Genomic DNA, 1,153,433 nt, shown 5'->3' with positions numbered 1-1,153,433 from the left:
GACTCTGAGCCTCCGTGTGCACTGCTGCTCAGAGAGGTCCAGGAGGCTGAGCCTCGGTCTGTGGACCCTGTGGCGAGGGTAATGCCCTCTGCGACGCATCTCTCTCTGCGGTAGCCCTCCCTCCTGCTGTACAGGTGGATGAGTCACAGCACTCTGTTGTGGAGCTCCACGTGTCAGAGGTGGACGGCATGGATGGCGAGGCTGGTGAGGCTGGTGATGCTGTTCGCCCTCCGAGGAGGTCATGACTGCAGCTACGGCGGCCCCCATCCGCAAGATGTACATCTGAGGGGGTCCGCAAGGTAGGTACATAGAGTCATAGAGTCATAGAGTTATACAGCACGGATAGAGGCCCTTCGGCCCATCGTGTCCGCGCTGTCCATCAAGCCCTGTCTACTCTAATCCCATATTCCAGCATTTGGTCCGTAGCCTTGTATGCTATGGCATTTCAAGTGCTCATCCAAATGCTTCTTGAATGTTGTCTCTGGACCCCGGGGTAAGTGTGCAAGTTGTGACTTTGATTGTCAGGAGGAGGGTGGTGGAGGCCAAACTTTGTCCCAAGTGACAGAGTGGCCTCCTGCAATGAGTGAGGGTCTCCCCCACCCCACCTGTCAAATGGACCTTTGCAGCTGCCACAGGCTGACAGCTGCAACAGGTCCATTTGACCTAGGAGTGTTTCCCCCAGTGAGGGAAACAGTCCCAGTTTGCTCTAAAATCCCACCCCTCCTCACATATTCCCTTAATCAGGTCAGTTAATGACCTGAAATACCTAAATAAATACTTTCAAGTGGCATCCCGCTGGCTTTAATTGCCTGCGGGATTCCCACCAGCGGGGGCTGCGCGCGCACGCCGGCGCGTCAGCAGGGAACCCGGAGGTGCGTGGGTTCGGGGCGGGCTCCGGTCCCGTGCCGGGATTCTCCGATTTTCGGAGCCCCCCCGCGGGAAACGCACCCGATAGCGGGTGCTAAAATGATGCCCTTTATATCTGTCTTCACAGTAGAAAACACAAAAAACATACCGGAAAGAGTGGGGAACCAAGAGTCTAATGAGAGTGAGGAATTTAAAGTAATTAAGATTACTAAAGCAAAAGTACTGGAGAAATTAATGGGACTAAAAGCCGACAAATCTCCTGGTCCTGATGGCCTACTTCCTAGAGTTTTAAAAGGGGTGGCTGCAGAGATAATGGATGCATTGGTTTTGATCTTCCAGAATTCTCTGGATTCTGGAACGGTCCCCTTGGAAGGTAGCAAATGTAACCCCACTATTCAAGAAAGGAGGGAGAGAGAAAACTTAGAAAATCATAATATGATTAGCCAGAGTCAACACAGTTTTATGAAAGGGAAATCATGTTTGACAAATCTATTAGAGTTTTTTGAGGGTCTAACTAATAGGGTAGAGAAGAGGGAACCAGTGGATGCAATATATTTGGATTTTCAAAAGTCATCGATAAGGTGCCACACGAGAGGTTGTTACACAAGATTACAGCTTATGGGATTGGGGGTATTGGGGGTAATATATTAGCATGGATTGAAGATTGGTTAACAGAGAGAAAACAGAGAGTAGGAATAAATGGGTCATTTTCGGGTTGGCAGATTGTAACTACTGGGTTGCTGCAAGGATCAGTGCTTGGGCCTCAGCTGTTTACAATCTATATTAATGACGATACAAAGCTCGGTGAGAAAGTAAGCTGTGAGCAGGAAGCAAAGAGGCTGCAAAGGGAAATAGGCAGGTTAAGTGAGTGGGCAAGAAGGTGGCAGGTGGAGTATAATGTTGGGGAAAGGGGTAATTATCCACTTTGGTAGGAAGAATAAAATCGTAGAATCATGGAAAGTTATGGCACAGAAGGAGGCTATTCGGCCCATCGTGCTTGTGCCGGCCGAAAAAGAGCTAGCCAGCTTAATCCCACTTTCCAGCACTTGGTCCGTAGCCCTGTAGGTTACAGCACTTCAAGTGCATCCAAGTACTTTTTTAATGAGTTGAGGGTTTCTGCCTCTACCACCCTTTCAGGCAGTGAGTTCCAGACCCCCACCACCCTCTGGGTGAAAAAATTTCTCCTCAGCTCCCCTTGAATCCATCTACTAATTACTTTAAATTTTCCCTCTGGTCACTGACCCCTCTGCTAAGGGAAATAGTTCCTCCCTATCCACTCTATCTAGGCCACTTATAATTTTATACACCTCAATTAAATCTCCCCTCAGCCTCCTCTGTTCCAATGAAAACAACCACAGCCTATCTAATCTATTCTCATAGCTAAAATTCTCCAGCCCTGGCAACATTTTCGTAAATCTCCTCTGTACCCTCTCTAGTGCAATCGCATATTTCCTGTAATGTGGTGACCAGAACTGTACACAGTACTTAAGCTGTGGCCTAACTAGTGTTTTATGCAGTTCTAGCATAACCTCCCTGCTCTTATATTCTATGCCTTGGCTAATAAAGGAAAGTATCCCATATGCCTTTTTAACCACCTTATCTACCTGTCCTGCTACCTTCAGGGATCTGTGGACATGCACTCCAAGGTCCCTCACTTCCTCTACACCTCTCAGTATCCTCCCATTTATTGTGTATTCCCTTGGCTTGTTTGCCTTCCCGAAATGCATTACCTCACAGTTCTCCAGATTGAATTCTATTTGTCACTTTTCTGCCCACCTGACCAGTCCATTGATATCTTCCTGCAGTCTACAGCTTTCCTCCTCACTATCAATCAAACGGCCAATTTTTGTATCATCTGCAAACTTTTTAATCATGCCCCCTACATTTAGGTCTAAATCATTATTATATTCCACAAAAAGCAAGGGACCTAGTTCTGAGCCTTGCGGAACCCCACTGGAAACAGCCTTCCAGTCACAAAAACATCCATCGACCATTACCCTTTGCTTCCTGCCACTGAGCCAATTTTGGATCCAATTTGCCACTTTCCCTTGGATCCCATGGGCTTTTACTTTTTTGACCAGTCTGCCATAAGGGACCTTCTCAAAAGCCTTGCTAAAATCTATGCAGACTACATCAAAGGCGTTACCCTCATTTACCCTCCTTGTTACCACCTCAAAAAATTCAATTAAGTTAGTGAGACACGACCTTCCCTTAACAAATCCATGCTGACTGTCCTTGATTAATCCGTGCCTTTCTAAATGATGGTTAATACTGTCCCTCAGAATTGATTCCAATAATTTGTCCACCACTGAGGTTATATTGACTGGCCTATAGTTTCTCAATCTATCCCTTTCTCCCTTTTTAAACAACGGTACAACATTAGCAGACCTCCAATCTTCCGGCACCATGCCTGTAATCAGGGAGGAATGGAAAATATGGTCTGCTACTTCGTCCCTTGCTTCTCTTAACGGCCTGGGATACATTTCATCCGGGCCTGGCAATTTATCTACATTCAAAGATGCTAATCCGCGTAATATTTCCTCTCTCACTATGTTTATCCGATCCAATATTTCACACTCCTCCTCTTTAACTATAATCTCTGCATCGTCCCCCTCTGTTGTGAAGATAGACGCAAAATATTCATTAAGAACAGTACCCACATCTAACGCCTCCACACACAGGTTACCTTTTTGATTTCTAATAGATCCTACTCTTTCCTTGGTTATTCTCTTGCTCTTTATGCATTTATAAAACATCTTTGGGTTTTCAGTGATTTTACTTGCCAGTATTTTTTCATGCCTTCTCTTTGCTTTCCTAATTTCCTTTTTAATTTCACCCCTGCACTTTCTATACTCCTCTAAGCTTTCTGCAATATTGAGCTCTCGGTGTCTGACATAAGCTTCCCTTTTTTGTCGTATCTTACCCTGTATGCTCCTTGTCATCCAGGGGGCTCTAGATTTGGCAGTTCATTGTGGGAATATGTTTGTACTGAACCCTCACTATCTCTCCTTTGAATGCCTCCCATTGCTCTGACACTATGAAAAGCAGATTATTTTTTAAAAGGTGAGAGACTAGTAAATGTTGGTATTCAGAGAGATTTGGGTGTCCTTGTACATGAGTCACAGAAAGTTAACATGCAGGTACAGCAAGCAATTAGGAAGGCAAATGGCACGTTAGCTTTATTGCAAGAGGGTTGGAGTCTAAGAGAAAGGAGGTCTTGCTACAATTATATAGAGCTCTGATGAGACCACACCTGGAATACTGTGTACAATTTTGGTCTCCTTACTGTTGAGACATGAATGAGGGAAAGAGAAACAGTGAAGACTGATAGGGTCGAACAGCCACCCAACCAAGGACAAGTCGAGACATGTCCTTGCCTAGCAATTGACTTCCTATTGTGTAGATGTAAATGGTGTCACATGAGACCACATCTAATCTCATTAACTGTTAAAATACTTTAGGCACCTTTGAACTTGCGACTTGATGACCATATCAAAGCCGGTTGTATTTAAGTGATGTTTGAATGGCAGAAACGAATCAATCTATGTGTATTAGATAAGTTTTGGTCGGTGTGTCCAGAGTATGAGAAAAAGGGAGCATAAAGGGACCATGGGCATCATTTTAGCACCCGCTATCGGGTGCGTTCCTGGCGGGGGGGCTCCGAAAATCGGAGAATCCCGGAGTGGTTCGGAAGCCCGGCTCCAACCCACCCACTTCCAGGTTCCCCACTGACGCGCCGGCGTTTGCGCGCAGCCCCCGCTGGAGGGAATCCCACAGGCAATTAAAGCCAGCGGGGTTCCACTTGAAGGTATTTATTTTGCTTGTTCAGGTCATTAACTGACCTGATTAAGGGATTATGTGAGGAGGGGTGGGATTTTATAGCAAACTGGGACTGTTTCCCATACTGGGGGAAACACTCCCAGTTCAAATGGACCTGTAGCAGCCATCAGCCTGTGGTAGCTGCAAAGGTCCATTTGACAGGTGGTGGGGGGGGGTGGTGGGGGGGGGGGGGGGTGGGGGGGGGGGGGAGGAGACCCTCACTCATTGCAGGAGGCCACTCTGTCACTTGGGACAAAGTTTGGCCTCCACCACCCTCCTCCTGACAATCAAAGTCACCAACTTGCACACTTACCCCGGGGTCCAGAGACATGTACCTACCTTGCGGACCCCCTCAGATGTACATCTTGCGGATGGGGGCCGCCGTAGCTGCAGTCATGACCTCCTCGGAGGGCGAACAGCATCACCAGCCTCACCAGCCTCGCCATCCACGCCGTCCACCTCTGACACGTGGAGCTCCACAACAGAGTGCTGTGACACATCCACCTGTACAGCAGGAGGGAGGGCTACCGCAGGGAGAGATGTGTCGCAGAGGGCACTACCCTCGCCACAGGGTCCACAGACCGAGGCTGAGCCTCCTGGACCTCTCTGAGCAGCAGTGCACACGGAAGCTCAGAGTCACTCGACATGTAGTCGTGGACATCTGCAGCCTCCTTCATGCCAAGCTGCTCCCGGCTGGCCCGAGCACCATCTTCTTACCTGTCGCTCTCAAAGTCACCACTGCCCTCAACAACTTCTCCTCCGCATCCTTCCAGGGTGCAACCGGGGTCATCGCCGACGTCTCTCAGTCGTCTGCACAAAACAGCCCTGCAAATACACCTACACTCACTCTGCAGTGACACAATGGGTGGCATCAGTTGTGGGTCTTCATAGTGATCCTCAGGAAAGGGCATTATTGCACAAACCAGACAAGATTCGCGAAGACGTGGCAGTAGTGGTGCCAATATAATATGTAATGTGAGTTGGTCAGAAATTCAATATAAGTAACAACCATGACAAACCCTCAAACACCCTTGTGCATCCCCTTCATGCTCACGACACGTTTGCCTTACGCTGCCTACTGCACATATCTGATGCATGCCCTGTGGCTGCAGCACAGGTAGTGGCAGGTTGAGTGAGGCTGGCCGTGAAAGAGATGTACGAGAGGGTGAGTATGAGATAGAGCCATGAGATTGTATGAGGATTGGGTTGAGTGGTAGTGGCGGGATGAGTACTGGCGAGGTGAGTAAGTGCAGATAAGATGAGGATGAGGTTTGAGTGGGTGTGAGGGGTGATGTGACAGAGTAGTGTTGGCAGTGCCGAAGGAGATGTGGGGTGGGGGCGGTGATGTGGCAGACGGAGTGTAGGGGAAAGAGTAAGTGTACTCACTTTGGCTGACCTACTGAGGTCATTGGAGCGCCTCCTGCACTGTGTGCAGGTGGGCGATATGTTGGTGGTGCTGGTGACCTCCTCTGCCACCTCGAGCCAGGCCTTCCTGGTGGCAGAGGCAGGCCGCTTCCTCCCGCCCGCCGGGGGGAAGATCTCTGTCCTCCCCCTCCTCCTCACCCCATGTATTGATACCTGGAGTGAGGCATCATTAAACTGAGAGCAGCCTTCCCCCTGGGCTGCTCCATGCTGTAATTTTTGCTATTTGTTGCAGCATCTGTCAGTGGAGGACTGCCCCTTTAAATAGAGCTCCTCCAGCTGACAGATGTTGCTGCGCATGCGCAGCCCGCCCGACGCGCAGATCAGCAGTGGGGAACCCGGAAGACCAGGTAAGTGGATCCAATTGGGCTGCGATCTCGCGGGTGGCAGACTGATTTCACCGGGTGCGTTACCCACGCGCCCGATAGCCCCCCCGCCGCGAACCCGCAGCCCTGGTAACATCGAGCCCCATGCTTTTGGCTGTTAGGGGGTAAAATACTGAAGCTGCAGCCTCTATTGTACTGTATCCAGAGGCAGGCTGGAATTAAAGAACGCATATCCACGTTTGATTATACCCTGTTTGTTGAACTGCTTTTAATACAGGATAGGCTTTCTTTTAATTGGAAGACACCTATCATATTCTGCTTACTACAAGTATTCGTTAACATAGAAGGCTGCTACATTCGTTAGCATTGATGAGCCAGCCCAGGCCTCTTCTTGTGCGCTTTTTGAAAATAAACCTCGGGCGGTTGACACCGGACGGATAGCGAAGACCTACAGCACCAGGGAGTCGAGCTAGACAAGCTCGGGGGATAAATGGCCCACTTTACCTCATGTCAACAAACGTGCGATGGCTTCGTGAAACCACACGACTTAAGAAAAAGAATATATTTTACATATGAATAGTGCTTAAATAAGAGCGTAACAAACATAAAGTTGTACAGCATTTTAACGTGATAGTGGCCAAGAGAATCCTATACTAGTTATACAGTCCTCAACCTCTATAGACATGCTGTAAGGGGTAATTAAAAGGGAGATTGATCCAAATAAGCCAAATCCAAGAGGGAACAGGCTGTTGTTGTAAGGTTAAGCTGTTGTTGTACAGGAAAACTTTAAAAAGGATAAGCCAAATCGAAGAGGGAACAGGCTATTCTGCCATGGTGGCAGAAAAAGAAATGGGAAATAATGATGGCTGGATGCCATGTGTGATAGAACCCTGGAAAAATGTACACAAGATAATTAGCTTTGAATTGGTGAATGACAAACTCAGACAGCCAGTCTATGAAACAAAGATCAGACAAACACAGGGAAATCACTCATCACTACACAGTGATCTATGAGAGCAAGCTTTAATGGGAGAAATTTCACACATGATTCGAGTGAACAAAGACACAACAATCTTTGTGGGGAGATGACCATATCAAAGCCAATTGTCTTTCACATCGTTCACCTGACGAAGGAGGAAGCCTCCGAAAGCTTGTGAATTTAAAATAAAATTGCTGGACTATAACTTGGTGTTGTAAAATTGTTTACAATTGTCTTTAAGTGGTGTTTGAATGGCAAAAACAAATCAATCTATGTGTATTAGATAAGTTTCGGTCGGTGTGTCCAGAGTATGAGAAAAAGGGAGCATAAAGGGACCATGCTTTTGGCTGTTAGGGGGCTGCAGCCTCGATTGTATTGTATCCAGAGGCAGGCTGGAATTAAAGAATGCATATCCATGTTTGATTATACCCTGTTTGTTGAACTGCTCTTAATAAAGGATAGGCTTTCTTTTAATTGGAAGAAGCCTACTGTATTCTGCTTACTACAAGTATTTGTTAACATAGAAGACTGCTACATTCGTTAACACTTATCTAAGGAAGGATATACTTGCCTTAGAGGCGGTGCAACGAAGGTTCACTAGATTGATTCCTGGGATGAGAGGGTTGTCCTATGATGAGACATTGAGTAGAATGGGCCTATATCCTCTGGAGTTTAGAAGAATGAGAGGTGATCTTATTGAAACATATAAAATTCTTAGAGGGCTTGACAGGATAGATGCTGAGAGGCTGCTTCCCATGGCTAGAGAGTCTAGAGCTGGGGGACATAGTCTCAGGATAAGGGGTCGGCCATTATGACCGAGATGAGGAAAAATCTCTTCACTCAGAGAGTTGAGAATCTTTGGAATTCTCTACCCCAGAGGGCTGTGGATGCTCAGTCATTGAGTATATTCAAGACTGAGATCGATAGATTTTTGGACACTAAGGGAATCAAGGGATATGGGGATCATCCTGGAAAGTGGAGTTGAGGTAGAAGATCAGCCATGAGGAACAGGCTCAAGGGGCCGTATGGCCTACTCCTGCTCCTATTTCTTATGTTCTTATGTAAAGCCTCAACTTCTTAAGCCCCGGTCTGGGCTGTGGCTTAAAAATCATTTTTACCATCCCTTCGAGAATTATCTGCCTCTTTAAACACCCAGCTGACTCTGCTAACTCTGCAGTAGGGCTAATATTTACTTACATCATTGACAAAACGACAATTTTTAAAACATCCCTAATTGTTTCCTGAAGTATAAATCTTTTAGATGTACTAATCGTTCCAGCACGAACTATGGGCAAGTCTGGTATGGGAAGTTTTGCTCTGCTCATCAATTCAGCAATTCAAATTAGATTGGATGATCATCTCTGACATTAATTTATTTACTCAAATGGTCAAAAAAAATGGTTTTAAATCTACCTTAACACATTGTAGATGAGATTCAGTAAAGTCAGAGCAGTCTGGTACCCTGGTACTCTATTTATCATCTATGTTTGGAGAGAAAGCAAATGGCATCTTTATTATTTTTACGTTATACTGTTTACTGTTTGCTCATCTAAATCATGTAAACAAAACCACTTGCTGATTCAAAGCTTGCGTCTGAGTTTGGTATAAATATATATCCAGCCCGCCATTCTAAAAGAGTATCACATGTGACACACAATACGTTCCAGTAGCCGGTATATAGAGGAAGGGTTTTCTGTTACAGCCCCTGGGCTTTACCTAAATATTGGGCAGAAGAGGTACACTCTGAATCATTAGGGGAACGTGTGCTCTGGTTGCGGGAGTGGCTGGTGAAGCAGTGCCTGAGAAAACACCTTGAAAATAGAACAGTAACCAAGAACCGAATCCACAATCCATCCTGAACAGTCAGCTTGCACTGTCCAAAGAAAGGAATTGTAAACAATTTTACAACACCAAGTTATAGTCCAAAAATTTTATTTGAAATTCACAAGCTTTCGGAGGCTTCCTCCTTCCTCAGGTGAATGTTGTGGAAATGAAATCTTCGCATTTATAAATCACAGAACAATGCCTGGTGATTACAGATAGTCTTTCCAACTGCCCGTTTCCAACTGCCCATTGGAAAGACTATCTGTAATCACCAGGCATTGTTCTGTGATTTATAAATGCGAAGGGTTCGAGGATTTCATTTCCACAACATTCACCTGAGGAAGGAGGAAGCCTCCGAAAGCTTGTGAATTTCAAATAAAATTGTTAGACTATAACTTGGTGTTGTAAAATTGTTTACAATTGTCAACCCCAGTCCATCACCGGCATCTCCACATCAAAGAAAGGAACACCATTTACTCCGGCAATAACCACACCAGTCAAACCACCGGGACCATCCCCAAATGTTCTTGACCATCAAAAGAGCACAACTCAGGCAGTAATCCCTAATATAACGATGTGAGCATGGTGCAGTCAAAATATACGGTGTCCTCAGAAACGTAGAAACTGTTTTAAAACAGAGTGCAGATTAGCCCTTTGATCTCCTCTGGGCTTCTGGGACCAATTTACTGGGGGAGTTATGCAAAAGGAATCTTTTGTTTCGTTCGCTTTAAAAGAACCTAATCAGGATTCACCACAAATGCTGTCAGCACTGGGGGATACCTGACTTCCAAGTGGATTCACTGTGAGTTGTCGTGATGTTCAGAAAAGTTACATCTATTAATCTCCTACGGGACTATAGTTCCAGCTGAAACCTGCATCTCAAAAACAAAATTTCAACTCTAGAATGCCCTATAGAATGCTTTTTTGTTCAATGCATAGATGAGATTCATGCATGTGTAAAGTTCTCCTTTAACCAGTTACAATAGCTGCCACAATCTGAATAAAATATGTGTGCCAGCACTGATATTGTAACCTCCATTCGGCAACGAAAGGAAATTTCTTTCGGTTGTGACAAGTCTGCATTGGATGTAAGGTTTAGTCAGCAAGTTTGTGGCTGGTCTCAGGGAAAAGTCGAATGCTACAGTCAATTGTGGTTAGATAAGAACGCAGAAACACTACCTGAGCACCAAATGCTTTACTCATTGAATGTCTGAATAGGAATAAAATGTACCCAATTCCCAGGGCAGAGCTTTTGATTCTGTGAAGCACAGGGATGTAAAGCTCCAGACTAATTTCAATCGAAGCACATATTTAATACTTTTCAAGAGGTTGAGGTGGGGGGGGGGGAAAGATTGGGCGGAAGAGATGCGAGCTGAATGACTAATTATTTTTAATAAAATAAGATGTCAAGACATGACTTTCTCCTGAAAATGACAGGAGGAAAGAAATGCTGACAACACACAATCTATTTTTGTCCCAGCTCGTCTGAGAATATTGAGTCGTGAAATTATATATTTTATTAATGTACACAAATTTTGCAATGAAGTACAATTTAAAAACTATAGTAATATGCAAGGATGTTAACTGAATGAGGGAGTTTGTAAAAAAACATACACAGTGAAGATGCTGGTCCGCCATTTAGGACCGAGATGAGGAGGAATTTCTTCGCTCAGAGGGCTGTGAATCTTTGGAATTCCCTACCCCAGAGGGCCGTGGATGCTGAGTCATTAAATATGTTCAAGACTGAGATCAATAGATTATTGAGCTCTAGGGGAATCAAGGGATATGGGGATTGGGCAGGAAAGTGGAGTTGAGGTTGAAGATTAGCCATGATCTGATTGAATGGCGGAGCAGGCTCAAGGGGCCGTATAGCCTGCTCTGCTCCTATTTCTCATGTTGTTATGTTTTTGTGAAGTAATTTTGAAGTGTAGTCACTGTTGTAATGTAGGAAACGTGGCAGTCATTTTGTGCACATCAAGTTCCAACAAACAGCAATGAGGTAAATGACCAGATAGTCTGTTTTAGTGATGTTGATTGAGGGATAAATATTAGCCAGGACACCGGGGAGAACTCCCCTGATCTTCTTCGAATAGTGCTGTCCACCTGAGAGGGCAGACAGAGCCTCGATCTCTCTTGAAAAGTATTAAAGATGTGCTTAAATTGAAAAAATGGCAGCTTTTATTGTTACCTGTTCTGGTGCGAGCCCACAAATCGTCATCAGTTTCACAAATGGCTATAGTGATATGTGAACTCACAATCCGGGGCTGTTAGCCCAGTATCAAAGCCACTACACTATAATACCCAAGCACAGTGCTGTTACCTATGCTGCTATCTTTGTTTCAGATGTATAACACCAAACCTATTTTTCCTACGTGATTGCCCCGTGGAAGGAGTAATTATGTTGATTGAGTGTAGAAATTCGTGAACAAACGGCTCTGATTCTCATGGCCCTAAGCGTCCTTGAGGGTCCTGCAGGAGAATCTGCCACATACAGGACGGCACTGGCTCTCTGCTGTCATTTGTTTTCTGCCAATTCCCAATTCCCTCCCCTGCCAACTTTCTGCCAATTCCTCTCATGCCTGCTGCACCTCTAGGTGTGGGGCGGGAGGTCTTTCAGTCCCATAAAGTCTTTCTGAACTCTTTGCATTAGTGTTTCCAACTCCTGGGCAATAAACCTATCTTCTCTCACTTTGTAACACTCCCATTCTTCAACTCATTTAAGCTCAGGCTCCGCAACTATTTCAGATGGTTAAAAGTCTCCTAACGGCTGTTCATTGGCTGACCTAAAATATGGGAGCTATCAACCACATTTAGCCCATGCACTGAAAACAGTAAAATCATTTGTTAAAGCAGTTTTCTCTCTAACTCTCAAATACCCAAATTAAGCCTCAGTGAGCTCTTAACAGTGTCCTGACAGCAATTTCCAGGTTTGATAGTTCCAAAGGGAATTCTTCTTCTCGATCCCACCTAGAATTAGGCGGGATCACGGCGGAGAATGCAGAAAGCTCACTGCCTCACCTACCCAAACGGAATTTCCCTCCCCCTGCCCCCTCCGGAACTGCCGCTGGTTGCTCCTTCCCCCCCGCCACGTGCAAATGGTGGGGGAATCGGGTCCCTGGAGGAGTTCCCTCCTGTCCACCCCACTTACCACTTGGCCCCAGGGCTGCCATGTGGAAGGTGGCGTTAGGCCCTGGGAAATGGCAGTAAAGGCATTGAGGTCCCTGTTGGAGCAAGTGGGCCTTGCTGTGGTCTCCTCTCCCTCCAGTCGGCCCCTGCTGAAGGCCCCAGCCTTGGCTAACGCCTTCAGTGGGGCAGCCGATCCAATCGTCAGGGTCTTTAAGGTGTTTTGCTGACACTTCTGGCGCTCCAGTGGTGTCCCTCCTTTTCTGGGTCCTGTTTTCATTGACACTCAAGAAATAGGTAGCTCGGCTTATGACTGTGGACAACAAATTATTTATTTTTGCAACCACAATATATTGTGGTGTTCCCACTGCAGCATCCCCAGGGATCCCACCAAGAGAATCCGCCAGGCATATCGAATGACCCCTGACCCAGGGAAATGGGTCAGAGTTGGAGCAAAGCCAGAAGGACTGGCCCTGGAACTTTCCAGAGTATTTTTTCCCTTATTGGTGCTGTTTTTTTTCTCTTTTTTTGCCTCTCCCAGGAGATTACATGGCTGTGGAAGGGGGAGAGGGACGGGAGTGGGAGGGGGTGGGGGGACGGATAGGGGAGGGAGGAAGTGTTCTGTCATGATGTTTCCGCCATCATGAGTGTGGGGCAGGCTTGATGGACCATCTGGTCTTTATCTCCCCGTCAATTTTGTATGTTTGGAATTCCATCCCGAAGAGGAAAATCCTGACATCAATCTAACCACGCTTGATCACCAACTGCAGACTGGTCTGGTTATTCTGTGAAAGCGTATTGCAGGTCCGTCCATTTCAAACACATTTACGATCTCACTGCACTTAGCAACCGGAGCAAATCTTCCCTGGAACACTTACCTTTCACTTGGTTTTAACCTGACAGAATTTGTAATATAAAGGTTGATTTTAGGAACTGCCCTAAGAGCAACTCCCCAGATATGACTTTCCAGCGGGCAAGGCTCCTGCCAGTAGCGCCTGTTCATATAGTCAGCCCTATAAAGCCTTCGGATCTTTGTGCTGTTTCGTGATGAATCATAATAGAACATGAATGATTTTCTACACTGCTGTGTGGCTTAATATCTGGAACAAATCTATTAGTTTCAAATCATATTACCGCAGTGCTCTGAATAGACTCAAGTTTGCAATTGCAATCTCTTGTTGTTGCAAAAACATAATTTCTTTTCAACAGCCATAAGCCAAGCGACCTGCTTCATGAATGTTAATGGCAACAGGACCCAGAGAAGGAGGAGCAGCCAGTGATAGAAAATTCCCAAACCTCTAAGAGGTGCACAGAAGAGAAGAGAAGAGGCTATTGGTTTTTTAAGCTGTATATGAATTTGAAATGGAAATCCATCAAGAAGGAGGAAAGAAAGGCACTGAGCACAGAAGTATTTACATCAAAACCATTATTCAAAGGGCCATAAAAAAAATCACAGATAAATAAACAATTCTTGTATTTCACCATAGATATAACGAACTAATAATTAGTTTCACTGTTCTTGAATTACAATAGATATAAAATACCTGCAATAAATAATAACATAACAACAGTGACTGCACTTTAAAAGCATTTAATTGGTTCAGAAGCACGTTAGAATGTCATGAGGATGTGAAAAGCACTATATAAATGCAAGTTCTTTCTTTCCTTACATAATCTTTAAACTTTTCACTAAAGCAACGGCAACTGTATAGAAATAAGTGTGTGATGAGGTGTGGGAAGGCTCTTTGCTGGAAGGATTCTCCACAGTCTGGATGAAGAGGCACATCAGACACAGTGGAACTAGATACTGTCCCCACAGACCAGCTTTCGATGGAATCAAGATAAGTCTGAACAGAAACATCCTTGAGCTATGAGGAGGCGAGCTGCTGGTTTCTGATCGGTGTGGAGAATAGATTAATCAGAGAGACAACCTATTCCAACAACTGCACCCAAGCAAACTGCATTATGCAAAGCAAAATTGTTCTGTCAGTTTCAAATCTGTGAGAGACACAAAGAGCTGACAATATTGCACTCCGACTGTTTAATTGATATTGCAAATTCAGACAAAATTTGTATTTTTAAACACAGAAAAAAGTACCAAAACACTTCACAGAGGCATGGTCAAAAACTGGGCACCAAGCCAAGAAAGAGATGTTGGGAGGGGCGACCAAAAGCTTGGTCAAAGAGATGGATTTTAAGGAAGGTCTTAAAGGGGGAGAGAGAGGTGGAGAGACAGAAGGGTTTAGAGAGTGAATTCCAAAGCATGGAGCCTAGGCGGCTTAAGGCACGGCCACTAATGGCAGGGTGAATGGGAGGTTACACAAGAGGCCAGCTGAATGGAGAGTCGGAGGGATGGAGGGTTGTGGGGCTGGAGGAGATTACGGAGGTAAGGAGGGGCAAAGCCAAGAAGGTATTTAAACATGAGGATGAGAATTTTAAATTGGAGGTATTGGGGGACTGGGAGCCAATATAGGTCAGTGGGGAGATGGGGACTTAGGCCTAAATTTTAACCCCACAAATGGGTGAGCAGAGGGCGGGTGGGAAGGTAAAAATAGTAAAAACCTAAAACCTGACCCCAACTCGCCTCCAACACGCCCACTTCCAGTTTTAACGGAGGCGAGTCGAGGGGCGGGTGACTAGCCCGCTCTCAGGAGGCAGGTCAGTCAGTGAAGACATTTAAAGAGGCTGCAGGCTTCAAATTTGGTAGCTTTTTTATTTTTAACTCCTGGGGGCTGGGATTCCCAGGCCTTCTGCTTCACGCCAAGTGAGAGGAGGTGAGAAGGCCTGAAACAACAGGTAAGTGCCTTTATAGCACTGCTTGTGGGCCAGGAGGAGCAGGAATGCCACAATCCCACACATGAGATCGACCATCCCCCACCCCCCACGATCTCCGACCCCCCGATGACCGACCCCCCCCAATGATCCCCTACCCCCCGACCCCCCATCTAAGATTTACCTGCTGGCATCCACTCCCTGGCTACTCTCCTGTCCGACTGACAGCCAGCCTATCAATCTGGCTGACCTGTCGGGCAGGAAACCTACAAAAAAAATGTTAAAACGTCCTTACATCAAAATTATAAGGACGTCTGGGAAACCAGTACTTCCGGGTTTCCAGTCAGGAATTCCCCACCTCCACCCTCTTCCCAGCTACGGGTTAAACTTTACCCTTATTGTGGGGTATGATGTGGGCAGTGGAGTTTTAGATGAGCTGAAGTTTATGGAGTGTGGAGAACAGAACGTTGTTCAGGAAAATATTTGAATAGTCAAGTCGGGTGGTGACAAAGGATAAGGGTTTCAAGGGCAGATGGGATGAGGTAGGGGGTGAGGCAGGTAGTGTTATGTAAGTCAATGAGATGCATAGGATATGGGTCAGAAGCTCAGCTCGGGGTCAAATAGGCTGCCACGGTTGCTAACGTGGCCGGGAAGGGGGATGAAATGAATGGCAAGGGTACAAAGTTTGTGGCTAGGCCTAAGATGATAGGGGGTTAAATTGAATAACCCCTGAAAACGGACACGGGGAGTGTGGTCCGTGATTAACCCACGCCTGCTTGATGCGATGCAGGCAGCATGTTACATTCATCCTGCCTGCTGTTTTAAATGATTGCTGCGTACAGCCAGTTGTAAGGGGTTTCTTTTTTTACTGTTTCTTGGGCTTATAATAGGTCAGCCAGTTATGTTTTCCTGAGCTGCTCTGCCCGCAGTGCGGTTGCGAATCGCTTACCCCTTCCTGATTCTGAGCTGAGGACTTATCGAGTGGTAACAAAGACAGACAAACAGACCAGTGGATTGGTACAAGGAAAACCAATGTTTATTAATAAGAAACTAAAACTACAAGGTAAACAGTATAATACAGAAGATAAAAAGAAAGAAATTGCTATGGATGTAATACAGTCTTACACTTATCGGGGGGGGAAGAAACGGACACATTGAGGGAAAATTCTAAAATCACAAGTTTAGCAATATCCCCTTTAACCCCCAACCTTACACCTATGCTAAGCTGTCTTGTGGCAGCCAGAAAATTAATGCTCACCGGTGAAAACAGATGAAAAGGCCTGGCCCCTGTGCCTGCTGTTGCCGTCGACATGTGGTTGCGAGGTTTACTGGATGGCCTTCCTTCTTAGGTGCTAGCAGACAGACAGGACAGGGCCAAGAGGCGAAGAGAAAGAGAGAGAGATACTGGGCAGCCCCAGTTATACCCTCTTGGTAACAGTTTTTTTTTTGTACCTCATCAGCTTGCTTCATTGTTTGATTTAAGCACGAAACGTAAGACAAAGGACCCCATCTCTGGCCCATTTACATTAATGGCCATTTCCTGTATCGATCTGTTCGCTAACTGCTTTACCATTGTTCCGAATGTACCTTGATGGTTCACCTTTTGTCCTGCGATCACTTCCTGCTCGAATTTTGATGTGTTGGCCGGCCATGTTGATAGCTTGCCTCAGGGCTAGAATGCAGCTGCATTGTTTAAAGAAACCTGTCTGAGACACAAAACCTGCCGAGCTGTTGAAGAATCCAGCAGGCTTTTAGGCCATGTGTCTGACCGCAGCCATTTTGAGAGACCCTGGATTTTTAAAACAGTCACACCAGGGTTTCTTTAATAACTCCAATAAATCTTCGGGGTGGGGGGGGAACATGTGAAATTTTGCGAATCCCTTCACTGTGCTACCTGCGCTGGTGATTGGCTGCACGTATCAGCAGGACCCCGCTATCGTGAGTGGCTCGCGCTTCTTAAAGGCAGCCTGCACCTCTTAAAGGGGAAGTGCATTGTGGCTGCAAGAAGTGGTGGGAGTTGTTTCAAAACTGAATCTGTGCTGTGATACTTTGAAGAATGGCTGGGCCTGGGAGAGAGTGTGCACCAAGATTCTTCTCTGGTGATGCACTGGAGGCCTTGGTACAAGAGATGGAGAGAAGGAGAGGGATCCTGTATCTGCAGGGGGGGGCAGGAGGCCCTCCAGACATATGCTGAAGAGGCAGTGGGAGGAAGTGAGGGATGAGGTAAATGCCAGGAGCATAGCTCCAAGAACATGAATTCAGTGCAGGAAGAAGTTCAATGATTTAAAACGAGTTAACAAAGTGAGTGAGTTCCAGGTTCAAGTGGCACATTGCACCAACTGCACCACTCGCCTCATCCACTGCTCAATTCACCACACCCCCATCACCCACCAACAATCTCTTTCAATCTGTACTCAACCGTTCAAATCATTGGCTTTATCTCACCTTCACACACTTAGCACTGTTGTAAGCCTCACACCCACAACTCACAGTTCACAAACACTGGTAACTATTCAACCATGACAGCCACATCACCCAAACATCTTGAAGGACACTCAGTGACACACTTCCCTCTTTCTTGCAGGAGACGGTGGCGCATAACAGGAGGCAGCAAGTGGCAGTGGCTCCATGGAACACAAACCTGTTGTCCTCTCTCAGGATGACAGAAATCCTGCTCTCACCCTGCCACTCTGCCAGTGCCCTTGTTGTTGCCTGTCAGCCAGCCAGCCCACTCCCTGTAGAGTATTGAAACTTTATCCAAGTATAGGAAACCTCCAAAAACACGTACAATTGCACCAGCAGAAATTGCACCAGAATAAATAATCCAGCAACTAACCTTAACTCCTACATGAGCCCTTTAAATAGCACTGGTGGGGAGGGTCCTTCATGCCATTTAAGTCCTGTTTAGCTGTGCGTTGGATGGAGTGTTGAGTTCCAAAATAGCAATGGTCCCTTTAAATCGGTGTTGCACGCTGATTCGGTTCATGATCTCCCTACTCTACATGCTGCCGGCATTCGTTAGGTGCGCTCGCGCAAACCCCTTTACCAAGATGGCGTCCTGCGCACTTCCTGTCGGACCCCATCTTCGAAGCTTAGTTGGCCGTGTAGCGCCTAAAAAACGGGCGCTGAAAGCCCAATTTCACCCCCGATGACTTCAGTCTTCCCAGTGCTCAGCTGGAGGAAATTGGGGCACATCCAATACTGGACATTAAGACAGGAAATTCTGGAAACACTCAGCAGATCAGGCCGCATCTATGGAGAGAGGAATGTCGGGCTAGCGTTTCAAGTCGATGTCCTTTCGTCAGACAAGCAGTTTGAAGCCACATAGCCTGGGGTATCAGGATAATTCCCTTTTCCTGTGTTGTGGGGTGGGCTAGGGTGAGGCACCTGTATTTTGAATACTCTAATGTCTTTGTCTCTATTACCTTACCTGGCAGATAATACCAAACATTTATCACACTGAATAAAAGAAGTTCTTCCTAATAACTGTTCTAAATTTACTTTCACGAATTTATGTTTTGTCCCTGGTCTTAATGGCCTGACTTGCTTTGAATTACTACTTTGGACTTATCTGATTTCTATCATTTAATATTTTATTTACCTCAATGAGATCCCCACTCAACCTCCTCTCTAAATTGTAATGCTTGAGATTCTCCATCTTTCCTCATGTCTCTTCCCTCTTAGATCATTCTTGTTACACTTCCTCTCCAATATACACACATCCTTTTTGAAATGTGGACCAGTGTACTATAAAGCATATGCTCTGTAGACTTGTACTCCACTGTATCCCAACATTTTATCGGCTTGTTTAATCACTTCATACATGGTTCAGATTTTGAAACTACTAATACTCCCAGATCCCTTCTTAAGTGTCCCTGTGCTGATTATGTTGTATGTTACACATTTTTTCTCACCATGTGCGTTAGTTTACACTAAACTATTACACAAAATACCTATATTAAGTCTGGCATCAGTGCACACTTCCTGTCATGTGACTCATACTTCCTGTTATATCACACTTTTGCACTCACACTTTGCTGATTGGCTCAAAATAAAACAGCAGTAAATCAAAACTGAGGAGGTAGGGAATAAACAATGGCTACAGAGCTACTAATAAGAAACTACTAAGGACTCATGAAAATAACCAATCCTCAATGACCAGTCGAGAAGTTACCAATAAAAGAAAGGAGAAAGTGAGCCAAACAAACCATTCAAAACACTTTTTGATAAAAATCATTTTTCTTCACTGACATTTCGACTGTCCAAAATGAGATTTTAAAATTACATATTTCACAATAGCATAAATAAACGTAACTATAAAAATGTATGTTGTGTCTTTGAGTGTATTCAGAAAGGACTTGCATTTATGCAGCGCCTTTCATGACCACAGGATGTCCCAAAGCGTTTTGCGGGTAATTAAGTATTTTAAAGTGTAGTCACTGTTGTAATGTACAGAAATGTGCCAGCTAATTTTCACACAGCAAGCTCCCACAAATAACAATGAAACAAATGACCAGATAATCTGTTTTTAGTGATGTTGGTTGAGGGATAAATATTGGCCAGGACACCAGGGAGAACTCCCTTGTTCTTCTTTAAAATAGTACCACAACATATTTTATATCCACCTGAGAGGGCAGGTGGGGCCTTGGTGTAACATCTCATCTGGAAGATAGCACCTCCAACAATGCAGCACTCCCTCAGTACTACACTGAAATGTCAGCCTGGATTTAGAGCTCAAGTCTCTGGAGTGGGACTTGAACCCACAACTTCTGATCCAAGAGGCACATGTGCTACCACTGAGCCAAGGCTGACATTCAATTATATTTTTATTTGAAAGCCTCAGCTTATCCCAAAAGCTTGGAGTTGAACTTGATATTTTTGCCCAGGGCTGTGACTCTATAAGCTGAAGGCAGACCCTGCAGCCTGAGCATGTGCAGTGTTGACAATTTCCCATGATGTATCAGTAGCAGTTAGTCAATCCAATTGGTACAATGGCCTCTATCTGTATCTGTATGGTCGCTTTTTCAAAATAATTTGAAAAAAAACTAGAGGATAAATTTCAAATGTTTTATTTGGGTAAATTTTGATTTTTTTTTTAAAACGAGAGGCTTTCTATGTCTGAGGGAGAGAGAAATAGATAGATACCCACTTCAAACACAGACAGTACTGAGTTTGTTAATGCTGAAATTCCAAAGAACTAAGAGAAATTGCCTCTCTGTGAATGACAGTATTTAGGATTGCATGTTTTTGAAAATGATTTGAATTTGAGTAAATTTTCAAGTAAACGTCTAACTAAAAGCTATTACCTTCAACTCATACTTCAAAAAGCATGTCAATCGAGAGAAAGAGAGACAGAGCAGGGGAGACAGAGACAGTCTCCATTTGTTTACTTTTACAATTGAAAACAAATTGCCGTTTAGATAAGATTTGTTTGAAAAGCGACTGTGAGTGATTGAAAAGCTTCTATTTGCTTTTGAGTAGAAAATCCTGACAGATATATAAAGTGTTATTTTAAATATTAACCCGATAACAATATAAATCATTTTTTATTATTCAATAAATACTTAGGGACTATTATCACAGGTACATCATGTATTCTGAGGTAATTGCTGGAAGTGTTTATGACTGAGAGGCGGACTCACTGTTCATAGGGGATTCTGGTTGCAAGTCATGCCCACTTTCTAAGATTTACAATAATTACTGACGAGACGTTTGGTGTTTAAACGCAAGAACAAATCTTATTAAATAGGATTTCCCCCAACGCAATGTGAGCAACATCGAGAGGTCTGAAAGTTACACAAAATACGGGTAATTTAAACATGCAATCCTCAAAATGGATGAATGGTAAAATTAAAATGGAAATAAGGTTTAAAAACAGTCTATAGAAAGTCTGCAGGGAAAACAGTTCTGGAAGAGTAAAAATGAACTTATTTCAAAATCGTAATAATAACAAAATGGTGAAGGAAGAAGACAGATCCCTGAAGGTTAAAAGTGGTGGAGACATTGAACATGAAAGGAAAATAGCGGAATTATTAATAATTTTCTGGGGAACAAATTACTGGTTCGCCATTTCATCTTAGTAGAACAATGAATGTCCTAAAGGATTTTGTAATTAGTACGGAACTTTTACTTCATAGTTTAAAAGTACTGAAGATTAGCCAGTCCCCAGGCCAGATGATATACAAGCTATAGTGCTGAAAGAAAGTAGGGAGGAAATTTGTGCAGCACTGGCTTATGGAAGAATCATTGGGGGCAGAAGAGGTTCGACAGGATGGAAGCCAGCCAGCACAGCACCTATATGTAAAAAGGGATCAAATCTGACTCAGACACCATTAGCATAACATCAGTAATGAGTAAAGTGATGGGAACCATTCCTAGGTATAGGCTGGAGGAGTACCTGCATAGGAGTAAGTTAAGAAACTACCAGGTTGGATTTAGAAGAGGAGGATCCTGTTTGACAAACTTCCTTGACTTCTTTGAGGATGTGGAGATGCCGGTGACGGACTGGGGTTGACAATTGTAAACAATTTTACAACACCAAGTTATAGTCCAGCAATTTTATTTTAAATTCACAAGCTTTCGGAGGCTACCCCCTTCGTCAGGTGAACGATGTGAAAATCTTCTTTGAGGATGCCACGGATAAAGCAAAGAGTGGAACTCCCTGTCATGTAGTTTACTTCAGTTTGCAGAAAGCCATTGTCAAGATTCCACGTGACATAAAAATAAAAGCCATCAAGGGTACAACATGGGGGTGAATGAAAATTCAGACACATGAGAGAAATCAGGAATCAGCAGTAAGAGGTGTAATGTCAGAGCAATTCAAGGAATCGGCTGTAGAGTTACGTGTATTGGAATAATTTAAGAGACAGCTCGCATGGATTCAGAAGGGAAGGATTTTGTCTGAAGTGCCTCCTTGACTTCTTTGAGGGTGTTACCCCAGATGTTAGTGCTTGGTCCCCTATTTCTTATCTACATAATTGAACTAGAGAAAGAAATGATTTAAAAGCTTGCTAAATTGATAGTTGACATTAAAATCGGGAGTGCGGGAGAGACAAAAGAAACAGTTAAAGCTTTTCATAAGGGATTTAGATCAGTTGTGTAAATAGAAGACAAATGGAAATTTGAATTTCATTCTGACAAGTGCAAAATACAGCACATTGGGAGAAAGAGTGAGCTACATGGATATATAATAAATTTAGCACAGGCAGACGTTGAGAAAGATCTGGAAGATAACAGTAAATTCATTGCTTTCAATATTGAGGAAATGTGGAGAAACATGTAGAATGTTGAGATCCATAACCGGGTGTAAAATCTCGGGTCAATTTTGTGAGGCGGGATGTACAAGAGCACCCACGATTATCTGATGTACACGAGCTGTGAGCAAGGCCCCACCGGGAGCATGGGGCCGAGCAGAATTCACCCTCGTAATTGTACAGAGAGCATCCTTTACAATGCATGGTAAGACCACACTTGGAATATTGTACATAATCTGGTTTCAATAATTTTAAAAGGACATACGTGCATTGGAGAGGGTGCAGCCAAATTCAACAAGAATAGAAAGATAAAAAGACTTGCATTTATTTAGCCCCTTTCATGGCCTCAGGACGTCCCAAAGCGTTTTACAGCCAATGAAGTACTTTTGAAGTGCAGCCACTGTTGTAATGTGGGAAACGTGGCAGCCAATTTGTGCACAGCAAGATCCCACAAACAGCAATGAGATAAATGACCAGGTCATCAGTTTTAATTGGTTGAGGGACAAATATCGGCCAGGACACCTGGGAGAACTCGCCCACTCTTCTTCGAATAGTGCCATGGGATTTTTTACGTCTAGCTGAGAGGGCAGAGTGATCCCAAGTGTAAAGGACATGAGATTGGTGGCAAGATTAGAGAAGATTAAGCTCTACAGTCGAGAGCAGGGCTCTCAGTTTGTCAACCTGCAGTCAAATGTGGCCCTGGAGAGTTAAGTTATGAATTTAAAGATAAAAGAAACTTAAACTTGAGCACCAGGGTCAGCTGGAATACTGTGCTGCATCAGCTGTACTACAGTATTACTGTACTACTGCATGCCTCACAGCCAAGTAATGACTTACAGCTAATACTGTCCAGTACTGTTTGGCGCACTACAACTTATACTCCAGCTGAAGCCACTGCTCAACTTTTGGTTTCTAGTGTCACTTATTTAAAAATTCAACAAACAAATATGTTTATTAAGTATAAATCTTGGCTCAGTGGGTAGCACTCTCACCTTCTGAGTCAGAAGGTTATGGGTTCAAGCCCCACTCCAGAAACTTGGTCACATAATCTAGGCTGACACTCCAGTGCAGTACTGAGGGAGTGCTGCACTGTCAGAGGTGCCGTCCTTCGGATGAGACATTAAACTGTGGTTCCTCTCAGGCGGATGTAAAAGATCCCATGGCACCATTCGAAGAGCAGGGGAGTTCTCCCCGGTGTCCTGGCCGACATGTATCCCTCAAAACCGACATCTAATAACAGATGATCTCATTACTGTTTGTGGGACCTTGCTGTGCGCAATCTGACTGCTACATTACAACAATGACTACAGTTCGAAAGTACTTAATTGGTTTGGGACGTCCTGAGGTTGTAAAAGGCACTATATAAATGCAAGTTCTTTCTATTATGGCAATTTTAAAGAAATACCATAAAAAGCATTTTTTAAAAAACAAATCACCCCAACACTGACCCGATTGGCAAAGATAGGATTCAAACTCTTGACCTGCTCAAGTCCACTTCACCACCACCACCTGGATGTGAAAGTGTGCTCATCATGGTAGGTTAATAAAGTTAGATTTGTTATGAGATATTACACTATGAGACATCAATAGACTTATTTATTGAGACATGCAAAATACTGAATCACTTACATAAGTTAAGCCGAGATTATCTTTTCAAGTTAAATGGGTTAGTAGGGTTAGTGTATATAAATTTAAATTAGTGAAAAGTTAAATTTAAAACCGATCTTACAAAACATGGCCCTGAAATTCTGCTGGGTTTTCCTAGTCCACTGCCAGTGGGAGACCAGCAGAACCCCCACAGAAAGGGTATGAATGGCGGGAACCCAGGAGAACACCCACAGAAAGGGTCTGAATGGCAGAGACTTGGAAAAGCATTGTGGAATTTTAGGTCCTAAGTGATAAACATTGAGATTAAGCAGGTAAGACATTGGAGTCAAAGACGCTTGGGGGACTTCAAAATGGAGTTGGATGCCAGGCTGGGTGATTTGGATAACTAGAGAAACAGGCTTGATAGGTCAAATGGACTTTTCGCATTCCTGACCTTTTTTATGTTCTTATATATTAAATTTAATTTGCATTTCTCTGCCCAGCTCTTTAACTGATCTAAATCCTTCTCCAAATCTTTAATAGCAATGTTGAGGGTCAATATTACGAATGCATGCTGCCAGCAGGGAGCTTCACCCACTGGGAGCACATAATGGGATATCGTGGGAGCACTCTACGTGATTTCCTGTCCATTAAATTTGTGGGTCATGCTCCCCTCCAGGAGCGTAATTTCATAAAGTTGGCCCGTCTGTCTCTACTGCACTCTATATTTTAGTGCCAGCTACAGATTTGACAAGATTACACTTGATTTTGACATTCCGGCTATTAATGTCGATTAAAGACAACAGGGGTCGAAGTACTGTCCTCTGTGGGATTCCATTCACCAGCTACCCAGGCTGCAATTAGCCCTCTCATGAGTGCTCTCTGTTTAATATACTCTCTGGGTTGTCTGGCACAGGCCAGAGGTAGCCCTGAGAGGGACCTGCCAAAGGTCTGAGGTCTTGGCTGGCAATAAACCTTCAGAGTCTGTGCATGTTTAAGAGTACTGTGTGGAGATATGAACAAGTGATTTTTATGAACTGACTGGAATACCCATGAAGTGAAAGTTTTTTTCCAATAAAATTAAGAACAAATCATTTATTTACTTCATGTTAATATTATTGATAAGCATATTGTTGTAGATATTAAAATTGCTGTGATTATTTTTTACTTATGAATACATTTTTTAAATTGTGTCAGTAATTTAAAGAGATTGAAGAGTCAGATGCGATTGGTCCCTTGTTCAGGATATTATAAAGATTGCAGGGTCTGTTCCGTCTGTTATCAGCCTATTTCCCATGGGGCATTTTCCTGTGTATAACTGTCAATTATCTTTTTGTGCTGTGTGTTGATTTAAACCTAGCCACACATTTACATCATGGATTCTATCTATAGGTCTCTATGTCCCACAGTACTATGGATTTTGTTTGCTAAAAGTGCCTTTCAACAGAGCTTTAATAAGCATTGTGGTTTTTCCCTCATCTCTTAAAGATTTTTTCACTGAGACGTACAACTTATTCTCAATAAACTTATCTTCTCTTTAGTCGACACTGTCTGCCTTCAACTGCTACAATCACGTTCAGTCATATAGGTCGAGAGGCACACCTCTGGCAAGACCAGTAAATTATTCATACCACTTACCATTGGATGATGTAACTTGCAGTTGGTGATAACTGAAACGGAAAATTCTACTTGAAGTTCATCAGTAACTAAAAGCAATGCCCCATTGCTTGGTAAGTCAGGCTCTTAACATACAAATAAAGGCCCTGCATTACAAATCCAGGTCTGTCGCCGTTACCTGCTCAGGATCAGTGGCCTCACCCATTCCCTTAAGTGGTCTGGTCACCTGCTTCATATGAAAGTTGCCTCCTACTGCCCTATATTTACTAGCACAGTAGCAGGACCCGTGTCTGTGACGATGGGCCCGATATTAGGAGGGAGGCTGGTTGCCAGCGGGGGGGTCGACTGGGCGCATGGGTAACCCGCCCAGTGAAATCGGTGGGTTTAGCACGCGATCGTGACTAAATTGAAGCCACTTACCTTGGCTTCCGGGTTTCACGCTGGAAAGCTGCGCGGCGGGCAGACTGCGCACCCGCATCATAGGCTGTCAGCTGGAGGAGCCCTCTATAAAGGGGCAGACCTCCACTGACTGATGCTGCAGAAAATAGGCAAAATTACAGCATGGAGCAGCCCAGGGGGAAGGCTGCTCCCAGGTTTAATGATGCCTCACTGCAGGTCTTACTGGATGGGGTGAGGAGGAGGAGGGAGATCTTCCACCCGGCGGAAGAGAGGAAGTGGCCTGCCTCTGCCACCATGAAGGCCTGGCTCAAGGTAGCAGAGGAGGTCACCAGCAGCAGCAACATATCGCCCACCTACATACAGTGCAGGAGGCGCTTCAATGATCTAACCAGGTCAGCCGAAGTGAGTACTCTCACTCACTCCCCTACACTCCGTCTGCTACATCACTGCCCCCACCCCACATCTCCTTCTGCACTGCCAACACTACTCTATCACATCACTCCTCACACCCACTGAACCCTCATCCTCATCTTACCTGCACTTACTCACTTCCCCAGTATTTATCTCACCACTACCACTCAACCCAATCCGCAAACAATCTCATAGCTCTGTCTCACATTTACCTGAGGAAGGAGGAAGTCTCCGAAAGCTTGTGAATTTAAAATAAAATTGCTGGACTATAACTTGGTGTTGTAAAATTGTTTACAATTGTCAACCCCAGTCCATCACCGGCATCTCCACATCATACTCACCCTCTCATGCATCTCTTTCACAGTCAGCCTCACTCAACCTGCACTACCTGTGCTGCAGCCACAGGGCATGCATCACGTATGTGTAGTAGGCAGCGTAAGGCAAACGTGTCGAAGGGGATGCACAAGGGTGTTTGAGGGTTTGTCATGGTTTTTACTTATATTTCATTTCTGATCAACTCATATTACATATTATATTGTCACCACTACTGCCACGTCTTGGCCATTCTTGACTGGCTTATGCAATAAGGCCCTTTCATGAGGTTCTCCATGAACACCCTTGATGCCACCCATTGGGTCACCCTACAGTGGGTGTATGTGTAGTTGCACGACTACTTTGTGCAGGTGCCTGTTGTGCAGCACTGCGTTGTGGAGCTCCATGTGGCGGAGGTGGACAGCATGCCTGGCGAGGTTGGTGATATTGCTCGTCCTCCAATGGAGTGATGAATGCAGCAATGGAACCCCCAGCCCCCCATCCCCTATCCTGATGGTGTGAGTGTGAGGGGGTCCACAAAGTAGGTAAATGTGTTTGGACAGCAGAGTTTAGGTTATGATGTAATCATTTTGAGTGTGGAGACAACGGTGCGGCAGGCAAAACTTTGTCTGAGGTGACAGAGTACCCTGCTACAATGAATGAGATTTTCCCCCCAACTGTCAAGGAATCCTCTGCATCTCCCAATGGCTGCTGACCGAAACACATCTGCAACAACAGGGAGTGTTTCCCACAGCATGGGAAACACGCTGAGGAGAGCCCAAAATCACATCCCTGCTAAAATCTCTTCCCAATGAGGTCTGTCAACGACCTCAAGTACCTCCCTAACTATCTAAACTGTCATCCTGCCGGCTTTAATTGCCGGTGGGAGTCCCGCATGCGGGGGCTGCGTGCACACCGATGCGCATCATTGGGGAACCCGGAAGTGGGCGGGTTGGAGCTGGGCTCCGACCCGCTCCGGAATTCCCAATTTTAGGAACCCCCCCGCCACGAGCGCATCCACTCGGCCATCCGAAAATTGACCCCAACGAATCTCTTTTATGTTCTGGACTGGATCTCCATGTCTTACGCACGGGCACTCCTTCAGTCTCTCCCAAAGTAGATCGAGTTAACACTATGTGAGTAGGGTTGCCAACCCTCCAGGATTGTTCTGGAGTTGGCAAGAAATAAAGATTAATCTCCCGGGCACTGCTGCGAGCAACCCAGGAGAAAAATCATTGGGGCATTAAAAAATATTGGGCCATAATTTGCTGTCAAAGTAACGATGAGGCTAATGGCGCTCGCTGTTATTTACACGCAAATCGCACAGCAACTTCAGGCGAGGGCAGATGCGCGGTAAAATGCAGAAATCCACAAGTTGCTGTACGAGATGCGCCAGCCCACGTTAGCTTTGCGAAAACGGCATCTCACTGTCTGCCTCATCACTGAAATGCGTAGAACGGCATGAAGTTGCTGTATTTGTACGGTAGATACGATACCATTTCTGTCTAAGTACCCGTTTAATAAGTGTTAATTGCTGCCAATCAACCTCTCTGGCACTGAAAATTAACTATTACAATTGTGGAGTCTTATTCCTTCAGGTTTTAATTATTGTTGGAGATTTTAAAAATGTAAAATTTTAAACTAACATTACTTTTTCCTTTTTTTCTTTTTTCTCTCTCTATTAATCCAATCTTTCTTTCCCTCTCTTTACTTCTGTTTCTGTACCTGATTTGACATTGAATTCACCCACTCTAATTTACACTTCCTTCTCAGTCCTTGCGCTGTTTATTTCTCAATCCTTCAATCTGATTGATTAAGGAGATACCCAGTTTCTTGCCCTGTTCACTCAGCTCCCTGTTTCCTTCACTGTGATGTTATCAGCTCGTACTTTCAGCAACTTGCCATGCAAAAATTTTAAAAACCTAAACATGCAAGGGTAAGTGTAACTAACAGCAGACACCATTAGATGCCCTGCTACAGCAAATTATGACCCATTGTGTGATTTTTTTCACTTTCTTTGAATACATTCGTTTATTAGTTATAAAAATATTGCAGATGGGAAAAAAAAGGCTGTTTGACCAGGTGGGGCGATTGGGGCTGGGAGGTCATGTGACCTTATCGTGAGATGGCATTTAGTTTGACCTGCAAGCTGCTTTATTCCTCATATGGAAAACTGAGTGTGATGAGAGACACTTGGTACAATCAGTATAACCTCTGTTCATGTACTATAGCAAAAATAAAAAACACACATGTGCTCGTCTGCTTCAGGGGAGGTGGGGGAGGGAGAATTCCTCCTTAATGTAAAAGAACAATCTCTCTCTCTCTGAGCTCTATCCTTGAACCCAGGCCTCAGATATTCTTCCCTCCACAGCCTGTCTGCTTTTCGCTGTCTACGTCCTGATTTTTCAGACAAGTTACCTTTCCTACATTACAACAGTGACTCCACTTCAAAAGTATTCCATTGGCTGTAAAACGCTTTGGGACGTCCTGAGGTTGTGAAAGGCACTATATAAATGCAAGTTCTGTTTTTCTTTCTAATAAAGATCAAATGAGTTTGTCAACGTTATAAGTACTCTATAGCTTCCCAAATGGCCAGACATTACTGATGAATGAGCCATTATTTGGGTTCTGTGCAAAACAATTGCCCATCCCACATTTAACCTCTCACCACGGTGTATCCACTCAGCTTGAAGCAGTTCCAAAAAGCAAGCAGCTTTTGCACATAATACATATGGCGTCCTGTGGAAAAGTGGCCAAAGAATTCTGAGCCGTGATCTACTCATACATACATATAAGCCTAAATATATGGCCCTGTTTAACAGGCTTTTAGTGATAGAGTAGTAGCTGCATCTGTGAGTGAAATCAAACAGCATCTGTGACACTGTAGCAAATGCTAACATTTTAACTGACTTGTTTGCCGAGAAAGCTGCAAATGAATCATATTAAGTATAATTGAGATTTACCGCGGCAAGTAATTTCACATTTCATTTCTGATTAATGCCGACTACCTTCACAACCCCATTTTTCAAATGGACAATGTCACTGAGACTTAAGGAGCAGGCTGGATGGGCAATGAGCTGATTTGCAGCTTTATTAGGAACCTCAATCAGGTGACAGAGTGAAGGAGATAGAGGGCTAGGAATAGAGTTAAGAGGTGGAAATCAAATAAATTGCTTATTTAAATTAAATGCATCACATTAAATAGGTTTGATCTGTGTGAATTGCATAAGATGCACAATTAAATTGCCTATTGTTTATCTGTGCAGTGTGCAATCTGCAATTTGAAGCCCCCTTGAAAAAATGAGGAAGCATAAACAGCCATTCATCTTTATCCATCGACTCTCACTATTAACCGTATTTATTTTAATGTACTGTGCAGCATTGTCTCGCATTTAATGAAGCTTTCAGATGCTTCAAATTTAGAGTGGGGACCCATAACGTAAGGCCTACCGGACAAATATGGCTTTCTTCTATTGGATGATGACCTTTTTGTGTGAATATTTGTCTTTCGGATGAGACGTTAAACAGAGTCTGACATCTGCCTGTTCAGGTGGACGTAAAAGATCCCATGGCACTATTTTGAAGAAGAGCAGGGGAGTTCTCCCCAGTGTCCTGGCCAATATTTAACCCTCAACCAACATCAGCAAAAAAAGAACAGATTATCTGGTCATTATCACATTGCTGTTTGTGGGAGCTTGCTGTGCACAAATTGGCTGCCGTGTTTCCTCCATTACAACAGTGACTACACTTCAAAAATACTTCATTGGCTGTAAAGGACTTTGGGACGTCCTGAAGTCATGAAATGCACTATAAAAATGCAAGTCTATCAAGGTGAGGAATGGAACACTTTCAATTTTGGGCAACCAGTGTTAGAATCAAGCACTCCAAGGTGAGATACAGCACTGTTTGATGCAGAGTAAATTCCACCCACACTACCCCAACAATGTGCCTCAGCCCAATCTCAGAAGAGCACTCCCACTGCACCAGTGTGACATTACAATTTCCCAGATCAGCCATCCTGTGGTTTCTCTGAGTGGGATTATTTACTTTGTGCCAAGCCAGGACCAATTCTGCTATTGGTCCATACCAACTAGAAACTATGCTGAGACTGACCAAACTCATTTCATGTAGACCTCTTACAACTAGCAGACTGTGGGAACTTTTATCCCCTATGCTTGGCCAGGTCCTACCAGTGAAAAGCCAATATGTAGTCTATTGCACCACCCACTCCCACTTCATGCACTTTTATTTTTCAGTAATCTCAGAACTAAGAATTGCATTTTCCCCCTTTTTATCCCCGAAATATCCTCATTTCACAAACCGTCCATACCAAGAGGTCAGGATCGTGGCCTCTCCCAGCCCACTGACAATGCTGCTCTGTAATTGGCCACTGGGTGTGAGGTTGACTTTTCCTCTGGTCTGCCCTCCGTTCCTGTGCTCCTCGAACCGCCTGCATTCACTCAGCACAGTTTCAGGGGGATTGAGTGCCTCCCAACTGGTGCTCAACTGTAAGTGCCAATCAGAAATATCTGCACTAATTCTGCTGAGCCACTTGTGAAGCTACTAACCCTGCACAAAAATGAGCTCTATCCTGCAAACGGTGGCTAATTCACGTATGTAGTTCACACTCCTGCACTGTTTTTTTGTGCTGACTGTCTCATTTAAAAGTGTGGGAAGCCTAATGTTGCTAGAAGGCTTGGTGCTCATGTTCATAATGCCAACCATTTTACTATTTACATTAAAGTATTGTAGCCTGCGATAAAATAGCTATTTATCAGAATACTGTCTGCTGTCCATTCCACACGGCTTATCACTAGTCATAAGGTACCTATGTATCGACTCATGAAACAGGCCAATGATTTTTCAAACCTATGAGGATTAAATCAAATAATGTTTCTCACAGGAGGTATTCACTAAGAGTGTCAAATTTAACACTGTCTTACATAGAAAAGACAGTTAAGTATTGCCTGTCATATTGAGGCTGTCTTATAAGCTCAAGTACATAATCATGATGTTGTCGACCTTTTATTTTGCACTGAAAGTAATGAAAAAGTGACAAAGCACGTAAGTATGGGAACAGGAATAGGCCATTTATCCCTCGAGCCTGCTCCGCCATTCAATTAGATCATGCCTGATCTGTACCTCAACCCCATTTACCCGGCTTTGCTCCATGTCCCTTGATGCCCCTACACAACAAAAATCTATCAATCACAGACTTGTAAGCTTCAATTGACCCCCAGCATCCGCAGCCTTTTGGGGGAGCATTCTTGAACTTGCAAGTAGCAGCAGCCAACTCCTGTACTCAGCTCAGAAAGAGTCATTTTGACCCAGTGCAACCTGTAAATCCATCTGATGCTCAGGTATCCTTTTTCTATACCCAGTTTGGATGCCTGAATTGTATGTGGAGCATTTTCCCATAAGGGGCCTGGGGTTTTATGCAATCTTCCTGCTACTTTGTACATTTGTCTCAGCCAGAAAAAAAACGCTATCCCACCTGCTGGATCTGTCTGTTCCACGTCACTTTGTGCAACTTTCCATTCCTTCCACTGCTTTAGCACCGGTTCCAAATAGGCCTTTTGCATTCAAGCCTTAGAAATTTAGAGAGAAAATCTTCAATTGTCCCTTAACAAACAAAAATACCTTGATTTTTTTTTATTCATTCATGGGATGTGGGCATCGCTGGCGAGGCCAGCATTTATTGCCCATTCCTAATTGCCCTTGAGAAGATAGTGGTGAGCCGCCTTCTTGAATCGCTGCAGTCCGTGTGGTGAAGGTTCTCCCACAATGCTGTTAGGTAGGGAGTTCCAGGATTTTGACCCAGTGACGATGAAGGAATGGCGATATATTTCCAAGTCGGGATGGTGTGTGTCTTGGAGGGGAACGTGCAGGTGGTGTTGTTCCCATGTCCTGCTGCCCTTGTCCTTCTAGGTGGTAGAGGTCGCGGGTTTGGGAGGTGCTGTCGAAGAAGCCTTGGCAAGTTGCTGCAGTGCATCCTGTAGATGGTACACACTGCAGCCACGGTGCACCGGTGGTGAAGGGAGTGAATATTTAGGGTGGTGGATGGGGTGCCAATCAAGCAGGCTGCTTTGTCCTGGATGGTGTTGAGCTTCTTGAGTGTTGTTGGAGCTGCAGTCATCCAAGCAAGTGGAGAGTATTCCATCACACTCCTGACTTGTGCATTGTAGATGGTGGAAAGGCTTTGGGGAGTCAGGATGTGAGTCACTCGCTGCAGAATACCCAACCTCTGACCTGCTCTTGTAGCCACAGTATTTATGAGGCTAGTCCAGTTAAGTTTCTGGTCAATGGTGACCCCCAGGATGTTGATGGTGGGGAATTCGGCGATGGCAATGCCATTGAATGTCAAGGGGAGGTGGTTAGACTCTCTCTTGTTGGAGATGGTCATTGACTGGCACTTATCTGGTGCGAATGTTACTTGCTCCTTATCAGCCCAAGCCATTTAATGCAGCTTTAACATAAAATTACAGTTGATTTCCCCCAACAACTATTTTAGTAGTGTGGCCAAAATTTTTCATCTACTTCATTGACACTAACAAAATTACAACTTACCACACACTTAGCACATGTATTGGCAATAACACAGAGCAGCTTTGCACTCTAAGGGACTACATTTTTGTGGGAATTCTTCTGCTTATCCATAATTTCGGCAGGAGAACTGCAGAAACCCGGGAATACACCTTTTTGCCTTTAGGAAGGAAGTCAAGGCCTTGGGGAGGAGATTTATTGGAATGATACCAGGAATGAGGGACTTCAGTTCTGAGGAGAGGCTAGAAAAGCTGGGATTGTTCTCCTTAGAGAAGAGAAGGTTAAGGGGAGATTTAACAGAGGTGTTCAAAATCATGAAGGGTTTTGATAGAGTAAATAAGAAGAAACTGTTTCCACTGGCAGAAGGGTCGGTAACCAAGGGCACAGATTTAAGATAATTGGCAAAAGAACCAGAGGTGAGATGAGGAGAATTTTTTTATGCAGCGAGTTGTTATGACCTGGAATGCACTGTTGGAAAGAGTGGAGGAAGCAGATTCAATAATAACTTTCAAAGGGGAATTGGATAATTACTTGAAAAGAAGAAATTTGCAGGGCTATGGGGAAAGAGCAGGGGAGCGGGACTAATTGGAAAGCTCTTTCAAAGAGTCGACACAGTCACGATGGGCCAAATGGCCTCCTTCTGTGCTGTATGATTCTATGACTCCCAGGTTTATGTGGTTTTCCGCTGAAGTCACAGCGGATGAGTGAGAGATCCCCCACAGGAACTCACCCCCTAAGTGTCCGCTACAGATGTTCAATGCGCAGAGAACTCAATAGATCATTAATGACTTCCTCGGTGTCAAGGATGGTCCTGATACTGATCAGGTGTTGGTGTTGGTCACAGAAAATCATGAGCTCGGCTGCAGCTGTATGTCATTAATGGGGTGTTCGGTGGGTGGGATGAGAAACAAGGTGGAATTTGTTCATTCTCTGTCGTACAAAACATGAGGTTGAATACAAACAGTTTTCCTAGATGGCTCAACATTTACAAGAAGATTTCAGAAGCATTAAAAAACACTCCAGCTGCAACCAACTTTAATTTGGTCAGTGAAGTAATCTTCAATCCGAGCTCCTAGCACGAACTCAGTCTTATAAATTACGTTTCCATAGTTGCTACAAGCTTTAGACTTTCCAATAAAAGCTAGTGGCATTCACCAGCTGCCTGGGACAGTTTATTACAGAGGACAAAGGCATCATGAAGCACTGGAACATTGGATCTACACACTTTCAATAAACAAGTCAAGCACAAAGGGTAATGGAAATCTGGAACTTGCTACCTCAAAAGGATGTCGATGCTGGGTCAATTGAAATTTCTAAGACTGAGATCAGTAGATTTTTATTATGTAAGGGTATCAAGGGATATGGAGCAAAGGCGGGTAAATGGGTTTGAGGGACAGATCAGCCATGATCTAATTGAATGGCAGAGCAGGCCTGAAGGGCTGAATGGCCTACTGTTGTTCCTTTGAGTGGGTGATGTGCCAGCTGCACATCACCCACATACATTCTCCAAGCAAAAGATTGGTTGAATATCCCAATACTTGTAAAGCTATATTTCAGCATTAGTGATCACCTGAGAACCTCCACTTTATGACCACATTGAAATACATCATGCTGAATGGCAATGGAAATTCCAGTAAATGGAGAACTGTTACCCATTTTAGACTATAGGGTTGTATTTCCAATGGGAGCACAGGAATTCAATTCCTGTGTAGCTATTTTAACAAAGTTAACCCATTTATTTAAAAATTTATTTTGTTAAAATGGCGCAAAAATAGTGTATTGAGGAATTACGATCCCCGATGTGTTCTATCTTTCAGCAGAATAGCACACAACATGCAGAAACATAACCTTGCATAAAGATCACCCTAGGAGTTGGCTTACTGGTTAGCATTCCCACCTCTGAGTTAGTAGGAATAGGATTCAGGCCCTGCTTCAGGCAGGCCCGGCGATAGACCAGAGCACTGGCTTTAAATTCTGGGTTGGCATCCAATGCAATACTCAGGTGCGGTGGGTGTGAGTGGCCCCAGCCCATCATGGGTTATAGGAGCCCTAAAACCCTTCTGCTTCATTGTGCTAAGCACCCAATTGGCTGGTATAATCTAGTTACAGAAAGTAATAGTTTGCTGGTCACAGCAACATGCCATCTAATCAGGCTATGCCCCCCACCAAAAAAGATCACCCTACCATCCCTGACTACCCAATCATCAGAGAGCTTAAATAGTACACAGACAATCAAGAAAATTAGCAAATGCTCACGATAAAGCTACCAGGAATTGATTGCCTAATGTCTTTATATTCAATATCTTCCCTGTCAGATTATTCCAAATATTTATCTGTTAGGAATAATTTGGCCGAGAGTGATATGTGTTAGGTTTTTAAAATTATAGTTGATGAAAACTTGCTATTGTTGCTAAGGCTCCAGCCACAGACTGCAGATAATGTGATATATTGCAGCATTTTTTGGAAGAAACACTGACTCCACAGCCATGAAGAAATATATTGCCGTTCTGTGCAAATGAGCTGTAATAATAGGTTTGGAGAATGTCAGTGTACAATATTGTGTACTTCTGTGAACTGATACTTAATTTAATTTCAAAGGATGAGCAAATTCATGGACTAAATTTAGATTAAATCAATCCTGATATAGTTTGGTTTGAATTTCACTCTGTAACACATTTATACCAATGGAAGAGCTTCAAATTATACAGAACTGAGTAAAATTGTTTTTGATGGAATCTAACTTGCAAAAAGAGCGATAAAACCCAGGCTGTGTAATATATGGGTAAAAAAGAATGACTGCACACTGAAGATCCATCGACCTGGTCAGGGGTTATGTCCAAGGTGAAGACCCACCAACTAGTCAGGGTCTATCACCATTGTTGAGATCCACCAAATGGTCAGGAGCTATCAGCACACTAAAGTTCACTTCATCAAATTAGTTTGGTCTGGTGAAGAGCTGACCACCTAGTGAGAAGCTATCTCAAGAGCTATCCATTCATGAAGAGCAGTCTACACTTTCTACTTCATGAGAAGCTGGCAAAGCATTGCATGTTACAACATGCAAGTCTCCCAGAATGCAGTGAGTATTTGAGTTAGGACATCAGCCAGAAATTGTGGTGAGGATTAAACTATTGAAGTTTAATTTTCATTTTCTTGATTCGTGCTCTGGACAGTGCGTTAGCTCTGTAATTTGAGAGATCCAGACCATTCACCTTTCGGCTACCTATAGCAATTAAACAAAGGATAAGTTGACTTTCTTCTTTCATGTGAACTCAACAACTATGTTCTTTAAACAGTCTGGGTCATCTCATCTGGGGTTCTTGGGCATTTGGAAGTATAGGAGAGCGTAGAGTGGTGTAAAGGGTGGGATGATTGAGTACAATGCAATGTCATACATCAGCTACAACAGCCTGAGTCACTCACAAGAAAAAATCATACACTGGTAAACTGCAATTTAACTCAAGTTATAGATCAAGTATCATCTGGAGCAGGTGCTTTCTCTAGACTTGGGTGTCTATTTGTTACTGGAAAAATCACCCAAGGATCAATAGTGTGAAGCAGAAATTGATGATCTTCTACTGTGCAATAAATGGTCCAGGTTTATACCGACTTAAGGAAAGTCTTCGGAATTCTCCCCCAATCTTACTCTTCACTGCATTTACAGAGACACACTGTATGGTATTAAATTACTTGAAACTATTTACTAAAGTCCATTCTAAATATTCACCAATAGAGTATTAGCTAAAAAGTAACTCACACTTTTGAATTTGTGCACTAGACATTTTCTTGGGATCAGCATCTCCATTCATTCCATAGAGCAGGCCTTGCATCCTCTATAATCCGGTGTATGCCTTTTTCCACCCAATATTTATGTAAACAATAGCAAGACCCGGGGATTGAGGCCCTAGTCAAAAAGAAGAAGGAGGCATATGACATGCATAGACAGCTGGGATCAAGTGGATCCCTTGAAGAGTATAGAGATTGCCGGAGTAGAGTTAAGAGAGAAATCAGGAGGGCAAAAAGGGGACATGAGATTGCTTTGGCAGATAAGGCAAAGGAGAATCCAAAGAGCTTCTACAAATACGTAAAGGGCAAAAGAGTAACTAGGGAGAGAGTAGGGCCTCTTAAGGATCAACAAGGTCATCTATGTGCGGAACCACAAGAGATGGGTGAGATCCTAAATGAATATTTCACATCGGTATTTACGGTTGAGAAAGGCATGGATGTTAGGGAACTTGGGGAAATAAATAGTGATGTCTTGAGGAGTGTACATATTACAGAGAGGGAGGTGCTGGAAGTCTTAACGCGCATCAAGGTAGATAAATCTCCGGGACCTGATGAAATGTATCCCAGGACGTTATGGGAGGTTAGGGAGGAAATTGCGGGTCCCCTAGCAGAGATAGTTGAATCATCCACCGCTACAGGTGAGGTGCCTGAAGATTGGAGGGTAGCAAATGTTGTGCCTTTGTTTAAGAAGGGCGGCAGGGAAAAGCCTGGGAACTACAGACCGGTGAGCCTGACATCTGGGGCCTGATTTTACCAGGCCTGCGGGTTTCCGGCGGGTTGGGTTTCGGGTGCGTGGCCTCCGCGCCCGGCGAAATTAGTGGGTTGCCCGCGCGATCGTAGCAGGCAATCCACTAATTGGAGCCAATTACCTGCTCCTCCGGGGTCCGCGCTGCTGGTCTGCACGTCGGGCGGGCTACACATGCGCAGTACGATCTGTCAGCTGGAGGCTCTCTAGTTAAAGGGGCAGTCCTCCACTGACAGATGCTGCAACCAATGGAATAAATTACAGCATGGAGCAGCCCAGGGGGAAGGCTGCTCCCAGTTTAATGATGCCTCACCCCAGATATCATCAGATGGGGTGAGGAGGAGGGGGAGGACAGAGATCTTCCACCCGGCGGGCGGGAGGAAGCGGCCTGCCTCTGCCACCAAGAAGGCCTGGCTCGAGGTGGCAGAGGGGGTCACCAGCACCACCAACATATCGCGCACCTGCATACAGTGCAGGAGGCGCTGCAATGACCGCAGTAGGTCAGCCACAGTGAGAACACGTAGTCTTTCCCGTGCACTCCGTCTGCCACAACACTGCCCCCACCCCACATCTCCTTCGGCACCGCCAACACTACTCTGTCACATCACCCCTCATACCCACTCAAACCCCATCCTCATCTTACCTGCACCTACTCACCTCGCCAGTACTCATCCCGCCACTAACACGCAACCCAATCCTCATACAATCTCATGGCTCTATCCCATACTCACCCTCTCATGCAGCTCCCTCACGGCCAGCCTCACTCAACCTGCCACCACCTGTGCTGCAGCCACAGGGCATGCATCACATATGTGCAGTAGGCAGCGTAAGGCAAACGTGTCGTGAGCATGAAGGGGATGCACAAGGGTGTTTGAGGGTTTGCCATGGGTGTTACCTATATTGAATTTCTGAGCAACAAACATCACACATTATATTGGCACCAACACTGCCATGTCTCCGCGAATCCTGTCTGTTGTGTCCAATAATGCCCGCTCCTGGGTATCACTATGAGGACCCACCACTGATGCCACCCATTGTGTTACTGCAGAGTAGGTGCAGGTGTATTTGCAGGGCTCTTCCGCGCAGACGACTGAGAGACATCGGCGGTGTACCCGGCTGCACCCTGGAAGGATGCGGAGGAGAAGTTGTGGAGGGCAGTGGTGACTTTGGCAGTCACAGGTAAGCAGTTGGTGCTCGGGCCAGCCAGGAGCAGCTCGGCATGAAAGAGGCTGCAGATCTCCACGACTACATGTCGAGTGAATCTGCGCCTCTGTGTGCACTGCTGCTCGGAGAGGTCCGGGGAACTGCGCTTCGGTCTGTGGACCCTGTGGCGAGGGTAGTGCCCTCTGCGACGCGTCTCTCTCTGCGGTAGCCCTCCCTCCTGCTGTGCAGGTGGGCGTGCAACAGTACCGTGTTGGGGGGGGCTCCACGTCTCTGCGGCGGACGGCGTGGACTGCGAGGCTGCTGGGGCTGGTCATGCTCTTCGTCCTCCGAGGGTGTCCACGCACCACCCATCTGGCAGGTGTTGGTCTGAGGGGTTGTGCAGGGTAGGTGGGTGGTTCCTCGGACTGGGGCTGTGGTTTCGCGTCGGTCTGTCCTCTGGCTTGGTGGGGGGTGGGAGGGGGCAGGGGTTGCCCTATGTGACGCGGTGGCCTCCTGCGTGGGTGAGGGCTCTCCCCCGTGGAGCGCACCTTGGCACCTGCCACAGGCTGCTGGCTGCAACACGCCTGGTTGGAGGGAGACTGTTTCCCCCAGTGTGGGAAACACTCTGCGTTGAAGGTAAAATCCCACACTTCCTGTTTTGACAGCTGATTCAGCTCATTTAATGACCTCAACAAGCAAGGTTAGGACACTCAAGTGGAACCCCGCTGGCTTTAATTGCCTGCGGGATTCCCACCAGCGGGGGCCGCGCACGCAGCCCCGCACGTCATCGGGGAACCCGGAAGTGGTCGGGATCGTGGCGCGATCCGGTCACGTGACTGGATATCGGGATTTTCGGGGCCCCCCCCGCTGGAAACCCACAGGAAACCCGACGGTAAAATCGAGCCCCTGTAGTGGGTAAGTTGTTAGAGGGTATTCTGAGAGACAGGATCTACAGGCATTTGGAGAGGCAGGGACTGATTAGAAACAGTCAGCATGGTTTTGTGAGAAGAAAATCATGCCTCATGAATTTGATTGAGTTTTTTGAAGGGGTAACCAAGAAGATAGATGAGGGCTGTGCAGTAGACGTGGTCTACATGGACTTTAGCAAAGCCTTTGACAAGGTACCGCATTGTAGGTTGTTACATAAGGTTAAATCTCACAGGATCCAAGGTGAGGTAGCCAATTGGATACAAAATTGGATTGACGACAGAAGACAGAGGATGGTTGTAGAGGGTTGTTTTTCAAACTGGAGGCCTGTGACCAGCGGTGTGCCTCAGGGATCGGTGCTGGGTCCGCTGTTATTTGTTATTTATATTAATGATTTGGATGAGAATTTAGGAGGCATGGTTAGTAAGTTTGCAGATGACACCAAGATTGGTGGCATCGTGGACAGTGAAGAAGGTTATCTAGGATTGCAACGGGATCTTGATAAATTGGGCCAGTGGGCCGATGAATGGCAGATGGAGTTTAATTTAGATAAATGTGAGGTGATGCATTATGGTAGATCGAATCGGGCCAGGACCTACTCCGTTAATGGTAGGGCGTTGCGGAGAGTTATAGAACAAAGAGATCTAGGAGTACAGGTTCATAGCTCTTGAAAGTGGAGTCACAGGTGGATAGGGTGGTGAAGAAGGCATTCAGCATGCTTGGTTTCATTGGTCAGAACATTGAATACAGGAGTTGGGATGTCTTGTTGAAGTTGTACAAGACATTAGTAAGGCCACACTTGGAATACTGTGTACAGTTCTGGTCACCCTATTATAGAAAGGATATTATTAAACTAGAAAGAGTGCAGAAAAGATTTACTAGGATGCTACCGGGACTTGATGGTTTGACTTATTGGGAGAGGTTAGATAGACTGAGACTTTTTTCCCTGGAGAGTAGGGGGTTAAGGGGTGATCTTATAGAAGTCTATAAAATAATGAGGGGCATAGATAAGGTAGATAGTCAAAATCTTTTCCCAAAGGTAGGGGAGTCTATAACGAGGGGACATAGATTTAAGGTGAGAGGGGAGAGATACAAAAGGGTCCAGAGGGGCAATTTTTTCACCCAAAGGGTGGTGAGTGTCTGGAACGAGCTGCCAGAGGCAGTAGTAGAGGCGGGTACAATTTTGTCTTTTAAAAAGCATTTGGACAGTTACATGGGTAAGATGGGTATAGAGGGATATGGGCCAAGTGCAGGCAATTGAGACTAGCTTAGTGGTATAAACTGGGTGATATGGACATGTTGGGCCGAAGGGCCTGTTTCCATGTTGTAACTTCTATGATTCTATGATTCTATGGTAACAGGGAGCCCTTACTCTGGCGATTCGAATATATCCTGTGCCTCCGCTCTTCAAAAGGTGGACTGGATATAAATTCTTACCCAATCAAGATTAAGGCTTTGAAACAACAAATGGTTTTATTTACATAAGATAGATAATTGAACAGTGAACAGTATAGTACAATGAAATATATGTTTGTCTATCCTCCTCAAACACATAAAAATAATAAAGATACAGCTCACTTTCTCTCTAAAATGGACTTTTAAATGCAGACTCGTTCTTACCCTGTAAAACAGGCTTCTGTGTACAATTTAGCTCAGCTATCCTGCTAGTTGACTCTGGAACTTTTAAATCACACAGCCATGTAGTTGTTGTCTGTGAGATTCGCACACTGACTGCCAATTGAAACTGGCTGGCAATATAATTCTGTATTATGAAAACTCTGATCCTGAGCTGTCAAACAACAAGGCCAATTCTCAAAGGTCTCAGAAACAGCCGTCAATCAAAGCCACTACCCAAGACATGGACCTCTGTCTGCATCCAAATAACTTGGGACCACCCCCCTAGCCATTCTAAATCAAAAGAAGTAAATGACTCTCTCATAATAACATTAGAACAAATAGCCATTCATCAATGTTGAATGCTGCAATCTTTAAAAATGGGAAAGATATCTGTGACTGTAAATAACGACCCAGGTTAATTAATCAATTAACACTTGAAATGGTGGACCGAAGAAAGCTCACACTTTATGGAGTCTTTTCCAGACATCTCATCTGTCTTCAGCTGATGGCTTTCTGCTGAAAAGATGCTTTGTGTGATCTTGGTGTTAAACCCTTACATGCTGTTTCTAACAATACAAAATCTAAGTTAAAAATGGAATATATTTTTGTCACAGTAACAAAAGTACTTTTTTTCCCAAGTATTCTCCGTTTCTGTTCCATGGACATTGACAGTCCTCCAGTATCGTACCCAAGTTGTCTTCTTTCATGTGTAAAGCTATGCAGTGAATATTGACAAGGCAATCTGACCATGGAGGAGCTGCCACATCTTTTGACACACAGGCAAAAGTACAACCAGGATGGCCAGAAATTCAAATACGTTTGCAGTCCAAAGTCAACCAAATACTTGCCCAAAAGTAACCCAATATTAACTAGCTGAAAAGAAGCCCAAGAATCAAATACTTGAAGAAATGGGTCTGTGGGTACATGTTTTCAGTCTAACCAAACAGTAATATTAATACTGATGAATAAATAGATTTCTACAAACATAGACCTACGATTTCAAAGTTATATTTTAAATTTATCTGGGCTGGGATTTTTTTTAAGAACATCAGGGAATCAGGGGTTACGGGGAGCTGGCAGGAAATTGGACATGAATTTAGATTTGAGGTTAGGATCAGATCAGCCATGATCTTATTAAATGGTGGAGCAGGCTCGAGGGGCCGATTGGCCTACCCCTGCTCCTATTTCTTATGTTCTTATGCTTTTTAGGGTTCAACTGCTAAAGAACTGATTCATTTGTGAAAACCACACATTCCACAGCACCTCTGCAGCACTGAGGCCTTTAGTGCATTCACACTGTGAATTTACACAGTTACCACCAGCAACTTTCTGGAACTGCAACTGAAAGGGAAAAATACCAAAACTGGATTGCCTCTTAAAGGATCGCTAGAGCCCAGTCTTGTGTATTTGGCCGACAGAAATATTTTAACCATACTGGTCCCCAGTTTATATATAAAACAAAAAGACAAACATGGGTCTGGAACAAAATTACTTTGGCCCGGATTTTGCTCTGAAAATAACGGCAAGATTAACTGGGCTCACTGTTACTTCTCTGCATCTGGTACAGCAAATTTCAGTGACCATACTTGCAGTCAAATGTGGAAATCCAAAACTTGCTGCACCAGACGCCCTGCTCCCCTGTAAGCTTTGCAAGAATAAATTATTTACTGCAGCAAACCTCTCTGGCACTGAAAATCAACTTTAACAAATGTGGAGTCTCATTCCTTCAGGTTTTAATTGCTGTTGGACATTTAATAAAAAGAATTCTTAAAAATTTAAATTTTTATTTTTTTACTTTTTCTGTCTCTTTTATCTCTGCCTCTTAATTCACTATTCTAATTTACACTTCCTGAATCTGGTTCTTTGCTGCTTATTAACAATCTGATCTGTTTTATTAAGGGGATTGACAGTTGCTTGCTCAGTTCACACAGGTCCCAGATGCCCTGTAGTTGGCGCCGTTGTGGATTCAGTGCCCGATGAGATGAACTTGCTGTGAATAAAAACAAGAAAAGTTTATGGGTAAGTACAAGTCTAACGAGCGGCGGGCACCGTTCAGAGGACGATCCAGCTAATAAATTAACCTTTTGTGTTTCATCTTAATCTACATTTTAAGATAAAAATCAAAATCGAAGAATAGTTCCAGTTTTTCCCTAAATTAACCTTTGAAGAAAATGATACTAAGTCAACACTTTTTGTTCTGTTCTCTCCAGCAATCCTGTAATTTCTGGCAAATTTGCAATAAGAGGTAACCAAAGAAACGCAACACTGGGATTTTAAAAAAATTGAACATTCCCATTTGCATCACTGCGATTTCAGCTGAATAATAAACAAGCTCTCAGAACTGAAACATTTATTCTAAAGTTAAGTGAAGTGCCCAAATGGAAATTGACGAACTATTAATTATCAGCACCAATCCGATTCACAGGGAGCTGTCGCCACTGACAGCCGTTCCCTGCAACTCTGTGCATCCGAATAATGCAGTCACGCAAAAAGCAAACTGGAAATACCATCATCATATAAAACGTAAGCATGCATTCTAATCAAAAACTACACAATACACCTTACGTATGTGTAAAGATGACAAAGCAATGCAACAAATATAACATTTGTGTCCACACTCTTTTTTTAAAAACCTACTATTTTCCAATAAAATAACAATATTTGCCGCAGTAAATAATTTGTTCAAGTTGCAGCCCGTCTTTACTCCCACTTGTGCTGAAGTCCAGGTCAGGACACTTGCTTCTGTGGTTTGGTACAAAATAAATCTAAGGCAGCCGAGGTGTTCCTGAGCGCTCCCTGATCTTGCACTTGGCTCCTTGTGTCTAAGCTCTTACCGACCCCTAGTTGGTGTATCTGACGCAGAGTAAAGACAACAGCCAGCAGCATGAGGATCCAGGGCTTGTAAAAGGGGCCACAGTGATAAATACTTACATCAAGCTCTTACTAGGGCTTGCCAATAGAGGTGTCAACCTTTAAGAATTGAAATCAGTCAGATAGCCTCTCGAAATCTTGCCAGGGGTCAGGGGCCCTCTGGGGTCCAGCGGTGTTCAGGGGCAGAGGTGGCGAGGGGCGCAAAGGCATTGTTGGGGTTTGAAGCTTTCTTGGAGGTGACTTTTCTTGCTTGCAGACCCGAAACCTTGTTTTGAAAATTGTTAAATAAAAAGCTCTTTAAAAAATGTTGAAAAAGTAAAAGCACTTGGGTGAAAAAAGATTGTTTCAATTTAATTACATACCAGAAATAAAAACAGAAAATGCTGGAAATACTCATCAAGTCAGGCAGCATCTGTGGAGAAAGAATCAGAGTTAACGTTTCAGGTCAAAGACCCTCAGTCAGAACACTTTCTGCATCAGCACTCTGTGGTCTACCTTGGAGAGTGTGGCCCTCGCAAAAGGAGTCAATGTTCACAGCTTTTGCAGCTTTGATGGAAGCTCACATAGCTGCCACGCAGACTCTGGGCTCGGCCTTGGACAGACTGGTGCACCAACCAGACTGGGGATTTCAAGGAGTCACTCATCTTCTGCAGTCTGCTCCCCCGCAGATAGGGGGAGTGACGAGCCCCAGCCCCACGGGAGTGGCAGTGGCGCGATGGGAGCGGCACGTGTCGCCCCCCCCTCAGGATTTCAGCATGTCTGCTCCTTCACCACCCCCTCAACCAATACCTACCCTGGTGCCAGGAAGTCAGCTGGACCAGACGCCCCCGGCAACAGCCGAGGAGCAGCAGTCTGCAGTTTAGGCCTTCACATGCTCAAGTCATGGGCCAGGGGCATCTCAAGGGTCCAAACATAAGCAACAGCGGTCCTCCAACAGATTTACTGAGGGTCTTCCCTCTGCAGAGGGAAGCACCTTATAGGAATAGTAGATTTACATCTTTGTATAAGAAAGGCATCATGGGTTGGGTGAGACATAATTTGGAGGCAACTATTGTGTTGGTAATTAAATTCATCACGCTAATCGCATTTTACTCATGGGTCTGTGGTTTGGTTTTATAGCAGCTTCTGAGACTGCATTGCCAGTATGCCATTGATATAGAGGTTGGCTGAATAGTTTCAATGTTTTTTTAATGCAGGAGTGGTGAAGGATGTAACAAGGACTGTTAATGCAGAGGGGCTGTGTGTAAGCTCCCAGGGCTTGGGAATGAGCAGGTCAGTGGATTCGCTGTGCAATTAACTCATCCCTCACATCTCCGGCTGCAAGGTGTTGAGTTGAACCTCCTTCCTGTACTGTTTCCTCGCCTTCCCCCAGTCTTCCTTGTCTGATGAGGACCGCTGCTGCTGCTGCTGTGCCTCCTCCAAATGCAGGTTTCTCTGTACAGTGAGGTTGTGCAGGAAGCAACACACCAAAACGATGTGAGAGTCTCTCTCTGGGGCACATTGTAGGGAGACCTGTGCAAACCTCTGCTTCAACAGTTCAATGGTGAGTTCAATAATAATCCTGGTGGTCCCCGGCTTTGATTATACCTGTATTGCTCAGATGTGGGAGGGTTGTGCAGGGGAACGATGAGCCACGTCGGTAGGGAGTATCCCTTGTCCCCCAACAGCTATCCAGTCATGTTCCTGGAAGAGTTGATTATTGGAGGGATGGTCGAGGGTCGCAGGATATATGTATCTTAACAGCTGCCTGGGTACATCGCACAAACTTGCACGATCTTATTCTGTGATCGGAGACGGGCTGAACATTAATTGAGTGGTGGCCCTTCCTATTCACGAAGGCTGCTGGCTGGCGTTCTAGTGCCCTGTTGTCGGCATGTGTGCAATCAATGGCGCCCTGGGTGCGAGGAAGCCAGCCACTGCTGCAAATCCCCGAGCTTTCTCCTATTGACTTGATGTCAGTGGAGAAGATGATGCACTGGCAAACATGGCATTGCTGACCTGTTTAATGCAGCTGTGTATTGTGGACTGGGAGATGTGGCTGACCTCTACCATAGAAGACTGGAAGGAACCAGTCGCGAAGAAGTTAAGGGCTGTGGTGACTTTGGCAGCCACTACCAATGCATGGCCCCCTGGCCCAGCAGGCAGCAGTTTCCTGTTGCAAGAGGCTGTAGAAGTCTGCAATAGCCTGCCTGGAGAAGTGCAGCCTCCTGATGCACTGATCTTCGGATAGATCCAAGAAACAGACTCTTGGCCTGTACACCTTGCGTGCTGGGTATGGCTTCCTACAAACAGCCTCCTACCTGCTGCCTTCTAATCGGCCCAGCTGCTGCTTGCTGAGGCTGCTGCTGTTCCTCGTCCTCCAACTGTTCTTTCATCCAAATGAAATTGGTAATAATAGCACACATGATAAGCAGATAAAACTTACTGAGGGTAAGTAAAGCAAAGTCTATCAGACAGAAGCTGGAAACTCTCCCAGCCATCCAAACAGCACAATTGCGCACAGATCTTGTGATCCACTTTCCTGCAGTCGAGTGTCCCTTTAAACACAGCTTCAGTGGCTGTGACAGGCCAATCCCGCCAGTCTTACTGGCTGGTTGGGCGCTGGGTGGGAATTCTGCAATTTTGCATTCGACTTGCATTTGAGTCCTAATTGAATCGCAGGACCTGGATTTCAAGTAATCAGGAGGTCCCCGTCTGACAAAGGCACCACGAACAACTCTGAAAACTACGCGGTAAAAATGACGGTTGACAGAACAGTAATGTGAATGCAGCGGTAAGTCTCCTAGCAGAAGTTTAAGCACCCGCTTGCCATGGGTTAAAATCGGTCCCAATTTCTTTTTTTTAAAGCTCATACTCTGAGGAGACCTTACAGGACCCTAACAGGAAGGAAAAAGTGACAGCAGGATACTCATCACATTTCTCATTCTTCTTATCTCCAGTGAAGCCAGAAGCAAGAAAGATGCTGCACAGAGAGCGAGGGAATCAATTCCAGAACCTTCAGCATCTGCAACTGCCAACAGTAATTGGTCCTCTTCCTGAAGTACCTTATTACCTACACTCACCAGCTCACAGGTTAACTGGGGTGCTATAGATAGTCTAGATGAGGAATCAGGTTTCTGCCCCTGCCACAGCATGAAACGGTCCTTATCAAAGTCACAAATGACATCCTCTGTGACAGTGACCGTGGTAAACTATCCCTTCTCATCCTTCTTGACCTGTCTGCAGCCTTTGACACGGTTGACCACACCATCCTCCTCCAACGTCTCTCTTCCATTGTCCAGCTGGGTGGGACTGCCCTCGCCTGTTTCCATTCTTATCTATCCAGTCATAGCCAGAGAATCACCTGCAATGGCTTCTCTTCCCACTCCTTCACCGTTACCTCTGGAGTCCCCCGAGGATCTATCCTTGGCCCCCTCCTATTTCTCATCTACATGCTGCCCCTCGATGACATCATCCAAAAACACGGCAGGTTTCTTATGTACGCTGATGACACCCAGCTCTACCTCACCACCACCTCTCTCGACCCCTCCACTGTCTCTGATTTGTCACACTGCTTGTCCGACATCCAGTACTGGATGAGCATTTGCCATTGTCTTCAGTCCCCGCCACAAACTCCGTTCCCTAGTCACTGACTCCATCCCTCTCCCTGGACACAGGTCTGAGGCTGAACCAGACCGTTCGCAACCATAGTGTCCTACTTGACCCTGAGATGAGCTTCCGACCACATAATCCGCTCCATCACCAAAACCACCTACTTTCACCTCCGCAATATCGCCTGTCTCCTCACCTACCTCAGTTCATCTACTGCTGAAACCCTCATCCATGCCTTTGCTAACACTAGACTTGACTATTCCAATGCTCTCCTGGCCAGCCTCCTATCTTCCATCCTCCACAAACTTGAGCTCATCCAAAACTCTGCTGCCCGTATCCTAACTCACACCAAATCCTGTTCATCCATCACCCTGTGATCCCCAACCTACATTGGCTCCCAATCCGGTAGAGGATCATAGGAACAGGCCATTTAGCCCCTCGAGTCTGTTCCATCATTCAATGAGATCATGGCTGATCTGTGACCTAACTCCATATTCCTGCCTTAGCCCCATATCCCTTAATACTTTTGGTTAACAAAAATCTATCAATCTCAAAATTAACAATTTAGCATCAACTGCCGTTTGCGGAACAGTTCCAAACTTCTACCACCCTTTGCGTGTAGAAGTGTTTCCTAACTTCACTCCTGAAAGTCCTGGCTCTAATTTTTAGGCTGTGTCCCCGAGTCCTGGACTCCCCAACCAGCAGAAATAGTTTCTCTCTATCTGCTCTAAAAATTCTCCTTTTATCTTGAAAACTTCAGTCAAGTCACCCCTTAATCTTCTAAATTCGAGGGAATACACCCCTAGTTTGTGTAATCTCGCCTCATAATTTAACCCTTGGAGTTCAGGTATCATTCTAGTAAATCTACTTTGCACTTCCTCCAAGGCCAATATTTCCTTCCTAAGGTGCAGTGCCCTGAACTGAACACAGTATTCCAGGTGTGGTCTAACCAGGGCTTTGTATAGCTGCAGTATAACTTCTAGTCCATTGTATTCTAGTTCTCCAGATATAAAGGCCAACTTTTTGATTATTTTCTGTACCCGTCCATGGCATTTTAATGATCTATGTACATGGACCCCCAAGTCTCTTTGGACCTCCACTGTTTCGAGCTTTTGAGCAACACCTCGATTTTAAAATTCTCATCCTTGTTTTCAAATCCCTCCATGGCCTCGTCCCTCCCTATCTCTGTACCCTCTTCCAGCCTACAACCCTCCAAGATCTCTGCGCTCTTTCAGTTCTGGCCTCTTGCGCATCCGTCATTTTAATCCATGCCGTCAGCTGCCTTGGTCCTGAGCTCTGGAATTACCTCCCTAAACCTCTCCGCCTCTCTACCTCTCTCTTCTCCTTTAAGATGCTCCTTAAAACCTACCTCCTTGACCAAGCTTTTGATCACCTGTCCTAATATCTCCTTATGTGGCTCAGTGTCAAATTCTGTTTGCTAACGCTCCTGTGAAGCGCCTTGGGATGTTTTACTACGAAAAAGGTTTGATTTAAATGCAAGTTGTTGGTTTTGTTGTTGGAATTGATTCACAACCCACAAGGAAAGCAGAGGATGAGGTATTGGAGGTGGAGCATGTGCACCTGAGCGGAGGCTTAGCAGATGTCAGACACTGGCTGTTCAAAATTCAGATGACGTTCTCAGGAGTCCTGCCATGAAAAAATAAATGCTTGCAGAGCATCAGAACCACATGAAGGTATTGCAAAGATCTCCAAAGATGTGCAGATGGCATGAATGGCGGCGGAGTCCAATGCCATCCTTTGTGGCACCATCAGAGAGGTCTGCTCTATAATGCAGAGCATTCTGGAGCAAATGGCAGCACAAGTTCCACAGAATATAGAGGCCTTCTGACACATGCATTTCATGGATATATTAAGGGATGATTTTCTGGGCCTCTTCCCCATGTTGGTTGAGTATGGGTATCAGGGTTTAGATCTCCTGGGGTACTGCCTTATAAGCCTGGCTTCCCAGGTTGCCTGCTGATCCTCTTCTCCTTCTTCCTGCAACAGTAACATGATGGGAATTCCCCATGGGGGAAAATATCTTACAGCCCTCCCACTAATTTTAGGAAAATTCCCCAAACAAGAAGCAGTCTCAAGGGATACATCCAAATTAAGCAAGGAACCATCAGATTTTCAGTCCCAAGATTCTATGCAGAACCCGTGAAGCAGCTATCCATGAAATAGACTCTGGCCTGCTTGGTACTTTCTCTGATTGATCTATCACTATGATAATTTGGCTCTTCAAATATTTGCTTTGACATTCCGAATTTTTAATGCATGTACTTTTGTTTGTATAAAACATCTGGTTAATTCCATTTCCATGAAAGTAAAATGAGTGCTATTTGCTTCACCGCAGCTGTCAAATCGTTACAATATTTCATCAGCAGCTGGTTTCATTTCATTTCGAATTTACAGAAGCTTTTTGCCTAATCCCAGGAGCCGACCTATGATTAAACTATTTCCCTCCAGTCTTTCCTTTGTGCTGCACACACTCAGTCCTCACTTCAGCAATGCTGACTCTAAGCAAAAGAAAGAAATCTTATCTTCCATTTTTCCTTTTTCTTATCTAAATTCAGATTTCTTCATGCAATTCCCTTGGTGCAGCTGAAGTTTTTTTAAGCCTCTGCACACAGCTTCCAGAAAAGGCCAAAGCCACACTTACCTGGCCTGATCTCTGCTATCCTAAACCAACTCGATTGGAACTGGACAAATTCACAATTCTTTGGTTCCAAATTAGCAAAAGAACCAGAGGGGAGATGTGAAGAATTTTTTTTTTAACACAGCAAGCTATTATGATCTGGAATTCACTGCCTGAAAGGGTGGTGGAAGCAGATTCAATGGTAACTTTCAAAAGGAAATTGTATATGTACTTGAAAAGGGCAAATCTGTAGGACTTTGGGAAAGAGCAGGCGAGTGGAACTAATTGGATAGCTCTTTCAAAGAGCAGGCACAGGCCCGATGGGCTGAATGGCCTCCTGCTGTGCTGTAAGGTTCTATGATTCTATGAAATTGCTCAGATTTGGCCAAAGACTCAGTGAACAGAAAAGAAAGAAAGGACTGGGATTTATATAACTCCTTATGACACCCTGAGGATGTCCCAAAGTTAATTTACAATTAATGAATTACTCATAAAATGAATCATTATGTAGGAAAATATGATTGCCAATTAGCACACAGCAAGATAATCTGTTGGTTGAGGGAAGATGATGGTGGGGACACAAGGAGAGTTTCCTGGTATTCTCCAAATAATGCCATGGGATCTTTTACGTCAACATAAGCATGACTCAGTTTTACACCTGATCTGAAAGATGGCCCCTCCAACAATGTAGCATTGCCTCAGTATTGCACTAAAGTGTCAGCCTAGATTATGTGCTCAAATTGTAGTGGGGGTTAAACCCACCAATATCTGGTTCAAAGGCAAAATGGCTACCAGCTGAGCCAAACTGACACTGCAATATTCCTGGGATGTCAGATAGAAACAATATCAGAACCTCTACCTTTGTTTAAAATTTGACTAATTAAGACCATGTTAGGACTAGCTGACGGCTTGCCCTGGTCACTCAGCAGTTAACTACGCTGTCCGGTATTGTGTTGAGCCATGTAAACCATGAAAGCCTCAGCTCAGACCCTAGTCTCAGTTGTTGCAAATCACACAAAAGTCCAAAAAATGTGTTACTCTGGTATAAACAACACACAGATCCCATATGGTCAGTCTGCAATACATTTGACATAGGTAAGAGTGTTGGCTTTTACATCAGTTTTTATTGAACATGAAAAACTGTTTCTTGAACAGTGGAGCATGTTACACAGAATAACAGCATGGAAATCACAGAATGCAGAGAATAGTACAGAGACCACCAAATAAATGCAGTAGGTTAGGGTTTAGAATAACAGCTCTCCCGTTGACTTGACTGGTTAAGAGTAGTAGAGCTGTGCAGGTCCCAGGTTCAATAGTTGACATGTGTTGAGTTGGCTCCAGGATCACATTTGGGGCTCTACAAATGGCCCCAGAACCATTAGCTTAAGGACAGGAAACATCAACCAGGGCTCCTTGAATCAGCAATCCCTGAATGTGTGTGGATGTGGGAGGAGGACAGGATCGGCTCAGTAGTGATACCCCAAGATGAATTACCCTGCTGAAACTCACTGTCTAGGCTCACACATGAAGGACAGCCAATTAGACAAGGTGTCAGAGTGCGATCTGCACCTCAAGTACTGTAACCAAGAATGAGTCGGTGCCTTTAGATAAGGGGGTGAGAAGGGAAGAAAACTGGGAAAAAAGGGAATTCTTTCTTCTAAAAAGCCTAGAATAAGAGCACTCTTGGTGTTGAATTGTCAACATCAAAAATTGTCAGCCTTGGCTCAATGGTTGCACTCTCATCTCTGAGTCAGAAAGTTGCTGGTTCAAGCCTCACTCCAGACACTAGAGCACAAAATCTAGGCTGACACTCCAGTGCAACACTGAGAGAGTGCTGCACTGTCGGAGGTGCCGTCTTTCAGATGAGATGTTAAACCGAGGCCGTGTTTGTTCTCTCAGGTGGACACAAAAGATCCCATGACACTATTTTGAAGAAGAGCAGGGGAGTTCTCCCCGGTGTCCTGGCCAATATTTATGCCTCAACCAACATCACTACAACTGATTATCTGATCATTATGACATTGCTGTTTGTGGGATCTTACTGTGCGCAAATTGGCTGCTGCATTTCCTTAAATTACAACAGTGACTACACTTCAAAAAGTACTTCATTGACCGTAAAGTACTATGGCACATCCTGAGGTTGAGAAAGACGCTATATAAATGCAAGTTCTTTCCTTTGTTTTACCTATAGTTTCAGTTATTGATAAAAGGGGCAAGAATGGTGCTAAAAATGGTATCAAAGAACCTGTAGACATTGTCTGGGTATCCTTCCCCCCTCCCCACTTATTGTTCATTATAACAGCTGATAAATCTGTTAAACAACATTTTATTTTATCTTAAGAGATTGTTCATATCTTTCATGTGCTCCTCTCCTAATTTTAACATTTGCCTCAGGCACCACCCATATTAGGGAGAGCCGATTGCTGGAGAGTGCAAGCATGCAGAAACAGGGCCTTACACCTCACATTTTCATCGCTCTACAATCCCAATGGTTCCCTATAGGTGCAAGTGTTTATACTTAGGAGTACAGCCAATGATGGACAAGCTACAGTGATCTGCAGTCAGCTGAAGTAAAAACACGTAAAGATGTTTCACATATTCTGAAACTGTCAGTGAGGTTCCTCGTAGATTGAAGTTGAAGCATCTGTTAAAAAAAAGTTTGGGAAATTCCACAAATCAACTCTGTGCACTCTTCAGTCTGGCCTGCTATCCGTGATAAGATGTCTCTCTCATTCAGTGATGTGTTACGGCTGACAGCTTTGAGAGTATTTATTTCTCCACAGAATAAATACAGACAATAATAAATATAGCTCTACTGGCCTTAACCTTGAATTGAAAGCAATCAGAAGCCAGAGGTGACTTACGACAACTCTGCACTCTCCTAATTACACACTGTTTATTATCTGGGACAATGCCTTTCCACCTCCAGTCTCCTCTCAACATCTAGAGTAGTTTACCAACTCAACAAATGTTGTTCCCAGTACTGAAGCCTCCATCTTATCCAGTTTAGTTAATTACTGTTCCACGAGCCATTCCTGTTAGTTTCTGGTCATGCAAAGTGACGTCTTACACTCCACTCAGTTGATGCAGATCTGATCATTGTCACCAGCATTCATTGTGAATAGTACTCGCTTTTTATTTACAATGGTTCTGTTTGGCTTATATTTAATATAAAGAAGTTTCTTGTTCAAAACCTGACTTTAAATTAAATTTTATAGGCAACTGCCTGTAATTTCTGTTCCACTTACAGAAATAGAGTTGAGTAAAAGACTACAGGAACATTATTACTCTGTAATCCAATGGATCACCATTCGGAGGGACATGCATAAAGGCAGGGAAGACTCCATGTGACAGCATTACTGATACAGTCTCGGCTAGTGCCTCAGTAATCTCTGTGGGGGTTGGGGGGATTCTGTTTCACAGACACATCACTATATCTTTGGAAAAGAGGAGACTATGAGGTGAGGTTTTAAAAATTAAGAAGGATATTGACAAAATTGATCCAGACAAATGATTCACTGCGATGAAGGGTTTAAATGCCACAGGACGCGCATTGAAAAATAGGAAGATAGAAGCAAGAAGAGAAACCAGACTGAATATTTTCATGCAAGGAATAATATGGTTGTAGAGCAAACCACCAAGGAAGGATATTGAAACAGACAGTATAAATGGGCTCAAGAGGAAATTAGATGAGTTTCTGAAGAGAGAAATGATTGAAGGACATGGTGAGAAGGTGGGTCAGTGAAAAAGGGACATGGCGGTTTTGGCATAATGGCTCTCACCTGATCCTAAACATTTCTATAGCCCTGATTTTAACTCGGGATGGGAATACAGCGTGGGGGAACCTGCACCAGTCAGAGGCTGTACTGATATGAGGCTCCGGCCATTTTAACTCCCAGCCCTCGCTTTAATTTTTGAAGCCAGCGGGAATGACGCAATTAGTTCGGCAATGGGAGCAAGAAACCATGTGGGAGCAGGCCACCGCCAGGGAACGATGGAAACAATCCCCGGCAAGATGAGTGATAACTGGGGTGAGAGTGGTCCAAGGCGGTACAGGAAGACATTAATAAACCTGCAGAATGGACGTGTTAGGAAGGCAAATGGTATCTTGACCTTCATTGCAAGAGGATTTGAGTACAGGAGCAAGGATGTCTTACTGCAGTTATACAGGGCCTTGGTGAGACCACACCTGGAGTATTGTGTGCAGTTTTGGTCTCCTTACCTAAGAAAGGATATACTTGCCATAGAGGGAGTGCAGCGAAGGTTCACCAGATTGATTCCTGGGATGGCAGGACTGTCGTATGAGGAGAGATTGGCTCGACTCGGCCTGTATTCACTCGAGTTTAGAAGAATGAGAGGGGATCTCATTGAAACATATAAAATTCTGACAGGGCTAGACAGACTGGATGCAGGGAGGAGTCACAGTCTCAGCATATGGGGTAGGACATTTAGGACTGAGATGAGGAGAAATTACTTCACTCAGAGGGTGGTGAACATGTGGAATTCTCTATCACAGAAGGCTGTGGAGGCCAAGTCACTGAATATATTTAAGAAGGAGCTAGATAGATTTCCAGACACAAAAGGCATCAAGGGATATGGGGAGAGAGCAGGAATAAGGTGGGGGATATTGGATAAGGGTCTGTTCTGGGCGATGGTAGCGTACCACCCCGCGCCCGACAGACCCTACGCAGGCAGCACGTGAACTTCGTGCTGCCTGCTACTTACCATGAAATCTCTGTGCAGCAAGCGCAGCTCTCGCTGCTGAGAGGCTGCACGGAGAATGAGGAAGTTGGAAATGGGGCGTGCACAGCGCACATCATCAGCAGCTTGCACTACTTAAAGGTGCAGGCACATTTCAAATGGCAGATACGCAGCCAACTAGGAGAAGGGAGAATGGCATTGCGAGTAGCTGCACCGGCAAGAGCGAGGGCTCCACGATTCTCGGACGATGCTCTGGAAGCCCTGGTGGAAGGCATGGACCAAAGGAGAGCCAGCATGTGGGTGGCCAGAGACCCTCCAGACTACAGCTGCATAGGCATTGGCAGGCTGCGGCGCAGGAGGTGAATGCTAGGAGCATTGCACCACGCACGTGGGTGCAGTGCCGGAAGAAGTTTAATGATTTGACACGAGTGGTCAAGGTGAGTGAATACAAGTGTCAAGTGGCACATCCTACCAACTGCTCCACGCACGACACCTCCCATCACCCACCCCCCCACCAATAAACACTGCCCATCCATACGCAATGCTGCATCTCATCCACACATAGTACCACACTTGCAGGCCACACAACCATCACTCACAAGTCATACAAACTGGCAGCTATTTGACCATGACAGGCACATCACCCACGCACCTTGCAGGACACTCACTGACACACTGTCCTCTGTCTTGCAGGAGAAGGTGGCGTTTCACACCCGGCAGCAGGAGGGACCTGAGGCTGGATGGGCATGTCTGCATGTCCTCACCCCCCAAGAGGAGACAGTGCTGCAGATCATTGGGTGGGCCATCGCTGCAGCCATCACAACGTGCCAAGCTGGAGGTCCTGGTGAAGGAGGTCTGTGCATATCTAATGCACTTTCTCCTTCTTCACATCTCCCTCTTCCCATAATCTTTTCTGACTCACGTGCTGCACATGCTGTCAGCACACACCTCTTACTTGCTCCTCTCCCACTCCACAACTCAAGCTGATTCCCTTTGTCATTGCAGATACCCAAGGAGCCCAAGTAAAATTGAAGTCAATGGGAATCAGGGGGAAAACTCTCCAGTGGCTGGAGTCATACCAAGCACAAAGGAAGATGATAGTGGTTGATGGAGGCCAATCATCTCAGCCCCAGGGCATTGCTGCAGGAGTTCCTCAGGGCAGTGTCCGAGGCCCAACCATCTTCAGCTGCTTCATCAATGACCTTCCCTCCATTGCAAGGTCAGAAATGGGGATGTTCGCTGATGATTGCACAGTGTTCAGTTCCATTCGCAACCCCTCAAATAATGAAGCAGTCCGAGCCCGCATGCAGCAAGACCTGGACAACATCCAGGCTTGGGCTCATAAGTGGCAAGTAACATTCGCACCAGATAAGTGCCAGGCAATGACCATCTCCAACAAGAGAGAGTCCAACCACCTCCCCTTGACATTCAACGGCATTACCATCGCCGAATCCCCCACCATCAACATCCTGGGGGTCACCATTAACCAGAAACTTAACTGGACCAGCCATATAAATACTGTGGCTACAAGAGCAGGTCAGAGGCTGGGTATTCTGCGGTGAGTGACTCACCTCCTGACTCCCCAAAGTCTTTCCATCATCTACAAGGCACAAGTCAGGAGTGTGATGGAATACTCTCCACTTGCTTGGATGAGTGCAGCTCCAACAACACTCAAGAAGCTCGACACCATCCAGGACAAAGCAGCCCGCTTGATTGGCACCCCATCTACCACCCTAAACATTCACTCCCTTCACCACCGGCGCACTGTGGCTGCAGTGTGAACCATCCACAGGATGCACTGCAGCAACTCGCCAAAGCTTCTTCGACAGCTCCTCCCAAACCCGCGACCTCTACCATCTAGAAGGACAAGAGCAGCAGGCACATGGGAACAACACCACCTGCATGTTCCCCTCCAAGTCACACACCATCCCGACTTGGAAATATATCGCCGTTCCTTCATTGTCGCTGGGTCAAAATCCTGGAACTCCCTTCCTATCAGCACTGTGGGAGAACCTTCACCACATGGACTGCAGCGGTTCAAGAAGGCAGCTCACCACCACCTTCTCAAGGGCAATTAGGGATGGGCAATAAATGCCGGCCTCGCCAGCGACGCCCACATCCCATGAACAAATAAAAAAAAATACCCAAGAACACATGACGGCACCCGAGGAGGAGAAGGAGGAGGAGGACAGTGAAGCCACACCGTCACTCAATCTGACACTTGATTCCACCAGCTCAGAGACTGACACTGCACGTCCTTTAGAGGCTAGGTTAGAGGAGGGATCTGCACATGGTGAGACACCAAGCACAAGTGTGCAGGAGCCGGGGTGGGGGGGAACAGATACCACAGGTGCCAGCTCACTGGAGGGTGAGGTCGCTCACTAGTTCTGCTGCAGAGGAGTCAGATGAGGACTTCAATGGGCCAGGCTACAGATGACGGCTGATGGGTGTACAGCAACAAATGCGTGGGTCACTGGAAAGCCTGCCAGAAAGCCTGCGCACAATGAGAAGGGGCATGGAGGAGTCCAGCTCCAAATTGGTGCAGGGCTTTGTGCAGAGCTTGGAGCCCATCCTTTCCAACATGGAACGGGTGGTCACCTCCATCAGCGCACCTGTGGAACCCACCATGATGCAGCGTCTGATGACTGATATCACAGCATCCATTGCAGCACAAACATCTGCCATCCAAGGTCTGACTGCTGCATTTGCAGCTCAGACTGCTGCCTTGGAAGCTCAGACTGCTGCTATCGTGGCTCTGGGGACCACTGTGGAACGGGGCCTCCAGGGCGTCAGTCCAGCAATCCGTTCTCCAGCTGATCGCCAGGATTGCTGAGGCGCTGCCCCAAGAGAGTGGCAGTGGCGCCATGGCAGTCGGACCTGCTGTCCTCTCTCAGGACAACAGCATTCCTGCTCCCACCCCTGCTCCCAGTCTGAAGCCGGGCCCTCCAGGCCCAGAGCTGCTCGAGGTCGTCCTCCAAGGCCATCTGGATGTTCCTCCATTGAAGGCCAGCAGCCTCCCACCACCCATGTTCCAGCCACTGGGGAAGCACCTCATAGGAGCACTAGGATAGACGAAGGCACATGAACGACAGGCACTAAGGGAATGCACAAGGGTGAATAGCTCTGTTATGTTTGCATAATTTCACTTATTAATCCATAAATGAGAGTTTGATTTTGCATTTGGTGGTGGTTTTTATTCATGCAATGAGCTGAGAGGGACACCAATGTGTAATCAGATGGAGGGCGATTTGATTTTCTTGTGGGAGCGGAAAGATGGGGAATGTAGGACTGTTGGTGAGTTGAGGAATGTATTTCCAATTATTGATCGCAGGCATGGATCAGGCGAGCACGCACAGCCCTTGCAGACAAGGCGTGTGGTTCCAGCTGCACCCTTGCGTCTTCCTCCACTTCCTCTTCTGGCTCCACCCCCTCCTCCTCCTCCTCAGCCTCTTCCTCCTCCTCCACCTCTGGCTCAGGATCTTCTGCAGTCATTGGTGGCAAAGGCTGGTCCCTCACGATGGCGAGGTTGTGCAGCATGCAGCAGACCACCACAAATCTGCCCACCCGCTCAGGGGAGTTCTCCAGGGCTCCTCCAGACCAGTCCAGGCAGTGGAAGTGTTGTTTGAGGAGGCCTATGGTGTGCTCCATGATGTTGCGTGTGGCAGCATGTCTCTCATTATAGGCCTACTGTGCACGTGTGCGTGGGTTCCTGACCGGTGTCATGAGCCATGTTGTGAGGATAGCCCTTGTCGCCCAGTAGCCAGCCTTTGACTTGCCGAGTCGGGTGAAAGATAGCTGGCATGTTGGACTGCCGCATGATGAAGGCGTCATGACTGCTCCCAGGGTAGGGGGCATCGACCTCCACGATCCGATGCGTGTGGTCGCACACCAGCTGCACATTGAGGGAGTGGAAGCCCTTTCGATTGACGAAGACAGCTGAGTTGATGTGCGGGGCACGCAGGGCAATATGTGTGCAGTCAATGGCACCCTGCACCATGGGGAAGCCAGCAATGCGGGCAAACCCCCGTGCTCGCTCGTTCTGATTGTCTCTGTAGAGAGGGAAGGTGATGAACCTGTTCCTCATCTGGTACAGTGCGTCTGTGACCTCCCTTCTGCAGCAGTGCACTGCATACTGCGAGATGTTGCACATGTCGCCAGCAGAGGCCTGAAATGCTCCTGAGCCATAGAAATTCACCGCCATGGTGACCTTCACAGCCCCAGGCAATGCTGTCCTCGCCCTGCTCTGAGGCTGCAGTTGTGGCCGCACCAGTTGACAGATCTCGGTGACGGCTTCCTTGGTGAACTTCAGGCGGTGGATGCAATCCTCCTTGGTCATGTTGAGGTAAGAGAATTGATCCCAGAAGGCCCTCATTGGGTCGGGCCTCCTGCTCAGTGCCCTGCGCCTCCTCGTCCTCCGTCTCCTTGCAGCTTGACCTGCTGGGCGTGGCCTATCTGCACGCGGTTAACATGCTCAATGCCCAATGGGAGCCCTAGCAGACAGCCCATGGTTGGCAGGAATGTTGTTCCACCAGGACCTGTAAGGCAGTACCTGCCAAGCACTCGCAAAAGTCGTGTAGGAACTCTCAATAACAATAGGGAGCTTCAAAAAACACTTCTTGCTCCTCCAGCAGCCAGAAGCAATAATCCAGCAACTAACCTGCGACACCTCCATGGCCCTTTAAATAGCGCTGGTGGGAGGTCCTTCAGGCACTGTAAGAAACGTTTAAATGGTCGGGGATAAGACTGTGCGTTGAGTTGAGCGTTAAGGTCGAAAATTATGTGTATCACTTTAAATCAGCGTTGAACACTGATTGCAGCCATTTTCTCCCTATTTTACATGCTTCCAGTGTCCAGTATTAACGCCTGCGCTAGCTCCAATACCAAGATGGCGTCTGGCGCACATCACGCAGGAAACAAGCGTGCGCATCCAAGACACATGTAGCGTCGAAACAACAGGCGCTGCACGGCCCAATTTAGCGCCCATGGTATTGAGATAGAGGATCAGCCATGATCATATAGAATGGCGGAGCAGGCTTCAAGGGCCAAATGGCCTACTCCTGCTCCTATTTTCTATGTTTCTATGTGTAATTGACAAATGAACTTCAATATGGACAAGTGTGAGATTTTACATTTTGGTAGGAAGAATAAGGGGCCACATACCACCTGGAAAAAATGGAGGTGATTTTAGGAGGCGATTGCAGGTGTGTTGGGGGCGGGGGGGGGGGGTCCAAAAATCACGGAAATCCCGTTCGGGTTTGGAAGCCGGCTCCAACCCGCCGACTTCCGAGTTTCCCAGGGACCCACCTGTGTGCGCACGGGCAACCCGAAAACGGAAGTCCCGCCGGCAATTAAAGCCGACGAGATGACAGTTAAAGAGCCAAATGTACCTCACTGAGGTACTAAAAGCACTTTACCTGTGACAGATGAAGGGATTAGAAAGATTTTTAACTTACCTGGGTGGTTTGCCCACCGCTTTTGATTCACACCTGGTGAAACCAAGCATGAAGGGCTGGATCAGGGAAAAAGCAACTAACAAAATTAAATAAAAAACCATGCAAGGAAGTGAAAACACTAAATGCACCTACCATTGAAATCTGCTCCGATGTCCGAAGTCTCCCATTCCGATGTCCCCCTCTTCACCCTCCCAATGTCCCCCCGATCTACCCCTGATGTCCCCTGGATCTTCCCCTCTCCCCCCCACCCCCCGATCTTCCCCTCTCCGCTCAATGAATTCCTGGAGTGTGTACAAGATGGTTTTCTAGACCAGTACATTGAGGAGCCAACCAGGGAACAGGCTATCCTAGATTGGGTATTGTGCAATGAGAAGGGGTTAATTAATAATTTTGTTGTGCTGGGTCCTTTAGGGAAGAGTGACCATAACATGATAGAATTCTTTATTAAGATGGAAAGTGAAGTAGCCCAATCCGAAACTAAGGTCCTAAATCTTAACAAAGGAAACTACGAAGGTGTGAGGAGAGAGTTGGCTATGATAGATTGGGGAGCTTCATTAAAAGGCAAGACAGTGGATAGGCAATGGCTAACATTTAAGGAACGAATGCATGAATTGCAACAATTATACATTCCTTTCTGTTGCAAAAACACAAAAGGAAAAGCGGCCCAACAATGTCTAACAAAAGAAATTAAGGATAGTATTAGATCCAAAGAGGAGTCATATAAAGTTGCCAGAAAAAGTAGCAAACCTGAGGATTGGGAGGAGTTCAGAATTCAGCAAAAAAAGACCAAAAGGTTGATTAAGAGGGGAAAAATAGAGTATGAGAGTAAACTTGCAAGGAACATAAAAGTATATAAAAAGAAAAAGATTAGTGAAGATATATGTAGGTCTCTTACAGTCAGAAACGGGAGAATTTATAATGGGGAACAAGGAAATGGCAGAGCAATTAAACAAATACTTTGGCTCTGTCTTCACGGAAGAGGACACAAATAACTTCCCAGAAATGCTAGGGAGCCAAGGGACTAGTGAGAAGGAGGAATTAAAGGAAATTAGTATTAGTAAAAAAAATAGTGCTGGAGAAATTAATGAGACTGAAAGCCAGTAAGTCCCCAGAGTACTAAAGTCCCCTAGAGTACTAAAAGAGGTAGCCATGAAAATAGTGGATGCATTAGTTGTCATCTTCCAAAATTCTATCGATTATGGAACAGTTCTTGCAGATTGGTGTGTGGCAAATTTAAAAACCCCAACCCTAACCCTAACCCCACTATTTAAAAAAGGAGGGAGAGAGAAAACAGGGAACTATAGACCGGTTAGCCTAACATCAGGAGTAGGGAAAATGCTAGAGTCTATTATAAAGGATGTGGTAACAGGACACTTAGGAAATATCAACGGGATTAGACAAAATCAACATGGATTTATGAAAGGGAAATCATGTTTGACAAATTTACTGGAGTTTTTTGAGGATGTAACTGGTAGAATAGATAAGGGAGAACCAGTGGATGTGGTTTATTTGGATTTTCAGAAGGTCTTTGATAAAGCTCCACATAAGAGGTTAGTGTGCAAAATAAAGCACATGGGATTGGTGGTAATATACTGGCATGGATTGAAAATTGGTTAACAGATAGGAAACAGAGAGTAGGAATAAATAGGTCTTTTTCGGGGTGGCAGGCGGGGACTAGTGGGGTACCGCAGGGATCAGTGCTTGGGCCCCAGCTATTCACAATATATATCAATGATTTGGATGAGGGAACCAAATGTAATATTTCCAAGTTTGCTGATGACACAAAACTAGGTGGGATAGTGAGTTGTGAGGAGGATGCAAAGAGGCTTCAAGGTGATTTAGACAAGTTGAGTGAGTGGGCAAATACATGGCAGTTGCAGTATAACGTGGATAAATGTAAAGTTATCCACTTCGGAAGGAAAAACAGAAAGGCAGAGTATTATTTAAATGGTGATAGATTGGGAAATGTTGATGTACAAAAGGACCTGGGTGTCCTTGTACACCAGTCACTGAAAGCAAACATGCAGGTGCAGCAAGCAGTTAGGAAGGCAAATGGTATGTTGACCTTCATTGCAAAAGGATTTGAGTACAGGAGCAAGGATGTCTTACTGCAGTTATACAGGGCCTTGGTGAGACCACACCTGGAGTATTGTGTGCAGTTTTGGTCTCCTTACCTAAGAAAGGATATACTTGCCATAGAGGGAGTGCAGCGAAGGTTCACCAGACTGATTCCTGGGATGGCAGGACTGTCGTATAAGGAGAGAATGGGTCGACTCGGCCTGTTTTCACTTGAGTTTAGAAGAATGAGAGCGGATCTCATTGAAACATATAAAATTCTGACAGGGCTAGACAGACTGGATGCAGGAAGGATATTTCCGCTGGCTGGGGGGGTCTAGAACGAGGCGTCACAGACTCAGGATACGGGGTAGGACATTTAGGACTGAGATGAGAAGAAATTTCTTCACTCAGAGGGTGATGAACCTGTGGAATTCTCTACCACAGAAGGCTGTGGAGGCCAAGTCACTGAATATATTTAAGAAGGAGCTAGATAGATTTCTTGACACAAGAGGCATCAAGGGGTATAGGGAGAGAGCGGGAATATGGTATTGAGATAGAGGATCAGCCATGATCATATTGAATGGCGGAGCAGGCTCGAAGGGCCGAATGGCCTACTCCTGCTCCTATTTTCTTTGTTTCTATGTTTCTAACTTCCCCCTCACCCCCTGATCTTCCCCCTCACCCCCACCGATCTTCCCCTCTCCCCCCGATCTTCCCCCTTCCCCCTGATCTTCCCCTCTCCCCCCGATCCTCTCCTCTCCCCCCCCCCAACCCACCGATCTTCCGATTTTCCACTCCCCCCCCCCCCCCCAGGTCTTCCGATCCACCACCGGATGACTTCTCGCTCTCTCTCATTCTCGCCCCCTCCCTCTCGCATTGTAGCTCCTGACGGCAGCCAGCCTGTCAATCAGGCTGCCCGCCGGGCGCGAAACCCGGAGAGGACGTTAATCATCAGCAATCAACATGTGATTGCGTCGGAAACGGTAAGTTTGGTTCATGCGGGTTTGCCACACGCACCCTCACCCCCTCCCCCCCAACTCTGCCAACCCGCCACCATGGTAAAATTGAGACCTAAGAGTCTAAATGAGGTAGTGGAGCAAAGTGATTTTGGGGTACATTCACAAATCACTAAAAGTACTGACGCAGGTTAATAAGGCCATAAAAAAAGCAACCAAGCACTGGGGTTCATTTTTAGAGGGATAGAATTGAAAATCAGAAGGTATGTCAAACTTGTATAGCACCTTGGTTAGACCACACTTGGAGTATTGTGAACAGTTCTGGTCTCCATATTATAAAAAAGATATAGAGGCACTGGAGAAGGTACAAAAAAAGATTTACCAGGATGATACCAGAACTGAGAGGTTATACCTATCAGCGAAGATTGAGCAGGCTGAGGCTCCTTTCTCTAGAAAAGAGAAGACTGAGGGGTGACCTGATAGAGGTCTTTAACATTCTGAAAGTGTTTGATAGGGTAGACATAGAGAAGGTGTTTCCACTTGCGGGGGAAACCAGAACTTGATATAATAAATATATGATAGTCACTAATAAATCCAATGGGGAATTCAGCAGAAACTTCTTTACCCAGAGAGTGGTTAGAATGTGGAAGTCACTACCACAAGGAGTAGTTGAGGCGAATAACATAGATGCATTTAAGAGGAAGCTGGATAAACACATGAGGGAGAAGTATATTCTGATAGGGTTCGATGAAATAGGGAGGGAGGAGGCTCGGTGGAGCATAAACACCGGCATAGACCTGTTGGGCTGAATGGCCTGTTTCTGTGCTGTACATTCTATGTCATTCTATGTAAATGCCATCATCTGACCCGACTTTTGAATATTTATTAGTGCCTCAAGCATCTCCGGAAATCTGGGAATGAAAATCATGGCTGCAGCATGACCGCGGAAGTAAGGATGGTGCCACATTTTAGCCCCCAGCATCTCCCGTTCTCGTCGGGCATGCAGGTGGAGGGTGAAAATCAGGACTTATGTTTTTATTGTTCCCCTCTAGCCCTGCCGATTAGTAATGGGAGCGGGGAATCCCAGCACTTGGGTAGATTCTCAGTTTCAGCTGCGTTCTTAAATTGAAACTCACTGGAGAGGCTGATTGGAGGGATCAGGCCTAAAATCCTTGATATGGCTAATAATTTTTCTGATAAAATGCATTCTGTTCTCTGCAAAAACATATTTGTTTTCTTTAATTGTTTCCTGGCATTTTATAGAAAACAATTATGGGGTAAAGCGCGTTTAATTACTGAGTCTTAGCTTGGATAACTGCGAGTGCAGATGAACAAAAGACAATACATCAAGCACATTATCTTGGACCATTGAACTGTCACTCATTGCAGCAACATTTCCCCAACAGTTATTAAAGGCATGTTTCTTTTTGAAAACATGGTTTTTCAACTGATTAGCTAAATAAACCAGCAATTCATCCTTACATAGAATTACATAGAATGTACAGCACAGAAACAGGCCATTCGGCCCAACAGGTCTATGTCGGTGTTTATGCTCCACACAAGCCTCCTCCCACCCTCTTCATCTAACTCCATCAACATATCCTTCTATTCCTTTCTCCCTCATGTGTTTATCTAGCTTCCCCTTAAATGTATCTATACTATTCACCTCATCTACTCCTTGTGGTAGCAAGTTCCACATTCTAACCACTCTCTGGGTAAAGAAGTTTCTCCTGAATTCCTCATTGGATTTATTAGTGACTGTTTTATATTTATGGCCCCTTGTTCTGGTCTCCCCCTCAAGTGGAAACATCTTCTCTACATCTACCTTATCAAATCCTTTCATAAACTTAAAGATCTCTATCCGGTCACCTCCCAGTCTTCTCGTTTCTAGAGAAAAGAGCCTCAGCCTGCTCAATCTTCCCTGATAAGTAAAACCTCTCAGTTCTGGCATCATCCTAGTAAATCTTTTTTGCACCTTCTTCAGTGCTTCTATATCCTTTTTATAATGTATAATATATAATCCTTAACAAGTTCCAGGACATGGAGTGGAGATCCCATAAATCAGCTGGAGAACAGATGCTGTTCTGATAGTCAGGCCAACATTAGCAAAGGAAAAACACCAACCCTGGAAATAGGATATGGAAAGAGAAGAACACTGGACATACATGACAGGTCGATCAGCACCTGAAAGGGAAGATTATTGGGTAGAACGTATCGCAGTACCATTGCAATGAAAGCCCCCACCTGCATCGTCAACCAATCATTCACTTTCAGCTGCTCCTCGTGCCTGCCGTGTACTCCCAACATTCAAAAAAAAATGTAATGACCATTTGAGCTACCTTCAGCTTGAGGAGCAACCCCTGTGATGATTGCATCTCCTCCTCAGTAGACTGTCCAATCTTTCTCTAAAGGCCCAGTGATTGCTACATTAATGACTTTCAGCAGAGTCTCCGTGGCAGTCTGCTTTGTGACAGATCCCGAGGTACTAAAGTAGAGGTGATGGTCAAGGGCCACTCTGAACAGGTGCTCTCTGCTAAAAGAAACACAGACCCTTCACATCACCACTGGACTGATTCGACCGTGTGACTGGAAATACTATCCCTCTGATTAAAAACATACTAGTTCCATTAAATGTAGAAACAAAATAATTCACCTTGACACGCCCTTTGATGTGCCAGGCCTGCCATCTTTAGAAGGCAGAAACTTTCATGATGTTACAATTTCCACTGTGCCACCCAGAACAAGCAGCAGGAAGGGAGATACAGGGAGAGAGGGAAAGACAAAGGTGCACACGCAGAGGTACAGCCATTTAGAGAAATGCATGCAGGTCGTTGGTGACCCACTTACAGCAAAAGGATGAGTAAGACCCAGCCCCCCTGAAGATATTCTGTTAGCTCCGAAGCCCCAGCTTCATCTGTTGTGTAATGCACCCTATTCTAATTTGTCAGTGTTATAAAAATATTTTATTTGGCGAGCTAATGTGCTGTCATAGAGTGGAAGAAATGTAGGTTTGCACCTGTGACTCCCTGCACACTGAGAGATACAAACAGACAGAGAGGCAGATGGATAGAATCAAAATCCAGTCAATTACAATGGTGTAAAAATGGAAACAAATGGAGAGAACAAACTGAAAGCTGCACTGCCCAGAAATACACTCAACGTTCTGAAATCCCAGTTTATATTCCTTGCAATCTCTCTGCCGTCTGAGTGAAATAGAAATGTACACTTCATTCAGTCACGAACTAGAACTGCCCCAAAGGTGACAAGACCCTTACAGCAGTTTGAAGTGTTTAAGTATAGTGCCTTCTATAGAGTCGGTCTGCATTGTTGGTGAAGAAATGGTGTGAGGCACAGTGGAGGTTTTTTTTGATTCTCTGGGCTCAAAATGTCTGGGGCTGGAGAGGACAAAAAGCCCCATTTCTACTCAGATAGGGACAGGAATTTGGGTCAGAACCCAGTTATTTAGGATTCATCCCATTAGCACTGGCCATATACAGGGGGTGGGGCTGAGGCAGGTGGGTGAGGGCATGGTCAGATTCACCAGAATGACACTGGGGCTTTACAGGTTAAAATATGAGGCCAGGTTGCATAAACTTGGTTTGTATTCCCTTGTTCTCAGAGATTGAGAGGTGATCTAATTGAGGTGTTTCAAATGTTAAAATGATTTGATGGGTAGATACAGAGAAGCTATTTCCTCTGGTGGGGGAATCCAGAACAAACTGAAAGCTTTACGGACACAATCTTAAAATTAGAGCTAGACCATTCAAGAGTGAAATCAGGAAGCACTTCTTCACACAAAAGGTAGTGAGAATATGGAATCCTCTCCCTCAAATTTTCAAGGCAGAAATAGATAGTTTTTTGTTGGCTAAGGTTAACAAGGGACAAGGATCAAAGACAGGTAAAATGGAATTGAAATACAGATTGACCATGATCTAATTGAATGGCGGAACAGGTTCGAATGGCTGAAAGGCCGACTCCTTTTCCATGTCAGATCTTCTATCCACCCCTCCCATACCAAGGGGGTCTGTCTGAAGGAGTTCCCAGCTACCCCGAGAATTCTGCCCTTTACATTTGCTGTAGGCCTCTGGTGAACTCATATCAGTCGAGAGCTCAGGGCTGGCGTGAATCCTGCCGAGGACCTGAACCTTTACCACGGAAAGGTATTTGATCCCAGAGGGCACCGATTACCTTCCCAAAGCGGCCCAATTGCTCCACTGGGAGTAGAAGATTCGAAGAGGACAATTCTCTTTGGGGCCTCATTAGCCCTTCTCTCCATTGTCGGGGTGGCTTAATGGTGCTCTGACATTCGGCATGCAGTTTTGGGCAGGTGCTACTGATGCACCCACCCCTGCTATATAAATGACCCCAAGGCTTCTTCGACAGCACCTCCCAAACCTGTGATATCCACCAGCTAGAAGGACAAGGGCAGCAGGTGTGTGGGAACACCACCACCTCCAAGGCATACACCATCCAGATTTGGACATAATTTTTTTTTATTCGTTCATGGGATGTGGGCATCGCTGGCAAATCCAGCATTTATTGCCCCATCCCTAATTGCCTTGAGAAGGTGATGGTGAGCTGCCTTCTCGAACTGCTGCAGTCCGTGTGGTGAAGGTTCTCCCACAGTGCTGTTAGGAAGGGAGTTCCAGGATTTTGACCCAGTGACGATGAAGGAACGGCGATATATTTCCAAGTCGGGATGGTATGTGACTTGGAGGGGAACGTGCAGGTGGTGTTGTTCCCATGTGCCTGCTGCCCTCGTCCTTCTAGGTGGTAGAGGTCGCGGGTTTGGGAGGTGCTGTCGAAGAAGCCTTGGTGAGTTGCTGCAGTTCATCCTGTAGATGGTACACACTGCAGCCACAGTGCACCAATGGTGAAGGGAGTGAATGTTTAGGGTGGTGGATGGGGTGCCAATCAAGCGGGCTGCTTTGTCCAGGATGGTGTCGAGCTTCTTGAGTGTTGTTGGAGCTGCACTCATCCAGGCAAGTGGAGAATATTCCATCACACTCCTGACTTGTGCCTTGAAGATGGTGGAAAGGCTTCAGGGAGTCAGGAGTTGCTGGGTCAAAATCCTGGAACTCTTTACTAAACAGCACTATGGGATACCTTCACCACACGAACTGTGACAAGTTCAAGAAAAAGGCCTACCACCACCTTCTCAAGGGCAACTAGCAACTAATGCTGGCTTTGCCAGCCATGCCCACAACCAGAATGAAAAAAAATCCCTGGGATTTGGGATAGGGCCTCTGGGTTGGGGCTAGGATGGACAAGGGTACCGATCCACTGCACTTGCACTGGCAGAGCGGGCCTGGGAATTCCTGGACCCATAGATTTACTATGACCTGTGTAGTCTAAATCTGCTCAGAACCTTCTATTGATCACTGGACCATACTGTGCTGAAAGGTTGCATGTTGACAAATGAAGCCATTTTGGCTTTTAATGCCTGTAGATTGCACTTTGCAGGTGGAATAAGGTATTTGGCGATCACCAATCGACCTGAAACAATAAATCTTGTTTCTCTCTCTCCCCTCACAGATGCTGCCTGACCTGTTTCCAGCATTTTCTGTTTTTATTTCAGATTTCCAGCATTTTGCTTTAATTTGGGGATAAATTGGCATAAGTGACACAGATTTCCCTCCATTCTGCTAACATATACTTTCTGCTGTTCAATGTACTGTAATCCTGCCAAGGGTAAGCAGCAATGACAAACATAACCAATTTAAACTAACTCGGGCCTATAATCTATTCCAATGGTTAGAATCTCATAAATTCCAAAGGAAATGGTGAGTCATGCTAGCAAGAGAAAAGCATGAACGTTAGCGGGGGCTAAATTGGGCCGCGCGGCGCCCGTTTTGTAGGCGCTATGCAGCCTCCTAAACTCCAAAAATGGCATCCGGAATTTGCGTGCACACTTCTAGCGTGACGTGAGCCAAATGCCATATTGGTAAAGGCGTTCAAGCACGCACAGATAACCCACGCCGTCACCATGTAAAGTCGGTAGATCAGTGTGCAATGCTGATTTAAAAGGACAGATGTGATTTTGGAACTGTTCACTCCAGCCAACACACTGTCCTAACCACGCACAGCTGTACAGGCCTTCGATGGCCTGGAGGACCCCCCCCACCAGTGTTAGTTAAAGGGAGCATGCAAGTGTTGCAGGTTAGTTGTTAGTTATTCTGGCTGCTGGTACAATTGTACATGTTTGTTGAAGCTTCCTATACTTGGAGAAGGTTGCAATATTATATAGAGAGTGCTGTGGCTGGTCCTGCATTATTGTTGGTGGCATTTAAAACAGTGTGCTGAACAAGGTTTCTGCCAAACATGGGTGACCTACTAGGGCTCCCACTAGGCATTGAGCATGACTGGGAGCATGCAGAGAGGCGACGCAGAGCAGGTCAAACTGCGAGGAGAGGGGGGAGGAGGAGGAAGCACAGGGCACTGAGCAGGAGGCCAGAGCCAATGAGGGCCTTCAGGGACCAATTCTTTTATCTCAACCTGAGCGAAGACCAGTGCATCTGATGGCTGCGGTTCACGAAAGAGGTCATGACTGAGATTTGTCAACAGCTGCAGCCATAACCATAGCCTCAGAGCGGGGCAAGGACAGCATTACCTGTGGCTGTCAAGGTAACCGTGGCGCTGAACTTTTACGGCTCTGGCTCTTTTCAGGCTGCTGCTGGCGATATAAGCAACATCTCACAGTTTGCCGTGCACTGCTGTAGAAGGGAGGTGACGGAGGCTCTGTACGAGCTGCGCAACAGATTCAACACATTCCCTCTGGACAGAGAGAAGCAGCATGAGCGAGCACGAGGGTTTGCTCACAGTGCAGGCTTCCCCATGGTGCAGGGTGCCGTTGACTGCTCGCATATTGCAATGCATGTTCCACATCTCAACTCGGCCATCTTCATGAACAGAAAGGGATTCCACTCCCTCAATGTGCAGCTGGTGTGCGACCACAGGCATCGCATTATGCAGATCAATGCCCACTACCCTGGCAGCAGTCATGACTCCTTCATTATGCAGCAGTCCAACGTCCCACCTATCTTTCAACCAGCACGGCAAGTCAAAGGCTGGCTACTGGGCGACAAGGGCTGTCCCCTCATGAAGTGGCTCATGACTCCGGTCAGGAACGCACCCACACGTGCAGAGCAGGCCTACAATGAGAGCCATGCGGCCTCACGAAACATGGAGCATGCCATAGGAGTCTGAAAGCAATGCTTCCACTGTCTGGACCGTTCTGGAGGAGCCCTGCAGTTCTCCGCTGAGCGGGTGTCAAGCTTTGTCATTGTATGCTGCGTGCTGCACAACCTCGCCATTATGAAAGGCCACTGCCTCTCCAGCAAGAACTTGAGATAGAGGCAGAGGAAGAAGAAGACAAGGAGGAAGAGGAGGAGGAGGAGGAGGAGGAGGAAGTGGTGGAAGAGGCAAGGAGGCAACAAGGTGCACAGGTCCTGTCTGCCAGGGCTCTGCATGCATACCTTGTTCATGGGTGATATCGGTAACTTCAGTGACACCTCCCAAGTCACCAACAGTCCTACACTCCTCATCTTTCCTCTTCCACATGACCATCAAATCGTCCTCCTTATGGTTAGACATCGCCTCCACACACAGCTCATCGCAGAAATAAAAACCACCACCAACTGCAACTTCAAATACAAATTTATAAATTAACACATAAAATAATGTAAACATTCACCCTTGTGTGTTCCCTTAGCGCCTGTCGTTCATGTGCCTTTACCTACCCTAGTGCTCCTACAAGGTGCATCTCCAGTGGCTGGAGCATGGCGGGGTGGAAGGCTGCTGACCTTCAATTGAGGAGACTGCAGAATGCCTTGGAGGATGATCTTGAGCAGCTCTGGGCCTAGAGGGCTTGGCTTCAGTCTGCACCATCTCGACCTGGGCTGCAGCAGTCTAGCCTGACACGTTGACAGGCAATGGCAAGGGCACCGACGGAGTGGCAGGGGCGGGAGCAGGAACGTTGTCATCCTGAGAGAGGACAGCAGGTTCATCTCCCATGGCACCACTGCCACTCTCCCGGGGCGGTGCCTCAACAATCCTGGTGATCTGCTGGAGAACAGATTGCTGGACTGCTGAGACACCCCGAATGCCCCGTTCCACAGTGATACCCAAAGCAACGATAGCAGCAGTCTGAGCCTGTAATGCAGCAGTCTGAGCCTGTAATGCAGCAGTCTGAGCCTGTAATGCAGCAGTCTGAGCCTGTAATGCAGCAGTCTGAGCCTGTAATGCAGCAGTCTGAGCTTCCAAGACAACAGTCAGACCTTGGATGGCAGATGTTTGTGCTGCAATGGAGGCTGTGACATCAGTCATCAGACGCTGCATCACGGTGGGTTCCACAGGTGCGCTGATGGAGGTGACCACCTGTTCCACGTGGGAAAGGATGGGCTCCAAGCTCTGCATAAAGCCCTGTGTCATATTGGAGCTGAACTCCTCCATGCCCCTTGACATTGTGCGCAGGCTTTCTGGCGGGCTTTCCAGTGCACCAAGCATTTGGTTGTGTACACCCATCAGCCTTCATCTGTAGCCTGTCCCATCGAAGTCATCATCTGACTCCTCTGCAGCAGAACTAGTGAGCGACCTCACCCTCCGGTGAGCTGGCTCCTGTGGTATCCGTCCCCCCCGCCCCGGCTCCTGTGCACTTGTGCCCGGTGTCTCACCACGTGCAGATCCCTCCTCTATCCAAGCCTCTAAACTATGCGCAGTGTCAGTATCTGTGCTGATGGATACAAGTGTATGATCGAGTGACGGTGTGTCTGCATCATCACTGTCATCTTTGTTTGTCTCCTCTGACGGTGCCCGTTCCAGTTCTTGGGTATCTGAAGTGACAAAGGGAGACGGGTTGAGTTGTGGAGCGGGGAGAGGAGAAAGTAATTTGCGTGCCGACACCATCTGCAGCAAGTGAGTCAGAAAAGATTGTGGGATGAGGGAGATGTGGGAATCGAGAAGGAGGATTAGATATGCAGAGACCCCCATCATCGATACCTCCAGCACTGCCGGTGGCCACGGCCGCAGCGACGGCCCACCCGATTATCGCCAGCACAGTCTCCTCTAGGGGGGTGAGGACGTGTAGTCGGCCTGTCCTCCCCCAGGTCTTTCTTGCTGCCTCCTGTTATGCGCCACTTTCTTCTGCAAGACAGAGGGAAGTGTGTCAATGAGTGTCCTGCAAGGTGTTTGGGTGATGTGGCTGTCATGGTTGAATAGCTGCCAGTGTGGGTGACCTGTGAGCTGTGGGTGTGTGGCTTGCAAGAGTAGTACTATGCGAGGGTGAGATGCAGCATCCAATGTGCAGCGTTGCATACGGATGGAAAGCATTTGTTGGTGGGTGGGTGATGGGGGGTGTCGTGCATGGAGCAGTGGTGTAGTTGGTAGGAGATGCCACTTGACATTTGAATTCAGTCACCTTGACCACTCGTGTCAAATCATTGAACTTCTTCTTGCACTGCATCCATGTGCACGGTGCAATACTCCTGGCATTTACTTCTAGCGCCACTGCCTCCCACTGCCTCCGCAGCATGTATCTGGAGAGCCTCCTGCCCCCCTGCGGATACAGGATGGCCCTCTGTGCGCCCCTTTGTGCACCAAGGCCTCTAGTGCATCATCTGAAAACCTTGATGCATGCTCTCTCGCAGGCCCAGCCATTACTACGTATCTTCCAGCACAGATTTAATTGCCAATGCACTCCCTGCAGCCACAGGGCACCTCCCCTTTAAGAGGTGCAGGCTGCCTATAAGTAGCGCTGGCCACGCCCCATAGCGGGTCCCCTGCTGGTAGCACGTGCTGCCAGCGCAGGTAGCGCTGGCAGCACGAATCTCACAAGCTGCCTGCATCTCAACCAATGGGCGCGGGGTGATCGCACACCGCGATCCCAGTGCCCGTTTTCAGGGGTTATCCAATTTAACCCCTGGACAGTTCCTTTTAAATGAGGGGCTGTATGAGTGTCCGTGACTAAACAGGATTCACCTCGCCCAGATGGGTGGGGATTTCCGTGAGTGAAGATAGGATTTAACTGCACTGTTATCTCCAAAAACAAGCCTAGAGGGATGAGGAAGAAGCTAAACAGAGAAAGAATAATTCAATGGAAAAATTAATGTTTAACAACTAATAGTAATTAGTGGATTTCCTGGGGTATTGGATTAAAAATTAAAAACACAATTTAATTGAGCATGTAAATTCTGCTCCTCAGGAATCACAGGTTGATAAATAAAGTAGACTAGTATAAATAACATGTATTGATCACACATTGCAGTGACATCAATAAAACTGTGCATCACACGTATTTGTGCCACTTGCTAAATAGAATAGAAAAGTATATATAACTCGATATTCAACTGGCATTTTAGAAAGCACTTTTCATGACTTCAGGATGTTCCAAAGTGCTTTACAGCCAATCAATTATTTTTTTAAATGTAGTCACTGTTATTATGCAGGCAAACATGACAGCCAAACTGCACACAGCAGGATCCCACAAACAACAATGAGATAAATAAGCAGTGAATCTGCTTTTGGTAGTGTTGGTTGAGAAATAAATGTGGGTCAGGACACCAGGGAGAACTCCCCTGCTCTCCTTCAAATAGTGCCGTGGGATCTTTTACATCCACCTGAGCAGGTAAATGGGATCTCAGTTTATCATCTCATCTGAAAGACGTCACCTGCAACAATGCAGAACCCCCCCACTACTGCACTGAACTGACAGTCTGGACTATGTGCTTAGATTCTGGAGTGGGGCATGAACCCACGATCTTCTGACTCAGAGGTTACAGAGCTGACAGTTATTAAAACAATACAAATATATAAAAAATAAGATCTATATGTAACTGTACAACTATATGCTGCCACGTATAAATCTATATCAAATTATAGAATTGTATCATATTACATAAAATTGTAGATAAATATACATTATATATTAAAACAATGCAAAATCATTAATGATAATATGTCAAATTGTTTAATTGTATCATAAATTATCAAGTAGATAATATATGCAACTGTATATATATTAAATATAACATTGTAGTATTTATCATCAATCTAAAAGTGCACAGCTGTGTGTGTCATACCTCAGGCATCACTGGGGTTATACTAATCTAACTCGCTGGAGGGATACTGGTGAGATCAGATCGGCCAGCCGTTGTACACCCCGCCCGATTTTACTCTCTGGGTTCGGTTAATCCTCCCTCACAACTCAAATGTCACACTTGCATATGCAAAGTATGTGTGAAACTTGCATTCGATTGGCTCAAATGTTATGTTCATGAAACAGCAACAAAAAGCACCTGAGAAGATTGGAAATGCACCAATGAGCAAGTAGTAAGTGGGAATGAAAATGACCAATCATGAAAATTCACAAACTATTAAAAATGAGCAGTGAGGTAACAGCTACCAATAGCAATGAGTAGAAGGTGAATGAATGAAATTGCTTAAAATATTTGTTGAAGATTCTTTCAGTCACCATCTTTTTCTCACTAAGCTGAAGACTTCGTTCTGAAAATCAAGTTCTGATAGAACAAAGACATTAAAAATTCATAATAAAATAATTAAACTTACTTATATAATTGAGTTTTGTGTGTTTGAAATGTCTCCAACATTGCTTTCTGTCTGCAATTTGTACCTCTCTGAGAAGCTGTGAGGTTGATGAACAATAAATCTGTAAAGTCTGCAAACAATATTAATCATAGGCTTTCAAATGAATCCATTCCTTCATTAATAAACTTTCACATCAGTGAATTAGGATGCAAATTTACCATTCATGAGTAAAGCTTGTATGATGTCTAAATTAGTTCAACTTTGAACTCTTACATAACCCAGTCCACATTATATTCACAGCTACACAAGCTAAACTAATTGCTGTGGGGAATACAGTACAACTCCGAGTGAAGTGGTTAATTCGTAATCACAGTCGTGAAAGATTAAATCTGACACAGAGATGCATTAAAGCTTTTGATGAAAGGTCATTGATCTGAAACGTTAACTCTGTTTCTCTCTCCACAGATATTGCCTAATCTGTCATGTGTTTCCAGCATTTTCTGTTTTTATTCAGATTTCCAGCATTTTGCTTTAATTTGGAGATAATAGAGGAGCTATTACATTGCTGGGTGTATACTATAGGCCACCAAATAGGGGAAGGAGATAGAGGAGCAAATTTGCAAGCAAATTATAGAAAGATTCAAGAACTATAGAGTAGTGATAATGGGGGACTTCAATTATTCCAATATAGACTGGGAAAATAACAGTGTAAAGGGTAAAGAGGGGGAGGAATTCCTGAAATGTGTACAAGAGTACTTTCTTGATCAGTGTGTTTCCAGCCAAACGAGGAAGGAAGCAGTGCTGGATCTGGTTCTAGGGAATGAAGTGGGGCAAGTGGGGCATGTTTCAGTGGGAGAGCATTTGAGTACAGTGATCATAATATCATTAGGTTTAGAATAGTTATGGAAAAGGACATGGGACTATCAAGCATAAAGGAGGAGGGTTAATTTCAATGAGTTAGAAAGGGATCAGGCCCAGGTGGATTGGAATCAAAAATTGGTAGGCAAAACAGTAATTGAACAATGAGAGGCCTTCAAGGAGGAGATGGTTCAGGTACAGAGTAGACACGTTCCCACAAGGGGGAAAGGAAGGACGTCCAAGGCTAGAGCTCCCTGGGTGACTAAAGATATAGAGATTAAAATGAAACAGAAAAAGGAGGCTTATGACAAATGTACAGTTCATAGTAGGCTGAATACAGACAGTACAGCGGAAATCTAGAAAAGGAAATAAGAGAGAGAGAATAGAGAGAATGAAAATAGTTTAGCAGGTAACATAAAAGACAGCCCAAACATTTTTTATAAAAACACAAATAGTAAAAGGGCAGTCAAAAGAAGGGTGGGACTGATTAGGGACAAAAAAGGAGATCTTCTTGTGGAGGCAGAGGGCATGGCTGAGGCACTAAATGAATAATTTGCATCCGTCTTCACTAGAGAAGGGGATGCTGCCAATGTAGCAGTAAAGGAGGAGGTAGTAGTGATATTGAATAGGATAAAAATAGATAAAGAGGAGGTATTCAAAAAGATTGGCAGCACTCAAAGTAGAAAAGTCACCCGGTCCAGATGGGATGCATCCGAGGTTGCTGAGGGAAGTAAGGGTGGAAATTGCAGAGGCTCTGGCCACAATCTTCCAATCCTCCTTTGATATGGGGATGGTGCCAGAGGACTGGAGGATTGCAAATATTACACCTCTGTTCAAAAAAGAGGAGAGGGATAAACCCGGAAATTACAGGCCAATCAGGTTCGGTGGTGGGAAAACTTATAGGGACAATAATCAAGGACAAAATTAATTTGCACTTGGAAAAGTATGGGCTAATAAATGAAAGTCAACATGGGCTTGTTAAAAGAAAATCGTGTTTGACCAACTTGATTGAGTTATTTGATGAAGTAGCGGAGAGTGTTGATGAGGGTAGTGTGGTTGATGTTTTGTATATGGACTTTCAAAGGGCATTTGATAAAGTACCAAATAATAGACCTGTTAGCAAAATTAAAGCTCATGGGATTAAAGGGGCAATGGCAGCGTGGACACAAAATTGGCTAGGGGACAGAAAGCAGAGAGCAGCAGTAAACGTTTCTTTTTCAGACTGGAGGGGAGTGTACAGTGGTGTTCCCCAGGGGTCAGTATTAGGACCACTGCACTTTTTGATATATATTAATGACCTGGACATGGGTATGCAGGGTATAATTTCAAAGTTTGCAGATGACATGAAACTTGGAAATGTAGTAAACAGTGTGAAGGATAATAACAGACTTCAGGAAGACATAGACAGACTGGTGAAATGGGCAGACACATGTCAGATGAAATTTAATGCAGAGGAGTGTGAAGTGATATATTTTGGTAGGAAGAATGAGGAGAGGTGATATAAACTAAATAGTACAATTGTAAAGTGAGTGCAGGAACAGAGAGATCCGGAGGTGTATGTACACAAATCTTTGAAGGTGGCAGGACAAGTTGAGAAGGCTGTTAAAAAAGCTTATGGGAACCTTGGCTTTATAAATAGAGGCATAGAGTACAAAAGCAAGGAAGTTATGCTAAACCTTTATAAAACATTGGTTGGGCCTCAGCTGAAGTATTCTGGCCAATTCTGGGCACCACACTTTAGGAAGGATGTCAAGGCCTTAGAGAGGGTGCAGAAAAGATTTACTAAAATGGTACCAGGGATGAGGGACTTCAGTTATGTGAAGAGACTGGAGAAGCTGGGATTGTTCTCCTTAGAGCAGAGAAGGTTAAGAGATTTGATAGAAGTGTTCAAAATCATGAAGGGTTTTAATGGAGTAAATAAGGAGAAACTGTTTCCAGTGGCAGTAGAGTCAGTAACCAGAGGACACAAATTTAAGGTGATTGGCAAAAGAACCAGAGGTGAGATGAGGAAACATTTTTGACACAGCGAGTTATTATGATCTGGAATGCACTGCCTGAAAGGACTATGGGAAAAGAGCAGAGGAGTAGGACTAATTGGATAGCTCTTTCAAAGAGCCAGCACAGGCACGATCAGCTGAATGGCCTCCTCCTGTGCTGTACCATACTAGGATACTATGATAATTTGGCATAAGGGGCACACATTTCCCTCCATTCTGCTAACATATACTTTCTGTTGTTCAGTATACTGTAACCCTCCCAAGAGTAAGCAGCAATGGCAAACATAACCACTTTAAACTAACTCAGGAGTATAATCTATTCCCATGGTTAGAATCTCATTAATTCCAAAGGAAATGGTGAGTCATGCTAGCAAGAGAAAAGCATGAAAGTTACTCAGTTCATTTTGAATGAGGGGCTTTATGGATACCCATGACTGAACAGAATTCACTTCATCCAGATGGGTGGGGATTTCCATGAGTGAAGATAGAATTTAGCTGCACTGTTATCTCCAAAAACAAACCTAGAGGAATGAGGAAGAAGTTAAACAAAAAAAGAATAATGAAATGGAAAAATTAATATTTAATAACTAATAGTAATTAATGGATTTCCTGCAACATTGGATTTAAAATTAAGAACACAAATTAATTGAGCATGTAAAATCTGCTCCTCAGCAATCACAGGTTAGTAAATAAAGTAACTGTGTGCCCCTCATAGACTAGTATAAATAACATGTATTGATCACACTTTGCAGTGACATCAATAAAACTGCATCTCACACACTTGTGCCACCTGCTAAATAATAATTCTGAATAGAATAGATGAGTTTGAAAAATATATACAACCTGATGTTTCATAGTAAGAAGCAAATAAAAATCTTGCATTTGTCCTGCACTTTTCATGACCTCAGGATGTCCCAAAGCGCTTTACAGCCAATCAATTATTTTTAAATGTAGCCATTGTTTTTCTGCAGGCAAACATGACAGCCAAACTGCACACAGCAGGATCCCACAAACAACAATGAGATAAATAACCAGTAAAGCTGCTTTTGGTGGTGTTGGTTAAGATAAGTATATATATATATATCTATATATAATATATGTTAGATTATATATTAAAACAATGTAAAATCATTATTGATAAATATATCAAATTGTAAATACATCTAAATGCAATTGTACATATATACAATTGTTTAATTGTATCATAAATTATCAAGTAGATAATATATGCAATTGTAAATATATTAAATATAACATTGTAGTATTTATCATCAATTTTAAAGTGCACAGCTGTGTGTGTCATACCTCAGGCATCACTGGGGTTATACTAATCTAACTCGCTGGAGGGATACTGGTGAGATCAGATCGGCCAGCCGTTGTACACCCCGCCCGATTTTACTCTCTGGGTTCGGTTAATCCTCCCTCACAACTCAAATGTCACACTTGCATATGCAAAGTATGTGTGAAACTTGCATTCGATTGGCTCAAATGTTATGTTCTTGAAACAGCAACAAAAAGCACCTGAGAAGATTGGAAATGCACCAATGAGCAAGTAGTAAGTGGGAATGAAAATGACCAATCATGAAAATTCACAAACTATTAAAAATGAGCAGTGAGGTAACAGCTACCAATAGCAATGAGTAGAAGGTGAATGAATGAAATTGCTTAAAATATTTGTTGACGATACTTTCAGTCACCATCTTTTTCTCACTAAGCTGAAGACTTTGTTCTGAAAATCTAGTTCTGATAGAACAAAGACATTAAAAATTCATAATAAAATAATTAAACTTACTTATATAATTGAGTTTTGTGTGTTTGAAATGTCTCCAACATTGCTTTCTGTCTGCAATTTGAACCTCTCTGAGAAGCTGTGAGGTTGATGAACAATAAATCTGTAAAGTCTGCAAACAATATTAATCATAGGCTTTCAAATAAATCCATTCCTTCATTAATATAATCTCCTTTAAGATAAGGATTCAAATTAGAGATAAGAATGGATCGATCTCGTTAATAGGGGTCTACCACAGACCACCTAAAAGTGGAAAGGGGTTGGAGGAAGAAATATTTAAGCAAATATATGAAATGAGTAAAGGACATAGAATAATAATCATGGGAGATTTTAACTACCCCCAAATAAACTGGCAAGAAGAGGTAGGTAAAGGGGTACAGGGGATGGAGCTTTTACAATGTGTGCAGGACTCCTTTATTACCCAGTATGTAAAAAGCCCAACAGTAGAGGAAGCACTGCTGGATCTAGTAATGGGAAATGTTATAGCACAGATAAGTAAGCATAGAGGAGCATCTAGGCAACAGCGATCACAACATAATAAGGACATAAGTAAGACAAGGACCAAAGTAATAAATTGGAAAAAAAGCTGATTTTAAGGGGATGAAAATGGAACTAAGGAAAATAAACTGGAAAAATTTACTGACAAATAAACAAATAAAACAGTGGTGGGAAACATTTAAAACAACAATTACAACAACAACAACTTGCATTTATATAGCACCTTTAACGTAGTAAAACATCCCAAGGCACTTCACAGGAGTGTAATCAAACAAAATTTGACACCGAGCCACACAAATAGATATTAGGACAGGTGACCAAAAGCTTGGTCAAAGAGGTAGGTTTCAAGGAGCGTCTTAAGGGAGGCAAGAGTGGTAGAGAGGTTTAGGGAGGGAATTCCAGAGCTTAGGTCCAGACAGCTGAAGGAACAGCCACCAATGGCGGAGCAATTAAAATCGGGGATGCACAAGAGGCAAGAATTGGAGGAGCGCAGAGATCTCGGAGGGTTGTAGGGCTGGAGGAGGTTACAGAGATAGGGAGGGGCGAGGCCACGGAGGGATTTGAAAACCAGGATAAGAATTTTAAAATCAAGGTGTTCCCAGACCGGGAGCTAATGTAGGTCAGTGGGCACAGGATTGATGGGAGAACAGGACATGGTGTGGGTTTGAATATGGGCATCAGAAATTTGGATGAGCTCAAGTTTATGGAGGGTGAAAGATGGGAGGCCTTGGAATAGTCCAATCTGGAGGTAAAAAGGTCATGGATGAGGGTTCAGCAGCAGATGAGCTGAGGCAGGGGCGGGGATGGGTGATGTTACGGAGATGGAAGTAGGCGGTCTTGGTGATGGAGTGGATATGTGGTCAGAAGTTCATCTCAGGGTCAAATAGGACACCAAAGCTGTGAATGGTCTGGTTCAGCCTCAGACAGTGCCAGGGAGAGGGATGGAGTCGGTGGCTAGGGAATGGAGTTTGCAGCAGGGACCAAAGACAATGGGGCCCGATATTACGATGGTGGCGGGTTCGCCGCGGGGGGTCGATTGGGTGCGTGGGTAACGCGCCCAGTGAAATCAGTCTGCCCCGTGCACAATCGCAGGCTGATTGGATCCACTTACCTGTTCTTCCGGGTGCCCCGCTGCTAAGCTGCACAGCGGGCGGACTGCGCATGCGCAGTAAGGTCTGTCAGCTGGAGGAGCTCTATTTAAAGGGGCAGTCCTCCACTGACTGATGCTGCAAGAAATAGGAAAAATTACAGCATGGAGCAGCCCAGGGGGAAGGCTGCTCCCAGGTTTAATGATGCCTCACTCCAGCTCTTATTGCATGGGGTGAGGAGGAGGGGGAGGACAGAGATCTTCCCCCCGGCGGGCGGGAGGAAGCGGCCTGCCTCTGCCACCAAGAAGGCCTGGCTCAAGGTGGCAGAGGAGGTCACCAGCACCACCAACATATCACCCACCGACATACAGTGCAGGAGGTGCTGCAATGACCTAAGTAGGTCAGTCAAAGTGAGTACACTTACACATTCCCCTACACTCCGTCTGCCACATCACCGCCCCCACCCCACATCTACTTCTGCACTGCCAACACTACTCTGTCACATCACCCCTCACACCCACTCAAACCTCATCCTCATCTTATCTGCACTTACTCACCTCGCCAGTACTCATCCCGCCACTACCACTCAACCCAATCCTCATACAATCTCATGGCTCGATCTCATACTCACCCTCTCATGCATCTCTCTCACGGCCAGCCTCACTCAACCTGCCACTACCTGTGATGCAGCCACAGGGCATGCATCACATCTGTGCAGCAGGCAGCGTAAGGCAAACGTGTCGTGAGCATGAAGGGGATGCACAAGGGTGTTTGAGGGTTTGTCATGGGTTTTACTTATATTTAATTTCTGATCAACTCACATTACATATTATATCGGCACCACTATTGCCACGTCTTTGCGAATCTTGTCTGGTTTGTGCAATAATGCCCTTTCCTGAGGATCACAATGAAGACCCACACCTGATGCCACCCATTGTGTCACTGCGGAGTGGGTGTAGGTGTATTTGCAGGGCTCTTTTGTGCAGACAACTGAGAGACGTCGGCGATGTCCCCGGTGGCACCCTGGAAGGATGCGGAGGAGAAGTTGTTGAGGGCAGTGGTGACTTTGACCGCGACAGGTAAGAAGATGGTGCTCGGGCCAGCCGGGAGCAGCTCGGCATGAAGGAGGCTGCAGGTATCCAAGACTACATGTTGAGTGACTCTGAGCCTCCGTGTGCACTGCTGCTCAGAGGTCCAGAAAGCTGAGCCTCGGTCTGTAGACCCTGCGGCGAGGGTAGTGCCCTCTGCGACGCACCTCTCTCTGCGGTTGCCCTCCCTCCTGCTGTGCAGGTGGATGTGTCACAGCACTGTGTTGTGGAGCTCCACGTGACAGAGGTGGATGGCATGGCCGGCGAGGCTGGTGATGCTGTTCGTCCTCCGAGGAGGTCATGACTGCAGCTCCAGCGGCCCCCATCCGGAAGTTTAGGCGGGTCCGCAAGGTGGGTAAATGTGTCTGGACACCGGGGTAAGTGTGCAAGGTTGTGGATTTTATTGTTAGGTGGAGGGGGGTGGAGGCCAAATTTTGTCCAAAGTGACAGAGTGGCCTCCTGCAATGAGTGAGGGTCTCCCCCCACCACCTGTCAAATGGAACTTTGCAGCTGCCACAGGCTGATGGCTGCAACACGTCCATTTGAACTGGGAGTGTTTCCACCAGTACGGGAAACAGTCCCAGTCAATTGCAAAATCCCATCCCTGCTAAAATAACAGGTCAATCAGGTCTGTAAACAACCTGAAGTACCTGTTCAAGTACTTTCAGTGGCACCCCACTGGCTTTAATTGCCGGTGGGAGTTCCACATGCTAGGGCTGCGCGCGCATGGGAGCGCGTCAGTGGGGAAACCCGGAAGTGGGCGGGTTGGAGCTAGGCTCCCGCCCCGCCCGGGGAATCCCCGATTTTCGTAGCCCCCCCGCCACGAACGCACCCGACCGCGGGTGCTAAAATCGAGCCCAATGGCTTTGGTCTTCCCAATATTTAATTGGAGGAAATTTTTGCTCATCCAGTACTGGATGTCGGACAATCAATATGACAAATGAGAGACAGTGGAGGGGTCGAGGGAGGTGGTGGTGAGGTAGAGCTGGATGTCCTCAGCGTACATGTGGAATCTGACATTGTGTTTTCGGATGATGTCGCCAAGGGGCAGCATGTTGATGAGAAATTGGAAGGGGTCAAGGATAGATCCTTGGGGGACTCCAGAGGTAACGGTGAGGGAGCGGGAAGAGAAGCCATTGCAGGTGATTCTCTGACTACGACTGGATAAGTAAGAATGGAACCAGGGGAGGGCAGTCCCACCCAGCTGAATGACGGAGGAGAGGCGTTGGAGGAAGATGGTCTGATCAACCGTATCAAAGGCTGCAGACAGGTCGCGAAGGATGAGGGGGGATAGTTTACCATCGTCACAGTCACATAGGATGTCATTTGTGACTTTGATAAGGGCCGTTTCAGTACCATGGCAGGGGCGGAAACCTTCGGAGGGATTCAAACATGGAGTTGCGGGGAAGATGGGGAGTGATTTGGTCGTCCAGGAAAAATATATCCAACTAAAAGCAAGAACAAGCTAGCCAGTAATGATACACCATATTAATGAATAAAGAAATAAGAGCAAAATTGAAATGAAAGGAAAAGTCATACACTAAGAACAAAGACAAGAAAGGAGAGGATGACAAAAGGGAAAACGAAAAGGTTCGGAAAAAAGTCAAAAAACTATTAGGAAAGCAAAGAGGGACTACGAGATTAAATTATCAAGGAATATAAAAACAAATGGTAAAGTATTCTTTAGACACATAAATAACAAAAGAAAAATCAGGATAAGGATAGGGCCACTAAGGGATACACATGATAAACTCACAGGTACTGACAGTGAAAAGGCAGAAATATTAAATAATTAATTTGCCTCAGTATTTACCAGGGATACTAACATGGTGGGCAGGACATTAGAAAAAGAGATCAATAAAGATATAAAGACATTTAAGATAGAAAGGTGGGGGGGATAATTGATAAGCTAATCAAACTTAGGGAGGATAAAACCCCTGGACCAGATGGATCGCATCCACACATATTAAAAAAAGTTAGGGAAGAGATAGCAGAGGCAATATTACATATATATAAAAATTCATTAGAAAAGGGAATAGTGCCAGAGGACTGGCAGACAGCTAATGTTACTTCTAAATTTAAATAGGCGATAGAACAAGTCCAGGGAACTATTGACCAGTTAGCTTAATGCCGGTGGTAGGAAAGATAATAGAATCTTTATTCAAAAATGTAATAGAAAAACATCTACAAACTGAAAATATAATAAAGAATAGTCAGCACGGATTTCAAAAGGGAAAGTCATGCTTGACCAACCCTACTTATTTATTTGAAGAAGTAACAAAAAGAGTAGACAAGGGTAATGCAGTAGATGTAATATATTTGGATTTTCAAAAGGCCTTCGATAAAGTACCGGATAGTAGACTCATGACTAAGGTTAGAGTATATGGAGTCAGGGTACAGGTAGCAGAATGGATAGCAAGCTGGCTACAAACAGAAAACAGAGTGGGGTGTTAAAGGGGGTTAACTCAGACTGGCAAAAGGTGAAAAGTGATGTTCCACAGGGAACGGTGCTGGGACCACTGTTGTTCACCATTTACATAAACGATTTGGACTCAGGAATCAGAAGTACAATTTCGAAACTTGCGGATGACACCAAATTGGAGGGTATATTTAATACCAAGGAAGAATGCAACAAAATACAGGAAGATATTAATAAACTTGCAGAACAGGCGTGTAATTGGCAAATGAATTTCAATACAGATAAGTGTGAGGTGGTTCATTTTGGTAGGAAGAATAAGGAGGCCACATACTGCTTGGATAATAGGAGTCTAAATGGGGTAGACGAGCAGGGGGATCCAGGGGTACAGAAACACAAATCACTAAAAGTAGCGACGCAGGTTAATAAGGCCATAATAAAAGCAAACCAAGCACTGAGGTTCACTTCTAGAGGGATAGAATTGAAAAGCAGGGAGGTTATATATTGACCCTTGGTGAGACCACACTTTGAGTCCTTTAAACAGTTCTGGTCTCCATATTATAAAAAGGATATAGAGGCACTGGCGAAGGTGCAAAAAAGATTTACTAGGATGATACCAGAACTGAGAGGTTATACTTATCTGGCAAGATTGAACAGGCTGGGGCTCTTTTCTCTAGGAAAGAGAAGTCTGAGGGGTGACCTGATAGAGGTCTTTAATATAATGAAAGGGTTTGATGGGGTAAATGTAGAGAAGACGTTTCCACTTGCGGGGGAGACAAGAACTAGGGACCATAAATATAAGAGAGTCACTAATAAATCCAATAGGGAATTCGAGAGAAACTTTTTACCCAGACAGTAGTTAGAATGGGGAACTCGCTACCACAAGGAGTAGTTGAGGCGAATAGCATTGATGCATTTAAGGGGAAGCTGGATAAACACATGAGGGAGAAAGGAATAGAAGGGAATGCTGATAGAGTTAGATGATGAAGAGTGGGAGGAGGTTCGTGTGGAGCATAAACACCGGCATGGACTAGTTGGGTCTAAAGGTCTATTTCTGTGCTGTACATTCTATGTGATAAAATTTCACATCAGAGAATTAGGTTGAAAATTTAACACTCATGACTAAAGCTTGTAAGATATCTAAATTAGTTCAACTTTGAACTCTTACATAATCCAGACCAAATTGTATTCAGTTACACAAGCCAAACCATTTACTGTGGGGAATACAGTACAACTCTGAGTGAAATGGTGAAATCTGACACAGAGATGCATTAAAGGTTTTGATGAAAGGTCATTGACCTGAAATGTTAACTCTGTTTCTCTTTCCAGATTCTGCCTGGCCTGCTGAGTGTTTTCCAGCATTTTCTGTTTTTTGTTGCAGAGATGCATTAACTAACAGTACTTTATCTAACATCTATGATAACGCAATGAACGCCATCATAAGGTTAAGCATCGAGGGGTACATTAAGTACTTAGATATACATTATTAACCAGCACAGTCTAAATCATTGCAGGCACAAATGTAGTTTAAGTGTATTGCAGTATCTTAGCATTAGTTGGGCTTGTTTTATAACAAACATAGGTCTGTGCAAGATTGCAATATTGCTCAGCAAGGTTAAGTTTACAGTACACATTCAACACATCACTGACATGTTTCCAGCATTTGACTATCCCTCTGAAATATGAATATGAAATATTAAACCTCTCCCTTTAGTAGGCTGACTGCTGTAACATTGGATGGTTTTGCCTTCCTCTGTAATATTTCTCTGGGAAAACCCGATGTGAGTCACAGTCCACAGTCATTCCCCTCTTCAGTTGTCTTCTTTTCATTCTAGCTGGACTAACCTTGCACATCTGTAATGTCTCTGTACTATTACTTTACTTCTCTGGGTACAGAGATTTAAACTATTAACTTACAGCTGTGATACATTTTTACAACTTTTACTTCTGCTTTCTTAATTTTCCAGTGTTTACTTTTAACAATCCCACTGCATTTTGTAGAGCTGCTTCAAATGTTCTTTACAATTTATTTTTCATTATCTGCCCTTTCTAGAAAGCTTCCAAACACTTTCTTGCAACATATTAGATCTTCTTGGAAATCCCTGCTCCCTTCTCCAAATTAGGGGTAGGGAAAAAAGATTGAGAGGCTGGCTGGCTGTCGGGTAGGTCGGCCTGTGGCTCCAGGCCGCAGCCGGGGAGAGGAGCAGAAGGAGGGTGGGAGAGAGAGATCGTGGGTTTTTCCAGAAATTACTGAATTTTTAAAAACTACGCATGTTAAAACGTTATTTCTGTTTAGAACTTGAAAGGGAGCCTGAGTGAGAGGATTCACTGCGTCTTTCTACATACCTAGATCTTGAGTCACAAGGTCTATTTGTTTTGCGGCCACTGGGGAGGGGACATGGTGGGGGTGGAGGCCCAGAGAGATCGTGAGTGGGAGGGGACATGTGGGGGACCTGGAGAGATCGCGGGTGGGTGGAGACATGGGAGGGGCCATGTGTGGTCGTGGGTCAGGGGGGACATTGGAGGGGAACCCAGAGAGTTCTTGGGACAGGGGAACATGGGAGGGAGGGTCGGAGAGATCGTGGGTCAGGGTGGACATTGGGGGGGAGGGTCGGAGAGCTCGTGGAGAGGTCCGATTGCGAGGTGGGGTCTGATCGAGGGGGTCGGATCACTGGGTGGGAGGTAGATTTGCTTAGGGGGCCGGGGGGAAGCACTCTTGCTCCTCCTGGCTCACAAGCGGCGCTGGAAAGGCACTTACCTGCTGGATCCGGCCGTTCTCACCTCCCTTCAGCTGCCGGGTTTCCCGAGACCTGTGCAACCCGGCCGGCCAGCGTTGAACCTGAAACGCAGATAAAATGTGAGGCACGCAGCCTCATTAAAATATTTAAATGAGGGACCTGCCTCTGGAGAGCAGGCAAGTCGCCAGCACCACACCCCCACTCCCCCCACCTCAACCCACCTTCGTTAAAACTGGAAGCGGGCATGTCGGAGGCGGGCTGGGGTCGGGATTTCCCATTTTAAAATTTTCAAACCCCCCCTCCCCACACCTCCTCCCTCGCTTGACCTGGGGGTTTAAAATTACCCCTGTGAATTCAAATGGCAGTTTGAAAATTTGAATTCAGTGGCCTAGCAAACCAAACTAGTTGTATCAAACCACTAGAAAGAAGGGACTGCAGTGGTTCAAGATAAAGGCCACCACCTTCTCAGGGCAACTAGTGATGGGCAATAAATGCCGGCCTTGCCAACGATGCCCACATCACGAGAATTAATTTAAAAAAGCTTCACGGTGCAATTTCAAGTAAAGAAATTGTGTAATAAACAAGTTATTTCAGTTCATAAAGGTAACTTCATCCACAGCCAATTTGACTTCCCTTAAGGTGGCAAATAGCACGAGAAAAAATGATCTACCAAGATAGCTCACTCCTCCACAAATCTTCAAGATGTTCCGGGATGTCAAATCTAGTAATCCACAATTAACACCCACATGAAGGTCATAATCAGCGGGGGAAGGCAAAATTCACAGGCAAAGCAAACACTACTCAATAAATTAAGATTTTCTATACAAAGCTTTGACTTGTGTTAATTATTTAGTGGGGTATTCATCCATCATAGAGATGTTGATTTGAGTTTTGGAATGAGCTATCCCTTGGTGCATGTTAATTTAAGAGATTAAGGCAGCAGCCATGAAATTGGAATAACTTTTCAAATTCATGAATGCTGCTTTTAAGCTTCTGCCTTGTCCCTGTCACTATAGTTTAGGAATGGTGTGCTGTAGAACATTACACTACATCAGCAGTTGGAATATCTGATCAGACTAACCAGACTCTTGGTTGAAGTATGCTTGGATCAAATGGTCACACAGATCACTGGCTGCTACAGAGTCCTGGCTCCTAACACCGGGTTGCTGGACCTGCTTTGTCTCTGCAGCCTTTTCTTTGATGATCCAGTGTGGCACCAGTTAAGGGGTACATTGTGAATGCTTCTTCTCTGGGGCACACTGAACTTGCTGAAAGTATGTTCATAACCATCTGATCTATGCATTTCACAACATCTGTGCTTGGAAAGATCCTGAGGATAAACAGAGGAGTTTCCTCTCCTCCAGTGGCTCAGTTTGTAAAGCCGGCACGTCACTGAGCCACTCAGACCAGAAGGTGCCACACTCCCTCCCTTAATCTGTGCCGAGTTAGCGGATCTCAGCTAATGTGGCAGTATTTGATGCTACAATTGTCCATAAGGCCATAAGACCATTAGAGATAGGAACAGGAGTAGGCCATTCGGCCCCTCGATCCTGCTCCGCCATTTACTGAGATCATGGCTGATCAGATTTTTACCTCAACTCCACTTTCCCGCCTTTTCCCCATATCCTATGACTCCATTGCTGATCAAAAATTTGTCTAACTCAGCCTTGAATGTATTCAATGACTCAGCCTCCACAGCTTTTTGGGGTAAAGAATTCCAAAGATTCACGACCCTCTGGGAGAAGAAATTCCTCCTCATTTCCATCTTAAATAAGCAAACCCTTATTCTGAGACTATGCCCCCTAGTTTTAGATTCTCCCATGAGGGGTAACATCCTCTCAGCATCGACCCTATTGAGTCCCCTCAGAATTTTGTATGTTTCAATAAGATCTCCTCTCATTCTTCTAAACTCCAATGAGTATAGACCCAACCTGTTCAATCTTTCCTCATAAGACAACCCTTCCATATCCGGAGTCAATCTAGTGAACCTTCTCTGAACTGCCTCCAATGCAAGTATGTCCTTCCTTAAATAAGGGCACCAGAACTGTGCGCAGTACTCCAGGTGTGTTCTCACCAGCACCCTGTACAGTTGTAGCATGACTTCCCTGCTTTTATACTCCATCCCCCTAGAAATAAAGGCCAATATTCTGTTTGCCTTCCAGATTACCTGCTGCACCTGTATGTTGACTTTTCGTGTTTCATGTACAAGGACACCCAGATCCCTCTGTACCGCAGCATTTTGTAGTATTTCACCATTCAAATAATATTTTACTTTTTTATTTTTCCTCCCAAAGTGGATGACTTCACATTTTCCCACATTATATTCCATTTGCAAAATTTTTGTCCATTCGCTTAACCTGTCAATATCCCTTTGCAGACACTTTGTGTCCTCATTGCAATTTGCTTTTCCACCTATCTTTATATCATCAGTAAATTTGGCCACAAGACACTCTGTTCCTTCATCCAAGTCATTGATATATATTGTAAATAGTTGAGGCCCCAGCACTGATCCCTGTAGCACCTCACTAGATGCCATTTTGAATATAACCCTTTTATCCCAACTCTTTGTTTTCTGTTAGTTAGCCAATTCTCTATCCATGCCAGTATATTACCCCCGACACCATGAGCTCTTATCTTGTGCAGTAATCTTTTATGTGGCACTTTATCAAATGCCTTTTGGAAATCCAAATATACTGCATCCATTGGTTCCCCTTTATCCACCCTGCCCGTTACTTCCTCAAAGAATTGTAATAAATTTGTCAGACTTGATTTCCCTTCATAAAACCATGTTGACTCTCCTTGATTGTATTATGAGTCTCCAAATGTCCTGCTACTACTTCCTTAATAATGCCATACTCCTGGACTAGAGAGAGGTAAACCAGGCAGGGTTCCCAACCCTGATTGCTGTCGAATGATCCCACACAAAGGTGTGTGGGTCAGGTGAGGATGGGAGCAGGTTTGGTCAAGATGCCCCCTATAGCCAAATAGCTTACCAATATTCGTTGATTAGAATCACGCATGAAGATTGGCCATTTGGAAGTGGAAGTGTACTCCACAGGTTTCTCCAGTAGGTTCAGGAGAGGACGAGAATAAACTGAAAGGATTGAAGAAATTATCTAAAAATGTAGAAATGTCATTAGCCATGTCTTTAGACACTACCACCCACTAACCAACCCTGCATTCTGTAATATCTGTCAAACGATTGGATTACTGATGATTGAGGCAGAATTAATGAGTCAGGTGCAAGGACATTATACATCACCTGTGCATTCCATAGAACCATAGAACCATAGAAAAGATACAGCACAGAGGGGGGCCATTTGGCCCATCGTGTCCGCGCTGGCTCGAAGAACGACCAGGTGCCCATTCTAATCCCACCTTCCAGCACCCGGTCTGTATCCCTGCAGCTTACAGCACTTTAGGTGCAGGTCCAGGTACTTTTTAAAAGAGTACCTGCCTCTACCACCAATTCGGGCAGCGAATTCCATACACCCACCACCCTCTGGGTAAAAAAGTTTTTCCTCATGTCCCCTCTAATCCTTCCGCCAATCAGCTTAAATCTATATCCTCTAGTTCTTGAACTCTCCGCTAGGGGAAACAGGTACTTCCTGTCTACTCTATCTGGGCCCCTCATAATTTTGTACACCTCAATCAAGTCACCCCTCAGCCTCCTCTGCTCCAAGGAAAACAACCCCAGCCTATCCAATCTCTCCTCGTAGCTGCAATTTTCAAGCCCTGGCAACATTCTTGTAAATCTTCTCTGCACTCTCTCCAGAGCAATTATGTCCTTCCTGTAATGTGGTGACCAGAACTGCGCACAATACTCCAGCTGTGGCCTTACCAGTGTTTTATACTGTTCCATCATTACATCCCTGCTTTTGTATTCCATACCTCGGCTAATAATGGAGAGTATTCCGTATGCCTTCTTCATAACCTTATCTACCCGTACTGCCACCTTCAGGGACCTGTGCACATGCACTCCAAGGTCTCTCACTTCCTCTACCCCTCTCAATATATTCCCGTTTACTGCATATTCCCTTTTACTGTTTGCCCTCCCTAAGTGCAATACCTCACATTTCTCCAGATTGAACTCCATTTGCCACTTTTCCGCCCACTCCACCAACCCATTGATATCTTCTTGGAGTCTACAGCTATCCTCTTCACTATCAACTACACGGCCAATTTTTGTGTCATCTGCAAATTTGCCAATCATGCCCACTACATTCAAGTCCAAATCATTAATATATACCACAAACAGCAAGGGACCCAACACTGAGCCCTGTGGCACACCACTGGAAACAGATTTCCATTCACAAAGACATCCATCGACTTTTACCCTTTGTTTCCTGTTACTGAGCCAATTTTGGATCCAATTCGCCACATTTCCCTGTATCCCATGAGTTTTTACCTTTCTGACCAGTCTGCCATGTGGGACCTTGTCAAATGCCTTACTAAAATCCATGTAGACAACATCCACTGCACTATCCTCATCAATCCTTCTTGTCACTTCCTCAAAGAATTTAATCAGATTTGTAAGGCATGACCTTCCCTGAACAAATCCATGCTGACTATCCCTGATTAAATCATGCCTTTCCAAGTGACAGTTTATCCTATCTCTCAGTATTGATTCTAATAGTTTGCCCACCACCGAGATAAGATTGACCAGCCTATAATTGTTCGGCCTTTCCCTCGTACCCTTTTCAAACAATGGTACTACGTTTGCAGTCTTCCAGTCCTCCAGTACCTCCCCTGTATCTAGTGAGGATTGGAAAATGATCCTCAGAGCATCTGCTATTTCCTCCCTGGCTTCCTTCAATAGCCGAGGAAACAATCCATCCGGTCCTGGTGACTTATCAACTTTCAAGGATTCCAGTCCCTCTAGTACGTCCTCTCTCATTGTGTTTACCTTATCCAATATTTCACACCTCTCCTCTTTAACTACTATGTCTGGATCATCCCTTTCCTTTCTGAATACGGAGACAAAATATTCATTTAAAACTCTACCCACATCCTCTGCTTCTACACACAAGTTACCCTCATCATCCCTGATAAGTCCCACCTTTTCCTTAGCTAGGCTCTTGTTCTTAATGTACTGATAAAACATCTTTGGGTTTTCTTTAATCTTACTAGATAATATTGTTTCATGCCCTCTCTTTGCTTTCCTTATTTCCTTTTTTACATCATCCCTTTACTTTCTATACTCCTCTAGGCTTTCTGCAGTATTTAGTTTTCTGTGACAGTCATAAGCTTTCTTTTTCTGCTTTATCTTGCCCCGTATACTTCTAGACAACCAGAGGGCTCTAAATTTGGCAGTGCCACTCTTTTTCTTTGAGGGGACGGGTCTGCATTGTACCTGTAGAATCTCACTTTTTAATCCCTCCCACTGGCTTGCCACTGATTTCTCCTCAAGTAGTTGTGTCCAGTCCACTTCTGCCAAATCACCTCTTAGTTCTGTAAAATTTGCCTTCCCCAATTTAAAATGTTTACTCCTGATTTAACTCTGTCCTTTTCCATAATAATGCTAAAACTAACTGAATTGTGGTCACTATCCCCAATATGGTCACCCACTGTCACTTCACCCACTCGCCCATCTTCATTTCCCAGGACTAAATCTAGAATTTCATCCCCTCTTGTTCAGATTGTCAAGTACTGGCTAAAAAAGTTTTCCAGGACACCGATCAAGAATTTTGCGCCCTCTGTGCCCCTCACACTGTTTGAATCCCAGTTGATGTTCGGGTAGTTGAAGTCCCCGACTATTATTGCCCTCTTATTTTTGCACTCAGAAATTTGCCGACATATTTGTTCTTCTATCTCCCTTTCGCTATTCGGGGGTCTATAGTACACTCCTGGTAGTGTGACTGCCCCTTTTTTATTTCTTAGCTCAGCCCATATGGTCTCGATTAATGATCCATTTAGCATATCATCCCTTCTCACAACTGTAATTGATTCTTTAACCAATAATGCAACCCCCCCCCCCCCCCACGTTTTTTATCACCCACTCTATCCTGCCTGAAAACTCTATATCCAGGGATATTGAGCTGCCAATTATCCCCCTCTTTAAGCCAGGTTTCCGTGAGAGCAATGATATCATGCTGCCATGTGTCTATCTGTGCCCTTAGTTCATCTGCTTTGTTTGTAATACTCCTTGCATTGAAGTATATACCCTTTAACCCCGTCAAAGTCCTGCGCTGAAAACTATTTAACCTGTGCTTCTTTTGCCTTTCTGAGTCGCTAACTGAGTCACTAACTGCTTTTCTATTTCCCGTTACCTGATCAGAATTTGTCCTATCTGTACCTGCCCTTTGGTTCCCATCCCCCTGCCATACTAGATTAAACCCTCCCCAACAGAACTAGCCAATGCCCCCGCGAGGATATTGGTCCCGGTTCTGCTTGGGTGCAACCTGTCCAGCTTATACAGGTCCCGCCTTTCCCAGATTCGGTCCCAATGCATCAGGAATTTATACCCCTCCCTCCTACACCATCTCTCAAGCCACGCATTCATCTGGTCTATTCTCCTATTTCTGCTCTCGCTAACACGTGGCACTGGGAGTAATCCTGAGATTACTACCTCAGAGGTCCTGCTTTTTAATTTATTTCCTAACTCCTTATATTCTGCTTGCAGGACCTCATCCCTTTTTTTACCAATGTCATTGGTACCGATATGGACCACGACCTCTGGCTGTTCACCCTCCCCCTCCAGAATGTCCTGCAGCCGCTCCGTGACATCCTTGACCCTAGCACCAGGGAGGCAACATACCATCCTGGATTAACGTCTGCGGCCGCAGCGATGCAATTTTGTTTTTCAAATTGGAGGCTTGTGACCAGCGGTGTGCCTCAGGGATCGGTGCTGGGTCCGCTGTTATTTGTTATTTATATTAATGATTTGGATGAGAATTTAGGAGGCATGGTTAGTAAGTTTGCAGATGACACCAAGATTGGTGGCATCGTGGACAGTGAAGAAGGTTATCCAGGATTGCAACGGGATCTTGATAAATTGGGCCAGTGGGCCGATGAATGGCAGATGGAGTTTAATTTAGATAAATGTGAGGTGATGCATTTTGGGAGATCGAATCGGGCCAGGACCTACTCCGTTAATGGTAGGGTGTTGGGGAGAGTTATAGAACAAAGAGATCTAGGAGTACAGGTTCATAGCTCCTTGAAAGTGGAGTCACAGGTGGATAGGGTGGTGAAGAAGGCATTCAGCATGCTTGGTTTCATTGGTCAGAACATTGAATACAGGAGTTGGGATGTCTTGTTGAAGTTGTACAAGACATTAGTTAGGCCACACTTGGAATACTGTGTACAGTTCTGGTCACCCTATTATAGAAAGGATATTATTAAACTAGAAAGAGTGCAGAAAAGATTTACTAGGATGCTACCGGGACTTGATGGTTTGACTTATTGGGAGAGGTTAGATAGACTGGGACTTTTTTCCCTGGAGAGTAGGAGGTTGAGGGGTGATCTTATACAAGTCTATAAAATAATGAGGGGCATAGATAAGGTAGATAGTCAAAATCTTTTCCCAAAGGTGGGGGTGTCTATAACGAGGGGACATAGATTTAAGGTGAGAGGGGAGAGATACAAAAGGGTCCAGAGGGGCAATTTTTTCACTCAAAGGGTGGTGAGTGTCTGGAACGAGCTGCCAGAGGCAGTAGTAGAGGCGGGTACAATTTTGTCTTTTAAAAAGCATTTGGACAGTTACATGGGTAAGATGTAAACAATTTTACAACACCAAGTTATAGTCCAGCAATTTTATTTTAAATTCGTGAATTTAAAATAAAATTGCTGGACTATAACTTGGTGTTGTAAAATTGTTTACAATTGTCAACCCCAGTCCATCACCGGCATCTCCACATCATGGGTAAGATGGGTATAGAGGGATATGGGCCAAGTGGAGGCAACTGGGACTAGCTTAGTGGTATAAACTGGGCGACATGGACATGTTGGGCCGAAGGGCCTGTTTCCATGTTGTAAACTTCTATGATTCTATGATTCTACTATTGCTCTCCCATTCTTTTTCCTCCCCTCCTGTGCAGCTGAGTCACTCTAGTGCCACGGTTTTGGCTCTTGCTGCTTTCTCCTGATAAGTCATCTCCCCCAACAATATCCAAAGTGGAATATCTGTTTGAGAGGAGATGGCCCCAGGGGACTCCTGCTCTACCTGCCTAGTCCTTTTACTCTGCCTGCGTAATCTTTACCTGCGGTGTGACCACCTCACTGAACGTGCTATCCACGATATTCTCAGCGTCACTGATGCTCCACAGTGAAGCCACCCGCAGCTCCAGCTCCGAAATGCGGTTAGCCAGTAGCTGCAGCTGGACACACTTCCTGCACACATGGTTGCCAGGGACACCGGTAGTGTCCATGACTTCCCACGTAGTGCAGGAGGAGCATATCACAGGCTCTGCTGCCATGACTTGCCTTAGATTAAGCTCGTTAGTTACTCCCTTTAAGGAGTTTACTCCTTTAAATTACTCTTAATTTAAAGAATGTGAACTACACTAGGGATCTTGATTCACTAAAAAACACTACTTGCTATAAGACCTGAAGACCTTACCTTTCTTTTTACTTTAGTTACTGCACTATAGAATAGTAGAAATACTCACCTGAACCTACTTACCAATCAGCTGCCTCCCTTGAGTCCCGTCCCTTTTTCACTGGTGACGTCACGTCTGGAACTCCGCCGCTGGTCTCAGTTTATCCCCCTCCGATCTCCCTTAGCTCAGCTCTCCCGCTCTCGGGCCCTCCTTTATCCCCCTCCGATCTCCCTTAGCTCAGCTCTCCCGCTCTCGGGCCCTCCTTTATCCCCCTCCGATCTCCCTTAGCTCAGTTCTCCCGCTCTCGGGCCCTCCTTTATCCCCCTCCGATCTCCCTTAGCTCAGCTCTCCCGCTCTCGGGCCCTCCTTTATCCCCCTCCGATCTCCCTTAGCTCAGCTCTCCCGCTCTCGGGCCCTCCTTTATCCCCCTCCGATCTCCCTTAGCTCAGCTCTCCCACTCTCGGGCCCTCCTTTATCCCCCTCCGATCTCCCTTAGCTCAGCTCTCCCACTCTCGGGCCCTCCTTTATCCCCCTCCGATCTCCCTTAGCTCAGCTCTCCCGCTCTCGGGCCCTCCTTTATCCCCCTCCGATCTCCCTTAGCTCAGCTCTCCCGCTCTCGGGCCCTCCTTTATCCCCCTCCGATCTCCCTTAGCTCAGCTCTCCCGCTCTCGGGCCCTCCTTTATCCACCTCCGATCTCCCTTAGATCAGCTCTCCCGCTCTCGGGCCCTCCTTTATCCACCTCCGAACTTGCTTAGCTCAGCTCTCCCGCTCCCAAATATTTTTTTATTGAAGTATTCAAAAGATATTGTGAATTAATGCCTGTATCTATACATGTGCTGGGATATCTGTCTGAATAACATCACAAATAGACAATGCAGGCTGACATCGATAACAAAAGATAATCTGTTTTCCTCTCCTTCTACACACTATTGGCATTGTTGTGTGTTGAAAGTAAGTCCTTTTCCAGTCAAGGCTTTAAATTCAGACATTTCTTACAGAAAATATTTGTGAGGGGGGGAGGGGTGGGTTGGGGAGGGGTGGGGTGGTGAGGGGTTGGGTGGGGAGGGGTGGGTTGGGGAGGGGTGGGGTGGTGAGGGGTGGGGTGGGGTGGGGAGGGGTGGGTTGGGGAGGGGTGGGGTGGTGAGGGGTGGGGTGGGGTGGGGAGGGGTGGGGAGGGGTGGGGTGGGGAGGGGTGGGTTGGGGAGGGGTGGGGTGGTGAGGGGTTGGGTGGGGTGGGGAGGGGTGGGTTGGGGAGGGGTGGGGTGGTGAGGGGTGGGGTGGGGTGGGGAGGGGTGGGTTGGGGAGGGGTGGGGTGGTGAGGGGTGGGGTGGGGTGGGGAGGGGTGGGTTGGGGAGGGGTGGGGTGGTGAGGGGTTGGGTGGGGAGGGGTGGGTTGGGGAGGGGTGGGGTGGTGAGGGGTGGGGTGGGGTGGGGAGGGGTGGGTTGGGGAGGGGTGGGGTGGTGATGGTGAATGAAAGAGTCAACAAGAAAAGCAAATGATATCAAGCTGGAACAGGCCACAAGCAAATGGAAGCTAATAAGTGCAGGAATCTGACTCAAGTAGCTGCAGCAGGGGAGCCATTCCTCCATTGGCATGAGCATGTATTCCCTCTCAAAGATGTCTGTGTGCAGTGTGCCTGGAGGGTACCGGTTGTGTAGACATAGATATTACCTCCTCAGAGGAATCAATATGCTGGATAGGAGCTGGTAGTCATGACACACTGTTGGAAAGAAGTTGTTGTTCCTGTATTTCAAAATGTGGACAATTGTAAACATTAATAATGCACTTGGTCAACACACTTTCCTGGCTGAAAGGACATAGTTTGTGTACTGTCCAGACCAACAGTGAAACGAGAAGGAAAGAATAGAAAAGGAAAGGAAAGGAAGGAAAGAAAGAAAGACTTGCATTTATATAGCGCCTTTCACAACCTCAGGACATCCCAAAGCACTTTACAGCCAATGAAGCACTTTCTTTTTGAAGTGTAGTCACTGTTGTAATGTAGGAAAAGTGGCTGCATGTAGGAATGTGTTGTAATGTAGGAAATTTGCGCACAGCAAGATTCCACAAACAGCAATGAGATAATGACCAATAATCTGTTTTAGTGATGTTGATTGAGGGACAAATATTGGCCAGGACACGGGGGAGAACTCCCCTGCTCTTCCTCGAATAGTGCCATGGGGCACGATTTCAAAAGGGAAAAACGGGTGGGTTGGGGGCAGGGAACAATCAGAATCGCTGCTTTTGGGAGCGGACATTTTTGAATGAGACTCTGGCAAATCTGTGTGCATGCACACATCAGTCTCCAGGAAGTCCCGTCCCCCACTTAAATCCGGCAGGCTGATAATTAAAGGAGCAAATGTACTTCATTGAGGTATTTAAGGTAGTTTATTTTTTGTGTATTGGATAGTTTAAAAGATTCTAACATTGAGGCTTTCCCACGGCTTCCGATTCACGCCTGGTGAAACCAGACGGGCAGGGCCAGATCAGGCAAAAACAAACTAAATAAATTAAATAAAATTATATTTCCCATTGCAAACAAATTAAATAAACATACCTTAAAAAAGAATGTTGCCTGGAACCCACCCCCACCCCCCACCGATGGCTGATGTCTCCACTCTAATCTTTGTTCCCCCACCCCTCTGTCAATCAGGCTGGCTGCTGGGAGCGAAACCCAGAAAAGGCTTTGATTGGCCTCATTGCCTACTTCCCTTTGGGGTTTGGCGCCCGCAAATTACCCTCCCCCCCCCCAACCCTGGGACACTTCCCGCCGGCATATTAAAATTGTGCCAATGGGATCTTTTACACCCACCTGAGAGGGCAGACGGGGCCGTGGTTTAAGGTCTCATCCAAAAAAGCTATGTCCCATTCTTGCTGGTCGATGGTGGATTGTGAACATTAGGTCAGCATCTTACTCCCGATTGCTATTGGGTGACTCGTGCTGAAAAGGGTGCATGGATCAGGTAAGGTCAGAATTGGGGTCAGCTATGATGTCCCTCTGTGAAATAATCTGCCAACATTCACTGTTGAGACTCACACATGAAGAGTGGACACGTAGGTGAAGTACTGGAGGTGCCCATAGACCCATGACCCAACATGAGTCAGTGCCTTCTGGAGAGGAGGGGAGAAACACTTCCTGAAATTGCTTCAGGTGAAGCTCTATTCAGGCACCAACTTCACAAAACTGCCTGTCTGAAAGAAGTCCATTCAGTAAGCACAATGGAGGAATAGAAATTGATCGACATTCATTTTTAGCTAACTTACTATCATATAACATAATCGGTAGCATTATGGCAAGAATAAGGAATTTCTACAGATTAATGCTGTAGAAATTACAGCTGGTTAAGCCTCAGCTGGAACAATAGGAAAATAGGAACAATAGCAGGCCATTCAGCCCCTCGAGCATGTTCAATTAAATCATGGCTGATCTGCGGTGGAGTTTTATGTCCAATTCTGAGCACCACACTATAGGAAAGATATCAAGACCAGGGATGAGGAACTTCAGTCATTTGGAGAGACTAGAAAAACTGGGATTGATCTTCTTAGAGCAGAGAATGTTGAGAGGAGATTGAAAAGAGGTGTTCAAAATTATGAAGGGTTTTGATAGAGTAGAGAGGGAGAAACTGTTCCCATTGGCGGAAGGCTCGAGAACCAGAGGATAAAGATTTCAGATAATTGGCAAAAGAACCAGGGGGAGATGAGGAGAATTTTTTTATGCAGCGAGTTGTTATGATCTGGAATGCGCTGCTTTAAACGGTGGTAGAGGCAGATTCAATCGTGGCTTTCAAAAAGGAATTGGATAAGTACTCGAAGGGAAAAAATTTGCAGGGCTACAGGGAAAGAGCGGGGGAATGGGACTTACTGGATTGCTGTTACAAAGAGCCAGCACGGGCTCAATGGGCCAAATGGCTGTAACCATTCTATGATTCTAAGGAAAAATTTGCAGAGCTAAGAGGAAAGAGCAGGGGTGTGGGACTAGTTGGATAGCTCTTTCAAAGAGCTGGCACAGGCACAATGGGAAGAACGGCCTCCTTCCATGCTGCATGATTCTATGAAAAATAACATAATTTCAGAAACTGAACCATTGCTCTGGTCTTTCAAACTGAATTAGATTTTGACGTTACTCATGCAGCACCACCTATTAATAGTGCATAGCCCAGGTTCAGTGCGTACAATGCAACTGAGTTACTCAGTCCAGCACATACCACGGTGATTTTGCTGGTGTGTTGACGTGCTATTTACAATGTCATACTGAAACAAAGGATCTTTCTTTCCATCTACTAGATTTAAACTTCATTCGTAGTTTCATTCTGTCCTATGAATGTGACTTTAAAATAGGTGGATGGAAGAAATAAAGATTAAAGTGAGCAATAGTCTTGAGAAACGAGGTCACCAATGGGTATCCAGAAGAAATTCAGAGAGATGAGTGCTGAAACACATTTTAGCCGCTACATCAAAGAGCTGTCTGTATAGATACTCCCAGCCAGAATCAAAGCAGTCAGCAGTCCCTTATTCTTTAATTGTGCTCCTTCACAATACCTGTTCCCACCTTCATCCATGAATGGTTTTGTTTCCACCAGTACCGTTGCTGATGCTCAGCCTATTTTTGCCACAGTGTAAGCTCCTGCTGGACTGCTTTTTAATTTTGAACATCAGGAGGGATTTGCCGACAATTCTACAGAGTTGAACAAAGGGTGGCACTTAAACTTCTTGCGTGCTTTTAATCTCCTCCTCTTCATGTGTGGGATTTCAAATTTCAAAAACTCAGAGACACTTTGAAAAAACTGAGAGTTCATTTAAAAACTCTGAGTTTCCTTATTAAAATGTGGCAGGTTGGCACCTCCACTAACATGCTCGTGGTTGGGCACAGGCTGTTCCCTAAACTCTTCTAAGTGGTGGCATGGTCCCTGTTACAGAGCAGACGCTTGCAATTCTGGTGCATTTTCAAATTTGTAACTATTTGGTTTGGAGGGGACTTTGGGTTAAGTTATATGATGATGTTGCTCAGAATTTAAATTCGGTGAAGAAGCTAATGGCCAGAAAAACACAAACTATCTGGGATGTTGATGAGATCCATTAGGTGAGGTACCAGATGAAGTAGTTAACAGAATATTCATAATACCAAATCAATTTGAGACAATGGGGATGTCCTTAGTAACTATAACATTAGAATCATAGAATCATAGAAATTTACGACAAGGAAGGAGGCCATTCGGCCCACTGTGTCTGTGCTGGCCGAAAAATATCTATTGAGCCTAATCTCACTTTCCAACAATTGGTCCGTAGCCCTGTAGATTACGGCACTTCAAGTGCACATCCAAGTACTTTTCAAATGCGGTGAGGGTTTCTGCCTCTATCACCCTTTCAGGCAGTGAGTTCCAGACCCCCACCACCTTCTGGGTGAAAAAATTTCTCCTCAGCTCTCATGTAATCCTTCTACCAATTACTTTAAATCTATGCCTTCTGGTTATTGACCTCTCTGCTAAGGGAAATAGGTCCTCCCTACCCACTCTACCTAAGCCCTTCATAATTTTGTACACCTGAATTAAATCTCCCCTCAACATTCTCTGTTCCAAAGAAAAGATCCCCAGCCTATCCAATCTTTCCTCATAGCTAAAATTCTCCTGTCCTGGCAACATCCACGTATATCTCCTCTGTATCCTCTCTAGTGCAATCCCATCTTTCCTACAATGTGGTGACCAGAACTGTACACAGTACCCTAGCTGTGGCCTAACTAGTGTTTTATACAGTTCTAGCATAACCTCCCAGCTCTTATATTCTACGCCTTGGCTAATAAAGGAAAGTATCCCATATGCCTTCTTAACCACCCTATCTACCTATCTTGCTACCTTCAAGGATCTGTGGACATGCACTCCAAGGTCCCTCTGTTCCTCTACACCTCTCAGTATCCTCCCATGTTTGCCCTCCCCAAATGCATTACTTCACACTTCTCTGGATTGAATTCCATTTATCACTTTTCTGCCCACCTGACCAGACCATTGATATCTTCCTGCAGTCTACAGCTTTCTTCCTCACTATCAACCACAATTTTTGTATCATCTGCAAACTTCTTAATCATGCCCCCTACATTTAAGTCTAAATCATTGATATATATCACAAAAAACAAGGGGCTTAGTACTGAGCTCTACGGAACCCCACTGGGAACAGCCTTCCAGTCACAAAAACACCCGTCGACCATTACCCTTTACTTCCTGCCACTGAGCCAGTTTTGGATCTAACTTGCCACTTTCCCTTGGATCCCATAGGCTTTTACTTTTCTGGCCAATCTGCCATGTGGGACCTTGTCAAAAACCTTGCTAAAATCCATGTAGACTACACCAAACGCGCTACCTTTATTGACCCTCCTTGTTGCCTCCTCAAAAAATTCAATCAAGTTAGTGAGACATGACCTTCCCTTAACAAATCCATGCTGACTGTCTTTGATTAATCCGTGCCTTTCTAAATGACGATTAATACTGACGATTAATTTTTTCCAATAATTTGCCCACCACCAAGGTTAGGCTGACTGACCTGTAATTAATCAGTCTATCCCTTTCTCCCTTTTTAAACAATGGTACAACGTTAGCAGTCCTCCAGTCCTCCAGCACCACGTCTGTAGCCAGAGAAGGTTGGAAATGATGGTCAGAGCCTCTGTTATTTCCTCTCTTGCTTCTCTTAACAGCTTGGGATACATTTCATCCGGGCTTGGCGATTTATCTACTTTCAAAGATACTAATCCCTCTAATATTTCCTCTCTATGTTTATCCCATCCAATATTTCACACTCCTCCTCCTGAACTACATTGGATTGATTTCATTCATTAAGCACAGCAGGAGACCTAGCTAACCAGGGAAGGCTGCTCATTTGACTTCCCTCTCTTTCTGTGGAAAAAAGACAGCCTGCAGCAAGATTATGTTTTGAAACAGTTAGTGAAGTAGAAGGGTTTGGCTTTTCCTACAGCAAGAGGAAGGTTGTAATTGACTTCATATTGATGCATGAAGGCATATGACCTGTAATAGGAAAGATTGTTGCCGATCAGTCAACGCTGATTGGTAAAATGAGGTCAGTCCATGTTAAGGGCAGAGTTTGTGTAGTTTATTATTTTTGATGTTACGAGGAGCAATAGGAAATAGGTAAATCTAACTGTTAACATGATATTCTCTTCATTCATGTATTTTGTGAAAAACAAACCGGTTTGTTTACAATTTGCCTCATCTCACTATAGTGTTTATCAGTCACCTTCCAAAAGATAGGAAAAGTGCATGTGGGCGCATGTAGAGATCACAGCACACACAACAAGAGGTCTTACCGTTATACTGAGTCACTCTAACATATGAGTAGATATTGGACAGTGAATCTATACTTCTGTTTACAGGGGATACAAGGGCTACTTTATGGAAGTGACTGGAAATGCTGAACCAGACAAAATATCGTAGTGCAGACAAAAAATTTGTAACAATTGGAATGATGCATAGTCCCTGATACAGAACTGACACTTACAATTCTGCTGCACATTGCAACCAGAAGAATTTCTATCTCTCGGGGGAGCTGTAATACAAAGGGGAGGAAGTGATGCTTCAGTTGTACACAGCCTTGGTTAGACCCCATCTGGAGAACTGCGTTCAGTCCTGGGCACCGCACCTCAGGAAGGAAGTATTGTCCATGCAGGGGCTACAGCGAGATTCACCAGAATTACACCTGGGCTTAAAGGGTTAAATTATGAGGACTGGTTGCAAAAACTTGAGTTGTATTCCCTCAAGTATAAGAGGTTGAGGGGCAATCTAATTGAGGTGCTTAAAATGGTAAAAGGATTCAATAGTGTAGATTTGGAAGAAACTATTTCCTCTGGTGGGGGAATCCAGAGCAAGGGGTCATAATGTTAAAAATAGAGCTAGGCCGTTCAGGAGTGAAATCAGGAAGCACTTTCTCACACAAAAGGTAGTGGAAATCTAGAATCCTTGCCCCCAAAAGCCTGAGAATTCTGGGTCAATTGACATTTTCAAGACTGATTTTTGTTAGATAGGGTATCAAGGGATATGGATCAAAGGAGGGTAAATGGAATTGAGATATAGATCAGCCATGATCTAACTGAATCGCAGAACTGGCTAAAGGGGCTGAATGTCTACTCCTGTTCCGAAGAATTCTTACTCCACGATGGGTTAAAAATTGAAATATCTCAGCTTTAATTTTTCTTTGGAATATAGAATCATGGGCCTAAATTTTAACCCGGAGCCGGGAAGAGGGTGGAGGTGGGGGGATTCCCTGATGGGAAACCCGGAAGTACAGGTTTCCCAGACGTCCTTACGGTTTTGACGTAAGGACGTCTTTTATGTTTTTTATTGCCGGTTTCCCACCCGACAGGCCAGCCAGATGGACAATCGGACGGGAGAAGAGCCAGGAAGTGGATGCTAGCAGGTAAGTCATAGATGTGGGGGGAGGTGAATCATGGGAGGGGGGTCGGGGTCGAGGGTCATCGGGGAGTGGACATCGGGGGGATCATTTGGGGGTCGGCAGTCATCAGGGGTCGGTCATCACGGGGGTCGGGGTCATTGGAGGTCAGGAGTCTTTGGGGTCGGGAGCCATCGGGGGTCCGGAGTCATCGGGGGTTGGTCATCAGGGGGTCTGGGGTCATCGGGGAACGGAAAGCATGGGAGGGGTTGGAGATCGTGGGGGATCAGAGATCGTGGGGGGGGTCAGAGATCGTGGGAGGGGTCAGAGATCGTGGGGGGGGGTCAGAGATCGTGGGGTGGGGAGCACTCCTGCTCCCCCAGGCCCACAGTCAGTGCAATAAAGACACTTACCTGCTGTTTCGGGCCTTGTCGCTTCCTCTCACTTGGTGTGAAGTAGAAGGCCTAGGAATCCCGGCCCCCAGGAGTTAAAAATAAAAAAGCTGTAAAAATGGAGGCCCGCAACCTTCCTGAAAGCCAACCCGTCTCCTGTGAGCGTGTTTGTCACCCGCCGCTCATCCCGCCTCCGTTAAAACCGGAAGTGAGCGGGTTGGGGTCGGGTTTTAGTTTTTTACAATTTTTACCTCCCCACCCACCCCCAACCCACCTGTTCGTGGGTTAAAATTTAGGCCATAGAATCATAGAATGGTTATAGCACAGAAGGAGGCCATTTGGCCCATTGAGCCCATGCTGGCAATCCAGTTAATCCCATTCCCTTGCTCTTTCCCCGTAGCCCTGCAAATTTTTTCCCTTCAAGTATTTATTCATTTCCTTTTTGAAAGTCACGATTGAATCTGCTTCCACCACCCATTCAGGCAGCACATTCCAGATCGTAACCACTCGCTGCGTAAAAAGGCTTTTCCTCATGTTGCCTTTCGTTCTTTTGTCAATCACCTTAAATCTGTGTCCTCTGGTTCTTGACCCATCTGCCAATGGGAACAGTTTCTCTCCATTTACTTTAAGTAAACCCGTCATGATTTTGAACACTTCCATCAAATCTCCTCTCAACCTTCTCTGCTCTAAGGAGAACAACCCCAGCTTCTCCAGTCTCTCCACATAACTGAAGTCCCTCATCCCTGGAACCAATCTAGTAAATCTTTTCTGTACCCTCTCTTAAGGCCTTCACATCCTTCCTAAAGTGTGGTGCCCAGAATTGGACACAATAATCCAGTTGTGGTCGAACCAGTGTTTTATAAAGGTTCAACGTAACTTCTTTGCTTTTGTACTCTATGCCTCTATTTATAAAGCTCATGATCCCATATGCTTTTTTAACCACTTTCTCAACCTGTCCTGCTACCTTCAAAGATTTGTGCACATATACCCATAAGTCTCTCTGTTCCTGCACCCCCTTTAGAATTGTACCCTTTAGTTTATATTGCCTCTCCTCGTTCTTCCTACCAAAATGTATCACTTTGCACTTCTCTGCATTAAATTTCATCTGCAACAGGTCCGCCCGTTCCACCAGCCTGTCTAAGTCCTCTTGAAATCCATTACTATGCTCCTCACTGTTTACTACACTTTCAAGTTTTTGTCATCTGCAAATTTTGAAACTGTGCTCTGTACACCCAAGTCCAAGTCGTTAATATATATCAAGAAAAGCAGTGGTCCCAGTACCGACACCTGGGGAACACTACTGTACACCTCCCTCCAGTAGAAAAGGATACAGAGGCAACAGCATTAGAATAGAATCTACATGAAAGGTTTGGAAAAATTGTTCCGTGGTACCAATGAGCATTCCAGAGCTTTCACCGCCTAATGCATTCTCCGAACCTGATGCAGCAAGTGATAGTTAATTCTGTATGTCAGGGACAGAGTTGTAGGTGAGAATGCTATCTGGTGAATAGCTTCAATGGCAGAAGGAGTGGGCAGATCTTTTCTCCATAGTGCTTGGCCATAACTGATTGCCTGATGGATGGGAAATTTGGCTCCTTTATGGAAGTTCAATCTTACCCAGCCGATTTTCCTCACCCACATAATTATTTACACCCAAGCCCAAAAGAGGAAAATCTGCCCCACAACATGTGAAGCCTTGAAGCTCAGCAGCACCTGTATCCCTGGGATAAACACGTCTGGGCTTAAACACTAGCAACACCCAAACCCTGTAGAGATCTCGAAGCCCAGGCACATCTTCTCAATGTTTTAAAGGGTAGATTCTGGCAAAGAGCAAGCCACCTACATTCAGTCCATTAATCTTACTTGAAGAAAGAGTTGGGCCTTTCCTACAGACTCTCGATCCCTGAAGGCGGCGGAACAGGTAGATAAGGTGGTAAAGAAGGCATATGGGATACTTGCCTTTATTAGCCGAGGCATAGAATATAAGAGCAAGGAGGTTATGATGGAGCTGTATAAAACACTGGTTAGGCCACAGCTGGAGTACTGTGTGCAGTTCTGGTCGCCACACTACAGGAAGGATGTGATCGCTTTGGAGAGGGTGCAGAGGAGATTCACCAGGATGTTACCAGGGCTGGAGCGCTTCAGCTATGAAGAGAGACTGGGAAGATTGGGTTTGTTTTCCTTGGAGCAGAGGAGGCTGAGGGGGGACATGATTGAGGTGTACAAAATTATGAGGGGCACAGATAGGATGGATACTAAGGAGCTTTTTCCCTTCGTTGAGGGTTCTATAACAAGGGGACATAGATTCAAGGTAAAAGGCGGGAGGTTTAGAGGGGATTTGAGAAAGAACTTTTTCACCCAGAGGGTGGTTGGAGTCTGGAACTCACTGCCTGAAAGGGTTGTGGAGGCAGGAACCCTCACAACATTCAAGAAGTGGAGATGCCGGTGATGGACTGGGGTTGACAATTGTAAACAATTTTACAACACCAAGTTATAGTCCAGCAATTTTATTTTAAATTCACAAGCTTTCGGAGATTTTCTCCTTCCTCAGGCAAACATTTGCCTGAGGAAGGAGAAAATCTCCGAAAGCTTGTGAATTTAAAATAAAATTGCTGGACTATAACTTGGTGTTGTAAAATTGTTTACAACATTCAAGAAGCATTTGGATGAGCACTTGAAATGCCATAGCATACAAGGCTACGGACCAAATGCTGGAATATGGGATTAGAGTAGACAGGGCTGATGGCCGGCGCGGACACGATGGGCCGAAGGGCCTCTATCCGTGCTGTATAACTCTATGACTCTATAACAGTATTCCATAACAGTGTCGTCCTAGGCTTTGTAAAACAACTATGTAGCTTACATTTACAGGATTAAGTAACGGTATCAGTTCTGTACAAGTTATGTTGTAAAGTGTAAACCCACCGTGACAGAGGAGCTGGTATATGCGAATTGTGCTGGTGATGAAGGAGCTGATTTTACTTTATCCTAATCCCAGGCGGATAAAGCAGCTATATGGTGACGAGTATCTTCTGCACTCAGCAGCCCACAGCGCCTGTGTGATAATGCATACAATATGCAAGCAATATAAATATTAGGTGTGTCGTGTAACAAACAATAAATATCACAAAGAAGTAGGTCAGACAATCCTTTGATCAATGATGCTAGAACGGATGATGCTAAGAAGCACTGACCCAAGCCTGCTGCACTGGCTGACTTTCCAAGAGAAAATACTGGAGAAGATCATTTCAATGTCACTTTGATGAAAGGGAGCTGCTCGATTAGGGTATAAATATTCTCTTTTTTTGCTTTCAGCCTTGCGAGGACTGCATTGGGAAGGCCATTTTTCACTAACTGCGCTATGGATTTACAATCTGTTCCATGATAGGGAGGAAGGAAACGCTCACTACAATTCTTCTGTTTTTGTGTTTATCTTTTGCACATGTACAAGATAAACATACAAGAAGGTTTTGTTCCCCTTCGGTACTCGATCTGTGCGGCTGATTGCTGTACAGAAGATCAATAGGATAGCTTTATTTTATAGACTTGGCATCTCCAAGGCTCAATTACAACCATAAATTCCAGAAAGATTAAATGGAACCAATTTTAAGTTACCTAATGCTACTTAATATGTATAATACATTAAATACAGTACAAAACAATTCAGTGACACACTTAGACCATCATTTTTCTCACCTCAATTATAAGTCATTTTCTGCAAATAGCAGTTCAAAGGCACGGGCTTTGGGAAGGACAAACAATGGGAAGTATTGGATTCAGCACAAACTTCAGCCTCATGTCATGTCTGCTCCAGCCCAGTACCTTAAGAACTAAGGGCAAGGAAAATAATAGGAATTAAATTGGGAAGGCCACAGGGAAACCTGTCTCTGTTGCATCTCAAGAAACAAATTCTCCCTTCCTGCTCTCTCTTTGTCTGCCTCATTCCTCTTTATCTGTATGTATCTTTCTTTCTTTCCATCTCTCTCTCTCTTTCTGTCTCAATTTGTATTTCTGTTTCTGTCTTTCTTCATCTCTTTCTCTCAGCAATATTATTTTCCCCATTTCTTACTCAATTTTTCATTCCTATTGCTGTTCCCTTTCTCCTTTGCATGTTTCAGTTTTTCATTTCTCTCCAATTACCTGAATCCTTTCTATCTTTCTTGTTTCTTTTTCTGTCCTCATCATTTCTTTTCTTCTTTATATTTTTCTTTCTGTGAGTTCCCTCCCTATAGCTCTTCACCTTTCCACCTCTCTCTCATCCTTTAAGACGCACTTTTAAACCTATCTCTGTGACCATCCCATTCTGATATCGCCTTCTTTGGCTTGGCGGCAATTTTTATCTGATTTTTATCTGCAGCTCCTAGTTAAATTTAAATGGTTAAGAACAGGTCCAAAGCCCTCCTGAAAATTCAAGAGCAAATAGCACTCAATTCTCGAGCATAAGCATATTTGCATAATTGTTCACAACACCAAGTGCAGCCTCAGATGAATCTAAGGAGAAAAAAATTGCATGTAACTCAAATCTAAAGGGATTGGGCTAATTATAAGGGAGTGTCACAATGTGCAACACAATTCTAAAAGCCTGAGGAAAACTTCAAAAGTAATTTCAACCCATTAGCAGTCTTTGCCAAGGCTAAAAAAGGCAGGGAAGCAATAGAAGCAGTCGGCACTGTGGGAGATCAGCAGAGAGAAGCCAGGAAAGTAGGGCCAAGAGAAAGAAGCTGGGAGAGCAGCAAGAGAAAAGAGAAGGCAGGAGATTGGAGCCAGGAAACAAAAACCAGGAAAGTAGAGCCAGGAAAGAGAAGCTGGGAAAGAGGGGCTAGGAAGGAGAAACGCCAAGCATTACATGGGCCAAGGAGTGAGGGTTAGGAGCATCCAGGATCACAAACCTTGGGGAGTGGGTCAGGATTCGAGCACTGTGGAGCCATAGAGAGTGGGTAGAATGTAGCCACGAGAGTGGAGGAGAACAATGCACCTCTATAAGCAATTTCTCTTCATGTTAAAATGACACCTTAGCATGAAGAATTGGTTTTGCCTTTAAAATGAGATAGAAATATTTTCAACAATCTGTATAAACAGTGTTGTTTGCTTTTAACTTCTGTCATTTAGTTGCATGTATGAAAAATGTTCTAAGGTGCTGAATCATTTTTTTTACATTGTGCTTTTTTCCTTCTTATAATGAGTTGAGTTGCATCTTATTGCAATTGTAGACTTTGCTCCTTGTGAGTTAGAGGGAGAGTGGCGCGTTAACAAGGAGTGGGAAGAAATGTTGAAGGTGGGACTCGTTGGATTTTATGGCCCAAGTGGGTTGGAGAAGTTGCAATTGTCTACGGAGAATAGGCCAGAAACGAGTAGCAGCACCCAAGGAGTGGAGATAGACACAGTGACAAAGACAGTGCACCACAGACACACACAAGGATATAGAAAGTAAAGCACAGATACATAGAGAGAGAAAGAATCACAGTCACACATGCGGGGATAGACAGAGAGAAAGGGCAACACCAGATGCACACTAGGACAGAGAAAGAAAAAATTACTGACACACACAGGAACAGAGAGAGAGAGAGAGAGCAAGAGAGATAGACCTCGGTATTTACAGGGAGGGAGCGGGGCAGCACAGTTACGGGGCGGGGGGTGGGAACCGGAAATCCTGGGGACGTGGAGGTCCTGTCGAATTTAACGACAGGGCCTCATCATTTTGTATTCTGTTTTCTGAATTGACAGGCCGGCCGACTGCCGGGTGGGAAAGCAAGTGATAGAAGGCTGCAGCCAAGGACTATTGTGGATGGTCCCTAACAATCGGGAAAGATCGGGGCTTGGTGGTGGAGGGGGAGGGGGGGGGGGGTGGGGGGTGGGGGTCGGAATCTGGCAATCGGGAGGAAGGGAAGGGAAGATTGGAGCTTGGAAGAAGTTGGGGGGGGGGGTCAGCCGATCACGGGGTGGGCGGCTCGAGCACAGTGGTAAGAGGCGAGGAGAGGCAGCGATTGGCAGAAGGGAGGCCAATCACTTCCTTGAGGGGCAGGGGAGAGCACTCCTGCTTCTCCTGGCCCACGAGGATGCTCTAAAAAGCACATACCTGCTGGATCCAACTGCTCCAGTCTCTATTTCGCTGTCGGGTTTCTCGAGCCCTGGGAAACCTGGCCAGCGTTAAATATAAATCAGGCTCCCAACTGCATTGTGAGATATAAATATTACAATGAAGTGTCCCACCTCTCCAAGACAAGACACTCACACATCTCGCAACCCGGCACCGTAAAAATAGCACGTACACGATTTTTAATTTTTAATCCCCCCCCCCCCCGATCCTCTCCCACCCCTCATGGGGCAGTTAATATCGACCCCAAAGAGAAAGAGAGAGAAAGAATGAGAGAGAAAGAGAAAGAGAGGACCGTACCAGACACACTAGGACAGAGAAAGCAAAAAATACTGATATACACAGGAACAACAGAGAGAAAGAATTACAGTCATACACAGGGAGAGATACAGAGGAAGAGAGAGATAGAGAGAGAGAGAGAGAAAGAAAAATAAAGAAAAAGAGAGAGAAAGCAAAAGAGGGAAAGGGGAGAAAGATAAGCCTGGTAACTACAGTCTAACGTCAGTGGTGGGAAAACTACTGGAGACCAATGTCAAGGACAAAATTAATTCTCACTTGGAAAAGCATGGGTTAATAGGAACAGCCAGCACGGATCTGTTAAAGGCAAATCATATCTGACTAATTTGATTGAGTTCTTTGATGAAGTACCAGAGAGGGTTGATGAAGGTAGTGCAGTAGATGTTGTATATATGGACTTTCAAAAGGGATTTGATAAAGTAGCACATAACAGACTCAGTCAGAAAATTAAAGCACATGGGATTAAAGGGACGGTGGTAACTTGAGTACGTGATAGACTAAGGAATAGGAGGCAGAGAGTAGTGGCGAACAGGTACTTTTCTGACTGGAGAGAAGTGTGCAGTGGGGTCCCCCAGGGGTTGGTATTAGGATCATTGCTTTTCTTGTTATACATAAATGACCTGGACTTGGGTATAGGAAATGCAACTTCGAAGTTTGTGGATGTTACAAAACTTGGCAATGTAGTAAATAGTGAGGAGGATAGCAGCAGACTTCAGGAGGACATAGACAGACTGGTGAAATGGGCAGACACATGATGGATGCAATTTAATGTGGATAAGTGCAAAGTGATGTACTTTGGGAGGAATAACATGGAGAGGCAGTATAATCTAAATGGTACTACTTTGACGGGGTGCAAGATCAGAAGGACCTGGGGGTGCATATTCACAAATCTTTGAAGTTGTCAGGGCAATTTAATAAGGCGGTTAAGAAAGCATATGAGATACTTGGCTTGAATACAAAAACATCAAAGTCACGCTAAACATTTACAAATCTTGGGGTTAGGCCTCAGCTGGGGTATTGTGTACAAGATAGAGTATAACCACCTCCCCTTGACATTCAATGGCATTACCATAGCCGAATCCCACACCATCAACATCCTGGGGGTCACCATTGACCAGAAACTTAACTGGACCAGCCACATAAATACTGTAGCTACAAGAGCAGGTCAGAGGCTGGGTATTCTGCGGCAAGTGACTCACCTCCTAACTCTCCAAAGCCTTTCCACCATCTACAAGGCACAAGTCAGGAGTGTGATGGAATATTCTCCATTTGCTTGGATGAGTGCAGCTCCAACAACACTCAAGAAGCTCGACACCATCCAGAACAAAGCAGTCTGCTTGATTGGCACCCCATCCACCACCCTAAACATTCACTCCCTTCACCATCGGCGCATTGTGGCTGCAGTGTGTACCATCCACAGGATGCACTGCAGCAACTCACCAAGGCTTCTTCGACAGCACCTCCCAAACCCACGACCTCTACCACCTAGAAGGACAAGGGCAGCAGACACATAGGAACAACACCACCCGCACGTTCCCCTCCAAGTCACACACCATCCCGACTTGGAATTATATCGTCGTTCCTTCATCGTCGCTGGGTCAAAATCCTGGAACTCCCAACTAACAGCACTGTGGGAGAACCTTCACCACACAGACTGCAGCAGTTCAATAAGGCTGCTCACCACCATCTTCTCAAGGGCAATTAGGGATGAGCAATAAATGCTGGCCTTGCCAGTGATGCCCACATCCCACTAACGAATGAAAAAAATTCTGGGCACCACACTTTAGGAAGGATGTCAAGGCCTTGGAGAGGGTACAGAGGAGGTTTACCAGGATGATACCAGGGATGAAGGACTTCAGTTATGTGGAGAGATTGGAGAAACTGGGATTGTTCTCCATTAAAGCAGAGAAGGTTAAGGGGAAACCTGGTAGAGGTTTTCAAAATAATGAGGGGTTTTGAAAGAGCAAACAAGGAGACACTGCTTCCTTTGGCAAGTGGGTCGGTAACCAGAGGTCGCCGATTTAAAATAATTGGCAAAAGAGCTAGACAGGAAGTGAAGGAAAAAATTTCACACAGAGGGTTGTTAAGGTCTGGAATGCACTACCTGAAAGGGAGGTGGAAGCAGATTCCATGGGAACTTTCAAAAGGCAATCGGACATGTACTTGAAGATGACTAATTTGCAGGGTTATTGGGAAAAAGCTGGGGTGTGGGACTAAATTGGACAGATCTTTCAAAAAGCCGCCACAGGCACAACAAACCAAATGGCCTCCTTCTGTGCTGTAAGATTCTATGATTTTAAAGAAAGAAAGAAGCACAGACACACACATGGACAAAGCAAGAGAGAACTACAGATGCACATGAGAAGAGAGAAAAAGATACAGAAAAAAACACATACGCACACTATCAGACACGCAGCAACAGATGGGGTTGAAATTCCACTCCTGTCCCCTAATGGTGCAGCCACACCCTGGGACCAGAGGAGATGGAAAATCAACGTGCAGAGGCTTGACAATTTGCGCACAGTAAAGTCCCACAAACATCAATGAGATAAATGACCAGATAATCCATTTTGGTTAAGGGATAAATATTGGCCAGGACTCCAGAAGAACTCCCCTGCTCTTCTTCAAAGAGGGCCGTGGAATTTTTGCATTTCAGAGGGCAGACGGGACCTCAGTTTAATGTCTCATCCGAAAGTCAGCACCTCAGACAATGCAGCGCTGGAGTATTGAACTAGATTAGGTGCTCAAATCTCTGGAGTGGGGCTTGAACCTACAACCTTCCGATTTAGAGGCAAGTGTGCTACCACTGAGTCAAGGCTGACACTAAAATGGGTGTTGTTGTTAAACTATGAAGTAGTTGTAAAACTGCAGCTTTTAATCCTGGTTTTCAGGCAGCATTTGGTTGCTTGGAATTGCACTATTGCTTGTTTCTTGGATTGGATCAATGTGTCCCCTTTTGATTAGTTTGCTCTTTACTCCTGCATCAATACCATTCGAGACCCTTCACCTGATGCAGTGACCTCACAGTCCCTGGACATCAACATCCTTCTGCCTCATCTCAGCACAATTTCAAAATCTGCAGTCAACATGAAGTGCAGGTGTTGCTTTAAGAAGGGGAACCAGTACATTTATGTTCCAGTTCAAGAAACCCAATGTTAGAGGAGCTATGGTAGGTGAAGCTGTATTCAAATTCCATATTCAAGGCTCCAATTCATGGGTAAATTGCAGCTTCTTCAGTGATTTGCAGAAAAAGACGATATCTGTAGAATCTGTAAGGTTGTAACTGTCGTCTAACAAAATAGCCTTGGGTAGTTTTAATCTTCTCATGGATACATCTATATGTTTATTCTTATCTGTGTGTGTAAATAGATAAGGTAATTTATGTTATGTCCTGAGATTGGGCTGTGGAGCCTTTTTGAGTCTTTGGTATGTTGAGTTAATAATAACCAATGTAAAACCAAGAGTGAAGGTCACGGAGGAGGTGATGTGACGGCTTTTTAGTTAAGCTTAAAAAGCAAGACCATTGTAAGAAAGTTAGAAGATGAAGCAAACAGAAGAGATCTAGAAAGTTGAGCTCAACTGACTAACATGAGATCTTCTGCAGCACAGCACCGCCGTGTGCTGGCCGTGAGTATGTGACGTTTAACCTTTAATAAACTGCAAGGGATTGACCCCTGCATCTCAGACCCTTTTCCCTGGTACAGAGACATAGGACTGCACCTTCTATCTATATTATTACAAAAATATATTTCCAACATCTACACCCCTCGTCGTCTGTGTTCCCAGCATGTGCAAATTGTGTTGGGAGTGCGAAATCTGCATTTAAATAAGGACACAGCAGAAAACCTGGGGAAGTCCAGTCTGTGCTTCAGCAGTGCAAAATGTACTGCGGCAAAAGCATTAGTGTCGCTGATGGGCCAAGAGTGGAATTTCAATTCCAAAGGGATAAAGAACAACAAACAGACAAAGCATGAAGAGAGAGACAACAACAAAAATTGCAAGGATAGAAAGAGAGGGGATAAAAACCACAGGGGAAGAGAGAGAGAGAGAGAGAGAAATAGATGCAAAAGGTAGAAAAAGAGAGAAGTACAAGGACAGAAAGAGAGACGAGCACAGGGTCAAGAAAGAGGGAGAGAACCACACATACATAAAGGGAAAGAGAGAGAGAGCACCACAAATACACACAGGGAACGAGAGAGAGAGAGAGAGAACCACAGATACAAACAGGGAAAGAGAGAGAGAGGACCACAGATACACACAGGGAAAGAGAGAGAGAGAGAACCAGATACAAACAGGGAAAGAGAGAGGGAGAGAACCAGATACACACAGGGAAAGAGCAGAAAGAAGCACAGATACACACCTTCTGACTCCCTAAAGCCTTTCCACCATCTACAAGGCACAAGTCAGGAATGTGATGGAATACTCTTCACTTGCCTGGATGAGTGCAGCTCCAACAACACTCAAGAAGCTCAACACCATGCAGGACAAAGCAGCCCGCTTGATTGGCACCCCATCCACCACCCTAAACATTCACTTCCTTCACCACCGGCGCACTGTGGCTGCAGTGTGTACCATCCACTGGATGCACTGCAGCAACTCGCCAAGGCTTCTTCGACAGCACCTCCCAAACCCACGACCTTTACCACCTAGAAGGACAAGGGCACCTGGCACATGGGAACAACACCACCTGCACGTTCCCCTCCAAGTCACACACCATCCCGACTTGGAAATATATCGCCGTTCCTTCATCGTCACTGGGTCAAAATCCTGGAACTCCCTACCTAACAGCACTGTGGGAGAACCGTCACCACACGGACTGCAGCGGTTCAAGAAGGCGGCTCACCACCACCTTCTGAAGGGCAATTAGGGATGGGCAATAAATGCCGGCCTCGCCAGTGATGCCCACATCCCATGAACGAATTAAAAAGAAACACAAGGAAAGAGAGAGAGATACCTAGATACACACGGAAGGAGAGAGAGAGAACAACAGATACAGAGAGAGAACCGCAGACACACACAGGGAAAGAGGGAGAGATAGAACCACTGATACACAGAGGGAAAGAGAGAGTAAACCACAGATACACACAGGGAAAGAGAGAGTAAACCATAGATACACACAGGGAAAGAGAGAGAGCGAGAACCACAGATACACACTGGGAAAGAGAGAGAGAGAGAGAACCACAGATACACACTGGGAAAGAGAGAGAGAGAGAGAGCCACAGATACACACTGGGAAAGAGAGACATAGAACAACAGATACAGGGAGAGAGAGAAAGAGAGAGAACTGCGGATACAAAGTGGGAAACAGAGAGAGGGAGAACCACAGATACACACCAAGAGAGATAGAGAGAGAGAATGAGCAAGAGAACCACAGATACACAGTGGGAAAGAGAGAGAGAACCACTGATACACACAGGGAAAGAGAGAGAGAACCACATATACAAAGAGGGAGAGGGACAGAGAGAACCACTGATAAACAGAAGGAAAAATAGTGAGAGAATGACAGATACACACAGGGAATGAAAGAGAGAACCACAGATACACACAGGGAAAGAGGGAGAGGTCCACAGATACACCCAGTGAGAGAGAGTGAGAGCACAGATACATACATGGAGAGAGGGAGAGAACGACAGATACACACATGGAGAAAGAGAGAGAATCACAGATTCATATGGGGAGGGACAGAGAGAGAACCAAAGATACACACATGGACAAAGAGAGAGTGAGAACCACAGATACATACAGGGAAAGAGCAGAAAAAAGCACAGATACACACCTCCTGACTCCCCAAAGCCTTTCCACCATCTACAAGGCACTAGGCAGGAGTGTGATGGAATACTCTCCACTTGGCTGGATGAGTGCAGCTCCAACAACACTCAAGAAGCTCAACACCATCCAGGACAAAGCAGCCCATTTGATTGGCACCCCATCCACCACCCTAAACATTCACTCCCTTCACCACTGGTGCACTGTGGCTGCAGTGTGTACCATCTACAGGATGAACTGCAGCAACTCGCCAAGGCTTCTTCGACAGCACCTCCCAAACCCACGACCTCGGCCGCCTAGAAGGACAAGGGCAGCTGGCACATGGGAACACCACCACCTGCACGTTCCCCTCCAAGTCACATATCATCCTGACTTGGAAATATATCGCCGTTCCTTCATCGTCGCTGGGTCAAAATCCTGGAACTCCCTACCTAACAGCACTGTGGGAGAACCTTCACCACACAGACTGCAGCGGTTCAAGAAGGCGGCTCACCATCACCTTCTGAAGGGCAATTAGGGATGGGCAATAAATGCTGGCCTTGCCAGCGATGCCCACATCCCATGAACAAATTTTTAAAAAACACAGGGAAAGAGAGAGAGAGAGCCTTAGATATACACAGAAGGAAAGAGAGAAAACAACAGATACAGAGAGAGAGAATCGCAGACACATACAGGGAAAGAGAGAGAGAACCACATATACACATGGGGAGAGAGAGAGAGAGCCACCACAGATACACAGATAAAGAGAGAGAGAGAACCAAAGATACATACAGGGAGAGAGAGAGTGAACCACAGATACACACAGGGAGAGAGAGAGTGAGAACCAAAGATACAAACCGGGAAAGAGAGAGAGAATCACAGATACACACAGGGAGGGAGAGACAGGACCATAGATATACACACGGAGAGAGTGAGAGACAGAGAACAACAGATAAACAGAGAGAGAGAGATATTGAGAACCACAGACGAGGGTGAACCACAGATACGCACAAGAGAGAGAGGGAGAGAGCCACAGATACACACATGGAGAGAGAGAGAACCAAAGATAGACTCAGCGAGAGAGGGAGTGAGAACCACAGATACACACAGGGAGTAAGAGGGAAAGAACCAAAGATAGACACAGCGAGAGAGAGAGTGAGAACCACAGATACACACAGGGAAAGAGAGGGAGAGAACCAAAGATAGACACAGCGAGAGAGTGAGAACCACAGATACACACAGGGAAAGAGAGACAGCAAACAACAGATACACACAGGGAGAGAGAGTGAGAGAACCACAGACACAGAGAGAAAGAGAGAGAGAGATAGAACTGCAGATACAAACACGGAAAGAGAGAGAGGGAGAAACACAGATACACACCAAGAGAGAGAGAGAGAATGATAGATGCACAGAGTGAGAGCGATGGAGAGAACCACAGATACATGCAGGGATAGAGAGAGACCCACAGATACACACAGGGGAAGAGAGAGAGAATCACAGATACACAGCAGGAAAGAGAGAGAGAGAACAGCTGATACACAGAGTGAGAGAGAGCGAGAACCACAGATACACACAGGGAAAGAGAAAGAGAGAACAACAGATACACACAGGGGAAGAGAGAGAGAGCACCATGTATACACACACGGGGAGACAGAGAGAGAGAACAACGGATACACAGAGAGAGATAGAGAACCATAGAAGAGAGAGAACCACAGATACACAGAGAGAGAACCACAGAAACATAAATGGAAAGAGAGAGAGAACCACAGATACACAGAGGGAGAGAGAGAGAGAGAACCACAGATACACACAGGGAAAGAGAGCGAGAACCACAGATACACACAGGGAAAGAGAGACAGAGAACGACAGATAAACAGAGACAGAGAACTGCAGATACAAACAAGGAAAGAGAGAGAGGGAGAACCATAGATAAATAGCGGGAAAGAGAGAGAGAGAGAACCATGTATACACACAGAGAGAGAGAGAAAACCACAGATAAACACAGGGAGGGAGAGAACCACAGATACAGAGAGAGAGAGAGAGATAGCAGCACAGATACATACCGGGAAAGAGTGAGAGAACCACAGTTACACACTGGGAAAGAGAGACAGAGAACAACAGATAGAGAGAGAGAGAGAGCGAGAGAGCACCACAGATCCACACAGGGAAAGAGTGAGAGAGAACCACAGATACACATGGAGAAAGAGAGAGAATCACAGATACACACGGAGAAAGAGAGAGAGAGAGAACCACAGATACAGGCAGTGAAAGAGAGAGAGAGAGAGAATCACAAATAGACACTGGGAAAGAGAGACAGAGAACAACAGATACAGAGAGGCAGAGAGAGGGAGAACCACAGATTCACACCAAGAGAAATAGAGAGAGAAAGAGTGAGCGAGAGAACCACAGATAAACACCGGGAAAGAGAGAGAACCACAGATACACACAGGGAATGAGAGCGAGAACCACAGATACACACAGGGAAAGATAGAGAGAGCTACAGATAAACAGAGAGAGAGAGAGAGAATCACAGATACACACCAAGAGAGATAGAGAGAACCACAGATACACGCAGGGAGGGAGAGAGAGAACCATAGATACACACACGGAGAGAGAGAGAGAGAGAACAATGGATATACAGAGAGAGAGAGAACCACAGAAGAGAGAGAACCACAGATACACAAACAGAGAGAGAGGGAGAGAACCAAAGATAGACACAGGGAGAGAGTGAGAACCACAGATACACACAGGGAGTAAGAGGGAGAGAACCAAAGATACACACAGGGGGAGAGGGAGAGAGAGAGAGAACCACAGATACACACAGAGAAAGAGAGAGAGAGAACCACAGATACACACAGGGCAAAATGATGAGAGAATGACAGATACACACAGAAAGAGAGAGAGAACTACAGATGCACAGATGGAAAGAGAGAAAGGGAATCACAGATAAACAGAGAGAGAGAGAACCACAGATACACACGAAGAGAGATAGAGAGACCCACAGGTACACACACGGATAGAGAGGGAGAGAACCAAAGATAGACACAGCGAGAGAGGGAGTGAGAACCACAGATGCAGAGAGGGAGAGAGAGAGAGAGAACTGCAGATACAAACAGGGAAAGAGAGAGAGAGAACTAGAGATACACACAGGGAAAGAGAGAGAACCACATAAACACATGGAATATTTTTTTTATTCGTTCATGTGCTGTAGGCATCGCTGGCAAGGCCAGCATTTATTGCCCATCCCTTATTGCCCTTCAGAAGGTGGTGGTGAGCCGCCTTCTTGAACCGCTGCAGTCCCTGTGGTGAAGGTTCTCCCATAGTTAGATTGGAGTTCCAGGGTTTTGACCCAGCGACGATGAAGGAACAGTGATATATTTCCAAGTCGGGTTGGTGTGTGACTTGGAGGGGAACGTGCAGGTGGTGTTGTTCCCATGTGCCTACTGCTCTTGTCCTTCTAATGGTCGAGGTCGTGGGTTTGGGAGGTGCTGTCGAAGAAGCCTTGGCGAGTTGATGCGGTGCATCCTGTGGATGGTGCACACTGCAGCCACAGTGCACCAGAGGTAAAGGGAGTGAATATTTAGGGTGGTGGATGGGGTGCCAATCAAACGGGCTGCTTTGTCCTGGATGGTGTTGAGCTTCTTGAGTGTTGTTGGAGATGCACTCATCCAGACAAGTGAAGAGTATTCCATCACACTCCTAACTTGTGCCTTGTAGATGGTGGAAAGTCTTTGTTTAGTGAGGAATGAACGAGAGAACGACAGATGCACACAGGGAAAGAGAGAGAGAGAGAGAACCAAAGGTACACACGGGCAGAGAGAGAGGGAAGCGCAGTTACACACAGGGAAAGAGAGATAGAGAGAACAACAGATACACTGAGAGAGAGAGGGAACCTCAGAAGAGCGAGAACCCCAGATACACACAGGGAAGGAGAGAGAGAACCACAGATACACACAGGGAATGGTAGAGTAAACCACATATACACACAGGGAGAGAGAGAAAGAGAACCACAGACACACACAGGGAGAGAGAGGGAGAGAACCACAGATACACAGAGGGAGAGAGAGAGAGAGAACCAGAGATACACAGAGGGAGAGAGAGAGAGAGAACCACAGATACACAGAGGGAGCGAGAGAGAGAGAACCACAGATACACAGAGGGAGAGAGAGAGAGAACCACAGATACACACAGGGAGAGAGAGAGAGAGAGAACCACATATACACACAGGGAATGAGAGAGAGAGAATCTCAGATACACACAGGGAATGGTAGAGTGAACCACTTATACACACAGGGAGAGAGAGAAAGAGAACCACAGACACACACAGGGAGAGAGAGGGAGAGAACCACAGATACACAGAGGGAGAGAGAGAGAGAACCAGAGATACACAGAGGGAGAGAGAGAGAGAGAACCACAGATACACAGAGGGAGCGAGAGAAAGAGAGAACCACAGATACACAGAGGGAGAGAGAGAGAGAGAACCACAGATACACAGAGGGAGAGAGAGGGAGAGACCACAGATACACAGAGGGAGAGAGAGAGACAGAGAGAGAACCACAGATACACAGAGGGAGAGAGAGAGAGAGAACCACAGATACAGAGAGGGAGAGAGAGAGAGAACCACAGATGCACACAGGGAGAGAGAGAGAGAGAACCACAGATACACAGAGGGAGAGAGAGAGAGAGAACCACATATACACAGAGGGAGAGAGAGAGAGAGAACCACAGATACAGAGAGGGAGAGAGAGAGAGAACCACAGATACACAGAGGGAGAGAGAGAGAGAGAACCACAGACACACAGAGGGAGAGAGAGAGAGAGAACCACAGACACACAGAGGGAGAGAGAGAGAACCACAGATGCACAAAGGGAGAGAGAGAGAGAGAACCACAGATACACAGAGGGAGCGAGAGAGAGAGAACCACAGATACACAGAGGGAGAGAGAGAGAGAGAACCACAGATACACAGAGGGAGAGAGAGAGAGAGAACCACAGATACACAGAGGGAGAGAGAGAGAGACAACCACAGATACAGAGAGAGAGAGAGAGGGAGAACCACAGATACACAGAGGGAGCGAGAGAGAGAGAACCACAGATACACACAGGGAGAGAGAGAGAGAGAACCACAGATACACAGAGGGAGAGAGAGAGAGAGAACCAGAGATACACAGAGGGAGAGAGAGAGAGAGAACCACAGATACACAGAGGGAGAGAGAGAGAGAGAACCACAGATACACAGAGGGAGAGAGAGAGAGAGAGAGAACCACAGATACACAGAGGGAGAGAGAGAGAGAGAACCACAGATACAGAGAGGGAGAGAGAGAGAGAACCACAGATGCACACAGGGAGAGAGAGAGAGAGAACCACAGATACACAGATGGAGAGAGAGGGAGAGTCCACAGATACACAAAGGGAGAGAGAGTGAGAGAACCACAGATAAACAGAGGGAGAGAGAGAGAGAACCACAGATGCACACAGGGAGAGAGAGAGAGAGAACCACAGATACACAGAGGGAGAGAGAGAGAGAGAGAACCACATATACACAGAGGGAGAGAGAGAGAGAGAACCACAGATACACAGAGGGAGAGAGAGAGAGAACCACAGATACACAGAGGGAGAGAGAGAGAGAGAACCACAGACACACAGAGGGAGAGAGAGAGAGAGAACCACAGATACACAGAGGGAGAGAGAGAGAGAGAACCACAGACACACAGAGGGAGAGAGAGAGAACCACAGATGCACACAGGGAGAGAGAGAGAGAGAACCACAGATACACAGAGGGAGAGAGAGGGAGAGAACCACAGACACACAGAGGGAGAGAGAGAGAGAGAACCACAGACACACAGAGGGAGAGAGAGAGAACCACAGATGCACACAGGGAGAGAGAGAGAGAGAACCACAGATACACAGAGGGAGAGAGAGATAGAGAACCACAGACACACAGAGGGAGAGAGAGATGGAGAGACCACAGATACATAGACGGAGAGAGAGAGAACCACAGATACACAGAGGGAGAGAGAGAGAGAGAACCACAGATACACACAGGGAGAGAGAGAGAGAGAACCACAGATACACAGAGGGAGCGAGAGAGAGAGAACCACAGATACACAGAGGAAGAGAGAGAGAGAGAACCACAGATACACAGAGGGAGAGAGAGGGAGAGAGAACCACATATACACACAGGGAATGAGAGAGAGAGAATCTCAGATACACACAGGGAATGGTAGAGTGAACCACATATACACACAGGGAGAGAGAGAAAGAGAACCACAGACACACACAGGGAGAGAGAGGGAGAGAACCACAGATACACAGAGGGAGAGAGAGAGAGAGAACCAGAGATACACAGAGGGAGAGAGAGAGAGAGAACCACAGATACACAGAGGGAGCGAGAGAGAGAGAACCACAGATGCACAGAGGAAGAGAGAGAGAGAGAACCACAGATACACAGAGGGAGAGAGAGGGAGAGACCACAGATACACAGAGGGAGAGAGAGAGAGAGAACCACAGATACACAGAGGGAGAGAGAGAGAGAGAACCACAGATACAGAGAGGGAGAGAGAGAGAGAACCACAGATGCACACAGGGAGAGAGAGAGAGAGAACTACAGATACACAGAGGGAGAGAGAGAGAGAGAACCACAGACACACAGAGGGAGAGAGAGAGAGAGAGAACCACAGACAGACAGAGGGGGAGAGAGAGAGAGAACCACAGATACACAGAGGGAGTGAGAGAGAGAGAACCACAGATACACACAGGGAGAGAGAGAGAGAGAGAGAACCACAGATACACAGAGGGAGAGAGAGAGAGAGAACCACAGATACACAGAGGGAGAGAGAGGGAGAGACCACAGATACACAGAGGGAGAGAGAGAGAGAGAGAGAGAGAACCACAGATACACAGAGGGAGAGAGAGAGAGAGAGACCACAGATGCACAGAGGGAGAGAGAGGGAGAGACCACAGATACACAGAGGGAGAGAGAGAGAGAGAACCACAGATACAGAGGGAGAGAGAGAGAGAACCACAGAGACAAGAGGGAGAGAGAGAGAGAGAACCACAGATACACAGAGGGAGAGATAGGGAGAGACCACAGATACACAGAGGGAGAGAGAGAGAGAGAACCACAGATAAACAGAGGGAGAGAGAGAGAGAACCACAGATGCACACAGGGAGAGAGAGAGAGAGAACCACAGATACAGAGAGGGAGAGAGAGAGAGAACCACAGATACACAGAGGGAGAGAGAGAGAGAGAACCACAGACACACAGAGGGAGAGAGAGAGAGAGAACCACGGACACACAGAGGGAGAGAGAGAGAACCACAGATGCACAGAGGGAGAGAGAGAGAGAGAACCACAGATACACAGAGGGAGCGAGAGAGAGAGAACCACAGATACACAGAGGGAGAGAGAGAGAGAGAACCACAGATACACAGAGGGAGAGAGAGAGAGAGAACCACAGACACACAGAGGGAGAGAGAGAGGGAGAGACCACAGATGCACAGAGGGAGAGAGAGAACCACAGATACAAGAGGGAGAGAGAGAGAGAGAACCACAGATACACAGAGGGAGAGAGAGGGAGAGACCACAGATACACAGAGGGAGAGAGAGAGAGAGAACCACAGATACACAGAGGGAGAGAGAGAGAACCACAGATACAGAGAGGGAGAGAGAGAGAGAACCACAGATGCACACAGGGAGAGAGAGAGAGAGAACTACAGATACACAGAGGGAGAGAGAGAGAGAGAACCACAGACACACAGAGGGAGAGAGAGAGAGAGAGAACCACAGACAGACAGAGGGGGAGAGAGAGAGAGAACCACAGATACACAGAGGGAGAGAGAGGGAGAGAACCACAGATACACACAGGGAGAGAGAGAGAGAGAGAGAACCACAGACACACAGAGGGAGAGAGAGCGAGAGACCACAGATACACAGAGGGAGAGAGAGAGAGAGAGAACCACAGATACACAGAGGGAGAGAGAGAGAGAGAACCACAGATACACAGAGGGAGAGAGAGGGAGAGACCACAGATACACAGAGGGAGAGAGAGAGAGAGAGAACCACAGATACACAGAGGGAGAGAGAGAGAGAGAGACCACAGATGCACAGAGGGAGAGAGAGAACCACAGATACAAGAGGGAGAGAGAGAGAGAGAACCACAGATACACAGAGGGAGAGAGAGGGAGAGACCACAGATACACAGAGGGAGAGAGAGAGAGAGAGAACCACAGATACACAGAGGGAGAGAGAGAGAGAGAGCCACAGATACACAGAGGGAGAGAGAGGGAGAGACCACAGATACACAGAGGGAGAGAGAGAGAGAGAACCACAGATACAGAGGGAGAGAGAGAGAGAACCACAGAGACAAGAGGGAGAGTGAGAGAGAGAACCACAGATACACAGAGGGAGAGATAGGGAGAGACCACAGATACACAGAGGGAGAGAGAGAGAGAGAACCACAGATAAACAGAGGGAGAGAGAGAGAGAACCACAGATGCACACAGGGAGAGAGAGAGAGAGAACCACAGATACAGAGAGGGAGAGAGAGAGAGAACCACAGATACACAGAGGGAGAGAGAGAGAGAGAACCACAGACACACAGAGCGAGAGAGAGAGAGAGAACCACGGACACACAGAGGGAGAGAGAGAGAACCACAGATGCACAGAGGGAGAGAGAGAGAGAACCACAGATACACAGAGGGAGCGAGAGAGAGAGAACCACAGATACACAGAGGGAGAGAGAGAGAGAGAACCACAGATACACAGAGGGAGAGAGAGAGAGAGAACCACAGACACACAGAGGGAGAGAGAGAGGGAGAGACCACAGATGCACAGAGGGAGAGAGAGAACCACAGATACAAGAGGGAGAGAGAGAGAGAGAACCACAGATACACAGAGGGAGAGAGAGGGAGAGACCACAGATACACAGAGGGAGAGAGAGAGAGAGAACCACAGATACACAGAGGGAGAGAGAGAGAGAGAGCCACAGATACACGGAGGGAGAGAGAGGGAGAGAACCACAGATACACAGAGGGAGAGAGAGAGAGAGAACCACAGATACACAGAGGTAGAGAGAGAGAGAGAACCACAGATACACAGAGGGAGAGAGAGAGAGAGAACCACAGATACACAGAGGGAGAGAGAGAGAGACAACCACAGATACACAGAGGGAGAGAGAGAGGGAGAGACCACAGATGCACCGAGGGAGAGAGAGAACCACAGATACAAGAGGGAGAGAGAGAGAGAGAACCACAGATACACAGAGGGAGAGAGAGGGAGAGACCACAGATACACAGAGGGAGAGAGAGAGAGAACCACAGATACACAGAGGGAGAGAGAGAGAGAGAGCCACAGATACACAGAGGGAGAGACCACAGATACAAAGAGGGAGAGAGAGAGAGAGAACCACAGATACAGAGGGAGAGAGAGAGAGAGAACCACAGATACAAGAGGGAGAGAGAGAGAGAGAACCACAGATACACATAGGGAGAGATAGGGAGAGACCACAGATACACAGAGGGAGAGAGAGAGAGAGAACCACAGATAAACAGAGGGAGAGAGAGAGAGAACCACAGATGCACACAGGGAGAGAGAGAGAGAGAACCACGGATACAGAGAGGGAGAGAGAGAGAGAACCACAGATACACAGAGGGAGAGAGAGAGAGAGAACCACAGACACACAGAGGGAGAGAGAGAGAGAACCACAGACACACAGAGGGAGAGAGAGAGAACAACAGATGCACAGAGGGAGAGAGAGAGAGAGAACCACAGATACACAGAGGGAGCGAGAGAGAGAGAACCACAGATACACAGAGGGAGAGAGAGAGAGAGAACCACAGATACACACAGGGAGAGAGAGAGAGAGAACCACAGATACACAGAGGGAGAGAGAGAGAGAGAACCAGAGATACACAGAGGGAGAGAGAGAGAGAGAACCACAGATACACAGAGGGAGCGAGAGAGAGAAAACCACAGATACACAGAGGGAGAGAGAGGGAGAGAACCAGAGATACACAGAGGGAGAGAGAGAGAGAGAGAACCACAGATGCACCGAGGGTGCGAGAGAGAGAGAACCACAGATACACAGAGGGAGAGAGAGAGAGAGAACCACAGATACACAGAGGGAGAGAGAGAGAGAGAACTACATACACACAGAGGGAGAGAGAGAGAGAGAACCACAGATACACAGAGGGAGAGAGAGAACCACAGATACACAGAGGGAGAGAGAGAGAGAGAACCACAGACACACAGAGGGAGAGAGAGAGAGAGAACCACAGACACACAGAGGGAGAGAGAGAGAACCACAGATGCACAGAGGGAGAGAGAGGGAGAGAACCACAGATACACAGAGGGAGAGAGAGATAGAGAACCACAGACACACAGAGGGAGAGAGAGATGGAGAGACCACAGATACATAGAGGGAGAGAGAGAGAGAACCACAGATACACAGAGGGAGAGAGAGAGAGAGAACCACAGATACACTGAGGGAGAGAGAGAGAGAGAACCACAGATACACAGAGGGAGAGAGAGAGGGAGAACCACAGATACACAGAGGGAGCGAGAGAGAGAGAACCACAGATACACACAGGGAGAGAGAGAGAGAGAACCACAGATATACAGAGGGAGAGAGAGAGAGAGAACCACAGATACACAGAGGGAGAGAGACAGAGAGAACCACAGATACACAGAGGGAGAGAGAGAGAACCACAGATACAAGAGGGAGAGAGAGAGAGAGAACCACAGATACACAGATGGAGAGAGAGGGAGAGTTCACAGATACACAGAGGGAGAGAGAGAGAGAGAACCACAGATACACAGAGGGAGAGAGAGAGAGAGAACCACAGATACACAGAGGGAGAGAGAGAGAGAGAACCACAGATACACAGAGGGAGAGAGAGAGAGAGAACCACAGATACACAGAGGGAGAGAGAGAGAGAGAACCACAGATACACAGAGGGAGAGAGGGAGAGAGAGAGAGAGAACCACAGACACACAGAGGGAGAGAGAGGGAGAGACCCCAGATACACAGAGGGAGAGAGAGAGAGAGAACCACAGATACACAGAGGGAGAGATAGAGAGAGAACCACAGATACAAGAGGGAGAGAGAGAGAGAGAACCACAGATACACAGAGGGAGAGAGAGGGAGAGACCACAGATACACAGAGGGAGAGAGAGAGAGAGAGAACCACAGATACGCAGAGGGAGAGAGAGAGAGAGAACCACAGATACAAGAGGGAGAGAGAGAGAGAGAACCACAGATACACAGAGGGAGAGAGAGGGAGAGACCACAGATACACAGAGGGAGAGAGAGAGAGAGAACCACAGATACACAGAGGGAGAGAGAGAGAGAACCACAGATGCACACAGGGAGAGAGAGAGAGAGAACCACAGATACACAGAGGGAGAGAGAGAGAGAGGACCACAGACACACAGAGGGAGAGAGTTAGAACCATAGATACACAGAGGGAGAGAGAGAGAGAGAACCACAGATACACAGAGGGAGAGAGAGAGAGAGAACCACAGATACACAGAGGGAGTGAGAGAGAGAGAACCACAGATACACAGAGGGAGAGAGAGAGGGAGAGACCACAGATACACAGAGGGAGTGAGAGAGAGAGAACCACAGATACACAGAGGGAGAGAGAGAGAGAGAACCACAGATACACAGAGGGAGAGAGAGAGAGAGAACCACAGATACACAGAGGGAGAGAGAGAGAGAGAGAGAATCACAGATACACAGAGGGAGAGAGAGAGAGAATCGCAGATACACAGAGGGAGAGAGAGAGAGAGAACCACAGTTACACAAAGGGAGAGAGAGAGAGAGAACCACAGATACACACAGGGAAAGAGAGAGAAAAAAAGCACTGGTGCATATGGGAAAGAGAGATAGATAAGACAACTACAGATCTATACAAGGAAAGGGGAAGAAATAAACACAGATACAAAGAGGAAAAGACAGGGAAAACCACAGATACACAGGGGCAGTGGATATGGTCATTTACAATCTTAACGGACTGGTGACGGGGGTGGGTGTGGAGGTGGGCTTGTAAGATATAAAAATAATAATATTTTACTCCAGAGTTTGTTGATTTTTCTTTTACAGTTTTAGGTGTGTCCCCTTTTCTCATGCACTGCTACATAAAGCATGACATGCTGTGATTGGAACACTTATGAAAAACCATCCAGCATAACAGTCAGTCAGGCACATATTATATAGATGCCACAGGGAGTCTGTTTGCAGCTTGCTTTGGAAACTGGAGCTCCTGCAGTTTAGATTAATGTTAGACTCCCACAGTGAAAAAACACTTGAAAAACAAGCACTGTTTTTTGAAAGTTATTTACAAAGAACTGACTTATTTCTTAGAGTTGCCATTGTCGTTTTTATTATTTTTCATGCGAGACAGCTTAGATACGACACATTCCACTATAAATATATATATATATATATAATATGACTGCTACCTATTTGCTTGTCTTTTGTAAAATAAATTTGCTGAAAGATTTTAACTTAAAACGAGATCTGAAGGTGTGATGCTTTATTCAGTCATTGAAGATGAGATAGATCCTATAAATGGCAACTAAAAGCAATTAACAGACAGGGTTCTCAGTTTCATTAGCTCAGGAACATTACTGAAAGCTTGCCTGAATCTCAAGATCAGGATTGATACTCTCAAAGGCATGGAAAGTTGGGACTGCCCATGAGCCTGATCTAAGATACTACTTGAAATAATCTAGAGTAAAAAGGATAGGAAAAACCCAAAAATGTAACAGTTCTACTCTTCTTACCTCGTCATCTTGGAGGAAACCCTTTGATCCCAGGAATAATTCCTGTGGCAAAACAGTTTTGATTCAGGACAAGAGGCACATTGGGCAGGAGAGGCACCGAATTAGTTGGAAACCAGTTCTACCTGATTTCTGCCTAATTTTGGCCCTGCTCAACCTTTTGATTGGGTCTTTATGAACTCATCACTGGGCTCCCCATCTCCACCCTGCATTAACTCCAATTCATTCAGACCTCAACTGTCACTCACATCCTAACCTTCACAAAGCTCCACTCACCCCAAACCCTTGCCCTTGCCAACCTTCAGTTTATGTTATGCTATATCTATGTAGATTGTTATTTACGTAAACAGCACAAAGGCTGTAAAGGGTAGTCAGCATAACTTTAAAAGCAATCGGTCATAACTTACTAATCAACTCAGATACATCTCAAAGCAATTTGTTTATGTCAAAACAAATTGTTTTAATCTTACATAACTCATTATTGAGTCCACCTTTGGAAAATGGGATCCAATTTTAGGCAGCTGCCTTCAAAAGGACATTGACGCATTGGAATGTGTTTGGAAAAAGATAACAAAGATGATTCGGAGCTTCTGAACAATGAAGAAAGAAATTCACGGAATTGAATTTATTTGCATTGGAGAAAAGAAAATTGAGAGGTCATGATCTATGTCTTTATTCATACCTCGCAGTATTTTAATACAGATATGAAAAGCTAATATTAGCTTAAACTGTGATACCAGAACAAGCATACATGTAAAAAGGTAACAATCCTCAAGCAAGACTAGAGATTGAAGAAATTCTTTTCCTAGAGAGTATACATGAAATAGAATACCATCAAAAGCATCTTAATAAGCTATATTGATGGGCTCTTTAGCATGGGATTGAAGGTTATAAGGGGGATTTTTTAATCATCTGTGTCTGTGGTTTGTTATTCCATTCCTGGTGAGACCATCTGTGGAACACAACCAATCAGCATTAAATAATGGAGGTTGCGAGATTGGATGATACTCCAGAGTTTTTGCTCAATTGTATTTGAGGTCAGGCAGAAATTTCGTAATTTTCTTTTTCAAGCCTTACTTGTTCAGCTCCCTCAGGAAATCAAAGTAGGCAGTAAGAATCAAATACATATGCCATCTGTAAAAGGTGGAAACATTGTGAGCCTATTAAAGGGCTATTTAAAGGTTAAATGAACAATGTCACCACAAGGCAAAATTTCCGAGATGGCCCAGATCTTGAAACAAACTCATCTGCCACACTGAGACACTCTTCCACAATGTACATAATGCTTTCATCTCTTTGATTTCTCCTCTTCTCATGCCCTCTTCTGTCATGCCCTGAAACTGGCGCAGATGGGGTGGAACATCGGAAGATAATGGAACACTGAATTAAATGGAATACATTCCATCTGATTTCTCTCTATTTTAGACCCCCACTGTATGTCTTGATTGGGTCTGAAATGGGCAGAGGAAGCTCTTAGTTAAAACAGACGGGTCCTTCATTTGTGTATCAAAATGGGGCCGCGGACATCCTGCGTATGATCTCCAGGCTTGTGGACGTGCAGGGCTTCAAGTTCAACACTTGCCCAGGGAAACCCATCATGCACTCTTACTAGAGATGGTAAGTTCAGGTAGAGTTCAATTAAAGGGCATAGAATGGTTAGGTAAATGTGTTCAGGCCACTTCTGGGCTGTTTTTGTTTTCTTCCTGCTGACACTTAAGCTTTGAGGAGCCATTGTGGCATTTGCTCTAAATTATTACATTTTTCCCCCAGTGCTGCAACAACGGGATTCCCACGGAGAGATTCTAGGCAAGTCAGGCTGCTCAAGGTATGCTCCGTGCCTTCCTACTGGAATCTGCATCTGCTGACGAGCACCGCCTGCAGTACCACCTCCACTTCAATGGTCACCAACTGGGGTGGCCTTGGCAAAGGCTGCTAACCAATTGATAAGACTTTTGAAGCTCTCCAAAGGCTTCCCTAATTTCTCTCCCCAATCATGACACTGTCCTGTAATTGGACCATCCCTTCACATTTGACTTACATGCAACATTCCTGTCCCACCATTAATGTGCTCCTGAGACCCACCTGAGTCAGCACCTGGGGCTGTGATCTTACAGCAGAAAACTGGATGCTACCTGCACTTGACTTTTCAGGTATTTGTACCAGATCCTAAACAGTTAGATCTGACTTAGACCTTTAGATGAAAATTGGTCCTATGTTCTCCTACCCTCAGGTCCAGCTGCAGAACATGTTTATTCCCTCATTTCCTTTGGGATTCTAGGGTGAATTGTGGGCTATTAGCAGTTGAGCTTTCAGGCAGAATTTATACCAATTCTTACCCAATCAGAACTAGCTGTCACCTGTAAACACAAATTGGCCCTGAGTGTAGGGAGACAATTTGACTATAGGGCAATACAGGCGAACCCAATCCTATTCTCACTCTATTGGGGTCACTTTAAACCCCAAGGACGGGTGGGTTGGGCACGTGTGGGAAGGTAAAAATTGTAAAAATGTAAAACCCCACCCCAACCTGCCCACTTCGGTTTTAACGGAGTGGGTCAAGGGGCGGGTGACCAATCCACTCTTAGGAGGCAGGTCAGTCACTGAAATTTTTTTAAGAGGCTGCGGGCTTCCATTTGAATATTTTTTTTTACTTTTAACTCTGGGGGGGCCAGGATTCCCGGGCCTTTTGCTTCACGCCATGTAAGAGGAAGCCTGGATCAACAGGTAAATGCCTTCATTGCACTGCTCGTGGACCACGAGGAGCAGGAGTGTTTCCTCCAGCCCAACTAGCCTACCTGCCGCGATCCGACACAAGCGATCGGCCAACCCCCACCTGATATACGACCCCTGCACCATGTCTGACACCCCGCCCCGATGTCGAACCCCCCGCTGTCTCCGATGCCACCACACCCCACCCACCCCGGTGTCGAACCCATGTTTGACTCCCCCCACCCCTGATGTCAGACCCTCCCCCCCCGATGACCGATTCTCCACCCCCCCCACCCCAATGACCAGACCCAAGTCCCCAATGTCAGACTTACCTGCTGGCATCCACTCCTCGGCTGCTTTCCCCTCCGATAGACAGCCAACCTGTCAATCTGGCTGGCTGTCACACAGAAAACCTGCAGAAAAAATTTAAAAGATATCCTTACATCAAAAGGACATCCGGGAAACCCATACCTCTGACTTTCATGTCGGGAATGCTCCCCCCTGCTGTGGAGACATGGAGACGTGCCCCCCGCTGTCTCCACGGCTCAGAGTAAAAATCCAGGCCCACGTCCGCACACAACAACAACTTGTATTTATACAGCTTTTGATATACAACACATCATTGGATTCTTTACAGAGGAGGGAAAGAAAATAAATAAAATTTGTAAAGGAACAGACTCCAAGCCATAGTGGTAGAGTTTGGGAAGGTGACTGAAAGCTTGGTCAAAAAGAATAGTTTTCAGAGGTTTTTTAAAGATGGACAGAAAAGTGGAGAGGCCGAGGGATTTAAGGAGGAAGTTCCAGAGAATAGATTAGAAGCAGCTGAAGGCCTCAGTGGTGAGCTATAGAGGGGGCAGGCTGCACAAAAAGTCAGAGTTGGAAGATGGAAGTGTGAGGATGGGATACAAGTCTGAAGGAGGTTTTAGTGATAGGGCTGGATGAAGAGAGGGCGGGGTTTGCACTGGGGAACAAGAAGCCAATGTAGATCAGTGAGAATGGCCATTTATAGATGAATGGGAGTTAGTGCAGGACAGGGTAATGGTGGCTGAGTTCTATCCAAGTTGGGAATTTATGGAGGAGGAAGGATGGAGGTCAGCAAGGAGAACATTGGAGAAATAAAGTCTATAGTGTCAAAAGTGTGGATAAGGATTTCAATGGCGATGGGGCTGAGGCAGAGTCAGAGGTGGGCAATGTTTTGCAGGTTAAAGTAAGCATTCTTGGGCCCTGAATTTCCTTAGACTTCATGCCGCTGCATCTCCATAACTTCCCCAGACGTCAGTGGAAGCCCCGTTTATATGTGTAAATAGGGTTTCTGCACCATTTACAATGAAGTTACAGTGGCGCAGTGGCAGAAAGTTGGCAGGAAATTCAGGGCCTTGGTGATATATAGGATGCTGGGTTTCACACTCAGCTCTAGGCCAAGCAGAATACCTAGGTTTCACATGGTCTGATTCAGCCTGAGCAAATGGCTGGGTCACGGTCACTGGAAATCAATTAGGAGTGGGAATCTTGGCAGATATATTATTTTTCTTCCATGGCCCAGATCTATTGACCCAATTGAGCCTCCAACCTAACTCTGGCCAAGATTAGCCAACTCAGCATGGGCTACAGTTGGAACGTGTGACCTCCCTGATCTGTATGGCTCACCTCCACATAAAGTATTACCTATATCAATTTAATTTCACACTGGGCAGTCCATTTGTCATTGAGTTGTGCATTTGTTGACTACCAGCATCGGATTATATTTTGATGTCCAAATTAAAACTAGGATAAGAATAATAAATCTGTAGCCATGGATGTGATTGAATCATTCTGCCAGTCATTCATTACCACTGGCTCCAATACTCCACTAACAGGTTTCAGATGAGAGAAAGAGAACGAGAGAAGCATAAAGCAGCATCCTAAATAGTTATGATTACCTTCAGCAAGGCACCTTCCATTACCGTCACCCGCGAGCGAACTGGAATTAATTATAAAAACATGTACAACTGTGGGAGACTAGGCAGAGGCACACAAACAGTGACATTTAAATGACAATGGCGCAGTTTAATTCTATGCAGAAGCTAATTTAAAAAAAAATTATTTTGCATTGTTTTTATTTTTATACTAAGTCACAGAGCCTGAACTTCATCCTAACTGTAGATTAATGTTCCAATGTGTTGTTTTGTTTCATTGCAAGATGCTTAACTGAATATGGTTCATTTCTGCTCAGGGGATTTTCAAGATGGTGACCTCTGACTTCTAGAGAGAGACGAAAGGCAGCTGGAATGATCTCACGTGACCTGTTGAGGGGTATCAGAATGCCATCTGCGCTGGTAATGATCTTCATTGCAGATAAATTGCATGAGAGCTATCTTTATGTATAACATACACTGACCGTGATATTTACAGCTAATCAGCTAAAAATTATTTTGTGATAAAATTGATGCAATTTTGAATTTTGAATTAGTCCAATCTACATATATAAATTTGGCCCAATTAGCACAGCTTACTATATGTATCCACAGCAGCAGAACGAGTATTCCTTCCAAATTTCAGAATGACCAGGCATACTCATTGAAGTGGGGTATCTCAGTGCTAAGGGACGGAATACTTCCAGCATCAAACGCTCCTAGGTCAGGTAGATGTGGAGTAAAGCTCCCTTTACTGTCGGAGGTGCCATCTTATGGATGAGACATTAAACTGAGGCCCTGTCTGCCCTCTCAGGTGGACGTATAAGATCCCATGGCACTTTTCGAAGAAGAGCAGGGGAGTTCTCCCCGGTGTCCTGGTCAATGTTTATCCCTCAACCAACATCATTAAAACAGATTATCTGGCCATTTATCACTTTCTTGTTTGTGGGATCTTGCTGTGCACAAATTGACTGCTGTGTTTCCTACATTACAACAGTGGCTGAACTTCAAAAGTACTTCATTGACTGTGAGGGGCTTTGGGATGTCCTGAGGTCATGAAAGGTGCTATATAAATACAAGTTCTTTCTTTCTTAATTTCTTTACACTATCCCATTGAAGGTCGGGTAAAGTGCAAGATGTAATTATGTTCAGGACTAAGTTCACTCTACTCTGTCCCACTGATGTGATTCAATCTCCATCTTAAAAAGAACGGCCTCTTGCTGCACTTGTGTGACATCTTCATTTCTTACAATGCCCATCCTTATTTCTTTCTGATTAAGACTGCCAATTAAAGTGTTAGAGGTTTCTGAATTATGAACACCATTACGCTGTACATATACACTCAATAGGAATTAGGTTAAGACTTCCCACAAACCATGTCAGAAAGACCCTTTCAGACAACTGAGAGTAAACAAGGGTTGTATGCCAGGATGACTTGGTGCATTGTACTGCTTCTCGTCTGACTGGCTCCTGATAGCAATAGTTCTTCAGTTTCTTACAAGATTTCCAGTTGCTTTTTCTCATTAGCTATTGGGTCACACAAGATTATGAAAGTACTTTTCCGCATATGGACTTTTTCCTTTTGGTTTCCAGACCATGGCAGATCAAAGTATTTTGATCTCCTCAGTGAGCTTGCTTCCCCACCAATCTTGTAGATACTCCTTCTATTTTTCTGCCGCTGTTGAAAACCTTAGCAACACTCCCTCTGATTGCTGGTTGCCCGTGATGTCCTTCACACCACCAGCACCACCACCACCACCACCACCACCACCACCACCACCACCACAACAACAAGAACAACAACAACAGCTTGCATTTATATGGAGCCTTAAACATAGTAAAACATCCCAAGGCACTTAACCTCTATTTCCCCACTGCTCGGAATGGTCTGACGCTTCCTGCATTTCCTTCACCCTAAGACCTTGATTCTTCCTCTGTTCCCAGATTCTCTTGGCAGCCTGGATGTCTCCTTTGTTTTCCCAACAGGTCTACTCTCATTCATCACACTTGCTCTAAAGCTACACACGCATTCCTGCCAGAGCTGGGATGAAATCACATGTGAACCAAGCAGCAAATTCCAGTTTAACCACCGCTTGTATCTCCTCAGACTACGCTGAGTTCCAATTTAGGTCCCAAAGGTCAATAGACAAGCAACGCATACCCTTTAACGCATGGCTTTTCAATTATAGGAGAAATTCCATGTTGTACTCATTGACATCATCAAGGATACATGTGGGTACATGGAGAATACCCACTTTAAAATCACGGGTATGCTCATTTTTTGACAGCTATTAATGCTTCAGTCAACTTCACCTACTGCAGAAGAGAAGTACTGACAAAGGCACAGCACAGCTACAGAGCCAACAGCAGCAAGAGAGACATGAAAATTGGGAGTGTGTAAGGTGCTAATTGCTGGCTTCTGGTATTGGTCGTCTAGCTTCAAGTGTTTGGCTGCTGGTTGTGAATGGGCAAATTCAACGGGTTGGCTGGAGGCTATTTTTTGATGCCAGCTGGCGTTTAGTGGCTGGTTGGCTTCTGATGTTTGGGTAGTGGCTTCTGATGGCTTCTGGCTGTTGGTAGTGCCTAGGTGGCTTCTAGAGGCTGGCGTCTGAAGGGTACTGGCCAACTGGTTTCTAGAGGCCTGTGGCTGGCAGATTGCTGGTGGCTGGTTGCTAATGGCTGGCTTCGGGCTTGGGGGTTGGCTGGCCTTCCTGGTCTGTACAGCTCACTGGATACAGTCACTTGAGGGATTAGAGAAGAGTTTTGTGTGCATAATAATAATGTTTTTTTGTATCTCATGTGTAGTGTACATATCATGGACTATCTAAAACAAAATCCTCTAAAATCCTGGAAATTGCAACCAATAAATGTGTGAACATTTATATTTTCTGGGGAAACATGGCCCCAGATTGGCTTAGAAAATAAATCTGCATAATGTACAGTACCCAGTTTTAAAATCGCCACTAAACCAGTGGTTGCAATTGGATTAACTTACACATGCAAACTGCCATACTGAGTTGCATAGCCATTAATAATTTCTCCATAACAGTGTGAAAAGTGTATCAGTTGAGTTTTACACAAATAGAAAACTGCAGTTATTAATGGAGATGAGAAAGTGTTTATGCTGATGAGGCAATATGGACACTAGCACTTTATGTTTCTCCACTGGTAAAGAAATAGCAACAAAAACTGGAGAGGCAAAGGGAAGTAAATTGAAAAAAACACCAAAAAAGGGAGAATGAGGAAAAAAAAGTGTAATCTGAACAACTGCAATAAAGTAATAGGAAACATGTGAGAAAAGAGATAGAGAGGAAAATGTAAAATTTGAAGCGATTAGAACAGCACAAAAGAGGATTAATGAGAGGAAAGCTCATGGTTGCCTGGACAGAGCAAACTGCACATCACCAGCAGACCATTCGAGCAGTGGTCGTGGATAAAAGAGGAAGTTGACTGTAGCTGTAAGCTGTCCTCAGATGCTTTGCACTCCTTAAAAACTTTACACACAGACCTTGTGAGGTTTAGCTATCATCTCCTTGCCTCTATAATCGCTGTTTGATTACTCAGAGTACTGTGACACATTGGTGGGAGGATGCATCATTCTCAATTAATTTTTTAGCAAACTATTTTAAAGCTCAACAGTTATTACTGGTTTTGGGTTTATTTCTAAGTAATAAGTAGAAAAGCTACTATCCGCCGTAGAAAGCTTAATAAAATAAGTATGGATTTTAAACAGACATCCAGCAATTTGTAAGACAAGTAAAGCATCTGGAGACTTTAACAGCCTTTTTATCAACTGCTTTATAGAGAGGTTAGCACCATGAAATCTCATTATATGCTAATAAAAAGATTAATTGACTTGCAAAAGCGTTAGGTTAGCACTCTTGGCCCACAGGTACTCTAGGCATGGGAGTGTTAAGCAGTTCTGGTTGTAGTTTATGCAGACAACATACTAAGGGCCAGGGAAGCCAAATTGGAAAATTAGGCTATCAAGTAGTTATATGAATCCAATGAAGTATTAACCAGAAAGGACAGCAATTGCTCACTGTCTTAGTCCTATACAAATTTGCTTTCTGCTTCTAAATGTATATGTCCCTTTCTGCAGGACTCAACCCTCTGCCTGGTGTGTGAATCACAATGGCATTGCACACGAGGGGTTTGATCTTGACTTTGTGCGATAGTGTAAAACGAGTCATAACAAATCGGCAGCCCGTTTTTATTTCCATTGAAATCAGTGGAAATAAAAATACGCAGAGAGAAACATAGAAACATAGAAAATGGGAAAGATAAAACAGCTGTCGATTCGCAATCACCATTTGACACTTTCGCACAAATTCAAGATCTACCCCAGGTAGTCCAGAAAACATGTAAAATAAAAGAAAGACTTACATTTATATGGCACTTTTCATGCCCTCAGGATATCCCAAAGCGCTTCACAGCCAATGAAGTACTTTGAAGTCTAGCAGGAAACACAGCAGCTAATTTATGCACTGCAAGGTCTCACAAACAGCAATGAGATAAATGACCAGATAATTTGTTTTAGTTGTTGGTTGAGTGATAAATATTGGCCAGGACACCAGGGAGAACTCTCTTGCTTTTCCTCCAAGAGTGCAATGGGATCTTTTACGCACACCTGAGAGGGCACGCGGGGCCTCAGTTTAACATCTCATCCGAAAGACGGCACCTCCAACAGTGCAGCGCTCCCTCAGTACTGTACAGAAGTGCCAGCCTAGATTTTGTGCTCAAGTCTATGGAATGAGGCTTGAACCCACAATCTCTGACTCAGAGGTGAATGTGTTACCACTGAGCCATGGCTGACAAGGGGTAATTTTAACCTAAACCACCCGGGGGATCAGATTGACCGCCTGCTTTACACACTGCCCGATTTTACATTTCGTCGAAGTCAATGGAAAGGGAAATTGGGTGGGTGGTAAAACAGGCAGCTGATCTGATCGTGTCAGTTTCCCATCGGGCGGATTTGGTTACAATTCAATTATCCTCGCAGTCTTCAGGTGAAATGGGATTAGAGGGAGAGGAATAATTGCACCAGGATGCGTTGATGTAATTCAGTTCCCACTTTAAAGTCATGCATTCTATCCTCATTTTTGTATTTCAAATAGAAATCCCTATGTCACATTTATAATGGAAACTATCTATGTAAACTAGTCACACGATGAATATTCTCTCCATCAATGGAAAATGTTGACAGGAAGTACACGCAGACACCGGATTTTTACATCGGGGTGCGACTTAGTCATTTAATTTAGGCCCCCGCTCCTCTGGAGCGGGCAGTCTTCCTGTGCCAGAATTCAGGCAAGTTAAAATGGTGGTGGGGGGGCTGATAGCAGGAATGCGTCGCGGACCCTCCCACCATTTTAACCCCTGCCCGCACATGAATGGGGGTTAGTGCTTGTGAATAGGAGAACAGGTAGCAGCAAATGTCAGTCCAGAATTAAGAATGGTCATATGTATGGAATTTTACTAGGAAAATACTGTTATAGACATTCATCTCTGCACAAAGCAATTTGTAAGGCAGAAATTTGACTTAAAAATAATTCAGATGTGACGTTTCTTTGCAGGGCTAGAAATTGAAGGCAAAATTTGGAATTTAGGAGGGTTTTGTCCCATTGTCAAGCTCTGACGACCGGGTCTAAAAAATGTGACTATTATTTTCGCTGCTATGAAATAAGGGTGAGTACTGAAATGAAAATAAACTTAGGAGCAATAGTAGATGGGGACAAACTGAAGACCTGACCTCATGGGAAGGACCCCATTTCCAGGTACAGGCCTATAGTTCTGATCTCAGTGTTTCTGTAGCCTGTTCCTCTGTGTTAAAGCACTGGAAGCAACTGAGAAAGTCTTTGGATGGTTGTTCGTGTCACATTTAATACTTCACAATGCTCCAAAGGTGACACTTGTATTTTAACCTTCGGTTGGTTACACTAAAGTCGATGCCTCCTTTTTCTCCTGCCTGACCCTCATGATATTTCTGCTTGAACTCACGAAATCCACTGGGTATCTTACTTCATGAACACCTAGATGTTGATTTACAAGCATTTCCATGCAACTCCATTTTAGCCTGTGCAAGAAAACTGCTGAGCAGCGGAAAACAAAATGAGAAGGTTTGGAGGATTTGTCTGGGAAAGGATGGAGAAAATGCCTGAGCCTTTGCAAGAACCTTTTGCTCATTGGTTTACAATAACCTTAACCAATAGATTTAAAACATTCTTCTTTACCAAAATAGCATATTGCAATAGTAAGAGACAAGTTTGCTCCTTTCTGTCCCTGTGGCAAGTTCCTGATCTCTGGGGAATACAAGACAACTTCCCAGAAGGAGAGAAAATTAGAGAATGAGTTCACCCTGTAGCACTAACACTACCTCCTAGCAGCCAGTAACAAAAAGGCTTTCCTCTGAGAGTTAATTGCCCTCCCACGCTCTCAATCAATCAACATTAAGTTGGACGAGAATACGGTTGGACAGAAAACATTGCAAAAATTTAAAAGAGATAAACATTTTATAAGTAACATTTAAAAACAAAGGCTAGCTGCTGTTTCTGAAGAAGAGCTGGTTAATCTGGGATTAAGCACATTGAATGGAAGCAGATTTTCATTCAAACTGCAGTAACAGAATTTAGAGCAGTCAATAATTGCAAAGCCTTCTGCATTGACTGCATGCTCAGACGTATTGATAAAAATGTAGCCCAGAAATAATATACAACCTGCATCTTTTTGCAAGCTATTTTGTACCTTTATTCTTTTTTGATGCACTTTTGCAAATTATAAAATTTGTGTTTTTTCTTAAGTATTAAAAACATGCCAGCTATGGCCAATCGAGGGTTAAATAGGATCGTGCCTTTTTATGGCTCTTCAGTTATTAGGTGTCAGCCGTGGCTCAATGGTAACACTCTCGCCTCTGAGTCAACAGGTTGTGGGTTCAAGTTCCACTCCAAGAGACTTGAGCACATAATCTAGGCTGACACTCCAGTGCAACACCTCCCTCAGTGCAATGAGGGAGTGCTGCACTGAGGGAGCTGCTACCTTTCGTATGAGATGTTAAACTGAAGGCCTGCCTGCCCTCTCAGGTGGATATAAAATATCCCATAGTACTATTCGAAGAAGAGCATGGTAGTTCTCCCACAAACCAACATTTATCCCTCAACCAACATCACTAAAACATTATCTGGTGTCTTTCACGACCTCAGCCTTTACAGCCAATTAAGTACTTTTGAAGTGTAGTCACTGTTGTAATGTAGGAAACGTGGCAGCCAATTTGTGCACAGCAAGGTCCCACAGCAACAATGTGATAATGACCAGATAATTGGTTTATTAGTGACGTTGGTTTAGGGATAAATATTGGTCAGGACACCAGGGAGAACTCCAGGTTATAAGGCTACAGGAAGGATAGGGAAACTGGTAAAGGGGAGGAGTAGCCTTAGTAATTAAGGGTGAAATTACTTCAATGATAAGAGAGGATATAACGAGAGGTAGGCAGGCAATGGAGACTTTATGGATAGAATTAAAAAATAGAAAAGGATTTAAGACTGTAGTTGGGGTTGTATAAAGGCCTCCTGGTAGCAGCTGTGAAGTGGCAGAATCTATAAATACAGAGATTAGACAAGCACGTAGCAAAGGCAGAGTGGTTTTAATGGGGGATTTTAACTTTCATATAGATTGGGATAAGCAGACGAGCTCAGGTCAGAAAGGGTAGTGAATTTCTTGAATGTGTTCAGGACAGCTTTCTGCAACAATATATCCTAGTTTAATAATGAGTAATGAGCCAGATTTAGTTAACAGCCTATCGGTGCGTGAACATTTATCTAATAGTGATAATAATATGACCGAGTTCAACGTTGTGTTTGAAAGGGGAGAAACCCGTATCACCTACTAAGATTCTAAATTTAGGTAAGGCCGACTTCAACGAGATGAGACACAGACTGTCCATTGTAAATTTGGAAAATCTGTTAATGGGTAAAACGACAGAAGATCAGTGGGAGGTGTTCAAAAAATAATTTAATGTGATACAGAACCAGTTTATACCCCCAAGGGGCGAGAGCTCTACTTGCCAAAAAAAAACAGCAATGGACAACAAAAGAGGTAAGGGACAACATAAAACTAGAAGAAAAAGCATACAAAAATACAAAAAAAGCACAGATCCTGGCAACTGGGAGAGATACAAAGAAGAGCAAAGGATGACAAAACAGATAGTAAGAGCTACAAAAAGGGAATATGAAAAGAAACTTGCAAGGGACATCAAAATCAACACAAAAATGTTCTACATTTATATTAGGAAAAAGAGGGTGGTCAAGAGCAATGTGGGCCCCTTAAAAACTGATAATGGTGATATAGTAAATGAAATAAGGAAATGGCGGACATGTTAAATAATTACTTTGCGTAAGTATTTACAGTAGAGGAAGAGGATAGCATGCTGGACACCCCAAGGAAACTAATTTTGTATCAGGGATGGGGCTCACCATAATTAATGAAAGCAAATTAACAGTAATGAAGAAAATAATGGCACTAAAGAGTGACAAATCCCCAGGACCAGATGGTTTCCATCCCAGGGTTTTAAAGGAAGTAGGTGAGAACATTACAGAAGCTCTAACTAATCTTGCAAAGTTCTCTCAATTCTTTCCTTTAGATTGGAAAATTGTACATGTCACTCCACTATTTAAGAAAGGTGAGCAAGGGAAACCAGGGAATTATTGACCAGTTAGCCTAACATCTGTTGTCAGGAAATTAAAAGAGTCTATAATTAAGGATAGAGTGACTGAACACCTTGAAAATTTTCAGCTGATCAGAGAGATCTAACATGCATTTGTAAAGGGTTGGTCATGCCTGATGAACCTGATTGAATTTTTTGAAGAGATGACTAAAGTAGTGGACAGGGGAATGTCTATGGATGTTGTTTATATGGATTTCCAGAAGGCATTCGATAAAGTCCCTCGTAAGAGATTGTCAGCTAAAGTTGAAGCTCATGGAATTGAGGGCAAATGATTGACCAGGTTAGGAAATTGGCTGAGCGGCAGGAGACAGAGAGAAGGGATAATGGGCAGGTACTCAAATTGTGACGAGTGGTGTCCCACAGGGATCTGTGTTGGGGCCTCAACTATTCACTGTATTTATTAACGGCTTTGATGGCGGGATAGAGAGCCACATATCCAAGTTTGCCAATCACACAAAGATAGGCAGCATTGTAAGCAGTGTAGATGGAAGCATAAAAATACAAAGAGATATTATTAGATTAAGTGAATGGGCAAATGGATTTCAAGTGTGAGGTCATCCACTTTGGACCTAAAAAAGATAGATCAGAGTACTTTCTAAATGGTGAAAAGCTCGAAACAGTGGAGGTCCAAATAGACTTAGGGGTCCATGTACATAGATCATTAAAATGTCATGGACAGGTACAGAAAATAATCATAAAGGCTAATGGGATGCTGGCCTTTATATCTAGAGGACTACAATACAAGAGGGTAGAAGTTATGCTACAGCTATACTAAGCCCTGGTTAGACCACACCTGGAGTACTGTGTTCAGTTCTGGGCACCGCACCTTAGGAAGGACATATTGGCCTTCGAGGGAGTGCACCGTAGATATACTAGAATGATACCTGGACTCCAAAGATTAAATTATGAGGAGAGATTACACAAACTGGGGTGCTATTCCCATGAGTTTAGAAGATTGAGGGGTGATTTGATTGAAATTTAAAGCTATTAAGGGGAACTGATAGAGTGGATAGAGAGAAACCGTTTCTGCTGATTGGGGATTCTAGGAATAGGGGATATGGCCTAAAAATTGGAGCCAGGACTTTCAAGAGTGAAGTTAGGAAACACTTCTACACGCAAAGGGTGGTAGAAGTTTGGAACTCTCTTCCACAAATGGCAGTTGATGCTAGCTCAATTGTTAATTTTAAATCTAAGATTGATAGATTTTTGTTAACCAAAGGTATTAAGGGATATGGAGTTAGGTCACAGGTCAACCATGATCTCATTGAAAGGTGCAACAGGCTCGAGGGGTTAAATGTCCTACTCTTGTTCCTATTTCCTAAGTTCCTATGTTGCCCTGCTCTTCTTGGAATAGTGTCATGGGATCTTTTACATCCACCTGAGGGCAGGCGGGGCCTCTGTTTAATGTCTCATCCGAAAGATGGCATCTCTGACTGTGCAGCACTCCCTCGGTGCTGCACTGGAGTGTTAGCCTAGATTTTGTGCTCAAGTCTCTGGAGTGGGACCTTCTGACTCGGGTGAGTGCGCTACCACTGAGCCACAGCTGACAAATCAAAACTAATCTGATTTTTGAGGGAGGGCCAGCCCTTCAAATTGTTCTTATTCTTTGTGATTGCACAGTGCTGTGTGATAAGTTCCTAGAGCATGCGGTCAGTTACTATCCAATTCATGCGATGGGATACACCCTGTATCTATGCAATGGGATACACCCTACTTGGGCTACATTTCGCCTCCATGCAGTGTGACATGGTTCCATGTCTGTGTGGTGGAATACGCCCTAGGGGAGTTTTAACCCCCCCCCCCCCACCCGTGACGGGCAGGAGAGGGTCGGTGTCAGGTTTAAATTGTTAAAAATGTGAAACCTGACCCAAACCCGCCACAAAGGTGCCTCCTTCCGGTTTAACGTCCCAGGGTTTATGGGTGTCCGAGTAACCTGCTTGGAGAGGCAGGTCTGTCATTGTAATATTTAAATGAGGCTCCGTTCCTCAGATTTTGTGAACCATTTGAATCTAAAGCTGCGGGCCGGGTTTCCCAGGCCGTAGGAAGAGAGGCGGGAGTTGCTGGATCCAGCAGATAAGTGCTTTTCCAGCACTGCTTGTGGGCCAGGAGCAGCAGGCATGCTTTCCCGGCCCCTCAAGCAATTCTTCTGCCGCGATCTCTCCCTCCCTGCACTCGGCCAACCCCCCCCACCCCCGTGATCTCTCCCTCCCCGATCTTTTATCTCTCCCTCCCCGCGATCTTTATCTCTCCCTCCCGAAGATCACTATCTCTCCCTCCCCCCGATCTCTCCCCCTGCTATCTCTCCCCCCCGATTTCTTCCCCCCAACAATCTCCCCCCTGTGATCTCTCCGCTTCCCGCGATCTTGTCCCCCCTCCTTGCTGCCGCACTCCGAGCCCCAACCCCCCACCTCCCACCAGCCCCCGATCTTCTCGATTGCTGTGGACCGTCCCCTGTGGTCCCTGCCTGCTGCCTTCAATCTGGCCGGCTGCCAGGCGGGAGATGGAGCATAAAAATTCTGATGAGGTCCAGCTGTTAAATTTGGCAGGACGTCCACCTTCCCGGTATTTCCAGGTTTTCCGGCCACAAACACAAGTCCCCGTGCTCTCCCCGGCGTCGCATAAGTATCAGGTTCCCTATGTCCGCATGATGAAATAAACTCCATGTGGTGGGACGTGTTTCAGTGGGATATGGTTCATGCGTTGGGATAAGGTTTGTGTGGTGGAATACTCTGTGCTTCTTAAATTGTAACCTTCAAACTGGAGAATACTTTCAAAAAACACACAGAATTGTTTTTTAAAATTATCTTTAAAATCCTTTTGCCAGACTGTTCTATATGTCAGTGGGATGGCTAGTTTGATGGTAACAATGCACAGACTACACAGAGTTACTGCAGAACCTTCACTGCTCCAGATAAGCCTTGCAAATTGGACAGTTTAACATCTGTAAATAACCCACTTGACCCTTGTTAATGAGTGTGATTCAGTTTCCATGGAAGTAGGAATATGTTTTGTGAACCCACACTAACAAGAAAGCTGCATTTCATAGAACAGGAACATCACACCTTAGTTAAACAATTCATTAAAGAAGCCAATGGGGAGGCAGTTTCCATTCACTCATGCACTATCCTAATTTCAGCTGCACTGTTTTAGAGGGGCATTGAGAAGAAGCTGTCCAGGCGAGTGAGGGAAAGTACTTCTGAGCATGCTCTTGTGATTGGAATGGAGCAGCTCTGCTGGATGTCTGAAAGCAAGTCAGTCACCTGTGCTCTCACCTGTATTGTCTAGGAAGACAAAGGGGACTAGAGGGGAAATAGGTCAAGCAGATATTATTGGCTACAGAAAAATAACTGGAGCTGGTGACCACCAAAATACCAGGGCTAAAATACCTCAAGAAAAGTTAGATTACCTCTGTTAAGTATGATTTTTGAATGAAGTTTAATCTCTACACAAAAAGAGCCTTCTCTATTCTGCTCTACATAAAGCCTTGAATTGGGCCTGCAACCCAGGCTTTTGATGGTAGGAGACAGCACTGAGTCCCTAAGTGACAGCAAGAACCCTGGCAAATGCACAGTTAACAAATAGTAGCTCAAATCAAATTAAAGGTAAATGAAGGCTGAACACAATCGGCAATCTAATATTCTTCCTTATTCCAAATACAAATAAGCATATTCTAAATTGAGTGAGCATTGGTTCTCTTTACCAACCCTTGGTTTACCTGAACTAAATAAAACAAGCAATTGCCTAAAATTGCAAACAATCTTTTGTTCTATCTATATAACTGTTGGCACCTTGTGATACTTCCTTCCAATGGAATAAAAAAATGAGGTGACATATAAAAGTCTGCCATTATGATTTTGTCTGACATATAAAAGTCAGATACAATTCTTGGCATTAAAGTTGAGTAAGAACTAAAGGTTGCTCTATCTATCTGCCAAAGAAGGTAAGATTAACCCACCTCTAGGAACATAGGAATTATCCAGGACCAGAAGAGATCATGACATTCTAAGAGGCCAGTCCCAAAGTTAAGATCAGCTAAATCAGCTCAGAGCGGGAACTGAACCTGGGGCCTCCTGAACTGGAAAGCTAGCCCATTCCCTGTTGAATCCCTGCTGACACATCATCTTCACCACCCCTTGGGCTGTATGCCCCACGTATTCGCTATCCTCTGGGTAATTCATCTTTTATTTCTTGTGAAGTAATCATCTTCACCATTGCAAGAATAATCGTCATTCAATGCACTTGAATCTTGCAAATAACTCATGCTTCAATGGTAAAAAAGATAAGATACATGGAAACCTGCCAGAATATCAATGGACTGTAAATGGTTATTGTGCGGTTATCTCATAACCTGCAGCCAAATTCCAGTTATCTCTTGTTCTGAAAAGTAGGTGTGCAATCTATCTATGGGTAGCCCTATTTGTTATAACCCCAGATTGATTTGGTCCAGATAGAAGTTCCAATCATGAAGATGGATCTTGCCTCTGCTGAGGACACTCACAAGCACTCATGAGGTAATGCATTGACAGATCTGTGAGTATGTTGCGTATGAAGCCAGAAAGATGCCTGCTGCCGCTGGGCCTGAAATAATGCCGCATCTGTATCCTGGACCCCACCTGAATCAGAAAGAATTCTGCTTAAAAGCCTGAAAACTGGTCTGATAGAAACAAGACGATAGTCTGATGTAGCAGCCAGTGGCAGATATATTAGAGTGGAGCAGGTGGAGAAAGAGGGTCCTTCACAACACAGAAAGGTTCCTGGCTTCTTTGCATGCTTACAGACTGGCATCTCCCACCAATGTGTGTGTTCTCATCACTTAGCAACACTTATAGGAAAATCATGTATTTTTGCTTAGTGTCATTATGAACAGAGAGAGCCAGCATGGATTTTTTTTTATTTATTCATGGGATGTGGGTGTCGCTGGCAAGGCCAGTGTTTATTGCCCATCTCTAATTGCCCTTGAGAAGGTGGTGGTGAGCCGCCTTCTTGAACCGCTGCAGTCCGTGCGATGAAGGTTCTCCCACAGTGCTGTTAGGTAGGGAGTTCCAGAAGTTTGACCCAGCGATGATGAAGGAACGGCGATATATTTCCAAGTCAGGATGGAGTCTGACTTGAAGGGGAACGTGCAGGTGGTGGTGTTCCCATGTACCTTGTCCTTCTAGGTGGTAGAAGTCACAGGTAGGCTTGTTGGGTCTGAGGGTAGCGCTTCTGTTCCTCCGGGCCCACAAGCTGTTAGTCTCGGGCCTTCTTGCCTCCTTTCACGAGGCGTAAAACAGAAGGTCCGGAAATCCCGGCCCCCCGGGGTTGAAATCGGGAATTGGAGGAAAATCGAGGCCCAAAACCTCCTTCAAGGTTTTCAGGCCTGTCGCGCCTCCTGGGAGCCCCCAACCCACCCGTTTTAACTTTGAAAATTGAGCCCAATCTGTTCAGGAAAGATAAGGTAGGAAAGAAAGGAGGGGGGATGGCAGTATTGATTAAGGAGAATATTGCAGTACTGGAGAGAGAGGATGTCCTGGAGGGGTCAAGGACAGAATTTATTTGGTTAGAGTTAAGAAACAATAGAGCTGCCATTACACTACTGGGTATATTCTATAGGCCACCAACTAGTGGGAAGGATATAGAGGAGCAAATTTTCAGGGAAATTACAGAGCAGTGCAAAAGCTATAGAGTAGCAATAATGGGGGACTTAAACTATCCTAATATAGACTGGGATAGTAATAGTGTAAGGGGCAAAGAGGGGGAGGAATTTTTGAAGTGTATTCAGGAGAACTTTCTTGACCGGTATGTTTCCGGCCTAACAAGGAAGGAGGCGTTGCTGGATTTGGTTCTGGGGAATGAGGTGGGCCAAGTGGAGCAAGTGTCAGTGGGGGAACATTTAGGGAACATCGATCATTTTTTAAAAATTCGTTCATGGGATGTGGGCGTCGTTGGCGAGGCCGGCATTTATTGCCCATCCCTAATTGCCCTTGAGAAGGTGGTGGTGAGCCGCCTTCTTGAACATAGAGTCATAGAGTCATAGAGTTATACAGCACGGATAGAGGCCCTTCGGCCCATCGTGTCCGCGCCGGCCATCAAGCCCTGTCTACTCTAATCCCATATTCCAGCATTTGGTCCGTAGCCTTGTATGCTATGGCATTTCAAGTGCTCATCCAAATGCTTCTTGAATGTTGTGAGGGTTCCTGCCTCCACAACCCTTTCAGGCAGTGAGTTCCAGACTCCAACCACCCTCTGGGTGAAAAAGTTCTTTCTCAAATCCCCTCTAAACCTCCCGCCTTTTACCTTGAATCTATGTCCCCTTGTTATAGAACCCTCAACGAAGGGAAAAAGCTCCTTAGTATCCATCCTATCTGTGCCCCTCATAATTTTGTACACCTCAATCATGTCCCCCCTCAGCCTCCTCTGCTCCAAGGAAAACAAACCCAATCTTCCCAGTCTCTCCTCATAGCTGAAGCGCTCCAGCCTTGGTAACATCCTGGTGAATCTCCTCTGCACCCTCTCCAAAGCGATCACATCCTTCCTGTAGTGTGGCGACCAGAACTGCACACAGTACTCCAGCTGTGGCCTAACCAGTGTTTTATACATAGTATCATAAGGTTTAGAATAGCTATGGAAAAGGACATGGGCCACTCTAAAGTAAAAATACTCAATTGGAGGAGGGCCAATTTCAGTGGGATGAGAACAGACCTGGCCTGGGTAAATTCAAATCAAAGATTGGCAGGCAAAACTGTAATCGCAAAATGGGCAGCCTTTAAGGAGGAGATGGTTCGAGGACAGTCCAGGTACATTCCAACGAGGGAGAAAGGTAGGGCAACTAAAGCCAGAGCTCCCTGGATGACAAAAGAGATAGAGAGTAAGATGTAGCAGAAAAAAGGGGCATATGACAGATGTCAGATTGATAACACAAGTGAGAACTAGGCTGAATATAGGCAGTTCAGAAGGGAAGTGAAAAAGGAAATGAGGGGGGCAAAGAGAGAGTATGAGAATAGACCAGCAGCTAACATAAAAGGGAATCCAAACATCTTTTATAGCCATGTAAACAGTAAATGGGTAGTAAGAGGAGGGATGGGGCCGATTAGGGACCAAAAAGGAGATCTACTAATGGAGGCAGAGGGCAAGATCGAGGTATTAAATAAGTACTTTGCTTCTGCCTTTACCAAGGAAGAAGATGCTGCCAGAGTCTCAGTAAAGGAAGATATAGTTGAGATACTAGATGGGCTAAAAATTGATAAAGAGGAGGTGCTAGAGAGGCTAATTGTACTTAAAGTAGATAAATCACCTGGTCCGGATGGGATGCATCCTAGGTTGCTGAGGGAAATACCGCATAATAGGCTTGTCATCAAGATTGAAACCCATGGAAGAAAAGGGGCAGTAGCAGCATTGATACAGAATTGGCTCAGTAACAGGAAACAGAGAGTAGTGGTGAATGGTTGTTTTTCAGACTGGAGGGAGGTTTACAGTGGTGTTCCCAGGGTTCGGTACTGGGTCCACTGCTTTTCTTGATATACGTTAATGACTTGGATTGAGTGTACAGGGCACAATTTTCAAATTTGCAGCTGACACAAAACTTGGAAGTGTGGTGAACAGTGAGGAGGATAGTGATAGACTTCAAGAGGATGTAGACAGGCTGGTGGCATGGGTGGACACGTGGTAGATGAAACTTAACACAGAAAAATGCGAAGTGATATATTTCGGTAGGAAGAATGAGGAGAGGCAATATAAACTAATGGGCACAATTCTAAAAGGGGTACAGGAACAGAGAGAACTGGGGGTTTATGTGCACAAATTGTTGAAGGTGGCAGGGCAGGTTGAAAAAGCGATTTAAAAAGCACACAGGATACTGGGCTTTATAAATAGAGCCATAGAGTACAAAAGTAAAGAAATCATGATGAACCTTTATAAAACACTGGTTCAACCACAACTGGAGTATTGTGTCCAGTTCTGGGCACCACACTTCAGGAAAGATGTGAAGGCCTTAGAGAGGGTGCAGAAGAGATTTACTAGAATGATTCCAGGGATGAGGGACTTTAGTTACATGGACAAACTGGAGAAGCTGGGGTTGTTCTCCTTGGAACAGAGACGGTTGCGAGGTGATTTGATAGAGGTATTCAAAATCATGAAGGGTCTAGACAGAGTAGATAGAGAGAAACTGTTCCCATTGGCAGAAGGGTCAAGAACCAGAGGACATAGATTTAAGGTGATTGGCAAAAGAACCAAAGGTGACTTGATGAAAAACCTTTTTACACAGCGAGTGGTTAGGATCTGGAATGCATTGCCCGAGGGGTTGGTGGAGGCAGATTCAATCATGGCCTTCAAAGGGGAACTGGATAAGTACTTGAAAGGAAATAATTTGCAGGGCTACGAGGAAAGGGTGGGGGTGGGTGGGACTAACTGGATTGCTCTTGCATAGAGCTGGCATGGACTCAATGGGCAGAATGGCCTCATTCCATGCTGAAACCTTTCGATTATTGCATGATTCTAAATTTTATGTTGTTGGGGCCCATAGCCTTTGCTGTATCCAGTGCACTCAGCCATTTCTTGATATCACGTGGAGTGAATCGAATTGGCTGAAGACTGGCTTCTGTGATGGTGGGGAAATCGGGAGGAGGCTGAGATGGATCATCCACTCGGCACTTCTGGCTGAAGATGGTTGCAAATGCTTCAGCCTTGTCTTTTGCACTCATGTGCAGGGCTCTGCCATCATTGAGGATGGGGATGTTCACGGAGCCTCCTCCTCCCGTTAATTATTTAATTGTCCACCACCATTCAGGACTGGATGTGGCAGCACTGCAGAGCTTGATCGATCCATTGGTTGTGGGATCACTTCGCGCTGTCTCTAGCATGCTGCTTCCACTGTTGAGCATGCATGTAGTCCTGTGTTGTAGCTTCACCAGGTTGGCACCTCATTTTTAGATACACCTGGTGCTGCTCCTGGCATGCTCTTCTACACCCCTCATTGAACCAGGGTTGATCCCCTGGTTTGATGATAATGGTAGAGTGAGGGATATGCCGGGCCATGAGGTTACAGATTGTGGTGGAATACAATTCTGCTGCTGCTGATGGCCCACAGCGCCTCATGGATGCCCAGTTTTGAGCTGCTAGATCTGTTCTGAATCTATCCCAATTAGCATGGTGGTAGTGCCACACAACAATAGGACAGTGTTCTCGGTGTGAAGACGGGACTTTTTCTCCACAAGGACTGTGCGGTGGTCACTCCTACCAATGCTGTCATGGACAGATGCATCTGCGACTGGTAGATTGGTGAGGACGATGTCAAGTAGGTTTTTCCCTTGTGTTGGTTCTCTCACCACCTGCTGCAAGCCAAGTCTGGCAGCTATATCCTCAGGACTCGGCCAGTTCAGTCGGTAGTGATGCTACTGAGCCACTTTTGGTGATGGACATTGAGGTCCCCCACCCAGAGTACATTCTGTGCCCTTGCTAACGTCAGTGCTTCCTCCAAGTGGTGCTTCACCAGCTGAGGGAAGGCGGTAGGTGGTAATTAGCAGAAGATTTCCTTGCCCATGTTTGTCCTGATGCCATAAGACTTCATGGGGTCCGAAGTCAATGTTGAGGACTCCCAGGGCCACTCCCTCCTGACTGTATATCACTGTACCGCCACCTCTGGTAGATCTGTCCTGCCAGTGAGACAGGACATGCTAAGGGATGATGATGGAGGAGTCTGGGACGTTGGCTGAAAGGTATGATTGTGTAGTTTGGCTATGTCAGGCTATTGCTTGACTAGTCTGTGGGACAGCTCTCCCAATTTTGGCACAAGTCTCCAGATGTTGGTGAGGAGGACTTTGTAAAGTGTCAGTCATGTCTCATAAACCTCGTTGAATTTTTTGAGGAGGTAACTAACGTGGTAGATAAGGGAGTGTCTATGGATGTTATTTATATGGACTTCCAGAAGACATTCGATAAGGTTCCACCATAAGAGACTGTTAACAAAAATCAGAGCGCATGGACTTGGAGGCAACCAATTGGCTTGGACAGGGAATTGGTTTGGAGGTACGAGACAGAGAGTAGGGATAAAGGGTATGTACTCCAATTGGCAGGATGTGGCTCGTGGTGTCCCCCAGGGATCTGCACTGGGGCCACAGCTTTCACTATATTTATAAATGACTTGGATAAAGGAATAGAGAGCCATATATCTAATTTTGCTGATGATACTAAGTTTAGTGGCACACTAAATAGTGTAGACGGGAGCAGAAAGTTGCAAAGGGACATTGATAGATTAGGTGAGTGGCCAAAACTGTGGCAGATGGAGTTCAATATGGGGAAATGTGAGGTCATCCACTTTGGACCTAAGAAAGATAGATCAGAGTATTTTCTGAATGGCGAGAATCTAGCAACTGTGGATGAGGAGAGGGATTTATAGGTCCAAGTACAGAAATCACTAAAAGCTAGTAGACAGGTACAAAAAATAATTAAAATGGCCAATGGAATGTTGGGAGCTGGAATACAAAGGGGTGAATGTTATGTTACAGCTGTACAGAGCTCTGGTTAGACCCCATCTGCAGTACTGCGTTCAGTATTCAGATTGATAGATTTTTGTTAGGCAAGGGTATTAAGGGTTACGGAACAAAGGCGGGTAGATGGAGTTAAGGTACAGATCAGCCATGATCTAACTGAATGACAGAAGAGGCTCAAGGGGCTGTATGGTTTCCTACTGTTTCTATGTTCCTATTGTGGTAGATAGTCCTTTAAAAACTCAAGTCATTGTGCAGGCAGTCTAGCTAAAGCTACAAATCTTATATAAAAGTTGGAAATAGGCTTTTATGAATGATAGGACTTATATAATGCTGGAAGCAGACTCTTATGAATGATAGGTGTTGTTATCAAGTATAACTAAGGTTCTTATAGGCTGCTACAGGGGATATCAACAACATCATCAATCTGCAGTCCATGCTTATATTAAACAGGTGACTGATGTCATGTTTGCTAGAGTAAAACGATTTATCACTTTCCCCATGGACATCCAGAAGCAGCATAATAGGGCTCTGAGGTCCTTACAGATGGCACCGTTCCCCCAGGTCCAAAGCACCATTGACTGCTTGGAGACAAGAACCAGCCCTTGCACAACTGCTAATGAGACCTCTTGGGAACCCATGCTCAGGAGCAGACCTCTGCTACAATCAGATCCAAGTTCAACCAACAGACCATTGGAATCCTGAAACAATGGGATAAATTTTAACCCCCAAGAACAGGTGGGTTGGGGGCTAGTGGGGAGTAAAAATCCTCTGTTTTCAGTGTGGGATCACATCCCAGCTCTGACAAGCCTACTTTTGGGTTTAACCCAGGCAGGACTGTATGCATGTGCAGAGCAGACACCAGGAAGTCCTGCCCCCACTTAAAGCCGGCGGGCCCATAATTATAGGGGCAATGTACTTCATTGAAATACTTGAGGTGCTTAATATTTTGTGTACTGGAATAATGAAACAAATTTAACCTTACCTGATTGGGTTTCCCATCGCTTCCCATTCACGTCAGGTGAAAGCACACGGGAAGGGCCAGATCCATGAGGTGAGTGCCTTTATTGCACAGATTGTGGGCCCAGAGAAGCAGGAGAGCTTCATCCAGGCCCAACAAGCTCACCTGGCCAACAGGACCCCCGCAATCGGCCGACCCCTCAATGGAGGAACCCCCCCCTCCATGGTGGACCCCCACCTACCTCTGATTCTTCAGCCGACTTCCAGCGCTGTCAGATCTTCTTCCTAGCTCTCCGATCTCTTCCTCAGCCCCCGATCTCTTCCTCAGCCCCCCGATCTCTTCCTCAGCCCCCCGATCTCTTCCTCAGCCCCTCGATCTCTTCCTCAGCCCCCCGATCTCTTCCTCAGCCCCCCGATCTCTTCCTCAGCCCCCCGATCTCTTCCTCAGCCCCCCGATCTCTTCCTCAGCCCCCCGATCTCTTCCTCAGCCCCCCGATCTCTTCCTCAGCCCCCCGATCTCTTCCTCAGCCCCCCGATCTCTTCCTCAGCCCCCAGTCTCTTCTTCAGCTCCCAGTCTCTTCCTCAGCCCCCCGGTCTTCTTCTGAAACCCACCCCCCCCACCCGAGCTCCTTCCCTGCCCTCCCCCGATCTTCTCCTCCGGCCCATGATCCCTCCCTTCCTCCCTCTGTTCCCTGGCTGTGGCCTGCTGCAGCACGCCTTCCTGCCCTACTGCCAGCCAACCTGTCAACAGGCTGGCTGCCGGGCGCGAAACCCAGAAGTGCAATTGATTGGCCACATCGATCGCCACCTGCCCACTTACCTTCCGCTTTCGCACCCGGAAATCATCCCCCCCCCACCACCCCCTTCCCGGCTCACAGTTAAAATTTACCCCAATGATTCAGATGCCTTGACAGGTCTGGTGGTTTTCTCCAATACAGCCCAGAGTGCCCCATATGATCATCATGTGCTGTATAGTTTTGCTCTGCAAAGAGGACTGAACATGGAACCATCACCACGATGACGGACAGAATGTCGATGACATGGATGATGGCAAGGAAGTGGGAGGGGTCCCACTGCCAGAACTGTTCAGCAGATGCTAATTGAAGACAACTTCAGCTGAACAATCTGTGCCCCCCTGCATTAATAGTTATGTCCAACATCTGTCCCAGTCCTTCTACCCTCCAATCAACAGCATCTGCCTAAATACAAAAAGTGCTATTTATGTCACCCCACAATCAAGATCACCTGCCACTATAGGAATGTTCTTTGCACACAAAGATTTCAAATATAATTGTCGTATTACCGGCTTACAGGAAGGCCGACTCACTATTTGCCATCCCAGTGTAAGTTCCTAGTGTCTGTCTAAAATGCTCTTTTATCTATTAAGAACATAAGATCATGAGAAATAGGAACAGGAGTAGGCCACATGGCCCCTCGAGCCTGTTCCATCATTCGATAATATCATGGCTGATCTTCGACCTCAACTCCACTTTCCTGTCCAATCCCCTTGATTCTCTTAGAGACCAAAAATCTATTGATCTCAATCTTGAATATACTCAACGACTGAGCGTCCACAGCCCTCTAGGGTAGAGAATTCCAAAGATTCACAACCCTCTGAGTGAAGAAATTTTTCCTCATCTCGGACCTAAATGGCCGACCTCTTAGCTTGAGACTATGACCTCCAGTTCCAGACGCTCAGCCAGGGGAAACAGCCTCTCAACGTCTACCCTGTCAAGCCCTCTAAGAATTTAATGTTTCAATGAGATCACCTCTCATTTTTCTAAACTCCAGAGAATATAGGCCCATTCTACTCAACCTCTCCTCATGGGACAACCCTTTCATCCCAGGAATCAATCTAGTGACCCTTCATTGCACCCCCTCTAAAGCAAGTATATCCTTCCTTAGGTAAGGAGAGTTCTATTTTAGTCCCTCTACTAAGTGAACCCCGAGTATAAACATCCCTGAGAAATGCTATGACTGATGTCATAGACTCTTGGAGGTGGAGGGGAATGGAGGCAACAGCCGTCAAGATGACCACATGCTCCACGGTGGACCGCAGAATATTGATGAGAACTCCACACAAGCAGGTAGTGAATTCCACCAAACTATATAACATGGTTTGGAAACTCCCCGACAGGCAGTCTAATGCCTTCAGCAATTCTGAAAATAAGACAGCCCACCATCAACTACCTTGAATGGCCATTGCTATTACCCTACATACTGGTTTCACACAGGGAGACCACAGTAGATGCAACAACTTTTTTGGCTAGTGTTATTCATAGTATCATAGTAGGTACAGCACAGGAGGAAGCCATTCGGCCCATCGTGTCTGTGCCAGCTCTTTGAAAGAGCTATCCAATTAATCCCATTCTGCTGCTCCTTCCCCATAGCCCTATAAATGTTTGTCCTTCAAATATTTATCTAATATCCTTTTGAAAGTTATTATTGAATCTGCTTCCACCACTCTTTCAGGCAGTGCATTCCAGATCATTACAACTCGCTGCCTAAAAAAAATGTTTCCTTATCTCCCCTCCGGTTCTTTTGCATTTATCTTAAATTTGTGTCCTCTGGTTGTCGACCCTTCTGCCACTGGAAACATTTTCTCCTTATTTACTCTATCAAAAGCATTCATGATCTAGAACACCTCTATAAAATCTCCCATTAAGCTTCTCTGTTCTCAGGAGAACAACCCCAGCTTCTCCAGTCTCCTCACATAAATAAAGTCCCTCATCCCTGTTGCCATTCTGGTAAATTTCTACTTTGGTTTTCATTCATTTATGGGATGTGGGCATTGCTGGCAAGGCCAGCACTTATTGCCCATCCCTAATTGCTCTTGAGAAGGTGGTGGTGAGCTGCTTTCTTGAAACGCTGCAGTCTGTGTAGTGAAGATTCTCCACAGTGCTGTTAGGTAGGGAGTTCCAGGATTTTGACCCAGCGATGATGAAGGAACGGCGATATATTTCCAAGTCGGGATGATGTGTGACTTGGAGGTGAACGTGCAGGTGGTGTTGCTCCCATGTGCCTGCTGCTCATGTCCTTCTAAGTGGTAGAGGGTTTGGGAGGTGCTGTCGAAGAAGCCTTGGCGAGTTGCTGCAGTTCATCCTGTGGATGGTACACACTGCAGCCACGGTGCGCCAGTGGTGAAGGGAGTGAATGTTTAGGGTGGTGGATGGGGTGCCAATCAAATGGGCTGCTTTGTCCTGGATGGTGTCGAGCTTCTTGAATTTTGTTGCAGCTGCACTCATCCAGGCAAGTGGAGAGTATTCCATCACACTCCTGACTTGTGGCTTGTAGATGGTGGAAAGGCTTTGGGGAGTCAGGAGGTGAGTCACTCACCGCAGAATACCCAGCCTCTGACCTGCTCTTGTAGCCACAGTATTTATATGGCTGGTCCAGTTAAGTTTCTGGTCAATGGTGACCCCCAGGATGTTGATGGTGGGGGATTCGGCGATGGTAATGCCGGTGAATGTCAAGGGGAGGTGGTTAAACTCTCTCTTGTTGGAGATGGTCATTGCCTGGCACTTGTCTGGCGTGAATGTTACTTGCCACTCATGAGCCCAAGCCTGGATGTTGTCCAGGTCTTGCTGCATGCGGGCTCAGACTGCTTCATTATCTGAGGAGTTGCGAATGGAACTGAACACTGTGCAATCATCAGCGAACATCCCCACTTCTGACCTTATAATGGAGGGAAGGTCATTGATGAAGCAGCTGAAGATGGTTGGGCCTAGGACACTGCCCTGAGGAACTCCTGCAGCAATGTGCTGGGGCTTAGATGATTGGCTTCCAACAACCACTACCATCTTCCTTTGTGCTAGGTATGACTCCAGCCATTGGAGAGTTTTCCCCCTGATTTCCATGGACTTTAATTTTACTAGGGCTCCTTGGTGCCACACTCGGTCAGAAGCTGCCTTGATAACAAGGGCAGTCATTCTCACCTCACCTCTGGAATTCAGCTCTTTTGTTCATGTTTGGACCAAGGCTGTAATGAGGTCTGGAGCCGAGTGGTCCTGGCAGAACCCAAACTAAGCATCGATGAGCAGGTTATTGGTGAGTAAATGTTGCTTGATAGCACTGTCGACGAACCTTCCATCACTTTGCTAATGATTGAGAGTAGACTGGTGGGTTGGTAATTGGCCGGATTGGATTTGTCCTGCTTTTTGTGGCCAGGACATACCTGGACAATTTTCCACTTTGACGGGTAGATGCCAGTGTTATAGCTGTACTGGAACAGCTTGGCTAGAGACATAGCTAGTTCTGGAGCACAAGTCTTCAGCACTACAGCCAGGATGTTGTCGGGGCCCATAGACTTTGCTGTATCCACTACACTCAGCCATTTCTTGATGTCATGTGGAGTGAATCGAATTGGCTGAAGACTGGCTTCTGTGATGGTGGGAATCTCGGGAGTAGGCTAAGATAGATCATCCACTCGACGCTTCTGGATGAAGTTGGATGCAAACACCTCAGCCTTATCTTTTGCACTCACGTGCTGGGCTCTGCCATCATTGAGGATGGGGATGTTCACGGAGCCTCCTCCTCCCGTTAATTATTTAATTGTCCACCACCATTCAGGACTGGATGTGACAGAACTGCAGACCTTTGATCTGATCCGTTGGTTTTGGGATCGCTTAGCTCTTTCTATAGAATGCTGCTTCCGCTGTTTAGCATGCATGTAATCTTGTGTTGTAGTTTCACCAGGTTGGCACCTCATTTTTATTTACACCTGGTCCTGCTCCTGCCATGCTCTTCTACTCTCCTCATTGAACCAGGGTTGATCCCCTGGTTTGATGGTAATGGTAGAGTGAGGGATATGCCGGGCCATGAGGTTACAGATTGTGGTGGAATACAATTCTGCTGCTGCTGATGGCTCACAGCGACTCATGGATGCCCAGTTTTGAGCTGCTAGATCTGTTCTGAATCCATCTCATTTAGCACGGGTAGTGCCACACAACACAATGGAGGGCGTTCTCAATGTGAAGATGGGACTTCGTCTCCACAAGGACTGCATGGTGGTCACTCCTACCAATGCAGTCATGGACAGATGTATCTGTGACAGGTAGATTGATGAGGACGAGGTCAAGTAGGTTTTTCCCTCGTGTTGGTTCTCTCATCACCTCTGCACCGTCTCTAAGGCCTTGACATTGTTCCTAAAGTGTGGTGCCCAGAATTGAACACAATACTCCAGCTGAGGCCTAACCAATGTTTTTTTAAAGGTTTAGCATAACTTCCTTGCTTTTGTACTCTATGCCTTTATTGATAAGGCCCAGAATCTAGGATGAGATTTACAGAAGGTAGATGATGGGAGGCTGACCAGAAGAGCATTGGAATAGTTGTGTTTGGAAGTGACAAAAGCACGGATGAGAGGGTTTAAGCAATAAATGAGGTAGGGGCAGAGATAGTTATGTTACTGAGGTACAAGTAAGTGGCCTTATCGATTGAGAATAAATGAAGTCGGAAGCTCAGCAAAGGTTGCAAACAGTCTGGTTTAGCCTGAGACATTGGCTGGAGAGCGGGATAGCATTGGCGACAAGGGTACAGAGATAATGGAAGAAGCTACTACTATAAATATATAACTATTCTATCACTGTTCAATCATTGGCTTATTCATTGAATTGATCAAATAAACAATCACATTTTAAACTTTAAACAAAGTCTATTTTGAGGCTCTACAACTTTTGAAGATTGAAGAGAATTCCGCAAGAAGCATGAGATAGTCCAGTGCCTAATAGCAATTCCCAAAAAGGTAATGTTGTTCATTTACCTGGGTGCATTTCTAGATTTCAAGGTAAGGATAGAGTTAAAGATTTGGAGAGTTGGGACTCACCTATGAGAATATTGAGAGCAGAAATAGTCTAAGATAAGAAGACTTAAAAATGCCCCAAAACATACTGCCTTTTCTCCGTCCCACTCCCACTCTGACTTCCCTGTCCTTGGCCTCTTACACTATTCCAATGAAACTCAATGGAAGGTCGAGGAACAGCACTTCATCTTTTGATCCCAAGCTGAGCCTCCGACTTCATATATTCTCAATCTAAAAGACCGCTTACTTGTACCTCTGTAACATCACTGTCTCTGCCCCTACCTCATTTATTGCTTAAACTCTCTCATCCATGCTTTTGTCACTTCCAAACACAACAATTCCAATGCTCTTCTGGCCAGCCTCCCATCATCTACCCTCTGTAAACCTCATCCTAAATTCTGCAGCCTGTGACTTATCCTGCACCATGTCCCACTTACCCATCACCGCCCCCCTCCCCCGCCTTGTCCTCACTGACCTACATTGGATCATGTTCTGGACTCAACATTGATTTCAATAACTTCGGATCATAACAACTGCTCCCATTTTTTCGGACAGCAAGTGCTGGTAATGGTTCTGCTGTTACCATTTACAGCTCCTCTAGACCCATCTTTTGTTTCTTTACTTGTCCCATTACCACCCTCCTTTGCCTTGGACCATCATCCGTTTTGTCATTGTATCACTTCTGCCCTCTGCCCTATCATAGACCTTCCCTTTCCCTGGCTCTGTACTTGTTTAAAAACTGTTAAATCTCAAACTTCTTCCAGTTTTGACGAAGAGTTATCGACCTGAAATGTTAACACTGTTTCTCTCCCCACCGATGTTGCCTGACCTGCTGAGTATTTCCAGCATTCTCTGTTTTTATTTCTGCCTTTTCTCTGCTGCCCTTCCGACATTTTCTCCTACAACTGCTTGATCCACAGTAGATTATTGATCTTTTGAGACTTACAGTTGTTAAATAGCTTGTTAGACGCTTGAGTAGCATGAAAGACTGCTTACTGTAGGACTTTTATGATTGGCTGCTAATTTATCATTGCCGCTAAACAGATTGCGATTGGCATAGATGACGTGTTGGAAATTTGCTGTCCCTGCTCTCTTGTTAATGCTTCACTGAACTGGGAGAGAAACTTATTTTTCTGTTATTTCCAGCCAGTGAAAAATATTGGGCCTTCAGTGACTGAGAGTTTGATGAAACCATTCTCTTTTCTACAACCCTGTCGAGCAGCAATTTCTGACCAATATTCAGCTCTCTAAGCACAGTTGCTGGCTACCAACATTAATCTCATTTTACAAACTGTGGGATAGATCTTGACTTGGTGCAACAGTGTAAAACGGGTGATAGTGAGTCGGCAGTCCATTTACATCTCTCCTGATTTTTATTTCCATCGACTTCAATGCCGATTCGTTATCACCCTTTTTACACAAAGTCAAAATCTAACTGTGAGCCCAACACATTTGCAATTTTGTCAGTTGTATCAGGGTCACCAATTAGTATGGGGAAGAAACTGTTACACAGGCGTCACTCCCCATGAATCCCACACTGCTGGAATCGGAGGTTCCGCAAGATATTTTAAAAGCGGCCGATGTTGATTTTCTAAGTAAACACAGCCATTTAGTTACTACGTACTTTACCATCTCAGTAAAACTGATTTTTATCACAAGTACATGTCAGCAAAGGTCATTAAAAGTTTTCCTCTGGCAGCAAAGTGCTGCAGTTTGCCAGTGACTCACTCTCCTGTGTAAATTAGGCACAGGACATTGCTAGTTACTTTTACATCTGCCTCCCAGCACCAGTGATAATAGAGCGGTTAAATGCAGATCAATACATGGTGGCCATGTTGGCCTTAAAGGAGCTCAAAAGTTGTAACCTTATCTTGTTTTATCGTGCTCAATGCAAGCACATGTTTTCACCCCCATTGCAATCTAACAAATGACAGGGGACCAAGAAACTGAAGGAACATCTGAGGATGTGCAACTGAAGATAATTACTGGCTGTTTATAAGCAGCTGCCTCCAAGTTGGAGTCTCATTAAAAGTATACCTGACTGACGGGATGTTGGACGGTTGGGAATTGAATATTGTGTTGCTTTATGAGTTAAATATCTAAACAATTCACAAGTGACATAGCAACAAGTTGATGAGTGAAACAAGATGACCTGTTGCCAGATGTGGGGAAGTCTATCAGAATCTGTGGTTTCATTTACTCTCTTTTCTCCCTCTCTCTATCTACTTTCTTTCTCCTTGGCCTTGAAATTAGACTGTGAGAAAATTAGCACACAGACACTTAAGATTTTACATACGTTTGTATTTAAATTCCTTTGTCTGCTATTTTTTAACCTTAAATGTATTTTTTTAAAAGGGTTAATGTCTCCATTAAAATAGTGGATTAAGACATGTAATACAAATGTGTTAAGCATCATTTTCACACACCTTCAAGGACTGTTTCTGTCATTACATGTGAATCTCTCTGTATGACTATCACTTTAACTCTGTTTTTCTCCCTGTTGCCTCTCTCTTTTTGGCTCAGTCTTTTGTGTCTTTTTCCTTGCTTCTTTTTCATGTGCTTCCTCTTTCTGCATGGAGTCACACTGACCCATTTTTGCTTTCATTATTCCTACACTTTAGCCCTAATTTTAACCTAACCTGCTTTACACCCCACCCGATTTTATTCTCCACCAACTTCAACGGAGAGTAAAATTGGGCGAGGTGTAAAACGAGCATTTAATTCCCACTGGGCTGGTTAGGTTAAAATTGGGGTTCCTGTATTTTTCTTTGTTTTTCTCTCACACAGTTTCCCCCTTAATCTCTTCACTCATAATTATTTATTTTTCGTGATCCTGCCTTTTGTTTCTTTTACTCCTCACTTTACAATTCTTTCTTTATGCCTCTCTTTCATTGGGCGCTTCCATTGAATTTCTCTCATAAGAAAGTCTGCAATGGGAAAAGCCTATTCGGACTATCAAAACTATTCTTTACATAGACTATATGGGGGACGATTTTAACCTACCCTACCCAGCAGGAAAATATCAAGCTTTTGGACTTACTGCCCCGTTCCTGCTGTAAACACACTGACTGCCATTTTTGGTCCCAATCGGTCCCACCCTACCTTTGACTACCTTTTTACTATTTATATGTTTATAAAAGACTTTTGGGTTCCCTTTTGTGTTAGCCATTAATCTATTCTCATACTCTCTTTGCCCCGCTTATTCCCGTTTTTAGATCTCCTCCGTACTTTCTATATTCAGCTTGATTCTCCACTGAATTATGAATCTTACATTTGTCATAAGACTCCATTTTCTGTTTCATTTGAATCTCTATATCTTTAATCATCCAGGGAGCTCTAGCTTTAGATGCCCTTCCCACCCCCTCGTGGGAATGTGTCTACTATGCACTTAACTGTCTTTGAAGGCCTCTCATTGTTCAATTACTGTTTTGCCTATGAATTTTTGATTCCAATCCACTTGGATCCCTTTTCAACTCACTGAATTTGGCCCTCCCCCAGTTAAGTATTTTTATGCTTCATTGTTCCTTCTCCTTTTCCATAACTATTCTAAACCTGATGATATTATGATCATTGTTCCCCTAATGCTCCCCCACTGAAACATGCCCCACTTGATTCCCTCGAACCAGATCCAGCACTGCTCCCTTCCTCGTTGGACTGGAAACACACTGATTAAGAAAGTTCTCTTGTAAATATTTCAGGAATTCCTCCCCCTCTTTGCCCTTTACACTGTTACTACCCCAGTCTATACTGTGATAATTGAAGTCCCCCATTATCACTACTCTATAGTTCTTGCATCTTTCTGTAATTTGCCTCCTCTATCTCCTTCCACTATTTGGTGGCCTATAGTATACACCCAGTGGCATAATAGCTCCTCTATTGTTCCTTAATTCTAACTAAATGATGTAATTACAACCCTGACACAAGTTTAAATGGATAGGACAGAAGCCCCATCCAGGGGCCAACTGGCTAAGTAAAACCTCATAGGATTGGCTTTAGGCACTGACTGATGGGACTCATTATTTAAATGGGCACTTAGCTGCAGGCACTTACATCATAGGCATCTGTATGATTAGTGGATTTCCAATGGATTTTTGTGCTTGGTGATTGCTTGTTTCTGTCTTTTCTTTTGCCTTGCTCATCCTGATTAAGCTCTTAAAACTTATCATGGGTACTATTTTTGCTTCATTGCTTTGGTTAAAGGAACAGTTGGAGGAAGAGGAGCAGTAGTAGCCCCAATAACCAGGATGAGCAGCAGGTGGGCTTGTTGGAAGACAGCAGGTGAAGGGGGCTGCTTGTAGAAGGCCTTACCGCATCCACAGGGCCTATAGGCTGAGACTCACTTTCCTGGATATGACTGAGGAGGCTGCACTTTACTGGGCAGGCTGTCGCTGATCCCCTGCAAAAGAACCTGCTGAATTAATGGGCCATGCTTTGCCAGTGACTGTCAAAGTTACCACTGCCCTTAACTTAATTGCCTCAGGCTCCTTCCAGGCTGTTACAGGGGACATATCCCAATCTGCAGTGCACAGCTGCAGCTACCAATGCCCTATTTGCCAGGGCCAACCAATACATCACCTTTCCCATGTATGCCGACACTCAAAATGACAGAGCTGTGGGATTTGCAGCAGTGGCTGGCTTCTCTCATGTCCAGAGTGTTATGAACTGCACTCATGCAGCCATCAAGTCAACAGGAGATGAGTCAACAGCTTTCATCATCAGAAAGGGCTATCACTCCATTAATATCCAGCTGGTGTATAATTACCACAGGACGATCATGCCAGTCTGTGCCAGTTTCACAGGGAGCTATCATGATGCCTTCGTCCTGTGACATTTATCCATCTCCCCCCACTATTCTACCTGTCCAGGAATTTAAATAGATGGTTGCTCGGAGACAAGGGCCACCCCATTCACACAGGGTTGATGGCACCCCTCTGCAACCCCAACCCCCCTGAACAGCTCAGGTACAATCACAGCCATGGGACCACCAGGAGTATCATTTTGCATACTATTGCTTTCCCTTCTCCTCTCCTAAGTCATTGACTGTTTGTTGAGGTATGGTTCCACAAGCACCCTCGAGTACTTTTCCCAAGTGCTCACTCTTTGTTTGGGAGACTACTTGACCATGGGGACATGACAGCCAAGACTAATTCTGCCACCTTTTGTCATCTTTTCAAGATCCCTTTCCATCAGACATCACCGGATAGTGACCAGGAATGGAGATCCTTACTGATTCTTTTCCCTTTCTAAACCAGGGAGTGTGAGGGCCAATTGCAGTGTCTTTACCGCTGTCACACCTGAGGTTCACATTGAACCTTGTACCTTACTAGTCTTAATGGCTCAACTATTCTTGAATAAAGTTGCTGAACCATTCTGTAATCGTATTCTTTTGCTTTTCCTTTGTCTCTTCAGTCTGTCTTTCTCCATATATCTGCCTTTCAATCTATTTATGCGTTTCTTTTCTGCTTCTCTCTTTTTTTTCTATCTTGTTTTCTATTTCTTGAAAATTCTTGTTTATCTTTCATCAACATATTATATTTTGATTCCTTTGCTCCTGTAGTGTCTCAGTGAGTTTATCCAGTAACTAGCTGAGACCAGGAAAGTCCTAGGTTCAATCTTTGGTCTCTGCTCGGTTGGCTGATCTCAGATATGCAGTACAGATAGTACATTTGCCTCAGGGCCCTTGGGTTAGGGAGAGGACAACTGGGCATAATCTATCAGCCTCTGTTGGAAATGCATGCAAATAGACATCAAGAAAAAATATTGCATTATTACCATGCTGCCAACGTTTGCATTTTCTCCCCTATAATTTTTAAAATTACTTCCACCCCGTTCTTACATCCTCTGTCAAATCAACCAAGAGGACATGAATCGCAGGCTCCCAGCAAAGGTCTGCTTGCGCCATGCTGTTGGGGGAAAAGAGATTCTGCCTTTGCCCTCTGTTGCTGCCTTCTGGCAATTGATCAATGATTAGGAACAGTATTTGTGAGGAATTACAGTCACATCAGTCCAAGGAGCCACTCCATTTAACTTTCCAATTTATCATTTATTTTTCCTCGATCTTTATATCCATGGTCCATTCCATGATACATCATGCTCCAGGTGAGGAGATGGGAAGGCTTGCTTCTTTCCGGACACTGCCTTTGCCACTCTGTAAACCAGTCACTAGGAGGCACTGGTTGTATCTCTCTTCAATTTTCTTCCTTCTCTCAGAGGATGTTCCTACCTGCCAAGTGTCACCTTGCTGGGCTGAAATTGAGAACTCACCACAAGTGAACCACCACCTTCCAGCACCATTGTACAGCAGCACACTGTGCCATCAGGCAGTGCTTTACTGCATAGATTAAGCAGAGTAAGCATATTTTCCAACCAGGAAGCACCGAGGGGAGCAGAATGTCCTCTCTGCCGGAGAGCGAGGGCCTCAGTTAAGCTACAAAAACTAAGCAAATGTGCAATAACAAACAACTTGCATTTATATAGCACCTTTGATGTAGAAAAACATACCGCTTCACAGAGGCATAATCAAGTAAAGGACACCATGCAAAAGAAAGAGATAAAAGGACGGGTGCCCATAAGCTTGGTCAAAGAGGTGGGTTTTAAGGAGGATCTTAAAAGAAAAGATGCAAGTTGAGGAGTTTAGGGAGAGAATTCCTGAGCTTTGGGCCTGAGCATTGAAGGCAGGACAATTAATACTGGGGCGAAGGTAGGGGGATGCACAAGAGGCAGAGCAATGGAGAGTTCTGGTGGGGGAGGCTATAGGACAGGTCGAGGTTACAGAGGTGTGGTGGAAGATGACAACATTACAGAGATGTTCTTTGTGTCAGAGAGGATATAGGTTTGAAAGCTCAACTCAGGGATCGAATAGAACACCAATGTTGCAACCAGTCTGATTCAGCCTGACACAGTGATTAGGGAGGGAGATGGAATCAATGGCAAGGGCACGAAGTTTGTGGCATGGTCCAAAGACAATGACTTTGGTTTTTCCAATGTTTAGCTGGAGGAAATTGCAGCTCACCCAAGTCTGATTGTTGAATAAGCAGGCTGACAACACAGCAGTGAAGGAGTTGAGAGGTAGAGCTGGGTGTCCATACATGTGGAAGCTGACCCCATGTTGGCAGATGATATCTCCAAGGAGCAGCACGTAGATGAGGAAGAGGAGGAGGCCAAGATTAGATCCTTGAAGGATTCTAGGGGTAACATTGCGAGGTGGGAAAAGAAGCCATTGCTGGAGCTGTTCTGGCTATGGTCGGATAGGTATAATAATGTAATGGTTATTTTGCTGAACTGGTAATCCAGAGCCCTGAACTAATAATGCAGAGACTGTGAGTTCAAGTGGAAAGCCCACCACCACCTTCTCAAGGGCAACTAGGGACGGACAATAATAGCTAGCCTTGCCATCGACACCAACGTCCCAAGAATGAATTTTTCAAGTGAGTAAAACCAAATAAAGGCAAACCCACTAAGTTGGACAACGTTGGAAGGCGTTGGAGGACAACAGTGTGGCCGACCAGGTCAAAGGCTGCAGAGAGGTCAGGGTGGACAAGGTAGGATAATGCATTGTGGTCAAAGTCACAGAGAATGTAATTTGTGACTTTGGTTAGGGCCATTTCCATGCTGTGGTAGGTGGGGAAACCCGATTGTAGAATTTCAAACAGGCAGTTACCAGAAAAATGGGCACAGATTTGGGAAGTGACAAAACATCTAAAGGATGAGATGGACTTGGAGAAGGCATAAGAGGAGATAAGAAATAAACTGGAGTGAGATGCTGGTTCAAGGCTCAAGCAAGGGGAACTTCGGGGTGGCAGGTGGAAGGTTTTGCTTGGAGGGAAGCAGGGAAGCTGTTAATGAATGATCTGAATTTTGACGACAAAGAAGTCCATGAGCTCATTTCACTTGTCGTTGGAGGTGAGGGTAGAAGGAAAAGGGGAGGCAGGGGTTAAGGAAACAGTTGGTAGTGGAAAAACAAAGCCAGGGGTTATCTTTGCTATCCAGAATGATCCTGGAGTAGTGGCCGGTTTTGGCAGAGGAAAGTGAAGCTGTATAGCACTTGATGTGCTCCAGCCAGATCTGGTGATAGATGGTTAAGTCAGTTTTGCATCAGATATCTTAAGTCTGTGCCCCATGGATTTTAAATGTCATGAAGGAACCCCCACACGTGCTTTTTAAAGGGATCATGCAGGAGTTACAGGTTAGTTGCTGGATTATTTCTTCTGACTGCTGGTGCAATTATGCATGTTTTTGGAAGTTTCCTATACTTGGTTAAACATAGCAACATAGCAACATGGGTTCAGGAGCAGGTCATTCATCCCCTCGAGCCTGTTCCACCATTCAATGAGATCATGGCTGATCTGTGACCTAACTCCATATACCCGCCTTAGCCCCATATCCCTCAATACCTTTGGTTAACAAAGAACTATTAAACTCAGATTTAAAATTAACAATTGAGCTAGCATCAACTGCCATTTGCGGATGAGAGTTCCAAACTTCTACCACCCTTTGCATGTAGAAGTATTTCTAACTTCACTCCTGAAAGTCTTGGCTCTAATTTTTAGGTTATGTCTCCTGGTCCTAGACTCCCCAACCAGCGGAAATAGTTTTGCCCTATCTACCTTATCCATTCCCTTAATATCTTGATAAACTTCGATCAAATCACCCTTTAATCTAAATTCCAGGGAATACAACCCCAGTTTGTGTAATCTCTCCTCCTAATTTAACTCTTGGAGTCCAGGTATCATTCTAGTAAATCTACGTTGCACTCCTCCCAAGGCACATACGCATTTCTGTTGTAAATTATCCACCCTGTGCTTCTGGGCTGCGTCCAACACTATGTGGACATACAGTGACAGCATGTCTAGTAACACATCCCTTTAATTTTGTTCCAGCCAAATTCCCTGTAATTTTTTTTCAGCATATGGTAACATATTGTGATGGGATTTGTGCATTCCGTCCTTCACTACCCCAATATTCTGTACTTGGTACACCTCTCGTCCCTGGGTTTCGGGTGCCATCACCAGTATTACTAGTACCAACCCTAGGAGCCCTCCTCCGTCAGGTTTACACTCCACTTGAGTGGGGTACACCCGCACCATTGCCCTGAATTGGCAAGGGGTGATGTTCTTGTTTGCTAACAGTCGCTTGGAGGTACCACCTCCATCATGCCCACAGGTCAGGTTCACCCTCAGTTTGTTGATTCGTTATTCATAAGGGTACTTCCCCTGCCTGTATCTGGGCTAGGTTCTCTCGTGTCTGTTCCACAATCCAGTTACCATATGTACTGCAGATGTCATTAGCAGCCGCCTGCTAAGATACGTTATATTCCTCTTTTATTAATTTATTAATGGTTTGGGCATGTGTTTCTAGCACTGTAGCTATCCTTTGCAAATGTATGGTCAGCATTTGATCCTCAGAATATATCTTTAATGCGAGACCCTAAATCTCTGACCTTTTGATCTAATGTTGCCAAACCAATGTTACTGTCCGATACGATATTTACAGTCAGCTCCAATATCCCAAAATTTGTTTATTTTACGTAATTTCTTCTTGAACCGCTTTTCATTTCCCAAAATATCCCACTACATTGTGCCCGAGTCCCTTCTATCATTTCACAATTATCCCAACTTGAGAGCAGTATTGTTGGACTGACAGGACTTGTCAATGTAAAATTTTCTTCCCTCCCGAAAAGAATTCTTGATACACAGCATTCAATAGGAACCATTTAGGCTGGACTTCTTTAATTTTAAAATATAATTTGATTATCCCCTTAAATTACAAGTAAATTTTTCTATCTCGAGTGCTTGAATAGCAACTCATATAAATTTTCCTTATCAATTCCAATTTCAGAACAAATTATGTCCAGGCTTTGTGGTTTTATAGTAGAGATGAAGTACTTGTAATTACTTTTGGATGTAACTCCCATATCTTCCCACCTCGAGCACTCTGTCTCGGAAGACAATAAATGGGTTAAAACAAAACAAATCAAAATGTTTTCAAAAGAAGAGAATCAGGTTGATATCACCACGCTGTGACATTTGGTATCTGCTGATGTCTGCAGCTAAAGTCTTAAATTTTTTAACACCACTGGATCGTTTCCTGCACCAAATTTCTCCAGCAAAGGTTGCACCGTAACTTTGTAAAGCCATTTTATGTCAAAGAACTACTCTTGGTAATCCTGCACCATCAACACTCACGTGGTCCCAAAAACCAGGGTCACCTGTTTTAAAAGAAACACAAAAAATCCATTGCGGCTCTTCTTGAGAGCCCAAGGGGTTAATTTGTCAAATCATCATTTATTATTTATTTTGTCCAAAGGAATAATCCTTTTACCTGAAACAAATCCAGAAAACAAAACAGGAGAGAGAAATTGCCTAGTCCCTCTCTCTCTCTGGAGCTCGCAACCTGTCTGAAATAAACCCTGTCTCTCCCACATACAGATGTACGTAGGACTGCGGACTGGAATTCCCAACTCCAAGTCCTAATCTCTGTGTTTTCAAGATGTCCAAATCAATGGTGTTAACAACTGAGGCACCCGTATTAAAGGCAGTTGCTATATCACTTATCACAGATCTTTACGTCTCCATATTTGTCTATCTCTTTTACGATGTCCACCTCCATTCCATGTCGCGCTTTGTTTTAACACTTGAGTTAGGAGGTGTTGATATAATTGTTGAGTTTTCTTAGCATTCTCAATGCGAGTTATATAATTTGTCAGGGAAGGTCTTCCCTCTTTGGTCAGATCTTGTATTGGAGCTACTATTCGTGAATAGTTTCAAATAAAATTGAATAGCCCCAGAACTTGTCGAACTTCCTTATCATACTGTGGCGGGGTAAAACTGATAGGCGTTTAGTACCCTGTGTCAGTACATAGCTCAAGTAATGGACTTCCAATTGTCCAACCTATGCTTTCTCTTCATACGATTTGTTTTACATTCCTTTCTTATCACTTTATCTTTTCTTTTACAATTAAACCTCATTTTGTCTTAGTGAATTGAAAACAGATGTCGGTGTCCTTGGAAGGGGTTAACTTTTTTTTTCAGTATCAAAACGATGGAGCCAGATATCAGTTTCACGCAGTGTTCTCAGCATACGTCAACGTAATTTTCACATAAATTCTTTTTAAAAAAAAAAATTCATACTGGGAAATGACATCTCCCATCGTACATTTTAGTTTATATCAACTTTTGTTTTAGGTACCCCTCAATTTTCACATTGCTTCGTAAGTTTTATAATTTGCTGTCCAATTCATTTTTTTTACATACTTTTCGTGGGTATGATTATAACCAACTCTCCGAGCTGTTCCAGCTTTCCGACTTTTCCTATCACAGTGATACCAGATAGCTTTTTTTATCTGTACCATTAATTTTTCTTTAACCTCTTTTTTTAACCACAGCCAATCACAAAATAAAAATTCAAAATGCCAATTTTTTAGAAGGTCCCATGTCTGGAATTTGACATGCTCACATTTTATAAGAACCAGAATTTAATAGGTCACTTAACCTCAATAACTCCAATTTTAATTCAGCAATATCAGAATTGAACACAAGACAAAACAGATACATTACACAAAAGAAGAAAACACGTAAGACGCAGTAAGAAGGGGGCGTGGCCCACAACACCGACAGAAAACACTCACAATAAGGACAGGCTTTTAAAAGAGACAGTACACTAAAAACAAAGAACCTTTATTTTCCGGGTCTCTGTCTTTTAAACATTTTAATTGATTCCTTTTTTCTAATTCCCTTACCCTAGATTCTAATTCCCTAATTTTATCCTTATCTTCGCTCCACTTTCTAGTGGAAGCGCCTACTTGTCCTATTAGTCCAGTTAGTTGGTGGACGAGTAATACCCCTGCCTTTTTTGTTCTGTCTTTCTTTTCCCCATCTACCCACTTTCTTTGTTGTTCGAAGGTCTGAGAAACATCCTAGCCATCCTTTTGCATCTGCTTAATCAACGAGTGTCTGTCTGTCATATATTTTTCAATAAGGGAACCCGCAGGTCCCCACCTAGTTTCCCCACTTGTCATCTTTACTTGCTCTCTCTCTCACCGGATTACTTAACTCCCGGTCTCTCTCACCGGATTACTTAACTCCCGGTCTCTCTCACCGGACTACTTAACTCCCGGTCTCTCTCTCACCGGACTACTTAACTCCCGGTCTCTCTCACCGGACTACTTAACTCCCGGTCTCTCTCACCGGATTACTTAACTCCCGGTCTCTCTCACCGGATTACTTAACTCCCGGTCTCTCTCACCAGATTACTTAACTCCCGGTCTCTCTCACCGGACTACTTAACTCCCGGTCTCTCTCACCAGATTACTTAACTCCCGGTCTCTCTCACCGGACTACTTAACTCCCGGTCTCTCTCACCGGACTACTTAACTCCCGGTCTCTCTCACCGGACTACTTAACTCCCGGTCTCTCTCACCGGACTACTTAACTCCCGGTCTCTCTCACCGGACAACTTAACTTTTTTTTAATTCGTTCACGGGATGTGGGCGTCGCTGGCAAGGCCGGCATTTATTGCCCATCCCTAATTGCCCTCGAGAAGGTGGTGGTGAGCTGCCTTCTTGAACCGCTGCAGTCCATGTGGTGACGGTTCTCCCGGTTCTCCCGGTCTCTCTCACCGGATTACTTAACTCCCGGTCTCTCTCACCGGACTACTTAACTCCCGGTCTCTATTACCGGATTACTTAACTCCCGGTCTCTCTCTCACCGGACTACTTAACTCCCGGTCTCTCTCACCGGATTACTTAACTCCCGGTCTCTCTCACCGGATTACTTAACTCCCGGTCTCTCTCACCGGACTACTTAACTCCCGGTCTCTCTCACCGGATTACTTAACTCCCGGTCTCTCTCACCGGATTACTTAACTCCCGGTCTCTCTCACCGGACTACTTAACTCCCGGTCTCTCTCTCACCGGACTACTTAACTCCCGGTCTCTCTCACCGGATTACTTAACTCCCGGTCTCTCTCACCGGACTACTTAACTCCCGGTCTCTCTCACCGGACTACTTAACTCCCGGTCTCTCTCACCGGATTACTTAACTCCCGGTCTCTCTCACCGGACTACTTAACTTAACTCCCGGCCACTTACCGGATTACTCAACTTAACTCCCGGCCACTCACCGGATAACTCAACTTAACTCCACTTAACTTACTCCGACCACGACTACCGACTCGGCAATGTGTTTTCCCCACCGGATCAACTTATACTCTACTTATACTCACGGCCACGATTACCGTTTTGGTAACGTGTTTCCTCCATCGGATCAACTTATACTCACGGCCACGATTACTGTTTTGGTAACGTGTTTCCTCCACCGGAGTCCTGCTCTAGGTCAGGGTGATCAGCTCCTTAACGCATTCTTAAAACTTCAGACATTAAAACTTCAGACAGTACACATCGTGAATTAACTTATGCTCTAATTATCTCTGCGTTTGTTCGCCACTACAGAGTTTGATGCCGGATGGTCCTGACTACTTGTGCTTCACGATCCTAAGTGCCCTTGTGCCTCTACGCCCACTTCATGGTCCTGACCTTCGCGTGGGGGATCTCCCCTCTTAACAACCGGTCTAAGGCTGCTCATTTGAGACAGGCACTCCCTTGTCCTCAGTCGATCAGCACAAGCAATCAGTTCCTGTTTTTACCCAACAGTCCCATAACTTCCCCTAACTTTCCCCTGTTTTTAACTGCATTGTTGGCTCAGTCTGACTTCCACAGTTCAATAATCTCTGCTCCAGTTCGCCGATCGAGGCCAACCGATCAACTCACCAGCAGTGAGATCCTGCCGACTACGCCAATTTGTTGTCGGAAAATCACCACTCGGAGTCAGACTTAAAGATTCAACATGCAGTTTATTGGACAAAGTACTTTGGGAGAAGAACTGGACACTCCACAGTGTATGCAGCCACCTTCTCAATTTTAAAATGGTCGTTGAGCTTTTTATATGTTACAAGTACAGACATTCAGTAGCTATTACATTATTAGCCTTGGTTAGTCACACGTTAGCCAATTAGGTCCCCACAGCAACAATTGACCTCCAATCACATTAAAACAACTGTTATCAACTTTAAGACAGTCTGGTCTTTGTCTATTCAGTCTGGTTCTGTAGTTTTTATCAGTTCGTTGTGCTCAATCAGCATTTTTTTAATGTCTTTTCACAGGGTCCATCTTGTCTAGCAGAATCCATTTTGTTTAGCAGTATATTAATTTGTTAATCATCATTTGTTATGTTTAAGCTTTAATTATGTTTATGTTGGTCTGCGCAAGGCGCATTTCAGTGTGGTCTCGGGGCAGTGACTGCAGCCATGCACACACTAGTCCCTTCATCTTTGCCTTTAACCCAACAGTTTAAATTTTTACTTTAACATCCCCATTCACCAACAGTCCCGCACTCCTTACCTTTCCTCTCTCACATGACCATCAAATCGTCCTCCTTATGATTACACATTGCTTCCGCCCTCAGTTCATTGCAGAAATAAAAACCAACATCAAATACAAATTCAAATCCATATTTATAAATTAACACATGATATGATTCAAACAAGATGAGACTATTCACCCTTGTACATTCCCTTAGTGCCTGTCGTTCATGTGCCTTTACCTTTCCTAGTGCTCCTACGAAATGCATCCCCAGTGACTGGAGTGTGGGTGGTGGAAGGCTGCTGACCTTCAATTGAGGATTCTACAGAATGCCTTACAGGACGACCTCGAGAAGCTCTGGGCCTAGAGCACCCTGATTCAGACTGCACCATCTTGGCCTGGGCTGCAGCAGTCTGGTCTGGCTGGCTGACAGGCGAAAGCAAGGGCATTGGTGGAGTGGCAGGGGTGGGAGCAGGAATGCTGTCATCCTGAGAGAGGACAGCAGGTTTGTCTCCCATGGCGCTACTGCCACTCGCATGGGGCGGCACCTCAGCAATCCTGATGATCTGCTGTCGAACAGATTGCTGGAGTGCTGTGACGCCCTTGAAGCTCCTTTCAACAGTGGTACCCAGAACCATAATAGCAGCAGTCTGAGCTTCCAAAGCAGCAGTCAGACATTTGATGTCAGATATTTGTGCTGCAACGGAAGCTGTGACATTGGTCATCAGACGCTGCATCATGGTAAGTTCCACAGGTGTGCTGATGGAGGTGACCAACCGTTCCATGTGGGAAAGGATGGACTCCAAGCTCTGCGCAAAGCCTTGTGTCAAGCTGGAGCTGGACTCCACCATGCACCTTGACATTGTGTGCAGACTTTCTGGGAGGCTTTCCAGTGCACCAAGCATTTGGTTGTGCACACGCATCAGCCTTCTTCTGTAGCCTGGCCCATCAGTCATCATCTTACTCCTCAGCAGCAGAACTAGTGTGCATTATCACTGTCTGTTCCCCCTGCCCTGGCTCCTGCACACTTGTGCCCAGTGTCTCACCACCTGCAATCTCTCCTCTATCCTAGCCTCTAAAGTATGCACAGTGTCAGTCTCCGAGCTGGTGGCTGTGAGTGTAAGATCGAGTGATGGTGTGTCTGCATCATCACTGCTGTCTTCCTCTGCCTCTTCTGACTGGGTAGGTTCCAGATCTTGGATATCTGAAATGACAAAGGAACACGGGTTGAATTGTGGTGAGGGGAGAGGAGAAAATGAGACATGCGTCCTCACACCATCTGCATCACGTGAGTCAGAAAAGACTGTGGGATAAGAGAGAAGTGGAAAGCAAGAAGGATGATTAGGTATGCAGAGACCCCCATCATCGATCTCTCCAACACTGCCAGTGGCCACGGCCTCAGTGATGGCCCTCCATATGATGGCCAGCACTGACTTCTCCATGGTATTAGGACGTTTAGGCATGCCTGTCCTCCCCCAGTTCTTTCTTGCTGCCGTCTGTTATGTGCCACCTTCTCCTGCAAGAAAGAGGGAAGTGTGTCAGTGAGTGTCCTGCAAGATGTTTGCATGATGTAGCTGTAATGGTTGAATAGCTGCCAGTGTGTGTGACCTGTGAGTTGTAAGTTGCGTACTGATTGAAAGAGTTTGTTGGTAGGTGGGTGACGGGGGGTGTGGTGCGTGGAGCAGTGGATGAGACTAGTGGTGCAATTGGTAGGAGACACCACTTGACAGTTGAATTCACTCACCTTGCCCACTCGTGTCAAATCATTGAACTTCTTCCTGCACTGCATCCATGTTCTTGGCACTGTGCTCCTGGCATTGACTTCATCCGCCACTGCCTCCCACTGCCTCTTGAGCATATGTCTGGAGGGCCTCTTGCTGCCCCCCCCCCTCCACCGCGGACACAGGATGCCCCTCCTTCTGTCCACTTCTTCCACCAAGGTCTCTTGTGCATCATCCAATAACCTTGGTGCACGCTCTCTCACAGGCACAGTCGTTCTTCAATGCAGCACAGATTCACTTCACAGTTGACTTCCACCACTTCCTGCAGCCACAGTGCACCACCCCTTTAAGAGGTGCAGGTTGCCTTTAAGTAGTGCTTGCCACTCCTGATATCGGGGTCCACTGTTGATACGTGCAGCCAATCAACAGCGCAGCTAATGCTGGCTGCATGCAGCAATCATTTAAATCATCAGACGAATGTTACATGCTGCCTGCATTGCAACGAACAGGCGCGGGTTAATTGCACACTGCGATCTCAACACCCGTTTTCGGGGGATTTCCAATATAACCCCCTAAAGGTTTTGCTGGGGCCAAGGGCCTTTTAAAATCAAGCTGAGGGTGTGATTGAGCAAATTGAGGACTGCAGAAGTATCATAGCAAATGGAGGGCAAAAGGGAAGGCAATTGAGAGTTTGAAAGTGGAGTTGTAAGTGAATTGGAGAGAGTTTTTCTACAGGTGGGCATAGGAGGAGTTGGGATTTTAAGGAGCTGGGGGAATTGGGTGGTAAGGTATACAAGGAAGTAGCCTCGGCAGATGGTAAGGTTGAGGGGGTGGCTGTGAAAATGGGTAGGAGAGTTTATAAAGAGGGAATGGTTTAGGGAGGACAAGACGGCAGTGAATTCAGAGGGGACAGAGCAAGGAATATTGAAACGGAGATTGAAATCTCCAAGGATCTCTGTGCAGAGGTTGAAAGAGGAATGAAGGGAGGATATCTCGGGGACAAATTCAGAGTGGGGCTTGGGAATGCAGTAGACAAGGATTTTAAATAAGAGATGAGAGGGGTGGAACAAGCTAAGGTGCTCAAAGGAGGAGAAGGTGCCAGAGCAGCCAGGGGAGAGACCAAAGTATGACTTGGTGGTAAGAGCCACACTGTAACCCAGGTAGTTTGGCGGGGCAGGCTGGTAGAAATGACAGTCAGCTGGGAAGGCTTTGGAAAGGGCCAAGGTGTTGCCACCCATGAGCCAAGTTTCAGTTAAACCCAGGATATCAATGCAATCATCCACAATAAGGTTGTGGATGGCAAGACCCTTGTTCGCGACTAAATGGACATTCTGGAGGGAGATTTGGAGAGGGGCGGTGATTGTTGATCCATTGGTGGAGTCCAAGGAGGCAGTGGTGGGTTGGGGAAGTGGGTCGGGAGAAAATTGGTGAGTTTAGCCCCCAGTGGGCGCGTTAGGTTTCCTTGACCTGCATTTCCAATGGTTCACTTTACCAAAGTTATTTGTTCACTGGTTTGTGAAGGATTGCTAACTTACTTTTTAAAATCTTTTTGGTTTCCTTTCACTGCATTTATTTAGTGTTTTGCGTTTGAGTTTAACATTGCAATTTTTTCTTTATTTTTGCCATCTACCAGTCAAAACAGTTTCACTATGATTTACAACAGATATTCCTTCACCCTCCAGTAACTCAAGACTACTTAACTGCTTATACAACAAAATGATGTCTAAAGGGTACAATCTCAACCTGAGGAAAGGCTCCAATCAAGTGTAGGTGCCAAAAGCACATTAACTTTAACAGGCCCAACTGTTAGAGCAGACTTTCCTTTTAGAATTTCTCTTGCCCTCAGGGGGTTAGAGGAGAAGGAGCAATTCCAGAGAAATGAACAGTGGGATATCAGCCTCTACCAGAGCTGGGTCGCACAGGCATGCCATTACCCAAGTAGATGGATCTACAGACCCTAACAGAGCAACTTGGGCCTGTTAGAGTAGATGTGCCTTCAGCACTTACACTTGATGGGGGCCTGTCCTGGGTTAGGATTGTGCCTTTTTGACACCATCCTGTTATATAAGCAGAAAGGTAGTCTTGAGATACTGGAGGTTGAAGGAGTACATGCACAACATCATGGTCAGTTCACAAGGACTTGAGCCTCGGAATGTATGAGTGTGGCAAGGTTTTCAATTGTAGGTTGCATCTTCAAGATATATAAGATGCAATGATAGAGCTGTAAGGTATTTGAAAACTTGGCATGAAGTGCAGTAAATATAGAATAGGTTGACAGGCAACACTTTGTTGCATGGCCATCCATGAGGTGCATTGTACTGTTAGGTAGTCTTTCCTTGCCAGATTTATTAAAGTGTGCTGTCATCTTATGATCTGTTCTCAAATCCTATAGGAAGCAGACACAGTGTTAAAACCTCCATAACATCACCCGTCTCCGCCCTGCCTCAGCTCATCTGCTGCTGAAACCCACATCCATGCCTTTGTTACCTCTAGACTTGACTATTCCAATGCTCTACTGGTTGGCCTCCCATCTTCCACCCTCCATAAACTTGAACTCATCCAAAACTCTGCTGCCCGTATCTTAACTTGCACCAGGTGCCGTTCATCCATCACCCCTGGACTCACTGACCTACATTGGCTCCTGGTCTGGGAACGCCTCGATTTTAAAATTCTCATCCTTGTTTTCAAATCCCTCCGTGGCCTCGCTCCTCCCTATCTCTGTAACCTCCTCCAGCCTTATAACCCTCCGAGATCTCTGCGCTCATCCAAATCTTGCCTCTTGCGCATCCCCGATTTCCTTCGCTCCACTATTGGCGGCTGTGCCTTCAGCTGCCCAGGCCCTAAGCTCTGGAATTCACTCCCTAAACTTCTCTGCCTCTCTACCTCTCCTCCTTTAAGACGCTCCTTAAAACCTACCTCTTTGACCAAGCTTTTGGTCACCTGTCCTAATATCTCCTTATGTGGCTCGGTATCAAATTTTGTTTGATAAATTGATCCTGTGAAGCACCTTGGGACGTTTTACTACGATAAACGCGCTATATAAATGCAGGTTGTTGTTGTTGCTACTATCTGCTGCCAAGAATGGTGCACCCCTGTCCTTTGGGGAGGGCACCCCGAAGTGCCAAATAAGGCAACCCTCTTCACAGCTACCTCATGAAGCTGCAAGTCCATTTGGCCATGCATCCAACAGAGATTGTACCACTCTGTCATTTGCCCACAAAATCTGTTTTGTGTCTCTACAAGTTCTTTTCACTTCATATATCCCTGCCACTTAACCCACCAGGCACTTGGCCATGGGTGAAAAACATCTAAAATTCATTCTGTTGCTTGATAAAGACTGAAACAATTTCTGTCCCCGTATGCAGGTACTTACATTTAAGTGCACACAGTCCTTTATTTTGGACTAGCTATGCAGATTTTGCACATCGGTGGATTGGCCCCCATTAGGCTTGCTCCCTGCACAAGGCCAAAGCTGAGCAGACAACTATGAATAATTATTCAAATAAGCTGACGGTGGAAAATTGTGTCAGTCTGTTCAATGTGCTGCTGGGCAGCTTTGATTAATCAATGTGGCACAAAAGCTTCAGTTAGGCTGGTAAAAGAAAATCTGGCCTTTCATGTTTTAATATTCAGAAATACTGAGGAGCTCATTGAAAGGCAGCTTGGTGAAAATGGTGTCTGGGATTTTACTGCTGACTCTAAGATAGAAGTCGTGTGCTTTTAATCTCACAATACTGTCCGGGTGTTTTAAACAATTCTATCCTCAACATTCGCAGGAAGGATAAACAAAACATTTGACATTTCAACATCCCTTATTCAGACATTTAGTGAAAAGGACATGTAATTAGCAGATTAATCAAGAGGAAATAATTGTGAGACTAATAGCTTGAAGTTGACATATCAGCACCATTTTTACCAGAGCCTACAATCAGCTAAATCGTCACCTGGCTCTGACACTGAAATACAAGGTACAATGGTACAATCTTTTATTCTACTCTAAAATCAAAGGGAATCATTGTTGCATCAAAATCAGCAAAAATTAACGGATGTATTTGTGGTGAATGTTTAAATGAGCAGTGCTGTAGAAGTAACTGAAACCAAAGGCCTCAATGGGGGGGTCATCAGGGTTCAGTCATGGGAGGGTCGGACTCCGGGGCGGTGGGGGGGTCGGATAGCAGTGGGGTAGGAGATCGTGGGGGGGTAGAAGATCATGGGGCGGGAGTCGGAGATTGTGGGGGGATTTTTTTAAAATTCGTTCATGGGATGTGGGTGTCGCTGGCGAGGCCAGCATTTATTGCCTGTCCCTAATTGCGCTTGAGAAGGTGGTGGTGAGCCGCCTTCTTGAACCACTGCAGTCTGTGTGGTGAAGGTTCTCCCACAGTGCTGTTAGGAAGGGAGTTCCAGGATTTTGAGCCAGCGATGATGAAGGAACGGTGATATATTTCCAAGTCGGGATGGTGTGTGACTTGGAGGGGAACGTGCAGGTGGTGTTGTTCCCATGTGTCTGCTGCTCTTGTCCTTCTAGGTGGTAGAGGTCACGGGTTTGGGAGGTGCTGTTGAAGAAGCCTTGGCAAGTCGCTGCAGTGCATCCTGTGGATGGTACACACTGCAGCCACAGTGCGCCGGTGGTGAAGGGAGTGAATGTTTAGGGTGGCGGATGGGGTGCCAATCAAGCTAGCTGCTTTGTCCTGGATGGTGTCGAGCTTCTTGAGTGTTGTTGGAGCTGCACTCATCCAGGCAAGTGGAGAGTATTCCATCACACTCCTGACTTGTGCCTTGTAGATGGTGGAAAGGCTTTGGGGAGTCAGGAGGTGAGTCACTCGCTGCAGAATACCCAGCCTCTGATCTGCTCTTGTAGCCACAGTATTTATATGGCTAGTCCAGTTAAGTTTCTGGTCAATGGTGATCCCCGGGATGTTGATGGTGGGGGATTCGCCGTTGAATGTCAAGGGGAGGTGGTTAGGCTCTCTCTTGTTGGAGATGGTCATTGCCTGGCAACTGTCCGGCACGAATGTTACTTGCCACTTAACAGCCCAAGCCTGGATGTTGTCCAGGTCTTGCTGCAAGCGGGCTCGGACTGCTTCTTTATTTGAGCGGTTGCGAATGGAACTGAACACTGTGCAATCATCAGCGAGCATCCCCATTTCTGATCTTATAATGGAGGGAAGGTCATTGATGAAGCAGCTGAAGATGATTGGCCTATGACACTGCCCTGAGGAACTCCTGCAGCAATGTCCAGGAGCTCAGATGATTGGCCTCCAACAATCACTACCATCATCCTTTGTGCTAGGTATGACTCCAGCCTCTGGAGAGTTTTCCCCCTGATTCCCATTGACTTCAATTTTATTAGGGCTCCTTGGTGCCACACTCGGTCAAATGCTGCCTTGATGTCGAGGGCAATCACTCTCACCTCACCTCTGGAATTCAGCTCTTTTGTCCATGTTTGGACCAAGGCAGTAATGAGGTCTGGAGCCGAGTGGTCCTGGCGGAACCCAAACTGAGCATCGGTGAGTAGGTTATTGGTGAGTAAGTGCCGCTTGATAGCACTGTCGACGACACCTTCCATCACTTTGCTGATGATTGAGAGTAGACTGATGGGGCGGTAATTGGCCAGATTGGATTTGTCCTGCTTTTTGTGGGCAGGACATACCTGGGCAATTTTGCACATTGTCGGGTAGATGCCAGTGTTGTAGCTGTACTGGAATAGCTTGGCTGGAGGTGCAGCTAGTTCTGGAGCACAAGACTTCAGCACTACAGCTGGGATGTTGTCGGGGCCCATGGCCTTTGCTTTATCCAGTGCACTCAGCCGTTTCTTGATATCACGTGGAGTGAATCGAATTGGCTGAAGACTGGCTTCTGTGATGGTGGGGATATCGAGAGGAGGCCAAGATGGATCATCCACTCGGCACTTCTGGCTGAAGATGGTTGCAAATGCTTCAGCCTTGTCTTTTGCACTCACATGCTGGACTCCGCCATCATTGAGGATGGGGATGTTTACAGAGCCTCCTCCTCCCGTTAGTTGTTTAATTGTCCAACACCACCATTCACGACTGGATGTGGCAGGACTGCAGAGCTTTGATCTGATCTGTTGGTTGTGGAATCGCTTAGCTCTGTCTATAGCATGTTGCTTCCACTGTTTAGCATGCATGTAGTCCTGAGTTGTAGCTTCACCAGGTTGGCACCTAATTATTAGGTACTCCTGGTGCTGCTCCTGGCATGCTCTTCTACACTCCTCATTGAACCAGGGTTGATCCCCTGGCTTGTTGGTAATGGTAGAGTGAGGAATATGCCGGGCCATGAGGTTAGAGATTGTGCTGGAATACAATTCTGCTGCTGCTGATGGTTCACAGCACCTCATGGATGCCCAGTTTTGAGCTGCTAGATCTGTTCTGAATCTATCCCATTTAGCACGGTGGTAGTGCCACACAACACGTTGGATGGTATCCTCAGTGCGAAGACAGGACTTCGTCTGCACGAGGACTGTGTGGTGGTCACTCCTACCAATACTGTCATGGACAGATGCATTTGCAACAGGTAGATTGGTGAGGACAAGGTCAAGTAAGTTTTTCCCTCGTGTTGGTTCGCTCACCACCTGCCACAGGCCCAGTCTGGCAGCTATGTCCTTCAGGACTCGGCCAGCTCGGTCAGTCGTGGTGCTACCGAGCCACTCTTGGTGATGGACATTGAAGTCCCCCACCCAGAGTCCTGTGATCGGACATTGGGAGAGGGTTGGCCGATTGCGGAGGTCCGATCATGGTCCCTCCTCTCATGTGGCGTGAAGCAGAAGGCCATGGAATCCCAGCCCCCAGGAGTTAAAAATAAAAAAACTGTGAAAATGGAAACCCGCAGCCCCCTTAAAAGCTTTCACTGACTGACCAGCCTCCTCAGAGCGGATTAGTCACCCGCCCCTCAATCCGCCTCCATTAAAACCGGAAGTGGGTGGGTTGGGGTAGAGTTTTACTTTTGTACAATTTTTACCTTCTCACCCACCCCCAACCCACCCATTCGTGGGATTAAAAATTTACCCCATAGTGAGGGTGTCGCAGTCGGCTGCACATAAATGCATAAGGATATGGATGGATTGTTTGCCAGGGCAGGGAGGTATATAAACTTCCCCTGTGATGACAATAACCAGAATGAGCTGGCACTCAGTTTCACGTCTTTGGCTGGCTTCCCACAGGGTAGGGGGCCATTGATTTGCTCACATATGGCAATCCGAGGGCCATCAGATCAACCAGGAATATTTATCAACCACAAGGGATTTCATTCCATCAATGTACAGTTGGTGTTCAACCACAAGAAAAGGTTCATGCAGGTCTGCATCAGATTCTCTGGGAGCTGCCATGATTCTTTCATACTGCGGCAAACTCTGATCTGTTTGTACCTGGAACCAGCCTTAAATGGTGGTTGCTAGGCGACAAAGGATACCACCTTCAAATCTGGCTGATGACACCTCTCAGGATCCCCATCAATGAACCCCAGGAGCGCTACAATGAGCCATATGTCAACCAGATGTGTCATCAAGCAAGCCATCAACATGCTCAAGTTACGCTTCAGGTGCCTGGACAGGTCTGGAGGCACGCTTCCGTACTCACCAGCGAGGGTCGCCAGGATAATCATGATGTGCTGCGTTCTGCACAATATCGCACAGCGGTAACAACTAGAAGTGGAAGAGGAGGAGGAGGAAGATGAAGATGGGGCACCCAACGCCAGGCCAGCCGCTCACATTGCTGCTCAGGATGCCATGGATGCCCTAATAGCTCAATGCTTCAGTTAGTCACTCAGACTGGATCAAGGTAACATCCCTCGCTCCCTCCCCCCGCCACTTTCACAAGTAGCCCTGTAAACATCTATCCACCCATTGCACATGCGTCAATTGGTCTCAGTCAATTCCATGTCTTTCACATTCAGCACCAAACAAATGAAAACCTGAGGGTTGGCACTGGCTATTCAAGAATGGGGAACATGGCAAAGTGGTGCAAGATAATAAATTTAATGTAACTTAATAAATCAAAAATATAAACAAATTTTCAAAAGCACCCATGTGCATACCGTCGGTGAACTACTAACCTTTTCTCTTTCTCTCTGTAGCACTTCTATGCGATGCAATCCCTGTGGGTTCAGCAGAGGTAGTATGAGGCTGCTCTGATCCATGCTCTGACACTTGAGCTGCTCGCAGCCGACGACCTCTGAGTATTGGAGCCCATGAGGGCCCCGCCAAAGACTGCTCCACCTGCAACTGCGCAGGGGCGACTGGGCCAGCAGGAGACGAGAATTCGGGTATTGGTTGAAGGGGGGTGGGGGCAACAGGTGAGATGTGGAAATACTTTGAGTGGTGTTTGCACTTTTGTCTCCCCTATTGCCATCGTCCCTCTCCTGGGCCAGCGGCACATCACTCCTGCCTTTCTGCGGGACAGCAGCATGGAGGAGTTCAGTGATGCCTTGGAAACTCACATCTAATCTGTCTGTCATCCTGTAAGAATATAATTTAAAACAAGCAGCAAAAATAGGAGGGCAAAAGTTCAGCATCTCTGTGAGAACAAGGACAGCTCACACAGCAGAATATCACGGAGACCACAGAATTGATAACATTAACATCAGAAGGTGGTTTGCACCTTCTATTGCATTCCTCAGAGGAATATAACAGCTTGTAAACATAGATGGAGGTTGAAGTCATTTGCTACGTCACGTAAAACAGCTTATCTTGAGTTGCTAATGTGGTGACAGCACGGTGGGATGGTTTATGACCATGAGATAAGACCAGCGGTGCTTACATAGAATAACGCAGCCGAATAATATAAAGATAGGACATGCTCCCTCCCAAAAGTGAGAGCTCTCAAGAGAGTACTGTCAGAAGTCCATCAGGTTGTATTGATTGCCTGTCATTTAATGTAATCTGTAGACAGTTGTATTATAACTTTAATACTGTTGAATGTAATGTTGAAGACAGCTGTAGTGCAAATCTTTTGTAAGTCAATCTATTAAACTTACTATTTTATAACCACTCAGGCTCAAATCAAGCGGAAGTTATTGTTGATGGATTAACAACCTATAGTTGCGACGGTAACTGGAGAATTCCGCTAACATAATGGCATCCCTGGGTGGGCCCAAGTTTTAAAGGTTTAAAAATAACTAGTGTTGAGAGACAGAGAGAGAGAGAGACAGCCAGACAGACCAACAGAGACAGACAAAGATACAGAGACAGAGTTAGACAGAGAGATCAGAGACACAGAGAGAGAGATGGAGAGAAAGAAAGACAGAGAGAAAGAGAGAGAGAGAAAGAAATAACCATGGCGATTGCACCGGATGGTTTATGTTTAAGCAAAAGAAAAGATGGAAAGAAATTATTCAGGAGGACAAGGAGTTAAAATTAGTCCTTCCACAGCAGATAGAGGCTGTAAAGGAATTATGTAAAACTCAGTAATTACTAGCTACGGAAAGTTTTAAAAGCCTGTGTTAAAGCTTTCTTTCCGCAATGTTTGCTTTGTGTTTTCTTTTGTGTAATGTGAAGGCTAACCCGTCCTTGATTAAAAGTGGTTGAAATGAAACTTAATCTCCTTTCTCAATTACAACAATCTGGAAATGTTGGACTAACTGAAAATAAGATAAACAAAACTAAAATATTATCTTCCCTGACATGAAAGGATTTCTATAAATTTATGTGAAAGCTGCGTTGATGCACCCTGCGTGATTTGCTTATTTTTCTGCAAAGAGGTTAACCCCTTCCAAGGACACCGACATCTGTTTTTAATATGCAAATCAATAAACTTTGCATTTATTTAAAGTAAATTTCTTAATGTAAGTGGATATTTGCCGATGTGATCGAAGGAAATATTGGGCATGATTTTGTGCTCCCTTTGCTGACAATTCCTCCTGGAGTGAGGTAATTAGATTCATTCATGGAAACGTGTGTGGAGTCCTTTCTAGTCCCGGGATAAAGGGTGACAGAAGAAAATTAATGAGTTTTTAACCCCTTGGGCTCTCAAGAAGAGCCACAAGGGATTTTCTGAGTTTCTTTTTGAAACAGGGGACCATGGTTTTCAGGACCACAAAATTGTTGGTGCAGGAAACGATCCAGTGGTGTTAAGAATTTAAGTACCTTATCTACAGACATCAACAGATATTAAAGGCACGATTTTAATAAGGCAGTGGGATGGCAACGGGGGAAGGGGGTCAATGGGCGTGCGGCAAACGTGAATAATAATACTTATCATTCCCCGCGCAATCGCAACTTAATTGGTGGCCATTAATCTCTGGGTTTGCCGTCCGAAAGCTGCGCAGCGGGTGGACTGCGCACCCACATGACAGGCTGTCAACTGCAGCGTCTAGATTTAAAGGGCCATTGCTCCAATGGATTTTGCTGGAGCAAGGAGCAAGAAGACACAATGGAGCAGCACAGGGGCAAGGCTGCTCCAAGATTCAGCGATGCCTCACTTGAGGTGCTGCTAGCTGGGGTGAGGAGGAGGAGGGAACTATTTTACCTGGCCAACAGGAGAAAGCGCCCTGCCTCTGCCACCAAGAAGACCTGGCTCGAGGTGACAGAGGAGGTCACAAGCAGGAGCAACATATCCCACACTTGGGTCCAGTGCAGGAAGCGTTTCAATGACCTAACTAGGTCAGCAAAAGTGAGTACACTTACTGATTCTCCTGCATTCGGTGTTGCACATCACCCACGCCCCCCAACTCATTCTGCACTGCCAAGACTACTCCATCACATCCCTCCTCACACCCACTTAAGGCTCATCCTCAACTTACCTTCACTTCCTGAGCACTTCCTCACCTCCCCATTTGTGGCCCTACCACTACCACTCACCCCAATACTGATCCAACGTGATGTCTCTGTCTGATATCCTCTGATGCATCTCTTTCATGATCAGCCTCACCCAAAGCAATGCATTCATCGGCTGACCACTTCACCATCACTCATTCACATGTCTGTACTTTCTCGCCTTTCAGAAGAGAGCTCAAAATGCACACGAGAGGGCGAGGACTGGAGGGCAGGCCACAACAAATAGTGGTCCTCACAGAGGCGGAGGAGGCAGCCCTGGAGATCCGCCATACCTATGAGTGCCTTTCCATCGGGGACGCCAAGACTTGCACCCCACAAACGTCTGGTGACAACTTTAACATTCATCACACACAACATGAATTGATGTTAACAATGATTGGCATGTTGAAAACTTCAGTATGCTCAACACAACTTGACACATCTGTGATGATGCTTAATATTGCCTTCTGTTCTCTTACAGGCCCTTCATCGACCGCAGTAATGGGAGAGGGTGATTCCTCAAAGGAGCTCCCGGCCACTGAGGGTGCACCGTCACATCATAGTGAGCCATCCACCAGTGCAGATATTCACTCCTCAGTGGGTCCTAGTAATCAGTTAGTTGGGTTGGCACCTGGTGAGTCACCACACACAAGTAAACACAAGCAGGCACTGGTGGCAGTGGCAGCCGTGGAGAGTCCGTGTCGGTGGGCACATTCCTCTCCAGGCTCTGCTTAGCTGGATGCAAATGCTGAACCCCGGGGGCCATCCTTTAAAAGGAGAATGATCGAGGGACAGCAGCACATTTGCGAGGTACTGGAACAGGTGCCACGCACAATCTCCACAATAGGGCAGAGGATGGAGGAGTCCAGCTCCGGCATTAGTTGAATGGCGGCACAGATACGTGAGGGAATCTCTGAGATAGTGTCACAGGGACGTAAGGAACTGTTAGAGACAGTGTTGCAGGTAAGCGCAGAAATGCCTGCGATGGAGAGAAGGCTAGCATCCATTGAGCTTCAAGCACGGCTCACAAATGAGTCCATTCAGGCCCTGACAACGGCCATTCGGACTCAGGGTGAACAACATTCTGCTGCCTTAAACAGGCAGACAGAAACTTTACAATTGGGCTTCCAAGGGATCATGCATGTCCTCCAAACTGTTCTCCAGCAGGGTGGTAGGAGTGATGTGGGCCTGGTCCAGGAGAGGGATGATGGCAAAGGGGAACATGGAAGTGGGGACGCCACTCACAACGCTCCCACATCTCACCCGTTGCCCCCCTCTCAACCAGTACCCGCAATGCTGCCTCCTTTCCATGAGGCCGAGTCTGCCCCTGCACAGGTGCAGGTGGAGCAGTCTTTGACGGGGCCTTCATGGGCTCCAAAACCCAGGGGGCATAGGCTGAAAGTCCGGGCATGGACTTGAGCAACCTGGAATGCACCAGTTAGAAGTAGTAGCAAGAGAAAGGCGAAGGTTTTGTGATCACGAAGGGTATGCACAATGGTGTCTGACAAACTGTCACATTTTTCATTTATGTTTGGTTTTTGTTAAAGTCACATTAAATGTTATCATTCTCACTACTACTGCCTCGTGTTGCCCATTCTTAACTGCCTTTTGTGATTGCGTCCTTTTATGTACTTCATCATGAAAGGCGACACTTGATGCCACCCAATGGGTCATTTTACAGTGGATGTATGTGTAGTTGCAGGACTGTTTTGTGCAGTGTGGGGGATGGGGGTTGCTGGTGTTGGCGCTGCTCTTTCCAGGTGGTGTGAGGACTGGATAGTCTCACTTTGTGATCTTAGGAGAACTGTTCACATATGAGTGACTACCTGGCCTCACGAGCAGCCAGGTGAGCCGCCTGTCTGCCCATGGATTCGTCCTCCTCCTGCTGCTCCTCCTCAATGTTCATTGCAGATGAGGATGCTGGATGTGGGCATGGGGCCCCATCAACCGGTACCCCTCTCTGTTGCGCCATGTTGTGCAAGACACAACACTCTTCTATAATGCGACCCACTCTCGCTGGTGCGTATTGAAGCGCTCCCCCCAGAACAATTGAGGCACCGAAATCACATCTTCAGCAGTCCTATCGCATGTTCAATTATAGACCTGGTGGTGATGTGGCTGTCATTGTATCAGCGCTGTTGCTCGCTGATGGGGTTCCTCAGAGGTGTCATCAGCCAAATGTGCAGGGGGCTGTCCCTTGTCCCCGAGGAGCCAGCCCTTAAGGGTGTTCAGTGCGTGGAAGAGGTCCGGGAACTCACTGCCTGAAAGGGTTGTGGAGGCAGGAACCCTCACAACATTCAAGAAGCATTTGGATGAGCACTTGAAATGCCATAGCATACAAGGCTACGGACCAAATGCTGGAATATGGGATTAGAGTAGACAGGGCTTGATGGCCGGCGCGGACACGATGGGCCGAAGGGCCTCTATCCGTGCTGTATAACTCTATGACTCTATGTTGCATTCCCTCAGAATGAAGGAATCATGGAAGCTGCCAGGGAATCTGGTGCACACGTGAAGAAATCTTTTGCGGTGGTTACAAATGAGCTGAGCGTTGATGGAGTGATAGCCCTTTCTACAATCGATTGCACCCTGCACCCTTGGGAAGCCAGCCACAGAGTGGAATCCCGCTGCCCTCTCCGTCTGGCTGAGGTTGTCCATGGGGAAGCTGACATATTGCGAGGCCCTGCGAAACAAGCCGTCGGTGATCTGCCTTATGCACTTGTGAGCAGGTGACTGGGAGATCCCGGCAATGTCACCGGTGACACCCTGGAATGATCCAGAGGCGAAGAAGTTGAGGGCAGTGGTCACTTTAACAGCAACGGTTAATGAGATGCCGCCAGGCCCAGCCAGGAGCAGTTCGGCATGAAGGAGGCTGCAGATGTCTGCGACTACCTGGCGACTCACTCTCAGCCTCCATATGCAATGCTCCTCAGAAAGGCTCAAGAAGCTGAGCCTCATTCTGTAGACCCTCTGGCGAGGGTAGTGCCTCCTGTGACAGCGCTCCCTCTGTTGTTGCCCTCTGTGCTCTTGTGCAGGTGCCTGTGGCGCAGCAGTGTGTTGTGGAGCTCCAAGTGGCGGAAGTGCGCACCATGCCTGGCGAGGATGGTGATGTTCCTCGTCCTCGGATGTACTGGTGAATACAGTTATCGTGCCCCCCATCCTGATAGTGTCAGTTTGAGGGGGTCCAAAAGATTGGTAAATATGTGTAAACAGAATAATTCTGAGTGGAAACCAAGAATTTTCAGTCTAAACACAAAGATCTCCCAGCCAAAAGTTTGTCTGAGTGAACTGAGTGCCCTGCTGCAATAACTCACCTTTTATCCCTATCTGTCAAACAGGGATTTAAATGTCCAAATAGCTGCTGGCTGAAACCCGACGACTTCCCTATGCCCTGTTTCACACAGCTCGGGAAATACGTTGAGGGAGCATTAAAATCACTTGCCTTCATTGTTAATTGGATTTATGGACATTTCAAGTACTTTAAGTACTTGATTTAGTGCTTTAAATATCTTCCCGCCCCCAACGCACCCACAGGTTTCTTTTAAAATCGAGCTCCAAATGTCACAACATGGTGACATTTTGGACTAAGACTTGAGACTTGGATTTTGAAAATTCAAGATTACATAAAGAAGGAAAAGCAATAATCAGCCTTGATCCAAGTTACTTTTCCTCTTTTGAAAATGTTTTGCCAAAAGTAATTACAAGCACTTCTGTCTCCACAGTAAAATCACAAAGCCTTGACATAATTAGTTTCTGAAATTGGAATTGATCAGTTAAATTGATATAAGTTGCTGTTCTAGCATTCGAGAAGGGAAACTTTACCTGTAGTTTAAGGGGATAATCAAATGATATTTTAAAATAAAAGAAGTCCAGACTAAATGGTTCCTGTCCAATGCTGTGTATCAAGGAAGGAAGTATTTTGGGGGGAAATAAAATTGTACATTGACAAGTCCAGTTGGTCCAACAATACTGATCTCGAAATGGGATAATGAAAAGCGGGTCCAAGAAGAATTTAAGTAAAATAAACAAAAAATGTATTGGGATATTGGCCCAAACTGTAAATATTGTATTGGGCTGTAAAGTACCTCCAGGGCTCATGAATGAGAAAAAAAGCTAATGTAATGGGATGTGTAAAATTGGATGAGAGGAAGTGATTGATAATATAAATATAGACACAGAGATATTACACCACCAAATGGGAATTTCTCCTGGGTGATTATGGGTAAATAAATCACCTGGGCTTGATTTAGCAAAAGATATCAATCTGGTATAAATGTACGATCTAGTGAAAGTCAGGGAAGTGTAGTTGAGAATCGTTAATTGATAGCTTTCTCTTGGAGATATTTGTGTCCTTAGCTACACTGAACAATGAGAAAACTGCATTTGATAGCCTGGCCACTACCTGAGACGTCAGGACCATGCAGGGGGAGATAAGCAAAGACCCTCCAGACCCCTCCGATCTTTTGATAAGATAACCTGAAAGCCCAAGAATGTCTACAGTGGACATGAAAGAGACAAATGTATGTTGCCATCAATTGGAAACAGAGGCCAGGATAAAGGACATGATTACAAAGGCCTACAGCTGGTGAGCGATTGGAACCACTCTTTAAACAGAGCAGTTGCTCTTACAAGATTGAATCTTACTGGACTTATGATGTGCGCTGTGGAGAACACATTCGGAAATACCATGAGGAAAAAGAAACTGGCCAGCAGAATGTCAATATTCAAGAATATTACCGATGATGTGTGAAGATGCACTGAAGAACATGTCTCAGACATGCTCAAGAAATGGTTAATGTAGCTCAGGAGAGTGAGAAAATCTTTTAAATAAGGCACTGACGCATGCTCCATAGAGAAACTGACTAATTAATGAAACAATCAGGAAACACTGGTACCAATCAGAGGGATTGAAATTAAAATAAAGAGGGACATAATAATTTGGATTTTCAAATTCAGGGTTAGGTTCCTTTCAGTTAACAATGAAATTGGGCTCGGGAGAAATAATACTTAGTAAAAATATCCACAAGATGGATATTAGTAAAAGGAGAGCTGGAGAATCTTTTACGTCCATGATTTCTTGATATTATGATACACTGTGGGTTTCTGTATTAACCAAATGAAAGTTAGAAGCAATATGTATATGTTTATGTGTGCTTATGTAAAGTCAAGATGATCTTAGGGAAGACCAAAGAGATAGTTGAGGGATAAAGTGAAAATTGAACCTGGGTGGGACCAGGAGCCAAGCATGGTCAATATCCCATCTCACATAGCTCGCATAAAGCTCTCAAACATTTAGCAAGAGGGCAATGTTAACAGGAGGGGGCGAAGTCGTAACTCGGCTTTTCAGAGACAGAGCATGCTGACACTTCAGAGCTATAAGCACCCAAAGGTCAAGAGATGGCCCGTTTCTAGATGCTATAATTGAACCAGAGTAGTTCCAGTCAGGTTCAAGAGGAGGGAATGTAAGAATATAGTTTAAAACAAGCATAGAAAATAGGGGGGAAAAGGTTCAGCATCTCTGTGAGAACAAGGACAGCTCACGCAGCAGAATATCAGGGAGACCGCAGAATATCGGAGACCACAGAAGAGGTAACATTAACGTTAGAAAGTGGTTGACACCAAAACAAAAGATGTGGTTGCTATGAAACCAACATTGGTAGGGCTGTGCAAGGCCGAATAAGGGGGGCTGTACTCAGATAAGAAGGACGCATTCCTCAGAAGAACGTAACAGCTTATAAACAGAGATGGAGATTGAGGTAATTGGCTATGTTATGTAAAACAGCTTATCTTTGAGTTGCTAACGTGACGCCAGCACGGTGGGAGGACTTATGACCATGAGATAAGACCAACGGTGCTTATGTACAGAGCAATGCAGCCAAATAATGTAAAGATCAGGCATGCTCCCTCCCAAAAAGTTAGAACTCCCAAGAGGGTACGGTCAGAAGTCCATCAGGTTGTATTGATTGCTTGTCATTTAATGTAATCTGTAGACAGTTGTATTATAACTTTAATACTGTTGAATGTAATGTTGAAGACAGCTGTAGTGCAGCTCTGCTGTAAGTCAATCTATTAAACTTGCTATTTTATAATCGCTCGGGTTCAAATCAAGCAGAATTTACTGTTGATGGATTAACAACCCATAGATATGACGGTAACGGGATAAATCCACTAACACATCCTGTGTAAGTCAACAACAACAACTTGCATTTATACAGCACCTTTAACATAGTAAAACGTCCCAAAGCGCTTCACAGGAGTGCTCTCAAAGAAAATTTGACACTGAGCCACATAAGGAGATATTAGGACAGGTAAAGCTTGTCAACGAAATAGATATTAAGGAGCGTCGTAAAGGAAGAGAAAGAGGTAGCGAGGCAAAGAGGTTTAGGGAGGTAATTCCAGAGCTTAGGGCCTAGGCAACTGAAGGCACAGCCGCCAATGGTGGAGCGATTAAAATCGGGGATGCGAAAAATTAAGAATTGGAGGAGTGCAGCGATCTTGGATGGTTGTAGGGCTGGAAGAAGTTAGAGAGATAGGGAGGGGAGAGGTCATGGAGGGATTTGAAGACAAGGATGAGAATTTTAAAATCAAGCCAATGTAGGTCAGCGACATAGAAACATAGAAAATAGGAGCAGGAGTAAGCCATTCGGCCCTTCGAGCCTGCTCCGCCATTCAATATGATCATGGCTGATCCTCGATCTCAATACCATATTCCCGCTCTCTCCTCATACCCCTTGTTGCCTTTTGTGTCCAGAAATCTATCTAGCTCCTTCTTAAATATATACAGTGACTTGGCCTCCACAGCTTTCTGTGGTAGAGAATTCCACAGGTTCACCACCCTCTGAGTAAAGAAATGTCTCCTCATCTCAGTCCTAAATGTCCTACCCCGTATCCTGAGACTGTGAGCCCTCGTTCTGGACCCACCAGCCAGGGGAAACATCCTCCCTGCATCCAGTCTGTCTAGCCCTGTCAGAATTTTATGTTTCAATGAAATCCCCTCTCATTCTTCAAAACTCGAGTGAAAACAGGCCGAGTCGACACAATCTCTCCTCATATGACAGTCCTGCCATCCCAGGAATCAGTCTGGTGAACCTTCGCTGCACTCCCTCTATGGCAAGTATATCCTTTCTTAGGTAAGGAGACCAAAACTGCACACAATACTCCAGGTGTGCTCTCACCAAGACCCTGTATAATTGTAGTAAGACGTCCTTGCTCCTGTACTCAAATCCTCTTGCAATGAATACCAACATACCATTTGCCTTCCTAACTGCTTGCTGCACCTGCATGTTTGCTTTCAGTGGCTGGTGTACAAGGACACCTAGGTCTCTTTGTACATTAACATTTCCCAATCTATCACCATTTAAATAATACTCTGCCTTTCTGTTTTTCCTTCCGAAGTGGATAATTTCACATTCATCCACATTATACTGCATCTGCCATGTATTTGCCCACTCACTCAACTTGTCTAAATCGCCTTGAAGCCTCTTTGCATCCTCCTCACAACTCAAGATCCCACCTAGTTTTGTGTCGTCAGCAAACTTGGAAATATTGCATTTCCCTCATCCAAATCATTGGTATATTTTGTGAATAGCTGGGGCCCAAGCACTGATCCCTGCGGTACCCCACTAGTCACTGCCTGCCACCCCGAAAAAGACCCATTTATTCCTACTCTCTGTTTCCTGTCTGTTAACCAATTTTCAATCCATGCCAGTATATTACCCCCAATCCCATGTGCTTTAATTTTGCACACTAACCTCTTATGTGGGCCTTTATCAAAAGCCTTCTGAAAATCCAAATAAACCACATTCACTGGTTCTCCCTTATCTATTCTACCTGTTACATCCTCAAAAAACTCCAGTAGGTTTGTCAAACATGATTTGCCTTTCATAAATCCATGCTGAGTTTGTCTAATCCCGTTGATATTTTCTAAGTGTTCTATTATCACATCCTTGATAATAGACTCAAGCATTTTCCCTACTACTGATGTTGGGCTAACCGGTTTGTAGTTCCCTGTTTTCTCTCTCCCTCCTTTTTTAAATAGTGGGATGATGGCTGAATGGGACTCATTAATGCACTGCGATTCAAGTTTCACAGAGGATGCCACTCTCTTAACGGAGGGCATCACTTCACAAATGTTCGAGCTAGACTCCTCCATCCTATGGTACATTGTGGTTAGTGTGCTTGACAGGAGCACCAGTACCTTGCACATTTGCTGCTGACCCTCTATCATTTTCCTTTTCATTGATGGACCCTCGGGTTCAGCATCTGTGTCCAGATGAGCAGAGCTTGGAGAGGAGTGCGCCCTCCGATGCGGGCTCCCCACTGCTGTCCCTAACATCGTGCTCACATGTGTATTGTGATTGACTCAGTGTGATCCCATCATCTCTCTAAGAGGACCCATCAAAGTGCTCATATCTGCACTCGTGCCTGGTGAGCATGTGTCCTGTGCCGGTGCACCCTCAGCAGGAATCAGCTCCTCTGAGGAATCCTCATCTGCAAAGAGTAGGGGCTGCTGTTCTTCGCATGATGGCGCTGGATGAGAGAATAGACGGATATGATTTAGTGATAGGAATGTACAAATGTAGAAATGCACGTGATATAAGGTGATTATATTTCATTAAGTGCTGAAATCAAGTCAAGATGACTTAGTCTTGTATGAGATGTGGGTCTGAGAGATTAATGCTGTCACCCTGCAGCAATGAACTACCAGTCTTGCCACCTTCGATGCTGAGGGAGGCAGAGACGTCGCTTATCTGCAACACCTCCTGTTCCGCAGTGGTGAGCTCCATGATCTGTGGGAGTCCATCTCCGGTCTGCTCACTCTCCCTTGTATTTTGTGCTCTCTTCTCTTGCAAGGGTGGTATGACAGACCTATGAGTGTCTGTAAGGCATATGTGTATCCAATGGATGCAGTCGGTGAGGGTCACAATCAGGCAGATGCATCACGGCTGGCACTGGCATGCATTTGAGGATGTGCGTTGACAGTGCCATTTAAGGACCTGTGCTGAGAATCAGGGGAGCTGATTGAAGTGGTATCAGATTACATAAGGATTGGGGTGAGTGGCAGTGGTGAATGGAGGAAGGGGGAGATGCGGAAGTACATTGAAATGGAATGATGGTTGCTGCTGAAACTTAAGTGGGTGTGAGGAGTGATGTGATTGAATACATTTGACAAGACAGATGTAGGTAAATCTGCAACTTTGCTCACCTTTCCTGACCTAGTTAGTTCATTAAAATGTTTCCTACTCTGGATCCAAGTCCTCATAATTATGCTCCTGCTACTCACCTCTTGGGCCACCTCCAGCCACCCCTTCTTTGTTGTGGCTGCAGGTTTCTTTTTCTCGGGGCCTCTTTCATAGAGTCATAGAGTCATAGAGTTATACAGCACGGATAGAGGCCCTTCGGCCCATCGTGTCCACGCCGGCCATCAGCCCTGTCTACTCTAATCCCATATTCCAGCATTTGGTCCGTAGCCTTGTATGCTATGGCATTTCAAGTGCTCATCCAAATGCTTCTTGAATGTTGTGAGGGTTCCTGCCTCCACAACCCTTTCAGGCAGCCCTTTATGTTATACAAAGATGCACACACATATTTTCAAGGGATAGAAAGAAAGAAAGAAAGAAAGAAGGAAATAACAAAAGAAAAAAGGAAGGAAGGTAGGAAGGGATGGAGGGAGAAAGAAAAAACAGAACTTTACAGCCAATGAAGTACTTTTGTAATGTAGGAAACGCAGCAAGATCCCACAAACATCAATGTGATAATGACCAGATAATCTGTTTTAGTAATGTTTGTTGAGGGATAAATACTGGTCAGGACACCTGAGAGAACCCCCGCCCCCCTGCTCTTCTTCAAAATAGTGCCATTGGATCTTTTATATCTGCCTGAGAGGACACACTGGGCCTTGGATTAACATCTCATCTGAAAGACAGCACCTCCAACAGTGCAGCACTCCCTCTACTGTACTGGATTGTGTGCTCAAATTTCTAGAGTGAGACTTGAATCCACAACCTTCTAGACTCAGAGGTGAGCATGCTACCCACTGAGCCAAGGCTGACACCAGACTGCAGAAAGCCAGAGAGACACTTGCATAAACACACAAGGAAAGAGGCATGCTGAAGCCCCTTGATCAGTTTTGTGAGGCTGCAGAGAAAGAAAATATGGTGTTAGACTACATAGCTAATACAGTTATATGTAAAACAAAAAATAGAACACTTACCTTATCCAATCCTTTCATACAGTCACTCCTGGAAAACTGTGCCCAATTTTGCTCCCTTCACATAAGGGCGGATATCAAGACCCTAGAGGAGGTCCAGTGGAAGACCACTGGAATGATACCCAGACTTAGGGCTTTTAGTTATTGGGAAACTGGGGCTTTTTTCACTGGAGAAGTGTAGACTTTCAGTTGATATGATTGAGGTGCTTAAAATGTTGACTAGAATAGATTCTGTTTGGGTGGATAGGGTATTGGAGTTAGATTGGGAGGGGAGAACTACGGATCACCAGTACAAAATATGAAAATATAGAGTTAATTTAGATGCCAGGAAATATTTCATTTCACACAGACTCATTGGACTCTGGAATAGATTGCCAGAATGTGTACAAGTATGGATTTGTTAGAGGCTTTTAAAAGGTAGCTGGACAAGTTCCTATGTGTTATAGAAGGTAGGTGATGGTTACCTATAATTATGAAATCATTTACTGCAGTCTTCTGGAGCTTGGTTGATTGCCTTTGGATGTCAGAGAAGAATTTCCAGGTCCCAAAGTGGCCTAAGGTTTTTCTCTGATTTTTTGCCTCTCCCAGGAGATTGCATGATTGGTGGGGGGGAAGGGGCAGGGGGAAAGGGAGATTGATAGTACAGGTGGGCTGTACATGTCTGGATGGGACAGGCTGGACAGACCAGTTGGTGTTTTCCTGCTGTTAGTCATATGTTTGTATACTCACAGGAAGAAGTACACATTCAGTTGTACTCAAAGAGCGGTCTCAAGGGAAAGATACACATATACTCACAGAGAAAAGCACTCACAGGGAGGGAGAGACAGGCATACAGAGACACATACAAAGACCCGAACACAAACACGTTGAGACACAAACCCAGAGACAAGATACACTTGAAAGAATACAAGAAATACATGTATGTTAAAGGTGCATTTGAAGGTCAGTTATCTTCATTCAATCAACTCAGCATAACTTGGGAAAACCCAAGTTGTTTAGTTAGAGTTAGTAAGTGACTGCTGCACGACTGTACATTAGTGAAGCCAAGAGAGGCAGTGGTCATTCTGACCTGGTATTCATAAATAACCCAGATAACATGCAACAAACAGAAGTTATAGTGCCCCTGGAGGCGAGTGACCATGGATTGATCAAGTTTAACATGATCTATGATCCAATAATCCCAAAGGCCAGGAGCCCGGCTTATATAACTTTATAAAGAGAAGAATTGAGACAAATGGACTGGAGGAAGATGTTTATTAATATTTCAATAGAAGACAGAAATAACAGCTTTAAAAGAATAATGGTGGGCACGCAGGGTAAGTACATATATAAGATCAACAAGCTCAGACTAAGTAAGTGTGACCTCAAATGGATTAACAGACAAATCATATGTGAAATAATGAGAGAAAATGACTTCTACAAATCCTGCAGGGAGAAAGAAAAGGGGCTCACTGGGAGGAATATAAGATCACACTGAAACAAGTTCAAAGGAGCTAGGAGAGACCTAGAGAAAAGCATAGCTGCAAAAACAAAATATAACAGTTAACAAAATCTTTCAGTACCACAATAAGCAAGAGGACTGTTAGAGAAGAGGTGAGAACACTAGGAGATGCAAATGGGTTTGATGCCAATGATGAGCACGGGACAGTAAACATTCCCTAAATGATTATTTCACAAAGTATTCACAGGGAAACACATGAACAACATGCTCTCCCCCAAAAACAAGTATCAAAACATAATACCAGACTGATATAAATGACATGGGAGTCCTAGACAAGTTGAAAGGACTTAAAACAAATAAATCCTTAGGATTATATGGTATTAATACCAGAATGTTAAGAGAGACTAGCGAGATTTGTGAGGCACTGGGAATTATTATGAGGGAGTCAGTGGACATTCTGGAGATGCCAGTAGATTGGAAATAGATTTTGATAACTCTCCTATGAAGTGCCTTGGGACGTTTTACTATGTTAAAGGCGCTATATAAATGCAAGATCTTGTTGTTGTATTCTACTTCACAGTTTAACATTGTATTGGTGTTGTTGATTGCTGCCTTGCATTGGTTGGACATATTGAGGGTAAAATTCAACTTAAGATTGGTGACTAAAAGCTTGGTCAAAAAAGTAGGTTTTAAGAAGCGTCTTAAAGCAGAAGAGAGAGATGGAGAGGCAGAGAGGTGTAGGGAGGGAATTCCAGAGCTTAGAGCCAAGGCAGCTGAAGGCAATGGTGGAGCGATTAAAATCGGGGGTGCGCAAGATGCTAGAATTGAAGGAGCGCAGAAGCCTCGAAGAGTTATAGGGCTGGAGGACGTTACAAAGATAGGGAGGGATTTGAAAACAAGGATTAAAATTTTAAAATCAAGGCGTTGCCTGACCAGGAGCCGATGTAGGTCAGCAAGTACAGGGGTGATGGGAGAACGGGACTTGGTGCAAGCTAGGTTACGAGCAGCAGAGTTTTGGATGAGCTCAAGTTTATGGAGGGTTGAAGATGGGAGTGCATTGGAATAGTCAAGTCTAGAGGTAACAAGACTTGAGAGCATTGGAATAGTCCTGTCTAGAGGTAACAAAGGCATGGATGAGGGTTTCAGCAACAGATGACCTGAGGCGGGGCAGAGGCGGGCGATGTTACAGAGGTGGAAGTAGGCGGTCTTGGTGATGGAGCAGATATGGGGTCAGAAGTTCATCTCAGGGTCAAATAGGACACCAAGGTTGCGAACGGTCTGGTTCAGCCTCAGACATTGGCCAGGAGAGGGATGGAATCGGTGGCTAGGGAATGGTGGCTAGGGAGTTTGTGACAGGGACTGAAGACAATGGCTTCGGTCTTCCCAATATTTAGTGGGAGAAAATTTCTGATCCTCCAGTTCTGGATGTTGGACATGCAGCATGACAAATCAGAGGCAGAGGAAGGGTCATGGGAGGTGATGGTGAGGTAGAGCTGGGTGTCGTCGGCTTACATGTGGAACCTGACGTGTTTTCGGATGATATCGCCGAGGGGCAGCATGTAGATGAGAAATAGGAGGGGGGCCAAGGATAGATCCTCGGGGAACTCCAGAGGTAACGGTGCAAGAGCGGGAAGAGAAGCCATTGCAGTTGATTCTCTGGCTATGATTGGATAGATAGTAATGGAACCAGGCGAGGTCAGTACCACCCAGCTGGAAGACGGAGGAGAGGCGTGGGAGGAGGATGGTGTGGTTAACCGTGTCAACAGCTGCAGACAGGTCGAGAAGGGTGAGGAGGGATGGTTTACCATGGTCACAGTCACATAGGATGTCATTGTGATTTTGATAAGTCCGTTTCAATGCTGTGGCAGAGGTGGAAACCTGATTGGAGGGGTTCAAACGTGGAGTTGCAGGAAAGATGGGCAGGGATTTGGGAGACCAGAACACGTTCAAGGAAAGGGAGGTTGGAGATGGGGCGGTAGTTTGCAAGGACAGAGGGGGTCAAGGTTGGGATTTTGAGGAGGGGGTTATGAAAGCAGATTTGAAGGGGAGGGGGACAATACCTAAGGAAAGGAAACCGTTAAAATATCAGATAACATGGGGGCCAGGGAGGGAAGTTGGGTGGTCAGCAGTTTGGTGAGAATAGCGTTGAGGGAGCAGGAGGTGGGTCTCATGGATAAGGTGAGCTCGGAGAGGGTGTGAAGGGAGATAGGAGAGAAACTAAAGAAAGGTGTGAGTTCAGGACTAGGACAGGAGGGAACGTAAGATGAAATTTGGCTTGGTGGGCTGGGAGAAAGGAGGGAAGCAGCAGAGGCAGCTGAAACTTAGTGACAAAGAAGTCCATGGGCTCCTCACACATGTTGTTGGAGGTGAGTGTGGAGGGGGCAGGGAAGAGGGGTTTAAAATGTTTTTTAGTGTAGAAGTAAATCCAGGGGTTATCATTGCATTCCAGGATGATCCTGGAATGGTAAACTGTTTAAGCAGAGGAGAGCAGGATCCATTAGTGCTTTATGTGGTGAAATTAAAAAGGAAATTAGGAAAGCAAAGAGAGGGTATGAAAAAAATCTGGCAAGTAAAAATAAAGAAAACCCAAAAATGTTTTATAAATACATAAAGATCAAGAGGATAACTAAGGAAAGAGTAGGGCCTATTAGAGACCAAAAATGTAACCTATGCGTGGAGGCGGAAGATGTGGATATGGTTCTCAATGAATACTTTGCGTCTGCCTTCACAAAAGAGGGGGACGATGCAGAGATTGTAGTTAAGGAGGAGGAGTGTGAAATATTAAATGAGATAAACCTATTGTAAACAATTTTATAACACCAAGTTATAGTCCAGCAATTTTATTTTAAATTCACAAGCTTTCGGAGGCTACCTCCTTCCTCAGGTGAACGATGCGGACTAGTGAGAGAGGAAGCATTAAGGGGTTTAGGAAATTTGAAAGTAGATAAATTGTCAGGCCCGGATGAAATGTATCCCAGGATGCTAAGAGAAGCAAAGGAGAAAGTAGGGGGGGCTCTGACTATCATTTTCCAATCCTTCCTGGCTACAGGCGTGGTGCCTGAGGATTGGAGGACTGCTAACGTTGTACCGTTGTTTAAAAAGGGAGAAAGAGATAGACCGAGTAATTATAGGCCAAACAGTCTAACCTCGGTGGTGGGCAAATTATTGGAATCGATTCTGAGGGACAGCATAAATCGTCATTTAGAAAGGCACTGATTAATCAAGGACAATCAACGTGGATTTGTTAAGGAAAGGTCGTGTCTGACCAACTTCATTGAATTTTTTGAGCTGGTAACAAGGAGGGTGGAAGTGGGTTACGCGTTTGATGTAGTGTACATGGATTTTAGCAAGGCTTTTGACAAGGTCCCGCATGGCAGACTGGTCAAAAATTAAAAGCCCATGGGATCCAAGGGAAAGTGGCTAGTGGGATCCAAAATTGGCTCAGTGGCAGGAGGCAAAGGGTAATGGTTGACGGATATTTTTGCAACTGGAAGGTTGTTTCCAGTGGGGTTCCGCAAGGCTCAGTATTAGGTCCCTTGCTTTTTGTGGTATATATTAATGAATTGAACTTGAATGTGGGAGGGCTTGATCAAGAAGTTTGCAGATGATACAAAAATTGACCGTGAGGTTGATAGTGAGGAGGAAAGCTGTAGACTGCTGGAACAACGTTCACCTGAGGAAGGAGGAAGCCTCCGAAAGCTTGTGAATTTAAAATAAAATTGCTGGACTATAACTTGGTGTTGTAAAATGGTTTACAATTGTCAACCCCAGTCCATCACCGGCATCTCCACATCACGGAAGATAAGAGGTAATTTGCAGGGCTACAGGGATAGGGCGGGCGAGTGGGACAAGCTGGATTGCTCTTGCATAGAGCCGGCGCGGACTTGATGGGCCAAATGGCCTCCTTCTGTGCTGTAACCTTTCTATGATTCTACGATTCCATGACTGGTCAGGTGGGCAGAAAACTGGCAAATGGAATTCAATCCAGAGAAGTGTGAGGTAATGCACTTGGGGAGGGCAAACACGGCAAGGGGAGTACACAATAAATGGGAGGATACTGAGAGGTGTAGAGGAACAAAAGGCCCTTGGAGTGCATGTCCACAGATCCCTGGTAGATAAGGTGGTTAAAAAGGCATACAGGATGCTTTCCCTTATTAGACGAGGCATAGAATATAAGAGCAGGCAGGTTATGCTGGAACTGTATAAAACATTGGTTAAGCCACAGCTTGAGTGCTGCGTACAGTTCTGGTCACCACATTACAAGAAAGATGTGATTGCACTAGAGAGGGTACAGAGGAGATTTACAAGGATGTTGCCAGGGCTGGAGAATTTTAGCTATGAGAAAAGGTTGGATAGGTTGGGGTTGTTTTCTTTGGAACAAAGGAGGCTGAGGGGAGATTTAATTGAGGTGTATAAAATTATGACGGGACTAGATAGAGTGGATAGGGAGGACCTATTTCCCTTAGCAGAGGGGTCAGTGACCGGGGGCATAGATTTAAAGTAATTGGTAGAAGGATTAGACAGGAGCTGAGAAGAATTTTTTTTACCCAGAGGATGAAGGGGTCTGGAACTCACTGCCTGAAAGGGTGGTAGAGGCAGAAACCCTCAACTCATTTAAAAAGTACTTGGATGTGCCCTTGAAGTGCCGTAACCTACAGGGCTACGGACCAAGTGCTGGAAAGTGGGATTAAGCTGGATAGCACATTTTCAGCTGGCATGGATACAATGGGCCGAATGGCCTCCTTCTGTGCCGTATCTTTCTATAATTCTATGATGTGGTCTAGCCAGATCGGGTGATGAATGGCTGAACCAGTTGTCCACCATGAACATTCAAGTCTGTGTCCCTTGGACTTATGGGAGCGGAGATAAGGGCCTTACCAGGGGGAATGACCAGGGTGAGAGAGGGTAATGGTTCTAATGGGGACAAGGCATCAAAGGAGGAGTTGAGGGTATGAATGAGCACATAGGTAGCTGCAGAAATGTGTTGGTGAATGGAGGGCTAAAGGCTAGACAGCTGGAAATATGAAATTGACGTGGTAAGTGACTTGGGGGAGAGTTTGTTCCAGTGCCGGACACAGAAGGAAGTGGGTTTGGAGGGGAAGAGGGATACCAGGAAGTGATCAGAAGTGGCCTTATCTGTGATTGACATGATGGGAGTAGAGAGTCCACCTGAGATGACAAGGTTGAAGGGGTGGCTCTGAATATGGGTAGGGGAGTTTATATGGAGGGAGAGATTAAGGGAGGATAGGAGGGCAGCGAATTCAGAGGAGAGAGGGCAAGGTGGGGTGAGATGGAAGTTGAAATCACTGAGGATGAGATGTCACCCAGTGCAGAGGCTGAGGGAGGAAAGCAGTGAAGATATGTCGGTGAGAAACTTGGCATGGTGCATGGGTGGGTGGTGGAGAACGAGGATTTTAAAGGAAAGATGAGAGGGGTGGAACAAGGTGAGATGCTCAAAGGAGGAGAAGATACCAGAGCCACCGCGGCAGTCTGGGCGGAGCAAATGGTGGAAGATATAGCCAGGCGGAGAGGCTTCATTAAGGGGGAAGGTATCATCCTCGTCCACCAAGTTTCTGACAAGGTCATGATGTTGATACAATCATCCACAATAAGCTCATGAATGGAAAGGGCCTTTTCACAAGTGAACGGACATTCTGGAGGGAGATGCGGAGAGGGGCAGTGATAGCTGATCTGCTGGCAGTGTTCAGAGGGTCAGCACTGGGAAGGGTGAATGGGACGGGAAGGAGATTGGTGAGATTAGCCCCCGGTGGGCGCGCTGGGCGGGAAAGTCGGTGAGAGAGCAGGATGGGGCAGTTGGGGTTGTTGCTCGTATGGAGGAAGCGACGAGTGCCTCAATAGGCCCTTAGGAGGATACCAAGAGAGGCACAGATGGAAGCTGTAGGTTTATCTAAGAGGGAGTCAAGCTTGGAACGGCAGCAGGAGAAAAGGAAGGTCGAGGAGTGCTGAAGGGTTGGTGACGATGTTGTGATCAAACTGCACAATGCTCTTGCCGGACTGCACATTGAGTGTTATGTCCAGTTCTGGATGCCAAGAAACAAGAGAGACATTCAAATGTTGAAGATCGTGCAGAGAAGAGCTGATCCTTCACTCCCACGACGGGTGGGAGTAGTTAAATCAGCAAATATGCGAAAACTGACCCCAACCCGCTGCGAACGCGCCTCCTTCTGGTTTAACCGCCGCGGGTTTGTGGGTGTTTGAGTAACCCGCTCTGGAGAGGCGGGTCCGTGATTATAATATTTAAATGAGGCTCCGTTCCTCAGATTTTGGCAGACATTTGAACCCAATGCTGAGGGGCGGGTTCCCAGGGTTTGGGAAACCATGCAGCTAAAGGGAGGCGGAAGCTGCTGGATCCAGCAGGTAAGTGCGTTTTAGAGCACTGCCTGTGGGCCAAGGGGAGCAGGAGTGCTTCCCCCCAGCCCCTCAAGCAAATCTTCTACCGCGAATGGTCAACCCCTACCCCCCCGCCCCAAAACCCGCAATTTCTCCAGGTCCCAACTCTCTCCCCATTGCTGTTCCTACTGTCCCCCCCCCACCAACCCATGATGTTTCCAGGTTTCCAGCCTGTCGATCAATGAGTAAAACAATGATAATCAGGTCCAGCTGTTAAATTCAGCAGGACCTCCACATCCCTGGAATTTCCGGGTTTCCCACCTGTTACCACTTCCTCCCCACTTCCCCGTAAGTATCGGGGCCTTCGTGTCAGAGGTCTATATTATAAGAGACACTTGGGGCCCGATTTTACCAGGGGTGCGGGTTCTCGGCGGGTAGGCCAGCGGCGGTGAAATTAGTGTGTTGCCCGCGCGATCGTAGCAGACAATCCACCAATTGGATTCACTTACCTGGTCCTCCGGGTTCCCCGATGCTGGTCTGCGCGTCGGGCGGGCTGCGCATGCGCAGTACGATCTGTCAGCTGGAGGCACTCTATTTAAAGGGGCAGTCCTCCACTGACAGATGCTGCCACAAACAGCAAAAATTACAGCATGGAGCAGCCCAGGGGGAAGGCTGCTCCCAGTTTAATGATGCCTCACCCCAGGTATCATTAGATGGGGTGAGGAGGAGGGGGAGGACAGAGATCTTCCACCCGGCGGGCGGGAAGAAGCGGCCTGCCTCTGCCACCAAGAAGGCCTGGCTCGAGGTGGCAGAGGAGGTCACCAGCACCACCAACATATTGCCCACCTGCATACAGTGCAGGAGGCGCTCCAATGACCGCAGTAGGTCAGCCACAGTGAGAACACGAAGTCTTTCCCCTACACTCCGTCTGCCACAACACTGCCCCCACCCCACATCTCCTTCGGCACCGCCAACACCACTCTGTCACATCACCCCTCATACCCACTCAAACCCCATCCTCATCTTACCTGCACCTACTCACCTCACGAGTACTCACCCCGCCACTAACACGCAACCCAATCCTCATATAATCTCATGGCTCTATCCCATACGCACCCTCTCGTGCATCTCCCTCACGGCCAGCCTCACTCAACCTGCCACCACCTGTGCTGCAGCCACAGGGCATGCATCACATATGTGCAGTAGGCAGCGTAAGGCAAACGTGTCGTGAGCATGAAGGGGATGCACAAGGGTGTTTGAGGGTTTGTCATGGGTGTTACCTATATTGAATTTCAGAACAACTCACATCACACATTATATTGGCACCACCACTGCCATGTCTCCGTGAATCCTGTCTGTTTTGTGCAATAATGCCCGCTCCTGGGTATCCCTATGAGGACCCACCACTGATGCCACCCATTGTGCCACTGCAGAGTGGGTGCAGGTGTATTTGCAGGGCTCTTCCGCGCAGACGACTGAGAGACATCAGCGGTGTACCCGGCTGCACCCTGGAAGGATGCGGAGGAGAAGTTGTGGAGGGCAGTGGTGACTTTGGCAGCGACAGGTAAGCAGATGGTGCTGGGGCCAGCCAGGAGCAGCTCGGCATGAAAGAGGCTGCAGATGTCCACGACTACATGTCGAGTGAATCTGCGCCTCCGTGTGCATTCCTGCTCGGAGAGGTCCGGGGAGCTGCGCCTCGGTCTGTGGACCCTGTGGCGAGGGTAGTGCCCTCTGCGACGCGTCTCTCTCTGCGGTAGCCCTCCCTCCTGCTGTACAGGTGGATGTGCCACAGCACTCTGTTGTGGAGCTCCACGTGTCTGAGGTGGACGGCGTGGATGGCGAGGCTGGTGATGCTGTTCGCCCTCCGAGGGGGTCATGACTGCAGCTACGACGGCCCCCATCCGCAAGATGTACATCTGAGGGGGTCCGCAAGGTAGGTACATGTCTCCGGACCCCGGGGTGCGTGTGCAGGTTGGTGACTTTGACCGTCAGGAGGGGGGTGGTGGAGGCCACACTTTGTCCCAAGTGACAGAGCGGCCTCCTGCAATGGCTGAGGGTCTGCCCCCCCAACCTGTCAAATGGACCTTGGCAGCTGCCACAGGCTGACAGCTGCAACACGTCCAGTTCAACTAGGACTGTTTCCCCCAGTGTGTGAAACAGTCCCATGTTTCTCCAAAATCACACACAGTCCCTTAATCAGGTCAGTTAATGACCTGAACAAGCGAAATAAATACTGTAAAGTGGCACCCCGCTGGCTTTAATTGCCTGCGGGATTCCCACCAGCGGGGGCTACGCACGCACCCCCGCACGTCATCGGGGAACCCGGAAGTGGGCGGGATCGTGGCGCGATCTGGTCACGTGCCTGGATATCGGGATTTTCGGGGCCCCCCCGCTGGAAACGCACAGGAAACCCGACGGTAAAATCGAGCCCTTGGTCTTTTCAGCCAGGAAGCGACACATTTGAGAAGTGATCTTGTGGCAGTGTATAAGATAATCCATGTATGTAAAAGGTTAATCCAAAATCATAGAATCACAGATTGATGCAGTACAGGAGGAGGCCATTTGGCCCGTCGTGTCTGTGCCGGCTCTTTGAAAGAGCTATCCAATTAGTGCGATTCCCCAGCTCCTTCCCCTTAGCCCTGTAAATTTTTTCATTTCAAGTTTTTATGCAGTTCTCTTTTGAAAGTTACTATTGAATCTGCTTCCACCACCCTTTCAGGCAGTGCATTCCAGATCATTACAATTCGCTGCGTAAAAAAAAATTCCTCATGTCGCTTCTGGTTCTTTCGCCAATCACCTTAAATCTGGATACTGACTCTTCTGCCACTGGAAACAGTTTCTCCTTATTTACTCGAACAAAACCATTCATAATTTTGAACACCTCTATCAAAGCTCCCCTTAGCATTCTCTACTCTATGCAGAACAACCACTTAACTGAAGCCCCTCATCCCTGGTACCATTTTAGTAAATCTCCTCTGCACCCTCTCTAAGGCCTTGACATCCTTCCTAAAGTGCGGTGCCCAGAATTGGCCACAATACTCCAGCTGGGACCTAATCAGTGTTTTTTAAAGGTTTAGCTTAACTTCCTTGCTTTTATACTCTATGCTTCCATTTATAAAGCCGAGGATCCCATACGCCTTTTTAACAGCCTTCTCAACTTGTCCTGCCACCTTCAAAGATTTGTGTCCCTGCACCCCCTTTAAAATTGTACCATTTATTTTATATTGCCTCTCCTCATTCTTTTTACCAAAATGAATCACTTCACACTTCTCTGTGTTAAATTTCATTTGCCATGTGTCTGCCCATTTCACCAGTCTGTCGATGTGCTCCTGAAGTCTGTTACTATCCTCCTCACTGTTTACTAAATTTTCAAGTTTCGTGTCATCTGTAAACTTTAAAATTATGCTCCGTATATCCAAGTCCAGGTCATTAATATACGTCAAAAAGAGCAGTGGTACCAACACCAACCTCTGGGGGCACCACTGCACACTTCCCTCCAGTCTGAAAAAGAACCGTTCACCACCAGTGTCTGCTTTCTGTCCCTTCGTCAATTTTGTATCCACACAGCCAATGCCCCTTTAATCTCATTGGCTTCAATTTTGCTAAAAAGTCTATTATGTGGTAATTTATCAAATGCCTTTTGAAAGTCCATATACACAACATCAACTGCATAACCTTCATCAACCCTCTCCATTACTTCATCAAAGAACTCAATCAAATTAGTTCAATACAATTTGCCTTTAACAAATCCGTGCTGCATTTCACTTATTAACCCATATTTTTCCAAGTGCCAATTAATGTTGTCCCAGATTATTGTCTCTAAAAGTTTCCCCACTACCAACATTAGGCCGACTGGTCTGTAGTTGCTGGGTTTATCCTTCTCCCCTTTTTTGAACAGAGATATAACATTTGCAATCCTCCAGTCCTCTGGCACCACTCCCATATCCAAGGATTGGATGATTATGGCTAGAACCTCTGCAATTTCCACCTTTACTTCCCTCAGCAACCGAGGATGCATCCCATCCGGACCAGGTGACTTTTCTACTTTGAGCGCTGCCAACCTTTTAAGTACCTCCTCTTCATCTGTTTTTATCCTATCTAATTTCTCTACTACCTCCGCCTTTACTGTGATATTGGCAGCATAGAAACATAGAAAATAAGAGGAGTAGGCCATTCGGCCCTTCGAGCCTGCTTCGCCATTCAATATGATCATGTATGATCCTCGATCTCAATACCATATTCCCGCTCTCCCCCCATATCACTTGATGCCTTTTGTGTCTAGAAATCTATCTAGCTCCTTCTTAAATATATTCAGTGACTTGGCCTTCACAGCCTTCTGTGGTAGAGAATTCCACAGGTTCACCACCCTCTGAGTGAAGAAATGTCTCCTCATCTCATTCCTAAATGTCCAACCCCGTATCCTGAGACTGTGACCCCTCGTTCTAGATCCCCCAACCAGGAGAAACATCCTCCCTGCGTCCAGTCTGTCTAGCCCTGTCAGAATTTTATATGTTTCAATGAGATCCCCTCTCATTCTTCTAAACTCGAGTGATACAGGCCAAGTCGACCCAATCTCTCCTCATATGACAGTCCTGCCATCCCAGGAATCAGTCTGGTGAACCTTCGCTGCACTCCCTCTACGGCAAGTATATCCTTTCTTAGGTAAGGAGACCAAAACTGCACACAATACTCCAGGTGTGGTCTCACCAAGGCCCTGTATAACTGCAGTAAGACATCCTTGCTCCTGTAGTTAAATCCTCTAATGAAGGCCAACATACCATTTGCCTTCCTAACTGCTTGCTGCACCTGCATGTTTGCTTTCAGTGACTGATGTACAAGGACACCCAAGTCCCTTTGTACATCAACATTTCCCAATCTATCACCATTTAAATAATACTCTGCCTTTCTGTTTTTCCTTCCGAAGTGGATAATTTCACATTTATCCACATTATACTGCATCTGCCATGTATTTGCCCACTCACTCAACTTGTCTAAATCGCCTTGAAGCCTCTTTGCTTCCTCCTCACAACTCACAATCCCACCTAGTTTTGTGTCGTCAGGAAACTTGGAAATATTACACTTGGTTCCCTCATCCAAATCATTGGTATATATTGTGAATAGCTGGGGCCCAAGCACTGATCACTGCGGTACCCAACTCGTCACTGCCTGCCGCCCCAAAAAAGACCCATTTACTCCTACTCTCTGTTTCCTGTCTGTTAATCAATTTTCAATCCATGCCGGTATATTACCACCAATCCCATGTGCTTTAATTTTGCACAATAATCCTCTTCTCTAGTGAAGACAATACAAAGTACTCATTTAGTACCTCAGCCATGCCCTCTGTCTCAACAAGAAGATCTCCTTTTGGTTCTTAAATGGCTCCACCCTTCCTTTGACTATGCTTTTACTATTTATATGTTTATAAAAGACTTTTGGGTTCCATTTTATGCTACCTGCTAATCTATTCTCATACACTCTCTTTGCCTCTCTTATTCCCTTTTTTAGTTCTCCCCTGTACATTTTATATTCAGCTTGGTTCTCTACTGAATTATGAACCTGACATTTATCATAAGCCTCCTTTTTCTGTTTCATTTGAATCTCTATATCTTTAGTCATCTAGGGAGCTCTAGCTTGGGATGTCCTTCCTTTCACCCTCGTGGGAATCTGTCTAGTCTATACCCAAACTATCTCCTCTTTGAAGGCCTCCCAATGCTCATTTACTGTTTTACCTGCCAACCTTTGATTCTAATCCACCTGGGCCAGATCCCTTTTCAACTCACTGAAATTAGCCCTCCTCCAGATGAGTATTTTCACATTTAATGTTTCCTTGTCCTTTTCCATAACTACGCTAAACCTAATGATATTATATCACTGTTTACCGATGCTCGCCCACTGAAACGTGCTCCACTTGCCCCACTTCATTCCCCAGAACTAGATCCAGCACTGCTTCCTTCCTCGTTGGGCTGGAAACACACTGATCAAGAAAGTATTCGTGCACACATTTCACGAATTCCTCCCTTTCTTTGCCCTTTATACTGCTATTTTCCCAGTCTATATTAGGATAATTGAAGTCCCCCATTATCACTACTCTATAGTTCTTTCATCTTTCTGTAATTTGCATCTTTATGCAATTTGCTTGCAAATTTGCTCCTCTATCTCCTTCCCATTATTTGGTGGCCTATAGTATACACCCAGCAGTGTAATAGCTGCTCTATTGTTCCTTAATTTTAACCAAATAAATTCTGTCTTTGAACCCTCAAGTGCATCATCCCTTTCTAATGCTGTAACAGTATCTTTGATCAATACTGCCACTCCCTCTCCTTTTTTTCCTTCACTATCTTTCCTGAATAAATTGTAGCCAGGAATATTAAGTCCCCATTCCTCCCCTTGTTTAAGCCAGGTCTCCGTTATTGCCATTATATCATAATCCTATGTGACTACTTGTACCTGCGGCTCACCAACCTTATTTACCACGCTCTTGTGCATTTAAGCACATGCACTCCCATCCCATCTTAGTCTGCCTCGCATTTCCCCCTTGTCTGATCCCTCCTATTTCTGAACTACTCTTTATTCTAATGCTGTTTGTCTCTCCCAGTCCTCTGTACACCTTGTTTCTCCTCTCTAATGCTTTATCCTGGTGCGCCTCCCCCTACCAAATTAGTTTAAACTGTCCCCCACAGCACTAGTTAACCTCCCCGTGAGGACTTTGCAACCTATCCATCTTGAACTGGTCCCTCCTGCCCTAGAACTGGTCCCAATGCCCCAGGAATCTGAAGCCCTCTCTCCTGAACCATTTCTCCAGCCATGCGTTAACCTGTCTTATCTCACTGCTCAATATACTCACTAGCACGTGGCATTGAGAGTAATTCAGAGATTACCACCTTTGAGGTCATAGAGTCATAGAGTTATACAGCACGGATAGAGGCCCTTCGGCCCATCGTGTCCGCGCCGGCCATCAAGCCCTGTCTAATCTAATCCCATATTCCAGCATTTGGTCCGTAGCCTTGTATGCTATGGCATTTCAAGTGCTCATCCAAATGCTTCTTGAATGTTGTGAGGGTTCCTGCCTCCACAACCCTCTCAGGCAGTGAATTCCAGACTCCAACCACCCTCTGGGTGAAAAAGTTCTTTGTCAAATCCCCTCTAAACCTCCCGCCTTTTACCTTGAATCTATGCCCCCTTGTTATAGAACCCTTAACGAAGGGAAAAAGCTCCTTAGTATCCATCCTATCTATGCCCCTCATAATTTTGTACACCTCAATCATGTCCCCCCTCAGCCTCCTCTGCTCCAAGGAAAACAAACCCAATCTTCCCAGTCTCTCTTCATAGCTGAAGCGCTCCAGCCCTGGTAACATCCTGGTGAATCTCCTCTGCACCCTCTCCAAAGCGATCACATCCTTCCTGTAGTGCGGCGACCAGAACTGCACACAGTACTCCAGCTGTGGCCTAACCAGTGTTTTATACAGCTCCATCATAACCTCCTTGCTCTTATATTCTATGCCTCGGCTAATAAAGGCAAGTATCCCATATGCCTTCTTTACCACCTTATCTACCTGTTCCGCCGCCTTCAGGGATTTGTGAACTTGCACACCAAGATCCCTCTGACCCTCTGTCTTGCCTAGGGTCTTCCCATTCATTGTGTATTCCCTTGCCTTGTTAGTCCCTCCAAAGTGCATCACCTCGCACTTTTCCGGGTTAAATTCCATTTGCCACTGTTCCGCCCATCTGACCAACCCATCTATATCGTCCTGCAGACTGAGGCTATCCTCCTCGCTATTTACCACCCTACCAATCTTTGTATCATCAGCGAACTTACTGATCATACCTTTTACATTCATATCCAAGTCGTTAATGTAGACCACAAACAGCAAGGGACCCAGCACCGATCCCTGTGGTACCCCACTGGCCACAGGCTTCCAGTCACAAAAACAACCTTCGACCATCACCCTCTGCCTTCTGCCACTAAGCCAGTTTTGTATCCAAAGTGCCAAGGCACCCTGGACTCCATGGGTCCTGCTCTGTAACTTCCTCCCTAGCTCCTGAAACTCTGTCTGTGGGGCTTCAACCCTTTTCTTGCCTGTGTCATTGATTCCAACATGCACTATGACTTCTGTGAAATTAAACTGAGAGTAGGACAAGGTGGCACCGTTTCAAACTAGTAATAGGTAACTTTAGGACCAATATCAGGAGGTTCTTCTTCTTGCAGAAAATAATCAGTCCTTGGAATGGACTTCCAGGCAGAATGGTGGAAGTAAAAACAATGGAATAATTTAAGAAGCAACTAGATGCAGCAACAGGGGAAGTCTAGGGTTGATCTGGATGGATGAATTAACATGGGCTGAATGGCCTTCCTCATCCGGAAGTATCTTGTGATCTTGTGGTTAGAGAGTACAGAAACTCTACTGCACAAAGTTCATGTGCAAAATGGAGACACTAGTTGGTGTAGTGAAAGCTTTGTTGAGGAACCTGTTGAAACACAATGGTCTTGATGTTAACTCCCCACAACGGGCAGGAGGAGTCGGGGGGGGGTAACTAAACCCTAAAAAATGGGGAATGCAGCCCCAACCCATGACGTACGCGCCTGCTGCCGTTTTTACGGCGGCGGGTCGCGAGGCTTGTGAGTATCTCGTCTTGGAGAGCAGTTGGGAGCCTGATTTAAATTTAACAGTTGCCAGCCAGGTTTCCCAGGGCTCGGGAAACCCTGCAGTGGAACAGAGGCGAGAACTGCAGTTCCATAAGGTAAGTGCTTTTTAGAGCACTCCTTGTGGGCCAGGAGGAACAAGAGTCTCCCCCCGGCCCCTCAAGCAAACCTTCAGCCTCCCTTCTGCTGATCGTGGCCTCTCTCTCGCCCCTGCTGCGATCGCCAACCTCCCCCTCCCCTCCTCCAACCCCCGAACTCCAGCCTGCCCGTGGTCGCCAACCACTTTCAACCCCCAACCTCCGGCCTGCCCCGCCATTGTGATTGTCGGAGACAGTCCCCAAGGGTCCCCCAGCTGAGGCCTCCTGCCACTAGTTTTCCCACCCAGCAGCCGGTCAGCCTATCAATTGGGCCGGCTGCTGGGCGGGAAACAGAAGAAAAAAATTATGAGGCCCTGCCGTTACATTTGGCAGGACCACCACGTCCCCGGCTTTGCCGAGTTTTCCTGCGCTACAGCGTTTCCCCCCCCCACCAACCCCCCGCACCCTCCCCGGAAATATTGGGACCATTGTTAAGGGGAGATCTTTCCTGATCTATAATTAATGTGATCCAGATGCACATAATCTGAGAGTTGCAGATCTTGGCCTGGATATTTGACATGGAAAACATGTATTGTTTAGTTTCCCAAACATTGGGTTGGAAATTGCTCACATTGTCGTGGCAACGTTTGCAGCAGCTCCTGCGCATAAAATGTACAAATTCACTTACTGTGGATCTGTGGCGTAGACTTGCATGATTTTGAAGCATTGAAAAAAATCACATCAGCCCAGCCTCTGAACAACGTGGGTTGATTCACAGGGGAAATGTCTGTGGGAATAGAAGCCACACCCACAGGCAGGCAAGTAGAAATCATTCATTTAAAGTAAACTTCTATATGTCAGTGTAAATAAAAAAGTAACATCTTCTTATAAAAAGCCAAGCAAATGATTTAATTTAATGAAACAGACAAACTATTTTTACAGTTAAAAGTAAAAAAATCTTCTAAATTTTTAATTTTTAAATCTTTTTTAATGATCAAAATATATTAAAATAAGAGTAATATGACATTTCACATTTATAAAATTTAATTTTTATTTTTTACGCAGTCATTAGGAGTCATCGCGCTTTTAAAAAGTAGTTGAGCTGGTATTTTTCAGCATACCCTTTGATGGTGTGTTTTCGTTCCAACTGGGCAGATGGGTAAATTTACGATTTTTGAATGATTTCCATGATTGTGGCATACCATGCCCCTTTAATTTGTAGCTGTCAAACCGCCAGCGAACCAATGGGAGCAAGTTCACGATTTCCGGGTTTTAGTGCGCATGTGAACTTGCTTCCTGGATTCGCCGGTGGAGAGAGAGGATGCCATTATGGAACGGTGTCCAGGAGTGGGCAATTTCTGGCCCATTGTATTTTACAAGTGATCAACAACAGATTTCATTCATATATCCTCTCAGTATTGGGCTCCAAATGTTGTTTGCTATCTTGGATTGTGGAATGCGAAAATTTAATCTTCACATTAGTTGGCAGAAATGACAGTGGAATACAGTTCATGCATTAACTTCCTGTGGCGTCAATATGGCTTTTACACTTACTATACGCTGCAGTGATTTGCAATCATCGCTCTATGCAACAGTAACCTTGTTTTAATGTAGTATTTTGGATTTTATAAATGCCCCTATTTATCACGCAAAATGAAACTGCCAAGGCAATAACGACCATTACGGTCATTATGACAACATGCTACCCTCTAATTTTAAACTTTCTTTCTCCTCTTTCTGCTCTCTCTGGTCGTGCATCTCCTGAGGGCAGACAATTTACCTGTTCCTAGGTCAATGCTGCTTTTGAGTCAGTCATTCCAAGTTGTGTGCAGACAGCCTTTTCTTGATGGGCTGGCTGAGAAAAAGATCTCACTAAGGGGGAAGATTTTCTCTGTGAAGGGAAACTGTAAAAGCATTCTTCAGATATGCATTTACAATTTAGCTGCATCAGATGCATGGAGCAAGTCCTTCCCCTGTAGCATTACAAAGAGCATTAACTCTACTCTGGCTTTCAGCCTTCAGAAACTGGAGTAGAGTTTACACAGATAATGAACTGTACTGTTGGTATTATTTATAAGACTCTCATGTATATCAGATCTTTGCCTTCAGCATTGTGACTACCTGACACAGGAGGGACAAGTTGTGAGTGTGCTGTAATGGTTGAGTTCCCACATGTGTAAACACTGTTTTAGACAGGTACTGTCTGTTTTGGTTGTTCATGCCACAGACATGGTTAAACTCCAAGAATTCTCACTGAATACAAATCAAATGTGTTTAATTTATTTTAAAAAAATCAAATTTACATAACTGATTTCCTATCTACAAATCCCAGTCCCATGTGTACTGTTGAACATTTCAGTGGTGTAATGCACTTGATGCAACAACTGATGTACAGTGAGAAAAGACAGGTCCACCTGGTTGTGGACATTTACTGAATAAAAAGATTGTTACTGACAATCACTGAACATTAAGTGTAAAAACTAAAAACAATTAACAACATGAAAAGTTGGTGCAAATAAAGGTTTCATTTTCGAATTAAGAACTAACAGTGAAAGACTGAAGTCTATGTGTCACAGAGCAGATGTGCTCAAGAGAGGTGATTCCAGTCTATAATATAAAATAAACTCAATGTTAACCGATAATGCATGTTATATCCCTCCCTAAACTTCTCCACCTCTCGACCTCTCTCTCCTCCTTTAAAGTGCTCCTTAAAACCTATCTCTTTGACCAAGCTTGTCCTAATGTCTCCTTAAGTGGCTCGGTGTCAAATTTTCTCTGATAACATAGAATTACATAGAAAGTACAGCACAGAAAAAGGCCATTCAGCCCAACAGGTCTATGCCGGTGTTTATGCTCCACAAGCGCCTCCTCCCTCCCTACTTCATCTAACCCTATCAGCATATCCTTCTATTCCTTTCTTCCTCATGTATTTATCTAGCTTCCCCGTAAATGCATCTATGCTAGTCGCCTCAACTACTCCTTGTGATAGCGAGTTCCACATTTTAACCATTCTCTGGGTAAAGAAGTTTCTCCTGAATTGCCTATTGGATTTATAACGCTCCTGTGAAGCAGCTTGAGATGTTTTACTATGTTAAAGGCGTTACATAAATGCAAGTTGTTGTTGTGTGTAGAAGCATAGGCCTAATCCTTCCACTTCTGCTCAACTACCAATCTCAGTACTGTTGTTGTAGGGAGGTGCTGAGCAGAGGCTAAACTCTTTCTTATGCACGAGGAGAGAGAGGGAAGATCAGAAGGAGGCAAGCAAAGGCAAGGCAGAGAGAAAAGAAAATCTGAGAAACCGTCAACAGGGCTGTCCTCAAACAGAGTAGCAATGGGAGAAGACTGGACCATCAGAGCAGTTTCGTTTTAATGGAACCTCGGGTGGGTATATAACTTTATCTTGAGTTCTAGCATGGACAATATATTATTATATATTATTAGTAATGAATAAATAATGAGAGACGCTGAATGTTTTAAAAGTTTTTAATAGTTAAAATGTTGATAAGAAAATGACAGGTATTCAGATTCCATTGATTCAGATTTGCTGCTAGATTTTGAATTGGTTGAATTGAATTATGCCAAATTGAAGCAGCTAAGGAATGCACATTGCCCAGGGTTGCTAATTGAAGTTCTAGCAATCCCATTCATACAGGTCATGGAACAAGTCTTCCTTTATGGGCAGAAAAAGATTTCTAATTGTCTGACAGCTCCCCTCTCCTTTAAAACCAGATTCACTTAGCCTCAGATGCTTTTGTTGTTCTGCGTCAGAATTGCTGCTTAAAGGCCAAGAATCAGCAAGTGACAAAAATACACAGTGACATATTTTAAAAAATGACATGCCTGTAATCTATGGCTTTGATGGATTCCAAAGGGTGCATATATCTAGAGCTGAATCTACAAGCATCTGTTTTATCTAGTTGTTCTGTCCAGTGCAATTATTCACATGACTAATCTACTATTGATTAACTGAGATAAAATGAGATGTTGTGGGATAAATACATTGGTTTCTAATGGAGATCCCAATGAGGTACAGTTCATAATAGGAATATCCCAGACAGAGGTGTTGGTGGGACAAGAAATTAGATTTATCCCATGGAATCTGGAGTTCTAAAAGTAATGGCATAGAGAATTCCCAATGGTGGTGAACAGATGGGATTGAGATCAACTAAAAAATGAGGCAGACTTTTTTGGGCCAAGGGATTTTTTCCTGTACATTAAATATCTTGGGGGAATTCATTAAGGGTTGTTTTCAGGCGGGGGTAGCATGGTGTGCGAGTACCACACACCCGATGGCACCTACGCAGGCAGAGCGTGAACTTTGCGCTGCCTGCTAATTATCTGCGCTGCTGAGAGGCTGCACGGAGAATGAGGAAGTTGGAAATGGGGCGTGCACAGCGCACGTCATCAGCAGCCTGCACTACTTAAAGGTAAGGTGCACATTTCAAATGGCAGGTACACAGCTTACTTGTTGAAGGGAAAGATGGCCACGAGGAAAGCAGGACCGGCACGAGAGAGGGCTCCATGCTTCTCCAATAATGCTCTGGAGGCCCCGGTGGAACGGGTGGACAAAAGGAGGGCCAATATGTACCCGCAGGTACATATAGACTGCAGCTCTGCAGGCACTGGCAGGCTATGGTGCAGGAAGTAAACTCCAGGAGCATTGCACCACGCACATGGGTGCAGTGCCGAAAGAAGTTGAATGATTTGACAAGAGTGGTCAAGGTGAGTGAATGCAAATGTCAAGTGGCACATCCTACCAACTGCACCACTGCTCCACGCATCACACTCCCCGTCACTCACCCACCAATAAACACTGCCCATCCATACACAATGCTGCACTTGGCATGCTGCATCTCACCCGCACATAGTATCACACTTGAAGGCCACACAACCACCACTCACAAGTCACACAAACTGGCAGCTATTTGACCACGAGTGGCACATTGCCCACATACCTTGCAGGACACTCACTGACACACTGTCCTCTGTCTTGCAGGAGAACGTGGCGCATAACAGCCGGCAGCAGGAGGGACCTGAGGGTGGACGGGCACCTTTACGCGTCCTCACGCCCCTAGAGGAGAGAAGTCCTTAGGATCATTGGGCGGGCCGTCGCTGCAGCCTTCACAACATGCCCGGTGAAGGGGGTCTGTGCATATCTAATGCTCCTTCTCCTTTCCCACATCCCCCTCTTCCCATAATCTTTTCTGACTCACGTGCTGCAGAAGCTGTCAGCACGCACGTCTTACTTGCTCCTCTCCCCACTCCACAACTCAACCTGTTTCTCTTTGTCATTGCAAATACCCAAGAATACTTGGCGGCACCGTCTGAGGAGGGGGACACTGAAGCCACACCGAACCTCGATCTGACACTTGCTTCCACCAGCTCAGACACTGACACTGCACGTCCTTCAGAGGCTAGGTTATAGGAGGGATCTGCACTTGGTGAGACACCAAGCACAAGTGCGCAGGAGCTGGAGCGAGGGGAACGGATACCACAGGTGCCAGCTCGCTGGAGGGCGAGGTCGCTCACTAGTTCTACTGCAGAGGAGTCAGATGAGGACTTCGAAGGATTAGGCTACAGAAGACAATTGATGGGCGTACACCACCAAATGCTTGGGGCACTGGAAAACCTGCTAGAAAGCCTGCGCACAATGAGAAGGGGCATGGAGGAGCCCAGCTCCAACTTGGCACAAGGCTTTGCGTAGAGCTTGGAGCCCATCCTTTCCAACATGGAACGGGTGGTCACCTCCATCAGCGCACCTGTGGAACCCACCATGATGCAGCGTCTGATGACTGATGTCACAGCTTCCATTCCAGCACAAACATCTGCCATCCAAGGTCTGACTGCTGCATTTGGAGCTCAGACGGCTGCCTTGGAAGCTCAGACTGCTGCTATCGTGGGTCTGGGGACCACTATGGAACGGGGCTTCCAGGGCATCACAGCACTCCAGCAATCCGTTCTCCAGCTGATCAGCAGGATTTCTGAAGCGCTGCCACAGGAGCGTGGCAGTGGCGCCATGGCAGTCGGACTTGCTGTCCTCTCTCAGGATGACAGCCTTCCTGCTCCCACCCCTGCCACTCTGCCAGTGCCCATGTTGTTGCCTATCGGCCAGCCAGGCCAGACTGCGGCAGCCCATGCTGCGACGGTGCAGTCTGAAGCCGGGCCCTCCTGGCAAAGAGCGACTTGAGGTCGTTCTCCAAGGCCATCTGCACACTCCTCCATTGAAGGCCAGCAGCCTCCCACCACCCATGCTCCAGGCTCTGGGGAAGCACCTCGTATGAGCACTAGAATAAGTAAAGGCACAAAAACAAAAGGCACTGAGGGAATGCACAAGGGTGAATAGTTCTGTCATGTTTGCATAATTTCATTTATTCATTGATAAATGAAACTTTGATTTTGCCTTCGGTGGTGGTTTTTATTTATGCAATGAGCTGAGAGGGACACCAATGTGTAATCAGATGGAGGGCAATTTGATTGTCTTGTGGGAGCGGAAAGGTGGTGAGTGTAGGACTGTTGGTGAGTTGGGGGATGTAGTTCAAATTATTAATAGCGGGCACGGGTTAGGTGAGCCCTAGTAAAATTAAAGGCAATGGGAATCAGGGAGAAAACTCTCCAGTGGCTGGAGTCATACCTAGAGCAAAGGATGATGGTAGTGGTTGTTGGAGGCCAATCATCTCAGCCCCAGGGCATTGCTGCAGGAGTTCCTTAGGGCAGTGTCCTAGGCCCAACCATCTTCAGCTGCTTTATCAATGACTTTCCCTCCATCATAAGGTCAGAAATGGGGATGTTCGCTGATGATTGCACAGTGTTCAGTTCCATTTGCAACCCCTCAAATAATGAAGCAGTCTGAGCCCGCATGCAGCAAGACCTGGACAACATCCAGGCTTGGGCTCATAAGTGGCAAGTAACATTCGCGTCAGACAAGTGCCAGGCAATGACCATCTCCAACAAGAGAGAGTCTAACCACCTCCACATGACATTCAACGGCATTACCATGGCTGAATCCCCCACCATCAACATCCTGGGGGTCACCACTGACCAGAAACTTAACTGGACCAGCCATATAAATACCGTGGCTACAAGAGCAGGTCAGAGGCTGGGTATTCTGCGGCGAGTGACTCACCTCCTGACTCCCCAAAGCCTTTCCACCATCTACAAGGCACAAGTCAGGAGTGTGATGGAATACTCTCCACTTGCTTGGATGAGTGCAGCTCCAACAACACTGAAGAAGCTCGACACCATCCAGGACAAAGCAACCCGCTTGATTGGCACCCCATCCACCACCCTAAACATTCACTCCCTTCACCACCGGCGCACAGTGGCTGCAGTGTGTACCATCCACAGGATGCACTGCAGCAACTCGTCAAGGCTTCTTCGACAGCACCTCCCAAACCCGCGACCTCTACCACCTAGAAGGACAAGAGCAGCAGGCACATGGGAACAACACCACCCGCACGTTCCCCTCCAAGTCACACACCATCCCGACTTGGAAATATATCGCTGTTCCTTCATCGTCGCTGGGTCAAAATCCTGGAACTCCCTTCCTAACAGCACTGTGGGAGAACCGTCACCACACGGACTGCAGCGGTTCAAGGCGGTGGCTCACCACCACCTTTTCAAGGACAATTAAGGATGGGCAATAAATGCCGGCCTCGCCAGCAACGCCCACATCCCATGAACGAATAAAAAAAAATGCAGAGCCCTTGCAGACAAGGTGTGTGGTTCCTGTTGCACCCTTGCATCTTCCTCCACTTCCTCTTCCGGCTCCACCCACTCCTCCTCTTCCTCAGCCTCTTCCTCCGCCTCCTGCTCCGCCTCTTCCTCCTCAGCCTCCTCCTCCTCCACCTCTGGCTCAGGGTCGTCTCCAGTCATTGGTGGCAAAGGCTGGTCCCTCATTATGGCGAGGTTGTGAAGCATGCAGCACACCACCACAAATCTGCCCACCTGCTCAGGGGAGTACTGCAGGGCTCCTCCAGACTGGTCCAAGAAGCGGAAGTGTTGTTTGAGGACGCCTATGGTGTGTTCCACGATGTTGCGTGTGGCAGTATGGCTCTCATTATAGGCCTGCTGTGCACGTGTCTGACCGGTGACATGAGCCATGGCGTAAGGGAATCGCCCTATTCGCCCTGCAGCCAGCCTTTCACTTGCTGAAGCGGGTGAAAGATAGCTGGCATGTTGGACTGCCACATGACAAAGGCATCGTGACTGCTCCCAAGGTAACGGGCATCGACCTCCATGATTCAATGCGTGTGGTCGCACACCAGCTGCATGTTGAGGGAGTGGAAGCCCTTTCGGTTGACGACGATGGCTGAGTTGATATGCAGGGCACGCATAGCAAAATGCGTGCAGTCAATGGCACCCTGCACCATGGGGAAGCCAGCAATGTGGGCGAACCCCCGTGCTCACTCGTTCTGTTTGTCTCTGTGGAGAGGGATAGTGATGAACCTGTTCCTCATCTGGTACAGTGCGTCTGTGACCTCCCTTCTGCAGCAGTGCACTGCATACTGCGAGATGTTGCACATGTCGCCAGCAGAGGCCTGAAATGCTCCTGAGCCGTAGAAATTCACCGCCATGGTGACCTTCACAGCCACAGGCAATGCTGTCCTCGCCCTGCTCTGAGGCTGCAGTTGTGGCCGCACCAGTTGACAGATCTCGGTCACGGCTTCCTTGGTGAACCTCAGGCATTGGATGCAATCGTCCGCGGTCTTGTTGAGGTAAGAGAATTGGTCTCGGAAGGCCCTCATTGGGTAGGGCCTCCTGCTCAGTGCCCTGTGCCTCCTCATCCTCCGTCTCCTCGCAGCTTGACCTGCTATGTGTGGCCCCTCTGCATGCTCCCAGTCCTACTCAATGCCCAGCGGGAGCCCTAGCAGACCGCCCATGGTTGGCAGGAATGTTGTTCAACCACGGTTGTAACTTTCCAAACCACAAGGCAGTACCTACCAAAGCACTCTCAAATGTACTCTAGGAACTCTCTGTAAGAATAGGGAGCTTCAAAACACGCTTCCTACTCCTCCAGCAGCCAGAAGCAACAATGCAACAACTAACCTGCAACACCTACATAGCTCCTTTAAATAGCGCTGGTTGGGGGTCCTTCAGGCACTGTAAGACACGTTCAGATGGTTGGGGTTATGATTGTGCGTTGAATTGAGCGTTAAGGTCGAAAATGGTGTCAATCACTTTAAATCAGCATTGCACGCCGATTGCACGCATTTTCTCCCGACTTTACATGCTTCCAGCGTTCGGTATTTGCGCATGCGCTAACTCCTATACCAAGATGGCATCCGGTGCATGTCACGCTGGAAACGTGCGTGCGCATCCAAGATGCCATCTTGGATGTCTGAGAGACCGTGTAGCGCCGAAACAACGGACGCTACACGGCCCAATTTAGCGTCCCTTCTTTGCTATTGCAGACACTCCTTCTTCTGCCACACTTTCCTCCTCCTTTTAAAATCATTGGACTCTGGTATACATCAATTTTAAATATCTATTGTTGCTACAGTGAGTCTGATGTGATTTAACACTGCTTGTTTAATAGTTCAGCCATTGCAATTGTGCTGTCTGCATATCTAAACTTCTTGCTGAACACTGCACTGCAATGCGTTGATGTCTTCTGCAGTAAGACTCTCCCTTATTAAGCAAACCTTCTGGAATGTAGAAAAATATTTATTAATTGAAAAAATGGTCCTGTGTCAACTCTATTGAAGTTTGATCGTTAGGACTGGGGGATGTAAAAATCTTGCTTAAAAAAAATCTCAGGAATGTAACAAGTACTTTATGAGTGTCACTTTATGTATTACATAGATGAATCTTACGGGCTGCGTGAATGATTTTTTCAAAGATCACTTTCTATAATTCCCATATGAGTTTAGCCAACATCCTTTCTGGCCTTTTCTTTCCCAGAGCTAGCTTGTTCTTTTTTGCATTAGCATATATATAAAACTAATTTATGTATTAGCTTTATTGTCTCTTGGTTTCTGATAAGTCTTTTCTGTCCCATCCGACATTGGGTTTTATGAATTACCTCTTATTGATGGACTGAGTGCCACCGAGGTCTTCAGTATAATTAAATGTTTAATAATAAATGATCCCTTATATTTTCAAAGTTGGATGGAAACAGAAGAACTAATTAATTATCCATCAGACATGAGGCTCAATGATACAATGTCTAATCCATGGATAGAGACTGTAGTCACATGCTCTAGTAAACTTTAAACAAAGCCTGAATGGTGATGGTGAAGACCCATTTTCTCTCCAAATTATCAGCCTGTTAATAAACTCACGTTTGTTGTAGAGTGCTCCCAAGAGGTCTGACATTCTGTTAATATTACACTTTGTAAGTGGATGCTTATCAAACAAAATGGAAAAGGCTAGGAACCCACAAACGTTATTAATCTACCTGGTCACAAAATAGTAAAAGATCCTCTTGAACAGCTGACCAGACTGCAAATCCAAGTAACCTAGATCATTAAGCAGCCTTGACATTTCTGTGGTAATTTATTACATCTATGTATTTAAAGACAAACCAGATTCTCCGAGTAGAGTGTACATTTGGAAAGAAAATGCTTGTTCAATTTTCACTGAATTTGGTCCAGATGGAAAATCTATTGGTTTCCATTCAAAAAAAAATTGAAATGTTGGAGCTTTCTTCATCCCTTCCTGGCATCACTATGATCGTCATGTCTTGGGATAGTAAAGATTTGTTGTGACCAATATAGCAGGAAGTCATATCACCCCCTCCACAACACAATCACGAACATTGATTTAATGTCACCATGAATGGCTTTCGTTTTTCTCTCGCTGAGCTTCATTTTAAAAGAACTTGCAGTTCAAGAAGCAGTTGATGAAAATGGACTAGTTGAAAGGACTAGACTTAAAAATAAATAAAAATAAATAAAGGAAGATCTTGAGTAAGCCTTTGAAACAAAGGGGAAGATAGACTATTTTTAAATTAGAAATTTTGACCAAAAAGTACTTTTAAGAAAATATATTACAGCTTTGGGGAATATTGGGACTGAAAATGTTCCCAGGAAAACTGATTACAAAGGTTTTGTTCAAAATAAATTTGCCATGTCAGCTACTTCGGACAACAGACCTGATGCAATACAATGCTCTGCAATGTATGGGTTTGGTAGTGTATTGGTTTTGTTTCTGCACGAGCAATCCAAAGGCCTGGACTAATAATCCAAATATTGTGAGTGCAAATTCCTCCATGGCAGCTTGAGAATTTGAATTCAGTTTTTAAAAATCTAGAAAAAAAGCTGAAAATGCTCGAAATACTCAGCAAGTCAGGCAGCATCTGTGGAGAAAGAAGGGGTTAATGTTTCAGGTCGATGACCTTTCGTTAACTCTGTTTCTTTCTCCACAGATGCTGCCTGATTTGCTGACTATTTCCAGCATTTTCTGTTTTTATTTCAGATTTCCAGCATCCACAGTATTTTGCATTTGCTCTGGAAAAAAAAGTTGTTGGATTGTCATAAAAACCCAATGGGTTCACTAATGTAGGGAAGGAAATCTGCTTTCCTTACCTGGTCTGGCCAAAAATAATTCCAGTTCCACACCAGCATGGTTGACTCTTAACTGCCCTCTGAAGTTAAGGGGCAGTTGAGGCAACTAGGGATGGGCAGTAAATGCCAGCCTTGTCAGTGAAGCCCTCATCCTGAGAATGAATTTTTAAAAACCTGATTTATTTAATCGCAACTTTGAAAAATAGTAGCGATAGATGAAATATGTGATGCAATGATGTCTTATATCACTAAGCATGTCACTGTCTGGACTTCTGTTTACAAGCTTAGTAAAATGTGTTTTACTTTACCTGATGACAATATTCTCTTCAATTAATTTTACATGTAGCTAGAACTCTGAATAATGCTATCATGCTACTGTATTTCCATAATTCTGTCCATAACTTTTAGGCCAATATTTGAATTGGATTTTTTTTGATACATGGACAAACATTGTCAAACCAACATAAAATAATGGCAACACACAAGCCACCCTGGAACTTGATAAAGGAAACCTATCTGGAATTCTATGCATTCTCAACCTTCTATTGCCTCTTTAGTAACACTAATATTTCTTGTATTCAAAGAGAAATCACTCCATCCCCTATAGAACGTGGAACTCAGAGCTTCCTTCACTAAAACATATATCAGCCTCATAGTTCTTCACAGTATAGTTTCACTGTGGCGTTAACATGCGGAGGTAAAGATTCCACATTCTTGCTGAAGCTTCTGGCTAGATGATGAGAGAAAGAGTGAAAGCTAATAGTGAGTTTGGACATTGACCCTGAATTTCCTTGATGTCCGTTGCGCCAGAATGTTAGGTCATTCACCAACTGAAGGAGTTGCATGCGAGTTTCCTGGGTGAGTGAATTTGCACATGAAGTGATGTAAGTTCTGGCATAATCACTTTCTAAAAGCACAGTGAGCAGCTTAGACCCCCAGGAAACCTCAATGCAGAAGCGATGCAGCCTCTGTAAAGACTGAAGATCTTAACCAATGCAGAGCAGCATCTCGCCAAAAGGGCTGGGAATTTTTCACAGGAAGACCAGCAAGCCCTCTTGGAAGAGATGGAAGACAGGAGGGACTGATTCCTGGGTGATGTTGCACTGTTTCCCTGTGGTACCCTAAAAGGATCCAGTGCCAAAAAAATTCAGGGCAGTGGTCACTTTCACAGTGAGAGACAAACATTGTGGCAGTGGAACGAGGCTGAAGAGCTTCGTGAAGAAGGTTGCACAGATGTGCAATGGCAGCTTTGGATAATCATACCATTTGACCACAGTGGTCCTCTGAGAGGTCCTCAAAGGACCTGTGCTGCCTATAGATATGCAGTGGAGAGTATTACCTGGTAGGCTGGTGTCTTCTGCCATACTGCTTTATTGTCCTCGCCTCCTCGCACCGTTGTTCCTTTTCCTCCTCCATAAGGATGGCATAGAGAAGTATGCCTATGGGAAATGCCATTACTTCTCCAGAGTCGTTCTGAGTATGTGGGGGGGCCGGGGTGCAAAAAGTGTAGGGGTATGGTGAGACTGTAGCACCGTGGAGAGGTTAAGTGCAAGTCACAGTGAGCAAAATTGAAAAAGATGGATTGAAAAAAACATCTGTGAAGCCAAAAATCAGCAAGCAAAGATTGGGGATTTTTCAAACCTCTCAAACTTTATACTGGTTTAACTTTCCAGAGGGCGGTACTGGCATGAAAGCAAGAAATTTCTGGGCACTGCAACCTCAGGTGAGTGGCCCTCCTATGGGGTTTAGGCAGGCTGGTTGTCAAAGCTGTAAATGCAATTGAGGAAACTTGCATATAGAGTGTATTAACGGTGCATAAATGGCATAATGTGCTAAACACGAGTTTCCTCGATCTTGTTTAGCATAATAACGGGGTAAGTGCTGAAGATGGTGAGAAATTTCAGGCCCAAAGTATTAAAAACTTAACTCTAAAAACACCTTAGGAAAATAAACGTGAGAAAAAGATCTACACAATGTGGACCACTCGATGACAATGTGCAGCAAACGTGGGGTGCTCCATGAAGCATATAGTCCTTGAGAAGGATACATCAAAATGATTGGCAAACCTTTTCGTTCTGTGTTTGCCAAACACAGGTACTTTAATGCATATCATGTCCAAGCACATCACTGCCTTGAAAAAATACTGTTGTGCTCAATGTCATTGCAACAAAAGCGATGCACCACTATTCTGTTGTTTTTGCCTCCCTGACGACTAATCCTCCAGTAGGTAATTTCAGGGAAGTACAAATTGAGATTTCCTGTTTTATACTCATGTCAAAATTGTTGGCAGAGGAATTTCACCATCTGTAAGTACTGAATGAACATTGGTTTAAAATATTAGTTTTGTTCACGCAGCCACGTATTTCAGTGGGATAATTTCCAATTTGCACCAATGCTTCATTTGCAGAGTACACCCTGACTCCGGAGTGAAACAGAGTGAGAGGAGGAATGTCACACTACTTAGTTTTGACACCGCACAGAGAATAAATCCAGTGCAATGTCAAGCCTGGTTTCCAAAGTACTCAGGGGCCACTTAGACTCATGGACACTTTTTAAACCTATCGGACCTCAATTTAAATGTTTAGAGAGCAGGGCCGAGCTCCTCCACTCTCTTTGAACATTTAATTTATAAGATGCATGTGTGGATCCAGCATACACAAGATGATTAGAGTTCCAGCAAGGTGGGACCAAATCAATGTAAACCTGTACTAGCTGGCTACAATGCAAAGTACTACTACCACTCTCAGTCTGGTAGCTGCAGAGAAAACTTCAAAAGACAGCATACAATTTTCAAAACTTCAGAACACGGTCTAGCCCTACAGTTTATAGTATTCAAAACTTCAGAACACTGTCTAACCCTAAAGCATAGAATATTCAAAACTTCAGAGCACTGTCTAACACTATAGTCTGTAATATTCAAAACTTCAGAAAACTGACTGGATCTACAATTTATAATATTCATCTCTGATTGTTTATTCGTTGTTCAAGTGAATGCGGTATGCAGTGCCCAAGGGAGCTTTAAGTATGGTCAGTATTTAATTGTGTTTATATTTGTTTTATCTTTAATGTAATGTCCTTTGAGTTGCAAATACTCATTGTAACTGTATTCCTCCAGAGTTTTGTTTCATTTTTCGATATATTTTATTTTTACCGTGATTAGCTGTAATTGTTTCCCATTTTCTTGCTTTCTGTATATTGAATTTCAAAGAATTACTTATGCCTCTTTTTTTTAATTCATTCATGGGATGTGGGCGTCGCTGGCAATGCCAGCATTTATTGCCCATCCCTAATTGCCCTTGAGAAAGTGGTGGTGAGCCGCCTTCTTGAACCGCTGCAGTCCGTGTGGTGAAGGTTCTCCCACAGTGCTATTAGGTGGGGAATTTCAGGATTTTGACCTACGACGATGAAGGAACGGCAATATATTTCCAAGTCAGGATGGTGTGTGACTTGGAGGGAAATGTGCAGGTGGCATTGTTCCCATGTGCCTGCTGCCCTTGTCCTTCTAGGTGGTAGAGATTGTGGCTTTGGGAGGTGTTGTCAAAGAAGCCTTGGTGAGATGCTGCAGTGCATCTTGTAGGTGGTACACACTGCAGCCACGACGTGCCGGTGGTGAAGGGAGTGGATGTGGTGCCAATCAAGAGGGCTGCTTTGTCCTAGATGGTGTTGAGCTTCTTGAGTATTGTTGGAGCTGTACTCATCCAGGCAAGTGGAAAGCATTCCATCACACTTCTGACTTGTGCCTTGTAGATGGTGCAAAAGCTTTGGGGAGTCAGGAGGTGAGTCACTCGCTGCAGAATACCCAGCCTCTGACCTGCTCTTGTAGCCACAGTATTTACGTGGCTGGTCCAGTTAGGTTTCTGGTCAATAGTGACCCCCAGGATGTTGATGGTGGGGGATTCGGCGATGGTAATGCCTTTGAATGTCAAGGGGAGGTGGTTGGACTCTCTCTTGTTGGAGATGGTCATTGCCTGGCATTTGTCTGGGGTGAATGTTACTTCCCACTTATCAGCCCAAGCCTGGATGTTGTCCAGGTCTTGCTGCATGCGGGCACGAACTGCTTCATTATCTGAGGGGTTGTGAATGGAACTGAACACTGTGCAATCATCAGCGAACATCCCCATTTCTGACCTTATGATGGAGGGAAGGTCATTGATGAAGCAGCTGAAGATGGTTGGGCCTAGGACACTGCCCTGAGGAACTCCTGCAGCAATGTCCTGCGGCTGAGATGATTGGCCTCCAACAACCACTACCATCTTCCTTTGTGCTAGGTATGACTCCAGCCACTGGAGAGTTTTCCCCCTGATTCCCATTGATTTCAATTTTACTAGGGCTCCTTGGTGCCAAACTCGATCAAATGCTGCCTTGATGTCAAGGGCAGTGACTCTCACCTCACCCCTGGAATTCAGCTCTTTTGTCCATGTTTGGACCAAGGCTGTAATGAGGTCTGGAGCCGATTGGTCCTGGCGGAACCCAAACTGAGCATCAGTGAGCAGGTTATTGGTGAGTAAGTGCCGCTTGATAGCACTGTCGACGACACCTTCCATCACTTTGCTGATGATTGAGAGTAGATTGATCAGGCAGTAATTGGCTGGATTGGATTTGTCTGGCGTTTTGTTGACAGGACATACCTGGGAAATTTTCCACATTGTCGGGTAGATGCCAGTGTTATAGCTGCACTGGAACAGTTTGGCTAGAGGCGTGGCTAGTTCTGTAGCACAAGTCTTCAGCACTACAGCCGGGATGTTGTCGAGGCCCATAGCCTTTGCTGTATCCAGTGCACTCAAGCCGTTTCTTGATATCACGTGGAGTGAATCGAATTGGCTGAACACTGGCTTCTGTGATGGTGGGGATATCGGGAGGAGGCCGAGATGGATCACCCCTTCTGGCTGAAGATGGTTGCAAACACTTCAGCCTTGTCTTTTGCACTCACGTGTTGGACTCTGCCATCATGGAGGATTGGGATGTTTACGGAGCCTCCTCCTCCCATTAGTTGTTTGATTGTCCCCACCACCATTCACGACTGGAGGTGGCAGGACTGCAGAGCTTTGATCTGATCCGTTGGTTGTGGAATCGCTTAGCTCTGTCTATAGCATGTTGCTTCCGCTGTTTAGGATGCATGTAGTCCTGTGTTGTAACTTCACCAGGTTGGCACTTCATATTTAGGTACGCCTGGTGCTGCTCCTGGCATGCTCTTCTACATTCCTCATTGATCCAGGGTTGATCCCCTGGCTTGTTGGTAATGGTAGAGTGAGGAAAATGCCGGCCCATGAGGTTACAGATTGTGGTGGAATACAATTCTGCTGCTGATGATGGCCCACAGCACCTCATGGATGCCCAGTTTTGAGCTGCTAGATCTGTTCTGAATCTATCCCATTTAGCACGGTGGTAGTGCCACACAACACATTGGATGGTGTCCTCAGAGTGAAGACGGGACTTTGTCTCCAGGAGGACTATGCGTTGTTCACTCCTACTAATACTGTCATGGACAGATGCATCTGCAACAGGTAGATTGGTGTGGACGAGGTCAAGTAGGTTTTCCCTTGTGTTGGTTGGCTCACAACCTGCCGCAGGCCCAGTCTGGCAGCTATGTCCTTCTGGACTCGGCTAGCTCGGTCAGTAGTGGTGTTACTGAGCCACTCTTGATGATGGACATTGAAGTCCCCCACCCAGAGTACATTCTGTGCCCTTGCTACCTTCAGTGCTTCCTCCAAGTGGTACTCAACATGGAGGAGGACTGATTCATCAGCTGAGGGAGGACGGTCGGTGGTAATCAGCAGGAGGTTTCCTTGCCCATGTTTGACCTGATGCTATGAGATTTCATGGGGTCCTGAGTCAATGTTGAGGACTCCCAGGGCCAATCACTCCTGACTGTATACTACTGTACCGCCACCTCTGGTGGGTCTGTCCTGGCGGTGGGACAGGATATACCCAGGGATGGTGATGGAAGAGTTGTTGAAGTCAGTGTTATGGATGTGCTGGAGTGGATTAGATCTGTGGCTGCAGCATTGCTAATGCTTCTTACCCATGTAAGTTTGTTGTTTAGCATTGGTCCCAGTGCCCATTACAGCAATGCCACAACCACAAGCGAGGATCACCTATTTTACACAGTAAGCAGTTCACATGTGGTATGATAATGTGATAATCATGACAAGGTATTTGCATGTTCCAGGAACTTTTAGCTGCAGAAAATTGGATTATTGAAGGCATGAAATTATCCTGTGCTCAGTTAAACCAGTTTAGCATGAGGCTGCTTTTAGCTATTTTTGGCTATCGGTGAAATTACTAGGTTGCAGATTCTTGGATATATCTGTGTGACACTCGTGACTGTCAATGATGCTCATCATAGCATTCAGTGGAATAGCTTATTTGAAAAGGGATAACATTGTTCTTTTCGGTAATAATATTTGAGATGTAAATTATTTATTGTTTTTGAATACCATATTTTGATGAAGAGGTCAATAGCTGAAATAATTTTACCCGTAAGCTGTCAGCCATTTAATTTTTTTCCCAATTTAATGCAAACTCCATTGGAAACCATTGAAGATTTTCAAAGGATGATCTTTCTGGATGTGATGTGCCCTTAATCCAGTCCAATCCCAGTACTAACACTATTAGTTATTATTTAGGCAGCGCTGTAATTTTCTCAAATGGTTTCAGCTGATTAGTAAAGAGGACTGATTATTGCTGGCCATTAATCAGCGTGTGCATTCTTTATAAAATCACATTGCTGTTTTACTGAATAATAGGCACATCAAATGAAACAGAGGCTGTCAGTTCACACCAATCAACATAAAGCCAATTTAACCTAAAACTTGCAACCACAATTTTCCGGTATCTCTCACAGCAATTACAGTTAGGAGGCTCAGAGCATTTAAAAGAGGGGTGAGGGTGAGTGGCATAGAATTTGAGCTGTGAAACAGCCTGCATTAAAGTGATAACTGTAAATAAAAGAAAGACTTGCATTTCTATAGCACTTTTCACAACCTCAGGACGTCCCAAAGCACTTTACAGCCAATGACGTACTTTTGAAGTGTAGTCACTGTTGCAATGCAGGGAACGCGGCAGCCAATATGCGCACAACAAAGGCTATGGGCCCCGACAACAATCCGGCTGTAGTGTTGAAGACTTGTGCTTCAAAACTAGCTGCGCCTCTAGCCAAGCTGTTCCACGACAGTTACAACAATGGCATCTACCCAAAAAAGTGGAAAACTGCCCAAGTATGTCCTGTCCACAAAAAGCAGAACAAATCCAATCCAGCCAATTACCACCCCGTCAGTCTACACTCAATCATCAACAAAGTGATGGAAGGTGTCGTTGACAGTGCGATCAAGCGGCACTTACTCACCAATAACCTGCTCACCGATGCTCAGTTTGGGTACCGCCAGGACCTCATTACAGCCTTGGTCAAAACATGGACAAAAGAGCTGAATTCCAGAGGTGAGGTGAGAGTGACTGCCCTTGATATCAAGGTAGCATTTGAACAAGTGTGGCATTTAGGAGCCCTAGTAAAACTGAAGTCAATGGGAATCAGGCAGAAAATTCTCCAGTAGCTGAAGTCATACCTAGCACAAAGGAAGATGGTAGTGGCTGTTGGAGGCCAATCATCTTAATCACAGGACATTACTGCAGGAGTTCCTCAGGGCAGTGTCCTAGGCCCAACCATCTTCAGCTGCTTCATCACTGACCTTCCCTTTGTCATAAGGTCAGAAATGGGAATTTTCACTGATGATTGCACAGTGTTCAGTTCCATTCGTAACTCCTCAGATAATGAAGCAGTCGTGCCCGCATGCAGCAAGTCCTGGACAACATCCAGGCTTGGGCTGATAAGTGGAAAGTAACATTCACGCCAGACAAGTGCCAGGCAATAACAATCTCCAACAAGAGAGAATCTAACCACCTCCCCATGACATTCAATGGCATTACCATCACCAAATCCCTCACCATCAACATCCTGGGGGTCACCATTGACCAGAAACTTAACTGAACCAGCCACATAAATACTGTGGTACAACAGCAGGTCAGAGGCTGAGTATTCTGCGGTGAAAGACTCACCTCCTGACTCCCCAAAACCTTTCCACCATCTACAAGGCACAAGCGATGCCCACATCACCATGAGTGAATAAAAAAAAACAGCAAGGTCCCACAAACAGCAATGTGATAATGACCAGATAATCTGTTTTTAGTAATGTTGGTTGAGGGATAAGTATTGGCCAGGATACTGGGGAGATCTCCCCAGCTCTTCTACGAAATAGTGCAGTGCGCTCTTTTACATACATCTGATAGAGCAGACGGGGCCTCGGTTTAACGTCTCATCTGAAGGATGACACCTCCAACAACACAGCACTCCCTCAGAACTGCACTGGAGAATTGGCTACATTCTTGAATTATGCAGAGGTAAATGACTGGTGGCACCTCAGTAAATCAAGCAGTCCAACTATTGAGCAAACTTACCTGGTTAACCGGGTCCAGTTGTAGTGTAAGTACACCCTGAGGCACACCAGGTTACTAAAGTACCTGCTTTATACTGCATAGTAATCAAACAAAACCTAATCAAGATCCGAACATGGAAGCAAGATACTGATAAGCAAAAGATCTGTAAGAGTAGACACCTCTGGAGGAAACTTAATGCTCTCAGGAACCACAGAAATGTACAACATAATCGGAGGCCATTCAGGTCATCATATCTGCATCAGCTCTTTACTGGGGCAATGCAAAACTAATTCCACTGTCCCACTCTATATTCATACCTCTGTATCTTCCTCTGCTTGAAACTTTTATCTACTCTTCCCTTGATAGATGCAATTTTGTCTGCTTCAACTACTCTTAATCTTTTGGAATCCACATTTGGCTCCTAAAATGGGATTAGAAGCTAATGTGGTAAAATTGTTAAGCCAAAATACAACAGTCTTACAGTAAACCTTATCAACAGCTTGAAGAAAGTTGAAGTCTCAGTTCAAATGTATGTTTTTGTTTTGACTATTTTTTTTTATCTCTTTGCTTTTCTTATTTTGTGATTTTTTCTCTCTCTCTGGCATTCACAAATGAACTGCTGGGGCCCGATGTTACCAGGGCTGCGGGTTCTCGGCGGGGGGCTATCGGGCGCGTGGGTAACACGCCCGGCGAACTCAGTCAACTCCACGCGCGATCGTAGCATAATTGGATCCACTTACCTGGTCTTCCGGGTGCCCCACTGCTGATCTGCGCGTCGGGCGGGCTGCGCATGCGCAGTAAAATCTGTCAGCTGGAGGAGCTCTATTTAAAGGGGCAGTCCTCCACTGACAGATGCTGCAACAAACAGAAAAAAATCACAGCATGGAGCAGCCCAGGGGGAAGGCTGCTCCCAGTTTAATGATGCCTCACTCCAGGTATCAATACACGGGGTGAGGAGGAGGGGGAGGACAGAGATCTTCCTCCCGGCGGGCGGGAGGAAGCGGCCTGCCTCTGCCACCAGGAAGGCCTGGCTCGAGGTGGCAGAGGAGGTCACCAGCACCACCAACATATCGCCCACCTGCATTCAGTGCAGGAGGCGCTCCAATGACCTCAGTAGGTCGGCCAAAGTGAGTACACTTACTCTTTCCCCTACACTCCGTCTGCCACATCACCGCCCCCACCCCACATCTCCTTCTGCACTGCCAACACTACTCTGTCACATCACCCCTCATACCCACTCAAACCTCATCCTCATCGTACCTGCACCCACTCACCTCGCCAGTACTCATCCCGCCACTACCACTCAACCCAATCTTCATACAATCTCATGGCTCTATCTCGTACTCACCCTCTTGTGCATCTCTTTCACGGTCAGCCTCACTCAACCTGCCACTACCTGTGCTGCAGCCACAGGGCATGCATCACATATGTGCAGTAGGCAGCGTAAGGCAAATGTGTCGTAAGCATGAAGGGGATGCACAAGGGTGTTTGAGGGTTTGTCATGGTTGTTACTTATACTGAATTTCTGACCAACTCACATTACATATTGTATTGGCACCACTACTGTCATGTCTTCGCGAATCTTGTCTGGTCTGTGCAATAATGCCCTTTCCTGAGGATCACTATGAAGACCCACAACTGATGCCACCCATTGTGTCACTGCAGAGTGGGTGTAGGTGTATTTGCAGGGCTCTTTTGTGCAGACGGCTGAGAGACGTCGGCGATGTCCCCGGTTGCAACCTGGAAGGATGCGGAGGAGAGGTTGTTGAGGGCAGTGGTGACTTTGACAGCGACAGGTAAGAAGATGGTGCTCGGGCCAGCCAGGAGCAGCTTGGCATGAAGGAGGCTGCAGATGTCCACGACTACATGTCGAGTGACTCTGAGCCTCCGTGTGCACTGCTGCTCAGAGAGGTCCAGGAAGCTGAGCCTCGGTCTGTGGACCCTGTGGCGAGGGTAGTGCCCTCTGCGACGCATCTCTCTCTGCGGTTGCCCTCCCTCCTGCTGTGCAGGTGGATGTGTCACAGCACTCTGTTGTGGAGCTCCACGTGTCAGAGGTGGACGGCATGGATGGCGAGGCTGGTGATGCTGTTCGCCCTCCGAGGAGGTCATGACTGCAGCTACGGCGGCCCCCATCCGGAAGATGTACATCTGAGGGTTCCGCAAGGTAGGTACATGTATCTGGACACCGGGGTAAGTGTGCAATTTGGTGACTTTGATTGTCAGGAGGAGGGTGGTGGAGGTCAAACCTTGTCCCAAGTGACAGAGTGGCCTCCTGCAATGTGTGAGGGTCTCCCCCCCTCACCTGTCAAATGGACCTTTGCAGCTGCCACAGGCTGATGGCAGCAACAGGTCCATTTGAACTAGGAGTGTTTCCCCCAGTGTGGGAAACAGTCCCAGTTTGCTCTAAAATCCCACCCCTCCACACATAATCCCTTAATCGGGTCAGTTCATGACCTGAACAAGTCAAATAAATACCTTCAAGTGGCATCCCGCTGGCTTTAATTGCCTGCGGGATTCCCACCAGCGGGGGCTGCGCGCGCACGCCGGCGCGTCAGTGGGGAACCCGGAAGTGCGCGGGTTCGAGCCAGGCTCCGGTCCCGCTCCGGGATTTCACGATTTTCGAGGCCCCCCTGCCAGGAACGCACCCGATAGCGGGTGCTAAAATGCTGCCCCTGGTCTCCAGTGGTTACCCATGTGTATACTTGGTACTGTAGCCCAGTACTGTTATAGTAGGTACCAATTTGATTAAGTCTGTGTGAGGTGCATCATCCTGATTAGCTGAGCATTATACCTTGAAGACCTATTGACAATACTGTCACAAGAACCCTGTGGTACAGCTAGTGTGAATTCCCCGATGTAACGCCCAGGGAGAAGTTCCTCACTAGCAGTGTGCGAGCCCCACAAAAATGGGCAGGTAGGCCTCAGCATACTCAGCGCTGGGCTCCTGATTCTGTGGAAGATATAGTTTTGGTTGTTTTTTGAGGTAGTGCCTCTAGTGTGTGCTTGATTCATTGGTGGCTACAAAATTATGTTCATTCACCAAAATTGAGCCCACAACAAGTTCCTCATGGTCTTCTGCAGAGCAGTTCCTGATGTTCTAAATGTCCAAGTCTAGAGTCACATACCAAGCCTTCTCAACAGCAAACTTTTTAATTCAGGTCCCGATGTGAGGGGCCACGGCAAGGAGGTGTGCTACTGTGAGGCTGACTTCCCCCCTCCAGAGTACTGAGAGAAAATGTGGCATAGGCCAGAGCACTCCTTCCTTACGATCATTTCCTTCTTTTTCCACAAATTAACTCACAGCTTAAATCCGGATCTCACACAAGGGCCCAAAGAAGCCCTTCTGTTGCATCCCAAGGAGTTCTGAACCATGAAGGAGAATTGTTTGGGTGTATGGCTTACATGCCCCAGGTTTAACTTGCTATGGGACTTTACTTTCACTGAAGAAGGGTAAGAAAAACCAAAGTACTCCTCACTCCTTCTCAACGCAGCCCTGAAGGATTGTGTCCACACTGAAGTTGGCATCCACCAGAATCCCCAGAATCAACAATTGGGACAGATGACCCTGCGAGTTCTAATCAATATCTGCAGGTTCTTCTCTTGAGCTGTGCAAAGCCATAATATTGCACTTGGGGGTAGCCACCACTGAATCCCATTGGTTAGCCCATTGATCAAGATGTGAGTGAAGTACACTAAACCCCCAGATGAGTCAGCTAACAATGCAATATCATCTACCAAAAGCAGTGCCACAATACTTTAAGAAATGCCTGGAACAGACACTACAACAGTCTCTTATGATGTCATCCAACACATTGTTAAAGACATTGAATAGGATGGGTGAAATCCTCCTATCTTTAATGGGAGATAGGTTCAGTGAGACTTCCATCTACTCTTACACAAATCTTGGGAGCTGGAGTATACATTCTGAATAAAATTTGGCCTTGTACTCCCATGGCTTACAGCTTCTATATGAGTGTTACATGAGGCACTGGGTCAAAAGCCTAATGAAAATCAAAGAAATCAAGATTAATGAGTTTCCCCATAGCCTATGATGCTCTATGATTCAGTAAAAAAGCACAACCTAGCCTATATATTCCCATGAAAACTAAATCCAGAGCATCCGATATGCATGCTGTAAAAACCCACAGAACTGCCTGAAGAATCACTGATATTCCTCTGTAGTTTTCAGGTCATTAGGAGGACCCCTTTCTTACAACAACAACTACTACTACTACTACTACTACTTGCATTTATGTAACGCCTTTAACGTGGGTAAAGCGTCCCAAGGTTATCAGACGAAAATTGACACCGAGCCACATAAAGAGATATTAGGACAGGTGAACAAAAGCTTGGTCAAAGAGGAGACAGAGGTTTTTTTTTATTCATTCATGGGATGTGGGCATCGTTGACAAGGCCAGCATTTATTGCCCATCCCTAATTGCCCTTGAGAAGGTGGTGGTGAGCCGCCTTCTTGAACCGCTGGCACACAGTGGCTGCAGTGTGTACCATCCACAGGATGCAATGCAGCAACTCGCCAAGGCTTCTTCGACAGCACCTCCCAAACCCACGACCTCTACCACCTAGAAGGACAAGGGCCATAGGCACATGGGAACAACACCACCTGCAAGTCACACACCATCCAGACTCGGAAATATATCGCCGTTCCTTCATCGTCTCTGGGTCAAAATCCTGAACTCCCTATCTAACAGCACCGTGGGAGAACCTTCACCACACGGACTGCAGCGGTTCAAGAAGGCAGCTCACCACCACCTTCTCAAGGGCAATTAGGGATGGGCAATAAATGCTGGCCTTGCCAGTGACGCCCACATTCCATGAACGAATAAAAAAAAAAGAAACCACAGCTGCATTCTGGAACAATGAGAGCATGTGTGCCTCAAATAGAGTCTTATGCATGAGCTTCGATAAAGCTCTGGATGCACCTTCTCCCATCCCCTCTGTAACCCAGAGAGGTCAGTGTGGAACAGGTCCTTACTTGTGCATATTTCTGGGTGTTTTCTTTGTGTGTACACAGAGTAGTTGTGGCATATGGGAAGCTTAAAAAATGTCCATTAAGTGAACAAATCTGCTACCATTTAAAGAAGAAGGATAGTATTATTACTGAAGGCTCAGAAGGAATATTTATCTTCTGGGGCCTGGATAGTGTTTAGCTCATTTGTCTTTGCAACTCTCAATCTGTTATAGATCTCTGGCACCGTGATCTCCAATTGATTTTGAAGTTGGGTAATCAGCCAATCTGGTACCAAAGTAAAATCTACAAAATAAATAGAGGTGATAAAAATAATCAGGATAACAAACGTACAAAAGGTAAAATCTGGGGAGGTGGGATAATATCCTTTTTTATAATCTGTGACATAGGTGCAAGGGGCAATGAGTTCCCTGAGTCATAGAGTGTCAGCTTCGATATCTAAAATGGTGACTATAGCAGATAAATGAGCTATAGCTCCAAGAGTTGCACCAATGATGGGGAGAGAAGCAGAGACCAAGGAACATTACCTGTGCCTCACTTTTAGTGGAGAGGTACTGAGTGCAGTGAGGAACCTGGAGAAAATTTGCTTTGAGTTATGCAATGGGCTTATCAATGTTAGGGAAACAATAACAAAGGAGCAAAGATTTTCTGTGTCAACGAGAATGAGACAGTGTCACAGACACTTGCAACCCTACAGGAAATGACTAATTTAGCTAAACACCAACGGGGTAGAGTTTCTGCGGGGATTCCCAAACTCCCGTTGTAACTTCAGAAGAAAGCCCGCCATATCCATTTACTCCGTTTCTGCAGGATTTCCGTGGTTCGTCCACCAAAGTTCTGGCAGGAAGTTGGGAAAACTCCACGGAAATTCTACCCTCAGCTATTTAAGTCCAAAGGGGAGGCTGGCGATCTAACGTGCTCACTCTGTTGTTGAATAAGGCTAATTAGCAGACCAAACAAAAGAGCTTCACCTCTGGAGCACCAATCTGTGCAGAGGGTTTGTTTATTTCTCCCCAGCTACTATTTCTGATACTGACTCATGCAAGGATACAGCTCTATGGGCATCTGGCACATTCTGGTACCTCACCCACGTGCCCATTCTTCACAGTTAGTATTGGGAGGCAATTTTACCGCAGGATGCCTCACAATCCAGTCCAATCTGTCTTCACATAATGATTACCGTTTCCAGTAAGGATCAGTGAATAACAATCAGGAGTGGAAAGTCTGTATGATTTTCCCCTCTTTAGCCCAGCATTGGAGTGATCCTCGGCTCTGTGGTAGCAATTCCGACTGAGTGAGAAAGTTATGGATTTGAGTCCTACTCCAGACAATCCCAATGAGTAGAGAAGAGTTCTGGGGAGAAAAATTCGATAGGGCCCATTTTCGGGTGGGGGTAGCGTGATGTGCTAGTACCCCACGCCCGATGGCCCCTACGCAGGCAGCACATGAATTTTGAGCTGCCTGCTACTTACCATGATATCTCCGTGCAGCTAGCACGACCTGTGCTGCTGAGAGGCTGCACGGAGAATGAGAAAGCCGGAAATGGGGCGTGCACAGCGCACGTCATCGGCAGCCTGCACCTCTTAAAGGTGCAAGTGCACATTTTATATAGGACATGAACAGTCCACTAGGAGGAGGGAAAGATGGCCGCAAGGATGGCAGGACCGGCGCAAGAGAGGGCCCCACGCTTCTCTGATGATGCACTGGAGACCCTGGTGGAAGGGGTGGATGAAAGGAGGGCCAACATGAACCCACAGGGTGGCAGGAGACCTTCCAGACTGCAGCTCCGCAGGCATTGGCAGGCTGTGGCACAGGAAGTGAACGCCAGGAGAATGGCACCAAGCACATGGGTGCAGTGCCGAAAGAAGTTCAATGATTTGACACAAGTGGTCAAGGTGAGTGAATGCAGGTGTCAAGTGGCACATCCTCCCAACTGCACCACTGCTCCATGCATCACACCTCCCGTCACCCACCCACCAATAAACATTGCCCATCCATATGCAATGCTGCACTTGGCTGCTGCATCCCAACCGCACTTGGTACCACACTTGCAGGCCATACAACCATCACTCACAGGTCACACAAACTGACAGCTATTCGACCACGACAGGCACATCACCCACACACCTTGCAGGATACTCAGTGACACACTGCCCTCTGTCTTGCAAGAGGAGGTGGCGCATAAGTGCCGGCAGCAGGAGACACCTGAGGGTGGACGGGGACCCTTACACGTTCTCAACCACCTAGAGGAGACAATGCTTCGGATCATTGGACGGGCCGTCGATGCAGCCATGACAACATGCCACGCTGGAGGTCCCGATGAAGAAAGTCTCTGCATATCTAATGCTCCTTCTCATTTCCCACATCCCCCTCCTTCCATAATCATATCTGACTCACGTGCTGCAGATGCTGTTGGCACGCACATCTTACTTGTTCCTCTCTCCGCTCCACAACTCAACCTGTTTCCCTTTGTCATTGCAGATACTCAAGAACATGTGGCAGCACCGTCCAAGGAGGAGGAGGAGGTCAGTAAAGCCACACCATCACTCGATCTGACACTTGCTTCCACCAGCTCAGAGACTGACACTGCGCGTTGTTTAGAGGCTAGTTTAGAGGATCTGCACATGGTGAGACACCGGGCACGAATGCGCAGGAGCTGGGGCGGGGGGAATGGATACCACAGGTGCCAGCTCGCCGGAGGGCAACGTTGCTCACTAGTTCTACTGCAGAGGAGTCAGTTGAGGACTTTGATGGGCCAGGCTACAGAAGACGGCTGATGGGCGTACACCAACAAATGCTTGGGGCACTGGAAAGCTTGCTGGAAAGCCTGCGCACAATAACAAGGGGCATGGAGGAGTCCAGCTCCAACTTGGCACAGGGCTTTTCACAGAGCTTGGAGCCCATCCTTACCCACATGAAATGGGTGGTCACCTCCATCAGCACACCTGTGGAACCCACCATAACGCAGCATCTGGTGGCAGATGTTGCAGCTTCCATTGCAGCACAAACAGCTGCAATGCAGCACAAAGCATCAAAATCTTGCAAGCTACGGTTGATGCTTAGACTGCTGCAATGGAAGCTCAGACTGCTGCAATGGAAGCTCAGGCTGCTGCTATCGTGGCTCTGGGGACCACTGTTGAACGGGGCTTCCAGGGCATCACAGCACTCCAGCAATCCGTTCTCCAGCTGATCACCAGGATTGCTGAGGCGTCGCCCCGTAAGAGTGGCAGTGGCGCCACGGGAGATGAACATACTGTCCTCTCTCAGGATGACAGCATTCCTGCTCCCACCCCTGCCACTTCACCAGTGCCCTTGTTGTTGCCTATCGGCCAGCCAGGCCAGACTGCTGCAGCCCATGCTGCGGTGATGCAGTCTGAAGCTGGGCGCTCCCGTTCCAGAACTTCTCGAGATCATCCTCCAAGGCTGTTTGCACGCCCCTTCATTGAAGGCCAGCAGCCTCCCACCACCCATGCTCCAGGTAGCACGGCTGGGGTAGCACCTTGTAGGAGCACTAGGATAGGTAAAGGCACACGAACAACAGGCACTAGGGCAATGCACAAGGGTGAATAGTTTTGTTCTGTTTCCATAATTTAATTTATTCATTGATAAATGTGACTTTGAATTTGCATTTGGTGGTGGTTTTTATTTGTGCGATGAGATGAGGGGGAAACCAATGTGCAATCAGATGGAGGGCGATTTGATTGTCTTGTGGGAGCAGAAAGGTGGGATTGTAGGACTGTTGATGGGTTGGGGGAAGAGGTTGACATTATTTATAGTGGGCACGGATCAGGCGAGCACGCAGAGCCCTTGCAGACAAGGCGTGTGGTCCCTGTTGCATCCTAGCATCTTCCTCCACTTCCTCTTCCAGCTCCTCCCCCTCCTCCTCCTCAGCCTCTTCCTCCTCCTCCTCCTCCTCAGTGTCTTCCTCCACAGTCTCCTCCTCCTCCACCTCTGGCTTAGGGTCTTCTCCAGTCATTGGTGGCAAAGGCTGGACCCTCATAATGGCGAGGTTGTAAAGCATGCAGCATACCACCACGAATCTGCCTACACTCAGCGGAGTACTGCAGGGCTCCTCCAGACTGGTCCAGGTAGTGGAAGTGTTGTTTGAGGAGGCCTATGGTGTGTTCCACGATGTTGCATGTGGCAGCATGGCTCTCATTATAGGCCTGCTGTGCATGTGTGCGTGGGTTTCTGACCGGTGACATGAGCCATGGCGTGAGGGAATAGCCCTTGTCGTCCTGTAGCCAGCCTTTCACTTGCTGAGGCGGGTGAAAGATAGCTGGCACGTTGGACTGCCACATGACAAAGGCATCGTGACTGCTCCCAAGGTAGCGGGCATCGACCTCCATGATTCGATGCGTGTGGTCGCACACGAGCTGCACGTTCAAGGAGTGGGAGCCCTTTCGGTTGACTAAGACAGCCGAGTTGATATGTGGGGCACGCAGGGCAATGTGCGTGCAGCTAATGGCATCCTGCACCATGGGGAAGCCAGCAATGCAAGCAAACCCCCGTGCTCACTTGTTCTGCTTGACTCTGTCAAGAGGGAAGGTGATGAATGGGTATGATCTCGTGGCCATTACAGAGATGTGGTTGCAAGGTGACCAAGATTGGGAGCTAAATATTCAGGGTTATCTAACATTTCGAAAGGATAGGATAAAAAGGTAAAGGTGGTGGGGTAGCCCTGTTAATAAAGGATGAAATTGGTATAATAGTGAGAAATGATCTTGGCTCAGAAGATCAAGATGTCGAATCAATTTGGGTGGAGGTAAGAAATATCAAGGGAAAGAAATCACTGGTGGGAGTAGTATATGGGCCCCCTAACAGTAGCTACACTGTAGGGCAAAATATTAATCAGGAAAAAAGGGGGGCTTGTAAAAAAGGTAATGCAATAATCATGGGCGATTTTAACTTTCACATAGATTGGACAAATCAAATTGGCAAAAATTGCCCTGAGGAGAAGTTCATAGAGTGTATTAGGGACTGTTTCTTAGACCAATACGTCGGGGAACCAACCAGCAAACAGGCCATTTTGGATCTGGTAATGGGTAACGAAACAGGATTAATTAATGATCTCAAAGTAAAGGATTCCTTGGGAAGCAGTGATCATAACATGATAGAATTTCACATCCAGTTTGAGAGTGAGGATCTTGGGTCTGAAATTACTATATTAAGCTTAAATAAGGGCAATTATAAAGGAATGAGGGCGGAATTGGCTAAAGTGGACTGGGTGAACAGATTAGATGGTATGATGGTGGATAAGCAGTGGCAAACATTTAAAAAGATATTTTATGACTCGCAACAAAAATATATCCCTGTGAGGAGGAAAGACTCCACTAAAAGGGTGAACCAACCATGGCTAACTAAGGACATTAAGGATGGCATCAGGTTAAAAGAAAAAGCAATAAACATGGCAAAGATTACTGGTAAGCCCGAAGATTGGGAAAACTTTAAAAACCAGCAAAGGATGACTAAAAGAATAATAAAGAGGGAGAAAATAAATTATGAGAGTAAACTAGCAAGAAATATAAAAACTGACAGTAAAAGCTTCTACAAGTGTATAAAAAGGAAAAGGATAGCTACAGTAAACATTGGTCCCTTAGAGGATGAGACTGGGGAAATAATAATGGAAAACAAGGAAATGGCAGAGGAATTGAACAGATATTTTGTATCTGTCTTCAGAGTAGAAGACACTAATAACATACCAATAATAGTAGAAAATCAGGGGGCAAAGGGGATGGCGGAACTAAAAACAATCACTATCATTAGAGAAAAAGTACTAGATAAACTAATGGGTCTAAAGGCTGACAAGTCCCCTGGACCTGATGGCTTGCATCCGAGGGTCTTAAAGGAAGTGGCTACAGAGATAGTGGATGCATTGGTTGTAATCTTCCAGAATTCATTAGATTCTGGAAAGCTCCCAGCAGATCGAAAAACCACAAACGTAATACCCCTATTCAAGAAGGGAGTAAGACAGAAAGCAGGTAACTATAGACCAGTTAGCCTAACATCTGTCATTGGGAAAATGCTAGAATCCATTATTAAGGAAGTAGTAGTAAGACATTTGGAGACTCATAATACAATCAAGGAGAGTCAGCATGGTTTTATGAAGGGGAAATCATGTCTGACAAATTTATTAGAGTTCTTTGAGGAAGTAACGGGCAGGGTTGATAAAGGGGAAGCGACGGATGCAGTATATTTGGATTTCCAAAAGGCACTCGATAAGATGCCACATAAAAGATTACTGCACAAGATAAGAGCTCATGGTGTTGGGGGTAATATACTGGCATGGATAGAGGATTGGCTAACTAACAGAAAACAAAGAGTCGAGTTAAAAGGGTTATTTTCAAAATGGCAATCTGTCACTACTGAGGTGCCGCAGGGATCAGTGCTGGGGCTTCAACTATTTACAATATATATCAATGACTTGGATGAAGGAACAGAGCGTCTTGTGGCCAAATTTTCTGATGATACAAAGATAGGTGGAAAAGCAAGTTGCGATGAGGACACAAAGTGTCTGCAAAGGGATATTGACAGGTTAAGCAAATGGGCAAAAATTTGACAGATGGAATATAATGTGGGAAAATGTGAAGTCATCCACTTTGGGAGAAAAAATAAAAAAGCAAAGTATTATTTGAATGGAGAAATACTACAAAATGCTGCGTTACAGAGGGATCTGGGTGTCCTCGTACATGAAACACAAAAAGTCAACATACAGGTGCAGCAGGTAATCCGGAAGGCAAATGGAATATTGGCCTTTATTTCTAGGGGGATGGAGTATAAAAGCAGGGAAGTCATGCTACAACTGTACAGGGTGCTGGTGAGACCACACCTGGAGTACTGCTTACAGTTCTGGTGCCCTTATTTAAGGAAGGTCGTACTTGCATTGGAGGCAGTTCAGAGAAGGTTCACTAGGTTGATTCCGGGTATGGAAGGGTTGTCTTATGAGAAAAGATTGAACAGGTTGGGTCTATACTCATTGGAGTTTAGAAGAATGAGAGGAGATCTTAGAGTCATAGAGTCATAGAGTCATAGAGTTATACAGCACGGATAGAGGCCCTTCGGCCCATCGTGTCCGCGCCGGCCATCAAGCCCAGTCTAATCTAATCCCATATGCCAGCATTTGGTCCGTAGCCTTGTATGCTATGGCATTTCAAGTGCTCATCCAAATGCTTCTTGAATGTTGTGAGGGTTCCTGCCTCCACAACCCTCTCAGGCAGTGAGTTCCAGACTCCAACCACCCTCTGGGTGAAAAAGTTCTTTCTCAAATCCCCTCTAAACCTCCCGCCTTTTACCTTGAATCGATGCCCCCTTGTTATAGAACCCTCAACGAAGGGAAAAAGCTCCTTAGTATCCATCCTATCTATGCCCCTCATAATTTTGTACACCTCAATCATGTCCCCCCTCAGCCTCCTCTGCTCCAAGGAAAACAAACCCAATCTTCCCAGTCTCTCTTCATAGCTGAAGCGCTCCAGCCCTGGTAACATCCTGGTGAATCTCCTCTGCACCCTCTTATTGAAACATACAAGATTCTGAGGGGACTCGATGGGATAGATGCTGAGAGGATGTTACCCTCATGGGAGAATCTAAAACTAGGGGACATAGTCTCAGAATAAGGGATCGCCTGTTTAAGATGGAAATGAGGAGGAATTTCTTCTCCCAGAGGGTTGTGAATCTTTGGAATTCTTTACCCCAAAAAGCTATGGAGGTTGAGTCATTGAATACATTCAAGGCTGAGTTCGACAAATTTTTGATAAGCAAGGGAGTCAAAGGATATGGGGAAAGGGCGGAAAAGTGGAGTTGAGGTAAAAATCAGATCAGCCATGATCTCATTAAATGGCGGAGCAGGCTCGAGGGGCCGAAAGGCCTACTCCTGCTCCTATCTCTTATGGTCTTATGTACCTTTTCCTCATCTGGTACAGTGCGTCTGTGACCTCCCTTATGCAGCTGTGCACTGCATACTGCGAGATGTTGCACATGTCGCCAGCAGAGGCCTGAAATGATCCTGAGCCGTAGAAATTCAGCACCACGGTGACCTTCACAGCCACAGGCAATGCAGTCCTTGCCCTGCTGTGAGGCTGCAGTTGTGGCCACACCAGTTGACAGATCTCCGTCACGGCTTCCTTGGTGAACCTCAGGCATCGGACGCAATCCTCCTCGGTCATGTTGAGGTAAGAGTATTGGTCCCAGAAGGCCCTCATTGGATACGGCCTCCTGCTCAGTGCCTGGCGCCACCTCGCCCTCCCTCTCCTCGCAGCTTGACCTGGTGTGCATGGCCTCTCTGCATGCTCCCAGTCGTGCTCAATGCCCAGTGGAAGCCCTAGCAGACCACCCATGGTTGCCAGGAATATTGTTCAATCACAGTTGTAACTTTCCGAACCGTAAGGCAGTACCTGCAAAACCACTCTCAAATGTACTGTAGGAACTCTCATAAAGAATAGGGAACTTCAAAAAACACTTCCTGTTTCACCAGTAGCCAGAAGCAATAATCCAGCAACTAACCTGTAAATTCTGCATGGCCCCTTTAAGTAGCACTGGTGGGGGGTCCTTCAGGCATGCTAAGACACTTTCAGGTGTGTGTGATTAAGACTGCGTTGAGTTGAGTGTTAAGATCCAAAATTGTGTCTATCACTATATATCAGCGTTGCACACTTATTGCATGCATTTTCTCCCTACTTTACATGCTTCCGGCGTTCGGTATTTGCGTATGCGCTAACTCCTACACCAAGATGGCTTCCGGCGCACGTCACGCTGGAAACATGCGTGCGCAACCAAGACGCCATCTTGGATGTTCAAGATGCTGCGTAGCACCGAAACAATGGGCGCTACACGGCCTAATTTAGCGCCCCTGGTCTCTGAATACAAATACAAAGAAAGTCTTGAAAAATTGGGGTTTTTTTGCTTTAGAACAATGGATGTTATGGGCGATACGATAGAAGTGTTTAAAATTATGAAAGGATGGGACAGGATAGATAGAAGTAGACTGTTACCAATAGTTGAAGGATCTATAACAAGGGGCCATAGATACAAGATTAACTGTAAGAGATTTAGAACAGAGAGCAAGAGAAACTTATTTACACAGAGAGTTTTGAGACTGTGGAATTTATTTTGGGGTTAGTGGTTGAGGTAGAAACTATGTCCACATTCAAGATTAGATTGGATAGATGGATGAAGGATAAGGGGTAATGGGTTATGAGAACAGGATGTGTAAATGTGATTAGAACTATTTTCTCTTGTGGATGGTAAATGCCAACATGAACTGCTCAGGCTGAATGGCCTGTTTCCGTGTTGTAACTTCTATGTATTTCTATGTAGTGGATGATTAGTGAACACATGCAAAGTGATTATGCCTGTATTACCACTACCATATTCAACACACAGAGTCCATTAGGAACATTCTTGGACCCATGGATTAGAAGTGCAGATAAGATAAAGGACATTAGCTGCAGATGAACAATGGACTCCAGAACTGTTAGTGCTGATGGAGAGATCTTGCAGTTTCTAGAGACAGGCCTAATTGCAGTACTTCAATCCTACACAACTACTCTTGAGTAATATGTATAGGGTGCTGATGTTTGTTCGTTTACCGTAGTGCATGTGCAACCAGGGATTCATCACATTCCTAAACTCCAACAACAATAAAATTTGATCTATTTGTGCATTTCAATCAGCATGACAGTATACTTTATCATAAATGGACAGTGAGATTGTATAGTACTGTAAGAATATCTGGAAACAATATAGGATAAAAGGGTGACATAATGCATTGAAGCTTCGTCTTGTTGCGTTACAAAGTGGTGGGAACCAAGTTTGTGTCCAGTTTCACACACTATAATTTTGGCTATGCAATGGGAGGAGGTGCTGAGTAGATATTTTAAAAATAGGGAAAGTAATCAATGGGGGAGTCACTTAGGGCTGACTTACGACTCACAGTACCATTAATAAAGACCTCAAAGCAACTCACCTCTCCGATGTTCTGTCAGTCACAGGACACTACATAGTAAGAGGGAAGATATTACTGTTCTGCATAACACTGGGGACCAAGGGTAGCTTGATGGTGTTGATATTTGGAATTCCAAAGGATTCTTCCACGGACTGGTAGGATGCAGTTATAATTCCCCTTTCTCAGCGGTTGCAGGCCAGACATTTCTCCTTGCATAGAGGTGGATAAAAATTTGGAGAGTCATCACCGAGGAACACTCTGGCACACTTTTTACTGGTCAGATTAAAAACAACACTGGGAATAGTTTGCCTTCCCACTCTTTCAGTTAAAATCTGAGGTGTGGAAGAACTAAAGGAGCAATATGAGAGAAAGGCAGAAAATAATTTATGGAAGACATGAAAATTGGGCTAAAGGAAAAATTCTAGATTTCAACCTCTAAGGTGACTATACAGAAAACACTCTTCAATTGTCCTAGTAAGATATAAGCTAGCCCTTCACAAAACAAACTGCAACTCAATGGGATAGCGTACTGCTCCCTGTCAGCAGCATCTGTTCTGTTCAGACCACCAGACATTTTAAACCTGTCTTGTTTTTCTGCTGCTGGAGTATTAATCCCTCATGTATTTGTGGTGAATAAGCAATTGAACTGGTGAGGTTTTAGTTTATTACACCCTCCACAGAAGTGATTAGATTGTTATGATATCGACTTTTGTTAGATTCTGAAGCTTGGAGTATGTTCCGATTCCTCTGTCTAATTTTCAGTACAATATTGGATTCAAAGAATCAAAGCTGAGAACACGTTAGTGTAATAATGACATTCTGTATCCAAATGTTGTTTGCATGCTTTATAAATATAATCTGTTTTGACATTATTCCAGAAATTACTTTTGGCAATATTAGGTGATGAAACATCTTTGTATATCATTCCTCTGTCTGTTGTTTTAATAGAGGCATTAATCAGTTTTAAAATACAGGCTAACATTTGCATTAAAAAGGGATAAAGGAATGTCATGCAATCGCCAATCATAATTTATAGATTAACTTGTTACTAAATATGCCAGCAAAATCTGATGGCAAAAGTGCACCAATTTTAATTGTAGTCTGTTATTAATATATTAACAGGTTGTTATTTTTGCCTATGATTTTTTGTATTTTATTTTGTTTAGGAATATGTATGTCATTACAATATTCTGTTTTGGGGTGCATTTTGACTCATTAAAGTAGAACAATGTTATTTGCACAGATAGAGGCAAAAGAATATATTACTTTGGTACACCATCACCATGGTAATTACGTACATAGAGCACTGTTAACGGATATGCTAGAATGCTATAATTTCAGCATCTTGGATGTCACAAGCTCACTGACTGTGGATCTGCTGCTTATTTTAGACCAACACAGTGGTATGGTGAGATGTGCCTTCACATTCATGAACCCCCACATCGCTGTGGGAACAAAAGAGCCAGATGTTCCCCTATGGAGCAAGAGAGAGAAAGGGTTGGTGCAGAATCTGTTGCATATTCTGCTGGCCAGTTTCAGAGTGGCATTAGTAGAGCCCTGAGACAGGATTGGATTTAGACACAAAGGGTTAGATCTTAAGTTTGTGTGATAATGCAAAACAGGTGATAATGAGTTGGCAGCTCATTTTATATCTCTCCTGATTTTTATTTCCATTGAAGTCAAAATAAAAATTGGGAGAGATGTAAAACAGGTTGCCAACTCATACTATAGCACAAAGTCAAGATCTACCCTAAACAGTGCACTAGGGAGCACAGTGTCTGCCTAATATCACAGCCGATAAATAGTACATATTGTAGGAAGAACTAAAACTGTAAGGGTGCAAATTAAGACAGGCACTGTTCTCATATCAATGCTTAATGCACTTGTACCAAATTCCTGGATAAATACCCTGTATTAAAATAGCACAGAGAGGAATTTGGTACAAGCACATTCAGCGTTGTTATGAGAACAGCGTCATCATAATTTCTACCCTATAGAAGGGAGGAAAATGTTAGAATTTGTTTTGAGTCCCATCAAAGTTAATCACATCTCAATGTGATTATCAGATCAGGATATGTGTTATTATCAGAGGTTAGCTGGAACAATGGAGGCCAGCCAGTCATCACATTATCTCTCTGGGATGCTCAGATGTAAGGAATCTTACAACACCAGGTTATGGTCCAACTGTTTTATTTGAAAATCACAAGCTTTCAGAGGCTTTCTCCTTCGTCAGGTGAGTGTGGGATCCCACACTCACCTGACGAAGGAGAAAGCCTCTGAAAGCTTGTGATTTTCAAATAAAACAGTTGGACTATAACCTGGTGTTGTAAGATTCCTTACATTTGTCAACCCCAGTCCATCACCAGCATCTCCACATCATGGGATGCTCAGGGCATCTCCTGTCCCTTTGTACTGCCAGGCAGGAGACATCAGGTTGAACTCATTAACAATTAAAGTATCAACATGGCCATTATGTCGGGGTCTGGAGGAACCTCACTTCAATATACATTCTGGGCTTTATGTGAGATGACTCACATTAAAGGGGAAGGTTCTGGACATGGAAGGGGGAGATATAAGGACAAGGACAAGCAGCGGGCTTTTTGGTTAGTTATGCAGACAGGACGGTTGGATGTCCAACCTACGGAAGCCAGGCTGGATCACCTTGGATGCAGGAAACCAGGTTGTATGAGTTTATTCTGTAACCGTAATAGTTATTATACTATTGGTGTCTGAGTAATAAACTTGCATTTGGACAATACGCTCGAGCCTGAACCACGAGGAATCATTTAATTAAGCTCAAGAGGTTTCCTTACATTGGTGTCCCTGGGTGGGCTTGAGTTAAAGTGTTGAAAAAAGTAAGTTGGATTGCTAGACACGGTTCTGACGGGAGGAGTACGGTTTGCGACTAAGTGAAATAAATTAGTGGATGGTCTCTCGGTCACAAGTTGGGGACAGGAGGTAGGCGCCACGGTGGAAGAGTTATTCAGTACTATTCAGAAATATGTGGACAAGAAGCTAGGAGCATGTAAATCATTAGTGTCTGGGGTAGACAGTCTGGGACAGATGTCGGAATTACACAAAAGGTTACGGAAGGAAAAGAAAATTAAACAGCATGATTAGAAAGCCTTGATTATTCTGTGGCAAATGTAGAAAATAATCAAATTAAAAGATGTGGAGATGCCGGTGATGGACTGGGGTTGACAATTGTAAACAATTTTACAACACCAAGTTATAGTCCAACAATTTTATTTTAAAATCCACAAGCTTTCGGAGGCTTCCTCCTTCCTCAGGTGAATGTGGAAATTCACCTGAGGAAGGAGGAAGCCTCCGAAAGCTTGTGGATTTTAAAATAAAATTGTTGGACTATAACTTGGTGTTGTAAAATTGTTTATAAATTAAAAGAAGAATTAGAAGGACAAAAGGGAGTGGTGGAGAGGAATCAGAGTAGGTTGAATGAAGTTGAGAAGCAGTTAGAGGACAAAAGCCTGCATTGTGAGTCTCTGTCCGATCACTTTCTTATTTACGGATTGAGATTAGTGATAAGATCAGAAAATTGATGCAGTGTGAGGCACAGTTAGGAGAAAAGAAAGGGCTGGTAGAACAATACCAAAGGAAAACCGATGAACTGAGTGCTCCCCTAAGGGGTGTCCTTAAGCAACAAGTGGAGGACCAGAAAATTGCTAGAAAGGGAGACAATCAAGATGTGTGTCAAAAACAGATTCGGGAGTTGAAGGGTAAGTTGGAGCAACAACAGGGTCTTATGTTCGCTGTATCGGAGCGACGGGTTGGGGAACAGGAAGGTTCAGCTGAAGAAATAGAATGCAATGATCTTGCATGGGCTACATGGGAAGAGAAGAACAGGGCGACCTGGATGAGGGCGGTACAGGCATGAATATAGAGGGAAAAGGGGTGATAGTGCCACTTAACAAAGAAAGACGCAAGAGGGGAAGATATGGGAACCATCACAGTATCATTTGATGCTCTTCAATTAAGAGAGATACCCCAGAAAATCCCACAGATTCATCCTAGCGAGGACCTGAGTCCCAGTATAATCGCAATAGAACAAGTAGCTGACCTACAAAATTGCGATGAGGAGGAAAGGGTGAAATTGCTGCTCCATGTGTGTCATCCAGACGTGTATAAGACTCTCTCCGCCTCATTTAAGAAAGACGCTGGGCCTTAGGGTAGGGTGAAAGAAGCAGGGTGGAAAGGCACTAGTCATGGGTCAGCGTCCAATCGCAATGCCCTAAAAGGCCTGCTGGAATGCAAGCAGGAGGCCAGTGAGCCCCCGAATGTGTTTGCAGACCGATTATGGAATCACTATCAGGCAGCCTTTCCCAGGCGGAATCGTGATTGTGACGATCGGTTCAATGTAAGGCAGTGGATTCAATATCTGATTGGGACCGTGCATGAAAAGTCTAATGCAGTTAATGATATTTATGATCCCACCAATGAAAACCACAATGCAGAGTGGGTAAAGGGATCGATGAACCTGAAGTGGGAGCAAGTAAAATCCCAAAAGGCAAAGATCCATGTGGTCTAGCCCCCGGGTGTACGTTCCACAGCGCCCCCATGGAGGAATGAGGGGCACCCACGGTATGGACCTCCCATCCAGCACTCCCCTAAAACCCAGACTCGGTCAGCTTCAGGGTGTTGGAACTGTGGGCAAAGGGGCCATTTTTCCAAGCAATGTCCAAATGGGGGAATCTAACTGTAATCACGGGAAAGAGGGACTGATGAGTTGGATTGTTTGCGGAAAGAGATTGAGAAATTAAAACGATATATGAAGGAATCTGGGCAGGTAGGGTGGGTATGTGCCCAGGCCAAGTAATGCTCTAAGTCCACTATGACGGACGGTGGCCACGCCGGTACAGGGATCTGTGAGTGAGTTGCATTCAGACCCCTACGGTAGGCCCCATGTAACCGCAACAGTGGGGGGTATTTCCCGAATGTTGTTGGTCGATACCGGGGCGACCCACACGTGTGTGTGGAGAGAAATTCCCCAGACATTCGCCCATAAAGGAGTGATAGAATTAGGAGGCTTTGGAGGAGGAATGGACCACGGGCAGTTAGTAGAAACCAGCCTGACCATGGGCACCTTAAGCTCCCATCACCCAGTTGTTTGGACAAAGGGACACAGCGAGGAATCAGATGGCATATTCAGGGTGGACTGGCTCCAGAAACATGATCTTGTGTTAGACATGATAATCAATGTCTGTGGCGGGGGAATACGGACACGGGAGGGAATGTAGTAGTCCGACCCAAAATGAAAATTTGGTCCGTGGGGGTGAGGGCTGAATACCGTCTCGACCAACTTCTCAGGCACAATTTGCCCGAGGTTGAGGGGGTGATCAAGCAGGCTACATGTTGGGCCAGACATAAAAACGAGTGTGGGAGGATGGACCGGGAAGTTGATTTACAAGACCCAGATCCCGTCCGGCCCGCTAGACAGTACCAGTTCCCGACCGAAGCAGAGGGACCTGTGGCACAGGTCGTCAAGTCCTTGGTAACACAGGGGGTCTTGCATAAGACGGCCTGTACCTGTAATTCCTCTGTCTGGCTGGTCCAGAAACCCGATGGTGCCTGGCGGTTGTCGATTGATTACAGAGAAATCAATCGTGATTCCCCAGGCGTGTCGTCTCTTCCCCGGAGGCTAAAATGCGTGCCTCAGCCACGTCAAAGGTCTTCACAGTACTGGATGTCTCAAATGGCTTTTGGTCCATTCCCCTCACTGAACCATGTCAATATAAATTCTCATTTATCCTGCAGGGCCAACAGTACATGTGGACATGCCTACCACAGGGCTTCCACCAAATGTGAAAAGACCAATTGCCGCACTTTTCGTGGAGAGAGGTCCTGGTCCAATATGTGGACGATATCCTGCTCTACACGGACTCCATGCAGGACCACGTGGAATTGCTCCAAGAATTGTTGACATTGGTCACCCAGAGTGGGCAGAAATTAAACCCCAAAAAGGCACAGATAGCACAACCCAGTGTAACTTAGCTTTTTTTTTATTTGTTCACGGGATGTGGGCTTCGCTGGCAAGACCGGCATTTATTGCTCATCCCTAATTGCCCTTGAGAAGGTGGTGGTGAGCCGCCTTCCTGAACCACTGCAGTCCGTGTGGTGAAGGTTCTCCCACAGTGCTGTTAGGAAGGGAGTTCCAGGATTTTGACCCAGCCACGATGAAGGAATGGCGATATATTTCCAAGTCAGGATGGTGTGTGACTTGGAGGGGAACGTGCAGGTGGTGTTGTTCCCATGTGCCTGCTGCCCTTGTCCTTCTAGATTGTAGAGGTCGCGGGTTTGGGAGGTGCTGTCAAAGAAGCCTTGGCGAGTTGCTGCAGTGCATCCTGTGGATGGTACACACTGCAGCCACTGTGCGCCGGTGGTGACGGGAGTGAATGTTTAGGGTGGTGGATGGGGTGCTAATCAAGCAGGCTGCTTTGTCCTGGTTGGAGTCGAGCTTCTTGAGTGTTGTTGGAGCTGCACTCATCCAGGCAAGTGGAGAGTATTCTGTCACACTCCTGACTTGTGGCTTGTAGATGGTGGAAAGGCTTTGGGGAGTCAGGAGGTGAGTCACTCACCGCAGAATACCCAGCCTCTGACCTGCTCTTATAGCCACGGTATTTATATGGCTGGTCCAGTTAAGTTTCTGGTCAATGGTGACCCCCCAGGATGCTGATGGTAGGGGATTTGGCGAATGTAATGCCGTTGAATGTCAAGGGGAGGTGGTTAGATTCTCTCTTGTTGGAGATGGTCATTGCCTGGCACTTGTCTGGCGCGAATGTTCCTTGCCACTCATGAGCCCAAGCCTGGATGTTGTCCAGGTCTTGCTGCATGCGGGCACGGACTGCTTCATTATTTGAGGGGTTGCGAATGGAACTGAACAATGTGCAATCATCAGCGAACATCCCCATTTCTGACCTTATGATGGAGGGAAAGTCATTGATGAAGCAGCTGAAGATGGTAGGGCCTAGGACACTGCCCTGAGGAACACCGCCCTCAGGGCAGTGTTCATCTTCAGCTGCTTCATCTTCAGTTGATCCCCTGGCTTGTTGGTAATGGTAGAGTGAGGAATATGTCGGGCTATGAGGTTACAGATTGTGCTGGAATACAATTCTGCTGCTGCTGATGGCCCACAGCACCTCATGGATGCCCAGTTTTGAGTTGCTAGATCTGTTCTGAATCTATCCCATTTAGCATGGTGGTAGTGCCCCACAACACGTTGGATGGTGTCCTCAGTGCGAAGACAGGACTTCGTCTCCACGAGGACTGTGCGGTGGTCACTCCTACCAATGCTGTCATTGACAGATGCATTTACGACAGGTAGATTGGTGAGGACGAGGTCAAGCAAGTTTTTCCCTCGTGTTGGTTCGCTCACCACCTGCCGCAGGCCCAGTCTGGCAGCTATGTCCTTCAGGACTCGGCCAGCTCGGTCAGTAGTGGTGCTACCGAGCCACTCTTTGTGATGGACATTGAAGTCCCCCACCCAGAGTACATTCTGTGCCCTTGCTACCCTCAGTGCTTCCTCCAAGTGGTGTTCAACATGGAGGAGGACTGATTCATCAGCTGAGAGAGGGCGGTAGGTGGTAATCAGCAGGAGGTTTCCTTGCCCATGTTTGACCTGATGCCACTCCCTCCTCACTGAATATCACTGTACCACCACCTCTGGTCGGTCTGTCCTGCCGGTGGGACAGGACATACCCAGGGATGGTGATGGAAGAGTCTGGGACGTTGGCTGAAAGGTATGATTCTGTGAGTATGGCTATGTCAGGCTGTTGCTTGACTAGTCTGTGGGACAGCTCTCCCAATTTTGGCACAAGTCCCCAGATGTTAGTGAGGAGGACTTTGCAAGGTGAACTAGGCTTGGATTGCCTTTGTTGTGTCCGGTGCCTAGTGGTCCGATGCCGGGTGGTCCGTCCGGTTTTATTCTTATTATGACTTTTTTTAGCGAGATTTTACAACTGAGTGGCTTGCTAGGCCATTTCAAAGGGCAATTAAGAATCAACCACATTGCTGTGGATCTGGAGTCACATATAGGCAGACCGGGTAAGGACGGCAGGTTTCCTTCCCTCAAGGACATTAGTGAACCAGATGGGTTTCTGGTATCTGGACATTACTCTATTACATGGGTGTAGGAAAATTGCTGAGGAAAAGATAGACGTCGTAAAGGGTATCCCGATACCTCTTAATGTCCCATCATTGCGACGATTCCTCAGGTTGTTAGGATAACATAGGATGTTTGTTGAGAACTTTGCGGCCTCAACGGCCCCCTTGTATGCATTACTTAGGAAAGGCACTCCCTGGGAGTGGAGGCCCTTGCAGGAACAAGCCTTGGTACAGGTTAAACTGGCCATCGCAGGTGCACCAGCATTTAAAATTTCGGAAGCAACGAAATCCTACTCCATGGAGGTAGCTACCAAAGATGTATCCCTGTCAGCGGTCCTTTTGCAGGAAAGACACCGGTTCCTGTGGCATATGGATCCCATAGCCTATTGCCTATGGAACAGACTTATAATGCATGTGAGCGACTCCTACTGGCCACGTACTGGCCCACTAACAAGTTCGCATACAGTACTGGTTTGGAGGAGATGGTCCTCCTCACTGCAAACTGTTACTCTCCGGTTGCTGCGGGATGGAACGGTATCCAGTAACAGGATTACACGATGGACGTTGGGTCTGCAAGAATGTAACCTGATAGTCAAACATACGGCCACCCCTTCGTATTTAGCAGTTGGTCTTCTGATACCAAGAAAACCGCACGAGTGCACTTTAGTGATACCAGAACCAGGTGAAGGGCCGTTTGGCACCCACCCTATACCTTACTCATTGCATGTCTTTGTGGATGGGTCTAGCATCCTTACACCAGAGGGACCTGTGTCAGGATTTGTAGTTTATGCACCCAAGGAGGGAATAGGAAAATCAGTTAAGTTGTTGGGAGGGTGTTTGGCACAGCAAGCTGAACTGGCCGCTGTAGCCTGTGTCCTCCAAATGCCAGTAGGGCAAAAGCCTTTAACTTTTCCTGATAGTTACTTTACCTGCCTAACCCAAACTGATTATCTACCCATCTTGGAAAAGAGAGGCTTTGCCTCTGCAGATGGCAAACCACTCCCCACGGCTGGATTACTGCAATATGTCCTTAACCAAGCGAGGGTGCGGCAACATCCCGTGGCTATAGTGAACGTTAAGCACATTCCAAAAATACCCCCTGGGTAGAGGGAACTGAAAGGCTAATGAATTGGCCAGAGGCTTCCAGGAGAATGGGGAGGAATGGACAGCCCCAACCATGGTTAAGGTTTCCATTACTCCGCTGCAGCCCACCCGTCAGAATAGCCCGACGTTGGTGGAAATGCAAACCCAAGGCCCTTGGATTGCAACAATCAGGCAAGCGATGAAGGGCACCGTGCCATGGCCCAAGGGTGTCCCAAAAACAGGGAGGACATCACATGGGAACCAGATCAATTACTATGATTCCAAAACCAGGTGGTAATCCCAGACCCTCTACGGGCCGGAATTGTCCAATGGACACATGTGTCCAGTGGACATCAGAAGGGAGAGGGTCTAACATAGAAATTATCCCAAAATATATGGTGGCCTAACATAAGACAAATGGTGGACGAAGTGGCGTATCAGTGTATTGTCTGTGCTCAGTACGATCCAGGCCCGAAAATCAAAGTCCCACTGGCCCATGTAAAAGCAACAAGTGGTCCATGGAAAACCCTCCAAATTGGCTATATTGGACCCATGCCTCGTACCTCTAGAGGCAAAGAGTTTGCCCTGGTGGTAGTAGATTGTTTTCAAAATGGGTAGAAGTTTTCCGAGTCAGCAAAGCTACTGCAAATCAAACTGCAAGGGTCCTGATTGAGCATGTTTTCATCTGGTGGGGTCTGCCAGAAAATATCGAATCCCATTTCACAGGTCAGGTGATGAAAGAAACTCTTACATTGTTAGGGATTAAGTCATGCTTTCACATCCCGTATAATCCCCAAGCAGCAGGAATAGTGGAACGAATGAACCGTACCCTTAAAAATCAGTTAGTGAAAGCCCTCACTGGTTCAGGGAAGGAGTGGGACAGCCTGCTACTCCATGTTCTAATGGCTATTAAGGGAACCCCCTCCAAGAGTACGGGGCTTAGCCCCTCTGAAATTATGACTGGGAGGAGAATGCAGCTGCCTGAAATCTGGGTGGCTGGTTGGAGCCCGTAACTTGGGTATGGCCAGAATAGGGTTCCCTTGGTGTTCGTCAGCCGATTCTGAAGGTTATAAGGTGGGAGACCAGGTGATGGCCCGGGTCAATCGTCAAGAAGGGAAATGGGACCCAAAGTTCGATCATTGACAAATTATGTCCACAAGTATATAAGATACACTGTCAAGGGTTCAAGCGGAAAAATGCAGTGGGTCCATGTTAACCAGCTGAAACCGTATAAAGGTCCGCTGCCTAAGTGACAAGTAGATAGTTTAAAAATTATCATGCTGGATAATGCCGATGAATGGCGACCTCATGATGAACCAATGGCCATTACTGACGGGGAGCCGCGGCCCCGTCCAACTACCCAGCCCGTGTGGGTACTGTCCAGTGACTATATGGCCCCGGGACCCTCTCCCTCACCCCAGTTATCCTCGCACTGGCCAAAACAGGACCAGAGGCGAGGCCAGAAGAAACAGTAAACAAACTGATAAGTAACCAGATACCGTGTTTGATCACTTCCCAGGTATGGCAAGAATTGTTGGGTGGATGCGTATGATAATCAAGTTGGGCATGCTTCAAATGTGTCACTCAACAGTTATTAAGGGTTGGTGCCAGAGCAGTCCTCAAGATGAACGGTATAAATATAATCCAACCAGAGATGAAGGGTGAGAGAAATCTAGGAACGGCTGAGTCGACGGTGGAACTGCTGCTGGGAGGTGGCAAGTCCTGGTTACATGGAAGAACGGTTGTATGGGAATCGAACTATTGGCGCGCGTGTGGAGGAAGGGAATGGGGTTCAGGTAAAAAGCTTTTGTAACGGTAATGGAACAGCGGTGGGGATCCGTTGGCGGTGGTTTCAAGACCAATTTGGCATGTTTGCCCCTCCTGTAGGGAATGTCGGGGTGCCCTATAAAGGGAAAATATCCCAACAACCTGATGGAAAGAATGGCCAAGTTCTGGAATAGGCACAGTGGTAACGTCTGTTGTGAACCGAGTGATGTCAGTGCCGAGTGATGTCAGTGCCGATGTCAGCTCTCGTGAGGTTACAGGCCATTGGGAAACCAGGTAAAAACACTGCCGGAAGTCCGGGCCCCCCTTGTCCCATGTTACTCCCTAATCCACAAACAAATCGGTTAGAAGTGATGGAATTGGGCGATTTGTTATATAATATGCAATTTGAAATTGTTCCGGTTGTTTTTAATTTAACCTTTCTGCATATGCCTGACGGATTATGCCACAGTAGCTACCTTAATTTGTTTCGCCTCATGTTAAATGAAGTGGTAGGGGACGTGCAGGCCAGGAACCAAAGGACAGATTGGAGGAGCCCTATGGGTGAAGGGCCGAAGGCCTGATGCAAATGAGATTTAGCCGAATGGGCGGGGATAGGGGCCACCGCCGGCATGGCTGGCCTGAATCGTATAGATGTCGAATCTATGTGGGAACACGACAAAGTCATGTGGAGGCAACTGAAGGGTCTTTTAACCAAAGTAAATGACCAAAGCGGGGACCTAATCCATGAACAAGGTAAAACGCTGTTATCCGCTGAAGAGATAGTAGTGGCCATCTCGAATAAGGTCAATGAGATTATTGGGGAAAACAACCAAGAGTATGCACAGCAGAACGTCTCCAAAGCAGTTACCTATAGTATGTGTGGAAACTTTGTGCTTACCTTACCACAAAAAGGATTGTCTGACCTCGAATCTAATCGTATTCCTGCCTTTATCTAGAATCACCACATGGCCATCTGGCTAGGAACCAATAAGACGGAAGAATATAAACACATCAGGCAGCACAGCCTGGCCTTTTTCACTCCTCGGGCCCACCCTCAGGGCAGTGAAGGCCAGGTCCCAGTGATATTGGCAGTCCCGATCATCATGAACTCTACAGCCCCTGTGTGGGTGTACAAGGTGGAATCCATAGGAGTCATTGAACATTCCGATGATGATTCTATCTTTAAGGAACTTCGGGACCATCCTCGATGATTGATTATCAAAAAGAGCATGTGGTTAGCCCCAGGCTTGGAGTGTTGCCGACAAGTTGGAAATGAGTGGGTGTGTAGGTGTGATGTGCACCAGCATACTACACCCACGTGTGGGTTCACATTATAGAATCATAGAATCATAGAAGTTACAACATGGAAACAGGCCCTTCGGCCCAACATGTCCATGTCGCCCAGTTTATACCACTAAGCTAGTCCCAATTGCCTGCACTTGGCCCATATCCCTCGATACCCATCTTCCCCATGTAACTGTCCAAATGCTTTTTAAAAGACAAAATTGTACCCGCCTCTACTACTGCCTCTGGCAGCTCGTTCCAGACACTCACCACACTTTGAGTGAAAAAATTGCGCCTCTGGATCCTTTTGTATCTCTCCCCTCTCACCTTAAATCTGTGCCCCCTCGTTATAGACTCCCCTACCTTTGGGAAAAGATTTTGACTATCGACCTTATCTATGCCCCTCATTATTTTATAGACTTCTATAAGATCACCCCTTAACCTCCTACTCTCCAGGGAAAAAAGTCCCAGTCTGTCTAACCTCTCCCTGTAAGTCAAACCATCAAGTCCCGGTAGCATCCTAGTAAATCTTTTCTGCACTCTTTCTAGTTTAATAATATCCTTTCTATAATAGGGTGACCAGAACTGTACACAGTACTCCAAGTGTGGCCTAACTAATGTCTTGTACAACTTCAACAAGACATCCCAACTCCTGCATTCAATGTTCTGACCAATGAAACCAAGCATGCTGAATGCCTTCTTCACCACCCTATCCACCTGTGACTCCACTTTTAAGGAGCTATGAACCTGTACTCCTAGATCTCTTTGTTCTATAACTCTCCCCAACGCCCTACGATTAACGGAGTAGGTCCTGGCCCGATTCGATCTACCAAAATGCATCACCTCACATTTATCTAAATTAAACTCCATCTGCCATTCATCGGCCCACTGGCCCAATTTATCAAGATCCCGTTGCAATCCTAGATAACCTTCTTCACTGTCCACAATGCCACCAATCTTGGTGTCATCTGCAAACTTACTAACCATGCCTCCTAAATTCTCATCCAAATCATTAATATAAATAACAAATAACAGCGGACCCAGCACCGATCCCTGAGGCACACCGCTGGACACAGGCATCCAGTTTGAAAAACAACCCTCTACAACCACCCTCTGTCTTCTGTCGTCAAGCCAATTTTGTATCCAATTGGCTACCTCACCTTGGATCCCATGAGATTTAACCTTATGTAACAACCTACCATGCGGTACCTTGTCAAATGCTTTGCTGAAGTCCATGTAGACCACGTCTACTGCACAGCCCTCATCTATCTTCTTGGTTACCCCTTCAAAAAACTCAATCAAATTCGTGAGACATGATTTTCCTCTCACAAAACCATGCTGACTGTTCCTAATTAGTCCCTGCCTCTCCAAATGCCTGTAGATCCTGTCCCTCAGAATACCCTCTAACAACTTACCCACTACAGATGTCAGGCTCACTGGTCTGTAGTTCCCAAGCTTTTCCCTGCCGCCCTTCTTAAACAAAGGCACAACATTTGCTACCCTCCAATCTTCAGGCACCTCACCTGTAGCGGTGGATGATTCAAATATCTCTGCTAGGGGACCCGCAATTTCCTCCCTAACCTCCCATAACGTCCTGGGATACATTTCATCAGGTCCCGGAGATTTATCTACCTTGATGCGCATTAAGACTTCCAGCACCTCCCTCTCTGTAATATGTACACTCCTCAAGACATCACTATTTATTTCCCCAAGTTCCCTAACATCCATGCCTTTCTCAACCGTAAATACCGATGTGAAATATTCATTCAGGATCTCACCCATCTCTTGTGGTTCCGCACATAGATGACCTTGTTGATCCTTAAGAGGCCCTACTCTCTCCCTAGTTACCCTTTTGCCCTTTATGTATTTGTAGAAGCTCTTTGGATTCACCTTTGCCTGATCTGCCAAAGCAATCTCATATCCCCTTTTTGCCCTCCTGATTTCTCTCTTAACTCTACTCCGGCAATCTCTATACTCTTCAAGGGATCCACTTGATCCCAGCTGTCTATGCATGTCATATGCCTCCTTCTTCTTTTTGACTAGGGCCTCAATCTCCCGAGTCATCCAAGGTTCCCTACTTCTACCAGCCTTGCCCTTCACTTTATAAGGAATGTGCTTACCCTGAACCCTGGTTAACACACTTTTGAAAGCCTCCCACTTACCAGACGTCCCTTTGCCTGCCAACAGACTCTCCCAATCAACTTCTGAAAGTTCCTGTCTAATACCATCAAAATTGGCCTTTCCCCAATTTAGAATTTTAACTTTTGGGCCAGACCTATCCTTCTCCATAGCTATCTTAAAACTAATGGAATTATGATCACTGGTCCCAAAGTGATCCCTCACTAACACTTCTGTCACCTGCCCTTCCTTATTTCCCAAGAGGAGGTCAAGTTTTGCCCCCTCTCTAGTCGGGCCATCCACATACTGAATGAGAAATTCCTCCTGAATACACTCAACAAATTTCTCTCCATCCAAGCCCCTAATGCTATGGCTGTCCCAGTCAATGTTGGGAAAGTTAAAGTCCCCTACTATTACCACCCTATTTTTCTTGCAGCTGTCTGTAATCTCCTTACATATTTGCTCCTCAATTTCCCGTTGACTATTTGGGGGTCTGTAGTACAATCCTATCAAAGTGATCTCTCCCTTCTTATTTTTCAGTTCTACCCATATGGACTCAGTGGGCGAACCCTCGGATATATCCCCTCTCACTACTGCCGTGATGTTCTCCCTAATCAAGAACGCAACTCCCCCTCCTCTCTTACCTCCTGCTCTATCTTTCCTATAGCATCTGTACCCTGGAACATTGAGCTGCCAGTCCTGCCCCTCCCTTAGCCATGTTTCAGTAATAGCTATAACATCCCAGTCCCATGTACCCATCCATGCCCTGAGTTCATCTGCCTTGCCCATCAGACTTCTTGCATTGAAATAAATGCAGTTTAATCTAGACTTCCCTTGGTCTTTGCCCTGCTTTCTCAGACCATCTGTCCGGTCATGTTCTGTACACTCTCCCTTACTGCCTTTTGTTTCTGTCACCACTTTATTTCCCACTGACTTCCTGCATCGGTTCCCATCCCATTGGTCGAGCATTCTCCAAACTGCACAGTTGCCGTAAGCAAATGGAGTCCTGGCCAGGCGAGAACTGCCTACGTGGACTGGGGAAGGTATTGCATTACAACCAGTGCCTCACACCTACATCATGGGGAAACCCTATTGATGGGGGCCTTTTGGAGGGTCCCCATGAGTATGCAAAGCTCATATGCAATTAGCAAAATCCGCAAAATTATTAGTAAATAAGTTGGTACTGAGTAAGTTTGTAGACTCAAGGTGATCAGGCTGAGAGCTGAAAGCAATTGGAGAGAAAAGGGAAAAAAAAAGAATCAGAGTTTGAAACTAAGGTTCATTACGGGGGAATGTTAGAATTTGCTTTGTGTTCCATCAAAGTTAATCACATCTCGATGTGATTATCAGATCAGGATACGTGTTAATATCAGAGGTTAGCTGGAACAGTGGAGGCTAGCCAGTCATCACATTATCGCTCTGGGATGCCCAGGGCATCTCCTGTCCCTTTGTATTGCCAGGCAGGAGATATCAAGTTAAACTGATTAGCAATTAAACTATCAACATGGCCATTATGTCGGGGTCTGGAGGAACCTCACTTCAATATAAATTCTGGACATCATGTGAGATGACACATTAAAGGTGAAGGTTCTGGACATGGAAGGGGATGATATAAGGACAAGAAGCAGGCTATGTGGTGTGTTAAGTGGACAGGACGGTCGGAAGTCCAACCTGCAGAAGCCAGGCCGGATCACCTTGGTTGCAGGAAACCAGGTTGTATGAGTATATTGTATAACCATAATAATTAGAATACAATTGGTATCTGAGTAATAAACTTGCATTTGGACAATACGCTCGAGCCTGAACCATGAGAAATCATTTAATTAAGTTTAAGATGTTTCCTTACAGAAAACTAAAAGTTTTCAAACAAAAAGTTAACAACAAGGGAACCAAGCTGAAAATCCCAGCAGCTGTGAAAATGTTATCTCATCTTGAGACTATGGGTGAACCCATGGCATTGAGAGTAACTTTCAGGTACGCTTCAGAAGTTATTTTGCGTCCATAGTGTTTGTTCACATGGGATCCATGCTCCTGAGTCACAAAAACATAATGCTACAGGATATAAATTTTAAAAATTTGACAACGTTTACAGTTAAGAAAGATAAAGCAACTTTATCTCGATTCTCCAAGGACCCCTAAAAGCGGTAAAACTTAAGAGCCAGAAACAACTTAATATAAATGCACAGCGGGCACTGACTGCAAAGAATGAATTGTGAGCGGAAGATCTAAAAGGAGGGTACTGGCTATTGGAAGGAATAAAGCTTGGAAATGATTTTCTTGCTCTCGGAAGAAAATATTGTGGCACTTTGCTTGTGTATCATGCATTTCTGTATTTGAGTTATATACAAAAGCCTATTTATAACCAACCTTATGGGGCTGATGTTAACTTGCCCAAATCAGTGTTAATGGGGTCAGTAGATTAACTGCCCCATTAATGCCGATATTCTGCCTGTGCCATTTTTATATTGGACTATCGCTGGGCGGCCTAAGCACCTGCCTGTTTCAGGTGGGAGTCTCTTTATAATATGCAATAGGGGTCCTATGATGCACAAAGGACCCCGATTGACATTTTAGGACAGATCAACCAAAGAGGCCCCAAAAAGGTAAGTTTCAAATTGTTTTTGTAAATGGATTGTTGCTGCCCGAGGCTCCCTGTCCCCACACTGATCGCGACATTTCCCCCCCCACCCCCGCCCCAGACTTACTTTGCTGTCAGCCGGGTGGTCTCTGGGCTGCCCAATATTTTGCCTGCCTGAATCTGGCTGCATCGGGACGCCTGTTGGGGGCAGTCAACTCACTGGTTCTATTTAAATGAATTCCAGGTTTCTTCGTTGCTAGAACAGTCTGGCAGCTGGTGCGCTCCACCAAGCAAACGCCCAAAAGTTTAAATCAACTAATATACATAATGAGCGGATCTTTAAACTTTGAAAGGGATGTAAAACGGCCAATATTGGATTGGCCGCCCTTTATGCATTCCCCCGATTTTCCTTCACATTGAAGTCCAATGGTGGGGGCTGTATAACCGACGGCTGATTCCATATCGCCCATTTTATGTCCCTTTTGAAGTTGAAAGTTCTGGCAAATGTGTTAGCGTTAATATCCTACACAACAAATATTCCCAGGCAGTTTTGTAAAAGGTAAAAGTCAAATTACATAGAATTACATTGAATCTACAGCACAGAAACAGGCCATTTGGCCAAACTGGTCTACGCCAGTGTTTATACTCCACACGAACTTCCTCCCATCCTACATTATCTAATCCGATCTGTATATCGTTCTATTCCTCTCTACCTCATGTACTTATCTAGCTTCCTCTTAGAGGGATCTATGCAATTTGCCTCAACTACTCCACATCCCATATTCCAAGTTACACATTCTCTGGGTAAAGAAGTTTCTCCTGAATTCTTTATTGGATTTATTAGTGATTATTTTATATTTATGACCCCTAGTTTTGGTCTTCCCCACAAGTGTCTTCTCTATCAAACCCTTTCATAATTTTAAAGACCTCTATTAGGTCAACCCTCTGCCTTCTTTTTTCTAGAGAAAAGAGCTACAGCCTGTTCAGTCTTTCCTGTTCTGGTATCATCCTTGTAAATCTTTTTTGCACCTTTTCCAGTGCCTCTATATCCTTTTTGTAATATGAAGCCCAGAACTGTACACAGTACTCCAAGTGTGGTCTAACCAAGTTCTATACAAGTGTAACGTAGCTTCCCTGCTTTTCAATTCTATTCGTCTAGAAATGAACCTTAGTGCTTTGTTAGCATTTTTTATGACCCTGTTAACTTGCATTGCTACTTTTGATGATTTGTGAATGTGAACCCTGAGATCTCTTTGCTCCTCCAGCCCAATTAGATTCGTATTTTCCAAGGAGTATGTGGCCTCCTTATTCCTTCTACAAAAATGCAGCGCCTCACGCGTATATATATTGAAATTCCTTGGACATTTACACACCCATTCTGCAAGTTTATTAATGTCTGATTGCATTTTGTCACAGTCTTCCACAATATTAAGTATTCCCTCTAATTTGGTGTCATCCGCAAATTTTGAAATTGTACTGCCAATTCCTGAGTCCAAATCGTTCATTAAATGATGAACAGCAGTAGTCCCAGCACCGATATCTGTGGAATACCACTTCCCACCTTTCGCCAGTCTGAGTAACTGCCTTTAACCCTTACTTTCTGTTTTCTGTTTAGTAGCCAGCTTGCTAGCCATTCTGCCACTTGTCCCCTAACTCTGACCTTGGTAATGAGTCCTTATCAAAGGCATTTTGAAAATCCAAATATATTACATTTACTGCATTACCCTGTCTACTCATTCTGTTACTTCTTCAAAGAATTCAATAAGGATGGTCAAGCATGATCTTCCCTTTTGAAATCCGTGTTGACTATTCTTTATTATATTTTTAGTTTCTAGATGTTTTTCTATTACATATCTGAGTATAGATCCAATTATCTTTCCTCCCACCAACGTTAAGCTAACTGGTCTATAGTTCCCTGGACTTGTTGTATCTCCCTTTTAAAATATAGAAATAACATTAGCTGTCCTCCAGTCATCTGGCACTATACCATTTTCTAGTGAATTTTTATAAATATGTAATAGTGCCTCTACTATCTCTTCCCTAGCTTATTTTAGTAGCGCAGATGTAATCCATCAGGACATGGGATTTTATCCTCTCTAAGTTTAATTAGTTTATCAATTATCTCCCCCCTTTGTATCTTAAATGTCTTGATATCTAGTTTGATCTCTTCTTCTAATGTCATGTCCACCCAGTTAGTCTCCCTGGTAAATTCTGAGGCAAAGTAACTATTCAATATTTTTGCCTTTTCACTGTTATTACTTCTGAGTCTATTTTGTGCAACCCTCAGTGGCCCTATTCTGATTTTCCTTTTGTTGTTTATGTTTCTGTAGAATACTTTGGTATTTCTTTTTATATTTCTTGATAATTTAATTTCATAATTCCTCTTTGCCTTCCAAATTTGTTTTTTTATCTTCTTTCCTAATCTTTTCGTATTCCTTTTTGTCATCCTCTCCTTTGTTGTCTATGTACTTGTATATGCCTTTTTATTTAGTTTCAATTTTGCCCTTATCTCTTTATTCATCCATGGTGATTTATTATTGGTTATTTTGTTCTTGTTTTTTAGCAGAATATATTTCTCCTGAACTCTATTGATCTCTGTTTTAAATATTTTCCACTGCTGTTCTATCTCGTTATCAATATTTTTAACCAGTTTATCTTCCCTGGTTCCATTCTCATTCCCTCAAAATTGGTGTTATTCCAATCTATTACTTTGGTCTTTGTTTCATTAATGTCTTTCTCAATCATTATTTTAAGCTTTATTATGTTGTGATCGCTATTGCCTAGATATTCCCTTAAGTTTACTTTGCTTATCTGCTCTGGTCATTTCCCATTACTAGATCTAGCAGTGATTCCTCTCTTGTTGGACTTCTTATGTACTGGGTAAGAAAGGAATCCTGTACATACTGTAAAAACGTTATTCCCTTTTCCCCTTTCCCTACCTCTTATCAGTTTATTTGGGGGTAGTTGAAATCTCCCATGATTATTATTCTATGTCTTTTACTCATTTCATAGATTTGCTTTCATATTTCTTCCTCCACTTCCCTTCCACTATTAGGTGGTCTGTTGAATACTCCTATTAACGTAATGGATCCCTTCTTGTCTTTATTTCAATCCATATGGATTCTGTTTCTACCTTAATGTTGGTTATGTCCCTTTTTTCTATTGCTATTATGTTATCTCTAATTAGTACAACTACCCCACCTCCTCGTCTTCCTTCCCTATCCTTTCTAAATACGTTACACCCTGCAATATTTAACTGTTCTTTATGTAGCCAGTTTTCTGTTATCCCTACTACATCTGGCTCCTCGCTACAAATTATTGCCTTCAGTTCCCGTGTTTTGTTTCAGATGCTGAGAACATTACTTCACAGGCAATTTAATTTGTTCATGTTAATCAGTCCTCTCACTTCATTTTGAACAATCATTCTTTACTTATGTTCTGTAACTATGTGTTCCCTGACTGTTTGGGGTAAATTTTAACCCCCAAGAATGGGTAGCTTGTGGGCAGGTGGGAGGATAAAATAACAACTTTTGGAGCGGGACCGCATCTCGGCTCCAACATTCCCACTTCTGGGTTGCGTATGCACAGGAAGACCCATTCCCCACATAAAGCCGGCAGGCTAATACTTAAAAGGGAAGGGGGGAGTTCCATTTCATGGGACACTGGCAACAGTACTGGGACAGGAAGAAGCTGTACGACTGGAACGGGCTCCACCTGAATTAGAATGGGACTTGAGTCCTAGCGGAAAGGATAAATAGGGCTGTGGATAGAACTTAAAAAATAGATGAGACTAAAGGTCAGATCAAGGTAAGGAGTAAGGGTGACACAAAAGGCATGATTTTTACTCCGAGCCGGGTACCCTACATGTCCGCAGATATTCGAGATACTTGAAATACTTGAGGTGCTTAATATTTTGTATATTGGAACATTAAAATGAATTTAATCTTATCAGTTCGGGTTTCCTGTCGCTTCCGAACCACGTCAGGTGAAAGCAGGCGGGATGGGCCGGATCCATGAGGTGAGTGCCTTTATTGCACTGCTTGTGGGCCCAGAAGAACAGGAGTGCTTCATCCAAGCACAACATGCTCACCTGGCCGACAGGATCCCTGCGATCGGCTGAACACCTGCCCTCGATGCTGGATTCCACCCCCCACCAATCCCCATTGTTGGCTGACCCTACCCTCCAATGTTGTCCACGTTCCCCCATCTGATGTTTCCCAAGCCTGATGGTCTCTCTTCCTCCCACCCTCCTCTCTGATTTGCAGCTGCTTTCACTGCCGACAGGCAGCCAGCCTGTCAATCTGGTTGCCTGGCGCGTGAGAAACCCGAAAGCTCAAATACTTACCGTCAATTGAGTTGAGGTCGCAGATTGCGATGCACTCAATTCGCTTCTGGGTTCCCCACGCGAATATCTGCAGATGTGTGGTGTACCTGGCTCGAAGTAAAAATCATGCTCTTTGTGTCACCCTTATTCCTTACCTTGATCTGACCTTTAGACTCATCTCCTATTTCTTTCTTCTTCAGGCTTATTTAGTTCTGCCAGATTCCTCCCCCACTCTTAATAGTTTGAAGTTCTATCCCGAGCCCTATTTATCCTTTCCGCTAGGACTCAGGTCCCATTCAGGTTCAAGTGGAGCCCGTCCCAGCGGTACAGCTTCTTCCTGTCCCAGTACTGTTGCCGGTGTCCCATGAAATGGAACCCCTCCTTCCCATGCCAGTCTTTCAGCCACGCATTCACCTTCCTGATCTGTCTATCTCTATGCCAATTAACATGTATTAATCCTGAGATTGCCACCCATTAGTTCCTGCTTTTTAATTTAGTTCCTAGCTTCTGATACTTCCTTAGCAGGACCTCCTCCCTGTTCTTCCCTATGTCATTAGTCCTGACACAGACCAAGACAACTGGATCTTCCTCCTCCCCTTCCAAGTTCCTCTCCAGTTGCTCTGAGATATCCTTTACCCTTGCACATGTAGGAAACATACCATCCTGGACTCTCGGTCGCAACTGCAGAGGATGTTATCCAGCCCGTTAATTATTGAATCCCCTACGACTACAACTTTTCTGTTCTCCTCCGTCCCCCCTTGGATTGCCTCCTGCTCCACAGTGCCATGGTTAGCATCCTGGCCATCCTTCCTGCAGACTTCATCCTTATCCTCACAGGTGGCAAGTAAATTGTACCTGTTGGAAAGGACCAGTGTCTGCGGGACCTCCTTCTTTACCTCTCCTAGGTTCCCCCTACCCTGCTGACTGACAGTCACAGTCTCCCCTTCCTGCACCTGTGCTTTTCTCTGAGTTGTGACGGTATTCTAGTAAAAACTATCCAGAAATTTCTCCCCCTCCCTTTTGTGTCAGAGTGTCTCTAACTCACACTCCAGCTCAATGACTCTGAGCCAGAGTGACTCAAGGCAGAGACATTTCCTGCAGATGTGGCAAATTGTCCTTTTCATTAGTGGTGCTAATTGATTATTTCTGGTGATATTGCTGTGCCATTTGGAGAGATTGCTATAAAGTACTTGCTGGCATTTCTATCCTCACTCCAGAAATTTAGTTTTGGCATTAATGAGGGCCCTGCAGAGCAATGAATATTTCACATTAAGGGCGCGTTTAGCTAGTTAAATGCCTGTGAAAAGCCTATTAAGGCTCCTCTCCATCTTTTTCAGTCCTTTAGATTTGTATCCCTTTTTTCACGCTTCACATAAATAAAAGGTGGCATTTAGTAGCAGCTGTAGTCTTCGCAGTGCAACCAAGCAGCAGAATGACAATAAAGTTCCAACAAGGCATTTATTTCTGGGTACGTTACAGTATGGATGTCTCAGCAAACCTTAATCTGATGTTGTTTCAGGATACAGAATGGAAGGAGAGGACAGCAAAGAGGATATCATGCAAGGGCACAAAAAACACATCCATACCTCCAGCACCATGCCTATCCTACGTGGCATAGCTACCTGGGCCTCTCTGAGGAACTGTGTCTCAAAAGACTCAAACTCTTGATGGGGAGGAGCATTCCCGCTCCTCCCGGCTTCACATTCAGGTAAGTATATTTTAAAAACTTGCCTTGTTCGTTGCGGCTTGCAATAGTCCCTTTAAGGACCGCCTCTTAGGCCACATATAGGCCTGGCTTTCCTCAGAGCAAACCAATCTTGTAGTGGGAGCTGCAAACAGGCATTAGGCCCCTAATTTGCATATGCAAAGGGTCTAATGCCTATTTCAGGCATGGGCACTGCAAGCCGATTTTTCAGCCTTTATCAATATCGCGAGTAGCGCATTACCAGCTCATAATGAGTGTGCGCTTCCTGCCATGCCATACTGGAGACTTAGAAGATTGTTTTGCAAATTTCTGGGCCATGGAGTCCAAGAAAGGCACTACATAAATGCAAGTTTTTTTTCTTTTCCTTTCTATTCCTCTCCTCTGACTGTTCTGTTATTTTCTTTTGATTTCTTGCTGCATCTAATTCTTTGACACTAATTTTAGTTCTTCTCAGCTCTACTGGTGCTAATCTTTAGTTTATGCCTTCTTGTTATTGATCTGCCAACCAAAGGAAACAATCTTTCATCATTTACCTAGTTTTGAAAATCTCTATTAGGTCCCCCCTTCTTATTATCTGTTCCAGTGAAAGGAGCCCCATTATTTTCTGCTTTTCATTACTTTTTGTACCTGTGCACTAGCTTTTAGTGATTTGTTTATCTCTGGATGAAAGTTCAAAACAGTCAAGCAACTTTTTATTAGTCAACTATGTAGCACACAAAGCTGAAGATCAAACCTTGAAATAACCATCACCAGAAATGCTCTGTCTGACTTCACCATCGTCACCGATACTCTCGGCCTTCGATCACTATCAGCAGCATTATTGTATCCTACACTGTAAGTTATTGCCGTACATAGTCATGCAGGCTTTTATGACTTGTAAATCTAAGGATACACTTCATGCACTGATGAACTTTTTTTGACTGAAATAAAAGTCAATGGTGCAATTTCACTCTGTTGTAACCAATACACCAGAATTTAAAGTATATTTTTCTTATATTCCTGTGATAAATTTAGAGCAACCATAGGGAGGGGAGGGAGTGGTTTCTATGAAGTTAAACCATTGCTAACTATAATGTGGTGACATAATTGTTAGAAGTGATGATCCTTTCCATGTAAGTTCTTAGATGCTCCACTGGTTTTAGATGATAAGCGACTGAAAAGATTTGTTTGCGTTTTATTTTTAATAGTTTTTTCCCCTTTCACCTCTGGGTTCCAGATAGGTGCCAGATGCAGTTCAATGCAGAGAAATCTGAAGATGTACACTTTGGGGGCAAAAAACAGTGAAAGGAAGGACAGTCCCCACCGCTTAACGTGATTTGCCCGCTATACACGGTAAATGGTGAAACCAGAAAGGTAAGTAACCAACATACTTTTAAAAAAACAGGAAATCTCACTTAGCAACTGCTTCCCCTAATTGTCGGCTGCTTATATTGACACCACTATTTCCGGCCAGAATGCAGATGGGGTAATTCCCCCGTCAATCACACCTGGAGACACACTGCTGTAAGTGACTGGGATTGATTTTATGCATATGAGTTCAGTTGGTTGCAGTTAAGCAGAGATTCTTTTTTAAATAGACTATAAATAGACCTTGTTTGCTTTGCTGTTTGCTGAGTAAATAAACTTTGTTTGCTTTGATGTTTGCTTTGCTTGCTGTAAAGGGATGGGCAATAAATGCCGGCCTTGCCAGCGACGCCCACATCCCATGAACGAATAAAAAAAATATACTGTTTGGCTGCAAGTCCTGCTGGCCGTAAGTCCCGCCCCACATCCAACTCATTGGCTGACACAGTGGTGTCAATAGAAATGCTGCTGTAAGCTCCACCCCACATCCAACTCATTGGCTGACACAGTGGTGTCAACAGACACGCTGCTAATGGCTAGCAGTTGCATCCAGAATCTCATCACTAAGATAATCGCACTTTAACGAGGAACGAAGAGCAGATTGAAACGACTTGAAGACCTGACTTTGGCTGAAATCAGCAGAGCTTTTTAAATGGGTAAGTACAGGGTAAGTACTTAGTGAACTGCCCGAAATAGTCGGCACGCTTAATACGTTAAAAGCGGCGCCTTTGTAATTGACTCCTATGGTAATGGAAAATAGTTAGCACCATTTACCCGACATAGGCGGCCGCCTGTGCTAAGCGTGGACAGTGTAAGTGGTGGGGACTGTATTCCCTAAATGATAAGGTTCTTAACAGAATGGAGGAACAGAGAGATCTAGGCATACATCGAAACAACAGCAGATAAATAGGCCATTTGGCCGAAATGTCTATGCCGGCGTTTATGCTCCACACGATCCTCCTACCTCTCTACTTCATATGTAAGGAATCTTACAACACCAGGTTATAGTCCAACAAATTTATTTTAAAATCACAAGCTTTCGGAGATTATCTCCTTCGTCAGATGAATGAATGAAAAGGTTCTCAAATCGCATATCTTATACTATGTTGGGACAGCATCACACCAATCAAAAGGTGTCGTTGTTATTCAAACAGGCCAGTCACGGAGAACAGCACGTCCCAGTACACTCGATATACATTGTGTCTATTACACAGGCAGGCAGAAAGAAACTCAAAATGGCAGAGAGAGAGAATTAAAAAAAACATATAAATTTTTTCCCCCTTTTTGCTGGTGGGGTTACGTGTAGCGTGACATGAACCCAAGATCCCGGTTGAGGCCGTCCTCATGGGTGCGGAACTTGGCTATCAACTTCTGCTCGACGATTTTGCGTTGTCGTGTGTCTCAAAGGCCGCCTTGGAGAACGCTTACCCGAAGATCGGTGGCTGAATGTCCTTGACTGCTAAAAAAGTGTTCCCCGACTGGGAGGGAACCCTCCTGTTTGGCGATTGTTGCGCGGTGTCCGTTCATCCGTTGTCGCAGCGTCTGCATGGTCTCGCCAATGTACCAGGCATCCTTTCCTGCAACGTATGAGGTAAACAACGTTGGCCGAGTCACAGGAGTATGAACCATGTACCTGGTGGGTGGTGTCCTCTCGTGTGATGGTGGTATCCGTGTCGATGATCTGGCAAGTCTTGCAGAGGTTGCCGTGGCAGGGTTGTGTGGTGTCGTGGACGCTGTTCTCCTGAAAACTGGGTAACTTGCTGCGAACGATGGTCTGTTTGAGGTTGGGTGGCTGTTTGAAGGCGAGCAGTGGAGGCGTGGGGATGGCCTTAGCGAGGTGTTCGTCGTCATCGATGACATGTTGAAGGCTGCGGAGAACATGGTGTAGTTTCTCCACTCCAGGGAAGTACTGGACGACGAAGGGTACTCTTTTGGTTGCGTCCCGTGTTTGTCTTCTGAGGAGGTCGATGCGATTCTTCGCTGTGGCCCGTCGGAACTGTCGATCGACAAGTCGAGCGTCGTATCCCGTTCTTACGAGGGCGTCTTTCAGCGTCTGTAGGTGTCCATCGCGTTCCTCCTCGTCTGAGCAGATCCTGTGTATTCGTAGGGCCTGTCCATAGGGGATGGCCTCTTTGACGTGGTTGGGGTGGAAGCTGGAAAAGTGGAGCATCGTGAGGTTGTCCGTGGGCTTGCGGTAGAGTGAGGTGCTGAGGTGCCCGTCTTTGATGGAGATTTGTGTGTCCAAGAAAGAAACCGATTCTGAGGAGTAGTCCATGGTGAGTTTGATGGTGGGATGGAACTTGTTGATGTTATCGTGTAGTCTCTTCAGTGATTCTTCGCCGTGGGTCCATAGGAAGAAAATGTCGTCGATGTATCTGGTGTATAGCGTTGGTTGGAGGTCCTGTGCAGTGAAGAAGTCGTGCTCGAACTTGTGCATGAAAATGTTGGCGTATTGGGGTGCGAATTTGGTCCCCATGGCTGTTCCGTGTGTTTGGGTAAAGAACTGGTTATTGAAGGTGAAGACATTGTGATCCAGGATGAAGCGGATGAGTTGTAGGATGGCGTCTGGAGATTGGCTGTTGTTGGTGTTGAGTACTGAGGCTGTTGCAGCGATGCCGTCATCATGGGGGATACTGGTGTAGAGTGCCGAGACGTCCATTGTGGTGAGAAGTGTTCCTGGTTCAACTGGTCCGTGGGTGCTGAGTTTTTGTAGGAAGTCTGTAGTGTCGCGACAGAAGCTGGGGGTTCCCTGTACGATGGGTTTCAGGATGCCCTCGACGTATCCAGAGAGGTTCTCACACAGGGTTCCGTTGCCTGATACGATAGGACGTCCGGGTGTGTTGGCTTTGTGTATCTTTGGGAGGCAGTAGAAGTCTCCCACGCGGGGAGTACGTGGGATGAGAGTGCGTAGGATGCTTTGAAGGTCTGGATTGAAGGTCTTGATCAGTTTGTTGAGCTGGTGGGTGTGTTCTTTGGTCGGATCTGCGGGTAACCGTCTGTAGTGTTCCTGGTTGTCCAGTTGTCGGTATGCTTCTTTGCAATAGTCCGTTCTGTTCTGTATGACAATGGCTCCTCCTTTGTCCGCTGGTTTGATGACGATGTTTCGGTTGGTCTTGAGAGCGTTGATGGCGTTGCGTTGTGCTCGGGTGACATTCTGGACTGTCTTCTGAGTGCGCCTGATGAATCTGGCATTGACGCATTTCCTGACAGCTTGGGCATACATGTCAAGCTGAGGGTAGCGACCCTCCGGAGGAGTCCAGTTTGACTCTTTCCTCTTCGGTTGCTGTACCGTGGATCCCTCTGTCTGCTGTTCTGGATCATTGATTGTCTCATTGGGTTCACTGTTGAAATCTTGGGGTTTGTGGTAAAATTCCCGGAGCCTCATTCTCCTGATGAATTCCTCTGTGTCCGCCGCGAGACCGATGCGGTCCATTTTGGTGGTGGGGCAGAAATTGAGCCCTCGGCTGAGAACCTCGATTTCGTCTGGTTGAAGGGTGTGGTCGGACAAATTGATGATAGACTTCCCTGTGGTTGTAACCGTGGTACCGGGGGAGGCTTGGTTGATGCTGGTGGTGATGCCGAGTTTCTCAAGCTTCCTGCTCTTGGTTTTCATATAGGCAGTGTAGTTCCGTTGCATCTCTACTTCATCTGACCCGACCAGGATATCCTTCTATTCCTTTCTCCCTCTTGTGCTTATCCATCTTCCCCTTAAATGCATCTATGCTATTTGCCTCAACTACTCCTTGTAGTAGTATGTTCTGCATTCTCACCACTCTCTGGGTAAAGAAGTTTCTCCTGAATTCCCTATCGGATTTATGAGCGACTATTTTATATTTATGACTCTAGTTTTGGACTTCCCCACAAGTGGAAACATTTTCTCTAGGTCTACCCTATCAAACAGAGTGCGGCCAACACAGAGTGAACGGCTGAGAGTTTGGTAAGTGTGGGAGTTCGGTGAAGTGGGGGAAGGAGGTGCTGCTTTGCCTTGCTTTTCCTAACTTTTTCCCGCAGAGCGGCAGTGGACCTGAGCAGCTGAAAACTGAGATTGGGGAATAAAAGCAGCAGCAGACCTGCAACAAGAGAAAACTACTGTGCGACGTCACAGGTGAGGCAGGAGAGTCCGAGAGGTGAGCACAGTATAAAAGGAGAGACCGAGAGCGGGAGGAGAGTCTGAGAGTCTAAGGCAAGTCATGGCAGCAGAGCTCGCACCCGTGATATGCTCCTCCTGCACTTTGTGGGAAGTCATGGACACGACCAGTGTCTCTGGTGACCATGTGTGCAGGAAGTGTGTCCAGCTGCAGCTACTGGCTAACCGTATTTTGGAGCTGGAGCTGCGGGTGGATTCACTGTGGAGCATCTGCGATGCTGAGACTATCGTGGATAGCACGTTCAGTGAGGTGGTCACACCGCAGGTAAAGATTATGCAGGCAGAAAGGAAATGGGTGACTGCCAGGCAGAGTAAAAGGACTAGGCAGGTAGAGCAGGAGTCCCCTGGGGCCATCTCCCCCTCAAACAGATATTCTGCTTTGGATGCTGTTGGGAAAGATGGCTTATCAGGGGAAAGCAGCAAAAGCCAAGTTCGTGGCACCATGTGTGGCTCTGCTGCACAGGAGGGGAGGAAGAAGAGTGGCAGGGCTATAGTGATAGGGGATTCAATTGTAAGGGGAACAGATAGGCGTTTCTGCGGCCGCAAACATGACTCCAGGATGGTATGTTGCCTCCCTGGTGCTAGGGTCAAGGATGTCGCGGAGCGGCTGCAGGGCATTCTGGAGGGGGAGGGTGAACAGCCAGTAGTCGTGGTCCATATTGGTATCAATGACATAGGTTAAAAAAAGGGATGAGGTCCTGCAAGGTGAATTTAAGGAATTAGGAGATAAATTAAAAAGCAGGACTTCAAAGGTAGTGATCTCAGGATTACTACCGGTGCCACGTGCTAGTGAGTGTAGGAACAGGAGAATAGACCGGATGAATGCGTGACTGCAGGGATGGTGTAGGAGGGAGGGATTTAGATTCCTGGGACATTGGGACCGGTTCTGGGGAAGGTGGGACCAGTACAAGCGGGACGGGTTATCCCCGAGCAGGACTGGGACCAATGTCCTCGCGGGGGTGTTTGCTAGTGCTGTTGGGCAAGGTTTAAACTAGAGTGGCAGGGGGATGGGAACCTGAGCGGGGAGTCAGAAGGGAGTAAAGTTGAGAGCAGCAAAAGAGGGCAAGGCCCAGAGGAAATGTACAATACAAATAGTACAAACAGTTGTTCAAGAACAAATGAAAGGGAAAAGCGTAGAGCAGCGGAAAGAAAGTGTACTTTAGGCACTACAGATAAAGTAAAAACTAGAAGGCGTAAGGCGATTAACCCAGCATCAAAGCTGAAGGTCAGGCTAGGGTGTGTGGCCCAACTAAGAGTTCTATGTACAAATGCACGGAGTATAAGGAATAAATTAAATGAACTACAGGTTCAAATTCAAATTGGAGGGTATGACATGATAGTTATTACGGACACATGGCTGCAGGATGGTCAGGATTGGGAACTAAATATACCAGGTTATAAGGTCTACAGGAGAGATAGGGAAAATGGAAGAGGGGGAGGAGTAGCCTTAATGATTAGAGATGAAATCACTTCAATGATGAAGGGGGATATAACGAGAGGGAAGCAGCCAACAGAGACCTTATGGGTTGAATTGAGAAATAGGAAAGGATCTAAGACTATAGTGGGAGTTGTATAGAGGAGCCCTGGCAGCAGCTCTGAAGTGCTAGATTGCATAAATGCAGAGATTAGACTAGCATGTAAGAAAGGCATAGTGGTCTTAATGGGGGACTTTAACCTTCACACAGATTGGGAAAAGCAGACTAGCAACTGTCAGAAAGGTAGCGAATTTCTTGAGTGTGTCCGGGATAGTTTTCTACAGCAGCATGTCCTAGAGGCAACAAGGGGGCAAGCCATACTAGATTTAGTAATGAGTAATGAACCAGATTTAGTTAACGGCTTAACTGTGCGTGAACATCTATCCAATAGTGATCATAACATAATCGAGTTCAATGTAGTGTTTGAAAGGGAAAAAAGTGAATCAGCTGCTAAGATTCTAGACTTGGGCAAGGCCGGCTTCAATGGGATGAGACAGAGACTGTCCACAGTAAACTGGGCAAATCTGTTAATGGGTAAAATGACTGATGATCAGTGGGAAATGTTTAAAGAAACATTTAACGTGATACAGAATCGGTTTATACCCCTGAGGAGCAAGAACTCCACTTGCCAAAATAACAGCCATGGACAACGAAAGAGGTAAGGGACAGTATAAGACATAAGGAAAGGGCATACAAAAAGGCAAAAAATGGCACAGATCCTGGCGAATGGGAAAGATACAAAGATCAACAAAGGGTCACAAAACAGATAGTAAGAGCTACAAAAAGAGAGTATGAAAAGAAACTCGCAAAGGATATCAAAACCAAAAAGAAGAACTTTTATAGTTATATTAGGAAAAAGAGGGTGGTCAGGAGCAGTGTTGGCCCCTTAAAAACTGAAAGTGGGGATATTGTCATTGACAATGGGGAAATGGTGGACATGTTGAACAATTACTTTGCGTCAGTATTTATAGTCGAAAAAGAGGATAGCATGCCGGAAATCCCAAGAAAACTAATATTGAATCGGGGACAGGGACTCGATAAAATTAATGTAAAGTAAAGCAAAAGTAATGAAGAAAATAATAGCACTAAAGAGTGACAAATCCCCAGGACCAGATGGTTTCCATCCCAGGGTTTTAAAGGAAGTAGGTGAGCAGATTGCGGATGCCCTAACTATAATCTTTCAAAGTTCTCTAGATTCAGGAAATGTCCCTCCAGATTGGAAAATTGCACATGTCACTCCGCTTTTTAAGAAAGGAGAGGGAAACCGGGGAATTATAGACCAGTTAGCCTTACATCTGTTGTGGGGAAAATGTTGGATCTATAATTAAGGATAGGGTGACTGAACACCTCGAGAATTTTCAGTTAATCAGAGAGAGCCAGCATGGTTGTGAAAGGTTGGTCGTGCCTGACAAACCTGAATGAATTTTTGGAAGAGGTGACTAAAGTAGTGGACAGGGGAATGTCAATGGATGTTATTTATATGGACTTCCAGAAGGCATTTGATAAGGTCCCACATAAGAGACTGTTAGCTAAGATAGAAGCCCATGGAATCGAGGGAAAAGTATGGACTTGGTTAGGAAATTGGCTGAGCGAAAGGCGACAGAGAGTAGGGATAATGGGAAGGTACTCACATTGGCAGGATGTGACTAGTGGAGTCCCGCAGGGATCTGTCTTGGGGCCTCAATTATTCACAATATTTATTAACGACTTAGATGAAGGCATAGAAAGTCTCATATCTAAGTAAGCAGTGTGGATGAAAACATAAAATTACAAAGCGATATTGATAGATTAGGTGAATGGGCAAAATTGTGGCAAATGGAATTCAATGCAGACAAATGTGAGGTCATCCACTTTGGATCAAAAAAGGATAGAACAGGGTACTTTCTAAATGGTAAAAAGTTAAAAACAGTGGATGTCCAAAGGGACTTAGGGGTTCAGGTACATAGATCATTGAAGTGTCATGAACAGGTACAGAAAATAATCAAGAAGACTAATGGAATGCTGGCCTTTATATCTAGAGGACTAGAGTACAAGGGGGCAGAAGTTATGCTGCAGCTATACAAAACCCTGGTTAGACCGCACCTGGAGTACTGTGAGCAGTTCTGGGCACCGCACCTTCGGAAGGAGATATTGGCCTTGGAGGGAGTGCAACGTAGGTTTACTAGAATGATACCCGGACTTCAAGGGTTAAGTCACGAGGAGCGATTACACAAATTGGGGTTGTATTCTCTAGAGTTTAGAAGGTTAAGGGGTGATCTGATTGAAGTTTTTAAGATATTAAGGGGAACAGATAGGGTGGATAGAGAAAAGCTATTTCTGCTGGTTGGGGATATTAGGAGTAGGGGGCACAGTCTAAAAATTAGAGCCAGACCTTTCAGGAGTGAGATTAGAAAATATTTCTAAACACAAAGGGTGGTAGAAGTTTGGAACTCTTCCGCAAACGGCGATTGATACTAGCTCAATTGCTAAATTTAAATCTGAGATAGATAACTTTTTGGCAACCAAAGGTATTAAGGGATATGGGCCAAAGGCAGGTATATGGGGCTCGAATTTAGCAGGCCTGCGGGTTCCCAGCGGGTGGTCCTCCGGGAGCGTCGAAAACGCGAACGGCGAAATTAGTGGGTTGCCCACGCGATCGTAGCAGGCAATCCACTAATAGGATCCAATTACCTGCTCCTCCGGGGTCCACGGCGCTGGCCTGCGCGTCGGTCGGGCTGCGCATGCGCAGTACGATCTGTCAGCTGGAGGCTCTCTAGTTAAAGGGGCAGTCCTCCACTGACAGATGCTGCAACCAATGGGACAAATTGCAGCATGGAGCAGCCCAGGGGGAAGGCTGCTCCCAGTTTAATGATGCCTCACCCCAGGTATCATCAGATGGGGTGAGGAGGAGGGGGAGGACACAGAACTTCCCCCCGGCGGGCGGGAGGAAGCGGCCTGCCTCTGCCACCAAGAAGGCCTGGCTCGAGGTGGCAGAGGGGGTCACCTGCGCCACCAACATATGGCCCACCTGCATACAGTGCAGGAGGCGCTGCAATGACCGCAGTAGGTCAGCCGCAGTGAGAACACAAAGTCTTTCCCCTACACTCCGTCTGCCGCAACACTGCCCCCTTCCCCAAATCTCCTTCGGCACCGCCAACACTATTCTGTCACATCACCCTTCATGCCCACTCACACCCCATCCTCATCTTACCTCCACCTACTCACCTCGCCAGTACTCATCCTGCCACTAACACGCAACCCAATCCTCATACAATCTCATGGCTCCATCCCATACTCACCCTCTCGTTCATCTCCCTCACGGCCAGCCTCACTCAACCTGCCACCACCTGTGCTGCAGCCACAGGGCATGCATCACATATGTGCAGTAGGCAGGGTAAGGCAAACGTCTCGTCAGCATGAAGGGGGTGCACAAGGGTGTCTGAGGGTTTGTCATGGGTGTTACCCATATTGAATTTCAGAGCCACAAACAGCACACATTATATTGACACCACCACTGCCATGTCTCCGCGAATCCTGTCCATTGTGTCCAATAATGCCCGCTCCTGGGTATCACTATGAGGACCCACCACTGATGCCACCCATCGTGTTACTGCAGAGTAGGTGCAGGTGTATTTGCAGGGCTCGTCCGCGCAGACGACTGAGAGACATCGGCGGTGTAGCCGGCTGCACCCTGGAAGGATGCGGAGGAGAAGGTGTGGAGGACAGTGGTGACTTTGCCAGCGACAGGTAAGCAGTTGGTGCTGGGGCCAGCCAGGAGCAGCTCGGCATGAAAGAGGCTGCAGATCTCCACGACTACTGCAGCCTCTTTCATGCCGAGCTGCTCCTGGCTGGCCCCAGCACCAACTGCTTACCTGTCGCTGGCAAAGTCACCACTGCTGCTCAGAGAGGTCCGGGGAGCTGCGCCTCGGTCTGTGGACCCTGTGGCGAGGGTAGTGCCCTCTGCGACGCGTCTCTCTCTGCGGTAGCCCTCCCTCCTGCTGTGCAGGTGGGCGTGCAACCACACCGTGTTGGGGGGATCCACGTCTCTGCGGCGGACGGCGTGGACTGCGAGGCTGCTGGTGCTGGTCATGCTCTTCGTCCTCCGAGGGTGTCCACGCACCACCCAACTGGCAGGTGTTGGTCTGAGGGGTTGTGCAGGGTAGGTGTGTGGGTCCTCGGACTGGGGCTGCGGTTTCGTGTCGGTCTGTCCTCTGGCTTGGCCGGGGGGTGGTGGGGGGCAGGGGTTGCCCTATGTGAAGCGGTGGCCTCCTGCGTGGGTGAGGGCTCTCCCCCGTGGAGCGCACCTTGGCACCTGCCACAGGCTGCTGGCTGCAACACGCCTGGTTTGAAGGGTCCTGTTTCCCCCAGTGTGGGAAACTGACTGCCTTGAACGTAAAATCCCACACTTCCTCTTTTGACAGCTGCTTCAGCTCATTAACTGACCACAACGAGCAAGGTAAGTACTCTCAAGTGGAACCCCGCTGGCTTTAATTGCCTGCGGGATTCCCACCAGCGTGGCTTTCGCGCGTAGCCCCGCACGTCAGCGCGGTACCCGGAAGTGGCCGGGATTTCGTCCGAATCCGGTCACGTGATCGGAGATCGGGATTTTCGGGGCCCCCCCGCTGGAAACCCGCAGGTAACCCGACCCTAAAATCGAGCCCATGGAGTTAGATCACAGATCAGCCATGATCTTATCAAATGGCGGAGCAGGCACGAGGGGCTGAATGGCCTACTCCTGTTCCTATGTTCCTAAACCCTTCATTATCTTAAATACCTCTATCAGGTCTTCCCTCAGCGTTCTCTTTTCTAGAGAAAAGAACCCCAGCCTATTCAGCCTTTCCTGATAAGATACATAAATCTTTAATGGTGGGCTTGAAAATAGAAAAGGAAGCTGGATTCCAAGTTTTATACACATGGGTACTGAACATAAAAGCAAATAAATGATGTTGAATTTATATAAGATATTATTAGGCTATTGTTGGAGAATTGAATGTACTCTAGGGCATCTTATTATAGAAAAGATATCACTGCCATAGAAAGCATACAATGAAGATTCACTACAATTGTACCAGGAATAAAAGGTTATGGCCATGAAAAAGGGTCCAAAAGATTGGTGCTTCTTTCACTGGAACAGAGAAGATTAATGGGGAATCTAAGAAAGGTTTTCAAAATTCTGAAAGTTTTTGTGATGGTAAATGGTAAAAAGTTCCATTGGTTGGCCAATTAGTAACAAGAAGGGATAAACTCACGGTTATCCCGAGAAAAACAAAGGGAGTATTTGGAAGAAATGTTTTCACGTAGATTGTCATTAGAACATGGAAATGCGGAATGCTTTACTACCTGTGGCTACTGAGGCAGATTATTACATCATTTCAAGGGGAACTGGATTAGAATTTGAAAATAAAGAATATAAAAGGATATAGGGAAATAAGATTCGAGTAGATGGGGGCAAAATTGGGCTGTTTAGTGCCCCTTTTGTAGGCGCTACGCGGACAGCTAAGTTCCAAAAATGACGTCCGAGATGCGTGCACACACTTCCGACATGAAGTGTGCAGGATGCCATCTTGGTAAAGGGGTTTTCGCATGCACACCTAACAAACGCCGGCAGCATGTAGAGCAGTGAGATTATGACACGGATCAGTGTGCAACACTGATTTGAAGCAGCTGGTGACATTTTGGAACTCCATGCTCCAGTCACGCCCTGTCTCTACCTTGCACAGCTGAACATGACTTAAAGGGCATGAACCAGTGCTATTTAAAGGGAGCATGAAGAACTTATAGGATGTTGGTGGATTTTGTATTCTGGCTGCTGGTACAATTGAACATGTTATTGGACATTTCCTACACTTAGATTAAGTTTCAATATTCTACAGAGAGTGCTCTGGCTGGTCTTGCTGTATTTTTAGTTGTAAACAATTTTACAACACCAAGTTATAGTCCAGCAATTTTATTTTAAATTCACAAGCTTTCGGAGGCTACCTCCTTCCTCAGGTGAACGATGTGGAAATGAAGTCCTCGAAATGAAGTCGCATTTATAATTCACAGAACAATGCTGGTGATAACAGACAGTTTTTTCAACTGCCTGTTATCACCAGCATTGTTCTGTGAATTATAAATGCGACTTCATTTCGAGGACTTCATTTCCACATCGTTCACCTGAGGAAGGAGGTAGCCTCCGAAAGCTTGTGAATTTAAAATAAAATTGCTGGACTATAACTTGGTGTTGTAAAATTGTTTACAATTGTCAACCCCAGTCCATCACCGGCATCTCCACATCATGTATTTTTAGTGGCATTTAAATATAGTGCTGAAAAAAGTAGCTTCCAGACATGGGTGGCCTGCGACGGCTTCCTATGGGAATTGAACATGACTGGGAGCATGCAGAGCAGGACAAGCTGCTACATGAGGGAGGAGGAGGAGCAGGGCACTCAGCAGGAGGCCATCTCGAAGGAAGGTCTTCAGGGACCAATTCTCTTAGCTTAACTTCAGCGACGACCAGTGCATCAGATGTCTACGGTTCACTAAAGAGGTTGTGACAGAAATTTGTCAACTGCTGCAGCCATAACTGCAGCCTCAAAGCAGGGCAAGGACAGCATTGCCTGTGGCTGTCAAAGTAACCGTGGAGCTTAATTTTCATGGCTCTGGCTCCTTTCAGGCTGCTGCTGGCGATATAAGGAACATCTTGCAGTTTCCAGTGCACTGCTGCATAAGGGAGGTCACTGAGGCTCTGTACGCACTCTGGAACAGATTCATCTCATTCCCTCTTGCAGGAGACAAGCAGCAGGAGCAAGCATGAAGTTTTGCTCTCATTACAGGCTTCCCCATGGTGCAGATCACTATTGACTGCACGCATATTGCCATGCATGCTCCACATCTGAACTCGGCCATATTCATGAACAGAAAGGGAGTCCACTCCCTTAATGTACAGCAGGTGTGCGATCACATGTAGCACAGCATGCAGTTCAGTCCCGCTATCCTGGCAGCAGTCATAAGAACATAAGAAATAGGAGCAGGAGTAGGCCATACAGCCCTTCGAGCCTGCTCCGCCATTCAATAAGAACATGGCTGATGTTCGACTTCAACTACACTTTCCCGCCTAAGCCCCATATTCCTTGATTACCGTGGAGTCCAAAAATCCATCGATCTCAGTCTTGAATAGACATCTGAGCATCCACAGCTCTCTGGGGGAGGGAATTCCAAAGATTCACAACCCTCTGAGTGAAGAAATTTCTCCTCATCTCAGTCCTAAATGGCTGGCCCCTTAGCCTGAGGCTATACCCCCTAGTTCTAGACTCTGTAGCCAGGGGAAATAGCCTCTCAGCATCTACCCTGTCAAGTCCTCTCAGAATCTTACATGTTTCAATGAAATCACTTCTCATTCTGCAAATCTCCAGACAGTGTACGCATAATCTACTCAATCTCTCCTCATAGGACAAACCTCTCATCCCAGGAATCAATCTAGTGAACCTTTGTTGCACCACCTCCAAGGCAAGTACATCCTTCCTTAGGTAAGGAGACAGAAACTGTACACAGTACTCCAGATGTGGTCTCACCAAAGCCCCATACAATTGCAGAAAGACTTCCTTACTCTTGTATTCCAACCCCCTTGCAATAAAGGCCAACATACCATTTGCCTTCCTAATTGCTTGCTGTACCTGCATGTTAACTTTCTGTGTTTCGTGAACAAGGACACCCAATCTCTCTGAACATCAACATTTAATAGTTTCTCAACATTTCAAAAATATTCTGTTTTTCTATTATTCCTACTAAAATGAATAACCTCACATTTCCCCACTATTTTAAAAAAATTTGTTCATGGGATGTGGGCGTCGCTGGCAAGGCCAGCATTTATTGCCCATCCCTAATTGCCCTTGAGAAGGTGCTGGTGTGCTGCCTTCTTGAACCGCTTCACTCCGTGTGGTGAAGGTTCTCCCACAGTGCTGTTAGATAGGGAGTTCCAGGATTTTGACCCAGCGACGATGAAGAAACGGCGATATGTTTCCAAGTCAGGATGGTGTGTGACTTGGAGGGGAACGTGCAGGTGGTGTTATTCCCATGTGCCTGCTGCCCTTGTCCTTCCAGGTGGTAGAGGTCGCGGGTTTGAGGGGTGCTGTCGAAGAAGTCTTGACCAGTTGCTGCAGTGCATCCTGTAGATGGTACACACTGCAGCCACTGTGTGCCGGTGGTGAAGGGATTGAATGTTTAGGGCGGTGGATGGGGTACCAATCAAGTGGGCTGCTTTGTCCTGAATGGTGTCGAGCTTCTTGAGTGTTATTGGAGTTGCACTCATCCAGGCAAGTGGAGAGTATTCCATCACATTCCTGACTTGTGCCTTGTAGATGGTGGAAAGGGTTTGGGGAATCAGAAGGTGAGTCTCTCGCCGCAGAATACCCAGCCTCTGACCTGCTCTTGTAGCCACAGTATTTATATGGCTGGTCCAGTTAAGTTTCTGGTCAATGGTGACCCCCCCCAGGATGTTGATGGTGGGGGATTCAGCGATGGTAATGCCGTTGAATGTCAAGGGGAGGTGCTTAGACTCTCTCTTGTTGGAGATGGTCATTGCCTGGCACTTTTCTGGCACGAATGTTACTTGGCTCTTATCAGCCCAAGCCTGGATGTTGTCTAGGTCTTGCTGCATGCGGGCACGGACTGCTTCATTATCTGAGGGGTTGCGAATGGAAGTGAACACTGTGCAATCATCAGCGAGCGTCCCCATTTCTGACCTTATGATGGAGGGAAGGTCATTGATGAAGCAGTTGAAGATGGTTGAGCCTAGGACACTGCTCTGTGGAACTCCTGCAGCAATGTTCTGGGCTATTCCATCTGCCACCTTCTTGTCCATTCACTTAACCTGACTATAACCCTTTGCAGACTCTTTGGGGGTGATTTTAGGAGGCAATTGCGGGTGCGTTGCGGCGGGGCTGGGGGGGCTCCGAAAATTGCTGAAATCCCGTACGGGTTCGGAAGCCGGCTCCGACCCACCGACTTCCAAGTTTCCCAGGGATCCAACTGTGTGGGCTCGGGCGACCTGAAAATGGATGTGCCGGCGGGATGACAGTTAAAGAGCCAAATGTTGGTACCATTGAGGTACTTAAGGCACTTCAACTGTGACAGATTAAGTACTTAAGAAAGATTTTTAACTTACCTGGGCAGCTTGCCCACAGCTTCTGATTCACACCTGATGAAACTAAATAAATTAAATAAAAAACCATGGAAGGAAGTGAAAACACGAAGTGAACCTACTTTTGCACACTGCTCCAATGTCCGAATTCCCCCTCTCCACCCCCCCCAATCTTCTCCCAATGTCCCCCTCTCCACCCCCTGATCTTCCCTTCTTCCCCCCTATCTTCCCCTCTCCCTCCCCCGATCCTCCCCTCTCCCCCCGCCGATCTTCCCTTCTCCCCAACCCCCCCCCCACCCCCGGTCTTCCGTTCCAGCGCTGGATGACGGCTTGCTCTCTCTCTTTCTTGTTCCCCCCTCCTCGCTTTGCAGCTCCTGACAGCAGCCAGCCTGATGATGATTAACGTCCTCTCCGGCGCGAAACCCGGAGAGGACGTTAATCATCATCAATCAACATACGATCATAAGAACATAAGAACATAAGAAATAGGAGCAGGAGTAGGCCAATCGGCCCTTCGAGCCTGCTCCGCCATTTAATAAGATCATGGCTGATCTGATCCTAATCTCAAATCTAAATTCATGTCCAATTTCCTGCCCGCTCCCCGTAACCCCTAATTCCCTTTACTTCTAGGAAACTGTCTATTTCTGTTTTAAATTTATTCAATGATGCAGCTTCCAAACTTTCCTGGGGCAGCAAATTCCACACACCTACCACCCTCTGAGTGAAGATGTTTTCCCTCATCTCAGTTTTGAAGGAGCATCCCCTTATTCTAAGATTATGCCCCCTAGTTCTAGTTTCACCCATCCTTGGGAACATCCTCACCGCATCCACTCGATCAAGCCCCTTCACAATCTTATATGTTTCAATAAGATTGCCTCTCATTCTTCTGAACTCCAATGAGTAGAGTCCCAATCTACTCAACCTCTCCTCATATGTCTGCCCCCTCATCCCCGGGATTAACCGAGTGAACCTTCTTTGTACTGCCTCGAGAGCAAGTATGTCTTTTCTTAAGTATGGACACCAAAACTGTATGCAGTATTCCAGGTGCGGTCTCACCAATACCTTATATAACTGCAGCAATACCTCCCTGTTTTTATATTCTATCCCCCTAGCAATAAACGCCAACATTCCATTGGCCTTCTTGATCACCTGCTGCACCTGCATACTAACTTTTTGATTTTCTTGCACTAGGACCCCCAGATCCCTTTGTACTGCAGTACTTTCCAGTCTCTTGCTCTCTGATTTTTCCTGCCAAAGTGCATAACCTCACATTTTCCAATATTGTATTGCATCTGCCAAATCTCCGCCCACTCACCCAGCCTGTCTATATCCCCTTGTAGGTTTTTTATGTCCTCCTCACTCTCTACTTTCCCTCCCACCTTTGTATCATCTGCAAACTTTGATATGTTACACTCGGTCCCCTCCTCCAAATCATTAATATAGATTGTAAAGAGTTGGGGACCACGTCACGTCAGAAATGTTTAGTTTTCTTCATGCAGGTTTGCGACGCGCACCTTCACCCCCCCACTGCCAACCCGCCACCATTGTAAAATCAAGCCCTTTGTATCCTCCTCACAGCTTTCTTTCCCACCTAACTTTGTATTGTCAGCAAACTTCGATACATTACACTCGGTCCCTTCGTCTAAGTAATTAATATATATTGTAAATAGCTGAGGCCCAAGCACTGATCCTTGCGGCACCCCACTAGTTACAGCTTGCCAACCTGGAAATGACTCGTTTATTCCGACCAATTCTCTATCATGCTAATATATTATCCCCAATCCCATGAGCCCTTATCTTGTGTAACAACCTTTTGTGTGGCACCTTATTGAATGCCTTTTGAAAATCCAAATAGACTACACCCACTGGTTCCTCTTTATCTACCCTGCTAGTTACATCCTCAAAAAATAGATTTGTCAAACACAATTTCCCTTTCATAAAACCATGTTGACTCTGCTCAATTATATTATGATTTTCTAAGTGCCCTTTTACTGTGACCTTAATCCAGCATTTTCCCGTTTACCAATGTCAGGCTAACTGGCCTGTAGTTCCCTGTTTTTTCTCTCCCTCCTTTCTTGAATAGTGGTGTTACATTTGCTACCTTCCAATCCATTGGGACCGTTCTCAGGAATTTTGGAAGATCACAACCAATGCATCCATTATCTCTGCAGCCATTTCTTTTAGAACCCTAGGATGTAGGATATCAGGTCCAGGGGATTTGTCAGCTTTTAGCCCCATTAATTTCTCCAGTACTTTTTCTTTACTAATATTAATTACTTTAAGTTCCTCAATCTCATTAGACCCTTGGTTCTCCACTATTTCTGGTATGTTCTTTGTGTCTTCTACTGTGAAGACAGATACAAAATATTTGTTTAAAGTCTCTAACATTTCCTTATTCCCCATTATAATTTCTCCTGTCTCAGCATCTAAGGGACCTACATTTACTTTCGCTACTCTCTTCCTTTTTACATACTTGTAGAAGCTCTTACAATCTGTTTTTATATTTCTTGCTAGTTTACTCTCAGATTCTATTTTCTCCCTCTTTATCAGTTTTTTAGTCATCCTTTGCTGGTTTCTAAAACTCTCCCAATCCTCAAGCCTGCTACACTTTTTGGGAACAATAGAAGCCTCTTCTTTTAATCTAATACTATCCTTAACTGCTTTCGTTAGCCACGGATCGATCGCTTTTCCTGTGGAGTTTTTGTTCCTCAATGGAATGTATATTCATTGAGAATTATGAAATATTTCTTTAAATGTTCACCATTGCTTATCTACCATTATATCTTTTAATCTAATTTCCCAATCAATGTTAGCCAACTCATCCCTCATACCTGTGTAATTGGCTTTGTTTAAGTTTAAAGCGGTTATATCGGATAACTCTTGAAAGCAGTGCACGATTAACCCATGCATGGTTGTTGAGATGAAGGCAGCACGTAGCATTCGTGCTGCCTGGTGATTTACGGGATTGCTGCATGCAGCCAGCGCTACCTGCGCTGTTGAGTGGCTGCTCACCAGCAGAGGGCCCAGATATTGGGAGTGGCTAGCACCAATTAAAGCTATCCTGCACCTCTAAAAGGGAAGGTGCATTATGGCTCCAGGAAGTTGTGGAAGTCAATTGGGAAGTGAATCTGTGCTGCAAAATAGTGCAGCATGGTGGTGATGGGAACTCTGGAATTTTTAATGAGCAACATCTGGGCTGCTCAACATTTGCTGGACTCTAATATTTGCAAATTATAAGATATAGATCCGCATGGAGTCTGAACGGAGATCAGACATCGTACATGTAAAACACAGATGCAGGTCCCATCCCTATGATTACAAACGCTTGAGTTACTTTACAATATTGACTAAAGGTTGTGCACTACTAAACCCCACATCCTCCAATCTGCATGCCAGGCCCCACCAATCCGTCGATATGAGTTTGTACCGGGCCTGCGAGAGAGCATGCATCAAGGTTTTCTGATGATGCACTAGAGGCCTTGGTGCAAGAGCACAGAAGGAGGGCATCCTATATCCGTGGTGGGGGGGAAGGTGCAAAAGGCCATCCAGACATATGCCCCCGAGGCAAAGGGAAGCAGTAAGGGATGAAGTCTATGCCAGGCGCACAGCACCACAAACATGGATACAGTGCAGGAAGAAGTTCAATGCTTTGACACGTGTGGTCAAGGTGAGTTAGGTCAACTGTCAAGTGGCATCTCCTACCAACTGCACCACTAGCCTCATCCACTGCTCCACGCACTACATACCCCATCAACCACCTACCAACAAACTCTTTCAATCAGTACTTAACTCTTCCAATCAGATGCTTCCTCTCACCCTCACACATTACTACTGTTGCAAGCTATACACGCACAACTCACAGGACACAAACACTGGCAGCTATTCAACCATTACAGACACATCATCCAAACACCTTGCAGGACACTCATCGACACACATCTAGCTTTCTTGCAGGAGAAGGTGACGCACAACAGGAGGCAGCAAGTGGCAGTGGCTCCACGGATCATGAACCTGCTGTCCTCTGTCAGGATGACAGCATTCCTGTCCCACCCTTCCCACCCACCAGCGCCCTTGCTGTTGCGTGACAACTAGCCAGCCCATTCCCTGTACAGTGTTGAAACTTTATTATAGGAACATACGAAGATAGAAACAGGAGTAGGCCATTTAGCACCTTGAGCCTGTTCCGCCATTCAATGAGATCATGGTTGATCTGTGACCTCACTCGATATACCCGCCGTAGCCACATAACCCATAATAACTTTGGTTAACAAAAATCTATCAATCTCGCATTTAAAATTAACAATTGAGCCAGCATCAACTGCCGTTTGCGGAAGAGCGTTCCAAACGTCTACCACCCTTTGCATGTAGAAGCATTTCCTAACTTCACTCCTGCAAGTCCATTTTTAGTTTATGTCCCCTAGTCCTAGTATTCAAGTATAGCAGACCTCCAAAATCAGGTATAAATGCATCAGCAGCCAAAAACAATAATCCAGTATCTAACCTGTAACTCCTGCATGATCCCTTTAAATAGTGCTGGTGGTTGGGGTCTTCCATGCTGTTTAAGACCTGTTCAGTTATGCGAGGTTAAAAATCGCATCTGTTCCTTTAAATCAGTGTTGCACACTGATCTACCACATATTCTCCCTACTTTACATGGTGCCGGGTTTGTTATCGGCGTGTGTGCGAACACTTTTGCCAATATAGCGTCCGGCGCATGTCACGCTAGAAGTGTGCGCACGCATTCCGGATGCCATTTTGGAACTTCAGGAGACCAGGTAGCACCGAAACAATGGGCGCTACACGGCCCAATTTAGACTCCTAAGACTCTAGTTTCAGACTTAACTACATCGCTCTCGAACTCAACGTGAAATTCTATCATATTATGCTCATTCTCCCCCAGAGGATCCCTTACTATGAGATTACTAATTAACCTTGTCTCATTACACAAGACAAGATCTAAAATAGCCCGTTCCCTGGTTGGTTCCATGACGTATTGTTCTAGGAAACTGTCTCGAATGCATTCCGTGAACACGTCCTTCAAACTACTTTTGCCAATTTGATTTGCCCAATCTAGATGAAGATTAAAGTCCCCCATGATTATTGCATTATCTTTGTTACAAGCTCCTCTTATTTCTTGATTAATACTCTGTCCAACAGTATCACTACTGTTAGAGGGCCAATAAACTACTCCCACCAATGTTTTCTGCCCCTTGTTTTTTCTTATTTCCGCCCGTACTGATTCTACCTCCTGATCTTCCGAGCCAAGATCCTTTCTCACCAATGTCCTTATGTCATCCTTTATTATCAGGGCTACCCTCACCCCTCCTTTTCCATTTTGTCTGTCTTTTCGAAAAGTTAAGTACCCTGGAATATTAAGTTCCCAACCTTGGTCACCTTGCAACTACGTCTCAGTAATGGCTTCTAGATCAAACCCATTTATCTCTATATGTGCCATTAATTCATCTATCTTGTTGCAAATGCTTCGGCATTCAGATGAAGCGCCTTTAATTTTAACTTTTTACTATTTTTCTCTGATTTGACCTTGTTCGCTGATGCCCTACTACTGTTAAACTCTCTGTCCCTTCCTGACACACTCTGCTTATCTTTTCCCAAATTGCTACACTGCTTTATGGCCTTGACTTTTCTCTTTAGATTTATAAATTTACCCTTACCCGAACCCTTCCCCCCCCCACCTCCGCCTTTTTATTTTAAAGCCCTATCTACTGCCCCAAGTTATTCGATTCATCAGGACACTGGTCCCAGCCTAGTTTAAGTGGAGCCTGTCCCAACAGAACAGCTCCCTCTTTTCCCAGCACTGGTGCCAGTGCCCCATGAATTGAAACCCCTGTCTCACACACCACTCTTTGAGCCACGCATTTAACTCTCTGATCTGTTTGACCATATGCCAATTTGCGCATGGCTCAGATAGTAATCCAGAGATTATTACCTTTGAGGTTCTGCTTATTAATTTGGACCCTATCTCCTCAAACTCCATCTGCAGAACTTCATTCATCCTGCGGCAGTCCTCTGTTCCACCTATATTTCAACCAGCACATCAAGTCAAAGGCGAGTTGGCACCTGCGGTATCAATTCCCCCTGCCCCGGCTTCTGCACTCTTGTGCCCAGTGTCTCACCACATGCAGATGCCGCCTCTATCCAAGCCTCTAAACTACGCGTAGTGTCAGTCTCTGAGCTGGTGGCTGCAGGTCTAAGATCGAGTGACAGTGTGTCTTCAACATCGTTGCCATGATGTGGAGATGCCGGTGATGGACTGGGGTGGACAAATGTAAGGGGACGCACAACACCCGGTTATACTATAACTGGGTGTTGTGCGTATCCTTACATTCAACATCGTTGTCATCTTTCTCTGCCTCCTCGGATTGGGCAGGTTCCAGTTCTTGGGTACCTGAAATGACAAAGGGACACGGGTTGAGTTGTGGTGAGGGGAGAGGAGAAAGTAAGAAATTTGTGCTTACACCATCTGCAGCACGTGAGTCAGAAAAGATTGTGGAATGAGGGAGACATGGGAAGTGAGAAGAAAGATTAGGTATGTAGAGACCCTCATCATTGATCCCTCCAGCACTGCCAGTGGTCATGGCCTCAGCGATGGCCCTTCCAACGATGGCCAGCACTGTCTCTTCCATGGGAGTTATGATGTGGAGATGCCGGTGATGGACTGGGGTGGACAAATGTAAGGAGTCGCACAACACCAGGTTATGGTCCAACAGCTTTATTTGAAATCACAAGCTTTCGGAGCTTTGCTCCTTCGTCAGGTGAGTGAAGGGTTCCATAAAGGCACAGCATATATAGTCAGAGAACAATGCCAGGTGATTACAGTTCTTTCGTGCTGCCTACTGTTATGCACCACCTTCTCCTGCAAGAAAGAGGAAGGTGTGTCAGTGAGTGTCCTGCAAGATGTTTGGATGATGTGGCTGTCATGGTTGAATAGCTGCCAGTGTGTGTGAACTGTGAGTTGTGGGTGTGCAGCTTGCAACAATGGTAATGTGTGAGGGTGAGAGGAAGCATCTGATTTGAACAGTTGAGTAGTGATTGAAAGAGTTTGTTGGTAGGTGGGTGACGGGGAGTGTAGTGCGTGGAGCAGTGAATAAGGCTAGTGGTGCAATTGGTAGGATATGCCATTCGAAACTTGAACTCACTCACCTTGACCACTCGTGACAAATCATTGAACCTCTTCCTGCACTGCATCCATATTTGTGATGCTGTGCTCCTGACATTGACCTCATCCGCTACTTCCTCCCACTGCCTCTTGAGCATATGTCTGGAGGGCCTCTCGTCCCCCACCCCTCCCCTGTGGATATAGGATGCCCCTCCTTCCCTCCACCTCTTGCACCAAGGTCTCTAGTGTTCTAAACTGGATAGCTCGGTGGTGAAGGATAGAATACTAGAGCCTAGTCTTCAGTTGCTTCCAAGCTTTTATTCACAGAGCTCCACATTACATCCACACTTATAAATGGATACAAGAGAGTTCCCAATTGATATGCACCACCTGAATACAATTAACACTAATTGATATAAATCACATGGATACAATTAACATCTAGAGCATGATCAGAGAACCTTGGTGCACGCTCCCTCGCAGGTGCAGGCATTCTTCCAAGTATCACAGCCCAGGAATCACTTCTCACACGACTCCCTGCAGCCACATTACACCTCCGCTTTAAGAGGTGCAGGCTGCCTTTAAGTCCCGATATCATGCAGCCAATCAACAGCGCAGATAGTGCTGGCTGCACGCAGCAATCATTCAAATCAGCAGGCAACATGGATGTTACATGCTGCCTGCATCACAACGAACAGGCGCGGGTTAATCGCGGACTGCGATCCCACCGCCCGTTTTTGCGGGTTATCCAATTTAACCCCTGATAACTCCAGTTGAAGAGTTTGCACTGGCATTGGCATGATGGGCTGAATGATCTCCTTCTGTGCTGTAATTTCTATGATATGATATGACTCCCCCATGACATTCTTAAACCAAAAGGGTTGTACTGGGCTTTGGTGAGACCACACCTGGAGTATTGTGTACAGTTTTGGTCTCCTTACCGAAGGAAGGATATACTTGCCTTGGAGGCATTGCAACGAAGGTTTCCTAGATTGATTCCTGGGATAAGAGGATTGTCCTAGGAGAAGAGATTGAGTAAAATGGGCCTATATTCTCTGGAGATTAGAAGAATGAGAGGTGATCTCATTGAAACGTATAAAATAGGTTAGATGCTGAGAGGCTGTTTCCCCTGGCTGGAGAGTCTAGAACTGGGGACATAGTCTCAGAATAAGGGGTCGGCCATTTAGGATTGAGATGAGGAGTTCTCTACCCCAGAGGGCTGTGGATGCTCAGTCGTTGAGTGTATTCAAGATTGATATCGATAGATTTTTGGACTCGAAGGGAATCAGGGGATATGGGGATCGGGCGGGAAAGTAAAGTTGAGGTCGAAGATCAGCCATGAAGTTATTGAATGCGGGAACAGCCTACTCCTGCTCCTATTTCTTATGCTCTTATGTTCTTATGTGAGCAGAGAGTTCTGTGTCCTGCCCTTTGTTTATGTCATTACTTAAGCAGTTCCTAAAAGGTGGAGTCATATTTTTGTAAATCTGTCATTGCAATAAAGTGACATAATTTTAGTACAGAGTTTGTCGTAAAATATCATAAAGATTAATATTATATTATTGTTTTACTAATATCAACCTAATATTGCCTACTGTTGTTTTGTTGTTAACAGAACGATTATGACATTGCAGGTGCTGCAGACATATTTGCAATTGTTTTGGAACTATAATTACATTATTTACAGTTGTATAAGAAGATAATGCCACTGCTGTTAATTTTATGTTTTATATAGTTTAAAATGTTAAATAAAAATTCTGAGCCAGCAGGGTTGTTTGGGATTTAGTTTTCTTTGTGTCACTGAGGAAACTAATGTTTGCACTAGGGCTTTGATGTTGACTTCAGACATTATGGCCAGAGTTGTTCAGTCAGCCAACCCTGACCATGGTGACTGATCACGTGTTTAAGTGTTGGTCATTGAAGGCTTAATACTGACGAGGAGCTGTGGAGGAGCAAAGGGATTTGGGTGTCCAGTTACACAAATCGCTAAAAGCTAGTGAACAGGTACAAAAAGTAATCAAAAAGTCTAATGGAATGTTGACCTTTATCTCAAGGGGGCTGGAATATAAAGGAGAGGAAGTTATGCTTCAGTTGCACAGAGACATGGTCAGACCCCATCTGGGGTTCAGTTTTCAGCACCACACCTCAGGAAGAATATATTAGCCTTGGAGGGGGTACAGCACAAATTCACCAGAATAATACCAGGGCTTAAAGGGTTAAATTATGAGGGTCGGTTGTGTAAACTTAGCTTGTGTTCGCTTGAGTTTAGAAAGTTGAGGTGTGATCTAATCAACATGTTTAAAACGATTAAGGGATTCAATGAAGTAGATACTGAGAAATTATTTCTTCTGGTGGGAGAATCCAGAAGAAGAGGGCATAATCTTAAAATTAGAGCTAGGCCATTCACGAATGAAATCAGGAAGCACTTTGTCACACAAAGGGTAGTGGAAACGTAGAACTCGCTTCCCCAAAAGGCTGTGGATGCTGTGTCAATTGAAATTTTCAAGACTGAAATCAATAGATTTATGTTGATTCAGGATATCAAAGGATATGTAACAAAGGTGGGTAAATGGAGTTGAGGTATCGATCAGCCATGGTCTAAGTAAATGGCAGGACAGGCTCGAGGAGTTAAATGGTCTACTCCTGCTCTGTGAAAAATCACTGTTGGGCGCTACATCGATAGCTTCAACAAAAGCTACAAATCCACCATGGGAATAAAATGGGAGGAAAGAAATTACAAATATGTAAATAACTGGGAAAAAAGAAGATATTTGAAGAGAAGGGAAGACTAAACAAACAAATAACATACTTACATTCTAAGCAAATACTGCAAACGCACTCTCGAGATAGAATAAAAAATTAGAATGTAAATAATTAGTTTTGGGGAAGGAAGAATGTTCCTTCCATTTTATGCATGTGATAAATTATTTCAGTAAATTTGCTGTACTGTAGAAATGGGTGAACTGCTGTCAAGTTTAATTCGCAGCAGTATTGCAGTAAACACCAAAATTCATACTCCAGATCCTGAAACACCCCTGAGCAATGCCATGGGAAATCTACTAGCACCATTTAATATCTTATATACTTTGATGAGCATAAAAGAGCCACCTGCTTTCTAGACTAAAGAGCATGAGTTTCTATAATCTTTCTTCATAGCTTAACCTCGTCACTCTTCTCTGTACATTTTCCAAAGCACGTACATATTTCTTGTAGTGCGATGAACAGTGTTCCATGTGACTTTCGTGCTGCCTGGTCACTTATCTCATCAAAGCGCAGCATGGAGGCCTAGCCACAATGTTTGCACCAGGTTCGCACTTCTCACCAGCAAGGGAGGCTCAAATATCGCGTGATTTGCTCGCACCTCTTAAAGGCAGGCTGCATCTCTTAAAGGCAGCTTGCACCTCTTATTTGCAAAAAATAAGATACGAGTCTGCACGGAGATCAGGCATCACACATGTAAAACGTAGATGCAGGTCCCGTCCCTATGTTTACAAACTGTTGCATAACAGGAGGCAGCAAGTGGCAGTGGCATTTAGCCCCTTGAGCCTGTTCTGCCATTCAATGAGACCATGCTTGATCTGTGACCTTACTCCATAAACCCGCCTTAGCCCCATATCCCTTAATACCCCTGGTTCACAAAAATCTATCAATCTCAGATTTAACATTCACAATTGAGCTAGCATCAACTGCTGTTTGCAGAAGAGCGTTCCAAACTTCTACCACCCTTTGCATATAGAAGCGTTTCCTAACTTCACTCCAGCAAGTCCTGGCTCTAAATGTTAGGCTACATCCCCTCGCACTAGTATTCAAGTATAGGAGACCTCCAAAAACAGGTACAAATGCATCAGCTGCCAAAGGCAATAATCCATCGACTAACCTATAAATCGTGCATGGTCCCTTTAAATAGCACTGGTGAGGGGTCCTCCAGGCCGTCTAAGACATGTTCAGGTGTTCGTGGTTAAGACATTGCGTTGAGTGGAGCGTTAAGTGCCAAAATGGTGTCTATCCCTTTAAATCAGCGTTGCACACTGATCTAACGCATATTCTCCTTCCTTTACACGCTGCCGGCTTTCGTTATCTGCATGTACACGAAACCCTTTACCAAGGTGGCGTCCGGCGCACGTAACGCTGGAAGCGTGCACACACATTCCATATGCCATTCTGGAACTTCAGGAGGCCACGTAGCGCCGAAACTACGGGCGCTACACAGCCAATTTCTAGCCCTATGTATTTTAGATTAATTAGTAGTTTTTCAAAGTCATAGAATTATAGAAAATATACGGCACATAAGGAGGCTATTTGGCCCATCGTGTCCGTGCCGGCTGAGAAACGAGCCACCCAGCCTAATCCCACATTCCCGCATTTGGTCCATAGCCCTGCAATTCATGGCTCTTAAGGTGCACATGCAGGTATTTTTTAGATGAGTTGAGGGTTTCTGCCTCCACCACCCTCTCAGGCAGTGAGTTGCAGACCCCCACCACCCTCTGAGTGAAAAAAATTTTCCTCATTTCCGCACTAATCCTTCTATCAATCACTTTAAATCTATGCCCCCTGGTTATTGACCCCTCTGCTAAGGGAAATAGGTCCTTCCTATCCACTCTACCTAGGCCCCTCATCATTTTGTACATCTCAATCAAATCACCCCTTAGCCTCCTCCGTTCCAAGGAAAACAACCCCAGCCTATCCAATCTCTCATCTTAGCTAAAATTCTACAGTCCTGGCAACATCCTCGTAAATCTCCTCTGCACCCTCTCTAGTGCAGTTACATCCCTCCTGTAATGTGGTATCCAGAACTGTGCACAGTACTCAAGCTGGGCCTAACTAGTGTTTTATACAGTTCCAGCATAACATCCCTGCTTTTATATTCCATATGCCTTCTTAACTACCTTATCTACCTGTCTTGCTACCTTCAGGGATCTGTGGACATCCACTCCAAGGTCTCTCGCTTCCTCTACACCTCTCAGTATCCTCCCATTTATTGTGTATTCCCTTGCCTGTTTGTTCTCCCCAAATGCATTACCTCACACTTCTCCGGATTGAACTCCGTTTGGCTCTTTTCTGCCCATCTGACCAGTCCATTGATATCTTCCTGCAATCTACAGCTTTCCTCCTTACTATCAACCACATGGCCTATCTTTGTGTCATCCGCAAATTTCTTAATCACGCCCCCTATGTTTAAGTCCAAATCGTTAATGTATACCACAAAAAGCAAAGGACCTAGCACCGAGCCCTGCGGCACCCCACTGGAAACAGTCTTCCAGTCGCAAAAACACCTGTCGACCATTACCCTTTGCTTCCTACCACTGAGCCAATTTTGGATTCAATTTGCCACATTCCCTTGGATCTCATGAGCCTTTACTTTTTTGACCAATCTGCCATCTGGGACCTTGTCAAAGGCCTTTCTAAAATCCATGTAGACTACATCAATTACGCTACCCTCATTGATCCTCCTTGTCACCTCCTCAAAAAATTCAATCAAGTTAGTCAGACACGACCTTCCTTTAACAAATCTGTGCTAACCGTCCTTGAGTGCCCTAAAATTCCAAATCAACTATATCATAGTATGTTCTATTATCTATAGCATCCTCAAAGATGTCAAAGAAATTTATCTTCAGGATCTTGGCCTTCTAAATCCATCGTGGCTGTTTCTTATCAAATTATTACTATATAGGTACTCCTCCAGCATATCCCTTACAATAGGTTAATGGGGCTCATAGTTGCCAAAGTCAGATTTATCACCTACTTTTGCTCATGATGAGTCTAGGATTATCCTGTTGCACAGTTCCAGCTCTGAAGTAGCAGGATCTCTGTCAGGACCGTGCAAATCAGCGAAGTTTCAAGGCCATTTCAAAGCACAACCTGAACATATTAAGGTGCCTCCTTGTGGCAGAGGGACACCTCAATCCCAAAAAGTTCCCACTGACACCCACAGCCAGCCACCTCACTTACTCCAGCAAAGAAAAGGGCAATATACTTAAACTTACCTTTGATCACTGCCTATGTCAGTAAACCTCATGTGAATAACACTTACTCACTGTGTCAGCTCAGTTGGTAACACTCTTACCTCTGAGTCAGAAGGTTATGGGTTCAAAGTCCTCACTCCAGAGACTTAAGTACAAAATCTAGGCTGACACTCCAGTACAGTACTGAGGGAGTGCTTGCACTGTCAGAAGATGCAGTCCTTCAGATGAGATGTTAAACCAAGGCCCTGACTGCCCTCTCAGAGCAGGGGAATTATCCCTGGTGTCCTGGTCAATATTTATCCCTCAACTAACATTAATAACAGATTATCTGGTCATTATCACAGTGCTGTTTGAGGGACCTTGCTTTGTGCAAAGTGGCTGCCGCATTTCCTACATTACAACAGTGACCATACTTCATTGGCTATAATGCGCTTTGGATATCCTGAGGTTGTGAAAAGCGCTATATAAATGCAAATCTTTTTGTCTTTCTTCTCCCATTATCTGCACTGCCTATCTATGGGCTTCCTCAATATCCATAATCCTAGCTTATGGTGGATAAGTCACCACCCTATTAACTTTATCTTTACAACAAAAGTGACTCCATGAATAGCCTACCACTATGACTTCCTTTTTCCTCACCACAGATCTCCACTTGATCTCCCAAACTGCTCTGGTTTATCCTCAATTTCTATTTCCCTTTCCTCTTCCTGAGTAATATCTTTGAATTATACTGTGGCTGAAACCTATTTGATAGTTATTCCCGCATTACTCCATTGTTCATCTGCATTTCCATACTGCAACCACTCCCTCTCTCCTCTGTCAACATCTTTCACTTCCCTGATATATAATTTATGCCCCATCTCCAGCTGATCTCCATCTTAACTATTTTCCCTACTGAGTCCAGTACTAGCCGCACGTCGCTTCTGTTAACCTTCTATTCACCTTTTACACTTGTCAAACCTGCGATTACATGAACCCTACTCTCCAATTCCACCTTGGCTCATTGACTTACAAATAATGTTCACAAAAAGAGGTCTGTCTGAACTCCTCGGCTCTGACAACTATATACATATCGTAATACATATAGACCATTGCTTTCAATTTATCTTAAATTTCGTTCTGCAGCTGAGGCCCATATCTAAACGTGTTTATACTTTTGTCTCCGATGGTTTCTTCTCCCTCCTCCACATCAATATTTTAAACTTAGTTCAAATGTAGATTGGACCCCTGAAGTATGTTGCTTGTTAACGCTGTTGGGTGTAATTGTATAGCCGTTTTTCAATGTTCAGTCACATGTCACGCTCTTTCATCCTGGCGGCCCAGCTGTCATTAATATATTCATGCAGAAACTGTCTTGATTTATTCCAGCTGCAACAGAATAATATTTTCCCATGTATATATAATACTTGCATCCATGTCTAACGTGGGCATTTAGTTCTTTGCACATATTGAACCACACACCAATGTGCATGAAACTCATCAGTGTTAGTGCCTCCACGTACATTAGTCATTTCAAGTAACAGATTCTGAAAAAATATTAAATATTAAAAACACAACTTCAATTGACTCTGGTCTGGATGGAATACATTAATGTCTGGTTTGAGTGTGACTTATAACTCCAGTAAAGTACATCATGTAACTATTAAGAATTTTCAGCATGCTTAAAGTTTATTGAATCAACCTCCATTAATTGGTAGCTTTTAGTCCACCAGTATAAAATACTGCCAGCAGAAAAAAGACTCCCTGAAGGTTTTAAGCTCCACTGCAAATGCTGTACTGCTGTGAATGTGAAATTTGCTATACATAATTTAGAATGGGCGGCGGGCCTTTTTGGAGTATTTAAAGAATTTGTATTTACTCCAGAATAATTTTAAACATGCAGGAAGTCCTTGAAAATGCACTAGGTTAAGGCTTTGTCTTCAAATGGAAAAGACATATTCCAATGTTGTTTCTGGCTAGCTGTTGAAGATGAACAGAATTGGTTCATTTCCTGGCCTTGATTGGGATAGATATTGATTCTTTTTTGAACTCAATGTCATCCGTCTGGAGATGTACACACTAATGCATTATCTAGAGAGCCAACATGGCATGCTCATTAACCTGTGCATTTACTGGTTTAAGTACCTTGATTTTCCTTTATATACCGCATGTTTGGGGCTCAAAACTAAATAAAATGGGGGCATTAATGGCTACTGCCACAAACTGACCTCTCTAAAAACCGTCATTTCCCTTTAATGTCTGCTGGCATTTAAATGGGCTCAAGTGCTCATGGCTAATCGTCCCCACTTCATTTTCATCAACATCTGCTCGAACCCACCCCAAATTATTGCCATCACAATGTAAGTGATGGTAGGAACTGCATTTGATTGCCACAACTGAAGCTTAGTTCCACCTTATCTGCATATTGATTTTTATGCGGTGCCCTGGAGGGTCCATCAGGATTTATCAGGATGTTTAGTCAGCCCAACAGAATGTACAGTTTTTGACTGAGGACATGGATTTCCCTATCAGAATCTCTCTATTCCTATGTTATGGAGCAAGATGATGAAGAGGTGAAAGAGGCTAGATTGGAGGCTCTTAGAGTGAGCTATCACAGAAGGTATCTCATGGAGATAGCACTCACCAGGTTTTACAGACCAAGAAGGTCTTACTTAGATTTATCTGCATGTCTGTGGCTCAGAATGTCCTTTAGGGAAGGAAACCTGTTGTCCTTACCTGGTCTGGCCTACATGTGACTCCAGACCCACAGCAATGTGGTTGATTCTTAATTGCCCTCAGTTGTACAATCTCATGACAAAAAATCATAATAAGAATAAAACTGGACGGACCACTAGGCACCGGACACGACAAAGGCAAACCAAGCCCAGTCGACCCTGCAAAGTCCTCCTCACTAACACCTGGGGACTTGTGTCAAAATTGGGAGAGCTGTCCCACAGACTAGTCAAGCAACAGCCTGACATAGCCGTACTCACAGAATCATACCTTTCAGCCAACATCCCAGGCTCTTCCATCACCATCTCAGGGTGTGTCCTGCCCACCGGCAGGACAGACCTACCAGAGATGGCGTTACAGAGGTATACAGTCAGGAAGGAGTGGCCCTGGGAGTTCTCAACATTGACTCCAGATCCCATGAAATCTCATGGCATCAGGTCAAACATGGGCAAGGAAACCTTCTGCTGTTAATCACCTACCGCCCTCGCTCAGCTGATGAATCAGTCCTCCTCCATGTTGAGCACTATTTGGAGGAAGCACTGAGGGTAGAAAGGGCACAGAATGTACTCTGGGTGGGGGCATCAATGTCCATCACAAAGAGTGGCTCGGTAGCAGCACTACTGACCGAGCTGGCCGAGACCTGAAGGACATAGCTGCCAGACTGGGCCTGCGGTAGGTGGTGAGCGAACCAACACATAAGAAAAACCGACTTGACCTCGTCCTCACCAATCTAACTGTCGCAGATGCATCTGTCCATGACAGTATTGGTAGGAGTGACCACCGCACAGTCCTCATGGAAACGAAGTCCCATCTTTGCAGTGAGGACACCATCCAACGTGTTGTGTGGCATTATCATCATGCTAAATGGGACAGATTCAGAACAGATCTAGCGGCTCAAAACTGGGCACCATGAGGGGCCGTGGGCCATCAGCAGCAGCAGAATTGTATTCCAGCACAATCTGTAACCTCATGGCCCGGCATATTCCTCACTCCACCATTACCAACAAGCCAGAGGATCAACCCTGGTTCAAAGAGGAGTGTAGAAGAGCATGCCAGGAGCAGCACCAGGCGTACTTAAAAATGAGGTGCTAACCTGGTGAAGCTACAACACAGGACTACATGCATACTAAACAGCGGAAGCAACATGCTATAGGCAGAGCTAAGTAATTCCACAACCAATGGATCAGATCAAAGCTCTGCAGCCCTGCCACATCCAGTCGTGAATGGTGGTGGACAATTAAACAACTAACGGGAGGAGGAGGCTCTGTAAACATCCCCATCCTCAATGATGGCAGAATCCAGCACGTGAGTGCAAAAGATAAGGCTGAAGCGTTTGCAACCATCTTCAGCCAGAAGTGCCGAGTGGTGATCCATCTCGGCCTCCTCCTGATATCCCCACCATCACAAAAGCCAGTCTTCAACCAATTCGATTCACTCCACGTGATATCAAGAAACAGCTGAGATACAGCAAAGGCTCTGGGCCCCGACAACATCCCGGCTGTAGTGCTGAAGACTTGTGCTCCAGAACTAGTCGCGCCTCTAGCCAAACTGTTCCAGTACAGCTACGACACTGGCATCTACCCGACAATGTGGAAAATTGCCCAGGTATGTCCTGGCCACAAAAAGCAGGACGGATCCAATCCCGCCAATTACCTCCCCATCAGTCTACTCCCAATCATCAGCAAAGTGTATCAAGCGGCACTTACTCACCAATAACCTGCTCACCGATGCTCAGTTTGGGTTCCGCCAGGACCACTGGGCTCCAGACCTCATTACAGCCTTGGTCCTAACATGGACAAAAGAGCTGAATTCCAGAGGTGAGGTGAGAGTGACTGCCCTTGACCGAGTGTGACACCAAGGAGCCCTGGTAAAATTGAAGTCAATAGGAATCAGGGGGAATACTCGCCAATGGCTGGAGTCATTCCTAGCACAAAGGAAGATGGTAGTGGTTGTTGGAGGCCAATCACCTCAGCCCCAGGACATTGCTGCAGGAGTTCCTCAGGGCAGTGTCCTAGGCCCAACCATCTTCAGCTGCTTCATCATTAACTTTCTCTCCATCATAAGGTCAGAAATGGGGATGTTCATTGATGATTGCACAGTGTTCAGTTCCATTCGCAACCCTTCAGATAATGAAGCAGTCCATGCCTGCATGCAGCAAGACCTGGACAAAATCCAGGCTTGGGCTGATAAGTGGCAAGTAACATTCGCACCAGACAAGTGCCAGGCAATGACCATCTCCAACAAGAGAGAGTCTAACCATCTCCCCTTGACATTCAACGGCATTACCATTACCGAATCCCCCACCATCAACATCCTGGGGGTCACCATTGACCAGAAACTTAATTGGACCAGCCACATAAATACTGTGGCTACAAGAGCAGGTCAGAGGCTGGGTATTCTGCGGCGAGTGACTCACCTCCTGACTCCCCAAAGTCTTTCCACCATCTACAAGGCACAAGTCTGGAGTGTGATGGAATACTCTCCACTTGCCTGGATGAGTGCAGCTCCAACAACACTCAAGAAGCTCGACACCATCCAGGACAAAGCAGCCCGCTTGATTGGCACCCCATCCACCACCCTAAACATTCACTCCCTTCACCACCGGCGCACAGTGGCTGCAGTGTGTACCATCCACAGGATGCACTGCAGTAATTCGCCAAGGCTTCTTCGACACCACCTCCCCAACCCGCGACCTCTGCCACCTAGAAGGACAAGAGCAGGAGGCACATGGGAACAATACCACCTGCACGTTCCCCTCCAAGTCACACACCATCCCGACTTGGAAATATATCGCCATTCCTTCATTGTCGCTGGGTCAAAATCCTGGAACTCCCTTCCTAATCAGCACTGTGGGAGAACCACAAGGACTGCAGCGGTTCAAGAAGGTGGCTCACCACCACTTTCTCAAGGGCAATTAGGGATGGGCAATAAATGCCGACCTCACCAGCGACGCCCACATCCCATGAACGAATTTAAAAAAAGCTTGTGTGAGATGCCAACCATCTTATCCAGCATGTGAATGCCTGATACCCAGAAAGTTGTCATCACAGTTCGGATGAGTCAAAGCCACATATCAGGATTCTTGAGTAGTAATCAGGGCTATCCCCTGCAGTCATGGCTGATGGTGCCAGTAAGGCTTCTGTAGACAGAAGGAGTCAACAGATATAATGAGGCCCATGTCAGTAGAAAAAGTGTCATGGAGCAGACAATAATCATTCTGAAGTTTCATCTTAGGTGTCTGGATAAATCTGGTTGAACCCTGTAATACAGCCCAGCCAGAGTCCCCAGAATCATTGTAGCTTGCTGTGTACTACATAACATTGCAATAAAGAAAGGTGTGCTACTTCTGGAAGGTGAAGGAGTTGATTATGAAGAAGGGGGGAAGCAATCCATCCCTACAGCATAAGGCGGCTGAACATCCGAGCTGCTTTGATAAAATGCCTTATCATATAACACAAGCATTATGCATTGGGCCTGAGTGGAAAAATGGTGCAATCAATTGCTTCCTTGACTCTTTGAAAAGCAAGAGATTTGGTAGAATTGTGTTGTCTAATCATGCTGTTTCTGGTCAGTAATGAAGCGATGAAGTTATTGGATCTGCTCAATAATGAGTTGCTTGATACATCTGTGGGCAACAAACTGATTTACATGCAGACATTACCAGATAGTCTGATAGGCATTACACATACAAACTGATGATTATGGCGACTTTGATGGTCACTGATAGTGCCACGTGCATAGTTGATCCTGTCAGAGGTTTTCCTTAAGAAAGTGGCACAGGTCTGTCACAGCCTCCATGCTTGCCCTCAGCCTCTTAAAGCACTACTCTTCAGTCATTCCCAGGTAGCTGTGTCTGGATTTGGTAAGCTCAACGTGTTGCATACTGACGGGACCTCATGTTATGCCTTGTACGCCTCCTTGCATCATGGGCAGTCCTATATTGCTGGTCCTCCTCTGTGAATTGCATTTGCTAATGGAGCACTGAACTGAACATCCATAGAAACATAGAAAATAGAAGCAGGAGTTGGCCATTCGGCCCTTCAAGCCTGCTCCGCCATTCAATATGATCATGGCTGATCCTCGATCTCAATACCATATTCCCGCTCTCTCCCCATACCCCTTGATGCCTTTTGTGTCTAGAAATCTATCTAGCTCCTTCTTAAATATATACAGTGACTTTGCCTCCACAGCCTTCTGTGGTAGAGAATTCCACAGGTTCATCACCTCTGGGTGAAGAAATTTCTCCTCATCTCAATCCTAAATGTCCTACCCCGTATCCTAAGACTGTGACCCCTCATTCTGGACCCCCCAGCCAGGGGAAACATCCTCCCTGCATCTAGTTTGTCTAGCCCTGTCAGAATTTTATATGTTTCAATGAGATCTCCTCTCATTCTTCTAAACTTAGGAACATAGGAACAGGAGTAGGCCATTCAGCCCCTCGTGCCTGCTTCGCCATTTGATAAGATCATGGCTGATCTGTGATCTAACTCCATATACCTGCCTTTGGCCCATATCCCTTAATACCTTTGGTTGCCAAAAAGCTATCTCACATTTAAATTTAGCAATTGAGCTAGTATCAATTGCCGTTTGCGGAAGAGAGTTCCAAACTTCTACCACCCTTTGTGTGTAGAAATGTTTTCCAATCTCACTCCTGAAAGGTCTGGCTCTAATTTTTAGACTGTGCCCCCTACTCCTAGAATCCCCAACCAGTGGAAATAGTTTCTCTCTATCCACCCTATCCGTTCTTGAGTGAATACAGGCCGAGTCGACCCAATCTCTCCTCATATTACAGTCCTGCCATCCCAGGAATCAGCCTGGTGAACCTTCACTGCACTCCCTCTATGGCAAATATATCTTTTCTTAGGTGAGAAGACCAAAACTGCACACAATACTCTAGGTGTGGTCGCACCAAGGCCCTGTATAACTGCAGTAAGACATCCTTGCTCTGTACTCAAATCCTCTTGCAATGAAGGCCAACATACCATTTGCCTTCCTAACTGCTTGCTGCACCTGCATGTTTGCTTTCAGTGACTGGTGTACAAGGACACCCTGGTCCCTTTGTGCATCAACATTTCCAAATCTATCACCATTTAAATAATACTCTGCCACAAAATACAGCATAGCTTAAATATGCAGTAGTTCAACTGTCAGTACAGCTGAGTCAACTGCAGCCTCTGCTGCAATGCTGGTTTCATGTGATGCATCGTACCGTGAGGTGTGAGCCTTGGAAAATAGTGCTCTTTGGATTTAAAGATCTATTATGCTATCAATAATTACCTTAACAAGCCTTTTAGCACTATAGCATTGACATACACTTCCTTCAAACAACAACTTGGCAGTACGCAAATGTGTTCACTGGATATTCTTCTGCATTCCTGATATTACTCTCTATAATACACAAAGAGTCTAGGTGCTCATTGTAATGCCAGCATGAATTTCCAGGTTATATACATCAAAGTGCTAAAACCGTATTTAACTTCAACTGTGATTGAAGGACTAGAATATATGAGAACAGTATGGACAAGCCTAAGCAAGAATATAGAATGGAATTTTTCCCCAAAGCAGCAGTGGGATTGGATTAGACTCGAATCAAAATTATTTGAAAGAGAATATGAGTGAAGTGGAATTCTTTCAGTGTAAAGTACTTCCACTACTCTCTTGACAAGCAGAACACTTGTTTTAAAAAAAACTCTGACCTTGTAGGAAACATATAACATTTATTTTCATTCCTGCCTGCAAAGATCTTTTACAATAACCATAGAATCATAGAAGTTACAACATGGAAACAGGCCCTTCGGCCCAACATGTCCATGTCGCCCAGTTTATACCACTAAGCTAGTCCCAATTGCCTGCACTTGGCCCATATCCCTCGATACCCATCTTCCCCATGTAACTGTCCAAATGCTTTTTAAAAGACAAAATTGTACCCGCCTCTACTACTGCCTCTGGCAGCTCGTTCCAGACACTCACCACCCTTTGAGTGAAAAAATTGCCCCTCTGGATCCTTTTGTATCTCTCCCCTCTCACCTTAAATCTGTGCCCCCTCGTTATAGACTCCCCTACCTTTGGGAAAAGATTTTGACTATCGACCTTATCTATGCCCCTCATTATTTTATAGACTTCTATAAGATCACCCCTTAACCTCCTACTCTCCAGGGAATAAAGTCCCAGTCTGTCTAACCTCTCCCTGTAAGTCAAACCATCAAGTCCCGGTAGCATCCTAGTAAATCTTTTCTGCACTCTTTCTAGTTTAATAATATCCTTTCTATAATAGGGTGACCAGAACTGTACACAGTACTCCAAGTGTGGCCTCACCAATGCCCTGTACAACTTCAACAAGACATCCCAACTCCTGCATTCAATGTTCTGACCAATGAAACCAAGCATGCTGAATGCCTTCTTCACCACCCTATCCACCTGTGACTCCACTTTCAAGGAGCTATGAATCTGTACTCCTAGATCTCTTTGTTCTATAACTCTCCCCAACGCCCTACCATTAACGGAGTAGGTCCTGGCCCGATTCGATCTACCAAAATGCATCACCTCACATTTACTGGTGGTATTTAAGTTCCCTGGCTTGGATATGTTTTAATTGGTATGCAAGATCAAAAGGACAAAAGAATGCCGATCCATATTATCCCCTAAAGAGCTATCCTCAGCTGCCATCACCTGTGTGATTTCCTACTGATTCTGGAAATCAGAAATACTGGGTAGGAATTACTTATTTTTATTTTTTGTTTACCCAGATGGGAGTTGTTCTTTATACTAAAATTACTGCACCTACACTTATTTTTTTCCTTTAATACTGTGATGAGTAATTTTTTTAATAAGAAGCTGGACAAATATGTAGTTATGAAAGAGATTGAAGTTGATAGGTTAAGTCCGATTTAAATGATCAAATACTGATATTCTCTATGGTGCCAGCATTGCATAATGCAAATGGTCAAGATTGAATAACGTAGATTGATATTCAGGAGATTCTACTCAGTTACTTTTTGGAATCAGGTAAAATTTTGCATAGATTTCTCTTTTTAGCCATGATTAATCGGCTCTCTCAGGAAATTGAATGAGACGAAGACAATTCATGAGCAGAAATTGCATGTGGTTCATCAGAACGAATAGCCTTGATGGGTTGAATGGTCTTTTCTTGTTCCATGCTTTCTATCTATCTATCTATCTATCTATCTATTATCTAGCCATCAGTTCATTTGTTTAATGGACCTTCAACTCTATCAACTTCATCTATCCATCCATCTATTTCATCTCTATTTCATCTATACCAGTCATCTGCTCAATTAATCTATCATTTTGGTGTATCCTTCAATCTCTCTTTCTATAATACTTACAATTCTAGCTACATCTGTATTGCTATTCTTCTAACATCGCTTCCTTTCTGCTTGGCTCATCTCCTTGAGCTGGAAAGATACTCCTCTCAAACCGAGTAGGAGTGGATTCTGGAAACTTTTTACTGCGTTGAGAGTTTACGGCTGTATGAATGGATCCTTGCAACTTTGTGCTATCCCACCTTTGGGTTTAGAGCTCACCATAATTAATGAACAGATTGGAATAGTCTTGTGTTACCTCAACAGAAGTGAGAGTTCACAGCAGTTAATAAATGGATGCTGACAGCTTTGTGCTACCTTGACTGGTCCATGAATTCACAGCTAATTCATGTGTTTCAATGAAATCATGTTTAATGAAGTTGTTTTCCTTGCTAGAACCTGACAGCTGGTTTAATGAGATGCAAGGATGGACCACTAATTGCTTTTGGTACCTCGGTTGGTGCACATTATAATGCCACACTTGCTTAAAGAGATGCCATTCCTAAGCATTTATGCATTTATTAGTACCTGAACAATTACAATTACAATTAGAACTGTCTCTAAAAGATTCCAAGTTGGTTAGTTCATTTGGTAACAACAGTGAAGATGCTTCCTAATCAATAAAAAAGCACAACTTGAAATTAGAGTTGAATTCATTAGCTTCTGATTCATAGGGGGAATTTTACTCCCCCCCTCCCCCACGATGGGCGGGAGAGGGTCGGATGGGGTGCTAATATTGCAAAAATCTGAAACCTGATCCCAACCAGCCCCGAACGCGCCTACTTCCAGTTTAACTGAAGTGGGTTTGCGTGTGGCTGGGTAACTGAGAGCTGGACAACAGAGAGGTGGACAACAGAGAGGGGAGCAACAGAGAGGCGAGCAACAGACAGGGGAGCAACAGAGAGGTGGACAACAGAGAGGGGAGCAACAGAGAGGCAAGCAACAGACAGGGAATCAACAGAGAGGGGAGCAACAGAGGTGCGAGGTCGCAGGAGGTACTACCCAACTAGCAGGGTGTACAGAGGCTCAGCTTCTTTGACCTCTTGGAAGAGCAGTGCTTCGGGAGGCTGAGATTATCATGTCAGGTCGTCACAGACATCTGCAGCCTCCAAGAAGAAGACCAGCTCCCTGCTGGACCTGGTAGCCAGTAGCTGTGAAAGTCGCCACCACCCTCAATTTTTTTGCCTTTGGTTCCTTCCAGGGTGCTACCAGGGTCATTTCGATAGTCTCCCAGTTGGCTGCACATAAATGCATAAGGCAGGTGACGGATGGATTGTTTGCCTGGGCTGGGAGGTATGTAAACTTCCCCTTTGATGACAATAGCCAGAATGAGCAGGCACTCAGTTTCACGTCTCTGGCCGGCTTCCCACTGTTGCAGGGGGCCATCGATTGCACACCCGTGGCAATCCGCGGACCACCAGATCAATCAGGAGCATTCATCAAACGGAAGGGATTTCATTCCATCAATGTTCAATTGATGTGCAGCCACAAGGAAAGGTTCATGCAGGTCTGTGCCAGATTCCCTGGGAGCTGCCATGATGCTTTCATACTACTGCAGTCCAAGATTCCTGACCTATTTGTACCTGGAAGCACCTTAAGGGGTGGCTGCTAGGTGACAAAGGATACCGCCTTCAAACCTGGCTGATGATACCTCTGTGGAACCCCACCAATGAACTTCAAGAATGCTACAATGACAGCCATGTGTCAACCAGATGTGTCATCGAGTAAGCCATCGGCATGCTCAAGATGTGCTTCAGTACTCACCAGTGAGAGTCTCCAGGATAACCGCGGTGTGCTGCGCTCTGCACAACATTGCGCAGCAGCGAGGACTAGAGTTGGAAGAGGATCAAGCTGCTCATCACTCATCTGATGAGGATTCCAATGGAGAGGAGGAGGAAGACGAGGAGGCGAGGAAGAGAAGGAAGATGAAGATGGGGCCCCCAACGCCAGACCAGCTGCTGACATTGCTGCTCGGGATGCCAGGGATGCCCTAACAGCTCGAAGGTTTAGTTAGTAACTCACACTGGTCCAAAGTAACTATCACATTCCCCGGCCCCTCCCCTCCCCCACCCCGACTGACACAAAGCAGTCCTCTAACCAAACATCCACCCATTGCACATGCACCAATTGGTCCCCGTCAATTCATGTCTTCCCATTCATCATCAAGCAACTGAAACTCGAGTTGGCAATGGGCAGGCAAGAATGGTCAGCACAGGAAAGTGGAGCAAATTAATAAATTTGATGTGAGATGATAAAAAATGGAAACTTATGAACACAACATTTTCACAAACACACACATGCAAACCTTTGGTGAACTACAAAGCTTTTCTTTTCCTTTGCCTGCCCCTCCTACATGATGCAACGCCTGTGGCTTCAGCAGAGGTTGAGGCAGGTTGCTCAGATCCCTGCTCTGAATTTTGAGATGCTCTTGGTTGACGACCTCTGGGTTTTGGAGCCCGTGAGGGCCCCTCCAAAGACTGTTCCAACTGCATCTGTGTATGGGCAGACTCGGCCATCTGGAGAGGAGGCAGCATTTTGGGTACTGGTTGGGGAGGGGGGCAACGGGTGAGACGTGGGAACGCCTTGAGTGGAGTTCCCACTTCCATGTCCCCTTTCACTATCATCCCTCTCCTGGGCCATGGCCACATCACTCCTATCTCTCTATGGGGGAGCAACTTGGTGCAGATTAGTGACATCTTGTAAGGCCATGGCTAAGGTATCTGTCATCCTGTTTAGGGCAGCAGACATGTTGACATCCATAGACTGCACGGCCATGGTCAGGGCCTGCATAAACTGATTCGATTACCATGATTGAAGTTCCACAGAGGAGGCCACTCTATCCATGGAAGGCATACTCGCAATAGCCTGCGACATCAAACCACAAATGCTTGAGCTGGACTCCTCCATCCTCTCTGCCATTGTGGACAGTGTGCGTGGCATGGCTACCAGTACCTCAAACATTTGCTGCTGTCCCTCTATGATTCTCCTTTTCATTGATGGCCCCTGGGGTTCAGCATCTATGTCCAACTGAGCAGAGTTTGGAGAGGAGTGTGCCCTCCGGCGTGGATTCTCCACAGCTATTCCTACCACCACTCGCTGCTCGTGAACTCTGCTCACTTGCGAACTGTGACTCACCAGGTGAAAACCCACCACCCATCTAAGACGACCCACCTAAGTGCTCGTATCTGCGCTGGTGCCGGTGAACCCTCAGAAGGAATCAGCTCCTCTGAGGAATCATCATCTGGAAGAGCCACGGACTGCTGTTCTTCACGCGATGGCCCTGAAGGAGAGAAGAGACAGGAAGAAAAACCTGAACCGACAATGTCCTAGCAGAAAGGATAGATAGGGTTGTAGATAAGGCATTAAACTAGTAAGACGAGAAGAGAGATCTGCTAGAAATAACAGTATGCTGAAGATAAAAGAAATAGGAGATGAGAGTAAAGGTCAGACCACGGAAAGGAATAAAAGTAACATGAATGGTCAGGGAACAGATAAAGTTATAGATCATAAGTCAGATTTTGCTGTATCAATAACGGTGAGGTTAACAGTGCTCACCATTATTTATGTGCAAATCGAACAGTAACTTCCAGCGAACGCACGTGCGCAGTTAAATGCGGAAATCCGGAAGTTGTTGCCCGAGGTACGCAGCTCTTCCAAAAGCTGGGCAAAAACGGCATCTCCCTGTCTGACTCCCCATTCAAATGAATTGAACAGTGTGAAGTTCCTGCACTGACGTCGTAGATACGGACAAAACGCGCCAGAAAAAGTTAGGGCTTGTCATTCCAGTGTAAGCACCCTTTTAATGGGTGGTAAATCTTAATGACTGCCAAACAACCTCCCTGGCACCGAAAATTAACTTTTACAAGTATGGAGCCTCATTCCTTCAGATTTTAATTATTGTTAGACATTTAAAACAAACATTTAAATGAAAAAAAGTTTTACTTTTTCTTTCTGTCTCTGTTATCTGTCTCTTAATCCAATATTTCTTTCCCTCCCTTTATTTTGCTTACTGTACCTGATTTGACATTGAATTCACTATTCTAACATACACTTCCTGGTTCAGTTTCTCCACCACTCATCAATCTGATTGGTTAAGGGGATACACAGTTGCTTGCCCTGTTCACAAATATCCCAGATGCCCTGTAGAGGGTGCCACACTGAATAGATCTCTAACTTAGAGTAACTGGCTATGCAAAAGCTCTTTGAAAATCTGTTGGCAAGTGCAAGTCTAATGTTCACCGCAAGATACGGCCCATAGAACATAAATATGAAATAACAGTTAAAAAATAAAGGGAGAGGAACATTTAATAAAAACAAATTAAATTGCTTGTACAGGACATACACAGCATCCAAAACAAAATGGGAGAACTGGAGACAATAATTTGTAGAGAGGAATTAGATGTAGCAGGGATAACTGCAACGTGACTGCATAAAGAACAGGATTGGCAGTTAAATATTGTAGGATATAATATATTTAGAAAGGATAAGGAAGGGAGAGGGGGTGGGTTAGCTGTACTAATTAGAGATAACATAATGGCAGTAGAAAAAAAGGGCATAACTAACATTAAGATAGAAACAGAGTCCATATGGATTGAGAGAAAGGATAAGGATGGTTCGATCATGCCAATAGGGGTATTCTACAGACCACCTAATAGTCAAAGGGAAGTGGAGGGAGAAATATGTAGGCAAATCTATGAAATGAGTAAAAGACATAGAATAATAATCATGGTAGATTTCAACTACCCTCAAATAAATTGGCAAGAAGAGGTAGTGAAAGGGGAAAAGGTAATGGAGTTTTTACAGTGTGTACAGGACTCCTTTCTTACCCAGTACATAAGAAGCCCAACAAGAGAATGGGAAATGAACCAGATAAGATAAAAGAAAGTAAGCGTAGGCGAGCATCATTAGAAAAGAAAATAGTGGCAGAGGAGTGGCGGACAGCTAATGTTATTCCTATATTCAAAAAGGGAGATAGAATAAATACAGGGAACTATAGGCCAGTTAGCCTAAAGTCAGTTGTAGGAAAGATATTGGAATCTTTACTCAAAGATGTAATAGCAAAACATCTAGAGACAAAAAAATATAACAAGTAGTCAACATGGATTTCAAAAGGGAAGGTCGTGCTTGACCAAACTTACTGAATTCTTTAAAGAAGTAACAGAAAGGATAGGCATGGTAATGCAGTGGATGTAATACAATGGACTTTCAAAAGGCCTTTGATAAAGCACCGCTAGTAGACTCATGACTAAGGTCAGAGCATGTGGATTCAGAGGACAAGTAATAGAATGGATAGCAAGCTGGCTACAAAACAGAAAATAGAGAGTAGAGGTTAAAGGTAGTTAGTCAGTCTGGCGGAAGGTGGGAAGTGGTATTCCACCAGGATCGATGCTGGGACTACTGTTGTTCACCATTTACATAAATGATTTGGACTCGGGAATCAGAAGTACACTATCAAAATTTGAGGATGACACCAAATTAGGGGATATAGTTAGTAATGCGGAAAAATGCGACAAAACCCAAGAAGACATTTACAAACTTGCAGAGTGGGCGTGTAAATAGCAAATTAATTTCAACATCGATAAAAGTGAGGTGGTACATTTTGTTAGGAGGAATAAGGAGACCACATACTCCTTGAAAAATAAATGGGGTAGAGATGCAAAGGGATCGCGGGGTACAGATTCACAAATCAACAAAAGTAGCAACACAGGTTAACAAAGCCATAAAAATGCAAACAAAGCACTAGGGTTCATTTCTAGAGGAATAGAATTCAAAAACAGAGAAGCTACATTAAGCTTATATAGAATCTTGGTTAGACAGTTGGAATACTGTGTACAGTTCTGGTCTACATATTTCAAAAAGGATATATAAACACTGGCAAAAGTGCAAAAAGTATTTACAAGAATATTATCAGAACTGAGAGGGTACAACTATCAGGAAAGACTGAACAGGCTGGGGCTCTTTTCTCTGGAAAAGAGAAGACTGAGAGGTGACTGTTAGAATTATGAAGAGGTTCGATAGGGTAGACGTAAAGAAGGTGTTTCCACTTGTGGGGGAGTCCAAAACTAGGGGCCGTAAATGTGATAATCACTAATATATCTAAGAAGGAATTCAGGAGAAACTTCTTTGCTTGGGTGGAGGCCAGTTGGGCTGAATGGCCTATTTCTGTACTGCAAATTATATGTAATTCTATAATGTCGCCAAGGGGCACCATGTAGATGAGGAAAAGGAGGGGTGAAGGATAGGTCCTTGGGGAACTCCAGAGGTAACGGTGCGGGGACGGAAAGAGAAGTGATTGCAGGAGATTCTCTGGCTACGACTGGATAGATAAGAGTGGAACCAGGTGAGGGCCATCCCACTCAGCTGAACAATGGAGGAGAGGCATTGAGGGAGGATGATGTAATCAATCATGTCAAAGGCTGCAGACAGGTTGAGAAGGGTGAGGAGGGATAGTGCACCACAGTCACAGTCACAGAGAATGTCATTTGTGACTTTGATTAGGGCTGTTTCAGTGCTGTGGCAGGAGTGAACATAGGAACAGGAGCAGGCCATTCAGCCCCTCATGCCTGCTCCCCCATTTGATAAGATCATGGCTGATCTGTGATCTAGCTCCATATGGGCCTTATTCCTTAATACCTTTGGTTGCCAAAAACCTATCTATCTCACATTTAAATTTAGCAATTGAGCTAGTATCAATTGCCGTTTGCGGAAGAGAGTTCCAAACTTCTACCACCCTTTGTGTGTAGAAATGTTTTCTAATCTCACTCCTGAAAGGTCTGGCTCTAATTTTTAGACTGTGCCCCCTACTCCTGGAATCCCCAACCAGCGGAAATAGTTTCTCTCTATCCACCCTATCCGTTCCCCTTAATATCTTATAAACTTCAATCAGATCACCCCTTAACCTTCTAAACTCTAGAGAATACAACCCCAATTTGTGTAATCTCTCCTCGTAACTTAACCCTTGAAGTCCGGGTATCATTCTAGTAAACCTACGCTGCACTCCCTCCAAGGCCAATATGTCCTTCCGTAGGTGCGGTGCCCAGAACTGCTCACAGTACTCCAGGTGCGGTCTAACCAGGGCTTTGTATAGCTGCAGCATAACTTCTGTCCCCTTGTACTCCAGTCCTCTAGATATAAAGGCCAGCATTCCATTAGCCTTCTTGCTTATTTTCTGCACCTGTTCATGACACTTCAATGATCTATGTACCTGAACCCCTAAGTCCCTTTGGACATCCACTGTTTTTAACTTTTTACCATTTAGAAAGTACCCTGTTCTATCCTTTTTTGATCCAAAGTGGATGACCTCACATTCATCTACACTAAATTCCACTTGCCATGTGGAAACTTGATTGCAAAGGTTCAAGCATAGAGTTACGAGAAAGATGAGCATGGATTTGGGAGGCACCCACACAGTCAAGGACTTTAAAGAGGAAAGAGAGGATGGAGACGGGGAGGTTGTTTGCAAGGACAGAGGGGTCAAGGGTGGGTTTTTTGAGGAGGTGATGAAAGCAGATTTGAAAGGGAGAGGAATAGTACTTGAGGAGATGGAACAATTTATGATATTAGCTAGAATGGAGGCCAGGAAGGGAAGTTGGGTGGTCAGCAGTTTAGTGGGAATAGGGTCGGAAAAGCAGGAGGTGAGTGTCATGGATAAGATGGGCTTGGAGAGGGCAAGAGGGGAGATAGGAGAGAAACTAGATAAAGATGCGAGTTCAGTGCTGGGGTGGGGGGAAACCTTGGGGGAAGCTTGGCTTTGTGGCTAACTGGAAGGGAGGGCTGTGGCAGAGGCAGCTGAATGGATGTTCATAATCTTAGTGACAAAGAAGTTGATGAGATCCTCGCACTTGTTGGAGGCGGCAGGGGAGAAGGGATTAAGGAAATGCTTAATATTGGTAAAAAGAAGCCGAGTGCTATCTTTGCATTCCAGCATGATCCTGGAATAGTAAGCAGTTTGGCAGAGGAGAGCAGGGCCTGATAGTGCTTGATGTGGTCCAGCCAGATCAGGCAATGAATGGCAAAACCAATTGTGTTCCATAAACATTGAAATCTGCGTCCCTTGGACTTAAGGAAGCGAAGATGGGGTGGGATAGAGCAAGAGTTTTACTGGGGACCTGGGCATCAAAGGCGGAGGTGAGGGTGTGATTGAGCAGATCGGTAGCTACAAAAATGTCATGGTGAATGGAGGGCCAAAGGCTAGACAGTTGGGAATTTGAAAGTGACACTGTGAGCCACTTGGGGGAGAGTTTTTCCAGGGGCGGACACAGGAGGAAATGGGTTTGTGAAGGTAAAGGGGATGTGAGTGGAGAGGGATACTAGGAAATCATCAGAGATTGCCTTATTTGTGATTGACATGATGGGAGTAGAGAGGCCACATGAGATGGCAAGGTCGAGGAATGGCCTTGAATATGGGTAGGAGAGTTTATATGAAAGGAGAGGTTAGGGGGGACAGGAGGGCAGTGAACTCAGAGGAGAGAGGGCAAGGTGTGTTGGGAACATAGGAACAGAAGCAGGCCATTCAGCCCCTTGAGCCTGTTCCGCCACGCAATTAAATCATGACTGATCTGTATGTTAACTCTATCCACCCATCTTGGTTCCATAATCCTTAATACCTTTACCTAACAACAGCTTTCTGGGGGAGAGAGTTCCAGATTTCACCACCTTTTGTGTGAAGAAGTGATTTCTGACATCACCCCTGAACGGCCTAGCTCTAATTTTAGAGTTATGCCCCCTTGTTCTGGACTGACCCACCAGAGGAAATAGTTTCTCTCGATCTATCTTATCAACTCCTTTAATCATCTTAAACACCTCAATTAAATCACCCCTTAATCAAGGGAATGCAAGCCTAGCCTATACAACCTGTCTTCATAATTTAACCGTTTTAGCCCCAGTATCATTCTGATGAATTTGTGCTGCATTCCTTCCAAGGCCATACATCCTTCCTGAGGTGCAGTGCCCAGAACTGAATGCAGTATCTCCAGATGGGGTCTAACCAGACCTCTGTATAGCTGTAACATAACTTCCACCCCTTTGTATTCCAGCCCCCTTGAGATAAAGGCCAACATTCCATTAGCCTTTTAAATTATTTTTTGTACCTGTCCAGTAGCTTTTAATTATTTCTGTACCTGGACCCCTATATTTCTCTGCTCATCCACAATTCCTAGCTTCTCGCCATTTAGAAAATACTCTGATCTATCTTTCTTAGGTCCAAAGTGGATGACCTTACACTACACATTGAACTCCATCCGCGACAGTTTTGCCCACTCACTTAATCTTTCAATGTCAAATCTATCAAAGTGAACTGGGAAATTAGGTTAAGGGATAGGTCAGTAGAGATGCAGTGGCAGGCATTTAATGAGATATTTCATAACATTCAGCAAAGGTACATTCCAGTGAGAAAGAAAGACTCTAGGGGAAGGACGTACCATCCGTGGCTAACTAAGGAAGTTAAAGATTGTAGCTAATTGAAAGAAAAAGCTTACAATTCCGCAAAGATTAGTGGCAGGTCAGAAGATTGGACAGAATATAAAAAAACAGCAAAGAATGACGAAAAGAATAATGAGGGAGAGATTCGAGTATAAGAGAAAGCTAGCTAGAAATATAAAAACAGATAGTAAGAGTTTCTACAGGTATTTAAAAAGGAAAAGAGTAAGTAAAGTGAGCGTTGGTCCTCTAGAGAGTGAATCTGGGGAATTGATAATGGAGAACAAGGAAATGGCAGAATTGAACAGAAATTTTGTCTCCATCTTCACGCTAGAGGATACAAATAACATGCCAGTATTTATTGTGAATCAAGAGGTGAAAGGGAGGGAGGAACTTAAAACATTTACAATCACCAGGGAAAGGGTTCTGAAGAAATTATTAGAACTAAAAGCTGACAAGTCCCCAGGTCCTGACGGACTTCATCCTAGGGTCTTAAAAGAAGTGGCTGCAGAGATAGTAGATGCATTGGTATTAATTTTCCAAAATTCCCTAGATTCTAGAAGGGTCCCATCAGATTGGAAAATAGCGAATATAACTCCTCTATTCAAGAAAGGAGGGAGACAGAAATCAGGAAACAACAGGCCAGTTAGCTTAAGATCTGTCATAGGGAAATCCGAGAATCGATTATTAAGGAGGTTGTAGCAGGGCACTTAGAAAATCTAATGCAATCAGGCAGAGTCAACATGGCTTGGTGAAAGGGAAATCGTGTTTGACTAATTTATTAGAGTTCTTTGAGGAAGTAACAAGCAACGTGGATAAAGGGGATCCTGTGGATGTGGTGTACTTGGATTTCCAGAAGGCATTTGACAAGGTGCCACATCAAAGGCTACTACACAAAATAAGAGCTCATGGTGTAGGGGGTAACATATTAGCATGAATAAAGGATTGGTTAGCTAACAGGAAACAGAGAGTAGGCATAAATGGGTCATTTTCAGGTTGGCAAGATGTAACGAGTGGGGTGCCACAGGTATCAGTGCTGGGGCCACAACTATTTACAATCTATATCAATGACTTGGATGAAGGGACCGAATGTATGGTTGCTAAATTTGCTGATGACACAAAGGTAGTAGGAAAGTAAGTTGTGAAGAGGATATAAGGGGCTCGATATTAGGAGGGCGGCGGGTTCGCGGCGGGGGGGTCTATTGGGCGCGTGGGTAACGCGCCCGGTGAAATCAGTCTGCCCCGAGTGCGATCGCAGCCTAATTGGATCCACTTACCTGGTCTTCCGGGTGCCCCACTGCTGAGCTGCGCGTCGGGCTGACTGCGCATGCGCAGTAAGGTCTGTCAGCTGGAGGAGCTCTATTTAAAGGGGCAGTCCTCCACTGACTGATGCTGCAACAAATAGGAAAAATTACAGCATGGAGCAGCCCAGGGGGAAGGCTGCTCCCAGGTTTAATGATGCCTCACTCCAGGTATCAATACATGGGGTGAGGAGGAGGGGGAGGACAGAGATCTTCCCCCCGGCGGGCAGGAGGAAGCGGCCTGCCTCTGCCACCAAGAAGGCCTGGCTCAAGGTGGCAGAGGCGGTCACCTGCACCACCAACATATCGCGCACCTACATACAGTGCAGGAGGCGCTGCAATGACCTAAGTAGGTCAGCGAAAGTGAGTACACTTACTCATTCCCCTATACTCCATCTGCCACATCACCTCCCCCACCCCACATCTCCTTCTGCACTGCCAACACTACTTTATCACATCACCCCTCACGCCCACTCAAACCTCATCCTCATCTTACCTGCACTTACTCACCTCGCCAGTACTCGTCCCGCCACTACCACTCAACCCAATCCTCATACAATCTCATGGCTCTGTCTCATACTCACCCTCTCGCGCATCTCTTTCACGGTCAGCCTCACTCAAGCTGCCACTACCTGTGCTGCAGCCACAGGGCATGCATCACATATGTGCAGTAGGAAGTGTAAGGCAAACGTGTCATGAGCATGATGGGGATGCACAAGGGTGTTTGAGGATTTGTCATGGTTTTGACTTATATTTAATTTCTGACCAACTCACATCACATATTTATAGTGGCACCACTACTGCCACGTCTTTGTGAATCTTGTCTGGTTTGTGCAATAATGCCCTTTCCTGAGGATCACAAGGAAGACCCACACCTGATGCCACCCATTGTGTCACTGCAGAGTGGGTGTAGGTGTATTTGCAGGGCTCTTTTATGCAGACGACTGAGAGATGTCGGCGATGTCCCCAGTGGCACCCTGGAAGGATGCGGAGGAGAAGTTGTTGAGGGCAGTGGTGACTTTGAGAGCGACAGGTAAGAAGATGGTGCTCGGGCCAGCCGGGAGCAGCTCGGCATGAAGGAGGCTGCAGATGTCCACGACTACATGTCGAGTGACTCTGAGCCCCCGTGTGCACTGCTGCTCAGAGAGGTCCAGGAAGCTGAGCCTCGGTCTGTGGACCCTGTGGCGAGGGTAGTGCCCTCTGTGAAGCATCTCTCTCTGCGGTTGCCCTCCCTCCTCCTGTGCAGGTGGATGTGTCACAGCACTGTGTTGTGGAGCTCCACGTGTCAGAGGTGGACGGCATGGATGGCGAGGCTGGTGATGCTGTTCACCCTCCGAGGAGGTCATGACTTCAGCTACGGCGGCCCCCATCCAGAAGATGTACATCTGAGGGGGTCCGCAAGGTAGGTACATGTGTCTGGACCCCAGGGTAAGTGTGCAAGTTGGTGAATTTTCTTGTCAGGAGGAGGGTGGTGGAGGCCAAACTTTGTCCAAAGTGACAGAGTGGCCTCCTGCAATGAGTGAGGGTCTCCCCCCCCCCCCCCCCACCCCACCTGTCAAATGGACCTTTGCAGCTGCCACAGGCTGATGGCTGCAACATGTCCATTTCAACTGGGAATGTTTCTCCCAGTATGGGAAACAGTCCTAGTTGTTTGTAAAATCCCAACCCTCCTGAAATATTCCCTTAATCAGGTCTGTTAACGACTTGAAATGCCTACATAAATACTGTTAAGTGGCACCCCGCCGGCTTTAATTGCCTGCGGGAGTCCCACATGCGGGGGCTGAGCGCGCACGTCAGCGCGTCTGTGGGGAACCCGGACGTGGGCGGGTTCGAGCCGGCCCCCGACCCGCTCCGGGATTCCCGATTTTCGGAGCCCCCCCACCAGGAATGCACCTGATAGCGGGTGCTAATATCGGGCCCAAGGAGTCTGCAAAGGGATCTAGATAGGTTAAGTGAGTGGGCAAAAAATTGGCAGATGGTGTATTATGTGGGAAAATGTGAACTTCTCCACTTTTGCAGGAGAATAGAAAAGCAGTATATTATTTAAATGGAGAGAGATTGCAGAACTCTGGGGTACAGAGGGATCTAGGTGTCCTAGTACATGAATCACAAAAAGTTAGTATGCAGGCACAGCAAGTGATTAGGAAGGCAAACAGAATGTTGTCACTTATTGCAAGGGGAATGGAATATAAAAGTAGAGATGTTTTGCTGCAGTTGGTGAGACCACATCAAGAATACTGTGTGCAGCTTTAGTCTCCTTATTTAAGAAAAGTCATAATTGCTTTCGAGGCAATTCAGAGAAGGTTCACTCGATTGATTCCTGGGATGAGGGGGTTATCTTATGAGGAAAGGTTGGACAAGTTGGGCCTGTATACATTGGAGTTTAGAAGAATGAGAGGTGATCTTATTGAAACATATAAGATCCTGAGGGGACTTGAAGGGGTAGATGCTGAGAGGATATTTCCCCTTGTGGGAGAGACGAGGACTAGGGGACACAGTTTAAAAATAAGTTGGGGGGGGGGGGCGGAAATTGGATCGGACCATTTTTGGGTGCAGGTAGCGTAATGTGCTATTACACCGTGCCCAATGGCCCCTGCACAGGCAGGATGCAAGTTTTGGCTGGCCCAAGGACTCACCTGCAATCAGCGTTCCAATCCAGGCCTTGCAAGTGGAATCAATGCAATTTGCACTTTCCACCACCTGGGGAGCTCAATCTCTTAAAGGGAGGGTGTTTCTTAGAAATCTCTTAAAGGTAGCTGGTACCTGTTATTTGCTGAAAATAACAGTCTACTGTCTGCACGGAGTCTGAATGGAGATCAGACATCGTACATGTAAAACACAGATGTAGGTCCCATCCCTATGTTTAGTCACTGATGAGTTATGTTAAAACATTGAATAAAGGTTGCACACTACTAAATCCCACATCCTGCAATCTGCAAGCCAGACCTCACCAATCTGCCGATCCGATTGGTACCGGGCCTGCGAGAGTGCGTGCACCAAGGTTCTCTGCTGATGCACAAGAGACCTTGGTGCAAGAGGTGGACAGAAGGAGGGACATCCTATACCCATGGAGGGTGGGGGGGGTAAAGAGGCCTGCCAGACATATATCCAAAAGGGGTAGGCAGCGGGGGACGAAGTCAATGCCAGGCACACAGCAACATGAACATGGATGCAGTGCAGGAAGAAGTTCAATGCTTTGACATGAGTGGTCAAGATGAGTGAGGTCAACTGTCAAGTGGTGTCTCATACCATCTGCATCATGCACTATACCCTCCATCACCCACATACCAACAAACTCTTTCTATCAGTACTCAACTCTTCCAACAAGATGCTTCCTCTCACCCTTACACATTATCACTGTTGTAAGCCGCCCACCCATAACTCACAGGCCATACACACTGGCAGCCATTCAACCATAACAGGCACATCACCCAGACACATGTCCCACTTTCTTGCAGGAGAAGGTGGCGCATATCAGGAGGCAGCAAGGGGTAATAGCATTTAGCCCCTCGAGCCTGTTCCCACATTCAATGAGATCATGGTGGGCCTGTGACCTCACTCCATATATAGGTGAGGCCTAAGCCCCATATCCCTTAATACCCCACAGAAATCTATCAATCTCAGATTTAACAATCACAATTGAGCGAGCATCAACTGCCGTCTGCAGAAGACCGTTCCAAACGTCTCCCACCCTTTGCGTGTAGAAGCATTTCCTAACTTCACTCCTGAATGTCCTGGCTCTAAATGTTAGGCTATGTCCCCGCGTCCGAGTATTCAAGTCTAGGAGACCACCAAAAACAGTTATAAATATCTCGGCAGCCAGAAGCAATAATCCAGCCATTAAACTGTAAATCCTGCCTGGTCCCTTTAAATAGCACTGGTAGGGGGTCCTCTAGGCACGTTTAGATGGTCGGGGTTAAGACTGTGCGTTGAGTTGAGCATTAAGTCCCAAAATCGTGTCTATCACTTTAAATACCTCGGGCAGTGTCCGAGGCACAACCATCTTCAGCTGCTTCATCAATGACCTTCCCTCCATCATACGGTCAGAAATGGGGATGTTCACTGATGATTGCACAGCGTTCAGTTCCATTTGCAACTCCTCAGATAATGAAGCAGTCCGTGTCCGCATGCAGCAAGACCTGGACAACATCCAGGCTTGAGCTGATAAGTGGCAAGTAACATTCGCGCCAGACAAGTGTCAGGCAATGACCATCTCCAACAAGAGAGAGTCTAACTACCTCCCATTGACATTCAATGGCATTACCATCATCGAATCCCCCACCATCAACATCCTGGGGGTCACCATTGACCAGAAACTTAACTGGACCAGCCACATAAATACTGTGGCTACAAGAGCAGGTCAGAGGCTGGGTATTCTGTGGTGAGTGACTCACCTCCTGACTCCCCAAAGCCTTTCCGCCATCAAGGCACAAGTCAGGAGTGTGATGGAATACTCTCCACTTGCCTGGATGAGTGCAGCTCCACAACACTCAAGAAGCTCGACATCATCCAGGACAAAGCAGCCCAACTGACTGGCGCCCCATGCACCACCCTAAACATTCACTCCCTTCACCACCGGCGCACAGTGGCTGCAGTGTGCACCATCCACAGGATGCACTGCAGCACTCGCCAAGGCTTCAACAGCACCTCCCAAACCCGTGACCTCTACAATCTAGAAGGACAAGGCAGCAGGCACATGGGAACAACACCACCTGCACGTTCCCCTCCAAGTCACACACCATCCTGACTTCGAAATATATTGCCGTTCCTTCATCGTTGCTGGGTCAAACCTACTGCTGGAATTCCCTACCCATCAGCACTGTGGGAGAACCCATGAACGAATAAAAAAAACGCAGCGTTGCACAATGATTGAAGCCATTTTCTCACTACTTTACATGATTCCAGTGTTCATTATTTGCGCCTGCGCTAACCCCTATACCAAGATGGCGTCCAGCGCATGTCACACTGGAAACATGCATGCGCATCCAAGACGCCATCTTGGATGTTGGAGAGGGCGTGTAGCACCAAAACAATGGGCGCTACACGGCCCAATTTAATACCCGGAGTCTCCCATTTGTAAGGGGTTTCTTTTTTACTGTTTCTCGGGCTTATAATAGGTCAGCCAGTTATGTTTTCCTGAGCTGCCCTGCCCGCAGTGCGGTTGCGAATCGCTTACCCCTTCCTGATTCTGAGCTGAGGACTTATCGAGTGGTAACAAAGACAGACAAACAGACCAGTGGATTGGTACAAGGAAAACCAATGTTTATTAATAAGAAAACTAAAACTACAAGGTAAACGGTATAATACAGAAGATAAAGAAATCGCTATGGATGTAATACAGTCTTACACTTATCGGGTTGAAAGAAACGGACACATCGAGGGAAAATTCTAAAATCACAAGTTTAGCAATATCCCCTTTAACCCCCAACCTTACACCTATGCTAAGCTGTCTTGTGGCAGCCAGAAAATTAATGCTCACCGGTGAAACAGATGAAAAGGCCTGGCCCCTGTGCCTGCTGCTGCCGTCGACATGTGGTTGCGAGGTTTACTGAATGGCCTTCCTTCTTAGGTGCTAGCAGACAGACAGGACAGGGCCAAGAGGCGAAGAGAGAAGCGCTTCAGAGAGAGAGATACTGGGCAGCCCCAGTTATACCCTCTTGGTAACAGGTTTTTTTCATACCTTATCAGCTTGCTTCATTGTTTGATTTAAGCACGAAACGTAAGACAAAGGACCCCATCTCTGGCCCATTTACATTAATGGCCATTTCCTGTATCGATCTGTTCGCTAACTGCTTTACCATTGTTCCGAATGTACCTTGATGGTTCACCTTTTGTCCTGCGATCACTTCCTGCTCGAATTTTGATGTGTTGGCCGGCCATGTTGATAGCTTGCCTCAGGGCTAGAATGCAGCTGCATTGTTTAAAGAAACCTGTCTGAAACACGAAGCCTGCCAAGTTGTTGAGAATGCAATTTCAAATCTGCCGGTCCTCGGCCATGTGTCTGACTGCAGCCATTTTGAGAGACCTTGGATTTTTTAAAACAGTCACACCAGGGTTTCTTTAATAACTCCAATAAATCTTCGGGGTGGGGGGAACATGTGAAATTTTGCGAATCCCTTCACTCCCCCCTGTGGATACTTAAACTTGCTTGAAGTGTCCATGCAAGGTGAGCAAAGATTTCTGACTGTCGCAAACAACCTTCCCCTTTATTTACCTATCCCTAATCCCTCGACACATACATTCCCTTACTTGGAGAGAACCCCAGTGTATGGCAGGCATTCGGATAGAAAACAAGGTTGAATTACAACAATCCCAGCACGGAGGGGTCCAAATACCCCTGCACCACTTGGGATGAAACAGTATTTCGCATACTATACAACACAACAATGAACAATCTTTATTCAAAATAACATCAAAACGTAAACATTACTTTATTGAAAACAACAAACGGAAGGGACCATCTTTATTAAAATAATGAAACAGGCTGCCATCACTCGCAAGGGATGCGTTCCCGAACTCACACGGGTGTTTCGTCTACCCGAGCATACTGGTCCTTCCATACCCTTTGTGTTCTAACTACTACCTCGAGACCCCTATTCCTACACTGGACGCAAACCAGGTAGAGGACGATCCCGAGCTGACAGATTACTAGCACGTGTGATGCCAGACGAATCCAGGAGGGGACCTCTATATTCTCAAAGATGTCCCACCAGGGTGGGGTCGTAATACTCAGAATATCGGCCCCTATCTGGACAGTCTTCTGTTCCAGCGTGTAAAAGTGTTTTTGGGACACCCCTACTGCTTTTAATAATTTAACGAGGTGTTCTGGGAGAGGGGGGATCTGATAGCCAAAGTGGGCTACATACTTTTGGAGGTTGGTGAAATTCTCTTTCACAGTGAGGTGAACAGTGGATGGTTCAGGGATGGGGACAATTCGTATCTGTGCCACTTGAACTTCTGCCTCGGGTTTAAAGCAGAAACTGCTGTCACTCACCGCACACCAGCTGTGCTGACCATGCTGGTAGTGAGACGCTGCTGTGGTGATGCAATATGTCCCACCTCCTATATACGCCACCTGTGGGGGAACATGGCCTTGTGCCATGGCTTCCATGGTGCAGTTTATAGGCTTCGCGTCAGCAGCTCTGAACCCGCACTGCGGTTTTGAATAGGCGTTCAAGTGCTGGGGACACAGGATTATGTGTGATCCCCGGCTCTGGCACCCCGAGAGGTCAGTACCCGTCATACCATGTTCCCACTTTATGACGTAGGGCGGGACCGCTGTGAAACGAACGTGTGCACCCCCCTGAATGACACCAATGTTCTCCACCCTGTACACCGGCTTAAATTGCGTTTTTAAACCATTAATCTGGGTCTGCAGCTCGATGTCATCTCAGCTGTTGATGACAGAAGACCCCGTGTTAAAACCAGTTAAGACATCGTTAAAAAACACCCCTTCTTTGTCTCCCAATCCCGTCCAAAAGCTCGTGGGTGTTTAGTCTGGTTCTGTCACCGTCTGAAAAATCAAACTGATAAAATTTAACATCTGGCCGGGCCCCATATAAGCTGCCTGGCTCGGGTGGTGTGAGCGGGTCCCTCGACCTCGGCTCACGTAGACAATACTGGAACGGTTCCATCTTAAAATTACATTACGGTTCCACACCTTATAATAAACCTATACATTTTAACTTAAAACTACAAACTTAACTGCTAAAGTTATATACATCCGCCGCCCGTCTCCGAGCGGCCAGCTCAAATTCTGTCAGGACTGCTGCAGGCTGCTTCCTGCGGCATGGCTGTACTGACCTTTACTTCCGGTCTCTCACAGCCCGCGACTGCTGGCTGAGGACCTTTGTCTTTCGACTTAACTTTAGCACGGGAGGTAGCCCTTTTAAACTGGGGAGCCGGCGACCATGCCTTCCTAGGCTGGGGTGTCCGAGGGGACCTCCTAGGAAGTGCTGTTGGTGGGGCTACCCTGAAGAGCGGACCCTTGCTGTGGGTCGCAGCCCTCGCTGGCTGGGGACTTTTCCCCTGTGGCTCCTCCCTTCCCAAGTCTGAGCTGGGGACAGGCAACCCCCTGCTGTTTGCTGCCTGTTGCTGAGAGTCTTCCTCTCCAGGTTCAAAACCTAGGTCGGGGGCGGGGCTACCTGCCTCGGGCTCCTCCTCCTCCCCACCTGAGTCCCAGAAGAGAGGGGGAATGGTTTGGACAGGGGTCTGGGTGACTCCTCCCCTGATGCATGTGACTGCACCTGGATGTGCTGCCTGTGAGCTGGGAGCTGCTGGGAGCTGGGGATTTCTAACCTCGGGTTCGATCCCAGCTGCCTGCTTTTTCGCCTCCACAGTACTGGGAACTGGTAGCTCTTGGACCGCTTCCCTCCTAGCCTTGTCTATGGCTCGTTCCCCTGCGCGGACGGTCAGGCCCAGGAATTTAACTTCCTGCTGGCCGATCTGCGCTTTCTTCTCTAGTCATAGCGGGGCATCGTCAGGGAGCTACCACACCAGTAGTGGCTGCTATTCTTCCCTGGCTGGCCATAAAAGATCGCATGGCCTCAAAAAATGACTCCATGGCAGCGGGGGCAGTTCCTGTCTCTGCCTCCCCCGTCACTGCCTTTTGGGTTGGGGCGGTGGGATTCTTTCCCTTGGTGTCCTTCCAGGGGATTTTACAATCTTTGCGCCAGTGGCCATTCTTCCCGCACCCATAGCAGTTTAACTTAGCCTGGGCGGGACGATTCCCTTCCTGGTGCCATTCCCTTTTATGCTGGGCCCCTGGTTTAACCTCGTGGACTTTCCCCTTGGGTTGGGGCGTCTCGATACCCCTGATATTTTTAAATGCTATCGTGAGCTGGCGGATCACCGTTTCCTCGGTGGTCTGGGGGCTACGGGGGTCAAACCAGGCCGCAGCTCGTGTTCGAATTTGGGGCAGGCAGTTTGTCATGAGACAGCGGAGCCAGTGGGCCAATTGATCTCTGTTCAGGAGTGTCCGCCCTGGCATTCCCGGGCATGCGCTCCGGTAGACTGGCCACAGCCTCTCTGCGAAAGCCTGTGGGGACTCCCCAGGGAGCTGTACCGTTTTCCCCACCCAGGCGAACGGACTCCCATCATTTAGTCCCATGGCCTCCAATATCTCATCCTTTAACTCCTCGTAATCTTTCTGCCCCCTTTTGCACTCATCTGATAAGGTTTGGAGGAGGTCACCCCCCAGAGAAAACAGCAGCATTTTTGCTTGTTCTGCTTCATCGCAGTCATTAATGCACGCTGCCTGCTCTATCTCACGGAAGTGTAGAGAGGGGTCTTCCTCCACTGTAAGCTTAGGGATATGGCTAACCATGGCCCTGAGCTGTTGGGTGCCATGCGGCACTACAAACTGGTTCTGGATGGCCCCTAGGTCCTCTCCATCGGCGGGCGGGCCGTACCTCCGTTGTCGGAGGGGGTACACTGGTCCCGGTCCTGGTCTATCTACCAGGGCTTGCTGGGTCTCCCCTAATGCTTCATCCTCCACCCCCCCTTGCTGCCAGACCTCCTGAAAACTCGGGGCTATGGGTGATGGCCGTGAAGCCTCTGGTTCCCTAACCAGTGTCGTTCTGGGAGCTGCCTGTGGGACTTCCCTGTTTGGGTTGCCGGTAAAATCCGACTGGCCCGCCTTCGGGCTAAGGAGGCATACCATGCCCTTCGCCCTCGCTAAGGCCATGCCCAAACGTTCTATTTCTTGCCTGCAGGGGCGATGATCTGCGTCCTCAAACCTCTAGGCGCAGGCCAGCTTATATGCTGCCTTTACCTCGCCTACTTTCTCCTCCTGCTCTTTTAATTCTTGCGTGAGGCTGTGGATCTTATCCATTAACCAAACCTCACTGCCTCTCGCCTCTCTGACCTGGTATTCCAGGTGTTCCATTCTACCCCTAGTGCTACTTTTGAGCTCAGCGATCTGGTATTCCAGTCGCTCTACCTTTGCCTGGTGGTCCCTTGCCATCTGCGCCCTTTCTTGGCTAATTGCCTGGAGCGCTGCTACCCCTTGCTCTTCGGCTGCTGTCTTTTCCTGCAGCTCTAGGGTCAACTGTTTAATCTTGGCTGCTCGCGCCGCTACAGCACGGTCTAGAACTAAGACCTGCTTTTTAAAACACAAGAGCCAGACCGCCTTCTCAATACTTTTCTTATACTGTTTACTTGCTGTCCACTGGATGGCTGCATCTATGGGACGCTCGGCCTTTAACATATCGCCCACCCACTTTTTAGGCAGACAACCTTATCTCCATTGCGGATTCCTCCTCCGCACCACTGTCTGCCTTGTTACACACTTTCGCCTCAGCTCCTGGCTGGCTCGCCATTTCTGTAAGGGGTTTCTTTTTTACTCTTTCTCGGGCTTATAATAGGTCAGCCAGTTATGTTTTCCTGAGCTGCCCTGCCCGCAGTGCGGTTGCGAATCGCTTACCCCTTCCTGATTCTGAGCTGAGGACTTATCGAGTGGTAACAAAGACAGACAAACAGACCAGTGGATTGGTACAAGGAAAACCAATGTTTATTAATAAGAAAACTAAAACTACAAGGTAAACAGTATAATACAGAAGATAAAGAAATCGCTATGGATGTAATACAGTCTTACACTTATCGGGTTGAAAGAAACGGACACATCGAGGGAAAATTCTAAAATCACAAGTTTAGCAATATCCCCTTTAACCCCCAACCTTACACCTATGCTAAGCTGTCTTGTGGCAGCCAGAAAATTAATGCTCACCGGTGAAACAGATGAAAAGGCCTGGCCCCTGTGCCTGCTGCTGCCGTCGACATGTGGTTGCGAGGTTTACTGAATGGCCTTCCTTCTTAGTTGCTAGCAGACAGACAGGACAGGGCCAAGAGGCGAAGAGAGAAGTGCTCCAGAGAGAGATACTGGGCAGCCCCAGTTATACCCTCTTGGTAACAGGTTTTTTTCATACCTTATCAGCTTGCTTCATTGTTTGATTTAAGCACGAAACGTAAGACAAAGGACCCCATCTCTGGCCCATTTACATTAATGGCCATTTCCTGTATCGATCTGTTCGCTATCTGCTTTACCATTGTTCCGAATGTACCTTGATGGTTCACCTTTTGTCCTGCGATCACTTCCTGCTCGAATTTTGATGTGTTGGCCGGCCATGTTGATAGCTTGCCTCAGGGCTAGAATGCAGCTGCATTGTTTAAAGAAACCTGTCTGAGACACGAAGCCTGCCAAGTTGTTGAGAATGCAATTTCAAATCTGCCGGTCCTCGGCCATGTGTCTGACTGCAGCCATTTTGAGAGACCTTGGATTTTTTAAAACAGTCACACCAGGGTTTCTTTAATAACTCCAATAAATCTTCGGGGTGGGGGGAACATGTGAAATTTTGCGAATCCCTTCACATTTAAGACGGAAATGAGGAGAAATTTTTTCTCTCAGAGGTTCGTGAGTCTGTGGAACTCCCTTCCCCAGAGAGTGGTGGTGGCAGGGTCACTGAATATTTTTAAGGCTGATTTAGATAGATTCCTGATTAACAAGGGAGTCAAAGGTTATAGTAGGTAGACGGGAAAGTAGGGTTGAGGTCACAATCAGATCAGCCATGATCTTATCAAATGGCAGAGCAGGCTCGAGGGGCCAAATGGCCTACTCCTGCTCTTAATTCGTATGTTTGTATGTCCCTTTGCAATTTTCTGCTCCGATCTACACTATTTACTGTGCCACCTAACTTAGTGTCATCAGCAAACTTAGATACACAACTCTTTATTCCTTCACCAAAATCATTTATAAATATAGTGAAAAGCTGAGGCCCCAGTGCAGATCGCTGGGGGACACCACTGGTCACACCCTGGCAATTTTACGACCTACCCATTATCCCTCCTCTCTGTCTCCTACCTCCTAACCAATTCCCTATGCAAGCCTAGTGAGTGCACTGCTCGAGGTTTTTCCATGGAAAATGGAGAGCCAAGTTTGTGTGGAGAATTGATCATGAGCCAGCATAGATTGATCGAGGGGTCCAGTGGAAGTGAGTAGTGTCCTTCGTGATCAGTAGTGCACACCAATGGATCCAGGATACCAGCGGAGGGATGAAAAGAGTCGGCGACAATGGGAAGCAAGCAGAAGGCGGCAGAACAAAAGTAATTTGGCAACAGTGGAGCAGGATCCAGAGCAGCATAGGAACCAGCAGAAACAGATCAGAACTAGAACGAAAAATTCCCAGCAAAGGAACAGAAAACTGAGGATAGTAGTAGGCCAGACAATAGAATCGAGACTACCCAACAGAGAATACAGACTCTAGAAAACGGAGCTAGAGGTCACTATAAGGTGCAGAAGCAGTGGACTTCGGTCCTGGAGAAGTGGATTTCAGGCCAGGACCCACACTACACCAAAATAAAGCTGAGAAACCAGCAGTGCACTAAAGTATAGTCAGCTAATCAGCAGGTAACAACAGCAGGTGGGGGACAGACAGTCGGCTAGAAAAAGTTAACTTAAAATCTGGTGATCGAGTAGCAGAGCAGAAACGCAGCAGGCGAGTCTTACAGCGTAGTCCAGTAGAGCAGTGTAGTTCAGAGGAACCCGAGAGTTAGGAAGTCAAATTTGAGCAGAGTTCCAGCAGTTGAAAGGAGCAGAGTGAAAGCAAAGAACAGGCAGAGTCGGGGGAATTATCAGTCTTAGGGCATGATGCTTCCAGTTATATCAGAATACTATGCATAGTACTTTTGAATGACATATTCTAAACGATTTTAAGGAATTGATATCGATCATACTAATTATTCTCAAGTTGGGTATGCCATGTACCTATTCAGAACTTTCAATGTGCCGAAGGTTAATTAGATGTGTCCTGAATAATTGATTTCTGATGTTTTTGTCCACTGTCATAAAAGATTTACTATCGTGTAGATACCTAGATCAGAATTTGCAAACTGGTGTTACTATTGTGCAACGTAACCATTTACCACCTAGCAATAAGTCAGTATTAAAATTAGCATAGATAATATATATATGGGTATGGTAGAATAGTGGTTATGTTACTGGACGAGTAATCTAGAGTCTTGAGTTCAAATCCCACCATGGCAACTGGGGAATTTAAATTCAATTAATTAAAAAAAAAATCTGGAATGAAAAAAAACTGGTATTAGTAGTGGTGGCCATGAAACTACCAGATTGTCATAAAAACCCAACAGATTCACTAATTGCCTTTAGGGAAGGAAACCTGCTGTTCTTACCTGGTCTGGCCTATGTGCTCCAGAACCAGCCGCGCCTCTAGCCAAACTGTTTCAGCACAGCTACAACACTGGCATCTATCTGACAATGTGGAAAATTGCCCAGGTATGTCCTGTCCACAAAAAGCAGGACAAATCCAATCCAGCCAATTACTGCCCCATCAGTCTACTCTCAATCATCAGCAAAGTGATGGAAGGTGTTGTCGACAGCGCTATCAAGTGGCACTTACTCACCAATAACCTGCTCACCGATGCTCAGTTTGGGTTCCGCCAGGACCACTTGGCTCCAGAAGAGCTGAATTCCAGAGGTGAGGTGAGAGTGACTGCCCTTGACATCAAGGCAGCATTTGACCGAGTGTGGCGCCAAGGAGCCCCAGTAAAATTGAAGTCAATGGGAATCAGGGGGAAAGCTCTCCAGTGGCTGGAGTTATACCTAGCACAAAGGAAGATGGTAGTGGGTTTTTAAATTTTTTTTATTCGTTCACGGGATGTGGGCGTCGCTGGCAAGGCCGGCATTTATTGCCCATCCCTAATTGCCCTCGAGAAGGTGGTGGTGAGCCGCCTTCTTGAACCGCTGCAGTCCGTGTGGTGACGGTTCTCCCACAGTGCTGTTAGGAAGGGAGTTCCAGGATTTTGACCCAGCGACAATGAAGGAACGGCGATATATTTCCAAGTCGGGATGGTGTGTGACTTGGAGGGGAACGTGCAGGTGGTGTTGTTCCCATGCGCCTGCTGCCCTTGTCCTTCTAGGTGGTAGAGGTCGCGGGTTTGGGAGGTGCTGTCGAAGAAGCCTTGGCGAGTTGCTGCAGTGCATCCTGTGGATGGTGCACACTGCAGCCACAGTGCACCGGTGGTGAAGGGAGTGAATGTTTACGGTGGTGGATGGGGTGCCAATCAAGCGGGCTGCTTTATCTTGTGCCTTGTAGATGGTGGAAAGGCTTTGGGGAGTCAGGAGGTGAGTCACTCGCCGCAGAATACCCAGCCTCTGACCTGCTCTCGTAGCCACAGTATTTATATGGCTGGTCCAGTTAAGTTTCTGGTCAATGGTGACCCCCAGGATGTTGATGGTGGGGGATTCGGCGATGGTAATGCCGTTGAATGTCAAGGGGAGGTGTTTAGACTCTCTCTTGTTGGAGATGGTCATTGCCTGGCACTTATCTGGCGCGAATGTTACTTGCCACTTATGAGCCCAAGCCTGGTTGTTGTCCAGGTCTTGCTGCATGCAGGCTCGGACTGCTTCATTATCTGAGGGGTTGCGAATGGAACTGAACACTGTGGATCTGACCTTATGATGGAGGGAAGGTCATTGATGAAGCAGCTGAAGATGGTTGGGCCTCAGACACTGCCCTGAGGAACTCCTGCAGCAATGCCCTGGGGCTGAGATGATTGGCCTCCAACAACCACTACCATCTTCCTTTGTGCTAGGTATGACTCCAGCCACTGGAGAGTTTTCCCCCTGATTCCCATTGACTTCAATTTTACTAGGGCTCCTTGGTGCCACACTCGGTCAAATGCTGCCTTGATGTCAAGGGCAGTCACTCTCACCTCACCTCTGGAATTCAGCTCTTTTGTCCATGTTTGGACCAAGGCTGTAATGAGGTCTGGAGCCGAGTGGTCCTGGCGGAACCCAAACTGAGCATCGGTGAGCAGGTTATTGGTGAGTAAGTGCCGCTTGATAGCACTGTCGACGACACCTTCCATCACTTTGCTTATGATTGAGAGTGGACTGATGGGGCGGTAATTGGCCGGATTGGATTTGTCCTGCTTTTGGTGGACAGGACATACCTGGGCAATTTTCCACATTGTCGGGTGGATGCCAGTGTTGTAGCTGTACTGGAACAGCTTGGCTAGAGGCGCAGCTAGTTCTGGAGCAGAAGTCTTCAGCACTACAGCTGGGATGTTGTCGGGACCCATAGCCTTTGCTGCATCCAGTGCACTCAGCCGTTTCTTGATATCACGTGGAGTGAATCGAATTGGCCGAAGACTGGCTTCCGTGATGGTGGGGATATCGGGAGGAGGCTGAGATGGATTATCCACTCGGCACTTCTGGCTGAAGATGGTTGCAAACGCTTCAGCCATGTCTTTTGCACTCATGTGCTGGACTCCGCCATCATTGAGAATGGGGATGTTTGCAGAGCCTCCTCCTCCCGTTAGTTGTTTAATTGTCCACCACCATTCACGACTGGATGTGGCAGGACTGCAGAGCTTTGATCTGATCCGTTGGTTGTGGAATCGCTTAGCTCTGCCTATAGCATGTTGCTTCCGCTGTTTAGCATGCATGTAGTCCTGAGTTGTAGCTTCACCAGGTTGGCACCTCATTTTCAGGTACACCTGGTGCTGCTCCTGGCATGCTCTTCTACACTCCTCATTGAACCAGGGTTGATCCCCTGGCTTGTTGGTAATGGTAGAGTGAGGAATATGCCGGGCCATGAGGTTACAGATTGTGCTGGAATACAATTCTGCTGCTGCTGATGGCCCACAGCGCCTCATGGATGCCCAGTTTTGAGCTGCTAGATCTGTTCTGAATCTATCCCATTTAGCACGGTGGTAGTGCCACACAACACATTGGATGGTGTCCTCAGTGCGAAGACGGGATTTCATCTCCACGAGGACTGTGCGGTCCTCACTCCTACCAATACTGTCATGGACAGATACATTTGCGACAGGTAGATTGGTGAGGACGAGGTCAAGTCAGTTTTTCCCTCGTGTTGGTTCGCTCACCACCTGCCGCAGGCCCAGTCTGGCAGCAGTGTCCCTCAGGACTCGGCCAGCTGTGGTGCTACCGAGCCACTCTTGGTGATGGACATTGAAGTCCCGCACCCAGAGTACATTTTGTGCCCTTGCTGCCCTCAGTGCTTCCTCCAAGTGGTGTTCAACATGGAGGAGGACTGATTCATCAGCAGGAGGTTTCCTTGCCCATGTTTGACCTGATGCCATGAGATCCAGAGTCAATGTTGAGGACTCCCAGGGCCACTCCCTCCTGACTGTATATCACTGTACCGCCACCTCTGGTGGGTCTGTCCTGCCGGTGGGACAGGACATACCCAGGGATGGTGATGGAAGAGTCTGGGACGTTGGCTGAAAGATATGATTCTGTACGTATGGCTATGTCAGGCTGTTGCTTGACTGGTCTGTGGGACAGCTCTCCCAATTTTGGCACAAGTCCCCAGATGTTAGTGAGGAGGACCTTGCAGGGTCGACTGGGCTTGGTGTTTTGCCGTTGTCGTGTCCGGTGCCTAGTGGTCCGTCCGGTTTTATTCTTATTATGACTTTTCGTAGCGAGATTTTACAACTGAATGGCCTGCTGGGCCATTTCAGAGGGCAATTAAGAATCAACCACATTGCTGTGGGTCTGGAGTCACATCTCGGCCAGACCGTGTAAGGGCGGCAGGCTTCCTTCCCTAAAGGACATTAGTGAACCAGATGGGTTTTTACGACAATCCGGTAGTTTCATGGCCATCATTACTGATACTAGTATTTTAATTCCAGATTTTTAATTTTAATTAATTGAATTTAATTAATTAATTGAATTTAAATTCGCCAGCTGCCGTGGCAGGATTTGAACTCATGACTCTGGATTTTAGTCCAGGTCTCTGGATTACTCGCCCAGTAACATAACCACTATGCTACCGTACCGTGTTGGAGGCCAATCACCTCAGCCCCAGGACATTGCTGCAGGAGTTCCTCAGAGCAGTGTCCTCGGCCCAACCATCTTCAGCTGCTTCATCAATGACCTTCCCTCCATCATACGGTCAGAAATGGGGATGTTTGCTGATGATTGCACAGTGTTCAGTTCCATTCGCAACCCGTCAGATAATGAAGCAGTCCGTGCCCGCATGCAGCAAGCACTGGACAACATCCAGGCTTGGGCTGATAAGTGGCAAGTAACATTCGCGCCAGACAAGTGCCAGGCAATGACCATCTCCAACAAGAGAGAGTCTAACCACCTTCCCTTGACATTCAACAGCATGACCATCGCCGAATCCCCCATCATCAACATCCTGGGGGTCACCATTGACCAGAAACTTAACTGGACCAGCCACATAAATACTGTAGCTACAAGTGCAGGTAAGAGGCTGGGTATTCTGCGGCGAGTGACTCACCTCCTGACTCCCCAAAGCCTTTCCACCATCTATAAGGCACAAGTCAGGAGTGTGATGGAATACTCTCCACTTGCCTGGAAGAGTTCAGCTCCAACAACACTCAAGAAGCTCATCCAGTACTGCTAGAACTCAGGCCCCCTTCTGAGCACTCCCCGGTCCCAGAGCCAACCCTAGTGCTGATACTTGTCATAACACCCATGTTCTTATAAAACCACTGACTCATCATGACCATTCCCATAGGAGATCTGCTAGTGTGTGTGATATATGCTGTTGCTCATGAGTGTTGAGAAGTTTAATCTCAATGTTTCCAAAAATGGTGACAACTGAAATGGGACTTACAAATAAGATGTCGTGTCACACTCTGTGAATGGGCAATCTTGCTATCAATCATAAAATAAATCCTGGTATGTTATGCGTTGCACCCTCCATTCCAAAATATGTGGTGTGTATTAGACTCATCTCAGATGCCTCATGCTGAAAAGCCCAAGTTTCTCCAACTTTACCTGATAACTCAGACCTTTGGCATTATGGATCAGCCTTGTGGCTCTTCTGCACTACCCACCAGTGCCTGATTTCTCTGTTTCTTGGTGACCAGTACTAGACACAGTAGTCAAGGTGTGGTCAGAGCACTATACAGCTTTATCAGGACTTCCTTTGAATTGTATTCTACTGTTTTGGCTATGTAGATCAACAGTCTATTGCTCTGCATTGGTGAACATGTTGAGTGTTGAGTATACAAAAACCCCTTGGGGCACTTTGTTGAGACATGGATGAGGGGAAGGGAAACAGTGTGAGACTGATGAAGTTGAATAGCCACCGAATTAAAGGGAAGTGAGGCAGATGGTCAATACTGGTATAAATTATAGGGAATTCCCGGAGCAAAGAAGTCAAAACGTGCCAATTGACTGGTATTGTGTGGATGCAAATTGGGTATCACTCAAGCCTGGGAAAAATATACATAAGAAGAAGATAGTCCGGTTGACTGTTAAATTAGCCCTGACCTTGTTACTTGCAAAGACAATTACAGCAATCAAGTAAAGGGGAAGCAAACAAGGACACAGTCATCTGTATAAGATCAAGTTTGATGGGAGGAATATCACACATAATTTAAGTAAATTTATTCATTCTTTATCTTGAATCACCATGACAAACTGGATTCTTTTACCCTCAGTCTGGTTCAGCAAACACTGAGTCGAATACACCTTTAAAGTTCAACACAATTTTATTAGCTGCAGTGGACTTGGTCTACAGTATTGAGTTCAACTCTTCACAGAGTCTTGTCGATCCTCAGAGCAAGCAAGGTTACATACAAAAGTTCATGCAGTGATACTATTTCAGAGAGGGGAGGGACATGATTAACAAGGGGTTAACACCAATCATAAGCAGAGCCTGGGCAGACCATGCTAAGTGACAGAATGGCCGACCACTCACAGGTGGTACAAGTACGTGCGTACGCCGAGGTTTCAACAAGGAAAAGGGAGGCATCCTTGTCTCAGCTTGGTATGTTTTCGGCCTTGTCCGGCATAGTACTACTATTCATTATACAGCTGCATAAAAACCCCCACACCAGACTCCAACCTTATCAGGCCTCCTCCCCTGATGGACACAAAGCAGGCTTTACACATGAAGAACTGATCATGCAGACAGGTGTCTGAAGAGAAGCCCATTGTGCTATTTCTGGCTAGCAAGCAGGCTACTAATTAACTCTCGCCTAACCACATTGCTACTTCTACTACTTTGCCACGTAGGCATTTTACTATTTTACTGGAAACTGACCACGTAGGCATTTTCATTAGAGTAGGCACCACGTAGGCATTCTCAACCACAGCTTATAATTTAACTAATAGCCTTGTGTGTGGAACTTTGTCAAATGCCTTTTGCAAGTCTACACGTGGCCAAAAAAGGATTTGGAGAGATATTTGTAAGAAATGTGTTCAGAACAGTTAAGTGTTTTCTGATTTGTTCATGTGAAATTAAAACCAATTGGGACTTTTCATGCAATGAACACAACATGTATAATGAAAACAAACAAAATGGAAGACTTTTATGTATATACTAGCAGATCTGTCATGGCTTTGCTTGCAGTGAGTTAAAGGTTTAAGGGGTGTTCTGACACGTATCAGTATTGGGGTGCAGTGGAATCTGGGAGCATTTGGAAGAGGTCCTTAGTCTCACATTACTGGGATGGTGAGTCAATGTCTTGCAGTGCTTAGTGCAGATCCCAGGGCCTGGGAGCATATTGAATTGGGAACATAAAGACAGCAACCAGGGAAGCAGTGTGGAGGATACCTGAGGGTGCAAACTAAGCTGCTGATGGTTGGAGGGACCACAGTATGGAGAGGAGGGGTTGGGGGCAGATTGGTTGAAAGGAATCAAGGGTAGTTTGGGCCGCATCTTCCTCGGTCTCTAGGCTCTGCTCCCCATAATACAGCCAAGACTGTTGAGGGCCATTTAGAGCTTCCCAATGCTCTAAATGGCCCTCCACAACCCTGGTGGGTTCAGATCTACCTTCCCCAAACCTCCATGCACTCTTAGATCCCAGAATCATTTCCAGTACTCACAAACACTGAGACCCTTCTCTCAGATGCTCTTAGATCCCATAACCAATCTCCCAGGGATCTGAGATGCCAAGACCTGACTCATTCTTCCCAGAACCTTCCTCTCCAATGTTTCTGGAACCTCCTCTACTAATATTCCAAACCCTGGCACTCCCCACAAAATACTGCTGGTTCTGAAAGCTCATCCAGTACTGCTAGAACTCAGGCCCCCTTCTGAGCACTCCCCAGTCCCAGAGCCAACCCTAGTGCTGATACTTGTCATAACACCCATGTTCTTATAAAACCACTGACTCATCATGACCATTCCCATAGGAGATCTGCCAGTGTGTGTGATATATGCTGTTGCTCATGAGTGTTGAGAAGTTTAATCTCAATGTTTCCAAAAATGGTGACAACTGAAATGGGACTTACAAATAAGATGTCGTGTCACACTCTGTGAATGGGCAATCTTGCTATCAATCATAAAATAAATCCTGGTATGTTATGCGTTGCACCCTCCATTCCAAAATATGTGGTGTGTATTAGACTCAGAAGGAAGGCAGTCTTAAGCTGCAATTTGGAAACTATAGTGTGCTGCAGCATTTTGGGTGTCTAGTCCACAGAGCAACACTGATGTACTCTGGGATCTGCTGATGGTTACCTGGTCAAGCCTGTTCAGTGACCTGACAAAATGACAGTTCTGGGAAGCCCCATCAGCTCAATGCCCAGGGTTCTCTGACAGGGTCAGAGCCCCGAAAGAAAACATTACCAACACACAAAAGGAACTGTATAGGTAAGTCTAATCATTTTCTTATGAATTTTGTAATGTTTTATGCCTTTATTATGTTAGAAATCCCTTGCCATCCATGATATTATTGTGGATGATTGCATCAACATCATGGCCTTGACAGAAACTTGGCTGACGGGTGATGACACCTCCCCCCTTAATAAAGCCGCCCTGCCTGGCTATACCTTTCATCATTTGCCCAGAGCACCCCGGTGGTGGTGTGGCTCTTATCACCAAATCACCTATGGTCTGTCCCCTACTCCTCTGGCATCTTCTCCTACTTTGAGCATTTCACTTTGTTCCACCCCTCTTGCCTCTCCTTTAAAATCCTCATTCTCTACCACCCACCCAAGTACCAAGCCAAGTTTCTCAATGGGATATCTTCACTGCTTTCCTCCCTCGGCCTCTGCACTGAGCAATTTCTCATCCTCAGTGATTTCAACATCCATCTCAACTCATGATGCCCTCTCTCCTCAGAGTACACTGCCCTCCTATCCTCCCTTAATCTCTCCCTCCATATAGACTCACCTACCCATATTCATGGCCACCCCTTCGACCATGTCATCTCAAGTGGCCTCTCTACTCCCATCGTGTCAATCACAGATAAGGCTATCTCTGATCACTTCCTTGTATCCCTCTCCACTCACATCTCCCAACCCCCTCCAAACCCCACTTCTCTCTGTGTCCATCCATAGAAAAAACTCTCCCCCAAGTCACTTACATCAATTTCAAATTCCCAACTGTCTAGCCTTGAGCCGTCCATTCACCACGACATTTCTGCAGCTACCGATCTGCTCAATCACACCCTCACCACCAGCTTTGATGCCCTTAAAACCATTACTCTCTTTCACCTTGGTCATTTCCCCTGGTATAGTCCTTATCTCCGCTCCGTTAGGTCCAAGGGACGCAGACAGGAAAGTTTATGGTGGACAACTGGATTAGCCATTCATCGCCAGATCTGGCTGGACCACAAAAAGCACTATCAGACCCTGCTCTACTCTGCCAAAACTGCTCACATTTCCAGGATTATCCTGGAATGCAAAAATAACCTCCGGCTTCTCTTCTCCACTACAAACCCCTCTACCCTGTCCCCTCCACACTCACCTCCAACAAAAAGTGCAAGGAACTCATGGACTTCCTTGTCACTAAGATTGGGACCATCCGTTCAGCTGCCTCTGCCGCTTCCCTCCCTTCCCCTAGCCCACCAAGCTAAACTTCCCCTAAGGTTCCCCCCTGAACTCGCATCTTTCTCTGGTTTCTCTCCTACCTCCCCTCATGCCCTCTCCGAGTTCAACTTGTCCATGAGACCCACCTCCTGCTCCCTCGACCCTATTCCCACCAAACTGCTGACTGCCCACTTCCCTTTCTGGCCCCATGTTAGCTGATATTGTTAATGGTTCCCTCTCCTCATGTACTGTCCCGTTCCCCTTCAAATCTGCCGTCATCACCTCCCCTCCTCAAAAAACCCATCCTTGACCCCTCTGTCCTTGCAAACAACCAACCCATCTCCAACCTCCCTTTCCTCTCCAAAGTCCTTGAACATTTTGTCGACTCCCAAATCCTGCCCATCTTTCCCTCAACTCCATGTTTGAATCCCTGCAATCAAGTTTCTGCCCCGTCACAGCACTGAACAGCCCTTGTCAAAAATCACAAGGGAGTGATAAGCACATGAGGGAGAAAGGATTCGAAGGGTATGCTGATAGGGTTAGATGAAGTAGGAAAGTGGCTCCTGTGGAGCATAAACACCGGCATAGACCAGTTGGGCCAAATAACCTGTTTCTGTGCTGTAGACTCGATGTAACTCCATGTAAAGCCACAAATGACATCCTATGTGACTGTGACCGTGGTATTTATGCCTCCCCATTCTTCTCGACCTGTCTGAGCCTTTGACACGGTTAACCACACCATCCTCCTCTAATGCCTTTCCTTCGTCGTCCAGCTGGGTGGGACTGCGCTCACCTGGTTCCATTCTTATCACTCCAGTCATAGCCAGAGAATCACCTGCAATGGCTTCTCTTCCCACTCCCGCTCCTTTACCTCTGGAATCCCCCAAGGATCTATCTTTGGCCCTCTCCTATTTCTAATCTACACGCTGCCGCTTGGCGACATCATCCGAAAACACGTCAGGTTCCACACATACGCCAACGACACCCAGCTCTACCTCACCACCACCTCTCTCCGCCCTTCCACTGCCTTTGATTTGTCATGCTGCTTGTCAGAATGGAGGAGCAGAAATTTCCTCCAACTAAATATTGGGAAGACCGAAGCCGTTGTCTTCGGTCCCCGCCACAAACTCCGTTCCCTAGCAACCAACTCCATTCCCCTTCCTGGCCACTGTCTGAGGCTGAACCAGACCGTTCGCAACCTTGGCGTCCTATTTGACCCTGAGGTGAGCTTCCAATCCATCACCAAGACCACCTACTTCTACCTCCGTAACATCGCCCGTCTCCGCCCCTGCCTCAGTTCAATAGCTGCTCTCATCTATGCCTTTCTTACCTCCAGTCTTGACAATTCCAATGCTCTCCTGGCTGGTCTCCCATCGTCCACCCTTCATAAATTTGAGCTCTTCCAAAACTCTGCTGCCCGTATCCTAACCATCACCAAGTCCCGTTCACCCATCACCGCTGTGCTTGCTGACCTACACTGGTTCCTGGTCTGGCAACGCCTCGATTTTAAAATTCTCATTCTTGTTTTCAAATCCCTCCATGGCCTCATCCCTCCCTTTCTCTGTAGCCTCCTCCAGCCATACAATCCTCCAAGATCTCTGCATTCCTACAATTCTGGCCTCTTGGCATCCCCGATTTTAATCGCTCCACTATTGGTGGCTGTGCCTTCAGCTGCCTAGGCCCTTAGCTCTGGAATTCCTTCCCTAAACCGCTCCGCCTCTCTACCTCTCTCTCCTCCTTTAACATGCTTCCTAAAACCTACCTCTTTGACCAAGCTTTTAGTCATCTGTCCTAATATCTCCTTATGTGGCTTGATGTCAAATTTTGTTTGATAACGCTCCTGTGAAACGCCTTGGGATGCTTTACTGTGTTAAAGGCACTATGTAAATACAAGTTGTTGTTGTTAGTGCTCACGTAACTGAAAATTCAAGATGAAAATTATTTTTTAAAAAATATTTTGAGTGATTTCATTGATTCCCCTGCTCCTTCTTGCTAGTTGCTTTATTTGAAGCAATTTACTGACTGCTGATTCTTTATTCGTAGTTTTTGTACATCATTGGTAGTTCTTTACTGGTAGTTTTAATTTCCACTTCCTACTTGCTCACTGGGGTCAGAGAGGATTGAGAATGCAGTCTAGATATTTGAGACCTCCTCAGCTGTAGTTTGTAGTTGTGTGTCATGAATATGACATTTGAGTCAGTTGAGTGCAAGTGACACATTTTGCATGTGTAAGTGTTGACACCTGAGGTATGATGAACACAGGCATGCGTTAGCTCTAAGGTTACTGCATGGATTCAGCACATAATGCTGACCAGCCACTTCATTTTGGAATAGTTTTGTACCATGTGTTAATGGCAGGCAAAATGCACAACTGTACTGCACTCTAGAATTTACTTACACCTAATGTACAAATTGTATGAGTTTTAATGCTGATTTCCAGGCCCATAATTTTGGTAAAACAGTAGAAATGTGGAAATGCATAAAGAGATACCTGACCATATTAACTCTCTCTAATACACCTAACCCACGAATGTAGAAATGCATGATGGATATTTGACCATATTAACTGACCAGCTAATTCAATTTAAAGCTCACATAATAGTTTCTCATGAAAACACACAATTGTGTAATTACATTTAAGCCTTGGTATGTTGATAATTAAGTTAGCTGAGCAGGTGCTTAGTACCGTCTGGCCCCCCTAGCAGATAAGGGTATTGCTGACGACAAAAATATAATGAGAATACAGTTTCTTGAAAGGCCATGTGGCCTTGAGACTGACTTCAGCCCTACTGATAACCAGGAAAGAAATGTGGGGAGGATGAGAATGCTCAGGCCTACGAGGCCTACGTGCCAAGATAAAAAAGGGCTATGGACATTCGGAGGGGGCAGGCTCACTACTTGATTGACTAACTACCTGAGCCAATAAAGAATGTACGTGTGCGCCCATATTCTATGACAGGTGGGCGTCGTTACTGAACTGTATAAACGTGAGCTGTTTCTTGAACTCAGCGAAGACATAGCCTCAACCATTGTTTGGGGTACACTTCCACTTGTACAAGTTTCTTAATAAATTCTTGCTTGTCTGAATTAAGTGTTTGGGAGTTAATGCATTGTATATAATAAGTAATATTAAGTTTAAGTTTTCAACAGTTTCTTGGCGGTTCCACCGAGATCACTTGTGATCCCCAGTAAGTATGGACACAGGTTGTCTGTACAAGCCGCAGACGTACTGCGATTAGTAAATGTATGCATTAACTGACGTGACTAATTCTTCTGTTTGCCTTTAGGAATTGGAAGGCGATCATAGGAAATGTGTTTCGTATAGACAAGGAGAAAAAAAGAGGGAGAAAAAAAAGAGATGCGTGACAGATTACTCGATATTGTCAGCTGCGGTGTTGTAGTAACGGGCTGAGAGAGAGCAATAACGGAGTAGATCTGTGAAACCGGTAAAATTACGAGAGTGACGTATGGGACCAACAGATGGTCAGCTGCTAGTGGAGGCGCCAAGAAAAAAAGAGGTAACAAGGCTACAGACTTGAGTAAAATAAAATTTTAACATTCGGAACAGTGAGAAATTGTAATTTGAACAAGTAAAATTCGGAACAGTGTGAAATTACAAGTATGTAGTGGCGACAAACGCAGGCTGGTGTTGATGTCGCGTTAACAATTCGGAACAATGTGAAATTATAATTTACCTCGCATAGTGTTAAGGTACATAAGAATCTTGTGTAAGTCAGCTGATCCAACCAATTGCAGACGTTTCTCTCACGCACCTAGCCTGAGCTGGTTATTAAGAGGGTTTTAACCCCACGTGAAGGCCAGGACCCTAAAGTAGATGTAGAGAATACATGACGTCTTGTCCAATCGGCTGAATGATCAAGTATAGAATTGCGATAGTTAAGATAGGCCTTGATTGTTGTGTAATTACAGATGAAGGATAAATGATTTAAAAAAAGGAGGGATAATAACTACAGAATGTGTTCTTTTGTTTTCAGTGCACTGTCTCTTTAAAAAGCCTGTCCTTATTATGAATGTTTTCTGTTGGTGTTGCGGGCCATGCCCCCTTCTTACTGCGTCTTACATGATTTCCTCTTTTCTGTAATGTATCTGTTTTGTCTTGTGTTTCATTCTGATATTTCTGAATTAAAATTGGAGTTATTGAGGTTAAGTGACCTATTAAATTCTGGTTCTTATAAAATGTGAGCGTGTCAAATTCCAGACATGGGATCATCACAGAAAAAAATTGGCATTTTGAATTTCTTAAATGTCGAGTGATTTGAAGTTTAAGTTTTGTTGAGTATTGGTGAATGTGAATTGATGTGTAAAGAATTAATGTTGTGTGTTACTGCAAATCGAAGATCGACATCTTGTTATCTAGTATAGGGCATCAATTTTGATAATTTTGGGATTAATCTTGGTTGTACTAAAATGTGAAAGCTGTTAGCTCTGACAGCACAGCCCTTTTTATCTTGTGATTGGCTGTGGTTTAAAAAAAAATGACCCAAAAACGGGACAGATAAAAAAGCTATCTGGTATCACCTTGATAGGAAAAGCTGGAAAGCTGGAACAGCTCGGAGAGTTGGTTACAATCATACCCACAAAAAGTATGAAAAAAAAATGAATTGTAAAGCTATAGCTGTGTATGGCGAGGACAGCAAATTATAAAACTTACGAAGCAATTAGAAGTTGAGGGGGACCTAAACAAAAGTTGATCACAGCAATCTAGAAATACTGGACTAACTATAATCTAAAATGTACGAAGGGAAATGTTATTTCCCGGTATGAATGTTTTTTTAAAAAAAGAATTTACATGAAAGCTGCATTGATGTATGCTGAGAACGCTGCGTGAATCTGATATCTGGCTCCGTAGTTTTGTTTCTGCAAAAAAATAAAGTTAACCCCTTCCAAGAACACCGACATCTGTTTTCAATTCACCAAGCAACAACCTTTGTATTTATATAAAATAATTGACAAAATGAGGTTTAATTGTAAAAAAGATAAAGTGCAGCTTTAAAGAATTACAAGTTACAGTTGCAGGATGATCTCTGGTTATAAATTAATTTGATCTTCTTCGAAGCATTTTGTGCTATTGTGATTGATTCCTCCCCCACCCCTTAAGGTTTTGACAAGCAAGAAATAACTAACCCTTATTTCCGTATTGCTGAAGTTAAGTATTTGGACTGCACTAGTTTTTTTAAGATGTTGGTCTGATACCTTTGGAGTCACAGCATTCTGGAAGTGGAAAGAGCAGGTACTGTTTAAACAGTTTTATTGTCTCATGATAAAAACAATGATTTTTGTGAATTTTGAAGGGAGACACCCTTTCTTCAAGGTGCATGGTGAGGATTCTTGAACCCTCTTCCCCTGAGGGAATAGATGAAAAAAAAAACACAAAAAAAAGGACGGCGATAATGATCATATTGGCTTTCAATTGTCGTCTGAAAGTTAAGATTAGGGAAAAGGCTGTTTGCAAAGCTAAAGCAGAGTCTGAAAAGAAAATAAAGGAGCCGCAAGCAAACAAGTTGGTCAATAAGAAACATTGGAGAAAACATTATGATTAAAATAAATCTCAAAAAAATAGTGTGCAAAATATATAGTGTAAAGCAATCCACAAATGTGAGAAGTGAAGGACAAAATATCAGTCAAACCTGTGTCAGGAGAAAATTTGAAGCCAAATCGCCAAGTAGCTGAAAAAAAGAGTTAAATTTGCTGAGTGTCTAGCAGAGTGGAATGAAATATAAAACTTCATCTCAGAGGGAGAAGTGTCAGATTACTGCTGCCACGAGAGCCAGTTAATGTTAACCCCTTCCATCCCAAGAAGCCAGACTGTCATGCCACTTTATCAGCCAAGAGCAGTTCAAACAGATAGGAATGACCCAGTCAGTTGAGAACTGTCTGAGGCTTGCCCAGAACACAGGTGAACATGAGGTAACAATTGGTATAGGTCATGTTATTAAAATTGACCCAATTACTCAGAAATGCCAAAGGCTACAACTTGACTGAGATATAAGTTTCCACACAGACAATGCTACAGTGAAAAAAAAATTAACAAGAAAGGTGAATGTAAAACAAATCGTATGAAGAGAAAGCATAGGTTGGACAATTGGAAGTCCATTACTTGAGCTATGTACTGACACAGGGTACTAAACGCCCACCAGAAGATAGGAAATTGACAATTTTAAATTTACCCCGCCCACAGTACGTTAAGGAAGTTCGACAAGTTCTGGGACTATTCAATTTTATTTTGAACTATTCATGAATAGTAGCTCCAATACAAGATCTGACCAAAGGGGTGAGACCTTCCCTGACAAATTATATAACTCGCATTGAGAATGTAATGTATGATAACGTGCAACATGAGCTTGTACCGGTAGTACTAGATTTAACCGATACGGCCCTACCCACATGGTGTTCTAAGAAAACTCAACAATGATATCAACACCTCCTAACTCAAGTGTTAAAACAAGGTGCGACATGGAATGGAGGTGGACATCGTAAAAGAGATAGACAAATGTGAAGACGTAAAAGGTCTGTGATAAATGATATAGCAACTGCCTTTAATACGGGTGCCTCAGTTGTTAACACCATTGATTTGACAACATTAGATCAAAAGGTCAGAGATTTAGGGTCTCGCATTAAAGATATATAAAAAAAATAAATGAAAATACAGATAAGGAATTGTCTGAGGATCAAATGCTGACCATACATTTGCAAAATATAGCTACAGTGCTAGAAACACATGCCCAAACATTAATAAATTAATAAAAGAGGAATATAACGTTTCTTAGCAGGCGGCTGCTAATGACATCTGCAGTACATATGGTAACTGGATTGTGGAACAGACATGAGAGAACCTAGCCCAGATACAGGCAGGGGAAGTGCCCTTATGAATAACGAATCAACAACTGAGGGTGAACCTGACCCGTGGGCATGATGAAGGTGGTACCTCCAAGCGGCTGTTAGCAAACAAGAACATCACCCCTTGCCAATTCAGGGCAATGGTGCGGGTGTACCCCACTCAAGTGGAGTGTAAACCTGACGGAGGAGGGCTCCTAGGGTTGGTACTAGTAATACTGGTGATGGCACCCGAAACCCAGGGACGAGAGGTGTACCAAGTACAGAATATTAGGGTAGTGAAGGACGGAATGCACATATCCCATCACAATATGTTACCATATGCTGAAAAAAAAATAAAAGGGAATTTGGCTGGAACAAAATTAGAGGGATGTGTTACTAGACATGCTATCACTGTATGTCCACACAGTATTGGACACAGCCCAGAAGCACAGTGTGGGTTTAACAATACCGGTACCAATCAGAATATTAACTGTACCATGGAGGCCCTAAGGGCGGATCTAAAACCCACTCAAGTGGCATATGCCGGAAAGGGCGAATACTGTGTTACAACTAATTTGAAAACGTTTAAATATGCCAATCTAACTTGTGATATTTTAAGTCCAGAGTTCTGCTCCATTCCTGAAGTCCCGGTTCGGATTGGACCCGAGGAACTGCTAGAGATATACCGGCATAACCTCACCACCGTACAAGTTTCTGAGGATATCAAAAAGGACTTAAAAAGAATATCAGGACACATTTGGGTATCTGATACCCCTGTTGCCTGGATACTTGAAAGCATTGCAAATGGAGATACGCCTCTCCCAGATGGTTTATTATAACCTACAACAGAACAATAAAAACATTAAGCATGACATTGACCAAATTAAAGTCACCACTTGGTGGGATGACCTCTGGAATTGGGGACTGAATATACAGATCCATCCTTAGATTAGATTAATTTCACATGTATTAGTCGTAGTGCAGTTTGTTGTAATATGCTTCTTGATTTTCATGGAATGTAATAAATGTCATAAGCAGAGGATGAAGGGTTTGGCAAAGGTAGTATAATGGATCCTGGGTGAGAATGTCCCCATTGTCTCTGTGATTTCAACTAAGAACACATCTTAATGATGCCGGGAGCAGCACCCGCTGGGGTAAGGTGCATGTAAAAGGGGAGACAATCATAGTTTGATAGGATGATCAGATGCTCTGCCTCTCTTCCGCCTGGACTGGTGGCCAACACGAAGGGAACCTGGTTAAGATGAGGTACAGCATCTTGCACATGTAAAATTCAGAGGATGCCTAGGTGCTTGCAAGAGGGCAACACTGAGCAGGGCATACCGATGGGCAACCATGGGTGACGGATAAAGGTTGGCTATCTTGGGCTTAGCCAAGGGGATATTGTAGGGATAAAATTTGGATTAAGGGATATAAAGGGGAGGGCCCCAATTCACCGGTATAAAACGGTCTGAAAGGTACCATTCAGTCTAGTTAGGCTGGAAACAAAATATAAAGCACCATGGGATATTTGACTATGTTAGCCCTTTTCAAACTAACATGGATAGGTTTAGCTGACCAAGGACATTCCCAGCTTACTTGAGAAATGTTTAGAAGGAGTCTGTTCCTGAGAAGAGATAAGAGTACAAAGGCGTATTGATGAAACATGACTGGGTTCTATTGGGACTTCTCTAGTTCAAGGGTTAGTCATATTCGTTGTTATAATTCTTATAGCCTTTTGCTTATTCAAATGTTGCTGTGTTATGATGTCCAATCTGGGTACACATATAGCGTCCACAAATTTGATGGTGCAAGTAGGGGTGGCAAAAGGTGAGGTGCAGGAAGAGTTTGAACGTCCAGCTGGAATAATGCTCTACTAGAATATTGTCCTTTATAAAGAACAAAAGGGGGGAATGTGGAAATGCATAAAGAGATACCTGACCATATTAACTCTCTCTAATACACCTAACCCACGAATGTAGAAATGCATGATGGATATTTGACCATATTAACTGACCAGCTAATTCAATTTAAAGCTCACATAATAGTTTCTCATGAAAACACACAGAGAAGCACAATTGTGTAATTACGTTTAAGCCTTGGTATGTTGATAATTAAGTTAGCTGAGCAGGTGCTTAGTACTGTCTGGCCCCCTAGCAGATAAGGGTATTGCTGACTACAAAAATATAATGAGAATACAGTTTCTTGAAAGGTCATGTGGCCTTGAGACTGACTTCAGCCCTGCTGATAACCAGGACAGAAATGTGGGGAGGATGAGAATGCTCAGGCCTACGAGGCCTACATGCCAAGATAGAAAAGGGCTATGGACATTCGGAGGGGGCAGGCTCACTACTTGATTGACTAACTACCTGAGCCAATAAAGAATGTACGTGTACGCCCATATTCTATGACAGGTGGGCGTCGTTACTGAACTGTATAAACGTGAGCTGTTTCTTGAACTCAGCGAAGACGTAGCCTCAACCATTGTTTGGGGTACACTTCCACTTGTGCAAGTTTCTTAATAAATTCTTGCTTGTCTGAATTAAGTGTTTGGGAGTTAATGCATTGTATATAATAAGTAATATTAAGTTTAAGTTTTCGACAGAAAACACTGGTGAATTTTTTGTCTGCTTTATTTCTACCCCTACAAAATGGATTAATGAGCATGAGGAAAAAATGAATTTTGCTTATTACGGCCTGGAGGAATTAGTGAACCTTTTGCAGCTACACGGTCAAATCAAAATCTAATTATTTCACTCGTGTTCACACCTGGATTTAGTAAGCTTAAGGAAGGGGAAGATTCCAAAGTACCACCGCAGCAGTGAAAGAAGTGAATAGTACAGAAAAGTTTTCTGCCCGAGAGCATGGGTATTGGCAAGCAGATCACAGTAGACCAGAAAAGGGAAAGGTGAAGGCAACCAGGAAAACAAAAGGCATAGGAGGCACAAGATTCACAGCAGGTAGTACCCCAGGCAACAGGCTCACCAGAGAGGCTGAGTCCGATGTGACAGCTGGGCCATGAATATCTACAGGCACAGTTAGTCATCTACAAAGCACTACCACGGACAGGAAAGGTCACTACTGCCCTCTGCTTTAATGCCGGAAGGCCCTTCCAGGCATAGACAGGGGATATCACAACAATCAGCCACTTTGTCTTCTGTACATTGATGCTTTCTTTTCTACATAAATAATGGCAGATTTCAAAATTTATTAAAATTGAAACAGTATTTGTAGTGTACATGCTTAATGCATTTTGCTAGCATGTTTGTGTGAACATTCACTGTGTTTCTAAATGCTGTCCAGCTGATGGAATAGTACAAGTGGCTGGCTGTATAGAAGCTGCATGAGTTACAGGAGGCCTCCTATCTGTTTCTCCAACTAACCATGATGGATCTGCAACAGCACCATGGATCTTCTTTGCTGGAGTTACTATGTGCTCTTTATGTTCAGAGGTGGTGCCGCTATCACTTGTACAGGGCTATGAGATGACATAGAATTTCCCGACATGAATGTGAACCACTGCTGGAGGGCATCTTCTCGTGATGTATAGCACTTTATGTGAGAATAGAATAGTGGGTATCTATGAGGCATTGGAATCCCCCTTTCGCGCAACCAAGTGAGTTGAGGCCAGCCATAATTGCACGTGGGAATTTGGATCCCAAAGCCTCCACAGCAATAGTGGGAGCTTCTATGAGAGATGCTCCTACTATGCCTATGGTCTGCTTAGCTGAAGTGGTCACTGTAGATGCCACTGGTGCTGCCAAGTGTTCAGTGACAGACTGCAGCCTCACTGTACCACCTTCTCATATCTAATGTTTGGAACAAGTGAATCCTCAACATTTGTCTGGCACTAACATACCCATACAACTCAGGAGGGGGCATTCAGGTTGATGGATCTCTCCTTTGTACCAGGTGGTCCCCAGGAACCATTACTACTGTTATTCCATCAGCATCATTGGGGTCTGAACCACTGTCTGTGCTTCATCCTCAACTTCATTACGACTTTCTCCCTTAGTATGCGTACCTTTGCTCATGCATGATTCAAGTGGGGATAGTAATAGTTTATGCTCAGATGAATGGTCCTCTTTTGGGTGCATTTTACAGTCCACTGCCTTCTATTAGCTCAGTGAAGAGAGCAAATAGGACATTATGAGTACATTAATAGAGGTATCCATTTGGGTGCTGTATTATCATTACATGGACTGTTAGGTGCTTGTTCATAAGCAGTATGTATGGCCACATTTTTGGCACATATCATCCAAAGTATAGAATAAATGCTTAGTATAGTACATACCAGTAGTTCTGCACTACCTTCCAATCTCTACAGTCCAAACACCTTCCAGACTGTCCCTCTTGACTAATTCAATTATTCACTCCTCATAGGAAGTGAGTTGTTTTTTATTATAGGTCCACCATCTGTTCCACAGTTTGTCTTGCAACTTTATTCCAGTTTTGTCTTTAACCGTAAGAGTAGTGATGATTCAGATAAAATGATGCGATCCATGGAACTTTGTTTTTGCAGTACATTGTCTCCACTATAATGGCATGTATAATATAAATATGTATAACTCTGCTGCTTTCACTTCTACTACATTACTTGCCACATCCTTTCTAACATTTCTGTGTCGTACAGTGTTTTTGCATAGCTTTAATAGGTGCCACTTACTTTCATTCCCATATATGTATTGTGTTGCTACTTTCTAGTAACAATCATGCCTTATTTTTGCACTCTTTCTTAAGCCACGCAACTTGTTCTGCACCTTCTGTCAGGTTTTCCAAGTTACTGGCACTAATAAGGGGTAATTTTAATTTAATTCGGCAGGCAGGAAACCCATGGGATCGGATAGAATGCCAGTTTTACACTGCGCCCAATATTACTCTCCATTGACTTTGATGAAGTGTAAAATCAGGCGGGGTGTAAAAACCAGCATTACAGCTAATTCTGTCAGTTTCCCGACGAGCGTGTTAGGTTAAAATTGCTCCCCATGTTTTTCATGACATGCAGCTGGATTATTGAACTTTTGGACATTTATACTGGTTAAGTAGCTGATTAGCAGCCGAAGAAATATTAAAGGATCATTATTTTAGATTTGTTATAATAGGCTGTTTTGTCGGTCTTGCTAATGCAACTTCCATGTTCACGAAGTGCATGTTGCTAAATTGTATATTCCTACAATTTCATTAGTAGATTGCACATTTCCGCTTTTCTTGAACAGAAGAAAATATAGCATAAAGTTACCACCAAAACATTAAAAAATAATACAATACAGGAATGATCCACAAAATAGCAACGTTCCAATTTTACCTTATTAATTGCTCAAATCTGACCTCAATCCAAGTTCCAGCTCCAAAATGATAATGCACAAATATCTAAAAATGTATAGGACTGCATTGTATAAGTCATTCATTGAAAATCTAAATAAAAATAATTTTACCATACTTTGTGAACACTGAAACAATTTATATAGATGCACTGTTTTGTGTTGTACAAACCCATGGGTTACTTGTGATTTATGGAATATAAAGCACTCGTGTTACATCCAGTGCCATTCAATGGATTATGTACCATAAACTGCTGATCCCCAGAGTAGATCATCTACTTATTCTTCTATGTCAAAATATATTTGCTCTTCAATTAATGTATTGAACTAGGGAATTACTGGCTGCATCCTAAGCAAGTGGAATCCTAGATTTTACTTAAAAGGAAAAGAAAATCTGGGGTTGGCTATATTCCTTTTATACAAAAGAAAATTATACTGACACCAAAAATATTATTTACATTTTTATAAATTATATAAATTTTTCTGCTGACACAGAGGGGGTTAAATTGGTTAACCCCCAAAAATGGGCGCTAGGATTGCGGTGCACGATTAACCCACGCCAGTTGGTTGTGATGCAGCGTTCATGCTGCCTGCTGGTTTTGATGATTGCTGCGTGCAGCCAGTGCGGTTGATTGGCGGAACACACCAGCAGGGGCCCTGGTATCGGGAGTGGCTACTTAAAGGAAGCCAGCACCTCTTAAAGGGCAGGTGCACTGTGGCTGCAGGAAGAGCTGGAATTTGTTTGGCAACTAACTCTGCTGCAGGATAGTGAGGTATGGCTGCACCTATGAGAGACCGTGCACCTGGGTTCTCGGACTGTGCATAAGAGGCCTTGGTGGAAGAGGTGGAGGCAGAAGGCACTGGAGGCACTCCAGACACTGAAGAAGGAGTGGGAGGAAGTAGCGCACGAGGTCAATGCCAGGAGCAACGCACCACGCACATGGATGGATTTCAGGAAGAAATTGAATGATTTGACACGAGTGGTCAAGGTGAGTGAGTTCAACTGTCAAGTGGCATATCCTATCAACTGCACCAATAGTCTCATCCATTGCTCCATGCACTTCACCCCCGTCACCCACCTCCCAACAAATTACTTCAAACAGTACGCAACTCTTCAAATCAGATGCTGCATTTCGCCCTCACACATTACCACTTTTGCAATCCGCACATCCACAGCTCACAGGTCACTCACACTGGCAGCTATTCAACCATGACAGCCACATCACCCAAACATCTTGCAGGACACTCACTGACACACTTCCCTCTTTCTTGCAGGAGAAGGTGGCGCACAACAGTAGGCAGCACAAAAGAACTGGGGGAGGACAGGCCACCAGCGTGTCCTCACCCCCATGGAGGAAACAGTGCTGGCCATCATTGGAAGGGCCATCGCTGAGGCTATGGCCACTGGCGGTGCTGGAGGTATCGATGATGAGGGTCTCTTTATACCTAATCCTCCTTCTCGCTTCCCACTTCTCTCTCACCCCACAATCTTTTCTGACTCACGTGCTGTAGATAGTACAAGCACGCATATCTTACTTTCTCCTCTGCTCTCACCACAACTCAACCCGTGTCCCTTTGTCATTTCAGATACCCAAGAACTGGAACTGGGACAGTCAGAGAAGGCAGAAGAAGATAGTGATGATGCAGACACACTGTCACTCGATCTTACACTCGCAGCCACCAGCTCAGAGACTGACACTGCGCGTATTTTAGAGGCTAGGTTAGAGGAGGGATCTACATGTGGTGAGACACCGGGCACAAATACGCAGGAGCTGGGGCAGGGAGACGGATACCGCAGGTGCCAGCTCGTCGGAGGGCGAGGTCGCACACTAGTTCTGCTGCTGACAAATGATGACATCGATGGGCCAGGCTACAGTAGAAGGCTGATTGACGTACACAACCAAATGCTTGGTGCACTGGAAAGTCTGCCAGAAAGCCTGCGCACAATGTCAAAAAGGAGTTCAGCTCCAACATGACACAGGGCTTTGCGCAGAGCTTGGAGCCCACCCTTTCCCACGTGGAACGGGTGGTCACCTCCATCAGCACACTTGTGGAACCCACCATGATACAGCGTCTGATGACCGATGTCACAGATTCCATTGCAGCACAAATAGCTGCCATCCAGGGTCTGACTGCTGCACTGGGAGCTCAGACAGCTGCCTTGGAAGCTCAGACTGATGTGTTACAGGCTCAGGCTGCTGCTCTGGGGCTCTGGGTACCACTGTGGAACAGGGCTTCCCTGGCATCCCAGCACTCCAACAATCTGTTCTCTAGCAGATTACCAGGCGCCTCTCCGGGAGTGTGGCAGTGGTGTCATGAAAGACAAACCTGCTGTGCTCTCAGGATGACAGCATTCCTGCTCCCACCCCTGCCACTCTGCCAGTGCCCTTGCTGTTGCCTGTCAACCAGGCCAGGATGCTGCAGCCCAGGCCGAGGTGGTGCAGTCTGAAGCGGGCACTCTCGGCCCAGATCTGCTTGAGGTCATCCTCCAAGGCCATTTACAACTCTCCTGAATTGAATGTCAGCAGCCTTCCACCACCCATGCTCCAGCCACTGGGGATGCACCGAGTAGGAGCATGAGGAAAGGTAAATGCACACGAACGACAGGCACCAAGGGATTGCATAAGGGTGAATAGTTTCAGTTTGTTTGAATCATTTGATGTGTAAATCTATAAATGTGGTTACGAATTTGTATTTGGTGTTGGTTTTCTGGGTTGAGTTGAGGGAGGAAGCAATGTGTAATCATAAGGATGGTCATGTGGAAGAGGAAAGGTAAGGAGAGTGGGACAGTTGGTAAATGGGAAGGTGTCGGTGAGGTTATTGGTATCGCTCGTTAATCATCTGATCACGCAGAGCCCTTACAGATAGGATCTGTCTACCTTGTTGCCTTCCTGCCTCTTCCTCCACTTCCTCCTCCTCCGCCACTTTCTCCTCCATCTGTTCCTCCTCTTCCTCTTGATCAGGTCCTCGCTGGCTAGGCGGTGGCAAGGGCTATTCCCTCATAATGGCGGGTTGTGCAGCATGCAGCATACAACGACAAATCTTGATACTGGCTCAGCTAAGTACTGCAGAGCTCCTCCAGTGGAGGCGTTGCTTGACGAAACCTATGGTGTGCTCTATGATGTTCCATGTGGCAGCATGGCTCTCATTGTAGGCCTGCTATGCGAACATTTTCTCTACATTTCCACATCAAATCCTTTCGTCATCTTAAAGATCTCTGCTGGTCACCCCTCAGCCTTCCCTTTTCCAGAGAAAAGAGCCCCAGCCTGTTCAGCCTTTCCTGATAAGTATACCCTCTCAGTTCTGGTATCATCCATGCAAATCTTTTTTGCACCTTCTCCAATGTCTCTATATCCTTTTTATAATATGAAGACCGGAACTGTGCACAATACTCCAAGAGTGGTCTAACCAAGGTTCAATACAAATTTGACATAATTTCTCTGCTTTTCAATTCTATCTCTCTAGAAATGAACCCCAGTGCTTGGTTTGCCATTTTTATGACCTTAACCTGCGTCGCTACATTTAGTGATTTGTGTATCTGTACTCCGAGATAGATCCCTTTGTTCCCCTACCCCATTTAGACTATTATCCAAGCAAATGTGGCCTCCTTATTCTTCCTACCAAAATGCACCGCCTCACTTATCTTTATTGAAATTCATTTGCCCATTCTGCAAGTTTATTAATGTCTTCTTGCATTTACCTCTTTTTCCTTTGCATTAACTACACCCCCCCAATTTCGTGTCATCTGCAAATTTTGAAATTGTACTTCCAATTCCCAAGTCCAAATCGTTGATGTAAATTGTGATCAACAGTGGTCCCAGCACCAGTCCTTGTGGAACACCACTTCCCACCTTTTGCCAGTCTGAGTAGCTGTCCTTAACCCCTATTCTCTGTTTTCTGTTTTGTAGCCAGCTTGCTATCCATTCTGCTACCTGTCCCGACTCCACACGCTCTTACCTTAGTCATGAGTCTACTATGTGGTACCTTATGAAAATCCAAAAATATCACATCATCTACAACATTACCCTTGTCTACTCTTACTGTTACTTCTTCAAAGAATTCAATAAGGTTGGTCAAGCATGACTTTCCCTTCTGAAACTCGTGCTGACTACTCTTTATTATATTTTCATTTTATATTACATTTTTGAGTAAAGATTCCATTATCATTCATACAACTGACGTTAAGCTAACTGGCCTGTAGTTCCCTCGACTTGTTCTATTTCCCTTTTTAAATATTGGAATAACATTAGCTGTCCGCCAGTCCTCTGGCATTATTCCCTTTTCTAATGAATTTTTATATATATGTAATAGTGCCTCTGCCATCTCTTCCCTAACTTCTTTTAAGTGCGTGGATACAATCCACCCAGACCAGGGGTTTTACCTTCTCTAAGTTTAATTCGTTTATCAGTTATCTCCTCCTTTCTATCTTAAATGTCTTTATACCTTTTTTGATCTCCTCTTCTAATGTCATACCCTCCTTGTTAGTCTTCCTGGTAAATACTGAGGCAAAGTAACTATTCAATATTTTTGCCATTTCGCCGTCATTACTTTTGAGTCTATTTTGTGCATTCCTCAGTGGTCCTATCCCTAATCCTGATTTTCCTTTTGTTATTGATGTGTCTGTAGGATACTTTACTATTTCTTTTTATATTTCCTGATAATTTAATTTTGTAGTTCCTCTATGCTTTCCCAATTGTTTTATTGACATCCTTCCTAATCTCTTCATATTCCCTTTTATCATCCTCTCCTTTATTGTTTATGTACTTAGAGCATTTCTTTTTTGTTTCAATTTTACCCTTATCTCTTTATTCATCCGTGGTGTTTCATTATTGTCTAGTTTGTACTTGTTTTTTAAAGGAGTATATTTCTCCTGAACTTTATTGAGTAGTGTTCTTCTCCCTGTCAGACTGTTCTAGTGGTGTCAGTTATGTAAAATGTTCCTGTTTGTTCTGGAGCAGCCTCATTGCACACAGAAGGAGTGGGGGGGGGGGGGGCGGGGGGGACTTCAATCATCCTCTAGACCATTTTGAAGCAACTTGATATCAGGAAACTGTGCCAAAGCTTGGGGAATTTAAATTACAAACATGTTGTGTAGTTCCCAGTGTAGGGCAGCCTTCAGGCCATTTTGAAATTGTGTCCATTGCTGTTTGAAATGGAACTGTTCCAGCACATTCTGTGATTGACACCATTAGAGAGGCCTAGCAGGAAGGAAGCTCTTGCTCGATGTCTGCAGAAAAGTTAATGTTCATGAAAAAAAAGTCTGGGAAATATTTGGTGGTAGTGTAATTTTTTATATATATAAAAATGGGAGTACTTCTACCAAAAATGTAGAGAGCCACTTTTGGTAAAAATACTCCCCTTTAGTAAAAGAAAATTACAGTCTCGCCAAAATTTTCTCTGGCTTTTCTTTACAAACATGGGGAAAATTTCCATGTGGTGAGTTGCGCTGCTGTTACGCCTGTGATTTGCACCACCGGTGGTCAGGACAGTTATTTACACAAGGGGTTGCTGGGTCCATTCATTTGCACACCCATTGGAGAAATGGAAGGCGTAATTCCAGATAAAACGGGTGTAAGCTGCTGGAGTGCATAAAAATTGGAATGCAGCCTTTAAAAAGACAGTTCAGCCTTTACACTAGCAGCAGATTAGGGGACAAGCAACGAAGGAAGGAGCAGTGCTTGGCTCACACATTTGACTCTCAGATAGCTTCATTTTTTTTATTCATTCATGGGATTTGGGCATTGATGGCAAGGCCAGCATTTATTGCCCATCCCTAATTGCCCTTGAGAAGGTGGTGGTGATTCACCTTCTTGAACTTAGTGGTCTGATGCCGGGTGGTCCGTCCGGTTTTATTCTTGTTATGTCTTTTTTTGTAGCGGGATTGTACAACTGAGTGGCTTGCTAGGCCATTTCAGAGGGCAATTAAGAATCGACTACATTGCTGTGGGTCTGGAGTCGCATGTAGGCCAGACCAGGTAAGGACGGCAGGTTTCCTTCCCTTATGGACATTAATGGACTAGATAGGTTTTTACAGCAATCTGCAGGTTTCACGGTCACCACTACTTATGCTAGCTTTTATAATACCAGATTTTAATTAATTAACTGAACTACTAATACCAGATTTTATTTAACTGAATTTAAATTCCCCAGCTGCTGTGGCAGGATTTGAACTCATTTACTCCAGATTATTAGTCCAGGCCTCTTGAATTACTAGTCCAGTAACATGACCACTATGCTACCGTACCCTAAAGCAAGTCTTATCAATCTTTTTCTCATATTTTTCAAGCAGGACTCCCTGGATGAAGAAGACAAACAAGGCAGTAAGGCACGACAACACCCAGGCACAGAAGCAAAACACAAAATTTTCCTGACTCAGACCTCCAAGCCCTCCTCGAGGAAACTGACTTAAGAAGACACAGACTCTTCGGTGTCCGTGCCAACAAACCAGACAGTAATTACTTATTCTATCAGGAGGGAGTTGGCACTGGCACTCAGTGCCAACTCTCTCACCTCTGGATTGTCGACCAGTGCCGCAGGAAGTTCAACAACACCAGACACTCTCCCCTTTTTCCCTTACCCATCCTGGGCATCAGCACATTTGTCACTCTCTTAAAGTAACACGTACAACTAACCCTTCACAGAGCACTCTGGATAAGGGGGACTCTAGAGATCTTGCACTGTGGCTATCTCGCTCTGCTAACAGCAATTACTTAACTGCACAACCCTAAAACCCCTTCCTTCACTTGAATACCCCCACATCTCTTACTTTCAGCTCTCCAATGCCACTTGACACACACTCCTCAACTGCTAGCCTTACCCTCATTTATTCTATCTCCTTGCAGGAGAAATTGGTGCACAATGCCCGCCAGAGGCAGGCCACCAGAGTGGTTATCCCCACCTTTAAACCCCTCACAACATGCGAGGAGAAGGCAATGCAGCTCGTGGGGAACCACTCAGCTTTTGCCATGGGAGGTGGCAAGGTTGACACCTACACTGTCATCATGGCATCCCTATGAAGCTCCACACAGACACAAGCTTCCACCCCCTTCTAAATCCCAAGCATTCTTAGCTTTAACTCGGAGCTGTTGCGCCACTTGCTTCATTTTAACATATATAAATGACGTCAGTCGGGACTTGGCAGGCTGATTGGGGGAAGGTTCAAAAAGCGTGAGGGAATTTGAGTGAAACACTTTAATGTTGGAAATCAAACGGAAACAGCTTCTGCCTGTTGTTCCTGCCTGAAAGAATTGGTTGTGCCATTTATGCTCCGTTAATGCGCTGAAAACGGTGAGGAAATTCACCCAAATGGAGTATAGGATGCAAATAAAAAGGAGTTAACTCTAGGAATTAATTAAAACTGCAGTTATGCCATAGATACAAGGTTAGAAATTACAATCAGTGCTATTCTTGTATAAACCCTTAATGAACACATATGAAATTCCTTCCTGCACTATTTGAATGCAGACATTGGCCCAAACCTTGCTGGAGTGGGGCATTTCACAGCATGCGCCGTTAGTTGGACTTTGTCCTGCATAGAATCATAGAATCTTACAGCACGGAAGGAAGCCATTTGACCCGTCATGCCTGAGCCGGCCCTTTGAAACAGCAGTCCAATTTAGTTCCACAATACAGCTTTTTCCCCATAACCCTGAAAATTAGTCCTCTTCAAGTACATGTCCATTTGCCTTTTGAAAATTCCTATGGAATCTGCTTCCACTACCCTTTCAGGTAATGAGTTTCAGATCTTAACAACCCTCTGTGTGAAAAAAATTCTCCTCATTTCCCTTCTAGTTCTTTTGCCAATTATTTTAAATCTATGACCTTTGGTTACCGACCCACTTGCCAGTAGAAACAGTTTCTTTCTATTTGCTCCATCAAAACCCCTCATTATTTTGAAAACCTCTATCAGGTTTCCCCTTAACCTTCTCTGCTTTAAGGAAAACAATCCCAGTTTTTTCGATTTCTCCACATAACTGAAGTCCTTCATCCCTGGTATCATCCTGGTAAACATCTTCTGTACCCTCTCCAAGGCCTTGACATCCTTCCTAAAGCGTGGTGCCCAGAATTGTACACAATACTCCAGCTGAGGCCTAACCAGTGATTTGTAAAGTTTAGCATGACTTCCTTGTTTTTGTATTCAACGTCCCTATTTACAAAGCCAAGTATCCCATGCGCTTTTTTAACTGCCTTATTAATTTGCCCTGCCGCCTTCAAAGATTTGTGAATATGCACCGCCAGGTCCCTCTACTCTTGCACCCCCCTCAAAATAGTACCATTTAGATTATACTGCCTCTCCATGTTGTTCCTTCTAAAGTGTATCATTTCATACTTATCGAAATTTAACCATGCTGTCTATGTCCTCTTGAAGTTTGCTACTATCCTCCTCACTATTTACTATGTTGCCAAGTTTTGTATCATCCACAAACTTCAAAATTGTATTCTCTATACCCACGTCCAGGTCATTTATATATAACAAGTAAAGCAATTGTCCTAATACTGATCCCTGGGGGACCCCACTGCATACTTCTCTCCCATCAGAAAAACATCCGTTCACCACCACTTCCTACCTCGTATCCCTTAACCAATTACGAACCCAAGTTACCACCATCCCATGTGCTTCTATTTTCCGAATAAATCTGTTATGTGGTACTTTTGAAAGTCCGTATATACATCTGCTGCACTACCTTCATCAACCCTGCCTAATACTTCAGCAAAGAACTCAATCAGGTTAGTCAGATACAATTTGCTTTTAACAAATCCATGCTGACTGTCCCTTATTAACCCATGCTTCTCCAAGTGAGAATTAATTTTGTCCTTGACAATGATCTCTAGTAGTTTTCCCACCACTAAAGTTAGGCTGACTGGCCTGTAGTTATCAGGTTTATCCCTCTCCCCTTTTTTTGAATAGGGGTGTAACATTTGCAATCCTCCAGTCCTCTGGCACCACTCCCATATCCAAGGAGGATTGAAAGATTGTGGTCAGATCCTCCATTATTTCCACTCATACTTCCCTCGACAACCTAGGATGCATCCCATCCAGGCCAGGTGACTTGTTAACTTTTAGTGATGGCAACCTATTCAGCACCTCCTTTCTATTTTTATCCTATCCAATATTTCCATTCCCTCCTCCTCTACTGTGACATTAACTTCATCCTCTTCTTTTGTGAAGGCAGATGCAAAGTACTCATTCAGTACCTCAGTCATGCCCTCTGCCTCCACAAGAAGATTCCTTCTTTGTCCCTAATTGGTCCCATCATTCCTTTAACTATCCTTTTCCTTTTTAACGTTTATAAAAGATCTTTGAGTTCCCTTTTATGTTACCCACTAATCTTTTCTCATATTCTCTCTTTGTCCTTATATCCTTTCTTAATTTCCCCTGCACTCTCTGTATTCAGTCTGGTTTTCTACTGTATTCTGTACCTGACATTTGTCCTAAACCTCCTTTTTTCTGTTTTACTTTAACTTCTATTTCCATTGTCATCCAGGGAGCTCTAGCTTTGGATGCCCTATCTTTCCTCCTTATGGGAATATGCTTGGTTTGTACACCAACTATTTCCACCTTGAAGGCCTGCCATTGCTCATTTACTGTTTTACATAAGAACATAAGAAATAGGAGCAGGAGTAGGCCAATCGGCCTCTCGAGCCTGCTCCGCCATTTAATTAGATCATGGCTGCTCTGATCCTAACCTCAAATCTAAATTCATGTCCAATTTCCTGCCCGCTCCCCGTAACCCCTAATTCCCTTCACGTCTAGGAAACTGTCTATTTCTGCTTTGAATTTATTCAATGATGTAGCTTCCACAGCTTCCTGGGGCAGCAAATTCCACAGACCTACCACCCTCTGAGTGAAGAAGTTTCCCCACATCTCAGTTTTCTTGGTCAATCTTTGTTTCTAGTCCACCTGTGCTAGATCCCTTCTCAAATCACTGAAATTGGCTCTCTTCTAGTTGGGTATTTTCACCGTTGATTTTTCTTTGTCCCTTTCCGTAACTACTTTAAACCTAATTATATTATGATCACTATTATCCAGATGTTTTCTCACTGAAACACATTCCACTTACCCTACTTCATTCCCAGAACTAGATCCAGCACTGCTTCCTTCCTTGTTGGGCTAGAAACATACTGAAAGTTCTTCTATACACATTTTAGGAATTCTTCACCCTCCTTGCCCTCCACTGTTTATTTCCCAGTTTATATTATGCTAATTGAAGTCACCTACTATTACTGTTCTCTTACTTTTACATTTCTCTGAAGTTTGCTGCAGATTTGCTCCTCTATCTCCTTCTCACTATTTGGGGGTCTATAGTAAACACCCAGCAATGTAAAAGCTCCTTTTCTGTTCCTTAACTATAGGCCAGTCAGTTTAACCTCGGAGGTGGGAAACTTTTGGAAACGATAACCTGGGACAGAATTAGCAGTTACTTGGACAAGTGTGGACTGATTAGGGAAAGCCAGCACGGATTTGTTAAATTTGATAGAGTTTTTTGATGAGGTAACAGAGAGGCTAGGTGAGGGCAATACAGTTGATGTGGTGTATATGGACTTTCAAAAGAAGTTTGATAAAGTGCCACATAACAGGCTTGTCATCAAGGTTGAAGCCCATGGAATAAAAGAGGCAATAGCAGCATGGATACAGAATTAGCTAAGTAACAGGAAGCAGAGAGTAGTGGTGAACGGTTGTTTTTTGGACCGGAGGGAGGTGTACAGAGGTGTTCCCCAGGGGTCAGTACTAGGATCACTGATTTTCTTGATTATATATTAATGACTTGGACTTGGGTGTACAGGGCACAATTTCCAAATTTGCAGATGACACAAAACTTGGAAGTGTAGCGAACAGTGAGGAGGATAGTGATAGACTTCAAGTGAATATAGACAGGCTGGTGGCATGGGCGGACACGTGGCAGATGAAATTTAACGCAGAAAATTGCGAGGTGATACATTTCGGTAGGAAGAATGAGGAGAGGCAATATAAACTAAATTCTAAAAGGGGTACAGGAACAGAGAGATCTGGGGGTATATGTACACAAATCATTGAAGGTGGCAGGGCAGGTTGAGAAAGCGGTTAAAAAGTCATACGGGAGCCTAGGCTTTATAAATAGAGACATAGAGTACAAAAGCAAGGAAGTCATGACGAACCTTTATAATACACTGGTTCAGCCACAACTGGAGTATTGTGTCTAGTTCTGGGCACAGCACTTTAGGAAAGATGTGGCGACCTTAGAGAGGTCTAGACTGATTCCAGGAGTGAGGGACTTCAGTTACATAGATAGACTGGAGAAGTTAGGGTTATTCTCCTTGGAACAGAGAAGGTTGAGAGGAGATTTGATAGGGGTATTCAAAATCATGAACGGTCAAAACAGAGTAGATAGAGAGAAACTGTTCCCATTGGCGGAAGGGTCAAGAACCAGAGGACATAGATTTAAGGTGATTGGCAAAAGAACCAAAGATGACATGAGGAAAAACTTTTGTATACAGCGAGTGGTTAGGATCTGGAATACAGTGCCAGAGGGGGTGGTGGAGACAGATTCAATCATGGCCTTCAAAAGGGAACTAGATAAGTACTTGAAAGGAAAAAAAATTGCAGGACTACAGGGATGGGGCATGGGTGTGGGACTAGATGGATTGCTCTTGCATAGAGCCAGCATGGACTCGATGGGCCAAATGGCCTCCTTCTGTGCTGTTAACTTTCTATGATTCCAACTCGAAACAAATAGGTTCATTCTTTGAACCCTCTAGTATATTGTCCCTCTATAAAACTGTAATATTATCCTTCATCAAGCACCCTTCAGCTCAAAAATATTTTGTCCTGTAAGATGCTGGAAGCAAAACTGATAACGGCGTGGCAAGGGCAGTGGGATATTTGGGACCTTAGTGAACAAGAGACCAACAGTCTCTCTCCTTAACCAATGAGACTTAAGGATTGAGAAACAAACAGAGGAATGGCAGGGTAAATTAGAGTCAAATCAGGTTCAGAAAGAGAAATAAAGAGAGGGTAAGAAAGAAAATAGAGTCAGAAAGGAAAAGAAAGAAAAAAATTATGAATTTAAAAATTTTAAAATCTCTATGAAGAATTTACTATATGCAGTTTAAATAATTCCCTTTCTGGGCTGGAGAGGTTGATTGGTATTGCATTAACAATTATCATGTCGTTAAACAGACACCATGGCCCCGATATTACCAGGGAGGCGGGATGGTAGCGGGCGGTGGGGGGGGGGCGGGGGGCGACTGGGTAACCTGCCCAGTGAAATCCATCCGTTCCCCACGCGATCACGGGTAAATTGAAACCACTTACCGTGGCTTCCGGGTTTCCTGTTGGAAACCTGTGCAACGGGCGGACTGCGCACCCACATCACAGGCTGTCAGCTGGAGGAGCTCTACTTAAAGGGGCAGTCCTCCAATGGCTGTTCCTGCAGCAAAGAGCCAAAATTATAGAATGGAGCAGCCCAGGAGAAAGGCTGCTCCCAGATTTACTGACGCCTCACTCCAGGTCTTACTGGACAGGGTGAGAAGGAGGAGCGATATTTTCTACCTGGTGGACAGGAGGAAGAGGCCTGCCTGTGCCACCAACGCAGATACAACACCTCGGTGGGTCCCATTCCTCACTTAGTTGGGGTCGCACATGGTGAGTCACCACTCACATGTGAGCACGAGCAGACACTGGTGGCTGGGGCAGCTGTGGAGAGTCCGTATCGGTGGGAGCACTCTTCTCCAGGCTCTGCTCGGCAGGACACAGATGCTGAACCCTGGGGGCCATCCTTTAAAAGGAGAATGATCGAGGGGCAGCAACACATTTGCGAGGTGCTGGAACAGGTGGCACGCGCACTCTCCACAATCGCGCAGAGGATGGAGGAGTCCAACTTCTGCATGAGTGGAATGGTGGCACAGGTACAGGAGGGAATCTCTGAGATACTGTCACAGAGACGTGACAGCATCTCTGAGATTGTGTCGCGGGTAAGTGCGGGAATGTCTGCGATGGAGGAAAGGCTAGCTTCCATCGAGCTTCAAGCACGGCTCAACAATGAGTCCATTAAGGCCCTGACAATGACCCTTCGGGCTCAGGGTGAGCAACATTCTGCCGCCTTAAACAGGCAGACAGATACACTAGCACTGGCTTTATAAGGCTTCACACATGTCCTCTAAACTGTCGTCCAGCAGGGTGGTAGGAGTGATGTGGGCTGGGCCCAGGAGGGGGATGATGGCGAAAGGGGACATGGAAGTGGGGACTCCACTCAAAGTGCTCCCACGTCTCACCCGTTGCCCCCCTCTCAACCAGTACTTGCAATGCTGCCTCCTCTCCAGGTGGTCGAGTCTGCTCCTGCAAAGGTGCAGGTGGAGCAGTCTTTGGAAGGGCCCTCACGGGTACTGAAACCCAGAGGGTGTAGGCCCAAAGCATCTAATCGGTCAGGGCATGACCAAGATCAACCTGCCACGACCTCTGCTGCAGCCACAGGGGAAACACCACGTAGGAGTAGTCGGAAGCATAAGGCAAAGTTTTTGTCAGCACAAAGGGGATGCACTATGGTGTTTGTTTGACAGTTTGTCATGTTTTTTATTTACATTTGATTTTTGTTAATGGCACATTAAATATTATTGTCACCACCACTGCCACGTCTTGGCCATTCTTCACTGGCTTGTGTAATAAGTCCCTTTCATGAGGTTCACCATGAACACCCACACTTGATGCCACCCGTTGGTTCACCCACAGTGGGTGTGTGTGTAGTTGCAGGACTATTTTGTGCAGGTGCCTGTGGCGCAGCACTGTGTTGCAGAGCTCCACGTGGTGGAGGTGAACGGCGTGCCTGGTGATGTTGCTCGTCCTCAGATGAAGTGATGAATGCAGCTATGGCGCCTCCCATCCCGACAGGGTGCGCAAAGTAGGTAAATGTGTTTGCACAGCAGAATTTAGGGTATAAATTAATAATTTTGAGTGGAAAGACAAAGGTATTGCAGCTAAAACTTTGTCTGAAGTGACAGAGTGTCCTGCTGCAATAAATGAGGTGTTCCCCCCAACTGCCAAATAATCCTTTGCATCTCCCACTGGCTGCTGGCTGAAACACATCTGCTCCAACAGGGAGTGTTTCCCACAGCACGGGAAACATGCTGAGGATCCTTCAAAATTGCACCCCTGCCAAAAGCCCCACTTCAATGAGGTCTATCAAGTACCTCAACTAGTTAAATAACTAACTAAATTATCATCCCGCTGGCTTTAATTGCTGGTGGGAGTCCCGCATGTGGGAGCTGCGCGGACACCCGAACACGTCATTTGGGAACCCGGAAGTGAGCGGGTTAGAGCTAGACTCCGAACCCGCTCCGGGATTCCACCATTTTCAGAGCCCCCCGCCCCCAACACACCCACTCGGCCATCCGAAAATCGGCCCCCATGGGGGGAATTTTAAGCCCCCACAACAGGCGGGAGAGGGTCAGGGGGTGGTTAAATCGGCAAATTTGCGAAACCCAACCCCAACCCACTTCTAACGTGCTTGCTTCTGTTTTAACCATGGCAGGTTTCGGGGCTTCCGAGTAACTCACCCAGGGTTTGGGAAACCCAGCAACTAAAGGGAGGCGGGAGCTGCAGTTAAGTGCTTTTTAGAGCACTGCTTGTGAGCCAGGGGGAGCAGGAATGCTTCCCCTAGCCACTCAAGCAAATCTTCTGCCGCGATTGGCTAACTCTCCCCCTCCAAACACACGATCTCTCCTGGTTTTCCCTCCCTCCCGATTGTCAGTCCGACCCCCACACCAACCTGTGATGTTTCCCAGTTGCCGGGGCCAGTCCCCAACGGTCCCCGGCTGCTACCTTCTACTGCTGGCTTTCCTACCCAGCTGCCGGGTGTGAAATGGAGTAAAAAAGTGATGCCAAATTTAATGGCAGGACTTCTGCATTCTCGGCATTTCTGAGTATGTTGTTGCTGCTGTGAGAAATCATTTGCAACTTTTTGAAATTTTGAAAAAGTTTACTACTTTTGAACAAATTTACTTTGAAGAAGTTTACTACTTTGAAACAAATTTACATGTACAACTGTTGTCAAAGGAGAAATCTAGCACTACTTTTAAAATGACTATCTCAAACCAGTGTTACCACTGCTGCTCAGTTCATCAGCAGTGATGTATACACATTCACTGCAAAATGTGTGCTTGGCACTGTTAATAAAGTCCTGAAGATATGCACTACTTTACTGTCAATTCTTCCTGATGAGAATGGACAGTTTTTCATTCTCATCTCTGTTAACTTGTTCAATGTTGTTGTTTAACTGTTGCACTAAATAAAAGTTCCACTGCTTCATTTTGATTCTTCGCTGTACTTCCTTTTGTTCATGCCACAATGGAGAATCATTTAACGGACACTTTCATACTTTCCTGGTCCACCTCAATTCTGCTAGTGGAGTCCTGGGGGAGGGTGGGTAGGCATCTGGCGGTTATCATTGTCTGAATGACTGAGCTACCAGCTGCTGTCTAACCACGCTGCCTGCTGCAGCTGTACCTTGCTCGGGGGTCCACGACCCACGGCCCCAGCGACATCCGGATTGGGATCCTCCAGACCCACTGGCATCTCGTCTGTCAGGTTAAGGGTCAGCCCTTCGTGCAGGACAAAATTGTGCAGCAATTGACCACTGCAATTTTCGCCAATATTCTCCCAACAATAAGAGGAGGTGGATAACGACCAGTGTTTGTGTTGGACAAGAGGAGGTAGGGGAGGATCTGTGCCTGTGTTGAACAAGAGGAGGTGGGGAGGATCTGTGCCTGTGTTGAACAAGAGGAGGTAGGGGAGGATCTGTGCCTGTGTTGAACAAGAAGAGGTGGGCGAAGATCTGTGCTTGTGTTGAACAAGAGGAGGTGGGGAGGATCTGTGCCTCGGTTGGCTTTGGTCTGATGGTTGACAAGAGCAGTAGAATTTGCATCTGTTCTTCCATGTGACCCCCAGGCACGTCTGAAACATTCTTCTCGATGTTGTAAAAGGAAACATGAAAGGGTGTCTGCATTTTCTATGAGTTTAGTCTGTGGGTTATTGAAGAAGGACGTACAGTCCTTGATGTACGAATAAATCCTATTAGGGAAGCCTTTAATAAATAGCTTTGAAATGTCTCTCAGGAACTCCCTGTAGTTCAAGGTGGATTCCCCTAAACATCGCTCAATCATTGAGGATGCCTCAACTGAGCCAATAAGTGGGGCGACCAAAGACAGTGTTTTAAGTTACAATACCACGTGACCTCCTTGCTTTTTTCATCCAGGTGAACCAGATTCAGGTGGTTCTGATCAAAGAGATAGGATTTGAAATCTTCATTTCCACACTTGGCTAAGTTCCCCAACACGCTAAACGCTTCAGCCTGCACTTTATCAAACACGGACTCAAAGTTAGGTTGATTCCTGGTGATGATTTTGATTGGAAAGGATCTGATGTTATTTGCATCCAGCTGATTTAAGTGCCTAGAGAGGCATGACAGCACCTCAAAAATTAGCACCTCACTATCCTTGTCTCCCATCAGACTGGTAAGCGCAGACAGCGCTTGTTGAGAATATTTTGCTATCCTGGGAGATGCTCCAATTGTAATGCTCCCCAAGCATCTTCCACAGAGCAATTGGATAAATGGAGAAACATAAAGCAGACATCGAAGCACTTTGCTCACTAGGGTGTCTGTGAGCTGCAGCAGTGAAACCAATGGAGATTTTAAAAGCTCTCCAAAGAAGGCAGCCACAGTGATTGTCTGACACTTTTCTATGGCAAGGATGACAGGAGTGAACTCTTCCACAATCCCACAGAGACTATGGCCAGAATATCTGACCATTGCTCTGGCCAGCAGAATAATTCCCTTGTGCTAGTTGTGTATGTCCATCATCTGGTCCCAGCACCCATTTTCCATCATGACATTTACCACTTTTTCATTCTTTGCCCGACTCATCATGATCATTATTGTCTCCACACTATAAACACAGATGTCTCTACTTCTAGATGTTGGAGGTTGGGCTGAGATTTGTCTCTGCTTCAATTCATAATTTGGAATAAAATCTTTAGTCAGATGAAGATTGACGCAGGAGGTGAGATGGACAACTGAGGGTATAATTTCATTACAGCCTCTGCAGAGTTGGGCTCAGATATCAGGCATGATTTTAAATAGGAAAAGCAGGTGGGTTGGGGTGGGGGAGCAGTAAAAATTTTAAAAATCTAAAACCCGCCCCCAACCATTTTTAATGGAGGCGGGTCGAGGGCCCGACCACCAACCTGCTCTTAGGAGGCTGGTCGGTCAGTAAAAGCTATCAAGGAGGCTGCAGGCCTTCATTTTGACAGATTTTTTGCTTTTAACCTCTGGGGCCAGGATTTCCGGACCTTTTCCTTCACGCCACGTGAGAGGAGGTGAGAAGGCCCAAAACTGCAAGTAAGTGCCTTTATAGCTCAGCTTATGGGCTTGGAGGAGCAGGAGTGCTTTCCCCAGGCCCAACAAGCCTATCTGCAGTGACGAGGGCAATTAGGGATGGGCAATAAATGCCGGCCTCGCCAGCGACGCCCACATCCCATGAACGAATAAAAAAAAAACGTACGAACACGATCAATCAACACCCCCCCACGACCTTCGACCTCCCCGTCATGATCTATGATCCCCCTCATGATCTACGCCCCCCCCTTAAGATCTCCGACCTCCCCTGATGACTGAGCCTCCCAATGACTGACCTCACCGATGACTGACCCCACCCCGATGACTGACAGCTCCCCGATGACTGACCCCCCCCCCCCGATGACTGACTGCCCCGTGATCTCCGCACCTCCCCCAATGACCCCTGACCTCCCCGATGACTGACCCCACCCAGTGACCCCCCGACCCCCCCCTCCCCACCGATGACTCCCCCCCTCGCCCCCATCTAACACTTACCTTTTCACATCCTCTTCCTTCCTCTTCTCTCACCCAACTGAGGCCAGCCTGTCAATCAGGCTGGCCTGTCAGGCAGGAAAGGTACAAAAAAAATAAAAGACGTCCTTACTTCAAAATGGTAAGGCATCTGGGAAACCCGCACTTCTGGGCTTCCCGTCAGGAATTCCGCCCCCCCCCACAATAAAATCATGCCCATCATCTCATGCAGAGCACAGACAGCAGCAGGGACTCAACAGTTGAATATTCTCTCTCGTTCTCACCAACGGAGCTGAATCTGCTTTTCTTAAATGGTAACTGTTTGTTCAGTTTGTCCAGCAGCTCTTTCATTGTCATCACGGCCAATTCTGTCTTCTCTGCCAGTGATCCCCATACATCACTGACATACTTGGCTAAAGGAACAGGATAGGCGAGGAGTAAGGGCACATTGTTGGTGCGTTATGTGAAGGCAGAATGACAAAACAACATAGAACTGAAAATTTCACCTCCTTGTAAGGGACTAACTGCAATTGAACCCTCAGTGCTTCAAGTATCTCCGAGACCTGATCCCAAAGTACACTGCCATGTCGTTTAATAACAGTTTTCATGAGGACATCAGCTGCACTGGAACACCTGAGGTGTTGGTTGGCTAGTCCGTTGAAGATCATGAAGAGCATGTTACCCAACTGATCACGAAGCAAGCATTTTGAAATTACCTCTGCAAACTGAGAGCATCTCTGATAGAGGACTGAACTGTCAGGGTTAACTAACTGTTCTCTGACAGTTTTCAGAATCTCCAGCTGGTCCTCTTGCTGATCCAGATTAGTACCTTCGTAAGATAACTGAATAGACAGGATTTTGTGCAAACTGTCCAGGGCTATCTGCCAGATATAAAGCAATAGGTCTGCGCAGCATGGAATCAGTGGTCCGACCAGGGTCGCCAAGTTATTCAGTGGCACTACATTTCTAACATTAAGCTTCTCTAATTAAAATTTCAGCAGTTCTAAGGTATTATCCATTGCTCGAAATCCTTTGATGACATTATCCACTCCTCAATCTCCTTGAATATTACCTGAAGACCTTCAGGAGATAATCCTGAAGTAGGATTTGCTTCAGAAGACATAGCAGGGCAGTCATGGTTTCAGCTTGAAGTATCTGAGTCTCTTTGGTGTTACCATTTGCGTCTCGGTCCTTGGTGGATTCTGACGGCATCAAGCTGAAAGTACTGGTCAAGCAGGTTTGAATTAATTCCGCAGTGTCATCTTCATCTGATTCAGTTTGTAGTTGTATGAGATGCTTGCAGGCGTTCATGGCTAACTGACAAACAGGGCTCTGCAGAAGCTCTGGTGACTCAGCCTCGATAAGGTCCTGCATATATATCAGCACCTCCCTCTTTCTGCTGAAGTTGAAGGAAACTCTCCGGTGATTTGAATGTAGGGATTTAGCTATCAGAGTCACAGTTTTTATTAGGCTCAGCTTTATTGATAGAGCCTTGGTGTTCTGGGTCATGGTGACAATCTCCAGTAAGAATGGCTAGAGAGCATTCTCCATCTGCACTGCACCTGTGATCATAAACATCACTGTTTCACATATTCTAACAAATTCTTTATCCGTGACCTGATCTGGTTGATGACTGGATACTACTGGGCCCCTTAATCGATGGGTACAGCGCACAGTCGGATGAGAAGTTTCACCATTGCCTTTCCTCCCTCTGGCTCAAGGTAACTTTGCTGGGCTATGGCACATATTACCTGGGAAATGAGCTTCTCCTCCTGATTCTGTTCTTTTCTAGAAGCACTGATTTCATGGTGGCCCACAATCTGAGCCTTCTTATTCACTAAGAAGAGACTAACCTAATGTGGTGCCTCAGTACACTTAATGCTCCTACTCTCATTTGTTCATTGTTGTTTAACTTGTGTAGGAGGAATTCAACCTGTGAATCTGCATAAGCTGGGGCCAGAACTGTGAAACAGCAAAGGACCTCATTGTGGCTCTTCACAGCAAAATAGTTACATTGAGTGTACAGCACAGAAACAGACCATTCAGCCCAATTGACATTTATGCTCCACACGAGCCTCCTCCCTCCCTACTTCAGCTAACCCTATCAGAATACCCCTATATTCCTTCCTCCCTCGTGTGCTTATCTGGCTTCCCCTTAAATGCATCTATGCTATTTGTCTCAACTACTCTTTGTGGTAGTGCATTCCAAATTCTTACCACTCTTTGGGTAAAGAAGTTTCTCCTGAATTCCCTATTGGATTTATTAGTGACTATCTTATACTGATGACCTCTAGTTTTGAACATGCCCACAAGTGGAAACATTTTCGCTACATCTACCTTATTAAACTTTCATTATCTTAAATACCTCTATCAAGTCACACCTCAGCCTTCCCTTTTCTAGAGAAAAGAGCCCCAGCCTGTTTAGTCTTTCCTGATAAGTGTATCCTCTCAATTCTGGTATCATCCTTGTGAATCTTGTTTGCACCTTCTCCAGTTCCTCTATATCCTTTTTATAATATGGAGACCAGAACTGTGCACAGTACTCCAAGTGTGATCTAACCAAGGTTCCATACAAGTTTAACATAACTTTCTGCTTTTTAATTCTATCCCTCTAGAAATGAACCCCAATGCTTAGTTTGCCTTTTTTATGACCTTATTAACCTGCATCGCCACTTTTAGTGATTTGTGTATCTGTACCCCAAGATCCCATTGTTCCTCTACCCCATTTAGACTCGTGTTACCCAAGCAATGTGTGGCCTCCTTATTCTTCCTACCAAAATGCACCAACTCACACTTATCTATATTAAAATTCATTTGCCAATTACATGCCCATTCTGCAAGTTAATTAATGTTTCCTTGCATTTTAACTCTTTTTCCTTTGTATTAACTACACCCCCTAATTTCATGTCGTCCGCAAATTTTGAAATTGTACTTCCGATTCCCGAGTCCAAATCGTTGATGTAAATTGTGATCAACAGTGGTCCCAGCAACGATCCCTGTGGAACACCACTTCTCACCTTTTGTCAGTCTGGGTAGCTGTTTTCTGTTTTGTAGCCAGCTTGCTATCCCATTGTGCTACCTGTCCCCTGACTCTACATGCTCTGACCTTAGTCATGAGACTACAATATGGTACCTTATCGAAGGCATTTTGAAAATCCAAATATATTACATCTATTACATTACCCTTGTCTACTTTCTCTGTTACTTCTTCAAAGAATTCAATAAGGTTGGTCAAGTATGACTTTCCCTTCTGAAATCTGTGCTGACTACTCTTTATTATATTTTCATTTTCTAGATGTTTTGCTATTACATCTTTGAGTAAAGATTCCATTAGCTTACCTACCTCCGGTGTTAAGATTACTGGTCTATTGTTCCCTGGACTTCTTGTATCTCCCTTTTTAAATATAGGAATAACATTAGCTGTCTGCCAGTCCTCTGGCACTATTCCCTTTTCTAATGAGTTTTTATATATATGTAATATTGCCTCTGCTATCTCTTCCCTAACTTCTTTTAATATGTGTGGATGCAATCCATCCGGACCAAGGGTTTTATCCTCTCTAAGTTTGATTAGTTTATCAATTATCTCCCCCCTTTCTATCTTAAATGTCTTTATACCTTTTTTGATCTCCTCTTCTAATGTCATACCCACCTTAATTTCCCTGGTAAATACTGAGGCAAAGTAATTAATATTTCTGCCATTTCACCGTCATTACCTATGAGGTTATCTTGTGCATCCTTTTTCTATTCCTATCTTAATTTTTCTTTTGTTATTCACATGTCTGTAGAATACTTTACTATTTCTTTTTATATTCCTTGATAATTCAATTTCGTAGTTCCTCTTTGCTTTCCGAATTGTTTTTTGACATCCTTCCTAACCTCTTTGTATTACCTTTTGTCATCCTTTCCTTTATTGTCTATGTACTTGGAGTATTTTTTTGTTTCAATTTTACCCTTACCTCTTTATTCATCCATAGTGTTTCATTATTGGCTAGTTTGTTGCTGTATTTTAGAGGAATATATTTCTCCTGAACTTTAATGATCACCATTTTAAATACTTCCCACTGCTGCTCTATCTCTTTGTCGGTCAAACTTTTTTTCCCGTTTACCTTCCCAATTTCATTCTCATCCTCTCAAAATTAGCTTTTTTTCCAATCTATTAAATTTGTCTTTGTCTTACTTATGTCTTTCTCAATCATTATTTTAAACCTTATGTTATGATTGCTATTGCCAAATGTTCCCCTACACTTACTTCTCTTTTCTGCTCCGGTTCATTTCCCATCACAGTGATTCCTCTCTTGTTGGGCTTCTCATATACTGGGTAAGAAAGGAATCATGTAAACACTGTGAAAACTCAATTCCCCTTTCCCTGCCTCTTCTTGCCAGTTTATTTGGGAGCAGTTGAAATCTCCCATGATTATTATTTGATGTTTTTTACTCATTTCATAGGTTTGCCTACATATTTCTTCCTCCACTTGCCGTCCACTATTAGGTGGTCTGTAGAATATGCCTATTAATGTGATAGATCCCTTCTTATTCTTTGTCTCAATGCATATGAATTCTGTTTCTATCTTAATATTATTTATGTCCCTTTTTTCTATTGCCATTATGTTGTCTCTAATTAGTATAACTACTCCACACCCATCCTTCTTCCTTCCCTATGCTTTCTAAATATGTTATATCCTGCAATATTTTACTGCCAGTCCTGTTCTTTATGTAGCCATGTTTCAGTTATCTCTACTACATTGCATTCCTCACTACGAATTATTGCCCCCAGTTACCCATTTTGTTTCAGTTATTGTGCACATTACTGTACAGGCAATTTAATTTGTTTTTAATAATTGTTCCCCTCCCCTTATTTTTGACAATCATTCTGTACTCATGTTCTATAACTGTACTTGTTCCCTGACTGTTTATGTTAATCATTTCCTTTCTGTTACTTTCACCAGATCCCTCCCCCCATCTTATTAGTTTAAAGTCCCATCGACAGCCCTAGTTATCCTTTCTGCTAGGACAGAGTTGGTTCAGGTGGAGCGGTACTGCTCCTTTCTGTCCCAGTTCTGGTACCAGTGTCCCATGAAATAGAACCCCTCCATCCCACTCCAGTCTTTCAGCCATGGATTCTACCTCCGGATCTGCCGATCCCTATGTCAATTAGCACGTGGCTCGGGTAGTAATCCTGAGATTACCACGCGTGAAGTCCTGTTGTTGAATTTAGTTCCTAACTTCTGATATCCCTAGCAGGACCTCCTCTCTTTTCTTTCCTATGTTATTGGTCCCAACATGGATCCCGACAACTGGATCTTCCCCCTTCCTTTCCAAGTTCCTCTCCAGCTGCTTCAAGATAAGAACATAAGAAATAGGAGCAGGAGTAGGCCAATCGGCCCCTCGAGCCTGCTCCACCATTCAATAAGATCATGGCTGATCTGATCCTAACCTCAAATCTAAAGAACACAAGAAGTAGGAGCAGGACCCGGCCACTCAGCCCCTTGGCCCGCTCTGCCACCCACAGGGCCTTGACCGATCCGAACTCAGCTTCATGTCCAATTTCCTGCCCGCTCCCCGTAACCCCTAATTCCCTTTACTTCTAGGAAACTGTCTATTTCTGTTTTAAATTTATTTAATGATGTAGCTTCCACAGCTTCCTGGGGCAGCAAATTCCACAGACCTACTACCCTCTGAGTGAAGAAGTTTCTCCTCAAGATATCCTTTACCTTTGCACCAGCTAGGCAACACACCCTTCTGGACCTTCGGTCGCGACTGCAGAGGATGTAATCTATCCCCCTAATTACCAAATCCACTATGACTACAATCTTTCTATTCTGCTCTTTCTCCCCCCCTCCCCCCCAACTTTGGACTGTCTCTTACTCCAAGGTGCCGTGGTTAGCATTCTGGCTGTCCATCCCAAAGCCCGCATTCTTATCCTCACAGGTAGGGCCAGTGTCTGTGGGACCACCTTCTCTATCTCCCCGAGGTTCCCCCCACCCTGCTGACTAACAGTCACACTCTCCCCTTCCTGTACCTGTGTTTTCCTCTGAGAATTGACTGTACTCTGGCTAAAAATATCCAGATATTCCTCCACCTCCCTTATGTGTTGGAGTGTCTCTAACTTGTACTCCAGCTCAAAGACTCTGAGTTGGAGTGTCTCAAGCCAGAGACATTTAATGCAGATGTGGCAATCCAGAACAGCCTTGCTGTCCACAAACTCTCACATATTACAGTTCCCAACACATAGCCTGCACTGTCATTTCCAGTTTTTATTTGTTATTTATTTATTAGTATGAAACTAGTTCTTGATATAATACAATTACTTGAGATCTAGAATGTATTTAGTAGATGGTTTTAGCTTGTTTTCAGATTAATTTGTAGAAAATTAGCCTTTTTATGTTTATTAATTTCTTTATTTTCTTGTTTCCTTAACTCCTATTATTTATATATACCAGATTTTAATTTAATGAAATTCAGAACCCTTTAATATTTGTATCCTCTATTAGTTAATTTTAATTTTATCTCCTTAGATCTGATTAATTATACAATTAACTTAATTATATAATAAATTAAACACTTGACTTAATTATATAATAAATTAAATACTTAGCTGTAATTCTTCGGGCTCCGCTGCTCCTCCCTCTGCTCTGATGTCACTTTTTCAGATTCAGAATTTCTTTTTCAGATTTTTCTCTGCGTTTGTTTTACAGTGCCCAACAAAGCCGTGCTTTATAGTGCTCTGCCCAGTTGCTTCTCCAGGGCTTTATGTGCTCCTTTCAGCCACTTCTCCCGCGCTTTACAATGCTCCTCTCAGCCGCTTCTCCCGCGCTTTATAACGCTCCTCTCACCCACTTCTCCCATACTTTACAATGCTCCTCTCAGCCACTTCTCCCATGCTTTACAATGCTCCTCTCAGCCGCTTCTCCCACGCTTTACAATGCTCCTCTCAGCCGCTTCTCCCACACTTTACAATGCTCCTCTCAGCCGCTTCTCCCATGCTTTACAATGCTCCTTTCAGCTGTTTCTCCCGTGCTTTAAAATGCTCCTCAGCTGTTTCTCCCACACTTTACAATGCTCCTCTCAGCCGTTTCTCCCACACTTTACAATGCTCATCTCAGCCGTTTCTCCAGCACTTTATTAGTTGTTAAAATTCACTAGAATGCAAATCTGCTGGTGGAGATTGCTGAGCAGACTGTCTACCTATGTTTTTAGCCCTAGACACCTCATATCTATGGCAGCTTTCAGTACACGGCATAGAGATTCTGTGATGAGAAAATGCCCTGGATATTTCTTGCAGAGAAACAGAATGCTTGGTATTATGTTGGGCAGCTCTTTCTCAAGTTTGTACTTAGGCAGCAGGGAGGTCACATAGCCTAGAGATTCCACAATTGGGATGGTCAATTTAGATGGCTCCTTCTCAAGCCACTCCTTGAAAAGCTGGCTATAGACATTGTGCATGAGGGTTTCAGTAGTGTGTTTAGCCAAAGTAGGATCTTGGGCCTTCTCCACATTTCTCAGATAGATCAGGATGCTCTTGCTAAAACTACCTGCTGCTAAGGCGGATACAGATTTTCAGCTCATCCTGTTTTAGTCCAACGAGAACTGGAAACATAGTATCTAAGATAGATTTCAACAAAGGCATCATGCCATACACATTTTCCGTGAGCATCTTTGTCAAGTTCTTCACCATGTACACATGTGGAAGGTGGCCTTGCTTGAAATCCTCCATCATCAACTGGATAACTTCATTAATAAACCTGAAGCTCACTTTGGTAGGAAGAATATAAAAACAGAATATTTTTTAAATGGTGAGAAACTATTAAATGTTGGTGTTCAGAGGGATTTGGGTGTCCTTGTACACGAAACACAGAAAGTTAACATGTAGGTGCAGCAAGCAATTAGGAAGGCAAATGACAGGTTGGCCTTTATTGCAAGGGGGTTGGAGTACAAGAGTAAGGAAGTTTTGCTGCAATCGTATAGGGCTTTGGTGAGATCACACCTGGAGTACAGTGTACAGTTTTGCTCTCCTTATCTAAGGAGGGATATACTTGCCTTAGAGGGGGTGCAACAAAAGTTCACTAGATTGATTCCTGGGATGAGAGTGTTGTCCTATGAGGAGAGATTGAATATAATGGGTCTATGTTCTCTGGAGTTTAGAAGGATGAGAGATGATCTCATTGAAATGTATAAAATTCTTAGAGGGCTTGACAGGGTAGATGCTGAGAGGCTGTTTCTCATGGCTGGAGAGTCTAGAATTAGGGGACATAGTCTCAGGATAAGGGGTAGGACATTTAAGACTGAGTTGAGGAGAAATTTCTTCACTCAAACGATTGTGAATCTTTGGAATTCTCTACTCAAGAGGGCTCAGTCACTGAATAAATTCAAGACTGAGAACGATAGATTTTTGGACTCTAAGGGAATCAAGGGATTATGGAGATTGGGCGGGAAAGTGGAGCTGAGGTCGAAGATCAGCCATGATCTTATTCAATAGCGAAGGAGGCTTAAGGGGCCGTATGGCCTATTCTTGCTCCTATTTCTTATATTCTTAATGCAACTAGGAGATGGCACGCAGTTTCTTGGCTTTCAGCATGTGCCCCTGTTAACTTAGTCATCCACAGTGTAGCCAAAGAGATAGGTTTCTTAGCTAGCTTATTGTCAATTCGATGAAGTGTATCCTTTATAATCATTGTCCTGCTCTCCAATATTACAACACTCTGTGCAGCTGGCAGCATGGTGTGGTGGGACAGATACTAATAGCAGGTCATTAACACACTTTTGGGTTGGTGACACCCCAGTTCACAGAGGGTGTTTGACATGTTCTGTTGAGAATAAACGTTTTCATCAGCAGCCATTTTTAAGAGGGCAATGCAGAACGATTTCATGTTGCCATACATTTTAGGAACCTTTCCACAGCCTGAGACTCAAAGGCTAAAACTCCTCAATTCGGTATTACAAAGATCACTCTCATTATGGGTGTGTCCTCTTAGAATTCAAACTCTGAGCTGTCTGATATACTCTAAGCAGCTCGGTTCTGTTTTTTGTGGTAATTTCTAACTTCTCTTCAATCTGAAGAAACTTCTACTTTTTGACCATATAAATGGCTAATTATGAATTTAGTGAGACAGGAACCATATTAATGGCTAATTATAAATTAAAGACTGTCTTCGTTCACTCACTCACAGTCTGAACTCTCCTTGGATGACTTTGCCTCTTTACTCTCTGACATTGTTCCTTTACATGGTATTTCTAACACATTCCCCAATGATCTTCTCAGACTGAGATGGGCTTGATGAGCACACTTCATTTTAAACTATCTCCATGTTTCTCTCATGTGTAAAGATACACATTTTGTTCCACTTTGCCATTTTATGTCTACCCTATTGGTTGTCATGGTTTTTATTGTGAAGCCAGGTGACCTAATCCCTCCGTTGTGATGTGGGCCCTAGGTCGTGTGCCCATATAAGTCCTGCCAGCTGTTTGTGGTAGTTTAAAGTGAATGCAGATTAATGCATAGCCCTGAGGTACAGAACATACTGACAAAACAACAATTACAATCCTTGGCAGCCATATTGGATTATACAGCTGTCTGTCACTAATTTAGGCCGAACAGTACCACAGGTTTCATAGTACTCATGCCAAAATATGCAGAAATGGGATTAGTGGGACAGACGCTTCTAGTAAAATGCCCCAAAGTTGAGATGTTCATTGAACAAATTTAGTTTTAAATAACTTAAAAGTAGAAGATCTGACCTCTCGTAATCTTTAACAGTTTAGAATCTTAAAAACATAATTTCCAGGCCCTGGCAAAATAAGGTAACAATAAGGGCCCTTCACTCCAGTAGGACAGTCTCAAATAATATGGAATGACATTTGTATGTTAGTAGAAAGGATGATTTAATAACTCCCTGAACAACACATTGATGTGGGTAGATTTTCGTCCTCATTCGTTATTTTGTGTGTTATTTGGGTAGAGCGGATCACCCACTCTTTATAGAACCCGCCCGATTTTCATTCCATTGAAGTTAATAGAATGGAAGTTGGACATGTTCTGTAATGGGCGGGCAATCTGCTGCGTCACACTGTCGCCCAGGCAGTGGAGACAAAAATCCACCTCATGGTTTTGCACATGCGTTAGTCTGAACAAATGATTCCCATTTTTATTTGTGAGCTGACAGGAAGTAAACTCTGAAGGGATTAAACCTGCTTCATGATGTCATGAAAACGTTTCTGTGACATCAGCGCAGTGTTTTGTGACATCAGAAGGAATGTCCTGTTTCTACTGTGCAAAATGGAATCTTGAGTTTTGGAACACTGAGGGTAACCCCCACGAGTAACTCCCCCTCTCCCCCATTTGCAGTGTTTAGTGAGACTGGAACCAAAGGTTTAAGTGAACACCCTATTTAGTGACTCAGACTGGAGACATGTTAATGGCTTGTGTTATTGCAGGTAACTAATAAAGCTCCTGTGGTATTACTCAGGGTTAGTTTGGGGCCTGGAGTGATTTTCTGATGGTATTGCAGACCTACAATAGCAGTTCACCCATCACACTAATACAGCAAATTTACTGAAGAATATGTCACAACTGATGCAAGGTACAAATATTTCACACCTTGCTGATAGCAAAACATGCAGGGCCTCAAATATTTAGAATACCACTGACCTACCATTTCACGAAACTTGCTTACAGTGGAAGTAACATTATTCCTTCCTCTCTAAAAGCTCTCATCCCAGTTCTTTACATCATGAAATACATGTTGTTGTTCTGTCTCCCAGGAGGACTTGAGATACTTACTTAAAATATGTGGCTCCCACAATATCTGGAGCCGCTCCAACGTACTCCCGCCATAACTTCGGCAGGACTCCACTGGAAGCGCCTTAAACTAGGCTGGAACCTGGTTCTGCCAGGTTCCACCTGGCTCCAGCCTTCACCCAGAATGTCCCCTGTGGCTGTTAAGGATGGAGATCTGCCCACCCCAAAGATGGTCATCATCATAAAGGGACAGGGTCAGAGGTGAGGAAACCCTATCTCGGGAGCTTATTCACCACAGGCCTTCTCTGGGACCCAGCATACGGTCAGTGAAGGCATGTCTGCTCAGATCAGATGTACCTCTCTGACAAATGGCATTTGTGGAGACCACCAGGAGGTCCAGGCCAGGATTGAGGTCAGGACGCCGGAAGAGGAGCACAAATGTTTGAAATAGAAATAGGCTCTGAATTTCTTCTATGTCAGTTACTCTGCTTTTAAGCTTTTAGAGGGCGTTACATGCAAATTTCCTGGATATGCTCATTTGCATTTCACCTGGTGCAGACTCTGGCATAAGTCACATGTAGAAGTGGAGTGAGCAGTTCAGCCCTCGGGAAACCTGCGAGCAGAAGTGGTGCAGCCTTTACAACCTCTCTACAGACTCGAGTCTTCAGCAGAACACTTGTGGATCACAAAGGATGGTTGCAACAATTGTTCATGGCATCTTTGGATCAAATCTCTTCAGCGCATCTCTTACCCTCATCTTCAATTCATTTTGGCAGCACCATGAGTTGTAGGATGTCAGCTCTGCCCACTGCGCATCAGCACAGAGCACCATCCTGAAAAAGTGTAGCAAGTTTTTCAGAGGAAGACCTGCAAACCCTCCTGGAAGAGGTGGAAGACAGGAGGGACACACTCCTAGGCCTGCGAGCCAGCAAACCATGCAAATTGGAGGGAGGTGGCACTGAGATGGTCAGTAAACTTCGTCACACCAAAGACTGCTGGAAGTGCCTCAAAAAATCCAACAACTTGACTAGGGTAGGCAAGGTAAGGTCCACAGCACTTAGCCCCATTCTTCCTTTCCCACCCTGGGCACCACCACACTCTTCACCATCTTACAGTAACACTGTCACTACTAACCTTTCATACTCCACTCTGCTTAAAGGCACCTACATCTCCCTATCCCGTATGATGCTACACACCTCTCCTAAAACACACAGCAACAGCCTTGCACAATCTCAAAACAGTTTCCTCCACTCAAACATCCTCACACCCACAGGTCTCTCACTTTACCTCCTACAATCACCCTTGCCACACATTCCTTAACTCCCAGCCTACCCTCATTTACCTATCTCATTGCAGGAGAAGTTGATGTATAATGCCAGGCAGAGGCACACCACCTGCGGGGGCATTCTCACCTGAAAATTTCTCACCCCCATGAGCAAGAGACTGGCACCATAAGACTGGGGCCTGAGGAGATCAAAAGACCAAGTCCACAGCAAGAGACCTAAGCCGAAGGAGACTGAGAGAACGGGGTCCAATGGAGAGAGCACATAGAACATAAGAAAGAGAAGCAGGCAAAGGCCATACGACCCCTCGAACCTGCTCCGCCATTTAATAAGATCATGGCTGATCTTCAAACTCAACTCCACTTTCCCGCCCAATCCCTACATACCTCGATTCCCTTTGAGTCCAAAAATCTATCGATCGCTGGAATACAAAGGGGTGGAAGTTATGATACAGTTATATAAAGCTCTGGTTAGACCCCATTTAGAATACTGCGTTCAGTTCTGGGCACCACACCTCAGGAAGGATATAGCCTTGGAGGGAGTGCAGCGGAGATTCACCAGAACGATACCGGGGCTAAAAGGGTTAAATTATGAGGACAGGTTGCATAGACGAGGCTTAAATTCCCTTGAGAATAGAAGATTAAGGGGTGATCTAATTGAGATGTTTAAGATGTTTAATTGAGATGATAGGGTAGAGACAGAGAAACTTATTTCCTCAGCTGGGGGAGTGTAGAACAAGGGGCATAACCTTAAAATTAGAGAAAGGCCATTCAGGGGTGATGTCAGGAAGCACTTTTCACACAAAGGGTAGTGGAAATCTGGAACACTCTCCCCCAGAAAGCTGTTGAAGCTGGGAGTCAACTGAAAATTTCTAAACTGAGATTGATAGATATTTGTTAGGCAAGGGTATTAAGGGTTACAGAACCAAGGCGGGTAATTGGAGTTAAGGTACAGATCAGTCATTACCTAGTTGAATGGTGGAACAAGCTCAGGGGACTGAATGGCCTACTCCTGTTCCTATGTTCCTTGTGTTGAAATCCCTCCATGGTCTCACCTCTCCCTATCCCTGTAACCTCCTCCAGCCCTACAATTCTCCGAGATCTCTGCACTCCTCCAATTCTGGCCTCTTGTGCATCCCTGATTCTCATCGCACTACCATTTGCGGCCGTGCCTTCAGCTGCCTGGGCCCTAAGCTCTGGAATCCCATCCCAAAACTTCTTCATCTCTTTACCTCTCTCTCCTGGAAGAGCTGGAAATGGAAGGCAGAAAATTCGTAAGCGAGTTTGGAAGGCAGAGGAAACAAAGTTAAGAAAATAGGCAACATAAGAGTTTGGCAGTGCTTAATGGTATATATAATGCAAGGAGTCTAGTGAATAAGGCAGATGAGCTGAGGGCACAGATAGACAGGTGCAAGTATGATATCATTGCTATTACTGAAACGTGGCTTAAAGAGGGGCAGGAATGACAGCTCAACATTCCTGGTTACAGGGTTTTCAGATGAGATAGAGAAGGGGATAAAAAAGGAGGGGGGATGGCAATATTGGTTAAAGAAACAATTACAACCATGAGGAGGCATGACATGTTAGAAGGATCATCAAATGAGGCCACATGGGTTGAGCTAAAGAACAAAAAAGGGGAATTTACACTGCTGGGAGTGTACTATAGACCCCCAAGCAGTCAGAGGGCAATAGAAGAACAAATATCTAGGCAAATTTCTGAGAAATGTAAGAACAATGGGGCAGTAATAGTAGGGGATTTCAACTACCCTAATATTAACTGGGATACAATCAGTGTAAAAGGTATAGTTGGCACAGAATTTTTAAAATGCATTCAGGAAAACATTTTTAGCCAGTACGTAGCAAGCCCAACAAGAGAGCAGGCAGTCCTGGACTTAGTTTTAGGGAATGAAGCTGGGCAGGCGGAAGGAGTATCAGTGGGAGAGCATTTTGGTGGTAGTGATCAAAATTCAGTTAGATTTAGCATAGTTATGGAAAAGGACAAAAATAGAGCAGGAGTAAAAGTTCTCAACTGGGGAAAGGCAAATTTTACTAAGCCGAGAAGCAATTTAGCAAAAGTGGACTGGAAACAGCTACTTGAAGATAAATCAGTGTCAGAACAAAGGGAGGCATTCAAGGGGTGGTGAGGGTTCAGAGCAAATATGTTCCCACAAAGAAAAAGGATGGGAATGCCAAATCTAGAGACCCCTGGATGTCAAGGAGCATACAGGGTAAGATAAGGCAAAAAAAGGAAGCTTATGTCAGACACCAAGAGCTCAATGCTGCAGAAAGCCTAGAGGAGTACAGAAAGTGCAGGGATGAAATTAAAAAGGAGATTAGGAAAGCAAAGAGAGGGCATAAAAAGTACTGGCAAGTAAAATCAAGGATAACCCAAAGATGTTTTATAAATACATAAAGAGCAAGATGTGGGTGCAAACTTGTTAATCATGCGCCCTACATTTAGGTCTAAATCATTATTATATTCCACGAAAAGCAAGGGACCTAGTACTGAGCCCTGTGGAACCCCACTGGAAACAGCCTTCCAATCACGAAAACACCCATGACCATTACCCTTTGCTTCCTGCCACTGAGCCAATTTTGGATCCAACTTGCCACTTTCACTTGGACCCCATGGGCTTTTACTTTTCTGACCAGTCTGCCATGTGGGACCTTGTCAAAAGCCTTGTTAAAATCCATGTAGATTACATCAATCGCACTACCCTCATCAATCCTCCTTGTTACCTCCTCAAAAAGTTCAATCAAGTTAGTCAGACATGACCTTCCCTTAAATCCCTGCTGACTGTCCTTGACTAATCCGTGCCTTTCTAAATGACGATTTATACTCAGTTAGATTTAGCATAATAATGGAAAAGCGCAAAAATAGAACAGAAGTAAAAGTTCTCAACTGGGGAAAGGCAAATTTTACTAAGCCGAGAAACGATTTAGCAAAAGTGGACTGGAAACAGCTACTTGAAGATAAATCACTGTCAGAACAATGGGAGGCATTCAAGGGGTAGTGAGGCATCAGAGCAAATATGTTCCCACAAAGAAAAAGGGTGGGAATGCCAAATCTAGAGCCCCCTGGATGTCAAGGAGCATACAGGGTAAGATAAGGCAAGAATTGTTTCCAATATTTTGCCCACCACCGAGTTTTGGCTGACAGGCCCCTAATTACTCGGTCTATCCTTTTCTCCCTTTTTAAACAACAGCACCATGCCTGTAGCCAGTGAAGATTGGAAAATGATGGTCAGAGCCTCCGCTATTTCCTCACTTGCTTCTCTTAACAGCCTGGGATACATTTCATCCGGGCCTGGCAATTTATCTACTTTCAAGGATGCTAATCCCCTTAATATTTCCTCCCTCACTATGTTTACCCCATTCAATATTTCACACCCCTCATCCTTAACTACAATGTCTGCGTCGTTCCCCCTCTTTTGTGCAGACAGCCGCAAAGTATTCATTAAGAACCATACCCACATCTTCCGCTTCCACATATAGGTTACCTTTTTGGTCTCTAATAGGCCGTACTCTTTCCTTAGTTATCCTCTTGCTCTTTATGTATTTATAAAACATCTTTGGGTTATCCTTGATTTTACTTGCCAGTACTTATTTATGACCTCTCTTTGCTTTCCTAATCTCCTTTTTAATTTCATCCCTGCACTTTCTGTACTCCTCTAGGCTTTCTGCAGCATTGAGCTCTCGGTGTCTGACATAAGCTTCCTTTTTTTGCCTTATCTTACCCTGTATGCTCCTTGACATCCAGGGGGCTCCAGATTTGGCATTCCCATTCTTTTTCTTTGTGGGAACATATTTGCTCTGAACCCTCACTATCCCTTGAAGTGCCGTAACCTACAAGGCTGGAAAATGGGAATAGGCTGGATAGCTCTTCTTCAGTCGGCACAAACACGATGGGCCGAATGGCCTCCTCCTGTGCCGTAACCTTTTCTGATTCTACGATCCTCCTTTAGGTCGCTCCTTAAAACCTACCTCTTCGACCAAGCTTTTGGTCACCTGTCCTAATATCTCTTTATGTAGCTTGATGTCAAATTTTGTCTGATAACACTCCTGTTAAGCACCTTGGGACATTTGTACTTTGTTAATGGCACTATATAAATGCAAGTTGATGTTGTTGTTACCGATGAAGAGTATTACACTGATGGCAATGTTGAATGCCTTGTTCAGCAATCGAAATTTGTCTTACATCAACTGCAATATCTAAATTTGGGGATAATATATTGGTGCCGGTAAAAGCCCATAAATTGACCAAAATACAGGTCAATATAACCCTTCAAGCAGAAGCACTAAGGACTATAGTCAAATTTGGATATCCTATTCCATCATTATCTTTGAGTTTGAAGGCTTTATTGCATAGATCGAGTACTGCTCAAAAACGTTTAATCCATATGCAGCAACAAAATGCCAAGATAGAAAAGAGAATATCTACTCTGAATAAATCATGCATGGTGCGAAATTGCTTACAATGTAGGGCAACACCCTTGGTTAAGAGCTGCATCGACGTTTATGATTCTTGTTCAGAATGTACTTTCAGTTGTTCTTATTATTTCTCTATGTTGAATCAGGAGAATGACGTATCAGTTGCATGGAAACGTGTATTACATGTATGTTAGACACATTATGGGAGTAATCGGTTCGGGCCAGATTACAGAAAAACCCGTACCACTAATGGTCTAGGGTTTTAAGGTGGGGAATGTCTGAGTATTTGAATCATCCACCGCTACAGGTGAGGTGCCTGAAGATTGGAGGGTAGCAAATGTTGTGCCTTTGTTTAAGAAGGGCGGCAGGGAAAAGCCTGGGAACTACAGACCAGTGAGCCTGACATCTGTAGTGGGTAAGTTGTTAGAGGGTATTCTGAGGGACAGGATCTACAGGCATTTGGAGAGGCAGGGACTAATTAGGAACAGTCAGCATGGTTTTGTGAGAGGAAAATCATGTCTCACGAATTTGATTGAGTTTTTTGAAGGGGTAACCAAGAAGATAGATGAGGGCTGTGCAGTAGACGTGGTCTACATGGACTTCAGCAAAGCATTTGACAAGGTACCGCATGGTAGGTTGTTACATAAGGTTAAATCTCATGGGATCCAAGGTGAGGTAGCCAATTGGATACAAAATTGGCTTTACGACAGAAGACAGAGGGTGGTTGTAGAGGGTTGTTTTTCAAACTGGATGCCTGTGTCCAGCGGTGTGCCTCAGGGATCGGTGCTGGGTCCGCTGTTATTTGTTATTTATATTAATGATTTGGATGAGAATTTAGGAGGCATGGTTAGTAAGTTTGCAGATGACACCAAGATTGGTGGCATTGTGGACAGTGAAGAAGGTTATCTAGGATTGCAACGGGATCTTGATAAATTGGGCCAGTGGGCCGATGAATGGCAGATGGAGTTTAATTTAGATAAATGTGAGGTGATGCATTTTGGTAGATCGAATCGGGCCAGGACCTACTCCGTTAATGGTAGGGCGTTGGAGAGAGTTATAGAACAAAGAGATCTGGGAGTACAGATTCATAGCTCCTTGAAAGTGGAGTCACAGGTGGATAGGGTGGTGAAGAAGGCATTCAGCATGCTTGGTTTCATTGGTCAGAACATTGAATGCAGGAGTTGGGATGTCTTGTTGAAGTTGTACAGGGCATTGGTGAGGCCACACTTGGAGTACTGTGTACAGTTCTGGTCACCCTATTATAGAAAGTATATTATTAAACTAGAAAGAGTGCAGAAAAGATTTACTAGGATGCTACCGGGACTTGATGGTTTGACTTACAGGGAGAGGTTAGACAGACTGGGACTTTTTTCCCTGGAGAGTAGGAGGTTAAGGGGTGATCTTATAGAAGTCTATAAAATAATGAGGGCCATAGATAAGGTCGATAGTCAAAATCTTTTCCCAAAGGTAGGGGAGTCTATAACGAGGGGGCACAGATTTAAGGTGAGAGGGGAGAGATACAAAAGGGTCCAGAGGGGCAATTTTTTCACTCAAAGGGTGGTGAGTGTCTGGAACGAGCTGCCAGAGGCAGTAGTAGAGGCGGGTACAATTTTGTCTTTTAAAAAGCATTTGGACAGTTACATGGGTAAGATGGGTATCGAGGGATATGGGCCAAGTGCAGGCAATTGGGACTAGCTTAGTGGTATAAACTGGGCGACATGGACATGTTGGGCCGAAGGGCCTGTTTCCATGTTGTAACTTCTATGATTCTATATATTTGTTTTTGTAGCTTTTTTTACTGAACCCAAGGCAGAATGGCTAATACAAGAATTATGACTAGGATAAAATATAGTAATACGGGCACATAAATTTAGCCTTTCTGAAATCCTTAACTCAGGATAAAGACATCTTGAGTAAAACATACAGGAAGCAGAGATTTCTTACTTTACTAGCTGCTAGGAAGTTAGTCCGGCAGAGACGTGTGTAATGAAAGATAGTTGACCACTATTTACAAGGATGATAACTTTGGACAATATAACATGATATTGATGAGGTAGGGCCCCTATAGCAATCTGTTCAATGACTTAAGGGTGATAAAATGTCTAACAAAGTTAAACTCAATAGCCTGAGGGTCACAAGCTAAAACTTGATGACTTAAATGAATTGTAGAAGTCACAAATGTGATCATATATGGGCAATGAAATGGATATAAAGAAGGGAAAAAGCTCTTGAAAACTGTCACTTTGGGAGAACAGGAGACGCATCCAAACCCAGCCGATTGTCCCAAACGTGAGTATGCAGTCAACTGCTTAATTATGGCTTGTAATAGAATACGTCTGATAGACTCTTGTTAAACTGTCTATTAATGTAGTGTCTAATTAAGTTGCATGGACTTTTGCCTAATAGAATCATAGAAAGGTTACAGCACGGAAGGAGGCCATTCAGCCCATCGAGTCTGCGCCGGCTCTATGCAAGAGCAATCCACCTAGTCCCACTCCCCCGCCCTATTCCTGTAGTCCTGCAAATTTTTTCCTTTCAAGTACTTATCCAGTTCCCTTTGAAGGCCATGATTGAATCTGCCTCCACCACCACCTCGGGCAGTGCATTCCAGATCATAACCACTCGCTGTGTAAAAAAGTTTTTCCTCATGTCACCTTTGGTTCTTTTGTCAATCACCTTAAATCTATGTCCTCTGGTTCTTGACCCTTCCACCAATGGGAACAGTTTCTCTCTATCTACTCTGTCTGGACCCTTCATGATTTTGAATACCTCTATCAAATCTCCTCACAACTGTCTCAGCTGGAGAACAACCCCAGCTTCTCCAGTCTAGCCACATAACTGAAGTCCCTCATCCCTGGAATCATTCTAGTAAATCTCTTCTGCACCCTCTCTAAGGCCTTCACATCATTCATGAAGTGCGGTGCCCAGAACTGAACACAATACTCCAGTTGTGGCCGAACCAGTGTTTTATGAAGGTTCATCATGACTTCCATACTTTTGAACTCTATGCCTCTATTTATAAAGCCCAGTATCCGTATGCTTTTTAACCGCTTTCTCAACCTGCCCTGCCCCTTCAATGATTTGTGCACATATACCCCCAGATCTCTCTGTTCCTGTACCCCTTTTAGAGTTGTGCCCTCCAGTTTATATTGCCTCTCCTCCTTCTTCCTACCGAAAAGTATCACTTTGCACTTTACTGCGTTAAATTTCATCTGCCACGTGTCCGCCAATGCCACCAGCCTGTCTATATCCTCTTGTAGTCTATCACTATCCTCCTCACTGTTTACTACCCTTCCATAAAGTAATAAGTTAAACTGACTATCATGAGTTAATTAGAACCGGAACTTAACAATGGTGGGCCAGCCATGAGTCTAAAAGAGATGTTATCCAGTGTCCCCTTAAATGCATCTGTGATATTTACCTCAACCACTCTCTGGGAAAAGAAGTTTCTCCCAAATTCCTCAAATGGACTCAAAAATGTTGGGGATTGTTACAGACATGCTATACGTTGAATAAGGTTAACCAATGTTTAAAGGATGAATGTGCAAAATGAAAATCTAAAAGACAGAAAGATAAGGAAGAATTACAGGGCAAGCTAGATGAGCTGCAGCACCATTTGTTGCCCGTTCATAATATTGAGATCATAGACTGTGAGCTTGAGGTTTTGAATCAGTGCAGAATGGGGTTGAGTGGCAAACATCAGAAATTGAAAATTGGTTTGAGAGCATAAGTATAAAGGCAAAAGGCTACAGAATTTCTTTTGGTTTCATGTACTGTCTCTTTAACTGTGTGTCTGTGAGGTTTGTTCTCTGCAGTTTCATGCTGCAGCTGGCTCTACCCCATTTCTTTTCACAGAACTATAGCAGCTTAACTCTTTGTAATCCTGTCATTGATATTAGGAGTAATACAAGCATTTTAATCATTGTGTTTTCTATAAGCATGTGTTGTCTTAAGTTTGTAATTGTTTTCTCTATATATGTATACATACATGTGTTATTTTGAGATATTGAGTGTTTCTGTTTCTGGGTCTGAACTGAATTAAAGTAATTGAGGTTAACTGACCTGAGATTACAGACCGAGTATCTGACCAAATTATCAAATTATGAACACTGGTTTTCCATAGCTGGTCTCCTTAGAAAAGTGCTTATGTAAATTATGTGAACAGTCTCTGGTTCGTGACATGAGATTATCACATAACAATTGGCATTTCTGAGTGCATCACCCTTAGTAGGGAATCAATAACTTAAGGTGGATAAGAGGAAATGAGGATTTAATCATTGAGTGTGATTAAGGTACCTGTGGTATTGTTGCTTAAGGTAGCAATTGTAAAGAGTGGGAAAACTTCTGTGCCTTCATGGATAATGTTTGAAAATTGGAAATCAAAGAGAAGTTATTATATTGAGTATTGAAGAACATGGATACAGTTGATATCTAAGAAAGCCTAGACCCATTTAGACTGAAATTTATTTGACAGAATTCATACGCATTTGATTGGGCAAAATCTTATCTATGACTTTGTGTCATGATCTTTGTGTAAGTTTTACATTAAATTGATTGTAGCAAGTTTTATAAATCCACAGGATATGTTATACCACTGTTAAATGCACAACAAGTTAAAATAAATGTTAATGGGAGTTTTGGAAAATTACAAAGTTACAGTTACAGGATGATGTCTTGTTTTAAGTCAATTTGAACTTTTCCCAAATCACTGCTTCTTTAAGTTTGTGTACAGCAAGTTTGAAACTGCTGGTTCCATCACCCAAAGTCTTTCAAAGTTTGAAAAGCCAAGAAGTAATTAACCCCTTATTTCTGTTTGTTGCAATGATGTAAAGATGACATGCTGTATTAAGTTTTCTTTAAGTTCAGGACTGAAATTGAATGCCTCAAGTTTTGTTTTATGCTAATGATATACTTTTCGGCAGACATCAGAAGAATATCATCAAATGTCACAGTGTGGTGGACAAGACAGAGTAAAGCATAGCCTTTCAAAGGCCCAGTTTTAACTCAGTGTCCTTTATCAGCTTCCGACACAAATTGCTCAAAGAGGGGAGAACTGACAAAAATAGATGTGATATTTCAAAGAAGAAGGGTTTAATAAACTAAGTAAATGTATTGATACATTGAACCAAACTGGAAACTTTTCATCTATGTTTTAAGGGGTAATGATTTATAGTTTATTAGACAGTAAGTTTCCTCCACCGGCCTTTAAAGACACCGATGTATTTGCTCAGGGTGTCCACACCCAACACACACCCCTGAAACTGTTATTTTCAAACCATATTAAAGATGGCGGCATAAGCTCCACCCGCCTCTCAAAGTGGATGCTCACATTATAAGCCCGCGATATTTCTGTGGTTCCTCAGGATAAGGACCCATGGATAGTGGTAGTCTTTTCCTATCCAGGTGAGCCCAACTGCAATGTTTATGACCCAGGTGACAACGAGCCCTTTCCATTTGTTTCTGTAGAAGAATTAAACGATGATGGTCTCCATCCTTTGTTTCATACAATTTACACAAATAGCTCATCTTATTATTTAGATGGCAAACCAGTTACAGCCTTTCCCCCATTTCCGATTTGGTCAGTGCCTATAGCTGCCAAACTCATTCAGCTCAATATGTGGAGCTCGCAGCCATTCTTTGTGCCCTGACCCAGCACCCAGATGTTGATCTTTGCATTTGCATGGATTCTCATTGGGTGGCATCTGCCTGTCTCGTCTAACTTCCGGTGTGGATACAGGAAGGATTTTGCTACTCCGACGGTCAGCCCCTACGGTACCATTGTATCCTTCACTCCCTTTTTACTATTGTCCAACATCGGACGGATTCCCACCTTAAAACTGTCATTGTTAAAGTTCTAAGAGTTGAGCACTGGCATGCCATAATGCTACAGTCAACCATGAAGCCAAATCTGCCGTTAGATCCTCTGCTTCATTGTGGGCACCTCCTCTCCTTGACAATTTACCTGTCAATTCTGTTAAACACCACCAGCCACTCCTGTGAATCTTAAGACCCTACAAAAATCTGATCCCTCGATCTCACTGCTCGCACAATGTCCACAACATATTGTTCATAGTAAGGTTATCTTTTATTACTCCCCCTCCCGACTCTCAAGTCTGGATACCACCATCGACTCTGCCTTGCCCATGACCACCGTGCACATTTGGACAAAAAGGCCACATATGATTACCGGTGTGTATACTGGCCTTGAATGCGCCAAGATGTCAATGGGCCAAGTTTTGCACCAATTGGTGTCTGCTGTTAGTTAGACTTCACCTTGCACGTTTAGGTTTTTAAATTTTTTGTGTGGCAAGTTGCTGAAGGTGCAAGTTGATAACATCACAATGAGGGAAACAGGGCATCTGGGATCTGAGTGAACAGGGCAAGCAACAGGGTATCTCCTTAACCAAACAGATTGATGGTTTGTGAAATTAACAGTGCAAGGACTGAGAAGGAAGTGTAAATTAGAGTGGGTGAATTCAATGTCAAATCAGGTACAGAAATAGAAATAAAGAGAGGGAAAAAAAGATTGGATTAAAAGAGAGAGAAAAAAGAGACAGAAAGGAACAGTAAAAGAAAAAAAGTTAAATTTAAAATTTTACATTTTTAAAATCTCCAAGTAAAACCTTAAGGAATGAGACTCCACACTTGTAATAGTTCATTTTCAGTGTCAGAGTTTGATTGGCAATTATTAACACTTATCATGTCGTTGAATGGTACTTAGACTGGAATGGACAAAACTTAACTTTCTGTGGGAGTTTAGTTTGTATCTACCGTGCAAATACAGCAACTTCACGCCATTCAATGCACTTCAATGGTGAGGAAGATAGTGAGATGCCGTTTCTGTGAAGCTAACGGGGGAGTGGCGCAACTCGGTCAGCAATTTTTGGATAGTTGAGTTTAATTGCGCTTCTCCCCCTCGCCTGAAGTTACTGCACCATTCGCACATAAATAACGGCGAGCGCCATTAGCCTCGCCGTTATTTTGACAGCAAAAGCTGGGCCAATATGAATGTTAATTATTTACCCCTGGTAGTTAGTTAATGATCAAACATGCTGCAAAGAGTGACAAAGAAAAGACAGCTCATGATCAATCTCTAAAATAAACCAACCCTACTTTTACCAGTAATCAGGAATGAATGCATTTGAATGGAACTCCAATATGTCCATCAATCTTGAGCTGATACAATAGAGGCTAAATAGGAGTCCATGGAGGAGATGCTATACAAAAGAAGCAGAATTGTTGGTGATACCTGTAATTTTATTGGTTTGACCTTTCAGTTGAAATTGCAGTGCCAATTCATTGCCATGTGATAGTTAAATATTACCTTCAATTGCAACTCTGACTTCTATACTGTGTAGTTAGGATTAAGGAGTGTTTGTCAAAGTGAAACTTTTTTAGTTATGGCAACACTCTGTTCCCTGTTTTAAAGCCAATTATCAATCCAGTATTATATTTTACTCCTACTCTATGACTCCTTACCTTAGCCATTAATCGCCAAGTAGAACCTTGTCAAATGTTTTCAAAAAATCCAAGTATATATGAACCACATTTCCTTGTCACCATGTCAGTAATATCTTCATATACTTTCTCCTTTAAGGGTTATAGGTATTACATCAAAAAATGTATATTTTAGTGAGTCAGGCAATTGTATTTCTTTTGAGAAACAGTTGATTTTTGCAAAGAGTGGGTTCAATTTGGTAAGGAAAAGAAATCTATTCATATCAGTAGTTTCTCTTTCCACTATCACTTCTGAATGTCAGGACTGATTCATGGGAATAAATTGCTTCTAAATCATATGTTTCTAAGAGCTGAAACCTATGCAGCCTAGTGCAATACCTTTCTCAAACTACAGCTAAATCTATCAGATAGTATGCTGTTAAATCTCATTCAGATCATCGAAGTGTCCTTACCATCACAGTCTGTGCATCGGAACTTAAGATAAAGGAACCATTTGTAGCAAAATAATTTGTTCCAATCAGTAATTTAATACCAATGAAATGAAGAGGAGCAAACCCATTCTTATTAAATAGTTTCCTTTAAACATACTTCTTAATCATGTTCTTGTGCTTAGTGAAACAAGTTGTTCTGAGCTCAGTACAACGTTAATCAGTGATAAGCGTTGGAGCCTCTAGCTTGTTTATTGCAATTTTACATATTGCACTATCACAGTCCAGATTATTGCACAGTGCAGTGCAATCTCAGGACATACAAATGTATAATAACCATTATTCGCATAATCTCTAATGGACTGTACGCATTGGAGCATGACCTGTTTTATTTTTTTCAACATCAGACTCAGCTTGCCTACTTGTATACAACAACCATACCAGATAGCATATGCAGGCAGTATGTTACAATTTATGATAATAAAGTAGAACCGATTCAATTGTTTGAAGTCTATTTAATAATGAGAGAAAAAGTTGGTGCTAATCAGACCAGACAGCAGCTGCTTTCCATGCATTTCTTAATACAGTGGTGTTCTCATGTTGCTGCTTCTACAATACCTTCACCAGGCCATCATTGCTACTCTCCCTGAGGCTGTTGCTACCCTCTCTGGAATTATGACTACTCTGCTCTCTGAGACAGCCTTTACCCTCCTGCAAACACATAATCAGTATCAGAAATCTGCAAGAGACATAAACTATTGTAGTTCAACAGTCAATGCCTCTATTTAAATTATTTAATTATTGCGCTGCAGTTTTGGAGCGCCGATAGATTACATACAGCATAAAGAACACTGAATGAGGTAGGCTATGAAGTAAAATTTCCACTAATGATTGAGACATTTAAGCCATTTAAACAGCATCACATGATTCCAGCTGTTATGCAGAAATTTCCAGTGACAATGTAGCACAGTCACTAAGCCCTGGAAGCAGTTATAACAACAACTTGAATTTATATAGTGCCTTTAACATGGGAAAATGCCCATGTTAAAGACACTATATAAGACACTTCACAGGAGTGTAATCAGACAAAAATTTGCACCGAGCCAAAGACGGAGATATACAGACAGGTGACTAAAAGCTTGGTGAAAGAGATAGGTTTTAAGGAGCATCTTAAAGGAGGAGAGAGGTAGAGAGGCAGAGAGATTTAGGGAGGGAATTACAGAGCTTAGAGCCTAGACGGCTGATAGCACGGCTGCCAATGGTAGGGTGAAGGGAATGAGGGATGCACAAGAGGCCAAAGTTGTAAGATAACAAAATTCTTGGAGGGCTGTAGGGCTGGAGGAGCTTACAGAGATAGAGAGGGGCAAGGCCATGGATGGATTTGAACACACGGATGAGAATTTTAAAATCGAGCCGTTGCCAGACCAGGAGCCAAAGTAGGTCAGCGACGACAGGGTTGATGGGTGAATAGGACTTGGTGCTGGTCAGGATATGGGCAGCAGAGTTTTGGATGAGCTCAAGTTAATGGAGGGTGAAAGAGGGGAGAAAATGGAAGCAGTGAGTGGAAATTAGACCTAATTTCTGGAGCATCAAATCCCCACCTTTCCCAAATAAATGCGGAGTTTTGCAGGACTGGAATGAGATGACAGTGTGAGTGCTCACAGTGCTGTGAGAATTTCCCAAAGATTTGCGATTTGAGGAATCGACCAAGGTAAGTACTGACCATTTGTATCAGTAATAGGAGTCTGCCACATTTGAAGGTGATAGGAGTTTGTCATATTTGGACTTGAAAGGAACTTCCCGTATATGGAGATGAAAGTAGTGCAAACGTAGAACAGTATCACCCTAAAGCCTTTCGCTCACAAAATCAGTCATAATTATTCTATGTGCAGTGGTGATGTGAGATCACCAATGAAATGTAAGTTTAACATTATCTGTATGATTATCTATATGAAATACATATTTTAGGTGTAACCTTAGAATATGTGGGTAACTCTCAAGTTGTTTGCAAAACTGGATCATCGCATGACCTTTCACAAGTGCAAAAAATAAGTGGCCAGAGACAGTGGGAACACCACAAGTTTTTGCCACTTTCAAAGCATGTATAGAAATGTGAGATGTCACTGAAATTCCAAGAAGCCTATCTGCCTAACAGCCAGCCAGCCTACCCACCCTGAATTATACAATCACTGAGAAGTATGAGGCATAGAGCATTCGTACATGTGGCCCAAGAGGAAAGCATCACCTTGACCATTTTGACTACGCTTACTATTACACTAAAAAGTGTATTGAAAATTGCAGCGTGTAAGGTGTTAAGTGCAGTAAATATGCATTAGGAACAGACTTGTACCAATACCAAATCATCATAGAAAAACGACTTGCTGCAACAATGAAGGGATAAACTGAGGATTTTGGAAAATTAATCACCCCAAATCTATAAAAAGCTACCTGCATGGATCATTGAATGTTTCCTTTATGGAGGCTGCTGTACCAATCTCCTTTTCTGTACTTGTTGCTTTATAGCTTCATGGTAAGAACCCTTGCAGTACACAACCATGATGCAGGAGGCCCTGGGGATGTGTAACTCAGGACATTTCCCCCCGGCCCCCACATCAGTGCAAAGTCTTATGCATTGCTTCAAGATTCTTCTCTCGTAGCCTATGATGATTCTAGTTCCAGGTATAAGCCTCATTGTATCGATGCTTTGCAGAAGCATGGGGGTGGTGAAAAGGTGCCATTGTCCATGATTGCAGTGGTCCAAGGTCTCCTAGGAGTAGTCCTTTCAACCATCTTTCTCAGTAAATTTTCATTATTTTCTGCTGTGGATCAAATACCAGCTGCACTTTGAGGGAGTAAAATCACTTTCTGTTCAAGTGAGCCATTGCATTGTTCCTTAGCCACCGATTCCATCCCCCTCCCTGGCCACTGTCTGAGGCTAAACCAGACTGTTCTCAGCCTTGGTGTCCTATTTGACTCTGAGCTGAGATTCCAACCCCATATCCTCTCCATCACCAAGACCGCCGACTTCCACCCCTGTAATATCACCCGTCTCCGCTTCTCCTCAACCCTCATCCATGCTTTTGTTACCTCTAGACTCGACTATTCCAATGCTCTCCTGGCTGGCCTCCCATCTTCCACCCTCCATAAGCTTGAGCTCATCCAAAACTCTGCTGCCCATATCCTAATTTGCACCAAGTCCTGTCCACCCATCAACCCTGTGCTCCCTGACCTACATTGGCTCCTAGTCCAGCAACACCTCGATTTTAAAATTCTCATCCTTGTGTTCAAATTCTTCCATGACTTTGCCCCTCCCTATCTCTGTAACCTCTTCTAACCTACAACCCTCGAAGAACTCTGTGTTCCTCCAATTCTGGTCTCTTGTGCATCCCTGAGTTCCTTTGCCCCACCATTGGTGGCCGTGCCATCAGCTGTCTAGGCCCATAGCTCTGGAATTCCCTCCCTAAACCTATCTGCCTCTCCACATCGCTCTCCTCCTTTAAGACGCTCCTTAAAACTTACCTCTATGACCAAGCTTTTGGTCACATGTCCTAATATCTCCTTATGTGGCTTGGTGTCAATTTCTGTCTGACAGCGTTCCTGTGAAGTGCCTTGGAATGTTTTACGACATTAAAGCTGCTATCTAAATGCATGTTGTTGTTATATGCAAGAGCAAAAATGGGTGCAGTAAGCAATTTCCTGCACTCTTGGGAAGGCAACACCCCAAGAAAAATGTTTTGCTTCATCCTGATGAGACAGTTGATGCAAGTAAAACTGGTTGTTGTTGGCTTGATGGGTAAGTCTCACAAACCTTCATAATATATCTATGGATTGCAAAGTGGCTCATGTCACAAATATCTTCAGCAACTGACCGGAATGACCTCTAGTTTACAAATTCAGGACCATTGTGATTGTCACACCCACTCACAGTGACGTTCTGATGTTTGTGTCGGCAGATCATATTGCAGCAGATGGTACAGATCTGTTTCTGCCTTCTGCTTGCCTTTAGTCTTCTGAGGCATCGTTTTCTAGTGATGTACTATGTGCTTTCATAGATGAATTTGGAGTATCTGTGAGACCTATGTCAATCTTCAGTGGCCCTCTGCTTTTCTGCCTGCTCTTTCTTCACCAGACAGAATGCTAGAGTTACTGTAACTGAAGCCTGTCCTGTTACAAATGCAAACAAGTCTATAATCTTTCAGTTTTGTGATACGGCAACACCCATTTGAAATGAGCATTCTATGCACACAATACCTACTTTTGGTAGATCCAGGAGTTTAGATGAAAACCTCATTAAATGGCAATTCACAGCCTTATATCAAGCTGAAAAGCACCAGCACACAAATACAGCAATATTGCTGATGCTGAAAAAAGTTTGAGGGTGGTAATAAATGAAGGAAAAATCAACACTACAGCACATGAACAAAATCACTCAACATTACTGCACAATTATCACATGCAATAAATGTTATGTAAAAAGTAATGCCTTACATATTTTTAAAATAGGCTATTCATTTATTTTGCCTCATTTTTGTTTATCTTGCTATGTAACAACACCAATAAAATGAAATAGAACATCCTGGAGTAGCGTTTCCACAGTGGACACAATCTGGAAATTGAGCCCAAAATGTGCTTGAAATTGCACCGGTTAGGTTAGGTTTAGTTTCCGCTAAAATTCATTTGCATACTCACGAACGTAAAATCTTCCATGAACCAGCGCAATTGGGCAGCGTATTAGAACATAATTGTCTCTTTTATTTTTCTTTCCATTGAAAAGTATTCCTTGATGTATTTAAGAGTGATGACCTGGTGCAGCTGAAAATGGGTTTATCACCAAAAATAAGCATCTAGTCCTCCACCTGTGAGTAATCTGATTTAAAATAACTGAAAATGACAAAAGAAACTAAACTGAACTATTTACTAGTTTTATTGGTGTACACTAGTCAATTTCTTAGTAAATTAAATATTTTTTGATATAAAAAAACTTTTAAAATGTGCCTGTGCGCCTATGAAAATGAATACAATTTGAAGAGCCTTCCCAAACCATCGCAATCGGCAGAATCTCGCAATTTCGACCTGGGGGCATGGCCAGTTTTGTGGGCGAATTGAATCTTTAACCGCCAAAAGATTGCGTAAAACATGAGCATAAGTGGTTTGGGTGTAACTCCCTTACGTTTAAAATCCCCCGATCTTTTGTGCTGGTTCAGCCTATTCCGCCCGGATTGTGCTGATATTACTGTCGTAATCAAGAGGAAACTCAACCCCCCCTATAAGTATTTTCATTTTCTGCTCTCATGAAGCGGCAATATAATAGGTATTTTCAGATTAAGAAAGGCTTTGAGAGGCAAATAGTGAAAGATTTCCACCACTGGTGAATTAGTAGCAAGGAGGCATAGATTGAGGATTATCAGTGGAAGAAAGGGAAAGTTAGAAGAACATTTTTCATATAGAGGGTTATTAGAATATTCAATGCTTTACACAAGTGGGTATTGAGGTAGACATACTATAATCATTTAAAAGGGAATTGGATAATTATTTGAAAAGAATATAAAGGATACCAAGGAAAGGGCGAGGAAATGCGATTACAGCAGGTAGCTCCAGTCGAAGAGGTAACACCAGCAAAGGCGTAATGGGTCCATTAGTAAGAATTTCTATGATTTCCAACTAAAAAAAAATCTAGACTTCTCAGTCTTTCGTACGAATCTGCCAGGGGCAAGTAAGACTTATTTTTACTGTCGAATGCATTATTCAGTACCTTGGTTAATGAAGTGATAATTAATTCGGATTATGAAAGGTCTGTCCATAATCATCTAAAGCACTGATCTGATACAGAAGGCAAAAAGAGGCTCCGTGAACATCCCATCCTCAATGATGGCAGAGCCCAGCACGTGAGTACAAAAGACAAGATTGAAGTGTCTGCAACCATCTTCAGCCAGAAGTGTTGAGTGGATGATCCATCTCAGCCTCCACCTGAGATCCCCACCCTCACAGAAGCCAGTCTTCAGCCAATTCGATTCACCCCACATGATATCAAGAAACGGCTGAGTGCACTGGATACAGCAACGGCTATGGGCCTGGACAACATCCCGGCTGTAGTGCTGAAGACTTGTGCTCCAGAACTAGCTGCACCTCTAGCCAGGCTGTTTCAGTATAGCTACAACACTGGCATCTACCCGACAAAGTGGAAAATTGCCCAGGTATACCCTGTCCACCAAAAACAGGACAAATCCAATCCGGCCAATTACCACCTCATCAGTCCACTCTCAATCATCAGCAAAGTAATGGAAGGTGACGTCAACAGTGCTACCAAGCAGCACTTAGTCACCAATAACCAGCTCAGTTTGGGTTCCGCCAGGACCACTCGGCTCCAGACCTCACTACAGCCTTGGTCCAAATATGGACAAAAGTGCAGAATTCCAGAGGTGAGGTGAGAGTGACTGCCCTTGACATCAAGGAGCCTTAGTAAAATTGAAGTCAGTGGGAATCAGGGGGAAAACTCTTTAGTGGCTAGAGTCATACCTAGCACAAAGGAAGAAGGTGGTGGTTGTTGGAGGCCAATCATTTCAGCACCAGGACATTGCTGCAGGTGTTCCTTAGGGCAGGGTCCTAGGCCCAACCATCTTCAGCTGCTTCATCAATGACCTCCCCTCCACCATAATGTCAGAAGTGGGGATGCTCGCTGATAATTGCACAGTGCTCAGTTCTGTTCGTAACCCCTCAAATAATGAAGTAGCCCTTGCCCGCATGCAGCAAGATCTGGACAACATCCAGACTTGGGCTGATAAGTGGCAAGTAACATTCATGCCAGACAAGTGCCAGGCAATGACCATCTCCAACAAGAGAGAGTCTAACCATCTCCCCTTGACATTCAATGGCATTACCATCACCGAATTGCCCACCATCAACACCCTGGGAGACACCATTGACCAGAAACTTAACTGGACCAGCCACATAAATACTGTGGCTATAAGAGCAGGTCAGAGGCTGGGTATTCTGTGGCGAGTGACTCACCTCCTGACTCCTCAATGCCATTCCACCATCTACAAGGCACAAATCAGGAGTGTGATGAAATACTCTCCACTTGCCTGGTTAAGTGCAGCTCCAACAATACTCAAGAAGCTCGACACCATCCAGGACAGAACAGCCCGCTTAATTGGCACCCATCCACAATCTTAAACATTAATTTCCACCACCACCGGCGCACCTTAGCTGCATTGTGTACCATTTGCAAGCTGCACTGCAGCAACTCACCAAGGCTTCTTCGACAGCACCACCCAAACCCGCGACCTCTACTCCTAGAAGGATAAGGGCAGCAGTTGCATGGGAACACTACCACCTGCACGTTCCCCTCCAAGTCACACACCATCCCGACTTGGAAATATATCGCCGTTCCTTCATCGTTGCTGGGTCAAAATCCTGGAACTCCCTATGTAACAGCACTGTGGGAGTACCTTCACCACACAGACTCCAGCGGTTCAAGAAGGCAGCTCACCACCACCTTCTCAAGGGCAATTAGGGATGGGCAATAAATGCTGGCCTTGCCAGCGACACCCACATCCCGTGAATGAATAAAAAAAAGAGATGCCCATTGTAATTTTAGAGCACTGCTCTGACATTGAAAACAAGAGGTGCTGTCTATGGCCATTTCAGCACACTCCTCTGATAATAAAAGGGAAAGTTAACTGTCAATGGTTATTTTAGCACATTGGTTTTCTATTGAAAGGAAAGGGCATTATTTAAAGTCATCTTGGAACACTAGTTTTGATATAGAAAGGAAAAGGTGCTGTCGATGATCATTTTTAAGCACTGGTCTAATATTGAACATGAAGGGCACTGTACAAGTAAACGAAAAGGTGCTGGTCATCTTAGCACACTGGTCTAATTTGAAAAAAAAGGCACTATTCCTGGTCAACTTAAAGCAATTATCTGCTGTTGAAAGGAAAGTGCACTATTCATGATCAGCTCAGCTCACTGGTCTGAAATTGAAATGAAAAGGTGCTGTCTATAGTTATTTTAGAACACTGATCTGATAACTAAATGAAAGGCATTTTAGCTTACTCGTCTACTATCAAAAAGATGCTGCGCATCATCATCTTTGTACACAGGTGGAATAATGAAAGTAAAAGTAACATCAATGATCATCTCAATATATTGGTCTAAAATTGAAACTGAAGGGCACGATAGGTGGTCATCTTTGCGCACTCTTCTTGAAGTGAAATTAAAAGGCACGGCCCATGGGCATTTTGGCACAGCGATCTAATAATGAAAGAAAAGGATGCTGTCCATGATTACCTTACAACAGCAACAATAATTTGCAGTTATATAGCACTTTTAAGGATGAAAAGTGACTCAAGGTGCTTCACAGAGTTATGATCAACAAAATGGATGCTGAGCTAAAGAATGAGATGGCTTACCAAAAACTTGGTCAAAGAGATAGGTTTTAAAAAGGCTTTTAAAGGAGGAGAGGGCAGTGGAGAATGAGTGGGGTTAAGGGAGGAAATTCCAGAGTATGGGGTGTAAGAATTCTGGGAATTCCACCTTTTCCCTGAGTATGTAAAACTTTGGCCATTGACCAAAATCTTAAGATGGAAGGATAGGTGAGACGTCATCAGACGAATCAACAACGCACACAGTGGAATGTGGGAGAATTACTGCTTCAGACATGTCTCTGTTTTAATGCAAAACCTACAGCAGGTGGTCAACACTCAGCACTAATTCGAGAGGCAGTCGGCCATTGAGAGAGGCAACTGCTCCAGGCATGGTGGGGCCATGTCTTTGTTTTAAAGCAAAACCGATCAACACCTAGGACGTTGGATACAAAAGGAGCCTTGTGTGGCAAGCGCTCGACAAATCGGAATGAACAATGGCCCATCGAGAGAAGCAATTGCAACATGATGAGAGACCATCAAAAGCCATCAAAGATTCTTAAGGACTTTGTAAGAATTGTTTAAACAGGCATGGAAGTGCCTCATTTAAGTGACGAAGGCCATTGTAAGAGACGGGTATATAAGTGGAAGCTCGAAACCCCTCTCCCTCTTGTTTTGCCCTCTTGCTTTTGCTGTCTCTGGTTCTTGCTTCTTATCTCTTTTCCAGCTCTCTCTCTCTCTCTTCTTCTTAGTTCCTGCTCTTCTTTCTTTTTTTCACCCGAGCTCTCCAGGAAGGAGAGCAACTTCCAGCGAAACCAACGAACCCTACGTGAAAGAACCGGTCAGCCAGACCTGCAAGTGCAAAGGATTGGTGAGCCTCGACCATGTGTGTGTGTGTGTGTGTGTGATAGGTGACTCCAGGGTCCCCACCAACCTCTTAGTTTAGCGGGATAAATCACAGTAGTGGGTGTGTGTAATTCAATGTGCTGCGTAGGACCGTTTGTATCGTTATTTTCTTCGTATTGATGGTATAATAAAACCAACATTCCAATTCAATTCAAACACCGAGTTTGAGTGTTCTCTGTGCTATTCGACTACGTGATCCATCACTGGATGCGTTAGCATAAGTCCCGTTTTCCTGAACTCTCGATCCGTGAGGTATAAGTGTTCCTTGGCTAGACCGGGGACCAGATATCTGCACCGATCAATAGGGTGAGAACAACCCCAAAACACCTTACAGGTGCTTAATCCAATGAAGGCACGGCAAACAAAGGTGGGGTGAAGGGGGGAAGATTTACAAGAGACCACACTGAGAGGAATGGAGAGCTTAGGGGGTTACAGCACTGGAGCAGGTTACAGACATAGGGAGATATGAGGTCATGTAAAAATTTAAACATGAGGATGAGAGTTTTAAATTTAAGGTGTTGGAGGATTGACAGCCAATGAGCCAATGTTGGTCAATGAGGACAGGGATAATGGATGTGGCATAGCATACCCATAGCATCAGAGTATGGTAGCATATGGGTTATGTTACAGGACAAGTAATCCAGAGGCGTGGACTAATAATCTGGAGACATGAGTTCAAATCCCACCATGGTAGCTGGGGAATTTAAATTCAGTTAATTAAATAAAAAATCTGGAATAAAAAGCTAGTATCGGTAAAGGTGACGATGAAACTACCGGATTGTTGTAAAACCCCATCTAGTTCACTAATCTCCTTCCTTTAGGGAAGCAAACCTGCCATCCTTACGAGGTCTGGCCTATATGTGACTCCAGGCCAACAGCAATGTGGTTGATTCTTAGCTGCCCTATGAAATGGCCCAGCAAGCCACTCAGTTGTACAATCCCGCTACAAAAAGTCATAATAAGAATAAAACCGGACACCACAAAGCCCAGTTGACCCTGCACAGTGCTCCTCACTAATATCTGGGGACTTGTGCCAAAATTGGGAGAGCTGTCCCACAGACTAGTCAAGCAACAGCCTGACAAAGCCATATTCATACAATCATACCTTTCAGCCAATGTCCCAGACACCCCTATCACCATCCCTGGGTTTGTCCTGACTCATTGACAGGACAGACCCACCAGAGGTGGTGGCACAGTGGCCTACAGTCAGGAAGGAGTGGCCCTGGGAGTCCTCGACAGTGACTCTGGACCCCATGAAGTCTCATGACATCAAGTGAAACATGGACAAGGAAACCTCCTGCTGATTGCCACCTACCGCCCTCCCTCAGCTGATGAATCAGTCCTCCTCCATGTTGAGAAACACTGAGGGTAGCAAGGGCACAGAATGCACTGTGGGTGGGGGACTTCAGTATCCATAACCAAAAGTGGCTCAGTAGCACCACTACTGACCGAGCTGGCCGAGTCCTGAAGGACATAGCTGCCAGACTGGGCCTGCGGCAGGTGATGAGAGAACCAACACAAGGGAAAAACCTACTTGACATCGTCCTCACCAATCTACCTGTCGCAGATTAATCTGTCCATGACAGTATTGGTAGGAGTGACCACCACACAGTCCTTGTGGAGGCGAAGTCCTGTCTTCACACTGAGGACACTGTTCATCGTGTTGTATGGCAATACCACCGTGCTAAATGGGATAGATTCAGAACAGATCTAGCAGCTCAAAACTGGGCATCCATGAGGCGCTGTGGGCCATCGGCAGCAGCAGAATTGTATTCCACCACAAACTGTAACCTCATGGCCCGGCATATCCCTCACTCTACCATAACTAACAAGCCAGGGGATCAACCCTCGCTCAATGAGGAGTATAGAAGGGCATGCCTGGAGCAGCACCAGTCGTACCTAAAAATGAGGTGCCAACTGGTGAAACTACAACACAAGACTACATGCATGCTAAATAGAGGAAGCAGCATGCTACAGACAGAGCTAAGTGATCCCACAACCAACGGAGCAGATCAAAGCTCTGCAGTCCTGCCACATCCAGTTATGAATGGTAGTGAACAATTAAACAGCTAATGGGAGGAGGCGGCTTCGTGAACATCCCCATCCTCAATGATGGCAAAGCCCAGCACATGAGTGCAAAAGACAAGACTGAAGTGTTTGCAACCAGCCAGAAGTGCCAAGTGGATGATCCATCTCGGCCTCCTCCTGAGATCCCCACCATCACAGAAGCCAGTCTTCAGCCAATTCGATTAATTCCACGTGATATCAAGAAGCAGCTAAGTGCACTGGATATGGCAAAGGCTATGGGCCCCGACAACATCCCGGCTGTAGTGCTGAAGACTCTGTGCTCCAGAACTAGCCACGTCTCTAGCCAAGCTGATCCATTACAGCTAGAACACTGGCATCTCCGTGACAAAGTGGAAAGATGCCCAGGTAGGCCCGGTCCACAAAAATCATGACAAATCCAATCCGGCCAATTACCGCCCCATCAGTCCACTCTCATTCATCAGCAAAGTGATGGAAGGTGTCGTCGACAGTGCTATCAAGCGGCACTTACTCACCAATAACCTGCTCACCGATGCTCAGTTTCGGTTCCGCCAGGACCATTCGGCTCGAGACGGCATTACAGCCTTAGTCCAAACATGGACAAAAGAGCTGAATTCCAGAAGTGAGGTGAGAGTGACTGCCCTTGACATCAAGGCAGCATTTGATCGAGTGTGGCAACAAGGAGCCCTAGTAAAATTGAAGTCAATGGGAATCAGGGGGAAAACTCTCCAGTGGCTGGAGTCATACCTAGCACAAAGGAAGATGGTAATGGTTGTTGGAGGCCAATCATCTCAGCCCCAGGGCATTGCTGCAGGAGTTCCTCAGGGCAGTGTCCTAGGCCCAACCATCTTCAGCTGCTTCATCAATGGCCTTCCCTCCATCATAAGGTCAGAAATGGGGATGTTCGCTGATGATTGCACAGTGTTCAGTTCCATTCGCAACCCCTCAAATAAGGAAGCAGTCCGAGCCCGCATGCAGCAAGACCTGGACAACATCCAGACTTGGGCTCATAAGCGGCAAGTAATATTTGCGCCAGTCAAGTGCCAGGCAATGACCATCTCCAACAAGAGAGAGTCTAACCACCTCCCCATGACATTCAACGGCATTTCCACCACCTAATCCCCCACCATCAACATTCTGGGGGTCACCATTGAACAGAAACTTAACTGGACCAGCCACATAAATACTGTGGCTACAAGAGCAGATCGGAGGCTGGGTATTCTGTAGCGAGTGACTCACCTCCTGACTCCTCAAACCCTTTCCATCATCTACAAGGCACAAGTCAGGAATGTGATGGAATACTCTCCACTTGCCTGGATGAATGTAGCTCCAACAACATTCAAGAAGCTCAACACCATCCAGGACAAAGCAGCCCGCTTGATTGGCACCCCATCTACCACCCTAAACATTCACTCCCTTCACCACTGGCACACTGTGGCTGCAGTGTATACCACCTACAAGATGCACTGCAGCAAGTCGCCAAGGCTTCTTCAACAGCACCTCCCAAACCTGCGAACTCTACTACTTAGAAGGACAAGGGCAGCAGGCGCATGGGATTACCGCCACCTGCACGTTTCCCTCCAAGTCACACACCATCCTGACTTGGAAATATATCGCCGTTCGTTCATCGCTGGATCAAAATCCTGGAATTCCCTACCTAAAAGCGCTGTGATGTGGAGATGCCGGTGATGGACTGGGGTTGACAATTGTAAACAATTTTACAACACCAAGTTATAATATAAAAGCGCTGTGGGAGTACCTTCACCACACAGACTGTAGCGGTTCAAGAAGGCAGCTCACAACCACCTTCTCAAGGGCAATTAGGGATGGGCAATAAATGCTGGCCTTGCCAGCGATGACCACATCCCATAAATGAATAAAAAAAAATACAGCCAACAGAATTGGAGATGAGCTGCAGTTTCTGAAGTGTGAAGGGTGGTAAACCAACCAGGAAAGCTTTGGAATAGTGGAGTCTGGAGATGACAAAAGGGTTTCAGGAGCAGATGGCTGAGGAGTGGATGCAGGCGATGTTTCCGAAAGAGAAGAAAGAAAGACTTGCATTTGTATAGTGCCTTTTACATCCTCAGGACGTCCCAAAGCGCTTTACAGCCAATGAATTACTTTTGAACTGTAGTCACTGTTGTAATGTAGGAAATGCTGCAGCCAATTTGCACACAGCAAGGTCCCAAAAACAGCAAGGTGATAATGATCAGATAATCTGTTTTAGTGATGTTGGCTGAGGGTGAACTCCCCTGATCTTCTTCGGGATAGTGCCATGGGATCTTTTGCGTCCACCTGGGAGGGCAGACAAGGCTTCGGTTTAACGTCTCATCTGAGACGTTAAACCTCCGACAGTGCAGCATTTGCTCAGCCTAGATTTTGTGCTCAAGTGGGAATATGAACCCACAACTTTCTAACTAAGAGACGGGAGTACTAACCACTGAGCCACAGCTGACAAGTAGGAGAGCTTCATGATGAAGAGGCTATGGGTGTGAAGCTCAGCTCAGGGTCAAGTACGATCCTGAGATGGCGAACAATGTAGTTGAGCCTGAGACAGTGGTCAGGGAGCAGAGTTGAGCTGATGGTAAAGGTACAGATTTTGTGGTGATTTTTTTTTTTATTCGTTCATGGGATGTGGGCATCGCTGGCGAGGCCGGCATTTATTGCCCATCCCTAATTGCCCTTGCGAAGGTGGTGGTGAGCTGCCTTCTTGAACCGCTGCAGTCCGTGTGGTGAAGGTTTTCCCACAGTGCTGTCAGGAAGGGAGTTCCAGGATTTTGATCCAGCGACGATGAAGGAACGGCGATATATTTCCAAGTCGGGATGGTGTGTGACTTGGAGGGGAACGTGCAGGTGGTGTTGTTCCCATGTACCTGCTGCTCTTGTCCTTCTAGGTGGTAGAGGTCACGGGTTTGGGAGGTACTGTCAAAGAAGCCTTGGCGAGTTGCTGCAGTGCATCTTGTGGATAGTACACACTGCAGCCACTGTGCGTCGGTGGTGAAGGGAGTGAATGTTTAGGGTGGTGGATGCGGTGCCAATCAAGCGGGCTGCTTTATCTTGGGTGGTGTCGAGCTTCTTGAGTGTTGTGGGAGCTGCACTCATCCAAGCAAGTGGAGAGTATTCCATCACACTCCTGACTTGTGCCTTGTACATGGTGGAAAGGCTTTGGGGAGTCAGGAGGTGAGTCACTCGCCGCAGAATACCCAGCCTCTGGCCTGCTCTTGTAGCCACAGTATTTATATGGCGGGTCCAGTTAAGTTTCTGGTGAATGGTGACCCCCAGGATGTTGATGGTGGGGGATTCGGCGATGGTAATGCCGTTGAATGTCAAGGGGAGGTGGTTAGACTCTCTCTTGTTGGAGATGGTCATTGCCGGCCTAGTTCTGGATCACAAGTCTTCAGCACTGCAGCCGGGATGTTGTCGGGGCCCATAGCCTTTGCTGTATCCAGTGCACTCAGCCGTTTCTTGATATCATGTGGAGTGAATCGAATTGGCTGAAGACTGGCTTCTGTGATGGTGGGGATATCGGGAGTCGGCCGAGATGGATCATCCACTCGGCACTTCTGGCTGAAGGTGATTGCAAACGTTTCAGCCTTGTCTTTTGCACTCACGTGCTGGACTCCGCCATAGTTGAGGATGGAGATGTTTACAGTGCCTCCACCTCTCGTTAGTTGTTTAATTGTCCACCACCATTCACGACTGGATGTGGCAGGACTGCAGAGCGTTGATCTGATCCGTTGGTTGTGGAATCGCTTAGCTCTGTCTATAGCATGTTGCTTCCGCTGTTTAGCATGCATGTAGTCCTGAGTTGTAGCTTCACCAGGTTGGCACCTCATTTTTAGGTACGCCTGGTGCTGCTCCTGGCATGCTCTTCTACACTCCTCATTGAACCAGGGTTGATCCCCTGGCTTGTTCGTAATGGTAGAGTGAGGAATATGCCGGGCCATGAGTTTACAGATTGTGCTGGAATACAATTCTGCTGCTGCTGATGGCCCACAGCGCCTCAAGGATGCCCAGTTTTGAGTTGCTAGATCTGTTCTGAATCTATCCCATTTAGCACGGTGGTAGTGCCACACAACATGTTGAATGGTGTCCTCAGTGCGAAGATGGGACTTCATCTCCACGAGGACTGTGCGTTCGTCACTCCTACCAATACTGTCATGGACAGATGCAACTGCGACAGGTAGATTGGTGAGGACGAGGTCAAGTAAGTTTATCCCTCGTGTTGGTTCGCTCACCACCTGCCGCAGGCCCAGTCTGGCAGCAATGTCCTTCAGGACTTGGCCAGCTCGGTCAGTAGTGGTGCTACTGAGCCAATCTTGGTGATGGACATTGAAGTCCCCCACCCAGAGTACATTCTGTGCCCTTGCTACCCTCAGTGCTTCCTCCAAGTGGTGTTCAATATGGAGGAGGACTGATTCATCAGCTGAGGGAGGGCGGTAGGTGGTAATCAGCAGGAGGTTTCCTTGCCCATATTTGACTTGATGCCATGAGATTTCATGGGGTCCAGAGTCAATGTTGAGGACTCCCAGGGCCACTCCCTCCTTCGGGATAGTGCCGTGGTGCGGGGCAAAGACAATGGCTTTAGTCTTTCCATTGTTTAGTTGGAGGAAGTCATGGCTCATCCAATGCTGGATGTTGGACAAGCAATTTTTCAACACAGGAGAGTTGGGGGTGGGGTCGGGGGGATGGTGGTAGTGGGTCGGGGGGAGGAGGTGGTAAAGAGAGGTGGTAGAAAAATATAGCTTCGTGTCAGCAGCATATATGTGGAAGCTGCGCCTCTGCTTGCGAATGATGTTGCTAATGGGCAGCATGTGGATGAATAAGAGGAATTGCTAACGATAGATCCATGGAGAATGTGGGGACAGGAAGAGAAGCCATTGCTAGAGATGCTCTGTCTACAATTAGATAAGTAAGTGTGCAACCAAGTGACAGCAGTTTCACTGCGCTTGACAACAGAGAGGCATTGGAAAAGAATGGTGTGCTGGACCATATCAAAGGCTGTTCTTACAGCACCAGTCTCATATTGAACTGAAAGGTAGATGTCTGTGGTCATTTTAGAGGTCTGGTACTGACAGGAAAGTGAGTTTCTCCTTGTCATCTTAGAGCACTGGTTTGCTGTAAAAATGAAACGGTGTTGTCCATGGTCTCCTCAAGCACTGGACTGATTGTAAAGGATGCTGTCCATGACATCCTCAAGCTTCAGACTTTGATTGGACGGGATGCTGCCCATGTCTCCTCAAGCACCAGATTGATATTGATTGGACAGGGTGCTGTCCATGCTCTCCTCAAGCACCAGATTGATACTGATTGGACAGGGTGCTGTCCATGCTCTCCTCAAGCACCAGACTGATATTGATTGGACAGGGTGCTGTCCATGTCTCCTCAAGCATCAGATGGATATTGATTGGACAGGGTGCTGTCCATGCTCTCCTCAAGCATTAGACTGATATTGACTGGAAAGGGTGCTGTCCATGTCTCCTCAAGCACCAAATTGATATTGATTGGACAGGGTGCTGTCCATGAACTCCTCAAGCACTGGACTGATAGTGATTGGAAATGATGCTGTCCATGGGTATTAAAAATCATTGGTCTGGAACCAAAATGGCCGCTTTAACCACGGTCATCTTAGATGTCTGGTCTAATACAGGAAATAAATGGATTCTCTATGGTCATCTTAACATACTGATCTAATATTGAAATAAAAAGGCACTTTTGAAAGAAAAAGTTGTCAGTGGTAGCACTCTCACATCTGAGTTAGGCGGTCATGCGTTCAAGCCCCATTCCAGAAACTTGAGCACATAATCTAGGCTGACACTTCAGTGCCATTTTTCGGATGAGATGTTAAACTTAGACCCCATTTGGTTTCTCAGACGAATGTAAAAGATGCCACGGTACTATTTTGAGAAGAGCAGCGCGCTCTCCTAGTAATAAAAATCATAACAAATTGATTATCTGGTAATTTGTCTCATTGCTGTTTGTGGGACCTTACTGTGCACAAATTGCCAGCGACTACACTTAAAAAGTACTTTATTGGCTGTGAAGGGCTTTGGGGCATCCTGAGAATGTGAAAGGCACAATATAAATAAGAACAAATGAAAATGATGGAGAGGAAAAGTCCAGCTGGACCATCAAACCTGTCGATACAGTCATGGTGCAACTGAGAATCACGATCCCTAACCCCACCCACCACCAGCCATGTAATCCAATGATTGGAGGCCAATCATCTCAGCTCCAGGACATCGCTGCAGGAGTTCCTCAGGGCAGTATCCAAGGCCCAAGCATCTTCAGCTGCTTCATCAATGACCTTCCCTCCACCATAAGGTCAGAAGTGGGGATATTTGCTGATGATTGCACAGTGCTCAGTTCCATTCGCAACCCCTCAGATAATGAAGCAGTCCGTGCCCGCATGCAGCAAGACCTGGACAACATCCAGTTTGGGCTGATAAGTGCCAAGTAACATTTATGCTTCACAAGTACCAGGCAATGACCATTCCCAACACCATCTAATCACCTCCGCTTGACATTCAATGGCATTACCATCGCCGAATCCCCCATCATCAACATCTTGGGGGTCACCATTGAACAGAAACTTAACTGGACCAGCCATATAAATACTATGGCTACAACAGCAGGTCAGAGGCTGAGTATTCTGCGACGAGTGATTCACTTCCGGACTCCCCAAAGCCTTTCCACCATCTACAAGGCACAAGTCAGGAGTGTGATGGAATATTCTCCACTGGATGAGTGCAGCTCCAACAACACTCAAGAAGATCGACACCGTCCAGGATAAAGCAGCCCGCTTAATTGACACCCCATCCACCAACTTAAACATTCAATCCCTCCACCACTGGCTACAGTGTGTACCATCTACAAGATGCACTGCAGCAACTCGCCAAGACTTCTTCGACATTACCTCCCAAACCCGCGACCTCTAACACCTAGAAGGACAAAGGCAGAAGACGCATGGGAACACCATCGTCTGCACATTTCCCTCCATGTCACACACCTTCCTGACTTGGAAATATATCACTGTAGTATTCATTGTCGCTGGGTCAAAATCCTGGAACTCCCTACCTAGCAGCACTGTGGGAGTACCTTCACCACACGGACTCCAGCGGTTCAAGAAAGCAGCTCACCACCACCTTCTCAAGGGCAGCAATGTTCACATCCCATGAATGAGTAAAAAAAAATCTCCTAGGGGGGAAGAAAAAACAGCTTAAAAAGCACAGGCCAATTCAGGGGAAATAAAATCTGGGAAGTTGCTTTCTGACCCATGAAGATGATCAAAACAGGTACCAGGAGACAAGAGTGATAATGACACACATCGCCCAATACCCCGTCTACTTTTTGTACACTGTGCTATCAGCTACTGATAAAAATTCGTCCAGCTCCCCTTTGGAGCAAATCTGCATTCGCTGCACTAGCTGGCAACTTGAAAGGTCGATGACCCTCTGTGAAAAGAAAAATAAGCTCCTGACATAACTTATACTCATGTCCCATGGTTCTTCCTAACCTATTTAAATAAAAAAGTTTATCCACATGGACATAGTCTAGTCTTTTCATTATTTGCAAGTTAATTAATTCATTCATTATTTGAAAGACCTCAATCAAATCTCCCCAAAGTCCACGCATTTCTAGAGTGAAAAAGTATCAATTCTTTAAGACTTTCGTGGGAATTAAGTGCATAATCTTTCTTTCACTAGTCTGATATAGGAAGAAAAGAGTGCAAAGAGTGCTGTCCATGGTCATTTTGGCACATTGGTCTAATGCTGAATGGAAAGCATGCTGTCCATAGTCATTTTGGCATATTGGGCTAATGTTGACTGGAAAGGTGCGGCCCATGATGATTTTGGCATTTTGGTCTTATGTTGATTGGAAAAGGTGCAGTCCATGTTCATATTGGCACATTGAATGGAATGGGTGCTGTCCATGGTAATTTTGGTCAAATGTTGATTGGAAAAGGTGCTGCCCATGGTAATCTTCCAGAACTAATCTAGTAGAAATAAAAGGGGGCTGTCCATCATCATTTTGACACACTGACCTTATATAGAAAAGAAAGGATGCTGTATATTGTCATTTTAGATCACTGAGCTGCTTTTAGAAATAAAGGGAACGATCAATTGTCAACTGAGTAGTAGTCCGATATTGAAAGAAAGGGTTGCTCTTCATGGTCACTATTTGGCAAATTGGTCAAATATTGAATGGAAAAGGTGTTGCTCATAGTCATCTTATGGCACTGGTACGATATAGAAAGGAAATAACAATCTAAAGTTGTCACTTCCTTCTGTCTCAGCCCCTGGAAAAAACTCATGCCCAGATTGTATGAGAAACTGTAAAATCTGGAAATTTGGATCTGTTGTGTCACTCTGTGATTGTGACCATAGCGCGTTTTTTCTCCTTGGCCTCTCTGTAGCCTTTGACATGGTTAACCACACCACCCACATCCATCACTTCTCTTCCCATACAAGGCTCAGTGGGGCTGGCCGCAAATGGTTCCACTCTTACCTATCAAACTGTAGCCAGAGAAACTCCAGCAATGGCTTATGTTCACACACCCGCATGGGGGGGGGTTATCTCTGAAGTCTCCCATGAATTTATCCTGGACTTCCCTCTTCTTTCCCATCAACAGGCTGCCCCTTGGTGATATCATCTACAAACGTGGGGCCAACTTCTATATGTATGCTAATGACACCCAACTCCAACTCTTCACTAACTTTCTTGATCCCTCTACTGCCCACGTGCTGCCATACTGTTTGTCCAACATCGAATTCTCCAGTTAAACATCAGGAAGACCTATGCCATCTTACCACTGATTCAATCCCCCTCCTTGACCACTGTCTCAGGTTGAACCAGACTGCAGCCAGGAGCATGAGTCCCGAAGGCTATGTTGGCTACCCAGTGCCAGGGTTAAGGATATCTCCTTCGGGCTGGAGAAGAACTTGGAGTGGGAGGGGGAGGATTCAGTTGTCATGGTCCACGTAGGAACCAACGACATAGGTAGGACTAAGAAAAAGGTTCTGCTGAGAGAGTTTGAGCATCTAAATTAAAAAGCAGAACCACAAAGGTAATAATCTCTGGATTATTACCTGAGCCATGAGCAAATTGGCACAGTGTCAATAGGATCAGGGGGATGAACGCATGGCTCAAAGATTGGTGTGGGGGATGTGGGTTTTGATTCGTGGGGCATTGGCACCAGTACTGGGAAAAGAGAGAGCTGTTCCGTTGGGACGGACTACACCTAAACCATGCTGGGACCAGAGTTCGAACGAATCGAATAACTAGGGAGGTAGATAGAGCTTTAAACTAAATAAGGTGGGGGGAGGGTCCCAGTGGAGACAAATCTAGAATGCTAAAGAGAAAAGACAAAGAAGCGGTGCAGAAAGTGATTGGGGTAAGGATAACTAGATTGTGTCAGGAAGGGACAAAGCTTACAAACAAAAGAGTGCAATAACAAATAGGGTCCGGGTAAGAAAAAATGGTAATAAGACAAATAGAGCCACAGTAAAAAAAAATGTTAAGATGTCTAAAAATATTAAAAAGACAAATCTAAAGGCATTGTATCTGAATGCATGAAGCATTTGTAATAAGGGAGACGAATTAACAGCGCAAATAGATGTAAACGGATACAGTATAATTGCGATTACGGAGACATGGCTGCAGGGTGACCAAAGCTGGGAGCTGAATATCCAAGGATATTCGATATTTAGGAAGGACAGGCAAAAAGGAAAAGGAGGTGGGGTGACGTGGTTAGTGAAGGATGAAATCAGAGCAATTGTGAGAATGGATACTGGCTCAGAAAATCAAGATGTAGAATCAGTCTGGGTGGAGTTAAGAAGCACCAAGGGGCTGAAAACACTGATAGGAGTTGTCTACAGGCCTCCAAACAGTAGTGGTAATGTACGGGACGGCATCAAACAGGAAATTAGAAATGCCTGTAACAAGGGACTACAGTAATCATGGGTGACTTTAATCTACATATAGACAGGCCAAACCAAATTAGCAATAATACTGTGGAAGATGAATTCCTGGAGTGTGTATGAGATGGTTTTTTAGACCAGTACGTTGAGCAGCCAAATAGGCTATCCTAGATTGGGTATTGTGCAATGAGAAGTGGTTAATTAATAATCTTGTTGTGCGGGGTCCTTTAGGGAGGAGTGACCATAACATGATAGAATTCTTCATTAAGATGGAAAGTGAAGTGGTCCAATCCGAAACTAGGGTCCTAAATCTAAACAAAGGAAACTATGAAGATATGAGGAGTGCGTTGGCTATGATAGATTGGGGAGCTTCATTAAAAGACAGGAAGGTGGATAGGCAATGGCTAACATTCAAGGAATGAATGCATGAATTGCAACAGTTATACATTCCTTTCTGGCGCAACAACACAAAAGGAAAAGCGGCCTAACCATGGCTAACAAAAGAAATTAAGGACAGTATTAGATCCAAAGAGGAGTCATATAAAGTTACCAAAAAAAGTAGCAAGCCTTACAATTGGTAGCAGTTTAGAATTCAGCAAAAAAGGAACAAGAGATTGATTAAGAGGGGAAAAATAGGGTATGAGAGTAAACATGCAAGGAACATAAAAGTAGACTGTAAAAGCTTCTACAAGTATGTAAAAAGAAAAAGACTAGTGAAGACAAATGTAGGTCCCTTACAGTCGGAAACGGGAGAATTTAAAATTGGGAAAAAGAAAATGGCAGAGTAATTAAACAAATACTTTGGTTCTGTCTTCACAGAAGAGGACACAAATAACTTCCCAGAAATGCTAGGGAACCAAGGGTCTAGTGAGGAGGAGGAATTAAAGGAAATTAGTATTAGTAAAAAAATAGTGCTGGAGAAATCAACGGGACTGAAAGCCGATAAATCCCCAGGGCCTGATAATCTGCATCCTAGAGTACTAAAAGACGTAGCCATGGAAATAGTGGATGCATTGGTTGTCATCTTCCAAAATTCTATGGATTATGGAACAGTTCCTGCAGATTGGAGGGTGGCAAATGTAACCCCACTATTTAAAAAAGGAGGGAGAGAGAAAACAGGGAACTACAGACCGATTAGCCTAACATCAGTAGTAGAGAAAATGCTAGAGTCTATTATAACGGATGTGATAACAGGACACTTAGAAAATATCAACGGGATTAGACAAAGTCAACATGGATTTATGAAAGGGAAATCATATTTGACAAATCTACAGGAGTTTTTTGAGGATGTAGCTGGTAGAATAGATAAGGAAGAACCAGTGGATGTGGTGTATTTGGATTTTCAGAAGGCCTTTGATAAAGTCCCACATAAGAGGTTAGTGTGTAAAATTAAAGCACATGGAATTGGGGGTAATTTTTTTTTATTCGTTCATGGGATGTAGGCGTCGCTGGCGAGGCCAGCATTTATTGTCCATCCCTAATCGCCCTTGAGAAGGTGGTGGTGAGCTGCCTTCTTGAACCGCTGCAGTCCGTGTGGTGAAGGTTCTCCCACAATGCTGTTAGGAAGGGAGTTCCAGTGACGATGAAGGAACCCAGTGACGATGAAGGAACGGCGATATATTTACAAGTCGGGATGGTGTGTAACTGGGAGGGGAACATGCAGGTGGTGTTGTTCCCATGTGCCTACTGCCCTTGTCCTTCTCGGTGGTAGAGATCGCAGGTTTGGGAGGTGCTGTCGAAGAAGCCTTGGCGAGTTGCTGCAGTGCATCCTGTGGATGGTACACACTGCAGCCACAGTGCGCCGGTGGTGAAGGGAGTGAATGTTTAGGGTGGTGGATAGGGTGCCAATCAAGCGGGCTGCTTTGTCCTGGATGTTGTCAAATTTCTTGAGTATTGTTGGAGCTGTACTCATCCAGGCAAGTGGAGAGTATTCCATCACACTCCTGACTTGTGCCTTGGAGATGGTGGAAAGGCTTTGGGGAGTCAGGAGGTGAGTCACTCGCCGCAGAATACCCAGCCTCTAACCTGCTCTTGTAGCCACAGTATTTATATGGTGACTCCCAGGATGTTGATGGTGGGGGATTCGGCGATGGTAATGCCATTGAATGTCAAGGCGGGTTGGTTAGACTCTCCCTTGTTGGAGATGGTCATTTTCTGGCACTTGTCAGGTGCAAATGTTACTTGCCACTTATCAGCCCAAGCCTGGATGTTGTCCAGTGCTTGCTGCATGCGGGCACGGACTGCTTCATTATCTGAGGGCTTGCGAATGGAACTGAACACTGTGCAATCATCAGCGAACATTCCTATTTCTGATCTTATGCTGGAGGGAAGGTCATTGATGAAGCAGCTGAAGATGGTTGGGCAGAGGACACTGTCCTGAGGAACTCCTGCAGCAATGTCCTGGGGTTAAGATATTTGGCCTCCGACAACCACTACCATCTTCCTTTGTGCTAGGTATGACTCCAGCCACTGGAGAGTTTTCCCCCTGATTCCCATTGACTTCAATTTTATTAGGGCTCCTTGATGCCACACTCGATCCAATGCTGCCTTGATGTCAAGAGCAGTCACTCTCAACTCACCTCTGGTATTCAGCTCTTTCGTCCATGTTTGGACCAAGGCTGTAGTGAGGTCTGGGGCCGAGTGGTCCTGGCGGAACCAAAACTGAGCATCGGTGAGCAGGTTATTGGTGAGTAAGTGCCGCTTGATAGCACTGTCGACGATACCTTCCATCACTTTGCTGATGATTGAGAGTAGACTGATGGGGCAGTAATTGGCTGGATTGGATTTGTCCTGCTTTTTGTGGACAGGACATACCTGGGCAATTTTCCACATTGTCGGGTAGATGCCAGTGTTGTAGCTGTACTGGAACAGCTTGGCTAAAGGCGCGGCTGGTTCTGGAGCACAAGCCTTCAGCACTACAGCTGGGATGTTGTCAGGACCCATAGCCTTTGCTGTATCCAGTGCATTCAGCAGTTTCTTGATATCACGTGGAGTGAATCGAATTGGCTGAAGGCCAGCTTCTGTGATATTGGGGATATCGGGAGGAGGCTGAGATGGATCATCCACTCGGCACTTCTGGCTGAAGATGATTGCAAACGCTTCAGCCTTGTCTTTTGCACTCACGTGCTGGACTCCGCCATCATTGAAGATGGGGATGTTTACAGAGCCTCTTCCTCCTGTTAGTTGTTTACTTGTCCACCACCATTCACGACTGGATGTGGCAGGACAGCAGAGCATTGATCTGATCCGTTGTTTGTGGGATCGCTTAGCTCGGTCTATAGCATGTTGCTTCCGCTGTTTAGCATGCATGTAGTCCTGAGTTGTAGCTTCACCAGGTTGGCACCTCATTTTTAAGTACGCCTGGTGCTGCTTCTGGCATGCTCTTCTACAATCCTCATTGAACCGGGGTTGATCCCCTGGCTTGTTGGTCATTGTAGAGTGAGGAATATGCTGGGCCATGAGCTTACAGATTGTGCTGGAATACAATTCTGCTGCTGCTGATGGTCCACAGTGCCACATGGATGCCCAGTTTTGAGCTGCTAGATCTGTTCTGAATCTATCCCATTTAGCATGCTGATAGTGCCAAAAAACACGTTGGATGGTATCCTCAGTGCGAAGATGGGACTTCATCTCCACGAGGACTGTCCGGTGGTCACTCCTACCAATACTGTCATGGACAGATGCATCTGCGACAGCTAGATTGGTGAGGACGAGGTCAAGTAGGTTTTTCCCTCGTGTTGGTTCGCTCACCAACTGCTGCAGGCCCAGTCTGGCAGCTATGTCCTTCAGGACTTGGCCAGTAGAGGTGCTACCGAGCCACTCTTGGTGATGGACATTGAAGTCCCCCACCCACAGTGCGTTCTGTGCCCTTGCTACCCTCAGTGCTTCTTCCATGTGGTGCTCAACATGGAGGAGGACTGATTCATCAGCGAGGGAGGACGGTAGGTGGTAATCAGCAGGAGGTTTCCTTGCCCATGTTTGACCTGATGCATGAGATTTCATGGGGTGAGAGTCAATGTTGAGGACTCCCAGGGCCACTCCCTCCTGACTGTATATCACTGTACCGCCACCTCTGGTGGGTCTGTCCTGTCGGTGGGACAGGACATACCCAGGGATGGTGATGGAAGTCTGGGACGTTGGCTGAAAGGTATGATTCTGTGAGTATGGCTATGTCAGGCTGTTGCTTGACTAGTCTGTGGGACAGCTCTCCCAATTTTGGCACAAGTCCCCAAATGTTAGTGAGCAGGACATTGCAGGGTTGACTGGGCTTGGTTTGCCTTTGTCGTGTCCGGTGCCTAGTGGTCCGATGCTGGGTGGTCCATCCAGTTTTATTCTTATTACGACTTTCTTTAGCCAGATTTTACAACTGAGTGGCTTGCTAGGCCATTTCAGAGGGCAATTAAGAATCAACCACATTGCTGTGGGTCTGGAGTCACGTATAGTCCAGACCGGGTAAGGACGGCAGGTTTCCTTCCCTGAAAGACATTAGTGAACCAGATGGGTTTTTACGACAATCCGGTAGTTTCATGGCCACCATTACTGATACTGGCATGGATTGAAAATTGGTTAACAGACAGGAAACATAGAGTAGGAATAAATGGAACTTTTTCGGGGTGGCAGGCGGCGGACTAGTGGGGTACCGCAGGGATCAGTGCTTGGGCCCCAGCTATTTACGATATATATCAATGATTTGGATGAGGGAACCAAATGCAATATTTCCAAGTTTGCTTACAAAACTAGGTGGGATTGGGATTGTGAGTTGTGAGGAGGATGCAAAGAGGCTTCAAGGTGATTTAGACAAGTTGAGAGAGTGGGCAAATACATGGCAGATGCAGTATAACGTGGATAAATGTGAAATTATCCACTTTGGTAGGAAATACAGAAAGGCAGAGTATTATTTAAATGGTGATAGATTGGGAAACGTACAAAGGGACCCGGGTGTCCTTGTACACCAGTCACTGAAAGCAAACATGCAGGCGCAGCAAGCAGTTAGGAAGGCAAATGGTATGCTGGCCTTCACTGCAAGAGGATTTGAGTACAGGAGCAAGAATGTTTTACTGCAGTTATACAGGGCCTTGGTGAGACCACACCTGGAGTATTATGTGAAGTTTTGGTCTCCTTACCTAAGAAAGGATATACTTGTCATAGAGGGAGTGCAGCGAAGGTTCATCAGACTGATTCCTGGGATGGCAGCACTGTCGTATGAGGAGAGATTGGGTCAACTAGGCCTGTATTCACTAGAGTTAATAAGAATGAGAGTGGATCTCATTGAAATGTATACAATTTTGACAGGGCTAGATAGACTGGATGCAGGGAGAATGTTTCCCCGGCTGGGGGCTGGGGGTCTAGAACGAGTGGTCACAGTCTCAGGATACGGGGTAGGACATTTAGGACTGAGATGAGGAGAAATTTCTTCACTCAGAGGGTGGTGAACCTGTGGAATTCTCTACCACAGAAGGCTGTGGAAACCAAGTCACTGAATATATTTAAGAAGGAGATAGATAGATTTCTAGACACAAAAGGCATCAAGGCGTATGGGGAGAGAGCGGGAATATGGTATTGAGATAGAGGATCAGCCATGAATGGCAGTGCAGGCTCAAAGGGCCGAATGGCCTACTCCTGCTCCTATTTTTTTTTTATGTTCACAGCCTCAGCATCGTATTCAACCCTGAGCTGAACTTCCGACCCCATATCCTCTTCATCACAAAGGTCGCCTATTTCCACCTCTGTAACATCATCCAACACTGCCCTTGACTCAGCCCATCTGCTGCTGAAATTCTCATCCGTAGCTGTTACCTCCACACTTGAATATTCCAAAGCTTTGTTGACTGGCCTCCCGTCCTCCATATTCTATGAACTTCAGCTCATTCAAAACTCTGCTGCCCATATCATGTGTCACATCAAGTCCCATCCAGCCATCACTCCTGTCCTTGCAGGCCTATGTTGGCTCCTGGTATTCCAATGCCTCCTATTTAAAATTCTCATTGTCATATTTAAATGCCTTCATGGCTTTGCCCATCTATATCTATGCAACATCCTGCTGTCCTACAAACCCCCAGAACTCTCTGTTCGTCTGAATCTGATCTGTTGTGAATCTCCCCTCCCTTTTGCCGCAACGTTGGTGGCCAGGCCTTTAGCCGTCTCGGCCCCATGCTCTGGAACTTCCCCTATAAACCCTCCAGTTCTCCAGCTCCCTCTCTTCATTTAAGTGCCTTCTTAAAACCTACCTCTTTGATCAAGTCCTGCTAATATCTCCTTCTTTGTCTTGGTGTTCATTTTTCTCTGATTAAGCCTCAGTGTATGTTTTTCAACATTAAAGGTGTTATATGAATGCAAGTTGTTGTTGTTGTCATAGAACATTAGTCTCATGTTGAAAGGAAAGGATCTTGCCCAAGGTAATCCAACAGCACTGGCCCAGTATTGAGAGAAAAGCACACTGTAAGTGGTAATTTTAAATCACTAATGTGATATTGAACCAAAGGGCATTGCACATAACCATTTTAGAGCACACTGGTCTAATACAGAAAGGAGGTTTTGCTGTCCGTAGGTATACTAGAGCTTTGGTATAATAGTGAAAGGGCACTGTTCATGGTCATGTAAGAGTACTGGCCCAATACTGACAGAAAATCATGCTGTCCATGATTATTTTAGATCTGACAGTGAAAGGAAACTGCACTGTCCGTGCTCGTCTACGATCGTCCATGCTAGTCTGATCAAAAGGTTATCATTTGGAATAAAGGATAATACTACTTTTTTCGTGTACTATTCATTTTTGGGCTCACGGAATAACATAAATGCAGAATCTAATGAGCTTTGGAGATAGCTGGATAACCATAGGAATATTTATGTCAGCTTTAGTAGCAGTCTCACCTCTTGGTCAGTAGGTTGCTGATTCACTGAGCCCCACACTTTAAGCTTCTTGTGCATTTGTTGGTAAAATGGCAAGACAAAAATCGGAGTACATTTGATCGATTTGAGTGCTTTACATCCTTGTTTAATGAACGGTGGTAGATGTTTGATAAGTAAATATACATGTGAAGTACTTTTAATTGTATTGGACGCGAAGCGTTTTCTACTAAAATTAGTGCATGTGGCGAAAACGATGTCGCCATAGTGTGGCTAGTCAGAGATTTCCATTGGATAACACCGGGTTAAACCAAGGGCCAGTCTGTCCATTCAGGTGGCTGTTAAAATCCCATAGCAGTATTTGAGGAGCAAGACCATTCTCCCGAAGTTTGGCCAACCCTCAACCAGCACCACCAAAAACATACTAACTCATCATTCATCACATGGCTGTTTATATGACCAAACTGGTGCGGAAAGACTGCAGGCTCACCTGTACAACTTCGAAGTGACACGATGAGTGTGAAGCACTTTGGCAGGTTCGGGAGAGGTGCTATGCGAATAATGGAGGAGGAGGAGGGGGGTGATGATTCGAACCGAATTCTCACGTGCTGCAGGTTGAGGTGTGAACGGGTAGCGGAGCGGAGCAAGGCGGCCAGACGCGCGCTCCCTCTCCCTCGCGGTGGCGGGGATGGGGAGAGGGAAGCTGTCGCTGACGTTAAGACAGCCAGGTCCAATCTAATTGGTTGCCTGGCGGGCTGGTCTGCGCGTGGGGATGGGAGACGGTTAAGGGGGTGCGCGCGCGCTGCCGGGCGACTGGCGGTTGGTGATGTTGCGCGCGCTGCCGGCGACTGGCGGTTGGTGGTGGTGCGCGCGCTGCCGGTTGGTGGTGGTGCGCGCGCTGCCGGGCGACTGGCGGTTGGTGGTGGTTCGCGCGCTGCCGGCGACTGGCGGTTGGTGATGGTTCGCGCGCTGCCGGCGACTGGCGGTCGGTGATGGTGCGCGCGCTCGCGCGCTGCCGGCGACTGCCGGTCGGTGGTGGTGCGCGCGCTCGCGCGCTGCCGGCGACTGGCGGTTGTGCGCGAGCGGTCGGTAGCAGTGCGCGGGCGCTGTGTCGAAAGGCGAGGGGGGCTAGAAGAGGAGGGGGGAGGAGAGTTTGCAGAGTTTGCCCGGATCTCTTGTCAGTAGCAGCGGCAGTGTGGCGGGGACAGCAGCATGTGCCAGCTCTGTGGGAGAAAGAGAGGGAGAGAGACGAAAGGAATAAAAAGCATCGCACCTCACACAACAGTTCACCTCCGCGATACCGGCACCCTGTGCCAGAGCAGCGGCACCCCGGCACGCACTGCACGGGCAGCAGCCGGCTGGCACCGCCGCTACTCAGGCACTTTTAGCCGCCAAATCTTTCTGGTCGTGAAAGGGGGTGAAAGGAAATAGTGGCAGAATCCTGCGGAAAGAGAGAGAGAGAGAGAGCTCCAGACTCAGGGATGGGAAACTTCATCCGGACAAAATCAGCGGCAAAAGCACCAAACTCCTGCTAGAATCGCAAAGGTAGGCGGACGGAGCCTTGCCCCTCAACTCACACTTAAAAGTGTGCAGAGAAAAGTGGGGAGCGGGTGTGACGGGTGTCTCATGGTCAGGAGCCGGCTGAGCCGTGGGAAGCAGCAAGTATTTTCATAACATTTTATTTAACGGGCTGCAGTTTGATTAAAAATAAAAGCGCTGCAAAGTGTGGCTGATTTCAGGAGTAGCTGAACCCGGTGTGAAATTGGGTGTCATTTTTTATATATGATGGCTGATTTTAGCCAGGCTCTAGCGCCGACAATGGTGAATATCTGATAGTGACGGCCGATCTGGATAGAGATACAGATTATCCACTATAAATATTTCATATACTGTATGTACACGCTGTACAGTGCATGTAAGGAGATGGTGTTTGTTGCATCGAATGAATAATTGCAGATGTTTATTAAAACATGTTTAATCTCCGCAAAGCTCTAGCTGTGGACATCTGTCACATTGACCATCAGCACTGATAGAAGCGGCTTACAATCCCCCATTTTTGAAAGTAATAATACGATTTGCCCACCATTTTGGTATTTAATTCTAAAGAACTGCATTAGTGAAAGTTGTTATTTTAAAAAAAAAATAAAACTACTCTTTCTGAGCTTTTTTTTCTGTTTGTGTATATGCATGTGTTCGAGTGAAACCCAGGAGTAAACGCACTTTGCCAGTTAGTGCGGAAATAGGGGGAAAACACATTTATATCTAATCAGGACAGAACTATTAAACCATATTATTACCCAGACAGGTCCGCAGTCGGCGTGATAGTGTTTGGTTTCAAGAATGACTCCATCACCTCTAACATTTCTTGTAGTTCTTACCATGATGGTTTGGAATTCATTTACAAAAAATATGAAATAAAATCAGAGGCAGAGTTGAAGCCTTGCAGCAGCTAGGTGTATTTCTAGGTTATCTCGGGGACGGGGCTGACAAGGTTAAGTGTGGAAATATTTTATTCTGTATACTTTCTATTTACTGCCTGTCTTATTCAGTATATACGTACCTTGCTGTAGTGGTGTTATTGCGGATGAACAGACACGCATTCATGTTTGTATACTTTATAATCTAATGCATCAGCAAGAGACTAACTCCACAGGGAACATCATCTTACTATGTCTCCGTCTCTTCCTCACTTTCTCTCTGCCGTTTCCCTCCTCTCCCTCTCTCCATCTGTATTTTTTTCTTTTTTTGTATCTCTTCCTCTGTTTCTGTATGTCCTGCACTTAATTTCCTCCTTTCTCACTTTCTTCCAGTCTGTCTTCCCCTCTCCCTATCTCCACCTGTGCGACTATCTCCGCCCCTCTTCCTTTCTCTCTCCCCATCTGTCAAACCAGATCCTTAGACTAATCGGCCGAATAGTGCCCGGCTGTTTGGGAATCTGCTCCCCCAGCCCCCCCTTCCGTCCTCTACTCTTGGTTCCACCAGATTTGCCTCCTGAAGTTTATCAGTGGTGACATTTCTGCATTTCCAGTGCCAGATTCGTTTATCAGCCACGAATGTGGTGTGCAGTGGGGAACAGAGAGGGGTGAGTCCTTGTAATTTGGTCCCAGCATTTCATTTTAAATATAAGCAATAGGCATAAATATCAAGGGCATGAAGATCTGTAACCACCAGTAATGATGTTTGACAACTTGGGTTTGGAGCAAAAAGTAAATCATTTATTTGCGGCTTCATCGAGCTTTACTGTTGTTCCAGCAGCTGCGGGATGTGAAGCCCTCAGTGCTGTAAGTGCTGAACTTGCCTTTATATTTTCGCATCCTATGAATATCTCTGAGTCCAGATGCGTAAAAATAACTGCACTGCTATGCATTCAAAGACGCAAACGGAATTATTTAAGGACCGCATTTAGTGTCTCGCGGCCAAAATTCATGTAGTAGCATTTTATTCTATTCAGAGATTTCTGTGGGAACACGATGCATTTCTGTAGTATTTGGCAAAGAATCTGCATAAGGCGATCTACAATCGTCATAAAACACACAGGTAGAAAATGAACCACGGTTTATTGCCTCAAAATTAACCATAATGTTTATTTTGAACAAGTTGAAAAGTTATAGCTGTTAATGTGAATGGAGGAATAGAACTGATCCTGGAACAACACGGCATTGAAGAGCCACAGCTCTGATCCAACACAGATGTGACATTCTTGCATAATATATACAGTAAGTTAAAACTGACAGTCATCTCTCAGTCTCATATATATTATAATCTATATATAGAATCTTTCAACCGTACTAAATTTCTTGATTATCTTTCAGCTTTCAGTTTTGATGTAAGGTTACATGCAAAATATTAAACATCTTTTCACTTTACAGATGCTGATGGAGCTGCTGCATATTTTCAGTGTTTTTTACTTCTGATTTCCAGCATATGAAGTTTTTAACCTATGCTTGTCCATCTATCCACCTATTTCTTTATGTCTATCATTATCTCTCGCTATCTCACTATGTATATCTATCTGTCTCAAAATATGTTTCTGTTGTCGTTTTTGTGCAGTCTGATTGGTTGACTAAGTGACACAGGCCAATTAGATTGCAGAAAGATGTCAGGCAGATCAATCATCAGGAGCGCTGAAGGCCACGAAAACTGTTAAAAAGTTTGGGGAAAAAGGAGCAAATAACTGAGCCGCTCCACGGTCTTAATTGATGGTTGAAAATAAGTAATCATTCTACTGTGCAGTTTTCAACAACACTTTTGAAACATTTAAATAGATTCTAAATGGGCATTGCACTTTCTCCTAAAAATTAAAAAAAGTGACTCCAGAGTTACTTCAACATAATCATTAGTAAGTATAGATGTCTCTCCCCTCCTTTAAGATGCTCCTTAAAACTTAATTCTTTGACCAAGCTCTTGGTCACCTGTCCTAATATCTCTTTATGTGGCTCAGTGTCAAATTTTGTCTGATAACCTCCTGTGAAGCGCCTTGGATGCTTTACTACATTAAAGGCGCTAAATAAATGCAAGTGTCGTTGTTGAACAGCAACACAACAAGAACATTTTTTTATTATAAGGATAAACGATTCAATGCATCAAAGCACCAACTGAATCCCCAATTTTATTTAATACATTTTTGGAATCCCTATTGTTTTTCTTTTTTGTTCAAGAAAGAAGAACCTGCAATTTTCACCTCGGGTCTTCTGCTATTTTCGGAGTCCCAGTGCCAGCTTACTCTAACCAACACAAGGGAAAGTGAAACTCATATAAGGGCTGACAGTGTACTGTCCTTATAAGGACATAAAGAAATAAACAACCTTGTGGGATGTGGGCGTCCCTGGCAAGGCCATCATTTATTGCCCATCCCTAATTGCCGTTGAGAAGGTGGTGGTGTGCCCCATTCTTGAACCGCTGCAATCTGTGTGGTTAACGTTCTTCCACAGTGCTGTTAGGTAGGGAGTTCGTAGATTTTGACCAGCAACGATGAAGGAATGGCGATATATTTCCAAGTCAGGATGGTGTGTGACTTGGAGGGGATCATGCAGGTGGTGGTGTTCCCATGCACCTGCTGCCCTTGTCCTTCTAGGTGGTAGAGGTCGCGGGTTTGGGAGGTGCTGTTGAAGAAGTCTTGGCGAGTTGCTGCGGTGCAACTTGTAGATGGTACACACTGCAGCCACGGTGTGCCGGTGGTGTAGGGAGTGAATGTTTAAGGTGGTGGATGGAGTGCCAATCAAGCGGGCTGCTTTGTCCTCGATGGTGTCGAGCTTCTTGAGTTTTGTTGGAGCTGCGCTGATCCAGGCAAGTAGAGAGCATCCAGCACTGCTTCTTTCCTCGTTGGCCTGACTTGTGCCTTGTAGATGGTGGAAAGGCATTGGGGAGTGAAGAGGTGAGTCACTCGCTGCAGAATACCCAGCCTCCGACCTACTCTTGTGGTCACAGTATTTATGTGGCTGGTCCAGTTTAGTTTCTGGTTAACGGTGACCCCCAGGATGTTGATGGTGGGGGATTCGGCGATGGTAATGCTGTTGAATGTCAATAGTGGCAATAACAGAGACCTGGCTCAAAGAAGGGGAGGGTTGGGAACTTAATATTCATGGCTACAAGGTGTTCAGGAAAGATAGGGAACGAAAGAAAGGGGGGGGCGTATTGATCAAAGAAACTATTATAGCACTGGAAAGGGATGATGTCGTTGAGGGGTCAAAGACGGAATCTATTTGGTTAGAATTATAGAATCATAGAAAGATTACAGAGCAGAAGGAAGCCACTCGGCGCATCGAGTCCATGCCGGCTCTATGCAACTGTAATCTAGGTAGTCCCACTCCCCCGCCCTATCCCCGTAGCCCTGCAAATGTTTTCCTTTCAAGTACTTATCCAATTCCTTTTTGAAAGCCACGATTGAATCTGCCTCCACCACCCCCTCAGGTAGTGCATTCCAGATCCTAACTACTTGCTGTGTAATAAGTTTTTCCTCATGTCACCTTTGGTTTTTTTGCCATTCAGTTTAAATCTATGTCCTCTGGTTCTTGACCCTTCTGCCAGTGGGAACAGTTTCTCTCTATCTACTCTGTCTAGACCCTTCATGATTTTGAATTAAGGAACATTAGAGGAGCTATTATGCTATTGGAGATAGAGAAACAAATTTGCAGGCAAATTACAGAAAGATGCAAGAACTATAGAGTAGTGATAATGGGGGACTTCAATTATCTCAATATAGACTGGGATAGTAGCAGTGTAAAGGGCAAAGAGGGGGAGGAATTCCTGAAATGTGTACAAGAGAACTTTGTTGATGTGTGTTTCCAGCCCAACGAGGAAGGAAGCAGTGCTGGATCTGGTTCTGGAGAATGAAGTGGGGTAAGTGGAGCATGTTTCAGTGGGGAAGCATTTGGGGAAGAATGATCATAATATCATCAGGTTTAGAATAGTTATGGAAAAAGTCAAGGAACAATCAAGCTTAAAACTACTTAACTGGAGGAGGGCTAAATTCAGTGAGAATGAAAAGGGATCTGGCCTAGGTGGATTGGAATCAAAAATTGGTAGGCAAAACAGTAATTGAACAATTGGAGGTTGTCAAAGAACAGATGGTTCAGGTACAGAGTAGACACATTCCCAAAAGGGGGAAAGGAAGAGCATCCCAAGCTAGAGCTCCCTGGATGACTAAAGATATAGAGATTAAAATGAAACAGAACAAGGAGGCTTATGACAAATGTAAGGTACATGAGACAGTAGAGAACTAAACTGAATGCAGAAAGTACAGAGGGAATAAGGGGGGCAAAAAGAGAGAGTGAGAATAGATTAGCAGCTAACATAAAAGGGAACCCAAAAGTCTTTTATAAACATATAAATAGTAAAAAGGCTGTCAAAGGAATGGTGGGGCCGATTAGGAACAAAAAGGAGATCTTATGGAGGCAGAGAGTATGGCTGAGGTACTAAATGAAAACTTTGCACCTGTCTTCATAGAGAAAAGGATCCTGCCAAGGTAGCAGAATAGGAAGAGGGAGGAGTGATACTGGATAGGATAAAAATAGATAAAGAGGAGGTAGTTAAAAGGTTGGCATTACTCAAAAGTGGAAAAGTCACCCGGTCCAGATGGGATGCATCCTAGATTACTGAGAGCAGTAAGGGTGGAAATTGCCGAGGTTCTGGCCACAATCTTTCAATCCTGCTTAGATATGGAGGATTGCAAATGTTACACCCTTGTTCAAAAAAGGGGAGAAAGATAAACCTGACAATTACAGTCAGCCTAACGTTGGTGGTGGGGAAACTTTTAGAGATAATAATCCGGGACAAAATTAATTGGCACTTGTAAGAGTATGGGCTAATAAATGAATTTGTTAAACACGGATTTGTTAAAGGAAAATCGTGTTTGACTAACTTGATTGAGTTCTTCGATGAAGTAATGGAGAGGGTTGATGAGGGTAGTGCTGTTGATGTTGTGCATATGGACTTTCAAAAGGCATTTGATAAAGTACCACATAATACACTTGTTAGCAGAATTAAAGCCCATGGGATTAAAGGGACATTGGCAGCGTGAATACAAAATTGGCTACGGAACAGAAGGCAGAAAGCAATGGTGAACGGTTGTTTTTCAGACTGGAAGGAAGTATACAGTGGTGTTCCCCAGGGGTCAGTATTAAGACCTCTGCTCTTTTTGATATATATTAATGAGCTGGATTTGGATATACAGGGTATGATTTCAAAGATTGCAGATGACACAGAACTCGGAAATGTAATTAATAATGTGGAGGATGGTAACAGATTTGAGAATGTAAGCAGACTGGTGAAATGGGCAGACACATGGCAGATGAAATTTAACAATGAAATTTAACATAGAGAAGTGTGAAGTGATACATTTTGGTAGGAAGAATGAGGAGAGGCAATATAAACTAAATGGTACAATTGTAATGGGAGTGCAGGAACAGAGAGACCTGGGGGTTATGTACACAAATCTTTGAAGGTGGCAGGACAAGTTGAGAAGGCTGTTAAAAAAGCATATGGGATCCTTGGCATTATTAATAGAGGTATAGAACACAAAAGCAAGGATGTTATGCTAAACCTTTAAAAAACACTTGTTCGGCCTCAGCTGGAGTATTATGTTCCATTCTGGGCACCATACTTTAGGAAGGATGTCAAGGCCTTAGGGAGGATGCCGAAGAGATTTACTGGAATGGTATCAGGGATGAGGGGCTTCAGTTATGTGGAGAGACTGAAGAAGCTGGGGTTGTTCTCCTTAGGACAGAGAAGGTTAAGAGGAGATTTGATAGAGGTGTTCAAAATTATGAATGGTTTTGATAGAGTAAATAAGGAGAAACTGTTTCCAGTGGCAGAAGGGTCGCTAACCAGAGGACACAGATATAAGGTGATTGGCAAAAGAACCAGAGGTGACATGAGGAAACATGTTTTTACACAGCGAGTTGTTATAATCTGGAATGCATTGCCTGTAAGGATGGTGGAAATGAATTCAATAGTAACTTTCAAAAGGGAATTGGATAAATACTTGAAGGGAAAAAAATTACAGGGCTATGGGGAAAGAGCAGGAGAGTGGGACTAATTGGAGAGCTCTACCAAAGAGCCGGCACAGGTATGATGGGTTGAATGGCCTCCTCTGTTATATCATATGATACTATGAAGTTAAGTAGGTAAGTAAATGAACATATGTGAGAGGCATACAGAGGCAATGGGAAACAATCAGGAAAGAAGAGAGAGGGAATGAAGGACAGAGGGTAGGACAAAGAGTGAGAAATACATTTGGAGACAGATATAATGGATGGCAACAAGAGAAAGTTTGGGAAGTATACAGAGAAAGATGGAGAGAGCAAAAGAGAGACAGTGAAAGACAAAGAAAAATGCAGAAGGAATGAAAGAATGGAAAAAAAACAGACACAGTTACAGAATGACACAATTAAAAAGAATGGCCAACAAACAATGCCATGAGAGATCAAACAATGACTTATGGAGAATAATGAATGGAACGAGTTACTGGCAGCAAGATACTTGAGGGATTCAAATGTTTTATTTCTACAGAATAATTGATCATTGGAAGTGAATTATAGACTGTAATCTGAAGAAAAGGTTCACATTTTACAATAATGGCACTCAGGAGTGAATTGCTGGTTGTAATATAATTGATCCGTTCAGATGTTTTTTTGTGCCGAATAATGAATACATGAGAGTGAGTTACAAGCAATAATCTAATTTGTAAGTTCGGTTGGTTTATATGCAGCATAATAATGGATATTACTTCCAGATATCTGTTAGTCTGTATAAATACCATTGGTTAGATTACACCTGTAACTCACACCTAAATATCCATTATTATGCTATATATAAACTAGCTGAGCCTGTACATTAAATTAGTGTCTGTACCTCACTCCTGTGTATCCATTATTCTACATAAAAACGTTCTAAATGCATCAATTAGATTAAAGTCTGTGACTTACTTCCAGATATCCAGTTGAGGGCTTTAGATGGTTTGTGTGCAGTGTAGTGGATCCCTGGGAGTGAGTTACAGACATTATTCTAAAGGAAGAGTTCAGTTGGCTTATATATAGAACAATGGTTATTTAGGAATCATATGCAGGGTTCGGGTGATTTACATATGGAGTAATCAATACTAGGGACTGAGTTATAGAATGTGATCAAGATGAGAGGTTGGAGTGGTTTGCAAACTCAATCATTGGAAAGAATTACTTACATACGAACATACGAATTAAGAGCAGGATTAGGCCATTCGGCCCCTCGAGCCTGCTCTGCCATTTGATAAGATCATGGCTGATCTGATTGTGACCTCAACCCTACTTTCCCGTCTACCTACTATAACATTTGACTCCCTTGTAAATCAGGAATCTATCTAACTCAGCCTTAAAAATATTCAATAACCCTGCCTCCACCGCTCTCTGGGGAAGGGAGTTCCCTCTGAGAGAAAAAAATTCTCCTCATCTCCACCTTAAATGGGAGACCCCTTATTTTTAAACTATGGCCCCTAGTTCTAGTCTCTCCCACAAGGGGAAACATCCTCTCAGCATCTACCCCTTCAAGTCCCTTCAGGATCTTATATGTTTCAATAAGATCACCTCTCATTCTTCTAAACTCCATTGTATACAGGCCCAACTTGTCCAGCCTTTCCTCAAAGGATAAACCCCTCATCCCAGGAATCACTCGAGTGAACCTTCTCTGAACCGCTTCCAAAACAATTATGTCCTTTCTTAAATAAGGATACCAAAACTGCACACAGTATTCTAGATGTGGTCTCACCAATGCCCTGTACAACTCCAGCAAAACATCTCTACTTTTATATTCCATTCCCCTTGCAATAAATGACAACATTCCATTTGCCTTCCTAATCACGTGCTGTACCTGCATACTAACTTTTTGTGATTCATGTACTAGGACGCCCAGATCCCGCTGTACCTCAGAGTTCTGCAATCTCTCTCCATTTAAATAATATATTGCTTTTCTATTCCTCCTGCCAAAGTGGAGAAGTTCACATTTTCCCACATTATACTCCATCTGCCAAATTTTTGCCCACTCACTTAACCTATCTAGATCGCTTTGCAGACTCCTTATGTCCTCTTCACAAATTACTTTCCAACCTATGTGTCATCAGCAAATTTAACAACCATACATTCGGTCCCTACATCCAAGTCATTGATATAGATTGTAAACAGTTGAGGCCCAAGCTCTGATCCCTCTGGCATTCCACTCGTTACATCTTGCCAACCTGAAAATTACCCATTTATGCCTACTCTCTGTTTCCTGTTAGCTAACCAATCCTTTATCCGTGCTAATATGTTACCCCCACACCATGAGCTCTTATTTTGTACAGTAGCCTTTGAAGTGGCACCTTGTCAAAAGCCTTCTGGAAATCCAAGTACACTACATCCACAGGATCCCCTTTATCCATGTTGCTTGTTACTTCCTCAAAGAACTCTAATAAATTAGTCAAACGTGATTTCCCTTTTACAAAGCCGTGTTGTCTCTGCCTGATTGCATTAAGATTTTCTAGGTGCTCTGCTATAACCTCCTTAAAAATAGATTCTAGCATTTTCTGTATGATAGATGTTAAGCTAACTGGCCTGTTGTTTCCTGATTTCTGTCTCCCTCCTTTCTTGAATAGAGGAGTTATATTCGCTATTTTCCAATCTGATCAGACCCTCCCAGAATCTAGGGAATTTTGGAAAATTACTACCAATGCATCTACTATCTCTGCAGCCACTTCTTTTAAGACCCTAGGATGAATTCCGTCAGGACCTGGGGACTTGTCAGCTTTTAGTTATAATATTTTTTTCAAAACTCTTTCCCTGGTGATTATAAGTGTTTTAAGTTCCTCCCTCCCTTTCACCTCTTGATTCACAATTATTTCTGGCATGTTATTTGTATCCTCTACAGTGAAGACAGACGCAAAATATCTGTTCAATTCATCCGCCATTTCCTTATTCTCCATTATTCATTCCCTAGCCTCACTCTCTAGAGGACCAATGCTCACTTTACTTACTCTTTTCCTTTTTAAATACCTGTAGAAACTCATACTATCTGTTTTTATATTTCTAGCTAGCTTTCTCTCGTACTCTAATTTCTCCCTCCTTATTATTCTTTTTGTCATTCTTTGCTGTTTTTTATGTTCTGTCCAATCTTCTCCCTGGCGACCATGTGTGCAGGAAGTGTGTCCAGCTGCAGCTACTGGCTAACCGTCTTTCGGAGCTGGAGCTGCGGGTGGATTCGCTGTGGAGCATCCGCGATGCTGAGACTGTCGTGGATAGCACATTCAGTGAGGTGGTCACACCGCAGGTAAAGATTATGCAGGCAGAAAGGAAATGGGTGACCGCCAGGCAGAGTGAAAGGACTAGGCAGGTAGAGCAGGAGTCCCCTGGGGCCATCTCCCTCTCAAACAGATATTCTGCTTGAGATACTGTTGGGGGAGATGGCTTATCAGGGGAAAGCAGCAAGAGCCAGGTTCGGGGCACCGCGGGTGGCTCTGCTGCACAGGAGGGGAGGAAGAAGAGTGGCAGGGGATTCAATTGTAAGGGGAATCGATAGGCGTTTCTGCGTCCGCAAACGTGACTCCAGGATGGTATGTTGCCTCCCTGGTGCTAGGGTCAAGGATGTCACGGAGTGGCTGCAGGGCATTCTGGAGGGGGAGGGTGAACAGCCAGTAGTCGTGGTCCATATTGGTACCAACGACATAGGTAAAAAAAGGGATGGGGTTCTGCAAGGTGAATTTAAGGAGTTAGGAGATAAATGAAAAAGCAGGACTTCAAAGGTAGTGATCTCAGGATTACTACCGGTGCCACGTGCTAGTGAGTATAGGAACAGGAGAATAGACAGGATGAATGCGTGGCTGCAGGGATGGTGTAGGAGGGAGGGATTTAGATTCCTGGGACATTGGGACCGGTTCAGGGGAAGGTGGGACCTGTACAAGCGTGACGGGTTACACCCGAGCAGGACCGGGACCAATGTCCTCGCGGGCGTGTTTGCTAGTGCTGTTGGGGAAGGTTTAAACTAGAGTGGCAGGGGGATGGGAACCTGAGCGGGGAGTAAGAAGGGAATAAAGTTGAGAGCAGCAAGAGAGGGGAAGATCCAGGGGAAATCCACAATACAAATAGTGCAAACAGTTGTTCAAGAACAAGTGAAAGGGAAAAGCGTAGAGCAGCGGAAAGAAAGTGTACTTTCGGCACGACAGATAAAATGAAAACTAGAAGGCATAAGGCGATTAACCCAGCATCAAAGCTGTGGCAGAGTGTTGGGAACCTGAGCAGGGAGACAGAGGAAAGCGTGTCAGGAAGGGACAGAAGGTAAGGAGTAAAAGGTAAAGTGTTAAGAAAGGAAAAAGCAGGAACTAAGTGTCACAAAACATATTTGAAAGTTCTTTATCTGAATGCACGTAGCATTCGTAACAAAATGGACGAGTTAACGGCACAAATAACTACGTATGGGTATGATCTTGTGGCCATTACAGAAACATGGCTGCAGGGTGACAACGACTGGGAATTAAATATGCCAGGGTATTTAACAATCAGGAAGGACAGACAGGAAGGAAGGGGAGGTGGGGTGGCTATGTTAATAAGGGAAGGAATCACTGTAATACAGAGAAAAGATTGGGACAAAGGATCAGGATAATGAAACAGTTTGTGTAGAGATAAGGAATAATAAGGGGAAAAAACACTCGTCGGCGTAGTATATAGGCCTCCTAATAGTTGCAACTCTGCTGGAAGAAGTATTTATCAGGAAATAGTCGGGGCATGTAATAAGGGAACAGCTATAATTATGGGGGATTTTAACTATCATATTAACTGGACAAATCAAATTGGGCAGGGCAGCCTTGAGGAAGAGTTTATTGAGTGTATTAGGGATGGATTTCTTGAGCAGTGTGTAACTGATCCTACAAGGCGGCAAGCAGCCTTGGACCTGGTCCTGTGTAATGAGCCAGGATTAATTAATAATGTCCTAGTTAAGGATCCCCTTGGAATGAGTGACCATAACATGGTTACATTCCATATCCAATTAGAGGGTGAGAAGGTTGGTTCTCAAACAAGCGTACTGAGCTTGAATAAAGGAGACTATGATGGTATGAGAGCGGAATTGATTAAAGTGGACTGGGAAAATAGTTTAAAGGGTAAGACGGTACATGAACAGTGGTGTTCATTTAAGGAGTTATTTTACAACTTTCAAAAAATATATATTCTACTGAGGAAAAAAGGGTGTAAAAGAAATGACAGCCATCCGTGGCTAAGTAAAGAAATTAAGGATAGTATCCGACTAAAAACAAGGACATATAAGGTAGCCAAACTTAGTGGGAGGATAGAAGATTGGGAATTCTTCAAAAGACAGCAAAAAGTAACGAAAGGATTGATTAAGAAAGGGAAGATAGATTATGAAAATAAATTAGCAAAAAATATAAAAACAGATAGCAAGAGTTTCTATAGTTATATAAAAAGAAAAAGGGTGGCTAAGGCAAACATAGGTCCCTTAGAGGATGAGACCGGGAAATTAATGGTGGGAAACATGGAAATGGCAAAAATGCTGAACAAATATTTTGTTTCAGTCTTTACGGTAGAGGACACTAGAATATCCCAACACTGGACAAACAGGGGGCTCTAGGTGGGGAGGAGCTAAATACGATTAAAATCACTAAGGAATTGGTACTCAGTAAAATAATGGGACTCAAGGCGGATAAATCCCCTGGCTTACATCCTAGGGTCTTGAGGGAAGTGGCAATAGGGATTGTGGATGCTTTGGTAATAATTTTCCAAAATTCTCTGGACTCGGCAAAGGTCCCGGCAGATTGGAAAACTGCTAATGTAACACCCTTATTTAAAAAAGGGTAGTAGGCAGAAGGCTGGAAATTATAGACCAGTTAGCCTAACATTTGTGGTGGGTAAAATTTTGGAGTCTATTATTAAGGAGACAGTAGCGGAACATTTGGATAAACATAATTTAATAGGACAAAGTCAGCATGGCTTTACGAAGGGGAAGTCATGTCTGACAAATTTGCTTGAGTTCTTTGAGGATATAACGTACAGGGTGGATAAAGGGGAACCAGTGGACGTAGCGTATTTAGACTTCCAGAAGGCATTCGACAAGGTGCCACATAAGATTATTGCTCAAGATAAAGAATCACTGGATTGGGGGTAATATTCTGGCATGGGTGGAGGATTGGTTATCTAACAGGAAGCAGAGAGTTGGGATAAATGGTACATTCTCGGACTGGCAACCAGTAGCCAGTGGTGTTCCGCAGGGGTCGGTGCTGGGTCCCCAACTCTTTACAATCTATATTAACGATTTGGAGGAGGGGACCGAGTGTAACATATAAAAGTTTGCAGATGATACAAAGATGGGAGGGAAAGTAGAGAGTGAGGAGGACATAAAAAACCTACAAGGGGATATAGACAGGCTGGGTGAGTGGGCGGAGATTTGGCAGATGCAATACAATATTGGAAAATGTGAGGTTATGCACTTTGGCAGGAAAAATCGGAGAGCAAGTTATTTTCTTAATGGCGAGAAACTGGAAAGTACTGCAGTACAAAGGGATCTGGGGGTCCTAGTGCAAGAAAATCAAAAGGTTAGTATGCAGGTGCAGCAGGTGATCAAGAAGGCCAACGGAATGTTGGCTTTTATTGCTCGGGGGATAGAATATAAAAACAGGGAGGTATTGCTGCAGTTATATAAGGTATTGGTGAGACCGCACCTGGAATACTGCATACAGTTTTGGTCTCCATACTTAAGAAAAGACATACTTGCTCTCGAGGCAGTACAAAGAAGGTTCACTCGGTTAATCCCAGGGATGAGGGGGCGGACATATGAGGAGAGGTTGAGTAGATTGGGACTCTACTCATTGGAGTTCAGAAGAATGAGAGGCGATCTTATTGAAACATATAAGATTGTGAAGGGGCTTGATCGGGTGGATGCAGTAAGGATGTTCCCAAGGATGGGTGAAACTAGAACGAGGGGGCATAATCTTAGAATAAGGGGCCGCTCTTTCAAAACTGAGATGAGGAGAAACTTCTTCACTCAGAGGGTAGTAGGTCTGTGGAATTTGCCACCCCAGGAAGCTGTGGAAGCTACATCATTAAATAAATTTAAAACAGAAATAGACAGTTTCCTAGAAGTAAAGGGAATTAGGGGTTACGGGGAGCGGGCAGGAAATTGGACATGAATTTAGATTTGAGGTTAGGATCAGATCAGCCATGATCTTATTGAATGTCGGAGCAGGCTCGAGGGGCCGATTGGCCTACTCTTGCTCCTATTTCTTATGTTCTTATGTTCTGACCTGCCACTAATCTTCGCGGAATTGTGTGCTTTTTCTTTCAAATTGATACAATCTTTAACCTCCTTAGTTAGCCACGGATGGTACGTCCTTCCCCTGGAGTCTTTCTTTCTCACTGGAATGTATCTTTGCTGAGTGTTATGAAATATCTCATTCAATGTCTGGCACTGCATCTCTACTAACCTATCCCTTAACCTAAGTTCGCAGTTCTCTTTAGCCAGCTCTGTCTTAATGCCCTCATAATTGCCCTTATTTAAGTTTAAAACACTAGTCTTAAATTTACTCTTCTCTCCTTCAAACTGAATGCAAAATTTAATCATGTTGTGATCACTGCTACCCATAGGCTCCTTTACAATGAGTTCATTAATTAATCCTGTCTCATTACACATTACCAGATCTCTCTGGTTGCCTCTAGAACGTGCTGCTCGAAGAAACTGTCCCGAAAGCACTCTATGAACACATCTTCCAGGCTACCTTTGTTAATCAGATTCTTCCAATTTATATGTAGATTAAAATCACCCATGATTATCGCTGTTCCTTTCTCACAAGCCCCCATTATTCTTCCTGTATACCCTGTCCTACCGTGTGGTTACTGTTAGGGGGCCTATAAACTACTTCCACAAGTGACTTCTTACCTTTACTATTTCTCTAACCAAACTGATTCTACATCTTGGACTTTAGAACAAAGGTCATTTCTCTCTATTATACTCATGTCATCCTTAATTAACAGAGCTACCCCTCCACCTTTTCCGAGCTTCCTGTCCTCCCGAAATGTCAAGTACCCTTGAATATTCAGGTTCCAGCCTTTGTCACCTTGCAGCCATGTCTCTGTAATGGCTATCAGATCATATATATTTATTTCTATTTGAGCTGTCAATTCATCCATTTTGTTACGAATGCTACACACATTCAGATATAAAGCCTTTAGTGCTGTCTTAGAAGTAATTGCTTAAGCATTAAAGGATAATAAACAGTTGGCAGTGAGATATGAGACAACAACTGACTTGAATGTTCTGATGATGCCATAAACCATTAAAGCAAATCTCAATGTTATTGGAACCCTAAAAGTCAGCGACTGCATTGTTTCTTTGCCCATCATTTTATTCTTCATCATAATAATATGTACAAAAACTATTTACATTTAAAGTGGAGTTGTTTATCTGGTTTTACACCTGATACTGTTCTTCAGTCACTGGAGAGTGAGGTTATGAATGATGTGGCTGACAGGATAGTACAAATACCAGTGACATTAGAGGGAGGATTTTTCTGGGTCTGCGTGCAGGACACTGGATCTTCTTGGATTATCGAAAAATTGGGCAGTTTCCTTTGCAAATAAACGCTCAAAGCCCACCTGATAGTCCCGGCACTCAGGTGATCCAGCGGAGACCCAAGAAAATCTCAAATTAGACCTGAAGATATATGAGTAAATTCACCAATCCTGCACTCCCAGCAGGGAGCCACATTGAAGGGAGCACTGGTTAGAGAATCAGTGCAACAGTTGTAATTGTTCTTGTATATTCACGCTTTTCCCTTGCAGAATAGTATGAAGTAGTGGAAGGATTCACAGGTGATTAACCTGTGACATGAACACTCCTTCCATAGCTGTACCCGTCATTATACCAGCTCATAGGGTGGTTAGTCCTGTATGGTGGGAGAGTTTTATGGGCTTCCACAACCCATATGATGGGGGGTGGGGGTGGGGGGGGGGGGGTGCAGGGGCAGACGCAAACGCAAGTATCTCTGCAGGATGTCAATCTACAATTCAGAACCAGAGATCCAGTCTCTACTCGTCAGGACTGTGGAGCGGGGTTCAAACCCTGCACCTACTAACTCAGAGGCGGGAATGCTTCCATTAAGCCAAAGGCTCACTCCAGTGTAAAAGTATCTCTGACCCATGCTCCCTTCAAGTGTGGTCCCCTTTGGGATTGATAAATTTAACTTATAGTATCATACAGTCGGTACTAGAGTGATACCTTTTTTTTAGCTGCAGTGGAATATAGGAAATTACAGGTAATATATACATTATAGGGCTGCAATCTAATTGAGTAGTCTGGATGATTTCATTAATTGTGAGCAAAACTAAAATAGTTTATACCCAGACCAAAAAAATTAGACTGTTGAAATTAGCCCAAACTTTTCAATTTTGTTTGAATTGTTTTTTTGAATTTCATGAGATTTTATTTGATTTTGGGTTACATATTTTGATAGTAGTTTTTACAATGGCAAGTGCTGTTGGTGGCAAGTGTGTGCCATGTCATTGGTTCTTGGTGGCAGTCACAATGAAGAATGTTGATAATTTTGAAGTTGATTACCATGAAACAATGTGAATAGTATAAAATGTAAAGGGCGCTAAATTGGGCCGTGTAGCGCCCGTTGTTTCAGCGCTGCACGACCTCTCCAACATCCAAGATGCCGTCTTGGATGCGCACGCACATTTCCTGTGTGACATGCGCCAGATGCCACCTTGGTATAGGAGTTAGCACCTGCGCTAATACCGGACGCTGGAAGCATGTAAAGTAGGGAGAAAATGGCTGCAATCAGTGTGCAATGCTGATTTAAAGTGATACACACCATTTCAACCTTAATGCTCAACTCAACACACAGTCTTATCCCCGACCATTTAAACGTTTCTTACAGTGCCGGAAGGACCCCCCACCAGCGCTATTTAAAGGGCCATGCAGGTGTTGCAGGTTAGTTGCTGGATTATTGATTCTGGCTGCTGGAGGAGTAGGAAGTGTTTTTCAAAGCTCTTATTGAGAGTTCCGACACTACTTTTGAGAATGCTTTGGCAGGTACTGCCTTTCGGGTCGGAAAGTTACAACCCTGGTGGAACAACATTCCTGCCAACCATGGGGAGTCTGCTAGGGCTCTCGCTGGGCATTGAGCATGACTGGGAGCATGCATGTAAAGAAGCCACGCCCAGCAGGTCAAACTGCGAGGAGACGGAGGATGAGGAGGCGCAGGGCACTGTGCAGGAGGCCCGACCCAATGAGGGCCTTCTGGGATCAATTCTCTTACGTCAACATGACCGAGGAGGATTGCATCCAATGCCTGAGGTTCACCAAGGAAGCCGTCACCGAGATCTGTCAACTGGTGCGGCCACAACTGCAGCCTCAGAGCAGGGCGAGGACAGCATTGCCTGTGGCTGTGAAGATCACCGTGGTGCTGAATTTCTACGGCTCAGGATCATTTCAGGCCTCTGCTGGCAACATGTGCAACATCTCACAGTATGCAGTGCACTGTACCACATGAGGAACAGGTTCATCACCTTCTCTCTCGACAGAGACAATCAGAACGAGTGAGCACGGGGGTTCGCCCGCATTGCTGGCTTCCCCATGGTGCAGGGTGCCATGGACTGCATACATATTGTCCTGCATGCCCCGCACATCAACTCAGCTGTCTTCGTCAACTGAAAGGGCTTCCACTCCCTCAGCGTGCAGCTGGTGTGCAACCACACGCATTGCATCTTGGAGGTCGATGTCCGCTACCACGGGAGTAGTCATGCCGTCGTCATGTGGCAGTCCAACATGCCAGCTATCTTTCATCCTCGGCAAGTCAAAGGCTGGCTACTGGGCGACAAGGGCTATCCTCTAACGACGTGGCTCATGACACTGGTCAGGAGTCCACGCACACGTGCACAGCACACCATAGGCATCTGCAAACAACGCTTCTGCTGCCTAGACTGGTCTGAAGGAGCCCTGCAGTACTCCCCTGAGCGGGTGGGCAGATTTGTGGTGGTCTGCTGCATGCTGCACAACCTCGCCATCATGAGGGACCAGCCTTTGTCACCAACGATTGCAGAAGATCCTGAGCCAGAGGTGGAGGAGGAGGAAGAGGCTGAGAAGGAGGGGGTGGAGCCAGAAGAGGAAGTGGAGGAAGATGCAAGGGTACAGCTGGAACCACACGCCTTGTCTGAAAGGGCTGTGCGTGCTCGCCTGATCCATGCCTGCGATCAATAATTTGAACTACATCCCCCAATTCACCAACAGTCCTACATTCCCCACCTTTCCCCTCCCACAAGACAATCTGATTACACATTGGTGTCCCTCTCAGCTCTTGGCATAAATAAAAACCACCACCAAATGCAAAATCAAACTCTCATTTAGGGATGAAAAAATGAAATTATGCAAACATAACAGAGCTGTTCACCCTTGTGCATTCCCTTAGTGCCTGTTGTTCCCCAGTGGCTGGAGCATGGGTGGTGGAAGGCTGCTGGCCTTCAATGAAGGAACGTCCAGATGGCCTTGGATGACAACCTCAAGCAGCTCTGGGCCAGGAGCGCCCGGCTTCAGACTGCATCATCTCAGCCTGGGCTGCAGCAGTCTGGCCTGGCTGGCCGAGAGGCAACAACAGGGGCACTGGTGGTGTGGCAGGGGTGGCAGCAGAAATGCTGTCGTCCTGAGATAGGACAGCATATCCGACTGCCATGGTGCCACTGCCACTCTCCCGGGGTGGCTGGAGAACGGATTGCTGGAGTGCTGTGACACCCTGGAAGCCCAGAGTCACGATAGCAGCAGTCTGAGCTTCCGAGGCAGCAGTCTGAGCTGCAAATGCAGCAGTCAGACCTTGGATGGCAGATGTTTGTGCTGCAATGGATGCTATGACATTAGTCATCAGACGCTGCATCATGGTGGGTTCCACAGGTGCGCTGATGGAGGTGACCACCCGTTCCATGTTGGAAAGGATGGGCTCCAAGCTCTACGCAAAGCCTTGCACCAAGTTGGAGCTGGACTCCTCCATGCCCCTTCTCATTGTGCGCAGGCTTTCTGGCAGGCTTTCCAGTGACCCAAGCATTTGTTAGTGTGAGCCCATCAGCCGTCATCTGTAGCCTGGCCCATCGAAGTCCTCATCTGACTCACCTGCAGCAGAACTAGTGAGCGACCTCACTCTCCAGTGAGCTGGCACCTGTGGTATCTGTTCCCTCCGCCCCGGCTCCTGTGCACTTGTGCTCGGTGTTTCATCACGTGCAGATCCCTCCTCTAACATAACCTCAAAAGGACATGCAGTGTCAGTCTTTGACCTGGTTGAAGCAAGTGTCAGATTGAGTGATAGTGTGGCTTCAGTGTCCTCCTCCTCCTCCTCCTCCTCCCCCTCCTCGGGTGCCATCACGTGTTCGTGGGTATCTGCAATAACAAAGGGAAACAGGTTGAGTTGTGGAGTGGGGAGAGGAGCAAGTAAGAGGTGTGTGCTGACAGCATGTGCAGCACATGAGTCAGAATAGATTATGGGAGGAGGGAGATGTGGAAAAGGAGAAGGAGCATTAGATATGCACAGACCCCCTTCACCAGGACCTCCACTGTGGCACGTTGTGATGGCTGCAGCGATGGCCCACCCAATGATCTGCAGCACTGTCTCCTCTAGGGGGGTGAGGACGTGCAGACATGCCCATCCAGCCTCAGGTCCCTCCTGCTGCCGGGTGTTATACGCCACCTTCTCCTGCAAGATAGAGGACCGTGTGAGTGAGTGTCCTGCAAGGTGTGTGGGTGATGTGCCTGGCATGGTAGAATAGCTGCCAGTTTGTGTGACTTGTGAGTGGTAGTTGTGTGGCCTGCAAGTGTGATACTATGTATGGGTGAGATGCAGCATTGCGTATGGATGGGCAGTGTTTATTGGTGGGCGGGTGGGTGATGGGAGGTGTCGTGCATGGAGCATTGGTGCAGTTGGTAGGATGTGCCACTTGACACTTGTATTCACTCATCTTGACCACTCGTGTCAAATCATTAAACTTCTTCCGGCACTGCACCCACATGCGTGGTGCAGTGTTCCTATTATTCTCCTCCTGCGTCACAGCATGCCAATGCTTGCGCAGCTGTAGTCTGGAGGATCTCTGGCCATCCTGCAGGTACATGCTTGCCCTCCTTTGGTCCACTCTTTCCACCAGGGCTTCCAGAGCATCGTCCGAGAATCGTGGAGCCCTCGCTCTTGCGGTGCAGCTACTCGCAATGCCATTCTCCCTTCTCCTAGTTGGCTGTGTATCTGCCATTTGAAATGTGCCTGCACCTTTAAGTAGTGCAGGCTGCTGATGATGTGCGCTGTGCACGCCCCATTTCCAACTTCCTCATTCTCCGTGCAGCCTCTCAGCAGCGAGAGCTGCGCTTGCTGCACAGAGATTTCATGGTAAGTAGCAGGCAGCACGAAGTTCACGTGCTGCCTGCGTAGGGTCTGTCGGGCGCGGGGTAGTATCGCCCAGAACGGACCCTTATCCAATTTTTCCCCCATAGTGTTTGTTGCAAAGCTCATTTTTATTTGCAGTATACATTGGGTTTGGGTAGTTGTTTCAGTGCTGCATCATCACCTCAAATATTAATATTTAACTCTAAAGTTAATATTTAAGTTAATATTTAATATTTGCTTCTATTTGTCAAACCTGTATCAGTTATCATTCTATACATTGCATATCATAAGTGCACTGTCTCTGTGAAAATGACCAGGAATGTTGCAGAGAAAGCTGATTCATTATAACAGTCCCTCAACCAAAAAGATCACAATTAGAAAAATAATATCATGTCTGACAGGGTGAGAGGAGGGAAACATTTCCATATGACATTATTGATGACACTCTATTGTTCAAAAACCTTCAAAGTTAACCGAAACATCCAAACAGAGATATAAACCCTCTCGTATTTGAAATAACAATTTGCTTAAACTGGTGCAGGACTATTAACATTATGTAAAAGGTGGCACTGATGTACGTATTATCTTAGAGATGTTTGCTATTTGTACAGGAGAGATTTACACCCTGCCGTACCAATTTGAGATAAATGACTACGAACTACTCTATTGCTTGTCTTGCTGTCAAATATTGGCTTCTCTTCTATGGTATGGATACAGTGTGTGTCAAAAATGGAGTTTGTTTGTCCATAGTTTATGGATCTTCTCTTTATACTGCTTAAATAACAAGCTCTTTTAAGAAAGATGCCAACCTAAAAATAGAAGGCAATTGCTTGCTCAGCAATTGGCTTCTATTTTCTCGGCACTTCATGAAGTACATCAAAGAAGCCAGTTAATTCAAAATTGTTAATTACATACAGATGTATGCATCTGGGAAAACAATCACTGAGCAACCCAAGTGCTAGAAGCATTTAATGTATATCATTAAACAAGACATAATCTGTATTTTGGATGAAATGCTAAACCAAGGCCACTTCTTCCCTCTCAGGTGGACGTAAAAGAACCCTTGACACTATTTCAAAGGAGAGCAGGAGAGTTCTCCCCAGTGTCCTGTCCAATATTTATCCCTTAAACAACGTCACAGAAACAGATTATCTGGTCATCTATCTCATTGCTGTTTGTGGGACCTTGCTGTCTTTAAATTGGCTGCTGCGTTTGCTACATTACACCAGTGACTACCCTTCAAGAGTACTTCATTGGCTGTAAAGCGCTTTGGGAAGTCTTGAGGTCATGAAAGGTGCTATCTAAATGCAAGTCTTTCTTTTTCTTCTTAATCAGGATAGTTGTGGCTAATCAGGCACCGCATGTCTTTGTGAATGTGTTGGGGAGCTTGCTGTTTATTGAGCAAGGTTCTTCTGTCTTTCAAGTTGAATTCTTAAGGTGAGACTATTTCAAATAGTTTTATGGGTAAAGAATTGGACATATACCAGTTAATTACAGTTTTGACATAGCCGTAATTAATGTGGAAGTAAGATGAGGTTGTCTGTTTAACCCTTTCATAACCCTTTCAAAGTTGCTATGTTATTTGAACAATTAGGTATGATTGGTTGTTAGGTAGATGACCCCATCGGTAAATAGACCTGTTTTGTAACAAAGTGTCTGACATGAATAATATTAATTGTCTTTTTAAGTGACAGGGGCTCGAAGTGGAAATCCTACATATAATCTAGAAACAATAAAGGGGTACATTCACTGAGAACACTCTATCCCAGATTACTTTACAAACAAGGTCTTATTTCAGTTAACAGGGGTCAAGGGCCTGCTGGCTTTTGTGTTTGGCAGGAGAAAAAATACCTTAAGCCTGAATAGTAACACAGCTTACTTGGAGTGCAGCATGTGTGTTTAGGAATTGACACACATCGCTTACAGTCCTTGTGTGGTTTATATGTAAAATGTACACCTTTGTGAGCTTTGATATTGTGTGTACTGTATTTGTAGTTGTGAAGTAACTAATTTTTACATTCAGATTTGATGTTTCCTGTTAATTAGCTAATGTGTTTTTATAACTAACAGGGCATTTTATTTTCCAGTTGACTGGTAGCAAAATAATTGAGTATAATGTCATTAATTTTCTTGACTTCTTTGTGAAAACATAGTTCTCCCTATCAGATATCTCTGAAACTGACGTGCTGTAATTTTAGAATCTCAAACATTATCAAATAGAATTTGAATGTTATGTAGAACTACAGAATGTTTCAAAATTCTTTACATATTCTTGAAATTAATATTTTTTAAAAAACAAATTGTTTTAACTTTAAAGATAAATGTTAGTAATCTCTCCCCATTGGGTTATATATTACAGAAAATAATCTTACAAATGTACAAGGTTAGTTATTCATCAAGTAACTTATTTCTGAAACTTGTGTATTTTTGTGCATAGTGGCTGATCTAAGTTTAAAGCACTCTTGCCTCTGAGTCAGAAGATTATGGGTTCAAATCCCCCACTCCAGAGACTTGAGCACAAGATCTAGGCTGACACATCAATGCAGTACTGAGAGTATGCTGCACTGTTGAGGGTGTCATCTTTCAGGTGAGACATTAAAGCAAGGCCCTGTCTGCCCTCTCAGGTGGATGTAAAAGATCCCATGGCACTATTTCAAAGAAGAGCAGGGCAGTTCTCCCTGATGTCCTTGGCAATATTTATCCCTCAATAACTTACATTTTTATGTGCAGAGATGTAGTATTTCTAGCCCAAATTACATTTGTTATGCTCTCAAATATAGCCTGAGATAGTGAGAAATATCACTTGTATAAACAATTGGACAGCAGGAACACCTCTCAGAAATATGAACAAAATCCATTAGTAGACCTTGTGTAAGGTCCTTATGCAAATTAGGGTTAGTATTTTATACATTTTTAAAATAAATGTTCTTGCCTTTTTATCTGACAGGAGCTTCAGTTATATCTGTCTAACCACTGCTGATCATACCATTAACTTTGCAGTCTTAAACTCAGACCAGTATAGATATCTCAGTTCAAAGACCTCTGTTAGGATTTCAGGTGTAATTTATTCCGTTCGTATATTAATGATAAATTAGAGGCAATCACTTTCAAAACCAACCAATGCAGATAGCAGCAGCTATGCAATGCAATGATGACTGAAACTAATCAGAATGACATGCTTGAGTCTGAGAGATCGTATGTTATCTGGAGATTTATTTCAATTTAGAAATATCTAATACTGATTTGTAGAGTGTTACAACTCTGTATTGGAGAGTGCATCATACAATACAAAGAAAATTGTTATATCTGTAACACAGACTGCATTACTGTATATAATACATGGGATTTGTTCAGTTTATTCTTTTCTATATTGGTATAATATATAGAGGAGTGTTGTACCATTGCAGCACAGTTTGTTATACCTCTGTAAAACATTGGGTGTTATCTAACATAAGGTTTAAAATAAGGATACTGCATGTGAAGGTACTGAATGCAGTTCATTGTACAAGTGAAATGATTTGCAAAGTGAGCAAGTGACAGTCAGACAGGTCTCTTTCAGGAATTGGATAAGCAAGATACTCAATAACTTTATATGCAGTGTTCTGTTTATATGATGCAGGTTTCCAACTTTTGTGTCAGATAGATAATACTTAAAAAGAAACTTATGCAGTGCTGGGTGACATATTCATTTGGGTGCTGTTTCTTCACCTCTGGTTAGATTGTAGCCCAGACTGATGGGATGAAAGTCCTTTCTATCTGGTGATTGTAAGGTATGAATCAAAATTAATTTCATTAGACTTTGTGAGTTTGGACCTATTGCACAAAATGCCCACATTTCAGCACAAATTGAAACCGTCCCAAAGAGAAGTCAGAAAAATGAATTGTGCAGGAAATGGAGGAGAAAATCAGACTTGTCCTGTAGTAAGCATTCTTTTTAAAAAAATACATGATGATTGGAGATTTGGTCCACAATGTTCGGTTGGCAATTGGTCATCAAAGACGATTTAGTGGTGTAACAGGTGTGCTTGACGATTGGGGAAGTTTATATGATCCAATTTTATTTACATATTTGCACAAGTTTTTAATGGTCTATGTAATTTGTTTTTTGGGAAGGGGCAGCTGTGTAGCAAAGTTCTAGGCAGTTTTGGCAACTTGCTATATAAACGTAAGTTTTATTAAGTTCTCTGTAAAGTGAATTCTCTGGTGGCAAGAATAAGTACATTGAAGAACAGTTGGTAGGTCATAGGAAAGTGATTTTGGCATGGTTGTTATCTCATGTAAATGAGGAATAAGTGTCCTACAGACATCTATCACTTGCAGTTCTCGACCACGTACTTTCTACAAAGGAATGTAATCTCCGTAAATTGGAATTTTTAAATGGCTGTAAAAGAAAGAGGTATAGAAATCCGATCATGCCCGGAATCGGACACGCAGGGGGCGGGCCATGCAGCACGGAATATTTGTGTTGCCTGATTGTTTTAACTACGCAGTCGTGCAGCCAGCGCTACCCGTGCTACTCATTGGCTGCACGCCTGTAGTGGGGCCGGATACAGGGCGTCTGAGGCCACTTAAAGGCAGCCAGCATCTCTTAAAGGGGAGGTACATTCTGGCTGCAGACACTTTTGGAAGCAGATACATGGCTGAAGCAAGTGCTGAGAGAGAATCAAGGTTCTTGTATGCTGCCTTAGAGGCCTCTGGTGCCTGCAGTGGACAGGATGAGAGACATCCTCACTACCGCCCCCCCCCCACCACTGGACAGGGAAGCACTCCAGGCATAACGACACCGGCAATGAAGAGATCGCAGAGTATGTGAATGCCAGGAGCCTAGCACCCAGGACATGGCTGCAATGCTGGAAGAAGTTCAGTGATCTCACTAGAGTTGTTAAGGTAAGCCTACTGCTCTCTTATACTCTGCTCACACCTCCACCACTTACAGCCACACTATTCACAAGACCCATCAATATTCACAAGACTCCCTTTCCCACTTCCCTTCACTCTGCTGGGATCACTGTACCACACTTCACTACACCTCCTTCTCCTCATTCTCACTTATCACTATTACAACCCTCACTTACCCATACCTCACATCTTACACTATCAGCTATTACACCACGACAGGCACATTCTCCAAATCTCATAAGCCTTTCCCTTTATTCTTGCACACAAAGTCGCACACAACTCAAGTCAGCAGGCTGGCAACGGAAGAGGAAAAGTCCGTCTGCACACCCTCTTCCTCTTCGGAAAAAGCATGCTGGCTATCATGGGCAGGGGCAGAATCGAGGCCGTGGTGATTGGCAATGCTGGAGGTGGCATCACACAGGGTTTCTTCATACTAAATCCTCTTTGTCCCTTCTGATCTCACCCCTCACACTCTGTATGATAAGCCGCAGATGCTTTCACCACCCACCTCGTTCTCTGCTGTCCCATCACGCCACAAGCTAACACTTGTCCTTCTCTTTCATTTCAGATGCTGAGAATGTGGAAGTCCCTGTGCCACTGGAGGAAGAGGAGGCCACCCACTCCTGAAGATGCGCTGTCACTCAATCCAACCATCACAAGCACCAGCTGAGATACTGGCACCACACGTACTTTAGAGGTTAGGTTAGAAGAGGTGTCTACAAGTGGTGACTCACCGGGCACAAGTGCGCAGGAGCTAGAGCAAAGGATAGGACACTACAGGTGCCAGCTTGCCGAAGAGCTCAGATGCTGACTTCGAGGGCCCAGGCTACTGAAGAAGGCTCATGGGCATCTAGCAGGAATTGGGCAGTTTGCCAGAGACCTTGCGCACAATGTCACGGTTCATGAAGGAGTCCAGATCAACTTGACTTAAGGCTTTGCGCAGAGCATGAAGACCGTTCTGTCCAACATGGTCCAAGTGGTCAGCTTGATCAACATGACAGTGGCGCCCACTGTCATGGAGCCTCTGCTGATAGGCTTAACACTCGCACAAATTTTACTATCATTTGCAAACTTGCTGACTACATCCCCCACACCACTATCCAGATCGTAAATGAAATCAGTGAACAGTAATGGGCCTAACACCGATCCCTGTGGGACACCACTGGTAACATGCCTCCAGGCTCTTCCATAACCATTGACTACAACTTTTTGCCTGCAGTATTCGAGCCAATTCCTAATCCAGTGTATCAAATTATTATCAAAGATTTTTTGAAAATCCAGGTAGATAATGTCAACTGGATTACCTTCATCCAATGAACCTAGTAACTTCATCAAAAAATTCAAGCAAGTTTGCACAAGACCTTCTGTTCCGGCAGCTCTATTGAGTATCTCTAATGGCCCCTTCTTTTTCTCAGTGATCATAAAGAGCATCTCTTAAGATCCCTTCAAGCATCTTCCCTGTGATCGGTGTCAGACTGATGGGCCTGTAGCTCCCTGGCTCTGATTTGTCCCCTATTTTGAAAATCGGAACTATGTGAGCTACCTTCGAAACTAAGGGGACAATCTCTGACTCGATTGAACTGTTAAAGATTCGGGCAAGGGTCTCACATGGCAACTCTTAATGCACCGTTGGGTGGATGTCATCAGGACCTGGAGTCTAATCTATTTTGAGATTTATATCCAAAATGACATCCCTAACTATTTTAATATTTATAATGTTATTGTTTACAGTACATCTCACAACTGGAAACTGGGTATTATTAACAGGAGTGTAGATGTGAAATAATCATTTAACAGCTCTGCTGTAGCCTAGGAATCTGGGGCGCTAAATTGGGCCGTGTAGCGCCCATTGTTTCGGCGCGACACGGCCTCTTCGACATCCAAGATGGCGTCTTGGATACGCAGGCATGTTTCCAGCGTGGCGTGCGCCAGACGCCATCTTGGTATAGGAGTTTGTGCAGGCGCAGATAAGAAATGCTGGAATCATGTAAAGTACGGAGAAAATGGCTTCAATTAGTGTACAACGCTGATTTAAAGTGATAGACACCATTTTGGGACTTAATGCTTAACTCAACGCACAGTCTTAACCCCGACCATCTGAACGTGAATTAGAGTGCCTGGCGCTATTTAAAGGGACCATGCAGGATTTACAGGTTAGTGGCTGGATTATTGCTTCTGGCTGCCCAGACATTTATAACTGTTTTTGGAGGTTTGCAACACTTGAATACCAGGACGCAGGGACATAGCCTAACATTTAGAGCCAGGACGTGCAGGAGTGAAGTTCAGAACTGCTTCTACGCACAAAGGGTGAGAGACATTTGGAACGTTCGTCTGCAAACGGCAGTTGATGCTCGCTCAATTGAGAATTCTAAATCTGAGATTGATAGATTTCTGTGAACCAAGGGTATTAAGGGATATGGGGCTAAGGCGGGTATAAGGAGTTAGGTCACAGGTCCACCTTGATCAGATCGAATGGTGGAACAGGCGCGAAGGGCAAAATACCACCTCCACTTACTGCCTCCTGATATGTGCCAGCTTCTGCACGAAAGCGGGACGTGTGTCTGGGTGATATGTCTATCACAGTTGAATAGCTGCCAGTGTGTGTGGTCTGTGAGTTGTGGGTGGGCGGCTTGCAACAGTGGTAATTTGTAAGGTTGAGAGGGTTGAGTACTGATGGAAAGAGTTTGTTGGTATGTGGGTGATGGGGGGGGGGGGTGCAGTGCGTGGAGCAATGGATGCGGCTCCTGGTGTAGTTGGTAGGAGACGCCACTTGACAGTTGACCTCACTCACCTTGACCACTCACGTCAAAGCATTGAACTTCTTCCTGTACTACATCCATGTTCATGATGCTGTGTGCCTGGCATTAACTTCATCCCCTACTGCTTCCCACTACCTTTTGGATGTATGTCTGGAGGGCCTCTTGCTCCCCCCACCCCCCACCGCTGATATAAGATATCCCTCCTTCTGTCCACCTCTTGCACCAAGGCCTCTGGGGCATCAGCAGAGAACCTTGGTGCACGGACTCTCAGATCGGCAGATTGGTGAGGTCTGGTATGCAGATTGGAGGATGTGGGATTTAGTGGTGCGCAACCTTTATTCAATGTTTTAACATAACTCATCAGTCTGTAAAAATAGGGATGGGACCTGCATCTGTGCTTTACGTGTGCGATGCCTGATCTCCGTTCAGATTCCATGCAGACAGCAGGCTGTTATATTCAGCAAATAACACGTACCAGCTACCTTTAAGAGATTTCTAACAGATAGCCTGCCTTTAAGAGATTGGAGCTTCCCCCTGCTGGTGGAAAGTGCGAATTGCATGGAATCCTTGTTCAACACTGATCTCCAACGCAGATTGCAGGTAAGTCCTCAGGCCTGACAAAAATCTCGTCCTGCCTGCGCAGGGACCATTGGGCGTGGGGTAATAGCGGATCGTGCTACTCCCGCCCAAAAACAGCCCTATCCAATTTTTCTCCCTTTGTGTCTGGAGAGAAGATAACAAACATTGTAGGTCTCTGTCAGGCTGCAAAATTTGATATTCTGAAAAGAGATCGATCAGTATTTTTATAAAAATACCAAGGGATTTCTCTTTATATTGCTCCGGAAGCAAACTAAATATTTTTAATAAAATGAGCTGGAATGGCCAGGTGCGGGGCCAGCACTTTGAGTTTTGAGATTGTGCATACAAAATTGGCTGAAATGTCATTTATGTGCCACGGTGGGGGGGGGGGGGAAGAAAGCTCTTTATTTTCCTACCATGAAAACAATGTTTGGCCTTACAGATGAGTACGAAGCATTGTGTTCCATGGCACTGTATATTTTTTAACACACAAATTCTGTCGATTAAACATGGCTAAAATGATTGCTTTATTCAGCCATGCAGATGGTTTCATTGAGGTCAGTTAGATTGCCAGATGAACAGAGGAAACCAAAGTCTGGCATTGACTTCGTCCCCTGCTGCCTCCCACTGCCTTCTGAGTATATGTCTGGAGGGCCTCTTGCCCCCCCCCCCCCCTGCGGATATAGGATGTCCCTCCTTCTGCACACCTCTTGCATCCAAGGCCTCTAGTTCATTAGTAGAGAACCTTGGTCCATACACTCTCGCAGGCCTGGTACAAACTCAGATTGGCAGATTGGTGAGATCTGGTGTGCAGATTGGAGGATATGGGATTTAGTAGTGTGCAACCTTTATTCAATGTTTTAACATAATTCATCAGTGTGTAAACATAGGGATGGGACCTGCATCTGTGCTTTACGTGTATGATATCTGATCTCCGTTCAGACTCCATGCAGACTGTAGACTGTTATTTTCAGCAAATAACAGGTAACAGGTACCAGCTACCTTTAAGAGATTTCTAAGAAACATCCTCCCTTTAAGATTGAGCTCCCTCTGGTGGTGAAAAGTGCAAATTTCATTGATTCCACATGCAAGGCCTGGAATGGAATGCTGATTGCAGGTAAGTCCTCTGGTGGGCTGAAACTTGCGTCCTGCCTGCGCAGGGGCCATTGGGCGTGGGGTAATAGCACATCACGCTAGCCGTGCCCAAAAACAGTCAGTCTCTATCCAGTTTTTCCCCCATAGAGTAATTTCCTGAATGATCGTGAGGAGAATTTGCTGTTAAAATGTTGGATTATATTAGGAGTGAGTTAAATGGGTGACAAGGGCTCTAGTTAAGCTCTAGCTAATAATATTGCATTGTAGACCCCAAACCCTTCTTAACTTTGCTTATCATTTTTTCCTTATATTTTTCATATTGCTGTTTTAGAGCTTTAGAAAGAACTTGCGTTTATATGGCACCTTGCAAGTGCTCAGGGTGTCCCAAAGTGCTTCACAGTCAATAAGTTGCAGCTTTTGAATTTGTTTACTGCTCTGGGATCATCCTGGAAAGCAAAGATGATCCCCAGCTTCTTTTCTCCACTTGCAAATGTCTCCTAAACTCCTCTCCCCTGAAGATCCAATCTTGCCTCCAATAATGTGCGAGAAGCTCATGGAATTCTTTGTCACTAAGATGGAGACCATCCATTCAGCTGCCTCTGGTGAACCCTCCCCTACCCTTTGCCCATGAAGCCAAACTTCCCCAAAGTTACCCACTATCGTGGCCCTCAACCCACTTCATTCTCTTAGTTCTCTCCTATCTCCCCTCATGCACTCTTCAAGTTCATCTTGTTCATGAGATCCACCTCCTGCTCTCTTGACCCCATTCCCCCTAAACTGCTACCCACCCAACTTCTCTTCCTGGCCCGCATGCTAGCTGTCATTGTAAATGGATGCTCTCCTCAGGTATTGTCATGCTCCCTGTCAAAAACACCATCATCAGCCCCCTATTCAAAAACCCCATCCTCGACCCCTCTGTCCTTGCAAACTACCATCCGATCTCCAACTTCCCTTTCCTCTCCAAAGTTCTTGAACATATTACTGCCTCTCAAATCCGTGCCCATCTTTCCTGTCACTCCATGTATGGATATCTTTAATAAGGTTTCCGCGGCAGCCAAAGCACTGAAACCGCCTTAATCTAAGTACCAAATGACATCCTCGTGGTGCACTATCCCACCTTATCTTTCTCAACCGCTCTGCAACCTTTGACACAGTCAACCAAACAATCCTCCTCCAACGCCTCTCTGTCCAGCTGAATGGGACTACCCTCACTTGATTCCACTCTTATTTATCCTATCATAGCCAAAGCACCTCTAGCAATGGTTTCTCATCCTGCTTCTGCACTGTTACCTCTAGAGTTCTCCAAGGATCTATCCTTGGCCTTCTCCTCTTCCTCATCTATATGCTGCCGTTTGGCAATATCATCTAAAGACATGGGATCAGCTTCCACATGTATGCTGATTTCACCCAAGCTCTATCTCTCCATTACCTCTGTCAAACCCTAGACTGACTGTTATCAGTTCTGACAGAAGGTCTTCGACTTGAAACGTTAACTCTGTTTCTTTCTCTACAGATGCTGCCTCACTGGCTGAGCTTTTCCAGCATTTTCTGTTTTTATTTCAGATTTCCAGCATCCGCAGTATTTTGCTTTTGATTTGGTGTTAAGAGACCGCTTGTCCAACATCCAGTCTTCAATGAGCCACAATTTCATCCATTTAAACATTGGGAAGACGGAAGCTAGCATTTTCAGCCATCACAACATACTCCGTACGTTTGCCAATGATTTCATCCTTCTCCCTAGCCGCTGTCTCAGGTTGAACCAGGCTGTTCATAATTTCGGCATCCTATTTGACTCAAGCTCAGTTTCCAACCTCATATCCTCACTATAACAGAGACTGCCTACTTCCATTTCTGTAACATCATCCATCTTCGCACCTGCCTCAGTCTATCTGCTTCTAAAACCCTCATCCATGCCTTTGTCATCTCTAGATTCAACTATTCCAATGGTCTCCTGGCTAGCCCACCATCCTCCATAAACTTTAGCTCATCCAAAACTCTGCACCAAGTCCCACTCACCCATCATCCCTGTGCTGTCTGAACTACATTTGCTCCCGATCCCATAACTCCTCAAAATTAAAGTTTTCATCCTTGTGTTCACAGCTCTTCATGGTCTTGCCTCTCCCTATCTCTGTAACCTTCTCCAGCCCTACAACCCTCCGAGTATGCTGCATTCCTCAAACTTTGACATCTTGTGTATCCAAAATCCCATCACTCCACCATTGGTGGCCACCCTTCAGCTGCCTTGGCTCTAAGCTCTGGAATTCCCTCCCTAAACCTCTCTACCTCTCCTCCTTTCTCTCCTTAAGACCCAACTCTTTGACCAAGCTTTTAGTCACCTCTTCCAATATCTCCATCTTTGGCTCAGTGTTGATTTTTGTCTGATTATGTTTCTACAAAGCGATAGGGGACATTTTTCTATGTTAAAGGCACTATATAAATGCTAGTTGTTCTTGTTGTTTTTGAGGCTGTTTCTTTGAGGCCTTTCTTGTAGAAGCAGAAGTGTTGTGTTTTTGGTGCTTTAACTGTCCACAGTGCATATGTGGTTAATGCTGCTGTATTGTGCACTGAGGAATCATTGTAAGACTGATTACTTTTTTTTGTCTGTTTATACCAAATTAAAAATTACAAAAAAAATCTTCATACCAGAAAGCAGACTTCAGCAATAAGGTATAAATAAACAAATACAAAAAATTATAACAGGATTGATTTATTCAGCTTGATGGAAGAGTCTGCTGCAGTGACCTCGGGAACACTGTGATATACGTATTTTACTTCTTTTTCTGGTGGTTTGATTTGTCAGTTTTTCACTACCTATCTACTTTGTCTTTATTAGAAATGTCAGGAAATCCTACATAATTGGAAATAGAATATTTTTTCTAAATTCAGTCTATTTCTATTTGTATCATTTTAAATCTAATTTATTTCACATATTTCCCACAAAATCATCCTAGCATTGCTGGGTTCAAGGGATGCCTGTGGGTCTCAAGCATCGAGCATTGCTTAAGGGCCTTGCGAAAGGGGTTTAAATTTAAATGGAGAGTCATTGATTGCAGTATGGAAACCATCAAATTCAAAATACTGCAGCATCTTTTGGTTTATACAGCCGCCAACCTACACTGCGGCAAAGTACCACAATGACTTTTTAAAATTATTTATTTTCCCCCTCCCCTCCACCTAATGCGGGCATCTTATCTGTGCTGCAAATGGTGTCCATCACTATTATATGAATAAATAGATCTCTGAATATAAGATGGGAAGTAGCTCTTTACCTTCACTGCACAACTACTTACAGTGTGGATTTTATGGCAAAGGCCAAAGGTATTTTTTTAATTCATTCTCGAGATTGCCCATCCCTAGTATCCCTCAAGAAGATGGTGGTGGGCTTTCTTCTTGAACTGTTGCAGTCAGTTTGGTGAAGGTGCTTCCATGTTCCTGTTAGGTAGGGGGTTTCAGATTTGACCCAGCGATGATGAAGGAACGATGATGTATGACCAAGTCAAGATGGTATGTGACTTGAAGGGGAACGTGGAGGTGATAATGTTCCCATGCACATACTGCTCTTGTCCTTCTAGGCGGTGGAGATTGCGGGTTTGGGAGGTGCTGCCGAAGAAAATTTATAAAACTGAAGAAAAGATTAATCTGATTAGAATCTTTCCTTCTTATCCAAGTATCTGTAACAGTGCTTAATATTACCAAAATTAAATGTGTATATTTAATTATAACCTTTTGGTAATATTGAATACTTTTGCAGATACTTGGAAAAGAAGATACAAATCAGGAAGTGGGCCATAAAAGGCTAATAGTGGGTGCTAGTAACAGGCAGGTGGAGGTCCCACACTGTTGCACTCCTGCTGGCAGAGCAGGGCTGTAGAATTATAGATGTATAATAGCTAGCTATTATTAAAACAATAAATAAATTACTTTGAGAATAGCTTATTTGGAACATTTCCAATAATTTTTTTCCTTCCATAAATTGTACATGTGCTGATGAGAAAAGTAATAAATCTAATGCATTGCATGTCTGTAATGTCACAAGGATGCTGAGAGATGCGATAAACAGTTCCCGTTTGAGGGAAAGTATCATCCACTGTGCTTTCTTCATGAGGCTAGAATCAAAGTAATGACCCTAATGCTTCAAGTGTTCAAACATATGTGGGAGAGACAAGTTAATGTCTACCAACAAAGCCCTTTGGGAACAAGGTGAAATTATGACCTTTCTATTTACAACGCAGCACGTGGAAAATGAGAAATACACCAAAAGGATTATAGAAAAAAGATTATGCTGACTCAACATGTGTATTGAATGAAAGACGACAGGATGTGGATTAATTTGAGTAATAATTGAGAATGCAGAGGGATTCCTTTAAAACCGCATTTATGAAATGGAAATTTTTTACAGTCTGAGACTGCAATAGTGGTAAATGGGGCTAATGGATAAAGAACAGTTGACTTGAGCGCAGCTGATGAAGATACTGGGACAACCTCTGGTACTGAGTCTAGCGGGGATGAAAAGAGAATGAAGGACATGGCCAAATCAAGGCTAGGCATAAGTGCTGAATAAAAGGATGTTGAATGGAGTTAGTTTAATTTGCAGTGGACTTCCCAAGACTTCAGAAACATATTCTACCTGCCTTCAGTGCAGGGAATCTGTACAACTCATTTGGATCACTTCAAAGGCAATGTACATATTCCACAACCATCCTCCATGCACTAATCTAGTAGAAAGCTTGGGGCCATTCATAAGTTACCACTGTTCACGTAGAAACTTAGTTTAACAATCATCAAAAATGACTTGCTACCATTGTCTCTCACCAGCATGCTTTGTGAGTTGCTCCTGCTGTACTGCTCCTTCTCTATCTTGGTGTGTCCTTTCTTAATTTTCCTGGCAGCATTTACAGTAAGTAGTGTGGGTAGGGGAGTGATGTGTGCATTGTGAATATAAGGTGGGATAGGGCTCATTTTGGATGAGTATGGAAGTCAGTGTGCAACACATAAACATGGATATAATTCAGGGCACAGTGCATGATGCAGGGTGGGGTGGTGTATGCGGTATAAATAAGAACTAGAGGGTACGATGTGCTAAATAATTGATGTGGTATTCATGCAATACACTATATGGGGACTGATAAGTGTAGTATAAATATGCAGTGCAGGGCATAAATCTGATATGATCTGGTGGTTGGGCTATATATGTGATATAAATACAATTTGAGTTGCTTATCTACTCTACAATCGTATTTGATGTAAATATGATGCAGGGTGAAGAACAGTAGTTTACCAAGAGAAATAATCTTTTTACTTACATTAACAGGTCATTTCTATCTGTGGCAGTCTTGTGAGCCCTATCAAATCTTCTTGTACATACCACTGCTCCTTGTGTACCATATATGTATATATATATATATATATATATGCAGTTTAAATGTAACATGTAATAAAAAAATGCCATAATATTGGTTGGTGTGTAAATTTAATTTTATTTCAGCTAATTTACACTCTCTAGTCTGAGAAAAAGTGACTGCTTATTTTTGTAAAATGAGTTGACTGGGTTTTATTTTACTGAGAATTATTCAAAAAAAATTCTACACAATTCTTCAGATTGAAAAGCAGAAACATATCAGCTGCCAGGTGTAGGTTATACAAGGAGGTTCTTTAACAAATTAGTATCTCCAGTCACTAAATAATTGAATTACTCATGAACCCTCCCTCTCCTATCCTCCTTTAAGGCCCACCTTAAAACTCACCTCTTGTTAAGCTTTTGGTCACCCCTTCTAATATCTTTCTTTTTCTTGGTGTCTATTTTTGTCTGATTATGCCTTTGTGAAGTAGCTTTGGATGTTTTTCTACATTAAAGGCGCAATACAAATGCAAGTTGTTTTTGATTTGAGAAATATTAGTATCAGTGTGCTCTTTATTCTGCGAAATGATACAGAATGTACAATGCCACTTGTTATACACAAAATAACACTGAATCCTCATCATAGTATAAAATCCAGTCTACATGTTCTAATTTCATATTAACATTTAGGTTTTGCAAGTCTAACACAGCAACATGTTTACTGGTACTACTTACATAAGGAGAATTGTGTAACTACAGTTTTCCTTTCAACCAAATTACAACATACAATTTTTGCTGTTAATTCTTGGTGAATAATATTAACCAATGAAGTTATAACAAGGAATTGTTTCTTTTATTGCAGTTGAGAAAACTAAATCACTTTATTTATTTAAATTCTGTATTTTCCTTGAATTACAGAACGTTGTAATTTTGATTTTTCAGACTATTATTCAAATAAAGGCTTCCTAAATGTGACACTGTCTTATTTCTGGATTTTTCTGACTATTTTCTCCATGGAAAGGATCTAGTTATGAGTTATTTTAGAATGTTCTTTTAAGTTAGAGCTCATATTAAAGGGGTTAAAGTCACAGGATAGCAAGGCTGGCATGTATGTTTCAGATTCGAGAGGGGCGTCTGAAACCAGCATTTTAGAGGCACTGAAAGATAATTTGACATTTTAGTAACTGTTCACACTCATTGCAGCTCTGACACCCTATTTATTTGAACTCAACAGGAGACACTGCCACGTTAAACTGGTGGCCTCCACTCTTGGGGGCGGGGGGGGCGGAGGGTAGTCAGTTTTGATTGAAAGATTAACAGGCTTTTAGTAAACAGACAGACACCATAGTCATCCTGCTTTTTGGAATCAGGACTGCACAGGCAACCAAAGGCAGGGAGAAGAGATTCCGCACTAGGACTGTAAGACATCATGCAGAGGGGTTTTGGTTAAGTTAAGTACAGATGATCAAACAAAGTGGGATAATGTTGCATGTTTATTTTTATATCATTATGTGAAACTAGGTTATATCAATTGAACTGAACGACTTTACTCTACCATTGCTCTACTTTTCACTTGGACAACCGGAAACAGCAGGATAGATCTCTGGGGTTTGCGCAAATTTCAGGTTTCCACCAAGTCTAGGGCATCATTGACTTGCACGCATATTGCCCTGCAGGCTCCTTCAAAGACCCAGATGCCTTCTTGAACTGCAAGGGCTTCCACTCTACGAATGTCCAGTTGGTGTGTGATGACCAACAGCACATCATACAGAGCTATACCTGCTATCCTGGCAGCTGTCATGATGCCTTCATACCGTACCAGTCTCCCGTCCCCCCACTCTTTGACCTTGCACTGCAATTCAGAGGCCAGTTGCTTGGGGACAAGAGCTATTCTTTGCACATGTGGCTCATGACTCCTCTCAGGAACCCACGGTCAACCCTCTAGAGTTCTTGTCGAGCATACCATTGGATTGCTGAAGCAATGATTCCACTGCCTAGAAAGGTCTGCAATACAGCACACAAAGTGTCCCATATCATAGTGGCTTATAGTATGCTGCATAACTTTGCGCTGCAGTGGGGACAACACATGGAGTCACCAATGGAGGAGTACTTTCCTCATGATGACAAAGACAACACTGATGACATTGAGCATTGCGAGGAAGCTGGAGGACTCCAAAACTTGTCTGCAGCCAGAGCTGTTTAGCAGTAGTGCACTGAAGCGCACTTTAGCTGAACGATCCCTGCTCTCCTGCATTAACAGTTGTGTTCAGTCCTTTCACCATCCAATGAACCACATCCAGCTAAAGACCAACATTGGTATTAATGTAAACTAATATTGCAGGGTCACCTGATACTACAGGAACATTGCACACAAAGATTTCAAAAAACATTATAATTCTCCAATTCTCCTAACATAAGAACATAAGAAATAGGAGCAGGAGTAGGCCAATCAGCCCCTCGAGCCTGCTCCGCCATTCAATAAGATAATGGCTGATCTGATTCCAACCACAAATCTAAAGAACACAAGAAGTAGGAGCAGGACCCGGCCACACAGCCCCTGGGCCCTCTCCGCCACCCACAGGGCATTGACCGATCCGAACTCAGCTTCATGTCCAATTTCCTGCCCGCTCCCCATAACCCCTAATTCCCTTTACTTCTAGGAAACTGTCTATTTCTGTTTTCAATTTATCTAATGATTTAGCTTCCACAGCTTCCTGGGGCAGCAAATTCCACAGACCTACCACCCTCTGAGTGAAGAAGTTTCTCCTCATCTCAGTTTTGAAAGAGCAGCCCCTTATTCTAAGATTATGCCCCCTAGTTCTAGTTTCACCCATCTTTGGGAACATCCTTACTGCATCAACCCGATCAAGCCCCTTCACAATCTTATATGTTTCAATAAGATTGCCTCTCATTCTTCTGAACTCCAATGAGTAGAGTCCCAATCTACTCAACCTCTCCTCATATGTCCACCCCCTCATCCCCGGGATTAACCGAGTGAACCTTCTTTGTACTGCCTCGAGAGCAAGTATGTCTTTTCTTAAGTGTGGACACCAAAACTGTATGCAGTATTCCAGGTGCGGTCTCACCAATACCTTATATAACTGCAGCAATACCTCCCTGTTTTTATATTCTATCCCCCTAGCAATAAAAGCCAACATTCAGTTGGCTTTCTTGATCACCTGCTGCACCTGCATACCAACTTTTTGATTTTCTTGCACTAGGACCCCCAGATCCCTTTGTACTGCAGTTCTTTCCAGTCTCTCGCCATTAAGAAAATAACTTGCTCTCTGATTTTTCCTGCCAAAGTGCATAACCTCACATTTTCCAATATTATATTGCATCTGCCAAATCTCCGCCCACTCACCCAGCCTGTCTATATCCCCTTGCAGGTTTTTTATGTCCTCCTCACTCTCTACTTTCCCTCCCATCTTTGTATCATCTGCAAATTTTGATATGTTGCATATAGATTGTAAAGAGTTGGGCACCCAGCACCGACCCCTGTGGAACACCACTGGTTACTGGTTGCCAGTCCGAAAATGAACCATTTATCCCAACTCTCTGCTTCCTGTTAGATAACCAATCCTCCACCCATGCCAGAATATTACCCCCAATCCCGTGATTTTTTATCTTAAGTAATAATCTTTTATGTGGCACCTTGTCGAATGCCTTCTGGAAGTCTAAATACACTACGTCCACTGGTTCCCCTTTATCCACCCTGTACGTTATGTCCTCAAAGAACTCAAGCAAATTTGTCAGACATGACTTCCCCTTCCTAAAGCCATGCTGACTTTGTCCTATTAAATTATGCTTATCTAAATGTTCCGTTACTGTCTCCTTAATAATAGACTCCAAAATTTTACCCACCACAGATGTTAGGCTAACTGGCCTATAATTTCCAGCCTTTTGCCTACTACCCTTTTTAAATAACGGTGTTACATTAGCAGTTTTCCAATCTGCCGGGACCTCTCCTGAGTCCAGGGAATTTTGGAAAACTATCACCAAAGCATCCACAATCTCTGCTGCCACTTCCCTCAAGACCCTAGGATGGAAGCCATCAGGTCCAGGGGATTTATCCGCTTTGAGTCCCATTATTTTACTGAGTACCATCTCCTGAGTGATTTTAATCATATTTAGCTCCTCCCACCATATAGTCCCCTGTTTGTCCAGTGTTGGGATATTCTTAGTGTCCTCTACTGTAAAGACTGAAACAAAATATTTGTTCAGCATTTTTGCCATCTCCATGTTTCCCACCATTAATTTCCCGGTCTCATCCTCTAAGGGACCAACGTTTGCCTTAGCCACCCTTTTTCTTTTTATATAACTATAGAAACTCTTGCTATCTGTTTTTATATTTTTTGCTAATTTCTTTTCATAATCTAACTTCCCTTTCTTAATCAATCCTTTAGTTACTTTTTGCTGTCTTTTGAAGAATTCCCAATCTTCTATCCTCCCACTAAGTTTGGCTACCTTATATGTCCTTGTTTTTAGTCGGATACTATCCTTGATTTCTTTACTTAGCCACGGATGGCTGTCATTTCTTTTACACCCTTTTTTCCTCAGTGGAATATATTTATTTTGAAACTTGTAAAATAACTCCCTAAATGAACACCACTGCTCATGTACCGTCTTACCCTTTAATCTATTTTCCCAGTCCACTTTAATCAATTCCGCTCTCATACCATCATAGTCTCCTTTATTCAAGCTCAGTACGCTTGTTTGAGAATCAACCTTCTCACCCTCTAATTGGATATGGAATTCAACCATGTTGTGGTCGCTCGTTCCAAGGGGATCCTTAACTAGGACATTATTAATTAATCCTGACTCATTACACAGGACCAGGTCCAAGGTTGCCTGCCCCCTTGTAGGATCAGTTACATACTGCTCAAGAAATCCATCCCTGATGCACTCAATGAACTCTTCCTCAAGGCTGCTCTGCCCAATTTGATTTGTCCAGTTAATATGATAATTAAAATCCCCCATAATTATAGCTGTTCCCTTATTACATGCCCCGACTATTTCCTGATTAATACTTCTTCCAGCAGAGTTGCAACTATTAGGAGGCCTATATACTACGCCCACTAGTGTTTTTTTCCCCTTATTATTCCTTATCTCCACCCAAACTGTTTCATTATCTTGATGCTTTGTCCCAATATCATTTATCTGTATTACAGTGATTCCTTCCTTTATTAACATAGCCACCCCACCTCCCCTTCCTTCCTGCCTGTCCTTCCTGATTGTTAAATACCCTGGCATATTTAATTCCCAGTCGTCGTCACCCTGCAGCCATGTTTCTGTAATGGCCACAAGATCATACCCATACGTAGTTATTTGTGCCGTTAACTCGTCCATAGCATACAAGGCTACGGACCAAATGCTGGAATATGGGATTAGAGTAGACAGGGCTGATGGCCGGCGCGGACACGATGGGCCGAAGGGCCTCTATCCGTGCTGTATAACTCTATGACTCTATGACTCTCTATTTTGTTACGAATGCTACGTGCATTCAGATAAAGAACTTTCAAATCTGTTTTGTGACGCTTAGTTCCTGCTTTTTCCTTTTTTAACACTTTACCTATTACTCCATACCTTCTGTCCCTTCTTGTTACGCTTTCCTCTGTCTCCCTGCTCAGGTTCCCAACCCCCTGCCACTTTAGTTTAAACCCTCCCCAACAGCACTAGCAAACACTCCTCCTGGGACAGCGGTCCCGGCCCTGCCCAGGTGCAGACCGTCCGGTTTGTACTGGTCCCACCTCCCCCAGAACCGTTTCCAGTGTCCCAGGAATTTGAATCCCTCCCCCTTGCACCATTCCTCTAGCCACGTATTCATTTGAAATATCCTCCTATTTCTACTCTGACTCGCACGTGGCACTGGCAGCAATCCTGAGGTCCTATTTTTTAATTTACCTCCTAACTCCCTATATTCTGCTTTTAGGACCTCATCCCCTTTTTTACCTATATCGTTGGTGCCTATGTGCACCACGACAGCTGGCTGTTCGCCCTCCCCCTCCAAAATGTTCTGTAGCCGCTCCGAGACGTCCTTGATCCTTGCACCAGGGAGGCAACACACCATCCTGGAGTCTCGGTTGCGGCCGCAGAAACGCCTGTCTATTCCCCTTACAATTGAGTCCCCTATCACTATAGCTCTTCCACTCTTTTTCCTCCCAGCCTGTGCAGCAGAGCCACCCGTGGTGCCAGGAAGTTGGATGCTGCTGCCATCCCCTGATAAGTCATTCCCCCCAACAGCATCCAAAGTGGCATATCTGTTTGAGAGGGGGATGGCCAAAGGGGACCCCTGCACTACCTGCCTGCACCTCTTACTCTTCCTGGTGGTCACCCATTCACTTCCTGCCTGTATACCCTTTACCTGCGGTGTGACCAGCTCGCTAAACGTGCTATCCACGAGTTTCTCTGCATCGCGGATGCTCCACAGTGAGTCCACCCGCAGCTCCAGCTCCGAGATACGATCGGTCAGTAGCTGCAGGTGGACACACTTCCCGCACACATGGTCGGCAGGGACACTGGTAGTGTCCATGACTTCCCACATCTTACAGGAGGGGCATATCACGGGTGCGAGGTCTGCTGCCATGACTTGCCTTAGCTTAGTTACCCCTTTTAAATTACGTTGAAATTAGAAAATGTTAACTATACTAGGGACCTAGGTTCACTAAAAAAAACACTACCTGCTATAAAACCTGCAGACCTTCCCTTTCTTATTACTTTACTTACAGTAAAATGGTAGAAATACTCACCTGAACCTACTCACCAATCAGCTGCCTCCCCTGTGCCGCGTCACTTTCTGACTGGTGACGTCACCCCGAACTCTGCCGCTGGTCTCAGAGTCTCGCTCTCAGAGTAAGCTCTGGTCTCGCTCTTTACCGCCGCTCACCGACTGAACTCCCGCTCTCTCCGCGCTGTTTTTCTCTCCGGTCTGGTCTCGCTCTGTGCCGCCGCTCACCGACTGAACTCCCGCTCTCTCCGCGCTGTTTATATCCCCGCTCTGGTCTCGCTCTTTGCCGCTGCTCACCGACTGAACTCTCGCTCTCTCCGTGCTGTTTTTATCCCCGCTCTGGTCTCGCTCTTTGCCGCCTCTCACCGACTGAACTCTCGCTCTCTCTGCGCTGTTTTTCTCTCCGCTCTGGTCTCGCTCTTTGCCGCCGTTCACCGACTGAACTCTCGCTCTCTCCACGTTGTTTTTCTCTCCGCTCTGGTCTCGCTCTTTACCGCCGCTCACCGACTGAGTAACAAGTCGTAATACTGATGATCACCCTAATGAAAGCCCCTACTGCCTGTCTTATGTGCTCTCTTAGCTATTCTGGTGCTCCTAGAGGATCTCCGCCTGTAGCTGCAGCATGGGAGGTGGAAGGCTGTTGTGGCTCAGATGAGGGCTGTTGAGATGATCGTGATCGACAATATCTGGCAGTTCAGGCCTCTGAGGGCCCAGCTGCAGTATCTCAGTGGCTGCCAGGGCAGTCTGGCCCAGCTGACTTCCTGACATTGTTTGTGAGTGTGGCGGCAAAGCAGGCTTGTTGTCATCATGGGAAATTGCGCCACAGCCACTCTCATGGGGATGTGGCACAGCACTCTTATTGATCTGCTGGAGAGCAGTCTGTAGGAGGTCTGTGGTCCGATTGAAGCCCTTTTCCATTAGGTCTCCCGGCCTGTTCAAGGCAGAGGAGATGGTGGAGCCAAGAGCTTGCATGGCACCATTATGAGCATCTCTGAGAGGTGCTGTAATTGGTGCCATAGACTCCTGCATGGATGGCCCAGCTGCAATGTCCATTGAGGTGACCAAACATCCGTGGATGATTGCAGTGTGTCAATGCCATGCGACAACCTCACAAAAGTTGGTTGAGAACACCTCCACACTGTCTGACCTGCTGTGAAAGCTTCCTAGCAGGCAGTTCAATGCATTGAACAATTGGTGATGTACAGAAATCATCCTTTTAAAGTTTTGACTCCTGAAGTCCTGGTTGTGATTGGAGGAGAGGCATGGGATGCAGGGAGGAAAGGATTGGTAGTGCTGGGACTAATGTAGGGTGGTGCAGGGCTGTGCAGAGCCGGAGAGAAGTAAATGGGAATCTTACCTTAGCAGCTCTAGTGAGGTCACTAAGTGTTCGCCGGAATTGCAGCTAGGTCCTTGGAGCGATATTTATGGCATTTATATGGTCAGCCATCTCTCACTGCTGCTGTGTGATTTGCCTGAGCACCAGATGCCCATTGCTGGGTAAGAGAACCTCCTTCCTGCTACTGACTTGCTCTATGATTACCATCACGGCATCATCCACACACTTTGGGGCGCTAGTTACAGTCATCTTCTGAGCAGACTGAAAAACAGGCCTACTGCCCACTATACAAAAAGTGCACCACCACTTTAAGAGGTGCAAGCTGCCTTTAAATAGCAGCACCCCTACCTGATTTCCTGCCCTTCCAGTGGAGAAGCTGCCAGTGCTAATCGCCCTCCCTATAGGCAGCTCTCTGACTATTAAAATGATATACGACCTCGAAAATGTATCGGGCCTCCCACTGACGTTCTCAAGCGTGCATAGCAGATGCCCTGCCCAACATCTGCCTGATTTACTTGAAAATTGGCCATCTTGCGTTCCCATGCTTCCTTCCAACCTCTAGGATTTGGGGAACAAACTCTGTGGTTTGCCTACATAATAGTCACTGCACTTCAAAAAGTAATTCATTGTGCGATGCACTTTCTGACATTTCAACATGAAACGTGCTCTATAAATGCCATTGTTATTGCAACATGGTAGTTCAAATAGGGTGCATCACTTTTTCAGGACCTCTTGTTCAGTAAATTTGTGCTTCCTCTATGTGTATCTCTTGGCCTCCCGGCTCCTCAATGCCTCAAATTTAAAATTCTCATTGTTGTATTTAAACCTGTGGGCTTGGCCGTTCCTATCTCTGTAATGTCATATCCTGTATCCCTACAGCTTCTCATCCTGAACTGTGCATTGCTTTATCACTGGTCTCTTCTGCAATTTCCACCTCGCCATTGCCTCACCATTGGTAGCTGTGTCTTCTTCTGCCTAGGTTCCACCCTCCAGAATTCCCTCCCCAAATATCTCTATCTCTCAGCCTCTCTTTCGTCCTTTAAGACTCTCCTTAAAACCCACCTCATTTACCTAACCTTGCTTTTTGTTTGGCGTCCGTTTTTCTTCATGCCTCTGTGGAGTGCCTTGAGACTTTTTTTTACGGTAAAGGTGCTATTTAAATCTGGGGTCGCGAGCGGCAGTGGCGATCGGTTACTTTTGTGTTGGATGAGTTACTTGTCTTCTTGGCTGGGCCTTGCACGTGATCCCTAGGCCTGGTTTCCTGGGAGAGGGGGCTTTAAACAGGTGTTAGATCCTTATTTGTATATGCAAAAGGCCTAATGCCTTTTTCAGACACTGGTAAAGGATGCACTTTTTTGTCCTTATCCAACATAGAAGCCGGAAATGTGTGCACGCTTCCTGCCCGTCATATTGGGGCCTTAGTGGTCCGAATAACAACTGAAAAATGGGCACTGCGGGACCAATTTCTAGGCCACCGTTTTCCACACATAGGGCCTATTGTGTGATATCTTGTTGGAATCAGAATGGGTTGAAGCATCTGTTGAAATTGTGGCTCAATTTCCAGTCAACACTAAATTACCATGTCAGGATGTAGAAAATAGTGTTCCTGTGGTTCAGTGTTGAATATGCATAGCTCAGACATATATGGCTGTTATTTTCCTGGAGCTTCTCCCACTTTACTGTCATTACTTTGGAGCATAGGAACATTAAGAACAGGAGGATGCCATTCAGCCCCTCCGGCTTGCTCCATCATTCAATTAGATCAGGGCTGATCTGCACCTTAACACAATTTTCCAACCTTTGCTCCATATCCCTTGATGCCCTTACCTAACAAAAATCTATCTACCCCAGTGTTGAAAATTTCAATTGAGTCAGCATCCAAAGCCTTTTGGGTGAAAAGAGAGTTCCAAACTTCTGTTACATTTTGTGTGAAAAAGTGCTTCCTGATTTTGCTCCTGAATTTTAAGATAATATTTCCTTGTCGTTGATTCCCCCACCAGAGGAAATAATTACTCCTTATCTACCCCATCAAATCCTTTTAACATTTCAAACATCTCGATCAGATTATCCCTCAATCTGCTATATTTAAGGGAATGCAAGCCAAGTTTATGTAACCTGACCTCATAACTTAACCTCCTAAACGCCGGTATATTCAGATGAATCTGCGCTGCACCCCCTCGAAGGCCATTATATCTTTACTGAGGTGCAGTGCCCAAAACTGAAAGTAGTACTCCAGATGGGGTCTGACCAAGGCTCCCTTGGGTTAAAGGCCAATGTTCCAATAGCTTTTATGATTGCTTTTTGTACCTGTCTACTAGGTTTTAATGATTTGTGTACTTGGACTCCCAAATGGCTTTACTCCTCTACAGTCCCTAGTTTCTCACCATTTAGAAAATACTTTGATTTATCTTTCTTGGGTCCAAAGTGGATGACCTCACACTTGCCCACATTGAACTCCATTTGCTATAGTTTAGCCCCTTCACTTAATCTGTCTGTGACCCTTTGTAACTTCTTGCTCCCATCTGCATTACTTATTGTTCCTCCTAACTTAGTGTCATCTGCAAACTTGGACATACAACTCTTTATTTCTTCATCCAAGTCATTGGAGCAGAAATTGCTCGAAGTGGCGAACCAACACTGCTCATCACTCCATAGATCTATGCTAACCCACTAACTTTTCGTTGGTCACTTCCTCTATTAGGAAGCGGAAAAGAGCCCAGCGTCAGTTCAAGCAAAGCTAGGACTCTGGGAGAAGCGAGAGGATCGATCTCATCTCTCGACCAATCAGATTGCAGCATTTTTGACAAGCTGCGTTCACTGTCTCTGCCGGCTTGAATTGTTAAACCAGGAAGTGAAAGGTGCAACATTACAATCTATGTAAAAACAGACAGCGTAAAAAAGTGAGGATAAGAAATAATCAAATTAAATGAAAGAGACAGAAGGGAAAAGTAAAAAAAAATTAAAATGTTAACTTTTTAATTTAAAATTTTTTTTTTAATGACCATAAACGATTAAAATAAGGAGTAATAAGACTCCACATTTTTAAAAGTTATTTTTTAGTTGTTTGGCCATCATTAAGACTTACCATACTGTTAAAACTTAGTTTAGACTTGTATTTTTAAGCGTACCTGTTTTGTGGCGTATTTAGTTACTTTCCAGCTGACAGATGAGCAAGTTTGCACTTTTTCAATGATTTCTGCGTTTCACTGTATGTGCGAATGCCGGAACTTGCTCCTCCATTTCGCCACTAACAGCGGAGAGCACCGTTGAGCGCTCTGTTATTTTGCTAGCGATTTCTGCCCCATTATTAAATATGGTGAAAAATTGAGGCCCCAGAACAGATCCTTGGGGAACAGCCCTTGTCACATCCTGCCAAAGTTCAGTGCAAACCCTGTTCGCGTGTAACTTCTGTCAAAGTTACAGTGGCAGAGCAAGAGGAGCCCCAAGCAACATTTGTTGCTAAAACAAATCTTGTGCAGTTCTCCCTTTTATCACATTATGTCAATTTTAGTCACGTGGCATCTTGTGATGTTCTTCATCCATCCAATTTTTCACATTTAGGGACCCTACTACCTCTGATTTCTCTGTGTTGTGATAGATCATCAAAATAAAATATTAGGGTCATGCTTCAGGACAATATACATTTTTAAAAATTGTTTTTCATAGTTTTACATTAGTTAAGTTGCATGTCTTGTACACGTAACTAATTATTGTGGCACTGCACGTGGGACAATTGACTACTTGCTTGAGAATAGTTTATGGCCTGGAAGACCAGAAGAGAGAATAGAATAAAGCAAACTAAAAATTGGAAGAAATGTTTTTTGGTTCTATAACAGTGTTGGAATATATTTGAAAAGTTATGCTTTTCAGGTTTTTTTCCTACTGGAACATTAAATTGAAGAAATGAGAAGCATGAAGGATTAAAATACCTGTGGTACAGGCCACAAACTAGTTGGTAGAGATGGAAAGAGATGCAGCATGGCACCATGGATAAGATTCAGTTAGAAAAACAGAGGAAGAAACACACTGGAGGATCAGAAATAGATAACAAATCGCTGATGAAACTTTGAGTTGGTTTGTTTTTAAGCTGACCTAAAGCTGGAAAGTGACCCAGTGGCTGGTAATTGGCATTTTTAGTGATGTTCTATCTTGTTTCCTTATCAGCATTACAGCAGCCCCTAGCTGATCTGCCCATCTATTGACAGAAATTAGCCTCAGTTCACCTTCTGATTCAGCGTTCACTGCCCACCTACTCTGACGATGGTGGTGTAAGGCTTCTCTTTAGAAATTTGCAGCAAATCAGTTCACCAGTGGTATCTGAAAGTAAAGCATTTGACTGGGTTACAAAAATACTCATTTAAAAAATTGATAATGCACTCCAACATTAATTACACAGACTATGCCATTTGCTAGCAGTGTCACATAATCAATACCTTCATTTAAGAGGCTGACCATAACTTATTTGTGACTTTGACGCACAATTTATCTGCTTAGTCTCACCCACGAAAGTTACTAATCAGATCTTACAGCTGGCCACGTTCTATCCTTTGGTTAATTGGTTCTGAAACTTGCTTTGGGATCACGCTACCAACATTGGTACCTTTATTGCTTCTGCCTGCAGTACAAATTCAGATTCAAATCCCATGCATCACTAAGACCTTGAGGGAATTGCAGGTATTGTATTATGATGTTTGTTTGGTGCCGTGGATGATTAGATCACAGAATGTTACATTAGTCCTGCAGTATTGGATTTGGTCCAGGAAACAACAGACCTGCTAACTGAGAGCTTCTAACATTTAGCTGTGCTAAGACAGTTATATTTTCATAGCATGTTTTTAGAATCATAAATATTGGTCCAAATGTGCTTCATCATTGTACTTCCTCAAAAAAACAGCATCACTAACATGCTTCATTTTGATGTCTGTTGATTCATTATAGAGATTAAAATTAAACAACACGAACAACAATAACAACTTGCATTTATATAGTGCCTTTAACAAAGAAAAACATCCCAAGGCACTTTACAGAGGGGCAATCAAAAAATATATGCTGAGCTAAAGAAAGATATTAGAAGGGATGACCAAAACCTTAGTCAAAGAGGCAGAATTGAACAATGGTCTTAAAGGAGGAGAGGGAAGTGGAGAGGCAGTGGGGCTTAGGATGGGAGTTCCAGAGCATGGGGCCTAGGTGGCTGAAGGCACAACCGCCAACAGCGCGATAATGGAGTGAAGAATGCACACAAGGCCAGGTTGGAGAAATGGATAATGGGGGGGGGTTACAGACCCAGAGCAGGTTACAAAGATAGGGAGAGTCAAGGCTGTGGGAAGGGATGAGAATTTTAAATTGGAGGTATTGTGGGATCGTTTGCCAATGATAGGTTAGCAAGAACAGTGGTAATAGGTGAGCAGGACTTGGTGCGGGATAGCATACACAGCAGAGTTTTGGCTAAGCTGAAGTTTTTAAAAGAGTGGAAGATGAGAGGTCGGTCAGAAGAACATTGGAATAGTTAAGTTTGGAGGTGACGAAGGCTTGAATGAGGGTTTCAGCAGCATGGTGGGTGGGCAATAGTGTGGAGGTGTAGTTGGACAGTCTTTGTGATGGAGAGGATATGGGGTCAGAAGACTAGCTCAGGTCAAATATGGCGTCATGTTTGCAGTCTGGCTAAGGCCGAGCCAGTGGTCGTTCAGGGGGATGGAATTGGTAGCAAGGATACGGAGTTTACGGAGTTTGAAGCGGGGGCTTCGGTCTTCCCAATGTTTAGCTAGAGAAGTACAGCTCATCCAACACTAGATGTCAGACAACACAAAAGCAGTGGAGGGGTCGAGAGAGGTGGAGGAGAGGTAATGCTGGGTATCGTCGTTGTTCATGTACAGCACGGTAATAATAACGGATGTACTTCAGAAGGATACACCGGGAAATGCTAGGTGCACTGAGCAGTCTGCCAGCGAGCTTGCGCACAATGTTGCAGAGCATGGAGGAATCCAGCTCCAACTTGTATCAAGGCTTCGCACAGAGTATGGAAACCATTCTGTCCAACGTGGACCGAACAGTCAGCTCCATGAACATGACAGTACTGCCCACCATGGTGGAGCTCTGCTGACAACTCTGGCAGCTTCCATGGCAGCTAACACTGATGGTAAGGGTTGGACCCTCATGATGGCAAAGTTATACAGCATGTAGCAGACGACCACAAATCAAGGATACCCGCTCAGGGCTGTACTGCAAAGCCTGTCCCAAACGGCCCAGGCAGCAGAAGCGTTGCTTGATTTAGTCATCTGTCTGCTCAATGATGTTTCTGGTGGCAGCATGGATCCCGTTGTAGTCAGCTCTGAAACTGTGCCCAGGTTCCTGACAGGAGTCACGGGTCAAGCCTGAAGGGGCTATTCCTGTTGCCCAGAAGCCAGCCTGTAACCTGACAGCCTGGTTGGAATAAAGGTGGCACAGAGGACTGGCAAAGGATAATTGAATCATGACTGCTGCCAGAAAACCGGGCACAGACCTGCATGATGTGCTGCCTGTGTTTGCAAACCAGCTGGGACATTGAGGGAGTAGAATACCTTTTTATTGAGAAATATGCCAGGCTGGGAATGGAGAGCATGCAATGTAAGTGCAGTCTATGACACCTTGGGCCCTGGGACGGCTGCAATGCACGAGAAGCCTTGTGTTCTATCATCCTGCTTCAGTCTGTCCGTGTGGAAAGTAATATAGGTGTTCTTTCTGGTGTGGAGAGCCTCAAAGACCTCCCTGATACATCGAGGCTTCAAACTGTGACTTAGTTCTGATGTCACCTGCTGCAGCCTGGAATGAGACTGTTGCATAAAAGTTAAGGTCCTCGATGACCTTGAGAGCCAGATGCAGTTCTGCTCATGCTGTGGTATGAGGCTTGAGTTGTGGCTGCAGCAGGTGAGATAGCTTGGTGACAGCCTCCTTTGTGAAGCGGATGCGCCTGAGACATTGCTCCTCCGAGAAGTTCATGTTGGAGAAGTGCTCCCTGAAGACCCGCTATGGGTATGGCCTCTTGCGCAGTGCTCTCCTCCTCACTCTTGTCCCAGCTGCTCCTGCTCTCTCCTGTTTTCATTGCAGCTCCCCCTTGTCTGAGCATCAGATCAATCAATTTAAAAAATGGCTGTAGATTTAATTGTTCAAAAATTGGCATAATTTGAAATGAGTCCTCAAAGAAACATCCTCAGCTTCACCTTCTTGGTCAACTTCTAGCTGCGTGGATGCTGCTCAGAATGCTTATCACGTATGATCATCCAGCATGATGCAGTGTGTGTGCCACTGTGCTGGTGCCTTTGGGAAGCTTTCATTACAAGGCTGCTGATATTTTTGGGAGCAAGATTATTAGTCTCAGACATTTTGGATATTAAATTGCTGTTTTCACAAAGCCAAAAGCTGACCTGAACACTTATTGCATTTTCTTCTACAGATTGCATCCTGTATACATTGGAGCAGCAAAAGGCCATATTTGCTGGGAAAAATGAAATCCACTAAAGGGATGATCTTTCTTTCAGGTGTACGATGATTACAATGTCTGAGGAGCTCTTGTACGATCTTCCCTTCTTCTGTATCGTATATATCAGCACCCTGGAGCGTATTATCAGTTTGTTTTTCTCAGCCCAATTTAAACATTCTATGTTCTTGTGCAGGTACTTCACCCAGCTCTTAAAAGAGATGATTCCATGATTCTGGGAAAAATAGCCTCGTGTTCAGTGCATACTCGGAAACAGTCACACAACGGAAGCAGATTTAGCAAGATCAGCTAATTTGAATTATTATGTGTTCTGGGTGCATTTTCCACAAGCACAGGGAGTGTTATGGTTGCAAGTGAGTGGAGAATGAGCCTCTGCTTTTTGGAAACGTTGCTGTTTGCTGTCAAACACTCATGATCATAATGGCACCAGCTCAATGCACCCACCTTGGAAGAATCAAAAAGATAGGGTCAGGAAAGAGCACTTAGTGACGCATAGGTGAGGAAGAGCAAGTTAAGGTGGCAGCAGAGGAACAGCAACACTGTGAAGGGAGGGCTAGGGCCTGATGTTCCTCTAGAGGACCCACAAAGTTGTTCCATATGGGAATGCATTCAGAATGCAATTCAGTATTGAGTGGAAGTGTTTCATGCAGTCCTTTCGAGAATTTTCTGAGCTCCCTACAAATAGGGGGCAATTTTAATCCCTCCCCAGGACGGCGGGAAAGAATCGGAGGCGGGTGCGGGTTAAATTGTTTAAAATGGGAAACCCGATCCAAATCCACCGCGAACGCGCCTATTTCTGGTTTTACCAAGGCGGATTGGGGGACGGCCGAGTAGCCCACTTTGGAGAGGCGGGTGGGTAATTGTAATATGTTAATGAGGCTCTGTGCCTCAGATTTTGTTAACAATTTAAATTTAATGCCTCCAGCACGGTTTTCCTGGGGCTTGGGAACCTGACAGCTAAAGGGAGACGAGAGCTGCTGCATCCAGCAGGTAAGTGCTTTTCCAGCACTGCTTGTCGGCAAGGAGTAGCAGCATTGCTTCCCCCGGCCCCCCAAACAAACTTGCCGCGATCTTCCGACACCCCCCCCCCCCCCCAGTGATCTGCCGACACCCCGCAATCCGATTTCTTGCTCCCGCGATCCGATCTCTTCCCCCCGCAATCTTCAGATCCCTCTGTGATCCGATCTCTCCCCACCCCACCCGCCCCAGTCTTCAGACCCCTTCCGCATTAAAATCTCTCCCCTACCCCGGCAATCTCTCCCTCTCTTCCTCCTGTCTGGTCCCCGGCTGCAGCCTCTCAATCTGGTTGGCTACTGGGTTGGAAGCTGAGTAAAACATTTTTTAATGAGATCCTGCCGTTACATTCGGCAGGACCTCCGCCTTTCCTCTATTTCTGGGTTTCCCAACGACTGACAGGCGCCCCTGCTCCATCCCCACCTCCCCGTATATATCGGGGCCGGTACATCACAGACTATGTGGAAAAGTAGCTCTGACATTTGTACTGTCATGCAAGATTGTATGGGAAACCTGTAGCGCTCCATGGGGCAAGTTGCAACTCTACAGCTATCTGCAGGGAAGCCACTGCAGACAAAGGTACAAAATGAAGACATAGCTTTTTTTTAACGAACAATTTGACTGTGGTTATTGAGATGTTGGGCTTCAATTTATTGGAGGTTTTCAATTTTGGCTTGGAGAGGCTAGGGGTTCCGCCTGATTGGACCTTGATAGTTGGTTTCATACTCCTGAATAATAACTAAGGGTCTGTTCCCGTAACGATTCTTGGTCTTACAAAAGAAAAACCCCACAGCTAGGGGCAAGGCAGGAGGGACCCTAGATGAGGGAGTTAACTTGTAGGGTGACACCACATCCGCCCAAGCCAACTATTTCCACAAAAGGACTAAAGAAGTGGCATGTACAGCCAGCCAGTATAGGGGCCAAAGTGCTGACACACAGCAAGAGGTACACCATCACAGTTGTGTGAAGAAGTGCCCATGGTGAAGCAGCAGGCTGCCATACTCTTACTGCTAAGGTAGCACTTATAAGAGCACAATATTAGGTAGAATATACTACACACCATACACTCAGTTGAAGGGCAAGGCCAAGACAGTAAAAAAGTATAGCACATATACATTTAACTGTGGTCGGGAAATAAACAGGTTGCACCTGTTTTGCAATGTCTATGGTGTCTTTTTGCTAGAGCAATCCAAAACTAATCACACAGTCCCGTTCCCTCCTCGTAGCTCTGTATCTATCTCTACTTCAAATATTTATCCATTTTTTTGTTAAGACATTTAATGATCTCTGCCTCAGCTATTTCTTGTGGCAATGCATTCCACCCTCCACAACCCTCTGAGTGAAGAAATTTCTCCTAACCTTTTTCCTCACTGTCTTACTGACAATTTAAATTGAATTCAGGAGTTAAGTTGACAATTTAACTTCCCAACCACAGGAAATAATTTTGCTCTATTCATTCTATCAAAACCTTTCATTCCTTCTCCTCAAAACTGTGGTTTCCCTTCCCTGGCATCGTGATGGTGAATCAATGCTGTACGCTCTCTCTGGCTTTAATGTCCTTTCTATAATGGGGAGCTTAAAACTGCACATGGCACTCTGGCCGAGCCAATGTTTTATACAAATTTATCATTACTTCTTTATTTTTGTACTCTATACCCCTATTTAGAAAACTCATAAAGCTGTAAGACCTTTTTATGGCTTTATCTCGCTCCACTTGCACTTCCAAGCAATTATGTATTTGAACTCCCAGGTATCCTCATTCATACACACCCTTTAACATTCCCTATTTTCCTCCCTTAATGTATTATCTCAAGCTGGTTGACATCAAATTGCATCTGCCATCTGTCTGCCCATTCCTGTTTTATATCTTCCTTAAGCCTTTAATAGTCCTCCTCACTTTCTGCCAAATCTTCCTCCAAAGCATCACTTCACCCTAACTCTGCAATCTTGTTCTGATCTACAACCCAGCACATACCCTCAGCACTAGTTTGGGGTCAATTCCCTCCCCTCCTCTAATCCACCATTGGTAATAGAACCATGTTGGAGTTCTCTCCCCAAACAGCTTTGCCTTCCATTGCACTCCTTTCAAAATCTTTTGCAAAACCGACCTCTTTGACCATGTTTTTGGTGAGGTCAAGGATTTTGATAGGAAGCCAACTTAAGTCAGTTAGGACAGGGGTGGTGGATGTGCAAGACTTTGTGCAGGATATGATACAGGCCTCAGAGTTCTGAATGAGTTGTAATTTGTGTAGGTTGGGCTGGAGAGAATGTGAGAAAAATGTTGGAGAAAGAAATCTTATTAAGATGCTTAGGTAAATTGCTTCTAGCTTAGACATCCATAGCTACAAAATACAAGCCTTATATTCTCCAAAAAAAGTTTGTCCCTTTTTTTATTCTTTTAAATTATGGACTGCTCTTCTGCACCAAACAAAATATCCTCTCCATAGATATTACCAATAATTACGATAATTTCCATTGACCTTTGTTTAAGAACATAAGAAATAGGAGCAGGAGTAGGCCATACGGCCCCTTGAGCCTGCTCCACCATTCAATAAGATCATGGCTGATCTTCAACCTCAACTCCACTTTCCTGCCGTATCCCGATGCCCCTTGATTCCCTTAGAGTCCAAAAATCTATCGGTCTCAGTCTTGAATATACTCAACAACTGAACATCCACAGCCCTCAGGAGTAGAGAATTCCGAAGATTCGCAACCCTCTGAGTGAAGAAATTTTTCCTCATCTCGGTCTGAAATGGCCGATTCCTTACCTTGAGACTAATCCCTAGTTCTAGATTCTCCAGCTACGGGAAACAGCCTCTCAGCTCCTACCCTGTCAAGCCCTCTTAGAATCTTATATGATTCAATGAGATCACTTGTCATTCTTCTAAACTTCAGAGAGTATTGGCCCATTCTACTCAATCTCTCCTCATAGGACAACCCTGTCATCCCAGGAATCAATCTAGTGAACCTGCGTTATACCCCCTCTAAGGCAAGTATATCCCTCCTTAGATAAGGAGACCAAAACTGTACACAGTATTCCAGGTGTTGTCTCACCAAAGCCCTGTACAAATGAAGCAAGACTTCCTTACTCTTGTACTTCAACCCCCCTGCAATAAAGGCCATCATATCATTTGCCTTCCTAATTGCTTGTTGCACCTGCATGTTAATTTTCTGTGTTTCGTGTACAAGGACAGCCAAATCCCTCTGAACACCAACATTTAATAGTTTCTCACCATTTAAAAAATATTCTGTTTTTCTATTTTTCTCACCAAAATGTATAACCTCACATTTCCCCACATTATACTCCATCTGCCACCTTCTTGCCCACTCACTTAACCTGTCGAAATCTCTTTGCAGACTCTCTGCATCCTCCTCACAGCTTACTTTCCCACCTAGCTTTGTATCGTCAGCAAACTTTGATACATTACACTCAGTCACTTCATCTAAGTCATTGATATAGATTGTAAATAGCTGAAGCCTCTGATTACAACCCGCCAATCCGAAAATGATTTATTCCTATGCACTGTTTTCTGTCCGTTATCCAATCCTCAACCCATGCTAATATATTACCCCCAATCCCATGAGCCCTAATCTTATGTAACAACCTCTTATGTAGCACCTCATCGAATGCCTTTTGAAAATCCAAATATACTACATCCACTGGTTCTCCCTTATTTACCCTGCTAGTTACACCCTCAAAAAACTCTAATAGCTTTGTCAAACACGATTTCCCTTTCATGAAAAGTGTTGGCTCTACCTAACCATATTATGATTTTCTATATGCTCTGTTACAACGTCCTTAATAGATTCTAGCATTTTACCTACTACCAATGTCAGGCTAACTGGCCTATAGTCCTGTGTTTTCTTCCTCTTTTCTTGAATAGCGGTGTTACATCTGCTACATTCCAATGCAAGGGACTGTTCTAGAATCTAGGGAATTCTGGAAGATCAAAACCAATTCATCCATCTCTACAGCCACCTCTTTTAAAACCCTAAGATGTAGGCCATCTGGTCCAGGGGATTTGTCTCATTAATCTTTCTAAAACTTTTTCTTTACTAATCTTAATTACTTTAAGACCCTCCCTCTCATTAGGCTCTTGGTTCCCCACTATTTCCGGTATGTTTTTTGTGTCTTCTACTGTGATGACAGATATAAAATATTTGTTTAACCTCTCTACCATTTCCTTATTCCCCATTATAATTTCTCCTGTGTCTGCCTCTAAGGGACCCATATTTAATTTCGCTAATCTCTTTCTTTTTATATACTTGTAGAAGCTCTTACAATCTATTTTTATATTTCTTGCTAACCTACTCTCATATTTAATTTTCTCCTATCTTTTGCTGATTTCTAAAACCCTTCCAATCCTCAGGCTTACTACTACTCTTTTTGGCAACATTGTAATCTTCTTTTAATCTAATACTATCCTTAACTTCTCTAGTTAGCCACAGTTGGATCACTTTTCCTGTGGCGTTTTTATTGCTCAAGGGTATGTATATTTGCTGGGAATTATGAATTATTTTGTTAAATGTCCACCATTGCTTATCTACTATCATATATTTTAATCTAATTTTCCAATCTACTTTAGCCACCTCGCCCCTCATACCTACATAATTGGCCTTGTTTAAATTTAAGACCCTAGTTTTGGACTTAACTAGATCACTCTCAAACTCAACATGATCACTCTTACCCAGAGGATCCTTTATTGTAAGATTATTAATTAATTCTGACTCATTACACAGTACCAGATCTAAAATAGCCTGTTCCCTAGTTGGTTCGTGGACATATTGTTCCAGAAATCTGCCTCAGATGCATTCCATGGACTTGTCTTCCAAACTACTTTTGCCAATTTGGTTTGCCCAATCTATATGAAGATTAAAGTCCCCCATGATTATTATATTACCCTTGTTACATGCTCCTCTAATTTCCTGATTCATACTTTGCCCAACACTATATCTACTGTTAGGGGGCCTGTAACCTACTCCCACCAGTGTTTTTCTGCCCCTTGTTATTTCTTAGCTCCACCCATACTGATTCTACATCCTGATTTTTTGAGCCAAGATCCTTTCTCACTACTGTCTTTATCTCATCCTTTATTATCAGGGCTACCCACCCTGCACACCCCTGCCCCCTCCCCCTTTTCCATTTTGCCTATCTTTTCTAAAAGTCAAGTACCCTGGAATATTGGGACAGAACTCGCTGCAGCTTCTGTGAAATAAATTTATGAATGTGCTTACTGCAGGCTCTGTGGTGCCGACTTGCGTGATTTTGAACGTTTAAAGAATTGTGCGCAATCAACTTAGCTTCTGAACAGCGTAGGTTGATTCGCATGGAAATGTCTGTGAGAATAGAAGACATGCCCACAAAATCTGTCAGGAAGAGAAGTCACGCCCACAAGCAGGCAAGCAGACTTCATTCATTTAAAGTTAATATTCTGGAAGTCATTGTAAACAAATTTTTTTTTAATAAAAAGCCAAAGAAATATTGAATTAAATTTACGAGACAGAAGGGAAAAGTAAAAAAAATACAATTTAATATTTTTAAGGACCAAAAACTATTAAAATAACGAGTAATATTTTTCTAATTTAATTTTTAGTTGTTTGGCAGTCATAAAGAGTTGACCAAATTTTAAACTTAATTTAGACCAGGTATTTTCAAGCGTACCTTTTGGTGGCATAATTAGTTGCGTTCCAGCTGGGTGGATGTGCAAATTTGCGATTTTTCAGTGATTTCTATGATTGTAGGGTGCAATGGCCCCTTAATTCGCAGCTTCAATTCGCCGGCGAACCGATAGGAGCAAGTTCACAACTTCCGCATTTTACTGCTCATGTGCAAATGTGGCAACTTGCTCCTTTGATTTGCCATAAAAAACGGAGAGCGCTATTGAGCTCTCCGTTATTTCGGGAGCAAGTTCTGCCCTATTTAGTTCCCAACCTTAGTCACGCTGCAACCACATCTCAGTAATGGCTACGAGATCAAACCCATTTATCTCTACTTGTGCCATTAATTCATCTATCTTGTTACTAATGCTTCATACATTCAGATACAGTGCCTTTAATTTTAGCTTTTTACTATTTTTCCCTGATGTGCTCTTAGTCACTAATGCCCTATTACCTTTGTTAAACTCTCTGGGCGCTAAATTGGGCCATGCAGCGCCCATTGTTTCAGCGCTACACAGCCTCTCTGACATCCAAGATGGCGGTTTGGATGCGCATGCACGTTTGCAGCGTGACGTGCGCCGGACGCCAACTTGGTATAGGAGTTAGCGCATGCGCAAATACTGAATGCTGGAAGCATGAAAAGTAGGGAGAAAATGTGTGCAATCACTGCAATACTGATTTAAAGTGATATTCACCATTTTGGACCTTAACGCTCAACTCAAAGCACAGTCTTAATTACGCACACCTGAACGTGTCTTAGAGTGCCTGGAGGACCCCCCACTAGCGCTATTTAAAGGGGCCATACAGGTGTTGCAGGTTAGTTGCTGGATTAGTTGGCTGCTGGAGAAGTAGGAAGTGTTTTTTGAAGCTCCCTATTCTTGATGAGGGTTCCTAGAGTACATTTGAGAGTGGTTTGGAAGGTACTGCCTTATGGTTCGGAAAGATACAACCGTGGTTGAACAACATTCCTGCCAACCATGGGCGGTCTGCTCGGGCTCCCGCTGGGCATTGAGCACGACTGGGAGCGTGCAGAGAGGCCATGTATAGCAGGTCAAGCTGTGAAGAGACGGAGGACAAGGAGGTGCAGGGCACTGAGCAGGAGGTCCGATCCAATGAGGGCCTTCCGGGACCAATTCTCTTACCTCAACATGACTGAGGAGGATTGCATCCGACGCCTGAGGTTCACCAAGGAAGCCGTGACCTAGATCTGTCAACTGGTGCGGCCACAACTCCAGCCTCAGAGCAGGGCAAGGACAGCATTGCCTGTGGCTGTGAAGGTCACCGTGGCGCTGAATTTCTATGGCTCAGGATCATTTCAGGCCTCTGCTGGCGATATGTGCACCATCTCGCAGTATGCAGTGCACTGCTGCATAAGGGAGGTCCCAGATGCTCTGTACCACATGAGGAACAGGTTCATCACCTTCCTCTCATCAGAGACCATCAGAACGAGCGAGCACGGGGGTTCGCTTGCATTGCTAGCTTCCCCATGGTGCAGGATGCCATTGACTGCACGCATATTGCCCTGCGTGCTCCGCATATCATCTCAGCCGTCTTCATCAACCGAAAGGCCTTCCACTCCCTCAATGTGCAGCTGGTTGGAATCACACGCATTGAATCATGGAGGTTGATGCCTGCTACCCTGGGAGCAGTCAAGATGCCTTCATCATGCAGCAGTCCAATGTGCCAGCTATCTTTCACCCGACTTGGCAAGTCAAAGGCTGGCTACTGGGCGACAAGGACTATCCCCTCGCGCCGTGGCTCATGACACCGATCAGGAACCGATGCACACGTGCACAGCAGGCCTATAATGAGAGCCATGCTGCCACATGCAACATCGCGGAGCACACCACAGGCCTCCTCAAACAACGCTTCCGCAGCCTGGACTGGTCTGGAGGAGCCCTGGAGTACTCCCCTAAGCCGGTGGGCAGATTCGTGGTGGTATGCTGCACGCTGCACAACTTCACCATCATGAGGGACCAGCCTTTGGCACCAATGATTGGAGAAGACCCTGAGCCAGAGGTGGAGGAGGAGGAAGAAGAGGCTGAGGAGGAGGAAGAGGCTGAGGAGGAGGAGTGGGCGGTGCCAGAAGAGGAAGTGGAGGAAGACTCAATGGTGCAACAGGAACCACACGCCTTGTCTGCAAGGGCTCTGCGTGCTCGCCTGATCCGTGCCTGCTATGAATATTGTCAACTACATCCCCCAAATTACCAACAGTCCTATATTCCCCACCTTTCCGCTCCCATAAGACAATCAAATCACCCTCCATCAGATTACACATTGGTTTCCCCCTCAGTTCATTGCATAATTAAAAACCACCACTAAATGCAAAATCAAAATCTCATTTATCAATGAATAAATGAAATTATGCAAACATAACAGAACTATTCACCCTTGTGCATTCCCTTAGTGCCTGTTGTTCGTGTGCCTTTACCTATCCTAGTGCTCCTACGAGGTGCTTCCCCAGTGGCTGGAGCATGGGTGGTGGGAGGCTGCTGGCCTTTACGGAGGAGCGTGCAGGTGGCCTTGGAGGACGACCTTGAGCAGCTCTGGGCCGGGAGACGCCGGCTTCAGACTGCACCATCTCAACATGGGCTGCAGCAGTCTGGCCTGGCTGGCCGATAGGCAACAACAGGGGCACTGGCGGAGTGAAAGGGGTGGGAGTAGAAAGGCTGTCGTCCTGAGAGAGGACAGCAGGTCCGACAGTCATGGCACCACTGCCACTCTCCTGGGGCAGCGCCTCAGCAATCCTGGTAATCAGCTAGAGAACGGATTGCTGGAGTGATGTGATGTCCTGGAAGCCCCTTTCCACCGTGGTCCCCAGACATATTATAGCAGCAGTCTGAGCTTTCAAGACAGCAGTCCGAGCTCCAAATGCAGCAGTTAGACTTTGGATGGCTGATGTTCGTGCTGCAATGGAGGCTGTGACATCAGTCATCAGACGCTGCATTATGGTGGGTTCCACAGGTGTGCTGATGGAGGTGACCACCCGTTCCATGTTGGAAAGGATGGGCTCCAAGCTCTGGGCAAAGCCCTGTGCCAAGTTGGAGCTGGACCCCTGCATGCCCCTTCTCATTGTGCACAGGCTTTCTAGCAGGCTTTCCAGTGCCACAAGCATTTGGTGGTGTACGCCCATCAGCCGTCTTCTGTAGCCTGGCCCATCGAAGTCCTCATCTGACTCCTCTGCAGCAGAGCTGGCACCTGTGGTATCCATTCCCCCCGCCCCAGCTCCTGTGCATTTGTGCTCGGTCTCTCACCACGTGCAGATCCCTCCTCTAACCTATCCTCTAAAGGCGCGCAGTGTCAGTCTCTGAGCTGGTGGAAGCAAGTGTCAGATTGAGTGACGGTGTGGCTTCAGTGTCCCCCTCCTCCTCCTCCTCGGATGGTGCTTGCACATATTCTTGGGTATCTGCAATGACAAAGGGAAACAGGTTGAGTTGTAGAGTTGGGAGAGGAGCAAGTAAGACATGCGTGCTGACAGCATGTGCAGCACGTGAGTCAGAAAAGATTATGGGAGGGGGGAGATGTGGGAAAGGAGAAGGAGCATTAGATATGCAGAGACTCCCTTCATCAGGCCCTCCAGCACGGCATGTTGTCACGGCTGCAGCGACGACCCGCCCAATGATCCGAAGCACTGTCTCCTCTGTGGGGGTGAGGATGTCTATGCGTGCCCATCCACCCTCAGGTCGCTCCTGCTGCTGGCTGTTATGTGCCACCTTCTCCTGCAAGACAGAGGACAGTGTGTCAGTGAGTATCCGGAAGGTGTGTGGGTGATGTGCCTGTCGTGGTTGAGTAATGCCAGTTTGTGTGACCTGTGTTTGGTGGTTGTGTAGCCTGCAAGTGTGATACTATGTGCAGGTGAGATGCAGCATGCCGAGTGCAGCATTGCGTATGGATGGGCAGTGTTTGTTGGTGGGTGGTTGACGGGGCGTGTGATGCGTGGAGCAGTGGTGCAGTTGGTAGCATGTGCTACTTGACACTTAGATTCACTCACCTTGACCACTCGTGTCAAATCATTGAACTTCTTTCGGCATTGCACCCATGTGAGGGGTGCGATGCTCCTGGCGTTGACTTCCTGTGCCACAGCCTGCCAATGTCTGCAAAGCTACAGTCTGGAGGGACTCCTGCTGCCCTGTGGGTACATGTTGGTCCTCCTTTCATCCATCCCTTCCACCAGGGCTTCCAGTGCATCATTGGAGAAGTGTGGAGCCCTCTCTTGTGCCGGTCCTGCTATCCTCGTGGCCATCTTTCCCTCCTCCTAGTAAACTGTGTGCCTGCCATTTGAAATGTTCACCTACACCTTTAAGAGGTGCAGGCTGCTGATGACGTGCGCTGTGCTTGCCCCATTTCCAACTTCCTCATTCTCCTTGAAGTCTCTCAGCCGCGCGGGTAGCGCTGGCTGCACGGAGATATCATGGTAATTAGCAGGCAGCACGAAGTTCATGTGCTGCTTCTGTAGGGACAATCGGGCGCGGGGTACTAACGCATCACGCTACCACCGCCCAAAAACGTCCCTTATCAAATTTTTCCCCCTCCGTCCCTTCCTGACACACTCGGCTTGTTTTTACCCAAATCGCTACTCTGCTCTACAGCCTTGACTTTTCTTTTTAGGCTGATAAAATTACACTTACCCTCCCCCACTCTTATTAGTTTAAAGCCCTATCTATCGCCCTAGTTATTCAATTTGCCAGGACGCTGGTCCCAGCAACTTGTCCAGTTTATGTGGAGCCTGTCCTAATGGAACAGCTCCCTCCTTCCCCACTTTTTTCATCTTTCTAATTCAATTAAAAAAGTGACCTCTCATGCTACACCGATACACAGCAGTTTCGCTCACAAATTGTATGAAGTGCTTTAATTGGTCATTTTTCATTTACCTATAAACATGTGACATGATAACATTATTTGCATGAGTTGTCATTGTGACTGTAATGGCACATTGCACGCACTGGGAATGGAACTCGGTCATTGGTGACAGAATGCAACATTCTGCAAATTGTGTTTAACTAACTTGATTGAGTTTTTTGTGTCTTTTGCTCGGATCAGCTCTCGGTCCGCAGATTGATGAGCATCTGCGACCAGTTCGAACTGGCCTCGGGGGCCAGGGTAAATCGTAGCAAGAGCGAGGCCATGTTCTTTGGGAACTGGACCGACCGATCCTTTGTCCCCTTCACCGTCAGGTCGGATTACCTGAAGGTGCTGGGGATCTGGTTCGGGGGGGCCGGGGCGTGCACCAAAAACTGGGAGGAGCGTATCTCCAAGGTTAAGCAGAAACTGGGACTGTGGCATCAACGATCCCTCTCGATCGTGGGCAAGAACCTGGTCATCAGGTGCGAGGTGCTCTCGGTGTTGCTGTACGTGGCGCAGGTCTGGCCCATACCTCGCTCCTGCGCCGCGACAGTCACCCGAGCCATCTTCCACTTTGTCTGCAGGGTCACGATGTACAAATCTCCAGAGAAAGGGGGGAAAGGCGTGCCCAACGTGGCCCTCATCCTGATGGCCACCTTTGTGTGCGGCTGCATCAAGCTGTGCATAGACCCTCAGTACGCAAACACAAAGTGTCACTACGTGCTGAGGTTCTACCTGTCCCCGGTGTTGAGAAGGATGGGCCTGGCCACGCTGCCACGGAACGCTCCGTCCAGTTGGACCATTCCGCCCCACCTGTCCTGCGTGGAAAGGTTTGTGCAGGAAAACACCTTTGACCACAAGGCGATCAGCAAGTGGTCCGCACGTAACGTCCTCGAGACCCTGCGGGAAAAGGAGATGGTGGATCCTGTCGGTTGGTTCCCCGAGCAGACTGTCAATGTCATTTGGCAGAACGCCTCATCGCCAGAGCTCTCAAACAAGCACCAAGACCTAGCTTGGCTGGTGGTGAGAAGGGCCCTTCCCGTCAGATCCTTCATGCACTCCCGGACTCTCAGCGCCACCGCGCGCTGTCCCAGAGGAGGCTGCGGTGGAGACGAGACCGTCACCCATCTCCTTATGGAATGTGCCTTTGCAAAGAAGGTCTGGAGAGAGATGCAGTGGTATCTGTCCAGGTTCGTCCCGAGCAGTTCCGTAACACAGGTTTCTGTGCTCTACGGGCTGTTCCCAGGGACGCACACTGAGACGGACATCGGCTGCTGCTGGAAGACCATCAACTCGGTGAAAGACGCCCTCTGGTCTGCCCGAAACTTGCTGGTCTTCCAGCACAAGGAGCTGTCCTCGACCGAGTGTTGCAGACTGGCACATTCCAAGGTCCAGGACTACGTGCTGAGGGACGCACTGAGGATGGGTGCGGCCGCTGCAAAGGCTCTGTGGGGAAAGGCAACCGTTTAGAGCCTTCCCGCCATTGTAAACCGAGGGGCTGCAATCAGGGAAAAACCCCCTCGGGCAGAAAGTAAAATTCAAATTGCTGTAATGTACCTGTAATGAATCTGAAATGAATCTGTAAGCAATAATCTGTGTTGAGTCTGATGCAATGAGACACCATAGAGTGTCATGAACTGTAATTATGTCCAATGTGTTCATTGTACTGTACTTGACGTAACCTGCAAATTGTATAATCTGTATTGTGTACGTTTGGAAAGTGATATGACAACTGTATTGTATGTACTGCTGCAAATTTTATGAATAAAGTATATTTTTTGAAAAAAAAAGATTGAGTTTTTTGTTGAGGTGACAGAGAGGGTCGATGAGGGCAATGCGGTTGATGTGGTGTATATGGACTTCCAAAAGGCGTTTGATAAAGTGCCGCATAATAGGCTTGTCATCAAAGTTGAAGCCCGTGGAATAAAAGGGTCAGTGGCAGCATGGATAAGAAATTGGCTAAGTGACAGGAAACAGAGAGTAGTGGTGAACGGTTGTTTTTCGAACTGGAGGGAGGTGTGCAGTGGTGTTCCCCAGGTGTCGGTACTAGGACCACTGCTTTTCTTGATATATATTAATGACTTGGACTTGGGTGTACAGGGCACAATTTCCAAATTTGAAGGTAACACAAAACTCGGAAGTGTAGTGAACAGTGAGGAGGATAGTGATAGACTTCAAGAGGACATAGACAGACAGGTGGAATGGGCGTACACGTGGCAGATGAAATTTAATGCAGAGAAGTGCGAAGTGATACATTTTGGTGGGAAGAATGAGGAGAGGCAATATAAACTAAAGGGTACAATTCTAAAAGGGGTGCAGGAACAGAGAGATCTGTGGGTATATGTGCGTAAATCTTTGAAGGTGGTGGGCAGGTTGAGAAAGCGGTTAAAAAAGCATACGGGATCCTGGGCTTTATAAATAGAATTGTAGACAATTTTACGACACCAAGTTATAGTCCGGCAATTTTATTTTAAATTCACAAGCTTTCGGAGGCTACCTCCTTCCTCAGGTGAACGATGTGGAAATGAATAAATAGAGGCATGGAGTATAAAAGCAAGGAAGTTATGATGATCCATTATAAAACACTGGTTTGGCCACAACTGGAGTATTGTGTCCAGTTCTGGGCACCGCACTTTCGGAAGGATGTGAAGGCCTTAGAGAGGGTGCAGAAGAGATTTACTAGAATGGTTCCAGGGATGAGAGACTTCAGTTACGTGGATCGACTGAAGAAGCTGGGGTTGTTCCAGAGAAGGTTGAGAGGAGATTTGATAGAGGTATTCAAAATCATGAAGGATCTAGACAGAGTCGATAGAGAGAAACTGTTCCCATTGGCAGAAAGCTCAAGAACCAGAGGACATAGATTTAAAGTGATTGGCAAAAGAAACAAAGGTGACATGAGGAAAATCTTTTTTTACACAGCGAGTGGTTAAGATATTGAATGCACTGCCTGAGGGGATGGTGGAGGTCGATTCAATCGTGGCTTTCAAAAGGGAATTGGATAAGTACTTGAAGGGAAAAAATTTACAGGGCTATGGGGAAAGGGCGGGGTAACAGGACTAGCTGGATTGCTCTTGCAGAGAGCCGGCATGGTCTCGACAGGCTGAATGACCTCCTTCCGTGCTGTAATCATTCTATGATTCTATGTGTTTCTAACCCGCTTGTCAGATATCAACACTGAAAGTGATATGTTCAGATGAAGAAGGCCCTTTCGGTCCATTTGAGTTCATCCTTCCAGATATCAACCCTACTGTCCAGAGATATTCAAGACTCTTTAAAGCTGCTTTTACATAGTGGCTCATTGCAGTCTGGGAGAATGACACTGAAATGATGTCCTTGCATTATTCCCCATTTTCAGATTTGAAGTCTATAACCAGTCTCTTACAGGTGTCTCCACTGCAGCCAGGACATGGTAGGTCAGATGATCTATGCTGGGGAGTGCCATTGGCCATGGGAGATGTTGAGGGGTTATCAGAACTCTTTTTTAAGAAGAGGTTGATGACAGCTGGCCTGTTTTGTTGCATGGTTGCCATCATTAATGTAGTATTATGTGATGTAAAAAAACCTCAATTATCTTCTAATTGCATCAATAATTTGATTTTCATTCCCTCTCATTTCAGGACATATGACATAGGATGAACACTGCTCATCGCCTGATATTACCTGTGTTGTTGTCCCTTGTTCTGCTCACTTTGGGGTTTGATGTCAGTGAGAACGTATGTTCCACATTGGTTTCTGGAGTTCTGTACAGATCATTCTCCCTGCAGGACATATTCCCTAAAGCCTTGTCTGGCTGTTCCTGGACTATTGAAAACCCAGATCCAACAAAATATTCCATTTACTTAAAATTTCACAAAGAGAAGCAGATTTGCTCCCAAACCTCTCTGATGGTACTGCAGTTGGATCACTACGTTCCGAACCAGACCTGTAGCACATTGGATTACATCGATTATGATGCTGTTAACTTGTGTGAAACTAGGAATTTGTTTACATTTTTACAGTTCGATAAAGATTTTGTACAATTTTGTCTGACTTCTGAATCAGTTTTGAACGAACGCCTAGGGGAAAATGCAATGGAATTCAAACTCTTGGAGGTTATTTTACTGAATAACGAGAATTCCAGCCAATTCGGATGTGGAATATTATGCCATTGGTTTGAGAACTGCTTGAACAACAGAAATCGTCACGAACCGTGCGGAATTAATTACTCAGGATGTACATGCCCCGACGTGCATGAAAATGAGTCCGACTCAAGCACGCTACTGCCTTTCATCGAGAACGAGTTCTTAGCATCAAAACTGCATTCCAGGAATGTAAATGATTTAAATGTTGAGAATGTTGCATCAAAAGCTGGTAAGTGTGGATTGTTGTTCTGTGTAGCTTTATCATGAGATTCTGTGAGAGTGCTCTTTAACTTCTAATATAAATTACTGCTGGTTACTTAATACATGGAACGAGCGTGAATAATAAAGATTGAGTATAATTTATTGGAAGTCTTCAAAATACTAGAATTAAATTACAATCTCTTATTCACTTTCTACCATCTGTTATCTATTTTTTTCTATAATCTGCATTATGGCGTCAATAAAATGTAAAGAGTAGCTAATGACAGTTAAGGATGGACCTGAAAACGCATTGATTTAAGACTATTATGAGGTTATTTCTGTAGAGTAATATTTTCACATGGTTCACAGGAGGGTATGAAATTGAAATTATTTAGTAATACTAAAGCAGAATTTTAATAGCATTTAGAGGCTAGTATGTATAGTATATTGAGAATAATGAAGACTTGATCAAGAGGTTCAGATAATGTGATCAACCATGACTGAAGAGTCAAGCAATTTTTAACTTCCATCTACATCTCGGGATGTGTAAGACCTTGTGATTGCTCCAGCATATTTATTATTGTTTAATAACATATACAGTGGAATGCATGGGTTGTTTTGACATTGGCTCTCATGGCCAATGTATTCCATGTCACTGACATGTGACTGATGTGTGTAATTTCCTGTGTAAAAGCTTTTCCATGAAATAACAAATTATTATCAAGGCTAATACCCAAAATGGAGCTTTGCTGGATATAGTTGGAGATAGCGCTATGACATTATTGCCCCTATACTGTGACCTGCACACCCAAGAGACAATATAAAAGAGGAAACAAAAAAGGTAACATTTTGGAAAACAGTAAAGGGTAGAAATTCTGATTGGTGAAATGCAGTTACCAACACCTAACGCACTTGTACTCTTTTCTTGTATGCACTATTTTTACACACACTTTAACTCATTTACAGGCACTCAGAAATGTAGTATGAGTACGTTAAGTGTTCATACATGAACTTCACCAAGCAGAAGGGGAGAAAGCTGAACAAAGCATAAAATAAGGGCAATTTTCCGTCCCTTACTTTAATATGGATCCAACTTGATTGTTTGCTGAAACCTCTTGCCACCTATCACATTATCTTTCTGTCCCCTATTCCAGCATAAAAAAGTTGTACTGTTCATTGTTGCATCACCCTCTGCTAGTATCTCCTGCTTTACTCATTTTATTCTATTCCATCATAAACACAGATTACTAGAGGATTAGCTAGAGCACAATAGATTTTAATTGAGCGTACCAGTTTGACTGCAGAATGAGAGTGCAGGATGTGTCCTGTAATCAACCTGCTCATTATCAGTAATATCCTATTGTATGGCCATATGCTTATTGTTACTGTGCAATGGCAGCCTTTGTGATTGCATTCCTATTATAGATTCTCCATTTTTTAAAATCCAAATTTTGCACTGTTTATACAATTTACTTCCATCCCCATCTCCACCTGTTTGTGAGACGGCAACACTGGTGTTTTTTTTAAAATTCTAGTGAGAAACTAAATTGACGGGGCAGTGCCACAGTTAATGATACCATCAAGAGCAAAAGAAGAGTCAAGGTGAATTTGGAAGTAGTAATTAGGTATTGCTAAGCTTGGATTTTAAAAGCATGAAAATTGTGGAAGAAAGAAAAGACTGAAGGATTTGTTTTTGGGTTTTTTTGGTATCAGGTACTTTTAGTCAAATTCACCCATCTTAACACAATTAATAATGATTCAACTTTATTTTATTGGCTGTTGACCTTTTTTTGATGCCTGGACAAGGTCTATATAGGCCAGGAAAATTGCATTGACAATCTGTATAGTTGAACTGGGAGCGCTTTCAATTCAGGACTATATTGTTGCTAATTTCCAAGTGTCCTAGGAGGCAGTCATTTACCTATGTTGCCATTGGTACTTTGTCTCTGGAAACAGCTAATGAAACCTTCTCTTGTGGGGCCTAGGTGTTGCCAGAAGTGTGTACACCAGCTCTTTTTACTTGTAACATTCTCCCCGATTTTAACTTGGACTGGCAACCATGTGGGTGGGTCTGTTTTGGGCAACAAACCATCCCACCAGCATGTGGAAGGGCGATTTTAACTCCTGGGCCTCTTCTGCATAGGCTCAGTCAGTCACCTTCCTGAAACTGACGGGAAGCGGTAGCTGGCTGGTGGACAGGAGCAGAATATCAGGCGCAGCAGGTCTCCACCAGGAACCGAAGGAAGTGTCCCTGGCATTCAAGGAAGCCACAGGGAGGGGGTTCGGGAGGCACTCAGAATCGGCGAGAGGGGTAAGACTGGGGCAAGGGAGGCCTAAACTTTTCTTGTGGGGCCTAGAGAGCTCTCCTGCTCCTCATGGTCCCACAAAGAAAGTCAAACAAAGTAAAACCATTTACCTTGTTAGGCTATTCCTGGCCTCAATTCCTTTTCCCTCTATGTTGGCCTGCTGGAAAAACCACAACGGCTTCCCCACACATGCCTCTGATTATGTCGTCGGAGCCCAATCTGCATATTTGAAGAAAACTCCATTACTTACCAGCGGTGTCCTTCTTGCCTGCTGGAAAGAGCAGGTTAAAATCAGAATCTTTGGGAAGAGAGTGGGACCTCGGCGGCTCAGTCCTGCGGCGATTTTAACTGCTCGCCCACCCAGATTCCGCTGGACGGTCGTGGTTAAACTCGCCCCTGTTGTCTCTGAAGACAGTGCTATGATATAAATGGGACACCACATTCAGGAATTAATCCCAATCCAGTCTTGTTCCTCCTATTAGACTGAAAGCTAATCTGTATATATCCTGAGGATTTGTGTGCTTCATCTAAACTTAGCCATAAGAATTTCATACTGCTCTTCCCCCTTCTACCTTTTATTTTCACAAGCCTAATATTAGTAGCAGTAGATCCTACGCACATACTGTAATCATACCTATTAGGCTGTTTTATATAGCCATTGTCTAATGAATAATCAGTCACAGCTGCTCTGTATTAAAAAGAGACAGATAGTGAAATCTTTAATTAATAAAGATCTAAGTTAGTATTCTTACTTTCCCTAAACTCTCAACACTAATATATCCTGAATGGATGTTGCAATTTGTGTTTTGAAGCCTCTGTACCTGAAGAAAAGAAAAAGCTAATCCAAGGCCAAATTAAAATTCATCATTTTAATGTGATGAGGATGGTTTTGATGAAGAAAGGGAAAGGAGAAAGGCTTCCTAGTTTTGAGATTAGTAAATAGGTTCTACAAAAAGTAGTCAAGCTTGGAGATTTGATTTATACTGTATAATTAATCTTTTGGGTGTTGAGGTGTTTTGAATTGAGCTTCAAAAATGCTTAGCTGATGAGAGTCTTCTAGGACCATTTAAACGCATGAAGAACCATTGAGTGTCTTCTTGTGGAAACTCCATTTGATGGTATACTTACCAACCATAGTCTTTTTAACCCGACAGTTAACTTTTCAAGCCATGTATTGGCTTGTCAACATTTTACAAGAAAAAGCAGCTTTTTTCACTGGCATTGGTGGTTGCCCGTATCAAAATCAGATCATTTGTTAGGTGCAACTGAAACCTCTCAGAACCAGATAAATTGAACGGTGTGAATAGAACCATCAGGCGTTACTTTTCATTGTTGTTGTGCACAAACTTGAGACAGAAGAAAATTCAAATTTGTAGTTGGTTTCTGAGATTTCCAGTCGAGGGTGTGTTTATTTATTGTTTGTTCTCAAAGAAGTTACATATAATAAATAAGCTGCTAAAATGCTGTTTCTAAAAATTTAGGGATAGAATTTTCAAAGGGGCTCCCTGATCTCCCGCCATAACAAGCGCAAGATTGTCAGAAACGGTGGAAACGGCTGTTTATGCTGTTTCTCTTGGGTTTTACACTAATCTTCTGCCGAACTTATGGTAGAATGAAAGAACTCCACGGACACACTAGGCACTATTTTCCTCAAAAGGAATTTTCTTGGTCATGCCTGACTATTGTGTTATGTGAAGGTTTATTTTTCCAAAATACTGGGTACAGACACTTTTTGAGATAAGGTGGATGTGCCTTGGTGTGACTATATTAACTGGCTTTATTTGACAATGCCTATTACCATACTTTTGGAATTTCCAAGGTTTAGAAATAAAACATAGAGTGGGATTGGAGTGGTGGCACGTTTTACTTAATTAAAAAAAATACTGATTCACACTCAGAATTACAATAGGCTCCAAAATATCAACAAATGCACCAAATCAAGTGTCAAAAATTAAAATATTCTGGGAGGGGGTGTGATTCTGTAGAAAATAGTTCTCATGCCTTCAGCATTCTTACTCCCCTTCTAAAGTACCAAACTTTCTCACTTTGCTTTGCAATAAAAATGATAGAATCTTTAGTAAACTTGGAGCTTAGGTTATGACAAGCCCATGTACTGCCATGCTTTCAGCCTAACTCTTTGTCTTCACATGTCATAGGTCTATATCCAGAGCTGTTTTGTGCTGTCAGCCTTGTTGAAGCTCTTGATTAGCTTTTGCTAGTTTTCTAAGTTGTCATGTATGGGATAGTGAAATGAATATTGTGACATTACAACTGTACAATGAACCTTACATAATTACAGCACTGAAATGTGGCTGGAAAGATATTCGGGGACCATTTCTGCAGGGTTTTCCTGATCTCCTGCTGTAACTTCAGTAGAAATCCTGGAGAAATGGCATAAATGGCCATTTTTTGCTGCTTCTGCTATTTCTCTGAGGGTTCTGTTGATCTCCTTGTGAAAACTTCCTGCACAAATTCTAGTTGATTGTCTAATGTTCTCATTAGAATCAACGGTTGTTCATTCGGTCAGAGATTAGAACAGGGCAAGGAAATTAAAATTCTGTTAATACTGATGGCTAACAACTGGGGTCAGTTAGGTACTTCCTGAGTAATTCAAGGATGGATTTTATATTCATATCCAAATTTGTGGAGATTAAGGGGTTCCTCCTCCAGGCGACTAGATGTCGGGAGTTAATTTGGTTATTCTGAATTAGGTGAGAAATTAAATAATACTTGTAGAATAAGGCAGGAGGAGAGCCATGTGATTAGCATCTTTGCAAGTGGAAATTTTTGAAAGTGTTACAAGATTAGAGCAGAGTGGTGGGATATGGTAAAGAAGAAGACAGACATTTTTAAGAGATGGGTAACAGCAAGGCTTAAGAAGAGAAGTGTAGGGGAGATGCTAATTTTAGGTTTCAAATGAAATATGAATCAAGGCTAGTGACAGCAACTTTATAAAGCAAAACAAGTTGGTCTTTGAAGATAGAACCTATCCTATGGAAAAGAAAGAGAAGAAGCAGGTATTTTTTAGGGGTAAGTGCCACGTTATGGCATCTTAATGTGAGGGTGGTAATGTGTATGGTCAGAAGAAGGTGTTGAAAGGAGCTACACAGCAAAAAAGATTGAAGCTAGCAAATCAGAGCATTTTCTTAATGGGGTAGAGGGACTTCAGAGGAGGAAAACAAACAATTAAATGGTGCTTTGACAGAGGTTGAATTAACCCAAGCAATGTTTTTATGATGCCAGTGTTATTGGGATAATTTAAAGCAGAAACTCTAGATTTGTTTAGAGCAGTGCCAAGAGTAATGACTTCGCTAAGAGTGGGAATAATTATCTTAGTTTATAATGATAAACATGATGAGCCCATGAATGCATTTTTAAAACACTATTGATTGAGAGATAAAAGTAGCAATGGGACAACTGTATAATAAAGCAGTGTGGGATTTGTTATGAAGATGTGCTCATCATCAATAATGAAAGTAGTCCATAGGACTAGAGCATATGAAAGTCTGGAGTGAGAAAAGGCCATCAAGCCCCCTCCATCTTGAATTTATGTAGTGTGTGTATTTAATCATGGACCCCCATCTACCCCTCCCTAACAACATGTGTTGATCCTATGCTTTAAACGTCTTTAGTAAGTTTTTTCCCAACATACGCTAGAAAAAAATCAAGCAGTTTATAATTCTCAATCCCCCTTCTTGACAGATATCGATCCATCTCCCTTTTAATGGTATTAATTTAACTCCACATATCGTCTACCCCTCTTAATTCAAAGTCACTTAATTTGAATCATCTGCGTTTGACTACTTTTAGCTTTAAATTTTCAATTTGCTGTTATTTGCATTGCTTAATTCAAATTATTGGATTATTCAAAATTTAGTGCAAAAGAACAACTTTGAGTTATCAGTAGTAAACAGTAAACTCCTTTCTCTGGGTGTCTGCTCCACATGTCCACTGTACAGTTGGGGCAGGGAGGGAGGCGGGGTGGGGGGGGGGGTTATTTTATTTTAATTACTAACTTTGCTCAAGGCTTGTGAATTTTGTGTCTGTGTCCTCTAGTCCTGTGCTCATTGTCCAAGTTAAATAGCTTGCATACTTCAACTATTTCTTTACCTTTCAACATCTCCCCTCAGTCTTTTCTCCAATGAAAATACATTTATTACTTGAGCCTTTTTTCTTAACTTAGATTCCCAGCGCCTTGAATCATCCTGATCACTCTTTCCTCTAAACCCTTTCTTATGCATCTAAATCCTCTTTGAGTGTCATTTGGCAGCTGAATGCCTAAGAAATAAGGCGCTGATTTTCACTCCCGGGGGGGAACGCAGCCTAGCAAATAGCTGTTGCATCCAGGGTTGGTAGCAGGGAGGCACATCTTATTTAACAGTCAAGCCTCATATGCATGCCGCTTGCTGACATCACAGCCGTTAAAATCAGAAGGCTCAGAGGCCGCTGCTTGGGACCCGGGGGAACAGTCATAGGAACATAGGAATTGCTAGGTGAAAAAAGTTCGCCTTCTACCATGCTGGTAGTCGCATGATACAATGATAATGGAGTTGTTGACTAATCATAGCAATCAATCTCTATCAATTGGTCTACAACAGACCCAGACACAAGGAAAACCACAGTGGTGGAGAGCTTTGGAAACCATAGGTTCACAGTCAACTGTGCCTCCCAAGCATGCTACCATATGTCATGTCTCAAATTACTCATATACTGCATCCCAAAATGTTATGTTCTGAAAGAAATCGATCTAATGTCAATTTTAATGATTCAGTACCATCTGTTTTCACCATCTCCCTGGAGAGCCTGGTCCTTAGATTGACCTCACTGAAATACTGGGGAGAATTTTAACCAACAGGTGGGCGGAATTGGGGGGTTTGAATTGGTAAAAACGTGAAACTTGACCACAACTCGCCATGAACGCACCTACTTTCGGTTTAACCGTGGCGGGTTTGTGGATGTCTGAGTAACCCGCTCTGGAGAGGTGGGTCCGTGATTATAATATTTAAATGAGGCTCCGTTCCTCAGATTTTGGGACCCATTTGAATCTAATGCTGCGGGCCGGGTTTCCCAGGGCTCGGGAAACTATACAGCTAAAGGGAGGCGGGAGCTGCAGGATACAGCAGATAAGTGGTTTTTAGAGCACTGCCTGTGGGCCACCAGGAGCAGGAGTGCTTCCTTCCGGCCCCTCAAGCAAACCTTCTGCCGCAATCAGCTGACTCCCACCGCATTCTTAAAAACCTCCTGTGATCTCTCCCTCCCCACGATCTCTCCATCCCCGCGGTCTCTCCCTCCTCGTGATCGACCAATCCCCTCTGTGATCTCTCCCTCCCTTCCTTTCTCCCTCCCTCCCTCCTTGCTGCTGCGGTCCGAGCCCCCCCGATTGCTGGATCATTGGCTTTCCCACCCGACAGCGCCAGCCTTTCAATTTGGCCGGCTGCTGGGTGGAAAACGGAGTAAAAAAATGCTAATGATGTCCTGCCATTAAATTCGGCAGGACTTCCGCATTCCTGGCATTTCCAGGTTTCTCTGCTGCATACATGTGCCCCCACTCCCTCCCCGCCTCCCCTTAAATATCGGGGTCATTGTTTCCATGGATTTGTTTTGATTTTACCCCCCTTCAAGCGCAGGCAGTATCCTCTGGTTCTTCTGTTCTGGACAAAGTGAAACAGCTTGTCACGGTCTACATTATCTAGTTCCTTTAAAATCGTAAAAACAGCAATCATATCACCTCTCAACCTCCTTTTCCAGTAAGAACATGCCCAATTTACATAATCACTCCTCTTAATCTAACCCTGACACGAGGTAAGTAGACTGGAGAGCTTGGGGAGGGAGCTCTCAGACGCAGGAGGGGGGAAAGCCCGGGACAAGGATGGCCTAAGGTTTCCTTGTGGGGTCTGGAGGAGCACTCTGCTTCTTCTGGCCCCATAAGGAAACCTGTAAAAAAATTAAAAATTCACACTTACCTGGCCCTCTTCTGGCCGTGGATGCAGATTCTAGCAGCTTTTGCCTAGCAGGGAAACCACCACTGGACACCAGCTCAGGCCTCAGATAAAAACAGCATATTTAAAGAAGGACCCCAACAGTTTCGGGCAAGTGTCCTTGCCATCTGCAATTTAAAATTGTCTGATTTCCGCCTGGCATGGAGGAGTTAAAATTACCCCCTAAATGTAGAAGTTGGGGAAAGGTCACAATGGCAAAGAAAGTAGTGTACTGAAGAAATAAAATTTAAACGTAAGGGTGTGGCTTATGTTCAAAGACTCCCAGAATCATATACCGTTAGGGTAAAGGTGATGAAGATGGAGCAGAAAGACCAGAAGGGAAAAGTACATTCTGAACAGGATGATGACATTGGAAGAGGAGAGGAATAACAGGGAGAGACATTTATGGATGAGGAGAGGAACTCAAGAAAAGAAAGAGAATCTTTGTAGAGAGTGTTGATCTTGAACAAGATGGTTTGTGGAAATGACGGTGATCAAAACAGAGTTGAACTAGGGAATTCCTTGGCTGAAGAAGGAAAGGCACATTTCAGGCAATCACAGAGGATCTCTGTAATATCAGCCAGGCTTTCCCAAGGTCTAGGGTGCAATTGATGGTATCCAGGTTCCTTTGTGAGCTATTAAAGAAAACATCCTCAACTACTTCAGCAAGAAGGGCTTCCATTCCCTGAATTTACCGATTGTGTATGGTAAATATGTGTATGGTATGCCCGCATGCAGCAAAACCTGGATAACATCCAGGCTTGGGCTGATAAGTGGCAAGTAACATTCACGCCAGACAAGTGCCAGGCAATGACCATCTCCGACAAGAGAGAGTCTAACCACCTCCCTTTGACATTCAACGGCATTACCATCGCAATCAACATCCTGGGGGTCACCATTGACCAGAAGCTTAACTGGACCAGCCACATAAATACAGTGGCTACAAGAGCAGGTCAGAGGCTGGGTATTCTGCGGCGAGTGACTCACCTCCTGACTCCCCAAAGCCTTTCCACCATCTACAAGGCACAAGTCAGGAGTGTGATAGGATACTCTCCACTTGCCTGGATGAGTGCAGCTCCAACAACACTCAAGAAGCTCGACACCATCCAGGACAAAGCAGCCACTTGATTGGCACCCCATCCACCACCCTAAACGTTCACTCCCTTCACCACCGGCGCACTGCAGCTGCAGTATGTACCATCCACAGGATGCACTGCAGCAACTCGCCAACTTCGACAGCACCTCCCAAACCCGCGACCTCTACCACCTAGAAGGACAAGGGCAGCAGGCATATGGGAACAACACCACCTGCACATTCCCCTCCAAGTCACACACCATCCCTACTTGGAAATATATCGCCGTTCCTTCATTGTCGCTGGGTCAAAATCCTGGAACTCCCTTCCTAACAGCACTTCCTAACCACACGGACTGCAGTGGTTCAAGAAGGCGGCTCACCACCACCTTCTCAAGGGCAATTAGGGATGGGCAATAAATGCTGTCCTTGCCAGCGACGCCCACATCCCATGAACCAATAAAAAAAATTGCAAAATATCTTACACGTCAATGCGAGGTGTGCTGGAAGTTGTAACATTATATTCATCCTTCGAGAGAAGTGCGGGTAGATGACCGTCATTGCAGGACCTCATGCAGTAGGTCGCACAGTTGCCCTATTGCCCCATTGGTGAAGTGCACTCTTCTTATACACATCTCCTTATGCACAGCCCTCTTTGCCCCTACATGACCATGCCAATAATAATCAACTGATTGAGTAAGTCGGTACCAATAAATGCACTCTTTCCTGTATAACTGTAAACTTCATAAATAACAATGCACAATGTCAATGTGCATTCTATATTATTATAATTAAATCCAAAGTGAACACAAGCCAACCTATTTTTTCATGACCGTGCTTCTGGGTGACTACATGTGCCTTTTACCTATACTATTGCTTCTCCTTGGTGCAAACTGAGGGACAATATCACAAGAATTGAGCATATACCACAATCCTTACATCTGTGGAACTCCATTTACCTATTCTCTATAAACATTCAGGCCTAGAAATTCTATTGGTGAATTGCACTGCTTTTATACCAATGAAAAATAAGTTGCACCTGCTGATGGTCTGGAGAGGTATTTACATGAGAATTTCCTGAGTCAGCTCATTTACCTATCCACTGAAGTAGTGATTAGCATAAAATCTGTGAAAATAATGGAAGGAAATTCCGACAGGTTCTGTAAGAAGCATGTGATCCTTTCCGCCAGATTTTCCTTCCTACACTCTGTCCACGTGATGCTTAATGCCCAAGTGGTTAAAATGCAAATCCAGCCCACTGTTTCACAAGATGAAATTGGGATCAGATGGCAGCATAGTCAGATTTCCCAAACTCGCAATGATACCAGCCACCATATTTGCAGGCCATGGCATATCTACCAGGTAACCATGACTCCACAGGCTTCGGGTCAGCAGGGTAAGTTGGTAAGTTGTACCATTTGCTGCAAGGACATGTGCAACCAACCTGCATCTTAAGATTCGCCCTTTAAGTAGCAGGCAAGGTTACCTGGGCACTCACACATTTAGGCTGTATTTCCTTCCAGTCTAGCAAAGACATCGGGGGTAATATTACCCTAACCTACTGGGCGGGAAACCCATGGGATCAGGTGGAATGCCAGTTTTACGCCCTGCCCAATATTACTCTCTGCTGACTTCAATGGAGAGTAAAATCAGGTGGGGGTGTAAGACTAGCATTGCAGCCTATCCTGTCAGTTTCCCAACGGGCAGGTTAGGTTAAAATTGCCCACATCATCTGCACTATCAGCCAATGTACTGTCCACAGTTGCTTTGAACAACTGACTAATACATTAGTCAGCATAGTCAGCTATTTCATCTCCTTTCCTATTGACAGGTGTGTAGCATGGCTGGCCAATGTTATCACACTGCTGAATTTTCCAACGTACAGAGTGCCTTGGCGGCAACCAGCAGTTTCCCACACCTCTTCTACCATCACTAGTTGTCCTTCCTCATCTGTGCACTGTGACTCACCTGGTGCTACCTCCTCAAACTCATTAACTGCATCTTTTGGGATGTGTGTAGCTGTACTGCTATTTGCAAAGGTTGGTGAGTGGGATGCACAATGCTGCCAGAAGGCTCTGAAGCCAGCAGGCAGCTCCACAGCTGTAGGTCTGAGAGACCTGCAGCTGCGCTCCTGTTTTCATCCCCATTTCCAGGTGCAAGGCTCTGCCAAGGGGCAGACCTGTGCTGGGAAAGCAACTGGACCATGCTAATGGTCTCGCTTACAAAATCAAGGAGCTTTGCGACCTGGACAGGTGCAGTGCAATTTCACTGAGCTCAGTCTGTCAAGGATCCAGGCAACCAGGGGGAGCAATGTTAGGGTCTCAGTGTTGCCAGCTGTCTAGTTTTAAAATAAATATCTGGAAATTTCTAAAATGCAAGCTTGGCACCCAAAGTTTCTTTTTTTAAATAGAAATGTAGTAAACAGTGAGGACGACAGTAGCAGACATCAGGAGAACATAGACAGACTGGCGAAATGGGCAGACACATGGCAGATGAAATTTAATGCAAAGAAGTGTGAAGTGATACATTTTGGAAGGAAGAATGAGGAGAGAAAATACATACTAAATGGTACAATTTTAAAGGAGGCGCAGGAACAGGGAGACCTGGGGGTTCACCTACACAAATTTTAGAAGGTGGCAGGACAAGTTGAGAAGGCTGTTGAAAAAGAATACGGGATCCTAGGCTTTATAAATAGAGGCAGAGTACAAAAGCAAGGAAGTTATGCTAAACCTTTGTAAATCACTGGTTAGGCCTCATCAGCTGGAGTATTGCGTTCAATTCTGGGCACTACATTTTAGGAAAAATGTCAAGGCCTTGGAGAAGATGCAGAAAAGATTTACTAGAATGGTTCCAGGGATGTGGGACTTCAGTTATGTGGATAGACTGGAGAAGCTGAAGTTGTTCTCCTTAGAGCAGAGAAGGTTAAGAGGAGATTTGATAGACGTGTTAAAAATTATGAACAGTTTTGATAGATTAAATAAGGTGAAACCGTTTCCATTGGCAGGAGGGCCGGTACCAGAGGACACAGATTTAAGTTAATTGATAAAAGAACGGAGAGGAGAAGAGGAGAATTTTTTTTACGCAGCGAGTTGTTATGATCTGGGATGCACTGCCTGAGAGGGTGGTGGATGCAGATTCAAAAGTAACTTTCAAACGGGAATTGGATAAATACTTGAAAAGGAAAAAGTTGCAACATTATGGGGAATGAGCAGGACAGCTCTTTCAAAGAGCCAGCACAAGCACTTTGGGACGAATGACCTCCTTCTGTGCTGCATGAATTTATGGCCCCAATATTTACCAGGAGACATGAAAGGTGCAGGGGAGGCCTTAATCAGCGAAGAACACAGCAAGGTCAGGGACATGGAGGTCCTGCTGATCTCAACGGCAGGGCCTCCTTTAAATAAAATGCTGCCATCTCCCGCCCGACAGCCAGCCAGATCAACAGCCTGGCCGACGGGGTTGGGGGGGAGAATGCAAGCAAGGGGCAGGAAGCCGTAGCTGGATAATCCCCAGCAGTCAGTGGGGGGAAAGCTCGGGGGCGCATTTGGGAGGAGGGGGAGAGGATTTTGAACCAAGCCGTGATTGTGAGGGGAGGGGGTGTAGGGCTGTGAACCGAGCCGCATTCGGATCTGAAGAGAGGTTTGTCAGTGATCGGGGCAGGGGGTGGGGGCTTGCAGTGATTGGGGCCTTCGGTGGAGGTCTTGCTGTGAGCAGGGGGAGAGGGACAGCCTCGTTCAAGGGAGGCCCAAAGGAGCACACCCACCCTCCTGGCCCTTAAGAAAACTTGAAAAGTAAATTTCAAACTTACCTGCTGGGCCTCTTCTAGATTAGGATCTGACTCCCGGCAGGTTTGGTCTGACGGGGAACCGACACTGCCCCCAGTTCAGGCCTCTGATTGATATTGCAGATTGGTTCCTGATGGCATAATCAGACCCGATCTGCATATTGAAAACAGGACCTTCCTATGGGTGTCCTGCTCATCTGCTCAAAAGAGCAGGTTAATATGGGGACACGCCAGGAAGGAAGCAGGATCGGTGGGGTAACTGAGACCCCACCGATCCAGTTATTTTAACTGTGCCCCCACCTGGTTTCCACTAGGTAGGGGCAGTTAAAATTGGGGCCCACGATTTTAAGTTAAAAAAATTACTTTACTTCCATGTCTTATGTTGTGGGGATGCTTTTCTTAATGTTCTGAAGGTTTCGATGCATTTTCTTAACAGCAAAGCAAATATCAGAATGCAAGTCATGCCTGCCCTGACCCAACCTTGCGCCTTGTCTGGTTTGGACATAGGAAAAGGGCACAACCTTAAGGAGACATGATATGATTTCTTAGCAAAATACCACTCAGTAAATATAGAAATAACTACATTTGAAATGTACATGCTGGCTGCTCTGTGATCTGAAGAAACCTTTCACCAGTGTAAAAATTTAAATTCACATCACTCAGGGGGAGTCGATTAGAAATGGCAAGGTGAAAAGATTATTACTGTCGGCAAACCAGCAACGATCAAAAAGAACCAGCTTATTTTAAGATCAGTCAAGGCAGCAGCATTCATTTTTAACAGTCCATCATAATACAAAATCTAAGCTTTCAGTGGATTAGGACTTATGTCAATTCCAACACAAGAATACTTCTTTTGAAACAAGCTGAGAATGGTTTGTAGTCTTGCGTGATCAGTAGGTAGAATTTCAGGTATACAATTATATAGTGACAGACCTTGAAGTAATGCTCCAAATTAAGTTTTCTATGCCATTTAATATCTTGTATACTTCTTGTATAATATTACTTGTATAATATCTGCCCATATTCTATCCCATCACCCTGTCCTTGCTGGTCCTCCTTGGTTCTTGGCCTCCCAATGCCTCAAATTTAAAATTCTCATCCTCATATTTAATCCCTTCATAGCCTTGTCCCTCCTTACCTCTGTAACTTCCCCCCGAACTCACTGATTCTCTGACTCTGGTCTTTTGTGCATCCCTCTCCTTCACCCCACAATTGGTGGCTGTGCCTTCAGCCATCCAGGTTCCACGCTCTGGAATTCCCTCCCTAAGCACTTCCACCTTTCCATCTACCCCTCCTTCTTTAAGACCCTCCATAAAATCCATCTCTTTGACCGTTTTTGGTCACCCAGACTAACATCTCATTTCTTTGTCTCGGCGTCCATTTTTGTCTGATTACACCTCTGTGAAGCACCTTCCAATGTTTTTTCTACATTAAGGGCACTGTTTAAATGCAAGTTGTTGTTGTTACTTATGCAAAGTCCCGCTCAGTCACCTCTTTTCAAAACTAAAGAGCCCCATTTTCTCCAGTCTTTCCTTATACCTCAATTTATTGACGTTAGGCAATAGCCCTGTGGCTCTTCTCTGCACTGCCTCCATAACTTGGACGTTTCCCTTATGTCTTTTTGAAAATCTAAGATTTTTTTCATGATATCTGCTCTAATTTTATTTTTCACTAATTTGCATAAATGTTCCATTTTCTGGTTGTACTTTGAAGTGATAATCTGGGTCTATCATATCTCTATCATTTAATATTTCATAATACTTTGATGAGGTTTCCCCTTAACTGCTTTCTTTTTAGACTATAAAGCTTAAACTTCTCTAATCTTTCCTCATAGCTCATCCCCTTTGGAATCAGCCTTGTTGCCATTTTTAGTAAACTTTTTAATGCAAGTATATATTTTTTGAATCATGCTGACCAAAACTGAATGTAGGAACTCCGAAATTCCTGGAGCTGTGAAGGCAGTTTTCAGGTACACTGGCAGCGGGGGGTAGGAGGGATAGAATTTGAGGCAGGCTCCGGATCTTTCAGAGTTAACCCCTTTTTGGCTTTGTCAGAAATCCTGGCACTTCCGGGGACAGGCATATTGTAATGCCATGTATATAAGAGAAATAAATCGTGCAACATATTTTCTGCATTGATGCCCTCAGCAAGCCGATGTTGGTAGTGCATTTGGGGAGAAGAGTGGGGGGAAAAAAAATCAAAGGCCAGTTTTGGGTATATAGAATCATAGAAGTTTACAACACGGAAACAGGCCCTTCGGCCCAACATGTCCATGTCACCCAGTTTATACCACTAAGCTAGTCCCAATTGCCTGCACTAGGCCCATATCCCTCTATACCCATCTTACCCATGTAACTGTCCAAATGCTTTTTAAAAGACAAAATTGTACCCGCCTCCACTACATCCTCTGGCAGCTCGTTCCAGACACTCACCACCCTTTGAGTGAAAAAATTGCCCCTCTGGACCCTTTTGTATCTCTCCCCTCTCACCTTAAATCTGTGCCCCCTCGTTATAGACTCCCCTACCTTTGGGAAAAGATTTTGACTATCTACCTTATCTATGCCCCTCATTATTTTATAGACTTCTATAAGATCACCCCTAAACCTCCTACTCTCCAGGGAAAATAGTCCCAGTCTATCCAACCCCTCCCTATAAGTCAAACAATCAAGTCCCGGTAGCATCCTAGTAAATCTTTTCTGCACTCTTTCTAGTTTAATAATATCCTTTCTATAATAGGGTGACCAGAACTGTACACAGTATTCCAAGTGTGGCCTTACTAATGTCTTGTACAACTTCAACAAGACATCCCAACTCCTGTATTCATTGTTCTGACCAATGAAACCAAGCATGCTGAATACCTTCTTCACCACCCTATCCACCTGTGACTCCACGTTCAAGGAGCTATGAACCTGTACTCCTAGATCTCTTTGTTCTATAACTCTCCCCAACGCCCTACCATTAACGGAGTAGGTCCTGGCCCGATTCGATCTACCAAAATGCATCACCTCACATTTATCTAAATTAAACTCCATCTGCCATTCATCGGCCCACTGGCCCAATTTATCAAGATCCCGTTGCAATCCTAGATAACCTTCTTTACTGTCCACAATGCCACCAATCTTGGTGTCATCTGCAAACTTACTAACCATGCCTCCTAAATTCTCATCCAAATCATTAATATAAATAACAAATAACAGCGGACCCAGCACCGATCCCTGAGGCACACCGCTGGTCACAGGCCTCCAGTTTGAAAAACAACCCTCTACAACCACCCTATGTCTTCTGCCGTCAATCCAATTTTGTATCCAATTGGCTACCTCACCTTGGATCCCGTGAGATTTAACCTTATGTAACAACCTACCATGCGGTACCTTGTCAAAGGCTTTGCTAAAGTCCACGTAGACTACGTCTACTGCACAGCCCTCATCTATCTTCTTGGTTACCCCTTCGAAAAACTCAATCAAATTCGTGAGACATGATTTTCCTCTCACATAACCATGCTGACTGTTCCTAATCAGTCCCTGCCTCTCCAAATGCCTGTAGATCCTGTCTCTCAGAATACCCTCTAACAACTTACCCACTACAGATGTCAGGCTCACCGGTCTGTAGTTCCCAGGCTTTTCCCTGCCGCCCTTCTTAAACAAAGGCACAACATTTGCAACCCTCCAATCTTCAGGCACCTCACCTGTAGCTGTCGATGATTCAAATATCTCTGCTAGGGGACCCACAATTTCCTCCCTAACCTCCCATAATGTCCTGGGATACATTTCATCAGGTCCCGGAGATTTATCTACTTTGATGCGCGTTAAGACTTCCAGCACCTCCCTCTCTGTAATATGTACACTCCTCAAGACATCACTATTTATTTCCCCAAGTTCTCTAACATCCATGCCTTTCTCAACCGTAAATACCGATGTGAAATATTCATTTAGGATCTCACCCATCTCTTGTGGTTCCGCACATAGATGACCTTGTTGATCCTTAAGAGGCCCTACTCTCTCCCTAGTTACTCTTTTGCCCTTTATGTATTTGTAGAAGCTCTTTGGATTCTCCTTTGCCTTATCTGCCAAAGCAATCTTATGTCCCCTTTTTGCCCTCCTGATTTCTCTCTTAACTCTACTCCGGCAATCTCTATACTCTTCAAGCGATCCACTTGATCCCAGCTGCCTATGCATGTCATATGCCTCCTTCTTCTTTTTGACTAGGGCCTGATTGCATTGCCAAAATCATCAAAAGAAGAAAACAGAGGCTATTTACATTTTTTGTTCTGCCTCCCAGAGCCTTGAGAGCCTGCTAATGGCAGTGTAATTCTCTCTCCCCACCCTCCCCTCCATTGGGATGGGAGCCCCAATTGTGCCGGTATGGCTCAGGCACCCACTCAGAATATTTAAATTAGCCTGTCTTCTTGATTTTACTACAGCATTTTGTCCATTAAGAGTAAATAATTCTCTCTCTCCACTAGACCTCCCTATTTTTGCATCAACTTACATTTGGTTTTGGGATCCAGATCATTTATGCACATTACAAGCTGTAGGGATGCAAGGGTCAGAGACTGGGTATTCTGCAGCGAGTGACTCACCTCCTGACTCCCCAAAGCCTTTCCACCATCTACAAGGCACGAGTCAGGAGTGTGATGGAATACACTCCACTTGCCTGGATGAGTGCAGCTCCAACAACACTCAAGAAGCTTGACACCATCCAGGACAAAGCAGCCTGCTTGATTGGCACCCCATTCACCACCCTAAACATTCACTCCCTTCACCACCGGCGCACTGTGGCTGCAGTGTGTACCATTCACAGGATGCACTGCAGCAACTCGCCAAGGCTTCTTTGACAGCACCTCCCAAACCTGCGACCTCCACCACCTAGAAGGACAAGGGCAGCAGGCACATGGGAATAACACCAACTGCACATTCCCCTCCAAGTCACACACCATCCCGACTTGGAAATATATCGCCCTTCCTTCATCGTCGCTGGGTCAAAATCCTGGAATTCCCTACCTAACAGCACTGTGGGAGAATCTTCACCACATGGACTGCAGCAGTTCAAGAAGGCAGCTCACCACCACCTTCTCAGGGATGGGCAATAAATGCTGGCCTTGCCAACAATGCCCACATCCCATGAGCAAATGAAAAAAAACGGGACCCGTTTGGGCATTATTTTCTTTTACCTTAGGTGTACTGTACATATACAGTTGTGAACACTGAGGCACTGCACCTATTTGTCACGTATGTCCAGATCATTAGCTTACTACCTGGGTTCAGTTTCACATCCCAAGCTTAACCCATGTAGTTATTAACCCAGCAGAACATTGCACTGTTTTTTGGTGGTTGCGGATAAACTACTCAGTAAATTATGGAATACATAACATAAGAAATGTCAGAATTACCCCATCAAAGCACACCTATATCAGTACATTAATTCTCTCATCATGATGTCTAATTGTGTATTGATAAACCCTAATGTTTTTGCCTTCATTTCCTTACTTGGTATACTATTCCAATACTCTTTAATACCCTTTGAATAAATAAGTTTTTCCTGATACCTATTTTAAATTTTTATAATCTCCATTCATCTCTTTTGGTCCTACTTTCTTACTATGCTTTGAAGTTTTAATCTGGGTTTACCTTATCGACACCATATTATTTTAATTACTGGTCAGACATCACCTGGGAAACTGTGTTTACTTTTCACCAGCACACTGCAAAGTAGATGTACTTGCATTAGAAACATTGCAGAAAAGAGCATCAAAACTGATCCCAAATGTAAAAAGAATGAGCTCTGAAGAAAGATTTTGCATAAAGAAATCAGTAAAGAGGCCCTCGTCAGATGTCAAACGTGTTTTGCTGTCGACAAATTTGACAAGCTTACAGTTGGTTTTAGTATTCAGGACATTTATGTAGAATTGAAACAGGGGCCCAAGCATGACCTCATGCAAGACTCCATTCAATGCATTCCTTCCCACCTGACTACACTTCTTACAGGTATCCTCCGTTTCCTATTTTTTAGGGTGCATTCACACTAGAACTGTAGGTGGTGTAATTGCAACTGAATATGAAATCAGGGCTGAACTGAAACTGCAGCAAAGTGGAGTGAAAGTCTCACCAGAAGGAGTTTCACTCTGCTTCGCTTTGGAGTCAGTTCAGGCCTTTACACCTGATTTACACGAGACAAGTATAGCATCTGTGCAATCTGAAAATCCTCTAGATCCAACTAGAGAGGTACAGGTCAGGAAGAGGAGTGCATGACTGAATGTCAGCAGGGTAAGAGGAACCTAGTGGAGGCAGTGAAGGAGGAACCACAGAATCTGGTCCAAGGGGAGATAGAGAACGAGGTCCCACAGGCACTGGTCCTGTCCAACAGGTACGATGTACTTGCTACCTGTGAAGATAAAAAGAAAGGCTGTGGGAAGGACTGCCACAATGCTGACCAAGGCAACGAGGAGCAGAAGGCAGTCCAAGACGGGCAGGAGAGGAATAGATATGTTGTAGTTATAGGAGATTTGATAACAAGGGAGATAGAGAGCATCCTTTGCAGTCACGATTGAGAGTCCTGAAGGGTGTGTTGCCAAGGTAAGGGACATCTCGAAGCAGCTGGACAAGAACCTGGAAAGGGAGGGTGATGAACCAGTTGTTGTGGTCCATGTCAGGACCAATACCACAGGAACAGAGAGAATATCAGGAGCTAGGAGCTAAATTAAAAACAGGACCTTGAGGGTAGTAATTTCAGGATTATTACCCAAGCCACGTGTTAATTGGCATAAGGATAAACAGATCAGGAAAGTAAATACGTGGCTAATGGACTGGTGTGAGAAAGAGAGGTCCCATTTCATGGGACACTGGCACAGTACTGTGACAGAAAGGAGCTGTACTGGGACGGGCTGCACCTGATCAGAGCTGGGACCAAGGTCCTCGCGGACAGGATAACTGGAACTCGGAGTAAAATATTTCTGCTCTCTGTGAGATCGACAGATTTTTGGACTCTAAGGGAATCAAGGGATATGGAGATAGGGCAGGGAAGTGGAATTGAGGTAGAAAATCAGCCATAATCTTATTGAATGGCGAAGCTGGCTCGTGGAGCCGTATGGCCTACTCCTGTTCCTATTTCTTATGTTCTTATGCTCCCTGTGAGGTGGGGAAAGGGAAAGGAGCAGAAACAAGTTGCAAAGGAAGTACTTTAAACCAGTAAAAGTGGAGGAGGGCTCAAGCAGAAATAATAATAAAAGTGAAAATAGTCTAAAGATTAAACAAAAGACATGAGAACAAAGCCCAGTTCATAAATAGTGTTAAAGACACTAAAAGAAAAAAATATAGGAAATAATAAAATAACTAATAAAAATACAACAGGAGTGATGAAAAACAAGAAGTGTGACAAGTTAAAAGTGTGAGAAATACATAATCGGGGCAAAAGGGCAGGGTATGATCTGTTGCTGAAATAAGAGTTCTATACAAAAATGCACGTAGCATAAGGAATAAAAGAAACAAGTTAGAAGCACAAGTCCAGCTTAAAGGGTATGACGCAGTGGCCATCACTGAGACCTGGCTACAAACTGGGCATGACTGGGAGATAAATATTCCAGGTTATAATACCTTTAGAAAGGACAGGAAAATTGGCAAAGGTGAAGGAGTAGTAATATTGCTAAAAGACACTATTACATCATTAGAAAGAGGGTATATTAGTAAGGATGAACAGGCAGTAGAAATTCAATGGAGGATTAGAAAAAAATGCAAGACTTTTGGTGGGAGACTTCCTGACAGCAGTGGTGAAGTAGCAGGCTGTATAAATACTAGGTCAGAGAAGCTTGTTGTAAAAACAGGGTGATTTTTATGGGAGATTTTAATTTTTACATAGACTGGGATAAGCAAAACAACTCGAGTCCCAAAGGCAGTGAATTTCTTGAGTGTATTCGAGGCAGTTTTCTGGAACAACATGTTCTTGAACCAACAACAGGACAGGCCGTAGTAGATTTAGTGATGTGTAATAAGCCAGAACTAGTTACCAACTAAAAGTAAGGGAACACGTAGCTAACAGTGACCGTAATATCATTGAATTTGATATTAGGTTTGAGAGAGAGGTTGAGACATGACCCAAGGTTCTAAATTTAGGTACAGTGGACTTTGAAGGGATGAGGCAGAAATTGACCACAGTAAACTGGGCAGAATTATTAACGGATAAAACTACAGATGAACAGTGGGGGTGTTCAAAGAAGTACTTGGTAGAATACAAGAACTGTACATACCCCGAAAGGGCAAGAGCTCTACTTGTGTAATTAAACAACTTTGGTCAACAAAAGAGGTGAGAGATAATATAAAACTAAAAAGAAGGACTTATACAAATGCAAAGAATAATGGAGATGCCACAGACTAGGAGAGATATAAAGAATAACAAAAGGATACAAAGAAAGTAGTAAGAGCTGCAGAAAGGGAATATGAGAAAAAACTTGCGAGGGATAGCAAGGACAACACTAAAATTTTTACAAGTATATTAAGAGAAAGAGGATGGCTAAGGGTAATTTGGGTCCCTTAAAGACAGATGCAGGTGATATTGGCCAGAATTTGCTCTAAAAATAACGGCGAGCTGAACAGCGCTCTTCGGTATTTCAGTGCAAATGGTAAAGGATCACTATGCAGTTAAACGCAGAAATCTAGATGTTCCTCTATCAGATGCCCTGCTTATCCAGAAGTTTTGCGGGAAGGTGATCTTGCAGGCTGGCTCCCCGTTGAAATCATTGCAACAACTTGAAGTTCCTCTCTTGCTCTGTTGGAAACGAATTAATCGTGCCAAAAAAAGGTACGTCCAGTTTTTTTAGTCTAACCAAAATTTTAACAGCATAGTAAGTCTTAATGACTGCCAAACAACCTCTCTTCCACTGAGAATTTACTTTTACAAGTGTGGAGTCTCATTCCTTGTTGTTGGATGCTCCTTAAAACCTACCTCTTTTTATCCTAATATCTCCTTATGTGGCTCAGTGTCAAATTTTGTTTGATAACGCTCCTGTGAAGCGCCTCGGGATGGTTTACTACGTTAAAGGCGTTATATAAATGCAAGTTGTTGTTGTTGTTAAAGGATATGATAGGCTAGATAGAGAGAAACTATTTCCTCTGGTGGAGGAGCCCAGAACAAGGGGGCATAGCCTGAAAGTTCGAGCTAGGTTCAGGTGTGATGTCAGGAAGCACTTCTTCTCAGAAAAGGTAATGGAAATCTGGAACTTTCTCCCCGAAAAGGTTGTTGAGGCTGAGGGTCAATTGAAAATTTCAAAATTGAGATTGATAGATTTTTGTTAGGTAAGTGTAATAAGGGATATGGAAACAAGGTAGGTAAATGGGGTTAAGATACAGATCAGACATGATCTAACTGAATGGCAGAGCAGGCTCGATGGGCTGAATGGCCTACTCCTGTTCCTATGTTCCTATGCCCGGATTGCAAAATCGTCCCGTGTATATAAATTAGATAGGAAGCATAGACACCAACTTAGGGAAAACAGCTGCTTCCCCAGTGCTAATATCAGATGCCATACTTGTTACCGGAACTTGCCAGCTGGTGGTCCACTTGCCTGAATTTTGCATTGCAGTTAAATTACTGGATTCAAATTTCCTAACATACTTATACCCCACATCTCTTACTTCACCTCTCCAAAGCCACTTGGCACACACCCCTCAACCACTAGCCTTGCCCTCATTCACTTTATCTTCTAGTAGGACAAATTGGCACACAGTGCCTGCCGGTCACCATTGGGGTGGTGGTTCCCCAATCTTAAGTACCTCGACCCCTTTGAAAAGAAGGCCACGGAGCTCGTGGGAGGTACTCTGCTCTTGTCCTGAATTGGTGAGCTTGATGGCATCTTGCCGGCATCAAATTACTGACTGAGTACCTACCCTGTAGCCCCAGCATCCCTGTGAAGCACCACACAGACAGAAACTTCCACCCCCATTTCAGTTTCCTTAATCTCAAGGGGTGATACAGACACGGGAACAGGAAGATGGTGAAGTTGATGATGAGGACCAAGCCACCTAGCGGTCACACCTGCTGACTCATAATAAACATAAGAAATAGGAGCAGGGGTAGGCCATGCAGCCCTTCGAGCCTGCTCCTCCATTCAATAAGATCATGGCTGCTCTTTGACCTCAACTCCACTTTCCCGCCCGAATCACATATCCCTTGATTCCCCTGGAGTCCAAAAATATATCGATCTCAACCTTGAATATACTCAACAACCGAGCACCCACAGACCTCTGGGGTAGAGAATTCCAAAGATTCACAACCCTCTGAGTGAAGAAATTCCTCCTTACCTCAGTAAATGGCCGACCCTTTGTCCTGAGACTATGCCCCCGAGTTCTTGACTCTCCAGCCAGGGGAAACAGCCTCTCAGCATCTACCCTACCAAGCCCTCTCAGAATCTTATATATTTCAATGAGATCACCTCTCATTTTTTAAACTCCAGAGAGTATAGGCCCATTCTACTCAATCTCTCTTCATAGGACAACCCTCTCATCCCAGGAATCAATCTAGTGAATCTTCGTTGCACCGCCACTAAGACAAGTATATCTTTCCTTAGGTAAGGAGACCAGAACTGTACACGGTACTCCAGGTGTGGTCTCACTAAAGCCCTGTACAATTGTAGCATGACTTCCTTGCCCTTGTACTTCCTTGCCCTTGTACTTGTAGTGAATAACCTCACATTTCCCCACATTATACTCCATCTGCCACCTTATTGCCCACACTCACTTCACCTGTCTGTATCCCTTTGCAGACGCTTTGTGTCCTCCGCACAGTTTACTTTTCCACCTAGCTTTGTATCATCAGCAAACTTGCATACATTACACTCGGTCCCTTCATCTAAGTCATTAATATAGGTTGTAAATAGCTGAGGCCCAAGCACTGATCCTTGCGGCACCCTCCTAGTTACAGCCTGCCAATCTGAAAATGACCTGTTAATTCCTACTCTCTGTTTTCTGACCCGTTAACCAATCCTCTATCCATGCTAATATATTAGTCCTAATTCCATGAGCCCTTATCTTGAGTAACAACTTTTTGTGTGGCACCTTATCAAATGCCTTTTGAAAGTCCAAATATACTGCATCCTCAAAAAACTCGAATAGATTTGTCAAACACGATTTCCCCTTCATAAAACCACATTGATTCTGCTATTCCTATTGTGATTTTCTAAGTGCCCTGTTACCACTTCCTTAATAGTGGATTCCAGCATTTTCGTGATGACTGATGTCAGGTTAACTGGCCTGTAGTTCCCCCTTTCCTCTCTCCCTCCTTTCTTGAATAGTGCTGTTACATTTGCTACCTTGCAATCCACTGGGACCGTTCTAGAATCCAGTGAATTTTGGAAGATCACAATCAATGCATTCACTCTCTCTGTAGTCACCTCTTTTAGAAACCTAGGATGTAGGCCATCAGGGGATTTGTCGGCTTTTGGTCCCATTAATTTCTCTCAGGATAGCAGCACATGCCTCTGGCAGTCCCCCTCATGACAGTACACAAGCTGAACATGGGAGGTGACACCAAGCCACCAAGGAACAAGCTGACATGTGATGAGGGCCACCTCAGTTACGTGAGCCTTCTGCACATCATAAGCAGCCAACCAGCTCCTGTGATCCTGGCACTCAGATGGCACCTAGAAGAAGCACGAGAATAGGTTTCAAAAAAAGCACTCGTGTGATAAGAAAGTGTAGGTTAATTGTGTGGGCTTTGGAATTGTAAAATTTTCTATTTGGAACTGTATTGAAATAGAAAGTGCACTGACATGATACGTCGTTATTGATGGAGCTTAGTGAGACATACAGGAAAGGGTGCACTTATGTGGTTCTGAGTCTTCACTCAGGTGATGATGATTGGCACAGTCATGTAGAGGCAAAGAGAGCTGATGTGTTCTCATATGATAGACGGATAACGGTTTGAGGAAATGTTCCTTTATTTGAAAATGGGAGAGAAGGAGGTAAAGCGATGCTGTCAAAGGTAGACTTTGTTCTACAGAAGAGAAGATTTTTTTTTATTATTCGTCCATGGGATGTGGGCATCCCACATATTGCCAATCCCTAATTGCCCTTGAGAAGGTGGTGGTGAGCCGCCTTCTTGAACCGCTGCAGTCTGTGTGGTGAAGGTTCTCCCACAGTGCTGTTAGGTAGGAAGTTCCAGGATTTTGACCCAGCAACAATGAAGGAACAACGATATATTTCCAAGTCGGGATGGTGTGTGACTTGGAGGGGAATGTGCAGGTGGTGTTGTTCCCATGTGCCTGCTGCCCTTGTCCTTCTAGGTGGTAGAGGTCGCGGGTTTGGGAGGTGCTGTCGGAGAAGTTGCTGCAGTGCATCCTGTGGATGGTACACACTGCAGACAGTGCACCGGTGGTGAAGGGAGTGAATGTTTAGGGTGGTGGACGGGGTGCCAATCAAGCAGGCTGCTTTGTCCTGGATGGTGTTGAGCTTCTTGAGTGTTGTTGGAGCTGCACCCATCCAGGCAAGTGGAGAGTATTCCATCACACTCCTGACTTGTGCCTTGTAGATGGTGGAAAGGCTTTGGGGAGTCAGGAGGTGAGTCACTCGCCGCAGAATACCCAGCCTCTGACCTGCTCTTGTAGCCACAGTATTTATGTGGCTGGTCCAGTTAAGATTGTGGTCATTGGTGACCCCCAGGATGTTGATGGTGGCGGATTCGGCGATGGTAATGCTGTTGAATGTTAAGGGGTGGTGGTTAGACTCTCTCTTGTTGGAGATGGTCATTGCTTGACACTTGTCTGACGCAAATGTAACCTGCCATTTATCGGCCCAAGGCTGGATGCGGGCACGGACTGCTTCATTATCTGAGGGGTTGCGAATGGAACTGAACACTGTGCAATCATCAGCGAACATCCCCATATCTGACCTTATGATGGAGGGAAGGTCATTGATGAAGCAGCTGAAGATGGTTGGGCCTAGGACACTGCCCTGAGGAACCCCTGCAGCAATGTCCTGGGGCTGAGATGATTGGCCTCCAACAACCACTACCATCTTCCTTTGTGCTCGGTATGACTCGAGCCACTGGACAATTTTACTAGGGCTCCTTGGTGCCACACTCTGTCAAATGCTGCCTAGATGTCAAGGGCAGTCATTTCTCACCTCACCTCTGGAATTCAGCTCTTTTGTGCTGTGATGCCTCTTGCAGTAAATATTGTAGTGCAACTCCGCCTCCATGATAATGGCATACAAAAGTATGCCGTTAGGGAATGCCATGCCAGCTTCTGAGAAGCCCTAATCTGCTAGTGTTCTGCCTCTTTGAGAAACAGTCAGAAGCAAGTGTAGGTGCCTGTAGGCAGAATGGCAAAAAAATGGCTTTAAAAATCATAGTACCTTCAGAAATCTATATTCAAGATCTCCAGACTCTTCATGTATCAGGAACTCTTCTCTTTTGCCTGTATCAGCTGATCCTCACAGCTGCTGGACCTCATGGAACTCAGTGAAACTTAGCCTGAGTGCAGCAGCGGTCCAAATCCAGAAAGCTGGTGATATGTATTGTACTTGCATATTGTTAACTGAACAATAGATGGCCCTCTGATGGGAGTAAGCACATTGTAGCAATTACATTCCAAGGTCCCTCTTGTATTGCTTATGTTATTCTTTGACAGGAAGATTCTAGAGGTTCTGGAAATAAAAAAAGCAGCTAGTTATTACCACACCAATTCAAGTGTTTAGTCGGGCATATCAGGTCAGAGCTTCTTTGCTACCAGCTGTCACTTTGACATTTACAAATGAGGCTAATGCCAACTTGGTTGGTGGATTGTGAGAGGGCTCCTGAAGCACGAGCAAACGAGTGAAGCAGTCTAAAGGTGGAAACCTGGCGGAAGTAGCTTCCACCCGAATTTCCTCACTGTAAAAATGTCTTATACTTTTCCTGTGCCATAAGTGTGCTGGGCACAGTGACATAATTCGTCCCCCATGGGCCAATTTACAAAGAATCCAACATAGCTGAGTTCAAACTGGACGTACCATGAGTCTTGCCAATTTCTTCCTTGGTGGTCTCAACCATGGTTGACATATATTTTCTCCATCTGTCATAGGTGGTACTTAGGATATAGGATATCAAACTTGCCATGGATCTGAATCTGCACTATTGCTTTGTTTGAGTATGTTGGTAGAGTTCTTTAAGTGTTGATGATCTCTTCTTTAGACTTCCTGAAAGTATGGCTAATCCAGTAAAAGATGCTACAAATGAGATCTTTGAGACTTAGTTGAATCTTTAAAAAAAAATTATAGACCCAGTTTTTGCATAACAGAAATGTTTCAACCTTTTACATCTGTGTGGAGCACAATCCAGAGCAAAGGAAGATAGGAACAGGAGTAGGCCATTTAGCTCCTCAAGCCTGTTCCGCCATTCAGTGAGATCATGGCTGATCTGTAACCTAACTCCATATACCTGCCATGACCCCATATCCCTTAATACTTTTACAAAAATCTATCAATCTCAGATTTAAAATTAACAATTGAGCTAGCATTAACCGCCGTTTGCAGAAGAGAGTTCCAAACTTCTATCACCCTTTGCCTGTAGAAGTGTCTCCTAACTTCACATCTGAAAGTCCTGGCTCTAATTTTTAGGCTAAGTCCCCTAGTCCTAGACTCCCCAACCAGCAGAAATAGTTTCTTTCTATCTACCCTATCTGTTCCCCTTAATACCTTGAAAACTTCGAGCAAATCACCCCTTAATCTTCTAAATTCCAGGGAATACAATCCTAGTTTGTGTAATCTCTCCTCGTAATTTAATCCTTGCAGTCCAGGTATCATTCTAGTAAATCTACGTTGCACTCCATCCAAGGCCAATATATCCTTCCTAAGGTGCGGTGCTCAGAACTGAACTCAGAGTCCTCCAGGTGTGATCTAACTAGGGTTTTGTATGGCTATAGTATAACTTCTACCCCCTCGTATTCTAGGCATCTAGATATAAAGGCCAGAATTCCATTAACCTTTTTGATTATTTTCTGCACCTGTCCATAAGATTTTAATGTTCTATGTACATGGCCCCTAAGTCTCTTTGGACCTCCACTGTTTCGAGCTTTTTACCATTTAGAAAGTACTCTTTACTACTTTTTAGGTCCTAAGTGGATGACCACAAACTTGCCTACATTGAAACCCATTTGCCATAGTTTTGCCCACTCACTGAATCTATTAGGGAAAGATCGGGGGGGAGGGGAAGATCGGGGGGGACATCGGGAGGGTGAAGAGGGGGACATCAGAACAGGAGATATCGGACATTGGAGCAGGTTTCAAAAGTAGGTGCATTTAGTGTTTTCACTTCCTTACATGGTTTTTTATTTAATTTATTTAGTTTCTTTTTCCCTGATCGGGCCCTTCACGCCTGGTTTCACCAGTCGTGAATCAGAAGCGGTGGGCATGCCACCCAGGTAAGTTAAAAAATCTTTCTAATCCTTACTCTGTCACAGGTAAAGTACCTTAAGTACCTCAATGAGGTACATTTGGCTCTTTAACTGTCATCCCGTCGACTTTAATTGCCGGCAGGACTTCCATTTTCGGGTCGCCCGCACGCACACAGGTGGTTCCCTGGGAAACTGAGAAGTCGGCGGATTGGAGATGGCTTCTGAACCCGAACGGGATTTCCACGATTTTTGGAGCCCCCCCGTCCCCCAACGCACCTGGATTTGCCTCCTAAAATCACCCCCCTGGTCTCCACCTCTCACCTTTCTTAAATAGCAGAGTGACATGTGCAATTTTCCAATCTGAAGGAACGGTTCCTGAATCGAGAGAACTTTGCAGTTGCTCAGCTGATAATACAAATGCCTACATTGCTGAGTTGTTAGTAGTTATCTTGCGCAAACTAGTTATAACATGGGTTTGAGCAAAAAAACTGAAATGGCTGATCACTGTCGGATTTACTGGCATAGGTTGACAGTGAAACTTGGTTGCAGCATAATTTTATCCTTCCAGCCACCACTCCATTCCAGTCTGCCACCATAGACTCGTCATGTACAAGTATATTCTAGACAGACACTGCAGTGCAGGACCTTTAAAAGTTGTCCCAGTTTTCTTTGCAGAACCCTGTGTATTTGCTTTATGCATCGCCACGTAGCAGAAGTATCTTTCTATCTTGTAAGCAGGAAAACATCATCATTCCATATATACATATATATGGATGAATTCAATGATCCCACACTCCCAGTGAGGAGCCATGCTTAAAAGAATTGTGTTCGGAAATGGGGCTAAAAAACTGCAGCGCTGGTTTTCCAACCCATGCCCCCTTCTAGTGCAACTCCCCTCTAAGAGTGTGGGATCGGTAAATTCATCATATAACTATAGGGATGCTTTTGTGATACAAAAGTTGTGTTTTACTGGGAAGGAATCACTTTTTGCCTCTCTATTCTACATCAACGAGCATTTCCGGTCCAGGTATTGCTTGCACTAGATGCAGAACAACAGTATTGGTTAACTCCAATGTCAGAAGCGTACTCCACCAATGTTACATTTCCATTTGTTACTTTAATGTACTCTTCGAGCAAATCAGCAATTTTGTGTTGTGGATGAGCTTCCACTGGAACTGAACTGACACTGTTGTTTACCCTGCATCTGACTTGATATATGCCTGAAAACATATTCAATGTCCCTGGACTGAAATCAATCACTTAGATCAACACAAAATGAATTACCTCTCCCCCTAAAAAAAACTTTTGTAGATCACAAAAGCAGAAACTACAAATACTGGAAATCTGAAATAAAAACAAGAAGTTCTGGAAATAGGCTGCAAGTCCACCGGCATCTGTAAATAGAAAAGACAGGTTAACATTTCAGCTCTATGCCTTAGATCAGAACAAATTTTTATCACTAGAATTACATTTAAAGAAGTGGCAATGTTTTGTTGCTCATCGGCTAGAGATACACTCCTGCAATGCAATGAACCATGGGGAAATACACAGTTGCTGCAAAGAAAGCAGTTTTAAACGTCACTGATTTCATAGGACCCAATGTTTGCCAATTCTCCTTATTAGTATTGAAGCTATTAGTGTATATATGTCATTTCAAAGCCGTGGGTATTTTGGGGGTAGTATGGTGGTTGAAATGTTGTTGAGATCTGTGTAGAAGGCTTGTAATACCATCAGAGGTGAGTCTGGTATCGTGCTTGTTGGTTGATGTGGCAATAAATGATGCAATTTTACTTAGTTTTGGCTTGGTGGATGTCCCTTTAAATGCATTAACAATATATAAGAGTCCTGAAATTCGTGACTTGAGGGAGATGGAAATTGTGGTGGGCCCCAAACATGTCTTTTTTCTGCCCTATTTGTGCTGTTCGATAATTTCTGGTGAATGTGATGGTGGGCTGAAGAAGCACTTGCCCGGTCAAAGGTGTACACATACAGATTCTAGAATTAGGATAGGATATCATCTGTCCTAAACTCCGTCATTTCTGGCTTCCCATTTCTGCTTTTAAGCGAATGCCTGCATAATGCAGGCACACTTGCCAGGACCAGCTGATCAAGGCAGAAGTGTTTTGCTAAAGTTAAACTGTTGCAGCTTTGACTTAATTTGCAGGCTTCTGGCCATATCTTTGGATTGCCTGCAGGGATTTGGAATTTTTGTTTGCATTCTTTTTGTGAGGTCTTTACCCATAATGCTGTTAATTTGTGAAGAGGGTTTCTCCAAGGGAAAACAAGGCAACACTCACCTGAAGGCTGCAAAATGGGGTTGCTTGTGGGAATCCCATTCTACATGATACACAAGCCGGAGGAAGAGGAGGACGAGCAGCAGGAGACTTCACAGGAACCTGAGTATAAGGCCTCACAAAAGAATGAAATCCTGATCAAGCAGACTGCTTTGTCCTGAATGATGTTGAGCTTCTTGAGTGTTGTTACAGCTGCACCCATTCCGGCAAGTGGAAAGTATTCCATCACACTCCTAACTTGTGTCGTGTAGGTAGGTGGAGAAGCTTTGGGGAGTCAGGAGGTGAGCCACACACTGCAGAATATCCAGCGTCTGACCTGCTCTAGTAGCCATGGAATTTATGCGCCTGGTCCAGTTGAGATTCTGGTTATTGGTGACCCCCAGGATGTTGATGGTGGGGTACTCATCGAGTTACATTGAAACTACGGCACAGAAACAGGCCATTCGGCCCAACTGGTCTAGGCTGTTGTTTATGCTCCACATGAGCCTGCACCCTCCCTACTTCATCTAATCCTATCAGGATACCTTTCTATTCCTTTCTTCCTCATGTTATCTAGCGTCCCCTTAAATGCATCTATGCTATTTGCCTCAGCTACTGCTTGTAGTAGTGCATTCCACATTCTTACCACTCTTTGGGTAAAGAACTTTCTCCTGAATTCCCTATTGGATTTATTAGCGACTATTTTATATTTATGACCTCTAGTTTTGGACTCTCCCACAAGTGGAAACATTTTCTCTACATCTACCCTATCAAACCCTATCATTATCTTAAAGACCTCTATTAGATCACCCCTCAGCCTTCTCTTTTCCAGGGAAAAGAGCCCCAGCCTGTTCAGCCTTTCCTAATAAGGATATCTTTTCAGTTCTGGTGTCATCCTTGTGAATCTTTTTTGCACCTTCTCCAATGCCTCTATATGCTTTCTATAATATGGAGACCAAAACTATGCACAATACTCCAAGTGTGGTCTTGGCAATGGTAATGCCATTGAATGTCAGGGAGAGGTGATTAGGCTTTCTCTCGTTGGAGATGATCATTGCCTCACTCTATTGTGGAACGAATGTTACTTGCCACTTATCAGCCCAAGCCTTGATATTGTCCAGGTCTTGCTGCATATGAGCATGGACTGCATTTCATTATTTGAGGAATTACGAATGGAACTGAACACTGCAATCCGAAATAAACAGTTCAGCTTCTGACCTTATGATGTAGGGAAGGGCACTGATGAAGCAATTAAAGATAGTTTGGCCTAGGACACTGCCCTGAGGAACTCCTGCAGCGACGTCCTGGGGCTGAGATGATTGGCCTCAACAACCACAACCATCTTTCTTTGTACGAAGAATGACTCCCGCCCTGGAGACTTTCCTCCTTGATCACCATTGAATTCAGTGTTAATAGGGCTCCTTGGTGCCATACTCGGTCGAATGCTACCCTGATATTAAGAGTGGTCACTCTCTCCTCACCTCTGGAATTCAGCACTTGTGTCCATGTTTGCAATGAGGTTTGGAGCCGAGTGGTCCTGGCAGAACCCAAACTGATCGGTGAGCAGGTTGTTAAGTAAGTGCCACTTGATAGTGCCGTTGACTACTCCTTGCATCACTTTGCTGATGATTGGGAGTTGGCTAATAGGGCAGTAATTAACCGGATTGGATTTGTCCTGTTTTTTATGGATAGGATATACCAGGACAGCTTTCCACATTGTCGGTTAGATGCCAGTATCATAGCTGTACTGGAAAAGCTTAGCTAGGGGCTTAGCTGGTTCCAGAGCACAATCTTCAGCACTACAGCCGACATGTTATTGGGCCCGGAGCCTTTGCTGTGTCCAGTGCACTTGGCTGTTTCTTGATGTCGAGTGGAGTAAATTGAATTGTCTGAAGACTGGCATCTATGATGGTGGAGACCTCAGGAGGAGGCCGAGAAATATCATTTACTTGGCATTTCTGGCTGAAGATGGTTGTAAACTCTTCAGCCTTGTCTTTTGCACTCAAGTTCTGGTATTTGCCATCGTTGAGGATGGGGATATTCATGAGCCTCCTTTTCCTGTTGCTTAATTGTTCACCAGCATTCACGACTGGATGTGGCAGGACTGTAGAGTTTTGACGTTATCCATTGGTAGTGGGATTGCTTAGCTCTGTTTATAGGATCCTGCTTATGCTGTTTAGCGACAGAATCATAGAATGATACAGCACAGAAGGAGGACATTCAGCCCAAAATTGCCTGTGCTGGCTCTGTGAAAGAGCTATCCAATTAGTCCCACTCCCCTGCTCTTTCCCCATAGCCTTGCAAATTTTTCCCCTTCAAGTATTTATCCAATTCCCTTTTGAAAGTCCCTTTCAGGCAATGCATTCCAGATCATAACAACTCACTGCATAATAAAATATTTTTCCTCGTGTCGCTTCTGGTTGTTTTGCCAATTATCTTGAGTCTGTGTCCTCTGGTTACCGACCCTTCTGCCACTGGAAACAATTTCTCCTTATTTACTCTTATCAAAACCCTTCATGATTTTGAACACCTCGATCAAATCTCCCCTTAATCTTCTCTGCTCTAAGGAGAACAATCCCAGCTTCTCCAGTCTCTCCATGTAACTGAAGTCTTTCAACCCTTGTACCAGTCTAGCAAATCTCCTCTGCACCCTCTCTGAGACCTTGACATCCTTCCTAAAGTGTGGTGCCCAGAATTGGCCACAATACTCCAGCTGAGACCTAACCAGTATTTTATAAAGGTTACGCATAACTTCCTTGCTTTTGTACTCTATGCCTCCATTTATAAAGCCAAAGATCCCGTAAGCCTTTTTAACAACCTTCTCAACTTGTCCTGCTGCCTTCAAAGATTTGTGTACGTACATCTCCAGGTCTTTCTGTTCCTGCACCCCTTTAAAATTGCACCATTTAGTTTATATTGCCTCTCCTCATTCTTCCTTCCAAAATCAATTATTTCACGCTTCTCTGTGTTAAATTTCATCTGCCATGTGTCTGCCCATTTCACCAGCCTGTCTATGTCCTCCTGAAGTTTGTTACAAACCTCCTCACTGTTTACTACATTTCAAAGTTTCGTGTCATCTGCAAACTTTGAAAGCAAGCATGTAATCCTGTGTTGTAGCTTCACCGGGTTGGCACCTTTTTTTCATGTTTGCCTGGTTCTGCTCCCGACATGCCCTTTTAAAGTCCCCATTCAACCAGGGTTGGTCATCTAGCTTGATGGTGATGGAGGAGTGAGGAATATGCTGGGCCATGAGGTTACAGATTGTGGTGGTATACATTTCTGCTGCTATTCATGACCTACAGCACCTCATGGATGCCCATTTTTGAGCTTTTAGATGTGTTCTTAATCTATCCCACTTAGCACGGCGGTAGTGCCACCCGGCATGATGGAGAGCGTCCTCGATGTGAAGACAGGACTTGTCTCCATGAATACTGTGTGGTGGTCACTCCTACCAATGCTGTTACGCATGGACAGACACATCTGTGTTGAGGACGAGGTCAAGTAGGTTATTCCCCCTTGTTGGTTCTCTCACCACCTGCTGCAAGGCCAATCTGCATTTATGTCCTTCAGGACTTAGCCAGCTTAATCTCATCTCGTTTCATAAGTATTTATTAATGACTTAGATAACGCAATAGAGATCCATATATGCAAGTTTGCTGATGACACAAAAATTGGTGGCATAGTAAATAGTGTAAATCGGAGCACAAAATTACAAAGAGACATTGATACATTAAGTGAGTGGGCAAAACTATAGCAGATGGATTTCAACGTAGTTAAGTGTGACGTATTCCATTTTGGACTAAAAAAAGGATAGATCTGAGTATTTTTTAAATGGTAAAAAGCTAGGAACAGTGGAGGAACAAAGAGATTTAGGGGTCCATGTACACGGATTACTAACATGTTGTGGTCAGATACAAAAAATAATCAAAAAGGCGAATGGAATGTTAGTCCATATGTCTAGAGGGCTAGAATATAAAGGGGAGGAGGTTTTGCCACAACTATACAAAGCCCTGGTTAGACCATATCTGGAGTACTGTGTATAGTGCTGGGCACTGCACCTTTGAAAGGATATATTAGCCTTGGAAAGAGTCCAGGGCAGATTCACCAGAATGTTACCGAGGCTCCAAAGGGTTAGATTATGAGGAGAAATTACATAAACTAGGCTTGTATTCCCTGGAATATAGAAAGTTAAGGGGTATGATTGAGGTTTATAAGATTTTGAAAGGAATTGATAAGATAGATACAGAGAAACAGGGTTTTAAATGAATATTTTGTCTCCGTATTCACAAAGGAAAGGGATGATCCGGACGTAGTAGTTAAAGAGAGGTGTGAAATATTGGATAAGGTAAACATAACGAGAGAGGAAGTACGAGAGGGACTGGAATCCTTGAACGTTGATAAATCACCAGGGCCGGATGGATTGTTTCCTAGGCTATTGAAGGAAGCCAGGGAGGAAATAGCGGATGCTCTGAGGATCGTTTTCCAATCCTCACTAGATACAGGGGAGATACCGGAGGACTGGAAGACTGCAAAAGTAGTACCATTGTTTAAAAAGGTACGAGGGAAAAGCTGAACAATTATAGGCCGGTCAGTCTTACCTCAGTGGTGGGCAAACTATTAGAATCAATACTGAGAGATAGGATAAACTATCACTTGGAAAGGCATGGTTTAATCAGGGATAGTCAGCATGGATTTGTTCAGGGAAGGTCATGCCGTACAAATCTAATTAAATTCTTTGAAGAAGTGACAAGGAGGATTGATGGGGGTAGTGCAGTGAATGATGTCTACATGGATTTTAGTAAGGCATTTGACAAGGTCCCACATGGCAGACTGGTCAGAAAGGTAAAAGCCCATGGGATACAGGGAAATGTGGCGAATTGGATCCAAAATTGTCTCAGTAACAGGAAACAAAGGGTAAAAGTCGATGGATGTCTTTGCGAATGGAAACCTGTTTCCAGTGGTGTGCCACAGGGCTCAGTGTTGGGTCCCTTGCTGTTTGTGGTATATATTAATGATTTGGACTTGAATGTAGGGGGAACGATAGGCAAATTTGCAGATGACACAAAAATTGGCCATGTAGTTGATAGTGAAGAGGATAGCTGTAGACTCCAAGAAGATATCAATGGCTTGGTGGAGTGGGCAGAAAAGTGGCAAATGGAGAAATGTGAGGTATTGCACTTAGGGAGGGCAAACAGTAAAAGGGAATACGCAGTAAACGGGAATATATTGAGAGGGGTAGAGGAAGTGAGAGACCTTGGAGTGCATGTGCACAGGTCCCTGAAGGTAGCAGGACAGGTAGATAAGGTGATTAAGAAGGCATATGGAATGCTTTCCTTTATTAGCCGCAGCATAGAATATAAAAGCAGGGATGTTATGCTGGAACTGTATAAAACACTAGTTAGGCCACAGCTTGAGTACTGCACACAGTTCTGATCACCACATTACAGGAAGGATGTAATTGCACTAGAGAGCGTGCAGAGGAGATTTACGAGGAAGTTGCCAGGATTGGAGAATTTTAGCTATGATAACAGATTGGATAGGCTAGGGTTGTTTTCCTTGGAACAGAGGAGGCTGAGGGGTGATTTGATTGAGGTGTACAAAATTATGAGGGACATAGATAAAGTGGATAGGAAGGACCTATTTCCCTTAGTGGAGGGGTCAATAACCAGGGGGCATAGATTTAAAGTGATTGAAAGGATTAGAGCGGAAATGAGGAATAATTTTTTCACCCAGAGGGTGGTCGGAGTCTGGAACTCACTGCCTGAGAGGGTCGTAGAGGCAGAAACCCTCAACTCATTTAAAAAATACCTGGATGTGCACCTGAAGAGCCGTGACCTGCATGGCTACGGACCAAATGCGGGAAAGTGGGATTAGGCTGGGTGGCTCGTTTCTCAGCCAGCACAGAGCACAGACACGATGGGCCGAATGGCCTCTTTCTGTGCTGTAAATTTTCTATGATTCCATGAACCACTACCATCTTCCTTTGTGCTAGGTATGACTCCAGCCACTGGAGAGTTTTCCCCCTGATTCCCATTGACTTCAGTTTTATTAGGGCTCCTTGGTGCCACACTTGGTCAAATGCTGCCTTGATGTCAAGGGCAGTCACTCTCACCTCACCTCTGGAATTCAGCTCTTTTGTCCATATTTGGACCAAGGCTGTAATGAGGTCTGGAGTTGAGTGGTCCTGGCGGAACCCAAACTGAGCATCGGTGAGCAGGTTATTGATAAGTAAGTGCCGCTTGATATCACTGTCGACGACACCTTCCATCAGTTTGCTGATGATTGAGAGTAGACTGATGGGGCGGTAATTGGCCAGATTGGATTTGTCCTGCTTTTTGTGGACAGGACATACCTGGGCAATTTTCCACATTGTTGGGTAGATGCCAGTATTGCAGCTGTACTGGAACAGCTTGGCTAGAGGCACGGCTAGTTCTGGAGCACAAGTCTTCAGCACTACAGCTGGGATGTTGTCGGGGCCTGTAGCGTTTGCTGTATCCAGTGCACTCAGCCGTTTCTTGATATGGGGGAACAGGCTCAAGGGGCTGAGTGGCCTACTCCTATTCTTATGTTTCTGTATTCCTATCTCATCTGATCTGATCTCATCTCAACTCTTCACGTCTCTATCGGTTATTTACGTCACAGCAAAAAATGGTGTTTGAGAAAAGCACAGCTGCAATACAGTGCTAATACCAGTACACTGGTGTTGCTGCTGTTGACATTGTCTGTGATGCAGATGTTGCAGTGGAACTGGAGTACACTGCTTTTCCAAGTGAAAACCATACAAAATGGAGGTAGTTCTTGAGCTCGCAGAATATGCACCCCATTTAAAGTGCAGAACTGCTCCATATTCAAACTCAGCATGCTGCTAAAACTGTTTTGTTTACCTTACAAAAGGCAGAAAAAACATGGTCGCTGCTTGCATAAGTAGCTGAAACTCAACCACTCCCCCATACATGTAGTGAAGTGGTGTTTGCATCATTTATGGAGGTTCTCTGATATGTACTGCATTTATCCACTGAGGCATCAGAGAAGCTTTGCAGCAAAAACCTTTTATAATGAAATTGTGTTAACATTGAAGAAATATTCCAGTGCCCCAGTTTATTTTCTTTTGTAACTGAGTGGAATGATAAATAGCTACCTACTGACAGTAACAATCCAAGCACTAATCTTCCATTCTTTTGCCCATAAAAATCAATGAAATGTGCTTTACAGATCAATGAAAATCAGTATCTCAAGTCATTAGAAGCCAATCTCTGTCTCCACCCTACCTGAATCACTTAATGACACTTTTTAAAAGCATTTGTTTGAGTTCACAAACAGTCTTTTCTGGAGTAGGCTGATATTCTGAACAAGCAGAAGATGCTGCGCCTTCTCTGGATCAGAGGGTCTTTGAATCACTGTTTCAGTTGGTGTTAAGGGTGTAGTGATTCCGAACTAAGTTGATCTGACTGCCTACTGTAACTGATGGATTGTGAACTATCTTCCATTTCATCAAATTATCAGCCCGCTTCTGTTACTTTGAAACTCTAAAACAGCAAAGTATAATAGAACACAGGCTTTCATACTAATAGAAACATAAAAACATAGAAACTAGGAGCCATTCGGCCCTTCAAGCCTGCTCCGCCATTCAGTATGATCAAGGCTGATCCTCTATTTCAATACCATATTCCCGCTCTCTCCCCATACCCCTTGCTGCCTTTTGTGTCTAGAAATCTATCCAGCTCTTTCTTAAATATATTCAGTGACTTGGCCTCCACAGCCTTCTGTGGTAGAGAATTCCACAGGTTCACCACCCTCCGAGTGAAGAAATTTCTCCTCATCTCAGTCCTAAATGTCCTACCCCGTAACCTGAGAATGTGACCCCTCGTTCTAGACCCCCCAGCCAGGGCAAACATCCTCCCTGCATCCAGTCTGTCTAGCCCTGTCAGAATTTTATATGTTTCAATGAGATCCTCTCTCATTCTTCTAAACTCTAGTAATCTGCAAACAGTATTGCAAAAGTTTTGAGACATAATGTGATAGTTAAGATTGTATGGGGTGTTTTTAAATGGTTTGAAATTTAGAGCCACAAATACAAAATTTTTACTTTTTAAAGTGGAAATTCACGTTCAAGTTGTGCTTAATGAGACGTGTTTTCAAAGGGGGCAGTGCCGCAGTGTTAAGAAGATTTCAGACTGGCATGGTCTATGAAACATCCAGAACAAGAAACAGATGAAGTAACAGAGAGAGTTGATGAGGGTAGTGCGGTTGATATGTATGTGGACTTTCAAAAGCCTTTGATAAAGTACCACACAATAGACTTGTTAGCAAAATTGAAGTCCATGGGATTGAAGGGGCAGTGGGTGCATGGATACGAAATTGGCTAAGGGGCAGAAAGCAGAAAGTAATGGTGAACAGTTGTTTTTCAAACTGGAGTGAAGTATAGAGTGGTGTCCGCCAGCGACCAGTGTTGGGACTACTGCTCTTTTTGATATATATTAATGACCTGGACTTGGGTATACAGGGCATAATTTCAAAGTTTGCAGATGACACGAAACTGTGTACCAGCATGTGGTAAACAATGAGGAGGATAGTAACGGACTTGAGGAGAATATAGACAGACTGGTGGAATGGACAGACACATGGCAGATGAAATTTAAGGCAGAGAACTGTGAAGTGATTCATTTTGGTATGTACTAAATGGTACAATTTTAAAGGGGGTGCAGGAACAGAGAGACCTGGGAGCTTACGTAGGTGGCAGGACAAGTTGAGAAGACTGTTAAAAATGCATATGGGATCCTTGGCTTTACGAATAGAGGCATGAGGGCCGATTTTAACATGGAATTGCGGGTCCATTGGGGGCGGGGGGGGGGCTGCGAAAGTTGGGAAAATCCCTAGCGGGTTCGAAAGCCGGCTCCAACCCGTCGTCTTCCGGGATTCCCACAGACGCACCTGTGTGCATGCGCGCTTCACGACTCTGGCAGTCCCGCCGGCAATTAAAGCCAGCCAGACGATATTTAAACCACTTATTGAGATCGTTGAAGTTGTTTAAGTTGTTAATTTTGTGAAGACTGAGGCAGGGGAGCGATTTTAATTCAGCCTCAGAATGTTTCCTGTGCTGTGTGAAACACTCCCTGTTCAAGGAGCATTGTTTCAGGCAGCAGCCAGTTGAACATTTAAATGCCTGTTTAACAGATGGGGATAAAAGGTGAGTTATTGCAGCAGAGCACTCAGGTGTCTCAGACAAACTTTTGGCTAGGAGATCTTTGTGTTTAGACTGAAAATTCTTGGTTTACACATATTTACCAATTTTCCGGAACCCCTCAAACTGACACTATCAGGATGGGGGGCACGATAACTGCATTCACAAGTACATCCAAGGACGAGGAAAATCACCATCCTCGCCAGACAAGGTGTGCACTTCTGCCACTTGGAGTTCCACAACATAGTGCTGCGCCACAGGCACTTGCACAAGAGCACAGAGGGCAACAACAGAGGGAGCGCTGTCACAGGAGGCACTACCCTCGCCAGAGGGTCTACAGAACGAGGCTCAGCTTCCTGGACCTCTCTGAGGAGCAGTGCATATGCAGGCTGAAAGTGAGTCGCCAGCTGGCCGCAGACATCTGCAGCCTCCTTCATGCCAAGCTGCTCCCGGCTGGGCCTGGCAGCATCTCATTACCCGTCGCTGTTAAAATGATCACTGTCCTCAACTTCTTCGCCTCCGGATCATTCCAGCATGCCACCGGGGACATCGCCGGGGTCTCTCAGTCGTCTGCACATAACTGCATAAGGCAGGTCACTGATGGCTTGTTTCGCAGGGCCTCGCAATGCGTCAACTTCCCCATGGACGACCTCAGCCAGACGGAGAGTGCAGCAGGATTCCACTCTGTGGCATGGGTGCAGGGTGCAACCGATTGCACTCATATCGCAATCCAAGCACCTTCATTTGAGCCAGGACTGTTCATCAACAGAAAGGGGTATCACTCCATCAACGATCAGCTCGTTTGTGCTCACTGCAAAAGATTCCTTCACGTGTGCGCCAGATTCCCTGGCAGTTGCCACGATTCCTTCAGTCTGAGGGAATCCAACATCCCGGGGCTCTTCCACACACCGAACACCTTTAAAGGCTGGCTGCTTGGGGACAAGGGATACCTCCTGCACACGTGGCTCATGACCTCTCTGAGAAATACCATCAGCGACCAAGAGCATTGATACAATGACAGCCACATCGCCACCAGGTCTATAATTGAACATGCGAAAGGGCTGCTTAAGATGCGACTTCAGTGTCTCGATCGTTCTGGGGGAGCTCTTCAATATACACCAGAGAGAGTGGGTCGCATTATAGTAGTGTGATGTGTCCTGCACAACAGGGCACAACAGAGAGGGTTACCGCTTGAGGAGGCCCCATCCACATCTGCCATCCACATTGAGGAGAAGCAGCAGGAGGAGGAGGAGGAGAAGGAGGAAACCATGGGCTGAGCAGCGGCTCACTTGGCTGCTCATGAGGCCAGGGAGTCCCTGATATGTGAACGGTTCTCCCAAGATCAGAAAGTGAGAAGAGTCCAGTCCTCTCACCACCTGGAAAGACCAGCGCCAACACCAGCACCCGCCGCCCCCCCCCCCCCCCCCCCCCGGCACAAAACAGTTCTGCAACTACACATACACCTACTGTAAAGTGACTGGGTGGCATCAAGTGTCGCAGTTCATGATGAAGCACATGAAAGGGCGCTATCAGAAATGCCAGTCAAGAATGGGCAAGACATGGTAGTAGTGTTGAGAATGATAACATTTAATGTGACTTCAACAAAAAACAAATATAAATGAAAAACATGACAGTCTGTCAGATATCCTTGTGCATATCCTTCATGATCACAAATCCTTAGCTTTTCTCTTCCAACCGCTTCTACATGGTGCATCCCCTGTGGCTGGAGCAGAAGTAGTGGCAGGTTGCTCATGTTCATGCCCTGACTGCTTAGATGCTTTCGGCCTACGCACTCTGGGTTTTGGAGCCCCTAAGGGCCCCTCCTATGACTGCTCCACCTGCACCTGTGCAGGGGCAGACACGGCCACCTGGAGAGGAGGCAGCATTGTGGGTACTGGTTGAGAGGGGGGCAACGGGTGAGACGTGGGAGCGCTTTGAGTGGCGTCCCCACTTCCATGTCCCCTTTCGCCATCATTCCTCGCCTGGGTCATGCTCACATCACTCCTACCACCCTGCTGGAGAACAGTTTGGAGGACATGTATGACAACTTGTAAGCCCAGTTGTAAAGTTTCTGTCTGCCTGTTTAAAATAGCAGAATGTTGTTCATCCTGAACGGCCATTGTCAGCGCCTGAATGGGCTCATTTGTGAGCCATGCTTGAACCTCAACGGAGGCAGACATTCCCGCACTTAACTGCGATACTATCTCAGACAGTTGCTCATGTCCCTGTGACACTATCTCCGAGATTCCCTCCCGTACCTGTGCCGCCATTCCACTAATGCAGGAGTTGGACTCCTCCATCCTCTGCACTATTGTGGAGAGTGTGCGTGGCACCTGCTCCAGTACCTTGCAAATGTGCTGCTGTCCCTCGATCATTCTTCTTTTAAAAGATGGTCCCAGGGGTTCAGCATCTGCGTCCAGCTGAGCAGAGGAGAGGAGTGCACCCACCGATGTGGACTCTCCGCAGCTGCCCCTGCCACCATTGTCTGCTCCTGCTCACTCTGTATGGTGACTTGCAAGGTGCCAACCCAACTGACTGACCACCAGGACTCACTGGGGTGTGAGTATCTGCACTGTTGGATGGCTCGCTATGATGTGACGGTGCACCCTCAGAGGCCGGCAGGCCCTCTGAGGAATTGCCCTCTGCCGTCACTGCGGTCGTTGAAGTACCTGTAAGAGAACCAAAGGCAATATTAACCATCATCACAGATGTGTCATGTTGTGATGAGCATACTGAAGTGTTCAACATGCCAATCATTGTTAACATCAATTCATGTTGTGTGTGATGAATGTTAAAGCTGTGTCACCAGATGTTTGTGGGGTGCCAGTCTCGGCGTCCCCGATGAACTGAGGGTGCGGCTGATCTCCAGGGTCTCCTGCTCCGTGCCTGTGAGGACCACTATTTGTGGTGTCCCCCCTCCAGTCCTCAGCCGCTCGAGTGCATTTTGAGCTCTCTTCTAGAAGGGGAGAAAGTATAGGTGTATGATTGAGTGAGGGTGAATTGGCTAACCGATGAATGCATTGGTTTGGATGAGGCTGTCCGTGAAAGAGGTGCATCAGATGGGCCAATGAGACAGAGACATCACATTGGATGAGGATTGGGGTGAGTGGTAGTGGTGGGGTCACAAATGGGGAGGTGAGGAAGTGCTCAGGAAGTGAAGGTAAGTTGAGGATGAGCCTTAAGTGGGTGTGTGGAGTGACGTGATGTAGTAGTCTTGGCAGTGCAGAATGAATTGTGGGGGGTGGGGGAAGGTCATGTGGACCACGGAACGCAGGAGAATTAGTAAGTGTACTCACTTTTTCTGACCTAGTTAGGTCATTGAAACGCTTCCTGCACTGGACCCAGGTGCGGGAGATGTTCCTACTGCTGGTGACCTCCTCTGCCACCTCGTCTCAGGCCTTCTTGGTGGCAGAGGCATGGCACTTCCTTTTGTCAGCTGGGTAAAACAATTCCCTCTTCCTCCTCACCATGGCCAGTAGCACCTGAAGTAAGGCATCATTAAATCTTGGAGCAGCCTTGCTCCATTGTTTTTTTTTGGTCTTTGCTCCAGCAAAAGCCTTTGGAGCAATCACCCTTTAAATAGAGCCGCTTCAGCTGACAGCCTGTCATGCGGGTGCACAGTCTGCCTGCTGCGCAGCTTTTGGATGGCAAACCTGGAAGCCACGTTAAAGAGCAGCAATTGAGTTGCAATCGCATGGGGAACGGTAAGATTTTAGTTTTCGTGTTTACCGTGTTGCCATTGACCGCCCCCCCCGCCACCGCTGCTATCCCGCCGCCCTTTCAAAATCGAGCCCATAGAGTACAAAAGCAAGGGAGTTATGCTACACCTTAATAAAACTCTGGTTAGGCCTCATCTGAGTACTGTGGCCAATTCTGGGTGCCACACTTTAGGAAAGATGTCAAGGCCTTAGAGAGGGTGCAGATTTACTACAGTGGTACCAGGATTGAAAGGCTGCACGGAGAATGAGGAAGTTGCACAGTGCAGGTCATCAGCAGTCTGCACTACTTAAAGGTGCAGGCACATTTCAAATGGCAAGTACACAGCTTACTAGGAGAAGGGAAAATGGCCAAGAGAGTAGCTGCACTGGCAAGAAAGAGTACTCCACGCTTCTCTGATGATGCTCTCGAGGCCCTGGTGGAAGGCGTGGACCAAAGGAGGGCCAGCATGTACCCACAGGGTGGCTGGAGACCCTCCAAACTAAAGCTGCGTAGGCATTGGCAGGCTGTGGCGCAGGAAGTGAATGCTAGGAGCATTGTGGTTGCAGTGCCGGAAGAAGTTTAGTGATTTGACACGAGTGGTCAAGGTGAGTGAATACAAGTGTCAAGTGGCACATCCTACCAACTGCACCTCTGCTCCACGCACGACACCTCCCGTTACCCACCCACCCACCAACAAACACTGCCTATCCATACACAATGCTGCATCTTACCCGCACATAGTATCACACTTGCAGGCCACACAACCACCACTCACAAGTCACACAAACTATTCGACCATGACATCACCCACACACCTTGCAAGACACTTACCGACACACTGTCCTCTGTCTTGCAGGAGAAGGTGGCGTGTAACACCCGGCAGCAGGAGGGACCTGAGGCTGGATGGGCCGTTTGCACGTCCTCACCCCCCTAGAGGAGACGGTGCTCCGGATCATTGGGCGGGCCATCACTGCCCCTGTTGTTGCAATCATCGGTGGCAAAGGCTGGTCCCTCATGATGGCGAGGTTGTGCAGCATGCAGCAGACCACCACAAATCTGCCCACCGGCTCAGGGGTGTTCTCCAGGGCTCCTCCAGACCGGCCTATGCAGCAGAAGCATTGTTTGAGGAGGCCTATGGTGTGCCCCATGATGTTGCGTGTGGCAGCATGGCTCTCATTATAGGCATGCTGTGCATGTGTGCATGGGTTCCTGACCGGTGTCATGAGCCACGTCGTAAGGGGATAGCGCTTGTCGCCCAATAGCCAGCCTTTGACTTGCCGAGTTGGGTGAAAGATAGCTGGTACGTCGGACTGCCGCATGACAAAGGCGTTGTGACTACTCCCAGGGTAGCGGGCATCGACCTCCATGATGCGATACATGTAGTCACACACCAGCTGCACGTTGAGGGAGCGGAAACCCTTTCGATTGACGAAGACAGCCGAGTTGATGTGCGGGGCACGCAGGGCAATATGTGTGCAGTCAATGGCACCCTGCACCATGGCGAAGGCAGCAATGTGGGCAAACCCCCGTGCTTGCTCGTTCTGATTGTCTCAGTTGAGAGGGAAGGTGATGAACCTGTTCCTCATGTGGTACAGTGCGTCTGTGAGCTCCTTTATGCAGCAATGCACTGCATAACTGTGAGATGTTGCACATGTCGCCAGCGGAGGCCTGAAATGCTCCTGAGCCATAGAAATTCAGCGCCACGTTGACCTTCACAGCCCCAGGCAATGCTGTCCTCGCCCTGCTCTGAGGCTGCAGTTGTGGCCGCACCAGTTGACAGATCTCGGTGACGGCTTCCTTGGTGAACTTCAGGCGGTGGATGCAATCCTCCTTGGTCATGTTGGGGTAAGAGAATTGAGCCTGGAAAGCCCCATTGGGTAGGGCCTCCTGCTCAGTGCTCTGCGCCTACTCGTCCTCCGTCTCCTTGCAGCTTGACCTGCTGGGCGTGGCCTCTCTGCATGCTCTCAGTCATGCTCAATGCCCAGCGAGAGCCCTAGCAGACCGCCCATGGTTGGCAGGAATGTTGTTTCACCAGGGTTGTAACTTTCCGACCCGTAAGGCAGTACCTGCCAAAGCACTCTCAAAAGTAGTGTAGGAACTCTCAATAAGAATAGGGAGCTTCAAAAAACATTTCCTACTCCTCCAGCAGCCAGAAATAATAATCCAGCAACTAACCTGCAACAACTGCATGGTCCCTTTAAACAACGCTGGTGGGGGGTCCTTCAGGCACTGTAAGAAAAGTTTAGATGGTTGGGGATAAGACTGTGCGTTGAGTTGAGCGTTAAGGTCGAAAATGGTGTGCATCACTTTAAATCAGCGTTGCACACTGATTGCACACATTTTCTCCGTACTTTACATGCTTCCAGCATCCGGTATTTGCGCATGCGCTAACTCCTATACCAAGGTGGCGTCTGGTGCACGTCACGCGGGAATTGTGTGTGTGCATGCAAGATGCCATCTTGGATGTCGGGCAATTTAGCGCCCAGCGACTCTATGAATATAATCCAAAAGGAATTTATCCTGTGAAGTGTGATGCACTTTGAGCTTTTTTGATGTGTTAAGGTGTTATATAAATCCAAGCATTTTTATTTATTTATGACACAATTGTACAGGAACACATCTTTGAGTTTCCTGCCTATGAAATCATAGTGACAAAAATATTACATTGCTCTTTTACCTCTTCACCCTTTCCAAACTAAAAAGATTTACTAATACTTTTGTGAACATATACCGTTTAAAAGTATGATGAAAGTCTAGAAGTATTTGTGGTGTCATCATGTTACCAAATTATATCAGTACCCTCCATCTCTGTTCATAAAAATGGTAAAGTATTTTGAGACATATTACAGTGGTGGTGCTCAACCACCACTTTAGTATTTTGGCAAGTGTTTGTGATTTTATGTCACTTCTGTGGTTTTGAGTGAACCTGTCTCCCTTTTACTTTCCTACTGGCATCTTTCTGTGGCTAGAATTGGAGCTGAGGAATCCTACAGTAATTCACAAGACCCACAAAAAACATAGATATTCACTTGATGCTAGAACAATTTAAGTCAGATTGCTTAATGTTTCCTTTTGCAGACAACAGAACAAGAGCTGCAAGTTTACTGTAACTGCACTCGAGTAAAGAAGAAGTACATTTTGTTATGATGTGGCCCTGAAAAATTAATTTTTATGTTCTTATTATTCTTATTATGTTCTTATTATTTTTATGTTTTCATTATGTTCTTTCCTGGTGACTGAACATAGGAGAAAAAATTATGAAGCAGATCCAAACCAAAAAAAGGAGAAAAAGTCTAGCACAGAGATGTGGAAAACACAAGCCAAAAAGAAACAAAATTAAAATAAAGTGAAAAAAATCCAAGAAAAATAAAAGATTGCAGGGATAACGAGAATGGAGGGAAGAAAAAATTAACAGAAGGGAAAAAGTAAGGGGCATGATTTTAGCCCGGAGCTGGGAAGGGGGCGGGAGGGTGGAATTCCTGACGGGAAACCCAGAAGTACAGGTTTCCCGGACGTCCTTACGATTTTGACGTAAGGACGCGGTTTTATTTGCCGGTTTCCCGACCGACAGGCTTGCCTGATTGACAGGCTGGCTCTCAGTCGGAAGAGGAGAAGAAGAAGGAAGAGGACGTAAACAGGTAAATGTTAGATATGGGGGGGGGTCATCGGGGGGTTTGGGGGTCACCGGGGATCTTTTCTTGATACCATGTACAGTATGTTGCAATGGTGTACCAAGATGATAAATCCAGGGTGGATTGTGAACTTGGTAATGATACGTGGGGGGGTCAGTCGTCGGCGGGGGGGGGGTCAGTAATCGAGGGGGTCAGTTGGGGTTTGGGGATCGGGGGGGTGTCAGTCGTCGGGGGGTTGGTCGGGGCCGGGGGTGTCATCGCAGGGTCAGAGATAGCGGGGGTCGGAGATCATGGGGGGGATCGGAGATTGTTGGGGGATCGGAGATCATAGGGAGGGTTGGAGATCGTAGGGGGGGGGGCACTGCAGATAAGCTTGTTGGGCCGGCGGGCAGCCTCCTGCTCCTCCGAGCCCACAAGCTGTGCTACAAAGGCATTTACCTGCAGTTTCAGGCCTTCTCGCCTCCTCTCACGTGGCATAAAGGAGGAGGCCCGGAAATCCCGACCCCCAGGGGCTAAAATTATAAAAGCTTTCAAAATGGATGCCCGCAGCCTCCTTAAGAGCTTTTAATGCCCGACCTGCCTCCTAAGAGCGGTTTGGTTGCCCGTCCCTCGTCCCGCCCCTGTGAAAACCAGAAATGGGCGGGTTGGAGGCGGTGGTGGTGGGGTGGGATTTTTGTAATTGTTACTGCCCCTCCGATCCCAACCCACCCATTTTTCCAGGCTAAAATCATGACCAAGGAGAGGAAAGAACTTTGGGAGATCTGAGGAGGAAGGGAAGGCAAGGGTGCAGGTAGCTTAAAGATTTAGAAAGAGGGAAGAGAGACAGTGCATCAAGACAATTTGCACTATTTCCAAAATACTTCCTACAGGCCTTGATTTATTTGACCCACATTATAGCAAGGTTATTTTGCTTTTTCTTTGATTTGATGAATAGTTACAAATGATAATGAAAGTGTTTCAATTAGTCAATCTAATTAAAATAGAGCACTTTCAGGATAGTCTCGTCAATGATGATATTCAACATATTTTTGTGAACCTCAGCATTCAGCTGATTTGGTTATTCCAACTTGTACTTTAATTTAAAAATAAAACAATTAGAATCATGGATCTGATTAAGTCATAGCCAAATAACAGTTTCAATAGTGCCATTGTCTACCACTAATATAAATGTTACCATTGGGTATTGGACCAAGAATTGAAGGTTATATTATTAAAATAATATAGAACATTACTAATGTTTTAACAGCATTGACCAGACTATTTTCCCTAATTGACAACATAAGAATTTTTAGAAAAATGAATAGGCCATTTGGCTCAAAAAAGCCAATCCTGTTTCAGAGATGAACGCTACCTACCTGCCTTCTCACCATTTCCCTCAATACCTCTTTCTCCAGAAATGCATTTAAGTTCTCTTGAACCCATTCATACTGTCCACTTCTAATGACCTTTCTGGTAACAGGTTCAACAACTCTATTACCCTTTTGGTGATCTGCCTGACTTCCCTTCTAACTGCCAAATTTTAACTTGTGTCTCTCCCTTGATATTTGAAAGCTTCAGCACAGCTTGGATCATTCTGTTAATTTCATTCATAATCTTGTAAACTTCAATTAGATCCCCCAGAAGATTCTTTTGCAAAGAAACAAAGCTCAACTTAAAGCTTTTCTCACCATTTGAATTCTTATTCATTCTGTATCCTCCATACGTCATAGGCATATTCTGGGGAGCCACATATTGAGCAGAAACATGAAACTGTCACTGTATATTGCACATAGGCAGTGCCAGACATTAGGCACATTTTCTGATGCATGATTTTTGGATGTAAATTGGGTGTCACTGACCAGAAAATTGGTTGGAAATCTTTAACACCGGACCTCTGCCCATTTTGCTTGCAGTCCAGTTTTGTGATTGTGATTTTTATGGATCCAGGAAGCGTTCACCAATTTGTGAGCAAATACATGGAAATGAAGCAAACATGGCTGTTACATTTTTGGTTTTTTTGCCAGATATATTACTTGAACACAGTATCACTGACTGTTCCCATAGGTGGATCTTAAGTCCCCTATGGGTGTGATTTTATTTATTCAATAATACCTCGGCAACAAGTAGAAAGATCTAGAGGTTGAACAGAAATCCTTGCTACTGTACTTTGGCCAACAAGAATATATCATGTGCTGCTACTTAATTCTTCTTGTCTTAGGTAACAGGTGAATAATCACTTTCTCAGACTCAAGCATAGGCTATAAACCAAGAAACAATTTAACATTAAACCGATAAATGAATAATATTTGGTAGAGCCACTTTATTTCCATTGATATTCAAACTTTATTGTCCTCCTTAAAACTTCAAAAAAACACTGCTCCTGTGCTAACCTCCAATATAATATTGATCCTTAGAAAAGGCTGTTCACTTCTTATGCGGCAAAAGGCTACCATGCAGTCTCTCTGATGGTCTCAGATTGACTGACACAGCGCAGGCAGTCAAGTATATACTACTCTGGATCCTTTAAAGATTTGTCAGGAAAGAGTGTATTAAAAAAGCACTGGGGGGGGGGGGGGTGTTTTTAAGGTAGCACCCAAAACTGGCATGAAGTCGTTGGAGTGGCTGCTTTGCCTAGCTTTTCATGCCATCATGATGCCCGGGCACCCCGTTGCAGCTTACAGCTTCTGGGAGAGCAGGAAGCCAGCTGGCATCAATGCTGAGCTGACTGATAGATCAGGACTGGAATGGGCTCCTCCAGGGCCCATTAAAAAAAATTACAAGTTTCATGGGTCGTGTTTTGAGTGGCCTCTGGTGATCCCTTTAAGGATTGCTATTCAGCGCCTGGTACAATTGGCGGAATGTGTACGGTTCAACAAATATTCACATGTTACCAGTTACATAGAGTGTTTGTCACGTACATCACTAATATGATGCATGCATGTCTAGGAATCTAGTTTTCGGCACTAAATTCTTTCAAGGGAGAATTGTCTTGAAGACTTGAAAGACATTCACATTTTGGAGCCTATGATCTCTATGTAATCAGCACTGGAATGGAAGATTAGCATACAGCATAAGTTAAAGCTTAAGGGGAACAATTGTCTGGGATGTTTCACATCACTTTAATGTTAGGCAAAAATAAACAAAGACTTACCAAGCTGAACACCAATATCGGTGTTATTTACCTATGAGTTCTCACATTGGGAACAAGGCTTAGACAAGTGCAGTGAATCACGAACTGAAAGGTCAAGGTTTATTGTGGAAAGGCTAAGGAAGTGGACAGGGATTGTTTATCAGGATATTTTCCATTAAATGTTCCAAGTTGGAGGAGTTGATGTGATATTAAGACCATGGGAAATGAAGTGACCATGCATTAAACTCAGGATTTTTCTGGACCTAGAAAATTTTGAAGATAACTAAAAAAAGCAGAATAAAAATCACACTCCTTCATAGATGGAAGGATGCAGATGGAAGGAAAAAAAACTGATTATTGGTCATCATCATGGCTTTCTTTCCAAAACTTCTGGAAAAGGTAGTTCAGCACAATTGCTGCAAGCATAAGCTTGCCAGATCTTTTGGAACTGTGATAGTGGCCTGAAAAAATGGTATCTGTGAACTGGACAAATAGTTGTGGGTTGCCATTTAGCTTACCTCTGATTTTTGGTTAGTACATTGTTTGTTTACATGACTCAAATGCTCAAATAAAATGGATTTTTGCTCATTTGCTCCAAAATTACCTGGGTTTTGAGGTCCAATTTTTTCCTCCAATTTCATCCCAGATATTGATGCTAAAAATAGAACCTGAAGAAAACAGCAACTGGCATTTCTATAGCACCTTTAAAATAGAAAACATCCAAGACACTTCACAGAGGCTTTGGGAAAAACAGTTACCGAGCCAAAGGGAGTCTTAGGGGGGATCACCAAAAGAATGGACTTGGAGAGGAGGGAAGTAGAGAGGGTAAGGGATTTGTAGAGGAAAATTCAGAGAGTGGGATCTTGGCACATCCAGTATTGATGTGGTGAAGGGGAGAAGGCATAAGTGGACAGAGTCAGAGGATGGGAGAATTTTGCAAGGGAGGGGTATTGCAGGACTGGAGGAGGATACGGAGCTAGGGAGGGGCATGGCCATGAAGAGATTTAAAGATGAGAACAAGAATTTGAAATTTGAAATTTGTCAGTCTGGGAGCCAACATAGGTCAGAGAGGATGCTGTGTGATAGGCGAATGGGACCAGATGTAGGATAGGATACGAGCAGCAGAATTCTGGACAAACTGCAGCTTGTAGAAAGACAAGAATGGGAGGCCAGTAAGGAGAATGTTGGACGTGTCAAGCCTGGTGGTGAGAAAGGCATGAATGAGAGTTTCACCAGTGGAGGGACTTAGTTAGGATTGAGATGGGCACTGTTAAAGTGGAAGTAGACAGTTTTTGTGTGGAGAGGACATGAGGGTGGAAAATCAGCTTGTGGTTGGACAGTACTTCTTGGCCCCCTCCTATTTCTCATCTACATGCTGCCCCTCGGAAACATCATTCAAAAACACAACATCGGATTCCATATGTATGTTGACGACACCCAGCTCTACGTCACCACCACCTCTCTCGACCCCTCCACTGCCTCTGATTTGTCATGCTGCTTGTTTGACATCCACCACTGGATGAGCAGAAATTTTCTCCAGTTAAATATTGGAAACACAAAGCCATTGTCTTCTGCCCCCACCACAAATTCTGATCCCGAGCCACCGATTCCATCCCCCTCCTTGACCACTGTCTGAGGCTGAACCAGACTATTTGCAACCTCGGTGTCCTATTTGACCCTGAGCTGAGCTTCCGAACTCTCTACCTCTCTCTCCTCCTTTAAGATGCTCCTTAAAACCTGCCTCTTTGACCAACCTGTTTTAATATCTCCTTATGTAGCTCAGTGTCAAATTTCGCCTGATAACGCTCCTGTGAAGCACCTTGGGACGTTTTACTACGTTAAAGGCATTACATAAATGCAAGTACATCTTGCTGTTGGCAGTTGTGAGGATGCGCAGGTAGGGTTGCTCTTGGAGAGCAAGTGGCGAGTGGCATATTTTGCTCAGTGGAGGGTGCTAAGGGAGGCACAGAGAGAAGCCTGGGCATCACTCACCAGGGCGTCAAGCCTGAGACATTGGCAGGAAATAAAGAAAATTGGAGAAGTAGCTGGAGTATGGAGGCGGGAAACGGGAATGGAGATAAAGGGCTCAAATTTACAATGGTGGCGGGTTGGTAGTCGGGGGGTGGGGGGGGTGAAGGTGCATGTTACAAACCCGCATGAACAAAACTTACCGTTTCTGACGCGATCACATGTTGATTGCTGATGATTAACGTCCTCTCCAGGTTTCGCACCGTCAGGAGCTGCAACGCGAGGGGGAGGGGGCGAGAAAGAGAGAGAGCGAGAAGTCATCCGGCGCTGGACTGGAAGACCGGGGGGCGGGGGGGGAGAATGGAAGATCCGCGCTGGACTGGAAGACTGGGGGAGGGTGGTGGGAGAGGGGAAGATTGGTGGGGGGGGAGAGGGGAAGATCGGGGGGAGAGGGGAAGATCGAGGGGGATGTCGGGGGGGTGAAGAGGGGACACTGGAGCGGGAGATATCGGAGCAGGATGCAAAGGTAGGTTCATTTAGTGTTTTCACTTCTACGGTTTTTTATTTAATTGATTTAGTTTCTTGTTCCCTGATCTGGCCCTTCACGCTTGGTTTCCACAGGCGTGAATCAGAAGCGGTGGGCATGCCGTCCAGGTAAGTTAAAAATCGTTAAAATTACTTGATCTGTCACAGGTGAAGTACCTTAAGTACCTCAATGAGGTACATTTGGCTCTTTAACTGTCATCCCGCCAGGTTTAATTGCCGGCGGGACTTCCGTTTTTGGGTCGCCCGCATGAACACAGGTGGGTCCCTTGGAAGCTTGGAAGTCGGCGGATTGGAGCCGGCTTCCAAACCCGAATGGGATTTCCGTGATTTTCGGAACCCCCCCCCCCCCCCCCCCCCGTCCCCAATGCACCCGCAATTGCCTCCTAAAATAACCCCCAAAGGGTGATATGGTGCTGTTAGCGTGGATTTTGGACTGTTGAATTAAAGGCAACGATGAAGTGACTAATGGGTACATAACAGTGGTATTTACCCTAAAATCACATTGAAATGCGCTTTGTGTAGAAAAGCTTTGTCCAATAAACTGCATGTTGAATCTTTAAGTCTGACTCCGAGTGGTGATTTTTTCCCACAACAGTGCGATAAGGGGAGGAGGAGGAGAGAGGAGAGCAAAGGACAAGCGTGTTATCAGAATTGAGAGGATGCAGCTATCAGGAAAGATTGAGCAGGCTCTGTAAAAGAGAAGACCAAGAGGAGACCTGATAGACGTCTTTAAAATTGTGAAGTGGTTCGTAGGAGTGAAACTGTTTTCACATGTGGGTGAGTCCACAACAAGGGGTTATAAATACTAACAATTCAAATAAAGAATTTAGGAGGAATTTCCTTATTCAGAGAGTGGTGAGAAGGTGGAACTTGCTGCCACATGGAGTGGTTGATTTTTAAGGGAAACTTGATGCATACCCGAGTGAGAAGGGAATAGAAGAATATGGGGTCAGGGTGGGAAGAAGTAATTAGAATGGGAGGAGGCTTGTGTGGAGTATAAATACCAGCATTAACCAGTAGGCCGAATGGCCTGTTTTTGTGCTGTAGATTCTGTGTAATTCTGTGTAAGACCGGGAAGAGACAGAGAACAATTGTAGAAAGGCATTCAGGTCTGCAGTGGCAGCTAAAATATGCATGCAGAATGGAAAGGTGAGGTGTGGGTTACATAAATATGATGAGAGTAATAATTAAAACAGACAGAGGTTAAAGATTAGAATAGCATTTTGAGGCCCTGTCGTTAAGGTGTTATATAAATGCAAGTTGTTGTTATTGTTGACTTCTGAAATGCTCTCTTTACCAGCCTCCTCACTCCAAAACCTCTATCTGTTCTAGCATGCAGTTGCACGTATCCTCTTCCACAAAATCTCACAACCCCATCATCCCCATCCTTGCAAACTTTATTGGCTTCCTGTACCCCAATGCATCAACTTATAAGATTCTTGTCCCCATGTTAATTGCTTCACATTATCTCTGTGAGCTAGTTGTATGTCTTCACCTGCACCCTCAGCTGTTCCAATACCATTTAGCTTCTTGTTTACGCTCCACCATCAACAGCCATTCTTTGCCACTATGCTGCTACCCTTTGGAACTATCTTCCAAACTTTTCCATTTTTGCACTGCCCTTCGGATTCCAAAATCCTCAGTGATCTTGTTTTTTCTCTCTTCCCTAAATACATTTTCCTCTGCCTTTCCTGTCCCCTTCAATGTCCAATGTTTCAGCAAAAGACTCTGAGACATTCTCTACATGAGGAGTGCTAAATTGTTTGTTGTTATTTGGACCATTGTAATGGTTGTGAGTTTTGTATCAGCCAGTCGAATGCTAATGATTAAAGATTGGTGTCATGATTGTATATATTGCATCCTCTAGGTGTGGAGGCCATAAAATTCCACACAAATGTATGACTCATGCATTGGATATTATAGAGTTCTGTTATTTTTATTTCACTACCACTTCGTAAAGGCAGTTTGTGCAGTGAGTCCATTCATGCCCAGTGACATTTCATTATAAACTTGATTTCAGAATGCTCCTCTTGCCAGCCTCTTCCTTCCAATTTAATTTAATACTGTTCAAACTAATTTCTTGCTTCAGTTGATAAAATCAGTGATTAAAATACTAGCCAACTGGAAGGGAAAATCACCTTTAGAATATCTTTACAGTGCATTTTTAAATGTCTCTCCTGAGGATATTGAACACTGTAAAATTAGACTGCAAGCAGAAAACCCAGATCAATATATTGCAAGCTTTTGTTATGCATTTTGATTCCTGTACTTGTGGGGTTGTGACACGTTGGCTGGTGTGTTATTAAAAGCTATTCTCAGCCCTTTACATATATATCCCTTTGGAGTTAAGCATTAGTCATTTTGAGATTGAGCTAACGTGTTAGGGAATTGAAGCATTCAGCTGTTCTATTTAGCCTGGTTTGTAAAATTATGAATTTTTTGAATGGGTTGCCTCGGGTAATGAGAATTGAAAAGTACTGTACAGGTTTGAGAGCCATTTTTAAAACTACAAGTGGATGCAGAACAAGTGAACTAAGAAGCTGACATGAAACTGAATTGATAATGACACTGGCTTGAGTAAGAATTCTGTTTGTGTATTGAGGCTCTAAGAACTGAAACAATACTTGTCTTCTAAAGATTTACCAATCAGTCTTTGGCTGTCCAATTCTGTCACAGTTGATTTCATTAATGGCATACTTCAGGCTCCGAACAATTTAATACATGCAAAACACTTCTCCAATATCCCCTTACCAACACAAATTCAGTTTTGGTAACTGGCATGGGAAACTCTATTTTCAAGGTTAATGGTTTCAAATTGGGGTAGTTGCAAATGATAAAAAGCTTTCATTGGCTATTAAGATTGTGGCTTGAAGTTTGGGACTAGGGGAAATTCCAGACCCCCTCTGGATCAGTTTACGCTGTGTGTTCTTTCCATGTTTGCCCTTACCATTGTCATAGCTGATGATGCAGAGTGATTTAAAGACTATTTAAATCCTAAGTAAAGTTTTCTTATTTCGGTCGCTCATCATTTTTTCAGTGAATGATGTCACAGTTATTGCATGCTGCTAGCTTAAACAACATGGGGAAGATAATTAAGCTCATAATTAGATTTCATAAGGCAAATTTTGCTGGATATTAAAAAGAGGAGTTTTTCTTGTATTTTTGGTTAATTTATGCTACTGTTCTCTTCCCAGGACACTTTTAAACTTGCAGACTTGAGTTCTGTAGTCTTGGAGCCAGCAGCAAGTAATGTGGCTTCATCATTTGACAAAATACTACTAACAACCTGCGCTGGGTGGTTATTTCCTGATACTTGGTTCACAGAAACTTGCTTCTATAATGCTCAAGAAATGATTAAAAAAAATTGTGCTAAGAGCCAATTATTAGACAGAAGTGCTTGGAACTTAAAGGTTTTTTTTAAACGTTGTTGTCAATTTTCTCGGTCAATAGTTCTCCACTTCGCTTGTTAAGGCATTGACTCCTTGATGAGGAATAGTCCCGCAGATAGTGTTTGCCCTCCAGTACATTGCAATGATGTTGAGTGTCGGCAGGCTATTCAAAAATGGGAAAATCATAGCTAAACCTGATCCCGTTCTTACCCAACATTCACATATGTGCACTTCCAGATAGGGTCACCGGATAGTGATTAAGGGTAGAGACCCTGGCCAGTTTTTAACCCAGGGATGCTGAGGCCAGTTGCGGTCGTTGCTTGCCTGAGATAACCTAACTCATTACAGACAAGTGATCTAACCTGGCACCTTTCCTGATCTACATGGCTCAACTATTCACTGGGGTAGATTTTCTGAGCTTCGGCTGGAGGCAAAGTATCTCACCCACTGTTAGCATGAAAATTGCGGTTGTACACCTGCAGTTTTCTGTTACCTGCTGGCAGCAGAGAGGTACCTCACTGTTGACCCGGACTTGGAAAGTTTAAGCTAATGGATAAACTTGCTGAGCCATTAGGATATCCCTCGAATCCAGAATATTTCTTTAAATCAGCTTTATTGACACTGATGGCTGTCTGTGTGATTTAAATTCATACATTAATTGTCTCTAGCCAGTGTCTAAACACATGGCTTTGGATACACTGATTACTCACAGTTGATGATCTTTGATTTCTATATACTAGAGAATGGTAAAATTTGTATGTTGTTTATTGTATACAATTGGTAATCTACTTAAGATACTTCTACAAAATTCTCTTCCCAACACAAATTTATTGTTGGTAAGGGACACAGGAAAATCTATCCTTAAAGTTGATGCTTTCTGTTTGGGGCTAATAGCAAGTGGGAAGAGCTGTTATTTGCTCTTGAGTTTGCAGCTTGAAGTTTGGGATAGAGCAAGTTGTGTACTGTTTAATTATTAGTAAAGACTGAATTATTAGTAATTATGAGTAAAACTGAACATTCAATCAGGCTAAGTTACTGGAGCAGGCCTACAGTAGCCTGACTTGAAAACACTCCACTGGATACATTGACATTATTGTACAGCTTTAGTGCAAACGTTTGTCAGATAATTTTAGTTACAGGCTTTTAGGGGTTTGTTTTGCAAGAATAGGGACAAACATAATCAGTGTGCGTCCCTCTGTTTCCAGAAAATTGTCAAATTTTACCAAGATAAGATTTATTTATAATTGTGAACAACATGGAAGGTAATGGCTTATGTTTATAATATCTATCATTACACTTCAGTTGGAGTATGTACTCAACAATTTTCTCCACCTTGTTGATGATTTTCTTAATTTTGTAGACACAGGATGCATTATTGCTGCTTCTTCACGCTCCAGATTGCATTTTGCAGAACATTAGAGTCATTGCTTTACTTTTGATGGTTGTATAAATTTCAGTCAATTTGGGAATAATAATTTACCTTCCTAACGATGCTGACTTAAGACACTGCATAGTCATATGGAATAAGTTTGCTGCCTCTAAAGGATTCTTTTTATTTTCTGAAAGCAGTATATAAGGTTCCATTTAGTTGAAGGATGGCCTCCTGTGTAATTGCTCACCTGCTATTTTGAATGTAATAAGATCCATTTACATAGATTAATTGGTATATTTGCATGGATAAATATGATAAATTTGTATACTTGATGGCTTAAATTTCTGCCCCCTAATTTGAAAGTGGAAGGATCTGTATAGTCTGGGGTAAGGACTTTCTAATATTGAGTTACAAGTACAAACTTAAGAGTGTCACATGTAAAATTGTACTCAGTAAGTCCCATTCGAAACCTTCCAGTAAAAACAGCTGGACTCAGGAAGCATTAATCCTTCACCTGGTCAAATAGAATTCAGAACTGCGATTAACCAGTTTTTACCAGTAAAACTATTTCTATTTGTCTTTTGTAAACAATACACTGTAGTGGAAATTGTGTGATGAATATTTTCTGTTTAGTGTGGTTGTCTTTACACTCATGTATATGTAGAATAGAAATGTATTCACATATTCCCACTGGATGTTAAAGTTAGTGACCATAGAAATGAGCACTTAAACAAAGTAAAATGCAATAACATTCAATAACAATGCTATTTTGAGTTTTCCATCAGTTCCAGATACCAAGTGCAAATATTTATGACAAATCTAGAAAAAAGCAAATATTGTCTTATTAAGCACTTTTAAATGTTTGGTAATGATGTATCATGACAAAATGGTACCATTTTGTGCTGGGTGAAATGGTAATGACCAGGTAGGAAATATCTCCTGTTGAGCTGGAGTTAATTTAACAAAGGACAACAACAGTAGCAAGTATCAGCAGAGCTTAATCCACGGCCTTTGGGAAAATGAGTCAAGTGCCCCTTTTAGGCTGCCTGGTAATGGGTTTCCAATTGCAGCGCAGACTTCAGTGGAGAATAATCACACTGAACACAAACTACGCTCGAAAGCTGGTCTATCAAGGGAGAGGCAGCTGCCTTGACCTCATGGAGAAATAGTGCCTGAGGCTCAGACTCACAAGGACCGCTGTGATTGAGTTGTATCACCTGGTTAAACAAGAGCTGCAGGGGCAATCACCATCAGCACAGCATTTCCTATAGCATTCAGGGTCACTCCTGCCCTCAGCTTCTGTGCTACAGGAAGTGTCCAAGCATCCGTAAAGGACATCACATAAGTCAGCTGCTGTCCTATCCACTGCTACATTAAGAGTGCCGTAAATGAAAGATACCTGCACTCGACTTCCTCAGAACAGGCTGAGGCAGGGAGTCCTCCCTACACCAACTCCTATTGCTCTATGCTGATGAATGAGAATTCCACTTCTAAAGTTCAGCCGAATATGACTTACTGAATGAGAAAGAGAGAGACAAGAATAGAGGAAAAGAATGAGAGTCAATGAAAAAGAGGGAAGGAGAGAACAACATGGTGGGAATAAAGAGAGAAAGAGAGGAAAGTTCAGTGGGTTAGCAGTAGAGTCACTTGGGTGAGTGCAAGCCCTGCTCTGCCAGCAGGAGAAGAATTTAGCCACTGATGCAGTTGGATAAAGAAGAGTTATCACATTATATTGTTTGGTTCTGTTGTTATTTCAACTTACCTGAGTGCCCAAGGGGATGGCTGACTGCTCTTTGGGACTGAGGAGGTTGATATGTCCAGTTTGAGTGCTGCTGTACTGAGGGACCAACTGCAGGTTGCATCTCCAAATGTGATGACTGGGCAAAGCAGCCCTGCTGCTGCAAGCCAGCGTCTTCAGGCCTTGGGGAGACCTGACAAATTGTTTCATTTGGTTCCTGAGAGAAAGCTTAATCCATACTCACTACGCCACTGATGTTGGGTGCATTCTCTATGCTGGTGCGAACAACCAATGACCTGTATCAGTACTGCAAAACCAATATCTATGCTTGACTGAATGCGGGTGCCCAACACCTCCAGGCCAGAATTGTAAACTTCATCTCTGGAAGCAAACGTTGCTGTGAAGGTCTCAATAATAGTGGCATCCTTTGCAGATCTTCCCTGGTTTTCCACTCTCTGCAGGGAATGCTGCAGGAAGTAGAAACCTTCCCTGATTGTCCTCTGCAGGCTGGTGACAGACTCCTCCAGTAAACCAGTCAGATAGGAACATAGGAACAGGAGGAGGCCATTCAGCCTCACGAGCCTGTTCCACCATTCAATTAGATCATGGCTGATCTGTATCTTAACTCCATCTACCCGCCTTGGTTCTGTAACCCTTAATACCCTTGCCTAACAAAAATCTATCAATCTCAGTTTTGAAATTTTCAACTGACCTAGCCGCCACAGCTTTTTATAGGAGAGAGTTCCAGGAAGAAGTGCGTCCTGACATCACCCCTGAACAGCCTAGCTCTCATTTTAAGGTTATGCCCCCTTGTTCTGGACTCCCCCACCAGATGAAATAATTTCTATCTACCCTATCAATTGCTTTAATCATCTTAAACACCTCAAATAGATCATCCTTTGATCTTCTATCCTCAAGGGAATACAAACCTAGTCTATGCAACCTGACCTCATGATCTAACCCTTTTAGCCCCGATATTATTCCGGTGAATCTGAGCTGCATCCCCTCCAAGGCCAGTATATCCTTCCTGAGTAGTGATGTCTTGAGCTGAATGCAGTATTCTAAACGGAGTCTAACCAGAGCTTTATATAACTGTAACATTACTTCCTTTGTACTCCAGCCCTCTTGAGGTAAAGGCCAACATTCCATTAGCCTTTTTAGCCTTATTTTTTGTGCATGTCCACTAGCTTTTAGTGATTTCTGTACTTGGGCCCCTAAATCTCTCTGCTGCTCCACAGTTCCAAGCTTCTTGCATATTGTGAGAGACATCTGCAATGCCTGCACATGGGCTCAATGCTCACTATCATCTTTCATCTGAAAGCAGGACCTGTAAGATCATAGGCTCCACAGTTAAGGTCTCAATCCTCTGGACCTTCCATTCAGAGATGTCACCATCGTCTTCCTCAATCTACCACTTCATGTTGGCTACTTGTGAGTTGTATCTCACCCACTGCATTAACTTCCCGATCGATAGTCTTATGCCCATATTATGCTAGTATTTGGGCTGGTGCAGGGAAATAAGAGAATGAATGAGTGAGAGTGTTCTGGCAGGATGGCAACCTAAGTGACAGGGCTGCTCTTCTTCCATTTCATCACCCACATCTGGAGGCATCTCAGCTACTAGGAGTACAGAATGACAAGAATTAATATGAGGCTTCCCACTAGTAAACTCCCCTTCACACTAATTCTGCAGTTATCTCATTGCAGTATCTGTTCTTATTATAGCCACATAAGACTCAGGAAGTTGAATTAATTAATCCATATGCAAAATTGGTTGCTTCATCTACCCACCAATCTCTCCATCTCCTACATCCTTGGCACACCGGATAGCCCATTGTATTGACTGCTTCTTCCTCATGGAGATTCAATTTCCATTTATTTGCCATCCTGTCCTAGTGGCCTTTCTGACTTTCATATTATGGGCAGTCTTCTCCTGCAAAACAAATGCAGAGTATATGACATGACATTCTCACTCAGCTCATCAGAGTATTGAGCATGGCACCCAGACTGCATGCGCATGCTAAAACTAATAACCATGACATTCAGAAGATTGGCAGATTAAGTTTAAATGCATGCAGTGTGCATGTGATCAGGCATTATCCATCTAGGATGCCAACTGTGTTCGAGTAGCTCAGGGGCATGGACACCCCCATACAAGCATGCAATTCAACTGTGAGACATGTTGATTGTGCCAGGATGATAATACACTAGGCACAGGTTGTATAACTTTTACTGGGGAATATGGGGCACTTACCCTGCCCATTCTGGTCAAATTATTATTTTTTTCCTGCACTGTGTTGCTGATCTTGATGTTGTGGATGTGGCACTAACAGTTCACCCACCTCCCTCCACCATGCACTCACTGTGGCCCGAGATGTTCTCTTTCCCTGGGTGCCAAAGAGTCCTGCCCTTCCAGTAATATATTCATCTCTGCTTCACTGAAGTTGAATCTGTCTTCACTGCAGATCTTCTGGCAGCCATGACTCCTCCATTCCTCTCTGATGCTGTAATTAACACCATTTCCCCTTTAAGATGCTACAGACCTTTAAATCCTGTAGCAACTTCCCAGTTTCCCCCCCTCCCGCCCCTCTCGCAAGCACATGCACCCAATCACTGGTGGTTCTCCAGTGGGAGACCGCCAATTTTCCACCAAATTAGCTGATCCCAGGAAACCTGCTAGGTCAGTGGCAAAGTCAATGGCCGATGGAAGAGACAAGGAGAGAGGGAATGAGAAAAAAAGAAGGCGAGAAGAAATGAGAGCGGCAAGAAGTAGAGAAAGTAAGGGAAGCAGAGTGCAGAGATCATGGCTCTGTGATGTTAGCAGGGGAGGGGGGGTCATTGGGTGTGTGGGAAACCTGGAAAAAATTTTCCACCTTTCCTCAAGCAATCGCAAAGTAAATGATGCTCATTAATGTGGCTTCCCGGTTTGGCGTCTCCAATCTGCGCAGCGGGCGCACTGCGCATCTTTATGATGTGCTATCAGCTGGAGTATTTAAAGGGCCATTGCATGAATGGCTTTTGTGGGAGAGAGAAGTAACTTATGAAAATGGAGTAGCAGAGGACCAAGCTGACGCTAAGGTACAGTGACTGCACACTTGAGGTGCTGCTGGCCGGGATGAGGAGGAGGAGGAGGGAGACACTGTACCCGGCGGACAGGAGGAAGCGCCCTGCCTCTGCCACCAAGAAGGCCTGGCTCGAGGTGGCAGAGGAGGTGACCAGCAGCAGCACCATCTCCCATTTGGGTCCAGTATAGGAAGCGCTTCAATGACCTGACCAGGTCAGCAAAAGTGAATACAGCTAATGATTCAGCTGCATTCTGTGATGCACATCACCCCACTCACACTCTGCCCTGCGAATCCTATTCCATCACATCACTCCTCACACCCGCTTAAGGCTCATCGTCAACTTACCTTAATTTTCTGTGCACTTCCTCACCTCCTCATTTGTGCACCCACCACTACCACACTCCCCAATCCTGATACAATGTGATAGATCTGTCATGTAGTCACCCTCTGATGCATCTCTTTCAATGGCAGCCTCACCCAAAGCTACTCATCCATCGGGTGACTACTTCACCCTCACTCACTCACACATCTGTACTTTCTCCCCTTGTGGGAGAAGAGAGCTCAGAATGCACGGGAGAGGGCGAGGGCTGGATGGGGGCCACCACAAATAGTGTTCCTCACAGAGGTGGAGGAGGAGGTCTTGGAACTAAGCTGGACGGTGGAGTGCCTGGCCATCGCGGATACCGAGACTAGCACCCCACAAATGTCTGGTGACAGAACTTGAACATTCATTACACACAACATGAATTGATGTTATCAATGATTGACATGTTGCACACCGCAATATACTCATTGCAACATTACATCTGTGATGATTCTTAATATTGCCTTATGTTTTCTTCCAGGCCCTTCAAGGACTAAAGTCGTGGAAGAGGGCGATTCCTCAGAGGAGCTCCCTGCCTCTAAGGCGCACCGTCACATCTTAGCGAGCCATCCACCAGCGCAGATACTCACACCTCGGTGGGTCATATTAGAGAGGTAGTTGGGTTGTCATCTGGTGAGTCATCACACAAGAGCACAAGCAGATGCTGGTGGGAGGGGCAGCTGTGGAGAGTCTGCATCGGTGAGTGCACACTTCTCCAAGCACTGGTCAGGTGGATGCAGATGCTGAACCTGGGGGCCATCCTTGAAAAGGAGAATGATCGAGGGACAGCAGCATCTTTGTGAGGTACTGGAAAACATGCCATGCACACTCTCCACAACAGCAGAGAGGATGGAGGAGTCCACCTCCAGCATTAGTGGGATTGGGACACAGTTAAGTGTGGGAATGTCTGCGATGGAGAGAATGGCAGCCTCCATTGAGCTTCAAGCACGGCTCACAAATGATTCCATTCAGGCCCTGATAATGGCCATGCGGACTCTGGATGCCAACATGTCTGCCACCTCAAACAGGCGAACAGATACTTTAGCCGTGGCCTTAGAACGCGTCACAGATCTGCTCTAAGCTGTTGTCCAGCAGAGTGGCAGGAGCGATGTGACCGTAGCCCACGAGATGGATGATGGCGAAAGGGGATATGGAAGTGGGGACGCCACTCAAAGCGCTCCCACATCTCACCCATTGCCCCCTCTCAACCAGTACCCGCAATGCCGACTCCTCTCCAGATGGCCGAGTCTGCCCCTGCACAGATGCAGGTGGAGCAGTATTTAGCGGGGCCCTCACGGGCTCCAAAACCCAGAGGGTGTAGGCCAAAAGCATCTAAGCAGTCAGGGTGAAAACCTGAGCAATCTGCCACTACCTCTGCTGCAGTCACAGGGGATGCACCACGTAGAAGTAGTAGGAAGAGAAAGGCTCAGGTTTTGTAATCACAAAGGGTAAACATTTTTCATTTATATTTGTTTTTTGTTAAATGTAAATTAAATGTTATGATTCTCACCACCACTGCCACATCTTGCTCATTCTTGAGTCCCTTTGGCACCCTTTCATGTGCTTCACCATGAACAGCGAGCCTTGATGCCACCCATTTGGTGCATTTACAGTGCGTGTATGTGTGGTTGTAGGAATGTTTAGTGCAAGGTGGTGGGGGGCGCTGGTGTTGGTGGTGCTTGTTCCAGGTGGTCTGAGAACTTGATTATCTTCACTTTGTAGATCTCCTTATGAGAATCTGTCAAATATGAGTGACTATCTGGCATCATGAGCAGCCAGGTGAGCCGCTGCTCCGCCGATGGGTTGCCCATCGTCGTTCTCCTCCTCCTTCTCTTCCTCTTTCTCCTCAATATTGATGGCAGACGCAAATGCTTCATGAGCGCATGGGACCTCATCCACCAGTAACCTTCTCTGTTGAGCAATGTTGTGCAGGACGCAACAGACGACTATTATTCTACACACTCTCGCTGGTGCGTACTGAAGGGCTTCCCCAGATCGATCCAGGCACCGGAAGCGCATCTTGAGCAGTCCAATGGCATGTTCAGTGACAGACCTGGTGGTGATGTGACTGTCATTGTACCGATGATGTGCCTCGCAGGTAGGGTTTCTCAGAGGTGTCATGAGCCACGTCTGCAGGGGGTATCCCTGGTCTCCAAGGAGCCAGCCCTTAAGTCTATTTTTGAGTGTGGAAGAGGGCCGGGATGTTGGATTCTCGCAGAATGAAGGAATCATGACAGCTACCAGGGAATTTGGCACAGACCTGCAGAAATCTCTTCCAGTGGTCACAAACCAGCTGCACATTGATGGAGTGATATCTGTTTCGGTTGATGTACAGTCCTGGCTCTTGTGGAGGCGTTCAGATTGCTACGTGTGTGCAATCAATTGCGCCCTGTATCCGTGGGAAGCCAGCCAGAGAATGGAAACCCACTGCCCTCAGCCTGGCTGATGTGGTCGATGGGGAAGTTGACGTAGTGGGATGCCCTACAAAACAATCCATCCGTGACCTGTCGTATACACTTATGTGCAGATGCCTGAGAGACCCTGGCGATGTCACCGGTGGTGCCCTGGAAGGATCTGGAGGCAAAGAAATTGAGGGCAATGGTAACTTTAACTGCCACGGACAATGCGTTGCCACCAGGCCCAGCCGGGAGCAGCTCTGCATGAAGGAGCATGCAGATGTCTGCGACCACCTGGCGACTCACTGAGCCTTCATAGGCACTGCTCCTCAGAGAGGTCCGGGAAACTCAGCCTCTGTCTGTAGACCCTCTCACACGGGTAGTGCCTCCTGTGACGTCGGGCCCTCCGTTGTTCGCCTTTCTGCTTTTCTGCAGGTCCTTCTGGCGCACCTATGTCTTGTGGAGCTGCATGTCTCAGAATTGCACGCCGTGCCTGCCGTGGATGCTGATGTGCCTCCTCCTCAGATGTACTGCTGAAAACAATCATTATGGCCCCCATCCTGATGTTGTCAGTTTGAGGGGGTCCAAAATGTAGGTAAAAATGTGTGAACACAAGAATTCTGAGTGTGAACAAAGAAATCTGAGTCTAGCCACAAAGAACTCCCAGCCAAAGGTTTGTCTGAGAGAACTGAGTGCCCTGCTGCAAAAACTTACCTTTATCCCCATCTGTCAAACAGAGATTTAAATATCCAAATAGCTGCCGGCTACAACTTGCCTCCGTTTCCATGGCGAGTTTCAGAGGCCATGGGAAGCACGTTGAGGTAGAGTTAAAATTCTTTCCCTGCCTCAATACACAAAAAATTAAACTGTTCAACAACTTGAACTATCTTAATCGCTGCTTGAAAGCTGGTGGACTTCCGGCTTCCTGAAGTGCGCTCGCACCCAAATGCGCCTGGATCGAACGCGGAAGTTGGCAGGTTGGACCCGGGATTCGTTCCCGCTCCGGAATTCTCCGATGTTGATTGCCCCCCCCCCCCACCCCTAACCCACCTGATCTTGGGGGCTAAGATTGTGCTCCAGAAGTAAGAGAGACAAGAGGAGAGGGAATAACAGAAAGATGAGAGAGGGAAGGAAAGGGGACTGGGAGAGACAAGTAGAGGAATGTGACAGATGAAAAAGAGGAAATGGAGGAGAGAGGGAATGAAAGAAGGGCATGAGAGTACAATCTAGATTTCAATACAAATGATGGAAACAAAGCATGCTGAAAGTTAAAGGTTACGTGCGTGGTATACTCTCGTAACAATGAGAATATCAGTGAGTCTACTAGTATGTGATCTATTTAAGACTTGTAGCTCTTTGTCAGTACATCAACCTCTCAATCAATCTCTTTCTTTCACTCTTAAAGGATTGACCATTCCTGTGCTCGGCCTTCGGCTGGCAACTCTCGTTCTATGTCACTAGTTAGATGTTGTAAGGTGGATGGGGCAATTTTAACGCACCCAGGATGGGCAGGGGAGCGGTGGGGGAAAGTTAAATTCATAAAAATGTGAAACCCAACCCCAATCTGCCGGTTATACTTCCAGTTTAACCGGGGTGGGTTGGGGGGGCGGACAAGTAACCTGCTCTTGAGAGGCGGGTCAGTAATTTTAATCTTAATGATCCGATGCGCCTCAGATTTTAGCAGCCATTTAGATTTAAGAGCTGCTGGCTGGGTTTCCCAGGACTCGCGAAACCCAGCAGTTGAAGGGAGGCGAGAACTGCAGGATGTAGCAGGTAAGTGCTTTTCCAGCACTACTTTTGGGCCAGGAGGAGCCGGAGTGCTTCCCTCCAGCTGCTCTAGCTAACCTGCCACGATCGGTCACCCACCCCCCACTCCGATCTCCAGGCCGACCCCTCCATGATCTGATGCCACCCCCAATGATCTCTAGGCCGACCCTCTTGCGATCTGATGACCCCCACGATCTCCAGGCCGACCTGCAATCTAACCTCCTGTGATCTCAAGGCCGCACTCTCCCTCCCTCCCGGCTGTGGCTTTGTACCACAGGCCTTCCCGCCCGACAGCCAGCCAGCCTCTCATTCTGGCTGGCTGCTGGCTGGGAGATGGAGAAAAAAAATTCAAATGAGCCCCATACTTCTGGTTTTCCCGGGCACCACCTCTGGGGGCTGAAGTGTCTTAGATGGTGCTGAGTGTCATGGAGAGTGTGGATGAGAGCTTGTGTGATGAATACTGCTCCTGGCCATCACTTTGGCTTGTGCTCGGCTTTTGACCTGTGGAGAGAGCAGTGAAGATATTATGAGTAAGCTATGCCACATTTACGTTTCTATGGTGTCATAGCAACAAGTGCCTCTATTTTATGGAAAGGCACTATTTTCTTCACAGAAGCATAGTTTCCCTCCATTGCATTTATACCTCATGAATAGTAATATAATATATTTTACAACAAATATGCATTGATTTAGACACATACTGATTGTAATGCTAGGATTTCTGCTACTGCAGTATAATTACAATGATTGGGAATAGGTGGTTCCTTTTTGTTTGCTAAGCACATACTTTGAGCGAGAAATTGAGCCGTGTAGTGCCCGTTGCTTCAGTGCTATGTGGCCTCCCGAAGTGCCAAGATGGCGTCTTGGCTGCGCATGCACGTTTCCAGCGTAATGTGCGGCGGACACCATCTTGGTATAGGTATTAGCGCATGCGCAAATACCGAATGCCGGCAGCGTGTAAAGTAGGGAGAAAATGAATACAATCAGTGTGCAACGCTGATTTAAAGTGATAGACACCATTTTGGGACTTAATACTCAACTCAACGCACAGTCTTAACCACGACCATTTGAACATGTCTTGGAGTGCCTGGAGAACCGCCCAATAGCACTATTTAAAGGGACCATGCAGGGTTTAAAGGTTAGTGGCTGGATTATTGCTTCTGGCTGCTGATGCATTTGTAACTGGTTTTGGAATTCTCCCAGACTTGAATGCTAGGACATGGGGACATAGCCTAACATTTAGAGCCAGGACATGCAGGAGTGAAGTTAGAAAACGCTGCTACACATAACGGTTGGGAGAAGTTTGGAATGCTCTCCTGCAAACAGGAGCTGATGCTAGCTCAATTGTGAATTCTAAATCTGACATTGATAGATTTCTGTGATACAAGGGTATTAAGGGATATGGGGCTAAGGCGGGTATATGGAGTTAGGTCACAGGTCCACCATGATCTCATTGAATGACGGAACAGGCTCGTGCGGCTCAATGCCACTGCCACTTGCTGCCTCCTGATATGCGCCACCTTCTCTTGCAAGAATGCGGGACGTGTGTCTGGGTGATGTGCCTGTCATGGTTGAATAGCTGCCAGTGTGTGTGGCCTGTGAGTTGTGGGTGGGCGGCTTGCAACAGTGGTAATGTGTAAGGGTGAGAGGAAGCATCCAATTGGAAGAGCAGTGGATGCAGTTAGTGGTACAGTTGGTAGGAGACGCCACTTGACAGTTGACCTCAATCACCTTGACCACTAGTGTCACTGCATTGAAGTTCTTCATGCATTGTATCCGTGTTCATGGTGCTATGTACCTGGCATTGACTTCGTCCCCTGCTGCCTCCCACTGCCTTTTCGGCATATGTCTGGAAGGCCTCTTGCCAACCCCCCACCGCCACCACCACCACCCCACCCCCATAGGATGTCCCTCCTTCTGTCCATCTCTTGCACCAAGGCCTCTAGTGCATTATCAGAGAACCTTGGAGCATGTACACTCGCAGGCCTGGTACCAACTCAGATCGGCAGATTGGTGAGGTCTGGCATGCAGATTGGAGGATGTGGGATTTAATAGTACGCAATCTTTATTCAATGTTTTAACATAGCTCATCAGTTTGTAAACATAGAGATGGGATCTGCATCTGTGTTTTATGTGTGCGATGCCTGATCTCTGTTTAGACTCCGTGCAGACAGCAGACTTTGATTTTTAGCAAATAGCAGGTACCGGATACCTTTAAGAGATTTTAGGAGACATCCTCCCTTTAAGAGATTGGGGCTCTCCCTGCTGGTGGAAAGTGCTAATTGCATTGAATCCTCATGTCAACACTGATTTCCAACGCTGCTTGAGGGTAAGTCCTCAGGCTGGATGAAAGTCTCGTCCTGCGCAGGAACCATCAGGCGGATCATGCTACCTACGCCCGAAAATAGGCCTTATCCAATTTTTTTTCCCCCATAGAATTTACAGGGCAGAAACAGGCCATTTGGCTTAAGCACCACATGAGCTTCTTCCCACCCTTCTTCATCTAGCATAACTTCTATTCCTTTCTCCCTCATGTGTTTATCTAGCTTTCCCTTAAATACATCTATGTTGTTCGCCTCAATGGTAGTGCCTCTATTCCTGTTGGCAGTGAGTTCCACTATCTAACCATTCTCTGGGTAAAGGTATGCCAGTTATGTCCTATTACAGAACAATACTTCATTAAGGAGAACTTTTAATTATGATATTTCTGCAATTGGTCTCTGAGTAATTGGTAATTTGGATGCGAAGGTTATAAGTGCTTACTGTTCATCTAAATTACTCATTGACATCACTATAGTGCTTCTCACATGCATGCATAGCAGTTTACAGGGCTGTGGACAATGTTGTGGACATCAAGCGGGGGAGGAAAAAGAGTGATTGGGGAGGTAAAAGCACCATTGAAGAGAAGGGTCTTGTGGCTTTTGAAGGCAGGGCGGCTGAAGGTGATGGGGGAGAGAGTCCCAAGGAGTAAGGAAACAGTGGTTAAAGGAGCAGCTGACATAGGTGAGGAAGAAGGATGAAGAATGAAGCGTAAAAAGTAGGCTGGTATCGGAGGAGTGGAGGCTGTGTGCAGGGATGTATGTGGAAGAATTCACTAAGACAGTGTGGGACAAGGTCTTTTTCACAATTTCTCTTATATTCACTTACTCAAAAATAACAGTTTTCAAATACCACATTCAAAATGGAAGTTCACAAGATATCTAGGCTACTACCAATGTACCTCTTTGAAGAGGACAGATTTGTTGGTGTGCTGATGTATTGATTAAGTTGGGCTGTCGGAAGCTTGCTTCTGATCCAAAATAAATCAATTAAATTAAAGGTGCTTTGAACCAGTTGTGAATTAAACATCTATTGTGATTTGAAACTATCAAAATTGCCAAACTAGATATTTACATTCCTTATAAAACACCCCATGCCTTATGAATTTTGTACCATTGTTCAACTTACTTTCAAATAGAGTGTCAGTTCTTCAGGAGTGTCAGCTCTTCAAAACTAAAAAGAAATTGGGAAATTTAGCATTCCCATTTCCAAAATTGGAAAACATTGCCATTAATGAGTAATGAGCTTTTTTCCTTAATGGTTCAATAATGGAGTCGGATGAGCTCGTAGAAATGTTGCTGATTGGGAGAGCAGGGTGTATATAATTAGAAGACCAGGCCTTAGACTTGTTTTTCTGCCCGATGTGCACAGAGTGCCATTGTGTGGCCAGGGACCATTTAGTTTTCTATATTCCAAGAGTGACTCCACTTCAAAAAGTACTTCATTGGTTGTAAAGCACTTTGGGACATCGTGAGGTCATGAAAGGCTCAATATAAATGCAAGTCTTATTTTCTTTCTTTCTTTCTTTTAATAGTAGGGGGCAATCGCAATCCTCATTAAGGATTTGAAAATTATGATAATGATTGAAGCTATTTTCTCCCTACTTTACATGATTCCAGCGTTCCTTATCAGCGCCTGCGCAAACTCCTATACCAAGATGGCACCTGGCGCCTGTCACGCTGGAAATGTGCGTGTGCATCCAAGGCGCCATCTTAGATGTCGGTGAGGCCGTGTAGCGCCAAAACAATAGGCACTACACGGCCCATTTCAGCGCCCTTTGTGTCCTCCTCACAACTTTTCCACCTAGCATTGTATCATCAGCAAACTTGGATATGTTATACTCGGTCCCTTCATCTAAGTCATTAATATAGATTGTAAATAGCTGAGGCCCAAGCACTGATCCTTGCGGCACCCCACAAGTTACAACCTGCCAACCCAAAAATGACCCGTTTATTCCTACCCTCTGTTTTCTGTCCGTTAACCAATCCTCTATCCATGCTAATATATTGCCCCCATCCCCATGAGCCCTTATCGTGTGTAACAACCTTTTGTGTGGCACCTTATCGAATACCTTTGGAAAACCCAAGTATGCTACATCCACTGGTTCCTCTTTATCTACCCTGTTATTTACATCCTCAAAAAACTCCAGTAGATTTGTCGAACACGATTTCCCTTTCATAGAACCATGTTGACTCTGCCTAATCATATTATGATTTTCTGAGTGCCCCATTACTACATCCTTAATAATAGATTCTAGCATTTTCCTGACTTTTATTTAGGCAATTAGGGATGGGCAATAAATGCTGGCCTCGCCAGCGACGCCCACATCCCGTGAATGAATAAAAAATATATATATTAATTACTTTAGGTTCAATTTTTTGTCATCCTTTGCAGATTTCTAAAACTCTCCCAATCCTCAGGCTTACTACTCTTTTTGAGCCTATTCTTTTAATCTAATACTATCCTTAACTTCTTTAGTTAGCCACGGATGGATCACTTTTCGTGTGGAGTTTTTATTCCTTAATGGAATGTATATTCATTGAGAATTATGAAATATTTCTTTAAATGTTTGCTGTTGCTTATCTACCGTCATATCTTTTAATCTAATTTCCCAATCAACCTTAGCCAACTTGCTCCTCATACCTACGTGATTGGCTTTGTTTAAGTTTAAGACTCTAGTTTCGGACTTAACTACATCACTCTCGAACTCAACGTGAAATTCCAACATATTACGATCACTCTTCCCCAGAGGATCCCTTACTGTGAGATTACTAATTAACCCTGTCTCATTACACAAGACAAGATCTAAAATAACCTGTTCCCTGGTTAGTTCTACGATGTATTGTTCTAGGAAACTGTCTCGAATGCATTCCATGAACTCGTCCTCCAAACTACTTTTGCCAATTTGATTTGCCCAGTCTATATGAAGATTAAAGTCACCAACAATTATTGCATTACCTCTGTTACAAGCTCCTCTTATTCCATGATTAATACTCTGTCCAAAAGTATAACTACCGTTAGGGGACCTATAAACTACTCCCACCAGTGTTTTCTCCCCCTTGTTATTTTTTATCTCCACCCATACTGATTCTACCTCCTGATCTTCTGAGAAAAGATCCTTTCTCACTACTGTCCTTATCTCATCCTTTATTATCAGGGCTACCCCCCCTCCTTTTCCATCTAGTCTGTCTTTTTGAAAAGTCAAGTACCCTGGAATATTAAGTTCCCAACCTTGGTCACCTTGCAACCACGTCTCAGTAATGGCTACTAGATCAAACCCATTTATCTCTATTTGTGCCATTAATTTGTCTATCTTGTTACGAATGCTTCGTGCATTCAGATAAAGCATCTTTAATTTTAACTTTTTACTGTTTTTCCCAGATTTGACCTTGTTCATTGATGCACTATTACTGTTGAACTCTGTCCCTTCCTGACACACTCTGTTTATCTTTACCCAAATCGGTACACTGCTCTATGGCCTTGACTTTTCTTTTTGGATTTATAAATTTACCCTTACCTGAACCCTCCTCCACTTCCCCCCGCCCCCCCTTTTAGTTTAAAGCCCTATCTACCACCCAATTATTCGATTCGCCAGGACACTGGTCCCAGCCCGGTTTAAGTGGAGCCCATCCCAACGGATCAACTCCCTCTTTCCCCAGTACTGGTGCCAGTGCCCCATAAATCGAAACCCTGTCTTCTACACCACTATTTGAGCCACGCATTTAACTCTCTGACCTCTTTGACCATATGCCAATTTGCACGTGGTTCAGGTAGTAAACCAGAGATTATTAACTTTGAGGTTCTGCTTATTGGACCCTAACTCCTCAAACCCCCTCAGATGAACCTTATTCTATGATTCTATGATTCCTAGTTCTACTTATGTCATTGGTTCCCACGTGGACCAAGACAACAGGATCCTCCTCCTCATGCTGCAAGTTCTTCTCCAACCACGAGGAGATATCCTTAACATTGGCACCGGACAGGCAACTCAGCCTTCGGGACTCACGGTCGCAGCTGCAGAAAACAGTATCTATCCCGCTGATTATACTGTCTTCTACCACTGCCACATTCCTTTTTACTTCTCCCACTTGAATGGTCTCCTGTACCACGGTCAAATTGCCCATCCTCCCTGAAGTCTTTGTTCTCATCCACATAGGTAGGAAATACCTTGTAATTGTTGGACAAGGTCAAAGGCTGAGGGTCTTCCATACTGTATCCTGGGTCCCCAAACCTGCCTGACTTGCAGTCACATCCTTCTGTCCCCAACCACTGACTAAATCTAAACTACTACTTAACCTAAGGGTGTGACTGCCTCCTGGAACAAGGTGTCCAGATAACTCTCCCCCTCCTTGAAGCATCGCAATATCTGCAGCTTGGACTCCAGTTCAACAACTCTGAGCCAAAGTTCTTCGAGTTGCAGACTTACTGCAGATGTGGTTGCTTGTGACCTCGCTGGTCTCCACTAACTCCAACATGCTGCAGTTATGACAGACCACCTGCCCTGCCATCCCTATCTAACCTTGTTTTATATATTTAATTAATCAAATTTTTTATGTAATTAATTGACTTGATTTATTTTATTTTTTTAAAACAAATTTATCCACTTTAAACTAGGTTCCTGCTCTTTTTAATGGTTTAGTTTTAAGACTTTTTAACTAACACTAAGAGACTAACCATTAAAAACACTAACGGCCACTAAAGACACTAACCACTAAACACAATAACCACTAAAAACACTTACTAAAAACTGAATACTTACACTGAATTAACTTACACTGAATTTACACTAAAAAGTCTTTTTTCACAGAGGAGTGCCGAGGGTAAGTACCCTCGGCACTCCTCTGTGAAAAAAGACTTTTAGTCTTTTCTTGACTTTTTTTAATTTCACCGGTCAGGTCCTTTTATTGGCTGCTCAGGTCCGCTCTTGCCGCTCCTTTTATCGGCTGCTCAGGTCCGCACTCGCCGCTTCTTTTATTGGCTGCTCAGGTTCGCTCTCGCCACGCTTTTTATTAGAGGAGAGATTGAATAGAATGGGCCTAAACTCTCTCGAGTTTAGAAAAATGAGAGGTGATCTCATTGAAACATATAAGATTCTGAGAGGGCTTGACAGGATAAATGCTGAGAGGCTGTTTCCCTTGGCTAGAGAGTCTAGATCTAGGGGGCATAGTCTCAGGTTGAGGGGTCGGCCAGTTAGAACTGAGATGAGGAGGAAATTCTTCACTCAGAGGGTTGTGAATCTTTGGAATTCCCTACCCCAGAGGGCTGCGGATGCTCAGCCGTTGACTATATTCAAGGCTAAGATCAATATATTTTTGGACTCTAAGGGAATCAAGGGATAGAGGAATCGGGCGGGAAATTGGAGTTGAGGTCGAAGATCAGCCATGATCTTATTGAATGTTGGAGGAGGCTCGAGGGGCCGTATGGCCTACTCCTGCTCCTATTTCTTATGTAAGTGTGGGCCAGTCTGATGGACACTGAAGGCTTAGGATGCGCAATAGATGAGTGATGCAGGCTTTTTAGAGGAAAGTGCTATTGCCAGGCTGTGCACCATCCACCACCCCAAGAACTGCCACAAAATGCAGAAAGAGGTTCAATGACCCCACAAGCTTGGCCAAGGTAAGTCAAAGCTCTGGTGTCAATATATATCCTCTACCACTTATGCAGCTCACCTGCCTATCATACTCTGAGTATCAGGGGAACTCATTTCTGCAAAAAGAAACCTCTTCAAACATTCAAGCATCTTTGTTACTAAAAAGCACTCTCTGAACTCACTTTGCTTGCCACAAAGACTTTTGCTCATCATCAAGGACACTTCACTTAAAGGGACAAGAGACAAGGCATCTTCACCTCTCATCGTCATGTTTGACCTCATATGGGACAAGTCTGCATGACATGGGAGTATAGTATTCTTTCTCTCCGATCAATGGAAATATACGGGATACAACCAGTGCCACGGAAGGACAACTGGGGGAGGACTACCATCACTGAAAACCCTGAGTCCACAGGAAGAAGAGGCATTAGATTTAATGGAAAGATGGGCAGAAGAGCCTGTAGGAGAGGGCAAGATTGGAGGTGAACTGGCAAGAGAAGATTGGTAAAGGCTTGGCAAGGCTCATAATATGTAGTTTCAGTTTCATGTGCTTTCTCAAAGTATTGCAATGGTAGTAAACTCACCCACTATTTTTTGAAGCCCTAATGTAATTGTTTGCACAGCTAAACAAGCTCTTCTGAGTTTCACATCATAGGGGTACTTTGAAAGAAAAGGCTAACCATTCCAATGACTGCCTGGGCACTCCCAGGTGCACAGCTTCTGCTATATTCTCACTAACTCTATCCTGGCATTTTATCTGTCCAAGCACCTGCACTGACTCGCTAGGAATTACAGTCAAACCTGTAAATTAGGGATACCTATGGGACTTGCATCAGGTGTCCTTTTTTTGCAGGTGTCTTTATTTTCAAAATGATCATTGTGTGTACAGTAAATGGGATGAGCCAAATATCCCGGGATTGGCTGTATCTCCTGCAGTGTTCCTTTTTTTTCACCCTCACATGGGATCGTGACTAATTCTGGAGCCCTGTTAGCAGGATGTGATTTCAATTCATTTTCTTTTCTTTGGGTTTCCCAGTTCATTGCCATCCTGGGGTCCTTTTCCATTGAGGGAGGGATGTTGTGATCCTGGGATTTGCTACATTGGCAGCCTGCACAGGGCAAGGTGGCTGCTGTACAGCCATTATGCCTGGGAGATCCCAGCCAATTTGGTGGGATTAATGTCCTGCAGATCCCTGTCCGAGACCCCCTCCCTCCGTGTGTTGCAGCTGCTAATGTTTGCAGTACTGGGGGGTCGGTAGGGGGCTGTTAGCAGCTCATCAGTACCTGATGTACTGGTGGAATGAGATGTGGCGTTGCTTGGCGCAGTTCCCGGCTTTTGCCGAATGGGGAGTTCTTTACCCAGCATGCATAGCGGCAGAAAAACCACTCTATCCCTGTGATAGAGCCGTGCAAGCATTCAAACCCAGAGATAGAGCAGTTTCTCTGCTGTTATGGATGCTGAGTGAAGACATTTCTTTCACAAAACCCTGCCGCCTCACGCAGACTTGCGCATTCGTGTTTTAAGTTGTAAATGGACATGATGCATTGAAGGCTGTCCGTAGTTTGTAATTTGCAAGTGTTCATTTTTTCAAGATGCAACTTGTATCTGTTACAACATAAGTTAATTAGGACTGTCAATAAGTGTCCGTTTTTGCAGGTGTCCATTTTTTGGGAGTGTCCATTTGTACGGGTTTCACTGTAGTTAGTCAGAAGCATTACCACTGGGCACGAGTGAGGATGAGGACCTGGGAGTGGATGAGAGAAAATATTTCTCTCATCTGAGGAGCCTACGGAACCATATTTCAGGGGCCCAGTCTTTAAAAGAACAATGATTCAGTAGAGTCAGTCCTGTGCAGGCAATGGAGACAATTTCCAGGCATATGGTTGAGATGATGGATAGGTGGGAGGAGTCCACTACCACACCTACAACACATTGCAGAAAATTTCTTATGACCTGCAGAGCACCCTGGAGACGCTTGGAAATTACTATAGCAGCAAGGTACCGGAAAGAGCTTCTAAGAACGTTGGAGGATCCTGGAGTGGCGGCTACCAAAGCTTCAATAGATACTTTGAACTGAATACTTTTACTTTATCTGGAGTACTGAATTCAGTTTTGGGCACCGCACCTCAGGAAGGTATACTGGCATTGGAGGGGGAACAGCGCAGATTCACCAGAATTATACCGGGGCTTAGGGAGTTAAATTATGAAGACAGGTTGCATGAACTTGGCTTGTATTCCCTTGAGTATAGAAGACTGAGGAGTGATCTGACCAAGAGCTAGGCCATTCAGGAGCAAAATCAGGAAATACTTTTTCACACAAATGATGGTAGAAATCTGGAACACTCTCCCCAAAAGGCTGTGGATGCTGGAACAATTGGAGCTTTCAAGACTAAAATTGATAGAATTTTGTTCGGTAAGAGTATCAAAGGATATGGAGCAAAGGTGGGTAAATGGAGTTGAGGTGCAGGTCAGTCATGATCTATTGAATGGCGGAACAAGCTTGAGGGGCTGAATGGCCTACTCCTGTTCCTAATGTTCCTATGTTCCTTCCTATGTTCAGAGGACTTCACTGGGCATTCTTGATATGTGTTGTCATTGACCAGAAGCACCTCAAAGCCTGTTCCCAGCACCAGTGTGCTGCAAGGAGTGGGAGGTGATGTTGCTGTCACACCAGAGAATAGCAATGAACCAGCCAGTGCTTTCACATGAGGGAGCTTCAGACATGGGCCCGGGACCGTTTGCCACTGTAAGCACAAGCTGTCATAAGCGGCTTCCTCTGGTACAGCAGTTACTCTGAGATGAAATTCATCTCAGGTCTCTCGGACTGCAGGGTATTTATTCCAGCCACCTACTCCTCAACTTCATCTCATTCAAGGAGCACTTCATATGAGTAGTAGATTAGGAACTAGAGAAAATAAATTAGTTGGCACAAAAGGTAGTCATGGTGTTAAGTAGTTCCAGAATGGGAGAATTGATGTTGTTGTCATTTGCTGATAAATGTTATTGTTTAAAGTAAAGTCAGCTTGATCATAGAGTTGAGTTCATGTCTGTGTATGCTTTCAACTTTTGGGAGATGGGTAATGGAAGGGGAAATGTTGGCTTTTGTCTTATGAAGGACCTTGGCAGAAGCCTTGGAAAGTCTGGGACTTTGCTGGAGAGAGAGAGAGTGTGTGTGTGTGTGTGTGTGTGTTTACATGTACCCGCATATATGAAGTGACTTTATTTGATGAGTAAACCATTATCTGTCAGTTGTGCTCTGTGCTGACTGCTGGCTCTCCTGTTCTAGTTCCTCTCCTTCTTGTGCACCCTCCTCATGCTGTTGGGAAACCAAAGTACAACTTTCTCTGCCTGTAGACCCTTGTGTATGGAAGAGATACCTTCGGTCAATAACCAGGGGGCATAGATTTAAAGTAATTGGTAGAAGAATTGGTTCGGGGAGCTGAGGAGAACTTTTTTCACCCAGAAGGTGGTGGGGATCTGGAACTTACTGCCTGAAAGGGTGGCAGAGTCAGAAACCCTTATCACATTTAAAAAGGGCCTGGATATGCACCCGAAGTGCTCTAACCTACAAGGCTACGGCCCAAGTACTGGAAAGTGGGATTAGGCTGGGTGGCTCATCTTCGGCCGGCGCGGACACGATGGGCCGAATGGCCTCCTTCCTTGCCGTAAATTTTCTACGATTCTATGATGCCTGACTCTAAGAGCCTCTCAGCCTCTTCCGTGTGTTCATTCTCCGCATCGTCAAAATAAAGACATGCCATTGAAAAATGTATGTTTAGGGTGCAAAGCAGCAGCTTGAACAGAGTAAAAGTAGCAGCAAAAGTCCTGGTTCAATATAATGGCGGTAATTATTTGGGATGGAAATGGGGTTGAGGTGTTAGCCATACCCCCTTAACCCATTTAAATTTCATGGAACAGGCTTGTAATGACCTTGAAGGTAACCATCGATGTTTTGAGTTGAGAATTCAGGTGCAATTTTTTTTGTGGTGAATTTGAGGTGTTAGCCTTTAAGAATGCATCTTGCTCTGTTTACTGCCCCATATCCACTCTATAATGGGCAGTGATTCAGAGGAAAATCCAGGACCATATATCTAATTAATTCAGACTTACCAATCAAACAGATATTTTAAAAAGATCCCCAGGATGTCAATCACATAGGATGCTTGAATTGAATAGAATGGTTAGATCCATTGATCTGTTCCAAAGCTCTTTGATCAACTTGAGTTTAAGGGAAAGTACCACTCCTCCAATCACCTGTTAGGCACGGAGTATAAGAAATACATTGAGTGAATTAAAGGCTCAAAAACGGTTTTATGAAAGGGAAATCATGTTTGACAAATCCATTAGAGTTTTTTGAGGGTCTACGAACTAGCAGGGTAGATAAAGGGAGAAACAGTGAATGTAGTATATTTGGATTTTCAAAAGGCATTCGATAAAGTGCCACACAAGAGGTTGTTACACAATATTAGGGCTCTTGGGATTGGGGTAATATATTAGCATGGATTGAGGATTGGTTGACAGACAGAAAACAGAGAGTAGGAATAAACTGGTCATTTTCGGGTTGGCAGGTTGTAACTAGTGGGGTGCCGCAAGGATCAGTCCTTGGGCCCCAGATATTTACAATCTATACTGATGACTTAGGTGAGGGGACCGAGTGTAATGTATCCAAGTTTGCTGATGATACAAAGCTAGGTGGGAAAGTAAGTTTTGAGGAGGACGCAAAGAGGCTACAAAGAGATATAGACAGGTTAAGTGACTGGGCAAGAAGGTGGCAGATGGAGAATAATGTGGGGAAATGTGCAATTATCCACTTTGGTAGCAAGAATAGAAAAGCAGAATAGTTTTTAACAACATATGAACATACGAATTAAGAGCAGGAGTAGGCCATTTGGCCCCTCAAGCCTGCTCTGCTTTTGAAAGGTTAGAGACTAGAAAATGTTGGTATTCAGAGGGATTTGGTGTCCTTGTACACAAATTGCAGAAAGTTAACATGCAGGTACAGCAAGCAATTAGGAAAGCAAATGGTATGTTAGCCTTTATTGCAAGAGAGTTGAAGTATAAGAGTAAGGGGGTGTTGCTGCAATTATACAGGGCTCTGGTGAGACCACACCTGGAGTACTGTGTATAGTTTTGGTCTCCTTACATAAGGAAGGATATACTTGCTGTAGCGGGGTGCAACAAAGGTTCACTAGATTGATTCCTGGGATGAAAAGTTTGTCCTATGAGGAGAGATTGAGTAGAATGGGCCTAACTTCTCTAGAGCTTATAAGAATGAGAGGTGATCTCATTGAAAAGTATAAAATTCTTAGAGGGTTTAGCAGGGTAGATGCTGAGAGCTGTTTTCCCCTGGCTGGAGAGTTTAGAACTAGGGGTCATAATCTCAATTTAAGGGGGTCGGCATTTAGGACTGAGATGGGGAAACATTTCTTCACTCAGACGGTTGTGAATCTTTGGAATTCTATACCCCAGAGGGCTGTGGATGCTCAGTCATTGAGTATATTCAAAACTGAGATCAATAGATTTGTGGACACTAAGGGAATCAAGGGATATGGGCATAGGACAGAGAAGTGGATTTGAAGTAGTAGATCAGCCATGGTCTTATTGAATGGCAGAGCAGGCTTGAGGGGCCGTATGCCTATCGTGCTCCTATTTCTTATGTTCTTAAATACAGCTCAGAGGGTATGACATGGTGGCCATTACTGAGACATGGCTGCAAGCTCATCATGATTGGGAGTTAAATATTCCAGGTTATAAAATCTTTAGAAAGGATAGAGAAACTGGAAGAGAAGGAGAGAGGATGTAGGTAAGGGAAAGCAATCAGTGGAGACTCAATGGTTAGAATTGAGGAATAAGAGAGGACTTAAAACTGTAATGGGAGTTGTCTACAGGCCTCCTGATGGCAGGAATGAAGTGGCAGTGAGTATTAATTCAGAAATTATAGAGGCTTGTAGCAATAGCAGAGTTGTTTTAATGTGAGACTTTAATGTGAGTGCATTCAAGATAGTTTTCTGGAGAAATGTGTTCTAGAACCAAGAAAGCAGGCCATACTAGATTTAGTAATGAGTAATGAGTCAGACGTAGTTAATAATCTAACAGTAAAGGAACATTTATCTATCAGTGATCATAATGGGCCAGAAATCGCTCCTGAAATAACGGAGGAGCTCAACAGCGCTCGCTGTTTTTAGTGGCGAATTGAAGGAGCAAGTTCCCACGTTTGCACATGCGCAGTGAAATATGGAAATCCGGAACTCACTCCTAGTGATTTGCCGGCGATATGACAGCTCGAATTAAAGGGCCATCGCACGCTGCAATCAGAGAAATTGAACTTGCTTATCCGCCCAGCTGGAAAGTAACTAATTATGCCACCAAACAGGTACGCTTAAAAATACCAGATGTAACCTAAGTTCTAACAGCTTGGTAAATCTTAACGACTGCCAAACAGCTAAAAATTAACTTTTAAAAATGTTGAATCTCATATTACTCCTTATTTTAATATTTTTTGATCATTAAAAATATTTTTTAATTAATTTTTTTTCACTTTCCCCTTCTGTCTCTTTAATTTAATTCAATTATTTCTTTGGCTTTTTATATAAAAAAATTAAAATTTTATTTACAATGGCATACAGAATACTAATTTTAAATGAATGAAGTTTGCTTGCCTGCTTGAGCAATGCATCCTGAATCTGTGGGCGTGACTTCTCTTCCTGACAGATTTTGTGGGCTTGACTTCTCCTCACACATTTTCCAGCCGTGCAGCAACTCACGCTGCTCAGAGGCTGGATTGATAGCACACAGTTTTTTTAAAGTTCAAATTCACGCAATTTGACGCCACAGACCCTATAGTAAGTATTTTCTTTAATTTGATTCGCAGGAGCTGTGGTGAGCGTTGCTTCGTTGCTCTGCGCGACTTCTGGCCCCATGTGATCAAATTCAATGTCTGGTTTGAAAAGGAGAAATGTATTACAGTTACTAAAATTCTAGATTTTGGCAACACTAAGTTTAACGGGATGAGACAGAGTCTGCCGAAAGCAAACTAGTCAAAATTGTTATTGGGTAAAACTACAGATGAACAATGGGAGGTGTTCAAAAAATAATTTTGCTTAATGCAGGACCAATATATACCCCGAAGGGGCAAGAGCTCTGCTTATCAAATAAAACAACCATGTTCGACAAAAGAGATGAGAGATAACATAAAACTAAGGAAAGACCATGCAAAAGTGCAAAGAATAGAGTAGATCTAGACGATCGGGAGAGATATAAAGAACAGCAAAGGAAGACAAAAAATATAGTAAGAGGTGCAAAAAGGAATATGAAAAGAAACTTGCGAGGGATATCAAGATTAAAACAAAACGTTTTTACAATTACATTAGAAGAAAAAGGGTAGTCAAGGGTAAGTGTTGAATAATTACTTTGTGTTAGTCTTCACAGTAGAGGAAGAGGATAATATACCTGACATTCCAGGGAAACTAATAATGAATTAAGCAACCGAACTCAACTACAGTTAATGTAAACAAGAAAACAGTACTAGAAAAAATAATGGCACTAAAGACTGACAAATCCCCAAGACCTGATGGTTTCCACCCCAGGGTTTTAAAGGAGGTAGGTGAAGAAATTGCAGATGGTTCAGCCATAATCTTCCAAAATGCTCTTGATTTGGGAATTGTTCCTTTAGATTGGAAAATTGCAAATGTAACTCCATTACTTAAGAAAGGTGAGAGAAACCAGGAAATTCTAAACCTGTTAATCTAACATCTGTTGTGGGGAAGTTATTTAAATCTATAATTAAGGACAGTGTGACTGAGCACTTAGAGAAATTTGAGCTGATCAGAGAGAGCCAACATGGATTTGTGAAGGGTAGGTCATTTTTTTTTATTATTCGTTCATGGGATGTGGGCGTCGCTGGCGAGGCCGGCATTTATTGCCCATCCCTAATTGCCCTTGAGAAGGTGGTGGTGAGCCGCCTTCTTGAATCGCTGCATTCCGTGTGGTGAAGGTTCTCCCACAGTGCTGTTAGGAAGGGAGTTCCAGGATTTTGACCCAGCCACGATGAAGGAATGGCGATATATTTCCAAGTTGGGATGGTGTGTGACTTGGAGGGGAACGTGCAGGTGGTGTTGTTCCCATGTGCCTGCTGCTCTTGTCCTTCTAGGTGGTAGAGGTCGCGGGTTCAGGAGGTGCTGTCGAAGAAGCCTTGGCGAGTAGCTGCAGTGCGTCCTGTGGATGGTACACACTGCAGCCACAGTGCGCCGGTGGTGAAGGGAGTGAATGTTTAGGGTGGTGGAAGGGGTGCCAATCAAGCAGGCTGCTTTGTCCTGGATGGTGTCGAGCTTCTTGAGTGTTGTTGGAGCTGCACTCATCCAGGCAAGTGGAGAGAATTCCATCACACTCCTGACTTGTGGCTTGTAGATGGTGGAAAGGCTTTGGGGAATCAGGAGGTGAGTCACTCACCGCAGAATACCCAGCCTCTGACCTGCTCTTGTAGCCACAGTATATATATGGCTGGTCCAATTAAGTTTCTGGTCAATGGTGTCCCCAGGATGGTGATGGTGGAGGATTCGGCGATGGTAATGCCGTTGAATGTCAAGGGGAGGTGGTTAATCTCTCTCTTGTTGGAGATGGTCATTGCCTGGCAATTGTCTGGTTCGAATGTTACTTGCCACTCATGAGCCCAAGCCTGGATATTGTCCAGGTCTTGCTGCATGCGGGCTCGGACTGCTTCATTATTTGAGGGGTTGTGAATGGAACTGAACACTGTGCAGTCATCAGCGAACATCCCCATTTCTGACCTTATGATGGAGGGAAGGTCAGAAATGTGTCCTAGGCCCAACCAGCTGAAGATGGTTGGGCCTAGGACACTGCCCTGAGGAACACCTGCAGCAATGCTCTGGGGCTGAGATGATTGGCCTCCAACAACCACTACCATCTTCCTTTGTACTAGGTATGACTCCAGCCACTGGAGAGTGTTCCCCCTGATTCCCATTGACTTCAATTTTACTAGGGCTCCTTGGTGCCACACTCGGTCAAATGCTGCCTTGATGTTAAGGGCAGTCACTCTCACCTCACCTCTGGAATTCAGCTCTTTTGTCCATGTTTGGACCAAGGCTGTATTGAGGTCTGGCGCTGAGTGGTCCTGGCGGAACCCAAACTGAGCATTGGTGAGCAGGTTATTGGTGAGTAAGTGCCACTTGATAGCACTGACGACGACACCTTCCATCACTTTGCTGATGATTGAGAGTAGACTGATGGGGCGGTAATTGGCCAGATTGGATTTGTCCTGCTTTTTGTGGACAGGACATACCTGGGCAATTTTCCACATTGTCGGGTAGTTGCCAGTGTCGTAGCTGTACTGGAACAGCTTGGCTAGAGGTGCAGCTAATTCTGGAGCACAAGTCTTCAGCACTACAGCTGGGATGTTGTCGGGGCCCATAGCCTTTGCTGTATCCAGTGCACTCAGCCGTTTCTTGATATCACGTGGAGTGAATCGAATTGGCTGAAGACTGGCTGCTGTGATGGTGGGGATATCGGGAGGAGGCTGCGATGGATCATTCACTCGGCACTTCTGGCTGAAGATGGTTGCAAACGCTTCAGCCTTATCTTTTGCACTCATGTGCTGGACTCCACCATCATTGAGGATGGGGATGTTTCCAGAGCCTCCTCCTCCCGTTAGTTGTTTAATTGTCCACCACCATTCACAACTGGATGTTGCAGCACTGCAGAGCTTTGATCTGATCCGTTGGTTTTGGAATCGCTTAGCTCTGCCTATAGCATGTTGCTTCCGCTGTTTAGCATGCATGTAGTCCTGAGTTGTAGCTTCACCAGGTTGGCACCTCATTTTTATGTACGCCTGGTGCTGCTCCTGGTATGCTCTTCTGCACTCCTCATTGAACCAGGGCTGATCCCCTGGCTTGTTGGTAATGGTGGAGTGAGGAATATGCCGGGCCATGAGGTTGCAGATTGTGGTGGAATACAATTCTGCTGCTGCTGATGGCCCACAGCGCCTCATGGATGCCCAGTTTTGAGCTGCTAGATCGGTTCTGAATCTATCCCATTTAGCACGGTGGTAGTGCCACACAACACATTGGATGGTGTCCTCAGTGCGAAGACGGGACTTCGTCTCCACCAGGACTGTGCGGTGGTCACTCCTACCAATACTGTCATGGACAGATGCATTTGCGACAGGTAGATTGGTGAGGACGAGGTCAAGTAAGGTTTTCCCTCGTGTTGGTTCGCTCACCACCTGCCGCAGGCCCAGTCTGGCAGCTATGTCCTTCAGGACTCGGCCAGCTCGGTCAGTCGTGGTGCTACCGAGCCACTCTTGGTGATGGACATTGAAGTCCCCCACCCAGAGTACATTCTGTGCCCTTGCTACCCTCAGTGCTTCCTCCAACTGGTGTTCAACATGGAGGAGGACTGATTCATCAGCTGAGGGAGGGCAGTAGGTGGTAATCAGCAGGAGGTTTCCTTGACCATGTTTGACCTGATGCCATGAGATTTCATGGGGTCCAGAGTCAATGTTGAGGACTCCCAGGGCCACTCCCTCCTGACTGTATATCACTGTACCGCCACCTCAGGTCGGTCTGTCCTGCCGGTGGGACAGGACATAACCAGGGATGGTAATGGAAGAGTCTGGGACGTTGTCTGAAAGGTATGATTCTGTGAGTACGGTTATGTCAGGCTGTTGCTTGACTAGTCTGTGGGACAGCTCTCCCAATTTTGGCACAAGTCCCCAGATGTTAGTGAGGAGAACTTTGCAGGGTCAACTGGGCTTGGTCTGCCTTTGTTGTGTCCGGTGCCTAGTGATCTGATGCCAGGTGGTCCGTCCGGTTTTATTCTTATTGTGACTTTTTTTAAGCGACATTTTACAACTGAATGGTGTGCTAGGCCATTTCAGTGGGTAATTAAGAATCAACCACATTGCTGTGGGTCTGGAGTCACATATCGGCCAGACCGGGTAAGGACGGCAGGTTTCCTTCCCTCAAGAGCATTCGTGAACCAGATGGGTTTTTACGACAATCTGGTAGTTTCATGGCCACCATTCCTGATACTAGTATTTTAATTCCAGATTTTATTTCATTAATTGAATTTAATTAATTGAATTTGAATTCCCCAGCTGCCATGGCGGCAATTGAACTCATGACTCCGGATTATTAGTCCAGGCCTCTGGATTACTAGTCCAGTAACATAACCACTATGCTACCGTACCCTACAATAACCCCTTAACGAACCTCATTGAATTTTTTGAAGAAGTAACTGGTCGTAGACAGGGGAATGCCTATGGACTTCTAGAACGCATTCAATAAGGTTCCACATCAGAGACTATTAGGTAAAATTAAAGATGGAATTTAAGGCAAATTATTGACCCGGTTTGGAGATTGGTTAGGCGCTAGGAAACAGAGAGTAGGGATAATAGGTATCTACTCGAATCGGAAAGAAGTGACTTATGGTGTCCCATAAGAATCTGTGCTGGGACCTCAACTATTCACTATATTTATTAATGACTTAGATAACACAATAGAGAGCCATATATCCAAGTTTCTGGCATAATAAGTAGTGTAGACGGGAGCATAAAATTACAAAGAGATCTTGATGGATTAAGTGAGTGGGCAAAACTGTGGCAGATGGATTTCAATGCAGGTAAGTGTGAGGTTATCCATTTTGAACCAAAAAAGGATAGATCCAAGAATTTTTCAAATGGTGAAAAGTTAGGAACAGTGGAGGCCCAAAGAGATTTAGGGGTCCATGTACAATATAGTGGTCAGATACAAAAAAAATCAAAACGTCTCATGGAATATTAGCCTATATATCTGGACGGCTAGAATACAAAGGGGAGGAAATGTTTCTACAGCTATACAAAGCCCTGGTTAGACCACATCTGAAATACTGTGTACAGTTCTGGGCATTCAATATTTAGGAAGGACAGGAAAAAAGGGAAAGGAGGTGGGGTAGCGTTGTTAGTAAAGGAAGAAATCAATGCAATAGTGAGGAAGGATATTGGCTTGGAAAATCACGATGTGGAATTTGTATAGATAGAGCCAAGAAACAGTAAAGGGCAGAAAACGTTGGTGGGGGTTGTCTATGGGCCCCCAAACGGTAGTGGAGATGTAGGGGAGGGCATTAAACAGGAAATTAGAGATGCATGCAAGAAGGGTACAACTCTAATCATGGGTGACTTTAATCTACATATAGATTGGTCAAACCAAATTAGCAATAATACTCTGGGGGAGGAATTCCTGGAGTGTGTACATGATGGTTTTCTAGACCAATACGTTGAGGAACCACCTAGAGAACAGGCGCTCCTAGACTGGGTATTGTGCAATGAGAAAGGATTAATTAACAAACTTGTTGTGCGGAGTCCCTTAGGTAAGTGCGACCATAACATGATAGAATTCCTCATTAAGATGGAGAGTGAAGTAGTTGAATCTGAAACTAGGGTCCTGAAGGAAATTACAAAAGTATGAGGTGCGAGTTGGCTATGATAGATTGGGGAACTTTACTAAAAGGGATGACAGTGGATAGGCAATGGTTAATATTTAAAGAACGTGTGCAGGAATTACAACAATTATTCATTCCTGTCTGGTGCAAAAATAAAACAGGAAAGGTGGCTCAACCGTGGCTTACAAAAGAAATTAGGGATAGTATTAGATCCAAAGAGGAGACATATAAAATTGCCAGAAAAAGAGGCAAGCCTGAGGATTGGGAGCAGTTTAGAATTCAGCAAAGGAGGACAAAGAGATTGATTAAGAGGGGAAAAGTAGAGTATGAGAGTAAACTAGCAGGGAACATAAAAACTGACTGTATAAGTTTCTATAAATATGTTAAGAGAAAAAGATTAGTGAAGACAAATGTAGGTCCCTTACAGTCAGAAATGGAGGAAATTATAATAGGGAACAAAGAAATGGCAGAACAATTAAACACATACTTTGGTTCTGTCTTCATAAAGGAGGACACAAATAACCTCCCAGATATGTTAAGAAACCAAGGGTCTAGTGAGAGGGAGGAACTAATGGAAACCAGTATTAGTAAAAAAATAGTGCTAGGGAAATTAATGGGGCTAAAGAATGACAAATCCCCAGGGCCTGATAATCTACATCACAGAGTACTAAAGGAAGTAGCCCTGGAAATAGTGGATGCATTGGTGATCATCTTCCAAAATTCTATGGACTCTGGAACAGTTCCTACAGATTGGAGGGTGGCAAATGTAACCGCACTATTTAAAAAAGGGGGGAGAGAAAAAACAGGGAATTACAGACCAGTTAGCCTAACATCAGTAGTGGGGAAAATGCTAGAGTCTATTATAAAAGATGTGACAACAGAACACTTGGAAGGCATTAATGGGATTGGACAAAGTCAGCATGGGTTTATGAAAGGGAAATCATGCTTAACAAATCTACTGGAGTTTTTTGAGGATGTGACTAGTAGAATAGATGGGGGAGAACCAGTGGATGTGGTATACTTGGATTTTCAGAAGGCTTTTGATAAGGTCCCACAGAAGAGGTTAGTATGCAAAATTAAAGCATATGGGATTGGGGGGAATATACTGGCATGGATTGAGAATTGGTTGACAGACAGGAAACAGAGAGTAGGAATAAATGGGTCTTTTCCGGGTGGCAGGCTGTGACAGGCATCAGTGTTTGGGCCCCAGCTTTTCACAATATATCTCTATGATTTGGATGAGGGAACGGAATGTAACATTTCCAAGTTTGCAGACGACACAAAGCTGGGGTGGAATGTGAGCTGTGAGGAGGATGCAAAGAGGCTCCAATGTGATTTAGACAAGTTGGGTGAGTGGGCAAGAACATGGCAAATGCAGTATAACATGGATAAATGTGAGGTTATCCACTTTGGTTGTAAAAACAGAAAGGCAAATTATTATCTGAATGGTCATAGATTGGGAAAAGGGGAGGTGCAACGAGACCTGGGTGTCCTTGTCCACCAGTCACTGAAAGCGAGCATTCAGGTGCAGCAAGCAGTTAGGAAGGCGAATGGTATGTTGGCCTTCATTGCAAGAGGATTTGAGTACAGGAGCAGGGATGTCTTACTGCAGTTATACAGGGCCTAGGTGAGACCACATCTGGAGTATTGTGTGCAGTTTTAGTCTCCTTATCTGAGGAAGGATGACCTTGCCATGGAGGGAGTGCAACAAAGGTTTACCAGACTGATTCCTGGGATGGCAGGACTGACGTATGAGGAGAGATTGGGTCAACTAGGCCTATATTCACCAGAGTTTAGAAGAATGAGAGGTCATCTCATTGAAATGTATAAAATTCTAACAGGACTAGACAGATTAGATGCAGGGAGGATGTTCCCAATGGCTGGGGAGTCCAGAACCAGGGGTCACAGACTCAGGAAACGGGGTATGCCATTTAGAACTGAGATGAGGAGATAGTTCTTCACTCAGAGGGCGGTGAACCTGTGAATTCTCTACCACAGAAGGCAGTGAAGGCCAAGTCATTAGATGTATTCAAGAAGGAGATAGATATATTTCTTAATGCTAAAGGGATCAAGGGATATGGAGAAAAAAGCGGGAACAGGTACTGAGTTAGACGATCAGCCATGATCATTTTGAATGGCGGAGCAGGCCTGAAGGGCCGAATGGCCTACTGTTGCTCCTATTTTCTATGTTTTCGATGTAAGTGCTGCTGGTTGGGCCGCATGTAGACCATGTTTTCCTCAACACAGCCAGCCTGACACTAGTTGCGTTCAGGGCAGTCCAATTGTGCAAAGGAAGCCTCAATCAGGGATGAGGCCCCCTATTTGCATAAGCAAAGGGCCTAACTCCTGCCCTCGGCACCTCTTTTTTAGCCTTTACCAATACGGCAGGCAGCGATCTTCTGGTGCGTTAGTAGCACAAGCGCCTTGCCCACCAGATTGGATGCTCATTTTGCACCTGAAAAATGGTGCCATTGAATCTCTAGGCCTATGGGTTTTCATTAAAATTAAAGCGGCACTTAAGATGTTGCGCATGCTGACATTTTTCTTGGAAATGGGTTTGATTAGGTGATATAAATGGGCGCTGTGTGATTTGATGCACACAGAGAAGGGTCTGTCGGTGATAGCATATTTCTGGTGGGAATGGAGTAGATGTACACTGTTCATGCAATGGCCAGATGTGGTAGTCAAATGAAGATCTCTCACATCAGAGTGACTCGAATTCACCTTGCAGCTGGCAATCAGTTATTATCCCCATCTCCTTCAAGCTGCGATTACTACTCTTCCTGCTGATGTTCGTGCTCCCCATGAGAGCCTTTGCCCTCCAGGGCCTCCATAAGAAGGCTTCTTTGTAAGGCACAAGTGTGCAGCATTCAGCACACAACCACAATCCTTGAGAGTTTAGCTGGATTATGCTGTAGTCAATCAAGGCACCTGAAGCTTGCATATGGTGTGGTCAATAATGATGGTGTATGAATAGATCTTGTTATACTGTTGGTCTCAGGGATACTGGGAAAGTGCACAGGTGTCATCAGCCATGGCTGTACAGGATAACCTTGATCTCCAAGGTGCCACACAGAGGCTTCCCTTTCTTTTAAAGAGTGCTGGCAAAGTGGCCTGTTTTAAAATAAAGGCATTGGGGCAGCTCTCACAGAAGCAAACATGGAGTGCTGCACACTAAGAGAGTGGTATCCTTTCCTGTTGATATATGTGTGGTCATTGATCAACATATGGCCACATGGGCACAAGCAATGACTCCTTGGACCCTGGGGAATCCTGACACTTGGTAAAACTGCACTGATTTCTCATGCTACCACCAATTGTCCATGGGAAGCTCATGAAATTGCTAGCTCTACAGAACAATACATCTGATTGATGCATCTTTGCATAGCTGTTTGGCTCCGGTGGAACCCTGGAATAACCCTACAATGTAGAAGTTAAGGCTAGCTGTGACATTAACATCTACTGACAGAGCAGTGTGTGGGGTGGAGGTGGGCTGTGGGTCCGCTTGCAACATGTGGCATAACTGTCACAGCTTCCTTTGAAAAGCAAAGCCTTCGCAGATACTTCTCCTCAATCAAATACAGGTAGCATCACCTCTGCCTACATACTATGGCATGGGGGTACCTGTGGCTGTTCAGAATGTGCCTCCAGTGCAGTCTCACCAGTTGCGCCTCCGTCCATTGATCCTCCTCTTCGAAGAAGGAAAGATGGAGGGGAATTCCTAATGGCCTCGCTGTTGTGGCTGTTTGGGAAAGAGAAAAGCATGCAATTTCACGTCATCACACTGGAGAATAAGGAAATGTTTATTTTTCTTTTTGGAGTTTCAGCTTTGAGGCCCCACAAATTTGTTCTTAAGATCCATAATTACAGTCTGACCTTGCATGCATCAGACAACCTGGTTTAAGAGCAGATCCACTTATTCTCCCATTGCCGAATTAGTTGAGAAGGCAGGATAAAATTTTACAAAACAGGGGAAAATAGATAATACAGTACTAATGATAAATGTGGGGAATTCTGCCTTGGTCATGGTGAACTTAATTATTTAATCAATTCTTCTGCTCTTTGTTTATTGCAGCAAGATGCATCGTGCTGTTCCAGTTGTCATGGATTTCAGAAAAAAAAGAAACTGACTCTGGAATTCAATACACTTCCATGACTCCAACTTATAATTTTTTTGGCAAAACATTATTCACTTTTACTAAAGGCAGTGAGCTTAACATGAAAGCTTCTTGTACTATTCTTTAAATAACACAGCCTGCAATCTTGGCATTGATCCAGCCTGGTAAGCTTTTACTGCTAATGCATTCTATTGCTTAAAGGGCTGGTCATTGAATTTGTTTTCTTCCTCACAATACAAAAATTCCAACTAGCAGCCAATTTGGCAGCTTGCTGGAACAGATGAGTGGTACTAGCAAAGGATTCAAAGGACAGCGAATTATTAATGAAATGGGAGACCTAAAGAAAGACAAATTTGATAACTGTCAGCTTGGCTTAGTGAGTGGCACTATCACCTGTATCAGAAGGTCATGTGTTCAAGCCCTACTTCAGGACCTGACCACCTGGACACAGGTGACACTTCAGTACCGTACTGAAGGATTGAAGGAGTGCTTCATTGTTGGCTGTCCTGTCTTTTAGATGAAACTGAGGACTGTTCAGTACAGACTGTAAAAGTTTCCATGCATTATTTGAAGAAGAGCCAGGAGTTCTCCTGGTGTTCTAGCTAACATTCCTCCCTCAACCAACACTACCAAAAACTAATGTCGTTTAGGGAAGGAAACCTGCCGTCCTTAGGGAAGGAAACCTGCCCTCCTTACCCGGTCTGGCCTAAATGTGACTTCAGACCCACAGCAATGTGGTTGATTCTTAATTGCCCTCTGAAATGGCCTAACAAGCCACTCAGTTGTAAAATCTCGCTACGAAAAGTCATAATAAGAATAAAACCGGATGGACCACCTGGCATCAGACCACTAGGCACCGGACACGACAAAGGCAACACAAGCCCAGTCGACCCTGCAAAGTCTTCCTCACTAACATCTGGGGACTTGTGCCAAAATTGGGAGAGCTGTCCCACAGACTAGTCAAGCAACAGCCTGACATAGCCATACTCACAGAATCATACCTTTCAGCCAATGTTCCAAACTCTTCCATCACCATCCCTGAGTATGTCCTGTCCCACCGGCAGGACAGACCGACCAGAGGTGGCGGTACAGTGATATACAGTCAGGAGGGAGTGGCCCTGGGAGTCCTCAACATTGACTCTGGACCCCATGAAATCTCATGGCATCAGGTCAAACATGGGCAAGGAAACCTCCTGCTGATTACCACCTACCGTCCTCCCTCAGCTGATGAATCAGTCCTCCTCCATGTTGAGCACCACTTGGAGGAAGCACTGAGGGTAGCAAGGGCACAAAATGTACTCTGGGTGGGGGACTTCAATGTCCATCACCAAGAGTGGCTCGGTAGCACCACTACTGACCGAGCTGGCCGAGTCCTGAAGGACATAGCTGCCAGACTGGGCCTGCGACAGGTGGTGAGCGAACAAACACGAGGGAAAACATTACTTGACCTCGTCCTCACCAATCTACCTGTCGCAAATGCATTGGCTGAAGACTGGCTTCTCCGATGGTGGGGATATCGGGAGGAGGCCGAGATGGATCATCATGTAAATGTATTGGTAGGAGTGACCACCGCACAGTCCTCGTGGAGACGAAGTCCCATCTTTGCACTGAGGACACCATCCAACGTGTTGTGTGGCACTACCAACGTGCTAAATGGGATAGATTCAGAACAGATCTGGCAGCTCAAAACTGGGCATCCATGAGGCACTGTGGGCCATCAGCAGCAGCAGAATTGTATTCCAGCACAATCTGTAACCTCATGGCCTGGCATATTTCTCACTCTACCATTACCAACAAGCCAGGGAATCAACCCTGGTTCAATGAGGAGTGTAGAAGAGCATGCCAGGAGCAGCACCAGGCGTACCTAAAAATGAGGTGCCAACCTGGTGAAGCTACAACTCAGGACTACATGCAGGCTAAACAGCAGAAGCATCATGCCATAGACAGAGCTAAGCGATTCCACAAGCAACGGATCAGATCAAAGCTCTGCAGTGCTGCCACATCCAATCGTGAATGGTGGTGGACAATTAAACAACTAACGGGAGGAGGAGGCTCTGTAAACATCCCCATCCTCAACGATGGCGGAGTCCAGCACGTGAGTGCAGAAGTCAAGGCTGAAGCGTTTGCAACCATCTCCAGCCAGAAGTGCCGAGTGGATGATCCATCTCGGCCTCCTCCCGATATCCCCACCATCGGAGAAGCCAGTCTTCAGCCAATTCGATTCACTCCACGTGATGTCAAGAAACGGCTGAGTGCACTGGATGCAGCAAAGGCTATGGGCCCCAACAACATCCCGGCTGTAGTGCTAAAGACTTGTGCTCCAGAACTAGCTGCCCCTCTAGCCAAGCTGTTCCAGTACAGCTACAACACTGGCATCTACCCGACGATGTGGAAAATTGCCCAGGTATGCCCTGTCCACAAAAAGCAGGACAAATCCAATCCGGCCAATTACCGCCCTATCAGTCTACTCTCAATCATCAGCAAAGTGATGGAAGGTGTCGTCGTCAGTGCTATCAAGTGGCACTTACTGACCAATAACCTGCTCACCGATGCTCAGTTTGGGTTCCGCCAGGACCACTCGGCTCCAGACCTCATTACAGCCTTGGTCCAAACATGGACAAAGGAGCTGAATTCCAAAGGTGAGGTGAGAGTGACTGCCCTTGACATCAAGGCAGCATTTGACCGAGTGTGGCACCAAGGAGCCCTAGTAAAATTGAAGTCAATGGGAATCAGGGGGAAAACTCTCCAGTGGCTGGAGTCATACCTACCACAAAGGAAGATGGTAGTGGTTGTTGGAGACCAATCATCTCAGCCCCAGGGCATTGCTGCAGGAGTTCCTCAGGGCAGTGACCTCGGCCCAACCATCTTCAGCTGCTTCATCAATGACCTTCCCTCCATCATACGGTCAGAAATGAGGATGTTCGCTGATGATTGCACAGTGTTCAGTTCCATTCGCAACCCCTCAGATAATGAAGCAGTCCGAGCCCGCATGCAGCAAGACCTGGACAACATCCAGGCTTGGGCTGATAAGTGGCAAGTAACATTCACGCCAGATAAGTGCCAGGCAATGACCATCTCCAACAAGAGAGAGTCTAACCACCTCCCCTTGATATTCAACGGCATTACCATCGCCGAATCCCCCACCATCAACATCCTGGGGGTCACCATTGACCAGAAACTTAACTGGACCTGCCATATAAATACTGTGGCTACGAGAGCAGGTCAGAGGCTGGGTATTCTGCGGTGAGTGACTCACCTCCTGACTCCCCAAAGCCTTTCCACCATCTACAAGGCACAAGTCAGGAGTGTGATGGAATACTCTCCACTTGCTTGGATGAGTGCAGCTCCAACAACACTCAAGAAGCTCGACACCATCCAAGATAAAGCAGCCCACTTGATTGGCATCCCATCCACCACCCTAAACATTCACTCCCTTCACCACCGGCGCACAGTGGCTGCAGTGTGTACCATCCACAGGATGCACTGCAGCAACTCGCCAAGGCTTCTTCCACAGCACCTCCCAAACCCGCGACCTCTACCACCTAGAAGGACAAGAGCAGCAGACACATGGGAACAACACCACCTGCACGTTCCCCTCCAAGTCACACACCATCCTGACTTGGAAATATATCGCTGTTCCTTCATCGTCGCTGGGTCAAAATCCTGGAACTCCCTTCCTAACAGCACTGTGGGAGAACCGTCACCACACGGACTGCAGCGGTTCAAGAAGGCGGCTCAGCACCACCTTCTCCAGGGCAATTAGGGATGGGCAATAAATGCCGGCCTCGCCAGCGACGCCCACATCCCATGAACGAATAAAAAAAAAAGATTACTGATCCTTTATCTCATTTGCTGTTTGTGGTACCTTGCTATGCAGAAAACTGTCTGCTATGTTTGCCTACACTACAGTGACTGCACTCCAAAAAGTAGTTCATTGAAAGTGAAGTACTTTGGGATGATCTGATAAAAACAATTTATTTCTTCTTTGTAGATCTTAGTGAAACATTATAATTACAATGGGTTCTTACCAGGTAGTGAGCTCCTCTACTGGGTATAATAAATCTGCAACTATATTAGTATTATTGTATAGAATAGAGATCATTATGTTCCAGGATCATTATGTAAGGCTTCGTTCCAAAGTACATTATCCACATACTTTAAGTAGAACGTGTTCAAACCAATTCTGAGAGACAAAGGACTCGATATTGCCAGGGCTGTGGGTTCGCGGCGGGGGGAGGTGCTATTGGGCGCGTGGGTAATGCGCCCGGCGAAATCAGTCTGCCCCGCGCGCAATCGCAGCCTAATTGGATCCACTTACCTGGTCTTCCGGGTTCCCCACTGCTCAGCTGCGCGTCGGGCGGACTGCGCATGCGCAGTAAGGTCTGTCAGCTGGAGGAGCTCAATTTAAAGGGGCAGTCCTCCACTGACTGATGCTGCAACAAATAGGAAAAAATACAGCATGGAGAAGCCCAGGGGGAAGGCTGCTCCCAGTTTAATGATGCCTCACTCCAGGTATCATTACATGGGGTGAGAAGGAGGGGGAGGACAGAGATCTTCCCCCCGGCGGGCAGGAGGAAGCGGCCTGCCTCTGCCACCAAGAAGGCCTGGCTCGAGGTGGCAGAGGAGGTCACCTGCACCACCAACATATCACCCACCTGCATACAGTGCAGGAGGCGCTGCAATGACCTAAGTAGGTCAGCCAAAGTGAGTACACTTACTCATTCCTCTACACTCCGTCTGCCACATCACCGCCCCCACCCCACATCTCCTTCTGCACTGCCAACACTACTCTGTCACATCACCCCTCACACCCACTCAAACCTCATCCTCATCTTACCTGCACTTACTCACCTCGCCAGTACTCATCCCGCCACTACCACTCAACTCAATCCTCATACAATCTCATGGCTCTATCTCATACTCACCCCCTCATGCATCTCTTTCACGGTCAGCCTCACTCAACCTGCCACTACCTGTGCTGCAGCCACAGGGCATGCATCACATCTGTGCAGTAGGCAGCGTAAGGCAAACGTGTCATGAGCATGAAGGGGATGCACAAGGGTGTTTGAGGGTTTGTCATGGGTTTTACTTCTATTGATTTCTGACCAACTCACATCACATATTATATTGGCACCACTACTGCCACGCCTTTGCGAATCTTGTCTGGTTTGTGCAATAATGCCCTTTCCTGAGGATCACAATGAAGACCCATACCTGACGCCACCCATTGTGTCACTGCAAAGTGGGTGTAGGTGTATTTGCAGGACTCTTTTGTGCAGACGACTGAGAGACGTCGGCGATGTCCCTGGTGGCACCCTGGAAGGATGCAGAGGAGAAGTTGTTGAGGACAGTGGTGACTTTGAGAGCGACAGGTAAGAAGATGGTGCTCGGGCCAGCCGGGAGCAGCTCGGCATGATGGAGGCTGCAGATGTCCACGACTACATGTCGAGTTACCCTGGGGGCTCCATGTGCACTGCTGCTCAGAGAGGTCCAGGAAGCTGAGCCTCGGTCTGTGGATCCTGTGGCGAGGGTAGTGCCCCCTGCGACGCATCTCTCCCTGCGGTTGCCCACCCTCCTGCTGTAACAGGTGGATGTGTCACAGCACTGTGTTGTGGAGCTCCACGTGTCAGAGGTGGACGGCTTGGCTGGTGAGGCTGGTGATGCTATTCGCCCTCCGAGGAGGTCATGACTGCAGCTACGGCGGCCCCCATCTGGAAGATGTACATCTGAGGGGGTCCGCAAGGTAGGTACATGTCTCTGGACCCCGGGGTAAGTGTGCAAGTTGGTGAATTTGATTGTCAGGAGGAGGGTGGTAGAGGCCAAACTTTGTCCCAAGTGACAGAGTGGCCTCCTGCAATGAGTGAGGGTCTCCCCACCCCCCCACCTGTCAAATGGACCTTTGCAGCTGCCTAAGGCTGATAGCTGCAACACGTCCATTTCAACTGGGAGTGTTTCCCCCAGTATGGGAAACAGTCCCAGTTGTTTCTAAAATCCCACCCCTCCTGACATATTCCCTTAATCAGGTCTGTTAATGACCTGAAATACCAAGATAAATATTGTTAAGTGGCACCCTGCCGGCTTTAATTGCCTGCGGGAGTCCCACATGCGGGGGCTGCGCGCGCACGTCGGCGCATCTGTGGGGAACCCGGAAGTGGGCGGGTTGGAGCCGGGCTCCCGACCCGCTCCGGGATTCCCCGATTTTCAGAGCCCCCCCCCTGCCAGGAACGCACCCGATAGCGGGTGCTAAAATAGAACCCAAAGAGTGCATTTACACCACAGCTCCATCTGAGACCCAGTTTACTTGGCTCCCGCTGGCTGAAGCTTTAACTGTTCTTTAGCACACAGAGCCCTCTGCCAACAGATTTAAATATTTAGAGAGATAGGGAAGAATCCCTATTCTCTAGATAACTAGATTGAGGTATGCTACATTTAAAAATTACCCAAGGTGTCAAGCAGACCTGAAAACTTCATAAACCAGTTTAACAATGCACTGGATTTACATTACATATAGTATCAAACTGAAGTGGTGTGAGACTGCCCCCTGCAGGGACTCTTAGTCTGCTTTCCTATGGAGTCAGGTCAGGCCTGAGTCTCGATTTGCACTGCAAGTTTCGTGTTGGTTCAAAGTGGAAATCACTTTGCATCAGTGGTGTCTTAATACACCCAAAATTCTGGTTTTCCTGCTTCTGCAATTGCCAATCAACAATTTTCTGCCCATTCACTTAAATGGGCTGACAAGCAAATGTGCATAAAACCCCTGCCAAAGTGTTTAGCTTGTGTTAATTTGTAAGAAACAGCGAGAAGAAAGGTGGCCTTGCAGAAACAGAGTCAGTTAAGAGTCATCACTGTGTGGTACCAAAAGCCTTAAAAGTGTTTCTTAAAAAACTGGTTACTGCAATGGTTGCTCATTGATTATGTCCCCTGAAAAATTGCAATTCCTATCTGAATTCTCTGCACAGTACAATGGAAGTTTTAGTAAAAATTGTTGAATTAAGAGCCAACTCTAGGTGTTGGAGAGGAAAGAGAAGGCATAAGGGTCATAGCAGTCCTTGTTGAGATCAGTAATAAAGCTGTGTATAACACCTAATGGTTGATGAAATCAAAATACAGAAAGTTATGGAAAACTTTGGAACGTTTTGCCAGCTGGGGAAGAAACTATAGTGTGAAAATTCCAACGTGTGGGAACCATTCTGCTGGCTTTTCTTGAAAATGGGGATTGGAAAATCGGTCCTTACTGATTTTTCCAGATTCCTGCTCTTTTTATTCATTGTATCATTTTACAACTCAGCGTTCTGTCTGCGCTAGCAACTCTTGCACAGAATGGATTCTGAATAAAGGTGAATGAAGCCATTAAAGTGTAGCTCTTTATTTTCCAATTTTCAGGTAGATGTTCCATCCAGCATTACTGTTAGGCCCCCTAACACTCGTTATAGTGTTGGACAGAGTATAAATCAGGAAATTAGGGGAGCATGTAACAAGGGTAATGCAATAATTGTGAGGAAATTTAATCTTCACATAGACTGGGCAAACCAAATTGGCAAAAGTAGATTGGAGGATGAGTTCATGGAATGCATTCGAGACAGTTTTCTAAAACAATATGTCGAGGAACCAACTAGGGAACAGGTTATTTTAGATCTAGTATTGTGTAATGAGACAGGGTTAATTAGTAATCTTATAGTTAAGGATCCTCAGAGTGATCATAATATAATAGAATTTCATATTGAGTTTGAAAGTGATGTAGTTAAGTCCGAAACTAGGGTCTGAAATTTAAACAGAGCTAATTACGTAGGTATGAGGGACAAGTTGGCTACAGTAGTTTGGGAAATTAGATTAAAAGATATGACGGTAGATAAGCAATGGAGAACATTCAAAGAAATAATTCATAATTCTCAACTAATATACATTCCCTTGAGGGATAAAAACTCCACGGGAGAAGTGATCCAACCGTGGCTAACTAGAGAAGTTAAGGATAGTATTATATTAAAAGAAGAGACTTACAATGTTGCCAAAAAGAGTAGTAAGCCTGAGGATTGGGAGGGTTTTAGAAATCAGCAAAGGATGACCAAGAAATTGATAAAGAGGGAGAATATTGAATATGAGAGTAAACGAGGAAGAAATATAAAAACAGATTGTAAGAGCTTCTACAAGTATGTAAAATGGAAGAGATTACCAAAAGTAAATGTGGGCCCCTTAGTTGCTGAGACACGAGAAATTATAATGGGAAATAATGAAATGGCAAAAACGTTAATCAAATATTTTGTATCTGCCTTCACAGTAAAAAAACACAAAAAAATACCGGAAATAGTGGGGAACCAAGGGTCTAATGAGAGTGAGAAACTTAAAGTAATTAATATTAGTAAAGAAAAAGTATTGGAGAGATTAATGGGACTAAAAGCTGACAAATCCTCTGGACCTGATGGCCTACATCCTAGGGTTGTAAAAGAAGTGGCTGCAGAGATGGTGGATGCATTGGTTTTGTAAGTGGATTGCCTGGGTGGTTCAAATCATCCCCCCCCCTTACACAGTTCTAGACGACGGGAATTACAGTGAACAGAATTGACCCACGGACAAGTTTTTTCGGACTCAATCGTACTGTGTTTATTAAGGTTAACACACACCGCCGTCTTCAATATCAAAGGCGTAAGACAATACAGTACATTACGTCACGACCCAGAGTGGAGTATACGCTATACCCCACCCCACAGAACCTTCCCACTAAACCCCTATGGCTTGGTTGGGTACACACAACACCCCTTCACACAATACCGGTGGTCTTAAGGATGTGGACTTGGACAATGCTCACCCCAATTGTCCCTTGACTTTCTCGCTGCTTCCCCTTGTAGAAAACATGTCTCCTGATTTCGTACTGCCGCGCAGTATTCAAGTCTCAGTTTGAGGTTCGTCTATACATTGAACAGCGAGGCTCTGCTTCTTGTGGTGGTTTCTTCTCTCCACCCCAGGCGGAGTGCTCGGTTCTTGTTGTGAAGGTGAGGACAAGCGAAGACGAGAGCAGGCGAGGAAGCAAGAGAGAGAAAAGCCCCAGAACTGCCTCCTCTTATACCCCCCAAAAGTTCCAAACTTCTTCGCGCCAAAAAAAATGAAATGTTCCTTTTCCTGCGGTGCTGTTTTTGTGTAGTCAGTAATCTTACAGTGATGTCCTTTTGCTTCCAATCAGTCTGGGATTTTGATGGCCCTCCTTTGTTTGGTTTCCCGCCCTTCGGGGTTACCTCATCTAGGCAATGGTGGTAATGGCTGATAGTGGGTTTCACTTCTCACCCGGTCCTGGGTTAAATGGTTTAACATTGATTAACAATGGTGTCTCCATCTCCTGTCAATTACCGTATGCATTGCCCTTCCTGGATCATTGTGTTCCCAGAGAAACTCTGTCCGCTCAGACATTTCCCTTAATTGGCTTAGGGGTCTGGTCAGAATCCCTTGTCCATTACACACACCTGGGCCACATCCACTTTTCAAACAGGCTGCTGTTTTTTTTCAGCAAAAAATCTTAAAACACAAAAGTTTGTAAATCCCTGAGGCCTGCGCCGATCCTTACAGTTTTGATCTTCCAGAATTCCCTAGATTCTAGAACGGTCCCCATTGATTGGAAGGTAGTAAATGGAACCCCGTTATTCAAGAAAGAAGGGAGAGAGAAAACAGAGAACTATAGGCCAGTTAGCCTGACATCAGTAGTAGGGAAAATGCTAGAAACTATTATTAAGAACGTAGCAACAGGGCACTTAGAAAATCATAATATGATTAGGCAGAGTCAACACGGTTTTATGAAAGGGAAATTGTGTTTGGCAAATCTACTGGAGTTTATTGAGGGTGTAACTAGCAGGGTGGGTAAGGGGGAAACTCATGGATGTAGTACATTAGGATTTTAAAAAGGCATTCGATAAGGTGCCACACAAGAGGTTGTTACACAAGATTAGGGCTCATGGGATTGGGGTGTAATATATTAGGATGGTTTGAGGATTGGTTAACGGACAGAAAAGAGAGAGTAGTAATAACAGGTCATTTTCGGGTTGGTAGGTTGTAACTAGTGGGGTGCCACAAGGATCAGTGCTTGAGCCTCAGCTGTTTGCAATATATATTAATGACTTAGATGAAGGGACTGAGTGTAATGTATCCAAGTTTGCTGATGATACAAAGCTAGGTGGGAAAGTAAGTTGTGAGGAGGACACAAAGAGGTTACAAAGGGATATAGACAGGTTAAGTGAAGGGTGAGAAGGTGGCAGATGGTGTATTACGTGGGGAAATGTGAAATTATCCACTTTGGTTGGAAGAATAGAAAAGCAGAATATTTTTTAAAAGGTGAGAGACTAAGAAATGTTCGTAGTCAGAGGGATTTAGGTACACGAATTACAAAAAGTTAACATGCAGGTACAGCAAGCAATTAGGAAGGCAAATGGCATGTTAGCCTTTATTGCACAGGGGTTGGAGTATAAGATTAAGGAGGTCTTGTTGCAATTACATAGGGCTCTGGTGAGACCACACCTGGAGTACTGTGTACAGTTTTGGTCCCCTTATCTAAGGAAGGATAGACTTGTCTTAGAGGGGGTGCAACGAAGGCTCACTCGATTGATTCCTGCGATAAGAGGGTTGTCGTATAAGGAGAGATTGAGTAGAATGGGCCTATATTCTCTGGAGTTTAGATGAATGAGAGGTGATCTCATTGAAACGTAAAAATTTCTTCGAGGGCTTGACAGGGTAGATGCTGACAGGCTGTTTCCCCTGGCTGGAGAGTCTAGAACTAGGGGACATAGTCTCAAGATAAGAGGTCGGTCATTTAGGACCGAGATGAGGAGGAATTTATTCACTCAGAGGATTGTGAATCTTTGGAATTCTCTACCCCAGAGGGCTGTGAGTATAGTGAAGACTGAGATGAATAGATTTTTTGGACACAAAGGCAATCAAGGGATATGGGGATCGGGCGGGAAAGTGGAGTTGAGGTAGATCAGCCATGATCTTATTGAATGGCGGAGCAGGCTCAAGGGGACATATGATCTACTCCTGCTCCTATTTCTTATGTTCTTATTAAATCTGCCCATTCTACATTAAAGGTCATCACCATTCTTAAATGTGGGGAAAGAAGTTTTATAGCCTTGTTTTGGACAGCCATTTTAAAAAAAATATGGAGTTTGCTTTTAAGCTGTCCTAACCACAAATATTAGTTCTTGAAGTGATAGATCAAAGAAGGGATGCTATGGAGATCAGCTGGCACCAAAATCAGACTACCTGCACCGGCCAAGTCACCAACTGTATCTGCAGGCCTTGGCACACCTACCCGGAATCGACAGAAGGGAACTGCTGCTGCACACTATTGATCAGCAGAGAGGCAGTTAAAGGGCTGTGCCATGTGCTGTAAGAACACCTGCAGCCAAGTTCCAGCATAGGGCTAGCACGACCATTGCCAGTCAACATCACCTTCTCCCTCAATTGTTGTGCTTCTGCCTCCTTCTAGATTAATTTATGGATAATCTTGCAATGTCAGCCAATTTGCTGCTTACAGATGTATCAGCTTAATGATTGATTAATTGTTCAGCAGGGCCAGCATTTTCACCTCCTTTCTCACCAAATAGCTACAGCAGTGTTGACATGGCTGCTCATTTTCAGACCATTTTTGTATTAGACAAAGTGCAGGGGATCATTAATGACGTCCACGTGGCTATTCTGCAGCCCATCTTGTGAAATTGAAAAGCTGCATAATGCTCAGAGTGCATTGGATAGATTTGCTGGGTCAGGAACTGTTGGGATTTCAGTGCAACAACAGTTCCAAATGTAGTGAGCATCTATATGTATGTTTTACTGCTGTACGGCCATGCATGCTAAGCAGTGAAATGACATTAAGGTTGCATGGCAGCTGTGGAGCAGCAAACAGTACAAGAGTACAAGGTTCTGTGGATGCATTTTGGCATGCTTCTTTGGGACAGATCCCACTATAGGAACCTGCTGGATAGCTTGGCATCTTTCCTCAGGTCTGCCATCTTTTTCCACTTTTGGGGTCAGATCCTCTAGGAGTTGTAGAGAACAATCACCCTGTCAGCGATCTGCTGTCAGTCAGACCACTCTTCTCTCGGGTGACTTTGAGAGTGTATGAGGGCAATCCTCCTTTGCCTCTCTTCATGCATCTACCCTTTAAGGGTACCATCTGCTAAAATGTCTGAGCATTTGCAGTACCCTTCCATTGGTGAGAAATAGTGTGAATCTTTAATTCCCTTCCTTTCAGCTCATATGAAATGGTTGTTTAATATAGTTGAAATGAAGTTCAAAATTATTCTGTTATTTCTTTAAGCAATACATTTTATTTTTAGGTCACTAAATAAAAGTTTTGCTGCATCCAGTGCCTTTCTAACCTACTAATTTTTTTAAAAATCCCATTGTCATACAAATTTCAGAGCTTTACAGATTCAGCATTTCAGTGCAAAATTACGATGCAAAATGTCTTAGTTTCCTGTGTTTGCACCCTACTGATTTGGCACTCTTTCATGTAGATGAAACTGAACAATTATTTTTGTTGCTTATAAACTGTACATATTGTTCTGCACTCATTTATTTCTAGGAAAGTAATTGTTGACAAACAACATTTTTCACTTTTAATTTCTCCCCTTTGCTTCACATATATTTCAGTAAGTCAAGGTGACTTTCTATTTTTTTGTCTTGAATCAATCACTAATTAATATAGCAACCCAGACACATAATAAGCATGTACAAATGTAAGATCCATTTACTTCCATTTCTACAAAAAAAAAGTTTGATTCCATTCCCAAGCATTACATTTATTTAGATTTCATTTTTGAAAACTTTATTTGTCACTGCAGAAACATGGCTTAAAGAGGAGCAGGAATGGCAGCTCAACATTCCTAGTTACAGGGTTTTCAGATGAGATAGTGAGGGGGATAAAAAGGGGGAGGGGCAATTTTGGTTAAAGAAACAATTACAGCTGTGGGGAGGGATGATATGTTAGAAGGATCATCTAATGAGGCCATATGGGTTGAGCTAAGGAACAAAAAAGGGTCAGTCACACTACTGGGAGTGTACTATAGTCCCTCAAACAGTCAGAGGGAGATAAAAGAGCAAATATGTAGGCAAATTTCTGAGACGTGCAAAAGCAATAGGACAGTAATAGTAGGGGATTTCAACTACCCTGATAGTACCTGGAGTGCAAACAGTGTGAAGGGTATAGAGGGTACAAAATTCTTAAATTGCATTCAGGAGAACTTTTTTAGCAAGTATGTAGCAAGCCCAACAAGAGAGGGGGCAGTTCTGGATTTAGTTTTAGGAAATGAAGCTAGGTAGATTTAGCATAGTTATGGAAAAGGACAAAGATACAACAGGAGTTAAAGTTCTCAATTGGGGAAAGGCCAATTTTGCAAAGCTGAGAAGTGATTTAGCAAAAATGGACTGGAAACAGCTGCTTGAAGGTAAATCAATGTCAGAGCAGAGGGAGGCATTCAAGGGGGAGATTCAAGGGGTTCAGAGTAAACATGTTCCCACAAAGAAAAAGGGTGGGACTGCCAAATCTAGAGCCCCCTGGATGTCAAGGAGCATAGAGGGTAAGATAAGGCAAAAAAGGAAAGCTTATGTCACTCACCGAGAACTCAACACTACAGAAAGCCTGGATGAGTATAGAAAGTGCAGGGGTGAAATTAAAAAGGAAATTAGGAAAGCAAAGAGAGGGCATGAAAAAATATTGGCAAGTAAAATCAAGGAAAACCTAAAGATGTTTTATAAATACATAAAGAGCAAGAGAATAACTAAGGAAACAGTAGGGCCTATTAGAGACCAAAAAGGTAACCTTTGTGTGGAGGCGGAAGATGTTGGTATGGTTCCGTCTATCTTCACAAAAGAGAGGGACGATGAAGATATTGTAGTTACGGAGGAGGAATGTGAAATATTGGATGGGATAAACAAAGTGAGAGAGGAAGTATTAAGGGAATTAGCACCTTTGAAAGTAGATAAATCACCAGGCTGCTAAAAGAAGCAAGGGAGGAAATAGTGCAGGCTCTGACCATCATTTTCCAATCCTTGCTGCGTATAGGCATAGTAGCGGAGGATTGGAGAACTTCTAATCTCCAATCTGTTTAAAAAGGGAGCGAGGGGTAGACCGAATAATTACAGGCCAGTCAGTCTAACCTCGGTGGTGGGCAAATTATCGGAATCAATTCTGAGGGTCAGGATAAACCGTCACTTAGAAGGCATGGAGTAATCAAGGACGGTCAGCATGGATTTGTTGAAGGAAGGTTGTGTCTGACTAACTTGATTGAATTTTTCAAGGTGGTGACAAGGAGGATCGATGAGGGTAGCACGATTGATGTAGTCTACATGGATTTTAGCAAGGCTTTTGACAAGGTCCCACGTGGCAGATTGGTCAAAAAAGTAAAGGCCCATGGGATCCAAGGGAATGTGGCAAATTGGATCCAAAATTGGCTCAGTGGCAGGAAGCAGAGGGTAATGGTCGACGGGTGTTTTTGCGACTGGAAAGTTGTTTCCAATGGGGTGCCACAGGGCTCGGTATTAGGTCCTTTGCTTTTTGTGGTATACATTAACAATTTAGACTTAAACGTAGCGGGCATTATTAAGAAATTTGCGGATGACACAAAGATAGGCCATGTGGGTGATCGTGAGGAGGAAAGCCATAGACTGCAGGAAGATATCAATGGACTGGTCAGATGGGCAGAAAAGTGGCAAATGGAGTTCAATCCGGAGAAGTGTGAGGTGATGCATTTGGGGAGAGCAAACAAGACAAGGGAATACACAATAAATGGGAGGATACTGAGAGGTGCAGAGGAAGTGAGGGACCTTGGAGTGCATGTCCACAGATCGCTGAAGGTAGCAGGACAGGTAGATAAGGTGATTAAGAAGGCGTATGGAATGCTTTCCTTTATTAGCATCGATCGAGTTCAAATGCAGTGTTTGAAAGGGAAAAAAGTGAGTCAGCTGCTAAGATTCTAGACTTGGGTAAGGCCGACTTCAATGGGATGAGACAGAGACTGCCCACAGTAAACTGGGCAAATCTGTTAATGGGTAAAACGACTGATGATCAGTGGGAAATGTTTAAAGAAACATTTAATGTGATACACAATCGGTTTATACCCTTGAGGGGCAAGAACTCCACTTGCCAAAAAAAACAGCCATGGACAACTAAAGCGGTAAGCGACAGTATAAGACATAAGGAAAGGGCATACAAAAAGGCAAAAAATGGCACAGATCCTGGCGAATGGGAAAGATACAAAGATCAACAAAGGGTCACAAAACAGATAGTAAGAGCTACAAAAAGAGAGTATGAAAAGAAACTTGCAAGGGATATTAAAACCAATACGAAGAACTTTTATAGTTATATTAGGAAAAAGAGGGTGGTCAGGAGCACCCTTAAAAACTGAAAGTGGGGATATTGTCATTGACAATGGGGAAATGGTGGACATGTTGAACGATTACTTTGCGTCAGTATTTACAGTAGAAAAAGAGGATTGCATGCCGGAAACCCCAAGAAAACTAATATTGAATCGGGGACAGGGACTCGATAAAATTAATATAAGTAAAGCAACAGTAATGAAGAAAATAATAGCACTAAAGAGTGACAAATCCCCAGGACCAGATGGTTTCCTTCCCAGGGTTTTAAAGGAAGTAGGTGAGCATATTGCAGATGCCCTAACTATAATCTTTCAAAGTTCTCTAGATTCAGGAACTGTCCCTCCAGATTGGGAAATTGCACATGTCACTCCGCTTTTTAAGAAAGGAGAGAGAGTGAAACCAGGGAATTATAGACCAGTTAGCCTAACATCTGTTGTGGGGAAAATGTTGGAGTCTATAATTAAGGATAGGGTGACTGAACACCTCGAGAATTTTCAGTTAATCAGAGAGAGCCAGCATGGATTTGTGAAAGATAGGTCGTGCCTGACAAACCTGATTGAATTTTTTGAAGAGGTGACTAAAGTAGTGGGCAGGGGAATGTCAATGGATGTTATTTATATGGACTTCCAGAAGGCATTTGATAAGGTCCCACATAAGAGACTGTTAGCTAAGATAGAAGCCCATGGAATTGAGGGAAAAGTACGGACTTGGTTAGGAAGTTGGCTGAGCGAAAGGCGACAGAGAGTCGGAATAATGGGTACGTACTCACATTGGCAGGATGTGACTAGTGGAGTCCCGCAGGGATCTGTCTTGGGGCCTCAATTATTCACAATATTTATTAACGACTTAGACGAAGGCATAGAAAGTCTCATATCTAAGTTTGCCGATGACACAAAGATTGGTGGCATTGTAAGCAGTGTGGATGAAAACATAAAATTACAAAGCGATATTGATAGATTAGGTGAATGGGCAAAACTGTGGCAAATGGAATTCAATGCAGACAAATGTGAGGTCATCCACTTTGGATCAAAAAAGGATAGAACAGGGTACTTTCTAAATGGTAAAAAGTTAAAATCAGTGGATGTCCAAAGGGACTTAGGGGTTCAGGTACATAGATCATTGAAGTGTCATGAACAGGTGCAGAAAATAATCAAGAAGGCAAATGGAATGCTGGCCTTTATATCTAGAGGACTAGAGTACAAGGGAGCAGAAGTTATGCTGCAGCTATACAAAACGCTGGTTAGACCGCACCTGGAGTACTGTGAGCAGTTCTGGGCACCGTACTGTTGTGGGAAAATCACCACTCGGAGTCAGACTTAAAGATTCAACATGCAGTTTATTGGACAAAGTACTTTGGGAGAAGAACTGGATGCTCCGCAGCGTTCGCAACTACCTCCTCAACTTCAAAATGGTTGTCATGCTTTTTTATACCTTTGAAATACAGATTTTCAGTAGCTATTACATCATTAGTGTTTATTAGTGTATACATTAGCCAATTAAGCCCGCACAGCAACCACGGACCTCCAATCATATTAAAACAACTGTTATCACCTTAAGACAGTATGGTCTTTGTCTATTCAGTCTGGTTCTGTAGTTTTTATCAGCTCGTTGTGAAATGTCTTTTGTATTCCCAGACTGTAAGTCAGTTTTGGAATTTACAAACTCAGCACTTTTAACTGTCTTTCCCACAGTCACAGAATCCATTTTGTTTAGTAGTGTCCATTTTGTTAGTAGTCAAGTGTTATGTTTAAGCTTTTAATTAAGGTTAGTCTGGTCTGCACAAAGCGCATTTCGGTGTGGTTTTAGGGTAATGACCGCCGCCATGCACACAATAGTCACTTCATCTTTGCCTTTAACCCAACAGCCCAAATTTTACGCTAACAGTACCTTCGGAAGGACATATTGGCCTTGGAGGGAGTGCAGCGTAGGTTTACTAGAATGATATCCGGACTTCAAGGGTTAAGTTACGAGGAGAGATTACACAAATTGGGGTTGTATTCTCTGGAGTTTCGAAGGTTAAGGGATGATCTAATCGAAGTTTATAAGATATTAAGGGGAACGGATAGGGTGGATAGAGAGAAACTATTTCCGTTGGTTGGGGATTCTAGGAGTGGGGGGCACAGTCTAAAAATTAGAGCCAGACCTTTCAGGAGCGAAATTAGAAAACATTTCTACACACAAAGGGTTGTAGAAGTTTGGAACTCTTCCGCAAACGGCAATTGATACTAGCTCAATTGCTAAATTTAAATCTGAGGTAGATACCTTTTTGGCAATCAAAGGTATTAAGGGATATGGGCCAAAGGCGGGTATATGGAGTTAGATCACAGATCAGCCATGATCTTATCAAATGGCAGAGCAGGCACAAGGGGCTGAATGGCCTACTCCTGTTCCTATGTTCCTATTAGCCAAGGCATAGAATATAAAAGCAGGGATGTTATGCTGGAACTGTATAAAACACTAGTTAGGCCACATCTTGAGTACTGCACACAGTTCTGGTCACCACATTACAAGAAGGATGTAATTGTATTAGAGAGGGTGCAGAGGAGATTTACGAGGATGTTGCCAGGACTGTAGAACTTTAGCTATGATGACGATTGGATAGGCTGGGGTTGTTTTCCTTGAAACAGAGGAGGCTGAGGGGTGATTTGATTGAGGTGTACAAAATGATGAGGGGCCTAGATAGAGTGGATAGGAAGGACCTATTTCCCTTAGCAGAGGGGTCAATAACCAGGGGGCATAGATTTAAAGTGATTGGTAGAAGGATTAGAGCGGAAATTAGGAATTTTTTTTTCACCCAGAGGGTGGTGGAGGTCTGGAGCTCACTGCCTGAGAGGGTGGTGGAGGCAGAAACCCTCAATTCATTAAAAAAAATACCGGAATGTGCACCTGAAGAGCCGTGACCTGCAGGGCTACGGACCAAATGCAGGAAAGTGGGATTCGGCTGGATGGCTCGTTTCTCAGCCGGCGCGGACACAATGGGCCAAATTGCCTCCTTCTGTGCCGTAAATTTTCAATGATTCTAGGGGAGCTGAGGAAAATTTCTTTCACCCAGAGGGTGGTAGGGGTCTGGAACTCACTGCCTGAAAATGTGGTAGAGATAGAAACCCCCAACTCATTTAAAAAGTACCTGGATATGCACTTTAAGTGCCATAACCTACAAGGCTACTGACCAAGTGCTGGAAAGTGGGATTAGGCTGGGTGGCTCATTTTCGGTTGGCATGGACATGATGGGCTGAATGGCCTCCTTCTGTGCTGTAAATTTTCTATGATTCTACTGCTGTATGGGTAGGGATGTAATTTATTTAAACTGATTTCCACCAAATTAGTAAAAAAAAAGGTCTTCTTTAGAATAGAGGACGGAAGAATTGCAAATGTTACACCCTTGTTCAAAAAAGGGTTTAAGAATGAACCCGGCAACTACAGGCCAGTCAGTTTAAAGTCGGTGGTGGGATAAACGATAATCTGGGAGAAAATTAATAGTCACTTGGACAAGTGTGGATTAATAAAGGAAAGCCAGCATGGATTTGTTAAAGGCTAATTGTGTTTAACTAACTTGATTGAGTTTTTTGATGAAGTGACAGAAAGGTTTGATGAGGGCAATGCAGTTGATGTTGCATATATGGACTTTCAAAAGGTGTTTGATAAAGTGCTACATAATAGGCTTGTCAGCAAAGTTGAAGCCCATGGAACAAAAGAAGTAGCATGGATAGGAAATTGGCTAAGTGACAGGAAACAGAAAGAAGTGTTGAACAGTTTTTTTTCAGACTGGAGGAACATTCACAGTGGTGGTCTCCAGGGGTAGGACCACTGCTTTTTTGATAAATATTAATGACTTGGACTTAGGTGCACAGGGCACAATTTCAAAATTTCTGTGACACAAAACTTGGAAGTGTAGTAAACAGTGTGGAGGATAGTAATAGACTTCAAGAGGACATAGACGGGCTGGTGGAATGGGCGGACAGATGGCAAATGAAATTTAACGCAGAGAAGTGAAAATGATACATTTTGGCAGGAAGAATGAGGAAAGGCAATATAAACTAAATGGTACTCTTCTAAAGGGGGTGCAGGAACAGAGAGACCTGGTGATATATGTGCACAAATCTATGAAGATGGCAGGACAGATTGAGAAAGTGATTGAAAAAGCATACGGGATCCTGGGCTTTATAAAAAGAGGCATAGAGAACAAAAGGAAGGAAGTTATGTTGAACCATTATAAAGTAAATAAAGAGAAACTCTTTCCATTGGTGGAAGGGTCGAGAACCAGAGGACACAGATTTAAGATGATTGGCAAAAGAACCAAAGACAAGATGACGAAAAACATTTTTACGCAGTGTGTAGTTATGACCTGGAATGCGCTGCCTGAAAGGGCGGTGAAAGCAGATTCAATCGTGGCTTTCAAAAAGGAATTGGATAAATACTTGGAGGGAAAAAACTTGCAGGACTATGGGGAAAGAGCGGGGGAATTGGACTAACTGGATTGCTCTTACAAAGAGCCAGCATGGGCTTGATGGGCCGAATAGTCTCCTTCTGTGTTGTAACCATTCTATAACTAATTTAAACCTAATGATTCTATGATCACTGTTCCTTAAATGTTCCCCCATTGACACTGGCACCACTTGATCCACCTCATTCCCCAGAACCAGATCCAGCAATGCCTCCTTCTTCGTTGGGCAGGAAACGTACTGATCAAGAAAGTTCTCCTGAATACACTGAAAAATTCTTCCCCCCTTTGCCCTTTACACTATTACTATCCCAGTCTATATTAGGATAGTTGAATTATCACTATTCTGTAGTTCTTGCACATCTCTTCAATTTCCCTACAAATTTGCTCCTCTATATCCTTCCCACTAGTTTGTGGCCTTTAGAATGCACCCAATAGTGTAATAATGCCTCTATTGTTAACTCTAATCAAGTAGATTCTGTCCTTGACCCTTCAAGGACATCCTCTCTCTCCCGCATTACAATATTCCCCTTAATCAATACTGCCACCGCACTCTCCTTTTTTTCCTTCCCAGTCGTTCCTGAACACCTTGTATCCAGGAATATTTAGTACCTAATCATGCCCTTTTTTGAGCCAGGTCTCTGTTATCGCCACTACATCATATTCCTATGTGGCTATTTGCACCTACAGCTCACCAATCTTATTTACTACGTTTTGTGTGTTTACACATAAGCACATAAACCTATCTTAGACCTTCTCATATTCTCTCTTAGTCTGATCCCACCTTATACTGTACTGTTTCTTACTCAAGTGCTATCTGTCTTCCCAAATCCTTTGTGCATCTTGTTTTTCCTTTCCAATGCTACATCCTTGTGCCCATCCCCCTGCCAAATTAGTTTAAACCCTCCCCCACAGCACTGGTGAACCTTCCTGCGAGAACATTGGACCCAGCTCTGTTGAGGTGTAACGTCTCCATCTTGAACAGGTCCCTCCTGTCCCAGAGCTGATCTCAAGAATCTGAAGCCCTCCTTCTTGTACCATGTCTCTAGCCACGCATTAACATGCCTTATCTTCCTATTTCTGTACTCACTAGCGAGTGGCACTGGGAGTAATCCAGAGATTACTACCTTTGAGGTCCTGCTTTTTAACTTGCTCCCTAGCTCCTGAAACTCTAGCCGTAGGACCTCATCCTTTTTCTTTCTTATGTCGTTTGTACCTACATGGACCATGACTTCTGGCTGTTCCCCTTCCCCCTGCAGAATGTTCTGCACCCTCTCTGTGATGTCCTTTATCCTGGCAATAGGGAGGCAACACACCATGCGGGACTCATGTCAGCGGTAGCAAAAACACCTGTCTGCCCCCCAACTATCAAATCTCCTATGACTACTGCATTTCTACACTTCACTGTGCCCCCCTGTGCAGTCCTTTTCCCTATGGTGCCGTGCTCAGAACTGCACTCCTTCGAGGTATCATTACCCTCACTGGATGCTGAATACCAGTTTGAGAGTGCCACACACCCAGAAGATTCCTACACTGCCTGCCTTGTTCGACCCTTTTGAATGGCCACCAACTTGCTACCCTGAACAATCTATGGCTGTGGGGTGACCACCTCCTGGAACGTACGATCCAGGAAACCTTCAGCCTGTCTTATGCTCTGCAGTGTCTCCAGCACAGAAATCCTCAGCTTGAGCTCAAACAACTGGAGGCATTTCCTGCACATGTGGTCCTCCAGGACACATGAAGCATCCGGAAGTTCCCACATGGCGTAGGAATTGTAGGCAATGAGTCTCAGCTGCCCGCCCATTATAGTTAGAGACTTTTTTCTTCTAAACTCCCTATAGATACTCGATTATTATTAATTTACTTATTGTTTACTTTACCCCAACTAACCTACCATTCTATTCCGGTTCTCTCAGAGCTCTTTCTCTCTATTCACTGTGGTGTCACTCTCTCTGTTCTTATGAATGGGGAAAGGGGCTCCTCCCCTGGTGCTCAGCACCGATGTTTACTGAAAACCAACTGTCCCCATGTACATAATATCAAACAATTTTTATTATCTTCCAATCAGAATAGCAGATAAGTGGCTGGAACCACAACTATAAACATAGGTTCTTCAATTTTACTTTTAATTTTTTTTAAACTAGGGACTGAATGAGAATATGGTGGTGAGCCCCACAAAGTGATGTCTGTGAACTCTGTGAATAATTGTGGGTTATCATGGCTGCACCATTTTTGAGTCTGTACCTTTGTCTTCTTGAGTTTTAGAAATGTTCAATACAGAAAACTGATTTTTACTTATTTTTTCTGAATTTACAAAGTTTTCAAATTGGTAATGAAACCTGATTTTATTGATCCTTAAGTGTGGGGGTGAGGATGAAAAAACACGATATATTTTTGTTACTGTAGCCCTTTAAATTGTTACAGCAGTGCAGGAAGTCCCAGGGGATCCACTGCCTAAGCAGAAACTTGTGGTGAATAAGTACAGGGCCGAAACTCAAAGTTAAGGTGGGAATGGTTGTAAAGAAGCAATGGAAAGAATGGCCCATAATGCACTGTTCTCGTTCCGGGAGTACCCACATCGTAAATCTATTTTTATCTTAAATTAAAAATCTTTAGTTTATATATATCAAGACCCTAACCCTAACCCTAACCCTAATTACAATGTTGCAGACATTTGTGATTTTGGTCCCAATTCCTGGGGCATTGGGACCAGTTCTAGGGGAGGTTGGACCTGTACAAGCCGGACGTGTTGCACCTCAACTGAGCTCGGACCAATGTCTTTGCGGGGAGGTTCGCTAGTGCTGTGGGGGAGGGTTCAAACTAATTTGGCAGGGGGACGGGCTCCAGGATGTAGCATTGGAAAGGAGAAACAAAGTGCGCAAAGGATTGGGAGAGACAGATAGCACTAGAGTAAGAAATAGTACGGTATTAGATGGGAACAAACTAAGAGGGAATACAAGAAGGTCTAAGATAGGTTTACAGTGTATGTGTGTTAACGCACGCAACGTAGTAAACAAGGTTGGTGAGCTGCAGGTGCAAATAGCCACATGGGAATATGATGTAATGGTGATAACGGAGACCTGGCTCAAAAAAGGGCAGGATTGGGTATTAAATATTCCTGGATACAAGTTGTTCAGGAAAGATAGGGAAGTAAAGAAAGGAGAGGTGGTGGCAGTTTTGATTAAGGAGAATATTGCAGTGCTGGAGAGAGAGGATGTCCTGGAGGAATCAAAGACAGAACCTATTTGGTTAGAGTTAAGAAACAATAGAGGTGTCATTACACTACTGAGTGTATTCTATAGGCCACCAACTAGTGGGAAGGATATAGAGGAGCAAATTTCCAGGGAAATTACAGAGAGGTGCAAAAGCCATAAATTAGTGTTAATGGAGGACTTCAACTATCTAATATAGACTGGGATAGTAATAGTGTAAGGGGCAAAGAGGGAGAGGAATCTGAAGTGTGTTCAGGAGAACCTTCCTGACCTGTATGTTTCCGGCCCAACGAGGAAGGAGGCATTGCTGGATCTGGTTCTGGGGAATGAGGTGGGTCAAGTGGTGCAAGTGTTAGTGGGGGAACATTTAGGGAGCAGCGATCATAGTATCATAAGGTTTAGGTTAGCTATGGAAAAGGACAAGGAGCAATCTAGAGTAAAAATAGTCAATTGGAGGAGAGACAATTTCAGTGGGATGAGAACGGATCTGGCCCGGGTAAATTGGAAGCAAAGATTGGCAGGCAAAACTGTAATTGAACAATGGACGGCCTTTAAAGAGGAGATGGTTCAGGTACAGACTAGGTACATTCTGTTGACCGGAGGTCACCGGTTACGGTTATTGGCTTAGTACAAAGAGGAGAAGAGTCAATTCTCTCTTAACTCTCAATTCGCTTTATTCACGCCGTTAGATCATATACATATAGCTTATACGTCTGGTTAGATATAGACATGCAGTTTGCACCAGGTTATACAGTTTTATACCCAAACTAGGATCTAAATGCACACCCACTAGATTTCTCTGACACTCCCTGAGTGGTCACAGAATATAAAGGCTAATACCCGAAAAGGAGAGCTGACGCTGGCCAGGCATTCCGTTCTCTCTCTCTCTCTCGACGTCATCTCTACGTCCCTGACGTAGGTTCTTCCACTTCCGCGATGGTTGGTCTCCGGAGTCTTCATAAGAACATAAGATAAGAACATAACAAAGAGGAGCAGGAGTAGGTCAATCGGCCCTTCGAGCCTGCTCCGCCATTTAATAAGATCATGGCTGATCTGATCCTAACCTCAAATCTAAATTCATGTCCAATTTCCTGCCCGCTCCCCGTAACACCTAATACCCTCTCTCTCTCTCTTTCGAGGTTTCTCTGACACTCCCTGAGTGGTCACAGAATATACGTCGTCTCTACGTCCCTGACGTAGGTTCTTCCACTTTCGCGATGGTTGGCCTCCGGAGTCTTCGCTCTGGCTCCACGCCCCAGATTCTTCATTCTTATTCCGAATCTTATCTCTTCAAGCTGTGCTGTCTCTCTTTCGTTGGTTTAGGCTTACTCGCATAGCCTGTGTCTTCTCCTCATTAGCTCTGTCCCAAGGACTTAGGTAGCATTACCTCATTACTCCTTTTCTACATAAGGACTTATGTCTTATCACATCTCCTTTGTCTTTCACACAACTTAGCTAATTCAAACCGGTTCCAGCCAGCTCAGGCCAGCGACTGAACTCAGGTTACTTCAGTTCAAAAGTGTGTCAGCAGCTGATGTCTCAGGTTACTGCAGCCCCTGGCCAACAATTCCCATGAGGGGGAATGATAGGGCAACTAAATCCAGAGCTCCCTGGATGACGAAAGAGATAGACAGTAAGATGAAGCAGAAAAAAGGTGCTCGTGACAGATGTCAGGTTGATTATACAAGTGAAAATCAGGCTGAATATAGAAAGTATAGAGGGGAAGTGAAAAAGAAAATAAGAGGGGCAAAGAGAGAGTATGAGAATAGACTGGCGGCTAACATAAAAGGAAATCCAAAAATCTTCTACAGGCACATAAACAGTAAATGGGTGATAAGAGGCGGGGTTTGGACTGATTAGGGACCAAAAAGGAGATCTACGCATGGAAGCAGAGGGCATGGCTGAGGTATTAAATAGGTACTTTGCATCTGTCTTTACCATGGAAGAAGATGCTGCCAAAGTCACAGTAACAGAAGAGATAGTTGAGATACTGGTTGGACTAAAAATTGAAAAAGAGGATGTACTAGAAAGGCTAGCTGTACTTAAAGTAGATAAATCATTCATCCTAGGTTGCTGAATGAAGGATGGAAATTGGGGAGGTACTGGCCATAATCTTCCAATCATCCTTGGATACAGAGGTGGTGCCAGAGGTCTGGAGAATTGCAAATGTTACACCCTTATTCAAAAAAGGGTGTAAGGATAAACCCAGCAACTACAGGCCAGTCAGTTTAACCTCAGTGGTGGGGAAACTTTGAGAAGCGATAATCCGGGACAAAATTAACAGCCACTTGGACAAGTGGGGATTAATTAAGGAAAGCCAGCATGGATTTGTTAAAGGAAAATCGTGTTTAAGTAACTTGACTGAATTTTTTGATGAGGTAACAGAGGGCCGATAAAACTTTGGTTGGGCCATAACTGAATATTGTGTCCAGTTCTGGGTACTGCACTTTAGGAAGGATGTGAAGGCATTAGAGAGGGTGCACAAGAGGTTTACTAGAATGGTTCAAGTTGATGTGGTGTATATGCACTTCCAAAAGGCATTTTATAAAGTGCCACATTATAAAGCCTATCAAAGCTGAAGTCCATGGAATAAAAGGCGAAGTGACAGGAAACAGAGAGTAGTGGTGAACGGTTGTTTTTCAGACTGGAGGGAGGTGTACAGTGGTGTTCCCCAGGGGTTGATACTAGGATCTCTGCTTTTTTGATATATATTAATGACTTGGTGTACAGGGCGCAATTTCAAATTGCAGATGACACAAAACTTGGAAGTGTAGTGAATAGTGAGGAGGATAGTGGTAGACTTCAAGAGGACATAGACAGGCTGGTGGAATGGGCGGACACGTGGCAGATGAAATTTAACGCAGAAAAGTGTGAAGTGATACATTTTGGTAGAAATAAACGAACAGAGACAATATAAACTAAAGGGTACAATTCTAAAAGGTGTTCAGGAACAGAGAGATCTGGGGCATATGTGCACAAATCATTGAAGGTAGCAGGGCAGGTCGAGAAAGTGGTTAAAAATACGGGATCCTGGGCTTCATAAATAGAGACATGGAGTACAAAAGCAAGGAAGTCATAATGAACCTTTATAAAACTCTGGTTGGGCCGCAACTGAATATTGTGTCCAGCACTGGGTTCTGCACTTTAGGATGGATGTGAAGGCCTTAGAGAGGGTGCAGAAGAGGTTTACTAGGCATGAAGAACTTCAGTTACGTGGATAGACTGGAGAAGCTGGGGTTGTTCTCCTTAGAGCAGAGAAGTTTGAGAGGAGATTTGATAGAGGTATTCAAAATCATGAAGGGTCTAGACAGAGTAGATAGAGAAAAACTATTCCCATTTGCAGAAGGGTCAAGAACCAGAGGACATAGATTTAAGGTGATTGACAAAAGAACCAAAGGTGACATGAGGAAAAACTTTTTTACACAGCGAGTGGTTATGATCTGGAATGCACTGCCCGAGGGGGTGGTGGAGGCAGATTCAATCATGGCTTTCAAAATGGAATTGGATAAATACTTGAAAGGAAAAAATTTGCATGGCTACGGGGAAAGGGCGGGAGAATGGGACTAGCTGGATTGCTCTTGCAGAGAGCCGGCACGGATTCGATGGGCCAAATGGCCTCCTTCGTGCTGTAACCATTCTATGATTCTATTATTCAATGGTGAACTTCTGCATCCAAACAAGAATAATACATGTTGTTACTTTACTGAGGTACAGTATGAAAGAGAAGTGCAAGCAAGGAAAGGATGCATACATTGGTGATATTTTTGGCTAAAGTCTTCTTACTTGCTTTGGCGTGGAGATGCCGGTGATGGACTGGGGTGGACAAATGTAAGGAATCTTACAACACCAGGTTATAGTCCAACAATTTTATTTTAAAATCACAAGCTGTCGGAGATTATCCCCTTCGTCAGGTGATTCACAATATAGTGGTTAACAATACGCCAAAGCAAGTATAAGGAATCTTACAACACCAGGTTATAGTCCAACAATTTTATTTTAAAATCACAAGCTGTCGGAGATTATCCCCTTTGTCAGGTGAATCACCTGACGAAGGGGATAATCTCCGACAGCTTGTGATTTTAAAATAAAATTGTTGGACTATAACCTGGTGTTGTAAGATTCCTTATACTTGCTTTGGCGTATTGTTAACCACTATAGTTGTTGCAACAAACACTTCTACCTTTTGGTATTCTCAGTTTCAGTGGGATAATTTCATGGAATTAGGCCATTAAAATGGGAAATGTGAGCAAAAACCCATTGGTCAAAGGGTATGCCTAATTCATATCAGCAGCCTTAGTTCATGTAAGTTAAAGAGACAGTGATGATTGGAATGGCATATTTAGATCGCAACCCAGAGAAATGCAGACAATTGGCAACCAAAATTTTGGTTAAGGCCAAAAGATTAAACTGGTTATCATTGTTTTCAGTGAGACCATATTCACTGAATGGTCTATATTGACTCAGCATGGTTTTCTTTTACACAAAACTGACAGAATCTATTCTTTTTGTGTCCTTAGTGGTCACCATGAAATACATAGAATTTATTTTTGGGGTGGGGTGGGGTGGGATGGGCGTCAAAGACACTGATTAGGATACCATTTTACACCCTGACACTGAAGAGCATAGCACAGATGCTATTCTGTTTATTTTATATTAGCTTTTCAATTAAATTATAACATATTTTTCTGCTTTCCCTTCCAACCTCTCCAATTTTTTTTGGCATTCCCTCTAGGCAAACCTTTTCCTACAACAGGCCTAGAATGCATGCTGATTCTTTTAAAAGCTTCCTTTCCCTTGACAGCTATGTTAACAAATTCAATTGTAAGATTGGTGGTCTCATGGCATTATGTTTTATGATATGCTGGAATATTCTAAAATCATTAGTCTTGTGAGATATTATCCAAAATCACGCACAAAAGTGCCTTCTTTACAAAAAGTTATAAATTGATTGAACCTGTCAACGGTTCATTATTATTTTCCTTTTGCAATAATAGTTTTTCATGTTTCCCAAAGGAAGGTGTTAGTGTGTGGAGTTGGTCTGTCATGGTGATAAAAATGGCCCTTCTGACCCTCGGGTGTTTTTATTTTCCTTGAAATCCTATAAAATTGAAAATATGGCTATTTGCTGTATTGTAGCAATGCAAACTGCTTGGCTGATCATTTCTTTTACTTAAATGAGCTGCCCTTGACATTCATTAAGAGCCTCAGCTTTATTACCAGTAACTGTTCTGGATGATAAAGACAAATGGTGGGCTCTAAATTGGGCCACGTGGCGCCCGTTGTGTAAGCACTATGCGGACTCCGAAGGACTCAAAATGGTGATGAAAATGTGCGCGCACACTTCTAGCGTGACGTACGCCAGACACCATATTGGTAAAGGCGTTCATGCATGCACAGATAACGAATGCATGTTAAGTAGGGACAGTATGCAACGCTGATTTAAAGGGACAGATGTGATTTTGGAACTCCACGCTCCAGCCAACGCACTGTATTAACCTCGCACAGCTGAACAGGTCTTAAACAGCATGGAGGACCCTCCACCAGCGCTATTTAAAGGAATTATGCAGGAGTTACAGGTTAGTTGCTGGATTATTGCTTCTGACTGCTGATGCATTTGTACCTGTTTTTGGAGGTCTCCAAATACTAGGACTAGGGGACATAGCCTCAAAATTAGAGCCAGGACTTTCAGGAGTGAAGTTAGGAATGCTTCCACATGCAAAGGGTGGTAGAAGTTTGGAATGTTGTTCTGCAAACGGCAGTCGATGCTAGCTCAATTGTTATTTTTAAATCTGAGATTGATAGATTTTTGTTAACCAAAGGTATTAAGGGATATGGGGCTAAAAGGCGGGAATATGGAGTTAGGTCACAGATCAACCATGATCTGATTAAATGGCGGAACATAGGGGCTAAATGGCCTATTCCTGTTCCTATCTTCCTATGTTCCTTTAATAAATTTTCAATACTCTATAGGGAGTGGGCTGGCTAGCTGACAGGCAACAGCAAGGGCATTGGCGGAGTGGCAGGGGTGGGACAGGAATGCTGTCATCCTGAGAGAGGACAGCAGGTTCATGTTCCATGGAGCCACTGCCATTTGCTGCCTCCTGTTGTGTGCCACGCTGTCCTGCAAGAAAGCGGGATTTGTGTCGATGAGTGTCCTGCAAGGTGTTTGGTTGATGTGGCTGTCATGATGGAATAGCTGCCTGTGTGTGTGACCTGTGAGTTGTGGGTGTGCGGCTTGCAACAGTGGTAATGTGTGAGGATGAGAGGAAGCATCTGATTGGAAGAGTTGAGTACTGATTGAAAGAGTTTGTTGGTAGGTGGGTGATGTGGGGGAGTGGGTATTGTGTGTGGAGCAGTGGATGCGGCTAGTGGTGCAGTTGGTAGGAGATGCCCCTTGATAGTTGACCTCACTCACCTTGATCACTCGTGTCAAAGCATTGCACTGCATCTATGTTAGTGGTGCTATGGCCTGGCATTGACTGTGTCCCATACTGCCTCGGGAGCATATGTCTGGAGGGCCTCTTGCCCCCCCTGCTTCTGTCCAACTCTTGTACCAAGGCTTCTAGTGCATCATCAGAGAACATTTGTGCATGCTTTCTCGCAGGCCCAGTATAAACTCAGATCGGCAGATTGGTGGGATCTGGCGTACAGATTGGAGGATGTGGGATTTAATAGTGCTCAAACTTTATTCAATGTTTTAAAACAATTCAACAGTTTGTAAACATAGGGTCGGGACCTGCATTTGTGTTTTACATGTGCGATGTCTGATGTCCGTTCAGACTCCATTCAGACCTGTATCTTATATTTTACAAATATCAGAGTCCCGCAAACGTTGAGCAGCCCCATTGTTGCTCATTAAAAATCCCAGAGATCCCATCATCACAATGCTGCACTATATTGCAGCACAGATTCACTTCCCAATTGATTTCTACCACTTCCTGCAGCCACACTGCACCACCCCTTTTAAGAGGTGCAGGCTGCCTTTAAGTGGTACGAGCCACTCGTGATATCTGGCCCCCTGCTGGTGAGCAGCCACTCAACCTCGCAGGCAGCGCTGGCTGCACCCAGCAATCAAGTATATCACCAGGCAGCACAAATGTTAAGTGCTGCCTGCATCTCAGTGATCGGGTGTGGGTTATCCAATATAACCCCCCCCCCCGTGTATTTAATTCTCAAATCTCCGTACCTTTAAAAGTTTAAAAAAATAATAAATTATTCTTCCTGGTTCACACATTACTTTTAAGTAAAATATGAAGATTTAAGAATGTAACATTAGAATGTAACTCCTCCATCCTCCAGATCCTGTACAGTGTCCAGTCTCACCGTGTTTCATCTCATTCCTACCCTAAAGCTATGGCTTGCCACTTCCTGCTGAATCAGAAGTCAATCCAATTCTCTTTTGAAACTTTCAATTCAGTCAATATTTACTGTCTAATGGACTTGTTTGTTAGGGAGATTAGTGAGGGGGGCCGGGAATTCCCCAGCCACTTTATTCACATTTGAGCGGTGTAGTTGGACGTATTGCAGGGGCAGTTCTGCCCTCCGGGTGAAGCACTAGAAATCGTAATCGGAGCAATGTTACCATGTCGGGGACCCAGCACAATGAGTCTTCTCCCCCTTTTTCCTTGCTTTTGCACCCAGGAAATAGGCAACCCCCAGGGGTGGTCAGAAAAATTGGCATCTATATTTTTAAGGTTGGAGTGGAAACATTTGGGAGTCTTGAGCAGGAGTATTGTGGTCAGAATATCCTCTTTGGGCATTAAATATGGCAAAATGGTGGGTTGATTCGATTTCTGTGAGTTATAACTCAGATTCTGCAGTGTACCATTTTACTATTTTGGGCTCATGTGAGTTTGAACGAACAATAACAAATGTGCATCTGAACAGTTAATTGCATCGTGCCTGTAACAATGCTGCTGAGACACTTGGTAAGCTGCTAGTAAAGCAGTCAATGAGCTGAAATCTGCAAAACTATTGCTTTTTCCTCTGATTGTTTCCACCATGTTCAGTTTAACCAATGTACCCGGAAGGTCCTGCAATCCTTCTGCTTTTTGCAAATAAATAGCCTGTGCTAAAATTACTGTTTATTACTACCCATTTGATAAGTCATATTGTCAGTCCCATTATACATATTCTCCTAAAACAGGTTAGTAATTTTTTTAGATCTATGATAAGCAAATCATATTGCATGCCTCAAGAGGCATTGAGTGTTAGCAGTGGAAAGTTTTACACTGCAATACAGAGAAGTATAATTTAGTTGTGCTTTCTAGATTTGGGATGCCTCAAAAGTTGTGGTGCATTCATATGTCAAAAATGTTCATTATTTTGCACTATAAAGTAACTGGAATGTGATGAAACATACATGTATCACTGGACCTGAATGGAACATGTAATGCAAAAAGAATAATTTCAGTTTGGCTTTGTCTTTTTTTCCAAAAAATTTATGAAGTCACGTGGAAGCACTATATAACAGGACACGAAAGAGAATGATCATAAATAGGTTTTGCAGCTTACAACCTGACATTGTAAAAGTGAGAGTCATTTTTCTGCATGGCTTTTTACTGATCTGTGCCTGTATTACTACATAGCTACATTTATGAAGGATAGAATGAAGTCTAGAATATTCTTATTCAAGATCAAACACTTAGGACTCGATTTTCCCGGGAAATTGTGTTGGGGGCGGGGGGGCTCCGAAAATCGGCGGGTTCAGAGCCCAGCTCCAACCCGCTGACGTCTGGCAATCAAAGCCGGCGGGATGATAGTTGAAGAGCCAAATGTACCTCATTGAGGTACTTAAGGCACTATACTTGTGACAGATTACGTGGTTAGAATGATTTTTAACTTACCTGGGTGGCATGAAGGGCTGGATCAAGCAAAAAGAAACAAAATAAATTACATAAAAAACCATTGCACGAAGTTAAAACACAAAATCAACCTACCTTTCCACCCTGCTCCGATGTCCGATGTATCCCTCTCCGATCTCCCCTTCTTCACCACCTCCCCGATGTTTGTGCTGGGCAGTGATGCTGATCGATGAACACTGGGCACGGATTCTGAATATTAGAGGGTAAACTCTGTGAGGCCCCTCCCCAGCCAGAGTATATTGGGAAATTGTGAGAAACAGATCAGGCTGGCTGCCGGGTGCAAAACCCGGAGAGCACGTTAATCACCATCAATTACGATGCGATCGCGTCGGAAACGGTATGGTTTGTTTATTCGGGGGTGCTACGCGCACCTTCACCACACCCTGCCCCGCTAGCTGCCAACCCACCACCATTTCAAAATTGAGCCCTCAGTCTAGAAATGACTGTTTGTGATGTTACCATGTAAAGAGGTCCTGGAAGGAAAGTTGGGTGGTCAGCAGTTTAGTAGGAATGGGGTCAGGGGCAAGAGGTAGGTCTCACGCATGTGATGAGTTTGGAGAGGGCATGGGGAGAGATAGGAAAGAAACTAGAGAAAGACACAGGTTCAAGGCTAAGTAGGGGGGATGCCTTGGGAGAAGTTTGGCTTGGTGAACAAGGAAAAAGGCGGGAAGCTGCAGAGGCAGTCTCAATCTTAGTGAGAAAGAAGTTCATGAGCTCCTCACATGTCCTACATATTCTGGAGTATCTTTAGGATCTGTTTAGCATTGGTGACCAACCCAATTCTTTGCAGGTTCACATTGTGTTCTTTCATGACCCATTTTCATTTGGTTATTCATAGACAACCTGTTAATGTCCCATTTTAACCAAGACATTTGGGAAATGTGCCCTGTTAAACCTTCACTTCCCAATTGGAACTTTAGTCCTTCACAAGCTAATGCCAGTACCATTTGGGTGTCTTCTCATTTTTGAGTTTAAGTTTCTTACACAAAAAATGCTTTTGTTGTTAGCATTAATTTCAGTTTACAGAGTTAGTGAACTTACTGTAGATTGGCCTGTCACAATTTGTGCTCTCAGTAAATGCTTTCCTCACACTTAACACAAAAATCAACTATCACAGGCAAAACTCTTGCCCTCTATGAGTTGAAGCATGAACTAGTGTGCTAAAATAATCTGGGCTAGCATACTCTGGATGATCAATAGACCTATTTATTATCTCTGAATTTATGCAGAGGATTCGCCCTATGCACCCGTGTCACTGCAAAGGATGATTAATCACAGTTATGACAGATACTGCCATACCAGGCTGAATTACTAACCAGATTTATCCACGGATAAAATCTTTTACAGTAGCATAAAATACAGCAAAGTTGTCAAAGACAGCTCAAATAATGCAATAGTTTTGAACCAGTTCACGGTAGCGTTAAAGAGGCAAAGCAGTAGATTGAGTCGCTTTGAGTTGAATTGGCCTTCTTTGCAGGTTTTTCAATGAACAGATAATAGATTCTTTTCGGTAGCTTTGTAGTACCCTAATCCCTATAGGTCATGGTTTTTATTTGGAATTATATAGGCATAGGGAGGAAAGTCTTGAGAGGTGAATGCAGTGTAAATCTAAGGCAAGTCATGGCAGCAGAGCTCGCACCTGTGATATGCTCCTCCTGCACTATGTGGGAAGTCATGGACAATTCCAGTGTCCCTGGCGACCATGTGCGCAGGAAGTGTGTCCAGCTGCAGCTACTGGCTAACCGCATTTCGGAGCTGGAGCTGCGGGTGGCTTCACTGTGGAGCATCCGTGATGCTGAGACTATCGTGGATAGCACGTTCAGTGAGGTGGTCACACCGCAGGTAAAGATTATGCAGGCAGAAAGGAAATGGGTGACCGCCAGACAGAGTAAAAGGACTAGGCAGGTAGAGTAGGAGTCCCCTGGGGCCATCTCCCTCTCAAACAGATATACCGCTTTGGATACTGTTGGGGGAAATGGCTTATCAGGGGAAAGCAGCAAGAGCCAAGTTCGTGGCACAACGGGTGGCTCTGCTGCACAGGAGGGGAGAAAGAAGAGTGGCAGGGCTATAGTGATAGGCGATTCAATTGTAAGGGGAACAGATAGACGTTTCTGCGGCCGCAAACGTGACTCCAGGATGGTATGTTGCCTCCCTGGTGCTAGAGTCAAGGATGTCGCGGAGCGGCTGCAGGGCATTTTGGAGGGGAAGGGTGAACAGCCAGTAGTCGTGGTCCATATCGGTACCAACGACATAGGTAAAAAAAGGGATGAGGTCCTGCAAGGTGAATTTAAGGAGTTAGGAGATAAATTAAAAAGCAGGACCTCAAAGGTAGTGATCTCAGGATTACTACCAGTGCCACGTGCTAGTGAGTATAGGAACAGGAGAATAGACCGGATGAATGCTTGGCTGCAGGGATGGTGTAGGAGGGAGGGATTTAGATTCCTGGGACATTGGGACCGGTTCTGGGGAAGGTGGGACCTGTACAAGCGGGACGGGTTACTCCCGAGCAGGACCGGGACCAATGTCCTCGCGGGGGTGTTTGCTAGTGCTGTTGGGCAAGGTTTAAACTAGAGTGGCAGGGGGATGGGAACCTGAGCAGGGAGTCAGAGGGAGTAAAATTGAGAGCAGCAAGAGAGGGGAAGACCCAGGGGAAATCTACAATACAAACAGTACAAACAGTTGTTCAAGAACAAGTGAAAGGGAAAAGCGTAGAGCAGCGGAAACAAAGTGTACTTTAGGCACTACAGATAAAGTGAAAACTAGAAGGCATAAGGCGATTAACCCAGCATCAAAGCTGAAGGTCAGGCTAGGATGTGTGGCCCAAATAAGAGTTCTATATACAAATGCACAGAGTATAAGGAATAAATTAAATGAACTACAGGTTCAAATTCAAATTGGAGGGTATGACATGATAGCTATTACTGAGACATGGCTGCAGGATGGTCAGGATTGGGAACTGAATATACTGGGTTATAAGGTCTACAGGAGAGATAGGGAAATGGAAGAAGGGGAGAAGTAGCCTTAGTGATTTGAGATGAAACCACTTCAATGATAAAGGAGGATGTAATGAGAGGTAAGCAGCCAACAGAGAACTTATGGGTTGAATTGAGAAATAGGAAAGGATCTAAGACTATAGTGGGAGTTGTATATAGGACCCCTGGCAGCAGCTCTGAAGTGCTAGATTGTATAAATGCAGAGATTAGACAAGCATGTAACAAAGGCATAGTTGTCTTAATGGACTTTAACCTTCACATAGATTGGGAAAAGCAGACTAGCAACTGTCAGAAAGGTAGTGAATTTCTTGAGTGTGTCCGGGATAGTTTTCTACATCAGTATGTCCGAGAGGCAACAAGGGGGCAAGCCACACTAGATTTAGTAATGAGTAATGAACTTGATTTAGTTAACAGCTTGACTGTGCGTGAACATCTATCCAATTTGATACCCGGACTTCAAGGGTTCTGAGGGGCAAGAACTCTACTTGCCAAAAAAAACAGCCATGGACAACTAAAGAGGTAAGGGACAGTATAAGACATAAGGAAAGGGCATACAAAAAGGCAAAAAATGGCACAGATCCTGGCGAATGGGAAAGATACAAAGATCAACGAAGGGTCACAAAACAGATAGTAAGAGCTACAAAAAGAGAGTATGAAAAGAAACTTGCAAGGGATATCAAAACCAATACGAAGAACTTTTATAGTTATATTAGGAAAAAGAGGGTGGTCAGGAGCACTGACCAAAACTGAAAGTGGGGATATTGCCATTGACAATGGGGAAATGGCGGACATGTTGAACAATTACTTTGCGTCAGTATTTACAGTCGAAAAAGAGGCTAGCATGCTGGAAATCCCAAGAAAACTAATATTGAACCGGGGACAGGGAGTCAATAAAATTAACATATGTAAAGCAACAGTAATGAAGAAAATAATAGCACTAAAGAGTGGCAAATCCCCAGGTTTCCATCCCAGGGTTTTAAAGGAAGTAGGTGAGCACATTGCAGATGCCGGAACTATAATCTTTCAAAGTTATCTAGATTCAGGAACTGTCCCTCCAGATTGGAAAATTGCACATGTCACTCCGCTTTTTAAGAAAGGAGGGAGAGGGAAACCAGGGAATTACAGACCAGTTAGCCTAACATCTGTTGTGGGGAAAATGCTGGAGTCTATAATTAAGGATAGGGTGACTGAACACCTCGAGAATTTTCAGTTAATCAGAGAGAGCCAGCATAGATTTGTGAAAGGTAGGTCGTGCCTGACAAACCTGATTGAATTTTTTGAAGAGGTGACTAAAGTAGTGGGCAGGGGAATGTCAATGGATGTTATTTATATGGACTTCCAGAAGGCATTTGATAAGGTCCCACATAAGAGACTGTTAGCTAAGATAGAAGCCCATGGAATCGAGGGAAAAGTACGGACTTGGTTAAGAAATTGGCTGAGCGAAAGGCGACAGAGAGTAGGGATAATGGGTAGGTACTCACATTGGCAGGATGTGACTAGTGGAGTCCCACAGGGATCTGTCTTGGGGCCTCAATTATTCATAATATTTATTTACGACTTAGATGAAGGCATAGAAAGTCTCATATCTAAATTTGCCGATGACACAAAGATTGGTGGCATTGTAAGCAGTGTAGATGAAAACGTAAAATTACAAAACGATATTGATAGATTAGGTGAATGGGCAAAACTGTGGCAAATGGATTTCAATGTAGACAAATGTGAGGTCATCCACTTTGGATCAAAAAAGGATAGAACAGGGTACTTTCTAAATGGTAAAAAGTTAAAATCAGTGGATGTCCAAAGGGACTTAGGGGTTCAGGTACATAGATCATTGAAGTGTCATGAACAGGTGCAGAAAATAATCAATAAGGCTAATGGAATGCTGGCCTTTATATCTCGAGGACTAGAGCACAAGGGGACAGAAGTTATGCTGCAGCTATTCAAAACCCTGGTTTGACCGCACCTTGAGTACTGTGAGCAGTTCTGGGCACCGTACCTTCGGAAGGACATATTGGCCTTGGAGGGAGTGCAGCGTAGGTTTACTAGAATGATACCCGGACTTCAAGGGTTAAGTTACGAGGAGAGATTACACAAATTGGGGTTGTATTCTCTGGAGTTTCGAAGGTTAAGGGGTGATCTGATCGAAGTTTATAAGATATTAAGGGGAACAGATAGGGTGGATAGAGAGGAACTATTTCCGCTGGTTGGGGATTCTAGGAGTAGGGGGTACAGTCTAAAAATTAGAGCCAGACCTTTCAAGAGCGAGATTAGAAAACATTTCTACACACACGGGTGGTAGAATTTTGGAACTCTCTTCCTCAAATGGCAATTGATACTAGCTCAATTGCTAAATTTAAATCTGAGATTTAAAGCTATTAAGGGATATGGGCCAAAGGCAGGTTTATGGAGTTTGATCGTGGATCAGCCATGATCTTATCAAATGGCGGAGCAGGCATGAAGGGCTGAATAGCCTACTCCTGTTCCTATGTTCCTATGTTCAGACTCAACAAAGTTTACGACTTGCCTCTGCATCCGTTGCAGCTCGGCTAAAATCATAACTAACGATATTATCAGAAATATCCCGCATTCTGATCTACAGTTTTTGTCACTGAGAAGTCACTCTGTAAGCCTAAGGCAGTTACTAGTACAGTGGACCGTCAGCTATGCTTACAAATTTTGCAAGGTTCTGCAATAATGCAGAGTCTCAAGTGGAGATTAGTTTGAAGAAATGGCAGTGGAGGTCAGTGACATCTGATTCTTGGAGCTTCCAATTTTCCAGTGATTAAAATCAATCAGTAGAAAATCAGGTAAATCGCAAAGCGGGCATGCTGACCTCGGCACCTGATTTTCCAACCTTGCTGAGTGGAACCTCATAAGATTTGCCCTTATATCTATTCATGAGAAATTTTAGCTAGACCTAGTATGTTAAATTTAAACTGGCTTCTGTTAATTGCAGGAGTCTGCCAAAGACCATCGGCAGGATCCAAGAGGGCCGTCTAATTGAAATTTATCTGAATAGATTGTGTTGATTAATTGCCCGATGATACATGTTAAGTATTTCTAGCAGTTGGGTCATTGTTTTCCTCAGACACTATGGCCTAGAAATTTGAGATTGCCCAAAAATCGATCGAGTTGGGGGGAGGTATGGTCTAGGTAGTGATTGGGGTTGGCGGGGGAACGGTGGCAATTGGGAGTGGGGGGAGCGGTGGCCGGCAGCAGTCTGCGTGGTTTTAACGTTGGGTCTGGACGAGCACTCATGCTCCTCCCAGCTCCATATTCAGGTAAGTATATTTTAAAAACGTGCCTTGCTGGTTGAAGCCTTCAGCGGTCCCTTTAAGAACCACCTGTTAGGCCGCGTGTAGACCTGGTTTTCCTGAATGCAGCCATCCTGGCTTCGGCTGCATTCAGGACAACCTGTTATTGCAGAGGTGGGTTCTAAAAAGGCATTAGGTTCCATTTGAATATGCAGAGGGCCTTATGCCTGTTTCAGACATGGGCCCTGCATGTCTATTTTCTTGCCTGGACCAATATGTAGGCTTCCGGCTCATAATGAGCATGTGCTTCCTGTCTGCCATATTGGAGGCTTAGGGGGCCGTTGGCGCTGCGTGGTTGAATGTCAAGGCCTGTGTCTGTTGCTAATCAATAGCTTGACTGTCTTCTGTCTGGAACACTTCAGGCAAGGCTAGAAAAATAAAACTAATTCCCCAGCATGCATTGGCGGAAGCCATTTTGAGGGTGGTACTTCTCTAGTTTCTCTCTTATCTCACCTCATGCCCTCTCTGAGCTCATCTTGTCCACGTGACCTACCTACCATTCTTTTGACCCCATTGCCACTAACTGCTGACCACCCAACCTCCCTTCTTGATCACCATGGTAGATGACATTGTATATGATTTGCTGTCCTCAGGTACTATCCTCCTCCCTTTCAGAACCTCTTTCATTATCCCCTCCTCAAAAAACCCATTATCGAACATCGAACACTCTGACCTTGCAAACTACTGCCCCATCTCCAACCTCCCTTTCCCCTCCAAAGTTCTTGAACGTTACCTCCCAAATCTGTACCCATCTTTCCTGAAATTCCACGTTTGAACCTGTCCAATCAAGTTTTTGCGCTTACCGCAGCATTGAATCGGTCCTAGTCAAAGCCACAGATGACATCCTCTGTGACCGGAGTGCATTACTTCTCCTCATCCTTCTCGACCTGTCTGCAGCCTTTGACATGGTCGACCACACCATTCTCCTCCAGTGCCTCGCCTCTGTTACCCAGCTCAGTGGGTCAGCCCTTGTTTGTTTCCACCCTTAGTTATCCAGTCATAGCCATCTCCAGCAATGGTTTCTCTTTCTTCTCCCACACCATTACCTCTGGATTCCCCCAAAGATCTATCCTTGGCCCCCTCCTCTTCCTCATTTACATGATGCTCTTTAGTGACATCATCCAAAGACATGGGGTTAGTTTCCATATATACACTGATAAGAGCCAGCTGTACCCCTCCACCAGATCTCTTAACCCTTTCACTGCCTCTGTGTTGTCAGACTGCTTGTCCAACATCCAGTCCCGGATAAGCTGCAATCGTCTCCAATTAAACAGAGGGAAGACCAAACTCATCGCTGATTTCAACCCCCTCTTCGGCCACTGTCTGAGGTTGAATCATACTGTTTGCAACCTCGGTATCCTTTTTGACCCTGGGTTGCGCTTCCAACCCCATAGTCTTCTATTACAAAGATCAGCTCCGTAACATCCACCTCCACCTCAGCCTATCTGTTTCGAAACCCTCAACCATGCCTTTGTCACCTCCAGACTCAATTATTCCAATGCTCTCATGGCCAGCCTTCCATCCTCCAGTCACCATAAACTTCAGCTGATCCAAAACTCTGCTGCCCTTGTCCTAACCCGTACCAAGTCCCACTAACCTATCACCCCTGTGATTGCTGGCCTACATTGACTACCAGCCCCACAAAGCAGCAAATTTAAAATTCTCATTCTCGTGTTTAAATTCTCTCACGGTCTCGGCCATCCTATCTCTGTTACCTTCTCCAGCCCTATAAAGAACTCTGTGTTCGTCCAACTCTGGACCCCACTCCCTTTGCCTCACCACTGGGGGCCGTGCCTTCAGCTGTCTCGGCCCTCTGTTCTGGAATTCCTGGCTTAACCTCTCAGTCTTTAATAGGAACAGGGGTAGGGCATTCAGCTCCTCGAGCCTGTTCTGCCATTCAGTTAGATCATGGCTGATCTTCACCTCAACTCCATTTACCTGCCTTTGATCCATCTCCATTGATACCCTTACCTAATAAAAGTCTGTCGATCTCAGTCTTAAAAATTTCAATTGACCCAGCATGCGCAGCCTTTTGAGGGAGAGAATTTCGGATTTTCACTAACCCTTGTGTCTATGCTGTGTTGATGTCTTTCCGACTGGCGGTGACTGTCTGTGTTCTAGAACAATATATCGAGGAACCAACTAGGGAACAGGCTATTTTAGATCTAGTAATGTGTAATGAGGCAGAGTTAATTAGTAGTCTTATGGATAGGGATCCTCTGGGGAGAGTGATCATAATATGATAGAATTGCATGTTAAGTTTGAGAGTAATTTAGTTAGGACAGGTTGAGAAAGCGGTTAAAAAAGCATATGAGATCCTGGGCTTTATAAATAGAGGCGCAGAGTACAAAAGCAAGAAAGTTATGTTGAACCTTTATAAAACATTGATTTGGCCACAGCTGGAGTATTGTGTCCAATTCTGGGCATCGCACTTTAGGAAGGATGTGAAGGCCTTAGAGAGGGTGCAGAAAAGATTTACTCGCATAGTTTCAGGGATGAGGGACTTCACTTATGTGGAGAGACTGGAGAAGCTGGGGTTGTTTTCCTTAGAGCAGAGCGATTAAGAGGAGATTTGATAGAAGTATTCAAAATCATGAAGGGTTTCGACAAAGTGAATAAAGGGAAACTGTCTCCCATTGGCAGAAGGGTCGAGAACCAGAGGACACCGATTTAAGGTAATTGGCAAAAGAACCAAAGGTGACATGAGGAAAAACTTTTTTATGCAGCGAGTAGTTATGATCTGGAATGTGCTGCCTGAATGGGTGGTGGAAGCAGATTCAATCATGGCTTTCAAAATACTTGAAGGGAAAAAATTTGCAGGGGCACAGGGAAAGAGCGGGGGAATGGGACTAACTGGATTGCTCTTACAAAGAGCTGGCACGGGCTCGATGGGCTGAATGGCCTCCTTGTGCGCTGTAACCATTCTATGATTCTGATTCTTTGTGTGAAAAGTGCTTCCTGATTTCACTCCTTAATGGCCTAGCTATAATTTTAAGAAGTTTAAATGTTAAGATCATTTTAAGATGCTTGTTCTGGATTCCCCTGCCAGAGGAAATGGTTTCTCTGTATCTACTCTATCAAATCCTTTTATCATTTAAAACCCCTCAACCTTCTAAAATCAAAGGAATACAACCCAAGTTTATGCAATCTGGTCTCATAATTTAACCCTTTAAGCCCTAGTATCATTCTGGTGAATCTGTGCTCTACCCCCTCCAAGGCCAGTATATCCTTCCTGAGCTGCGGTGTCCAAAACTGAATGCAGTACTCCAGATGGGGTCTGACCAAGGCTCTGTCAACTGAAGCATAACTTTCTCCCCTTCCTTTTCCAACCCCCTTGAGATAAAGGCCAGCATTCCATTAGCATTTTTGCTTATTTTTTGTACCTGTGCACTAGCTTTTAGTGATTTGTGTACCCGGGCACCCAAATCCCTTTGCTCCTCCATGGTTTCTAAGTCTCTCGCCATTAAAAAAAATTTTGATTTTCCTTTCTTGGATCTCTTACAGTCAGATTGCTAACTAAGTCTGGTTCGTTACGCATCGCTAAATCTAGTATGGCCTTTGTCACTTTGACAGTTCAAGAAAATTTGTTCCAGAAAACTGTCCCGAATACATTTCCAAAATTCATTGCCTTTACTACTTGAGCTATTCTGCTTCACCCAGTCTATGTGAAAATTAAAATCTCCATTTCTAACCACATTGTTTCCTACATTACAACAATGGCTACATTTCAAAAGTACTTTATTGGCTGTAAAGCACTTTGGGATGTCCTGAAATCATGAAAGGTCCTTTATAAATGCAAATTATTTCTTTCTTTCTTACATGCTACCCTCATCTTCATACATATATTTATATATCCTCCCACTACATCGCTGCTGTCAGGAGGTCTTTGGACAACTCCGACCAGAGTCTTGCATACTTTACTATTCCTTAGTTCTACCTATACTGTTTCAACTGCCGATTCACCCGTACTGATGTCCTTGCTTTCTACTGCTGTGATTGTCTCTTTTATCAGTATTGATAATCCTTCTTTCCCAATTTCCCTGCCTTTTCTGAAGATCATATAGCCTGGAATATTTAGCTTCCAATCATGCCCAGCTTATAGCCAGGTCTCTATAATGACTACTATATCATATCCTTTAAATTGAATTTGTGTTTCTAACTCATTTATTTTATTTCTTGTGCTACGTGTATTTGTGTACGTAACTCTTATTTGGGTAACTGACCCCACCTTGCCCATACGCCCCGATGGTGTACTTCTCACACTTTTTGACCTATCGCACTTTTGGTTGATGATGCTTTGTACATTACTATACAGGCAATTTAACATGTTTTTATTTTGCAACACTCCTGCTTTATTTTTAACAGGTATTTTATTATTACTGGCTATAACCTTTTCTGTTCCTGGAGGAATTATATTATCTTTATTTGCTTTTGTACTTTGACCTTTGCTGTTATCCCCTTTTTTTTATCTTCAGGTTATTATTTTTCGTATATGGACCCTCCCCCCTTCTTTATTGGTTTAAAGACCCTTCTACAGTCCTGTTTATCCTTACTGCCATGACCTTGGTCCCTGGACCTTCGGTTCAGGTGCAGCTTATCCTAGTGGTAAAGCTTCTTCCTGTCCCAGTACTGATGCTAGTGTCCCATGAATGGGAACTCCTCCTTCCCACACCACTCTTATCAGTCGCACATTTACTTTCCTGATCTGTTTATCCCTTTGCCAATTAGCACATGGCTTGGGTAGTAATTCAGAGATTACAATGCTTGAGGTCCTGCATTTTAATTTAGCGCCTAGCTCCTGATATTCCCTCAGCAAGACCTCCTCCCTGTTCTTTCCTATGTCGTTAGTTCCGACATGGATCACAACAACTGGTTCTTCCCCTCCCTTTCTAAGTTCCTTTCTAGCCAATTCGAGATATCCCTTACCCTGGCACCGAGTAAGCAAAACACCCTTCTGGACTCTCGATTGTGACTGCAGAGGATATCTTTCATCCCCCTAATTATCTCTCCATCTCCCTCTCATCCGAACTCACCATTCTGGTGCAGAGAACGTATCGTGCACCCCCACGCACCCAAAAATGGGCATGCCTGAATTTCTGGGCCAGAGGCTCTTAATTTTAGGAAGGTGGATTTTGGGGAAATGAAGAAGCTGTCAATCAAGCCTAACTGAAATAGGTTGTTAGGGGGACAAAACCTGGAGGAGAAGTGATATACTTTTAAATTCCCAATGCAGGAATTACAAAGTCAATTTACCACTAAATAAGAAATACAATTGCCCTGAATTTCCTTGGACTTTCTGCCACTGTGCCGCTTTAACTTCATCGGAAGTGCGGTGGAAACCCTGTTTACGTACATAAGCAGGATTTCTGCCTCACTTCCGTTAAAATTCTGGTGGCACGGCAGCCCAAAATCTAAGCAAATTCAGGGCCATTGGGAATAAGAGGAAACCCATATGGGCAACAATGGAGGGAATGCAAAGAAGGAGGACACAAAAGAGGGCATTGCTCAAATATAAATCTTGAGGTTCAGTGGTAGACAGACAGACAAGATATAAGGACAGGGTGAAGATTGTTTAAAAACCTAGTTAGACAGGTAAAAATAAATGATATTACGATTATGTAGGGAACAAAAATAACACTTAATAGGCTTCCATACATACATTCAAAGAAAACGGTGAATCAAGGGAATAATAGGAACTTTAAACGACATGGTGATGTGTTATTGGGTGACTGGGTGGATATCGTGGATAATTTTTTTGTATTAGTATTCAGAGAAGTGAGGGTTGATTTTCCAGGAAACGAGGAGAAAATTATAACAGAATAGTAATTAGTGATGAGGAAGTGACAGAAACATTGAAGGCACTAAAAGAGGATAAGGCTCTGGGGCCAGATGACCCGCACACATGGTTACTTAAGGAAATGGCTGACTAAATTGGTCACGTTCTGGTGGGGATAATTAGAATCAGCATTTGTAGCAAAGAATTGGAGAGAAGGCAGCGTAACACCTACCTTTTAAAAAAAAAGGCAAAAGGACTGTCGAAATTGCAGGCCGATGTGAGGCTATCCTGATGAGAGGTATTGTGAAACACTTAGAGGAGAATGCATTTATCAGTATAAATCAGCATGACATTATGGGTGGAAGATCATGCTTGAAAAATCTGTTAGAATTCTTTGAGGAGGTATTAGAACTCATGGATAAAGGGAACATTGTTTATCTAGACTTCAGCAAGGCTTTTGATCCAGTGCTGCATAAAAGGTTGGCCCATAAGCTAAAAAAGCAGTGAATAGGTGGGTAGTTACTGAAGTTGATTTTCAACTGGCTGCTTCATAGGAGACTGTAACACTTTGGGACCTTTACTTGTACGAGATTTTGTAAGAGATTTTGTTTCAATTTATGTTATAATATTTCTATAAGATTATGTTCAGCTTGGAAGGGTTTAGCTACCAGGGAAATGGTTGACTTAACATTAACCAGCACATTGATCTAGGGCGACTTCAAGTGTTAACGAGCTACTTCGACTTGGGTGTACAGGGCACAATTTCAAAATTTGCAGATGACACAAAACTTGGAAGGGTAGTAAACAGTGAGGAGGATAGTGATAGACTTCAAGAGGACATAGACAGGCTGGTGGAATGGGTGGACACGTGGCAGGTGAAATTTAACGCAGACAAGTGTGAAATGATACATTTTGGTAAGAAGAACGAGGAGAGGCAAAATAAATTAAAGGGTACAATTATAAAAGAGGTACAGGAACAGAGAAATCTGGGGGTTTATGTGCACAAATCGTTGAAGGTGGCAGGGCAGGTTGAGAATTTGAGGAAGTTAAAAAGCATACAGGTTCCTGGGCTTTATAAATAGAGGCATAGAATACAAAAGCAAGGAAGTTATGATGAACCTTTATAAAATACTGGTTCGGCCACAACTGGACATTGTGTCCAGTTCTGGGCACCGCACTTTAGGAAGGATATGAAGGCCTTAGAGAGGGTGCAGAAGAGATTTACTAGAATGATTCGAGGGATGAGGTACTGTAATTACGTGGATAGACTGGAGGAGCTGAGATTGTTCTCTTTGGAACGGAGAAGGTGGCGAGGACATTTGATAGAGGTGTTCAAAATCATGAACGGTCTAGACAGAGTAGATAGAGAGAAACTGTTCCCATTGGCGGAAGGGTCAAGAACCAGAGGACACAGATTTAAGGTGATTGGCAAAAGAACCAAAGGTGATATGAGGAAAAACTTTTTTACACAGCAAGTGGTTGGGATCTGGAATGCACTGCCTGAAAGGGTGGTGGAGGCAGATTCAATCATGGCCTTCAAAAGGGAACTGGATAAGTACTTGAAGGGAAAAAATTTGTAGGGCTACGGGGATAGGGCGGGGGAGTGGGACTAGCTGGATTGCTCTTGCATAGAGCCAGCACGGACTCGATGGGCCGAATGGCCGCCTCCTGTGCTGTCACCATTCTATGATTCTATGAAAAGAGACGAAACAGCCTTGAGAATATTTATGTGCGTGTTATAATAGCTTTTAAACAATGGGAAGACTCCAAGGATCCGTTAGCTACAGTGGCCATATCATTGAATAGAAATTACACCCATCAATATAAATGGAGGTAGCAATGCATAAAACTGGTATTGCTGATCAGCTGTCCATTATAGAAGCCACCTGATTTTCATTCTTCGCCCAGGCAACAAGTTGAGAATCAACCCCATCATCTCCTTTGTTTTCAGTTGGTGGGTAGAATCCCCATGGTGGATTAATTGAATCTAAAAAGTCTTTCATCCACACATAGGCAGGAGAAAGATCTCTTTCCCCAGGACAGAAGACTTGAACCTATGGCTCCTGATCCCAATTCAGTGCTTGAGGAGTCCCTGCTCTCGGGTTTCGTACCCCCCCCGCCCCGCCAATGGAGGTGCCCAAGTAAGGATGGATCGAGGTCCCGCTCCTTACTAGGCCCCACTGCAAGTCATCATTTATGGTGAAAGATTAGCAGAACCCCTGATGAAGAGACTCTTGATGGGCGTATGAACACTTAGGCCCTGAATTTAACAGCAGGATTTGTTGCAAATTTTTAAAATTGGTTTCCCGCCCGCAGCCAGCCAGATTCATAGGCAGGCCAGCTGTTGGGCAGGAAGACCCGTGGCAGCAGGTCGCAGCCAGGAAATCGGAGAGGAGGGAGGGAGAGAACATGGGGGCGTGGAGGACATTGGGGTGGGGGAGAGGTCTGATGCTGGGAGATGGAGATTGGGGGTGGGTCTGATGCCGGGAGGTGGAGATTTGGCGGGGGGTGGGGGAGGTCTGATGCCAGGAGGAGATCGGGGGAGGGGAGTTGGGCATCGGAGGTCGAGAGGGGAATTGGACATCGGAGGTCAGGAGGTCAGTTGGACATCGTGCATGGGGCGGGGTCGTGAGGGGAGGGGGGGTTTGGCTGATCGCGGGAATAGAAGCAGGTAAGCTAGCTGGGCTGGGAGGAAGCACTCCTGCTCCTCCTGGCCCACAAGTAGTGTTGGAAAGCACTTAACTGCTCCATTCAGCCATTCTCGCCTCCCGACATTTGTCCACCCCAGTCCATCACTGGCATCTCCACATCATGGCTTCTCAGAGTAAGAACTATCTGGTAAGTATGAAATGCATTTTTAAAAAAAAAACAATTCTCCCACACAGCAATCATGTGCACATAAGATCTTTCTTAAACTACTCGTAAATATCAATTTTAAAGTTGTGAAATCAGATCTGTATTCTTGTATTACATTTGAACTACATACGCTATTCAGTGCCTCTCTGGCGTTAGCAGCAGTCCTTTTGCACTTCCAGAGAATTTGTACTCTATTAAAGGAACTATGTCCTTCTTAATTGCCACAGATGAGTGACTTTCACAGAGATCTGATGAGCCCAAAGCTAAGGCAATTCCCTTTTTAAAAGAAGGCCGTGACAAGGCCCAAGAGGAGAATTAATCCTGGGAGGAAAATGGAACCAGTTGAAGCCAAGAAAGATGGATGTCCTTTCAGCTTAGCTATTATGTTGTTGCATTTTATGGTAACCAAAATATATTTCTGATGATGTCTGATTCAATATTAAATTAAAACGCTTCTATAACAAATCCCCTGCACTCCCTCTACTCAATTTTTATTACCTATAAAAACTTGTAAACTTGTAAATTGCAATTATTAAAAAGTAATTCAAGAGAGAAAAAGAAAGAGCGTAGCCATCTAAACCTCTATTTTGGATGTAGTGATATAACTGCAGACATAAATTTCAGCCGTCAGTACACTGTGTACTGTTTTGTAATCATTTGAGAAACTTTTTAAACAGGACACCTAACCAGAGGTATACTTAAGAGGAAATGCCCAGACACATTAACACATTAATAAAGACATAATGATTAGTCTTGCTTGAAATGTCTGATAAAATGCAGACTAAAGGAAAATACATGTACACATTTACTGTTCAAACAGCAAAATGGATGGTTGCAAATTCAAATCCTAGGCTCAAATTATATTCAAACTGCTGCCCTAAATAGATGACATTGCCTGTTGTTCAATGGGTCACCATGCTGTTTGACAGGGCAGAGTTCCATCTCCAATGGAAGTGAGACAAGGGAGAGAGAAGACCAATCCCATCCCACAGGAATTGTGGAATTATCAAGGCCCACATTCTATCAGTCCTTTAATCTTGGCCATATGATGATGTGGAGATGCCGGTGATGGACTAGGGTGGACAAATGTAAGGAATCTTACAACACCAGGTTATAGTCCAACAAATTTATTTTAAAATCACAAGCTTTCGGAGATTATCCCCTTCGTCAGGTGAATGAGTGAAAGGTTCTCAAATCGCATATCTTATATTAGGCTGGGACACCATCACACCAATCAAAAGGTGTCGTTGGTGTTCAGACAGATTAGCCACGGAGAACAGTACGTCCCAGTACACTGAATATACATTGTGTCAAATTACACAGACAGAGAGAAAGAGACCCAAATGGCACAGAGAGAGAGAGAGAGTATTAAAAACAGATAACTTTTTTTTCCCCTTGCTGGTGGGGTTACGTGTAGCGTGACATGAACCCAAGATCCCGGTTGAGGCCGTCCTCATGGGTGCGGAACTTGGCTATCAATTTCTGCTCGACGATTTTGCGTTGTGGTGTGTCTCGAAGGCCGCCTTGGAGAACGCTTACCCGAAGATCGGTGGCTGAATGTCCTTGACTGCTGAAGTGTTCCCCGACTGGGAGGGAACCCTCCTGTCTGGCGATTGTTGCGCGGTGTCCGTTCATCCTTTGTCGCAGTGTCTGCATGGTCTCGCCAATGTACCATGCTCCGGGGCATCCTTTCCTGCAACGTATGAGGTAGACAACGTTGGCCGAGTCACAGGAGTATGAACCATGTACCTGGTGGGGGGTGTCCTCTCGTGTGATGGTGGTATCTGTGTCGATGATCTGGCATGTCTTGCAGAGGTTGCCGTGGCAGGGTTGTGTGGTGTCGTGGACGCTGTTCTCCTGAAAGCTGGGTAATTTGCTGCGAACGATGATCTGTTTGAGGTTGGGTGGCTGTTTGAAGGCGAGTAGTGGAGGCGTGGAGATGGCCTTAGCGAGGTGTTCGTCGTCATCGATGACATGTTGAAGGCTGCGGAGAACATGGCGTAGTTTCTCCGCTCCGGGGAAGTACTGGACAATGAAGGGTACTCTGTTGGTTGCGTCCCGTGTTTGTCTTCTGAGGAGGTCTATGCGATTCTTCGCTGTGGCCCGTCGGAACTGTCGATCGACGAGTCGAGCAACATGTCCCGTTCTTACGAGGGAGTCTTTCAGCGTCTGTAGGTGTCCATCGCGTTCCTCCTCGACTTAGCAGATCCTGTATATTCGCAGGGCCTGTCCATAGTGGCTGGCCTCTTTGACGTGGCTAGGGTGGAAGCTGGAAAAGTGGAGCATCGTGAGGTTGTCCGTGGGCTTGCGGTAGAGTGAGGTGCTGAGGTGCCCGTCTTTGATGGAGATTCGTGTGTCCAAGAAAGAAACCGATTCTGAGGAGTAGTCCATGGTGAGTTTGATGGTGGGATGGAACTTGTTGATGTTATCGTGTAGTCTCTTCAGTGTTTCTTCGCCGTGGGTCCATAGGAAGAAAATGTCGTCGATGTATCTGGTGTATAGCGTTGGTTGGAGGTCTTGTGCAGTGAAGAAGTCCTGCTCGAACTTGTGCACGAAAATGTTGGCGTATTGGGGTGCGAATTTGGTCCCCATGGCTGTTCCGTGTGTTTGGGTAAAGAACTGGTTATCGAAGGTGAAGACATTGTGATCCAGGATGAAGCGGATGAGTTGTAGGATGGCGTCTGGAGATTGGCTGTTGTTGGTGTTGAGTACTGAGGCTGTTGCAGCGATGCCGTCATCGTGGGGGATACTGGTGTAGAGTGCTGAGATGTCCATCGTGGTGAGAAGTGTTCCTGGTTCAACTGGTCTGTGGGTGCTGAGTTTTTGTAGGACGTCTGTAGTGTCGCGACAGAAGCTGGGGGTTCCCTGTACAATGGGTTTCAGGATGCCCTCGATTTATCCAGAGAGGTTCTCACACAGGGTTCCATTGCCTGATACGATAGGACGTCCGGGTATGTTGGCTTTGTGTATCTTTGGGAGGCAGTAGAAGTCTCCCACGTGGGGAGTACGTGGGATGAGAGCGCGTAGGATGCTTTGAAGGTCTGGATCGAAGGTCTTGATCAGTTTGTTGAGCTGGTGGGTATGTTCTTTGGTCGGATCTGGGGTAACCGTCTGTAGTGTTCCTGGTTGTTCAGTTGTCGGTATGCTTCTTTGCAATAGTCCGTTCTGTTCTGTATGACGATGGCTCCTCCTTTGTCCGCTGGTTTGATGACGATGTTGCGGTTGGTCTTGAGACGGTCGATGGCGTTGCATTGTGCTCGGGTGACATTCTGGACTGTCTTGTGAGTGCGGCTGATGAATCTGATGTTGACGCATCTCCTGACAGCTTGAGCATACATGTCAAGCTTAGGGCAGCGACCCTCCGGAGGAGTCCAGTTTGACTCTTTCTTCTTCGGTTGCTGTACCGCGGATCCCTCTGTCTGCTGTTCCAGATCGTTGATTGTCTCATTGGGTTCGCTGCTGAAATCTTGGGATTTGTGTAAGAATTCCTGGAGCCTCATTCTCCTGATGAATTCCTCTGTGTCTGCTGCGAGACCGATGGGGTCCATTTTGGTGGCGGGGCAGAAATTGAGCCCTCGGCTGAGAACTTTGATTTCGTCTGGTTGAAGGGTGCGGTCAGACAAATTGACGATAGACTTCCCTGTGGTTGCAACCGTGGTACCGGGGGAGGCTTGGTTGATGCTGGTGGTGATGCCGAGTTTCTCAAGCTTCCTGCTCTTGGTTTTCATGTAGGCAGCGTAGTTCCATTGCCTCGTCTGTTTGGCGGTGTCTCGTAGCTGGTCTGCTGTGTCCTGAGTACAGGTTGAGAGTATGGACTCTATCTTGGTTCCGAGGTTGCGGCGTCTGCTGTAGAGTTGGTGTACGAGATGGTTACGGAGTGTGCGAGAGGTACGACGGCAGAGTCTCTTAGCGTAATCTGAGTTGTATGTCGACTTGAGTGGGTTCGTGATCTGTAGTCCTTTCGGGAACTTGTCTGCTTTCTTGCAGCTCTGTAAAAACTTGATGTCTGTGTCGATATGCGCGATCTTCTTGGAGATCCTCTCCACTGTGAGCCGGCAGTTTGTGGTGTCGATAGTAGCCATGATGTGGAGATGCCGGTGATGAACTGGGGTGGACAAATGTAAGGAATCTTACAACACCAGGTTATAGTCCAACAGTTTTATTTGAAAATCACAACCTTTTGGAGCTTACCCCCTTCGTCAGGTGAGTGAGTGAGTGAAGGGTTTTAAAATCGCATAGCATATATCAGGCTGAGAGACAATCACAGCAATCAAAGGTGTCGTTGATGTTCAGACAGGTTAGCCATGGAAAACCTTACATCCCAGTATACTGAATACACAATGGGTCAGATTACACAGACAGAGAGAGAAAAAGACCCGAAAGGCAGAGAGAGAGAGAGAGAGAATGTCCAGTTGTATTAAAAACAGATAACTTTTCCCAGTCGGGGAACACTTCAGCAGTCAAGGACATTCAGCCACCGATCTTTGGGTAAGCGTTCTCCAAGGCGGCCTTCGAGACACACAACAACGCAAAATCGTCGAACAGAAATTGATAGCCAAGTTCCACACCCATGAGGACGGCCTCAACCGGGTTCATGTCACGCTACACGTAACCCCACCAGCGGGAAAAAAAAGTTATCTGTTTTTAATACAACTGGACATTCTCTCTCTCTCTCTCTCTGTCTTTCGGGTCTCTTTCTCTCTCTGTCTGTGTAATCTGACCCATTGTGTATTCAGTATACTGGGATGTAAGGTTTTCCGTGGCTAACCTGTCTGAACACCAACGACACCTTTGATTGCTGTGATTGTCTCCCAGCCTGATATATGCTATGCGATTTTAAAACCCTTCACTCACTCACTCACCTGACGAAGGAGGTAAGCTCCGAAAGCTTGTGATTTTCAAATAAAACTGTTGGACTATAACCTGGTGTTGTAAGATTCCTTACATTACTCTGAGAAGGTTCTTTCTTCTTCATTAATACATTTAATTTGAAATGTTTGTCCAGCAATATCTTTTTGAGGGAGCTTTGAGGCTTCTTTGTTGTGATGTGGATTGTTTATTGTAGTTTTCTTTCTTGTTTGCCACCCTCTTGAGATCACTCATATGTTTACAACAATCCTTATACACTTTGCAGATATATAGAAATTTTCTTCACTTTGGTATCATGATCCAAACTTTCTTGCATCCTTTGATAATTGGGAGAAAACAATTGGTAGCCAAAAAAGAAATCTTTATATTTGATCAATTGCTTGACAAGAATGAATGCTTGAGGGATCCCCTGATGGTTCTGTCTCCACTTTCCACTCTTTACTGCTACTAGCGTATGGGGCATCATTTTATCGGGGAGCCAGGAAGGGGACGGGGTGGTGGAATTCCTGATGAGAAATCCGAAAGTACGGGATTGACAGGCTGGCCTCAGTCGGACGGGAGAAGAGGCAGGAAGAGGATGTGAACAGGTAAGTGTTAGATGGGGATGGGGAGGTCATCAGAGGGGGGTTGGGGGTGACTGAGGGGGGGTTCAGTCATCAGGGGTCATTGGGGGATCAGTCATCAGGGGTCATTGGGGGTCAGTCATGGGGGTCAATTATTAGGGGTCATTGGGGGTCAGTCATCAGGGGGTCAGTCATTGGGGATCATCTGGGGGGGTTCGGTCATTTAGGGAGGTGTCCAGTCATTGGGGGGGTCGTGGGAGTCAGTCATCGGTGGGGGGATCAGTCATCGGAAGTCATGGGAGAGTCAGTCATCTGGGGTTGTCGGGGGTCACCGGGGGGCTCAGTAGTCGGGGAGGGGGTGTTAGGGTCGGGGGTCATTGTGTGGGTCAGAGATGTTGAGGGGGGTTCGGAGATCTTGAGGGGGGATCGAAGATTGTGAGGAGGGGGTTGGAGATCATGCAGGGGTCAGAGATCGAGAGGGGGATGGTCAGAGATCATGAGGGGGGTGGGAAATCATGAAGGGGTGGGATATCATGGGGGTGGGGGTCAGAGATAGAGAGGGGAGGTCAGAGATCTTGAGGGGGGGTCGGAGATCATGGGGGCGCTTGCTGCAGGTGGGCTTCTTGGGCATGGCCCCCAAGGGTTAAAACGAAAAAGCTGTTAAAATGGAGGACCGCAGCCTCTTGGAAGGCGTTTACTGACCCACCTGTCTCCTGAGAGCAGGATGTTTGCCCGCCCCTTGTCCCGCCTCCGTTAAAACCGGAAATGGGTAGGTTGGGGGCAGATTTTAGATTTTTAAAATTTTTACTGCCCCCTCACCCTCAACTGACCCATTTTTCCGAGTTAATATCATGCCCATGTTGGCCAGGGGCTGCAGAACCTACTGAGTTTATTCCGAACTGCTGATACACAGGCAAAAGCAACTTTTGAACTGAAGTAACCTGAGATTCCGAACTGCTGACACACAGGCAAAAGCAACTTTTGAACTGAAGTAACCTGAGTTCAGTCGCTAGCCTGAGCTGGCTGGAACCAGTTTGAATTAGCTAAGTTTTGTGAAAGACAAAGGAGATGTGATAAGACACAAGTCCTTATTTAGAAAAGGAGTAATGAGGTAATGCTACCTAAGTCCTTGGGACAGAGCCAATGAGGAGAAGACACAGACTAGGCGAGCAAGCCTAAACCAACGGGAGAGAGAGACAGCACAGCTTGAAGAGATAAGATTTGGAATAAGAATGAAGAATCTGAGGTGTGGAGCCAGAGCGAAGACTCCGGAGACCAACCATCTCAGAAGTGGAAGAACCTACGTCAGGGACGTAGAGACAACGTCGAAAGAGAAAGAGAATGGAACGCCCGGCCAGCGTCAGCTCTCCTTTTTGGGTATTAGCCTTTATATTCTGTGACCACTCGGAGTGTCAGAGAAACTAGTGGGTGTGCATTTAGATCCTAGTTTGGATATAAAACTGTATAACCTGGTGCAAACTGCATGTCTATATCTAACCAGACGTATAAGCTATATGTTTCTGATCTAACGACGTGAATAAAGCGAATTGAGAGTTAAGAGAGAATTGACTCTTCTCTTTGTACTAAGCCAATAACCGTAACCGGTGACCTCCGGTCAACACCCATGATGTCACATTTACTGACTTACTACAAATGTACACTTGGGCACAGACAGCTTGACAATTTTGCTAATAATACAGATATTAAAATTTTATATGTTCCATAATTTAAAAACAAATAGCGCAACAGAGTAAAGCATAAGAGTTGAATTTTCATGAAGAGATTATTTTTGACAGTGTAAAAGTACGATTGTTTTAGAGATGAGGGAAAGGGCTGATATTTCCATTTTATTTTTCCATTTTATCTTGTTTTATTGGAAAATGAAACAAAACAAACCAGTCTATGTGATAGTTCAGTAAAAAATCACATGCTGATCCTCGATTACAAAATTTGTGTGATTGTGATTTAATTTAATAAGAAATCTAATTAGTCTGACTTGTTTCCATTTTGAGCGCTGGTAATTTAGCACCCTGTTCTCTAATGGCAGAGCAGTGTGTGTCCTGCAAAATTACCTGCTGCTATTGCTACAGGGACAAATTCAGTGGAGGGTGAACCGCTGACTTATTTTGTCTTTGGGGAGGATAGGAGAGTAATCCACCACAGCTGTTTCCACTTATCTCCAAACTAGTTCACATCTTAGCTGTGGAATTGAGGTTGTTTCATAGCAAATCAGAGGTATAGAATTTATAGTTTACTAAGGGAAACAGTTATCTAATTTCTCTCAATTTACATATGTTTCTATTGCCCCTTGGCAAGGTGAACAAGATACAGTCAGTTACACAACACAAAAGCAAAATATTGCAGATGCTGGAAATCTGAAATAAAAACAGAAAATGCTGGAAACGTTCAGCAGGTCAGTCAGTATCTACGGAGAGAGAAACAGAGTTAACGCTTCAGGTCGATGCCCCCTAGCAGGGTGAACAAGATACAGTCAGTGCTGTGCTGTGCACTGTTTTAGCCTCAGTAACACTGAATAGTGATATGTCTACCTGCCTCTGAAACTGAACAGTTCATTTCCTTCTTAATGGAATCAGTTGAACAAAGAGAGTGAGCTATCCAATTCTACACACTATCAGGGTTCCCACATGTGCAAGGAGTGACTGATGGAATACATGGGGTACTCAAACCCCACATGAGAACCCCCCTCAATTAATTTCATTAATGTGCAGTGAGTATGCAATGCCAATCACCTTATCCTGCATATCAGTGCCTGCTACCCAGGATATTGTCAAGATGCTCTCATCATGTACTTTATATAGTCATGAAGCAGAATGGTTGATTGGTGATCAGGACTATCTGCTGTAGTTATGACTCCAGTAAAGCTTCTGCAGACAGAGGGGGAGAAGTGTTATAATGAGGACCATGACACTATAAGACGTGTGATAGAGCAGACTGGGGGAGCCCTGCAATACTGCTCAATAAGAGTCACCAGAATCATAGCAGCTTTCTGCATACTACATAATAATGCGATGAAGAAAGGCTTGCTGTTACCAGAATCTGAAGAGGAGGATGATGATGAAAATGAAGTGGGTAGAGCAGGAAGAACCTCCAAGCCCACAGCATGAGGAGGTTGTACAGTAGGCGAGGACGTGGAGAGGGAATGGAGGAGGAAACTTATAGCCCAGTGTTTTCAATGAATAAAAGTTGATACATCAAATAAAGTCACTTTACATCTGCCTTTTCCACCCCTCCCCCCACCCTCACAAAATTTCACTGTCAAAGACCTCTGCCTATTTCTTTCGTAAGACAGAAATCTACATTTCCCCTGTCATCATCCAACTCCAAAAAGCTGTAATCGTACACAGAAATTAACTCTGAAGTCTGTGGTCAAGTCGTCTTTATTTTCCAAATCAACATTCACCAAAGAGTGCCAACAGAACCATACACCCTCTCTATAACTATTGTTTAACAATAGCAACATCTTGCACTTATATAGTGCCTTTAACATAGGAAAAAATCCCGAAGTGCTTTCCAGGAGCATAATCAGACAAAAATTGACACCAAGCGACATATGGAGATATTAGGATGGGAGACTAAAAGATTTGCCAAAGAGGTAGGTTTTAAAAAGCGCGTCAAAGGAGGAAAGAGAGGTGGAGAGGCAGCGAGGTTTAGGGTGGGAACAGAGCTTAGGGCCGAGGCGGCTGAAGGCTGCCAATGGTGGGGCGAAGGGAATGGGGGATGCAGAAGAGACCAAATTCGGAGGAACACAGAGATCTCGGAGGGTTGTAGGGCTGGAGGAGGTTACAGAGATAGGGAGGGGTGAGGCCATGGAGGGATTTGAACACAAGGATGAGAATTTTAAAATCGAGGCGTTGATGGACCGGGAGGCAATGTAGGTGAACGAGCACAGGAGTGGTGGGTGAGCAGGACTTGGTGCGGGTTAGGATACGAGCAGTAGAATTTTGGATGAGCTCAAGTTTATGGAGGGTGGAAGATGGGAGGCTGGCCAGGAGAGCATTGGAATAGATAAGTCCAGAGGTAACAAAGGCATGGATGAGGGTTTACCACGATGTCTACCCTTTGTGCCAGCTAACTTATTTTCTGTCGCTCCTAATCTACTTCTTCTTCAAGGTACTCCCTGTGTGAGATGAGGTTGAGCAGTGGATAACTAGGAATGTTGCTTTGGAGCCTTAGATGCCTGAAGTGACTCTTGACTCAGTGACGCAGCTGTCCCAGAAGGATCAGCTTCAAGCCACCTTTCTTACGCAGTGTCATGAGGTGCTGGGCCTGTGTCTGAATCTTCCTCATGCAGGCATTAAAGGGGGCTTTAAGGATGCAAGATCATTGCTACTCACTGGAAGGCAGCAAAATCTGTGACCAGGCTTTGCAGCCCGCTGATCAGTGCCATTACGGTCCACATTATCCCAATTAGGTCTTGGAAACCCTGTGAAATTGTTGTGTTCAAGCTGACCTGCAAAGCATCTATTGGAGCAGTACTAGCTGCCATTTCGGAAGTCGATATTGTCCTGGACACCCAAATCCCTTTCCTCATGCACAGTTCCTTGTCTCTCCCTATTAGGAAAATATTCTGATTTGTCTTTCTTGGATCCAAAGTAAATGACCTTACACTTCCCGACATTGAATTCCATCTGCCACAGTTTTGCCCACTCACTTAATCTGTCTATTTCCCTTTGTAACTTCCTGCTCCCATCTGCACAACCTACTGTACCTCCTAACTTAGTCTTATCTGAAAACTTAGCTATACAACTCTATGAAAAGCTGAGGCCCCAATGCACATCCATGGGGAACAACACTTGTCACACCCCACCAATCAGAGCACATACCTTTTATCCCTACTCTCTGTCTCCTACCTCACAACCAATTATCAATCACACAGTGATATTTTATCTTGAAGAAATAGCTGAGTGTTAGGACATTGCAGTACATTAAGAAAGCACATAAAGCCGATACTACATATGGTGAGCCTAGCCCAGACTTTACGAACCTTCTCTTGTCACCTCACTGTGTCCCACAGCCTCTCCTCTCTGTCTGCCTATTATCTGCAGAGCTTCCTCTTTGTGCAGACTCTGGATTTTCAGTAATGCTGTTCCTCCTCCAGGTACAGTTCTTTGCCATTGGTTATGAATGACCCTTTCCTTTGCAGGGAGAGAACACCAGGTTAAAGGAATGCGAGTGGCATGGGTGTTTATTTTCCCCATATGATCAGATGCATCCCATATTAATGAGATTTGCGTATGCATTGTCCCTTTAAATCAACTGTTCTTTAAGACGAATAGAATTTCTTGTTGCAGGCTATGTGAGTTCATAGATTGGTTGTAAGTTAAATTGGTGCTTCACTGTTACCCTTTTGCATAAGTGAGTTTCCCTGACACCCAAGGTACAGAAAGAGCACAAGAATTAAGTAGGTGATGGAAACCTCTATCATTCCTACAGATGTGCATTAGGAACAGTGGCTTGACTTACCTTAGCCACTCTCGTGAATTAATTGAATTTCTTCTTGTACTGTGTGGCAGTTCTTGAGGTGGTGGAGCTTGCACTGACTGCTTCTGTAATCCCCATTCATACAGCCTGAATCACTATCAGTCAACCTACAGTCTTTTCCTGCTAGCTCTTAGTTTAGCCAGTAAACATCCATGGATACATCTGAGAATCTGAGCACCTTTCTGCTGCTGACCACTCACCCAGCTCTGCAAGGCTGCTACTTTCACATCAATGTGGCTCCTGCTCTCCAAAAATACAGACTCCCTTTAAGTAGCTGCACTCTATTTCCCCCCACCCCCCTCCGGTGGCAGTAACCTAATGAGGAGTGGTATTACTACTCCTAATCTGCCCCGCAAATATAATTAGGTATCCTGGAGGAAAAAACAATGGGTTAACAGCGGAGTAACATGGTGGACTTGAAGTCCTGTCTTGTCGCTAATCTGCCAATTGGAGGTAAATCCAGCTCACTGAACCTGCTGATCGTGAGCTTTTTCACTCCATAAAAGCGCCTTTCAGATAGTTAGAGACTATCTTAGCTGCGTGTGTGAATTCTCTGCAGCTTATATTTCTCCTTGTGTGATATCCTCATTCCTATCTCTCATATTGTGTTTGAATCACTTTAGTAGCTAAAGGCGGATTAACAATTTAGTTTAGTGAAACTAATCATCAAACGATAGCTGACGTCTTACACCTCCTTGGATTGTCACTGACGTAAATGTAAGATAAATATGTGTAATGCTTGCATGCAGCTGTGTAAGAAAATTGCAAATCAGCCCCATCTATTGCAAGATAAAGTAATTGTCCTTAAGACCAACATATTGCTGGGTGTGGTAATTCTTACTCAGGCAAGTATACTAGTGTGGGATACCTGAAATTGATAGTCATCGTCCTTATTTAAAGAAAGAACAAGCTTGCATTTATGTAATGCCATTCATGTTCTCAGGATGTCCAAAGCACTTCATAGTCAATGAAGTACTTTTGAAATGTAGTCGCTATAGTAATGCATGAATACATGGCAGTCAATTTACACACAGCAAGGTCCCACAAACAGCTGTGAGATAATTGATCAGATCATCTGTTTTAGTGATGTTGGTTGAGCATTAATTGTTGGCCAGGACATGAGAACTCCCCTACTCTTCAAATAGTGTGATGTGATCTTTTACACCAACCTGAGAGGGCATATGGGGTCTCAGTTTAAAATCTGATCTGACAGCACCTCCAAGAGTACAGAATTCCCTGAGTACTGCATTGAATAGTCAACCTGGATTATATGCTCAAATCTCACGAGTGGCGCTTGGATCTACAACCTTCTGACTCAGAGGCAAGAGTGCTACCACTGAGCCAAGGCCAACACTCCACTTTGGCACTTTCAGGCACCTTCTTATATCTTCCCTTGTACAGTGGTTGGAGGACACTGTATTGTCTGGTGGGAATTGTTACCCAGGCTGCTAGAACCATTGCTTATTTATTGGATGCCCTTCAGCTGTAAAGGACATTGTTTTTCTCTCCCAAGCTGTTAACTATAATCTTCAGGGTCTCAGCAGTAACCCTGGCCTTCCTGTGCCTTGCTTCCTTCATTGCACTTCAAATATGTTTATTCCACAGCAATGTTGAGCTATACTGAACAAAGCTGCATGGAACTGACATTGCACTAAAACACAAGAATTATTTGATGCACTCTGTGTGTTTGGAGAAAATGAAACCCTCACCCCTCATGTTCTTAATGTTTTATACAGTCCTGCAATATGCTGTAGTGTATTGTGTTATGCTTGGCTCATTATGATGTGCTGTGTACTGCTGGTCCCTGCTGTGCTATGTGCTACTGTTCCCTGCTGTGTTGTATGCTGCTGGTCTCTGCTGTGCTATGTGCTACTGTTCCCTGCTGTGTTGTGTACTACTGGTCTCTGCTGTGCTATGTGTTACTGTTCTCTGCTGTGTTGTGTATTACTGGTCTCTGCTGTGCCATGTGCTACTGTTCCCTGCTGTGTTGTGTACTGCTGGTCTCTGCTATGCTGTGTGCTGCTGGTCTCTGCTGTGCTATGTGCTACTGTCCCCTGCTGTGCTATGTGCTACTGTTCCCTGCTGTGCTATGTGCTACTTTTCCCTGCTTGTTGTGTACTACTGGTCTCTGCTGTACAATGTGCTACTGTTCCCTGATGTGTTGTGTGCTGCTGGTCTCTGCTGTGCTATGTGCTACTGTTCCCTGCTGTGTTGTGTACTACTGTCCCCTGCTGTGCTATGTGCTACTGTTCCCTGCTGTGCTATGTGCTACTTTTCCCTGCTTGTTGTGTACTACTGGTCTCTGCTGTACAATGTGCTACTGTTCCCTGCTGTGCTGTGTACTGCTGATGTCTGCTGTGCTATGTGCTACTGTTCACTGCTGTGTTGTTTACTGCTGGTCTCTGCGGTGTTGTGTACTGCTGGCCTTTGCTTTGATATAGTTGAATCACCAGCTATATTTTTTTGCAAATATTAACAGTATTTTAAAAACAAATAAAAATTCCAGGAAGAAACAAGGTTTTTAAAGATTGCTGTACATGTTATACACGATGAAAAGCAAAGTTCACAAAGATCATTGCTCTCTAAATTATTATTGTAATAGTAATGCAATGTTGTAAAGAGGTATTCAGCTTTTAAAAACCTATAAAAATGACTGACTGTTGTCAATTTAACACAAGCGTCACGAAACTTGAATATATTAAAGGGGGACAAATCTTTATTATACTGTTTAAAAGACCTTTTGGCGAGGCATTGATGGAGAGAGAAAGAGTCTACACAGTAGTGTCACTGCCAAAAAGCCGAATGCAACAATTCCTAACATTCATCAATACTGAGACTTTGTGCCAATGCAAAATCTTTGGCAATATTTTAAGAGAGCCTTGTAGAACTCAGAGTCAAATTAATTGTTTGAATTGTCAGAGTTAAAGCGGCAGTGCAGTAACTACGATATGAATGTTAAACTCAGAATTATAGGTCTCAAATTTCAATATTATTCATTCTGTGGCTTTTCTGTGAACTTCTCCTTTATGGAAATGCTACCGTTGTGTATGACTTGAGCTATAAAAAATCCTTGATTTCTATAGCACTGCCTGCTTTACGACACAAACCCAATTCCAATTGTTTTGGATTAATTTTTAATCCATTTGTTCCCTTGATTTTGGGTCCCCTACTTCACCATTCAACATTCCTTGTGGGAAAGTGCAGTACACAGGTGAACTGTTTGTAGGCCTCTGGCAATGCCAGTCTTGAGTAAACCAAATTAGCCTGCCAGTGACTCACTTTCCAATACCCGTGTGAGGGAGCTCACTGTTTCTAATAAATATCTCCCTCAATGGCAGTGGGGAAGTTAGGAAATGCACGGCATCAGGCAATGATAATTGCAAACCCAATTTACGGCAAAGTAATGTCTCCTCTGATCCCCACCCCTACTTTTGGCCACTGCTGCTTCGCAAATTGGAATTAATGCAGGTACCATGCTGTGAAAGTGGTAATCAGGATGTGACACTAAGGCTCATTTATGTGCATGATGGAAGTGTTTCTATGGCCACTAATACTGCATTTATTGCCGCCATTGGCAGCTCTATCGTTGGTAGCAAGTCGGCTGTATAAATAAGATGCTGACACCCCTTTGGTACCTCATCCAAGTTGCCATTCCTCATGCTTGAGCCTCAACAATGAGTTTTAGTACCTAATTTGGTTGGGAGGCAGGGGGGGCATCACAGATTTAACTGATCCAGTCTTTACTGGATATTTACATGTGGACTTATTGGAGCAGTGTCAGTGGAAATTAATTAAGAGTGGGAAATTGTGATCTTTCCCCTTCCTAGCCTTATATCATAGTGTCACAAGATCTTTTACGTACATCTGATCAGGTTTGGCTCAATGTCTCATCCGCATAATGGCTCATTGATAAAGCAGAACTCCCTCAGAACTGTACTGAAGTGTCAGCCTTGATTACCTGCTCAAGAGTGTAGTGGGTCTTTAACCCATGAATGACCTTCTGACTTGGAGATGAAAGTGCTACCAACTGAGCCAATCTGACAATAAATTTAAAGAGTAAAACATAAATTTTTAAAAGATTTTCAAATTCTTATTGCTTCTCCAATCTCTGATATATCTTTTGTTTAATTTGCTGCTGCTGCCAATTACTTTACAATCTGATATTAGCTGCAGGGCAGCCTTCTTCTCCCTTCGCAGACAAGACATAAATTGGAATTCCCATCGGAGATTCCACTCTACTTTGGCTTACTGAAGGAAAAGGAAGAGGAGCAATGGAGGGAGGCCAGGCTGGTGGGGCTGCATCGGAGATGAATGGCAGTCAGCCGCCGGTAATCCCCCTGAGGATACAGCCAGAGGTGCTTCTACCTGTATCTGCCAAAGGAGCAGAAGCAGCATTCCGAAGAGGATGCAGAGATCAAACCTTTATTGACTGTGAAGCTTATTCTTGCCACACTGATAACAGGAGATCTCTTCTTGGCTACCACATCGAGCCAATTCATGAACAGATCTGGGCACATCTTGCCCCTTTCCCACAAATCGCACATCTTTCATTCATTCCAGCAGATGAAAGCAACTTACAAACCTTGTGAAGAATAATGTCTGCATGTACAATAAATGTATTGCAACCAAAATTTTAAAATAATCCCTTTTGTGTGAGTGTTTACTATTTCTTTCCACCGTGCCTTCAATGTGCTTTGTGACTTTTTTTTTTATTCGTTCATGGGATGTGGGCGTCGCTGGCGAGGCCGGCATTTATTGCCCATCCCTAATTGCCCTTGAGAAGGTGGTGGTGAGCCGCCTTGAACCGCTGCAGTCTGTGTGGTGACGGTTCTCCCACAGTGCTGTTAGGAAGGGAGTTCTAGGATTTTGACCCAGCGATGATGAAGGAACGGCGATATATTTCCAAGTCAGGATGGTGTGTGACTTGGAGGGGAACGTGCAGGTGGTGTTGTTCCCATGTGCCTGCTGCTCTTGTCCTTCTAGGTGGTAGAGGTCGCGGGTTTGGGAGGTGTGGTCGAAGAAGCCTTGGCGAGTTGCTGCAGTGCATCCTGTGGATGGTACACACTGCAGCCACTATGCGCCGGTGGTGAAGGGAGTGAATGTTTAGGGTGGTGGATGGGGTGCCAATCAAGCGGGCTGCTTTATCTTAGATGGTGTCGAGCTTCTTGAGTGTTGTTGGAGCTGCACTCATCCAAGCAAGTGCTTATATCTAACCTCCTACTTCTCGTGGTTGCAATCTGAGTGGCGGGAGTGCATAAGGTTGCATTCCTCTTTGAACCTCTTAAACTGAGGTGACTGTCATCTCAAGGCATCTGAGTCCTAAAATGGACCTGCTGCAAGCTGAACCTCTTGTGCAGATGCTTAAGCAGCCTGGCCCTGTACCCTTTCAGCCACATGTGCATGCATTGGAGGAAGCTAGCTGGAGAGCCACATGTAATGTGATCCTGAGAGAGGGCAACATCATCTGTGCCATTCCTGCTATGCGGCTAGTACTACACACAGCCTCTGCATGGACACTGATCAACAGAAAGCAGAGCTAATGGTACCGATAAGATCACTTGGAAGACAGAAGAGGCTGCACTCTCTTCTGGCACACGGGCCTTTATGGCACCAGTCTGAACATTCATGGATTCATGGACAGATATAAAATTATGAGGGGCCTAGATAGAGTGGATAGGAAGGACCTATTTCTCTTAGCAGAGAGGTCAATAACCAGGGGGCATAGATTTAAAGTAATTGGTAGAAGGATTAGAGGTGAGCTGAGGAAACATTTGTCACCCCGAGAGTGGTGGGGGTCTGGAACTCACTGCCTGAAAGGGTGATAGAGACAGAAACTCTCATCGCATTTAAAAAGTACTTGGATATGCACTTGAAGTGCCGTAACCTACAAGGCTACAGTCCAAGAGCTGGAAAGTGGGATTAGGCTGGATAGCTCTTTTTCGGCCGGCACAGACATTATGTGCCGAATGACCTCCTTCTGTGCCGTAACTTTCTGTGATTCTATGATTCTGTGGATGAAGCCCAGACTGCCCTTAGGGCATCTGTAATGGAGGCATCTGATACAAATCTCCTTAGAGCTATCAGAAGCTCCCAAGACGGGATGTACTCTTGTGAAGCCATTCATCACAGTACCACAAAAGCAGATGGTGGACTTCTCTACTCAAACTGCCATCTACAGTGCACTGTCTGAGATGTTTCCCAGTGCCTGGACATATGTTTGATGCTCTACAAGCATTCTTCTTCTAAAAGCTAGGATTCACAGGCTGTTTATAGGGGCATGATGTCTCCTGAACCTCTGATCAGCAATGCCTTTCTCCTCAAATTTCATTTCACCCAATGCACTCCCCAGTACTCACCCCCTAGTTTTATCCCCAGGTAGATATCTGGGAATGAATGTGTCTTCTTATGTCTTGGCAACAGTTTGGGGGCATGTCTGTGGATGTTCCCAGGCTACCCTGCGCTTGGCAGGGAGTGAATTAGTCAGGATGCAATGAAGGCTGACTGGCAGCCCTTTTATTGGCTGTCTTGTCCTTGAAAATGTAAAAATTGAGAATTACCTTTGAGTACCATTAGGGGCTGTAAAATCAGGTGTCAGCAAGCAGGCCATATGGCTGGAATGCTTCCTCCTGATCTGTGGTGTAAGTTTGACGAGCAGATGCAAAGCCTGCCCAACTGACCCAACAAGGTTTCCAGGACCAGCCTTTTGTCATTTTTTTCAGCAGGCTTCCGGCACAATTCGTGCCTGCACTTGGGAGTTTGCCACGGATGGGGTGAGAAATAGCTGTAGGAGACGGATGCCTGGCAGGTAGAAAAGCTGCAATTGATTTTACACAATGTAAAGAGTTCAGCCCAGAAAACCCATTCCCTCTTGAGGCGGAATTCTGATGCAGAGTTGGCAGAGGCACCAGAATTTGGGGCAGAATCCAGGTCTGCCGAGTTTCCGCTCTTTAACAGCAGCACAGTAAATTTTGTGCAAAGATGTACCTTCTTATATCTTGGCAACAGTTTGGGGGCAACAGTCTGCGGATGTTCCCAGGCTACTCTGGGATAGGTCCAGAAGTACCTCCATCTGCAGAGAGCAGGCTTTGGTGCCATTCTGGGTCGCAAGTGAGTTCCAGCAACTGGGAATTGATCTCAGAGTGATCGTTTGTTGTTGCAATGTGAGCCTGTCAGCATGAGAGTAATTGGGTAAGCCTGTTGCATTTTATCATCAGATCAACTGGCCTGCTGCACCCTCCTTTGAAGCGGGAGGGTACTATTCTGGTTTTCCAAAGGTTTTTCTGGGTGTGTGTCCCTGTTTCACCACTACAAGTACGGGTTCCTGCCCATATTGTGGTAATGGAGGGGCGGGGGATTAAAATTTCAAAAATCGGAAACCTGACCCCAACGTGCCCACTTCCAATTTTAACAGAGGCAGGTTGGGGGCTAAGCGACTAACCTGCTCTCCAGAGGGAGGTCCCTGTTGACTTCCTTCCTTCTATGGTTCACAGCGACATGCTTCGAGTAAGTACGAGTCACTTGATAGTGGAGTATACAAAACAGACTTTATTCATATACAGCATAGTTGATCAATCCATACCGTACACAGCAGTAGCTTCGCATTTCTGTCTTTCTCGAGCTCTCGCAACAACTCTGGAAAAACCCACCCTTGCCTACTTCAAAGATATATTCCATAAACAAGACTTCCTGTTCTTGGAACGTTTCAAGAACAAGTTTATTTACAGCTTATTTACTTAACATTCACTCTATACCATGGTTAATTGATCCCTCTTCCTATGTTCATTACACTGGTCACTAAAGTTATACATTAATCACTCATGGGTCGATGTCGCCCCAGTCACTATCTCTTTGCACATGCATCCCTTGTAGATCATTATCAGACATTTGAAGTAGGCCATATAATCCATCCTTCCTTCTTCTAGAAACACCGCTGGTTTCTGTTTATCTTAGAAAGCCTGTTACTCAATGACTAGTTGCAGTTATACAGGTTAGTTTGATTAATAACCCTTACCTAGGGCTCGGCAAACCTGGCAGCTGAAGGGAGGTGAGAAAGGCCAGATCCATCAGGTAAGTGCCTTTACAGCATCGCTTATGGGCCAAGAGGAGCAGGAATCCTCCCCCCCGGCCACTCAAGCTAACCTGCTTCCCTCCTCCTATCCGCCGCACCCCCCTCACTCTAATCGGACCCCCGCAATCAGACTCTCCCGTGATCGGAACCCCCCCCGCTGCGCGCAATCAGACCCCCTCCCGCTCTACCCAAGGCCCGCTATCTTCTCCGCCCCCCCCCCCCACCTCCAACAACGTGCTCCTCGGCCCTCCACGATGTCCTCCCTCAATCTCTCTCTCCCTCCCTCCTCTCCGCTCCCCCGCTGCATCCTGGTGTCGCAGGCCTTCTTGCCCAACAGCCAGCCGGCCTCTCAATCTGGCTGGCTGCCGGTTGGGAATCGGAGTAAAAAAATTTAAATGAAGTCCTGCCGTTAAATTTGGCAGGAGCTCCGGGAAACCTGCATTTCCAGGTTTCCCGGCGGCTCTAAGTTTCCCCCACTCCCTCCCCGCCTCCCCAGATATATTGGGGCCAATGACTACAACCATGGGGAGCAGAGTGATGGACGGATCTTAGACCCTTTGGCCCCAATTTTAACTCCTCCTGCCTGGATACTTGGATGTGCATTTGAAGTGCCGTAACCTACAAGGTTACGGACCAAGAGCTAGAAAGTGGGATTAGGCTGGATAACTCATTTTCGACCGGCACAGACACAATGGGTCGAATGGCCTCCTGTGCCGTAAATTTCTATGATTCTATGTTTCTATGGCAGATACCAAGCAGGGGGGAGAGGTGCACTTAAAATGAGGGCAGTCACTTAGCCCCTCTGATCCCGTGTTCTGGTGTTAACCTGCTCTTTTGAGCAGCCAAGCAATACACCTGCAGGAAGGCAACAGGGTCCTTCTTTGAAAATGCAGATCAGGTTCTGTTGATGCCACGGGGACCCGACTATTAGTCAGAGGCCTGATCGGGGGAGCAGTGATAGTTTCCTTGTCGGGCCAAACCTGTCAGGAGGTGGATTGTGTGCCAGAAGAGGCGCATTCAGATAAGTAATTAAATTTAATTTTAGGTTTCCTTGTGGGCCAGGACGAGCAGGTGTGCTCCTCACGGCCTCACAAGGAAGCCTTGGGCCTCCCTTGCCCTGGGCTTCCCCCTCCGCCCGCTTCCCCCCCCCCTCAACTGCCCCCATTTGTGTCCAGAGCCCCACATACCACTTATTTGGGTCCCCGGCTGCGACCTCCTGCCAAATTTCCACACTCGCCTGCCAGCCAGGTGGTGGTTCTTGCCGGGTTCAGGTGGGTCAGCGAGAAAATTTATAGAAATGAGGCCTGACCGTTAAAATCAGCCTGGCCTCCACATCCCTAGACTTCCCTTCTGGTTCACTGCCCGCTTCAGGGCTCTCGCGCACCATACCCGCCTCCCCTTTAAAATAGAGGCCTTTTATTTTGAATGTGAACCATGGGTGAAAGGGCAAAAGGAGACCACTCTGAAATCATATACAGTAAACTGTTGACTCTTCAGTGATCTTCAGGAACATGGAATTGCACAGAGGTAGAAATGCTGCTGAATAGCTGACCGTTTAAGAAGATTCAGCCATCAAAATCCGAGTTTGTTCACCTTGTGCTAATGTGGCTCCATTGGAGATGCACTACACCAAGCTGTGTGGAACTGGCAAAATCGGAGAGATATGAATTGGAGGATTTCCAGCCAGGATCAATTTCTGGAACACCACCATACTGTGTTCTTCATACATCGACCATTATACTTTTTAAATGCTGTATCAGTCAAGTGATGATAACATTGTGTACCTCTGGTTATGACTCTTAAAGTATCTTGTAAGGTCACTTACCAATTGATGGTACTCTTTATTATTTTTTGTAACTTTTTTATTTTTGTTTCTGAGTTTATACCAAACACAAGTATACAAAATACCAATGAGAGATGTAATGTGGTAGAAAACCATACAACAGAATAGTACAGAACTAGTTACATTTGAAGTGAGGAGGTAATAATGAGTGATTCTCTGAGCAGCTGTTCAGTAGTGAGGACTGCAATGTTTAGCTAAAATTCTTTACTGTGTAAGTTGGATAAATTGCTCAACATGATCAATGAAAGCTTTGGCTTTTAAAAATTACTTTAAAATAAAACACCATTATTTACACAATGGGATCTTAATTATCTGCAGTCCCATTATACACTGGACCAGCCACAAACTCGAGAGCTGGCCAAAGACTACCATGGCACCCCCAGCTGCGGAGGTGAGGAATAGAGGCAGTATGCACTCGCCTCCATCAGGCAAGTGCTAAAGTGCTGATCTCAGCAGAGCTCGCAACTTTAAAATCAATATAATGCCTGCCTGTTAAACCGTGTCCCTCGCTTACAAGGCACCACCAGATCTCACTGGTAGAAGACTGAGGCACTCAGCTGAGAAGAGGCAGAACAATCAGCTGTTTGGGGAGTCTTGATTATCTGCTAATTTCTAACAACTGCAAGAAGGGCTTCTTGCATTGCGGTAGATATCGAGGCTGCCCTCTATATTAAGGATAAAAAGACTAGTAGAAAGTAGACTCGTTATAAAATGACAAAGTAATCTATTGCTTTGGCTTGAGGCAGTTATGACATAGTTGATATAAAGTGTGTATTGGAGGGAAGACTGCAGTGTTTTGAGACAAAGAATCTCATTATTCAAAACATTTGCCTGAGGAAGGAGAAAATCTCCGAAAGCTTGTGAATTTAAAATAAAATTGCTGGACTATAACTTGGTGTTGTAAAATTGTTTACAATTGTCAACCCCAGTCCATCACCGGCATCTCCACATCATTATTCAAGCACAGCATCCTTTCAGTTGTAGATTTCCCTCATAAGTGTATTGTCTATCACCTTTCTGAGCTCTGTGCTATGGAGTGTTGTTTACTGCTATCGGGATAGGAAAGATATTGATAGCTGTTATGGTTTTTTAAAAAACTAGTTAGAAGTTATATCATAGTGCCTGAGTATGGAAATTAAAAATAACCTGAATGCCAAACAGAACTATTTTAGTACAGACAAAGAAATGAAAATTAGCAAGGACTGGGTTTCATACAAACATCAATTGAGAATGACTGTTATTTTGAGGATGTAAACAAACTGAGGCTGCACTTACTGTGATTGCTGAATGTTATGTCATTACGGAACGAGTGACTGAGCACTTGAACAAATATGAGCTGATCAGAAAGAGCCAGTATGGCTCTGTTAAGGGTAAGTAATGTCTGACTAATCTAGTTGAATTTTTTGAGGAGGTCACTAATAAGGTAGATAAGGGAGGTAGTTACTCTGGTTGGCAGGATGTGACAAGCGATGTTCCCCATTGATCTATTCTGGGAGCTTAACTTTTCACTATATTTATTAATGACTTGGATGAAGGAATAGAGAGTTGTATATCCAAGTTTGCAGATGACTCTATTTTGGAGACACGGTAAGTAGTGCAGATGAGAGCCAGAAGTTGCAAAGGGATATAGACAGATTAAGTGATTGGTCAAAACTATGGCAAATGGAGTTCAATGTGGACAAATGTGAGGTCATCCACTATGGACCCAAGAAAGATAAATCAAAGTATTTTCTAAATGGTAAGAAACTAGGGACTGTTGAGGAGCAAAGAGATTTGGGAGCCCAAGTACAGACCTTATTAAAAGCCAGTAGGCAGGTATAAAAAGTAATCAAAAGGCTAATGGAATGTTGGCCTTTATCTCAAGGGGGCTAGAATACAAAGGGGAGAAAGTTATGTTTCAGTTTTATAGATCCTTGATCAGACCCCATCTGGAGTACTGCATTCAGTTGCAGGCACTGCAGTGCAAGAAGGATATATTGGCCTTGGAGGGGGAGCAGTGCATATGCACCAGAATGTTATCGGGGCTTAAAGGGTTAAATTATGAGGACAGATTGCATAAACTTGGCTTGTATTCCCTTGAGTATAGGAGATTGAGGGGTGATCTGATCGAGGTGCTTAAAATGTTAAAAGGATTTTATCGGGTAGATATGGAGAAACTATTTCCTCGAGTGGGGGAGTCATGAACAAGGGGACGTAATCTTAAAATTAGAGTTGGGCCATTCAGTACTTTTTCTCACAAAGGGTAGTAGAAATTTGGAACTCTGTCTCTCAAAAGGCTGTGGATGCTGGGACAATTGGAGCTTTCAAGACTCAGATCGAAAGATTTTTGTTAGTTCAGGATCTCGAGGGATATGGAACAAAGGCGGGAAAATGGAGTTGAAGTGCAGATCACCAATGACCTAATTGAATGGTGGGGCAGAACAGTCCTCACAACTCTAGACAGTCTGAATCCAATCAATCAATCAATTACTGAGAATCCCCACATACCGTTTAGATATTGTATTAGGATGCTAAACTCCTCTTAATTTAGCGAAATGTTTCTGCCTATGCATGTATAACTAATAACTATATATAACTAATAACTCAACTGATAATTCGCATGTTTAACAGTCAAATAACAGAGCAACATGCTCCTTAGGGTTCATTTAGTGACCCTAGCTAAAATCCGCTAGGACCATCATCTGAGGCACAAATTCCATGCTGTCGGAATGATGAACTGGCCTCATTGGATGCTGTGAAGCTAGACCATGAATCTCCTTTGAACATGCCCTCTCCTTTTGCAGCTTGAGCCTTGTACATGAAGTATGATGAAGGGCCTCTGTAGATTATCTGGAGCATACAGTCCTTAAAGGAACGCTACTGAAAATTAAAGAATAAAAATTTTGGGAATTACAAATGTGTGAACCTTTTTAAAGAGAAAAAGGGATTGTAAGAAATTTGTAGCCTTTACGAAAGCTGTACAGGTGGAGGGGGAAGAAACGATGAGCGAGATCAAAAGGACAGACAGCCCAAAATGGAGGCATGATATGGAATCACTGGGGAGATGCCAGAGTGGCACTGTACGTGACCCCTGTTTGATGGTTGGTAAAGTGATCATGCTGATGCACGAAGTGGGTGCAAGGAGGGTTGCCCTGTTTGGCACACCAGGACACCCTAGAGAGGACAGCAGTGTACCATGTCTCGCAGGAGGTGGCGGCCAGGTTCATCACTGTCTACTATACCAGCAGGACCTGGGAACAGATGTGGCAGAAGATGACACACCTTAAGGAATCTAACAAGGTAAGACTAACCAACAACACCATATACCAGGTAGATGGCATAAGATTCCATGTCACAAAATGTTTCCAGTCAACCTGTTCCACATTTACAACTCACCCACGCCTAACCCTCCCATAACTTTACAGCTCTTTCACTGCATCTCATGCATATCCATACTTCAGTACAATTGAAAATTTTTACACACTCATATCTTCCAAGTGCTTCATACATCAAACCACTGTTGCACAAGCTTACTGTCACATAGAGCATGATCTTAGCATGGAGCCGGGAATTGAGTGGGTGGGTAGTTTATTACGTGGGAAACCTGAAAGTCAAGTGAGTGTGCTGGAATCTGTGATCACAGCTCAATTGAAGGCGATTGATTTTACATCTGGGATTCCCGCGAGCCAGCCAGCCAGATTGACAGGCTGGCTGCCTTCCTGTCGGGTGGGAAAGCAACCAGGGAATGGATGCCAGGCAAATCTGAGATTGGGGGTGGGGGGGGGGGCGGTCTCGGGGTGAATGTTGATTTATTGGGTTTTTTTGACAATTCTCGTAGTTCTTTTTTCCAGAATTTAAGTTCACAACTTGGTATTTGAACTCACGATCAGAGGATTGCTAGTCCAGGACTACAACCCCCTATTCTGCCACACTCTTACTGAAAAATCAAGACGATGGCAGGAAGTGTAATAAAATGAGGTGCTGGACAGTAACTGAATAACACTGCTTTTAGTGAGTTCTCTGTCTGTGTCTGGCAGCAGATGTTACTCATTTGGTTGATACTAATTTTGTACACAACCTCGAACAGAAAACCTGCTGTTTAACTGTGCATTTGATCCGGATTTGGAGGGAATCCTGCCTTATCTGTAGGGTTCAGTTGGGAAAAAATTACAAGGAAGCGAAATGAAAATTTAGTGCCATGCAATTTGATGTAGATTTCTGACCAAAAGAAATGCTAGGTGTTCATGAAGTTTAGATTGGATTCAGAATTCTGCTTTGCTCAGATAAGCAAACAGTATTGAAAAAGACACTACAGTGGAACTTTCGTTATCTGCACTCCAGTTATCTGCCAGCCCAATTATCGACCAGAATTTTCATGGACAAACATGAGATGTTAGGTTATTGTGCAGCCTGCTCATATTTCATTAGTTATTTGTACTCCGTGCCTTTTTTTGTTAAATTAAAAACGACATTTTTTATTACTTTGTATTGTCTGCATCCCTCCCCATCACTAGGGTATTGCTATGCAAGATAAAAATTTGTGGTCTTTCAATTATCCATGCCAATCTGCATTGAGGCTGCACGGGGAGGAGGGCATGAGGAGCTGGCTCCATATGCAAGCCAGGAATAAGGATCATATAATAGGGTGAGCAGGAGAGAAGCAATTTGATGATCAGTGCACTATAAGTAACATTCATATTTTGAACTTCCGAACAGCACCAGCATTGGTACTAACATGAGCATTAAAAGATGAAAAGCATAACAGATGTCTCTGGCAGTTATTTTCTGGTACATATAGGAAATGTGGTGGATTTAGTCAAAAGGCTTGTCAACCATTGCTGAGGGAAGACTCAGCTGAGGAAAAAGAAGGACCTTTAGGAACTCTGGTGTGGAAAATAGATTTATTAGAGCAGACATGACAAAAGAAGGATACAATTAGAGAAAGGGATGAAGTATTTACTGGAAACGGGCTGGGAAGAAACACAATCCAAATAGTTGTGGGAGTCCGAGCTTGTAATAAATATCTATTGCCAAAGATGAAGAGAGAGAGAGAGAGTCAGAAAAAGAAGGGAAGAGATGGCCCACACAAAGGCAAAGAATGGATGAGAATTGGAAGCATTTGGAGTGCTATTATATATATTAGCAAAAGAGCCAAATTGTTATTAAAATTTTATGATTCTTTCAAGTTACTTGACTGCAGAATATTCCAAAATTTCAGATTTTATCATCATCCTTAAAAGAAAGGCTTGTGCACATACTCGAGATTGATTCAGGATGTTAAGAATTGATTACTTTCTGGATATTTAATTGAGTGATGGCTGAAAGAAAGAATAGAGACCCAACACAAACAACTCTCAGCCACATATTTGCCTGAGAGAACTGAGAGACCGCTGCAATACCTGAGCATTTCTTGAGATCTGTCAATCATAGGTTCAAAGGACCAAATCAACTCCTGCATGAATCTCACCTCCGACTCACTGACGAGATTTAGAAGCCATGGGAAATCCGTGCAGGTAAGGTAGAATTAGTTTCAGGTTCAGAATCCACCAGAAATTACCTACCATAAGATTTCAAGATTTCAACTTCCAGGTTTCGGCTGTGGCAGGCATCCAAACGTGCTTGGGTTAAACTTGGAAGTGGGTACGTTGCAGCCAGGTTGCAGTTCCGCTTCTAAAATCTACAATTTTGGCTGCCCATCCACCCGTTCTTTCGGGTTAAAATTATACCCATAGGATATATTCCATGGTTGATTCTTAATTGTCCTCTGAAATGGCCCAGCAGGCCATTCAGTTGTAAAATCTCGCTACGAAAAGTCATAATAAGAATAAAACCAGACAGCCCACCCAGCATCGGACCACTAGGCACCGGACACGACAAAGGCAAACCAAGCCCAGTCGACCCTGCAAAGTCCTCCTCACTAACATCTGGGGACTTGTGCCAAAATTGGGAGAGCTGTCCCACAGACCAGTCAAGCAACAGCCTGACATAACCATACTCACAGAATCATACCTTTCAGCCAATGTCCCAGACTCTTCCATCACCATCCCTGGGTAAGTCCTGTCCTACCGGCAGGACAGACTGACCAGAGATGGCGGTACAGTAATATACAGTCAGGAGAGAGTGGACCTGGGTGTCCTCAACATTGACTCTGGACCCCATGAAATCGCATGGCATCAGAACAAACATGGGCAAGGAAACCTCCTGCTGATTACCACCTACCGCCCTCCCTCAGCTGATGAATCAGTCCTCCTCCATGTTGAACATCACTTGGAGGAAGCACTGAGGGTAGCAAGGGCACAGAATGTACTCTGGGTGGTGGACTTCAATGTCCATCACCAAGAGTGGCTTGGTAGCACCACTACTGACGGAGCTGGCCAAGTCCTAAAGGACATAGCTGCTAGACTGGGCCTGCGGCAGGTGGTGAGCGAACCAACACGAGGGAAAAACTTACTTGACCTCGTCCTCACCAATCTACCTGTCGCAAATACATCTGTCCATGACAGTATTGGTAGGAGTGACCACCGCACAGTCCTCATGGAGATGAAGTCCCATCTTCGCACTGAGGACACCATCCAACGTGTTGTGTGGCACTACCACCGTGTTAAATGGGATAGATTCAGAAAAGATCTAGCAGCTCAAAACTGGGCGTCCATGAGGCACTCTGGGCCATCAGCAGCAGCAGAATTGTATTCCAGCACAATCTGTAACCTCATGGCCCGGCATCTTCCTCACTCTACCATTACCAACAAGCCAGGGGATCAACCCTGGTTCAATGAGGAGTGTAGAAGAGCATGCCAGGAGCAGCACCAGGCGTACCTAAAAACGAGGTGCCAAACTGGTGAAGCTACAACTTAGGACTACATGCATGCTAAACAGCGGAAGCAACATGCTATAGACCGAGCTAAGCGATTCCACAACCAACGGATCAGATCAAAGCTCTGCAGTCCTGCCACATCCAGTCGTGAATGGTGGTGGACAATTAAACAACTAACGGGAGGAGGATGCTCTGTAAATATCCCCATCCTCAATAATGGCGGAGTCCAGCACGTGAGTGCAAAAGACAAGGCTGAAGCGTTTGCAACCATCTTCAGCCAGAAGTGCCGAGTGGATGATCTATCTCGGCCTCCTCCCGATATCCCCACCATCACAGAAACCAGTCTTCAGCCATTTCGATTCACTCCACATGATATCATGAAACGACTGAGTGCACCGGATACAGCAAAGGCTATGGGCCCTGACAACATCCCGGCTGTAGTGCTGAAGACTTGTGCTCCAGAACTAGCTGCGCCTCTAGCCAAGCTGTTCCAGTACAGCGACAACACTGGCATCTACCCGACAATGTGGAAGATTGCCCAGGTATGTCCTGTCCACAAAAAGCAGGACAAATCCAATCCGGCCAATTACTGCCCCATCAGTCTACTCTCAATCATCAGCAAAGTGATGGAAGGTGTCATCAACAGTGCTATCAAGCAGCACTTACTCACCAATAACCTGCTCACAGTTTGGGTTCCGCCAGGACCACTCGGCTCCAGACCTCATTACAGCATTGGTCCAAACATGGACAAAAGAGCTGAATTCCAGAGGTGAGGTGAGAGTGACTGCCCTTGACATCAAGGCAGCATTTGACCGAGTGTGGCACCAAGGAGCCCTCGTAAAATTGAAGTCAATGGGAATGAGGGGGAAAACTCTCAAGTGGCTGGAGTCATACCTAGCACAAAGGAAGATGGTAGTGGTTGTTGGTGGCCAATCATCTCAGCCCCAGGACATTGCTGCAGGAGTTCCTCAGGGCAGTAACCTATGCCCAACCATCTTCAGCTGCTTCATCAATGACCTTCCCTCCCTCATAAGGTCAGAAATGGGGATGTTCACTGATGATTGCACAGTGTTCAGTTCCATTCGCAACCCCTCAGATAATGAAGCAGTCCGAGCCCGCATGCATCAAGACTGGAGAACATCCAAGCTTGGGCTGATAAGTGGCAAGTAATATTCGTGCCAGACAAGTGCCAGGCAATGACCATCTCCAACAAGGGTGTTTGCTAGTGCTGTTGGGGAAGGTTTAAACTGGAGTGGCAGGGGGATGGGAACCTGAGCGGGGAGTCAGAAGGGAATGAAGTTGAGAGCAGCAAGAGAGGGGAAGATCCAGGGGAAATCTACAACACAAATAGTACAAACAGTTGTTCAAGAACAAGTGAAAGGGAAAAGCGTCGAGCAGCAGAAAGAAAGTGTACTTTAGGCACGACAGATAAATTAAAAACTAGAAGGCGTAAGGCGATTAACCCAGCATCAAAGCTGAAGGTCAGGCGAGGGTGTGTGGCCCAACTAAGAGTTCTATGTGCAAATGCACGGAGTATAAGGAATAAATTAAATGAACTACAGGTTCAAATTCAAATTGGAGGGTGTGACATGATAGCTATTACTGAGACTTGGCTGCAGGATGGTCAGGATTAGGAACTAATTATACCGGGTTATAAGGTCTACAGGAGAGATAGGGAAATGGAAGAGGGGGAGAGGGGGAGGAGTAGCCTTAATGATTAGAGATGAAATCACTTCAATGATAAAGGGGGATATAACGAGAGGTAAGCAGCCAACAGAGACCTTATGGGTTGAATTGAGAAATAGGAAAGGATCTAAGACTATAGTGGGAGTTGTAAATAGGAGCCCTGGCAGCAGCTCTGAAGTGCTAGATTGCATAAATGCATAGATTAGACAAGCGTGTAAGAAAGGCATCGTGGTCGTAATGGGGGACTTTAACTTTCACATAGATTGGGAAAAGCAGACTCGCAACTGTCAGAAAGGTAATGAATTTCTTGAGTGTGTCCGGGATAGTTTTCTACAGCAGTAGGTCCGAGAGGCAACAAGGGGGCAAGCCATACTAGATTTAGTAATGAGTAATGAACCAGATTTAGTTAACGGCTTAACTGTGCGTGAACATCTATCCAATAGTGATCATAACATGATCGAGTTCAGTGTAGTGTTTGAAAGGGAAAAAAGTGAATCAGCTGCTAAGATTCTAGACTTGGGCAAGGCCGACTTCAATGGGATGAGACAGAGACTGTCCACAGTAAACTGGGCAAATCTGTTAATGGGTAAAACGACTGATGATCAGTGGGAAATGTTTAAAGAAACATTTAACGTGATACAGAATCGGTTTATACCTCTGAGGGGCAAGAACTCTACTTGCCAAAAAAAACAGCCATGGACAACTAAAGAGGTAAGGGACAGTATAAGACATAAGGAAAGGGCATACAAAAAGGCAAAAAATGGCACAGATCCTGGAGAAAGGGAAAGATATAAAGATCACCAAGGGGTCACAAAACAGATAGAAAGTGCTACAAAAAGAGAGTATGATATGAAACTCGCACGGGATATCAAAACCAATACGAAGAACATTTATGGTTATATTAGGAAAAAGAGGGTGTCAGGAGCAGTGTTGGCCCCTTAAAAACTGAAAGTGAGGATATTGTCATTGACAATGGGGAAATGGCGGACATGTTGAACAATTACTTTGCGTCAGTATTTACAGTCGAAAAAGAGGATAGCATGCCGGAAATCCCAAGAAAACTTATATTGAATCGGGGACAGGGACTCGATAAAATTAACATAGGTAAAGCAACAGTAATGAAGAAAATAATAGCACTAAAGAGTGACAAATCCCCAGAACCAGATGGTTTCCATCCCAGGGTTTTAAAGGAAGTAGGTGAGCACATTGCGGATGCCCTAACTATAATCTTTCAAAGTTCTCTAGATTCAGGAACTGTCCCTCTGGATTGGAAAATTGCACATGTCACTTTGCTTTTTAAGAAAGGAGAGAGAGGGAAACCGGGGAATTATAGACCAGTTAGCCTAACATCTGTTGTGGGGAAAATGCTGCAATCTATAATTAAGGATAGGGTGACTGAACACCTCGAGAATTTTCTGTTAATCAGAGAGAGCCAGCATGGATTTGTGAAAGGTAGGTCGTGCCTGACAAACCTGATTGAATTTTTTGAAGAGATGACTAAAGTAGTGGACAGGGGAATGTCAATGGATGTTATTTATATGGACTTCCAGAAGGCATTTGATAAGGTCCCACATAAGAGACTGTTAGCTAAGATAGAAGCCCATGCAATCGAGGGAAAATTATGGACTTGGTTAGGAAGTTGGCTGAGCGAAAGGGGACAGAGAGAAGGGATAATGGGTAGGTACTCACATTGGCAGGATGTGACTAGTGGAGTCCCACAGGGATCTGTCTTGGGGCCTCAATTATTCACAATATTTATTAACGACTTAGATGAAGGCATAGAAAGTCTCATATCTAAGTTTGCCGATGACACAAAGATTGGTGGCATTGTAAGCAGTGTGGATGAAAACATAAAATTACAAAGCGATATTGATAGATTAGGTGAATGGGCAAAACTGTGGCAAATGGAATTCAATTCAGACAAATGTGAGGTCATCCACTTTGGATCAAAAAAGGATCGAACAACGTATTTTCTAAATGGTAAGAAGTTAAAAACAGTGGATGTCCAAAGGGACTTAGGGGTTCAGATACATAGATCATTGAAGTGTCATGAACAGGTGCAGAAAATAATCTAGGCGGCTCATGGAATGTTGGCCTTTATATCTAGAGGACTAGAGTACAAGGGGGCAGAAGTTATGCTGCAGCTATACAAAACCCTGGTTAGACCGCACCTGGAGTACTGTGAGCCGTTCTGGGCACCGCACCTTCGGAAGGACATATTGGCTTTGGAGGGAGTGCAGCGTAGGTTTACTAGAATGATACCCGGACTTCAAGGGTTAAGTTACGAGGAGAGATTTCACAAATTGGGGTTGTATTCTCTAGAGTTTAGAAGATTATGTGGCGATCTGATCGAAGTTTATAAGATATTTAGGGGAACAGATAGGGTGGATAGAGAGAAACTATTTCCGCTGGTTGGGGATTTTAGGAGTAGGGGGCACAGTCTAAAAATTGGAGCCAGACCTTTCAGGAGCGAGATTGGAAAACATTTCTACACACAAAGGGTTGTAGAAGTTTGGAACTCTCTTCCACAAAAGGCAATTGATACTAGCTCAATTGCTAAATTTAAATCTGAGATAGACAGCTTTTTGGCAACCAAAGGTATTCAGGGATATGGGCCAAAGGCAGGTATATGGAGTTAGATCACAGATCAGCCATGATCTTATCAAATGGCGGAGCAGGCACGAGGGGCTGAATGGCCTACTCCTGTTCCTATGTTCCTAAGAGAGAGTTTAACCACCTCCCCTTGACGTTCAACGGCTTTACCATTGCCGAATCCCCCACCATCAACATCCTGGCGGTCACCATTGACCAGAAACTTAACTGGACCAGCCATATATATACTGTGCCTTCAAAAGCAGGTCAGAGGCTGGGTATTCTGCAGCGAGTGACTCACCTCCTGATTCCCCAAAGCCTTTCCACCATCGACAAGGCACAAGTCAGGAGTGTGATCGAATACTCTCCACTTGCCTGGATGAGTGCAGCTCCAACATCACTCAAGAAGCTCGACACCATCCAGGACAAAGCAGCCCGCTTGATTGGCACCCCATCCACCACCCTAAACATTCACTCCCTTCACCACCGGCGCACAGTGGCTGCAGTGTGTACTATCCACAGGATGCACTGCAGCAACTCGCCAAGACTTCTTCGACAGCACCTCCCAAACCCGCGACCTCTACCACCTAGAAGGACAAGAGCAGCAGGTACATGGGAACAACACCACCTGCACGTTCCCCTCCAAGTCACACACCATCCCGACTTGGAAATATATCGCCGTGCCTTCATCGTTGCTGGATCAAAATCCTGGAACTCCCTTCCTAACAGCACTGTGGGAGAACCTTCACCACACGGACTGCAGCGGTTCAAGAAGGCGGCTCACCACCACCTTCTTAAGGGCAATTAGGGATGGGCAATAAATGCCGGCCTCGCCAGCGACGCCCACATCCCATGAACGAATAAAACAATAAATCAGCACCATCTGTTTGCTCCATGTGTGAGCCAGCACATTACTTGATATTGCAATGCGAGCCAGGAATGAGCCATCAACATAACAATTGAGACAGTGGTAACCTTGGTAACCATTGGCATTGCTGTCCCTATGTTTTATGTTGGCTGCAGCCATCTTTGCTGCCAATCGCAAAAATATGCCCTACTGACCCAGAGCAAGCTGAGCCAGTTTCTCTGGGTCATTGGTAATAAGGTGTGCCATATCCTGCAGATGGTTTGGAACCTGCTGCTCTCTCTGCCAATCCTTCTTTCATCCTGTACCACATTAACTATGAAATATAGTACTTGAGGCACTTTAAGATAAGTTTGTTTTAAAGGAGTGAAAAAATGACCCCAATTTTTTTCTGAAAAATAAATACTAATAAAAATTTAGAAATATGGAAAAATGTCTAACAAAAGCACTGTGCTAAAAAGGTGGTGTAAACATAACAAAAACACATACAATGCAACTTAAGAGCTCTATCTTTCATGGAGCTTCCCTTGCTCTATTCCAAATGGGTGCATGTGGGAGAAAAGAGCAAGCCTGGCTCAAATACTGCTGAATTGTGCTCGGCATTCAATTTAAGTATTTTGCATTAAATCTGGGGCCTTAATGAGGCTTGTGTTTGTAATAGCCACAAAAACCTCAACTCAAAAAAAATAGAACAGTGCTGAATTGCAGGCCTGAAAGAAATTGGTGAAGGGCCTGTCCTCCAAATTCAGTGCTGGTTGCACATTTGCTCCCCCTGTGCCAAGACTGTTGAATTAGCTCTTATAGGTCCTATTATTTTGGTGATCTGCAGTCCTTCAGAAGATTTTGATTTAAGCTTGTTGAATGTTTTTTGGACTTGACAATATGCTTGATTCTGACTGAAATGGTGATGTCGTTGTCTGTTGATAGAACAGTCAATGAGCAACAGCTGGTGAAACTGGTCAAGCTGATACTGAACCAATAGCTGAAACAACAGGTTTGGTTAGTTATGCTCTTAAAATCATATTGGATGGTTTCATTTGTTTTTTGGTTGAATTCATCTATACTACCTAAGATGATATCGTTCGTGCATCTGGCCTTTGACTTGCACAATCTATATTCCAGATCCAAGTCATTGCTTAATCTTGCCATTCATCAATTTTTGTATTCTCCAAAATCTAAAATTAATACATTTTTAAATTCATTCTCGGGATGTGGGCATCGCTGACAAGGCTAGCATTTATTACTCATCCCTGGTTACCCTGAGAAGATGGTGGTGGGCCACCTTCTTGACAGCTGTAGCAGTTTGATTACATAGAATCTACAGCTCAGAAATAGGAAATAGGCAATAGGCTATTCGGCCCAACTGGTTTATGCTGGTGTCTCCACACCAGACTCTTCCCACTCTGATTACCTCTTCCTACCCTGACCCCATGGGGTAATTTTAATCCCCAAGAACAGGTGGGCAGTAAAAATAGTTAGATTTTGGAGCGGGACCACATCCCGGCTCTAGTGTGCCCACTTCCGGGTTTAACCCAGGCACGTTTGGATGCACGCGTGCTCAACAGACAGCCGGAAGTCCTGTCGCAATTTAAAGCTGACGGGCCGATATTTAAAGGGCCAATTCAGGTACTTGAAACACTTGAGCTACTTAACTTTTCGTGGATTCTGCAACAGTAACGGACTTAACTTCTCCTGAATGTGTCTCCCGTGGCTTCTTAAACATGTCATAGAAATGGAGGTGAGTTGCAGTTGAAGCTCATTTGGCCCTTTAAACCAGTGATTGACACATCTCAATAAAAGGTGAGGTATTGCAGCTCGGCACTCAGCTCTCTCAGACAAACCTTTGGTTTGGGTTCTTTGTGTTTAGACAGAGATTTCTTTGTTGAGACTGAGAATCCTTATGTTCATACAAATTTACCTACGTTTTGAAGCCCCTCAAACTGACAAGATCAGAATGGGGGGACGCAATGGATCTATTCCACAGTACATTTGAGGAGGAGTCACATCACCATCCGCGGCAGGCATGTCGTGCAATTCTAGGATCTGCAGGTGCACAAAATAGAGATGCGCAACAAGGACCAGGAGAAGGGGAGAGGGGGCCAACGGAGGGGCCAAGGTCTCAGGAGGCACTACCCACATGAGAAGATCTACAGGCAGAGGCTGAGCTTCCTGGACTTCTCAGAGGAGCTGTGCCTATGCTGGCTGTAATTGAGTCAGCAGGTGTTCGCAGACATCTGTACGCTCCTTCATGAAGAGCTGGACCTGGTGGCCACGCATTGCCCTTGCAGTTACAGTCACCACTGCCCTGCATTTCTTCTCTGGATCCTTCCAGGGCACCACAGGTGACAATTCCAGGGTATCTCAGTCGTCTGTACATAACTGTATCCGACAGGTAACTTGATGGCTTGTTTGCCAGGGCAACCGACTCCGTCAGTTTCCCCCGCAATGACATCAGCCAGACTGAGAGGGCAGTGGGTTTCAACTCTCTGACTGGCTTTTCACATGTGCAGGGCGCAATTGATTGCACACACGTAGCAATCTGAGGATCTCCATGAGCCACGACTCTTCAGAAACCGAAAGGGATATCACTTCAACAATGCACAGCTGGTGTGTGACCACTGGAAGAGATTTCTGCAGGTGTGCGCCAGATTCCCTGGCAGCTGCCATGATTCATTTATTTTGCGCAAGTCCAACATCCCGGACCTCTCACACAGAAGACAGATTTAAAGGCTGGCTCCTTGGAGACAAGGGATAACCCCTGCAGACGTGGCTCATAACACCTGTGACAAACCCCACCAATGAGGCACAACAGTGGTACAATGAGTGCCACATCACCACCCTGATCTGTCATTGAGCAAGCCATAGAAATGTGGAAGATGTGTTTCAGGTGCTTGGAGAGATCTGGGAGAACCCTTCAGTACTCGCCAGCGAGGGTGTGCAGAATAATAGTCATGTGCTGCGATCTGCACAACATCGCACAGCAGAGAGGGTTACAGGTGGAGGAGGTCAAATGCGCCCATGAAGCATCCTCATCTGCCGGCAACATTGAAGATGAGGATAATGAGCACGAGGATGAAGATGGGGAACCCATCGCCAGAGTAGTGGCACACATTATGCCAGGGATTCCCTTATCTGTAACAGGTTCTCATAATGAGATCTGCAAATTGAAGACTTTGAAATTCTCAGGCCACCTGGAACAACCACCTACGCCCCGCCCCCCACTCCATTTGCACAAAACAGTCCTTCAATCAGACATTCACCCATTGCACACGTGCCCAATGGGTGGCATAATGTCTTGGCATTCATGATGAGGCATATGAAAGGGCAAATTCACAAAAGGGACTCAATAATGGCCAAGATATGGCAGTGGTGGTGATAATTATTAAATTTAATGTGACATAACCAAAAAAAATATTTAAATTAACATGACATTTCAACACCCTTGTGCATACCCTTGGTGAATTACAATTGCTTGGCCTTTCTCTTCCTACTGCTTCCACGTGGTGCATCCCCTGTTGCTTCAACAGAAGTAATGACAAGTTGCTCAGGTCCCTGCCCTGACTGCTGAGATGCTCACGGCCTATGATCTGTGGGTTTTGGAGCCAGCGAGTGCCCCACCAAAGACTGCTCCATCTGCACCTGTGCAGGAGCAGACTCGGCCATCGGGAGAGAAGGCAGTATTGCGGGTATTGGCTAGGGTGGGGTGGTGGGCAACGGGTGAAACATGGACAGTGGAGTCCCCACTTCCATGTCCCCTTTTGCCATCATTGCTTTCCCGGGCCAGCGCAACATCACTCTCACCACTCTGCTGGCCAGCAGGCTTGGAGCTCAATGGAGGCCACCATTCTCACACTTACCTGCACCACTAGTCCAGTGGTGCACCAGACAAATGCCATGCAATGACCATCTCCAACAACTCCTCTTGCCATTCAACAGCATTACCATCGTGGAATCCCGCACAATCAACATCCTGGGGGTCACCAATGACCAGAAACTTAAATGGACCAGCCACATAAATACTGTGGCTACAAGAGCAGGTCAGAGGCTGGGTATTCTGCGGCGAGTGACTCACCTCCTGACTGCCCAAAGCCTTTCCACCATCTACAAGGCACAAGTCAGGAGTGTGATGGAATACTCTCCACTTGCCTGGATGAGTGCAACTCCAACAACACTCATGAAGCTCGACACCATCCAGGACAAAGCAGCCCGCTTGATTGGCACCCCATCCACCATCCTAAACATTCACTCCCTTCACCACCGGCGCACTGTGGCTGCAGTGTTACCATCCACAGGAAGCACTGCAGCAACTTGCCAAGGCTTCTTCGACAGCACCTCCCAAACCCATGACCTCTATCACCTAGAAGGACAAGAGCAGCAGGCACATGGGAACAACACCACCTGCACGTTCCCCTCCAAGTCGCACACCATCCCGACTTGGAAATATATCGCTGTTCCTTCATCGTCGCTGGGTCAAAATCCTGGAACTCCCTTCCTGCACTGTAGGAGAACCTTCACCACACGGATAGCAGCGGTTCAAGAAGGCGGCTCACCACCACCTTCTCAAGGGCAATTAGGGATGGGCAATAAATGCTGGCCTCGCCCACATCCCATGAACGAATTTTTAAAAAAGTAGCGATGGAATTGGACTCCTCCATCCTTTCCGCTATTGTGGAGTGTGTGCATGGCACGTTTCCAGTACATCACAAAGGTGCAGCTGTACCTCTATCATTCTCATTCTCAATGATGGCCCCCAGGCTTCAGCATCCGTGTCCAGCTGAGCAGAGCTTGGAGACAAGTGCACCCCCCGCCCCTGACGCGGGCTCTCCACAGCTGCCCCTGCCACCACTGTCTGCTCGTGCACACTTGAGTAATGAATCACCAGGTGACAACCCAACTATGTGGCGAACAGCACCCACCGAAGTGCCAGTATCTGCGCTGGTGCATGGCTGTATGTCATTTGACGGTGCACCCTCCGAAGGAATGAACTCCTCTGAGGAATCGCCTTCTTCCATTTCGGCTGATTGTTGTTGAAGGCGTGTAGGCCCTGAAAGGCAACAGTAACCAATATTGATTATTCATCGGAAAAGTGACAATCTTTCCAATATTGAGGTCTGGAACTGTCAATCATTGATAAATTGAATTCATCATGTATGTGCAAGATGTTAAAGTTCTTTCTCCAGCCATCTGTGGATTGCCAGTCTCTCCATCTCCAACGGATAGGCATGCAATGGTGCGACTGATGTCCATGGCCTCCTTCTCTGCATCTGTCAACTATTCATGGTGGTCCACCTCCAGTTCTGCTCCTCTCCCTTGCATTTTGCGATCTTTTCTCCTACAAGGGGAGAAAGAACAGACCTGTGACTGACGGAAGGTAATGTATTCACTCGATGGATGCATTGCTTTGGGTGAGGCTGACAATGAAACAGATGCATCAGAGGGTGATTATCAGACAGATGCATCATATTGCATCAGGATTGTGGTGAGTGGCAGTGGTGGGTGCACAAATGGGGAGGTGAGGAAGTGCACAGAAAGTTAAGGTTATTTGATGCTGAAACTTAAGTGGCTGTGAGGAGTGATGTGATGGTGTAGGCTTGCCAACACAGAGTGAGGTGAGGGGGGGGGGTGCATTTCACAGGATGTGGGTGAATCAGCAAATGTACTCAAATAAACCACTTCCTGCAGTGAACCCAAGACCTGGGCACCATGATCCTGCTGCTCAGCTCTTCGGCCACCTCCAGCCATGACTTCTGGGTGACATAACCGGCTTCTTCCTCCTATCACTGGGATAAATTACCTCCCTCCTGGCTCTCACTGCAGCCATTAGTACCTCTAGGGAGGCATCAGTAAATCTAGGCGCTACCTTGGCTCTCCTGAACTCTTTGTTCTTGCTCCTTCAAAATTCATTGTTGGACTGGCCCTTTAAATAGTGGGCTTTAAGTCATGTCATTCGGGTGTGCAGTAGGCCCACTGCACAGCTTGGAGACACGAAACCCGGAAGCAAAGGTTATTGCCTGTAATTGAGTTGCGATTGTAGATTTAAACGCGCTCACTTTGCCTCCGGGTTCCCCACGCACAAATCCACCCACCTGCTGACTTCTTGCCGCTAGCTAAAATCATGGCCCATATATCTCTAATTCCTTCTCCCACATGTATTTATTAAGCCTCCCCTATACAACTGAGTGGCCTACTAGGCCACTTCAGAGGGCTGTTAATAGTCAACCATGTTAATGTAGGACTGGAATCCCACAAACACCAGACTGGATAAGGACATCAGGTTTCCTTCCCTAAATGACATTAGTGCACCAGTTGGGTTTTCATGACAATCCGACTGCCTCATAGTCACTTCTACTGGAACCAGCTTTTTCTGTCCAGATTTTTTAAACTGAATTCAAGTTCTCAAACTGCTATGGTGTGCTTTGAACTCACAATCTCTGGGTTATTAGTCCAGGCATCTGGATTACTAGTCTAGTAACATAACCAGTACACTACCATACCCTAAAATAACCTGCTGGCCAAAGACAAAAAGACTGCTTGATGCTTTGACCTTTGTTTTGCGTTTCTTCCATTTCTGCTTCTGTTTCACTGTATGGCCAATGTTGGTTTAGCAGACTGAATGTGCCAGTGAGTGTAACATGAATGTACATCAAATAATTCATCCTCATGAAGGCGTTATATTCAAGTGAAAAGAAATATGATCCATCATCGAATACCATTAAATAAGGTAGTTGTTAACTATAAACAAGTTTCAGATTTCAATTGTTTTCTATGTTAGAGTTGTCATCCATGCCTACAAAGGAGCCTAACCATGGAGAATAAAGACATCAACAAGCAAAAGAAGATCAGAAAGCTCACTGTGAGACAGAGAAAATGGTTGCATAATTATCAGCTCAGTCAGCGAGTCATCTGGAAGGATCTAATAGACCAAATCCTTACTGAAGTGCCTTAGATTTTCCATACAGTACAGTCATCTACACATGTGTGCAATACTCTTGCCCAGTGGAGCCTTATCTATATTGGGCTCAGTGCTACATCTTAACCTACAAGTTCTACATTATTTCCCCACAACAGCCATCATGTGTCTCATACTAAAAGAACTGGCTGGACACGAGAGATTCAATTAGTGTAACTTTTATTAAACCTTAGTGTATAGTCCGGGCATGTTCAGTGTGTTTTGCTCTTATTCTTCCCTTAGTGAAAGTGTATGGTATATGCCTTCTACTTCCAAACCATATGTTCCTTCTAAGTGTTCCCACAATGGGAGGAAAAAGTGAGATGGATGGCTGTTGAGTGCCAGTGTGTACCTGCAGAGATGAAGGTGGCTCAATACCTCCTTGTTCTGGATCAAAAGACGGCCTTGCAACTGCAGGTGCTGCAACGATTGATGTGGTGGCCGCCTGGGCCTGTGTCCTCATATCTGTAGTCAGTTGAGTAGAATGACAGGGAAATACATATAAGGCATCATCCTGAGAGACATCTCCATTAGCTATGCTAACTCCTTCCATTTCATTGCTGTTGAGTAGTCCCTCAGCACAGCTAAAGATCTGTGTGAGAACAAACCTCTGCACAGCAATGAGGTTGTTGAAGCTCCGTAATGGCTGTCTCAATCTGATTCCCACCATGGTGAATCCAGACAAGACAGACTACTGTAGATTGGAGTCCAAGGCCTGTACAGCCCCAGTTCATGATGGTTGCTATGTTTACAACCTTTGCTAATGGGGATTCCACTGCAGAAGGCCTGGATTGCCCCATTCTCCATTGTTGTCTGCAGCTTCGTTAGACAGACCTTCATTACTGTACAGATGTGGGTTGTGGACTCAATCACGGATGCCTCAAAATTTACAGGTTTTTTGCACAATTTTAAATTACTCCATGAAGTGTTTCTGTTGAGGTACATTTGTATTTGCATACAAGCCCTGTGAGGTTTGAATCACTCAGTTCAGGAGCTGAAGGGTGGCCAGTCCTCCAGTCAGCAGGTGACATCTCCTGCAATTACACTTGCTCTTACTCATCCTCACTTATACTCTGTACTGCCTCCTGAAACTCAATAATGGATACAACTGTCATGTTATTTGCCGCTGTAGTAGTGGGTGACACATGGTGCCGTGAGATGCTGAGATCAGGCTGTACACTGGGCTTGGTCACGCCCCCCTCCTGTGCACCTAGAGGAGCAGAAGAAGAACATACTTGCAATGCTTGCAGTAGGACACCCCTCAAAAAATTGCTACACATGGCAAGACATTACACCAAAATGTTGTAATGCCTGCCTATTTTTAGGGGAATGAATGAGTGAATAAGTAGATAAGGAATGAAAGGCAAAGGATACCAGTCATGAGATTTAAGAAGGATGCTGACTTCACTATTCCCACTCATAGCTGCACGAACTGCCTCCTGTTATGTACAGTCTACTGCAACCAGACATAAAAGGCTCAAATGTTCGAAAGAGGAATGCAAGAGAGGATGGGAGGGAAATTGGTCTTCAGTGGTAGTGCAAATGGGTGATAACTGCATGTAGCACCCAATGCGCAGCGGTCCTGCTGGGACTCCATTATTGGCTCCATCTGTCCAATTTTAAGTCTCCTTAAAACTCTGAATTTTCTTTTGAATGTTGTGATTTTTCCCATCATCGTCTCGGTTACTTTACAAAAGAGGCTTAATAGAAGTCAGCAGTGCTATGTCTTGTAAACAATTTTTACTTGGATGTTCGCTTTTCATCTCAATACAATTTGATTGATACTGACAGGGACAGAATTCTTTAATACTCAGTTGCTAATAATGTGATTCTGCCAACAACAATTTACCAGTTCAAAACAGGTTTCTTTAATGAAACAACACTTCTACCTATTTGTTTCCCAGGCAACAAGTGATAGTTACAGATGTAACTGGCTCACATTCTGGAGGAACGGGCTCCTAGTCAATTATTTATATTTTACAACAAAAGCTGATTACTTCTTGCAAGTTCCTTTCAAAGCAGACAGTCTCAAGACTACTGCTTTCCGACTAACGAAATCTATTTCTGTGCTTTCATCGTATAATATAGAGGGATAGGGTTTTGTGTAAAAGATCCAAGATATATAGGGAGATGCATGTTGTCAGGAGAAAGACATATTAAAGGGTGTTGTAGAAAGTGATGTGCTATAAAAATATGATGGTTTAGAGTTAGAGAGCCATATTCTAAAGAGGATCTGTTGTAAAGAGATGGCTATGCTGTACAGCACTGGGGTGAGCGAGGTACAGGATGAGGCGGGTTATGAGAGAACCATGTTATGGAAAGAAAGGTTGTTATGTAATTAGATTATTAGACTAAATAGTTTTTGGTAAAATTAGAGACATGATTATTTGTTGATGAACATTACATTCTGAGCCTATGAGCATACGAAAAATGATGGTAAAGACCTACTGGTCTATCCAGCCTGTCCCATACAGTTGTGATGTCTTAAACATCACAATACAAACACTTCCTACCCACCCGGAGCCAAGTAATCTCCTGGGAGAGACGAAAACCAGTTTAAAAAATCTGGCAAATTCCTCTCTGACCCCCTTAGACGATCAGAACTAGTCCAGGAGACCACCCTGGCCCTGATTAACATTACAAGGTATCTACTCCTCATACAAGATGATCTCTGCTCCAGCCAGAAACAGATCCAGCTCTCGCTTGAAGGAGTTCAGCGAATCAGCGTTCACTGCAGGAGCCAGCAACCTGTTCCATTGGTCGACTATTCTCTGGGAACAGAAGACTCTAACCTAGTTCTGCCCTTACATAACGTGTAAGAATGACGCATGGTCCTCCCTAACCTGTTCAGTTGAAACAATTGGTCTACACAAACATAATCTAGCCGCTTTATTATCTTATGAATCTTGATCAAATCACACCTGTCTACGCTTCTCTAAAGTATAGAGTCCCAGCTTCTTGAGCCCATTTGGGTAACTAAGAATTTAAACTGAGAATTAATCTTGTGGCCCTCATCTGCACCCTTTCCAAAGCCTCAATATCAACCACCATGTGAGGAGACCAAAATGGGACAGTGTATTCTAATTGAGGCCTAACCAAGGCCTTGTACAGGAACAAAATGGTATGCTCCATTTTATAATGAATTGTCCTGTAAATACACTTTAGCTTACTGAAAATATAAAACTGTTATTTTTGGAAATTGAGTCAGCATAGTTTGAAGGGTTAAATGGGTTTATTTTCTTTTTTCAGGAAGTGAAATTAAGAAACAACGGAAAATTAGAAGGCAGCATCCAAGATCAGCTGATGACTCTGGAACATTTATGGCACAAATTGGTAATTTTACTGAATTTACTGTATAAGAATGTTATAAGTTCCAAAATTGTGACTCGATCCTTACGTTTTGTTGCCAAAATTGTGCTTTCCCAACTATTCAGGTAGATTATCCTACTGGATGATACTAGGGACTAAAAAATATGAGATGAATGGCTAAGAATGAGCCCAAGTGCACATGTGGAAGGAGGGGAAGCAACATAACTTTGGTAATAAAATTGAAGTTTTGTAATGTTCAAGTATTATGACTTTTATAAAGAAGCCATAGTTTGCTTGTTTTCTGTTAGTAATTGAGGTTGAAGATGTACTTTAAATATAGGTGAATCCACTGGTCTCAATTGTTCCAACGCTCCCATATCTTCAAGGATTCATGTTTTTGACAAGAACAAAAGTTGGACACAAGAAGCAAGTAGTCAAATTGCTTAATCTCTGGGATCTTAATGTTTCTTGTGGTTTCGCAAGTTGCATCTGCCTCTCAAATTACATTGTGTTTGGGACCTGCAAGTTTTTTTTTAACTGTTTAGTAACTATCCCCACCTCATTTGCAGGCTCAGGAACTGGCAATGTAGGAGCGGGCTTTCTGGTGTGAGGTGCCCCATGCCGAAGACCCCAAAAAACTCTGGAGACAGCTAGCTGTCCTGGAGGGGATCCCTGAAAAAACAATCTGGGTGCCCAAGTGGCCTCCTTACAATATCTTCAACACCCTCCCAATACTTTTGTCTCCTTATCTCCAGGGATCCAGGCCCCAACCTTGGCCTAGAGGCCCAGGTGGGCCCTACTTCCTTGGGGATCAGGTAAGTATGTCTGGTGAGACCAGGCATATCTGCATTGATTGTATGCTGGGTCCCGACTGAGGGCCGAATCTGAGAACTCCTTACTTAGGGAATCCCTGCCTCTGGGCCTTGCCCACCTTATGTCAATGGTCGTCTTAAGGTGGGCAGAGGTTTCATCCTACAAGGATATTTTGGAAGCCTGCAGTTAAGACTGGGACCAAGCACTATTCCAGCCACACGATTTGGGGCCAATTCTTTCTTATTCACTCACCTTATACTTGCAAATAAGAATTGCTGTGGATGGAAAATAACTAAGGACACTACTCTTTTAAAAAGAATTGCACTCTGCGTGGTGACTTCATTTTCCTGCACGCCTGTGTAACATCCTTGCTGTATGACAAGAATGGTTACCATTGTCTATTACATGGATGGAATGAAATTCTTCATTGTAAGTCGTGTTTGTTTTCATTGTATACAAGAATTTAGGAAAGCTCATTACTAAGCAGTTGTTAAGAAATTGAATAGTGGAGTATATCTATCTCTTTTAATCTTTGGCAGGGTATCCACCAAGTAAAGTTACAGCCCAGTCTACTCATGCATTGATTATCTCTTGAGCCAATATGTGAGGGTTGCTCTTGAAGCTATCTGAAGCAGTTTGCATTCAGACAGTCAGCTTTTCAACTCATGTGTCAGTATGTCTGTGTTTCACAAGAAAAATCAGCTTTTTTCACTAAGATAGGAAATTGTTAACATAAACCAGTCAGATCAGTTGGAAGGCACAGCTAGAGGCTGTCAGATACAATCATATCAGTTGGAATGAGAACTGAAGCCAGATAGAACCAATTTTTTCTCCTACTGTTCGCTGTGCAAAAACTTGAGGCAGAAAAGTTTTAAGATGAGCTGAGAATCAGTTACAGAAGCTTTTACTTAGTGCTTGTCCCCAAACAATTTGTCGACAACAAATAAGCTACTAAAATGCTTTGGGATAATTTTCCTCAAAGGAACTTGCATAGCTATTGTCTTATATTAAGATTTATTTTCTTCAAGACTAGTTACAGCTGCTTTTCTGAGATAAGGGAAATATTCTCTGTGGTGAATGCATTAAATGGTTTTAATGAGCATTCCTGTCACTGCACTGCAGGAGTACAGTTTCCCACATTTAGGATTTTACTGTAAAATAGTACACTGAGGCGGAAATCAGGGATCTAGTAGGAAGGAACGGGGTGAAATGGATATCAAAGGCAGGGGACACAATACATGGCAAGGGAAGGAATGCAAGGGGAGGGGGAGGATAGAATACATGGCAAGAAGAGGGGAGGGTAAAATGCATGGCATAGGGAGCAGGTTGAATGTGTGGCAAAGGGGAAATGAATGGGGTGGTCAGGGGTGAGTGGATTCCAGTGAAGGTGAGAGGGAAGGGGGAGATAAATGGATAGCAATAGAGGGAAGTGGAAATGAATAGTAATGAAGGAGAGAGGGGAGTGGGCAGTAGCTGGGAGTGATGCTTTGGGGGTGGAGACGGAAGAGGCTGATAGCAGCACTTTGAGATGGGAGAGAAAGGAGAGTGCCAGTATGCTAGCAGTAACTGTGAGGCAATGGGAAGAGAGAGTGTCGGCTGAAGCGGGAGTGGGGGCAAAGAGTGCTAGCATGTCTGAGGAGGAAGGGAAGAATACCAGCTTGAATGGGAGAGAATAGAAAAAGAGTACGAGCTTTAACTAAGTTGGAGGGAAGCAGAGTGCCAGATTGAATTGATGTAGAAAAAGGAGAAGAGAGGCCATTTGAACTGGGAAGATTGGTTTCCTGCCATTCCATCTCTCGACACCCCCCCCCCCACCCCCCGGCCGATTGGATACACCTCTGGTGAGGTATCTCCCACTGACCCTGGCTGTATTTCTGGCCTTGGGGTCTTTTAAACACAGGAGGTAGCCTCTACTGGGGTATTGCACCAGTATGGGGACAGAGACTTGCTGAAGCAGGCAATGAGAGGAAGAGGTGGCTGCTGAGCTGCCTGGTAAAGAAAATTTTAAAACTTGTTTTTTTTCATCTAAAGAGTTTTAATTTAACTGATGGGGCCTGTGCACGTCCGCACTTCGAAAGTACTTACTTGGGCTCCTCTTTAATTTTTGCCCATCGACCTCTGAACGTTGGATGCTGGGGACTAACAAGCAACCCCTGTGTCCAGCATTCGAAGATTGCAAATATCAGTAAGCGCAGTAGAGAAAATAGCGGGGAAATGAGGTTGTAGCAGAGCACATCCTTGAGTTGCTTTCTGCCTCTGCCTGCCCCAGATCTGTCGAAAAATTGGTCAGGGGGAGGCAGAAAGCCTACGCCAGTACATCTGTGAAAGGAATGGGGAGTTTGATGGGATGCAACGTCTCTGTGAACTGGAGCAATGGGAGGGTCAAAAATGTGGAAAAGTGACATGTTAAGTTAACTTTTGGGTAAGTCTGGTTTGGTCTATTGAAATCTAAATGTCGCTTTGTTTTCCCTTTTTTAAATTAAAAATCTGTTAATTGTTTATTGCTCAAAATGAACCAGACTACCCAACCAATTTTGTACCTTCAACATTCACCTTCAACTGGATACAAGCAGTGTGAAAGGTATAGAGGGCGCAGAATTCTTAATTTGCATTCAGGAGAACTTTTTTAGCCAGCACGTAGCAAGCCCAACAAGAGGGAGGGCAGTTCTGGACTTAGTTTTAGGAAATGAAGCTGGGCAGGTGGAAGGAGTATCAGTGGGAGAGCATTTTGCTGGTAGTGATCATAATTCAGTTAGATTTAGCACAGTTATGGAAAAGGACAAAGATAGAACAGGAGTAAAAGTTCTCAATTGGGGAAAGGCCAATTTTACTAAGCTGAGAAGTGATTCAGCAAAAGTGGACTGGAAACAACTTGAAGGTAAATTAGTGTCAGAGCAGTGGGAGGCATTCAAGGGCGAGATTGTGAGGGTTCAGAACAAACATGTCCCCACAAAGAAAAAGGGTGGGATTGCCAAATCAAGAGCCCCCTGGATGACAAGGAGCATACAGGGCATGATACGGCAAAAAAGGGAAGCTTACGTCAAATACCGAGAGCTCAATACTGCAGAAAGCTGAGAGGAGTATAGAAAGTGCAGGGGTGAAATTTAAAAGGAAATTAGGAAAGCAAAGAGAGGGCATGAAAAAATACTGGCAAGTAAAATCAAGGAAAACCCAAAGATGTTTTATGAATACATAAAGAGCAAGAGAATAACTTAAGGAAAGAGTAAGCCTATTAGAAACCAAAGAGGTAACCTATGTGTGGAGGCGGAAGATGTGGGTACAGTTCTAAATGAATACTTTGTGTCTGCCTTCACAAAAGAGGGGGACGATGCAGGCATTGTAGATAAGGAGGAGGACATAGTGAGGGAGGAAGTATTAAGGGGATTAGCATCTTTGAAAGTAGATAATTCGCCAGACTCGGATGAAATGTATCCCAGGCTAGTGAGAGAAGCAAGGGAGGAAATAGCAAAGGCTTTTCCAATCCTCCCTGGCTACAGGCGTGGTACCGGAGGATTCAAGGACTGCTAATGTTGTACCGTTATTTAAAAAGGGAGAAAGAGATAGACCGAGTAATTATGGGCCAGTAAGTCTAACCTCGGTGGTGGGCAAATTATTAGAATCAATTCTGAGGGACAGCATAAATTGTCATTGAGAAAGGCACAGGTTAATCAAGGACATTCAGCATAGATTTGTTAAGGGAAGGTCGTGTCTGACGAACTTGATTGAATTTTTTGAGGAGGTAACAAAGAGGGTCGATGAGGGTAATGCCTTTGATGTAGTGTACATGGATTTTAGCAAGGCTTTGACAAGGTCCCGCATGGCAGACTTTGTCAAAGCCTTGCTAAAATCCAAAATTGGCTCAGTGGCAGGAAGCAAAGGGTAATGGTTGACGGATGTTTTTGGGACTGGAAGGCTGTTTCCAATGGGTTCTGCAAGGCTCAGTACTAGGTCCCTTGCTTTTTGTGGTATTTATTAATGATTTGGACTTGAATGTGGGGGGCTTGATCAAGAAGTTTGCAGATGATACAAAAATTGGCCGTGTGGTTGATAGTGAGGAGTAAAGCTGTAGACTACAGGAAGATATCAATGGACTGGTCAGGTGGGCAGAAAAGTGGCAAATGGAATTCAGTCCAGAGAAGTGTGAGGTAATGCATTTGGGAGAGCAAACAAAACAAGGGAGTACATAATAAATGGGAGGATACTGAGAAGTGTAGAGGAAGTGAGGGACCTTGGAGTGCATATCCACAGATCCCTGAAGGTAGCAGGACAGGTAGATAAGGTGGCTAAAAAGTCATATGGGATACTTTCCTTTATTAGCCGAGGCATAGAATATACCAGAACTGTATAAAACATTGGTTAGGCCACAGCTTGAGTACTGCATTCAGTTCTGGTCACCACATTACTGGAAAGCTGTGATTGCACGACAAAGGGTACAGAGGAGATTTACGAGGATGTTGCCAGGGCTGGAGAATTTTAGCTATGAGGGAAGAACATAAGAACACAAGAAATAGGAGCAGGAGTAGGCCAATCAGCCCCTCGAGCCTGCTCCGACATTCAATAAGATCATGGCTGATCTGATCCTAACCTCAAATCTAAATTCATGTCCAATTTCCTGCCCGCTCCCCGTAACCCCTAATTCCCTTTACTTCTAGGAAACTGTCGATTTCCGTTTTAAATTTATTTAATGATGTAGCTTCCACAGCTTTCTGGGGCAGCAAATTCCACAGACCTACTACCCTCTGAGTGAAGAAGTTTCTCCTCATCTCAGTTTTGAAAGAGCAGCCCCTTATTCTAAGATTATGCCCCCTAGTTCTAGTTTCACCCATCCTTGGGAACATCCTTACCGCATCCACCCGATCAAGCCCCTTCACAATCTTATATGTTTCAATAAGATCGCCTCTCATTCTTCTGAACTCCAATGAGTAGAGTCCCAATCTACTCAACCTCTCCTCATATGTCCGCCCCCTCATCCCCGGGATTAACCGAGTGAACCTTCTTTGTACTGCCTCGAGAGCAAGTATGTCTTTTCTTAAGTATGGAGACCAAAACTATATGCAGTATTCCAGGTGCGGTCTCACCAATACCTTATATAACTGCAGCAATACCTCCCTGTTTTTATATTCTATCCCCCGAGCAATAAACGCCAACATTCCGTTGGCCTTCTTGATCACCTGCTGCACCTGCATACTAACTTTTTGATCTTCTTGCACTAGGACCCCCAGATCCCTTTGTACTGCAGTACTTTCCAGTTTCTTGCCATTAAAATAATAACTTGCTCTCTGATTTTTCCCGCCAAAGTGCATAACCTCACATTTTCCAATATTGTATTGCATCTGCCAAATCTCCGCCCACTCACCCAGCCTGTCTATATCCCCCTGTAGGTTTTTTATGTCCTCCTCACTCTCTACTTTCCCTCCCATCTTTGTATCATCTGCAAACTTTGATATGTTACACTTGGTCCCCTCCTCCAAATCGTTAATATAGATTGTAAAGAGTTGGGGACCCAGCACCGACCCCTGCGGAACACCACTGGCTACTGGTTGCCAGTCCGAGAATGAACCGTTTATCCCAACTCTCTGCTTCCTGTTAGATAACCAATCCTCCACCCATGTCAGAATATTACCCCCAATCCAGTGATTCTTTATCTTGAGCAATAATCTTTTATGTGGCACCTTGTCGAATGCAAGGTGCCACAGTACAAAGGGATCTGGGGGTCCTAGTGCAAGAAAATCAAAAAGTTGGTATGCAGGTGCAGCAGGTGATCAAGAAAGCCAACGGAATGTTGGCTTTTATTGCTAGGGGGATAGAATATAAAAACAAGGAGGTATTGCTGCAGTTATATAAGGTATTGGTGAGACCGCACCTGGAATACTGCATACAGTTTTGGTCTCCATACTTAAGAAAAGACATACTTGCTCTCGAGGCAGTACAAAGAAGGTTCACTCGGTTAATCCCGGGGATGAGGGGGCGGACATATGAGGAGAGGTTGAGTAGATTGGGACTCTACTCATTGGAGTTCAGAAGAATGAGAGGCGATCTTATTGAAACATATAAGATTGTGAAGGGTCTTGATCGGGTGGATGCGGTAAGGATGTTCCCAAAGATGGGTGAAACTAGAACTAGGGGGCATAATCTTAGAATAAGGGGCTGCTCTTTCAAAACTGAGATGAGGAGAAACTTCTTCACTCAGAGGGTGGTAGGTCTGTGGAATTTGCTGCCCCAGGAAGCTGTGGAAGCTACATCATTAGATAAATTTAAAACAGAAATAGACAGTTTCCTAGAAGTAAAGGGAATTCGGGGTTATGGGGAGCGGGCAGGAAATTGGACATGAAGCTGAGTTCGGATCGGTCAATGCCCTGTGGGTGGCGGAGAGGGCCCAGGGGCTATGTGGCCGGGTCCTGCTCCGACTTCTTGTGTTCTTTAGATTTGTGGTTGGGATCAGATCAGCCATGATCTTATTGAATGGCGGAGCAGGCTCGAGGGGCCGATTGGCCTACTCCTGCTCCAATTTCTTATGTTCTTATGTTCTTATGCCTTCTGGAAGTCTAAATACACTACGTCCACTGGTTCCCCTTTATCCACCCTGCACGTTATGTCCTCAAAGAACTCAAGCAAATTTGTCAGACATGACTTCCCCTTCGTAAAGCCATGCTGACTTTGTCCTATTAAATTATGTTTATCCAAATGTTCCGCTACTGTCTCCTTAATAATAGACTCCAAAATTTTACCCACCACAGATGTTAGGCTAACTGGTCTATAATTTCCAGCCTTCTGCCTACTATCCTTTTTAAATAAGGGTGTTACATTAGCAGTTTTCCAATCTGCCGGGACCTTTGCCGAGTCCAGAGAATTTTGGAAAATTATTACCAAAGCATCCACAATCCCTACTGCCACTTCCCTCAAGACCCTAGGATGTAAGCCATCAGGTCCAGGGAATTTATCCGCCTTGAGTCCCATTATTTTACTGAGTACCAATTCCTTAGTGATTTTAATCATATTTAGCTCCTCCCCCCCAGAGCCCCCTGTTTGTCCAGTGTTGGGATATTCTTAGTGTCCTCTACTGTAAAGACTGAAACAAAATATTTGTTCAGCATTTTTGCCATTTCCATGTTTCCCACCATTAATTTCCCGGTCTCATCCTCTAAGGGACCTACGTTTGCCTTAGCCACCCTTTTTCTTTTTATATAACTATAGAAACTCTTGCTATCTGTTTTTATATTTTTTGCTAATTTATTTTCATAATCTATCTTCCCTTTCTTGATCAATCCTTTAGTTACTTTTTGCTGTCTTTTGAAGACTTCCCAATCTTCTATCCTCCCACTAAGTTTGGCTACCTTATATGTCCTTGTTTTTAGTCGGATACTGTCCTTAATTTCTTTACTTAGCCACGGATGGCTGTCATTTCTTTTACAATCTTTTTTCCTCAGTGGAATATATTTTTTTTGAAAGTTGTAAAATAACTCCTTGAATGAACACCACTGCTCATGTACCGTCTTACCCTTTAATCTATTTTCCCAGTCCACTTTAATCAATTCCGCTCTCATACCATCATCGTCTCCTTTATTCAAGCTCAATATGCTTGTTTGAGAACCAACCTTCTCACCCTCTAATTGGATATGGAATGTAACCATGTTATGGTCACTCATTCCAAGGGGATCCTTAACTAGGACATTATTAATTAATCCTGGCTCATTACACAGGACCAGGTCCAAGATTGCTTTCCCCCTTGTAGGATCAGTTACACACTGCTCAAGAAATCCATCCCTAATACACTCAATAAACTCTTCCTCAAGGCTGCCCTGCCCATTTTGATTTGTCCAGTTAATATGATAGTTAAAATCCCCCATAAGATTATGGGGACATTTGTTTGAGGTATATAATATTATGACTGGACTAGATAGAGTGGATAGGTAGGACCTATTTCCCTTAGCAGATGGGTCAGTGACCAGGGGGCATAGATTTAAAGTAATTGGTAGAAGGATTGGAGGGAAGCTGAGGAGAAATTTTTTCGCCCAGATGGTGGTGGGGGTCTGGAACTCACTGCCTGAAAGGGTGGTAAAGGCAGAAACCCTCAACTTAATTAAAAAGTACTTGGATGTGCACTTGAAGTGCTGTAACCTACAGGGCCACAGACCAAGTGCTGGAAAGTGGGATTAAGCTGGAGAGCTCTTCTTCGGCCGGCATGGACATAATGGGCCGAATGGCCTCCTTCTGTTCTGTAACTTTCTATGATTCACACATCATATCCCTTAAGCTGCAAAACCTCTGTAACTACTTGTTTTTACATCTCAGGTGTGTTTTAAGTTGTCAGTTTCTTTGGGCTGTATAATCATTTTTGAAGCTATTTGCAATTTTTGCAAGTTTTTTAGGTTGGTGTGTGAGTTACTGTCTTGAATTAGCAACTTAATTTTGTTGCTGCTATGGTTCAAACTGGCCTGAAGATGTAGTTCCTCAGAAACACACCACCAGCTTTTTCCTCCCGTTTGGAATGCTTTGTAGTTCTGTGTAGATGGGTAACAAATGAGTAAGAATGGTTGATTACTTACTGTGGGTAATCTTCCTCATTCTTTCAAATAAATACTACCTCCACATACAAACCATCTCTCTGGCTCATCCTTTGTTTTGTGGCTGACCTACTGTGACATGGAGTAGTACTTCCCTGTAAATAAATGTTGGTATCAATTTTCCTGTAATGTTTCAGTGTTGTTGCTAGTTCTTTGAATTTTGCAACTATCGCCTTCAGGCAAAGAATTGAAAGCCTGTGTTAGACCGAGATTCTTCATACTGTAGATTGAGAGATGATCACTGACCAGGATATAAATTTCCTTAAAGGGATAGAACCACAGATGATTTCCTCCCTCTTGCACAACTGATCTTAATTACTTTATGTATAGCGAGGCTGAAATATGTCAAAAGAATGAGGAAGACTTTACTTGCAGTAAATAATCTACCACTCTGAGTACCCTATGCTCAAAGAGTATATTAATGCATTGAATTGAAGAAGGGTGACAAGAATAATTCAAGACTTGGAGCTCAAGTTTATAAAGAGAGACTGACAGAACTGAAGGGTGGGGGGGTGGGGTGGGGGGGTATCAATTTGGAACAATAACTGGCTATGTTAAGACTCGGCCCCGTTTACACTGCCCCTTTAAATTCCAATGGAGGAGGTGGCCGTTGGTGATTCTTTCACTTTCCCCCTCTTCATTAAGAGGATATGTCTGATGAGTTCCACAAATAATGCCCCATACTCTGTCGGTAGGTGCATTACATCTCATACCAGCTCCCATTGAGGCCTTTAGTAAGGCCCCATACCTTTTAATAGACTAAGGAGGATCAATTACCTTTAGTCTAAAGGGACAGTGGCTCTGCTGGGAGCTGAAGAATCTTTTAAAGTTTTGTCTTTGGCATAGTAGGGCTATCTAGTGACCCTTGCAGAAAGTGTGTGTTCGTAGATATCGACTGAGAAACAAGATCAAGGTTTAGCTGTAATTCCCACTGTAATCAGATGGCCTGTTAACACTCGAGCCTAGATTTTCCAATTGGTTTCAAATGATAAGTAGGTATAAATTGAGCGAAAGTAATCAGAAATTCAGGTCTAAATCCATGATGCTGGATTCTCTGGACTCGGCAAAGGTCCCGGCAGATTGGAAAACTGCGAATGTAACACCCTTATTTAAAAAGGGTAGTAGGCAGAAGGCTGGAAATTATAGACCAGTTAGCCTAACATCTGTGGTGGGTAAAATTTTGGAGTCTATTATTAAGGAGACAGTAGCGGAACATTTGGATAAACATAATTTAATAGGACAAAGTCAGCATGGCTTTACGAAGTTTATGGGTGGATCCATGCAAATGAGGTCAAACTGATCTCAAACGTGTGCTCTGTTTCATGTGCCTGCTCATATCAAGTGGGCATTCAAGATTGCTGGCGACTGTTGTGTATGGAAATAACTGTAAAGAGTTCTGTTAGAAGATTGGTATGGGCATTTGGAGGCTATTTCTGCAATGTAAATTAAATAGAGCGGGGGAGTGAGACTAATTAGATAGCTGTTTCAAAGTGCCGGCCCAGGCAAAATGGGCTGAATGGTCTTCTTCTGTGCTGTGTTAAACACAGCAGCAAACATCAGGATCTGTAGCACTGATTTAGAGTAACAGCCAATATTCTTTAGGTCAGGCTTTTCCAGGAAATCCTCAAGTGCCTAAAAGTTCACTAATGCCATAACAATGTCATTTTTAAGTCCTTTGGATTATAAAAGGAGTGGCAGCCCTGGTTTATTTTCTACTCAGCTTTAAATCGGGTTTGGAGTGTTCAGTTTGGTATTATGTTGGAAGATTTTTTTTGGTGTATTTTAAATGCTTGTTTGATTAAGACAAATAGCCAGATATTCTCGAATTGTGCACCATAATAATAGCAATAACAATACATCATTTACATCGCATCTTATCGCCCTGAAACACCTCAAGGGCATTCACAATTACCTAATTTGAAGCATTGTGATTATTCTGTAGATAACGATTTGATATAATCTTCTAATAATTTAATGCAAAACATTCAATATTTTTTTTAATTTTTTTTATTCGTTCACGGGATGTGGGCGTCGCTGGCAAGGCCGGCATTTATTGCCCATCCCTAATTGCCCTTGAGAAGGTGGTGGTGAGCCGCCTTCTTGAACCGCTGCAGTCCGTGTGGTGACGGTTCTCCCACAGTGCTGTTAGGAAGGGAGTTCCAGGATTTTGACCCAGCGACAATGAAGGAACGGCGATATATTTCCAAGTCGGGATGGTGTGTGACTTGGAGGGGAACGTGCAGGTGGTGTTGTTCCCATGCGCCTGCTGCCCTTGTCCTTCTAGGTGGTAGAGGTCGCGGGTTTGGGAGGTGCTGTCGAAGAAGCCTTGGCGAGTTGCTGCAGTGCATCCTGTGGATGGTGCACACTGCAGCCACAGTGCGCCGGTGGTGAAGGGAGTGAATGTTTAGGGTGGTGGATGGGGTGCCAATCAAGCGGGCTGCTTTATCTTGGATGGTGTCGAGCTTCTTGAGTGTTGTTGGAGCTGCACTCATCCAGGCAAGTGGAGAGTATTCCATCACACTCCTGACTTGTGCCTTGTAGATGGTGGAAAGGCTTTGGGGAGTCAGGAGGTGAGTCACTCGCCGCAGAATACCCAGCCTCTGACCTGCTCTCGTAGCCACAGTATTTATATGGCTGGTCCAGTTCAGTTTCTGGTCAATGGTGACCCCCAGGATGTTGATGGTGGGGGATTCGGCGATGGTAATGCCGTTGAATGTCAAGGGGAGGTGGTTAGACTCTCTCTTGTTGGAGATGGTCATTGCCTGGCACTTATCTGGCGCGAATGTTACTTGCAACTTATCAGCCCAAGCCTGGATGTTGTCCAGGTCTTGCTGCATGCGGGCTCGGACTGCTTCATTATCTGAGGGGTTGCGAATGGAACTGAACACTGTGCAGTCATCAGCGAACATCCCCATTTCTGACCTTATGATGGAGGGAAGGTCATTGATGAAGCAGCTGAAGATGGTTGGGCCTAGGACACTGCCCTGAGGAACTCCTGCAGCAATGCCCTGGGGCTGAGATGCTTGGCCTCCAACAACCACTACCATCTTCCTTTGTGCTAGGTATGACTCCAGCCACTGGAGAGTTTTCCCCCTGATTCCCATTGACTTCAATTTTACGAGGGCTCCTTGGTGCCACACTCGGTCAAATGCTGCCTTGATGTCAAGGGCAGTCACTCTCACCTCACCTCTGGAATTCAGCTCTTTTGTCCATGTTTGGACCAAGGCTGTAATGAGGTCTGGAGCCGAGTGGTCCTGGCGGAACCCAAAGGGAGATTTCTATGCAATTACTGTTGTAGTTGCTTCTTGTTACCGACTTTTGTGCTTTAGATATGCTTGTCAGAGGCAGCCTGACCAATTTGCAAGTAGTGCCAAGCTAGAGGGACAGTTCAAGTCTAAATAGGCAGCCATAAATCTAAAAAATGTACTTGACTACAATTTTCTACGAATGGTGTTGAACTACTTGAAAATAAAGTAGAAAGGTAAATTTAAGTGTGTTAGACTTGACACTTAACTCACCCAGCCAGTAAGGCATTGAAATTGAGAAAGCAAATAAAATACTAAAAGATTACGAGCTAAATTTTCAGATCCTAGCATAGTTCAGTTCAGAGTGGCTAGTAACAAGTATAAATCTAGCCACTTAGTGAGCTGACTGCATACACTAGCTGTACAAGCAAGGCTAGCTCAGTCAATAAAGTATGAGACTTTTAATGTTAGGATTGTGGGTTCGAGACACACGGGGGGGGGGGGTAACATGGTTGAGTGGACTGAGGTGCTGGATTTAAGTTGCAGTCATTGGACTAATAGGTGGTGTAGTGGTTATGGAACTGAACTAGTAACCCAGAGATCATGGGCCCGATTTTAGCACCCGGTCTCGGGTGCGTTCTGGGCGGGGGGGGCCTCTAAAATCCCGAAATCGAGGAGCGGGACCGGATCGCGCCTCGATCCCGCCCACTTCCGGGTTCCGCGCTGACGTGCGAGGGTGCGTGCGTAGCCCCCGCTGGTGGGAATCCCGCAGGCAATTAAAGCCAGCGGGGTTCCACTTGAGTGTATTTATCTAGGTATTTCAGGTCATTAAATGACCTGATTGAGCTGTTTATTTAACAAGTGTGGGATTTTACGGTGAAATGAGACTGTTTCCCATACTGGGGGAAACACTCACACTGCCAACGGACGTGTTGCAGCCAGCAGCCTGTGGCAGCTGCCAAGGTGCATTCCACAGGTGGGGGGGGAGAGCCTTAAGCAACGCAGGAGGACACTCCGTAACATTGGGCAACGCCTGCCCTCCACCACCCTCCTCCAAGCAAGAAGATTCACCGGCGTGGAAGTGCAACCCCTGTGCGAGGACACACTTTTCTAGCGTGCACAACCCCGCAGACCTACACCTGCCAGATGGGTGCTGCGTTGACATCCTCGGAGGACGAACAGCATGACCAGCCTCAGCAGCCTCACAGTCCACGCCGTCCGCCTCAGAGACATGCATCCCCACAACACGGTGCTGTGGCACATCCACCTGCACAGCAGGATGGAGGGCATCTGCAGAGAGAGAGATGCGTCGCAGGAGGCACTACCCTCCGCACAGGGTCTACAGAGCGAGGCTCAGCTTCATGGACCTCTCTGAGCAGCAGTGCATACGTCGGCTCAGAGTCACTCGCCAGGTAGTCGCCGACATCTGCAGCCTCCTTAATGACGAGCTGCTCCCGGATGGACCAAGCAACATCGTCTTACCCGTCGCCGTCAAAGTCACCACTGCCCTCAACTTCTTCGCCTCCGGATCCTTCCAGGGTGCCACGGGGGACATCACCGGGGTCTGTCAGTCGCCTGCACACAAGTGCATAAGGCAGGTCACCGATGGGTTGTTCCGCAGGGCCTCGAACTACATCAACTTCGCCATGGATGAGCGCAGCCAGACGGAGAGGGCGGTTGGATTCCATGCTGTGGCTGGCTTCCCACGGGTGCAGGGTGTAATCGATTGCACCCACATAGCGATATGGGCACCTCCACATGAGCCAGGGCTGTTCATCAACAGGAAAAGGTATCACTCCATGAACGCCCAGCTCATTTGTGACCACCGCCAGAGATTCCTACACGTGTGCGCCAGATACCCTGGCAGCTGCCACGATGCCTTCGTCCTCAGGGAGTCCACCGTCCCGCCCCTCTTCCACGCACCCAATACCGGCAACGGCTGGCTCCTCGGCGACAAGGGATATCCCCTGCACACGTGGCTTATGACACCTCTGAGGAATCCCATTACCGAGCTGCAGCGTCGATATAATGACAGCCACATTGCTACCAGGTCTACAATTGAGCAGGCTATAGGGCTGCTCAAGATGCGCTTCAGGTGCCTTGATCGTTCTGGGGGAGCGCTCCAATACACGCCACTCCGAGTGGGACGAATTATAGTTGTCTGCTGTGCCCTGCATAACATGGCACTACAGAGAGGGGTGCCGCTGGAGGCCCCATGCACACCCGCCACCCACATTGAGGACGACAATGAGGAGGAGGAGGAGGAGGAGGAGGAAGAGGAAGAGGGAGAGGAGGAGGAACGACCCATGGGCCGAACACCGGCTCACCTGCGTGCTCGTCAGGCCAGGGAGGCACTCATATGCCAACGGTTCTCCTAACATCACACTGTGTGAGGCGTTCACATGCCATAACGTGCACAGACGAGGGTCCATACAGGCTCCCTCCACAGAAGAGTGGTGCCTGTACACCTGCACCCACTGTATTATGCCCAATGGGTGGGACGGGGTGGTCGTCGTCATGATGAGGCGCACGGAAGGGACATATTGCACAAGCCGCAGAATTATGGACAAGAGGTGGCTGCATTGGTGAGAAAAAGTGAGTTTATTTTGTGTTGACATTCAAATAGTGGAAATAAAAAAAAATAGACAAACACCCTGGTGCAATCCCTGTGTGCTCACGGAACTTTAGGCTTTCGTTTCCGGGTACCCCTACGTGGTGCTACCCCTGTGGCTCCAGCAGAGGTGGTGGCAGGTTGCTCCTGTTCGTGCCCTGACCTGGTAGATGCTTTGGGCTGACGCCCCCTGGGTTTCGGTGCCCGTGAGGGCACCTCCACAGACTGCTCCTCCTGCACCTGTGCAGGGGCAGACTCGGCCACCTGGAGAGGATGGACTATTGCGGGCACTGGTTGAGAGGGGGGCAACGGGTGAGACGTGGGGGCGCCTTGAGTAGCGTCCACACTTCCATTTCCCCATTCACCATCTTCCCTCTCATGGCCAAGGCCCACATCACCCCTTCCACCCTGCTGGACGGCAGTTTGGATGACGTGGGTGAGACCTTGCAAGGCCACCTCCAATGTATCTGTCAACCTGTTGATGGCGGCAGAATGTTGCTCACCCTGAATCCGAACAGCCGTTGTGAGGGCCTGGATGGACTCATTGGTGAGCTGTGCGTGACGCTCGAGGGAGGCTAGCCAGTCCTCCACCGCAGACGTTCCCACACCTACCCGCGACACTATCTCAGAGATGCCTTCACGTCCCTGCGACACTATCTCGGCGATACCCTCCTGTACCTGTGCCACCATTCCCCTCATGCAGGAGTTGGACTCCTCCATCCTCCGTGCGATTGTGGAGAGTGCGCGTGGCACCTCTCCCAGTACCTCAGCAATGTGCTGGTGCCCCTCGACGACTCTCCTTTTGACTGGTGGCCCCCTGGGTTCAGCATCTGGGTCCGGCTGAGCAGAGCCTGAAGAAGAGTGCTCCCACCGACGCGGACCCTCCGAGGCTGACCCTGCCACCAGGGTCTGCTCATGCTCACGTGTGCGCGGTGACTCACCATGTGCAATCCCAACTAACTGAGGGGGGGGACCCACCGAGGTGTGTGTATCTGCGCTGGTGGATGCAAGGCTCATGTGTGACGATGCACCCTCAGAGACGGGCATGTCCTCTGAGGAATCCCCCTTACCGGCCGTTTCGACAGAACCAGACTCGCCATCCGCCACCGTCAGGCAATGCAGCATGCGGCTGATCTCCAGTGCCTCGACCTCGGCGTCTGTCAGGGCCACCTCGTGTGGCGGGCCCCCTCCGGTGCGTGCCCTATCGCGTGCGTTCCTGCACCTCTTCTCCTGTGAGGGCAAAACACAAAAACGTTATTGAGTGATGATTACAATGTGAGACGCTTCAAGCATTGGTGTGAGTGGGTTGAGCGTGTGGCAGATGGATGGGAGGATGCGTGTGCCACATGGCCATCCCATTGTATGGGCATTGGGGTGTGTGGTAGTGGTCGAGTGGGGACAGGGACGGTGGGTACGTGCAGGCACTGTGAGGATGATAGTTGGGTGGCTGTGAGGATTGGTGCGGGAGCGCAGTGCTGTCAGTGGAGATGGGGTTGTGAGGTGGTTGAGGTGATGTGGAAGACGGAGTGAGGCAGAGTGCGTTAGTGTACTCACTTTCCCGGACCTGGTGAGGTCATTGAATCTCTTGCGGCACTGCATCCAAGTGCGGGTGGTGTTGCCCCTGCTTGTGACCTCCGCGGCCACCTCCTCCCATGCCCTCTTGGTGGCGCTGCCTGGGCACCTCCTTCCATCCGTGGGGAACAGCGTCTCCCTCCTCATGCGGACCCCGTCCAGCAACACCTGGAGGGCGTGGTCCGTGAAGCGGGGAGCAGCCTTACCCCTGCGCTCCTCCATCCTTCATGGACTGTAGGTTGTGGCTGGAGGGGCTTTGGTGGACTGCCCCTTTAAATAGAGCTCCAACATCGCTCAGACGTCAATGCGCATGCGCAGGCCGCCGGCACGCAGCTGAGAAGCGCGGAACCCTTAACTGCCGGCTAATTACATCAATCATCCCGCGATCGCGCGCGCAACGCACTCAATTCGGACGGCGCGTTTTCCTCGAGCCCGGCTGACCACCCGCTGCCAACCCGCACCCCTGGTAAAATCGGGCCCCATGAGTTCAAATCCCATTGGACCAGTGGAAAAAAAATGACCCTGAAAGTTTTTAGTCAGAAATTGTTTCCACTGGTGGGTGGGTCGATAACCAGAGGACACAGATTTAAGATAATTGGCAAAAGAATCGGAGGAGAGAGGAGGAGAATTTTTTTTATGGACTATGATCAATTAAATAAGACAGATCCTGACACCCTGGCCCTGATCCCTGACCTGACCCCGGACCCGCTTACTTGAGGGCCGCTGCGATGCTAGCAGCAGTCCAATCTTTCTGTAGTCTTCGCCAGCGGGCTGTTGTGCCACGCTGGCTTTATTACAATGGGTAGCCTCGGATCTCACCATTCTAACACAAAGTATTTACCCTTCGCTTCCAGCGCACCCAAAAATGGGTGATCTCTAATTTCTGGGCCCCTAATGTTCAGTGTATATTTTGAATCACTCTGAAATTTTGGAATAAAGACTGTTCTGAAATTCAGCAAGTTCACAACAGAACAATTAACAAGATGCATTTTTATAGGATCTCTCCCTGAATTGCCTTCTGTAACATTGGCAAGAGATCAGCAGAGTCTCCAAGGAAATAGTGTAAACGGCTGAAGTTATGCTGGGACATCAAGACAACCCTTGTGGAAATTCAGGGTCTGAGTAAACATTTACTGCAACAAATCAAAGAACAATAGAGGGAGTTTCTCTGAGTCAGCACTCTGGTGCATTGGATTGCCTGGGTACAGCAAATATCAGAAAACTGGACAGGTCAGAGCACACGGCTGTAAAGGAACCTACCCAATTTTCTGTTTTTCACTGCACGCAGGTGATCTAGCGGGCACAGACCCAGGAAAATATCCCTTAATGTTTCAGTGGGTGTGCCATCTGGTGTGGTACTGATCCCCTGTCTGTTCTGAGTTAGCTGATCTTGGAGTGGCTTAGGGGTGGAACAACTGACCTCAGTACTCTAAACTAGGGAGGAGGAAAAATAAATCATTCAGAGTTCATGCTCCTGGTTACTATCCAGTGAGACGTGATGGAAAGTGCGTGTGTGTGGACATTGGGTGAGAACAGGATTGAGTTCAGCCATGACAAACCTGGTTGAATACCCCGCTGAATTTACTATGTGGAGTCATTCATGAAGAATGGGTACTTGAGGGAGCAATTTGAAGACTGCCAGTGACTATGGAGCCATATCCCACCACGAACCAGTGCCTTTGGGGGGAGAGTGGGGTGGGGGTGGAACCTGTGTAAGGGGTTTTGTTTCTGGGGCTTATCGTAGGTCAGCCAGTTATGTTTTCCTGAGCTGCCCTGCCCGGTGTGCGGTTTCGAATCGCTTTCCCCTTCCTGATTCTGAGCTCAGGACTTATCGAGCGATAATAAGGACAGACGAACAGACCAGTGGATTGGTGCAAGGAAAACCAATGTTTATTAATAAGAAAACTAAAACTACAAGGTAAACAGTATTATACAGAAGATAAAAGGAATCGCTATGGATGCAATACAGTCTTACACTTAACGGGGTGGAAGAAACGGACACATCGAGGGAAAATTCTAAAATTACAATTTTAGCAATACCCCTTTAACTCCCACCCTTCCACCTAGCTAGGTTGTCTTGTGATGGCCAGAAAAACATAATGCTCACCGATGAAATAGATGAAAAGGCCTGGCCCCTGTGTCCTGCTGCTGTCGTCGACATGTGGTTGCGATGTTTACTGGACGGCCTTCCTTCTTGGTTGCTAGCAGGCAAGCAGGACGCCGGGCCGAGGCAAAGAGAAAGAGAGGGAGAGAGGTTCTGGGACGCCCCAGTTCTACCTTCCCGGTAACAGGTTATTTTCGCGCCTCATTAATTTGCTAATGAGGCGCGAAAATTGTCCGATTTGGGCGCGAAAACGTAAGACAAAAGGGGTCCCGATCTTGGCCCATTTACATTAATGGCCGGTACCTGTACTGATCTGTTCCATAACTGCTTTCCATTGCTCCGAATGTTCCTTAATGGGTTACCTTAGTCCTGGGATTATTCCTGATCGAATTTTGATGTGTAGGCCGGCAACGTTGATGGCTTGCCTCAGGGCGTGAATGCAACTGCATTGTTCAAAGAGCCCTGTCTGAAACACGGAGCCTGCCAAGCTGTCAGAGAATCCAATTTCAAATGCTGCAGGCCCTTGGCCATGTGTCTGACCGCAGCCATTTTGAGAGACCCTGGCTTTTTAAAACACAGTCACAACAGGGTTTCTTTAATAACTCCAATAAATCTTGGGGGGGGAGACATGTGAAATTTTGCAAATCCCTTCACCTGTGACTTTTTCTTAAAAACTTAAAATCAAAACAGCAAACTAGAATACACCTCAGCAAATTATAACTTGGATGTCTAAATTATTTTACTCCAGAACAAAACAAAAATACAAATGAGAAATCAAAAATAAATGATAAACTCCATATTTAAAGTTTGCATCATCTTAAAACAGAAAACTGCTTTTAGAATAAAATTAAGTACAGTCCCCACCACTTACACCGTCCCCGCTTATCCCGGGCAAATGGCACTAACCATTTGCCATTACCATAGGTGTCAATTACAAAGATGCCACTTAAACCGTATTAAGCGCGCTGACTGTTCATGCAGATGTTCACACCACGTTAAAGTGCGATTACCTGTCATTAAATCCTAACTCCCGTGTGACGTTAATTGTATATTGAGAAGCAATATCCGTATCCAATAAACTATTAGTAACCAACATTTAAGAGTTCTTGAAAGATGCTTTAATAATGAATGTGCCCATGGGTTGTTAAATAAACAGGAATTGAACATAACAATCTTCACAACCAGTTGCAATATTCGCACAATTTCAGCGCACCATCCAATAAACATAAAAGAAGCTGATGATTATATGCTTATCTTTGGTTGTGTTTCTAATAGTTATGCAGGTAACGGTATGCCCGAAATAGGCGACTGCCAGGGATAAACGGGGACGGTATAAGTGGTGGGGACTGTACTTAATTTTATTCTAAAAGCAATTTTCTGTTTTAAGATGATGCAAACTTTAAATATGGAGTTTATCATTTATTTTTGATTTCTCATATGTATTTTTGTTTTGTTCTGAAGTAAAATAATTTAGACATTAGTAACTGTCACTAGTAAATTATGTGTATTTTTAATGGAACGTTGACACATTTATACACACAACCTTGTGGTGGTTCGAGATCAGTTTATTATTTAAAGTGGTTCCGAGGAATGGAATTATAACTGTGAAGCATATTATTTGTGATTACATTAGGATGAGGAAGCAGAAGCAACTCAATCTTTCTTGTTTAGAGCTTTCCCCACTTAAAAGAGTGCCTTTGAACTGTGTATCTAAATCCTGATGGACATGGAAATTATTCGGATGAAATTAGGAAATCCGATGGATTTACCTTCCACCACGTATAACGGGCAAATTGCATTAGCGTGAACATGCCCACTATATATGCGGTGGGGACTGTACTCCCTAAAAAGTCTTTTTGTTTTCTTTGAACTTAACAGTGCAAATGCAATACAAACAGTATTTAATTAAGTAATCTAAAAGGAAGCAGAGCCTGGATAATTGGGCTGCCCTGTACGGAAAATGTGATCTACATGCGGCCTAACCAGTGGGTTTAAAGGGATCACTGGAGACCGACACCAAAACGGTACGGTTTTTAAAAAATATAAATGTGGAGCGAGGAGGTTCAGGAGTGCTCCTGCTGTCTCCACTGCAGTGCCAAAGACGGTTGCCTGCCCCCTCCATTCTCCCTCCCTCCAGATCAGCCCCCTCCCTCCTGATCTCCTGCCCTTTCTCCCGGTCACCCCTCTCCCTCCCAATCTCTTTTCCCCCCTCTCCCGGTTGCCCCGCACCCTATCGATCACTTCCCTCCTCTCCCATGGGCCTCTGCTGTTGACTCAGTGGCCCAAAATTGAAATCCTCTTTGCCAGTGACATGCCTGGGGATGCCCATCTGGCATCTGCAGCTCGCCGGCCTCAAGTAAATGAAGCCCGAGGCCTAATATCGAGTGTGCCTCGGGCCTACCCATTTCAGCGCAGGATGAACCAATTTCTAGGCTTTTGTGTCTAATCCTTTGAGAAAATGCTTCCAGTTAATTTCTGCAGGAATCACAGTAGTTGTAATCGTAGTAAACATTGTCGCTAACACTATTCAGTCACAGTATTGTCCACATCTTGGCATTTCAGTCGCACAGCATTGGATCAGCTGCACTGAAATAGGCCCCGTGCTGTTGGATGAGATGAAGAAATAGCTGACCTTACCTTGGCTGACAATAGGGCACTACAGTTGATTGACTTGAGAAAGAGAGGGTAAAAAACAGTTTGGGGGTATTCTTAACCTAACGCGCCAGGCGGGAACGGGGCGGATTTGGATCGGACGCAGGTTTTACACCCCGTCCGATTTTACGCTCTGTTGAAGTCAATGGAGTGTGAAATCGGGCAGGATGTAAAATGGGCATCGGACCCAAACCCGCCCCATTTCTGCCTAGCAGATTAGGTTCATAATAGCCCTTAAAATTCCCATTCCTGCTGGAAAATGCATAGTTATGGTCATTGGCTGAGGACAGCATAATGCTCACATGATGCTCTTCATGTAAATAGCCTACCAGCATTAGAGCTGTGATTTTCTTGGGTGCTGGTATTACCAGAAAAAAAATAGCAGGGCAGGATTGCTATGAGAAAGATTACAGAAGCTTAAACTCTACAGCCCATCCAACTCGTCGCATCAGTATTCTAATACATTCAGCCTAGCATTAGAACGTAAGAACATAAGAAATAGGAGCAGGAGTAGGCCAATCGGCCCTTCGAGCCTGCTCCGCCATTTAATAAGATCATGGCTGATCTGATCCTAACCTCAAATCTAAATTCATGTCCAATTTCCTGCCCGCTCCCCGTAACCCCTAATTCCCTTTACTTCTAGGAAACTGTCTATTTCTGTTTTAAATTTATTCAATGATGTAGCTTCCACAGCTTCCTGGGGCAGCAAATTCCACAGACCTACTACCCTCTGAGTGAAAAAGTTTCCCTTCATCTCAGTTTTGAAGGAGCAGCCCCTTATTCTAAGATTATGCCCCCTAGTTCTAGTTTCACCCATCCTTGGGAACATCCTCACAGCATCCACCCGATCAAGCCCCTTCACAATCTTATATGTTTCAATAAGATCGCCTCTCATTCTTCTGAACTCCAATGAGTAGAGTCCCAACCTACTCAACCTCTCCTCATATGTCCGCCCCCTCATCCCCGGGATTAACCGAGTGAACCTTCTTTGTACTGCCTCGAGAGCAAGTATGTCTTTTCTTAAGTATGGACACCAAAACTGTATGCATCCGACTACATTTTGACCTTCCATAATATTTTTGATTCTGTCTTACCTGGTAAATTATTCCAATTATTAATCACTCTTCAAGTAAATAATTTTTTTCTAAGATCTGTTTTAAATTTACTTTTCACGATTTTAAATGTATACCCTCTTCCTACAGTCCTAACTTACCTTGACAAATATTCGAGGCTTACCTTTTCTATGTCATTTGATAGTTTGTATATCTCATTGAAGCCCCCCCTCCCCCATCTTAATCTTTTCTCTGGACTGTAGAGCTTAAGCTTCTGTAATCTTTCTCACAGCTGATCGCCTTTACACTTGGGATCATTTTTGCTGCTCTTCTGTGCACCTTCACCAATATATATATATGTCACTTTTGATGTCTGACAGCCAAAATTGCACAAAATTGTACAGTCTGATCAGTACATTAAAGAGAATCTAGATTTATACTGCACTGTTCTGGCTATGTATTCCTATATTCTATTTGCTTTTTAAATTCCTTTTTGCTTTATCTTGACATAGCTCTACATTGAAAGTGACATATCTACTTGTCAGTTCCAGATCCCTTTCAGTCTCCCTGTGCTAATTCTGCTTCCTTCATTGTATACCTTTCCTGCTCATTCTACTAATATGCAGCAATTTGCATTTATGATTATATTTTATTTGGCAAGCAGGACTTTCCCTTTCAAAATCCATGCAGGCCGTTGCTCATTAATCGTTGCTGTATAGATGCTCCTCCCACCAATTCCCTCTTTCTGTGTTGTCTCTCACTCTCTTTATGCCCCTCACAAATTTTCTATCTCTCTCTCTCTCTCGACGTAGGGTTCTCAACCCTACCGGAATAACCAGGAGTTTACTGGAATCGGGGCTCTTCCCCCGAGCTCTGCCTCCAGCAGCTCAGAAGATCATCCCCCCCGCCCCCCATTCCGTGACATCACCGGCTTCCAATAGAGAAGCCTCCAGCTCGGTGACGTCACCTGCAGAGCCGTGACCATGTGCAGCGCAGTCGGGAAGGGTATCTGGAGAGTCGGCAATCGGGATTGTCAGCAATCTGAAAGTCTTGGCATTCTGGGAGGGGATTTCTGAAATGTGGGGGGGGTTCCTCCGTTTCCCCTCTTTCCCACCCTCGGTTTCCCCATTTCGCCTGCTCACAGAAGCCTCCAGGTTCTTGGAACTTATCACAAGATGTATATAAATCCTGTGGCTATAAGAGCAGGCTGGGTATTCTGTGACAAATGACTCATCTCCTGACTCCCCAAAGCCTTTGCAATCTACAAGGCACAAGTCAGGAGTGTGATGGAATACTCTCCACTTGCCTGGATGAGTTCTGCTCGAACAACACTCAAGAAGCTCGACACCATCCAGGACAAAGTGGCCCGCTGGATTGGCACCCCGTCCACCACCTTAAACATTCACTCCCTCCACCACTGGTGCACCTTGACTGCAGTGTGTATCATCTACAGGATGCACTGCAGCAACTCGCCAAGGCTTCTTAACCAGTACCTCCCAAACCCATGACCTCTACCACCTAGAAGGACAAGGGCAACAGGTGCATTGGAACACCACCACCTGCACATTCCCCTCCAAGTCCATAAGACCATAAGAGATAGGAGCAGGAGTAGGCCATTCGGCCCCTCGAGCCTGCTCCACCATTCAATGAGATCATGGCTGATCTGATTTTTACCTCAACTCCACTTTTCCGCCTTTTCCCCATATCCTTTGACTCCCTTGCTGATCAAAAATTTGTCTAACTCAGCCTTGAATATATTCAATGACTCAGCCTCCACAGCTTTTTGGGGTAAAGAATTCCAAAGATTCACGTCCCTCTGGGAGAAGAAATTCCTCCTCATTTCTGTCTTTGAGACTATGCCCCCTAGTTTTAAATTCCCCCAAGAGGGGTAACATCCTCTCAGCATCTACCCTATCAAGTCCCCTCAGAATCTTGTATGTTTCAATAAGGTCTCCTCTCATTCTTCTAAACTCCAATGAGTATAAACCCAACCTGTTCAATCTTTCTTCATAAGACAACCCTTCCATACCCGGAATCAAACTAGTGAACTTTCTCTGAACTGCTTCCAATGCAAGTATGTCCTTCCTTAAATAAGGGCATCAGAACTGTACGCAGTACTCCAGGTTTGGTCTCACCAGTACCGTGTACAGTTATAGCATGACTTCCCTGCTTTTATACTCCATCCACCTAGAAATAAAGGTCAATATTCAGTTTGCCTTCCGGATTACCTGCTGCACCTTTATGTTGACTTTTTGTGTTTCATGTACGAGGACACCCAGATCCCTCTGGACCGCAGCACTTTGTAATATTTCTCCATTCAAATAATATTTTGCTTTTTTATTTTTCCTTCCAAAGTGGATGACTTCACATTTTCCCACATTATATTCCATCTGTCAAATTTTTGTCCATTCGCTTAACCTGTCAATATCCCTTTGCAGACACTTTGGGCTTGATATTAGGAGGGAGGCGGGTTGGAAGCGGGGGGGCGACTGGGTGCGTGGTTAAGAAGCCTTGGCGAGTTGCTGCACACCTGCATCATAGGCTGTCAGCTGGAGGAGTCCTATTTAAAGGGGCAGTCCTCCACTGACTGATGCTGCAGAAAGGACCCTAAATTACAGCATGGAGCAGCCCAGGGGGAAGGCTGCTCCATCCAGGTTTAATGATGCCTCACTCCAGGTCCTACTGGAAGGGGTGAGGAGGAGGGGGAGGACAGAGATCTTCTCCCTGGCGGACGGGAGGAAGTGGCCTGCCTCTGCTACCACGAAGGCCTGGCTCGAGGTGGCAGAGGAGGTCACCAGCACCACCAACATATCACGCACCTGCATACAGTGCAGGAGGCGCTTCAATGACCTAAGTAAGTCAGCCGAAGTGAGTACACTCACTCATTCCCCTACACTCCATCTGCCACGTCACTGCCCCCACCCCACATCTCCTTCTGCACTGCCAACACTACTCTATCACATGAAGGGGATGCACAAGGATGTTTGAGGGTTTGTCATGGTTTTTACTTATATTTGATTTCTGATCAACTCACATTACATATTATATTGTCACCACTACTGCCATGTCTTAGCCATTCTTGACTGGCTTGTGCAATAATGCCCTTTCCTGAGGATCACCATGAAGACCCACACCTGATGCCACCCATTGTGTCACTGCAGAGTGGGTGTAGGTGTATTTGCAGGGCTCTTTTGTGCAGACGACTGAGAAACGCCGGCGATGTCCCCGGTGGCACCCTGGAAGGATCCGGAGGATAAGTTGTTGAGGGCAATGGTGACTTTGACAGCGACAGGTAAGAAGATGGTGCTCGGGCCAGCCGGGAGCAGCTCTGCATCAAGGAGGCTGCAGATGTCCACGACTACATGTCGAGTGACTCTGAGCCTCTGTGTGCACTGCTCCTCAGAGAGGTCCAGGAAGCTGAGCCTCAGTCTGTAGACCCTGTGGCGAGGGTAGTGCCTTCTGCGATGCATCTTTCTCTGCGGTTGCCCTCCCTCCTGCTGTGCACGTGGATGTGTCACTGCATTATGTTGTCGAGCTCCACGTGTCAGAGGTGGACAGCGTGGCCGGCAAGGCTGGTGATGCTGTTCGTCCTCCGAGGAGGTCATGACTGCAGCTACGGCAGCCCCCATCAGGAAGATGTACATTTGAGGGGGTCCACAAGGTAGGTAAATGTGTCTGCACACCGGGGTTGAAGTTGCAAGTTGTGGGTGATGTGCCTGTCATGGTCGAAATGCTGCCAGTTTGTGTGACTTGTGAGTGGTGGTCGTGTGGCCTGAAGTGTGGTACTATGTGCAGGTGAGATGTAGCACTGCATATGGATGGGCCGTGTTTGTTGGTGGGTGGGTGGATGACGGGAGGTGTCGTGCATGGAGCATTGGTGCAGTTGGTAGGATGTGCCACTTGACACTTGTATTCACTCACCTTGACCACTTGTGTCAAATCATTAAACTTCTTCCGGCACTGCACCCACGTGCGTGGTGCAATGCTCCTAGCATTCACCTCCTGCGCCACAGCCTGCCAGTGCCTGCGTAGCTGTATTCTGGAGGGTCTCCGGCCACCCTCCGGGTACATGCTTGCCCTCCTTTGGTCCATGCCTTCCACCAGGGTCTCGAGAGCAGTGTCGGAGAATCATGGAGCCCTCTTTCTTACGGCGCAGCTGCTTGCAATGCCATTCTCCCTTCTCCTAGTTAGCTGTGTACCTGCCATTTGAAATGTGCCTGCACCTTTAAGTAGTGCAGGCTGCTGATGACGTGCACTGTGCACGCCACATTTCCAACTTCCTTATTCTCCATGCAGCCTCTCAGCAGCGAGGGCTGCGCTTGCTGCACGGAGATTTCATGGTAAGTAGCAGGCAGCACGAAGTTCACGTGCTGCCTGCATAGGGTCTGTCAGTGCGGATGCGCTACCATTGCCCAGAACGGACTCATCCAATTTTCCCCCCAGAGTTTCCACATTGCACCAACATCACCCTCCTTTGGCAGTATAGAGCTTCCTGACAGGATTTCCTTTCATGTTGAACCACTCACCCTTATTTTCTGTCAGAGTGGAGGGGATAAATTGGTTATTTTGAATGTATTTTTCCCTTTGATACATAAGCTCTATCACATCAGCACTGATCAGCACCAACCATGCACCTAACACCGCTGTGTGATCACACCCAGAATAGGTTCAGCATAACATGCACTGGTAGTAATGGGTTTGGCATGAAGGAATCATAGGTCTGTCTCAGTGGGGAGAAGTTTTTTTATTAGATTGGCATCTTCATTATAACAGTAAAATGCAGTGTAATCCTCGCTAGCTATACGGTAAGAGATGTCACGACGGATAGAGTCGGGACCTGGGAAGTTCTATCTCAAGTACCCCCTTATTGACCGCTATCTCTGACGAACCAGACCACGGCTCACTAGCCAGGGCGAGAGGAAATGTGCCTTCAGCTCGAGTACGGTAAACCACACCAATAAATTGATTAGTCTAAAGAATTAATTGTTTATTAGCATCAAATTTCTCCACATACATAAATCTCACTTCAGGACAGCCAATACAGGCACATAACAGAACAGTTTACTTACAACAGTAATATAGCCAAAAATATATCCGCTCACCAGCAATCAGTTTATTGTCCTCCAAGCAGTCAGTGATTCATCAGCTACATGTTGTCGGCTAAGGATCATCGGCCCTGATCGCCTGGAGCATTCAATTTATATCTGATTCTAATTTGCAGCTATGTCCTATCATATCCTACCAAGCAACCTAATTTTTAATAACACTCAACAATCTCTAAGTAAGCTGTGGTTTGCTTGCTGATTGGCTTAGCCTTGCGTTTTTCATTACAAGTTTACTTCCTCTACCATTATTCAAAACCACACTCCACACTGTGGTTAACCAACAATCTTCCATAATCTGACCAGGCTAGGATTGGAGAGTATCTGCGTTTTCATCATTGATATCTGTCAATATGTTCTTGTCAAATTCAAGAGAAAATGGGGCATTCTGATTACCCTTATAGTCAGGTTAATATTAGACACATCATGAATAGGCAAGTGGTTGATTTATCCAGAACAGAGATCACAGTATCTGTGCGACCAGAACATTTTTGCAAACTTTTAAAAAGTGTTCTAGTCTGTGCAATTAATTGCAAGGCTAAGGCAGCTGTTTCGTTTTTAAAGCCCCACGCTACTGCCGTAGTACCTCCGTACACCAGAAGCCCAGACATTCCTGGAAGCACAGTAACAACTGCAGAAATTATGGGATACTAAAAAAGCACAGGTATCCCAGAGCATAATGTATGTTCCAACACATGATAAGACCAGCACACAATAAGAACATAAGAAAATAAGAAATAGGAGCATGAGTAGGCCATACAGCACCTCGAGCATACTTCACCATTCAATAAGATTATGGCTGATCTTCTACCTCAACTCCACTTTCCCGCCCTATCCCCAGATCCCTTGCTTCCCTTAGTGTCCAAATATCCATCGATCTCAGTCTTGAATATACTCAACGACTGAGCATCCACAGCTCTCTGAGGTAGAGAATTCTAAATATTCACAGCCCTCTGAGTGAAGAAATTTTTCCTCATCTCGGTCCTAAACGGCTGACCACTTATCTTGAGACTATAACCCCTAGTTCTAGACTCTCCAGTCAGGGGAAATAGCCTGTCAGCATCTACCGTCAAGAGCTGTAAGAATTTCATACGTTTCAATGAGATCACTTCTCATTCTTCTAAATGCCAGAGAATATTGGTCCATTCTACTCAATCCCTCCTCATAGGACAACCCTCTCATCCCAGGAATCAATCTAGTGAACCTTCATTTCACCCCTCTAAGGCAAGTATATCCTTCCTTAGTTAAGGGGACCAAAACTGCACTCAATACCCCAGGTGTGGTCTCACCAGAGCCCTATATAATTGCAGCAAGAAGTCCTTACTTTTATACTCAACCCCTTTGCAATAAAGGCGAAAATACCATTTGCCTTCCTAATTGCTTGCTGTACCTGCGTATTAACTTTCTGTGATTCATGTACAAGGACATCCAAAACCCTCTGACTGCCAACATTTCTTAGTCTCTCACCTTTTAAAAAATATTCTGCTTTTCTATTCTTCCTACCAAAGTGGATAATTTCATATTTCCCCACATTATATCCCATCTGCTGCCTTCTCGCCTATTCACTTAACCTGTCTATATCCCTTTGCAGCCTCTTTGTGTCCTCCTCACAGCTCATTTTCCCACCTAGCTTTGTATCGTCAGCATACTTGGATACATTACACTTGGTCCCCTCATCTAAGACATCAATATAGATTGTAAACAGCTGAGGCCCAAGCCCCGATCCTTGTGGCACCCCACTAGTTACAACCTGCAAATCCAAAAATGATCCGTTTATTTCTACTCTCTGTTTTTTGTCCATTAACCAATCCTCAATCTACGCTAATTTATTACCCCCAATTGCATGAGCCCTAATCTTGTGTAACAACCTCTTGTGTGGCACCTTATCGAATGCCTTTTGAAAATCCAAATAGACTACATCCAGTGGTTCTCCCTTATCTACCCTGCTACTTACACCCTCAAAAAACTCTAATAGATTTGCCAAACACAATTTCCCTTTCAGAAAACCGTGTTGACTCTGCCTAATCATATTATGATTTTCTAAGTGCCCTGTTACTACATTCTTAAAAATAGATTCTATCATTTTCCCAACTACTGATGTCAGGCTAACTGGCCTATGGTTCCCTGTTTTCTCTCTCCCTCCTTTCTTGAATAGTGGAGTCCCATTAATTTCTCCAGTATTTTTTCTTTACTAATCTTAATTGCTTTAAGTTCCTCACTCTCATTAGACCCTTGGTTCCCCAATATTTCCAGTATGTGTTTTGTGCCTTCTACTGTGAAGACAGATACAAAATATTTGTTTAACGTCTCTGCCTACAGTTAACTCTGCATTTGAACTTTTGCATAAAAGATAAAGGTTTCAAAGCGACAACATTGTCTGTGAGAGTTTAATAGAATTGAGAACCAAAGACGAAGATGCCGCTAGAGTCTCAGTAAAGAAAGACGTAGTTGAGATACTGGATGGGCTAATAATTGATAAAGAGGAGGTACTAGAAAAGCTAGCTGTACTTAAAGTAGATAAGTCACCCGGTCTGGATGGAATGCATCCTAGGTTGCTGAGGGAAGTAAGGGTGGAAATTGTGATGGTACTGGCCATAATCTTCCAAATATCCTTAGATAGGCCAGTGGAATGGGCAGACAAGTGGCAGATGAAATTTAACGTAGAAAAATGCAAAGTGATACACTTTGGTAGAAAGAACGAGGAGAGGCAATATAAACTAGTGGGCACAACTCTAAAAAGGGTACAGGAACAGAGTGATCTGAGGGTATATGTGCAGAAATCATTGAAGGTGGCAGGGCAGGTTGAGAAAGCGGTTAAAAAAGCAAAGGCGATTCTGGGCTTTATGAATAAAGGCAGAGAATAAAAAAGTATAGAAGTAATGATGGACCTTTATTAAACACTGGTTCGGCCACAACAAGAGTATTGTGTCCAGTTCTGGGCACCGCACTTCAGGAAAGATGTGAAGGCCTTAGAGAGGGTGCAGAAGAGATTTACTAGAATGATTCCAGGGATGAGGGACTTTAGTTACGTGGATAGACTGGAGAAGCTTGGATTATTCTCCTTGGAACAGAGACGGTTGTGAGGAGATTTGATAAAGGTAATTAAAATCATAGAATCAGAGAAAGGTTGCAGCACAGAAGGAGGCCATTTGGCCCATCGAGTCTGCTCCATCTCTATGCAAGAGCAATCCAGCTAGTCCCACTCCCCCGCCCATGCCACCAGCCTGTCTATATCCTCTTGAAGTCTATCACTATCCTCCTCACTGTTTACTGCCCTTCCAAGTTTTGTGTCATCTGCAAATTTTAAAATTGTGCCCTGTACATCGAAGTCCAAGTCATTAATATATATCAAGAAAAGCAGTGGTCCCAGCACTGACCCCTGGGGAACACCACTGTACACCTCCCTCCAGTCTGAAAAACAACCGTTCACCACTACTCTCTGTTTCCTGTCCCTTAGCCAATCCTGTATCCATGTTGCTGCTGCCCCCTTTTTCCATGGGCCACAATCTTGATGATAAGCCTACCGTGCGGCACTTTATCAAAACCCTTTTGAAAGTCCACATACACTACATCAACTGCATTGCCCTCATCTACCCTCTCTGTCACCTCAGCAAAAAACTCTTTCAGGTTAGTTAAACACGATTTGCCTTTAACAAATCAGTGCTCGCTTTCCCTAATTATTCCACCCTCGTCCAAGTGACTGTTAATTTTGTCCCGGATTATCATTTCTAAAAGTTTCCCCACCACTGAGGTTAAACTGACTGGCCTACAGTTGCTGGGTTTATCCTTACACCCTTTTTTGAACAAGGGTATAACATTTGCAATTCTCCAGTCCTCTGGCACCACCCCAGTATCTACGGATATTTGGAAGATTATGGCCAGTACCTCCGCAATTTCCACCCTTACTTCCCTCAGCAACCAAGGATGCATCCCATCTGGACTGGTAACTTAACTACTTTAAATACAGCTAGCCTTTCAAATACCTCTTCTTTATCAATTTTTAGCCCATCCAGTATCTCAACTATATCTTTCTTTACTGAGACTCTGGCAGCATCTTCTTCTGTGGTAAAGACAGATTCAAAGTACTTATTTTGTACCTCAGCCATCCCCTCTGCCTCCATGAGTAGATCTCCTTTATGGTCCCTAATCAGCCCCACCCCTCCTCTTACTACCTGTTTACTGTTTATATGCCTATAGAAGACTTTTGGATTCCCTTTTATGTTGGCTGCCAGTCTATTCTCATACTCTCTCTTTGCCCCTCTTATTTCCTTTTTCACTTCCCCTCTGAACTTTCCATATTCTGCCTGGTTCTCACTTGTGTTAACAATCTGACATCCTTTTTTCTGTTTCATCTTACTCACTATCTCTTTTGTCATCCAGGGAGCTCTGGCTTTAGTTGACCTACCTTTCTGCCTCATGGGAATGTGCCTCGACTGGCAGGTTGGGTCTAGACACAGGGGGCTCTATTTTAGCACCCCCAATCGGGCGCGCTCCTGGCGGGGGGGCTCCGAAAATCGGAGAATCCTGGCGCGGGACCGGAGCCCGCCCCAAACCCGCGCACTTCTGGGTTCCCCGCTGACGTGCCGGCGTGCGCGCGCAGCCCCCGCTGGTGGGAATCCCGCAGGCAATTAAAGCCAGCGGGATGCCACTTGACAGTGTTTATTTAGGTATTTCAGGTCATTAACTGACCTGATTAAGGGATTATGTGGGATTTTAGAACAAAGTGGGACTGTTTCCCACACTGGGGGAAACACTCCCAGGTCAAATGGACGTGTTGCAGTTGTCAGCCTGTGGCAGCTGCAAAGGTCCATTTGACAGGTGGTGGGGGGAGACCCTCACCCATTGCAGGAGGCCACTCTGTCACTTGGGACAAAGTTTGGCCTCCACCACCCTCCTCCTGACAGTCAAAGTCACCAACCTGCACACTTACCCCGGGGTCCTTGCGGACCCCCTCAGATGTACATCCTGCGGATGGGGGCCGCCGTAGCTGCAGTCATGACCTCCTCGGAGGGCAAACAGCATCACCATCCTCGCCATCCACGCTGTCCACCTCTGACACGTGGAGCTCCACAACAGAGTGTTGTGACACATCCACCTGCACAGCAGGAGGGAGGGCAACCGCAGAGAGAGATGTGTCGCAGAAGGCACTACCCTCGCCACAGGGTCCACAGACCGAGGCTCAGCCTCCTGGACCTCTCTGAGCAGCAGTGCACACGGAGGCTCAGAGTCACTCGACATGTAGTCGTGGACATCTGCAGCCTCTTTCATGCCGAGCTGCTCCTGGCTGGCCCGAGCACCATCTTCTTACCTGTCGCTGTCAACGTCACCACTGCCCTCAACAACTTCTCCTCCGCATCCTTCCAGGGTGCAACCGGGGACATCGCCGATGTCTCCCAGTCGTCTGCGCAGAAGAGCCCTGCAAATACACCTACACCCACTCTGCAGTGACACAATGGGTGGCATCAGTTGTGGGTTCTCATAGTGATCCTCAGGAGCGGGCATTATTGCACGAACCAGGCAGGATTCGCGAAGACATGGCAGTAGTGGTGCCAGTATAATATGTAATGTGAGTTGTTCAGAAATTCAATATAAGTAACACCCATGACAAACCCTCAAACACCCTTGTGCATCCCCTTCCTGCTCACGACACGTTTGCTTTACGCTGCCTACTGCACATATGTGATGCATGCCCTGTGGCTGCAGCACAGGTAGTGGCAGGTTGAGTGAGGCTGGCCGTGAAAGAGATGTACGAGAGGGTGAGTATGAGATAGAGCCATGAGATTGTATGAGGATTGGGTTGAGTGGTAGTGGCGGGATGAGTACTGGCGAGGTGAGTAGGTGCAGGTAAGATGAGGATGAGGTTTGAGTGGGTATGAGGGGTGATGTAACAGAGTAGTGTTGGCAGTGCCGAAGGAGATGTGGGGTGGGGGCGGTGATGTGGCAAACGGAGTGTAGGGGAAAGACTACGTGTACTCACTGTGGCTGACCTACTGAGGTCATTGGAGCGCCTCCTGCACTGTATGCAGGTGGGCGATATGTTGGTGGCGCTGGTGACCTCCTCTGCCACCTCGAGCCAGGCCTTCCTGGTGGCAGAGGCAGGCCGCTTCCTCCCGCCCGCCGGGAGGAAGATCTCTGTCCTCCCCCTCCTCCTCACCCCATGTATTGATACCTGGAGTGAGGCATCATTAAACTGGGAGCAGCCTTCCCCCTGGGCTGCTCCATGCTGTAATTTTTGCTATTTGTTGCAGCATCTGTCAATTGAGGACTGCCCCTTTAAATAGAGCGCCTCCAGCTGACAGATCTTACTGTGCATGCGCAGCCCGCCTGACTCGCAGATCAGCAGTGGGGAACCCGGAGGAGCAGGTAAGTGCATCCAATTAGTCAATTGTCTGCTACGATCGCGCGGGAAGCTGACTAATTTCACCGGGCGCGTTACCCACGCGCCCGATAGCCCCCCCGCCGAAAACCCGCAGCCCTGCTAACATCGGGCACAATAGATAGAGAAAAACTGATCCAATTGGCCGAAGGGTCAAGAACCAGAGGACATAGATTTAAGGTGATTGGTTCTTTTGCCAAAGGTGACATGAGGAAAAACCTTTTTACGCAGCGAGTGGTTAGGATCTGGAATGCTCTGCTGTGGGGAGTGGTGGAGGCAGATTCAATCATGGCTTTCAAAGGGAACTGGATAAGTACTTGAAAGGAAAAAATTTGCGGGGCTATGGGGATAGGCCGGGGGAGTGAGACTAGCTGGATTGCTGTTGCATAGAGCCGGCACGGACTCGATGGGCCGAATGGCCTTCTTCCATGCTGTAACCTTTCTATGATTCTAAGAAGCAATGTGTGAAGTGCCTTATCATGACTCACAGAAATATTTCAAAATGTTTTGCATACAATAAAGTTATTTAAAGTGCATTGACTGTTGATATGTAGGTAAACAGCAACCATTTTGCACATCGCAAGATCCCACAAACACCAAGAGATGAATTACCATCATATCTGTACTTGATGTTGCTTGTGGGAGGAATGTTAGCCAGGCAAGCCAGAAAATTCCTAGCTCTTCTTTGAACTCTGTAATGGGATCTTTACAATGCATCTGAGGCACCAGACAAGAGCTTGGATTAACATCTCATTCAAAGGACAGCACGTCAACAGTGTAGCATGCCCTCACCTATATTGAAGCATCAGCCTGGAGTAGGGCTTGGACCTACAGCCTTCTAAGTCAGAGGCAAGAGTGCTACCAACTGAGCCAAGCTGATTTTTACAGTTTATAGCAATTTGCAGTGTACCTACACAGCTCTTGGGCTAATGGCACAAACATTCAAATTGGCTTAAGTACCAGTGCATATCTTTGATATTAGAGTTAAACCAAGCAACTACAGGCCAGTCAGCCTATTGGCGGTGTGAGGAAACATTTAGAGACATTATTAATTGCCAGTTGGAAAAATATGGGCTAATAAATGAAAACCATGGGCGCTAAATTGGGCTGTATAGTGCCTGTTGTTTTGGCGCTACACGGCCTCTCCGACATCCAAGATGGCATCTTGGATCCGCACGCACGTTTCCTGCGTGACGTGCACCAGACGCCATCTTGGTATAGGAGTTAGCGCAGGGGCAGATAACGAACACTGGAATCATGTAAAGTAGGGAGAAATTGGCTTCAATCAGTGTGCAACGCTGATTTAAAGCGATAGACACCATTTTGGGACTTAACGTTCAACTCAACGCACATTCTTAACCCCGACCATCTGAACGTGTCTTAGAGTGCCTGGAGGACCCCTCCACCAGCGTTATTTAAAGGGACCATGCAGGATTTACAGGTTAGTGGCTCGATTATTGCTTCTGGCTGGCGAGACATTTGTAACTGTTTTTGGAAGTCTCCTAGACTTGAATATTAGGACGCGGGGACATAGCCTAACATTTAGAGCCAGGACATGCAGGAGTGAAGTTAGGAAATGCTTCTACACGCAAAGGGTGGAAGACGTTTGGAACGCTCTTCTGCAGTTGGTGCTAGCTCACTTATGAATGTTAAATCTGAGATTGATAGATTTCTGTGAACCAAGGGTATTAAGGGATATGGGGCTAAGACGGGTATATGGAGTTAGGTCACAGGTCCATCATGATCTCATTGAATGGCGGAACAGGCTCAACGGGCTAAATGCCACGGCCACTTGCTGCCTCTTGACATGCGCCACCTCCTCCTGCAAGAAAGCGGGACGTGTGTCTGGGTGATGTGTCTGTCATGGTTGAATAGTTGCGATTGTGTGTGGCCTGTGGGTTGTGGATGGGCGGCTTGAAACAGTGGTAACGTGTAAGGGTGAGAGGAAGCATCTGATTGGAAGTGTTGAGTACTGATGGAAAGAGTTTATTGGTATGTGGGTGATGGGGGGTGCAGTGCATGGTGCAGTTGGTGTGAAATGCCACTTGACAGTTGACCTCACTCACGTTGACCACTCATGTCAAAGTATGAACTTCTTCCTGCGCTGCATCCATGTTCATGATACTGTGCGCCTGGCATTGACTTCGTCCCCCGCTGTCTCCCACTGCCTTTTGAGTATATGTCTGGAAGGCCTCTTGCCGCCTCCCCCCACCTTTTTTCAATGTTTTTACATAACTCATCAGTGTGTAAACATAGGGATGGGACCTGCATCTGTGTTTTACGTGTGCGATGTCTGATCTCCATTCAGACTCCATGCAGACAGTAGACTGTTATTTTCAGCAAATAACAGGTACCAGCTACCTTTAAGAGATTTCTAAGAAACATCCTCCCTTTAAAAGATTGAGCTCCCTCTGGTGGTAGAAAGTGCAAATTGCATTGATTCCACGTGCAAGGCCTGGAAAGGATCACTGATTGCAGGTAAGTGCTCCAGTGGGTCCAAACTTGCGTCCTGCCTGCGCAAGAGCCATTGGGTGCGGGGTAATAGCATATCACGCTACCCACATCCAAAAACGGCCCCTATCGAATCTTTCCCCCCATTTGTTAAAGGAAAATCGTGTTTGACTAACTTGATTGAGTTATTTGATGAAGTAACGTAGAGGGTTGATGATGGTCGTGTGGTTGATGTTTTGTATATGGACTTTCAAAAGGAGTTTTATAAAATACCACATAATAGACTTGTTAGCAAAATTGAAGCCATGGGATTAAAGGGGCAGTGAATGTGTGGATACGAAATTGGCTAAGGGACAGAAAGCAGACACTGGTGGTGAATGGTTGTTTTTCAGACTGGAGAGAAGTGTGCAGTGGTGTCCCCCAGAGGTCGGTGTTGGGACTATTCTTTTTGATATATATAAATGACCTCAACTTGGGTATACAGGGCATAATTTCAAAGTTTGCAGATGACACAAAACTTGGAAATGTAGTAAAGAATGAGGAGGATAATAGACTTCAGGAGGGCATAGACAGACTGGTGGAATGGACAGACACGTGGCAAATGAAATTTAACGCAGAGAAGTGTGAAGTAATTCATTTTGGTAGGAAGAATGAGACGAGGCAATATAAACTAAATGGTACAATTTTAAAGAGGGTTCAGAAACAAAGAGACCTGAGGGGTATATGTACACAAGTCTTTGAAGGTGGCAGAACAAGTTGAGAATGCTGTTAAAAAGGTGTAAATAAAGGCACTGAGTACAAAAGCAAGGTAGTTATACTAAACTTTTATAAAACATTGGTTAGGCCACAGCTGGAGTATTGTGGCCAATTCTGGGCATCACACTTTAGGAAGGATGTCAAAGCCTTGGAGAGGGTGCAGAGGAGATATACTAGAATGGTACTAGAGATGCAAGACTTCAGTTACATGGAGAGACTAGAGAAACTGGGATTGTTCTCCTTGGAGCAGAGAAGGTTAAGGGGAGATTTGATAGAGGTGTTCAAAATTATGAGTGGTTTCCACTGGCAGGAGGGTCGGTAATCAGAGGACACAGACTTAAGGTAATTGGCAAAAGAACCAGAGGCGACACGAGGAAAAAAATTTTACACAATGAGTTGTTATCATCTGGAATACACTACCTGAAAGAGTGTTAGAAGCAGATTCAATAATAATTTTCAAAAAGGAACTGGATAAATACTTGAAGTGGAAACATTTGTAGGGCAATGGGAAAAGTGCAGGGGAGTGGGTCTAATTGGATAGCTCTTTCAAAGAGGCACGATGGGCCGAATGGCCTCCTGTGCTGTATCATCCTATGATTTTATGATTCTTTGATTCTACTAAATAACTAGTAAAGTATAACCTGAATGGTTGAATGTTATTTTGTGATGCAGACCACACTGGGAACTGATCGAAACATTGGACACATTTTAATATAGCAGATTGTCTCTGAGACTACATTTAAAAGAGCTGGAAAAAAAGCAATATAAATGCTAATATGTCAGAACAATATTACATTAGTCTAATGTTATGCATTATATCTTTATGTACTGTTGCAATACCATTTTCAGTTTTATATCTGTTTCATTAATTTTTAAATAAAAGTTGTTAATTTGAAAAGAAAGTTATCAGCACAACTTTCTTTTTTGAATTAATCAGAATAGATAACAAGGAAAAGGAATTTTTAAATGGATTCAATAGTAATATTCTTGTTTATTTCTGAGTTACTTCAATAACAAACATTTAATATTTCCTAATGAAATGTCAGCTTTCTCTCACTTCTCAGGAATTTGGTATTATTACTGAAACCATTTCACAAGTTCATTGTAAATGTACATAAAGGGCAACTCGACTATCTAAAAAGGATTATACATTTCAATCACATACTAGACTGGAATCTGCTGTTCCATTTTCTGAACTATGCACAGTAGCATTGCAGAGCATCCATTCCTTAACATTGTATTATTTACCACAAGGATGGTATTATTCTTCCTTCTTTCTCCTTTGATGGTAGGAGTTTTTAAATGTTAAAAATGTTAGTATCTGGGTCGGTATCCAAAGCAGGGTGTTGGTATCAGGGTGAATACTAAAGTGTTAGTGTTAAGGTCAGTGCCCAAAGGGAATTGTTAGTATTGGAGTCTCTACCCAAAAGGGAGTGTTAATGTTAGGGTCAGTACCCAAGGATGAATGTTAGTGTCAGGATCAGTACCTAAAGAGGATTGTTAGAATCAGTGTCTATGCCTAAAAGGGAATGTTGGTGTCAGGGTCAGTTTCCAAAGATACATGTTAGGGCTAGATTTTCTCCTGGGGCAGTATTGCTGAAAGAGATGGGTCAGTGCGAATTTCCGCCTACTGACCTACTGCCACCTTGATCCCAACTCATTTTCTTGGGTCAAGCCTACTTACACATGCAGGGAAGGCCACATAGAGGGAGCCTGCCAATGCCAATAAGGAAAACTCGGCAGTGCTGCAGTGGTACACTTTCTGCAGAGGCAGAAAAAGGCAGAGGAACCAGTAAATGGGACAGAAGCACCCCCAAGCTTTGTTTTAAAATTTTGAAAAATGGCTCTGCCTGATCCGCTGAGACCCTTGCAATAGGTATGGAGTTAGAAGAGATGGTGAGTTGGCTACTACCAGACATCTCCCTCCAACACGGCTATCAGCGGGATTCCCACTGCTTCCCCAGCAAGTATGGCCACCCCTCTTCTGGCCGTTCCTCTGGTCACCGGGGAGGTAAAGAAATTATCAGGTTTCCCAAGCTTTGCCCCTCTTTCAACATAATTTAAATATGGCGGGGCAATCGAGAGATGGGCGGGTGAATTCCTTGCTGGGGTGGAGAAAGAAAATTACCAGTAAAGTTATCAGGCATGGGAATCTAATGGTAAGTCTCTTTATCCCCTTTTCCAATTTTTCTCCGTCATTGAACCGCCCCAATGCAGACAGTTTCCTGGAGAAGAACCTAGCCCTTAATATCAGGGTTAGTACCCAAAGTGGAGTGTTAGTATCAGAGTCCGTATACAAAAGAGAGTGTTAGTGTTGGTGTCAGTACCCAAAAGGGTGCGTTAATGTCAGAGTCAATATCCAAAGGGATGTGTTAGTGTCACGGTCAATGTTTATATGTGAAGTTTTACTGTAAAACTAAGTGAGAACAGGTTCACAAACAAAATAGAACTTGATTGGCACTGAAAAATTAAAGTAATGAAATCTCCCCAATGGTTTGGGATTTTGGACAGTGAGTGGCTGAGCCATGCAGATCAGGAATGACCCAGCTCAGATCTCTGAAATGGGCTGTGTTAGCTGATCTCACCAGTGTGGCATCAATGGTGCTACAGGTGACTTCAACAACTGGAGTTAGAATGGAAAAATTAACTGTCAAGGCTCACACATGAAGAAAGGCCATCCTGGAGAGTTACTAGAAGGAGATCGGTGCTGAAGTAACTGGAGCCCAGCAATTGGTCTTCAGTGGGGCAAAATGGGCAATAACGAATCAACAGCCCGTTTTACACCCCACCCAATTTACACCTCAACCGGTTTTCTTTTCCATTGACTTTGATTCGCTGTTGTCCATTTTGCGCTACCGCCAAAACCAATTTCACTACAATGTTTTCAGGACAAGAGAAAAAAAATGATGACAAATGCAGGGAAGGAAAAGAAAACTAAAAACATCAGCAGAAATGTGCAGAGCAAAACAAAAACATGTTAATAATTCTTTGTATTTATTGATTTTTAAATGGGGCTCTGGTCAGATTCCCTCTTTATTGAGGTATGGATAGTGCAGCTTTGCCATGGTGACTGACTGACCCCACCATACTTTAGTCCTATCACTATCTGACTGACTAATTGACCCCATAGGTAGTATAAATCTGTCACTGTGTACTGACCCATTGAGTGGTATAGCTTTGATGCTGTGTGACTGAGCAATTGACCTATGATAGTGTAGCCTTGTCACTGTGTAACTGATCAATTGACCCATGACGATAGTAGAGATGACAACTTGTCATATTTAGCATGAGACTGTGAGTTTTTCATTAAAATCCAGGCAACCACACTTCAAATCTCTTCCCATACTTGCATGGGTTTAATAAGGTTTTTAAGGGATTGGACCTCAACAGGGTATTTAGACAGGTTCCACTGAAAATCAGAAAGACTGCAAGAAAACAGAGACTGATGAGTTTTAATGACAAAGAGGTTCTCCATACTAAATAAGGCAATTAGTTTCTCTGGTGTGACTCTCATGCTTGTGACTGACTATCCAGGAACACCTAGATCTAATGACACAGATGTTATAAGCAGATTTTATTTATAGTTCCTATGCCAAAGACAATAAAGCATTTTGTGAAAGTCTTTCACTCATTTGAACTTGCTAATGGATCAGTAGTCCTCGATCAATGCTGGACACAAGTGCAGCCATTAATTCTTAGGTGGAAGGAAAGGTAAGATTTAGTGTACAGTTCATATTCGAGCACACCACAACATGCGCTCGCATTAACAAAGGATGAATGAGTCAGACACAGGATTCTTACCTCAGGATATATGCCCTTACTTTACCTTAGTCTTTCCACCATCTACAAGGCACAAGTCAGGAGTGTGATGGAATACTCTCCACTTGCCTGGATGAGTGCAGCTCCAACAACACTCAAGAAGTTCGACACCATCCAGGACAAACCAGCCCACTTGATTGACACCCCATCCACCACCTTAAACATTCACTCCCTCCACCATCGGCGCACTGTGGCTGCAGTATGTACCATCTACAAGATGCACTGCAGCAACTTGCTAACACTTCTCCGACAGCACCTCCCAAACCCACGACCTCTACCATCTAGAAGGACAAGGGCAGCAGGCGCATGGGAACATCACCACCTGCATGTTCCCCTCAGGAAACGGCAGACTTGTTGAATAATTACTTTGTGTCAGCTTCACAGTAGAGGAAGAGGATAATATACCTGACATTCCAGGGAAACTAATAATGAATCAAGGACTGGAACTCACTAAAGTTAACGTAAGCAAGAAAACACTATTCAAAAAAATAATGGTACTAAAGACTGACAAATCGGCAGGACTTGATGGTTTCCACCCCAGGAAGTAGGTGAGGAAATTGCAGATGCTTTAACCGTAATCTTCCAAAGCTCTCCCCATTTAGGAATTGCCCCTTTAGATTGGAAAATTGCAAATGTAGCTCCATTATTTAAGAAAGGTAAGTGAGAAAAATCAGGAAATTATAGACCAAAAAAAATATCTGTTGTGGGAAAGTTTTTGGAATCTATAATTAAGGACAGGGTGACTGAGCACTTAGAGAAATTTGAGCTGATTATAGAGAGACAACATGGATTTGTAAGCGGTAGGTCATGTCTAACAAACCTCATGGAATTTTTTGAGGAAAGTAACTAAAGACAGGGGAACGTCTATGGATGTAATTTATATGGACTTCCAGAAGGCCTTTAATAAGGTTCCACATAAGAGACTGTTAGCTAAAATTAAAGATGGAATTGAAGACAAATTATTGACCTGGTTAGGAGATTGGCAAGGCAGTAGAAGACAGAGAGTAGGGACAATGGATATGTACTCAATTTGGAAGGAAGTGACTGGTCGTGTCCCACAAGGATCTCTGCTGGGGCCTCAATTATTCATTATATTTATTAATGACTTAGATAACACAATAGAGAGCCATATATCCAAGTTTGCCGATGACACAAAGATTAGTGATATAGTGAGTAGTGTATTCGGGAACATAAAATTACAAAGAGACATTGATAGACTAAGTGAGTGGGTAAAACTATGGCAGATGGATTTCAACGCAATGAGGTCATCCATTTTGGACCAAAAGAGGATAGATTCGAGTATTTTTTAAATGGTGAAAAGCTAGGAACATTGGAGGTCCAAAGAGATTCAGGGGTCCATGTACACGGATCACTAAAACGTAGTAGTCAGGTACAAAAAGTAATTAAAAAGGCTAATGGTATGTTAGCATTAATAAGTAGAGGGCTAGAATATAAAGGGAAGGAAGTTTTGTTACAGCTATACAAAGAAAGTGTATATTGGCCTATGAAAGAGTTCAGCACAGATTCACTAGAATGTTACCAGGGCTCCAAAGGTTAGATTATGAGGAGAGATTACATAAACTAGGCTCGTATTCCCTGGAATATAGAAGGTCACGGTGTGATTTGATTGAGGTTTTTAGGATTTTGAAAGAAATTGATAGGGTAGTTAGAGAAAAACTTTTTCCACTGGTGGGGGCGTCTAGGACAAAGGGACCTAACCTTAAAATCATAGCCAGGCCATTCAGGAAAGAAGTTAGGAAACATTTTTTCACGCAAAGCATAGTAGAAGTGTGGAGCTCTCTCCCACTGAATGTGAATGAATGAATTTCTCTCAGCTGTAATGGGCTGTCTTCTCTTTTAAAAATTAGTAGATGCTAGATCAATTAATAATTTTAAACCTGAGATCGATAGATTTTTGCTAACCAAGGGTATTAAGGCATATGGAGCCAAGGTAGGATACAGATCAGCCATGAATAGTGGAACAGGCTCAAGGGGCTGAATGACCTACTCCTGTTCCTATGTTCCTAAATTGTTGATTATATGTTCCTATGCAAGGCACCCACTCAGTGGTACCCCAACACTGGAGGATACACGCAGAGGCATTGCTACCTGCATTTGTCTGAGGAGATGCAGCAACAACCTGAAGAGGATCCAGAGGGCAACCTCTTCCTGGCTGCAAGATACATTAGTGTCTCATTAATTTACAGGACCTTTTCTTGAAAACCTCATCTGGTCCTGCATGTATACAGCTTCCCCTTTCTCACCAATAACAGAACCTTCCTTATGTGCCTCAACTCACACAATTTACATTCATGCCACCTCTGCAAAGCCACATTCAAACTTTACCAAGGACAATGCCTGCACACACAGCAACATTAATGTACCCATAACCTTAATGCAAATAGTGTGTTTGTGCGAGTGTGTGTCTGCGTGCTTTCCTCCGCTTCTTTTAGATATCTAGAACAGAAAAAGAGGAAGAGAGGTTGGAATGAGGAGCAGAGTTCATGTTGCTTTCAATAGAAGGAATGGCACAAGAGTTTCATGCTATAGTTTTCTGACAGGTGATATGGGATGCAACAGAAAGAGAAGCAGAATGTCATGACAAACCTGCAGCTGTCACCTGCCCTCCTACTTCTGTATGACTTGCCCCATACGGTGTGAGAGCGGTGGGTGTTTGGGGGCCCACCACTTGTTGCCAATTCTCTCAGCTGTTATGGACAGTCTTCTCTTTTAACAAAGAATGCAAAAAGTGATTGCCATCAGATGGAGTGAAACCCAGGTGGCAGCATCCCTACCATAATGGGGATGATGGCAGATGCTTGAATCAAACAATTGCTTATCATGTGAGGCTTTTAGTGAAATGAAAGTATGCAAGAATATGAATGAATGAATACTTGCAGGTTAAGGCGGAGGGGGGGGGTATAAAGGGTCCCATGATACCTCTCCAGCATTGATGGTAAGCTATTTAGCAAAATGAGGGGGAGGTAATGTAATTTGAGGATAAGTTTAATCCAGTGCATTCTTGGGTGGTGTGGCTGGCTCTTTTTAACCTTACCAGTCTTGGGAACATCATTATTTTTTTTCCAGCAATAAGTAGCAGTACCTGGGGTCGTCAAGTTGGCACCGACTGCCCTGACCACCCTTGTCACTGCTGCCCTCTTCATAGGCTGATGTTACTGGGTGCCAAACAATGGCTCCCTCCTCTCCCTTGATTCATGGAGAAGCACTTCCACAGCTTCATCAATGAACCTGGAGACTCTCATGTCTCTTGCAGATCTAATAGATATTATTGGACTGCTGCAAGTCCAATTTTTAGTGTGCTTTTCCTTTATGCTACTGCAGGGCTTTAAACGCTGCAGCAAGCTTCCAATGAGTAGTGTTCTTGACACCAGAAGCTCACCCAATATTATTCAAATTAAACTAACTCCAGAAGGTCTGGCGGGTTTGGCCCACTTTTCAGTGGGCGAGCACCCACCATTTTGCTGTATGGGTTTATGATCGGTCACAGCTCTTGTCACAATGTTCATCTTAAAGTCCTTAGCCTAGAAATTCCAGCGACACTCTCGTGCTGCCAGCACTGCAGCCGTGCAGAACTTTCACCCGCCCATCTGACCGCACTATGATCCCAACCCAAATCCCAGGAATGGGATCATTTCAATATTAAGGGTGGCCCCCAAGCCATTAACAGCACCATTGGGTCACCAACTCCGTAGATATGCTGGGATTTTAGAGCTACTCCTTGGGGACGGCGTGCCAGCTGCTCTGGTCATACAGGAGACGTAGTTGGCAGGATTTCCAGGGGAGCATGGAATCCTGCAAAACAAGCCCTCAAAAGTGACATTGGACACAGGGAGGTCAGACAGCAGAGGCACGCACCCCCACTTCAGTTGGAATTTCTCGGTAGAGTTAGTAAGAGGCAGAAACAGGTACCACTCTAAAATTCTGATCCTCTGCTCCCAGTCTGCCATATTTATGCCTCAGAAAAGATCAGAACTTGAAGGCCTTTTATGAAAAGAATTTCATATGAAAAATACATGAAACGGTGTTTGTATGAACAATGTTACCACATTAAGTATTGATATTGGCCCCTCTGATATGGTGTGGTTTATACATTCAAATAAAAAGAATGGTATTGAGACATAAGAAATCATCTCAATGTTACTTGTTTACTTTTATCCATTCTATACTGTATGTGTTCCTGAAACGACATTGACACACAATACAAGCTGTAGAGTAACAGGTAGGAGTGAGTTCTTCCATTTTATACAATATGAAATTTCCACGTACAGGAGCTAACACTGAGAATTATACTAGCTGTACAGTGCCAGACAGGAGTGAATTGTTCTTTTTTATCTCTTATACTGTAAAGGGGTAATTTAGAGAGAATTATATCTCGGCACAGTCATGAAATATCTTATAGGATTCTCATTGTAGTATGCATTGCATTCTATTCCTTCTATTCGCTGCTCCCTACACCATATGTTATGAATCTTCCTTGTGTAACTCTGCGAAGTGTTGATTATTGATTTCTGGTAATGCTGTTTTGTTTCTGGATACATAAAAAGTATTTATTCACACAGTGAAATAATGCAAAGTAACCTAAAAGTGACTGATATTGGATGGTGCAACCACATTAGCAAATTCATTTGAAATCTATTACAGATGATTTCTTGATTTGAGTGCATTATCTACACATGAAGGCTGACTTCTGTAGATTAATGACTCTCCATACAGTCCAAAAGATTGGCTGTATTGAGTTGTTTTTTCTTTGTCAGGAATGGCTGAACCATCCAAGATCATTTTAAATATAAGGCATTTAGTATTCAAATTGTTACCTTGAGCAATTTGTATGGACAGAAATGATCTATAGTATGATGTTATCATTATGTAGTTGTACATTTATTATGAGCTGATGTCCTATCCTTTGTTACCAGTATAATGCATTCTGTAATAGAATCCTTACCTCTGCAGAGTGGTGAAATGTGTTGGAATTACTTGGCCTTTCCTCTCCTTTCCCAGTGAGATTTCTGGCATTTTGAATCTGGCTCACATATGAGAACTCACCCGATAGCTCAATTGCTTAATACATTATCTGATGTTGCATGAAGCCAAGATACAACAAGAAGGTCCCAACTTCAGCCTTTGGTCCGTGCTGAGTTTGCTGATCTTCAGCTTCAATAAGGCTAATGGAATGCTGGCCTTTATATCTAGAGGACTAGAGTATAAGGGGGCAGAAGTTATGCTGCAGCTATACAAAACCCTGGTTAGACCGCACCTGGAGTACTGTGAGCAGTTCTGGGCACTGCACCTTCGGAAGAACATATTGGCCTTGGAGGGAGTGCAGCGTAGGTTTACTAGAATGATTCTCGGACTTCAAGGGTTAAGTTACGAGGAGAGATTACACAAATTGCGGTTGTATTCTCTGGAGTTTCGAAGGTTAAGGGGTGATCTGATCGAAGTTTATACGATATTAAGGGGAACAGATAGGGTGGATAGAGAGAAACTATTTCCGCTGGTTGGGGATTCTAGGAGTAGGGGGCACAGTCTAAAAATTAGAGCCAGACTTTTCAGGAGCGAGATTAGAAAACATTTCTACACACAAAGGGTGGTAGAAGTTTGGAACTCTTCCTCAAACGGCAATTGATACTAGCTCAATTGCTAAATTTAAATCTGAGATAGATAGCTTTTTGGCAACCAAAGGTATGAAGGGATATGGGCTAAAGGCAGGTATATGGAGTTAGATCACAGATCAGCCATGATCTTATCAAATGGCGGAGCAGGCACGAGGGGCTGAATGGCCTACTCCTGTTCCTATGTTCCTATGAGGTGCTAAAACCTCATTTGGGAAAAAGCATGCAAGGCATCTGCACCCCTGCGCTAGGGAGAAGAAACACAGCTAGAACTCCTGTTGCTGATCACTGCCCAGTGATTGCTGCTGGAATATTTGTATGGATGGATGTCACATTAGGACAGGATTGTGCTTGGCTCTGATACCCAGATGGTCAAATAGTCTGCCAAAACCCACTGCCTAGGCTCAAACATGAAGAATTGCTCCTTTGTCAGGATCCCAGAGCTCCCATTTTGGAACTGCACTGCATTATAAATCAGTACTTTTGCGATAGGAGGGGAGAAAGGGGGACCAAACTGGAAAAGGAAAATAATCTGACAGCATTGTCAGCATCCTAACAAGACAATTCTTTTATATAACAGAGAAGTTAACATTTCAGATGAAGACCCTTTGTGAGTTCTGAAGAAAGCTCTACACCTAAAATGTTAATTTACCAATTATTTTATGTATATAGTTATGTATCTATGCATTTATATGTGCATATATTGCTATAAATGTAGATGTAAAATAGATATATGTATATCTGTGTAAGAAGTAGAGTAGTATCGGTCCATTGTTGATACGTTTGTGCACACAGTTCCTTAGATAGCAGGTTCGTGAGCTCAGCTGTGCCATTGAGAAGACTTGGTGCATTTTCACGGAGAGAGAGAACAAAAATCAGAAGAAGAGTCAATGCAAGGCTGTTATCACATGACACCCAGTAACCTGACACAGAGAGTCACTTTCAGAAGCCTGGGAACAGAGGGCTTGCTCGTCCTTTCAGGCAGAGATGGTGGAAGGTCACTGAGAATGAGGAGGAGAAAAAATTAAAAACAAAAAGAAAAATCATTGAGTGTCCCCTGGAGATACTAGAGCAGATTGAAGAATGTGGTTGAGAACCTGCAACAAACAGTTCAACATTGTGGTCTTGAAATTATGGTGGGGGAATAATAGGTATAAAAGGGATAAGAACATAAGAAATAGGAGCAGGAGTAGGCCAATCGGCCCTTCGAGCCTGCTCCGCCATTTAATAAGATCATGGCTGATCTGATCCTAACCTCAAATCTAAATTCATGTCCAATTTCCTGCCCGCTCCCCGTAACCCCTAATTCCCTTTACTTCTAGGAAACTGTCTATTTCTGTTTTAAATTTATTCAATAATGTAGCTTCCACAGCTTCCTGGGGCAGCAAATTCCACAGACCTACCACCCTCTGAGTGAAAAAGCTTCCCCTCATCTCAGTTTTGAAGAAGCAGCCCCTTATTCTAAGATTATGCCCCCTAGATCTAGTTTCACCCATCCTTGGGAACATCCTTACCGCATCCACCCGATCAAGCCCCTTCACAATCTTATATGTTTCAATAAGATCGCCTCTCATTCTTCTGAACTCCAATGAGTAGAGTCCCAATCTACTCAACCTCTCCTCATATGTCCACCCCCTCATCCCCGGGATTAACCGAGTGAACCTTCTTTGTACTGCCTCGAGAGCAAGTATGTCTTTTCTTAAGTATGGACACCAAAACTGTATGCAGTATTCCAGGTGCGGTCTCACCAATACCTTACATAACTGCAGCAATACCTCCCTGTTTTTATATTCTATGCCCCGAGCAATAAAAGCCAACATTCCGCTGGCCTTCTTGATCACCTGCTGCACCTGCATGCTAACTTTTTGATTTTCTTGCATTAGGACCCCCAGATCCCTTTGTACTGCAGTACTTTCCAGTCTCTTGCCATCAAGATAATAACTTGCTCTCTGATTTTTCCTGCCAAAGTGCATAACCTCACATTTTCCAATATTGTATTGCATCTGCCAAATCTCCGCCCACTCACCCAGCCTGTCTATATCCCCTTGTAGGTTTTTTATGTCCTCCTCACTCTCTACTTTCCCTCCCATCTTTGTATCATCTGCAAACTTTGATATGTTACACTCGATCCCCTCCTCCAAATCGTTAATATAGATTGTAAAGAGTTGGGGACCCAGCACCGACCCCTGCGGAACACCACTGGCTACTGGTTGCCAGTCCGAGAATGAACCATTTATCCCAACTCTCTGCTTCCTATTAGATAACCAATCCTCCACCCATGCCAGAATATTACCCCCAATCCAGTGATTCTTTATCTTGAGCAATAATCTTTTATGTGGCACCTTGTCAAATGCCTTCTGGAAGTCTAAATACACTACGTCCACTGGTTCCCCTTTATCCACCCTGTACATTATGTCCTCAAAGAACTCAAGCAAATTTGTCAGACATGACTTCCCCTTCGTAAAGCCATGCTGACTTTGTCCTATTAAATTATGTTTATCCAAATGTTCTGCTACTGTCTCCTTAATAATAGACTCCAAAATTTTACCCACCACAGATGTTAGGCTTACTGGTCTGTAATTTCCAGCCTTCTGCCTGCTACCCTTTTTAAATAAGGGTGTTACATTAGCAGTTTTCCAATCTGCCAGGACCTTTGCCGAGTCCAGAGGATTTTTGGAAAATTATTACCAAAGCATCTACAATCCCCACTGCCACTTCCCTCAAGACCCTAGGATGTAAGCCATCAGGTCCAGGGGATTTATCCGCCTTGAGTCCCATTAATTTACTAATTAAGAGCCTTGCTAAAATGGTGGAGAGATAATTTGATTAAACACTGAGAATCACATGACAATGTTCACTGTAATTTTTCTGTTTGCTGATTGGCACCAAATTAACTTGCATTTCATTTTTTTTAACTGGAAGTGAATTCTCATAATGATTCAAGGACAAAAAATAAAAAGTTTTGTTAACTGATGATGAATAATGCAGTCTGGCTGTTTCTCTGAAGTATTTGATGATTTATTATCAAAATCATTAACTGTGATTTATTTTATTTCTTTGCTAGGAGATCCTGCTGCTGAAGAATGGTCTCAGTGGAGTGTGTGCTCACTGACATGTGGCATGGGGTGGCAGGTGCGAACGAGATCTTGTGTAGCCTCCCCCTATGGGACTCTGTGCAGCGGTCCGCTAAGGGAAACACGGGTTTGCAATAATACAGCCACTTGTCCAGGTAGCTTTAGTTGTGTGGTTGAATCTTACGCCACAGTATTGATTGATGTCCTTGAAGCTAATTAAACTGAACTATTAAAATCTGATCCACTCAGAGCAGATAAGGCTAGAAATTGCTGTTGGGTATCATAGTAAAGGAATGCTTAATGTGTTCCTATAGCATTCCTCTATCTGCTATTTTAACAAAATTTAAAGTTAATTTAAAGCTAACCCGATTAAAATAAAAGTATGTTAACACCTTAGTTAAAATAGTGGACCGAGAATTGTCATATGAAGGCATAAAATGTTCTTTCGCTACTATCGCTCACTGTAACTTCTAGCCTAGAGTCATTGCTTGTATTAAAGGGGAACTCTATTAATTTAAAAAGAAGCATGGTTAATTTAGCTGCAAATAGAAGGTTCTGTTCTGCATGTTGTACTGTAATGCTGTGAAGAAAGCAAAACTTTCTAATAATACATTTCTTCATCACTATGTACAAGCCATTGCCTCGCCTATGCTGTGCACTTTGGGAAGGGTGGGATAAATGCGGACAACTTGTTCACTATAGCTGTGCTGTAAAACTATCTGGACATGGAGCTGATATTAAATCGTCACCAACTTACTGCACATAACAAAATACAATAGATAATGAGCAGATTTTTTTATTTTAATGATATCAGTTTTCAAATTATCCTTTTTCAACATGAAATCTAGCCCATAGTACAGGACACCACCAGGGTTGAAAATAATAGGACAAAGGAAGAGATAAATCAGGATGTAGTGACAAAGTGATACCAAAGTTTGCATTATAATTATGATCACAGTAAAGACAGTGTGACTTAATATAATGTAATACTTATTTGCAATAGATTAATAGGTTGCAGCGTACTGAGTAATATGTTATACCTCGGACTCTTTTACTGGGAAAGCTGTTCACAGAAAGCTCACTAGGCCTGTAGATAGATGGCAAAATAACTGCACCTTGTTTGAAACTGGATTCTGCACTACACAACTGCATAAAAGCTCAGAAGAGGGCAGAGGCAACAGCATGTGAATAATGGTGGGATGAAATGGCTATTTAGCCCATCTAGCTTGCTCCCTTCATTTAAATCCATGTTCAGGAGTAAGCCAAACAGACTTTCCTCTTGCATAAATGCCAAGTTTCACACTCTGATCTATTGGCATTTATTATTATTTAACCTTTAGCCTGCTCAAAATCTTAAAAATCAATTTAATTATACAGCAACATTTATCCTTTGAAAGTGAAAACTTAATACAGTGTTGAGTTCTCCTTTAAAACAGCTGAAGATAATGCCTTCTATGGGTGTTTGTGTTAGACAAGTATTTTTCAATGTTACATTAATTCTCTTTATTACATATATGAGCAGTATTGACATTCGCTATCAATAATCTACAAAATGTCCTCAGTTTATTTAGGTATTTTACAATGGAATTGTGTTTGATCTCGGACCTCCCACTGAGGTATAATGGCAACAAACAAAGTTTTTTTTATTATTTTTCCCTCACTCTTCAGAGGCTTGATTTTTCTCTTTTTTTGAAAAATGGGTGAAGTGCGCCATATTGATTTATAACCCACGAACAAGATGGTGGGAACTCACAATATTGAAACATGCACTGCCCAAGAATGTGATTTAGATTTCAGACATGAAAAACTAGTAGCCAATCAGCTAATGAACCACTTAACTGGTATAAATATCCCAAAGTTTATTAATGGAGTGCACAATTTATACGAGCAGTAGCTCAGAAGAATTGAGAAAAGAATATTTTTCCAAACAGGCCCTGCATTTTCCAATAACCTGTATTGTAGACAAACTCAGTCAGCCTTTTAATAGGGGATGACAGCCCCTAAATATGCTACGCAGGTCCTAAACATGACAGTATGTGTTCTAAGCTACTCAGGAGACCTAGCAAGAGGTCTGGGAAAAATGTGACTTAGCACCACAAACTGAGGCATAATCATACTATATAGTAGCAGCACAATATATAAAAGCAAAATACTGCGGATGCTGGAAATCTGAAATAAAAACAGAAAATGCTGGATACACTCAGCAGATCAGGCAGCATCTGTGGAGAGAGAAACAGAGTTAAGATTTCATGTCGATTACCTCTCATCAGATCTGGAAGAAGTTTATAAGCAAGGACAGAGCCAGGGAAGGAGGAAAGAACAAACGGGAAGGTCTGTGATAGGGTGGAAGGCAGAAGAGATGGAATGACAAAAGGGATGATGATGCAAGGCAAAAGCGGGTGGTAATGGGACAATAAAGAAACAGATAATGGGTCCAGAGAAGGTGCAAATGGCCGATCTCTGCACCCCCCCCACTAAGTCACAATGGTCGACCTTCCCTCTGAGTTAATTCTTCATCCCACTCCCATTCTAACCTCTCTGTCTTCGGCCTCCTACACTGTTCCAATGAAGCTCAATGCAAGCTTGAGGAACAGCACCTCATCTTTCGATTAGGCACTTTACAACCTTCCAGCCTCGACATCGAGTTCAACAACTTCAGATCATAACCACTGCTCCCATTTTCTCAGACAGCAGGTGCTGGTAATGGTTCTGCTGTTACCATTTACACCTCCTCTGGACCCATCTTTTGATTCTTTATTGTCCCATTACCACCCCCTTTTTGCCCTACTCCATCATCCCTTTTGTCATTTGATCAGTCCTGCCCTCCACCCTATGACAGACCTTCCATTTTGTTCTTTCCTTCCCTCCCCCACCTTTTTTCCTTGCTCTGTACTTGCTTATAAACTGTTAAATCTCTAACTTCTTCCCGTTCTGATGAAAGGTCTTCAACCTGAAACGTTAACTCTGTTTCTCTCTCCGCAGATGCTGCCTGACCAGCTGAGTGTTTCCAGCATTTTCTGTTTGAATAGCACTATATATATATATATATATATATATATATGTGTGTGTATATATATATATATATATATATTATGTATGGATATGAAGAAAAGTAGTAATTCAGAATATATACAAAAATGTTGTACTGTCCGAGAATGTGGCAAGTAAGGTAGTAGAGGTGAAAATACCAGGGTTATGCAAATTGCATTATATACCCTGTGATGGGAAAGGGAACGTACTGGAGGATTGAATTTTCTTGGGCCAAGTCAATTGCCACTGCCCTAATATTTAAAGGCAAAGCTAAGACATAAAGAAGGATGCAACATATAGCACATATTGAATCCTATGACTTCAAGAAACTGATGCTATAGTAAAAGCAATGGGGGTAATATTAACTTTGGGCAATGAGGTAATGTGGGCTATGTCAATTAGCCGCCCACCATTCACCATTGCCTGATTTTCCTTTCCATTGAAGACAGTGGAAGGGAAAATCAGGTGGAGTGTATAACAGACGACCAATTTGATATAGTCCATTTGACACCATCGCCCCCAATAGTTTATTTAATCAGAAGGAAGAGTCTGGAAGACGTTGAGACTGTAAAGATTGGAACAGTGCGCAGAACTACTGGTAAGTACCATTTAATCATATATTCTATGATTTTCTCAATATGCTACAAGAACATAAATGTTGAATGTGCATAAAGACTTTATAGTACATTTGATGGCAATAGAGTATCCAAATGAATAAATGTTCTTATGTATTCATAATACCCCACCTGCTCTCTTCACAGAGCAAGGAATTGCCAGTGGTTGCCCAGGTGTACTTGAAGAGCCTGAGCACCAACCGTCATCACCTCTGCTTAAAGCCATACAAGCACACACTATGACAGATGAACATAGTGATCTTGAGGAAGAATCACAGGGTGAAGGATTGAGCACCGCTGAGGACATTAATTGTTAATGGTTCCAACTGCTATGGGTTGGATGTCTAGCATGCTGAGAGCCCCTTGTAATATACATAGGGATACACACCATATTGGGCCTCTTTTTGAATGAAGACAGTTAGAATAACAACACAATATTCTGGAGTCAGTTGTGCCAATCCATGTTACATTGAAAGCTGCATTTGTTGTGTGGGGGGTTCCAACAACCAGATATTCACTGCTATCTCACACTTGAGTAATATCATGGTGTAATTGTTGACTGCATTGCAGTCTACCATTGAGCAAATTGAAACACCAATGGGATCTGCAGTGGAAACCTGAGTTATGCAGGCAATAGTAACAGTACAAGTATCTCCCATGGATGATCCTTAGATGTAATAGAGGCTTTGTGGTCAAAACTCCAAGATGCAGTAATAGCTGGCTTCACCTTGCAGCCAACCATGAAAGAGTGATTCTGAAACTTCATAGGTTCCCACTTCTCTGTTGTTAGACAGATCATTGTGCATCATGAGGAGATGCCATTAGCAGCGACATGCACTGAGCAGTATAGGAGCAACCGGTTAACTCTCATGTCAGTGGCAGTTCTGTGCCATCAGTTGTCCTGCACAAGTGACAGTAGGCGCTGTCTCTGAAAACATGAGTCCAAATCAACTACAACAAAGGAAGCCTCTCACACCAAAACAGGGGCAGTGGATTGATTGCTGATTCAGATGGGGGAGGGAGCTGTAGCTCAGTGATTAATAATAAAGGACATGAACAACTAGCATGAAAGAATCCATAACACGCAAGGAGCAAATGCAGAAGTAAAACACAGCAAACATGTACACAAGTACTGCACAATTTAATAAAATGAATATATACTTTTAATATTTCTTGCAGCCTGTTATTCTTTCATTTTATAAAAAAGAAAGTGCCAGCTGTCCAAAAGACAAACAAACAAAATTCTGATTCCTGAAATGTCTCCAAAAGGTGTCTGGAGATCCCAGTGGCATAAAAGTTGAGAGTAGTGTCAACCTTCACCGCTACATGGCAGATGGCTGAGTGTTTTTGCAGATCTTCGTGGACCAGGTGGCACACGTCAATCATAGTCTCCCTGGTGACCCCGAACCTCCTCATGACCTGGTCCTTCACCATGCCCAGATAGGTCAGTCTGTTACAGGAGACCAACAGCCTGGGGTAGTCCCTCTTTGAATTTTGTGCCCCTCCTACCCACTGTGCTCCAGAGCTGGCTTCTTCTCCTGCTCCATTCAAACGAGACAGCCAGTGGCTGCCCATCCCAGGCTCTCATGCAAAAAGCTTCTCAGCACTTTTTTCCTCTCCCTGCTGCAGTGATAGTTTCAAATCTTACCTTTCATTAACAACAACAACTTGCATTTATATAGTACCTTTAACATAGAAAATAAATCCCAAGATGCTTCACAGAGGCGTAAGCTGAGCCAAAGGAGATATTAGGAGGGTGAGGTCAAAGAGGTGAGTTTTAAGATGGGTTTAAAGAAAGAGATGGAAGTGGAGAGGTGTAGCGGTATACAGAGGGAATTCTAAAGCATGGCCTAGGCGGCTGAAGGCAGGACCACCAATAGTGGGACAAATGGCAAAGGAATACACAAGAGGCCAGAGTCAGACTAGCCAAGAGTTAAATACAGTAATTCCATGTCTGGAGTAAAATGCTTACTTTTCCATTCGTCTATACAACTGTACAAGTTCATCATAAATTACCTTCAACAAGCAAGAATTGGCTCTTTTGATCACCCTACACTAATGTTTATTAATCCATTTTGGAGGATTAGAATTTGTCAGAGCTGTGGTGAGTACAGAGGAATTATCTGTTTTTTAATAACTTTACACCATTTTTTATTTATCTGTTTTTTCAAATTTAGGAAAAGCAGCAATGTCAGCCCCTGGGTTTCTCCACAATATGCACTGGCCCAGAAAATCTGGGGTACTCCGACTGACTTCGCACATAAATCCAGTGGGAGTCCACTGGAACAGCCACCAACTCAACTAGGACCTGGATACATCAGGTCCTGGCCTTAAATTGGGGATTCCAGGATGGCCTTGTTGGAGTGGAGGCTCTCCCCGCCCCAACAAAGCTATCAACATCAGAAGAGGCAGTGACTCCAGAAGGCCAGAGTTCCCATCCTCAGGCCCTCAGTTTGGACCCGGCATAGAATCGTTAGAGGTAAGCCTGGCGTATTTCCCCAACCCCTGGCAAAAGTGGGGCCCACCTGGGGATCCAAATGGACATCCAGGCCTGGACCCCTAAAAGGATGGCCAATTTGAAAAAAATATTTAAAAACAGTTCCTTACCAAGGGGACCATGAGGGGCATCTTATATTCCGCCAGCCCGGTCGCCCCCCCTCTCCCCCTGCCCTTTACAGCTGACGTATGCAGTCTCTTCTGCTGGAGGTTGCCCAAGCATCAAATATCCTGTTTCTGGCCTCATTCCTGACCCCGCAAACTACATTGGGGTCAGAACTGTTCCCCATGTGTGGGCATACCCTGGCACTTACACCAGGAAGTGGCCACAGTGGATTTTTAGGGCCACTGTTTCTCGTTGAGAGGCTGGGTGAGCAATCTGTACCCAGGTTTCTGCCTATTCCCCTCTTGAAGCACTGTTTGAAGGAGTGCCGTTCCTTCAACTCTTATCTCATTGCAGCAAGACATTTGCTCATGCATCAGGCTTGAACCTGAGACTGACAGACGTTCTGACGTCTGTAATAATGCAATCTATTTAATTTTGTGTTCAGTAATCTTTCAAAGAGGAGATAACTGGAGAGAATACTATCAATATAACCTATATCCTCCTCATACGTTCAATAAAATGGCCTGCTCAGAATAATCCTCTTGTAAAGAGCTGCTCAATGGAGGATACATTTCAGTACATGATAGTTTTATTGATTTTTTTTTGAATAGATAGATGGTGAGTGATGAACAGATTTTTAATATTCCAGTGAAATTCACTAGTTAGGAATTTAAAGCCTTGGATTACATTATGTGAATATTCAATCCACAAATGAGATTATAATAATTACAGACTGATTTAATTAATGTGTTGTAATATTGTGAACGTATTTGTAATGGCAGAAACCATGTTTACGTTATTAAAACAGTTTCTTATATTAACTTAAAATCAAAATTTCTAATTAAAAATTAGTTCTGCATGGTTTATGTATATTTTCTATGGTCTGTGATTTAAACAATTACATTGTAAGTAATCATTTTTGTTAACTGTGTTGAATATGAAAGCAGCTATTTATTTCTGATTGTCTCCATGATATATGGACTGACCTGGGAAAATTGAGGGGTTATTTTATTGAATGTTTCTCAAGTCTTGGAAATTGGTTTATAGTTTTGAACTTCCTCCTGCTGAAGGTATCTGTTATTTTATGTTTCATACGGTCTACAATTTGTACAGCTTTACCTGAAAACTAATGAAGTGCCGTGATGCCCCATTTATGAAACTCCCACTGTGATGTTACTAGACATAAGGCTCAGCTCTGCCACTCTGGCAGTCTACTCTTCTCCATGCTGTGCTACTGGGTCATTTCATTTAAGTGAGATTAGCAAAAGCAAATATACAATCTCACCTGATTGGCAGGAGGGTATTATTATAACAGACTCACCAAGTGATGCACTCAGGGTGTAAACAGATAACATTTTAGCCATCCTTTTAGCGGCTACAGGGCATTCTCAAGGGGGAGGGTGAGCAGGCAGAGGTCGTGGTCCACATTGGGACCAACGACATAGGTAGGAAGGGAGATGAGGTCCTGCATCAAGAATTTAGGGAGCTAGGTAGCAGATTAAAGAGCAGGACCTCAAAGGTTGTAATCTCTGGATTACTCCCAGTGCCACGGGCTAGTGAGTATAGAAATAGGAGGATAGAACAGATGAATGCGTGGCTAAAGAGTTGGTGCAGGAGGGAGGGTTTCAGTTTCCTGGATCACTGGGCCTGCTTCTGGGGAAGGTGGGACTTGTACAAGTCGGACGGGTTGCACCTGAACCAGAGCGGGACAAATATCCTTGCGGGGAGGTTTGCTAGCACTGTTGGGGGGGGTTTAAACTAACTTGGCAGGGGGATGGGATACAGAGTGGAGCTACAATAGGGGGTGATGTGCAGCCAAATATAGAGAAAAAAACAAGTCAGCTTGGAAGACAGGGCAAATATGTAAGGGCAAGGCTGGATGGCATCTATTTTAATGCAAGGAGTCTTGCGAATAAGGTGGATGAACTGAAGGTGTTGATAAACACATGGGAGTATGATATTGTTGCTGTCGCAGAGACATGGTTGAGGGAGGGGCAAGACTGGCAGCTCAATATTCCGGGGTACAGAATCTTCAGGCGAGACAGAGGGGGAGGTATAAGAGGAGGGGGGGTCGCAATATTAATTAAAGAATCAATTACTGCCATAAGAAGGGATGATATATTAGCAGGTTCCTCTAATGAGGCCATATGGGTGGAGCTTAAAAACAAAAAGGGGGCAAGCACTTTGATGGGAGTGTACTATAGGCCCCCAAACAGTCAGGGGGAGATCGAGGAACAGATATGTAGGCAAATCTCAGAAAATTGTGCAAATAATAGGGTAATAATCGTGGGGGATTTCAACTTCCCCAATATTAACTGGGATACTCAGAGTGTAAAAGGCTTTGAGGGTACAAAATTCTTAACGTGCATCCAGGAGAGCTTTTTGAGCCAGCATGTAGAAAGTCCTACAAGAGAGGGGGCGGTACTGGACCTAATTCTAGGGAATGTGGCCGGCCAAGTGGAAGAAGTGCTAGTAGGTGAGCACTTTGGTGACAGTGACCATAATTCGGTGAGATTTAAGGTGGTCATGGAAAAGGACAGGGAGGGGCCGGAAATAAAGGTTCTAAATTGGGGGAAGGCCAATTTTAATAGGATAAGGCAGGATCTGGCCAAAATGGACTGGGATCAGCTGCTTGTAGGAAAATCCGCATCGGAGCAATGGGAGTCTTTCAGAAGGGAGATTGAGACCATACAATGGCAACATGTTCCCGTAAAGGTCAAGGGTGGTTCCAAGAACTCCAGGGAACCTTGGATGTCAGGGGATATACGAGAATGGATTAGGAAAAAAAGGAGGGCTTTTGGCAGATACAAAAGGCTAAAGACGGAGGAAGCCCTAGAGGAGTACAAAAAGTGCAGGGGGATACTTAAAAAAGAAATTAGGAGATCAAGGAGGGGCCATGAAATAACACTGGCGAGCAAAATAAAGGAAAATCCTAAGATGTTTTATAAGTATATTAAGGGTAAGAGGATGACTAGGGAAAAAATAGGGCCCATTAGGGACAAAAATGGCAATCTGTGTGTGGAGCCGGCAGATGCAGGAGGGGTTCTAAATGAATTTTTTGCATCTGTTTTCACTATGGAGAAGGACGATGTAGACATAGAAATACGGCAGGGGGACTGTGATATACTCGAACATATTAACATCGAGCGGGAGGAGGTATTGGCGGTTTTAGCAGGCCTAAAAATGGATAAATCCCCAGGCCCGGACGAAATGTATCCCAGGCTACTGTGTGAGGCAAAGGAGGAGATTGCGGGGGCTCTGACACATATATTCAGAACCTCTCTGGCCACAGGGGATGTGCCAGAGGACTGGAGAACCGCTAATGTAATACCATTATTCAAGAAGGGGAGTAGGGAAAAACCGGGGAACTACAGGCCAGTGAGCCTAACATCAGTGGTAGGAAAATTATTGGAAAAAATTCTGAAGGACAAAATTAGTCTCCACTTGGAGAAGCAAGGATTAATCAGGGATAGTCAACATGGCTTTGTCAAGGGAAGATCATGTCTGACTAATTTGATTGAATTTTTTGAGGGGGTGACGAGGCGTGTGGATGAGGGTAACGCAGTGGATGTGGTATACATGGATTTCAGTAAGGCCTTCGATAAAGTCCCCCACAGGAGACTGGTCAAGAAGGTACGAGCCCATGGAATCCAGGGTGCCTTGGCACTTTGGATACAAAACTGGCTTAGTGGCAGAAGGCAGAGGGTGATGGTCGAAGGTTGTTTTTGTGACTGGAAGCCTGTGGCCAGTGGGGTACCACAGGGATCGGTGCTGGGTCCCTTGCTGTTTGTGCTCCACATTAATGACTTGGATATGAATGTAAAAGGTATGATCAGTAAGTTCGCTGATGATACAAAAATTGGTAGGGTGGTAAATAGTGAGGAGGATAGCCTCAGTCTGCAGGACGATATAGGTGGGTTGGTCAGATGGGCGGAACAGTGGCAAATGGAATTTAACCCGGGAAAGTGCGAGGTGATGCACTTTGGAGGGACTAACAAGGCAAGGGAATACACAATGAATGGGAAGACCCTAGGCAAGACAGAGGGTCAGAGGGATCTTGGTGTGCAAGTTCACAGATCCCTGAAGGCGGCGGAACAGGTAGATAAGGTGGTAAAGAAGGCATATGGGATACTTGCCTTTATTAGCCGAGGCATAGAATATAAGAGCAAGGAGGTTATGATGGAGCTGTATAAAACACTGGTTAGGCCACAGCTGGAGTACTGTGTGCAGTTCTGGTCGCCACACTACAGGAAGGATGTGATCGCTTTGGAGAGGGTGCAGAGGAGATTCACCAGGATGTTACCAGGGCTGGAGCGCTTCAGCTATGAAGAGAGACTGGGAAGATTGGGTTTGTTTTCCTTGGAGCAGAGGAGGCTGAGGGGGGACATGATTGAAGTGTACAAAATTATGAGGGGCACAGATAGGATGGATACTAAGGAGCTTTTTCCCTTCGTTGAGGGTTCTATAACAAGGGGACATAGATTCAAGGTAAAAGGCGGGAGGTTTAGAGGGGATTTGAGAAAGAACTTTTTCACCCAGAGGGTGGTTGGAGTCTGGAACTCATTGCCTGAAAGGGTTGTGGAGGCAGGAACCCTCACAACATTCAAGAAGCATTTGGATGAGCACTTGAAATGCCATAGCATATAAGGCTACGGACCAAATGCTGGAATATGGGATTAGAGTAGACAGGGCTGATGGCCGGCGCGGACACGATGGGCCGAAGGGCCTCTATCCGTGCTGTATGACTCTATGACTCTATGACTCTACTTAAGCACCTCCTAATTATACCCAAGGCTTGGTTTTCCCATTATCACCACAAGGCCTAGGAAAAAAAGAAACCTAAAGATAGGGTAAGAAACTTGCTAGATAGCCATGGCATGAAAATCCAGGCTAAAGGCATACTGGCAAGTGAACAAAATGCCAAATGCTCTTTTTAAACTATGATATGCTTTTTAAAATTAATGTTAGTGAACGTGTTGGGTGCAGTGGTGTTGCTGACTGTTAGAGTGCTAATGCTCAGTGCCACAGATTTGAGTCTTGTTCTCCTCAGGAGCCAGAGACTATGGCATCTCTCAGCAGAAAGCAGGAAAATTAGAGAGGAAAATCACACCTGCATGGTTCGTACACGTCTTGATGGCTGTCCATACTGGGCTTTGGTAACAGCCTGTAAGGAACCTTTGCACTCGGCTGCAGAGGTATCAGAAGAGGTAGACAAAGAATGGGATAAGTTTATTGTAGGAGGGTGGGGCCTTTAGACCTCTGTACACTCGGGTTGCTCCATCAGAATTATATATCCCATGATTGGCAGGAGGGTATAATAAAGTTTTTTTTTGTCATGCCATGCTTGGCAAACTCTCACGTGACCTCTCACTCCCACCTTAGTGATCCAAATGGGAGCTCTGACCAAATAGAAAATTGAGCGCAGTGTAAAAAGGGCAGCCAATTAGCTGCCACCCATTTTGCACTTTCACTGAAACCCAATTTCACCCCAGTGTCTCTACATATTTGGTCAATTATTTGGTCAGAGTTCCCATTTGAGGCACATTTCTGCACATTCCAAGACAGGGTGTAGATTTTCAACTTGCTACCCGGGCTTAAAGCTGGCATTGTGGATTGGGCGCCATCATAGAAACTGTCTGATTTTAATTTCCATTGTAAATCGACCCCAGGGTGTTCTTGCTCTTAGAACATGTTATTCACAGTGCTCAGAGAACTCATATTTCCATCCAGGAAGGATCACGTATCACAGAACAGGTTAATCTTTTAGTGCTCAGGCTGATGGCACCAACCATCTTTGTAATCATCAATGCTTGATTTTTCATGAATCCATTCAATTAAATCCACTCAAAGGTACATTACTTGCGGACGTCCCATCTCCCATTTAGTGCAAATAGAGAAGGCATCAGGTAAGGATCTCCTGTGGGCTCAGAAAAGTAATGGCCTAGAATTTGCTGACAAAATAATGGCGAGTTTAGTGGCCGTTATTAATGTGCAAATCATCCAGCAACATCTGACGAGGAACAAGTTAGTCTCGTGAAAACAGCAAATCGCCCTCAACCTCTCCATTATTTTTAAGAACTTGTTGGATTTGCATATTAAACTCTCCGCGGAAAGTTAATATGTTGGTCATACAGGTCACAAAGTACGAGTGCAAGTGTGAGAGTGAGATCATAGAAAGAGAAACAAGTGAAATCACTGCCAAACTATGTGAAGATGCAAAAGAGAGATTAAAAAATAGAGGCAGTAGAGACACACGAGCAAAATAAGAGAAAAGGAAAGAATAATTTTTCAAGAGCTTTCATGCTGAATTTGAGCTTTACACAATCTTGAATATGTGCAATGGGAAGTGTCCAGTTTACCTTAGAGAAATACAATGTGAGTAACATCTGAACAAAAGTCTGTTTGCTCATCCTTATTCAGGAACAGCTATGGCACAACAGTCATTGGGGAATACCCTATGCTGCACCAGATGCTAGATCTAAGACCCATTGAACTTTACCCCACTGTTTAGTTTTTGTTAAATTACTCCCAACACATTCTGAAAAAGAACATTCAGTGCACCTATGTTTACATTCTAGATATTTTAGTCTTGTAAGTTTTTTGTTTTGGCAAATTACGCAGCTCCTTTAAGCTGCATCCACAAAGCATTAGTATTATAATTTAAGAAACAATGGAATTAGTGATAGATACTGAAGGTTTTGTGATAACCCATTGACACTCTGTGAAAAAAGATATACTATTTTGTGGGGTCTTCTTCACGTTTCAAATGATAGGCAGCTTTCACACACATCCAAGCTTGATTCATTCTTGGAAATCACATACTATAAGTGCTATTTAATTTGTGGTGGGATGTCATGATGGGTAGAGTCTCCCATATTATATAAAACCCCAGAACTTGTGTGATAGCACCAGTTCATTTTGACTTAAAGCTAATGTAAACCTACTTCACAATAAAACCTCTAAGCAAATCAAAAACAAATCTGACGGGATCTGAGCAAATAGTTGGTAAGGATCAACCATATAAGGTGCATAAAGTATCTTTCGTCTTCATTGGGGGATCGATCCTGCACACAATATAGGAGCCATAATCCGTAAGGAGAGAGGTGCTGAGGAGCTCCAACCACTACTGCCAAGATAAATTGGTCAAAAACATTGTCCTACGCAGCTGCCAAACTTAGCAAATGGAGCAATATTTCATGTAGCTTTGCAAACATCGGCAATCAAGATCTAAGAGATGCTCAGAAAATGGTTGGAGAATGAGTGGAATATCTCTGGGTCTATTTCCAGTTAGATAGTAGCAGTGAAGAATGCATGCCACCAACCATTTTGCTATATGTGAAGGTGAACACAATGGAACTTAGAGTTTACTTCTGGTTGACATGGCTATGGATAAAATGAGGGAATATTAATTTCCTGATTTAAATTAAACTGGAAAAGATGCACACGGAGAATCCTATGATGAGTCTTAACAACTATTCTATCTCTATACCAAATTAAATAAGGCTATTCTGATCACAAGATAATTATGGGTAAGGAAGACCATTCGGCCCATCTTGGCTCTTCCATCCAGAGAGATGTTAACGCTCCCTTCCCCACATTGTAGCATCCAAATTGTTTCTTAAATTATTCAAGGATTGTTGCCTGTACTGTTTTGTCCAAAAGTATATTCCACACATTAGTTATTCTTTGTGTGAAGAAGAATCTCCTGATATCAGTCCTAAAATTACCTTTTACTAGTTTGAACCCATGTCCCCCGGTTCTACAACTGCAGTTTAATTTAAACTAATATTCCAAGTTAACTTTTTCTATACCTGTAACAATCTTATATATCTTTAAAACATCAGTCTACAACTAAGGCCTGCAACTTACTAATATAAGTCAAAACTAATGCTAACAATGCTGTCGTGTGAGAAACGTTAAATCATATCTTTTCAAAGAACAAAATAGAGGTCTAATTTTGGAACCAGGGATTGCCTACATGAAGAAGTCCCATCCTGAATCTGAAGTCAGTGGTTCTTTAAATGCCATGATAGTAAGAACCCCTGCATAAATGGAACTGTGCTTTAATCCAAGTTCAAAGAAATATTGTAGAATGTATAAAATATGACATAATTCATATATTGGAGGACTACCTGACTTGGTAGCATGCTATTCAAGGACTCTTACCATTTCACATTGTAAGCCCAATTAGTGGATGTTTCATGGGAAATAGTATTGACTACTGCCAGTGGGAGGCCTTGCCATAACAGTCACTGGTATTCAACACCCATGCTGTCAATCAGTAATACTTTGGTTCCAGGTGTAGAATCTGATTCCACATCTTGAAGAGCATAAACAATGCTGAGCTTGCATATAACCAGTGCATCCAGACACCACAGCTGACGCAGCCAGTAGGGGATTATTGGAATGGCTTTGACCTCATTCAAGGTCACTTTCTGCAGCACCCTGAGATCAGAAGAATCGCACAGAATCTTCCATATACAAAAAAGAGAGGCCATCCAACCTCCAAACAGGTATGCTTCTACTTTGGAATAGAAACAAAGTTTGCCAATGATGCAAAAAGGTCTCTCTCTGGGCTATCATGATTAGGTCCATGAAGATCTTCATGCAAATAAACAGTGTGGCAACTGAGAGCATCCACTAAAGTACTGTCTACTCTAGCTAAATGCACAGACAAAAAAAACGTCCCATGACTCAGATACTAATATGTCAACAATACTGCATCGTAGCAGAGAACTGGAGAATGAATCCCATTTGCTTGCTGTCATTATAGATCACCATTGTTTTATCTGTCCAAATGTGCACTACTTTGGACTAATGGCTGAAAGCATTGGCATACTAGTTCTACCACAAAAGAATGATGGACCTTTGGATTGTTTCCTTTTCCATAAGACCTGTGCCTATTTCTCTTGAAGGAGTACTCCCCCCCTTCTGCCCCCCCCCAAATCTGGCAGGAAGATATCTATCATTATTGTCTGCTGTGAAAGATATAGTTATAGAAGAACCTTCTGCAAGACATTGGCCCAGAATTTACTGGAGTGGAGCACCTCACGGCATTAGTTAGACTTTTTCCTTCATCCTTCAGCTCTCAAATTTTTGCCCTGCAGGTTGCTGCAACTGCGAGCTGATAATGGGGCATGTGGGACCTTGGTGAATTAGAGTGGGTGTACATAAGAACATAAGAAATAGAAGCAAGAGTAGGCCATCTGGCCCCTCAAGCCTGCTCCGCCATTCAACAAGATCATGGCTGATCTTCTACCTCAACACCATTTTCCTGCACCATCCCCATATCCCTTGATGCCCTTAATATCTAGAAATCTATCGATCTCTGTTTTGAATGTACTCAATAACTGAGCCTCCACAGCCCTCTGGGATAGAGAATTCCAAAGATTCACCACCCTCTTGAGTGAAGAGATTTTTCCTCATCTCAGTCCTAAATGGCCTACCCCTTATTCTGAGACTGTGACCCCCTCCTTGCATCTACCCTGTCTAGTCCTGTAAGAATTTTGTATGTTTCAATGAGATCACCTCTCATTCTTCTAAACTCTAGAGAATACAGGCCTAGTCCGCTCAATCTCTCCTCATACGACAATGCCGCCATCCCAGGGATCAGTCTGGTGAACCTTCGTTGCCCTCCCTCTATGGCAAGTATATCCTTTCCTCGGTAAGGAGACCAAAATTGTACACAATACTCCAGATGCAGTCTCACCAAGGCTCTATATAATTGCAGTAAGACATCTTTACTCCTGTACTCAAATCCTCTTGTAATAAAGGCCAACATACCATTTGCCTTCCTAATTGCTTGCTGCACCTGCATGTACAAGGACACCCAGGTCCCTTTGAACATAAACATTTCCCAATATCTTACCATTTAAAAAATACTCTGTATTTCTGTTTTTCCTACCAAAGTGGATAACTTCACATTTTTCCATACTATATTCCATCTGCCATGTTCTTGCTCACTCATTTAGCCTGTCTATATCCCCTTGAAGCCTCTTTGCATCCTCCTCACAACTCACAGTCCCACCTAGTTTTGTGTCATCAGCAAACTTGGAAATATTACATTTAGTCCCCTCATCCAAATCATTGACACAGATTGTGAATAGCTCGGGCCCAAGCACCAATACCTGCGGTACCCCACTAGTCACAGTCTGCCAACCTGAAAAAGACCCGTTTATTCCTGCTCTCCATTTTCTGTCTGTTAACGAATTCTCAATCCATGCCAGTATATTACCTCCAATTCCATGTGCTCTAACTTTATTCACCAACCTCCTGTGTGGAACCTTATCGAAAGCCTTCTGAAAATCCAAATACACCACATCCACTGGTTCTCCCATATCTATTCTACTAGTTACATCCTCAAAGAACTCCAATAGGTTTGTCAAACATGATTTCCCTTTCATAAATCCATGTTGACTCTGCCAAATCCTATTATTATTTTCTAAGTGTCCTGTTATCACATCCTTTATAATAGATTCGAGCATTTTCCCTACTATTGATGTCAGAATCAATTAGAACCAAATCAGGTACAGAAAGAGAAATAAGGAGAGGGAAAGAAAGATTGGATTAAGAGAAAGAGAAAAAAAGGAGACAGAAAGGAAAAGTAAGAAAAAAAATTACAAATTTCAAATTTTTGATACTTCTAAGAAGAATTTACTACATGCAGGAATAAGACTCAACAGTTTAAATTGTTCCCTTACTGGGCTGGAGAGATTGATTGGCATTGCAATAACAATTATCACGTTGTTAAAAGGGTACTTAAGCTGTTAAGTACTAGCCGTAAGGCCCGTAAATTGCTCCGAGCAGCGAACCAGCAGTGCTCGCTACTCATTAGATTCAAATTCACCCACTAAGTTACCGCATTCTTTTTGGCGGCAACTTCCTTGAACTGCCAGTTCTTTCCCGGGCTGAGAGTGGTGAAAGGAGCTCTAAGGGCCCTCAACCAATCAGCTTGAAGCAAGCCACGCTGTGAGAACCAGGAAGTGCAGTTCATTCACAAACCGCACAAACTAAATACGCAGATGTGCCCGAAAAGGTATTATAAAATGACATAGAGAAAGCAAAATAAAGAGACAATAAGATTAAAAGACTGAGATAAAAGAGAAGGAAAAAGTTTTAAATTTTTAGAAAAAATTTTAAAATTTTTTAAAATTTAAACAATTTTTTTAAATGTCAAAAAACTATTAAAATCAGGAGTAACGAGACTTCACATTTTAAAAATTTAATTTTCAGTGCCAGAGAGGTTGTTTGACAGTCATTAAGACTTACCATGCTGTTAAAACTTTGTTTAGACCTGATATACTTGAGCGTACCTGTTCTGTGGCGATATTAGTTCGTTTCCAGCAAGGCAGGAGAGCAAATTGGCGCTGGTTCATTGATTCTATTGATTGCAGCCGGCGATGTCCCTTTAAGCCAAAGATGTCACATCACCAGAGAACCAGGAAAAGCAAGTTCCAGATTTCCATGTTTGACTGCGCATGTGCGGTCACTGGAACTTGCTCTTCGATTTCGCCACAAATAACGGTGAGTGCTGTTGGGCTTACCATTATTTTGAAAGCAATTTCTGGCCCATTATCACCTTACCACCATGCCAGCTTACTATGCTGAAGGAATGCTCTGTTTTTGCAGTATAACCATTTCCAAAGTCTAAAAGCAGTACAGGTGCCAATGCCTGAGCATTTGCACACATATTCTTTATGATTTTTAAAAGTGTTTTTGCTATGAAATCTTTCTAAGAATTTCCAATAACTCAACCTGTCCTTCTGCCACTTAAGACATTGAACAAACTAAACACCCCTGCAATACATAGCACAATCTCCCCTCCACACATCATACTGAGTACAAACTCCCAGCGCAGGAATGAAGTGTCTGATGATTTTGTTTTTGTAACAGAATTTGAAATGCATTTGCAATCTATCATGCAGCACAAATAGAAGTTAACGCAGTGAATAGAACAATCAAATGAGGCTTAAGGTCCTGGTGGTATATGATCTCGCAAGGACTTTCCTAGTTACTTTAGGGAAGGAGGAACTAGTTAGGATTTTGTCAAAAAGTTGCTTGATCCCAGCAGCTCACAAATATAATCTTTACATATCCAACGCCTGCCTTTTTAACCCTTTTGGCTAATTTTCTTTCCTTCCCTTTCCTCAGATTTTCCCAGACTACCGACTGTATTCCACCTAGGGATGGGGGAAGCACTGTTTGAAGTTCTTTGCCATTGTTAGTCTGTAACTTAACCACTGGGACATGTGCCACAGCAGCTCCATGAGAGGGGCAAATGGCTCATGCGCTAATGTCTGCGTTATCCCTCCCTGCGGGGAAACACCTGGGGCTCGATTTTAGGGTCGGGTTACCTGCGGGTTTCCAGCGGGGGGGCCCCGAAAATCCCGATCTCCGATCACGTGACCGGATTCGAACGAAATCCCGGCCACTTCCGGGTACCGCGCTGACGTGCGGGGCTGCGCGCGCAAGCCCCGCTGGTGGGAATCCCGCAGGCAATTAAAGCCAGCGGGGTTCCACTTGAGAGTACTTAACTTGCTCGTTGTGGTCAGTTAATGAGCTGAAGCAGCTGTCAAAAGAGGAAGTGTGGGAATTTACGTTCAAAGCAGTCAGTTTCCCACACTGGGGGAAACAGGACCCTTCAAACCAGGCGTGTTGCAGCCAGCAGCCTGTGGCAGGTGCCAAGGTGCGCTCCACGGGGGAGCGCCCTCACCCACGCAGGAGGCCACCGCGTCACATAGGGCAACCCCTGCCCCCCACCACCCCCCGGCCAAGCCAGAGGACAGACCGACACGAAACCGCAGCCCCAGTCCGAGGACCCACACACCTACCCTGCACAACCCCTCAGATCAACACCTGCCAGTTGGGTGGTGTGTGGACACCCTCGGAGGACGAAGAGCATGACCACCACCAGCAGCCTCGCAGTCCACGCCGTCCGCCGCAGAGACGTGGATCCCCCCAACACGGTGTGGTTGCACGCCCACCTGCACAGCAGGAGGGAGGGCTACCGCAGAGAGAGACGCGTCGCAGAGGGCACTACCCTCGCCACAGGGTCCACAGACCGAGGCGCAGCTCCCCGGACCTCTCCGAGCAGCAGTGCACAGGGAGGCGCAGATTCGCTCGACATGTAGTCGTGGAGATCTGCAGCCTCTTTCATGCCGAGCTGCTCCTGGCTGGCCCCAGCACCAACTGTTTACCTGTCGCTGGCAAAGTCACCACTGTCCTCCACACCTTCTCCTCCGCATCCTTCCAGGGTGCAGCCGGCAACACCGCCGATGTCTCTCAGTTGTCTGCGCGGACGAGCCCTGCAAATACACCTGCACCTACTCTGCAGTAACACGATGGGTGGCATCAGTGGTGGGTCCTCATAGTGATACCCAGGAGCGGGCATTATTGGACACAATGGACAGGATTCGCGGAGACATGGCAGTGGTGGTGTCAATATAATGTGTGCTGTTTGTGGCTCTGAAATTCAATATGGGTAACACCCATGACAAACCCTCAGACACCCTTGTGCACCCCCTTCATGCTGACGAGACGTTTGCCTTACCCTGCCTACTGCACATATGTGATGCATGCCCTGTGGCTGCAGCACAGGTGGTGGCAGGTTGAGTGAGGCTGGCCGTGAGGGAGATGCACGAGAGGGTGAGTATGGGATGGAGCCATGAGATTGTATGAGGATTGGGTCGCGTGTTAGTGGCAGGATGAGTACTGGCGAGGTGAGTAGGTGGAGGTAAGATGAGGATGGGGTGTGAGTGGGCATGAAGGGTGATGTGACAGAATAGTGTTGGCGGTGCCGAAGGAGATTTGGGGTGGGGGCAGTGTTGTGGCAGACGGAGTGTAGGGGAAAGACTTCGTGTTCTCACTGTGGCTGACCTACTGCGGTCATTGCAGCGCCTCCTGCACTGTATGCAGGTGGGCGATATGTTGGTGGCGCAGGTGACCCCCTCTGCCACCTCGAGCCAGGCCTTCTTGGTGGCAGAGGCAGGCCGCTTCCTCCCGCCCGCCGGGGGGAAGATCTGTGTCCTCCCCCTCCTCCTCACCCCATCTGATGATACCTGGGGTGAGGCATCATTAAACTGGGAGCAGCCTTCCCCCTGGGCTGCTCCATGCTGCAATTTGTCCCATTGGTTGCAGCATCTGTCAGTGGAGGACTGCCCCTTTAACTAGAGAGCCTCCAGCTGACAGATCGTACTGCGCATGCGCAGCCCGCCCGACGCGCAGGCCAGCGCCGTGGACCCCGGATGAGCAGGTAATTGGATCCTATTAGTGGATTGCCTGCTACGATCGCGTGGGCAACCCACTAATTTCGCCGTTCGCGTTTTCGACGCTCCCGGAGGACCACCCGCTGGGAACCCGCAGGCCTGCTAAATTCGAGCCCCTGGCCTCCCCTTGCTGCCTTCAGTTAATACAATTAAGATCTTGGGCATCTGGTATTGGAACCGTTGTGCAAACATTATATAGTGTAGTAATAACAGCAGCAGCTATTTCGCTCGGATGTTTTATGATGGATGATTAAAGGTTCACTAAAATCATTACTGCAACTTTAAATACCTTGTCATCTTTTCAGTTAAGTCTCAGAGGTGTTAAGTTGTATTGGGAATTTAGTTTGAAGGTAATTACAGCTTCAAAAGGAATCTTACGGATTTATTCTTGTACTCTTTGTACCAGAAATATGATTCAGTAGAGTAAATTCAGCAATCTTGTGCTCTCACCAGCGAACTGTGCTTGAAAGAAGTGCGGACTGGAGAATTAGCACTCTCTTCGAGCATGACTCCCCATTAAGAGCACTGAAATTACCCCAATATTTAAATTTTAGGGGAGATAGTTTCAGTCAAAATTTCAGTGAGAAGTTTTGAAATTTAATTTGATAATGTTAAGAGGACAATATTTTACAAAAAAATTGACTTTCCTCAGACAGGCCAACAATTGTTAATTTCAGTAAGAAAACATCACTAATGCGCCATGTTTATTATATTTTATACTGTAGTAGGTCTGTCATCTTCAGGATGAAAGAGTTGTATTTGGTATTTTCGCACTCTATGGTGACAGATCTCTCGTGTGATTTATACTGTGTTGTAGTACATGGTCTGTGGGAGGAATGGTCGCCATGGAGTTTGTGCTCAGTTACCTGTGGGAGAGGATCGAGAAGAAGATCTCGGATGTGTGTTGCACCACAACATGGAGGGAAAGTGTGTCAGGGCCCAGAGCTCCAAACCAAGCTCTGCAACATCGCACTCTGCCCTGGTTGGTATAAACACTTATTTTAATTGTATGTCTGTTCAGAATATTTTTTGAGGGCAGGAAAATGTCTTGCTCTGCTTCTAGGGGTGAGGATGACTGCACAGAGAAACTAAAATCGGTGGTCTTGTCTGTCGAATTATTGCACCAAACAATGAGCACTGAATAAGAAGCCTTAACCTGGGACCATTTAGATTTCTTGTATATTTGGGCCAATTCTGATTCAACCTTACTCTTAAAAAATGAGATAAAATTGAAAGCAATTTTGTATTATGTGAACTAACCTGACACTTGAACCCGTTTGACAACCCTTAGAAAGTGGCAGCCCTTATACCTTCTTCCTGAGAGGGACCTGAATCCAGGTCCCAAAGGTGTTTGAAAATTCAATGCTAATTGTTCTGATATAATATTTTCTTGATTAATTTTTAGGAATGAATTTGCCTTGCCATTTGATGTATTTTAAAATAGTTTATTTTTCTTACTTCATTTTTTGATTTCTTTGAATGGGGCCAAATGGTTTTAGGTCTTCCATGTAGTTCATTGAATCCCGTTTGCATTCAAAGGATATGTTCTTTTTTTAAGTACTGATTTCAGTCTGTGCCACCACTTGTAACAGCGACCCCGATGACATTTGTTTAGTTCGTAATTAAGGAGATGTTGGGGGAAATATTCGATAAGGCCTATTATTGGGCGTAGGTAGCGTGATCTGCTATTAACCCATGCCCAATGGCCCCTACACAGACGGGACGAGACTTTCGTGAGGCCTGAGGACTTACCTTCAATCAGATTGGAAATCAGTGTTGACACAAGGATTCAATGCAATTTGCACTTTCCACCAGCAGGGGGAGCCCCAATCTCTTAAAGGGAGGATGTCGCTTAAAATCTCTTAAAAGGTAGCCGGTACCTGTTATCTGCTAAAAATAACAGTCTGCTGTCTGCACGGTGTCAGAATGGAGATCGGACATTGCACATGTAAAGCACAGATCCAGATCCCGTCCCTATGTTTATGCACTGATGAGCTATGTTAAAACATCGAATAAAGGTTGCGCACTACTAAATCCCACATCCTCCAATCTGCATGCCAAACCTCACTAATCTGCCGATCTGAGTTGGTACCAGGCCTGCGAGAGTGCGTGCACCAAGGTTCTCAGATGATGCACTACAGACCTTGGTGCAAGAGGTAGAAAGAAGGAGGGACATCTTATACACGTGGTGGGGGAAACGCAAGAAGCCCTCCAGACATATGCCCAAAAGGGCAGTGGGAGGCAGCGGGGGACGAGGTCAATGCCAGATGCATAGCACCATGAACATGGATGCAGCGCAGGAAGAAGTTCAATGCTTTGACACGAGTGGTGAAGTTGAGTGAGGTCAGCTGTCAAGTGGCGTCTCCTACCAACTGCACCTCGCACTACACCCCCCTATCACCCATGTACCAACAAACTTTTTCCATCAATACTCAATTCCTCCAATCAAATGCTTCCTCTCACCCTTACACATTAGCACTGTTGCAAGCTGCCCACCCACAATTCACAGGCCACACACATTGGCGCTCTTCAACCATGACAGCCACATCACCCAGACACACGTCCCGCTTTCTTGCAGGAGAAGGCGGCGCATACCAGGAGGCAGCAAATGGCAGTGGCATTTAGCCCCTCGAGCCTGTTCCGCCATTCAATGAGATCATGGCGGACCTGTGACCTAACTCCATATACCCGCCTGAGTCCCATATCCCTTAACATTTTTGGTTCACAGAAACCTATCAATCTCAGATTTAGAATTCACAATTGAGCTAGCATCAACAGCCGTTTGCAGAAGAGCGTTCCAGACATCTCCCACCCTTTGCATGTAGAAGCATTTCGTAACTTCACTCCTGCATGTCCTGGCTCTAAATGTTAGGCTATGTCCCCGTGTCCTAGTATTCAAGTATAGGAAACCTCCAAAAACAGTTACAAATGTCTCGGCAGCCAGAAGCAATAATCCAGCTACTAACCTGTAAATCCTGCATGGTCCCTTTAAATAGCCCTGGTGGGGATCCTCCAGGCACTCTAAGACACATTCAGATGGTTGTGGTTAAGACTATGCGTTGAGTTGAGCGTTAAGTGCCAAAATGGTGTCGATCACTTTAAATCAGAGTTGCACACTGATTGTATCCATTTTCTCCTTACTTTACATGCTTCCGGCGTTCGGTATTTCAGCATGCGCTAATACCTACATCAAATTGGCGTCCAGTGCACATCATGTTGGAAACATGCATGCGCAGCCAAGATGCCATCTTGGATGTTAGAGAGGTCGTGTAGCTTCAGTTCACAAGTCTAGAGTATTTCAATCTTTTTGAATTACTCCAGCGATTTTCTCCTTTGTGAAGTTATACTTCCTTAAAATTTAGCATTTCCATTTTATTTTTGTTGAAAAAATGTATTGCATTTCAACAGAAAAGTTTCATTGATCGTAACATGAAAAAAAAATCCATAATTTGTAAAATAAACCATAAGGTGATACATGAAGCTTGTTCTCAGAACCTGGTCCCCAATCAGAAATCGTAGAATCATACAAGGTCACGGCAAAGAAGAAGGCCATTCGGCCCATCGTGTCCATGCCGGCTGAAAAGGAGCCATCCGGCATAATCCCACTTTCCAGCACTTGGTCCATCGCCCCGTAAGTTACGGCACTTATAGTGCATGTCCAAGTACTTTTTAAATGAGTTGAGGGTTTCTGCCTCTACCACCCTTTCAGGCAGTGAGTTCCAGACCCCCACCACCCTCTGGGTGAAAAAGTTTCTCCTCAGCTCCCCTCTAATCCTTCTACCAATTACTTTAAATCTATGCCCCCTGGTCACTGACCCCTCTGCTAAGGGAAATAGGTCCTCTCTATCCACTCTATCTAGTCCCGTCATAATTTTATATACCTCAATTAAATCTCCCCTCAGCTTCCTTTGTTCCAAAGGAAACAACCTCAGCCTATCCAATCTTTTCTTATAGCTAAAATTTTCTAGCCCTGGCAACATCCTCATAAATCTCCTCAGTACCCTCTCTAGTGCAATCACAATTTTCCTTTAATGTGGTGACCAGAACTGTACGCAGCACTTAAGCTGTGGCCTAATCAACGTTTTATACAGTTCTAGCATAACCTACCTGCTCTTATATTCTATGCCTCGGCTAATAAAGGAAAGTATCCAGTATGCCTTTTTAATCACCTTATCTACTTGTCCTGCTACCTTCAGGGATCTGTGGACATGCACTCCAAGGTCCCTTTGTTTCTCTACACCTCTCAGTATCCTCCCACTTATTGTGTACTTCCTTGCCTTGTTTGCCCTCCCCAAATGCATTACCTCACATTTCTCGGATTGAATTCCATTTACCACTTTTCTGCCCGCCTGACCAGTCCATTGATATCTTCCTGCAGTCTACAGCTTTCCTCCTCACTATCAACCACACGGACGATTTTTGTATCATCTGCAAACTTCTTGATCAAGCCCCCCACATTCAAGTCCAAATCATTAATATATACCACAAAAGCAAGGGACCTAGTACTGAGCCTTGCAGGAATCCACTGGAAACAGCTTTCCAGCTGCAAAAACACCTGTCAACCAATTCCCTTTGCTTCCTGCCACTGAGCCAATTCTGGATCCAACTTGCCACTTTCCCTTGAATCCCATGAGCTTTTACTTTTTTGACCAGTCTGCCATGTGGGACCTTGTCAAAAGCCTTGCTAAAATCCATGTAGACTACATCAAATGCGTTAACCTCATTGACCCTCCTTGTTACCTCAAAAAATTCAATCAAGTTAGTCAGACACGACCTTCCCTTAACAAATCCATGTTGACTGACCTTGATTAATCCGTGCCTTTCTAAATGACAATTTATGCTGTCCCTCAGAATCGATTCCAATAATTACTCGGTACAACGTTAGCAGTCCTCCAATCCTCCAGCACCACGCCTGTAGCCAGGGAGGATTGGAAAATGATGATCAGAGCCTCTGCTATTTCCTCCCTTGCTTCTCTCATCCGGGCCTGGCGATTTATCTACTTTCAAATATGCTGAATCCCTTAATACTTCCTCTCTCACTATGTTTATCCCATCCAATATTTGGATCCATATCATACACTATAGATCAGGATAACAAAGTGATGATTTTTCTCAGTTCCCTATTTTTATAAGATGCTGATTTTACTTATGATACTTATGATACTTTCTGCATACACTTTGTACAATGCAGTGAAACCTCAATCATTCGTGCTCCCAATATGCATGTTCTTGATTATCCATGAGAATTTTTGGGAATAATGGGAAGTTATCAGTACTTTTTCCTTCACTCATCTCCACTGTTCTGTTCCTGCACCAGGTGGTCTGGCCAGCAAAAGAACAGAGGGGATTATTCAACTGAAGTGAGCGGCTGGAGAGAGAAGCACACCCTTTAATATCAGTAGTGTAACTTTGGGGCTCTCAATTATCTGCCATTTTCCATTATTCACATGGAGTCCCCTCCATTATACCTGATAATTGAGGTTCCTCCTTAATTCTGCTAATTTTTCTTTATTTTTTTCTCGGGGTGTTAGCGAAAGTGGCAAGGCTGCTTTTATTGTCTATTCCTAGTCATCCTCAGAAAGTGGCGGTGGGCCTTCTTCTTGAAGCACTGCAGTCCTTGTAGTAATGGTGCTCCCACGATGGTGTTACGGGAATTCAAAGATTATGATCCAACGTCGATGAGTGAACAGAGATGTAATTCCAAGTCAGGGTGATGTTGGCTTGGAGGGGAATTTGCAGAGGATGGTATTCCCATGACATTGTTGCTCTTGTCCCTTTCAGTGGTAGAGGTCACATGGCCGGGAGGCGCTATCGAAGTGAGCTTGTTCAGTTGCTAAATTACATCCTGTAGATAGTACATATTGCAGCCATAGTGCACCAGTGGTGGAGGGAGTGGATATTGAGTCCAGTGACAGGGACGATAATGAAGAGGACTGCTCTGCCTTGGATAGTGTTGAGCTATTGTAGATGGTGGAGAAGCTTTGAGGGGTCAGCAGGTGAGCCACTCGTGGTAGAGTTCCAAGCTTCTATTCTGCTCATGTAGCCATGGTGTTGATGTCGTTGACCCTGCTTCTAGTCAGTGGTGACCCGCAAATTGCTGCTTTTATCTACTGTATTTGCTGACGAAAGCAAGAAAGAAAAATAGCTTCTCTGATAACTCAGTGAGCAAATGCACTAACTGGTTCAGTACTGAGTGATACAGATCAGCACAGTGTCAGGTTCAGTTCATGGTCTGTGCTAAGTCATCAATCACAGAAAGGGTGGGAAGTATGGCTTCAGTTCCTCCCAGACAGCGAAGGGAATAAAAAACAGTCAAGGTTCGATATCCAGTAACTCCCGACCGAAGAAGCACTTGTGTGGATGTCAGGCAAGGATAGGATTGGACTTGGCTGCAATTCCTTCCTGGTGAATAGCCTGCTGAAGCTCACTGTCTGGCTAACACATGAAAAATGGGCACTTGGGCAAGGTACCAGAGTTCTACCACCACCCCCCACCACCCCCCAGGTTCATACCCCAGAATGGGCTAGTGCCTTTAGGACGGGTACAGAGAAAAGATGAAGAAAACTGAGAAAAAATAAAGAAAATTAATACAGGCGGATCTGCGTGATATCAGAAATGAATTGCCATTCCGTTTGTGAATGCACCATGAGACTTGGTTCTACAACTTGGAATACAACTAACATTCTCTCAGCAAACAAAGGAGGACAAGGGAATTTATGCAAAATTGTTATTCTTCTGCATGTTAAAATTTGCATGAACATGCAATAGTTGTCTGATCTGAACTATTGATATAATAATGTTAAATCGAGCATCACTGACAGAACTCCTTGGAAAAAAAGTCTAAATAGACTAGAGGTACAGATTCACAAAATCATTAAAAGTAGCAATGCAGGTTAACAAGGCCATAAAAAATCAAAACGCTGGAGTTCATTTCTAGAGAAATAGAATTGAAAAGCAGAGAAGTTATGTTAAACTTACATAGAACCTTGGTTAGAGCACATTTAGAATACTGTGCATAGTTCTGGTCTCCATATTACAGAAAGGATATTGAGGCATTAGAGAAGGTGCAAAAAAGATTTACAAGATTGGTAGCAGAACTGAGAGATCAGGAAAGACTGAACAGGCTAAGGCTCTTTTCTCTAGAAAAGAGAGGCTGAGGGGTGACCTAATAGAGATCTTTAAAATATTGAAGGGGTTTGATAGGGTAGACGTAGAGAAGATTTTTGCACTTGTGGAGAGTCTAAACCTAAGGGTCATAAATATAAGACAGTCACCAATTAAATCCAATAAGGAATTCAGGAGAAACTTCTTTACCCAGAGAGTGGTTGGAATGTGGAACTTGCTACCACATAGAGTAATTGAGGCAAATAGCATAGATGCATTTAAGGGGAAGCTGGATAAGCACATGAGGGAGAAAGCAATAGAAGGACATGCTGGTAGGATTAGATGAAGTAGGATGGGAAGAGGCTCGCGTGGAGCATAAACACCGGCACAGACCAGTTGGGCAGAATAGCCTGTTTTTGTGTTGTAAATTCTATGTAATTAACCTGATCTGCTGTCACTCAACCCAACAGTAAAGACATTATTTTCAGTTGCACCAGCTTAGCCTAGCCTGGATTAGACACTAATTCTAACTCCAAACTTATCGTTTGCACTGGTTCATTACATGTATCAGCCTGCTGTAGAACTTCAGCTCAATATCTGCCACAATCCAAGCCCAGACGTTTGCACTATATTTTTGGGGGAGGGTTGGCATGTCATTATTTTATTATTACTGAAATCTCTGCAAAGGCAAAATAGTGAGTGCCACACCAATAGCATTGTTTCAGAGTCCTTTGTTTACAAGCCTGGTGAAGTGTCTTGCAAGGTGCTCATTGACAGAAATTTACCATGGGTAAAAAAAAGTACTGATATTATGAAGCATAGTTGAACCTTGTTTCATTATTACTGAAATCTCTGCAAAGTCAAAAATATATTTTTTAACAGGGATTTATCTTTTGTAGATTTCAGTATTTCAAAGGACAGTCATGACACTTTCACCAGGACCGGGGACAGGGTTGTGACAACAGAAGTATAGTGAGGTGTCACTAAATATTTTTACATTTATTTTACAAATGGAGTGATATTTTTAAGATTATTATTACCCATAGGATGCACTTTATATGCAGGCCCCCATGTGAAAGTGGTAAACTTGAGGTTTTGACTCTTGTTTTAAAAAAGCAGAAATTATTTGCAGTTTGTTATGATTACACCCAAATACTACTTCCTTCTTTTGAATACTGATTTTGAACTGACTGTCTATGTTTACTAGTAGCTGTAGTCTACTGATTTGCTTTTGATGGGCAATATGGCTACTGCAATCATGTCTGAAATGAATGTCATCACCTCTCACTTCAAAGATATTGGTCTGCAGTAACAAATAAAATAAAGTATGAGAGAAAATCCAACCTGGAAAAATTGGCAAGGGATTAGAAATCACAACTGGAAAAACACAAGGAAGAAAACAATCTGGATTTCACCAATCTGCAGTGATGTCTGTCTCCATGGGTCCATTTACTCTTTCTCTCTGTCTCTTTCATAAACCATTGTAATTAACATGACTCCATAGTAAGTCCTGGCTCCATGAACCTCATTTACTCATTCAGTTTATCACAGTGTTGTCCAATACGTTAGCTACTAGCCACATGTGGCAAATTGGGAATCCAGTTGTGGTAAATTGCATTGCTGATCAGTAAATAAAAAATGAGTAATAGACACTGTAGTTGGGCATGTGATCTCAGTACTCATATTCGCAAGCTTATGCATGTGTACTTTAATCTTTCGGTGCATTTGCTGGTAAAATGGCAAGATGAAAAGCAAAGTGTGAGAATGTTTTTTGATCGTTGTGAGTGCTTTACTTCCTTGGCTACTAAATGGTGATAGATGTTTGTTAAGCAAATATACACATGTGAAGTACATTTACCTGTATTGTGTGAGTGTATGTAAGGCATTTTCTGCTAAAATTAATGCATGTCGCTAAAACGGTGTCGCTGTAGCCACACCTGTGGCTAGTCAGCAATGACTACTGGATAACATTTGTCTATTATTGTAACCATGACCAGCTTCAGTCTACATTGAGTTCTGTCTCCAAGGCCCTGGGTACTCATTTTCAGTCTTAGCTTATCATAAACAACCATGATCAACTTTAGTGAGCTCTGTCTCAAGGCCCTGGGTACTCATTCTCAGTCGGCTTATTATAGACAACCATGATCAGCTTTAGTCTACAGTGAGCCTCGTCTCAGTGAGCATCATTTACTCACTCTCAGTCTTAGCTTATCATAAACAACCATGATCAGCTTCAGTATACAGTGAGTTCTGGTTACTCACTCTCAGTCTCTGACTCTGTGGGTCGCATGCATTTATTCATACTCTGTCTCTTTCTCATAAACAACATAACTAACATCAATCTATATAGAGGCCTGTCTCCAAGGGTCCCATTTACTCTCTCTGTCTCTCTCATGAGCAAATAGACTTGCAAGACCTGTCATTATGGATCCAGTTTACTGTCTGTCATAACCACCTGGATTAGCACATCCATTGTGAGACCAATCACCATGGGTCCTCTGTACTCTCGCTTTTGTGAGAATGTTGGACCATCACCAGTCTATAGTGAGACTATCATATCATACACTCTGATTATGTGTGCCCATATGCAACCTGGGTGCTCAAGTGTTATTTTTCTTTTGCTCTTTTAAAAAAATTTTAGCATGGCCATGGTTTGTTAGAGAGAACCCATGTGAGCACCAGTATTCCAATCTAGGACCTTCAAGGTTGATGGCTCAGTACCATACTGGGCAGCAGTAAAGGCACTGGAAAAGCCTATAGTGCTTCTTTACAGAGGTAGTAAATATTACTCTATTATAACTACTGCAGGATCCAGTTTATATCCAGATTTTTCTATATTCCTTAAATAAAGGGAAGTAACTTATACACTAGCATGATAAGTAAACCTTCTCTTTTTTTACTTTAAATGGACTGTTCCACAGTTATCATCGGTTGAATTTCATCTCCTTTATTTGTTTAACTCATGAGGTTGTTGAGTGGAACAGTTATAATTAGGCATCGGTTTGATGTCAGGATTTTTGTTAGTTCAGGATTTACCTGAAGAAGAGTTTCTCCTGAATTGTTAATTAATCCAATGTGTCCCATATTTTATAAATTGAAATATTCTAAAACAGATAATGAAATCTAGTAGCCTGAGAGCAAGCCTGTGTCATATTCTACTACATGAAGTTTCCTGATTGTGCCATCGTGAAAGGACATCCCACACAAAATGTCTGGGCCCAGACATTTTCTATAGGACTTTTTGTGATGACACTGTTAGGGAACCTCATGATGTTCAATAAAAGAATGCAACACAGAATTGATAACCTGTTTTAAAATATAGAGCACAGTAAATCAAGGCCAAATGAGAGATCCAGTAAATGAGAGACCAATAAATGTACAAACAATTCCCTTTCTAGCACTGTGAATTTTATGTGAATATACTTCCATACTAAGTCCAGCTCAATAGAAAAAACTAAAGGGTAGTTCATGACTGGAAATATGTTTACTTGTTGTAGGAGAATTGATGCACATAGCATCACGGCTGGAAATCAACTGGTCTACCTCTGTTGCCTAGTTTTGGTTTTGCAAACGGCATGGTCTCCTATTATGTGCAGTATGTCAAACCACAGTCCTCAAGAAGCAGCAGAATTGCTAGAACAAGATGACTTGGTTTCACAAAGCATAGGTGTGGTGGGGAGCCAATTCACACCTATAATTATGTCCTGACCTCAGCAAAGCTGCCCAGTGAAAGCAACCAAGATAGGAGAAAATCCAAGTGAGAGTGAGCCAGACATGCTATTGCAGGTTACCTGCACCCATCTTGGCTGGTGAATTGTCCTTAGTTTGGAGACAAATAAGTTTTAAAATGGAAAAGGGAGGGAGGGACAGTTTTTCTTTTAAAAGCTATTCAGTTTTACGTATAAGCTCTTTGCAGTATTGATCAGCTCATAATACCCCCACCCCCTTCCAAAAAAGGATACAGCGGTAAGACCAATGGTGTATTCCAGGCCTGGCGGTAGTGACTGGCAAACATACAACATGGAATTTATGTTCCTCTTATCTGTTGACAGTTGAAGGACAGTGGCTGGAGTGGGGATCATGGAACAGGTGCTCAGTAACATGTTCAAATGGAACGCAACAGAGAACCCGCAAATGCATTTCGACCCACGGTTGGACAGAGTGTAAAGGTCACCAGGCTGAGGCCCGGGACTGCTTCAATCAGGAGTGCTCAAGTAATTTCCTTTGTTCTTAAACAGAGTAACTTATCACTCTAAACCTTGTTGTTTGATAACAGACTCCGATAATAACACACACTGTTTCAGACTCCCTATAAAATAGAACAGCCTCTCACTCTAAATTTTAGTGATTAACACAACATCTATTTATAACTCTCAGTGCCTCTGAGGCCTCCAAAATAGAGTAGCCTTTTACTCTAAAGCTCTTTGACTGATAGCAATTGCTGTTATAACACCCAGTTGCCTCTGGCTCCCCCTCCAATAGAGCAGCCTCACACTCTAAAGCTCTATGATTGACAACAAGCTCCGATTATAACAAACAGTGCCTTTGGCTTTTTATCTAATTAAGCAATGATACAATGTTCCCAATTATATTGTTGGATGTAGCACTCATCACGCTGAATCTGTAAGCAACAAAATGTAAATTATAATCACGAATAAAACAGCAACATTACCACAGAGCACAGAGGCTGGGAAAGACAGAGAGTGCACCTCTAACAGAGTGAAGTGCTAACAGAGTGAGGACTTTCAACTGGGAATTTGGTGAGTGTGGGAATCAGGTGCAGAGGGGGAAGGAGGTGCTGAGTGATCTAAACTAAAGAACTATAGACTCAGACTGAACGGAGCATAAACGAAGCTGCGCGAAGGATCAAAAATAAAGAAAAAGTCAAAAAGTGATGTCACAAGATAAGGAGGAGTGCCAAGGGTAAGTCAGTAAGTATTTAGTTTATTGGTTAGTGTTTTAGTGGTTATTGTGGTTATTAGTGGTTATTGAGGATAAAAGGAGCGGGAGCGGAGGCCCGAGAGCAGAAGGAGCGGAACCAGTGACTGAGAGCAGAGCACATACAGCTGAGACCAACTCAAACACAAGCAGAAATTTGAGAGTGACGTCAGAGGGCAGCAGGTTAGTGACTGGTTGGTGAGTAATACATTTTTTTGCTCTCTAAGCTAGGGGAATGGTTTAAACTAGGAACTAGAAACCTACAACTTGCTAATACTTTATTAAATTAATAACTCAATTAGTAAATTAATTAGTTTAAAAAATAACTAAAAATAAACCAAGTGAATTAATTACATAAACATGTTAATTAAGTAAATAAATAAAACAAGGTTAGATAGAGATGGCAGGTGAGATAGAAGGTGGTGTGCCGTAACTGTGGGAGTTTGTAGAAAGCAGCGTGATCCCAGGCAACCACATCTGCAGCAAGTGTCTGCAACTCAAGGAGGAGAGTTACCTGGATACTTTGAGCCAGGAGGCAGTCACACCTCTTAGGTTAGGTAGTGGTTTGGATTTGGTTAGTGGTCAGGGACAGGAGGATGTGACTGCGAGTCAGGCAGGTAAGGGGACCCCAGATGCAGTGATGGAAGAGCCTCAGCCTTCGCCCTTTTCCAACAGGTACGAGATACTTGCTACCTGTGTGGATGAGAACAAAGACTCCAGGGAGGATGGGCAAATTGACCACGGCACTGTGGTTCAGGAGGCCATTCTAGTTGGGGGGAGTAAAAAGCAATGTGGTAGTGTTAGAGGATAGTATAATTAGGGAGATAGATACTGTTCTCTGCAGCTGTGACCAGGAGTCCCTAAGGATGTGTTGCCTGCCCGGTGCCAGGGTTAAGGACATCTCCTCCGGGCTGGAGAAGAACTTGAAGCAGGAGGGGGAGGATCCATTGTTGTGATCCACGTAGGAACCAATGACATCGGTAGAACTAGGAATGAAGTTCTGCTGAGGGAGTTTGAGGAGCTACGGTCCAAATTAAAAAGCAGAACCTCAAAAGTAATAATCCCTGGAATACTACCTGAGCCATGCGCAAATTGGCATAGGAATAAACAAATTAGATGATTAAATGCGTGGCTGAAAGAGTGGTGTGGGAAGCAGGGGTTTCAACTCATGGGACACTGGCACCAGTACTGGGGAAAAAGGGAGCTGTTCCGTTGGGACGGGCTCCACTTAAACTAGGCTAGGACCCATGTCCTGGCGCATTGAAAAACTACGGCGGTAGATGGGGTTTAAACTAATAAGGGGGGCGGTCTGGTAAGGGTAAATTTATAAATCTAAAGAGAAAAGTCAAGACTGTAGAGCAGAGTAGTGATTTGGGTAAAAACAAGCAGAGTGTGTCAGGAAGGGACAGAGCGTTTAGCAAAGATAATAGGGCATTAGTGACTAAGGTCACATCGGCGAAAAATATTAAACAGTTAAAATTAAAGGCGCTATATATGAATACACAAAGCATTTGTAACAAGATATATGAATTAATGGCACAAATAGAGATAAATAGGCTTGATCTAGTAGCCATTACTGAGATGTGGTTGCAGGGTGTCCAAGGTTGGGAATTAAATATTTTTAGAAAAGACAGGCAAAATGGAAAAGGAGGGTGGGAGGTGGTAGCCCTGATAATAAAGGAAGCGATAAAGACAGTTGTGAGAAAGGATCTTATCAAAGAAAATCAGGAGTTAGAATCAGTATGGGTGGAGCTAAGAAATAACAAGGGGTAGAAAACACTGGTGGGAGTAGGTTACAGGCACCCTAACAGTTGTTATAGTGTTGGACAAAGTATGAATCAGGAAATTAGAGGAGCATGTAACAAGGGTAATGTAATAATCACGGCGAACATTTAAAGAAATAATTCATAATTCTCAACAAATATACATTCCCTTGAGGAATAAAAACTCCATGGGAAAAGTGACCCAACTGTGGCTAACTGGAGAAGTTGAGGATAGTATTGGATTAAAAGAAGAGGCTTACAGTGTTGCCAAAAAGAGTAGTAACCTGAGGATGGGGAGGGTTTTAGAAATTGATAAAGAGGGAGAACATTGACTATGAGAGTAAAATAGCAAGAAATATAAAAACAGATTGCAAGAGCTTCTACAAGTATGTAAAAAGGAAGCGATTAGTGAAAGTAAACATGGATGCCTTAGAGGCTGAGACAGGAGAAATTATAATGGGGAAAAAGGAAATGGCAGAGAGGTTAAACAAATATTTTGGGCCCGATTTTAGCACCCACTACCGGGTGAGTTCTCGGCGGGGGGGCCCTGAAAATCCCGAAATCCAGGTGCGGGACCGGATCGCGCCTCGATCCCGCCCACTTCCGGGTTCCGCGCTGACGTGCGGGGGTGCGTGCGCAGCCCCCGCTGGTGGGAATCCCGCAGGCAATTAAAGCCAGCGGGATGCCACTTGAGAGTATTTACTTTGCTTGTTCAGGTCATTAACTGACCTGATTAAGGGACTGTGTGTGATTTTGGATAAACATGGGACTGTTTCACACACTGGGGGAAACAGTCCCAGTTGAAATGGACGTGTTGCAGCCGTCAGCCTGTGGCAGCTGCAAAGGTCCATTTGACAGGTGGGTGGGGGAGACCCTCAGCCATTGCAGGAGGCCGCTCTGTCACTTGGGACAAAGTTTGGCCTCCACCACCCTCCTCCTGATGGTCGAAGTCACCAACCTGCACACTTACCCCGGGGTCCGGAGACATGTACATACCTTGCGGACCCCCTCAGATGTACATCTTGCGGATGGGGCCCGCCGTAGCTGCAGTCATGACCTCCTCGGAGGGCGAACAGCATCACCAGCCTCGCCATCCACATCGTCCACCTCTGACACGTGGAGCTCCACAACAGAGTGCTGTGACACATCCACCTGTACAGCAGGAGGGAGGGCTACCGCAGAGAGAGATGCGTCGCAGAGGGCACTACCCTCGCCACACGTTCCACAGACCGAGGCTCAGCCTCCTGGACCTCTCTGAGCAGCAGTGCACACGGAGGCTCAGAGTCAGTCGACATGTAGCCATGGACATCTGCAGCCTCTCTCATGCCAAGCTGCTCCTGGCTGGCCCGTGCACCATCTTCCTACCTGTCGCTGTCAAAGTCACCACTGCCCTCCCGAACTTCTGCTCCACAGCCTTCCAGGCTGCAACCGGGGACATCCCCGATGTCTCTCAGTCGTCTGCGCAGAAGAGCCCTGCAAATACACCTACACCCACTCTGCAGTGACACACTGGGTGGCATCAGTGGTGGGTCCTCATAGGGATACCCAGGAGCGGGCATTATTGCACAAAGCGGACAGGATTCGTGAAGACATGGCAGTAGTGGTGCCAATATCATGTGTGATGTGAGTTGTTCTTTAATTCAATAGAAGTAAGAACCATGACAAACCCTCAAACACCCTTGTGCATCCCCTTCATGCTCACGACACGTTTGCCTTACGCTGCCTACTGCACATATGTGATGCATGCCCTGTGGCTGCAGCACAGGTGGTGGCAGGTTGAGTGAGGCTGGCCGTGAGAGAGATACACAAGAGGGTGAGTATGGGATAGAGCCATGAGATTGTATGAGGATTGGGTTGCGTGGTAGTGGCGGGGTGAGTACTCGCGATCTGAGTAGGTGCAGGTAAGATGAGGATGAGGTTTGAGTGGGTATGAGGGGTGATGTGACAGAGTAGTGTTGGCAGTGCCGAAGGAGATGTGGGGTGGGGGCAGTGTTGTGGCAGACGGAGTGTAGGGGAAAGACTACGTGTTCTCACTGTGGCTGACGTACTGAGGTCATTGGAGCGCCTCCTGCACTGTATGCAGGTGGGCGATATGTTGGTGGTGCTGGTGACCCCCTCTGCCACCTCGAGCCAGGCCTTCTTGGTGACAGAGGCAGGCCGCTTCCTCCCGCCCGCCGGGGGGGGAAGATCTCTGTCCTCCCCCTCCTCCTCACCCCATCTAATGATACCTGGGGTGAGGCATCATTAAACTGGGAGCAGCCTTCCCCCTGGGCTGCTCCATGCTGTAATTTTTGCTGTTTGTGGCAGCATCTGTCAGTGGAGGACTGCCTCTTTAAATAGAGCGCCTCCAGCTGACAGATCGTACTGCGCATGCGCAGTCCGCCCGACGCGCAGATCAGCGTCGGGGAACCCGGAGGAGCAGGTAAATGGATCCAATTAGTGTGTTGCCTGCTACGATCGCACGGGCAACCCACTAATTTCACCGGGCGCATTTTCAACGCGCCCGCTGGCCTACCCGCCGACAACCCACACCCCTGGTAAAATCGGGCCCTTTGTATCTGTCTTCAGAGTAGAAGACACAAAAAACCTACCGGAAATAGTGGGGAACCAAGAGTCCAATGAGAATAAGGAACTTAAAGTAATTAAGATTCGTAAAGAAAAAGTACTGGAGAAATTAATGGGACCAAAAGCCGACAAATCCCCTGGACATGATGGCCTAAAAGAGATGGCTGCAGAGGTAATGGATGCATTGGTTTTGATCTTCCAGAATTCCCTAGATTCTAAAACAGCCCCCACGGATTGGAAGGTAGCAAATATAACCCTGTTATTCAAGAAAGGAGGGAGAGAGAAAACTGGGGACAATAGGTGAGTTAGCCTGACATCAGTAGTAGGGAAAATGCTAGAATCTATTGTTAGGGATGTGGTAACAGGGCACTTAGAGAATCATTATATGATTCGGCAGAGTCAACATGGTATTATAAAAGGGAAATCATGTTTGACAAATTTATTAGACTTTTTGAGGGTGTAACTAGCAGGATAGATAAGGGGGATCCAGTGGATTTTCAAAAGGCATTCGATAAGGTGCCAAACAAGAGGTTGTTACACAAGATTAGGACTCATGGGTTTGGGGGTAATATATTAGAATGGATTGAGGATTGGTTAACGGACAGAAAAGAGAAAGTGGAAATAAACTGATCATTTTCTGTTTGGCAGGTTGTAACTAGTGGGATGCTGTAAGGATCGATGCTTGGGCCTCAGCTGTTTACAATTTATATCAATAACTTAGATGAGGGAACCGAGTGTAACGTATCCAAGTTTGCTGACGATACAAAGCTAGGTGGGAAAGTAGGCTGTGAGGAGGATGCAAAGGGATATCAACAAGTGAAGTGAGTAGGCAAGAAGGTGGCAGATAAAGTATAATGGAGGGGAAATGTGAAATTATCCACTTTGGTAGGAAGAATAGAAAAGCAGAATATTTTTTAAAAAGGTGAGAGACTAAGAAATGTTGGTAATCAGAGGGATTTGGGTGTCCTTATACACGAATCGCAGAAAGTTAATATGCAGGTACAGCAAGCAATTAAGAAGGCAAATGGTATGATGGCCTTTATTGCAATTGGGTTAGAGTATAAGAGTAAGGAAGTCTTGCTACAATTATATAGGGTTCTGGTGAGACCACACCTGGAGTACTGTGTACAGTTTGGTCTCCTTACCTAAGGAAGGATATATTTGCTTTAGAGGGAGTGCAACAAAGGTTCACTAGATTGATTCCTGGGATGAGAGGGTTGTCCTACGGCGAGAGATTGAGTAGAATGGGCCTATATTCTCTGGAGTTTGGAAGAATGAAAAGTGATCTCATTGAAATGTATAAAATTCTTAGAGGGCTTGAGAGGGTAGATGCTGAGAGGCTGTTTCCCCTGGCTGAAGAGTCTAGAACTAGGGGTCATAGTCTCAAGATAAGGGATTGGCCATTTGTGACCGAGATGATGAAAGATATCTTCATTCAGAAAGTTGTGAATCTTTGGAATTCTCTACCCCAGACAGCTGTGGATGCTCAGTCGTTGAGTACATTCAAGACTGAGATCGATAGATTTTTGGACACTAAGGGAATCAAGGGCCATGGGCATAGGGCAGGAAAGTGGAGTTGAGGGAGAAGATCATCCATGATCTTATTGAATGGCAAAGCAGGCTCAAGGGGCCATGTGGCCTACTCCTGCTCCTATTTCTTATGTTAAAAAAAACTGAAATCGGGAGAGGAGTTCAAGATCGGATGACATTCATCAACTACTCCAACTTTTTTCTCATGATTTATGATATCATCTGAATCCATTTGTGATTACAGCCCCATAACTCTCTCCTGCTATCTTCTATCTGGCTCTGCTGCACAGGAGGGCAGGAAAAAGAGTGGCAGAGCTATAGTGATAGGGGACTCGATTGTAAGGGGAATAGACAGGCGTTTCTGCGGACGCAACCGAGACTCCAGGATGGTATGTTGCCTCCCTGGTGCAATGGTCAAGGATGTCTCGGAGCGGCTGCAGGACATTCTGGAGGGGGAGGGTGAACAGCCAGTTGTCGTGGTACATATCGGTACCAACGATATAGGTAAAAAACGGGATGAGGTCCTACAAGCTGAATTTAGGGAGTTAGGAGTTAAACTAAAAAGTAGGACCTCAAAGGTAGTAATCTCAGGATTGCTACCAGTGCCACGGGCTAGTCAGAGTAGGAATGACAGGATAGCTAGGATGAATACGAGGCTTGAGAGATGGTGCAAGAGGGAGGGATTCAAATTCCTGGGCCATTGGAACCGGTTCTGGAGGAGGTGGGACCAGTACAAATTGGACGGTCTGCATCTGGGCAGGACTGGAACCAATTTCCTAGGGGGAGTGTTTGCTAGTGCTGTTGGGGAGGGTTTAAACTAATGTGGCAGGGGGATGGGAACCGATGCAGGAAGTCAGTGGGAAGTAAAGTGGTGACAGAAACAAAAGGCAGTAAGGGAGAGTGTACAAAACATGACCGGACAGATGGTCTGAGAAAGCAGGGCAAAGACCAAGGGAAGTCTAGATTAAACTGCATTTATTTCAATGCAAGAAGTCTGATGGGCAAGGCAGAAGAACTCAGGGCATGGATGGGTACATGGGACTGGGATGTTATAGCTATTACTGAAACATGACTAAGGGAGGGGCAGGACTGGCAGCTCAATGTTCCAGGGTACAGATGCTATAGGAAAGATAGAGCAGGAGGTAAGAGAGGAGGGGGAGTTGCGTTCTTGATTAGGGAGAACATCACAGCAGTAGTGAGAGGGGATATATCTCTCTGAGACTATATGGGTAGAACTGAAAAATAAGAAGGGAGAGATCACTTTGATAGGATTGTACTACAGACCCCCAAATAGTCAACGGGAAATTGAGGAGCAAATATGTAAGGAGATTACAGACAGCTGCAAGAAAAATAGGGTGGTAATAGTAGGGGACTTTAACTTTCCCAACATTGACTGGGACAGCCATAGCATTAGGGGCTTGGATGGAGAGAAATTTGTTGAGTGTATTCAGGAGGAATTTCTCATTCAGTATGTGGATGGCCCGACTAGAGAGGGGGCAAAACTTGACCTCCTCTTGGGAAATAAGGAAGGGCAGGTGACAGAAGTGTTGGTGAGGGATCACTTTGGGACCAGTGATCATAATTCCATTAGTTTTAAGATAGCTATGGAGAATGATAGGTCTGGCCCAAAAGTTAAAATTCTAAATTGGGGAAAGGCCAATTTTGATGGTATTAGACAGGAACTTTCAGAAGTTGATTGGGAGAGTCTGTTGGCAGGCAAAGGGACGTCTGGTAAGTGGGAGGCTTTCAAAAGTGTGTTAACCAGGGTTCAGGGCAAGCACATTCCTTATAAAGTGAAGGCCAAGGCTGGTAGAAGTAGGGAACCTTGGATGACTCGGGAGATTGAGGCCCTAGTCAAAAAGAAGAAGGAGGCATATGACATGCATAGGCAGCTGGGATCAAGTGGATCCCTTGAAGAGTATAGAGATTGCCGGAGTAGAGTTAAGAGAGAAATCAGGAGGGCAAAAAGGGGACATGAGATTGCTTTGGCAGATAAGGCAAAGGAGAATCCAAAGAGCTTCTACAAATACGTAAAGGGCAAAAGAGTAACTAGGGAGAGAGTAGGGCCTCTTAAGGATCAACAAGGTCATCTATGTGCGGAACCACAAGAGATGGGTGAGATCGTAAATGAATATTTCACATCGGTATTTACGGTTCAGAAAGGCATGGATGTTAGGGAACTTGGGGAAATAAATAGTGATGTCTTGAGGAGTGCACATATTACAGAGAGGGAGGTGCTGGAAGTCTTAACGCGCATCAAGGTAGATAAATCTCCGGGACCTGATGAAATGTATCCCAGGACGTTATGGGAGGTTAGGGAGGAAATTGCGGGTCCCCTAGCAGAGATATTTGAATCATCGACAGCTACAGGTGAGGTGCCTGAAGATTGGAGGGTAGCAAATGTTGTGCCTTTGTTTAAGAAGGGCGGCAGGGAAAAGCCTGGGAACTACAGACCGGTGAGCCTGACATCTGTAGTGGGTAAGTTGTTAGAGGGTATTCTGAGAGACAGGATCTACAGGCATTTGAAGAGGCAGGGACTGATTAGGAACAGTCAGCATGGTTTTGTGAGAGGAAAATCATGTCTCACAAATTTGATTGAGTTTTTTGAAGGGGTATCCAAGAAGATAGATGAGGGCTGTGCAGTAGACGTGGTCTACATGGACTTTAGCAAAGCCTTTGACAAGGTACCGCATGGTAGGTTGTTACATAAGGTTAAATCTCACGGGATCCAAGGTGAGGTAGCCAATTGGATACAAAATTGGATTGAGGACAGAAGACAGAGGGTGGTTGTAGAGGGTTGTTTTTCAAACTGGAGGCCTGTGACCAGCGGTGTGCCTCAGGGATCGGTGCTGGGTCCGCTGTTATTTGTTATTTATATTAATGATTTGGATGAGAATTTAGGAGGCATGGTTAGTAAGTTTGCAGATGACACCAAGATTGGTGGCATTGTGGACAGTGAAGAAGGTTATCTAGGATTGCAACGGGATCTTGATAAATTGGGCCAGTGGGCCGATGAATGGCAGATGGAGTTTAATTTAGATAAATGTGAGGTGATGCATTTTGGTAGATCGAATCGGGCCAGGACCTACTCCGTTAATGGTAGGGCGTTGGGGAGAGTTATAGAACAAAGAGATCTAGGAGTACAGGTTCATAGCTCCTTGAAAGTGGAGTCACAGGTGGATAGGGTGGTGAAGAAGGCATTCAGCATGCTTGGTTTCATTGGTCAGAACATTGAATACAGGAGTTGGGATGTCTTGTTGAAGTTGTACAAGACATTAGTAAGGCCACACTTGGAATACTGTGTACAGTTCTGGTCACCCTATTATAGAAAGGATATTATTAAACTAGAAAGAGTGCAGAAAAGATTTACTAGGATGCTACCGGGACTTGATGGTTTGACTTATAGGGAGAGGTTGGATAGACTGAGACTTTTTTCCCTGGAGAGTAGGAGGTTTAGGGGTGATCTTATAGAAGTCTATAAAATAATGAGGGGCATAGATAAAGTAGATAGTCAAAATCTTTTCCCAAAGGTAGGGGAGTCTATAACGAGGGGGCATAGATTTAAGGTGAGAGGGGAGAGATACAAAAGGGTCCAGAGGGGCAATTTTTTCACTCAAAGGGTGGTGAGTGTCTGGAACGAGCTGCCAGAGGCAGTAGTAGAGGCGGGTACAATTTTGTCTTTTAAAAAGCATTTGGACAGTTACATGGGTAAGATGGGTATAGAGGGATATGGGCCAAGTGCAGGCAATTGAGACTAGCTTAGTGGTATAAACTGGGCGACATGGACATGTTGGGCCGAAGGGCCTGTTTCCATGTTGTAAACTTCTATGATTCTATGATTCTATATCATGAATATTTACAGCCTGCAAATATTTCCATTTTTACCAACTCTCAGCTTCTGTTGATAGTTCCTGCTGGAGCAGCACTGCAAGCCAAAGTGAGCTCCCATTGTAGGTTTTAAGGGTTGTTAAAAACCTATGCTGTGCCCCTCCCCTCTGAAGGAAATTGATTAAATTGAACCAAAGGATGAGATATGAAGGAAATTTCTCAAAAAGCTAGTAACAATCAAAGGAGCAGGATATCAAATATTTGTACAACTTGATAATATAAATATCTTCATGTGGGAAGATTTCCTCTGTTCACTATTTGTCGGTACAAATAAAGGAAATATTTTCCAGTATGTGTTCTGCTCTTTAACCTTTTAAATGTTGCATAACAATATATTACATGCACAGAATGTTATTAGTATGTTATATTACAGGGACTTCCACAGTATATTACAGTACAGGTACATTAAATTACCTGCACATTTATGATACACTACAAGTGCAGACACGATAAGAAATGGTGCATTTGCAGGTAAATACAGACTTTATTACAGAACCGGTAAAAATACAACGCATGACCTGCACAAATATAGGTACAATATCTATTTATATACATAGAAATAGTATGCCTAGTACACATTTTGTCCATCACACTCCAGACATCACACACTGATGCAAGTAATCTTAAAAAAAGAAAGCAAGCTGTTACCGCTTCTGACCCACAACCTGAAACTAACAAGCATTTTCCAATCTGCACTATTCTCTTACCGAACAATTAAACTCTGAGGTTTTGTTTACTTAACAATAATTTTGTGGTCTTAAGGGATTGCAGCCTTACTGTAGCAGTTGAATAATAATACTTTGTGTTTTACATGTTATTACATTCCTCAAAAAAAACTGGATATCATCTAACTTGTTGTGAGCTGTACTGGATACAAATGTCTTGCATTTAGCAAGGGTTAAACTCCAAATGTCTTTAACAGATACAAAACAATCTGAAACAAAGAGAAGGAAAGATAGTCTTCTCCCCACAGCCTAAAATTAACAAGCAATTTTCTCACCTCTAATTGACATTAGCTACAATTACAAACACCTACAATTAATTGGATTCCCACAGGGAGTACTTGAGCAGTGGCCTTTAAGGGACAAACCAGATTAGGAGCTGAACATCACAACCATGCTTCAGATGCCAGACTATCCATAAGCAATGTGATGGGAACTCTGCTTATGTACATGTAAATGTCTTGCATTTAGTGTGCATCTGTTACACTCCAGATCATAGTATCATAATAGGTACAGCACAGGAAGGGGCCCCTTGTGACTGTGCTGGCTCTTTGAAGGAGCTATCCAATTAGTCCCATTCCCCTGCTCTTTCCCCACAGCCCTGTAAAATAGTATCATGGTAGGTGTCACACCTGAAATGTCAAAATTTCTTCCAGATGCAAAACAATCTTAAAAAGGAGAAAGAAACCGGAAAAACAGTTACAATTGTCATCTAATTGACCCTGAGCTTACAAGCAGCTACAATTACCTGGGTTTGCCTATTTAGGCTACTTCCCAATTGAGCAGTGACATTAAAGTGATGACTGGTTTAGCAGCTAAATGTTGCAATCATGCTCCAGATCCCAGATTATCTGTGAGCGAACCACATTACTATGATATTAGAGGTGTATATTTCAGATGTGGCAGTATAATATGTTAGCTTACAGGTATACACACTATTATCTTGAGTAGTGATGAAACATTCTTATCTGTATGTTTCCCTAATTTTTGGCTGTTTACATAAAGCTTCGTCCTGGAATTGGTTTGAATAACTGGCACACTGCACTGAGTGGTGGAATGTGAATGGCTGACCAGTTCATCAGAACATGAGAGCACAAGACATTATGCAGCAAAACAAATTGTTTGGTCCCCGAAGCCTGATTCATGCATTCCTGTGGCAACATGTGCTCTTTGAGCTTGCCTTTGATGTTGATGTTCTTTGTCTATCAGAGTCTTGGGCAGCAATCGGAACACAATATTCATTGCTCGACATTTTACTTTTACCCCACTACTCCTTGATAATCTCACTTTGTGTTGATGACATTCAAAGATGTCAAATGTAATTCTTTCTGGTTGGCTCAATCTATTCCCTAATGTGTGCAGACCTTGCGATTGTCTGCAAACATGGGATGGGGAGGGGCTTTGGGTTCAATAGACAAAGCTGTTTTAAGATGGGGAGGAACAGGGTGATTTTCATGGTTCAAATTCAACTTTGATAACTAAAGCCAGTTGAGTAAGTCAGAATTATTTGAATTTGTTTTGGACCATCCACGCATCACTAGCACTAAACCCACATTCAGGAGTCTCCTTCCAACTTCAAGCAGCAAAACACTTCTGCATGCCGTAAATGTAGAAAATTGTATTTAAGCAGACTTGCAAATCGTTTATGAATTGGGAAGGAGGGGGTGAAGAATAAGCAGAATTTAATTTATCGTGAAATAGTGAGCCTTGGACCGTTCACTGTGAAATGTTCGTTGATGATTGCACAGTGTTCAGTTCCATTCGCAACCCCTCAAATAATGAAGCAGTCCGAGCCCGCATGCAACAAGACCTGGACCATCCAGGCTTGGGCTCATAAGTGGCAAGTAACATTCGCGCCAGATAAGTGCCAGGCAATGACCATCTCCAACAAGAGAGAGTCTAACCACCTTCCCTTGACATTCAACAGCATGACCATCGCCAAATACCCCACCATCAACATCCTGGGGGTCACCATTGACCAGAAACTTAACTGGACCAGCCATATAAATACTGTGGCTACGAGCAGGTCAGAGGCTGGGTATTCTGCGGCGAGTGACTCACCTCCAGACTCCCCAAAGCCTTTCCACCATCTACAAGGCACAAGTCAGGAGTGTGATGGAATACTCTCCACTTGCTTGGATGAGTGCAGCTCCAACAACACTCAAGAAGCTCGACACCATCCAGGACAAAGCAGCCCGCTTGATTGACACCCCATCCACCACCCTAAACATTCACTCCCTGCACGTTCCCCTCCAAGTCACACACCATCCCGACTTGGAAATATATCGCCGTTCCTTCATCATCGCTGAGTCAAAATCCTGGAACTCCCTTCCTAACAGCACTGTGGGAGAACCGTCACCACATGGACTGCAGTGGTTCAAGAAGGCAGCTCACCACCACCTTCTCAAGGGCAATTAGGGATGGGCAATAAATGCCGGCCTCGCCAGCGACGCCCACATCCCATGAACGAATAAAAAAAAAGTGAGCCCAGGACCGTTCACTGTGAAATAGTGAGCCCAGGACCGTTCACTGTGAAATAGTGAGCCCAGGACCGTTCACTGTGAAATAGTGAGCCCAGGACCGTTCACTGTGAAATAGTGAGCCCAGGACCATTCACTGTGAAATAGTGAGCCCAGGACCATTCACTGTGAAATAGTGAGCCCAGGACCGTTCACTGTGAAATAGTGAGCCCAGAACCGTTCACTGTGAAATAGTGAGCCCAGAACCGTTCACTGTGAAATAGTGAGCCTAGGACTGCTACAGTCCTTGGATGAGTGTGGATTGATTAGGGAAAGCCAGCACGGATTTGTTAAAGGCAAGTCGTGTTTAACTAACCTGATAGAGTTTTTTGTTGAGGTAACAGACAGGGTAGATGAGGGCAATGCAGTTGATGTGGTGTATATGGACTTTCAAAAGGCGTTTGATAAAGTGCCGCATGGTAGGCTTATCATCAAGATTGCGGCCTGTGGAATAAAGGGGGCAGTAACAACATGGATACAGAATTTGCTAAGAGACAGGAAACAGAGAGTAGTGGTGAATGGTTGTTTTTCGGACAGGAGGGAGGTGTATAGTGGTTTCTCCAGGGGTCAGTGCTGGGACCACTGCTTTTCGTGATATATATTAATGACTTGGATTTGGGTATACAGGGCATAATTTCCAAATTTGCAGATGACACAAAATAGTGAGCCTAGGACTGTTCACTGTGAAATAGTCAGCCTCGGACTGTTCACCGAAATAGTGAGTCTAGAACTGTTCACTATGAAATAGTCAACCTAGGACTGTTCACTGTAACATTCGGGGCCTGGAATACAAAGGAGTGGAAGTTATGTTACAATTGTACAGAGCTCTGGTTAGACCGCATCTGGAGTACTGCGTTCAGTTCTGGGCACCGCACCTCAGGAAGGATATATTGGCCTTGGAGGGGGTCCAGCGCAGATTCACCAGAATGATATCTGGGATAAAAGGGTTAAATTATAAGGACAGGTTGCATAGACTAGGTTTGTATTCCCTTGAGTATATAAGATTAAGGGGTGATCTAATTGAGGCATTTAAGATGATTGAAGGAGTTGATAGGATAGATAGAGAGAAACTATTTCCTCTAGCGGGAGTCCAGAACAAGGGAGCATAACCTTAAAATTAGAGCTAGGTCGCTCAGGGGTGATGTCAAGAAGCACATCTTCACACAAAGGGTAATGGAAATCTGGAACTCTCTCCCCCAAATAGTTGTTGAAGATGCAGGTCAATTGAAAATTTCAATACTGAGCTTGATAGATTTTTGTTAGGCAAGGGTATTAAGGGTTATGGAACCAAGGCAGGTAAGTTACCGATCAGCCATGATCTAATTGAATGGTGGAACAGGCTTGAGGGGCTGAATGGCCTACACCTGTTCCTATGTTCTTGCACTCAGCCTAGGACTGTTCATTGTGAAATAGTCAGCCTAAGAATGTTCATAGAATCATACAGCACAAAAAGAGGTCATTCACTCCATGTTGCCTGTGCTGGCACTTTGATGGAGCTATCCAATTAGTTCCACTCCCCTGCTCTTTCCGATAACCCTGTAGATTTCTCTGTTTCAAATATATACCCAATTCCCTTTTGAAAATTACTATTGAATTTTCTTCTACCACCCTTTAAGGGAGTGCATTCCAGATCATAACAACTCACTGTGTAAAACAAATTCTCCTCATTTCCTGTTGGATTTTTTTGCCAATTATCTTAAATCTGTGTCCTCTGGTTACTGACTCACCTGCTACTACACACTGTGACATACTCAGCCTAGGGATCACTGTGAAATAGTCAGCCTAGGACTGTTCACTTTAACATTGTGAGCATAGGACTGTTAGCTGTGAAATAGTCAGCCTAGGACTGTTCAGATTTTCTTTGTGTATTTGTGCGTTCATCAAGGTGAGGGCTGTTAGGGAAGTGGAATGGAGTAATCTGTTTTTCACTCAATGACTATGCACACCAGGGTTATGTGCCGTATGGATGAAATGCAGTGTGTAGAGCATTCCCTAAATTAACTTGACAATGTACTTTAACCCATAGCCTCAAAAGATGATGAGCCTCCCCTCGGCATAAGTGACATTTCTCATCTGTGACGCAGCTGCCTAGTTGCAGTAAATCAGTGTATACCATGCAGCAGAAGCACAGTAATGGAAGCAATCGTTCGGCAAGACTGAGGTCTTCTTTGGACGTTATTTATAAAATTCTTGTAAAGTTGAGGCTGGAATGTTTATCTCTTTTTCCATGAGATAAATGTGATTTAGCTCAGTAAAGGCAAATGGCCGCTGGCACATTTCAATTTAGTTTCCTGAACGTGTAAATCCCCTCATCGTATACTTTTGTATTCTTCTGCCTCTCAAATAAATTCCTGTTGATAGGGCAACCTGGTAGCTCTGGAGGCAACAGCTCACTTTGCAGTGCAAGTTCCAATCTTCGGGCTGCCTGACGTTTTAATCTGTCAGTCTTAATGATGGTGAGTCTTGTCACTTATTCGGAAACCTGGTATGTGGTACAAGTGCAGTGTGTCTTAAATGTTGCTAACCGTATAGAATCATAGAATCATAGAAGTTTACAACATGGAAACAGGCCCTTCAGCTCAACATGTCCATGTCTCCCAGTTTATCCCACTAAGCTAGTCCCAGTTGCCTGCACTTGGCCCATATCCCTCTATACCCATCTTGCCCATGTAACAGTCCAAATGCTTTTTAAAAGACAAAATTGTACCCGCCTCTACTACTGCCTCTGGCAGCTCGTTCCAGACACTCACCACCCTTTGAGTGAAAAATTTGCCCCTCTGGACCCTTTTGTATCTCTCCCCTCTCACCTTAAATCTATGCCCCCTCGTTATAGACTCCCCTACCTTTGGGAAAAGATTTTGACTATCTACCTTATCTATGCCCCTCATTATTTTATAGATTTCTATAAGATCACCCCTAAACCTCCTACTCTCCAGGGAAAAAAGTCTCAGTCTATCCAACCTCTCCCTATAAGTCAAACCATCAAGTCCCGGTAGCATCCTAGTAAATCTTTTCTGCACTCTTTCTAGTTTAATAATATCCTTTCTATAATAGGGTGACCAGAACTGTACACAGTACTGTACACAGAACTGTACACAGATACCATAGACTAATCAGATCATTGGAACAAAACATCAGTATGTTTTCGACCAGCATGATAATTTTCATTTCTCCCCTTCATTAATCCTCCTTGGCATTTTACCTACACTGCACCCTCCCAGGTCATTTTTTTTGCGCCTGCACACGGCTTTTGGACCACTCCCAGGTGCATCCGAATGCTTCATAGGAATATACAGCACTTCACTTTTTCCCTCCCTCCCAGGAATTACGCTATCCAGTTCTGCCTGCACTTGATCCTTCCCCTAAGGTTCTACCCGAGTGCTCCAGATAGGTTCTCTTCCTTCCTCACAGGGAGTTTAAGGGAGGTCCCACTCGCACTACTCTCACTATAACCATGAGCTCTGCTGTTGCTCTCTCAGCTCCAGGCCCTACTCTCCAAGTTGGGGGACAGGCTCGTTCAGCTTTGGACAGAAAATTAGTTGGTCCCAATGTTGATTGTGCCTATGTGTTCACTTAAAATTAGCACTTCTGGCCTGAACCAGTACCTATTATGTTCCTGACACAGACTGCCCTTGTCCTCAAAGAAGCCAGTGTTACAATTGCTTTCCCCTCATCATCACCCTCTACCTTGTATCTTTGGTCCCACAGCCTGCTCTGCATCCAATGCACTGAAGCGCATTGGGCACCCATTATTAGATTATCAGTCCTATACTCTCTGTTCCAAAAGCTACTTTATGTAAAGCATTCTATGCCCTAATGACCCTCTGTGTGAAAATCTTTATTCTAACTTTAGATAAGGGGAGGGAGACTTCTGTAATACTTGCTTCAGATGATTGTCACCCTGCAGATTGAGAGACGTCAGAATTTGATAACAAAGTGGGAGGAAATTTAATGGGAGTAACATGTGAGAAAATATGTTTCTGGACATGATGACACGTTACATGACCCAAATGATTAAGGAACCTAAGGCATGAGGTGCCATTCGACTTGATACTGTGTAATAACTAGGTAAAGTTGAACCAGGCTACAGTTAACGAGCACCTTGGAAATAGTGACCATAATATATTGGAGTTTAGCATCAGGCTTACTCTGGAGAAGAGGAGTACTGCACAAACTGTCAATTTTCAGAAAGTTGATCTGGAAAAAAGGAGGAACTAACTGAGGACGGTGTACAGGGCAGACTTAAAAAAAGAAGAGTACAGAGGAAAAATGGAACACTTTCAGGAATACATTGTCAGTGCAAACTTGGAAAGAATTGCAGTAGAGAAAAGAGGGGATTGATGTGGGTGACACAGAATAAGAGCTTTCTTGAAGTACAGATCCACATGTAGATCAGAGGACAAGGATGAATCTAAGAATAAATTTAGGGAGACTAAGAAACTGACTAGCAGTGGGAGAATAAAACATAATCTGTGAAAGGCTTTTATAAATCTATCCATAGCAAACAGGCAATCAGGGAACTGTAGAACCCCTGAAGGACTGCAAAGGGGGCATTATATCAAGTAGCTAAGGAATGGCAAGAGTTTTCTTTGTGTCTGTGTTCATGGAGAAAACCTCAGACCGCCTTCCTACTGTTGGGGTAGAATTTCTAGGTCGCGATGATGAGATTGTAAGAAAAATGGTTGTAGCCTATAGAAAGGTACTGGACAGACTGAAGGCATTAAAGGAAGCCAAGTTCCTAGGTCTGCGAGGACAAGATTGATGGGTTAGCAGCACTTTGTGCAGGATAGGATATGGGGAGCAGAAATTTGGATGAACTGGTTTTTGTGGAGTGGGTGGAAAATGGAAAGACAGCCAGGTGAACACTGGAATAATCGTGTCTGGAAGTGACAAGGGCATGGATGTGGGATTTAGATGGGCTGAGGCAGGGGGAAGTTCTGGATGAAACAGAAAAAATAACACTCACTGGGAAATGCTGTAAAATACAGGCATGAAGAAATACTCGAAAATATATTTACTAGAAAACTCTGCTTACTGCATCCACCAGGAAATGCTCCAGAACACATTCCTCGGTAACGTTCCAAATATACTCACCAGGAAACATGGTAAAATACACCCAGCTGGAAAAACTCAATAATATTTTCTGAATAAACTAAGGTGCACCAGATTTAGATGAAGTGTTATTTTAAGACTATAGCGTAGTTAGAATAATATTGTTTTTTAAAGTATATTTGGATTCTAACAATAACAATGGTTCAGTTTCTAAAAGGAGAAATGTGCAGCAGGTCTGTGATAAATATCCACTTCATTTCCTATTGACCCTGGAGTCTTGTGATTATATGTTTCCAATACATTTTACCCTTTTTGTTTTTTTACCTCTGTCCTTTCCAGGTTCCCTCTGTGCCATACACAATTCCCTGACCAAGGGAACAGGCAGGCAACTATAACTCTAGCCTTTGGTGCTTTGTAACTGGTAGTCATTGTGGTGGTTGAAAGCAACTAGTCTGGCTACATTTTATATTTTCCGTCCTGCAAAGTATAGTAATTAGACTGGCTGAAATTGGGAAGTCACTATGTGGGGAATCAGGTGTTAATTCATTGCACAGAAGTTACAGCATCACATAAGTCCAACAACATAAGGCACAATCATTGCTTTCTTAGTCTGATGAAGATCATCCCCTGCAATTCTTGCACTTTGTTTTGCATACAATTTTATGGAACACTACAGATATTTAAATCACAATGTCACTACAACTCAGATTTCTGATCTGATAGCATTCAGAATAGAAGACACAGGGAAGATTGCAGTGGAGAAAGAGTTTGAAGGTCACAGGCGAGAGAGAAGTTGCCTATAAAGTGAAAACTACTTTCTTGTATCCTACCCAGGAATGTTGAGAGTACTTAGATAAGCCTCCTTAGATATGAGAGCAGAAGTCAAATCTCGGATGGACTTGGACAAGAATTATTGAAGAGAAAACTGCTTGGCATGAAAGAGGAAACAGAGCTTCTTGGAGACAGCTTTAGCAATGGAGGAAATGTTGGAGTTCCATTAGATCTCAGAGCACTTAGTGAGGCCAAGAATGTTGTTAGATAAAGAAAGGTAATGGGTGGAGCCATCAAACATAAGTTGCCAGTAAGAGATGTCGAAGAAGTTGTGGGGAGGATTTTCACCTTCGACCCAAAATAGGCACAATGTCTGTGGTGCTCCAGCAGCACCTGCCCAAGGCCACAGCCAGGAGGATCAAACTATTTTCAGGGTCAGGCTTCATTTGAACATCACTGGCGAAAAGGTGGCTCCAAATAGGTGGAAAGTTGGTAGGCTTCTGCAAGGAGCTAACCGGCAGGTACGGCCTATTAGGGCGGGCGGGGGGGAGAAGATTCTGGATGAGGGAGGGACTGCTCCTGGCCCCAGAAAAATCTTTTAAATTTCCCCCAAAAATGTAACGTTTCCTAAGCGGCCTGCTTAAAGGACTGTTGATTAGGGTGTACAACACCTGGTACAACTAGGATTGGCATGAATGGCGCATGCTCCACCTATTTGTACATTAAAATTGTAATCAGGTTACTGCAACAGGCGTAGAACCACGATTTGCATATTTAAACAGCCTCCCGCCTGTTTTGGGCAGGAGTGCTGAGCACTCATTTACATGCCTGCCTGAAAATTGAATCAGGAAGACCAATGGGTGTCCAAGATGCTGACCAGATTTTCCTTTGCCAGTTTTTCGTTTTTCAGGTGTGAAACGGGCGACCAGTCATTGAAACCACCCCCACCTCCCGAGTGTTTGAAAAAAAATTCTATTTGTGGTTCAGTTACAGCATTTTTGCTCATGGTTCAAAAGATTGTTGGTTCTACTCCACACAATGGCTTGAGCCCATAATCTAGGCTGATATTCCATTTTAGGTCTGAGAGAGTTATATTGTTGGAGGTGTCAGTCTTTGAATACAGTGTTAAATTGAGGATATGTCTGGTGGTTCAAGTGGATGTTAAAGATCCCATGACACTATTCAATGAAGATCAGGGAGTTCTCCTAGTGTTTTGGCCTCCCTCAACCAATAGCATCAAAAATCAAATTAACTGATCTTTCATCTCATTCCTGTTTGTGTTGTTGCTTGGGTATGATAGCTCATTTATTTACTTACATAATATGGAAGCTGTTGTGCACTTCAAAGGGAATTGATTGTGTAGAGTGCTTTGAGATATTTTGACACAATAAAGCCCCACATGAAATATTATTTATTAAGATTAAAAAAAAACAAGACTTCCAATGCCCATAGAAAGGCATGGAGAAGATTAAGATGTAGTGATTCCATCTTGCATAGTGTTTCCACCTTGCAAGATAAATGGATATTGTGGGTACTGAGAACGTACAGTCTGAAGAAAATTAATGAATATGGAGTGGAATCATCAGTAAAAGAGTGGATAGTGTTGGATGATGAGTGGAGAAGGTCATTGCTAAGAAACAGATTTGGAGAGAGAACAGATACCTGGAGAGCCCATGAGTAAATTGAAAAATAGTTATAATTTGAGCCATCAACCACAGCAGATATGAAGCAATTTTAGAGAAAACTATGTTGCTGATGGAAACTTGTTTGGAAGTGCACGGTGCCAGACACTGTCAAAGGCTTTTGAGGTGTCCAAGACAATGATGGATGTTTCATCAAAGTGCGCATCAGCAGAGTTCCAGAAGTGCGTAATATAGACAAGATCACTAATAAAGTAGCCATGCTGAAACCACACTGGCAAACATGGACGGGGCTAGAGCTTTCAAATTGATGGATAATTTGACAGTTAAGACCAGTTTCTATAACTGTAGAAAGTATCAATGTAAGGGCTGCAGATTAAGGGTAAAATTAATCATTTTTCTTAGAGATGGAATGAAGAGTTAACCGGGAATAAGAGAGATTGTGAGATGACATTAACCAGGGTTGAGTTTGGAGGTCAGATCTTGAGGATGATGGGAAGGATACCAGCAGAAGTCCAGAGAACAGAGGATCTGATAGACTTTGTAGACTAAAACTTGATTCTAGTCATGATGTTTAAACAAGATAGTGATGGTGGGGGATCTTTTACAAAAATCATCCAAATTACAGTTGGAGGAGAAAAATGAAAAATAAACTAAAACGGTCACTTTTCTCTCGTGAGGCAGAAAGTTTCCATCTGTGGTCCTTACAGAATAGAACCATAGTGTATAAGTTACTCTCTCAATCACATTTTATATCCTCCAAGTGTTGGGGGACAGTTTGCACACTGATGTGACTTAGGCACTTGAATTTACAGTATATATAACTGCAAGTCCCTTATAATAAAACAGGCTTTATCGCACTGAGCTGTATATTTTGTGGTCCTACATCACAATTGGGAGACATACCATTCTTACCACATTACTCCAATGCCAAGCTCACAACTTCATGGTGGCAGAGGAGAGACATTAGGGCAGAATTAAGAAAGAAGACAGGAGTGAAATAGAGGAGCAAGAGATGTCCTCAGGAGAGTGGAAATAGAAAGTGGAAAGATTGGTTTTAAACAGGAAAAGTGAGCAAGAGAAAAAGTGACCAGTGGTGGCAGAAAATTGAAACTGCTTAAATGAGGCAAATGAAACAAGAAACAGATGATGAAAGTAAAAGCTGAAAGGAAAGCTGAAGAAGAAAAATTTACATCATATTTTGAGACTATTAAAGACTAGGAATGTTTAATTTACTATTAGGATTTAACTTAGGGTCTGTAGTTTAGGTTCACAGGACATAATTCTGATGTCAAATCCCAATAACTTTGTGAGTGATTATTTTGTGCTTATCAAGTTGAAGGATTTTAATGCTGGGGCATGGACCACTTTCCATTTCAACCACTATCAGCTTCAAGCACTTCCAGATCAGCCAAAACACTATTAGATGCAGAGCAAAACTAACTATTATACCCCAACAAAGTGCCTTAACACTAACATCAGAAGAGCATCCCTACTGCACCGGTGTAATACTTTTCTATTTCCCACATGAACCATCTTGTGGCCTGTATGAAACTGTCATTATTGAATTAGGGACAATTTTGTAGGTGGACCCACTAGCATGGATTGAGACTGCTCAAACTTATTTCATACAGGGTCCATACAGCCAGGAGACACGGACATTGCATCTTATCAATCTGAGCTGGATTTAACCTGAGGATAGGCCAGTGTCTAACACACTGCCCCATCCAGTACCCAAATCTCAGTACTTAGAGTTTCTGATTACCCATAGCAATTGAAAAAATTCAAATTGGAATTCTGTTTGAAACTATCTGAAATGGAGTATTGAAGTTTCATTTGGGATAAGAGGCGTGTCACAAGAGTGTGACTCGTTAGATGAATGACAGGGCACAGAGTTTACAAAGAAGTAATCCCTCCTAAAGTAATGTGACCCACAATCCCAAGAGCTTTAAAGGGGAGGAAAGTGTAGAGAGAGCATTTTAGCACCATTCTGCATAACCCAAGGGTCGGTCTCCCTCCCTGCTAAGCTGCTCTGATTACATCAATTACTGGCGATCGCTGTGGAACGGCGCTGATACAAACAGCGGTGGGGAGGAGAGTGGCTTCAGACCACCTAAGGAATGCTCTGGAGATACCCGACAGCTAGGAAACCACACTTCCAATCTGACTTCCTGGCAGGTAATTCCACACTTCCAATCTGACTTCCTGGATTCAGGCTGCTTCAAATCACCTCCCACTATTTGCAATGGAGCCACTCCAGAACACACTGTATAACTGATGCTACCAGAGCAGCGTAGCACAGAGGGAAACCCTTATTTGGTGGTCTCCAGACTGGTGCTAAAATTAACATTTAAAAAAAAGTTGAAGAAACATCTGGTAAATTATAATTTTCTTGTATAAAAAGGAAATTGTTTGAACTAAATGCACTCCCCCTAAACTTTCCTTCCCCTTTGTGGATTGAGAGGTATGCACTCCAAACATCACAAAGAAAGATATTGTTTCACTTTTGAAAATGCCTTCATAACTCAAAAACACTTTGTTTATACTACATGGGAGAAGAATTACTCTGGTTGTTATGTGTAGTGACATCATAAGTGCATTCAAAAAGAACAGGGGTAATTTTAATCTAACCTGCCTGATGGGAATCTGATGGGATCGGGTCAGCTGCCCATCCAATTTTTCAAGTCAATGGAGAGTAAGATCAGACGGGCTGTAAAACAGGCATCTCTTCAGTTTCTGCCGGGTTGGTTAGGTTTAATTATCCTCAACGTACTCATAATGTTACACACAGTATCTACAGCAATTCTTACCCTGCATCTCAGTGTGTGTTGCTTTTCTGAGGAGAAAGCTAAGGTTTTCTGTGTACAAAATAGTTGTGTGATTTAGATGATGAATGAAATACAATACTTGCCAAACAATCGTCAGGTATTTTCCTACACTAGTCATTTGGGGAGACTGTGCTGCTGCAGATGCAGGCAAATGCCCCAAATGAGTTAATTACATTTTATCATTTTTTAAGCTGATGGCAAATGGGGCCCGTGGAACCACTGGAGTTTGTGTTCCAAGACATGTGACAGTGGCTGGCAACGGCGCTTCCGAATGTGCAAAGGGACAAGTGTTGAAGGTTACCCATGTGAAGGATCAGGGGAAGAGGTCAGGACATGCAATGAGAAAAGATGCCCAGGTAGGAGAATTATATTTCGCAATACTTCAATTTATGCTTTACTTTCACAGCTTATTTGCTTTCACCCACCTCGGCCACTTTAGTTCAGGACGTTCCTCTATAGCCCAGAAGGGAATGGAGTGAAGCAGACAGGGAACAATTACCTAATTCTGCATAACGTCTGGCTCTGATAGTAATCCCCGATATGTCATTGGATTAAGGAGCAGATCTATCGTAACACTGTATCTGGGTAAACCGGTTTTGCAAATCGGATGCTTTACCTCAGGTCTCCTTGGAAACCATCCATTAAAATCATAGATATTGGTCTTCCACAGCGTGTACTGGTGGGGTACTGTTTGAGCTGACGTGATTGCAAGAAACGGAGGTTAAGTTACTTGACTAGAAGATCAGTTTAATTACGTTCTTTTGCAATATTCTACTTTTTTCCTGTTTTCCCATTCTCTTACTCAGAGCAGGAAATCTGTTTGCATGTCCATGCCAATGCCTGTATGGAACTGGTTGCTACCAGCTGGATGACAATGATCCAGGGTGACTCTCCCTTTGATTTTCACTGCCTTTGTCCCTGTGAAGAAGCACCTGACCTTGTTTGGCATTTACCCACAATGGCATGTCTGACATTGGGAATATGAGAACAGGTTTAGGCCATTTGACCCATCGAGCATGCTCCTCCATTTTATTGGCCATGGGAACTCCATCTTTTTTAATCCCAATTGTCTTCCTTTTCTGCTGATACCCTTGCTTGCCAAGTAAGTATCTATCTCACTCAAACACCTCAATTGATTTTGCATCTGTGGCCTTCTAGAACAATGGGCTACACATTTTCACAGCCTTTTGTATGAATAAAGTTTCCCTGGATTTGCTTGTATTCTGATTATGTCCCCTTGTTCTAGATTTAATTATTGGAAGGAAGAGTCATTCCTGAACTCCCCTGTCACTTCACTTCATTATCTTAAATACTTCAATCATGGTAATCCTCCTGCTTCTGGAATCTCATGTCCTACTATTTCATAGCGCACTGCATAACCTGGAATCAGTTTCATTGTTATTCTAAATGTGTCTCCAATCATTATCCCACCGATCCTCAGTCCATTATCTTTCTCCTTTCCACTTCTTCTCTCCACAGATGCTGAGTGTTTCCACCATTTTCTGTTTTTATTTCAGATTTCACATTTTCAGCATCAGATTTGCTTTTAGCTAATTTGAATGGCAGCTATGAAAAAACGTGCAGCTTCTGCACTCTTTAAGGCTGTTACAATGTGGGATGTTTCTAAATTCCAGTTTTGTCGCCACCTTTTTTGGAGGCAATGACACATGCCACATCACAGCTTGGTGTGTCAGGAATGCTCTCATATCTTCCCCAAATAAGCCTGGATAGTGACTGTTGGCAAGCTATTCAACCATGGAGGGCATCACATGCAATCCCATTTTCATTTGATTTTCTAGTGTACACACAGTCCAGGAAGCGTCACTGGACAGCAGTCATACCTGGGATCAAAAGCAAAATACTGCAGATGCTGGAAATCTGAAATAAAAACAGAAAATGCTGGAAAAGCTCAGCAAGTCAGGCAGCATCCGTGCAGAAAGAAACAGAGTTAACGTTTCAGGTCGAAGACCTTTCGTCAGAACTGGTTTGATTTAAATAGATTAACACCTCACTAAAATAACAGACAGGGTAATGTCACACAAATATGTTAAGTGTTTTCCCACTAATATCACCAACAGTAATCCATAGGCTATGGATACAGCAAAGGCTATGGGCCCTGACAACATCCCAGCTGTAGTGCTGAAGACTTGTGCTCCAGAACTAGCTGCGCCTCCAGCCAAGCTGTTCCAGTACAGCTACAACACTGGCATCCACCCGACAATGTGGAAAATTGCCCAGGTATGTCCTGTCCACAAAAAGCAGGACAAATCCAATCCGGCCAATTACCGCCCCATCAGTCTACTCTCAATCATCAGCAAAGTGATGGAAGGTGTCGTCGACAGTGCTATCAAGCGGCACTTACTCACCAATAACCTGCTCACCGATGCTCAGTTTGGGTTCCGCCAGGACCACTCGGCTCCAGACCTCATTACAGCCTTGGTCCAAACATGGACAAAAGAGCTGAATTCCAGAGGTGAGGTGAGAGTGACTGCCCTTGACATCAAGGCAGCATTTGACCGAGTGTGACACCAAGGAGCCCTAGTAAAATTGAAGTCAATGGGAATCAGGGGGAAAACTCTCCAGTGGCTGGAGTCATACCTAGCACAAAGGAAGATGGTAGTGGTTGTTGGAGGCCAGTCATCTCAGCCCCAGGGCATTGCTGCAGGAGTTCCTCAGGGCAGTGTCCTAGGCCCAACCATCTTCAGCTGCTTCATCAATGACCTTCCCTCCATCACAAGGTCAGAAATGGGGATGTTCGCTGATGACTGCACAGTGTTCAGTTCCATTCGCAACCCCTCAGATAATGAAGCAGTCCGAGCCTGCATACAGCAAGACCTGGACAACATCCAGGCTTGGGCTCATAAGTGGCAAGTAACATTCGCGCCAGATAAGTGCCAGGCAATGACCATCTCCAACAAGAGAGAGTCTAACCACCTCCCCTTGACATTCAACGGCATTACCATCGCCGAATCCCCCACCATCAACATCCTGGGGGTCACCATTGACCAGAAACTTAACTGGACCAGCCATATAAATACTGTGGCTACGAGAGCAGGTCAGAGGCTGGGTATTCTGCGGCGAGTGACTCAACTCCTGACTCCCCAAAGCCTTTCCACCATCTACAAGGCACAAGTCAGGAGTGTGATGGAATACTCTCCACTTGCCTGGATGAGTGCAGCTCCAACAACACTCAAGAAGCTCGACACCATCCAAGATAAAGCAGCCCGCTTGATTGGCACCCCATCCACCACCCTAAACATTCACTCCCTTCACCACCGGCGCACTGTGGCTGCAGTGTGCACCATCCACAGGATGCACTGCAGCAACTCGCCAAGGCTTCTTCGACAGCACCTCCCAAACCCGCGACCTCTACCACCTAGAAGGACAAGGGCAGCAGGCGCATGGGAACAACATCACCTGCACGTTCCCCTCCAAGTCACACACCATCCCGACTTGGAAATATATCGCCGTTCCTTCATTGTCGCTGGGTCAAAATCCTGGAACTCCCTTCCGAACAGCACTGTGGGAGAACCGTCACCACACGGACTGCAGCGGTTCAAGAAGGCGGCTCACCACCACCTTCTCAAGGGGCAATTAGGGATGGGCAATAAATGCCAGCCTTGCCAGCGACGCCCACATCCCGTGAACGAATTTTTAAAAAAAAATTTTTTTTTAACCAGTTTGGAGGTACACATTGAGTCTTCCTCCCATTTGTCACAATACTGTGTCAAACATTGCTGCTGTCATTGTACAGCCAATTACATAATTTAAAAAAAGGTCAGGACTGAGCAAAGAACAGAATTTTTACTCCCTTTAATTGTGAAATTTGGACTATCGAAGTATAGCAAAATAGCCCAAAATTAATGCATGTTTCAGTCTTGAAAAGTTGAACTGAAACAGAAGTGAGGTTCAGACCTTAATGTTCTTTGCAAAAAATAACTCGCCCTTTCAATAATTTTAACTAATGTAACTCATTTTACCTTTCCTGTAGCTCCCCATGAGATGTGTAGGGATGACTACATCATGACAATGACCTGGAAGAGGACTGCAGCTGGGGAACTTGTTTATAACAAATGCCCTCCAAATGCAACAGGTAATAATACAACAATAATATTACTTACTCTGTAGGGAAATGGTTCAACAAATTTTTATTCTGTTTTTGCACATAAATCTGTGTCCCATGACAGTAATTCAGCTGGTGCACATTGGCACTTTAGTAAAGTGAGTGCGAGGCTGTTGTAAATTCAAGTTAACCTTCATTCAAAGGGCAATAAAGTGAGAATGAAGATCTGTTAGTTGATGAACTGGGGAGAGAGTTAAAATCAGAAGTCTCTGTTTTGATCTTGTACAAGCCGGTAATTTAGTGTGCTACTGAATGATTTTCTCCTGTGCTTTGGAACCTAGTTTCGTGATATAACTACTGTTGTGTTGCAATGCATTGTTTTTTGTTAAATGTATTCCTGTTCCAAGGCCAGTTGGTTAAAATACTTGAAATGAGGAGATCTGGAGTAATGGAGCCGTAGGGTGATTCTTGCTCTTTACAACAATGCATTTTGAGGAGAGAGAGCAGTTTTGAAAGAGAGGTAGATAACACCCGATGAGAGGGAACCATTTACAAATTCAGCTGGCACAGGTGCCAGGAAGGAAATTTGGGTGGTTACCAATTTAGTGGGAATGGGGTCAAGGAAGCATGAGGAGGGTCTCATGGATGAGATGAGCTCGAAGAGGGCATGAAGGGAGATGGTTGACAAACTGGAGAGATGCGCAAATTAAGAAAGGGGGAGCCTGGGAGGGAGGTTTGGCATGGTAGGAAAGGGGTAGGGGAGGATGCAGCAAAGGCAACTCAACGTATGGTCTCAGCCTTGGTGACAAAGAATTGGATGCTTTCCTTGCACTTGTTGCTGGAGGTGAGGGTGGAGGGCTCAGGGGAGAGGGGCCAAGGTTATCTTTGCTCTTCAGGATGATCCTGGAATAGCGTATGGTTTTAGCAGAGGAGAAGGAAGCTCGATAGGCGTGGTGCAGCCAGATCTGGTGATGGATGGTTAAAGCACTTGCGTGCCAGATACGCTGACGTCTCCGCCCCTTGGACTTCAGGAAACGAAGGTGGAGGCCATACCAGGAAGAATGGCTAGGAAGGAAAAGAGTAAAAGTTTTTCTGGGGACAAGGGCAACAAAGGTGTAGATGAGGAAGTAGTTGAGCAATTAGACAGTTGCAGAAGTATCATAGTGAATGGAAGGCCAAAGGTGACACAGTTTCAAAGTGCAGTTATAAATGTCTTGGGAGTGTTTTTTCGAGGAGCGCACGCAAAAAGAAGTGATGCTGGAAGGGAGTGGGGTTGTGGGTGATGAGGGATACAAGGAAGTGGTCAGTGATCGAGACCATGGGAAAGGAGAAGCCGCGGGAGATGGCAGATCGAGGGGGTGGCTGTGAATATGGGTAGGAGAGTTTATATGGAGGGAGAAGTTTAAGGAGCACAGGAGGGCAGTGAATTCAGAGCGAGGGCAAGGTTAGCTCAGATGGAGATTAAAAGCACCAAGGATGAGGAGTACTCGGTGCAGAAGCTGAGGGGGGAATGGACAGTGAGAAACTTGTGGGGTGCAACAAGGATTTTAAAGGAGAATTGAGATGAGTGGAATAAGGTGAGGTGTTAAAAGGAGGAAAAAGTGCTAGAGGAGTAGCGGGAGAGACCAAGGTGTGACGTCGTGATAAGGGACACACCACCACCATAGTGGTTTGGGCAGGGCAGGTGGTAGAAAGTACAGCCAGGCGGGAAGGCTGCAGAAAGTAGCAAGATGTCACCACTCATGATCCAAGTTTTATTCAAAGGCAGGATGTCAGTGCAGTCATCCACAATAAAGTCCGTGTTCACGGACATTCTGGAGGGAAATCTGGAGACGGTCGGTGATTGAACTACTGGTAGAGCGCAAAGGGGTAGTGCGTGGGGTAAACAAGATGGGATGGAGGTTGGCGAGGTTAGCCTCTAGAGGGCATGCTGGAGGGGAAGGTCTTTGAGAGAGGCGGATGGGACAGTTGGGATTGCTGCTTGTAAGGAGGCAGCGACAGGTGACTCGATGGCCCCTTCATAGAATGGCGCCAACCCCTGGTTTATGCTGATTCTTTATTGGTTTACTGGGTAAAGGCACCAATCCCTGGTCTGTCCTGCTTCCCCAATAGTTTACTGGGTGAAGGCACTAATCCGTGGTCTGTCCTGGTTCCCTGTGTTTACTGGGTAAGGGTATCGATCCGTGGTCTGTCCTGGTTCCCTGTGTTTACTGGATAAGTGTATCGATCCGTGGTCTGTCCTGGTTCCCTGTGTTTACTGGGTAAGGGTAACGATCCGTGGTCTGTCCTGGTTCCCTGTGTTTACTGGGTAAGGGTATCGATCCGTGGTCTGTCCTGGTTCCCTGTGTTTACTGGGTAAAGGTAATGATCCCTGGTCTGTCCTGGTTCCCTGTGTTTACCGGGTAAGGGTAACGATCCGTGGTCTGTCCTGGTTCCATATGTTTACTGGGTCAGCATAATGATCCCTGGTGTGTCCTGGTTCCCTGTGTTTACTGGGCAAGGGTAACGATCCCTGGTCTGTCCTGGTTCCCTGAGCGTTTACTGGGTAAGCGTAATGATCCCTGGTCTGACCTGATTCCCTGAGGGTTTACTAGGGGGTAAGGGCAATGATCCCTGGTCTGTCCTGATTCCCTGAGCATTTACCGGGTAAAGGCAACGATCCCTTGTCTGTCCTGATTCCCTGAGCATTTACTGGGTGAAGGCAACGATCCCTGGGCTGTGATGAGTCTTCAATGATTTAGTGACAAAACAGTTATCGTGTATTTGAGTTCTATGACCCTTTTGTAATGATTTATCATTTGCTTGGATTGTTGCACACTGTCTAACAACACAATGAAACACAGCAATTCACCCTTAAGATCCCATCATCAGCCTTCCTCAGCTGCGGGTCAAAATGACCCCTTTGGCAACTTTATTGGGAGATTAATTGTGATTGGGAGAGATGGTAAGCAGAGTCTAAAATCTTTTCCATTGGAGGGTTTGATGGGGGAAATAAATGAGAGAGTTACACTGGCCCATATTTTTCACTATCTGCTAACTATTTTCAAACAAGCAGAATTAGAGATCTGGGAAAACGTTGCTTGCCTGCTTTCTTACCTGGGACATGGTGCATGGAATGGATGGACCTAAAGGAAATGTGGAAGAATTAAAAAAGGAATATTAAAACAAATTTTAATGCATCAAGTTTTTTGAGGTTGTGAATTGAAGTCTTCAGGCACAAAATAGGGATGATGTAGCATCCAGCAAAACAATGATCGTGAGGTCACTAAAAAAAAGATCTACCCTGAACAAACACAAGTAAGTTTGAAGGTGAGATACAGGTCATGTTTCTGATAATTCGATCCACATTTTGCTGTCCGAAATTATTGCTCACCAAGAACAGCTGTGAGATATTGGCATAACTAAAGACGCATGTTCCATTATTAAAAATCTTAATAGATAATTAATTTGAAATTTAAGTAGTTTTGTGCTGTCTACAAAGTTACTGTATTTGAAATGTTGATGCATATTTCATAAAGTGCAAATTATCAGATATGCTGTGTATAATATATATTTATTTTTAATAAAGATTTGTGTTTTATTTTTTGAACTACATTGATTTTGGATCAGTTTTATGTACATGGTTCTGCAGGCAAATCACAAAATCATAAGCTTTAACAATTTGATAGTTTCTCTTGCGTTCATGCTTTATTTTTAATTACTCTTTCATGCTGAGGCAGGGACTGAGGTACAGTGGTTTTGTCTGTCTGCTTTTGGTGCCATTCTCTCTGTCGGCAAATACCAACTTTTACCTCAACAGCTCAAGGATGAACCAAATCCCAATCGTCAGATCGTTCAATTCCTTGTCATTATTACTAACATTACTCAGCTATTTCTAAGCACTTTTTAAGGAGCTATTATTTAAACCCCAGCAGGCCAATTCTAGAAAGTGTGCTCTGGCCTGGAGCTTTGCGCACCAGTGGCACGCTCACAATTTCCCAGTTTATACACTCCTGGTGAGGAATGCTCCAGGCCAGGAACATGCATTCAGAAAACTAGTCCTCAGCTCACAAATAGCAGTAAAATGTATTCACGTTACTGTCAAAATCCTGCTGCAACAGATGGCAACAACATACAAAATTAAACATATAATGTGATTAATTGTTCAATAAATAACTATATACTGATCTGTTAAAACTCTGAAAAGAACTCAGATAGAGAAGCCAAATACATTGAGGAAGGGAGTCAAACACTGCCACTGCTACAACGCAAAAAGATGAATTGTAGGTGGACAGTTGTCAGCCTTAATACACAACTCCAGGGTGAAAGATGGCGATTGTGTATATATCAATTCAATGGGACTCATTGACCAGTCTCCTGTGGGGGACTTCGATAAAGTCCCCCACAGGAGACTGGTCAAGAAGGTACGAGCCCATGGAATCCAGGGTGCCTTGGCACTTTGGATACAAAACTGGCTTAGTGGCAGAAGGCAGAGGGTGATGGTCGAAGGTTGTTTTTGTGACTAGAAGCCTGTGGCCAGTGGGGTACCACAGGGATCGGTGCTGGGTCCCTTGCTGTTTGTGGTCTACATTAATGACTTGGATATGAATGTAAAAGGTATGATCAGTAAGTTCGCTGATGATACAAAAATTGGTAGGGTGGTAAATAGCGAGGAGGATAGCCTCAGTCTGCAGGACGATATAGATGGGTTGGTCAGATGGGCGGAACAGTGGCAAATGGAATTTAACCCGGAAAAGTGCGAGGTGATGCACTTTGGAGGGACTAACAAGGCAAGGGAATACACAATGAATGGGAGGACCCTAGGCAAGACAGAGGGTCAGAGGGATCTTGGTGTGCAAGTTCATAGATCCCTGAAGGCGGCGGAACAGGTAGATAAGGTGGTAAAGAAGGCATATGGGATACTTGCCTTTATTAGCCGAGGCATAGAATATAAGAGCAAGGAGGTTATGATGGAGCTGTATAAAACACTGGTTAGGCCACAGCTGGAGTACTGTGTGCAGTTCTGGTCGCCACACTACAGGAAGGATGTGATCGCTTTGGAGAGGGTGCAGAGGAGATTCACCAGGATGTTACCAGGGCTGGAGCGCTTCAGCTATGAAGAGAGACTGGGAAGATTGGGTTTGTTTTCCTTGGAGCAGAGGAGGCTGAGGGGGGACATGATTGAGGTGTACAAAATTATGAGGGGCACAGATAGGATGGATACTAAGGAGCTTTTTCCCTTCGTTGAGGGTTCTATAACAAGGGGACATAGATTCAAGGTAAAAGGCGGGAGGTTTAGAGGGGATTTGAGAAAGAACTTTTTCACCCAGAGGGTGGTTGGAGTCTGGAACTCACTGCCTGAAAGGGTTGTGGAGGCAGGAACCCTCACAACATTCAAGAAGCATTTGGATGAGCACTTGAAATGCCATAGCATACAAGGCTACGGACCAAATGCTGGAATATGGGATTAGAGTAGACAGGGCTGATGGCCGGCGCGGACACGATGGGCCGAAGGGCCTCTATCCGTGCTCTATAACTCTATGACTCTATGACTCAAAGTGTATCAGTGCTGGTGGGATTCCGAGATGTAATACCTGGACCAACTTGAATGGAGAATTGAGCTGGGTCTTATAAAAAACCCAAGAGTCGAGGGGAATCAAGGGATATGGGGATCGGGTGGGAAAGTGGAGTTGAGGTCAAAGATCAGCCATGATCTTATTGAATAGCGGAACAGGCTCGAGGGGCCGTATGGCCTGCTCCTGCTCTTATTTCTTATGTTCTTATGTAAATTAAAAGGAGAGGCCTATAATGTTGCCAAGAAGAGTAGTAAGCCTGAGGATTGGGAGAGTTTTAGAAACCAGCAAAGGAAGACCAAAAAGTTGATAAAAAGGGAGAAAATAGAATATGAAAGTAAACTAGCAAGAAATATAAAATGGATTGTAAGAGCTTCTACAACTATGTAAAAAGGAAGAGAGTCGCAAAAGTAAATGTTGGTCCCCTAGAGGCTGAGATAAGAGAAATTATAATGGGGAATCAGGAAATGGCAAATGTGTTAAATAAATATTTTGTTTCTGTCTTCACAGTAGAAGACACAAAAAGCATACCAGACATAGTGGGGAACCAAGGGGCTAATAAGAGTGAGGAACTTAAAGTAATTATTATCAGTAGAGAAAAAGTACTGGAGAAACTAATGGGATTAAAAGCCGATAAATCCCCGAGACCTGATGGCCTACATCCGAGGGTTCTAAAAGAGGTGGCTGCAGAGATAGTGGATGCATTGGCTATGATCTTCCAAAATTCCCTAGATTCTAGAACAGTCCCAGCAGATTTGAAGGTAGCAATTGTAACCACACTATTCAAGAAAGGAGGGAGAGAGAAAGCAGGGAACTACAGGCCAGTTCGGCTGACATCCGTCGTTGGGAAAATGCTGGAATCCAATATTAAGGAAGTGGTAAGAGAGCATTTCGAACATCATAATATAATTAGGCAGAGTCAACATGGTTTTATGAAAGGGAAATCGTGTTTGACAAATTTATTTGAGTTTTTTGAGGATGTAGCTAGCAGCATAGATAAAGGGGAACCAGAGGATGTCGTATATTTGGATTTTCAAAAGGCATTCGATAAGGTGCCACATAAAAGGTTGTTACACAAGATAAGGGCTCATGGGATTGGAGGTAATATATTAGCATGGATAGAGGATTGGTTAACAGACAAAAAACAGAGAGTAAGGATAAACGGGTCATTTTCAGGTTGGCAGGCTGTAACAAGTGGGGTACCGCAAGGTTCGGTGCTTGGGCCTCAGCTATTTACATTCTATATTAATGACCTGGATAAGGGGACCGAGTGTAGTGTATCCAAGTTTGCTGACAATACAAAGCTAGGTGGGAAAGTAAGCTGTGAGGAGGACAGAAGGAGTCTGCAAAGGGATATAGACAGGTTAAGTGAGTGGGCAAGAAGGTAGCAGATGGAGTATAATTTGGGGAAATGTGAGGATGTTCACTTTGGCAGGAAGAATAAAAAAACAGAATATTTTTTAAATGGTGAGAAATTATTAAATTTTGGTGCCCCGAGAGACTTGGGTGTTCTGGTACAAGAAACACAAAAAGTTAGCATGCAGGTATAGCAAGCAATTAGAAAGGCAAATGGCATGTTGGCCTTTATTGCAAAGGGGTTGGTGTATAAGAGTAAGGAAGTCTTATTATAATTGTCCAGGGCTTTGGTGAGACTTCACCTGGAGTACTGCGTACAGTTTTGGTCTCCTTATCTAAGGAAGGATATACTTGCCTTACAGCCGGTGCAGCGAAGGTTCACTAGATTAATTCCTGGGATGAGAGGGTTGCCCCACAAGGAGAGGTTGAATAAAATGGGCCTACACCGTCTGGAGTTAGGAAGAATGAGAGGTGATCTCATTGAAACATATAAGATTCTGAGGGGGCTCGACAAGGCAGAGGCTGAGAGGTTGTTTCCCCTGGCTGGAGATTCTCGAACTAGATGACATTGTCACAGGATAAGAGGTTGGCCATTTAATATTGAGATGAGGAGGCATTTCTTCGCTCAGGGTGTTGTGAATCTTTGAAATTTCCCCACCCCAGAGGACTGTGGATGCTGAGTTGTTGAGTATATTCAAGGCTGAGATAAATGAATTTTTGGACTCTAGGGGAATCAAGAGACACGGGGATCAGGCGGGAAAGTGGAGTCGAGGTTGAAGATCAGCCATGATCTGATGGAATGGCGGAGCAGGCTCGAGGGGCCGTATGGCCTACTCCTGCTCCTATTTCTTATGTTGTTAAAATAAGCGGTGCCTATTTGCCAATGGAGTATCATAATGGGCTCAATTTTAGGGAGCAATTGCGGGTGCGTTAGGGGCGGGGGGCTCCGAAAATTGCGGAAATCCCGTTCGGGTTTGGAATCCGGCTCCAACCCGCTGATTTCCGAGTTTCCCAGGGACCCACCTGCATGCGCACGGGCAACCCAATAACGGAAGTCCCACCGGCAATTAAAGCCGGCGAGATGACAGTTAAAGAGCCAAATGTACCTCACTGAGGTACTAAAGGCACTTTACCTGTGACAGAGTAAGTGATTAGAATGATTTTTAACTTATGTGGGCGGCTTGCTCACCGCTTCTGATTCACTCAGGCGTGAAGGGCCGGATCAGGGAACAAGAAACGAAATAAATTAAATAAAAAACCATAGACGGAAGTGAAAACACAAAATGAACCTACCTTTGCACCATTCTCCTATGTCTGATGTCTCCCTCTCCGATGTCCCATTCTTCACCCACCCATTATCCTCCCAATATCCCACTCTTCACCTCCCCGATCTTCCTCTCTCCCCACCCGATCTTCCCCTCTCCCCCCCTCCAATCTTCCCATCTCCCCCACCCTGATCTTCGCCTCTCCACGCCCTCTCCCACCCAATCTTCCATTCTCCCCCCGGATCTTCCATTCTCCCCCCCCCCCCCACCACCCCAGTCTTCCAGTCCAGCACCAGATTACTCCTCGCTCTCTCTTTCTCACCCCCCGCCCCTCGCGTTGCAGCTCCTAACTGCAGCCAGCCTGTCAATCAGGCTGACTGCCGGGCGCGAAACCTGGAGAGGACGTTAATCATCCTCAATCAACATGCAATTGCGTCGGAAACGGTAAGTTTTGTACATGCAGGTTTGCCACATGCACCTTCAACCTCCCGCTGCCAACCCACCACCATTGCAAAATCAACCCCAATATCTGCACAAAGGTGTACTTGCATTAGTTAATGTGTGCAGTTTTTGAATTCCAATAAAAGATTCTGGCTAGGGTTTTCCATTGCTGCGCTCACAAGCTGCAATTTTCTGCCCATTCACTTTATGGGCAGAAAATTGAGGGCCGCCAAGTGCAGAAACAGAAAACTCCAGCTGCTGTTTGGAAGCATCTGACCAAGGTACAGGTGCATACTGCTGCTTACTATGGATAGTGAGTGAGTGAGTCATTCATGTCCTTGTAGGCTGCCAATCTACACAAGTCTGATAGATGTTAGCTATCTGGCAACCTTGCGCAGATTGATGCCCTAGCTCATTTTGGGAGTAAAAGTCAACCCCAGCCATTCCAGCTCATCAGCTTTGTGAACAACTTCATTGATGGATACGATGGGAAGTTGGCCCTCAGATCAGTTAACTTGTTTGCAATGATAAGTGCTTGGCAATTTGTGGGCTCAAACACAACTTCCCATCTCTTGCTTCACCACTGAATAGCTCTGAGATCCTGGTTCAAAGCTGACGCATTCTTTTTCTGAGTGAGGTGTTACAGTAGCATGCAGGAGGATGCCTTCCGCATAGATTGCCAGATTGCAATGGAATCATAGAATCATAGAAAGGTTACAACATGGAAGGAGGCCATTCAGCCGATCGTGTCTGCGTTGGCTCTATGCAAGAGCAATCCAGCTAGTCCCACTCCCCCACCCTATCCCCATAGCGCTGCAAATTTTTTTACTTTCAATTACTTATCCAGTTCCCTTTTGAAGGCCATGATTGAATCTGCCTCCACCACCCCCTTGGGTAGTGCATTCCAGATCCTAACCACTTGCTGTATAAAAAAGTTTTTCCTCATGTCATCTTTGGTTCTTTTGCCAATCATCTTAAATGTCCTCTGGTTCTTGACTCTTCCATCAATGGGAACAGTTTCTCTCTATCTACTCTGCCTAGACCCTTCATGATTTTGAATACCTCTATCAAATCTCCTGGCAACCGTCTCTGTTCCAAGGAGAACAACCCCAGCTTCTCCAGTCTATCCGCGTAACTAAAGTACCTCATCTCTGGAATCATTCTATTAAATCTCTTCTGCACTCTCTCTAAGGCCTTCACAACTTTCCTAAAGTGCAGTGCCCAGAACGGGACACAATACTCCAGTTGTGGCCAAACCAGTGTTTTATAAAGGTTCATCATGACTTTCATACTTTTGTACTCTGTGCCTCTATTTATAAAGCCCAGGATCCCGTATGCTTTTTTAACCGCTTTCACAATCTGCTCTGCCACCTTCAACAATTTGTGCATATATACCCCCAGATCTCTCTTTTCCTGTACCCTTTTTCGAGTTGTGCCCTCTAGATTATATTGCCTCTCCTCATTTTTCCTACTGAAATGTATCACTTTGCATTTTTCTGCATTAAATTTCATCTGCCATGTGTCTGCCCATGCCACCACCTCTCTATATCCTCCTCACTGTTTACTAACCTTCCAAGTTTTGTGTCATCCGCAAATTTTGAAATTGTGCCCTGTGCACCCAAGTCCAAGTCATTAGTATATATCAAGAAAAGCAGTGTTCCCAGCTTCGACCCCTGGGAAACACCACTCTACACCCCTGTACACCTCCCTCCAGTCTGAAAAACAACCGTTCACCACTACTCTCTGTTTCCTGTCCCTTAGCCAATTCTGTATCCATGTTGCTACTGCCCGCTTTATTCCATGGGCCGCAATCTTGAGTGCCTACCATGCGGCATTTTATCAAATACCTTTTGAAAGTCCATATACACTATATCAGCTGCATTGCCCTCATCTATCCTCTCTGTCATCGCATCAAAAAACTCTATTAGGTTAGTTAAACATGATTTGCCTTTAACAAATCCATGCTGGCTTTCCCTAATCAATCCACACTCGTCCAAGTGACTGTTAATTCTGTCCCAGTTTCTATCATTTCTAAAAGTTTCTATCATTTCTAAAAGTTTCCCCACCACTGAGGTTAAACTGACTGGCCTATAGTTGCTGGGTTTATCCTTACAACCATTTTTGATCAAGGGTGTAACATTTGCAGTTCTCCAGTCCTCTGGCACCACCCCCGTATCTACGGATGTTTGGAACGTTATAGCCAGTACCTCCGCAATTTCCACCCTTATTTCCCTCAGCAACCTGGGATGCATCCCATCCGGATCGGGTGACTTATCTACTTTAAGTACAGCAAGCCTTTCTATTACCTCTTCTTTATCAATTTTTAGCTCATCCTGTATCTCAACTATATCTTCCTTTACTGAGACTCTGGCAGCATCTTCTTCCTTGGTAAAGACAGATGCAAAGTACTTATTTTGTACCTCGGCCATCCCCCCTGCCTCCATGAGTAGATCTCCTTTATGGTCCCTAATCAGCCCCACCCCTCCTCTTACTACCCGTTTACTGTTTACATGCCTATAGAAGACTTTTGGATTTCCTTTTATGTTGGTCGTCAGTCTATTCTCATACTCTCTCTTTGCCCCTCTTATTTCCGTTTTCACTTCCCCTCTGAACTTTCTATATTCTACATGGTTCTCACTTGTGTTATTAACCTGACTTCTGTCACACGCCCCTTTTTTCTGTTTCATCTTACTCACTATCTTTTTTGTCATCCAGGGAGCTCTGGCTTTAGTTGCCCTACCTTTCTGCCTCATGGGAATGTGCCTAGACTGTACCCGAAACATCTCCTCTTTAAAGACCGGCCACTGTTCAATTACAGTTTTGCCTGCCAATCTTTGATTTCAATATACCTAGACCAGATCTGTTCTCATCCTATTGAAATTGGCCCTCCTCTAATTGAGTATTTTTACTTTAGAGTGGTCCATAACATACTGTTTTGCAGATGTTCTTTTAAATATACAATAAAGAGGGTTTGTCCCAGGATACTTGAGGAACACAAGGACTGATGTTACATGCTATATACGTTAAACCCTTTGTACCAACTTACGTGAAAAAGGTTGGCAACTATGAGTTAATCCACTAGCCACAAGCACCATGTAACATTAACTTGACCTTCAAAACTTGTTGCCATAGATGTTCAAACACCCCTTTGATACTGACTGCTGCAAGGCTGACATTTCAATGTTGGCTGAGTGACCCATGTATATTTTGGGAAACACATGTTAATAAGTTAGCTGTGCTACCAAACTGTGAATTGTTTATTAGATGATCATAAAATACATGTTTCCTTAAAGTGTCATTGATGTTGGATTCAATTATCTCATTTATTACATTCAGAAGTGACTTTGAATGGTAATTATGTGCATCACATTTGTTCTTTTTAGGCTTTGATACCATGGATACTAATGTCTCCTTCCAAACTGGAGAGAATTGTCCACACAAATCAATTATGTCAGCCTTGCCTCAGTGTAGCACTGCCATCTCTGAGTCAGGAAGGTGTAAGTTCAAGAAACCAACCCAGAAACTTGAGCACATAATCTAGGCTTGCACTTCAAAAACCTTGAAAGTTTGTATTATACATGTTCCTTTTTCATTTTTCCCCATTTTTCCATTCTTTTTGTTTTCATAGTATCATAGGTACAGCACAGGAGGAGGCCATTCATCCCATCGTGCTATCCAATTAGTCCCATTCCCCTGCTCTTACCCCATAGCCCTGAAATTTTTTGCCCTTCAAGTATTTATCCAATTCCCTTTTGAAAGTTACTATTGAATCTGCTTCCACCACCCATTCAGGTAGTGCATTTCAGATCATTGCAACTCGCTGCATAAAAAAATGTTTTCTCATGTCGCTGCTGGCTCTTTTGCCAAGCAACTTAAACCTGTGACCTCTGGTTACTGACCTCTCTGCCACTGGAAATAGCTTCTTTACTCCTTATTTGCTCTGTCAAAACCGTTCATGATTTTAAACACCTCTATCAAATCTCCCCTTAACCTTCTCTGTTTTAAGGAGAACAACCCCAGCTTCTCCAGTCTCTCCACATAACTGAAGTCCCTCATCCTTGGTACCATCCTAGTAAATTTCTTTTGCACCCTCTCTAAGACATCCTTCCTAAAGTGTGGTGCCCAGAATTGAACACAATATTCCAGCTGAAGCCTAACCAATGTTTTATAAAGGTTTAGGATAACTTCCTTGCTTTTATAACCTATGCCTGTATTAATAAAACCAAGGATCCCATATGCTTTTTTAACAGCCTTCTCAATTTGCCCTGCCACCTTCAAAGATTTGTGTATGTGCACCCCCAGGTCTCTATGTTCCTGCACCCTCTTCAAAATTGTACCATTTAGTTTATATTGCCTCTACTCATTCTTCCAACCAAAATGCATCACTTCACACTTCTCTGCGTTACATTTTATCTGTCATGGGTCTGCCCATTTCTCCAGTCTGTCTATGTCCTCCTGAAGTCTGTTACTATTCTCCACATTGTTTACTACATTTCCGAGTTTCGTGTCATCTGCAAACTTTGAAATTATACCCTCTATATCCAATTCCAGGTCATTAATATATAATCAAAAACAGCAGTGGTTCTAATACTGACCACTAGGGAACACCACTGTTTATTTCCCTCCAGTCTGAAAAACAACCGTTCACCATTACTCTCTGCTTTCTATCCCCTAGCCAATTTTGTATCCACACTGCCACTGTCCCTTTAATCTCATGGGCTTTAATTTTGCTAACAAGTCTATTATGTGGTACTTTATTAAATGCCTTATGAAATCCATATATATATCGTCAACCACACTACCCTCATCAACCCTCTCAATTACTTCATCAAAGAACTCAATCAAGATAGTCAACTTTAACAAATCCATGCTGACTTTCATTTACTAGCCCACACTTTTTCAAGCGCCAATTTATTTTGTCCTTAATTATTGTCTCTAAAAGTTTCCCCACCAGTGATGGTAGGCTGACTGTCCTGTAATTGCTGGGTTTATCCCTCTCCCTTTTTTTGAACAGGGGTGTAACCTTTGCAATCCTCCAGTCCTCTAGCACCATCCCCATATCTAAGGAGGATTGGAAGATTGTGGCCAGAGCCTCTGCAATTTCCACCCTTACTTCCCTCAGTAACCTAGGTTGCATCCCATCTGGACCGGGTGACTTTTCTACTTTGAGTGCTGCCAATCTTTTTAAGTACCTCCTCTTTATCTATTTTTATCCTATTCAATATCACTACTACCTCCTCCTTTACTGCTACATTGGCAGCATCCCCTTCTCTAGTGAAGACGGATGCGAATTATTCATTTAGTGCCTCAGCCATGCCCTCTGCCTCCACAAGAAGATCTCCTTTTTTGTCTCTAATCGGTCCCATGCTTCTTTTGACTACCCTTTTATTATTTATATGTTTATAAAAAACTTTTGGGTTCTCTTTTATGTTAGCTGCTAATTTATTCTCATACTCTCTCTTTGCCCCTCTTATTCCCTTTTTTAGATCTCCTCTGTACTTTCTGTATTCAACCTGGTTCTCTACTGCATTGTGAACCTTACATTCATCATAAGCCTCCTTTTTCTGTTTAATTTTAATCTCTATATCTTCAGTCATCCAGGGAGCTCTAGCTTTGGATGCCTTTCCTTTCCCCCTTGCACGGATGTGTCTACTCTGTACCCGAACCAACTCCTCCTTGAAGGCCTCCCATTGTTCCATTACTGTTTTGCCTACCAGTTTTTGATTCCAGTCCACCTGGGCAAGATCCCTTTTTAACTCACTGAAATTTGCTCTCCTCCAGTTAAGCATTTTCACATTTGATTGTTCCTTGTCCTTTTCGATAACTATTCTAAACCTAATGATATTATGATCACTGTTCCCCAAATGCTCCCTCACTGAAATCATACTCCACCTCCCCCATTTCATTTCTCAGAATTAGATCCAGCAATGTTTCCTTCCTGGTTGGGCTGGAAACAACCAGCTGAAGTTTATATATACATCAATTATAGTCAGCTTTCTAATAAATTTGCAGACAATATTTAACCATTTTAGATTCCACAGAAACATTACATACTGTTATGGGGAACATATATTCTCCAAAACAAATTGGAACAAAAAAACACACTTCTGAAAATTTTTTAAGCAAAATTCCCTGGATATTAGTAACAAAAACCACTACTAACAATATAAGATAAAATGGAAAATAAACATAAATGGCAAAAGAGCCTATGCCTCTTTAAGAGCTCCATCGTAAATAGAGCTGGACAGGAGTGCCCACAGCAAACCCATCCTAAGTGGATGGAAAATGGTTCTTAATTTAAATGTGATGGAAGATTTAAATGAGGTCCTCACCTGTTTTCTTTGAGACCACTTTACGCAGACCTAAAAAGCTGGTGGAAAAGTGGCACAGATCTGGCAATATGGGTCTCCAATTGCCCATTGCAGCTCTACACTGCCAGTCATGACAATCAGAAAGTTGACTTTTTAATGATTTTAATTATGACATCGAGTGCCTTGAACTGGGTGCAAACCTTATATACTGGATTTCTGAAAGAACTGGCAGGACTCTAGGGAGAACAAGGAGGAATGTTACGACTACAGTACCTCTTTCCATTTTTTGTTCCCTTGATGTTTAGGCTCAGCCAATCGCAGATGTTTATTAAATTCTCGTGGAATTGCATTTTGGGGACCACCGAGTTTTGCCAGATGTGTCTCGCATGATTACAGGCACTTACATGTATCGGTAGGTACAGTTCACTTCTCTTACATATGAAATCAGTGAGAGCTTCAAAGGAGGTACTATAAGCCTTTAGTGCATTGAGTGATGTAATGCGTTAAACACCTCAACTCAGGATCCTGATCCATATCTAGGCCAGTTTGTTGGAATGAAAGTCTGCTTGCCATGAAGGAATTACATCAAATGAGTTTAGTTAGTCTTGATCTAAATTTTAATGCAGTATTAATTGGCACAAAATCGCAATAAAACGTCACAAGCAAAGGAAAATAATATAGTATAAACCATCACAATATTTTGGTATATAAGGGGAGATTTTCCACTTTGGTGCTCTCGAGAGTGCTGCAGTGGAAAATCTCCCTCATGATTTTTCTTTAATCAATTCTGGATTACTTCTCCATAACCATGCAGTATTGAGATTGCAGTCATTAATCCTAGGCTGAACACAAGTAATTGGTATTCACAATGATAGCCTCTGTTGATGCAAAAAAAAGACCCAAAACCAAATAAAACTGCCCCATCCCACATTATTCTATGTGTAAACCATTTGAACTGCTCTATTAATTTTCTGCCCACAACTCACTTGTAGCAAACCATTATTGTATTTATAAACCATATATAAGCCTGTCGATTACACTCGAGACAGTAACCTACTTTGGACATCCATTATTTTCTGTTAACACATCCTAATAAATACAATAGTTAGCCACTCAAGTGCGTTAAAACACCTATTGAACAATGTAATAACATTCTGATTTGATTATTTTTATGTGAGAAATTATTTTATTTATAGCAAAATCCCCATATTTATTGTATAAACAGAATACAAAATAAAGAACAATGAGATTTACAATGTGATCAGTAGCATCATAGGTCATAACCTTTCACTTGTGAGTTGCTAAATCCTACAAGTGTAATAAACAGAGGGGTTGATTTTAACTCATCCTGCCCAGCGGGAACGAGTAAGGGAGCATTTAAAATGGAGCGATCTGCCTGACTGCCCCACCCCGCTCAAATCCCACTGGCCATTGTCTTTACTGCACACTGCAGTTCGGTGGCTGAGGTGCCCGCTGGAAGCAGGCGGGAGCCTCATGAATGAATGCAAATTGGGATCTCATTACATTAGTGGAACCCTGATTGCATTTTACACGGGCCTGAGTGGGGAAGCCGCCGGGGCTTTCCCGGCAGGTGAAGGTAGTTCAGCAGCTCTTGGCAAGGACATAGAGGCCCTCCAAGGTAAATGAAAAAACTTTCCTTAGTGGGGCTAGGAGGAGCAGAATTGCTCCTCCTCCGGGCCCCATAAGGAAAGTCGCGTCCACCCCTGCCCAGACTCCCCCACTTTCCCTCCCACAAGACCTTCCTGAAAACGCCTCCCCGCGACTTACCTGCTTCCTGGCCTTCTTACTTGCGCACCCACCCACCAGCCAGCTGCTGCTTACTGCCCGTTTCGGGCAGGCAGTTGACCGACGGCATGCAGATGAGGCTTGGGAGTAAAACTTAGGTCTGCGAGTGTGTATTGCACACACTCAGCCCGTCCGAAACCCCGAGGATTAAAATTGATCCTGGGATATTGCGCTATATCCCTTTGTGTGTGTGTTTTTTCACTCACTCTGGACAAGTTTTAGCCATTTATATCAGCTTATCCACATGGCTTCCTTCTGGACTAAACCAATAGAACTGGGGAAAAGGTAATAAAAAAAAATAATGGAAATACATAGCAGACCCACCAGCATCTGTAAAGAGAAAAGGCATGTTAATGTTTCGGGTGTAGCCCTTTATCAGCGCTCTGGCCACGGAGAACTTATAATGGGTCAGCACCCAAAACATTAACTTGTTTTTTCTCTTCGCAGATGCTAATGCATCTGCTGTGTATTTCCATAATTTTTTTAAATTTCAAATTTGCAGGTTTCTTTTCATGGGTTAAAGATAAAATGCTTTCTCGGGGTTGGGGGAGTGGTCACTGCTTCTGTGTGTACAACCACTTGTATGAATCTGTTGAATCAATTGTGAACAGTCAAGTTTACATTCAAATATCCTACAGCATGTGCTCACTGGTGACGGTGGCTGGTGCACACAGTTAACATGTTTGATTATTTTTGGTTGTCAACTGGATATTATAACACTAGCCACTGCATTTGAGTTCTTGCTTACTCAACGGGGAAAGGTTATATCATACCATATAGGTATACAGAGTCCCTGTTTATTCAACAAGGTAAGAATTATACACTGTAATGGCACTGAGTTCCTGTTTGTTCAACAGGATAAGGGTTATATACTGCATAAATGTTTTGGAGTTCCTGTATATTCAGTAGGGTAAAAGTTATACACTAACTGTATTGAGTTCCTGTTTATTGAACAGGTAAGAATTGATATCTTAGTGTATTGAGTTCCTGTTTATTCAACAAGATAAGGGTTATAGAGTTTGTAATTGTGCTGACCTGTTTATTCAGCAGGATAAGGGTTATGTATTGCCTAAACATACAGAGTTCCTGCATATTCAGTAGGGTAAGGATTATACACTGTGTAACTGCACCAAGTTCCTGTTTATTCAACAGGTAAGAGTTGTATATGTATTGAGTTCCTCTTTATTCAGCAGGGTTACGATTACATTATTCAAACGGTGTTCCTGTTTTTTTCAACAGGATAAGAGTTATTTATAGTGTAGCTGCACAGAGTTCTGATTTATTCAGGAAAATGAGGGTTATTCACCTTGTAACTGCAGAGTTCTTGTTCACTGGAATACCAGAGTCCTTGTTCATGCAGGATGTGTTTTCTTTTGATGCTTGAACTGCATTATTGAGGAGCAAGTAGTGGGTGCATGTAAAATATAACAGTTCTTATGTTTATCTTCACTGAAAATCAAAGCTATTAGATCAACTATTAGCTGAAGTGTCATTGTGGAATTCTTTACACAAAAGGATGAAAAGCATCAGGCATTTTATCTAATTCATTCCTCTGCCAGAGGCCATCCATTTATATTGTTGAACTAACACCTCCAGTGGTGTTGCTAATGGACAGAAAGAACAAATTGTCTCACTTCCTGTATGTATCTGATTCTTTCTTCTTTCCTAACTTTTAATTATTTCTTTGTCTCCCACTCTTTTTTCCTTGTGGCTCCCACACAATTTGTTCACTGTGCACACGGTACCTGCACCGCAACCCCCCCCCCCCCCCCACCACGATCCATCCCTTGCCCACCTCATCCATGCAAACAAAGACTTACCTGAAGATGTCCTCTCCCTGGCTGGTCTCTCATCTGACTGAGACCAACCTGTCAATCAACTGGTCGGGAAACCGACAAAATAAAACATCCTTACATCAAAATCTTAAGGACATCCGGGAAACCTGTACTAATGGGTTTCCTGACCTCAAATTGACCCCCCGCCCCCTTTCCGGCTCCGTTTGAAAATTGAGCCCATAGAGTACAAAAGCAAGAAGGTCATGATGAACCTTTATAAAACACTTATTCGGCCACAACTGGAGCGTGGTGTCCAATTCTGCGCACAGCACTTTAGGAAGGATGTGAAGTCCTTAGAGAGGGTGCAGAAAAGATTTACTTGAATGGTTCCAGGGATGAAGGATTTCTGTTATGTGGGTTGACTGGAGAAGCTGGGGTTGTTCTCCTTAGAGCAGAGAAGGTTAAGGGGAGATTTGATAGGTGTTCAAAATCGTGAGAGGTCTAGGCAGAGTAGCTAGAGAAACTGCTCCCATTGGTGGAAGGGCCAAGAACCAGAGGACACAGATTTAAGGTGATTGGCAAAAGAACCAAAGGCGACATGAGGAAATTTTTTTTTTATACAACGAGTGGTTATGATCTGGAATGCACTGCCTGAAGAGGTGGTGGAGTCAAATTCAGTTGTGGCTTTCAAAAGGGAATTGGCTAAGTATTTGAAAGGAAAAATTTTGCAGGGCTATGGGGAAAGGGAGAGGGAGTGGGACTAGCTGGATTCTCTTGGAGAGCCAGCACAGGCTCGATGGGCTGAATGGCCTCCTTCTGTGCTGTAACCATTCTATGATTCTATTTAAGGTAATCGGCAAGAGTCAGGCGATATAAGGAAACATTTTTTTTTAATGCAGCGAGTTATTATCTGGCATGCACTGCCTGAAAGCAGATTCAATAGTAACTTTCAAAAGGGAAAGGGAATTGGAAAAATACTTGAAGGGAGAAAAATTACAGGGCTATGGGGAAAAAGCAGGGGAATGGGACTAATTGGATAGCTCTTTCAAGGAACCGGCACACGCACAATGGGCCAAATGGCTGCTTCCTGTGTTGTACCTATGAAAACATGATAAGGACAGGAACATTATACCATTTGATGCATAATGTATCATTCTGCTGCTAATCTAGAGCTGTATGTAATTTGGCCTATACTTTTAAGGCCAGAAGATCTACTTGCTATAAATGGGCACACTCACTTCAATTAGATCAATGCTAATACTGAAGTTAGAGGGTAATTGTTTCTCTAGATTGGCAGCTGTTTGTAAAATCCCTGGCTTCAAGATCAGAAAAAACAGTAAGAAATGACTGTTGCTCTTTTTTAAACATTATTTTGCGCTATACATTTTATTGGAGGTAGTTTCTTACTGTCCTATATCCATCTTGCAGCTGGCAATGGTTTAGCACCCAACTCTTAGTCTTCATTTGTGGGCCACTTTAGGCTCCTGAGCCTGCTGGCCTGGGGGCCAACTTGCCCATCTTCCTCTGGCTCTGTAAGATACATCCCTTTCTGATGGCAAGCTTGTGCAGTATGCAGCAAGCCATAATGACCCTATAGACCCCTGCAGGGTGTAGGGAATTCCTTATTTTGTGTGATTCTTGGACACTGGACAAATAGTCAAGCAAAGAAAGTCACCCTCACTCCGTAGTTTCATTAATCAAAAGTAATTATTTATTGATGTTATCATTCATATGAGCATTTATGAAGCAAAATCAAACCATACATATGACTTCCATCTATAAAATCCTGTTTTGCACTTAATAATTCACAACATTATTATGCAATGACTTAACAGTACATATGATGTGGAGATGCCAGTGATGGACTGGGGTTGACAAATGTAAGGAATCTTACAACACCAGGTTATAGTCCAACAGTTTTATAGTCCAAAAGCTTGTGATTTTCAAATAAAACTGTTGGACTATAACCTGGTGTTGTAAGATTCCTTATATTTAACAATACATATACAAACTTTAAACCAAGGATTTTGCTCATCGGGCTTGAAGGTTGATCAGCTCTTCAGAATTTGAGGTCCTCTTCTTCTTGCGTGGTGTTCAACTGCAGTGTGTGTTCCTTGTGACTTCCAGGTGGTGAAGAAGAGAGACTGTTCTTCTCTCAAAGTTTTCTTTTTATATATTTTTTTAACAATAAGATGAAGGATTGGGGAGGATCATTCTTTTTGTCCAGTCGCTCCCTGTTGCTATGCCTCAATCATTAACATACTTCAATGAAGTATGTTTAGGCTTTGATCATGTGACTGGAGACCCTTTGATGTAGAAAAGACCATGTGCTCGAATGATGGAATGTAAAAGGCCCCTTTACTGTCTCTGTTTATGGCCTTTAATGTAGAGATAGCCCTTTCATTTTTATGCTCAGACATTCTTAATGGTCCTTACGTCTCCAATTTTGATTGCTTCAAATCCATTCCTTATACCATTTGACCATATGCTGGATGCAACACCACTTGATGTTTCACAACACCCAGCTCTTTGAACAGACTACCAGATAGGAATGAGAGGCCCATGCCTTTTCACACCAATCATTGCTTTCCCGATCCGAAGCCTTTGATGTATGTCTTTGTTGCTTTTTCTTATATTACTCCCGGCTGTATATAATTTATTCTAGTGTTCTGGGGTTCCACAGTCGGGTCATGAGCCACTGCTGTAAGCGGGGGGCCTTGTCCCCCAGAAGGCTAACAGACCTCTGGTCTGGACCGGTGAACATACTTCACTCTCTCAACATGAATGTATCATGGAAGCCCCCTGAGTGATAGATATTCACATGACATTGATTTTAAGCTGCACTATCAAGGAATGAAAACCTTTTCTGTTGAAATAGTTTATGGGAGTCTGTAAGGCTGCACGTATAGCTACATGTGACCTGTCAATAGCCCTCCAGACCTGTAGAAATCCTACCACTCTGTAAAACTGTATTGGCCTTTCGTGCTGATAGGCCACAGCCATTGGAAAGGAAATAAACAACAACAACTTGCATTTATATAGCACCTTTAACGTGCAAAAATGTCCCAAGGCACTTCATAGGAGCGTTATCAAACAAAATTTGACACTGAGCCACATAAGGAGATATTAGGAGATATTGGTAGACTTTAAGGAGCGTCTTAAAGGAGGAGAGAGAAGCGGAGAGGTTTAGGGAGGGAATTCCAGAGCTTAGGGCCTAGGCAGCTGAAGGCACAGCCACCAATGGTGGAGTGATGAAAATCGGGGCTGCGCAAGAGGCCAAAATTGGATTGAGAGTAAATTGAGATGTGCGTCCGAAACAGGGCATCTGTCACCTGCTTTATGTAGCAGTGGGCTGCCTTTTGATTTATGTGGCACATAATGTAGCCTAAAAGGAACCTGCGGAAATAGATTGAGTGCCGCTGTCATTTTTATTATCATTTTTATTGTTTGTATTGTGGCTATGGTGAATGAAGGCTCTAGATCCAGGCAAATAGTTGGGACTGTAATGATCTCCTTTGGAAATCAGCAGCCTTCTGATCTACTGGTGTCTTGACAAGGTCAGGTATGAATGACTGGGTCTGCAGATACAGTGCAGTGAGTATCTGCAAATCTGTGCCAACTGCTGCATATGGTGCCTTTCCAATTTGACCTCTCCCCAGGCTTCCTCCACATGCTTATCGTGCTCTTCCTCCTCAAAACATGGGTACAGAGGGATGCCCGGGGGAAAGAGTTTCTTTGGGGATACAGCTATTGTGGCCAGACTCCAGTAATGATGCAATCAAAGTTTGTACTCCTAAGCAGCAATCCAAGTTCAGTAATGTTCGGGACAAATCACTTCCACACCAAATGGCCACCAAGCAACACTTCAGGTTTGCTTACACCTCTAGCAAACTGCAGTGCCACTGTTATAGTGGTGTTAATGCTTGGGGGTGGTAACCGGGTGATGGGGGTACACAGTCCTTAAACAAGGATTTTAAGGCTTGAATGAGTTTTCACTTAGGTGCAGTGGGGATCTAGGAGCAGAAGTGGAGGAAAATAGGAAACTGCTAAACCACTCCTGCATTTTCCTCCACTTGGCGTCAAAATTACACCCAAACACTGGCATTAAATCAGAGGAAAATTTAGTTTGAAACTCTCGTAACTATATTAGCTGGTCAGCAATTCACAGACTGTCAGTCGCATTCAATTTTTGAAAGAATGGAATGGCTTGGCTCATTGATCACTTCCAAACATTTTAAATGACCTATCTCCATCCAGGTACAATAGCAGAAATCAAACTATGCATATCAATGCCTTCCTGAACCATGCATGTCTGTAGCTCATCCTGGGGTATGACTATCTCAGCTCAACTTCAGTAGGGGTGGCTATAAATTGCGCCATGTAGCGCTCGTTTTGTAGACACTACGCGGCCTCCTAAGGACCCAAAATAGCATCCGGAATGCGTACGCACGCTTCTAGCGTGACGTGCGCCGTACACCATCTTGGTAAAGGCATTTGCGCACGAGCAGATAACGAACGCCGGCAGCATGTAAAGTAAGGAGAATATGCGTTAGATCACTGTGCAATGCTGATTTAAAGGGATAGATACAATTTTGGAACTAAACGTTCCAGCCAAGCACTGTCTTAACCTTGTACAACTGAACAGGTCATAGACGGCCTGGAGGACCCCCCCCACCGACCAGCGCTATTTAAAGAGATCATGCAGGTGTTGCAGGTTAGTTGCTGGATTATTGCATCTGGCTGTTGGTTCAATTTTATGTGCTTGTTAAAGCTTCCTATACTTGGAGAAAGTTGCAATATTACACAAGTGGCCTGGTAGGTCCTGCTGGTTACCGTTGGTGGCATTTACAACAGTGTGCTGAACAAGATTGCTGCCAACCATGGGGGGCCTGCTGGGGCAGGTCAAGCTGCGAGGAGAGGGAGGAGGAGCAGGAGGAGGCACTGGGCACTGAGCAGGAGGCCAAATACAATGAGGACCTTCAACGACCAATTCTCTTACCTCAACATGAGCGAAGATCAGTGCATCCGACAGCTGTGGTTCACGAAAGAGGTCGTGACGGAGATATGTAAACAGCTGCAGCCACAACTGTAGCCTCAGGGCAGGGCAAAGACAGCATTACGTGTGGCTGTGAAGGTAACCATGGCGTTGAACTTTTATGGCTCTGGATCCTCTCAGGCCACTGCTGGCGATATGTGCAACATCTTGCAGTTTGCAGTGCAACAGATTTATAACTTTCCCGCTTGACAGAGAGAAGCAGAATGAGCGAGCACGAGGGTTTGCTCACATTGCAGGTTTCCCCATGGTGCAGGGTGCCATTGACTGCTCGCATATTGCCATACGTGCTCCACATCTCAACTCGGCCATCTTCATGAACACAAAGGGATTCCACTCCCTCAATGTGCAGCTGGTGTGCGACCACATGCGTGCATCATGCAAGTCAATGCCCACTACCCTGGCAGAAGTCATGACTCCTTCATTATGCGGCAGTCCAACGTCCCACCTATCTTTCAACCGGCACGGCAAGTCAAAGGCTGGCTACTGGGCGACAAGGGCTGTCCCCTCATGAAGTGGCTCATGACTCCGGTCAGGAACGCACGCACACGTGCAGAGCAGGCCTACAATGAGAGCCATGTGGCCTCACGAAACATGGAGCATGCCATAGGAGTCTGAAAGCAATGCTTCCACTGTCTGGACCGTTCTGGAGGAGGCCTGCAGTTCTCCGCTGAGCGGGTGTCAAGCTTTGTCATTGTATGCTGCGTGCTGCACAACCTCGCCATTATGAAAGGCCACTGCCTCTCCAGCAAGAACTTGAGATAGAGGCAGAGGAAGAAGAAGACAAGGAGGAAGAGGAGGAGGAGGAGGAAGTGGTGGAAGAGGCAAGGAGGCAACAAGGTGCACAGGTCCTGTCTGCCAGGGCTCTGCATGCTTACCTTGTTCATGGGTGATATCGGTAACTTCAGTGACACCTCCCAAGTCACCAACAGTCCTACACTCCTCATCTTTCCTCTTCCACATGACCATCAAATTGTCCTCCTTATGGTTAGACATCGCCTCCACACACAGCTCATCGCAGAAATAAAAACCACCACCAACTGCGACTTTGAATACAAATTTATAAACTTACACATGAAATCTTGTATACAATATTACACTATTCACTTTTGTGCATTCCCTTAATGTCTGTCATTCGTGTGCCTTTTCCTTTCCTAGTGGTCCTACAAGGTGCATCTCCAGTGGCTGGAGCATGGGTGGTGGAAGGCTGCTGACCTTCAATTGAGAAGACTGCAGATGGCCGTAGAGGATGATCTCAAGCAGCTCTGGGCCGGGAGGGCCCCGCTTCAGGCTGCACCATCTCAGTCTCGGCTGCAGCAATCTGGCCTGGCTGGCTGACAGGCATCAGCAAGGGCACTGGTGGAGTGGCAGGGGTGGGAGCAGGAATGCTGTCATCCTGAGAAAGGACAGAGGTTTGACTGCCATGGCACCATTGCCACTGGCATGGGGCGATGTCTGAGCAATCCTGGTGATCTGCTGGAGAGCAGATTGCTGTGACGGCCTGGAAGCCCCATTCCATAGTGATACCCAGAGACACGGTAGCAGCAGTCTGAGCCTGGAACACAGCAGTCTGAGCTCCAAATTTTTATTTGATTAGTTCATGGGATGGAGGCATCACTGGCAAGGCCAGCGTTTATTGCCCATCCCTAATTGCCCTTGAGAAGGTGGTGGTGAGCCGCATTCTTGAACCGCTGCAGTCCGTATGGTGAAGGTTTTCCCACAGTGCTATTAGATGGGGAGTTCCAGGATTTTGACCCAACGACGATGAAGGAACGGCGATATATTTCCAAGTCGGGATGGTGTTTGACTTGGAGGGGAACGTGCAGGTCGTGTTGTCCCATGTGCCTGCTGCCCTTGTCCTTCTAGGTGGAAGTGGTCGCAGTTTGGGAGGTGCTGTCGAAGAAGCCTTGGCGAGTTGCTGCATTGCATCCTGTAGATGGTATACACTGCAGCCATGGTGCACCAGTGGTGAAGGGAGTGAATGTTTAGGGTGGTGGATGGGGTGCCAATCAAGCAGGCTGTTTTGTCCTGGATGGTGCCGAGCTTCTTGAGTGTTATTGGAGCTGCACTCATCCAGACAAGTGGAGAGTATTCCATCACACTCCTGACTTGTGCCTTGTAGATGGTGGAAAGGCTTTGGGGAGTCAGGAGGTGAGTCACTTGCCACAGAATACCCAGCCTCTGACCTGCTCTTGTAGCTACAGTATTTGTGTGGCTGGTCCAGTTAAGTTTCTGATCAATGGTGACCCCTAGTATGTTGATGGTGGGGGATTCTGCGATGGTAATGCCGTTGAATGTCAAGGGGAGGTGGTTAGACTCACTCTTGTTGGAGATGGTCATTGCCTGGCACTTGTCTGACTCGAATGTTACTTGCCACTTATCAGCCCAAGCCTGGATGTTGTCCAGGTCTTGCTGCATGTGGGCACAGACTGCTTCACTATCTGAGGGGTTGCGAATGGAACTGAACACTGTGCAATCATCAGCGAACATCCCCATTTCTGACCTTATGATGGAGGCAAGGGCATTGATGAAGCAGCTGAAGATGGTTGAGCCAAGGACACTGCCCTGAGGAACTCCTGCAGTAATGTCCTGGGGCTGAGATGATTGGCCTCCAACAACCACTACCATCTTCCTTTGTGCTAGGTATGACTCCAGTCACTGGAGAGTTTTCCCCCTGATTCCCATTGACTTCAATTTTACTAGGGCTCCTTGGTGCCACACTCGGTCAAATGCTGCCTTGATGTCACCTCACCTCTGGAATTCAGCTCTTTTGTCCATGATTGAACCAAGGCTGTAATAAGGTCTTGAGCCGAGTGGTCCTGGTGGAACCCAAACTGAGTGTCGGTGAGCAGGTTTTTGGTGAGTAAGTGCCGCTTGATAGCACTGTCGACGACACCTTCCATCACTTTGCTGGTGATTGAGAGTAGACTGATGGGGCGGTAACTGGCCGGATTGGATTTGTCTTGCTTTTTGTGGACAGGACATACCTGGGCAATTTTCCACATTGTCGGGTAGATGCCAGTGTTGTAGCTGTACTGGAACAGTTTGGCTAGATGCGCAGCTAGTTCTTGAGCATGCAGACCTTTGATGACATCAGTTTGTGCTGCAGTGGAAGCTGTTTGTGCTGCAGCGAAGCTATTTGTGCTGCAAAGGAAGCTGAGACATTGGTCATCAGACGCTGCATCATGATGGGTTCCACAGGTGTGCTGATGGAGGTGACCCCCCACCCATTCCAGGTGGGAAAGGATGGGCTCCAAGCTCTGCACAAAGTTGCAGCTCTTTGCCAAGTTGGAGCTGGATTCCTCCATACCACTTGTTATTGTGTGCAGGATTTCTGGCAAGCCTTCCAGTGCACCAAGCATTTGGTGGTGTACGCCCATCAGTCTTCTTCTGTGGCCTGGCCCATTGAAGTCATCATTGGACTCCTCGACAGCAAAACCAGTGTGCGACCTTGCCCTCTAGCGAGCTGGCACCTGTGGTAACCGTTCCCTCCACCCTGGCTTCTGCGCACTTGTGTCCGGTGCCTCACCACAGATCCCTCCTCTAACCTAGCCTCTACACTATACGCAGTATCAGTATGAGCTGGTGGATGCAAGGGTCAGATCAAGTGACGGTGCCGGCTTCAATTCTTGGGTATCTGCAATGACAAAGGGAGACTCTTTGAGTTGTGGAGCGGGGAGAGGAGCAAGTAAGACATGCGTGCTGACACTATCTGCAGCACGTGAGTCAGAAAGGATTGTGGGATAAGGGAGATGTGGGAAACAAGAAGGAGGATTGGCTATGCAGAGACCCTCATCGACAGCCCACCCAATGATCCCCAGCATGGTTTCTTCCATGGGGATGCGCACGTGTAGGTATGCCTGTTCTCTGTCTGTTCTTTGCTGCTACCAGCTGTTCGGCACCACCTTCTCCTGCAAGACAGAAGGAAGTGTGTCAGTGAGTGTCCTGCAAGATGTTAGGCTGATTTGCCTGTCATGATCGAATAGCTGCCAGTGTGTGTGACCTGTGAGTTGTAGGTGTATGGATTGCAAGAGTGGCACTATGTGAGGGTGAGATGCAACTTCCGAAGTGCAGCATTGCGTACAGATGGGCAGTGTTTGCTGGAAGGTGGGTGACGGGGGCGGGCGGGGGCGGGCGGGGGGGGGCGTCGTGCGTGGTGCAGTTGGTAAAATGTGCCTCTTGACACTTGCATTCACTCACCTTGACCACTTGTTCAAATCATTGAACTTTTCTGCACTGCATCCACATGCATGGTGCAATGCTCCTGGCATTCTCCTCCAGGGCCACTTCCTCCCACTGCCTGTGCAGTTGGCGTCTGGAGGGTTTCCTGCCACCCTGCAGGTACAGGATGGCTCTCCTTGCATCCACCTTATCCACCAAGGCCTCCGCTGCATCATCGGAGAACCTCGGTGCACGCTCTCTTCTTGCAGGTCCAGCCATTCCACTTGTCTTCCTCCACCGATTGCATTGACAGTGCACCTCCCCTTTAAGAGGTGCAGGTTGCCTTTAAGGAGTGTTGGCCACGCCCCATATCAGGCTCCCTGCTGGTACGTGCAGCCCTGCGCTGCCTGCATCGCAACGACCGGGTGTGGGTTAATCGTGCACCACGACCCCTGTGCCCGGAGTCGGGGGTTATCGAATTATCCTCCATATTCTATGCCGTTTGCAGAAACAGCTACCAGTACCTGCCTTTAACCTTGTGTGTGCTGTAACCAGCAAGAAAGAGCGTACCAGCGAGACTGTTACTACAGTTAAAAGGTTATTTCTGAACCATTTTTTTCAGTGAACGGTTAATCTTGTTGCTAATCATAAAAATTTCAAGTCATGCACCCAGTGGTATGCTAGGAGCTGTAGCCTACTACCTTGAATATGCTAACTGAAGTGTATGAAAACAAGGCTCAGGCTTTAAACATAGGCAGAGGGTTCTGTGGGAATATATTGTTATAAGCATTGCAAAAACAGAAAATACAATCATTTTCTTGTAAATTGTTTTTTCTTTATTATGTTACAGGCCATAGTCCAGGAATTCCTAGGAGGCCTTTTGGGGTGAATCTGAGGCAGGGCAGTACTTCCATCTGCCACATGTATGTGCTCCTGACTCTGTCCCGACTCTTGGGATCAGAGATGTTAGTGCATTGCATATGTTCATGCATGCCATTTTTGGCACAATTAGGGCACCTGTCACAGTTGGAGGAGATGGATTTCTGTAACTGAACTGGCTGTGATTGTTGAAATTTTTTTTAAGTTTAAAACTAGCCAGGTTTTGAACTTCCTGCTTTCCCAAGGAAATGCCCCCACTTCGGCTAGAATCAGGTCCTGGTGAGGGAGCATGCAGGCCTACATTATGGTGGGGGCAAATGAGGCAGAACTGGCAGGAATTCTGGTGGGGTTGTCACTCCGCCAGTCCTATCTTATAGTGACATCTGCACAGAAGGGGCAATCGTAAGAAGTACCCGCCCCCACCTCCAGTGGAAGTTTCACCACAGAAAACAAGTGCAAAGTCCTGGCATAAGTGGGTCCCACCCCAAATTCCATCACTGTCCACCTTGATTACTACAAGGTAAGAATTTCAGAGTTCTTATTTCTATCATTAAGTGCTTAGCTTAATGGCGAACCTAAGATGGCGGCTGAAAGGATTGTCGAACGATTTGTTTAGTTCACCTTTTTTATTGGTGTCTATTGCCAACAGCCTTTTTTTGATTAGTATGTTTTTGAACTTTGTGATTGGTGGTTTTCATTTCTACTTGCTACTTAATGACTGGGATATTCCCTACCTATTCAATTGTGATTTCTTGCCGCTTGTGAAAAAATTGCTTGTGAAGGGTATAAGGCCCCAAGACATGAAAACTAAGTATGACTCCTGAGGTGTGTCTGCCACGGGTGTGTGCAATACACAATATTGTTGTTAGATAGGTTGTTACACTTTTAATGGGCATTCAACATTCCCTGCTCTGTCCACTGTAAAACATCAATTAGACTTTGTAGCTTGAGACCTATCAGAAGGCAGTAGACTTCAAATAAGCTACAATTAGTTATGTACAACTTAAAGGGAATAATGTGGATTTCATATGTTTTTATAGAAAAGATATCTCCTCAAGCCAGAAGAGTTCAATTATGGATCAAAAGCTATTGGTATTATAAAGTGCAAGTCATGTGGCGGCCTCAGAAGAAGTATGATTAGAGTCAGTTCTCAGTTATGGATGATAAGTCTAACACTTCAACTCTTCAGTGAATGATTGTCATTACAAAGACATTTCCTAGTAACTCTACAGCAGACAGCAACCCAGTCCTCATCTACTCCAAGCAGCACTGCCAGCATCACCGATAGAAATCCAGCCCCTGCTACTGCAGTAGACAACCCCAGACCCCCTACTCGACTTAGAGTAGGTGGGACTGGATCTGTCCACTTCAAACGGAAATCCCAGCCATACTCCAGTTAGCAACACTGCCCTCCACCTACACCAATCAGCAACTTCAGCCTCATCTTTTGTAATCAGTAACCTCAGCCCCCACCTGCTCAAAACAGTAACCCCAGTCCTCAGCTAATCCAAACAACAACCCCAATCTCACCTACTCCAAATAGCAACCTCAGTCCTACCTATGCAGATATCGACCTGAGCCCCTACCTACTCACATCAGCAGCTCCAGCCTGCACCTGCTGCATTCAAGGCCCCCAACCCGCACCTGCAGCAATCAACAACCCCAGCCCCCGTCGGCTGCAATCAACAACCCCAGTCCCACCTACTGTAATCAACAACCCCAGTCCCACCGAGTGTAATCAACAACCCCAGTCCCACCTACTGTAATCAACAACCCCAGTCCCACCTACTGTAATCAACAACCCCAGTCCCACCGAGTGTAATCAACAACCCCAGTCCCACCTACTGTAATCAACGACCCCAGTCCCACCTACTGTAATCAACGACCCCAGTCCCACCTACTGTAATCAACAACCCCAGTCCCACCTACTGTAATCAACAACCCCAGTCCCACCTACTGTAATCAACAACCCCAGTCCCACCTACTGTAATCAACAACCCCAGTCCCACCTACTGTAATCAACAACCCCAGTCCCACCTACTGTAATCAACAACCCCAGTCCCACCTACTGTAATCAACAACCCCAGTCCCACCTACTGTAATCAACAACCCCAGTCCCACCTACTGTAATCAACAACCCCAGTCCCACCTACTGTAATCAACAACCCCAGTCCCACCTACTGTAATCAACAACCCCAGTCCCACCAAGTGTAATCAACAACCCCAGTCCCACCTACTGTAATCAACAACCCCAGTCCCACCTACTGTAATCAACAACCCCAGTCCCACCTACTGTAATCAACAACCCCAGTCCCACCTACTGTAATCAACAACCCCAGTCCCACCTAATGAAATCAACAAAACAGCCCCACACCTACTGAAATATTTTGGTAGGAGAAATAAGGTTACTGTGGCTCACAAACCGAAGTCCTGGAGCTGCAAGTATGATGTTTAAAATTCATTGTCCCACACCCAGTTTCAGTGACGTTGCTTCTGACATACCTGGCAACAATGAAAATGCAGCAGGAACAATTAGACCTTTTCACCTTTGTCTCAGGTTGTCTACAGAACACCAGTATTTAAACATTGTGCCTCTAAACATATTCAACAACTTCCTTCACATTGCATGAACCCAGTGCTCACGCACGCCCTCTCAGTCCTCTCGCAGTGCAGTGGCTGAATCCCAACATCATGATCTCTTCCCTGTCCTTCAGTTGAGCAATGAAAATCTTACTTCTTTCAACCCTTCAAAGATAGTTTCTTCCTGTCTCTCATAAGTTTAACCAACAGCTACCAATTCCATACATTTAATGGGTTCACCCTAAGTCATTCTTCATCTAGCAGTATTTTTGGGTGCACATTCTCCTCTAACCTTTAATAGAAATGCCAGATTTCCTCCACTACTAAAGCCACGTTCAATAAACTTAAGCTCTTCTGAAATTTGCTTTCTTCTTCTTTTCAAGCCTTCTATATGATTTTCCTTCGCTGTACATCTCCACACTGAGTTGCAACCAGGTTGCATCAAACAGTGCCCTATTAGAATCATAGAAAGGTTACAGCATGGAAGGAGGCTATTCAGCCCATCAAGTCTGTGACAGCTCTATGCAAGAGCAATCCAGCTAGTCTCATTCTCTTGCCCTATCCCTGCAGCCCTTCAATTTTTTTCCTTCAAAGTACATTTCCAGTTCCCTTTTGTAGGCCATGATTGAATCTGCCTCCATCATCCGGTCAGGCAGTACATTCTAGATCCTAACTGTGTGAAAAAGTTTTTCCTCATGTCACCTTTGGTTCTTTTGCCAATTACCTTAAATCTATGTCTTCTGGTTCTTGACCCTTCTGCCAATGGGAACAGTTTCTCTCTTTCTATTCTGTCTAGACCCTTCATGATTTTGAATACCTCTATCAAATCTCCTCTCAATCTTCTCTGTTCCAAGGACAACATACCGAACTTCTCCAGTCTATCCACGTAACTAAAGTCCCTCATCCCTGGAATCATTCTAGTAAATCTCTTCAGCACCCTCTCTAAGGAACTGGACACAATACTCCAGTTGTGGCCAAACCAGTGTTTTACAACACTTCCTTGTTTTGTACTCTATTTATAAAGCCCAGGATTCCGTATGCTTTTTTAACCACTTTCTCAACCTGCCCTACTACCTTCAATGATTTGTGTACATATACCCCGAGATCTCTCTGTTCCTGTACCCCTTTTAGAATTATGCCCTTTAGTTTATTTGCCTCTCCTCATTCTTTCGACCGAAACGTGTTACTTCGCATTTTTCTGCATTAAATTTCATCTGCCATGTGTCTGCCCATGGCACCAGCCTGTATATATCCTTTTGAAATCTATCACTATCCTCCTCACTGTTCAACTCACTTCCAAGTTTTGTGTTGTCTTCAAATTTGGAAATTGTGCCCTGTACACCCAAGTCCAAGTCACTAATATATATCAAGAAAAGCAGTGGTCCTAGTGCCGACCCCTGGGGAACACCACTGTACACCTCCCTCCAGTCCGCAAAAGAACCGTTCACCACTACTCTCTGTTTCCTGTTACTTAGCCAATTCTGTATCCATGCTGCTATTGCTCCTTTTATTCCATGGGCTTCAATCTTGATGACAGCCTATTATGTGGCACTTTAACAAACGCCATTTGAAAGTCCATATACACCACATCAACTGTGTTGCCCTCATCGATCCGCTCTGTGTACCTCATCAACAATCTCTATCAAGTTAGTTAAACACGATTTGCCTTTAACAAATCCATGCTGCCTTTCTCTAATCTATCCACACTTGTCCAAGTAACTGCTAATTCTGTCCCGGATTATCGTTTCTAAAAGTTTCCCCACCACCGAAGTTAAACTGACTGGCCTGTAGTTGCTTGGTTTATCCTTACACCGTTTTTCGAATAAGGATGTAACATTTGCAGTTCCCCAGTCCTCTGGCACCACTTGCTGTGTGAAAAAGTTTTTTCTCTTGTCACCTTTGGTTCTTTTGCCAATCACCTTAAATCTATGTCCTCTGGTTCCAGCACATTTTTTCCCACAACCTCTAGACTGCGTTACTCATAACCTTCCTCAGTCTCTCCTTCCTGCTATAATCTTCAAGCTTTTAAACCCCAACCTTAATGTCAGCTAATCACTACTTCTTGATTTACTTTGTCTTCTCTTACTCTTTTTAATCTTGGTGATGTCCTGCACAATGGACTTTGGTCTTTCACCATCTCAATAACAAAACAAAAACAAAATATTACTAAAAAATGCTAATATGGTGGAGCAGCACTTGGAGCTCCAAGGTAAATTTCCTGTCACTCCTAACCAGTAGTGTAAGTGAGATCCATGTAAGCTGCAGTTGAGAAATTGGGCAAGTAGGCCCAAGTCTATTTCTTGCTTAATTATTTCTCTCCACAGTTTTCTGACCAACTGCTTTTTCCGCTAAAGAGTGTTGAAGAGTGTTCTTGCTGAAATATGTGAGAGCCTCATTAGAGGGAAGTAAACTTGTTTTAAAACATTTATATTAGTAGAAGGCCTGATTTGCCAGCTTTTTTTGGTCAGGATCACACTGTTTGCCTTTTTTTGCTTATTTCAACTGGCCTTAATCGGAGCGCCACATAGGATGGAGTTCTTTTTCCAGTACATGAAACTGAATGATGGAAATCTGAAATCTGAACCTCAAATGATAGGAATATACATTGGGTCTGTTAGCTTTGAATGAGAAAGAACTGTCTAACATTCAGGATGGAGACCCTTTGTCAGAATAAGGATAAGAAAGCAGCCTGCTCCTTTATGGGACTGACCAAAATAAAAAGGGAACAGGGAAGAAGAGAAGGATAGCAAAGAGTACAGATATTCCAACTGTAAATAGTTTTTAAAAATTTGGAAGAGGTGAAAAGTGTTGATGTAATACAAAAATCATCTCAATCAGGCTGTGAAAATGCAGTAGCAAGACAAAGCAGTCCTAAATGGAAAGAAAAGTAACAACATGTTAATTGGAGAATTTATCAAAAGAATTGGGGTGACAGCCAAAGTCTGAAGTTGCTGAAGACAGTGCTTAGACCAGAGGGCTGCAGATTGCCCACGAGGAGAAAAACACGCGAAGCTAGGAATTACTGTTCGCTATAGTAATAGATGATTATATGTCATTCCGCTCTCTGCTATTTTAACAGAGGCATTAATGTGTTTAAAATAAATGGGTTAAAGCCTTCATTAAAATAGCAGGTAGAGAATGTTATACAGACGTGTTAAATGTGTGTAAGCTATTATTGGCAACAATAATCTCATGTCAGCTGTTTCTGAGGTTTGTGTTGAGCTTGGTTTTAGCAGTGTAGGAAACTAAAGATAAAAAGATCGGATTGATAATTCAAGGGAAGTTTGATCATACGGAGGTCAGGATATTGGCCCATAAATTGCTCCGAGTGGTGAACCAGCAGTGCTACCGCTCATTAGATTTAAATTCTTCCACTAAGTTACTGCGTTTCTTTTGGTGGCAGCTTCCTTGAACCGCGATTTCAAATAACATCAGCGTTCTTTCCCGAGCTGTGAGTGGCTCCTCAACCAATCAGCGTGAAGCAAGCCACGCTGTGAGAACCAGGATGTGCAGTTCATTCACAAACAGCGCAAAGTAAAAACCCAGATGTGCCCGATAAGGTATTATAAAATGACATAGAGAACGCAAAATAAAGAGAGGATGAGATTAAAAGACTGCGATAAAAGAGACCGAATGAAAAAAAAGTTAACATTTTTTAATAATTCATTTTTTTTTAAATGTTCAAAAACTATTAAAATCAGGAGTAATGAGAGTCCACATTTTTAAAAGTTAATTTTTAATGCTAGAGAGGTTGTTTGGCAATCATTAAGACTTACCACGCTGTTAAAACTTAGTTTAGACTTCAAAAAACTGAGCATACCTGATTTGTGGCGAAATTAGTCAGTTTCCTGCTAGGCAGGAGAGCAAGTTGGCGCTGGTCCGTTCATTCCATTGATTGCAGCCGGTGATATCCCTTTAAGTCGACGCTGTCACATCGCCGGCGAACCAGGAAGACCAAGTTTCGGATTTCCACGTTCAACTGCGCATGTGCGGTCGCCGGAACTTGCTCTGAGGGAGATAGTGAATGGGTGACCAACAGACAGAGGAAGAGTAGGAAGGCAGAGCAGGGGTCCCCTGCGGTCATCTCCCTCCAAAACAGGTATACCGTTTTGTATACTGTTGGGGGAGATGGCTCACCAGGGGAAGGTGACGGCGGCCAGGTTCATGGCACCATGGCTGGCTCTGCTGCACAGGAGGGCAGGAAAAAGAGTGGCAGAGCTAGAGTGATAGTGGACTCGATTGTAAGGGGAATAGACAGGCGTTTCTGCGGACGCAACCGAGACTCCAGGATGGTATGTTGCCTCCCTGGTGCAAGGGTCAGGGATGTCTCGGAGCGGCTGCAGGACATTCTGGAGGGGGAGGGTGAACAGCCAGTTGTCGTGGTGCATATAGGTACCAATGATATAGGTAAAAAACGGGATGAGGTCCTACAAGCTGAATTTAGGGAGTTAGGAGTTAAACTAAAAAGTAGGACCTCAAAGGTAGTAATCTCAGGATTGCTACCAGTGCCACGGGCTAGTCAGAGTAGGAATGACAGGATAGCTAGGATGAATACTTGGCTTGAGAGATGGTGCAAGAGGGAGGGATTCAAATTCCTGGACCATTGGAACCGGTTCTGGGGGAGGTGGGACCAGTACAAATTGGACGGTCTGCATCTGGGCAGGACTGGAACCAATGTCCTAGGGGGAGTGTTTGCCAGTGCTGTTGGGGAGGGTTTAAACTAATGTGGCAGGGGGATGGGAACCGATGCAGGAAGTCAGTGGGAAGTAAAGTGGTGACAGAAACAAAAGGCAGTAAGGGAGAGTGTACAAAACATGACCGGACAGATGGTCTGAGAAAGCAGGGCAAAGACCAAGGGAAGTCTAGATTAAACTGCATTTATTTCAATGCAAGAAGTCTGATGGGCAAGGCAGAAGAACTCAGGGCATGGATGGGTACATGGGACTGGGATGTTATAGCTATTACTGAAACGTGGCTAAGGGAGGGGCAGGACTGGCAGCTCAATGTTCCAGGGTACAGATGCTATAGGAAAGATAGAGCAGGAGGTAAGAGAGGAGGGGGAGTTGCGTTCTTGATAAGGGAGAACATCACGGCAGTAGTGAGAGGGGATATATCCGAGGGTTCGCCCTCTGAGTCTATATGGGTAGAGAATAAGAAGGGAGAGATCACTTTGATAGGATTGTACTACAGACCCCCAAATAGTCAACGGGAAATTGAGGAGCAAATATGTAAGGAGATTACAGACAGCTGCAAGAAAAATAGGGTGGTAATAGTAGGGGACTTTAACTTTCCCAACATTGACTGGGACAGCCAGAGCATTAGGGGCTTGGATGGAGAGAAATTTGTTGAGTGTATTCAGGAGGAATTTCTCATTCAGTATGTGGATGGCCCGACTAGAGGGGGGGCAAAACTTGATCTCCTCTTGGGAAATAAAGAAGGGCAGGTGACAGAAGTGTTAGTGAGGGATCACTTTGGGACCAGTGATCATAATGCCATTAGTTTTAAGATAGCTATGGAGAATGATAGGTCTGGCCCAAAAGTTAAAATTCTAAATTGGGGAAAGGCCAATTTTGATGGTATTAGACAGGAACTTTCAGAAGTTGATTGGGAGAGTCTGTTGGCAGGTAAAGGGGCGTCTGGTAAGTGGGAGGCTTTCAAAAGTGTGTTAACCAGGGTTCAGGGTAAGCACATTCCTTATAAAGTGAAGGGCAAGGCTGGTAGAAGTAGGGAACCTTGGATGACTCGGGAGATTGAGGCCCTAGTCAAAAAGAAGAAGGAGGCATATGACATGCATCGGCAGCTGGGATCAAGTGGATCCCTTGAAGAGTATAGAGATTGCCGGAGTAGAGTTAAGAGAGAAATCAGGAGGGCAAAAAGGGGACATGAGATTGCTTTGGAAGATAAGGCAAAGAAGAATCCAAAGAGCTTCTACAAATACGTAAAGGGCAAAAGAGTAACTAGGGAGAGAGTAGGGCCTCTTAAGGATCAACAAGGTCATCTATGTGCGGAACCACAAGAGATGGGTGAGATCCTGAATGAATATTTCACATCGGTATTTACGGTTGAGAAAGGCATGGATGTTAGAGAACTTGGGGAAATAAATAGTGATGTCTTGAGGAGTGTACATATTACAGAGAGGGAGGTGCTGGAAGTCTTAACGCGCATCAAGGTCGATAAATCTCCGGGACCTGATGAAATGTATCCCAGGACGTTATGGGAGGTTAGGGAGGAAATTGCGGGTCCCCTAGCAGAGATATTTGAACCATCAACAGCTACAGGTGAGGTGCCTGAAGTTTGGAGGGTAGCAAATGTTGTGCCTTTGTTTAAGAAGGGCGGCAGGGAAAAGCCTGGGAACTACAGACCGGTGAGCCTGACATCTGTAGTGGGTAAGTTGTTAGAGGGTATTCTGAGAGACAGGATCTGCAGGCATTTGGAGAGGCAGGGACTGATTAGGAACAGTCAGCATGGTTTTGTGAGGGGAAAATCATGTCTCACGAATTTGATTGAGTTTTTTGAAGGGGTAACCAAGAAGATAGATGAGGGCTGTGCAGTAGACGTGGTCTACATTGACTTTAGCAAAGCCTTTGACAAGGTACCGCATGGTAGGTTGTTACATAAGGTTAAATCTCACGGGATCCAAGGTGAGGTAGCCAATTGGATACAAAATTGGATTGACGACAGAAGACAGAGGATGGTTGTAGAGGGTTGTTTTTCAAACTGGAGGCCTGTGACCAGCGGTGTGCCTCAGGGATCGGTGCTGGGTCCGCTGTTATTTGTTATTTATATTAATGATATGGATGAGAATTTAGGAGGCATGGTTAGTAAGTTTGCAGATGACACCAAGATTGGTGGCATTGTGGACAGTGAAGAAGGTTATCTGGGATTGCAACGGGATCTTGATAAATTGGGCCAGTGGGCCGATGAATGGCAGATGGAGTTTAATTTAGATAAATGTGAGGTGATGCATTTTGGTAGATCGAATCGGGCCAGGACCTACTCCGTTAATGGTAGGGCGTTGGGGAGAGTTATAGAACAAAGAGATCTAGGAGTACAGGTTCATAGCTCCTTGAAAGTGGAGTCACAGGTGGATAGGGTGGTGAAGAAAGCATTCAGCATGCTTGGTTTCATTGGTCAGAACATTGAATACAGGAGTTGGGATGTCTTGTTGAAGTTGTACAAGACATTAGTGAGGCCACACTTGGAATACTGTGTACAGTTCTGGTCACCCTATTATAGAAAGGATATTATTAAACTGGAAAGAGTGCAGAAGAGATTTACTAGGATGCTACCGGGACTTGATGGTTTGACTTATAGGGAGAGGTTGGATAGACTGATACTTTTCCCTGGAGAGTAGGAGATTTAGGGGTGATCTTATAGAAGTCTATAAAATAATGAGGGGCATAGATAAGGTAGATAGTCAAAATCTTTTCCCAAAGGTGGGGGAGTCTATAACGAGGGGACATAGATTTAAGGTGAGAGGGGAGAGATACAAGAGGGTCCTGAGGGGCAATTTTTTCACTCAAAGGGTGGTAAGTGTCTGGAACGAGCTGCCAGAGGCAGTAGTAGAGTCGGGTACAATTTTGTCTTTTAAAAAGCATTTGGACAGTTACATGGGTAAGATGGGTATGGAGGGATATGGGCCAAGTGGAGGCAATTGGGACTAGCTTAGTGGTATAAACTGGGCGACATGGACATGTTGGGCCGAAGGGCCTGTTTCCATGTTGTAAACTTCTATGATTCTATGATTTAACTTTGCCACTAACAACAGTGAGCGCTGTCAAGCTCGCTGTTATTTTAAGAGCAATTTCTGGACCAAAGATTGTGCACAGACAGGAGGTGTTCAAGAAACCAGTCACCTAATCTGTGATTGATCTCCCAATATTGAACAGAATTCATTGTAAGCAGTGAGTATATATTGGATCGATGTAAGCACAAGAGCTTCTGAAATGCCCAGTTTTTCCTCTGCAGAGGTTACCTTTCATTTGTAGTTGAGACAGCCCTTGATTTATCTGTCTGCTCAGCCCTTTTCTCCATCCTCGAATAACAACGACAGGGTCCTTCTCCCATCCTACGAGCTTTTGCATCCACCAGATCATTTTCCATTGTTTCTACCACCAGCAACATGATCTTAGCAACAAGCTCATCTTCCTTTTCTCTTCCCTTTCTACTATCTGGAGGGATTTATGTGTATTTTTACAGTCTAGTATATCGTACTCGTTGCTCTAGATTGGAAAATCACTGGCAGACCTCCTTGACAAATATCCTTGTTCTGTTTACAAGCTTAATTCTGATCGCCCTGTAGCTTATCATTTCAACTCCTCCTCCCATTCTCATTCAAACCTGCCCTACTCTGCTCCACCCTAGTTCAATACAAGCTTCAGGTACAATAGGGCAAATTCTGCAAAGCTGTGCCTCTCGAGTATATATCTGAGAATCGGAGCTGTAGTTTTGTCGTGTGAACTTCAGAAGCACAACCTCACTGAACTTGCCCATATATCTCATCTTCCTCTTGGGATTTCTTTAGTCCTTCAGTTTGAACATTGCTTTTAAGAACTTTGGACATTGGCTGTCTTCCATTCACTTTCCACTGTGTTCCCTTCCATTTTGTCATTGTTTTAGTGACCTCTTGTCTTCTTAACATCTTTTTACTGACTGATCATTGACTATCATTCAGCACTTTTATCATTTCTTTCCAGCTTTTCAAAATCACTTTACAAAGTAATAAAGCCATTAGCTGTATCTTTGTAATAGTTGTGAGCATATTTGTACTCAGAGCTCCACTGCTGTTGTTCTCCTCTCTTTTTGTTTTTATCAGTCCAATAAAGGAGCTGTCCTGCTTTCCTATATCAGTTTTGACAAACAGTCTCCACAGGAACAGTCTTATTTCTTTCTGACGGACTGCTGTATATTTCCAGAATTTTCCTGCTTTTATTTTTTAAGTGTTGCTGCCTTCTCTCTACTCTTGCAGTGAAAGTCACTGAACACTACTGGGAGATTGTCCAGCACTGCTTAATTTGTGATGTGAGACCAATCTCTTCCCTATGTAAGAATAGGCTAGTCATCTGGAAGAATAGATAGAACTAGAGAGAAAGATGTGACAAAATCAATGATAATTCAGTACTTTATATTTATTGAGAATAATGAATACACAGCATTGATGTTAAGGCACTAATCTGATTGGGAGACGCAGATAACATTGTAAACTGCTGGAGCAGTGAATGGGAAATGTTGACATTGCAATTTCTAATAGTTGATATTGACTGAAAAGTCTGACGAAAAATTATAACTTCAGGAAGTAAGGTTTGTGGACGGGAAGTGTGTACTCTACTTAAGAATATCAGTATTATATGTAGCTGTATATAAATACTGAATACCTAGGCATTTATCTACTATAATGTATGTGTTTGACCATGGGGATGTGAAAATAAATCAACCTAAATTGGAGGTGGTCTAGTCTATTTAAAAACTTTCTTTTTGAAGGTATAATTTTGTGAGTTCATGCTTGGAACACAGAAATCCATCTGCTGGGAGTGCATATTAACCGATGATGGCACAAATTCATAAAATTATTCTTCGTGTGTCTAATTACTTACTTTCACACTTAGACATCTGATAGTAATACATACACACATAGACATTTTTACACATATATAAATGTCTTGTATGTAATATGCACCTGTGACCAGCCTTCACATTCCGTAGCTCCTGCAGATTTTTATGTCATACTTGCACATCATTGTATGAGATTTTGTAGTCATTAAAAAAATCATAATTGATCAGGTAAGGAATCTATCAATCATCACATAGCAAGCAGGAACAAAAACTACTTACAATATTCAAAAGCTTCAATCTAGAACGGGCAGTCAGCAAATAGCTAAACATAACAAGGAATGGAAGAGGAATAAATGAAATCACTTGAAATACTGTTTTAAAACCTTTTAGCCATCATCTTTCTTTCTCACTAAGCGAAGAAACTCCTTACTGGAAATGATGTTTGCAGCATAAAAAACATAAAAATTGCAAAATTCAGAAGAAATGTATTAAATTTCCCAATGCAGTAGAACTTTGTGCTTTAAAATGTCTCCAACAACATTTTCCTTCAAAGATTTGTGCTTCTGAGAAGCATAAGGCTTGAATTCATAAAACTTCCCAGACTTATCTCTGTCTACTATATGAAGCGACACTAGTTAATAAACTGCATATCCCTGTATGATTCTGTGCCTTGAACTCTTAGATGCTTTTTTATGATTCACAGCGGGATTGGCCATTCACAAAGTGTGCCAGGAATTCCCATTTGTTTTTTTATCAGCCATCTTAGGCCCCACACTCTGCAATTCTCTCCATAATCTTTTGTGCCTCTCCATCTACTTCTCCTTTAAGACCCTCCTTACAATCCACCTGTTTGACCAAGCTTTTGGTCACCCCTCCTAATATCTCCTTCTTTGTCTTGGCAACCATTTTTCTCTGACTTATACCTCTGTGAAGTTCCTTGGGATGTTTATCTACGTTAAAGGTGCTATATAAATATAAATTGTTGTTGTAAGCCTTACCCAGTCCTCCTCTACTGTCCATCAATTGAAAAGTACTGAGGAATAAAACCTCCAGGGAAAACATTTTTAGAGAGTACTGAACGTAGGCAGAATTTGTTTTTCTTGTATAAAAATAATAAACAAGATAAAACATAAATATATTAACTTTTTCTGAGGTAACCTTGCTGAAAAAAGATTGTACCTAATTATGTTTCAGAGATTGTTTATTTAGCAGATATAGCGTATTAAATGTGTAACAAACAAAACTTTTCACTTCCAAATGTTGTTATTAGTTCAGTTTTGGAATGTTTACTTATATAAAGACAGTGATTGTTCTTGAAAAGTAATTCATTTGATGTGCAATGTCTTGGAATGTCCTGAGGATGTGATAAGGCACTATATAAATGTTATTTTTTCCCTTCCTTCCACCCTCCCTCTCTTTTTTTTCCTTCCTTCCTTGCTGCCTTTCTTTCTTTCTTTACTCCTTTCTTTCTATTGGTAATTGAAACTGAATTTCTCTTTCTTATATATTTCTGAGAAAGAACAATCAGCAGGAAAACAGTTAATAGAGGAATGGCAAATTCTGGAAGAACTGTACCATTACTCAAATTTGGAGGAAAGCCCTGAATTAAAGTCCTGAACTTAAGCATGCTATTTAAGCAGAACATTTTAGTAACACTAAGTAATGTTGCAGAAACATTTGGTAAAGAAGAAAAAATTCAAATTAGTTTAATATTTTCTTACATTTCTTGACCCTCACTACAAAAATCTGCCTTCTAAACAGAAGGGACACTGTGCCTATTTGACATCTTAGGTATATTCTTTCTTTAAGACATGTAGGGGGGAAAATTGGATATGGCCTGTTTTTGGGCGGGAGTAGCACGATCCACTATTACCCCACGCCCAATGGTCCCTGCGCAGGCAGGACGAGATTTTTGTCAGGCCTGAGGACTTACCTGCAATCTGCGTTGGAAATAAGCGTTGAACGAGGATTCCATGCAATTCGCACTTTCCACCAGCAGGGGGAAGCTCCAATCTCTTAAAGGCAGGCTATCTGTTAGAAATCTCTTAAAGGTAGCTGGTACCTGTTATTTGCTGAATATAACAGCCTACTGTCTGCACGGAGTCTGAACGGAGATCAGACATTGCACATGTAAAGCACAGATGGAGGTCCCATCCCTATTTTTACAGACTGATGAGTTATGTTAAAACATTGAATAAAGGTTGCGCACCACTAAATCTCACATCCTCCAATCTGCATGCCAGACCTCACCAATCTGTCGATCTGAGAGTCCGTGCACCAAGGTTCTCTGCTGATGCACTAGAGGCCTTGGCGCAAGAGGTGGACAGAAGGAAGGACATCCTATAACAGCGGTGGGGGGTGGGGGGAGCAAGAGGCCCTCCAGACATACATCCAAAAGGTAGTAGGAGGCAGTAGGGGATGAAGTCAATGCCAGGAGCACAGCATCATGAACATGGATGCAGAACAGGAAGAAGTGAGTGGTCAAGGTGAGTGAGGTCAACTGTCAAGTGGCGTCCCCCACCAACTACACCACTAGTCGCATCCATTGCTCCACGCACTACACCCCCCATCACCCACATACCAACAAACTCTTTCCATCAGTACTCAATCCTTTCACCCTGACACATTACCACCGTTGCAAGCCGCCCACCCACAACTCACAGGCCACACATACTGGCAGCAATTCAACCATGATAGGCACATCACCCAGACACAAGTCCCGCTTTCTTGCAGGAGAAGCTGGCACATATCAGGAGGCAGCAAGTGGCGGTGGCATTTTGCCCCTCGAGCCTGTTCCACCATTCGATCAGATCAGGGTGGACCTGTGACCTATCTCCATATACCCGCCTTAGCCCCATATCCCTTAATACCCTTGGTTCACAGAAATCTATCAATCTCAGATTTAGAATTCTCAATTGAGCTAGCATCAACGGCCGTTTGCAGAAGAGCATTTCAAACTTCTCTCACCCTTTGCGCTTAGAAGTATTTCCTAACTTCATTCCTGCATGTCCTGGCTCTAAATGTTAGGCTATGTCCCCGCGTCCTAGTATTCAAGTGTAGCAGACCTCCAAAAGCAGTTACAAATATCTGGGCAGCCAGAAGCAATAATCCAGCCACTAACCTGTAAATCCTGCATGGTCCCTTTAAATAGCGCCGGTGGGGGGTCCTCCAGGCATTCTAAGACACGTTCAGATGGTCAGGGTTAAGACTGTGCATTGAGTTGAGCGTTAAGTCCCAAAATGGTGCCTACCACTTTAAATCAGCGTTGTACACTGATTGAAACCATTTTCTCCCTACTTTACATGATTCCAGCGTTCGTTATCTGCGCCTGCACTAACTCCTATATCAAGATGGCATCTGGCGCACGTCACGCTGGAAACGTGCGTGCGCATCCAAGACGCCATCTTGGATGTCAAAGAGGCCATGTCACGCCGAAACAACGGGCACTACACAGCCCAATTTAGCACCCCTACAGATTTAACTATTTTTGCAACTGTGGTAAGAAAGGAACAACATTATGTATGTAGCTGCACTGGGTAAGAAAACATTATTTTTCAGGGACCAATCAAAAAATATTTCACTGTCTCTAAGCAGATCTTTTATAAACTTTTTCCAAATTGTTTCAGTGGATCCTTGCATCCCTCCCCCACTTCAGTACCCAAGCCCATCCTGCCATGCAACAGCTTAACTTTTGACTCACCATTCGCAATGGCAAAGTGATCCACTAGAATAAAATAATATTTTTTTTAGTGCTTGTTTTTTCTCCTTTTACTGTCTCATACCTTTTGCAATGTTGACTTTGCTCTGATTAGTAGAATTTCAGCTGTGGCACATTTATATGATAGTTATGCTCTGCAAAACAGAGAGTAAATCATAATCCCACATGGCTTCTGTACCTCCAAGCAACAAGCAGAATAGTGCAGGAGTACATTAATGCAGCTGTGTGGGAGTCTATTACTGCAGATCCGAGCAGTGATTGTGTGGATCAACAACAAGCCATCAGGCAAATACAAAACAGACATAAAACTTTTTTTGGCTTTCTCAATCATAGAATCACAAATCATAGAAAGGTTACAGCATGGAAGGAGGCCATTCAGCCCATCAAGTCCGCACAGGCTCTATCCAAGAGCAATCCAGTTAGTCCCACTGCCCCGCCCTTTCCCCGTAGCCCTGCAAATCTTTTACTTTCAAGTACTTATCCAGTTCCCTTTTGAAGGCCATGATTGAATCTGCCTCCACCACCACCTCGGGCAGTGCATTCCAGATCCTAACCACTCGTTGTGTGAAAAGTTTTTCCTCGTCACCTTTGGTTCTTTTGCTAATCACCTTAAATCTATGTCCTCTGGTTCTTGACCCTTCTGCCAGTGGGAACAGTTTCTTTCTATCTACTCTGTCTAGACCCTTCATGATTTTGAATACCTCTATCAAATCTCCTTGCAACTGTCTCTGTTCCAAGGAGAACAATCCCAGCTTCTCCAGTCTATCCACGTAACTACAGTCCCTCATCCCTGGAATCATTCTAGTAAATCTCTTCTGCACACTCTCTAAGGCCTTCACACATCTTTCGTGAAATGTGGTGCCCAGAACTGGACACAATACTCCGGTTGTGACCGAACAGTGTTTTATAAAGTTTCATCATGACTTCCATACTTTTGTACTCTATGTCTCTATTTATAAAGCCCAAGTGCCCGTATGCTTTTTTAACCGCTTTCTCAACCTGCCCTGCCACCTTCAACCATTTGTGCACATATACGCCCAGATCTCTCTGTTCCCGTACCCCTTTAAGAGTTGTGCCCTCTAGTTTATAATGCCTCTCCTCATTCTCCCTACAGAAATGTATTACTTTGCAATTTTCTGCTTTAAATTTCATCTGCCACGTGTCCGCCCATGCCACCAGCCTGTCTATATCCTCTCGAAGTCTATCACTTTCCTTCTCACTGTTTACTACCCTTCCAAGTTTTGTGTCATCTGCAAATTTGGAAATTGTGCCCTGGACACCCAAGTCCTAGTCATTAATATATATCAAGAAAAGCAATGGTCCTAGTACCAACCACTGGGGAACATCATTGTACATCTCTGTCCAGTCCGAAAAACAACCGTTCACCAATACTCTCTGTTTCCTTGTCCCTTAGCCAATTCTGTATCCATGTTGCTACTGCCCCCTTTATTCCACAATCTTGAGTGCCTACCATGCAGCACTTTATCAAACGCCTTTTGAAAGTCCATATACACTATATCAACTGCATTGACTTGATCTACCCTCTATGTTACCTCATCAAAAAACTCTATCAGGTTAGTTAAACACGATTTGCCTTTAACAAATCTATGCTGGCTTTCCCTAATCAATCCATACTCATCCAAATGACTGTTATCATTTCTAACAGTTTCCCCACGACTGAGGTTAAACTGACTAGCCTATAGTTGCTGGGTTTATCCTTACACCCTTTTTTGAACAAGGGTGTAACATTTGCAATTCTCCAGTCCACTGGCACCACCCCCGTATCTACAGATCTACAATTTCCACCCTTGCTTCCCTCAGCAATCGAGGATGCATCCCATCCGGACCGGGTGACTTATCTACTTTAAGTACAGCTAGCCTTTCAAGTACCTCTTCTTTATCAATTTTTAGCCCTTCCAGTATCTCAATTATATCTTCCTTTACTAAGACTGGCAGCATCTTCTTCCTTGCTAAAGACAGATGCAAAGTACTCATTTAATACTTTGGCCATTCCCTCTGCCTCCATGAGTATACCTCCTTTATTCTCCTGATAGATCTCCTGCAATCTATTGCAACGTTGTCTTGGTCTGTACCTCTGCAGACATTATGGGGCTGATTTTAAACTCCAAGATTGGGTAGGTTGGGGGCGAGTGGGAGTTGAAAATAGTTGTTTTTTGTGTCGCAACCGCAACCCGGCTTTATTTCCAGGTTTAATGTCGGCGCGTAAAAATACAGGCTTCCCACTGGGAATGCAAAGTCCGAAAATTTTGCATTAAAAAACACTATTTTCAAATTCCACCCGCCCCCAACCCACCCGTTCTTGGGGTTCAAAATCACCCCTGATGGTTCTTTCTGTTTCTGCATTGTCTAAGAGTCAGCATTAGACTGTGGTTGTACCACATTCAACTATCTGATTGGTCAAAAAGTTCTAGTTTCTCTATATTCTGTGCAAAATGAAATATTTGTCAGTCTCCAGGATTCACTTGAACTACCTCCTGCCCTCCCCCCCCCCCCCCCCCACCGCCAACCCCACACAAGATTGTTACTAATATTTCTCCCTGGTTGCATGTCATGATTTTCAAACATACAAAAACATCAGACAGGAAAAGTCCACCTGGTCCATCTAGCCTGTCCCATATAGTTGTGATGCTGATGCATCATATCAAGAGACTCCTTTTCCCCTAGTTGCCACGTATTCTCCTCAGAGAGACGAAACATCAGATCATAAACCCAAGACCAGTTAGGATGGAAAAAATCTGGAAAATTCCTCTCTGATTACCACTAGATGATCAAAACTAGTCAGTTTAGCTGGCCAAGTGTGTACAAATCTTTTCTACGATGAATGTCCAACCTCTCAAAAAATGCAAAATGTCACTTCTGAGGTCACCTTGTTATTTCTCTCATTTTATCCACCTCACTCAGTTTGCAGTCCACACTTAGCGACACCTCTCCAACTGATATCTATTATGAATTTGCCAGTAGTGCATGCCAGAGAACAATGCAGCCTAGACGGATTGAGAGCAGGTTAGAAAGAGTGATGCAGTCAGACTATACCAGTTCCAGCCCATAGTGACAGAACAGAAGTATGTTTCTATATGACAGTCCGGTCTTTCTCATTCTTTGGTAGGTTTTGCACATTCGTTTCATGTATACCTTTCACACTGGCTAATTTTTAGTATGATTTTGCTGCGTGTGATTGACATGGAATATAATTTCACTCCGATAATTGTAAAGTATGTAACATACCCTGAAGGTGCTGACTCTGACTGGGTTCAGTTCTACACTTACTGGTTCCTCTCTCTCTCTCCTCCCCTGAAGTTACTGACTCTGTCTGTGTGTACGTGCTCTCTCCCCCTCCTTCCAACACTCTGTCCCTCCCAAAATGCTGTCCATCTGCAACATCTCCCAATTTTGGTGATGGGCTCTCCTTGACCCATCTCCATTTTTCCTTCTTATATTCACTGAAACATCCCGATTTCTCTGTCAAAGAGACGCGCTCTGACCAGTTACCATTCCTACTTCCTTTACAGACGTTCCCTGATCCGATAATTGTAAAGTATGCTGCAATGAGGCAGCTTTTAACATTTTCTATATATTGCTTTTTTAATCTATATAGCTTGGCTCAGTTGGTAGCATTCTTACCTCTGAGTCAAGAGATTTGAGTTTGGAGCACCCCTGCAGGGGCACATACATACGTCAGGAATTTCCTCAGGGGTTCTCCTGATCAACCATTGCAACTTCAGCAGAATGTTGGCAGGAACCATGGATAGATGCAGAAACTGGGTTTCTGCCGATCTTTCACTGAAGTTATGGCAGTCGATCGGGAGAACTGCCAAGATAATTCCTGGTGATGATCTTGGCTGACATTATAGTGCAGATTTTAAACCGTTTTGTCTGCTTAGGTGGGTATAAACTGTCCAATGTCACTATCTGAAGAGTAGGATTTCTGTTAATATCTTGGTCAACATTTTTAGCTCAATTGACACTACCAACAAACAGATTCCCAGAAATTGCTCAGAGCAGTGAACCAACAGTGCTCGCTGCTCCATAGATTTATACTAATCCACTAACTTACTGCGGTCTTTACTGGATGCACTTCTTCTAAGAGGAAGCAGAGTAGAGCCCAGCGTTAGCTCCAGCGAAGCTAGGACCCATGGAAGAGGTGAGAGGATCACTCTCTCCCCTCGACCAATCAGATTTTTTATTATTCGTTCATGGGATGTGGGCGTCGCTGGCGAGGCCAGCATTTATTGCCCATCCATAATTGCCCTTGAGAAGGTGGTGGTGAGCCGCCTTCTTGAACCGCTGCAGTCCGTGTGGTGAAGGTTCTCCCACAGTGCTGTTAGGTAGGGGGTTCCAGGATTTTGACCCAGCGACGATGAAGGAACGGCGATATATTTCCAAGTCGGGATGGTGTTTGACTTGGAGGGGAACGTTCAGGTGGTGTTGTTTCCATGTGCCTGCTGCCCTTGTCCTTCTAGGTGGTAGAGGTCGCGGGTTTGCGAGGTGCTTTCAAAGAAGCCTTGGCGAGTTGCTGCAGTGCATCCTGTAGATGGTACACACTGCAGCCATGGTTCGCCGGTGGTGAAGGGAGTGAATGTTTAGGGTGGCAGTTGGGGTGCCAATCAAGCGGGCAGCATTGCAACATTTCTGACAAGCTGCAAAACTGCTTCTGCAGGCTTGGAACTTGAAATCCAGGAAATGAAAGGTACAACATTAAAATCATTTTAAAAACATTTATAAACAGTGAAAAAAGAGAGGGTAAGAAATAATCGAATTAAATAAAAGAGACAGAAGGGAAAAGTAAAAAAAATGGCCAAAATCTATTAAAATAAGGAGTATCGAGATTCCACATTTTTAAAAGTTAATTTTTAGTTGTTTGGCAGTGATTAAGATTTACCATGCTATTAAAACTTAGTTTAGACCTGGTATTTTTAAGCATACTTGTTTTATGTCAATATTACTTACTTTCCAGCTAGGCAGATGAGCAAGTTGCCGCTTTTTCAATGATTTCACTGATTCCAGCCGGTGATATACCTTTATGCACATGCTGCGTAGCTCAAAGCAACCAAAGCAGTCCCGTGAAAAAGCTGTCATATTGCCGGCGAACCAGTAGGAGCAAGTTCCGGATTTCCACGTTTCACTGTGCATGTGCAAATGCCAGAACTTGCTCCTCCATTTCACCACTAACAATGGAGATGACTGTTGAGATCACTGTTCTTTTCCAAGCAATTTCTGCCCCATTAATTGGTCATTCATCTCGTTGCTGTTTGAGGGATCTTGCTGCTTGCAAATTGGCTGCTGCATTTTCCTAATTAACAACAGTGATTGTGCTTCAGAAGTAATTAATTGGTTGTGAAGTGCTTTGTAATGTCCTTAACATGGTAAAGCACTATATAAATGTAAACTTTTACTTTCTAAGGAAGCACATATGACTTAATTTTGGGGAACGAATTCATTCCTTCCACTGTGGCTATCTCATTTAGGGCAGTGGGCTACCATTTTTTTCATGGGACTGCTTTGGTCGCTTTGAGCTACACAACATGTGCATAAAAGAAGAAATCAATTTAATTGCAAAGCACAATCAAGCCAATATGCAAACACTTTAAAATTAAATATGTAACAATATTACATTAACAAAGTAATTTAAACATATCCATTGCCACATACCATAATGCTGAGTGCAGCAGGCCCTTGCACATTGCTGAAAATGGCCGTCAGTAACCAAATAGCCAAAACAGCCAAACTCCAGCCTGAGGCTGTAATCTCATCGTCCTCCACAGCCTCTGCAATACCCATACACTACAAGAATCCAACTCTAATTGCCAGTACACCAAATCACTATGTGGAACCACAGTATTCATTTACAACTTGGAACATAACTCTCATATCTTCTACTCAATGTATATTTCTTCACTTATGAATGGTTCTCTTTTGGCACTGAGTTGGACTCAAACTGACTCAAACTTTCTGTCTGACCCTAGCCTCCTGCCAGTTTTTCTGCAGATCTGGTGTGGGCGGGTGTGAGAAAGCGCTGTACACAGTCTCTACCTCTGTGTGCCCCCCCCAGCCCCACTGATTTCTCAGTGTCGAGTCCCGGTGGAGCAGAATATATCCATGCCCATGTGGGTCGACACATGTTAATGACATATTTCCCAGTATTTGCGTCATTAGAATTCTGGATGCAAGGCCTGGCTCTTAGGCTCAGGCACCTCTGACAGTATGGCACTTCCTCAGCACAAGGCAGAGACTCGACAGAGTACTTTCTCATCCCCTCCTGCAATAGACCTGCTGAAAAAATTGGCATCCCCACACTGCAGCTGGCTTCAAAATGCCTGCCATATTCCATATTCTTCCCCAATTTGGTCACACTTCTCAATCAATGGTGAGCGGAAGGAGAAGAGAGGGGAACAGAAAATGACAAGAATGTCATACAATGTAACACATCACGTTTTGTGATCTAATTAATCTCTCGCAGCATTGCTCACAGACAAAAAAAGTATGGGTTGGGATTGGACATGCGGGAGTTAAGAAATGGCACAGATACACATTTCATGAGCTCATAGCTCCCACTCCATTTGCGCATCATGTTATTTCCCAGGGAGCTTTTAATGCATATGCACAAATGGTGTGAGAGTTTAATTTATAAATGTAATCTGAGGTAAGTAAACTTGTGTGTAATTTTGCAATGCAAGCACCTGATTTGTGCAGTGAGATTATCCCGGTGATATTTGGCCGTTGATATAGGCCTGGCATTATCCTCTTTCACTGCCCTTTTCTCTATCCTTTCAGCAACAATCCCTTCATGGTCTCTCACCCCATCTGATTCTGCTCCCCAGCTGACCTCTTCGTGTGCTGTCATCACAGACTCAAGTTCCTTCTGGACGAGCACACGGCCTCCTTCACTTTCACCTTTGGTATGTTTCACCATGCCTGTCACAGCACCCACGTCTGGCACAGCCAGAATAGCAAGCCCAAATGCCTTATCCCCCCCTCTTGATAATCATTTCATCCAATTCAGTCACTGGTGGTTAACCTTGCTAACATCATCTATGTCTTAATTCTTTTGTTTTTCATTGCCCAACCTTCCCCAGTCCCACTATCAGGTCACCAAGCGCTGGCCTGCTCCATATCATTCTCCTTATTGTTCATTTGCTTGCAATCAATTTCCTTGACCTCATTGTGCATGAGTCCATTGACATACCAGTGCTGACAGAAGTCTGGCCTAACTCCCTGGCATCACGTGCCATCATGGGCCCTATCAAAACTGCGGTGGCAATGGCATGGCTCTCATCATCAAGCCCACCTTAGGCTTTCCCCCTACTTTTCAGGCACTTATTCCTTGAGTACCTCGCTTTCTTACTATCTCTTGTAACTTTCACTTAAAGTCCTTATGTCTACCACCCTCCCAAGTCCTGTGGTGACTTTCTCACTGAGATCTTCTAACCTCTCCACCCGAAGCCTTTACATTGAGCAACTACTCACCCTTGGTGGCTTCAACATCCACATTAATTCCCTTTCTTCTGACTTCTGTATGCTCCCATCACATCATCTTAGGAACATGGGAACAGGAGTAGGCCATTCAGCCCCTCAAGTCTCCTCCACCGTTCAGTTCGCTTATGGCTAATCTGTACCTCAACTCTATTTCCCTGCCTTTGCTCCATATCCCTTGATACCCTTACTTAACAAAAATCTATCGATCTCAATCTTGAAAACTCCAATTGTCCCATAGACTTTTGGAGAAGAGAATTCCAGATTTCCACTGCCCTTTGTGTGACAAAGTGCTTCATCATTTCCCTCCTAAATGGCTTAGCTCTAATTTTAAGATTATGTCCCCCTCGCTCCTGATTCCCCCTTCAGAGAAAATAGCTTCTCTATTTCTATCCTATCGAATCCTTTTAACATTTTAAACACCTCGGTCAGATCAGTCCTCAATCTTCTGTACTTAATATAGGCCAAGGTTATGCAACCTGTCCTCATAATTTAACCCTCTGATCATAGGTATCATTCTGGTGAATCTGTGCTGCACCCGCTTCAAGGCCATTGTATACATCCTGAGGTGCAGTGCCCAAAACGGAACACAGTACTCTAGATGGGTTCTGACCAAGGCTGTATACAACTGAAGCTTAATTTTCTCGCCTTTTGTAAACCAGCCCCCTTGCGATAAAGGCCAACATTCCATAAGCTTTTTTGAATGCTTTTTGTACCTATATACTAGCTTTAAATAATATGCATACTTGGACTCCCAAACCTCTTTGCTCTTCTACAGTTCCTAGTTTCTCACCATTTAGAAAATACTCCAATTTATCTTTCTTAGGTCCAAAGTGGATGACCTCCAACTTGCTCACAATAAATTCCATCTGCCGTAGTTTTGCCCACTCACTTAATCTATATCCCTTTGCAACTTCCTGCTCCCATCTGCCTTACTGATCCCTCCTGATTTAGTGTCATCTGCAAACTTGGATATACAACTCTCTACTCCTTCATCCAAGTCATTAATAAATATGATGAAAGGCTGAGACCCCAGAACATATTCTCGGGGAACACCACTTGTCATCCTGCCAATCAGAGTATATAACCTTAATCCCCACTCTCTGCCTCCAATCTCCCAAGCAATTTCAAACCCAAATCAAAAGACTACCTCCTATTCCATGCGCACTCATTTTTGCCAGTAATCTCCAGTGTGGAACCTTATCGAATGCCTCTGCAAGTACATATAGATAACATCCATCTTCGGGTAAGCGTTCTCCAAGGCGGCCTTCGAGACACACGACAACGCAAAATCGTCGAGCAGAAGTTGATAGCCAAGTTCCGCACCCATGAGGACGGCCTCAACCGGGATCTTGGGTTCATGTCACGCTACACGTAACCCCACCAGCAAAAAGGGGGAAAAAAATTATATGTTTTTTAAAATTCTCTCTCTCTCTGCCATTTTGAGTTTCTTTCTGCCTGCCTGTGTAATCGACACAATGTATATCCAGTGTACTGGGACGTGCTGTTCTCCGTGACTGGCCTGTTTGAATAACAACGACACCTTTTGATTGGTGTGATGCTGTCCCAACATAGTATAAGATATGCGATTTGAGAACCTTTTCACTCATTCATCTGACGAAGGAGATAATCTCCGAAAGCTTGTGATTTTAAAATAAATTTGTTGGACTATAACCTGGTGTTGTAAGATTCCTTACATTTACCTTAATAGTAACCTCAAAAAATTCAACTAGATTAGTCAGACGTGACTTATCTTTAACAAAGCCATGCTGGCTCTCTCTGATCAGCTCATATTTGCTCAAGTGTTCAGTCACTCCATCCTTAATGACAGATTCTAGTAGTTTCCCCACAATTGACGTTAAACTGACAGGCCTGTCGTTACTTGGTTTCTCTCTTAAGTAGTGGAGTGACATTAGCAATTTTCTAGTCTAATGGCACAATTCCCGAATCAAAAGAGCTTCGAAAGATTATAGCTAACACTTCTACAATTTTCTCACCTACTTTATTTAATACCCTAGGGTGGAAACCATCAGGTCCTGGAAAATTATTTATTCTATGTCCCATTATTTTCTCCATTATCATTTTTTTTTAACTAATATTGAATACAATAAGTTCTTCCCCTTGATTTATTTTTAGTTTGCCTTCTATCATTGGTATTTTATCCTCGTCCTCTACTGTGAAAATGGATACAAAGTATTTGTTTAATAAATCTGTCATTATCTTGTTATCTATTACCATATCACCTACACCTGTCTTTTATGGGCCTACATCTCCCTTAGCCATTCTCCTACTATCAATAAATTTATAAAAACTGTTATATCTTCCATATCTACAGCCAAGTGGTCTCCCCACCTCAGGTCTTGATCATTGATATGGCCATCTCTGACCATTACCTCATCTCCCTTACCACCCACACAATTCCAATAATTCTAACCCCACTACCATTGCCCTCTGCCCTTGGAAAAAACCTCCCCTCAACTCACTCGCCAACAAGTTCTATAACTTCCGACTATCTCCTCTACTGGTCCTCCACCTGCTATGACATGGCTGCCACTATTGATATGTTAAATGCCTCCTTGTCTTCTGTCTTCAAAGAAAGAAAGAAAGAACTTCTATTTCTCTACAACAAACCATCTCCTCAAACCCTCTTCCACATACCCCTTTTAACATTAAGTGTGAAGAACTCATGGATTAAAGCATTCCTGCATCTGCCTCGGTGGTCGTCTCCTCCTCCCACCTTCTGTACCCTCAACCTGCCCCTCACTCACCCTAACCCTCCATCACTATACAGATTCTCTCTCATCTTCCCTCCACACTCTCTGAGTCCCTTTGTTTAGGCACTGACCCTCTCCATTTCAAAACTACTGTCATCCTGCTCCTTCTCAAAGTCCTCACCCTTCTCCTGTTGTTCTCTAATTACCGCCCCATTGCTAACTTCTCTTTCTTGTCTAGTGTCCTTGAACATGTTGTCACCTTGCAGCTCTGTGCTTATATCTCCCACAACTCCCTCTTTGAATCCCTCCAGTCCAGTTTCTACCCTGCTCACAGCACCTAAACCACTGTTGTCAATGATATCCTCTGTATCTGCGACTGTGGTGCATTCTCCAACCTCAATGTCTCCACTAAGTTTGACACAGTTGATCATACCATCCTCCTCCACTGCCTCTCCTACATGGTCTATCTCTGTGGCTGCTACAGGCCACATCTGCAACATCAGTTACTCAGCAATGCAACAGCAGAATGATAGGGCATTGACATTCTTCCACATCGCAGGATTCCCCAAAGCTTGGGGCACCCATGTGGACTTCTGGGCCCCTAAACACAAGGCCATGGTATTCATGAACTTCAAGAGTAAAATCCATCAATATTCAGGTGGTGAGTGATGAGAAGCCCAGGATAATACAGATTAATGTCCAGTTCCTCAGTCCCTGGGTTACATAAGAACATAAGAAATAGGAGCAGGAGTAGGCCAATCGGCCCCTCGAGCCTGCTCCGCCATTCATTAAGATCATGGCTGATCTGATCCTAACCTCAAATCTAAAGAACACAAGAAGTAGGAGCAGGACCCGGCCACTCAGCCCCTGGGCCCGCTCCACCACCCACAGGGCCTTGACCGATCCGAACTCAGCTTCATGTCCAATTTCCTGCCCGCTCTCCGTAACCCCTAATTCCCTTTACTTCTAGGAAACTGTCTATTTCTGTTTTAAATTTATTTAATGATGTAGCTTCCACAGCTTCCTGGGGCAACAAATTCCACAGACCTACTACCCTCTGAGTGAAGAAGTTTCTCCTCATCTCAGTTTTGAAGGAGCAGCCCCTTATTCTAAGATTATGCCCCCTAGTTCTAGTTTCACCCATCCTTGGGAACATCCTTACAGCATCCACCCAATCAAGCCCCTTCACAATCTTATATGTTTCAATAAGATCGCCTCTCATTCTTCTGAACTCCAATGAGTAGAGTCCCAATCTACTCAACCTCTCCTCATATGTCCATCCCCTCATCCCCGGGATTAGCCGAGTGAACCTTCTTTGTACTGCCTCGAGAGCAAGTATGTCTTTTCTTAAGTATGGACACCAAAACTGTATGCAGTATTCCAGGTGCCTTACATAACTGCAGCAATACCTCCCTGTTTTTATATTCTATCCCCCTAGCAATAAAAGCCAACATTCCATTGGCCTTCTTGATCACCTGCTGCACCTGCATACTAACTTTTTGATTTTCTTGCACGAGGACCCCCAGATCCCTTTGTACTGCAGTACTTTCCAGTTTCTCGCCATTAAGATAATAACTTGCTCTCTGATTTTTCCTGCCAAAGTGCATAACCTCACATTTTCCAATATTGTATTGCATCTGCCAAATCTCCGCCCACTCACCCAATTCTGTATTAAAGAGAAGCCCAGCTTGAAGAATGACTCCTAGAAGACAAAGGCTAATGACATCCTTACAAGACCCAGTGTCAGAAAGTGAATGTAGATACAATAACATCCATGTATCTACTAGAGTGATCATGGAACAGAGCACTATTGGCATTTGAATTAGTGCTTCAGGTGCCTGGACAGATCAGGGATATCTTGCAGTACAACCCATTGTCTGTGTGCATGTGCGCACATGAACAGGTTTGATGCAGCTAATTCTTATCAAAGTTCTTTTTAAGGTTTTTTTTGTGCCTTCCTGCAGTTAGGAAATTTGTGGCAATCATTCAAAGAGGTGTAAGGCAGTGGAGATTTGGATTTGGATGGGACAACCGTCATTGTGTAACAGGATGCAAGAAAATATTTTGTGACATGCAAACTTTGCACAACTAGTTGGCATAAGGCACTGATAGGTCAACATACCTTGGCTAGTTTCTTCAGGTCTGAAAACCTTTTGCAGATTTGCTGCCAGTGTACTGAAGTGGTGCATTGCAATCACCTCTTGCCAGGCAGTGTTGACCACTCTACTGTGGACAGAGTGTATTAGGAACAGAGAAACCACCTTTTCTCCACTTCTTGATGTAGAACCTTTATTGCTGCCTTAATTTGGGGGGGGGGGGGGCGGGGGGTGTCCATTAGAACTCTAGAATGTAGGCAAGGTACAACTTCTCCACAACGTTTGCATATAAAAAAGTACATTTCCTATAAACAGCTCCTCAGGACTTAGTCGGTACTGCAGTGCTGAATATCCTATCCCCGAATCATCAAGCTATCCATGACTGATGAATTCCCCACTGGGAGCTCATCTTTAATGAGTAATGAGGCAGGAAACTGGAATTAAGTGTGGTAACAGCTATGCCACTTGTCAAGGTGCAATGCCCACTGCCCGGTGTTCCCACCGTAAAGCACGACCAATGGAGAATCTACGCCTATTTCTTTCTTTCTGGAGCTGCTTCTCTGCTTCATTCTCACTAACTAAATCTTTTTTTGTGTCACTATCTTTCTTTGTCATTTACCCTGTCATTTCTCTCCCTCTCTCATCCTCTCTCACAAACACAGGGGTGATTTTCTGACTTCACACTCCCAGCAGGAAACCTTGCCCAAAGGCAGTGCACATCAAAAATTCAGGCCCATATTGCATATGATTTCCTGACCATTTACATTCAGGGCTGGAAAATTACATATCTGAATATTTAATATGTACTTCTGGTGGATGAGGCTCCTCCCCCACCCAGAAACACAAAGTCACCATACATTATTAGCAGGATTTATGCTCACCCTCTTGGCTGAAACATTATCAGACCTGAAAGACAAAGAGAAGAGTATAAAGAAAAAGTGGGAAGCTTAGCTAGAAAAGAAAATGAAAAAACTCTAGCCCTCGATATGACATGGCATTTCTACAACTAGTGGATTCAACCAAACTTAACTCTTTCACAACTTTGGCATTTGTGTTATGTTGCCTTTGTATAAATGCTGTTTCACACCATGACCCACACGGTAGCTTCTGTTTTCATTTCTCACTCTTACTCTAGCCTACGAAAGAGAAGTCGAGCCTGCTGGGGAGTCATCACTCTTTCTCCTCTTCATTTACTTGGTGTGACTGTTTCTCAGCTGTCTCCGATTCCTTTGATTAGAGCACAGTAAGACTGGGTTAGATCCTTTAACTCTGCTCAGAACATTCTTACTTGCGACCACTTCAGTGATCATGACATTTGTTCGTGCTACAAGTTATGGGTAAATGATATAACTTCACCTCCTCCCCGACCCCCCCATCCATTTCATTACTCCACTGCAACTTAACCTCAACAGTAATTAGTTTTTGGACTCGCTTCAGTTATCTTTCGACCTGCAGTGCCTCACTCCATCCTCCTGCCATAAACAAGGAAGATTGAAGTTCACAAAAATGAGTATTAATTTTGCCATAACATTTTTCTTTCATAAAACTGGTTCATTAGCAGGCATTCAAGCTTTACTTAGTCTGCAAACTTATTAGAAACGCTTAAGAAACTGTAATAGCAGCATCACAGTCTCTTGCCCTCTGCGAATCAGTGGGCATATTTTCCTGGGTTTGTAAAGTTTGATGAAAGATTAAAAAACTGGAGAGGAAAATCAGTCATATGATATTCTTTTGCTTTTATTACTGCTGGCTTCCTTGCAGCTTGAAATGGGTATAATAAAAGTAGGTTTTCTGACTGGTTTTGCTCCAATACAAAAGCTTAATGAGCTAGATCCCTCTGTGCTTTTTTAACTCGGGCGTTAACCTATTTAAAATGGCAGAAAAATATACCCCCACATGCTCAATCACCAATGCACCTACTCCTGTTCCCAGGCGGGATTTGTTGTGCCTGTTGTTTAAGGTCCTGCCCCAAATTCCTGTGTCTCAGCTGACTTTGCACTGGAACTCTAACCCAAGAGGGAGCTCTTTAACATACTCCACCATGGAAAACTACATTGCTTTCTGAACATAAATCTTTAATAAGCCCATCAAAGTCGTTAAAGAGCCATATGTAAGCATTTTGTCCACTTTACGCCCATTGTTATGCTGGCCTTGCTGACAGGAACCTATGCCGAAACTTCCTGCAGAGCTTATTTGACGGTGCCGGACCATAAAAAGCACCACCAATAGATGAAATATATCAGGCTACTGTCTTCTGCCATGGCGCCTCACTCTCAGAGCCCTTGCCTCTGCTGCTGCTGTTCCTCTTCCTTTATCATGTTGAAGATCGGTATGCTCATTGGGAAGGCTATTGGAGATGATTGTTCCTTCCAAAAATCGTGGGGAGGGTGAGGTCCTAACAATCTCAGTTTCAGAGATTGACAGCACTTTGGTGAACTTTAACACAGGTCTCTGAATGAAAAAAGCCACAAAAATCACCGAGTTTGGGGACTCTTCCGAGGCTAGAACAGCTGAATTACGCCCATATCAGGTGACTTCGGCTCCAGCTGCACCTATAAATTTACACCTGTTGAGAACTGGCAGAAATACATGAAACTTGCATTTTGGACTTTTGCATGGAGGTGGGGCTGTGTTAATGAACAAATTGAGGTTTTGGTGGATCTAACTCAGGTCCAGTGCAAAGGATTGAGGAAATTTACGTATAGTGAGATTTCGGCGTAAAACCGCAGAAGTCATCTTTGCACTCGTTTCCTTGGAAAACCAAACGGTGCAAAGTGGCTCTTGTGCTGAAAACTGCGAGGAAATTCTGAGCCAATCTCACTTATAAGAATTAGGTTGCACTTTTACATCAGGGAACTGACACTGGATGCAATTCCATGTTAAAAAGTACAGCTTCTCAGCCTAAAATACAATAGGGTAAATTTTCGAGGCGGGTGGGGGTGCAGAGCGGGAATGAAAACCCTTCAGGGAGCCCAGCATAACGCCTGGGCTATTTTAGCTCCCAAGCCTCATTTAAATATTCAAAGACAGTCTCCTGCCCGAAACCGGAATGAGTGATGTCAAGGGCGGCGGGCAGGAGCGGAAATCGGTTCGGGGGCACGGGGACACAAGGGATCAGTCCCCAGCATGAAGTTAGTGCTAGGAAGGGGAATAATAGGGAGGGGGACAAGGAATAATGGCACTTGGAGGGAGAGCAAGCCAGAGCTGGTGAGGCCCAAGAACATCTTGCAGAGGCACAGGGGAGCACTCCAGCTCTTCCTGGCCCAAAAGGATTCCACAGAAAAGTAATTTCTTCCAACTTACCTTGGCCTCTTCTGGCCACTCACGCCATGGATAAGCTGTAGGGATTAGCCCCGTGCGGGCCACCCGAATCAGGAAGCAATAGTGCCGTTGTGATGCTGATGATGTCATTGGTCCGCAATTTTTCAACGTAAAGTAAGCCCCCGCCTGCCAAGGATGGGCAGCCCTCGTGTCTGTTCTCAGGTAAGTTACAATGACGGGAATGCATCGGGATCTTGACACAACCCAGGTATGTCCTGTTCAGGACAAAGCAGAACAAATCCAATCCGGCCAATTACCGCCCCATCAGTCTACTCTCAATCATCAGCAAAGTGATGGAAGGTGTCGTCGACAGTGCTATCAAGCAGCACTTACTCACCAATAACCTGCTCACTGATGCTCAGTTTGGGTTCCGCCAGGACCACTCGGCTCCAGACCTCATTACAGCCTTGGTCCAAACATGGACAAAAGTGTGGCACCAAGGAGCCCTAGTAAAATTGAAGTCAATGGAAATCAGGGGGAAAACTCTCCAGTGGCTGGAATCATACCTAGCACAAAGGAAGATGGTAGTGGTTGTTGGAGGCCAATCATCTCAGCCCCAGGACATTGCTGCAGGAGTTCCTCAGGGCAGTGTCCTAGGCCCAACCATCTTCAGCTGCTTCATCAATGACCTTCCCTCCATCATAAGGTCAGAAATGGGGATGTTCGCTGATGATTGCACAGTGTTCAGTTCCATTCGCAACCCCTCAAATAATGAAGCAGTCCGAGCCCGCATGCAGCAGGTCCTGGACAACATCCAGGCTTGGGCTGATATGTGGCAAGAAACATTCGCACCAGACAAGTGCCAGGCAATGACCATCTCCAACAAGAGAAAGTCTAACTACCTCCCCTTGACATTCAACAGCATTACCATCGCCCAATCCCCCACCATCAACATCCTGGGGGTCGCCATTGACCAGAAACTTAACTGGATCAGCCATATAAATACTGTGGCTACAAGAGCAGGTCAGAGGCTGGATATTCTGCGGCGAGTGACTCACCTCCTGACTCCCCAAAGCTTTTCCACCATCTACAAGGCACAAGTCAGGATTGTGATAGAATACTCTCCACTTGCCTGGATGAGTGCAGCTCCAACAACACTCAAGAAGCTCGACACCATCCAGGACAAAGCAGCCCGCTTGATTGGCACCCCATCTACCACCCTAAACGTTCACTTCCTTCACCATCGGCGCACTGTGGCTGCAGAGTGTACCATCCACAGGATGCACTGCAGCAACTCGCCAAGGCTTCTTCGACATCACCTCCCAAACCCGCGACCTCTACCATCTAGAAGGACAAGGGCAGCAGGCACATGGGAACAACACTACTTGCACGTTCCCCTCCAAGTCACACACCATCCCGACTTGGAAATATATCGCCGTTCCTTCATTGTCGCTGGTCAAAATCCTGGAACTCTCTTCCTAACAGCACTGTGGGAGAACCTTCACCACACGGATTGCAGCGGTTCAAGAAGGCGGCTCACCACCACCTTCTCAAGGGCAATTAGGGATGGGCAATAAATGCTGACCTCGCCAGCGACGCCCACATCCCATGAACGAATTTTAAAAAACACCCCCGCCATCTTAACCTGCATCCTGCGCTATTCCTGCCGGCTGGGCGGGTGGGGGAGTTAAAATCTATTTCAATACGTTTGATAGTGAACAATAGAAGTAGAAAATACTGAACCCCTTTTTTAAGGTTGTTTTTGGTACTAATGTGATACATCAAATGTTCAAATCTCAGTGGCTTTCTCAGTTTTTTGTATCCTTTCTACGTGGTATGAAAATAATAAGGTAACTCAAGTCACAATGTTTTGGTCAGAATAAAATTATTTTTCATAAATAAAAAAAGCTATTTGCATCGATTCCTGTTGAGTTTTATATAAAAATAATCTAATTTTTTATGAAACTTTATAGCGATCTAAGATATTATCTACTTTCTCAAATACCTCATACCCGTTTGTTCACTATGCCTTTTGAAAATATATGGGATGAGAACTAATTCAGCTCCAACTTTGCAATATTCATAAGAGTTTGCAACCTTGCTATATTTTTGATTTCAATGCCTATTTGCTATTGCAGCCAGGTAAATAATATTTTGTTCGAACGTTTGAAGCTACTGAAAAATCAACATTATGTTTATGAGTAGTCAACCCCCGATAATGTTATTCCAATGATTCCAATCTTTTCCCTTCACTTTCATTGTGTGAAGTTCCACTACATCGAACTACTTCCCAATCATTCCCATTTGATAGAATTCTAAATTCAGCCATAATGCTTAGTTATAAAATCCATATTGAATTACATAATATCCCCCAGTTCATAGAACATAAAAACAGGAGTAAGCCATTCAGCTCCTTGAGCTAGTTCTGTCAATCAATTAGATCATCATAATGCTCAGCACATGAAATAAAGTCAGTTCAAATGCTATCGAAAGACAGCTGTATATGTTAGAAGTCTAATCATGTTAGTGGCAGATAAATGTTCCAGTTGAATATTTCCTGTTCAGATTAAGCTGCTGAGTGACTAGTTAAACGAGCTGTTCTCCTGAGATTAGCACACTGTCTGCATCTGCAGTTTATACACATCCTGATTCAGGCACGACACTTCTCCACAATATAATTTTGTATATAGCTACACTGAATTACCTTAAAACTTTACAATCTATAAAAGTCTGCGCTTCCACACTGCACTTGCAACAAAAAACATGCTGTCCAACTGCAACTCTACAATGGCCTGAACACAGTACGATTCTTTTCTAAATGATGAGTTTGAAATCCTTTTTTAATTGAAATTGTCAACATGCAATGCACGAACTGAGTGTGGGTTAATGTGTAGTAATTTGGTGCATCACTGCAAGCAATGTATGCATTCACTTCTACCCTCTCCTTAAAGTGCACATGTGAGGAACTAGTTGTGCAAGTTAGAGTACAGACCTGACATTTTTTTTTGCTTGTCAAGCAACAGTTAAAGTATTGTGTACAAATTTACTCAGGCTTGCCTTATTACATACAAAGCATTAATTATGTCCAACAAATGCTGGAGTAGAACAGTGGAGGGAGTTGGCAGGTGAAGACAGGAGAATGGCTGTAGTATCGAGTGTCACGTTGCTGGACATTTTGGAGAAGAAGCAGAAAGACCAGCAGTGGACGACCCTGGGAGATCAGAGGAGTGTAACCAATACTCATTACTATCCCTTGCCATGTATGTACTAAAGGTGAGTCACCTCACCGAGAATTATGTTTGAAGAGGCTGTGTCTCACCGGGGACATAGTTACTGAATTGTGCCAGGGCTCCTGTGCATACAGTAATCTACAGGACGTCTTCAGTAATCCAGGTCTTTTGGCATCTCCATATTCTTTCCAAAGGGCATTCCAAATTGTGCACTCCACAGCTGAATTCTCTCCATCTGCACTATTTATACCTGGTTAAGTGGTCACTTGGATGAATCATAATCGACTCAGTGACAATATTGGAAGTCTCTTCTAATTCGTTCTTCAGTTGGCATTCTGTCTTGTGAAAAACCCACTTAGAAAATCATGTTTTCAGCGAGTATGTTGCAACTAACAATTAACACATTGTCAGTGTACAAAGAGCAATTCCACAATCAGTAGCACTCTTGCCTCAGAGTCTGAAGTCTGTGGGTTCAAACTCTGCTATAGAATTGAACACATAATTTTGACTCAATGGCGTACCAAAAGGGTAGTGCCATCTCTCGGATGAGATGTTAAACTAAAGTTTTTTCTGCCAGCTCAGGTGCATGTAAAAGTTCCTACAGGATTATTCGAAAAAGAGCAGTGTCCTAGCCAACATTGATGCTTCAATCGCTCAAAATAGATGATCTGGTCATTTATTCATTTGCTGTTTGTGGGACCATGCTGCGCAAATTGGATGCGTTTGCTTACGTAACAACAGTGGTTTCAAAAGTAACCTATTGGCTTAAAGCACTTTGAGACATCTAAGGATGTGATAAGTTGCAGTTTAAGTGCAAGTTCTTTCTTTATTTGTTATATTTATCAATATGATGTTGTTTAAACATGGCATGTGTTGATGTACTTTACATCACTTTGCTGTGTGTCTGTGATCAAACATAAATGATCTTTGACAAGTATGCTTTCATCATGATAGCACCTTTTGAGAAGGGAGAGGATCTGCTGTGTATATTCCTTTGCACACTAACATTCAGGGTGTTTACTCATTTCTCCTTATTTCATTAGTTTAACCCATAACAATGATATAGTTGTACCTGGTGGCATGTAACAAATGAGTTCTTCTCTGGGGTTATTTCATCTTATTGAGATGCTCCCAGTACAGCTAGTGGTTTTCCATTTCTATTGTTGGCTGTCCATTGAGATTACTTTCTGGAAATAGCTTCATTGAAACTGATTTATCAGGACACCGCATTCTGCTCTGCAGATACTGTACTTAGGACACTGAACTCTACCAATAGATACAGTGCTCAGGAAATCACATTTGGTCTTGGTGTTACAGCACTTAGGGTATCACCCTCTGATCTGCAGATACAGCACTCAGGGTATCACCCTCTGTTCTCTACATGCAGCACTCAAGGTATCACCCTGTGTCCTCCAGACTCAGAGTATCACCCATTGTCCTGCAGACTGAGGGTAACACCCTTTGGCCTGCATACAGTGCTCAGAATATGCCCTTCTTCCCTTTGTGTATAGCAACCAAATTATCATATTATGTACTTCAGGGCATTTGAAATATTTATTACTTGTAACGGGAAGCATGGCATATTCTGAGCACTGTAAGGGCAGAATGTGATACCCTGAGTGCTGTATCTGCAGACCCGAGGGTGAGTCCCTGAGTACCATTAAAGGTTAAACTAATGAAATGGGAAGATATGAGTAAACACCCAGATTGTCAGTGTACAAAGAAAATAATATGGGTATTTGGACACAGTGTTAGAGCAAATCATTTAAAAATAAGGGACTAGGATATTAATCACTGTTTGTATATAACTAATAGTTAATTTAATGTCAGCAAATGTTCAAGTAATATAATTGTTCTGAGTGACAACATGTTAAATATGTGTTTCATTTAGATCCGAGAGCACCTAGCTAAGGGACAGCGGACCCTGGCAGGAGAGGGCATGTCGCAAGTCATAAGGACCATGCTGGGTTTAATGGAGAGAAAGAATTTCTACAGTGGAGATCTCTTGTTCTCTGCAGACATATTGCGGAACGTGACAGACACATTCAAGAGAGCCAGCTATATTCCTGCTTCTGATGATGTTCAAGTGAGGATTGTACTTAATGACTAATGTTCTAAATGCTTAATTGTTTACATTTTCCATTGTCTCAGCGTATACATATCTGGGTGCCCTAAAGAGCTTACAAGATCATACAGCACTCACATATACAAACATCTTACACACATGGAACTCTCATAGAGAGTACAAGGTCATACAGCACTCACCTGTACAGACATTTTGCTTTTTAAAAGAAAAATTGTTCTTGGGATGTAGGTGATGCTGGCTAGGGCAGATGTACTGCCCATTCCTGGTTGCCCTGAGAAGGTGGTTATGGGCCTTCTTGAATAGCTGTGGTTCTTGCAATAAAGATGCCCCCACAATGGTGTTAGGTAGAGAATATCAGAATTCCGACCCGGTGACGAAGGAACGTCCATATGTGTCGAAGTCAGGATGGTGTGTGATTTGGAGTGGAACTTGGAGGTGATGGTGTCGTCATGACATTGATGCTCTTGTTCTCCTTGGTGGTCGAGGTCATGGTGGAGGGTGGTGCTGTTGAGGTACCTTGGCGAGATGCGGCAATATATCCTGTAGATGGTATATATTGCAACCACAATACACTGGTGATAAAGGGGCTGGATTTTGAGTCCAGTGGCGCAGGGGCCGTGCAAGATAACTGCTCGGTCCTGGATATATAATTATATAAATGAGATGATTATATTGTACTCATATATACTTATTTTTTTGAGTCTGGATTTCAACATTGACATTTTTTTCAACAGTTTTGTTTCCTATATTTTTTATACTGATGACACCCAGCTCTACCTCTCCACAAATTCTCTTGACCCCATCGCTTTCTCTGTGCTGTCAGTCTTCTTGTCTGACACCCAGTTTTGGATTAGCCTTAACTTCCTCCAAATATTGGGAAGACCAAAACTATCGGCTTCAGCCCCAGCCACAAACTCGTCTCCTTTGCCACTGACACTATTCCCCATCCTGGCCACTGTCTCAGGCTAAACGAGACTTAATGCAATCTCAGCATTCTGTTTGACTCTGAGCTGAGTTTCAGACCCCATATTCTCTCCATCACAAAAATTGCATACTTCCATCTCCATAACATCATTCTCCTCCTCCACCCCTACCTCAGCCAATTTGCCACTGAAACCCTCATACATACTTTTGCCACCTCCAGACTTGATTATTTCAATGCTCTCCTTGTTGGCCTCCCAACCTCCATGCTCCATACTCTCCAGCTTGTCCAAAACTCTGCTGCTCTTATCCTATCCCACACCAAGTTCCGCTCATCCACCACCCCAGTCCTCGCTTTTCCTAGACTCTGTCCTTTCCTCTCACTATCTCTACAACCTCCTCCCTCTCTAAAACCCTCTCCTCCCGGAACTCTTTGTTACTCTGACAGCAACCCCTCTCCCTTCGCCTCACCATTGGTGGTCATGCCTTTAGCCCCCTAGGTCCAAGCTCTCAGGAATTCCCATCCTAAACCCCTCTGCCCCTCCGCCTTTTAGACCTTGTTTAAACCCACGTCTTTGACCAAGCTTTTGATCACCCTTTCTAATCTCCCCTTTGGCTCAGTGTCTGCTTTCCTCATGCCCCTGTGAAGCACCTTAGGATGTTTTTCTGTGTTGAAGGTACTATATAAGTGCAAGTTGTTGTTTTCGTTGTCACCAATTTCCTTCCCTCTTCCCTCCTCTCCTAAAGGTGCTGATTTCTGCTGGCATATGGTTCCATGGGCGCTGGCAGCACTCTGATACCATGACCCAGCGATCGTGTTTCATGTGTGAGCCTAGACAATGAGTGGCAGATGGCTAATTGACCATATAGGGCAGCACAGTCTACCCTGATGTCCACGTACATTCACTTTTCCAGCATGAGTCAGTGGATGGCATTCAGAAGCGAGAGCCTGGGCTGATTTTTCTGCTCCACAGCCCAGAGACCCAGAGGCCAATTGCAGCGCCCCAACTGCTGCCACCCAGCTGAGTTCAGCTAACTCAGTACATGCCAGGAATCAAACCTGGGACTCTCTGGTCTGGATGGCTCAGTATTAAACAGTTCAGTCCTTTATTCACCAGGCTATTGGGTGAGCCCTAGCACTTACATCTATATAAATTTTACATATCCAAATGAGTTTTGGCATAATCAGGGTTACACAGTATTTCAAAATATATAGAGACAGAAAGGTGTGTACAATCAGATAGCACTATTTATAATTACTGAACTGCTACGTCCCCAGTAAGCTGGTACAGAAAGAATCTAGTGACACTACACTACCAGTATGAAGAAGTCATGCACTTCAGTCCTCTGTCACTGTATCTCTGTTACCATTTCAAAGGCGTTCACTTTCAATCCATGCCTCCTACTGCACAATCGCACTAACTGGCTAATGGCGAGGAAAGAACAAAACAAACTGGCCTTGATTTTTACTGGGGGGGGGGGGAGGAAGGTGAGGAGGGCGGCATTTAGGACGGGCAGAGGTGCAGGCGGGAGGGAAACCCCCATGGGGAGCTCAGCATGAAGCCCAGGCCAATTTAACTCCTGGGCCTCATTTAAATATTCCAGCACTGTCTCCCACCTAAAACCAGCCGGACTGACATCAGGGCTGGCGGGCGGGGGCACGAAATCAGCACTGGAGGTTAGGATGCCAGGGACCCAAAGGAACGGTCCTCGTAATGACCCCAGCGCTGGGCAAGGACTTTGGCAGATAGAAAGGCAAGGCCGGGACTGGGGAGAACACCCCTGGCCTACAAGGAGTTCTCAAAAAAGTTAATTTACAAAACTTACCCTGGCCTCTTCTGGACAGTCGTCACCTCTCGCTGTGGTTCAGCTATCGGGTTCCACTCTGTGTGGGTATTCCCCTGACTCGACGTTAAAATTACCTTTGAATGTAAAGTAGGCGTCTGCCTGCCTCAAATGGGAGCCTTGGCCGACTTGAAGGTCGGCGAAGATGAAATGGCGCCGGGCGGGAATGGAGCGACCTCAGGCCAGCAAATGGACTCAGCCTAATCTTAACCTCTCCCAAGCACCATTCTCGCTGGGCAAGGGGGTTTAAAGTCGAGGCCACTTTTTAAAATAAATTGTTCAATGTATTCTGCATTCACCAGTAATACTGGCAATACAATTCAGCATCATTTCATTCTCATGGTTCTACTGACACCCATAACCCGTTGCAGCTTCATTCACAGTTTATGAAATCATTTAAACTGTACCGTGGATTTATCATTATGAAGCTCACCGCCAGCTATTACTCTGGGGATTAACCAGTGTGTGGTGGAAAACCTTTTTGGCCAAAAAATTGCAGATCTTTTCTTTCGAATCACATTTCCAAAAGCTCTGTGAATGATCAATATTATAAAATAAATAACTTGCAAAATGAGATGAGGAGAAATGAAAGAATGATATAATTTCCATTCTGCTTTTTTATTTACCCAGAGGTTCTTTCAGATTGTCAGCTACATGCTTGAAGCAGAGAACAGAGCAAAATGGGATGACGCACAGCAGGTGAGTAAACCCTTTCGATGCAACCCTACTTGGGGATTATTCATGACTTCCAACTGTCTGCAGTCAAGTGGCCAATGTTGTTTGCACTGGGAATGGGGGTCAAACATACCTTGGCTCAGCTCAGCGATGCTGGCAACAAGTATATTAAATTAAGTCTAGTATTCAATTTGATTTTTAATATCGCAAGTTATGAAAAATATAACAACAGAATGATGGATGTTAGTAAGAAAGCTACTATTTGACATTGCTGCTATTTGACCTTGCTGGGTTAGCTTCCAAATCCAGTGATATATCAAGACTCCCCTCAGTTACCCCTATTCTACTTGTTCCCACTTATTTGTTTCTGACCATCTTTGGCTTCCCCTCATCTGCCTCTAATTCCCAGTGAGCTGTCCCTTAATACAAGATGTTTACAGATGAGGAATGTCATTCAGCCCACCTTAATCATTCATCCAGAAGAACTCCACTGCTTCATCTTATTGTTTCTTAAATGATTCCAGGATTTTCGGCTTCATCACTCTGCGTGAAGAAGAACCTCCTGATATCAATGCTAAAGTTACCTTTTATTATTTGGAACCTGTCTCCTACTCCCACAGTTTAATTTAAAGTAGTTTTCTGGATTAACTTTCTCGATACCGTTTACTATCATGTGCATCTATAAGATCATCTCTCAATCGCCTAGTTTCTGGGCTGAAAAGCCCTTTGGGCCAATTTTAATCCTGGCCACTTGGCGGGTGTGTGGCTAAAATGCTGGTCGGGCGCTTTGAACATACAAACAATGACGGACAGGAAAAGACCCTCTGGTCCATCCCCCTTGTCCCACACAATTGTGATACCTTGTGTATCACAATATATACAGTCCCCATCCCACGCAAAACCCTGTAATCTCCTGGGAGAGGCAAAGAACCAGATAAAAACCCGGCCAATTTGGGAGAAAAAATCTGGGAAATTCCTCTCTGAACGCCCCCCACCAAGCGATCAAAACTAGTTCAGAGATCGCTCTGGCCCTGATAATGCTATGCAGTACCTACCCTTTTGTACGAGGTGATCTCCACCCCAGCCAGAAACAGGTCCAGCTCTCGCTTGAAGGAATTCAGTGAATTGGCATCCACAGCACGAGCCGGCAGCCTGTTCCAGAGGTCCACTATTCTCTGGGAAAAGAACCACTTGACATTTAACCTAGTTCTGGCCTTATACAACTTAAAATTGTAACCACTGGTTCTACCTAACCTATTTAATTGAAACAAACTGTCAACTGTCAACTCGAAGATCTATTCTCTTCATCATCTTATTAACCTCAATCGGGTCACCCCTAAGTCTACGCTTCTCTAAAGTATAGAGTCTCAGCTCTTTTAGCCTATCTTGATAACTTTAAACTGGGAATTAGTCTGGTAGCCCGTCGCTGCACCCTCTCCAAAGCCTCAATATCATCCATCATGTGAGGATACCAAAACTGGACACAGTGGGGGCTAAATTGGGCCGCGCAGCGCCCGTTTTGTAGGTGCTACGCGGCCTTCTAAACTCCAAAAATAGCGTCCAGAATAAACGTGATGTGCACTGGATGCCATATTTGTAAAGACGTTCGCGCACGCGCAGTCAACGAGCACCGGCACCATGTAAAGTAGGGACAATATGCGGTAGATCAGTGTGCAACGCTGATTTAAAGGGACAGATGCAATTTTGGAACTCCACGCTCCAGCCAACGCACTGTCTTAACCTTGCACAGCTGAACAGGTCTTAAACAGCATGGAGGACCCCGCACCAGCGCTATTTAAAGGAATCATTTAGGAGTTGCAGGTTAATTGCTGGATTATTGCTTCTGGCTGTTGATGCATTTGTACCTGTTTCTGGAGGTGTCCTATACTTGAATACGAGGACCAAGAGACATAGCCTAAAAATTAGAGCCAGGACTTGCAGGAATAAAGTTAGGAAACACTTCTACACGCAAAGGGTGGTAGAAGTTTGGAACTCCCTTCTGCAAACGGCTAGCTCAATTAATTTTAAATCTGAGATTGGTAGATTTTTGCTAACCAAAGGTATTAAGGGATATGGGGCTAAGGCGGGTATATGGAGTTAGGTCACAGATCAACCATGATCTCATTGAAAGGCGCAACAGGCTCGAGGGGCTAAATGGCCTCCTCCTGTTCCTATAATAAAGTTTCAATCCTCTACAGGGAGTGGGCTGGCTGGCTGACAGGCGACAGCAAGGGCACTGGCGGAGTGGCAGGGGTGGGACAGGAATGCTGTCATCCAGAAAGAGGACAGCAGGTTCATGTTCCACGGAGCTACTGCCTCTTGCTGACTTCTGTTATGCACCACCTTCTCCTGCAAGAAAGCGGGACATGTGTTGATGAGTGTCCTGCAAGATGTTTGGGTGATGTGGCTCTCATGGTTGAATAGCTGCCAGCACGTGAGACTTGTGAGTTGTGGGTGTGCGGCTTGCAACAGTGGTAATGTGTGAGGGTGAAACAAAGCATCTGATTGGAAGAGTTGTGTCGTGATTGAAAGAGTTTGTTGGTAGGTGGGTGATGGGAGGTGTAGTGTGTGGAGCAGTGGATGCGGCTAGTGGTGCAGTTGGTAGGAGTTACCACTTGACAGTTAACCTCACTCACCATGACCACTCATGTCAAAGCATTGAACTCCTTCCTACACTGCATCCATGTTCATGATGATGTGCGCCTCCCACTGCCTCCCACTGCCTCGGGAGAATATGTCTTGCCCCCTCTGTGGATACAGGATGCCCCTCCTTCTGTCCACCTTTTGCACCAAGGCCTCGAGTGCATCATCAGAGAACCTTGGTTCGTGCACTCTCGGGGGCCCCGGTACAAACTCATGACGGCAGATTGGTGGGGTCTGGGGTGCAAAAAAAGTCACAATAAGAATAAAACCGGACGGACCACCCAGCATCGGACCACCAGGCACCGGATAAGACAAAGGCAAACCAAGCCCAGTCGACCCTGCAAAGTCCTCCTCACTAACATCTGGGGACTTGTGCCAAAATTGGGAGAGCTGTCCCACAGTCTAGTCATGCAACAGCCTGACATAGCATACTCACAGAATCATACCTTTCAGCCAATGTCCCAGACTCTTCCATCACCATCCCTGGGTATGTCCTGTCCCACCGGCAGAACAGACCCACCAGAGGTGGCGGTACAATGATATACAGTCAGGAGGGAGCGGCCCTGGGAGTCCTCAACATTGACTCTGGACCCCATGAAATCTCATGGCATCAGGTCAAACGTGGGCAAGGAAACCTCCTGCTGATTACCACGTACCGCCCTCCTTCAGCTGATGAATCAGTCCTCCTCTGTGTTGAACACCACTTGGAGGAAGCACTGAGGGTAGCAAGGGCACAGAATGTACTTTGGGTGGGGGACTTCAATGTCCATCACCAAGAGTGGCTCGGTAGCACCACTACTGACCGAGCTGGCCGAGTCCTGAAGGACATAGCTGCTAGACTGGGCCTGCGGCAGATGGTGAGCAAACCAACGTGAGGGAAAAACTTACTTGACCTCGTCCTCACCAATCTACCTGTCGCAGTTGCATCTGTCCATGACAGTATTGGTAGGAGTGACCACCGCACAGTCCTCGTGGAGATGAAGTCCTGTCTTCGCACTGAGGACACCATCCAACGTTGTTGTGTGGCACTACCACCGTGCTAAATGGGATAGATTCAGAACAGATCTAGCAGCTCAAAATTGGGCATCCATGAGGCGCTGTGGGCCATCAGCAGCAGCAGAATTGTATTCCAGCACAATCTGTAACCTCATGGCCCGGCATATTCCTCACTCTACCATTACCAACAAGCCAGGGGATCAACCCTGGTTCAATGAGGAGTGTAGAAGAGCATGCCAGGAGTAGCACCAGGGGTACCTAAAAGTGAGGTGCCAACCTGGTGAAGCTACAACTCAGGACTACATGCATGCTAAACAGCGGAAGCAACATGCTATAGGCAGAGCTAAGCGATTCCACAACCAACGGATCAGATCAAAGCTCTGCAGTCCTGTCACATCCAGTCGTGAATGGTGGTGGACAAGTAAACAACTAACAGGAGGAGGAGGCTATGTAAACATCCACATCCTCAACTATGGCGGAGTCCAGCACATGAGTGCAAAAGACAAGGCTGAAGTGTTTGCAACCATCTTCAGCCAGAAGTGCCGAGTGAATGATCCATTTCGGCCGCCTCCCGATATCCCCACCATTACAGAAACCAGTCTTCAGCCAATTCAATTCACTCCACATGATATCAAGAAACGGCTGAGTGCAGTGGATACAGCAAAGGCTATGTGCCCCGACAAACTTCCCGGCTGTAGTGCTGAGGACTTGTGCTCCAGAACTAGCTGCGCCTCTAGCCAAGCTGTTCCAGTACAGTTACAACACTGGCATCTACCCGACAATGTGGAAAATTGCCCAGGTATGTCCTGTCCACAAAAAGCAGGACAAATCCAATCCGGCCAATTACCGCCCCATCAGTCCACTCTCAATCATCAGCAAAGTGATGGAAGGTGTCGTCGACAGTGCAATAAAGCGGCACTTACTCACCAATAACCGGCTCACCGATGCTCAGTTTGGGTTCCGCCAGGACCACTCAGCTCCAGACCTCATTACAGCCTTGGTCCAAACATGGACAAAAGAGCTGAATTCCAGAGGTGAGGTGAGAATGACTGCCCTTGACATCAAGGCAGCATTTGACCGGATGTGGCACCAAGGAGCCTGAGTAAAATTGAAGTCAATGGGAATCAGGTGGAAAACTCTCGAGTGGCTGGAGTCATACCTAGCACAAAGGAAGATGGTAGTAGTTGTTGGAGGCCAATCATCTCAGCCCCAGGACATTGCTGCAGGAGTTCCTCAGGGCAGTGTCCTAGGCCCAACCATCTTCAGCTGCTTCATCAATGACCTTCCCTCCATCATAAGGTCAGAAATGGGGATGTTCACTGATGATTGAACAGTGTTCAGTTCCATTCGCAACCCCTCAGATAATGAAGCAGTCCGTGCCCGCATGCAGCAAGACTTGGACAACATCCAGGCTTGGGCTGATAAGTGGCAACTAACATTTGCGCCAGACAAGTGCCATGCAATGACCACCTCCAACAAGAGAGAGTCTAACCACCTCCCCTTGACATTCAACGGCATTACCATCGCCGAATCCTCCACCTTCAACATCATGGGGGTCACCATTGAGCAGAAACTTAACTGGACAAGCCATATAAATACTGTGGCTACGAGAGCAGGTCAGAGGCTGGGTATTCTGCGGCGAGTGACTCACCTCCTGACTCCCCAAAGCCTTCCCACCATCTACAAGGCACAAGTCAGGAGTGTGATGGAATACTCTCCACTTGCTTGAATGAGTGCAGCTCCAACAACACTCAAGAAGCTCGACACCATCCAGAACAAAGCAGCCCGCTTGATTGGCACCCCATCCACCACCCTAAACATTCACTCCCTTCACCACCGGCACACTGTGGCTGCAGTGTGTACCATCCACAGGATGCACTGCAACAACTCGCCAAGTCTTCTTCGACAGCACTTCCCAAACCCGCGACCTCTACCACCTAGAAGGACAATAGCAGCAGGTACATGGTAACGACACCACCTGCACGTTACCCTCCAAGTCACACACCATCCCGACTTGGAAATACATCGCCGTTCCTTCATCGTTGCTGGGTCAAAATCCTGGAAGTCCCTTCCTAACAGCACTGTGGGAGAACCTTCACCACATGGACTGCAGCGGTTTAAGAATGCGGCTCACCACCACCTCCTCAAGGGCAATTTGGGATGGGCAATAAATGCCGGCCTCACCAGCGACACCCACATCCCATGAACGAATAAAAAAAAAGATTGGAGGATGTGGGATTTAGTAGTGCGCAACCTTTATTCAATGTTTTAAAATAACTTAACAGTTTGTAAACATAGGGACGGGACCTGCATCTTTTTTACATGTGCGATGTCTGATTTGCGTTCAGACTCCATGCGGATCCGTATCTTATATTTTGCAAATATCAGAGTCCCGCAAACTTTGAGCAGCCCGGTTGTTGCTCATTAAAAATTCCAGCGTTCCCATCACCGCCATGCTGCACTATATTGCAGCACAGATTCACTTCCCAATTTACTTCCACCACTTCCTGCAGCCACAATGCACCTTCCCTTTAAGAGATGCAGGCTACCTTTAAATGGTGCTTGCCACTTGCAATATCTGGGCCCCCTGCTGGTGAGCAGCCACTCAATAGTGCAGGTTGGGCTGGCTGCACACAGCAATCAGGTAAATCACCAGGCAGCATGAATGTTACGTGCTGCCTGCATCGCAACGACCGGGCGCGGGTTAATCGCATACTGCAACCCCTGCGCCCGGTTTCGAGGGTTAACCAATATAACCCCCAGAGGGTTTAAAGAAAGTAAGAATTTGTATTTATAAAGTGCCTTTCATGTCCTCAGGACGTCGCAAGGCACTTCACAGCCAATGAAATACTTTTGAAGTATAATTACCGTTGTAGGGAATTTTACACAGCCATGGTCCCACAAACAGGAATGAGATAAATGACCAGATAGTCCGATTTAATTATGTTAATTGAAGGATAAGCCTTGGCCAGGACACCTCCCCTGCCCTTCTTCAAATGATACCATGGGATGCTTTACATACATCTGAGAGAGCAGATTGGTTTAACGTCTCACCTAAAAAACAGCACCTCCATCAGCACAAAACTCCCTCAGTACTGCACTGAAGGGTCAGCCTAGATTATGGGCTCAAGTCTCTGGAATGGAACTTAAACCCACGACCTTCAAACTCGGAGGTGAGAGTTCTACCCACTGAGTTAAGACTGACAATTATATCACAGTTAACTTGAGTTGTCATTTCCTCAAAGAAATCAAGGAGGTTGGTTAAATAGGATGTTCCCTTTATAAAGCATTGTTGCAAGTCAGTTTGGCTCAGTTGGTAACACTCTTGCCTCTGAGTCAGAAGGATATGGGTTCAACGCCAGGCATTTGAGCACAAAATCAAGGCTGACCCTTCAGTGCAGTACTGAAGAGATGCTGACTTTCGGATGAGATAATAAACCGAGGACCATGTGCCTGTTTAGGTGGATGTAAAAGATCTTACTATTTGAAGAAGAGCAGCAGCATTCTCCTGCAGTCCTGGTCTAACAAATGTCTCTGACCGCCCCCCACCTCCCCCCCCCCACCCCGCCACCGAACTGTCTCTGACCCCCCCGTACAGTTTCTGATCCCATCAACTGTCTTTCACTCCTGCTGAACTGTCTCTGACACCCCCCCATGCTGTTTCTGCCTCCCCCCCTGTGCTGTCTCTAATTCACCTGAACGGTTTCTGAACCCCCTGAACTGCCTCTGAGCCCGCTGAGCTGTTTCTGATCCCCCTGTGCTGTCTCTGACACCCCCTGAATTGTTGCTGATCCACCCAAACTATCTCTGACCCCCTGAACTATCTCTGACCCCCCTGAACTGTCCCTTTCCTCCCTGAACTGTCCCTTTCCTCCCTGAGCTGTCTCTGACCCTCCCCTGAGCTGTCTCTGACCCCACCGAGCTGTCTCTGACCCCCCTGAACTGTCTCTGACCCCCTTGAAATCATAGAATCATAGAAAATTTACGGCAAAGAAGAAGGCCATTCGACCAATCGTGTCCACACTGGCCGAAAATGAGCCACCCAGCCTAATCCCACTTTCCAGCACATGATCCGTAGCCTTGTAGGTCACAGCTCTTCAGGTGCACATCCAGGTACTATTTAAATGAGCTGAGGGTTTCTGCCTCTACCTCCCTCTCAGGCAGTGAGTTTGGGTGAAAAAAAGTTTTCCTCGGCTCCCCTTCTACCAATCACTTTAAATCTATGCCCCCTGGTTATTGACCTCTCTGCTAAGGGAAATAGGTCCTTCCTATCCACTCTATCTAGGCCCCTCATAATTTTGTACACCTCAATCAAATCACCCCTCAGCCTCCTCTGTTTCAAGGAAAACAACCCCAGCCTATCCAATCTTTCCTCATAGCTAAAATTCTCCAGCCCTGGCAACATCCTCGTAAATCTCCTCTGCACCGTCTCTCGTGCAATCACATCCTTCCTATAATGTAGTGACCAGAACTGTACACAGTACTCAAGCTGTGGCCTAACCAGTGTTTTATACAGTTCCAGCATAACCTCCCTGCTCTTATATTCTATGCCTCGGCTAATAAAGGAAAGGATTCCGTACGCCTTCTTAACCACCTTATCTACTTTCCCGCTACCTTCAGGGATCCGTGGACTTGCACTCTAAGGTGCCTCACTTCCTCTACACCTTTCAGTATCCTCCCATTCAGTATCGTCCCATTCTACGCCATTCAGTACCCTCCCCTGAACTGTCTCTGACCCCCCTGAACTGTCTCTGACCCACCGAACTGACTCTGAACCCCTGAACAGTCTCTGACCCCCCCCAAACTCTCTCTGATCCCCCCGAACTGTCTCTGATCCCCCCCCCGAACTGTCTCTGATCCCCCTGACGACCTCTGATCCCCCTGAACTGTCTCTGATCCCCCCGAACTGTCTCTGATCCCCCTGAACTGACTCTGAACCCCTGAACAGTCTCTGACCCCCCCCCAAACTCTCTCTGATCCCCCCGAACTGTCTCTGATCACCCCCCGAACTGTCTCTGATCCCCCTGACGACCTCTGATCCCCCTGAACTGTCTCTGATCCCCCCGAACTGTCTCTGATCACCCCCCGAACTGTCTCTGATCCCCCTGACGACCTCTGATCCCCCCGAACTGTCTCTGATCCCCCCGAACTGTCTCTGATACCCCCCCCCCGAACTGTCTCTGATCACCCCCCCGAACTGTCTCTGATCCCCCTGATGACCTCTGATCCCCCCGAACTGTCTCTGATCCCCCTGAACTGTCTCTGATCCCCCCGAACTGTCTCTGATCCCCCTGAACTGACTCTGATACCCCCCCCGAACTGTCTCTGAACCCCCCGAACATTCTCTGATTCCCCCTGAACTGTCTCTGATCCCCCCGAACTGTCTCTGATCCCCCCGAACATTCTCTGATTCCCCCTGAACTGTCTCTGATCCCCCTGAACAGTTTCTGATCCGCTTGAACTGTCTTTCATCCCCTTGAACTGTCTCTGATCCCCCCGAACTGTCTCTGATCCCCCCGAACATTCTCTGATCCCCCTGAACTGTCTCTGATCCCCCTGAACTGTCTCTGATACCCCCCCCGAACTGTCTCTGAACCCCCCGAACATTCTCTGATTCCCCCTGAACTGTCTCTGATCCCCCCGAACTGTCTCTGATCCCCCTGAACTGTCTCTGATACCCCCCCCGAACTGTCTCTGAACCCCCCGAACATTCTCTGATTCCCCCCGAACTGTCTCTGATCCCCCTGAACTGTCTCTGATACCCCCCCCCGAACTGTCTCTGAACCCCCCGAACATTCTCTGATTCCCCCTGAACTGTCTCTGATACCCCCCCCGAACTGTCTCTGAACCCCCCGAACATTCTCTGATTCCCCCTGAACTGTCTCTGATCCCCCTGAACAGTTTCTGATCCCCTTGAACTGTCTTTCATCCCCTTGAACTGTTTCTGATCCCCCTGAACTGTCTCTGACCTCCTGAACGGTCTCTGTCCCTCTCTGAACTGTCCTTGATCCCCCTGGACTGCCTCTGAGCAGCATCCACCCCTCCCCCCCACCCCACCTCCTAAGCTGTCCCCAAATCCCACTGAGCTGCCTCACCTCCATCGGCTTTCTCTGAGCCCCCCAAGCTGTAATTGAACCCCTGAGCTATCACAGATTCCCCAAGCCTCTGCCCTACAACAACCACAACTTGCATTTATATAGTGCCTTTACAGGAGTGTTTAAACAAAATTTGATACATGGGGAGATATTAGGACGAGTGACCAAAAGCGTGGTCAAAAAGGTAGGTTTTGAGGAGCGGCTTGAAGGAGGAGGGAGAGGTAAAGAGACGGAAAGGTTTAGGAAGGGAATTCCAAAACTTAGGGCCTAGGTAGCTGAAGGCACAGCTGCCATTGGAGGGGCAAAGGAAATCTGGGATCAGAATCAGAGGAACGCAGAGTTCTCTGAGGGTTGTAAGGCTGGAGGAGGTTACAGAGATAGGGAGGAGCAAGGCAATGGAGGGATTTGATCACCAGGATGAGGATTTTAAATTTGAAGCTTTGCTGGACCAGGAACCAATGTTGTTCAGCGACCAGAGAGGTGATGCTTCTTACTCCCCATGGAGTTGCATCTAACTCCATCAGAACCCATATCATTGTAAATGCTACAGTGCACTGTCAGTAATGAATTGGCTTCAATTAAAAACTCAACCTATGTTCTACATTTCAAACAAGCTACTAGTCCTGGATTACAACTCCCTGCACTTTCATGTGGTCATGAATAATGAATTACACTAGAACAACTGTTACAGTTGGAATAATGCTTTGTTCAATGGGAGAGTTTTTGTATTTCATCGCTGTAATACTAATAATGCAATAACAGTGATTCAATCCACACAGGTTGCACCTGGCTCAGCCTACTTAATGCGGGTGGTTGAAGATTTCATCCATATTGTGGGACATGGACTGAAGGTGTTTCAGAGTGCCCTTATAGTGACAGATAATCTCGGTAAGTTTAGAAGTAGTAAGGGATTTGTTTTTCTGAGGCATTGAAATAAATGGGAATGTCCAGTGTAATTTTCAGACCACTGTGATTTTGTAGGGACAAAATAAGTAGATACCCACCAATTCCTGTCTATGGATGAGATTGTATCACCCTCTCTCACACACTGATCAGTTCACCCACCAATACCTGTCTATGGATGAGATTGTATCACCCTCTCTCACACACTGATCAGTTCACCCATCAATTCCTGTCTATGGATGAGATTGTATCACCCTCTCTCACACACTGATCAGTTCACCCATCAATTCCTGTCTATGGATGAGATTGTATCACCCTCTCTCACACACTGATCAGTTCACCCACCAATTCCTGTCTATGGATGAGATTGTATCACCCTCTCTCACACACTGATCAGTTCACCCAACAATTCCTGTCTATGGATGAGATTGTATCACCCTCTCTCACACACTGATCAGTTCACCCACCAATTCCTGTCTATGGATGAGGTTGTATCACCTTACCACACACAGATCAGTTCACCCACTGATTTTAGGGAAACCAACCTCCCCACCCCCACCTCCACACACTTTTCTGCTTTTGCTTTTAATTATTTTTAGGTTTGACTTCCTCAGTTTTCTTCTTCCTCCCCTGATAGCATTCAGTTCCTTGGGCACCAGCGTCACTCCATACCTTGCCCAAGTGGCCATTCCTTATGTGTAGCCCTCGATAGTAACTGTTGGCAGGCAATTTGACCACAGACGGTATCACTGCTGATTGCAATCCTGTTTTTACTTGTTGCGCTTTCTAGCAGAGGTCAATAGGTAGCTATTGGCAGTGGGAAGTCTTGGTACTCTTCTGTTCCCCATTCCAGGGGTACTGTGGCTGATGGTAGCACTCCAACTGCTGCCTGGCAGAGGTCAGTAAACTTAGCACAGGCTAGGAATCAAAGTTGGGACTTACTGTTCTGTATGGGTGTTACATGCTGAGTCATCAGTGGAGGCTACACGGACATTGATTAATTGATAAGTTTATACTTACATTGTGTAAAATGGGATCTGTGATGCCAAATAATATAACGTCAACAAATATGATTGGAGCAATCATTTTTCCCCTCTTTTCAGTGACTAGTATTCAACGAGAGCCTGTGTCCGCTGTGTCGAGTGATATCAGCTTCCCGATGAAAGGCAGGAGAGGAATGAAGGATTGGGCCAGAAACTCAGAAGACAAACTTTATATTCCAAAAGAAGTTTTCATGCTTTCTTCTTCAGGTACCTGTAATTCTTGCTGTTGCGAACCAATATAGTTGTTACTACACTGCCATGGGCTGACGAGCCTAGCCTCGTCCCTGCCTCTCAGAACTCTATGGGCACCTGAATCAGTTGAAACCTTCCATCCTTTTATTAATCAGTCTGTTTCATGAGACTTCTTCCACATTAACCTGTGGAGAAACATTAGTGTCAGAGGCACTGCCCTGTGATGTGTCCCACATTAGAATCAGGTGAGAGTATGCTTCCAGAGTGTGTCCACTTTAGTACATGGATACATTTATGATACTGTTCCTGTGTGTCACACATCAGTATTGTAGTTAGTGTGTACAAGCACAATATAGTTCCTGCCGTAGTTATACCACAGTGACTGTCAGCAAAGCAGATTATCTGGTCATTCATTCATTTGTTGTTTGTGGGACTTTGCTACATGCAAATTGGCTGTTGCCTTTGCCTATGTAACAACTGTAACTATGTTTCAAAAGTAATCTGTCAGCTGTAAAGTGCTTTGGGACATCCCCATTGCCCATACGTGGATTTGGTGCTCTGGTAGTAACCTTCTTTTAAATCAGGACCCATGAAATCTGGGTCACTAAGCTCTTCAACAATGGGCCGACCCTTCAGTCAGCAAAATCTACTCATATTTCAACTCGAGTTGCTCCTGCCCACTCATGCTGCATACTTCACCCAGTACAGTCCTCTCCATCTCATTCTCTAATGCCCCACTCCACGGATGGATGCCTCTGGCATGGTGTTTGGGTGGAAGGAACGTTGACTGTGTCAGTAATGAAGTGCTGGCAAGGCTGGAAGGTACTTCTTCCTCAAAAACATCTGGAGGAGGAAAAGAAGGAGAGGTTACAGTGGGATGCTGAGGATTAGTGTTCACTTTCAATGGAAGGAGTGATGTGAAGATTTCACCATATAGTTTGCTGACAGTTAATGGAGGGTGCAAGAGAATGAGATAAAAGAGAAGCAGAATGCCATGATGAACCTGCAGCTGCCACCTGCCCTCCTACTTCCCCGTCTCTGACTCCCTCTGTGGTCACCCTCCTCACAGGGCGGGAGAGGACAGAGTTTTGGGCTCCAACCTGTTACCAATCTCTGTGGTGTATGGACAGTCTTCTAATTTAAAAATAATTCAAAAAGTGAGAAAGACATATAGTCAAACCCAGGTGTCACTATGCAGACCATAATGGAGGTGGAGAAACATGCATAAACCAAGCAATTACATGTGAGGCTTTTAGTGGGATGAAAGTATTTAAGGATGTATGTGAAGGAATACTTGCAAGTTAAGGCAGAGTTGTGAAGAGCTCTGTGTTACTATTATTCAAGAACTTTAAGATAGTGAGAGGGAGGTGATTATCAACACTCTGCTGGGAAACCCCTCCAAATATCAACACACTTCTGGGAAACCCCTCCAAAAATCAACACACTGCTGGGAAACCCCTCCAAATATCAACACACTGCTGGGAAACCCCTCCGAATATCAACACACTGCTGGGAAACCCCTCCAAATATCGACACACTGCTGGGAAACCCCTCCAAAAATCAACACACTGCTGGGAAACCCCTCCAAATATCAACACACTGCTGGGAAACCCCTCCAAATATCAACACACTGCTGGGAAACCCCTCCAAATATCAACACACTGCTGGGAAACCTCTCCAAATATCGACACACTGCTGGGAAACCCCTCCACAAATCAACACACTGCTGGGAAACCCCTCCAAATATCAACACACTGCTGGGAAACCCCTCCAAATATAGACGCACTGCTGGGAAACCCCTCCAAATATCAACACACTGCTGGGAAACCCCTCCAAATATCGACACACTGCTGGGAAACCCCTCCAAATATCAACACACTGCTGGGAAACCCCTCCAAATATCAACACACTGCTGGGAAACCCCTCCAAATATAGACGCACTTCTGGGAAACCCCTCCAAATATCGACACACTGCTGGGAAACCCCTCCAAAAATCAACACACTGCTGGGAAACCCCTCCAAATATCGACACACTGCTGGGAAACCCCTCCAAATATCAACACACTGCTGGGAAACCCCTCCAAATATCGACACACTGCTGGGAAACCCCTCCAAATATCAACACACTGCTGGGAAACCCCTCCAAATATCAACACACTGCTGGGAAACCCCTCCAAATATCAACACACTGCTGGGAAACCCCTCCAAATATCAACACACTGCTGGGAAACCCCTCCAAATATCGACACACTGCTGGGAAACCCCTCCAAATATCAACACACTGCTGGGAAACCCCTCCAAATATCAACACACTGCTGGGAAACCCCTCCAAATATCAACACACTGCTGGGAAACCCCTCCAAATATCAACACACTGCTGGGAAACCCCTCCAAATATAGACGCACTGCTGGGAAACCCCTCCAAATATCAACACACTGCTGGGAAACCCCTCCAAATATCAACACACTGCTGGGAAACCCCTCCAAATATCAACGCACTGCTGGGAAACCCCTCCAAATATAGACGCACTGCTGGGAAACCCCTCCACAAATCAACACACTGCTGGGAAACCCCTCCAAATATCAACACACTTCTGGGAAACCCCTCCAAATATCAACACACTGCTGGGAAACCCCTCCACAAATCAACACACTGCTGGGAAACCCCTCCAAATATCGACACACTTCTAGGAAACCCCTCCAAATATAGACACACTTCTGGGAAACCCTCCAAATATCAACACACTGCTGGGAAACCCCTCCAAATATAGACACACTTGTGGGAAACCCCTTCAAATATCGACACACTTCTGGGAAACCCCTCCAAATATCGACACACTTCTAGGAAACCCCTCCAAATATAGACACACTTCTGGGAAACCCTCCAAATATCAACACACTGCTGGGAAACCCATCCAAATATAGACACACTTGTGGGAAACCCCTCCAAAGAAGATAGATGAGGGCTGTGCGTAACCAAGAAGATAGATGAGGGCTGTGCAGTAGACGTGGTCTACATGGACTTCAGCAAAGCATTTGACAAGGTACCGCATGGTAGGTTGTTACATAAGGTTAAATCTCATGGGATCCAAGGTGAGGTAGCCAATTGGATACAAAATTGGCTTGACGACAGAAGACAGAGGGTGGTTGTCGAGGGTTGTTTTTCAAACTGGATGCCTGTGTCCAGCGGTGTGCCTCAGGGATCGGTGCTGGGTCCGCTGTTATTTGTTATTTATATTAATGATTTGGATGAGAATTTAGGAGGCATGGTTAGTAAGTTTGCAGATGACACCAAAATTGGTGGCATTGTGGACAGTGAAGAAGGTTATCTAGGATTGCAACGGGATCTTGATAAATTGGGCCAGTGGGCCGACGAATGGCAGATGGAGTTTAATTTAGATAAATGTGAGGTGATGCATTTTGGTGGATCGAATCGGGCCAGGACCTACTCCGTTAATGGTAGGGCGTTGGGGAGAGTTATAGAACAAAGAGATCTAGGAGTACAGATTCATAGCTCCTTGAAAGTGGAGTCACAGGTGGATAGGGTGGTGAAGAAGGCATTCAGCATGCTTGGTTTCATTGGTCAGAACATTGAATGCAGGAGTTGGGATGTCTTGTTGAAGTTGTACAGGGCATTGGTGAGGCCACACTTGGAGTACTGTGTACAGTTCTGGTCACCCTATTATAGAAAGGATATTATTAAACTAGAAAGAGTGCAGAAAAGATTTACTAGGATGCTACCGGGACTTGATGGTTTGACTTACAGGGAGAGGTTAGACAGACTGGGACTTTATTCCCTGGAGAGTAGGAGGTTAAGGGGTGATCTTATAGAAGTCTATAAAATAATGAGGGGCATAGATAAGGTCGATAGTCAAAATCTTTTCCCAAAGGTAGGGGAGTCTATAACGAGGGGGCACAGATTTAAGGTGAGAGGGGAGAGATACAAAAGGATCCAGAGGGGCAATTTTTTCACTCAAAGGGTGGTGAGTGTCTGGAACGAGCTGCCAGAGGCAGTAGTAGAGGCGGGTACAATTTTGTCTTTTAAAAAGCATTTGGACAGTTACATGGGGAAGATGGGTATCGAGGGATATGGGCCAAGTGCAGGCAATTGGGACTAGCTTAGTGGTATAAACTGGGCGACATGGACATGTTGGGCCGAAGGGCCTGTTTCCATGTTGTAACTTCTATGATTCTATGATTCTATGATTCTATAAATATCGACACACTTCTAGGAAACCCCTCCAAATATCAACACACTTCTGGGAAACCCCTCCAAAAATCAACACACTGCTGGGAAACCCCTCCAAATATCAACACACTGCTGGGAAACCCCTCCGAATATCAACACACTGCTGGGAAACCCCTCCAAATATCGACACACTGCTGGGAAACCCCTCCAAAAATCACCACACTGCTGGGAAACCCCTCCAAATATCAACACACTGCTGGGAAACCCCTCCAAATATCAACACACTGCTGGGAAACCCCTCCAAATATCAACACACTGCTGGGAAACCTCTCCAAATATCGACACACTGCTGGGAAACCCCTCCAAATATCAACACACTGCTGGGAAACCCCTCCAAATATCAACACACTGCTGGGAAACCCCTCCGAATATCAACACACTGCTGGGAAACCCCTCCAAATATAGACGCACTGCTGGGAAACCCCTCCAAATATCAACACACTGCTGGGAAACCCCTCCAAATATCGACACACTGCTGGGAAACCCCTCCAAATATCAACACACTGCTGGGAAACCCCTCCAAATATCAACACACTGCTGGGAAACCCCTCCAAATATAGACGCACTTCTGGGAAACCCCTCCAAATATCGACACACTGCTGGGAAACCCCTCCAAATATCAACACACTGCTGGGAAACCCCTCCAAATATCGACACACTGCTGGGAAACCCCTCCAAATATCAACACACTGCTGGGAAACCCCTCCAAATATCAACACACTGCTGGGAAACCCCTCCAAATATAGACGCACTTCTGGGAAACCCCTCCAAATATCAACACACTGCTGGGAAACCCCTCCAAATATCAACACACTGCTGGGAAGCCCCTCCAAATATAGACGCACTTCTGGGAAACCCCTCCAAATATCGACACACTGCTGGGAAACCCCTCCAAATATCAACACACTGCTGGGAAACCCCTCCAAATATAGACGCACTTCTGGGAAACCCCTCCAAATATCAACACACTGCTGGGAAACCCCTCCAAATATAGACGCACTTCTGGGAAACCCCTCCAAATATCAACACACTGCTGGGAAACCCCTCCAAATATCAACACACTGCTGGGAAACCCCTCCAAATATCGACACACTGCTGGGAAACCCCTCCAAATATCAACACACTGCTGGGAAACCCCTCCAAATATAGACGCACTTCTGGGAAACCCCTCCAAATATCGACACACTGCTGGGAAACCCCTCCAAATATCAACACACTGCTGGGAAACCCCTCCAAATATCAACACACTGCTGGGAAACCCCTCCAAATATAGACGCACTGCTGGGAAACCCCTCCAAATATCAACACACTGCTGGGAAACCCCTCCAAATATCAACACACTGCTGGGAAACCCCTCCAAATATCAACGCACTGCTGGGAAACCCCTCCAAATATAGACGCACTGCTGGGAAACCCCTCCACAAATCAACACACTGCTGGGAAACCCCTCCAAATATCAACACACTTCTGGGAAACCCCTCCAAATATCAACACACTGCTGGGAAACCCCTCCACAAATCAACACACTGCTGGGAAACCCCTCCAAATATCGACACACTTCTAGGAAACCCCTCCAAATATAGACACACTTCTGGGAAACCCTCCAAATATCAACACACTGCTGGGAAACCCCTCCAAATATAGACACACTTGTGGGAAACCCCTTCAAATATCGACACACTTCTGGGAAACCCCTCCAAATATCGACACACTTCTAGGAAACCCCTCCAAATATAGACACACTTCTGGGAAACCCTCCAAATATCAACACACTGCTGGGAAACCCCTCCAAATATAGACACACTTGTGGGAAACCCCTCCAAATATCGACACACTTCTAGGAAACCCCTCCAAATATAGACACACTTCTGGGAAACCCTCCAAATATCAACACACTGCTGGGAAACCCCTCCAAATATAGACGCACTGCTGGGAAACCCCTTCAAATATCGACACACTTCTGGGAAACCCCTCCAAATATCGACACACTTCTAGGAAACCCCTCCAAATATAGACACACTTCTGGGAAACCCTCCAAATATCAACACACTGCTGGGAAACCCCTCCAAATATAGACGCACTGCTGGGAAACCCCTTCAAATATCGACACACTTCTGGGAAACCCCTCCAAATATCGACACACTTCTAGGAAACCCCTCCAAATATAGACACACTTCTGGGAAACCCTCCAAATATCAACACACTGCTGGGAAACCCCTCCAAATATAGACACACTGCTGGGAAACCCCTTCAAATATCGACACACTTCTGGGAAACCCCTCCAAATATCGACACACTTCTAGGAAACCCCTCCAAATATAGACACACTTCTGGGAAACCCTCCAAATATCAACACACTGCTGGGAAACCCCTCCAAATATAGACACACTTGTGGGAAACCCCTCCAAATATAGACACACTTCTGGGAAACCCCTCCAAATATCAACACACTGCTGGGAAACCCCTCCAAATATCAACACACTGCTGGGAAACCCCTCCAAATATAGACACACTTCTGGGAAACCCCTCCAAATATCAACACACTGCTGGGAAACCCCTCCAAATATCAACACACTGCTGGGAAACCCCTCCAAATATCGACACACTTCTAGGAAACCCCTCCAAATATCGACACACTTCTAGGAAACCCCTCCAAATATCGACACACTTTTGGGATCCCCTGTCCTAACTACCAAACGATAATGTCAGTTGCATAATGGAAAATAGAGCGATCATTGCAGAAAATATTTTTTCATCAACACACACTAACTAGAAGAATTTGCTGGTCAGCCAACAAATATAGAAAAATGCAGAAATATGATGACAGACAGATATAAATCTAATGACCTTACCGACCCCTAAGGTTACAGGGCCCCTCCCTCCGTTTGAAAACTTATGTCATGGTGCTCCAGATTAATAAGGATCATCAGCATCACTTTTTGTTGCTGACTCTGTTGCTTTATGCTTTTGGAAAGTGGAACTTATTGCCTGTACTTCTTAATTGTGAGGAGAAGGTGAATGAGACATGTAATTGCTCTGTGGCCCACAAGAGGTCCATCCATTCAAGACATTTTAAAATTAATTTCTTTTTAAAATTGTGAATGAATTTAGCTCTCATTAAGGTGTGGAGTGTCAGTAGAGAGGACCAGAACACTTTACTGCAATGTTAACGTCTATGTCAACTTCAGGATGGGTTAGGTGCACGATAAAAATGCCCCTACTCTGACCCTTCACTATGCTTTAGCTCCATCCTCAAAAGAACATACTCTTCTGTTGGCATATCTCAGCCGGGGCAACCTTAGGGGCACCGCAATTAGCTTCAGTTGCCCTGGATTAGAGAGAGGAAAATCATTCGGAGTTATCACTCCTGGGGGGCCATTTTAACTTTGGGTGATAGTGTAAAATGGGCGATATCGAATTGGACGCCCTTTACACGCCCTGCCCAATTTTTCGTTTTGTTAACTTCAGTGGAAATGAAAACCGGGCGGGGTGTGTAATGGACGGGGTGTATAGTGGGTGGGATGTACAACGGGCGGGGTGTGCAATGGGCGGGATGTATAACGGGCGGGGTGTATAACGGGCCGGGTGTATAACGGGCAGGGTGTATAACAGGCGGGATGTGCAATGGGCGGGATGTGCAATGGGCGGGGTGTGCAATGGGCGGGGTGTATAACGGGCAGGGTATATAACAGGTGGGATGTGCAATGGGCGGGGTGTGCAATGGGCGGGGTGTATAACGGGCAGGGTGTATAACAGGCGGGATGTGCAATGGGCGGGGTGTATAACGGGCAGGGTATATAACAGGTGGGATGTGCAATGGGCGGGGTGTGCAATGGGCGGGGTGTATAACGGGCCGGGTGTATAACGGGCAGGGTGTATAACAGGCGGGATGTGCAATGGGCGGGGTGTGCAATGGGCGGAGTGTGCAATGGGCGGGGTGTATAACGGGCAGGGTGTATAACAGGCGGGATGTGCAATGGGCGGGGTGTGCAATGGGCGGGGTGTATAACGGGCAGGGTATATAACAGGTGGGATGTGCAATGGGCGGGGTGTATAACGGGCGGGGTGTATAACAGGCGGGATGTGCAATGGGCGGGGTGTGCAATGGGCGGGGTGTATAACGGGCAGGGTATATAACAGGTGGGATGTGCAATGGGCGGGGTGTGCAATGGGCGGGGTGTATAACGGGCAGGGTATATAACAGGTGGGATGTGCAATGGGCGGGGTGTGCAATGGGCGGGGTGTATAACGGGCAGGGTGTATAACAGGCGGGATGTGCAATGGGCGGGGTGTGCAATGGGCAGAGTGTGCAATGGGCGGTGTGTATAACGGGCAGGGTGTATAACAGGCGGGATGTGCAATGGGCGGGGTGTGCAATGGGCGGGGTGTATAACGGGCAGGGTATATAACAGGTGGGATGTGCAATGGGCGGGGTGTGCAATGGGCGGGGTGTATAACGGGCAGGGTGTATAACAGGCGGGATGTGCAATGGGCGGGGTGTGCAATGGGCGGGGTGTATAACGGGCAGGGTATATAACAGGCGGGATGTGCAATGGGCGGGGTGTGCAATGTGCGGGGTGTATAACGGGCAGGGTGTATAACAGGCGGGATGTGCAATGGGCGGGGTGTAAAACGGGCGGGGTGTATAATGAGCAGGGTGTATAACGGGTGGAGTGTGTAACGGGCCGGGTGTAAAACGGGTGGGGTGTATAATGGGCGGCTAATTTGATATCGCCCATTTTACACCATCGCCCAAAGTTAAAATTACCCCCCTGACTGATCTCTATCCAGCAACCCTGCTGGAATCGTACATGTGTGGACTGCTGATTTATGGATTGTTTTGTGCACTTGACTCATATCCACTAAGAACCAGGCTAAGGCTGTCCAAAACTCACCTTGGGTTAGTAGCCTTGCAGGCATCGCAGAGAAATAGCTTTCATCCCATCAGTCTCAGCAGATTCAACCCTAGCTGCTTAGGATCAAAGTATAGTGTTTCAGCATTATTCAGTCTCTATGTGTGAAGGATTCTTTGTTATTTCTTTGACTTTCCCTATTCACATCATACATTTGAGCACAGTTTCAACTTTCCGTCTTTTTCAAGTTTTTTTTCTCTTATATTAAATTGATCTGGTGTCTTTATTGCTGTCCTACACTTGAATAATCTCCTGAATCTTTCAATTATATTCAAAGAAAACTCAGTCTGTCAACTCTTACTTTTCTTTTACTGAAATCAGCATTCTTGGCAACTTCAGTGTTCACCATCAGCAATGGTTCAGTTTCTCTTCTTCTACTGATCAGGCCAGCACTAATGCCAAGTGCTGTGCTAACCTGAATGACCTTGAACAATTTATCAGTCAGCTTACCATATCCCTGAACTCCCTTTTCCTCACCTCCAATGTTAACTCTTACAATTCTATCTCTTACCTCATCATGGGGATCTTACGATCACAAATTCACATTTGCATCTTGTAGAATACTCTGCAACAAATCACACTGTAAACCAGTCATGCCTTGTTTGTGACTATAAGTCAGCCAGGTATTATATAAGTTATATGAGTCTTTGAGAATTGTTTGTGTTTTTTTTTACTTGGTCCAATAGCTACACTTACTCTTTTTTATCTTTCTGCCTGTGCCAGTGAAGTAACAGATACTTTTCTACTATGCTCTTCTCTTTCCTTCCATCAGATCAGGCACTGCATCTCAGCTCAGTCGTACCTGCTATCTGCTGTCTCTCATAAACATTCTGCATATGAATGTAGGCATCCAGTCTGTTTCAGCTCTGCTTGCAGCCTCTGTAAAACTAGTGTTAGAGCTGTTTAAATGTGCCTTTATTGAAAAGAATGTTAACTGTGTTTTTCTGCCCCATCAGCAGCCACTACATTAGGTCCCTTGCCAGCAATGGAATGAAAATCAGGCAGATTCTATAATGGGTGGGTTATCTGCTCCATCAGATTACCGCCCATGCGGTGAAGATGAAAATTTACCCCATACTATCTAGTTTCCTCTCAAATCACTCTATCTGTGCTGTAGTTCATGTCTTATTGACTAATTCTTTTTCCATTAACGTAGGGGTTCCCCAGGGTCCTATCCTCTCTCTTACCTTATTACTTCTTCATATCAACAAGCTTCTCCACTCAACATCCAATCTTTTCCACACTTTTGCTGATGGTTCTATTCTACATTAATCAATTTCCTTCACATTGTATGTTAACCATGCACACGTTCCCCATTCCTATCATAGTGCAGTGCTTGAATCCTTACACCTTGATCTCCTCCACACCCTGCAGCAAGAGAGTGGAAGTAATATTTCTTACAAATTTTTGAAAATGCAATTTCTTCATGTCTCGCAAAGTTAACCAACAGTTACTATCTCTTACCTTTGATGGCTTCACCCATTGTCTGTCTTCATCTGTTGGCACTCTTGGCTTCACCATCTTCACTGACCCTGTAAAACTTCCAGACCTTTTTTGCTCGAGCAATCTGTTTCCTCCTTCATGCCAAACATTTATTATTTCATCATCAACTTTTAACTCTTACACACCTAGATTGTTTTCTGATAGTCAATCCATTTCTTCCCTCCAGTCTACAACTTCTCTATCATCATTATATCCCCTCTTTGCTCAATTTTATCAATATTATTTTGGTCAGTGCTTTGGTCAGTCAGTGCTTTTGATTTAAAAAAAATATGGAGAAACACATAGTGGATTCATGGCTAAGCAAGATCAGCAATCACATAGACCCAATACCAGACTACATAGTCACCAATATTCCTCATATCACTCTATGTCAATTCTTCTGATGGAGTGGCCCAATTTCCTCTGACATTGCCATATGTTCAAGGCTCTGGCTTTGGTTTCCTTTTCCCTCTTTGCAGCATCTTTCCAGCTTCTGTTGAGATAAGAAGAATGAAAAATGTGAGTTTCCTGCTGTCCATTTTTTTCTTTCTTGTTAGGGTCATGTAAGGGTCTCCTCAGAGCATAAGCCTCAAAAAAAAGAAATAATTTCTGAACATTTGACCATTAGCACTTAGTCAGCACAAACCTTTTGTGTCTGCAGGCTCTCCCACTTCTCTCTCCCCTACAGCATTAGCTGCAGAGTTCCCAGGATTTGCTTTGCTTCCTCTTGCTGCTGTCTCTCCTCCTGTAGCCTTTCCTTTTTGACAATTTTGTGCAATCTTTCTCAGCATGACAAAAGAATGCTTATGATTGTCAGTCAGAGACTGCTGAATCTGACAACTATTTAAGAATCATCATCACTTTCCTTCTGGAATTCCCGCAGAGGTAGCGAGACTTCAACGGGCATGTATGCGTTGCCTGATGTTGTATTGTTTACTCAAAATCTTCCAGGTGCAGGTGTCACTATAGATCATTTAGTGCACAGGATGATTCCCTTAGATGTGCGAGTCCACTTTTAGGGTAAATATCGGTCTAATGTTTGAAATGTAGAAAATATACATTAATGGCAACTTTCAGGCATCACACTTACCTTCACTGATATTGTGAATTGACTAAACATTATCCTACATTGAAGAGGGTTCCTGGAGCTTAGGGAGTTGCCACTCACTCCCTGTGCCACTTCTTTGTGCAGAGGCACCGGATTTAACATGAAGTCGGGAACGGAGAGTGCGAGGGCGGCAGCGGGCGATGAACCCACAACTTCGCGCAACGTGGGCGCATGGCCAATTTTAATGGCCAGGCCTCATTTATATAATGCTTCCGGGTTTCTCAGCCGATTCACACATCTGCGGGTGTGCTGCCCACCCACAAGATGCAATTTCCACTTTTTTGCACATAGTTCTGGCTGCTGTATTGGTACCTCTCTTGCCACCCACACCCACTGTTCCATCCTCCCACCATCCCATGCCTAATTTTAGTCAAAACCATATTTATATCAGTCTCCAAGAAGTTAGAGGCTATCTTCCTGTTTCCTTTTTGATCCATAATTTAAAGTTGCTACGTGGTGGCACTGCTTTAAGAGCTGTCTAGCTTTTAAGTACAACACTTCTGCCTGTACAACGAACGCCGAAACATAGGAACAAGGGTTTCCTCCACCCCACCCCACCAATTTATTGGTCCTCGTGGTGTGTCTGATTAGTTGCTGTCGGGACATTCGCTTTTTTCCCACCCAGCATTTAAATTTGCTGACCCAGGAATTTCAGATGGAGTCAGTGTCAGACTGGATGGACGGGCAGGTGTCCCACTTCACCGCATTAACGGCAGCAGATCATGGGTCTTGAAATTCCAGGATCATTGTGTATGTCTTCAAGCTATGTGACGGAGATGAAGACATCATATGAATGAGGCGTGATGAAGACATGAGTTTGTTAAAGATAAATTTCAACAATTATTGTTCTGAATATATTTCATAACATAAATTATGGGGGGTTTGAACAGGTCACACTATGAACCAGTGATTCTTTTTGTACTGTTAAAATCACAACCATGCAGTATTATGCAAATAGGGTAGACGGAGGTGACTTAATGACAATTCAAACTTAACGTCATTCTGAGAGTGTGTAATTAGAACTGGCTGTGAAAGGGTTAAGAAATTTGCTAACGGCTAGCTGTTTTTTAAAGCTATTTCTACAGCCTTTCCTTGCTACACATGTTCCCAACCTTTAAGTCAATACAGCATCTCTTGTCTTGAACTGAAGCACCTGTGATTCTGAGATGTTGCAGATCAATGTCTGGGTATCTTTCAGTTTCTTAATTAGAACCTATGCTGGCGAATGAATTCCACATCCAGCTGACCTTACTGAAAACAAAGTCAGAAAAAGTCATATAATCTCCTTTTCCAAGCAGTTTATGGCAAGTCTATGGAAAGTACAAAATCCCCTCTCTGAAGAATAAGCAACATTAGAGATAGGTCACTCAGCAAAGACATCAGGCCTGATTTTATCTCTGGGCCAGTTTTGGGTGGGTGAGTAGCAGTGTGAGTTAGAAACTCATCCACTGCTCCAGAAATCAGGCCTGGGGTATTTTAACTCCGTTCTGGCCGGAAAGTCGGCGAGAAGCGGCAGAAAAAGGCGCAACCTGAAAACCACCTGGTAGATGGCGGGATCAGCTGCCAGGGCGGGGATCTCGCAATCAGAAAGTGGGGGGGGCAGTCTGCGGCAGGGGAGACCTGGCTTTCCTTGCAAGACCCGGAAAAGCACTTGCTCCTCCTGGCCCACAAGGAAAGTAAAAATAATGTTTTAAAACTTGCCTTTTTGGGCTTTTTCCCTGCTATCTTCACCTGGTGGGAAAGACACTGCGGCTTCCAGATCAGGCCGCCAAGTTAAAATTACAGTCAGGTCCCGATAATGTATTCGAGACCCAGCAGCATATATAAGAAAGGTTCCTGCCAGCTTTGGAGAGTGTCCTTGCCGCCTGCTCAGGTTAAAATTGGGAACCATCAGCTCCCAGCATTTCCAGAGCGGGTAAGTAACCTGGGCAATTTTAACTGCCTGCCCGCCCGCATTCGCCAGTCAGATAAGGTTAAAATTTGCCCCATCATAAAAGTAGGAAAACTCAAGTGGGACTGCCCCTTACAAGATTGACAAAACAAAACCTCTGTTATGTAGAACAGACATGCCGTTGGCAATCTCAAAGCTGATGTCAGTCAGCACGTCAGATCCACAAAGCCTGCATGAGATGGAGGTTTGCGGGGCTGCAAGGCAAAATACTGTAAAAGAAAATTATAAAGAAACTAAGACAAAATAATGATTTACTGTCTTGACTCTGTGGGTAAGTATCTGACAATGGTTACATTTTCCATCAATTCCTCACTTATTTTCTTTTGCCTTTCTTTTGTTATGTAGCAGCACTTACTGCACTTCAAAAAGAGTAACGTATTGGTTTAAGGGTTTTGGCACATCTTGATTTGGCACTATATAAATATGACTATGTGTCTTCTTTCCTTCTGTTTTAGTCTCACTACATCAGACATCAAGAGGCTGAGTAGAGAACCTGCCCCAGGGCCTCTGTCAATGGCTCTCTGGAGTTGTGGGTAGATTACCCCAGTGTGATGCATCCTATGATTTGTTTTTCTCTCCCTCACCCCCCTTGGGGAAATACTACCCCATAATGGTATGACCAAGATCGGAAACTTACTAAGTTATAGGTGTAGTATAATTAAGCATTTTTATCCAAGCTTGGTATGGTGCATGAAGTTTTTCAATCCTATCACAGAACATGAGATTAAAAACAGCTACTTACAAAAGAATGTTTCAGTTTATTTTGAGGCATTTGTTGTTGAATTGGTGGCTGATTTCAGACAGTTGTCAAGCCACTCAATTCAAATTCAAACAGTTTGTGTGATATGTTCAAATATATTTTTGATTAGCAGCTCTTTTTAAAATGAACACTCAATTATTTAAATTCACTCAGCCCCAGTCACTGTTTTTAGGTATTTATCAGCTTGTCTTTATCAAATCAGTGGCTAGGAAATTGTTTTAGGCCCGATTTCGGGCTTGAAATAGACGGCACACTTGGAGCGCACGGCCAAAGCCGAAAGCCCAAGGCTTGTCCATGATTGGGTCTCGGGCCTCAATCAGCATAATTCTGGCGAGCTGTGGATGTCAGTGGAGCATTCAGAGGCAGCTTGTCCATTTGAAGAGACCGATTTGGGCCGACTGCCTCACCGGCAGCGGCCCTTAGGTAAGTCCTGGGCGGTGGAGGGGGGAGAACGGGCCTGCAGTAATGCTGTGGGGCCGGGAGAAGCACTCCTTCTCCTCTTGGCTCCAATAAAGGTAAGTTTAAAAGAAGATATCTACCTTTTTTGGTGGTGGCCTGCACCAGTCCCTTTAAGATTGCTGGTCATGCTGCTGAAGAACCCAAAAACCTGAGTGAAGCATGCCGGGCACAACAGAGTTCCAGCAAATGGACCAGCAAGTTCTGGAGATTCGCAACTCACGGTGTATCTCTTTATCCCCTGAACTTGCTGGCCGATTTGCACATTATTAATGGAGTGTATTGTTAACACGCTGTTATTTTTCCAGCAAATTTCAGCCCATAATTTCTTTACATACAAGAAGCTAACTAAATTTGCCATATGCAAGGGGACTTATGCCTGTTTTAGGCAGCCGGGTGGGATGCCTGAATATTGCCCGACACATCTAGAAGTAAAGGGAATTAGGGGTTACGGGGAGCGGGCAGGAAATTGGACATGAATTTAGATTTGAGGTTAGGATCAGATCAGCCATGATCTTATTGAATGGCGGGGCAGGCTCGAGGGGCCGATTGGCCTACTCCTGCTCCTATTTCTTATGTTCTTATGTTCTTATCTTGCTGGAGCAGGCCATCTCGCAGCGTACACCATTAGTTAGACTTTCTCCTGCACCCTTCAGCTCAAATTTTTTTTGTGCCATAACTTGCTGGAAGTGTGAGCTTATAACGGCACAGCAAAGGGCATTTGGGACTTGTTGCAGATTTACAGATTCGGACAACGAGTTTCCTTTTGGGTATAAGAGTTTATTGATACTCCAACATGGCACAAATAGGTAGCCCAATATAAGTTACAGTATGGTACAGATTATCAAGCAGTTATATTTTAGTTAGCAAGCAGATATACAACCTGCCACTTCTATCCTAGATCGTGCGTTGATCAGACCCACGGCTCTTGGCTATTCCTGGTATACCCAAGCGGTCCGGTAGCTCTGAGATGACCTTCTATCCATAGCTATGCTGACCCTTTTATATCTTAGTTGCGGAGGGTATCATAAGAGTCCTTTTTACGAGGCAGCTGTTTGCCTTGAGGTTAATAAGGTTAACCATCGTCCTTGCAGAGCTCTCCGTTCTACTAACATCTGTTATCTTGTTTCCTCATTAGAAGACAATGGCTAATTTTGTGTTGGGCTGCAGTTTGTGTGAGCTGGAACAATAGGTTGTGTTAGCTAGCTGGAAGGTCAAAAAGCAGTAGTCAGCTCTTAACCTGATATATTTAGCCTGATGTATTTCGCCTGATGTATTGGGCCATTATCTTACAGGACCTTAGTGAATGGCAGGACCAACAGTTTGTCTCCTTAACCTATGAGATTTAAGGATTGAGAAAGAAACAGTGGAACGATGGAGGAGAGTGAATTAGAGTGGTTGAATTAGAGTCAAATCAGATGCAGAAAGAAAAATCAAGAGAGGGAAAGAAAGTTTGGATTAAGAGAGAAAGAGAAAAGAGACAAAAGGAAAAAGAAGAAAAAAATGTGAACATTTTAAATTTGACATTTTTAAAATCTCTAACAACAATTTACTACCTGCAGGAATGAGATTGAACGGTTTAAATTGTTCCCTTTCTGGTCTATAGAGGTTGATTGTCATTGCATTAACAATTATCACATTGTTAAAAAGGTACTTACGCTGTTAAATTCCAGCCCTAACTTTCTTTTGCAAGTTTGTTGGGCAATAAATACGCAAATCCAGCAAGTTCTTAAAAATAATGGGAGGCTAAGGGTGAAATGCCATTTGTGCGAAGCAAACAACAGAGTTCCAGCAAATCGACCAGCAAGTTCTGGTGATTCGCAACTCATGGTGTATCTCTTAATCCCCTGAACTTGCTGGCTGATTTGCACATTACTAACGGAGTGTATTGTTAACATGCTGTTAGTTTTCCAGCAAGATTCAGCTCATAATTTCTTTACTTACAAGAAGCTAACTAAATTTAATACTTACTGTAAAAATGTAAGTTGTCATACTGCGATTATTTATTAAATAAATTTAGTAAATTTGTTTGGCAGTTAGAGCCTAAGTCACAGTCTAGTGTAGTGTTATTTTGCTGCCTTCTGAAAATAAGGGGATCAAATCAGTATCTGAAATAATCTGAAAAATGTTCTCTCTTCATAATCTGGGTATCCACTAATTTTACCTTGATTATCTGGGCAAGTAAGAAAGTTAAAATTCAGCCAAATGTGTAGCATCAACATCCTACTGATCCATTGACTAGCACATCGGGTACCAATATACTGTGCCATCCGACCATGAATTTGGGACCATCAGACCTGTGCTGGTTTCCTGAAAGAGCTATCCACTTAATCCCATTCTGCCCATTCCAAGTACCCTTTTATTTATTTTTAACATTTTTTCACTTTCCTTCTAAAAATTATTTTGGTTTCTTCATGGTGAAGTGGGGAGGGAGGAGGCTCGCGCGAAGCATAAACACCTGTTGGTGTGAATAGCTTGTTTCCGTGATGTATATTCTATGTAATCCTCCGTAATTTATCTGTTAGCCATTCCATGTCCCAACATTGAGTCTGTATAAAAAAAAATTCCCCTAACTCCACTCTTTGTTCTTTTTCTGGTGATTTCAAATTTCTGCCCTCTGGTTACCATTTCACTCACTAGTTCTTTTTTCTATTTACCTTATCAAAGCCTCAAATAATTCTGAGTAGCTCCATCATGTCACCTCTTAACTTTCTCTGTTCTTGTGAAAAATGGCCAGATTCTCTCGTCTCTTCTCATAACTAAGACTTCTCATCCCTGGTATCACCTTAGTAAATCTCATCTGCACCTTCTCCATGGCCTTGTCGTCCTTCGTAAAGTAGGATTCCCAGAAATGGACACAATGGGGGGAGTTTTAACCCCCAAGAACAGATGGGTTGGGAGTGGGTGGGAAGGTAAAAATTTCAAAATTCTCAAACCTGATCCCAACCCACCTCCAACGCATCCACTTCTGGTTTTAACGGAGGGGCGTTTGAGTGCGTGCAAGTAACCTGCTTGCCAGAGGCGGGTCGTTCATTATTATATGTTAATAAGGTTAATTTGAAGAGATTTCAACAGGGATTTAAACTTAATGCCTCCAGCATTGGTTTCCCAGGGCTCAATGTACAGCTGGTGTGCGACTACAAGAAAAGGTTCATGCAGGTGTGCGCCAGATTCCCTGGGAGCTGCCATAATGCTTTTATACAGTGGCAGTTCAACATCCCAGACCTCTTCATACCAGGAAACAGACTTAAGGGGTGGCTCGTAGGAGACAAAGGATACCTCCTTCAAACTTGACTCATGACACCTGGGAGGAACCCCAACAATGAGGTGCAAGAGCGCTGCAATGAGAGCCACAGGACCACCAGATGTGTCATCAAGCAAGCCATCAGCAAGTTGAAAATGCGCTTCAGGTGTCTAGACCAGTCTGGAGGCTCCCTTCAGTACTCGCCAGCGGTGGTCTTCAGAATCATAATGGTGTGCGTGCTGCGTTGTGTACAAAATTGCGCAACAGGGAGGATTAGAGCTGGAGGATGACCAAGGGGCACATCAATCATCTTCTGGTGATGAGACCATTGAAGAAGAGGAGGAGGAGGAGGAGCAATATGAAGATGGGGCACCCATCGCCAGACCAGCCACATACATTGCTGCTGGGGATGCTAGGGATGCTCTCATAGCTCGAAGGTTCAGTTAGTTTATCAGACTGGAAACATAAAAAATGAAATCCTCCACCACCTTTCCCCCCCCCACCACCCCTTTGCACAAAACAGCCCTTCAACCAAGCATACACTCATTGCACATCCCCCAATGGGCCCCATCATGTATTCATTCATCATGAAGCAACTGAAAGGATGAGCTAGCACTCAGCATGCATTAATGGGCAAGACGTGGAAGTGTTGCAATCATTAAATTTTATGTGCCGTTATAAAAAGAAGAAACTTCACAACATGAAATTTTGTCAAACACCCATGTGTATACCCTTGGTGAATTATAATTGCTTTCTCATACACTTCCTACCGCTTCTACGTGGTGCATCCTCTGTGGCTTCTGCAGAGGCTGGCTGCTCAGATCCCTGCACTGACTGCTCAGATGCTTTTGGCCTGCGACCTCTGGGTGTTGGAGTCTGTGAGAACCCCACCAAAGACTGCTCCACCTGCTCCTGTGCAGGGGCAGATTCGGCCATCGGGGGACGAGGCAACATATCGGGTACTAGCTGAGGGAGGGGCAACGGGTGAGACGTGGGAGCACTTTGAGTGGAGTTCCCACTTCCATGTCCCCTTTTGCCATCGTCCCTCTTCAGAGCCAGTGCCACATCACTCCTACCTCTCTGCTTGATGCAGATCAGTGATGCCTTGTAAGGCCACAGATAAGGTATCTGTCATCCTGCACAGCCGTGGTCATGGCTTGCATAGACTCATTTGAGAGCCGTGCTTGAAGCTCAATGGAGGCGGCCATTCTATGCATAGCAGACATTCTCACAATTACCTGCGAGATCAATCCACTAATATTGGAGCTGGACTCCTCCATCCTATCCGCTATTGTGGAGAGTGTGTGTGGCATGTCTGCCAGTACCTCGCACATTTCCTGCTGTCCCTCTATCATTCTCGTTCTTAACCATGGTCTCCGGGGTTCAGCATCTGTGTCCAGCTGAGCAGAACTTGGAGAGGAGTGCGCCCTCCAACGCAGACTCTCCACAGCTGCCTCTGCCACCAGTGTCTGCTCGTGCTCACTTGTGAATTGTGAATCGGCAGGTGAAAACCCAACTAACTTTCTAACTGGACCCGCTGAAGTGCGAGTATTTGTATTGGTGCATGGCTGTACCTCCTGTGACAGTGCACCCTCAGAAGGAATGAGCTCCTCTGAGGAATCGTCGTCGGGCATGTCCACAGATTTTCTCTACGCGTGAAGGCCCTGGAAGGCTGAAGAAATGGATATGAATTCGTCCTGGCAAAGTAACAATCTTGCCAATCAGCATATTCAGGTTTCTCATAGTTCAGCAAATTATGAAATAAAGCCAACATGTATGTCAGAGATATTTTTAATTCTATAACCAGGCATCTGCAAGTTCCCAGTCTCTCTATCTCCAATTATCAGGGTCACAGAGGTGCCACTAATTTCCATGATGTCCTCCTCTGCATCTGTTACCTGCACAATTTGTGGTGGGCCACCTCCAGTCCTCTCCCTCTCCTTTGTGTTTTGCACTCTCTTCTACAAGGGGCGAAAGAACAGACCTATGAGTGACTGTGGGCCCGATTTTAGCAGGCCTGCGGGTTCTTGGCGGATGGGCTAGCGGGCGCGTGGGTAACGTGCCCGGTGAAATTAGTGGGTTTCCCGCGCGATCGTAGCAGGCAAACCACTAATTGGATGCACTTACCTGCTCCTCCGGGCTCCCCACTGCTGATCTGCGCGTCGGGCGGGCTGCACATGCGCAGTAAGATCTGTCAGCTGGAGGCGCTCTATTTAAAGGGGCAGTCCTCCACTGACAGATGCTGCAATGAATAGCAAAGATGACTGCGTGGAGCAGCCCAGGGGGCAGGCTGCTCCCAGTTTAATGATGCCTCACCCCAGGTATCAATACATGGGGTGAGGAGGAGGAGGAGGACAGAGATCTTCCACCCGGCGGGCGGGAGGAAGCGGCCTGCCTCTGCCACCAGGAAGGCCTGGCTCGAGGTGGCAGAGGGGGTCACCTGCGCCACCAACATATCGCCCACCTGCACACAGTGCAGGAGGCGGTCCAATGACCTCAGTACGTCAGCCACAGTGAGTACATGTAGTCTGTCCCCTACACTCCGTCTGCCACATCACTTCCCCCACCCCACATCTCCTTCGGCACTGCCAACACTACTCTGTCACATCACCCCTCATACCCACTCAAACCCCATCCTCATCTTACCTGCACCTACTCACCTCGCCAGTACTCATCCCACCACTACCACGCAACCCAATCCTCATACAATCTCATGGCTCTATCCCATACTCACCCTCTCGTGCATCTCTCTCACGGCCAGCCTCACTCAACCTGCCACCACCTGTGCTGCAGCCACAGGGCATGCATCACATATGTGCAGTAGGCAGCGTAAGGCAAACGTGTCGTGAGCACGAAGGGGATGCACAAGGGTGTTTGAGGGTTTGTCATGGTTGTTACTTATATTGAATTTCAGAACAACTCACATCACACATTATATTGGCACCACGACTGCCATGTCTTCGCGAATCCTGTCCGGTTTGTGCAATAATGCCCGCTCCTGGGTATCACTATGAGGACCCACCACTGATGCCATCCATTGTGTCACTGCAGAGTGGGTGTAGGTGTATTTGCAGGGCTCTTCTGCGCAGACGACTGAGAGACATCGGCGATGTCCCCGGTTGCACCCTGGAAGGCTGCGGAGGAGAAGTTTGGGAGGGCAGTGGTGACTTTGACAGCGACAGGTAGGAAGATGGTGCACGGGCCAGCCAGGAGCAGCTCGGCATGAAAGAGGCTGCAGATGTCCACGGCTACATGTCGAGTGACTCTGAGCCTCCGTGTGCACTGCTGCTCAGAGAGGTCCAGGGAGCTGAGCCTCGGTCTGTGGACCCTGTGGCGAGGGTAGTGCCCTCTGCGACGCATCTCTCTCTGCGGTAGCCCTCCCTCCTGCTGTATAGGTGGATGTGTCACAGCACTCTGTTGTGGAGCTCCACGTGTCAGAGGTGGACGGCGAGGCTGGTGATGCTGTTCGCCCTCCGAGGAGGTCATGACTGCAGCTACGGCGGCCCCCATCCGCAAGATGTACATCTGAGGGGGCCCGCAAGGTAGGTACATGTCTCCGGACCCCGGGGTAAGTGTGCAGGTTGGTGACTTTGACCGTCAGGAGGAGGGTGGTGGAGGCCAAACTTTGTCCCAACTGACAGAGTGGCCTCCTGCAATGGGTGAGGGTCAAATGGACCTTTGCAGCTGCCACAGGCTGACAGCTGCAACACGTCCATTCGAGCTGGGAGTATTTCCCCCAGTGTGGGAAACAGTCCCATGTTGTTCCAAAATCCCACATAGTCCCTTAATCAGGTCAGTTAATGACCTGAAATACCTAACTAAATATTGTCAAGTGGCACCTCGCTGGCTTTAATTGCCTGCGGGATTCCCACCAGCGGGGGCTGCGCGCGCACGCCGGCGCATCAGCGGGGAACCCGGAAGTGGGCGGGATCGAGGCGGGATCCGGTCCCGCTCCTGGATTTCCCGATTTTCGGGGCCCCCCCGCCGAGAACGCACCCGATAGCGGGTGGTAAAATCGAGCCCTGTAAATCACGTATTCACCCGACAGATGCGTCACATTACATAAGGTTTGGGGTGAGTGGTGGTGGTGGATGGATAAATGGGGAGGTGGGGAAGTGCATAAAAAGTAAATCGTGGGTGCTCTTGAAACTTAAGTGGATGAGAGGAATGATGTGACAGAATACGCGTGGCAAACAAAGTGAGAGTTGTACACCACAGGATGCATGTGAACCATCAACTGTACTCTTCCTGACCTGGTTAGGTAATTAATCTGCTTCCTGCACTGTATCCAAGAACGGGATACAATGCTCCCGCTGCTCACCTCCTCAGCCACCTCCAACCATGCCTTCTTGGTGCGAACAACAGGTTTCTTCCTCCCGTTGCTGGGGTAAGTTATCATCCTCCGCATCCATCAGTAACTCAAGGGAAGCATTATTTAATCTCGGCGCTGCCCTTGCTCATCCTGAATCGATCTTCAATAACTCTCACCTTCCAAAACCTCCTAGCTCCTCTAAATGCCGTTTTTGCATTGGCCCTATATATAGTGGAGTCTAGATTGTGTCATACGGGTGCGCATCACGCCCGCTGTCGCAGCTTGGAGACGCAAAACCTGGAAATAAAATTATAATTAGGCAGCCATGTTGAAATCACACATTCTGACCCACTAAATTTTCTTCTGGGTTTCGCACACGCAATTTCCCCCTCCCCCAACTCGGAACCCACCTCTGCATTGATATCCAGGCCAATATTCCAGCTGTGCTCCATCCAATGATTTATATGGATTTAGCATTATCTTTGGGGGTCATTTTAACTTCAGGTGATAGTGTAAACGGGCAATATCGGTTCGGCAGCCCATTCATACACCTTGCCCGGTTTTCCTTTTCATTGACTTCAATTGCCCAATGCCTCTATTTATAAAACCAGGACCCATATACTTTTTACAGTTTTATCAACTGGTCTTCCCACTTTTAAAAATGTGTGTTTTTTTAACCCCCAAGTCTCTGCTCCTCTACTCCTTTTAAGGGTTTACTATTGATCATGTACTTCCTCTTCTCATACTTCTCCACATTAAATTTCATCTGACACCGGTCTGCTCAATATAGTATTTTATCTACGTTCTCCTGAAATTGATTACGATCCTCATCTAAGCTAATCATGCTCCCTATTTTTGTGTTGTCTGAAAATTTTGATTATTATTCTATAATCAGCTACAGGATTTGTGCTATTAATGTCATTATGGATTGGAAAATGGAAAGCCCCACTAATCTGCAATATCTATTACTGGAATTGTACCAGCCTGCTTTTAAGACCCAGCAAATTTCTGTATTTATCATCGAATCTTGGTGCTGTTATTGGTGAGGATTTGTTCCCTTTCACAGACTCGGTAGCAGGTTCCAAGTTTGAAATATATTACACAACCTGATGGTCAGTTGCTTGAGATGCATAGAAACATAGCAAATTTACGGCACAGAAGGAGGCCATTCAGCCCATTGTGTCTGTGCCGGTCGAAAAAGAGCTACCCAGCCCAATCTCACTTTCCAGCACTTGGCCCGTAGCCTCGTAGGTTATGGCACTTCAATTGCATATCCAAGTACTTTTTAAATGTGATGAGGGTTTCTGCCTCTACCACCCTTTCAGGTAGTGAGTTCTGGACCCCCACCACCCTCTGGGTGAAAAAAGTTTTCCTCAGCTCCCCTCTAATCTTTCTATCAATTATTTTAAATCTACGCCCACTGGTTAATGACCCCTCATAATTGTATACACCTCAATTAAATCACCACTCAGCCTCCTCTGGTCCAAAGAAAACAACCCCAGCCTATCCAATCTTTCCTGAGAGCTAAAATTCTCCAGCCCTGGCGACATCCTCGTAAATCCCCTCTGCACCCTCTCTAGTGCAATCACATCTTTCCTGTAATGTGGTGACCAGAACTGTATGCAGTACTCAAGCTGTGGCCTAACCAGTGTTTTATTCAGTTCTGGTATAACCTCCCTGCTCTTATATTCTATGCCTCGGCTAATAAAGGAAAGTACCCCGTAAGCCTTCTTATCCACCTTATCTACTTATGCTGCTACCTTCAGGGATCTGTGGACATGCACTCCAAGGTCCCTCTCTTCCTCTACACCTCTCAGTATCCTCCCATTTATTGTGTATTCCCTTGCCTTGTTTGACCTTCCCAAATGCATTACCTCACACTTCTCCGGATTGAATTCCATTTGCCACTTTTCTGCCCACCTGACCAGTCTATTGATATCTTCCTGCAGCCTACAGCTTTCCTCCTCACTATCAGCCACACGGCCAATTTTTGTATCAGCTGCAAACTTCTTAATCATGTCCCCTACATTGATATATACCACAAAAAGCAAGGGACCTAGTACTGAGCCCTGCAGAACCCCACTGGAAACAGCCTTCCAGTCACAAAAACACCTGTTAACAATTACCCTTTGATTCCTGCCACTGAGACAATTTTGGATCCAATTTGCCACTTTCCTTTGGATCCCATGGGCTTCTACTTTTTTGACCAGCCTGCCATGTGGGACCTTGTCAAAAGCCTTGCTAAAATCCATGTAGACTACATCAAATGCATTACCCTCATCAACCCTCCTTGTTGCCTCCTCAAAAAATTCAATCAAGTTAGTCAGACACGACCTTCCCTTAACAAATCCACGTTGACTGTCCTTGATTAATCCGTGCCTTTCTAAATGACGGTTTATACTGTCATTTAGAAAGGCAATTGATTCCAATAATTTGCCCACCACCGAGGTTAGACTGACTGGCCTGCAATTACTAGGTCTATCCTTTTCTCCAGCAAAGGCAGGAATGAAAGGAAGACAATAAATATAAAGTAACAATAACTTATAATTGATCATCTTGGATCACAATTTTCCTGTATACACATGACTAGGAACACTCAGAGAAATTTAATGGAAACAGTTTAATTACAGAAGGCTCACAGACTGGTTTGAAATAAATGTCGGGTGAAGCAGACTGTCCATTCTCACTTTATTTTTCAATCATTATTTGAAATGGTAATGTTCAAATCAATGAATGATGTAAATCTTAGTGTCACCATCATTTGCAAAATCAGAACAATCTTCAATTTGAAGACAATATAGCATCGACCACAAATGATAATGTTCACCTGCAGATTACCATTACAGCTGGTAGATACTGTGGGCAGAAATTTGGGGCTCTGTTTTAGTCCGGAGGAAACTGAGAATGCTATCCATCACTTTAAAAAGAGTAGACACGGACACCAGAGTCAGGAATTCCTCAGAGCTTCTAACACTCCACTGCCATAACTTTGCCGGAAATGTGGCTGAAACCCCTTTCATGCACGTAAATGTAATTTTTGCCACGCTTCTGGCGAAGTTACAGCAGTAAAGCAGAAGCAGCTCCAAGGAATTTCCTGGCCCAGGATTACAATGGATCACAGCTGAAACTAGAAAGCAAAAGGGATAAACAGTACAATTGAAGCCAGGCCTTTCTCAGTATCAAATTGCCCCAGTCATCCCCTATGGTAGTGAGGTAGATGTGGTAAAGATGGAAAATTATGAAAGACTTACATTTGAAATGTTGTGTTTGTAAAAGATATTAGCCTAGAAGTTGGGTCACGTAGTGTCCATTTTTCAGGCACTACACGGCTTCCTAAGTCCTCAAAATGGCGGACAGGAAGCCCATGCTCATTTCCAACTCGCCACATTGCATAAGGACAAACAAGAGGCATACTTTACCCATGCCTGAAGCAGGCGTCAGGTCCTTTGCATATGCAGATATGGGGCCTAACGCCTGCTTTAGGTCCTCGCTGCAACATTGGTTTGCCCTGTGACAGCCAGTGGCATCACAGGCTACATTCGAAAACCAATCAAAAACAAGAAAGGTAAGTTACCGACCTGTAAACTACCCTCATGATTGCCGCCGCTCCTGCCGTCCTCTAGGCCCTGGCCCCAACATCTGATCTCCCATCCCCCCACCCCGCACGAGACCCATGATTCCCGACTCCAAGACCCACGATACCCCCAAAGGTATTTGTTACCTGTGCACTCGCTGCAGTTCCAACTTCCTGCAGTTACCTGCTTGGGGTTCCTCCCACAGCTCCATCTGTATGGGAATGAAGTCCAAGGCTTAATATCCGGGGCTCCTCGGACCTCACCATTTGTGCGCAGGGTAAGTTCCCTGCATGGGGACTCCTGAATTTCTAAGCAATTGAGTATAAACAGGCAACAGAATGAGAAAATGGGTGACGAAAACAACTTTGGCTGACAAAATTGAGACAAAGCTGCAATACTTTGGGCATGTTCAACACATGGCTAGAGATAGATTGTCAAAGATCCTATGGGGTTATTTTCCTCGGGGTTTCTCCCATTGCGCCATAGACAGAGATTCAGCGGAAACCCCATTTACGCACATAAACGAGGCCGCGACCAAGCTTCGCCGAAGTTACAATGGCACAGCGGGAGAAACCCCGAGGAAATTCACCCCTCATTGCATCCTTGCGTTAGTAACACCAGCAATCATGAAAGACACTGCAAGTGATGGATTGATTCTTTTAGAGAAACAGCAGAGGGAAGACAGCTGATACTACAGATTGTATAGGAATGGGGTGAGTAATGTCAGGTTATCATGAGGCTTCAATGCCAGTGACCTTAAACTAAAGCTGAATGAGCGATCATGATAATGATAATTTCCATCATTCTTTGACAAGCTGCCATTGATGATCAAAGTGAAGTTATAATGCCTGTCTGCATGCCTGAGTTTGAACATATCACGAGTGAGAACACTCCAAAAAATGATAGGAAACATTTGTTTCCATAAATTTCCCGCCATGCTTTAACTTATATGTGAGGTTAGCTACTAATTGTGCTCAAGGGTAACTTTTCTGCTTCTGTGCTCCCAGGACAAAGCCTCACCCACTGGGAGCACATAGTGGGAAATTGAACATGAAGAGCTCCTGATTTCTTGTCAATTAATTTTCATAAATGGAAAATGGGGAGCTTTTGTTGTGTGATTTTCTGATATGCACTCCTAATGAACAAGTAGAATATTTACCCTTAGATATTCTTTATGCATTCTTGGGATGTGGGCATTGTTGACAAGGCCAGCATTTATTCCCCATCCCTATTTGCCCTTGAGAAGCTAGTGATAGACCTCCTTCTTGAACTGCTGTGGTCTGTGTGGTGAAGGTGCTCCGGCAATGCTGTTAGGTAGAGCGTTCCAGGATTTTGACCCAGCAACAGTGAAGGAACAGTGATATATGTCCAAGTCAGGATGGTGTGTGACTTGGAGGTGATGGTATTCCCAAACACCTGCTGCCCTTGTGCTTCCAGATGATGGAGATCGCGGGTTTTGGAGGTGCAACCAAAAAGCCTTGGCGAATTGCTGCAGTGCGTCCTACAGATAGTACACAATGCAGTATAATACAAGTACTGAACATAATCCCATTCCAGATTCCAGAACAACATGGCAACCTTCAAAGGCTTCAATTTGTCTGATACAGAAGGCTTGGAATTGGCTGATATCACTCATTCTGCATACTTTACACATTAGGCAGTGTCACTGCAATGACCGTGTGTCATGTTCAAGAAGTTCATCAGTAGATGCTGGTGTAATATTGTCACAAGGAAGAACAGATGTGACCTCGGGCAGACTCTCTCTCAGCTTCTTGCACCCTCAGAGTTGTTTTAAATAGCAATTATTTTTTAAGTTGTTTCAAAATAGAGACTGTGACATTACATCCTCGTGCACATGCATCAATCAAGGAGTCTGGTCTTGTTAACACACTTAAAGGTAATGCTGATAGAAGGAAGTTTTGAGAGAAAGGCCAGCGGATGGAGGAGAAGGAGAGAACCATGAGAGATGTTGACTGTTTGGGAGGTAAAGGTGAGAATTATTACTCTGGAGTTTAATTAATGAACTGATTTGCCGAGAGGAGCCTCACTAATGAGATAGCTTGCCCAGAAGTTGTTACTCAGTAGGCTGACTAATAGATTGGTTCACTTTAGAGCTAGTGTTACTCAAGAGCTTCACTAATGAGAATGCCTGCCCAGAGGCTGTTACTCAGTAGGCTGATCAATACACCAACTCCATTTGTAACAGTGCAAGCAGGGGATTTAAGTCATTGTGTGGTGCCAAGATCAACTGTGTCAGCTGATATACTGATTTTAGCTGGCTTTTGTGGAATAGAACAACACTAGATTTAAAAGGACACATGCAATTCCTGTAGGGCTTGATCAGCTGTAGAATTTAGTGGAATTTGTAAGATCCCTAAGCACAAGGAGTGAGAAGAATGTTCATCATACGCTGTTCTGATGAGTCAAGATGAGTTTTTAAAAGGGACTGTTGATGGCTCCCCTATGACTAAGCAAGTGTTTTTCCCAGTAAGTAGCTAAGACATGACACAGGAGGTTCTGAGGTTCACACAGATGTCTTTGTTGTGTTTCCTTAGCTCATTCAAGATGTAGTAGCAGCTACGACTGATTAGGGAGGGAAAATTACAGGATTGAGCTTGGCTGTCGAATAGTCTGATGATATTCACTGTGAGGGCTAACACATGAATACTTGAGTGAGGTATCAGAGGATGTTTGGTGCCTGTTGAACCATACTTCAGCAAGGTATTAAAGCTTTCAGGAGATGAAGAAGGGGAAATTGGCAAGGGCAAAAAACAACAGTTGGAAATGTCCAATGATTGCAACACAGATGGAACTTTCTAGACACAAAAGGCATCAAAGTATGGGGTGAGAGCGGGAATATGGCATTGAGATGGAGGATCAGCCACAATCATATTGAATGGCGGAGTATGTTCGAAGGGCCGAATGGCCTATTCCTGCTTCTATTTTCAATGTTTCTATGTTTCTAAAAGGACCTCAGGTTAAGAGAGAACAGGATACCTGAAAGAAACTGTAATCATGGATGTAGAGCTGAAGAATCGGAGCAAGAAACAGAATGGAAGTAGAGGCAGAAAACGTTACCATAATTATATTAAACCTAGTGGCATAAACCCGAACTCCTGAGACCCATTGATTAATATCTCTTCATTTGTATCAGCTAAGTTACACTGGCTACATCATGCATTGCACACATGTATGCATTGAGTTTCAGAGAAGCTAGAGAACCCATTATGTGTCACCACTATAATATGGCTGGTGCACATGACACTTATGTTCCAGCATATTGTTTGTTGGTCCCAGGAATCAGACTTGTGCTTGTAGTTTGGCGTAAACAACCACATCCTTGTGTAATGTGACATTCATTGGCTTATAGGCTGGTATATTTACATATTGAAGTTGACACAACATTCTTCTACTGCCAGACGTTCGGTTGACCCAAGAGAAGATCACTCCCTTTTAATTTGGCAGCACTATATTCAGCATTTTGCACTGCATTTATCCTCCTGCAGTTATTAACGCAGCACAGAAATCCTGAAGTAACAGACTTTTAGAGAAGGGAAAGCAAGAAAAACTGGAGGAAAACAGAAAATGCTGGAAAAGCTCAGCAAGTGAGGCAGCATCTGTGGAGAAAGAAAGAAAGAAACAGAGTTAACGTTTCAGGTCGAAGTCCTTTCGTCAGAACTGGAAGATGTTAAAGAGTTAAAGTTTTTAAGCGGGTACAGAGCCAGGGAAAGGGGGGGTGGAAGGGAGGGGAGGAAAGAACAAAAGGGAAGGTCTGTGATAAGGGCAAGAGTGATTAAATGACAAAAGGGATGATGGTGCAAGGTAAGGAGGGTGGGAATGGGACAGGTTAAGAGATACTTCTCCTCCAGGAATGCCCACCTTGAAGATGTTCTGCTCTTCTCTCCAACGGGATTTCCGTTTGTCTCTTTTACCTTGTTCACCTTCATTGCTTTCTGTTTCCCTTCTCGTGTTTGATCAGGTTTCTTCTAAAACTTGCTTTCACAGCCACATCTCTTTCCTCAGCAACTGTCTCCAGCTCCGACTTATTCCACATGGTTTCCAACTTAAATACCACCCTTTATGTTTCGGATCCACCCATGATTACAGACATCGCCATGATATTCAGCATTCCTCGAACCACTGCTCTCACCACTTCCTGAGATCCACACTCAATGCCATGCGCCGACACATGCACGCCCTCGACATCTCTCTTCAGAGTTGACCTGGTCCACAATTCCATTTCATCCTTCGCCTCATCCGGTGCTTTAACAAAAAACTTTTTTTCTTCCTTTCGGGTGCCAAGGACCGCAAGCTTCAACAACTCTTAGATACCAATGCCCCTCCTGATCCTTCTTCCCCTTCTCTTTCCTCTGACACCACCCCTCCCTTCAATCTTACCCTTTGTCGTGTTTTCACTATCCCCTCTGACCTTCCACTCTCTGATCCTGAACGATCAGTCCTCAGCAAAGGCCTCAGCTTCATCCCCTTACGCCCCCACCTCAACGAATTTTGAGCTCGACAAGATGCTGAGTTCTTCTTACGTTGCCTTCACCTTCACGCCCACTTCTTTTGCCAGGAGTCTTCCTCCCGCACAGCAGACCCATTCTCCCGTCTTCAGAATTCTTGTTCCACCTGGACCTTTCTCTCTGGCCCCTTACTCTCTCTTGATCATTTTATTGCAAACTGCTGGCGTAACATCGGTCAGCTCAATTTCTCTGCTCTCCCCTCATTCACGCTAACCTACCTCCCTCTGAACTTGCAGCACTCTGTTCTCTCAGATCCAACCCGGACGTTGTCATTAAACCTGCTGACAGGGGCGGCGCTGTTGTGTGGCGATCAGATCTCTACCTTGCAGAGGCTGAATGCCAACTCTCTGACACCTCCTCCTACCTCCCCCTGGATCATGACCCCACCGCCGAACATCAAGCCACCATTTCCCAGACCGTCACTGATCTCATCTCCTCTGGAGATCTTCCCCCCACGGCCTCCAACCTCATAGTCCCCCAACTCCCCACAGCCCGCTTTTACCTCCTTCCCAAGATCCACAAATAGGATTCCCTGGGACTCCCATAGTTTCAGCCTGTTCTTGCCCCACGGAACTTATTTCCTCCTATCTCGACTCTATTTTTTCTCCCCAAATCCAGTCTCTTCTGACTTACATTCACGACTCTTCTGACAGGTTCCCATAGCGACATCTTTTATTTGGAGGAAGTGAATGGAGTCAAAGGAGAAGTTGTTCATCTCCAACTCTTCCCTTCCCTTCCTCAACTTTTCTATCTCCATTTCTGGGGATGGGCTGTCAACCAATATCTATTATAAGCCCACCGACTCCCACAACTACCTTGATTACACTTCCTCCCACCCCGCTTCCTATTAGGACTCTATTCCCTTCTCCCAGTTTCTCCGTCTCCATCGCATCTGTTCTGACAATGCCACCTTCCACACCAGTGCTTCTGATATGTCTTCCTTTTTCCTCAACCGAGGATTCCCCTCCACTGTCGTTGACAGATCCCTCGACCGAGTTCGTCCTATTTCCCGCACTTCTGTTCTCACCCCTTCCCCTCCCTCCCAGAACCACAATAGGGTCCCCCTTGTCCTCACCTTCCATCCCACCAGCCTCCACATTCAACGTATCATCCTCCTCCATTTCCACCACCTCCAGCACAATCCCACCACTAAACACATCTCCCCCTCCCCTTGCAGCATTCCGAAGGGACCGCTCCCTCCGCGACACTCTGGTCCACTCTTCCACCACCCCCAACGCCCGCTCTCCTCCCCACAGCACCTTCCCATGCGAGCACAGGAGATGCAACACAGGCCGGCATTTATTGCCCATCCCTAATTGCCCTTGAGAAGGTGGTGGTGAGCCGCCTTCTTGAACCGCTGCAGTCCATCTGGTGAAGGTTCTCCCACAGTGCTGTTAGAAAGGGAGTTCCAGGATTTTGACGCAGCGACGATGAAGGAACGGCGATACATTTCCAAGTCGGGATGGTGTGTGACTTGGAGGGGAACGTGCAGGTGGTGTTGTTCCCATGTACCTGCTGCTCTTGTCCTTCTAGGTGGTAGAGGTCACGGGTTTGGAAGGTGCTGCTTGATGAAGCAGCTGAAGATGGTTCGGCCTAGGACACTGCCATGAGGAACTCCTGCAGCATATCCTGGGGCTGAGATGATTGGCCTCCAACAACCACTGCCATCTTCCTTTGTGCTAGATGACTCCAGCCACTGGAGAGTTTTCACCCTGATTCCCATTGATTTCAGTTTTACTAGGGCTCCTTGGTGCCACACTCAGTCAAATGCTGCCTTGATGTCAAGGGCAGTCACTCTCACCTCACCTCTGGAATTCAGCTCTTTTGTCCATGTTTGGACCAAGGCTGTAATGACGTCTGGAGCCGAGTGGTCCTGGCAGAACCCAAACTTAGCATCGGTGAGTAGGTTATTGGTGAGTAAGTGCCGCTTGATAGCACTGTCGACAACACCTTCCATCACTTTGCTGATGATTGAGAGTAGACTGATGGGGCGGTAATTGGCCGGATTGGATTTGTCCTGCTTTTTGTGGACAGGACATACCTGGGCAATTTTCCACATTGTCAGGTAGGTGCCGGTGTGGTAGCTGTACTGGAACAGCTTGGCTAGAGGCGCAGCTAGTTCTGGAGCACAAGTCTTCAGCAGTACAGCTGGGATGTTGTCGGGGCCCATAACCTTTGCTGTATCCAGTGCACTCAGCCGTTTCTTGATATCACGTGGAGTGAAGTGAATTGGCTGAAGACTGGCTTCTGTGATGGTGGGGATATCGGGAGGCGGCCGAGATAGATCGTCCACTCAGCACTTCTCGCTGAAGATGGTTGCAAACGCTTCAGCCTTGTCTTTTGCACTCACGTGCTGGACTCCGCCATCGTTGAGGATGGGGATGTTTACAGAGCCTCCTCCTCCCGTTAGTTGTTTAATTGTCCACCACCATTCACGACTGGATGTGGCAGGACTGCAGAGCTTTGATCTGATCGGTTGGTTGTGGAATCGCTTAGCTCTGTCTATAGCATGTTGCTTCCGCTGTTTAGCACGCACGTAGTCCTGAGTTGTAGCTTCACCAGGTTGGCACCTCATTTTTAGGTATGCCTGGTGCTACTCCTGGCATACTCTTCTTCACGCCTCATTGAACCAGGGTTGATCCCCTGGCTTGTTGGTAATGGTAGAGTGAGGAATATGCCGGGCCATGAGGCTACAGATTGTGCTGGAATACAATTCTGCTGCTGCTGATGGCCCACAGCGCCTCATGGATGCCCAGTTTTGAGCTGCTAGATCGGTTCTGAATCTATCCCATTTAGCACGGTGGTAGTGCCACACAACACGTTGGATGGTGTTCTCAGTGTGAAGACGGGACTTTGTCTCCACGAGGACTGTGCGGTGGTCACTCCTACCAATACTGTCATGGACAGATGCATTTGCGACAGGTAGATTGGTGAGGACGAGGTCAAGGAAGTTTTTCCCTCGTGTTGGTTCGCTCACCATCTGCCGCAGGCCTAGTCTAGCAGCTATGTCCTTTAGTACTCGGCCAGCTCCGTCAGTAGTGGTGCTACCGAGCCACTCTTGGCGATGGACATTGAAGTCCCCCACCCAGAGTACATTCTGTGCCCATGCTACCCTCAGTGCTTCCTCCAAGTGGTGTTCAACACGGAGGAGGACTGATTCATCAGCTGAGGGAGGGTGGTAGGTGGTAATCAGCAGGAGGTTTCCTTGCCCATGTTTGACCTGATGCCATGAGATTTCATGGGGTCCAGAGTCAATGTTGAGGACTCCCAGGGCCGCTCCCTCCTGACTGTATATCATTGTACCGCCACCTCTGGTGGGTCTGTCCTGCCGGTGGGACAGGACATACCCAGGGATGGTGATGGAAGAGTCTGGGACATTGGCTGAAAGGTATGATTCTGTGAGTATGGCTATGTCAGGCTGTTGCTTGACTAGTCTGTGGGACAGCTCTCCCAATTTTGGCACAAGTCCCCAGATGTTAGTGAGGAGGACTTTGCAGGGTCGACTGAGCTTGGTTTGCCTTTGTCGTGTCTGGTGCCTAGTGGTCCGATGCCGGGTGGTCCGTCCGGTTTTATTCTTATTGCCCTTTCACTTCCTCCCTTCCCAAAGTCCAGGGCCCCAAACACTCCTTCCAGGTGAAACAGCGGTTTACTTGTACTTCTTTCAATTCAGTGTGCTGTATCCGCTGCTCACAATGCGGTTTCCTCTACATTGAGGAGTCCAAACGCAGATTGGGTGATCACTTTGCTGATCACCTCCACTCAGTCCGCAAGCGTGACCCTGACCTGCCCGTCGCTTGCCATTTTAATTCCCCGTCCCACTCCCACTCTGACCTCTCTGTCCTCGACTTCTTACACTGTTCCAATGAAGCTCAACGGAAGCTCGAGGAACAGCACCTCATCTTTCATTTAGACACTTTACAACCTTATGGACTGAACATTGATTTCAATAACTTCAGATCAGAACCACTGATCCCATTTTTTCGGACAGCAAGTGCTGGTAATGGTTCTGCTGTTGCAATTTTCAGCTAATCTAGACCAATTTTTTGTCTCTTAACCTGTTCCATTACCACCCTCTGCCAGTTTCTTTCATGAAGTATATGGGAAGCTATTGCCATTTGGAGATATTGGGTGCTAAATTGGGCTGTGAAGTGCCTGTTGTTACGGCACTAAGCGGCCTCTCGAACATCGAAGATGGTGTCTTGGCTGCGCACGAACGTTTCCAGCGTGATGTGCGCCGGACACCATCTTGATATAGGAGTTAGCACATGCACAAATAGCGAACGTCGGAAGCATGTAAAGTAAGGAGAAAATGGATACAATCAGTGTGCAACTCTGATTTAAAATAATAGACACCATTTTGGCACTTAATGCTCAACTCAACGCACAGTCTTAACCACCACCACCTGAACATGTCTTAGAGTGCTTGGAGGACCCCCACCAGCGCTATTTAAAGGGACCTTGCAGGATTTACAGGTTAGTGGCTGGATTATTACTTTTGGCTGCCAATACATTTGTAACTGTTTTTGGAGGTCTCCTATACTTGAATATTAGGACTAGGGGACATAGCCTAACATTTAGAGCCAGGACATGCAGGAATGAAGTTAGGAAACGCTTCTACACGCAAAGAGTGGTAGAAGTTTGGCCCGCTCTTCTGCAAACGGCAGTTGATGCTAGCTCAATTGTGAATTCTAAATCTGGGACTGATAGATTTCTGAGAACCAACGGTGTTAAGGGATATGGGGCTCAGGCGGGTATATGGAGTTAGTTCACAGGTCCAGCATGATCTCATGGAATGGCGGGACAGGCTCGAGGGGTTAAATGCCACTGCCACTTGCTACCTCCTGTTTTGCGCCACCTTCTTCTGCAAGAAAGCGGGACATGTGCCTGTCATGGTTGAATAGCTGCCAGTGTGTGTGCCCTGTGAGTTCTGGGTGGGCAGCTTGCAACACTAGTAATGTGTAAGGGTGAGAGGAAGCATCTAATTGGAAGAATTGAGTACTGATGAAAAGAGTTTGTTGATATGTGGGTGATGGGGGCTGTAGTGCATTGAGCAGTGGATGCGGCTAGTGGTGCAGTTTGGTAGGAAACACCACTTGACAGTTAACCTCACTCACCTTGACCACTCGTGTCAAAGCATTGAACTTCTTCCTGCATTGCATCCATGTTCATGGTGCTACGCGCCTGGCATTGACTTCGTCCCCCACTGCCTCCCACTGCCTTTTGGCCATAGGTCTGGAGGGCCTCTTGCCCCCCCCCCCCCCCACCCCTCCATCTGTCCACCTCTTGCACCAAGGCCTCTAGTACATCAGCAGAGAACCTTGGTGCACGGACTCTCGCAGGCCTGGTACCAACTCAGATCGGCAGATTGATGAGGTTTGGCATGCAAATTGGAGGATGTGGGATTTAGTAGTGTGCAACCTTTATTCAATGTTTTAACATAACTCATCAGTTTGTAAACATACTGACGGGACCTGCATCTGTGTTTTATATGTGCGATGTCTGATCTCTGTTCAGACTCCATGCAGACAGCAGACTGTTATTTTTAGCAAATAAAAGGTACCGACTACCTTTAAGAGATTTTAAGAGACATCCTCCCTTTAAGAGATTAGGGCTCCCGCTGCTGGTGGAAAGTGAGCATTTACTTGAATCGATGTGTAAGGCCTCGATTTCAACGCTGCTTGAAAGTGAATACTGAGGCCTGACAAAGTTCTTATCCTGCCTGCGCAGGGGCCATTGGGTGCGGGTTAATAGCGGATCGCGCCACACGCACCCAATAATAGTCCGTATCCAATTTTTTTCCCCCCCCCCACTGTTTTCAAAGCTAAGTGAGACTAAATGGCACAATTGATTGATACAATGTTCTTTCTCCTTTGGGACCTGAGTTCAAAGACAACCTTGGCTGGTGAGATAAAACTCTCCTCTCTCTGCCTGCTGGAAAGGTACGAAATGAAAAGATAGCGGGTCAGTCACAATTAATAGATGTTGGTTTACTGGGAGCTATGTTTCTGCTGTTAATAACTCGCTTCTGACCCAGAAGGTTGTGGGTTCAAGCACCACTCCAGAGATTTGAGTACATAACCTAGGCTGACACTTCAGTACAGTATTAAAGGACCGCACTGTCTTTTGAATAAGATGTTAAACCACGGCCCCATCTGCCCTTTCAGGTAGACATAAGAGATCCAATAGCACTTTTCAAAGAGTAGGTGAGTTCTGGTCAACATTTATCCCTCATCCAACATATTAAAACAGATTATCTGGTCATTTATCTCATTGCTGTTTGTGGGACTTTTTTGTGCACAAACTGGCTGCCATGTTTCCCTACATTGCAATAGTGACTACACTTCAAAAGTACTACACTGATTGCAAAGCGCTTTGGGACATCCTGAGGTCATGAAGCATGCTACATAAATGCAAGTTCTTTCTTTCTTAGTGTTGGAGCAGTTGTTATGGAATAGTAATGGGAGCTTTGCTCTGCACCTGGTCTATACTATATCCTGCCATTGTGGTGCTCAGTACTGTCCTTGGGTGACAAAAGTTGAAAACTATTTCATTCTCTATAATTGTTGTATTTCATCTTGAATGAGCCCAATTTTCAAAAACATATTTTCAGTTTTTAATAGGATTTGGGGTATGGGAAAGATGGTGAATTTTTTTTGGAACTTCCATCTCGTTGCACATTGGCACTTTAAACAGTTATGGGCTTCCCTAAATATGTTTGACCTCCTACGGGAAATGAGTAAGAGTTTATAATGATTGAAGATCCTGGACTTCCTCCCTGAACAGCCTCCTCGAGGGCATGTCAATCTCATGCTACAAATCTACCTTACTAGTTGTCGCCCATGGATGGAATTCCCGTGGTCTCAATAGTGTTACACAGAATATTTGCTCACCTATGTCCTTACTGGCTCCTTTAGCTAATGAGAATCTTATATTTTCAAATACATTGATCAAAATACAGATAGAAATGATCTTTGTCTAAGTGTGAGGTAGAGAAATGTTACATTGTATTCAGGTAGGTCTATAAGAAATAGTTTTAACTTCCTAATGTCTCAGACTTAAAATCTGAAAGCAGTTGCCTCACCTATGTTGTTTTTCAATGCATTTCAGAAACAGATGACTCAGCCTATTATGTCATCGGAGCTGTGCTGTATCGGACGCTGGGTCTCATTTTACCTGTTGCAAAGTAAGTGGTTAGTGTCTTCATTCTATGAACCATTGGATGAATCAAAGATACGTCCTGGCCAACAGTGACACCAGATAAACATCCCCACACATAAGGCTAAGTAGATCACTAGTTACTGCCAGTATCACTAGTAGGGAGGTTTGTCAGATCTCAGTAATGGTCAGAATGTACCACATGTTTATACCACACAATCTTTAAACATATATGCATCATGTGTGACAATATGTAAAATGCCTCCAGTTCTTAGACCATGTGGTTGGTGTGATGGAGGTTATGAGTGCTGAAGAAATATTTACAAATTCTGTGCTGTTTTTGGAGTAGAAGATTTTAAGTGCTCCTAAATTCACTTTTAATTTTAGCTTTAACTAGAGCAAAGAACTCCTACCATTAAATGAGGAGTCAGGGATTGGCAAAACTCATAATAGGTCGCAAAGGATCAGGTACTGCAGGAAAGCAGAGAAGAAACAATGAAGGATTTTAGCTGGAGAGAGTTACACACTGAGAGCATGGAGGTGGATGGATAAACAGGCTAGAGATAGAGGGAAGAGACTGGAGATGGAAAGAAAAACTGACAGAAGATAGGAGGATAAAACACACTGGAGATTGAGAGACAAGCAGACTGGAGATAGGGGATAAATAGACTAGAGGTAGAGGAATAAACAGACTGGAGATAGAGATAAAGATAGAAAGGCTAGAATATTACAGATGGAGTGGAAAATACACTGATGTTTCTTTCAAGTTGGCAATTTGATTTCTTTTCCAGTCTCATTAAAACTGGAAAGTTCCTCTGGGCTTGATGCCAAGTGGAGTTTTCAAGCCTTGTTAGTTTTCTCCAGTGTTTGCAAGAAGTGAAAGCAAACAGAGAATACTGCATGAGTATGCTAGTGTGAACTGACATTTAAACTACTAGTGGAACTGACCACATAACAGAAGACTAATAAAGCCATGAATGTTTCCCGACAAGTAAGGTCCATTGGGCCTTGCCTATGTACCTACATAACAACAACTACTGCACTCCAAATAAAGTAATTCATATTGTGAAAGGATGTTTCAACATGTTATCACGCTATGTAAATACAAGTATTTATTTTTTCTCTCCTGTGTTGCTCTAATTATATAACAGTTTATTTTTTGTGAGGCAGATGTAAGAACAAACTGGTCAGTAAAGGGTAATCAAAGATTGAGTACTCTTTGATAGATGTCTCCCCCCACCCCTTTCTCAATCTGTCAAGTTAATTCATCCATGATACCTCAATGCCATTCAATTGCAAGTTAAAGAAAGTTATATCCCAGCTGCATTTAATCTATTTTAGGTATTTATTTTTAACTTCCTTTCATCAAACATGAGAACCAAAATTCCTAGAGCCCTGCTCTGCCGCTGAATGTGTGGCAAGGCAGAATTTTCGAGGCCACTGAGCCCTGACAGTGACCGCGTGCCAAATCCCAGGGACTGTGCGTTTACACAGTCAAGGCAAGTGGCCCATACTTGTAGAGGCACAACAGAGGTGCCCACCCTGATGAGCTGGCAGTAGTTGGAACAGCCCCCCTGCCACTCTAACGGGGAGACCCCGAGGCAGATGAACGGCCAATGAAATAAAACCACAGAATGTACTGGAATGCCCCTAAGGGAACAAAGGGCCAATTTTCAAAAGGAAATTGATGCCCTTCGGGATCAATTACCTTTGTTTCAGTCTTGAGCCTCCTAAAACCCAGTACGGAAGCTGCGGCAGCTCTCAACTGGTGTAGGCTCCCCTGGGCCTATCGCGTGCTGCATTGGGTGGAATTCCCAGGGTAGCTTCAGAACACCCTCAGACACTCCCCGAAAGCTTACAATAGATGCTGGAAGTGTGGTCCTTTCATGCCCTCCCCAGTCCCCAAAATTTGAGATTCATTGGCCCCAATATCGACTGGGAGGTGGGAAGGGTGTGGGGGTGCCCGGTAGCGGGTGAAGAACCCGGCAAGGCCGGGGACGTGGAGGCCATCCTGAACTTAACGGCAGGGCTTCATTTGAATAATTCTGTGTAGATTCCCGCCCGACAGGTGGCCAGATTGACTGCCTGGCCGACGGGCGGGATTGGAAATTTGGCGGCAGGAGGCTGCAGCCGGGGGACAAGTGGAACGGTCCCCAGCAGTCAGTGGGGAGGGGGAAGTCACAAGCCACGATTGGGAGGGAGGGAGGGAGGAAGAAGGCTGAGGCCATGATCGGGAGGCAGGGGAGGAAGGATCCGGGCTGCGATCGGGAGGGTGAAGGGGAGGAAGGATCTGGGCTGCAATCAGGAGGTGGTAGAGGAAGGATCTGAACCACGATCGGGAGGGGGCGGTGGAGGGATCCGGGCCACGATCGGGAGGGGGGGAGGAAGGATCCGGGCTGCGATCCGGAGGGGGTGGTGGAGGATCAGGGCCACGATCGGGGGAGTGGGGGGAGATCCAGGCCGTGATCGGGAGGCAGGGAAGGAAGGATCCAGGTCATGATTGGGAGGGGGGGAGGAGGGATCCGGGCTGTGATCAGGACGGGGTGGGGGAGGATCCAGGCCGTGATCGGGAGGTGGTGGGGGAGGGAGGATCCGGACCGTGATCGGGAGGTGGTGGGGGGGAAGGATCCGGACCATAATCGGGAGGTGGTGGGGGAGGGAGGATCCGGACCGCGATCGGGAGGTGGTGGGGGAGGGAGGATCCGGACCGCGATCGGGAGGTGGTGGGGGAGGAAGGATCCAGGCCGTGATCGGGAGGTGGTGGGGGAGGGAGGATCCGGACCGTGATCGGGAGGTGGTGGGGGAGGAAGGATCCGGACCGCGATCGGGAGGTGGTGGGGGAGGGAGGATCCGGACCACGATCGGGAGGTGGTGGGGGAGGAAGGATCCGGACCGTGATCGGGAGGTGGTGGGGGGGGAAGGATCCGGACCGTGATCGGGAGGTGGTGGGGGAGGAAGGATCCGGACCGCGATCGGGAGGTGGTGGGGGAGGAAGGATCCGGACCGTGATCGGGAGGTGGTGGGGGAGGAAGGATCCGGACCGTGATCGGGAGGTGGTGGGGGGGGAAGGATCCGGACCGCGATCGGGAGGTGGTGGGGGAGGAAGGATCCGGACCGCGATCGGGAGGTGGTGGGGGAGGAAGGATCCGGACCACGATCGGGAGGTGGTGGGGGAGGAAGGATCCGGACCGTGATCGGGAGGTGGTGGGGGAGGAAGGATCCGGACCGCGATCGGGAGGTGGTGGGGGAGGAAGGATCCGGACCGTGATCGGGAGGTGGTGGGGGAGGAAGGATCCGGACCGTGATCGGGAGGTGGTGGGGAGGAAGGATCCGGACCGTGATCGGGAGGTGGTGGGGGAGGAAGGATCCGGACCGCGATCGGGAGGTGGTGGGGGAGGGAGGATCCGGACCGTGATCGGGAGGTGGTGGGGGAGGAAGGATCCGGACCGCGATCGGGAGGTGGTGGGGGAGGGAGGATCCGGACCGTGATCGGGAGGTGGTGGGGGAGGAAGGATCCGGACCGTGATCGGGAGGTGGTGGGGGAGGAAGGATCCGGACCGTGATCGGGAGGTGGTGGGGGAGGGAGGATCCGGACCGTGATCGGGAGGTGGTGGGGGAGGGAGGATCCGGACCGTGATCGGGAGGTGGTGGGGAGGGAGGATCCGGACCGTGATCGGGAGGTGGTGGGGGAGGAAGGATCCGGACCGTGATCGGGAGGTGGTGGGGGGGGAAGGATCCGGACCACGATCGGGAGGTGGTGGGGGAGGAAGGATCCGGACCGTGATCGGGAGGTGGTGGGGGGGGAAGGATCCGGACCACGATCGGGAGGTGGTGGGGGAGGAAGGATCCGGACCGCGATCGGGAGGTGGTGGGGGGGAAGGATCCAGGCCGTGATCGGGAGGTGGTGGGGGAGGAAGGATCCGGACCAGGATCGGGAGGTGGTGGGGGAGGAAGGATCTGGACCGTGATCGGGAGGTGGTGGGGGAGGGAGGATCCGGACCGCGATCGGGAGGTGGTGGGGGGGAAGGATCCGGACCGCGATCGGGAGGTGGTGGGGGGGAAGGATCCAGGCCGTGATCGGGAGGTGGTGGGGGAGGGAGGATCCGGACCGTGATCGGGAGGTGGTGGGGGAGGAAGGATCCGGACCACGATCGGGAGGTGGTGGGGGGGAAGGATCCGGACCGCGATCGGGAGGTGGTGGGGGAGGGAGGATCCGGACCGTGATCGGGAGGTGGTGGGGGAGGAAGGATCCGGACCACGATCGGGAGGTGGTGGGGGAGGAAGGATCCGGACCGTGATCGGGAGGTGGTGGGGGAGGAAGGATCCGGACCGTGATCGGGAGGTGGTGGGGAGGAAGGATCCGGACCGTGATCGGGAGGTGGTGGGGGGGGAAGGATCCGGACCACGATCGGGAGGTGGTGGGGGGGGAAGGATCCGGACCACGATCGGGAGGTGGTGGGGGGGGAAGGATCCGGACCACGATCGGGAGGTGGTGGGGGAGGAAGGATCCGGACCGTGATCGGGAGGTGGTGGGGAGGAAGGATCCGGACCGTGATCGGGAGGTGGTGGGGGAGGAAGGATCCGGACCGTGATCGGGAGGTGGTGGGGGAGGAAGGATCCGGACCGTGATCGGGAGGTGGTGGGGGAGGGAGGATCCGGACCGTGATCGGGAGGTGGTGGGGGAGGAAGGATCCGGACCGTGATCGGGAGGTGGTGGGGGAGGGAGGATCCGGACCGCGATCGGGAGGTGGTGGGGGAGGGAGGATCCGGACCGTGATCGGGAGGTGGTGGGGAGGAAGGATCCGGACCGTGATCGGGAGGTGGTGGGGGAGGAAGGATCCGGACCGTGATCGGGAGGTGGTGGGGGAGGACGGATCCGGACCGTGATCGGGAGGTGGTGGGGGAGGAAGGATCCGGACCACGATCGGGAGGTGGTGGGGGAGGGAGGATCCGGACCGCGATCGGGAGGTGGTGGGGGAGGGAGGATCCGGACCGTGATCGGGAGGTGGTGGGGGAGGGAGGATCCGGACCGTGATCGGGAGGTGGTGGGGGAGGAAGGATCCGGACCGTGATCGGGAGGTGGTGGGGGAGGGAGGATCCGGACCGTGATCGGGAGGTGGTGGGGGAGGGAGGATCCGGACCGTGATCGGGAGGTGGTGGGGGAGGGAGGATCCGGACCGCGATCGGGAGGTGGTGGGGAGGATGGATCCAGGCCGCAATCGGGAGGTGGGGTGGAGGATGGATCAGGGCCGCAATCAGGGTGGGGGGTGGGTCAGGGCTGGGAAGGCCAAAGGCTTCCTTATGAGGCCTGGGTGGGACACTCCTGCTCTTCCTGGCCCACAAAGAGTTTATAACCAAGCAAAGTTCTAAAACTTACCTCGGCCCCTTCTGGCCAGTCAGTTTCTCCCTCCATGTTGCTGCTGCCGGGCAGCAGACAGCGCGGAACTCCATCTGCGTTGAGGTTAAAAATAAGTCGTGGCCGATGACATTCTGATCGTGACTTTTGCATGTTAAGAACACCCCGCCTGCTTTTAGTGGGAGCCTCGTCCAGGGCCTGAATCGTCGCTGTAAATCTTTATAGGAGGTCGGAAGCTGCATATCCTATTAATTTTGTTTGATGTTTTTTGAGCACAATTGTACAGATAAATATCGTAGTGAGAATAATGACCCAAAACCTTTGGTTGGCAGTTTAAAGAAATGGTTTACAGCATTTAAAGAATTGAAGTCATTCAGTTTTTAAAAGCTGATCTTAATCTTTTTTGATAACTGAAATGTAACTTTCTATTAAAAAATGATCCCTTTATGTATAAATAGAAGAATTTTAGCGATATGAGTAAAGAGTTTGGCCACCTTCAACAAGGTTGATGACAAGCTGATTTCTACAGCTCTCTTCAGACCTGAAGCACCAAATTATATCACCAAGCTCCAAAATCTGTAGCATGTTCGAATTGGTGAAGGCAGAAAGATTACACAGCTTCCAAAGTATTTCAACATTAGAGCACAGGGAATGTAATTGTTTGATTTCATTATTGTTAATAGCAGGGCAGAGAGACATCCTGCTCCACTTAATCAGATACATGTGGTGCAAGATTTTGATGTGAATTTACTTTTCCTTGAAAGCTGTAAAAAAATTGTTGGTTAAATGAATCGTTGCTTATTTCAATCTTCAGGATTTTTCCCAACCAGCTTTTACGTTGCCTTTCCCTTCTGATAAATATTTTCTAATATGCTGCCTAATCTCCCCTTCCAAACCAGGCAGAGTACAGCGAGCAAGATACATAATTTGAGAATTAAAACCACCTGACCTCGAGAAAAGTAAGGGTTACAACAAACTGTGATGGCAGCTTGCTATGAATGTAGATACTTTCTCGGTGCAGTGGCATCAGTCACTCCCGTAAGCGATCTGAGCATCTTTCTTTTTATGACCCACACTGCCCTTATCTACTTGTACGATAGCATAACCTAAGGAATATAACAATAATACTTTCATGTGACCTGAACCGTACTTTCTTTAATCTCTCTGAAAGTGGACCAAGTAAATACTTGGTGAGGCAAGGCTTGATATGAATCATTAAGCTCCTTTACTTTACAGTGAGTACACTTGCAGAGCAACAGTTAGAATCAGATTTGTTTAATTCAAACAGCAGTAGGCAAGTGTGAGGCCGTCCACTTTGGACCTAAAAAGGACGATCAGATTGCTCTCTAAATGGTGAAAGCTCGAAACAGTGGAGGTCCAAAGAGACTTAGGGGTCCGTGTACAGAGATCATTAAAATGTCATGGACAGGTACAGAAAATAATCAATAAGGCTAATGGAATGCTGGCCTTTATACCTAGAGGAATAGAATACAAGGGGGTAGAAGTTATGCTACAGCTATACAAAGCCCTGGTTAGACCACACCCGGAGTACAGTATTCAGTTCTGGGCACCACACCTTAGGAAGGATATATTGGTCTTGGAGGGAGTGCAGCGTAGATTTACTGGAATGATACCTGGACTCCAAAGGTTAAATGGCCTACTCATGTTCCTATCTTCCTATGTTCCTAGTACTTACCTTCATATAGTGGTACAAAATAAAGAACATGCCACACGTTCCCATACCAATGGGTCACTTTACTAGATTTAAACAAGATGGGGGCTAAATTAGGCTGTGTAGGCACTATGCGAACTCCTAAGCCCCGAAAATGGCGTCCAAGATGCATGCGCACACTTCCGGTGTGACGTCGCAGGACGCCATCTTAGTAAAGGCATTTGCGCACGCGCACCTAACTAACGCCGGCAGCATGTAGAGTAGGAAGATTATGACGTTAATCAGTGTGCAACGCTGACTAGAACCAGCTGGTGCCATTTTCGAACTCCCTGCTCCAGCCAACGCACTGTCCTAACAATGCACAGCTGAACAGGACTTAAACAGCATGAAGGACCCCCGCAACAGCGCTATTTAAAGGGATCATGCAGGAGTTACGGGTTAGTTGCTGGGTTAGTTATTCTGGCTGCTGATACAATTGTGGATGTTTGTGGAAGTTTGCTATACTTGGAGAAACATTCTATAGAGAGTGGTCTGGCTGGTCTTGCAGTATTGTTCGTGGCATTTAAAATAGTATGCTGAAAAAGGTTGCTGCCAGACATTGGTGGCCTGCTAGGGCTTCCTCTGGGAATTGAACATGACTGATAGCATTTAGAGAGGCCACGCAGAGCAGGATGAGCTGCCAGAAGAGGGAGGAGGAGGAGGTGTAGGGCACTCAGCAGGAGGCCATATCTAACGATGGCCTTCAGGGACCAATTCTCCTACCTCAACTTCAGTGACGACCAGTGCATCCGACTTCGGCTGCAGTTCACAAAAGAGGCCATGACTGAGATTTGTCAACTGCTGCAGCCACAACTGTAGCCTCAGAGCAGGGCAAGGACAGCATTGCCTGTGGCTGTCGAGGTAACCGTGGTGCTTAACTTTCACGGCTGTGGCTCCTTTCAGGCTGCTGCCGGTGATATAAGCAACATCTCGCAGTTTGCAGTGCACTGCTGCATAAGGGAAGTCATTGAGGTACTTACAAGCTGCATAACAGATTTATAACATTCCCATTTGACAGAGAGAAGCAGAACACTGCTGACCTTCAATTGAGGAGAGTGCAGATGGATTTGGAGGATGACCTCGAGCAGCTAAGGGCCGGGAGAGCCCAGCTGCAGACTGCACCGTCATAAGGGATATGGGGCCATGGTGGGTATATGGAGTTTAGGTCACAGATCAGGCATGATCTCATTGAATGGCAGAGCAGGCTTGAGGGGCTAAATGGCCTACTCCTCTTCCTATCTTCCTATGTTCCAATGCCATTGCTCACAGTGAGTACTCTCACCTCGTGATTTTGGTCCCTCTCTCAGTCTGTCACTCTGATCCATCTGTGTCTCTGTCTTTCCTCCAATCTCTCTCTTTTTTCTTAGCTGATCTCTTCCATGATGTTTTGTATTTCATTGCAATCTTTGTCTCTCTTTCTCCTGATCTCCTTTCTCCTGATAGAGAATAAGATGAAGCAGAAAAAAGGGGCATGTGACAGATGTCAGGTTGATAACACAAGTGAGAACCAGGCTCACTGAACTTAAAGTAGATAAGTCACCCGGTCCGGATGGGATTCATCCTAGGTTGCTGAGGGAAGTAAGGGTGGAAATTGCAGAGGTACTGACCATAATTGTCCAAACATCCTTAGATACGGGGGTGGTGCCAGAGGACTGAGGAATTGCAAATGTTACACCCTTGTTCATAAAAGGATATAAGGATAAACCCAGCAATTACAGACTAGTCAGTTTAACCTCGGTGGTTTGGTAACTTTTAGAAACAATAATCCAGGACAGAATTAGCAGTCACTTAGACAAGTGTGGATTGATTAGGGAAAGCTAGCACGGATTTGTTAAAGGCAAATCATGTTTAACTAACTTGATAGCGTTTTTTGATGAGATAATAGAGGGTCAATGAGGGCAATGCAGTTGATGTGGTATATATGGACTTTCAAAAGGCGTTTGATAAAGTGCCGCATAATAGGCTTATCATGAAGATTGAAGCCCATGGAATAAATGGGGCAGTAGCAGCATTGATACAGAATTGACTAAGTAACAGGAAACAGAGAGTAGTGGTGAACGGTTGTTTTTCGGACTGGAGGGAGGAGTACAGTGGTGTTCCCAGGGTTCGGTACTAGGGCCGCTGCTTTTCTTGATATATATTAATGACTTGGACTTGGGTGTACAGGGCACAATTTCCAAATTTGCAGATGACACAAAACTTGGAAGTGTAGTGAACAGCAAGGAGGATAGTGATAGACTTCAAGAGGATATAGACAGGCTGATGGAATGGGCGGACACGTGGCAGATGAAATTTAACACAAAATAATGCGAAGTGATACATTTCGGTAGGAAGACTGAGGAGAGGCAAAATAAACTAGAGGGCACAATTCTAAAAGGGGTACAGGAACAGAGAGATTTGGGGATATTTGTACGCAAATCGTTGAAAGTGGCAGGGCAGGTTGAGAAAGTGGTTAAAAAAGCATACGTGATCCTGGGCTTTATAAATAGGGGCACGGAGTACAAAAGCAAGGAAGTCATGATAAACCTTTATAAAATACTGGTTTGGCCACAACTGGAGTATTCTGTCCAGTTCTGGGCACCGCACTTTAGGAAAGATGTGAAGGCCTTAGAGAGGGTGCAGAAGAGATTTACTACAATGATTCCAGGGATGAGGGACTTTAGTTACATGAATAGACTGGAGAAGCTGGGGTTGTTCTCCTTGGAACAGAGAAGGTTGGGAGGAGATTTGATAGAGGTATTCAAAATTATGGGGTATAGACAGAGGAGAGAGAGAGAGAAACTGTTCCCATTGGTGGAAGGGTCAAGAACCAGAGGACATAGATTTAAGGTGATTGACAAAAGAACCATGAGGAAAAACTTTTTTACACAGCAAATGTTTAGGATATGCAATGCACTGCCCGGGAGGGTGGTGGAGGCAGACTCAATCATGGCCTTCAAAAGGAAACTGGATAAATACTTGAAAGGAAAAAGTTTGCAGAGCTACGGGGATAGGGCAGGAAAGTGGAACCAGCTGGATTGCTCTTGCATAGAGCTGGCGTGGACTCGATGGGCCAAATGGCCTCCTTCCGTGCTGTAACTTTTCTATGATTCTATGAATATAGAAAGTTCAGAGAGGAAGTGAAAAAGGATAAAAAGAGGGGCCAAGAGAGAGTATGAGAATAGACTGGCGGCCAACCTAACCGGGAATCCAAAAGTCTTCTTGGGGCATGTAAACAGTAAACGGGTAGTAAGAGGAGGGGTGGGGCCGATTAGGGACCAAAAAGGAGATCTACTCATGGAGGCAGAGGGCATGGCCGAGGTACTAAATGAGTACTTTGCATTTGTCTTTACCAAGGAAGATGATGATGCCAGAGTCTCAGTAAAGGAAGATATAATTGAGATACAGAAAGGGCTAAAAATTGATAAAGAAGAGGTACTAGAAAGGCTAGCTGTAGTTAAAGTAGATAAGTCACCCGGTCCAGATGGGATGCATCCTAGGTTGCTGAGGGAAGTAAAGGTGGAAATTGCGGAGTTCCTAAACATCCTTAGATATGGGGGTGGTGCCAGAGGACTGGAGAATTGCAAATGTTACACCCTTGTTCAAAAAAGGGTGTAAGGATAAACACCGGGACATGGGACTAGCTGGATTGCTCTTTCATAGAGCCGGCGTGGAGTCACTGGGCCGAATGGCCTCTTTCTGTGCTGTAACCATTCTATGATTCTATCTGTATCCCACTTCAGGCCTCCTTCTCTATCTTTCTCATGCCTATGTCCCTCATCTCATTCTGTTTGCTGATTTTCCATCTGTCAGATTTGTGCCTATGTTGCCTCAATTTCTCACTGTGTCCCTTTGATCACTGCCCCTCTGTGTTAACTGATCTCACTTTCTCTGCTCTGGTCTATCTCTCTGTAATCCAATTTCTCTCAGTGCTCCATATCTCTTTATTGCTCATAGATCTGTATCTCAATACTCCATTCTCTGTCTGTCTTTTCCTCTATCCTGATGTCTCTTTCTTTTGCCTGCTGTGTCTTTGAAGCCGGAGCACTAAGGCCATGAAGAAAGATAGATTAGCAAGGCTGCCAATAGAGTTTCCGGTTGGGGTAGGGCCAGCATTGGAGTCAATACAGGTAGGAATAAAGGAGGGGACTCTGCTTGTACAGACCTGAGCTCCAAAAATCACTACCTTCCTTGATTGTACCTCTTCCAGCAGAGCATTCATTATTTCATCTTCAAAGGGGGCAGTTCAGCCACTTGGCCCTTGTTAACCTTCCACTCCCGCATGGGACATCCTGAGGTCGTGAAAGGTGCTATATAAATGCAAGTTCTTTCTTCAGGATAACACTATAATCTGTTCACTAATGTGCATTGCAACTGTGCTTAGATGCAATTCAGTTCAATTCAAACTGGTTTTGGTCTCTTTCCTCGAGATTATTTGTCCCTACCTAAACCTTCAGCTTGTTTATCCTATCTCCGATCTTTTCATTTGTTTCATTGTTCTTGGGATATGGGTGGCACTAGTAAAGCCACATTTATTGTACATCCCTAGTTGGGCTAAACTAAATAGCTTGCTGGGCCACTTCAGAGCGCATTAGGCATCAACCGTGTAGTGTGGATTAAAGTCTTATGTAGGCCAGACCAGGCAAGGGTGGCAGCTTCCTTTTGCCGAAGCTCAATACCAAAATCTGTTTGGTTTTTACAAAAATCCAGCAGTTTGTTTTTCCTCATACTAGCCCATAAATTGTTTATTTTTTCAGATTAATTTTCACAATTTGCCAAGGTTGGATTTGAACTCATGACCTCAGAGTTACTAGTTCAGTAGCATACCAATACACTATTGTATTTATCCCTTCACCTCCAATTTGCTTTTCCCTCTGTATCAAACCTTCAGTTTGTTTCAATTCCTTTTCAACATTAATTTCCTCTAAGTAAGTAATAGTTTTTGGTGAGTTAGTTTGATTGAATTCAGAGATCAAGGCCTCGATATTAACGCCCCCCCTCCCCCGCCGGCCATGATGATTGGGAGAGGGTCAAGGTGGAAAGATTAAAGATTAAAAACGGGGAATGCAATCCCAACCCGCCGCATACACGTCCGTTGCCATTTTTATGATTTTCTTGTCTTGCGGCGGGATGCTTCATTATTTAAATCACGCTTCCCACAGTGCAGTTTGGAGACTGATTTAAATTTAACAGTTGCCACATGGGTTTCCCAGGGCTCAGGAAACCCGGCAGTAAAAGAGGGAGGTGGGGGAGCTTCAAGAAGATAAGTGCCTTTTACAGCACTCCTTGTGGGCCAGGAGGAGCAGGATTACTCCCCCCGGTCCTTCAAGGAAGCCTATGGCCTCCAATCTGCCGATTATGGCCTCTCTTTCCCTCCTGCCGTGATCTTTCACCCCCTCCCTACTGCGATTGCCTCTTTCTTCCCCCTGCCCAAGACCCATTCTCTCGCTCCTTCCCCCCTCCCAATTGCTGGAGACAGTCCCCATGGGTCCCCGGCCTCCTGCTGCTGGTTTTCCCGCCCGGCTGCTGGCCAGCCTATCAATTTGGCCGGCTGCCGGGCTGGAAACGGAAGAAAAAATTTATAACAAGGTCCTGCCATTAATTCTGCAGGACCTCCACGTCTCCGGCGTTGCAGGGTTTTCCCCGCATAGCCCACTCACCGTACCCTCCCCACCTCCCCTTAAATATTGGGGCCCAAGCATCTGAAGTGGTTCATCCCCAGCCCCACTGCTTTAGGATCTGATCTGATTTGTATATTATTAAAAAAATGTTTAAATTAATTTGTTTTTGCTGCAGCATTGCTTGTAATTACATCCATTTTATTTAACACCTGTCCTTCTGTTTATCTTTTGCTATAAATCTATTATTAATTCAATTTTGCTTACCCTATTCATTTATGCAAATAAAGACTAAAAAGGTTGGAACGATTTATAGATTTAATTTACCACAATGGGTGGATGGAAGTCAAGTTTATAACTTCATTTTCATTTACCATCACACACTGAAATACTTAGTGTTATTCTATTACTTATAACATAGAGGAGTGTCAATGCAAGAATTGATCAAAATAAGGTGCAGAGGATTCAAGAATGTGTATACCATATACATATTACCATATAGCTAACAGCATGAGAAAGGTCCAGTAAGCGTAATTATACACGTTGTAACGAATCTCAATTGTCTTAAAGAAGCCTTCTCATCATCAGGACCTCTTTTCAAAAATCAAATAAGGCCTCCCTGTTGGCTGAGCTGGATAAGGTAGTGAATAGCTGAGCTGTGCAGATCAGGATAGTGCCGGGTTTGATCAGCAGTCTGTGCTCCATTATCTGACCCCAGCCAGGATGGTTGTGTGGACAATACAACTGACATGATTGCTCCAGACTTAGTGAGAGCTATTGAGTGCTTCCTGCTAAAAGTGCATGTGTGTGTTGATGTCGGCTAAGGAAAGGATCAAGCTTGGTTGTGTTTCCCCTGCACTGTTTCCTTGCTGTGTTGCCCACACACAAGAAATGGCCAATTTGGCGAGCTGATAGGATGGGTGTGGGGGAGCTATGACTGTGGGACCAGCTCCTTCAAAGAGTCAAATCTTCAAGAAATGAGGAGAGGAAGGGAGAAAATGTATGGAAAAGGGAAGAATAGAAAAAATTCAAAAAGAGTTATTATTTCTATTGATTCTGTTTTCTGTCTTTTTCATATTTTTGGTTCAAGGATTGGGTGGTGAAGACATCACCAGGGTACTAGACTGACTCAGAAAGGTGAATTGTAATTAATAAATATACAGTCATGGGGGGCTGGATGGCACATGGGCTAACACACTGTCCTTTCACCTCGTACTCATTCAAGCCTGAGAAGATGTCTCCTATGTTTCTCAAATGTAAACTGAGTTTAGACAGGCCCAACATAGTTTCTACAAATTGACACTGTTGTCAATGTTTGATGGAGATAAAGAAGGATAGCTATGTGAGAAATAGGAATGTCAGAATGGGTAATAGTTTGGGCTAAGACATATTGTCAGGATAGTGTAGAGGGTGCTGGCTGTGTTACTGCAAACAAACTGTTGATTGTGTTTACTGAGTAGCTTCGATAATTTTGCAGTATTGTGTAAATACAAGCTGCATTATTTTGAATGATAAATTTTAATGACTAGTTTTCAGTTAGTGCTTGTTGACAAATTCCTCCATCTTGATGATAAAATAATAATTAAATTACCCTCTACCACTGCACTGTGAAATTCAAAGAATTATTCATTCAAACAAGAAAGCATACTCAGCCACTTATGGATAAGATCATAAGAAATAGGAGCAGGAGTAGGCCATACGGCCTCTCGAGCCTGCTCCGCCATTCAATCAGATCAAGGCTGATCTTTGACCTCAACTCCACTTTCCCGCCTGATCCCTATATCCCTTGATTCTCCTAGAGTCCAAAAATCTACCCATCTCAGCCTTGAATATAGGGTACAGCCCTCTGGGGTAGAGAATTCTAAGGATTCACAACACTCTGCATGAAGAAATTCCTTCTCATCTCGGTCTTGAATGGCCGACCCCGTATCCTGCAATTGTGCCACCTAGTTCTAAACTCTCCAGCCAGGGGAAACAATCTCCCAGCATCTACCCGGTCAAGCCCCCTCATAATCTTATATGTTTCAATGAGATCACCTCTCATTCTTCTAAAGTCCAGAGAGTGTTGGCCCATTCTACTGTATAGTCTTAAAGTTTAGTTGGGAAAGGGAATGGCTTTTGATAAGGGCATAATTACTTCCCATTTTTCTACCACTCCCCAAAAAATAAATTACAACAATAATAAAAATGTTAAATACAATCTCAGTATCTGGTGCCTATTGTCAGGCACATAACTGCTGCTGATATGACTGGCACTGTCTGTTCCTGTACTATCCCACACGTAGCGCTGCTGAAGGGCAGCTCCTCATAATGTCTGCTGACCCATGTGAGCATTGGACATAGTATCACAGTAGGTACAGTACAGGAGGAGGCCTTTCGGCCCATTGTGCCTATGCCGGCCCTTTAAAAGAGCTATCCAGTTAGTCCCATTCCCCTGCTCTTTCCCCATAGCCCTGTAAATTCTTTCCCTTCAAGTATTTATCTAATTCCCTTTTGAAAGTTATCATTGAATCTGCTTCCACCACCCTTTCATGCAGTGCATTCTAGATCACTACAGTTGCAGAAGGGTCGGTAGCTGGAGGACACAGATTTAAGGTGATCAGCAAAAGAGCCAGAGGCGACATGAGGAAACATTTTTTTAAGCAGCGAGTTGTTATGATAAAGAAACATAAAAAACATAAGAAATAGGAGCAGAAGTAGGCCATACGGCCCTTCGAGCCTGCTCCGCCATTCGTTAAGATCATGGCTGATCTTCGACCTCAACTCCACTTTCCCCATATCCCTTGATTTCCTTAGAGTCCAAAATTTAACAATCTTAGTCTTGAATGTACTCAACGACTGAGCATCCACAGCCTCCTTTTTCTGTTTCATTTTAATCTCCATATCTTTAGTCATCCAGGGAGTTCTAATTTTGGATGTCCTTCCTTTCTCCCTCGTAGGAATGTGTTTACTCTGTGCCCAAACCTTGAAGGCCTCCCATTGTTCAATTACTGTTTTGCCTACCAAAATTTTGATCCCAATCCACCTGGGCAAGATCCCTTTTTAGCTTATTGAAATTTGCCCTCCTCCAGTTAAGTATTTTCACATTTGATTGTTCCTTGACCTTTTCCATAACTATTCTAAGCCTATCACTAAATTACTCCCTCATGGTTGACTGTAATTATTCTCCAAGTGAGTCAAAGTCAGCCTGAAGCTTGGACCCCAAATCTTTAATAGCCGCAGTGAGAGCATTGATGACAGATATTTCTACTCTGCCAATGGCTAGTATTACTGAGGTCTCCTCTGCAGATACCATTGGTGCTTCACGTGTTCGATGACAGATTATACATTCATGTAGACCCCATGTAATAGGTTTACCTATGTTACCTATTGTTAATGAGGACTAAGGGTAGAGTACAAGGTTTTCACTGTGCTAGCTGGTCCATTTTCTTGAGGCTAGTAATGAAGCTGCAGCTCTTTGCTGCTGCCGAGAACCTGTTAGTGATCGGCTGGATGTCTTCCTGAATATGCACTTCTAATTCCCAATCATCTGCAAAGAGCAGTTCACAGATGAAAACTTCCTTTCCCTTGGTGAGTGAATGCAACATGTTCAAGTTCAGTAATTTGCTGAATGTGTGTAAGTGAATTGGATACTTGTAAGTGAATTGGCACTCCTACTGTATGCCCCCTGTGGCATGATTGAGCATGGCAACTATACACACCAAAGAAGCTTGGAGCAAGCATGTGGCTCTGCTTTACTGCATTTGAAGTCCCAAAATCTCAGGCAGGACCTCCGTATCACAGAGTGCACAGCAGCCTTCCACCTTGGTAAATGCCACAGAATAAAGCCATTAACTTGTCTCTACTTAAAAAGATATGTAACTTAAATAACCTCATAAAATCAGTTAACATGTAGTATGAATAAGAGACATAATGAAACTCGTTAGTTTTCAGTAAAATAAACCAGCAATGAGCTGGGATCTTGAATGATGTACCTGACGTTACTAGGTTGTTCACTTTTTGCAAAGACAGCAGACCTATTATGTATCCTTTCTGTAACACTATCTGTATGTGGTTACATTCCAGGCATCACGCCTTATCCTGACAGTGTCTGAACAAGTTTGTTTACCACTTTCTGTCAACTTATACATGTTAAATATGTCTCTTTTTCAGAAAATCAATGGCAATAAATTCCAAAGTACTAGCTGTAACAGTAAGACCACGGCCCAAGGCCTCGGAACCAATTGTTGTTGTAGAGCTGTCTCATCTTATTAACGTAAGTAATTTTATTATCACATTCAGCCGCATTTGGATTTGCATTATTACTGACCTCACAAACCCAACCACAATTCACCCCCTGTAAAAAGTAATTTAAAAGAACCTTTGGAACCATTAAATAAAGGAATACTATTTGAAAACTTGTTTTAATTAAAGTGCATGTTGAAAACAGTGCTATTATTAAAATTTTAAAATGAATTGTTGTGTACCCACGGGTGAGTCTCAAGCACAGGAGAAATGTGCAATGAATTAATCTAAATGTTCATTAGCTTCAGTGAGCAGGACAGGCTCAACTTATTTCTACATTTAATGGTTTCATGCATTTGTAACTCTCTGTTAGTGCTGTCGTAAAACGTTTGCAGCACAAAAGTGCTGATAATCACAGTGGGTGACCTAACATTGCATCCATCCTATCCATCAGGACAGCACGCAGAAAGGTCCAAGCTCTATGCTGACATTTTTAGCGCAGCAACAGGGGCTACAATTACCCTAAGTGCCCATTGGATAGGAAATGGAAAAATCAGCCAGGCTTTGCACTCTTGCCTATTGTCAGGAAGTACTTGTGTGAACGTTGGGTGAAAACAGGACTGGGCTCCACAATGATGCATCCCCATCATCGAGTAGCCCGCCAACGCACACTGTCATGGAGAGTGGACACCTGGGCGATGAACTGGAAGACTACCAGACCCCATGTACAAGTCAGCGACTTTGGAGAGGAAAAAATTGGGTGAAAAGGGTTTCAGAATGGTGTATTTCAGAAACTGAATTTGCCCCAAGAATCCTCAATATGGTAATGGCTGTTCAAATCTTGTGATGTGATGTCAGGCACACCCATAATATTGGAAGTGAGCCAGATCAAGACTGTGACTGTACGTCAAAGTAATTTATTGTATATAAAGCAAGCGCCTTTAATCAAGCTATGTGTTAAAAAAAATAAGCAATAGGATAACTGTTACATACATGATGACCATTGTGTTTCACACAGCAAGTGAGCAAGTTGAGTCGGTGGTTGCATGTCTCCGTTCGCAGATGAAACTCAGTACCGCCCCAGCTCCTACTGGTAGTGCTACTCTGGGAAATGGGACTCTACTGCACCCTATGGGCAAGAATTTTCACTATGGTATTGTAAGATTAAAAATTCCCGCCCACAGCGAGCAACAGAATTTCATCCCTCGGAGCCGCAGCAGCGTCAACAGCTAGGAGCTGGGGCTTGCAGTGAAGGGGAAGAGAAGTGTACCTGTGTGATTGGAAGGGAGGAAGGAGAGTGCCAGCATGATCGGTAGGTAAGAGTTGGAAGTAGAGTGCCAATGTGAGCTAAGACTGGTAGGGGAAGAAGAATGTCAGCATACAGTGGAGTGGAAGAGTGCTGGTGTGAGCTGACAGGAGAGGGAGAAGATAAGACCTGAGTGAGGAGGCAAGAGCTATCAAGCGCTGAGGGGTGGAATCAGCTGGGGGGAAAGAACTGAAGGAAGTGAGATAAAAATGACAGCATAAACTGGGGTGGGGGGAAAAGGGGGGGGAAATATCTGTGTCATTATAACAACTGCATAAATGACTATAAAACAACTTAGCAATCAGATTTAGCAGCAAAGAGTGCCAGTACACATCCACAATAACCTGAATTTCTCCCCAAGTAAAGGAAAATCAATGCTATTTTTACTGCAATCTTCCACTGTACCAGTGATGGAATGTTGGGTATACCTGCAGCTTACGAAATGATAAGCCTGTGCCCCACTGCACTTTCAGTGTAATTATGTGTTCATAGGCTTATATTCGGGGTTATTTTTGAGTTAATGTTTTTTTTAAGCTTCTGCTTTTTCTCTGTGTTGATTTGTGTGCATTTGATATATGATACATAATTGAAAGATGTGAGTATGCAGACAAAACACTGGGAAAGATTCTCCACTTTACACTCCTTGCACACACCAGTAATCCACAACCTATGAATGTGCATGCATTAGAAGTAGAAAATCTCCCCTAATGTTCTTTTATCTCTGGGAACTGGGTTTGAATGCAGCCCGCAAAAAAAACATGAAAGCCTCCTTTCCTGGTCAGCTGCGAGGGTCCTAAGTGAAATGAGTTTGTTGCACTTTTAATTCAGTTCCTGGGTGGGTGGAAGTCCACAGGCCACATTTAAAACAGATACAGATAAGCTATGATCTAATTGAATGGCAGAATGCGCTTGAAGGGCTGAATGGCCTAATCCTGTTCCTATGTTCCTTCGTACGTTCCTACATTGGTGTCTATAATTTGGCACAAATTGGTACTAAACTCTAGGAGGCCACAAGGATGGTTGCTGTGGCAAGTGGAAATACCATACTGGTGTAGTAGTAGATGCTGGTTTGGGTCACATTGTTGGGACTATTTAGTATGAGCTTTACCCTCCATCCAGTTTGTGTTGTGTTGGGAATACTTGGTATTGACACTGGATGCCAAAATTGAAAAATGTTCAATTTTTGAACACTGACATCCCTCATCTTGACTAGGCAAAACAATAAATATACATTTTAAATTAGATAAAAGAGGCAGAGAAGCTGGTTAAACGTTGTAATTTAATGTAATGTAAGGAGTCTACTGACATTCATGAACTGTTCTAGCTGTACTTTTACAGTTTATGATACTATCAGATTCACTTGTTTTTATTCCAGCCTTTTAACTTTCTGCCATGTCCATTATCCTTCATATTCTGCTACATGAATGATATGTATTTGCTATTTATATATATATATATAAATTCTTATTATTACAGGGAACATCTGACCCACACTGTGTTGTTTGGGATTACTCCAAAACGTAAGTGCCAATAACACTAACTTTGATTGCTATCATCTCTCATAAACAGCATACAAATGTTTATCTCACTCATTTAGCTTTGTTAAGAATGAGATTCTGGATAAAATACTCATGAAGAGTTAGTTACCTGTTACTAGTGGATTGTTATTTATGGATCGTCACTGACAGGCTGCTATTTGGATTGTTACTGAGTGGCTGCACTTCACGGGTGTTGAGGATAAGAATGAAAAAGAATTGGAATTATTCCTCTTTCATTTACTTATTCCAAGATCCCTCCCTTCTGTTCCTCCTTCTCGTAGCCTGAATTCTTTTAGCTTCAGTCCGCTCCCCAGGTTTCTTCCCTTTAGAACCATACTCTGCTGTCTCCTTTTCCCCAGGTTTGATTCCTTTAGATCCCTCTTTTGCTATCTACTCCCTTTGCTTGATCAATTTAGATCCCTTACTTGCTGTTGCCTTTCCCCAGGTTTGATCCCTTTAGATCTCGTCTATGCTGTCCCCTCCCCAGCCTGGCTCCCTTTAAATCCCTTCCCTGGGCGCCAATTTGCTTCAGTGATGAGCTGCTAAAAGTGCAGCATCCAATCCCGGGTTTCTGTGAGCTGTGAAAGCGGGGAAGAGATTGCTCTTTCCCCTCAACCAATCAACTTGAAGCATCCTTGACAAGCCACAAAGTCAGAACCAGGAAGTGAAAGGCACATCAGTGAATTCAAATGTAAAATCAGTTAGAAAAAGTGAAATAAAGAGAGGGTAAGATTAAAAAACAGAGATAAAAGAGACAGAAAGAAAAAGTAAAAAAATTAAAATTTTAATTTTTGTAAATTTTTTTTATATGTCCAACAGTAATTAATATCAGGAGGAATGAGATGCCACATTTTTAAAAGTTAATTTTCAGTGCCAGAGAGGTTATTTGGCAGTCATTAATTCATACTGAGCCGTTAAAAGTTGGTTCAGACCTGATATAACTCAGCGTACCTTTTTTTCTGGAGAGATTAGTTCCCAGCTAGGTAGGAGAGCAAGTTCACGCTGGTCCATTCATTCCAGCCCCTTAGATCTCTTTACCATGGAGCTTTCGGATCAGCAGGGCATCGGGAAGAAAAATTTCCAGATTTCTGTACTTGACTGCGCATGTGCGCTCTCCGGAACTTGCTCTTCCTTTTTCCCTGAAATAATGGCGATGCTATTCGGTTCTCCATTATTTTACGAGCAATTTCCGAGCCAATATGTTATTAGGTTCATGTCCCAATTTTTCTCACACTTGGTTGCTGTAGTGTGCCTGATAATGTGACTGGGCTCATCCTGAACAGTTCTGTTCTGCACAGCTAGGGGGCTAAATTGGGTCACGTAGCGCCCATTCTATAGGTGCTACGCAGACACCTAAACCCCGAAAATGGCATCCGAGATGCCGCATACACTTTTGCCATGATATGCGCAGGACGCCATCTTGGTAAAGATGGTGCACATACGCACCTAATGAACGTCGGCAGTATATAGAGTAGGGAGATTATGATGTAAATCAGTGTGCAATGCTGATTTAAAGGGACCTCTGCTATGTTGGAACTCTACGCTCCAGCCAACGCACGATCTGAACCTTACATAGTTGAACAGGTCTTAAACGGCATGGAGGACCCCCCACCAGTGCCATTTAAAGGGATCATGCAGGAGTTACAGGTTAGTTGCTGGATTATTGCTTCTAGCTGCTGATGCATTTGTACCTGTTTTTGGAGGTGTCCTATACATGAATACTAGGACTAGGGTGTACACTCTCTGAAAAATGTGAGTGAGAAAAGGTTATGGATTGACCTTTCTGGCTTGCAGCAAACGCTGGAGAGAAAGGAAATCGCCAAAATTAAATGGGTGGATTCAAGCCATCAACTGTTGGATTGTTTTACTAAAAGAGGTACATGTACAAAGAATTTCTTAGGGGTCCTGGAGAAGGGTCACCTCACAATGTAATGCTATGAATAGTATAGATTGTAAAGAGTTTGGAAGGTTTTGGTTTTTTTGTTTGTATTATACATAAAGTTTATTTTTTTATTTAAAGAGAGAGAAGGGAATCTGTTGTTTGTATGATTCGTATCAATTGGTATTAATTATATTCACGTGGTGGGTATCGATTGGGGATGCTCTTGTATCCTGATCACCTGATGCCATTAATACTTGCCTAGCACGCTGATGAGAAACATAAGGTTTTATTAAGGGGATACAATAATGCCCTGACTGGGTAAACTGCAGATCAACCAATTTCCCAAAAATGCCTCATCGTGTTCCATGTCAAGTTTCTTCTTTGCTTTTTTTATGGAAGGTTTACCCAAAAGCACAGGTATCTCACTAGAGACTACATTCGTACTTATAAAATGGCTTACTCCAGCTATCTTACATGGAATTACCACTCTCTTGAGTGACATCAACATGTTGTCATCTCCAAACCTAAAACATGTAGAACTTTTATATTCCTTAACCTCACTTTGATCCTCATGACTTAGAATCAAGATAATATTTTAACCAATTTACCCCACATACAGTATCTAACACCACACAATTAAAGGAATCCGCAACTAATACATTCATTGCAGGATTAAAACTCCTTGTGACCAGTATACTCTATTCATATTCATCATTATTTTCATCCTTTCCCTCAGAACTACTGTCTTCATGCATCATTTCAAAGACCCTGAATCTTTGCTCTGGGCAATTCGCCTCATAATGATACTTAGAGTCACATCTAAAGCATCTCCTGATTTTTCCTTGGGCATTCCTGGAATTCATGCGCCCATTATTACTATCCCAATTTTGCCTTCTGTAGATATAACTGGATCTGCTCTACCTGCTTTCATCACCAATCTGGCTGTCTTTAACCCTTCCGTCATATTGACGCCTGCGTCCGGTCTCTTGAAAATTTTGAAACCTGAACTGGCGCCTGTGTATAGTATCTGGAATATTTCAAAACCTGGTAACCATCGAATCTTCCATTCTTTGTGTCACAACGGAAGACCCCATTTGTTCCACGAAGGCTGAAGGGAATGACTGTTTCCCCAGGAATTTCTTTAAGGCAGCAGACATTTGATCCAACAGAGTCTCCTTTTCCGACAACTGGACGCCAGTTAGGACCAGCTGCCTGTCCATATGAGACACCTTAGCACAATCCAGTAATTTAAATGCTAGTACCAATCCAGGGATCCCCAATTCGAACTTTGTCAGCCTTTTGTACAATTTGTTGAAGTCCATGATATACTCTTCAATGGAATGACTGACCTTTTTCCAAAAGCTATCAAATGCTGACCAGACCTCATAGGCACTTAACAGGTCACATTTCTTGTAGCTTTTATCCAGAAATTCTAGTAGAAAGTTAAAACCGTCATCATTATCCAAAAGATCTGCATCCATCTCAGAAAATACCTTACTTCTGATTTTACTTCTATCAGGAAAGTAAGTCTCTTTCTCTCAAGGCCATGCCTTGTTTTGTCTTTGTAGAGTAGTATCCCGTGTCCACATATCAACCTCATTCTTCCATTGGTCATACAGTTTAAACTCCGAGAACACCGGAGGGAAATCGTACCTGGACAATTGAAACTTGCCTTCTTCCGTTTTTCACAACAGCTGCTAGACTTTCAAGTTTTGCTTAGTATGTACAAAAAAAATCATAGTTTCCAACCTCCACCTTGAGGCAACCATTCTCTGCTACCATGTTACAACTGGATTGCCAGGTGGTGAAGGATAGAGTACTGAAGCCTGGTCTTTCAATATATCCAAGCCTTTATTCACAGAGTTTCCTCTTGCATACACACCACACCCCAGCTAACCTCTCCTATAAAAAGGATACAAGAGAGTCCTCAATCGATACCCACTACCTGAATACAATTAACACTGATACAAATCATATAATTAACACAGGGGACATAGGTTAAAAATTAGAGCTAGGACTTTCAGGAGTGAAGTTAGGAAACACTTCTACGCGTAAAGGGTGGTAGAAGTTTGGAACTCTCTTCCGCAAACGGCAGTTAATGCTAGCTCAGTTGTTAATTTTAAATTTGAGATGAATAGATTGTTGTTAACCAACGGTATTAAAGGATATGGGGCTAACGCAGGTATATGGAGTTAGGTCACAGATCAGCCATGATCTCATTGAATGGCAGAACAGGCTCGAGGGGCTAAATGGCCTAACCCTGTTCCTATGTTCCTATAATAAAGTTTCAATACTCTACAGGGAGTGGGCTGGCTAGCTGACAGGCCATAGCAATGGCACTGGCGGAGTGGCAGGAATGCTGTCATCCTGAGAGAGGACAGCAGGTTCATGTTCCATGGAGCCACTGCCACTTGCTGCCTTCTGTTATGCGCCACCTTCTCCTGCAAAAAAGTGGGAAGTGTGTCGGTGACTGTCCTGCAAGATGTTTGGGTGATGTGGCTGTCATGGTTGAATAGCTGCCAGTGCGTGTGACCTTTGAGTTGTGGGTGTGTGGCTTGTGGCTTGTGATGTGTGAGGGTGAGATCAAGCATCTGATTGGAAGAGTTGAGTACTGATTGAAAGAGTTTGTTGGTATGTGGATGATGGGGTATGTAGTGCGTGGAGCAGTGGATGCGGCTAGTGGTGCAGTTGGTAGGAGATGCCACTTGACAGTTGACCTCAGTCACCTTGACCATTTGTGTCAAAGCATTGAACTTCTTCCTGCACTGCATCCATGTTCGTGATGCTATGCTCCTGGTATTGACCTCGTCCCCTACTGCCTCCCACTGCCTCGGGAGCATGTATCTGGAGAGCCTCTTGCCTCCCCTGCGGGTATAGGATGCCCCTCCTTCTGTCCACCTCTTGCACCAAGGCCTCTCGTGCATCATCAGAGAACCTTGGTGCACGGACTCTCGCAGGCCCGGTACAAACTCACGTCGGCAAATTGGCCGGGTCTGGGGTGCAGATTGGAGGATGTGGGATGTAGTTTTGAGCGACCTTTATTCAATATTTTAAAATAAAACAGTTTTTAAACATAAAGACAGGATCTGCATATGTGTTTTATGTGTGTGATTTCTGATCTCCGTTCAGGCCCGTATCTTATATTTTGAAAATTTAAAAGTCCCGCAGACTTTGACCAGCCAAGTTGTTGCTCATTAAAAATTACAGAGTTCCCATCATCACCATGCTTCACCATATCACAGCACAGATTCACTTCACAATTGACTTCCACCACTTCCTGTAGCTACTCTGCACCTCCCCTTTAAGAGATGCAGGCTGCCTTTAAGTGGTGTTAGCCACTCCCGATATCAGGGCCTCCTGCTGGTGCGTGCTGCCACTCAACAGTGCAGGTAGGGCTGGCTGCACGCAGCAGTCATTGAAATCACCAAGCAGTACGAATGTTACGACTGGACGCAGGTTAATCGCGCACTGCGATCCCAGCGCCCGTTTTTGGGGATTATTCAATTTAACCACCCCCCGCCCCCATGTCTACAATACTGTCAGAATGTTCTAAGGAGCATGCTCCAAAATGAGCTGAGGGTTTCGCTGTCGCCATAACACTTTTTATCAAATTGATGTATCTTTACACCTCTTTGGCTCCTGAAGTCGACATTTTAATTATTTTGTTCTTACTCATTGTTATTTTATTAAACCTGATACGAATTATGGAAAAAATTACACTGCACAGTGTAAATTAAATACAAATTAATAATGAGCAAGAAAGAAAAAGCATGTGGGTGAACAGAATAGAACAGTGCAAAAGATTTGTCTTGTGATATCAATTAATGTACTCTTTGGTGAAGGATAATTATGAGATGAATAATTATAGGTCAGTTTTTGAAATCATACAGTAATTACTTTGTTAATCATAATAAATGTCAGAACAGTGTATCACTTGTCTCGTTATGAAATTAGAAAATATAGGGCTTTTTCTTTACTTATTAGCAAGGGATTAGGGACTTATTAGTCCCGAGCCACCAATTCCATCCCCAACCCTGGCTACTGTCTGAGGCTGAACCAGACTGTTCGCAACCTTGATGTCTTATTTGACCCTGAACTGAGCTTCCGACCACATATCCATTCCATCACCAAGATTGTCTACTTCCACCTCTGTAACATCGCCCGTCTTTGCCCCTGCCTCAGCCCATCTGCTGCTGAAACCCTCATCCATGCTTTTGTTACCTCCAGATTCAACTATTCCAATGCTCTCCTGGCCGGTTTCCTATCTTCCACCCTCCGTAAACTTCAGCTCATCCAAAGCTCTGCTGCCCGTATCCTGACTTGCGCAAAGTCCCGTTCATCCATCACCCCTGTGCTTGCTGATCTACATTGGCTCCAGCAATGCCTCAAATTTAAAATTCCCATCCTTGTGTTCAAATCCCTGAATGGCCTCGCCCCTCCCCATCTCTGCAACCTCCTCCAGCCCTACAACCCTCCGAGAACTCTGCATTCCTGCAATTCTGACCTCTTGTGCATCCCCCATTTCTGTCACCTCACCATTGGCGGCCGTACTTTCAGCTGTCTAGGCCCTAAGCTCTGGAATACCCTCCCTAAACTTCTCTGCGCCTCTCTCCTCCTTTAAGACATTCCTTAAAACCTACCTCTTTAACCAAGCTTTTGGCCACCTATCCTAATATCTCCATGTGTGGCTCAACTTTGTCTGTTAATGCGCTTGTGAAGTGCCTTGGGACGTTTTACTATGTTAAAGGCGCTATATAAATGCAAGTAGTAGTAGTAGTTGTTGTTGTTGTTGTTCAAGTGCCATTCGTCTATTCTTAATCTTTTCCTGATCTATAACTCGTGCTTCCAGTGGCATCCATTAACACCATATAAGATGGGAAATTGGGAATATTGATGCTTAAATTACTATGAACAGTATTGAAACAATAATAATAACATTGAATTTGATCAAGAGCCCTATTAAAGGGTGAACCTTGCCACCTGATATCAAAATAAAATTGTGATTGAAGTTGACATTTTAGCCTAGCATTCTGTGCATGAACTGCCAACAGGGATCCTCACCAGCCAGGAGTGCTTGTAACCAGCAGGGACCCTCTACTATGGGGAGCATGTACTGCCAGCTCACTCACCATGAAGGCGTAGTGCTAACAGGGAACCTCATTTGCAGGAGCACATACTGCCAACAGGGGACCTCACTCGCAGAAGCACATACTGCCAACGGGGGACCTCACTCACGGGAGCACATACTGCCAACAGGGGACCTCATTCGCAGGAGCACATACTGCCAACAGGGGACCTCACTCGCAGGAGCACATACTGCCAACAGGGGACCTCACTCGCAGGAGCACATACTGTCAACAGGGGACCTCATTCGCAGGAGCACATACTGCCAACAGGGGACCTCAGTCGCAAGAACAAATACTGCCAACAGGGCCCTCACTCGCAGGAGCTCTTGCTGCCAACAGGGGACCTCACTTGCCAGGAAAATTGGCCCATTGTTTTGCTCCAACCACTTCTCCCAATTTTTCACTTTGTCCCTTTGCTTAAACAGTGGGCTCTGGTGATGATCGAGCCCAGCTGTAAGTTCCCCTCAAATGTCCAAATCAGGATTGTGTATGGCTTGGAAGGGAACTTGGAGGTGATAGTGTTAGAACATAAGAACGTGAGAAATAGGAGCAGGAGTAGGCCATACGGCCCCTCGAGCCTGCTCCGCCATTCAATCAGACCATGGCTGATCTTCAACCTCAACTCCACTTTCCTGCCCAGTCACCATATCCCTTGATTTCTCCAGAGTCCAAACATCTATCTATCTCAGCCTTGAATATACTCAACAACTCAGCATCCACCGCCCTCTGGGGTAGAGAATTCCAAAGAATCACAACCCTTTGAGTGAAGAAATTCCTCCATCTCAGTCTTAAATGTCCGACCCCTTATCCTGCGACTATGCCCTATAGTTCTAGACTCTCCAGCCAGGGGAAACAACCTCCCAGCATCTACCCCGTCAAGCCCCCTCAGAATCTTATATGTTTCAATGAGATCACCACTCATTCTTCTAAACTCCAAAGAGTATAGGCCCATTCTACTGAACCTCTCCTCCTAGGACAATCCTCTCATCCCAGGAATTAATCTAGTGAACCTCCATTGCACCGCCTCTAAGGCAAGTATATCCTTCCTTAGATAAGGAGACCAAAACTGTACACAGTACTCCAGGTGTGGTCTCACCAAAGCCCTCTACAATTGTAGTAAGGCTTCCTTACTCTTACACTCCAACCCCCTTTCAATAAAGGCCAACATGCCATTTGTTTTCCTAATTGCCTGATGTACCTGCATGCTAACTTTTTGTGTTTCTTGTACCAAGCCACCCAAGTCTCTCTGAACACCAACATTTAATAGTTTCTCACCATTTAAAAATATTCTGTTTTTCTATTCTTCCTACCAAAGTGAATAACCTCTTTGTGTCCTCCTCACAGCTTACTTTCCCACCTAGCTTTGTATCATCAGCAAACTTGGATATATTACACTCGGTCCCTTCATCCAGGTCATTAATATAGATTGTAAATAGCTGAGGCCCAAGCACTGATCCTTGCAGTACCCCACTAGTTACAGCCTGCCAACCTGAAAATGACCAGTTTATCCCTACTCTCTGTTTTCTGTCTGTTAACCAATCCTCTATCCATGCTAATATGTTACCCCCAACCCCATGAGCCCTTATCTTGTGTAACAACCTTTTATGTGGCACTTTATCAAATGTCTTTTGAAAATCCAAATATATGACATCCACTGGTTCCCCTTTATCTACCCTGCTAGTTACATCCTCAAAAAATTCTAATAAATTTGTCAAGCACAATTTCCCTCTCATAAAACCATGTTAACTCTGCCCAATCATATTATGATGTTCTAAGTGCCCTGTTACCACTTCCTTATTAATGGATTCCATGTGTTCCCACGACAATGCTTCCTCTTGTTCTTCTCGGTGGTAGACATCATGGGGTAAGAAGGTGCTGCTGAAATTAGCTTAGTGTGTTGCCACAGTGCATCCTATGTATACGACAAACTTCAGCCACAGTGCGCCTGTGTTGCAGGAAGTGACTTTTGAGTCCAGTGGCCGGGATGCTGATCAAGCAGACTGCTCTGTTCTTGAGGATGTTAAGCTTTTTGAGTGTTGTTGCAGCTACACTCATCCAGATGAGTAAGTGAGTATTCCATTATACTCCTAACTTGAGTCATATAGATAGTGGAGAGGCTTTGAGCCACTCGTCACAGTGTACCCAGCCTCTATCCTGCTCTTATAGCCAAATTGTTGATATGGCAGGTCCAGTAAAGCTTCTGTTCAATCATGTTGTGACTCGGCGATGGTGAAGTTCAGGAAAGTGGTTGGGCTTTTTGTTGGAGATGGTCATTGCCTGACATTTATATGGTACGTTTATCTGCCACTTGCTAGATTAAGGCTAGGGCTCCTTGATGTTGAGGGGAACTACTCTCATTTCTCCTCTGGCATTCAGATCTTGTGTCCATGTCTGTGAAAAGTTCTGGACCCAAATGTTTCTAGTGGAACCTGAAGTGGGCATCAGTGAGACATTTATTGGTGAGTGGGTGTCGATTTGCTGACACTATTATTGACTCCTTCCATTGCTTTACTGATGATTTGGAGGTGGCAATAATTTGCTGGATTATTACATCCTGTTTTTTTTTCTGGAAAGGGCATATCTAGGCAATCTTTCACATTGTCAGGTAGATGCCACTGTCATAGCTGTATTAGAACAATTTGGATAGCAGGCTAGCTGGCTCGATACGCAAGTTTTTAACACTGCAACCAGGATCTTGTCAGGGCTCTTCACTGTGTCCAGTGCACACAACCATTTCTTAATGACATGTGGAATTAATCAAATTAGATGGGCACTGGCATCTGTGATAGTGGGGACCTTGGGAGGAGGATGAGTAGGATATTAACTCGGCACTTTTGGCTGATGATACTTGCAAACACTTCAACCTTGTTTCTTGCACAAATGTGCTGGACTCCATCATGGAAGAGAATGAAATGTTCATAGACTGTCCTCCTCCATTTGTTATTTGGTTGTCCACCATCATCCTGCATTAGGTGTGATAAGTTTAGAGAGCTTTGCTCTGACCTGTTCGCTATGGGACTGCTTACTCTGTCTATTGCCTGCTACTGTTGGTGTTTAACATGCAGGTAGCCCTGTGTAATACCTTCAGTACGTTGGCACCTTTTAAGGTATGACTGGTTCTTTTCTTGACACGCCCCTCTACAATCCCCATTGAACCAGGATTGGTCTCCTAACTTGATGATGATTGAGGTTACAGATTGTGGTGGTGCACAGTTGTGTTGCTGCCAATATCCCACAGCACCCCATGGATGTCAAGTTTTGGCTGCTAGATCTAACCTTAGTCTGTCCCACTTAGTATAGCATTAGTGTCGCACCACACAGTGGACGATGTCCTCGCTATGGAGATGAGACTCTATCTACACAGACTCAGACACGGTGGCCACTCCTACCGATGCTGCTGTGGGCAGATATGTCTATGACAAGTATTTATTGTGAGGATGAAGTCAAACAGGTTACTCCCTTTTGTTGGTTCCTTCATCACCAGATGCAGGTTAAATTTGGCAATTCTATCCTTCTAGCTGAGACTGTGATGGTACAACCAAACCAGTCCTGGTAGAGGACATTGAAGTCCCCCAGCCAGAATATATTCTATGCCCTTGTTTCCCTCAGTGCTTCTTCCAAGTGATGTTCAAAATGGAGGAGTACTGATTCATCAGTTGGGTGGGGGTAGTAGATGGTGATCAGTAGGAGGTTTCCTTGATCTTATTTGTCTTGAATCCATGAGACATCATAAGATCCAGAGTCGATGTTAAGAACTCTCAGCGTCACTCTCACCTGAATGTATTTCAGTGTGCCCCCAACTTTGATGGGTCTATCCTGCAGATGGGACAAGACATATCCAGAGATACTGATGGATAAATCTGGGATGTTGGGTGATAGATATCATTCTGTGAGCATATCAGGCTTTACTAGTCTGTGAAACAGTTCTTCAAACACTAGTCCCCATATGTTAGTGAAGAGGACTTTGCAGGGTCGACTGGGCTGAGACTTCCGAAGTCATGCCGTGCTATGATGTCTGGGTTGTTGCCAGTAGGTCCATCCAATCCCACTGCCCTTCTCTGTCCCCACAGTCCTGTATCTTCTTCTGCTTCAAATGTTCGTTTTGATTTCTGATTCATTGGCAGGAATAGTGAGCAGGGAAGCTTCAGCATTCTGTGTTGCCTTGTTATCCTGATGTACACAAATTCTTTTTAACAGGGAAACAATTGCGTGGAGCAAGAGCTGTGGCTTATACCAACTTGTCACTGAGCAACCTGGAGGGGGAGTCTGCCTCATGGCAGGCATGCCTCTGCCAAAGTCCCTCACATGAAAACATCACAAGACATCATACATATGTTCATTGTATAGCTGACACTATGAAACTTGGAACATTAGCAGCTATCTTGAGGTTGGTTATGAGAATATGATCTCATACATCCAGGGCTCGGTACCCGTCAGACCCCCGCCTGACCAACAAAATGGGACATGGCTGCAGGGCGACCAAAGCTAGGAGCTGAACATCCAAGGGTACTCGATATTTAGGAAGGACAGGCAAAACGGAGAAGGAGGAGGGATGGTTTTGTTAGTAAAGGATGAAATCAGAGCAATAGGGAGAAAGGATATTGGCTCAGAAAATTAAGATATAGAATCAGTCTGGGTGGAATTAAGCAGCACCAAGGGGCAGAAAACACTGGTGGGAGTTGTCTATAGACCTCCAAACAGTAGTGGTAATGTAGGGGATGGCATCAAACAGGAAATTAGAGATGCATGTAACAAGGGTACTACAGTAATCATGGGTGACTTTAATCTACATATAGACTGGCCAAACCAAATTAGCAATAATACTGTGGAGGATGAATTCCTGGAGTGTGTACGAGATGGTTTTTAGACCAGTACATTGAGGAGCCAACTAGGGAACAGGCTGTCCGAGATTGGGTATTGTGCAATGAGAAGGGGTTAACTAATAATCTTGTTGTGCGGGGAAGAGTGACCATAACATGATAGAATTCTTCATTAAGATGGAAAGTGAAGTAGCCCAATTTGAAACTAGGGTCCTAAATCTAAACAAAGGAAACTACGAAGGTATGAGGAACGAGTTGGCTATGATAGATTGGGGAGCTTCATTAAAAGGCATGACGGTGGATTGGCAATGGCTAACATTTAAGGAACGAATGCATGAATTGCAACAAATGTACATTCCTTTCTGGCATTAAAACACAAAAGGAAAAACGGCCAATCATGGCCAGCAAAAGAAATTAAGGATAGTATTAGATCCAAAGAGGAATCGTATAAAGTTGCCAGAAAAAGTAGCAAGCCTGAGGATTGGAAGCAGTTTAGAATTTATCAAAAAAGGACCAAGAGATTGATTAAGAGGGGTAAAATAGAGTATGAGAGTAAACTTGCAAGGAACATAAAAGCAGACTGTAAAAAGCTTGTACAAGTATGTAAAAAGAAAAAGATTAGTGAAGACAAAGGTAGGTCCCTTACAGTCAGGAACGGGAGAATTTATAATGGAGAACAAGGAAATGGCAGAGCAATTAAACAAATACTTTAGTTCTGTCTTCATGGAAGAGGACACAAATAACTTCCCAGAAATGCTAGGGAACCAAGGGTCTAGTGAGAAGGAGGAATTAAAGGAAATTAGTATTAGTAAAAAAATAGTGCTGGAGAAATTAATGAGACTGAAAGCCGATAAATCCCCAAGGCCTGATAATCTGCATCCCAGAGTACTAAAAGAGGTAGCCATGGAAATAGTGGATGCATTGGTTGTCATCTTCCAAAATTCTATGGATTATGGAACAGTTCCTGCAGATTGGAGGGTGGCAAATGTAACCCCACTATTTAAGAAAGGAGGGCGAGAGAAAGCAGGGAACTACAGACCGTTTAGCCTAACATCAGTAGTAGAGAAAATGCTAGAGACTATTATAAAGGATGTGATAACAGGACACTTACAAAATATCAACAGGATTAGACAAAGTCAATATGGATTTATGAAAGGGAAATCGTGTTTGACAAACCTACTGGAGTTTTTTGAGGATGTAACTGGTAGAATAGATAAGGGAGAACAAGTGGATGTGGTCTATTTGGATTTTCAGAAGGCCTTTGATAAAGTCCCACATAAGAGGTTAGTGTGCAAAATGAAAGCACATGGGATTGGGGGGTAAAATACTGGCATGGATTGAAAATTGGTTAACAGACAGAAATCAGCGAGTAGGAATAAATGGGTCTTTTTTGGGGTGGCAGGCAGTGACTAGTGGGGTACCGCATGGATCAGTGCTTGGGCCCCAGCTATTCACAATAAATATCAATGATTTGGATGAGGGAACCAAATGTAATATTTCCAAGTTTGCTGACAACACAAAACTAGGTGGGATCGTGAGATGTGAGGAGGATGCAAAGAGGCTTCAAGGCGACTTAGACAAGTTGAGTGAGTGGGCAAATACATGGCAGATGAAGTATAACGTGGATAAATGTGAAGTTATCCACTTCGGAAGGAAAAACAGAAAGGCAGAGTATTATTTAAATGGCGATGGATTGGGAAATGTTGATGTACAAAGGGACCTGGGTGTCCTTGTACACCAGTCACTGAAAGCAAACATGCAGGTGCAGCAAGCAGTTATGAAGTTAAATAGTATGTTGGCCTTCATTGCAAGAGGATTTGAGTACAGGAGCAAGGATGTCTTACTGCAGTTATACAGGGCCTTGGTGAGACCACACCTGGAGTATTGTGTGCAGTTTTGGTCTCCTTACCTAAGAAAGGATATACTTGCCATAGAGGGAGTGCAGCGAAGGTTCACCAGACTGATTCCTGGGATGGCAGGACTGTCGTATGAGGAGAGATTGGCTCGACTCGGCCTGTATTCACTAGAGTTTAGAAGAATGAGAGGGGATCTCATTGAAACATATAAAATTCTGACAGGGCTAGACAGACTTGATGCAGGGAGGATGTTTCCCCTGGCTGGGGAGGTCGAGAACAAGGGGTCAAAGTCTCAAGATACGGGGTAAGACATTTAGGACTGAGATGAGGAGAAATTTCTTCACTCAGAGGGTGATGAACCTGTGGAATTCTCTACCACAGAAGGCTGTGGCGGCCAAGTAACTGAATATATTTAAGAAGGATGTAGATAGATTTCTTGATACAGAAGGCATCAAGGAGTATGGGGAGAGAGTGGGAATATGGTATTGAAATAGAGGATTAGCCATAATGATATTGAATGGCAGAGCAGGCTCGAAGGGCCGAATGGCCTACTATTTTCTCTGTTTCTATGCTTTTAATGTAGTTGTGTATTTACTCCTGATTGCAATGCCAAATTTTTATTGATCTCAACTGGTGATTTCATATGCTAATTCGGAGCCATGCTTTCCTCAGCATGACCCATGATAATCATCCATTGGGACAGTTCTTATGAAAAGAGGGAAGTAGTATTGTTTTGGTAAATGTAAAGTGCAAGTTCAGAATTTTCAACTCTTCAGCATTGGGAGCTGTTAGCTGTCAGAATTCCACCTCGGGAAATAATTTAAATCATAAATAAGTGATAAATCTTTCCTGTTCGTGAGCAGACAATAAGTCCAAAGTGGAAAGGTATTCTGATGAATAGTTGGCACATAGTCCTAACTGTTGTACAGTAAGATAAATGTCCACTTATCAGTGCCTTTCAGTCCTCCTTTCTTCCTCTACTTCATGCTTGGCACTGTTAGTCATAGGCAACCTGGGAGCAGACATTTGTTCAGAATCCCATCACCAGTGACATTATAAATTCAGAATGCTGTTCACATGCTGGCTTTGATTAGCAGTTTGAAAGCAAAAGCATGATTAACAAGAAGTGACTGAGAACCATCGACAAGTGTAGACATTTCTCCCTTTATAACATTTAGAGCATGTGAAACTTCAGCAGGACACATTTTACCTTTGATGTGCTCAATGACATTTCTTTAGGTTTACAATAATGAGTTGATTTTTTTGAATGCCACTACCAGCGTGGAGCCTCACCTGTTAACATTGGATAGCCTGGTGGTGAAGGATAGAATACTAGAGCCTGGTCTTCAGTTGCTTCCAAGCCTTTATTCACAGAGATTCCCCTTACACACACACCACACCCTAGATAAGCCCGCCTATAAAAAGGATGCAAGAGAGCCCCACCACCTGAATACAATTAACATTCATCGATATAAATCATACAACTAACATCACCCATTGGTCGATTTTCTGAATGCCACTACCAGCAGGGAGTCTCACCCATTGACATGGATATTGGAAAATCATACCATAATTTACCGATATGCACAGCTGGTGGGTGAGGTTCCTCCCCAGTAGCACACATTCAGAAAATCAGCTGTCATTTTTGGCACAATCAATAAAACACCATACTCAAAAGGTAAACACACCCCACAGTTACAAAATCGATTTGTCAAAGCTTAAACAGCCACAGTATATTAATATAGATTGTAGCAGCTGGATTTTCAGCCATCGAAAGAAACAAAGACTTGCTTTTATACAGCACCTTATCATATCCGAAAACGCTTCACAACCAATGGGTTACTTTTGAATTGTATCACCGTTGTTATGTAAGCAAATGCAGCAGCCAATTTGGGCTCAGCAAAGCCCACAAACAGCAATGAGATAAATGAACAGTTAATTTGTTTTGATGTTGTCAGTTGATAAATTTTGTCCAGGATACTGGGAGAACTCAGTGCCATGGGATCTTTAACGTCTACCGAAGAGGGCAGTCAGGTTGTTTATTTAATGCCCCTGAGATTGTGATATTCACTCAGTACTGTGTTAGCATCGATTATGGGGTTACTTTTCCAAGGGGGTTCTCCCAATTGTCTGCCATAACTTCAACGGAAGATTCATGCAAACCCCAGAGAAATAGCGTAAATGGTGTGTACGCTGTTTCTCCAGGGTTTCCGCAGATCTTCCACCGAAGTTATGACGAACAATCGGGAGAACTTCCGCCGAAATCCAACCCCTATGTTCTCAAATCCTGGTAAAACAACTATTCAAAATAATTCTGGAAAATGGCATTCAGCTATTTCCATTTGCGGCTCATGTACAACCCAGACAATATGACATGCTGCCGTCAGGGTTGGAATCTTTTCTCTGCTGAAATTATTAACACTGTCAGATTAGACTTGGTGTGCATAGCAGAAAGGAGGATGGTGTATTGGATTAACACATTTTCCTTTCAGCACTAGCAGATGGATATAAACCCTGCCTGTACTGATTGGAATGAACATAAAATGAGTTTGGTAGGCTCACACCTGTTCTTAATTGGAAGAAATCTAATCAGTTGCTAAAGTGGGTAGGAACAGGTCTCACCTCATTGGGCACCTTTTTGTACTGCTTCTGCGGGTAAATTTTGTATGGATCCTCGCTGATTCGGAATCAGCTGCAGAGGTCCACACACCCAATTTGTGAAACTGCATTTACAAGGATTTTTTTTTAGTTTTTATACCTTGAAATCCAATAAAATATATGGTAAACAGTCCCATGCCGAACCTCACAATTTTGAACAGGCTTCTTTCCCCATAGCACAGCTCACCCACATAAAATGGGCATGTGACTGAGAAAGCTGGTTAAAGGTGACTTTTCAGTGTTGGTTTGAAAGTTTCATTTTTTTTGACTTACTATCGTGCTATGTCTGCATTTTCAGTGGTATATTACTTTCTGTTGCCGTTTAGCCCCATCTTTTGCATTGTAAGACTTTTATTTACTACACCTTTTTCAACAACAGTTTTGCTTTCAGTTGCTATTGACTTGAAGCAGGTAACGCACTCAGAATGAGAATCCCTTCGGGTATCCAATGGTGCTGTGGATTTGGAAAAATAAAATAGGTTAATTCGGGACAAGAAAGACAGTGTGATTGCACTTCAGGGGTTAAGTATGCAGCAGTCCTTTCCAGGCGATCTAAACAGTCCTACCTAGACATGTGAGAGCGGACCTATTTTTGCCACCTCCGCCTCAAAAGAGCGGCTGTCACAGAGCTATTTCATCTCCTCAGCCCCAAACTGTAGACATCCTGCACCACAGGAACAGCTCTACCTGTAGCTGTGTAGGTGACCACAGAATCAAATATCTATGTCACCAAATCCATCCAAGCCACCAGTAGAGATATTTGCCAGGGGTAACACTTTCATCACTGGGAAGGATGTAGCCACAGAAGAAGACATAGCACTTTTATCTAGCAGGATTCCCAAAAGTGCATGTTCTCATTGACAACCCACATGTGACCATCGGGTTTCCTACCACCGACTGTATGGCCTGAATGAACAGGACGGGGAATTATTCCATTAATGTCGTCTGCATATAATAGAATGATGCTTGTGCCTCCATCAGAATTCTGCTGGAGCATACCATTGGCTCAAACAAAAATTGCAAGATTGCTTATATGCTTTATATCCCTGCCAAGCTAATAGCTGCATTCTGCATCTTTGCCATCCAGAAATGAGTTGTGATGCAGCTGCAAGGTCAGCAGTCCCTGGCACAACCATCGGCAAAGGAGGATGAGGAAGAAGAAATAAATAAAAGTAATCTTCAGCTGGAAGACTCATGTACCTGTCACTATCTGACTTAACCTTCACTTAACTGGCTAAGCCACCCCCTGCATAAACAATACAGTACTATCATGCACACTGCAATGGGCATATGAGCACCATGCCCTCCATTATGTACTCTACCTCCACTACTATGCATGCCAATCATTCCATCTGCTGCAGCCCTTCTCAAATAAATGTTCAAGACTGCATTCTAATTGTGCCAATATCTTTTTTCCCATACAATCAATTTTGTATGTGCATCTAATGTCTGGCATCCTGTTGCTTCTCCCTAGTGACAATGTAAGGCATGTTTCCTAATTCCTATTCTTGTACTCCCTGTAAGTGCTGTACCAGAGAGAGGAGCAAGTATGGTGTCAGGCTGCTGTTTGTCAAGGCATGCTCATGAGATGCTTGTAGGCCATTAGACGGTCTTGCAACTGCAGGCAACATTTCTGAAAATGTGCTTGCTGCCTACTGTTGTCCACTACTTCCTACATTTTCAGTCCTTGGACGGATTTGGCTGGTTATGATGGTTGTGACATCAACCAGCCTTATCTGTGACTCATCCTACCACGATTCCGCCACAGGACTGTCCTGCAGCATATCGAGGAATCTGCGTGGGAACAGGCCCTTGGGCATCGTGAAGGGCCTAATGTCTACCAACAAAGTTCACCCAACTCGTTCCCCATCTTTTTGAATCCGGAACTGGGAGCCTCTTATTAATCGTCACTGTAGCACCAATAATTGCTTTCATGAGGGAAATTGCTATTAGGCTTAGAACATCTGTCCTTTGGAACTCCCCTGCAGATGGCTCTGATGTTCTTTTGTGCTCCATGGTGCTTTGCGAGTCTTTTAAACCATCCGCAACACTGTATTGTTATCAGACCTGCATGTCTCAACATTGTCCATTAGTCCTTGCAGGGGGTTGTGAATAGTGTCAAAGGACCTTAAAAGCACTTCTACTGATCCAGGAGCTCCTCCTAGGAGGAAATGCAGGTGGCAGCTGAGGAACCAGAACCAGATGTTATTCTGCAGCTGGGCTGATGGATGTTAATTTCATGGGATCCCATGAAGTTAACATCCATCAGCCCAGCTGCGGAAGAACATCTGGTTCTGGTTCCTCAGCTGCCACCTGCATTTCCTCCTTCTCCTCACCAAGGATTTGTGCATCACTTGGTGCTCCTACTGACCCTCACTTTCTAAGTGCCCCTGGGTAGATATCTCTGAGCTGGTGTCTGTGCAAGGCACAGTGATTGACATCTGTTGCTGTGATACAGTGAGATCTTGAACATCGCTTGCGCCTTTGACTTCATCTTGGGAAATGAAAATGTGTAACAATGGTTGCACTATGAAAAGGCTTTCCATACAGGTAACATGCCAAGACATTGTGCCATACTACTTACCTACAGACTATGCTAGCGATAGAGTAAGTGGGTGCCATTACAGTGAAAGCAATAAGATTACACTCCTCTTTATATTGCTGATTAAGCTAAACCTCATTTACTGTAGCTCTTCCAACAAAAGCTACAACACAAAGCTACCAAAACCAACAGGTTATGGACAGAGATAAGCGGTCCCACAGCCATCAGAGAAAAGCACTCTATCCCTACCACGTCCAGTGGAGAATGGTAGTGCACAATTAGGCAACAAGTAGGAATGGGGGATATCATGAACATTCCCATCCTCAATTATAGCAGACCCAGCACATGAGAGCAAGAGATGAGGATGAAGCATCCTCAATCAAAAATGTCAAGTGGATGACCCCACCATACAGAAGCCAATGTCCAACCAATTCGGTTCATTCCACATGAGCAGCTAAGAAGCAGCTGGACACAGCGAAGGTTATGGGTCCTTACAGTGTCACGGCTTTAGTGTTGAAGACCTGCACATCAGAGGTAGCTGTGCCCCCAGCCAAGCTATTCCAGTGCAGCTATGACACTGGCTTCTACCCGATGTGGCGAAATTTCCACAAAAAGCAGGACAAATCTATCTCAGCCAATTACCACCCTATAAGTTCCCTCCCAGTCCTCAGCAAAGTGATGGAAGAAGTAATCAATAATGTCATCAAGCAACATTTACTGACCAATAATCTGCTCACCACAGTCAGATCATGTTCCGCAAGAACTACTTGGCTTTTAAGAACATAAGAAATAGGATCAGGAGTAGGCTCTACGGGCTCTCGAGCCTGCTCCGCCATTCATTAAGATCATGGCTGCTCTTCTACCTCAACTCCACTTTCCCGCCCTATCCCCATATCACTTGATTCCCCTAATGTCCAAAAATCTATCGTTCTCGGTCTTGAATAATTTGACGACTGAGCATCCACAGCCCTCTGGGGTAGAGAATTTCAAAGATTCACAAATTTTTCCTCCTCTCAGTCCTAAATGGCTGACCCCTTATCTTAAGACTATGCCCCCTAGTTCTAGACTCTTCAGCCAGGGGAAACAACCTCTCAGCATCTACCCTGTCAAGCCCTGTAAGAATTTTATAAATTTAAATGAGATCGCTTCTCATTCTTCTAAACTCCAGAGAATATAGGTCCATTCTGCTCAATCTCTCCTAATAGGACAACCCTCATCACAACCTTGATTCCTTGATCGAGACATGGACGCTGAATGTGAGAAGAGAGGTGCGAGTAGCTATCCCTCAACATAAAGGCATCATTAAACTGAGTATTGGGAACAAGGAACACGAGCAAAGCTGAGATTAGTAGGGTCAATGGGAAAAACTCTCCAATGGCTAGAATCATACCTGACACAAAGGAGGTTGGCCGTAGTTGTTGGAGGCCACTCATTGTAGCCCTAGAATATTCCTCAAGGCAGTGACCTCAGTCCAACCATCTTGAGCTACTTCAATAATAATCTCTCTATCATTAGGTCAGGAGTGGGGCTATTTGAGACGATTCTACAATGTTCAATGCCATTCACAAGTCCTCCGTTAATGAAGCAGCCCATGTCAGCCGACAGCAGGACTTGAACACATTCATATCTTGGGCTGACAAGTGGTAGGTAACATTTGTGCCACATAATTGCCAGGCAATGACCATCTCCAATAAGGAAAGGACTAACCACTTCCTCCTTATCATCAATGTCACCACCATCGCCAAGTCCCCCACCAACAACACCCTGGGTCACCATTGACCAGAAGCTTAACTGGATCAGCTGCATCAACACCCTGGCTACAAGAGCAAGGCAGTGGCTGGATACTCTGGGACAAGTGGCTCAACTCCTGATTTATCAAAATTTCTCTACCATCTACAAGGCTCAAGTTAGGAGTGTGATTGAGTACTACTATCACATGGATCATGCAGCTGCAACAACCCTAAACAAGTTCGACACAATCCAGGACAGAGCAGTCTGCTTGACCAGTGCCCCTGCCACTGGACTCAATAGCCACCCCCTCCATTCCCGACATACTGTGGCTGCATTATGTGCTATCTACATTGGCTTATGGTCCAGCAACGCCTTGATTTTAACATTCTCATCCTTGTGTACAAATCCCTCCATTGCCTCGCCCCTCCCTATCTCTGTAACCTTCCCTAGCCCTACAACTCTCCAAGAACTCTGTGTTCCTCCAATTCTGGCCTCTTGTGCATCTCCGATTTACTTAGCCTCTTCTTTGGTGGCTGTGCCTTCAGCTGTCTAGGCCCTTAGCTCTGGAATTTTCTCCTAAAATCTCTCCACCTCTCTACCTCTCTCTGCTCCTTTAAGACGGTCCTTAAAATCTATCTCTTTGACCACTTGTCCTACTATCTCCTTATGTGGCTCGGTGTCAAATTTTGTCTGATAACTCTCCTGTGAGCACTATATAGACGCAAGTTTTTGTTGTTGATGCACTACAACAAGGGGAGGTGAAAGGGACTGCCAGAACATCATGGCAGCATTTGACTGAGTGTGGCACCAAGGAGCCCCAGTAAAACTGAAGTCAATGAGGATCAGGGGGAAAACTCTCCAGGGGCTGGAGTCATGCCTAGCACAAAGGATGTTGGTAGTGGTTGTTGGAGGCCAATCATCTTATCCCCAGGACATCACTGCAGGAGTTCCTCAGGGCAGCATCCTTGGCCCAACTATCTTCAGCTGCTTCATCAATGACGTTCCCTGTATCATAAGGTCAGAAGTGGGGATGTTCATTGATGATTGCACAGTGTTCAACTCCATTCACAATTCCTCAGATAATGAAGCAGTCCATGCCTGCACGCAGCAAGACCTGGACCACTTCCAGGCTTGGGCTGGGAAATGGCAAATAAGATGCATCCCACACAAGTGCCAGGCAATGACCATCTCCAACAAGTGAGAATCTAACCACCTCCCCATGACATTCAATGGCATTACCATCACCGATTCCCCCACCATCAACATACTGTGGGTCGTCATTGACCAGAAACTCAACTGGACCAGCCACATAAATGCCGTGGCTACTAGAGCAGGTCGGAGGCTGGTTATTCTGTGGCGAGTGACTCACCTCCTGACTCCCCAAAACCTTTCCACCATAAGGCATAAGTCAAAAGTGTGATGGAATACTGTCCAGTGTGATGGAATGCTCTCCACTTGCCTGGATTGGTGCAGCTGGAACAACACTCAAGAAGCTCAACACCATCCAGGACAAAGCAGTCCGCTTGATCGACAGCCCATCAACCACCTTAAATATCCAGTCCCTCCACTATTGGCGCACCGTGGCTGCAGTGTGTACTATCTACAGGATCTGCAGCAACTCACCAAGACTTCTTCAACAACACCTCCCAAACCCGCAACCTCCACTACCTAGAAGGACAAGGGCAGTAGGTGCACGGGAACAACATCACCTCCAAGTTCCCCTCCAAGTCACGCACCATACTGACTTGGACATATATCGCCGTTCCTTCATTGTCGTTGGGTCAGAATCCTGGAACTCCCTACCTAACAGCATTGTGGGAGCACCTTCACCACACGGACTACAGCGGTTCAAGAAGAAGGCTCATCAACACCTTCTCAAGGGCAGCTAGAGATGGGCAACACATGCTGGCCTTGCTAGCGACGCCCATATCTCCAGATTGAATTTTAAAAAAAAATTCTACTCTAGGATCTCAAAATGGACCTCTTGTTCTGTGGCAAACGCAAATGTATGCATGTGTGATATTTTTCCCCCTTGATGTGGCAAATCAGCTGTCGCCACAGGAGCTGAAGTTAAAACTAGTTTTCTGCCTCAGTGGATCTTGCCAGCAGGAGAGTGGAGAGTCATTTTATTCTTTCAGAATCAATGCTGTCTGTGGCTGGTTACTGCCCTCTCATGTCCCTCCTGGCAGTCCTCTTCAGAAATTTCTAAATCTCTACTTCCTGCATTATGGTTCTGGTTCCATCCCCTCTGCTGCTTATCGCTAAAGATTACAGAGGCGGAGTCCAAGATTACAGAGGGCAGGAGTTGAGTACCCCTTCTTAACAAATTCCATTTTAACCCATAATTCCAGAGCAGAAATTGAGCAGAATTTGGCACTAAGCTGGAAATCTCATTCAGGCCAGAGGATGGCTGGTGCAGTAAGTGGAAATATCACAATGATATATAGAAGATGCCCTTTTGAGGTTGGGATTATGGCTCATTCTTGGAGAAGAGCAGATAGAGCATTGCTGTGCATCTAATCAAAGTTATAACTGGTCTGCAACTGCTTGATGAATGGGAATTTACACACATAGAAAACCTGGATAGAGCTTTAGTCTGTATCTGGATGTATCTTACCTGGATTAGGGGTGCTTGATGGGACAATATAGAGGGAGCTTTACATCTAACCTGTACTATATCTGACCTAGGTCTAAGCAAACATGTTCCATTAGTACTGAGGTGCTGTTCCTTGATAAGTACAAAATTCATCCAACACTACAAGCAATGCAAGACAAAATTCCACCAGATACTATAAAACATGAGATATAAGCCAAGACGTGGACTGAAGTTCCGTGTTTTAATGCAACATCTGTTTTCTTCACTATAAAGCCATATGGGAAAATTCAGTAACTTGCACTAGTTTCCAAGCTAATGGTGATTCTTTTGAGGTTTTGCATTCATTTTGCAGTTATTTGAAAGGAAATCCCTGGTAAATGAGGCATTTGTGCATACTGCATTGCATGCCATTAGTTGCTAAACCAAATAAATAGCAGTATGTGTTCTCTGACTACTAAATGAATTGATTAAACGTCACATTCTCTGTCGACATGTTCATGATCTTATGAGGTGCAATGTGTTATGATTCCGCTGGCACTGTGTAACAGTAATGAAGATGGCTGTAATCAATAGGAACCCTGACTCCATACGGCACTAAGATGTGATTTATTAGATTGTGGATATGATTATTCAGTCTTGGGCATAACAAGCAGGCACAGCTGGTCTGATCTAGGCAGGCAAGATTATTGAACCATTTTCAGTGTGACACCATCAATGTTCATGCTGCAGAGCATGAAAAATCCTCCTTAGGTGAATAGCCAAAACCCTAGATCGACACATGCCTCCTTCATTCTTAGCTAGCTGTGTGCAACCAGTTTGTTTGAAAAGCACAACCAAATAGAGGGAACTTTTTTGGAGGTGGGATTGAGAATCCCTACGTGGTCAGTTTTCGGTAAAATATTAAAATGTCTACGTGGCAAAGAAGCAGAATGCAAAATGGTTAGAAAGGGTTAATTAGTTAGTAACTGAGATTGATACAAGTGGCCTGGCCCTCCTGCTGGGCCATATGTTTGCTTAGTCAGCAGGCCTGCATTGTCTTATCAATGATAGGTCTTTGATGACTGGTCTGAATGTCTCCATGTTTATGGCAGATCAATATAGGGAACGAGCTTAGCCAAAGTTGAAAGACATTCCAGGTTGGGAGATAAGGAACAGAAGGAACAGGGAAGAACATTCTAAGTTGGAAAGTGAGGAAGTTATCCCCTTTGATGTCTAACAGCAGCATGATCAGCACATGGACGATCTATGATTGGCCTGAAATAATGTAACCTCGCATGGCAACCTATGCCCGGCTTATGATTGGTGTTGACCCTCGTTAAGTATGTTCCAACCCTATTGATTTGTATAAAAACGTGTGGATTTCTGTATGTTTCTTGTTCTTGCTCTGCCAGCATAGAGGGACTCTATCAGGAGTCCAAATCAATGCTGCAGACTAAGAACCCTGCTATTAAAGATGTGTTGGACTTTAAAATGTATTCGACTTCAGTTATTACTGAACCAGACTGAGGGGAAAGAATCCGGATGGTCAGGATCATGGCTACAGTCTGAAATTATAACTCATGTTCCCATTGCACAACCCACAAATTCCAGCATAACGTAGGTACACCCAGGCACTAAAATCAACACACTCAACAGGCATTTTAGTGCTTAGATTTTGCAGAGTGTGCTTTACAATATATCACACAAAGTGCAAATTCTTTCTGATGTGTTCCACACTGCATAACTTCATCATTCAGAGGACCATCCAGCTCAGTTTCAGCCTTCACCAGCACAGCATTAGCCAGCATTGGCATGCAAAATTCTCAAAACCTCATCTTTGTCCATTTTAGTCAAGGGACTTTCCCATGCTAATTTGGTGCAAGTACCCACATGTCACATCCTTTTTGTGACACCCAAAATCATGGCTTACGACTGCAGACAGTGGGGGAGAACAGATATAATGAGCCCCATGTCACTACAGTTGGTGTCATAGAGCAGACCATAGGCATCCTAAATTCTCGTTTTAGATGTCTCGATAAATCTGGTGGAGCCCTGCAAAACAATGCAGCCCGAGACCCCAGAATCATTGTAGCATGCTGCGTACTACATAACATTCAATGAGGAAAGACTTAGTGATTCCATATGCTGAAGCGAAGATAATGAAGAGGAGGTGGATGGACATTTCTCCCTACAGCATTAGGAGGATGCACAGGAAGGAGAGGATGTGGAGCAGGACAGCCAGCAGCCATAGAATGGAGGACACAACTTATAACCCACCAGATAAAGTCACTTCACATCTGACTAATCCCTGTACATACCCTCACCAAATCCTTTACTGTCAAAGACTTTTGCCTATTTCCTTCATAGTTTGCCTTTGCTGTGCCATCCTCAAGTCCACAAAGTAAGAAATAATACACAGAAATGAACTTTGAATTCTATGTGGGCAAACATTTTTTACTTTGCACAGAAACATTCATCAAAAGGTGGCATCAAAAATATACAATATCTACAACTGCTTCTTACCACCTTGTCATCCCTTTTGTGCTAGCTAATTTATTTCCTTTAACACCTAATCTACTACTCCTACGAGATATTCTCTGAGTGAGATGAGTTTTACTGGTGGATAGTGGGAATGTTCTACTATAGCCTCAGAGGCCTGAGATGACTTCACTGAAGCTGCCATCTCAGAACAACCAGCTTCTAGCAGCCTTTCTCATGCAGAGGCATGATGTGCCAGGCCCATACTTGAATTTCTGTCTTACGCCAGCATTGGATGGGGCTTTAAGGAAGTAGGCTCATTGCCTACTTCCAAAGAGACAGTATCATCTGTGCCCACTCCTTCGCATCCCAGTGGTGCTGGGCACAGGCTCACAGGTGTTACTGGTCAGTCTTATCAAATACTGAATAGTCTTAATCAAGCCCTGTAAAATTTTCCTGTTCAAAGCATCCACTGTTTTGCGGTAGCTGCCACTCTGAAAGCTACTAATTTCCTTAATATTCCTGCAATGTCATAGATTCCTCCCACTTGTCTATCACCTCAACCATATGCATGGAAACCTTCTCCACTGCCTCCACCTGAGATTGATGCTCCATAATTATAAGGCGGCCCCAACATATGGGTTCCTAGGCACCTCAGCTGAAGTCAGTCGTTACTCCACCTTTCGTGGAGGAATGGCACTCCCCCCCTCTTCCACTTCCAGGTCCTCATGCTCACTAGTGCTCAGTGCTGCTCCTGGTGAAACCCTTCCGAATCACTGACTGCTTCCTCCCAAGTGGATGTATCTGGGTTGGTGCTGAAGTAGGGAGATGTAATAATAGAGTTGGTGGGGATGGGGCATAAGTTGTTTGGATGTGCCATCAGAGATGATTCTGGAAGTGCCTAAGTAATTATGTGAGTGGCTGGCCTCTTCCTACCAGGCACTCCCTATGATGTGAAGAACAAAAGAGATTATTTAACTGCACACACCGTGACATCTCCCCTTGAAAAAATAGTAGCTGAGTGCAAAGGCATTGCACAAATTTGAGAAAGCACATAAAGCTGACACTTCTTATGATTTTAGCATTTCCCAGCTTTACCAACCTTCTTTTGCCACCTCACCTCCAACTTCGCCATCTCCCACAGTCTCTCTGCTTATCTGCCTATGATGTTTAAAGTCTCTTCTTCATGCAAATTTGGGTTTGCCAAACTTGGTGGCAATGTTCTGATGATGTATGGGCTGGCCTTTCCTTTCGAAGGAGTGAGGATAATGTTAAATGCATGTGACTGGCATGGACACTTCCCCCGTAAAAGTGTATGCATCCTATGATGATGAGAGGAGCAGGTGGGTTGTCCTTTCAAATGAAGTGTCTTTGAAGACCAGCAGAAGCACTTGTGGCAGGCAATATGAGTTGACAGAGTGGTTTTAAGTAAGGTACATGAGCATCTTTGCATAAGTGAGTTTCCCTGATACCCAGGTGCTGATAGAGAAAAAGAATGAGAAGAGTGAAGGTTCTATCATTGATACACACTATGGATTGGCAACAGAGCCTTAGCTACCCTTACAAAGTCATTGAACCTCTTTGTACACTCTTTTGCAGTTCTTGAGGGGGAAGGTGGAGGTTGCACTGACTCCTTCTGCCACCTTCCCCCTCTGAATCACCCAGTTATGGGGCTTCTTGCCTGCAGTGCCCAACAGTGTTGCTCTTCCGGCCATCATTTCTGCCAAAAGGACCTCCACAGATACATCTGAAAATCTTGGGGCCCTTCCAACTTCTGACTGAGATTATGTGAGTGGCTGGCCTCTTCCTAGACTGCTGCTCTCTGTGATATATTGGGTGCTGCAATTGGTACATAGGAACAGGAGTAGGCCATTCAGCCCCTCGTGCCTGCTCCGCCATTTGATAAGATCGTGGCTGATCTGTGATCTAACTCCATATACCTGCCTTTGGCCCATATCCCTTAATACCTTTGGTTGCCAAAAAGCTATCTATCTCAGATTTAAATTTAGCAATTGAGCTAGTATCAATTGCCGTTTGCGGAAGAGAGTTCCAAACTTCTACAACCCTTTGTGAGTAGAAATGTTTTCTAATCTCGCTCCTGAGGATAAGAAATGGGAAAGCCAGCCGGGGTTTCTGCTCCTAGTTGCTAGCCAGTGCCCCATGATGAAATATCTGTGTGTCTGAGCATCCTGGTACAATAGCCTGCTAACACTCACTATATGCAGAAAGATTGGCCACCTGCACAAGGTATGGAAATGCTCCTGCCACCCGTGGAACTATACCCAGCAAGTGTCATTAGCTGGGAATTTCCTGCACACCAATACTGTCGACGAATGCTATAGGTTAGACCAGTAGCAAATTTATGCCAACAATTACTGGAAAAACTATTTGAATGCACTACAGTGAGGATTATGACGAATCAGGAGCCCGTGTGCAATGTTGTAAAACATTTTCAGAACTGATAGATTTTCCGGCTTGCGTCTCTGTTAGAACTTGCTTGCTCTATATCCGCTGTCTATTAAAGCAATCGTCCTATGTGAAATTGAAGTTTAAAATGTGTGTTTAGAGTCGATTGATCTCGCTCGGGTATCCGGACCCAGTCCCTGGAGCCCCAGCTGCACAGTTATTCCAGGACCAGAAGAAAAACTTTTCCTTTAAAAATGTTCACAGAATTATTAATTGAAAACCTTTGCTTAAAGAGATTCCCTTTTTGCCGTCACATGTAAAGACATTTTGAAATGATTTTCTTAAATGTTATAGCCTTTAAATCCTTTGCAGATGCCCTTTATACACATACGCACCCATGTATTAATCTATTTAAATGTGTATGTGAAGAATATCTTCACCCATGCAGCAAATTGGTCTTTAGGAAGCTGGATTTTCTGAGCTGTAAGTGAAGTAGGTATCGTCTCCCTGTCTGCATATCTACTGCCTAAAAAGAGTTTGCTCTGAATTTAGGCTGAAGAGATGTGACCTGATGGAAGACACAGCACTTACATGGTTGCTGTGCGCAATGGTTGTGTTCAGTTCAGTCTTGACTGCACCATTTCCTTTCACTCTATATCCGCTGTCTATTAAAGCAATCGTCCATATGAAATTGAAGTTTAAAAAGTGTGTTTAGAGTCTATATGTATTGATGACTTAGATAACATAATAGACAGCCATATATCCAAGTTTGCCGATGACACAAAGATAGGTGGCATTGTAAGTAGTATAGACGGGAGCATAAAATTTACAGAGACATTGATGGATTAAGTGAGTGGGTAAAACTGTGGCAGATGTAGGTAAATGTGAGGTCATCCATTTTGGACCAAAAAAGGATCGATCCGAGTATTTTTTAAATGTTGAAAAGCTAGAAACAGTGGAGGTCCAAAGAGATTTAGGGGTCCACATACACAGATCACCAAAATGTAGTGGTCAGATACAAAAAATAATCAAAAAAGCTAATAGAATGTTAGCCTTAATATCGAGAGGGCTGGAATATAAAGGACAGGAGGTTTTGCTACAGCTATACAAAGCTATGGTTAGACCACACCTGGAGTACTGTGTATAGTTCTGGGCACCGCACCTTAGAAAGGATATATTGGCCTTGGAAAGAGTGCAGCGCAGATTCACCAGAATGTTACCAGGGCTCCAAGGGTTAAATTATGAGGCAAGGTTACATAAACTAGGCTTGTCATCCCTGGAATATAAAAAGTTAACGGTTGATTGAGGTTTTTAGGATTTTGAAAGGAATTCATAGGGTAGATAGAGAGAGTGGGGGAGACTAGGATAAGGGGACATAACCTTAAAATCAGAGCCAGACCATTCACGAAAGAAGTTAGGAAACAATTATTCACACAAAAGATGGTAGAAGCGTGGAACTGTCACCCACAAAAAGCTGTAGATGCTAGCTCAATTAATAATTTTTAAATCTGAGATAGATTTTTGCTAGCCAAGGGTATTAAGGGATATGGAGCCAAGGTGAGTAAATGGAGTTAGGGTACAGATTAGCCATGATCTCTTTGAATGGCAGAGGAGGCTCAAGGGGGTGAATGTCCTACTCCTTTCCTATATTCCTATCCCTTGATGACTGAGGCACCTGTAGCTAGCACTACCTGAGTTTCCAGTTTCTCCTGTTGCCTGGTTGGTGTTACTGGTGTTAAATAGGGAAAAACCAGAAGAATTTCATGCAGAGAGAGAAAAGAATGAATAACAGTGTATTCCACACCCCAACTGTCAGCAGGGATCGAGTGATCTCCACATTTCCAACAGGAATGGTTTGTTTTTAATTTAGTTAAATATTGATGGTAATGCAAGATTTATGCAATTTAAACAACTTAGAAAATCCAAAACAACACCTGGTTGTATCCTTTTGAATGAATTGCAGCAGTATAACTAAAGCTAGAAGTTCCACCAGCACCATTCTTTAACGGTGCAAGGGGCAATTGCAATCAAAGTAGTGTTCATTCAGCAAATTCGAGATTGCTATTGATTTTAAATGGGGGCGGGGCTATGATAATTAGCTGTTCACTGTTTCGGCAAGGGAAATGGTGGAGCGACGCAAGTAATGGCATAAGTCACTTATGTCATAATTTCTTGGGACGTTTGCGCTGTAAAACAGGCTCTACGTGGCACTATAAATCTGCAGGAAATTCTGGGCCATTGTCATCAAAACAGAAGGAAAGAGAGTCAGCAAAAAGAAACTATTAATTACAATTCAGGCATTTTTTAAATATCTTTTTCATGAGGTGCAAAAACATATTACTCCAAAAAAAATTCAAATCTTTCAGCACTTCCCTGGTATAACCAACAAGGCAGTGGATTTTTTTTGCAATAGAATGGGACTCAAATGAATACTTATCCAATTTAATATCGAAAAAGAATATTGCACAGAGATGGAAGGGCAGAAATTAGTTTGGGCCCGGAAGCAGCACTCCCGAACCAAGAAATTGGTCCTCGGGCCTCATCTGAATAATTGGGGAGTGCTGCTCGCACCTCCACAGGTAGCTCGCTCGATGGGGAAAAACAATTTTGAGCCGTCTGCCTAACTGATAATACCTAACCTCAGGTAAGTCCCCAGTGGGGGATTGAAGCGGACTGCGGGGGTGGGGGGGGGTGGTGAATGTGACACCTATGGCATCGGGGAGCACTCCTGCTCCTCCTGGCTCCACAAGAAGAATTTTTTTTAAAAAATTCATTCTCAAGCTTACCTTTCGTTGGCAGCTGCAGGGGCTGGTGAAGAGCATGTCAGACCCAACGCATGTTAGGCCATTTCAAGAGGCCTAACGCCTGTTTTTGACATCCTCCCAGGACATCTAAAAAATGGGCCCCACGAATGGAGCAGTGGGACTAACGTCTGCATCGATTGGGTGTAGGCCATCCCACTGCTAAATTCGTATGTTTTGAGCCCATTTTACGCTCGAAACATGGTGCAATGCATAGTCATTTCTACCTGATCTTGCAGGCAAACCTCCGAACTACATTTCTGCAGAACTCTTTTTTATTTGTCTAGAAGGTTCCTGCTGTTGCAGTGGGAGCCCAGAGTGTCAGAAATAGAGAGACACAGGTTAATGGAGTAGCACTGTCAAGAGATTAGCCTGCAACACCAGGAGTTGGAAGCTGGTTCAAGTGATCTGAGACCCTCCTGGATACACCAGAAGACTTGCAAGATTTATAAGAGGTAGCTGAGTGGGTAACCATATACTAGTGTAAAAAGATTTACGCAAGTGAAAATTAAAATAGGCTGCCTTGGTAAAACCATCCACACTCTCAAGGTTTCAGAGAGCTCATTCAATCCCGAGTCCAGTTGCTAGTTTTCTAACTCCTGTGTTAGCTGAGGGGAATGAGGTGAGGTATTGCTAGTATGGCATATAACCGTATGTGTACTTACAGCAAACACAGATACTGTTGAGCAAAAAGCAATTAGCTGCAGATGCTGGAAACACACAGCAGGTCAGTCAGCACCCGTGGAGAGAACAGATGAGTTAGCAGAGATCAGATCAGTTCTGACATCCCTGCTGGAGGGATTGCCCAGCAGCCCTCTTGAATGCTAACTTTTCTGCCATGTTAATTTGGGCTAGAAGCCATCTTGCTAAACTTAGCTTTTTTCAGTTCAGTACGCTTATCTTTGAATTTTCATTATTTGTTCCATTCTTACATTGAACCTACCTATGTTGTGATTATTGTTTCCCAATTGTTCTCCTACCGTTACATCAGTTATTTGCCCCACTTCATTTCCCAGAACTAAATCAAACAGCATTTCCTTTTTGGGACAGAAACATACTTACTGAGGAAGCAGTCCTGGATGCATTTGAAAAAGTATTCCCCACTTTGATGACATGAATTACCTTGGGATAGTTAAAATTACCCAATATTACTTCCCTCTTGTACTTTATTAGTCCTTCAGATATGATATTAAACTGAGACCCCATCTGCTGTCTCAGGTGAACTTAAAAGACCTCATGGCACTATTCGAAGAAGAGCAGGGGAGTTCTCCCGATGCCCTGCCTTTTATTTCTCAACCAATGTTACTAAAAAGATTATCTGGTCATTTATCTCATTGTTGTTTGTGGGACCTTGCTATGCGCAAATTGGCTACTACATTTCCCTACATTATAACAATAATTTTTTTTAAGTACCTAATTGGCTGTGAATCGCTTTAGGACGTCCTGAGGCCATGAAAAGTGCCATATAAATGCAAGTTCTTTCTTTTCCGACATATCGGTCACAACTGTCTGCTGAACTCCCTCTCTATCTCATCTCCACTGTTTGATGGCTTGTAATGCATTCCAAGAATTTTCCTATTTTCCTTCCCGTTTCTTAAGTCTATCCGACAGGCTGGATTGCCTTGGGAATGGATTACCTTTCCATTCTTATGGTCAAGCGAGACAAAGGAGGAGTGCAAACATGTTTTTTTTGTTTATTTTTGTAAAAGAAAAAGTAGGTGGACCATGGAGCAATGTCTTAAGACAACAATCCAGACATCCACAAGAAAATGGGCATACTTTCTGAAAATAAAATATCTGTGCCAGTGACTTTGAACTGTATGTTCAACACAAAAAAAAATTCTTGGCCCACAAGCATCCATAATTTGTTGCTGTTTGGACTGTGAATGATGATATTTAGACCATTATTTCCCATTGTATTTACAATTTAAGTTTTATAGCAGTTGGTGGCATCTGTTTTCTGAGGGGATATATCCACATTTCAGGAAGGATTGCAAAACCAATTTAGCTCAGGCTTGATGCCACAGCCGTTTGAGCCAGAGGTATGAGTGTTATTGACCGAGCAAAGATGACAGCTTTATTTAGATGAGACTGAGGGAGCGATGGGAAGAGATGATTGGGGGATGGGGAAGAAATTTATTTTACTCAATAATTCATTGGTATTCTGGAACTTGTCAGTTCTGTAGGTGGTAGGGTTGCCAACTCTTGTTGGACATATTTCTGGAGGTTTCATCACATGGCCATCCAGTCAAACCGCCTTTTTTTCACATCTCCAATATTTTTATAACTGACGAACAAAAGTGTTCAAGAAAATTATTTTTTTAATGCCCCTATGGTTTTTTCACCAGAATTACTCCCAGCAATGTCCAGGAGATTAATTCCTGGATATTCCAGAACAATCCCGGAGGGTTGGATACAACAGCTGTAAAAAAGCCTGGTTAGGTTGCGTGTACGGTCGGAGATCCTTTCTCAGCTCTGCTATACAACAGGAAGTTCAGAGAGGCGGGGGGGATAGTGAATGTCCACGGAGGTTCTCTCGCTTGTCCACTGTAACTTGGTCGGAAGAGCTGTGAACCCCTGTAAAAACAGGATAAGCACTGTTTATATCCCCACCACCAAGAATCGTTGGTCCTCCCAACATTTTGGGGAATTATTCGAACCACCAAAGGCCAGGGGTTTGCTGCTGAGATGTACCGCTTCAAATGTTACCATTAAATGACGGACGCCAGGTCCTTCACAAATTGTTTTCCAAAAGGACTTAATTAAAGTCGGGCAGATTTTATTGCCACGGAATCAATACGCAGTTTACAAAACGCTTGCGTCTGGCGTATATTGTGGGCTGACGCTCGGAGACCACCGTCATTGAAAAAGGTGATGGATTGCACTGTAGCCCTGCTCGCTTTTTAATCCCCCAAACTCTCCGCCGTGGCTGAGATGCTATTTCAGTTCGTGAGCACTTAGTTCAATTCAGAATCTAGGCCATTTGCAAAGACATTTGCTGGGGGAAGGGGGAGCGAATCGATCCAGCGGCGCGATCCATAGCCCAGATAGGAGATGACTGGAAGCGATAGTGGCTTTGGCAGCTCGCCGCTGAGTATTGAACGAGTGCCGGCTAACGTGTTCGCATTGCTGGTGGTGCGTTCACTTACACTGAGGTCAACGCGGGAAAGAAGTTGTTGCGAGAAGTGACAGAGGTGGGGAACTGAGGAGAAAAAGACACCGATTATCAGACTAAATATGGTCTGAAGGATTTTTTATTTTCATTAAAGAGCTTTTTACGTTACGGTAGCGTGTGCTACGGTGATATGGAGCGTGTGGGGGTCTTGTCTGCTCATGATTGATACAACAACACTTGCCTGATCTTTATGTGTGTTTGCCCGTTTCCTTCTCTTTATCACTGAACAATGTCTAGGTGATCGCTCATTTTAAGCAGAATGAAAGCAAACTGCTGTCTGATCTCTCGTGTTTCTCTCTCCCTCTCCCTCTTTTTATCGCAGGGATTCTGGTCCAGGGAGCTGGGACCCCCAGGGCTGTGAAACAGTGCATACACAAGCAGCACATACTAAATGTCTCTGTAATCAACTGGCCACTTTCGCCATTTTAGCCCAGCAACCGAGAGATTCGGTGAGTATTGTAAAAAAATAAAATGCCTGATTGCATTTCACACCTACAGGCTGTTTGCGAATTCATTTATGATTTTATTTTCTCCTATACTTCAAAGATTTCAGTAACATGTAATTGGCGTGTCTTTAAAAGAATCTCTTGGAAGGATTAATATTACTGAGGGGATATACACAAACACCGCATTGCACTGTGTATGTTTCTGTTATATACATCGTATCATTTCTATTTTTTAAAATCACGTTCTGATTGGAGTAAGGTATTTTATGCAAAACAATTACACTGAATGAATTTTTTACATAAATATTTATCAGACATACATGTTCTCAATAAAGATTATTGTTAAATTAGAAACCCTTTGCACCCTAGTGGTAGCACAGTGCGGTTGGTTCTAACCCCAGCTGAGCGTGAACCTTCACACCTTTGGTGTGTTATTGATGGCCCGAGGCGAGCTGGCGGGCTTGGAGATGAAACATCGCACCCAGGTGCAAATCAAAATGTTAGAACTTGCAAAGAGAATGCCGATGACTCTGAGTAAAGAAAAATAACACAATTTAAAATACTTTTTAATGGTAATGTTCTCCAGCGTCAGAGACTTACGTTTTATGACTTTAACAGTTTGACATATTTTAGTCTAACTGTTGAGTAATTTTGAATGATCTGTTTCAGTATAGAGAATCATAGGATCCCAGTACCACAGTTAAGCCAGTGGACCCAAGCACATAGCAGAGCATGCTATATTCAGTTGGGTGTATCCCTTACTTAAATGAGCTATCGTACTTGGATCAAACTAAAATTTAGCTTGAAGAATTTTAAGTACTTTAGGGTTTGCTTTATGAGTGCCATCAAGGACGAACATGGAAACTGTCTGTTGCGATTATGCACTTCATCCAGATTTGTGGCCTTGGGGATTTTATATAATATACACAACATGGCTGGTTAAGAAGTAGATCACTTTGGGTTATTGTTTGGATTATTATTATGTTTTAGGTTTGTTTTGTTGTTATTTTGCACATTGAAGTTTATTTGAACATTGTATTGCAGGTGTCCTTTTTATTTCAATGGTGTTATTTTCCCTCCAATATTTAAATGATGTGGCAGTAGCAGTATGGAAACAGGACTGTATGGTACAAGTCACGATTGTTGAAAATCATCCTGTGACAAAGTGTTGTCACAAGGTCTTATTCTACCACTCCTGAGGCCATCTTATAAATAATGTTTGCATATTTCATTTCAATTCTGCTGATGCCCCTGTGATGGTGATGTTGATGATTCCTGTTGTAGAAACTACTGGGCATTGCAGTTAAGGCCAAGATGGGCCACGACTGTATAGTTGTTTTCTGTCTGATTAATTTTACACAGTGTAAAGGGATGTGCTGCCATAGGGCACGTAATTGAGTTTCAACACGGGGTTGGGCGCTGTGATGCATCAATATCATTGTGTCATAAGTCAACCTTCATCTTTGTTTTAATAAAACCTAGGACAAACATATGGAAATGGCATTCGGAAAGCCACAGTCTGAACTTGTAACAATGTCCATCACAATGCAGAAATTGGAGTGCAGGCTGCTGTGAGCTGTCCCCAGAACTCACGCGTTGACTGAAAATTTCCCCAATACAGTGTTGCTCCTCCTTTAAAACTATTGTTGTCATTTTTACCTAATTTGTTGTTCTTAAATTGGGTGTTTGTTGTGCTCCTCAAGTTGATGAGCAGTGCCTCTGTCAGAGAATGGACTTTTTTTGTGATCATTGTCCCTAGTTTTTTAAATTAATTTTTGGGAAGTGGATATCACTGGCAAGACCAACATTTATTGCCCATCCCTAATTGCCCTGAGAAGGTGGTGGTGAGCTGCCTTCTTGAACTGCTGCAGTCCATGTGATGAAGGTGCTCGCACAATGCTGTTACATAGAATTTACAGCACAGAATTTACAGAAACAGACCATTTGGCCCAACAGGTCTATGTTGGTGTTTATGCTCCACATGAGCGTCCTTCCACCCTACTTCATCTAACCCCATCAGCATATCCTTCTAATCCTTTCTCCCTCACGTACTTATCTAGCTTCCCCTTAAAAGCATCTATGCTATTTGCCTCAACTACTCCATGTTGTAGCAAGTACCACATACTAACCACTCCATGCGTAAATAAGTTTCTCCTGAATTCCTTATTGGATTTATTAGTGACTATTTTATATTTATGACCCCCAGTTTTGGACTCCCGACAAGTGGAAACATGTTCTCTACATCTACCCTATCAATCACTTTCATTATTTTAAAGACCTCTATTAGGTCACCCCTCAGCTTTCTCTTTTCTAGAGAAAAGAGCCTCAGTCTGTTCAGTCTTTCCTGATAGTTATAATCTTTCAGTTCTGGTATCATATCTGTTAATCTTCTTTGCACTTTCTCCATTGCCTCTATATCCTTTTTGTAATATGGAGACCAGAACTCTGCACAGTACTCAAAGTGTGGTCTAACCAAGGCTTAATACAAGTTTAACATAACCTCTCCGCTTTTCAATTCTATTCCTCTAGTGCTTTGTTTGCACTTTTTCTGGCCTTGTTAACCTACATTGTTACTTTTAATGATTTATGAATCTGTACCTCTAGATCCCTTTGCTCCTCCACCCCATTTGGACTCTTATTTTCTAAGGAGTACGAGGCCTCCTTATTCCTCCTACCAAAATGCATCACCTCATGCAACTATATTGAAATTCATTTGCCATTTACATGCCAATTTTGTACGTTTATTAACGTCTTCTTGCATTTTGTCGCAGTTATCCTCAGTATTAACAATACCTCCCAATTTGGTGTCATCTGCAAATTTTGAAATTGTACTTCTGATTCCCAAGTCCAAATCATTTATGTAAATGGTGAACAACAGTGGTCCCAGCAGTGGGGAACATGACTTCCCACCTTTAGCCAGTCTGAGTAACTGCCCTTAACCCCTACTCTCTGTTTTCTGTTTTGTAGCCAGCATGCTATCCATTCTGCTACTTGTCCCCTGACTCCACAAGCTCTGACCTTAGTCATGAGTCCACTATGCATTACTTTATTGAAGGCCTTTGAAAATCCAAGTATATTACATCTACTACATTACCCTTATCTACTCTATTACTTCTTCAAATCATTCAATAAGGTTGGTCAAGCATGACCTTCCCTTTTGAAATTCGTGTTGACTACTCTTTATTATATTTTCATTTTCTAGATGTCTTTCTGTTACATCTTTGAGTAAGGATTCCATTATCTATCCTCCCACCGACGTTGAGCAAACTGGTCTACAGTTCCCTGGATTTGTTCTATCTCCCTTTTTAAACATAGGAATAATATTAGCATAGGAAGTTCCATGATTTTGACCTAGAGATGATGAAGGAACGGTGAATTCAGGCTGCTGTGTGACTTGGAGGGGAACGTGGAGGTGATGGTGTTCCCACGCACCTGCTGCCTTGGCCTCCTAGATGGTGGAGGTCGTGAGTTTGGGAGGTGTTAGTATTAATTGCTCAGTGACAAGTAATGAACAGTTTAGATGCAGAGTAAAGCTCCCTCTATTCTGCTCCATCAAGTACTCCAAGGTCAAGAAAACAAAGTTTAGATGCACAGTAAAGTTCTTTCTACTTTGCCTCATACAAGACTCACATGCATCGTGAGGTAAAGGGATGGTAAAGCTGCCTCTATTCTGCAACAACATACCATAATTTCAGCCTCAGAAGAGATGCCCGCCTGCAACACGTGACACTTTTGTTTCCTTTACCAGAAACCATTATGGCCTCTGAATGAAACTGTCAATTAGAGATAAATTACAACCAGTTTTTGGATTCCCGACCACTAACAATTGTGTTGTGACTGTTTAAACTCAATCCAGTCAGGGTCCTTGCATCGCTCCAAGGGATGAGACTTGCATCTTATCAGTTTAGGTTGAATTCCAGCCCGAGTCTCAGAAGTGAAAGGGCAGTGATATAGACAACAATGCCAGATAGCCCCTCGTAGAACTTTTTAATTCATGTAACAAGACAGATGTGAAGCAGCTAATCTGGAGAATTAAACTTTAAGAATTTCCCAAGTAGATATCAGGACACCTTTTTAAAAAAAAAATCTCCCTTTTTGCAGCCCCATTTCCTGAAATCAATCATTCTTTCTGGCTGGCAGCTCCCATTTTTCAAGTGTAAGCTGGATAGGAAGTGTCAACAGGCTATTTTACCATGAAGGCCATCACAGCTGAGGCAAATCCTGTTCTCACCTTACAGCCACACACACTTGTCAGCAGGTGTCACTGGATAGTGACCAGGACTAGGAACCAGGGTTGATTTTTTTTCTCTTTTCCAGTTCAGGGGATTTGAGACCTCTTGTCACACTCAATTGCTGTACTGATTGAGACTATCTAACTCAGCGCAGAACGGGAGTAGAACTGAAGAGCTTCTCACCCGTATGACCTATTGCTAAATCAGACAGTGCCTTTGCCCACTAGATTATCAGGGGAGCTGTGCCTTTACTTTTTTGTTGCTAGGTAAAAGCCAACAGGATAGCCAAAGCTTTACTAAAATGAAAATGTAACGAGTGATCTGAGCAGAACTCTGCATATGTTCAAAGCATGTATTTAAATACACACATGTAGAACTCTGCCTGAGCAGACAACAGTCTGGAGCAGGCAGTATAACTCAATGTTCCCAACTCCTACTGCATTAAAGCAGGTATCTGGCCCCAAACTGGTATCAAGAAGGCAGCATCTGTGGAGAAAGAAACAGTGTTACCGTTTCAGGTTGAAGATCTTTCGTCAGAACTTTCTTCGACCTGAAACGTTAACTCTGTTTCTTTCTCCACAGATGCTGCCTCACTTGCTGAGCTTCTCCAGCATTTTCTGTTTTTATTTCAGATTTCTAGCATCCGCTGCATTTTGCTTTTGATTTAGTATCAAGAAGGCCTTGCACAGGTAACCCCCACTCTTCATCCGATGTACCTGCCATCTCAATGTGAGGAACGGGAGCGGGCAGGGGAGGGGGGGGTGGGGGAGGGGGAGAGAGAACAGAGGTCAGCACCTTAAAGTGAACAAAAATGTAGATCTCGAAAATTAACCCCATTAAATAAGCTAAATTTATTTCTCCCTGTTGCTTAAAATTAACTTACCAACAGGACATAGCAGCTTGAAATTACATTACAGGAAAGAATTACAATCAGTGTTATATTCAACCTGTCCCTGACCAGACCTTAAAATTAGAGCCATGCTATATTTTAAATGCTACAGTTTTCCCAAAGTTTAAGGTAACTTTACAGAATAGCAGCTAAGATACAGAAGATTTGAATGTGGAGTGAAGGATACCTGGAAGTGATATGCAGGCTGTAGTCTAATGGGTAGCGTCAGGTTCTGTCTTAAATTGGAGGTGGAGGTTGCATTTTGCTAACAGCTTTCAGTGCGCTCCTTGATGCAAAATGCCTTCATGAAGGAGTAAAGAAAGGTGTTGACACACTTAACAGTCATTTGCAGCAATTTACAGCTTCCATTTTACAGATTAACACAATCGAGTGGGTGCCAATGATATTATTAATGAACAAGTAAACCTTGAGTAGCACATGTAAATTATCAGTACTCAAAATGAGATTATGTGAGAGGGATTTTTCAGGAATTCTTCATGCTAGGGACTTTTATATTTGTGTTTTATATTGGCTGATGCCTAACACTCCAGAGGACAGTGAGAGTGCAGAACCTGCGTAATTCTACGGAAGTCACCCTGAATGGAAGGTGAGTGCAAATAAGTGCCTTGCTGAATGATTTTCAGGCTTGAATAGACTGGCTGAAATGCTGTATTGTACTAACACTCTAGGGCAAGGGGACTGAGAGAGAAATATATCAGAATTTGCATAGTTTCGTGGCAGTCCCCTGAGTAGAAATTGAGTGCAGATAAGTGACCTGTTCCAGCAATCCATTACTGGATTGTTTTTCCCACTCACAACAAAGAAGTGAGGTAAAAGCAAATTGTCATTCAAACTGTGGTTACCCTTCAAAATCGGAACCGTACTGACATAGACGATGTGAAGCAAGTCTTGTGGTGTGTACATGTTGTGGAGTGTTTACTGCAGTCAGAACTGCGGAGGTCAGACAGAAATCTTGTTGGGAGCATCAACTGTTAATGAAGGTTTGAAAGCAGTGTTGGAGAGTAAGGTTGATGTGCGGAAAGAGATCTGTGAGCATGAAGATTTCATTTCAGTGTGAATAGCTCATTGATAGTACATGGCTGGTGTTGAATTCAGTAAGTGAGACAGATGGGGAGTAAATTAGATGCACAAGTTGCATGAAATACCTGTTGATGAAATGAAAGTGGGGAAAGGCAGGCAGAGGGGTAATAGGAAGAAGAAGCAGTAAGAGAGGTGGAAGATCAGCAGAATAATGCAGGGAAAAAAAGTGTTGAACAGGTTTCAGGTTCTGAATAATACTGAAGATACTGTTGAGGATGGGAGGCTATAATTAAAGAGGAGAGTAGATTACAGGAATAAGAGGAGGCATTGATGCAAGAAAGAGAAGTAATGATAGAAGAAGAATCAATGAACAGTTCTTTCATAGAGATAAGTCTACAGAGCAATGACAGCGCAGAAGTCAGGGATATTGAGAGACATTTGGGGGTAATTTTAATCCCAAAGAACGTGTAGGTTGAGGGGTGGGTGGGAGGTTAAAATAATAGCTTTTCGAAGTGTGACTGCAACCCAGCTCCAACCACGCCCACTTCCGGTTTTAACGTGGGCGTGTTTGGATCAGCATGTGCAGCCGAAACCTGAAAGTCACGTCAACAATTAATGCTGGCGGGCGGATCGTTAAAGGGGCAATCTACCTAGTTGAAATACTTGAGGTAGCTAATTATTTGTTGATTCTGTACCTAAAACTAATTTACTTCACCTGCACGGGTTTCCCATGGCTTCTGAATCTCACCGTTGAAACGGAGGCGAGATGCAACCTGCGATTGACACATCTCAATAAAAGCTCAGACATTGCAGCTGGTCTCTCAGTTCTCGCAGGCAATCGTTTGACTGCGAGTTCTTGTGTTGAGACTGTGAGTTCTTTGTTGAGACTGAGAGTTCTTTGTGGAGACAACTTTAGGAAAACTTTGGAGCCTCTCAATCTGACGAGATCCGGATGTGGGGGGAGGGGGGAAACGCAATGGATGTATCAATAGACGTATCATAGTGTCATAGTAGGTACAGCACAGGAGGAGGCCATTCAGCCCATCGTGTCTGTGCCGGCTCTTTGAAAGAGCTATCCAATTAGTCCCCTGGTCTTTCCCCATAACCCTGTAAATTTTTTCCCTTCAAGTATTTATCCAATTCCCTTTTGAAAATTACTATTGAATCTGCTTCCACCATCCTTTCAGGCAGTGCATTCCAGATCATTACAACTCGCTGTGTAAAAAAATTGTTTCCTCATGTCACCTCTGGCTCTTTTGCCGATCATCTTAAGTCTGTGTCCTCTGGTTACCGACCCTTCTGCCACTGCAAACAGCTTCTCCTTATTTACTCGGTCAAAACCATTCATAATTTTGAACATCTCTATCAAATCTCCCCTTAACCTTCTCTGTTCTAAGGAGAACAACTCCACCTTCTCCAGTCTCTCCACATAACTGAAGTCCCTCATCCCTGGTACCATTCTAGTAAACCTCTTCTGCACCCTCTCTAAGGCCTTGACATTCTTCCTAAAGTGTGGTGCCCAGAATTGAACACAATACTCCAGGCCTAACCAGTGTTTTACAAAGGTTTAGCATAACTTCCATGCTTTTGTACTCTATGCCTCTATTAATAAAGCCCAGGATCCCACATGCTTTTTTAATAGCCGCCTCAACTTGTCCTGCCACCTTCAAAGATTTGTGTATGTGCACCCCCAAGGTCTCTCTGTTCCTGCACCCCCTTTAAAATTGTACCATTTAGTTTATATTACCTCTCTTTGTTCTTCCTACCAAAATATATCACTTCACACTTCTCTGCATTAAATTTCTTCTACCATGTGTCTGCCCATTTCACCAGTCTATCTCTCTTGAAGTCTGTTACTGTCCTCCACATTGTTTACTAAATTTCTGAGTTTCCTGTCATCTGCAAACTTTGAAATGATACCCTCTATACCCAAGTCCAGGTCATCAATATATATCAAAAAGAGCAGTGGTCCTATTCCTGACCCCTGGGGACATCTGAGGAGGAGGAGGAAAATGTCTATCCATGGCATCCATGTCATGCTGTGTTGGGATCTGCAGGTGCACAAGACACAGTTGTGCAACAAGGACCTGGAGAACAGCAGAAAGGGGACCAACAGAGGGGCCAACGCCAATAATTGTATACGACAGGTAATGGATGGCTTGTTTGCCAGGGCATCCGTTTATGTGTACTTCCTCCACAATGACATCAGCCAGAATGAACGGGTAGTGGGTTTCAACTCTCTGGCTGGCTTCCCACTGCTGCAGAGTGCAATCGATTGCACACACATGGCAATCTAAAAGAGCTGGCACTCCATCAATGCACAGTTGGTGTGCGATCACAGGAAGAGATTTCCACAGGTATGGGCCTGATTCCCTGGCAGCTCTCATGATGCATTCATTCTGCGCCTGTCCAACATTCCAGACCTCTTCCAAACAGGAGATAGACTCGTTGAAGACAAGGGATAACCCCTTCAAACATGGCTTATGACACCTGTGAGCAGTGCCACCAAAGAGACACAACAGTGATACAACCAGAGCCACATTACCACCAGGTGTGTCATTGAGCAAGCTATAGGCATATTGAAGATGCGCTTCAGGTGCCTGGATAGGACGAGAGGCACCTTTAAGTACTCGTCAGCAAGGGTCTCCAGAATAATCGTGGTGTGCTGCATCCTGCACAACATAGATCAGTAGAGAGGTTTACAGGTGGAGGAGGACGAAGGCGCTCATCAAATATCCTCTGAAGAAGATGATGAGGAGGAGGAAGATGGGGCATCCACACCAGGCAGTCCACACAAATTGCTGCCATGGATGCCCTCATCTCTCACAGGCTTTCATTATAAAAGTGTCACAATGAAGACATTGAGATACTCAGACCTCGCTAACTCGACCACCACCCACTGCACCCCCCCCCCCCCCGCCCGCTTCTAGGTGGTGCATCCCCTGTGGGCTCAGCAGAGGTAGAGGCAGGCGGCTCAGATCCTTACCGTAACTGCTGAGATGCTCTTGGCCTACGACCTCTGGGTTTTGGAGCCCGTGAGGGTCCCTCCAAAGACTACTCCACCTGCACCTGTGCAGGGGCAGACTCGGCCATTGGGAGTGGAGGCAGCCTTTTGGGTATTGGTTGAGTGGGTGGAGGGCAACGGGTGCGATGTGGGATTGCTTTGTGTGGCGTCCCCACTTCCATGTTCCCTTTCGCATCATCCCTTTCCCGAGCCAGCGCTACATCACTCCCACCATTCTGCTGGACAGCAGCTTGGTGAACATTGTACGGTCACGGATAAGGTATCTGTCTGCCTGTTTGAGGCGGCAGACATGCTGGCTTCCAAAGAGTGCACGGCCGCTGTCATGGCTTGCATGGACTCATTTGTGAGCCGTGCTTGAAGCTCCATGGAGGTGGCCACTCCATTACAGACATTTTCGCAATTACCTGCGACAACAATCCACTAATGTTCGAATTGGACTCCTCCATCCTCTCTGCTATTGTGGAGAGTGTGCGTGGAACATTTTCCAGTACCTCGCAAAGGTGCATCTGTACCTCAATCATTCTCATTCTCAACGATGGCCCCCGGGGTTCAGCATCTGTGTCCAGCTGAGCAAAGCTTTGAGAGGAGTGCGCCCTCCAACGCAGACTCTCCACAGTGTCAGCTCGTGCTCACTTGTGAGTGGTAAATCACCAAGTGAAAACCCAACTATCTGGCTAACAGGACCCACCAAACTGTGAGGATCTGCGCTGGTGCATGACTGTATATCCTGTGACGGTGCACCCTCAGAAGGAATGAAATATGGGGAATCAATGTCTTCCATTTCGCCACATTCTTCTTGTGCCCGTGAAGGCCCTGGAAGACAACAGAAAGCAATATGATTTATTCATTGGCAAAGTAACAATCTTGCCAATCACCATACTGAGGTCTGTCAGAGTTCAGTCATTGATGAAATAAAGTCGTCATGTGTGTGAAAGATGTTTAAGTTCTGTCACCAGCCATCTGCAGGTTCCTAGTCTCTCCATCTCCGATTGATAGGAATGCAGATGTCCCACTTATCTCCATGACCTCCTCCTCCGCACCTGTGAGCTGGACTATTTGTGGTGGTTCACCTCCAGTCCTCATCCTCTCTCTTGCATTGTGCGGTCTCTTCTATAAGGGGCGAAAGAAAAGACCTGCGAGTGATTGAAGGTGCTGTATTCACCCGATGGATGCAGTACATTGGGTGAAGCTGACTATCATACAGATGCATCAGAGGATAATTATCAGACAGGTGCGTCAAACTGCATCATGATAGGAGTGAGTGGCAGTGGTGGGTGCATAAATGGGGAGGTGAGCAAGTGCTTGGAAAGTGAAGGATGGTTGCTGCTGAATCTTAAATGGGTGTGAGGAGTGATGTGATGGAGTAGGCATGCCAACCCAGAGTGAGAGGGTGGGGGTGGGGGGATGTTATACAACATGGGGATCCAGGAGGTTGTATTACAGACCCGGCACTTGTCCAATAGATTCATGGTTCTTGCAACCCTTGTGGACAAGTGCGGGGACTGCGGGGATGATGAGCAACTGACCGGGCACCGTGGTACAGGAAGCTGTTCAAGTGGGGGGAGTAAAAAGGAAGGTAGTTGTAGTAGGCGACAGTATAGTGTGGGAGATAGACACTGTTCTCTGCAGCCAGAAGCATGGGTCCCGAAGGCTATGTTGCCTACCCGATGCCAGGGTTAAGGACATCTCCTCCTCCAGGAGGATGAGGGGGCGGACATATGAGGAGAGGTTGAGTAGATTGGGACTCTACTCATTGGAGTTCAGAAGAATAAGAGGCGATCTTATTGAAACATATAAGATTGTGAAGGGGCTTGATCGGATGGATGCGGTAAGGATGTTCCCAAGGATGGGTGAAACTAGAACTCGGGGGCATAATCTTAGAATAAGGGGCTGCTCTTTCAAAACTGAGATGAGGAGAAACTTCTTCACTCAGAGGGTAGTAGGTCTGTGGAATTTTCTGCCCCAGGAAGCTGTGGAAGCTACATCATTAAATAAATTGAAAACAGAAATCGACAAATTCCTAGAAGTAAAGGGAATTAGGGGTTACGGGGAGCGGGCAGGAAATTGTACATGAATTTAGATTTGAGGTTAGGATCAGATCAGCCATGATCTTATTGAATGGCGGAGCAGGCTCGAGGAGCCGATTGGCCTACTCCTGCTCCTATTTCTTATGTTCTTATGTTCAATCACTGGATTGGGGGTAATATTCTGGCATGGGTGGAGGATTGGTTATCTAACAGGAAGCAGAGAGTTGGGATAAATGGTACTTTCTCAGACTGGCAACCTGTAGCCAGTGGTGTTCCGCAGGGGTCGGTGCTGGGTCCCCAACTCTTTACAATCTATATTAATGATTTGGAGGAGGGGACCGAGTGTAACATATCAAAGTTTGCAGATGATACAAAGATGGGAGGGAAAGTAGAGAGTGAGGAGGACATAAAAAACCTACAAGGGGATATAGACAGGCTGGGTGAGTGGGCGGAGATTTGGCAGATGCAATATAATATTGGAAAATGTGAGGTTATGCACTTTGGCAGGAAAAATCGGAGAGCAAGTTATTATCTTAATGGCGAGAAACTGGAAAGTACTGCAGTACAAAGGGATCTGGGGGTCCTAGTGCAAGAAAATCAAAAAGTTAGTTTGCAGGTGCAGCAGGTGATCAAGAAGGCCAACGGAATGTTGGCTTTTATTGCTAGGGGGATAGAATATAAAAACAGGGAGGTATTGGTGAGACCGCACCTGGAATACTGCATACAGTTTTGGTGTCCATACTTAAGAAAAGACATACTTGCTCTCGAGGCAGTACAAAGAAGGTTCACTCGGTTAATCCCGGGGATGAGGGGGCGGACATATGAGGAGAGGTTGAGTAGATTGGGACTCTACTCATTGGAGTTCAGAAGAATGAGAGGCGATCTTATTGAAACATATAAGATTGTGAAGGGGCTTGATTGGGTGGATGCGGTAAGGATGTTCCCAAGGATGGGGGAAACTAGAACTAGGGGGCATAATCTTAGAATAAGGGGCTGCTCTTTCAAAACTGAGATGAAGAGAAACTTTTTCACTCAGAGGGTAGTAGGTCTGTGGAATTTGCTGCCCCAGGAAGCTGTGGAAGCTACATCATTAAATAGATTTAAAACAGAAATAGACAGTTTCCGAGAAGTAAAGGGAATTAGGGATTATGGGGAGTGGGCAGGAAATTGGACATGAATTTAGATTTGAGGTTAGGATCAGATCAGCCATGATCTTATTGAATGGTGGAGCAGGCTCGAGGGGCCGATTGGCCTACTCCTGCTCCTATTTCTTATGTTCTTATGTTCTTATGCTGGAGAAGAGCTTGGAGTGGGAGGGGGAGGATCCAGTTGTCATCATCCACGTAGGTACCAATGACATAGGTAGGACTAAGAAAATGGTTCTGCTGAGAGAGTTTGAGCAGCTAGGGACTAAATTAAAAAGCAGAACCACAAAGGTAATAATCTCTGGATTATTATCTGAGCCACGAGCAAATTGGCATAGGGTCAGTAGGGTCAGGGAGATGAATGAGTGGCTCAAAGATTGGTGTGGGAGAAGTGGGTTTCGATTCATGGGGCACTAGCACCAGTACTGGGGAAAGAGAGAGCTGTTTCGTTGAGACGGACTACCCCTGAACCATGGTGGGACCAGAGTTCTAGCGAATCGAATGACTAGGGAGGTAGATAGGGCTTTAAACTAAATAAGTGGGGGAGGGTCCCAGTGGAGAGAAATCTAGAATGCTAAAGAGAAAAGACAAGAAAACCATGCAGGAAAGTGATTGGGGTAAGGATAACTAGATTGTGTCAGGAAGGGACAGAGTGTACAAACAAAAGAGTGCAATAACAAATAGAGTCCGGGTAAGAAAAAATGGTAATAAGACAAATAGGGCCATAGTACAAAAAAATGTTAAGATGTCCAAAATGCACAAAGCATTCGTAATAAGGTAGACGAATTAACAGCGCAAATAGATGTAAAAGGATACGATATAATTGCGATTACAGAGACATGGCTGCAGGGTGACCAAGGCTGGGAGCTGAATATCCAAGGGTATTCGATATTTAGGAAGGACAGGCAAAAAGGAAAAGGAGGTGGGGTGGCGTGGTTAGTGAAGGATGAAGTCAGAGCAATAGGGAGAAAGGATATTGGCTCAGAAAATTAAGATGCGGAATCAGTCTGGGTGGAATTAAGAAGCACCAAGGGGCAGAAACCACTGGTGGGAGTTGTCTATAGGCCTCCAAGCAGTAGTGGTAATGTACGGGACGGCATCAAACAGGAAATTAGAGATGCATGTAACAAGGGCACTACAATAATCATGGGTGACTTTAATCTACATATAGACTGGCCAAACCAAATTAGCAATAATACTGTGGAGGATGAATTCCTGGAGTGTGTACGAGATGGTTTTTTAGACCAGTACGTTGAGGAGCCAACCAGGTAACAGGTTATCCAAGATTGGGCATTGTGCAATGAGAAGGGGTTAACTAATAATCTTGTTGTGCGGGGCTCTTTAGGGAAGAGTGAACATAACATGATGGAGTTCTTCATTAAGATGGAAAGTGAAGTAGTCCAATCCGAAACTAGGGTCCTAAATCTAAACAAAGGAAACTACGAAGGTATGAGGAATGAGTTGGCTATGATAGATTGGGAAGCTTCATTAAAAGGCATATGGCTAACATTTAAGGAACGAATGCATGAATTGCAACAGTTATACATTCCTTTCTGGCATAAAAACATAAAAGGAAAAACGGCCCGACCATGGCTAACAAAAGAAATTAAGGATAGTATTAGATCCAAAGAGGAATCGCATAAAGTTGCCAGAAAAAGTAGCAAGCCTGAGGATTGGGAGCAGTTTCGAATTCAGCAAAAAAAGACCAAGAGATTGATAAAGAGGGGAAAAATAGAGTATGAGAGTAAACTTGCAAGGAACATAAAAGTGGACTATAAAAGCTTCTACAAGTATGTAAAAAGAAAAAGAATAGTGAAGACAAATGTAGGTCCCTTACAATGGTAGAATTTATAATGGGGAACAAGGAAATGGCAGAGCAATTAAATAAATACTTTGGTTCTGTCTTCACGGAAGAGGACACAAATAACTTCCCAGAAATGCTAGGGTACCAAGGGTCTAGTGAGAAGGAGGAATTAAAGGAAATTAGTATTAGTAAAAAAATAGTGCTGGAGAAATTAATGAGACTGAAAGCCGATAAATCCCCAAGGCCTGACAATCTGCATCCCAGAGTACTAAAAGAGGTAGCCATGGAAATAGTGGATGCATTGGCTGTCATCTTCCAAAATTCTATGGATTATGGAACAGTTCCTGCAGATTGGAGGGTGGCAAATGTAACCCCACTATTTAAGAATGGAGGGAGAGAGAAAACAGGGAACTACAGACTGGTTAGCCTAACATCAGTAGTAGGGCAAATGCTAGAGTCTATTATAAAGGATGTGGTAACAGGACACTTACAAAATATCAACGGGATTATGCAAAGTCAACATGGATTTATCAAAGGAAAATCGTGTTTGACAAACCTACTGGAATTTTTTGAGGATGTAGCTGGTAGAATAGATATAGGAGAACCAGTGGATGTGGTGTATTTGAATTTTCAGAAGGCTTTTGATAAAGTCCCACATAAGAGGTTAGTGTGTAAAATTAAAGCACATGGGATTGGGGGGTAATATACTGGCATGGATTGAAAATTGGTTAACAGACAGGAAATAGAGAGTAGGAATAAATGGGTCTTTTTCGGGGTGGCAGGTGGTGGACTCGTGGGGTACCGCAGGGATCAGTGCTTGGGCCCCAGCTATTCACAATATATATCAATGATTTGGATGAGGGAACCAAATGTAATATTTCCAAATTTGCTGACGACACAAAGCCAGGTGGGATTGTGAGTTATGAGGAGGATGCAAAGAGGTTTCAAGGCGATTTAGACAAGTTGAGTGAATGGGCAAATACATGGCAGATGCAGTATAACGTGGATAAATGTGAAGTTATCCACTTCGGAAGGAAAAACAGAAAGGCAGAGTATTATTTAAATGGTGATGGATTGCAAAATGTTGATGTACAAAAGGACCTGGGTGTCCTTGTACACCAGTCATTGAAAGCAAACATGCAGGTGCAGCAAGCAGTTAGGAAGGCAATAGTATGCTGGCCTTCATTGCAAGAGGATTTGAGTACAGGAGCAAGGATGTCTTACTGCAGTTATACAGGGCCTTGGTGAGACCACACCTGGAGTATTGTGTGCAGTTTTGGTCTCCATACCTAAGAAAGAATATATTTGCCATAGAGGGAGTGCAGCGAAGGTTCACCAGACTGATTCCTGGGATGGCAGGACTGTCGTATGAGGAGAGATTGGGTCGACTAGGCCTGTATTCACTAGAGTTTAGAAGAATGAGAGCGGATCTCATTGGAACGTATAAAATTCTGACAGGGCTAGACAGACTGGATGCAGGGAGGATGTTTCCCCTGGCTGGGGGGGTCTAGAACGAGGGGTCACAGTCTCAGGATACGGGGTAGGACATTTAGGACTGAGATGAGCAGAACTTTCTTTACTCAGAGGGTGGTGAACCTGTGGAATTCTCTGCCACAGAAGGCTGTGGCGGCCAAGTCATTGAATAAAATTAAGAAGGAGATAGGTAGATTTGTAGACACAAAAGGTATCGAGGGGTCTGGGGACAGCACGTGAATTTGGTATTGAGATAGAGGATCAGCCACGATCATATTGAATGGCGGAGCAGGCTCGAATGGCCTACTCCTGCTCCTATTTTCTATGTTTCTATAGAATATTGGTGAATCAGCAAATGTACTCACTTTTCCTGACCTAGTTAGGTCATTAAACCGCTTTCTGCACTGCAGCCAAGACCTGGGCACGTGCTCCTGCTGCTCACTTCAGCCACGCCTTCTTGGTGGCAGAACCAGTTTTCTTTCTCCCACCGCTTGGGTAGATAACCTCCCTCCTGGTTCTCACAGCACCCAGCAGTACTTCAAGCGATGCATTCAAGAACCTGGGTGCTGCCTTTGCTCTGTGAATTCACACCTTCACTTCCCCCTTTCTCCTCCAATATCCATTTTTTCATTGGCCCTTTAAATAGTGGACTTCAGATCACGTCATGTGCGTGCTCAGTACGCCTGCTGCACAGCTTGGAGACACGAATCCTGGAAGTAAAATTAAGTGCCTTCAATTAAGTTGTGATCGCAGATTCCGACGTGCTCACATACTTCCGGGTTTCCCATTCAAAAATCTACCCACCCGCTGAGTACCCGGCTCCAGGTCAAAATTATGCCCATGGAATGGGTATATGAGCAAGTACTGATTATGCATGTGTGATGAGAGAGCTCAAAAATAGGTGTGGGCATTGTCACGTTTTAGGATTTCAGTCTACACTGCCATGGGGGGTTCTTATTGTGATATGTATGTTAAAAATGCAGAATCCTTTGTGATAGTCTGAAAGAAGCCAGTAGCATAAAAATTGAACGTTGTGGTCACCTTGACTGCTACTTGTAGCGCATTGCTATGCATGAGGTTGTCTGCAGGTCTTCTGTACGTGGGCCTGCAGATGCGATGGCAGAGTGGCTGGTGCCAACAGTATGCCACTTCTCTGGCAGTGTTCTTGGTGCCTGCTTGTCCTCAGTTGCCAGTTGCACCATGATGTGCACCAGCAGTAATTTATAAGATTTGACAACTGGAAAGATAGGAATTTGTTAGATGGAAAAAGACCAAAGCCCATCTTGTTCTCCTTCCACCATCCCAGTAGTCGCATGATACAATGATAATGGAGTTGTTGACTAATCATAGCAATCAATCTCTATCATTTAGTCTACAACAGACTCGGGATGAGGCGAGGAAACCCCCAGTGATGGAGAGTTTTGGAAACCATAGGTCCAAAGTCACCTATTCCTCCCAAGCCTGTTACACTTACAAAAATTCATGACTCAAGTTACTCATATACTATATCCCAAATATTGTTTTCTGAAAGAAATCCATCTAATTTACATTTGAATGAATCAATACTATCTGCTTCCACTGTCTCCCTAAGCGGTATTGTACATACATTGACCACTTGCTCACTGAAATAATGTTTCCGCAGATTAGATTTGAATTTACCCCCCATCACGTGCCGGCCATGTCCTCTGGTTTTACTGTTCTGGACAAGGTGAAACAGCTTGTCATGGTCTACATTATCTAGTCCTTTTAGAATGCTAAAAACAGCCATCATGTCACCTCTCAACCTTCTCTTTTCCAGTGAGAACATGCCCAATTTACATAATTGCTCCTCATTATCCAATCCCTCCATCCCCTCAATCATTCTGGCTGCCCGCTTCTGTATCTTTTCAATAGTCCAATATCCTTTTTGTACTGTGGCGACCAGAACTGTGCACAGTATTCTAAGTGCAGTCGCATCAATGATTTATAAAGTGGCAGGATTACCTCACTATTCCGGCTCAACAATGACCTTTTAATACATCCCAACATCTGATTTGCTTTACTCACTGCCACCGAATATTGTTGCGATAGCCTCAATTTGTTGTCAGTCAGGACCCCCAGATCTCTTTCATCTTCCATTTTATTTTCTTTCCATTTAAATATTGCATAGAATTACATAGAAGTTACAGCACAGAAACAATCCATGCAGCCCAACAGGACTATGCTGATGCTTATGCTCCATATGAGCCTCCTCCCACCTTACTTCATCTCACCCAATCACCATATCCTATTATTCCTTTCTCCTTCATGTGTTCATCCAGCTGCCCCTTAAATACATCTATGCTATTCGCCTCAACTACTCCATGTGGTAGCAAGTTCCACATTCTAACCACTCTCTGAGCGAAGAAGTTTCTCCTGAATTCCTCATTGGATTTATTAGTGACTATATTATATTTATGGCCCCTGACATTGGTCCATTGCATTCAGAATCACCCTCTTGAAGAAAGTCTATAGTTCCTCCACTGTCTTAGCCATATTCCAACCCATATTGACAAGACTTTTCAAGTGCATAAAGTTGGTCCTCTTAAAATTTGACAAATTTGTTTGGGTTTTAGTAACCTTTAGTATCATTGTGATCACTGGTACTTAAAGTCTCACCCACCTTTGTGTTGGAGATTTAATCGTCCCTATTATTCCTAATCAAATCCAGATGTTTTCTCCTTATTGGCTCTTTTACAAAATCTCCAACTACGATAGCTGGTCGCTTACTGGTGTACTACCTTATCTCAGCCCACAGTTCCAGATCAAGGCTTTCACCCTGGCCTGGGGATCTGTAACATACCCCCAGTAATAGTTTACCTCTATTACCATCTATTCATTCTACCAAAGCAATTCTGTGTCTGCCATTTCCTTTTTTATGTCCTCTCTCACTTGTGCCTCAATACTGAAGTTTATACATACTGCCACACCACCTCCTTTTCTCCCGTTAAGGTCTCATAAACAAATTATATCTTTCCAGATATGTATCCCATTGATTGGAATCATTCCACCATGTCTCTGTAATGCTAATGATGTCCAATCTATCAACCCCTGTAGGGCCTTCCCGGTCTGACATCCTATCAGATTTTTTGCATTAATGCAAGCACAGCTTCAGTGCTTTTTACCTTTCCCATTTACTTTATTAACATTTTTGTTTTGTTTATCAAACAAACCCATTGGAATTAGACTTATTAAACTTTAGAATAGAATAGAATCATAAAATGGTTACAGCACGGAAGGAGACCATTCGGCCTGTTGAGCCCCTGCTGGATCTCTGCAAGAGCAATCCAGCTAGCCCCACTCCCCAGCTCTTGCCCTGCAAATTTTTTTCCTTTGATTAGTGTTTTCACTGGTACGCCTTAAGGTTTGCTCCAGTCGATGCGGGTGTTCTCTTACACCTACTGCAACCACTCCCGCATCTAGTTTAACCACTCCCCCACCATTCTATCTATCCTGCAGACTAACACCTGTACCACCCTTTTCTTTAAGTGGAGCCCATCCGGTCTGTATCGGCTCCCCCTATTTCAAAAGATGTCCCATTGTTTGAGGAACTGAAGCCTAGATTCCCTGCACCAAAGCCTTAGCCACGCGTTCATGCCTAATGACCCTCTGTCTCTCTTCACTACCACGTGGCACGGGTAGTATTTCAGAAAATACTACACTTGCGGTCCTTCTCTTAAGCTTCCTTTCTAATGCCCTAAATTTAGCGTGAAGGACCTGTGGTCTACTTCTACCCATGTTATTCGTTCCCACATGGACGACAACAATTGGTTCCTCACCTGCTCCCTCCAGCATTCTGTCAACCTGGGACGTCAGATCCTTGACCCGTGCACCGGGGAGGCTACACACCATTTATTTTAAACAGAATTCTGTCTGTAAACCAAATAATCGAATTCCCCCATTACCACAACTTGTTTGTTACTCTTTCATTTTTCCCTCCTTCCCTAACAGACTGCTGGAATGCCTCATTGCATGGCACGTCCTCGCCTGTAACAGCCACCACTCGAGTCTCCACATTATCTCTCTCCAGAGGAGAAAAATTGTTGATATGCACCAGGGATGACTGCTCCTGCCCCACTACCTGACCACGACTTCTGGCAGAGATTCACCCTCCTTCTCGAGTACAGGAGTCTCCTCTCCTACTCCGATCCCGTGGAATTCTCTAATACCTCACCGATAACAACATCAACCTCTGTGATATTTTGATGTGTGGCCAGTCGATCACCTAAGCTGGCTACTTCAGCCCTGAGTGCATCGACCAGCTTGCAGTTGTTTTTTTTTTATTCGTTCATGGGATGTGGGCGTCGCTGGCGAGGCCGGCATTTATTGCCCATCCCTAATTGCCCTTGAGAAGGTGGTGGTGAGTGGCCTTCTTGAACCGCTGCAGTCCGTGTGGTGAAGGTTCTCCCACAGTGCTGTTAGGAAGGAAGTTCCAGGATTTTGACCCAGCGACGATGAAGGAACGGCGATATATTTCCAAGTCGGGATGGTGTTTGACTTGGAGGGGAATGTGCAGGTGCTGTTTTCCCATGTACCTGCTGCTCTTGTCCTTCTAGGTGGAAGAGGTCGCGGGTTTGGGAGGTGCTGTCGAAGAAGCCTTGGCGAGTTGCTGCAGTGCATCCTGTGGATGGTACACACTGCAGCCACTGTGCGCCGGTGGTGAAGGGAGTGAATGTTTAGGGTGGTGGATGGGATGCCAATCAAGCGGGATGCTTTGTCCTGGATGGTGTCAAGCTTCTTGAGTGTTGTTGGAGCTGCACTCATCCAAGCAAGTGGAGAGTATTCCATCACACTCCTAACTTGTGCCTTGAAGATGGTGGAAAGGCTTTGGGGAGTCAGGAGGTGAGTCACTCGCCACAGAATACCCAACCTCTGACCTGCTCTTGTAGCCACAGTATTTATATGGCTGGTCCAGTTAAGTTTCTGGTCAATGGTGACCTGCAGGAAGTTGATGGTGGGGGATTCAGCGATGGTAATGCCGTTGAATGTCAAGGGGAGGTGGTTAAACTCTCTCTCGTTGGAGATGGTCATTGACTGGCACTTATCTGGCGCAAATGTTACTTGCCACTTATGAGCCCAAGCCTGGATGTTGTCCAGGTCTTGCTGCATGCGGGCTCGGACTGCTTCATTATTTGAGGGGTTGCGAATGGAACTGAACACTGTGCAATCATCAGCGAACATCCCCATTTCTGACCTTGTGATAGAGGGAAGGTCATTGATGAAGCAGCTGAAGATGGTTGGGCCTAGGACACTGCCCTGAGGAACTCCTGCAGCAATGTCCTGGGGCTGAGATGATTGGCCTCCAACAAACACTACCATCTTCCCTTGTGCTAGGTATGACTCCAGCCACTGGAGAGTTTTCCCCTTGGTTCCCATTGACTTCAGTTTTACTAGGGCTCCTTGGTGCCACACTCGGTCAAATGCTGCCTTGATGTCAAGGGCAGTCACTCTCACCTCACCTCTGGAATTCAGCGCTTTTGTCCATGTTAGGACCAAGGCTGTAATGAGGTCTGGAGCCGAGTGGTCCTGGCGGAACCCAAACTTAGCATCGGTGAGCAGGTTATCGGTGAGTAAGTGCCGCTTCATAGCACTGTCGACAACACCTTCCATCACTTTGCTGATGATTGAGTGTAGACTGATGGGGCGGTAATTGACCGGATTGGATTTGTCCTGCTTTTTGTGGACAGGACATACCTGGGCAATTTTCCACATTGTCAGGTAGATGCCAGTGTTGTAGTTGTACTGGAACAGTTTGGCTAGAGGCGCAGCTAGTTCTGGAGCACAAGTCTTCAGCACTGCAGCCGGGATGTTGTCGGGGCCCAGAGCCTTTTCGGTATCCAGTGCACTCAGCTGTTTCTTGATATCACATGGAGTGAATTGAATTGGCTGAAGACTGGCTTCTGTGATGGTGGGGATATCAGGAGGAGGCCGAGATGGATCATCCACTCGGCACTTCTGGCTGAAGATGGTTGCAAACGCTTCAGCCTTATCTTTTGCACTCACGTGCTGGACTCCACCATCATTGAGGATGGGGATGTTTGCAGAGCCTCCTCCTCCCTCCTGTTAGTTGTTTAATTGTCCACCACCATTCACGACTGGATGTGACAGGACTGCAGAGCTTTGATCTGATCCGTTGGTTGTGGAATCGCTTAGCTCTGCCTATAGCATGTTGCTTCCGCTGTTTAGCATGCATGTAGTCCTGAGTTGTAGCTTCACCACGTTGGCACCTCATTTTTAGGTACGCCTGGTGCTGCTCCTGGCATGCTCTTCTACACTCCTCATTGAACCAGGGTTGATCCCCTGGCTTGTTGGTAATGGTAGAGTGAGGAAGATGCCGGGCCATGAGGTTACAGATTGTGGTGGAATACAAATCTGCTGCTGCTGATAGCCTCATGAATGTCCAGTTTTGAGCTGCTAGATCTGTTCTGAATCTATCCCATTTAGCACGGTGGTAGTGCCACACAACACATTGGATGGGTCCTCATTGCGAAGACGGGACTTCGTCTGCACAAGGACTGTGCAGTGGTCACTCCTACCAATACTGTCATGGACAGATGCATTTGCGACAGGTAGATTGGTGAGGACGAGGTCAAGTAAGTTTTTCCCTCGTGTTGGTTCGCTCAACACCTGGCACAGGCCCAGTCTGGCAGCAATGTCCTTCAGGACTCGGCCAGCTCGGTCAGTAGTGGTGCTACCGAGCCACTCTTGGTGATGGACATTGAAGTCCCCCACGCAGAGTAAATTCTGTGCCCATGCTACCCTCAGTGCTTCCTCCAAGTGGTGTTCAACATGGAGGAGGACTGATTCATCAGCTGAGGGAGGGTGGTAGGTGGTAATCAGCAGGAGGTTTCCTTGCCCATGTTTGATCTGATGCCATGAGGTCCAGAGTCAATGTTGAGGACTCCCAGGGCCACTCCCTCCTGACTGTATATCACTGTACCGCCACCTCTGGTGGGTCCGTCCTGCCGGTGGGACAGGACATACCCAGGGTTGGTGATGGAAGAGTCTGGGACGTTGGCTGAAAGGTATGATTCTGTGAGTATGGCTATGTCAGGCTGTTGCTTGACTAGTCTGTGGGACAGTTCTCCCAATTTTGGCACAAGTCCCCAGATGTTAGTGAGGAGGACTTTGCAGGGTCGACTGAGCTTGGTTTGCCTTTGTCGTGTCCGGTGCCTAGTGGTCCGATGCCGGGTGGTCCGTCCGGTTTTATTCTTATTATGACTTTTTTACAAGATTTTACAACTGAGTGGCTTGCTAGGCCATTTCAGAGGGCAGTTAAGAATCAACCACATTGCTGTGGGTCTGGAGTCACATATAGGCCAGACCCGGTAAGGACGGCAGGCTTCCTTCCCTCAAGGATGTTGCAGATGAAACACTTCAGAATCTGGGCCTGGAAGGCAAACATTTCACAACATCTACAATGCGCAAAGTATTCCATCCTCATGCAACTTTAAAATTGGAAGGTTGTTTTGAGTTAAAAAAAAATGACCTTAAGGAGAAAAAAAAAGACAATGACAAATCCCGTCAATTAAATTCCTTGAATTCCCACTCTCCCTCTTTTTTCTGTTTTTCTTTTGTCTCTCATTTAATTTATTTAGCACCTCCTTCGTCCTCTGCACCTAATTTCTGCTCATACCAAATTTACCTTTTTAAGGTCTTCACTCTGTTCCCAGCTGCCTCCTCCCCCAGCTCACTCCTCTCACAGCTCACTCCTCTCACAGCTCACTCTGTTCCTAGCTCACTCTGTTCCCAGCTCACTCCGTTCCCAGCTGCCTCCTCCCCCAGCTCACTCCTCTCACAGCTCACTCCTCCCCCAGCTCACTCCTCTCTCAGCTCACTCCTCTCACAGCTCACTCTGTTCCTAGCTCACTCCTCTCACAGCTCACTCTGTTCCCAGCTCACTCCGTTCCCAGCTCGCTCCTCTCCCAGCTCACTCCGTTCCCAGCTCATTCTGCTCCCAGCTCATTCTGCTCCCAGCTCACTCTGCACCGAACTCACTCCGCTCCCAGCTCGCTCCGCTCCCAGCTCACTCTGCTGTGCTTGAGCTCTGGGAAGCTTCAATGGCTAGCAGGGATTAAAAAGCAATGGAGGGCATAATGAAGCATTTAACAAACTAGAAATTATAACATAACACATAGAATATTATTAATAGCGCAATACAAAGAACACTTAAAAAAATTACATTCTAGAATCCTCTGAGGGTACAATCGCTATAAATATCTCTGACTGAATTTTCACTGAATCTGTGCATACCTCACAATGAAGGCAGCAATATTATCTGCAAATATTTGGTCTCCAAGTTTTGCTGTTCAGAGACAGTAATGCTCTTCCACATTGCTTTGGATCCAATTTTCTGACCAGTGGTATTGTTACCACCAGCACAATTTGGGCTTGTGTTTGCTGGGAAATGGCACAATTGCCAATCCCTTCTAGTTCTGGATGTCACGCAGTTTTCCATACCTGGCTGACCTGTGCAAGTTCTCTTACACCTGCTATTAGCCTTGGAGCCATGTTTATGGATCCGGACACAACTTTACCTGGAGCTGTCCAATGACAAGTGCTCTCGCATGCTCAAGCAGTCATGTTAATAATTATCATGAACATATCAGCCTCCAAATCCTTCCAGGCTACCACAATCAGTCAATATGGAGTCCACAGTTGCATCAAGCAGGCTACGGATTCTTCAAAGTCCAGCGGTTATTGAAGGCACCCACGTGACTATTTTGGCAAACAGACACAATGCCATGGTGTTCGTCAACTGCCAGGGTTTCCACTTTGTCAACGTCTAGGGGTTTTTCTAGGTTAAAGTTTCCATATAAATGCAAGTTGTTGTTGTTGGTCAGTGACCAGCAACCAGAATCATACAGGTTGATGCCTGCTTTACTTGAAAGAGAAGAAACACTTGAAGCATAGCTCCTAGGAGACCAAGACTACCCTCCTCAGCCCTAGATAATGGCACACTTGCAAAAGCCATAGTTAGAAAGTAAACGCAGATACATTGAGGCCTTTGCATCACTCAGGGTGATAATAGAATAGACTATTGGCACCCTGAAGCAGTACTTCAAATGGCTAGACACATCAGGTTTTTTACCCTGGTGCTTCCCATTAGTAATGGTTTATGGTGTGTGCCATTCTTCTAGTTTCTCCCCCCGTGAGAAGTGAGGCGACTGGCTGCTGAGAGTCAGCCTGTGCCTCTTGGGATGAAGGTTGCCTTGTAAGAGTAAATTAGAATGCTTGCCCCCCACCATGCCAGTAATAACCGAATTTGCATTGAAAATAACCTTACCACATTGTCAGCACACTAAAGTGTACTGCCTGCTGAAAAGCCCTGCTGCAATTTAAAGATACTCAGAGGGCAGGAGATTGCTGCTCAATTGCCACCGGCATATTGCAATAACAATTTCCACTATGTCACTGTTGTCTTTAATATTCATCAAAAGTGACAATAATTTTTGTTTATGAACACTGAATGTAGTTTTATCACAGTTTTGAAAACTGCAGTTCTCTAGTTTACACATTGCTCAATCCTGGTAAAGAATTTTAGGTGATAACATTGGTTATATCACTGCCAGAAGGTGCAGCTTCTCCTTTGTGTAGTGAATTCTGGGAAAGATATGAAACATTTCAGAAAATTTTGATTCAGAAACAATAACTACCAGCTTTGCTTGTGACGCAAGATTCTTTAGAAGCTTCATAGCATGGCTCCAGAGTGCAAACTGCTTATTATAGTATCATCCTTCGCAGAATGCATTGTATGAAACAGGAGCAACAGAATCTCCCTGGTGACGGTACAAGGCTTGGAACAACACAGCAGATATAGTTTGGAAGAATGAGCAGAGGACTGTACTTACATCAGACAGAGTTTTTGATTAAGATAAATGAATACACCCTAACTATCCTAAATTGACTAATTTACCACTTGGATCTTAATGCAGAGAAAATAGACATTTATCAAGACTTTGGAGGAATACAAATAGGAACTGAGAGATGAATAGGAACTCCCCTGCCTTAATGGCTAGATTGAAATTCACTGGGCTCATCAAGTTCTAAGGATCCTAAAGATCAGCAAACAATTACACTGCAGCAACTCTAAATACACGAGCTACTTTGCAGTCTTGCGGCCAACACTCATCTGTTTGTCTGCCTTGGTAAAAAAGAGTAGGCATAAGTAAAGAATGGTGGAATGTCAGAAGAAAGTGCGAGCATCAATGTTTCACATACCTCGGAGCATTCCCACCTGTCCAAAAACAAGAGTAAAACACACTAATAAAATACCGCCTATCGCATGCTGTATCTTTTCACTACATGTAATTTTTACCTCTGACATGAGAGCAGTAGGATTTAACCACTGTAATGTGGCCTATGGATGTTCCTTTCTGCAATGCATTCACTCTCCCATCATGGCATATTATAATGCAGTTTTCGTAACCCTGCTATTTTCACCTTCAAACTGTACTTGCTGCATTCTTGCTTAAATCATGTCCCTTCCATCAGATCCCTTACAGTGTTAACACTGCTTGTGATGTATTGCCATAGTTTGCGCCTTGGTCACATGCTGAGAAGCTGTCCTCCCATCAAAAATATGCATTTGTCATTCCACACTGGTATTTACCAGCACTTTTAGCTGGTAAACACCAGTGTGGAATGACAAATGCAGACTTTTAGAGTCTTGTTGCTAATACTGACTTTGCAGCCTTAATGGTACAGTCTACAGCACAACTCCCAGATTTCTCAAAATTTCCAGGGATCAACTGGCTTGTTAGCTGCTTCAGAAGTGTGAGATTATTGTGGAGTGCATCATGAGCAGCTGATACTTTTTCACTGTCACTAACAAAATGGCATTCATAACAGTTGCTTATGTGATTCTGTCCGCATTTCACTAAAATAGCTGAAAAGCATGCTTTTTGCCTGTTTCAAAGACCACAGGAACGTTGGCCCCCTTATCTCTACCAAGCCATTTACCTATCTCAGACTTTCTATATTTGTCACTGTCTCTGTTAACACTGTCTATTAAAAAAATGCATAATAGTCCATTGCTGTTGTGCTCTTTTTTATGGCTCTGCTAATAGTAGGAACAAAAAGCACAACTAATACCTTGAGATTCTCAAGGACTGGTTCATTTATGTAGCCTGGTGCATATTAATAAATATACACAAAACAAAGACCTACATAATAAGTAGGACACAGTATGATAGCTGTTATGGTAATATCATGCAGTGCATGGAGTAGTGTAATTAAATGCAATGTGAATAGTAGTGTAATAAATCATATTATACAAAGCAAATCATTGGCTTGATGAAAACATACAAAGTAGCACAGAAAATAACAGATGCCTAATAGAATTACAGCCTGTTACAAGACAATAATTCATTGACAGGTTAAGATGAGTCATACACTACAAGAGTGAAGCGTGCACTGGCCTGTGTTATTCTGTGTATAGAGGTAGTTTTTGCTCATATAACTAGTAGTAGCTCCACTAATGATAGCGACGTAGCCACTTTATCGCTGGATGCAGCCATGATTTTTGGCTTTGACAAGCTGCATAGCATAAATACCCATAACTGGCTTGTACAGGCCAATGAAATGGTTTCACTCTTGCTGTCCTATTTAGAATTACCGCCCATTGGGGAAGGTAGCAGTCCTAGGCAAAAAAAAAATCACAGCAACCTTAAAACAACTGTGCAGTTATTTAACTGTGGATCTGAAGCTGCAAAAACTACTGTACAATATAAATGTGGGGGTTTCTACAGTACCGGGAGCTGCAGACAGCATTACAGAAACACTTCATGAAGAAGTTCTATAACTTAAATGTGGCTTGAAGTTACACCATGCTCCTCAAAGGCAATTACTGTCATTTAGTGCTGACCAAATGTATTCCACTGATCATATTTCCATGCCCCAGCAACACCGGGTCTGGTTCTGTAGAGTGTTTGATCACCTATTCCTATACATATTCTATAACTTTCAGTCCTTTTCCTAAGCATGTAGCCAGCTAGCATGTTTTTACACTATAAATCTACTATATTTCATGGTGTGCATTGACGATGATTTGTAAAAAGCCTACGCAGGAAGCCTTCAGCAGGTAGTTCCTCCATTTATTGGGGACGAACGCACTCGCTGACCAATCAGATCACTCAGCATACGAGTTGCAACATGCTGATTTCTGCCCATGTTGATCCCATTAATTATTTGCACTGTCAGTCAGAATATTCCTCTTAATACCTGTGGGACTTACAAGATAGAAGCCCTTACTTTAACTCGACACGTTTGGTGGGGGGCAGGAAGGAAACCCCCACAGTTTAAGATACGCCCAAGTCTGCACCCTTGGACTTGAGCGAGCAAAGATTGGGGCCATACCGGGGGTAACAACCAAAGTGGGAGAGAGTAAGGGTTTCACTGAGGAAAGGCCATCAAAGGTGGAGGAGAGAGAATAGTTGAGCAGATCATCAACTGCAGAAGTATCATGGTGAAAGACTAGACAGTTGGTGGTTTGAAAGTTCCAGTAGTAAGTGACTTGGGAAGAGTATATTCCAGGGACAGCACAGAAAGGAGTTGGGTTGGAAGGTGGAGATGTAGGTGGTGAGGGACACAAGGAAGTGGCCAGAGATGGCCTTGTCTGTGATTGAGACCAGCTGTACAACTCAGTATTCAAACTTCACCAGCCACCATTGAAAGATGACCTTACTATGGTCCCTGCAGTGCAGGAACTATCAATTTCTACACTGTGTTTGACAATTTATTTCTATGTATAACTTTCAATTCCATTCTGAAACAGATATTGATCCAAATGTTAATTGGCATAGCATTAACTGCCTTTGCTGGGAATCTATTCATACTTTTACTACTCTTTATACCAGATAGCATTTGGGACAGACCATATTTGGAATCAATCTGTGACAAATACCACTGAAATTAGTCATTGATCACACTCCTGAAACAACCATTGCTGTTTGTCAAGCTTCTACTGTTCCTGTCGTCAACTGTCTCTTGACCTTTATTTTTCCTCATCAAGGTGACATCTCTTCATGCAGAAGAACGTGATACTTATTCACGGTTTTCACATTCACTGTCTGCATCAAGCACTCTCAAATTAAGAATACATGGACTACGTGCAGAGTAAAACTTCCTCTGTTCTATATCTACAATATGCATTACATAGAATCTACAGCACAGAAACTGGCCGTTCAGCCCAGCTGGTCTGTGCCAGTCTTTATACTCCACACGGCCTCCTCCCACTCTAATTACCTCTTCCAACCATGTCTCTGTATCCCTCTATTCCTTTCTCCTCATGTACGCATCAAACATCCCCTTAAATGCATCAATGCTACCTGCTTCAACCACTCCATATAGCGGTGAGTTCCACCTTCTCATCACTCTGTGTAAAGAAATGCCTCCTAAATTCTTTATTTGACCTGTTAGTGGCTGTCCTTTATTTATGCCCCTTTGTTCCAAAAGTGGAAACAGTTTCTCCATATCCACCCTGTCGAAACCCTTCATAATTTTAAAGACCTCTATCAGGTCTCCTCTTAGTCTTCTCTTTTCCAGAGAAAACAGCCCCAGCCTACTCATTCTTTCCTGATAGTTACTTTAAAGCTTAGTTGAGCAGTGTGTCTTTCAGTGGGGATATATAACCGAACAGTACTTTGTGATCTGTTGCAGAGATGTTTTTGATTCTGACCTACAACAGGCAACAAGGTGCTTACTTCCACCTTAATTTTTGAGGGCTGCGAGGGGCAGTGTGATTTGAAGCATGAGCTCTAAATGGAAAGAACACATTCGGAGATGGCGAATGAATGTCAGCCGTGGCTCAGTGGTAGTACTCTCCCTTCCAAGTCAGAAGGCTGTGGGTTCAAGTTCCACTTCAGAATTTTGAGCACTTAATCTAGGCTGATATCTCAGTGCAGTAGTGAGGGAGTGCTGCACTGTTGGAGGTGCCACCTTTCGGATGAGATATTAAACCGAAGTCCCATCTGCCCTCTCAGGCTGACGTAAAAGATACCATGTCCCTATTTGAAGAAGAACAGTGGAGTTCTTCCGGTATTCTGGCCAACATCTGTCCCTCAAACAACAGCTAAAAGAGACGATTTGGTCATTTATTTCATTATTGTTTGTGGGAGCTTGCTGTGCACAAATTTGCTGCCACATTTCCTACATTACAATAGTGACTACACTTCAAAAGTACTTAGTTGGCTGTAAGGCACTTTGGGACGTCCTGAGGTCATGAAAGGTGCCATATAAGTGCAAGTCTATGGGGGTAATTTTAACCCCCAAAAACGGGTGGGTTGGGGGCGGGTGGGAGGTTAAAATTACAACTTCTTGGAGCGAATTCGCATCCCGGCTCCAACTCGCCCACTTCTGGATTTAACCCAGGCAGGTTTGTATGTGCGTGGACAACAAACACCAGGAAGTCCCGTCCCCACTTAAAACTGGTGGGCCAGCAATTAAAGGGGCAGTGTACCTCATTGAAATACTTGAAGTACTAAATTTTTTGTGTATAATGAAACAAATTTAACCTAACCTGTTTGGATTTCCCATCGCTTCCCGTCAGGAGAAAGCAGGCGGAAGGGTCGGATCCATGAGGTGAGTGCCTTTATTGCACTGCTTGTGGGCCCGGAGGAGCAGGAGTGCTTCATCCAGGCCCGACAAGCTCACCTGGCCGACAGGACCCCTGCGATCGGCCGACCCCCTCCCCTCCCCTTGATGGTGGACCCACCCCAGGTGGTTGCCCCCCACCTACCTCCAACTCTTCACCCGACCTCAATCGACCTCTGATCTCTAAGTCCCAGCCCTCTGATCTCTACCTCCCGTCCCGCCTGATCGCCTACCCAGCCCATCCGATTTCCGTCCCGGCCCATCCGATCTCCTCCCTGGCCCATCCGATCTCCTCCCTGGCCCATCCGATCTCCTCCCCGGCCCATCCGATCTCCTCCCTGGCCCATCCGATCTCCGCCCCGGCCCATCCGATCTCCGCCCCGGCCCATCCGATCTCCTCTCCGACGCATCTGATCTCCTCCCAGGTCCATGGTCCCTCCCTCCCTCCTTCCCTCCGATCCCCAGCTGCGACCTGCTACTGCAGGCCTTCCTGCCCGACAGACACCCAGCCTGTAAATCAAGCCGGCTGCCGGGCATGAAGCCCGGAAATAAAATTTGTTGATCGAAAATCTTCCCCCCGCCCCCGTCCCAGCTGGATATCAAAATTGTGCCCTATCTTTCTGTCAGTAGGGAAAATTTCTTTTAATGGGAAAGTTTAGTGATGCGGAGGAAATTGGCACATACATGGTGGGCAAATAACCTCGTTCTGTGCTGTGATTTCTGTGATCCTATAAGAACAGAAACTCGTACAATTGTTTTTCATTTTTTTTCTCTAATACATATTGCATAATTAGAATATTGTGAGATGATGGCAGAGTGTGCTTTGTGTTTTAATAGGCTCTGTTATTAATTTCAGTGGATTTTGATATTTTTTGAATGAGGACATTTGGCACCAGGCAGGTTAGGCAGGTGTTTGACAGGCACCTGCTAGTGCCAGTCAGGTTAGGCAGGTGTTTGACAGGCACCTGCTGGTGCCAGTCAGGTTAGGCAGGTGTTTGACAGGCACCTGCTAGTGCCAGTCAGGTTAGGCAGGTGTTTGACAGGCACCTGCTAGTGCCAGTCAGGTTAGGCAGGTGTTTGACAGGCACCTGCTGGTGCCAGTCAGGTTAGGCAGGTGTTTGACAGGCACCTGCTAGTGCCAGTCAGGTTAGGCAGGTGTTTGACAGGCACCTGCTGGTGCCAGTCAGGTTAGGCAGGTGTTTGACAGGCACCTGCTGGTGCCAGTCAGGTTCGGCAGGTGTTTGACAGGCACCTGCTAGTGCCAGTCAGGTTAGGCAGGTGTTTGACAGGCACCTGCTAGTGCCAGTCAGGTTAGGCAGGTGTTTGACAGGCACCTGCTAGTGCCAGTCAGGTTAGGCAGGTGTTTGACAGGCACCTGCGAGTGCCAGTCAGGTTAGGCAGGTGTTTGACAGGCAGCAGTAATTTTCCAGTTTATTCCACTTTTGAGAAATATCTTTATGAGCGACTTTTGAATGTGCTGATCAGTCTCAGACTGTTAAGGCTTCAATTTGTGCTGCTTGTACTGCTATTAGGACTATGTAAGCCTCAATTACTCTTAGAAAATGTTTGCAAAGTACTGAGTAAATCGCAAGAAACTATTGGTGAGATCATCTGCTGCTATGGGTTGGTATAAAGCACCATTTTGAAGTGTGGGGATTATGGGCATTTTATCTCCTTTCAAAAATGCTTCCTATCTGATCAATATCTTTTTCCTGACCCCTCTCCAGTGCTATTCTATATTCACAAAATTTCTGTGCTAACATTAAATCAGGTCCCTGTCTGGTAGAAAATACCAGGATTTATATAAAATACATTAAAATAGAAAAATAGATTTATATCCAGTAAATAATCATTCATTGGAATAAATCTGCTTGCACCACTGAAAAGAATTCCTTCAATCCACAGCTGTCTGTCTCCCGCTAGGAGATATCTGTTTGCGTCATTTGGATCAAAAACTGCATCTAGTGCTTAAAGTAAAGGGTACTGAGTGTAACATTGATGTCATAAAAAGTGGATTTTTATTTGAGTTTAACATGTATTCTTTATTGCTAGAAACAATGTGTGAGAGATTAAAAGCCCACAGTCACAATATTTCTCAAAGGAAAATCGAAGAGCTCAGAGACGAAACAGGCTGACTGAAGTAATGTTCAAAAGTGTGACATGTTAGGAAAAGCTCCATAGCAAATCTAATCATAGAATCATAGAAAGGTTGCAGCACGGAAGGAGGCCATTCGGCCCATTGAGTCCATGCCGGTTCTATGCAAGAGCAATCCAGCTAGTCCCACTCCCTCACCCTATTCCTGTCGCCCTGCAATTTTTTTCCTTTCAAGTACTTATCCAGTTCCCTTTTGAAGGCCATGTTTGAATCTGCCTCCACCACCTGCTCTGGTTGTGCATTCCAGATCTTAACCACTCGCTGTGTAAAAAGGTTTTTCCTCATGTCACCTTTGATTCTTTTTCCAATCACCTTAAATCTATGTCCTCTGGTTCTTGATCCTTCCGCCAATGGGAGCAGTTTCTCTCTGTCTGACCCTTCATGGTTTTGAATACCTCTATCAAATCTCCTCTCAACCCTCTCTGTTCCAAGGAACCTTTATCAAATCTCCTCTCAACCTTCTCTGTTCAACCCCAGCTTCTCCAGTCTATCCATGTAACTAAAGTCCCTTATCCCTGGAATCATTCTAGTAAATCTCTTCTGTACCCTCTCTAAGGTCTTCACATCCTTCCTCAAGTGCGGTGTCCAGAACTGGACACAATATTCCAGCTGTAGTCGAACCAGTGTTTTATAAAGGTTCATTATGACTTCCTTACTTTTGTACTCTATGCCTCCATTTATAAAGCCCAGGATCCCGTATGCTTTTTTAACTGCTTTCTCAACCTGCCCTGCCACCTTCAACGATTTGTGTACATATGTCCCCAGATCTCTCTGTTCCTGTACCCCTTTTAGAATTGTGCCCTTTAGTTTATATTGCCTCTCCTCAGTTTCTGACCGAAATGTAACAACAAGAGAGAGTCTAACCACCTCCCCTTGACATTCAATGGCATTACCATCGCCGAATCCCCCACCGTCAACATCCTGAGGGTCACCATTGACCAGAAACTTAACTGAACCAGCCACATAAATACTGTGGCTACAAGAGCAGGTCAGAGGCTGGGTATTCTGCAGCGAGTGACTCATCTCCTGGCTCCCCAAAGCCTTTCCACTATCTACAAGGCACAAGTCAGGAGTGTGATGGAATACTCTCCACTTGCCTGGATGAGTGCAGCTCCAAAAACGCTCAAGAAGCTTGACACCATCCAGGACAAAGCAGCCCGCTTGATTGGCACCCCATCCACCACCCTAAACATTCACTCCCTTCATCACTGGCGCACCGTGGCTGCAGTGTGTACCATCCACAGGATGCACTGCAGCAACTCGCCAAGGCTTCTTCGACAGCACCTCCCAAACCCGCGACCTCTATCATCTAGAAGGACAAGGGCAGCAGGCACATGGGAACAACACCACCTGCACGTTCCCCTCCAAGTCACACACCATCCCGACTTGGAAGTATATCGCCGTTCCTTCATCGTCGCTGGGTCAAAATCCTGGAACTCCCTTCCTAACAGCACTGTGGGAGAACCTTCACCAAACGGACTGTAGCGGTTCAAGAAGACGGCTCACCACCACCTTCTTAAGGGAAATTAGGAATGGGCAATAAATGCTCGCCTCACCACCGATGCCCATCCCATGAACGAATAAAAAAAAAAGTATCACCTCGCATTTTTCTGCGTTAAATTTTATCTGCCACGTGTCCGCCCATGCCACCAGCCTGTCTATATCCTCTTGAGGTCTATTACTATCGTCCTCAATGTTCACTACATTTCCAAGTTTTGTATCTGCACATTTGGAAATTGTGCCCTGTGCACCCAAGTCCAAGTCATTAATATATATCAAGAAAAGCAGTGGTCCCAGCATTGACCCCTGGGGAACACCACTGTACACCTCACTCCAGTCCGTAAAACAACCATTCACCACTACTCTCTGTTTCCTGTTACTTAGCCAATTCTGTATCCATGCTGCTACTCCCCTTTTTATTCCATGGGCCGCAACCTTGATGATAAGCCTATTATGCGGCACTTTATCAAACATCTTTTGAAAGTCCATTTACACCACATCAACTGCATTGCCCTCATCAAAATACTCAATCAGATTAGTTAAACACGATATGCCTTTAACAAATCCGTGCTGGCTTTCCCTAAACAATCCACACTTGTCCAAGTGACTGCTAATTCTGACCCGGATTATCGTTTCTAAAAGTTTCCCCACCACCGAGGTTAAACTGACTGGCCTATAGTATATCGTTACACCTTTTTTGAACAAGGATGTAACATTTGCAATTCTCCAGTCCTCTGGCACCACCCCCATATCTAAGAATGTTTGGAAGGTTATGGCCAGTATATACACAATTTCCATTCTTACTTCCCTCAGCAACCTAGGGTATGTCCCATCTGGACCGGGTGAGTTATCTACTTTAAGTACAGCTATCCTTTCTAGTGCCTCTTCATCAATTTTTAGCCCATCCAGTGTGTCAACTACATCTTCCTTTACTGAGACTCTGGCAGCATCTTCTTCCTTGGAAAGACAAATGCAAAATACTCATTTAGCAGCTCGGCCTTGCCCTCTGCCTCCATGAGTCGATCTCCTTTTTGTTCCTTTATGGCCCCACCTTCCTTTTACTACTTGTTTACTGTTTACATGCCTATAGAAGACTTTTGGATTCTCTTTTATGTTGGCCGCCAGTCTATTCTCATACTCTCTCTTTGGCCCTCTTATTTCCTTTTTCACTTCCACTCTGAACTTTCTATATTCAGCCTGATTTTCACTTGTATTATCAACCTGACATCTGTCATATGCCCCTTTTTTCTGCTTCATCTTACTCTCTATCTCTTTTGTCATCTAGGGAGCTCTGGCTTTAGTTGCCCTACCTTTCTCCCCCTTGGGAATGTACCTAGACTGTACCCGAACCATCTCCGCTTTAAAGGCTGCCCACTGTTCAGTTACAGTTTTGCCTTCCAGTCTTTAATTCCAATTTGCCCAGGCCAGTCTGTTCTCATCCCACTGAAATTGGTCCTCCTCCAATTGAGTATTTTTACTTTAGGTCCATGTCCTTTTCCATAGCTATTCTAAACCTTGTGATACTATGATCGCTGTTCCCTAAATGCTCCCCCACTGACACTTGCTCCACTTGGCCCGCCTCATTCCCCAGAACCAAATCCAGCAATGCCTCCTTCCTTGTTGGGCTGGAAACGTACTGGTCAAGAAAGTTCTCCTCAACACACTTCAAAAATTCCTCCCCCTCTTTGCCCCTTTTATTATTAGTATCCGAGTCTATATTAGGATAGTTGAAGTTCCCCATTATCACTACTCTAAGGCTTTTGCACCTCTCTATAATTTCCCGGCAAATTTGCTTCTCTATATCCTTCCCATTATTTGGTGGCCTGTAGAATACACCCAGGAGTGTAATGGCACCTCTATTGTTTCTTAACTCCAACCAAATAGATTCTGTCCTTGTCCCCTCCAGGACACCCTCTCTCTCCAGTAGTGCAATATTCTCCTTAATCAATACTGCCATGCCCCTCCTTTCTTTCCTTCCCTATCTTTCCTGAACACCTTGTATCCATAAATATTTAGTACCCAATCCTGCCCGGTTTTGAGCCAGGTCTCTGTCATCGCCACAAGATCATATTCCCATGTGGCTATTTGCACCTGCAGCTCACCAACCTTGTTTACCATGCTTCGTGCGTTTACACACATGAACTTTAAACCAATCTTAGACCTTCTTGTACTCTCTCTTAGTCTGATCCCACCTAATACCGTACTATTTCTTACTCTAGTGCTATCTGTCTCTCCCAATCCTTTGTGCACTTTGTTTCTCCTTTCCAATGCTACATCCTGGAGCCCGTCCCCCTGCCAAATTAGTTTAAACCCTCCCCCACAGCACTAGCAAACCTCCCCACAAGGACATTGGTCCCAGCTCCGTTGAAGTGCAAACCATCCAACCTGTACAGGTCCCACCTTCCCCAGAACTGGTCCCATGCCCCACAAATCTAAAGCCCTCCCTCCTGCACCATCTCTCCAGCCACGCATTCATCTGCTCTATTCTCCTATTTCTATACTCACTAGCATGTGGCACCGGGAGTAATCCGGAGATTACTACCTTTGCCGTCATGCTTTTTAATCCCTTTCCTAACTCCCTAAAATCTTCCTACAGGACCTTATCCCTCTTCAGGTAACTATGTCGTTGGTATCGATGTGGACCACGACCTCTGGCTGTTCACCCTCCCCCTCCAGAATGTTCTGCAGCTGCTCAGTGACATCCTTGACCCCGGCACCAGGGAGGCATCATACCATCCCGGAATCACGTCTGCGGCCGCAGAAACGTCTGTCTGTTCCTCTAACAATAGAATCCCCATCGCTCTCCTGACCTTTCTCCTCCCCGCCCCCCCCGTACAGCTGAGCCACCCATAGTGCTGTGGACTTGGCTCTGGCTGCACTCCGCAGAGGAACCCTCTCCCTCGCCAGGATTCAGAACTGAATACTGATCAGAGAGTGAGATGCCCCCGGCGGACTCCTGTACCTCCTGCTTTGTCCTCCTTGTCTGTCTGGCGATCACCCAGTCCCTCTTCCTGCACTTTCTTAAGCTGTGGGGTGACCACCTCCTGAAATATGCTATCCACGTAGCTCTCAGCCTCTCGGATGCACTGCAGTGACGCCAGCTGTTGTTCCAGCTCCGGAACCCGCCGCCCCCGGTGCTCCTCTGGCTCCGCTCCCGCCGCCCCCGGTGCTCCTCTGGCTCCGGAACCCGCCGCCTCCGGTGCTCCTCTGGCTCCGCTCCCGCCACCCCCGGTGCTCCTCTGGCTCCGCTCCCGCCGCCCCCGGTGCTCCTCTGGCTCCACTCCCGCCGCCCCCGGTGCTCCTCTGGCTCCGCTCCCGCCGCCCCCGGTGCTCCTCTGGCTCAGCTCCCACCGCCCCCCGGTGTTCCTCTGGCTCCGCTCCCGGTGCTCCTCTGGCTCCGCTCCCGTCGCGCCCGGTATACCTCTGGCTCCGCTTCCGCCGTCCCCGGTGCTGCTCTGGCTCCGCTCCCGGTGCTCCTGTGGCTCCGCGTCCACCGTCTCCGGTGCTCCTCTGGATCCGCTCCCGCCGCCTCCGGTGCTCCTCTGGATCCGCGTCCACCATCTCCGGTGCTCCTCTGGCTCCGCGTCCACCGCCTCCGGTGCTCCTCTGGCTCCGCGTCCACCGCCTCCGGTGCTCCTCTGGATCCGCTCCCGCCGCCTCCGGTGCTCCTCTGGCTCCGCTCCCGCCAATTCCGGTGCCCTCTAGCTCCACTCCTGCCACTTCCAGTGCTCCTCTGGCTCCGCTCCCGCCACCTCCGGTGCTCAAATGTGCTAATTGGGCTCATTAGCTGAAGATTTCACATTGCATGGCAAAGATTGTATACATTTAAAATTCACAAAAGAAATGCAGCCTTTTTGTTTCAGTTTAACTTCAGAGGGATTTCTGTAGGAAACCTGTAGACCTGAAAAAAGAGTCAATTTTCAGATTTCACCTCAACAGAAAAGTTCTGTGCTTAAGTTTGTACTGTCAGCAGGGAAGCTAGGCCAGTTGAAGCTTTGACTTACTTCACAGTGTAAGAAGTGAGCTTCAAGTCTCTGTACAGAGAGAAAGTGAGTGACGTCTTTATTATTTTATTGTATCGAGGAGAATATATGATTCACTATTTTATATTGTATGCTGTTCATTTACCCGTTTTATTTAAATAAACCATCTGTTGGTTCAGAGCCTGAGTCTCAGACTGATAGAGCGTGTATTCAGTCTGCCTTTCAAAGAGAGGAGAATCACGTGCTGCACGTGATACATTCCAATACCCAGTGTACAGAGTAAGAGTTCTCAGTTACCATCCCTGGGTCTCTATCGTTTACCGAGATATTGGGATCATAGGGGATGCAAGTTCTGCTTGTGGGAATGGCTGTTGAAGCTGAACCAAAGAACATATCTAGTGTAAAAACCAAAAAAAATGACAATTAGATAAGCACAACATTCTTACTTCTCTGACACTTGGGTTTGAATCCAGTCCAGACTAATGGGATGAAAGTCCCTTTTCTCTGACATGTAATTGTAATTGTCCTAATTGAAATGAGTTTTAAGTGGCTGCAACTATTTCCTATTGGGTGTGAGTCAAAGGATAGAATTTCTCCTTAATTGGAAGTAAGTTAACAGCCTTACTCAAAAAAGCCGCAAGATTGGCTCGTGAGAAAAATATGGAAATTCACACTGGTGCAGTAGGGGGCGCTGTTTTAGCACTGGGGATTAAAACATAATACTGGGATACAGTGCAGGGAGCTTTACTTTGCACATAACCCATGGTATACCTAACCTGGGAGTGTTTGCTAGGTTAGTATGAAGGAACTTTACAGTGGACCTCATCAATGATGTACCTGACCTGGGAGTTCGATATGCTGTCACCAGATTTGCTGAGGAGGATTTCCTTCCTTCTCGAATTTTTTGGAAAAAAAAATGAACTGTAAAATGGGCTTGCTGGTCTTCCAGTGCAAGGAGCTGTCCTCAAATTCTCTCTCTAAACTCCTCCGGCTCTCTACCTCTCTCTCCTCCTTTAAGACGCTCCTTAATGCTTTGACCAAGCTTTTGGTCACATTCTAATGGGGTAAACTTTAACTGCGAGCCAGGAAGGGAGCAGGGAGGGAAGATTTCCAGGTGCGAAACCTAGAAGGTAGGTGGGCGGAGATTGTGACCTTAATGAGGCCAATCAATTGCACTTCCGGGTTTCGTGCCCGGCAGCCAGCCTGATTCACGGGCTGGCTGGCTGTTGGGCAGGAAGGCCTGCTGCAGCAGGGGATTGGAGGAAGGGAGGGAGGGAGGCATCATGGGCTGGGGAGAAGACTGGGGGGGCCGAGGAAGAGATTGGGGGGCTGAGGAAGAGATCGGAGGGCCGAGGAAGAGATCGGGGTGATGGTGGGGGGGGCTGAGGAAGAGATTGGGGGGCCGAGGAAGAGATTGTAGGTCGCTGGAGATCAGTTGGAGAGTCAGAGGTAGGTGGGGAGATCCATCATCGGGAGGTGTGGTTCACCATCAGATGGAGGTGTCAGCTGATTGCAGGGGTCTTGTCGGTCAGGTGAGCTTATCGGGCCTGGATGAAGCACTCTTGCTTCTCCAGGCCCACAAGTAGTGCAATAAAGGCATTCACCTCATGGATCCAGCCCATCCCGCCTGCTTTCACCTGACATGAATCAGAAGCGATGGGGAACCCGAACAGGTAAGATTAAGTTTGTTTTATTATTCTAATATACAAGATATTAAGGCAACAAGAAACAAGGCTATTTCCAGTGGGGTTCCGCAGGGCTCAGTACTAGGTCAGTACCAGGCCAGAGGCTGGGTATTTTGCGGCGAGTGACTCAACTCCTGACTCTCCAAAGCCTTTCCACCATCTACAAGGCACAAGTCAGGAGTGTGATGGAATACTCTCCACTTGCCTGGATGAGTGCAGCTCCAACAACACTCAAGAAGCTCGACACTATCCAGGACAAAGCAGCCCGCTTGATTGGAACCCCATAGACCACCCTAAACATTCACTCCCTTCACCACCGGCGCACAGTGGCTGCTGTGTGTACCATCCACAGGATGCACTGCAGCACCTCCCAAATCCGCGACCTCTACCACCTAGCAGGACGTGGACACAGGCACATGGGAACAATACCACCTGCACGTTTCCCTCCAAGTCACACACCATCCTGACTTGGAAATATATCGCCGTTCCTTCATCGTCGCTGGGTCAAAATCCTGGAACTCCCTTCCTAACAGCACTGTGGGAGAACCTTCACCACACGGACTGCAGCGGTTCAAGAAGGTGGCTCACCACCACCTACTCAAGGGCAATTAGGGATGGGCAATAAATGCCGGCCTCGCCAGCGACGCCCACATCCCATGAACGAATAAAAAGAAAGGTCCCGTGATTTTTGTGATATATATTATTGATTTGGACTTAAATGTAGGGGGATGATTAAGAGGTTTGCAGATGATACAAAAATTGGCCGTGTAGTTGATAGTAAGGAGGAAAGTTGTAGACTGCAGGAAGATATCAATAGACTGGTCAGGAGGGCAGAAAAGTGGCAAATGGAATTCAATCCGGAGAAGTGTGAGGTAATGCATTTGGGGAGGGCAAACAAGGCAAGGGAGTACAAAATAAATGGGAGGATACTGAAAGGTATAGAGGAAGTGAGGGACCTTAGAGTGCATGTCCACAGATCCCTGCAGGTAGCAGGACAGGTAGATAAGGTAGTTAAGAAGGCATATGGAATACTTTCCTTTATTAGCCGAGGCATAGAATATAAGAGCAAGGAGGTTATGCTGGAACTGTATAGAACACTGGTTAGGCCACAGCTTGAGTACTGTGTACAGTTCTGGTCACCACATTACAAGAAGGATGTAATTGCACTAGAGAGGGTGCAGAGGAGATTTAAGAGGATTTTGCCAGGACTGGAGAAGTTCAGCTTTGAGGAAAGATTGAATAGGCTGGGGTTGTTCTCTTTGGATCAAAAGAGGCTGAGGGGTGATTTAATTGAGTGTACAAAATTATGAGGGGCCTAAATAGAGTGGATAGGAAGGACCTATTTCCCTTAGCAGAGGGGTCAATAACCAGGGGGCATAGATTTAAAGTAATTGGTCAAAGAATTAGAGGGGAGCTGAGGAAAAATTTTTCACCCAGATGGTGGTGGGGGTCTGGAACTCACTGCCTATAAAAGCGGTAGAGGCAGAAACCCTCAACTCTTTTAATAAGTACCTGGAGGTGCACCTGAAGTGCCGTAAGCTACAGGACTACTGACCAAGCGCTGGAAAGTGGGATTAGGCTGGGTGGCTCATTTTCGGTCAGCGCGGACACGATGAGCCGAATGGCCTCCTTCTGTGCCGTAAATTTTCTATGATTCTATGATTAAGTACCTCAAGTATCTCAATGAGGTACATTGCCCTTTTAAGTATCAGCCCACCGGCTTTAAGTGGGGGCGGGACTTCCTGGTGTTTGCTGTCCACACGCACACAGTCCTGCCTGGGTTAAACCCAGAAGTAGGCGTGTTGGAGCTGCGATGTGGTCCCGCTCTGAAAACGGAGGATTTTTACTCCCCGCCAGCCCCCAACCCACCCGTTCTTGGGGGTTAAAATTTACTCCACTATCTCCTTTGTTTGATAACGCTCCTGTGAAGCACCTTGGGACATTTTACTACGTTAAAGGCGCCATATAAATGCAAGTTGTTGTTGTCGTTGATTCTCATCTTTCAATAGGCAAGTGCCTGGGCTGTCCCCTGCATCTCTCTTTCTTGGCAGGACTCTGTTCCAGGAGTGAGCATTCATGAAACATACTTCCACTGTACAAAATACCTCTGGCACTAGGGACTCCAGTGCATACGCCATGGTGGACTGCTGTTCAGATAAGCAGTCGTGCATGATGCATAGGTACAGCTAGCGGACTCTTCCACAGTCACTACCAGACCTTGAAGGTTCTCGTGCACAATATTAAGTGACTCCAGAAGATAAACGTGCTTAAGATAGCAATCTTTTTATATGTAAGTCCCATGAGTTCCACATTCCCTGGGCATCATACAGGCTGCTGTGTGGGAGAAGCACCTGGGTGTCAAGTGCTGAGTCATTGAAGGCCCATGATCAGTTGCAACACTAAGGCAAAAGGAAATAGAGTATTAGGATGTATTGCTATGACAATTAAATACTAAATAAGAAATACTGTTCTGTCTCGGTATAAGGCCTTGGTCAGGTCTTATCCAGAATAATGTGTTCAGTTTTGGCCCCCTCACAAGGTGAGTGATACAGAAACCCTGAAAAAGGTTCAGAGGAGGGCCACTAGAATCATACCTAGTTTAAAGGCCCACAGTTGTTATGATAGGTTCGGAGAGCTGGAGTTTTTTACTGTAGAAAGTTGGCAACTTCATGGATATTTAATTGAAGTCTTTAAAATAATGAATAAAGGAATAAACAGGTCTTTTTCAGGTTGGCAGACTGTGATTAGTGGGGTACCGCAGGGATCGGTGCTTGGGCCCCAGCTAGTCACAATCTATATCAATGATTTGGATGAGGGGACTAAATGTAATATTTCCAAATTTGCTGATGACACAAACTTGGTGGGAATATGAGTTGTGAGGAGGATGCAAAGAGGCTTCAAGGAGATATAGACAGGCTAAGTGAGTGGGCAAGAACATGGCAGATGGAATATAATGTGGAAAAATGTGAAGTTATCCACTTAGGTAGGAAAAACAGACGTGCAGTGTATTTTTTAAATGGTGATAGATTGGGAAATGTTGATGTTCAAAGGGACCTGGGTGTCCTTGTACAAGTGTTACTGAAAGCTAACATGCAGGTGCAGCAAGCAATTAGGAAGGCAAATGGTATGTTGGCCTTTATTACAAGAGGATTTGAGTACAGGAGTAAAGATGTCTTGCTGCAATTAAATAGGGCCTTGGTGAGACTGCACCTGAAGTATTGTGTACAATTTTGGTCTCCTTACCTAAGAAAGGATATACTTGCCATAGAGGGAGTGTAATGAAAGTTCACCAGACTGATTCCTGGGTTGGTGGGATTGTTGTATAAGGAGAGATTGAGTAGACTAGGCCTGTATTCTCTAGAGTTTAGAAGAATGAGAGGTGATCTCATTGAAACATACAAAATTCTTATGGTGCTCGACAAGGTAGATGCAGGGAGGATGTTTCCCCTGGCTGGGGAGTCTAGAACCAGGGGGGACACATTCTCAGAATAAGGGGCCGGCCATTTAGGACTGAGATGAGGAGAAATTTCTTCACTCAGAGGGTGGTGAATCTTTGGAATTCCCCACCCCAGAGGACTGTGGAGGCTCAGTCCTTGAGTACATTCAAAACAGAGATCGATAGATTTCTAGATATTAAAGGCATCAAGGGATATGGAGATGGTGCAAGAAAATGGCATTAAGGTGGAAGATCAGCCATGATCTTGTTGAATGGCGGAGCAGGCTCGAGGGGCCGGATGGCCGACTCCTGCTCCTATTTCTTATGTTCTTATGATTCGACTCAGTCCAAGTGGATAGGCTCTTTGAGCTACATAGGTTAGGCAGGACCAGGGGGTATAAAAATAAGCCTCGTAAGCATGGAACTAGCTTAGATGTTAGGAGATACTTGTTATGCAGTGTCATCGATCTCTGGAAGAAGTTGCTGGCCTATCCATTGTGTGCAGACTCAATTCAAACATTTAAAAGGGAACTGGACAGATTCCTGAATTGCAGTAGGTGGGTATTGGGGGATGCATCTCCTCGTTGCCCTGCTCCCCTGGAACTTGTTTGATTGTCTTTGGGGGTCAGAGAGGAAGTTCCCAGAGTTTTTTTCCTAAATTGGTTTAAGGTTTTTTTTCTGTTTTTTTACCTCTCCCAGGAGATTGCATGACTGGTGGGTGGAGGAGGAGCAGATGGGGGTGATGGTATGTAGAAGTTACAACATGAGAGTACAGGACAGGTTCAATGGATCAACTGGTCTTTTACCTGTTCTTTTTCGTATGTTTGTGATGTTGTCTACGAGTGCACTGCATGCAACTGTATAATGGGTTAGAGCAAACTCTTTGTGGCATGCATACTTCAACCTTCTACTTGGTAAAGGAAGCCTTGCGTGGCCTTTGCTTGGCAGATTTTTTGATGGCCAAAAACATATTTGAAATCTGCCTCCATGTGTACTGCTATTGGCATTAACAGTGACCACCACCTCTTCCTGGGCACTTTGCACTCTTCTTTGGGGAAGGTGCTCTGGAGTACCAATAGCTCAGTTCTCATTTAGCGTACCTCTTAGCTTAACTCTGAGTCTGAAAAACCATGCATGTTTTAATGGCTGCACTCCTTTGTAGCTTTACTTTTAAGTTTCAGACTGTACACCCTTTAATTTTGTCTAAAATGGACTTGCCTTTAATTAGGTTCTACAGCTCTTTAAATAGCTGTAGCAGTGAAGGAAATCCAATCCCATGCCTCCCAAATGTACGAGCTGACGGCAGTAGGCTGAATTCACACTGGAAGTTTGCTCTGCGTGTGTAATGAGCCAAGACCTGGAAGTTGGGTTGCAATATGATGTGCTCAAGTCTTAAGGATGCAAAGCACCGTTCCCGCCATCACTGTGTGTTGCGTAAATTAAACCTCATAATTCACAGTCCATCCGCCAATAGTAATCTGGCTCTGTCATTGATAACTGATGATTGGCTGAAAACCTCATATCAGAATAAAAGCGAAAACAAGTATAAAGGAATAAGAAACCATTTTCAGGGCTTCCCTAATATTTCAATGAGTTTATCCACTGATTAGTTGAGCTATACGGACCAGGGAAGACCCAGGTTCAGTCCTGTCCTTGTGCTGATTTATCTCATGCCAACAAGGGGAGTAGTAGGGGCAGTACCCTATGAATTAAGGAGGGGAAACCAACCAGTGTTGCTACTCTTTATGGCTCAGCTGTGATATCCGTGTGGTCAAATAGCATGTTGACACTCACTGTCAAGGGGTCACATATGAGTAATGCCCACTTGGTTCTGGAGGGCCACCACTGCCAGTGGAACTATACCCTAGCAAGGAGCCAGTGACTTCAGCAGAGCATTGGAAAAAATTAGTGAAAGGAAAAAAAGCAAGTATAAGTGGGCTCAAGGGTAGCATGGTATCTGTTTTGACAGATTGCCCTTAAAAGCTGCACTGATGTGCCTGCCTCCTTTACACAATGCCAGCAGGCCACGTCATCTGTTTCTAAAGCCAAGCTGCATCACTTTAATCGTGGTTAGTTATGCCCTGTTTACCATCTCTCGCTGGATTAGTGAGTCTTTATTTGGCAGTCACCCATGCAGCCTTTACGTAGGTTTGTGCATCTGCTGAAATCCATTCCATTCCTGTGGTCCGCTGCTCCATAGATCTGAATGTTTTTTAATCCAAATAGCACTCCGTTATAAATCTGTCTCCCTTAAGGGGAAAAATATTGAGATTCGCCAGGGACAGGCTTTCTAAATGATTTCCTAATAACCTATCAAGCGATGAACAGATTTGCATGAGTCTTAAAAACAGGCATATTGAAAGATCATCTTTGCACTGAATTAGTTCAAAGCTCTCATCCATGAAGAGACCGCAGTTAGTACGCCTGTCTGCCTGACTTCATTTAAACCAGTTTTGTTCTGATATGACTATTTGCCATTTGCTTTGCATGCTCTGTTGGTAAGTTGCAGAAACCGATTAGGGACTGCGAGAGCTGTCACTCTATGACGCAGAAGATGCAGTTGCCATTCCCTTTAGTATCATACTTTAAACCGGAACACTACAGAAGAAAAATATTATAAAATGTCAAGGATGAAAAGGGCAATATGGATGGTAGAGCTTGGATCCGACCCATTTTCCATTCCCCCCTTCCCCTGGGGTATAACGCTGTCTCCAGCCCCAGGAATTTTGGGCCTATATATATATAAATAAGTGGCCTGACTGGTGCATTGTAAAGCTTTCGCTAACTTGTGTAGACTTGTACTGTCCTGTCCTGGCTTTGTCTCCCAGCATTCCACAAGCTTTTTTAACTTCTTTGCCACTTTGTCTAGACATTGAAAGTGACATTGTCTGCTATTACTCCCAGATCCCTTTCTAATTCTCCTTGTACTAATTCAAGTCCATTCATTGTTATCTTCATGTGTTATTACTTTAAATTTCTCAGTATTAAATTTCATTTGCCACGAGTCTTCCAATTGTGTAACTGATCTATATCCTTTTTGCACATCTTTTGCTAATTTTAATGCCCTCCCTATTTTTGTGTAGCCAGCATATTTGATCAGTTTACAGTTGTTGTATGTAGGTCATTTAAGTAAATTGGAAATAAGAGGGGTGCAAGCCTTTCCAGACTCAATTTAACATTCCCAGGCATTCCCAGCCCCAGGCAAAAAAGGGAAACTTTTGTCAGACACCAGGAGCTCAGTACTGCAGAAAGCCTAGAGGAGTATAGAAAGTGCAGGGGTAAAATTAGGAAAGCAAAGAAAGAGCATGAAAAAGTATTGGCAAGTAAAATTGAGGAAAACCCAAAAATGTTTTATAAATACGTAAAGAGCAAGAGGATAACTAAGGAAAGAGTAGGGCCTATTCGAGACCAAAAAGGTAACCTATGTGTGGAGGTGGAAGATGTGCGTATGGTTCTTAATGAATACTTTGCGTCTGTCTTCACAAAAGTGGGGGACGATGCAGAGATTGTAGTTAAGGAAGTGGAGTGTGAAATATTGGATGGGATAAACATAGTGAGAGAGGAAGTATCAAGGGGATTAGCATCTTTGAAAGTAGATAAATCGCCAGGCCTGGATGAAACATAGAAAATAGGAGAGGAGTAGGCCATTCGGCCCTTCGAGCCTGCTCCACCATTCAATATGATCGTGGCTGATTCTCTATCTCAATACCATATTCCCGCTCTCTCCCCATATCCCTTGATGCCTTTTGTGTCTAGAAATCTATCTAGCTCCTTCTTAAATATATTCAGTGACTTGGCCTCCACAGCCTTCTGTGGTAGAGAATCCCACAGGTTCACCACCCTCTGAGTGAAGAAATTTCTCCTCATCTCAGTACTAAATGCCCTACCCCATATCCTGAGACTGTGACCCCTCGTTCTAGACCCCCCCCCCCAGCCAGGGGAAACATCCTCCCTGCATCCAGTCTATTTAGCCCTGTCAGAATTTTATATGTTTCAATGACATCTCCTCTCATCTTTCTAAACTCAAGTGAATACAGGCGGAGTCGACCCAGTCTCTCCTCATATGACAGTCCTGCCATCCCAGGAATCAGTCTGTATCCCAAGCTGTTAGGAGAAGCAAGGGAGGAAATAGCGGAGGCTCTGACTAACATTTTCCAATCCTCCCTGGCTACAGGCGTGGTGCTGGAGGATTGGAGGACTGCTAAAGTGTACCGTTGTTTAAAAAGGAAGAAAGAAATAGGCCGAGTAATTATAGGCCAGTCGAGTCTAACCTCGATGGTGGGCAAACTATTGGAATTGATTCTGAGGGACAGCATAAATCATCATTTAGAAAGACAAGGGTTAATCAAGGACAGTCAGCATGGATTTGTTAAGGGGAGGGTGTCTGACTAACTTGATTGAATTTTTTGAGCAGGTAACAAGGAAGGTCAATGAGGGTAATACGTTTGGTGTAGTGTGCATGGATTTTAGCAAGGCTTTTGATAAGGTCCAACATGGCAGACTGGTCAAAAAAGTAAAAGCCCATGGGATCCAAGGGAAAGTGTCTAGTGGATCCAAAATTGGCTCAGTGGCAGGAAGCAAAGGGTAATGGTTGATGGGTGTTTTTGCGACTGGAAGGCTGTTTCCATTGGGGTCCCGCAAGGCTCATTACTAGTTCCCTTGCTTTTTGTAGTATATATTAATGATTGGGACTTGAATGTAGGCGGCTTGTTCAATAAGTTTGCAGATGATACAAAGATTGGCTGTATGGTTGATATTGAGGAGGAAAGCTATAGACTGCAAGAAGATATCAATAGACTGGTCAGGTGGGCAGAAAAGTGGCAAATGGAATTCAATCCGGAGAAGTGTGAAGTAATGCATTTGGGGAGGGCAAACAAGGCAAGGGAATACACAATAAATGGGAGGATACTGAGATGTAGAGGAACAAAGGGACCTTGGAGTGCATGTCCACAGATCCCTGAAGGTAGCAGGATAGTTGGATAAGGTGGTTAAAAAGGCATACGGGATACTTTCCTTTATTATCCGAGGCATAGAATATAAGAGCAGGGAGGATATGCTAGAACTGTATGAAACATTGGTTAGACCACAGCTTGAGTACTGCGTACAGTTCTGGTCACCACTTTACGGGAAAGATGTGATTGCACTAGAGAGGTTACAGAGGAGATTTACGAGGATGTTGTCAGGGCTGGAGAATTTTAGCTTTGAGAAAAGATTGGATAGACTGGGGTTGTTCTCTTTGGAACAAAGGAGGCTGAGGGGAGATTTAATTGAGCTGTATAAAATTATGACGGGACGAGATAGAGTGGATAGGGAGGACCTAGTTCCCTTAGCAGAGGGGTCAGTGACCAGGGGGCATAGATTTAAAGTAATTGGTCGAAGGATTAGAGGGGAGCTGAGGAGAAATTTTTTCAACCAGAGGGTGGTGGGGGTCTGAAACTCACTGCTGAAAGGGTGGTAGAGGCAGAAATCCTCAACTCATTTAAAAAGTACTTGGATGAGCACTTGAAGTGCCATAACCTACAGGGCTACGGACGAAGTGCTAGAAAGTTGGATTAAGCTGGATAGCTCTTTTTCGGCCGGCATGGACACGATGGGCTGAATGGCCTCCTTCTGTGCAGTAACTTTCTATGATTCCCCTCACCACTCCCCATCTGTCTCAAATTAAACCTCTTATGAGTACTTTATATTTTCTTTTTTTCAACCAGTTCTTGTCCAATTCCAAGGTGTGTCCTGGATTCCTGTGACTTTTATTCCAATTGTAAATCTCCCTAGTGTTACTTTGTCAACAGCAAGGTGTGGTGTAATTAAGGGGAAATAATGCATCTTCTGGATTTGGATGTCCAAGATCACCTAACAGTGCATTTACACTACAAATTTAGGGTAGGTGCAAAGTCGCTTTGGCTTAACGTGAACTATATCGCAGCAGAGTGAGGCTCCTTTCTCCAACAACCTGCGCACAATCTTTCGAAATGCACTGGCGGCAAACAAGGTTCCACACATTCGGAACATTACTGGCTCTGTTTTCTAATAACTCTATGTATAAAAATTTCTTCTAACGTCCTTCTTCATTCTTCAAATGATTTTCTCTTTTAAAAAATTTTTTTAAGACTTCCCTTAACTTTTTCTGTTCCAGTGAAAAAAGCTCTAATTTTTTGATTGTTTCTTCCTAATTATAATCTACCGTACCATGTATCATTATAATGAATCATTGCTGTACTCTTTCCGTGGCTCTAATATACTTCCTATGATGGGGTGCTTACAATCCTAATGATACATGTTGCAATGTATCAAATGGGAGACGAACTTCAAGTAAGTTGATTTAATTTAACCCCTATTTGTCACTGTAAACATTAAAGAAGGAAAGAAAGAACTTGTATTTATATAGCAATCTTCACGACCTCAGGATGTTCCAAAGCGCTTTACAGGCAATGAAGTATTGTTGAAGTGTAGTAACTATTGTAATGTAGGAAACGCAGCAGCAAATTTGCACGCAACAAGGTCCCACAAACACCAGTGTCATAATGATCAGATAATCTGTTTTAATGATGTTCGTTGAGAGATAAATATTAGCCAGGACATCGGGGAGAACTCCCCTGCTCTTCTTCAAAGTAATACCATGGGATCCTTTACGTCCATGTGAGAAGGCAGACCGGGCCTCAGTTTAACATCTGGAGTGGGACTTTAACCCAGAACCTTTTGACTCAGAGGCAAGAGTACTACCACTGAGCAACAGCTGACACCTTGTGGATTTAGAGTGATTTAGAGTAAAGGTTAATAAACTAAACTTTTATTTCAACCTAATCAGAGTTCCTGCCACCCTGTAAAACACTTGTGGTGTCCAAATGCTCAATTTGCAGTGGTGTAAAAACATGGCGGCTGTGTCCCACTGTAACAGTGGTCCTGGTGGGCCAGATTTAACCATTCTGAATTTGGCCTGCTCTTCTAGCTGGAAACAATAACTTTAAAAATTAAAATTGTTCTTGCGCTATCATGGATATATGTAGGCAGTTTGTTGGTGGATATGGAGACTTAAAAAAAAGAGCACTTCTTTCATTCCTTGTTTTTTGCAGTCTAACACTAATAGAGCCAGAAGAGATGGGCAGTTGCAGTAAGCAAAGTCAGAATAGGAGGCTGCTGCTAGTCATGATTATATGCTGCCTTGACTCTTCTTTCCTTTTTGTTGGTGAAACTTCCCCATATTATCATTGCGGAGTAAAAAGAGCAAGAAAAAGCTGCAAATGCTGGAAATACATGGCAGACCTGTCAGCATCATTAAAGAAAAAAGGTTAATGTTTCGGGTGTAAAGCCTTATTAGAACGTGTGAGTTCTGACAAAGGATTACACCAGAAAGGTTAACCTGTATATATAAAGAGGTTTCACTAATTAGAGGCTCTGAGCACAGGCAAGGATTAAGGTACAGACATCTTAACACAGGAAGGGGCATTTGGCCCTCTTGCCTGCAGTGAATTTTAAGCCCCCCATGGGGGTTGATTTTAGATATCTCATTTTGCTATATTCCCCTCATGCTCTTTTATATTCTTCTGATTTAAGTAATGATTCAGTATATTGAATGGTGTCGTTCGTTTAGCATTGATCACTACCTGTGGCAAAGCATTCCACACTCCAGTATCTCTGTATGAAAAGTTTCTTCTGTATGTGAAATTAACCAATTCTGGTGGTTAAACAACCATTAAACTCGATCACGCTTTGTATTGGCAGAGGGTGTACTCATCGAGACCAGGTAATGTGTACACAAATTGCAAAAAGATTTGTTGTAAAACAGCAAATTGCGTTTACACGGTGTCGATAAATGAATTAATGGTAATATTCAGGCTCTGTTCCTCCAGAGGTTGGTGGTGAAGCTCTCTGGCTTCTTGTACATGCCAGATATTGTGACATTACAGGACCAATCAATATTTTCATATTTGCTGACAAATCTCTTGACCCTGTGTAAATCGGCGGCAATAATTACTGCGAAATTCAAATCAGTTAACGAAGAAGCTGACATAATTGTCACCTGAATAGATTCTCTGAGAATACTGAAGCCCTGATGAACTACCCAGCATGTGTAGAGTGCTGGATTAAAGATGGCAATGATGCAGAGCTTTTCACATTCCATATATATAAATCATATTTTTGCTTTGTATGTGTGAATTAAACTTTGAGCTTTACTCTACTATGTTGTGAACAGGGCTGAATAACAATGATTTGTAAAGAGGAAGTTGCTGATAAATATGAAAACAAACATAGGGGTCGATTTTGATGTGGACCGTGTATTGGGTGTGCAGTGGGCGGGATGTCTGCTCCACCTGCCTGATGACACCTTCAGGAGGCGCACAAATTTGCTGCCGCATTTCCTACATTACAACAGTGACTACACTTCAGCAGTACTTCATTGGCTGTAAAGTGCTTTTGGAAGTCTTGAGGTTGTGAAAGTTGCTATATAGATACAAGTTCTTTCTTTCCTTCTTTAATGTTTCTGTGGTCGTGTCTCATTTGTATACAATCAGCGAGATGTCAGCGCTAATCACGCTCCCTATAGGCAGCTCGCTGATTGGGAGGGTGGCTGCCACTTAACAGCAGACAGTAGCTCTTAAAGGAAAAGTGCAGTTTTCAATGGAGATCGAGTTATTGCAGGCAGCTTGGCACCATCCACCCAATTGTCCAATGCAGCCGTAGAGATGCATGTGTAGCAATTGAGGAACAGGAAGGACTTCCAATGGGCAACGGGTGTACCGTCAAATGAGCCAGCAGTAATGGGGAAATGTGGCTGATCAGATAAATACCAGAAGCATTTTTCCGAGGACCTGGCTGCAGTGCAGGAAGAAACTTAACAATCTCTTTAGGACTTTCAAGCAAAGACTCCCTTTCACTTCTCTCTTAATCTCTGTCGAGCCCTGCACCACCCTACTTTAGCCCCAGCACTACCAATCCTTCCCTCCCCGCATCCTATGCCTCTCCTCAAATCACAATGGGACACTTCACAACACCTCCTTCTGCTTGTACTTACACACTCAACACCTGTTACTTTCTTCACAATTACTTCCCCCTCTTGGCCATACTTTCTGCTGCTTCTTTTTAGCGTGCACACTATGCTAGGTCAACTCAGACATCTGCTAAACCCTTCAACAGGAGACACAGCTCATATCCTAGCTCTACACGTGGCATTGACACTCTCCAGTCAACCATGGAGCATGTGGTCACTTCAATGGACTCTGTAGCTAGACCCTTCCTACAGAAGTCTGTGTCACCAGTAATAATATCTCTTAAGATGCTCACAATTAGGCCATATGGTCCGTGGATCCAAATGGATAGGGGCTTCAGTCAGATCATGGATGTCCTACAGTTTGCTCTCCCGCCGATCAGTAGGAGTGCTGAACTGCAGCCCAATAACAAGGGCAATTCTGCAATGGGAATGGGACATGTTGCCCTCTCTTAGCACATTTGTACCCTCGCCCTGGTGCCAGAAATCTTGCTGGGACCTCTCAGGCAACAGCTCCTATTGGTCACAGACCACAAGCATCTCAAGAGCCCTTGGCTGAGCCACAGCCTTCCACCTCTCCCTCTACAATTATGGGGGAGCACCTGTAGGATCACTAGCAGTAAAAGTAAAATAAAAGGCACTAAGGGATTGCACAATAGTCTCATTTTGTTTGCTTTATTACATATGTTAATTGATAAATTTGGATTTGGTGTTGGCTTTCATTTTCTGCAATGAGCTGAGGGAGGAAGCAATGTGTAATCATGAGGAGGAAGATTTGATGGTCAAGTGGCAGCGGAAAGGTAAGGAGTGAGGGACTGTTGGTTACTGGTATCTCTCATTCACAATCTGATCGCGCAAAACCCTGGCAGGGCCTGCTTACCTAGTTGCCTCCCTGCTTCTTCCTCTGCTTCCTGCTGAACTTCCTCCTACTCTTCCTCCTCCACTTCCTCCTCCATCTCTTCCTCCACCTCTTCCTCTGGCTCAGGTTCTTGCCGGATAGGCGGTGGCAAGGGCCGTCTCCTTATAATGGTGAGGTTGTGCAACCTGCAGCTTGATACCCACTCAGCTGAGTACGGCAAAGCTCCTCCAGAGCAGTCCAGGCAGCGGAAGAGTTGCTTGAGGACGCCTATGGTGTGCTCGATGATGTTCCGTGTGGCAGCATGGCACTTGTTTTACGCCCGCTGTGCACGTGTGCGTGCATTGCGGACCGGAGTCATGAGCGATTTCGTCAGGGGATAGCACTTGTCACCCAGTAGCCAGCCTTTGACTTGCCGTGCTGGTTGAAATACAGATGGGACGTTGGACTGCTGCAGAATGAAGGAATCATGACTGCTGCCAGGGTAGCAGGCATTGACCTGCATGATGCACTGTGTGTGGTCGCACACCAGCTGCACATTGAGGGAATGGAACCCCTTTCTGTTCATGAACATGGCCGAGTTCTGATGTGAAGCACGCACTGCAATATGCGTGCAGTAAATGGCACCCTGTACCATGGGGAAGCTTACAGAAACTTAACTGGACCAGCCATATAAATACTGTGGCTACAAGAGCAGGTCAGAGGCTGGGTATTCTGTGGTGAGTGACTCACATCCTGACTCCCCAAAGCCTTTCACCATCTACAAGGCACAGGTCAGGACTGTGATGGAATACTCTCCACTTGCCTGGATGAGTGCAGCTCCAACAACACTCAAGAAGCTTGACACCATCCAGGACAAAGCAACTCGCTTGATTGGCACCCCATCCACCACCCTAAACATTCACTCCCTTCACCACCGGTGCACTGTGGCTGCAGTGTGTACCATCCACAGGATGCACTGCAGCAACTCGCCAAGGCTTCTTCGACAGCACCTCACAAACCCACGACCTCTACCACCTAGAAGGACAAGGGCAGCAGTCACATGGGAACAACACCACCTGCACGTTCCCCTCCAAGTCACACACCATCCCGACTTGGAAATATATCGCCGTTCCTTCATCGTCGCTGGGTCAAAATCCTGGAACTCCCTTCCTAATAGCACTGTGGTAGAACCTTCACCACACAGACTGCAGCGGTTCAAGAAGGCGGCTCACCACCACCTTCTCAAGGGCAATTAGGGATGGGCAATAAATGATGGCCTCGCCAGCGACACCCACATTCCGTGAACAAATAAAAAAAATTGTGAACAAACCCTCGTGCTCGCTCATGCTGCTTGTCTCTGGCAAGTGGTAATGTGATGAATCTGTTTCAGAGTGCGTACAGAGCCTCAGTGACTTCCCTTATACAGCAGTCTACTGGAAACTGCGAGATGTTGCTTATATCGCCAACAGCAGCCTGAAAGGAGCCAGAGCCGTAAAAATTAAACGCCACTGTCACCTTGACAGCCACAGGCAATGCTGTCCTTGCTCTGCTCTGAGGCTACAGTTGTGGCTGCAGCAGTTGACAAATCTCAGTCACGACCTCTTTCGTGAACCGCAGCTGTCGGATGCACTGGTCGTCGCTGAAGTTGAAGTAAGAGAATTGGTCCCTGAAGTCCCTCGTTGGATATGGCCTCCTTCTGGGCGCCCTGCTCCTCCTCCTCCTCCTCCCTCTTGTAGCAGCTTGTCCTACTCTGCGTGGCCTCTCTGCATGCTCCCAGTCATGTTCAATTCCCAGAGGATGCCCCAGCAGGCCACCCATGTCTGGAAGCAGCTTTGTTCAGCATATTATTTTAAATGTCACTAACGATACTGCAAGACCAGCCAGACCACTCTCTATAGAATATTGCAACTTTCTCCAAGTACAGGAAACTTCCACAAACACCTACAATTGTATCAGCAGCCAGAATAGCTAATCCAGCAACTAACCTGTAACTCCTGCATGGTCCCTTTAAATAGCGCTGGTGGGGGGGGTCCTTCATGCCTTTTAAGTCCTGTTCAGCTGTGCGATGTTAGGGCAGTGCGTTGGGTGGAGCAGGGAGTTCGAAAATGGCGCCGGCTGCTTCAAATCAACGTTGCACGTTGATTTACGTCATAATCTCCCTATTCTACATGCTTCTGGCATTTGTTAAGTGCACGTGCGCAAAAACCTTTACCAAGATGGCAGCCCATGCATATCAAGCCAGAAGTGTGCCCGCGCATCTCAGACGCCATTTTCGGTACTTAGGAGTCTGGGTAGCGCCTACACAATGGGCGCTACGCAGCCCAATTTAGCCCCCCATTTTTTTAGTTTTTCGATAAAAGTTGCCTCATACCTTAAAAACAGAAATAATCCTTTCCACACAATTGAAGATATTTTATCGACCTCAAGCCCTACACAACTGTTCCTGAGAATTTGTTCAAAATTTATACATGGATTATCAGCACAACACCTCATTTGAACACCTGCGTTTTAATGTTAGAATGAATTTTTTGCTAGAATATGATGTTTACTGAGGAAGAGAGAGAGAGAGACAGCTCTATAGCTGTTCTAAGTACGGAGGATAGCACATGGGCCTCAGTGTGAGATCACAGTTATAGCACGTGGTCACCAATTGAACAACATGGGGGGGTCGATTTTCGGGTGAAGGGAAGGGTGCGATGGGGGTGGGGGGGGCACTCCTAAAATCGCTGAAGCCCCGAGCGGGTTCGGAGCCCGGCTCCAACTCGCCGATTTCTGGGTTCTCCAGTGATGTGTCCGGGTGCGCGCGCGCCTCCCAAATGCGGAAGTCCCACCGGCAATTAAAGCCGGCAGGATGATACTTTGCATAGTTTGTCAGATAGTTGATGGACTTGAACTACTTGATTGACTCGATATTTTGGCAGGGGTGCGATTTTGAAGCATCTTCAGCGTGTTTCCCGTGCTGTGGGAAATACTCCCTGATGCATGTTTCAGCCAGCAGCCAGTGGGAGATGCAAATGCTTATTTGACAGGTGGGGAGAAAACATCATTTATTGCAGCAGGGCACTCTGTCACTTCAGACAAAGTTTTGGCTGCAAGACCTTTGTGTTTTCACTCAAAATTCTTACTTTCTACCCAAAACTCTGCTGTTCAAACATATTTAACTACTTTTCGTACCCCCTCAAACTCACACCGTCAGGATGGGTGAGCGCCATGGCTGCATTCACCACCACATCCGGGAATAGCAACATCACCAGCCTCGCCTGGCACGCCGTCCACCTCCGCCACATGGAGCTCCACAACACAGTGCTGCGCCACAGACAGCTGCACAAGAGCACAGAGGTCAACAACAGAGAGAGCAACGTCACAGGAGGCACTACCCTCGCCACAGGGTCTACAGACTGAGGCTCAGTTTCCTGGACCTCTCTGAGGAGCAGTGCATACGGAGGCTCAGAGTCAGTCGCCAGGAAGCCGCAGACATCTGCAGCCTCCTTCACGCCAAGCTCGGCTGGGCCGAGCAGCATCTCCTCACCTGTCGCTGTCAAAGTCACCACTGCCTTCAACTTCTTCGCCTCCGGATCATTCCAGAATGCCACCGGGGACATCGCCGAGGATTCTCAGTTGTCTGCACATAAGGCAGGTCACCGACAGCTTGTTTCACAGGGCCTCGCACTACGTCAACTTCCCCATGGACGACCTCAGCCAGACGGAGAGGGCAGTGGGATTCCACGCTGTGGCTGGCTTCCCACAGGTGCAGGGTGTAATCGATTGAACCCATTTGGCAATACAAGCACCTCCACACGAGCCAGGACTGTTCATCAACAGGAAGGGCTATCACTCCATCAACACTCGGCTCGCTTGTGACCACCACAGGAGATTCCTTCACGTGTGCGCCAGATACCCTGGCAGCTGCCGCGATTCCTTCATCCTCCGAGAATCCAACATCCCGACTCTCTTCCATGCACCCAACACCTGCAAGGGCTGGCTCCTCGGGGACAAAGGTCACCCCCTGCACATGTGGCTCATGACACCTCTGAGGAACCCCATCACCGAGCAACAGCGTTGATATAATGACAGTCACATCACCACCAGGTCTACAATTGAGCATGCTATAGGGCTGCTCAAGATGCGCTTCAAGTGCCTTGATCGTTCTGAGGGCGCGCTTCAGTACGCACCAGACAGAGTGGGACGCATTATAGTCGTGTGTTGTGCCCTGCACAACATGGCACAACAGAGAGGGGTGCCGCTTGAGGAGGCCCCATCCACATCTTCCACCCACATTGAGGAGGAGGATGAGGAGGTCGAGGAGGAGGAGCAGGAGCAACCCATGGGCAGAACAGCGGCTCATCTGGCTGCTCGTGAGGCCAGGGAGTCACTGATATATGATATGGCAATTAGGGATGGGCAATAAACGCTGGCCTCGCCAGCAACGCCCACATCTCATGAACGAATAAAAAAAATGTGAATGGTTCTCCTAACATCAGACAGTGTGAAGAGTCCAGTCCTCACACCATCTGGATAGAGCAGCGCCCACACCAGCATCCCCCCCCCACCCTGCTCAAAACAGTCATGCAACTACACATATGTCCACTGTAGAGTGACCCAATGGGTGGCATCAAATGTCAGCGTTCATGGTGAACCTCATGAAAGGATCCTATTACAGAAGTCAGTCAAGAATGGCCAAGAAATGGCAGTAGTGGTGACAATAATAATATTTAATGTGAGTGCAACAAAAAGCAATTATAAATAAAAAACATGACCAACCTTCAGACACCCTTGTGCATCCCCGTCGTGCTTACAAAACCTTTGCCTTTTGCTTCCGACTACTTCTACGTGGTGCATCCCCTGTGGCTGCAGCAGAGATAGTGGCAGGTTGCTCTTGTTCATGCCCTGACCGATTGGATGCTTTGGCCTATGCCCTCTGGGTTTTGGTGCCCGTGAGGGCCATTCCAAAGACAGCTTCACCTGCACCTGTGCAGGGGCAGACTCGGCCATCTGGAGAGGAGGCAGCATTGCGGGTACTGGTTGAGAGGGGGGCAATGGGCGAGACGTGGGAGCACTTTGAGTGGCGTCCCCACTTCCATGTCCCCTTTCGCCATCATCCCTCCCCTGGGCCAGGCCCACACCACTCCTACCACTCTGCTGGACGACAGTTTGGAGGACATGTGTGAAGCCTTGTTAGGCCAGTGCTAGTGTATCTGCCAGCCTGCCTAATGCAGCAGAATGTTGTTCACCCTGAGTCCGAACGGCCGTTGTCAGGGCCTGAATGGACTTATTTGTGAGCCATGCTTGAAGCTCAATGGAGGCTAGCCTTCCTTCCATCGCAGACATTTCCGCACTTACCCGCGACAGTATGTCAGAGAGGCTCTCACGTCCCTGTGACACTATCTCAGAGATGCCCTCACGTCCCTGTGACAGTATCTCCAAGATTCCCTCCCGTACCTGTGCCACCATTCCACTCATGCAAGAGTTGGACTCCTCCATCCTCTGCGCTATTGTGGGGAGTGCGCACCTGTTCCAGCACCTCTCAAATGTGCTGCCGCCCCTCAATCATTCTCCTTTTAAAGGATGGCCCCCAGGGTTCAGCATTTGTGTCCAGCTGAGCAGAGCCTGGAGAGGAGTGCTCCCACCGACTCTCCACAGCTGCCCCTGCCACCAGTGTTTGCTCATGCTCATGTGTGTGGTAACTCACCGTGTGTGACCCCAACTAACTGAGGACGAGGACCCACCGAGGTGTGAGTATCTGCGCTGGTGGATGGCTCGCTCAGATGTGACGGTGCACCCTCCGTTCTCTGAGGATTCGCCCTCTGCCCTCACAGTGGTCGCTGAAGGCCTTGTAAGAGAACAAAAGGCAATATTAAGCATGATCACAGATGTGTCTTGTTGCAATGAGCATACTGAGGTGCTGAAGATGGCGGGGCATGTTAACATCAATTCATATTGTGTGTGCTGAATGTTAAAGTTCTGTCACCAGACGTTTGTCGGGTGCCAGTCTCGGCATCCCCGACAGACAGGCACTCGAGGGTGCAGCTCAGCTCCAGCACCTCCTGCTCGCCGTCTGCAAGGACGATGATCTGTTGCGGCCCCCCTCCGGTCCTCACCCTCTCCCGTGCATTCTGGGCTCTCTTCTCCTATAAGGGGAGAAAGTACAGACGCGTGAGTGAGTGATGGTGACGTGGCCAACCGATGAATGCATTGGTTTGGGTGAGGCTGACCGTGAAAGAGGTGCATTGGAGGGTGAGTATGAGACAAACCCATGACATTGTATGAGGATTGGGTTGAATGGTAGTGGTGGGGTGACTAATGGGGAGGTGAGGAAGTGCAGGTAAGTTGAGGATGAGCTTTTAGTGGGTATGAGGAGTGATGTGATAGAGTAGTGTTTGGTAGGGCAGAATGAGTTGGGGGTGGGGGCAGTGATGTGGAAGACGGAATGTAGGAGAATAAGTAAGTGTACTCACTTTGGCTGACCTAGTTAGGTCATTGAAGCACTTCCTGCACTGGATCCAGGTGCGGGAGATGTTGCTGCTGCTGGTGACCTCCTCTGCCACCTTGAGCCAGGCCTTCTTGGTGGCAGAGGCAGGCCACTTCCTCACGTCCGCCGGATAGAAGATATTCCTCCTCCTCCTCACCCCATCCAGTAGCACCTGGAGTGAGGCATCGCTAAATCTAGGAGCAGCCTTGCCCCTGTGCTGCTCCATTGTGCTGTTTGGGTGTTTGCTCCAGGAGCAGTCATTGGAGGACTGCCCCTTTAAATAGAGCTCCTCCAGCTGACAGCCTGAGATGCAGATGCACAGTCTGCCCGCTGCTCAGCTATCGGATGGCAAGCCTGGAAGCCACGAATTGACCCGCAATCGCATGGGAAACAAACAGATTTTATTGGGCAGGTTACCCACGCGCCCAATCGCTCCCCACTGCCATCCCGCCTCCCCGCTAGTTGTAGTAAGTGGATGCTCTAGAGACTGTGGTGGAGTATAACCATACAGACTGGAACTGTAGTTTAGGAAGTCCCATTGTTCTGTTGCCAGCAGTCTGTTGTAGCAAGGTTCAGGGTGTTTGATTTGAGGCAATGTTGCAACATGTTGTGAGAATTCAAGGTCTATATATAATTTGGTATAAAAGTCTTGAGCCATGATTTGAATTTTTGGTCTTAGAAGTAATGTGAGGTAAGAGGTGCTGCATGATTATAATGTAAGGTGAAGGTTAAGGCATGGTTAAACATACTTCACTCTTCTCTGCTGAAACCAATCGAGGATCATTCTGCAGGGCAAGGATAACCACAACCTCCTTTTCTCTATGAACAATGACACCCTTTCCCTTTCCCCCAACACCTCTCCTCAAACATTAAGTGCAAGAAGCTCACAGATTTCTTTATCACCAAGATTGAGACTCACTGTGCAATCTGCCTCTGCTGCATCTTCCCCTTCTTGTTGCCCCCAGGCCCCATCAATCTCTCACACACTTTATCTCTTAACCCCATCTCTCTGCAGCTTCTCCCCATTCCCACCCCTCTACTTCCTTTACATTTACATACTCTGCATGGTGACATAATCCGCAGTTAATATCATGCATGCTAATGATACTCGGTTATACCTCTCCATTGCCTCCCTCAACCCGTCAACTGCCTCTGAGCTGTTATACTACTTGTCTGTTATCCAGTTTTGGATGAGTCGCAATCATCTCTGGCCTCTGTCACAAACTCCACCCCTTGCCACTGATTCTATCCTCCTCCCAAGCCATTGTCTAAGCTCAGACAGATCATTGAGAACTTTGGTACCCTGTTGGAGCCTGAGCTGAGTTTGAGACCCATACCCTCTCTGTCACTTAGACTGCTTACCACTGCAACATTGCCCACCTCTGCCCCTACCTTAGCCTCATTGCTACAGAAACCCTCACATGTGCCCTTTTCACCTCCAGACTGGACTACTCCATTGCTGTCCTCCCCTCTTCTAGCAATCACGACATAAACTTCAACTTATCCAGAACTTTACTGCGTGCATCATGCCACACACCAAGTCCCACTCATCCATCGGTCCTGTTCTAACTAACCTACCCTGGCTCCCAGTCCCCCAATATAACAGATTTAAAATCTTTATCCTTGCCTCAAAATCCCTGCACAGCTTTGCCTAACCCATTCTCTGCATTCTCTTCCTTTCCAACATCACCTCAGCATGCCTTTCCCATTGCAGTTTCCCAGGGACCCTTCCTCTGTCCCCTTTAAAGTCATTTTAGAGCTATAGGTAGATTTTTGCCTGTACATTGTAGGTGGTATAACAATACGATGTATTTTAGGCAACAGCTGCATAGAACCTCTCAGCAAACTTTACAAGAAAGATACATGGGCACTGAGCAGGAAGTGAAGAAGTTTGGGGAAAGAACCCAAAGGCGCAAGTCAAAAAGATAGTTGTTTGTCTTTTGTGGGACCTTTGAAGAGAGAGAAAGTAGTTTCAGAAAAGAATTCTAGAGGGCAGTGGCATAGTGTCTGACAGCCAGTCTCTAATGACATGGATAAGGGTTTTAGCAGTGGTGCAGGGCAGATAGGGGGACAGTGTCCTGAATGTGGAAGAAAGGGGCCTCAGCAGCAGAACCAGAGGCAGGATATAATGTGTTTGCTGACAAGAACTAAATAGGATGACTTCAATTTTATCAACATTGAGCTGTAGAAAAAGTTCAACTCATCCAGGACTTAATAAGGACTGATATCCTGGTATTTGGCCCTGGGGGGCAGGGGGGGGGGGTCAGTGGGTCCATAGAAAGACTTGAATAATTTGTAATGGGCACTATCAGGTAAGCCATTTTTCCCATTCTAGTAACCTTGATAGAATAGTATGTACATTTGTGCAATATAACTAAAGTTAACAAGTAATTCTTTACAACGGTGGCATTTAGAGCCCTCACAAAAATTCCTGAAAGCTGCTGTTCGCTTCTTGATGATTTTAATCTGAGAACATTAGTAACAGTACAAAACACATTCTGGCTAATTGGTTTGCTAATGCGTATGTGGAAGTGTAGTTCCTGACACCCTATTACATGCACAGTGGCTAGATGCAAGGTTGATTCATTCTCATTATCTGCCACCGGATATCATTATTAGGATGCTGTGATGATGCTGTACTGCAGTGTGTTCTGTCTATTCAAGGATAAGCGATTTTGGGCACAACTGCTTTGGAATTATCACTGCAGGATAAACAGCAGTAAGGTTGGTTAGAATGAAATCCAGCTTGAGATCCGCTCTTTGTTCTGGGAAATAGGAAATGATCTCCATGCTGTGTTAAAGGGGAGTACAATGACTGGTAAGCACCTAACCCCTAGATGTAGTTCTTGTAAATCATTTTCTACACTGTTTGTTCCACAAGCCCTCCATGTAGCTCAGCCTATGCTCCATTCTATCAACCAAACAGTGGAGTGCATGATTTAAGGGTGGGTGACATGAGGCTTTCCTAAAAATGTTATCTGCGTGTTCAACAACAAGAACAACTAGCATTTATATAGTGCCTTTATCATAGAGAAATGTCCCAGTGCCTTCACAGAAGCATAATCAGACAAAAATTGACACCGAACCAAAGATGGAGGTATTGGGAGGGGTGACTATAAGTTTAGTCAAAGAGGTAGGTGTAATGAGGCACTTAAAGAAGGAGAGAGAGATGGAGAGGCAAAGAGGTTTAGGGAATTCCAGAGCTTAGGGCCCAAATTGCAGAAGACACGGCCGGCAGTGGTGGGACAAAGAAAATGGGGGATGCATAAGAAGCAAGAGTTGGAGGAACACAGAGATCTCAGAAGGTTGTGGGTTTGAGGATGTTACAGAGATAGGGTGGGGTGAGGCCTTGGATAGCTTTGAATACGAGGATGAGAATTTTAAATTGGTGAAGTTATGGGACCGGGAGCTGATGTAGGTCAGTGAGCAGAGGGTTGATGGATGAACAGGATTGGATGCAGTTTAGGATATGGGCAGCAGAGTTTTGGATGAGCTGACGTTTATGGGGAGTGAATGATGGGAGGGTGGCCAGGAGAGCATTGGAATAGTCGAGGCTCAAGATGACAAAGACAAGGATAACGGTTTTGGCCGTAGATGAGCTGAGGCGGGGTGGAGTAATGTTATACAGGTGAAACTGGGCAGTCTTTGTGATGGAGAGGAAATGGGGTCTGAAGCTTAGCTTGGGGTCAAATAGATTGTGAACAATCACCTAAACTTGAGACAGTGACCAGGGAGGGGGATGGAATCAGTAGCGAGAGATCAGACTATGTGCCGGAGGGCCGAAGGTGATGGCTTCGGTCTTCCCAATGTTTAACTGAAGGAAATTGCGGCTCATCCAACAACACAGAGCCAGTGGAGGGGTCGACAGAGGTGGAGGAGAGGTAAAGCTGGGTGTCATAAGCGTACCTGTGGAACCCAGACACCATGGGCATGATTTTGACCTGGAGCTGGGAAGAGAGTGGGGATGTAGATTTTCGCGTGGGAAACCCAGAATTGAAGTAAGCGCATCAGAATCTGCGATCACAATTTAATTGAAGGCAATTATTTTTGCTACCGGGTTTCGCATCTCCAAGCAGGCACATGATGCGATCTGAAGTCCAGTATTTAAAGGGCCAATGCAAAAATGGATTTTGAAGGAGAAAGGAGGAAATGCATCAGTGGATTCCAAGAGAGCAAGGGCAGCACCCCAGGTTCATGGATGCTTCACTTGAAGTACTGCTGGGTGGAGTGAGAATCAGGAGGGCGATAATTTACACAAGCGATGGGAGGAAGAAACCTGTTTCTGTCACCAAGAGGGTGTGGTTGGAGGTGGCTGAGGAGCGGAGCAGCAGGAGCAAGGTGTCCCGGTCTTGGATACAGTGCAGGAAGCGATTTAATGACTTAACCAGGTCAGGAAAAGTGGAGAGGATGGAGGATTCCAACTCGAACATTAGTGGATTGATGGCGCCGGTAATTGCGAGAATATCTGCCATGGAGAGAGTGGCCGCCTCCATGGAGCTTCAAGCACAGCTCTCAAATGAGTTTATGCCAGTCATGACCACGGCCGTGCAGGAGATGCCTGCTGCCTTCAACAGGATGACACATACCTTATCCGTGGCCTTACAATGGTTCACAGATGTGCACCGAGCTGCTGTCCAGCAGAGAGGTGGGAGTGATGTGGCGCTGGCCCGGGAGAGGGATGATGGCGAAAGCGGACGTGGAAGTGGGGACTCCACTCAAAGCGGTCCCACGTCTCACCCGTTGCCCGCCCGCCTCTCCCGTCAACCAGTACCCGACATGCTGCCTCCTCTCCCGATGGCTGAGTCTGTGCCTGCACAGGTGCAGGTGGAGCGTCTTTGGCGGGGCCCTCATGGGCTCCAAAACCCAGAGGTCATAGGCCAAGAGCATCTCAGCAGTCAAGGCAGGGATCTGAGCAGCCTGCCTCTACCTCTACTGAAGCTACAGGGGATGCACCACATAGAAGGGTAGGAAGCTTAAGTTCAAGCAATTATAGTTCACCAATGGTCTGCACAAGGGTGTTTGAAGAAATGTTATGTTGTTAAGTTTGACACATTAAATGTATTGATGAGCACCGCTTCCACATCTTGGCCATTATTGCTTCCCAAGTAGGAACTTGTCCTTTCATTTGCTTCATGATGAATGTCAATACATGACGGGACCCATTTGGCGGATGTGCAGTGGGTGATTGTGTGGTTGAAGGACTGTTTTTGTGCAAAAGGGCGGGTGGTGGGGGGGGGGGGGGGGGTTGGTAGTGGTGGTCATGCCAGCCGGCCTGAGTATCTCACTGTCTCTCTTTTGCCACTGTTATTAAGAGAACCTATAAGAGTTCAGGGCATCCCTGGCATCCCAGGCAGCAATGTGCACGACTGGCCTGGCGATGGGTGCCCCATCTTCATCTTCCTCCTCCACGTCTTCCTCATCCTCGTCTTCTTCTTCAATGTTGTCACCAATAGTTGATGATTGATGAACGCCTTCGTCCTCCTCCACTTCTAAAACTCTCTTCTGCGCTATGTTGTGCAGGACGCAGCACACCACGATTATTCTGGAGACCCTCGCTGGCGAGTACTGAAAGGTGCCTCCAGTCCTATCCAGGCACCTGAAGTGCATCTTCAATATGCCTATAGCTTGCTCAATGACACACCTTATGGTCATGTGGCTCTGGTTATATTGCTCTTGTGCCTCGTTGGTGGGGCTCCTCACAGGTGTCATGAGCCACGTTTGTAGGGGTTGTCCCTTGTCTCCATTGAGCCAGTCCTTAAGTCCGTCTCCTGTTTGGAAGAGGTCTGGAATGTTGGACTGGCGCAGAATGAACACATCATGACAGCTGCTAGGGAACCTGGCGCACACCTGTAGAAATCGCTTCTTGTGGTTGCACACCAGCTGTCCTTTGATGGAGTGAACCCCCTTTCAGTTGATGAAAACTCCTGGTTCATGTGGAGGTTCTCGGATTGCCACGTGTGTGTAATCGATTGCACCCTGCATCTGTGGGAAGCCAGTCAAAGAGGCGAAACCCACTGCCCACTCGTTCTGGCCATTGTCGTTGCGGGGAATGTTAATGTAATCAGGTGCCCTGACAAACAAGCCATCCATCACCTCCCTTATACACTTATGTGCAGACGATTGACACATCCTGCAGATGTCTCCAGTGGTGCCCTGGAAGAACCCAGAGGCGACGAAATTGAGGGCAGTGGTGACTTTTACTGCCACGGGAATGCGTAGCCACCACATCCAGCAGGGAACAGCTCTTCCTCAAGGAGACAGCAGATGTCTGGGACCACCTGCCGACTCATTCTGAGCCTGTGTAGGCACTGCTCCTCAGACAGGTTCAGGAAGCTCAGCCTCTGCCTATATTCCCTCTCACATGGGGTAGTGCCTCCTGCGACCTCGGCCCCTCTGTTGCTCCCCTCTCTGTTCTCCACTCAGCTCTTCCCTCTGCTGTTCCCATATCTTTGTTGCGCACCTCTCTCTCTTGTGCACCAGCAGATCCCAACACAGCACGGGGTTGCTGCCGTGGATGGTCATTTTCCTCCTCCTCAGATGTCCTCTGGAATACATCCATTGCCTCCCCCCATCCTGATCTTGTCAGTTTGAGAGGCTCCAAAGTTTTGCCAAAGATGTCTCAACACAAGAACTCTCTGATTCAACACAAGAACTCTCAGTCCCAACATGAGGGGGGTAATTTTAACCCAAAAGAACAGGTGCGTTGGGGGCGTGAGGGAGGTAAAAGTAACATCCATTACATCCCCCTATCCTGATCTTGTCAGTTTGAGAGGCTCCAAAGTTTTGCTTTGCTTTTGAAGTGGGACCGCAATCCGGCTCCACGCGCCCACTGTTTTTGGATGCCCGTGCATCCGAAACCCAGAAGTCCCGTCCCCACTTAATGTTGGCGGGCGGCTTGTTAAAGGGGCACTGTATCTCATTGCGATAGTTGAGGCACTTAATTTTTTGTGGATTATAAACGTAAAACGTATTTAACCTTAACTGTATGGGTTTCCCATCACTCCTGATCCTTGTCAGGCAAGAGGAAGCAGGAAGGGCCAGATCCATGAGGTGAGTGCCTTTATTGCACTGCTTGTGAGCCAGGAGGAGCAGGAGTGCTTCATCCAGGCCCAACAAGCTCACCTGGCATGATCGTACCCCCGCGATCGGCCGTCCCGTCCTGCCCCCCCTGATCGCCCAACCCCCCCCCTCCCCCACCGATGGCCAAGAACCCCCCCCCATGGTAGACTGTCCAATGGTCAACCCTCCTCCTCTGATGTCTCCGACCCCTCCTCCTCCAATGTCACTGAGCCCCCTCCTCCGACGGCTCTGACCTCCCCCTCCGATGTCTCCGACCCCCCTCCTCCGATGTCACCGCCCCCCCCCCATGCCACTGACACCCCCCTCTTCCAATGTCACCGACCCCCCTCTTCCGATGTCACCGACCACCCCCCCCTCCGATGTCTCCAGCCCCCCTTCCTTCAATGGTCTCCAACTTCCCTCCTCCGATGCCACCGACCCCACCGCCCCGATGTCACTGACACCCCCTCTCCGATTTCACTGACCCCCCTCCCCGATTTCACTGACACCCGCCCCCGATGTCTCCGACCCCCCCCCCCTCTGATGTCACCGACCGCCCCCCCCCCCCAACTTGATGTCAATGACCAGCCTCATATTGTCTCCAGCCTTCTTCGATGTCTCCAGCCTTGCCGACCACTGTTCTCCTGACCCGATCAGCTCCCCCCCACCTCGATCTTCTTCACGCACCTCCCTCCCCATGCCCTATGTCATCCACGAGCCACGATCTCTCCCTCCCTCCCTCCTCTCCGAATCGCGGCTCCTTTCCCTCCCGACAGGCAGCCAGCCTGTTAATCTGGCTGACTGGCGCGCGGGGAATCCAGAAGCAAAAATAATGACCTCCAGTTTAGTCGCGATCACAGAATGTGATGCACTCATTTGATTTCTGGGTTCCCCCACACGAACATCTACCCACGCGCTGTGTTCCCGGCTCTGAGTGAAAACCATGCCCAAGAACTCTCAGCCAAACGTTTGCCAAAGAGAACTGAGATACCAGCTGCAATACCTGAGCTCTTATTGAGATGGGTCAATCATAGGTTTAAAAGCTATGGCTGAACCTTGCCTCCATTTCACTGGCGAGATTCATGAGCCTTGGGAAACCCGTGCAGGAGATGTTAAATTTGTTTATATTTCAGAATCAATTAAAAAATACTGACCTCAAGTATCTCAAGTAGGTAAATTGTCCCGCTAATGATCCACCCGCCTGCAGTAATTGGGGACGCGACTTCCGGGATTCTGCTGCGCGCGTGTATTCAAACATGCCCACGTTAAACCCGGAAGTTGGAGCCGGATTGCGGTCTTGATTTAAAAACCTGCAAATTTGACCTCTTTCTTGGGTGTTAAAATTCCTCCCCTTGTCTTGCGATGCTGTCGCTGAGGGGCAGCGTGTAGATAAGGAATGGGAAGGGACCATGGATAAATCCTTGGGGGATTTGCGTTTTCAGTTTTTTTACAAACCAGCTGCAAGATTTTTTTTGCTTCTTGTGCCCTTGCTGAGCTTTTCGTTTGAAATAGCAAAAAAAACTTGTTAGAGACTGAACACATTTATCTAAAAAAATCACCTACAATTGGTATAAAATTAAACCAAACACATTGACACCAGCGTTGGGAAGCAGACCTGCTTTCAGGGATCCATTTGATTCATGTCATCCCACTGTTTGGCTGATGAAAAGGACGACAACAGATTTCCCGTGAAGTGCCCTATCAATTGTGGCATTTAGAATATAGCTAACTGAGATGTACCTCGTATAACGAACTGAGATGTGTCTTGTTCTAATCACTTAACATTCAAAGTGTTCACCCTGCCTCTAAGAATGCCTTGTACCTTATGCCCAACTAGTGCTCTGTGCATCACACCAGAGAATGGGAAGGTGTGTTTGTGTGCTTTTGATTCCTATGCTCCTGACTTTATCTTCACTGTTTGGGAGGTGGTCCCCCATAGGAGGGAGAGAATGCAATTCTAGGCTATTCTTGCTCGCCTCCTAGCAACCAATTGGGGAACAAGCTACCTAGCCATACAGGCCAGCGAGGGCCCAGATTTGGTCCTTGGTTTGTGCTGAGTTAGCTCATCTCAGCCAAGGCAACTGTAGGGGTACTATAATTGGAATCACTGCTCCTGGATTAGGGAGGGGAAGATTGGCTGGGATTCCTGCTCTTGATAGCTATCCATTGATCACTTCTGTAAGTATGAATGTATGAACTTTGGATGAGGATTCAGCTGCAATGCTTCTTCAGTTAAACAGCCTGTTGGTACTCACTTTCAAGGTTTCAACTCAGCAGTGTGTCAGCTTGGCTCAGTTGCTCGCACTCTTGCTGCAGGGTCAGAAGTTTGTAGGTTTAAACCCTGTGACAGTAGGTTCCGTCATGTCTCAAATCATTAGAAAGTCTATATAAATTTAGTATCTATTTATTTATAAGATGTGACTGATCACTTTAAATTTGAGTACTGCATGTTGGGAGAGCATTTCTCAGTTGTTTGTGTTTCTGCTAACTTGTTTTATACATGTTGCAGGATATACACATTGCTGTCTGGTACGCAGTATGTCACTTCAAACTCATTATTCTTATGCAAAGCAAATAGGAACCACAATGCACATACATCTTGCTTTTTCCCAAAATCAATGAAAGGGTCAAAAGGCTTAGTAAAGTGCAAAAAATGGGCCTAAGACTAACATCTGGATGAGTTCAGGAAATCTTCGTTTTGATATTGTTTATTCAAGTAGAGAGGACATTTTTTGACCTCATGTCTCCCAGTTTTGAACTTCAAAGTGAATGAAGTGAACAACTGGGTACATGAAGCATGTTCCCAGTTCTTCACTTCTTCTAATACTCTTGGACTGCAGCCCTTGTAGAGGTGACCGCAGACACTCCATGGTGGTTAGATAGAATCTCACTTTATGTTTTATGTTACAGGTCCAGGTTTAGTATTAATAAATACTAAGAGAGTTAGTGAAGTACATGTTTTGTTAATTTTGTATATCCGAGGAGGTATAAGTCAAATATCTAAAATCAAATGACATCTGTTGTTCACTTTTTACTGTTAAGGAACCTGATTTGTAGTTTATAACCTGAATTATATGGTGTGAAGGAGTGTTTATTCTTCTGTGATCCAAAGAATAGGAGAACATAGGAGTACTTGCACCAATTCTAGAAAGATATTACAGCAATAAGGGTCTCTGTTCAGTATCGTGCATATAAAGTCACATCCCTGTTCGTCGGGAGCAGTCTTTGGCACTGAGTACAACAAAGCATCTCAGTAAAACCTATTACTAACCAGCAGGACTTGAGCTCATGATCCAGGTTGACACTTCAGTGTAGTATGGCAATGTTGGGGGTGCTGTCTTTTGGATGAGGTGTCAATCCCATCTGATAGATGTTGATGATCCCATGGCACTATTCAAAGAGCGCCAGTGAGTTTTCTTGCTTTCTTGGACAATGTTCATCCATCAACCAACACCATCGAAAACAGATTAACTGGCCATTCATCTCACTGCTGGTTATGGGATGTCGCTGGTGCAGATTGGCTGTCCCTTTTTCCTGCATAACAGTCGCTGCACTTCATAAGTAATTACTTATGTGAAGTACTTTGAGATGTTTTAACATGATAAGTTGCTATATAAATGCAAATATTATTTATATTATTCTGTATTTACACTTGAGCAAACACACAGACAGTAGCAGTGGTGCTACATACTGGGACAATCTGACTTTCCTTTTTGATTTACTTTTCAGAACATGGATTTTACAGGAGTGCCATCAGTCCCGTTGATGATCGGGTGTGGAATTGCCTGTATGGCCCTTTTAACACTGCTTGCTGTGTATGCTGCCTTTTGGAGGTACTGTACACCAACCTAGTAATTACATATAGAATGCCAAGTGTAAAACTACAGCATAATGATATTGTTCTGTGTGTGGTTCTGTTCTCTGTGTTATGATGATAACTTACATGGTGGAGTATTCATTAAATCTGTTGTCAAAGGTGACAGTTCAGTTATAAACAGGACTTGTTTTTAAAAAGCTGTAACAAAAATTAACCATTTATATCTTTGTTATTTTATATATCCAATTTCTTTCTGCTAGTCATGGCTCAAGGTTGATACTGTTTTCTGCAAGCTGCAGGTATATAAATTACAGCGTGGTGCGCCAGAGGTGTTAATATTGGTTCCTGTTGAACAGAGAGTTTAATATGCTAATGTATATTGAATTCAGAGTCATTGGTTTCAATCTGTCAAATAGCTTTTTTGATAGCTGTCTGAACAACTTTCAATTATCGCAGAGAGAAAAAGGATGGAGACAAGCATCCTAGGTAATTGCAGCCTCTGCTTCTTCCTTGAACGGAGGCCCAATCAGTCCCCATCCGCCACCACTCTCCTCCGCCTGGCTGAACTTGTTCTTACATTGAACAACTTCTCCTTTGACTTCACTCACTTCCTCCAATAAAAGGTATAGCTATGGGAACTCGTATGGGTCCTAGCTATGTCTGCCTTTTTGTGGGATATGTGGAACATTTCTTGTTCCAGTCCTACTCAGGTCTCCTCCTTCACCTCTTTTTCTGGTACATTGATGACTGTATTGGTTCCGTTTTCTACTCTCTCCCCAAACTGGAAAATTTCATCAACTTTGCTTCCAAATTCCACCGTTTCCTCGCCTCCACGTGGTCCATCTCCGACTCTTCCCATCCCTTCACCGACTTCTCTATCTCCATTTCTGGGGATAGGCTGTCAACCAATATCTACTTTAAGCCTACCAACTCCCACAGCTACCTTGATTGCACTTCCTCCCACTCTGCTTCCTGTACGGACTCTGTTCCATTCTCCCAGTTTCTCCGTCTCCGTCGCATCTGTTCTGACGATACCACCTTCAACACCAGTGTGTTGACATGTCTTACTTTTTCCTCAACTGAGGATTCCCTTCCACAGCAGTTGACAGGGCCTCGACTGTGTCTGTCCCATTTCCTGCACTTCTGCCTTCACCCCTTCCCCTCCATCCCAGAACCACGATAGGTTTCCCTTTGTCCTCACCTTCCATTCCACCATCCTCCACATTCAACATAAGATCCTCTGCCAAAATGCCTCCACCAAACACATCTTCCCCTTCCCTCCCCTTTCAACATTCTGAAGGGACCGTTCCCTCCGCGACACCCTGATCCATTCTTCCATCACCCCCAACACCCGCTCTCCTTCCCACGGCACCTTCCCGTGCGAGCATAGGAGATGCTACACCTGCCCTTTCACCTCCTCCCTCCACCGTCCAGGGCCCCAAACACTCCTTCCAGGTGAAACAACAGTTTTCTTGTACTTCTTTCAATTTACTATACTGTATTCACTGCTCACAATGTGGTCTCCTCTACATTGGGGAGACCAGACACAGATCGGGTGATCGCTTTGCTGAATACCTCCACTCAGTCTACAAGCGTGACCCTGACCTGCCAGTCCCTTGCCACTTTAATTCCCCATCCCACTCTCACTCTGACCTCTCTGTCCTTGGCCTCCTACACTGTTCCAAAAAAGCTCAACGGAAGCTCGAGGAATGGCACCTCGTCTTTTGATTAGGCACTTCCGGACTCAACATTGATTTCAATAAATTCAGATCATAACCACTGCTTCCATTTTTTTGGTCAGCAAATGCAGCTAATGGTTCCGCTGTTGCCATTTACAGTACCTCGAGACCCATCTTTTGTTTCTTTACTTGTCCCATTCTCCTTGCCTTGCACCATCATCCTTTTTATCATTTAATTACTCCTGCCCTCCACACTATCACAGACCTTCCCTTTTGTTTTATAATCCCCTCCCCCTCCCCCTTTTGCCTGGCTCTGTACTTGCTTAACAACTGTTAAATCTTTCACTTCTTCCGGTTCTGGTCATCAACCTGAAATGTTAACTCTGTTTCTTTCTCCATAGATGCTGCCTGACTTGCTGAGTATTTCCAGCATTTTCTGTTTTTATTTCAGATTTCCAGCATCCGCAGTATTTTGCTTTTTGTCCTAGGTAATTGATAAGCTGTGAATTACTGCGAAGGTACTCATGAGAGATACAGTTGTCTAATGCTTCTTGTTTCAGTATATCTTCAAAGAATGTTGTATGATCTATCTAGTTCTGACCGTACGCTTGTCAGTCAAGGAGTTTAAAGCCAGCAGGGAGATTGAACTAGATCTGGCTGTGGTAGTTTTTAACACATAAGAAGTGAGTGATCATGTTTCAGGAATTAGTTTTGAGTTGGGTTGTAGTGCAGGAGAATAATAAAGTTTCTAATTACTGTAAATATACTGTTTGTACTGAATGCTATTCATTTACCTGCTCAATGTTAAATAGATTTGTCTGTGGGTTTATAGGCCTGAGCCTGTTTAATAGAGTGTTTATTTATCTGCCTCCTGAATACATGGATATATTGCAACAAACCAGAATACAGGGGTAAGGGCTCTATATTCAATCTCTGGTTCTCAATACGTGTACCTAGATATTGAACGATAAAGACACACTCTGGTTAATAGGGGACTCAAAGGCTGCTTGTGGAAATGGTCATTGACACTAAAGCCAAGCAGTATATCCAGTATAAAAACCCAAAACTGTAACAGGACATTTAAATGAAGGTCTCATCATCAGTCCTTTTAAAGGGTGCTTGTCGCTATCAACACTATTCATTTCACTATTCAGGATTCCTTTTAGAACGACTTGCTATCAGGACTCCTTTTAAAGAAGGTGTCTTATCAGGACTTTTCTCATTGGGACTGTCACCACTTTTGTTGTGTTATTTTTGTGAATATTTTACTTGAACAAAATACTGACTGCAGATGGCATTATTAGAGGAAGCTAACTGGCAGGCGTGACCACATTTATCGATGTGAGAGAAATGAACTAATACGCAGATAGAATGAGATAATTGTTGGAGACTTGGGGTTAATAACCTTATCACTATTGACATTAATTAAGCTGCTTCACGCTGCTAGCCTCAGTAACTGTTCTCAAACAGTTGGGCTCAGCAGCTGACTGTCCAATTTTATCAAACCAGTACCATTTTGTGGGACTCAATGTCCATTGATATCAAATTGTTACATCCCATGGGGACTGTGCCCAGAAACTGAACCTGGGATCTTAGTCTGTGTGATTCAGCTACTGATTGAATAAACATGCAGAGCCGTCAACACAGTTCAAATGGTAATCAGAATGCTCAGTCCTGAGGTTTGATTTGAGCAGATGGTACCAAGTTACCTCCAGTGCCAATTCTATTTCTGCCCTTTTCCATGCTTGTCCAGTAATCACCAAAACGAATATTTCCCTCTGGCAGGGTGGTGGGTACTTTTCAGCTATATGGAGAGAGCAGAAGGCACCAACTTGATGGAGTACCTCCGACTTATTTAGAACTTGGCAAATTGTCCAACAGGCTGAAATCCTCATCTCTCATAAAGTCATGCTCATCTCCCAGTGCATAAACATATCGTGCTTGAATAAATTAAGCTGCATAAACTTGTATATTTGTAAAAAAAAAATCATGAAATATCGGCCCAGATTTTGCTGCCAACACAACAGAGAGTTTAATGGCGCTCGCTGTTACTAATGTGTAAGTTGTCCAGCAACTTCTGGCAAGGAAGAGATACTCCGTGAATTGCGAATCGCCACAAGTTGTTGGACGATTTACACCTCTGCACAGTTAGCTTCGCAAATTGGGAGCTTGCCTTCAACCTCTCCATGAGTTTCATGAGATTTCTGCATTTGCACATCAATTGCCAGTTAAACTCGCTGCAGAAAGTTAGGGCTGCTACTTAACTGTATAGTTGACGAGATTGATGTTCTCGCAATGCCACTTAACCTCTCCGGCCCAGAAAGGCAACAATTTAAACTGTGGAATCTCATTCCTACAGGTAATAAATTGTTAAAGATTTTTTAAATTTAACATTTTAAAATTTTTTTCTTTTCCTTTCTGTTTCTTTTTTTTCTCTCTCTCTTAATCCAATCTTTCTTTCCCTCTCTTTATTTCTCTTTCTGTACCTGATTCGATGTTTTTTACTAATTTCATAGATTTGCCTACATATTTCTTCCTTCACTTCCCTTCCACTATTAGGTGGTCTGTAAAATGTACCTAGTAACCTGATCGATCCCTTCTTATCCTTCATCTCAATCCATATGGATTCTGTTTCTATCTTAATGTTACTTATGTCCCTTTTTCTATTGCCATTATGTTGTCTCTAATTAGATATAACGATATATCATTTAAAATTGCCTTGGTTTGTTTTTCAATTATGTTTCCACAGATTCATAAAATCAGAGCGATCTATTATTCTACTCAACTTTTGCCTGTCTATAATGGCATCAAACATTCTGATTTTAGTTGGTCAAACACAGATACACAGCAAGGTAAGTGGAAAGGGGAGCATTTGTAGCTCAAACAAGTAAGTGAATAGTTGTTATTCAAAAGAATGATCCAGGATAATTTGAAAATTCAAACTGATTCTGAAATTGTTGTACAGATTTATCCTAATTTAAGGTTGAGGATGATATTCAGTGACCATTTCGGATAAGTGGGGTTTGAGGCTTTAGGATGCAGCTTACAGGTTTACAAAAATAAGAGTGAAAATTGTGCTACAGTAAGAAGCTCAAATTTGGAACTTTAGCTTCACTAGGTGGGAGAAACCATCTCATGCAATGTTCCTTCAGAGATGGTGGGGTCGATTTTCCCTTTCGGTTGGGATGGAAAGCTGGCAGTCGCAGATTAGCTGCCCGTTATACACCCTCCCCGATGAAGTCAATAGAAAATCAGGCCAGGTGCATAAAGGGAAGCCAATCCGCTATCACTAATTTTTCACCCCCGCCAAAAGTGCCAATTGCCCCCAGAGCTATGAGCACTGCTGAGATGAGCTGCAAGAAGGACAGACTCTGGCTTTGTCTTTAAACAGTCAGTGCAGTTGCATTGATGTATGTTTAATTTTTATGTTGCATTGTATCCTGATCTGTCTTTCTGCTTCAAAATATTACTTTAAAATTAATCTGACCAAGTAGTTTAGCCTATATACGGTTTAGTGGCATCTCTCTTCCTTCTGAGGTGACTGGAGAATGGAGTGGGCTCCCTAAGTATTCTCCAGCAAGCGATTTACTGCGATTTGGTAATAATTGTTAAACCTGTCCTTTGCTAACCCATACCTGGCACAGAATAAAACCGTAGGTTCCAGTTCATATAAGACTCAGTCTGCCTATGGAATCTGCAATCAAGGTGTGAACACAAGAAAGGTATTGGGGAAAAGCCTGAACTGAACATCGTAGATCACGCAGAGAACATTTAAAAAGGATGATATTTCTTACCCTGCAAGGGTTCCATATTAATATAGGCTCAAGCAGAAAGGAATACAAGCACAAATTTAACAGTAGGATTTGAACCAACAGGTTTTTTGACACAGAAATGATGCCTGAAATGTGAATTGACCTGCACCAGAAAATTTTCAAAAAATCCCAATAAATTTGAATCATAGAAACATAGAAAATAGGAGCAGGAGTAGGCCATTCGGCCCTTCGAGCCTGCTCCGCCATTCAATATGATCGTGGCTGATCCTTTATCTCAATACCATATTCCTGCTCTCTCCCCATACCCCTTGATGTCTTTTGTGTCTAGAAATCTATCTATTTCCTTCTTAAATATATTCAGTGACTTGGCCTCCACAGCCTTCTGTGGTAGAGAATTCCACAGGTTCACCACCCTCTGAGTGAAGAAATTTCTCCTCATCTCAGTCCTAAATGTCCTACCCCATAACCTGAGACTGTGACCCCTTGTTCTGGACCTCCCCAGCCAGGGGAAACATCCTCCCTGCATCCAGTCTGTCTAGCCCTGTCAGAATTTTATATGTTTCAATGAGATCCCCTCTCATTCTTCTAAACTCGAGTGAATACAGGCCTAGTCGACCCGATCTCTCCTCATATGACAGTCCTGCGATCCCAGGAATCAGTCTGGTGAACCTTCGCTGCACTCCCTCTATGGCAAGTATATCCTTTCTTAGGTAAGGAGACCAAAACTGCACACAATACTCCAGGTGTGGACTCACCAAAGCCCTGTATAACTGCAGTAAGACATCCTTGCTCCTGTACTCAAATCCTCTTGCAATGAAGGCCAACATACCATTTGCCTTCCTGATTGCTTGCTACACCTGCATGTTTGCTTTCAGTGACTGGTGTACAAGGACACCTAGGTCCCTTTGTACATCAACATTTCCCAATCTATCGCCATTTAAATAATACTCTGCCTTTCTGTTTTTCCTTCGAAGTGCATAACTTAACATTTATTCACGTTATACTGCATCTGCCATGTATTTGTCTACTCACTCAACTTGTCTAAATCGCCTTGAGGCCTCTTTGCATCCTCCTCACAACTCACAATCCCACCTAGTTTTGTGTCGTCAGCAAACTTGGAAATATTACATTTGGTTCCCTCATCCAAATCATTGATATATATTGTGAATAGCTGGGGCCCAAGCACTGATCCATGCGGTACCCCACTAGTCACTGCCTGCCACCCCGAAAAAGACCCATTTAGAATCATAGAATCATAGAAGTTTACAACACGGAAACAGGCCCTTCGGCCCAACATGTCCATGTCGCCCAGTTTATACCACTAAGCTAGTCCCAATTGCCTGCACTTGGCCCATATCCCTCCATACCCATCTTACCCATGTAACTGTCCAAATGCTTTTTAAAAGACAAAATTGTACCCGCCTCCAATACTGCCTCTGGCAGCTCGTTCCAGACACTCACCACCCTTTGAGTGAAAAAATTGCCCCTCTGGACCTTTTTGTATCTCTCCCCTCTCACCTTAAATCTATGCCCCCTCGTTATAGACTCCCCTACCTTTGGGAAAAGATTTTGACTATCTACCTTACCTATGCCCCTCATTATTTTAGAGACTTCTATAAGATCACCCCTAAACCTCCTACTCTCCAGGGAAAAAAGTCTCAGTCCATCCAACCTCTCCCTATAAGTCACACCAAACTCTCTGCTTCCTGTCTGTTAACCAATTTTCAATCCATGCCAGTATATTACCCCCTATCCCTTGTGCTTTAATTTTGCACACTAACCTCTTATGTGGGACTTTATCAAAGACCTTCTGAAAATCCAAATACACCACATCCACTGGTTCTCCCTTCTCTAGTCTACCAGTTCCATCCTCAAAAAACTCCAGTAGGTTTGTCAAACATGATTTCCTTTTCATAAATCCATATTGACTTTGTCCAATCCCATTGATATTTTCTAAGTGTCCTGTTATCACATCCTTTATAACAGATTCTAGCATTTTCCCTACTACTGATGTTAGGCTAACCGGTCTGTAGTTCCCTGTTTTCTCACGCCCTGCTTTTTTAAATAGTGGGGTTACATTTGCCACCCTCCAATCTGCAGGAACTCTTCCATAATCTATAGTCTATAGAATCATTCTGATTCTGATAAATTCAGGCTCAACATTGCTCCAGAACTTGTCCCTAGGCAACCCAGCAAATGCAGCAAGTTTCACTTTAAGGGGTAAACTTGCAAGAGGAAAGAAACAGGTGAAAAAAGGGAACTAAGGCGTATCAGACTTTTTTATGATGACAGATGGTTTAAGAATTTAAATTCAAGTGTATTCATATTGAAGTCCATTTTCAATGATCAACTGTTAACGGTAGGTGTAAATTGCAAGATGTCTCTGTGGTTCCTGAAAGGGCACATTGATATTGAAATCTGGTCAGAGTATGGTGATAAATAGAATGGGTGGGACAGAAACAAATAGACAAGTTCAGCAAATTCAATTAATCTGTTTGGTTGGTTGTGAGATCATAGATCAGGATGTTTCATGCTGCTGTTTTAAACTCTCAGTAAATGGACAACAACAACAATTTGCACTTTTATAGCCCCTTTAACATAGTAAAAATATCCCAAGGCTCTTCACAGGAGCATTATCAGACAAAATTTGACACCGAACCACATAAGGAGATATTAGGACAGGTGACCAGAAGCTTGGTCAAAGAGGTAGGTTTTAAGGGGCGATTTAAAGGAGGAGACAGAGGAGGAGAGGTTTAGGAAAGGAATCCCAGAGCTGAGGGCCTAGGCAGCTGAAGGCACGGCCGCCAGTGGTGGGGTGAAGAAAATCGGGGATGCACAAGAGGCCAAAATTGGAGGAGCACAGAGATCTCGGAAGGTTGTAGGGCTGGAGAAGGCTACAAAGATAGAGAGGGGCGAGACCATGAAGGGATTTGAACACAAGGATGAGAATTTAAAAATTGAGGCATTGCCGGACTGGGACCCAATGTAGGTCAGCGAGCACAGGGGTGATGGGTGAATGGGAATTGATGCGAGTTAGGTTATGAGCAGCAGAGTTTTGATTGAGCTCAAATGTACGGAAGGTGCAATGTGGGAGGCTGGCCAGGAGACCATTGGAATAGTCGAGACTGGAGGTAACAAAGGCATGGATGAGGGTTTCAGCAGCAGATGAGCTGAGGCAGGGATGGAGACAGGCAATATTATGGAGGTGGAAGTAATATCTTGATGATGGAGAGTATATGGGGTCAGAAGCTCAGATCACGGTCATATAGGACGCTGAGTTTGTGAACAGTCCTGTTCAGCCTCAGACAGTGGCCAGGGAGAGGGATGGAGTCGGTGGCTCGGGAACAGAGTTTATTGCGGGGACCGAAGGCAATGGCTTTGGTCTTCTCACTATTTAATTGGAGGAAATTTTTGCTCATCCAGTACTGGATGCCCGACAAGCAGCATGACAAATCAGAGGCAGTGGAGGGGTTGAGAGAGGTGGTGGTGAAGAGAGCTGGGTATCGTCCACGTGCATGTGGAACCTGACATTATGTTTTCGGATGATGTTGCCGAGGGGCAGCATGGAGATGAGAAATAGGAAGGCCAAGGATAGATCCTTGGGGGACTCCACAGGTAACGTTGCGGGAGTGGGAAGAGATGCCATTGCAGGAGATTCTCTGGCTGGCTACGACTGGATAGATAGGAATGGAACCGGGCGAGGGCAGTCCCACCCAGCTGGTCAATGGATGCTAATAATACTATTTCCTTTTATTTTGAAGATACAGTAATTTGATAAAAGTCTGAATTGGCCTTTATCCACAGCTTTATCTTTTGTGATTATTGTGTTTTAGCCATGCTTTTGGAGCTAGTATTATCACAACATGTTAGAACACCAGTAAGATGGCACAGCATCAGTTTCTCACTTCACACATTCTCAAGTTCAAACATGCTGGAAAGCAGTAAGTGGAGATTAGTTGTTTCTCTACATGGGGAAGTGAAAATTGGTTAGAGAGTCATTGTTGTTTGCTCTCGCACCCCTCCTTGCAGAGCTAGTACACTGTTAAAGGCCTTTCAGTTATAGCCTGGGGAAGAAACAGGGAGTTTAGCCTCAAACAAAAAAAAACTAGTCTATAAATATTAATGCTGTTTTACCCACTGTGGTTCACTTCTCACATTTAGTAAAACCACAGAGAAAATGTGGACCTGGATCTTTACATTTTGTGAATAGTTTTGCAACCTACATCACATTCTTCTTACCAAGATCTACCTGACTGCGATGTAGAATGCAGTCCATTCCTGATATAAACACGCTCCTGGCAATTGTGACTGACGCACAGCTTTTCTACTTAGCAGCCAGTACTGTAAACTACAAGTCTAGTATTTGTAGCCCTCTTAAACGGCATGTAAGTGGATATCACTGACTGCCTCTCTCATCCCTTGAAATCTCAATTTTGTTTCCCATTGCTATCTTCTGAAACTAGTTCATTCATTCAGATTCCCCTGTTCACTGTTGGCTTCAAAGAGCCAAAGTGGAGAAGTAATTTGTTTTCCACCAAAATGCTTTGAGAATGCCTTATAAATGTGATGTGACACAGTGTTTACTGAATACTCCAGTGGAACAGCAGTAGTGCAGCATTCTTGTTAAATAGACTGGCTGCTCAGGCTCGGATTGCTTGGATCCTTTCTATAATATCTAACTGCTACACTGCAAGTAATTGTTTTCTTATACAGGAAATGCTAATGTTCTAAAACACAGTAATTCCTTTTCCTGAAGGAATTTAGAACACTTATCCCAATTATGTTCATATCTTGAGTGTTTAAACTGATGATGTTTCATGTTAATAAGCACCAAGCAGTGGGTGGTATCATTGCATCTAACTCGAATTTTGCAATGCATTGTGGACATATTGGTAGCCATGACATCACCTGCCCGCCTGCTCAAGACAACTGCCACAAGTTCTTCAATAATTACACAGCTATTGATTTCATTTATACTTTTTTATTGTAGAAATGCACAATAAATCTTTAAAAGGAAACAGAAGGGGTATGTAATGGTAACATTATAAACACAACAAGAAGGAATGGTGAGGGACAAGAAACAGGCATTATTTTAAGGCAGATATTGCAGACCCTTCAATACATGAACAAAGCTGAATTCTGAACAACACACAGCCAGTTTGTAAGAGGTGTTCTGGCTAGTTTGGAATGGATTGGGATTTCTGAAAATTGCATTTGAAAGAAGCCCATTTCTAAGTCTGCCCAACAGTTCATTAAGTACTTCATGCAGCAATTCAGCCTGAACAGAAAGAACAGGAAACACTGAAGAGAAACCGTATTTTATGTAAAATACATAAAATATATAAATTTCAAGTTAAATGTGATAGAACAATCACTGTGTAGTATGCATAGCAAATAACTAGGGAATTCTTAATGCTTGTATTACAATGTTTAATTCAAGTTTTCAAGTTTCACGCTTAGATTAGGAATTCTATTAATGGGAGTGAATGAGAAGGAGTTAGCCCAATGGGATTCTATACAATGGGAATGAATGGGAAAGGATTTGGTCCATTGGAATTCTACATAGTGGGAATGAATGGGAAAGGTTTCATAGAATCATAGAATCTTACATCACAGAAGGAGGCCATTTAACCCATCGTGCATGTGCCAGCTCTTTGAAAGAGCCGTCCAATTAGTCCCACTCCTCTGCTCTTTCCCCATAGCCCTACAGATGTTTCCTTTTCAGGTATATATCCAATTCCCCTTTGAAAATTATTACTGAATTTGCTTCCACCACCCTTTTAGGCAGTGAATTCCAGATCATAATAACTCGCTGCGTAAATCCATTTCTCCTCATCTCCCCTCTGGTTCTTTTGCCAATTATCTTAAATCTGCTTCTGCCTTAAGTCCTTAAGTCCTCCTGCCAGTGGAATCAGTTTCTCCTTATTTACTCAATCAAACCCTTTATAATTTTAAACACCTCTATTAAATCTCCCCTTAACCTTCTCTGCTCAAAGGAGAACAATCCCAGCTTCTACACTCTTTCCACGTAACCGAAGTACCTCATCCCTGATACAATTCTAGTAATTCTTCTCTGCACCCTCTCCAAGGCCGTAACATCCTATTTGGTTTGGTCCTGTGGACATCTGTACAATGGAAATGAATGGTAAAGGGTTTGATCCATTGGGATTCTGTACAATGAGAGTGAATGGTAAAGGGTATGGTCCATTGAGATTCTATACAATGGGGATAAATGTAAAGATTTTGATCTATTGGGATCCTATACAATGGGAATGAATGCAAAAGGGTTTGATCATTTGGGATTCTATACAATGGAATGCAATTTGATCTGTTGAAATTCTGTGATTAGATTTGAATTTAACTGGATCTGACCAACATAATAAAACAAACAAACCCAGTACATCACAGCAAAAGCTGATACTAATAGAGTCATAGAGTCATAGAGTCATACAGCACGGATAGAGGCCCTTCGGCCCATCGTGTCCGCGCCGGCCATCAGCCCTGTCTACTCTAATCCCATATTCCAGCATTTGGTCCGTAGCCTTGTATGCTATGGCATTTCAAGTGCTCATCCAAATGCTTCTTGAATGGGCAGACTTAGAAATGGGCTTCTTTCAAATGCAATTTTCAGAAATCCCAATCCATTCCAAACTAGCCAGAACACCTCTTACAAACTGGCTGTGTGTTGTTCAGAATTCAGCTTTGTTCATGTATTGTACACATGTAATGTACACATTACATGGAAATTGATGTGACAAGTGATTCATTAGCACTCAGAAGCCAGCATTTTCACCGTCTTCAGGATTTTTATATAAAATTGCAGTATTCGGGGCAGCAAATCATGCTACATTTCGTAAGTGTACAAATTTATGGGATTTGTCATGGGATGTCACATTGCAACAAATCAATTGCCCTTTCCATGTGATGTTTGAATATGATATATGGCACTTTAATGCATCTATTTATACTATTGTACCTCCCAGAGCTGTTAGATAAATACAGCTCTCTCCATCACCAACTCAGCTTTTCTGCTTTTCAGTTTTTGGCTTTATATTGGCATGAGTAACTTACTCATTTCACAGCGTTAGTTTGTGATGAATGCACTATTGTCTGATATTCCATAGTGTGAAGTATTGTAAGATTTGATGCTTTCTTACTTAGTTATGTGTCCCTTAAGTATGTAGGTGAAATATAAAACTTGGGTACAAATTTATACTTAGATTACGGATCAAGCTACGGACCAAGTGCTGGAAAGTGGGATTAGGCTGAATAGCGCTTTTTCAGCCGGCACAGACTGGATGGGCCGAATGGCCACCTTCTGTGCCATAAATTTCCATGATTCTATGATTAGTCAACTCCTATTTCCATCTGTTTTCCCTCACTTAAGTGCTTGGCTGTATGTGTCCTTCGTTAGCCAAGAGCATGATTCTCCAAGTACACTGGCAGTAACATACTGTCATAGCATTGTAGCAAGCTGGCTATGATGTATTCCTTCACACAAGTGATATACTTCACTGTTGAAAAGTGCTCCACCTGGTGGCCCAGCTGACAAGATACAAATATCTTCACAATCGAGGATGGGACTGCCCTCCTGATATGCCATTGATATGGTGGCTGAGCTACTTCATATGCCCAATAAATCATTTCCTAATTGCTCTGAAATGCAATTTCATGCACGTAACTTGAAGGTTTGCATAACCTACACAGGATTCAGCATAGATTCTCTCAAACCAAATAAAGATAAACTGGTGGATCACCCAATGCAGTGCTCATCTTAGATCGGAGGATACACTGCTTTGTACGGGCTAGAGCATTATATCATATAATGCACCATGACTGTGCTGCTAAGATGCACCTGTGTGTAACTTAGGCCCCGATATTTATGGGGAGACGGGGGGATGGGGAGGTATAGCAGCCGGGAAACCTGGTAGTACGGGTTTCCCGGAGACCCTGTGGAATTTAACGGCAGGACCTGATTTAAAATTTTTTGAATCTGTTTCCTGGCTGCAGCCAGATTGAGAGGCTAGCTGGCTCTTGGGCGGGAAGGCCTAAGGCATCAGGTCACAGCAGAGGGAGCGGAGCAGAGGGAGGGAGAGATCGAGGGTCGAACATCGGGGGGGCAGAGTGGAGATTGCGGGTCGGACTTCGGGGGTGTGGGGGTGTCCGATCGCGGGGAGGGAAGCAGATTAGCTTAGTGGGCCAGAGTGAAGTGCTCCTGCTCCTCCTGGCCCACAAGCAATGCTGGAAAGGCACTTACCTGTTCCATCCAGCCATTCTCGCCTCCCTTCAGCTGCCAGTTTTCCCGAGGCTCAGAAAACCCGGCTGGCCAGCGATAAATCTGAAAAAGAGCTAAAACATTAAAATATTTAACTTCGGTATCCGCCTCCATAGCGCAGGTTAGTTGCCCGCCCCTCAACCCGCCTCCGTTAAAACCGAAGTGGGCGCGTTGGGGTCGGGTTTCCCATTGTTTTATTTTTACCTTCTTCGTGTCCATTTAAGGTACAAGGGGGGAAAAGTTTGGATAAGGGCCGTTATTGGACATAGGTAGCGAGATGTGCTATTACCCTGCGCCCAATGACCCCTGTGCAGGCAGGACACAAGTTTTGGCCGGCCCGAGGACTCACTTGCAATCAGCGTACCTTTCCAGGCCTTGCATGTGGAATCAATGCAATTTGCACTTTCCACCACTAAAGGGGAGCTCAATCTCTTAAAGGGAGGATGTTTCTTAGAAATCTCTTAAAGGTATTTGCTGAAAATAACAGTCTACTGTCTGCACGGAATCTGAACGGACATCAGACATCGCACACGTAAAACAACAGATGCAGATCCCATCTCTATGATTACACACTGATGAGTTATGTTAAAACATTGAATAAAGGTTGCGCACTACTAAATCCCACATCCTCCAATCTGTACACCAGACCTCACCAATCTGCTGATCTGAGCTGGTACCAGGCCTGCAAGAGTGCATGCACCAAGGTTCTCTGCTAATGCACTAGAGGCCTTGGTGCAAGAGGTGGACAGAAGGAGGGACATCCTATATCCACAGAGGGGGGTGGGGAACAAGAGGCCCTCCAGACATATATCCAAAAGGCAGTGGGAGGCAATGGTGGACGAAGTCAATGTCAGGCGCACAGCATCATGAGCATGAATGCAGTACAGGAAGAAGTTCAATGCTTTGACATGAGTGGCCAAGGTGAGTGAGGTCAGCTTTCAAGTGGCGTCTCCTACCAACTGCACCATGCACTACACCCTCCATCACCCACATACCAACAAACTCACTCTGTCAGTACTCAACTCTTCCAACCAGATGCTTCCTCTCGCCCTTACACATTACCACTATTGCAAGCCGCCCACCCACAACTCACAGGCCACACACTCTGGCACATCACCCAGACACATGTCCCGCTTTCTTGCAGGAGAAGGTGGCACATATCAAGAGGCAGCAAGTGGCAATGGCATTTAGCCCCTCGAGCCTGTTCCACCATTCAGTGAGATCATGGTGAACCTGTGACCTAGTGCAACATATCAAAATTTGCAGATGATACAAAGATGGGAGGGAAAGTAGAGAGTGAGGAGGACATAAAAACCTGCAAGGGGATATAGACAGGCTGGGTGAGTGGGCGGAGATTTGGCAGATGCAATATAATATTGGAAAATGTGAGGTTATGCACTTTGGCAGGAAAAATCAGAGAGCAAGTTATTTTCTTAATGGCGAGAGACTGGAAAGTACTGCAGTACAAAGGGATCTGGGGGTCCTAGTGCAAGAAAATCAAAAAGTTGGTATGCAGGTGCAGCAGGTGATCAAGAAAGCCAACGGAATGTTGGCTTTTATTGCTAGGGGGATAGAATATAAAAACAGGGAGGTATTGCTGCAGTTATATAAGGTATTGGTGAGACCACACCTGGAATACTGCATACAGTTTTGGTGTCCACACTTAAGAAAAGACATACTTGCTCTCGAGGCAGTACAAAGAAGGTTCACTCGGTTAATCCCGGGGATGAGGGGGTGGACATATGAGGAGAGGTTGAGTAGATTGGGAGTCTACTCATTGGAGTTCAGAAGAATGAGAGGCGATCTTATTGAAACATATAAGATTGTGAAGGGGCTTGATCGGGTTGATGCAGTAAGGATGTTCACAAAGATGGGTGAAACTAGAACTAGGGGGCATAATCTTAGAATAAGGGGCTGCTCTTTCAAAACTGAGATGAAGAGAAACTTCTTCACTCAGAGGGTAGTAGGTCTGTGGAATTTGCTGCCCCAGGAAGCTGTGGAAGCTACATCATTAAATAAATTTAAAACAGAAATAGACAGTTTTCTAGAAGTAAAGGGAATTAGGGGTTATGGGGAGCGGGCAGGAAATTGGACATGAAGCTGAGTTCGGATCGGTCAATGCCCTGTGGGTGGCGGAGAGGGCCCAGGGGCTATGTGGCCGGGTCCTGCTCCGACTTCTTGTGTTCTTTAGATTTGTGGTTGAGATCAGATCAGCCATGATCTTATTGAATGGCGGAGCAGGCTCGAGGGGCCGATTGGCCTACTCCTGCTCCTATTTCCTATGTTCCTATGTTCTAACTCCATTTCCCGCCTTAGCCCCATATCCCTTAATACCCTTGGTTCACAGAAATCTATCAATCTCAGATTTAACATTCACAAGTGAGCTAGCATCAACTGCTGTCTGCAGAAGAGCGTTCCAAACATCTCCCACCCTTTGCGTGTAGAAGCATTTCCTAACTTCACTCCTGCATGTCCTGGCTCTAAAGGTTAGGCTATGTCCCCGCGTCCTGGTATTCACGTCTAGGAGACCTCCAAAAACAGTTACAAATGTCTCGGCAGCCAGAAGCAATAATCCAGCCACTAACCTGTAAATCCTGCATGGTCCCTTTAAATAGCGCTGGTGGGGGGTCCTCCAGGCACTCTAAGACACGGAAGAAGATTCGCTCCAGTCAGTGCGTATAGTGACATCTTAAATGAGTTCATGAAGATCTCCTCTGTTCAGCATTGATCCTAAAATCACAAACTTGATCAAAAAAGAATACAGGATTCCACTTATAATATCAACCAGAAAAGGTTTTCATGAACTCATTTATGTTACCACACACGTAACTTTCAAAGTAATTCTTCCCTCATTTGGTTAAATGCGGCACAAGTAAAGGACCAAATGTTCTGCAGTAGATTAGAGTAACCCCAAATTCACTTCCAGTACATCGAGCTAAATACACAAATTATAATAATCAACCAGATTAACTCATGGTAGTGTTGCAGTAAATTATGAAAAAGATTAATCTTGGTTATTTCTGCCTGTTTTGTACAGAATCTCTACTGAAGCCTCCTCAGGGAGTTTATTATAGTTGGCTTCCCAAGGTATTTCTCACTCCGTACTTAAAATGTTCTTTAAAACATTTTTCCTGCTTTTCTCCAGGGTGTATGTATGATGACAGCAGCTTTTCTGCATTTCTTTTTCCTCTCCTCCTTCTGTTGGGTGCTGACAGAAGCCTGGCAGTCCTATCTTGCCGTGCTGGGAAAAATTAGGACCAGGCTGATAAGGAAACGCTTTCTCTGCCTTGGCTGGGGTATGTGACTCTCTTTTATAATTAGAATGCATATCATGTGTGATTTGCAAAGGAACTGTTAAAATTCTAAATTCTGAGCAAATGCTTCAGATCTGACCAATTGCATTGGATGTTTCTTACTACTAATTATATTATCGCAAATCTCCCAGTACAGCAAATTTTGTTCCCCTTGGCCTTTGCACATGCTCTATTATACTCAATAATGGAACTCATGCTTCATTAAGGAGAACCACTAATGAGGCAACTATTTGCCGGTCAATAATGAGATTCGATTCCGGCAATGTTTTTACAAAAGCTATGTTTTTCTTTTTAGTTTTCATCTTGTCACGCTCATGTGCAAATAAATACTGAACCATAAAAGTTTACAGCACATAAGAAGGCCATTTGACCCATTGTGACTGTGTCAATTTTTCCCAGAACAATCCAAAACTAAACCATTGCCCTGCTGTCTCCCCATAGCCCTGTATTTTCTTCTGCTTCAATTGTTTATCTGCTTAACAGATGCACTGGCCTCTGCCTGCGGCAAAGCATTCTAATGCTAACAACTGAAATTTCTCCTAACCTCTTCTCACCCTCTTAGTAAACAATTTTACAACACCAAGTTATAGTCCAGCAATTTTATTTTAAATTCACAAGCTTTCGGAGATTTTCTCCTTCCTCAGGCAAATGTTTCAAGATCTCCTTGAAGCCTACGCATTTATACATATTGAACAATAATACATGGTGTTTACAGACTGCCCCTGCAACTGCCCGTTGCCAAGGCAATCACCGTGTTCAGACAGAGAGGTGTTACCTGCAGAACCTCCGAATACACATTCAACAAAAAAACAAACAGGGAAAAAAAACAGAGAAAAAAAAACAGAGAGAGGCAGAAACATCCGGAAGGCAGAGAGAGCCAGCAAATGACCCATTATATTAAAAACAGATAACATTTGTTCGCTGGTGGGGTAACGTGTAGCGTGACATGAACCCAAGATCCCGGTTGAGGCCGTCCTCATGGGTGCGGAACTTGGCTATCAATTTCTGCTCGACAATTTTGCGTTGTCGTGTGTCTCGAAGGCCGCCTTGGAGTACGCTTACCCGAAGGTCGGTGGATGAATGTCCATGACTGCTGAAGTGTTCCCCGACTGGGAGGGAACCCTCCTGTTTGGCGATTGTTGCGCGGTGTCCGTTCATCCGTTGTCGCAGCGTCTGCATGGTCTCGCCAATGTACCATGCTCTGGGGCATCCTTTCCTGCAACGTATGAGGTAGACAACGTTGGCTGAGTCACAGGAGTATGAACCATGCACCTGGTGGGTGGTGTCATCTCGTGTGATGGTGGTATCTGTGTCGATGATCTGGCATGTCTTGCAGAGGTTACCGTGGCAGGGTTGTGTGGCGTCGTGGACGCTGTTCTCTTGAAAGCTAGGTAGTTTGCTGCGAACGATGGTCTGTTTGAGGTTGGGTGGCTGTTTAAAGGCGAGTAGTGGAGGTGTGGGGATGGCCATAGCGAGGTGTTTGTCCTCATTGATGACATGTTGAAGGCTGCGGAGAACATGGCGTAGTTTCTCCGCTCCGGGGAAGTACTGGACGACAAAGGGTACTCTGTTGGTTGCGTCCCGTGTTAGTCTCCTGAGGAGGTCTATGCGATTTTTTGCTGTGGCCCGTCGGAACTGTCGATCGATGAGTCGAGCGTCATATCCCGTTCTTACTAGGAACGGGATATGACGGGGAACACTTCAGCAGTCATGGACATTCATCCACCGACCTTCGGGTAAGCGTACTCCAAGGCGGCCTTCGAGACACACGACAACGCAAAATTGTCGAGCAGAAATTGATAGCCAAGTTCCGCACCCATGAGGACGGCCTCAACCGGGATCTTGGGTTCATGTCACGCTACACGTTACCCCACCAGCGAACAAATGTTATCTGTTTTTAATATAATGGGTCATTTGCTGGCTCTCTCTGCCTTCCGGATGTTTCTGCCTCTCTCTGTTTTTTTTTCTCTGTTTTTTTTCCCTGTTTGTTTTTTTGTTGAATGTGTATTCGGAGGTTCTGCAGGTAACACCTCTCTGTCTGAACACGGTGATTGCCTTGGCAACGGGCAGTTGCAGGGGCAGTCTGTAAACACCATGTATTATTGTTCAATATGTATAAATGCGTAGGCTTCAAGGAGATCTTGAAACATTTGCCTGAGGAAGGAGAAAATCTCCGAAAGCTTGTGAATTTAAAATAAAATTGCTGGACTATAACTTGGTGTTGTAAAATTGTTTACAATTGTCAACCCCAGTCCATCACCGGCATCTCCACATCACCCTCTTAGTGACAGTTTTAAGTTTATGATCCCTCATCACCGATTTCCAAATCAGAGGAAATAGTCTTTCTATATTCACCATATCAAAACCCTTCATAATTTTAAAATTTTCTAATAAATCTCCTCTTAGCCTTCTCTGCTCCAGAGGAAATAGTACCAGTATCTCAAATCTCGTCTCATAACCAAAGTTTCTCCTCCAATTTCATACTGATTATTCTTTGCTGTATACCTTCAATGGCCTTAATGTCTTTTCATCAGCTACTGCAAAATAACAGGTTCAAAAAAAAGGTAAAACATTCATTGAACTGTCAATCCAAATATCTAGTAGATGGTTGGCATTCCAATTATGCATTATAGATACAGTATGTCCAAATTGGACAACCTGTTAGCACAACAAAAAGAAACTGAACATCAATATTGTTTTGATATCAATATTGTTTTGATATCATCATCAGTAGTTTGCCTAAGGGAGGCTCTGGTTCAATTTTCTCTTCTCCAAACCACTCTGTCTTGTGTTTCACTCTTCATTTCTCCATACGATCTCCTATTCTACAGCTGGTCCAGAACTATGTTCCTATTGTATCATTGCCGACACCTCCTCATTAATTTTAATTTCTATCCACTTTACTTTCTCCATGCATCTCGAAACCCGTAGGAGATTGTAATTGAGGATAACCAGTTTAAAGGGAACATTAATATAAACTCAGAAAATGTTTCAGGTCGATGACCTTTCATCAGAAATGAAACGTTAACTCTGTTTCTCTCTGCACAGATGCTGCCTGACCTCTTGAACATTTCCAGCATTTTCAATTTTATTTCCGATTTCCAGCATCCACATTATTTTGCTTTTGTATTAATATAAATTCTACTTATTTGTATGCTGCTGGCATTTAAAATCTGATGTATCTGTTTGAAGAAATTTGACTTTAGAGTATCTCACCGCAACCTTGTGGAAGCTCAGCTTCTTGGGTCTGACAGTAAACAAAAGGCTGCTCAGCTCATGTCAGGGATAAATTTGTTAAGTCAGCAGTTTCCTGGAATGATCTGTGATCAGTGTTGCAGCATCATTTCAGCGACTGATGCCAAACAGCCACCAGTGATTTTTAACATTTAAAGTTCTTCACTGCTACTTGAGCACAGTTTCTGCCAGTTTTTTTTTAAAAGTGCAGTTAAAATGTTACCAAAGACTGCTAAAGTCAAGCATTGCTGTTTACAGGCAGATTTATGCTTGCATGCAACACTCAGCAGAAAAGGGAAAAATTGGCAATGAGTTCCAACTCTGCATCTTTGTAACTAGAACTTTCATTCAGCAATTTCTTGTGCTCAGCGTAAAATTTCATCTTGGCTGTTCCATTGACTGAAAACATACTGTGCCTTGTTTATCCTGAGGTTTACAGTTTTGAATAGATACTGCGATCACTGAAATAGTAGAGAATGATTCAGCTAGGCAATGATATAAAAACACTCCACTTCAGTTGATGACACACTCATGGAATGATGTGTTGGAGTCGTGTGTTGGGAGTGCATAATGAGCATTCGACGATAGGGCACCTCAAGAGGGTGAACTGAATTGGACCCATTCTCGTCGGAGTACCTTGGAGGAATTGTTCAGTCAGGTCTATCCAACCTCAAAACATATTGGCGACATAGTCAGTTAGGCCTGTCCCACCTCAAAGCACACTGTGGGGAGGAGATACTTGACCAAGTCCACACAGTGTCAGAGCAGCTTGAGACAGTGCGTTCTATCAGTTCTATTCTGCATCACAGCACATTGCAAGAACTTTTAGGAACGGGAAAAGGATTTTAGGCCAAACAAACCATTCACTTTATTACAATCAACTACACCAACTATCTTTCTGACCATAGGGTAAATTCACCAATCCTGTGCTCCCATTGGAAGCTACATTTGAAAGGAGCAGGTGTGGGAGAAACTGCGCAATTCTAGCCTAGTCTCCAACCCGCATTTCCTTCGAGCCTGGCTCCCCACTGGAGTGTGGGATCAGTTAATTTACCCAGATATCCCACTTGAACCTATCCTTTGTCATAGAACTAGCAAGGAGGTACTGAATCAGGCACATCCTGTGTACATCCAATTGAGTCCATCCTCTGTTAGAGTTCACAGGCCCATCCCATGTTAGAATGGCACAGGAGATTATACTTAGTGTTACTATATTCTAGGTAAATTCAGCCAATCTTTTCTTTCAGCTGCACTGGAAGGGACTGCAGAGATAGAGCTGCAGCACTGGGAGCAGGGAATTTTAAACGGAACAGGTGACCTCTGATGTCTGTTTGGCAGATGGTGCATTATATCATCAGTTTAAAAGCACAGATCAACCAGCCTTAGCTCAGAATGTAGATTGGTGATGTAAATTGTCCTGGACATTGATCTAAAGTGCAAAAATAAAGACCGTGGACTGGAAATGAGCAGGAGCTTCATGAATAAATGAAAATAGAGGTCAGATGACGTAGTTACGACCTCCAATACCATTTTCATCTCAGCCCATGTTGCTACCACTAGTTTCTGCACCCATCCACCAAATCTGGGCAGTAGAAGTCAGGAGGCATCCATTTTGAGCATCCTTTAAAGGATCCTTAGCTGCAGTGAGAGAAAGCTGGGAACAGGTTTGGTACTCACGTTTACTGCAGTCGCTTGTAGGTTTGGAGCCTTAATGGTTTCCAATATTTTATCTCCTTGCTGCTCTACAGTGCTGCACAACTTTTCCCTGCCACTATGTGCTCCTGCTCCCTTTCACTTCTGACACTTCCAGCCCCTTTAAAATGTTGCTGTAAGTTCTTCAGAATTGGCCACCCCTCCGGATTTCCTGCCCCCAGATCGGCAAGCTGCCTATAAAGAGTGCATTTCGTACTGGATTCATTTAAATGGGGCCCAGCCATGAAAATGATTCAGGCCCCACACCGACTCCATCCGACCCCTTGCCCAACCTCCACCCGATTAATGCTACAGACAAAAATCAATCCCACCGTTATGTACCACGGTGCCTTATGTGGTGGAGTTAGGAATGAAATAATTTAACATGTGGGTACACGTATAGAAAGGCACAAGCAGTATTTGACTCAACTAATACTGTGTGGCTAGTGTATGTCTCAAGGCCAAAACTTGTACATGTATAGTGTACAGCATGGAACAGCTGCCATTCACTGATGCCTTGCGCTTTGTGGACTTTGCCTCAGTAATATCTTCTGTACACGTACCCTGCAAACCAGTTAAATCATACACGTACCAAAGCAAATTCCGATATCTCACATCTCCGATGAGGACAGTAGGTATGTGTACATCTCTCATACAGCTTATGTGCAATACGTAGTGCATATGTTTCAGCAACAGCTTTTACAAAGTGTGCATTGAACATTAGCCAACTAATTGTTTTATGTCACAGCTGTGATGAAATAGCTATTTATACAAAAAGTAATAGGACACTGTTAATACAAGACATCAGGAGGGAAGTTTTAATTTGTATTTGTCCAAAAAAACGTTTCTTATTTGCTTTCCAATCTGCACTTTTCATACAAAACTGGTAGTGAAATGACAGAAAGGAGAATATTTTATTTTCTTGCTTGCCCAAAGGGTTGATGATACAATTTGTGATTGTGTATCACTTGAGTTATTAGATTTAATCAGTATTTCATGATGTGGGACTAGATGCAGACCGACACCATCACACAGCACGCAGATATGCCAAGTACAATTCTAACATGTCAGAGACACTGTTATTGCTTTGTTATTGTGCCCAGGGGTAAAGGGAGACAAACAAGTGCCTCTAAATGCTTGTCTTAAAAACTTCAATTAAGAAGAGCTACAGTGAAATTGGCCATGGCACTGGGCAGTGGAGTTTTCAAGCTGTTCAGTGTTGGGTGAGGGATTGATGGATGGGTGTAGAAGGGAATGTAAGATAATAGTGTTAATATAGCAAAGATAATAACTATGAGTGCATTTACACTGCAACAAATTCCAGAGAGGGGGTAGTCCCACTCCATCTTGATTTGAAACCGCATGGAGTGTAACTCCAGTATGATGTCAAGCTTGGTGTGTAGGGGATCCGTACTTGGAGTTCGTTTTAAAGTTTAGATGGTGCTCACACTGCTGCCTATATCCTCTGAGCCTTAGTAATGTAAATACCAGGGCTGAGACTAGTAGCTGCAGTATAGATGCAACGTAGGGTAAATTTTGCGAGGCCCTGCAGCACAGTGGACAGAAAATCACAGCCCATGATTTCCTGATACACACTGGTTATGTGTTTACCCTCATATGAAGGACTTAATTGGTATTGAAAATTACTATCCAATTGTAAGTTGTCTGGACACTGGAGAGCACAAGCAGAACATGAGGAATGATATGGTGGGGTGATGTGACTATGTTGATATCCTTCAACTGTTAAAAATAAAGGTTTGGAAACATGCCATGTTTTTAATGCAGCTGCTAATCACCTCTTTCACTTATCGGTTTCTCCCATGACTGATCATTGCTGCCCAGATTCAGTGTACAGTTGGCATCTATTCTGACTCATGAGCCATTGGTATGACAGTGTTTACAGATGCTGTGTCATGGGTCAGAACCCCTATATTACTACTAAAATATAAGTTACATTTGAGATTGGTTTCTAGTTTTTCAACTGTGCAACTGGATAAGATATCTGATGGTATCAGTGTCTTACTTTAGGTATTAGACATTATTCCATTGTCTAATGGGATTGATGTGACTCCATCACCCAGTGTGATTGGACATGACTAACTCAGTAATCGGATCATACGTGGCTCCTTCACCCAGTGGGATTGGATATGGCTCATTGGCCTAGTGAGATTGGATGTGACTCACTCTGTGGAATTGGATGAAATAAAATGTGTGTAAAATGAGATCTTTCCTATTTAACTTGGTTTCTTTTTGCTGATTGTAAATTGGTGTGATAGTACAGCAGATTTCTGATCGAGGACATGACAGGTCAATAATGGAGGTTTAATTAGTTTTAACTGGAAAGATTTAAAATCTATTTTGTCAAAACAAAAAGCATCTTGTCTCATTCCTGGGAGCAGGGCTCTGAAATTGAGCAGCAATTATTGAGATGTCAGAGTGTGTATTCGTACAGGATACAGTAATGTGGAACATAAGAGCTGGCTTTTACAAATGTTTTCTGTTATTACTCCTCAGGTTTGCCTGCATTGATTGTGGCCATTTCGGTGGGGTTTACCAAAGCTAAAGGATACGGAACAGCAAATTAGTGAGTAGTGTAGAAGTGTGCTCCTTGCAGAAGTTGTTGTGTCACAACTGCACCATCCAGGACTCATTGCCACGTTATTTATTCCAACACATAGCTGAGGTCTGTCCCTTCCCCCCAGGTTAAGCATGTACATAACACCCTCCTACAGTTCTTCTGAGCCATTGATTAGTGAGCTCAGCCAGTTCAAGTCACCAGTTATAAACACAAAATCTGATAGTAATTAACTTTAGTAATAAAATGATGATGATAACAAGGTAAGTATGATAACATGATGATGAGTATGATGATGATAACAAGGCAGGTAACACCTGTCTGTCTGCACACTGATTGCCTTGGCAACGGGCAGTTGAAAAAACTGTCTGTTATCACCAGCATTGTTCTGTGAATTATAAATGCGACTTCATTTCGAGGACTTCATTTCCGCATCGTTCACCTGACGAAGGAGGTAGCCTCCGAAAGCTTGTGAATTTAAAATAAAATTGCTGGACTATAACTTGGTGTTGTAAAATTGTTTACAAAGGTAAGTATAATTAGAATAGCAATGTAACTACTTATATACAAGATGTTTCAATGTTCACTCTGACACCAGAGGTTCTCTTGAGATGCTGAATGTGTCATTTTCCTACTAGGGTTGTTTTACTCTGTTTACTCACACAGGTAGTGTTGTTCCCATGGTTACTAGAAACCGAGAACTAAACTATTTTAAACCCATTATCTGCAACCTCGGAAGGCAATGCCCTGCAGTTTTTAACTCCCTTTTAATAGCTCTTTAGTATTCTCCACCTTGTAGCTTTCATCTTTTGGGCAGCTAAATGGACTTTGTTGAAATAGGACTTTTTCACCAAATATCCCACGGTTTGTTATCTGATAACATCAGACGTGCAAATGACAACACCGAGCATAAAGAAATGGTTTCTGGTTCCCTTTTGGTCAACAGGCTAACTGTGTCCATTTCAAGCATTTTCAGCCACACTGTTCAGAGCACAGGCATGTTGAGTGATCTTGCACACGCTCACCAACAGTCCCGGCTCTGGGCAGCCACCTGATTTTCCCAAATGTGTTTCTAAATGATGATGTACACAAAATCCCAAATAAAGCAAACTAGCAAGATGGAAAATAAATGTTTGATTGCTCAATCATAGGAATTAGAATCACAAATGGGATGGGGGATAAGGGAAGGGTTCATCCCACCTGGACCCATTTTAAGAAGGTAAGTCTCCCAATCAAGACTCCTTTTAGAGTGTCTCACCATTAGGATCTTCTTTAATGGTGAAATTCTCTGCTCCAGAAGCTCTTTTAAAGAGTGTGCCTCATCAGTCCCTTTGAAAGAGACTTTCTCCCCAACAGAACTCTTTTTAAGGATGGTGTTTTCCTATCGCAAGCCTCTAAGAAGGCAGCCCTCCCATTGGAACCTTATTTGAAGAGGCTGTTTTGCCACTGAACCTTTTTTTAAAGAGTGCCTCTTACCATAAGGATGCTTATAAAAAGGGAGGCTCTGTATGGAGACCCCTTTTTAAAGAGGAAGCCTCCCATCGCCTTTCATGGGTTTCATCAATAAAATACCTTATACCAAAGGAGTCTTTCCATCTGCCCCACTCACCAGCTGCCAGCATAGAAAGATGACTGTTCTGAATCTTCACCTAGTCCATTTTACATCATTATTGTGTAGCACGGTGTATGTTTTACAAAAGTGCCTTCAGCAGGAGACACCAGTAGATGTTATTGTCTCATTTTCCCAGGTTTGGGAAAGTGCTCTGAATCAGTTGCACTCACGATGAAGATGGCAATGTAATACAGTGCATTTCTTGTCTGGGCAAAATGACCTGATTTAATGATAACATCATTAATGGAGGAATGCAACAGCATGGGGGCCTCAATTAACACACAGACTTAAAATCACACAATCACTGAAGCGCCCCAGGGTTAATGACAGTATGTCTACTGTTGCTGATTACCAGAGATAGAAAAGAAAACAAAAGGGTATTAGTAAGTTAATATATTTCTCTGTATCTGTTATATTTTTTTAAAAGATCGCCGGTGGCAAATCTCCTCCTTTAAAGTATAGAAAATCTCGTATATTTTAGAAAATAAAGAATTTTGCTCACTTTTGTTGAATTGTAATCAGATATCCTTGCTGATCATTAATCACTGCCAAACCTTGTTAAACAAAGGTCTCCAAACTAAATTACGAAAGACTTTATCAGTTCTCACAAATAAAGGTCCCTAATTATATGCATTTTCAAAGGCTTAAAATCTTAAATAGAAATCTTAAATGTTATTGCTAATTTTAGGCTACTTCCCTGCTCATAGCCTGCTGTTCATTAACATGATCTAGTGGACAAGAAAAAGACTAAAAGAGACTGTGGCTGAGACTGCCTCTTTTATAAGGTATTTTCTACCCGTTCCCTTTCTTGGGCCTCCTAGAGGTGAGTGGGAACCCGACTCTGAGGCTTCCACCAAGGCTGCCCTAAAACTGACGGCTAGCAGATATACAAGAGGTGCACGGAGTGACACTCCCTCGCTTTCGGGCAGTGCCTGGATTCTCCTCACCACTGGTGAGGAGAATCCACGCATGGTGGCACGGCTGATATGAGAAATTCAGCAAATGGAGGAATCTCAGCTGCACATCCATGTACAACTACTCCATGGTGCTGCATATAGAGGTTCCATTGCACCATATTATAGCACTGACAATATTAAGCTTATCATTTAATAAACATACGATCAGTTTCCATATGCACACCAGTGACACCCTTACCTATGCCTTTGTTACCTCAATTGTAAACAATTTTACAACACCAATTTACTTGTTACCTCAAGGCTTGACTTTGTTTAATTCAGTACAGTCCCTTCAACATTCTCTGGCCAGCCTCTCCAGCTGCAGCCTACACAAACGTTTAGAACTCTGAGGCCTACATGCTATCCCACACACCCATTATGTAAGTGCTCACCAACCTTCACTGGTTCCCACTCTCCAAGAAGGTAAACTTCAAAATCATTACCCTTACCTTCAAACTCCTTGCAGTCTTCTCCAGCCTCATGCCCCAGCACAAACTGTCTGCTCTTCCAACTCTTATCAACTGTGCTCCTCTTTTCCTGCACGCAATGGAAATGCCTTTGGACGCCAAACCCCTGCATTTTGGAGAACTTCAAAATGCTGTGAATGGGGGTTAATTGAAGTTTTCAAGAATGAGATCGACAGATTTTCATTAGGTAAGAGTATCAAGGGATATGGATCAAAGCCGGGTAAATAGAGTTGAGGTACAGATCAGCCATTATCTAATTGAATGGTGGAATTGGCTGGAGGGGTTGAATGGCCTACTCCTGTTCCTATGTTTTTTTCTTTTTCTATTTTGCTGAATGTGACCATAAATAATACAGTTGGGGAACAGTCGGACATGATACCTTCCCACGATTCAATTCTCCACTTATAGTGAGTTCCTGATCTTTACAGGACCAGCAAAAGGATTGGGGAGGTACAGAGCAGAAGACAGTGCTCCCTAATGGAGAGAAAGAAGGAACACTGGAATAAACGCTCATCACTCATGTCCCTCTTTGTGGCTTAACAAAACGCCATTTATGCTATTTTACTGATGACGAGAGTGCCCCTCTGAAAATGACTGACTCTGTTTCTTCTTGCTTGCAGCTGCTGGCTGTCCTTGGAAGGAGGCCTCCTTTATGCATTTGTTGGACCAGCTGCAATCATTGTATTGGTAAACCGTACTTTTTAATGTTGCATGTAACATGAAATGTATGACGCGGGCAAATGTCTAACTGAATATTAACAGCTTTACACAGATGTACGCAGTAAGTCATGGGAATCGGATACAGAATCTTGTGCTTTGTTATCATGGGAACGAGTTACTCATTTTCAGATTCTGTTTCCTGGCTAATATAAGCTGTTAGGTTTTCCAGCTTCATGTGTTCACCAATGAATATGTGTTGCTTTCATCACTATTTATAATAAATCCTAAACAAGTGCACAAAAGTATCCTCTGTTCAGCATTTCCATCAAAACCATAAACATGTTGAAAAAGAATAGGTTATGATTTCGCTAGAAATTCAGACCAGAGGAAATTTACCAGCAGTTCTTTAAGACATCGCTACACAGAGCAACCAAAGGAAAGTATCATACCATCATTAGCATATTCTAGAACTGGCTGATTTTTTGAAAACGTATTGACATATGGACAAATGTTTTGACTATCTACGAACCAGCTGATTATATTATTTTGCCAATTAGATTCAAAGTAGTTGAACAATAAACCACCAACTTCATATAAACAGTGTCTATGAAATATTTCATGGCCCCTTATGAAGTTCAACAATAATTCCTACAATGTGTTACACACTGAGAATTCTCAGTAACATAATAAGATGTTCATGTAATCCTTAATCAGCACATGCCAGGGTTTTACATTGAATTACATACAGTCTACAGCACAGAAACAGGCCATTTGGCCCAACTGGTCTATGCCAGAGTTTATGCTCCACACGAGCCTCCTCCCACCCTCTTCATCTAACCCTATCAGCATATCCTTCATTCCTTTCTTCCTCATATGCTTATCTAGCTTCCCTTAAATGCAACTATGCTATTTGCCTCAACTACTCCTTGTGGTAGCACGTTCCACATTCTAACCACTCTTCGGGTAAAGAAGTTGCTCCTCAATTCCCTATTGGATTTATTAGTGACTATCTTATATTTATGACCTCTAGTTTTGGACACCTTTACAAGTGGAAACATTTTCTCTACGTCTACCCTATCAAACCCTTTCATTATCTTAAAGACTTCTATCAGGTCACCCCTCAGCCTTCTCTTTTCTAGAGAAAAGAGCCCCAGCCTGTCCAGCCTTTCCTGGTAAGTATATTCTCTCAATTCTGGTATCATCCTTGTGAATCTTTTTTGCATCTTCTCCAATGCCTCTATATCCTTTTTATAATATGGAGACTAGAACTGTGTACAACAAGTGAGTTCTAACCAAGGTTCAATACAAGTTTAACACAACTTCTCTGCTTTTCAATCCTAACCCTCTAGAAATGAACCCCAGTGCTTGGTTTGCCTTTTTATGGCCTTATTTACCTGCGTCACTACTTCTAGTGATTTGTGTATCTGTATCCCTAGATCCCTTTGCTCCTCTACCCCATTTAGACTCTTATTATCCAAGCAATATGTGGTCTCTTCATTCTTCCTACCAAAATGCATCACCTCACACTTAGCTATATTGAAATTCATTTGCCAACTACACACCCATTCTGCAAGTTTATTAATGTCTTGTATTTTGTCGCATTCTTCCTTTGTGTTAACTACACCCCCCAATTTGGTGCCGTCCGCAAATTTTGAAATTGTGCTTCCAATTCCCGAGTCTTAATTGGTAATGTAAATCGTGAACAACAATGGTCCCAGCACCAATCCCTGTGGAACACCATTTCCCAACTTTTGTCAGTCTGAGTAGCTACCCTTAACCCCTACTCTCTGTTTTCTTTTTTGTAGCCAGCTTGCTATCCATTCTGCTACCTGTCCCCTGACTCCACCTTAGTCATGAGTTTACTAAGGTTTTGTTTGAAAAACTGAGATCTGGCCTGCATCAACTTAGATTTCTGGTTGCCCAGAGAATATGCAGTATTTTACATAAATTCAATTAATGTTGATCAATAAGAATGTCAGTGGATTGAAAAAACTGGTAAAGGGAGTGTTCAAAGTTAGTTTCAGAAGGGCTAGCACCTTTATATAATTTTGAGAACTGCTGCATGATTAGAACTGACTGCTGAGCATTGAGTCCTTATTAACTCTTGGTTTTCATTCACAAGGTAAACATGCTCATTGGGATCATAGTATTCAACAAACTCATGTCCCGAGACGGAATTTCAGATAAGTCCAAAAAGCAGAGAGCGGGGTAGGTGTTGGCTTTTTACTCCTTTTGTAATGTGGGAAATTTTATTTTGTTTAGTTGGTAGTTTTTTGTAGTAATTGAATATGACATGAAGTTTGAAGTGTCCACTATCCTGCATCTGCCAGTTACCCTTTTACAGTTTGGAAAGTTTATTTTTGCCATTTGTAATTCGATTGGATGAGAGTTCTTCAGCATTCAATTGAAACATTTCTGATTAGTTTCAGGAGTAATTTTAATATCCAATTGCCTTCCTTCAGAGTAACTGATAATGGCTTTAAATCTATAAAAAAACACTTGTCTCAGGATGCCAAAGTATTTAGTCATCCCCTGCATTTCCAAGATTCACAAGCTCAGCTAACTTCCCATTTTGAACTGTGCACATTCTTCATTGTATGGCAGTAAAAGTGTGCTGTGGCCTCAGGGTAAACAACCTTCTGGAAGTCACCACTGACTTTCACCCAGCAGAGAGCAATGCAGATAAATGCTGTCACCAAGATAAGATGCAGACTGTCATGCAGACTACAGTCATGGTTAGATGTGACCATCTGCAGTGTGAAGCGTGGTACTGACCTTGGAATTGTTACCATGGAGACTGGAAGCATCATACAAGCTCTAGCACCCTGCAAACAGGCACATTGTTTATGCAGAAACCACATGGAGGGAGATTTCTGCTACTGGTGATCGGTTAGCAACAGCCTAACGTAGCAGGAATATTTGTTCGCTATTAGCAAAGTCATAAAAGCATCTAAAAAGAGACCAGAGGAATTTTTTTTTTCTTTGAAGAGAATAAAGGACTTAAAGCATAACTTCTTCACACTTTAAGTTGTGATTTTACAAAATGAGGCCCCACAGAGCATGACGAATGCTGAATCAATCAAAGCATTGAAGAAGAAAGCAAAACAAATTCCTAATTCAGCAAACCAACAAAGCAGTCTCAACCCATCATTACAACTAGATATCAGAAAACTATGAACCAAGCCAGATTGAACAAAACCAATCAGAAAAAGTGTTTAGAGACATGTCTGACATTGTCCAGTTGCTAGAAGTCAAGGAATTTCCTTGAACGGAACAGTAAAAGTTCATTTTGGGAACGTACAGAACAGAGATTGGCAGGGAAATGTGATTAGAGTAGTTAGGTTAGATGTGGAGCTTGCACTAGCTCTAATGGTCTCCTTCTGTGATGAAGGGTCTGGGGCGATAGCAGAAAATGGGCAATGGCAAATCGGCAGCCCATTTTACACTCTGCCAGAAACCAGATGGAGTGTAAAAGGGGCTTATGATTCACTGTCACCTGTTTTGCATTACCATCCAAGATGCGTTTCACCCCCTATGAGTCATATGTTTTCCATTTCCTCCTTGGTTGAGTTCAGTTTGAGGTTACTTCATCCCTGCGGTGATCAGTGGGTTTTTTTGCACCACTGAGAATTTGTACCATGAACCTCAGCCTATAGAAGACCCTCTATGACATGACCTCTGATCGCTGGAGTCCAGAGCAAGACTCCAAACTTCATTTTCCTATCTAATGTCAGATTTTGGAATGTTTTGTATTCTATCTCTGTCCTTATTTTATGTTATTACTTCCTGCCCTTAAAGTTTCCTACACCATATGCTATTCCCGTAGCAAGAGAGCAGGAGTCAACCTCTTCACAGGCCTGTGCCTATGCCACTCAAAAACTGTCCCCTCGCCTCTCCTCAGTTAGCTCATCTAAGATTGAGAACTCACTGTTTGGTGAATGGAATAGAAGAATCCATGTCCAAACACTCCGGAGTGCAGTGTAAATTCACTCATGCACTACCTCATGGCATTGGATTTCTCCTTTTCTACCACTGACTGGTGCACTTTCGTAAGACTAAAGCCACTTGTGGGATCGTTTGCTCTCCATTGAATCTGATGCAGTGTTCCAGTAGGATTATACTCAGAAAAGATGTTACAGTGCTTTAGCAACACATTTAATATAGGATTGATGGCCCTATATATAGATACTATGTATTATGTAGGATCTTATTTGCCCTGCGCTACATCCCCATGCTTGCAGTTTTATAATGTGAGTGAGCCTTGAATGAAGCTTCACAGTCCTATGGCATGTGAAAAATCCTGGACTAATCTATTATGGGTCTCCAGTGTTCTAAAGTCTCCAGACTACACTCTGAATGAGTAGAAACTCCTTGCTCTGATGTAAAAAATACTAAGCTCGGATGCTGAATTGGCATGTCTCTGTGATCAGAACAATATTAAATTTGATCAGTGTCACCACAAAAATGGAAACAATATTTTGCAACAACTAGCTTGATCGTCAGAACACAGAGGAATCTGATTTATTTGAGCTTGGGAAGCAATCGTCAGTATAAAATGAATTTAAAAATCCTCTCACAAAACCCTTTACTTTCCACACCATTAAAGTAAAAGAATTTTAGGATGGATGTCAGGCAAGTGGATAGTTCAGGCCCTGAATGGTCTTATTTTATTGACATTCTTTGCTTTTAGCAGCCAGTATTTAATTAAGTTATTAATAGGGGTTGCAATGATTAATTGAATGCAAAGTGCTCCCAACATCTGCCAAATTCACAATTCAGACATGCTGTAACAACGGAAACTAACGTGCATTTTTCAAACAAAGAGCACTTTTAATTCACTGACCGTTCCCTTGGCAGATGATTAAATGTAAAAATAACCATGTAATTGTGAGGAAAGTCCTGCTGTGGTTTTTAAAAGTATAAATTGTGGAAGTCTAATTAAAGGTTGAACAATTAGGCCGAGCCATAGTGTGGTGGTTAGGTCTTTTATCAGACAAACTTTTGATGAGAAATAAGTGATAATCGATTATTCTGTTAAAGTAATACCCATAAAATTAGTAACTATTAACATCACAGACAAGTTGTGTTCTCTGACTACAATTTGAAGAGTTACAATAATGCCCCCAGAATAAAAGAATAAAAATACATTTACAGATGTTGACAAAATCGCTGTTATTTCTTGACTGTTTTTACCCTATGGTCACCAATTCTCTCCTGAAGGTACTTATGCCATGTTGTAAGTACGGTTCTGTGTGTACCGGTAGCTTGCTGTAGTAATCATTCGTCACGTGTGAGCCGAGACACTGAGGGGACAATTTTAACCTAACCCGCACGTCGGAACACTGACTGGATTGGGTGTAACACTGATTTTACACCCAGTCTGGTTTTACTCTCCATGGAGAGTAATATTGGGCAGGGTGTAAAACCAGCGATACACCTGATCTCGTGGGTTTCCCGCCCCGCAGGTTAGGTTAAAATGACCCCCTGTGTGTTGGCAGATTGTTCACCCACGGACAGGCTTCACATTCACATATGTGCACCTCCAGCAGGAGTGACTGGATGGCAGCCAGAGGCAGAACCTTGGCTGATGATTTATCTTCACTGTCCCAGGGATCACTGAGGCTAATTGTGGGGCTCTTACCCCTGCCCCTGCTGAAATCAGCAAAGCCTGCACAGATCAGGGATCAAACCTGCGATCTTTCTCGTCTGCATGGCTCAGCTATTCGCTGGCTTAACCAGCTAGACCATCAGGAAGCCCAGTAAGTCCTGTTAAAGAAGAAGGATAATTCCTAGTGTGATTCAGTGACGAATAGCCTGCGAGTTCATACAAGATAACATGGTCACAAAGATGATGTGAATCATTATCATGTTTCTCAGTCCAACATCAAAAGGGACCAGTCGGGTAAGGGATGTAGCACATTAAAGGGGACCAGGCGGGTAAAGGATGTGCTGGGAGGATTGTGTGCCTGAACTCCTGTATGTGTTTCTGACATGTAAAGCTCTGCACCAGAAATGTGAAAGATGAAAATTTACCTCTAACTTTAAAAAATCAATAAAATATTTGGCCGGAAATTGCTTAGAAAAGAACGGTGAGCTCAACAGCGCTCACCGTTGTTAGTGGTGACATCGAGCAGCAAGTTCCGGCGCTCGCACATACGCAGTGCAACCCGGAAATCCGGAACTTGCTCCTCCTGGTTCGGGCGATATGACAGCTTCGCATTAAAGAGATATCGCCCACTGGAATCAATGGACCAGCGCCAACTTGCTCTTCTGCCCAGCTGGAAAGTAACTAATGTCACCACAAAATGGTACGCTTAAAAAAAAAGGTCTAAATTAAGTCTTAATGACAGCCAAACAACTAAAAAATAACTTTTAAAAATGTGGAGTCTCATTACACCTTATTTTAATAGTTTTCGGTCATTAAAAAAATGTTTTTTTTTACTTTTTTCTTCGGTTTCTTTTATTTAATGTGATTATTTTTTACCCTCTCTTTCGCTGCCTATAACTGTATTACAATGATTTTAGTGTTGTACCTTTCACTGCCTGGATTTCACGTTCCACTTGCAGAAACTGTTAGCAGCCTGTTAAAAACGCTGCAATCTGATGGTCGAGGGGAGAGATCGACCCTCTCGCTTCTCCCACGGGTCCTAGCTTCACTGGAGCTAACGCTGGGCTCTTCTCCGCTTCCTATCAGAGGAAGTGCACCCAGTAAAGACCGCAATAAGTTAGTGCGTTAGTATAAATCAATGGAGCAACGAGTACTGTTGGTTCGCTGCTCCGAGCAATTACTGGGCCATTATTTCACTTATTTTAAACCAAATGATGGAACCTTTTATATAAACAGGTCCGCAATGAGGAAAGGCGAGATCCTGGGTTATTTTACTGAAGAGGAAGATGATAACTCAATCAGGACTGGTCGTCACATTCCTTATTAATTAAATAAATAAAACTAGGAGCCACTAAACTCGCGATCCTAATTCCGTATTGTCTACATATGCAATCTCAGAATGAGAAGGAGTAAACAATTTTCCTTGGAGACTTCCGTAACCTTTAATTAGATCAGAACCACAATCAAAAGCAAAGGCTTTAATTTGAAAGATGGAATCATGATCAGGAATTGGCTGATGTGCAGCTCAGTATTTGTATCTACAGTTGCCCAAACAGGATTTAGTACAATCATTTTTTAAAAAGTCACCCTTGTTTTCTCTTTGGTTCCTCTCTTTATTCTACAGCTTCTGTCATTTCTTCTGAAATGAGGAATGGACAAACACAATGCTGATTCCCACATGACATGTGATGCCAATATGAGCAGGTACTCCTGCACTAACGTAAGCCTGTCATTTTTACCCCATTGCCTTTATAAACTGGTACTACAGGTACGGGTGATACAGGCAATAACCCTCCCCCCAAGCCATGCAGACGAACAGCAAAGTCCATATAGCCCTTCTCCACACACTGGTAAGTCAAGTGGCTCCCACTCCCAATCTAATAGCACAGACACTATCCAGTGATCTCTGCTGGAAGGGATGAATGGATATCAAGTGAGATAACGATGAGGATCATTATGAGGATATGTGCTGCCAGCTGCAGTTGAATAGTGCTAACACCAAGACCCTGAGTTTCCTTTTGTTCTGTTTCACTGTCATAATTATGGCAGGACAGGACTTTCAGCCATCCATAATCTCGCCCCCAATCCCTCCCACTTCCTGAGATCAAGAGCATTTAAATATTTTGGGCAGGCATCCAGACCATTAAGGGCCCATTTGGGGCACCTGCCTCGGGGGACTGAGGGGAGTGGGGGAGCATCTGCCTCTGGGGGGGTAAGGGTGCACCTGCTTCTGGGGGGGGTGGTGGGGGGGGGAGCAATTCCTCTGTGGGGGTGGGGGTGCACCTGCCTCTGGGGGATGTGGGGGTGCACCTGCCTCTAGGGGGGGGTGGGGTGGGGGAGTACCTGCCTCTGGGGGTGGGGGTGTGGGGGAGCACCTGCCTCTGGGGGGTGGGGGAGCACCTGCCTCTTGGTGGGTGGGAGGGTGGGGGAGCACCTGCCTCTGGGGGATGGGGGGGTGGGGGAGCACCTGCCTCTGGGGGGTGTAGGTGTGGGGGAGCACCTGCCTCTGGGGGGTGGGGGGGGTGGGGGAGCACCTGCCTCTTGGTGGGTGGGGGGGTGGGGGAGCACCTGCCTCTGGGGGGTGGAGGTGTGGGGGAGCACCTGCCTCTGGGGGGTGGGGGGGGTGGGGGAGCACCTGCCTCTTGGTGGGTGGGGGGTGGGGGAGCACCTGCCTCTTGGGGGGTGGGGGAGCACCTGCCTCTTGGTGGGTGGGGGGTGGGGGAGCACCTGCCTCTGGGGGGTGGGGGAGCACCTGCCTCTGGGGGTTGCAGCTGCCTCTGGGGGGGTGGGGGAGCACCTGCCTCTGGGGGTTGCAGCTGCCTCTGGGGGGGTGTGGGGGAGCACTGGGGGGTGGGGGTTGCAGCTGCCTCTGGGGGGTGGGGGAGCACCTGCCTCGGGGGGTTGCGGGGGGGGGGGGGGGCACCTGCCTCTGGTGGGACATTTGCCTCTGGGGGGCTGGGGGTGGGGGAGAGTTGCTGCAGAGCCTTTTCACAGCAAAAATGAGTTGGTGATACGCCAAAAGAGTTTTTTAAAATAGTAAAACTGCCCTGTTTTTTGAATAGGCCAGTTCCTGTACTGCACTCAATGGCTTGGCGATCAATTGCGGTAGGGAAACCAGCTTTTTAAATTGTATTCCGACATACTTGAACCCTTAGCAACGGTGGATGCTAGCGACACACAGGTGTCCCTTGTGCCCTTGTGCTAAGGGCACAAATGAGGGAACTACAGAGCTGCAGTCGAAGGTAGCGCTGGTCGGAGATGGGGTTACTGTGACACTGGTTCTATGGGCTATGCTTCCTGTTTGGAGTGCTGAGTTTACCAGCACACACTCAGAGAGACAGCTAGAAAAGATTCCATCTTGCAAAAGAAGGTCTGAATCTGTGACCTATAATTTCTTTACTGTTTCTGTGATCAAGAATTGATTAATCATTGTACCCCACGTTCTCGCATTCTAAATATTGCAAGCTAATTACATCTGTGTTGCTTTTCTCGACTGCTTGTTTTCTCTGCATTTAAACTTGGAGTCTTTATTTGTCCTCATTTTTGCTTTGCATTTGTTTCAAGTCAGGCGAGTGAAGCCCGTAGCAGTTTGATGCTCAAATGTTCCAAGTGTGGAGTTGTTTCAACTACAGCATTATCTGCCACCATCACCAGTAATGCCATGTTAGTCTCATCCATTTGATCTTTAGCTTTTGCATCATGGGTAACTTTGAAAGAGAAAGTATCCCTTTTTCACAGACTCCACAGGACCCTTTCTTTGATTAAAAGAAATTTTAATTTTATACATATGTGCTAATGTATCTATTTTAGAATCTCACAGGACAGAAGGAGGCCATTCGTCCCATCATGCCTGTGCCAGCTCTTTGAAAGAGCTATTCAATTAATCCCACTCCCCTGCTGTCTCCTGTATGTGTGTGTGTGCGCGCGCCCATGTATCTATATGTGTGTGTATTTTTTAATTAGTCTCTGGTTCCAGTGTCCGTCATATACACATTTTGCCTAGGGGAGCCAACAAATTATTCCTGCTCCTTCACATTTATCCCACTTCCTCCTTAAGCCATTGTTAATTCATGTTGAAATTAATGGCAATTCCCTGATGCCTAGTTGAGTCCTCTTTAGCGTTGCACTAAAGCCGCACAGGTCAGATTTGATTCCCAGTTGCAGCTGCTGTCAACTGGAGCACCAGTGGGGAGGGGTGCCCCTTAATTAATGAGAGAAAAATCAATCAGTATTCCTGCTCTGGACCACTGTCCAGTGACGCCGCTGAAATGTATGTGTGTGTGATCACCTGGTGATGAGAGGATTGTGCTTGCATGTGATGCTACCCACAGTCAAATAGCTGGTCAAAACTCACTTGTCTAGGCTCACACATGAATAATGGGTACTGCCAGCACCTATGTAACTGTAGATCAGCATGAATCAGCACCTTCAGCAGAGAGGGAAGAAACAGGAATGAAAACTACCAATTTTAGTTTTGTGTGGGAGAGGACCTGTGTTAATTATCCTTTGTTTCCAGTTTTTCATACTGTTTCTTCACCGGAGAGTAATTTCACTTTTGTTGAAGAAACAGCAGGCCTGATCAGAAATTTTCTGGTTAATAATGATGCTGCTTTAGTGGCAACATGCAGCTAAATATGAAATTGCTGTGTGCAAAGGCACTGTTCATTAAAGAGGCAAGTCACCTCTCAACAGTTCAGTCACCTTCACATTTAGTCACTTATGTGAACACCTTGGGACTGACTGCACCACATTTGGACATGCAAAAAAATTGATTATTCAAGGGTTTTGTGATTTACAAATTGGCAATTTCTCTTTATACTGATATCAAATCAATACATTTCCTTTGTCACAGGCACTAAATCAGTCACATCCCTTTGTTCCGGGTTGAGCCACTTCTGTTTGGCCCGTTTGTTACATAAGTCACTTCCCTTATCCTGGGTGTTGAATCAGTCACTCTTGTCCCTGGTGTTCAGTCAATGATATCGTCCTGTTCCAAGTTTGAATTAGTCCATTTCCTTTGGCTAGGGAAGGTGTCAGTCTTTGAATTGGTCCATTCCCTTTGCCGGCCTTTGTCTCGGGTGTTGATTCAGTCACTTCTCCTGTCCTGACACTTCTCTTGTTCCACTTCGAGTCACTCAGTTTCATTGCCTAGGCTTGAAGTCAATCAATTTCCTTTGACCTGCCATTGAATCAGTCAATTTCCTTTGACCTGGCATTGAGTCAATCAATTCCCTTTGACCTGCCATTGAATCAGGCAATTTCTTTTATGCCAGCATGGAATCAGTGACATCTATTTGTACTTGATGTTGGTTAGTTTACTTCACTTCATTCTGAGCATGGAATCAATCATTTCCCTTTGCTGTGGCATTGACTTAGTCACTTCCTCTTGTCCCAAGTATTGAATCAATCACTTTTCCTTGTTCCCAGTATTTAAATCAATCACTTTTCCTTGTCTGGAGTATTGAATCAATTACTTTTCCTTGTCTGGAGTATTGAATCAATCACTTTTCCTTGTCCCCAGTATTTAAATCAATCACTTTTCCTTGTCCTGGGTATTGAATTACTCATTTCTCTTTCTGCTGTGTGTTATGTTAGTCACTTTTTTTTTGTCTCAGCATTAAATTAGTCATTCCCCTTCCAGTACTGTAAAGATCTTTTAACAAAATCTCTGTTCTTATGAACTAAATCTTTGAATTTTTTAAATGTAAATTGTTTTTTAAAAATTTAAATAGCTACTTTTCACACCTGACTTGAAAGGGGCTCTGTATGTAGCCTATGACTCAGAGGGACAGCCAAATGAGTCGTTTTCGGCTTTTATTAAATATATTTTTTCACGATTCCCAATGAATCTGATGCACAGACTGGTGCACGCCCACTTGAAAGGGATACTGGATCTTTATACAATAGGACTATATGAGATGATAATTCTACAGCAGCTTGTGATTAACCTGCAAAACATCCCATTGTATGTTTTCAGCTCCAGTGAAAAGTGCTCTGTGCAGCCTTCAATTTGCATTTTTTTTGAATGCTGTAAAATTTGGGTGATAAGTTGCACTTGTGTATAAATCACGCCCTTATTTTTCTGTTTGCAGTTTTATCAATAAAGCACGATTAAAAATTGCACTCCAGGGGACCTGGTGCAGTGGGTTAGCCACCGGTTCAGAAAACCGGATGACCTCGAATCTAGCACACCGACCTCTCCAATCGCAGCCCATCGAGCAAGACTCCGCACCACGAGCACAGTCTCCGAAAACTTGCCCCAGTGTTCCACTCCGTAGCTTTAACATTCCTTGCATCAATGAGCACAAAAAAGTTGGATCACTTTGTCATTTAGAAATTGCTGTTGATGTGCTATTTATGGTTCGCTGTGGGTTACTAAAAATTTCTGGCATAGTTTACCCCTACACATGATTTTGCTATCAGTCGAAATGTGGGCCATCTCCCACAGTGTGTGCCAGCCAATGAAAATGGAGCAGTATCAATCCTCTAAATTAGCTGTGAATTGCAAATAGGAAGCAGTTAAACACCTGAAACAGCACTGGAAAGGCAGCACCTCCAGTTTACTACATTACAACAGTGACTACATTTCAAAAGTACTTCATTGGTTGTAAACACTTTGGATTGCGCAAGCTCCAAGATTTATGTGAAGGTAGAAGGGAAACGCACAGAACCTATCCGAAAAGAGAAGTGAGACAGTGTTGTCCACTGTCACCTTTTCAATGTCTTCATTAACAGTGTGCTGGATGACATCCCAAATGATGGATTTGGAATGTCTGTTCCAGGCACTTCTGAAAGTGTTGGGGCAGTCCTTTGTGCAGATGATTATGTTGTTGGAGGACTTACCCAGGGGATCTAGTGCACTTTACCAACCAGCTTGAACAATGGGCTAAACAGTGGGATCTGGTGCTGAATGCCCCACATGTTGTATTACTGCTTAGAATGACCCAAGAAGGCACCTTGAAGTGCTCTTTGGAAGAGAAAGAGGGCATCCCTTCTAGTAATTGATTCACCTCTGTATCTTGGGTTCTGGTGGATGCCAAATGCAACCTGGGCACAGTCCTTCAGGGCCACACTGAGAAGGGACAAAGGGCACTTTGATCGTTCTTGTCTTTCTTCAGTGACAGCAAAGTCTCATTGCAGGTTAGGTTTGTGGCAAACAGTTATCTTTCATGATTCAGAACTACTGCATGTACAACATAAGGGCTTCCTCTGGGCCATTTTCAAAATCCAGGACCAATCTGTGAGGTAGATTTTTGTTAAAAAGGGGAAACAGCTGCAGGGGGGAGAACTTCAGCCTACACCAATCTGTCACTTGGTATCCAGGAGGGAAGTGTGCAGTACTGGATTTGGACATCTAGAACAGCAGGGTGTCTGGCATGATGCAAGCTACCCTCTGTAGGTTCTTCCACCTTACTGAGGGCAGATGTCCATCACATAGCTGGTGCGGTATGGTATGTGTCCATGCTGATGTCAGGCAAATGGTGGCAGTGGATTCACATTTAATGGTGAGTTCTGCTGCTTACTGTGTTGGTCATGAGGAGACTCTGGTACGTGCTGTTCACCTATCAAAGGCTCAAACCCACATTTGGCAATTGCCTAATGACCGATTAGTGACTCTTAGTTGGTGGGAGGTGGATGGAGCTAAGAGGTGTCTCTTGCAGTCGAGGTAGCTCCAAGATGACATATTTGGTGATGGAGGTTTGGAACCAAATCAATTCTCTGGCAGACTCATTACAGCCTTGGTCCAAATATGGACAAAAGAGCTGAATTCCAGAGGTGAGGTGAGAAATGACTGCCCTTGACATCAAGGCAGCATTTGACCGAGTGTGGCACCAAGGAGCCCTAGTAAAATTGAAGTCAATGGGAATCAGGGGAAAAACTGTCCAGTGGCTGGAGTCATACCTAGCACAAAGGAAGATGGTAGTGGTTGTTGGAGGCCAATCATCTCAACCCCAGGGCATTGCTGCAGGAGTTCCTCAGGGTAATGTCCTCGGCCCAACCATCTTCAGCTGCTTCATCAATGACCTTCCCGCCATCATAAGGTCAGAAATGGGGATGTTCGCTGATGATTGCACAGTGTTCAGTTCCATTCGCAACCCCTCAAATAATGAAGCAGTCTGTGCCTGCATGCAGCAAGACCTGGACAACATCCAGGCTTGGGCTGATAGGTGGCAAGTAACATTTGCGCCAGACAAGTGCCAGGCAATGATCATTCACAACAAGAGAGAGTCTAACCACCTCCCCTTGACATTCAACGGCATTACCATCGCCAAATCCCCCACCATCAACATCCTGGGGTTCACCATTGACCAGAAACTTAACTGGACCAGCCACATAAATACTGTGGCTACAAGAGCAAGTCAGAGGCTGAGTATTCTGCGGTGAGTGACTCACGTCCTGACTCCCCAAAGCCTTTCTACCATCTACAAGGCACAAGTCAGGAGTGTGATGGAATACTCTCCACTTGCCTGTATGAGTGCAGCTCCAACAACACTCAAGAAGCTCAACACCATCCAGGACAAAGCAGTCCGCTTGATTGGCACCCCATCCACCACCCTAAACATTCACTCCCTTCACCATCGGTGCACTGTGGCTGCAGTGTGTACCATCTACAGGATGTACTGCAGCAACTCGCCAAGGCTTCTTCGACAGCACCTCCCAAACCCACGACCTCTACCACCTAGAAGGACAAGGGCAGCAGGCCAATGGGAACAACACCACCTGCACATTCCCCTCCAAGTCACACACCATCCCGACTTGGAAATATATTGCCGTTCCTTCATCGTCGCTGGGTCAAAATCCTGGAACTCCCTTCCTAACAGCACTGTGGTAGAACCTTCACCACACGGACTGCAGCGGTTCAAGAAGGCGGCTCACCACCACCTTCTCAAGGGCAATTAGGGATGGGCAACAAATGCTGGCCTTGCCAGCGACGCCCACATTCCATGAATGAATAAAATAAAACTCGATAACCTGATACCAGAGCCAGGCAGGCCGGCACCACTCCATGGCGCTATAACTGATTGGTCTGGATCACTATTGCAACTGGGAGGAGTCGACCTTCCACTGAGGAATGGGATTCTTCCCATTTGGCCCCCAGTAACTCTACAAACCAGTGCCCTGTCAGGTAGGGTGGTCCCAGTTGGACAAGCAACAAGGAGCTCTGTACTGGTAGGGCTGTGCGATTTTAGCTGGTTCAACCCCAGCAGTTTGCCACAAATATCTAATGTTCCCAAAGCATTGGCTCTGCTATCCTGCTCCTAAGCTCTTAGGATTTGGGTAAGTGGGGTATGTTTCTATGAGGAGAGAGAGTGCACTCTGTGTCGGGCAAACAGGGTACATGTGTAGATTTCAGTGCTTCATTCGGAGACTCAGCCGTACAGATGGGGTTCTGGATTTCAGACATTCAGCTGACTACAAAAAACACGATACATCTCTACTGTCATTACCAGATACCCGTGGCTGTTGCAGGAGACCCACTGTGTATCATCTTACTGTTCAAGTAAGTGTGTATGCACATGCATAAACTGTTGTCGCAAACAGTTATGTGTGCATGCACATACAGTGTATACAGTTTTGCCTGAAGTGTGTGTCTGCAGCATTGTGCATACACTGTTATACACAGTGACAGTGCCATTAAACGTGCACAGAAAGAACTTACATTTCTAAAGCACCTTAACATGTCCTCGAAACGTCCCAAAGCACTTCACAGCCAATGGAGTGTTTTTGAATTGCGGCCATTGTTATATAGGTAAACGAGCTAGCCAATTTGCACACAGCAAAGTCATACAAAAGCAAATGAGATAAATTACCAGTTAAATTTGTTTTGGTGATAACAATTGAGGAAGGAATATCAGCCAGGACACCAGGAGAACTCCTTGCTCTTTTCTGAATAATGCCATGGGATAGTGTATGTCCATCTGAGCAGACGGACAAGGCCTCGTTTAACATGTCGTCTGAAAGACCGCACCTCTGACGACGCAGCACTCCCACAGTACTGCAGTAAAGTGCCAGTTTACATTATGCACTCAAGCTCTGTAGTGGGGTTTGAACCCTTTTGCATCAAAGTTGAGAATGCTTCCTACTGAACCAAGCTGACACTTAGTACAATGACTCATGGTCAAATGGCCACAGGCCCACAGTAGTCTGCACAGTACCCTCATTGCTGAAACTCGGTGCATTTACACTGTTCCTGTGGGATTATATCAGAGGCTACAGTGTGTACTAGCATCATCACGGAAAGATTAAGATGCATTTGCTGCACTGGGGTAACTTTTGGAGCAAGTCAAATTTCTGAAGCTCCCTGAACTGTTCACTCGAAGACTCTGCATTGAAGCCCTGCCATGTTGGCAGCTTGGCTGAGCTCACACGGCAACAGACGTGTGCAGTACAGCATAAACTTCTCAACACTTCTTATTTTTAAATGAAAGCTTGATAATTGGATGAAGCAGGCACAGTATTACAATGACATGTTGGGAGACCTGATGTACTTCATAGAAGCACTGTACAATCTATGTAAGGCATGTGTGATTGCCCTAACTTCATGGAGCTTTAGGTACAAGAGTGCATCCATGCAAAATGTACAGCTCTAATTTGTAGCAGTGGTTTTCAAATTCTTCTGTGTGGAATACGCCCCTGCTAATATCGACACACTCTCAGGGACCCCCTGCTAATATCAACACACTCTCAGGGACCCCCTGCTAATATCGTTACAGTCTCAGGGACCCCCTGCTAATATCAACACACTCTCCGGGTCCCCCTGCTAATATCGACACACTCTCAGGGACCCCCTGCTAATATCAACACACTCTCAGGGACCCCCTGCTAATATTGACACACTCTCAGGGACCCCCTGCTAATATCGACACACTCTTAGGGACCCCCTGCTAATATCGACACACTCTCAGGGACCCCCTGCTAATATCGACACACTCTCAGGGACCCCCTGCTAATATCGACACACTCTCAGGGACCCCCTGCTAATATTGATATATCCGAGGGTTCGCCCACTGAGTCTATATGGGTAGAACTGAAAAATAAGAAGGGAGAGATCACTTTGATAGGATTGTACTACAGACCCCCAAATAGTCAACGGGAAATTGAGGAGCAAATATGTAAGGAGATTACAGACAGCTGCAAGAAAAATAGGGTGGTAATAGTAGGGGACTTTAACTTTCCCAACATTGACTGGGACAGCCATAGCATTAGGGGCTTGGATGGAGAGAAATTTGTTGAGTGTATTCAGGAGGAATTTCTCATTCAGTATGTGGATGGCCCGACGAGAGAGGGGGCAAAACTTGACCTCCTCTTGGGAAATAAGGAAGGGCAGGTGACAGAAGTGTTGGTGAGGGATCACTTTGGGACAAGTGATCATAATTCCATTAGTTTTAAGATAGCTATGGAGAAGGATAGGTCTGGCCCAAAAGTTAAAATTCTAAATTGGGGAAAGGCCAATTTTGATGGTATTAGACAGGAACTTTCAGAAGTTGATTGGGAGAGTCTGTTGGCAGGCAAAGGGACGTCTGGTAAGTGGGAGGCTTTCAAAAGTGTGTTAACCAGGGTTCAGGGTAAGCACATTCCTTATAAAGTGAAGGGCAAGGCTGGTAGAAGTAGGGAACCTTGGATTACTCGGGAGATTGAGTCACTAGTCAAAAAGAAGAAGGAGGCATATGACATGCATAGGCAGCTGGGATCAAGTGGATCCCTTGAAGAGTATAGAGATTGCCGGAGTAGAGTTAAGAGAGAAATCAGGAGGGCAAAAAGGGGATATGAGATTGCTTTGGCAGATCAGGCAAAGGTGAATCCAAAGAGCTTCTACAAATACATAAAGGGCAAAAGGGTAACTAGGGAGAGAGTAGGGCCTCTTAAGGATCAACAAGGTCATCTATGTGCGGAACCACAAGAAATGGGTGAGATCCTGAATGAATATTTCACATCGGTATTTACGGTTGAGAAAGGCATGGATGTTAGGGAACTTGGGGAAATAAATAGTGATGTCTTGAGGAGTGTACATATTACAGAGAGGGAGGTGCTGGAAGTCTTAACGCGCATCAAGGTAGATAAATCTCCGGGACCTGATGAAATGTATCCCAGGACGTTATGGGAGGTTAGGGAGGAAATTGCGGGTCCCCTAGCAGAGATATTTGAATCATCCACCGCTACAGGTGAGGTGCCTGAAGATTGGAGGGTAGCAAATGTTGTGCCTTTGTTTAAGAAGGGCGGCAGGGAAAAGCCTGGGAACTACAGACCAGTGAGCCTGACATCTGTAGTGGGTAAGTTGTTAGAGGGTATTCTGAGGGACAGGATCTACAGGCATTTGGAGAGGCAGGGACTAATTAGGAACAGTCAGCATGGTTTTGTGAGAGGAAAATCATGTCTCACGAATTTGATTGAGTTTTTTGAAGGGGTAACCAAGAAGATAGATGAGGGCTGTGCAGTAGACGTGGTCTACATGGACTTCAGCAAAGCATTTGACAAGGTACCGCATGGTAGGTTGTTACATAAGGTTAAATCTCATGGGATCCAAGGTGAGGTAGCCAATTGGATACAAAATTGGCTTGACGACAGAAGACAGAGGGTGGTTGTAGAGGGTTGTTTTTCAAACTGGATGCCTGTGTCCAGCGGTGTGCCTCAGGGATCGGTGCTGGGTCCGCTGTTATTTGTTATTTATATTAATGATTTGGATGAGAATTTAGGAGGCATGGTTAGTAAGTTTGCAGATGACACCAAGATTGGTGGCATTGTGGACAGTGAAGAAGGTTATCTGGGATTGCAACGGGATCTTGATCAATTGGGCCAGTGGGCCGATGAATGGCAGATGGAGTTTAATTTAGATAAATGTGAGGTGATGCATTTTGGTAGATCGAATCGGGCCAGGACCTACTCCGTTAATGGTAGGGCGTTGGGGAGAGTTATAGAACAAAGAGATCTAGGAGTACAGATTCATAGCTCCTTGAAAGTGGAGTCACAGGTGGATAGGGTGGTGAAGAAGGCATTCGGCATGCTTGGTTTCATTGGTCAGAACATTGAATGCAGGAGTTGGGATGTCTTGTTGAAGTTGTACAGGGCATTGGTGAGGCCACACTTGGAGTACTGTGTACAGTTCTGGTCACCCTATTATAGAAAGGATATTATTAAACTAGAAAGAGTGCAGAAAAGATTTACTAGGATGCTACCGGGACTTGATGGTTTGACTTATAGGGAGAGGTTAGACAGACTGGGACTTTTTTCCCTGGAGAGTAGGAGGTTAAGGGGTGATCTTATAGAAGTCTATAAAATAATGAGGGGCATAGATAAGGTCGATAGTCAAAATCTTTTCCCAAAGGTGGGGGAGTCTATAACGAGGGGGCATAGATTTAAGGTGAGAGGGGAGAGATACAAAAGGGTCCAGAGGGGCAATTTTTTCACTCAAAGGGTGGTGAGTGTCTGGAACGATCTGCCAGAGGCAGTAGTAGAGGCGGGTACAATTTTGTCTTTTAAAAAGCATTTGGACAGTTACATGGGTAAGATGGGTATAGAGGGATATGGGCCAAGTGCAGGCAATTGGGACTAGCTTAGTGGTATAAACTGGGCGACATGGACATGTTGGGCCGAAGGGCCTGTTTCCATGTTGTAACTTCTATGATTCTATGACTCTCAGGGACCCACTGCTAATATCGATACACTCTCAGGGACCCCCTGCTAATATCGATACACTCTCAGGGACCCCCTGCTAATATTGACACACTCTCAGGGACCCCCTGCTAATATCGATACACTCTCAGGGACCCCCTGCTAAAATCGGTATACCCTCAGGGACTTCTCAAGGCCCCCTGAAAATATTGATACAATCTCAGAGACCCTTGCAAATATTGACACGTTCTCAGGGACTCCCTGCTAATATCGTTACACTCTCAGGGAGCTCCTTCTAATATCAACACACTCTCAGGGACCCCCTGCTAATATCGACACACTCTCAGGGAGCTCCTTCTAATATCGACACACTCTTAGGGACCCCCTGCTAATATCGACAAACTCTCAGGGACGCCCTGCTTAGATCGATACCCACAGGAACACCTTCTGATAAGGACAAATGTTTACGGGACCCTTGGAAATAGCGACATATCCTTGGGGACTCCTGCTAATATTGACCCACTCGGGGACCCCTACAAATAGTGACATATCTCTGAGAGCACTTGGAAGTATGGACATACTCTTAATCAGTGGGTTGGGGGGGTGGGTTGCTGCTATTCCATTTTCTGAAAAACAGGATCAGCTAGCCAAAGGAAAATAATGTTATTGCAGAAAATGTTTTTTATTAACATATACAGTAACTGAACTAATGTACCAGTAGGTCAACAAATACAGAAATCTGATGACCTCAGTGGCCTCTTCGGATCACCTTGCAGAACACCTAGCCTCTGAAGACCCCTGTTTGAAAATCCCAGTTTGGTTTGCGGTTAGAATTAAGAGCTGAACATTACGTTTTAAAAAGAAGAAAAACTTTAGGCACAGAATTCGAATCAGACTCTTCTAAATTGTATGCTGGTGACTGTCCATGCAGTATATAATTGATCACACTTACCATTTTAAGTAAGGCTGCCGTTCTGTGTTTCTCTAGGGCCTCCCTGTGGAGCTCATGCGTTGTTCTCCCCTTGCTGGCACTGACCTGGATGTCAGCTGTTCTGGCGATGACTGACAGGCGATCGATTTTGTTTCAAATACTGTTTGCAGTTTTTGACTCCGTTCAAGGCTTTGTTATTATCACAGTCCACTGCTTCCTGAGGAGAGAGGTATGTGCAGTTCACAAGGTAAACTTCTGCTCTAAAAATCAACAGGACTCAGGGCCGACACCCACTCATCTTTACCAGAGAGTAACAATACAGTAACATTTTCTAAAAGCCTGCCTGGCAGTGGAGTACTTTGGTTCACCAGCATACAGTAGCTCATGATGGTGAATAGATACTTGCAGCTGAGATTGTTTTTCTCCTGCTGAGTGCCTGATCTCAGACGAGGCGTGGGTTAGGAGAGGGTCGGAGCTGGCCTGAAGGTCAGAGATATCCAGTACCATGGCCAAGTGGCCATTCTTCAAACTGGAAGGAGGTCAGTGACTGTAAACATGCTGCTCAACTACTGGGGAACTTCACAGTCAACCTCCATCCTTTCCTCACCTGGCATGTTTGCGCATGCCCTTCCAAGAGGAGTCAACGAACTGCAGTCAGCAGTGGGAACCCTGGCTGATTTTAGCCTCCCTAGCCCAGAGAAAGAAGGACAGAGGTCACCTGTAGTACCCCTTTCCAGCTCAGGTAACTCAACACAGAATGGGCACTGAAACAGAGACCTTCCTGCTCTGTACGACTGACTGAGTACACACTAGGTGGTGTATTTACCCACTGAGCCTGCAGGACATTTCTAATTGTAGCTTAACAGTGAAACAATGGCCTAAAAATTCGGGCATGTACATATCTGGGCACGCAGAGTGGGTGCAGGGATTAATCCCTGTGCCTGAATGGGGAGGCCTGAGGCACCCCCAATATTCCGTCTAGGGCCTCATTCCCATCAAGCCAGTAAGCTGCGGACAGGCAGCAGTAACAGGCAGCTCGCCGGTGAAGCTGGATTGAAGATCAGCCACAGCAATGCCAGCAGGGGCCCTCAGGTAAATGATGAAGGGGGCGATCGGGGAGGAGGCTGATCAGGTTGGGAGGCAATTGGGTCGGGAAGAAAGCGGTGGCCAGGGGAGATAACAGCAATGTTCGGGAGAGTGCCGTCCAGCAGCGGCCTGCGTTGTTTGAATGTGGGGTTGGGAGAACCACTCCTGCTCCACCCGGCTCCACATTCAGGTAAATATATTTTCAAAACATACCCTGTTGGTGGAGGCCTGTAGCAGCCCGTTTAAGGATCACCTGGTTGTCCGCATGTAGACCACGTTTTCCTGAGTGCAGCCGGTGCCGGTGTCTCAGGGCAAAACCAATCTTGCTGTGGATCCTCAAACAGGCCTTAGGCCCCTTATTTGCATTTACAAAGGGCCTAACACCTGTTTCAGGCGTGGGTAGTGCACACCGATTTTTTGACAATTACCAATATGGCGGACGGTGCGGCTGAATTTCTAGGCTAATAATTCATAGAAATCCCAATCATGGAAAATATACATTGAAATGCAGTACTTTCCGTCTTGGGAATACTGCTGGAGAGAGCTCCTTGGGGATGAAAGGAATCATGCAAACTTTTCCTTGTATTTGTGCGATTGCTGCCACTCCCTCCCCATCGCCCCCAATCCCCGGCCCCGCGATCCCAGATATGACCCCTGGACCATGGCCCTGACCCACTTACCCTAGGGCCACTGCTAGCGTCACAGCGGCCCGATCTTGCATTGCTATTCGGTGGTGAGCTCTGAGGCCGCGCCGACTCCATTATAATGAGGCCTGAGGCCCAATATCTGGGGAGCCTCAGACCTCAGCATTCAGACGCAGGGAAAGTACCCTCCCCCCACCACCTGCGCACTAAAATAGGCGGGTCTGAATTTCTGGCCCAATATCTTCATTGAAGATCAGCACGAAGCAATTTTTAAAAGTTAAGAAAAATTGAAGGATTGTTTAAAGAGCACTCAGTGGCTCAGCAGAGCGTAGGGAGAGAGGAGGCAGATTCATTGGTAGTCACACCCGGGCCTATATGGCTGGTTCAAGAGCACTTCATTGGAGGCCTCAACAATTTGCTCATAATTCAGGGAGACAAGAGGAAAAACAGGAGACAGTGTAGAGTTTATGGACCATCAAAGGAAAATACAAAAACCATTAAAACCGAACAATAGAAACTAGAAACAAAACCTGCCAAGAAAACAGAGAGATGCAGTATCAGCTCTACCTCTGGAGGTGGTGTAAAGAAGAGCTGTGAGACTGATGCCTGGTGTCAGAGGACTGAGTCATGAGGAAAGATTGGGGAAAATTGGGCTTTTCACCCTTGAATGGAAGGGTCTGTAAGGGGCGGATAAGATTGTAAAAGGTACAGAAAGTTAAAAGGATACAGGGACACAAGCTCAAACTGGTGAAAGGCAAATTTAATACAGATGTCTGGAAGTTCTTCTTCTCACATGCATGGTCAACACATGGAATAGCTCCCAGGTAGAGTAGTGGATGCTGTGATGGGAGACCTTGGGCTTTTCCGTAACAGATGAGCTCGAGCTAGAGTAAGCAAAACAGCCATTCTCATCCATATCCATCTTGTGACAGATGGGACTTTCGGGATGATATGCGCTTTACATCAATATACTGAGTTGGCAAAAAGGATTGCAGTAAAAGTATGGACATCACAATAGATTTAGCTTCAATTCATCATCATTGTCACTCCCACGTTTTGTCATTCCTTTTCTGCACTGACATCTGGCTAGAAGACACGCTCACATTTACTGCATCACAGAATTTAAATCAGATTAAGGTCCATAAGGAAAGCTGAGCTTATCCATTTATTTAAAAGGCAATGACCTGTTCCCCTTTTTGCAAAATGCCATTCCCACCTTTGCAGAAAGTTGGGCAGCTTGTTCCCATCAATGTTGCTCTGAAATTGACTGTGAAGAAAGGTAGCTCAGGGATGGCTGCACTCTGATTTTCACAGCCTTCCAATGGAAAAGTGCTAACAGCTGGGATCAGAGACCCACAGTGTAGAAAGATATGATTATCATAGAATCATAGAAAGGTTACAGCAATGAAGGAGGCTATTTGGCCCATCGAGTCCACGCCGGCTCTATGCAAGAGCAATCCAGGTAGTCCCACTCCGCCATCCTATCCCCGTAGCCCTGCAAATGTTTTCCTTTCAAGTTCCCTTTTGAAGGCCATGATTGAGTCTGCCTCCACCAGCCCATCAGGCAGTGCATTCCAGATCCTAACCACTCGCTGTGTAAAAAAGTTTTTCCTCACGTCGCCTTTGGTTCTTTTGCCATCACCTTAAATCCATGTCCTCTGGTTTTTGACCCTTCCGCCAATGGGAACAGTTTCTCTCTATCTACTCTGTCTAGACCCTTCATGATTTTGAATACCTCTATCAAATCTCCTCGCAACCTTTTCTGTTCCAAGGAGAACAACCCCAGCTTCTCCAGTCTATCCACGTAACTAAAGCCCCTCATCCCTGGAATCATTCTAGTAAATCTCTCTAAGGCATTCACATCTTTCCTACAGTGCGGTGCCCAGAACTGAACACAATACTCCAGTTGTGGCCAAACCAGTATTTTATAAAGGTTCTTCATGACTTACATTGTTTTGTACTCTATGCCTTTATTTATAAAGCCCAGGATACTGTATGCTTTTTTAACCGCTTTCAAAACCTGCCCTGCCACCTTCAACGATTTGTGCACGTACACCCCCAGATCTCTCTGTTCCTGTACCCACTTTACAGTTTTGCCCTCCAGTTTATATTGCCTCTCCTCGTTCTTTCTACCGAAGTGTATCACTTCTCGTTTTTCTGTGTTAAATTCCATCTGCCACGTATCCGCCCTTGCCACCAGCCTGTCTATATCCTCCTGATATCTATCACTATCCTCCTCGCTGTTTACTACCCTTCCAAGTTTTGTGCCATCTGCAAATTTTGAAAGTGTGCCCGGTACACACAAGTCCAAGTTATTAATATATATCAAGAAAAGCAGTGGTCCCAGCACCGACCCCTGGGGAACACCACTGTACACCTCCCTCCAGTCCGAAAAACAACTGTTCACCACTACTCTCTGTTTCCTGTCCCTTAGCCAATTTTGTATCCTTGTTGCTGCTGCCCCCTTTATTCCATGGGCCACAATCTTGATGATAAGCCTGCCATGCGGCACTTTATCAAACGCCTTTTGAAAGTCCATATTCATCACTTCAATTGCATTGCCCTCATCTACCCTCTCTGTTACCTCATCAAAAAACTCCAAGGTTAGTTAAACACGATTTGCCTTTAATAAATCCGTGCTGGCTTTCCCTAATCAATCCACACTTGTCCAAGTGACTGTTAATTCTGTCCCGGATTACCGTTTCTAAAAGTTTCCCCATCACTGAGGTCAAACTGACTGGCCTACATTTGCTGGGTTTATCCTTACACCCTTTATTGAACAAGGGTGTAACACTTGCAATTCTCCAGTCCTCTGGCACAACCCCGGAATCTACGGATGTTTGGAAGGTTATGGCCAGTGCCTCCGCAATTTCCACCCTTACTTCCCTCAGCAACCTAGGATGCATCCCATCCGGACTGGGTGACTTACCTACTTTAATACAGCTGGCCTTTCTTGTACCTCTTCTTTATCAGTTTTTAGCCCATCCAGTATCTCAACTATATCTTCCTTTACTGAGACTCTGGCAGCATCTTCGTCCTTGGTAAAGACAGATGCAAAGTACTCATTTAATACCTCGGCCATCCCCTCTGCCTCCATGAGTGGATCTCCTTTATGGTCCCTAATCGGCGTCATCCCTCCTCTTACTACCTGTTTACTGTTTACATGCCTGTAGAAGACTTTTGGATTCCCTTTTATGTTGGCCATCAGTCTATTCTCATACTCTCTCTTTGCCCCACTTATTTCCTTCTTCACTTCCGCTCCGAACCTTCTATATTTTGCCCGATTCTCACTTGTGTTATCAACCTGACATCTGTCATACGCCCCTTTTTTCTGTTTCCTCTTTCTCACTATCTCTTTTGTCATCCAGGGAGCTCTGGCTTTAGTTGCCCTACCTTTCTGCCTCGTGGGAATGTGCCTAGACTGTACCCGAACCATCTCCTCTTTAAAGACCGGCCACTGTTCAATTACAGTTTTGCCTGCAGTTTTGATTCCAATTTACCCAGGCCAGATCTGTTCTCATCCCATTGAAATTGGCCCTCCTCCAAATGAGTATTTTTACTTTAGAGTGGTCCATGGCCTTTTCCATAGCTATTCTAAACCTTATGATGCACTGATCGCTGCACCCTAAATGCTGCTGCACTCTGACTTGCTTCACTTGGCCTGCTTCATTCCCTAGAACTAAATCCAGCAATGCCTCCTTCCTCGTTGGGCTGGAAATGTACTGGTTAAGAAAGTTATCCTGAACACATTTCAAAAATTCCTCCCCCTCTTTGCCCCTTATATTATTATTGTTATCCCAGTCTATATTAGAATTATTGAAGTCCCCAGTTATCAGTACCCTACAGCTTTTGCACCTCTCTGTATTTTCCCTGCAAATTTGCTCCTCTATATCCTTCCCACTAGTCGATGGCCTATAGAATACACCTAGTAGTGTAATGGCACCTCATTTATTTCTTAACTCTAACCAAATAGATTCTGTCCTTGACCCCTCTAGGACATCCTCTCTTTCCAGTACTGCAGTATTCTCCTTAATCAATACTGCCAGCACCCCCCCCTTTCTTTCCTTCCCAATCTTTCCTGAACACCTTGTATCCAATATTTAGTACCCAATCCTGTCCTTTTTTGAGCCAGATCTCCGTTATCGCCACAACATCGTATTCCCATGTGGCTATTAGTTCCTGCAGCTCACCAACTTTGTTTACCATGCTTCATGCATTTACACACATGCACTGCAAACCAGTCTTAGACTTTCTTGTACTCTGTCTTAGGGAGATTCTGTCTTTATACCACACACCTTGTGCTGCACTGTTCCCCAGCATGAGATGAGAGTCACATTGTTTTTTCAATCATTAAACTACATCTGGTTTCTGTATCCAAGGAATTATTTTCTACAGTATTTCAAAGGTCTTATTGAATAGCAGTAACGTGCATGCTTACTACAACAGGGGATCTTGGACAGTATGCGTGACTCACTGGGAGTCTCGACCCTCATTTGGGTGCCCTCCACTCAATTCCATGTATACTCACGCACAGTTGCTTAAGTGTCAGTTTGGGAGCTAGTTTAACCCACTGTGCAGCCTTGTCCCTGTACCTGCAGGCCTGTTGCCCCTCACCAGCGTATCTCATTACCATTGCCATTCCATATAAACTCTTACTATCAGGAATTTGATGGCTGCTGCTGTTAGACTCTGGGATTGTTGGATTATACTGGGGAGTGGTGGTTCAATTTGGAGTGCTGTTTGCCTTTGTGGCCGAGTTGCTACCAGGAGGATGTTCGAGAAAGACAAGACTGTCCAGCCTGGCGGTTGTATTCCTTCCCACTCTGCTCCATTGCAATTTCCTGGCAGATCTACTCGTTACTAGCTATTGTGGGGGGCAGGGGAGGGGAGGGGAGGTGGGGGTGAGGAAAAATAAACCAATTAAAAAAAAAATCTAGATGAGCAGTACCAAATTCAGCCAGTTAGTAGTCATTGTCTGGTGTTTCCGATCAGATACTTTAAGAGCAGCGTTGACAGGAGTATAAGAGCAGGTTGTCCAGCTGCTTCATCCAGAGTCCGGGAGACATAATGGCCCAGAATTTGCTGGAGCGGGGTATCTCGCGGCATGTCCCGTTGGTTAGACTTTTTCCCTCACCCTTCAGTTCAAAAATGTTTTGCGCCGCAAATTGCTGGAAGTACGAGCTGATAACGGCAAGGGCAATGGGGCATCTGGGACTTTGGTGAACAACAAGACCAACAGTGTGTCTCCTTAACCAATGAGATTTAAGGAATCAGAAAAAAAGAGGAAGGACAGAGAAGGAAATAGAGTGAATTAGAGTCGAATTAGGTGCAGAAATAGAAATAAAGAGAGGGAAAGAAAGATTGGATTGAGAAAGAGGAAAAAAAGAGGCAGAACGGAAAAGTAAGAATTTTTTTTTAAATGTTAAATTTTAAGTTTTAAAAATCTTTAAGCACAGTTTACTGCCTGCAGGAATGAGACTTCACAGTTTGAGTTGTTGCCTTTCTGGGCCGGAGAGGTTGAGTGGCATTGCAGGAACATAAATCTCATAAGAACATAAGAAATAGGAGCAGGAGTAGGCCATACAGCCCCTCGAGCCTGCTCCGCCATTCAATAAGATCATGGCCGATCTTCTACCTCAACTCCACTTTCCCGCCCTATCCCCATATCCCTTGATTCCCTTAGTGTCCAAAAATCTATCGATCTTAATCTTGAATATACTCAACAACTGAGCATCCACAGCCCTCTGGGGTAGAGAATTTCAAAGATTCACAACCCTCTGAATGAGGAAATTTGAGACTATGACCCTTAGTTCTATACTTTCCAGCCAGGGGAAACCCTGTCAACCCTTCTAAGAATTTTATGTTTCAATGAGATCACCTTTCATCCTTCTAAACTCTAGAGAATGTAGCCCCATTCTACTCAATCTCCATCTCCTCCTCCACCTCCACCATCATGCTGCTGGCAGATGCAAATGCTTAATGAGCACATGGGAGATCATCCACTTGTAACCCTATCTGTTGAGTGCTGTTGTGCAGGACGTAACACCCTTGCTGGTGAGTACTGAAGGGACCCCCAGATTGATCCAGGCACCTGACGCGCATCTTGAGCATTCCAATGTCTTGTTCAGTGACAGACCTGGTGGTGATGTGACTGTCGTTGTACAGCTGCTGTGCCTCGTTGGTGGGGTTTCTCACAGTGTCATGAGCCATGTCTGCAGTGGGTATCCCATGTCTCCAAGGAGCCATCCCTTAAGTCTGCCCTGTGCGTGGAAGAGGGCCGGGATGTTGGACTTGTGCAAAATGAAGGGATCATGACAGCTGCCAGGGAATTTGGTACACACCTGCAGAAACCTCTTCCAGTGGTCGCAAACCAGCTACGCATTGATGGATTGATATCCCTTTTGGTTGATGAACCTGGCTCATGTGCAGGTCCTCAGATTGCTACTTGTGCGCAATCAGTTGCACCCTGTACCCCTGGGAAGCCAGCCAGAGAGTAGAAGCCACTGCCCTCTCAATCTGGCTGATGTCGTCATAGGGGAAGCTGATGTAATCAGATGTCCCAGCAAACAAGCCATCCATGACCTGTCATATATACTTACGTGCAGACGACTGAGAGATCCTGGTAATGTCACCGATGGCGCCCTGGAAGGATCCGGAGGTGAAGAAATTGAGGGCAATGGTGACTTTAACTGCGACAAGCAATCAGTGGCCACCAGACCCAGCCGGGAGCAGTTCTGGATGAAGGAGCGTGCAGATGTCTGCGAGCACCTGCCGACTCAAACTGAGCCTTCGTATGCATTGCTCCTCAGAGAGGTCCGGGAAGCTCAGCCTCTGTTTGTAGACCCTCTCACAAAGGTAGTGCCTCCTGTGACCTCTGCCCCTCCATTGGTCCCCTCTCTGCTCTTCTGTAGGTCCTTCTGTCTTGTGGACTCGCAGCTCCCAGAACTGTTCGCCTTGCCTTCCGCAGATGGTGATCTGCCTCCTCCTCAGATGTACTGTAGAATAAATCCATTGCGCCCCACTGTCCTGATGTTGTCAGTTTGAGGGGGGCCCAAAATGTAGGTAAATATATCTGAACACAAGAATTCTGAGTGTGAACAAAGAAATCTCAGTCTAAACACAAAGAACTCCCAGCCAAAGGTTTGTCCGAGAGAACTGATTGTCCCGCTGCAAAAACTCATCTTTTATTCTCGTATCAATCACTGGTTTAAAGGTCCAAATGAGGGCAGGTAGCAAGTCGTCTCCGGCCCATGGCGTCTTTCAGAGGCCACTGGAGAAAAGTTGAGGAGCAGTTAAAATAGCTTGTGTAGGTCAAAGCACAAAAATTTAACATCTTTTAATACTTTAAGTACCTCAGTTGGCCCTTTAAAAATTGTCCCACCGGCTTTAAATGCCGGCGGGACTTCCGGGTTTCAGAAGCATGCACGCGCCCAGATGCGTCTGGGTCAAACCCAGAAGTCGGCGGGTTGGACCCGAGATGCGGTCCCGCTCTGAAATCAGTGAATTTTCACTGCCCACCCGCCCCCAACCCACCTGTTCTTCGGGGTTAAAATGAACCCATACAGTCAGATCAAACGGGAGACACACAGAGGCTGACAGAAAGCAAGAGACACTTTCACTTACAGAGAAGGAAATAAAGGCAGACAGAAACAACTTGCATTTGGACAGCTTCTCATGTGGAAGAATATCTTGCTGTGGTTTGCAGTAGGTAGCAGAGGACACAGCAGATATTGGAAATATTAAGGAGGTAGGGAACCAAAAACAAGGTCACACGAAGCCAAAGACAAAAGCAGAGGCACAAAAACAGAGGAACAGAGATCTGCATCTTGCTGGTTATTATTGCTGCAGTCTGTTTGCCTTATCACTCTTTTATACAGATGTTTTACTAAATCTGCTTTTTATAAATCCTCGTAGATTCAGGATGTTGTAAAATGTCGAACAGGAAGCTGCAAAACTGAAGAGAATGAAAACTCACCTGATTCGTACAAAAATGGTCAAGTCCAGATTATGGTGAGTAAAGGACCAATTCACAGAGCAAAGCTAAAAAAAATGAGTAAAAACTTCCTCTCACCTGCCATGAGTGCACATGGTTAGGAGACATTTCTTTACTCAGAGGGACATTGGAGCCTGAAATGCTTTGCCACAGGGAGTGGTTGAGGCAGAGACCATTACATTTCTTAAGGGAAATTTGGATAAATATTTGAAGCAGAGAAAGATACAGGGCTATGAGGAGAAATCAGGATTAATATTGGATTGCTGTAGCAAAGAGCCAGCACAGACACAATGGGCCAAAAGGCCTCCTGTACTGTAAACTTCTCTTGTGCTGTAAGTCTCCCATGTGTTTCGGGGTTAGCTTCATTATAAACTGGGTAACTTTTATCTCCACCATAGCAGAGAGATTAATATTTAAGAGGAGAACAAGCTGTGTTGTTCATGGAAATGCTGCTATCAATGCTTGTCTCCTGAACATTCAGCTCCTGTGTAATACATGTAGCAGTATCACCTTTTGTCTGGGGGTGCATCTGTATTTGTATTGGTGACCATTGCTCGACAGGGAAATAATCTGCCAGTTTTAGAATACACATGGGGGAGTTTTAACCAGGAGTGGGATTTGGGTGGGAGGGGATGGGGTGAGCGCCAAACATTCCCGATATTGGCATCATGAGGCCCGGGCGATTTTAACTCAAAACAGGCGGAAAGTAGTATCAGGCCAGAGGGTGGGAGCGGAAGTTCAGCAGGCTGTCGGCAAGAGGGTAAGCCATGAGGAGGGATTTTCACGAGAGAAGGGAGGAAGCCCAACGCAAAGGCGGCTTAAACTTTCCGTGTAGGGCCTGGTGAAGCACTCCTGCTACTCCTGACCCCACAAGGAAAGTAAAATAAACTTACCTTAACTGGCCTCTTCTGGTCTCGGATCCTCTTCACTGTATTCAGCAACTTCCCCGCTCAGGCCAGAGTTAAAATTGCAGTCAGGGCCCTATGATGTCACTGGACTTGATCTGCATTTTTAAAGATGGGCTCACTGGCTTCAGGCAGGTGCCTTTGCTGCCTCAGCAGAGCAGATTAAAATTAGGATCGGCACAAAATTAGCAGGAAGTCAGCAGTAAATCGCCCGGGACAATTTAACTGCCCACCTGCTGGGTGGGTAAGGTGAAAATCAACCCTTAGTGTAACGGTAAAGGCAGTAAAAGTAGGAGCAGTATATTATGTTACTGGACTTGTAATCCAGAGATCTGGACTAACAATCCAGTGAATGTGAGTTCAAACTTGACCATGGCAATTTGAAAATTTGAATCCAGTTAAAAGAAAATTTGGAAATAAGAAGCTGATATCGGTAAAAGTGACCATGAAACTGTTGGATTGTCATAAAAACCCAACTGGTTCAATAATGCCCTTACCCTGTCTGTCCTATATATGACTCCAGTCCCACACCAACCTGGTTGACTCTTAACTGCCCTCTGAAGTGGCCTAGCAAGCCACTCAGTTGTATCAAATCACTACAAAGAATAACATCATCACTGGGTCAAAATCCTGGAACTCCGCAACTAACAGCATTGTCGGAGCACCTTCACTACACAGACTGCAGCAGTTCAAGAAAAAGACCCACCATCATCTGCTCAAAACAACTAGGGATAATAACATAAGAAATAGGAGCAGGAGTAGGCCATGCGACTCCTCGAGCCTGCTCCATCATTCAGTAAGATCATGACTGATCTTCTACCTCAGCTCCACTTTCCTGCCCTATCCCCATATCCCTTGATTCTCTTAGTGTCCAAAAATCTATCGATTTCAGTCTTGAATATACTCAACAACTGAGCATCTGCAGCCATCTGGGGTAGAGAATTCCAAAGATTCACAACCCTCTGAATGAAGAAATTTTTCCTCATCTTGGTCCTAAATGGCTGACCCCTTATCTTAAGACTTTGACCCCTAGTTCTAGACTCTCCAGCTAGGGAAAAAGCCTCTCAGCATCTCCCTGTCAAGCCCTCTAAGAATTTTATATGTTTCAATGAGATCACCTCTCATTCTCCTAAACTCCAGAGAATATAGGCCCATTCTACTCAATCTCTCCTCATAGGACAACCCTCTCATTCCAGGAATCAATCTAGTGAATCTTCGTTACACTCCATCTAAGGCAAGTATATCCTTCCTGATGTAAGGAGAGCAAAACTGTACACAGTACTCCAGATGTGGTCTCACCAGAGCCCTATATAATTGCAGCAAGACCTCCTTACTATTATATTCTAACCCCCTTGCAATAAAGGCTAACATACCATTTGCATTCCTAATAGCTTGCTGAATCTGCATGTTAACTTTCTGTGATTCGTATACAGGCTTTGTATCGATGGGCAATAAATGCCGTCCTGGCCAGCGATGCCCGCATCCTGAGAATGAATTTTTTAAAAGTATTATCAGGCTATAACACACAGTTTCTAATATAGCATCCTCTTAGTTATGATTACACGTGACTAAATCTGATGCCAAATGACAACACAAACACTCCACTGCTTTTGTCTTACTATAAAACTACTTCTGTCACGTTAGAATTTGTGCACTCCACTCACAGCTGGGATTATAGGTATTCATCACCAAGTGGGCCAGAGTTACAGCAGCACAACACAAGGCCTGATTGGGCCTTGTTCCACAATCAGATGTCAGTTCATGAACTTGAGAGCCACAGGGGAGGAGGCCAGAATTCTGAATCTCCCAATTATCGAGTGGACAGATTCGCACCGATTTCGCATGCAGCAGCTCAATGTCTCTTTTTACTTTTCTAGCAGCCAGGGAATGGATGCTTCAGAACAATCTGATTTCCTTCAGCTGAAAGGCTCTGTCTCTAATTTAATGTATTTTTTGTTTTCTGCTGCCTTTCTATAGACAGATTTTGAAAAGGACGTGGACCTGGCCTGCCAGTCAGGTAAGACGTGTTTCAGATCCTAGAGTGGCACAACTGCTGAATGCTCTCCCCACCATTAACCATTAATATTTTTGCCCTACTCTCTCTCCTTAACATTGTTCATCTCCACATCCTCAGGAAAACCATCAGGTGAGTATTAACATCAGTTTACCAAAACTGGGTTAACCTTGGCAATTAATTGTATCTACCTATCTATCCATCTTATATCATATTATTTTCTTTTGATTAATGTTAATGTAATAACAATGATACGCATCCACGCATTTCCTGTCTGTCATTTCATACTTCCTGTGTCAATAATTACAGGTAAATTTCTTTCTCACAAGCAAATTTTTCCCCACCGATTGGCTGATTAGCAATTTTTAAAATTTTTATAAAACACCCATTTTGAACACTGGCAAACACAAATCAAAACCTTAGTCTGTAATTAAAACTAACATTTATAACATTGCAAGCTCATGAAAAAGAAATTGGTTCTAAATAAAATCCTTCTTACTCATCTACTTACCTGTACAGTGTTCCAAATCTCTAGAAAATGGTTTCTCTATTAGTGCTACTCCTCACTCAGCATCCTGACTTTCATTTTCCTTCTATTTACACTCCTTCACTGTTGCCCCAGGTCCTTTCCTAATGGCCCAGATGCTTCACCCCCAAGCCAAGCTGTTTTCTACAATACCTCAATGCCTTGCCCTCCCAGTCCATTGCTTCTCCACAGCCTTGACTTCCTAGTACCTCCCTGATTCCATTGCCCCTGTCCTGACCTCAAGTACTTCCTGTCGCTGACCACTACTCTCTCCCATCTCGGCTGTAAACTCAGCCTGTCAGACTGTGCCAAGAGGCATCACAACTTGGTTCCTACCTCCCTCCTGATCCCAACACCAGGTCTGAGCCACCTATCATTTTGGGCACAAGCTGCCATCCCTTCCTCTCTTTGGCTCCAAGCCACCGTACACTTCTGTGCCCAGCCGCTAGAAGATATCCATCTCGAGGGAAATGATTCCATGTATTTCTCAGTCCTGTCAATACCTTTGTCAGCTTCCTTGTTTTTTCTTTAATAGAGATATTCAAACAGATACTCAGGTTAAAGAGTAATTGGCGTCCAAATTAGAGGCGTAGGCATAAGACTACAGTTAATCTGAACAACCCTTGCATTGAACTTTCTGAATCTAACACACAGCTGGAGATTTTGTATCTGATTTTATTTAAATGAGTACATTCAGAACCCAATAAGCACAAAAATCATTACCGTGTAGAGACTGGAAAGTATGGTAACAAATTAATCTGAAAAATCTTAGAATAACTATATATAATTGTAAAATACAATCAGTCATTAAATTGGAGGAACTAGCGTTTGCTGACGCAAGAGGGAAATAGATTAGCCCCGATTTTAACTGGGGCCGATGGGTATGAGGCCTGGGCCGTTTTAACTCCCGGGCCTCATTTAAATAAGTTAGGCCCGATCTCTGCCCGAACCCGACATCAATGACGTGGAGCCAGCGGGCGAGCGTCCCTGGCAAAGGTAAATCTGGGGGCGTGCGGGTCTGAGGCCATCGGGAAGCCTGCAGCAGGGGAGGTCCAAGGATTTCTTGTGGGGCCCAGAGAAGCACTCCTGCTCTTCCTGTCCCCCAAAGAAATCTCTAAAAATTAAACTGACGGCCCTCTTCAAGGTTTGCTGCTCCCCAGCACCAGGTTTTCCTTGCCAGCACCAGGCGCTAACCTCACTTGCCTGGGGCAAGGGCCTCACAGGCTGCCCAAAACGTGCCATTTACAATGGTGCTGGGCGTGGGTGCAGCGTGCATCTGGTGAATGCCATGCTGTCTGTATTTTAACTCCTTATGCCCCGTTCTTGTTGCTGTGTGGGTTAAAATCGGGGTTACACTTACACAGAGAAAGACATATTTTGTCAATGAGCAATGTCACAGATAATGTTCGGCTATCTGCAATATATTTAATTCTTGCACCTAAAATTATAGAATCATAGAATAGTTACAGAACAGAAGGAGGCCATTCGGTCCATCGAGTCTGTGCCAACTCTCTGCAACAGCAATCCAGCTAGTCCCGCTCCCCCTGTAGCCCTGCAAATTTTTTCCCTTCAAGTACTTATCCAATTCCCTTTTGAAAGCCACAACTGAATCTGCCTCCATCACCCTTTCAGGCAGTGCATTCCAGATCATAACCACTCGCTGCGTAAAAAAGTTTTTCCTCATATCACGTTTGTTTTTTTTGCTAATCTGTTTGTCATCTGGTTCTCGACCCTTCTGCCAATGGGAGCAGTTTCTCTCTATCTACTCTGCCTCGACCCTTATGATTTTGAACACCTCTATCAAATCTTCTCTCAACCTTCTCTGCTCTAAGGAGAACAACCCCAGCTTCTCTGGTCTATCCACGTAACTGAAGTCCCTTATCCCTGGAACCATTCTAGTAAATCTTTTCTGCGGTCTCTCTAAGGCCTTCACATCCTTCCTAAAGTGCGGTGCCCAGAATTGGACACAATACTCCAGTTGTGGCCTAACCAGTGTTTGGAGGAGTTTGGATAACTTAATTTCTGCAAAAGAATTTAGTTAACTAAAGTAATAAGCTGGGCCAAACCAAAAGAAAACCCAGCATCAAGGAGTAGATGGCAGACAGGGTCAGAGAAACCATGGGCCAGACCTGGCCATGGATCAAACCAGAAAGTGCTGGAATTGCACAGCAGATCAGTCAAGATCTGAAACCTTTTATCAGCAACAGGCCCCCTCCCCCAAAATGTTAACATATCTTTTTTCTCCCAATGCTGACAGATTTGCTGAGCATCTTCAGCTTTTATTTCAGGTTTCCAATTTTCACAGTTTTTCTTTCTAACCCTTAAAATGACTCTCATTATTCAAGAGGCTCCGTTCAAGCGTTGGATCGTACATCTCCATCTCCCATGGGCCTCAGCTCTCCTCATGGCGGAGAAGATCCCTATATTCTGGGTCAAGAGCCACCTGCACCTTGACCGTCCAGGGGGGCAAATCCAGGTCTTTGGAGGACAGGCTCTCAGTGCCTTGGAGGTGTGGTGTGACCGATCGAGCCTGGCCACCTGTGTGCACTTCCTGTTTGCCACACTCAATTCCTGTATCACGACTTTGCCAAGGCTGGTGACACGGTTTTCTCATGCTCTTGTCATGGCTGGGTAACGCCTTCCTTTTAAAATGCCTAAAAATATTTTTGCACTGATATACTTAGCATTACTTGCCTTTCACACCTCCTAACACTTGGCGACGCTGTTGTGCCTCTGAACTCCGTCTCCCAGGTCTCCATCTCCCAACACAGCAAGCGCTTTTCCTGCTAACTGTAAGGTGCTTCCTGATGTTTAAAAATGTTTTTAAATTATTGAGCCAGTTTTATTTGACCTCCTGAATTAATTAAGTTGAATTGGCTTGCATTAAGACAGCAAGCAAATAAATTAATGAAAATAAATTGGACTTTGGCAAATTAATTAAGTAAATAAATGGTGACTTAGGACATGAAATTAGACTTTTGGGGGAGTGGGCCTATGAATTAATTAAATAAACTAAACAGCTTCTCCATGAATAAAATTAGGCCTCGGGGAGAGCAGGTGCGTGCTAATTGATTAATTAAATAATGAAGGGAAAACATTTGCAGGGCTACAGGGAAAGAGCGAGGGAATGGGACTAACTGGATTGCTCTTACAAAGAGCCAGCATGGGCTCGATGGGCCGAATGGCCTCCTCCTGTGCTGTAATGATTTTATGATTCTATAATGGCAGCTCTATAAATAAAATCTGTCTGTCTCTCTCCACTTCTCCCAGCAGCCCACGGTAGCCATTACTCCTTCTAACCACATCCATTCATTTATAGTTTCTTCATAATGTAATTCTTACATAAATCCCATCTTACACACTGCCTCGACCAACTGCTCAACTTCCCAATACCCACTACCCCAAATACCCATTACTACCCCATATACTCTCTGGACCTGATGCCTACATCCGAGGTTTTCTAAAAGAGATGGCTGCAGAGATAGTGGACGCATTGGTTATAATCTTCCAAAATTCCCTAGATTCTAGAACGCTCCCAGCGGATTGGAAGGTAGCAAATGTAACCCTGCTATTCAAGAAAGGAGGGAGAGAGAAAACGGGACTACAGGCCAGTTAACCTGACATCAGTCATCGGGAAAATGCTGGAATCCATTATTAAGGAAGTGGTAACAGGGCACTTAGAACATCATAATATGATTAGGCAGAGTCAACATATTTTAATGAAAGAGAAATCGCGTTTGACAAGTTTATTAGAGTTTTTCGAGGATGTAACTAGCAGGGTAGATAAAGGTGAACCAGTGGATGTAGTACATTTTCAAAAGGCTTTCGATAAGGTGCCACATAAAAGGTTGTTACGCAAGATTAGGGCTCATGGGGTTGGGAGTAACATATTAGCATGGATAGAGGATTGGTTAACAGAGAGAAAACAGAGTGTAGGGATAAATGGGTCATTTTCAGGTTGGCAGGCTGTAACTAGTGGGGTGCCGCAAGGGTCGGTGCTTGGGCCTCAGCTATTTACAATCTATATTAATGACTTAAATGAAGAGACTGAGTGTAATGTATCCAAGCTTGCTGATGATACAAAGCTAGGCGGGAAAGTAACCTGTGAGGAGGACACAAAGAGTCTGCAAAAGGATATAGACAGGTTAAATGAGTGGGCAAGAAGGTGGCAGATGGAGTAAATTGTGGGGAAATGTTAGGTTATTCACTTCGGTAGGAAGAATAGAAAAACAATACTTTTTAAATGGTGAGAAAATAGGAAATGCTGGTGTTCAAAGAGACTTGGGTGTCCTCGTGCAAGAAACACAAAAAGTTAGCATGCAGGTACAGCAAACAATTAGGAAAGCAAATGGCATGTTGGCCGTTATTGCAAGGGGGTTGGAGTATAAGAGTAAGGAAGTCTTAATACAATTGTACAGGGCTTTGGTGAGACCTCACCTGGAGTACTGCGTACAGTTTTGGTCTCCTTATCTAAGGAAGAATATACTTGCCTTGGAGGTGGTGCAACGAAGGTTCCTGGGATGAGAGGTTGTCCTATGGAGAGGTTGAGTATGATGGGCCTATACTCTCTGGAGTTTAGAAGAATGAGAGGTGATCTCATTGAAACATATAAGATTCTGAGGGGCTTGACAGGGTAGATGCTGAGAGTTGTTTCCCCTGGCTGGAGAGCCTAGAACTAGGGGGCATAGTCGCAGGATAAGGGGTCGGCCATTTAAGACTGAGATGAGGAGAAATTTCTTCACTTAGAGGGTTGTGAATCTTTTGAATTCTCTACCCCAGAGGGCGGTGGATGCTGAGTTGTTGAGTATATTCAAGGCTGAGATCGATAGATTTTTAGACTCTAGGAGAATCAAGGGATATGGGGATCGGGCAGGAAAGTGAAATTGAGGTAGAAGATCAGCCATGATCTGATTGAATGGTGAAGCAGGCTCAAGGGGCCGTATGGCACACTCCTGCTCCTATTTCTTATGTTCTTATACCCACTGTCTAGCACCTCCAAAATATTCCCTTTCCTCAGCTATCCAGTCATCCCCAAATATACAATATCCCCCATCCCCACTATCCACCATCAGAACTCCTCACTCCTTCCTTGGCTGTCCTATCCGTCAGTATTCACGTCCCACCCCCTCAGTTACTCATTGCACCCATACACACTACCTTATCCCCACTAACTACATCCTGCACAATTGCTCACTTCTCCCAGCTAAATTCTTACTATCCCACACTGTTCACCTTAATTCTGACTACCCTAATTCCCCTAAATACTCACTACACACAGAACTCCCTACTTCATCAATTCCTTACTACCCCTCCATATGCCTTCACTTCTCAATTCTCCATCTTAACTAACCTTCCCCCCAATCCTCAATTCTCTCTAGCTATTAGATGGGAGCTGAGGAGAAATTTTTTCATCCAGAGGGTGGTGACGGTTTGGAACTCACTGTCTGAAAGGGTGGTAGAGGCAGAAACCCTCACCTCATTTAAAAAGTACTTGGATGTGCACTTGAAGTGCCGTAACCTACAGGGATACGGACCAAGTGCTGGAAAGTGGGATTAAGCTGGATAGCTGTTTTAATTCTTGCAATACACACATCCTCCATTGGTGGCACTGTTGCACTTCCGCTCTCTTCACTGGACAAAGCTGTTTGCAGTGAATAAATGGCTGCTTTCCAACTTTGCTGCTCACAGCTCCAGAAATTGAGGCATTTACTGCTAACGTTTAATTATTTCTGACTTTTACCTTTCCAAGCAATCTGTTCTATTTATTCCATCTGTTGTTCGCCTGACTATCTGGCTGGGAAATAAGTAATTAAATGGCCATTTCCCTCGACCCCTGCTGGAAATAAATAAGTATCTCTCCAAGCTCCCATTACAAGTCCTATCTGCTCCTAACATTTACAGTCAATATATTCGGGAAAAAAATCATCTTTTCCCAAGAATAAATCTTTTCAATTTAATTCCCACTGCTTCCATTTTATAACTAAATAAATGCCAGCACCACCAGAAATAAATAAATGACTATGTCTCCACACCAGCATTGCACATCCTAGCTCCTCCCCGTTTTTAAAACTTTTTTTCAAAAATAAGCAACTCTATTACTCTAAGTGATTTAGCTCTTAATGACTCCAACCTGCAACCCCAAAGCCCATCTACAGTAATTAGCAACTGCCTGCTGCCCTACACTAACTGCAGTTTTACTGACCTGCAAATCAGCTACAAGTAGAGCAAGAGTAAGAAACAAAATCAATCTCGCAGAGAGAAAAAAAAGAAGCAATTTCAAAGCTCAAAGCTTATTATCTTAATTTACAGAATGTGAGGTCTAATTAAACTCTAGGAATCAAGAACCTGCATCATGCATCAGCCTCAGGCTTTCTTGCCTCTGAAGCTTTTTGGTGCCGCGTACAACTAGATTTTTTCCTATTCAAAGTGCAAACTTTCCACAAATGTTAATCTTTAAAGAAATGCAGTGGCACAAAGGATTATCAATGCAGTGATCATATAATATTGAGATATTCTGGGCAGGAGATACAGCAATACAACACAATATAAGAAAGAATGAAAGACTTGCATTTACGTGCTCAGTTCTGGTCTCCATATTACTAAAAGGACATAGAGGCACCGGTGAAGGTGCAAAAAAGATTTACAAGGATGGATACCAATACTGAGAGGTTATGACTATCAGGAAAGACTGAACCAGCTCGGGTTCTTTTCTCTAGAAAAGAGAAGGTTGAGGGGTGACCTGATAGACATCTTTAAAATATTGAAGGGGTTTGATAGGGTAGATGGAGAGAAGATGTTTCCACTTGTGGGGGAGTCCAAAACTAGTGGCCATAAATATATGATAGTCACTAATAAATTCAATAGGGAATTCAGGAAAAACTTCTTTACTCAGAGAGTGGTTAGAATGTGGAACTGGCTACCACATGGAGTAGTTGAGGCTAATAGCATAGATGCATTTAAGGGAAAGCTAGATAAACACATCAGGGAGAAAGGAATAGAAAGATATCTTGATGGGGTTAGATGAAGAAGGGTGGGAGGAGACTTGTGTGGAGCATAAACACCTGCATTGACCCGTTGGGCCGTATGGCCTGTTTCTGCCCTGTAAATACTATGTAACACTATGTATGTAATATAGTACCTTTCATGACCTCAGGCTGTCCCAAAGCGCTTTACAGCCAATGAAGTATTTTTGAAGTGTAGTCACTGTTGTAGGAAATACGGCAGCCAATTTGCACACAGCAACAAACCACACAAACAGCAATGTGATAATGACCAGATAACCTGTTTTAGTGATGTTGGTTGAGGGATAAATATTGGCCAGGACACCGGGGAGAATCCCCTGCTCTACCTCGAAATAGTGCTGTGGGATCTTTTACGTCCACCTGAGAGGGCAGACGACTCGGTTTAACGTCTCATCCAAAAGACGGCACCTCCGACAGTGCAGCACTCCCCCAGTACTGCACTGAAGTGTCAGCCTTGATTATGTGCTTAAGTCTCTGGAGAGCGACTTGAACCCACAACCTTCTGATTCACAAGCGAGAGTGCTACCACTGAGCAACGTCTGACACCTGAACTGAATAACTCCACCTACCCAGCAAGGTAAATCCAGTTCAGAGCAATTTAGAAGAAGACACTTAAAAATACAACAGACTGAAAAGGATACAAAGCATTTTGTTGGCAACTGACATTTCTTTTATTGTTTCTGAATCCCCAGTACTCTTCAAAGAAGTTAACACTTGCAATCCTGCAACTATTACCGGAACGCTGTCTCGCATTTCCCTGGACGACGAGGAAGATGAAAAGCTGAATACAAACAGTGAAGGGATGAACTTCTCAACCCTTCCGGGCAACATCCCACCGGGAAATGTCTTGGTCCAGTTGCCTCCTATGCATCAGCTGCACAACGTGGTGTCTGGTATGAATGAACTGAACGAGAACCCGGCCAAAAAAGAAAACAACAGCGAGCTGAGGGGAATGCTGTATCTGTGCACGGAGAACCCCCTGAGGCCAGTGGACGTGAAGTGGAGGCGGGCACAGGATCAGCCGCTCGAGGGTGACTACATGGTGCTCCCGAGACGCACTGTCAGCTTAAAGCCTTTCATCAAAGAGGACAGCAAGTTGAACATCAACATGGATGACAACAGGCACAATATCGTAGGGAACCAGCCAGTCGAGTCAGAGATTTATCCTAACTTTGTCTCAGTCGATCAGATCAACTTTAACTTAAATCAACCTTATGGAACTCTTAATCACCCACGGAGTGTACCTCTCAAACAGCACCCTTCAGTCAGGCACATTCTGGCGTCTGAACTTGCTGACAGGAGCAGGACCATGCCGCGCAGCAAGCCAGGTTCAACAGGATCCATGGGCTCCTTAGAAGTAAGTTGAAGAGGTAGTATTGATCAGTACACGTTTTGTACCGGGGGGTTAATGCAGGGGAAACAGGCACCAATACTGGGAGTGACGGCCAGTCTTCACATTGGCAGTGAGACTGCTATCCCATTTGCACTTGACAGTACCTAACCCCTGCCTGGCGTAGCAGATGCCCACAGAACATAATGCTTCTGTAACCTTTATATTAAATCGGAGCAAGCCAATGGTATTTGCCAATTCTTTCAGATCTCCCACAGTGAGCTCTGCAGGAGTCTTAAGGCCAAGTTCAAGTAGCACTTAACTACACTTCTTCATTCATTCAGCCTACTGCCTGTCATTCAGGAGGGGACAACCACCGGGTGACAAACCCTTTAAGAAGTTCTAGCGTTTAGGAACCAGATAACCTGCTGCACCCTGATATGTATGTATATCACCACACTATGAAATTTGTTTTCAGTTCCTTTTCTCCTGTCATTAGCAGGATCTTTCCCCACTGGAGAAGCCCCTGTCCCTCCTCCGTGGGGTTTTCATTTGCATATGTACTTACTGCTTTTAAATTGATATTTTTGAACTGTAAAAAAAATCTTTTATGTTTTTAGTGTGTTTTGCAGTTTTTTTCTCTACTTCAACTCTTTTTTCTGCTATTTTTTTCCCTTGATCAGAGTTACTTTATTCTGATAAAGTGTCTATCACGTGTGTGTTCTTGTTGCTCTATTAGGCAAACTAAAACAGATTCTCATAAATCCATCCAGTTATTTTGAGCGTAGTGGCCTTCAGTTCTCCATCCTCAATCTGAGGGTTTCACCGGATTCCAATATTTTTGTCTCCCTCCTAAACTATTTAAAACACTAGGAATTTTCCATTTTCTACGGTGTAGCTAGCTTTTGCCGGAAAGGTAGTCCCAGCTGTAAGTATGTTGAAGCTCGACCCTTCGTGATGCAGGAAGACTGAGGCATTCGGTGTTCACCTTCAGACAAAGTGTCTTCGACATTGCCTAAAGTAGTTGTCCCAGTTCAGCAACTGCTGGTGATGCAGGATGGCCACGATACTGTATCTCAGCTGATTATGCTCAATAGCTCTGAAGATGGGACAAGATATTTTCCCCACCTATTGTGTTCCACCAATTTGTCTGGCTTAGAATTTTAGGTTTTCCCCTCTGATTTAGAGAAAAGTATAAATCAGTTTAGAGGACCTGCACCTTGGATACCAGGTTGGGGCAATTTTGGAGGGATTTTAAGAGATAAAAGCAGAGATTGTGGGTGATTTCTGAAATGGCCATTAAAGGGCAGGCTAAGCACAATTGCTCCATTGGGACTAGAAGCAGTTAAGAGTACACTTTTCTTTGAGGCCCCCACTGGGCTCAAAATGGCAATCTGTAACTAGTGGGGTGCCACAGGGCTCAGTGCTGGGGCCTCAACTATTTACAATATATATCAATGACTTGGATGAAGGAGTAGTGTCTTGTGGCCAAATTTGCTGATGATACAAAGATAGGTGGAAAAGCAAGTTGCGATGAGGACACAAAGTGTCTGCAAAAGCATATTGACAGGTTAAGCGAATGGGCAAAAATTTGGCAGAGGAATATACTGTGGGAAAATGTGAAGTCATCCACTTTGGGAGGAAAAATAAAAAAGCAAAATATTATTTGAATGGAGAAATACTACAAAATGCTGCTGTACAGAGGGATCTGGGTGTCCTCATACATGAAACACAAAAAGTCAACATACAGGTGCAGCAGGTAATCCGGAAGGCAAACGGAATATTGGTCTTTATTTCTAGGGGGATGGAGTATAAAAGCAGGGAAGTCATGCTACAGCTGTACAGGGTGCTGGTGAGACCACACCTGGAGTACTGCGTACAGTTCTGGTGCCCTTATTTAGGAAAGGACATACTTGCATTGGAGGCAGTTCAGAGAAGATTCACTAGGTTGATCCCGGGTATGGAAGGGTTGTCTTATGAGGAAAGATTGAACAGGTTGGGTCTATACTCATTGGAGTTTAGAAGAATGAGAGGAGATCTTATTGAAACATACAAGATTCTGAGGGGACTCGATAGGGTAGATGCTGAGAGGATGTTACCCTTCATGGGGGAATCTAAAACTAGGGGGCATAGTCTCAGAATAAGAGGTCACCTGTTTAAGACGGAAATGAGGAGGAATTTCTTCTCCCAGAGGATCGTGAATCTTTGGAATTCTTTACCCCAAAAAGCTGTGGAGGCTGAGTCATTGAATACATTCAAGGCTGAGTTAGACAAATTTTTGATCAGCGAGGGAGTCAAAGGATATGGGGAAAGGGCGGGAAAGTGGAGTTCAGGTAAAAATCAGATCAGCCATGATTTCATTGAATGGCGGAGCAGGCTCGAGGGGCCAAATGGCCTACTCCTGCTCCTATCTCTTATGGTTTTATGGCCTCTTATGGGCTGCCTCTCCACTGTTGGGGTGCCATTCCGCGGCTCTGACATTGCACTGGCGGTTCAGGGTCCCCTCTCTCCCCCCCCCCCCCCCCACCCACCAGCCATGGAGATGACCCCGTCCCTGGGATTTTAGGCAGGTTCTCCAGCCTGGGGCTAGGGCAGGTGGGGGTTTCAGTTCGCAGCACTTGCGCCTGCAGAATGGCCTCCCAGGAATTTTGGGTCCAGTGATTTTGAGTAGGAGATGGTGGAGCAAACCCCTTTGAATTATGCGCTGAGACCAGTAATGTGGCTCATTATTCAAAGCATTTTTTGCCATAATCCGTTAAAATGGAGAGTAAAGGCATCGAGAAGAATCAAGTTTAGTTCTTCTGAGCTGGTTTTTGTATTGTCAGGCTCAGTAAGGTTAACTATGCAGAAGAATGTGCAGATAGAGGTGAAAAAAGCTGGCAGGGTTTATTTTCTTTTATTTTGTCCCTTTTCTCTACACACTTTGGTGTATGAATTCATCTCGGGCATTAGCACAAAAAGGGCAAGAGCGAATCGGCCGCCCATTTAATACCCCGCTCGATTTTCTATTTGATTGACTTCAATGCTGTTGAATTCCCATGTTGTGCTGCCTCCAAGAAAAATTTCTTCCCCATTGCTCCTGAGCTGACAGGATGATCAGGTGACCTGCTCCTAGGCTTTGATCAATTCCATTATCAATCTGTGCAATTGACAGGTGTCAGAGTGCCTTGGGGATTTTATTTGTTCTTAGGATGTGGGTGATGCTGGCAAGGGCGTATTTATTGCTCATCCCTAGATGCTCTGAGAAGGTGGTGGTGGGTCTTGTCTTTGAACTGCTCCAGTTCCTGTGATGGTGGGCCCTCACAATGGTCAGTGGTCAAATCCTTCCACGGCCTCTCTCCTCCCTATCTCTGTAACCTCCTCCAGCCCTACAACCCTCCAAGATCTCTGCGTTCCTCCAACTTTGACCTTTAGTGCATCCCCCATTATCTTCGGCCCACCATTGACAGCTGTGCCTTCAGCAGGCTAGGCCCTAAGCTATGGAATTCCCTCTCCAAACCTCTTTGCCTCACCATCTCTTTCTCTTCCTTTAAGACGCTGCTTAAAACCTACCCCTTTGACCAAGCTTTTGGCCACCTGTTCTCAGTGTCAATTTTTGTGTGATAATGCTCCTGTGATGCACCTTGGGACGTTTTACTACGGTAAAGGCGCTATATAAATGCAAGTTGTTGTTGTTAGATCGGGAATATTTTAGACGATTGATCACTCCATCCCTCCATGTGGTAAAGAAGCTGGTCCAGTGGCAGCAACTGCACAATGTAATGTGGTGCCAAGCTATGCAAATCGGTAAAGGCTGGATTTAACTCCTGATCTGTGCTGAGATAGCTGATCTTGGTATCAGTGGAAACGCTGCAATAAGCTTCAGTGTTCCTGACATCAGGTGGGAACAAAATCGGTCAGGGTTGCCACTCTTGCTCGCTATTCAGTGATCCATGCTGGAAAATGAACGTGGCAATAAGAGTTGTAGACTGCATCAGACTTGCTTGTGATACCCCTTGCTGCCAAATAAGCCTACCAACACACACAGCCAAACAAATGAAGAAAGGCCACTTAATGGAGGAACTGATGGTTCCCATGGAACAATGTGCCATCACAAGTCTCAAGACGAAGAGAGATTTCCAAAAGTAGACACTGCTCAGTGTTCCTCCCTACCCCTAATCACCTGCCCTTGCACCAGAAGAATAGCAAATGGTCCTAGAAGGAATAGTGAAAAACTTAGTAACAATAAAAATGGGTAACCTCATTCAGACATGCAGCACTGCTTCTGTTCAGTAGAGTCAGATATTTCCTTGGAAAACTGACATCTCCAATTGTTACAGTCACCAGTAAGGCTGCAATTCTGTCATGGTAATTTTTTGAAAGAAATCATTGATTAGTCATGGTCAGAATATCATCGGAAAAAGTATCAGAAAATCAGGGGCATCTTTTATGGTTACTAAACAACCTATATTTTGCTCTCTCTCGCTCCATGTCTATTTTTCTCTTTCTTTCTCCACCTTTTTGTCTCTTCCATCCTTCACTTCTGCTTCTTTCTCTCTGTGTCTCGGATTCCTTTTCTATTTGTCCTTGCAATTACACATGGGGAGAGGCAGAAATTGGGAGTGGGATGGAGAAAGTCTGAACTACAGCAGGTGGTTGGGAAGAGGTTGAGTATCTTGGCATGTTCTGTTGAAGGAAGGAACTTGGTGAGATTAGCACAGGTCCCCCATCCCCCATAGCTTTTTCCACAAAAACATTAAAATTAGAGGATCTGTGACTCCCATGACAAATTATACAGCCTTAATAATTAGGTATCACCACGTTGCACAGCTTAATTATACATCATCGCATGATAACCAGTCAAATGGATCAGAATATGGATAAGCACTGAGGGATACACCTTCCCAATGAAAGGAAGTTCAGTGAAAGCAAATGTCAGATGCTGTGTGTGTATGCGTGTGTGGCGGAGGAAGTTAGAGTAATAACCAGCATATAGGAGGTAGATGGGGATGGAGGAGACGGGGCAGAGTAATGGGGAGAGGAAAGGAGGAGGATGTGGAAAGGAGAGAGATGGGACAGTGAGGAGGATGGGTGAAGGGGGTTTGGGAGGACAGGAAGGGGATGAGGAGGAGGATCTTAGATAATTAGTGGGGGGGAGGGCCATTTTGATGCTCTCTAGAGGAGTGCACTGGGCCAGAGAAGATTTCATGCTTAGTGGGGAGGGGGAAGGTAGGATGGGCCAAAGTCAATTTCTTTTCCCAGTGGGGAGTAGGTTCAGAATGGGCCAACAACTATTTTACAGTTAGGGTGGGGTGGGGGTGGCGGGATGAGAGTGGGCCTGGATTGATTCATCGCCTTACTTGGGGGTTCAGTAGTCAAAGTGTTACTCATTGTTGGGAGGGTTATGGGGTCAACAATGATTTTCTGTGGAAGGGATGTGGAGCATTTGATGGGGTAATGTAACCAAAGCAGGGAGAGGAAGGGAAGTTGCTAAAATACTGCTTAGTTGGGGAGGGGAGGGTTTGCAAAGGTACGGCTCCTGCTGCATTGGCTGGGTTGGGGCATGGGCCATGGGGTGGGGGATGGAACTACAAAAAAAGTACTGCCTAGTGGGTGGGGGTGGGAATTCAGTCATAAGGCTGCTCGAGGTCAATGTTTGAGTGTGGCTCAGTGGCCGGGGGAGGGGGGGGGAAGGGTGTTTGGTGAAGTATATGCTACCTGGTGTGGGGGGTTAGGAGAGTAGCAGGTGTGGGGGGTTAGGAGAGTAGCAGGTGTGGGGGGTTAGGAGAGTAGCAGGTGTGGGGGGTTAGGAGAGTAGCAGGTGTGGGGGGTTAGGAGAGTAGCAGGTGTGGGGGGTTAGGAGAGTAGCAGGTGTGGGGGGTTAGGAGAGTAGCAGGTGTGGGGGGTTAGGAGAGTAGCAGGTGTGGGGGGTTAGGAGAGTAGCAGGTGTGGGGGGTTAGGAGAGTAGCAGGTGTGGGGGGTTAGGAGAGTAGCAGGTGTGAGAGGGGGGGTTAGGAGAGTAGCAGGTGTGGGGGTTAGGAGGGTGGCAGGTGTGGGGGGCTAGGAGAGTAGCAGGTATGGGAGGGGGGGTTAGGTGAGTAGCAGGTGTGGGGGGTTGGGAGGGTTGCAGGTGTGGGGGGGGGTTAAGAGAGTAGCAGGTGTGGGGGGGGTTAAGAGAGTAGCAGGTGTCGGGGGGGGGGTTAAGAGAGTAGCAGGTGTGGGAGGGGGGTTAAGAGAGTAGCAGGTGTGGGGGGCTAGGAGAGTAGCAGGTATGGGAGGGGGGGTTAGGTGAGTAGCAGGTGTGGGGGTTTGGGAGGGTTGCAGGTGTCGGGGGGGGTTAAGAGAGTAGCAGGTGTGGGGGGCTAGGAGGGTAGCAGATGTGGGAGGGGGGTTAGGAGAGTAGCAGGTGCAAGGGGGGTTAATTCAGTAGCAGGTTTGGCGGGTGTTAGGAGAGTAGCAGGTGGGGGGGAAGCAGAGACAGTGGCCAAAACAGGAAGAGGAAGGGCTGCTTAATTTGGGGGTGAAACAGGTGCCAAAATGGTGCTCAATAGTGGGGAGAGGCTGGGGAGTTCACTGTTGTTGCTGTTGTTTTAGCAACTGATGGTTTGTGACATTTAATATTGAAAACCCCTATCATAGTGCCAGGTACAGGTGTAACTACTACCTACTACAGTTAAATATTTTATAATCAGTTTTCCATGGATGGAGCCTGATATAGGAAGTTTCACTGTAATTTGAAATGGAATGTTGCAACTCACACAGCGATTTTAGTAGATAGATATAATAGATAGGTGATTCCAAGAGTGTTGTGCCTTCATAATGCATGTTTTATTATATAATCAGTACAGGAGTGTTGTACTTAGGTAACATCCAGTGTATTGTGGAATAAATACAGGAGAGTTAGATATACACAACAGTTTTATTATATATATATATATCATAACTCTCATGGTTTAGTTTTTGTTTAAGATTGCTCAAGTTGATATGTCAAATAAATTTGCTGAGCTTGCAGAATGAAAGAACACTTACTCTAACACTTACATTTTATTCTGTACTAAAAAAAGTGTTGCATCTGTGAAATTTCAATACAACGTACATCTGACAAAGCTGCATTAACGACACATTTAAGCTGTTTTTACCTGGCCTTAAATATCAATTGGCACCATGCTGAGACTTGAAATGCTCAGAAAATAATCAGCAACTATGTAAGTCACAGAGGCCGTACTTCAGCTTCTGTGCAGAGCATGTATCAGAAGACATGGGAAACCTGTGCAGGTGAGCTTAAATTCGTTTCAGCTTTAGAATCCACAAAAAATTAAATACCTCAACTATTTCAATGAAGTACATTACCCCTTTAACAATCCGCCCGCCGTGGGGACGGGATTTCCAGGTTTCGGATGCGCTCATCCAAACACACCTGTGTTAAACCGGGAAGTGGGCGCGTTGGAGCCAGGTTACGGTCTCACATCAAAAAACTGTTATTTTTACCTCCCACCTGCCCCCAACCCACTCCTTTGGGGTTAAAATTACCCCCAATGTCTTTCTCAACTTTATAGATCTCTGTGTAAAAAAGTTTCTCTTGCTCTCTATTCTAAATCTTTTACATTTAATCTTGTATCTGTGGCTTCTCATTCTTCACCCCTCAACTAGTGGAAGCAGTCTGCTTCTATCGAACTATCCCATCCTTTCATAATTTCAAACACTTCTATCATAGTGCCCCTTAATCTATGTTATTCTAAAGAAAAATGTCCCAGTTTTTCAAATCTTTATTTGTATTTGTATTTCCTTATATCAGGCAGCATCCTGGTGAATCTGTATTGTACCCTCTCGAAAGCCTCCATGTTCCTCCTCTTGAGTGGAGCTCAATACTGCCCACTCTAGCTAAGGTCTTAGTAAGGTTTTATATAGGTTTATCATTACCTCTTGGCTTTTATATTCTATACCCCATGATAAGCCCTATAATTCTATTACACCGCATCAACTTGGGATGCTGCTTTTAATGTCCTGTGGATCTATATCACCAAATGCCTCTCTTCTTCCACAGCATCAAGTCTAGGGTAAGTGGTTCATTCAGAGTATAATCATTGCTGTTACTATTTTTCCAAAATGCATCAGCTCACACTGACATTGATTTCCATTTGCCACTTTTTAGTCAATCTTACCAATATCCCTTTGCATTAGGGTTAGGGTCCTTTGGTCTTCTAAAGAATAAACTGCGCCTCCTATTTTGGTTTCATCTGCAAATTTCAACACCACTCCCTCCAGGCCTAAATCCAAATAGGAACATAGGAACAGGAGTAGGCCATTCAGCCCCTCGTGCCTGCTCCGCCATTTGATAGGATCATGGCTGATCTGTGATCTAACTCCATATACCTGCCTTTGGCCCATATCCCTTAGTACCTTTGGTTGCCAAAAAGCTATCTATCTCAGATTTAAATTTAGCAATTGAGCTAGTATCAATTGCCATTTGCGGAAGAGAATTCCAAACTTCTACCACCCTTTGTGTGTAGAAATGTTTTCCAATCTCGCTCCTGAAAGGTCTGGCTCTAATTTTTAGACTGTGCCCCCTACTCCTAAAATCCCCAACCAGCGGAAATAGTTTCTCTCTATCCACCCTATCTGTTCCCCTTAATATCTTATAAACTTCGATCAGATCACCCCTTAACCTTCGAAACTCCAGAGAATACAACCCCAATTTGTGTAATCTCTCCTCGTAACTTAACCCTTGAAGTCTGGGTATCATTCTAGTAAACCTACACTGCACTCCCTCCAAGGCCAATATGTCCTTCCGAAGGTGCGGTGCCCAGAACTGCTCACAGTACTCCAGGTGCGGTCTAACCAGGGTTTTGTATAGCTGCAGCATAACTTCTGCCCCCTTGTACTCCAGTCCTCGAGATATAAAGGCCAACATTCCATTAGCCTTATTGATTATTTTCTGCACCTGTTCATGACACTTCAATGATCTATGTACCTGAACCCCAAAGTCCCTTTGGACATCCACTGTTTTTAACTTTTTACCATTTAGAAAGTACCCTGTTCTATCCTTTTTTGATCCAAAGTGGATGACCTCACATTTGTCTGAATTGAATTCCATTTGCCACAGTTTTGCCCATTCACCTAATCTATCAATATCGCTTTGTAATTTTATGTTTTCATCTACACTGCTTACAATGCCACCAATCTTTGTGTCATCGGCAAACTTAGATATGAGACTTTCTATGCCTTCGTCTAAGTCGTTAATAAATATTGTGAATAATTGAGGCCCCAAGACAGATCCCTGCGGGACTCCACTAGTCACATCCTGCCAATGTGAGTACCTACCCATTATCCCTACTCTCTTGTCGCCTTTCGCTCAGCCAACTTCCTAACCAAGTCCGTACTTTTCCCTCGATTCCATGGGCTTCTATCTTAGCTAACAGTCTCTTATGTGGGAATTTATCAAATGCCTTCTGGAAGTCCATATAAATAACATCCATTGACATTCCCCTGTCCACTACTTTAGTCACCTCTTCAAAAAATTCAATCAGGTTTGTCAGGCACGACCTACCTTTCACAAATCCATGCTGGCTCTCTCTGATTAACTGAAAATTCTCGAGGTGTTCAGTCACCCTATCCTTAATTATAGATGCCAGCATTTTCCCCACAACAGATGTTAGGCTAACTGGTCTATAATTCCCCGGTTTCACTCTCTCTCCTTTCATTGCTGTACACAGTGAACAGTGATGACCATAGAACTGAACCCTGTGGGACTCCATCACCCACGTCCAACCACTCTGAAATACTGGTCGGAGCAAGTGCTGCGCACACACCCATACCAGCTGGTGGTCCAGCCGAAGAGGAACCCAGTTTTCATTTATTTTTGTGGTGTCAGGAGGAGCCGGGGGGTGGGGGGGGGGGCACTAATAAATCCAATAAGGAATTCAGGACAAACTTCTTTGCTCAGAGAGTGGTGAGAATGTGGAACTCGCTATTGCATGGAGTAGTTGAAGCAAATAGCATAGATGCATTTAAGGGAAGCTAGATAAGTACATGAGGGAGAAAGGAATAGAAGGATATATTCATAGGGTGAGATGAAGCAAGGTAGAAGGAGGCTCGTGTGGAGCATAAACACCAGCATAGCCCTGTTGGGCTGAATGGCCTGTTCCTGTGCTGTAAATTCCATGCAAGTAACTTATCTAAAATTTTCCTGTAATCTATCATAATATTGCCCATCTCACTCTCTACTACTTCAGATTCACCTCCTCTCTGATAGCCTTCATTTTAATAAAGACCCTATGTGAAGTAATTATTTATTACCTCTGCCATTTTGTGGTCAACATCTACACATTGACAGTCCTCTCCTCTCAGGGGTCCCACCTCACTTTTAACAATTCTCTTTTTACTGATGTGCTTGCAAAATATTTCATTGTTCCTTTTGATGTTTTTTGAAATGTTTTCCTCAGGCTCCCTTTTAGCTTTCCTAATCCCCTCTTTTCTTATTTTCTCACATTCTCTTTTAATTTTTGCATTATTATTATTTTTAAATGCTGGCGATTCTTCAGGGATTCTCCCAGTTGGCCACTGTAGCTTCAGTGGAAGATTGGCAGAAATCCCGTTTAGGCATATATCGGTTTCCACCGATCTTCTGCCAAAGTTAAGGCAGCCAATCGGGAGAATCCCCAAGGAAATTCCATTGATAATCCTTATTGGCTCTCTTCAATTTTAACCTGTTTCTAACCTCTTTATTTATCAACACCATCCTAAAATTACTAGTAGTTTCCTTTTTAATGGATCATGCTTATTCTATATATTTGCAATATCTTTTTTTAAGAACATCTCACTGTTGCTGTAGAGTCCTGTGACAATTTCTCCTTCCACCTCACCTTACCTAGCTCACTCCTCACCTTTCTAAAATCTGCCCAAATCCAATCTTGTGTACTAGTTTTTGTACGAACATACGAAATTGACGTGCAGGAAAAGACCAGCTGGTCCATAAAGCCTGCCCCATACCATGATGGCCGGACCATCATAGCTAAACACTTCTTCCCACCTCTCGCCCCCCACCCCCCATCTCCCACCCACCCCCGCAGCCATGTAATCTCCTGGGAGAGGCAAAAAACCCAGGGAAAAATTTCTCTGGAAAATTCCTCTCCGACCGCCTCAGGCAATCGAAACCAGTTTCGGAAATCATGTGGATCAAGTGTCATCTATATAGACAATTACCTTCTATATGATGTGATCTCTGCCCTAGTCAGGAACTGGTCCAGCTCCCTATAAAGGCAGAGAGTCAGCACCCACCACACCAGCTGGCAATGTATTCCAGAGGCTCACAATTCTCTGGGAAAAGAAGAACCACCTAACACTCAGTCTATTCCTACTCTTCCGTAGTTTAAATTCGTGCCCCCTGGTCCTCCCCAACCTGTTAAACTGGAATAATCTATCATTAGGGATGTTATCCAGCCCTTTAATTATTTTATATACCTCTATCAGGTTACCTCTAAGTCTACCCTGCTCTAAAGTAAATAGACCAAGGTCCTCGAGCCTATCTGAGTAGCTGAGGTTCTTTAAGTTGGGAATCATTCTTGTAGCTCTCCTCTGGACCTTTTCCAAGGCCACTATATTACTCACCATGTGAGGGGACGAAAACTGGGCCCAGTACTCTAGATGTGGTCTGACCAGCGACCTGTATTGTGTCAAAATGGTGTCCTTCGATTTCTATTAATACAACCCATACCCTGTTCGCTTTAGCTTCAGTTTCTCTACATTGGTCATCAACCTTTAGTGACCTGTGCACAATAACACCAAGATCTTATTCTCTCTCATCCTCTTTCAGTATTGTTCTCTGCAAATGATACGTGTGCTCTGTATTGGTCCTGCCAACATGCACGATACTACATTTATTTAAATTAAACACCATTTGCCAACATGTGGCCCACTCCCCTAGCACATTTAAATCCTTTTGGATTTGATTGCACTCCTCTACCATCTTAAGTCTTGCACAGATTTTGGTGTCATCTCCAAACTTACTGACCATACTCCCAACACCACTGTCCAGGTCATTAATGAAGACCATGAAGAGTAGCGGGCCCAGGACCGATCCCTGGGAGACACCACTACATGTTGCCAAGCTGAACCACATCCATTAACTGCAACTTTCTGGCTGCGGGATTGGAGCCAATTCCTAATCCAGCATTTCAAATTTCTACTAATACCACAAGCTTCTATCTTGTGAAGTAACCTAGTGTGAGTTACCTTATCAAAGGCTTTCTGAAAGTCCAAGTAGACAATGTCTACCGTATTTCTCTTATCCACAAACCTAGTGACGTCCTCAAAAAACTCTTAGTAAATTTGTTAGGCTTTTTGTTTTACGGACTTTTTCCCTTTTCAGTTGGATCTTAAACTTATCATATTGTGGTCACTATTCCCAAGATGCTCATTCCTGCTCAGCTCATCTACCTGATCTATTTCATTACTCATAACCAGACCTAGCAATGTTTCCCCCCTTGTAAGCTTACTAACATACTGCTTGAGAAAGGAGGCCATTCCCATTTCTCCATTTACTCCTTTTCTGTCCCAATCGATAAGCGGATAATTAAAATCTGCCAGAACGATAATTTTGTTCTTCTTGCTCATCTCTCTAATCTGACTGCAGATTTCCTCTTCCATTTCCTTCCCACAATTTGGGGATTTGTAATACACCCCTACTTATATTACAAGCTCTTTTTATCTTTGAGCTCCAACCATATTGACTGTCTGCACCCCTTCCTTGTCTGCATCAAGCCTGTGTTCCCTCTTTTACCAATATTGCTACTCTACCGTTCTTGTCTTTTCTATCCCTCCTGAGTATATTAGATCCCAATATTTCCATTCTTGGCCAGTTTGCAGCCAGGTTTCTGTTAATGTCATTAAGTTTGATCTTCGTGTAAAATAATTGCTTCTAGTTCCCCCAGTTTATTTCTCACACTTTTCACATTGCAGTACATTGAATTTTAGCGGATCCTGGTTGGCTTTATTTTCCCAGCACCCCCCCACCCCCTTCCTAGTTTAAATACCTTATCATTTCTCTAATTAACTGTTTTGCCAGTATGTTCGTGTCCTGCCTGTTCAGACGTAGCCCATCCTTGAAAAATAACTTCCATTTCACCCAGAACTGGTGCTAATGCGCAATAAAGTGAATCCCACATGGACCATGGTGATCTGCAAAATCTGTTCCAGTCTATGCAATATGCCTTTTACCCTACCTCTTGGGAAGTCCCATCTGGGACTGTTGGTCTGGACTGCAAAATATCGTGTCAGCCTCTCTAACTATTGAATCCTCTATCATTACTGCATTTCCAGTTGTGTTGCTAATCTCCCAACACTGCCTGGGCCATCTCTTGTTTGTTGTGCCATTGATATATATTTGATGGCTCTGCCTGGAGTCCTCACTTTCCCCACAGGAATCTAAAACTTTAAATCTGTTTGAAAGCAGTTGTTCTACTCGCTGCTGTTCTAACCTTTCCTTCCTGCCTTTCCCTGCCCCTTGGATAATCACCCATCTTTCCTCCTCCACTGCTTGCTCCCTAACTCTCATCAATGTGACCTACCTCTCAAACTCTCACTGCAGAAAGTGGTCTCTCTCTGATGTATCAGATTGTCTGTATCTCCTTCTCAAGTTCTGAGATTTTGACCTCGAGTAGTGCAAGCTGGTGACTTTTCCCACAGATGTGTTTGCTCGAGTCAGCTCCTGGTGCTGGAAACTCCCACATCTTTCAGGAATGACACATCACTGTCCCTTCCTGTGCTCCCATTTTAAAGTTCATATTACTTGCATATATTATCAGCTGGCCTCCTTAGCACTTCCTCCTCTGCATCTAATTCCCACTCTCACCAAATTCCCATTGTTAGGAGTCCTCACTTTCACCCTGTTCCCTGTTTACTCCGTTACTGGCTCACTCCGTGATGTGCTCTCAGCTCGAGCCTGTAACTCACTTCCCTTCTACCCATTATTCTATACATACTCATCTCATGGGGTTGTGTTTCTTTATAATTGTTTGAGGGCTACAGCAGCTTTTGAGCCAAAGGGTTAATGCAAGCTTTGATTTCAAGACAGGTGAGTTAATGAAGGCGGTTAATGTTGGTAAAGTTCAATAGATTCATCACAGCATCCTCTGCCCCATGTTCTGAGACACATTCCGCTGTACATTAAGTTACGCAGCTCAGAATATCACATGGTTTTATCATGTGGGCACCGATGTAATGTTATTTTATGGCGGACCGGTGACCTCATTGTGGTGAGGTGAGGCATGTTCTTCAGAAGACTGGGGCTCAGAACCCTGTTGCAAACAAATCCAGTCTGGGAGGCCCATCCATGATGAAGCTGAGTGGCAAAGAGGAGGATGGCAAAATGTAGAAGCAACATTGAGTTCCCTTTAAACATATTCAAAATCTGGTGATGCACATTATTGCTCGAACATGTCGGGGGACAATTGCCTGCACAGTGAGCTTCTAGTCTCACCTGTGCCATCAGGAGCGGGCATTGAACAGAGTCAAGGCACTTGCACTTACCCACATCCCAGTGGTCAGCGTCGCCTGTCTGCTGCTAAGGGATTGGTGCCTTGTGCAAGGAAACCTGAGGAGAATTAAATAACTCAATGGGAGGAGGGAATGTAATTAATAAATTCAGTAAATACCTTTCCAAAAACTTTTGTGTTAACTAATTTCATTTGTTTGTTACTTTCACAGAGGAAAAGATTGAGGTACTCCGATCTTGATTTTGAGGTACGAATTATCATAAATTAACCACAGTTAGTAAAATAATAATGTTACCATTCTTGGCAAAAACATCCTGAGGAGTTGTTCTGAGACTGTGCAGAATACAGAACTCGAATTCAGTATCAAGTGTGATCAGAGACTCACAGCTGTCAGGGCTTCAGATGATGAAGCATAAGAGTAGAGCTCAAATCACTTATGAACGTCTGTCGAGCCTCTGAAACTAAATGACAGCTTTTAACTCTCTCAAAGTATCTGTGATTTGATATCCAACAGTGTACAAACAATACACAGCACACAGCTACACTGCTGGTGAAATAGATCACTGTGTTAATAACAGTATTGGGGTGAGCAAAACGTAAGTTGCTGCCAATTGGCTTTAGAGGAGTGCTTTTGCTACCTGTTACCAATATGTTATACACTCAGCAGCAAAAGCGTGCCAGATTCACTGAGACTGCCTGGTGGAACCTCCAAAGAAATGGTCTTCCTCGCAGCCAGTCCTGGCAAATCTGTGTTAGAGTTGATGATGTGGAGATGCCGGTGATGGACTGGGGTTAACAATTGTAAACAATTTTACAACACCAAGTTATAGTCCAACGATTTTATTTTTAATCCCACAAGCTTTCGGGGGCTTTTCGATGCCGGTGATGGACTGGGGTTAACAATTGTAAACAATTTTACAACACCAAGTTATAGTCCAACGATTTTATTTTTAATCCCACAAGCTTTCGGGGGCTTTTCGATGCCGGTGATGGACTGGGGTTAACAATTGTAAACAATTTTACAACACCAAGTTATAGTCCAACGATTTTATTTTTAATCCCACAAGCTTTCGGGGGCTTTTCGAAAAGCCCCCGAAAGCTTGTGGGATTAAAAATAAAATCGTTGGACTATAACTTGGTGTTGTAAAATTGTTTACAATGTGTTAGAGTTGGCACTGGGTGTGTGAGACCCACACATCAGCATCCCTCTGAGGCCAAGTTTTCCAGTTCTATACATACAGTGCAAGTCAAGCAGTGTACATTATTTATACCTCTCATCATTTTAAAGACCTGGTTCATGTCTCACCTCCCCCTGTCCACTACCCCCATACCAGGACATGGGTTCAGTCACCCAGTTCTTCATATATTCAGTTATCTCCCTTGGGTATTTACAGGTTGCAGTGTGTCAACACGATTCTTTCTGAGCTGAGCACAGGAACTGGCTGCCGTTACTGCAAATAAGCAATGCTTGCATCTTTTGTCACTTTTTCATTATTCACTGTGGAAAATAGTACGTTTAAAGGCAACATTGTTATGTACTTGAGGTGATAAGACATCCCTGATATAACAGGCAACAGTTAATTGCATTTCCTGTGTATAATTTGACACTCCTAATACATACCTGCTGTTGAGGCACATTATATGATTTCATTCTCACAGTTGCATGAGATGGTGCATGTGTATCATACCTGGTGTTAAGAGACGATAGCAGGTAGAAATTACACAAATAATTATTTGATCACAGGCAGTAATCTTTTACAAGTGAGAAGGAGAATGGTTGGTATTAAAGGCATGAGATAATGTAGGGCCTTCTGGAGGCATTGGGTTTCCTACACTTACAAGAGCAAAAATCACTAGAAGCATATGCTGTAATAGGAGAATTAGCCAACATTTGCAAGTTTGAGCTCTTTTAGCAGCTAACAAGTGGCTGAATGCTATTATTGCAGATATTTCTGATTGGCACCTTGGTTGACTGCCAATTATAACCCAGCCCATTTTGCAGAAAGTACACTGAATAAAATAGTGCTCTTTGAGAATGGTAAAAAATCTGGAGAAGGCTCCATTGAACATGTTCTTCAGGCCAAGAACAATTTGATATACTTTGAATCACCAATCTGTGGACAAGCCTGCCAGCCACTGCAGCAAAAAGAACTGGAAAAAAAGAATGGTTACATTCCTGGGACACTTGGTGCCATACAGGAGGGAGAGGAAAATAGCAACAGGTTCTGGACATGAATTTAAAGAATATGACTCTCTGATTTCTCTCTCTCTCTTCCCCTCCTCTTATTCCCCTTATTTCTTTCTGTTTCCCCTTCTCTCTCCCCTCCACTCACCCCCCCTCTCCCTATCCCTATCTCTCTTCCCCACTGCCTTTCTCTCTTCCCTCCCCCTCTCTCTTATCTCCATCCCCTTCTCGCTTCCCCTTTTCTTTCTTCCCTCCTCTCTTCTTTTCTCTCTCCCCTTCTATCTCTTCCATTCTCAATCACATTTTTGTGCACCATTACCTTTTTTTGAATCAAGGTATGCCCATACGAACAAGGGACAGGGACAGCAGGGGAAAACAGGGGAGGAAATATTCACCAGACACTTCCTGTTTTGCTGTTTTCTGTTTTTCCCTCCCCTTGTGTTGGAGAGTTGAGAACATCTGGGAAAAAGTGACTTGTTGGGGAGAAAGGGATAGGTTAGAGAGATAGGTGTCCTCGAATCTGAGTCGGCTAGTAAGCATTATCTGCCTCTATTTGAGCTGGAGGCTAAGCCAAGGCAAAGCATCTTGATTGTGTAAAATGAGACCTTGCACTTTGTTTTAACAGTAATCAGGGAAAAGAATATTAAGGGCAGAATATAACAGTTCAGATTTGCTTTCATTCTGGTGTATGGTTCTTTCAAAATTCCAGTTTTGTACAGGAGTGAATTACTGTCAGTATGCTGTCTTAGGGCATGGCTACCTTGTGCTGCAGCATACAGTTTGCAGCTGGTAGCACTGTGCTATACCCTGTGCTGCCCCTGGATGTGAATCGTACTCTGAGCCTTGAGAGAACTCTGCCAAGACGTGCTTACATGCATACGCCGGGCTTCGCTCCCAGATAATAAATTTTTCATGTTTTCAGCTGTGAGTGGAGTGCCTGCACTCTCAAAACATTGGAAAAACACTCAGCTTCAGGTCATACACTTCCCTGGAGGGCCAGTGGATCAGTGAAGCATTGTTCTAAATCGTTTGACATTGCGCTGGAGTTCTACTCCATGCGGAAGATTTCCTCTGTGCACTATTTGTAATAAAATAGTAGTTGTTAATTAAGAACACATTTACAATTTCATTACGCATAACACACAGAGGAAATCCTCACCTATGTAGTGTCAAACACAAGTAATGAGAGATGGCTTTGCTGAGAGGGTGTCTCACTGAGCCCTACACAGTCAGATCTGACTCCAGAGTTATAGGGGGCAATTTTAACCCAACCCGCCTGTCGGGAAACTGATGGATCAGGTGCAATGCTGGTTTTACACCCCACCCGATTTTACTCTCCATTAAAGTCAGTGGAGGGTAATATTGGGTGAGGTGTAAAGCTGCCGATCCACCCGATCCCGTGGGTTTGGCGCCTGGCGAGTTTGGTTAAAAGTAACCCCAAACTGTCACTTTTACATTGTAGTGTAACTGCACTCAAAGATAAGCGCACAATTCCGACAGTGGTTTCATTGATTTTCAGTCATCGTTTTAATTCCTTTTTAACATTCTGATTCGCAGAAAGTCATGCACACAAGGAAGCGTCACTCAGAACTCTATCATGAACTAAACCAGAAATTCCACACCTTGGACCGATTCCGAGGTCCCGAACCCTCAGGATTTAAGGTGAAGAATAACTGTTTATTTGAGGAAGGTTATGATGCCTCAGAATTCAAACTGTCCTAGTTCTTTATTTCAATTTTCAATTGACACTGTTCTAATAAATGATGTCAGGGACCTGCTATGAACTGTGATCATTGTGGTTTCTATCCAGACTCCTAATCATGACAACACTCCATCAATACTGAATAGGTGTCTAACTATTTATAGGGTAGACATCACAATAGGTGCTGTTCTTGAACAAATGCTTGAAGTGCTCATACAAATTAATCTTTGCGCTCTTTTAATGCAGGGATGAAAATTTGTAATGTATTAAAAGTCTTGTGTTTGCTCACACTTCATATCAACTTTTCCATTTTGAATTTCCACGTCCACATTTATAACGGGACCTGTAAACTTGTCATGCTGTAATTACACCCTCCCACTGGTGGTAGCGCCGTGGGGCTCAGTTTTGCATTTCCCAGCTCCTTAATTTATACTGCAGAGAAAATCCTACGCTCCAACCAATTTTAGCTCTCCGCTTCTCAATTGTTGTAGATTTCGCTATTTAATCATAAATAATAATATGAAATCAGGGTATCATATAAAAATAAGGGTATATGTATGACTTTAAGATTGGAACTAAATTACATCTGCATGTCTAGTCTAATGATCACCCGCCCTATAACCTCACTTCACCTGAAAACTACACTTGGTCTTGTCCCTGTGAGCATAGATTTACTAGTGTTTAAAAATAAATGTTAAGTGTAGTGCAGAGAGAAATTTGGTTCAGGTAGTTAGCCCCAGACATTTGCCTGGTGATGGGCCTCAGTCTCCACTGAGGCCTCCAGTGGGTCTTCATTTCAGATCTTTGAAGCACTTCAAGGTCCTTCGCCGATCTGGTGCTGCGGCAGCGTCCCGATTCTCTACCTCTGCACTGACGAGTTCCCTCTTAATGGCAAGAATCCCGTCAAGAGCCTGCCGTGCACACGTAATGAGCCCCAATTCATTCAGGGCTGGGGTGGATACGGAGAGGTGGACGGAGGTCGCATCTAGCCGGAACTACGCCCCAAAGAGGAGAATCCCCCTCCACGATGGTCCACGGAAAGCTCTAAACCCCATTCATTGTCTAAAAGTGGTTGAATTGACATGCGAGAAACACCATTCCACAAGCTGGTTCGTCTGCCTCGTAAAACATTTCTCAGCACTTCTGTTCAGTGGATTTAGCCCCTTGTGAGTTAATTTAACTTGATATAGTAACATTTCAATATAAATCACCAATTCGTGTGTTGAAAAATAGTGAGAAATCCCAAAATGCCAGAATCTGGTAGTCAGCTAGCATAATCATACAGAAGTACATTTATTATTTTAAACTGAAAGGACCTTTAAAGCTAAATACAAACTCCTCAGAAGGACTGTAAACAGTGTTACTGCTCTGTGAGTTATTTTCTCCTTTCGTCCATCCCCCTAAAAGTCTGTCACATTTACACACCATTGTCTAACTATGAGGCAGTCTACTCCCAGACGTCAGGCAGGGCCCTGGTTTGAACCAGATCACAGCAGGTGATGCATGAAACGCCCCAAGGCCAGTGTACACTCTGGTTTTTCCTCCCTCAATCCCTGTAGGGAAGATGCTGTACTGCTCCTTGGCATGGCTCTTCACCTGAGATCAGGAGCTCACCATATTCAAACAGTAGCTGTGACCCTGTATTCTGCCTCTCCATTGATGGGCACTGGATGGGCTTTCTGAACAAGTACTTTTAACAAAAACATACTTCGTCCAAAACTGTGAATCAAATCCGGCGAGGTGCAAATACTCTGCGTAATGTCCATTGTATGTCAGGCCTAATTCAGTGACCCCACACTTCCAGCGGAGAAAACGCACTCCAACGAGTACAAGTCGATTATAGGCCACAACACTGTAACCTCAATTCTCTGACCCATGCTCCCTCTGAGCTTTGTAACATATTTCATAAAATATCTACACTTTATATAATTTCCTTGAAATCTATTGTATAGAATATATATATATACTGCATGTAATTAGCTATTCTACAGAACATATAGAGAGGATGGATACATGAAACCAGTGGTTTGTAAAAAAAATGGCATTGTGAGATCGGTTGTCTACAATATAAGTGGTTTATTTTCAGTAAACTGTTGGTCCCAACATCTATCTATCTATCCATAATATAAATTAATTATTTGTTTAGTATATTCCCTGCCCATCGCCATTCCCTGCCCATTGCTTCCCTGCTCATCGTCAATTCCTGCTCATCACCATTTCCTGCCCACTGCCATTCCCTGCTCATCACTTCCCTGCCCCATCTTCATTTCCTGCCCATCACCATTCACTGCCCATCACCATTTCCTGCACCATCTCCATTTCCTGCCCCATCACCATTTCCTGCCCCATCTCCATTCCCTGCCCCATCTCCATTCCCTGCCCATCACCATTCCCTGCCCATCTCCATTCCCTGCCCATCTCCATTCCCTGCCCATCACCATTCCCTGCCCATCACCATTCCCTGCCCCATCTCCATTCCCTGCCCATCTCCATTCCCTGCCCATCCCCATCTCCATTCCCTGCCCATCTCCATTCCCTGCCCATCTCCATTCCCTGCCCATCCCCATCTCCATTCCCTGCCCATCACCATTCCCTGCCCCATCTCCATTCCCTGCCCCATCTCCATTCCCTGCCCATCTCCACTCCCTGCCCATCACCATTCCCTGCCCCATCTCCATTCCCTGCCCATCCCCATCTCCATTCCCTGCCCATCCCCATCTCCATTCCCTGCCCATCTCCATTCCCTGCCCATCCCCATTTCCATTCCCTGGCCATCTCCATTCCCTTCCCATCACCATTCCCTGCCCCATCTCCATTCCCTGCCCCATCTCCATTTCCTGCCCATCTCCATTCCCTGCCCATCACCATTCCCTGCCCATCACCATTCCCTGCCCCATCTCCATTCCCTGCCCCATCTCCATTCCCTGCCCCATCTCCATTCCCTGCCCCATCTCTATTCCCTGCCCATCCCCATCTCCATTCCCTGCCCATCCCCATTTCCATTCCCTGGCCATCTCCATTCCCTGCCCATCTCCATTCCCTTCCCATCTCCATTCCCTGCCCATCACCATTCCCTGCCCATCACCATTCCCTGCCCCATCTCCATTCCCTGCCCATCTCCACTCCCTGCCCATCACCATTCCCTGCCCCATCTCCATTCCCTGCCCATCCCCATCACCATTCCCCGCCCATCACCATTCCCTGCCCATCACCATTCCCTGCCCATCTCCATTCCCTGCCCATCACCACTCCCTGCCCATCACCATTCCCTGCCCATCTCCATTCCCTGCCCCATCTCCATTCCCTGCCCATCTCCATTCCCTGCCCCATCACCATTCCCTGCCCCATCTCCATTCCCTGCCCATCTCCATTCCCTGCCCCATCACCATTCCCTGCCCATCACCATTCCCTGCCCATCATACTTCAGGAGTCACAGTCAAATTTTTGAGTTACACTTATAAAAAAAGTATTACAAATGAAGTTGGTCTCTTGGAACAGGAAGTACCAGGGTTAGAAAAGCTGCAGCCTCTTCAATCATACCAAAAAAATGACAAAGCCAGAGTTCTGATCACCAGCCTAAATAACAAGTGAACTCATGCAGTATTTCTTAAACAGCAATTAAACTTCATGGCTTTAAAGGTACACAAATTCACTTTAGCAGAAGAATAATGGACTGGAAATTGCTCGTAAAATAACAGCACTCACCGTTATTTCATGGCAAATAGAGGAGCAAGTTCCGACGACCGCACATGCGCAGTCAAACGTGGAAATCGGGAATGTGCTCTTCCTGATTCTCTGCTGACCTGACAGCTCCACATTAAAGAGATATCGCAGGCAGGAATCAATGGACCAGCGCAAACTTGTTCTCCTGCCCAGCTGGAAACTAACACACATTTAGGGTGAGCGGCAAAAGAGCCAAAGGTGACATGAGGAAACATTTTTTACGCAACGAGTTGATCTGATCTGGAATGCACTGCCTGAAAGAGTGGTGGAAGCAGATTCAATAGTAACTTTCAAAAGGGAATTGGATAAATACTTGAAAGGAAAAAATTTACAGGGCTATGGGAAAAGAGCAGGCGAGTGGGACTAAATGGATAGCTCTTTAAAAGAGCCGGCATAGGCACGATGGGCCAAATGGCCTCTTCCTGTGCTGTACCTATTATGATACTATGAACTAATCTCGCCAGAAAAAAGGTATACTGAGTTATATCAGGTCTAAATTAACTTTTAACAGCGTGGTAAGTATTAATGACTGCCAAACAACCTCTCTGGCACTGAAAATTAACTTTTACAAATGTGAAGTCTCGTTATTCCCGATTTTAATAATTTTTGGACATATTAAAAAAAATTTAAATGTAAAATGTTTATTTTTTTACTTTTTCTGTCTCTTTTATCTCAGTCTTTTAATCTTTATTTCACTTTCTCTCTCTGATTTTATAGTATATTTACTAATCTTAGCCGACACTTCCTGTCTGCACGGTTTGTGAATGAGCTTCACTTCCTGGTTCTCATAGCGTGGTTTGCTTCAAGCTGATTGGTGGAGGAGACACAGAGATCCTTTCTCTGCTCTCACAGCTCGGAGAAGCCCGGGAACGGTCGCTGCTCTTCTTCCAGCTCTCAATTAAAGCAAGTTGGTGCCCAGAAGCCCGCGAAAAGTTTGTGGCTGAGTTAGTTACTTGTGAGGGGCGGGCGACGTCCATTTGCCGCTCAGCGCAATTTCCAGCCCAGTTCTGACGAAAGGTCATCAATCTGAAACGTTAACTCTGTTTCTCTCTCCACAGATGCTGCCTGACCTGCTGAGTATTTCCAGCATTTTCTGTTTTTATTTCAGATTTCCAGCATCTGCAATATTTTGCTTTTGATATCATTTGACTTACTGGGATAGAATTTGACTTGGTGCGATAGTGTAAAACAAGTGATAGTGAGTCAGCAGCTCGTTTTGCATCTCTCGTCATTTTTATTTCCATTGACTTCAATTGTCCACATGTGGCTAACGTATTGGACAACAGCTGGTTTAATCTTACAACTGGTTTAACCACACATCTACACTTTAACACCAAAATAATACATTGGACTTCACTTCGTATGTTTATATAATTCTCCCTTCATAATAAAATGGTGCATCCTGACTCACAGCAGGGCTGCTAGTGTATTCTACTTACACATTGGGTGTACTCGAGCTTTTCAGTCATCTAACATTTTATTTGAACAGTATTTAAACTGCTCTGGCTGTTTCACATGCATCCCACATCCTCCCATTTATGACCTGTTAGTGTTAGTGACAATTTTAATGATTACACCATAATACTAATGTATCCACAAAATGTTCTGATACCATGAGCTTTAATTATAAATCCCAAGAGCATATCTTACCATTGGTTGGCAATGTGAGCCGAACCTGTCCAATCATTGAGATATGCATCCGAATCCACACCGTCAACAGAAAGAGCACACATCCCCATGTCATTGCCTGCATACTCTATTGCTTAGCAACGTACACAGGTAGCCCCATGGGATGTAACATGTTAGGGAGTCTCAGGACTTCACCTTCAAAATGCAGAAACTGGTTCAACACAGGCTAAAATGATTATATAAACACAGCAGCAGATCCACGCACCATATACATCATGTAAGATAATGTAACAGGGAGCGCGTCAGAGGCTTTAACTTAATCAAGAGTTTGAGGTGATGTTGACAAGCAACTGATGCTTTACTCTAATGGTTTAAGACATAATTGGCCACCTCCCAATTGTTAAGCGGCTGTTACTTCTGTGAGAAAAAAATTGCACAATGCTGTCAGAACTCACACGCTGTTTTCCTGAAGGCTCAGCTAGTTAAAACAATGAGCATCTCAGCCTTACAGCCCACACAGGTCCTTGGTTCAATCCCAAATTTGTGGTGAATTCAGTGATTTCCATGGGGCTGATGTAATGGTGCCAACATTGTCCTCAATGTCCACAGAAACAGAAGTAGGCCATTCAGCCGCTCAAGCTTGCTCCACCATTAAACTAGATCATGGCTGATCTGCACATCAACTCTATTTACCCACCTTAGCTCCGTATTTCTTGATACCCTTACCTAACAAAAATCTATTAATCTCAGTCTTGAAAGCTCCAATTGTCCCAGCATCCACAGCCTTTTGGGGGAGAGAGTTCCACATTTCCATTACCCTTTGGTTGAAAAAGTACTTCCCGATTTCCCTCCTAAATGACCCAGCTCTAATTTTAAGATTAGTTCCCTTTGTTCTAGAATCCCTTATCGGAGGAAGTAGTTTCTCTGTATCTACCCTGGCGAATCCTTTTATCATCTTAAACACCTCGATCAGATCACCCCTCAATCTTTTATACTCAAGGGAATACAAGCCAAGTTTATACAACCTGTCCTCATAATTTAACGCTCTAGGCCCTGGCATAATTCTGGTGAATCTGTGCTGCACTCCTTCCAAGGCCAATATATTCTTCCTGAGGTGCAGTGCCCAAAACTGAACGCAGTACTCCAGATGGGGTCTGACCAAGGCTCTATACAACTGAAACGTAACCTCCACCCTCTGTATTCCAGCCCCCTTGAGATAAAGGCCATCATCCCATTCGTCTTTTTGATTAGAGTTACGGAGGTAAAATTCTCCAGGTTTTCCCTTCCTGATCGCAATTTCACAATGCCTGCTCAAAAGTGCACGTGTGTGGGCGTCAGGTGAGGACAGAGTCAGGCTTGGTTGTGATAACCACTGCAATTGAATATCCTGTCGGCATCACAGCACAATTCCAGTTGGTTTGTGTCATTCGGACTTCAGTGTGATTCATGGATATCAATATTTTTTCTTTTATTCCCTTATGCAGCGAGAGAAGCGATGGAGCATTTCCTCTGCAGGAGCTGACAAGAGCACGCCAACTGTAAGTGGAATGTGGCGCCCATTCTGGCTGCAATGTGGGGGATACTGGGCTGTTTGAGAACCATTTCTGTGCGTATACACAGAAGTACAAAGGACAGCACGCAGGAGGTCATAGGGACTGCTCACACATAGTGAGGAGTAAATAGTGAGCGAGAGTGAGGTAGGAGCGGGACGAAGAAGGCTTAAGAAGCAGAGGGAAGTAGAGAATTAAGGAAAGGGACAATGGGTTAAAGGGAGAACCTGCTGACCTTAGTTGACTTTAACAAAGAGAAAGTTGATCTCAATTTAAAGTGATCTGAAAGGAATGGATGATCATTAAGAGCAGTGTTTTGCCCAAAACTAGTTAATATGAAAAAGATGTAGAATTGATTACAAAAAGAATGTGTCAGCTAGTGATGGACGTACAGTTTGTTAAAGGCACAGTATGTACTTCAAATGGGAAAATAAACTGTAATTTCACATTTTCTTTGAAATAATTCCTGAGAACACTTGAACTTCAATGTTTGTAAAATTATTACCACTACCAATGCCTGGCAGCAGTTTTTTAGGTGTGGAAAGTGGGCCTGTGAGTCAGTAAAATAAGCCCAATTCGTACAGTGGTAGATGGTGTTTGAGGTTGGTAGTGTTCCACACCCATGGCTCTAACCTTGTACTGCTTAGACATGCTGGGGAATCACAGTGATGGAGTGGTTCTGACTGCAGCCCCAGCCAATGCTGAGTAACCATTGAGCTCCCACATAAAAAGTGTCAGAAATCAAATGCATTTTCCAAAATATTAATAAGTGAAACGGCCAACAGTTTTCAAGTGGCATTTCACTGCACTAATAACCGACGGATGGTCACACAGAAACCTTTTGTCTTTGTCACTCTCTACCATGCCTGGGTTCCTGTGGCAGCCTCTCTCTTAAGTCTAGACAGAGGTGTGAGCTAGCGGCACAGCTCAGCTCCATCATAATTGTGCCTTAGATGTAGATTACTGCTCTTTCACCCTATTTACTAATCGCAGTCCAGTCGATAGAATCGGATAAACGTGCTCCAAACCTTTCAGATGCAGCTGATGTTTTGGTGACTAGTTTCCTGTCAACAGTCCTATCAAAAACATATTTTGGCAAATTTCAAATTAGCAACTAAATCCAGAATTTTCCAGAATCCAATACAGAGATTAAGTCAGAACACCCAATATCCAGTGTCTGCAACAAACAGAATTTGCTGATTAGTTCAGCAGTTGCTTTCCTTGATTTGGCAACAAGTGTAAATGCTGCCATCTCCTGACAAATCTGACCAAGTTATTGGTTGTTTTTTGGAATTTGTCAACACTCTCTCCAGTTTTGCCAACTAAATCACCCTCTGCAATTAGAGTGAGCAAACTAGTCATTAAAATACCAAACTAGTCATTAAAATACCAAACTAGCTGCCCACATGGCCCAGTGGAAAATGGCACATTAGAGTGTGGAAGCCATTCAAGACCAAGGTTCCATCCCCAGTCTGTGCTGAATTAGCTGCTCTCAGCTGGTACAGTATTAGGAAGTTATGCAATTGACCTCAGTACCCCTAGGCTAGGGAGGGGGGAAGGAATTAGCCAGACTTGCTACTCCTGATCAATATTAATGCTGGAAAGTGCACACAGGTAGCTGTTGTGCGAGGAAATGATCAGGTTCTGCTATGGTGCCTGCTGTGGTCGAATAGCTTGCAACACTCACTGCCTGGCGTGCATGTGAAGACTGGGCACTCGGGCGAGGTACCGGAGGGCAGCCGGCGCCCGTGGAACCGTATCTCAGTGAGAGTGGCACCTTCAGGGGAAAATTAGGCAAAATTGGACAAAACCTCAGTGTTGATAGGAGCCACTGTAAAATGCACCAATAGAGAGACTGAGTTAGAAACCTTCTGTCCACAGGAGCAAACTACACCTGTGGAGGAATCGTGGGACAACTTCAAGACCGCACCGCCCAACACACTTAATTCAGACACCCAGGAAAATTTAGAATTGCAATCACCAGACTGGGAAACATCTGCCACAATCCCTCTGGATACATCTGAAGGGGACTTTCAAACTGAAGTTTAAAGTGGTTTCAGAGGTTAAAAAAAACCTAAAAAACAGAAACAACAAACTTGAAATATATATTTTCACACTGATGCTTTGAGAAGAATTTTTTTGTGTGTTGAATTCCTGAATATTCTTTGAATTGATGTGAACAGATCATCATCTCTCAATCAGAAAAGCGGAATTCTCCTGCACTCTGTTCTTATTGTCAACTTTCTCACTGCGACTGATAGGTGAGAATGCAAGACACATGAATCTGTGAATCTACGTCCCAGGTCTACATACTCAAGACTCTGCTTCCCATATGATTTTCTTTTGATGTGCGTGTGTGAAACCCACAACCGAGACTAAAAGGATTCAGGCACTAAATCTGTAGTTGGCAAAAAAAAATTCTAAAATGAAATTCATTTTCAGTCAGGCTCCATCTTTTTTGTCTCGCTATCTAATGTAGAAAAAGACAATCAGGCAGCAGTTATTTTTAAGAATACTTTTATATCTGGTTTGTAAGTCACATCTTTGCAGCAGTTTTTCTCTTTTCTATAGGCTGTGACTTATAACCTGGATTTTGCAATGGCTGCTCTCCCTAACAGCCTTTCCTCTGTCTCTTGCTGTGCCCTTGTATCAGTGGGCCCAATGATACGCTTCTGTCCAGTGTTCTTACAGATGGGCCTACAGGGGTAATTGCGTGAGGCTCTGCGCTCAGTGTGAAGCCTAGCTAGAATTGAGCACAGGTCGCAATTATTCATTACACTATAGTGACAATTTTTTGATCCCATTCGCGCCTACTGAGGTCTTTCATCAGGAAACAGAGTCTCACAAAATCACCCCTGTACATGTTCATGTTGGAGACAGAACTGGTAGGAGCAGAATTAGTAAAAACAACAGGGGCAATTTTAACCTAACCCATCTGTCAATAAACTGATGAGATCGGGTGCAAAGCTGGTTTTACACTTCACCATTGAAGTTGACGGAGAGTAATATTGGGCAGGGTGTAAAACCGGCATTCCATCCGATCCCATGGGTTTTCCGTCTGGCGAATTAGTTTAAAATGACCCCAGTGAAGCTGTCTCACTGGGGAGCATACTCTGAAAATAATTGTCAAATCATTTTTTAAAAAGCTGTTATGCCACTTCCTGTTCGAGATGATCAGCCTGCAGTTCCAAATCTCACGTCCTTTTTATAAATAAATGCAGATTTTTTTCTCCACAAGTTCTTGACATTTAAAAATACATGTGGATCCTCTATAGCATTGCTCATGTCGAGTGGGAGGTAATGCTTTTGGAAGGGGGGGCGATGTAAAGGATTGGATATGGGGGTGGGATCTTATGGCTACTGAACAGATTTCTAAAGATGTTTATGAGAGACGTGCTCCGAGATGATGAAGAAAGTTTTTTTTATTGGTTCCTGGAAGATTTGAGCCAATTAAGTTTTATTTCTGTGCAGTCACTTCATAGATATGTTGAACACACACTGAATGCGACACATTTTCATATATATATCTATATAGGTCTTGCATCTAGCACATGTCTGTCACACCTCAAGGTGTCATGCATGAAAATGTACATCACACTTGTACCCGATTAATTGAAATATCATTTTGATAAAATACCAACAAATCATAACTGAACAGGCATGGAACGTACCAACCAACGAGTAGTAAGTAGGAACAGAAACTACCAATCAGGACACAGCAGTCATAAAACAACTATCAATAAAAAAGAATAACTAATGGAATTGCTCAAAATACTTTTGAACATTTTTTTGGCTACTACCTTGGTTTGTTAGTTACCTCAGAGACATAAAAATGAAAGCATAGAATTCAATTTGGGTCGGTTTGTAGCCCCAGACTCGGTCCTGCGGAAACAAGTGCACGTGCCTAAAGCCGATAGAAATTGGTCCTCGTGCCTCATCTGCATACTCAGCGTGATGTGGCCACCACAGGCAGCTCGCCCCACAGGAGAAGCCAATTTTAGGCCGGCCCTCAACTAAGTCCCAGGAGGAGGGTTAGAATGGACTACAGGGGGACAGGGCCTATTGTGACTCCTGTGGAGTCAGGGAGCATTCCTGCTTCTCCCTAGCTCCAATCACCTTTGATTGACGACCAGCGGGGCCACTGAAGAATCCTGAGTGGGTCAGGCCCGATACCCACCCCACTCATCAGGTGACCAATTTGTGAAAGGGATCCTTCAACAGGTGTCTGTCCAGGGTGCCTAAAAAATGGACCCCACAAATTTGGCAGTGGGACCAACCCGCACTGTGCTCTGCTTCCTTTCATCAGAACTCATCTCTTACGTTTTTGTTCCAATAATATTGCCTCGTCCTTATCCCTCCTGAAACTATTTAAAATAAAAAGTATTTATTTAAAATAGTTAAATCAGCAAACTCTCAATCCGCCTGCCTTTGGGCTCCCAGTGGGGCCAAAACAGGAGCCAGTGACATAAGATGATTTTTGTTTTGTGAATGTAGAAGGTTTCAGTTCACACATTGCACAAAGAGCGCAATTACCATTGAATGGAACTAGACCCTGTCAATCTCAATTAAAGTCCCTATTGCTACTTTAATTTCCTGACTTAAAAGATCTGTAACCTTTTCAAGAGAAGTTATCTTTGGCTTGAAAGTATTAATTACAACAGATTACAAAATAACAACAATTTGCTTTCATACAGCGCCTTTATAAAAGCACCCAAGTTGCAAATGACAAAAATGTGCCATACAAGGTGCCAAAAATCAGAGCTCTTTCATTAAGAGCATAAGAAATAGGAGCAGGAGTAGGCCATATGACCCCTCGAGCCTGCTCTGCCATTCAATCAGATCATGGCTGATCTTCAACCTCAACTCCACTTTCCCGCCTGATCCTCATATCTCTTGATTCCCCTAAAGTCCAGAAATCTTTCGATCTCAGCCTTGAATATATTCAATGACTGAGCATCCACAGCCCTCTGGGGTAGAGAATTCCGAAGATTCACAACCCTCTGAGTGAAGAAATTCCTCCTCATCTCAGTCTTGAATGGCCGGCCCCTTATCCTGCGACTATGCCCCCGAGTTCTAGACTCCTTAGCCAGGGGAAACAATCTCTCAGCATCTACCCTGTCAAGCCCCCTCATAATCTTATACATTTCAATGAGATCACTTCTCATTCTTCTAAACTCCAGAGTATAGGCCCATTCTACTCAACCTCTCTTCATAGAACAACCCTCTCATCCCAGGAATTAATCTAGTGAACCTTCATTGCACCGCATCTAAGGCAAGTATATCCTTCCTTAGATAAGGAGACCAAAACTGTACGCAGTACACCAGGTGAGGCCTCACTAAAGCCCTGTACAATTGTAGTAAGACTTCCTTACTCTTGTACTCCAATCCCCTTGCAATAAAGGCCAACATGCCATTTGCTTTCCTAATTGCATGCTGTACCTGCATACAAACTTTTTGTGAATACATTCTGAACACTTTATTCAGTGCATTTCCGATATTTTGAAGCGTACTGTAATTCTCTCTTTGCAACCAAAAATAAATCTCATTCCTTCAGCACCAACACCCTCCTTCAGTGAAATTTACATCCACGGTCTGCATAATGTTATTTTCCCCTGCAATAAAAGCAATCTGATATTGGGTAAACCTGAGCAGTTAAAGGTATGCTTCACTTTCACTCTAATTCCTTGTCTTCACTTGTCATAGGGCCTATATTCAGTGCTGTTTTTGAGCCGTTAGCCTTTTAAGTGGTTGTGTCAGCTTTTTTGAAGCTGATGGTCAGTTTTTGCTTGTATTCTAGGTTGGCATGGATGAGGTAAATTTAATCATCTTGTAAAGTTTGTAATGTTTCTGCCTTTTATTGTATCACAAACCTTATTCACAAGACTAAGTTTCTCAGCTCAGTCAGAAACCAAGATAATATCCAAAAGCAGGTCAGAGGCTAGGTATTCTCTAGCAAGTGGCTCACCTCCGGACTCTTCAAAGCCTCCCCACCACCTACAAGGCACAGGTGTGTAATGGAATACTCTCCACTTGCCTGCAACAATACTCAAGAAACTCGACATCATCCAGGACAAAGCAGCCCACTTGATTGGCACCCTATCCACTACCTTAAACATTCACTCCCTCCACCGCCGGCGCACCGTGGCTGCAGTGTGTACCATCCACAGGATGCACTGCAGCAACTCGCCAAGGCTACTTCAGCACCTCCCAAACCCGCAATCTTCACTACCTAGAAGGACAAGGGCAGCAGGTACATGGGAACACCATCACCTGCACGTTCCCCTCCAAGTCACACACTATCCTGACTTGGAAATATATCACCGTTCCTTCATCGTCGCTGGGTCAAAATCCTGGAACTCCGTTCCTAACAGCACTGTGGGAGAACCGTCACCACATGGACTGCAGCGGTTCAAGAAGGCAGCTCACCACCACCTTCTCAAGGGCAATTAGGGATGGGCAATAAATGCTGACCTTACCAGCGACGCCAACACCCCAAAGAATGATTAAAAAAAGCCATTTAAAAAAATACCTTGATCTACTTCTTGGTCCCCCTTCTTTTATTATTGGTAGCTTTTACTGAGTGCCCCTTATTTATTGGTTGGTTTCATACATCCTTTGTAGTTTTTTATTGGAAGGTTATGTCCTGCTTTGTCTGCGTTTGATTGGTTTGTTTCCTACCTGCTCAGTTATATTTTGTTGCCGTTTTAGGAATGTGAAATTTGAGCCAGTCAGGTGCAAGTATGACATAGAAATTTGCATATATGCAGATGACAAGCCTAACATGCGACATGCAAAGTGCAATGGACAAAATGCTTGCTTCATGCAAGACTTCTTTATATAGAGAGAGATAGTTATAGATGTCAAGAACACATTGATGTGGAATGAATGACAGCAACTCTTTTTTGGTATATTTCAAATAATTTTGAAGAAATAATAAACTAGATTGCTCCAGAGATATTGTTTGAAGACTGGAAGGTATTAGCATATGGACTGTGGTATTTTAGATTCCTTAATGCAATAAAGTAAATTGGATAACTACAGGAATAGTGTTGATTGTTTTAAAAAGAAAGGAAGAAGTGATTGCCTGTGGAAAAGCTTTTTGTATCTACGGGGCAACCTTTTTATATGGATTAGGCAAACAGCCTGTCTCCCTTTTAATTATCAAACCTGCACGTACATTTGTGACCCTTGTAGATAAACCTGCACTCATATTTTGGCATGTTGCACACAGTTCGACTCTTCCAGCCTGTGCGGTTATGGGTTTAGATGTTAATTTACGATTTAGTCTTTCTCTGCTGGATGCTCAGCACTGGCAAACTCTCTACTGGGTACCTGTGTTTGCAGCCCCTTCTCATTCCCCTGCCATTGCTGTTAATTGGTTTTAACCGCTCTAGTGAGTTCCACAAGCTGGATCAGATGTTATGAAATGAAACAGAAAATGGATAGGCCAATCAGCAATCTGAAAAAGAAAACCTGATTAAGGTTTCAGGCAAGTCTCCACCTTATACCTGACCCTGTCTTTCAGATACTGGTGGGCCTGCTTTCTATTTCCACTATTTTCCAGTTAGATTTCAGATTTCCAACATTTGCAGTTTTTCTTTTTAACTCTTTCAGAAGTTTTGTTTGGAAAGTTTGGACCTGTCCTCCATTTTGCTGAACATGCGAAGTTAAACCAGATTTTTTTCATTATTTTGCCCTAACTCGCCACTGTGCAGTTTGAGAATTCTATGTGTGCATAGCTCAGATTACTGCTTTATGCTTGGGTTGGGTAACTTGGCCAAACATCTCCCTCAGATCTGACTTCAGTTTGATTTTCCTCCCAAAGATTTTGGGATAGAAATTGGTATGCGTTGCACCTATTTCTTGGTCATTAAAAGGGTGCAACAATTACAAATTTAGCGATAGGATAGCCCGAGCCCAATCTGCACGTGAGTTTAGGTCACTGCTCAATTTGTTTAGCCTGTTTTCCAGGCGTCCATGGTGGTCACACTGTATATATGTAAATGAGGGGCTGAGCACCTGTCTTAGGTTCCTTTCCTGAAATTAGTTGTCGATGAGCAGAGCAGGAACCGGGCAATGAAAGGTAAGTTTATCTCTTAAAAAGGAGTGCTCGCCTGACTGCACAACACCGCGATCTCCCACCACCACCGCCCCCCCACCCCCGGCCCACACCACCCCTCCTCTGTTACTGATGTAACCCCCTCCTCTTCCCGGGACTTACCTTGGGATGGCAAGCGGCCCAGTATTCAGCTTAGTAAAATGCGCAAGCTGCCTGTGGAGGCGCGACAGGCACCAGCAGCTCACGCATTGGCTCCTGGACCAATATCGGGCCGACCTCGGGCCTCCTTGTTGGAGCTGGTGTTCAGGCTGTCAGCGCGTCGCTGGTTATGGCCATGAAAACAGGGCCTGACCAATTTCTACCTCTCTGACTGAGTTCAGTCCTAATTATTTCTGTTAACATGACCTTCGTGTTTTTATTGTTACTCATATTTATTTTTGTTATTTATATAAATGCTTTTAAATCTATTACTGAAATTTTGTAATAGAAGCCAAAATAATTTTAAACGGATTTGTGTCTTATTATCCATAATCCATCTCCAGCCAGTTACATCGTGGTGTTGCGCATCGATGGAATCAGTGTCAGCAAAACACCCCAGCAGAGAAAGGCTCAGGAATAATTTGCCCATAAAACTAACAAAGTGCAGACCAGGTTCAAACTAGACCTACTCTACTAACTAAGATGTATCAAAAACTGAGTTGCCTTAAGGATGGGCTTGAAACTCAGAATGAACAAACAAATACTTAACAATTCTGCTGAATGATTAGTCCTTAAAAGTGTTTGCTAGAGAAGAACTAGTAGCTTACAACACATCCTAGTAGGTTCTATAATAAACTCAGGGGGTAATTTTAATCTAACCCGCCAGGTAGAAATCTGAATCGATCAGATCAGCTGTCCATTTTATACCCCGGACGATTTTACTCTCCATTGAAGTCAATGGAAAATAAAATCGGGGGTGTATAAAATGGCATCAGTTTCCCACCAGGCAGATTAGATTAAAATTACTCCAATCGTACCTTTCACATCACTTGCATAGACATCCTCAAGGTTGCTGAAGGAACTCAAAGACAATATATACCCAGGGACAGCCGTACATACCAGAGGGTACGAAATGAGACTGGGGTAAAATCCATGATGTGCTGCTGGTCATCATGAGAAAGGTCCCACTGGATTGGAAACAAGTCAGTGTTTTCAAAAAAATAGTGCAAAGCAAACCTGGGTGTTACAGACCCACTAATCTTGCCTCAGTAACTGGCAACATAATGGAACTGATCGTTGGGAACAAAGTTGAGGATTATGTAATCAAGGCCAGAGGTACAGAGTTGAACCAGAGCTGTAGAACTTTGGTACATTGCTCAACACCAAGCTTGGCTTCCTTTCTCACATCCAATCTGTCACCAAGACTGCTTTCCTTCAATTGCAACACGATTTGCCCCCTCCACCAGCAAAACCTTAATCCATGCTTTTATCATCTCTCAGTTGGACTTCTCCAACACTCTCCTTGCCAATGCCCTCTGGAATTCCCTCCTTCCTCAACATCACCATTTTGCTACCTCCCTCCTTGCATTTAAAAGTGTCCAGAAGACCCCCTTCTTCGACCGTGCTTTTGCCCCCGCTGACCCTCTTCCTTCCCTTCCCTGCTCAGTGTCCACTCACAATCCATTGCCCCATAGAGCACTCTGCAATGTTTGTATATAAGGAGTGCTATAGAAGTGTAAGTTGTTGCTGTATAGATCCTTCATTGGACCACTTCTGACAAAGACTGCACCCGAAACATCAAACATCAGATACTAAAAGACACAGAATTTTTGTTGTATTTAAAATTTGCCGTATTTAAAATCTCTTTTTCAAATAAAATATACTAGAACCTTGATAAGTGTCAGCCGTGGCTCAGTAGGTAGCACTCTCGCCTCTGAGCCTAGAAAACTTGTATGTTCAAGACCTATTCCAGAGACTTGAACACATAACCCAGGCTGACATCTCATTGCAATACTGAGGGGAAGCTGCACTGTTGGAAGGTGCCGTCATTTGGATGAGACGTTAAACCGATGCCCCGTCTGCCCTCTCAGGTGGATATAAAAGATCCCATGGCACTATTTGAAATGGAGCAGGGGAGTTCTCCGCAGTGTCCTGGCCAATATTTATCCCTCAATCAACATCACTAAAACAGATTATCTGGTAATTTATCTCATTGCTGTTTGTGGGACCTTGCTATGCGCAATTTGGCTGAAACATTTCGTACATTACAACAGTGACTACACTTCAAAGGTACTTCATTGGATGTAAAGTGCTTTGGGATGTCTTAAGGTCCTGAAGGGAGCTATATCAATGCAAGTCTTTCTTAAGGGACCTAACAGCTACCCATGTACAGCACTGACTGCACAGGGTAACACAAAGGACTTCATCTGGTTTTTGTTCACTTTTTTGGATTTCTGCATTTACAGCAATGACGCATGTAGCTAGGCACCCATTATACAGTACGTTTATTTGTGTTGATTTACAGGTCAGTTGAAGCCATCTAACAGCAGTACAGAGCTCTTCACTGCCTTTCTTGTCTTGCTCTCTGTTATCAATATTAATGCAGTCAGTGCTCCTCTGAACTTACCTCTCGTCTTCCTCCTAAGATGCAACTATGCCATCCTGGGCACTGTTCCTCCTCCTTGCAGCCTTGCTGTGCTAAAATCAAGACTCATCGCACTGTCTCCTACTCTTAACTCGCTCTTTCCCAGAAGCACAAAACTGTGGAACTCCTTACTTCCCCAGTGTATTCCTCCTCCTGCAACCTGTGGGCTTTTACAATCCGAGTTTGATGTCATCTAACCATTGCTTCCTGATTTAGCTCCCTACACTTTTCAACCTTGGTGATGACCCACACTGTTGGGTAATGTAGCCCAGTAGGGAGCCACACTCACAGGGAAGGCAGGGCTGAGAGAATTGGGGCTTCAGTGTTGCAGCCGTCTCTTCGACCCGTGCTCCCCGCAAATGTTGCTCCCCACTGGGAGCATTGGATCATGGAATTTCCCCTTGTGGGCCTCGGCCCTTCAACTAGATTTAGCAATCAAAAAAAAGTCAGGAGTGAAATGTTTCTTTTACCCAGTGTACCCTCTACATGCATGCAAACTGCCACTACAGGTCACAGTGCCAGTCACGATTGTTGGTCCCTGTTGCCTTGATTGTACTTGGTGTGAATAGACACTGTGACATGGGAGAAAGGGGCACTGCAGTACCAGCCAGGAGTGAATTAATAGTGTTTACACCAGTTCAAAGATCCAGAGTTGCTCAGTGAAATGAAATTATGGGCCATTGGCTCCCGTTATTTGAGAGGTGATCATTGAAAATAAATGCAGTTTCCAAACTGCAAGGTTAACCCACTGTTTTCAGATTTTCCCGACGCACAGGCAGGTTGCTAAATGAGCTGACTTGTTAAATCTGTTTCTTTCCACCACTGTTGCGCAGGTCACATTATAAGTTTCAGGGATGCATTGACACGGCTGACCTTCAACCTTCAATGGGAGGTACCTGTCTGTCACAGAGCCTAAATCCAGAGGTAAGAACATAGGTCATAGGTATATGAATGCATAAATGACAGGCTCTTGAATTCTACCTCTCATGAGACAGCCTTGCACCTCAAACATTTTTAACACATCAGCTTTTTCCGCTCCTTCAAAACAGTGGAAATAAATTATTTGATCATCAGTGTAGGGCCCACTCCCATCTTAAATTAACAAAAAGGTTGGGAAATGTTTTCCTTTCAATGTACAGGAAATTAAATTCCCTAAACGGCGCTTACTGCCTTGGGCCTCAGTTTATATTGTATCTGCGTACCTTTATTAAATCTCTCTGATACTCTAGCTGGAACCCCTTGATATTTTCAATAGAATATCTACTTTCACACATTTCATTCACATAAATCTCTCGCCTGATAATCAGTGATTGACAGATATATAATTACCTTTTGTTATAGGCTGAAAGGCAGGTAAACATGTAACTAGTTTTCCAAGATATTTTATTCATGGTTCAGTATTTGTAGAATTTCAAGTAAAGGAGAAGTATGTTTTAATTCAAAATTAAATTGATGATGAGTTAAGGTAAGGAGATACCCCTAGATAGTGTTTGTAAAAATATTAAATCAATTTTGAAAAGGATTGGGGCAGCATCCCCTTAACCCAGTCGAGCCTGCATCGCTTTGTTCTATATCTTGGCCACCTAAGAATTCGAGGTGTAATGGTAACTGCATCGCTTCCATCCCCTGACCTATAAGTTGTCTAGGAACGAGGGGTCAGACTGCGGTTGAGTGAAAACACACAGCTGTAGTTCCGATTCTTATCATAAATACTGCCCTGTGAGAGCAGTCAGAGCTTTGTCTCGCCTGTAATTAGGAGTTTTTCTCCTAACAGAGCTTGATCCATTGGAATGCTTTACTATGGAGTGAATGGGAAGGGATATGGTTCATTGGAATCCCATGTTAGTGTCTTTGTATATTTGTTGTCATCAGGAAAGAAAGTTAAAACATATATATATAAATATATTGGGCCGGATTTTGCTGTAAAAATAATGGTGAGGCTAACAGTGCTCACCGTTATTTATGTGCAAATCGGACAGTATCTCCCTGCGACCGCACTTGCACAGTTAAACGTGGAAATCCGGAAGTTGCTGTACCAGATTCCCTGCTCATCCAAAAGCTGCGCAAAAACGGCGTCTGGCCGTCTGACTCACCATTCAAATACATTGAACAGCGTGAAGTTCCTGCACTTACCTCATAGTAACAGACTAAACTCACCAAACAAACTTAGGGCTGGTCTATTCCAGTCTAAGTACCCTTTTAACAGCATGGTAAGTCTTAATGACTGCCAAACCACCTCTTAATTTTTACAAGTGTAGAGTCTCATTCCTTCAGCTTTTAATTATTGTCGGACATTTTTTAAAAATTAAAATAAAAAATTATTTTTCTTGCTTTTTCTTTCTGTCTCTTTTATCTCTGTCTCTTAATCCAATCTTTCTTCCTCTGTCTTTATTTCGCTTACTGAACCTGATTTGACATTGAATTCACTATTCAAACTTACACTTCCTGCTTCAGACTCTGCGCTGTTCATTAATAATTCTTCAATCTGATTAGTTAAGAAGATACCTGTTCACACAGGTCCCAGATGCCCTGTAGAGGGCTCCGCGCTGTTTGGATCTCCCATTGACAGTAACTTGCCGTGTAAAACCCCATTGAAAGTCTATGGGCAGCTGGCGCTGTTCGTTCGTCGCTCACAGCAAAATCCGGACCATTGTCACTATTTCCTTCTAAAGATGTCAGTTGTTTGTCTAACGTAAAGCCTGTGCTGTTTTTGAGAGCAATAATGTAAGTTGCTGTAGTTGGGCGATTTTAAAGAGGGATCTTGCAGCCATGTGGAAGCTCTAATCAGTTTTCCAGTGTAACTATAACACAATGATTAGTCTTTAATTTGTGCTCTTGTTCCTTTTCCTGTTACTGCAGATGATTTTCAGTCTCCACAACCAGACCAAATGTGCTGCCAGTCACTCTGCGGTCAGACATTGGTCGGTCTTGTGATTGATACACACTTACATAGAGGCAGCAGTGACATGACAGGTCAAAGCAAGCACATCTCACCCCAGGGGGAGGTGCCTGTTGCGCTCCTGTTTGTTTTTAATTGGAGAATAACAGTTGCACAGTATCTCCCCCCACACCCACACACACACACGTATTACTCCTCATTCACAGCATAGTCCTGTTTATTTTTTGCATGACATACATATATTTATTAGCAAAATACTAAAAGTTCTAGCTGTGCCAGACAGTATTTGGGACCACAAGCAGTCCATAGTAGAATCTTGTGTAGCTCATTCCAAGCCCACAATTTGTCCTGAAACACCTTGGACTGCAATAATCTGTTATATTCTTCACTCGACAAACAAACTATTGTTCTCGGGTCTATCCTTTACCCAATCAGTTACAGTGGAGGTCGAATAAGGGTTGATCCTGTTCCAAATCTAGCTCAGACTGATGGGATGAAAGTCTCTTTTCTCTGCTGACCCTTTTGACCTTTTACAGAAGATTGCTATGGTCATAAAATCATGGACAACGTGCACACCCAAATGTCCAAAATTCAGCATGGGCATATGAAATTACCCATTGGTGTACCCAGAGAAATGAGACTCATTGATCACTAGAAGTGTGTGGTGAGCACAGCACTATCCCTGATTTCATTCCTGCATTTCAGTTAACTCCCATCACTGTCTTTAACCAGAATTACAAAAACACAATAGCAGAAGGTCAGAATTCTACCAACATTGCCTTCTAAACTCCCAACGTTAACCCTTTAGTGACTGGTTTGCTTAACATCGTATGGCATATATGGTACACATACGGTATATGGGTGATTTGAACCAAGGATACTACAACAACATATAACAGCGGCATCTGGAGAAATATTTTTCCTTTGGAGTTACATCTACAACCTCAACATGCAATAAAGTGTTAAAGCCATGATTTGCGGTTATCTGCCTTGATAGCTAGGTCATTACAGTCCACGTCTTGTGTCCATGTGATTGCATTTTAGCCAGTCACAATGTGGATTATGACTATTGCTGTTGAAGTGCACCTACTATGTGAGAGTCATTGAAAGCAGTTTTGATTAGATCTGTGCATAGTGTTGAACTGTGGGGGGCATTGAAAGTGCATTCATTGCATGGGACACGATCCTGTATTTTGGTGTAGAGTGTTGGAGAGCTGAAAGGGGGGCACTGGGAGGTGTGTTCACTGCTCGAGGACACGGTCCTGTATCTCATACACTGTATACTGGCTTCTTTTGGTTTAGTTAGAGAAACTTCACCACGAAGCACAATTTACTTGAGTAGATTTGTAAACTTTCTCACACCCTTCAATCACAGTAGCACCTTTTTACTTTCATATGTAATAAAGAAACTTTGAATAGACTTCTGTAAAAGTTCAAAGGGAGCAGCAAATTGAATGTATTGTTTTCTTTTGAAATGTCCTTGCTCCTGTTAGCTTGATCCATTCTGATTGCCCACCCTGGTGACCAGGTGACACGGTAATAACACCGGGCTGTTTCCCCTGCTCAATGCAGAATTAATAACTTTGAACTGGCTGAGTGGTTTGCAAACTGTGTCCAATGTTGCGAGTAAATTCGCACTCAATAAACTTTATATAAATATGAACACACACACAAGTTTTTCTTTCCTGACCTGGAGAAAACAGTGAATTCGAAAAGGGGCCATTAATCATTTGTAGAACAGGGGCTCAGGGAAAGGGCACAGGGTAGCAGGGGCCAAAAGGAGTTAGTTGTGACGGGAAAACGGAGAAGGAATTCCGACAGGCTCGGAGGTAGCAAAAGAGCCTTGGCTACGCACTTGGACTGGCAGCTGCTGGTGTGTGGAGAATTCCTTCCTTCAACTTGATGGCTCCCAGTCAGATCGTCGCTTGCGAGGAATTTGCCTTTTGAATGATCTACAATGCACAGACAACACCACAAAATCGGGCTCTTCTCAAAAAAAAGCAAATTTCCATCCTTACAGACTCAGCCTGCGCCTTTCTATATAGTGCAAGTTAGGAATCGCCCTAGACGTGGGGTAAATCTACCAGGGCAGAGCCTCACTCAACAGAAACGCAGAACTGGGCGTGGAGGTCAGATTCACCAGAAAAAGGAAACCGCACAAATTGGGACCGCTGACCTCCGATTCCAATCCCGACTCCCGTCTGCACCTGGTGTCTCAGGGTAATTTTGACGTTGTGCGGTAGTGTAAAATGAATTATGGTGAATCAGCAGCCCGTTTTACATCTCTGCCCATTTTTATTTCCATTGAAATTTCCACAGAAAGGTATATCAGGCATGGTGAAAAATGGGCGGCTAATCAATATCACCCATTTTACACTATCGGCCAAATTAAAATTACGCCCAGGGTGTCTTGTAATGGTACAGGAGAATTGAGATTCACAGGTCCCATGCTCAGTCTCAACTGGTGTTTGCATTCATGGTGTTCCGTGTAATTCTCACCAGTTCTACGGTAGTGAAAGGAGGCCAGTGCAGTCATTTCTACACCACTCTAGCGTCTCAACTATTGGATCAACCAAGGAGGGACATTGATAGCAACCAGCAAACCACGACAGACAGGCTAGACCCTGAGACCTGAGAATGATAGCATCAGCAAGGGGCGTGGAGTGGGAGGACGGTTGAAGAAACAGTGAAATAAATTTCTTTATATATCAGATTAAAAATTAATGAAAGCAACACATTTTGCTGCATCCAGCATGCAGTGCACTGAGCCATCATTGGCTAATGGTTTGAACACACTTTACCAAAGCAATAGAGAACTGAGAGGATATCCTTATCAGGAAAGGCTGAACAGGCTGGGGCTCTTTTCCCTAGAAAAGAGAAGGCTGAGGGGTTACCTGATAGAGGTCTTTGAGATAGTGATAGGGTTTGATAGGGTAGACTTAGAGAAAATGTTTCCACTTGAGGAGGAGTCCAAAACTAGAGGTCGTAAATATAAAATAGTCACTAATAAATAAAATAGGGAATTCAGGAGAAATTTCTTTACCCAAAGAGTGATAAGAATGTGGAACTCATTACCACAAGGAGTAGCTGAGGCAAATAGCATAGACACATTTAAGGGGAAGCTGGATAAGTACATGAGGGAGAAAGGAATAGAAGGATATCCTGATAGGGTTAGATGTGGTAGGGAGAGAGGAGGCTTGTGTGGAGCTTAAACATCAGCATAGATCAGGCTGAATGGCCTGTTTCTGTGCCGTAGTTTCGATGTAATTCAATGTAATAGGTTGAACAGTTAAACCCCAACTAACTGACCTTTGCAATTCAGTTTGCTGCTCCACTTTGACATATTATGAAAACAAATTGTTCCTTTACATTTCTACAGATATTCTATCTCATGTCTGAATGTACAGACTGTATAAATTAAAATCTTGAATCTGACTGTGTATGAAATATTGGCAATGATGTGTGCTACCAATAAACTTTTGTCTACTTATTCATTCTAACTGCACCTGGTTTATTTGTTTTTTTTTACTTGAAGTTAATAAAGAACAGTTGGAAGAGGCAAAGTCATCAGGTTGCTAAGGTACAGGGATGCTGCCACACATTGGACCTTAGTTTGTTACAATGCAGCTTTGTGCCTGTTATTCCTCACACCACGTTCCTGATTCTGTCTGTGCTATCCTGTGGGAAGGCATCAAATTAAGACCAGGCACTTAGGTAGGGAGGGGAAGACAAGGTGGAGTCTGCATCCCCTGGGTTTCCCTCATGGATCTCGTTAATCAGTATCTACTTCCATTAACGGGTTACTGCATTGACGAACCTCATGTGAATTGCTATGCTAATCTTGACCAAACCATTGAGATCTGCAATGAGACTACACTCTCCAGAAAAAGTCACAGTTTTTCCAGTCAACTTGTCAGTCATTCTGTAGTTTGGCAGGAATGAGAGCAAATTCACCTTGTATTAAGGGAATGATTATTCTGCTGAAAAGCCCTTGATTTAAAAAAAATCAGGAACGTGAATGGTTTCCAGGGCTAGTTTAGAAAGTTTTTTCCCCTCTTGTGCTTATATAAGAATAAAACATAACAATTTTAAGGAGCAGAAAAAGATCATTAGGCCCAACAAGCCTGTCCCCTTTTGACTAAGCTCAACCACACCTAACCACCTTCTCATCCCAGGGTAAGTTTACCGAGGCCACCCTTCCAACAGGGAGCTGTGCTCAAAGGAGCACGAATTGAAGATACAGGGCCAGATTTGCTAAAAACATAACAGTGTGTGAACGATCATATCATTATTAATGCACAAATCGGAGAGATATCCTGTGATTTGCGAATCGCCACAAGTTGCTGGCCAATTTGTGTCCCTCCACCCTTAGCTTCGCGAAAACGGCATCTCACCCTTAGCCTCCCCGTGATTTTCATGAAATTGCAGCATTTGCACTTTAATTGCCCATTAAATTCACCTCAGAAAGTTAAATCTAGTAATTAACAGCGTTAAGTGTCGTTTTAACAATGTGATAATTGTTAATGACCTGCCAATCAACCTCTCGTCCCAGAAAGTAAACAATTACAAGTGTGGAGTCTCATTATTTCAAGTTGTGAATTGTTTGAGGAGATTTATAAAATGTCAAATTTTAAATTATTTTTCTTTTCCTTTCTGTCTCTTTTTTCTCTCCCTCTCTTAATCCAATCTTTCTTTCCTTCTTTATTTCTCTTTCTGTATCTGATTTCACATTGAATTCACCCATTCTAATTCACCCTCCTTCTCAGTCCTTCCTCTGTTTATTTCTCAATGCTTAAGTCTCATTGGTTAAGGAGATACACTGTTGGTCCCGTTGTTCACCAAAGTCCCAGATGCCTCATTGCCATCGCTGCACCATTATCAGATCGCACTTCCAGCAACTTCGTGGGCAAAAAAATGTAAAACCTCACGAACAAGATTAACTAACAAGGAAAATCAGGAAAATCTGGCCCACAATATTCTAGCACCAATTCACCAGCATGGGGACCCTTTGAGTACGGCTGCTCGGGTTTGGTGAATTTACCCGAATGTTCTGCTGTCTGTCCAGAAATGTATCTAATTGTATCTTGAACCCATTTATATTGTTAACTTGAACAGCCTATGCAGGTGACTTATTCCACAACTCTGTTTCCCTTTGTATAAAAATGCTTTGCTGGACTTCCGTTCTTAATCCTATCTTTTCTCAGACCGGCAGGAAGCGGGAATTGGTGTCCCGCAGGGATCCATGCAGGGACCACTGTTGTTCACCATATACATAAATGATTTGGACTCAGGAATTGGAGGTGTAGTGTCAAAATTTGCAGATGATATCAAATTGGGAGGTATAGCTAATAATGTGGAGGACTGCACCAAAATACAGGAAGAATAAACAGGCTTGCAGAGTGGGTGTATAAATGGCAAATGAAATTCAATTTAGTGAAGTGTAAGGTGGTTCATTTTGGTAGGAGGAATAAGGAGGCCACTTATTCCATGGAAGGTAAGAAACTAAATGGGTAGAGGATCAAAAAGATCTGGGAATACAAATACATAAATCACAAAAAATAGCAGCACAATGTGATAAGGCCATAAAAAGTACAAACAAGGTACTGTGGTTCATTTCTAGAGGAATAGAATACAAAAAAGCAGGGTTGTAATGTTAAGTTTATATAGAACTTTGGTTAGACCACATTTGAAGTATTGTGGTGCAGTTCTGCTCTCCATACTACAACAAGGATATTGAAATACTGGAGAAAATGCAGAAAAGATTTACAAGGATGTTACCAGAATTGAGAGGATGCAACTATCAAGAAATATTGAGCAGACTGGGGCTCTTTTCTCTGTAAAAGAGAAGACTAAGAGGAGACCTGATAGACCACATCAAAATTATAAAAGGGTTTGATAGGGTGGATGTGGAAAAAACTGTTTTCACTTGTGGGTGAATCCAGAACAAGGGGGAATAAGATAGTCACTCGCAGATCAAATAAAAATTTCCTTACAGAGAGTGGTGAGAATGTGGAACTCACTGCCACATGCAGTGGTTGAAGCAGATAACATTGATGTATTTAAGGGAAGGCTTGATGCATACATGTGGGAGAATGGAATAGATGGATATGGGGGCAGGCAGGGAAGAGATAATTCGTGTGGGAGGAGGTTCGTGTGGAGTATAAACACCAGCATAGACCAGTTGGAACAAATGGCCTGTTTCTGTCCTGCAGATCCTATTTAATTCTATGTAACTTACTCATTTTTAACTTATGTGCCCTGGTGTTTAAGCCGTTCATCGTAATAAGCAACATACCTGGATCAGCTCTCATAGTTTCCTTTACAATGTTGAATACATTAATCGTGTTACCATAAAGTACCTTATTCTCTAAAGAGTATGGCCTGGAGTTTGCTCCAAAAATAATGGAGAGCCGAACAGCGCTCACCGTTATTTAAGGGCAAATGGAAGAGCAACTTATGGTGAGCATGCATGAGCAGTCAAACCTGCAAATCCGGAAGTTGCTCTACGCGATTCCCTGCTGGTTTGAAAGCTGCGCGGGAAGGAGAGCTCGTTGGTGAAATGGATGAACCAGTGTGAAGCTGCTGCACAGCCCAGCTGGAAACAAACTAATCTACACAGAAAAAGGTACAGTTTTTTTTAGGTCTAAACTAACTTTTAACGGCGTGGTAAATCTTAATGACCGCCAAACAACCTCTCTGGCACTGAAAATTAACTTTTAAAAATATGGAGTCTCATTCCTTCTGATTTTAATTGTTGTTGGAGATTTTTTAAAAAACATTTTTAATTTTTTTATTTTTTATTTCTGTCTCTTTTAACTCTGCCTTTTAATTTAATTTTTCTTACCCACTCTTTAGTTCGCTTTCTCTAACTGATTTTACATTGAATTTACTGTTGTGCCTTTCATTTCCTGGTTCTGACTCTGCAGCTTGTCAAGGATGCTTCAAGCTGATTGTTTGAGGGGAGAGAGCGATTCTTTCCCCGCTCCCACAGCTCACAGAAGCCCAGGTAAGGACACATCACCTTTTGCAGCTCACCAGTGAAGCAAGTTGCTGCCCAAAAGCCCCATGAATAGTTTGTGGGTGAGTTTATAACTAACAAGTGGCGGGTGATGTTCGTTTGCTGTTCAGAGCAAATTCCGGGCCAATAAGCCCAAGTTCCTTCACCTTTCTTTATAACTTAAATTCCGGATACCTGGAGCCATCTCTTGACTGGAGTCCTGAGCCATGAGCAACCTGATTAGTCATCTCTATAGAGAAAGAAAATTAGTGTCAGCTTGCCTGAAAATGTTTTGTTAGGTGAGGCTATCAAAGGGAAATGGAAAAAAAATCGGGTAAATGGAGTTGAGGTACAGCTCAGTTGTGATCTAATGGAACAGGCTCGAGGGGCTGAATGGACTACCCCTGTTCCTATGGAGGTAAAGTGGGAGTCAGGATGCTGAATGAGGAGGAGGACTCCCAGACAAAGTAGATTACCAAAGTCAACTGGAGGTTGGTAGCACTCTGACCCCTTGAGCCATTAGGACAGGTGGGTTCAAGCCCCATTCCAGAACTCAAACACATACCATAGGCTGACACTTCAATGTAGTGTTGATTATGTGTTGCTTGGGTGCACAGATGAGACATTAAATCAAAGCTGTGTCTGCCTGTATCCAGGTGGATGTTCTCTTGACACTATGAAGAAGAGCAGGGATTCTCCTGGGTCTTGCCAATTATCGTCATTCAATCAACACCAAGAACAGATTAACTGGCCATTCATTTCATAGCTCTTTGTGGGATCTAGCTCTGTAAAAAATGTCTGCTCTGTTTCTCTGCATAACAGCAATTCGTGGGCCTAGAAATTCAATCACGCCGAAAAATGTTAATGCCTATTCATGCAGCCTGCACGGTTTAATAATGCATCGGGGGGTGGGGCTGGGTTTTGGGAGGTAAATTCTAACCCAGAACTGGGAAGAGGGCGGGGGAGGGAATTCCTGACAGGAAACCCGAAAGTACCTGGGAAAATGTAACCAGACTCCAGGGATCAAACAGAGAACGCTTGTCACTGTACTCTGGTTTACAGGAGTATATCAAATGCTGCCAAGTGATCTCTTCATCTTCGGTCGATGGATGACTGCACACTCTAACTGACTAAGGCTCAGGCTATAAACCAAGAGGCAATTTTATTTAACATTTAACAGGTAAATGAACAGTACTCAGTACAGACAGGGGCCTAGAATTTCGTTGGCGCCATGCCCGTTTTCAAGTGTAAAATGGGTGCCTCAGCGCCCAATTTGGTGGGCAGAGCGCACTTGACCATCCCGCACCAAAAGTGCATCACCTGCCATATTGGGTCGATCTCCTCCGTAGGCGTCCAGGGCACACACAGGAATGATTTAGGAAGCTTTTAATATTTAATCAAGGGTCTTACTCTTCATGAAAGACCTTTTTCCAATTTTGGGCTGCCCTAGTGCCTGACTCACCATGTGATAAACTCACCATGTGATAAACTCACCATGTGATAAATTCGCCACGTGATAAACTCGCCACGTGATAAACTCGCCATGTGATAAACTCGCCACGTGATAAACTCGCCATGTGATAAACTCACCATGTGATAAACTCGCAACACGATAAACTCACCATGTGATAAACTCACCATGTGATAAACTCGCAACACGATAAACTCGCCATGTGATAAACTCGCCACGTGATAAACTCGCCATGTGATAAACTCGCCATGTGATAAACTCGCAACACGATAAACTCACCATGTGATAAACTCGCCATGTGATAAACTCGCCATGTGATAAACTCACCATGTGATAAACTCGCAACACGATAAACTCACCATGTGATAAACTCACCATGTGATAAACTCGCAACACGATAAACTCGCCATGTGATAAACTCGCCATGTGATAAACTCGCCATGTGATAAACTCGCAACATGATAAACTCACCATGTGATAAACTCACCATGTGATAAACTCGCCACGTGATAAACTCACCATGTGATAAACTCGCAACACGATAAACTCACCATGTGATAAACTCACCATGTGATAAACTCGCCACGTGATAAACTCATCATGTGATAAACTCACCATGTGATAAACTCGCAAAACGATAAACTCGCCATGTGATAAACTCGCCATGTGATAAACTCGCCATGTGATAAACTCACCATGTGATAAACTGACCATGTGATAAACTCGCCATGTGATAAACTCACCACGTGATAAACTCACTATGCGATAAACTCACCATGCGATAAACTTGCCATGTGATAAACTCACCATGTGATAAACTCACCATGTGATAAACTCGCCACGTGATGAACTCGCAACACGATGAACTCGCCACGTGATAAACTCGCCACGTGATGAACTCGCAACACGATGAACTCGCCACGTGATAAACTCGCCACGTGATAAACTCGCCACGTGATAAACTCGCAACACAATAAACTCACCATGTGATAAACTCGCCACGCGATAAACTCACCATGTGATAAACTCACCATATGATAAACTCGCAACACAATAAACTCACCATGTGATAAACTCACCATGTGATAAACTCGCAACAGGATAAACTCACCATGTGATAAACTCACCATGTGATAAACTCGCAACAGGATAAACTCACCATGTGATAAACTCAGCATGTGATAAACTCGCGATGTGATAAACTCGCAACAGGATAAACTCACCATGTGATAAACTCACCATGTGATAAACTCACCATGTGATAAACTCGCAACACAATAAACTCGCCATGTGATAAACTCGCAACAGGATAAACTCACCATGTGATAAACTCACCACGTGATAAACTCGCCATGTGATAAACTCGCCATGTGATAAACACACCATGTGATAAACTCGCAACACAATAAACTCACCATGTGATAAACTCGCCACGTGATAAACTCACCATGTGATAAACTCGACACGTGATAAACTCACCATGTGATAAACACACCATGTGACAAACTCGCAACACAATAAACTCACCACGTGATAAACTCACCACGTGATAAACTCACCATGTGATAAACTCGCCACGTGATAAACTCGCCATGTGATAAACTCGCCATGTGATAAACTCGCAACACAATAAACTCACCATGTGATAAACTCGCCATGTGATAAACTCGCCATGTGATAAACTCGCAACACAATAAACTCACCATGTGATAAACTCGCCACGTGATAAACTCACCATGTGATAAACTCACCACGTGATAAACTCACCATGTGATAAACTCGCAACACAATAAACTCACCATGTGATAAACTCGCCATGTGATAAACTCACCATGTGATAAACACACCATGTGATAAACTCGCAACACAATAAACTCACCATGTGATAAACTCGGCATGTGATAAACTCACCATGTGATAAACTCGCAACACAATAAACACACCATGTGATAAACTCGCCACGTGATAAACTCGCCATGTGATCAACGCACCATGTGATAAACTCGCCACGTGATAAACTCACCATGTGATAAACTCGCAACGCGATAAACTCACCATGTCATAAACTCGCCATGTGATAAACTCGCCATGTGATAATCTCGCCACGTGATAAACTCACCATGTGATAAACTCGCAACACAATAAACTCACCATGTGATAAACTCGCCATGTGATAAACTCACCATGTGATAAACTCGCAACACGATAAACTCACCATGTGATAAACTCGCAACACGATAAACTCGCCATGTGATAAACTCGCCATGCGATAAACTCACCATGCGATAAACTAACCATGCGATAAACTCACCATGCGATAAACTCACTATGCGATAAACTCACCATGCGATAAACTCACCATGCGATAAACTCACCATGTTATAAACTCACCATGCGATAAACTCACCATGCGATAAACTCACCATGTTATAAACTCACCATGCGATAAACTCACTATGCGATAAACTCACCATGCGATAAACTCACCATGTGATAAACTCACCATGCGATAAACTCACCATGTGATAAACTCACCATGTGATAAACTCACCATGCGATAAACTCACAATGTGATAAACTCACCATGCGATAAACTCACCATGTGATAAACTCGCCATGTGATAAACTCGCCATGTGATAAACTCAGCATGTGATAAACTCACCAAGTGATAAACTCACCATGTGATAAACTCACCACGTGATAAACTCAGCATTCGATAAACTCACCACGTGATAAACTCACCATGTGATAAACTCATCATGCGATAAACTCACCATGTGATAAACTCAGCATGTGATAAACTCACCATGTGATAAACTCACCACGTGATAAACTCAGCATTCGATAAACTCACCACGTGATAAACTCAGCATGTGATAAACTCACCATGTGATAAACTCAGCATTCGATAAACTCACCATGTGATAAACTCAGCATTCGATAAACTCACCATGTGATAAACTCAGCATTCGATAAACTCACCACGTGATAAACTCGCCATGCGATAAACTCAGCACGTGATAAACTCGGCATGTGATAAACTCACCATGTGATAAACTCGCAACACGATAAACTCACCATGTGATAAACTCGCCATGTGATAAACTCGCCATGTGATAAACTCGCAACACAATAAACTCAGCATTCGATAAACTCGCCATGTGATAAACTCACCATGTGATAAACTCGCAACACGATAAACTCACCATGTGATAAACTCGCAACACGATAAACTCGCAACACGATAAACTCGCCATGCGATAAACTCGCCATGCGATAAACTCGCCATGCGATAAACTCGCAACAGGATAAACTCACCATGCGATAAACTCACCATGTGATAAACTCAGCATGCGATAAACTCACCAAGTGATAAACTCACCATGTGATAAACTCACCATGCGATAAACTGACCATGTGATAAACTCAGCATTCGATAAACTCACCATGTGATAAACTCAGCATGTGATAAATTCACCATGCGATAAACTCACCATGTGATAAACTCGCAACACAATAAACTCACCATGTGATAAACTCGCCATGTGATAAACTCACCATGTGATAAACACACCATGTGATAAACTCGCAACACAATAAACTCACCATGTGATAAACTCGGCATGTGATAAACTCACCATGTGATAAACTCGCAACACAATAAACTCACCATGTGATAAACTCGCCACGTTATAAACTCGCCATGTGATCAACTCACCATGTGATAAACTCGCCACGTGATAAACTCACCATGTGATAAACTCGCAACACGATAAACTCACCATGTGATAAACTCGCCATGTGATAAACTCGCCACGTGATAAACTCACCATGTGATAAACTCGCAACACAATAAACTCACCATGTGATAAACTCGCCATGTGATAAACTCACCATGTGATAAACTCGCAACACGATAAACTCACCATGTGATAAACTCGCAACACGATAAACTCACCATGTGATAAACTCGCCATGTGATAAACTCGCCATGCGATAAACTCGCCATGCGATAAACTCACTATGCGATAAACTCACCATGCGATAAACTCACCATGTGATAAACTCACCATGTTATAAACTCACCATGCGATAAACTCACCATGTGATAAACTCACCATGTTATAAACTCACCATGCGATAAACTCACCATGTGATAAACTCACCATGTTATAAACTCACCATGTTATAAACTCACCATGCGATAAACTCACCATGCGATAAACTCACCATGTGATAAACTCACCATGCAATAAACTCACCATGCGATAAACTCACCATGTGATAAACTCACCATGTTATAAACTCACCATGTGATAAACTCACCATGTTATAAACTCACCATGCGATAAACTCACAATGTGATAAACTCACCATGCGATAAACTCACCATGTGATAAACTCACCATGCGATAAACTCGCAACAGGATAAACTCACCATGCAATAAACTCACCATGTGATAAACTCGCCATGTGATAAACTCGCCATGTGATAAACTCAGCATGTGATAAACTCACCAAGTGATAAACTCACCATGTGATAAACTCACCACGTGATAAACTCAGCATTCGATAAACTCACCACGTGATAAACTCAGCATGTGATAAACTCACCATGTGAGAAACTCACCATGCGATAAACTCACCATGTGATATACTCAGCATGTGATAAACTCACCATGTGATAAACTCACCACGTGATAAACTCAGCATTCGATAAACTCACCACGTGATAAACTCAGCATGTGATAAACTCACCATGTGATAAACTCAGCATTCGATAAACTCACCATGTGATAAACTCAGCATTCGATAAACTCACCATGTGATAAACTCACCATGCAATAAACTCACCATGCGATAAACTCACCATGTGATAAACTCACCATGTTATAAACTCACCATGTGATAAACTCACCATGTTATAAACTCACCATGCGATAAACTCACAATGTGATAAACTCACCATGCGATAAACTCACCATGTGATAAACTCACCATGCGATAAACTCGCAACAGGATAAACTCACCATGCAATAAACTCACCATGTGATAAACTCGCCATGTGATAAACTCGCCATGTGATAAACTCAGCATGTGATAAACTCACCAAGTGATAAACTCACCATGTGATAAACTCACCACGTGATAAACTCAGCATTCGATAAACTCACCACGTGATAAACTCACCACGTGATAAACTCACCATGTGATAAACTCATCATGCGATAAACTCACCATGTGATAAACTCAGCATGTGATAAACTCACCATGTGATAAACTCACCACGTGATAAACTCAGCATTCGATAAACTCACCACGTGATAAACTCAGCATGTGATAAACTCACCATGTGATAAACTCAGCATTCGATAAACTCACCATGTGATAAACTCAGCATTCGATAAACTCACCATGTGATAAACTCAGCATTCGATAAACTCACCACGTGATAAACTCGCCATGCGATAAACTCAGCACGTGATAAACTCGGCATGTGATAAACTCACCATGTGATAAACTCGCAACACGATAAACTCACCATGTGATAAACTCGCCATGTGATAAACTCGCCATGTGATAAACTCGCAACACAATAAACTCAGCATTCGATAAACTCGCCATGTGATAAACTCACCATGTGATAAACTCGCAACACGATAAACTCACCATGTGATAAACTCGCAACACGATAAACTCGCAACACGATAAACTCGCCATGCGATAAACTCGCCATGCGATAAACTCGCCATGCGATAAACTCGCAACAGGATAAACTCACCATGCGATAAACTCACCATGTGATAAACTCAGCATGCGATAAACTCACCAAGTGATAAACTCACCATGTGATAAACTCACCATGCGATAAACTGACCATGTGATAAACTCAGCATTCGATAAACTCACCATGTGATAAACTCAGCATGTGATAAATTCACCATGCGATAAACTCACCATGTGATAAACTCGCAACACAATAAACTCACCATGTGATAAACTCGCCATGTGATAAACTCACCATGTGATAAACACACCATGTGATAAACTCGCAACACAATAAACTCACCATGTGATAAACTCGGCATGTGATAAACTCACCATGTGATAAACTCGCAACACAATAAACTCACCATGTGATAAACTCGCCACGTTATAAACTCGCCATGTGATCAACTCACCATGTGATAAACTCACCATGTGATAAACACACCATGTGATAAACTCGCAACACAATAAACTCACCATGTGATAAACTCGGCATGTGATAAACTCACCATGTGATAAACTCGCAACACAATAAACTCACCATGTGATAAACTCGCCACGTTATAAACTCGCCATGTGATAAACTCAGCATTCGATAAACTCACCACGTGATAAACTCGCCATGCGATAAACTCAGCACGTGATAAACTCGGCATGTGATAAACTCACCATGTGATAAACTCGCAACACGATAAACTCACCATGTGATAAACTCGCCATGTGATAAACTCGCCATGTGATAAACTCGCAACACAATAAACTCAGCATTCGATAAACTCGCCATGTGATAAACTCACCATGTGATAAACTCGCAACACGATAAACTCACCATGTGATAAACTCGCAACACGATAAACTCGCAACACGATAAACTCGCCATGCGATAAACTCGCCATGCGATAAACTCGCCATGCGATAAACTCGCAACAGGATAAACTCACCATGCGATAAACTCACCATGTGATAAACTCAGCATGCGATAAACTCACCAAGTGATAAACTCACCATGTGATAAACTCACCATGCGATAAACTGACCATGTGATAAACTCAGCATTCGATAAACTCACCATGTGATAAACTCAGCATGTGATAAATTCACCATGCGATAAACTCACCATGTGATAAACTCGCAACACAATAAACTCACCATGTGATAAACTCGCCATGTGATAAACTCACCATGTGATAAACACACCATGTGATAAACTCGCAACACAATAAACTCACCATGTGATAAACTCGGCATGTGATAAACTCACCATGTGATAAACTCGCAACACAATAAACTCACCATGTGATAAACTCGCCACGTTATAAACTCGCCATGTGATCAACTCACCATGTGATAAACTCGCCACGTGATAAACTCACCATGTGATAAACTCGCAACACGATAAACTCACCATGTGATAAACTCGCCATGTGATAAACTCGCCACGTGATAAACTCACCATGTGATAAACTCGCAACACAATAAACTCACCATGTGATAAACTCGCCATGTGATAAACTCACCATGTGATAAACTCGCAACACGATAAACTCACCATGTGATAAACTCGCAACACGATAAACTCACCATGTGATAAACTCGCCATGTGATAAACTCGCCATGCGATAAACTCGCCATGCGATAAACTCACTATGCGATAAACTCACCATGCGATAAACTCACCATGTGATAAACTCACCATGTTATAAACTCACCATGCGATAAACTCACCATGTGATAAACTCACCATGTTATAAACTCACCATGCGATAAACTCACCATGTGATAAACTCACCATGTTATAAACTCACCATGTTATAAACTCACCATGCGATAAACTCACCATGCGATAAACTCACCATGTGATAAACTCACCATGCAATAAACTCACCATGCGATAAACTCACCATGTGATAAACTCACCATGTTATAAACTCACCTTGTGATAAACTCACCATGTTATAAACTCACCATGCGATAAACTCACAATGTGATAAACTCACCATGCGATAAACTCACCATGTGATAAACTCACCATGCGATAAACTCGCAACAGGATAAACTCACCATGCAATAAACTCACCATGTGATAAACTCGCCATGTGATAAACTCAGCATGTGATAAACTCACCAAGTGATAAACTCACCATGTGATAAACTCACCACGTGATAAACTCAGCATTCGATAAACTCACCACGTGATAAACTCAGCATGTGATAAACTCACCATGTGAGAAACTCACCATGCGATAAACTCACCATGTGATATACTCAGCATGTGATAAACTCACCATGTGATAAACTCACCACGTGATAAACTCAGCATTCGATAAACTCACCACGTGATAAACTCAGCATGTGATAAACTCACCATGTGATAAACTCAGCATTCGATAAACTCACCATGTGATAAACTCAGCATTCGATAAACTCACCATGTGATAAACTCAGCATTCGATAAACTCACCACGTGATAAACTCGCTATGCGATAAACTCAGCACGTGATAAACTCGGCATGTGATAAACTCACCATGTGATAAACTCGCAACACGATAAACTCACCATGTGATAAACTCGCCATGTGATAAACTCGCCATGTGATAAACTCGCAACACAATAAACTCACCATGTGATAAACTCGCCATGTGATAAACTCACCATGTGATAAACTCGCAACACGATAAACTCACCATGTGATAAACTCGCAACACGATAAACTCGCCATGTGATAAACTCGCCATGCGATAAGCT

General features: G+C 44.7%; 1 protein-coding gene and 1 non-coding gene across 2 annotated transcripts; both read left to right on the top strand.

The window, feature by feature from the left end:
* The first annotated feature begins 427,137 nt into the window (after positions 1 to 427,137).
* On the top strand, positions 427,138 to 1,125,019 carry LOC137342497 (adhesion G protein-coupled receptor B2-like). Its single transcript, XM_068006399.1, has 32 exons — positions 427,138 to 427,554; positions 493,210 to 493,942; positions 675,158 to 675,241; positions 725,029 to 725,193; positions 746,366 to 746,530; positions 756,705 to 756,866; positions 781,060 to 781,224; positions 784,860 to 784,961; positions 800,162 to 800,268; positions 850,064 to 850,258; positions 853,655 to 853,723; positions 864,213 to 864,321; positions 865,440 to 865,586; positions 903,255 to 903,330; positions 920,119 to 920,221; positions 922,973 to 923,016; positions 957,407 to 957,533; positions 1,027,614 to 1,027,717; positions 1,032,130 to 1,032,232; positions 1,044,574 to 1,044,724; positions 1,052,183 to 1,052,252; positions 1,055,899 to 1,055,965; positions 1,058,061 to 1,058,146; positions 1,065,111 to 1,065,209; positions 1,076,146 to 1,076,317; positions 1,085,733 to 1,085,828; positions 1,088,694 to 1,088,733; positions 1,096,971 to 1,097,635; positions 1,112,291 to 1,112,326; positions 1,115,822 to 1,115,926; positions 1,122,803 to 1,122,856; positions 1,124,750 to 1,125,019. The coding sequence occupies exons 2-32, from the start codon at positions 493,225 to 493,227 to the stop codon at positions 1,124,915 to 1,124,917; spliced, it is 4,554 nt and encodes a 1,517-aa protein (XP_067862500.1). The 5' UTR covers positions 427,138 to 427,554; positions 493,210 to 493,224; the 3' UTR covers positions 1,124,918 to 1,125,019.
* On the top strand, positions 954,173 to 954,226 carry LOC137343876 (U7 small nuclear RNA). The gene has a single exon (XR_010967912.1). It is a non-coding gene; the product is annotated as a U7 small nuclear RNA (small nuclear RNA).
* Positions 1,125,020 to 1,153,433: the final 28,414 nt, after the last annotated feature.

Source organism: Heptranchias perlo, chromosome 26, assembly GCF_035084215.1.
Source record: "Heptranchias perlo isolate sHepPer1 chromosome 26, sHepPer1.hap1, whole genome shotgun sequence".
Taxonomy (NCBI): domain Eukaryota; kingdom Metazoa; phylum Chordata; class Chondrichthyes; order Hexanchiformes; family Hexanchidae; genus Heptranchias; species Heptranchias perlo.
Note: the sequence above shows the minus strand (reverse complement) of the source record. Positions and strands in the feature narration are given on the sequence as shown.

Bases quoted from the DNA above. Each gene is read 5' to 3' on its own strand.
- LOC137342497 (XM_068006399.1), top strand. From the start codon at position 493,225: ATGAACACTGCTCATCGCCTGATATTACCTGTGTTGTTGTCCCTTGTT. The intron at 756,867-781,059 runs GTAATTTCCTTT...TCATTTTTTAAG, and splicing joins CTTCAATCAGGAGTGCTCAA to CTGATGGCAAATGGGGCCCG. The intron at 1,044,725-1,052,182 runs GTATGTGACTCT...ATTACTCCTCAG, and splicing joins CTTTCTCTGCCTTGGCTGGG to GTTTGCCTGCATTGATTGTG.